This window comes from Ovis aries, chromosome 2 (genome assembly GCF_016772045.2).
Source record: "Ovis aries strain OAR_USU_Benz2616 breed Rambouillet chromosome 2, ARS-UI_Ramb_v3.0, whole genome shotgun sequence".
Taxonomy (NCBI): domain Eukaryota; kingdom Metazoa; phylum Chordata; class Mammalia; order Artiodactyla; family Bovidae; genus Ovis; species Ovis aries.
In genome coordinates, this window is record NC_056055.1 from 12788389 (window position 1) to 13713901 (window position 925513).

The following is a 925513-nucleotide window of genomic DNA, read 5'->3' on the forward strand; positions in this document are numbered from 1 at the left end:
TAACCAAACGGATGAATAAATAAATGCATGCGTGCAGCGCCACAACAGTCATTCTAGGGGCTGCATAGGGGTAGATGCAACCCCTATATATTGTGATCGGAGAGGACCCTCAAGAGGACACACACACACCCCACCGATCGGAAAGCCCCACCACAAAAGTCGAATAAAACATCCTCTTGGAGAAGGCTTTGAGGTTTCTCCGGAGAGGGGGGAGAGACACAAAAGGTGAGCAAGCAATTTTCAAAAGATGCTTTCAACTCCCTGGCCAGTGCGTGTGTGTTTTCCTCTACAAAGTGTTTCCAATTACTGTGGCACTCTCGGTATCTGGATCCATCTCCAGTGAATTCCTCTGCGGCTCCTGCCAGACATATGGGATCAATCAGGGCTTCGGCGCTGGTGCGCTTGCTGCGGGAATGTTGACCGCCTGACAGACGCGGGGTTCTGGTGTCATGGAATCTCCGAGAGTCTTTGGCTTGAACCCGGGAGGAGAAGAAGGGGGAGGAGAGAGATAGAGGCAGAGATAGAGGAAGGCGAGGGGAGAGGGAGAGACAGAGGAGGGAGAGAAGGAGGAAGCGGGAGATTCTTCTTGACTGCCCCCTTGCCTTCAAACATTTTATAGGCTTCGGGGAGAGCGAGGAGGAGGAGGAGGAGTGAGGGGAGAGAAAAGACGGGAGCGAGAGAGGTAGCGAGCGCGCGCCTTCCCTCCCTAATTCTCGGGCTGCCGGAGGAGTCTGGACTGTGTCCCCAGTGTCAGAGGAGAGAGCGCTGAGGCTCGCGGCCGCCGCCCCACGCCCCGCGCCGCGCACGCCCCTCGGCGACCCCGGCGCCCGAGCATCTCTCCGCGCTGGGCAGACGCCTGCGCTCCGGGCGGCCGCTCCGTCTCTAGCGCAATGTGGGCGCGCCTGGCCTTTTGTTGCTGGGGTCTGGCGCTGGTTTCAGGCTGGGCGACCTTTCAGCAGCTGTCCCCGTCGCGCAATTTCAGCTTCCGCCTCTTCCCCGAGGCGGCGCCCGGAGCCCCCGGGCGGCTGCCGGAGCCGCCCGCGCCCAGCGAGGACGCGGCGGCCGCGGAGAGCAAAGTGGAGCGGCTGGGCCAGGCGTTCCGGCGGCGCGTGCGGCGGCTGCGGGAGCTCAGCGAGCGCCTGGAGCTCGTCTTCCTGGTGGACGAGTCGTCCAGCGTGGGCCAAGCCAACTTCCTCAGCGAGCTCAAGTTCGTCCGCAAGCTGCTGTCCGACTTCCCCGTGGTGCCCACGGCCACGCGTGTGGCCATCGTGACCTTCTCGTCCAAGAACAACGTGGTGCCGCGCGTCGACTACATCTCCTCCCGCCGCGCGCACCAACACAAGTGCGCGCTGCTCAGCCGCGAGATCCCGGCCATCACCTACCGAGGCGGTGGCACCTACACCAAGGGCGCCTTCCAGCAAGCCGCGGTAAGGTGCCCTTCCCACCCACCACCGCCTGCCCGGCTATAAGCCGGGCTCAGCCGCGGGCCAGCCATAGCACCCCAAGTCAAGCGTCCCCATCTGCAAAGTCAGAATCATACCTATCCTGTTGTGGAAGGGAGGGGGTTGCCTTGAAAGGATGGATTTAAAAGGCTTAAGGAGATGTCAGGCTCATTAAGTGGTCTTTGAGAACTCTATTAGGAAGGAGTCCTTGAGATGCTGTTCACATTCACTGTCGTGGGAATAAACTATGGGCAAACTGTAACACGTGAGTATGTTTTAGGAAGTGTCACTAAAGGTAAGAGGTGGAGTGACCTGAACATTTCCCCAATTCTCTGGGATGTGACTTTATACTTTCAATATGCACTTCATTGCTCTGAGTCCTTTACCAGACTTTTAAAAGAAGGAAGTCAGTTTCAGATGCTGGACTTTTACTTTGCCAAAATGTAACTTTTTCTGATTACAGTGTAATGCATATTCATTTGAAGAAAATTTAGAGCCTATAGAGATGTTGGGCACAGCATAGCAAGCCAGTGTGTGTGGAATGAATGAAACCAGCGGAGGAAAAGGGGGGAAAACCCTCTAATCTCATCACCCTTAAAAAGCCACTGTTTACATATTGTTGAATATTTGCCCAGTATGCACATCTGCTCATACTTTAAAACAAACTAGTGTCTTGCTGTTTTGTAGCCTACATTTTTCACTTGTTATATCATGAAATGATCTATATCATTATATATCTAATATAATGTAGTTATTATATACTGACCTTACTTGCTAGATTATTATAGTCTATAATCTATTTGACCTGTCATCTGTTGTTGAACAAAAGTTTTGGGAAACACAAATATTTATAGACCCCTTTGATTACTTCCTTAATACGAATTTCTGAAAGTTGCTTAATTAAGAGATGTGAACATCTGTAAACTACCTGATACATTTTGTCCAGTTCTGCCTTGGAGGGTTGTATAGATTTACATTCCCATCAGCAGAGTTCCCCCACCCCCCACCCCATAGCTCAGTTTGTAAAGAATCTGCCTGCAATGCAGGAGACCCCGGTTGGATTCCTGGGTCTGGAAGATCCCCTGGAGAAGGGATATGCTACCTACCCCAGTATTTTTGGGCTTCCCTTGTGGCTCAGCTGGTAAAGAATCCGCCCACAATGCGAGAGACCTGGGTTCGATCCCTGGGTTGGGAAGATTCCCCTGGAGATGGGAAAGGCTACCCACTCCAGTATTCTGGCCTGGAGAATTCCATGGGCTGTATAGTCCATAGGATTCCAAAGAGTTGGACACAACTGAATGACTTTCACTTCACTTCAGCAGAGTACCACAGCAGTAAGTTTGCCACAGGGTCACCAGTAACATGTGCCAATATTTTTAATATCTTTGCCTATTTGGTAGGTGAACAGAGGTATCATTTCAGCAAATTCAGTGGTTTTCGTTTTATTGTGGAATGCGTATTTTCTAATACATTTACTGGGCATTTGTATTTTTCCTTTGAGGATTACCTGGTCATTGGTTTTGACCATTTTGCAACTATGGTGTATGTTTGTTTGTTGGTTTGATCATTTGTAAAAGCTCTTCATATAGTAAGACTGGTAACTATTTGTATACATGCTGCAGTTGTTTTTTCCAGCTCGCTGCCTTTTGCTTTTGTTTATCACAGTGTGGTTAAATGGATGATTTAAATTTGTATATAGTCAAATCTATCAAACTTTGTCTTTAAGATCCTACATTTGCTTATATTCTTAGCATGGCTTTCTCATTTCCCATATCAGAGAAATATTTTCCCATCTCACAGTTTAATCTATCAGGAGCTTATTTTAGTGTATGGTATGACAAAGATGTCTAACTTTATTTTTTAATAGTTAACCAGTTTCCCCAGCATCATGTGTTTACCAGCCATTCATCCTTTTCCAATTTAATTGAATGCCTCTTTTGTCATACACTTAAAGTTTATGGGTATTTGAGCTTCTCCTGGCCTCCTATGAATTTTTTATTATCCTGGATAATAGGATAGTTCATCCTATTATCTATTACTTTTAAGCTTTGCAAAAATGATGTAATTATTATAACTTTACAATCTATTTAAATACCTGATCATGAGAAGTCTCCATTTTCTAATTTTTTCTCTTTAAGTCAGTTCTCATATATTTATTACTTAATATGAAGTTTTAATTCATTGATACATATTCCAAATGAAACCAGCCAAGATTTTGATTTCAATATAGAAAATATAGAATTAACTTGGGAATTATTTATGGTTTATAATTATAGTCCTTCCAAGTCAAGACTATAGTGTGTCCATTTTTAACCAGTTCTTTTCATATCCTTCAATAAAGTTATAGATTTCTACTAATTAAGTTCTGCATATATTTTTCAAATTTAGACTTAAATGTATTCCATTCAATATTGCTATCATGAATAGCGTCTTTACAAATTAAATGTTAAACAATTTTTTAAAATTAAAAACATTGTATTGTGGTATAGTTTATTTACAGTGTTGTGTTAATTTCTGCTATATAGCCAAGTGACTCAGTTATACATATATTTTCATATTCTTTTCCATTATGGTTCATCACAGGGTATTGAATATAGTTCCCTATGCTATGTGGTAGGACCTCATTATTAATCCATCCTATATGTGCTAGTTTACATTTGCTAATCCCAAACTCCCAGTCCATCCCTCCCTGACTTCCCTTCCCTGTGGCAAACAGTCTTTTCTTTATATCTGTGAGTCTGTTTCTGTTTCACAGACATGTTCATTTGTGTTGTATTTTAGAGTCCATGTGTAAGTGATATCATGTGGTAGCTGTCTTTCTCTTTCTGACTTGCTTCACTCGGTCTGATCATCTCCAGGTCCATCTGTGTTGCTGCAGATGGCATTATTGCATACATTTTGATGGCTGAGTAATATTCCATTGTATATATGGACCACATCTTCTTTATCCAGGCATCTGTTGTTGATAATTAGGTTGTTCCCATGTATTGGTTATTGTGCTGCTATTAACAGAGAGGTGCATGTAGTTTTTCAAATTACAGTTTTTCCTGGGTGTATGCCCAGGAGTGGGATTTCTGGCTCTTCTGGCAACTCTGTTTTCAGTTTAAGGAGCCTCCATTCTGTTCTCCATAGCACCTGCACTGATTTACATTCCCACCAGGGGTGTTGGAGGGCTCCCTTTTCTCTGCACCCTCTCCAGCATTTGTTGGGCTGTGCTAAGTCACTTCAGTCGTGTCTGACTCTTTGTGACCCTATGGACTGTAGCCCACCAGCCTCCTCTGTCCTTGGGATTCTCCAGGCAAGAATACTGGAGTGGGTTGCCATATCATCCTCGAGGGGATTGTTCCCAACCCAGGGATCCAACGCGCATCTCTCATGTCTCCTGCACTGGTAGGTAGGTTCTTTACCACTAGTGCCACCTACTTGTAGATTTTTTTGATAATGGCCATTCGGACTGGAGTGAGGTGTTACCTCACTGTAATTTTGATTTGCATTTCTCTAACAATTAGAGATGGTGAGTGTCTTATCGTGTGCCTATTGGCCATCTGTATGTCTTTGGAGAAATACCTATTTAGGTCTTTGGCACACTTTTCAACTGGATTGGATTTTGTTTTGTTACTGAGTTATATGAGCAGTTAAACAATTATTCTTAATGTAAAGAAACATTGTTGATTTTTTAAACATGACTTCTATATCCAGATTCTTGTTTTTCTCTTTGATTCATTTTTTAAAAACACATTTTATTTTACTTATAATAAGTGTTTATCTTAGAAGATAAAATAATCAGAAAAATTTTCTGAAAATACACTGTAATATTTTGGCACATATCCATCTTGATCTTTTTGCAGTTGTCTAGGTAATAGGTATATATTCATACATGTACATATATCATGTATAAATAATGTTTACCCAAAGAAGCATCATACTGTATATTATCTTTTTTAACTGAACTTTTCCATCATATTTTGCAGTCTTCTTTCCATAATAAGAAATACATTTCTGCTTTATCATTTTTCATGGCCACACAGTATTCCATTTCAGGATGTGTGTTAATTTGTATCATGTAATTACCTATTATCATGTATTTATGCTGTTACAGGCTTTCCTGCTGGCTCAGATGGTAAAGATTCCACCTATAATGCAGGAGATCCTAGTTTGATCCTTGGGTTAGGAAGATCCCCTGGAGAAGGAAATGGCTACCCACTCCAGTATTCTTGCTTGGAGAATTCCATGGACAGAGAAGCCTGGTGGGCTACAGTCCATGGATTCACTGAGTCAGACACAACTGGGCGACTAAGATACATACAGGCTGTTAAGAGCAACACGGTGAGACCAAATCTTTGCTCATATCTCTAATAATGTCCTTAATACAAATTTCTGAACTGGTGGGTATTATTCCTTCAGAGAAGATGCCTGTTTTTAAGGCCTTTGCTGCCTGTGCCAAGTGGCTCTGCAGAAAATGTATACCAAATTATACTCCTACATACAGTGTGTAGGTTCATATCTAGGATACAGCCAGCGCAGGTATCGTTTGAACGTGGCCCTCTGATTTATATGTGAAAAATAGAATCTTATTTTTATATTCCCCTTTCTTATTAGTGAGGTTGAACACTTTTTTCATATACTTTTTAAATACACTGGCCATATATAGCTTTTTTGAAAAATTCCTATTAAAAGACTTTGGGATCATTAACCATTTTTTTTTTTCTGAAAGTGGTTCTTTTTCTTAGTGATTTGCAAATACTCTTTAAATTTTAATGATATTAACCTTTCTGTCCCCAAGTCTGCGGCAGGTATTTTTCCTCTGTGTTTCACTTGCCTTTGAATTTTGTTTATGATGACAGCATCTACCATTTTATCAGTGTGTTGAATCTACTTTAGGCTTCAGTTTTATAGGCTGTTTTCTGCTGGCCTCCACTCCTGGTGGAGAAGAACCTCGCGGAACCAGGAAGAACTTGCCATAGACCAGCTCCTCTGTTTGGCTTGGCCAGGTCTGCCCAGGGCCTCTCAGTATTGTTGATCCAAAACAGTTAAATGCATAATGAGTCGAGTACGGACTGCTCTCCTCAAAACCTACTCTGTCTTCAGCTTTCTCCTTCCAAATACTACATCCTGGCTTGGAAAGTAGAATTGCCAAAGAGGTCCCAGTGCCTTTCTTCAGTCTGGATCCATTTGTAATCCAACAAGCAGGGATTTCTCAAACGTTTGTGTTAACTGAACTTTCCCTTGACTTTATTTTCCTTTTCTCATTTTGGTTGGGTTATGAGAAGGTGCAGGAGAGGGTCAGCTGGGCTCAGTTCCTGTCTAACCTGGCAACCTGCATGTCATTATTGTAGCTTTGCCAGGCCTCTGATGAGCATGCTTAGGTTTAATTAAATGAGATATTCATGAACAAATTTGATAAAAGATGATCAGTGTTTAGAAATGGCATTAGAAGAAGTTTCAATGGGAATTTTGGCAAAGGGATCAAAGTCTGTTTTATCACAAGATTAGTTTGAAAATGATAAGCTGTGTGGTTTGATTTGGGAATTGAGACATTTTTCATGGAGATGAGACAGTTTTTTAGGTTCCCCTGTGTGCATAGAATGGTGATATTGGGACTGATTGTGGTCTAGCCTTGATGTGAAATTGAAAATCACGGGTACATTTTTGAGGTTTGTCAAACCTCAAAACCCCAGGAAAATGAGTTTTTTAAAACTTTTCCGTTTGAAACTGAATGACCACACAGCTATCCACAGCCACAAACACAGGCAGACAGATATACAAACACATAAACATACATATATTGACACACTTGCAAGTACATGGTTACCCTCCCAGTTCAGACATCTCATTCCTCTTATGTAAAATCTCGAGATGGAGAATTTTCTTTACCAACTTGAAATTTGCTGTTACCTGTCAGTACATATGATTGACAAAACAAAAAGGATAACAGTGTTGTTCATTTTTTATAGAGTGTCAGAGTTGTACCACTTAATGAAAGAATATATGCTTGGACACACTTTATTTGAATGGATGAACTGCAATGTAGATATTTTTTCTTGGGGACCACCCCCAACACTTATCAAAGAGTACAGGACAAAAGCAGTGAAATTGGCAGTTAGTACAGATCTTTCCAGAGACACAATCAATAGAATAGGAGAAAGACTTAGCACCTTGAACTTAAAATTACATGAAAGTCTTTTAAAAAATAAACGAAATGCTCTTCAACTTTTCCTTTCCAAGGGATGACTATTTTAGAACAACCTTTCTTCTTGGTTTTTCTCTCCATCATGTGTTTATAAATTGCCTTTCCTCAAGTGTGTATTTTTGGGTTGAACCCTTTCTGCGTGCAAAACTCTTCAACATCTAAGCGTTTCACATTATAATAAAATTAGAGCCCCTCCTTCCACTTCCCTTTTGCTATCTGTTATACAAACATAGTATGCAGCTTCCTTTGAAAGAAAGTTCTTTTTTGCTCCAGAGTTCCAGAAATATGATCCTCTGGTGGGGAATATGCTGCCTTTCCAAAAATCTGTGCTTTAGAGGGACACAAGACTGGGAACAGATAGGCAGAAACTCCTCCTAGCTTCAAGGAAAGGAGATCATCGTTATATATCCACACTGGTGCGTGTTCATGCCTTTACCTGGGGAGTATTCTGCTCTCAGCCTCGTAGGAAAAAAGTATCTGCTTTTATGTTTCTGATAAAACCTGGAGTTGTGTGAGAGGCTAGTAGATTAGAGCTATTTTATTTTCGTACAATGAACCAAAACTGTGCAGCAGTCTTTCTGATGACGTGAATGCTGAAGGAATAAGGAAGGTGTAGGTTCTCCTTCCCTGTTGGAAAGGGTGGGAAGGAGTCATTCAGTCTGCACTGGATTCAGCTGCTCCAGACTCAGAGACCTTTGATTTAAATGTCAGGAATTGCTCAATGTTGAGGGAGCTAAGTTCTTTTCTGACGCTAGAAAGATGATCTTTCTAAATGGGCTTCTGCAAACGGTCTCTCTTTTGTGCTTCTTAAATTTTTAAACAGTTTTCATATTGCCTTGGTCTTCTATAGAAAGTTCTTTTGTAATCCCATCAGTATGTTAGACATGTGAATGAATGCATGAATGAAGCCTCAGTGCTTAGACTGAACCAGACCTCTTATATATTTCCCAGGTAAAGATGGTACTGAAAATCATTTGAGGGAGAGAGAGAGGAAGCAAGGGAGAGGGAGCACGTGCACAAATAATTATCAAATATTGAATTCCAGTTTCTCCTTAGTCTAGTATCTGCATATTTTATTAGTTTTGTTATTCCCAGCATACAGGGCACTGTGAAATGTATTCAGAAGGTGTATCTGTGTTACTGTTAAAGACACGTCACTATTGGCTACCAGTATTCTATGACGTTTGGTCGAAATGTATCATGAAGATACTTGGTAGATGACTTAATACTTAAACATAGAGGAAGGGTAGACTGCTTTTTCTAGTTCACTTCTGTGGTCAAAAGATAGGAAAGCCTCCCCCAGTGTCCTCGAGGTAAAAATGTGCTAGAGAGGATTTCTCTTAACAATGACCGTGAAGGAGAATTATTAAATGTATTCATTCTTGACCAGATATACCTTTAATTTGTAAAGTGACCTGCAATTTACAAAGCACGTTTATGTTATGATTTTACAGAATTAGTTTTACAGAAAAGACATGGATACGAGGAGAGGTTAGGTAACTAAATGCTACTTACAAGGCTAAGTAAAGGCCAAAGGCAGAGTCAGTCAAGATATCTGATTGGTCATCTGGTCTGTCTCCTCCCCTCGCACCACCCCACCCCCCACCCACATCTTACTATATTACCTTTGTGTGTTGAGTTGCATCAAAAGCCAGGGGGAAGCAGGGAATTCCATCTCCAGAACATTGAAAGTGTTACAGTCTAACCCAGAAGACAAAAACTGTGGCTTTAAAGCTATATTCATTCCATGGCTGCTTTTCAATTGGCCTTCAATATGTGTGATATATATGGCCTATGTGTGTATGTGTGTGTATGCATTTGTGTATTTTAAAATATATATGCATATTTAATATATGTTTTAACTTTGGCAGGCATTTTAAAATCAGGAGATAGCATTTTTTTAAAAAAATCTGAGTTTGGAGCTTTACTCTTGACAGACTAGCTGCTGCTGCTGCTAAGTCGCTTTAGTCATGTGCGACTTTGTGCAACCCCATAGACGGCAGCCCACCAGGCTCCCCCATCCCAGGGATTTTCCAGGCAAGAACACTGGAGTGGGTTGCCATTTCCTTCTCCAATGCAGGAAAGTGAAAAGTGAAAGTGAAGTTGCTCAGTCATATCCGACTCTTAGTGACCCCATGGACTGCAGCCCACCAGGCTCCTCCCTCCACAGGATTTTCCAGGCAGGAGTACTGGAGTGGGGTGCCGTTGCCTTCTCCTGACAGACTAGAATATGTAACAATTCTGGGTGTGATTTCTCACAACTAATCAGCACCTGGCACTTGGGCTTCCCTGGTGGTTCACTTGGTGAAGAATCTGCCTGCAAGGCAGGAAATCGCCTGCAATGCAAGAGACAGACCTGGGTTCGACCCCTCGGTTGGGAAGATCCCCTGGAGAAGGAATTGGCAACCCACTTCAGTATTCTTGCCTGGGCAATCGCCTGGACAGAGCCTGGCAGGCTATAGTCCATGGGGTCACAAGAGTTGGACATGACTTAGAAACTAACCACCACCATCTGATACTTAGAATTTCATTTTGTGATCCTTGATTATGTTCCACCCTCTAACACAGACAGATCATTGGCAGACCCTGAGATGGTTTAATCCCTTCTAGTTTGTCTTCTGAACTTGCTTTTTAACCCAATAAATTAGCTAAGATTAAATTTAGCTGGATGTAGTAGAAAAATCTAAAGTACCACTGGCTTAAACATGATAAACAGTTGGTTCTCTCTCAAACTAAGTTTGACTAGAAAAGTCAGAGCAAATATGGCAGCTCTCTGTCTTCGGGGATCCAGAGTTTTTACTTTCAGCCCTCTGCTCTATCTTCTCTTGCTTACCTCATGGTCCCAGATGGCTATTGGAGCTCCTACCATCAGGGGCTCATGCCAGACCCCAGAAGGAATAAAGGACAAAGATAGTCACATTGGTCTTTAAGAAGACTGTAGCAATTCACACAATACTTTCACGTAGATCTCATTGGGGGGAACCTGGTCTCAATCCCATCCTTAGCTTTATGGAGTTTTATTACTGAAGAGGAAGGAGAATGTGGATACTGAGGAAGTGATGAGGGGTCTTTACCAAACCAGTGTGTCAGGAAGAGTGTGTGTTTGTGTGTGTGTGTGTGTGTGTGACCAAAGAAATGTCTGGAAATCCACTTGTTTCTTGCTCAATGACCAAACCCAGCTCAAGATGGCAGAGCCAAACCTTGCCTAACTGCAAAATACCTTTGTTTGTCCTTGTGCTAAAGTCATATTTTTTTTCTTTAGAAAGAAGCTATCAAAGTTCCTGAGCAATTTGTTTAAATTTTGGCAACAGAAACTTCTTATCTTAGTTTCCCAGAAGCTTCTAAATAATATGGCATTCACCCCCAAATAAAAGATTATACTGAGCATCACGGGGAAACAAATGCATCCCACAAAATATAATCAATATTTTATTGTCGGTTTAGTAAACCCAAATGAATCTTTCTCAGGAAAATGTGGTTCTCCTTTGACTTTTCAGAGGAAGCTGTCAGGTTAAGAGACTTCTACATTAAAAGGAATTTCCTGTTATGTATTATCTCGGTCTTTCCCATAGATTTTTGAGACTGTTCTCTAAATCTCCCCCAGCCGTATGAAGAATGTATTTCTGGCATAGGATCTGCTTACATACAGTAACCTGCTTTAGCTTGGGGGCTAATTGTGGATAGGAAACATTCTCTGAGATGTTGTTGTAGCCCACGAATGTTGTTACAGCGCTTCACTTGAAATGAATGATAGTGGGAAGAAAATGAAATCTGCAGTCCATTAGTAAGTGCATTTTCTTAATCTATTTTGATGAAAAGGTTTTTAAAATATTCACCTTCCTTGCTATCTGTCTTTGTCATGAGGTCATTCCAGCAGTTGCCAATTTCTTTGTGTGAAAGGTCAAGCAATAACAATTTTTCGAATTCAGAGCATACTTTCTTCTTAGCTTCAGTGAATGTGAAAGCTATGACCTTGAGGAGAGGGTCTGATAACTAGATATGTTGAGATAGTGACAGCTACCTTGTTTTGTAGCTTGTTTTGCAAATAGATGTCTTTCAAAATTAAGGACAAAACTTCCCATGAAATTAATAGAGAAAAAAACATTTGAAAGAAAGTTCTTAGCAGGGCTTATTATAAGACTGAATCATTTATGGAGTAAAGTAAGTTTATAGAGTAAATGTACTTAGTCAGTGTGTGTGTGTGTGTGTGTGTGTGTGTGCACGCGCATGTGCCTGTTCTCAAATCACTCGGTCATGTCCAACTCTGTGACTCGGTGGACTGTAGCCCTCCAGGCTCCTCTGTCCATGGGATTTTCCAGGCAAGAATACTGGAGTGAGTTGCTATTTTCTCTTTCAGGGGATCTTCCCAACCCAGGAATCAAACCCATGTTTCCTGCATCTCCCGCATTGGCAGGTGGATTCTTTACCACTTAGCCACCTGGGAAGCCCACTTAGTCATTTACTAAGTAAAATTCAAGTTGGATATTTTCCCAGTTCAAGAGTGGTTATAGAAAATATATTTTGAGGTACATGAGTTTGATGCACTATTAATTTCCTCTGAGATGATCCTGGAAGTTTTCATTGTTTAATGTCCATTGTGCTCTACTGGTTATAGGATATCCTGGTTGCTAATGTAAAATACAATTTTATAAAATTTCCAGTGATATTTAAAATGTATGTAATGTGTATACAGTTAGTACATATACTTCTAATTTTCTCAGATATGAACTCTTTCAAATTTCTAGTAGTCCCATCTCTAAACTTAAGAGCCTCTGTGTTTAACCATACTTCCTTACCTTTATTAGAGTAAGGGTCTCTTCCCTCAGTCAAGGAAGACCTTCTGGAGAACATTTCTTTCCTCTGTCTTCAAGATCTTTCTCTTAATAGCTGTGTTTCTCTTCATGTAGAGCATTCACAATACATCTGTGTATTTAAACATTGGCAGTATGTTTCCAGAGTGATATGGTAAACTGTCCCTATGTTTGCAGTCTTAAAAGTATGAACAGTAAAACTAAGTTATCACCCATCAAAGAACTAGCTTCTCATAAGAAATCATTCAAGAAACATACAAAGGTTCCTGTAAAAGGCTGTTCATCCCAGCATTGTTTGGAATAGGAATTTAGAAACCATTTGGCTTTGATTTGGGAGGGTTTAATAAATGACCCACCTTTCTTGAATTCTAAGTCAGTTGAATTATAATGCAACAGTTCTAAATCAGTTGAATTATAATACAATCTGGCTGTGATTTGGAAGAGTTTAATAGATGACACCTTTTCCACCTCTGAGTTCTGAATCAGTTGAATTATAATACAGCAGAAGGCTGGTGGAGAATCAAGAATGCCTTCATCAGCTTAATACAGAATGTGGCTCAGGTGCACAACGCCCTAATACTGAACCTTTAAATTAGATTGACTTGCATCCCCAGAAGCAGGCGCTGCTGGACACATGGAACCTATCTTTATAAAACATAGACAGGCTGCCAAAGGCCAAAGAAAAGGGAAGAGGGAGAGGCTGAGGAAGCCCCCTTCCCAGGGGAAGGGTGAGAATGGGGGTATAGGGGTACCAGAGGGTAACTCTGATGGCTGATGCTACGTCCAGAAACTAGAGGCAGAGAAAACCAAGTTCCAAGTTTAACAAAATAAAAACATATTCACAGTGAAATATATTCAATAACATCCTATCTTTGAAGGCTATTTAATGGCCTTGTAAATTGGCCAAATATCATATTAAATGAGCCAAAACTTTCTGTGTATTTATATGTAAAAGTCCAGTTTCATAAAATAAATGTACTCAATAAAACTGGGAAGAAAAATGTCAAAATATTAACCATAGTTATCAATACATAATATATTTATTCATTTAAATCGTTTCTTCTGCCTTTGAAAAACTAGTTATAATGAACATGTGTTACTTACGGGGAAGTGACATACCATTGCTCATCTGGACACAGATGATTGAAGACATGCCTTTGGGGCATCTGGAGGTGTAGCCTGAAGCGACTGGTCTCAAGTATAAAAATCCTTTTAAATCTCAGCTTTTACCTAAATTGTCATAAGAACTTTATATTCTATCCCACATTACAGCTCAGATTTAAGAAATAAAAATGATACTTAGGCTGATTATCAGGAAATTGAAGTGAGACAATTCCAATCTTTTTTTTTTTTTTTTTTTGTTAAACACCAAATGCTGTTGCACCGAGCCCATCCGAACTGGAGGAGTGTCCTGGGTTGAAAGCACTGACCCTACACATTCTGTTATGCCCTCCAGCTGTCCCCTTTCTCCTTCGTAGTGTCACATTGCCTCTTGAGGATCAAAACTCACATAAAAATCTGCACACAGATGACAGTGGTTGTCTGGCCATTTGCTCAGAAGAATTCGGATGGCTGGCCACGATGTGACACAGAGCAGGGTGCAGAGGGTGCAGATGGTGGAAACTGACTCCATCACTTGCTGAGAGGTTAGGGGAACGTGGCCCTCCTTTTGGCTTGTCACACACGGAGAGGGATGCTGACCCACTACCCCGTCAGTCCCTCTTACTTTCACTCATCAAAGACATTCTTGACGGTAACTGAGGCGCTAGCCCACTGTGCTCTCTCTTTGCCTGGCAAAGAAATAAAGCCACTCTTTCCTTCTCCTTCATTGAAAAAAAAAAAAAGACATTCTCAGTGCAGAAAGATGTTCTCTAATCCGTTAATTTCCTCGGAGAAGGAAATGACAACCCACTCCAATATTCTTGCCTAGAGAATTCCATGGATGGAGGAGCCTGGTGGGCTACAGTCCTTGGGGTCGTGGAGAGTCGGACACGACCGAACGGCTAACACACAATCCATTAATATCACCACATGTAAATAAATGCCTCAAAGGACCCATTTTCCGTACTCCATTCTTCCCTAGCTATCAAAGTTCTTTTTTTTTTTTAATCGTGATTTTTGTCCTATGCAGAAACAGGCAGCCTGTTTGCTTGCTGTTGTTGGGTGTTCAGTCGCATTCAGCTGTGTTATTTGATAGACTGTTTTGCTAATGGCATCTCTTTCAACTTGGCCTACACCAATCGAGTCATGTCTGCAAATACAGCCTCATCTTAATTCTGTTTTGTAGGTTTTACCTTTCCAGATGAAACTGTCATTGACTTTTAAAGAAATCAGGCAATTTTTATTTGCTTATTTGTGTTTTTCTCAGTACTTTTTCTAGCCAAGATTTCTCTCTTTTTAGTCACAATTTCCTCTAAAATATGCATGCTTGGCTTTTAAATGTTGCTCCCAAAGTGGTGATTCCAGGCAGATATTGTTGGAAGTTTCTAGCAATAAAGATACCAAAGTTTAGGCTGTTTGTATCTAATGAGTAGTAAAAAGTGTATATTTTAAGTACTCATCAGCAACAGGATGTGATATAGGACTTTCTCTGTGGTCTCAGATTTGGCAATGGGACGCATGGTTTAAAGTAACAAGCACTGAACAGTCCACATTTTAAGGAGAGCCACCCACCAGCTGCGAGTGATACAGTCCTCAGAGTTCATGGATGCTCTGCAGGCCTACAGGCTTCGCAGGTGGTGCTAGTGGTAAGGAACCCACCTGCCAATGCTGGAGATGGAAGAGACGGAGGTTTGATCCTTGGGTTGGGAAGATCCTCAGGAGGAGGGCATGGCAACTCACTCCAGTATTCTTGCCTGGAGAATCCCCTGGACAGCGGAGCCAGGTGGGCTATGGTTCATAGGGTCACAAAGAGTAGGACACGACTGAAGCGAGTTAGGACACACGCATGTGCTGCTGCTGCTAAGTCACTTCAGTTGTGTCCGACTCTGTGTGATCCCATAGACGGCAGCTCACCAGGCTCCTCCGTCCCTGGGATTCTCCAGGCAAGAACACTGGAGTGGGTTGCCATTTCCTTCTCCAATGTATGAAAGTGAAAAGTGAAAGTGAAGTCACTGAGTCATGTCCAACTCTCAGCAACCCCATAGACTGCAGCCCACCAGGCTCCTCCATCCATGGGATTTTCCAGGCAAGAGTACTGGAGTGGGGTGCCATTGCCTTCTCCACATGTATGTGCAGCCCTACCCAATCTCCTTCAGCGCCTGCCTAGCACCCTCCTCTAGTTTATACCATCAGAGAGCTGAGAAGTGAAGAACTGACCCAGAACTGGGGCCGGCATTGGAACCTTTGCCTCTGGGGAAAGGACAGCTCCTGCTGAAAGGCTCATCACCGCTGGTCCATTTTTTAGTTCTAGATACTTCTACACCGTGTCTCAAAATGTCATACTGTGTAAACTTAAGTCTATAAATTTATTTGCCAAGCCTCAGTATAAAACGTGGTCTTCCAACTAAATTAATTTATCCTGATCTGGGATACTCAGTGTTCCTCTGAGTAATTACATTCCTTTTTTTTTCTTTTTAATATGCCGTTCCAGCTCACAAAAGAAAAACAATCACCCTTAAGACTATTTTAGTAGTTTCTTCAGATAAGAAAACCTCACTTTAGCAATCGGCTCCATGATCATCAGTGCTTAGACAAATCTTTCTTTAAGTACCTTAGGTAATGAACTGGATTCATTTATATTTTCAGTGCATAGTTAAGGAACATTGTCAGTGTTCTAAGCATGTATTTATAAGAATCGTTTAATTCACTAGAGACTATACTATAGTAATTTTAAAAGTCAACACCTTTGAATGATGATGGGTGTAAATATGACTACAGTCTTTGATTAATCACTTAAATATATACATATGATGAGTCTTCTATGCAGACTCAACTGTAAATCATTTGGGGTCTAATTACAGTTTTGTTAAAGATATGAAACACTTACATGATAACAAGTGGGAAGCTGCTGTATAGCACAGAGAGCTCAGCTCAGAGCTCTGTGATGACCTAGAGAGGTGGGCTGGGGGAACTGGGAGGGGGGCTGAAGAGGGAGGGGATAAATATATACATACAGGTAATTCACTTGGTTGCACAGCAGAAACTATACAACATTATAAAGCAGTTTTATTCCAATGATAAAAAAATAAAGAGATTTGCAAAAAAAAAAAAAAAGAAAGAAACACCGTAATGGCAATTAATGTAGTTCTTCATACAAATTGAAATACAGAGCAAAACAAAAATTTTTTTTTAAAAAAAGAAAAAATAAACTTCCAAATGTCATTTATTTAGAATGCTAATAAATGTTACAATTAAATTTGTTTTTTGGATAAATTTAGGCTAAATGGCACCCCACTCCAGAACTCTTGCCTGGAAAATCCCATGGATGGAGGAGCCTGGTAGGCTGTAGTCCATGGGGTCGCTAAGAGTCAGGCATGACTGAGTGGCTTCACTTTCACTTTTCACTTTCATGCATTGGAGAAGGAAATGGCAACCCACTCCAGTGTTCTTGCCTGGAGAGTCCCAGGGATGGGGGAGCCTGGTGGGCTGCCGTCTATGGGGTCGCACAGAGTCAGACATGACTGAAGCAACTTAACAGCAGCAGCATACCAAATACAAGACACAGTAAGTTCATGAACTGAGAATCTTCTCTTAACCTCAGCCGTCTTTGAATCTCCCATGCATCAGTGCAGTTGATGTAAAATATGTCTGGCTTTTTGAAAAGTTGGGTTGTTCCTGAAGCCCAGATATTTACAATAGAATGGTTAGATTCTCTGTGTCTTTAGTATATTCTAAACTCCTGCTAAGGGCTTCCCAGGTGGCTCCAGTGGTAAAGGACCTGCCTGCCGATGCAGGAGATGCAAGAGACACAGGTTCAATCCCTGGGTTAGGAAGATCCCCTGGAGGAGGGCATGGCAACCCACTCCAGTCTTCTTGCTTGGGGAATCCCATGGACAAAGGAGCCTGGCAAGCTACAGCCCATAGAGTTGCAAAGAGTCGGACGCAACTAAAGTGACTTAGTATGCACACATGTACAAGCTCCTGCTAAGCTTTCCTTCATAGTTATTATTGAAATACCTGGTAAAAAGACATCTTTCCTGACAGCTTTGAATCATAAATAGTGTGTTTCTACTTTCTCAGTTACATGTTTACACTTGAATTCTCTACACCATGTTTCCTAGCATTTGGTGCTTTTTTGGAAGGACAGTTTGACCTGATAAATTTCCAAAGCAGTTTTTCTGCTGGACAGGTCTAGGCACAGCATTGAATTCTTCCTTTCCCTTGTAGCTCATTTCTTCTGTAGTCCATGTCAACATCCATTTCCCCCTGAGACTCACATCTGTCTTCCTCCTCAATCCTTTGTCCCCCTGTGGAGGTTGTCCCATTCTGGATGGATTGTAGGTGGCAAGCCAGCATTTCAGATGGATCATTTGTAATCTTTCTCCTGGGAACTTGGACTCAGGCACAAAGAACTCTGAGAGAGTAGAACTTTCTTCCCAGTAGGTAGGAAACAGAGGTAAGACGATGCAGGGAGAACCAGAGGAATCCTGTCAGTGTGACAGAAGCTGAAATATGACACAGCAGGGCCCCAGGAGGAAAGAGATGGAAGGTTGGAGGGAGCGGCCATCTCAGTTCCTGTGGCTTGATCATTCCTGGTTCCAGTTCTTCTTAAAGCCCATTTCTTCTCCTTGCTCTTCGGTTTGGAGAGAGGTTTTTATATACTTCCAGTAACCCCCCTGCTTTTCTTAAGCTAACTCAGTGGATATCAAATCTTTATTGACTACCAGGCATGGTTAAAACACCGTTCATCAATTTTATCTTGAAATAGTCCACATGCCTTTAGTTCAAGGGTAACCATTCAGAGATTTTACCAACTTCCATTTGCAAGTGCTTCTCTACAAATAATTTTTGTATCTTTTCCTTATGTAAAAGATCAATTAATAGTTTTAGGTGAAACAGAAAAATATAGCTATTATAGTTTTTATCTTTTACTCTTTTTTCATATGTGTATGAGTACATATATAATTATGTAGTGAAAGAATGTTTTTTAAGTTTTATTTTTAAAGCTGCAAATTGAAAATTTTCCCATACACTAAAATTCTGCAAAAATTGCCTTCCTATTTTATCACAGCTGGATTTTTAAGTATTACCAGTCAGTGTCATTTCAGAACTTTGCAGTTAAAACAGTCATCCCATGCATGGCTCTTTCTCAACCTTTCTCAGTATTTTCTCACAATTGAATTCTCTTTCATCTGAAAAAAAATATAAAATTTTTAAATTACACATTTCCATTTCTTGCCTCATTTTATTAGACTTTCCACATAGAAGTAATGAAACAGTCTAGCCTTGTTATTAAATTTAATGAGAATGCTTCAAGCATGTTTTTGCCCACTGGTTTATTCTGTTATATGAAGTTAGTACCCTTGTATTCTTTGCCTCAGTCATTTGTAAAATCATTAACTGATACTCAGGTATCATTCAAGGTTGCTTTCTCCTTTGACCATTTGATGTGGGCAAAAGAATAGACTCCCTAATATCTGTGACTTTATGGGCTAACAGCTACTCAGTTATACTGTATGGACATTTACCATGTCAGCTGAAATCATTTTATAAGTTGATTGATAAAAATGTTAATCATAAATTTGAATTTTTATCTTATTATTTTGTAGTAAATTAGCAGTTTGCGTGACATGTCATTTAGCCCTCTGTCGCTGTCAGTTGGATTCTGATAACTGCGCATTTTGCTATCCACATTTTCTTTATTCCTGGCATGTTTTTAGAACGGATGGTGGAATTTGGCATTACTGAAAGATTGTTTGATCTTTTGCCTGTTTTTTCTGTTGATTTTTTTTTACAGTCTGGATTAAGTCTATTACTCATCAACTCCCGTGCACACCGTTTCTCAATTTGATGTACTATCCCAGTGGGTCCACTTTAGAATGTTTTGTGTCTGTGTTTAATAACTAAAGCATGTATGTGGGTGGAAAAACTGTGTCCATAAATCTGAGATTAAGTTCTTCTTTGACCCTCGAGGTCTTTTCTGATTTGGCTGCTGCTGCTAAGTCTCTTCAATCGTGTCCAACTCTGTGCGACCCCATAGACAGCAGCCTACCAGGCTCCAGTGTCCCTGGGACTCTCCAGGCAAGAACACTGGAGTGGGTTGCCATTTCCTTCTCCAATGCATGAAAGAGAAAAGTGAAAGTGAAGTCACTCAGTTGTGTCCGACTCTTCGCGACCCCATGGACTGCAGCCCACCAGGCTCCTCCGTCCATGGGATTTTCCAGGCAAGAATACTGGAGTGGGTGGCCATTGCCTTCTCCGCTGATTTGGCTAGACTTATAAAAAACAGCCTAAATCTTACTCAAGCCAACATTTTATTTTCAGTCTAGAAAGCCTGAGTAAATACAATTGATCTTATATTACAAATGAGTAGGAAAGCTCAGTCGCTGCAGAAGAGTCTTTCTACTTGTGCTCTTGTCTTTGCTTTATTTTTGGCTTGTTTGCTTTTAGTGAGTGGTTCTATTGTATCATCAAATAGAATGATTAAAAATCTGTAGCACAGTGCTTGGTTTATAGCAGAGGCTCAATATTGATTTGGTAGATTAAGTCTAAACTATAACATTCATAAGATTTTTTCATTTCACAATTGCATAGCAAAATTACTGTACCAAAAATTTTGACCTGTAATTTATTAGCTTATTTTGCATGTTGGACATATAGCTAGTGAAAATTAAGGCATCTGCTTGTTTATTGTTTCATCCACTTATTTCATAGTTATTGTTTGATCTTCAGTAGAGTAAAAATATGAGTCAGCCTTGCAGTAGAGTATCTTGCTAGCTTGGGATATGGCCAGATGTATGTGACTCATTAGAAAAGACCCTGATGCTGGAAAGGATTGAAGGCAGGAGAAGGAGGGGATGACAGTACAAGATGGTTGGACGGCATCACTGACTCAGTAGACATGAGTTTGAGCAAGCACCGGGAGATGGTGAAGGACAAGGAAGCCTGGCGTGCTGCAGTCCATGGGGTCACAAAGTGTCGGACGTGACTGAGCGACTGAACAACAAGTGTGTTAACTGTAATTATGTTGAGGTTGGTGTAATGGAAGGTAGTGGGGGACACTGAGGTGGGTTTAATGTTTGGGAAAGTTTCACTGAGGAGACGAACTTTGATCTGGCTTCTAAAGAGCTGGTACAAGTGGAGATATTCGTAGTGGGAGATAAGAAAGAGCTGTTTATTTCCAGACAGAACAAACAGAAGGAAAGCGTGATATGTCTTCAAACTTATTAACAGGATGATGTAGCATGTGTTTGGTGTAAGAGGTAGGTTGGGGAAATAGAAGATAGGGATGAGGTATGGAATGTGACTGGGAATGTTATTTAAGACTAGGTGATAAAAAGATTTGTAAAGAAATTTTGACTTTATTTTGTAGATGGAGGGAAAAATCATGGAATTTTTAAACATGATTAGTTCAGTATTTCAGACCAAGAAGTTGGATGGCAGGTCAGACAATGGATCCAAACAAAACGAATATCTGGTACCTACACCAAGCCAGGGACTCTAGGATCATGAGGCAGGTGGATGATACAGAGATAAATAGGTCTGGATGGGTTACAGTAAGCGATGGATCACAAAGAAGTCATCACAGATTACTCCAAGGTTGCAGATTTATAAAATGGGATAGATTACAGTGCCATATTTGAAAAACAGGAGGAGGGAACCATTATTTGTTCATGGAGAGGATATATTGAATTTGAGGGACATATGCCATCTTCAGGAAGAGGTGTCCACTGGGCCACTCGAGCTTCACATTAGGAGTATGAGTTTATTTGAATAGATTTAGGAGTCATTAGTCTGTAGGTGAGACTCAAAATTCTGAGTTCACATGACATTCCCTAGGGGAAGAATAGAGAAAAAAGAAAGAGAAAGTTTGGAAATGATACAAAAGTAAAAAATAGAGGTAAATGAAACCCCGTGAATATACTACCAAGAGAGAGTTAACATTTTGATGTACACGCTGTTAGTCATTCTCATACCTATGTGTACATACATGTAGTACCTTTACACACACATGCACACTAATGTAATAAAACCATTCTTTTTGGTTAGCTACTTTTTCATTTGATATTATTCAGCAATATTAAGGATATTTCATGATTGCCTGTAACTTATGACTGAAGTGACTTAGCAGCAGCAGCAGCAGCAGTATAAACCAGTAATCTTCTGTTGAAATTTCATGTTGTTTGTAGTTTCTGGTTTTCAAGTTATTCTCGGATATTCATCCTGTTGATCACTTTTTATGAGTTTCCATGGTTATTTCCTTAAGATGTTCTTAGTTGTATAATTGTGGTTCAAATCACATGACATTTTTGCAGCCCTGGTCACTTTGTCACGCAGTACTCCCAAAGATTACCAGTTCAGGTAGCATTCTCAATAGAAGTACTGTTTCCCACATATTTTACAACTTTTAACTTAAAAAAAAAAATCTTTGACCATTTGAGAAGAGAAAAAGTAGTGTTTCTATTATTGAACTTTATTTTGGTTGTTAGTAAAGTTAAATGATTTTCACATTTTCTGACAAATATAATTCATGTTTTGGGGTCTTTATTTTGTTTAAAAAAGCCCTTGTTTCTGTTATTTTTCAAAACCTTTTTGTTTAGAGATATAGAGAAGTTTTCTCTTTTATTTTAAAGGCCTTAATGCTCTATTTGATAAGCTTGATTTGTCTAGTTTGTCCCTTGCTTTCTAATTTTAATTTTTTTGATACAGAGTAGAAACTTTAAGAAATGCATTGCTAATGATGGCTTTGTCTTATTGCTTTGGCTAGAAATTTCAAACAGATTTTAAATAAGAGTGAAAACGCTTAGAATTACTGATTTGCTCCTTATCTAATTGGGAAACATGCTGGGTTTTCACAGCTGAGCATGACTTACAGTGTTTCTTTGAGATCAATACTCTACCGTATTACTGAGTTATCTTTTTATTTCTTTTTTAATATAAATTTATTTTAATTGCAGCTTAATTACTTTACAATATTGTATTGGTTTTGCCATGCATCAACATGAATCTGCTACAGGTATACACGTGTTCCCCATTCTGAACCCCCCGTCCTCCTCCCTCCCTGTACCATCCCTCTGGGTCGTCCCAGTGCACCAGCCCCAAGCATCCAATATCATGCATCAAACCTGGACTGGCGATTCGTTTCATATATGATATTATACATGTTTCAATGCCATTCTCCCAAATCATCCCACCCTCTCCCTCTCCCACAGAGTCCAAAAGACTGTTCTATACATCTGTGTCTCTTTTGCTGTCTCGCATACAGGGTTATTGTTACCATCTTTCTAAATTCCATATATAGGCGTTAGTATACTGTATTGGTGTTTTTCTTTCTGGCTTACTGGCTTTTATTCATAAAAAAGCAGAAAATTTTATTGAATGCCTTTTTAGTGCCTTAGATTATTATTTTCTTTTAATTGGCACAATTATTGTGTTGCATAATAGCAAAAGACTTAATTTTAGTCTACTTTTGCATTTGAGAAATGAGCCTTATTGAATAAAGGAAAGGACAAAGATCTTCTGAATCTTATTTTTTATATAGATTAACTTTATTTTTATTGAATTATGTTTGATTTACAGTGTTTCAGATATACAGCAAAGTGATTCAGTTATGTTGTTCTTGTTGCTGTTCAGTCACTAAGCCGTGTCCAACTCTTTGTGACCCCATGGACTGCAGCACTCCAAGCCTCCCTGTCCATCTCCGTCTCCCGGAGTTTGCTCAGATTCACCCATTGAATCGGTGACGCCATCCAACCATCTCATCCTCTGTCGTCCTCTTCTCCTCCTGCCTTCAATTTTTCCCAACATCAGGGTCTTTTCCAGTGAGTCAGTTCTTCGCATCATGTGGCCCAAGTATTGGAGTTTCAGCTTCAGCATCAGTCCTTCCAATGAATATTCAGGGTTGATTTCCTTAAGAATTGACTGGTTGGGTCTGCTTGCAGCCCAAGGGACTCTCAAGAGTCTTCTCCAGCGCCACGGTTCAAAAGCATCAATGCTTCAGTGCTCAGTCTTCTTTATGGTCCAACTCTCTCATCCATACATGACAACCAGAAAAACCATAGCTTTAACTATACAGACCTTTGTTGGTAAAGTGATGCCTTTACTTTTTAATATGCTGTCTAGGTTTGTTATAGCTTTTCTTCTAAGGAGCAAGTGTCTTTTAATTTCATGGCTGCAGTCACTGTCCGCAGTGATTTTGGAGCCTAAGAAAATAATTCTGTCACTGTTTCCACTTTTTTTCCCACCTATTTGCCATGAAGTGATGGGTAGGATGCCATGAATTTCATTTTTTGAATGTTGAGTTTTATGCCAATTTTTTTACTCTCCTGTTTCACCTTCATCAAGAGGCTCTTTAGTTCCTCTTCACTTTCTGACATTAAAGTGGTATCATGTGTATCTGAGCATCGCTGTGTATCTGTGTATCTCTCAGCAATCTTGATTCCAGCTTGTGATTCATCCAGCCTGGCATTTCACATGATGTACTCTCTATATAAGTTAAGTAAACAGGATGACAGTATACAGCCTTGTCATACTCCTTTACCAATTTTGAACCAGTCAGTCATTCTGTATAAGGTTCTAAGTGTTGCTTCTTGACCCACATACAGGTTTCTCAGGAGACAGGTAAGGTGGTCTGGTACTCCCATCTCTTTAAGAATTTTCCCCAAGTTGTGATCCACACAGTCAGATTCAGTTATACATATATATTTTTTTCTTTATTCTTTTTCAGATTCTTTTCCATTATAGGTGATTGCAAGATGTTAAATATATTCCCCTGGGCTATCCAGTAGGACCTTGTTGTTTATCTATTTTATATATAGTAGTTTGCATCTGCTAGCTCCAAACTCCTAATTTATTCCTCCCGCCCTTTCCCCTTTGGTAACCATAAGTTTGTTTTGTCTCACTGCCACCAAGGTGGATTTCTGTCTTTTGTTGCCTGTTTGGTTTCCTGGCTTTCTTTGCTTTTCAGATCCTTCTTCTCCTGTTTCCCTCTTAGCCTGCTCCCTTTCTATGACTTTCAGCTCCTGTTTTCAGGATGCTAAGGCTTTCTAAATCCTACAGATACAAGTGCTGTTCTATCATGTTACTTTCCTCTTTTCTTTTTCACTTTCTTCTTATTTCAGTATTAAATTTTGTATTCATCTGAATCTTCAAGTTGATTTTGCAGGTCTTGAGTTGACAGAATATTTTTATGGGCCTACTTAGACTTTCTGTGTTTTTCCCTTCAAGGATGAGTCTGTATCTAGGCTTGACCTACATGGTCCAGCACTGTGGACACTAGCTAGATGTGGCAATTTAAGTTTATACTAATTAAAATTAAAATTAAAATTCATATGATTCATAAAATTATGAATGTGGTTCCTTCGTTGCAGTGGCTTCCTTTCAAGTGTTCAGTAGCCACATGTGCCTGGAGACTACTTTATTCAACAGCAAAGGTAGCATATCAATTATCACAGGAAGTTCTATTGGACAGTGCTGATCTAGACCCTCTGTTTCTAGGCACAGTGTGTGGTTTATTTTTAACCCTCAATGGCAACCCACTCCAGTATTCTTGCCTGGGAAATCCCATGGACAGAGGAGCCTGGAAGGCTACAGTCCATGGTGTCACAAAGGGTCAGACACGGCTGAGCGAATGACACTTTCTTCTTTCTTTCTTTCTTCACTAATCACTTCAATTTGTTTCATCAATAATAATAACAATAAGAGCAAATGTTATAGCCATGTATTCCAACACTAATTTACCCACTTGATCGTTTGCTGCAAACACTTTGACTGGCTATACCTCTTCACTCATGGATGAGGAAAAGGACGAAAAACTCCTATCTGGTTTCTTTGAATTTTTTTGCTAAGTAAAATAAAGATAGAGTGTAAGATACAGATAAAGTTCAGGAATTCACTATGAAAAACAGAACTAAATCCTAGAAAGCATTTGTTATGTGTACTTACCATATGTAAATAAAACACTGAAATGGTGATGAGAAATGAGATAAACAAAGGGGAGAGAAGAAAGCAAAACTGCCTGAGAAGCTAAAAGGAATCAAGAGAAAACTTTATGAAACAAAGAAATATTGTAACAAGAAAAATAAATGCAATGCTAGGATTCTGTTTTAAAGTGCCAGTTTTTAGGTGATTTTTAAGGAGTTTCTTTAACTGAAGTATAATTAATTTACAATGTTGTATTAGTTTCTGGTGTACAGCAAAGTGATTCCAGTATATATATCTGATTTTTCAGATTACTTCCCACTATAGGTTACTACAAGTTATTGAATATAGTTCCCTGTGCTATATAGTAGGTCCTGTTTATTTTATATACAGTAGTGTGTATATTTCAATCCCAAACTCCTAATTTATCCACTCCCTCCCCTTTGGTAGCTGTAAGTTTATTTTCTATGTTTGTAAATCTATTTCTATTTTGTAAACAAGTTCATTCACATCATGTTTTTAGATTCCACATATAAGTGATATTATGATATCTGTCTTTATCTCCTTCCTTCACTTAGTATGATATCTGTTGATCCAGGATTAATTTTTAATTGGAAGTAGAAGAGAAGCAACACTGCATAAAACCAGTGATATGAAAGAAAAGCTTGAGACATTTCCACCAAATTCAGAAGGAAGTAGGATGAGATAAAAATCAAAGAATAGAATGTATCTGGAAAAATGATGAACCAACAGATGAATAACTTTTTTTCCCAGATATAGTGTTCATCAGTGTAAAGCAATAAACATTCCTTGGACTGAAGAATATTTGAGTATTCAAATTAAAAATGTTAACTAAACAGATGAACCTTGGTGAAATTTTGCAGTTTGAAGGATGAGGAAAGCAGTATGAATAGCTTATGGTATTTTTTAAAAATTGAAATATAGTTGATTTACAATGTTGTGTTAATTTCTTCTGTATAGCAAAGGGATTCAGTTTATACATAAATGTATGTATATGTGTGTGTATTCTTTTAAAAATTCTTTTTCGTTTTGGTTTATCGCAGGATATTGAATGTAATTCTCTATGCTCTATGGCAGGACTTTGTTGTTTATCCATTCTCTGTATATTTCTGGTTGGCGTCTGCTAACCCCAAACTCCCAATCCATCTCTCCCTCACCCCCAACCCCTTGGCATCCACAAACTTGTTATCTATGTCTGTGAGTCTGTATTTGTTTCATAGATAGGCTCACTTGTGTTGTATTCTAGATTCTACATATAAGTGCTATCATATGGTATTAGTCTTTATCTTTCTGACTTACCTCACTTTGAATGGTAGTCTCCAAATCCATTCATATTGCTGCAAATGACATTATTTTGTTCTTTTTATGGCTGAGTAGTATTACAGTGTGTGTGTGTGTGTGTGTGTGTGTGTGTGTGTGTGTGTGTGTGTGTGTGTGTACACACCACATCTTCCTTATCCATTCATCTGATGAACATATAGGGTGTTTCCATGTTTTGGCTATGGTGAATAGTGCTGCTATGAAAATAAGGGTGCACATATCTTTTTGAATTACAGTTTTGTCTGGGTAGGTGCCCAGTAGGATTCCTGAATCACATGGCAACTCAAATTTTTTTTTTTTGAGGAACCTTTTTGCTGTTTTCCATAGTGGCTGTACCAATTTACAATCCCCAGGGCATCTTGTTTGTACTTAATGTTTCCTAACATGGAAAAAAAAACCATACATGGAAAATAAGCTGAAACACTGGCATAATTTACTAATTTTCTGCTCCCTGGAGGAAAGTGGCTTTGATAGAATCATAATAGGTATCGATTCACAGAATCAAATTTTTATTAAAAGATGACTTATGAGTTCCTCCAGTTGCTGTCTTCAGTCAAGGCTGGCCACAGTGAATAACTGCAACTCAGGTTGTGCTGAAGTTGGTGTTATATCTACATGCAGTTTAATTAATGGAGCCCAAGGGCAAATATTGTACCCACATCAGTATTGTTATAACGTCTCTATTTCTTTCAAGATCATTTTTCAAAGCAGTTCTCTTGTGGTCTAACTTGGAGGGTGTGGGGAGAGGGGATTGCAATCTTGTGTAATGGTGATGGATCTCGGGTGTTAGAACAGCGTTACACAACCCTGCATTTTTATCATTCTAATGACTCTTACTGGACAAGGGAAGCTTACTTCCCTGCCAGATATTTATACAAACTAATCAGAGCTTGATACAATACAGATGGTGATAACCTTTCGCTATACAAAGTTCACATTGAGTTTTTTGTTGGCCACAAAGGGTTTGCCTCATTCAATATTCTGGACAAAAAATTCCATTTCTTAAATGCTTTTCAAAGGATTGCAGATGATGTAAACTATTTCAGGAACACTAGGAGGAGAATCAAGAGTTGGTCCTCTACCACATTCCACCAACATTACCACAGATCTATTTACTTCTTAAATCTGTGGGATGAAAAAATGTTTTTATTGAATTATGTTCTTATTCAAGTATGATGAAGCCCAGAGATTGGGGGAGGGGTAAATTATTTTCAGTAAATCATCCACTCCCCCACCTCGATCGTTAAAGTGCATTCCAAACCCAGATCTTGTGTAATTCTTTGCTTGGACTTCTAGTCCTGCTATTCTTCTTACTATTTTAAGCTTAATATATTGTCTTGCCAACAGATATAATGGTTCCCGTAACAGCAGTTCTGTGCAAGAAAAGAAAAATAAAATCACAGCTTAAGGAGTTTTATACGTAATAGGTAGTACAGCCAGAAATCTCTGCAAATCCTAACCTGGATATTAAGGAATGTTATTGACAGGAGTTAAGATTAACATTGCAAGATGGTATTTGTGTCAGAAGGATGATAACAGCACACAAAGTAAGCTTTATCTTTTTTTTGCAAAACTGTACAACATATAGCGCGCGCGCACACACACACACACACACACACACACACACACACACACACACACGCTGTATATTCCTACTGCTCAGTTAAGACCAGCCTACTCAGGTAACTCTCTCCAGCAAATCCTCGCGTTTATCTGCTTCACTTATTCATTCATTCATTCATTGAATAAATGTTTATGAGCATATACTCTGTGCCAGGCACTGTCAAGAATATCATACCAAAAAAAAAAAGTTTATGTTTTTTCCTCTTCTCCTCGCCATCACAATTGTCACTTTTTCAGTGTCTTGCTTGCCATTAATTGTCACAGCCTTATAGAAGGAAGAGAGAAGATGAGCAAAAGCTTTTAGGGGACGTCCATAGAGGTTAGGTTATGATTTCCAAGTGGAACAACTCAGAAAGACTTTATCACTTTAAGTAAAGGGTGAGGGTGGTGTAAGCACAACTTGCCCACATCTTGACGTATTAGAGCTAGGGGTTACCCTTTGAAACATATGTATAACTTTAAAGACACAAAATAATGTCTCACTTCATGCCATCCAAAACAGATAATTGGATTTTTCCCCAGAGGTGACACTGAACTAAAAAATGTGTGTGTGTGTGTTTCAGTTTATTTCAGTTATTATTTATATTGAGAGAACTTTTTGCTTGAGTTGTGTGCTAAGTGAAAATGTAAGCACACACACACACACACACACACATATATATATGTATCATACTCAATATATTTAAGTTCAACTCCAATTATTATTTTTACTGATATACTTCCTTGGCCAGAAGGATAGAAGGAACTTTTCTTCAGACTGGCTTCTGATTCACTTTGTTGTGTCTTTGTGGCATTTAAGTGCTTCTTTGCTTTCTCTCATGACAGAATATTCCAAGCTCATGTTGTATATTTCTTGACCTGAATTAATCATTTGTTCAAGAATTCTTGGTTCCTCTCAGTGGTAAATGGTCAGGGTTCTAAGGATGGTCATTTCTCGTGGGGCTGGTCCTTGATTCTGTCTTTTTGCTTTTTGGCCTCTGTGTCTTTGAAGAATTTGATAAACTGACTCTCAAGCTGTATTGGAGAAGAGAATTTTCAAGGTTAACTGCAAGCTTTTTAAAAGTGAAAATAAAAGGATGTTAGACTTTCCTCACCAGGTACAAAAAAAATACTATGAAGGTATGGTAACCAAAACTATGTGGTATTGACCAAGAGTAGGCAAACAAGTCAGTAAAACAGAATAAAAGAGGCTCTAGCCAGGAAAATAACAGGTCAGTCAGTCAATGATTTGAGGAAAATGGCTTATGAGGTTGGATAAAAATAAAGGGAGTATCTACTTCACATCAAAGAAAAGTGTATGGATTTAATAAATTTTTAAAGAAAAACAGAAGTATTAGAGAAAAGAATATGAGAATATTTTAGGGAGGGGAAGCTTTCTAAAGCAGTATATAAGAAGAGACAACAGGTATGGTGACACCAAGGATTTTGGACTGAGCGCTGGCTGTACTATGGGCTGCTGTTTATTGACTGCTATTCACTGAATGTGTACTATTTGCCAAGCACTGTGCTGCTGCTGCTGCTGCTAAGTCACTTTAGTCGTGTCCAACTCTGTGCGACCCCATAGATGGCAGCCCATCAGGCTCCCCCTTCCCTGGGATTCTGCAAGCAAGAACACTGGAGTGGGCTGCCATTTCCTTCTCCAATGTATGAAAGTGAAAAGTGAAAGTGAAGTTGCTCAGTCGTGTCCAACTCTTAGCGACCCCATGGACTGCAGCCTTCCAGGCTCCTCCATCCATGGGATTTTCCAGGCAAGAGTACTGGAGTGGGGTGCCATTGCCTTCTCCAAGCACCGTGCTAGACATTGGGAATTAAAGAATTGAAAAACACACAAAAATGCCTGCCTTCAAGGAAGTTACATTTGGGAACAAGACTAGGCTTTTGTCTGAAGTTGTCCTTGCCTTTGTCACCTCTGAATACATTTGAGCTGGGCTGCAAGGAGGTTGAACCAAGTGACCCCCTTCTCTCCCTCCCCCTGCCCTTCATCGCTAGTTTTTGTCTCTTTCTCTAAATAAGGTGTGGGTGGTAGAGTTCCAAGAGTTTTTCCTACCTATTTTCGAAGATATCACAAGGTTACATCAGGAAGAGAAACTGTTTATTAAAAAAGAAAATATTTTCCTATCCACCAATTAAGATCTTTTTTTTAAGTCTTTTTTTTTTTCTAATACCAACTGTCATTTCTATTTTGAGACTTCACCCAATGACAGAAAACTTCAAGCCAACTCAAAATCAGACATTTCTCAAGCACTTCATTGTTGGAAACTGAGCCACATTCAGGAAGGGTTTCCTCTTCCCTTTCACTCTCTAGTTGAATCTAAGCTTTGGCGCTTCTGCAGAGCGGCCGCATGAGAGGAGTTGTCCACCCCTCAGTCCTGACATACTCTGCACGTCCGTCCTCTGGAATTGTCTCAGTTCTCTCATCAGTGGTCACGATGACCATCGTTGGTCGTCTGCATATGGGTTTGTCATCTTTGTCACCCTTGGTGCAGTCATTTCCTAGGGCTTCCAGGATTTCTCCTCTCACGCAGTCTGAGAGAGGCATGGCTTCCAGGGTCCATTGCTGTCAGCCCCTCAGTTCAGTTCAATTCAGTCGCTCAGGCATGTCCGACTCTTTGCAAAGAGTCCACGAGGCCATGGACTGCAGCACGCCAGGCCTGTCCATCACCAATGCTGGGAGCCTACTCAAACTCATGTTCATGGAGTCGGTGATGCCATCCAACCATCTCATCCTCTGTCATCCCCTTCTCCTCCCGCCTTCAATCCTTCCCAGCATCAGGGTCTTTTCAAATGAGTCAGTTCTTCGTATCAGGTGGCCAAAGTATTGGAGTTTCAGCTTCAGCATCAGTTCTTCCGATGAATATTCCTGATTTCCTTCCGGGTGAACTGGTTGAATCTCCTTGCAGTCCAAGGGACTCTCAAGAGTCTTCTCCAACACATCCTAAATATTGTAGGACTTCTCCAGAAGTCTTCATATTGCACTGATTCTCCTAAGTCTCTCCAGGAATATACAAGACTCATTAGGTCCTCTTCCCTTGAACATCCCACATAGTTATGTTCTGTTGCCTCATATCACTGTGACCAGCGGCACTTCTGTGGGACTTAGCACTATCCTAAATAAGCACATGGAATGAGGACTCATACATCCCTATACCCATCCCCACAAAGGGATGTCAGTCATACTCCTTCTGTGACTGAGTTGGGAGATATTAAGAGATTAGTGTACAGCAGAGAACCTCACAGCAATATCTAAAATCTCTTGTTCTCCTCGAACTCTCTCTCCTTGGAGTTTTTTTTTTTCTTTATTATTTTTTACTCATTTTACAACTTTTAAAGGTTACATTCCAGTTACAGTTATTATAAAATATTGGTTTTGTCCCCCGTGTTGTACAATACATCCTTGTAGCCTATCTTACACCCAGTAGTCTGTACTTCCCACTCCCGTAGCCTTATGTTGTCCCTCCCTTTGTCTCGCCACTGGTAACCACTAGTTCGTCTTCCGTATCTGTACGTCTGCTTCTTTTTTGTTATATTCACTAGTTTGTTGTACATTTTAGGTTCCACATAATACCATATGTATTTGTCTTGTCTGACTTACTTCACTTAGCCTAGTACCCTCCAAATCTATCAATCTTGCAGCAGATGTCAAATTTTCTTTCTTTTTTATGGATATATAATATTGCAGCCATGAAATTAAAAGACACTTACTCCTTGGAAAGAAAGTTATGACCAACTTAGATAGAATATCCAAAAGCAGAGATATTACTTTGCTAACAAAGGTCCATCTAGTCAAGGCTATGGTTTTTCCTGTGGTCATGTATGGATGTGAGAGTTGGACTGTGAAGAAGGCTGAGCACCGAAGAATTGATGCTTTTGAACTGTGGTGTTGGAGAAGACTCTTGAGAGTCCCTTGGACTGCAAGGAGATCAGTCCTGGGTGCTCATTGGAAGGACTGATGCCAAAGCTGAAACTCCAGTACTTTGGCCACCTCATGCAAAGAGTTGACTCATTGGAAAAGACTCTGATGCTGGGAGGGATTGGGGGTGGGAGGAGGAGGGGACAACAGAGGATGAGATGGCTGGATGGCATCACCGACTCGATGGACATGAGTTTGAGTGAACTCCGGGAGTTGGTGATGGAACAGGAGGCCCGGCGTGCTGCGATTCATGGGGTCACAAAGAGTCAGACACGACCGAGCAGCTGAACTGAACTGAACTGAATATTGCGCTGTGTATATACACCACTCTTTTTTTCCATTCATCTGCTAACAGACACTTAGATTGCTTCCTAATCTTGGCATTTGTGAATAATGCCGCTATGAACTTTGAGGTGCATGTATCTTTTCAAATTTTATTTTATTTTATTTTATTTTGCTTTCTTCAGCTACAGACCCAGGAGTAGGGTTGCTGGGACATATGGCAGTTCTATTTTTAGATTTTTGCACAACCTCCATACTGTCTTCCACAGTGGTTGCACCAATTTACATTCCCACCAGCAGTGTACATGTGTTCTCTTTTCACCCCGTTCTCACCAACATTGGTTACTTCTGTTCATTTTGAGGAGAGTCATTCAGAGGTTCTTTTCTTGTCTGGAGTGAGGAATTAGCTCTCATGTACCAACTAGTCATTCCACGTCTTCTGTCACTCATCAAGAGGGTAGATTTTTAAGCTTTGAGAGCCAAGAATTTTGATGTAGACAGTAAACAGATCTTATTATGATTAGTTTATGCCAATAAAAATTTGAAGCTAAATGGGGAAAAAAGCACTAAGAATTTTGAGACTGTCGATTGAGCCCCTTGGTGTGTGTACTTGGTAAATGTCTCCATTAGTATCTCACGTTATCCTGCAACACACACCTGTCCTCAGTTCCTGTCTTCAGTATGGTCCCTTGGCACTATTTGTTTGTCTTTATTTCACTTTTTTTAAAAAATTGAAGTATAGTTGATTTACAGTGTTGTGCCAGTCTCTACTGGAGAAGGCGATGGCACCCCACTCCAGTACTCTTGCCTGGAAAAATCCCATGGATGGAGGAGCCTGGTAGGCTGCAGTCCATGGGGTCGCTAAGAGTCAGACACGACTGAGCAACTTCACTTTGACTTTCCACTTTCATGCATTGGAGAAGGAAATGGCAACCCACTCCAGTGTTCTTGCCTGGAGAATCCGAGGGACGGGGGAGCCTGGTGGGCTGCCGTCTATGGGGTCGCACAGAGTCGGACATGACTGAAGTGACTTAGCAGCAGCAGCAGCCGCCAATCTCTGCTATTCAGCAAAGTGACTCAGTTGTACACATGTATACAGTCTTTTTTTCATATTCTTTTCCATTGTGGTTTATCATAAGATATTGAGTATAGTTCCCTGTGCTGTACATTAGGACTTTGTTGTTTATACTTCGCTTGGTTTTTGCGAAGGAGTGAAGTGTTTGAATACATTTTCTCAAAATGCTGGCTTTCCAGATGTTTTCCAGGGTAATTTTTAGTTTGTTTATAAATTCAGATTTAACAGCGTTATCTTTTGCTCACAGACTCTAAAACAAGTTGGCAGCAATTACTGAATTAGAATAAATACTTCTTGATTATGTACCAATGAAATATGTTTTCTATAGGCATGAATCTTAAAATCTGAGAATCTAGACCTTATAGCTGAGTCTGTCCTCTAAAATGAATTGAGGCAAAGTTATTTTTAAGATCATAATATCTCCTTTTAACATTAACAGTACCCTAGGTTCCAATGTTGCTCTTCTTGAATCACTGCCTAAAAACATGGAATTCTTTCTAAGGACTTGCCAGAAAATGTCCCCTGGTGCTTCTTTACCTTTCTGACCCATTTCTAATGAACAGCAACATCAGCGAGTTTAATTATAAATCAGGCTAACCGTTGGATCTTCTGTGCCTCTACAGAATGATATTACAAAGCATCAATAGCAATAAAATATATACCTTTTTAAAAAGGTTTCTTTTTCTCTTTTATCTATGAGAAGGAATAGCATATAACACTATAAAGCATAACTCACTTATCCTAAAACATTAAAGCCCAACTAACAAATTGAGTGAAGCAGTAGTATTTTCTCATGAAGATAGGACACCACCGAAAAAACAGCTGATTTTTGTGCTAATACTGGGTGGTCCAAAAAAGACGAAGTGTTAAAGCAATTCTCCAGTTTTGGAAGAGCAGTGGAAAAACAAATAGAGGAAGCAAGTGAGCCATTGTTAACTCTGGAAAAGACGTATTCTGCTAAATTTTCTTCTGGTCCAGCTTTTACTGTTTGATCATGAAGTGGTTCAGCTAGGTAGGTAAGTGGGTAGCTAGCTAGATATATTTGGAGAAGGCAATGGCAACCCACTCCAGTACTCTTGCCTGGAAAATCCCATGGACGAAGGAGCCTGGTAGGCTACAGTCCATGGGGTCTCAAAGAGTCGGACACCACTGAGAGACTTCACTTTCACTTTTCACTTTCATGCATTGGAGGAAATGGCAACCCACTCCAGTGTTCTTGCCTGGAGAATTCCAGGGACAGAGGAGCCTGGTGGGCTGCCGTCTATGGGGTCGCACAGAGTTGGACACGACTGAAGTGACTTAGCAGCAGCAGCAACTAGATATGCTGGGAAGTAGATATATAGGACTCAGATTTGGTCCAAATTTTGAGCCTGAAAATCAATTTTAAAATAGCTTAACAATAATTGATAATAGTAATACAAATTCATTCCATAAACATTTGTTGCTCTTTATTAGCAAGCTCTATGCTAAGTAATTTTTATGGACTTCCACAGTGGCTCAAACAGTAAAGAATCTTCCCTCAATGAGGAAGACCTGGGTTCGATCCCTGGGTTGGGAAGATCCCTTGAAGGAGGGCATAATAATCCACTCCAGTATTCTTGTCAAGAGAATCCCCATGGGCCGAGGAGCCTGGCGGGCTACAGTCCATGGGGTCACACAGAGTCGGACATGACTGAAGCAACTTAGCACGCATGGCAATAATCATAGTGATGATGAGGATGCTGATGATGATACAGAATGCTTTTGAGTTTTATTATGGTTCTGTGAGAGGACCATTGTAGGCGCTTATCTGTGCCTGTTTGTTTTACCCTCATTGATCAGTGTTCCATTCCTCACGCTTGTAGAATGTTAATGGTCGACACAAGCACTCCATTGCCTAATAAGGGAGGCGCAGAGTAGGACACACAATACAAACTCATACTAACTTTCTCTGTTTTATTACAGCAAATTCTTCGTCATTCTAGAGAAAACTCAACAAAAGTTATATTTCTCATTACGGATGGATATTCCAATGGGGGAGATCCAAGACCCATTGCAGCATCTCTGCGAGATTTTGGAGTGGAAATCTTTACATTTGGCATATGGCAAGGAAACATTCGAGAGCTGAATGACATGGCTTCCATCCCAAAGGAGGAACATTGCTATCTGCTCCACAGTTTTGAAGAATTTGAGGCTTTAGCTCGCCGGGCATTGCATGAAGGTAATGGAAACTTAATGGCATACCACAGTGCCTTTATATGGGGTTTCCTTCTTGCTTACTGCTTGAAACCCACCCTGCAGGGAAGACAATAGCAAGCCCTATGGGGTCTTTGCTGAGCATAATAGCCATATGTCTCTTGTGTATTATGAGATGCGTTAAACTTCATACATAGAGATGACACTCTGACCTTGCAACAGGAATATTGTTTTGCTTTTTAACAGCTGTGATATATTTTCACTAAAATATCCATATGCTTCCACCCGAGACCATTTGAATCAGTGGAATGAATGGAGGTGTGTTTTAAGGCCACACACGGAGTCAGAAACCTTGACTTAGATTTCATCTACACTTATCTGGAAGGATGAAGTAAACATTGAGAGACAGGCTTCATGAATCTCACCAGAATGTTTCCAGAAATATTTGTGAAGATTAGAGGGATAATAAATACTTAACACGTATTTATTGACCTGACAGTTTAAAGACTGATATGATATGCTTATGGATAAACTGAAGAGCAGTGAGAGCAATGGAGGATAGCATCAGTAAATCCATTCATTAAGTTCTCTGTACACTGTTTATAGTGTTTAGTTGAATGACAGATGATGAACTTCCAGGTGTAGTATGGGCATGTATGTTGCCGTGATCCAGAAGAGAAAGTGTAGATTGGAAGTAGGGGATTGAGGATATAGCCTCAGACCAAAGCCATGAAACAAATTAGGCTTGATTTTTCAGATATCCATGTAAAAGATTGTCTGATGGGTAAATCATGGCCACACAAGATTTCCTCACAATTAGTGATAAGCTTCCCTGGTGGCTCAGATGGTAAAGACTCTGTTGCAATGTAGGACACCCAGTTCAATCCCTGGGTCAGGAAGATCCCTGGGAGAAAGGAATGGCTACCCACTCCAATATTCTTGCTTGGAGAATTCCATGGATAGAGGAGCCTGAGGGGCTGTATAGTCCATGGGATCACAAAGAGTTGGACACAACTGAGTGACTAATATACATACGAGATAAATGGGTTGGCCCTACTGTAGTTCCAACAGAAGAGTTTGAAGCAGCATCTCAGGCTACCTATGGATATAGCAAAAAAAGTCCCAGTCAGTCAACTAGTAACTGAGTGGCTTTGACCAAATTATTTAACTTTTGTACTCCTTAGATTTCTTATTGATGAAATAGGATACAAGAAGACTACCTACTTCATAGGTTTGTTCCAAGGAATATATGGATTAATATATAGAAAGTGACTAGAAAACTTACTGAGAGCTTATAATACTAAGCTGTCAATAACTGTCCATTATTGCTATTATTTTAAGCAATTCATCTAACATCAATGACCTTCAGTTTTCTCTGCTTTTAAAATGGAGCTATTATAACATGTGCCATATAGTTTTGTCAAGAGGATTAAATAAAATATTTAAATTTCACCAATGTAATATTTGGCACATGGCAGAAAGTCACTACCTGGGACTTTTTTTGTTTGTCCTTTTCTCTGGGAAAAGTGATATGTTGAGTGGGAAGACAGAATGGCTGTTGCGCTAGCTGGGATTATGAAATTATGAGTGTTATTAACTGTGTCGTAGAGGACTTGTTTCGAGTCCTACCAGCATTCTGTCTTGTAGGATGGGGGCCTTCTGCCCTAATGCGAGTCAGAAACTGGATGGGACAGAGTCTTCAAGGAAAGGATTTTGGTTACCATATTGCAACAGGGTTTTGAAAGGTGTAACTTTTATTACTGTAAATTAGTATCTAAAATGTGTACTACTCAGATGGAGTTTCCAGATTCCGTAATAAAAGATCTTGTTTTTTTTTTTTCTGAAAAACATGATCAAAGCAAAAGAAACTAACCTCATTTCCCCTGTCTTGATGTCCTCTGAAGTTGCATCCTTTTTTTTTTTTAATAGTTTTTTTTTTCATACAATTGTTAAAGGTTACTTTCCATTTACAGTTATTGCAAAATACTGGCTGTAGTTCCCATATTGTACAATACATCCTTGCAGCCTAATTCACATCCAGTAGTTTGTACCTCTCACTCCACCACCCCTCTATTGCCCGTCCCCCTACTGGTAACCACCAGTTCTCTGTATTTTTGGGTCTGCTGAAACTACTTTTAATTTGGATGGATCCACTTTTTAGATTCCCAGGGTAGCTCTAGTGGTAGAGAACCACCTGCCAACACAAGAGACTTAACAGACACAAGTTCAATCCCTGAGTCAGAAAGATCCCCTGGAGAAGGAAATGGCAACCCACTCCAATATTCTTGCCTGCAGAATCCCGTGGACAGAGGAGCCAGGAGGGCTACAGACCATGAGGTCGCAAATAGCTGGATATGACTGAGACAACGTAGCGCAATTTTGGCCTCAAGACTGTCCGTGTTTATGGCCATTCTCAGTGGACGTAGGTTCCAGAATAATAGCTTTCCCCATATACAAGTTGTTCACTTATCTCTCCCAGACCTAAATGCCAGTGCATCAATCTCACAGCTCCATTTTTCTTGCTCCCTAGACTGCCGGATCAGCCTGTGTCTCAGAGGTAATTCCTAGGTGCCCATGTCGCAGACCTTATACCCACACCACAGTCTATTGAGTGAGACTTTAATAGGGTACTTGGCTGTACTAGTCTCTTTCCCTTAGGGCTGGAATCTTCCCTTTACTTTGTCCCTGTCTATTATTGTTCAGGTCTTAATGCATTGAGAGAGATGTTCCATAACTGAGGCCATCACCTGTCTCTTTTCTGGGTATTCATTAGCAGTTCATGTATGTTGCTGAAACTCACCCCGAGTTCCTACTGTGAGCCCATCACTGTTTCTGGGCCTACCACCACAGACCTAGTACTGAAATTCAGGCTGAGACTTTTGAATGTCTTCCACAGGGTAAATAGAACTTACTGTGCCTGAATCTAGGCCATTGATTCTTGGTAAGTCGTAATCAACTTTACCCTGCCCTGTTAAGTCACTTTCAGAACAGGACAGCTCTGCCTGGGTTGTTGAATTCCCAGCATGGCTCACTTCGGAGCATGGCTCACTTCAGAGCATGGCTCGAGTAATCAGTAGTGGTCACCTTTTACATGTAAAACCTTATTTAGAATTGAGAGACAAACCAGATCCTAGTTCTATGATTCAACTTGTGTGGTGCCATTGTTTCAGTCTTTAATCAAATAATTATAGAAGTAAAGGTATGTGTTTTAAGTCAGTTGCCCACAATCAACACCCTTAGGCAGCAGTCAGGGCTGCAGCTTTATTTGTTTATTTGAGCAGGGACTCTAGAAATCTGGTTACTGCTGCCTGACCTCATGCTGGTTGGGAAGCCAGGAGACTGACCTGGAGAACCGACTGCATAACTTCCTGCTGCATCTGGAGATTCCTCGCTGAAACGACTCAATTTCTGCCTGACCCTGCCTGGCCTGGAGAACTGAGGATGAGGTCCCAGACTGAAAGAGCTTAACCGGCTGCACCAAATGCCCAGCCTGTGCTTGTGCAAATCACACACTTTGCTATTTGGATGGGAGTGGGGAGCGATTGGGAATGTGACAGAAATGAAAAGATATTTCCTTGTAACAAGAGAATGTAACATTCCACTGCTCATTCTTTTTTTTTTTTTTTTTTTTTTTATGACCTCCCTGTTGTATGTGCTTTGCAGATCTGCCTTCTGGGAGTTTTATTCAAGAGGATATGTCCCATTGCTCCTATCTGTGTGAAGCCGGCAAAGACTGCTGTGACCAGATGGCAAGCTGCAAATGTGGGACTCACACGGGTCAGTTTGAGTGCATCTGTGAGAAGGGCTATTACGGGAAAGGTCTCCAGTACGAATGCACAGGTGAGTGTCTGGTCTGTGTCAACTATATCAGTTGCCTTGCAGCTCTGTAGGAAAGAAGCCCCATGCTCAATGGCTTAACCACTAAGAATTTAGTATTGGTTTTAGACTTTTTTTTTTTAATGTGGACCATTTTTAAAGTCTTTCTTGAATTTTTTACAATATTGCTTCGTTTTATATTTTGGTTTTTTTTTTTTTGGCCATGAGGCACGTGGGATCTTAGTTCCCCGACAAGGGATGGAACGTGCACCCCCTGCATTGGAAAGCAAAGTCTTAAGCCCTGGACCACCTGGGAAGTCCCAAGAGTATTGATATTGCTCATGAATCAGTGAATCAATTGGGCAGCACTTTTGGTCCTCAATTTGTTGTTGACTGAGAGTAAGGTTGGTGGCCCTGCTGATCTTACCTGAGTTCTCTCACCTGTTTGGGCATCAACTAGCTGGAGGCTAGTCTAAAATGGCTTGCCCAGGACCTCTAGGGTGTTGTTCATGTGGCTTCTGAGACTCCATGAGGCCAGCCCAGTCTTCACGTGTTAGGCATAGAGTTCCAAGAGGAAGTAGAAGGCTTCAAGGACCTCTTGAAGTCTAGATCAAACTCTGGAAACGAGGAAGGTTTGGGGCTTTTTATTTGTAATCAGTCAATAGCCAAATCATCAAAATATGCTTCAGCCTCTGTGAGAGACTGAAACAATTGGGATTCTGGTCCTCAGGGTACCTGGAACTTGTGGGATTGTCACCAAAAAATGTAACATTCACTTTATGGTCTTTTAGCTCCTCCTAAGTCTCCACAAAGGAACATCAAAAAGCTCTAAAAAAAAAGTGACATCACTTCAAAATGGAATTCACTTCTTTGACATCTGTAATTTTACCTCTAGGTTTCCTTACCGCAATATCTTTGTAATTTTAATATTTTGTTAGAAAAACAACTTAGGATTCTGGTGTTTTAAATTATATTTTAGGATAGAGCAACTATTTAGAAGTAGTGTGTGGTTTTTCTGTGACAGCATTTTATTTGTTCTACTTTACTTAAAAAGCAGCATGGTTTTTAGAGGTTTTTTTTTGTTTCTTTTTAAACAACTCTTCCCTGGTTTGCTGCTTGGGAAAAATGTATTCCCATGGAAATTAACACCCACCAGGAGAATTTCCGGGCAGTAGGCTTACTTTATACTGTCCGGTGTGGTCTTTCACTGCTTGTTTGATGTGAACGCTGTTTCATTTTGACATTTGGAAGGTAGGTAGGTCTGCTCTGTAACACAGAAACGTGGCTCTTCCAGGGCTGAACTTCCCAGTTTTGACCTGCTCTGTTTTTCTCCCTTTTCTTCTCCTTGTGGGACATTTCTTTTTGCTTTTTCTACTTGCTGTTATTTCTTTTTTAAAATGGAAGTGTAGTTGATTTACAATGTTGTTAGTTTCTCCTGTACAGCAAAGTGATTCAGTTATACATGTATGTATCCTCTCTTTTAATCCTTTTTCACTGTGGTTTCTCACAGGACATTGAGTATAGCTTCCTGTGCTGTGCAGTAGAACCTTGTTGATCCTTTCTGTATATAAGTGGTGGCATCTGCTGGTCCCAGTCTCCGATACTGACTTTCATTCTCATTGCTCCTCATCGCCCTTCCCTCAGTTTCTTCTCCTCCTCCTCCATTACCCCCTCCCACTGGTCCTGATCCCATCTGGCAGACACCCTTCCTGGGTGCGAGCATCCACGCTTGCCCAGCAGAATCACTCCTTTCTTGGCCCCGTTCCCATTCCACCCAGCAGGATTTCTCATTTAAGCAGGGAAAAAAGGGGGGTTGTAGAGAGTCAGCCCAACTGCCTCTGAGTTGGCAAAACGCCTCCCCTTGAGTCTTCCCACATTTCCATGAACAGCGCAGCTTGGCAGCCTCCCTGACGCCCCCTCCTTCCCTCCACCCGTCCGAGCCCACCAAACAGTCAGAAGCTCTCATTTTCTTTGCTGCATGCTGTAGTCAGCACGTCTGTTTCCGTGTGGTCTGAGACTGAGCTGCTCCCTATCAATAAGCCACTGCTGAATGGCTGCCCAGCAGCCTCAGCCATGCTGTGCCCAGCCCCTACTGCTCCTGGGCACTGTAATCTTGCATCCCAGGGGACAGGCTGCATGAAGACAGGGAGGCAGTTCACAAACCCTCTGCCCCCAGTTACCCAAGTCGCTGTGGCTGCCACCAGTTGTGCATTCCAGGCTGAAAAGCACAGCTGCCTTTAAGATGTATGCAGTGGGTGGGCCCATCAGTGCAGCCTCAGCAGAGGGGACAGAAGCACTTTGGCTGCTGGTTCTAGCCAAGAACACCAAGCACAAAAGGATTCATTTATCCATCCCTTTGCTTCAGTTAGTAAGCCTTGCTTATGTGCAAGATTTCAGCTAGATCCAGTTCATTGATATAAAACATGATGTTATCATCTTTGATATTTGTTTCTTAGGGATGGGAGTAAGTGGTATAAGAACTCTGAGTTGTGCTTTGCACACTTGTGGTAGGCTCTGCTCATCACTGGCTTCTGTATGCTACGAGCTAAGAAAATAAATTATAACCTTCCTGTGACCTGAAGGACTCATTACTAGACTCTTACCGCTTGGAAAGGCAGAAAGAAATATTAGCTCTACATCATCCAGTACTGAAAACCTGGAAGCTGTGAGCCCCTTTTAAAATACAGTTCGCTGATAGATGTTCCTGAGCACTTTCTCTGTGCCAAGCCCTGTGCTAGGCACCAGGCAGGGGTTCAGTGGACCGATAGACATGGTACCTACCTTCTAGGAACTTACAATCTAGCTACACAAAGCAATTTGTATCGCAGACTGTGCTGTGTTGATACAGGATGAAGGAGGGAGCCCAGGGAAGGTTAGACTAATATCCTGCTCTCTAAACCAAGATCTGGGAGAAGGCAATGGCACCCCACTCCAGTACTCCTGCCTGGAAAATCCCATGGACGGAGGAGCCTGGTAGGCTGTAGTCCATGGGGTTGCTGAGGGTCGGACACGACTGAGCGACTTCACTTTGACTTTTCACTTTCATGCATTGGAGAAGGAAATGGCAACCCACTCCAGTGTTCTTGCCTGGAGACTCCCAGGGACGGGGGAGCCTGCTGGGCTACCGTCGATGAGGTCGCACAGAGTTGGACACGACTGAAGCGACTTAGCAGTAACAGTAGCAAACCAAGATCTGAAGGATGGCTAGATGATAGTTACCTTATTGCTTCAGGAGAGAATGTTACCTTTCGTTCAGAATAGTTGGAATTCTGAGCACTTATCCTCATCGTAGAAACAATGCCTTTCCAAAGCAAATCATTTATCTTTCAAGCCAAAAGAAACCTTGGAGATTATCTGCGCTAAACTCTTCATTCTACAAGAGGAAATTGAGGTCTCAGGGAAAGGTGAGTATTTTGCTCAAGAGGGCATATCCCACCCACAATCAGCAGGACCCAGGAAGGGACCCAAGACATTTTTCTCTAAATCCTATTTCCAAGATATCATACTGCTTATTTTGCATTTTTTTCCTGAAAAGCTTCTCGGATTCGTTGCTTTTCAGAAACCGTAAACTCTGAATTGTACTCAAAGTGTTTAAAAATGCAGAAAGACTGGCTCACTTTCAGCCTCTGACACAAACTATGTCACTTTGAATGATTAATTCCTTCTAATTCTCTGTTCCTTCTGTAAAATGGGCTTCGTAATGGTATAGTTTTATGTGTGTGTGTGTGTGTGTGTGTGTGTGTGTGTGTGTATTCTTTGTCATTTGAGCCACTGGGTATATATGTATATACATACACCCAGTGGCTCAGATGATAAAAAATCTCCCTGGGTCAGGAAGATCCCAGTGGAGAAGGGAATGGCACCCCACTCCAGTACTCTTGCCTGGAAAATCCCATGGATGGAGGAGCCTGGTGGGCTGCAGTCCATGGGGTCGCTAAGAGTCAGATACAACTGAGCGACTTCACTTTCACTTTTCACTTTCATGCATTGGAGAAGGAAATGGCAATCCACTCCAGTGTTCTTGCCTGGAGAATCCGAGGGACGGGGGAGCCTGGTGGGCTGCCGTCTATGGGGTCGCACAGACTCGGACATGACTGAAGCGACTTAGCATAGCATAGCATAGCGTATATGTATATGTACATAGTGGGTTGGCCAAAACATTCATTTAGACTGTTCTGTAACATTGTATAAAAAACCCAAACAAACTTTTTGGCCAACTCAATATATATGTATACTTAAGTGTATCTGTAGATATGGGTGTGTATATACATATGTATAGATAGATAGATAGTTGGGTAATTGAGAGAATACACTTGGAGTGCCTAGGACAGTATCTGGCATGTCATTTCTCAATCAGTGGTAGTTATTGTTATGAGATAATATTGTGAGAAAACTAATCAATGAACACTAACATGCTAATCTCAAGAACGAGGTACTGGAAGATAAAGGACAGCATCTCTTTTGCAAATCCTACTCTTCTGGGTGAGACTAGTGGCCTTCACTTGAGAAATCGTGCTGTCGGGAGGATAAGGAGAATCCCTGCATGCAAGTGAGTACCATCAAGAACCATTGCAGCTGCTACAGGTGGACAGAATATTGACCTAATGAGTATCCCGTGAAAAGCAAGAATCCTGCGTGAGAAAAGGCAGTAGGATACTGTGCCATTTTATACTGAAGTAGAGATTGTTGGCTTGACTGGGGAAAAGTTACATGCTGAGGCAAACTGTATTTGTTAGTTAACTTCATAGAAAAGCGGAATACTAGAGATAGCTATAAGGGTCTTTCTCAACATTTGCTTGGGAGATGAGGAAAGTGCATCCCATGAAGGAAGTTTTTATTTTTTGGCTGTAAGTCAGTGCTTTATGAAAGGCTGTTGATATTTTGTCTTTTTTAAAAAAACTGACATAACTCATCTTCATTTACTGCAGGTATTTTGTATAATTCAGAAATTCCGGTATGGGATTTTAATACTACATGAGCAGGTTTAAAAGGTTGAGGAAATATCCTTCTAGGATTAGTAATTGAACTTAAGCTAAGGGAAGAAGACTGAAAACCTATGGACTCTAACAGAAAGAAGGTGCTTCCAATTTCTAGCTCTAGGTTGATTTCCTCATTCTTCACAGTGAACAAAGGCATTTGAAAGTGATGAAGAGGCTGATGCTGATGATAGCAGTAATAACTGATGATGATGATAATAATAATAGCTAATATCAATATTTTAGTGGCACTTACTGTATGAATCTGCCTGCAATGCAGGAGACCTCGGTATGATCCCTGAGTTGGGAGGATCCCCTGGAGAAGGGAACGGGTAACCACTCCAGTATTCTGGCCTGGAGAATCCCACGGACTATACATCCATGGGGTTGCAAAGAGTCAGACATGACTGACTTTCACTTTCAGTTCAGTTCAGTCGCTCAGTCGTGTCCGACTCTTCGCGACCCCATGAATCGCAGCATGCCAGGCCTCCCTGTCCATCACCAACTCCCGGAGTTCACTCAGATTTACATCCATCAAGTCAGTGATGCCATCCAGCCATCTCATCCTCTGTTGTCCCCTTCTCCTCCTGCCCCCAATCCCTCCCAGCATCAAAGTCTTTTCCAATGAGTCAACTCTTCGCATGAGGTGGCCAAAGTATTGCAGTTTCAGCTTTAGCATCATTCTTTCCAAAGAAATCCCAGGGCTTATCTCCTTCAGAATGGACTGGTTGGATCTCCTTGCAGTCCAAGGGACTCTCAAGAGTCTTCTCCAACACCACAGTTCAAAAACATCACTTCTTCGGCGCTCAGCTTTCTTCACAGTCCAACTCTCACATCCATACATGACTGCTGGAAAAACCATAGCCTTGACTTGATGGACCTTAGTCAGCAAAGTAATGTCTCTGCTTTTGAGTATGCTATCTAGGTTGATCATAACTTTTCTTCCAAGGAGTAAGCGTCTTTTAATTTCATGGCTGCAGTCACCATCTGCAGTGATTTTGGAGCCCAAAAACATAAAGTCTGTCACTGTTTCCACTGTTTCCCATCTATTTCCCATGAAGTGATGGGACGGGATGCCATGATCTTCGTTTTCTGAATGTTGAGCTTTAAGCCAACTTTTTCACTCTCCTCTTTCACTTTCATCAAGAGGCTTTTTAGTTCCTCTTCACTTTCTGCCATAAGGGTGGTGTCATCTGCATATCTGAGGTTATTGATATTTCTCCTGGCAATCTTGATTCCAGCTTGTGCTTCTTCCAGTCCAGCGTTTCTCATGATGTACTCTGCATAGAAGTTAAATAAGCAGGCTGACAATATACAGCCTTGATGTACTCCTTTTCCTATTTGGAACCAGTCTGTTGCTCCATGTCCAGTTCTAACTGTTGCTTCCTGACCTGCATACAGATTTCTCAAGAGGCAGGTCAGGTGGTCTGGTATTCCCATCTCTTGTAGAATTTTCCACAGTTTATTGTGATCCACACAGTCAAAGGCTTTGGCATAGTCAATAAAGCAGAAATAGATGTTTTTCTGGAACTCTCTTGCTTTTTCCATGACTTTCACTTTACTATATCTCAAATACCATTTCAAGCATTGATATATATTGACTCCTTAATGTTCAAAATAATTCTCGGGAATAGTGTTCCACTTTAGAGACAAGGAAACTAGAAGTCTGAGAGGTTAAGTAACTTATCCAAAGTCACACAGCTAATAAGAGCTGATTTATGAACCAAAATTGTCCGGCTCTGGAGTCTACCATCTAGCCACAGAGATAGACATTTAACAGATAAACATAATTAAAAATATAATTGCAAAGTGCAGTTAAGTATTACTTTGACCCTTATGAGAGCATCAATATTTGTTTACTTTCAACCCACGAGGTCACAGTTTCATGCAGTTCAATCTAATACAAGGCAGGAAAAGAAGAGAGTGAATGACAGAAAGGACTAACCTGATCTGGCCACTGCATACAGTTTTTTAATTATTACTCATTTACGGAATAAGCTGGGCTTCCCTAGTGGCTCAGCTGGTAAAGAATCCGCCTGCATTGTGGGAGACCTCGGTTTGATCCCTGGGTTGGGAAGATACCCTGGAGAAGGGAATGGCTACCCACTCCAGTATTCCAGCCTGGAGAATTCCATGAACTGTATAGTCCATGGGGTTGCTAAGGGTCTGAGATGACTGAGCGACTTTCACTTCATGGAATAAGCTATAAGTTCCTTAACAGAGCACAAAGGTTGTATGATTTGACCTCTCTTTACCCTTTGAGCTAAAAGCTGGAACTAGTTATAGTTTCCCCAAAATACCATGATTTCATCCCTCAGACCTTTTTTCCTGCTTCTTCAAGTCCCCTTTCCCACCACAACTAACTGTTTGCCTTGTGCCTTCTTCATCAGACTAGTGATTTAATGGGCAGTGGTTTTCTAGTTCACTGTGCATCCCCATTGCCTGCTTTCAGTGCCCATCAAGAAAACAGATGTAAGTATGAGGCCAAGTTTAATACCAGAATGTTGAGCAAACAAAGAACTCATTATCTAAATCTGAGGCAATTGCTTGGTGTCCACATCCACCTTGGGCAGCATGGGATCCTTAGCACAAAGACACGTGGTAAGACTTTTTAAGAATGTATTCAGTTTACTTGAATGCAAAATATTGATATTTGGTTAACTTTTGTCAACAATTAATCAAATACAGTGCATGGTAATGGTTAATTCCCTAGATGAGTCATTTTAAAAGGCTAGTTGTGCATAGCCAATGAACTCCTGTTGTAAATCCAAGCAGTTGCAGCTGTTGTGAATTTCCCCTCAAGGGATTCGAGAGACAGAGTATACAATAGACATCTTGAGGACACTGCTTTGCAGGCAACAGCTCCATTTCAGTGAATTTGGAATGGTGAGCAGGTTGAAAATTATACCTGGATGGGGGCCAACACTGAGGACCAGATAATGAGCCAAAGCCCCAGTTATATTATTTTTCATAAAAGGCTACACAATAGAAATGGAAACAGTGAAATATTTACATAGAAATATCTTATTACACATGTAAATATATGCACACAAATCCCCACCCTCACCCTGCACACACACTCATTTTCCTGTCTAACTACTATATCATTTCTTTGGAAAGAGAAAGGACAGAGAGCTGTAGACATTCTTGAATAGAAACCAGAACATTTGGAAATCTTGTTCTCTGAGCAGAGCAGAGCTATTTTTTTCTCCCAGAAAACTTCCCTGGCTGTGCCTAATAATGGATTTGTAAGGTGTAAGGAATTTGTACAATGTATTCCTATTCACTTTTTTTATGAGGGAGTGTTGCTGGCATGTTGACAGTGGCTCTCATCAGCTTGAGGAGGATGGGTCACTGCTGCCTAGACTGGGCTAGTTAGTTTGGTTTGCCACTGAATAAGGTAGGGATTCAGTCCTGATGGTGTGATTTCCAGTCTATCATAATTGTTAAAACAGGACGAAATGTATCATTAGACTGTAGGTGTGAAACACCACCCAACTTCAAAGTCAGAATACTGTATTTCAGTTCAGTTATTGTCTTCTTCAGCTCTGTGACTTCTGTTTGGTACTTTACCATAGCTTCTGTTTCTTGTTGAAGTTCTCACTGTGTTCGCTCAGTTTTCTTAGAGTTTGGTGAGCATCTTTATGACCATGACTTTGAACTCTTTATCAGGCAAATTACTTATCTCTATTTAAGGTGGGTTTTTTTTTTCCCTGAAGTTTTGTCTTATTCCTTTGATTAGAACATATTTCTCTCTTTCTTCATTTTCCTTGTCTCTCTACATTGCTTTCTATGCATTAGATAAAATTGACAGCTCTCTCAGTCTTGAAGAAGTGGCCCCATATAGGAGAGGACCTGTATTTTTCAATCCTCCCCAGCTCTTGGTTGTCTCTTAAACCTTTGTGATTGTCCAAGCAGCTTATTTTATTGTACTTTATTATTTTTTTTTTTTAAAAATTTTACTGGAGTAGAATTGCTTTACAATATTGCGTTAGTTTCTGCTGTGCAGTAAAGTGAATCAGCTCTACCTATACATACATCCCCTCTTTTTTGGATTTCTTTCCCATTTAGATCACCATAGAGCATTATTGTGGAGTAGGAAATGGCAACCCACTCCAGTGTTCTTGCCTAGAGAATCCCATGGACAGAGGAGCCTAGTGGGCTGCTGTCCATGGGGTCGCACAGTCAGACACAGCTGAAGCGCCTTAGTATGCATGCATGCATTGGAGAAGGAAATGGCAACCCACTCCAGTATTCTTGCCTGGAGAATCCCAGGGACAGAGGAACTTGGTGGGCTGTCGTCTGTGGGATCACACAGAGTCAGACATGACTGAAGCGACTTAGCAGCAGCAGCAGCAAAGCGTTATTGAGTCAAGTTCCCTGAGCTATATAGGACAGCCTATTTTTATTTTTATGGTACCCCACCCCAGTACTCTTGCCTGGAAAATCCCATGAACGGAGGAGCCTGGAAAGCTGTGGTCCATGGGGTTGCTGAGGGTTGGACACGACTGAGTGACTTCACTTTCACTTTTCACTTGCATGCATTAGAGGAGGAAATGGGAACCCACTCCAGTGTTCTTGCCTGGACAGTCCCAGGGACGGGGGAGCCTGGTGGGCTGCCGTGTATGGGGTCGCACAGAGTCGGACACGACTGAAGCGACTTAGCAGCAGCAGCTGCATTTTTATTTTTAATGGCTCCCATTAGTTGAGGGTGTGCCAAAACCTGCAGGTGTTCCAATGGGGAGGATCTCAGTCAGCACCTAGATTCAGGCTGTTTGGAATGCATACCTTCAGGCAGCAGCTTTTAAAGTATGCAAATACATACAGTCTACTAGCGGAAGACTCACTCGCTGCCAGAGCCGGGCCATCTGGAGGTGTCCCCAGAGTGGTAGTCACAAAAATTGGGGCTCCAGAGGAGCATCTAAACTCCTGTCCAGGGCGTATCAGCAAGGTGTGGCGAGAGGGAGAGAGCAAGTAAAGATGGCATCCAACTGCCTGGGTTCCCTGAGAGCACCTCTCTAGGCCTCTGTGTACTTGGCAAACCTGAGGCTACCCCTCAGGCTCCAGAACAAGCAAATAGGCCTCTTTCATAGAAAGTCAGTGCAGTGCTTCAGGCTATATAGTCTGTGCAGTGCCCTGGGGGTGCTAGCCTGCCAGAGCAGTCTCTCCCACTGTTATAAGGCCCAGAGGACTCCAAAGCAGCTAACCCCCACCCCCCCCCACCCCCACCCCCCACCATCTCCAGAGCCAGGCAATCCCGGAGCATCTCCTGGGAGGCAGCCTCAAAACCCAGCCACCAGACGCGTGTGAAGCCTCCCTCTGGGAGATCCTGGAATTTTGGTTTGTTCAAGGAGAGCATGAAGTTAGCATCTCCCCTTGGAGAGCTCTGGAAAGGATTGTAAATAGCACTTACACGTGGATTTAATTAGAAACCTGCCCTTCGGGCTGCAGCTAGAATGAATAGTTAATTAACAAAGTCTGTGCTCCCAGGAGCTATTGCCTCTTCCTGTCTCTTGGGGGCGGAAGTGGTTTAAGAACTTTTTCTCCATTGGTTGCTCTTTGTCTCTTGGGACCCACGAGCATAAGTCCCACTCACTTCCAGAGCCGAGCAACCTATGGGTAGCGGCTACTCAGCAGCTCCCAAAACTGGGGCACCGGCCACGTTTGAAGCTCCCCTTTTGGAGGTGCTGTGGCTCTAGAGCATAGCAGAGGAAAAGAATAGAGATGGTGCCTTTTGGGAGAAAGAAGGAAATAAGAAAAAAGATGGTATCCACTGGCCAGCGTGAGGAAGAGAAAGAGGGTAAAAGATGGTGTCCGCCAGCCTGCAGGCCTCTGTGTGTGTCTAAACTCAGACACTTTAAGATGAGCAAATGAACTTTCAGTTCAGTTCAGTCGCTCAGTCGTGTCCGACTCTTTGCGACCCCATGAATCGCAGCACGCCAGGCCTCACTGTCCATCACCAACTCCCGGAGTTCACCCAGACTCGCGTCCATCGAGTCAGTGATGCCATCCAGCCATCTCATCCTCTGTCGTCCCCTTATTCTCCTGCCCCCAATCCCTCCCAGCATCAGTCTTTTCCAGTGAGTCAACTCTTCGCATGAGGTGGAAACGAACTTTAGTCCTATCAAATCTGGATGCCTCCAGACCCTCTGCCTCTGTGTTGAGCCCTGGGGCAGGTGAGTCATGAAAGACCCCATTAAGAGGCGTTTCTCAGTTCCTTACAGTCTGTGGGTTTCTTGGACTTGAGCCCTGTTGGATTTCAAAGCTAAATGTTTTGGGCTATTGTCTCTCAGAGGCAAGTGTTACAAGTTGGGAGCCTGCTGTGGGGTTCAACTCCTCCCTCCCCAGGGAGCAGCTCCAGGCTTTGAGTTCTCTCTGATTTGTGGGTGGCCATGCTGGGATGGGGTTTATGATGAGGTTTTGTCCCAGCTCCTCCTGCCTGCTTCTATGGGGGCTTTGTTGCCTTGGCCCAGTATGTGTGTGTGTGCACGTTCAGTCGTGTCCGACTCTTTGTGACCCCATGGACTGCAGCAGGCCAGGCTTCCCTGTCCATCACCAACTCCTGGAGTTTACCCAAACTCTTGTCCGTTGAGTCGGTAATGCCATCCAACCATCTCATCCTCTGTTGTCCCCTTCTCCTCCTGCCTTCAATCTTTCCCAGCATCACAGCTTTTTCAAATGAGTCAGCTCTTTGCATCAGGTGGCCAAAGTATTGGAGTTTCAGCTTCAACATCAGTCCTTCCAATTATCACTCAGGACTGATCTCCTCTAGGATGGACTGGTTGGATCTCCTTGCAGTCCAAGGGACTCTCAAGAGTCTTCTCCAACACCACAGTTCAAAAGCATCAATTCTTCTGCACTCAGCTTTCTTTATATTCAAACTCTCACATCCGTACATGGCTATTGGAAAAACCACACATAACGTTGACCAGGCGGACCTTCTTTCTCTGGGGAATCTTCACAAATCAGGGATGACACCCTCATTGGCAGGCAGAGTCTTTACCACTGTGCCACCTGGGAAGCCTTGCTCAATGTGTTGTAGTTGCTTAGACGACCTTTAGGGTTTTTCAGAGGAAGTTGTCCCATATGTATTATAGCTGCAAATTCGGTGTGTGTTGTGGGAGAAGGTGACCCAGGGATCATCCTCCATCACTGTCTTGAGTGGAGACCTCCCAAAGTCAGTATGTCGTTTTCTTTAGAAATATTCATAAAAATATACCCAATATTCTGAAATTGTCAGAAAAAAGATTATGAACAATTCCTGCTTCTCATTGTAGAATATTCCTTGTTTCCTTCTTCTTTCCCCTAGTCACACTATAAGTAACTCTTTCCTATAGCGGTGAAGGGGAGAAGGAGGGAAAACAATTAACACCTGCTAAATAAGTAATCTTCAAATATTTTTGCTCATATAAGCACTGAAGAAAGATTGAAAATGCATGTGCCTCTCATTGCTTTTTAAGAGGCCATCCAAACTTTTCAACAGGGTTTTTAAAGATGGCATTTCCATAGCACTGTATTGATGTTTAAAAACCGTTGTGCAACTATACTCCAATAAAAATGTAAAATAAAATAAATAAAACTATTGTATTACTGTTAAACATTCCCACCAAAGTCTAAATACTAGAGCAAATTTGATTCTTTCTAGTAGTATCCATCTATGAACACACACTTAAATTTTTTTATTGTAGTTGATTTACAAGTGTTGTTAGGTGTACAGCAAAGTGATTCAGTTATACATATATGTATTCTTTTTCATATTCTTTTCCCTTATGAAAGTCAAAGGTGCTCAGTCCTGTCCAACTCTTTGCAACCCTATGGACTATACAGTCCAGGGAATTCTGCAGGCCAGAATACTGGAGTGTAGCCTATCCCTCTCCAGGGGATCTTCCTGACCCTGGGATCGAACCAGGGTCTCCTGCACTGCAGGTGATTCTTTACCAGCTGAGCTTCATGGGAAACCTGCTTTTTCCCTTATAAGTTATTACTAAATAGTGAGTGTAGGGCCTTTCCTGGTAGTCCAGTGGTTAAGACTCTGTGCTTCCTCTGCAGGGCGCAAGGGTTTGAACCCTGGTCAGGGAACTAACACCCACATGCCTAACAATGCAGCTGAAGAAAGAGGAAAATATTGAGTATAGTTCCCTGTGCTATACAGTAGGTTGTTGTTGGTTTTATATATATTAATAGTAGTATGTATATGTTAATCAAAACCCCAGTTTATCCCTCTCTCACCCTTCCCTCTTTGGTAACCAAAAATTTGTTGGTCTGCAAGCACCTTTTTTTTCTAGTGCAGAAACTTTCCATGTTTTCTTAGATCTTCTTACTCCACTTCCACCACATAATTCTGTTCTAATGAAAGTATTTTTATGTCCTAAAGCCTTTTATTGATCACAGACTTCTACTTCTCTGCTACAAAAATTGTTGATATCAGTTGAAATTTTCACATGTTCTGTGACCAAAATTGCTAACAGATTGTTAGTTTTTCAATTGTTATTTGTATATAATGTGTCAAGCATTATTATACATTTTGATACTTATTACATATAAAAATAAGATACTGTTGGAGATTCATCTGTTAATCAGATGGCTTGTTCATTAATTCATGGAGGACAAATCCATGGATTTGTCATTCATGGTTAGAATAAGAGACCTTACAGCATTCATTTCAGTGTTTTTCATTCTTGCAGCTTTTAGTGCTGAAAACCTTCATGCAGAAATGTAGATGGGACTTGAAAGAGTTGGGCTAAATTGATGTCACGTAGTTCTAGGAATTCATCCTGGGTGGCATGCCAAAAATAAAATGAGTTATCTATTATCAAAAAGTGATTCTAAATGATCTCTCAGCTGACAGTTCCCTTAGGTGCTTTGTCAATTCTACTGAAACTAAGGAATTGGAAAACTTTTCACCAGCAAAAGGAGTTTTTAGCCCATCATTCCAATCATCCACTTCCTCAAATTTCTGGGAAGCCCCCAAAGACTGGAAGTTTACCAGGACTTGTTAAACGACTGTCTGTTACTATTTCATTTGGAACCATTTTGCTTAACCTAATCAATTTTGGGAAAAGGAAAATAGTACAAAGTTTAATAAACTTTTTGCCATTGAATAGTTTTTGATAAAGTGATTTTACCCAAAATGTGCATTAATACATTCTTATCAAAATCTTGGAGCCATAGATGTAGCTTGTTTAATTTCTGAACAAATACTACCATATCTATTTGTTAAAATATTTCTAACAGTCAAACCTATCCTCTAAATCAGATTTCTTTTCTGAGAAAAAAGGCTAAATAAGCTAATGAACATTCCAGTGTCAGTCATATTACTTTAGAATTCTGTGATTGGCAGAGACACTGCCCTGAATTTGTCAGCTGGATGAAATAAGCTGCTGCCACCTTCAGTATTTCTTAAGGTTATTTTCTCCTTTGTTTTGCCCTTGTGAGATTTTTCTTAACAAGTGCCATATGCTTTGACAGTAGTCGGGTTTGAAAAGGAATAATGACGAATGAACAGAGATTTTACTCCCACCTCCCCACCCTGCAACATACATGAATTCGAAAATCTCAGGAATGAACCAAATGCCCATTTCTGGTGTCAGGAAATCTTGTTGAAAGATACTTTTTTGAAATATGTGGAAGACTAGAAAAGTTTCTTTAGGACTTGTTTTGTGATCAATGGCTGTGACTCCACGCTCCCAGCGCAGAGGGTCCGGGTTTGATCACTGGTCAGGGAACTAGATCCCACATGCCTCAGCTACAGAGGTTACATGCTACAACTAAAGATTCCAGATGCTTCCAGGAAGATCGAAGATCCTCATGTGGCAACTAAAGCCCAGTGCAGCCAAATAAATAGATAATTTTTTTTAAAAAAAGGAAGAAGTAAAAAAAATGTTTCTTACGACCCTGTATGCAAGACAGGGAAAGAGACACAGATGTGTATAACGGACTTTTGGACTCAGAGGGAGAGGGAGAGGGTGGGATGATTTGGGAGAATGACATTCTAACATGTATACTATCATGTGAATTGAATCGCCAGTCTATGTCTGACGCAGGGGCTGGTGCATGGGGATGACCCAGAAAGATGTTATGGGGAGGGGAGGTGGGAGGGGGGTTCATGTTTGGGAATGCATGTAAGAATTAAAGATTTTAAAATTTAAAAATAAAAACTAAAAAAAAAAAAAAAAAGAGGACTTGCTTATTGTGCCTTAATCTGAAGGGTCTCCAGATACAAGATTTTGAGTTGTGCTGGGGATTTATTGCCTTGGGGCAATGCACCAAGATTTAGAAGAGGTGAAAAGTACATGTTGCTTTTGAAAAGTGAACGAAGGGCAGTTGTGTCAAGGTGCAGTAGATGCAAAAAAAAAAAAAAAGGTGCAATAGATGCTTTCTCTGGCACATCAGTTTAGGTAAGAGTACATAGGGACACTGAAGTCCTAGAAGTTGTCTCTGTAAGAGAATTCATGCCATACCCACATGCCTCTTGCAAAGTCTTCTCCCGCTTATGTTCCTCATTTGCAGAACAGGAGACAGGGTGAAGGAATGTTAAATTTTCCTAATGTCATTCATTTCTGAAGATGTTAGTGTGCAGACCCAACTCTCTGGGAGCCCAGAATCCAGCACTCTCTCTGCTCCATTTTATTGCCAGCAGTCATTCCACAGCACTCATTGCACCATCCTTATCTGTCAAAGAAATAATTCAGAAATATTTTGCTGCTCTTTCCAGGCTACATTTAAAATAAACAGTTGCTTCTCAGTTGTAGCTTAGCATCTCCCGTGTTTGGTTCCCTGGGCTCTGCATGGAGTTGGTGCTCACTGAATATGAGATGATGAGCCATACTTGGAGGGTAGCCAGAGTTAGCAATTTGAAAATGATAGCCCAATCTAGACAAAAGGACTGATGCTGAAGCTGAAACTCCAGTACTTTGGCCACCTGCTGCGAAGAACTGACTCATTGGAAAAGACCCTGATGCTGGGAAAGATTGAAGGTGGGAGGAGAAGGGGAAAACAGAGGATGAGATAGTTGGATGGCATCACCGACTCAATGGACACGCATTTAAGTAAACTCCGGGAGTTGGTGATGAGCAGGCAGGCCTGGCGTGCTGCAGTCCATGGGGTCGCAAAGAGTCAGACACGACTGCGTGACTTAACTGAAGCTAGACAAAAGTCAGGCTCAGAGAAATAATGGACCCAGTGAGCTTGCTATACACTGGCAATACTGAGATATGTGATTGAGTCCTTATGTGTGCATGTGTGCTAGGTCACTTCAGTCACGTCCGACTCTTTGAGACCCTCTGGACTGTAGCCTGCCAGTCTCCTTTGTCCATGAGATTCTCCAGGCAAGAATACTGGAGTGGGTTGTCATGCCCTCCTCCAGGGCATCTTCCTGATGCAGGGATTGAACCTGTGTCTCTTATGTCTCCTGCATTGGCATGCAGGTTCTTTACCGCTAGTGCCACTTGAGAAACCCTTATACAACCTTGTAAATCCATAAATCTATAAATTGTTACGATTGCAGTTAGTGGCATGAATGCTAGTGATGAATTCTAGTTCTGTCACTTCCTTGCTGAGTTTTTCTGGGCAAGTTTTTTGACCTCTGTGAACCTTAGTTTCTTAGTCTATGAATTGGGGTTAATAAAGTAGGATTGTTCAATGAGATAGTGTGTGTAAAAAGCATATTACACTGCTTGGCATATAGTAAGTCCTTGATTAATTTAAATCATGATGCTTTACCAGTGGTGGTTCTGAACAGAGAGAGGTTTTGCTGTTTGGGGACAGTTGGCTTTGTCTGAAGACATTGTTGATTGTCACAGTTGGAAGGAACTACTGTTGCCTAGTGACTAGCAGCCAGGGACGCTGCTAAATAGCCTATCGTACATCAAACAGCTGTGACAAGTTGCAAATGTCACCCTCTACTGAGGTTGCAACACCTGCTCTGTATTGACAAAGTGAATTAATGGTTTCATGAAAGACTGAGAAAACACTATTGTATCTCTTTTGAAAGTTTGATAAAAAGATGGAAGTCATGCGATTCTACCAGGCTTAAATAATCTCTTGGGTATGAACATTACGGTATCTTATGTTCCAGCTTTCCTAGGCTTAAAGCCCTTTCATGGCTCCAAAGTTATCCTCCTTTGCTTAGACTAGTCCATGTCTTGTCTATCTGTTCAGTTTTACCAGTCCATCAGGATTCATAACAAACTCACGTTTCTTATGGAACTTTCCCTTTCATTCCTTGTTGTCCTGGCACACTTTGATCTAGATTCTTTTGGTTCTCATAAATATCTTTTTTTTTTTTTTTTGGTTAACACTTACGACACAGCACAGTATCACCATTTTTGGTAAGGTTTTTTTTCCTTTGATATTCTCTGAATCCCTTTAGGGGAGGATTATGTCTATGTCTCTCTCTCTCTGTCCCCCACTTTATCACCTCTGCTACATGGCTATGAACTTGGAGTCAGCATTAATAAATTTTGAGTGAATGAATGAATGAGTAAATAAAGTAAATTGCATGTTTAGATACTAGAACACAGCATATGGAAACTCTGCTTGGTTCCCAACTTCCTGGGAATTTTCCATTCCTTTTTTAGAGAAATGAAGGTGAACAAGTCTACTGACCCTTAGAAGCACTGGCTAAGAATCAAAGTCAGCCATCTGGAAGCTCAAGTGCAACAGTAGGAAGTGGCTAATCACACATTTATGCCTTTCATGTTATCTAGTTACACTGCGATTATTTTACAAATATAGTTCTAAAACCATGGTATTATGTATGTATGTCTGTTTGTATGTGTTTTACCATTTAAGCAGTAGTTAACAAATACAAAGCAAACCATTATTGCTGTATGTAACATATGTTGTTGGTAGTTGAATCCCTAAGTTGTATGTGACTTTTTGTGACCCTGTGGACTGTAGCCCTCAAGGCTTCTGTGTCCGTGGGATTTCCCAGGCAAGGATACTGGAGTGGCTTGCCATTTCCTTCTCTAGGGGACCTTCCCAATCCAAGGATCAAACTCAGGTCTCCTGCATTGCAGGCAGGTTCTTTACCAGCTGAGCCACCAAGAAAGCATATGTTCACATTTGGGAAATTTTTCATAAAACCTTGACATTTATAGATTTTGTCAAAATATGGAAGCAGTTGTAGGCAAATAAATTATGAACTATAGAATAAGTTATGAGAAAAAGTAATCAAATACATATTAGATGTGAAACGTGAAATAGGTAAAGGCATAACCATAAAGGTTAATAAGGCATGTTACTCCTTTTCACCATCAATATTTAAAACAAAAATAGCTGTTTTACTATTTGCATATGATGTTATTGCTAACTTAGGAAATCGAAAAAAATCCATGGAAAACCACTAGAATTAATAGAATAAACTTGTAATGTGGCAAGATAAAGACCTCATATCAATGAAACATTAAATTTGAAAAATGTCATGAAATCCAATTTATAGTAATAAGAAAAAAAAAGTGTTTCCTAAGAATAATTTCAGAGAGAAATATGTGACCTTCATGGGCAACTGTAAAATTTTATAGAAACTGATAGATGCATAAGAGTTCAAATTGTAAATTTCTGTAGGAGGAATAGTCCTCTCCAGTCATTCCAATATGCATACATACTCTTTGTCATATTCTGTTCCATGTATAAAGCAATATCCCTGGCCTGCAACCAGTCATACCTCTTTAGTGACCCAGATACTGCAGGCTCTGAGGTAAAGTTTCTGTGTCTTGGGTATTTCTGGATGCACCCTGAAATTTTTGCTTCTCTGCCTTTCACTTTTTAAATTTTTATTACACGTTTTGAAATATTATTGCCACGTGCAGCTTTAAGAACTAATACAGAGAAATCCCCTATTACCATTTTCCTAATTTTTCCCAATGGTATCATCTTGCAAAGCTATAGTTTAATATCACAACCAGGATATTGACATTAATACAGTCAAGCTATAGAACAGCATCACCACCATGAGAATCCATAACATGTCCTTTTAGAACCACAAACACTTCACTCCTACCCCTAACTGCCCTACTTTAACCTCTTGAAACCACTAGTCTGTTCTCCAAGTCTTTGATTTTGTCATTTCGTGAGTGTTATATAAACTTTCCTCCAGTGGGGGAAGACGGAGGAACACCACCAGGTGAATACAGAAACCCAGGTTCCTCATTTGCCCTGTTGACTGACACTGACATGTACGTGTGTGAGGGGATCCTCATTACTGCTGGATCTGGATGGAAGTCCTGGGTCTAGATGCCTGCTGATTGCTCTCCATGTGGGCTCCATTGACACTGTGAGGAGGGAACCTCTTCACTGCTTGGGTGTAATGCAAGTTCTCATATACCACTGAGCTTACTCTGAGACCCACTCCAGTGGTGCAGGGAAGGACTCTTTGTTACTTCTGGATGAGTACGGAAGTGAGACACCCATCCTTACCTCTTTGGTCTCTATTAATATGAAAGACCCATCTCTCTGCTTGGCCTTCGCTCATACCAACCCTGGCAGACATGTGGGGGCGCCTTTCTAGATCTTTGCAGGAGTGGAAATTAGGCTGTCTACTTGGCTTCTGCCTGGTAAGGTTCGGCTTGGGCCACAGGTTTTTCTGCAGTGTTTGGCTAGAATAGCGTTGATTGATTATTGTCCAAAAGTGATCTATTTTGCTAGGCTGCCCCTTTCTTCATCCTTTGGCTGAGAGAGGTGTGTTTTGTTGTTTGGGAGCTTTTCTGTCCACGCCTGTTGGTGTTTTGAGGTTTCCAGGCTTCTTCAGCTCTTAAGTTGGGGATATGTGAGGGAAAAGAAAGCCCAGGGAACTTACCAGCATGTTGTTCTTTGAATCTTGAGGTCCTTGGCGGGTCTGCCTTATCAGTGTCATTTCATGTATATTTTATATATAACATCCACAGGTTTTAGCTGTACTTTAGCAGAAGGACTAAGGAAAAATACATCTACTCCATCCTCAGAAACAGATGCCTGTGCTTTTCCTGTGCATCATTTCTTTCTTCTCTGCTGACACTTTTTTCCATGATGGCTGTGTCAATCAATCCAGTGATATTGTTCTTTACATGTTATGTCTTTAGAATGGGTGATGTCAGTTTTCTCGTATTTTATGCCCAGTGATGACTTCTATTTCTGGAAAACCAAAAAGAGCCAAAAGGAAAATGGGAGTCATGGAGAAAAAGAGTAAAGCAGTTAAGCAAAAAAAACCCAAAAACTATAATTTAAGTTCTTAAATCATCCTTATGTATAGAGATACGTCGGGGTGAGTAAGTCTTTCCATGTTTGAGGATGAATGTTACTGTCTTTCAAAATCATTCTCCAAAAGGCATCCAAGGCGATCTTGTCACACGTCCTAACTTATTGTCATTTTTCTCATTGATTTAAGAAAAAATTCCTAGCTTTTGAAAGTGACCTGTTCAGCCCAGTGGTTCTTGCAGTCACCTTTCTAGCCTCACCCCCTCTTCCTTCCGGCTAGAGAGAACTCTGAATGTTCTCAAGCTGGTCCTCCCTTGCCTTTGTGTCTACGCGTGTTGACCCCTCTGTCTGAAATGGCATCACCCTGTTTCTATATCCCCTCACTTTCATGCATGGTTCTGGTCTCACCTGTGAAATCTCTTTGACCAACAAAGCTTACCTGACCACCCACTCCTGCCTCAAGTCTGGATAACATCTCCCTCATGTTTTACTACATAACATGGTACTTTGTCCCTTTATAATCATCTGTTGAAGACTTCAGGCAAAGCTCTATCTCACTCTTCTATCCTAGGAATCCCATTACTTGTCACATCCTTTTCACCCCTAGAAGGGCTCATGACATTTTCGTTTTACAATTACTTGGCTGTAAACTTGATCCCCCATGTATTGTGAGAGAAAAAAACAGTTCTCCAATTGGTTACATAACACAGAGAAGGTCAGACAGTGTCATAGCCAGTAGTAATTAGCAGAATTCTCATCCAGGGATTCTCCCTTGTGGCTTTTGCGCCACACCCTTCTTTAAGGGATGGAAAGGGGGAAAGGTGGTGACATGGTGAGATTCAACATGTTGAAAGCATTGTAGTTGCCAAAGTAAAATACTTGCAGTTTTCTTTACACACAGATTAAAATTCAGAAAATAATCCAAACATTTGAATATGGGAATCTGAAAGGGAAACAGTGACTAGATGAGCGGAGTATTTCAAGGTGCAGTAGATTAGACCACGCAGATCATCGGAAAGAATGCCAGGCAGAACGGGTCATTCTGAATCAGGTTTTGTGGAAACTACAGAAGGAAGTCTTGTCCATTGATTCATTTAACTATTTATTGAATATCTTTTAGGTATTTCAGAAGATTTGACTATTGCATAGTACTTCCCTTAAAGGAACTTCATATAAAGTAGGGCAATAATTATTACAAAGAAGTCAGAATGTGTGCCATGAACCAAGAGTTACATTTAATCCAGTTCTAAGCAGTTGAGATTGAATAAAAATAAAATATGATGTACAAAATATACATATGTGATATGTAAAATGCTATGGCTGTTCAAAAAATATTTACTTTTAGTTTTGAAGATAAACTGTGTTTGAAAAATAGGATTAGCACAGTTAGAAAGGGGATACTATTTTGGACAACGAAAAGTATAGACTTGTGATGGGGATTGAAGTTAGCTTGTATGGATGGTAAAGTAGGTTAAATCAATAGAACAAGTGAGATTTAGGTCAAGAACAGTAAGAAGGTACTAAAATGTACTGGGACTTGAATTCCAGGCTATAGAGATAGCCTTTGGTCAACTGGCAACTATAAGCTATTGAAGACTTTTGAGCAGGAATATGGCATTTTGAGAGGCGTGTTATAAGAATATTAATTTGGTATCAGTAGCAGAAATCACTGACTCTATATATCCTAGAAAAAGAAATGTGTTTATAGAGGTTGCAGCTAAATCAAGTCATAAAATAATAATCAAGTCAAAAAATACAATAATAAGGTCCAAAATTATCACAGCAACAGTGGGTATAGCAACTGATATTTATCTGTACTTCCAAACCCCCAAAGTCCTACTGAATTGAGGTAGAGAGGAGGAAAGGAAAACATGAAAGGCAACTATGGCCTGTGACCTTACTCATCCTCATCACTCTTTATTTGACCCAAAGGGAAACAAATCTGACAACACCAAACTATACTCAGAACATTTCTTCCTTTCTGACTACTAAGACAAGTGTTCAGTTCAGTCCAGTTCAGTCACTCAGTCGTGTCCGACTCTTTGCGACCCCATGAATCGCAGCACGCCAGGCCTCCCTGTCCATCACCATCTCCTGGAGTTCACTCAGACTCATGTCCATCGAGTCCATGATGCCATCCAGCCATCTCATCCTGTGTCGTCCCCTTCTCCTCCTGCCCCCAATCCCTCCCAGCATCAGTCTTTTCCAATGAGTCAACTCTTCGCATGAGGTGGCCAAAGTACTGGAGCTTCAGCTTTAGCATCATTCCTTCCAAAGAAATCCCAGGGCTGATCTCCTTCAGAATGGACTGTTTGGATCTCCTTGCAGTCCAAGGGACTCTCAAGAGTCTTCTCCAACACCACAGTTCAAAAGCATCAATTCTTCAGCGCTCAGCCATCTTCAGAGTCCGACTCTCACATCCATACATGACCACTGGAAAAATCATAGCCTTGACTAGATGGACCTTTTCTTCCAAGGAGTAAGCGTCTTTTAATTTCATTGCTGCAGTCACCATCCGCAGTGATTTTGGAGCCCCAAAAAATAAAGTCTGCCACTGTTTCTACGGTTTGCCCATCTATTTCCCACGAAGTAATGGGACCAGATGCCATGATCTTCGTTTTCTGAACGTTGAGCTTTAAGCCATCTTTTTCACTCTCCTCTTTCACTTTCATCAAGAGGCTTTTTAGCTCCTCTTCACTTTCTGCCATAAGGGTGGTGTCATCTGCATATCTGATGTTATTGATATTTCTCCCAGCAATCTTGATTCCCGCTTGTGCTTCTTCCAGTCCAGCGTTTCTCATGATGTACTCTGCATGTAAGTTAAATAAGCAGGGTGATAACATACAGCCGTGACGTATTCCTTTTCCTATTTGGAACCAGTCTGTTGTTCCATGTCCAGTTCTAACTGTTGCTTCCTGACCTGCATACAGATTTCTCAAGAGGCAGGTCAGGTGGTCTGGTATTCACATCTCTTTCAGAATTTTCCACAGTTTATTGTGATCCACACAGTCAAAAGCTTTGGCCTAGTCAATAAAGCAGAAATAGATGTTTTTCTGGAACTCTCTTGCTTTTTCCATGATCCAGCAGATGTTGGCAATTTGATCTCTTGTTCCTCTGCCTTTTCTAAAACCAGCTTGAACATCAGGGAGTTCATGGTTGACGTATTGCTGAAGCCTGGCTTGGAGAATTTTGAGCATTACTTTACTAGCATGTGAGATGAGTGCAATTGTGTGGTAGTTTGAACATTCTTTTGCATTGCCTTTCTTTGGGATTGGAATGAAAACTGACCTTTTCCAGTCTGGTGGCCACTGCTGAGTTTTCCAAATTTGCTGCCATGTTGAGTGCAGCACTTTCACAGCATCATCTTTCAGGATTTGAAAGAACTCAACTGGAATGCCATCACCTCCACTAGCTTTGTTCATAGTGATGCTTTTTAAGGCCCACTTGACTTCCCATTCCAAGATGTCTGGCTCTAGATTAGTGATCACATCATCATGATTATCTGGGTCATGAAGATCTTTTTTGTACAGTTCTTCCGTGTATTCTTGCCACCTCTTCTTAATATCTTCTGCTTCTGTTAGGTCCATACCATTTCTGTCCTTTATCGAGCCCATCTTTGCATGAAATGTTTCCTTGGTATCTCTTAATTTTCTTGAAGAGTTCTCTAGTTTTTCCCATTCTGTTGTTTTCCTCTATTTCTTTTCATTGATCGCTGAAGAAGTCTTTCTTATCTCTTCTTGCTATTCTTTGGATTTCAGATGCTTATATCTTTCCTTTTCTCCTTTGCTTTTGCCTCTCTTCTTTTCACAGCTATTTGTGAGGCCTCCCCAGATAGCCATTTTGCTTTTTTGCATTTCTTTTCCCTGGGGATGGTCTTGATCCCTGTCTCCTGTACAATGTCACGTACCTCATTCCATAGTTCATCAGGCACTCTATCTATCAGATCTAGGCCCTTAAATCTATTTCTCACTTTCACTGTGTAATCATAAGGGATTTGATTTAGGTCATACCTGAATGGTCTAGTGGTTTTCCCTACTTTCTTCAATTTGAGTCTGAATTTGGTAATAAGGAGTTCATGATCTGAGCCACAGTCAGCTCCTGGTCTTGTTTTTGTTGACTATATAGAGCTTCTCCATCTTTGGCTGCAAAGAATATAATCAATCTGATTTCGGTGTTGACCATCTGATGATGTCCATGTGTAGAGTCTTCTCTTGTGTTGTTGGAAGAGGGTGTTTGTTATGAGCAGTGCATTTTCTTGGCAAAACTCTATTAGTCTTTGCCCTGCTTCATTCCACATTCCAGGGCCAAATTGCCTGTTACTCCAGGTGTTTCTTGACTTCCTACTTTTGCATTCCAGTCCCCTATAATGAAAAGGACATCTTTTTTGGGTGTTAGTTCTAAAAGGTCTTGTAGGTCTTCATAAAACCACTCAACTTCAGCTTCTTCAGCGTTACTGGTTGGGGCATAGACTTGGATAACTGTGATATTGAATGGTTTGCCTTGGAGACGAACAGAGATCATTCTGTCGTTTTTGAGATTGCATCCAAGTACTGCATTTTGGACTCTTTTGTTGACCATGATGGCTACTCCATTTCTTCTGAGGGATTCCTGGCCACAGTAGTAGATGTAATGGTCATCTGAGTTAAATTCACCCATTCCAGTCCATTTTAGTTTGCTGATTCCTAGAGTGTCGATGTTCACCCTTGCCATCTCTTGTTTGACCACTTCCAATTTGCCTTGATTCATGGACCTGACATTCCAGGTTCCTATGAAATATTGCTCTTTACAGCATCAGATCTTGCTTCTATCACCAGTCACATCCACAGCTGGGTATTGTTTTTGCTTTGGCTCCATCCCTTCATTCTTTCTGGAGTTATTTCTCCACTGATCTCCAGTAGCATACTGGGCACCTAATGACCTGGGGAGTTCCTCTTTTGGTATCCTATCATTTCGCCTGTTCATACTGTTCATGGGGTTCTCAAGGCAAGAATACTGAAGTGGCTTGCCATTCCCTTCTCCAGTGGACAACATTCCAAATGTGTATCATTTATCTTGTTCTTTCAGTTCAGTCTCTCAGTCGTGTCTGACTCTTTGCGACCCCATGAATCGCAGCACACCAGGCCTCCCTGTCCATCACCATCTCCTGGAGTTCACTCAGACTCATGTCCATCGAGTCCATGATGCCATCCAGCCATCTCATCCTGTGTCGTCCCCTTCTCCTCCTGCCTCCAATCCCTCCCAGCATCAGTCTTTTCCAATGAGTCAACTCTTCGCATGAGGTGGCCAAAGTACTGGAGCTTCAGCTTTAGCATCATTCCTTCCAAAGAAATCCCAGGGCTGATCTCCTTCAGAATGGACTGTTTGGATCTCCTTGCAGTCCAAGGGACTCTCAAGAGTCTTCTCCAACACCACAGTTCAAAAGCATCAATTCTTTGGTGCTCAGGTTTCTTCATAGTGTTGTTCCTTAGGACAAGCTAATTCATAACATGTGCATCAGTACAGTTATAAAAGTTGTCAAAATGTTGAAGTACATATATACTCGTTGGTCAAAATAGTGTTGCCCCCAAGTCCCTAAATGCCCTTTTACTGATCTGACCTCTCTCTAGGCTCATTGATCTCTCCCATAATCCAGCACCCAGAGAGGTCTCATGTAGCAGATAAGTGTGTGTGTATGTGTGTGCATGCGTGCGTGCGTGCATGTGTGTGTGTGTGTGCGTGCGTGCGTGTGCTCTAAGTCACTTTAGTCATGTCCAACTCTTTGTGACCTTACGGACTGTAGCCCACCACGACTCCTCTGTCCATGGGATGCTCCAGGCAAGGATACTGGATTGGGTTGCCATGCCTTCCTCCAGGGGATCTTCCCAGGCTGGGGATCAAACACGCGTCTCTTATGTCTCCTGCATTGGCAGGCAGGTTCTTTCCCACTAGTGCCACCTGGGAAGCCCAGCAGATTAGTGGGCATGCCAGAACTCTGCTTAATGTTCTAGCTTATGTATGCTCTTGTTGATCAACGATCATGCCATCTTGGTAACATTTTAAATACTACCCTTACCACAGATAAAGTTTTCACCCAGAAGGTTCTCAACTTTTGTAAGCAAATAGACTTCTGTTGGGCCTACACATGTCTGAATCTCAGAGAGAAATTCACCCTAAATTTACGTTGAAAGTCTGTTGAATTAAAATTCTTGGGACTCTTTTTTTAACTTTAAAAATTGTATATATGTATTTATTTTTGCCTGTGCTGGGTCTTTGTTGCTGTTTGTGGGCTTTCTCTAGCTGTGGTGCACAGGCTTTTCAGTGCAGTGTCTTCTCTTGTTGCAGAGCACAGACTGTAGGGCACACGGGCTTCAGTAGTTGTGGTACATGGGTTTAGTTGCCCTGCGGCATGTTGCCCATGGCTGCCCTTCTTGGACCGAATCTTGGACCCTGCATTGGCAGTTGGATTCTTAATCGCTGGACCACCAGGGAAGTCTGGGACTTCACATTTAAATAATGATTAATTGGTAACTTAAAAAACTGTTAATACCCAGTGGTAATGAGACTACAATAAAATATGTGTTTTTATTCTTGATGATGGGAATATATAATAATTTGACAGTACTGCTCCTGGGCTTAATTGCTCAGTCATGTGCAATGCTTTGCGACCCCATGGACGGTAGGCTAATGTAATATTTAGTAGTATTGTATAAACTTACTGTCTGAAGATCAGTGTTTTTCTAGATAATCATGAAACTGTAGCTTAAAGAGAACTGTCCTTTCATTGTAGTCTCAGATATAAATGCTAAGGCTTTCAGATTTTTTGGTAGCATTATGTTGAACACTAAGCCAGTTGACTTATTTCTCAGGACTGATATCACAGGTGGCTCAATGGTCAAGAATCTGCCTGCAATGTAGGAGACTTGGGTTCAATCCCTGGATCAGGAGGATCCCCTGGAGAAGGAAACCTACTCCAGTATTCTTGCCTGGAAAATCCCATGGACAGAGGAGCCTAGCGGGCTGTGGTCCATGAGGTCACAAAGAGTTGGACATGACTTAGTGCCTAAACAGCAACAGGCTAATGGAAAAGTTAATATTATTTTGCTAAGAAAAAAATATAGTGGATGAAAAATATAAAAAAAAAACCAAAGTGATTGTAGGAAAGTTGTTTTTAATTGTAAACACTTGGAATCCAACTAAATACTAAACATGTAAAGCATGGTTAAACCAGAGTAGTATAGCTTATGGTAAATTTTACTTTCTTCTTTATACAAGTCTGAGTTATTAACTATTATAGGAGGAATAAATGAAATCAAAGATAATTCTAAAATCTCCAGAGGCCTTTCCTCAAAGTGATTACATACAGAGTTTTGTTATAAAACTCAAATTGATCTCATATTTCTCACCCAGAGAGTTCATACCTTAAAACAATTAAGAATACAGAGTTTTCAACTAAAAAGACTTTGCATAAGTGTTATGTACTCACCCAGGTTATATTTCTGTGTGATATACGTGTTTATGTGTGATATGTATATATTATGTCTATACGTGTATGTATGTGTTTACACATATATTCGTAGTGTGGCTCTTATTTCACTGTCTTCTTTTGCACACAGCCTTTGAACAAAGTTGTGCTTTTTTGTTTTTGTGTAGACTTGTCCTAATCCATCACTAATCTCCTTTCTAGTCAGAGCAGGTGTTTACATTTGCAGCATGGCATCCTGCAGCTAGGGTGCCATTTGCTGCTATGGCACCATGCAGTTGCCCATAATTTTGTCCAGATAACCTGTGTTGCAGCCAAATGAGTTAACCAATCACAGGGAGGTTGGCAGGATGCTAATTCATTTTACACAGATTCAGATGTGCAGAATCCAGGTCAGTCAGTCGTCTCCTCGTCTAATCCTTGATGAAAATGGAAAGGATCCTGACTATTTAATGAGAGAGTCCCTCGTATGTGTGCCTAGGTCCTTGTCTGGTGCTTGTGACAAGGACTGACTTAGCCTGGGGAAGCTGGTTCTTTTCTAGAGCAGCAGGTCCCTGTGTTCAAAACCCTAGCACACTATTTATAGGAATGATTGCTTATTCAGAATGAATCCATAACGCTGAGAAGAAGCATGATATTGTAATAATAAAGAACCTTCTCCCAGGGGCCCCCTACCTAGATATAGCCAAAATGAAAGCTTTTGATTTCCACAATTCCCGCGTATATTTTCATCTTCATGAATGGGCGCTCTTGGAGTTGTGTACTTCACAGCCTGAAGGCAGCTGATGGAACTGCCCTGAAACTATATTCTTAAAGAAATTCATTAAGCTTTAAAGGTGAATTGTGCAAAGAACAGAGGCTCTTAATATTTATGGAGAGTTTTAAAATTAATCATAGATTATTAATGAGAAAGAATTTTATAAAGTGTGAGTTACTGTATAATAAATATTATTAACTGAAATAGTCATCTAAAGAATTGATAATTAATGAATGGAGGCTTCTTTAGATTTTATGAATTGCAAACTGGGTGATATTTTCATTTACTTCAGTCAAAAAATTGTGATGTCAAAAAATTGTGATGGCAGAAGGAAAATCTAAGAAACACACTTCCAGTAATCATAGCTGATAACTGCTAATATGTTTCTGAAAGGAGAAATTTTATTTTGACAACAAAAAGAACAATTTAAAAAAATATTTGGTACATTTCCAGGAAGGGAATGATTTCATATGATAAAGAAAAAAACTGTACCCTAGCCTTTACCATAACTTGTGAAACGTTTTCAAACCACAGTTAATTTCATCTTTTCAACTTTTGCTTGGTTTTAGATGAGGAATTTTCTCCCTTGGGAATCAAAGAAGTTGATTACACCTCTCCCACTAGAATTGTGCAATGCCTTTAAATAGTTCTCCTTAAGTCTGTTTTCGATTATCATTATGAATTTCACAATACCCTTCCAAATGTACTTTTGGATATTTTTATCCAAAACACTGTTCTCCAGTGTTGTAAATTCTTTATTAGTTAAAAGGTTTTGGGGAGTAACCGTGTAAGATTAATTCCTTTTTGTGTAATACCATTTTCAAATAAATTATAAAATCTGTAGATAAAATCTGACTGCTCATGTGACAAGTTTCTTTAACTTGCTTTTTAGTATTAGTCTATTTATAGAATCATTCAGTAATAGCATCAGAAAGGTCACAGCCATCATTAAATGTAACTTCTGTATTTTGTAGGAAAAGAAAAAAGCAAAAAACTTTTGGCAGTGACCCCGTAGCTTGTTAGTGGAGCAGCCAAGATAGTAACTCAGTTGTCTTGACTCAGAGTCTAATGTCCTTTCACTTTGCCCTGGTTGTTAGTCCCTCTGACTTCCATCCTTCCTTCACACTAACCCATCCTCCACCTTCTGTCCTCCTTTGCTGAGTGCCTGCTGGCTCGGGCAATGGGATGAGCAAAGGCTGAGTCAGATGACCAGAAGACACCCTAAACTTACAACAGTGTGTTCCCCATGGAGGGACAGAGACAAGCATGTATGTTACATACAGTGTGATAGGTGCCAAGAGAGGTGTGAGTAACATTCTCTGGGGCACAGAAATGAAGGTGACAAAATCCACTCAAAAAGTTGGGGAAGCTTTGAAGAACGAGTCTTTGAGGGATGCAGGAGGTTCACTCAGAGAAAGGACAGCATATGGCAAGGCAGAAGCTAAGTGGAAGATAGGAAAGGGAAGAGAGGGAGATAATGTGTACCAAGCACTGGAGCATCTACTGGGCACATCAGGCCTATAAAAGAAGTATAATTAGCTCTTTCATGATTAAGAAGCTTAAAAGTTGGGGGCATTATTATCACATTAACTGAATGCCAACTACATGTCTGGCATGTTTCTTTACTTAGATTAGTTCAATTAACCCTAGCAGCAAATTTATAAGGGAATTGCACACGAAGAAACTAAATCTCAGAAAAATTAAGTAAATTGGTCCAGCTGCCAAGTCCAGTAAACTGACGTGGGGGAGATGTGGTGCAAACTAGTCCCTGCTTGAGACTTCCTTGGTGGTCTGGTGGTTAGGACTTTGCCTTCCAACACAGGGGGTGTGGGTTTGATCCCTGGTCTGGGAGCTAATATCTCACTTGCTTCATGGCCAAAAAAATGAAACATCAGACAAAAACAGTATTGTAACAAGTCCAATAAAGGCTTTAAAATAAATAAATTAAACAACTAGTCTCTGCTCAATTCTGAAGCAGCGTCTGATCCGGATATGGAATTCACGCATTCATTGTAGCAGACTGACAGGAACGTTACAGATAGATCAAAGATGTCTTTATAGATCTAAGTAAAGAGAGAAGACTTCAACCTGTTGGGGCAGTTTTTGGTAGAAAGTGATTTGCTCAAATTTATATTTTAGAAAAATGTTCAGGCAGAAACATCTAAGATGGGTTGAAGAGTAGAGGTGAAGACTGAGGGACCAGTGAAATGATTTTGTGAAAATCTGAAAGAGAGGTGATGAGTTCAGACCTAAAATAAGAGAAATGCAGATGGAGAGATAGGCAAAACTTGGAGGGTTTCTAAGGCGTAAAATCCAAACAACTTGGTTTTCATGTCAATATTGAAAGAGATGGAAGGAGAAGGAGAAATCAAAGTGATCTCTGAGGTCAGAGAAGTAGTAACTGTGAAATGAAACATATACGTTTGAGACAATGACTTTCTCTTATACATAATTTTCATTTACTTTGAGTGTTTTGGCACAATACCTATTCAGTGTAACAAAACAAGAAAATGTAGATCAGCAAAAATAAACAACCTTGGAAGCCTCATAATTCTGTCATTAATATATACCATGTGTGTTAGTTGCTCAGTCGTGTCCGACTCTTTGTGACCCCGTGGACTGCCAGGCTCCTCTGTCCATGGGATTCTCCAGGCAAGAGTACTAGAGTGGGTTGCATTTCCTACTCCAGGGGATCTTCCTGATCCAGGGATCAAACCTGGGGCTCCTGCATTGCAGGCAGATTCTTTACCATCTGAGCCACCAGAGAAACATACCGTGTGTACATAACCTTATAGATTTGTACACATTTATTAGGCAAAAGATCATACAACACATATGGTGTTTGCGACATGCTTTTATTTACACTTGATTACACAATTTTATTGACTTCCCTTGTCAACAGTTGTATTTTTATGGCTAATATGCCACTGGATGGATGTGTCGTGAGAATTTAACAGACCCTTCATGTCTTGACGTTTGTGTTATCTCCAAGCTGTGTAATGACAAACTATAACTATACATACTTATGTATATAATTAACAATTATACGTACTTATATGCGTAGGTAGAAAATGTTGACTTTCACTTGGACAAATTCTTAGAAATGAATTGCTATATCAAAAGAAGGGCTCCACTTGAGGGTTTTAGTGTGTACCCTCAGGTTTTCCTACAAAGTGGGAGAAAGCCTGTTTGCCCAAATGCCTGCCAACAATGGGAATGGGTATTAATATCCTTTCAATTTTTTTCAAATTAAAAAGTAGTCATCAGTTTGCATTTCTTCCTTATAAGTGAGGTTAGACTATGTATGCAACAATTATTGGTCATTGTCATTTCTTTAATCTCCAGCTATTTTGTTCTTTGTTAACTTTTCTGTTGAAGTTATCCTGTTTTCATATGTTAGAAAAAGCCCTTTGTTTTAAACTTTTTTTTCTCCTTAAGGTAGTAACTTGTTTGCTTCTTGCAGATTTTTCTTTGAAATATTTAACATGTCTTAGTATATCCAATTATTTTTAACCTATTTTTCTGGCTTGTTTTAAGTTTATATCTTATCAACAGGGTGAAATTAACCCATTACTGTTATTGATGGTAAATAATATGTTTGGTTTTACTTCCATTACCTTAGTTTATGATGTTTTGTTATTAATTCTCTCTGCTATTTTCTTGTCCTGTGCTTTTATATCTTTGTTATTTGTGGTTTTTTCCTCCCCCACTGATTCGATGGTTGTGCACTTTTTCTATTCATAGTTTTGTGTATTCTTTGTGTCCAAATTTAAACCTGTTTTTCTTTCACTTTTATCATGTTGGTGTATATGAAATGAGAACTTCACCTTTTCCTCTTCCCAGCTATCTCCCAGTTTCCCTCAGATTTTAAATCTTTTTTCTTTGTAATATGTGAAGATTATTTTTTCCCCTTGGATTATATATATTTTTTTAAGAAGAGGCTTTATTTGATACTTGTTTTCATTTTTGTAATTATTTTAACAATATACTACATGTTCCACAACTTTCTTAATCTCAAGCGATACCATTTTTCTCAAGTATGAATTCTTTATTTTGACTTCTTTTCAATCAGTGAAATACATATTGATTTCCAGAAGCCATGCACATTCTCACATGTCTTTCTCTTTCCTCATATTTGCCAGTAGTTTGTCCAAATACAGAATTGGGGGTTCAAAATATTTTTTCCACATAGCTATATTTCTTATTCTTTTTCCTTACATTTGTTTTTGCACAGGAGAAGTGAAATGCCAGTTTGATTTTTGTTTCTTTCTTAGTTGCTTGTAATACTTTTCCTTTATTCTGAAATACTCTTTATTAATTTTGCTTGGAACTTGATGAGTTTTTATGGCACTAAAACTTCAAGTAAAGAGTATTTTCTTACATTAATATTACAACTTATCCAAGGTCTACTCAATTCTGTTGGTTTGGAATTTTATGGCTACTTTTTGCTGCCTCCAATGACAACTTTAATTTTGCTGTTACAGTTTATGTTTTCTTTTCCATCTTTGTATTTCTCTTAATCATTTTCTTCTACAGCTGCTGACTTCTGTCTAAGGGAGACAGTGTTGTCTTGCATCTTTGTGAAGATCTGTGCAAATATTTACTGAACTTTTTATAGAAATGAATATTCAGAAATATGAATAATTCAATATTTAATGTTATGATGCTTTGAAGTCATGTTCCCCTTTTTCCTGCTGAAGTGCTTTTCATAAGTCACACATCATTATAACTATTTATAAAATAGTTATAAATTTATAAAAACATGTATAAAATGTTTCTTTCATTCTTAAATAGCTACAGATTTATCAAGTTCTGGGATTTTCTACTATATACATGGGAAAATGTTCTGTTTCATTTTTAAATATGATCAAGAATGTTAGAAACATGAGTACTTTTTCTAAAAATAACATTATGAATCTTCTGTCTCCACGCTGATTGTTTCCGGTTTTAGCATTATAGTTGAAACAAGGACTTTTGCATCCAGGAGACCTGGGTGTGAGACATAGAAAATGTAGTGATAAAGAACATGGCTTCTGGATCCAGATTCTCCTTGTTCAGATCTCAGCTTTGTCACTTACTGTATAATTTTGGCTAGTTATTTAATTTCTTAGTGCTTTAGTTTTCTCATCTGTAATATGAGATAAATGATACTTCATAGTGTCATTTCTATGATAATTCTTAAAGAGATTAAAAAGATAATTTACAAAATATGTGGAACAGTCCCTGGGACATAGTGAATGCTGTATAAATATTTGCTATAAAATTGTAGCACAGATTTTCATCTCAATTTTGTTGTAAACCTTAAAAAAAAAAATCTTAAAATAAAAAAATAAGCCAGAGCTTATCTACCTAGAAACAGGCCTTAAACAAATGATAACAGGAAGAGGAAAAGTTTAAGTGTATTTAATTTAAAAATATTTTGCTTGCTAATTACAACCAAGATTAATGTGACGTTGAATTTTCAATATAAAAATATAATAAGCCAGTGTTAAGTACTAAAAAAGAAAAAAACCTCATAGCTCTATAACCTGTTTTTTTTTTTTTTTTTGCTCTGTAACCTTTTAACTGAGTAACTTTAGCCCAATCATCAGGTTACTCTAAGCCTCCATTTTTTCTTTAAAATGGACACAGTACTAATAAAAATAGTGTACTTATTCATAAAAATATTAGTAATTGTTAATATTAATTAGTACTGTGAGTATTAAATGAGATAATTTATATCAAATGGCATCACACGTAAGTGCACATTCCTTGGTTATTACTTTTTAAAAATGGTCTAATGTTTATTTGACAATGCTACATTTATTTGGCTTCACTAGGCACTGCAAGTTCTATTTCCACAATTTCTTCTATTATTGAATTCTTAATTTTCAGTTATTTTACAGAAGTGTAACTCTAGAGAGAGTAAATACAGGTTCAAAGCCACGTTGTTGGTGCAAAGGGAAGATATGAAGCAAGGTCAGTTAGATCCTGCTTTCATCTTTTTTTTTCCCCCGAGCCTGGGAAAAGCAGAGTCTGTGATTCTCTTTCCTTCAAAGGGCCTATTTCTCATCAGTAGGATCATTTCCCTCAAGCCCTATACTTTCTCCTCATCCTTTGTCAAGTACTTTGAACCAAAACAAAGGACACAGTAATTCTATTCCATTGGGAGTGAGTGTTAGCAGCGCAGTTCTCGAGATGCAGCTGCAGAGGTTGGGGTGGGGGGTGTTAGGATATGGGTATACAGTCTTCAGAAGATTTTTTGAAGCACTGAGCATCATTGTACACTGTTTTGAGTTTTCCCGCAAATCAGCCCAGCCATGTCATGCTGCAGTGTGTTGTGATTGTAACTAATTGTGGGACATTAAGAGGCTACTTCACCCACTCCAGTGCTCTTGCCTGGAGAATCCCAGGGACAGAGGAGCCTGGTGGGCTGCCGTCTATGGGGTCACATAGAGTCAGACGTGACTGACGCAATTTAGCAGCAGCAGCAGCAGCAGCAAGAGGCTACTTCATTAAGCTGCCGGTTACAAACTACATCACTCTAAAAGAGAAAAAAAAATCTTGTTTTCTCTCTTGCTTGAATTGTACGATTATTTGGGATTCTTTGGGATTCTATTGTTTGGGATTCTTTTTCCCCCAGTCAGTTTCCAGAATGGAATAATAATAATAATCCCAACTGATGTTGGGATTATTTGGGACTATTTGGGATTCTACTGTTTGGGATTCTTTTTCCCCCAGTCAGTTTCCAGAATGTTGTTCGCTGTCTACTGACATATCACATAAAATGGACTTCTCTGGCTTACCCACAGCTTGCCCATCCGGGACATACAAACCAGAAGGTTCACCAGGAGGAATCAGCACTTGCCTTCCATGTCCTGATGAAAATCACACCTCTCCACCAGGAAGTACATCCCTTGAAGACTGTGTCTGCAAGGAGGGGTACCAGGCCTCTGGCCAGACCTGCAAAGGTAAGGATCCCACTGCTGGCAGATAGGAAGTATAAAAGCTGATCTCTTTTAGGGAAGTAAGGCCAGTGTTTTCATCCAGTTCACTGGGCCTGATCCTCTAATCTTATTTGGGGAAAATTCTTTGTTTTTATTATCTAGCATTTCTTACCACTGAACATAGCCATATCTTGTTCCAGAGAAAGGAGGTCTGAGACTCCAGAAGTATCAACTATGAAAACAGACTTAGAAAACATTTAAAATGAATGTTAAAAAAGGAGTCATAGGTTTGTTTTTTTTTTTCAGATAAACATTTTTGGTGGGGCTATGGGATGCGGCATGAGGGATCTTGACTCCCCGACCATTGATCAAACCTGTTCCCCCTGTGTTGGGAACAAGGAATTCTCAAATCACTGGACCACCAGGGAAGTCTTGAGAACTCTCAAATTTAACAGCAAATTTGAATAATAAATGAGCTATTTTGGACCCTGGTGATGGTTAAATCCATTTAAAGAAAATATTTTTATAAGTTCTGTGCCTTGAAATTATTCATACCAAAAATTAAAAATATTTACTTACCCTATAATTTGTACAAGAAGCTGTGGGTCCTGGGATTGTGACAGACATGTTTTGCTGGCCTCACTCGTTCTTTATTCTATGCTGCTTTAATTGAGAAGGAAAATAGCTAATGACACATGAAGGTCAAGAACTAGAAAATTTCATATTCACATGGATAAAACATTTTTTCAGGCTTAAATGTTTAGTCTGTCTTTAATTAGAAACAAACACCTACTGAGCATGAGATGTAAGTGTTCTTCCAAATATGCACTTACAAATTCATATGCAATAAATGGGAATACTGGAGGTAGTTTAGCTCTGCGTATAAAATGTCCTCTTAAACAGGAAATGTGGGAGGAGAATGCTTTATGGACAAAGGCTAGCTTTGCTTTTTAATTTTATTTCTGTAAATGTTAGTTGTCCACTGCCCTGCCCTGAAGCCTCCTGAAAACGGTTACTTTATCCGAAACACTTGCAACAACCACTTCAATGCAGCCTGTGGGGTCCGATGTCACCCTGGGTTTGACCTCGTGGGAAGCAGCATCTTCTTGTGTCTCCCCAATGGTTTGTGGTCCAGTTCCGAAAGCTCCTGCAGAGGTATGCAGACTGCCAATTCACATTGTTTATTGATTGTCTTGCTCGATGCCCTTGATTTAAACTCTAATGGACCAGTAAATTCTTTGTTGCTTTTGATTTCATGGACCACGGACCACAGAAAGAGAAAAAATTATAGGAAGTTTAGTCAGAACTACTAATAAGTTCAATTGACCACATCATCATAAACTGTGCCTTCTGTGTGTCTTTTATGAACAAGCAAAGGAAAGGCCTGCCTGGGAAGGAAATGGACAGGTTACCTTAAACCTCAGATTTCAGGCAGCCAAGACAGGGTCCAGGGAGAGTTAGAGGATGGTCAGCATGGGGCTTTGATGTCTATTTTGATGGCAGGATTTGGGGAACCATGCCAGTATCCTGTGCCAAGAGTAGTTAGCCAACATATACATCCCCAGCCTTGACTTTGAATAGACAGCATGCCATAAAAGTTTTGCTGAGGCTTTGACTACTCCAAGACCGCATATCACCTTGCTTACTGCAGTAGTGGGAAGTTCTGTCTTCTTGGCTTCTCTCAGCTCCCACCCCCATAAGGGAAGCCAGCCTACTCACAACTTCAGGGTCATTTGTGAACCCCAGGAGACATTCGTCTTTGTATTTATCAGCTACCAATACTGAACTCATCTACAAATTTGCTTAAATCCAGGTCCTAATTCAGACTCTTACCTGTATTTACAAAAAGAACAGATTGAACAAAGGGGACCTGAAAGTAAAGGTGGGGGGTATTGGAATCACTGAGATTCAAAGACAGTTACCATTGCATTGGTAAAGTAAAATTAGGATTCCAAGAAATGGTATAAGCCTGAGATCGTAGTTAAAAGCCAAATTAATAAGTTAGAAAATCAACCCCAGAAATCCTTCTGAAAGTAGAGCAACATTTGAAGGATTAGAAAAAAGGTGAAGGAATCAAATGACATGAGAACAGTCAGAAGAAATAGACTCTTTGCAGACTAGGAATCCAGAGAGAAAATGGAGCGGAGAAGAGGCACCCGTAGAAGATCAAAGAATGTATCTACACACTGAAATCTTGAAAATACATGTGACTGAAATCTTTGATACTGAACTTAAAACCACTTACTGAGTGCCAGAAAACAAATTATTGCAAACAGATCCATGTCTGGAAATAATCTTACTGAAACTTCTGAAAGCCTTGGAAAAATTAGAAAATTGTGCCTGCTTCACAGTTAGAAATGTTTAATAATATTGCCTATGAAGGAAGGGGAATCAGACTCACCTTGAGCCCATTTCTAGCCACTCTAAATTTTAGAAGATTGGCGAATATTTCCAAAATTCTGGAAGAAAAGAATTAGACCCTAGATCTCTAAACTCTGACAAGCGATTGTTTATGTGGGAAGGCCAAGACATTCTCAGTCACATAGTTTTAAGTGGTAAAAAGCCCATTCCTGAAAAAGTTAATTATAAGAACCTCTTAAATATATTCCTGTATAGTTATTAAGGTCTATGCATAATCTCTATCCCTTCTCCTAAATACCTCATGGCAAGAGGTGGAAAGCCTGACATTTTAACTTTCCCCTTACTGGCCTTCCAAAGGAGAGTGAGAAAATCAGGCAGACAATCCCTTTAGGATAAGATCTAGCCCCTGCCTCTTGAACCCTCTACAATCTCCATCCTGAACCTTGAATCCTATGCTAAAGCCTTAAGAAATGGCCACACCTGTCAGGAAGCCATCCCTTTGTAAGTTGTTTGAACAGCCTTGATCCTCTGGTCTATAGGGACCGATGGCCCCTATGGATAAGCCCTCCCTGTCACCCATCTCCTCTGGGATGGGATGACCTCTAACCTCCATATGTGCATACACAGACCTGTTGTGCCCTCATTCTATCCCTTATGCTCCATGTGTGAGGGTTAGTCAGGAAAACCCAGGAAATAATCCGTCTGTGTTATGGGGCAAGAAACTTATTTAAAGAATCAGACCTTACACAATTTTAGAAGGAACTAGAAAGTAGAAGTTTCAGAAAGAGAAACTGGAGCCTCAGAAGAGTTACTACCAACCCAAGAATCCAAGCCCAGGCAGCTGCTGTAGTGGAATCACAAGAGAGAAGTGTGTTGGGAAGCCTAGGAGAAGCTTCACCTCTGTGTAACCCCGCCCTGAGGTCCTATACCAAGAATCTAGCAGTGAGTTGGAGCCACCTTGGGTCAACAGGGTTAGCGGTTGAGATGTAGGGTGGAGACAAGCAAGAAAAACATGACCTGGACCCTACTGTACGTCTACATTTGTCCATCAGTGAGTCTGCCTGCACTGACTACTGCTTCTCTTCCATCTTCCACAATCAAGTGCAGGTTATTTGATCAACCCCAAACTGGCCCACTGTAAGGGGATTCTGACAGCATTTGCCAGCTTAACCAGCTTGTTACAACATACACCACTGTATTTTTATTAATTAACTCCTCTATCATCTCTGCTAGTCTGTGAACTCATTATGAGCATAGAATATATCTTCTCCTACCCCAGCCAATCCTTGGTTATACCTCTGCTGAATGACTGAAAATCTGAATTTAACAAATACACGTGTTGGTAAGTATTACACTGACAAATACATTGACAAATTACATTAGTGGTCTTCTATGTCACTTCCATCATGCAGTTTCATTTTTACAAAGCAGGGTTATTGCATTTTATGCAATTTGCATAATATAAATAAAATAAGTTTAGTCAAAGTAAAAGCAATGCTCAAGTCAAAGTAAAAGCAATTTTCCTAAAATTTTTTCCATTTCATCTCTAGTGCTGCTTCCTAACTTATCAGTGAACAAGGTTGTCCTGAAGGCAGGTACTAATTCAGGCTCTTCCTCTGGCTCCTCATTAATAGATTTTTATAGGCATACTTCATTTTACTGCACTTTGATTTATTTTGCTTTGCTGATGTTACATTTTTTACAAATTAAAAACCCCACATTGTCAGATTATGTTGAATGTTTTTAGCAATAAAGTTAATTGTATTCATAGTATGGAGAAACTAGCATTTTAAAGATCTAATTTAAATCTGACTATAAAGACAGGATAATTTTAGTTGTTTTTTTGTTTTCTTAAAAGTCTTTCTAAAAGTGAGACAGAAATGAAAGACCAGTATAAAATGTAAAACTTTTCACAATTTCATGTTACATCCTGAATGTTTTGTAGTGTTAGATAATAACTAACAGGCTTGATTCTTGTTTCTCTTATACATTCTTCATTAAGGCTGTCTCAGTTGGGAGATGGACAGAAAGTGTGAGTCTGAGAAAAAATATAGCAATTTGTTCAAATAAGAACCAGAACATGTTCTTAAATTGTCTGCTACCAAGTAAACCGTTCTCTTAAAATACTAAATTGCTGTTTTCAAAAGGCTTAATAAATGTTTAAGGATTGCTTTAATATGAATGTCAAACACTTATTGCAGAATTTTCCAGCTTATTGAAATAAAAATGTTTTTGAAGTTGAAACTCATATGTAGGCATGTTCCTACCCAAAATGATAAAAATGATCATTCTTGGTTGAAAAGGAACATACAATATTTAAGAACTAAATAGGATTTATCACATATGCTTTTGTTTTCCCAGAGGAGCAATGAAAGTTTATTAAAACCAACACTTTTGAGAAGCAATATAATTCGCATGTGTATGAAACACCAGTTCTCATTTACTATCAGTTCTCTTGAGACATGTTGCCAGTTCATTTTGTCCCAAGTTGGAAAGCTGGAATCATTTCAGCAGTTTATTGAATCGAAAAGCAGTTGTTTAATGTGGTTTTCTAGATTTTATATATCTTGATCATAATAATTTATCTTATTCACTTTTAATCCTACCTGGCATTTGGCATTGTGCTACCTGTGATGATTACCTCAAGAAAAATCAAAATATGAAAGGCAAAATATTTTCTATGCCCTTGATGGACACACTGAATAAAAATTCTGCTTAGATGATGGACACACTCAATAAAAATCAAAACACAGAAGGCAACATAATTATACTCATTTGTCATTAATAATTGACTTCCTTTCAAACTAGTTGAAAATCTAGGGCTTATGGTTTAACTTCTAATTCTTGAGTTTTCCCTAAGGGGTAATCAATCTTAAATATATCTTTCATGAAATCAGAATTTATATTCTGTCAACTCACATAATTTGAATTGGTTTCTTTTGAGTAGATTCTGTCAAACCATGATTTCAGTTGAATATGCACTGAATATTTTACCCCAACTTCCTTTCCTATTATTTTAAAATTAAATTTTCATCATAAGTAACTACTTGCTTGATAAGAAAAATTGACAAATTCATAAAAGAAGGAAAGACATCTTACCCAGAGTCCCAACAAAGTTCTTGATTACTGCATGGTCTTCTGGATCGGAGGCTGCAATCGGGTGTTGAGTTTGATGGAGTTGAAGCTCTTGCGGGAGTAATCTGGGAAGACAGGTTGTTGTCAGAGAGTGGGGTCCTTGGATTGGTCATGGTCAGGTCTGGAGGATTTAAGACTTGGAGGGGGTGCTGAAATAAGGGAAAGGACATGATTATTGAAGAAGAAGATGTGAGGAATATGACTCTCAGGTACTGGAATGATCGTCTGTATAGATAATGAAATCACCATCATGTGTGTGTACATATGTTGTGAAAGAGAGAGGGGAAGAAAGAAAGGGAAGAGAGAGAAAGAGAGAAATACGAAATCGTCAAAGAATGAGAAATGGCCTAGAAGTCTGCAGACAGTTGGGGGAAAAGGATGTTGAATGTATAATATGATACTTGAGGGGAGCTGGAGGCGTTCAGGAAGAAGGGAAAGAGAATGACCTGGGAAAGCAATAAGGAAAAAAGATGACCAGTCTCTCACCTTCAGCTCTGTCTGTAAGAAACGACAAGATTTTTTTTTTTTACTAGGATAAGAAAGGAATATATACGAGTATAAATACACATTTCATAAGAGGTCTGAAAACTGAGTTGAACCTGAACTCTCAGAATCACAGCAAAGGCCCGTTAAGAGCTGAAAGTCCCTCCCTTTGTCAGCCATCCCCAGGCTACAGCCATCATCCGCCGCCAGGGCCAGACTCCTTCAACAGCTTAACTCTCCCACCTGTAGGCAGAGGCAGACAACAGGAATATTATTTAGGCAATGCATTTGATAAAATACATACTTTTAATTATCCCACTCTAATTTTTAAAAATATTGCATTATTTACTGCTTGCAATCTGTAGGCATTATTAAGTTTATAATTTTTTCTGTCTTTATTGAGTGATCTAATTGCTTTCGTATAGTGAGAACATGCCCTCGTCTCCGCCAGCCCAAACATGGCCGCCTCAGCTGTTCAGCTGGAGAAATGTCCTACAGGACCGTGTGCTTGGTCACCTGTGATGAAGGGTACAGACTAGAAGGAAGTGCTAGGCTTACCTGTCAAGTAAACGCCCAGTGGGATGGTCCAGAACCCCGGTGTGTGGGTAAGTTCTTAGGGCTTGGTGCCTTGAATGGGTCATTTCTGTAGCGCTCTGGTTTCTCCTGTTTTCTGTGAAGACCTGGAACTAAAAACTGGCTCATGATGAGTATAAATACACATCCGTCCTGAACACCTCGAGCTCCCTCAAGTATCATGTATGTATATAGATACACATTTATACTCAAGATGCATATAAACACATGCATATGTACATAGAATGACGAGTATAAATACACATGCATATGTATACAGATACGAGTATAAACACACATCTATATATAGATATACAAGTATAAATACACATCCACATGTATATAGGCATATGAGTACAAAGACACATCCAGATGTATATAGATATATGACGGATACATACATGAACAAGTATGTGGTTTTACTCCTCCCCACTGGTAAAAAGACTTCTACACCAGAATCCAATTTTCTAAGTCCCTAAAGTTTACAGCTTCTAATAATAATGAATTTTGTTATACTTGGGGCACATTTGGAACAGATGTGTTTTAAAAGCAAATGCCATGTAATTCCCTCACTTTTGAGAACAGTTTACTTTACCTTGTTATGGAAATGATGATACAATTATGAACCAGTGAATCTTGGCTGTAGAATTCTGTTTCATCAGAAGATTTTTCTTTATTGTCCTTCACTAAGAGTTGTGACATCTCACTCCTGTAGTTGGGTCCAGAATGAATGCAGCGTTTCCAGTTTGCTGCTGCTTATACACTGTAGACACTTTAGTCATGGGAACAACAATGATCATGATCGTTATGATCAACATGAAATGATGGCAGCCACCATTTAGTGAACCCTTAAAAGGTGTCAGATACAGTAAACCTGGGAGCACTAAGAGCTATTTCATTAAATAACCAACTTCCAAAATAGAAAGGAGAACTGTATGTAGGGAATAAGTTGTAATATGCCAGGATCCTAGATGAGATGACTTTTTAAATTGGTTTCTAGGTTTATTCTAGTATGATCTAGTAGGATCCAAGGCTAAGTGAGGGTCTCCAGGAAGGATGTTGGGCCTTACTGAGGAATTCAAAAAAGTCTTTGACCCTCATTGTGCAGGCTCAGAAAGCTTGTAGGGGGGTATAAAATATTAAAAATCATAAGTAAAGTTTATTAGCAATGAGATAGCTGTTATGGCCTACTAAAAGACGTAGGCCTGACAGGCATTGTATTTCCTGGAGGCAGAAGCTACAAGGATTCCTAAACTGTAGACAGACTTAGTTGTAGTTCAGTTCAGTTGCTCAGTCGTGTCCGACTATTTGCAACCCTATGGACAGCAGCATGCCAGGCCTCCCTGTCCATCACCAACTCCCGCAGTTTACTCAAACTCATGTCCATTGAGTCAGTGATGCCATCCAACCATCTCATCCTCTGTCGTCCCCTTCTTCTCCTGTCCTCAATCTTTCCCAGCATCAGGGTCTTTTCCAGTGAGTCAGATCTTCCCATCATGTGCCCAAAGTATTAGAGTTTCAGCTTCAACATCAGTCTTTCCGCTGAATATTCAGGACTGATTGCCTTTAGTTTGGACTAGTTGGATCTCCTTGCTGTCCAAGGGACTCTCAAGAGTCTTCTCTAACACCACAGTTCAAAAGCATCAGTTCTTCGGCGCTCAGCTTTCTTTATCATCCAACTGTCACATCCATGTATGAATACTGGAAAAACCATAGCTTTGACTAGACGGACCCTTGTTGGCAAAGTAATGTCTCTGCTTTTTAGTATGCTGTCTAGGTTGGTCAAAACTTTTCACTCGTCTTTTAATTTCATGGCTGCAGTCACTATCTGCAGTGATTTTGAAGCCCAGAGAAATAAAGTCTCTCACTATTTCCACTGTTTCCCCTTCTATTTGTCATGAAGTGATGGGACCAGATGCCATGATCTTAGTTTTCTGAATGTTGAGTTTTAAGCCAACTTTTTCACTCTCCTCTTTCACTCTCACAACAGGCTCTTTAGTTCTTCGCTTTCTGCCATAAGGGTGGTGTCATCTGCATACCTGAGGTTATTGATAACCTTAGACTTAGTTGGCATAAAACTAAAACAAAGGGAGTTAGCTTCTTCAGATATTTCACAGAATTAAATGAAAATGATGGATCTGTCCACCATAAAAAGGATGGTTTAGCAATGGAACATTAAATCTTAATAAATCCCTTTTGTTGGAAAGTTTTCTCCCTGGATTAGAATTTGTATCTAAATATTAATGTTTACTCCCAGGAATCATCTATGGTTCCATAGCTGAGCAAGCAGCTTTTCTTGTGAGGGACCCAGTCTTGTATTAAAAGTGGTAATATATTTAATAAGGTTGCTCTGGAGTTTTTCTTTAAAACTTTAATTCTTTAGTTTAACTTAAATTTTTTAAATGCTTTAAGCTTTAAGAATTCTCTTTAAAATTTTTGTACCCATCCCTGTAATGATTTAAAGCGGAATTCGATTTGAAGTTAACCATCCTTATTTAATACAATTTATTGGGGAACAACTCCCTGTAGCCCCCAAATTCTGACAATAGCCATCATTACTATGAAATTTTCCACTTAAACATTGATGGACATGAATAGAAAGTGTATTAGGGATTTCCCTGGTCATCCAGGGGTTAAGAATCTGCCTTCCAATGCAGGGGACTCGGGTTCAACCCTTGTCTGGGAGGTAAGATCCCACATGCGTCAGGGCAACAGAGCATGCGGGCTTAATAGTTGTGACACACTCTGGGATCCACAAGCCACAACTAGGAAGAAGCCCATGCACTGCAACGAAAGATCCTCATGCCACGACTAAGACCTGATGCAACAAAGAAGAAATAAAATAATTAATTTTAAAAAGAGTATTGAGTAGACAGTTGCAAAATAAGAAAGTTCTGAACATGAAGTACAATGAGAGAAATCTTATTCTTACCATCGTAAGACAAATATGAACACACGATAATTAATATGGTAGATTTATGGTACAAGGATGCACAGAACAATGGAAGCAAACACGCCTCAGAAACAAACATTAGTTTGTAGAAAAATACAGTATTCAATAAGGAAAATTTTAGATATCGGTAGGGGAAAAGCTTATCTAAAAATTAGTTTGGACTCTTGCTTCATTTAAAAAGTTAAGTTCAATTAATTTTAGTAATTAAATGAGGCAGGTTAAGGAGTGAAATGTAGGAAAATGGGCAAACTACAGATTTTAACAGAACATAACTTCCTAAAAAGAAAAGAACAATAGATCTGAATATATAAAGCTTTACGTTTCAGTACTTCAGACATAAATTATCTATATTTAAAATGCAAACAAGAAAAAGGAAAAGTTATTTGAAACACATATAAAAAAGTCAAGGTCCTTATCATTTTCCAACATGAAACTAGACCAAAACAAAAATATTGAAGACTCCAAGGAGGGATAAAGGAAATGGATTAAATGGACAAAGGAGACATTTAAAAAATACAATTAAAAAATAACAAAATTGAGAAAATTCTGAAACCATATTTATGAGACCTAAGTTAAATTATACACTGATGTAATTTCACAGATATAAATATTTTTGTTAAACAGGAAGAATAAAAATAGCTAAACATTAAATACTAGGAAAAGAGTGACTGTAAGAGAAGTTGAAAGAAGCACGTAATGGTGTAAAGGAAGATGAATCATAAAAGGAGATGGAATGCGGTAGAGTGGATGAAAGGAAAATCTTTGAATAAAGTAATAAGATTGTAGAAAGAAGAAAGAAAAACGCAAAAAAAGGAATTTTTCTAAGAAGCTATACCAAAAGACTATATAGAGGTTTGAGGTTTTTAAAGTAATGAAACACCATTTACGATGCATGATTTTCTAAGAAAATGAAAACTGTTAAATGAACCAAGAAGAAAAGTAGAAAAGCAAATAAATACTTACCTATGAGTGCTTTACAAAGTAATGGGAATATCAGAGTGTACTTAGTTGTTGCTCACTGACATAAAAAAGTTCATCTTCTGTATCTACTTTAAAAATGTGGATAGCCTTACTAAATCTGGAAAACGAAAAGGATGCTAGAATCATCCATGTTGTTTAGTAAGATTGTCTAAGATTTAGCTCTTGTAATAAATCATAAGGTTAGAGCTTAGAGGATTCAGAATCATCGTTTCTAAACTGTGTGTCTGCCTCTAAAATAAAATGAAACTACTAAAAGACTGAGAGTTCATTAAAGTCTTAAGAATACCAAATAACTCCTCTGTATAAATGATAAACAGAATATGTGATGAAAAACCACAGTCAGAGATCTATATAAAATATGTAAGAATAACCTCAAACAAAAATATATGGAACCTGTATCACAAACTACAAAATATTGCTGAGATAAAAAGAACATTTTAATAAAATTTTGTCAAAAGGCAGAGTTCTTTCCAAATATATGTATAGGTAAAATGCAACCTATTCAGTAGCCCCAAAGAGATTTTCTTTTTTCCCCTTCTTGGAACTGGGGAGTGATTCCAGGATTCATCTGGAAGAATGTGCAGGCAAAACTCACTAAAATAAGATTGAAAGGGAAGTGTAATAAAGAATAGTAAAAGGAAGTAGTTCTTTTGGGTTTTAAAATACATACTAAATTGCAAAAATGAAGAGTATGTAAGAACTGCCATCAGATCAGTGGGACTTAATGGAGTCCAAAAGTTATGAGTTTCATATATTATTAAGGAAGCATCATAGCTCAGTTGAGAAGATAAGATTTATTCAACTGATAATATAGGAAAATTGGCTCGCTCCTTGGGAAAAAGCAAAATGAATCAAAATGGAGTATTCATATGTTTTTAATACACACCAGACACTAATGTAAATACTTTATAGTTTTAAAATATAAATTAAAAATAAAACCATTAAAAGCTAGAAGAGAGTATAGTTAATATATGTAAATATTAATCCATTTCAGAATTTATTAAACATATAAGCAATTGGAAAAGAGTTTCCATTACATTAGAATAGATTAAACTGCCAGTTCAGGAGACATGGTTCAATCCCTGGGTCAGGAAGATCGTCTGGAGAAGGAAATGACAACCCACTACAGTATTCTTGCCTGGGATATCCCTTGGACAGAGGAGCCTGGCGGGCTCCAGCCATGGGGTCACAAAGAGATAGACACGAGACAGCAATGAGGCAACAACAACAATATAAAAATTCAAAATGCCATAAACAATAAGAATATTAGCAGGGAATAAAATCTTGATATGGGAGCTAAAAGGATGATTTTCTTAATTTATAAACAACTGTCCTGAAATAAAGGATTTAAAGTCCCATATGTTGTTTATATTTGAACCACAAATTTGGCTCTGACAGTCCTCTTGATCAAAGCAGAACAGGAAATCTGGACGGTCATCTGGTACATTTGTTCTTTTTTGTTCAGTCACTAAGTCGTGTGAGACCCCATGGGCTACAGCACACTAGGCTTCTCTGTGCAAAAATAAAGAAACATAGCAATTCTCAGGAAAAAATTACTTCTGTTGACAGAGAGGTTTGAAAGCAGTCATTTCAGGGAGAAAGCATGATTGTAGAATATTTGGGGGCACACAGGTTCTGCCATTTACCTGTTGGTAACTTCAGGAAAGTTAACTACGAGAATTACTGTTATGCCCCAGCGCTCTTTGGAGAAGCAAATGGCAACCCACTCCAGTACTGTTGTCTGGAAAATCCCATGGACGGAGGAGCCTGGTAGGCTACAGTTCATGGGGTTGCGAAGAGTTGGACACGACTGAGCAACTTCACTTTCACTTTCATGCATTGGAGAAGAAAATGGCAACCTACTCCAGTATTCTTGCCTGGAGAATCCCAGGGACAGAGGAGCCTGGTGGGCTGCCATCTGTGGTGTCGCACAGAGTCGGACACAACTGAAGCAACTTAGCATGCATGCATGCATTGGAGAAGGAAATGGCAACACACCCCAGTATTCTTGTTTGGAGAATCCCAGGGACAGAGGAGCCTGGTGGGCTGCTATCTATGGGGTCGCACAGAGTCAGACACGACTGAAGCGACAGCAGCAGCAGCAACCAGTGCTCTTGTTTGTAAGTGAAAATTATAACACTAGTCATTCCTGCATAGAATTAAATGAGTCTATCCATGTAAAGCACTTGGAATAATGCCTGGCACATAGTAAGCACTAGATAAACTTAGTGATTATCATGTGGGAAATACAGACTGAAGATGCTGGTAGTGCTACCAGTAGGCTCACTACTACACTACACAATAAACAAATGTGTATGTGGGTTCACGTGCATATGCACACATGTCTTGTATTAAGTCCTCATCTAATTTTCCATTCTATCTCCATTCTACCTAATTCACCTGCTATTCTTCATCAGTGCTGAAAATAACATCATTAAGAGTCTGGGCCCTAATAGAACACAGTGATTCTAGGGAGAATATAAAAACTTTTCTCAAAATCTGCTTGCTTAAAGATGCCACCATAAGCTCATAAAAATGGAAACGGATTGTTGAATCGTCACTTACCCCATGAAAGATAGAATCTAATTCACTATTTTACACTTCAGAGCCATAATGTAATATTCTGCAAACTGAAGATTCTCTACGCAAATGATAAAAGTCACAGTCAGCATTGATTTAAATACTAGTTAGAAATCTTTTAAAGATTTGATACACTGGTAGAAAACATGAGGTTACTAAAGAGATGTGTGTGTGTGCTTAGTCGCTTCAGTCATGTCTGACTCTTTGGGCTCCACTGTGGCCAGGGTCCTCTGTCCATGGATTCTCCAGGCAAGAATACCAGTGTGGGTAATTTTCCCTTCTCCAGGGGATCTTCCCGATCCAGGGATCGAACGTGTCACGTCTATCTGCATTGGCAGGCAGGCTCTTCACGTTTAGCACCACCTGGTTGAGCATAATTAACAATACAATGTTTGTTTCATGTCGTATGCAGACATCTGCATGCAGACACCTGCATGCAGACAGATTGTATTTTTCTTGAATAAAGTGACTCTGCGGCATTTTGTAATTTGTGAGAATGCAAATAATATTTTCTTGCTCTCCTGCAATAGAACGCCACTGTGCCACCTTTCAGAAGCCCAAAGGTGTTACCGTGTCACCTCCCAACTGTGGCAGGCATCCAGCCAAACCTGGGACGATCTGTCAGCTAAGTTGCCGCCAAGGATTCATTTTATCGGGGGCCAGAGAAGAAGTGAGGTGTACCACATCTGGAAAATGGAGCACCAAAGTTCAGACAGCCGCTTGTAAAGGTAGGTCCCCATGTGGGTCAAGTTGAAAACCAAATTCTATATAATGACGTGTTAGTGCAGTGTCGGACTATCCTTCTTTGCAACTTTTGCTGCATACCTGTGGTAAAAGGGTAGATGTCACCCCGATACATGCTATGAACATTTTGGCTTTGGGATGGTGAATTTACAAAAATCCAGTACCACGTGCCAGGCAATGATAGAAAAAAATAGAAAACTAGGGATGATATTAGGGCCAGAAGTCAGGTAAGTTTTCCAATGGGAATTGAAAATCTTCGAAGCATTTCTAACTCCTATTAAGCAAGTGAGATTAATTTTTTTTTTGAAAAAAGCGAGTCATCAGCGCTTTAAAACCTGCATCTCAGTACATTCACAAGAGCACATTGCCAGCTTCCTTACAACAAGAGCAGACTGCTGTGAAAAAGGAGGTATGGAGAGCAAGAAAACGTTCTTAGAAGTAAAAATATAAATCTCTCTAAGAGAAGGACAAGACAGTGGAGTGGAGGTTGTTGAAAACTGATTTGAAGGAGCAAATTGAGAATTCGTTCAGAAGGGAGAACTGCTAAACAAGGAACTTGGGTATCCCAGTGGATCAAGTTCAAAAGATAAAAGTTAAGAGAGATACCCAGGAGAAATTGAGAAACACCAGTGCCCTTTAATAAGGAGCTCCAGAAGCATAGAGAGGAAAAGGGATGGAGGGGAAGAATTTTCCTACCAGTAGAAGAAAGTTTCCCTGAGCTACAGAAAGGCTTGAACTTTTAGATTGAAAATAACCTCTGACCTTGTTGGTTATCTATTTTATATAAAGTAGTTATATCTGTTAATCTCAAGCTTCTAATTTGTCCCTCCTCGACCCCCAACAGTACGGTCCTACTGTATAGCTCAGAGAACGACATCCAATATCTTATAATCCCCTGTAATGGAAAGGGATCTGAAAAAGAATGTATGTATGTATCACTGAATCACTTTGCGGTATACCCTAAACTAGAACAACATTGTAGATCAACTATACCTCAATAAAAAATGAGGACCATTTTTTAATGAGTACCATTATCAGAGGAAAAGAGTTTGTTGATCCATATGTACATAAACACGAATGATGTGAGTTGAAAAGCCTCTGAGTGTTGGGCAGGCATACTTTCACTACTTTGTGAAATTTTTAAGATCCAAAGTGAAAGCGAAGTCGCTCAGTCATGTCCGTCTCTTTGCGACCCCATGGACTGTATAGCCTACCAGGCTTCTCCATCCATGGAATTTTCCAGGCAAGAGTACTGGAGTGGGTTGCCATTGCCTTCTCCAGGGGATCTTCCCGACCCGGCGATCGAACCTGTGTCTCCTGCGTTGCAGGCAGACGCTTTACTGTCTGAGCCACTAGCAGGGCCAAAGGTAAGGAGAAAAATCTGAAGTTTCCAGAGAGAAAAGAGGAACTTCACAAAGGAAACAAGATTCAGACTCACACTGCGCTTTTCCTTTGCACCTCTAAATGCCAGAAGGAAATGTAGCAGTGTGCTAAGAATACGGAGGGAGAGTGCGTATAAACCTGAAATTCCAAGTTCATTCACGCTATTATTCAAGTCCAAAGGAAAAATTAAATGCTTCTTTAGATTTTAAGAGTCGATATGCTCACGCACCGTTGTGGGGGGAAGTTGTCTACATAGTAGCCCCTCTGAGAAAGGGAAAATGTAAATTGAATAAAGCTTTTGAGAAACAAGAAAGTGAGACACAGATTAATCCGGATATATTCAGCTGCAAGTTGCAGAAGATTTAATATAACTGAAGAGGATTTATTATATCATAAGAACTTAGCTCTGCAGTGACTGTTGTAGCTATGTGGAATATTACCACATCTAATGCAGTATCTGTACTGCAAAGTTTCACACGGCAAGAAATATCTTTGGCTTTAATTTGTTGTTTGCTTTGACAGCACATTTTAGCATACTAATTAATTCTACTTGACAGTCTGTTTTCAAGTGCAGTCCCTTCCTACCACACTCAGCATTCATTTTTTTCTGTTTATTTCATTTCGAAAGTATTTATCAAGTTCATATTATATCCAGGTACTATATAATACAATGAAATAAGAAATCATGACATTCAAAGAACTTCATTTATTTGGTGGGAAGAAATTCAGTTTAAAAATGGCAAGGTGCATTATGGCTAGGAAGGACAGAGGGCAATCAGAACTTGTGCAGTGAGCACCTAAAATGGACCAGTGGGTCAGAAAAGCTTCCTGAGGAGCTTGTGTCTAAGCTGAGAATTACAGGACAAGTAGAGGTTACCTGCCTCCAGAAAAAAGAGAGTATTGATTCAGACAAGTAAAAGAGCATGAACAAAGGCCCAGGTATAAAAAGGATCATGGTGCTCTTGCAGGACATCTGATGTGGAGACTGAGTTCTGATTGGGGATCTCTAAGTGATGAGGCTAACAGAGAAGCAGGTACCAGTTGAGGAAGAACTTCGGAAGCCATGCTGAAGTACATTAGAAATCCTCTATGATTAGATTAGAATTAAAAATATTTCTTACCTGTCTCTTGTGGCCTTCCTTGATGGCTCAGATGGCAAAGAACCTGCCTGTCAATGCAGGAAATGTGGGTCGATCCCTGGGTAAGAAAGATCTCCTGGAGAAGGAAATGTCAGTCCACTCCATTATTCATGCCTGGGAAATCCCATGGAAAGAAGCCTGCCAGCTACAGTCCATGGAGTCACAAAAGAGTCAAACGACTCGGCTGCTGAGCACACATGCCCCCATCTCTTAAATGACTTAGTAATTATATCATTGCATCAGTATGTTAACTGCTATGTGAATTTTCTGAATTAGATGTGGAAGCTCCTCAGATCATTTGTCCTGCAGACATAGAGGCTGAGACCCAAGAACAGCAAGACTCTGCTAATATCACTTGGCAAATCCCAACAGCTAAAGACAACTCTGGGGAAAAGGTAAGGTTTGAGCAAATATTTGTGTCCTTTTTCAAATGGACTCTAAATACACTATAAATATGTGTGCTATTGAAAACTTTCCAATACTCTAATGATTGTACTGTCTCTAGCTGTACTCTACTCATAAATGCAAATGTCCCATCTGATAACAGAATAATCAGCCTTGAATTTTTCATTAGAAATCTCAGATGAAAATCTCTAGAAACAGAAACTTTTCATTCCATGGATTTTTTTGTGTTATGTATCCTCTAAGATTACTTGGCTAAAAGTTCTTGGCCCTTTACTATGCTCTGAAGATCTTTTAAAAAAAAGAAAGATGGGGAATCAATCTTAGTTCCTATTTATAAACATATCTTTTAAAATATGATCCTGAAATGATAGTCTAAAGAAGATAACAGTGTTTCTTACTCTGCTTTCAAAAACCAGCATTATTCAAAACACAGTATTTTAGTATTTGCATACAAGAGCTTGAGATAATTATCCATCAGATATTAGAAAAGGAATTAGGAATTTAACACCCTCTTCAGTCTGTACTTTTAGTATTCACATACATGAACATGCTCTTAAACAGTATAGAGTTTTTCACACCTGTATGTAAACATGTATGTAAGTAGTGCCATTCAAGGGCACAACAAGAAACACAATATGTTCTGATAGTTGTGTTGAATATACTTAACAATAAAGATAACTTTTTTATAGTGTATCATTTAATATAACTATCACTCTGTATCTGTATTACATCTCTAGAACTTATTTTATAAGTGGAATTTGTACCTTTTGTCCACTTTCTCTCATTTTGACCACCCCCAGACCCATCTTCCGGGAACCACCATACTGTTCTCTGTATCTGTGGTTCTTTTTTTTTTTTTTTTTCCTCCACTTGTAAGAGAGATCATATGGTATTTATCTTTAGGTAACCAAACACAGCTTCTAAGCCTGATTTAAATGTGATTTCTAGACTTCTAGGACTTTCTGCTCTGCAGGTGACGTGTGCGTTGCATGCTGCCTCTTGTGTTTCCCACTTCCCATTAAAAGGCCTGTGAAAATATACATCATCGTCAACATGGCCATTGTCATCAAACACTAAGAAGAATGCAGGGACATACTTTAGGATCCATGAGAATTTAGACTAAATGAAGTACCTGTGTGTTGAACTATTTTTTAAAAATACAATTTTTTTTTCCTTTTAATATATATATTTTATTGAAGTATAGTTGACTTACAATGTTTCAAGTCTACAGTAAGGTGATTCAGTCATACATATACACATATATTACTTTTCAGATTATTTTCCATTATGGGTTATTACAAGATATTGACTATAGTTCCCTGTTCTTTTTTTTTTCTTTGTATATATATTTTTTTATTTTTATTTTTACTTTATTTTACTTTACAATACTGTATTGGTTTTGCCATACATTGACATGAATCTGCCACGGGTGTACATGAGTTCCCAAACATGAACCCCGCTCCCACCTCCCACCCCATATCATCTCTCTGGATCATCCCTGTGCTCCGGCCCCAAGCATCCTGTATCCTACATCGAAATTGTAATTTAAAAATATTTCTCAATAGATAAACAGCAAACTAGAGAAAAATGCTTTGAATTTCTCAAATGTTAGAATGTTTATTACATATTAATGTAAGTTTATCACATAATTTTCAAATGGACTAAGAGTGCAAGCATATGATTCAAAAAGAGGACACATCTGTCTCATGCAGCCGTGTGAGAACATAGTCTTACCATAAGACAGTAAGAAATTGGAAATTAAAGCGATGGCCTGATGCCATATTTTTCATTTATCAAAAAGTAATGATATTTAACATAGATCAGAGAACGCTGAATGGGAATTTTGATACTGGTCCTATCAAATACTAACAGTGGGGATGCAAATTTTTACCATAATCTGGGAAATAAATTTTGTATTACCTATGAGTAAAATTTTAATGCATTTGAGGTTAATCTATTCCTGGAAAGAACAGAAGGACATAATAAAAATATTTTTTTAATGTCTGTGCAAAAACCATTTTTCCTAGTGCTGCTTATAGCAGTCAAGTTTGGGACCAGTTTAAATGTCCTTGAATAGATTTTTCTATTAAAAAAAGCACCGTATACTTATTTCCTAAGTTATAAAGATATTTAATAGTCATAAGTTCTGAAAACTATGTAAGAGCATAAAAAATGTTCTAAGATATTATGTTTAATAAATAAGGAACAACATTTCATATCTATCCGAACTCTATAAACTGCCTAGGTAGACTAGCCTAGAAAGGAATACACCAAAGGCTATGCCTGGTTTTTTTTTCCTTTTTACTATATGTAAAACATTGTGTCATTTTTAACTTCACTTTGCTAATAATATATTATAAACCAAAAAGTAATAAAAGTGCTATTAATGTTAAGTTTAACTTTCCAAATATTTGGAAATTTCTTTCCAAAAGGTATCAATCCACGTTCATCCAGCTTTTAGCCCACCTTATCTTTTCCCAATTGGAGATGTTGCTGTCACATACACGGCAACTGACCCATCCAGCAACCAAGCCAGCTGCACCTTCCATATCAAGGTTATTGGTAAGTCTTCAGATTACTTGGGTAAGTTTGTGAAAATAATCCAGAACCCCCAAAAGCTTTGGCTCTTTTTTATCTTCAGCAACTTCCTTTTTTTCCACTGATTCTTCCTTCTGTCATTGAAGCAGCTTCCTCTTTGAAACCTATGTACCGTTTAACTATCACTATATCTCTGATTCCTTTCTATTGGAACCTTTTGAAAATTCCCCAGTGGTTGCCATATCTTTTGGCTTAACTGCCATTTATTCTTTTTTTTTTTTTTTTAATTTTGATGTATGTTTACTTTATTTTTTTTTTATTTTTTAAATTAAATTTTTATTTTTTTTTCTTTTTTTTAATAATTTAGTTTTTTTTATTTTTTAAATTTTAAAATCTTTAATTCTTACATGCATTCCCAAACATGAACCCCCTCCACCTCCTCCCATAACATCTTTCTGGGTCATCCCCATGCACCAGCCCCAAGCATGCTGCATCCTGCGTCAGACATAGACTGGCGATTCAATTCACATGATAGTATACATGTTAGAATGTCATTCTCCCAAATCATCCCACCCTCTCCCAAAAAGTCCGTTATACACATCTGTGTCTCTTTCCCTGTCTTGCATACAGGGTCGTCATTGCCATCTTCCTAAATTCCAGATATATGTGTTAGTATACTGTATTTGTGTTTTTCTTTCTGGCTTACTTCACTCTGTATAATCGGCTCCAGTTTCATCCATCTCATCAGAACTGATTCTTAAAGTCGCTCAATTCTGGCTTCTGTCTCCTCTACTCATAGAAATCAAGGTCACCAGGTAATCTCTAGAGTTAATCCTACTGCACACTTTTTGTCCTTATTTTATATAATGTTTCCATAGATTTTACATTATTGACAATGTTCTCTTTATCAAAACTGCCTCCTTTCCCATCTTCTCGGACACCAGTCTTTCTTGTTTCTTTCCCCCGTTATTCTAATTTTTTTTCCTCCTTGATTGCTTTTTTAGGTTTCTCTTCCTTAGACCAACTCTCAAATGTGGATCATCCCCAGGATTCCAGCCTTGACCCTCTTTCTTTCTCTCTAGTTTTCCTGGTAATTTTGCTAACTGATAACTCCTGGATTTCTGTCACCAGCTCAGATTTCTCTTCTGAATTTCAAATTTATATAAAACTGCCTACTGAACTTTCCCATGTGAATGCCCCACAAACATTTCAAATTCACTCAAACTTAAGATATTTCTTAGCTCAGAAAACATAGTGAGGACCTAGTTATCAGGCAAGAACTCTGGAAGTCATTCTTGACTCCTCCCTCTGTATCCAACTTCCAATAAGTTATCAGGTTCTACTGGTTTCATCTCCTTAATACCTCTGAAATCTGTCCCCATCTCTCCATCCTCACACCCCACTGCTATAGATCAGTCCTTCTTTTTAATTTCATTTTCTTGACCTGGTTTACTTCATCATCTCCTAACGTGTTTGTGCTTTCACTCAATTCAGTAGATATTCAGTAGATACCAGATGGTACTCGGAAATGGCAACCCACTCCAGTACTCTTGCCTGGAAAATCCCATGGATGGAGGAGCCTGGTAGGCTACAGTCCATGGGGTTGCAAAGAGTCGGGCACAACTGAGCGGCTTCACTTTCACTTGCACTCTCCAGGCAAGAATACTGAAGTGGGTAGCCATTCCATTCCCCAGAGGATCTTCCCGACCCAGGGATCGGACTCAAGTCTCTTGCATTGCAGGCAGATTCTTTACCATTTGAATCACCAGGGAAGCCCAGATAGATAGCCACCAATAAGACTTAATATGTGGGGAATATATGAATGAGGTGGTCTGCTGTAGTGCTCAAAAGTACAGACTGTGAACACAAACCACCTGAGTCCAGAGCCATCTCTCCTACTTAAGACAGAGTGACTGGCCACTTCTCTGTGCTTATTTCTTCATCCAGAAATAGAATTAATAAATGTATTACCTCATAGGGTTATTGTGAGGTTTCTAATTAGTTAAGATATACAGACTACTTGAAGTAGCGCCTGACACATTCAGTTCAGTTCAGTTCATTCACTCAAGTCGTGTCCGACTCTTTGCGACCCTGTGAACTGCAGCACGCCAGGCCTTCCTGTCCATCACCAACTCCCGGAGTTCACCCAAACTCATGTCCATTGAGTCAGTCATGCCATCCAGCCATCTCATCCTCTGTTGTCCCCTTCTCCTTCTGCCCTCAATCCCTCCCAGCATCAGAGTCTTTTCCAGTGAGTCAACTCTTTGCATCAAGTGGCCAAAGTATTGGAGTTTCGGCTTCAACATCAGTCCTTCCAATGAACACCCAGGACTGATCTCCTTTAGGGTGGACTAGTTGGACCTCCTTGCAGTCCAAGGGACTCTCAAGAGTCTTCTCCAACACCGCAGTTCAAAAGCATCAATTTCTTCGGCATTCAGCTTTATTTATAGTTCAACTCTCACATCCATACGTGACTAGTGGAAGAACCATAGCCTTGACTAGACGGACCTATGTTGACAAAGTGATGTCTCTGCTTTTTAATATGCTATCTAGGTTGGTCAGAACTTTCCTTCCAAGGAGTAAACATCTTTTAATTTCATGGCTGCAGTCACCATCTCCAGTGATTTGGGAGCCCCCCAAAATATAGTCAGCCACTGTTTCCACTGTTTCCCCATCTATTTCCCATGAAGTGATGGGACCAGATGCCATGATCTTCGTTTTCTGAATGTTGAGCTTTAAGCCAACTTTTTTACTCTCCTCTTTCACTTTCATCAAGAGGCTCTTTAGTTCTTCACTTTCTGCCATAAGGGTGGTATCATCTGCATATCTGAGGTTATTGATATTTCTCCCGGCAATCTTGATTCTAGCTTGTGCTTCTTCCAGCCCAGCATTTCTCATGATGTACTCTGCATGTAAGTTAAATAAGCAGGGTGACAATATACAGCCTTGATGTACTTCCTTTTCCTATTTGGAACCAGTCTGTTGTTCCATGTCCAGTTCTAACTGTTGCCTCCTGACCTGCGTTAAATTCTATGTAAATATACTAACATTTTGCTCTTTTGGTTTCATATATATTTTTAGTGTTTATTTTAAAATTCAGTACATTGAATTCATTTTAAGAATTTTACATAACCTCTTGAAATAACTAATAACTGGCTTCTTACCCTAAAATGATAAGTTTTGGTGAGAGTAAATAAACCGACTTATATAAAAATCAATGTTTATGTCCTAGTGATTGGTTGTTTTTAATTGCTTTTTGAATGTTTTAAACATAAACATCACCAGTCACATGAAAAATATGTTGGATTTATTTTTATGGTGCTGTGATTTTAAACATGGACATGTGAGTCAAGAGTTTGCCACGTTTTCATTTTTCGCAATGAAGAGTCAGCATGGTGAAATGTAAAAAGTGTACTCGAGTGTCTAGCTAGATACTAGCTGAATTTTCCAATTCTGAAAGAGAGCAAGGAAATGGCAGGGAGGAGGGAACGGAAGAAGGGGAGGTAAAGAGACCGGGAAGGCAGGGGGAGAGGGAGACCAAAAATATTCCAAAGCCTACATTTTCTTGTTTTCCTCAGATGACAGAGTGTTGGTGTCTTAATGATAAATGAGAGGGAGTAGGAATGCTTTTGCTTAACATTCCACAGAATGCTGTCTCATGTGCTTTGAATGGACTTTCTTTTTCTGGAGATGCTGCGTCTGCTGGGACCTCCAGCTATTTGACAGTCAGTGGCCTCTGCGAACTGCTCTCTCTCATCCCCAAACTTCAATTTTTAAGTGTTTGGCTAAAATCAGATAACTTTAGAAAATCTTGGAACTATTTCATTTGTACTTTCTTTGGGGAGCATAGTAAATACTGCTAGATTTATAAATTTAACTATGTGTTGGCTTGATTCCGAATTCTCAAAATGCCCTGGCCTCCTACAAGCATTCCTTCATTCTTTTCTTTATGCAACAACTTTTTCTGAGCAACTGTTATGGGCCAGGTGCTGTGCTAGGCCATGGAGACTTGTGAGCCAAAGAGGCTCCATCGCTGGTTGACAGAGTTCACAGCCTAAGAAAGCAGTAAATCAAAGGTCCTACACTAAGGAAATGCAAATACCAGGAAAAGAGAAAAACTGAATATTTATTCACAAGACTTAGCTTCAAACAGAAATCTGTATAGTCTTATAGGTGCACCTCGTTTCATTTCAGGATATGTGTTTTCATATACATGGATAGTATATCATCTTTGTCTTGATGCCTGTGACTGTAATTTACCAGCTTACTGACCTCAGGCAAGTCTCGTAAATTTGCCTGGTTTGAGATTCTTTACCTATATAATAAGAAAAATACTGTTCATCCAGTCTCCCTCAAAGACGCTTTATTACAGATAGAATGGCATTTCATATGTGTAAAAATCAATAGTTATGTGAAAATGTCCTCCTTTACTACTTCTTGATTGTACTTTACTGACCTCCTCAAATTCTACCGCATTCTATCAGAGTGTGAAACCTGGCTCACCCGCACCCCCTCAAACCCTTCCTTCAGTGTAGATTACAGTGCCCAGCAACTGTTCTTTCATTTCTGCCATGGCTTTCACCCCTCTCCATTGCAGCCCCGTATTCCCGTGTCCACACTCTGTTCTTTGTCTTTACCTGGAATTTATCAACCTAGGCATCTTAGACCCCAGAGTCCCACCTCTGGACGTAACCTCCTGGCCTTCCAGCAATATCACATCCTCACTTTTTTCTGACAAAGGTTCGTATAATCAAAACTATGGTTTTTCCAGTAGTCATATACAGATTTAAGAGTTGGACCATAAAAAGACTGAGCGCAGAAGAATTGATGCTTTCGAACTGTGGTCCTGGAGAAGACTCGTGAGAGTCCCTGGACACCCAGGAGATCAAACCAGTCCATCCTAAAGGAAATCAGCCCTGAATATTCATTGGAAGGATTGATGCTGAAGCTGAAACTCTAATTACTTTGGCTACCTGATGCAAAGAGTTGACTCATGGGAAAAGAGCCTGATGCTGGGAAAGATTGAGAGCAGCAGTGTAACAGAGGATGAGATGGTTGGATGGCACCACTGACTCAGTGGACATGAGTTTGAGCAAACTTTGGGAGATAGTGAACAGCAGGGAAGCCTGATATGCTATAGCCCGTGGAGTTGCAAAGAGTCCGACATGACGAGAAGCTTAACAATAACAACGACACTTGAATGTCTTACATATTCTGCAGCATGACTCGGATCTCTGCCCGTTGGTCTTCCATGTACCATCTGTCAGCCCTTCAGTTAAGAGGAGGATCATTCAGGAGATCCCTGTGAAAGCACTGCTTTGGTCATTTCACGCCTTCTCATTATCTGGGAATGTTTACTTCACTTCTGGGTGGATCAGCTCAACTGCCACTGGCAAAACTCACAAATTAAATGCTCACCACATCCCGAATTTACCATTTATACTGCTGTGTTCATGGTGGTTTGAGCAATCTGGTATTTCTTCAACAAGTAGAGTGAAGCATAGCAAGAATCAGCTTTTTCTTGTGATGTTGAGATCAGGGATGAAACATGCATATGTGCCCAGTCATGTGGAACTGTTTGTGACCCCAAGGACTATAGCCCACCAGGCTCCTCTGTCCATGGGATTATCCTGGCAAGAATATTGGCGTTGGTTGCCATTTCCTCCTCCAGGGGTCTTCCTAACCTAGGGATTGCACCCACATCTCTTACAGTTCCTGCATTGGCAGGTGGATTCTTTAACACGTCATCATCAAAGGGATCCCAGGGCCAGCCTTGTGTCAAGGTTCTCTGCCTGCACAAGTAGACTTCGGTTCTCTTTTGCAACACTCCTCATCAGTTTTGAATATCAGTTGTGAACTTCATCCTCTGATTTCATGTTTTTTAGATGTAGAACCACCTAGCATAGACTGGTGCAGATCCCCGCCTCCAGTCCAGGTCTCTGAGAAAGAGCATGCTGTGACCTGGGATGAGCCTCAGTTTTCAGACAACTCAGGTGAGAATGCAGGTATCTTGTTGTCAACATGCTACCACCAAATAAAAAGCTTTTAAAAAGATAAAAGAGAAATAAAAAGCAAATTACTCTAAATATAGTAGCATGGATAATTACAGAAGATGTTTTAATGCTAGGATAATTCTGTATATTTTAACATTGTTAGTCTTAACCTATCCATGGCTTTTCATTCATTATTCAGTGGGGATTTATTAAACTTGTGCAGTGTATTTTATTTGAAAGTGTTCTAGTAAATTCATTCAGCCTCTAAGCTTCCTTTATCCTAGAGACATAAACTATGCATCCTATTGGCAAGTCTAAAGCAGTTCTATGTATTCATACTCAGTTCTTAAACATCTGCCAAAAATGCTATAAAAGCTCATAGGAAAACAGAAAAAAGTGAGCAAATATAGCTGAAGTTCACTTTAAAGTTTTTGCAAACACCCTGAAAACAAGGATGCAAGTGAAATGGATTTCTTAAGTAAATTTCCAGTATTCACAGAGACTGATCTAGTAAAGGAAAATAATCTATTTAGCAAGAATGCCTTCATTTAATGAGGCTTTTGAGTCAACTATTTCTGTAGTTTAGTGTAAGATTTTATAGTTTATTTTCTGTTAGCCCAGTTTGTACCAATAGAATGTTCAGCTGGTTTGTATAAAGAGTAAATGAAAATTCTAATCACGTAAAGTGACTGCACACAATAACCCCCAGATTGGAGTCCTCCTTTCCCCTTCTCTCCTTTTTAGGGGCCGTGGTGACCGTCACCAGAAGCCATACACCAGGAGACCTTTTCCCTCAAGGGGAGACGGTAGTGCGGTATACAGCCACTGACCCCTCAGGCAATAATAGAACCTGCGACATCCACATTGTCGTAAAAGGTATACTCTGCATAAGCCTCCAAAATCTAGCTGACACTTGAGATGTGTAATCACTATTGCACTCTCCTTTGTGAAAGAAAATAGGCTATGAACATAGCTGTTTAAAGTTAGAATACTGACAGATTGTATTGAGGTTTCTAATGATCACTTCATGGTAAATACACAGGCTTTCTTTGGAGCTAGTCTGTAACCACTTATTAACATTTTCTCTAAAGTTACAAAGTATTGTTCTTATGATCCTATTTTGAATGCTTGGGGAGACAGATTCCGAAAATTTGTTGCTATGTAACGTTATTTGGTTTTCCTTTTTATTAAAAGAATGCCAAAAATAACAGTTGCACATCAGAAGTACTTTTAGCTTTTCATAAAATATGCACAATTATGCATAGGTAATTAATTGCACATTGGTACAGCTTTTTAGCTGTACCAACCTAGGAATCAAAAAGCAGAAACTGCAGCAGCCTCACACTATGGAGGCTATTTCACTATTGTGAAAGTTTTTTTAGGAGTAATGGTGGACAGGAGGAATTCTTTTCAAAATTCAGCTTAGACACTTAGATTTTAATTTATATTTTAATACCACTGTATATAAATAATTTAATTTTTTTACATAGGTTCCCCCTGTGAAGTTCCATTTACACCTGTAAATGGGGATTTTGTATGTACTCAAGATAGTACTGGTGTTAACTGCACATTAAGTTGCTTAGAGGGCTATGATTTCACAGAAGGATCTACTGACAAGTATTATTGTGCTTATGAAGATGGTATCTGGAAGCCACCATATTCCACTGAATGGCCAGACTGTGCTAGTAAGTTCTAAATTTTTCTGGGCTTCTTTAGTATGTGTGAATATGTGTTTGACTACCCATATGAGTAAATTTCTTAACATTAAAGAGAAAAATTGCCTTAATACAGGGTTTAGATTTGGTAAGTAGGAAACAGTGCCATGAATTTGAAGTGTTTATAGATAGGAGAAATGTCCATCCCTCAATTTAAAATATTAGCCCAGGATCTTATTGCTGATTGGATTGCTATAGGATAAGACTCAGTTTATAGGAAAACCATCTTGGCCCCTTCATTATTATTTACCAGAATTGTCAGAAGAGTCAGCATGTCATTCTTGAGCTGTAAACTTGAACTAAAGTATAGTCTGATGTCTGGAGAAGAACTTATATTTAAAGTAAGAGCCTATATGCTTTTCAGATCAGTCATACTCTTTTTTGGAAGTGATTTAGATCTATTCTGTAACCTTGTGTATTATCCTAAAGATAATCCAATGTCTTCATCTTGTGTAAATAATAATCTCTGGAGTGAATCTTTGATCCACTACTGTAGATGGAGTTTAAATGCCAGTGTCTTACAAAGTAAAACCCACTTACTTGAGCTGTATCGTTCCTAAATTTGGTAAATATAAGTGATATTACTCACCTCTATCAAAGATTTAGACCGTAGGATTTTAATATTGATATTGTTAGGAGACTGTGAATATTTTGAGACTTCTTGCTGAGTCTTAACTTCTAAACTTCTGATCCAAGGAAAAGTTTATCTCTGTGAAATTACACTTTTAAGAAATATAATTTCACATACCATTTAGAAATTTTTTAGTGTCTATTGATTGAAAATATAATATAAAAATATACATTATAAACTTATATAATATCTTTGCAACCAGAATTTTTCAAAGATTCCCAGGAATATAATGAAAAAAATGTTTGTATCTCTTTCTCCCTTAAATGTTCACTTTGACATATGATTGGAAGGTTAAGAATAATATATAAAAGCAAATATATCACCAGGTAACTGGGTACATGGCTGCTTGGCTGGTGGTTTATTATGATCAATTGATTAATGCCTGGAAACATTCCTTAACTATCAACTTTTGTTTTTATAACAATCCCATAAACCATGTCGGGATGAAAATACCAATTTAATTCCACAGAAATTAAATTTGTGTTTTGAAAACACTAACCAACTGAAACTGGTTTTTTCCAGTAAAACGTTTTGCAAATCATGGGTACAAGTCCTTTGAGATGCTGTACAAAGCAACTCGCTGTGATGACACAGATCTGTTGAAGAAATTTTCTGAAGCATTTGAGACCACCCTGGGGAAAATGGTATGTCAGTAGCGTTCCTTGGTTGTTTGCCATATTTTAAAGGATGCTGTGGAGTTTTCCATAGTTGCTCTGTGTCACCTGCAACAGAAATTCTTTGTCTTGATGAGTTCCTTTTTCTTTGTGACCCAAACTTGCTCCTCATATTTAGAATTATTCATAGGTTTTGGTCTCCTGGAGTGAATTATAAGTAAGTCTGTGTTAAAGCACTTCAAATTTTTTAAAACATTCAGAAAAACTTAGAGTCCCTTTGGTTTGAGAATGTCTGCTTTGTTGTTTAAAGTATGACAGAAATGCCCTTGTTGTCTGTTTTTCTTTTATGATCACTGAACATTTAAAGGGTTTTCTTTTTCATGCAAGTTTAGGACTCTTTCGGGATTCCAGGAGAGCAAAGCAATGTATTTAAGTGTATCGAGCATCTTGAAAGCAGGAAATGTTCTATATATATATATATATATATATATATATATATGAGTATATAAATGTTTTATATATGTTTTTTATATATTTATAGTTTATATATATGTGTATGTATATATAACTTCTGTGAAATCATAGTCCTCTAAGCAACTTATATCCCTAACAGAGTTGAGTGGCTTAGATTTAGGATAGATTCTGAAAGTAGATGCAATAGGAGTAGATTTGATGCAGAGTGTGAGAAAGAGAGGTGTCAGGAAGGGGTAGAGGACATGAGCACAGGTACAGGGGTGAGTCCACATGTGATGTGTGTGAAAGAAGGATCGTTTGTGACTGTCTGATCTGTGAAAAAAGATACAGAATGATCAGACTGGAGTAAGGCTGGGGAGGAGTTGTTGGAGGTTTGAGAAAAGAGAATGTGGTACGAAATGATCTTCTAGGAGAGCATAAATGAATATACTAGAGAAATGTAGGACTGGCCGTAAGCAGGGATGTGTTTTCTCCCAAACTATAGTTGAGCATATGGGCACAACTGTGGAGAAAGCAGAGCAATCAATTTAACTGGGGTTAAAGTTCTCCAGACAAATTGAGAAGGGTGCATGCAAAGGAGTAATTCATGGTGACAGACCAAGGAGGGTGCGTGCAAGGGAGTAAGTAATTTATGGTGATGGATCAAGATGGGATCCAAGATGGGTAAATAAGGAAGTGAAGACATCAGGGGCTGAGGGACAGTGAAGAGGTGACAGTGTCAGTGGATTACAGAAGAGGTGTTGGATTCCTGGGTCTAAGAGAGGGTGCAGTTACTTGTAAGGACAAGACCTGAGGGTATGACTGAGTAACTGACAAAGTAAGGCTGGAAGATAGAAGAGGAAGTGAGAATTCAAGGTGATGGAAGGATCAGCTGGCTGAATATAGAAATCACCCAGGGCTATACCAGGGACACTTACTAAGGTTCTTGGCATGAGGAAGTGACTCGGAATAGGGGAGGGCTATAGGTGACGGGCACAAGGAGATCAGTGTGTGGTATGGCTTACTGCAGGAGCTTCAAAACTCAGGCTTCAAGGAGGTTCATGGGAGTATGAGCTAGAAACAGCACTAAAGAGTGAGGAGGACACTTCCTCACCTCCATGACCACCACCTAAAAAAACAAGGAAGTCAGGTTTAATTGAGAGCAAAAGTGAAAAGAACAGAGAGAGAGAGGAGGTGAATACTAATAAGGGTTTGACTGGTTCTTGACTGTGAACTTCAGAGGGTACCAAGGAAAGTTTTGAGGACTTTACTTGGAAGAGGGTGGGAGATGGGGCCAGAGAAAAGGGATCTAAAGAGTCATTAATAGAAAATTGTAAATCAGCTATACTTCAATTGAAAAAAACAAAACTCAATTGGGGTGAAAGTTCAGAGACAGATATCCCAGGAGTCCTGAGTTTCTTGCGGTAAGTAATGTAAACAGAGAGAAAAGGCATGAGACTGATCTTGGTGGTCCACGGCACTGAGAGGAGGTAGGGGAGGGCAAGGAGGAGGGTCAGGAACCTTGTTAAGGACAGGGAGCGCTCTGGGGTCCTTTCTTCCTTCCTGCTGATAGAGACGTGAAGAACAGGAGCGTAGAGCTTAATCAAGGCACACCCAGATGTGAAGCACAGTTTGTCCTGTTTCATTTTTTTTTTTTACAGGTCCCGTCATTTTGTAGTGATGCTGATGACATTGACTGCCGACTGGAGGACTTGACCAAAAAATACTGCCTTGAATATAATTATGACTATGAAAATGGCTTTGCAATCGGTAATGAAATTATTTAGTGTGGGTAGTTGGGAAAACTGTTGTGCAGGCTAAGAAAATCATTCCAGAAGAGTGGGGCGAATTAGAAAAATAACCTTTCACTTATTTATTCATCAAGAGTTCTAGGATGACTGGATAACCTGATCCTGTGTGTAATGATATTTATAGATATGTAATTCTTTCAAAATATTAGCCAGAATGCTTCAGGATGATAAATACTAAGAAAACTAAGTCACATTGTGATTGTAAAATTCAAATATTTGTATGGTGTCTTAGAGTAGTAATAGTTATAAGGTACTAATGGCAATTTTTATATGGCATTTAACTTAAATTGGAAGTCATTTATTCAAAATAGTAATACACGTAAAATATTCACATTCCTCACTTATAATATGTTAAGACTCAATCTATTCCAGTCTGATATACCTTCGAGTAGAATTTGGATGTTTTCTTCGTGTAGACTCTGAATGTTTTTTCTTCTGTTTTTTAAAGAAATAATTGACATACAACTTTTATTAAGTGTACTCCAAAGTGTGTTATGGGATTTCTTTGTCCTTTCCAGTAATTATACTTATTTTTATTTCATTCTTATAAAACTGTCTCTACAGAACTTGCAGAGTAATGTTTTAGAACACAGTGGTGATACCGTCCTGGTTAAATACATGAATTCTACAACCAACTAGTAAATGTCTGAATCCTGGCTTACCCACCTACTATGAGGCAGGGGAGGAGAAGGCAATGGCACCCCACTCCAGTACTCCTGCCTGGGAAATCCCATGGGCGGAGGAGCCTGCTAGGCTGCTAGGAGTCCATGGGGTCGCGAAGAGTCGGACACGACTGAGCGACTTCACTTTCACTTTTCACTTTCATGCATTGGAGAAGGAAATGGCAACCCACTCCAGTGTTCTTGCCTGGAGAATCCGAGGGACGGGGGAGCCTGGTGGGATACCATCTATGGGGTCACACGGAGTCGGACACGACGGAAGTGACTTAGCAGCAGCAGCAGCAGGAGGCAGGGGAAGAGCTTAAGTTCTCAAACCACTCTGTGCCTCAATTTTCTCATCTGTAAACTGGGTGTGTAAGAGTGCTGAGCTCATAGGGCTGTTGTAAGGATTAAATGAGGAAATACAAGAGAAAGTAAAGTGCTTAGATTATTTGAAGCAGTATTAATTCACATGAGAGTGGACATTCTTTTTGTTTTTGACACTAATCATATTTCTCTTAGTGATTTAGCATTGAGTGATATTGACTATTGCTTTAGAGCTTTTAAATTGAAAAATATTATTTCTGCATATATGTTTTTTGCAAAAATTTGAAAAATACTAAAAGAATAAAATTGAGATAACCTGCAGTTCCAGAAATAATTGTTACTATATTAATGTGTATATTACTTACTGCATTTGAGTGTAGACCCATACTATTTTGTAAACATGATTTTCTAGTTAATATTTTATCGAGGATACTTTTATGTCATAAATATTTCAGTGCAATTTTTTGAACTTTTTATTTTGTATTGGGGTATAGCTGATTAACAATGTTGTGATAGATGAACAGTGAAGGGATTCAGCCATAAATAGACATTATCCATTCTCCTCCAAACCCCCACTGCCATCAAGGCTGCCACATAACATTGAATAGAGTTCCATGTGCTGTACATGGATCTTTGTTGGTTATCCATTTTAAATATACCAGTGTGTTCAATGCAGTTTTAATGACTACATATTTTATGAATTTGCTATAATTTATATAAACAGTTTCCTATTGGTAGACTTTGAGTTTGTTTCCCAGTTTTAACGATTATAAACAACTTCTCAGTGAACATAATGGAAGTTAAAGTTTTAGACAGAAGAACACAAAGTGGCCTTGGTGGGGGCGTTGGCAGTGGCACCTCTAGAATACCAGTGCCTCTTCTGTCACACGTGACCCAGGTTCCCGCTGCCCCCGGATTGCCGAGGTAGGTTGCAAGGGTGCAGGACTGCACACAGAGGGAGTCAGCTATCATCATGAGACTTTGTGATGGGTGACGTGTGTCATCCTGTAAGGATCTGAATACTGTATGGTGCAAGTGATGCAAGGGATCCTGAGAGGCAAACCTTCTTCCTTGAGTGTCTTTACACCACTCACAAAATTGTTAATATTTATAACACCTTGGCATGTCATAATGTGTGGAAAAGAAAGGGCCAGTAAATATACTAAAATGATTAGATCTTATACTACTCATGTAGTTCAGATTAAAACTAAAGTGAGATGCCATTTTTTATCCTGTCTGATGAACAAATTTGAGTAAAAATCTCAATACCCAGAGTTGGCAAAGGTGTCATGAGATAAAAATTATACTCACATATTGTGTGTAGAGAAGAAATTGAAGAGCATTTGGCAATATGTAACTAAAGGGTTAAAAATGCTCAGACCCATCTGAGGATATTTCTCAAGATAAAAGTCATACTAATGTACCAACATGTACCATATTTTGTAAATTCCAAGATGTACATATTTCATTTGGGTATTTATGGAATTGGGTGGTGTCTTCTCACTGACGGTGAGAAGATTTTATGACATAGTGTAGTACAAGGATGTTCTAAAATTTTGAAATAACCTCAAAGTCTGAAAATATAAACTTAGTTTGTAGTGAAAGTGAAAGGAAAGTGAAGTCGCTCAGTCATGTCCGACTCTTTGTGACCCCATGGACTGTAGCCTACCAGGCTCCTCTGTCCGTGGAATTCTCCAGGCAATAGTACTGGAGTGGATTGCCATTTCCTTGTCCAGCGGATCTTCCCGATCCAGGGATGGAACCCAGGTCTCCCACGTTGTAGACAGATGCTTTACTATCTGAGCCACCAGGGAAGTATAGCTATAGAAAAAGATATTAAACCATTTGATACAGAAATATTATATTGTTGAGAAAATTTGAAAAGTGATTAGCAAATAATATTCATATAGCATGATCTTATTTTGTTAAAAGTACAGTATGTTTATATTTATTCTAGCTGTATACATATATATATATATATATATATATATATATAAAGAAAGCAAGTGAAGTCACTCAGTCACTTCTGACTCTTTGTGACCCCATGGACTGTTGCCTGTCATGTTCCTCCATCCATGGGATTGTCCAGGCAAGAGTACTGGAGTGGGTTGCCATTTCCTTCTCCAGAGGATCTTCCCCACCCGGGGCTCAAACCTGGGTCTCCCGCATAGCAAGTAGACTCTACTACCTGAGCTACCACACACTATGTGTGTGTGTGTGCATAAATGTGTATGTGTGTGTTTATATATTCATATATGTGTGCATATATATATAATATGTGTGCATAAATGTGTATGTGTGTGTTTATATATTCATATATGTGTGCATATATATATAATATGTGTGCATAAATGTGTATGTGTGTGTTTATATATTCATATATAATATGTGTGCATATATATATAATATGTGTGCATAAATGTGTATGTGTGTGTTTATATATTCATAGAAAATATTCTTGGCTAAAATGTTATGGTCATTATTTCTGTGTGGTGGAATTATAGACAATCTTTTACATGTTTCTCTTTGTTCCTCTGGGATTTTGTGATGTTGTGTTTTTTACAATGGCTGCATGACACTTGTAGGGAAAAATGTTTAAGTGAAAAATAAAACTATTGGTCTAGTTCTTTTTAAGTGGCTAAAAGCATGAATTAAGCTAAAAAAGAAACTCAAAAACCAACTTACTTAAGTGGACAAACCTGTATAAATAGATTTGATGTTTAAAGCACATAACTAAGCAACAACAGTGTGCCTACATCAATATTATTTACTCTCACTGAGCTTTTAGAATGAGTCTAAAAGCTAGTCTAAAAACTAGTCTATGAGCTAGTTTGCATGAATTAGCTGTTATTCTGCAGACCTATAAGATAGGAATAATAATCTCAATGTAGACATAAAGAAGCTGAGATTCAGAGTAATGAAAGTAGCTTGATTAAGATAGTACAGGCATACATCATTTAGCAAGAAGTTACCATCTGAACCATGCAGTTGGTCACAGTGATATGGAAGGCATCTAAAGAGACACATAAAACCATGCTTCTCACTCCAGTATTCATGGCCTCCCTGGTGGCTCAGATGGTCAAGAATCTGCCTGCATTGTGGGAGACCTGGGTTTGATCCCTGGGATGGGAAGATCCCCTGCAAGAGGGTATGGCAACCCACTCCAGGATCCTTGGGCTTCCCCGGTGGCTCAGACAGTAAAGAAGTCCTGGATTTGATCCTTGGTTTGGGGAGATTCCCTGGAGGAGGGCATGGCAACCCACTTTAGTATTTTTGCCGGGAGAATTCCATGGACAGAGGAGCTTGGCAGGCTGCAATTCCTGGAGAGTCTGACGTGACTGAGTGACTAAGCACAGCATACTGCCTCCAGCAGTTTCTTAAGTGCGTAAACATTTAACTCATAATGCTGCCCAAAGAAACTAGCATAGCTATAGAAAAAGACATTAAACTATTTGACACAGAAATATTATAATATATTGTTGAGAACATTTGAAAAGTGATTATCAAATATATACACATAGTATTATCTTTGTTATTATCTTTGTTAAAAGTACAGTATGTTTATATTTAAAATATGCAGATATGCAAATATCTTGAATAATCTTCACAAAGGGAAATCTGTTTATGCACATTCAGTTTGTGACACTGATATTAAAAAAAGACAAGAATGGAACAAACCCTGAAAGGAAATAGACATTGATTAAAATCTATACCCACCTCCCGTTTCCTCTAAACCTACTATAATTATTAGGCTGAAGATAGAATGGTTTAAATGCCTACATAGCTTGTTCATTGCTAATCTAAATTTAATATGAAGTGCCCAAGACTACAGTATAAAATTACAGGCAAAACTTTATATGTAGAACATTATGGGCAATTTAAATAGTAATCAAAGACAATGTAATTTGTGGCTGAACATTAGACCCTAAAAGCTGATAAAGATGCAGCTCTACAGTCTTTTATTTCTCTACCCCAACTTTTCAGGACCTGGTGGCTGGGGTGCAGCCAACAGGCTGGATTACTCTTATGGTGACTTCCAGGACACAGTGCGAGAAACACCCACGGGTGCTGGCAAAGCCAGATCTTCACGGATTGAAAGAAGTGCCCCAATATCCGACCACAAAATTAGGTTAATTTTTAACATCACAGGTAAGAATAGACTGTCTGTTTGAAAAGGTTAATATAATGGGAAATTCTTGGTTGGAGATCTATTTTCAAACTTTCTATGTGTTGTCAATATTAGGAAATTACCCTGGAACGGTATATTAGGGCAAGCACAATCACCTTGTTACTTTTCATAATATCACAGATATATTTTATGATTCTCAGAGCAACAAGCCCCTGGCTTCAAACTCCTCTTGACATGTTGAACTAAGGCATGTAAATAAGACATGTTGTTCTTAATATTCTCCATGTACTAGCTACTCAGTAAATAATAATTTAAATTTGTGTGTATCTTTCCTGGAATGTTCTTTTAATTGTGATTAAAAAGTCACATAATATAAAACATACTATTTTAACCATATTTAACTGTACAATTCAGTGGCATTAAATACATTCATCATCTCCCACCATCATCTATCTCCTGGATTTTTCACTTTCCTAAACTGAAACTCTGTCCCCATTCAACACTAAGTCCCCATTCCCGCTCCCCACCCCCGACCTGACCCCAGGATTTACTCCTAGTGTTCTTTCTGACTTTGAATTTGACTATTCTAGGTCCCTCATATCGGAGAAGGCAATGGCACCCCACTCCAGTACTCTTGCCTGGAAAATCCCATGGGTGGAGGAGCCTGGTAGGCTGCAGTCCATAGGGTCGCTAAAGTCAGGCACAACTGAGCAACTTCACTTTCACTTTTCATTTTCATGCATTGGAGAAGGAAATGGCAACCCACTCCAGTGTTCTTGCCTGGAGAATCCCAGGGACGGGGGAGCCTGGTGGGCTGCTGTCTATGGGATCGCACAGAGTTGGACACAACTGAAGCAACTTAGCAGCAGCAGCAGCAGCAGGTCCCCCGTATAAGTGGAATCAAACAGTATCTGTCTGCACCTAGTGTATATTGGAATGCGTTTTTAAAGTTAATATATGTCATTTTTTAGGGTAAAAACTCACTCCAAATGGCTTGCTGCAACACGGTGTGTGTGTGTGTTTTCTTTTGTTTTGTTTTTATCTCAGCTAGTGTGCCATTACCCGATGAAAGAAACGATACCCTTGAATTGGAAAATCAGCAGCGACTCATTAAGACATTGGAAACGATCACAAATCAACTGAAAAGGACCCTTGCTAAGGAGCCCATGTATTCCTTTCAGCTTGCCTCTGAAATGCTTGTAGTTGACAGCAATTCCTTAGAAACAGAAAAGGCTTTTCTCTTCTGCAGACCGGGCTCTGTGCTGAGAGGCCGAATGTGTGGTAAGATTTCTCGCTGTCACCAAAAATATTTGGTGCCTGTTGGGTCAGAGGACACAGGTCGAGTCACCCTACAACTGTAAAGGGGTATTGTCCTGAAATCTACATTTGTTATTGTTACGTGCTTTTTGTCTCAAAAGTCTAGATAACTACTATTGGTCAGGATAAGATTACTTTAGGTAAGGGACTCAAATCTTAGTTTTATTTCTAGATCTTTAGACCTCACAGCTTTCAGCAGCAACTCCAGTGACAAAAACTAAAACTTTGCTGACCACCTCTGTGTGCTGACTGAGACCCTGTCTTGTTTAATCCTGTTTAGCTACTGTATGAGGTACCATTATTATTAAGTACATTTTATGCATGAGAAAACCGAAGCCAAGAGGCTAAGAACTGAAGTCTTTTAAGACAATAAGTGATTCAGCTGATATACTCACCTAGGCAGCCAACACAAAATTCACATAGCATAAAATGAACCATTTTGAAGTATGCAGTTTAGTGGTGTTTAGTATAGTCACAGTGACATTCAACCATTACCTCTATCACAGTTCCAAAACATTTCCATCACCCCCAAAGAGACCCCAGACCCATTAAAGTGCCAGGCCCCTTTTCCCCTCCCCCCACAATCCCTTAGCTTTTACTGACTTTAGACTGTCACAATCTGAGTCAATTCCAGTCTCTTTCCTAAGCCAGTCATCATTTATAGATAGCAGAGTCTCCTCCAAGCAAAATCTACATGCTCAAACAGAACCAAATGACATGAGGCTTCTGTTAATCTCTCTACAGTGTGGGATATTATGTCCTGGTTAGAAAACCTTCATCAACAGTTCTCATTGCTATTCCCAGAGCTCAGCTAGGTTTTTCACGCTGGAATAAACCCAGCTCATCAAAAGCACATTAATATTGTCATTCTGAGCCCCCTCTTGTTTCTTTCTCAACTTGTAAGTAAAAATCTGGAATTGCCTTGGCCAGAGTTTTGCATTTCTCAGTGTGGTTTTCAGCCTACCTGTGTCAGCATCCCCTGAAGTGCTTGCCAGATTGCAGCTTGATTCAGGTCCCAATCCACAGGGGATGCCTCCTGACCCTTTGGGTTCAGGTCCTTGGAATCTGAAATTTTAGTAAGTTGCCTGATAATCACCCAAGTGATTCTTTCAGGTGTTCTCTCTGTAAGAATGCTAACTTTGATAGCAACCTCTCAGGGAATTTAATATCCCACTTTGATTTCAGAAATTCTGCACTCCGAGCCTGCCAAAATAGTAGACCAAATCTCCAGGGAAGGAAGGTTTTGAAACTGGCCAGTTTCTACAGGGTCTTTGGGTCTGAGGATGCCTCAGACTTGCACAAGGCTTCAGTGCAGTCTAAGCAGGGAGAGGGGTCAACTTAACTCATTTGTTCTAAGCTCCCCACCTTTGTCTGTTTTTATTTCCAGAAGTGATGCTATAATGTACAGTTTCATAAGGGAAACCATTCAGAAGAACAGCGGAGAAACCATTTTTAATATGTCAAAGCCCCAAATTAACTGCTTTATTTTTCTTCCATTCACTGTGTGTTTCCAGAATGATCTGGTTTATGCTTTAACCCACACTTCAAAGCCCGCATCCTATAAGATATAAGCTTGGTCAGTTAAGAATTTGCACTTTCTCAAAAAAAAATCTGTTTGTTGGTTTAGAGGACTACATTTATGGAAAACTTATCTTATGAGTAAACCTCTGACAGTGAAATTTAACTTACAAACAGTAGTAGCTGGAAGCATGCTTTATTAGTCTCATACCTAAGGGACAAAAGTATGTTCCATACAATATTCAGCATTTCCTGCTTGTTTTCAGTCAACTGCCCTTTGGGAACCTACTATTCCCTGGAACATTCTGTCTGTGAGAGTTGCTTGATGGGCTCCTATCAAGATGAAGAAGGGCAGCTTGAGTGCAAACCCTGTCCGACTGGGACTTACACTGAATATCTCCATTCAAGGAGCAGCTCGGAATGCAAAGGTAGTTAGACCAGAAGCCTGAATTTTATTTCCACTTAGGAAACCTCGCTAGCAAATAGGCTGAAATACAAGCATTACCAAAAGCAATTTCATTAACTGATTTTTTTTCTTTCTTTCAGTTATAAGCGATTACTTGAATGTTTCCCTCACTCAGAGAAGTCCATTTACCTTCCTTTTGGTACAGCCCATTGCTGTCTAAATCAAACTCCACCGTCAAGAACTTTAATCTGTTTTCATCAGTTAATTCCATGTGTTTTAGTGAATCTCACATTAACTGGTAGAAGGGACTTTCATGACTGTTAGCAAGCATTGGGCTGCTTTTTGTTTGAATAATATTTGATATGATGAGATTAACTCCATTTACTTGGAAATGAATACAGACCCATATGCACATCTTCTTGCTACTAAATTATCCAATCTTTCCAAAACATTGTTATAGTTACTGTCAGTGACCATTCCTAATGGAAACATCTCTTTCACGTTGTGGCTAAGATGTGTCTGAAAGAAGGAGTTGCAGGCTTGTTCCTCCTTGCCTGTTGTTGCCAGTGCAGGCGTGGGTGCTTCATGACATGTGTAAACTTGGGAGCAGTGCTGGGCGACCGCACATGCCCTGAAAATGCTGGCATCGCTGAAAGTGAGATTAATCTGGAGGAAAAGGGCAGAAGGAGAGGACAGTGCACTGGGGAAATCTGGCCTGAGGCCCACTCTACTACAGAATCATTGCTGTGCATTTTGGAAAGTTGCTCAATTCACCTCTCTGGGCCTCATGCTAAGACTACTCTTATTCCTCCTCTGCCAACCCTCAAATGAAATGGTGTCTGTAACCACGAGGAGGTAAGAGGGCCAGTTCTTATTTAGGGTGAAAATGGTGCCAGCATAGTGACGAGAGGAAAGCCCAATTGTGGGTTTTGTTTCTGTCACTCAAGAGAACAGCGTACAAGCTGGGAACTTGTACAAGAGCAAGTTTCCCTGTAACAGCTGGACCTGGTCAGACGCAGATTCCTAACTTCACTGCAAAACTATTTATCGACATTTTCAATGTGTCCAACACCATGCTGGGTCATAATAGAAGGAACTGGAAATGAGCCTATAGCTTATTAGCATACAGAAGTATGGAAAATCTAAAAGATAATGTGTCTGCTTGGAGTTCTTTGTGACCCTCATTTTATCCTAAAAAAATGAAAATATGGAAAACCCTATTGTACACAGTGCTACTTTCGTACAGTTGATGTCATTATTATTAACCATATTACATTTTTCATTTTAGCTCAGTGTAAACAAGGCACCTACTCATCAAATGGGCTTGAAACATGCGAATCGTGTCCGCTGGGCAGCTATCAGCCAGCGTTTGGTTCCCGGGGGTGCCTCTTATGTCCAGAAAACACTTCAACTGTGAAGAGAGGAGCTGCGGACATTTCTGCTTGTGGAGGTTAAGTCTTACACACATTGCTTTTTTTTTTTTTTTCCCCCAAGCCTGTGCTAGGTTCTCTGCATGGAAGAGTGGAATCTTGTTAGCAGAGCCATATGTCTGCTATATGCAAAGAATGTAAATAACTGTCTCTTCATAGAGTGTTTCCTTCTATTCAGCCAGTCGGTACTTAAGTGTAAACACCCATAATATAAACACCATCCTGGTACTGTTAGGGACACTCAAGAAGCACATGACTTGGTCCCAGGCCTCAACACTAGTAACCATGTGACCACATGGTATGAGAGAAATACTTGTCAACCAGGAACTTAGATTTTCGTGTACAAAATGAGGTCTTGTCTTATGTTCCTTGAAACTCGAAAAATACATCCTTCGGATTGTGACCTTTGTTCCCTGCAGTTTGAAGATTTTCACGAGTGGTTATCCACTCTGACTGCCTACTAGAATCGTTGCACATTCATATCAGTATTGTAGCCACTTATTGACTAGAGACATCTTAGTACATCTTTTGTTACCTGAACATTATTGACCAGAATGTTTCAATATTTACTTATATACCAGATCATTAGGCCACAGGAGTTAATTTCTGCAAAAAATGCCCCAGTCAGTAACATGTTAAAAATACGGAAACCCAGTCTCCACCCCCAGAGAATTCTGGTGTAAGTTTACTGGTTTTCTTCTGGAGACCCCCCCTCTCCCAATGTTGTTGTTTATGTCTGACTCTTCTGTGACCCCATGGACTGGAGCCCACCAGCCTCTTCTGTCCTTGGGATTCTCCAGGCAAGAATACTGGAGGAGGTAGCCATTTCCTTCTCCAGGGGATCTTCCCTACTGAGGGATCGAACCCATGTCTCCCTCATTGCAGGTGAGTTCTTTACCACTGAGCCACGAGGGAAACCCAGAGTTGCCCCAGATTCTAAAATGCGACTAAGTTTTGTTTCTCAAGTGTCACCATGGAGGGTTTGTTGAAACATGGATTCCTGGGGCCACCCCAGAGATTTTAATGCAACAGGTCTGGTAAAGGCCTTGAGAATTTGCATTTCTAACTGGTTTTCAGGCTTGCCTGATAGCACAGTTGGTAAAGAATCCGTCTGCAATGCAGGAGACCCTGGTTCAATTCCTGGGTTGGGAAGACCCATTAGAGAAAGGATAGGCTACCCACCCCAGTATTCTTGGGCTTCCCTTGTGGCTCAGCTGGTAAAGAATCTGCCTGCAATGTGGGAGACCTGGGTTCAGTCCCTGGGTTGGGAAGATCCCCGGAGAAGGGAAAGGCTCCCCACTCCAGTATTCTGGCCTGGAGAATTCCATGGACAATATAGTCCATGGGGTCACAAATAGTTGGACATTCTCAGGTGATGCTGATTCTGCTTGGTCCAGGGACCCCACATTGGGAACCACTGGTTAAATAGAAATATGAAGATTACAGTTTCAATTTCAAATAGTTCTAACATCCTTACCAGGTACAGCTTTCCAGCAGTGTAAAAACTGGAAGACAGAAACAAAAGTAAAAAATGAAAACTTAGAATGACAGTGGGACTCCATCTGACAAATCAAAGTCAGCCTATTGCCAGAAACTTAAAAAAACAACCTGCAGTGGCGTTGCGATTCAGTGGAACTTTGCAAAAAAATAGAAAGTTGTTTACCTCTGTCTGTTACACCACTGGGAACAGAACAAGCATGCCTGGCAAAAAATGACTTTTTAAAAAATTGTGTGTTCTACCTATTCTATATCCTTTATTGAAAAGCCAAAGGCCTATGGCAATCTGGACTTCCCAGGTGGCACTAGTGGTAAAGAACCCCCCCCGCCAATGCAGGTAGACTTAAGAGACACAAGTTTGATCCCGGGGTGGGGAAGATCCCCTGGAGAAAAGAATGGCAACCCACCCCAGTATTCTTGCATGGAGGATCCCATGGACAGAGAAGCCTGGCAGTCTGCAGTCCATGGGGTCACACAGAGTCAGACACGACTGAAATGACTTAGCGCGTATGCATGACAATCTGAAAGTTTAAAAACATCTCTTATTGAATGAGTGATGTTTTAATAAGCCAGTCTGGTGGTTCCTGATTTCCCCAAGGTACACACACATATATACATCTGTATCCAGTTAGAGACTGAGATTCCTGGAAAATGAATACTTAGAATGTTTTGAGTGTAGATGTGGGGAGGGGGCAGGGGGCAGCATTGCATTCTGGGAGTTACAGTCCCTGTAAGTTGAATGCTACCGTAAATATATGTTTTATATGCTGCATCTGTTTGAATCTCAGAACCAGAATCACAGCAGATGAAAGCCTCTTAGACATGAGGAACTGGGCAAGTAGTGTTCATCAACCTAATGCTTCACTGAAGAAATGAGAAGAAAGGTTAGCTAGGAACTACTTGAAACTCATAAACCATGCGTGTTGTGTAATACCAGCTGTGGATTTTTTTTTTTTAATTAAAAGTCAAACAAAACCTCACATTATGGTTGAAAGAGATCTACCAAAGACTCTGTTATTTTGTCAGTATACAGTCTAACTTTGGAAGAAAGTCTGCAGGAAAAATAAGTCTTCTCCCTTTCCCTTCCTCCCTCCCTCCAACTGCAAAAGCCAACTAGGATTTTTACAGTGAAATAAGTTCATATTTGACAATTTTTTTTCCTTGAAGTTTCCAAATAATCCTTGAGGTTTTCTAATACCAAATTGCCACAATTAAGAAATTGTAATTCCCAGAAATTCTTTAAACTTCTGGTAACTGCTCTATTTCTAATATTCCTAGCATATGTTTAACCACATTCTACTTGTCGTGAGTGGAAAATCAATAGTAATTGGCAATGACGCTTTCCCCTGCAGTGCTGGATAAGCACCATTTTGTTTTTACTTTAAGTGTGTGTGAGTTCTAGAATAGTCCCTCATATACATTTCTGTAGTTTTTAATCAACCCCCTTTCTCCCCGCCCCTTCTTTCTCTCCTTTTCCTCTTTTTCTTTCTGTACTGCTTTATTTTTATGGGCATGTTGTACAGTTTACCTTATTTTTTGCTGATGTATCACTTTTTGCATTATATAGCCTTTGAACTTATAGTATGCTAATGGAGATCATTGGAGAAATAACTCCAGAAAGAATGAAGGGATGGAGCCAAAGCAAAAACAACACCAAGTTGTGGATGAGACTGGTGATAGAAGCAAGGTCCGATGCTGAAAAGAGCAGTATTGCATAGGAACCTGGAATGTCAGGTCCATGAATCAAGGCAAATTGGAAGTGGTCAAACAGGAGAGGGCAAGAACGAACATCAACATTTTAGGAATCAGCATACTAAAATGGACTGGAATGGCTGAATTTAACTCAGATGGCTGTTATATCTACTACTGTGGGGAGAATCCCTTAGAAGAAATGGAGTAACCATCATAGTCAACAAAAGAGTCCAAAATGCAGTACTTGGATGCAATCTCAAAAACGACAGAATGATCTCGTCTGTTTCCAAGGCAAACCATTCAGTATCACAGTAATCCAAGTCTATGCCCTGACTAGTAACGCTGAAGAAGCTGAAGTTGAATGGTTCTACGAAGACCTACAAGACCTTCTAGAACTAACACCCCAAAAAGATGTCCTTTTCATTATAGGGGACTGGAATGCAAAAGTAGGAAGTCAAGAAACACCTGGAGTAATAGGCAAATTTGGCCTTGGAGTACAGAATTAAGCAGGGCAAAGGCTAATAGAGTTTTGCCAAGAGAACACACTGGTCATAGCAAACACCCTCTTCCAACAACACAAGAGAAGACTCTATATATGGACATCACCAAATGGCCAACACCAAAATCAGATTGATTATATTCTTTGCAGCCAAAGATGGAGAAGCTCTATACAGTCAGCAAAAACAAGACCAGGAGCTGACTGTGGCTCAGATCATGAACTCCTTATTGCCAAATTCAGACTCAAATTGAAGAAAGTGGGGAAAACCACTAGACCATTCATATATGACCTAAATCAAATCCTTATGACTATACAGTGGAAGTGAGAAATAGATTTAAGGGACTAGATTTGATAGACAGGGTGCCTGATGAACTCTGGACGGAGGTTCGTTACATTGTACAGGAGACAGCAATCAAGATCATCCCCAAGAAAAAGAAATGCAAAAAAGCAAAATGGCTGTCTGGGGAGGCCTTACAAATAGCTATGAAAAGAAGGGATGCAAAAAGCAAAGGAGAAAAGGAAAGATATACCCATTTGAATGCAGAGTTCCAAAGAATAGCAAGGAAAGATAAGAAAGCCTTCCTTAGAGATCAGTGCAAAGAAATAGAGGAAAACTATAGAATGGAAAAGCCTAGAGATCCCATCAAGAAAATTAGAGATACCAAGGGAACATTTCATGCAAAGATGGGCTCAATAAAGGACAGAAATGGTGTGGACCTAACAGAAGCAGAAGATATTAAGAAGAGGTGGCAAGAATACACAGAAGAACTGCACAAAAAAGATTTTCATGACCCAGATAATCACGATGGTGTGATCACTCACACTCACCTAGAGCCAGACATCCTGGAATATGAATTCAAGTGGGCCTTAGGAAGCATCACTACAAACAAAGCTAGTGGAGGTGATGGAATTCCAGTGGAGATATTTCAAATCCTGAAAGATGATGCTGTGAAAGTGCCACACTCATATGCCAGCAAATTTGGAAAACTCAGCAGTGGCCACAGGACTGGAAAAGGTCAGTTTTCATTCCAATCCCAAAGAAAGGCAATGCCAAAGAATGCTCAAACTACTGCACAATTGCACTCATCTCACATGCTAGTAAAGTAATGCTCAAAATTCTCCAAGCCAGGCTTCAGCAATACATGAACCGTGAACTTCCAGATGTTCAAGCTGGTTTTAGTAAAGGCAGAGGAACCAGAGGTCAAATTGCCAACATCTGCTGGATCATGGAAAAAGCAAGAGAGTTCCAGAAAAACATCTGTTTTTGCTTTATTGACTATGCCAAAGCCTTTGACTGTGTGGATCACAATAAACTGTGGAAAATCTTTCAAGAGATGGGAATACCAGACCACCTGACCTGTCTCTTGAGAAACCTATATGCAGGTCAGGAAGCAACAGTTAGAACTGGACATGGAACAACAGACTGGCTCCAAATAGGAAAAGGAGTACATCAAGGCTGTATATTGTCACCCTGCTTATTTAACTTCTATGCAGAGTACATCATGAGAAACGCTGGGCTGGAAGAAGCACAGGCTTGGAATTAAGATTGCCAGGAGAAATATCAGTAACCTCAGATATGCAGATGACACCACCCTTATGGTAGAAAGTGAAGATGATCTAAAAGGCCTCTTGATGAAAGTGAAAGAGGAGAGTGAAGGTGTTGGCTTAAAGCTCAACATTCAGAAAATTAAGATCATGGCATCCGGTCCCATCACTTCATAGCAAATAGATGGGGAAACAGTGGAAACAGTGGCTGACTTTATTTTGGGAGGGCTCCAAAATCACTGCAGATGGTGATTGCAGCCATGAAATTAAAAAACGCTTGCTCCATGGATGGAAAGTTATGACCAACCTAGACAGCATATTCAAAAGCAGAGACATTACTTTGTCAGCAAAGGTCCGTCCAGTCAAGGCTATGATTTTTCCAGCAGTCATGTACAGATGGAAGAGTTGGACCATAAAGAAGGCTGAGTGCTAAAGAATTAATGCTTTCAAACTCTGGGGCTGGAGAAGACTATTGAGAATCCCTTGGACTACAAGGAAATCCAATCCGTCCATCCTAAAGGAGATCAGTCCTGGGTGTTCATTGGAAGGACTGTTGTTGAAGCTGAAACTCCAATACTTTGACCATCTGATGCGAAGAGCTTACTCATTTGAAAAGACCCCGATGCTAGAAAGATTGAGGGCAGGAAGAGAAGGGGACGACAGAGGATGAGATGGTTGGATGGCATCACCAACTCAATGGAGATGGGTTTGGGTGGACTCCGGGAGTTGCTGATGGACAGGGAGGCCTTGCGTGCTGCAGTTTATGAGGTCGCAAACAGATGGACACGACTGAGCAACTGAACTGAACTTGAAATATCATTAATAAATATAGCAGTTATATTTAAGTATATTACTGTGTCAGGCTTCCTAAGTACCTCAGTGGTCAAGAATCTGCCTGCAATGCGGGAGACCTGGCTTCAATCCCTGGGTCAGGAAGATCCCCTGGAGGATGAAATGGCAACCCACTCCAGTATTCTTGCCTGGGAGAATCCCATAGCCAGAGAAGCCTAGGAGGCTATGGCCCATGTGGTTACAAAGAGTCAGACACGACTTAGCTACTAAAAAAGAATTAATATAACTATGTTAGTATAATGTAATATTCTTTATATATTTCATCTATTATCATGTATTAGGATATTAAACAGTCTTGAGTCCTTGGTTAACAGTCTTGAGTCTTGGTTACAAGAGTCTGAATTTTTTCAATTTTTTAAAAATGATTTTTGCCAAAATAGTAAGTCCCACAAATGGCTTTTGGTTGATGGTGGTGTTTACATATGGTGCCAATAGAAGGAAAGATTATTTGTGGAACAAGATAACAACACTTGACCATCTAGGATGAAGTTAAAAGGCTCAGAATGAGAGCCCTTGACTTCTGGCTTTGTCATCAGAAACCAGTGTCTCCAAGACTGTATTTTTTCCCTTTATACCATTAGGAAACAGGCCTGTGGGGTTACATTTTTCCCTGTTCATTTTAATGCTCTATTTTTAATTCTATTTTTATGTCACTTTTGGCATATTTAAATATTTTTTCTCCTTCTCTACAATAAAAGAGGTGAGAAAGATTTTGTTTCATTTTTCTTGACTTAGAAACCATAGTTTCTTTGTCCAAGATTCAAATCAAAAACTTTCTCCACTCTTTCCTTGTGGTGTTAATCCGTTGGGAACTGCCATGTATGTGTCATGTCTGTGTGTTTAATACTGTAGTAGACAGTGCTATTTTTATGTGTATATGTATGTTACACATTCATATGTTGTATGAGTGCGTGTTAAGTCACTTTAGTCGTGTCTGACTCTTTGCAACCCTTTGCACCACAGCCTGCCTGGTTCCTCTGTCCATGGGATTCTCCAGGCAAGAGAAGGCGTGGGCAGCCACATCCTCCTCCAGGCGATCTCCCCTACCCAGGGATCGAACCCACACCTCTTACATCTCCTGCACTGGCAGGCGGGTTCTTTCCCACTAGCACCACATGTGTGCATGTGTATGTACTAATTACATATGTAAATCATATATTAAATGCTGATTATCCACTCTTAGAAAGTAAATTTGTGATGACAACTGTTTGCCCTTGGAATGTAATTTAAACTAATTTCCACCTGAAAGTTTATTTTGCACTTTCTGGATCAAAAAGCAAAGAATAGGCATCACAGTACTATGTTTGCTGTTTTGAGATGACAACTGGCTTATTGATTTTTTTATCTTAAGATTTTATTATTATTATGTCTGAGTATAATTGTTGACTATTATAGTATAATTATGTCCTACAGCTGGAGAAGGCAATGGCACCCCTCTCTAGTACTCTTGCCTGGAAAATCCCATGGACGGAGGAGCCTGGTGGGCTGCAGTCCATGGGGTCGCTAAGAGTCAGACACGACTGACTGGCTTCACTTTCGCTTTTCAGTTTCATGCATTGGAGAAGGAAATGGCAACCCACTCCAGCGTTCTTGCCTGGAGAATCCCAGGGACGGGGGAGCCTGGTGGGCTGCCGTCTGGGGTCACACAGAGTCGGACACGACTGAAGCGACTTAGCAGCAGCAGCATGTACTACAGCTGACAGTATAATTCTGTCAGGTTTTAGGGCACAGTCTTTTTTTAAGAGTGAGGTCGTACTGAAAAAATTATATGAAAAAAGTAGTTTAATTCACTATCGTATCTTGAGCTTTACAGGTAGCATTTATATTTCTAGCATATGATACACATTCATAGATGTCTTTTCAAACAGAAAATTTATACTTTTATCAGTGGAACATTTATGCTTTCAGTTAACTATTAATAATTAGCTTTCTGGAAAGTATTAATACCTCTTCTAAATAGGCAATCATTTTTGGAAATTTGAGAATCAGGAAACCTATTATAAACTCCTGTAAGTTTAGTTACCTCTCCCACTCCAGTACTCTTGCCTGGAAAATCCCATGGATGGAGGAACCTGGTGAGCTGCCATCCAGGGGCTCGCTAAGAGTCGGACACGACCGAGCGACTTCACTTTCACTTTTCACTTTCATGCATTGGAGAAGGAAATGGCAACCCACTCCAATGTTCTTGCCTGAAGAATCCCAGGGACGGGAGCCTGGTGGGCTGCCATCTATGGGGTCGCACAGAGTCAAACACGACTGAAGCGCCTTAACAGCAGCAGCAGCAGCAGCAGCAGCAGTAACAGAATAGATTATTTTATTATTGGTGAAACCAAGATACTTAGAGCTTAAAACTTTTCTTGAATGTGGCAAATGTAGCCACCAGATTTTTTTTCCTAAATATGCATTAATATCTATGTTATCTTCTGCCATCTATTGATTCAACTCCTGAGTTTTTTCAGTTGGGCACATAAAAGAGATCTTTTACAAAAGACTTGGCTGGCTGGCTGTGCTTAAAAAAATTGATCTAAGCATCTTGAGATTATGACAGGCGTGTTGTCCTTTATTTAATGTCTGTTGCCCTACTGATGAAGGGATGCCACCACTTGGAGTATCCTGCTTCCTTGAGCCTCAAGTGTATCTCTAAATCTTTCAACCTCTTTGGTAATTGTTTCTGCTAAACTAATTTTTATTATCAAGAATCCAAGACCTAAAGGAAAAGTATGCTGATACACTGAGTAGCTGTTTCCCTGTGTTCTATCTTCCATGCCTAATTTTATACAGTGAGGTCTTAATTGTTATAGTAGTTTTCTCAGCTTGTAATGACTTTCGGGCCCACCCAAATGACTCCAGTTCACACACTCCACCTGAATTTGCCTTTGGATCATTGTCTAAAACCCCAACCCACAGCTTTAGTCATGGATAATCTACCTCACTGCCCCTCTGCCAAATGTAACCAAAAGTTATTGAAGGAAATCCATGTTATGTTTGGAGCTCTTTTCTTTTTAACTTTATTTATTTATCTAATTATTTTTTGGCTATGCTAGGTCTTTGTTGCTTCTCTGGGCTTTTCTCTAGTTGCGGCAAGCGGGGACTGTTCTCTAGTGTGATGCTTGGGCTTCCCATTGCGGTGTTTTGTCTCGTTGCAGAGCGCAGGCTCTGGGGCGCGTGCGCTTCAGTAGTCGTGGCTCCTGGGCTCTAGAGCACGGTCTTAACAGATGTGGCGCATGGGCTTAGTTGCTCTGCGGCTTGTGGGATAGTCCCAAACCAGGGATCGAACTCCTGTCTTCTACATTGCTGGGCAGATTCTTTACCACTGAGCCACCAGGGAAGCCTGGAGCTCTTTTCTCATATTCCACCAAATATTGGCAAGAAAATTTTAAACTTGGTTAAATGACAGTATTCAACTACATGTAATATATGAAAAGCATTTTAAACACAAAATAACATTAACAGGTTTTAAAATAAAAGACCCCCCAATACATAATAGCAACTATACAGGAGCAATAACCATTTCAGATAAACATAAAAATAGAACTTCATGTATCATGAAAATGCAAATCAACAGAGCAGTTCCATTTTTACTTTCAGATAGAAAAAAGGTATGCTGATGAGCATGTGATGAGAAGGGTGATTTCATACACTGCTGATGGGCTGTAAATTACATTTTTAAAATGATTTAGGCATGATATATTTATGGCTTTAGATTTTCATATCTTTAGCTTTAACTAAAGGCAAGTGTAATCCCAAGGAAATAATCAGAGTTAAAAAAAAATTTAGAAGATTTCATGTCAACATTGTTTATAATTTTAGAAACTATTAGAAACAAACAGAACTAGTAGAAATAACTGTAATTGTTCAGTAGTAGAGGAAATACGAGAACAATTATGGCCTGCCAGTGAGATGTAATATATTTCATTTATTAAACGTGTTCTTTAATGATTTGGGGAATGGTTTACTTGTGATATAAAGTGAAAAAATCACAATACAATATTATATGACCAATTCTGATTTTTATTAAATTAATGTGTGTTGTTAAAGATGGGAAGGAAGCAACAAAGTATTTACTTAAGTGGTCTGAGTATTACTTAATGATCTGGGTATTAAATACATGCAAGAGAAAATATCAGCAATGTGATAGCTTTCTTACAACCAAAGGTTAATGCACTTCTTTCAGAAGTAGGGTATATTGCTTTATAAGCACAAATGGTATTTTCTTTCTCTTGCAGTGCCTTGTCCAGTGGGAGAATTCTCTCGTTCTGGGTTAATGCCCTGTTATCCATGTCCTCAAGACTACTACCAACCCAATCCAGGGAAGTCCTTCTGTTTATCGTGTCCCTTTTATGGAACTACAGCCATCACGGGTGCCAGATCCATCACAGATTGTTCCAGTAAGATGACACTACTTCATTTCTCACGTTATCCTGTATGGGAGAGTTTTATCTCCACAGTAACTTTAATTGCGACTCTTACTATGTTCAGTGCCTTTGGGTGTCTGGATGTAAGCTGTCCTTTGAAGGGGTTTTTGATGACAATGACTCAGATTCTTCACTCTGGGAATGGCGAACTTCACAACCTCCAAATTTCAAAGAGTCTAGAATTTAATGACATGTCCCATCTGTCTCTTATGTTCTGTCTTTTTATGTAACTAAAGGAAAATATATGTGGCTTTACTGACTCTGAGAAGCAAAATCTTGACTGTGGCATTTGAATAGAGTCTGTTCGTAGAGAACAAACTGTGGTTGCCCAGGGGGAGAGGAGGAAGTAGAGGGGGGAATGGAGTGGGAAGTTGGGAGTAGAAGAGATCAGCTAATATATATAGAATGAATAAACAGCAAGGTCCTATTGTATGGCACATGGGACTGTATATTCAGAATCCTATGATAAACCATAATGGAAAAGAATAAAAAACAAATCTATAAAAAATATGTGAAGTTACATATATATTCACTTATATATATATATATTTAAAACTGAACCACTTTGCTTCCCAGCAAAAATTAGCCCAACATTGTAAGACAGCTATACTTCAGTTAAAAAAGAAAAAGGAAAAAATAGAATGCCCTTAATTGGCAATATCTACTACACCAAATACGTTTCTCAGATATTTTCCCTTTAACTTTGTTAGGCTTTAGTTCAACTTTCTCAGCAGCAGAGGAAAGTACAGTGCTTCATTCTCCTCCTGGACATGTCAAAAAGAAGTATGAAGTCAGCAGTCAGGCAAGTCTACTTTGTATTTGTAAAATTTTCTCTATTCACCTTGCTTATATTTTCCTTTGTTGTGCAGAAGCTTTTAATTTTAATTAGATCCCATTTGTTTATTTTTGCTTTTATTTCCAGCATTCTGGGAGGTGGATCATAGAGGATCCTGCTGTGATTTATGTCTGAGAGTGTTTTGCCTATGTTCTCCTCTAGGAGTTTTATAGTTTCTGATCTTACATTTAGATCTTTAATCCATTTTGAGTTTATTTTTGTGTGCGGTGTTAGAAAGTGATCTAGTTTCATTCTTTTACAAGTGGTTGACCAGTTTTCCCAGCACCACTTGTTAAAGAGATTGTCTTTACTCCATTGTATATTCTTGCCTCCTTTGTCAAAGATAAGGTGTCCATATGTGTGTGGATTTATCTCTGGGCTTTCTATTTTGTTCCGTTGATCTATATGTCTGTCTTTGTGCCAGTACCATACTGTCTTGATGACTGTGGCTTTGTAGTAGAGCCTGAAGTCAGGCAAGTTGATTCCTCCAGTTCCATTCTTCTTTCTCAAGATTGCTTTGGCTATTCGAGGTTTTTTGTATTTCCATACAAATCTTGAAATTATTTGTTCTAGTTCTGTGAAAAATGTGGCTGGTAGCTTGATAGGGATTGCATTGAATTTGTAAATTGCTTTGGGTAGTATACTCATTTTCACTATATTGATTCTTCCAATCCATGAACATGGTATATTTCTCCATCTATTAGTGTCCTCTTTGATTTCTTTCATCAGTGTTTTATAGTTTTCTATATATAGGTCTTTAGTTTCTTTAGGTAGATATATTCCTAATGGGAGAAAATAATAGCAAATGAAGCAACTGACAAACAACTAATCTCAAAAATATACAAGCAACTTCTGCAGCTCAACTCCAGAAAATAAACGACCCAATCAAAAAATGGGCCAAAGAACTAAATAAACATTTCTCCAAAGAAGACATACGGATGGCTAACAAACACATGAAAAGATGCTCAACATCACTCATTATTAGAGAAATGCAAATCAAAACCACAATGAGGTACCACTTCACACCAGTCAGAATGGCTGCGATCCAAAAATCTGCAAGCAATAAATGCTGGAGAGGGTGTGGAGAAAAGGGAACCCTCCTACACTGTTGGTGGGAATGCAAACTAGTACAGCCACTATGGAGAACAGTGTGGAGATTCCTTAAAAAATTGCAAATAGAACTACCTTATGACCCAGCAATCCCACTGCTGGGCATACACACCGAGGAAACCAGAATTGAAAGAGACACATGTACCCCAATGTTCATCGCAGCACTGTTTATAATAGCCAGGACATGGAAACAACCTAGATGTCCATCAGCAGATGAATGGATAAGAAAGTGGTGGTACATATACACAATGGAGTATTACTCAGCCGTTAAAAAGAATTCATTTGAATCAGTTCTGATGAGATGGATGAAACTGGAGCCGATTATACAGAGTGAAGTAAGCCAGAAAGAAAAACACCAATACAGTATCCTAACACATATATATGGAATTTAGGAAGATGGCAATGACGACCCTGTATGCAAGACAGGGAAAGAGACACAGATGTGTATAACGGACTTTTGGACTCAGAGGGAGAGGGAGAGGGTGGGATGATTTGGGAGAATGACATTCTAACATGTATACTATCATGTGAATTGAATCGCCAGTCTATGTCTGACGCAGGATGCAGCATGCTTGGGGCTGGTGCATGGGGATGACCCAGAAAGATGTTATGGGGAGGGAGGTGGGAGGGGGGTTCATGTTTGGGAATGCATGTAAGAATTAAAGATTTTAAAATTAAAAAAAAATATAAATAAAATAAAATAAAATTTTCTCTAATGGAGTGCTTGGAAAACAATTTCTCATTATACATGTCACACAGAGGAAAACTACCAGACTTGAAATTTCAACTAATCAAGGCTCATGAATATTATCAATGAATAATTGCATTTGCTTATGACTTATAATAGGGACTTTCCAAGAATGCACCATTAGAAGTCCTAAGTACCAGAAACTGGAATTTTTCCCTGCGATGTCTGGTGTAGAGAATTGTGGATGTAGAGAGTCTTTTGATTTGCTAATAATTAACATGTACCATGAGCATAACCCATCATTTGAGTAAGCACGTTGGGATTAGCCAAGGGCCTTTTCTGATTAGCAGGACAAGTTACTCAACTTCCATGAAAGATATTTAAATTTTTTGCCAGCTGGAACGGCAGGGGGGAATCATTTATTGGAGAAAAGTTGTGACTTTTTTAAAAATTAAGAAACATAACTCATAAACATAATGATTCTCCATTTATTTTTTAAAGACTAGTTAAGACCAATTATTTTGAGTGATTCAGCCATTAATCTGAATGCACCTTGCCCAATGTCATAATAAATTCCTAGGCTTTAAGTATTTTTAAGGAGGATATTGAAGTTATATTTCTTATTTTAACTTCCTGCTTCCAAACAGTCTCACTTGTAAGGGCTTCGTAAGTGAAGCTTTGAAACTGAGCCTAATGGTCATAGAACCTCTAAAGACATGACTGTCACCTCTGGAGACATATTAGAATCCACTGGCTAACTTATAATGATGTGCAGATATAACTTCCAGAGGTTCCTGATTTAGCTGGTCTGGTTGGGACCTGTCCTTAGTAAACTTTTTAAATGCCTTAAATGAAGTCTAACGTGCAACCAGCACTGAGTGACACTGCCTGGGTTTAGCAGAGCATCACTCAAGAGTAATATATAGCATTTGTGCCCATATATGGCAGGTACCAGTGTTATGCAGGTAACAGTCCTGCTGGACTCACTTGGAAATAGGAACCAGCTAATGCTGTACATCCTCTAACTCCCTACTCAGAATTGCTTTGAAATGAACTTGTCTCTGATAAATTTTCTTTTCACAGGTTTTCCATGAATGTTTCTTAAACCCCTGCCACAATAGTGGAACCTGCCAACAACTGGGCCATGGCTATGTGTGTCTCTGTCTGCCTGGATATACAGGTAACACAGAGGAATGCAAATTTTCATGTATCTTTCATACTGCATCATTGTAACTTGACGAAGCCTCTGTACCCTCCTAAGTCACATACTTTTGGCTGATGTTGGTTTAAGGGAGCTTCTGCTTCCTAAAACCAAAAGAAACCTTGATTTCCAGTCTCAAGAGTCTACATTTGTATAGAATAAATGCTCATTACAGCTTTAAAAAAATAAAAAATAAAAAATAAAAATAAATGCCACAAGATACATTAGACTGGGGACTTCTCTGGCAATCTAGTGATTAAGATTTCACCTTCAAAAATGCAGGGGGTATGGGTTTGATCCCTGCTCAGGGAGCTAAAGATCTCACATAACTTGTAGCCAAAAAAAAACAAAACACAGAACAGAAGCACTGTTACAACAAATTTAATAAAGACTTTAAAAATGGTCTACATAAACAAAAAAAAAAAACTTAAGATAATGATGCGCAAAAATTTGGTTGAACAAGACAGACCAATATGTAAAAAAAGTATACAGATCTTACAAATGACAATTTTCTTTGCATATTTTGGAGGAAAAATAAAGAATCATCTTCTCTGTGAAAAAATCACATCATAACTTACAATTTAAATTTGAATACAGTTCCAGAGGTCATGTCCAAGGTTGCATTCTAACACAAATTAAATGCATGACAGTCAACCTAGAACAGATTGTCTAGCATAAACATTTTTAAACAGACTCTGGTTTTTCTCATTTGTTTCACACGAATGGAAGTGCTTATGGCCATGATGTGTTGTTTATTTCTATCTTTCTGCAAGCTGTGCTTAGGAAAACAGTATGGCTTTGAACTTGATTATGGAGGAATTATGTAAGAATTGTGTTTTCTTGCAGCTTGGTTCAAATTCCAGTTCAGTACAGAAAGATAATGTTTTTTTGAGGAGAAATGAACTATATATTAAATGTTGCAGTTCATTTAAAATGATTTCCTGTTTTCTTCTAGAAATGCAGTTTTTCCTTTTTGAGTTTTGTGTCACCAACATGAAGTATTTTCATGAGAAAAGTGGTATTTAGATAAAAGAATTCACCACGATAGAGAAGTTGGAAGACAAAATACAGAATATTGTCATTCCACTTATTTCAGCATGCGCACGCATGTATGTGTGTGTATGTTTCAATTTTTATAAGAATTTTTGTCCCAACATTTCATAAGAAATAATGATCTTGTCCTAAAATTTTATAAATGATAGGTGGTTGAGAAAAGCATAGTATCGGACAATGATTCTCAAATTTTGATGCTCATTAGAATCATCTGGAGGATTTCCTAAAACACAGACTGTGGCATTTCTGTCACATTCCCAGAGGATTGCAGATGCTATAGGTCCAGAGACCATTCTTTGAGACCTCCTTGTGTAGAAGAACATGGATTTCAGCAGAATTTAGTCCATAGAAAAAGACTGTGTGTACCCTATGAGAAGATAAACCCTATTCTAGGACACCTGGCATATGAGTTGAGCTCTGGCAGGATTTAGCACCGCCCCCATTCCTCAGCCAGGTGGCCTTGGTAACAAGTACATGTGACTTTTTACTTTTCACTTTGGAATCAAACTAATTCCTGGCTCCATTTTATCCTTCCAGATTTCTCTCTTTCCCCTCTACTTCTGACTTGGGATCTTTTGCTGTCTTTTATGTATCCTTGTAAGGATAGCTTAAATCTGTTTAGAAAGAGGTAATACCTTCATGAAATGACTTAATTAGATGGTAATTCCTAACATACTGCCTTTTTCTTCATCACTGCCACTCCCTGTAAATTCAGGTTATTGGGATAATTACCTATAAAGGACGGTTCTGTTTCTGTTCATCCTCTCTTTGATTGACCTTCAGTGTTCGCATTTTAGGCTTAAAATGTGAGATAGACATTGATGAATGCAGCTCATTGCCCTGCCACAACAATGGAATTTGTAAAGACCGAGTTGGAGAATTCATTTGTGAATGCCCATCTGGTTACACAGGTAAGGAGAGTGTCTTATTCTTATAGTATTAACCTTTAAAACCTTAAAATAATGAGTTACCATCTCACACCTGTTAGAATGGCTATCATCAAAAGGTAAGAGATAACAGTGCTAGTGAGGATATGGAGAAAAGAGGACTATTGTGCATTCTTGGTGGGAATGTAAATTGCTTCAGCCATGGTGGAAAACAGCATGGAGGTTCCTCAAAAAATTGGAAATAGAATTACCACACAACCCAACAATCCCTCTTCTGGGTATCCATTCAAAGAAATGAAATCACTATCTCAAAGAGATATCTGTACTTCCGTATTCATTGCAGCATAATTCAAAATAGCCAATCACCAAGATATGGAAACAAGTATATATCAAGAGATGAATGGATAAAGAAAATGTGAGGTAGGTAGGTAGGTAGATATCCTTCAGTGCTATGTCGCTTCAGTTGTGTCTGACTCTTTGTGACCCTGTAGACTGTAGCCCACCCAGCTTCTCTGTCCATGGGATTCTGCAGACAAGAATATTGGACTGGCTTGCCATGCCCTTCTCCAGGGGATCTTCCTAGAGGGAAGGGATCGAACCCACACCTCATTATGTCTTCTGCATTGGCAGACAGCTTCTTTACCACTAGCGCCACCTGGGAAGCCCTATGTAAAACATGTACCGGGATATTATTCAGCAAATAATTGTATTTGGCAAAGAGCATATTTTTTTCCACAAATATATTAGCCTTGATTTCCAATTTCTCTGCTCTTAACATCTGAACAACTTGCTTGAAACTGTTAGTCTTAAATTCCTTTCAGTTTTCTCAAGCGCAGATATTCTGTGACTCTTTACAGGTCAGCTGTGTGAAGAAAACGTCAATGAGTGCAGCTCCAGTCCTTGTTTAAATAAAGGAACCTGCGTTGATGGCCTGGCTGGTTATCACTGCACGTGTGTGAAAGGATACATGGGTAAGATGTTTCTGTTCTTCCTAGCTGTCTTAAAGAGTTCTATAAAGCCTCACAAATCATGATATTTACTGTTATATAAGTGACATTATATAAGTTAATGTTAATTTTATGATTTTATGACTACACCATGTTTTTATAAGGGAAAGTCCTTATTTTTGAGGAAATTCACACTGAAGTATTTAGAGGTAAGACAGCATCAGGTCGAAAATTGACTAAAGCAATTCAGAAAAAGTAATACGTTCTTGTACATGTCTGTGTATATATGTATATGTAGAGACAGAAAGAGAAGACGAGTTTATATGCTAAGACAAACACTCAAGAAGTAACTGGAGATGATAAAATATTATTATAAGTAAATGCTAAATAATAGAATATATATTCTATACATATATATACACACACACACACATACATAACTGGTAAAGAATAAGTCCAACACAGAAAATGATCAGTGACAGAAAGAGGCAAGATCAAAGATACAGATGAACTTTTGAACTATGTAAGCTAGTTTCATTTTTGTTTAAACATTATCTCAGGCGTCCATTGCTAATGTTAGTTCCAGAAAAAGGTAAGATTAAAAGAGCAGATTATAAAAAATACAGTCCTAAAATGATTTAGAAAAGCCAGAGCTTATTTAAGGATAGGTCCCTAAGCTGTTTGGTCACCTAATGGCTCTACAGCCTCCATTTCATCCTTTCGAAGCAGCATCCTCCAAGGAGTCCTCACCTTGATTCCAGTTTTCCAAAGGGGTTAACCTTTGAGCTGTCTCTCATCCTCATCCATCCCCAGGCCTACACTGTGAAACAGAAGTCAATGAATGCCAGTCAAGCCCATGTTTAAATAACGCAGTCTGTGAAGATCAGCTTGGGGGATTCTTGTGCAAATGCCCACCTGGATTTTTGGGCACCCGGTGTGACATAAACATGGATGAGTGTCTCAGCCAACCATGCAAAAATGGAGCTACCTGCAAGGATGGTGCCAATAGCTTCAGGTAATAGACTAAGCCTGGCTCTTCTTGCTGTTTTTATTATCTTAACTGTTCAGTCATTCTACCATCTTTACAGAATATTACTTTGAATTCCAGGCCAGCCCTTCCCAAATCCTAGCCCAAGGATAAGCTATGGTAGAATCTGACTACCACCTGATGTTCTGATTTCCTACCTCTTGGGTAAAGTCTATAATTTTGTAATAGACAATCTGTATGTTTTAAGTTCCCCTGTGTTTCTGAAGCAGAGCCGGACTTTGAAACCACTGTTCTATACTTGGAAAGTCATAAAAGATAAAAGGAAGGACATTTATTCAAAAGCAAATGCAGAATCACTATTCAAAACCTAGTTTTAAATGTTTTATATTTTAGCTGGCGTTTTCCCACCAACTAAAATCAGAAGGAATAGTGCAATTCTACCATCACAGAGCCATTCTATGACCATGATTTTCAAACTCTTTTTAGTTTAGTGTCCCTTGTTTCCAGGGAAATCAGAGTGTAAACAAATAAAAAAATTTAAGCTTTTGTGTTTGAAAATAGTGGTGTTTTGGGGGAGAAAGACTGGCTTCCTAAGGCAGGTCTTAGGGTACTGGTAGAAAGCAGTTTGAAAACCAACACTTTTTTTTTAATCACTATCAAGTCGTCTCTGTTCCATTCAGTTCCCCTTGCAGGATCTGTGGCTTCTGCAGTACAAAAAGACAGACTGGCCTTGCTTGCAGAATTTTAGGGAACTTTACTGTCCTCAGTGAGCAACTGGTTCTGCAAGTTTTCAAAAATTAAAAGCTTAAAAAAAAAAATTCTACCTCAGTTGCAACATTTCCCAGCCCCCTTCCATTACCATCCCCCAAGAGAGCTAGAACAATATCTGGAAGAAATAGGGAGCCAGTTTTGCCATTGAGACTTTCATTCTCAATGTGAAAATAAAGATCTCAGTGTAGCATCAACTTTTCATAGGTTTTTTAATATCTTCAGGCATATAGCACCTAACCACAGGCAATGAGACATTTCCAGATGAACAGCAAGAGTTCCAAACTCTCCCCAGGGTCCAAAACAATTGATCAATACCAAATTTGTCTAAATCCTAACTAGAGGAAAGGTGAAGAAGGCAAACTCTCCACTTCAAAAGGAATGCTAATTGCCACCGAAGTGAATCTGTTTTGCAAAGATACTGAACTACTATAATGATATCAAACATGGACAGATATACAGCAGAAATTAAAACAACATTGTAAATCAACTACAATGAAATTTTAAAAAACAAGTATTTTTAAAGTATTTCCAAAAAAAAGCATGGACAGATAAACATGAGTGAAATTCAGCCAAAGTAGATTTACCATCAAATACACAGAACTCCATAAAGATGCCCACCAATTCCAACTGAGATTTTCTTTTAAACCTCCAAATACCATTTATTTATATTATTACCAATATCAAAGAGATCCCCATATAAACATGCTAGTAGTAATATTAACTACATTTATTGGGCAGCTCCTTTTTAATTAAAGATATTTCAGATATACTGAAAATTACAGTTCAGTTCAGTTCAGTCGCTCAGCCGTATCCGACTCTTTGCGACCCCATGAATCGCAGCACACCATGCCTCCCTGTCCATCACCAACTCCCGGAGTTCACACAGACTCGCATCCATCGAGTCAGTGATGCCATTAAATTACAAAGAATAATAAAAGTCATACACTCACCACAGTAGTGATCAATCCTTAGCCTTTTGCTATATTTGGTCCATATCATTAAAAAAAAATAAACTCTGAAGATAGATCTGGAGTCCCTCCAGTAAGCGTACACACACACACATCCCTCTTCTTCCCTAATAGTAACCACTGTCTTGAAGTCGGTTTATAACTTTCTCATTCAGACTTTGCGTTACTACATATATGACTTCATAAACAATAAATATTATAGTTTTACATGTTACATAAGTAGTATCATACTATACATATAACCCTTTTGTATTTTGTTTTTCCTTTTGATACTGTATTATCAAGCTTGGTAATTTGCCTCTAGTTTGCTCATTTCAACTGCCAATTAGTATTCTATTGGATAATTATACCACAGTTTATTTTCCTAGTCACTTCTTCATGAACATGCAGAATGATGCTGTTGTGGAAATTCGTTATATTTGTCCTTGAACACCTGGCAGTCATCTCCCAGAATTCATACTAGAAGTGGACATACAGGGCTCTGAAAATGCAAACCCTCCACTTTGTTTGACATTGCCACATGGTTCGTGACACTCTTGTCAGTATTTGACATCATCGGATGTATTTTCCATTTGGAGGAGTTTAAGTGGCTTCTTGCATTCCCCAGAGACTGTATGGCGTGCTGATTGAGATCGAAGTCCTTCACCACCACTTAGTATCAAGAGGACTTGGGCAAATTAACCTCTCTGAGCCACGATTTACTCATTGTAACTGGGAATAATAATATTCTTCATCATTATAAGGATTGAATTAATGTATGTGGGGATTCCCAGGTGGTGTTAGTGGTAAAGACCCCACCTGCCAATGCAGGAAGACCGTAAGAGACACGAGTTCAGTCCCTGGGTCAGGAAGATCCCTTGGAGGAGGGCATGGCAACCCATTCCGGTATTCTTGCCTGGAGAATCCCATGGGCAGAGGAGTCTGGCAGGCTACAGTCCATGGGGTCGCAAAGAGTCAAACAAGCTAAAGCACCTTGGCATGGCATGTGTTAGTGTTTAGAAGAGCATGTGAACTTTTTATATTTTTCCTAGCACTTCGTGGTGAGAGAAAATGGCAGTGTGTGAATAATACTTCACCTTGACCAGAACTAATTTCTACTCTATTTTTACCACTGCAACATTTCAAGTATATGTTGTCTTCAGTTCAGTCGCTCAGTTGTGTCCAACTCTTTGCAACCCCATGAATCGCAGCACGCCAGGCCTCCCTGTCCATCACCATCTCCCGGAGTTCACTCAGACTCAGGTCTATCAAGTCGGTGATGCCATCCAGCCATCTCATCCTTTGTCGTCCCCTTCTCCTCCTGCCCCCAATCCCTCCCAGCATCAGAGGGATTGAATGAGTCAACTCTTCTCATGAGGTGGCCAAAGTACTGGAGTTTCAGCTTTAGCATCATTCCTTCCAAAGAAATCCCAGGGCTGATCTCCTTCAGAATGGACTGGTTGGATCTCCTTGCAGTCCAAGGGACTCTCAAGAGTCTTCTCCAACACCACAGTTCAAAAGCATTTAAATAGGTTTATTTGAATGAACTTTAAAAAGTAAGAGTTAAAGCACCATTTTAATGTGGAAAATGTGTTTCAGCATTTCAGGATTTTTTAAAAATTCAGTTAAACTGAAAAAAAGGAAAAACAAAAGCAATTCACCCATTTTTCCCACCCCATGCCTCTGGCAACTGCCAGTCTGTTTTGTAGGCTGTGGGTGGGCATGGGTGGGTGTGTATATACATATGTATATTTAGATCCCACATACAAGAGAGCTCATATTAGCACCAAACTTTACGGAGTCTTTCTAGACAGTGCTGCCGTTAATGGGAGACTGCTTCTGACGCCTTTCTGCAACTCTTCTAATTGTTACAATATTTTGTATTCTTTCAGGTGCCAGTGTGCAGCAGGCTTCACAGGGACACACTGTGAGCTGAACGTCAACGAATGTCAGTCTAACCCCTGTAAAAATCAGGCCACCTGTGTGGATGAATTAAACTCCTACAGCTGTAAATGTCAGCCAGGATTTTCAGGCAGCAGGTGTGAAACAGGTATATGTGAGCTTCATGTTGTTAAGAACGATACCAGGTACAGGGATAACAACATCAATTTTTACCTGCACTAAGCACAATCTATATACCAAAGACTATGTGAAGCATTTTGTACTTATTTAATCTTCACAGCCATCCTGTAAACTGGGTCGTGTTATCTCCAGTAGCACAGAGGAGGGGAGGTTGAACATAGAGATGTAAGGGTGAAATGGAGAAAATCGAATTTAGCAGAACTCTTCACATTCTGCGTGTTTAGAAAGGACACTCGGATAAGTCACTTGATTGAGAAGGTCAGAGTCCGTGGATATGTTTGAGAATGCTAATCTGCTTTCTCAGAGCATAGGAGTCTTCTAGCTCTAGGACTTTTGTTCCGTTGACTGGGATATGCAGGACTGGGGCTCCTGAAATGGGGGAGAACCAGGGCCCTGAGCAGGAATGGAGTGTTGCCGTCTCAGTGGACCCCCACTCCCCTCTCTCCTGCAGTGTCGGTTACTCCACTCTCTCGAGTTATTCCCATCAGCCCACAGGTGCTTAGTCTCTCATCTTGGATGACTCCCCAGCCCCACCTCTCCTTCCAGCTATTCTGTTTCAAAGCTTCCTTTCACTGCTCAGTGCTTTTCCTGTCTTGGATATTCACTGTTGGTTTTATTTAAAACAGTTTGTTGAACAAAAAGGAAACAGACTCACAGATAAAGAGAACAAACTAGTGGGTACTAGTGGAAGGGGGAAGATGGGAGGGCAAGATGGCCATAGGGATAGAAGAGGGACAAATTACTATGAATAAAATGAATAGGCTACAGGGATAAGCATAGGAAAGACAGCCAGTGTTTTATAATAGCTATAAATGGAATATAACCTTTAAAATTGTGAGTCACTGTGTTGTACACCTGAAACTTATTTAATATTGTAAATCAGGTATATCTCAATTAAAAAAATAATAAAAGACATACAAAACACTAAAGAAGTAATATGTTATTTATTTCATAAGCAATATGTATTTAATTTTGAAATTGCTTCTCAGATTATCATATTTACTGAAATGAGCTTCTTTGATGATAGTATTGCATACTTGCTACTACCTTAGACAATTGAAAAATGCTTCACAAGTGCCATGATATTTTCTTTTTATTAAAGTGTAGTTGATTTACAATGTTTTGTTAGTTTCTGGTATACACAGAGTGGTTCAGTTATATATGTTTATATACACATGTATATATATCCTTTTTCATATTCTTTCTCCTATACTATATTGCAAGATATTGAATACAGCACCCTGTGCTAAACTTGTTCATTTTATGTACAGTAGTCTGTATCTCCTAATCCCAAACTCCTAATTTATCCCTTTACCCTCTTTGGTAACTATAAGCTTGTTTTCTACATCTGTTAGTCTCTTTCTGTTTTGTAAATAAGTTCATCTGTATCATTTTTTTTTAAGATTCTACAGATAAGTGATATCATGATATTTGTCTTTTTCCATATGACTGACTTCATCTAGTGTGATAATCTTTAGGTCCATCCATGTCGCTGCAAATGGCATTACTTCAATCATTACCAGGCTTCCCCGGTAGCTCAGAGGGTAAAGCGTCTGCCTGCAATGCAGGAGACCCGGCTTTGATCCCTGGGTCGGGAAGACCCCTGGAGAAGGAAATGGCAACCCACTCCAGTATTCTTGCCTGGAGAATCCCATGGATGGAGGAGCCTGGTAGGCTACAGTCCACAGGGTCGCAAAGAGTTGGACACGACTGAGTGACTTCACTTCACTTCATTCTTTTTATGGCTGAGTAAAAGTGAAAGACGAGAGTGAAAAAGTTGGCTTAAAGCTCAACATTCAGAAAATGAAGATCATGGCATCTGGTCCCATCACTTCATGGGAAATAGATGGGGAAGCAGTGGAAACAATGTCAGACTTTATTTTGGGAGGCTCCAAAATCACTGCAGATGGTGACTGCAGCCATGAAATTAAAAGACACTTACTCCTTGGAAGAAAAGTTATGAGCAACCTAGATAGCATATTGAAAAGCAGAGACATTTCTTTACCAACCAAGGTCTGTCTAGTCAAGGCCATGGTTTTTCCAATGGTCATGTATGGATGTGAGAGTTGGACTGTGAAGAAAGGTGTGCACCGAAGAATTGATGCTTTTGAACTGTGGTGTTGGAGAAGACTCCTGAGAGTCCCTTGGACTGCAAGGAAATCCAACCAGTCCATTCTAAAGGAGATCAGTCCTAGGTGTTCTTTGGAAGGAATGATGCCAAAGCTAAAACTCCAGTACTTTGGCCACCTCATGTGAAGGGTTGACTCTTTGGAAAAGACTCCGATGCTGGGAGGGATTAGGGGCAGGAGGAGAAGGGGACGACAGGGGATGAGATGGCTGGATGGCATCACCGACTCAATGGACCTGAGTCTGAGTGAACTCCAGGAGTTGGTGATGGACAGGGAGGCCTGGTGTGCTGCGATTCATGGGGTTGCAAAGAGTCAGACACGACTGAGCGACTGAACTGACCTGAGTATTCCATTTGTGTGTATATGTGTGTGTGCCACTGTGAACATTGAAGTACATGTATCTTTTAGAATTAGAGTTTTCTTCAGACATATGCCCAGGAATGCGATTGCTGGGCTGGTTCTGTTTTCTGGTTTTTGAGGAAACCTCCATACTGTCTTCCATAGTAGCTGTACCAGTTTGCCTTCCCAACAGTAGAGGAGGATTCCCTTTTCTCTACACCCTCTCCAGCATTTATTATCTGTAGAAATTTTAGTGATGACTCTCCTGACCATGTGAGGTGATACCTCATGGTAGTTTTGATTTACATTTCTCTAATAATTGGTGGTGTTGAGCGTCTTTTCATGTGTCTCTTGGCCATCTGTGTGTCTTCTCATACTTTTCTTGTTTGTTGCAGAACAGTCTGCAGGCTTTAACCTGGATTTTGAAGTTTCTGGGATTTATGGTTACGTCATGCTGGATGGCGTGCTTCCGTCCCTCCATGCTGTGACCTGTGCGTTCTGGATGAAATCGTCTGACGACATTAATTACGGGACGCCGATCTCCTATGCCCTGGAGAATGGCAGTGACAATACCTTCCTCCTAACCGATTATAACGGGTAAGCAGAGACATCAGGAAGGCCACGTTAGGACTTATCCTGGCACTGGGTTAGAACTGACATGGGTGGGGATGGAGCAGTAGGAGGGTCAAGTGTTCCAACAGGACAGCAAGGTGACGGTAGTCAAACAGAGCATCTGGACAGGTCCTATACGAAGGCAGCATTTCAGTGGTAGTACCTTTCACATGGATTGTGTTTTGCTGTTTGCTAAATATTACCATCTGAGCCACCAGGGAAGCCCAGATATTTTCTTATGTATTATTTCATTTGAGCTTCACAAGGACTTGAGGAACTGATGCCCCTTAACAGGTAAAATGAATGAGAAGCTAAATGCTTTCCCTCCCAAATCTCACACCATGGGAGTGGCAGAACTGTCAAACTGACTGTTCAGACCAGTGCGCCTTTATTTGCATATCAGAGTGGCCAAAGGTCAGAGGATTTCCGTGGCACTGTTTGTCCTTGGAAGACCCTTGTATTGAATAAGAATCCATCTGAAATCTCCAGGGTGTAAGATGACATTTTTTTAATGTCTTTTTGGATCAATTAGTTCCAGTTTGGGGCCCCATCCCTCTGGGCTGATAGGAAAGTCCGCTTCAGCTGTTTCTCTGATTTCTTTCACTGCTAGTGACTTCTTTCTAGTGACTGCTTCTCCTGTCTTAGATACTCATGAATCATCTAAAACCCACAGAGTTTTGCTAAAGAGCCACAGGCTCAGGCAGGACTTTGATCACTGGTTATCTGTCCACCCTGCCAATCACTGAGCTGCCTCTGTGGTCCTTTGAGAACCTCTGCTGTTTGCCACGTGTGGAGTCCTTGGCAAGGCTGAGAGTTTATGCCTTTTGATTAAGAAAGAGTCTGTGGCACACCAGCCTTTTCCTCCCAGGTTCACTCAAACATGTGGCCTTTTGCTCTGAACAGGTTGCAGGCCTCAAGGACAACACATTGAGCTCTCTTTCCTTGCCTCAGTCCATGAGATTCTCACTGTTCTGGTGAAAATCTTTCCATCCTCAAACCCTGTCCTTCTTAGTGGACTGAACATTCAGAAACAAAATGTAAGAAATTTCAAAATCCTCCCCCGAGACAGATTGTATAGAAAGAGAAAATCTGTTGCCTGCTTAAGTTTGGGAAGGAAAAACAGTGGGGAAACAATTCGTGTTTTAGAAATATCTTTTCATAAACATCTTTGAATAGGGGTTTAGAAGATGCTGATACAGTTACTCAATGATTTCTTCTTTATCAGTTTCCCCTAATCTTTTCTTTTTCTCCATTTGCTTTTGAAGATACTCCACTTTCCACTGCTTCTTAACTTGGACATTTCTCTAAGCAACATGGTTGTAGGAACCCTTTTGTAGCTAGTTACCTCTGTTTAGTTCCAATTATTCTTTCCCTTGCATCAACATACTTCATCTGCCAAGTGGCTGTTCTGGCAACAGAGAGGTAGGATTGACTTCCTAGGACATCTCTGAAGTCTGTTCCAAGTTGTAGGAACATACGTCCTAGAGAAAAGAAACCAGACTGACATTTGTGCAACCCTCATTCCTTCCATTCTTGACTCATTCTCTCTAGAAGAGACAGTTGGTGAATTATCTCAAATTGGGCCAGTTTGTTTCAGCTTGTCCTAAGGCATTTTCCCTACCCCTCAGTGTTTAAGAAACACAAACCAGTTTTCAGTGAGCTACAGTACAGTAAAAGGTAATTAGTAATCAAATCTGCTTCTATGAAACAAAGGTTCAAATGGAGAAAAAGAGGTAATGGTTGTACCCAAAGTGCTTTACCCACAAAAAAGGAAGAAAGATAGCAACATGCCCCACATAAGGGATTACAACATATGACTGATGATTGTTTCCCTTGAATCTTTGTGCAGCTGGGTTCTTTATGTAAATGGCAAGGAAAAAATAACAGACTGTCCTTCTGTGAATGACGGTAATTGGCATCACATTGCCATCACTTGGACGAGTACTGGTGGAGCCTGGAAAGTCTACATTGATGGGAAGTTATCCGACGGTGGCATGGGCCTCTCTATAGGATCACCCATCCCTGGTACGTCTTCGCAAACAGAATATACTTCCATTCGATGCTAGAGGCTGTGGTGCTTTGACGAACAGCAAGTTTGCTAAGTTCTCTCTCCCATTTACCACCTCCTGATTATCCAGACTGTGAATTATTAGAAGCTTTTCCTAGGTGAGCCGTGTGACTCTGTATAAGAAATGCCTTTGGGATCTAAAATAAGACTACCAAGATGCATGCTGAACTGACTGTACGTGATTACTAAATTGTCTTCCAAGAAGGAGATGAATTGCTGGTGTGTTGTTTGTTGGTTTTGTCTGTTGTTGTTTTTTTTTCTTTTTTTTTTTAGGTTTGGTTTGTGATCAGTATACACACTAAACAAGTAGATTCAGAATACAAGCTGGAGCACTGCTAATAGTTATCTATCTTTTATGCCCTTTTTCTCATAGAACTCAAACTCTCTTCTAAAAATACTTTTAAACAAATATTTAGAGAGTTGAGTTTTGAAGGAATGCAAAAGTATTAAGTGTTCCAGGGTTCTCAGCATTGTACCTGGCAGTAAGCCTGCTCTATCTAGGTTCTTCTGTGACGTATGTCATGTGAGGAGGAACAGCTGGAGGCTCCCTGTAGTAAATAAGGAAACATTAAAAGTGTTTCTGCAGGAAGTGGTGTTATCCTGTGAAGTGAAACGCTGGGTTCCTTTTGTGTTTAAAGTGTTTTTAACTCTCCCTTCTCTGGGTGGTGAGATTGCAGGTGGGTTTTATATTTCTTGATCCTTTTCTGATATTTTTATAATGAGCATTTATTTCATTTATGGTAAAAAAAAAGTTTCTATCTTAAAAGGATTGGAACAATAATAGTAGCTACCCACGGGGATGATTCTCTGACCACAGCAATAAGAATGAATTATAGTCCATAACTATTGCAGAACTCCATTTGACAGACCCTAGTGAGTGAATGACTGTGGTTTGAGTGACCAGATTTATTGAAGACTGTGTTAGGTGAGATAGAAATTCTTGGGAAAGGACCATTATTAGAGCAAGAATTAGGGGTAGAGGAAGATTCTGTATTTGGTTTTAGACATATTGAGTATGAATTTTAATCCCATGAATGTATGCAGCTAAAAACATAATTTATATCAAAATGACAGAATTGTCTTTTAGTGATAGGTTATGTTTGTCAAGAATTCAGCGTGGTGAATGCTCTTACAGAGTCCTAGGGGGTGTGAAAATTGATCCAGACTTTCTGGGAAGCTATTTAGAAACACTCATCAACAGCTTTAGAGAAACTCTTTGCATGGAACCAACAATTCTCTACCAGGAATTAATCAAAAAGAAAGAATCAGTGATCTGAACAAATCTCTGCGTATCTATATATTTAGTTCAGCATTACCTTGGTACCAAGCCTGGAAACAACCCCAGTATCCATTAAGAAATAGTTGTTAACTTAGTTAATTAAGAAAATTATGGATTGTTGCACATTCGCATGATAACTCATGAAATGAAAATATGTTCAAGAAAAGCAAGCTTCCAACATCATGTGTAGTAGGATCCTATGCTGTGTGTTTTAAAATCTCTCTCATACACACATACTAAAAAATAATTTAAAAAACATATAATCTAGAAAGAAATATACAGAACTGTTAAATGATTTTTCCTGAGTAGGAGGAATTCTTTATACTTAATTTTTAAAAACGTTCTTCCATGTGTATGTATTTATTTTTAGTTATTAATTTTATAAGAGAAAGATATAGATTGGGAAATCATGAATGAGGGCTCTACAGACATGGATTGGCAAGAGATCACATGGGAGAATAAGTGAAGGAAGAAGAGAGGAAGCCAGGGTAGAATGCTGGGTGCGTCGGAATCTAAGAGGCAGGTGGAGAAGGGAGACTGAGGATGAGTAGAAAGGCTCAAGGAGGACCAGGGCAGGATGCTGTCATGGAAACCAGCTGCAAGCAGGAGGGCTCCTGGCAGGAAACAAGCGACACACACAAGAAGGATAACTGAAGAATTTCATGAAAGGACTGTTTTCAAAGATGTGGGCTTCCCAGGTAGTGGTAAAGAACCCGCCTGCCAAGGCAGATAGACGTTAAGAGGCGCGGTTTCGATCCCTGGGTTGGGAAGATCCCTTGGAGTAGGAAACGGCAACCCACGCCAGTATTCTTGCCTGGCCAATCCTATGGATGGAGGAGCCTGGCAGGCTGTGGTCCATAGGGTCACAAAGAGAACACAATTGAAATGACTTAGCATGCTGTCCTGGGCAAGGTTAAGAACCAAAATGTGGTAGTAAAATACCCCATGACTAGAAGCGATGGAAAATCACAAGAGATGTACATGAAGTGACAGAGAGTGGGAGCTGTCACCAGAATGTAGGTGAACCTGCAGTGATGGGGAGAAATCACCCAGCGGGAGCAATGATACAGGAGAGAGGAAAGCAGCCCCTTCCCTCTGTTGCCTGGGGGGAAGGTATCCAAGAAGTTAAACTTGTCTCTCATCCCACTTTCTTACCTCGGGCTGGTCTCTCCATTGGCCAGACAAAGAGGCCAGAGGACTGAAGAAACCAGGTGGTGTAGTCCATGGGTGTCAACCTTGTGGCCACAAAGCAGAGTGGAGAAAGGGGAAGGGTAGCTCTCGAGGGGTACAGACCTTCTAGAGTGCCAGGAAGGGCAGTTTAGTGGAATGAAATGCTTGCAAGAAACAAGTGATACAGAGAAGTCACCAGAGGTGAATATTGAAGAGTTTCCCTTGGATTGGGTCATTAAGCAGCCACTGGAATGAGAATGTTCCTTGAAATTGGTAATAGAACTTTAAGCATTATAGGCTAAAGAATAAGATGATGAAGAGCCGCTACTGGTAATCTGTCATGGAGGGTAATTTCCGAGAGCAAAAGAGGCAAAGTAGGACTTAGCTACTTTGTTGACATAAAATATTATATGCATATATATGTATATATGTAGTTTGATAGTTAAATATTTATAAATCCAATCTTGTGTTCCAAATCCTCTTTGATTTTTCAGTTGCTGTATAGAATGTCGAACTCATCTTACTGATAAATAATACAGTGAATGTAGATAATTTAGTTTCTCAATAATTTCCCCTGAAACATCTGTATAGGCTGTGCCTTCATTAAGTTAGCATTTTAGGAATAACAGCCGGGCCTCTCTTCTTCCTTTTTTCTCTCCTTTTCTAGGTGGTGGTGCATTGGTTATTGGGCAAGAACAAGATGAAAAAGGAGAGGGATTCAACCCAGCTGAGTCTTTTGTGGGCTCCATAAGCCAGCTCAACCTCTGGGACTATGTCCTGTCTCCACAGCAGGTCAATTCCATTTTCAGTGTATGACAGTAATGACATGCAAAGGTACAAACCTAGTACAAATGTGCACAGCCTAATGCTACCATATCTATGCCACCGCTGAGTTTTCAGAATATACCAGCAGTATCATTTGATGCTATGATAGTAGACTAAGCTAGGCAGAGGTTATTTACAGCGTCTTGGTGATGTTTTATATTTTTATTAGACATGACTGTGTAATAAAATCTTGTGATTTCAGAACTAGAAAGAATCATAGAGAAGAATATTTCCAATCCCTCTGACTCAAGAAGCAGAAATTTAGGGCTGGCACAAGATCACACATACAGAGTAACAGATGGGCTAGTGGTTAAAGCCAGCCTACAGTCCAGTGGCATGGGTTCAAGTTCCAATTTCACCATGAACTCACTCTGATGATTTTGAACATGTTACCCCATCTCTCTATGCTTCAGTTTTCAAATCTATTAAAGATAAACAAATAGAATTGCATAGTGGAGTTTTGGCAGAATGGAACAAAATCCTGCATATAAGATTGAGGTATTGTTTGGCACACAGTAAGGGCTTGTCAGGCTTCCCCGGTAGCTCAGTGGTAAAGAACCCACCTGCCAATGCAGGAGCCGTGGGTTCGATCCCTGAGTCAGAAAGATCCCCAAGAGAAGGAAATGGCAACCCACTCCAGTATTCCTGCCTGGCAGACTGCAGTCCATGGGGTTGCAAAGAGTTGGATACAACTTCGTAACTAAACAACAGCAAAAGTGCTTGATAGATGTTTACTCTTACTATTATTGTGGCAGAACTTGTCTGAACCTCAGCTTTCTCACCTCCAGATCGGAGATAGGAGGCCAGAGAGGAAGTGCCCCTCAACACCTTAACAAACTGCAAAGTTTAAGACAAGAAATTCTATATGTAGAATTTCAGAATTTCCAGTGACTATGAAATATTTGGTAAAAGGAATGGTGGGGGTAGAGGGGAGAGAGAGAAAAGGAAGAGAACTTTCCTTTGCCCCTGAAATCACACCCTACATCCAAAACTCTGCTTCCCGCCCCCCACCTCTCACTAGTCTGTGAATGTTTTCAGCAGGACCAGATTAAGATATAATAACTCTGTCTTCCAGAAACAAGTGAGGTTTGTCTAAAAGATGGATTTGTAAACTTTCAGGTGAATTCGCTGGCCACCTCATGCCCAGAGGAACTCAGTAAAGGAAACGTGCTAGCCTGGCCTGATTTCCTGTCGGGAATTGTGGGGAGAGTGAAGATCAATCCGAAGAGCATATTCTGTTCAGGTTATAGCTTGCTTCTTCTTTGGACTCTGCTGTCTCTTGATTACTCCGTTATTTTCTAGCAAAAGGAGACATTTGATTCTCCACTGGTCAAATAGTGTGTGCTAAATTGTGTGCACTTATCAGTCTGCTGTTTACCTAATAATTCATGTTTAGCCTACCTTATCTAAAGGGTCTGTTATTTTTTTTATATATATACTTAAATACCTTTGTATAACATGGTACAAAATAATTGTGCACAAAACTTGAACAAAGGTAAAATAAGAAAAGTAGGATGAGCAGAGGGATATGGTTAATTTTTTTAAATGCCCAGCAAAGTCCTGTCCCCCAGTTTGAGATGGGGTATTCTCTTGGCTCTGTAATTCCTAGCTATCATCCACGTGCAGGTAGCACAGAGGGAAAAGAAATAGATGTAATAATATACATACTGAGTGGTCAAACTCTGAATGGTCCCAGCTGCCTCCTAAAATTCAATATATAATATTTAAAGAAGTTTCTGAAGATATGCTAGAATTCATGGCTTTTGTTAACTCATAAGAACATTTTATTAATTCTGAAATGCTATTTGTATTTCAAAAATACCATTTTCATTAAAAATATTCAGCAGACTTCTGCTGAAAGAGGAAAAGTTGTTTGTTGACTCCAATAGTTTTTTTTTCTAGAAATTTTGCATGCCAGAGATCTGGTTACACATTATCTTGTTTTAGTATCAATAGAGTGGCTCTTCAATGCTAGTACAATATATGATTTGAAACCCTTAACCTGGTGATGTTGCCTGTGTGTTTCTGACAAGCTCTGAACCAGTGTTTTTTGCCCTCAGATTGCCCATCTTTAGAAGGATCAGTACCTCATCTGCGAACTGCATCAAGAGACGTAAAGCCAGGCTCCAAAATCAGTCTGTTCTGTGATCCAGGCTTCCAGATGGTCGGGAACTCTGTGCAGTATTGCCTGAATCAAGGACAGTGGACACAACCATTGCCTCGCTGTGAACGTGAGCAGAGCCTTTATTGAAGGCATTTCAGTAGCTCTTGAAAATTACTGGAACCCTAAGAGCACTTTTTGAGGAATGCTAGATAAAAGTGAAGTATGGTGGATTCATGTCAATGTATGGCAAAACCAATACAGTATTGTAAAGTAATATAAAGTAAAAATAAAAATTAAAAACTAAAAAAAAAAAAGTGAAGTACTTCTTAACAGCCAATATAGCAGATACTCATTACTTTCTTTGTGTAATGAAGTGTGCTGGGCACCGTGAGGGAGGTGGGAGATGAGGATACAGAGAGCCTACCACCCGTGAAGGCACCCAAGTGGCCCAAGGAAATGAATAGAGGAAAAGACAGGTGTGAAGCCTGGAGCCCAGATGGGTCGTTGCTGGGTGGGAAAACAGGACTATATCTCTTTAAGTTGGATGCACCCATTCATTCATTTATTCAACTTTGAAAGCACCTAGTATGTGCTAGACACTGAACTAAGTTCTGGAGATACAGCAGTTGGGGAAAGTCTCTCTTCTTGTGGAGTTTACGTTGTAGTAGGAAAGGCAAGAAGTAACAAGTAACATTATTATTTACAGTAAGTAAGAAGAGCAAATGCCAGAATTAAAGGCTTTGAAGAAAACTAAAGTGGGGTGGTGCTGGTGGTGGTGTAGTTGCTCAGTTCTGTCTAACTCTTGGGACCCATGGACTGTAGCCCTCCCGGCTCCTCTGTCCATGGGGTTTCCCAGGCAAGAATACTGGAGTGGGTTGCCATTTCCTTCTCCAGGGGATCTTCCCAACCCAGGGATCAAACCTGTGTCTCCTGCATTGGAGAAAGGCTCTTTAGCGACTGAGCCACCAGGGGAAAAGCAGGATAGGGAGATATAAAGTGAGAGGGTTGGGTGGGAGCAGGACTGCTGTTGTAGACAGGGTGATTGGGGAAGTTGCTCCTTAACGTCTCTTTCCACCTGCCGCGTGTTTATCTGTCTATGTATCTCTCTCTGACTAGACGCCACACTTTGTAAGGCAGGGATTTTGTCTGTTTGCTTCAACCTAAGCACCCAGACAATGTCTAGCAGGGAGTGGGGTCACCATTATTATTTTTTTTTTTTTAGTTTTATTTATTTGGCTGTGTTGGGTCTCAGTTGCGACACTTCAGATCTTTACTTGCGGCACGTGGGATTTGGTTCCCTGACCAGCAATGGAACCCAGGCCCGCTGCTTTGGGACGGGAAGTCTTAGCTACTGGACGACCAAGGAAGTCCCTCCATAAGTATTTTGTTAATGAATGAGTTGCATGCCCATTGTGAGCCAGACACTGTGCTTGATGCTCTGGGCTCAAGCGTGGCTGCAGCCTGCCACCACCCATGTAGTATTTTCAGTGTACTGTGTGTGTGCATTGAAGAGTTCATGCTTAACTCAACTACAGGTTTAATATAAATAAGATGTTCATTGAGTACTTTGCTCCTAAAGTAGTTGTCACATTCCAGGCATTAGCTGTGGGGTGCCACCCCCTTTGGAGCACGGCTTCTATTCAGCCGAGGACTTCCATGCTGGCAGCACAGTGACCTACCAGTGCAACAACGGTTACTATTTGTTGGGCGATTCAAGGATGTTCTGTACGGATAATGGGAGCTGGAATGGCATTTCGCCGTCATGTCTTGGTGAGATGAATCTCGGCAATTACTGCATGCCTTTATTCTGACTCTGTGGGAGATAATTGTCCCAAATTCCTGAGGCTCCTGTGGCATGCCTTTGTTAATTTCATCTCATCCTAGTCAGCTCTGGGCAAGCCACAGTGACAAAGCAGCTGTCCATGGACATGCCAAACATGTTTTAAATTTTTACCAGGCCCAATATAAGAATATCTTTTTCTTTCTTTCTTCTACTTATCCACCTATAAACTGTGGAAATAGCTTTTATTGTAGATCTGCAATGTGATTATGACTATTACATCTAAACTTCATGAAAAATATACATAGTGTGATGTATTAAGTGATGCATAATGATTTAAAAATTAAAAAAAAAATGTTTGCTCCATAAGACAAATCCATCAGCCTTATGGCCTGTAAACCGTCTCTATTTTAGATGTTGATGAATGTGCAGTTGGGTCAGACTGTAGTGAACATGCCTCCTGCCTGAATACAAATGGATCCTACGTCTGCTCGTGTATCCCGCCCTACACAGGGGATGGTAAAAACTGCGCAGGTAACTAGGCTATGTGTAATTGGGAAGTCTATTTCAATTGTTCAATTCAAGTGTATAGTTTCAATGTATTTCATATAAAAATAAGACAGTATTTTCAACTTCAAAGGGGGTATGGAGAAGAAAAATCATCTTTGAAAAGATACTTTAAACAGAGAAAGACAAATACATGATATTGCTTTACATGTGAAATCTAAAAAAAAAAATGATAGACATTAACTTCTGTACAAAACAGAAGCAGACTCACAGACAGAGAAAACAAACTTATGGTTATCAAAGGGGAAAGTGGAAGGAGGGATTAATTAGGAATTTGGGATCAGCATATATATACTATAAATGCTATATGTAAAATAGATAATCAAAGGACCTACTGTATAACACAGGGAGCTATATTCAATATCCTATAATTATGTGTAATGGAAAAGAATCTGAAAAAGAATAGATACATATGTATAAGTGAATCATTTTGCTGTACATCTGAAGCTAACACAACATTGTAAATCAACTTATACTTCAGTAAAAAGTATTTAAAGATACACAAGCAACAGTTGGAGGTGCTTTAAACTAGCACTGTGCTTTTCCTAACTTCACAAATTCTCACATCCAAGTACTAACCAGGCCTGACCCTGCTTAGCTTCTGAGATCAGACGAGATCGGGCGTGGTCAGGGTGGTATGGCCATAGATCCCAATTTCTGAAAAACAAAACTGAGAGCCAACATTATCACCTGACTGTTGAAGAAATGTCTTCATAATAGAAGAATAATAGAGTGGGTCTAGAAATATAAGCGGTGGCCTCTGCTGCCTTCATTCAGAGCAAAGAGGTTACTTCATCACCTCTTCACTTTCAGAATCTTTCCTCTGCCTCAGCCACACAAAATTATATCATTGGGGGAAAAAAATAGACATCCTGCCTTACCACTTGCTTTACCTGTATTTTGTGATAAGGTCGATAATACTCAACCCATCAATGTCTTTCTATACTAATTGTGAGAAAGCAACCACTAGAAAAATTAGAACTTAATGAGGAATTCTCAGAATCAGTCTTATAATTGCATCTACTTTTTGTGAGGGTTCCATGTAAAGTCCAAAAGACCTTCAGAAAGATTGAATCAGTATATCTCCCTTTTTTGAGAATTTCAGTATTCGTATGCTTCCATTGTTCAGCTCTGCCCTAAATCTCCCTTTCTATAATTCCCCTTCCTAGAAGGGGTGACTGACCCTGGGTTTGCACATAGCAGACTTATGATCTGGGAGCTGTTTGAAAGGGGAGGCAAGGAACTTCCCTTCAGTGTGCTTTGCGGCTGCCTTTATATCATCTTGAGAGAAGTCAGTTGCACTTAAAAAGTGGTCGTTTCGTTGGAAAAGACCCTGATGCTGGGAAAGATTGAAGGCAGGAGGAGAAGGGGACAGCAGAGGACGAGATGGTTGGATGGCATCACCGACTCAGTGGACATGAGTTTGAGCAAGCTCCAGGAGATGGTGAAGGACAGGGAGGCCTGGCGTGCTGCAGTCCATGGGATCGCAAAGAGTTGGACACGACTGAGCGGCTGAACAACAACAAGTGAGGTTAGGAGGAGGAGGGGCTGAAGCCCTTCTGAGCCATGCCCTGGCACCACCACTAATTCCTCCCTAAACAGTTTCCTTTGGGGACAGAGACATTTTGTTTCTTTTTCTTATTCATTGCTGTTTCAAAATACTGTTTTACAAAAGCTTATTAAATCATCTGGTGTGTCCTTGGAATTCATGCCTTTCCCTTCAGGAGTTTTTTCTCCCTCCTTCAAGATTTAATTGGTACCTTAACTACAGTGGAATTCTTTTGCTATGAGACCTCATGTGGTTATGTGAAAGACCCTGTTGACCCACAAAAACTGTTTTCTCTCTTTCAAGAACCTATAAAATGCAAGACTCCAGGAAATCCAGAAAATGGCCACTCTTCTGGGGAGACTTACACCGTGGGTGCCGAGGTCACATTTTCATGTGAAGAAGGATACCAGCTGGTGGGGGTGGCCAGGATCACATGTTTGGAGTCTGGAGAATGGAGTCATCTGATACCATATTGTGAGGGTATGTTGAGTAAATTCCCCCGTGTTTATGGTATACAACAGTGCTAGAAAGTCAGGTGGAGAAATGCCAAGTGTGGTCCCAATATTTTTTATATTTTAAAGCCCCATATTGGACTGATATTTATTTTTGTAACAATTTTTTTGATGTGGTCCATTTTTAAAGTCTTTATTGAATTGGTTCCAGTTTTGTTTCTGTTGTTCATGTTCTGGTTTTTTGGCCACAAGGCATGTACATCTTAGCTCCCTGACCAGGGATCAAACCCATACCCCCTGCACTGGAAGGCAGAATCTGAACCACCAGACCAACAGGGAAGTCCCTAGGCTCATATTTAAACGTGACCAAAATCCTGGAGCTGCCCTTAAAGAGATTTAGCCTGGCTAAGAAAAGTAATGCCTGTTGGTTTTCCTCCTTTAAGCTGTTTCCTGTGGTGCACCAGCTCTCCCAGAAAACGGTGGCGTTGATGGATCTGCATTTACCTATGGCAATAAAGTAATATATAGGTGAGTGTCTAAGATTAACACTGCATCGTAGATGTTGTCAATAACATGTTGGCAGTGAAAGAATACTGGTAAAAAAAAAAAAAAAGAGTAATCCCTGAGGATGTTTTCAGATTAACATGGAATTAATTGAATTCTACATTTGGGCTTGGATCCAAAGCTCCAGTTTATAAGCAAAAATATTCAGCAGCTTGTAGGGCCTTCTTTCATAGCATCTTAAGGACTTATTTTAGATAGGACCATCATCAAACCAGGAATTTGCTGTTTGCCACGAACAGACTCACAGACATGGAGAACAGGGGTGTGGTTATTCAAGGTGGGGGGCGGAGGAGAAGAGGGAAGGATTGAGAATTTGGGATGAGCTAGATGCAAACTATTATATATAGAATGGATAAATGAGTTCTTCCTGTATAGCATAGGGAACTATATTCAATATCCTATGATCAAATATAATGGAAAAGAATGTATAAAAGTCAAAAGTGAAAGTGAAGTCGCTTCAGTTGTGTCTGACTCTTTGTGACCCCGTAGACTGTAGCCTGCCAGGGTCCTCTGTCCATGGGATTTTCTGGGCAAGGATAATGGAATGGGTTGCCATTTCCTTCTCCAGGGGATCTTCCCGACCCAGGGATTGAACGTGGGTCTCCTGCACTGCAGGCAGACTCTTTACCATCTGAGCCACATATATATGAATATATGTATGTATGTATATGTATAACAGAATGTGTACATACATATAACTGAATTAGTGTGCTGTGCAGCAGAAATTGACAAAACATTGTAAATCAACTATACTTCAATTAAATTTTAAAGAGTAAACTTTCTGTTGGCAGATGCTAACCCATGACGCAAACTGGAGGCAAGTCAAATGCTTAAAATCCATCCTTCTATTTATTACCCAGCAGGGTCCCTGTGGGCAAGATGCATAGTATTCAATATTGAAAAATTTTTTTCAAAGAATTATTTCAGTAGGAAAAAAAATATTGTAGCAATATGTATAAATTCTTAGTCTTTTCGGAGGTTTTGGCACAGATGAAGTTATGCAAAATGAATTCTATTCTGTTATTTTCTTTTATCTTCTTTAGGTGTAATAAAGGATATACTCTGGAGGGTGAGAAAGAATCATCATGTCTTGCTAGTGGTTCTTGGAGTCATTCTCCTCCTGTGTGTGAACTGGTCAGGTGTTCTAGCCCCGAAGATGTAAATCATGGGAACTATATTTTGAGTGGGCTTACCTATCTTTCCACTGCATCATATTCATGCGATAATGGATACAGGTACAGTCCTAGACAGCAGCCCAGCTTCCTATAGTACCCCGTTACTCATTATTTACTCAATGGGTTTCACTTCCATGTGATTGGCTGGCTTTAAATACAAGTTTCTAAGTGTAAAAGATATTCTTAAACATGTTTGCTTCTTAAAGCTCAGCCTATAGTAAATGCTTAGGGAAATGTTCCATCTAACTTTGAGAGCTCCAGTTCAATACTATAAACATTTAGACACTAAACACGAAAGCCAAATATGTTTATGAAGCATAACATAACACCTAATAAAGTGCTTTGATGATTTTTTTTTGGTAAACAAAACATTGCATAGAATATTGTTAAAAAAATCATGTCAAGATAAAGGCCTGGGTCTTTAATACTGTTAAGAGGTTAATTTGATTAATGGTGTGTGTGTGTGTGTGTGTGTGTGTGTGTGTGTGTGTGTGTTCAAAAAGAAGTGAAAGAGTCAGGCTGTGATCAAAAACTTGGCTAACAGATCGAGTGAACGGAAAATGGAGTGAGTTGTACAATCAAAATCTGGTTGGCAAGTGAGAGTGGCGAAGAGCTCCTAGATTTTTAAATTCAAAGGCAGACCAGAGGTCAGAGTGATGAACAGCACTGTTCAGATTCCCAGGCTCATGGCAAAGACGGTGCCCTTTGATTTGAATTACTCTGACTTCCTGGGTGTCTGTCTCCCTTATCACTGGACCCTAACCAGGCTAATACTGCTTCTTATCCAAGTAATCTGCTAATCCAAGGTTTGGAGTGCTTGACGTCACCAAGGAGCACATTAAACCATTTTATTTTATACCCCAGTTGTTATGTTGTTTTAGCCTTCTCATAGTTTTAAATGAATCTACAGCCAAACTCAGATTTTTGTTTTTATATAAAGCAATAAAATAGAAAATTCATGTGTTAAAATTTCCAAGTGGCTCCTGTTCTCTCCTAAGCCCTTCCTAGTTCGTCTCTAGAGCAGTAAGTCAATCGCCAGGGAAAGAAGTGGCTCCTTTCTTTCCTGTAGTTTGCAGGGCCCTTCCGTCATTGAATGCTCGGCCTCAGGCAGCTGGGATAGAGCGCCACCTACCTGCCATCTCGTCTCCTGTGGAGAGCCGCCAGCCATCAAAGATGCTGTCACCACCGGGAGTAACTTCACCTTCGGGAACACTGTCACTTACGCTTGCAGAGAAGGGTGAGTAAACCCGAGGAAGGAAAGGATTATTGGGAGACGGTGGTCCCAACTGCAGATGGACTCCATTGAACACTAAATTAAATTTCCTGGCAGCCAAAGCCAAAGAGAGCTTGATATTCTTTTCTTGTAAGAAAGGGAACATATTCTCCTGTAAAAATAGTGTTTTCCTGGAATTAAAGTAATTTATCAAATTGGGCCTTGAAGAATGGACATTGGGCAGTGCAGTGGAAAATATCTTGATACTTTAGTTATAGAGGCAAAAAGCACATTTAAATAAGCATTTGTGTCTTGTCCTCTGCAAAACCAAAGGTAAGACTTTAGGTCACAGCACAGAGATGGCCACGTCTGCATGAATTAAAGTTCAGGTTTTTACATTTTTACTACTCTCATTTCATTTAGAGATGTAAAAGCAAATAGGAAGCAGTTTACAAAGTGCTTTCCTACTCCTTGCCTCATTTTATCCCCGCAAAAACCATGTAGGACACAGAGAAAGGAAAGGTTCCCTCTGGGACAGTGATCTGCCTAAGGTCTCAGGCAGGGAGTAAAGAATTGAAGGATGATTAAATCCCAGATCATCTGGCATTTAATTGCTCATTTTTTCCTGTGCTTCCTCAATAAATGTTTTAGCAGTGATAGTTGATAGTGTTCACACTCCAGATTTACAGTTGCTTTTCATACAGTTGTAACGAGTGACAGCAGAGGGCTTGCCATTTTCTGCACGTGTGTCTCAGTTCTGTCATTTGCTTACTGTGTAGCCTTGGGAAAATGGTATAACCTCTCTGCGCTGCTTGTACAAGTTCATTAAAGGTTCGTACTCCTTATGGCCATTGTGAGGAATAAAATTATATGAGGCATGAACTAGCCAGAAGACAATATCTCAACAGACCCTGCCATTATTATGATGTCAGAAGAGAGGACAGAGTTTCTAGAACATGAATGTTGAAGTTCATTTCACTTAGATAAAAAGACCATCCCACTAATACAGGCCGCCAGAAGGTGGCGACAACATTTTCTTGCAAAAAGCTCTTGAGTGTCAAATACTCAAATAGTTGACAGAAACCCCAGATCTTAACATTTTAACCTAAGTGATCTTAACACTTGACAAATGAAAAAAGAAATCTTGAATATTAAAATGTCAGTGTAGGAATTAGCTTTTCAAAACTTATTTTATTAAAGCATAGTTGATTTACAATGTTGCAATGTAAACAAATGTTACAATGATTTAACTTGTAGAAGTTAACTTTCCATGGCCTCATCTCTCCCCTGTGGACTGACTCATTTAAAAACTGCTTCCTAATGAACTGCATAGTACTATATAAGGTTAGTCATTTAAATGTTTGTGAAATCTTTTCAAATATGAATGTTTCAAATAATAACTAGATATTGACTACTTCTGTTTTTTTTTTCTGATTACAAAAGTAACCTATTACCACTATATAAAATTAGAAAATAAAAATATATTTTTTAAATTGCCCAAAGATAAATGCTGGTAATATTTTACTATATCTCCTGCTAGAACTTTGCCTTCACATATAGTTTTAAAGTTCATCTCTTATAAAAAGTCCCATATTTTCTTTTTTTCTGTATAAATCATTCATTTGTATTATAAGCAGAGTTTTGTATCCGCCTAATGTTAAATCTATATATTATGAAAAAAAAAGGATTTATTAAAAGACAAACTAGAGATAACATTGAAAATGATGATAAATCCCAGCCTTTGTAAAGGGTTTTGCGTTCTTCAGAGGACTTTCCTGGGAATTATCTCAGGTGTTCCCTTCCACAAAGAGGGGGTTTTGGCTGAAGAAATATTATTCCCATTTTATAGTTAAAACAGAAGGTGTTGGGGCCATATTGGCATACAGACTCCTTCAGCTCTAAGCAAATAGACACTCTGTGGGAGATTTCTTCTCATTGGAAAGATGGAAACCAAGTCTGTCCATCTAAATGATATAGTTGTTAAAGGGCATGAGGCCATTTTTATTAAAGTGCTTTATATATGCGAGAAGCTCTATGGCTTTATCAGTATTTTCTGTATCGTTGTTGGGCATCCCTGGTGGCTCAGTGGTAAAGAATCTGCCTTGCAGTGCAGGAGATGTAGGTTTACACCCTGAATCGGGAAGACCCCTGGAGAAGGAAATGGCAACCCCCTCCAGTGTTCTTGCCTGGAAAATCCCATGGCCAGAGGAGCCTGGTGAGTCACAGTCCATGGGGTTGCAAGAGTCGGACACAGCTGAGCACGCATGCACCTATCATCATTATCATTATGTAAAGAGATGACATTTTAATAATATAAGGGAAACTATCTCAACCAAATTAGTAGAAAGTACACGCAGTCACAAATCACTACCACCCATGTTTTTTTTCTTAAAAAAAGATATTAATAGCTATTAAGAGATAGCTTTATGTTTTTGAAAGTAAAACTCAATGCGAGGAAGAACAGTTTTGCCACTTTACACATATTTACTCATCTTTAGAGTGTCATGAGGGTGGCTAGCCTGGAGAGCTTTTGTTTTATTCCTTTTTTCTGGGCAAATGTCTAATGAAACATTTAAATATATAAAGGAGCACAGAGCCAAATTAAATAATCTCTATTAAAATTACCTGTGTATCCATTGCTGACATAAAAGAGCATGTTAAATTTTTGCCATAGTTATTGCAGATTTCTTTCTATAAAAAGACATATAATATTACAAAGATAACTGGAAGCCATTCTCACCACCTACTCTTTCCAAAGTAAATGTGCATCTTTTCTGTATTATATAAATAGGTCCTCATTAATATTCTGTTGATTTATGTGTTTTAATTTTTGTGTATGTTGCTTCATATTCTGAGTATCATTTTGAGGCTTGATTTTCATTTAATATCAAATTTTTTATATTTATCTCTTGATACATTGGAAAAATCCCTGATGCTGGGGAAGAGTGACAGCTATTAGAGAAGGGGGCGGTAGAGAATGAGATGGTTAGATAGTATCACCTACTCAATGGACATGAATTTGGGCACAGTCTGGGAGATAGTGAGGGATGGGCAAGCCTGGCATGCTGCATAGTCCATGGGGTTGAAAAGAGACATGACTTAGAGGCTGAGCCTAATGTGTAACTTTTGACACATATAAATCAACAGAATTCATTTTAATTGCAGAATTCACTTTAATTTCCTTGTAAGAATGAGCAATCTCTAAATTACCCATTTCCCTACTGGTAGAGGGTTAATTGATTTCCACTTTATTTGCTCACACGACGGTGCTGATGTAAACTTCCTTGTACAGGTCTCCTGGTCCATAAAAGGAAGTATACCTCTGGCCTATAAGAGTTGGAATTATTGGGTCAGGGAAATTGCTTTTTCCATCCCCCTCCTTCCTTTTGGGTTTAATGCTTCTGATTCCTGAAGTACGTCCTTTATATTCTTCTTTTGGCATATACTTCAGACAATCTTTGTCTGAAAATAATAGTATTTTACCCTTGCTCTTGAATTATAATTTAGCTGGGTATGCATGTGTGCACTCCAAATTTCTTCAATCATGTCCAGCCGTTTGCAACTTACGGACTGTATCTCACCAGGCTCCTCTGTCCTTGGGAGTCTCCAGGCAAGAACACTGGAATGGGTGGCCATTTCCTTCTCCAGGGGATCTTCCCTACCCAGGGATCGAACCTGCATCTCTCTTACATCTCCTGCATCAGCAGGCATGTTCTTTACCACTCCTGCCACCTGGGAAGCCTCCAGCTGTATATGCAAGTCTACATTAATAGTTTTCTTACATAAACATTTTTGAAGATGTTATTCCATTGTCCCATGACTTTGAGTATTTCTGTTGAAGATTCCATCAGTCTAATTTAGTGATCCTTAATCAGGAGCAGTATTGCCCTTCAGGAGCATTAGATAAAGTCTGAAGATGTTTTGATGTCCCACTTGAGGGAAAGATGCTATTTAGCAGTGAGCAGATATACTCTGCCGCTGCTGCTGCTAAGTCACTTCAGTCGTGTCCGACTCTGACCCCATAGACGGCAGCCCACCAGGCTCCCCCGTCCCTGGGATTCTCCAGGCAAGAACACTGGAGTGGGTTGCCATTTCCTTCTCCAATGCATGAAAGTGAAAAGTGAAAGTGAAGTCAGTCAGTTGTGTCCGACTCTTTGCGACCCCATGGACTGCAGCCTACCAGGCTCCTCCATCCATGGGATTTTCCAGGCAAAAGTACTGGAGCGGGGTGCCATCGCCTTCTCTGAGATATACTCTGGGGATGCTGCTAAAACATACTACAGTGCGCAAGACAGACCCCCACAAAAAAGATTTGTCTGGTCCAAAATGTCGATAGTGCTGAGGTTGAGAAAATGGTTGAATTGTTCCTTTGAACACAGTGTGTTTTCCCTTTGATTTGATTTTTTTTTTTTTTTTTTTTTGTCTTTTTGTTTTGGTGGTTCTCTGTGTTATGACTAAAGCTGCGTTGATTGTTGTTCATCTTGTTCAGGGATCACTGTACTTCTTACATCTGAGTATTTGTATCTTTGGCCAGTTTTAAAATAAACTCTTTTTCGCTTCAGATATTCTCTCTTCTTCACGTTCACTTTACTCTGTTTCTAGATATATATTAGTTTTATTAGATACATACTAGGGCTTTTATTTCTGTCTTACATGTTCATTTATCTCTCACATTTTCCATACCTTTAAACACTTGGGTTGCATTTGGGTAATTTCCTAATTTATATCTTCCAGTCCACTAGTTTTTCTTTCTGCTGTCTATAATCTGCTTTTGAACTGTATCCATTTTTTTTAAGTTTTATTTTCTGTATTTTTATTTTTAAACTTGCTCTTTGTTTATTTTTCAAGTGTCTTTTTACATAGTCTCTGCTTTTTAAATAGAATTTTGAGGCTTTTGTCTTTAATTATTTGAACATATTTATTTCATATTATTTTTTAAATTCTAGACCACTTTTTCTATTATCTCAATTTATTGGTGCCCTCATCTTGCTGTTTGTCTACTGACCATTCATGATGAAAAATATGCATGTGTTTTATAATTTTATATTGTATCCTTATAGTATTGGCGCTTGTTTTAATCTATGACAGTTCTTTAATGATCTGAGTATATGGACTGTTTTTCCTACTGCATAACCCCAGGAATATCACCAACCAAAACCCAGTTTTACATTTATTTATCAGTTTGAAGGCTTTCCATACAAAATGATTGGTATAAAGCCTCTCAGTCGTGTCCAATTCTTTGTGACCCCAGGAACTATATAGTCCATGGAATTCTCTAGGCCAGAATGCTGGAGTGGTAGCCTTTCCCTTCTCCAGGGGATCTTCCCAACCCAGGGATCAAACCCAGGTCTCCCGCATTGCAGGCGGATTATTTACCAACTGAGCCACAAGGGAAGCCCAGGAATATTGGGGTGGGTAGACTAACCCTTCTCCAGCGGATCTTCCCAACCCAGGAATCGAACTGGGGTCTCCTGCTTGGCAGGCCCATTCTTTACCAACTGAACTATCAAGGAAGCCCGATTGGTATAAATCCTATCCTCAAATCCACATGCGATGCAGCCCTGGGTTCTGCTACCTTAGCTGGAACTTTTTCTAACCAGATTCCTAGCAAGTGCAGGGATCTCACTTGTCACATCACTGGGCCTCAAGGTGCAAATTTTCTAGTGAATATCCTTTCACTGAATGTCCTTCCAGGACATAGAATCATGCCAGAGACTCAGCTATTACTCTCTACTTCAACCCCAAGGTTATATTTACTGCCCTTACGTCCCTTTCCTGTCCAACCCAAGGGCAACCATAGCATTTATTCACAGACTTTTCTGTTTTTAATTTCCTCTTCATTTCTGGCACATTTGTTGTCAGCTTAGCTATGCATTTAAAATAATTTTTGTTGTATTTCATTAAGTATTGCATAGAGGCAGTTTTCAGACTATATTATAGCCAGAACAAGAAGTCAGTGCTTGTCCTTACCACTTCACTTCTTTTCCATCTCTTCCCCGACAAGAGAAACACGCGCTGTGTCTGCCGTATTCCAGGAGAGAATCACTGTGCTCATGTCACGGCTTTTGTGTACTGTCATCTCCTCCCGTCTCCTAAAGTGCTGTTGGCCGGACAAGAACCTGTTTCCCTCTCTAACCCTCTCAGTTCCTCTTCTCCCTCGGGCTGCCTCCCACAGGCCGCTGCCCTGCACAGTGTGTGAGCTACCCACTCCTGCTCACTGGGGGCACAGTCACACCTTCTTGCTTTGGTCTCAGTGTTTTTGTCGTCTTATACCAGTGCTGTGCTGTGCATGAGCCTTTCCTTGGATTAAGAAGGGACAATACCTTCTCAAGATAAGGCTGGAAGAGCTGAGACTTTAGGAGCCTAGAGTAGTAAGATGAATGGGAGATAAGGAATGTCTCATTTCTGTCTCCTGCCTTGAAATTGGTCTTCCAAATCCATCTTTTATTAAAATGTTACACTGGAGGTTTTTAGCTTTCTGCTTCAACTTACAGAATGATCACTTATTTCCCATTTTCCTTTTCATCCTTATATATTTTCTCTTGGTAAGAAATTCAATCGGAAGGAAGGATTATTGACAGCCTAACATCCTGATAGAATGTTTCCTTTTTGAGTCTTCTCAAATAGAGACTTTAAAAATGCAATTACTGTATATACTACAATAACATTTTTATAATCTTTTTCAATTGAAAATAGAATTACTTACTGATACAGATTTATACTTTCTGCTGATCTTATTATATTGCAGCTCTTTGAAGACTAGTATGCTGCTCTTTTAAGACTTCTTAAGAGAAGAGCTAATAACCCACTCATAAACCCACTCATAAAGTCTTCTCATAAAGCTGCCCAGGCCCATTAGTAAGTATTCATGCCATGAATCAAACCACTGAAAATTGCATCTGGAGATTACTCTGCCCATTTTCAAAGGATTTTTTGATCATTCCAGAAGTATGATAATGCATTACAGCCAGTTAATCCTAAAATGTTCCTTCTACGGCATCACTATAATATCAGTGGGACAGTCTTCTTAGGAATTACAGAAATTTTTCATTGTTTTAAAATATATATGGCCCGGTTTTAAATAACAGACTTCAAGGGTGTCCCCATTGTTTTTTGAATGAGACTACAAAATGTCACACAGAATAAAATTAAATATTTCAACGTTTTAGATTTTTACCAATTCCAATTTTTCCTGTTTTGGTAGCCAACATTTATAGGCCATATCTTATCATCAGTATAAAACTTCATCATTTTTAAATGATCCTTTTACATAAGTAAGTTAACTATGTCCTCCAGAAAGGTGAGCACTCATTTAGATTTCTAACATAATGGAATGATGTGGCAGTTTGATCAAAGACTGGTTATAGTTCTATCTAAGCAGGAACTACAAATTAATCCCTCTTTTTGTCATTCAGAGAACATATGTTTCTTTAGCATCTTAAAAGACTAACTGACGTATCTTAGAAGACAGTTATTTCTTCATTGAATATTTTATCTAGTCTAAAGCACTGGCTTTATTTCCACCTTTTGAAGTTATTCAGTATAAATTTCTCTGCTTCTGTGAAATGCCAGCCATTCAAGTTTTGATGGCTTGTTCCCAAGGTTCTCCTACAAATGGATCACTGGAGCTAATTGAGAGGTTTCAGAAAGGGATCCCAGCCCTTCATACGTTCCCATGACTTAAAAAAAAAAATGATCCTACACTCTGGTTAAGATGTCAGGCTTGCAGCATTGGAAGTGAAGGTATCGGGAGACAGACATTTCAGCCAGCTCACCCTCAAATCTGCCTTTCTCTTTCTCATGAATGGAAGTGATTCCAAGTCTGTTCACTCTCAGAGTCACTGTCCTCTGAGGCTATTCCAATAGGCCTATAGCCATTTTTGAACTGTGATACCCAGAGCCGAATGCATATTGGAACATAACTACAAAAAAAAAAAACAAACACTAAATTTAGGGATTGGCACGTGGTACTTAAAACATAACTGTTATTTCATCTTTCTTCTTCTCTTTCTGAATAAATGAGTTTCTAGAGATACAGTAACCCTTTTAAGGATGTCACCATTGACCCGTTTGATGAAATTAAAGTCTTTTATGCGGGCTGCCACTAAGCCAGGTTTCCCTCCGTGCAATTTTTCTTCGTTGTCTATATACAGGACCTCCATTTTATCTTTGTTAAATACTACCTTGTACGATTAGAAACATTGAACTGGGCTATTAAAGCCCTTATCCTTCACCCTACAGTTACGTGTTGTTTACAAACCAGTGGGCTAAGGACAGAGTTTTGTGGCATTCACAAGATAGGACATGCCCAGCTAGCTTACTTCTGTTAACCAGTCCTCTTTGGGTCATCCAGTTAACAAACCACTTAAATATCTTCCTGTTCTAGCAGCATTTTGCCAGCTAAAATCTTACAAGACACCTTGCAGAGCAGCTGTCAAAACCGGTTTCCAGTTCATTTATGCCTGCCACGCTTTCACTCATTAGCCATCAGAAGTTGTCAAAAAACACATGAGATCCTAGTGGCCGCTGCTTCCTTTTCCAGATGTTCATAAGCCATTCCTGTTTGTAAATCTGCAGAAGGCCTCGGCTATACCACACTCCCATTTATTTGCTCCTGTTACTTTTCATCCTTTCCTGCTTTCTTCATGACTCCTCTCAAAAGCTGTTTCATCTGGGACACAGATGTGTTAACAAGGACAGGCACTGGTATTACCTTGTGCACTAGGGGAAGAGATTCTAGCCCGTAGCATCACCTCATTGTCCAATGAAGGACTAAATGATGATTGAGAGTGATAAAGAAAAGTCAAGACAAAAGGATGGTGTCCATTCTAGGAAAGTATGGATAGTATCAAAAATACGTTCTTTAAATTCATTTGTTCAAAATACAAGTATTTAGTGGTAATCTCCCCCTACATTACAGAAGTGCTTTTTTGCTGTGATTTTCCCATTAGCAAAGAGTAGTTAGTGGAGATTGTCCAGCAGATCAGAGGTCAGAGGCCTAACGAAATGCTGCCAGATTACAAAGCACTGGTTTTGTGTCCTTAAAAGGCTTTGAGGAATAAGGAAGGTTCTGGAGGTAGAGGCTTCTGCCTCAAAGCAGCTAGTCTCATGACATAAAGAAGCAGTTTATAGATGGCACAATGGATCCTCATAAATCATGGATGTCTCAGATGATGTCTGTAAACTTCAGCCAATGAAATATAGTAGCAGCATTAAAGGACCTTGTGAAAATGATGATACATGGTTCAGAGTGTTCCAAGCGTGTAAATTTGTGCCATAAAAATAGAAAACATTGAGGATGTCTACAAATGGAGCATGTTCTACACAGTAATAGCCGAAGCTAGGAACTCAGACCTTGGACAATGGATTTTTAATAATAAAGTTTTAATATACTGTCTTTGTATATCTTCCCAGACCCTTTAAGATGGAAGCCATCTAACAGTTTATTAAGTTCAGATTCTTATACAAAGGACTGAGCTAATCCACAACATCAAGCTTCAGCAGACCCCAACTGGAGACTTCTTAGCTATTGAGTACAGCTATGAGTGTTTGCTTTGAGACCATTTCTACCCACAGCATAATATATGATTATTATAGGTAGGGAGGTTACAAACATCTCTGATGTTGCTCGATCATTGTTTACCTGATCTCTGTTTTCTATAGATTTCATAAATCTTACCAACAAAGATAAAGAAATTCCACCCTCTCTATCATAAGTGAAATTGGAGATGTTAACTAACTGATGATTTAAGAATCTGCTGAAGAGTCGGTCAAATAATTTGTACTAATAACACTGACATACAGTTTCCACAGTATACCCACCACCTGTGATGTAACTGATCTCATTTTAAGGAGAGAAGAAGAGAGAAGACAAAAGTGTTAGAATTCAGTAAACCAAAATCAGATCCTAACACTGCTGCTTGCATCTGTGTGATTCTCAGCAGATTATATAGCCTTCTGAACCATCACTGTAAAATGAAGAAATTAGTATTTCTTAGCAGAGTTCAATTGCTACCAAATTATTTCAGTCCCCTTACCCTTCATTAGTATCAGAATGACGGACCAATCAGATGTTAGGCATTCCTTTCAATCTCCCCATCCTCTTTCTCTTCAGTAAGAAAGTGAAAATGAAAGTCAAGGTGTAATTATTCTAATACTGCATATCCTAATATTGTGTTCTACTTCATTGAGAGAGTACTTGAGAATAAGATTTTTGTAAATCATCAATCTACCATCATATATGGTGAAAAGCCTTGTGCGTAAAAAAGACTGAGAGTTATTAAGCAAAATGTATTTGTGCTGGTCAAATAGCCATATTCAGACACAGCTTTTAATGCTAACAGTGTGGTTAAGGCCTTAGGAATCATTGGAGACTGAAATTATAATCTCTCCTTTAAAGTTCATTGATTATAAGTAAGAGAATAACTAAGAGTTACATAGAGGCTACCTATGGTTTATCAGAGCTTTTAGGACAAATGATCAAGTCAGCAACTGAAACTATCTGTAGACAGATGAAGTTCCAACTAAGTTGAGTCAAACAGAACCATAACTTATTCCTCATTTTTATTTGTAAGAAAATGTATAACAATTTTTAGAGTTTCTTAAATAGCAAAAACCCACTTCCCTTTCTGAACAAGCCCTAGTATTATTACCAAGATGTGTATCTCAGATGAAGATGATTTGGTCAATAAGCTCAGATTCAAACAGTAAATAGTGTTTTAAAGGATAAAGAATAAAAGTAAAGTCATTGTTGGAAAGATCAAAAACAAAAACAGAATAAGATACAAACACCTTTTCTCAAATATACTTTAGTTACTGTTTCTTTCTCCCCAATCCAATAGCTACACCCTTGCCGGTCCTGACACTATTGAGTGCCTGGCCAGTGGCAAGTGGAGCAGAAGTGACCAGCAATGTCTGGCCGTCTCCTGTGACGAGCCGCCCAGCGTGGAACACGCCTCCCCAGAGACTGCCCATCGGCTGTTTGGAGACATTGCATTCTACTATTGCTCAGACGGCTACAGCCTGGCAGACAACTCCCAGCTCCTCTGCAATGCCCAGGGCAAGTGGGTTCCTCCGGAAGGTCAGGCCATGCCCCGTTGTATAGCTCATTTCTGTGAAAAACCCCCTGCTGTTTCCTACAGCATCTTGGAATCTGTGAGCAAAGCAAAATTTGCAGCAGGCTCAGTTGTGAGCTTCAAATGCATGGAGGGTTTTGTACTGAATACCTCAGCAAAGATTGAGTGTCTGCGAGGTGGGCAGTGGAGCCCTTCCCCCATGTCCATCCAGTGCATCCCTGTGCGCTGTGGGGAGCCGCCCAGAATCATGAATGGCTATGCAATTGGATCAAACTACAGTTTTGGAGCCATGGTGGCTTATAGCTGCAACAGGGGCTTCTACATCAAAGGCGAGAAGAAGAGCGCCTGCGAAGCCACAGGACAGTGGAGCAGCCCCACACCCACGTGCCACCCTGTATCTTGCAGTGAACCACCGAAGGTTGAGAATGGCTTTCTGGAGGTAAGAGACTGATTCACAAGTGTCCCTGGCTTTCATCGCTGACAGGGCCAGCCCACTGTGTGGCTTACTCAGAAGCAGGGGTGTGGAAGGAAATCCAAGGAAGAAGGGGTACACTTATACATGTGACTGACTGACTTTACTGTACAGCAGAAACTAGCATAACATCGTAAAGCAACTTACTCCAATTTTTTAAAAATACTATTGAAAAATAAAGAACCAGGGGCTTATGATTGAATAAGAGACTAAATCTATAGGCAGTAAATATTGGAGAGAATTTGATAGAGGTTATAAATCCTTTTAATCTATAGCTTTCTACCTTCTGCTAGCATACAGACACTTGAAATACTTTTCAGCAGTATCTTGGCCCTAACCATGAAGTTACAATAAAACAGTTTTAAGAAAATATTATTTTGCTTTATAAAAGTTGTTGCACGATGGATGTATTATTTATTTTTATAGAAATCAAGGTCGAAAAGGAACCTAGAGAAATCTGTTAACATCTCTAATTTTTAGACACAAAGTAGGGCGGTAAACCATCCATTCACTGTGGGACAGCTTTTGCGATTTTCTTTTAGGGCACCTAAAGGTAATTTTATCAGGACAAAGCATTATGTCATATCCACAGATGTCCTCCTTTCTCATTAATATGTGTCTGCTCATTAAATCTATCAAGAAATCAGGAATAAGAATCTATTCCCCCAAATCAAGGGCCATTTTAAGCAGATTATATTCTAATTAAATGCTTTTTAAAAATTCACACATGCATATAGCACCGTTTCTCCTTTATATTTTAAAACAGTGAAAGCCTTTGTCTAAGACCTTTGTTCAGAGGTATTAACTTTCCATTGAAATGAGAGTGTCTAGTATATGTAAGAAGGCTTTCTTCATTTATTCATTTAACAAATATTTCTGGAGCTCCTACTAGGTATCAGGTAAGCAATCGAGATCTGGTATTTAATAATTCTGAATAGGTCTGTGATTAGATCCATCATGGTGTTTACGTGTATGTGGGATACCCAAGAAATAAATAGGTAAACAAAGTAAATAATTATGTCCAAATACTGGGAGGTTTACTGCAGCACAGAAGCTAGACTTTACCGTGATCACTAACAAAAGAACCATTGTAATGTTTTTAAAGTTTTCATAACTCATTCATCTTAGTATTGCCTAAAATGATCTATTATTATATACTTATGTATCTGAATGTTGAGCTCATGAATATTATATTTTTTGTTTAAAAGATAAAAATACTACTTTTTATCTTCCACCCTTATGTTACGGCAGCAGTTTTTTTTAAAGTGCATTAAAAAGGAATACAAACTCTGACAATAGGTCCATACATATTAAAAAAAAATTTTTTTAACAGCACAAACAGATGTATTTTTGTGTTGTGTATGTTTTCTGCAAGTAAAACAACAAACTATAGCATTGTAAGATTTGTTTGAATTTACCAAGCAGTTTATAATTTTTGGTATTGCTCCATCTACTCATCAATTTAGAGACTTGAATTTTTCCCTTTTATGGTCTTACCACTGTGGCTAGTATTTCTGCTATAGGTACTGATTACTTAATTTGACCTTCTATCATCCTTTTCACTTATTTAAATTGAAAAAATAGAGTGGACCTATTGGAAAAATATAAGTCCTCATTTGCTAATGTTTTAATTGATCTATTTTAACACAGGCATTTTAGTTTAGCTCTTTACTATGATTCATTGTATTTTGTCAGTTATATTATCTGTTATACAAACTGTGTTTAATTGTCTCTCCCTGTTATCCAGCATACAACTGGCAGGACCTTTGAGAGTGAAGTGAGGTACCAGTGTAACCCAGGCTATAAGTCAGTTGGAAGTCCTGTGTTTGTCTGCCAAGCCAATCGCCACTGGCACAGTGAATCCCCTTTGTCATGCATCCCTCTCAACTGTGGGAAACCTCCCCCGATCCAGAATGGCTACATAAAAGGAGAAAATTTTGAAGTAGGGGCCAAGGTTCACTTTTTCTGTAATGAGGGTTATGAGCTTATCGGTGATCATTCTTGGACATGCCTAAAATCTGGCAAATGGAGTAAGAAGCCAAACCAAAAGTGTGTGCCTGCCAAGTGCCCAGAGCCACCCCTCTTGGAGAACCAGCTCGTACTGAAGGAGCTGACCACAGAGGTGGGAGTGGTGACATTTTCCTGTAAGGAAGGGCACGTCCTCCAGGGCCGCTCTGTCCTGAGATGCCTGCCATCCCAGCAGTGGAATGACTCTTTTCCTGTCTGTAAGATGGTTCTGTGCCGCCCACCTCCCCTCATTTCCTTCGGTGTCCCTGCTCCTTCTTCTGCTCTTCATTTTGGAAGTACTGTCAAGTATTCTTGTGTGGATGGGTTTTTCTTAAAAGGAGATCCTACCACCTCCTGCCAAGCTGATGGTACCTGGAGCTCTCCACTGCCAGAATGCGTGCCAGTGGAATGCCCGCAGCCTGAGGAAATCCTCAACGGCATCATCGACGTGCAAGGTCTCGCCTACCTGAGCACAGCTCTGTATACCTGCAAGCCAGGCTTTGAGTTGGTGGGCAATACCACCACTCTTTGTGGAGAAAATGGTCACTGGCTCGGGAAAAAACCAACCTGTAAACCCATTGAGTGCTCAAAGCCCAAGGAGATTTTGAATGGCAAATTCTCTTACACAAAGCTACACTATGGGCAAACCATTACATATTCTTGTGACCAAGGCTTCAGGCTCGAAGGTCCCAAAGCCTTGACTTGTTTAGAGACAGGAGATTGGGATGTGGACGTCCCATCTTGCAATGCCATCCACTGTGATCCCCCACAACCCATTGAAAATGGGTTCGTAGAAGGTGCAGACTACAGCTACGGTGCCATGATCATCTACAGCTGCTTCCCTGGGTTCCAGGTAGCTGGTCACACCATGCAGACCTGTGAAGAGTCTGGATGGTCAAGCTCCATCCCGACATGTGTACCCATCGACTGTGGTCTCCCCCCTCACATTGATTTTGGAGACTCTACTGTGGTCAGAGATGGTCAGGGATATTTTAACCAAGAAGACGACATGATGGAAGTTCCACATGTGACTCCTCACCCCCCTCATCATCTGGGAACAGTGGCTAAAATCTGGGGAAACACGAAGGGGTCTCCTGCTATGCATTCGGCAAAATTTCGATACAACACCCTGGTTTCGTATAGCTGTAATCCGGGATATGAACTCCTGGGGAACGCTGTGCTGATCTGCCAGGAAGATGGGACTTGGAATGGCAGTGCTCCGTCATGCATTTCAATTGAATGTGACCTGCCCGTTGCTCCTGAAAATGGCTTTCTGCATGTTACAGAGACGACCACGGGCAGTGCCGTACAGTATAGCTGCAAACCTGGGCACACTCTGGTGGGCTCCGACATCAGACTTTGTCTGAGGAACAGAGAATGGAGTGGTGCTTCCCCACGCTGTGAGGTCATCTCATGCCCCAAACCAAATCCAGTTACGGATGGCTCCATCCAAGGAAGCACCTACTCGTACCTGAGCGTGTTGTACTATGAGTGTAATTCTGGGTATGTGCTGAATGGCACCAGCAGGAGAACATGCCAAGAAGATAAAACGTGGGATGGAGATGAGCCAGTCTGTATTCCCGTGGACTGTGGTTCACCCCCGAGCTCAGCCAACGGCCAGATAAAGGGGGAGGAATATACATTCCAGAAAGAGGTTCAGTACACTTGCAACACAGGCTTCTTGCTGGAGGGGGCCAGCAGTCGTGTGTGTCTTGCTGATGGAAGTTGGAGTGGAAACACTCCCACCTGTGTGCCCGTCCAGTGTGCTCCCCCATCACAGGTGGAAAATGGGGTGATGGATGGCCTGGACTATGGCTTCGGGAAGGAAGTGGTGTTCCACTGTCAGGATGGGTATGCATTACATGGGGCCCCCAAACTCACCTGTCAGTCAGATGGTAACTGGGATGCCCAGGTTCCTGTCTGTAAACCAGTCAACTGCAACCCTCCTGAAGATCTTGACCGTGGCTTTCCTAATGGCTTTTCCTTTTATCGTGGGGGGCAGATAGAGTACCAGTGCTTTCCCGGTTATAAGCTCCATGGAAGTCCTTCAAGAAAGTGTCTCTCTAATAGCTCCTGGAGCGGCAGCCCCCCTTCCTGCTTGCCTTGCAAGTGCTCCCCACCAACCATTCAGAGTGGAGCTGTTAATGGCACAGATGTCAGTTGTGGAAAGGCAGCTCAGATTCGGTGCTTCAAAGGCTTCCAACTCCTGGGACTCTCTGAGATCACCTGTGAAGCCGATGGCCAGTGGAGCTCTGACTTCCCACGCTGTGAGCACCTTTCTTGTGGTTCTCCTCCAACGATACCAAATGCGTTCATCATTGAAAGGGGTTCATTGGAGGAAAATGTGATAACTTACGCCTGCAAGCCTGGGTATGTCACCCAAGGCAGTTCAGATCTGATTTGTACAGAGAAAGGGACGTGGAGCCAGCCTTACCCAGTCTGTGAGCCCCTGTCCTGTGGACCGCCACCATCTGTCTCCAATGCAGTGGCAACTGGAGAATCATACATCTATGAAAGTCAAGTGAAGCTCAGGTAAGACCATGCGTAGCTCTAGAGTCTCCAAGGGGCGCAGACAGGAGGGTTGTAAAATGAAAAGTGATAAAGCAGAAACAAGCTAGTTGGGAAGAAAACATCTTCTCTGGGCTGGTCTCTGAAAACTGAAGCCTTTAACACTTGGCCTTATTCTGCCCATAATTATCCATAGATTGGCTTGTAAAAGTAAATTTCCACATTTTCAGATTATAGTTTCTAAAACGGTTATCATAATTAACGTATTCTGTTGAGCTTCTTGGACCAGCAAGATCCTCTAACTAGCTTCAATACCTATTAACTCATAGGCTCTTTTTTGAATGATACACTGATACATTTCTTTGGTATCACCTAAGAATTATATTCATATATGTAAATGTTGGGGAAATAGGGCAAAAACTGAAGAATTCAGGTCAAAAGTAACATACTTTCAACGGGCAACGTAAATAAGGAGATAGTCTTAAGAGGACATCTAACCTATGCTGTCTGAGCAAACTAAGCATTTAATGCACAAATGGTAACTTTTTGCTGAAAAATTCTCTATTTAAAATGCAGTATTAAAAAAAGATGAGAAAATATGGAATGAATGTATAATTTAGATTTTTATTGGAATAAATGCCTATAATGTGCAAATATATCTCAGCCCTCTAAATCAATTTAGATTTTGTTGGTATCTCTGAAGGAATTAGGGATTGTTCTTCACATATTGGCTTCTTAAGTTCTATGAACAATAACTCTTAAGCCTGTCGTAGACATTTTAGCCCTTCATTTTCTCTTACTTGCTGTAAGAAACATACCCAAGGGAATATTGTCAGTGAAATGAAAGCTAAGGAATAGTGGGTTATGCACCAAGAAGAAAAACAAAAATTATTCCTTACTTTTTTTTTTCTTAATTTTAAAATCTTTAATTCTTACATGCGTTCCCAAACATGAACCCCCTCCCACCTCCCTCCCCACAACATCTCTCTGGGTCATCCCCATGCACCAGCCCCAAGCATGCTGCACCCTGCATCAGACTGAAGTGCATATGTGGTTTTCTATTTGGATGTTCGGGTGTCAGATAGCTTGAGAAATGACAATACCACCTGCTTCCTAGGACTGTCCTGTTTGTTATTCCTTGTGTGTTGACTGTCTTCAGATCTTCACTTGTTAGTAAACTGATCATTCCAAGTTTGCAAACCTGTGACTGTTACCTAGCCTGGCAGTTTGTGAAATTTTGAAAATATACCCACCCAATAAATATTAATTAAATGGTTTCAGTATAGTGGTAAAAACAGGGCCTCTAGAGCCAGATTCCCTGGGCAGGAATCTCAGCTCTGCTGCTTCCTGGAGAAGTTATTTAATCTCTCTGGCGTCAGTTTCTTCACCTACAAAATGGAAATAAAAATAATCACATCTATTCATAGAGTTGACATGAAAATGATTTAATATCTGTAGAGCAATTAGAACAGTGAGTGGAATCTAATAAATATTCTGTAAACATTTGTTGAATGAAAAAAAATGCAAAATTTTCAGAATCCCTGAGAGTTTAGAGTCAGATTGACTTGAGTTTGAACACCAATACTACTGTTACATGATAGCTGCTAAACAAGATTAAAAGACACACACCACGTAGAGGACTTGGAACAGTGCTTGGAACAAAATAGATTCCCCGTAGATACTAATTGTGCTATATTCTTGCTCGTATCTGAGTTTATTTTGAACCTTGTCTAGAATTTCTTGAACTGTTAGGTATTTTCAGAATAAAAATGAATTCAATAATGGTATTATCCGGAGCAAAGGTAAATCATGTCAACAAAATTTAAGGCAAGTTTAGACGTGGCTCCTCTTTAATGTGCATGACTGAGGATTGATTTGATTATCATCGTTATCCTGGTGCTTTTGCATGGCAACACCATCTCCCTGACGTTTGAGTCCATTTTAATATATCATATAAAATGTGTGCTGAGCTTTGTAGCAGCTTCTTGAATCCAAGAACAAGTCACCAACTACGTTGCACTCCATTTAAGGCACTCTCTTTTCTTTCCCATTGCAGGTGTCTAGAAGGTTACATGATGGATACAGATATAGACACGTTCACCTGTCAGAAAGACGGTCGTTGGGTCCCTGAGCTAATTTCTTGCAGTCCTAAAAAATGTCCTCTGCCAACAAATGTAACACACATACTTGTTCATGGAGATGATTTCAGTGTGAATAAGCAAGTGTCTGTGTCTTGTGCAGAAGGGTACACCTACGAGGGAGTTAATATATCAACATGTCAGGTAAGATTTTCTTAATTAGAACATGTAGGGTGTAACTCATCTATATATATATATTTTACTATATGTGAGTGTGTGTATGTGGATATATATGTAAGTGTGTCTTATGCTGTGTGTGTGTACATATGGATATATGTGTAAGTGTATAAGTAAGTGTGTGTATAAGTATGTGGATATAGATATAGATATATCCACACACGCAATATCTTGCCATCCTGAAAAGAGAAAATGCCTCAAGTTTCCCCTGTCAAAGAATTTGCGGAGTTTTTTCATAGAAATATAAAAACCTACATTTCTTTCCAATATTCTCATTTTTAAAAATAAGAAAGTGCCAAGGGTACGTGAAAAGTACCAAAGATAGATAAAATGTTCAGATATCTATAACAAAAGATTCATGACAGATTAACCATGTGAATGCTTTACACATGGACAGTCTGTGCGTAGAAATGAGCCGTGATCATTACCACATATGTTTCTGGTTTTAGGAGAAGAGCAGAGGCAGAAGAAACAACCTGGAGTCAAATTCTGCCTCTGCTTATCCACTTTATGGTTACTTAGAATTGCTTAGCTTCTATGAGCATTCCTGATCCAGTCTAATTAGGGATTATCAGATAACTGCAGCCATGAAATCAAAAGACACTTGCTCCGTGAAAGAAAAGCTATGACAAACCTAGGCAGCATATTCAAAAGCAGAAACATTTTGCTGACAAAGGTCCATATAGTCAGAGCTACCGTTTTTCCAGTGGTCATGTATGGATGTGAGAGTTGGACCATAAAGAAGGTTGAGCACCAAAGAACTGATGCTTTTGAATTGTGGTGCTGGAGAAGACTCTTGAGAGTCCCTTGGACTGCAACAAGATCAAACCAGTCAATCGTTAAGGAAATCAACCCTGAATATTCATTGGAAGGACTCATGCTGAAGCTGAAGCTCCAATAATTTGGCTACCTGATGCGAAGAGCCGACTCATTGGAAAAGACCCTGATGCTAAGAAAGATTGAGTACAGGAGGAAAAGGGAACGACGGAAGGTGAGATGATTGGATGGCATCACTGACTCAATGGACATGAGTTTGAGCAAACTCCAGGAGATAGTGAAGGACAGGGACAAGTGGTGTGCTGTAGTCCATGGGGTTACAGAGTCAGGCATGACTTAGGGACTGAACAACAACATATCAGCATGACATTAGTGTGACATTTTTTAGAAGGAGAAATGAAAGAAATGGAAGAAATTGTCAAAAGCAAGTCCTAATAAAGGAATCATGACAATTTTTCCTACTAGGGAAAAGTTAATATATGCTAAGATAAACTCCAGATACATCAAAAGAAAATAATGCTGTGTAGCTTTTAAAAGTTAATAGTAATACCTAGAATAATCTATGCAAGACATATATTTATTGAAGCATTATTTACAGCATTGAAAAGTTAGATATAATATATATTTCCAACATTAGGGGAATGGTTAATTATGTGACAGGTGTATATTAATATACATAAAATTACTTTGGGCTCATCTGTAGAATAAAGTGTTTAGTCTTAAGTCCTGTTTCGAATGCTATTCAACTGATATGCTATTTCCTCAAAGAAAACAATATAACATTAGCAAGAAAATGATTGTCTTCAAGGGAAACATCTGTGTGCACCTCTTTGTACACCCCAAAAGAAGACTGGAAAATGTTAATACTAATTGTGGGGGGGCGGGAATTAAGTAAATGTGTATGTGTGTTTGGTGTTCAATCGCTTAGTCATGTCCAACTCTTTACAACTCCATGGACTGCAGCACACCAGGCTTCCCTGTCCTTCACTATCTCCCAGAGTTTGCTCAAACTCATGTCCATCTCATCCTCTATCACCCCCTTCTTCTCCTGCCCTCAGTTTTTCCCAGCATCAGGATCTTTTCCAATGAGTTGGCTTTTTGCATCAGGTGGCCAAAGTATTGGAGCTTCAGCATCAATCCTTCCAGTGAATATTCAGGGTTGATATCCTTTAGGATTGACTGGTTTGAACTCCTTCCAGTCCAAGAGACTCTCCAACACCACAGTTTGAAAGCATCAGTTCTTCGGTGCTCAGCCTTCTTTACGGTCCAGCTCTCACATCCATACATGACTACTAGCAAAACCATAGCTTTGACTCCACAGACCTTTGTTGGCAAAGTAATGTCTCTGTGTGTGGTGGTGGTTTTTTTTTTGTTTTTAACTTTGTGACTTGTTCACAATATGTCATAGAATGTTTTCAAGTATTTGTGTTGACATGGAGAAAAAGAAGCCATCTTTTTAAACTTTGGGTGGTATGCCTAAATGTGTCTATTTCTTATCAGCTTTAGATTAAAATGTAGAATTATGTAAAATATAAGGGTGTATTAAGTCATGGAATATTTGTATCCACCATACAGTTCTCATCATAATGAAGACATACTTCTTGGTGTTCTTGATTTTTTTTAAAGGATTTTATTAGGAGGAAAATGCTTGTTTTATGAGTTTTAGAAATGTCTAAAATTGTTTACTGATGACCATCTGATGTGTGTTTCTTAATGTCAAAGATAATAAGTAGCAGTAGTAGCAAGTTCTAGGTCCTTTGACTATCATTTGAGGATTATCCTGTTATATAAGCAGTATTTGGAGACGTCTTCATTCATGCGCACTAATCCCTAAGTGTAACTAATAATTTGTTATTTAGCTTGACGGCACCTGGGAGCCCCCATTTTCTGATGAATCCTGCAGTCCAATTTCTTGTGGGAAACCTGAAAGTCCAGAACATGGATTTGTGTTTGGCAGTGAATACAACTTTGAAAGCACGATTACTTATCACTGTGAAACTGGCTATGAATTAGAGGTAAGCAAACAAATTGTTTAACTACAATTAATTTGTTTTTCCAATATACTTAGGAATATTTTTAGTATTACACCATTTTATCTCACTGATTTGGCTCCTAAAAGACTTTTTTACACTTTATTATACATTGTTGCCTTATAGCTTAACCTTTTCTTGGAAGTATTTAAAATGACTTATAATTTTAAAAAGCAGAATAAGTTTCAAATTAAAAAATCAAAGCCATGAAAAAAATGGAGTTTACATACCCACCCCAAGACTGACATTGTTACTTTAGTTGGTCACTTCAACCTATGTTTTGGCCTCTTGTTAACCATATTTTGCATAATCTGTCACCATGGGGCAGTGTCCACAGGGATTTAAGTATGCACAGCTAGAATTTCCTCAAGCCATGGGCTCAGATACCTTGGAGGGCTTTTTTATTGAGATGCCAGCTTCCCTCAAGGTAGGTATAGTCTGAAAAAAAGTGCTAGGAGCAGTTTTAACCAAATGATGGGTCTCAAGATCATGCCTGCCTGGTTTGTAATATTAAAATCCTGATAGCAGCACCAATTTACTCTGGTGGGAATGCTGCCATCAAAACATGGTCACATCATCAAACTTGAAATATGAGGCCTTTTTTATATTGTATAATGTTGCCCTTTGATTTTTCAGGAAGCTTTATTCCCTGTTTTTGTTGTTATAATGGTATTAAATGGAGGTTTTGAGAAGTGTTCATTGCCAAAGATTTGTTAAATGTGTATGGTGTGTTCCATTATTTTGCTGCTCACCATAGAATCAGAGAATTTTCATAAGCAAGGTCCATGAAAGATGAAACTAGGCTTATGTGGATCTTGTTTTATTTCCTCAAAAGATTCTTTTTAAGGGAGAAAAGGATGATAATGTAATGGTTTATGGCAGTTGGAGAGCTTTTCTGTTTTTGAAACTCAGTTGTTCTTCATGTGAGAGTACTACCCTTGCATTTTGTTAAGAAAAATGGTGTAAAATCTAAAGCAAACTGATGGGTCATTAACTTTGAGGAAGTGGATAATTTACCTTAAAATGTTTGGAAAAATCCCAGTGGTAACCACAAAATTGAAAGAGATGTTATAGCAATTGTTATTACTCCAAGCTACGTGTTTGGAGCACCTGAGAGACTGTCTCTAAATATTTATGTCCAGTTATTTACAGAAATAATCAAATCCAGGTCTGGAACATGGTATGTAGAAGATTAGCCTAGAAAATCTTTATCATATGAGATAGGAGGGAATCTATCAAAGGCAGTATATTTAAAAAGAAGAAAACTCAGGAGACGGACTTCCCTGGCGGCTCAGAGGTAAAGAATGCACCTGCCAACGCAGGAGACATGGGTTCAATCCCAGGGACAGGATGATCCCACATGCCGGGATAGCAACTAAGCCTGTGTGCCACACCTGTTGAGCCTTTGCTCTAGAGACCAGCAGCTGCACCTGGTGAAACTCTCTCACTCCAGAGCCCATGCTCTGCAACAAGAGAAGCCACTGCAATGAGAAGCCTGTGCACCGCACTGGAGAGTAACCCCCGCTCACCGCAACTAGAGGAAAGTCTGTGCAGCAGCAAAGACCCAGCACAGCCAGAAATACTGAAGTTGTAAAAAAAGACCTCAGGAGCCAATTGGATAAGGCTCCCGAGATGGCCAAGATGAAACCTTTTTAGCCTCAGTAAGGGTAATAACTTTAATGGCCACATCAAATATGTCATGAATGACAGACTCATAATGATACTGAAAGATTATTTGGTAACTTCTAGGGGATTCCCATGGGCAAATTCATTATTTTGAAAGTACAACAAAAGGAGGAAAATATCTTTTCAAGGCTAACTGGATGACTCTTTGAGACCCCATGAACTATACAGTCCCTGGAATTCTCCAGGCCAGAATACTGGAGTGAGTAGCCTTTCCCTTCTCCAGGGGATCTTCCCAACCCACGGATAGAACCCAGGTCTCCTGCATTGCAGGCAGATTCTTTACCAGCTGAGCTACCAGAGGACCCCAACTGAAAGACTCGATAACCAAATAGTAGATGAACTCCAGTCAATAACGATAGAATTCAAACCTCAGAATTTGCAACTCTTATGAATTAATGGATTTAGGTTTTCATCAGCATGGCTACTGATGTCAAAAATAGTAATAATAATAATGGAGCCAGACATTATGCCTCTCAATGGAAAAACATACCATTAGGGGAAAAGTCTTACCATAAAAAGAACTTTTGAATTTTTGCCTTTCTTAACAAGTTCCCCCAGTACCAAAGGTGAGTGGCTGGGAAAGAATAGGGACTTAGTCCCAGCAGACCTCTGTTGCAGGCTCTCTGCTTTTGCTGGATGTAAAGATGCTAGGGAACCTCTCTGAGCCTCTGTTTCATCCTGTCTGCAGTACATGATAACCACCTTTGCAAAGTTACTGCAAGGATTAGCGATAAAAGGAAGTGGCAAGCACTACACTTTATACAATGTCTGAGCTCAATAGAGGGTAGTAATTGTCATTACCCCTAGTATTCATATGATTACCAAAGTCAGACAAAGCAATTAAGACAACTAATGTAAATCATGGTCAGTTTTTCTACTCTGTAAATGTTATCATTTTTATATAAGGATTACCAACCTTTTTGAGACATCTAAATCCCCCAAATATCGCTACACATGCGATCGTCTCGAAATATAAATCCCTACAGGCAACTGAGGAATAAATCAAAGAACAAAAAAATGAGATAATCATGTTCTAAAATTGCTATTAATCAGCAGTAAAGTGGTTTCTATGATGCTAAAAATTAATATAGTTAAGTTAATTGTTGATTAAGCAGATACATTATGTCAAAAATAGTAACTTGATGCTGATCTGGATCTAAAACTCCAGCTTAATTATCAAAGCAAGATATGTAAAGGAATAGAGAGAGAAAGAGAGAGGGGGAAGTAAGTAATAAGTCATAAAATAATAAATAGTAAAATTTGCAACTTACTAAGAAGGGAGACAACAGATAGTGTGTGATTTTCTTTTTACAGCAATAGCTACAGAAAATAGAATTTTATTGGAACAAAAATTGACATGATTGAAACAGAGTATTTATTATGGAAAATATTAACAAAGGAAAAAAATTAGTGAGAAAAATACTGTTGGCTTAAATTAACTACTTGAGTGTAGTCCACTCTGGAATACCCAAATAGGGAGCTGACTTCAATAGTTTGTCATATACTTCCTCAAAATTAATAAATAGTTCACAAAATACAATGTATATTTTCCTTTGCATATGTAAGTATATAAGCACAGGAAAAGTACAGCAGATATTAACAGGGTTTATCTCTGGATGAAGAATTCTAGAAAACTTTTTACTTCTCTTTCATATTTTTTAAGCCTTCTATAATCAACACATATTACTTTTTCAATAAGAAGAAAATAATATATATTTTTAAAAACATTTATTTTTTTTTGGTTCAGTTATTTTTTGGAAGGTCAAGTGAGTATCCTTCCATAGATGTCAGTGGAGTTTTTGTAGGGGAAGCTTTGTCAGTAAACTCGGAAGAAAATACCTTTGAGTAGTAGAGGATTAAGGATGAAAGACAACAGTTAAGCAGATAAAAATCAAAGTAGAGGTGATAGCTCCTTTTCAGACATATTGCTAATTTAGAACCACCTCCAAGAATGTGTATCCAAAGAGCTCTGAGGATTGAAAAACCATCACACAGAATCCATGGGTGCAGTTCATATACTTAAAGCCAAGCCCCTTAACACACTACTTAAAACCCAGAATGTTACAGAATTTTATTTATCTTATTAATTGTTCCATAGCAAATTAGGAATTTAAAACATAGGAAAAGGTTATCATTAGAAACATTAGAAACAAGATCATTAGAGACAATATCATTAGAAACAAGCAAAGATAAACCACAGAAAAAGAGGACTGAAAATTGTATCCAGAAATAAAAACCCAGTAATCTTAGCCTAGCTCAGCATATAGTAACTCTGAGGGGTAAATAGCTGATATCCTCCCCCTTCCCCCTACCCTACCCTCCCATCCCACGCCAAAGGTCTGTGAGATATAGGAAAATATATCAAAAGTCCATCGAGGATAACAACTATAAATGATGTTTCAACAAGTTTATATTATTTTTACCCTTATTTCAGAAGGCAGGGATGTAAATTTTTAGAAAGATTTTTGCTCAAAATATTTAAAATTTTACTTGCTTGGGCCCTTAATAGGGTAAGTTTAGATACAATGGATAAGTTACATTGTCAAAAAATTCAATCCTGATCTCAATAAGATATCTTGACCTAGTTCAAGTCCAAGGGTATATATAAATAAATTCACTTCTTTGCTGTACCTCTCAGATACTGAAAAATAAACTCAATTCAAAATAATTTTAAAAATCCTCAGCAAATAGACCTCTCAGACATTTCGGACACATTCTACATCGGTCTTTGCTGCTGGTTATAATTAGTTGTCATTTAAGCAGAAAGTGAAACAGTGTCTGTACCTGAATTACACTGGTCAGCCAGAATATGAATTTTGAGGTAATTTGATGAAAACATTTTTGAAAGTCTAAATCCACTTCTTAAGCTATATTTATTTAATGAACTCATTTAGCATCCCAATGCCAAGGATTTCCGGTTCCAGCGGAGTTGACTTTGCACTCGTATTTTTTCATTATCATCTTTTATCGTCATTTATCATCATTTATCATCATTTATCGTCTTGTCAGTGACAGTTTTTATTGATCCACAGGGGAACAGAGAACGGGTGTGTCAGGAGAATGGACAGTGGACTGGAGAGGTGGCGACATGCAAAAGTAAGTCAAATGACTCTTGGTCCCCAAACGATACTAAGGACACAGAATAATAATGTGGCCACATTTTCTTTGCAAGTTGTTTCCATAATTAAAAACAAAATTTGACTCCATGAACTGTAAAAGAACCTTTTATGGGCTTTTGCTCACAGGCACTGAAATAATATAACACTGAAAAACTGTGGTAGAGATTAATGATTAGATTGGAACAGAACACAAGATTGCTGACTCTAGAATGGCAAACATTTTGTTTCAAAACTAATTACTGAGTTTACTTGCCTTCTTTCTGTGGGTTTCCCCCGAAATAATGATAATCTAGAAAACTTAGAGCTGTTTCCTTGGTAACAGTAGTGGGTAAAACTGACATCTTCATAACATTGACACATCTGTCCAACAAATGAATATTCACATTTTTGCTGGAATTTTGCATTAATTCATTGTATGAGGACAGCCAAGTTTATTTAGCAGGATGTGGGTGAATTCAAGTGACTCAGTTCCTAGGATATGGCTCATATGATTCCTCTGCCAAAAAGCAATGTACTTAAATGCAATAGTTACTAACCAGTCAAATGGCAAGTTTAAAATTTTTTTTCTCTTAATAATTCTGGAGTAGTTATCAGATTTTCAAACCAGAAGAGACTTCTTGGATAACCTAGTCTACCCGCTTCTATTAACCAATGAGAAAGAATGAACTGGGGGAAGGGATGTGACCTGCCCAGTATCAGAAATGAAGTTAGTGGCAAGCCTATACTAGGACTTGGGGTACCTGAGTTTTGTTCACTTTGTTTTGAATGTAGATTAATGAGCTGATTTTGTATGCAATAGGAATCTTAAGTCTTTTAAACAATATTTTATGGCTAATGTTCAGTGGAGAGTATGACTTTGTAGCTCTAAAAGGGAGCTCTGTGTGTGTGTATATAGAAAGACATACATAAACATTGAGTAACATCTCAATGTTCACATCAATGAGCATTCCAAATAATAGCATTTTTTTTGTTTCAGTTGTTCGTGATCAAACAGTGCATGATCAAAAGTGAATGTATGTACAGAGGAGGGAAGAGGGGAACGAAAAGGAAACATGTCTGAAATAGGAAACTGCTGTGGTGGGGGCTTCCCTGGTGGCTCAGAGGGTAAAGCGTCTGCCTGCAATGTGGGAGACCTGGGTTTGATCCCTGGGTTGGGAAGATTCCCTGGAGAAGGAAATGGCAACCTACTCCAGTACTCTTGCCTGGAAAATCAAAGAGTCGCAAAGAGTCTGACATGACTGAGCTATTTCAGTTTCTTTCTTTCTTTCTGGGGTTGGTGAGGGGATTGTTTCCTTTTTGCAGCAGGTTTAATTCAAGCTACAATGATAATGGTTTGTATAGCTTCTATTCTGGAATGCAAGATAGTAATAGAACACTCTATGTGAATCCTGTTATTCTCTGTGGTTTTTTATTTCTAAATTATCAAATAAGTGATATAAATTCCCTGTATAAAGAAGAGGGTTGGGAGATTTAAGATGAGGCTTTGCTTTTTCTTCTTAGAGATCATGTGTGAAGCTCCACTTGAGTTTCTGAATGGGAAAGCTGAAGTTGAAAACAGTACCACTGGGCCCAGCGTGATATATTCCTGCAACAGAGGCTACAGCCTTGAAGGGGCGCCCGAGGCTTCCTGCACAGAAAATGGGACTTGGAGCCACCCTGTTCCTCTCTGCAAACGTGTGTGTTGACCATAGGAGGGGTTTAAATCAGAATCAGTTCCCTGGCTGTCTAAAACATAGTAGAAACTCCATTGATAAGTGAGATTGGCCCAGAGAAAGAAATCTGTGCATATCCAAGCCGAATACTATGGGATGTTTTAAGAATCAACTGAATTATATAAAATAGCCTGTCTGAGAATCAGCTTTCATAAGATTCCTTGGATGAGTACAAGTCTAAAAACATTCACAGAAAATGCAACTTAATTTTAAAAATTTGACATAAATGTATAATGAATTACATGTGATAGGAGTGATGAAAGAAAATATATTTAATGTTCAATATTAATATAATAAAGTAAACATAAATATAGTGTATGAAGATAATTAGCTATAGCCACTGAAATGAAAACAATATTCCCAAGCAAGGTATAAATTGAGAAAACTCTAGCTATTGTTTAAAGTATTACAACACATTAATCAAAGCTTTGAAATTCAGCTGACACCCTTCTTACACACAAAAGACTTTTTTTGTGCCCATTGAAAATTAGAAAACCTGAAATTGTGTGAAATCGGTGTTGTATGCGCATCACACTCTTACACTAAAAGCGACACTTCCTGTTTTTCCTTCAGACCCGTAGAAAAATGAGTCCATTTTTACCAAAAAGCCTGGGAAACTCTATAATTTAAGTTCTGATGCTCTGATTGAGTAGTGTGGTCTAAAGTTATATTCAGCTCTCTGAGAAATGTCTGACTTTTCTCTGGCTCATCTTCTGAAGGATGTTCAGTAAAAGAAAGTGCAGGGGCAGTAGGAAGCGTTCATCCCACGTTCTTAATAGTCTTCAAACATGAAGGGGATGTTTGATATACTCCTTGGTTTCCAGCACAGCTTTGGTTTCACTGGTGAAGGGCTGCAGTTGTGAACGAGCATTTAATTTGCCATCATAGAATTTTAGGACCATGCATTAGTGGTTGAATAGCTTGATGTTTTCAGATCTTACCTATTTTATCCTGACAAATAATTTCATGGGGATGCAAAATAAGTCTATTTAATGTTTGAAGTTCTATATTTTGAAGCCTCATAGTATCATCACTGGGAACTCAACTCAGGCAGAGTTCATACTCTGCCTTCAAAGAAATGAACTAGGAGAGACAATATCAGTAAACATTTTCTTTTCTTTTTAACAGCAAATCCATGCCCTGTCCCATTTGTGATCCCTGAGAATGCTGTGCTTTCTGAAAAGGAGTTCTATGTCGATCAAAACGTGTCTATCAAGTGTAGGGAAGGCTTCCTGCTCCGGGGCCAGAGTACTATCACGTGCAACCCTGACGAGACGTGGACGCAGACAAGTGCCAAATGTGAAAGTAAGTGAACACGTGGGAGCCAGTGAATTTACTTAGTGGGAAATGAAATTTTCTCATCTTCCTGAGATTATTTTCAATCAAGTAACTTATATGTAAATATTTAGGTCTCTGTCTTATGGTCATCAACTTCTGTGTTGCTATTTAAAAAAACTTTTTTTAATTTAATTTGAAATCCAAACATAAAGAGACACTTATCAGGACTAGGCTAAAACCTGCCTGGCCAGGATTCACTTGAATAGATTTTCAAATCACACTTTTCTAGGAATGGGCAGGATGTTAAATCTAAAATACGTATTTTTCTCCACATTGTTGAGTCTCTAGACTACCCATTAATAGGCTTCGGAATAGAAAATTTATTTCACAGTAGTTCTCCAACTTGAGCAGATATCAGAACCACCTAGCAGGCATGGTACAAACAGGGCCCACCTTAGAGTATCTGACTCAGTAGGTCTGGAGTGAGGCCTGAGAATTTGCATTTTTAACAATTTCCCAGGTGTTGCTGATGGCAATACTGCTGGTCCTAAAAACACAACTGGAGAACCTGTGGGCTAGCACCGTGCTGATACATAACAGTCTGGCAGCATCTCTTGCAGCCTTGTGACAACTCTTGACATGTCTTTGTGCTTTTTAAAAATATTTTAATATACATAAGCATTTGCTGTTTTATTTTTTCTTTTACTGATGTATACTAGATTTACAGTGTTGCTAGTTTCAGGTGGACAGCAAAGTGATTCAGCTACATGTATCTGTATATAATCTTTTTCAAATTATTTTCTATTATAAGTTATTACAAAATATTGATTACAGCTCACTATGCTATTTTATATATATATATATTTCTGTGTATCTGTCAATCCCAAACTCCTAATTTATCCCTCCCCCTCCTTTCCCTTAATGACTTGGATAACCTTGATTAACCCTGTCTTGACCTGGATAACCACAGTGGTGTGGTCATTCACCTAGAGCCAGACATCCTGGAGTGTGAAGTCAAGTGGGCCTTAGGAAGCATTACTATGAAAAAGCTAGTGGAGATAATGAAATTCCAGCTGAGCTGTTTAAAATCCTAAAAGACAATGCTGTTAAAGTGCTGCACTCAATATGTCAGCCAATTTGGAAAACCCATCAGTGGCCACAGGACTGGAAAAGGTCAGTTTTCATTCCAATCCCAAAGAAAGGCAATGCCCAAGAATATTCAAACTACTATACAGTTGCACTCATCTCACATGCTAGCAAGGTAATTTTCAAAATCCTTTAAGCTAGGCTTCAACAGTATGTAAACTGAAAACTTCCAGATGTACAAGCTGGATTTAGAAAAGGCAGAGGAACCAGAGATCAAATTGCCAGCTTTCGCTGGATCATACAAAAAGCAAGAGAATTCCAGAAAAACATCTGCTTCATTGACTACACTAAAGCCTTTGACTGTGTGGATCACAACAAACTGTGGAAGATTATTAAAAAGATGAGAATTATTGAACACCACCTTACTTACCTCCTGAGAAACCTTGTGTGCAGGTCAAGAAGCAACAGTTAGAACTGGACATGGAACACGAACTAGTTCAAAGTAGGAAAAGGAGTACGTCAGTGCTGTATACTGTCACCCTGCTTATTCATATGCAGAGTACGTCATGTGAAACGTTGGGATGGATGAATCATAAGCTGGAATCAGGATTGCCAGGAGAACTATCAACAACCTCAGATATGCAGATGATACCACTCTAATAGCAGAAAGTGAGCAATTAAAGGGCTTCTTGGTGATTGTGAAAGAGGAGATTGAAAAAGCTGACTTAGAACTCAACATTCAAAAAACTAAGATCATGGCATCTGCTCCCATCACTTCATTGCAAATGGAGAAAAAATGGAAATGGGAGCAGATTTTATCTTCTTGGGCTCCAAAATCACTGAGGACAGTAACTGCAGCCATGAAATAAAAAGACACTTGCGCCTTGGAGGAAAAGCTATGACAGACCTCGATAGCATATGAGAAAGCAGAGATGCCCTTTTATCAACAAAGGTCCATATAGTCAAAGCTACAGCTTTTCCAATAGTCATGTATGGATGTGAGAGCTGGACTATAAAGAAAGCTGAGTGCCAAAGAAATAATGCTTTCCAAGTGTGGTGCTGAATAAGACTCTTGAGATTCCCTTGGACAGCAAGGAGATCAAACCAATCAATCCAAAGGAAAGCAGTCCTGAATATTCATTGAAAGGACTGATGCTGAAGCTCAATACTTTGACCAGCTGATGCAAAGAGCCAACTCATTGGAAAAGACACTGATGCTGGGAAAGATTTAAGGCAGGAGGAGAAGGGGGTGACAGAGGGTAAGATGGTTGGATGGCATCACCAATCAATGGACATGAGTTTGAGCAAATGCCAGGAGATAGTAAAGAACAGGGAAACCTGGTGTGCTACAGTCCATGGGATTGCAAAGAGTCAGACACAATTAGCAATTGAACAACTCCTTTCCCTTTAATGACTGTAAAATTGTTTTCTGTGTCTGTGAGTCTTTCTGTTTTGTTCATTTACACCCTTTTTTAGATTCCATATATAAGCAATATCATATGATATTTGTCTTTGTCTGACTTACTTCACTTAGTATGATAATCGCAAGTTGCTGCGAATGGCATTCTTTCATTCATGGCATTATTTCATTATTTATTAATAATAATGGCATTATTTCGTTCATTTTTTTAGAACTCTTGATACATCTTAACACATGTGATGCATCTTCCCTGCCCAATATCCTACACTCCTGGGTTTGTATTCTATCCTCAAAATGTCCTAGTCCTCGACTTATGCTGATGCCCTAACTTCTTTAATTTTGGAGTTCTCATCTGTAAATAGCACCAGAAATTCCTATCTTATAGGTTTGTTTTTAAAAAATTAATGAATTGATATGTATTTATGATAATGCTATCTCCTGATAGCGTAAAATAACCCCAAACCCCTGAATTTTCCACCAGCAGCCTACTGCAATGTTAGAGTTTTTATTTTCTTCCAAGAAAGTGTTTATCATACTTTTAGCTGGGGATTTGGTTCCCAAATCCTGATGAAATCTACCCCCAGTTAAGTGAGAAGAACTAAATATGTATAAGCCAGACTGTCTAGGCTACTTTAAAGCCATCAGCCTGAACTAAAGTGAGCCAAGTGGCCTGATTCTACCCGCATATCCTCACATTGGTCTTGGCTCCCAGAGACTTACTACTCAGAGCACCGGAAGCAACAGCAAGGAGGGACATGCCTTTATTACAAATGTCCTTTCAGTGCATGCTTAATTACTCCTCAATATTCTTGGGAAGATCAGGGGTTGCCTAGGAGAGGAGACAGTTTCCACAGTTGTTTGTTATCCGAAGTCCTTCTTTTGCATTTTCTATTAGACAGGAGGTCTGTGGCTTAGAACAAATATCCTTCCTGAGACTGAATTAGCCACCTTCCTCATCTTTTTCACCTCATCCTGCTATTTATCAGTACAAATCAGCGATTAAAATTCAGTGGACATGAGAATCTCCTGGAGAGAGTATGTAAGATACAGATTCATAAGCCAGAAAGCCCAGAAGTTTGCATTTTTAATAAGAATCCAAGCTGATTCCCACATAGGTGGCCTGAAATCTCTGCTTTGATAACCACTTCTGTAAACCAACCAGCAGCTCACTGTTGTCTCTCTACCTACTGTTCCTCTAACCTGGGAGCCATAGTCCTCTGATTCACTCAAGTTTAACAGCCTAGTCCAAAGACCACTGTCACTGACAATCCCCTAAGCATAATAAGTTACACTGACCTCAATTTTCTGTAGTATGGTAACCAGGCCTCTAAGACAGCTGTTTTTAAATTATATGACTGTATTTCTTTGTCTGTCTTTACCCATTTGTTTGAGCAAAGGTACAGCATTTTCTTCATTTATTTCTTTCCAGTTTCTTATACACAGTAAGGCATGAATACATGTGTATTTGATATGTGACTGATTGAATTAATGTTTTTAACTACCTTAGAAGGAAAAGAAAATTTAGAAGAATCCAAAAATTTGATCATGGCCTCTGGCAAGTTTTTAAGTGGTATTATGGCCAGAAAGTGGCCTTTTAAAAGCCAGTTCATGAAAACTCATCTAAAAGTTAGCCTTGTACAAAATGGAAACTGATGAGCGTCCTGGCTCCAATCCAGCCCTTGTTGTATGATGCACTGCAGAACATCTCTAGTTATCTAATTTATCCCCATAAAATTCCCAAAGCAAAATTAGTTATAAACATTTTTATTTAAATATTCAAAGCATGCACGTTTAAAAGAGAGAATTATCCTTCAGTCTTACATATTCCAAAAGAAGAGGGTCACTGCTTATAGTCTTGAAAAGAGGGAAACTAATGTGAAAGCTTGAATTTCATAAACCCCGTCAAGCTGTGTAAGTGGAGTTATCTTTAGGTTAGAGACAATATTTATTCCTTTACTCATTTTTCAAATATTTATTGAGAGCCCATTGCCCCAGGCACTGTTCTAGGCACTGATAAAACAGCCATGATGGAATCTGTATTCCTGCAGATCGTGATCTTTAAAGTGATAGGCTGTAAATAATCCGCATCCACTTCTCTTCTTATCTGATAAGCTAAGCATCCTGCATTGAAATTCTTATATCTCTTTGGCGAGGTATAAGAAGACAAGACTTCGTGCCTTGAGTATAAAATACCTCAGCTTCAACATATTAATCAGAAGGCAAAACCTTTGATCTTGTACATCTAATTTTTCTACAGAGCAGCAGGAGATGCTTTTAGTTTCTGGTGTCTTTTAGATTTAATGTAGTTAAAAAGGTTACCTTTGTGTATTTTATCTTTCTTCTTTAAGTCCTAGAAGTGAGACTATGCTCTCTCCTCTCCACTGGCTGAGTTAGTATTGAAAGCTTATTTTTTGTTTGTTTATTTTCCTATAGAAATCTCATGTGGTCCACCAACTCACGTAGAGAATGCAATTGCCCGAGGCGTACATTATCAGTATGGGGATATGATCACCTACTCCTGTTACAGTGGATATATGTTGGAGGGTTCCCTGAGGAGTGTTTGCCTAGAGAATGGAACCTGGACATCACCTCCTGTCTGCAGAGGTAAGGAGATATTTGAATGGTTAGTTACTAGTGAAGCTGTAGGAAAATGTATATGGAAGCCTGATATGGCCAACAGCTAGTAGGCATGCTATTTTATCTTTCCTTGGCTTTCAGTTTTCTCTTATCATGTGTGTTACTTTCCTTAACTTTACAAGTTGGAGTTTTGAAAGCTTGCACATAGACCTTTGGTCCAGTACCTGGCCCCTTCCTGAGTACATGGCTCCTTAAGCAAGTCTTCTCTCCAGATCTTAGGAGTGTTCTCCAGTCGCTAGGCAGGGCTGTGTCATGACTGGGTCATGAGGTCAACCTCCTGAACACTCAGGTGTTTCAGTACAGATACCAGTTCTAACCAGCCATCCTTAGCAGACCCCTGTGCCCCATAAGGAATGAGGCCCCATATGGGATCATATCGTGACTAATATAGTAAATTTTTAAATCTTTTAAGGAGCTTCCACATTGTTCTCTATTGTGGCTGTGTCTGTTTACATTCCTACCACCAAGATAGGAGGGTTTCCTTTTCTCCACACCCTCTCTAGCATTTATTATTTTAGACTTTTTGATGATGGTCATTCTGACCAATATGATACCTCATTAGAGTTTTGATTTGCATTTTTCTAATACCTGGTGATAATGAGCATCTTTTCATGTGCCTGTTAGCTCATAGGTTGTAAGAAAATATGCAGACTCCTCTCGAGAGGGGTGCTAAGGAGCTACCTCCTCAAGAAGTAGCTCAAGTGTCACTTAAAGTCAGAAGTCAAGTGAGAGTTGTGTGTCTGTTTACTTGTTTGCGTCTTCACTTCTTTAAGAGAATGGGGAACACTGGCATCACCAGAGAGCTATTAGCCATCAAAGGCTTCCTTTAAGGGAATTTTCAAATCTCCTAGAAAGGCATTTCCCCTGGTCCAGATCAACGAAGACAATCTTTTATATAAACCACTTTGTTCTCTTTTGCCCTGAATCCCCAAACTACTAAAACGTTTGATAGTTATAATCTCAGAACTACCCAAACTTGTTTATGTCCCTCCTGAGCCCCTCACATTCATCCCGAGCCAAATCTTGAAACTGGGTTTCGTTTCTCTTCCTTAAGACTTGATTCAAGGAAATACTCTGAAATGTAAATGATCAATCCTATTTTCTGACAACCAGCCTTGCCTTCCTGAATTCCCTAGACTTATGATCCATCTTGCTTGTTTTCCAGCTGTCTGTCGATTCCCATGTCAGAATGGAGGGATCTGCCAGCGCCCAAATGCTTGTTCCTGTCCAGATGGCTGGATGGGTCGCCTCTGTGAAGAGCGTGAGTCTGTCCTTATATCTTACAAATTGTGTCCTGAGATTTTACTTTGAGTTCCGATGGTTTGCCTGGAAGCTGCCAACTTAGGGGTGTTACTAGGAACTGGCTTTACTGGTGGCAGGAATTTTCTTGCTTAAATCCCGTAACAGACCAGACAAAGGGCTGAGAGCTGATCTATGTATGTCATTTAGTTGCAGAAGATCTAGAATATTACAGACCTTGAAAATATAGTTATCAAGATCCATCTAAGGCCGTCTCTACCTGCCTACTGGCACAGATTTCCAGGAACCTTCTTGGGAAGGAGCTTATAATAAAGAGTTTCCCAGCCTTGGTCTCCCTTTATCTCAAGTCCATTTATCTTCTATGCTGCTTCTTGCTACAGTTAGTATAAATTCATGGCATTGCATAAAATTGTACTTTACAGGTAAGATAGGGAGCCCATCATTCATTAAGGGTAGCTCTTTCCAATTAAAAAAAGTAATTGGTACTCCAGTAGCTATATAATGCTTGATACTTTAATATAGAATTTCAGTCCTCAGGAAAAAATATATTTAAATTTGAGTTTCCAGGAGAATGTGAAAAAGTGGCTTTAATTTTTTTAATGTCTAAACCATACTTTGTTTCAAAATCTTTAAAAATATTTTTACACGTGGATAAAATTATTGGGCATCTATTAATCTCATTGAGTCATTGATATCATGGCCATTGGTCTATAACAGTTTTTCCTAAGGCCAGACATTTTATTAGAAATTCGGAAACTTTTTAAAGTGTAAGTATTTCAACTAATCTAGAAAGGAAAATATACAGTGGAAATCAGTTTAGGCTGCTAATAGCTCACCAAAGCCAGTGTCATTCAGAAAGAAGAGAATTTTTCCTTCTTCTCCCCAGTCCTGCCTTCCTACTTAGGGCTTCCACGTGTGACCTGCTAGAACGCCAAGGATTGTGACAGGCCTGGCTTAGTTCGCTGAACATGTGCCTGCAGTGCATTAGATGAGGGCCTCCTGGGCTTTCCTGTGCTTGCAGACAACCTGGGAGAGGGTCAGTGCAGGTTCTGATTCGGTAGATCCAAGACAGGACCTGAGATTCTGCGTTTCCAACTAAGTCCTGTGTCAATGTTTCGGTCTTGAGAACAATGCTTTGAATACCAAGTCAGTAAACAGTCTCACTTCTTTTAAACAGATAACACCTCTTTACAGAGCTCAGTGATTTCTAGTAGGAGAAATGATCGCCATGGAGAATATCAGGGAGGCCAGATTCAGTCACCGTTAGACCTCAGCTCCAAGGAAATAAAGGATAGCAGCTACTAAAGTGTTGCCCACATCAGCCCATGGAAGAGCTTATCTGACTGCCATTTTCATATTTAATTACAGCCAAGAAGAGAACCTCAAGGCAGCCAAACCCTCTGAGAGCATTTTATGTAATTTGTAATGGAAATTTGAAACGATAATGAATGAAAAACATTCTGCTTATTTTGTGAAGAGAAAGCAAAGCACTTAGCAGGCATCGATTTCGGTGTCTCCTCTTGGAAACAGTGCATTTGGCATTGGAGTCACGAGGCTACACGAAGCTAAGGGTCCAGATTGACTTTCTGGATTGTGTTTTCCCAATAATACTGATTAATAAACACAGCATATACGGGAAGGTTATCTAGTGGGTCATCTAAGGTTTTACTCCTCCCGGAAAATATCTTTTGAACACTCGATCATGTCTGAGTGTGTGGGTTTTGATCCAGTCCTTTTTGATCTCCTTTCTAGCGATCTGCATTCTTCCGTGTCTGAACGGCGGTCGTTGTGTGGCCCCTTATCAATGTGACTGCTCACCTGGCTGGACAGGGTCCCGCTGTCATACAGGTAGGCGTCCTGTCATAGTTGGTTTTCTTGGTGCCTGGACTCCATGAAACCGTAGAGAACACCGATAAGTGTGACTCAGATTCAGAGGTGGCAGTAAAACAAAAGGGTATCAGGGTTTCTCACGAATTCCTCAAGATGGTCCCTTGAATGGTGGTCTCAATGCTCAACCTATGTCTACCTCAGAGACACCTCTCAGGGTTGTATGACAAATAAGAGCATCTGAGTTAACTCATTGGTCAGCCTTCTTCATGTCATTTGCTCTGTGTTGCAGAATATAGACAAAACATAATGTAGAAGTTCAGAAGAATATTTATTTAAATCTCTATGAAGCTAAATCACTAAATTCACAGTAACTATTTAGAAAGAACAGGCTCTAAATAAATGCAATTGAAGTTAAAGTGAAATAACAAGAGATGGTTCCTTATCGTGGAAGACAGTAACAAACTGTTATTGATTTAATTGGTGATAGACATGTCCTCAGAGCTACCCATGCTCAAATACCTGCCTATCCGCTATACTTTGCTATCTAACTGCTTGATTTTGATCTTTCCCTGCCCTCACTAGATTATATGCCACTGGTGGGCAGGGATAGTTGTGATCTTTATATTCTCAGTAGCTAGCATAGTGCCCGCATATGACAGGTTTTTCAGTAATTGTCTAAATAATCCCACAGTCTAAAATGATAGATTTTTTTTTACCTTTTTAATGTCCTAATTGTCAGGCAACTGTTAAAAGCATAGAACTCACTGTATTTATTTTGCGTTAACTCTAACCCTTACTATTCCTCTTGTAAATAATAATTATACCACTTCCTAGTGAGGTTAATTGTAAAACAGAGCAGGCCAACTGACACCAGAGCTTGTCACGAACTCTAAGGCTCAAGTGACTATATAATTTAGCCTCCAAACTGGGAGGTTTGGGGGGATGAGAGGGGCTATTAAGAAGCAAATCAGGGAAATGGGAGTCAAAGTTGCAAAAACCCAAAATCAGATGGGCAGCCACCCCACATAAAGCCGAAAGTAAGCCATCCATGAGTGTAGGAAAGGAAAAATGTAATACTAGAGGCTAAATTTGAAGCTTTTATTTGAAACTTTTTTTTTTTGCATTTCTCCATTTTTATTTTTATCAGAGAAAAGGCAGACTTCAAATGAAATGGTACAGTGGTTGACTCCTGATTGTATTATCACTAGTGCTCTGTTGTAAACCTTGTTATTTTAGAGTACCATAGATGAGCTTTGGGTGCTATAGGAACCCATGACATTTCACTCTTATATTAAAAGTTTGATAAGTATGTTTCTTGCTGTATAAGTGGGCTCATAACTTTCACTAAAGTCTCAAAGAAGCCTGTTCAGTTCAGTTGCTCAGTCGTGTCTGACTCTTTGCAACCCCATGAATTGCGGCCTGTAACACCCCTTAAAATCTGATATCGCCATCCCATGTTCTCACTCATTGTTTAAACTTTTTATGGAAAACACAGACAACTTTTAGATTCCTTTAATGCCTTACATTGGTTATGACTCTGTTGGTTATAGAGGAGAGGAACCAATTTGAAATACCTCAAGAAAAATTGGGAAAAACAAAATGAAATAAAAATAATAGAAAAAGTAGGGCTAGAGCAAGAGGTATTTGAAAGTCTTAAAGTAACGTTTGGTATTTCTTTATCACAAATCAACTTTGATTTTTTTTTTTTTGTATGTGTGTGTGTTTATTATTTTGCTATGCTGGGTCTTTGTCACTGTGCGGGCCTTCCTCTAGTTGCCGCAAGCGGGGGCTACTCTAGTTGTGCTGCTCCAGCTTCTCAGTGAAGTGGCTTCTCTTGTTGCAGACCACAGGCTCTAGTGGTCCACTTGGGCTTCAGTAGTTGCAGCTCCCAGGCTCTGAAGCATGGCTCAGTAGTTGTGGCACACGGACTTAGCTGCCCCTAGGCACGTGGGATCTTCCCGCATCAGGGGTGGAACCCATGTCTCCTGCATTGGCAGGTGGATTCTTTATCACTGAGCCAGCAGGGGAGCCCCAACCTTGATATTTATCTATATTTCTCATGCATACCAAATTGAACCTACCTGCAAACCAGCTTTGCCCTTTCCCAGGCATCTTATCTCTGTAGGTGTTGGCAGCACGCTTCCAGATGGAGACACTCTCAAGTCGCCCTCCCCCTTCATCTGCCAGTATCAGCACTCTTTTCTGTTCCTTCCCACTCCATATCTCTTGCATCCTACTCTATCTCCACTGTCACCAACTAGTAGAAGACCTTTCCTTTGGATCACTGCCAGAGTCTACTACTTAACCTTCACATTTCTATTTCCAAAATAACACCATTACACACAGCTCTGGGGATATCTTTGCCCTGTTTAAGAACCTGAGATGGTTGCTTGTTGTCTCCACATCCAGCCCAGATTCTGCCTCCTGAGGCGCTGCGTGGACTGGAACCAGCACACCTGATGCACTCACTTCCCTTCCTGCCGATCACATCTTGTCCCCTGCAGACATGGCTACTGCCTAGTCAAACTCACCTCCAAAGCCCTGCCCAAGTTCCCTCTTATCCCTAAACTTGCTGTCTACCACGAAAATCTGTTTCCTAACATTCCGTCTCTAGATATTACACAGTTAGCTAGAACCATGCCATTTAAGGATCTTCCTTGGTCACTCAACAGTAAAGAATCTATCTATGATCAGGAGACACAGGTTCAATCCCTGAATCAGGAAGATCCACTGGAGGAGGAAATGGCAACCTACTCCAATATTCTTGCCTGGAAAATCCCATGGGGAGAGCCCAGCAGGCTAAAGTCTATAGGGTCACACAGAGTCAGACACGACTGAGGGACTAAACACACACACACATGCCATTTAAAGCTCAGTTGATCTGACTTATTTGTATTTCTTTTAGTTCCTTAGCTCCCTGACATTAAGCACGTTACTGACATGTGCCATATAGTCTTTATGTTATTCAGTTTTGCTGCAGCTACCTCAGCAAAGATCCCACTTGTATCCATTAGGTATTAAACATACAAAAGGGTATAAAACAGGAGCTCTTGCTCTCCAGAATCCAGCCTAGAAAAGAAGAAGGGATGTAGAATGGCCTATAAATATGTGACTGGAGGCTAATTGAACTCTCTACATGATCAATGGTAAAATGAGTAAACCACCCAAATGTAAAGTGAGGTCACTCAGTCGTCCGCCCAGGGATTGAACCTGGGTCATCCCGCATTGCAGACAGGCACTTTTATGGTCTGAGCCACCAGGAAAGTCCAGTAGATGTTCAGAAAAGGCTTCATAAGCGTAGAATCAAAGAAAGAGCAAAAGGAGTCCCCAGGTGGAGCTCATTCCAGACAAAGGCATAGATGTGTAACACAAACTTGATCAGCTAACTAGAGCCAGAGCAGAAGCCATAGAGGCGGTGGAGGGGTATGACCGGAAGTGAAGTATAAGGCTGGGCAGAGCCAGATTAGGAAGTGCCATGCATACTTAATTATGCCTTCTAAGCCACAGAAGCTGTTAAAGGGACTTAAGCAGGAAAATCATGTGATTAGATTTTCTTTTAGAAAAATTATTTTGGGAACAGTACAGAAAAGGGCAGAAAACAAGACTTAAAAATAGACTTGTTAGAGACTTATCCCAGCCTGAATTGGCAAGAGGTAAAGAATCTACCTGCAGTGCAGGAAACCTGGGTCCGATTCCTGGGTCGGGAAGATCCTCTGAACAAGGGATGGGCAGCCCACTCCAGTCTTCTTGCCTGGAGAATCCCATAGACAGGAGCCTGGCAGGCTACAATCCACAGGGCCCTAAAGAGTAGGACATGACTGAGCGACTAACACTTTCACATTCAATGACGTCTAGAGAAATGGTGACCAAAAAGGATATATTTGAGAGAAGATAGATGAATCAGCACTGCCTGGCTATAGATTTATTGTGGAAATAAAGGTCTAAGGAGAGTCAAGGTTGGTATTTCCAGTTTAGGCTTCTGAGTGGAAGATGGTGCCATTTACTGAAACAGAGAACCCAAAAGGAAGAGCCCTGAAGGTACAGATAAGGAGTTAATTAAGTACGGGCTGAGTTTGAAGATACAGATAAAAAGTTAATGGCAACCCACTCCAGTATCCTTGCCTGGAAAATCTCATGGACAGAGGAGCCTGGAGGGCTGCGGTTCATGGTGTTGCAAAGAGTCAGGCATGACTGAGCGACTAACACACTTAACACTAAGGACAGTTGAGGTTGAAGGTACAGATAAGGAGTTAAGAAAATAAATTCTGTGAAAGAGGAACCGGCAACCCATTCCATTATTCTTACCTTAAAAGTTCCAGGGACAGAGAGGAGCCTGGCAGACTACAGTCCATGAGGTCACAAAGAGTTGAACATGACTGAGCATGCTTGCACGCATGCACAAAAACACACTGAGTTTGGAACATACAAGGGAGAGGGCTGACAGGCAACTGGATGATGTCTCTTCCCAGAAGATACACTACATTGAAGATAGATATTAGTCATCACTGGAAAACTTTTGTGGAGGAAAAGAAAAGAAGTCTGTGCAGAAGGTGGCATGAGAAGGTGCCCAGAACGGAACATTGGTATCACCCATGTTACAAGGAAGGAGGAAGGTGTTAGGCTGTTACATGGAGAAGTGAAAAATAATAATTAAAAAAAATTATTGGTACAGTCAGTTACTGCTAAATCATTATGCTCTTGAAAAGGAGTGATTTTTTAATATTAGCAAGCAGTTGTGGAGACTCAGTTGTAGATTATTGAGTTTTATTTTTGCCCTTCTTGACCCTGCTTCATTTCATAATTTCCTTTTTGTTATATTGCAAATATGTGCATTTTGTTGGCTTGCTTGTCAAGAAAGCTCGCCAACAGCAAAGACTGGTGTTTTCATTCTTGTCCTTTCTCAGTGCTTATCAAGTGCCTGCATTGCCGATGTTTTCCCAGTATTTTATGAATGAGTGATAAAGAAGTGACGTTTCTTTATCGCTCACCAAAGATGAGTTTTTCATCTAAGGAAGCCTGCATTTCCAAGCTATAATGAGACTGAAATGTTTCTCGTTTCCAACTTTCTCTGAACAGGCATCTTATTTATTTCTTTGATTTGTTAAACTGGCTGGTCTTCATCTATTTTTAGTGTCCTTAGGTTTTTTTAACAAGTAGATTCATGGAGAAGAAGCGTTTGACCCTGAGACTGTGGACCTGTGAGAAAGATGACTGTATAGTAAATCTCTCAGTTCTCACTCAGCGTTACATCAGTAGCTCATTTTTAACTCAACCCCAGGCTCTGTAATTCCAATTAAAGTTGGTAAAAGCCATGAAATACATTTCCTAGCAAGCACAAAGGGCTTTAGAATCATTTGTTATGTTAGCCAGTCTATGTGCCTGATCTAGCATCCTAAGAATTAACATCTGATATAACGACTTCATCAGTCGTAGAGTTCATTGCTGGCTCTCTCAAGAGCTTGACAGTCTCATTGAGCATATGAATAATTTTCAGTTCAAAACAGTATCAAATTAGTTACTTAAATAAGGATTAAAGAAGAGAAAAATTAGTGGACTCGGAGTTATCAGCAAAGGTTTCAGTATGCAGGTAGAACTTAAGCTGGGATTTAAATATAAAGATCAATTCTTACTTGGAAGTACAGAGAGAGGTGATACCACATTATGATGTGAGATTGAGCCAACTGGCAGGATACAGTCCATGAGGAATGGTGGCAGCTGGAGCAGAAAGCAGAGTCAAATCTTATTCTGCGTGTCTTCATGAGCATCTTCATGATTGCTTAGTATTCATTAAGTAAATGCATGAATTTTTCATCCCAGCTGTCTGCCAGTCTCCCTGCTTAAATGGTGGAAAATGTGTACGACCAAACCGATGCCATTGTCTCTCAGCATGGACAGGACATGACTGTTCCAGGTAAGACAACCAAACACTACTGTTTATCTACAGCATGAGAAGACTGAAATTCAAGTTAAGTTGCCCCAAGAGCCAGAAGATATCTCTGGTTTGAAGGTAAGCATTTTGTATCCAGAAATATCCATTTTGAGATTTGAACTAAAGCCAAATGAAGAAGTATTACTTAATATTTGACAGATAAAACAATGATTCCTCAAAAACACACATTTATTACAGCACAAATACTAAAATTGAAACAACACAATTTTAGAGGATTAGCATAGCCTCTGTATGAGGACATGCAAATTTATGAAGTTTTTTGACAAAGAAAAAGGGGTTAATTAAACAAGTTAATGCCTTCTTGAATGGTAGATTGCACCCTTCATAAGAAAGGATTCAAATAAATGATAAACTCAATATGTTTTACTGATGTTCATTTGCATCCCTATTTATAATAAAAATAATATTGAAATTGATGATAAGGAACATTTATTTTTAAAGTCAAAATTTTGGTCCATATTTTTTACAGTATATATAGTCAGTATTTAATGGACTAGAAGAAAATTTATGTAAAAATGTGTTATAGCAATTGATTTCTCATTTGTAAGCAGATAAATATCATAGTTGAGAAAAGATTATCCCAAAATAAAGGGGAAATAGTTTGAAAGTTTAAATATCATAAACTTTTTATTGAAGTGTAATGGCCACACAACATTATACTAGTTTAGTATATTAGTATAACATAGTGATTCAATATTTCTGTGTGTACATATTGTGCAGTGATCACCCAGTATAGTTAACTATGTAAGTCCATGTATGTAGTTATAAAAAATTTTTTTTCTTGAAATGAGACCTTTTAAGATCTACTGCTCTTAGCAACTTTCAAATGTGCAGTATGGTATTATTAATTATAATTGCCATGTTATATATACTATTCCCATGACTTATTTATTTTATAACTGGAAATTTGTGCCTTTTGACTCCTTTTACCCATTTTGCCCAACCCCGCCCCCCACCCACCTCTACCTCTGGCTGACCACCAATCTGTTCTCTGTAAGTTTGGTTCTGGTTTTTGTTTTAGATTCTACATATAAGCAAAATCATACGGTACCTGTCTTTCTCTTTCTGACTCATTTCACTTAGCCTAATGACCTCAAGGTCCATCCATTTGTCACAGTTGACAAGATTTCATTCTTTTTATGGCTTAATAATGTTCCATTGTGAGGTGTATGTGTGTGTGGTTTATAAAGAAAATTTTCTTTATCTTCTCATTCATCGATGGGCACAGATTGTTTCCATGTCTTGGCTATTGTAAATAATGCCGAAATGAACATGGGAGTGCAGACATCTTTTCCAATTAATGTTTTCATTTTCTTTGGATAAATACCCAGAGAGTTGCTGGATCACATGGTAGTTTTATTTTAAATCTTTTGAGGAAACTCCATAATACTTTCTACAGTGGCTGCACCAATTTATACTCCCACTAATAGTGCACAAAATTTCCTTTTCTGTACATCTTCAACAATGCTTGTTATTTCTTGCCTTTCAGATAATAACAATTCTAACAGGTTTCAGATGACATCTCATTGAGTTTTAATTTGTATTTCCTGATGGTTAGTGATGCTGAGCATCTTATCATATAAGCTGTAAGTTCTTTATGTAGTTTGAACATGAACTCATAGGATATATGGTTTGCAAATACTTTCTTCTATTCAGTAGGTTGTCTTTTTATTTTGCTGATGCTTTTCTTTGTGGTGCAGAAACTTTGGGTTTGATGTGGTCCCACTTGTTTATTTTTGCTTTTGTTGCCTTTGCTTTGATGGGAATTTAAAAAAAAAAAAAAAACCAAGGCTGATGTCAAGGAGCCTATGGCCTATGTTTTTCTCCTAGGAGAAAGAAGAACTTATGGTAACTTATTTTACCATAAGTTAGTGAAAGTGAAAGTGAAGTCGCTCAGTCGTGTCTGACTCTTAGCAATCCCATGGACTGCAGCCTACCAGGCTCCTCCACCCATGGGATTTTCCAGGCAAGAGGACTGGAATGGGTCACCGTTGCCTTCTCCAACACAAAACAATGTTACATCTTTAGAATGATCAATAAATCATCTTTCCAACTTAACATGCAGCTGAAATGAAAAAAGAATGACAGGCTAGGGACAGAATACTGTGAATTTTGTACTGCTGGACTTGTCACTCATGAAATGATCATTAGCTAATGGCACTAAATTTATATATTCAGGAAATGATATATAGAATACTGCAAAAACACAGTGGAAGACTGAAGTTTGCCCGTTTCAGCTCAGGAAATCCCTTCCTTCACTCCCAAGCATGTTGTCCTTTCAACTCCAAAGTTTACTGCTGTTACTGGTTCTCCTCCTTTTGTGACCATATATATGTGGATTTATTTCTGGGTTCTCTATTCTGTTTCATTGATCTATGGTCTGTTTTTTATGCCAGTACCATATCATTTTGATTACATACTGCATCGTACCATTGATAAAATATTTTCAATATTATAACATTGTCCTCATAAATATTGCAATGTTGGAATATTACAACTCTATTTAAAATTTTTAATATACATCATTATAATTACATCACTTAGATTTGTGTTATGTACATTTACTTCTATAGTATAGGAATCATTGAAAAAATGGGTATTTCCATATTCATTTTTTAAAGTGAAAAATTCAGTTAACTGAAAAGAGTTATTCTTTTTTCATGTCCTTTTACTTAATTTTGATTGGACTATTAAAGTCAACTTGCCAAGATAAAAATCTATTTAAATACAAACTTAATTATTGAAAATATCTGTTTCATGCTAATGAATTTCTTCATATCAACTCAAGTATATGCATCTCTGCAGAGAGAAAAAAAAAAATGAACCCTGAAGGACAAATTTGGATTGTACAAGTATATTTAGAAGTTTCTAACATAAAAATGATAGTTTTACCTGAGAGCAGTGTTGAAAGAACTTAAGAAAATGAGAATCAAACTGGAGAGGATTTCTGGGGAAATAACGAGAGCAAAGAAAAGAAAAAGCAAAGATAGAAACAATAAGAATGATAGTGACTCAAAAAGGAACAGGAAGTGTTTGTAACATTCTTATTTTAAGCTTTGTTTCAACTACTTCATCTTACAGATAAGTGAAGGAAGCTCAGAGTTTGTGTGGTTCCCTAATTTCAAAATACAATTGACCCTTGAACAAAATGAGTTTGAACAGCATGAGTCCACCTATATATAGATTTTTTTTTCCAATAGATCCATAATACAGATCTACACAATCTTCGGTTGGCTGAATCTGTGGATGTGGAGCCACAGATACAGATGACCAACTGATTGTAAAATCATCCACCAATTTTTGACTGCTCAGAGGGTCAGCGCCCCTCACCCCTGTTCAAGAGTCAACTACCCCATAGGAACTTTTTCTTGACCAGAGGATGTCCAGAAATAACTTACTTTATAAACAATAAAATGCTATTAATAAAGGTAATAAAATCTAGATTTTTTTAATTCAAAAGCTTGATAAAGGAATTTTAAAAAATGATGGCAAATTCAAGAAAAAGTCAACCCAGAAGACCCAGCAGCCCTCATCAAATGCCTTTCCTTATACTGTGATGGGTTTTTCTGGGAGACCTGTATTATCTAGGACTCTCTTATTGCAACTCCAAGTGGCTTAAGCAAAGAAAGGAATCTATTATCACAATAATGGGACCTCATATGGAACCCCATACATGCGTTGGCTGAGCATGAGGGCAAACAGACAGAGGACTTGAAGACATCTAAAGTCTCTCCCCTCCCATCTCATCTCCTGTCTCCAACATCTTCTCCATTGTCCTGCTGCAGAGCACTTTCCTTTGCATCTCAGTTCACGTGGAAGGACCCACTGCCCATGGAAATAGTATGCTGACCCATCTTAAAACTGCAGGAGAAGAACTCATTAGTCCAGATTAATTCAAGGGCCCACCATGGATCAGTCAATGGTGATCCTAGGTTGGATTATTCTAATGTGGAATTCATTTTGCTAAAAATGAATTTTACCATGCCTTTAGGTAAAGGGTGGAAGAGACTGACAATTCATTGATGAAAGAAAGGTGGAATATAATTTCCTGAAATGGGATGGAGAGAAAGCTTTTCTGAGAAATCAAAGCAGTAAATGTTTACAATTACTTCTTTCTTTTCCACAAGATTGAGTGCCTTAAAGTTTGTCTCCCTCATGCTTAATAAAGACATAAAAACTGATGCTCACGGTAAAGAATCCACTGCCAGTGCAGGGGACCTAAGAGATATGGGTTTGATCCCTGGGTTGGAAGGATCCCCTGGAGGAGGGGATGGCAAACCACTCCGACATTCTTGCTGGGGAAATCCCATGGGCAGAGGAGGCTGGCAGACTGCAGTCCATAGGGTCTCACAGAGTCAGACATGACTGAAGCGACTTAGCTGGTTGACAGAGCAATATTCAGGCGTCGTGACAGCTGGTGGAGAAATGCCCTGTGGCATTCATTAAGTCCCTCAGTCTGTACCCTCCTCTACTGATGAATTATTCCCAAATTGTTCAGTCCTCAAGGAAGATACTGTGTTTCCTCTGACTGTGCACAGAAAATGGATCCTAAACAAATGCCATCAATAAAAACCATAGACAGTTCATTCTGTAAGTGACCTTTAGGTTCACAAAGTCCAAAGCCCTCGTTCTACAGATGAGCAGATTTTCAGACAGGAAACTAGGGACAGAGCCAGGACTAAAACTCCAGTGTGCTGTGTACGTTAGTACTTTTTCTCTGTGTCCCTTCGTTTTCTCAAGGAATGACCCCCATCCATCCAGATCACATCACAGATGATGCCAGGTATCTGAGACTTTCAGTTGTGTTTTAATCAGCCCCCAAACAGCTGTTCCCCTTTCTTTACTGTTGAATCTTTGTTTTTTGTTCTAGGAAAAGGAGGACTGGGTTTTAACCACCGCACAACCAACCAGCTCTCCTGAAATGCAGGATCATCTCTTCCTGGCAGTCCTGGACATCACACAATTTACATGAAGACTTTCCAACACGGTGCTGGGTCTCGTCTCATTTCAGTCAACTTGTTACTTTGGGTTGACCTTTTTATTTTGTGTTATAGTCTGTTATTTCTTGTGACATACCTTCTTACATGTTTCCATTTTTAAATATGCCTGTATTTTCTATATAAAAATATATTAAATAGATGCTGCTCCACTCTCATAAAATGTACATACTCTGCTGTCTATTGGAAGGTTCCTGGTATACATTTTTATTCAGTTACTTAAAATGATTTTTCAATTAAAATATATTTTGCTACTAAATAATGTTTTTCCAGTAGTGCCATTTTGTGAGGGGAAAAAAGATTCGTGGTTGGTGCTACCAGCATGTTATGAGATTACATGCAGTGTACCGAGAAATGACAGCAAAGGAGACCCCTTCATGCTGGATCCATCATGTCTACAATATATGTAACAGTAAAAGTTTCCTTTTATTTAATTAGAAAGTAACTATTGCACCTACTATCCTCCATGCAGAACACTGTTCTGGTGCTCAGGGCAGCCTGACTAATTCCTTCTCCAGCATTTAGAAAGCTGTGGGCATCAACTTAGTGGATGGGGGGGAGGGGGAAACATGACCATGGTTCACAAGCTAAAGTGATTCACTTCCTTCTCTCAGCTGGAGTAAGAAATGCAAGAACTGGAAGATGAACAGAGAGCCCATTTCTGGGTCATAATCCCACTGCTCAGTGCTTTGGGAGAAAGGAGATTGGAATAACACAACATAAAAGGGGAAAGGAAAAGGCAAATGGGGGAAATTGCCACAATTGTGCTCCTGGCTCCACTTGCCAAAAAAAAAAAAGAACTGAATTTGCCTAAGGCAGAGCTGAGCTGCCCCTCAATTCCCACTGCTTCCCCCTAGCTCCATCACGATCCTTCTACCAGGATAAAGATTTTGTCAGACTTTGGGGGCTGGCGGGGAGGAAAGCCGCAACACTGCATTTTGTCTAAAATAGGAAAATCGCGGTCAATTCATCTCATCCTTCGCGAGAACTGCCTCCACACAAGGCCCGGAGCTCACTGTATCACTGTGAAGAGACATATGATAGAGATCTTGACTGTCCGAGTGGTTCTCACTGTCTCCTCTTCTGTCAGCCACTGACTCCTCTTCCTTCTTTCTTCTGACAGTCACCCTCTTGACCAGTTTCCCACGCTTATGAGTATTCCTTTTATTTAATTGATGCCCCCATCGACTCCCAAACTATGTTGATTTTTGTTATTTCTGATCATAAAACTATCAAATCCTAAATCTAAAAAAAAGCAAGGTGGTACCAGAAATTTTAAGCTAAGGAAAGCTACTACATTTGAAAGCAAAACTCAGTTCTGAAAATGTAAAATTTGTATTGGGTTAGTTTGAATAGATTAAAAGATCTATGCCTAACAGTAAGTTATATTAGTTGAGTTATGCAGACAGGACAAGGAAGTAAAGCGTCATACGAGTGAGGTTTGCAAATGATATGAGGATCTACATAACTAAAGATGTGGTTCATAGAGAAATAATATTAAAAGCAGTTGAAAAAAATTTTTTATTTATTGCAATACAGTTGATTTATACTGTGTTCATTTCTGCTGCAAAGCAAAGCAATTCAGTTACGTGTGTGTGTGTGCATGTGCGCCGACATATGCAGGCACGTGAGTATGCATGCTCAGTCTGTCCAACTCTTTGTGACCCCATGGATTGTACCCACCTGGCTCCTTTGTCCATGGACTTCTCCAGGCAAGAATACTGAAGTGAGTCGCCATTTCCTACTCCAGGGGATCCTCCTGACCCAGGGATTGAACCTGTGTCTCTTGCATCTCCTGCACTGGCAGACGGATTCTTTACCACTGCACCACCTGGGAAGCCAATATATATTTATGTAGTATATGTTTATATGTTGCATCTATGTCCATATACTGTGTATGTATAGTATATATATATCCTTCGTATTCTTCTCCATCCTGGTTTATTACAGGATGTTGAATATAGTTGCCTTTGCTATACAGTAAGACCTTGTTGTTCATCCATTCTATATACGATAGTTTGCACCTGCTAGTCCCAAACTCCCAGTCCATCCCTGCCCCACTCTGCCTCACCTTGGCAACCACAAGTCTGTTCTCTCGTCTGTCTGTGAGTCTGTCCATTTTGGTCATGTTTTGGATTTTGCATATGTGGGATAGCATATGTTTTTCTTTTTCTGACGTCAGTTAGTGTAATAATTGCTGGGTCCATCCGTGTTGCTGCGGTGGCATCCTGCATTCTTTTTGATGGCTGTGCAGTGTTCTGTTGTATACATGCCGCATTTCCTCATCCATTCATCTGTCGGTGGACATTTAGCTTGTTTCCCCGTCTTGGATTTTGTAAACAGGCTGCTGTGAACATAGGCTGCATGTATCTTTCTGAATTATAGTTTTTCCTGGGTGTATGCCCAGGAATGGGATTGCTGGGTCATATGACAACTTTAATTTTAGTTTTTTGAGGAACCTCCATAGTATTTTCCAAAGTGGCCATACCAATTTACAGAACAATATTATTTTTTAAACCTTTAGTACTAAATAATATTCACTATGAATTCTTCAATTTCTAAAAAAAAAATGAAGTAAGGGTGTTTGTCCAGTATTAAAATCTGTAGGAATTGAAATGGTGCATTCTGGGTTGAGAAACAGGAAAACATCAGTGTGAAAGTATATACCGACAAGTTTAAATGTTCTACTTAAAAACTCAGAAGTCATCAAGAAAGCATCAGCAACCAGTGACATTTTTGTTGTAAAATATTAGAAAGTTAGGTCACTGGCATTAGACAGTAGGTAAAATTTTGAAAATCCTTTAATTTGTATTCTCACCACATAAAAATAAATTCAAGGTGGATTGGGGAGTTAAATATTGATTATCTAAAAAATTTAAAGACTTAAAATAATCTTCTAGTTTAGAAGTTACAGGAAAATTATGGTAGGAACCAGTCTATCCTGAAGGAGATCAGCCCTGGGATTTCTTTGGAAGGAATGATGCTAAAGCTGAAACTCCAGTACTTTGGCCACCTCATGCGAAGAGTTGACTCATTGGAAAAGACTCTGATCCTGGGAGGTATTGGGGGCAGGAGGAGAAGGGGACGATAGAGGATGAGATGGCTGGATGGCATCAGCGACTCGATGGGCATGAGTTTGAGTGAACTCTGGGAGTTGGTGATGGACAGGGAGGCCTGGCGTGCTGCGATTCCTGGGGTCACAAAGAGTCGGACACGACTGAGTGACTGAACGGAACTGATACTAGGTCTTCAGTGCTATGCCTGGTCTTTCTCGAGTTGCGGTAAGCAGGGTCTTCTCTGCAGTTGCTGTGCACAGGCTTCCCGTTACAGAAGCCTGTGCTCCTCTTGTTGCGGAGCATGGGCTCTAAGGCCCTCAGGCTTCGGTAGTTGTGGCTTGCAGTTTCCAGAGCACAGGCTCAGCCAGTTTGTGGTGCAAGGGCTTAGTTGCCCCGTGGCAGGTGGAATCTTCCCAGACCAGGGATTGAACCTGTGCCCCCTGCATTGTCAGACAGGTTCTTTACCCCTGGACTACCTGGGAAGTCCAGCATTTTTAATATTAAAAATCAGCAACAATTTATATGACTAAAATTCCTGGAATTGGTTATGGAATTCATGGTATTGGTTATGGAATTCATAAGATTAAATATTATTAAGCCATTAAGTATTACATTTACAAAGAGTTTTAATAACAGGGAAAATCATGGCATAGTGTTCAGTGGAAAACAGTATGTAAAATGTGTTTATAGTGTGCTTTCAATTGTATAGAATATCCATATGCAAGATTCATAGACATTTACAAACTTTGTTAATAATGATTTTCCCTAAGATAGAAAACAATGGTGATTTTTATCTCATCCAATTTTCCCTTTATTTCTATCTTCAATGAACATGTATTACTTTTACATTCTTAAATATACTTTAATATTCATATAAAATAAACTTAAATTCATGAAAATGAAGTAAAAGCCCCACACGAATGAGTATAATATCATCTTTCTGTTTTCCCTAATTAATCTGGCATTAGCATTGGCATGTTTGTATATGTTTAAAAATCATGCCTCCATATAATTTAAACTCTCCTTAGAATGAAACTTGAGAGAAAAGTTCAGAGCAAGATGGTTAGTAGGTTAACATAAAAATGGAAACTGTTACCAAGAGGAAATATCAATCGTGAGCTGTTTATATATACACCAAAGGGGAATATTTGCTGATGATCAAATTAAGGAACTTAAATCAGTTATTAAAACTCTCATTGTATTTATAGAATATATGCTTGTGCTTTATGCTCCAGGGAACATAAGAGACAGACACTTAACAATACTTGAAATTTACCAGCCAAGTTACATCAGAATTGTAGTTCCTTAACAACCAACATAGCAACAGCATTGCTTTTTTGTTAGGAGGAATTATACTTAATTACTCATGATTCTCTCCTAACTCTGACCTTAAAACAGTGACAGTAACTTCAGACTTTCCCTCCCCCCCACCCTGCCCATCTCCCGGCTAATTATCTTAGCAATCAGCTCTTCAGGATCACCTGGGTCAAAGTGTAGCTTTGGATAGAGCCTGAAAGAAATGCACTGTTTTGAAAATAATAAAAAAGCTGCAAACATATTGTAAGGGCCACATGTCTTCAGCTGGTACTACAGCTACCTCTTCGAGCCACAGTAATCAGCTGGCAAAGTCACTTAAAATATATGATCCTCGGTGGAATATTTCTGGGCTGTTAAATTCTGTGCACACAGCCAAACTGCTTAAAAGAGACCACACAGACTGAGGCTCTTGGGGTGTCTGTAAACATTACAGTACAGATCGCTGTTTCTTTCTCTTCCGAGAAAATGCTGATCACACCCACTCCTCATAGAAACCACTCTGTAGAGTGTTTGCTCCACCCACATGAGTCCTGACCTGTCTAATTACACACCTGATCCTCGCCCTTCTGAATCATTAAAGGTCTTGCTTTCATTACATCCACTGTATCTTTTACTTTCCCAGCAGTGTTCAAGGTCATTTATGCTTCCCTACGTTAAAGTGTATTCAGTCAGCAAGGATAATAAACACACAAAACGACAAACGAGAAAAACCTGAACGAATGGAGTAAGATGAGGATCACAAAGAAGTGGCAAAAACCACTTGTGTGCATTTCTCAGTTCTGCCACTTTCTTCAAAGAAAGCGGAATCCTTTACTGAGAGTCTATGAAATGTATAGTCAAAAGGGAAATGTTTCCAAACATTTTTTTGCACACCTTAGAGTTTGTATTCTGCTTTGCAATTTAAACAGTATTTTCTTCATCGTCTCATAAAGTTGTGAGAACGGAAAGTCACATGGGTGCCTGGCATTTAGCAGTGGCTGAATAAATACCTGCATCCCTCATGCTTTCCAGGCCCTCTGCACCCCATTTCAGCTAATTCTGCAAAGCTCCCTCTTTACATTTAAGAAAACCGAGGCAGTGAAGCAATGCCTACAAGATCTAGAAATTATTGCCTGACACCTGAAGACCAAGGCTAAGGTTGAGAGGAACCAGCCACAGCACATTCTCAACCTTCAGGAACCTTTATAACTATGGTACTTTATTATTACAGCCTGTGTTTCTGAGGTTTGCAAAAGAAAATGTTTCTAATCACAGAGCAACCTTGGTTTTCGTAAGAGTCCCACCAAATAACTCCAGGCCATGTTTAAAGGACAGCTCAAAGTGTTCCATAAGTCATGGCTGCATCATTGAAAAGGTATCATGACGAATGGCTTTCAGGCCTCTGGATATCCATGGTCTCATCTTGAAGCCTTTGCACAGGCATTTCCTTTACCTGGGTCACTTTCCTCTGCTCCCAGTTCTCCCCCAACCCCAGCAGCAGCAACAGCACTTGTTTTTGAGCCTTCGGATGCTGTTGTCCTTGTTCTAAATTCTGCTGCCTCCATCCCGTTCTCACTTCTCGTCAACATTGCCAGTTAGCAGAACAGACAAACCAACACTGTTATTCAAGTGTAGAATGAATACTCTGGGTGTCTGTGGGTATGGGCGTGAAAGATGTAAGGTTCGGGGGAAGAACAACAGGTTAGGTATTACACACAAGTGCATGCACACCACAAGCCATTTTATTCCTATCAGAATAGTTCACAGTCTTGGTCCTAAGATTCCGCCCAGCTTGCTACACTTGAACCTTGAGTATACCCCCAAAACACAGAGATGGCCCCCAGAAGCCTACAAGCATGGTGTGAAAGAAATATGCATACACTTTAACAGAGTAGACTCTTGGGTGCTAAGGTGTCTCCTGTCAAAGTAAAAGCACAGGCACTGAGCTCCAGTTGATCCCTGATCGCCCAGGTTGTCAAGATGATCAAACTCTGATAACTCCAAGTGGATCAAAGGCATTGACAGAAAGATCCACCCACTCGTGTGTATTCTTGGCCTCGTGTACATTATCATATGAGTATTTGACTGATCCTGCAGTAGGCTGAAGGAAAAGAAATCTACCCAAGTCACAGTAACCATCATCCTACTCCCTAAGGAGCAGAATCAGCCACTGTGTTTTCTCCTCGTTTCACCTTCTGATATATAAAACACTTTAATGTATCAATTCAACTCTCTTTCTGTCTACTTCTAAACTTGATACGTTTTCTTTCTCTCATAGAGTAGATTACCCTTCTTATTTTTCTCCTGATCAGTAGTTACCCACCCCTCCAAATCTGTGGTTCTGAGGCTAGGCCATGGTACATAGTATCATTTGCCGGCCTGCCTCCCTCCATGAAGGCAGAAATTATGTCTTATTTATCAATTTATCCTTGGTGATATTTGCCATAGAATAGATACTAAGGAAAGAATGAAATAGTAAAGACCTGTGGGGAAGAAAAGCTTTCATACAAGATAACAAAAAAGCATTAAGGGGGAGCCTGGAATACAGTATCATAAAAATAAAACATGATATTTTAGATTGTGTGTGTGTGTGTGTGTATGTGTATAATTTTTCCTTAGAGGCAAACAACCCAGTTTCTCAATCCTTTTTCATAATTTGCCTTTCCAAAGTCAAAGAAGAAATCTGAAAGGTGAAAATGGTGATGGCTGGATTGATTCAGAGGATTCTAAGTGTCCAGCATCCTTAACAGTTGGTGTCCTGAAGAGGTTTGGAAAGACATTTGATAGTGATGAAAGTCCTTCTGGTAAAAGCACCTTTATTAATCAGGAAAAATTAGACATAAACTAGGTATTAGATGAACATTTGGAATTATTGTTAATTTCACTGGTTGGTATAATGGCATTTGATTATTTTTTAAGCCTTGGTAGTTTAGACAATCATACCAAAGTATTTACTAATAAATTATAGGCATGCTTAGATTTACTTTTAAATGCTCCAGAAAAAAAGGTGGTGGGGGTGGGGTGCGGGGCTTGGTGGGAGAGGAGAGATAGGTATAGCTAAAGCAAGAAGAGCAGCGTGTTGATAATAGTTGAAGTTGAGATAGGGATAATTGAAGTTCATTATCCTCTCTTCTCTACTTTTGTGAGTATTTGAAATTTTCCACGATCAAGAAAAACATGTTTATGTCGCGTGTATTGGCTAGTATCCAGTAAATCTCAGGATTAATATTCAGGAGTCTGGGAGTAAAAGCATTGTGATTGGAGCCACAGACAAGCAGACACATGGTACTTTGGGAACCCATAAGCTGAAATTATGGAACAATAAGATGGTTCCTTCTTTTATTTTTTAAAAATGTTTATTTCTTTGTGGATGTCTTTGTTGCTGTGTGCGGACTTTCTCTAGTTGTGGCGAGGGGGGGTGCTACTCTCTAGTTGCACTGCGAGGGCTTCTCATTGCTGTGGCTCCTCTTGTTGCAAAGCACGGGCTCTAAGGTGCTCAGACTTCAGCAGTTGCAGCTCGCAGGCTCACTAGTTGTGTGTTCCTTCTTTAATATGTTCATCACAGCACTGTTTATAATAGCCAGGATGTGGAAGCAACCTAGATGTCCATCAGCAGACAAATGGATAAGAAAGCTGGGGTACATGTACACAATGGACTATTACTCAGCCATTAAAAAGAATACATTTGAATCAGTTCTAATGAGGTGGATGAAACTGGGGCCTATTATACAGAGTGAAGTAAGCCAGAAAGAAGAACACCAAAACAGTATACTAAGACATATATATGGAATTTAGAAAGATGGTAATGATAACCCTGTACACGAGACAGCAAAAGAGACACAGATGTATTGAACAGTCTTTTGGACTATGTGGGAGAGGGCGAGGGTGGGATGATTTGGGAGAATGGCATTGAAACATGTATATTATCATATGTGAAATGAATTGCCAGTCCTCGTTCGATGCATGAGACAGGGTGCTCGGGGCTGGTGTACTGGGATGACCCAGAAGGATGGGATGGGGAGGGGGATGGGAGGGGGTTTCAGGATGGGGAACACATGTACACCCGTGGCAGATTCATGTCAATGTATGGCAAGAGCAATACAATATTGTAAAGTAATTAGCCTCCAATTAAAATAAATAAATTTATATTAAAAATAAAAGAAGAAATACACACGAGAAAGAACACTGAATGTGAGATTAGAAAACCTCAGTATTATGTAACAACCTAAATGGAAAAAGAATTTGAAAAAGAATAAATATATGTATATGTGTTTAAAAAAAAAAGATAGCTGACTCTTTCTCATGCTTAGTTTTCTTATTAATATGTAAGATACATAAACTTAGTTGCCTCATTCCCTGGGCTCCACAGCATTCCATACATATGTCGATTAAAGCACTTTTGTCATTCTATCGTAACTGATTTATGTCTGAATCTCCTTAATGGCAAGATCGAGTTCTTATTTATGGATGAAGTGAAGTGAAAGTTGCTCAGTTGTGTCCAACTCTTTGCAACCCCACGGACTAAATAGATAGTCCATGGAATTCTCCAGGCCAGAATACGGGAGTGGGTAGCCATTCCCTTCTCCAGGGGATCTTCCCAACCCAGGGATTGAACCCAGGTCTCCGGCTTTGCAGGCGGATTCTTTACCAGCTGAGCCACCAGGGAAGCCCAAGAATACTGGAGTGGGTAGCCTATCCCTTCTCCAGGCTATCTTCCCAACCCAGGAATCGAACCTGGGTCTCCTGCATTGCAGGCAGATTCTTTACCAGCTGACTGCACCAGTCACTTTACCAGTGACTGCTGTGTTCTTGCCTGGAGAATCCCAGGGACGGGGGAGCCTGGTGGGCTGCCGTCTATGGGGTCGCACAGAGTCAGACACGACTGAAGTGATTTAGCAGCAGCAGCACCACCACCACCACCATCACCACCAAATACCAGGTGCAGTTGATTAAAAGCACAAGCTCTGGAATTTAATCAGTCACATTCAAGTGCTAGCCTCTTGCATTATAAGCTGTGTGAATTGAATATGCCTCTCTGTCCTCACCTGCATAGTGAAAGACCTGCTCCAATTGTTGTGAAGCTCAAGTCTCACAAATAAGGAGATACTCACAGAATTTACTGAGTCAGTCCATCTTTGTCAGTCAAGTACATTTCCTTGTGAGTTTCACTACTACACTAACAGTCAGTGGGTCGGTAATCCAGGTTCTTTTATCTCCTAACCTCATATTCAGTCTGGACAACTGGGCTAGACTATAGGAAACCTGGCCACATACTGCAAGCCAAGCCCTTCAGTGGCAATTGCAGGCAAATAAATCCCAATGCAACACTGCGGATGCTCTAGATGGGTAAATAAGGCATTTTGTGGATCTTACCGATTTGATGCCTGGATGACCCCAAACCTTTTCCACTAAAGAAGGGACAGTATTAGTGTGTGTGTGTGTGTGTGTGTGTGTGTGTGACTCAATCATTTGGCTGTACAGCAGAAATTAACATTGTAAACCAACTATACTTTAATGAAATACTTTTTTTAAAAAAAAAAGAAAGGACAATATTGAGATAAGGGCACTATCAGCATTGGGAAGCAGAGTTGAAAAGCACTCTTATCCTTGGTCTGTTGTGCCATGCTATCAATTTGCCAAGACAATCATTTTTCCAGTTACTATCCAGCGCCCCTGCTACCAACACACTACCATGACCCTCCCCACTTAGTTCTCCTGGCTTGGTGTGTAGGATTCTGACCCAGGTATCACAATAAGGCCCTGAGAACTAATAAACTCTTGGCCAGAATTGCCTCACCACATCCCTAGCTAGTATAACAGTGCTACGGTAGCAGTTAAAGTTAAATAGAAATCACAGTATTCAACAGGATATTAAATATGCCTCATTCATCCTAAATGCATGTGTTTTAACATCTTTGAACTAGGAATACCTTTTAAAATGGCATTGTGTGGCATAATTGGCATGTTAAGAGTGTACCTTGCCATCATTGTAGCTTAGATTCTATAAGAAGTGATGGAATGACATCATCAGTTCCTGGCATTGTATCAGTGTAACATTTGACATATGGAAACTTATAAGCTTAGGTGAATTACTGCCCAGAGCTCTAGAGATATTTCCTGGGTCTCTGAAAAGCCATACTGAGCTTCTGCGTTCTCTAAACCCTGCTGCTGCTAAGTCGCTTCAGTCGTGTCCAACTCTGTGCGACCCCATAGACGGCCTCCTACCAGGCTTCTCTCTCCCTGGGATTCTCCAGGCAAGAACACTGGAGTGGGTTCCCATTTCCTTCTCCAATGCATGAAAGTGAAAAGTGAAAGTGAAGTCGCTCAGTTGTGTTCGACTCTTAGCAACCTCACGGACTGCAGCCCACCAGACTCCTCCATTCGTGGGATTTTCCAGGCAAGAGTACTGGAGTGGGGTGCCATTGCCTTCTAAACCCTGCTATTTCTAATTTTTAAAAAAAGTTAGCATCAAGATAGAAGAAAAACATGTAAGTTCTTTGAAACTCTGAACTTTGATTTGAGAAAGGCTCTTTCCTAAGTGTCATTGTTTGTATGAGTCGTTGTGGAAGATCTCTCTTCCCTGACCCGTGTCTATCCTGTCCGTCAATTCTGTCAGTTTTTCTTACAGCTAAGTGAAAGCTATGGGAGAAAGGAGTTGGCTAAATTCACCTTCTTTCCGCCTAAGATGCCACTTACAATAGTCATTCCCTTTCACGTACTTGAAGTACCTTCTCCGCCCAGTGTCTTCCTTGTCATCAAGGTCCTGGGTGATTCACATTAGCATGAACCGGAGGGCTTGTCTGTTGGCAGCGTTATCTGGACTACACCCGTGCACCCTGAAAAGGAACATGTAGTCTTCCTTTTTTTTTTTTTTTTTTTGGTTGCACTGGGTCTTCCTTGCTTCCTTGCATGGGATTTCTCTGGTTGCAGTGAGCAGGGGCTGCTCTCTGTTGAGGTGCATGGGCTTCTCATTGCGATGGCTCCTCTGGTTGCAGAGCACAGGCTTTAGGTGTGCAGGCCTCAGTGGTCATAGCTCACAGGCTTAGCTGCTCCGTGACACGGAGCAGGGATCTAACCCATGTCGCCTGCATCTGTAGGGACTTCCCTGGTGGCTCAGATGGTAATGCGTCTGCCCACGGTGCGGGAGACCTGGGTTCGATCCCTGGGTCAGGAAGATCCTCTGGAGAAGGAAATGGCAACCCAGTCCAGTACTCTTGCCTGGAAAATCCCATGGACGGAGAAACGTAGTAGGCTACAGTCCATGGGGTCGCAAAGAGTTGGACACGACTGAGTGACTTCACTTCACTTCCTATCCACTGTGCCACCAGCAAAGTCCTGGTCTTCCTATTGCTGATATGGCCATTTTCCCCTTTTCTCTTGGTGTGCTGACCTTGAGTTTTATATTCTTCTTTCCTGCTTCTGCAGTAACAATCACAACCAATCAGTCCTGCTAACAGCACAGGTCTCTGTAATAGTATTGTTACTGGAAGGGATACAGACTTTAATGAAGTTCTTAAGGTCCTTGAGAGTCATGGACTCTCTTTACTTTTAGATTTTTCTTGTTGTTGTTTTACAATATTGTAGTGGTTTTGCCATACATTGACATGAATCTGCCACGGGTGTACATGTATTCCCCATCCTGAACCCCCCTCCCGCCTCCCTTCCTATCCCATCCCTCTGGGTCATCCCAGTGCACCAGCCCCGAGCACCCTGTCTCATGCTTCGAACCAGGACTGGCAATTCATTTCACATATGATAATATACATGTTTCAATGCCATTCTCCCAAATCATCCCACCCTCGCCCTCTCCCACAGAGTCCAAAAGACTGTTCTGTACATCTGTGTATACTGCGTATACACAGTATGCTGTGTATACTTTTAGATTTTTAAACATGAAGCTCAGGGCTGAGGAACTTACACAGAGTGACATCATCATTGTCAACAGAGTAAATAATAGAACCTTGGCGACCACCACTAGGGAGTAGATACCTCTTCCCTGTGTTTAGATGCTCTCCAACTGCAGTTTAAGAAGACCAGATAGACTGCAGTATTGAAGAGCTGTCATCCTCTTCGTAGTCGTTCTGGACCATAAAAGGGTTTTTTTCCTCATAAAAGGGTATGAGAATACGCTGGACATCTGTGTTATCACCCAGAATGTGGTGACTTTATACGTGCAGCAGTGTGGATGGGAAACGGAGCTTGATTTGCCTAGGGTTCCACTGAAGATCAAGATAGAATCAATTGTCCACATCAAAGAGTAGGTTTGTGGAAGGGGTTAAAGCACATCCCACACTGCAGTCTTGGTGCCCTCACCTCAGTCAGGCAGTAGGTCCCTAATCTTTGACCCGTTAAATGCCTTCACCACTTGAGGATCTTCCCTGGTTGGATCCATTCGTGATCATTCTTTCATTACAGTAAAATTATTTAACATGGACTTGGGGATGTATTCTTCTCCCCATACTATTAAAGATCTTGAAAGCCTACATTCCTTCTTGAACAAAAATACACAGGAATACACACAAAATTCAAAGAAGATTCATTTCTTTTGTCTCAAATAAAGCTGTGACCAACCTAAAAAGTGAAGTCGCTCAGTTGTGTCCAACTCTTTGCGACCCCATGGACTGTAGCCTACCAGGCTCTGAGGAGCCTCTCAGTCCATGGAATTTTCCAGGCAAGAGTACTGGAGTGGGTTGCCATTTCCTTCTCTAGGGGATCTTCCCAACCCAGGGATTGAACCCGGGTCTCCCACACTGCAGGCAGACGCTTTACCATCTGAGCCACCAGGGAAGACTTGGTGACCAACCTAGACAGCATATTAAAAAGCAGAGACATTACTTAACCGACAAAGGTCCACATAGTCAGAGCTATGGTTTTCCCTGTAGTCATGTATAGATGTGAGAGTTGAACCATAAAGAAATCTGAGCACCGAGGAATTGATGCTTTTGAACTGTGGTGTTGGAGAAGACTCTTGAGAGTCCCTTGGATTGCAAGGAGATCCAACCAGTCCATCCTAAAGGAAATCAGTCCTGAATATTCATTGGAAGGACTGATGCTGAAACTGAAGCTCCAATACTTTGGCCACCTATTAAGAATAACTGACTCATTAGAAAAGACCCTGATGCTGGGAAAGATTGAAGGCAGGAGGGGAGAAGGGGATGACAGGGAATGAGATGGTAGGATGGCATCACCTACTCAATGGACATGAGTTTGAGCAAGCTCCGGGAGTTGGTGAAGGACAGAGAAGCCTGGATTGTTGCAGTTCATGGGGTCACAAAGAGTCAGGCATGACTGAGTGACTGAATTGAAAGGAGATAAAATCCCTTCCCTGGTGGCTCAGATGATAAAGAATCTTCCCACAATGCAGGCAGTGCCATTGTTGCAGTAATCTAGCATAATGATTGCCAAAGGTCACTGCCCGTGTTTCCAACATATTATGAAATTTATGTAAGAGATCCAGCTCTTTTGTGACAAAATTCCCCAGGGTCAGGCAGAAAGCCATTCTCTGAGACTCTGCTCCCCAGATCCTCCTGAATGTTTGGACCATGAACAGGGCTGGAGCCTCTGGGTTCCTGCTAGTTTTGTGATGGTCAAACAGAGAAGCAAAATTAGCCCAAAATTCAAGACTGAATACTGAAGTAAGGTCAGTAGTCATCACCTTATACTCTGATGAGATGGGCTAGATCACCCTGGAGGGCTTGTCTCCAAGACCTAGAAGAAGGATGAGGGCAGTTTGATCCTTTTCCTCCTCCTACATAAACTGATGATTAGGGACCTCCCAGGTGGAAAACCCCCATTAGAGTTTGTCCTGCATGGGACTTGGGGAGAGTGGAGGGAAGTGAAGATCACCTGTAAGTCAGAGCACACGACCAGTAATCACAACTGGATTCTCCATCCACAGATTGATGGACAAAAAAAAAAAAAAAAAAAAAAACAGAAATGTTTGGGTTCTCCTTGGAAATTATTGTAGAGAAAAATGATGACAGAGTCTTTTGGGGTTTAGTTATGGTGAGTCGAGTGGAAAAGGGGTATTCCTGTAGCCCACACAGTAGGAGAAAATGTTCCCATTTTGATCAGTGGTATTACTAGCATAAGGCTTATAACAGTGGCATTCTCTCTTTCTTGTCCCTTATAGACCTAGAGTATATAGAAACAGTATCTGTTGAGCCAGTGCCATCATTTCTATTTTACATATGGAGGACACGTTGCCTTCTGCTCCGTTGCACTCATAAAATTTCTAATTCTACTATAGATGATGCTCCTCTGAATCAGTGTCTCTGCCTCTAGCCTGTATAGGACACATACTCAGTTGCTTCCAACTCTTTGTGACCCCATGGACTGTGGCCTGCCATGGGGGCCATGGGAATTTTCAGGCAAAAATACTGGAGTTGGTTGCCATTTCCTCCTCCAAGGGATTTTCCTGACCCAGGGATTGAACCCCTGTCTGCTGCCCTGACAAGTGATTCTTTACCACTGAGCCACATAACATTAGTATAAAAATCCTTCCTAAAGTATGCTTTTCCACCATCGCTGTTTCTTCTCAAGAACCTGTAATGTTTCTTCTTAGCTGCTTATTAACATCAGACTCTTCTCTGTGAAGTCCCTTTGTAATCTGACCACAGTCTACCTATCCAGTCAGTTTCCTTACAACTCATCTCCAAATTGCTCTACATAGAGGGATACAATGTTCAAACATCTTTCATACAACTTTTATACAACTCACGTTTCCACTTCATGTATTAATGCTCTATTGTCCTTCACGTGCAAAAGCTATTTTTTTGCTTTCTTTTTATTTAATGTAAGTATAGTTGATTACAATGTTGTATTAGTTTCAGGTACCAGCAAAGTAATTCAGTTATACATATTTTTTGAAGGTTCTTTTCTATTATATGTTATTACAAGACATTGAATATAGTTCATTGTGTTCTACAGTAGGTCCTTGTTGGTTATCTCTTTTATATGTAGTAGCATGTTTATGTTAATCTCAAGCTCCTGATTTATCCCTCCCCCACCTCTTTCCCGTTTGATAAACGTAAGTTTGTTTTGTTTGTGGGTCTGCTTCTGTTTTGTATATAAGTTCATTGGTGTCATTTTTCTTTAGATTGCACATATAAGCGATAATATATGATATTTGTCTTTGACTTATTTCACTTAGTATGATAATGTCTAGGTCCGTTGGTATTGCTGCAGATAACATTATTTCATTCTTTTTTATGGCTGAATCATAGTCCTTGTATAAATATACCATGTCTTTCTTATTCTTCTTTATCCATTTTCTGTTGATGGCCATTTAAGTTACTTCCATGTTTTAGCTATTGTAGCTAGTGCTGCAGAGAACATTGATGTGGATGTATCATTTCATTATAGTTTCCTTTTTATGTATCCCCAGGAGTAGGATTGCTGGGTCATATGGTAGCTCTATTTTTAGTTTTTTAAGGAGCTATTTTTTTATATAACTTAACAGCACAGATTTTTTTCCAGACCTCTTTTTCTTTTCTTTTTCTTCCTCTTATTGATTTACAGTAGTTGATTACAATGTTGTGTTAGCTTCAAATGAACAGCAGAGTGATTTATTGATATATATATATATACATACATACATACATATATATTCTTTTTCAGATTCTTTGTCATTGTAGGTTATTATAAGATATTCAATATGGTTCCCTGTTCTATACACTGGGTCCTTATTGTGTATCTATTTCATATGTAGCAGTATGTATCTCTTAATCACAAATTCTGGATCTATCCCTACCCCCCCCTTTTATTCATATCTAAGAAAAGTTTACAGTGGAAAAGTAATATGAGTTTTTATATTTTAATTAAATGTGTGATAAATATATGTGGGTCTGGTACAAGAATAAATACATAAAGCAGTGGTAGAAAAATAGAAATGCTTAAACATGCCCTGTCAGATATTATCTCAATAGGTTATATAGGAAACATCATATATAGCAAGGGAGAAAGATTGACAATCCATAAATCAGATCAAGGAAAATGTAAATATATCCTCATCTGTTCCTCAACAACAAAAGAAATAGTGAAAGTATTAAAAAGTGAAGTGTACATGGACACAATGGGGGAGGAATATATGTGATATTTTATTTGTTGAAGGATGGGTACATCCTTTGTCCTTTATGTATTATGATTGTCCTAGGTTTTTATAATTAGTGTTTTAATCATTACCAAAAAAGGTTTAAAAACTAAGATTACTTTTTGTTATCAGGAAAATTATGAGTATTCACTAATAACCACAAAAAGATGGGTATCTTCCCTAGTATACAATCAGTGGAGCAACAGCAAAATACATGACCGACAGATTTGACTAAAAATTTAATTTCTGTGCCTAAAAAAAGTATTAATTACCAAAAAACCTCAAACATAAAGAGACTCTCACAAATTAAAAATCAGGCATCCTAATAAAAAATTAAATACTGAATAATTTTATATAAAAAATAGAAATATATATGTTCAACCACATATGTAATCAAGGAAATACAACTTTAAACCATAATGATATAACATCTTATCTATCAATTTACCAACAAGTAAAGTCCTAAAAATCAGTGAGTGAAGTCACTCAGTCATGTCCAGCTCTTTGCGACCCCATGGACTGTAGCCCACCAGGCTCCTCCGTCCATGGGATTCTCCAGGCAAGAATACTGGAGTGGGTTTCCATTTCCTTCTCCAGGGGATCTTCCCGATCCAGGGATCGAACCCAGGTCTCCCACATTGCAGGCAGATGCTTTAACCTCTGAGCCACCAGGGAACCTAAAAATCAGTACTAATAATTAAAAAATGGTGAGATGAGCAAATTCATGGACATGGTGATAAAAGTTATTTACTGGCACAAGCACTCAAGAAGGAAGTTTTGCATAACACATCAAGATTCCTTAAAATAGTACATGCCTAGGAAATTACTCTCAGAAAATAAAGAGTTTCCACAATTACTTATTGGAAAGACACTCATCACAGTTTTATGTGATGCTTTGTGACTGTGAATTTGTGAAGAACATAAGAAAAAGGCAATTAAGAAACTAGTACATCATTGTAAAGCAAGTATACTCCAAAGTAAATTTAAAAAACAAAAAACAAAAAACACACAATGCACCCAAATGATAAAATAGTATGCAACAATTGCAAATTATGCAGTCTGAGTTCATTAGATAATCAGGAAACGTCCCTAGCATAACATTAAGGGAGAGAGCAGAATGCAAAACCACACAGTAATAAAATGGTGATTTGATTAAACTAAATTGCCTGTGCGTGTAACATCAAAATATAAACAATGGTGGTAATACAATCTTGGAAATAAAACCTCCATTAATTATTTTTCTAGTTTCCTGTTCTCAGTATTTTGAAATGTTTGGTTTTTTTAATAAAAAAGCTTGAAACTATCACAACATTGTTAATTGTCTGTATCCCAATAAAAATGCTTTTGGTGTTAAAAAAAAAAAAAAAGCTATCAGAAATAAACAAGTAACTATAGATTTTACAAGAATCTTTGGGGACTTTGGGAGGACTGTAAGCCACCTGTGGACGTGAGAGAAGTAAATAAAGACGCCAGTGTTTTCTGAAATAAGGAAAACAAAGGGATCTTTCAGTAGGAAAGAAGCTATGTCAAGGTTTTAGTCAGTTCTTTTCCTTGGTGATCCCCTCTGCCTCAGTTTATCCAAGGGCACACTGATTCTTCTTTCCTTCTTACAGAAGGTTTGCTGATTCAAGCAGATGGTTTTCTAAACTGACTCCCATGTAACTTCTCCCTCACTCCAAGTAACAGGCATTTCCTTGACCTCAGCTTGTGTTCCAGCCCCTTCCATGCCTGAAGGAAAATCCAAGGACTTTCAGGATCCAAATAAAAGAAGTTTGGGGTAATGACATACATGTTTTTCCTTCCTTTTACCGCAGTGTCGCATATCTCACAGCCATGTACTGCAGCCACAGCCCACAAAAGTCAGAGGCAAGAGTTTGCCCCAAGCTGGCAGAAATTGCCCTGTGATGGTTATATTAATAATTACCCTAATGCTAAACAACTCACCTTTGTGAACACTTTGCCTTTGGCGGAGTTTTTCATACCTACAATTTCATTCACTTCCCTGAAGGCTTGTTGTCGGGGGTTAAGAGATGCTTGAAAATGTTCTGTCTTGGTCTTTCTGTGGGTCCTTGGCCTCTTGCCTTTCTTTTTCTCCCCACTATCTGAGCTCTGTACTATTCACACTACCCGCCATTGTGACTCTGGCCCCATAACCTTGAACTAGTACCAAGGGCCTCTCAAGTAGCATGGCTCCTTCCTGCTCTGTCCTATAGACTAGCCATCAGCCTAGGGACCTAGCAGAGTTTTGCTTCCTTTTAGTAAAGGGATCAGGCTTCCCTGGTGACTCAGATGGTAAAGAGTCTGCCTGCAATGCGGGAGACCTGAGTCAGATTCCTGGGTTGGGAAGATCCCCTGGAGGAGGGCATGGCAACCCACTCAAGTATTCTTGCCTGGAGAATCTCCATGGACAGTGGAGCCAGGCGGGCTACAGTCCACTGGGTCACAAAGAGTTGGACACAACTGAGCCACTAAGCACAGCACAGTTAAGGGATCACTGAAGGTTTTATTCCTATCTCAAGGTGAAAGCTCCAAGCAAATATTTTTCTTGGTAAATAACAACTTCTGAATGTTACAATTGCCCTGGATTTCTGGAAAGAGCAGTTGTTGCATTTTTCATCAATATCACGAGGCTGATCCTTAGTTGATAGGTGCGGGATGGCTGGCTGAACCAGTTGTTAAACTACTGGAATGTGTAGGCTAATAAGCAGCCTCTGCCCTCATGTCCCACTTCATTGAGGCTGCCCCAGTCCCTCCTCTAGGACACCCTGGATCTCCCTACAATCCAGCAGCCGAAGGGGTTAATACCTGGCTAGGTACCAGCTAAGCTGATACAGATTTGGATTGATCAGTGGCCAAGGCACTCAGGGTGTAAGTTTCGTTTGTTTGTTTCCGTTCTTTTCGTTTGTTTTTCTGCCTCTCACAGCTTATGGGATTTTAGTTACCCTGATGGATAGATAGATACCCTGATAGATACCCTAACCACTGGATAGGCAGGGAATTCTCAGGGTGTGATTTTGATTGCTGCTTCTTTATCATTGGGCTTCCCTGGTGGCTCAAACCGCGATACATCAGAGGCATGGTTGGTCACTTGGGTATGTCCGACTCTTTGTGACCCCAGGATATGTAGCCCTCCAGGTTCCTCTGTCCATAGGATTCTCCAGTCAAGAATACTGCAGTGGGTTGCCATTCCCATCTCCAGAGGATCCTGGATCCTGACCCGGGGACTGAATCTGCATCTCCTGCATTGCAGGCAGATTCTTTACCAGCTGAGCCACCAGGAAAGCCCAATACACCAGATCAATATATAAATCAGTCCCTTTGTTACAAAAAACTTCTAGCCAGCTTGAGCACCCAGCAGAATCACCTGGAGGGCTAGTTAAACCACACATCTGGGCCCTACCCTCAGAGATTCTGATTCATTAGGTCCAGGGTGGGGCCTGAGAATTGGCATTTCTCACAATTCCCAGGCAACCCTGAGGCTGATGCTCGCAGTCCTCTGTTCCACAGACAGCTCCCTGATCGACAAGGATCTCTAGAGCAGCTTGTCAAACACCAATGTGCATAAGAACCACCTGGGGACTCTTTCAATCCAGATTCTTATTCAGAACATCAGGGATGGAGCCTGAAAAGTTCTGCTTTTCCTTTAAGCATCCCAGGTGATGATGCCACTGTCTATATGACCTTGAATAGCAAGGTCTTCTGAAGAGAATTCATACTTCTCCTCTACATAATCAAAGTCCTCCCTTACAAATCCTTTATCCTTTCTGTACACAATTCACTTCCCATCCTTCTTTCATTTATTACTCTTTGTAGTTCCTGTAGCTTCTTTCATTCTTTATTTTCTTTAATGACAAATTCACAGGTGATACTAATAGTCTGAGAGCATCCTGGAGAGTAAGACCCTAAAATGGCTTTAACTCTAGGCCTTGGTTGCAGAGCGCTTCAGAACAACCCCTTCTTCCTCTCACATTGTGGTTTAGTTGCTAAGCTATGTCTGACTTTTCTGTGACCTCATGTACTGTAAGCCCACCATGCTCCTCTCTTCATGGGATTTCCCAGGCAAGAATACTGGAGCAGGTTGCTGTTTCCTCCTCCAGGGGATCTTCCCAACCTAGGGATTGAACCCAGGCAAAAAAAAGAAGTCACTGTTTCTCACAAACATATCCTTGAACTTCTCCTTCTCACCACTCAACTAAAGCTGAAGTCAACTCAAAGAAAGTATCACCCACTGGAGTGTTTGGTAAGACAGAATCTAATCTTTTTTTCCTTAGGATAAAACTAATCATGATCTGAATCTTATATTAATACTGAACAGTCTTTCACATGTTGGTATGTCTCTGTAAGTTCTGAGGTGGATTGCAAGTCATGTATATCAATGATTTATCTCTTTATTCTTATTTTTTAGTTATCCTTTTAAAAATTATTTTCTCTTGGCCCTTTTTTGCTCTTCCTCACTCCCTTTTCCTCTCACTGACTTTCTTTTCTTTCTTTCTCTCTTTACTTTTCTTCCCACTCTGTTTTTTTTTTCTAGTTAATATTTTTAAGATTTTAAATTCTCAACCAATGCTTAGGATTCTATCCCTGGATAATTTTTTTTTAATTTTAATGCAACCCTGAGTACTCAAAGACTCCACCCAGACTGTTATGGAGCTTCATGATTCCAACAATGAGGTCAGAACTGAGTCTAGGAAAATACATGTGCGTGCATGTTGGGGAAACAAAGAAGACAGTCAAGTACAAAAGGCAAAGCTAGAGTGCCCTTTTCTAGAAAATACTTGACTGAGAACTTTAATCCAGGACTAGAAACTTGTACTTCTTACCAACTAGCACTTTTTCTGCAAAACATAAAAAAGATGTGTTTTTATGAACTTGGTCATTCATTTCCTGGACCTTATAATAGTGCTTAATTCCAGCTGGATATAAACAGACTGCTGAGATCCGTCAGCTCCTGCCCTCTCTGCCCTTGGGCTGGGCAAGCTGCTTTGCTGCAAATTCTGTGGAAAAATCTGCAAGCCCTAGTACCAAAAGGCAGAAGTCCTGGCCCAATCTTGCTCCACTTCTAGGAACCCAGGGACACGGCAGGAGTTTGTTGGTTTAGTAGCTGGGCCTAAGAGTTAAATCTGTACCATCTCCTTTCCAAGTGCGGTGGAAGGAAGTTCAAGAAAAGCTAGTTCCATAAGGAAAAGGATAGTGGAGATGATAGATACTTTATTGTTGTGGGGGAAAAAAAGGAATTCACTGCATTCGGTTCATCCAGTACTAACTAGCTCACTAAGAGACCTGCAGATTCGTCAGCTGACCGTATGTTCCTCCCTGTCTGACAGGTGACCCAGACTTGAATTCAAAATTAATTCTGGCTAGAATAAGTTATCTAAGCTTACTGCACCTTGATCATCTCATCTGTAGAGTGGACACAATCACCTTAACTAGGAGAGTATTTGTAAAATAACAAAGTGATGCCAAGAACAGAGTCCATACTTTGAAACAGCGTTTCTCAACAGGGGGCTTGGAAGATGTTCAATATGTACCAACATCTATCTTTCCTTCTTGAATGAAAAAGGAAATAAAGAAGAAGGAGAGGAAATGGCAGGATCTTCAGTGGATAACCATGAATAAAATTCCAGGCCATGATGGTAAAAGCATCAAAATCAGCTCAAACTCAAATGCTAATAGAAACCAGGCAAGTAATATTAATAAGCAAACCACCCCCATGAACAAAAAAAAAAGGATACAGTAGATACTCGACAGAGACATTAGAAATGCTTCAAGTACCTATTATCATGGTAGAAGACAAATAGCTGTACACCCTCAACAAAAATGGCATCTTCCTACCCCACCTTGGGTTCTTGGAGCAATGGAGGATGGTGAGGATAGGACCCAGCTGGAAAGAGCACGCTCCTTCTAGCAGGGCAACCACTGCTCTTCGTTTGACAGTCATCATGCAACGCAGAAGGAGAGGCCCAGGGTTGCCAGATCTTAGGACTCCTTGCGAGAGGAGTAAGAGGCTTTGTTTATCCCTAAAATATTCCAGTTTGTAAATGTTGGTCAACCCTCTGATATGACCAACAGTTGGCCATCAGGGTCTTGTGGACATTAGTTTACAACCTAGGTTGCTTCTCCTTTTCAGAGCTCTGCCGGCTCAGAAGGTAGCATATTGACTTGCAGTTTGCCTTTTGTCCACTAAGAGGTAAGAAAACCCTTTCTGAAGTAGAAACTTGGAAAGCCAGAGTGATACATGCCTTTGCTGACTTGAGCTAGAAGCTCTTTTTCATATCTGTTTATATCTGTTAATTATCTTGTATAATTATAAAAGCATATATATTTATAAAAGATATAAAGAAATAATCATTTTAAATATACTTCTTTATATCTGTTAATTATCATCATATCCCTAGGAGGTGCACACTAACTCCATTTTATAGATAAAGAAATAGAAGCTTAGATAAGCAATCATTTGCTCAAGAGCTCACAGTAGCAGCATTCAGGTTTGAAACCAAATTGTTTCATCCAAGTCTGGTGCCTCTTGTGTATTGCAAAGTGGAAAAATAACAGTTGTCTGAGTCTAAAGCTTGTTTTCCTTCCACCTTCTCCCTTGATAAATATTAAGCAGTTAGGGAAGCTCAGAAAGAAACTTAGATGACTGGAATGCCAGTTGGTAAATAATTATTTCAGAGTAGTAATGAATATTTTGAGTCTGGACATATTGCAGGACAGAAATTAGATTCCTCAGTCCTAAAGTTAGATTTTGCGCTACTGTTGTGTGTCTTGAATGAGAGATTTTTTAAACAGCAGTGGCAATGTTGAGTCATAGTTCTGGCAGTTTGACCCAAGTGGAGAAATTTCTATAATACTGTATCTGAGTGGTTACCAGGTAATTATTAGAAATTCCAACTTAATTTGGTTTAAACTATAAAGGGATTTGCTGTCTATGGAAACAAAAATTCCAGGCTTTGATTGAACTTCTGGCAATATTTCATCCTGCGGACCAAGAAACTAAAAGCCAGGTTTCCTCTCTGCTTTCTGAAACAGTAGTAGTAGTGTCAGTTCCTCAGTCGTGTCCAACTCTTTGTGACCCCATGGGCTGTAGGCCGCCAGGCTCCTCTGTCCATGGGACTCTCCAGGCCAGAATACTGGAGTGGGTAGCCATTCCCTTCTCAAGAGGATCTTCCCAACCCAGGGATCAAACCCAGGCCTCATGCATTGCAAGCGGATTCTTTACCATCTGAGCTACAGGGAAGATCTGAAACATTGGTATTACACAAAGACTGGGTTCCTGCATGTTTTGTAGTAGCTGCCAATCAGCATCTTGTTTATATCCAGTTAAAGAGGAAATTTCAGTAACTGTCACAAGCGCTAGGAATTGCTTTCTCTTGTTTTCTTATCTTCTTTTGGGTAGTTCAGTTCAGTCTCTCAGTCTTGTCCAACTCTTTGCAACCCCATGAATCGCAGCACACCAGGCCTCCCTGTCTATCACCAACTCCCGGAGTTCACTCAGACTCACATCCATCAAGTCAGTGATGCCATCCAGCCATCTCATCCTGTCATCCCCTTCTCCTCCTGCCCCCAATCCCTCCCAGCATCAGAGTCTTTGCCAATGAGTCAGCTCTTCGCATGAGGTGGCCAAAGTACTGGAGCTTCAGCTTTAGCATTATTCCTTCCAAAGAAATCCCAGGGCTGATCTCCTTTAGGATGAACTGGTTGGATCTCCTTGCAGTCCAAGGGACTCTCAAGAGTCTTCTCCAACACCACAGTTCAAAAGCATCAATTCTTCGGTGCTCAGCTTTCTTCACAGTCCAACTCTCACATCCATACATGACCACAGGAAAAAACATAGCCTTGACTAGACAGACCTTTGTTGGCAAAGTAATGTCTCTTCTTTTCAATATGCTATCTAGGTTGGTCATAACTTTTCTTCCAAGGAATAAGCATCATTTAATTTCATGGCTGCAATCACCATCTGCAGTGATTTTGGAGCCCCAAAAAATAAAGTCTGACACCGTTTCCACTGTTTCCCCATCTATTCCCATGAAGTGATGGGACCGGATGCCATGATCTTCGTTTTCTGAATGTTGAGCTTTAAGCCAACTTTTTCACTCTCCTCTTTCACTTTCATCAAGAGGCTTTTTAGTTCCTCTTCACTTTCTGCCATGAGGGTGGTGTTATCTGCATATCTGAGGTTATTGATATTTCTCCCAGCAATCTTGATTCCAGCTTGTGCCTATTCCAGTCCAGCGTTTCTCATGATGTACTCTGCATAGAAGTTAAATAAGCAGGGTGACAATATACAGCCTTGACGTACTTCTTTTCCTATTTGGAACCAGTCTGTTGTTCCATGTCCAGTTCTAACTGTTGCCTCCTGACCTGCATATAGGTTTCTCAAGAGGCAGGTCAGGTGGTCTGGTATTCCCATCTCTTGAGGAATTTTCCACAGTTTATTGTGATCCACACAGTCAAAGGCTTTGGCATAGTCAATAAAGTAGAATTTTTTCTGGAACTCTCCTGCTTTTTCCATGATCCAGCGGGTGTTGGCAATTTGATCTCTGGTTCCTCTGCCTTTTTCTAAAACCAGCTTGAACATCTGGAAGTTCACAGTTCACGTATTGCTGAAACCTGGCTTGGAGAATCCTGAGCATTACTTTACTAGCGTCTGAGATGAGTGCAATTGTGCAGTAGTTTGAGCATTTTTGGCATTGCCTTTCTTTGGGATTGGAATGAAAACTGACCTTTTCCAGACCTGTGGCTACTGCTGAGTTTTCCACATTTGCTGGCATATTGAGTGCAGCACTTTCACAGCATCATCTTTCAGGATTTGAAATAGCTCAACTAGAATTCTATCACCTCCACTAGCTTTGTTCGTAGTGATGCTTTCTAAGGCCCACTTGACTTCACACTCTAGGATGTCTGGCTCTAGGTGAGTGATCACACCATCGTGATGATCTGGGTCATGAAGATCTTTTTGTACAGTTCTTCCATGTATTCTTGCCACCTCCTCTTAATATCTTATGCTTCTGTTAGGTCCATACCATTTCTGTCCTTTATCGAGCCCATCTTTGCATGAAATGTTCCCTTGGTATCTCTAATTTTCTTAAAGAGATCTCTAGTCTTTCCCATTCTGCTGTTTTCCTCTATTTCTTTGCATTGATCATTGAGGAAGGCTTTCTTATCTCTCCTTGCTATTCTTTGGAACTCTGCATTCAGATGCTTATATCTTTCCTTTCCTCCTTTGCTTTTTGCTTCTCTTCTTTTCACAGCTATTTGTAAGGTCTCCTCAGACAGCCATTTTGCTTTTTGGCCTTCCTTTCCCATGGGGATGGTCTTGATCCCTGTCTCCTGTACAATGTCACGAACCTCCGTCCATAATTCATCAGGCACTCTGTCTATCAGATCTAACCCTTGGTCTAAATATAGGATTGTTGGTTGGATTAAGATCATTAGGTCAAGGGAGTTCCCTGGTCTCCCAGTTGTTAGAGATCTATGCTTCCATTGCAGGGGCATGAGTTTGATCCATGGCCAGGGAGCTAAGATCTCCCAGCCACGTGGTTTGGCCAAAAAAATAAAAAATCATCAGGGTTGAACCCTGGATTTAGGGTTAGAGTAATCCCATACAAACTGCATAGCTGCAATAAAATGGGGGAGGGATAAATTTGCCCACAGAAAATCAGGGTATTTTAGTAGAAAGAGGAAGAAATGGGTACTAGAAAACAAGTGACAAATATCTGCTACAAAAAACAATTTGGCTGAAGCTATACAAGAAATATTCATAGTTTTTCATCTAGCACACACACACACAAAAGAAAGGCAGATAATTCATTCCTGAGAAGGCTGAATGGAGGAATGAAAAAGCTAGAAAGAATAATTTTGCTGGGATTTCAGCTAGTAGTGGTGGTTGCTGTTACTCTGAAGAAGGTTTGAGGAGTTGCTGCTGTTTTTATAAAGCCCAGCAGTTAAAAATATTTACATTTTAAAAGATTGTAAAAACGAAGAATATGAACCAACAACTGCATGTTGTTCATAAAGCCCCCAATATTATCTGGTTCTTGACAGGAAAAGTCTGCCAACCCCTGGTCCAGTCAGTCCATAAGAGTGAAATTTCACTACCTCCTAAATAATTAAGGCAGAATAACAAAGTTTAGGGGATCTGGGACTCAAAAAAACAAATTTACAAGAAGCATTATTTTAGAATTAAGGCTTTAGTATCTTTCTCAACTGTAAAATAATTCCTTCAAAATCCTAAATGAAAATAACTTTCATCTATTTAATAGATGAATACCTTGGTTATTTCTTATTTGGTGGTTGCCAGGACTGGGAGAGGGAAGGAGATGCATGGAAATAGGTAGTAGGAGATTAAAAAGAGACAGACACGTTATTGATTCTGCACACAAGGCCAGCAGTTGTCCAATTCTTACTGACCACATACTGACCAAGTAGTTATGGCATAAAAATGAAATTAGCTCCATGTCTTCCAAAGTTCTAGGTTCTAAGATGTCATGTTCAGTGATGTCATAGAGAAGGTACCCTTATACTCCGGCCAGGATCCTATAATTGGTAAGAGACAGCTACAGTCTGCCAACTGAACCAACAGAAGAGTTTTGTCAGCAATTCCCAGGTGTAAATCATGGTGCAGAATATTAAAGACATGGCAAGTATTTATTTGGCTTCAAGAAGTATTTCAAAAGAGACCGTCTTGAGAGCAGATTTGATTAGCTTTAAGTAATATTTCCTCCATGCAGTACTCCTTTGTTGCTCCGAGGCAAGAAGAGTTTGTTTTTTTAATGCTTTTTCTTCATGCTTTCTCTTGAGGGATGGCATTCTCTGGAGAATAGCCAAGAGCAAAGTTGATCAGAAAGAGCTTTATCCCTTCCTGCTTCTCATTTCTTGCTTTTTCTCTAGCTAGATCCAGACCAGCTTGTAACATCCCATTCTGTATCTGATCCCACCGATTTTACCTTGGTTGTACCTGGAAATTTTTCTGGAAGTACAATAGTCCACATTTTCCTCTTATTCTAGGAAAGAGAACCCCTAGACATGCCTGTAGAATGGAATGGGGGCATTAATAATTGTTGAGGTGGTATTTCATAGAGCCACTTTCCATCCACTGTCCAGTGGTACTGCTGCAGCAGATCTCAATACATGTAAAGGCCAGGGATAATTATTTATAAAGAAGAAAATTGCCTTTAAAAGAGTAGAGAGGTGAAGCATGCATTAGCATCCAGACATTCTGACACCCACTCATTTCAGAGGGACCAGGAGCCGGAGGGAAGGGGGATGTGTAGGGCCTGGGTCTTCCCTCCACTAGCACCTTCAGACTTAGACTTTTGACACTTTCCCAAACACGCTTGTGTTTAAGATCACAAATATGAGACCAACCAGATTGAAAGAAGGTATGGCCATCTTTTAAAATAGCATACACTTGCTAATGATTTTACTAATTGTTTTCTTTTCTTTTTTTTTTTTTTTTGGTTTCCTGGGAATCTCACAGAGAAGCCCTCTCCATCTTCTTAGGTACCTATTCTGAGGACCTATTGTGTCCTTTATGCCTTCATTCAAATATTACATCCAGGTGGTCCTTGGCCACCCAGACTGCAAATGTAATCCAGCTCTCATCCTTCCTTCTTCTTTTATTCTTCTCCTTTCTTTCTTTGGGCTTCTCTGGTGGCTCAACTGGTAAAGAATCCACCTGCAATGTGGGAGACCTGGGTTTGATCCTTGGGTTGGGAAAGATCCCCTGGAGAAGGGAACGGCTGCCGACTCCAGTATTCTGGCCTGGAGAATTCTGTGGACTGTATAGTCCATGGGGTCGCAAAGAGTTGGACACAACTGAGCGACTTTCACTTTTTTTCTTTATTTGCAGTGATCACAAATTTACTATATATTTCACTTATCTTACTGTTGACTTTCCCCTAAATGCAGACTTCATGAAGGGAGGGGGTGGAATGTAAAAGTCCATGCTGTATCCTAGCAGTGTGTCCAGTACCCAGCACAGAGTAGGCCTTACCTGGTACATGTGGGATCACTCTGTACCATGGGAGTATTACCTACAGAGAACTTAGCCAAGTCAAGTTCGTGGGACCAACTAGGTCAGTTTATACCCTAACAACTACTGGGAAGTGAAGAGCTGGGGGTTTCTGAGGATGACATCTAACTTAAAACTTCAGAAGCAAGTGAGAAGTGGAGGTGGTGTGGCTCTCTGAAAAGTTAATCACTTCTCTCTTGGAGGCATATTATTAAAGGAAGAACGTGTCTTCTTTGAGTCATCAGTTTCACCTCCTGAAAGTAAATCAAATGACAGTGTAATTGTCAGGACTCCCCTATTATAGAGTGTATTCCATCTGTATGGAATGAATCCCATCCCTATTTCCAGTGATAGGCCCCCATTGATTTAACTCAATTACTGATCCCACCCCTCCATCTTAATTAGTGGTCCAGGGATGAGTGAAGGATGGCATTTGGGCTAGAGAGAGAGAGAGAGAGAAAGTGAGCTCCATTACCATAAAGAACTCAGGAGGCAATTTTCTATAGTGGTTAAGGAAATGGACCTTGGAGTCAAACTAGTAAGGTTAGTAATCCCAACTATGACACTCACCAGCTGGTTGACCTTGAGAAAGTTTTAAAATGTTATTTTATTCATCTGTGAAATGGGGATAATAATAATAATAATAATACTGCATAAGGTATGCAGTATTATTGCATTCTCTTCCCTGTAAAGATTAAGGAAGAGAATACCAGCCACAGAGTAAATTAGGTACTATTATTGCAATTCCAGTGAGAAAAGGAAAAATAAATCCTGAGCAGAACATGGTGTATTAGCAGATTATTCATTTAGTCAACTAAATGCTCCCTGAGTACTTACCATGTGCCACTTAGGGGCCATGAAGGCACCGAAGTGAATCAGGATTGAGCTCTGTAGGGGACTTGTTGGAAAGCCAAGTCATGAATGAAATAAGTAGTGTAGGACATTGTTCACAAAGCAATCAAGCATAGATACCATGACATGAGGTCCCAGAAGGAAAACCTTACTTTATTTAGATGATACAGAGAGCTGATAGAAAATTCACTTAAGACATTCAGCAAGAAGCATGTCTTATCCTTAAATGTATGGTTTTAACTATAGCTTTAATAATGATCAGCCTCTCCTCCCCCCAAAAAAAACAAAAACAAGAAATGATTAAAGGTGCTAAATTAGCTCTCTGTTTAGAATTCTCTGTTAATGCGTGTTTAGGTCCTTGCTTTACAAAATCAGGTGTAGATATCCACCTTGAACACCCATTCATCCTCACCCTCTACCCCTCATCTCTCATTGACTGATCTCAGTCTCTTACCAGAGGTATCCAGCCATTATCAACCATCATTACCAATCCATCTGGTAAATAGAATCCTGAAGTTTTTGTGGGGTCGCAAAGAGTTGGACGTGACTGACTGAACTGAACTGAAAGGTTTTGTGTGGATTTATCATCATTTATGCATACTTAGGAAGATAAATATATATATGCTCGCAGGGACATTTAGGAAAGATGGGGTCCCCTGTAGAACAATGGTGTAGGGCACCATAACTATGCTGTCATTTTGTGCCTTGCATGACTATATGAGATTCAGTGACTGTACACATTTCTTCATTTATGTTCTGGTCTCAGGATGAATTTAAAGCGTTTTTGAAAGCTGCTGGAAACAAACTTGTGGTAGTTGAATTCTCAGCAAGATGGTGTGGTCCTTGCAAAAGGATTTATCCTGTTTTTCATGTAAGTATCATGTCTATTTCACAGTTTTTTAGAAGGGATTTAAAGCCCTCGAATAGTTTTCCCAATAAATCTTAAAAGTTTGGCAGTTATGAGCCATTATGGGGTGATAGTTTTTCTCCCACTTAGTGCCCACTTCTTTATTACTATTTTTATTTTAATTTTTAAAATTTTATTGATGGATAGCTGATTTACAGTGTTGTGTTAGTTTCAAGCATACAGCACAGTGATTCAGTTAGATAGATAGATAGGGATATAGAGATAGAGATATGTTTTTCATATTCTTTTTGCTTATAAGTTATTATAAAATATTGAATATAGTGCCTCTAGTCCTTGTTGGTTATTTGTTTTATGTATATCAGTATGTATGTGTTAATCCCAATAAATAATCCCAACACAAACTTCCTAATTTATCCCTCCCCCTCCTTTCTCCGTTAGTAAGCATAAGTTTGTTTTAAAATAATTGTACTACCCAAGGCAATCTACAGATTCAATGCAGTCCTCATCAAATTGCCAATGGCTTTCTTCACAGAGCTAGAACAAAATTTTTATAAATTTGCATGGAAACAAAAAAAGCAAATAGCAATCTTCAGAAAGAAAATTGGAGTTGGAGGAATAAAGCTCCCTGACTTCAGACTATACTACAAAGCTATTGTAATCAAAACAGCATGGTACTGGCACAAAAGCAAACATGTAGATCAATGGGACAGGATAGAAAGCCCAGAAATAAACCCACATACCTATGATCAATTTATCAAGATCAGTTTATCAAGAGGCAAGACTATACAATGGAGAAGAGACTATACAGTCTCTTCAGTCAGTGGTGCTCAGAAAACTGGACAGCTAGATGTAAAAGAATGAAATTATAGCATTCACTCAGTTCAGTTCAGGTTAGTCACTCAGTCATGTCTGACTGTTTGTGACCCCATGAATCGCAGCACGCCAGGCCTCCCTGTCCATCACCATCTCCCAGAGTTCACTCAGACTCACGTTCATCGAGTCCATGATGCCATCCAGCCATCTCATCCTCTGTCGTCCCCTTCTCCTCCTGCCCCCAGTCCCTCCCAGCATCAGAGTCTTTTCCAATGAGTGAACTCTTTGCATGAGGTGGCCAAAGTACTGGAGTTTCAGCTTTAGCATCACTCCTTCCAAAGAACACCCAAGGCTGATCTCCTTCAGAATGGACTGGTTGGATCTCCTTGCAGTCCAAGGGACTCTCAAGAGTCTTCTCCAACACCACAGTTCAAAAGCATCAATTCTTTGGCACTCAGCTTTCTTCACAGTCCAACTCTCACATCCATGCATGACCATTGGAAAAACCATAGCCTTGACTAGACGGACCTTTGTTGGCAAAGTAATGCCTCTGCTTTCCAATATGCTATCTAGGTTGGTCATAACTTTGCTTCCAAGGAGTAAGTGTCTTTTAATTTCATGGCTGCAGTCACCATCTGCAGTGATTTTGGAGCCTCAAAAAATAAAGTCTGACACTGTTTCCACTGTTTCCCATCTATTTCCCATGAAGTGATGGGACCAGATGCCATGATCTTAGTTTTCTGAATGTTGAGCTTTAAGCCAACTTTTTCACTCCCCTCTGTCACTTTCATCAAGAAGCTTTTTAGTTCCTCTTCCACACTAGCACCATATAAAAATGGTATTAAAATAATAATCAAAATGGATTAAAGATCTAAATGTAAATCCAAATACCATAAAGGAAAATATAGGCAGAACACTCTTTGACATAAATTACAACAATATCATTTTAGATCCATCTTCTAAAGTAATGGAAATAAAAACAAAAATAAACAAATGGGACCTAATTACATTTAAAATCTTCTCCATGGAATCATAGTTTTTTTTTGGAAGCATCCTGCTTAACCTGAAGATAATTCAGTGAGATCTAATTAGATCATTAGTATACACACCAGATTAATGCTGTTTGTTTGTGGATAATTCTACAAGGATCATCAAAATGTGCAAAAGAGTACAATTGCATAAAGCAATGGATTATTCATAATAATGACATTTTACCAAAGTTCTAGTGTTCAGAACTTCCAAATATTGGAATAGATTACAGATGAACATGGTATTTTTTAAACTATAATAAAAAAGAATAAACTACCCCCAATCCTTCAACCCTATTGAAAAGCAGAGACATTATTTTGCCAACTAAGGTCCATCTAGTCAAGGGTATGGTTTTTCCTGTGGTCACTTATGGATGTGAGAGTTGGACTGTGAAGAAGGCTGAGCACCGAGGAATTGATGCTTTTGAACTGTGGTGTTGGAGAAGACTCTTGAGAGTCCCTTGGACTGCAAGGAGATCCAACCAGTCCATTCTGAAGGAGATCAACCCTGGGATTTCTTTGGAAGGAATAATGCTAAAGCTGAAGCTCCAGTACTTTGGCCACCTCATGCGAAGAGTTGACTCATTGGAAAAGACCCTGATGCTGGGAAGGATTGGGGGCAGGAGGAGAAGGGGACGACAGAGGATGAGATGGCTGGATGGCATCACTGACTCGATGGACGCGAGTCTGAGTGAACTCCGGGAGATGGTGATGGACAGGGAGGCCTGGCGTGCTGCAATTCATGGGGTCGCAAAGAGTCAGACACGACTGAGTGACTGAACGGAACTGAATCCTTCAACCCTATTATCAGAAGAAATCCTATGTCTTACTTATTCCTTTCATATCTGAGCTCCTTTATAAAATTTCTTTGTAAAATATTCTACTTAATTGTAATCGTATATTTATAGTCAGGTCTTTTTCTGTATACACATTGCTTATGTTTTTATCAACTCTCCAGATTATAATTTTCATGTCTATACAGTGTTTCATCTAGTTAATTTTTCTGTTACCCCATTTAAGTGTTTACACCATTTGGTGGGGGGAGTGTACAACATGCTGCAGAAAGAAACTCAGGACATTTCCTCTTCATTTCTCCTTACTGCATAGGAGTTTCACATTTACGGTCCATTCTATGCAATCTCCTACCTTAATTATAAAGTTCCGTTTTCTCTACACAACTGAAAATCTATTATTTTTCAGCAGGGTTTCTAACATTTCAATTTTTTTACTTAAACTCTTAAGTCTACTTGAATTCATTCTAACCAGTCATAAACTTTGATATTTAAAAGACACGTATTCAGATAAAGATATTCGCTATATGACATCAGTTCAGTTCAGTCACTCAGTCGTGTCTGACTCTTTGTGACCCCGTGGACTGCAGCACGCCAGGGTTCCCTGTCCATCATCCTGGAGCTCACTCAAACTTATGTCCATCGAGTCAGTGATTCCATCCTACTATCTTATCCTCTGTCATCCCCTTCTCCCTCCACCTTCAATCTTTCCCAGCATCAGAGTCTTTTCCAGTGAATCAGTTCTTCACATCAGGTGGCCAAAGTATTGGAGTTTCAGCTTCAACATCAGTCCTTCCAATGAATATTCAGAATTTATTTCCTTTAGGACTGGCTGATTGGATCTTCTTGTAGTCCAAAGGACTCTCAAGAGTCTTCTCCAGCACCACAGTTCAAAAGCTGAATCAGTTCTTTAGCACTCAGCTTTCTTTATAGTCCAACTCTCACATCGATACATGACTACTGAAAAAACCATAGCCTTGACTAGACGGACCTTTGTTGACAAAGTAGTCTCTGCTTTTTAATATGCTGTCTAGGTTGGTCATAACTTTTCTTCCAGGTAGCAAGTGTCTTTTAATTTCATGGCTGCAGTCACCATCTGCAGTGATTTTTGGAGCCCAAGAAAATAAAGTCAGCCACTGTTTCCATTGTTTCCCCTTCTGTTTGCCGTGAAGTGATGGGGCCAGCTGCCATGATCTTAGTTTTCTGAATGTTGAGTTTTAAGCCAACTTTTTCACTCTCCTCTTTCACTTTCATCAAGAGGCTCTTTAGATCTTCGCTTTCTGCTATAAGAGTGGTATCATCTGTATATCTGAGGTTATTGATACTTTTCCCGGCAATCTTAATTCCAGCTTGTGCTTCATCCAGCCTTGCATTTTGCATGATGTACTCTGCATATAAGTTAAATAAGCAGAGTGACAATATACAGCCTTGATGTACTCCTTTTCCTATTTGGAACCAGTCTGTTGTTCGTGTCCAGTTCTAACTGTTGCTTCTTGACCTGCATACAGATTTCTTGGGAAGCAGGTCAGGTGGTCTGGTATTCCCATCTCTAAGAATTTTCCAGAGTTTGTTGCGATCCACACAGTCAAAGGCTTTGGCATAGTCAATAAAGCAGAAATATATGTTTTTCTGGAACTCTCTTGCTTTTTTGATGATGTTGGCAGTTTGATCTCTGGTTCCTCTGCCTTTTCTAAATCCAGCTTGAACATCTGAAAGTTCATGGTTCACATATCAACATCTATTCTGTGCCTAAGATTATTAGAATATCTACAGAGAATATTTTAATATCTGGCAGGCCTCTCTATTCAGACACTTAAAACTTAAGGCTCTCCATTGTTTAGCTTTAGGAGTATAAATATCCTCACCTGCTTGAAAGTCAAAGCTGATCAGATTTCATTGGCCAACAAGGCATTTTAGGCTCAGGCTTAGTGACCCCTTCTTCCCTTCATACCTTTAGGCCCTGAGGATGGTAAAGTCTCTGCCACCATTGTGTCCAGGCTCTCACAGCTCCTCCACACCCATTCTTAACTTTATAGTTATTTATATTTAGCCCTTTGGTGATAAACTTCCCTAAATTATCCTAACTTGAACGTGCTGTTTTCTGTTGGAATCCAGACTGATGCACACACAGTTTTGTTTTGTCTTGTTTTTAACTTGGGTGTATCCACACTCTGAAATACTATTCAGATGATAAAGAGAGTCAAGTAGACCCATACATAATGATGGAATTCTCTCCAAGACAACATAGAATTAACTAAAAAGAGGACAATATAGGAAAATTTATGGACTATAGTACCATTTATGTAAAGCAGAGATAAATATATATATATATATACACATAGAGATAAATATACAGAGACAAATATAAATATGTACTTATATATAAATAAAGAATATAAAAATATAAAAGTACCATTTATGTAAAGGAGAGATAAATATACATACATGTATATATATATATATATACACATATACCAGGACTCCCTGGTGGCTCAGACAGTAAAGAATTTGCCTGCAATATGGAAGACCTGGGTTCGATCCCTGGGTTGGGAAGACCCCTGGAGGAGAGCACAGCAAACCACTCTAGTATTCTTGCCTGGAGAATCCCCATGGACAGAGGAGCCTGGCGGGCTACAGTCCATGGGGTCACGAATGAGCAACTAAGCACGCAGCATGTATCTGTGTGTGTATATATGAGTATATATGTAGACAAAGAGGAGCAGAAAATGCATAGCAAATGATTTTTTTTTCATGAAAGGGAGTGAAAATTGGAGTAGGATTGAGAATAGGGAAATTTCATATTTTGCTTTATTTTTCTTGTGATGTTTGAACTTTTACAAGAGAATGTGTTTATGTATTCTGTGTCATTTTCTAAAAACCCAGAGTACATAATGGGTTTGGAGAAAAGGCTTTTATTACTCTAGGGCACTGTATCAGTCAGAGCTCAAAAACTGGAAACAGGAACCAAATTAGACAGGAAAAAAAAACTTTAATATGAGGAATCAAATGCTCATAAAATCATTAGCACCACAGACCCATTTGAGAGGATCCTAACTTTGCCATAATGAGATATGAGAGGAGACAAGAGGCCACTACTGGGAGAAATAAACAACAACAATAGCAGCTGGGGAGTTAGAACCAGAATCTGGAAGCTGATGCTGGGCCACTGGACCCTTTAGTACAGCTGCTGCTACCTCCAGCACAAAAACACTCATGATCTTGCTCTCCAGCAGGAACATCCAAAGACAAAAAGAAAATAGCTCCATCTCACTTCTGCCTTCCCAGTCTTACCTGCATGCGTCTCATTGGTGAAACCAGTTTGCATCCAGAACTCTAGCTGCAAGGGAATCCGAGGAATCTTTCCCTTTTCCCTTTTCCAGGCTCTGCAGAAAGGTGGAATGGAAGTAAGCTGACTACACCGTTACTCTAGGTGGGGAAGAATCCAAGATATTTTCAAATACACAAAAACTGAAAGTTGACTGCCCAGAGTCTCTACTAAAGGATGCCTGGTAACAAGAAAAAAGTAAATCATAACCAAAAGTAGTTTTTAAGAAGTGATTTCAAGCTTTTAAGTCTTTTAAGTGAATTCCATGGTCCCATTTGATCTGCGCCTTGAGGACTGAAAGCAAGGGCCAGCAACCTTGTCTGCAGAGGTTAAAGATAGTCAATATTTTCAGGTTTATGGGCTGTATGGTCTATATTATATATACTCAGCTTTGGTGTTGTAGCACAAAAGCTAGCGATGGCAATAAATGGGCAAACGTGTTCCACTGAAATTTTATTTATGAGACCATGTGGAGTCCTGGATTTGGTGTATAGGGTGAAGATTGCTGACTCTGGGCTAAGAGAATCACCAAGCATAGATCCCCAAAAAGAGCATTTTTGAGAAAAGGGAAATTATAAATTTGTTGAGAAATTGCATGGTGTGATCATGAGAAGGCAAGTACTCTGTGAGGCTAGCTTTCAGTTTATACAGTGGAAGTGGCAACCATGAGCCTTGAGAAGGAAGCTGAGCCCAGAGGGATAAGACCCTTGTATTATAGCTTAGTGAGTTGCTGTAGAGTCATAACGGAGAAGGCAATGGCACCCCCACTCCAGCATTCTTGCCTGGAAAATCCCATGGACGGAGGAGCCTGGTGGGCTACAGTCCATGGGGTTGCAAAGAGTCAGACACAACTGAGCGACTTCACTTTAACTTTTCACTTTCATGCATTGGAGAAGGAAATGGCAACCCACTCCAGTGTTCTTGCCTGGAGAATCTCAGGGACGGTGGAACCTGGTGGGCTGCCATCTATGGGGTTGCGCAGAGTCAGACACAACTGAAGCAACTTAGCAGCAGCAGCAGAGTCATAAAGAAGAGTGTTAAGGGTTTTGGAATGATCAGCTGTGAATTTGGGGGAAATACTTTTGGCAGTTTGTGTAAGAATGGGTTGGAAAGGCTGAGGCAGGTAATCCAAGTTTAACAACAATGTCAGTGATGGGTTTACCAGAACTAAGGTGGTGGTTTGGGGAGGAGAAAGGAAAGATCAAATTCAGGAGACAATTTAGAGTTAAGATCAACAGAATAGGTGACGAGATGGTAACAGATTGTATGGGAGGAAGAATAGAGCAGAAGGAGGAGTTTTTGTTGAGGACAGAGGATGGTCCATTGTGGATGGTATGGAATAGAGAGGGAAGGCAGTCTAGCAGGAAACCCACATCTGTACCAGGTCTTCTGGCTACTACTCAATAGGAAAATGACGACCCTATCCATTTCCTGCCAGACTTGGGAGACTCTGAAAAGTTCATCAATAGAACCTGACTCTGGAATCAGATGTCCATATCTGTCAAATCCATTTCCCTGCCTGACTGCTACCAGGGAGCATCCATATATCTTAAACTTGAAAAATACAAGTCAGTTTCCCCAGAGTTCCTGGGCAGCACCATCTTCCTGCCAGGCATGGAGATGCTGCTGATCAAAATCAGCCTCTATTTTTTAATCTGAAAAGTACTCTAAAATATCAAAGGCCTCCATATTTATTATCCAAGAGTTTTCCCCCCATTTCCCCATCCTGATGAACCACTGAAGAAAGAGCTCCCACTTAGGGCACAGTCCATGGATATACAATTGGAGAGAATCCCTTCAGCAGAGCTCTGCACCTACTGTCCACCTAATCAGTTCATATCATGCTGCTTCCTGCCTGTCCTGGGAGCAGCCCCCAGTGACAGCTCTGTCTGTTGTTGCCTCCACTTGGCCATGCTCCAGACACCTCACACCACCATGGAAGAGAGGTTTCATTTGAAACAGGTCGGTGGGAATGCTTGAGATATGATGTTAATGCAAACAAATCAATATGCCACTAGGTACCTTTAAAGAATAAGCACAGCTGTCTGGAAAAAAAGACTATCCCAGGAGCTGACATTTACAGGCTGCTTCTGCATCCATTACCGTACACCCATTATACCACTACCATTATCTCCACCACTGTCAAAGATGCTTCCAGAATGTCTGGAACAGAAGCAGAGAAGAGTTGTTTTTCCCTATTCCCATTTTCCATTTTCTTGCAAATGCTTCCCATTGGCAGAACCTAACAGGAAGACAACTGGCAGAGTATTCTGGGAAATCTAGTTTTGATACATAACACAGACTTTAGACTCTGGTTCTGCCATTGATCTTTGCTTGACTTTGGCAACACCCAGCCCTTGACTTCTGTCCTTAAGATTCTAGGCAGTAGTGTCAGGATGATGCTTAGCTCTCTTTCTCAGCTCTTCTGTTTGGTTCTTGCTTTTGCTAAAAGACACTGCTAGTGTGTGATTTAATCTTAACATAAAGCTAATGGCAAATTTTTATTCTTTTGAAGGCAATGTCTGTGCAATACCGAAGCGTCATGTTTGCTAATGTGGATGTGGACAATGCTCGGGTAAGAATCTTAAATCCCTCCTTGTAGATTCATAAAATCCAGTGTGATGTTGAAATGCTGTCTCAGTGATTATACAAGCAATTTGAAGTGTAATGAAGTAGTAAACGCCCTCATAAGGTTTTTGTATGTTTTGTATTCTTTAAAAGACAACAAATATGTGGCTCTCCCGCTATGTACCCTTCTCCCATACTATGGTAGAATTCACTGATCAGTCCAGTGTTTTTCATCAATTGCTCTTGACTCTGCCCCATAGTCCTACCCAACAGAGTTGCTCTAGACAGACAATACCAGTTAGTTAGAGTTGGGCTCAAAGTGAAAAATGGTTTTCACCCCTGTTGTTGTTCTTCAGTTGCTAAGCTGTGTCTGACTCTTTGTGACCCCATGGACTGCAGCACACCAGGCTCCTCTATCCTTCACTATCTCCTGGAGTTTTCTCCAGCTCATGTCCATTGAGTTGGTGATGTTGTCTAACCATCTCATGATCTGCTGCCCTCGTCTCCTTTTGCCTTCAATCTTTCTGAGCATCAGGGTATTTTCCAGTGAATCCGCTCTTTGCATTAGGTGGCCAAAGTATTAGAGCTTCAGCATCAGCCTTTCCGATGAATATTGAAAGGGTTGACTTCTTTTAGGATTGACTGGTTTGATCTCCCTGCTATACAAGAGACTCTCAAGAGTCTTCTCCAGCACCACAATTTGAAAGCGTCCATTCTTCATTGTTCAGCCTTCTTCATGGTCCAGCTCTCACATCTGTATATGACAACTGAAATAACCATGTGTGGTTAGTTGCTCAGTCATGTCTGACTCTTTGTGACTCCGCAGACTGTAGCCTACCAGGCTCCTCTGTCCATGGAGATTCTCTAGGCAAGAATGCTGGAGTGGGTTGCCATGCCCTCCTCCAGGCAATCTTTCCAAGCCAGGGATTGAACCCAGGTCTCCCGCACTACAGGCAGATTCTCTACCATCTGATCCACCAGGGAAGCCCAAGAATACTGGAGTGGGTAGCCTATCACTTCTCTAGGGGAAACTTCCTGACCCAAGAATAGAACCAGCGTCTCCTGCATTGCAGGAGGATTCTTTACAAGCGGAGCTACCCAGGAAGCCCAGGCCTTTGTCAGTAAAGTGATGCTTCTCTTTTTAATATGCTGTCTAGGTTTGTTGTAGCTTTCATTCCAAGGAGGAAGCATCTTTTAATTTCACCCCTGTGATAGATTATTAATAAATTTCTAAAATCCAATTCTGTGCATTACAGACATTTTTACGTACCTTGCTTTCCCCTTTCTATAGCTTATGCTTTTTGTGGAGTTCTGTTTGTGTGTGTGTGGAGTATTTTAAGCATCACAGGGAATTCCAGGAAAGCTTTCCCTTTCTTCTCTAGAGTCTTTCTTCCTTACCCCAGCCCCGCTGCCCCCACCCCTGCCAAATAATCAGCCTCAAGTTTTCAATCAACATGTGCTTATTAATACATACAATGTGTCTAAAAACTTATTCTTCCTAGTATTTGTTATTTTAAAATGAGGAAAAATAGCAGTAATAAGTGGCCTGTGCATACATTGGATTGAATTTGAGCTTTTTAATTAAACAATCTATTATTTGACCATTCTGCCCTTTAACAGTTTTGTGACCACTTATCTGTTAACCTCTATAAATGTCAGTTTCTCTATATGTAAAACAAAGTAATAATATTTAACAGAATATGAAAAAATAAAAGACACAAAATATATGGCATCATACCCAGAATGTAATAAAAGTTCCATTTTTCTATTTCCCTCAAAGTGTGACAGTGTTTAATTGTCCTTTACGCTGAATCATGTACCATGCATTGAGAATAAACAGCTAGGATTATTATCTGTCAGATATTCAAAGACTTGTGCAGCTATCAGTACAATCAATTTTAGAAGGTATTTACAACTCCAAAAAGAAATATGCCCCCTTTAGTAGTCATGCCCCCTAGTCGCCTCTATCCACCACCTCAAGCCTAGATAACTGCTAGTCTACCTTCTCTGTAGACTTGCTTACTCTGGCCATTTCATATAAATGGAATAATAGAAAATGTGGTCTTTTGTGACTGGCTTCTCTCACTTAACATAAGTTTGCAAGATTTATCCATGATGTAGCATGTATCAGTATTCCATTCCCTTTTATTCTGAATAATTTACTACCTCTTTTTTATCCATTTACTCTTTTATGGACATTTGGTTTGTTTGCGACTTTGGGGTATTATGACTAATATTGACATAAACATTTAAGCATATATTTTCATTTCTCTTGGCTATATATCTAGGAGTGGGATTATTGGGTCATATGACAACTCTATATTTAACTTATTGAGGAATTTATAAATTATCATACAAAGTACTACACCATCTTACATTTCCACCAGCAATGTAAGAGGTTTCTTATTTCTTCATATCCTCAGAAGCATTACTTACTGTTTTACTTTTTGATTTTTATAGCTCTTTGTCTCTTAAGGTGAGACAAAATGCAGTTTTCTAATAATGTATTCATTGTTGTCATTACTGTGGTCATGAAAATTATCATTTAGTGTGTGTTGGGAGTAGGGGTGGGCAGTAGGGGAAAGATTTGTTTTGATCCTGTGAACAGCCATGAAATTAAAAGACGCTTGTTCCTTGGAAGGAAAGTTATGACCAACCCAGACAGCATATTAAAAAGCAGAGACATTACTTTGCTAACAAAGTTCCATCTAGTCAAAGCTATGGTTTTTCCAGTAGTCATATATAGATGTGAGTTCGACTATAAAGAAAGCTGAGTGCCAAAGAATTGATGCTTTTGAACTGTGGTATTGGAGAAGACGCTTGAGAGTCCCTTGGACTGCAAGGAGATCCAACCAGTCCATCCTAAAGGAGATCAGTCCTGAATATTCATTGGAAGGACTGATGCTGAAGCTGAAACTCCAATACTTTGGCTACCCGATGCGAAGAACTGACTCATTTGAAAAGACCCTGAAGCTGGGAAAGACTGAAGGCAGGAGGAAAGGGGGACGACAGAGGATGCAGTGGCTGGATGGTACCACCAACTGAATGGACATGGATTTGAATAAACTCTGGGAGTTGGCAGTGGACAGGGAGACCTAGTGTGCTGTAGTCCATGGGGTTGCAAAGAGTCAGACACAACTGAGCGACTGAACTGAACTGTGGGTGGCTAACTTTTGCTTGACTCTTAAACAAGATAAACAAAAAAGTGATACTTGAAATCAGATTGTAATGGATTAGAACAGTTGGGATTCTTATATATTTTCTTTTCTCATGACTGCAAAATCTTTTACAGAAATGGGCAGGGAAAAGAAGGTGTAAGGCATATAAGAAAGAAACACATAAGCCTTACTTAAAATGCACAATATACCACTCCATGTCTAAGTGTGAGTTGTAAAGAGACCTTTGAGTTCAGTTCAGTTCAGTTCAGTCGCTCTGTCGTGTCCAACTGTTTGCGACCCCATGAATCGCAGCACGCCAGGTCTCCCTGTCCATCACCATTTCCCGGAGTTCACTCAGACTCGTGTCCATTGAGTCTGTGATGCCATCCAGCCATCTCATCCTGGGTTGTCCCCTTCTCCTCCTGCCCCCAATCCCTCCCAGCATCAGAGTCTTTTCCAATGAGTCAACTCTTCGCATCAGGTGGCCAAAGTACTGGAGCTTCAGCTTTAGCATCATTCCTTCCAAAGAAATCCCAGGGCTGATCTCCTTCAGAATGAACTGGTTGGATCTCCTTGCAGTCCAAGGGACTCTCAAGAGTCTTCTCCAACACCACAGTTCAAAGGCATCAATTCTTCGGTGCTCAGCCTTCTTCATAGTCCAACTCTCACATCCATACATGACCACAGGAAAAACCATACCCTTGACTAGACGGACCTTAGTCGGCAAAGTAATGTCTCTGCTTTTGAATATACTATCTAGGTTGGTCATAACTTTGCTTCCAAGGAGTAAGCGTCTTTTAATTTCATGGCTGCAGTCACCATCTCCAGTGATTTTGGAGCCCCCAAAAATAAAGTCTGACAATGCTTCTACTGTTTCCCCATCTATTTCCCATGAAGTGATGGGACCAGATGCCATGATCTTCGTTTTCTGAATGTTGATCTTTAAGCCAACTTTTTCACTCTCCTCTTTCACTTTCATCAAGAGGCTTTTTAGTTCCTCTTCACTTTCTGCCATAAGGGTGGTGTCATCTGCATATCTCAGGTTATTGATATTTCTCCCGGCAATCTTGATTCCAGCTTGTGTTTCTTCCAGTCCAGCGTTTCTCATGATGTACTCTGCATATAAGTTAAATAAGCAGGGTGACAATATACAGCCTTGACATACTCCTTTTCCTATTTGGAACCAGTCTGTTGTTCCATGTCCAGTTCTAACTGTTGCTTCCTGACCTGCATACAGATTTCTCAAGAGGCAGGTCAGGTGGTCTGGTATTCCCATCTCTTTCAGAATTTTGCACAGTTTATTGTGATCCATACAGTCAAAGGCTTTGGCATAGTCAATAAAGCAGAAATAGATGTGTTTCTGGAACTCTCCTGCTTTTTCCATGATCCAGCGGATGTTGGCAATGATCAGTGGAGAAATAACTCCAGAAAGAATGAAGGGATAGGGCCAAAGCAAAAACAATACCCAGCTGTGGATGTGACTGGTGATAGAAGCAAGATCCAATGCTGTAAAGAGCAAAATTGCATAGGAACATGGAATGTCAGGTCCATGAATCAAGGCAAATTGGAAGTGGTCAAACAAGAGATGGCAAGGGTGAACGTCGACATTCTAGGAATCAGCGAAATAAAATGGACTGGAATGGGTGAATTTAACTGAGACGACCATTACATCTACTACTGCAGGCAGGAATCCCTCAGAAGAAATGGAGTAGCCATCATGGTCAACGAAAGAGTCCAAAATGCAGTACTTGGATGCAATCTCAAAATGACAGAATGATCTCTGTTCGTCTCAAGGCAAACCATTCAATATCACAGTTATACAAGTCTATGCGCCAACCAGTAACGCTGAAGAAACTGAAGCTGAATGGTTTTATAAAGACCTACAAGATCTTTTAGAACTAACACCCCAAAAAGATGTCCTTTTCATTATAGGGGACTGGAATGCAAAAGTAGGAAGTCAAGAAACACCTGGAGTAACAGGCAAATTTGGCCTTGGAATGCGGAATGAAGCAGGGCAAAGACTAATAGAGTTTTGCCAAGAAAATGCACTGGTCATTGCAAACACTCTCTTCCAACAACACAAGAGAAGACTCTACACATGGACATCACCAGATTTTACTCATTCTTATTTCTTTGCAATATGCTCTTTCCATATTGGGTTCTGCTGGGGCCTTCTTCAGTCTTTCACAAGCTCTTTTAAGTAGAGCTTGTTTTGTTCTTCAGTCCATGCTGCTTTGGCTCCTAGAGTCCATCAGTGAGAAAGCTCAGGAATGTTGGAAACAGTCACTTTATGTTTTAAGATTCCTGGAGGCTTTGAGGATATGTTAGGAAAGTTCTTGGCAAAAGAATCTGTAAAGTATCAGCTATCCCTGGGCTCTCAGGCATGCCTCCTGAGACATCACCAAGTACCATTCTTGGTCCAAAAAGAGGATACAAAAATGATGACTTCATTCCATTTCTTTTCTTTTCTAGGAGTTGGCCCAAACTTACCAGATCAAAGCAGTACCCACATTTCAGTTGTTCAAGCAAACCAAGAAGGTATGTTTCTATTGTAACTGGCAGGTTGAAATAGATTATAAAGCCATCAGAGTCTAAAAAAGGCCTGAGGTATCCTGGATGGATGAAACAACTGTACTTATTTTTATAGCAATGCAATTCTTAGTTTCTGAACTACATATTGGCAAGGAGTTAAAGGGGGGGTGAAGTGTGAGAAATCTCCCATTCAGACCATTTGAAGTGTCCAAATCTATACGAAATACCCCACTCTTGCCTCTCTCTGGGGGCATGACCATTAAAAAATAACCTTACAACAAAAGACATGATGAAACTCTTGCACAAATGTATATGCAATTTTAACAACACTCGAGTGAATGTCAGTCAAAAGCAATCACAAGGTAATATGGCCTACTGGTTGAACAGGCAGGGTCTGGATTCAGATTTCTGTGGTTCAAAAACCAGTTCTTCCATTTCCTAGCAGTTAACTTACTAAGCTCTTGGTATCTTAGTTTCTCTATCTGTAAAAACATGAATCATAGCAAGTTTCCCCTTCCCTTGTAGGATTGTTTGGAAAATGAAATGAATTAACACAACTAAACTTTTTAGACCCTTCCTGACCCACAAATATGTTATGTTAGTTATTTTGAAGATATTAATGGAATGAAATATCTCAAATACTTCGTGTGATGAAACTAGTAATAATGTATATGACTTGGGAGCATGGACACCTGTGTATACCTTATGAAAGGTGATTTTGCAATAAACTTAAGAGGAATAAACTGTTCATTCCCTTTCATACACTATCCCATTTTGGGGAACTTTTGCTAATGAAAATACCTCATGGAAAAATAAACATCTAAGTGCATGGTAATTGTAGCATTATTTCTAACAAAATATGGAAGCCGTGTAAATTACTTTTTTTAGTAAAGTGGCTTAAGTGATTTATGATACATCTTGTCTATGTGTGTGCTGAGTTGCTTCAGTCATGTGTTATTCTTTGTGGCCCTGTGGACTGTAGTCTGCCAGGCTCCTCTGTCCATGGGATTCTCCAGGCAAGAAACTGGAGTGGGGTGCCATGCCCTTCTCCAGGGGATCTTCCTGACCCAGGGATCAAACACGCATCTCTAATGTCTCCTGCATTGGCAAACGGGTTCTTCACCACTAGTACCACCTGGAAAGCCCATCTAGTCTATGAAAGAGTATACAACTAAGAACTATGAATAGAAAAGAAGCAGACTCACAGATATAGAAAACAAATTAGTGGTTACAGGTAGGAGTGCAATATAGGGGTAGAGGAGTGGGAGGCACAAACTATTGGATGTGACAGGCTCAAGGAGGTATTGTACAACATGGGAATATGGCCAATGTTTTGTAATAACTATAAATGGAAAGTAACCTTTCAAAATTATAAAAATGTTTTAGAATTTTTTAATGAGTTAAAAATATTCAATAAAATAAAAAGGGTTATGAGGAATATATATAAAGTTAAAAAACTCATACTTCACTCTTAAAGATTATGTTTGCAGTATAAAGAATGAGATCATTTGATATGCTAGCTATAGAATTTTATTTTCAATTTCTGCTTGTTCATATGTGCTTGCTGTAACATAATTGAGGCATTAGATTTAAATAATTCTTCCCCCAAAAGATAACACTACCTGTTTCCTCTCTTGAGTTTTTACTTGAAAATTGAGACAGTTTAACACATGCCTTCTCAACTCCACTTACCTACATTATCAAATTGTTTGTGTGTCATCTTTTATTGTCTTCTCTTCTATTCCATCTCAGAAATGAAGATGCTTCCTCCTTTGAAGTCAGTTCCATCTGTCTCTTGACTGCATCCCTCCCATCTGTGCCATGCCTTTATCCATAGTTATCCTCTTTCAAACCTGGTCATTGGACTCTTACTGGTTTCTGCTACCCAGCTACCACTCTCCATTCCCTTTTTAGCAGTTCTCTGATTTTCCTCCAGGAAACCAAGCCCCTTCTAGTGCTTAGTCCATGTACTTCCTTAGGGTCCATCTCCAGGTGTAGACCAATCAATGAACTCTATCACCGTCAGGAATGGGCCCTTCACTCCAGTCAAGCCAATCCAAACCCAACCAGAGCTAATTCCAGGATTTTGCTTAAGCAGTTCAGTAAGTCTCTCACTTTGATTGCACTGAATTTGAACTTGGAAAGATAAAGTGCTAAAGCTCTTATAGCTGGCTTGCCACCAAAGGGAACCTAAAAATGAAGCTACCATACAGAGGAAAGCAGAATCAGGCCAAGAAGTGCCCATGGCATTGATGGAACCCTGAATCTATGTATGTCTGAAGCCTGAACTACCCCCATAAATTCTTCAGTTATATAAACTTTGGGTTGCTTTTTCTGTCATTTGGAACTAAAACATTTCTAATGAATATATCTGTTCTCTCAGACTATTCTCGTTTATTCACAATCTAACTCTTAAAAGAATTAGATGTATTCACTGCTTCCAATTCTCATTTTCCACTCATTCCCTCATCGACAGTCTTGAAAGTTATCAAGGATCTTCTTGCACCTAGTTTAAATTCCCGTTTCTCAATCCTAGTATCCCTTGCTTACGCCAAAGTGCATTAACTGATCAGCTTCTATACCCTGGGAACTTCCTCCTCTTTTGGCTTTGATCCTTGATTCCTACCCAGGTTTTCCTCTGGCTTCTTTATCTCCAGCTGTTCTCACATGTAAGTGTTTCCCAAGGCTCTATCTTTTTCCCATTCTACCTCTCTCCATTAATTTCATCCCCCAATTCAAATTCTAGCTATAAATATCTTTAACTTAAACAATAGCCTCAAGTTCACACCAAAGCTCTTGTTTTCTTTTCCAAATAATTCCTTGCTCCATGTATGTCATCCTCTTATTTAAATTTTTATACCCCTCCTCTGCCGTTACCTATAGGATCAAGACTGGACCCTTGTATTCCAGTCTGACTCGAATTTCTCCATGATTTTAACCCAGTCTATGTTCCCAAGCACATTTTTTGTGTGACTCAGAACTTAACTTCATATATTATTCTCATTCTCTTCCAAGTACTTGGAGTTGTTCATGTCTGATTTGAAACCCCAGTGTCTAGGAGAATCCCTCCTCTATAGAAAACACCCACTTTGTGTTTGATGGTGACTCAGTTGATAAAGAATCCACCTGCAATGCAGGAGATCCAGGTTTGATCCCTGGGTTGGGAAGATCCCCTGGAGAAGGAAATGGTAACCCACTCCAGTATTCTTGCCTGGGAAATCCCATAGAGAGAAGAGCCTAGCGGGCTACAGTCCATAGGGTGTCAACAGTCGGACACTACTTAGTAACTAAACCATCACCAGTGAGTGAACAAATGAATGACTGTGTGCACAAATGCATCTTGCTGTCTTTCCCCTGCATCCCCCACCAGCTCTGTCTCCCTTCCTGATTTTATCCTTGTATTAATCAGACTCAGAGAAAGTTTCTTGCCAGCTCAGAACAGCTTTCTGGTTTCCTTCTCTTTACAGATGATATTGCCTGATGGCTGCTGCTACTCAACAGTTTTTTCCCTGTGTTGCAAAAATAAAACTTTGGATTCTCAGTTGATTCTGTATCTAGGCTCTGGAGCAAATCCATAGCCATGCTTTTGAGGAAAGACTTGGTCCTGTTTGGTCTCAGTTCTGTCTGGAGGTAAAAGAGCCCTGCCCTAGGGGTGGAGCAACCTCTTATCAGTCAAGTATTTCTTGACTGGTGTCTGTAGGGTATGGATCCCTTTTGAATTAATGGAACAGGATACCTGTATTGTAGGGATCACCAAGGAGCTTAAATTTGAATTTTATGAATTTTATGCCGATTAGCTAATGGAAAATAAAGTCAAGTGACCCTGTCCATTAAGCTGATCTGCCTCCCTATATTCTAACTGCAGAGTCATCCAGCAAGCCTTTGATTATCACATGGATATTTATCTCCCAAGAAATGTTCCTGAGACTAGAATTTCTTGTTGAATAGAACTACATTAGCATGCTGTTTATGCTTATGCTATTGATGTTTATGGGGTTATTTTTTAAAACTTGGTATGTTTATATCATGATATCAAATGTTCAGATGCTAAGTCATATCCAACTCTTTGCAACCTCATAAATTGCAGTATGTCAGGCTTCCCTGTCCTTCTCTGTCACCCGCAATTTGCTCAAACTCTTGTCCATTGAGTTGATGATACCATCCAACCATATCATCCTCTTTTGGCCCCCTTCTTCTCCTGCCCTTGATCTTTTCCATCATCAGGATCTTTTCCAAGAGTCAGCTCTTCATCTCAGGTGGCCAAAGTATTGGAGCTTCAGCTACAGCATCAGTCCTTCCAATGAATATTCAGGATTGATTTCCTTTAGGATTGGCTGGTTTGATCTCCTTGCTGTCTAAGGGACTCTCAAGAGTCTTCTCCAGCACCACAATTCAAAAGCATCAATTCTTCGGTGCTCAGCCTTCTTCATGGTCCACCTCTCACATCGTACCTGACTACTGGAAAAGCCACAGCTTTGACTATATAGACTTTTATTGGTAAAGTGATGTCTCTGCTTTTTAATATGCTATCTACATTTGTTACAGCTTTTTTTCCAAGGAGCAAGTGTCTTTTAGTTTCATGGCTGCAGTCACTATCCACAGTGATTTTGGAGCCCAAGGAAATAAAATCTGCCATTGTTTCCATTTTATTCCCCATCTATTTGCCATGAAATGATGGGACCAGATGCCAAGATCTTAGTTTTTTGAATGTTGAGTTTTCAGCCGGCTTTTTCACTCTCCTCTTTCACCTTTATCAAGAGTCTCTTTAGTTCCTCTTCACCTTCTGCCATAAGGGTAGTGTCATCTGCATATCTGAGATTGTTAATATTTCTCCCAGCAGACTTGGTTCCAGCTTATGAGTCATCCAGCATTTCACATGCTGTACTCTGCATATAAGTTAATAAGCAGGGTGACAGTATACAGCCTTGATGTACTCCTTTCCTGATTTTGAACCAGTCTATTGTTCCACGTCCAGTTCTAACTGTTACTTCTTGGCCCGCATACAGATTTCTCAGGAGACAGGTAGGGTACTCTGGCATTCCCATCTCTTTAAGAATTTTCCACAGTTTGTTGTGATCCATACAGTCAAAGGCTTTAGCATAGTCAATGAAGCAGAAGTAGATGTTTTTCTGAAATTCTCTTACTTTTTCTGTGATCCAGTGGCTGTTGGCAACTTGATCCCTGGTTCTTCTGCCTTTTCTAAATCCAGCTTGTACATCTGGAAGTTCTCAGGTCATGAACTACTGAAGCCTGGCTTGGAGAATTTTGAGCATTACCTTGCTAGCGTGTGAAATGAATGCAATTGTGCAGTAGTTTGAACATTCTTTGGCATTGCCTTTCTTTGAGATTGGAATGAAAACTGACCTTTTCCAGTCCTGTGGCCACTGCTGAGTTTTCCAAATATTTTGTTTGTGTGTATGCGAAGAGTTGACTCATTGGAAAAGACTCTGATGCTGGGAGGGATTTGGGGCAGGAGGAAAAGGGGACAACAGAGGATGAGATGGCTGGATGGCATCACTGACTCGATGGACATGAGTCTGAGTGAACTCCAGGAGACAGTGATGGACAGGGAGGCCTGGCGTGCTGTGATTCATGGGGTCACAAAGAGTTGGACACAACTGAGCAACTGAACTGAACTGATATGTAATCATATCTCCAGAAGGACTCATATCTGTAGCAATTTAGATATCATTTGAAAACCTGTGGAAAAGATTTGTAATGCTGGTTCTGACTGACAAAAAATATCAACCTTCTGTGCAAAAAAAAAAAAAAGGCATCCAAAAAATGGGGTGGGAGAAATATATAGATGCAGTATTATAAATCTTTTGGGCTTCCCCAGTGATCCAGCTGGTAAAGAACCCACTTGCCAATGCAGGAGAGGCAAGAGACTCAGGTTTGATTCCTGGGTCCGGAAGATGCCCTGGAGAAGGAAATGGCAACCTACTCCAGTATTCATGCCTGGAAAATTTGATGGACAGAGGAGCCTGGTGAGCTACAGTCCATGGAGTCACAAGAGTTGGACACAACTTAGCGACTAAACCACTACAACCACCACCGCTACCAGTGAATTTACCCCCACCTGTCAATAGGAAGACTACCTGTAACAGTCACCATTTTCCTGGGGTGGCAAAAAATTAAGTTCAGTTCTCTGAGACCACTTCCATAAATATTCTCTTTCTTCTGGCATGGCACTACTGAAAATTGACTTACTGAAGCAGTTAACTGCTACTTATCTAGTATTTTTAAAACCCCTAGAATTGAGCTCCTATGAAGAAATGTTGGTGGCAAGAATACACAGAAGAACTGTACAAAAAGATCTTCACAACCCAGATAATCATAATGATGTGATCACTAACCTAGAGCCAGACATCCTGGAATGTGAAGTCAAGTGGGCCTTAGAAAGCATCACTACGAACAAAGCTAGTGGAGGTGATGGAATTCCAGTTGAGCTGTTTCAAATCCTGAAAGGTGATGCTGTGAAAGTGCTGCACTCAATATGCCACCAAGTTTGGAAAACTCAGCAGTGGCCACAGGACTGGAAAAGGTCAGTTTTCATTCCAATTCCAAAGAAAGGCAATGCAAAAGAATGCTCAAACTACTGCACAATTGCACTCATCTCACATGCTAGTAAAGTAATGCTCAAAATTCTCCAAGCCAGACTTCAGCAATACTTGAACCGTGAACTCTCTGATGTTCAAGGTGGTTTTAGAAAAGGCAAAGGAACCAGAGATCAAATTGCCAGCATCTGCTGGATCATGGAAAAAGCAAGAGAGTTCCAGAAAAACATCTATTTCTGCCTTATTGACTATGCCAAAGCCTTTGACTGTGTGGATCACAATAAACTATGGAAAATTCCTCAAGAGATGGGAATACCAGACCACCTGACCTGCCTCGTGAGAAATCTGTATGCAGATCAGGAAGCAACAGTTAGAACTGGACATGGAACAACAGACTGGTTCCAAATAGGAAAAGGAGTACATCAAGGCTGTATATTGTCACCCTGCTTATTTAACTTATATACAGAGAACATCATGAGAAACGCTGGACTGGAAGAAACACAAGCTGGAATCAAGATTGCCAGGAGAAATATCAATAACCTCAGATATGCAGATGACACCACCCTTATGGCAGAAAGTGAAGAGGAGCTAAAAGCCTCTTGATGAAAGTGAAAGAGGACAGCGAAAAAGTTGGCCTAAAGCTCAGAAACGACATTCAGAAAGGGAAGATCATGGCATCTGGTCCCATCACTTCATGGGAAATAGATGGGGAAACAGTAGAAACAGTGTCAGACTTTATTTTTGGGGGCTCCAAAATCACTACAGATGGTGATTGCAGCCATGAAATTAAAAGACGCATACTCCTTGGAAGAGAAGTTATGACCAACCTAGATAGTATATTCAAAAGCAGACATTACTTTGCCGACTAAGATCCGTCTAGTCAAGGCTATGGTTTTTCCTGTGGTCATGTATGGATGTGAGAGTTGGACTGTGAAGAAGGCTGAGTGCCAAAGAATTGATGCCTTTGAACTGTGGTGTTGGAGAAGACTCTTGAGAGTCCCTTGGACTGCAAGGAGATCCAACCAGTCCATTCTGAAGGAGATCAGCCCTGAGATTTCTTTGGAAGGAATGATGCTAAAGCTGAAACTGCAATACTTTGGCCACCTGATGCGAAGAGTTGACTCATTGGAAGATACTCTGATGCTGGGAGGGATTGGGGGCAGGAGGAGAAGGGGACAACCCAGGATGAGATGGCTGGATGGCATCACGGACTTGATGGATGTGAGTCTGAGTGAACTCTGGGAGATGGTGATGGACAGGGAGGCCTGGTGTGCTGCGATTCATGGGGTTGCAAAGAGTCGGACACAACTGAGCGACTGAACTGAACTGAACTGAACTGAAGAAATGTTATGAGAAATGTCTTTACATTTCTGGTAAAACATCTGGCAAAGAGCCACTGTCTATTAATGTCTTTTAAAATGTACACTGTATAAAAAACCTTATGATAATTCCTCATAGGACTGAGAGTCAGGGGAATGTTCGCCTCCCTTGAAAATATGATCAGCTTCCTCTCATTAGACCAGAAGACTTAGGGAATCCCTTAGGTTTCTCTCTTTTCATTGCTGCCAAAAATCTCAGGATTACCTCTTCTACTCAAATACAATAGTCTCCCTTACCTTCTGTTTCCTGGCATTTCCTAACTGCCAACTCCACCCTGGATCATCCTTTAATGGCTTTGTTATATATTTTTTAATACTTTTATTTATTTTTGGCCGTGCTGGGTCTTTGCTGCTGTGCAGGTTTCTTTCTCTAGTTGCGGCAAGCGGGGGCCGCTCTCTAATTGCTGTGTGCGGGCTTCTTGTTGGGGTGGCTTCTCTTGTTGTGGAGCATAGACTCTAGGGCAGGCAGCCTTCAGTAGCTGAGGCATGTGGGCTCAGTAGTTGCAGCTCCCAGGCTCTAGAGCACAGGCTCGATAGTTTTGGAACACGGGCTTAGTCGCTCTGCTGCATGTAGGATCTTTCCAGATCAGAGATCGAACCTGTGTCTCCTGCGTTGGCAGAGGGATTATTTACGACTGAGCCACCAGGAAAGCCTCTGGTTTTATTATTTTAGCCCCTTGAGTCTTGCTCATTTGAAATATTCACAAAGCGCATTGACTATACACAAAATAAAACTTTAAAAATCTAAATCAAATGAAGCTACATAACTATGACCTAGGGTTATGGTAGATAATGAGCCTTCCCTGCTGCTGAAAGTTTTCATGCAGAGGTTGGGTGGACATCTGGCTGGGATGCACTGTAAACAACAGCTATAATTATTTCACAGTTTTAGGCCAAAGGCCAGCCATAGCAAATTCCAGGTAATAAATACGGTGGGATGGTTCTTTCCTGCTCTGCCCCTGAGTGTTTCCATCTAGGCCATCATAGCGTGTTCCAGTAAGATTCACTGTGGTTAAAAGAAGAAAGAAAGATATCATGGAAACATATACACTACAGTGTAAAATAGATAGCCAGAGGGAATTTGCTGTATGACTCAGGGAACTCAAAGTGGGGCTCTGTAACAGCCTAGAGGGATGGGGTAGGAGGTGGGAGGGAGGTTCAAAAAGAAGGGGACTAGGTGTACCTATGGCTGATTCATGGTGATGTGTGGCAGAAACCAACACAATATTGGAAAACAATTATCCTTCAATTAAAAATAAATAATTTTTTTAAACTAAAAAGAAAAAGAAAACAAAAAGTAAAAAGGCCCCTTGAGTCTTGCTCTGATGTCTTTCAGATGGGACACCCAAAACCTTGGCTGATTTTTGTGACCAGAATATTACACTATATTCTGTTAAGAGTAGTTCATAAACTTGGTTTATAGACCCTCTTAAAATCCAATGGAGACTATAAACTCTTTCCAGAAGAATATACGTATGCACCTAAATCGAAATGTGCATATATTGCTAGGCTATTCAGTGAACCTCTGAAGCTGATTGAACCTCTGAAGCTGATCACTAGATCCCCCATGTTCATAACATTGGTTCCAGACTAACTGGTAGAAGTCTGTGGAATAGAGAGAAGGAAGAGCAACAGATTTGCCAGGTCTTAGTCAACTGCTTAAATATGGGCCAACACTCAAAAATTGGTTCCATCTTTTCATCTTTTGGGCTTCCCTGATAACTCAGTTGGTAAAGAATCTGCCTATATTGTGGGAGACCCTGGTTTGATTCCTGGGTTGGGAAGATCCCCTGGAGAAGAGATAAGGCTACCTACTGCAGTATTCTTGGGCTTCCCTTCTGGCTCAGCTGGTAAAGAATCCACCTGCAATGCAGGAGACCCGGGTTCGATCCCTGGGTTGGGAATATCCCCTGGAGAAGGGAAAGGCTACCCACTCCAGTATTCTGGCCTGGAGAATTCACTGGACTATACAGTCCATGGGGTCACAAAGAGTCGGACACGACTGAGCGACTTCCACTTTTACTTTTTCATCTTTTGATATGAGAGTAAGATGGTTCCCCAAAGCACTTAGGAAAGATGAGAGCGAAGGGATGTAAGTACATAGATGCTAATAAACGAGTTATTCACAAATGAATAATTCAGAAGAACAGAGCTCTCATTTTAAGTGAAAGGAAACTCTTGCCCTTATGGGTGTGAATTGTGGGCTCCAGCTGAGGACATGGACATCATTTCCAGCAAGCACCCTCCTTGAAGGAGGCACAGAGATGAAAAGAATTCCAAATGAGCAGCACCTTTAGGTGCTGGAAAGAGGATAGGATTGGAAGCAGCGGTCACATACTCAGCATCTTCAAGGGCCAGGCAGGAAGTGAGGAGAATGGTGGTCCCTGGAGAATCACCCTCCCAAATGGTCTTTGTTCATATTCATAAAAAACAGCATTTGACCTACCACTCGAAAAAAGTATCTGTGGCTGACTTGCCATCTCTGGAGTCAAATGATTGTAAGTTAAATTCCAGGTCTGCTTCTTATTAGTGAGGATCTTGGGAATGTACCTTAACCACCTTCGGGCTCAGTTTCATTCTTCATAGTGACAACATCATGTGTCTTTGAACGTTGATCATGAAAATTTGTGACAATGTAAATAAAGTGCCTCACACTAGACTTGGTGTATACTATGAAATGTAGCTATTATTCGAGCCCCAGGCCCTAGCTGTGTACCTATCTCCCTGAAAATTTATAGGTAAATAGAAATATAGGAATAAAGGTTATCAGAGACCTCTAAAGCTCTTTGAGTAACTACAGTATGCATTTAAGCTAAGTCATCTTAGCATTCTGGAGTTACCTACCCAGTGGTTTCAGTCTTAATAGATTGTGGCTTCCCAGGTGGGCAGAGTGGTGAAGAACCCACCTGCCAATGTAAGAGACATGAAAGATGCAAGTTAGATCCCTGCATCAGGAAGATCCCCTGGAGGAGGGCATGGCAATCCACTCCAGTATTCTTGCTTGGAAAGTCCCATGGACAGAGGAATCTGGTGGGCTCCTGTTCATAGGGTTGCAAAGAATTGGACACGACTGAAGCAACTTAGCCCACACAGTTACAGAGGCATTCTGCGTGAGGGGAAAAAGAAAAGCGCTTTTACTTGGTCTTCGGGGCTCTGAGAGGTATCAATCCCTCGAAGGGGTTACATAAAAGCCCCATGGGCATCTAATGTGTTGGCAGAGATTAATTGACTGGAGGAGGCAAGAACTAAGTGAACATGAGGGGAAAGTCAGAGAAGTACAGCAACTATGTACCACCATTTAGCAACCTTGCTGAAGATTGCTAAAGATACAGCTCTCAGCGTTAGCAACTTAAAGGCAGTAATTACTTGTGTATGTCTTTTCTCCAGGGCACGGTTTTGGGTGAGGCAAGATACTGCCCTTGTTGGGTGGAAACATGTCTTCATTTGAATTTTTGATGTTTTGTTTATCATGGGTTTTTTTTTTTTTTTGCATTAAATTTTAATACTTTTTTAAGTATTTTTTTTAAGTACTAAGGTATTATTTATCTTCATTACTAAATTTTTTTGGCACCCCTTAAATTTTCCACCCTAGTCCCAGCCCTGTTCTTCTCTGAATATTAAATTGTTGAAATCATAGGAGTGTTTCATTCAGTGATTCACAAAAGGATTAACAAGACTCAATAGCATGTTATATTCATAGCTAAGATTTATTACAGCCATAAACATAGAGTTGAAACAACAGGGGGAAGAAAGATAGGCATTGTTGGAGTCTAGAAAGGTCCAGCACAAATTTCTGATGTTCTTCCTTGTCCAGAGCTACTTAGCAGTACCTAAGTTTCGAAGTACCCCTGGACAAGCACTCCCTAGCTCAAGGATATATGCGGAATGTCTCTGCCTAGGAATGCCTTTTTGAGTCTCTGGGTCTAAGTTCTTTTATATGGGGACTGGTCACATACACAAACCTTGCTAAGCAACCATCGCTTCACAACCAGCCATAACAATGGAAACTCAACAGTAAAACTAGGTGCACATTATCATTATTGATGTTTATGCAAAGCAGCTTAATAAGCCAGCAATGGCATAGTCCATTGCTCCAGAAATATATACAACAAAATCATCCATCGCTAACACAAGGAACACTTGGAGGACCACAGTCCCCAGGACTTAGTGAAGTCATGGTTCTCTTGGAGACACACCAGGAATAAGCAACCAGACCTGTTATGTTAACCTTTTCTCTCACATGGATTCATGTGGAAAATTGAAGTGTCACCTTTATTAAAAGTAGCGGTACTGCTAAATTGTGGTAATTGAAGAGCATGGCTTAGATCCATGTCAAAAGACTTTCCACTAGATTCTTGGAACCTAGACTTTGAGATGACCCATCTATGGGAGAATCTAGGACTGCAGAGGACACACTTACCCACCCAGATGGAAGAGATACTACTGTTTTTGTAATGGTGGAAAAAAAAGTGTTAGTCATTCAGTTGTGACCGACTCTTTGAGACCCAGTGGACTGTAGCCTGCCAGGCTTCTCTGTCCATGGAATTCTGCAGCCAAGAATACTGGCATGGGTAGCCATTCCATCCTCCAAAGGAATCTTCCCGACCCTGATTGAACCTGGGTATCCTGCCTTGCAGGCAGATTCTTTCCCATCTGAGCCAAAGGGAAGCTGCTTTTTGTAACTATTTAGCCCCCAAAGGGAGGGTGATAGCTTTCCAGAGCTATCTTTAAAAGGCAGATATTAGGCTTACTTCCAATATGCTTTCCAGAAGGAGACAGACCTGTCCCTTGAGCAGACACTCCTAAAAGGAAGAGAACAGGCATGAGCTCATTCCTTTGTCTAGGCTCAGCTGATAAGCTTATCTTTGAACGTAGGGAGAAGAAAGTGAAGGGATATAGCAAACAGGTATATTTTCCCAATACTGGACAGTTGAGCAGATTGCTTAAAGGAAACGTAAAAACAATAGTACATGCCATTGAAAGGAATGGCTCCAAAACTGTTTTTATCCCTGAGAACAAAATTCCCTCCCACTCTTCCAGTAATGGGCAGGATAACATTTTCTCTGGTCAGAGTCCAGAATCACTCTCAATGAAGCTTGATATAAATTCCTACAACACCAGATTCATGCCTCTTTTTTCCCCTCCAGCAGAAAGCCACCTTGTCCTGAGTGACTGACTTTCAGGCAGCTTTAGTTGATGGCATAGTTATTCATAGTTGGCAAACTATGACCCCAGGGAGAAATCTGACCCCACAGTTTTACTGGGACACAGCCATGCCCATTTGTTTAAATATTATCTACAATAGCTGTTTTTGTTGCAGGAAGGGGGACCCCTTCCAGGGCCTGAGAGTGGCCTCTTGTCTAACACTCGGAAATGAATTGTCTGAGGAGATGCATGTGTTGAAAAACAAAAGATTTGATTGGGAAGGGGCGCCTGAGCAGAGAGCAGGAAGGTAAGGGAACCCAGGAGAACTGCTCTTTCACATGGCTCGCAGTCTCAGGCTTTATGGTAATAGAGTTAGTTTCCGGGTTGTCCCTGGCCAATCATTGTGACTCAGACTTCTTCCTGGTGGCACGCGTATCTCTCAGCCAAGATGGAGTCCAGTGAGAAGGATTCTGGGAGGTTGGTAGGAGACATGAACTGGCATCTCCTCTCTCCTTTAGACTTTTCCCAAATTCTTCTGGTTGATGTAGCTTGTTAGTTCCACATTCCTTACCAGGACCTCCTGTCATAAGATAACTCACCCAGGTGGTTACTATCATGCCTAGCCAGCTTGAGTAGTTTTAGTCAGTGATTCTCCTAATAACTTGAGTAGATTTTTCTTTAGAAAAAGGAAGTTTATTGCTGCATTATCATTATAAAAAGTATACTGTATTTTTAATATTATATAACTTTATAGATTTATAGAGAAAACATTTAGATTTATGTAAAAGTTGCAGATAGTGCAGAGAGTTGATTTGAGTAGTTTCGACAAAGACCATATGGCCTATAAAACCTAAGATGGGTATTACCAGGTCCCTTACCAAAAAAGTATTTATGCCACCAGTGCACTGAGAAACAGGTGCATAGGCAGTTTCTAACTCTACTACAGGAAAATGAAAGTGAATTAGCATGTTATCGAAATCTCACTACTGGAACAAGTTGAGAAAGGGGCCAGTACAGACTAAGGAAAGATTAGCTAACAGATTGCTTTATATGCTTTTTTCTTAAATTCAGGTGCAAGTAAATTCAAGTTGTTTGAAACAGACTATTTCAAAGAGGCCATGTCTTCTTGGTTAGATTTTGCTAAGCTCCAAAAACCGTAATTTACCTGCTTGCATTTGCAGAGTCTGTTCTGGGTGTTGTGATAGTGAAAGAGGAAGTGTGCAAATACTTGCAATATGATGCAGATGGTTCTGAGGAAAGAATGAGTGTGGCTGGAGTCAGAGAGTCAGAGAAAAAAGCCAAGATAGGAACCAACTCTAACTAACCCTATCCACCTCTCAATAGAAGGTTGAGGTACTTTTAAACGTTCCCTTGTTGGGATATACCCTTTTCATCTTATTAATCACATATAATGTCTTAGAAGAAAAAGAGTATCATACTATTTCAGTTATAAACTTGTATTGTTCATACAAGTATTTCCACAGCTCATCCTCCAAGAAGTATCTTGTGTGGGTTAGTTTGGTTGGGCTTTTTGGTTTATGTTGGTTGTTGCTGTTGCTTTGAGAATTTTATTGCTGCTGTTATTTCTAACTGCAGATGTCTGAAAATTGTCGAACTTTCACACAAGTGGTCCAAATGTAACTTCAGTATTCACTCAGTTGTGTATCAACTGACCAAAGTATTTTATACTTATTCTATAAGGACATCACTAGCCAGATTCCTTGATGTATATTCTTAGAAGTCACTGTCTCACCAGCACCCTTGCATTTTCCCAGTAGCAGGAATAAACTCTTCATAGGAGATTGCATGTCTTTGGCATAAAAAACTGCCTCTGGTTGCACCTGGGTGGTGGGTAAATGGGGGGATGGTGTTCATGTTATTATTCTCTATTTTTGTGTATGTTTGAAAATGTCCATAATGGAAGTTTGGGTTTTCTATTTATTTATTTGGCTCTGCTGGGTCTTAGTTGTGGCATGCAGGATCTTTCTTAGGCAAGCAAACTTTTAGTTGTGACATATAGAATCTACTTCCCTGACCAGGGATGGAACCTTGCCCCTCTGCATTGGGAGCATAGAGTCTTAGCTACAGGACCACCAGGAAACCCTGGCATTTTTCTTTGCACTGATTGTTGGATGTAGTTGGTGGTTCTCTAATGCATGAACAACCACCATATATTCCACTGGTCTTTGCAAACTGGAGCTTGAAATTTTCATTAGCAATCATTACTAGGGTGGCAGCTGTACAGGAAAAATGAAGTCGTTGAGCATAGCAAGGTTAACACTACTTCTTAATGCTTCAGAGTGGAGCATGCTTTGAGAGGTACAACTAAACATTCAGGTTAAAATGAAAAAATATTTTGGGCAGAAATTAGATATTAATGGCCTTGCAAATATATCCTTTCGAAAGAAAGCTACTTATGAAATGAGCCCTTATCAGTAAACTTCTCCTCATTTGTTACCTACATTTATTAAACTCCTGTAGGCAAAGACCTGTGCTAGACAGGGAGACACAAAGATAATGTTTGTCTTTGTCAAACTGGACAAAGAAAGAATAAGACAGATAACACCTAATCCCCAAAACTTAGCACTTGGCCCTCAATGACCAGAAATCAACTTAGCTCAATTCACTTCAGAGTTAATGCCATTCTAATAGAGCACCTACTCTGGGTAAGGTTCTGAGCTAGCTACTAAAACTGTGGAGGAAAAATATAGTCCCCATCCTTGGTCTAGTGGGGAAGATGTGTAATAAAATCAACTCTTGGATTCTGGAATTGCACTGGCTACTATGAGATGACAGAAAAAGACTTCAGGGAAGTCTTCATGAGTTAAATCTTAAAGGATTATTAAGGTTAGCAAGTGATTAAAAATGAGCAGAAGCAGAGAGTTATAAAGTATCTCTGGTATGAGGTCAGGAATTATTTGGTAATCAAATACCAAGAGTATTTAATTATCACTAGAATGTGCGCTGTGTGGTGGGATTTTGTCTTGTTTTGTTCATTGTATGTCTGGATCTTGTAGGCACTCATTAAGTATTCATTAAATGAACAAACAAATCCAGCTATAAATTGTTGCTTGAGTCCAGAGTTTATGGTAGAGAGCGACAGTGGAGGTGGAAAAGATAAAATCAAGGGATCCCTGTAAGAAGCTTGAATTTTATGATGATGGAGAAACACTCAAGAATTTCACAGAGTAAAATAGCATGGCAGGATTTGTGCTTTTGAGCTTTGCGGGGGAGAAGTCTCAGGGGCATAAGACTGGAGAAGGAAACAAAGTGTAAGCTGTTGCTAAAATCCAGGGGAAAGTTGATTGGGTAAAAACCATGGAATTCAGACACAAATTCAATGTCACCTAAAGCCACCAAATGGTTAGCATGAAGAAGACTGGCAGTACCAAGCACTGTCAAACATGTGGGACAAGCAGAACACTTATCCCCTGCTGGTGGAGTTTACACCAATGCAATCTCTTTGAAAAGCTGTTGGGTAACTCCTACAAAAGCTGAATGCAGTAATCCCCCTTTCAGGTAAACTACAGAAGCCAACAAGAATGGGTGCTCATATGCCCCCAAAGATGTCTGTGCAAAGGATGTTCCTAGCAGCACTCTTCGTCATAGCCCAAATGGATAAACTGTGTTACAGTCATGCAATAGAATACTAAAAAAAAAAAAAAAAAAAAAAAAAGCTGAAAATGAATGTATGGCCATTACACAGATAAATCTCAGAAACATCATGTTGAGTAAGAAGCCAGGCGCAGAAGAATACACACAACATACTATAGAATTCCATTTATAAACGTTCAAAGACAGACTCAGCCCATTTGTGGTGAAAAATCTGGAGTAGACTTTGGCTTTGGGCACAGGGTAATTAATGACTGGGAGCGAGGAGCTAAGCTATATCTACATCTTGATCTGGACGTGGTTATACGAGTGGGCTCTCTTTTGTAATAAGTCGCCAAGCTGTATGCTGCCATTTGTGCAATGTTCTGAATATATATGAATATTTTAAGTGGCCTCAGTTTCCTGGCTCAGGTACCTGGGTGCGTGATGGTGGCCCTGTATTAGATTCAATGTGTCTAGAAGAAAGAGGAGTCAAATTCCACGGTTACCAAGGCTCTTAGTGCGTTTGTGGCTTCTGGCTGCCCAAGTCACAGCGTAGGCATACCACAATCCCTATGGTCATGGAAATCACCCCTCCCTGGAAATCGCCCTTCGAGGTGAGCCCTCCTGTTTCTAATACCCCTACAGATTGTGCCACCCCTCTGTTCAGGGAACTCTCATCCAAGAAGAGAAGCCCATTTTTAGGGGCCCCCAAACTCTTTGGCTCCATGCTGCTTTTTGGCAGTGGGGGAGATCCTAAGATAAGGAGTCAGAATCAGATCCACTAGAATCATTGCCATAAGAATGATAAAACCGCATCTTCTAGACCACTGGGGGTGGGGGGGACTGTCTAGAATTACGAGGCAGTGGTCATGGGGAACAGACACACCTTGGGAACTTCTCATCCCTTCTTTGCCAGTGCTTTCTTCTGCTCAGCTATTACGTGTGCCTTCACTGGAGTCAAGCCACTCCTGAAGCAGAGGAGTAGAGGATAGAGACTCAGGAGGAACCTTGGACAGAAGCCACAAGGAAGGATAAGTGGGAGCCACTGCAAACATAGTTTAAAACAGGGGGAAAAACAGACTGAGACTGGAGTGAACCCCAAGCCTCTCCCACCTTGCTTTCCACCCCAGCATCGGTTAGAGACCAGGGACAAAGTTCCTTTCTGGCCAGGTTGAGCTGTCTCGGAAGTCCTAATATCCTCAAGTGAAAAGAGTGAAAAAAGCATGCCCAAGCTCCCAGCTCCCAGCCCCCAGCTTCATGGAGCATGCCAAGCAGGCAAAGGCTTGCTTCCTTTGCCTCATCTTGATCAGGAGTTTCCTGGCAATGGGTTCAGTACTTTGGTCAGTTGGCTAAGCTTACCATCCTTTTTCTACCCCTGGCCAAGCCTGGTCATTCAGATGACCAAGTCCGACCTCTGTTCCTGCCAAGACTTCTTGGCTTGGTACCTCCCCTAGCCTGAGAGGGGCATGAGACTCTCACCATGCCCTAGAGGCTCCATCCAGCTGCCACTGACTCTTAAGAAAGAGCCTTTTGCAGATCCTTCCTGACACCTTCCTCCCCTGGTGGCCAAGGCCAAGAGAACTAGTTATAGAGGAGATGGCTACAAACCAGACAACCCAGATAAAACATGAAATTCTGCACCCACACTTAGGTAACCCTATTCTCGAGAATCAAAAGAGCAATTTGCTGTTATAGAAGTGGATCCCTGAGCGAGCCGGTAAGTGAAATGGGATCAAGACAGAGGCACAAGAGTGGGGTTGACTTTCAAAAAATAGAATGAACCATGATGCCCTCAGGCGCCATGCTGCTACCTGGGGAAGCAGAATCATTAGATGTGGGCCTAGTTTCTTCCCTGTTGCACACTGAGCACTGAAAGTAGTTTTAGACTTTTCTAACCCCTACCCCCGAAGTCCTAACACCATTTCTGGCTGCTGAAACCTTTCTCACTAGAATCTCAAGTCTTCACCAGATCTCAGCTTCAGTTTACCCACACTCTTCCTTTTCTCCAACCCACCTCAAACAATTGGTACAAAACTGATCATGAAGAGTAAGGGTCTTTAACTTCCATATTTCATCAGATATAAGATGTTCAATGATAGATGCACCATCCTAATTCAGAGATGTGAAAAGTTGAAAAGAAAATGTGCTTCTTAGAATCATTATTATTACCTGAACTAAAGTCAGGGCATGGGAAATCACAAGCCATTTGATTTTAGGGGATCATGTATATGCATTAGCAAGCCCTCAAGATCAGTGTGTATAAATGCCCTGAGAAGTTTTGATGATTGGGTTTCCTCATTTTGAACAACATGATATATTTTAGATCTTAGTTTAGAGGAATATCATGGAAAATTACATAAATCTGTTAGAATATTAGCATAAGCAATTTTGAAAAGGTGCCAAATAAAACATCAGCAATTTAGTGCGTTAATGTGTATTTCTCTCTAAAGTATCTTGCAGACGATGGAAATGAGTAGTGGATAAATTTATAAACAGGAACAAAATTCCACAAAGCTTCATCTTTGCCATATTTGAACCAATAAATATTTCACCTTGTGTATTTGTGAACAGATTTTTGAACTTTGTGGAGCTGATGCTAAAAAACTGGAAGAAAAGATTCGAGAATTCATGTAAGCTGATCTCCAAGACAAAATACACTTGCAATGTTCTAAAAGGCCACAGTGAATGCGTTGTGTTTTTATTTCCAGCAAACATTGTGGTGTTCTATTGATCTCTCTCCTGATGCTTTACAGGTTGAATTCCATATCGCAATCTCACTGCAAAAACTGTCAAAACTCTTGTGCTGTCAGAGATAGTGTCATTTGCATTCTTTTAGCCTTGCACAGCTGAGTAATACCAGCTCAGTAACAAGGTTTTCCAGAGATGGCAGAAGATGGGATCTATCATAGCAATCAAGAAACATATAGAAGTCTTATTGACTTGGTGCACTCCAAATATATAGCAGACTCTTCCCAACTGAGCCATTGTTTGTGGTACAAAATTCTTCTCCAGTGCATCACCTTGTATTGGAACCATTGGAGAAAAGAAAGCACGGTGTATACAGCTATGGTTACATGGATAAATACTATGTGCTAGGCAATATGCCAAGCCTGTAGCTGAGATTTGGCCTCTGTACACCAATACCAAATGGAACCTTAGAGACAGTTTTGGGTGAAGTAGGAAAAAAAAAAAAAAAAAAAAAAAACGGCTTTATTGCTTTACCAGGCAAAGGAGGCCATGCCCTCAAAACTACGTGTCCTGACCTGGAGAGGGTAGTGAGGAATTTTATAGTAATTGTTCAAAGAGGAGGGTGTGATAGCTCATGGACATTCTTCTAATCAGTTGGTGGTGAGGTAATTGGGAGTCAGCATCATCAGCCTTCTAGTTGCAACTGGCCTGGGGTCTTTGTGCTTGTAGGCAGCATACAGTTAACTTTTCCCACCTGGTGGGGTTTCAGTATATGTAAAGCAGCTCAAAGATATTGCTGTGTATATCACTTGACGGGGAGCCAGGACCCTGCCCCAAGCCTGTGCTGTTGTTTCTCGGCTGCTCCTCCCTTGTCTCTTTCCATTATTAGCAACTATTTGAACCTGCTATTTGGAACTCAGGAGAGGGCATGGAGGGTGAACGAAGCCTATTTCCTACAAACAAGAAACAGGGGACACAGAAATGTTTCTGTGCCCAGGAGCCCCATGGGATCCTGCTCAGTTTCAAGTCCTTTGCATCCATTGCCTCATTTAATATTTGCAACAATCCTGTAAGTAGACATGTATGAGGAAATGTTTAATGAGCTCTCTGCATGGAAAAAGTCTGTAGTGATTGCCAATTTCTATGGTGTAAATACTTGGTAAATTTCAAGCTACCAACATGATGTTGAAACTGTTTATGTTTGGGGCTTGAACCCACAGTCCTTTAACTGGAATACGGACTTAATGAAGCTCAGGTTCTTGGTGTCTCATCACAGAAAGAGTTCAGTAAGAGACAATGTGATAGGTAAGAAGTGGTTTTATTTAGAGAGAAACACTTCACAGACAGAGTGTGAGCCATCTCTGAAGGTGAGAGCAGCGTGAAGGCATAAGGTTGTCAGTTTTTATAGGGGTGGGTAACTTCATAGGCTAATGAGTGGTAGGAGTATTCCAGCTACTTTGGAAAAGCGGTGGAGATTTCCAGGAATTGTGTCACCACCCACTTTTTGATGTTTATAGTTGGCCTTGGATCTGTCATGGTGCCTGTGGGTGTGTCATTTAGCTTGCTGATGTGTTACAATGAGCATATACTGAGGCTTAAGGTCTGATGGAAGCTGTTTGCCATGTTTTACCTATTTGGTTCTAATCAGTTTATGTTATGTCCTTGGGCTATGTCATTCTTAAGCCCTGCTCCCTTCCCTCCTGTTTCACCTTCATGGGTCCCAAATATACATCCTCCTGCTGTGTGTTTAGGTCATTCTGCATCTATAATAACTTCGTGCTTCAATGCTGACAGTGTATTCTTTTAAAAGCCATTTTAAACTGCAATTTAAAACTTCTAGGGCATCAACAATGCTTCTAAATCGATTCAGGTGATCACACATGAACAGCTCCTGCCAAGTCTGTGCACACAATAGTGACAACCAAGTCAGACATGCCACCTGGTCCACTTAGATTATGAGATGCCACTTCTTGTCAGAGTCATCTCCATTTCAAAGATGTTGAAATGTGCGATAACGTAAACCTAGAGTACTCGACCTCCTTGATCTCCCAATTAAAAGTTAGCTCAAGAGCAAAAGGTTAAAAGTAGTCATAAAAAGGTTGTTGTACTTCTTCTGAATGATAAGTTGATCTCAGTCCCTTGAAATGCAAGTACTAACCTGTTTGCTTCACTAAGGAAAGGACAAACAGGAGGACAGCAGCAGGGAGCGGTGAGGGGTACCAGCTCTCTTGATCTCTGTTGAACCTTGAGTTGCTTATCTTGACCCTTACAGTGTTTAGGTTAAAACACTCCCATAGGATGGGAGCATGTTATCTTTCTCACCTCTAATTCTCTGACATCCAGCCCAGTGCACAGACCAGAGGAGACCCACAAGACACAAAGCTAAATGCAACATGGTACCCTGAATGGGAGCCTAGAGCAGAAAAGGGGTAAAGTGGGAAAAATGATGAAGTGTAATTAAAATCTGGTGCTTAGTCCACAGTAACATACCTGTGTTGGTTTCTCAGTTTTAACATCAGTTCAGTTACTCAGTTGTGTCCAACTCTCTGCAACCGCATGGACTGCAGCATGCCAGGCTTCCCTGTCCATCACCAACTCCCGGAGCTTGCTCAAACTCATACCCATCATGTTGGTGATGCCATCCAACCATCTTATCCTCTTTCATCTCCTTTTCCTCCCGCCTTCAATCTTTCCCAGCATCAGTGTCTTTTCAAATGAGTCAGTTCTTTGCATCAGGTGGCCAAAGTATTGGAGTTTCAGCTTCAGCATCAGTCCTTCCAATGAATATTCAGGATTGATTTCCTTTCAGATTTAATGATTGGATCTCCTTGCAGTCCAAGGGACTCTCTCAAGAGTCTTCTCCAACACTGGACAGCTTCCATACTAGAACATGGAAGCAACCTAGATGTCCATCGACAGATGCATGGATAAGGAAGTTGTGATACATATACACAATAGAATATTACTCAGCCATAAAAAGGAACACATTTGAGTCAGTCCTAATGAACTGGATGAACCTAGAACCTATTGTGCAGAGTGAAGTCAGAAAGAGAAAGATAAATATTGTATTCTAACGCATATATATGGAATCTAGAAAAACGGTACTGAAGAATTTATTTACAGGGAAGCAACTGGAGAAACACACATAAAGAAAAGACTTATGGACATGGGAAGAGGGAAGGAGAGGGTGAGATGTATGGAAAGAGTAACATGGAAACTTACATTACCATATGTAAAATACATGGCCAATGGGAATTTGCTCTATGGCTCAGGAAACTCAACCAGGCTCTGTATCAACCTAGAGGGGTGGGATGGGGAGGGAGATGGGAGGGAGGTTCAAAAGGGAGGGGATATATGTATACCTATGGCTGATTCATGTTGAGGCCTGACAGAAAAGAACAAAATTCTGTAAAGCAATTATCCTTCAATAAAAAATAAATTTTAAAAAAACCTGTTTTTTAAAACTACTATTATTTTTTGACTGCACTGAGACTTCGTTGCTGTGTGGGCTTTCTATCATTATGGCAAGCAGGGGCTACTTTTTGCTGGGGTACAGGGGCTTCTCTTGTTTTGGGGCACAGGCTCTAGGCATGCAGGCTTCAATAGTTGTAGCCCTCGGGCTCAGTTATTGTGGCTCATGGGCTTAGTTGCTCCACGGCATGTGGAATCATCCTGGACCAGGAATTGAACCCATGTCCCCTGCATTGGCAGGCAGATTCCTATCCATTGTGCCACAAAAGGAAGTACTGCCTATTAGTTTTATGTACACATAAAAATAAAATTAAGGGGTTTAAATTGAACAGCAAAAAAAAAAAAAATAGTATTCTCCCTGTGTCAAAGCTGTTTAATACCACATTCCCCATACCACCCCAAATCATCCGAAATTACTGCTTGAAATTCTCTCTCATGGTCACATGGGTCTGTGGCTTCCATTGTGTGAAAATGTAACCAAACTCTGATTATATGAAAGAACAACAACAAAAAAAAAACAAGTAGAAGTGGAATGGTTTCCTGCTGACGGCAGAATGAAATTGTGAATCATTCATCTTTCTGCCAAAGCCCTTCATGATCTGGCCCTTACGTTCATGTTTGCCCTCCTCCCATTGTCCAAGGACTCCAGGCATTATCATTATGTCAAGCTCTGTAGTCTTCCCTGCATTTGAAATTGCCTCCTCGCATCTCTCCCTGCCAAACATTCTTCAGCATCACTAGCAAACACACCGTTCCTTCACATGAGTCCACATCATCATGCGAAGCCTCCCTCCGCGATCCCAGACAGGGAAGAGAATTCCTTCTCTTGAGTGTCTGTGGAGCTTTGTATGTACAATCATTAGAGCCGCTATCTTTTGTGGGGTGTGGTGGATTTTTTTTTGTCTGCCTAGGGTGCCAGATAATATACATGGTGCCTAGTAAATTTTGAATTTCAGATTTTTTAATGTAAGTATATCCCATGTAATAGTTAACTGAGTGCCCTGTATTTTTTATTTGCTAAACCTGGCCACCCCATGTCTGTCTCCCGTGAGCCTTAGCTTCCTAAGACAAAGGTAGTGGCCCTCCATCCCTGTGTGTACAGTGCAACCAAGACCAGGAATACATCTTTATTCCTGCCTAGAAATGCAGGTTTGGAAGAGGGAAAGAGAACATGCTCAAATCTAATACATTCATAATCTACAGACTAGACCCACTGTTGACACTATTCTCTAGCTTGTCTTTAACACACATAATAACAAGTTACAGACTGCATGGCTTCTACTGACGTTTCTAGTCTATAGGTGTCTCCCACACAGATCACATTGTGAGGGTGAGAACTTGGCCTACTGAATCCAAAGACAGGCATGACAAATAGCAGCTGCAGCCAAGGACACATCTACTCCATGTTGGGGCCAGTTCTGTCCCTGTTAATCAGGTAGGCAATGAATCACGGTGTTTTGCTTTCAGGCGTTCCTGTGAGGGCAGTGTGCAATGATGGAAGAAATCACAGGCTCTAAAGTCAAATAAACTTGCATTTGCAGGTCTGACTCAGCCACTGCCAGACCAGAGGTATCTCTGGAGCTGTTTTCTCATCTGTAAACCGGGCCATCGTGGATACCTCCAACAGGTCAACGTGAGTATTAAATATACTGATATACATGAAGCATCTCTGTGGCACCTCTCCACAGCATGTGTTCAAGTGATGATGGGGATAAGGATGATGCTGTTTTATGTCTCCTATTCCAGCCAGAATATAATCTCTTTGAACATATGAGCTGACTTTTTTATAAACTTCTTTTGTATTTTCCAACAGCCTCTAGTGCCATAGGCAGTGTTTTTTCCTCCTATAGACATCCAGAGAGATCAGAGTGTTTTCAGATGTTCGGTGCTAGTGCCTTTCAGAAAACTGACAGTATTTAACCACAGCAGGGTAGAGTAGGGTCAAAAATTAACCCAGGTGACTCGTGGACTGCACACCATCTTTTATAAATCCTTGATAGACCAAGTTTGGGCAAATTAGTACTAGAGACATTGAAAAAGTAGGCATTGCTTTCTTAAAATAGTAAAGAACAGTTTTGGCATAAAAACTGCCATTCCCATATTTCCTGCCAGAATATTCTACTGGACATGTTCCATAATCCCAGACACTCACCATCAGGAACACACTTCCATGAGGTCACCACCTCACCATCTGCCCTTCTCACTGGCTGCTCAAGAAAATAAGTTCAGAATGATTCATAATATACTCTCAGCAAACGTATATTCACCATTTAGAAGGCCTTCTCCCATCTTAATTCTTATGTGTTCCTAGTGTCATTTAACTATAGCTATCATTAAACTTGTATTTCCATATTAAGACACCTTGAGTTAAACCTAGCAAAGTCCTTATTGGCACCTGGCTTTATAACCATGTCTGTCTGTTTCTCTCTTACACATACATATATATATACATATGTACCATCATCTTCTTGGAACTCTGTGGCTTTGAACAGTTTGCTGCTAAGTCACTTCAGTCGTGTCCGACTCTGTGCAACCCCATAGACGGCAGCCCACCAGGCTCCACCAACCCTGGGATTCTCCAGGCAAGAACACTGGAGTGGGTTGCCATTTCCTTCTCCAATGCATGAAAGTGAAAAGTGAAAATGAAGTCGCTCAGTTGTATCCGACTCTTCACAACCCCATGGACTGCAGCCTACCAGGCTCCTCCGTCCATAGGATTTTCCAGGCAGGAGTACTGGAGTGGGGTGCCATTAGCCTTCTCCCTTGAACAGTTTACCTGGGATAGAATTTTTCTCACCTGTACACTGAGAAAGTTGGAATTGTGTGGTCTCTAAGCTCCCTTTCGGCTCTGTATCCTTAGGATTTGATTCTGTTTTGTCCCTGCTTCTCCTTTAGTTGATCCAGAGTCCAGCCCCCCTCCTCACCTTTTGGGGTGAGGATTTCAATATATGGAGGCAACTGCCCAGAATTCTCTGCTGGTGTCCCAGAGGGTAAGGAAAGCCCAGAAGCAGCTGCTGTTTGGGAGCTTGAGAAAGAAACTGACTATAGAGGTGATAGAATATTGCTCAGTCATAGAGAAGAATGGAATAAGGCCATTTGCAGCAACATGGATGGACCTGGAGATTATCATATTCAGTGACTTAAATCAGAAAAAGACAAATATCATATGGTATCACTTACATGTGGGATCTAAAACAATAATACAAATATTTACAAAACAGAAACAGACTCATACACATAAAAAACAAACTTACGGTTACCAAAGGGGAAACACTGGGGTTGGGGATGGATAAACTAGATGTTTGGAATTAGCATGTACACACGATTACATATAAAACAGATACTCAACAAGCACCTACTGTATAGTATAGGGAGCTCTACTCAATATTCTGTAATAACCTATATGGGAAAAGAACCTGAAAAAGAATGGCTATATGTATAATGGAATCATTTAGCTGTGCACCTGAAACTAACATAACAGCGTAAATCAACTATACTCCAATATAAAATAAAAACTTAAAAAAATACCACAGACGAGGTAGCTGTAAGCAACACAGATTTCTTTTTTTCTTTTGTTTAATTTTTATTTTTACTTTATTTTGCTTTACAATACTGTATTGGTTTTGCCATACATTGACATGAATCAGCCATGGGTGTACACGGGTGTACATGAGTTCCCAATCCTGAATCCCCCTCCCACCTCCCACCCCATATCATCTCTCTGGATCATCCCCGTGCACCAGCCCCAAGCATCCTGTATCCTGTATCGAACATAGACTGGCGATTCGTTTCTTACATGATAGTATACATGTTTCAGTGCCATTCTCGCAAATCATCCCACCCTCTCCCTCTCCCACAGAGTCCAAAAGTCCGTTCTATACATCACAACACAGATTTCTTTCTCACAGTTCTGGAGGCTGGAAGTCCAAGATGAGGGTGCAGATATGGTCAGGTGAGAAACTTCCTTGTGGTTGCAGACTTCTTGTATCCTCACCTGGGCAGGGAGTTCTGTGAGATCTTTTTTATTAGAGCACTAAGCCCTTTCATGTTGTGGCTTCCCTGGTGGCTCAGAGGTTAACGCGTCTTCCTGCAATGCAGGAGACCTGGGTTCGATCCCTGGGTCAGGAAGATCCCCTGGAGAAGGAAATGGCAACCCACTCCTCCAGTATTCTTGCCTGGAGAATCCCATGGACAGAGGAGCCTGGTGGGCTACAGTCCACGGGATAGCAAAGAGTTGGACACAACTGAGTGACTTCACTTTCACTTTCAAGCCCTTTCGTGAGGGCCCCACCATCAGGACATAATCACCCCCTAAAGGCCCCACCCGTTGGAGGTTCAGAACTGTTTCACCAGGACTATGCACTTAACAATGAAGAGTTCTTTACAGCTCAAGGAAAATTGCCACAGTCCTTTCCTGGTTGTCTGCTTCCCAGTCTCCCCCAAGTTCCTGTTTTACCAGTAGGATCCATGTAAGTTTTTTCAAACTTGATCCATTTTCCTTCTGAAATTAACTCCTCTGAAATAACCAACTTGTATTTTGGGAAGAATCTGTTTGTTCTTGGTTTTCCATTTTCAAATGAGTTGATCTTCATAGTCTTTAGACAGGAAGTTCACATCTAAGATGTGGAATGGAGGGGTTCACCTGTGGGAAGAGGGCGAAACGTAGAGAAGATGAACCCAAGGCAGCAGTTTCAGGAGATGCAATGCTACTGCTTTTAGAGCTTAGGTGGTTGTGAGAATTACACTTGAGAATACAGAGTGAGTGGTTCATTCATCTGAAATCCTGGACAGACAATAATGGATCATCATCATCTCCCAGAAGATATGATCACCTCTCCCAGGCAGCCTTTAGCCTCAGTGTCTTTCCTTGGCCACCTCTGGAAGCACCAGACCAACTGATAATTGCAAAGACTCACACAGCAATCAGATGAACTCATCTTTCATTCATTATAGTAATAGAAACAGGAGCTGGGAGAAACTCAGGCCTTTTCAACTGTACAGCTGGGGAATCTGCTTGCTCACTGCCATTATCCCAGTGCCCAGACGGTGCTGAGCACCTTGCAGGCACTCAACACTTAGTTGAATGAGTGTGTGAATAATTTCATAGATATTTACAAGAGTTAATAATAGTGAGATAAGAGAACTCACCTCATGGAGAAGATGACTCACAGCTAAGCCCCATGTGAAAAAGGCTTTAGTCTTTTCTCTAAAGCCTTTTCTTTAGAGTTTTTTCTCTAGAGTCTCTGCTTTTCTCTAACAACCTTTAAAATACCCCAGTTTTATGGGGCATTTTACTGGAGGTAAACTTAATAAGTTAAAGTTACATAATTAGTTATATCAGCTTCCATTATATTATTGATCCAAGGCTGCTCATGGAGCACCTGGCAACAGTGAAAGAAAAACAGTAGCAGGTGTTTGGACTTAGTTCGTGCTTGCTAACTAATTAGATGAGGATTTTTTCCCCCCCGGAAACCCTAAGCAGTCTTCATTTGACTCCAAAATTGAGAGTCCAAACCCAGAGGCTTCAGCCAACTCTGTTTCTCTTTCTTGCTTCTGGACTGGAAGACATTCTAGCATTAAGATGCTTTCGCATAAAACTAATGTTGTTCATCAGAAGTTGATTTTATAGTTTAAGTTTCAGCATTCTGATGATGCCAGATTTTACACAATGGATGGACTGGAGTCAGAGTGTAAGGGTTTGAATCACAGCTCTCCCATTTACTAACTGTGTGTCCTTGGCCATACTTACCTTTTTGTTGCTCCAGCTTCAAAACCTATAAAATGGGGATAACGATGATATTTATATCACTAGATTATAATGACAAATAAACAATGCCTTGAACACAATAAATGCTATACATGTGTTCCTTCAATCATAAAACTGTTTAAATTTTAATGCTTTAGTTCCCAGTAAATTTTTTGTTAATGATTGATTATCTGATCATTTAGGAACATGATCAAAGTTGTTAATAAACAGGTTTATAGCTGACTTATATTCACATATGCCTAGTAAAAATTAAAAATGTAACACCTCAGTGAAGGGCTGGTTGTATTCAAGGATTGTTTAGGCAGAGAATGTCAGGGTTTTTGACAACCTACAAGAGAAACTCAGGCTGACTGCTTTAAGTAAAGCCACTGGGGAAGGCCCCCCAGTATTAAGCCTCAGGAAGGACAGGAATCAGGCATTTCCAGGCATCTCAGGAACATAAATTCATGGAGAAGCCCTTTAGGAGTGACTCCTGTGATTTTTCCCTCTTGCACTACTCCTTGAGTAATCATTAGCCTTGAGAGCTAAGCTCTTCTGAGAGAGTTTGATTGGCCTGAACTCAGCTGCCCATGCTTGGGCCTAGTGGTAGGGGCAGGTGTGGTACCTGACTGGTTGCAACAGAATTACAGGGAATGGAGGGGAGAGTTATCCAAAGGAAGAGATGGGTGTCATTACCCAAAGAAATGGGGAGGCTTGTTAGACAGGCCAAAGCAGCAGCTGTCCCCTGGGTGAAGAAAGAAGAGGAAGGGAGGGCAGTGTTTTCTAAAATACTAGTTACATTTGTTTTGGAGGCCTTTCCAGGAATTTAAATGCATCTCTCTCCCTCGGAGGCTGGCTCATCCTCTTGGGGCATTCATGCAAAAAAAGCAAGAATCTGGCAGTAATCATAAACTGCTCCTTTCCCTGGCCTAATGAAGCAGATCTCTGGTTGTTTGTGTTGCCTTCATTTAAATACCAGTCTTTGCCTCACAGTTTCATAACAGCAACAGTTCCTAGTTCAATCAAAACACACGATGCTGAACTTTCAGAATTCAACAGATGATAAGTTTATGAAAATGGCTTACATATTCATGAATCCTTTTCTCAGTCAGGTTTTTTGGGCTGTAAGTGCCAGAACATCCAACTTGAAGTTGCTGAAGCCAGACAGAAATGTATTATTAACACAGCACTGAATGTCCAGGTGCAGGGGAGGCATCAGGTGGCAGTGGGGTGGATGGTTTTATTCAGTGGCTCCAGCCCTTCTCCTCTGCAATTGCCATGATGCTTTCTGCCTTGTTTTCTCTCCATGTTCTTCATCTCAGGATGGAAGTAAGATGGCTCAGAATTTCCCAGCCTTGCAACTACAGAACACAGTAGCTGGAGGGAAAATGAGATCATTTCTCAATGCAGATTTCAGGAATAAGGGAACTTTCCCCAGAATCTTCTAGCAAACTTTCCTTTCATCTCCATGGTCTGGATTGGGTCATATACCCCATCAACTACCCTGGTGGTCAAGGAGAGACCTGGGTTCTTGAACAAGTCAAACTGGCAAAGAAAATGACAGCATCATGCCTGGTTCCCAACTCACCAGACAAGAAAAGGAAAGATTGTATGTTAAAGAGAAAATAGAGTAGGCATTTCTCTTTTTTTCTCCCCAAATATCTGAACCTCACTGCTGCCCCACCTGTATGTCTGAGAAATTTAAGATTTAGTGGAAGACAGAGGCCACTTTGAGTTATCAGAGCATCATATATTTAAAATTCAGCTTTAGGCATCCTACATTTATCCTAGACCTAATCCAACGGAATCCAGTTTCCAGGGGCAACCAAGTGTTCAATGGCAATGGCAGAAGGGGCCTCACCAGACTGGGTTTTTTACTTGTTTGGGGTTGCAGTCCAGCCTGCTGTCTCCCTCCCTGACTCCTGCTCAGTTTCCAAACCTAGTTCTATGTGACCAGAAATTCTGTGCAAATAAATCATACTAGGTACGCTTTGGTTGTTTGCAACTCTGAATTCTGATCATCCAAACCTCAACATCAACTACTAAAATGTGAACCAGTCATTTAGCATTGATGTCAGTATGAAACACAAAAGGGGAAAGGACATTTTTAAAGCAGAAGTAGCATGATACTGCCTTCTGAAGTCTGGGTCTTAGAATAGCAAACTTCGGCTTAGTTAGTGCCTTAAGGAATTTCCCAACAACATCTCCTGTGTCAACTAACCTAAGGGTAAAATGGAAACAACCCTGGACTGGTCAGTGACTTAAAAGTTAAGGCTAACAAAATTCTGGCATAAACAGGCTGAAGTCCCTTACTAGGACTTTTCCTTTCCTTTTGAAAGTGAAAGTCACTCAGTTGTGTCTAACTCTTTGCGACCCCATGGACTATACAGTCGATGAAATTCTCCAGGCCAGAATACTGGAATGGGTAGCTGTTCCCTTCTCCAGGGGATCTTCCCAACCCAGAGATCGAACCCAGGTCTCCTGCATTGCAGGTGGATTCTTTACCAGCTGAGCCACAATGGAAGACCAAGCATACTTGGGCTTGGGAGTCAATAGCCTATCCCCTATCCAGTGGATTGTCCCAACCCAGGAATTGAAGTAGGGTGTCCTGCATTGCAGGCAGATTCTTTGCCAGCTATCAGGGAAGCCCTCCTTTAGCCTATCCTGACTAATAAAATGAAATTATTTTCATATATTATAATCTAACTCCTACTACATTTAGCAATTTGAGGATAACAAAAACCTGTAGCATGAAAAACATAACACTTTTTGGCTCCTAAATTAAACTATATTCCTATCAGCTTTGGAGAAGGCAGTAGCACCCCACTCCAGTACTCTTGCCTGGAAAATCCCATGGATGAAGGAGCCTGGTAGGCTGCAGTCCATGGGGTCGCTAAAGGTCAGACTCGACTGAGCGACTTCACTTTCACTTTTCACTTTCATGCATTGGAGAAGGAAATGGCAACCCACTCCAGTGTTCTTGCCTGGAGAATCTCAGGAATGGAGGAGCCTTGTGGGCTGCCATCTATGGGGTCACACAGAGTCGGACAGGACTGAAGCAACTTAGCAGCAGCAATAGCAGCCTATAAACTTTGTTACATTCTCAGAATAAGACATATTTATGATCTGAATTCTGTTTGGATTGGGGGCTGATGCTAATTTATCAGTTGTCATTGGGTAGTATAATAGAGCAGTTTAATGACACTATTAGTTATAGACTGGAAACACTGCTCTCCTTTCTTCTCTAGACCATGAAAGAAGCATCTTGGTTCTAGGTGGTGATATTTGCTACCCTGCACACATGCCAGGGGACAATGGGATGCTTGGGCTACTGACTTTTTAAATGATGATAAAGGTTGGTTGTTGAGGTTGAACATGGTGCTAATAAGCTGGGCACAGGCTCTCCAGCCTTTTTCAGCTTCAGTCCCTCACAGCTGGCATAGTTCTGGAAGCCAAATATGAAGCAGAGGTTCTCTTAACAATTGACAGTTCCAAACATGAAGAAGCTCCTAAAACACAGGGGTGGTGTGTTTGTTTTTTTTTTTTTAACCCCTATTCAGCAACCATTCCTTTTTTCTGACATCCCCTGATTGCTCCATAGAAAAGTATTGCTCCCATACAATGTGAAATCTAAGAGACACAGTGAAACCAAAGGCTGCCATTTTACTGAAGAAGCTAAGGGGGGGGGGGGGGTGTCCCTGAAGGCTCCTTCTACAAGATTCTACCTCTTATAGTCCTAGCCTAGTCAGAGGGGTAGAGAATGTGACCTTGGCCTGGCCCAATATGTGGCCACGTTGACTTGTCCACTCAATCTGAACCAATAGGACATAAAAAACCTGAATATTGACTCCTGAGGGGGGGATTTTTTTTTCTGTCTTTTTCACTGGATTTGAAGGCCTAGGAGGTTAGGTTTGAAACTATAGCAGCCAAACTGCTACCACAGGCTTGTCTAGAAACAGGGCTAATCAGAGGCTAAAGAATCAAAAGAAAGTAGGTCCTGGTGACATCACTTGACCTCCTTCAGCAAGTCATAACTGAAGCCAGAACTACCCCTGGAATTGCCAAGTTCCCTTTTTCAAGGCCCATGTGGTTCCTGTCCCAGGGACAGAGGTGAAGTGATCCAGTTGCTTTTCCCTCCACATGCAGTTGTAAGACTGTCCAGAGTGAAGAATAGTCACAGCCAGGCCTCGGACCAAGGCCTTGGACCTCTAGGCAGTCTCATCCAGCATCTCCTGCTGTTAACTCCAGGCAGGCCACCTCGCCTGTCTCTGTCTCTTCCCTATCAAAGGAATGTTCCTGCTTGTTCTAGACATTCATGTGGCCATGGTAGGGAAAGCAATGTGGAAGCAACCGATATGGAAAGTCTACAGTATTATTTTGCTATAATATTATAGTATTTGCTTTCCAAGAAATCTGAGAAGCTTTACCAAAAGAAGCAACTCTGGAGCCACACTTCTTTGTGTTTTTATTTTTCCTGTAGGGCTTAATTTCTTCCAAAATCGGAGAGTTTACAAGATCAGCTGCCTTTTATTTTTTCATTTGTATTTTTTGGGGCTGTGCCATACAGTGTGCAGATCTGAATTCCCCAACCAGGGACTGAACCTGTGCCCCTGGAGTGGAAGCTCGGAGGCCTAACTGCTGGACCACCAGGGATGCCCCTCAACTGCCTTTTAATTCAGTTAATTCAGTCACTTTGCAGTTCATTTTTTGCTTCATATTTAAGTGTTGTGGTGGTCAGACCACATTTCCGCTAAGAGTTCATGGCTTGTTTTCAGGAGAGAATGGCTAAAAGTTCAATATAACTGTATGCATTTGAGGTTTATGAGTAATTGAGATAAAATGTTCAGAAAGTGAAAACGCTGCCCTCCACTCAAAATTAAATGGAGTTGACACAGCTGGTTTGTTTGATTTCGGTTCAGTTCAGTCGCTCAGTCGTGTCCAACTCTTTGCGACCCCATGAATTGCAGCACGCCAGGCCTCCCTGTACATCATCAACTCCTGGAGTTCACTCAGACTCACGTCCATCGAGTCAGTGATGCCATCCAGCCATCTCATCCACTGTCGTCCCCTTCTCCTCCTGCCCCCAGTCCCTCCCAGCATCAGAGTCTTTTCCAATGAGTCAATTCTTCGCATGAGGTGGCCAAAGTACTGGAGTTTCATTTGGGGATGGGCAAATGGGGCTGTGCTAGATTTTATATTTCAGTTATCAGATTTCTCTAGAAAAACAAATGGATTTCTAAATGAATTTCCTGAGAAAATGACTAAGTGTGAGTAACACTAAAATAAGTTTCTTGTATATAGCAAAACGGATATTGAAGGGGAGAAAAGGCTCAGTGTGTCATAGTTCTTTGGAAATTGTTTTAGCATGGAAATGGGTACCATATAACATGCCATTTTGTCATTTGACAAAGTAGTTACTGGTTTCTGCCATCAAGAAAAAAGACAAAAAGGGATCTAAAGTAAGTAGAGCTAAAATCCCTATTCCCCAGTCCTTGTATTTTTATGAGGAAATCTTGGCTCCTGACAATGTCTGATCAGAGCTGCACAACTAAATCTGTTTTCCCATTTCGTAACTGTGGGCGATATAAAGGGTTTCAAGCAGAGGAATGACTTGCTCAGATGAACATACTGTTGTGTAAGGAATGGGTCATAGGGGAGCAAGCATGGTCAGAGTGGGCTGAGTCCTGAGTGTACGGCTGTGGTCCGGGTAAGAGAAGTGGTCTGGAGGGCAGTAGCAGTGAAGTAGAAATGAAGAAAGTGCTTTATTGGAGTAAAGATATCCTTTATGAGCAAAACAAAGATGACCTCGAACCAGTAAATGTTACTTACAATGATTTATTTTTAAGTATTGTGATCTCTTTAGTTACCTTTGCTGATAAACGTTCTAATTAAAAACTAACCCTGTTTTTTTAGGAGGAGGATCATGAGAGAACGTGGGCCTCACAAATGTGTGCCAAGAGACGATGATAAACAAAAGGTAAAGGCCAATGTAACGGAAAAATCCAACTGATAATGTGTTTACATCTTTGCTTGTGATACCTTGATTTGTACCCTCAAAGTTATCAATATCAGGAAGAATTCTAAATGCATTTGTTGAACCATTAAATTACTTATTTTTAGTCAAGTGATTACTGAAGAGCTCTAGAATTAGACAGCCTAGACAATCATGTGTTTCAAATGAAATCTTATTTCTTTTATGTCTTGAGTCTCCAACCAAGTAAAATTCCTTTATGCCTTCAGTTTTCTTCCCTTAAAGGTTATCTGCTGGTAAGGATTCTTCTGCATGTTGTTGTTGTTCAGTTGCTAAGTTGTGTCTGCTTCTTTCTGACCCCATGGACATGCATGCCAGGCTTCCTTGTCCATCACCAACTCCCAGAGTTTACTCAAACTCATGTCCATTGAGTCTGTGATGCCATCCAACCATCTCATCCTCTGTTGTCCCCTTCTCCTCCTCCCTTCAATCTTTCCCAGCATCAGTGTCTTTTCAAATGAGTCAGCTCTTTGCATCAGGTGGCCAAAGTATGGAGTTTCAGCTTCAGCATCAGTCCTTCCAATGAATATTCAGGACTGATTTCCTATAGGGTTGACTGATTGGATCTCCTTGCAGTCCAAGGGACTCTCAAGAGCCTTCTGCAACACCACAATTCAAAAGCATCAGTTCTTTGGTGCTCAGCCTTCCTTATGGTCCAACTCACACATCCATACATGATGACTAGAAAAGCCATAGCTTTGATTATACGGACATTTGTTGGCAAAGTGACATCTGCTTTTTAATCTGCTTTCTAGGTTTGTCATAGTTTCCTTGCAGTGAGCAAGTGTCTTTTAATTTTGTGGCTTCAGTCACCATCTGCAGTGATTTTGGAGCCCCCCAAAAATACAATCTGTCACTGCTTCTACTTTTTCCTGATCTGTTTGCCATGAGATGCTAGGACCAGATGTCATGATCTTCGTTTTTTGAATGTTGGGTTTTAAGCCGACTTTTTTACTGCATCTTTCACCCTTGTCAAGAGGCTCTTTAGTTCCTCTTCACTTTCTGCCATTAGAGTGGTATCGTCGGCATGTCTGAGGTTCCTTGTAACATAGTTGGATTGTTAACAGAGTGCCAATGAGCAGTGTGGCACACCAGCATCCGTGTAGATAAGGAACAAATAATAAAAAATATGTACTTCTGGCTGTTTGGTGGTTATAGATAAGCAAGTTGTCCTCCCCACAAGAGTCAGGATCACTTTTAGCTCTGGATCAGTTGTTAATGGCACTGGGAAAAGATAATATACCTATATTTTATCTCTCTGCCTTTTGAAGATATGACATTTCCAAAGGAAGGAAATAGATTCAGCTGGCTTCTGTAGGAAGGGTTGTCATTTCTTTTTCTTCTTTTATAATCCACAGAGCATATTTATTTTTATTAAGTGATTTGGTGAAGGCACAATGAATATCTTTATCCCATTTTTGTTTTATTTGTCGTTTAGTCAAATAGTCGTGTCTAACTCTTTGCAACCCCATGGACTGCAGCATGCCAGGCTTCCCTGTCCTGCACCAGTATATTTACACCAGCATTGAAAATGTGGAATGTATTTATATGTTCATTAGTTTTAAAAATTTAAACAGTTAATACTTGAAGTACCTAATCAGGAGTCCACTCCTGGGGGTGTTTAAATCAGCATCTGAAAATCTCTAAGTATAATGTTCTAGAGGGAGTTTCTGCAAACTATTCAAATATCCTTAGAGTTCGTAAATTAGAATAAGAAATGTTAGATATTTTTTCACTGGTGACATGAAAGATATTCAAGATACATAGATGGGCTGTGCTGGCACTTCCTTTCTTTCATGAACAAAGTATAAGAATTGGTACACATTTCTTGTGATCAGATTGATTCAAAGGTGTGTAATTATCAAGATTTCAAAAAGGAACTTCACACCCATTAGTAATCACTCCCCATCCCCTACTTCCTCCCACCCTTGGGAACCACTAGTGGACTCTGGATTTGCCTGCTCTGGTCATTTCAGATATACTAATGGCCTTTTCTATCTGACTATTTTTACTTTGCTTATTGTCAGAGTTCATCTATATTGTGGCACATATCAGAAAATCATTCCATTTTGGGTTTATTTCGAGGCTGTTTTGAATAAAGTTGCTATAAATATTCATATTCAAGTCTTCGTGTGGACTTGTGTTTTAATTTCTTTGGGGTAAATATCTAGAAGTGGAATTACTAGATCATATGTTAAATGTATGTTTAACTTTTGAAAAAAAAAAGGGGGGGGGAGCAAAACAAACTTACCCAACTGTTTTCTAAAGTACTTGTATAGTTTTACACGCCTATCAGCAAAGTATCAAAATTATTTCCAGTTAATCTACAATCTCACCTCCATTTGGTGTTACCAGTCTAGTGGGTACAAGATTGTCTCATTGTGGTTGTGAATTTCCCCAATGACTAATGATGTTGAGCATTTTTCTGTTTGTGTACTTTCGATTACTTAGATATCTTCTTTGGAGAAGTGTGTGTTCCAGTTAGTGCCATGTTTTTTACCAGTTGTTTAACACTGCTTTTCAAAGAGCAGAGGTTTCACATTTTAATGAAGTCAAATTTATTAGGTTTTTCTTTTTTAGTTAGGAATTTCTGTGTCCTGTCTAAGAAATATTTGCCCCAAGGTTGCAAAATTTATTTCCAACATCTTCTTCTAGAAGTTGTATAGTAAATTTTGAGTTATTTTGTTGTATGGTGTAAGGTAAAGGTCAAGTTTCTTACTTCTTTTTTTTTTTAATAGAGATATCCACTGGCTTCTAGAAAAACAGAGAGTCTGAAAGGAGCAAGGAGAAGTGTTTGCTTGACCTCCTGGGCGCCTATGTACATGGAGCCCACACTTGAAAAGAGCAGTAGTCTCAGGTAAGACAAAAGAAACATCTGAGAAGAGGTTCACAGTATATTGGTGCTGCTGAATCCAGCTAGTTTCAGCAAGGTACACAGTGAGAAGGGACACAGGGAGGGGGACGACTGCACCAGATTAAGGAATGTAAAGAGGGTAGGCTACTCACAGGGGCTATTATACTATTTGAAACTTACATGAAAATACTTAGCATTGAAAATGTGGAATGTATTTATATGTCTGTTAGTTTTAAAAATATAAACAGTTAATACTTGAAGTGCCTAATCAGGAGTCTACTCCTGGGGTGTTTAAATCAGCATCTGAAAATCCCTAAGTAGGAACTGATGCTCTAGAGGGGATTCCTGCAAACTATTCAAATATCCTTATAGAGTGTGTAAATTAGCATAACAAATGTAAGATACTTTTCACTGGTGACATAAAGGATATTTCAAGATCTGTAGATGGGCTGGCTTGAAAACTGTATTGGCACTTGCTCTCCTTCATGAACAGAGTATAAGAGTTGGTGCACATGTGTTGTAACCAGATGACCTCCTTGGATCTTGATTTTCTTCTCGGTAAAATGGGAAGAATTAAACCTATCTCCTAAGGGATGCAATATACCCAGCTCCAGGTCTGGTACTGAATGACTGTTCCACACTTGTATTTGTTTCTTTTCCTGTAACCATCTTCTTTACCATTATATTTTGATCTCTCAATTTTAGATCGCTTACATGTTCCCTTTTGTGTCCTCATCTCAACTCTCTTGCTAGACTCAGTCTTTACACATCACTAGTTTCTGGCCTCCCTTTGGAAATCCCAGGGCAAGTTTATCAAATCTTAGTGTACCTAATCACCTGGAATCCTGCTTTAAAATGCAGAGTCCAGGGATCTCCCTCAGAAGATTGTGGTTCTATAAAATCTGTCTGGGTGTGGTCCGGAAATCTGCTGAATCATCAAGTACCTTGAGCTGTACTGAATGATGCAGTCAAAGGCCACACTTAGAGAAACCTATGATCTGAAAAAAGCTTGCTCAGAAGCCCCAGATCTGCATTTCCTTCAAATTCAAACCTAGACAAAGACAGCAAACCTAGTTTTTCAGTCCCCCAGGAAAACTCAGACAAAGCTGACCCAGAAACCTGAAGCAAGCTCATCACTCAAGCTACTCATTTCTGCTCTTCTTGACAATGAAGAAATACCATTTTAGCCTATCCAAAGCGCATTTCTCCTTTCTCTGGCAACCCCTCGAATTTTCCTCACTCCTAGCTGAAACAAATGGTCCAAGCAAGGCTGATGCCCTTCTCCACTGTCCAACTAAAGTCAAATAAGGTCAGCCTTCAGGGCACTTTCTAGAACAAGGCAGAGGAATGCCCTTTCTTCCAGGACACTAAATCAATAGGGACCTAAGCCTGGAGGGGCAAGTCTTATATTAGGTGGAGAACCCACTGAAAATGAAACAGCTGTGGTGCTCTTATGACACCTTTAGGCCCCTGGAGTTGAATGAGATACTAATTCTTTTTACTTTGAACTGGAATTTCTCCTTACACCTGAGAGTTCTGACTAATACACAGAACCAACCCCCTGTCCCCCAAGTAAAGGCCTTCATGACACCCTGTCTTCTCACCCCTACCTTTCTGCACAAACAGATCCTCCGTTTCTGGGCTGTCCCAATAATTCCCCTGCACCTCCCTCTCCCCACAGAATGTTACCACCTTGTCCCAACTGAAATACTAAAGACTTGAGTGTCCCATGAGCTTGTAAGCAGGAGATCTTCCTCTTTGTGTAGGGACAAGTCTAACCTATACTCTTTCACCCTCTGAGGGGAGAGAATCCTTTTCTTTTTGATTCATATTATAGAGCTTAGTCTTCATTACAAATTTCCTGATAACTTAATTCACTTAAGACTTTGACACCTGTTTTACAGTCTTGCCTTCCACCTCTGCCATCATTCCACAAGGATGTCACCATTCCATTAATAGCCTGTAATCATAGTATATATAGCACTTACTCTGTACCAGTGGAGAAGGAAATGGCAACCTACTCCAGTATTCTTGCTTGGAAAATCCCATGGACAGAGGAGCCTGGCGGGCCACAGTCCATGGAGTTGCAAGGAGTTGGACACAACTTAGCAACTACACCCCCACCACGACTGTGTACCAGGCATGGTTCTAAGCACTTTACATGTATTTTAGCTCACCTGACTCTTCTAATAGCATGGGGCTATTATTGTATCCATTTTATAGATAAGGAAACTGAGGCAGAGAGATTGTTTAAACTTGTCTAGAGTTACCCAGCCACTAAATGGTAGAGTGGGAATGAGGACAGGGAATCTAATTGCAAAGTCCAGGCTGTTAATGCAGGTGCTAGACTCCCAGTTACCTGCTCCCTATAATTGTAGCATTCCCTGTATGCCCCTCTATATTGGTCCTGGACATTGGAAAGGTCCTTAAAGAGGTGTCAGCTGGGAGAGGTTTGGATAGTCAATGGATATCTGTACCTCTGTTTCCTACAGCTCAATTATTTATTGTCATCTAAGTAAATGTATCAACTAATAGGCCCAAAAGCAGAGCTATATGCTGGGCTGAAGACAGAGCAGCAGCAAGGCAGATTATGTAATGTGCTCTTGCTACTCTTTAAGGCCTCTTCTCTGCCCCACTGGTCCTTATTTTCTATGGGAAGTTCGCTGCATTCAGGCCAGCCTAGCCTCCCGCTGTGAGGGCTGTGCTTAGAATTTGTCCCTTGTCTATATGCTTACCTGTGGCCCTGTGTTCCTCAACCTTCTAGAAACTGCACAAGAGGATCAAAACCTCTGGTTTCCTTCCCTTCTCACTGAAAGAGCAGAAAGAAGGAAGCCAAGGGGCTGTTTCACCATCCCAGCTGATCACACCTAAACTTAGCTGCGTCCAGAGTGCTCCGTCTGAAAAAACCATGCTCTGCTTTCCTGCCCCAACATCATCCCACTCCTGTCCCGTCTCCCCACTTCCGCTCCCCTCTCCAGCTCAACAGATTGCCCATTTCCACTTCCAGCTGCCCTCCTGGCTTCACATGCTCACCTTCCACAATGCCCAGTCCTGCCAAACCCAGCCTGCCACAGGCAACCAGGTGTCAGCAGGAACAGCCTACTTCTCTGTACACACACACACACACACACACACACACACGCTGATGCCATTATAAACTCTTCAAGCGTGCCCACCCCCATGACACCAAGCACGACTAATGACTGCTCCCATCTTTAATTAATTATAACTATTTTTTGCGGAGAAGGCAATGGCACCCCACTGCAGTACTCTTGCCTGGAAAATCACATGGACGGAGGAGCCTGGTAGGCTGCAGTCCATGGGGTCGCTGAGTCGGACACGACTGAGCGACTTCACTTTCACTTTTCACTTTCGAGCATTGGCGAAGGAAATGGCAACCCACTCCAGTGTTCTTGCCTGGAGAATCCCAGGGACGCGGGAGCCTGGTAGCCTGCCGTCTATGGGGTCGCGCGGAGTCGGACACGACTGAAGCGACTTAGCAGCAGCAGCAACTATTTTTTGAGTGCCTACCATGTGTCAAGCACTCTCCTAATCACTTTAAAGGAATTTTATTTAATCCTCAAAACACCACCGCCAGGAATCAGGGACCATCCTGATTCTCATCTTACAGTAAGGAAATCGGAGGAACCGGGAGGTCACCTGCTCAGGGTCACAACTGTGTCACTTCCCCAGGACTTAACAACCAGCATCAACGCTACCGGGCAGAAGCCCGGTCGGTTCACAGTGGCACTAAACTGCTGTGTCATGATGCAACAGCAGGTTCCTGGGTGAAAGTGAAAGGACAGGAAGAAGGAACCAGGAGAACCGTCGCGGTACATTCCGGATAAGGAGGCGGCGAGGGCGAGTGGGGGCTCACACCGAGACACTTCCTGGTTATCGTTACTCAGCATTTTGTGGGGGTTCGCGAGACTGTGGGGCGGTGGTACAGCGGGTCTTTCCGAGAAACCATAAATGGCCTCTTCTCTGGGCGCGTCCGATTAAGGTCTGGCTGGCTCCTTCCCAGGTGACCCTCTAGATCAGGGAGTGGCCGCCGGCATGCGCCCTTTAAATCACCTGATGGCCCTCCCGCCTTCCCACTCGCAGGTGGGGTACAGGTGGACGATGCCGAAGGTTTCAAGCCCAGACGACTCCCAGGAGCTCCGCCCCTCGCCCGCGCTCGCGTCCGCCCGGCCCCTCCGGCCCCGCCCCTGCCAGCGGTCCCGGCCCCGCCCCCGCCAGCCGTCCCGCCCCCGCCAGCCGTCCCGCCCCGACCCGGCGGCTTCGGGAGGCGGGGCCTACCCCTGGCGCCGGCGCGGGCGCGGGAGGCCTGAGCGGGCGCGTCCCCGCCGCACGCACGCCGCGCGCGCCCGCCCGCCCCGCCCACCGTTACTATAAAGGGAAAGCGGGCTGCGAGCTGGCTAAGCTCCGTCCGGCGCCTCGCATCCGTTTCCATCGCTTGCACTGTCAGGTCGCTCTTCAGACCCCCAGCTGCCAAGATGGTGAAGCAGATTGAGAGCAAGGTACGCGTTCCGGGGCATGCCAGGGCGCAGCACGAAGCTCCGGGCAGCTGGGGTAGGCGGTGGGCCGAAGGTGGGCAGTCCACCCCTCTGCATCCCTCGGGGAAGAGGACGCGGCGGCTCGGCCTTGCACTGCGGGAAGCCCGGGCCTGGGCGCGCCCGGGACGGTGGAGCGTTCCCTGGAGGAAGGGAGGAGACGGACAGGCTTCCCTGTCCAGGTGACTTAGTGTGTCTGGAGGATGCACGCGCGCGGAGAGCGCCCGGGAGTCCTCCACTGCGCCCCCGCCACCCCTCTTCCCGGGAAGCCGCGATTGGGTAGAGGATGGAGGGAGGCTGCCTTAGGCCCCCCATCTTTATCCGGACACGGGCCTGGGCAAGGAGGTGGAGGGCTTCTTGAAGAAAGCCCGGGCTTGCTGGCCGCCACTCCTTCCTCGTGGAGCCGCGTGATCCACCCGCGCTTTTGGATGCAGTGAGCTCCCTGGGGAGCGGGTCTAGGCCGGAGACCCCCCCCCTCCCCCCGGCTGCCGGGGCGTAGAGGTGACGCGTGCTGCGGCCGCGTGAAAGGGGCGGTTCCGGGCTGGAGACACCCCCACCCCAACCCCTACGAGTCCGGCTTTAGTGGCCCAGGTGGCGGCAAGGAAGTGAAGTCCGGGCCGCGCCCTCGGGACTCCTCCTCCTGCGACGCAGGGGCGTGTTTCCGGCAGCGCTGGCTTCGGAATGACTCAGTCCCCAAGGCTGGGCCCGGGGGCCTCCACTGCCCTACCCATCTGGGATTCTTTCTCGGTCTGTGGGGTTCGCTGGAGCCCGGAGTCCCCTGGGTGCGGCCGCGCCCGGCCGTGTGCTCGACGGCGGTTGTGTCCTTTTAGGAATGCCCAAGGCAAAAAGTGTTGCATATATCGAGAGTTATTGCAAACTTAATACTCTCCTGCTCGGAGAATTCAGAGCCTGAGTGTCTGGTGTACTGTGCGCGCCCCCCGCCCCAAGAAATGGATGCTAATCCAGAGTCAGAAAAGTCAGTGGGAGAAAACTTCCCACCCCAGTAAAGCAGGGAATGGCGAGTGGAGTGCCCGAACTTGGTTCAGATCTGAGGTTGGCTTCGAGGAATGGAGGTTTCAGTGTTAATGGTTCCTTTTCTTCCTTTTACGATCAAGAAACATAAAGATCATTGTAGGAAATCTGGGAAGAGAGAGATCTGTTTTCCTAGAAGCAGCCACAGATAATTGACGTTTTTATTTGGGAGGTGTGTGTTTGTGGTCACATTTAGTCTGAACTCTTTCTGTGTAATTAGAAGATTTTGGAATCATTTCAATAACTGAAGACATTGCTGGACATTGTAGGCAGTTTTCCATGCTTCGATGAATGTTTCTGTTACGCTTTATACAGCGTTGAGGCTGCTTCCTCAGGTTAGGGTCAACATCGGTTGTGTATTTAGTTGTGAAGTCATGTCGACTCTTGTGACCCCATGGACTGTAGCTCGCTAGGCTTTTCTGTCCATGGGATTTCCTGGGCAAGAATACTGGAGTCGGTTGCCATTTGCTTCTCCAGGGGATCTTTCCAACCCAGGGATCAAACCCACATTTCCTCGTCTGGTTTCTTAACCATGAGCCACAGGAAAGCCTGGCGTCAGTATCTACTGAATGACTGGTAACAGTCTTGGGCGAGAGGGGGCGGAGGGGGGTGGGGTACGAGGGAGGGGAGTAAGGGGTGTTCCTCTGTAGAGGCTGGCGACTTCTTCAGTAGAATCTCTGAAACCCATGAAAGGAGTGAAAAATCTTTGGTCTAGCTGATGTGTCTCAGAATCCATACAACTACAAACCAAAAATGGATTGATTCCTGGAGCAGAGTCTTTTCAAAATTCAGTCTTTTCCTATTTTAGTTGCCATATTTAGTTTCCTATTTAGTTGTGGCACTTTCCTCCCCTCATTAATGGCAAGATGTACAAGGGTGACAGGAAGTTCATTACTCAGAAAAAGCACTGATCTGGGTTTGTAATCAATGGGTCTTCAAAACTATGATCTAGAGTCAATCAAAAGGTAAGCTGATTTGAATGTTTTCTTGTAACTCTTGAGTACACTTTCGATTTTCATTCTGATGGACTAAAATTGGTGCCATTGGTCATCCAAGACAGCTGAGGTTTTGGTAGTTCAGAACCACTGGGGTCTGTTTCAGATCCAAGTGGGATACCTAGACTATAAAAGTGAGGAAGAAGAAATCAACAGTTTGTTCCAAGAATGGCCACTGCCGTTTCTTGAACTCCTAATTTGAACACACGGGCACTTTCACTGAATGCTTTACAAACCACTCTGAGGCTTGTTGATTGCCTTTGGAATGGGTGTATTTAGGGAAAGAGATGCCAGAAGCTGCTCTTATTTATTTGCCCCAAATATGAGTGCATTGTTTTGTTTTCAGAACCTTTGTGTCAGTGATGGGGACCTTTATCAATGCTCACTGGTAGTTTCTGGAAGCTAGAAATTATGGTTTGCTTCTTAGTAAGATGCAAACTCAAGTGGCCAGAGAATAGAATTTGTCATGAAGTCTTACCTATACCTGGCTGTGTGACTCATGTTCAGTGAAGCCAAAATTTACTGCTGAAAGATATTCTAGATTGAAAGTAACCTCCCCAGTATTGACTGAAAGCCAACCATGTTCACAAAATCATGCATTCATCTGAGCGGACACTGTAATTCCTTATTTTCCTGTCTTACCTGGATCTTGCAGTAAAGAATGGCTGGTTTGACCTTAAAAAAATCACATTAGGGAAGGCTTTGAAGGAAATTCATCTGGAAAATATAGGTGATGGTTTGGAAACATAATCTCTCTACTTTTTACCCTGTGTGCCCCTACCTTGTCATACCCAAAGGTGGGGTGTGTTTCTTTGCGTGCAGGTTTGTACCTGCATAACTGCAAACAGAAACCATACCTACCGTCCCAGGGAAACACCATTTGTGAATTGTTTCCCTAAAACATGAGGTAGAAATTATAAATCTAGAGAACTAACTTCTGAGGAATTCACTTAAAAAAAAATTTTTAATGGTGCTTTATTTACTTTCCTTCTTTACTGGACCAGATCTGACCTGATTCTTAGCTTTCAAAGCAAGGGGGTGGTTGTGTTGGTTTTTGATTAAACCAATGTGACTGGCATCTTTTCCCTTGAAGAAAACTGAGACTTCAGATATAGATGTTTGTGTTTTGATTTCTCTTCATGGCCGTGGCTTTGGTCAGCAGCAGCTGACTAATTGTGGTTAAAAATGAGTCCCTTGTTAACTAGAATGTTACGTTGCTAGGGTTACAGTATCAACACCATTGGTAAATTATTCAGGGAGGTTGGTGGTGAGGAATTTCTTGATCATTCCTGCTGGTGGAATTCAACAAGCATTGCTTATGAAAAATAACAAAATTCCCTTCATGAACTAAAACTTTTTTAGTTGGTCAACGATGAAAGCAGAAATTAATGATAAGTCGAGAGTATGATCTGAATTCTGGAAACTGCATTAAAAAGAATATAAGGATATATGCTTAAAAGTCAACAGTAATTGGGTGTAAGGGTGTGGAGAAGTTATTTTCTTTTTTTTTTTTCTTTTTTGAGCTTTTGAATGTTCTAACATAGGTAAAATTAGCTTAATCAAGAAGTTTTGATTTTGAAAGCAACTTGTGTTGTAGTTGCAAAATTCTGTGCATTTGTGGCATTCAGTTGAAGAGTGACTCCTTGCATCAATCAATAAGCATTTAATGAATGTCTACTATATACCTAGATTTGATGTGGAAGCAGTTTTAATACAAATGTCTTTATTTTCATTTACTTAGTTTGGATGTGGATTAACCAAATAATATTTTGTATTTGTGAAGACATGAATATTGATACACTGTATACATCATACTTGTTTCATTCTTAGCAAGTAACACTACACACCACAGTAGGATTTCTTCAGTTTATTTGCTTGGTTTTCATTTTTTAAATTAAAAAACAGGCCCTGAAAATAGGATGTCCAGATTGTGCTTTGTGTCACGTTTTATCAAGGCTTTTGGAAATAAATGTAATTTAACATCAGCTTTCCTCTTTCCCTCCTCAGTATGCTTTTCAGGAAGCCTTGAACAGTGCAGGAGAGAAACTGGTAGTAGTCGACTTCTCAGCCACGTGGTGTGGGCCTTGCAAAATGATCAAGCCTTTCTTTCATGTAAGTATGAGCCAGCTTCTGCTTTTGTAAGCTGTTTGGGGTTGGTGGTCACAACACGAGGAAAGAGGTTTTAATTTTGGATCTTTCATCTAAAGTCATAGCATAACAACTTAATTTAGAACTTAAGTTTGATACATACAGCCCATGGAAGACAACTTTCAAAACTTAATTTGGTTGTCTAAGTGATTTTGTTTTTCTTCAAGTTGAAACATGGGCCCTACTTGAAGTTCAGGAATCAAAATCAGTGTTCTAAAATTATTTTATACTAAGAAGAATTTGATTCAGAGAAAATGTCCTTTATGCTTAGCTGTCCCTAGTCTAAATATCTGCATCTTTAGTCCCTACTTTTAAGTTTCCCTTTAAGAAGCTTAAGTGTGTTGACTGCCACTACCCAGTGGTAAATCTTTGTGGATTTTTTTTTTTTAATTCTCCAGTCTCTCTCTGAAAAGTATTCCAACGTGGTGTTCCTCGAAGTAGATGTGGATGACTGTCAGGTATGTGGCTAGAAATCTGGAATAATGCTGAACTTTTTGCCTTGCCCTTGTTCTCTGAATTGCACAGTGCTTGTTCTCATAAATAAGAAAAACACTACAACTACCACCCTAGCTAAAAAGTTTATTTCAGAAGAACAGGTACTTGCGCCAATTTTAAGCTTAATTTTAGCTGTCAGGAGCTATGTATATCACATCCTAAAACAAAATCATTGAGGCATCTATTTCCTGACTTTACTAGTCCTCTTTCTAAAAGCCTACATAGTCTACCTAACAATCCAAGATGCTCAGCAAATAGAATTGAAAAGACCAAACAAACACCAGGGTACATTGATAGAGAGCTGAGGAAAGAAATATGCTTAGCACTTTAGGTCAGGCAGACTGTTCTGTGCACATTGTTGCTCAGTCGTGTCTGACTCATTGCGACCCCGTGGACTGCAGCACTCCAGACCTCCCTGTCCTTCACTGCCTCTCAGAGCATAGCAAGTATGAATTCATTTAATCCTTGGTCCTGCCATATCGCCCATTTTACAGATGGGAAAACAAACAGGTTGGCCATAGAGTTACAGTAAGTAGCAGAGCTGGGATTTAAATGTGTGTGGGCAGGTTCACCTAACCTCAGAGGGAGGAGAGTGGGTTACGTACAAAGTGGCAACAAGGGTGCTAGACCTGGGTTCCAGTCCTGGCCCAGTGACTTCTGCTTTAGGCTCATCCTTGTCGCCTCTGAGCTTTGATTCCATTGTCTGTGACCAGATCTTAATACCTGCCCTACCAGCTTTGTAAGGTTGCTTATTCACTGAGCAAACATGGAAATTCTAAAGATCCAGAAGGGTCTATAAAAAGGGGGATGTGGCAGTACTTCCTAAGCCTGTGGGCTCCACCCTGCAGTGCATTGCTTATTCCCAGCACATTTCTCATCTCTTGCCAGACAAACTCCTGGACGTAAACTTCACATCCTTTCCAGGAATTCTCTAGTTACTGCCTTCTATGCCCAGATTGGGTTAGTTCCCTTCCTCTGTGTTCCCCTGATGTGTTCTGCCCTTTTTCTTGGATTGAATGTTGTGGGATAGGAGGATCATGGCCCGTGTTAGCTGTGTGTGCTTGGTAAAGCTCTGTTCTGTGCCTCAGGCTGAGCCTCTGTAAAATCACATTGATGCAGCGTCATAAGGCAGTTGTCAGTATCTTATAAGACCTGTGCGTGTTCAGAATGGTCCCTGGTACATGATAAGCTCTCAGTGAGCTTAGCTGTGACTATTCTGATCTTTGTTTCTGTCCTTCATTATGGTCTGTCAGTTTTTTTGAATCCGAGACCTTGTCTTACCTCTGTTTCCCCTTTATGTAGCACACCTGTCAGGCTATAGCAGGTATAGAATGAATGAATTTATATGGTTGTCAAGTACAGTTATTCTGTGTGTCCTGGGTTTTTTAAGTAAGAGCAGACAGTACGTGTGAAAAAAATCTTGCTCCTTGTTTTAACCTTTTTTTTTTTTTTCCTCTTAATCTGGTCACTTTAGCCAGGTACAAATGGCACCTGGAAGGGACTAGAGAAACTGGTTCTAATCCTATCAGACATCAAGTGAATACATTTTTATTTGGAAGTACTAACACATACTAGATGCTGCACTAAGCCCTCTACCTGTATTAGGTCATTTCATCCAGCTAGTAACCAGGAGGAGTGTTTTTATCAGCACCCCCACTGCACAGGTGATGAGACTGCAGCACAGAAGGAAGAATGGTCAGAGGCAGAGCCTGGGGATTTGGCCCCTGTAGTATTGTGCCAGGCCCTGGGCAGATGCTCTTTGCCTCAGTCCAGAGCCTCTGGGAAGTAGGTGTGTGGAGCAGGCCAAGATGTCCGTATGACAGTCCCTCCTTTAGGCCTGGTTGGCATCCTCATCGTCACCCTGAAAGTGTCTAGACCTTAAAATGACCCTCTCATAAGCTGACCTTGCGCTTTGAGTAACATGTAGTTTTTTGTTCATACTCTTTAGTGACTACTATTCTACCATCTAAATAGCCTTATCAATCTTCTGCAGCATTAAAAACTGAATCCCAGAACTCTTAGGTTGTCCGATACACATAGTAACAGTCTGTCTGTTCCTACACACCTGGTCAGTCAGCAGAATTAGCAAGGGAAGTAATGCAAACAAAAAGCAATTCATTGTCATGCCACGAATTATTCCCCGTGGAATTTACAGATTCCAGGAGTGGATCCTCTGGTTGCTTTGGAACACTGTAGATAAAACCGTCTTCTCATTTTGGCTTGTAAAGAATGCAGATGAAGGATAACAGGGATATCATCATTTTGAACATTAGATCATATCATAGATGGAATGTTTTAGGAATGAATATTTTTTTACATTTTTTTATGCAGATAATTGCTGCCCATAAACTCCAAACCCAGGGCACTTAATGTTCATAGGATTTGGGGAAATAGCACCTAGTTTTAATAGAATAATCTCTAAACACTTGAGCTGGAGGAGATTATCTTTCAGGTGTAATAAATCAAATGGACAGTCAGAGGCATGGACGTAGAATGTGGTATACATACAGAACAACTCTGTATGCATAGCAAAGTGTGAAAACTACTTTTGCAAATCATAGACTGATCTTATTTCCTTAAGAGTAGACTCTACTCCCAGCTCTACAGAGTATGATACTTGTAAGTTAAAAGAAACAAAGTAACTTAGGATGTGTCTCCATTTGGATTAGAATAGCCAGGAGTGAGTTGATAAAAGGTGACAAGAGCAGGTTTAAAGGTACTTTGGTCCTCCGTGCTCAGTTGCTTAGTAGTGTCCAACTCTTTGTGGCCCCATGGACTGTAGACCAGCAGGTTCCACCGTCTTGGGATTTTCCAGGCAGGAATACTCGAGTAGGTAACCCACCTCTCTGGTCTCCTGCATTGGCAGACAGATTGTTTACCACTACACCATGTGGGACAAAATGCTAAGCTAGAAAGCACCAAAAAGAAATTTAAGGTAAAATGTAGCCTTGTTACATTTAGTACATGTGTGCTTAGTCATGCCCAACTCTTTGGTAACCCTATGGACTGCATCTTGCCAGGCTCCTCTGTCCATGGGATTCTCTAGGCAAGAATACTGGAGTGGGTTGCCATTTTTCCTCCAGGGGATCTTCCCAACCCCGGGACTGAACCTGCAGCTCTTGCATTGACAGGCAGATTCTTTACTATTGAGCCACCTGGGAAGCCCTGTTATACTTGACTAGTAAAAAGTAATAAAAAGCTCAGATTGGCTAAACCTATGGTGATGCAGAACAGATCAGGGGTGGGGTGGGGTGGGATACGGTTTGACCATAAAGGAGCCACTGAGGAGGTTTTAGGGGAATGAGGGAAGGGTTGTGTATCCTGATTATGCTGTGAATACACAAATTCCAGATTGTTTTTTTTTTTCTTTTAATGGCAGGAAGTTGGGGTGCCATTAGGGATTGGCTCGCTTTCTGTTTTTAAATGAGGGAAGTGATCAACTCAGGATTGAGGATATTTTTAAAACCTCAACAGTAACTCCTTAATTTTAAAGTGTCTGTGTCTTTTCAAATCCCCACAGGAATGGGCAAATTAGTGCATAGAACAAGTAATAGAAAACAAAAAAAGTAAAACATTCACAGAGGTAATAGAGATTAAATATTAGCTACAGACTACTAACCTTTTGGGGCTTCTCTGGTGGCTCAGTGGTAAAGAATCTGCCTGCCAGTGCAGGAGATGCAACTTGGTCCCTGGGTTAGGAAGATCCCCTGGAAAAGAAATGGCAACCCATTCCAATAGTCTTGCCTGGAGGAACCCATGGACAGAGGAGCCTGGTGTGATACAGTCCATGGGGTTGCAAAGAGTCAGACACAACTTAGCAAGTAAACAACAATCTTAACTGAGGTCATTAAAAATCCAGTAAACCCCATGCTGTCAATGATTGGAGTAGGGAAGGGCTGATGGATCTAACTACATGAAAAGTCAAACTGGATGTCAAAAATCATGATACATACTGATAAATTGATACATTCGAATTGCAAAGTAGTTTAACCATGTGTATCTAGGGGCTTTAAAATGAATATTCTCATTCCCTTAGCAGCTCTTTGAGGGATGGGGATTGAAGAACAACGTAATATCACTTTCATACCCAGTGAGAGAATTCTTTATGCTTTAACTAAAAAATTTATCATGTAGAGACTTAGACTGCAATTTTAAGACATAAAACGTAGGAACATGATTAAAACACTTGGAAGCTTTCTCAAAAGCATTAGTGTTTTCATGACTTAGCTTATTTTAAGTTAGGCAGTTGTACCAGTGCAGGAGTGCCAGGCTCTGACTGGGTGAGGTATCCAGAATCTGAGAACAGGAATGAGACTATCATTTCCATTGATTGGGACCCTGTGTTTTCTGCTCATAAAGCTTTGGGAGTAGCTTTCTCACCTGAAAGTTGTGATCAGTGTCCAAGCCCTACTGTCTTTGGATGTAGAATATCTTTTTTGGTAGCTTCCAGTCTTTCTTGATGGTTATGTTCAGCAGCTAGTTGTGACTCTGATGTGCTCAGGAGAGGAGGCGAGCTCGAGATCCTTCTGCTCCATCTTCCTTATCTCCACATCCTGTTGTCTTGCATGCTGTCGTGGGTGATGAAGGTCAGCTGTACCACCTGTATGTTTCTCTGATTAGAAGTCGGGGAGAGGCTGGCTCACCATTTCGACCCCATTGCCCTTCTAACACCCACCTCTTCTGAGGCTTCTGCCAACTGCTTGCATGAAAGATGATACCCACCTGGCGACTTAAGAGTGAGGGAACTCCAGTAAGCAGCTGCTTTTCCAGTGCTGGGAGGAGCCAGCCAGTGTTCCCAAATATTCAAGCAGTTCAGAGATTTTGTTTTAAAGCACTTACATGAACCAAGCAACCTCTCTGGACCAGATTCATCCCATAGACAACCATTTTTTAATCTTTTAGCTAAACCAGTCCCCCTGCCCTTCTAATCTTCAGGTCTCCTGGTTCATGCCTGCTGAGTTGCGCAGTCATGTCTAATTCTATGTGACCCTATGGGCTGTAGCCTGCCAGGCTCCTCTGTCCGTGGGATTCTCCAGGCAAGAATACTGGAGTGGGTTGCCATGTCCTCCTCCAGGGGACCTTCCGAATCCAGGGCACAAACCCACGTCGCTTGTGTCTCCCGCATTGACAGGTGCATTCTTTACCACTAGCACCATCTGGGAAGCCTGGTCTCCTGATTACTCCCCCTCAAGGTCCTGAACCCTGACATGTGCAGCTCACTATCTTCCTGGTCAACTCTCCACCCCAGTTTTTCATCCTGAATTACTGGAATTGGTACAATTAAAATGTTACGATCGTCATTATGGTTTTAAACAAATGTTCTTGCTAGTGTCCATGTAACTCTTGCTTTCAGTGAGTGTTTGGTGCCTGGAATGTACCGGCATTCCGTACATTACTAGCCATTTTATTGCAGCCTTACTGCCCTGTGCTGCTTGGTGTGCAGTGTTTAAAGAAAAAGTAAAGGTTATCAGGAAAAGAACCGCAGTTGTCTGCCACCCTTCCTGCCCAAACTAGCAACAGTACACATGCAATTTCATGAAGATTTAAACCACACTTTTCTTTCAGTCTCAGGGGAAGAGGTGAAGTGAGGCTGCTTCCGTTGACTGGTGGCTCAATCTCGGGCCTGCTCTGTTTTTAACTCCTGTGTTCCTCATTGCCAGACCCCTGACTAGAAGACACCACGGTGTTTGTACCAACCTTGCTTTCCTGTGAAAGTTCTTTGGTTTCTGCGATCTGCTTCTCAGGGTTCTTTCTGCCTCGTTGGTTGCTGTTCTTCACAGCTTTTGCTGACCACGCAGTTAGTTAAGAGTGCATGGTTCTTTCTGCATTTCTCTCCCTGCCCTCTCTGAGTGCTGAGCTGATGTTTTGAATCCCTAATGGACCTGTTCACTTGAAACTCTTGTCCAAAACATTTTCATGCAATCTTCCCCCAAAACCTGGTGTGAAGAAGGTGTGGAAAGTGAGGGGTGGTAAAAGCAGAAAAGTCTGTGTGAAGCTGTCCTGTAGGTTACCGTGACTTTCCTCTTGAACACGTCCTTTGTAAACAAGTTGTCCCTCTCGCTAACTCTGAACTTTAGCCTATGATCATCATCTACATACTTCACTTCAAGAAAACAGAATAATTCTGTTAAACTAAGTCACTGTATAGTATCTGAGGCTAGTATCTCTCAAAGATGAGAGTACATATTTTAAAATTTTAATTGAGAATAGAACCAACTTGGCTTTTGTGCCACTGTATCATTGTATAGGCATGTAAACATTGACACAAAGCCCTAATGTTGAGTTCTGGGTATGTAACAGGAAAAAGAATCTGGTTTTAGATCACGGTGTCAGCGCTCAATACTCAGTCTTGTTTTTATCTTCTTGCTATACCTCTCTTCCCCTCAGGATGTTGCTGCAGAGTGTGAGGTCAAATGCATGCCAACCTTCCAGTTTTTTAAAAAAGGACAGAAGGTAGGTACACCTGACCTTGAAAACCAGCTGGGTAACAGGCTAGCCTGGCATATAAACAAACAAGCGACTTACCTTTCACATGGGAAGCACATCCCCATTTTTTCCTTTTAAGAATATTTAAATGTGTCATTCTTCATTAAGTACATAATGAGACACCTCATTATTGATTAATCTCTGTTAAGTCACAGGGATTTGCTGATTAATCCCTGTGATTGGTACTTCATATTTATATCACAATGCATTTATCTTTGTTCAGAGGTATTTGTGTAGAAAAATTGAGCCTTGACTTTTTGTTGTTGTTGAACTTGAGTGTTATCCATGGATGTACATTTTAAATAAGTATATACTTCCTGTCTACCCATTCTGTAGTCGTATCTGATACACAAAAGAGGGATGCAGTGCTACATCTAATAGCCATTCAATATTCTCTCAACAGGTGAGTGAATTTTCTGGAGCTAATAAGGAAAAACTTGAAGCCACCATTAATGAATTAATCTAATCATGTTTTCTGAAGACATGACCAGCCATTGGCTGTTTAAACTTGTAATTTTCTTTTTATTTACACAAAGGAAAGATCAAGTATGAAGATTATATACCTTACTGCCATCTGATAAGTGACAATAAAATATTAACTCTACACTTTTTAAACCTGTCTCATGTCTACCTAGTTTTCAAAATAAATGAACACCGGCCATTGGATGGTATTTAACATCCTAGTTACTTCCATATGTTCTTGATTCTTTTTTGGTAAACTTGTAGGCCACTGGTTTGAGGGGTTTTTTGTGTATATTTCTAGAAAAATCTTACTGGGGGCAATGCACAGATAACAATAGTATGTTAAAATTCTGTTTTTTGGGGTTTTTTAAATTTATGCACAAAGTATTTTATATCTCCTGTGTTCTCTGAATGATCCTTATGACCAAAATTGATGTCTGCCCATGAAGGAATTGTTTATCTCTGATTTGAGATTTCCTGTCTCAGGTTACAATGAGCTGCCAACTTTGGTAACAGAGTCCTATTACCAGTTAGGAATTTTTCATAGGTGGTTCACAATGGAGCTCCTTGTGAGCAAACATTACAGTGGGAATTTTGATTCTAAGTAAGAAACTGGTTTTATAGGCCAGATAGAAGTTCCAACCTAAGTGGCAAAGAGTGTGGAAGTTACTGTTTATTTCATTCAAAGAATACTTGTTTCTTTGTTCTAGACACAGCAAAAGGCTGAGGAATGCTTGCAGAAACAGTTTTTAAATGTGTATAGTAAAAAAAATCATAGAATTAAATCATGTGCTTCTTACCATCCTTATAATTTAATCTTTCAACAATCCTATGAACTAGGCACTATACTCCCTCCCCATTTCCCAGTGAGGAAACGAGCAAAGAGGCTGAACAGGAGCACCACCCTAGTCAGTGGCTGATCAGAGGTCGAAACCAAATAAGTCTAGAGGACAAATGCTCAACTATTACCCTGCCACCCTGTACATTCTAGAAGGCAGACGAATGACTGATAGACTGGTATGTACTATGCGTGCATGCTAAGTCATTTCAGTTGTGTCTCTGCGATGCTATGGACTGCAACCTGCCAGGCTCCTCTCACCATGGAATACTCCAGACAAGAATACTGGAGTGGGTTGCCATGTCCTCCAGGGGATCTTCCTGACCCTAGGATCAAACCTGCGTCTCCTGCATTGGCAGGTGGGTTCTTTATCACTAGCACCACCTGGGAAACCTCATATACTATGAGGCCAAAACAAATGGGCATAGACAGTGGAGAGGTGAGAGAGAAAGTGACTCAATATTTAGGAAAAGACAATCCAAGGACTCCTACAAGCAGGATTCCAAGGTAAAGAACCAGATTTTTGGGTTGAACAAATGGGTGGTTGGGGTGCCAGGTAATGAGTAAGGTGGGGATTGGAGGAGGCAGGTCAGGTTCTCTTGGGACATGTTACAACATGCTTTTGTGGTGTACCATTTAAGATGAATGATCTCATGCAGACTGCTAGGTACTAGTCTGGACTAGAATAGGAATTTGAAAGACATAATGTAGATGGCTAAGAACAGATGTATGGGAACATCCAGGATAGAGCATCCAGAGTAGAAAAGGCTTAAAACATCTTGATGAGCTCTCAACATTTAGAGCAAGTAGAGTGGGAACCAACAAAAGACATAAAGGAAGCCAGAGGGAAAGGAGGAAACAAGAGGGTTGTGGTTTTTTTTTAACCCCCAAAGCAAAAAAAAAAAAAATTTCAAAAAGGAAGGTGTGTTAACTATCAAGTGCTGCTGTGAGCCTAAATGCAGAGTGTGACAATTCTTATGGAGGAACAGGGATGGGAGCCAGGGTGGTGAGACCTGGAGAGTGAGTGAGCAGAAGTGACTCTTAATAGCCATCCTAGCCAAGTAAGGAAAATGCCCAAGGATGATTGTTGCAGCAGTGTCGTTTACAGCAGCATGAAATTGGATCCCTGTCAGTACAGAAATTGTTAACTCCAATATGATAAATCCTTTCTAGGTAATAGAGGATGTGAAATAAAGTCCATGTTTATGGCAAGGCAAGTAGAATTTAAACATAACAATTCTCAGACCTTTGGCCTGCCCTCCCCTCTCTGCATCATGCATTGGCCAAATCTCCCCCATCCATAGGGATACCTGCTCAACTGTAAAGAGCAACATTCTAGCATCAATTAGACAACTCCTTAAAAGATAACATTCCTTCTTAGCTTGTAAAGAGTCACATGACCCAACACTTATGGGTTGTATGGTACTTAAATCTGAATTATGTAAACTATCAATAATCGTTTAATATAACCTCTTCAATAAGTGAAGCTAGGAAAACAACGGCTACCTGTAAAAGCATATTAGAACACTTGCTAACACCACATAAAAAATAAACTCAAAGTGGATTAAAGACCTAAGTGTAAAGCCAGAAACTAAAAACTCTTAAAGGAAAACATAGGCAAACACTGACATAAATCACGGCAATATTCTCTTTGATCTACCTCCTAGAGTAGTGGAAGTAAAAACAAGCAGGACCTAACTAAAAAAACTTTTGCACAGCAAAGGAGACTGTAAGCAAGATGAAAAGAATGGGAGAAAATGGGAGAAAACAATTGCAAATAAAACAACTGACAAAGGATAATCTCCAAAATACACAAGCAGCTCACGCAGCTCAATACCAGAAAAACAACCCAGTCAAAAAAGGGGCAGAAGACCTAACAGACGGTTCTCCAAAGAAGACATACCAGTGGCCAACCGACACAAAGAGATGCTCAATACCACTATATTAGAGAAATGCAAATCAAAACTACAATGACATATCTCCTCACACTGGTCAGAATAGCCATGATTTAAAAATCTACAAACAATAATGGTGGAGAGGGTGTGGAGAAAAGGAAACACTCCTGCACTGTTGGTGGGAATGAGTGATTGATACAGTATGGAGATTCCTTTAAAAACTAGGAATAAAACTACCTTATGACCCAGCAATCCCACTACTGGGTACATACACTGAGAAAGACACATGCACTTCAGTGTTCATACAGCACAAGTTACAATAGCTCAGACATAGAAGCAACCTAGATGTCCATTGATAGGTGAATGGATAAAGAAGTTATATAAAATGGAATGGTACTCAGCCATAAAAAAGTCAGTGAGGTGGATAAACTTAGAGCCTGTTACACAGAGTGAAGCAAGTCAGAGAGAGGAAAAAAACATTTTCTATATTAACGCAGCTTCCCTGGTGGCTCTGACGGTAAAGAGGCTGCCTCCAATGCAGGAGACCTGGGTTGGGAAGAACCACTGGAGAAGGCCATGGCAACCCACTCCAGGATTCTTGATTGCAGAGTTCCATGGACACAGGAGCCCAGTGGGTTACAGTCCGTGGCGTTGCAAAGAGTGCACACAGCTGAGTGCACTCACTTCACTTCATGGACTCTAGAAAAAATGGTATTAATAAACCCATCTGCAGGGTGAGAATAGAGACACAGACAGAGAACAGACTGGATACAGTGAGAGAAGGAGAGGATGGGACAAATTGAGAGCATAGCACTGACATGTAGACACTGCCACATGTGAGAGAGAGAGCTAATGGGAAGCTGCTGAATAACACAGGGAGCGCAACTCGGTGCTCTGACAACCGAGAGGGGTGGGATGGGGTGGGGGAGGGGGTCGTGTGTGCTTGTGGCTGGCTCCAGTTGTATGGCAGAAGCCAATGCAATATTATGAGGCAATAATCCTCCAATTAAAAATAAAATTTAAAAAATATGATATGGAGGTTGAACAACACACTTCTGAATAACCAACAAATCACAGAAGAAATCAAAAAAGAAATCAAAATATGCATAGAAACTAAATGAAAATGAAAACACAACAACCCAAAACCTGTGGGACACTATAAAGAAAGTGCTAAGAGGAAAGTTCATAGCAATACAGGCATACCTCAAGAAACAAGAAAAAAGTCAAAAAATAACCTAACTCTACACCTAAAGCAACTAGAAAAGGAAGAATTGGAGAACCCCAGAGTTAGTAGAAGGAAAGAAATTTTTAAAATTAGGGCAGAAATAAATGCAAAAGAAACAAAAGAGACCATAGCAAAAATCAACAAAGCCAAAAGCTGGTTCTTTGAAAGGATAAATAAAATTGACAAACCATTAGCCAGACTCATCAAGAAGCAAAGAGAGAAAAATCAAATCAATAAAATTAGAAATGAAAATGGAGAGATCACAACAGACAACACAGAAATTCAAAGGATCATAAGAGACTACTATCAGCAATTATATGCCAATAAAATAGACAACGTGGAAGAAATGGACAAATTCTTAGAAAAGTACAATTTTCCAAAACTGAACCAGGAAGAAATAGAAAATCTTAACAGACCCATCACAAGCACGGAAATTGACACTGTAATCAAAAACCTTCCAGCAAACAAAAGCCCAGGTCCAGACAGCTTCACAGCTGAATTCTACCAAAAATTTTGAGAAGAGCTAACACCTATCCTACTCAAACTCTTCCAGAAATTGCAGAGGAAGGTAAACTTCCAAACTCATTCTGTGAGACCACCATCACCCTAATACCAAAACCTGACAAAGATACTACAAAAAAAGAAAACTACAGGCCAATATCACTGATGAACATAGATGCAAAAATCCTCAACAAAATTCTAGCAGTCAGAATCCAACAACACATTAAAAAGATCATACACCATGACCAAGTGGACTTTATCCCAGGGATGCAAGTATTCTTCAATATCTGCAAATCAATCAATGTAATTCACCACATTAACAAATTGAAAAATAAAAGCCATATGATTATCTCAATAGATGAAGAGAAGGCCTTTGACAAAATTCAACATCCATTTATGATAAAAATGCTCCAGAAAGCAGGAATAGAAGGAACATACCTCAACATAATAAAAGCTATCTATGACAAACCCACAGCAAACATTATCCTCAATGGTGAAAAATTGAAAGCATTTCCCCTTAAGTCAGGAACAAGACAAGGGTGCCCACTTTCACTGCTACTATTCAACATAGTTCTGGAAGTTTTGGCCACAGCAATCAGGGCAGAAAAAGAAATAAAAGGAATCCAGATTGGAAAAGAAGAAGTAAAACTCTCACTGTTTGCAGATGACATGATCCTCTACATAGAAAACCCTAAAGACTCCACCAGAAAATTACTAGAGCTAATCAATGAATATAGTAAAGTTGCAGGATATAAAATCAACACACAGAAATCCCTTGCATTCCTATACACTAATAATGAGAAAGTAGAAAAAGAAATTAAGGAAACAATTCCATTCACCATTGCAACGAAAAGAATAAAAGACTTAGGAATATATCTACCTAAAGAAACTAAAGACCTATATATAGAAAACTATAAAACACTGATGAAAGAAATCAAAGAGGACACTAATAGATGGAGAAATATACCATGTTCATGGATTGGAAGAATCAATATAGTGAAAATGTGTATACTACCCAAAGCAATTTACAAATTCAATGCAATCTACCAGCGATATTGTTCACAGAACTAGAACAAATAATTTCAAGATTTGTATGGAAATACAAAAAACCTCAAATAGTCAAAGCAATCTTGAGAAAGAAGAATGGAACTGGAGGAACCAACTTGCCTGACTTCAGGCTCTTCTACAAAGCCACAGTCATCAAGACAGTATGGTACTGGCACAAAGACAGACATATAGATCAATGGAACAAAATAGAAAGCCCAGAGATAAATCCACACACATATGGACACCTTATCTTTAACAAAGGAGGCACGAATATACAATGGAGTAAAGACAATCTCTTTAACAAGTGGTGCTGGGAAAACTGGTCAACCACTTGTAAAAGAATGAAACTAGATCACTTTCTAACACCACACACAAAAATAAACTCAAAATGGATTAAAGATCTAAATGTAAGACCAGAAACTATAAGACTCCTAGAGGAGAACATAGGCAAAACACTCTCCGACATAAATCACAGCAGGATCCTCTATGATCTACCTCCCAGAATTCTGGAAATAAAAGCAAAAATAAACAAATGGGATCTAATTAAAATTAAAAGCTTCTGCACAACAAAGGAAAATATAAGCAAGGTGAAAAGACAGCCTTCTGAATGGGAGAAAATAATAGCAAATGAAACAACTGACAAACAACTAATCTCGAAAATATACAAGCAACTTATACAGCTCAATTCCAGAAAATAAACGACCCAATCAAAAAATGGGCCAAAGAACTAAATAGATATTTCTCCAAAGAAGACATACGGATGGCTAACAAACACATGAAAAGATGCTCAACATCACTCATTATTAGAGAAATGCAAATCAAAACCACAATGAGGTACCACTTCACACCAGTCAGAATGTCTGCGATCCAAAAATCTGCAAGCAATAAATGCTGGAGAGGGTGTGGAGAAAAGGGAACCCTCCTACACTGTTGGTGGGAATGCAAACTAGTACAGCCACTTTGGAGAACAATGTGGAGATTCCTTAAAAAATTGCAAATAGAACTGCCTTATGACCCAGCAATCCCACTGCTGGGCATACACACCGAGGAAACCAGAATTGAAAGAGACACATGTACCCCAGTGTTCATCGCAGCACTATTTATAATAGCCAGGACATGGAAACATGTCCATCAGCAGATGAATGGATAAGAAAGCTGGGTACATATACACAATGGAGTATTACTCAGCCATTAAAAAGAATACATTTGAATCAGTTCTGATGAGATGGATGAAACTGGAGCCGATTATACAGAGTGAAGTAAGCCAGAAAGAAAAACACCAATACAGTATACTAACACATATATATGGAATTTAGAAAGATGGCAATGATGACCCTGTATGCAAGACAGCAAAAAAGACACAGATGTGTATAGCGGACTTTTGGACTCAGAGGGAGAGGGCGAGGGTGGGATGATTTGGGAGAATGGCATTGAAACATGTATACTATCATGTAAGAATCGAATCGCTAGTCTATGTCCGATGCAGGATACAGCATGCTTGGGGCTGGTGCACTGGGATGACCCAGAGGGATGTTATGGGGAGGGAGGTGGGAGGGGGGTTCATGGTTGAGAACGCAGGTACACCCGTGGTGGATTCATGTCAATGTATGGCAAAACCAGTACAGTATTGTAAAGTAAAATAAAGTAAAAATAAAAATTTTTTAAAATGTCATTTAATGTTCAGCCCTCTGTCTCAAAAAAACTTACAAACTAAGTCGACTTCTAACTGGTAAAACAGTTTTTGGCACTTTCTCAGATGCTCTTTCTGGGTTGTAAGTCTCAAATTTGGCTCAAAAAATTTCCAATTGATTAATCAGTTCATTAATTAATTTTTCACTAGCAAGAATGAAATATTTATGTTAAATAGGAAAATTTAAAAGTGGGTGGAAAAAAGTTACAGAATATGAACAATACAGAACAGTACAATTTTATTTGTGTAAATAATAAGACATGCTAGATATCTCTAGGTCATACGTGTAAATTAACATGAGAAGATCTTGAAGGAAACATTTCTCACTAATCACAGCAGTCACTTCTGGAGAGAATAGGTAGAGATTGATGGGTTTTAGTTTTATATGTAAATGTATTTTTCATAGTAAGAATGTACTCATAGTTTACTTAAAAGTTAAAACAAAAAATTTTAGTAAATAGATTAAAAAGATGAGGAAGCAGGGTCTGTAGATCTCATGCAAAAATTTCTCTAAAGGCAAGCTGAGAGACCCAGCTAATGCGTTATTGACCAGAGACATTTCAATATTCATGTACACAACAAATTGCTGGACACAGGTGTTAGTTTCTGCAAAAATCCTCCAGTCAATAATGTGTTAATAGACATTTTGTGTATAAGACAGTTGGTTGCTAGTATGCAAATGGAAATGATGCCAAAGTAGAGATCAATTTTATGGGAAAAAGGATAACTGAGAAAGGGAATTCCTTGTGTAGTCAAGAAAGAACTGGGGAAGGTGTGGAGCTTTCAGAAGACAAGATGGGAGAGTTGGACAACCCTGAGTTCACTTCCTCTCATGGGTACACCAAAATCACAACTAACTGCTGAACAACTATTGATGAAAAAGATTGAAATTTACCTTAAAAAGATATTCTACATGCAAAGACATAAAGAAGAAACCATGAGACAGTAGTAGAAAGTTGCAATATAACCAGATCCCACACTGTCCAGGTGGGTGATCCATGATCTGGGGGATTACCATAAAATAGACCTTCTCCCACAGAAGTGAGAGCTGCACTTCTCTGGTGGTGCAGTGGGTAAGAGTCCTCCTGCCAGTGCAGGGGACACAGGTTTGATCCCTGGTCTGGGAAGATTCCACATGCTGCAGAGCAACTGAGCCTGTGCACCTTAGAGGCTGCAAGCTCCAACTAATGAAACCCATGCACCTAGAGTTTGTGCCCCACAATAAAAGAAGCCACTGCAAGGAGAAGCCCACTGACAGCAACTAGAGAAAGCTCTCATGCAGCAAGAAGGCCAAGTACAGCCATAAACAAACAATGTTTTTTAAAAAAATCAGTGAGAGCTCTGAGTCCCACACCAGGCTGCCCAGCCTAGAAGTCTGGCATCAGGAGAAGGAGCCCCCAGAACCTTTGGCATTGAAGGCCAGCAGGACTTGCAGGAGATGCACAGGACTGGAAGAAACAGACTCCTCTCTTGGAGGACACACACAGTCTCACATACACCAGGTTCCGGGACAAAAGCAGCAGCTCCATAGGAGCCTGGACCAAACCTACCTGCTTCTCTTGGAGAATCTCCTGGGGAGGTAGGGGGGCCTCTGTGGCTCTCCCTGGGGTCAGAAAGTCTGGCGGAGGGGCCTACATCAACTCTAGCTGGCGGCAGACATTTTAGACTTCCTTGGCACAGAGACCTGGCTCCACCTAACAGCCTGTACAACTCTCCACATGGACATCACCAGATAGTCAACACCAAAATCAGATTGATTGTATTCTTTCCAGCCAAAGATGGAGAAGCTCTATACAGCCAGCAAAAATGACCGGGAGCTGACCATGGCTCAGCTCATGAGCTCCTTATTGCAAAATTCAGACTCAAATTGAAGTAAGTAGGGAAAACTACAAGGCATTCAGGTGTGACCTAAATCAAATCCCTTATGATTGTACGCTGGAAGTGACAAATAGATTCAAGGGATTAGATCTGATAGAACTACTAATGGAGGTTCATAACATTGTACAGGGGACAGTGACCAAAACCATCCCCAAGAAAAAGAAATGCAACAAGGCAAAATGGCTATCTGAGGAGGTCTTACAAATAGCCGAGAAAAGAAGAGAAGTGAAAGGAAAAGGAGAAAAAGATATATCCATCTGAACGCAGAGTTCCAAAGAATAGCAAGGAGAGATGAAAAAGCCTTCTTAAGTGAACAATGCAAAGAAATAGAGCAAAACAATAGAATGGGAAAGACCAGAGATCTCTTCAATAAAATTAGAGCTATAGATGGGACACTTCATGCAAAGATAGGCACAGTAAAGGACAGAAACAGTATGGACCTAAAGAAGCAGAAGATATTAAGAAGAGGTGGCAAGAATACACAGAAGAACTATACAGAAAAAAGGTCTCAATGACCCAGATAATCATGATGGTGTGGTCATTCACTTAGAGCCAGACATCATGGAGTGTGAAGTCAAATGGGCCCTAGGAAGCATTACTATGAACAAAGCTAGTGAAGGTGATGGGATTCCAGCTGCGCTATTTCAAACCCTAAAAGATGCTGCTGGTCAAGTGATGCACTCAATATGCCAGCAAATTTGGAAAACTCAGCAGTGCCCACAGGACTGGAAAAGGTCAGTTTTCATTCCAATCCCCAAAAAAAGGCAATGCCAAATAATGTTCAAACTACCACACAATTGTTCTCATTTCACGTTAGAGCAAGGTAATGCTCAAAACCTTTCAATTTATGCTTCAACAATATGTGAACTGAGAACTTTCAGATGTATAAGCTAAATCTAGAAAAGGCAGAGGAACCAGAGATCAAATTGCCAACACCCATTGGATCATAGAAAAAGAGAATTCCAGAAAAACATCTGCTTCATTGACAACACTAAAAACTTTGACTATGGATCACAGCAAATTGTGAAAAATTCTTAAAGAGATGGTAATATCAGACTACCCTACCTGCCTCCTGATATACCTATATGCAGGTTAAGAAGGAACAGTTAGAACTAGACATGGAACAACAGACTGGTTCCAAATTGGGAAAAGAGTACATGAAGGCTGTATGTTGTCACCCTGCTTACTTAACTTCTATGCAGAGTACATCATGTGAAATGCTGGGCTGGATGAAGCAAAGCTGGCATCAAGATTGCGGGGAAAAATATCAATAATCTCAAATATGCAGATGACACCACCTTTATGGCAGAAAGTGAAGAGGAACTAAAGAGACTCTTGCTGAAGGTGAAAGAGGAGAGTGAAAAAGCTGGCTTGAAACTCAACTTTCAAAAAACTAAGATCATGGCATCTGGTCCCATCACTTCATGGCAAATAGAAGGGAAAACATGGAAGCAGTGACGTTTTATTTTCTTGGGCTCGAAAATCACTGCAGATGGTGACTTCAGCCATGAAATTAAGGGATGTCTGCTCCTTGGAAAAAAGCTATGACAAATCTAGATAACATATTAAAAGCAGAGGCATCACTTTGCCAACAAAGTTCTGTCTATTCAAAGCTTTAGTTTTTCCAGCAGTCATGTACAGATATAAGAGTTGGACCATAAAGAAGGCTAAGTGCCAAAGAATTGATGCTTTTGAATTGTGGTTCTGGAGAATACTCTTGAGAGTCCCTTGGACAGCAAGGAGATCAAACCAGTCAATCCTAAAGGAAATCAACCCTGAATATTCACTGGAAGGACTGATGCAGAAGCTGAAGCTCCAATACTTTGGCCACCTGATGCAAAAAGCTAACTCACTGGAAAAGACACTGATGCTGGGAAAGACTGAGGGCAGGAGGATGAGATGGTTGGATGCATCATCAACTCAATGGGCCTGAGTTTGAGCATACTCCAGGAGATAGTGAAGGACAATGGAAGCCTGGTATGCTGCAGTCCATGGGGTTGCAAAGAGTCAGACATGACTGAGCAACTCTGCAATAACAACAGCAGCCTGTAAGCTCTGCTGCTGGGAAGCCTCAAACAAAACAGCCAACAGAGCAGGAACATAGCCCCACTCACCAGCAGACAGGCTACTGAAAGACTTATTGAGCCGACAGCCACCTCTAGATATGCCTCTGCCCATCAGGGCCAAAACCCAGATCTACCTACCACTTGCTGCTGCTGCTAAGTCACTTCAGTCGTGTCTGACTCTGTGCGACCCCATAGACAGCAGCCCACCAGGCTCTACCATCCCTGGGATTCTCCAGGCAAGAACACTGACTGGAGTGGTTTGCCATTTCCTTCTCCAATGCATGAAAGTGAAAAGTGAAAGTGAAGTCACTCAGTCATGTCCAACTCTTGGTGACCCCATGGACTGCAGCCCACCGGGCTCCTCCATCCTTGGGATTTTCCAGGCAAGAGTACTGGAGTGGGGTGCCATTGCCTTCTCTGACTTACCACTTGGCAGACACCAAAAGCAAAGAAACTATGATCCACAAGCCTGCAGAACTGAGTCTGCAAACCCGGATCAGTATCTACCCTGGGACCAGCTGGCCCTTGCATGACAGAATGGGAGTGTACTGCTGGTAAACAGGACATTCCCTATGGAGGGCCACTTCTCCACGGTTGAGAAATGTAACTAAGCTACTACATACATAAAAATACAAACAGAAATTTAAACAAGATGAGATGACAAAGGAATACATTCTAGATGAAAGAACAAGATAAAACCCCAAAAAGAACAACTTAGTAAAATGGAGAGAGCCTATCTTCCTGAGAAAGAGTTCAGAGTAATGATCACAAAAATGATCCCAAAACTTGGGCAAAGAAAGGATGCACAGAGTGAGAAGTAACAAGTTTTTAGTAAAGAGTTAGAAAATGTAGAGAACCACCAAAAAGAGTTGCAAATACAATAACTGAAATAAAAAATACACTAGAAGGAGTTAATAGCAGAAATAAATGAGGCAGAAGAACAAATCAGCGAGCTAGTGTGATGGAAATCACTGCCACACAACAGAATAAAGAAAAAAGAATGGAAAGAAATGAGAACAGTTTAAGAGACCTCTAGCACAATGTCAAAAGCACCAATATTTGCATTATAGGGGTCCCAAAGGAGAAGAAGGAGAGAAAGGGCCTGAGCAAATGCCGAAGAGATAATAGCTGAAAGCTGCCCTAACACAGGAAAGAAAACAGTCACCCAAGTCCAGGAAGTGCAGAGAGTCCCACACAAGATAAACCCAAGAAGGAACATTCCAAGATGCATATTAATCAAATGGACACAAATTAAAGACAAAGGAAATATTAAAAGCAACAAAGGAAAAGTAACAAATAACAGACAAGGGAACTCCCATAAGGTTAGCAGTTGATTTCTCAGCAGAAACTCTGCAGACCAGAAGGGAGTGCCACAGTATATTTAAAGTGATGAAAGAGAAATACCTACAACCACAAATACTCTACCCAGAAAGGCTCTTATTCAGATCTGATGAATCCCAAAGCTATGAGATTCAGAAATCAACTAGAAGAAAAAACTGCAAAAACCAAAACATATGGAGGCTAAACAATATGTTATGAAACAACCACTGGATCACTGAAGAAATCAAAAGAGGAAACGATTTTGATAGAGACAAATGAAAATGAAAACCTAATAATCCAAAATATATGAAACACAGCAAAAGCAGTTCTAAGAGGGAAGTTTCTAGTGTATAAGTTTACCTCAGGAAAGAAGAAAAATCTCAAATAAACAACCTAACCTTACAACTAAAGCAACTAGAGAAAGAAGAACAAACAAAATGTAAAGTTAGTACAAGGAGAGAAATCACAACTGTCAGAGCAGAAAGAGAGACACAGGAAACAACAGAACACCAATTAAACTAAAAGTTGGTCCTCTGAAAAGATAAGCAAAATTGATAAACCTTTAGCCAGATTCATCAAGAAAACAAGGGAGAGGGCTCAAATCAATAAAACTAGAAATGAAACAGGTGAAGTTACGACGGACAACACAGAAATACAATAAGAGAAAATCACTGCAGATGGTGACTGCAGCCATGCAATTAAAAGACGCTTACTCCTTGGAAGAAAAGTTATGACCAACCTAGATAGTATATTCAAAAGCAGAGACATTACTTTGCTGACTAAGGTCCGTCTAGTCAAGGCTATGGTTTTTCCTGCGGTCATGAATGGATGTGAGAGTTGGACTGTGAAGAAGGCTGAGCGCTGAAGAATTAATGCCTTTGAACTGTGGTGTTGGAGAAGACTCTTGAGAGTCCCTTGGACTGCAAGGAGATCCAACCAGTCCATTCTGAAGGAGATCAGCCCTGGGATTTCTTTGGAAGGAATGATGCTAAAGCTGAAGCTCCAGTACTTTGGCCACCTCATGCAAAGAGTTGACTCATTGGAAAAGACTCTGATGCTGGGAGGGATTGGGGGCAGGAGGAGAAGGGGACAACCCAGGATGAGATGGCTGGATGGCATCACAACTCGATGGACATGAGTCTGAGTGAACTCCGGGAGATGGTGATGGACAGGGAGGCCTGGTGTGCTGCGATTCATGGGGTTGCAAAGAGTTGGACACGACTGAGCGACTGAACTGAACTGAAGGGACTATAAGCAGCTATATGCCAGCAAAATGGACAATCTAGAAGAAACGGACAAATTCTTAGAAAAGATCAATCTTCAAAGACTGAGCCAGGAAGAAATAGAAAATATGAACAGACCAATGAAAACTTCTGAAATTAACACTGTGATTCAAAAACTCCCAAGAAACCAAAGTCCAAGGTCAGAGGACTTTACAGGCAAATTTTATTGAACACTTAGAGGTGCATAAACACCTATCCTTATGAAACTATTATGAAAAAATTGCAGAGAAAGGGATATTTATGAACTCATTCTATGAGGCCATCATCACCCTTATTCCCAAACCAAACAAAGATACCACACAAAAAAAATTATAGGCCTATATCACTGATGAACAAAGACACATCTGTAGTCAATTAATATACAATAAAGAAGGCAAGAATATAAGATGGAGAAAAGACAGTCTCTTCAATAAGTAGTGATGGGGAAACTACATGTCGACATGTAAAAAAAATGAAATCAAAGCATTCTCTAACAACATGCACAAAATAAACTCAAAATTAAGCCAAGACCTAAATGTAGGGCAGGACACTATAAAACTCAGAGGAAAATACAGGCAGAACATTCTTTGACATAAATCACAGCGATATTTCTTATGATCCACATCCTAGAGTAATGAAAATAAAAGCAAAAATAAACAAATGAGGCCTAATTAAATTTAAAACCTTCTGGACAATGAAACCATAAACAGAATGAAAGGACGATCCACAGAATGGGAGAAAATATTTGCAAACAAAGCAACTGACAATGGATTAATCTCCAAAATATACAAACAGCTCGTGCAGTTGTAGTTCAAAAAATATCAAACAACTCAATCAAAAAAAAAAAAAAGGCAGAAGATTTAAACAGATATTTCTTCCTCTAAAAGACATACAGACGGCCAAAAGGCACATGAAAAGATGCTCGACATCCCTATCAGAGAAATGCAAATCAAAACTACAATGAGGTATCACCTCATGCTGGTTAGAATGACCATCAAAAAATCTACAAACAATAAGAGAAGGTGTGGAGGAAACGGAACCTTCCTATAATGTTGGATCCAGCAATCCCACTCCTGGGCATATATCTAGAGAAAACCATATTTCCCCCAAATACATGCACCCCAATGTTCATTGTAGCACTATTAACAATAGCCAAGACATGGAAGAAACCTAAATATCCATTGACGGAAGAACAGTTAAAGATATGTATATATGCACAATGGAATATCACTCAGCCATAGAAAAGAATGACATGCCATTTGCCACAACATGGATGGACCTAGAGATTATCACACTACTTGAAGTAAGTCAGAAAGAGAAAGACAACCATATGATATCACTTATATGGGGAATCTAATTTTAAAAAATCATGTAAGTGAACTTATTTTAAAAACAGAAACAGACTCACATTTTTAAAACAAAGTGATGGTTACCAAAGGGGAAATGTTGGGGGAGGGATAAATTAAGAGCTTGGGATTAACATACACACAATACTATATATAAAGTAGACGACTGACAAGGACCTACTGAATGGCACAGGGAACTCAATTCAATGTTCTGTAATAACTTTATATAGCAAAAAATCTGAAAAAGAATGAAAATCGGAATCATTTTTCTGTATATCTGAAACTAATATAATATTATAAATCAACTCCAATAAGTCTTTTTTTAATTGGATCATCAAAAAAGCAAGAGAGTTCCAGAAACACATCTATTTCTGCTTGATTGACTATGCCAAAGCCTTTGACTGTGTGGATCACAATCAACTGTGGACAATTCTGAAAGAGATGGGTATACCAGACCACCTGATTTGCCTCTTGAGAAATCTGTATGCAGGTCAGGAAGCAACAGTTAGAACTGGACATGGAACAACAGACTGGTTCCAAATAGGAAAAGGAGTACATCAAGGCTGTATATTGTCACCCTGCTTATTTAACTTCCATGCAGAGTACATCATGAGAAACGCTGGACTGGAGGAAACACAAGCTGGAATCAAGATTGCCGGGAGAAATATCAATAATCTCAGATATGCAGATGACACCACCCTTATGGCAGAAAGTGAAGAGGAACTAAACAGCCTCTTGATGAAAGTGAAAGAGGAGAGTGAAAAAGTTGGCTTAAAGCTCAACATTCATAAAACAAAGATCATGGCATCTGGTCCCATCACTTCATGAGAAATAGATGGGTAAACAGTGGGAACAGTGTCAGACTTTATTTTTGGGGGCTCCAAAATCACTGCAGATGGTGACTGCAGCCATGAAATTAAAAGACGCTTACTCCTTGGAAGAAAAGTTATGACCAACCTAGATAGTATATTCAAAAGCAGAGACGTTACTTTTCCGACTAAGGTCCGTCTAGTCAAGGCTATGGTTTTTCCTGTGGTCATGTATGGATGTGAGAGTTGGACTGTGAAGAAGGCTGAGTGCCGAAGAATTGATGCTTTTGAACTGTGGTGTTGGAGAAGACTCTTGAGAGTCCCTTGGACTGCAAGGAGATCCAACCAGTCCATTCTGAAGGAGATCAGCCCTGGGATTTCTTTGGAAGGAATGATGCTAAAGCTGGAACTCCAGTACTTTGGCTACCTCATGTGAAGAGTTGACTTGTTGGAAAAGACTCTGATGCTGGGAGGGATTGAGGGCAGGAGGAGAAGAGGATGACAGGGGATGACAGAGGATGAGATGGCTGGATGGCATCACTGACTCGATGGACATGAGTCTGAGTGAATTCCAGGAGTTGGTGATGGACAGGGAGGCCTGGCGTGCTGCAATTCATGGGGTCGCAAAGAGTTGGACACAACTGAGCAATTGAACTGAACTGAAATATATAAAGCAAATATTTATTTTGGAGAAATAGACAGCAATGCAGCAACAATAGGGAACTTTAACACTCTGAGTATGTCAGTGAGTAGAATAGACAAAAAAAATAAGGAAACATTGGCCTTTAATGGCATATTCGACCAGACAGACCTGACATATAGTAACATTACATCCATAACAAAATACATGTTCATAAAGGGAACTTAAGCAGTCCTCAGGATAGATAACATGCGAGGCCACAAACCAAAGCTTTTTAAATTTAAGGAGACTGAAATTTATCAGGTATCTTTTCTGACTATAATGGTATGAATTTAGAAATCAATGACAAGAAGAAAACCAGAACATTCACAAATACACAGAGATTGAACAATATGCTCCTGAACAACAATGAAACAAATAAAAAACCACCCTGTGACAAATGAAAATGGAAATACAACATACCCAAACTTACACGATGCAGCAAAAGCAGTTTTAAGACAAAAGTCCCTAGTCATAACACCCACTTCAAGAAACAAGAAAATTCTCAAATAACTGTACACCTCACAGAAAGAATAAGCAAAGCCCAGTGTTAGTAGAGAGAAGGAAATAAAGAGCAGAAATAAATGAAATACACACTAAAAAGACAATAGAAAAAAGAAAAGGAAACCAGTAGTTATTTGAAAAGATAAATTGATAAAACTTTAGCTAGACACAACAAGAAAAAGAAAACTCAAAATCAATAATGAAAGAAGAGACATAACAATTGATGCCATGGGTTGTAAACTGATATAGCCACCATGGAAGACAGTATGGAGATCTCCTTAAAAAACTAGAAATAAAGCCACCATGCGACCCAGCAATACCACTTCCTAGGTATATACCCTGAGGAAACTAAAACTGAAAAAGACACATGTACCGCAATATTCCTTGCAGCACTGTTTACAGTAGCTTGGACATGGAAGCAACCTAGATGTCCATCAAAAGATGAATGGATAAAGACGTTGTGGTACATATATACAAAGGAATACTACTCGGCCATAGAAAAGGAATGCATTTGAGTCAGTTCTAATGAGGCAGATGAACCTAGAGCCTATTATACAGAGTGAAGTAAGTCAGAAAGAGAAGCAAATATCACATATTATGGAATATATGGAACATATATATGGAATCTAGAAAGATGGTACTGATGAACCTATTCACAGGGCAACAATGGAGAAGACGACATAGAGAACAGATTTATGGACAAGGGTTGGGGAGAAGGAGAGGAAGAGATGAAAGGAGAGAGAAGCATGGGAGCATATGCAAAACAGCCCCTTCAAAGATCACAGCCTCGTCATGGCAAAGGGGTTTGGGTAACTAACTCAGTGAAGCCATGAGCCGTGCTGTGCACCCTAGATGGACGAGTCAGAGCACAGAATTCTGACAAAACATGGAGGGCATGGCAAACCACCCCAGTATACTTGCCATGAAAACCTCATGTACTGTATAAAAGACCAAAAAGATATGACATCAAAAGATGAGTCCCCCAGGTCTGAAAGTGACCAACATGCCAGTGGGGAAGAGTGGAGGAGAATTACCAGTCACTCCAGAATGAATAAAGCGGCTGAGCCAAAGTGGATACGATGCTCAGTTGTGGATGTGTCTGGTGATGAAAGTAAAATCCAGTGCTGCAAAGAACAGTATTGCATAGGAACCTGGAATGTTAGGCCCATGAATCAAGGAAAACTGGACGTGGTCAAGCAGGAGATGGTAAGAATAAACATCAACATCCTAGGAATCAGCGAAGTAAAATGGATAGGAATGGCCAAATTTAATTCAGAAGACCATTATATCTACTACTGTGGGCAAGAATCCCATAGCAGAAATGTAGTAGCCCTTATAATCAATGAAAGAGTCTGAAAAGTCTTGGGTGCAACCTCAAAAATGACAGAATGATATTTGTTTGTTTCCAAGGCAAGCCATTCAACATCACAGTAATCCAAGTCTATGCCCCTACCACCAATGCCGTTGAAGTTGATCAGTTCTATGAAGACCTAGAAGACCTCCTAGAACTAACATCTTAAAAAAATGTTCAATTCATCATTGAGGATTAGAATGCAAAAATAGGAAGTCATGATATACCTGGAATAACAGGCAAATTTGGCCTTGGAGAACAAAATGAAGCAGGAAAAAGACTAACTGAATTCTGCCAAGAGGATGCACTAGTCATAGAAAATACCCTTCTTCAACAACACAAGAGATGACTTTACACATGGACATCACCAAATGGTCAATACTGAAATCAAATTGATTACATTCTTTGCAGCTGAAGATGGAGAAGCTGTATACAGTCAGCAAAAACAAGACCTGGAGCTGACTGTGGCTTGGATCATCAGCTTCTCATATCAAAATTCAGGCTTAAACTAAAGAAAATCAGGAAAAACAGTAGGCCAGCCAGGTATGACTTAATCCCATATGAATTTGAAATAGAGGTAATGAATAGATATAAAGGACTAGATCTAGTTAACAGTGTGTCTGAAGAACTATGGACAGAGGTCTGTACAGGAGGCAGTGAACAAAACCACCCCAAAGAAAAAGAAAAGCAAGAAGGCAAAGTGGTTATCTGAGGAGGCTTTACAAATAGCGAAAGTGAGAGAGTCAATTCCTAGGCAGGTTGATAAGAAGTCCAGGGTCAGAAGAATGGAGAGAAATGCAAAACAAGGGAGAGAGGGAAAGGTACATTCAATTAAAGGCAGAGTTCCAAAGAATAGCTAGAAGAGACAAGAAATCCTTCTTCAATGAACAGAGCTTAATAATAGGAAAAAAAAAAAAAAGGAGGGGGAAGAAAGACTAGAGATCTCTTCAGGAAAACTGGATATATTGAGGGAGCATTCCACCCAAAGATGGGTACAGTAAAGGATAAAAATGGTAGAGACCTAGTAGATGCAGAAGAGATCAAGATGAGATGGAAAGAATACAGGGAGGAACTGTATCAAAAAGATCTTAATGAACCAGATTACTACGATGGTGTGGTTAGACACCCTGAGCCAGACACTCTGGAGTGCAAAGTCAAGTGGGCTTTAAGAAGCATTGCTGTTAATAAAGCTAGCAGATGTGATGACATTCTGGCAGAACTATTCAGATCCCTAATGAAGCCATCAAGGTTTTGCTTTCACTATGTCAGCAAATCTAGAAGATCCAGAAGTGGCCACAGGAATGGAAAAGGTCAATCTCATCCTAGTTTCCAAGAAGGGCAGTACCAAAGAACGTGCTAACCATCAGACAATCACATTCATCTTCCATGATAGTAAAGTGAAAGTGAAAGTCGCTCAGTCATGTCCAACTCTTTGTGACCTCATGTGACCTCACCTATACAGTCCATGGAATTCTCCAGGCCAGAATACTGGAGTGGGTAGCCTTTCCCTTCTCCACGGGATCTTCCCAACCCAAGGATCAAACCCAGGTCTCCCACGTTGCAGGTGGATTCTTTACCAGCTGATCCACAGGGAAGCCCAAGAATACTGGAGTGGGTAGCCTATCCCTTCTCCAGTGGATCTTCCCAATCCAGGAATAGAACCGGGGTCTCCTGCATTGCAGGTGGATTCTTTAACAGCTGAGCTATGAAGAAAGTAAGGTCACGCTTAAAATCTTGCATTCTAGGCTTCAGCATTATGCAAACTAAGAACTTCCAAATAGCCAAGCTGGGTTTAGAAAAGACAGAGGAACTAGAGATCAAATTGCCAACATTTGCTGGATTATAGAGAAAGCAAAAGAACGTCAGGAAAACATCTAACTCTGTTTCATTGACTATGCTAAAGCTTCTGACTGTGTGGACCATGACAAACTGTGGAAAACTCTTAAAGAGATGGGAACATCAGACCATCTTACCTGCCTCCTGAGAAATCTGTACGTGGGTCAAGAAGCAGCAGTTAGAACCCTATATGGAACAACTAATTGGTTCAAGATCAAGAAAGGAGTATGACAGGGCTGTCTGCTGTCACCCTGTTTGTTTAATCCATACACTGAGCACATCATGAGAAATGCCAGGGTGGATGAGTTACAAGCTGGAATCAAGATAGGCGGGAGAAACATCAACAACCTCAGATATGTGGATGATACCACTCTAATGACAGAAATCGAAGAGGAACTAAAAAGCCTCTTGATGAGGGTGGAAGAGGAGAGTCAAAGAGCCAGATTAAGACTATATATTAAAAAAAACTAAGATCATGGCATCTCCCCCATTGCTACATAGCAAACAGAAGGGGGAGAGGTGGTAGTAGTGACAGATTTATTCTTCTTGGGCTTCAAAATAACTGCAGATGGTGACTGCAGCCATGAAATCAGAAGACAAGTTTTTGGGGGCAGGAAAGTTATGATAAACCCAGACAGTGTGTTGAAAAGCAGAGACACTCCTCTGCTGACAAAGGTCAGTACAGTCAAGGCTATGGTCTTCCCAGTGGTCATGTACAGTTGCAAGAGCTAGACTGTAAAGAAGGCAGAACACCAAAGAATTGATGCCTTTGAACTGTGGTGCTGGAGAAGACTCCTGAAAGTCCCTTGGACAGCAAGGAGATCAAACCAGTCAATCTTAAGGGAGATCAACCCTGAATATTCTCTGGAAGGACTGATGCTGAAGCTCTAGTATTTTGGTCATCTGATGCAAACGTGACTCATTGGAAAAGTCCCTAATGCTGGGAAGGATTGAGAGCAGAGGGAGAAAATGGTGTCAGAGGATGAGATGGCTGGACAGCATCACCGATGCAATGAACACGAACTTGGGCAAACTCTGGGATATGGTGAGGGACAGGGAAGCCTGGCGTGCCGCAGTACATGAGGCTGCAAAGTCGGACACAACTGGGTGACTGAATGACAACAACAACATGCAAAATAGATAGCCAATGGAAATTTGCTGTATGACTCAGGGAGTTCAAACTGGGGCTTTATAACAACCTAGAGGGGTGACACGACTGAAGTGACTTAGAGGGGTGGGAAGTGGTGGGAGGGAAGTTCAAGAGGGAGGGGATATGTGTACACCTATTGCTAATTTATGCTGATGTATGATAGAAATCAAACCAATATTGTAAAACAATAATCAATCAATTAAAAATAAATTTTAAAAGGTAGAAATATTTATTTTTTTGGCCACAGAAATATGGAAGATCATAAGAGACTACTATGAACAATTATACATAAATGGGACAACCTAAAAGAAATGAATAAATTCTCAGACAGGAAACAAGAAACTGAATCATGGAGAAAATCAAAATATGAACAGACTGATTACTAATAAGGAGATTGAATTTATAATCAAAAGCCTCCTAATAAGAGTCCACAACCAGATAGCTTCCCTGGTGCAATCTATGAAACATTCAAAGAAGAATTAGCAGCAGTCCTTCTCAAACTCTCCAAAAAAAGTAGAAGCAAACTAATTTTACAAGGCCAGCATCACCCTGGTACCAAATCCAGAAGGAGACACTGCAAGAAAATTACAGGCCAGCACTCCTGATGAACACAGATGCAAATGTTCTTAACAAAACATTGGCAAACCAAATTCAACAGTGCACAAAAGGATTATAAACCATGATCAAGTGGTATTTATTCCAGGGACACAAGACTAGTTCAGTTCAGTTCAGTTGTTCAGTCATGTCCGACTCTTTGCGACCCCATGAACTGCAGCATGCCAGGCCTCCCTGTCCATCACCAACTCCTGGAGTCCACCCAAACCCCATGTCCATCAAGTCTGTGATGCTAGTTCAACATCTGTAAAAATCAGTGTCAGTTCAGTTCAGTCGCTCAGTCATGTCCGACCCTTTGCGACCCCATGAATTGCAGCACACCAGGCCTCCTTGTCCATCACCAACTCCTGGAGTTTACCCAAACTCATGTCCATCGAGTTGGTGATGCCATCCAGCCATCTCATCCTCTGTTGTCCCCTTCTCCTCCTGCCCCCAATCCCTCCCAGCATCAGAGTCTTTTCCAATGAGTCAACTCAATGTGATACAAAAATCAATGTGATACACCATAATAACAAAGTGAAGGATACGATCACCAATAGAAACAGAAAAGGCATTTGACAATATTCAAGATCCATTTATGATAAAAAAAAAAACAATCTTCCAAAAGGTGCACAGGGAATGTACCTCAATACAATCAAGGCCATAAATGACAAACCCACAGCAAACATTATATTCAACGGTGCAAAGCTGATCAGGAAATAGACAAGGATGCCCACTGTCAACAGTGGAGTATTAGTAGAGTAGAATATTAGAAGACCTAGCCTGAGCAACTAGAGGTGGGGGGGAAAGAAACCAAGGGCATACAAAAAGGAAGAAGACAAACTGCCACTATTTGCAGATGACATTTTTTTTATATAGAAAGCCCTAAAGACTCCACCAAAAAAAATCTGTTGGAATGAATTTAGAAAATTTATAGGATACCAAAACATAGAAGTCTGTTGCATTCCTGTACACTAATAAACTATAAGAGAAATTAGCAATCTCATTTACAATTATATCAAATAGAATGGAATACCTAGAAACAAATTTAACCAAGGAAGTAAAAGACCTGTACACTGAGAACCATAAGACACTGATGTAAAAACTGAAGGCACAAATAAATGGAAAGACATTCTGTGCCCATGGATTGGAAGAATACTATTAAAATGTCCATTTTAACACTACCCAAAGCAATCTATAGATTCAATGCAATCCCTACTAAATTTAAATAGTATTCTTCACAGAAATAGAACAGACAATTTTAAAATTTATATGGAAGTACAAAAGACCCCAAAGAGCCAAAATAATCTTAAGATAGAAGAACAAAGCTGGAGGCATCACACTCCCTGATTTCAAACTATATTAGAAAATTATATTAATGGAAACAGCATGATATTGGTATAAAAACAGACATAGTTCAACAGACCATAATAGAAAACCTAGAAATAAAGCCATGCATAAAGATGCATGCAAATTTAAACAGGATTGTGGGTTTGGAAATGGGAAGATGGAATTTTCATCTGATGGCTTCTATTTTTTAAGATGGAAATTGGAGGAGAGTAAGAAGGCAATTGTAAGGAAAAAGTATGAAATAGTTTTCAAAATGGGGAAGCAGAGCACCGTTTCTGGGCAGGGCTGAGTGCAGGATAGGAAGTTTGTTCGCAAATTCAAAGCCCTGTTCTGTGCCTCTCCAGTCACATTCAGCCGCTTCCGTGCAGGAAATCGAAGGTGGAGAGTCAGAGTGCAAACAGGAATGTGTCCTAGGTGATTCCAATAGAAGGAGAATGCAAAGGAGTTGGTAGTGTTTTCAAAAGATTGGCTATACTGACACAGGATAGAATCGAACTTAGATGAGTAGAGAGGAGAAACCAGGAGGCTGGTGGAGATGGAAAAAAAGTGATGGTCTGGGCAATCAGAGATGTCAACAAGTCAAAGAAATGTGGCAGTGGCAGTGATTGAGCAAGCAAACTAAAAAGACAGAAGGTGGTGGGCAGAGGGGGATTTAAAAAACAGATTTTAGAGGTAATGCATTTTCTAACGAAGACAAGGATTAAGGGGACCATCAGAGGGTGGTGAGGTAAGGGTAGGGAAAGGTGGTCAGAACTCAGCCAGTCAAGGATCTGAGACCGGGAGACTGGATGGGTTGCTGAGAAGAATATGGGAAGAGACAGAAAGCATCTTTGAGGTCAGTGAATGAGGGGCGTGATACTCAGCAGATGGCACCAATAAGGATGGTACGAATGGCATAAATGAGTCTCAAAGGAGTAAGAAATTTTACAAATAAAAGTGCTTTGTGTGGGGTACTGGGGGCAAGCAAAACCCCAGTCACCTCCTGATCTGAAGTATGTGGGGTGTAAAAGGCTGGGAAGGGAGAATCTTTGGGTGATTCCTGTTAAGGAGGAGGTGAGGGATTCCAAGAACACCCTGAAGGTACGGAGAGAGGTCCTGATCTGGATTCCAGGAGATACCATCAAAGGGACTGGGCAGGAAGGAGAAAGCATGGGGCAGGCTTTGGTAGACAGGGCTGTGGCTCTCAATCTTGGCAGCACATTGAAATCAACTAGAGAGCTTTAAAGAAAATACATAGGGTTCAACCCCCAGAGATTTTAGTTTGGGTCTTGGGTGTTACCTGGGCACCAGATGATCAGATATGCAGCCAAGGCTGAGAATCAACATTTGAGGAGATGTACAATACAGCCAGGGGACTGCCTGAAGCTCAGACTTCTGACCATGACTGTGGTCAGTGGGTTTCATTCCAATAGTCTCTTAGAGTGAGATGGGGAAACAGCCAAAATGTCACAGAAGATCATTAACAGATAACCCTTTAACTTCAAGAAGTATTTCAGGAGATGAGCACATCAGGGTCTTTTTTCCCCTTCTTCATAGAGTTTTATAGATCTTTTCTGCCAGCCTCCAAACAAAATTTCATAGTTGCTAAGCTTGGTTGCTTTACCACTGACCAAGTGGTTATACGCTTCGTAACTGGAAGTATACATCGTTAGCTATTTAAAATATTAAAGATATTAGAGTTCACTAAAGACTATAAAAATCTCAGTAACTGGACAGCATAATTGTCACATAAGATGTTTTCCCTGATGTGGATAACTAATAAATCTAGAGATAATAGCAAGCATTTTGCACTTGTTACCAAACTCATGTAGTAATGAAGGTGAATATATGATTTACAGTTCCAAGAATAACTAATGTCATGCTGCTGCTGCTAAGTCACTTCAGTCGTGTCTGACTCTGTGCGACCCCATAGATGGCAGCCCACCAGGCTCCCGTCCCTGGGATTCTCCAGGCAAGAACACTGGAGTGGGTTGCCATTTCCTTCTCCAATGCATGAAAGTGAAAAGTGAAAGTGAAGTCGCTCAGTCGTGTCCAACTCTTTGCGACCCCATGGACTGCAGCCCACCAGGCTCCTCCACCCATGGGATTTTCCAGGCAAGAGTACTGGAGTGGGGTGCCATCACCTTCTCCTATGTCATGAGAAGAAGGCAAATGCAGTATTCAATTAAATGGATATACTGTACTTTAAGTATAGCACACTGCTCTAGAGTTGTTCGTGGTCTGGCAGAGGAAAAAGGTGAGAACAACTCACCATCTGATTTATTTGGTCATCGCAGGGGTCTGGATGGAGTAGGAGATGACAACCCACTCCAGTATTCTTGCCTGGAAATCTCCATGGACAGAGGAGCCTGGTGGCCTACAGTCCACTGGGTTGCAAGGAGTCGGACACAACCGAGCACACACATGTGCGCATGCACACTCATATACACATACACACACACACACACACACACACACGAAGGGTCTGGAAAAGAATGAGTTACACTGTCTTGGAATAGAGAAAACCCTTTACAAAAGAGGTTGTGTTTGACTAAAGCCTAAAGAAAGAAGGGCATCCCTCGGGATGGCTTAACGGCATGGTGGTGGCTTTGGAGACGGGCAAGGAGTCCAACTGGAATGTGGAGCAGCGCAACAAATGAAGCCATGAGGAAAGGCTGGGACCTGGAAGGCCTTTGAAATAATTTGGCTTTGAGGTCTCTGCATTGAAATGTGTTTTAAGTCACAGCGCACACATAAACAATAATGGAATAGCCCACTGGGTTAAGGTACATAAGGTTTGGGGACATCTCCATGTGTGATTGCTCAGTGGGTAGAGATGGCTCAGTGGGTAAAGAATCCTCCCGCAATGCAGGAGACATAGGAAACACAGGTTCCATCCCTGGGTCAGGAAGAGGCCCTGCAGGAGGAAATGGCAACCCACTCCAATATTCTTGCCTGGAAATCTCCATGGACAGAGGAGCCTGGTGGGCTACATTACTGGGCTGCAAAGAGTTGGATTTGACGGAACACATATTCCATGTGTCTTAGTGAAATACTAATATTTTACTTTGGTTTAATACAAAACTCAAATACAAACTATTAGGAAGGATATTAAACATTGAATTCATATAAAAATTCCACAAATCATCTTAGTTTAATGTGAAACTTCAAGCTTATTTTCTTTAAGATACACTTGTAAAATAAGACACGTGTGCAAATATAAATGAACTTATTCTAAATGTATTATTCTGAGATCTGCTCCTTGCACTCAGTCTAATGCTTCTGAGTGTTACCCATGTTAATATGCCACATTGTTGATCTTTGGGTTTCCTGACTGTATAGTATTCCATTATATGGCTATACCATAATTTGTCTGTTTCATTCTGCCATGATAGAAGTTCTTTAAGGCAGAGTTCCCCAACCTCTGGGATCTAATGCCTGAGGATCTGGAGTAGAGCTGATGTAATAATAAAAGAAATAAAGGACAAAATAAATGTAATGTGCTTGAATCATCCTAAAACCATCCTCCACACCAGTATGTGAAAAAATTGTCTTCCACAAAAGCTGTCTGGTGCCAAAAGGCTTGGGAATCGCTGCTTTAAGGTATACGTGTGAAGTGGGATCAGTAGGTCATGGAGCAGTGCTTCTCAAACGTGAGCATGCACATGAAATCAGCTGGAGATCTTAAGATGCTGAGCAGGTCTGAGACAGGGTCTGCAGATTCTGCAGTTCTAACAAGCTCTCAGGTGATGCCAGTGCTGCTGACCACACACCATGAGCATGACTTTGCTCCATTTTATTAGGTAATGCCAGTTTTACCAGGTACTTATAGAAATAAGAGCTCTTGTTACTTCACATACTCACCAACACAGTATCCTCAGATTTTAAAATTTAAATGAGAGTAAATCCAATTTAGTGGCTGTGTAATTATATTTTCTGGTTTTCTTTTGTATTTCTGTGATTTCTAATAATGTTGGGTATTTTTAATATGCTTAATGACTACACAAAAGATTTTCTCTTTTGTGAAGCACTTGTTCAAGTCTTTTCTCCTCTTTTCCTACTGTTCATTCTTTTTATTGATTTTTCATTGTCCCTTTTCCATTCTAGACACCAGCTCTTCATTGATTTTATGTTGCAAATATGTTCCCAGCTTGTGAATTTTCACCTTATGTTGCAAATGTGTTCCCAGCTTGTGAATTTTCACCAACTTCATAGAGTTTTTTGAGTAAACTGTAATATTTTTGTAACACTAAACTGTAATATTTTTTACAGTTTTGAGTAAAACTAATATTGTTGAAAACTTGAGGTCTGGTAGATAATTGCCTTTAATATTTGGGAACATTTTTTTTGCGAGGTTGTGCTACACATAACAATTCTTAATCACACTTCTCTAAGTTATCTCTATTTACAGCTAGTAACCATCAACCAAACACAGAAAACATTTTAATCGCATAAGCAGGTTAAACAACGGAACAACCAACATCTGAAATACTGTTTAAAAGAAACACTTCTTCCTCTTTCATTGCACAACAGTGTTCAAATTGACTGAGATAAGGCCAAGAAATTTGAAACCCATTTTCAAGCTCTCAAACCAAATCTTTCAAAATAGCAGTGCAACTTATTTCTAAAACACACATGCACAGTTGGAGTAGTCACCCTGTAACCATGCAGAGAGCCGTCAACAACCATCGGGCCAAAGAACAGAATACATGTGAAGACATATATCTGGGGGCTACCGCGGCAGCTGAGCCTTCCACCCACCCCACGCCCTTCCCTAACCAGCCATACCTTGGGGTTGAGCTTCCTCGGCACCCAGGCCATGTTCCCCTTTCACATCTTGACGGGTACCTCTCTGCCACAGGCAGTGGTGAATACAGAGTGGAGGAGAGGAAGATAACGTGACTCAGCTCGCGCTCCTATCCAAGGAGCCGCAGGAAACACTCCTCGCACTGCAGCCCACGGGACCTTGAGCAGCCTGATTACTGGCCCATCAGAGTCCTAAAGTGCCACACCTGTAGCCCGTTTGCCTTCTCTTCAATACAGGCTGCGAAGCTCTGCTAGAGGAAAGAAGAACTCTCAGAACACTTGTTTGTTGTGTAGTGGCCAAGTCATGTCTGACTCTTTTGTGACCCCATGAACTGTAGCCCACCAGGCTCCTCTATCCATGGGTTTTCCCAGGTAAGAATACTGGGGTGGGAAAGTTCTCCAGGTGATTTCAATGTGTAGCTGGTAATGAGGATCACAATATTAGCATGGCTCAGGGTAGGAATATTAGTGGGGAACCTATGCAGGGAGAAGCCGGAGGACCTGAAACATTCCTGTGAATGGAATTGAAGAGGTGCTGGTGTAGACCAGTAGTTTCTTAGAGTGTGGTCCCAGGGATGTCTCACAAATGCAGATTCCTGGGCTTCATCTACAGAATTAGAATTCCTGGAGGTGGGACCCAGTGATTTTGCATTTTAAATAAGCTCTTTCTAGGCAACTCTCAGAATGCTAAAGTTTGAAAAAAGATGGTTATTCTGGAGGTAGAACCTATAGGACTCTATCATTACCGATAGGTATGAATATAAAAAAGGTAAAAGAACTGACTTTAAGGATTCAGTTCAGTCGCTCAGTCGTGTCCAACTCTTTGCCACCCCATGAATCGCAGCACGCCAGACCTCCCTGTCCATCACCAACTCCCAGAGTGCACTCAAACTCATCTCCATTGAGTTGGTGATGCCATCCAACCATCTCATCCTCTGTCATCCCCTTCTCCTCCTGCCCTCAATCTTTCCCAGCATCAGAGTCTTTTCAGATGAGTCAGCTCTTCGCATCAGGTGGCCAAAGTACTGGAGTTTCAGCTTCAACATCAATACTTCCAATGGACACCCAGGACTGATCACCTTTAGGATGGACTGGTTGGATTTCCTTGCAACCCAAGGGACTCTCAAAAGTCTTCTCCAACACCACAGTTCAGAAGCATCAATTCTTCGGCACTCAGCTTTCTTTATAGTCCAACTCTCACATCCATATATGACAACTGGAAAAACCATAGCCTTGACTAGACAGACCTTTGTTGGCAAAGTAATGTCTCTATTTTTTAATATACTGTCTAGGCTGGTCATAACTTTCCTTCCAAGGAGTAAGCATTTTTTAATTTCATGGCTGCAGTCACCATCTGCAGTGATTTTGGAGCCCAGAAAAATAAAGTCTGACACTGTTTCCACTATTTTCCCAGCTATTTGCCATGAGGTGATGGGACCAGATGCCATGATCTTAGTTTTCTGAATGCCAAACTTTTCACTCTCCTCTTTCACTTTCATCAAGAGACTCTTTAGTTCTTCTTCACTTTCTTCTATAAGGGTGGTGTCATCTGCATATCTGAGGTTATTGATATTTCTCCCGGCGATCTTGATTCCAGCTTGGGCCTCTTCCAGCCCAGCGTTTCTCATGATGTACTCTGCATAGAAGTTAAATAAGCAGGGTGACAATATATAGCCTTGATGTATTCCTTTTCCTATTTGGAACCAGTCTGTTGTTCCATGTCCAGTTCTAACTGTTGCTTCCTGACCTGCATATAGGTTTCTCAAGTGGCAGGTTAGGTGGTCTGGTATTCCCATCTCTTTCAGAATTGTCCACAGTTTATTGTGATCCACATAGTCAAAGGTTTTGGTATAGTCAATCAAGCAGAAATAGATGTTTTTCTGGAACTCTCTTGCTTTTTTGATGATCCAGCGGATGTTTGCAATTTGATCTCTGGTTCCTCTGCCTTTTCTAAATCCAGCTTGAACATCTGGAATTTCATGGTTCACGTACTGTTGAAGCCTGGCTTAGAGAATTTTGAGCATTACTTTACTAGCGTGTGAGATGAGTGCAATTGTGCGGTAGTTTGAACATTCTTTGTTCAAATTTAAGAATCCACCAGTGCTAAACTCCCCCAAATACGTGCATGCGTCACCAAAATGCACGCACTGGAATGAACCTCAGTGAAACCAGTTAAGAATATATCTGGCCAGCTTCTGAGAATTAATATACCACTGTTCTTATAAGCCTCTGCTTGTTTTTAGGCATAGTCATGTGGGATCTTAGTTCCTCAACCAGGGATCAAACCTGTGCCTGCTGCATAGAAAGCTCAGAGTCTTAACCACTGGACTACCAGAGAAGTCCCCAAGCCTCAATTCTGAGTTTGTTTGCATTGTCACAATCTGAGTAGAGCTGTGACATATTTGGGTTGCTGCTCATGCAGGAGATGGTTCACTTTAGAGTACAGGGAGGAATTGGGTGGAAGAAGCAAAAGGAAAGAGAAAAGAATGATGTATATTGACTCTTATTTTAATTGAAGTATAGTTGATTTACAATGATGTGTTCGTTTCACTTATATTATTTTTCAGATTCTTTTCCCTTATAGGCTATTACAAGCTATTGAGGATAGTTCCCTGTACTATAAGGTAGGCCCTGCTGTTTATATATAGTAGCATGTATCTGTTATTAACTCAACTCTTCTCAGTCTTGAGGTGGTTGGTTCTTCCACTGTAATGTATCATTTACCCATAAAGCTAGAGATTTCTTCTTCTTGCTCCCCTTTAAGTTTTAATTCTCAGTTCCTCAGGTACTCACAAAAGAATGTAGTGTTTGCACCAGTTGCAAATGGCACCCCAGGAACATTCTGCAATATTACAGAATTCGTATTGCTCTTGGATTCATATAAACATAGAGGCCTACATGTAACATATGAGTGCATATTCAGTCGCTCAGTCATCTCTGACTCTTTGCAACCCCAGGGACTGTAGCCCACCAGGCTCCTCTGTCCATAGAATTCTCCAGGCAAGAATACTGGAGTGGGTTGCCATTTTCTATTCCAGGAGGTCTTCCTCACCCAGGGATGGAACCCTTGTGTCCTGTATTGGCAGGCAGATTCTTTACCACTGAGCTGCCTGGGTAACATATGAACTGTGACATTAAGGATAATTCTTTACAAGTAGACAGATTGACTAATCAGTCAATTGATAACTGACTAATCCTCAACTGACTAAGAGGATTGAGCAGTGTTGTTTTTTTATAAAAGTATTTGACAAGGGCTTCCCTGATGGCTCAGTGGTAAAGAATCCGCCTGTCAGTGCAGGGGCTGCTGCTGCTGCTGCTAAGTCGCTCCAGTCGTGTCCAACTCTGTGCGACCCCATAGACGGCAGCCCACCAGGCTCCCCCGTCCCTGGGATTCTCCAGGCAAGAACACTGGAGTGGGTTGCCATTGCCCCCTCCGAGTGCAGGGGACATGAGTTCGATCCCTGATCTGGGAAGATGCCACATGCTGTGCAGCACCAACTAAGCCCAGGCGCCACAGCTACTGAGCCCGTGCCCTAGAGCCTGTGCTTGGCAACAAGACAAGCCACCGCGATCAGAAGCCTGCTCACTGCAACTAGAGAGGAGCCCCACTCACTGAAGCTAGGGAAAAGCCTCAAGCGATGAAGACCCAGCACAGCCAGAACCAAATAAATAAAATTACATCAACTATACTCCAACTTAAAAAAAGTGTATTTGACAAGATTTAATTTCATAAATAAGTAAAAATTTTGCCTTTATTAATCCCTTTATTTTTGTCCCTCACTTTTTGAGGCAATTGTGACTATTTAAAGAGAAAAATAACTTTTGAAAATATGAGGCTATTCTAATTTTTTAATTTTCTTACTCTTAATTTACACTTTTAGATAAACATATATTCAAATTTTGAATATTTTTAACACATCATTTTTAAAATCCTTTAGATCACTGAAATCAATACAAGTCAAGATCATACTAGAAATAGATAATACAAAAGGAAAATATTGAAAAAGCAAAGTCGCTCAGTTGTGTCCAACTCTTTGCGACCCTGTGGACTGTAGCCTGCCAGGCTCCTCCGTCCATGGGATTTTCCAGGTAAGAGCACTGAAGTGGGTTGCCATTGCCTTCTCCAGGGGATCTTCCTGACCCAGGGACTGAACCCGGGTCTACCCACATTATAGGCAGATGCTTTACTGTCTGAGCCACCAGGGAAGATCCCCCCAAAAATACTGAAAGGGACAAATAGAAAATTTCTAAATAAGAATGCTGCTTACATTTTAAAAATTGGCAACAATAAAGATTAGCAAATTTTATTGAGCATAATCATGTAAAATCCAGAAATATGGCATTATAAATTATTTATTAACAAACAATTACCCATGGAAATAATGAAAATGAATAACATAGTTATTCTTATCAAATCCACACCTTGAACTTCAAGTCAGATTAAATCCTTGCAATTTCATATTATTTGCTAAATGATTCTTTGGCTACAAATTAAAACATTGAGATGGAAAACAGAATTATTCAGGTCAAATGCATAATTCAGAAATAACAAATGTAACCCTGGGTTGCTCCTTGCAAGATAAAGAAAACATATCCATGAAACCAGCAAAATCAGTGAGCAGAAAACTTCTGGAATGTTACTATGTTTGCTGGATGATGATACTGGAAAGTAACTCCAACCCTCTTGATAGCATGAAATTATTTCTAGCAAAACACAAATATGCCTCAGATTAATGGTAATAATTTCCCATTGTAGAAAATATAGTATTTCATTAACACAAAGTCTTTCAAACAAAGTGTATTAAGCATGTCTTTTTATTCTAACGTTTTTACATCTGGGGGCTTCCTGACCCTGAAGGGACTGCCCCTTCCAAGGCTAGACAATTTCTAGAGCTAGGACACGACTCATCTCCAGCCTGCAGGACTCACCAGAGGCCACACGACCCACAGCCTCCTCTACCAGGCTCTCACACTCAGAGCCACTATCCACCTGCCCTAACTACCCCAGAGCCAAAAAGAAAAACAAATGCTGTATTAAAAATCCAGGGACTTTCCTGGTGGTCCAGTGGCTGGGAGTCAGTATGGCAATGCAGGGGGCTCGGGCTCCATCCCGGGGTCCGGGAAGGTCCCACATGTTGCAGGGCAATTAAACCCGGGCACCGGAGCTACTAAGCCTCCGGGCCTAGAGCCCACGCTCCACAGCAAGAGGAGCCGCCACAGTGAGAAGCCCCCGCTCGCTTCAGTTAGAGAAAGCCTGCATGCAGTAATGAAGACCCCCAATTCAACCAATCAATCAATCAATAATTTTTAAAAAATCCATAGTGTGTCTTCTCACCATGTGTCACAAGCACAAAGGACTAAGGTTTCCCCACAACTTCCCCAGCTGTGTCTCCCACCAGGATGATATTTGTTCCCCCAGCTGAGAACTGAATTCATGGGACCCCACTACCCAGCCGAGCTGAGCCCAGAGCAAGGATTCTGAAAATCCAGATCCAAGGCCTGCCATCACCAGGCTGTGATGCCAGGTACCAGGCAACCAGGGACAGTCCCTTTGCCTCTGAACCCACTGAAATCACTCAAACTAGCCTCCCCAAAGCCTGTTTACCCTGCCTCTCCTCTTCTTCCTGTGGAAACCACACTAACAGTTCTGGTTCGCATTTCTTCCCTCTTTCTGCCTCCTGACCCTGGTGCTTCCCTGTGTGGTCCGCGCAGGACATGGTGCGCCCCTCTCCATGAGAACTGTGAGTAATAAGCTACCTTGTCAATGACAGATATCTGATCTGCTGGCCTCACCACATCTTACTGTAAAAATCATAAAACTTACATTTAAAAACACTGTAGGAACTGTAGAAACTGGCTGTTATGATCAAAGTTCAAGGGAAAATATTTTATTACTCCTGTTAATGTGTTTTACAACCAGTCTTCAGAAGTATGTCTGGCCAATGTTGGTATTTATGACTGTAAACTGGATTGTACATTAAAGGGATATGAAACATCATTTGTGCACAAAAAGAACTGAAGAAAAAGGTGAGTAAACAATTGATGATACTGAACAAAGACAAGTCCATGCTGACATGGAATATTGGCTCGAAGTTCTTAAAAAACAAACAAACCAATGTTAACCAAAGATTCTGTATGCTATTTAAGAAATCTTTGCTTAACTGACTGCACAATATCTATAGGAAATAATGGAAAGTAGTATGAATCAATTTAAAATTTGTTGGTAGAACGACCAAGTAAAACACAGTAGGACAAATGATTATTATCCCAGATAGAGAATTCAAAATGGAATTTGTATCCATAGATAGAAGAGGCGATCATAGTTTCAAACAAAAAAATGTATATTCAGTTCAATTAAATTATGGCAGGGACAGATTTCATTTCAGCTAACAGTTATTACATGTATTGTTGAACTACCAGATGAAAACAATTAAGTTGAGGTGACTATTTCATTCATCTTATACCTATTGTAAAAAAGCACAGCTACTGGACTTCTCTAGAGGCACAGTGGATAGAAACCCACCTGCCGATGCAGGGCACATAGGTTCTGTCCCTGGTCTGGGAAGATCCCAGATATCACTCGGCAACTTAGCCTATGCAGCACAGCTACCGAGCCTGTGCTCCAGAACGCGGGGCCACAGCCACTGAGTCTGCAACTGCTGGAGCCACACGCCCTAGACCCACCGCAAAGAGAAGCCCCCACGCCCTGCAGTGGAGAGTAGCCCTGCTTGCCGCAACTAGAGAAGGCTCGTGCGAAGCAAAGAAGACCCAGCACAACCAAAAATAAAATAGCATAGCTGAACAAAACTAGAAAACCACAAGCACAGCTACTGACTCTAGTGATGTTCAGTGACCGAACATTTCCTGTAAGCTTATTGGCCTCTTTTTTTTTTAAGTATCTGTTTAAGTCTTTTGACTATTTCTGTATTGGATCTCTTTTTATTTTTTTTTTAATTTTTTAATTTATAGTTCTTTATATTTTCTAGGTACGTATTTACTGACTGATGTTTGTATATCCACTGTGTGACTTGCATTTTTACTTTTAATGGTATCTCCAATAAGAAATCAAGAATTCCTTAATTTTAATGCAGTCCATTTTACCAATAATATCCTTTATTAGTAGTCATTTTTTTTCTGTCCTGTTGAAACATTCTTTGCCTTCCCCAAGTAAATAAATATTACTCTATGATTTCTTTCAGAAGATTTGTTTTTTATATTTGGACCTACAATTCATCTAGTATTGAGTCTGGGGTATAATTTAAGACAGAGGTCAAGATTATTTTTTTCCCATGGGATATTCATTGACTAAACACCGTTCATTAAAACAATCATCTCTTCCACCCCCACCACTCTGCAGTGCTACCTTTGTTACGAACATTTTCAGCTGTTTTATTTCAGGGGAGTTTTGTTTTGATATAGTTAAAAGTGACTTGATGTCTCTTTAACTTAGGTTTGCCTTCTGCTTGGACCCCCCCCAAGTGAATTCAACACAGGGACTTTCAGGGGGGATATGACTGTTGTCAGTAAACAGAGGGTGTCTTCAGGTAGTATGTCAATTAGCCTTCAAGCAAAGTACAAATTCCAGTTTCTGGATGGACCAAAACTTTTCTCCAACCTCTCACCCCATGCCTCCTTGCTTCTACCGATGGCAGTAGGGAGAAGTCAGAACTATAAACACCTGGTTCTCTTTCCCTCCATATTCACAAGCTTTCTAAAGGCCCAAGTGATCTACATTTTAAGTCAGAGACCGTTCACTGCTTTTCTCCTTCTCCTTTGACCAATGAGTGGAATGCCCCCTCTCCCAAGAGAGCAGGGCTAAATTTAGGGGCACAGAAGCTAAGTTAGAAACTCAAAAAAGGCTTATTCCTTCATGATTCACCAGTGAAGAAGTAGGAAGGCTGCTGGGTCTATCTCCACCCAGAGCTTCTGGGGAGAAAGAACTAAGCAGCCTGGGACAAATGGAAAAATAACTTCCAAGAGGTTAAAGGTTCAGCCAGTGTTTAACCTGACTCCAGTCCTCAAATGCTCTTAGGTTCTTGGGTTCATCCCATCTCCAAATCTACATAATACACAAAAATAGCCCATCAGTATATCCAAAAGTCAAGTTAAATATAAAAAAAATCAATAGGAAAAAAAATCAATAGGAAAATTATGCCAAATTGAGCAACTCTCAAGTTGGGTAATTTCTATGAGCCCATGGGGGCAGTTAACAATACCTCCTGGGATTCAAAGGACAGAGATGCAGTTGAAATCTTTGTTAAAAACAGACTCAGAGAATGACAGGACTTTCCATGCACTCCCCTGGTGTTTAGTGCATACATCTGGATCTGTGCACAAATGAACATGCTGTTCATCCGTCTACCATGCTGGCCAACAACAGAGCAGAGCCTGCGACTTGGATAACACGCCTGAGCAGAAACCCATTGCCAGGGTAACAAGACAAGGCAACATTTACGGATCGAACAGCTGTGGGTAAAGTCCAGACTATCAGTCTGTGAAAGGAGATTTGCTATTTTCCCCTGAATGTGTAAGAGGTCAAGAGACCGGCAGCAGTGCAGAGGGCCCAGGCCACACCTGTGTTAAGATGAAGCCGACAGCTCAGGCCTACAGCACATCCCTTCTTTCATGCCACCCTCCCTGCACCATCCCTTCACAAAAAATGCATCTTGGCAAACAGATTATGGGGCAACAGATCAAACTGTTCTTAGATGTTTGAAGCATATTTTTAAAGCTTGTACAAAAATATTATCTGATGACCTGATTGAAGCTGTTTAACCTAGTTATTTTTATTTAATTTTTAAAAACTTTTTACTTTATTATTTTTTAATTAATTAATTAATTTTACTTTACAATATTGTATTGGTTTTGCCATAGATTAACTTGAATCCACCATGGGTATACCTGTGTTCCCCATCATGAAACCCCTTCCTCCTCCCTCCCCATACCATCCCTCTGGGTCGTCCCAGTGCACCCTGTATCATGCATGAAACCTGGACTGGCGATTCATTTCACATATGATATTTTACATGTTTCAATGCCATTCTCCCAAATCATCCCACCCTCGCCCTCTCCCACAGAGTCCAAAAGACTGTTCAATACATCTGTGTCTCTTTTGCTGTCCCACATACAGGGTTATCATTTACCTTCTTTCTAAATTCCATATATATGCATTAGTATACTGTATTGGCGTTTTTCTTTCTGGCTTACTTCACTCTGTATAATAGGCTCCAGTTTCATTCACCTCATTAGAACTGATTCAAATGGATTCTTTTTAATGGCTGAGTAATATTCCATTGTGTATATGTATACCACAGCTTTCTTATCCATTCATCTGCTGATGGACATCTAGGTTGCTTCCATGTCCTGGCTATTATAAACAGTGCTGTGATGAACCTAGTTATTTTTAAAAGAGAGCTTTGCTAAAATCAAATGTGGGAGAACATGTGATCTCATGTTTCCATTTAAGTCCGGTTTCAACATGGTGGAATATGGGTTATAGAGTAGTGGAATGAACATGAACTTTGCGAGCAAGGTGTGAGTTCTGTGCTGCTAGCTCTTAGCTGTGAGACCTTGGGTAAGTAACTCAACCTCTCTGAGCTCCTAAGACAGCGATGATAATATCTGCTTCTCAGGAGGTTGCAATGAAGAAATGGGTTGAATATTCAAAGCATCTCCGTTGGGGTCTTTAACACTGGAACTACCTGGGTTAACTCAGTGACAGTAAAATTGTTCTGAGAAGGTAGGAAAAAGGCAACAGTCATAACTCTACCTGGACTTGCCTGGCAGGGGGCGGGCGGTGGGGGGGGCATGGTAACTGTATTACCTTTGACGTGGGAGGCAGCCCTGGCTGGTCAATAGGAGGCATTCTTTGCTCTGAAACTTTGCCATCCTCATGGTTCAAATACTTTCCAGCTCTTTTCTCTGACTGGATTAATTGGCTCTGTCTTTATATGTTTTGAAGGCTGATTAGCCGGGCCTATCACCCTCCTGTAAGGAAACCCTTATTCAGTAGAGCTTTTATCCCAGGCCACTTCATAGGCCACTGACCAGCTGGAGATGGTGCCCATGGAGGATGGTGAGGTCACACGGCACCAAGCATGCATGAGGAGGCCCTTTGGAGGAAGTAATGTGCATGTGGGTCCCTGTGGCTGGCAAGAGTCTTGCATGGTTTATCCAGTACCGCACTGGGCATCTCAACCAGCAGAAGCTCATTAAACAGCTGCTGAAACATCAAAAGCACTCAACTGGTAGCTCAGACAGTAAAGCATCTGTCTGCAATGCAGGAGACCTGGGTTTGATCCCTGGGTCAGGAAGATTCCCTGGAGAAGGAAATGGCAACCTACTCCAGTACTCTTGCCTGGAAAATTCCATGGATGGAGGAGCCTGGTAGGCTATAGTCCATGGGATCGCAAAGAGTCAGACACGAGTGAGCTACTTCCCTGGTGGTGGACTGAGGTCCTCAGCTGCTTGTGTGGCTATGACTCAAAGTCCCCACTAGAGGGCAGGAAACTTTAAGATGATGGATTTTTTTTAACAGGTGAATACACTGGATAAATAATAATAATTATTGGAATAATGAATAATCATAGATAACTTATATGTATGTATTCAAAGGATCAGAAACTCCCCTAAACACTATACATGCATTATTCATTTCTAATATTCTCTTCACCTAGTTCTTCTGAGAAACTGTAATTACACAATTGTTAACTTGTTTTTCATTTCTAACTCTACCACTGGATTAGAAATTCCATAAGGATAATGCCTCCTTAGTTTACTATTCTATACTTATCAGTGAGTCTTGAATGTGGTAGTGGCTAAGTACTTTTTTTTTTTTTAAGTACTTTGAATAAACAAACGGTGAATGAATTGGATCTTGACATCAAAACCAAAAGTGCGGGTTGTTATTATTATAGCATATGGAGTCTTGTCATTAGTAAACACTGTTTTTAAACTTTGTAATATCTCTTTAGGTACTTTAAATCAGGTATTAAGTGACTGTTCCATAATGTTTCTTCAATAGCATTTGTGTGTTATATTTTCGGGGAATACTGTTCTTTTATAGGGAATGGTGAAAGTGAAAGTGTTAGTTGCTCAGTCCTGTCTGATTCTTTGCGACTCCATGGACTGTAGCCCGCCGGTCTCCTCTGTCCATGGAATTCTCTAGGTAAGAGTACTAGAGTGGGTTGCCATTCCCTTCTCCAGGGGGATCTTCCCGACCCAGGGACCGAACCTGGATCTCCTGTATTGTGGGCGGATTCTTAACCATCTGGCACTGGCACTCAACTGGTAGCTCAGACAGTAAAGCATCTGCCTGCAATGCAGGAGACCTGGGTTTGATCCCTGGGTCTGGAAGATTCCCTGGAGAAGGAAATGGCAACCTACTCCAGTACTCTTGCCTGGAAAATTCCATGGATGGAGGAGCCTGGTAGGCTATAGTCCATGGGATCGCAAAGAGTCAGACACGAGTGAGCGACTTCCCTGGTGGTAGACTGAGGTCCTCAGCTGCTTGTGTGACTATGACTCACAATTAAAATTAAAATTAAAATCCATAAGATCATCTAGAAAACCCAGAAATAAACCCATACACCTATGATCAATTAATCTATGACAAAGGAGGCAAGACTACACAATGTCGGAAAGAGAGTCTCTTCAACAAATGGTGCTGGACAGCTACATGTGAAATATCGTTTTAGATCATTCCTTAACACCATACACAAAAATAAGTTCAAAATGGATTAAAGACCTAAATGTGAGACTGGACACTATAAAACTTCTACAGAAAAACATAGGCAGAACACTCTGACAAAAATTGCGGCAATATTTTTTTATGATCTGTCGCCCAGAATAATGGAAATAAAAACAAAAATAAACAAATGGGACCTACTTAAAATGCTTTTGCATAGCAAAAGAAACAATAAACAAAATGAAAAGACAGCCCACAGACTGGGAAAAAATATTTGCAAATGACATGACTGACAAGGGATTAGTCTCCAAAATTTACATCACAGCTCATGACACTTAACAGCATCAAAACAAACAACTCAGTCAACAAATGGGCAAAAGACCTAAATAGACACTTCTCCAAAGAAGATGCACAGATGGCCAAGAAGCATGTGAAAAAACATTCACCATCACTAATTATTAGGGAAATGCAAATCAAAACTACAATGAAGTATTACTTCACACCAGCCAGAATGGCTATCATCAAAAAATCCACAAACAACAAATGCTGGAGAGGGTGTAGAGAGAAGGGAATCTTCCTACACTGGTGGTGGGAATGTAAACTGGTACAGCCACTATGAAGAACATTATGGAGGTTCTGTAAAAAACTAAAAATAGAGCTACCATATGACCCTACAATCCCATTCCTGGGTATATATCCAGAGAGAAACAGGGCCCAAAAAGATACATACACCCTAATGTTCATTGCAGCACTGTTTACAAGAGCCAAGATACGGAAACAACCTAAATACCTGAATGTCCTTAGACACATACACATACACACACAATGGAATACTACTCAGCCATTAAAAAGAATGAAATAAGGCCATCTGCGGCAACACGGATGGATGTAGGGCATGTCATACTGAGTGAAGTAAGTCAGGCAGAGGAGAAATATCATATGACATTCCTTGCATGTGGAATCTCAAAAGAAATGATACAAATGAACTTACTTACAAAGCAGACTCAAGAGACTTGGAGAATGAACTCATGGTTGCCAGTGGGGAAAGGGATAGTTAAGGACTTCGGGAAGGTCAGGTAAACATTGCTATATTTAAAATGGATAACCAACAAAAACCTATTGTGTAGCACTTGGAACTCTGCTCACTGTTACGTGCCTGCCCGGAGGGCGTGAGGATTTGGAGGAGAATGGATACAAGTATATGTACGGCCGAGTCCTTTTACCATTCACCTGAAACCATCACGATATTGTTAACTGGCTATATCCCAGTACAAGATTTCAAAATTTAAATTAGAAAATCCATAATATCCTCCTTTAAAAGAACCTGCACTATTATCTTATTATATAAAGGTACTATAATTATCTGGACCAATTTGTAAATGTGCATTCAACAAGCTTTTTCAGGGCAGACCTCATGCCGGGTACTGCTCTAAGGACTTCACATCCTTACATAGGTACTATTATTAACCCCATTTTACAGATGGGAAAACTGGAGCACAGAGAGATTAAGAAACAAGATTTAAAACTATTAAGTGGTAGAGTTAGGATTCAAACCCAGGTATTCTGACTGTAGACTTCAGGCACATAATCACTACACTGCTGTACAATCCACTTAATGATTTTACACAATCATTACATAAAACAATAATTGCATAGGTAATGTTGGGGCCCGGGGTGGGCCACCTCAGAATATGCCGCAGTGGCATATCGATTATTTTGGATAGGGTTTCCCTGGTAGCTCAGCTGTTGAAGAATCTGCCTGCAATGCAGGAGACCCTGGTTCAATTCCTGGTCGGGAAGATCCCCGGGAGAAGGGATAGGCTACCCACTCCAGTATTCTGGCCTAGAGAATTCCATGGACAGAGGAGCCTGGCAGGCTACTGTCCCTGGGGTCGCAGAGAGTCGGACATGACTGAGCTACTTCACTTCAGAGTTAGTTAAGAAATAGCCAGCACTCTGTGACTCTGCTCTCTGTCTCCCTGAAAGCAGGAAATAGACCTTTCATGTGAAGGGTGTACTCTCTGTATCTGGAGGTAGAAAGACTCCTTCACCACAGAGATAGGAATTCAGGCTGAGAAGCTTGTATAAACAAGCCTTGTTACTTCTTTAAATTATTACTCCAAGCCCAAGCTCCATTTAGATTCTTCACTAATGAGCACCCAAGACCCAAGTTCCTTTGTCCTGTCAATTCCTCATAAATTTATTGTTTGTCTAAAGAGTATAAAGGTGGCCTGCTTTGCTACTTCTTGGATACCATTTCTATGAGACCTCTGTCTACACGAATTTCTTTTTCTCCTGCTAATCTATTTTATGTCAATTTTATGATGAGTTCAGATACAAGGACTCAAGAGGTGTAGAGGGAGAAATGCAATCTTGCTCCCCACAGTAATAATTCTGACAGGCCACGCAAAATAAATTTGGGAAAACTTCTGTGCATTTTTCGCAATGAAATTTTAATCCACTTGACATAACATTGTTGGGAAAAGAAGGGCAAAGAGGTCAGAAAATGTCCTTGCCTCTCAAAATCTTGTTTCTAGACAGGGAGTTATTTTATCACTGAACGCTGAAAAATTAGTCTCTTTTAGGAGAAAAAAAAAAAAAAAGCCAAACGCACAAACCAACTAACAGGCAAAGCTCAGCCTGCTACAGTGCAGAGCTGTTGACATATCAACAGGAAAGCCAAAGCCTACAATGCAAAAAAGACCTTTTAGTCTCATCAAAAGGCAAGACATTTTTAGCCAAGGAAGTTTTGCAATGAAAACAATATGCTACAGCCATGTGACTCAGCAATTCTACTCCTAGGTGGAGGACCCAAAGGAACTGAAAAGAGGTATTCAAACAAAAACCTCCACGCTGATATTCATAGTAGTACTATTCAAAATAGTGCCATTCACCACAGCCAAAATGCCCATCAACAGATGAATGGATAAACAAAAGGTGATGTGTTCATACAATGGAATATTGTTCAATCATAAAAGGAATGAAGTGCTGATAACAGGCTATAACAAAGATGAACCTTGAAAATATTACGCAGAGTGAATATTATGCAGATGCTCCTCTTCTGGATATTTCCATTTTCATGAAATATCCAGAAGAGGAGAATCCTTAGAGACAGAAAGCAGTTAGTGATTGGGAGGAACTAGGGATACAGAGGAAGGTAGAGTAACTCCCTGGGTATGGAGGTTCTGTTTGGGGTGATGAAATGGTCTGTAACTAGATGCAGGGGGAAACAGCAACCCACTCCAGTATTCTTGCTTGGGAAATCCCATGAACAGAGGAGCTTGGTAGACTACGGTCCATGAAGTTGCAAGAGAAAGACACAACCGAGCAACAACACAATAACAAATTACAACACTGTGAATGTACTACATCCGCTTCAATTGTTCACTTTTAAAAAGTTAAAAATGTGAGCTTTATGTTATATGAGTTTTACCTCAATAAAAAGTACAAATTGAAAATAAATTTTAATTTGCCCTAAATGGGAGGGAAATCCAAGGAAGAAGGGCTATATGCATATGTGTGGCTAATTCACTTTGCTGTACAGCAGAAACTAACCAACATTGTAAAGCAACAATACTCCATTAAATACATACATTTTCTCTGTTGTTTCAAGACTGTAAAACATTCAATTCTATCTGTACCATGCACCCCACCAAGACATCTACATTCTTTTGGTTAAAATACAGCCAAGCATCAAAGCACTGTCATTTGTTTCAACTGCTTTTTGTATTTGCTAAAAAGATAGCAAAGATCATAAAACTCCCAGAAGAATATAAATACTCAGATACTGATAAGATTTCTTTGAACACTCTTATAATGAACTGACTGTGCCCTGATGGGCTATGGGTTAATGAACGCAAAAGATGTTTTGGTTGAAAAGACAGCTTGAATTATGCAGCATACATTTAGAAAGCATTCTTTTTAATTTCTTGAGTCTTGAAAAAGCCATTGAGAAATTAGGATGGGTGGTTCATACTGTGGATTGCTTTTCTCAACATCCAATTCAGTCCTCTGATATCTTAATAAAGCCTGGGAAGCTTTAAAACAACTACATTTCCCAGGCTTCCTTGCAGCTAGGAAGCTCTTCACCTAGTACAGATGCTTTGGGTTCTGCCAATCAGATGCACTTTCAAGAATTTTTATCGGCACAGAGGCAAAATGCATGTGTCCATTTGTAAGTGTGGTTCATGGAAGAGATGGTGTGACCTGAAGTCTAGAAGTTGTCCTGGCAGCTTCCTCATTTTGCAGGTGGTTTCCCAATTCAGTAGTTCGAGCATCAATAATAACATATTCAGGGTCAGGATTGTCCCAGTTATCTGTTACTGTGTAATGAACCATCTCCAGACTTACTGAATTAGAACAACTGCATATTAATATTTCTCATGCATTTACGGGACTCAGGTAAGCAATTCTCCCTTGAGGTCTCTATGGAATTACATTTAGATATTGGCTGGGATGCAGGTATCTGAAGGCTCAACTGGGCCGGATATCCAGGGGGCTCACTCACATGGCTGACAGTTGACACCGGCTATGGGCTGGTAGTTCACCCGGCAATGTTGATTGAAGCACCTACATGATACTTTTGCAGGTTCTCCATGCTGCTCAGGCTGCTCACAGCATAGCCTTTGGGCTCAGAGAAGGAGCAGCCCAAGAGCAACACTTCAAAAGAGCAGGAAGTCAAAGTCACCAGAAACTAAGGGCTGTGACAAGAACAGGCACAGCATCACTTCCACTACTCTCTGTTGGTCAAACGATGTCACACAACCAACCCATGTTCACAAAGATGAAGATGCAGTCTCCATCTCTTGGTGAGGGAGTGGCAAACTCAGCTGCAAAAGAGCATGTAGGATGGAAGTTATTCTTTATGCCTTCCTTGTAAAATATAATCTGTTACAAGGATAGAGTGATTTGGAGGGCCAAAATTGTTCTTTCTGCTTTTCTAAGCACCTACATCCCTATGTGAAATCTCCTTCTGCTTAACTCAGCCAGAGTGGGGTCTGTTTACTACAATAGGATCCTGACCAATACTGGAGGGTGAGGCTTCACTGTCCCCAGGCAAATAACATTCCAGTAAATTACTCTGTATATAGCTGAAATAGAGCAATGATGCTCTGGGCTTTGAAGTATCTGCAATTGGAAAGTCTTGGTCTTGGCTAAGCCATGTATCAGGAAGTTGCTTACCCTCACCAAGCCTCAAGTTTCCCATCTGCAATACGGAAATGCAGATGATAATAATATGGCACCTAACCTATTTACTTTGCAGATTAAATGAACCCAGGTGGAATATCACCACCAAAGTCTAGCCCATGGGAGGTACTGCTAGGCGAAGTTTGTTTTGGTTATTTACTCAGCTCATACTGCCTCCCTCTCTTTGGGAATTGCTCTATCTGCAAACACAGTGAAGAAGCTGGCCCAAAGGCATCCTGCTAAGAGTAGGGAAGACAGACTACAAATCCACATAGTCTGGCTCCATAGTCCATGCTCCTAACTCTGAAGCTGAAAACTGAAGCTGATTGCAAGTCACCTGGGAAAGAAGTGGGCAGTGCAAAGGGTGGGGATGCCATGGAGATGGGGCTGGAGATGAGGGTAAGTAGATGAGTATTTTAGAAGACAAAGAGAATGGTGCACAGCAAAGCTCCAAGGAGGAAAAGACGTCAAGGGCGTTCAAGAACGTGAAAGAGGGCTAGCATGGCAGAACTTTCTCCCCTTGTTCACACTGTGGCCCACCTAGAAAATGTTCCTCTTTGTATGGGCCATGGGATTAGATGGATGAGCTGTTGGTGGCTGGAGGCACCTGCCCTGGGGTCTGTGGGTCCCCATTTCAGGCACATTGTATAATATATTTGCAGGAAATATGGTCTAGAATGTGGAAAGCAAGAGGAAAGTCAACCAAGAGATGTGTGGTAAGACAGACCCAGGATATGCATGACCTCATAGGCCATGAGAGAGACTTGAATGCTAGTCTGAGGCCCCTGGGAAGCTACAGATCAATTTTAACTAGGGGGAAGACATAAGCCAATTTGCCTTGTGACTTCAAGAGAACAGGTTGATTGCTGAGAAGAGAATGGATATGAGAGCATGGTATAGCAGCAGGGAACCAGTTAGAAGGCTGTTGAGTGTACGGGTTTGGGATCTATTTCAGGGAAGAACTACCTGGACTGGAGATGAATTCAATGTAAAAGGTGCAGGAGAAAGGATGGTGATGTTGTATCTCACAGGGTTCTCAAGGGGGATTAAGTCTGATTCCGTACACATTCCTCAAAGATTTACCATGTGATCTAGCAATTCCACTCCAAGATACAGATCCAAAAGAAGTGGAAGAAAGGATTCAAATACTTGTGTACCCATTTTCACGAAAGTATTATTCACAATAGAAAAAATATGCAAATAAGCCAAATGTCTATCAATGGACAAATGGTAAACAAAATGTACTACATTCATAAAATAGAATATCATTCAGCCATAAACAGGAATGAAGTACTGATACAGACTCCAACATGGAAGAACCTTTAAAAACATCATGCTAAATGAAACAATCCAGACTCAAAGGGAAAAATAATATATGATTCCACTTATATGAAGTCCCTAAAGTAGGCACATTCATAGAGACAAAGCAGGATAGAGGTTGCCAGGGACTGGGGGTGAGGGTGGGTGGAAAGGAATGGAGGGTTATTGCTTAATGGGTACAGAGTTTCTGTTTGATGAAGGGTTCTGAAAATGGATAGTCGTGATGGCTGTACGACTTTATGAATCTCCTTGATGCTACTGAACTGTACTCTTAAAATAGTTCAAATGGTGAATTTCAAGTTATGTATATTTTACCATAATAAAAAAACTGATTATGTACATGGAGTGATTAGCACATATCTGGCCCACAGTTGTCTGGACTCAATGAACTAAACCACTCTTTTCATAGGTCTGATACACACTCTTCTTTTTCAGAGAGGAATCACTCTCATTCCATAAAGCTGGGAACCTCGAACTTTTAAGAGTGTGTCTGCCCTAGAGAGGGCTTCCCTGGTGCCTCAGTCAATAAAGAAACCACCTGCAATGCAGGAAAGCCAGGTTCTATCCTGACTCAGGAAAATCCCCTAGAGGAGGGCATGGCAACCCACTCCAGTAATCTTGCCTGGAGAATCCCATGGACAGAGAAGCATGGCAGGCTACAGTCCCTGCAGTTGCAAGAGCAGACATGGCTTAGGAACTAAACCACCACCACCTGCCCTGGAGCACCCTTTGACATCCTGAGTCCTTTCCCATCTCACCCGGTTTCCTGCCTGTCGACATGGAACCCCAAGTCACAGTCCGCTAGATAGGCCTGAGAGAGTCAATTTCTAGGTAGGTTGATGAGAAGTCCAGGGTCCCCAAGGAGGAGAGAGGGGTCTGGAGTTCTCAAAGAGGAGAAAAGGACAAACGTTTTTCTTTTTTTACATTCCTTAGTCCTAGTCACATAAAACATTTTTTTCTTTAAGCCCAGAGCTGATGATTACACAACAAAACAACTCAGCTTAAACTCTGTACTAAAGATTATATAACAACAATGTATCCTGCCTGAGGACTTGTTTCTTTCTTGAGAACCTTCTGACTAATCTTGTTACCTTAAAGTGTATACTGTGGGAGTGCACTTCCCTTGTGGCTCAGCTGGTAAAGATTCTGCCTGCAATGCAGGAGACCTGGGTTCTAATCCCTGGGTTGGGAAGATCCCCTGGAGGAGGGAAAGGCTACCCATTCCAATATTCTGGCCTGGAAAATTCCATGCACAGTCCATGGGGTCTGAAAGGAGTCAGACAGGGAGTGGGTCTGGTAAGATCTTTCCTTAGTTCTAATCCTGTCATCTTAAATGTAAATTGTGGGGTCTAGTAAGACCTTTACAACCTTCAGACATTCTTCTGATTTACTGTAATAACCAATTTTATATAGCTCCCTTGCTAAGACTAGTGAGGTGGCACTCTCTGTCCCCCTTCTGATGTCTATGTCAGAAGCGTTCTCTCTCCTTTTTATACTAATAAAACTCTGCTACACAAAAGCTCTTGCGTGATCAAGTCTGGTCCTGGTCCCGAAGCGAAAGCTTCTTCTTTGGAGATCACGAATCTGACATCGTTCACCAAAAGCGATCAGGCTGAGCCCCCTTCTCACTGGAACCAGTAAGAAGACACCCAGGGAGGATCCTATCCATCACCATCTTGTCCTTTTGGTCTAAGGCTACATCACCAAGCTGTGGAGTGGGATAATTTTAGAGAGAAATTAGTATAGAGAAGAGGAAAAACTAAAGATCAGGGTATCTTAAGCTTTTCCTAGAGTCTCTAGGGGAAAGGACTTAAGTCCTGCACCAAGATGGAATCCACTCCTGTTGACCACCCACCCCTACACATACCTGGCTCTCCTGGCCTTTGGCTCACAAACCACCTCCCCTGTGGGCGTCTTCTTCAAGTCTCTGAATCTCCATTCACCCCTGGCTGGCCTTTATAGTGCCTCCGGTCTGAGTGATTCTCTCTGGGATAGTATTCTAGTGATAAGTGACGCCTTTGTCACCCATGTCTTATAGAAGAGCTGGGCCCTTTGAACTGGAGTGGACTTGGATCCTCTAGGTCTCATTTCCTTTACTATAAGCTTTCCTGAGAGCTCCAGGGAAAGCGGTTCCTTTCATCAGTGACCCTGTTAGATTACACACATGCTTATCTCTCAACATGGACTTTCATTTTCAGCTTCACTACAGTTTAAACCATATGGAAAAGAGAAAATATTTTTTCCAAATAACAGGGCATCTCATCCCTCTCTGGTGTCTTGAACCCTAAGTAAGCTTTGTTCTTGCTCCGCTGGTGAGTCCACCCACATAATAAACATGTCCTTCTAGTGGGAGCTGTCATCATTTTTCAAGAAGGGCTACAGCTCAATCATACTTTTTATTTATTTCAGAGGACTCTCTGGGATGGGATACCAATTTTTTTTCTTACACTATTATTACTGTTATTGCAAATCATAGGGGAAGGGAAGTTTATTCAATAAGTGGTACTCTGCAACAGGGCAATTATCTGGAGGAAACAATAGCTAGATTCATGCTTTATTTAAAACTCTAATACTAAAATCAATTCTAAATAGATGAAAGATTTAGGTATTAAGAGAGAGAGGAACCACATGAATTAAGGGAAGAATTTAAGCTTCTAACAGGCAAGCAGCGAGCAGCTGGTAGCCTCTCCTAATTCCCATTGGAATACCTACAAAGACTCAACCAGAGAAAAGGATAACAGTTACTATTAAACAATGAAGACTGACAGGTGTCAAATGCAGTAGAAATTGAGTCCAATTTTATGGCAGATGCCCCTGGACTAGAATGGAGGGGCCCGTATTATCTTCAGCTCCAAGTAGAGAAAGGAAAAGTATTGGTCACGCAGTCATGTCTTACTCTTTGCAACCCTATGGACTGTAACACACCAGGCTCCTCTGTCCATGGAATTCTTCAGGCAAGAATCCTGAGTGCCATTTCCTTCTCTAGGGGATCTTCCTGACCCAGGGATCAAAACTGAGTCTCTTGTGTCTCCTCCATTGTGGGCAGATTTGTTACCATCTGAGCAACCAGGGAAGCTGCTGCTAGAGAGGCTCCCTGATTTTAAAAAAAAAAGGAATGAAGAAGCTTTGGCTATTTCCCACCACTGTCTCTCAACCAGTAACCCAGAGATTCAAGAGTCTGGGCAGTTAACTCTCCAGAGCAGTGGAGAATTTTAGACACACACCAGTATCCAGACACCACCCCAGACTAGGTGAATCAGAATATTTAGGGGAGGCACTCCAGCATGGGTGTTTGTTTTTAAACTCCCAGGGTGGGGGCCTTCCCTGGTGGTCCAGTGGTTAAGAATCGTCTTTGCAATGCTGAGGATTCAGGTTCGATCCTTGGTCAGGGAACTAAGCTCTCACATTCCATAGAGAAACTAAGCCTGCACGCTGTAACTACTGAGCCCGTGCACTCTGGAGGCTGCATGCCTCAACTAGACAGTCTGTGTGCCACAAGGAAAGACCCAATGCTGCCAAATAAATAAATGAATGTTAAAAAAACAAAAACAAAAAAACTCCCAAGGTGGTTTTGGGACTTCCCTAGTGGTCCAGTGGCTAAGACTCCAACCTCCCAAGGCAGGGGGCCGGGTTCGATCCCTGATCAGGGAACTAGATCCCACATGCCACAAGAAAGATCAAGGATTCTGCATGTCGCAACTAAGACCCAGCACAGCTAAACAAATAAATATTAAAAGAAACCTCCCAAGGTGATTGTAATGTGTAACCAGGCTGAGAACCAGTCTTCTGCATAGATTTCTCAGGTGCTATTCTACAGGGCCGGAAGGGAGATCAGGAGATTCTGTCTCCCCACTTTTGGCCACCCTGGCTCTTTGGTGACATTTCCGTCCCTCCTGGCAGTCTGGGATGCCCCTCTTCACTGTTTTTTTTTTTTTCTCCTGTCGTTTTGATTTCACCTTTTATGTTTTTCAACATTACCTTCTTACTTCTGCTGCTAAGTCGCTTCAGTCGTGTCCGACTCTGTGCGACCCCATAGACAGCAGCCCACCAGGCTCCACCGTCCCTGGGATTCTCCAGGCAAGAACACTGGAGTGGATTGCCATTTCCTTCTCCAATGCATGAAAGTAAAAAGTGAAAGTGAAGTCACTCAGTTGTGTCTGACTCTTAGCGACCTCATGGACTGCAGCCTACCAGGCTCCTCCGTCCATGGGATTTTCCAGGCACTTCTTACTTCTACCTGCCCCTTAAATATTGTTCTTCCCAGAGCTTGGTATCTTGAAATAGCCTTCTAAGTTGGAAATTTCATTCAGTTCTAAGACTTCAGCTGCTACATATGGGCTGAAGACTTCCATTCTTAGAAGGTAGGGTGAACATTTTACCTTCATAACCCTCTTCCTGGAGTATATACTCTCCCACTGATGGAGCCCTCCCCAACCCAAGCCAGGATAATTGTGGAGGTCTTGAGGAGGTGAGGGAAAGACAGTGAGACCATTTAAACAAAATAGTAGCACAGAAATTATGTTAAGACGTAATCTTGTAGAAGCTGCACTAGCCTAGACTGTTCATCCCCTCTCTCAATAGCTAGAACGTAATGACAGACCAGAAGCCAAGACAAAGAAGTTAGACACTGGGAAAAGAGAGAAGACAGAAGGCAGAAGTGCACAGGAGAGACCCCACTTCTACCCATCAAACTTGAACTTGAACAAGCTAGCGGGGACTTAAAAGGGAAAAGAAAGCAACTTTAGACCATCTCTCAATTCCCTGTATGCATGACTGTCTAATGATAAAACTTTTCCAATAATGAACTGTATCTTTTTCACAAATGACGACATCTGCATCTCCTACCAAGCTTCCAGCTCCCTCCTGATGACTCAATGACCAGAGGCACTTCAAACATCACATCTGAAACAAATCCCTCTTCCTCTCCATAGCCCCAATCTGCTCCTCTCCTGTGCCATCTCTATGACGGGTCTACCACTTCTCTACCTGGTAGCAGTTAAACTATGTCCCCCCAGATCCAGATGTTGAAGTCCTAACTAGTACCTCAGACTGTGACCTTATTTGGCAACTGGATCATGGCAGATAGAAACGTTGACTTAAGATGAGGTCATTAGCACGGGTCCCAATCCAATAGGACTCGTGTCCTTATACAGAGGGTAAGTTGGACTCAGAGACACATATACAAGGAGAACATCATGTGACTACAAAGCAAAGATCAGGTGATGCTTTTACAAGCCAGGAAATGCCCAAGGTTGCCAGCAAACCACCAGAAGCAACATGAGAGGCATGGAACAGATTCCCTCCCACGTCCGAGGAGGAACCAACCTTGCTGACACCTTGATCTTGGACCTGTGGTCTTCAGACCTGTGGGACAATGAATTCTTGTGGCTGAACCCAACCCGTTTGTGGTACCTTGTTACAGCAGCACACACCACCCAACAAAGCATACAGCCTACGTGTATATGGCACATATGTGCTGTGTACCCTCAACCATGTCTGACTCTTTGCGACCCCATGGACTGTAGCCCGCCAGGCTCCTCTGTCCATGGCATTCTCCAGGCGAGAGTACTGGAGTGGGCTGCCATTCCCTTCTCAAGGGGATCTTCCCAACCCAGGGCTTGAACCTGCATCTCTTATGTCTCCTGCACTGGCAGGCGGGTTCTTCACCACTAGCACCATCTGGAAAGCCCATATGGCAAATATTACCTAACAAAGATTTACACTCCATCTCTTGTCCAATGTCTTATGGCTAAATACCATCCCACTGCTTTCCAAAATGTCTCTAAATTCAGCTGCTACTGTTTCCACTGCCTCTGCAGATATTTTGGGTAACTGTGTTAGGAGAAGATAGAAAGCTTAATCGGTCAAATGGAGCCCAGGATAGATCAAAGCTGATGTGTGTGAGAGAGAGACAGAGTTTAGGATTCAAACCGGATGTAGGCATGGCAGGGCTGCCAAGCAGAGCGGGAGGGTGCACCCAGCTGTGGGTAAGACAAACACCAACCTGACTGGTTGGGAAATGCTGAGACCACAGAGGCTACACTGAATGTCAAAGGGGGTGGGGCTGGCTGGAGGCCACGCCTCCTGGGGCTGGGCTTTCTCACAGGTTGCACACCGTGGGGGTGAGTGGAGGTCTCAGGGGTACCTTTGCTGCTGGGTCGGTCTCCCTCTGCCCAATGCTGGTGCATATCCCCTGGGCACCAGCTCCTTCGTCAACTGCCAACCAAATGAGCAGGTTTGCTGACAAGCATCCACGGTCCAGTCCGAGAAGCGTGAGCCAAGTTGGGCACTTGGCCTGTCTCAGCACTAGCTCCAGCTCTGCCAGGAAACAGGAGGCGTCACAGGAGCTCCTGGATTCTGCACTTTAGGATCAAGCAGTGAAGGACCTGGAGCAGGACATCCCTTGGGCCCTAGAAGGATCTGAGCAGCTGGGCTTGCCAGCTCCTCAGTTTCTCACTTCTATTCACTCCCTGCCCTCTTCTTCCTCCTGCTGCCCTCCAGTCCTCACGCTTCTCCCCCATCCATCTCTGCTATCACCTTCTTCCTCCATTCTGTATCCCCTCTTTGGACCCCCTCCTTCACTCTCCCTCAATTTCCCTCTTGCAGGTGCCCCACACCCCCAGACTTTTTCCTTCTCCTTACGGTCCCTTTCCACCCCATTTCCCCTCCTCCATTTCTCAGTCTCCCCACCTTGCTCTCCACAGGATCTGGCTACCTTCCTCCTCACTTCCCTGAGCCCCACCACCCCCTCGGCCCCGCCCATCCGTGTTTGCTTTCCTCCCGGATCCGGATGAAGGGGTTGCCCTGCCCGTGCCCCGCCCTGCCCCACTTCTGGCAGCTGGGGTCTTACTACATGGCCGAGGGCTCCGGGCCTCAGGCCCCCCGGAAAGGGCCCCTGCTTAACATCCAGCTCCTGCGAGCCCAGTATGAAGGCCTGAGACGGAAGCAGAAGGCCCAGGCCCACGTCGTGGTGCTCCCGAAAGGTAGGGCTGGGCAGGTGCTGGGGGCAGAGGACCTGGCTGTGGGCAGAACGGGTGGCAGAGCCATGGGCACTGCAGGGCCAGGCCTCTGCGGGTCCCCCCAGTGGACAAAAGCAGGGAGACAGGGTCAGAACAGAGGGGCTGGTGTGGGTGCCAGCTGAGGCAGGGGGCTCCAGCAGGGGGGCTGGCAGGCAGCATGCCGCAGTTCCTGGCCTCTGCTCTTAGATTCTGATCTTGCTGAACTGGTCTGCCTAGTGAGCTGGGCTTGGCCCCCCGCACCACCACCCCCGCCCCCCCGCTGGTAGGCCACGTGGGGAGATGCGAGCTGTGCTTCCTGGCTGGGTCTCACTCGGGCACCTCCTGCAAAACAGGGAAATGGGCTCTGGAGAGAGAACATGTGATATTTCCAACAGCCTGGGCATCGGCCAGAGGAAACAAAGGGCTCAGGGACCCAGGAGGCACCCAGGCTCACCCATCAGCTGGAGAAGCATTGAGATATAGAAGCCCCTCCTTCAGGGGAGAAGCCTCCCTTCCATTAGGAACTCAGATTTATTCGAGGAGGAAGTTAGGAGCACAAGACTCAAACCTCAGCCCCTTACCCTCTAAACCCAGAGGAACAAGACAAGACAAGCAGGAAGGCCCCCGAGAGGTGTAGTCTGTGCCTAGGGGTTTCTGTGGTGGTTTGCATCATTCACACTCCCTGGGAGCCCACCCTGCTCTAGGCTGGGCTGGGAGGGAGTCAGGGGCCAGAGGGACTTCACTGCCGGGAAGTGACAGGAAGTGTGCTGCCATGGGCTAAAAGCACCAACCAGTGGGATCTGTTTGCACTGACCTGGCACAGCCAAACAGCACCCCCATCTGTGCAGGGCAGAGCTGACAGTTTCCTAAAGCTTTCCCATCCTCAGCGGTGTTTATTCACTCCGTCACTCAACATTCATTAAACCTGTATCAAGTGAAAGCTGATTTAACACACCTATGATTCAGACTCACAAAACTATGTCATGTGTATGTCCCAAAGACATCACAAACTCAGCACACCGCATAGCATTTACCACCCCTGCCCCAGCCTTCCCTGCTGGCCCCTTCTCCTGCATCCTGTAATTCAGAGCTCCTGCCTCCATCACCACCACGTGATAAGCAACCATGTCATGAGTTACGACAGGTTAAGGCTCAGTCACTGCTTCTCCAGGGAAGACTTCCGACCCGCAGGCTCGGTCAGGATCTTTCTGGGTACTTCTTTCACAGCAGTCTGCAAGTTCACATTCCCACTCTAGCTGGGAGAAACAGTGTGCTGTCTGATGGGATGTCCCTGTACTTGGTCTCTGGAGGACAGCCTGAGCCCCAGCTTTGCCACTGACTTACTCTGTGAGGCTTTGAACAAATCCTATAAATTCCTCTGTGATTCAGTTCCCTCATCTGTCAATCGGGTATAACTATAGTCCCCAAGGTGTAAGATTGTGGTGGGAACGAAATAAATGAATATGGATAAACCTCCTTGAGACTTTCTGCGCTGATCGGCTAAGGACCAGGTCACCAGGTCATAGACACTGAGTTGGAAGGACACTTGAAGCACTTGGACTGGGCGTGAGGATTAAGGTGGTTCTCCAGGGAGATATCAGAGTCCGATTACAAACTGGGAAAGTGATAGCTGCTCAGTCGTGTCCAATACTTTGCGATTCCATGGACTGTAGCCTGCCAGGCTCCTCTGCCCATGGAATTCTCCAGTCCACAAGACTGCACTGGGTTGCCATTTCCTTCTCCAGGGATCTTCTGACCCAGGGATTGAAACCGAGTCCCCTGCATCGCAGGCAGATTCCCTGGTGGCTCAGACAGTAGAGAATCTGAGCAACTAACACATTCACTTTCAGATTATAAAAATGGGGTGAAAAAATGGTGGTAGAGGCAAAAAAGCAATTCTGCCTGCACATTAGCAATAGGGTGGATGGTGATACCACCCAGTGAGATAGGGAATATAGGAGAAAAATATTTCTGATAGAGAGAGATGAATTTGTGAATATTCTGCATTCGAGGACTTCCCTCGCGGTCCAGTGGCTATGACTCTCAACACCAGAAGCCTGGGTTCAATCCCTGATCAGGGAAATACATCCCACGTGCCATAACTAAAAATCCTACATGCCACAACTAAAGATTCCATGTGCCACAACTAGGACCCAGCACAACCCAAATGAAAATTTTTAAACATGCTGCATTAGAGGGAATTACCCATAAAGCTTCCAACCAGCCTGGATCTCAGGAGAGTAATTTGGGTTGGAGATATGGACAAATTGTTGAAGTCACAGGCATGGATAAAATTGTGGGGGACCAATGCATAAACTGATAGGAGGCTGGGAGGACAATTAGAGGTATAGAACGCTAAATTATTGAAGGCACAAGCAGAGGGAGAGAAGTCAGAGAAGACAGCAGTTGAAATGGTAGCAGATGAACACCAGCCTGAAAAAGGAAGGAAATTCAGACATGCTGACTCTTGGATGAACCCAGGTGAATCTTGAGGACATTACACTTAGCGAAATAAGCCAGTCACAAAAAGACAAATGCTGTAGTGATTTACTCATATGAGGTACATGGAGTTGCCAAACCAGAGACAGTAAGTAGAATGGTGGTTGCCAGGGTGGGGGTGGAGGAGATGAAGAATTGTCGTTTAATGGGTTAAGTGTCAGTCTGGGAAAATGAAAAAGTTCTTGAGATCAGTTGTACAACCAAGTGACTGGACTTAACGCTATTGAACAATACACTTCAAAATGGCTAAAGGTGGTAAGTTTTATGTTGTATAGGTCTTGCCACAATTTATTTTTCTTAAATGGAGGAGAAAGCCAGGAAATATTAATGCCATGAAGCCAAGCAAGTAGAGGGAATTTAGAAGACAGGAGTCCTCTGTGTCCAGCACATCTGAGACCCAGGAAGACAGACTGGTTATCGAGACCGGCTCCCACTAAAACTAGATTTCAGCATCGGAAGACACGGAGTTGTATCTGGAGGGTCAGGTATTCTGGGAGCTGATTAATGGCAGGCAGGCTCTGGAATTAGCTTTCCTCTTAACATCATGGGATGTATTCAGGTTCTAGAAGTGGCAGGCCTTTTGGATTCCTAGTACTGGAGTCCAAGGGCTCCTCCTGGCTTTCCTCCTTCAATAGCATCTCTCTGCTCCCACTGTGGACGTTGTTACCTACAGGGCCTTCTGCAGCGACAAATATCAGAATGCTCAAGGGAGCTTTGCTGACATTTCAGAGGCAATTCCAGGCTTGGTACAGGCCTCCTTTCTGTAGGAAAATGACATTCAGTCATTCCTCCAACCCTCGCCGCCACCAAGAGTTGACAAGAAACTGCCACGTTCCACAAGGTGGTAAAAAGATGTCCCTGAGAAGGAACAGAGGCATCAGCCCAGCTGCTCATCCCTGAAGCCAGGGCAGGAGAGCAGACGGTGCTGCAAACATGTTTCCAGGACAGCGGCCACGAGACAAAAGATAAAGACCAGTCCTCCAACGGAGAAGGCAATGGCACCCCACTCCAATACTCTTGCCTGGAAAACCCCTGGATGGAGAAGCCTGGAAGGCTGCAGTCCATGGGGTCGCTGAGGGTCAGACACGACTGAGCAACTTCACTTTCACTTTTCACTGTCATGCATTGGAGAAGGAAATGGCAACCCACTCCAGTACTCTTGCCTGGAGAATCCTGGGGACGGGGGAGCCTGGTGGGCTGCCGTCTATGGGGTCGCACAGAGTCGGACACGACTGAAGTGACTTAGCAGCAGTCCTCCTAAAGGAGCTGCTTGAAACACAGCCCCTCCTCCTCTGCCTTGGATGCTAAACCCACCATCAGAACCCCATAACACCAAAGAATAACCCCTTTCCACTGGCCAGTGTATATGAATCACACCTGTGGGTGGACATGTGCGTGCCCTTGCTCCTGGTTGTTCTTTCAGCCTCAAATGTGCGTTTCCCAGCTCTCCCTAGGGTTCACTCCCTCACCGCAAAGACTGGAATCTATTATTAAACTCTCATTCTTGAATGTTTTTCCACAGCACTGATTACCATTGGAACTTTTATTACTTATTCATTTTCTACTCCATTGTTTATCCCAGGACGTGGGAATACAGTAATGAACACCGAGACAAAAAGTACCCCTTTATGATGTGGTCTAGTGGAGTAGAAAGTGAAAGGGTTGGATCCCTGGGTTGGGAAGATCCCCTGGAGAAGGGAATGGCAACCCACTCCAGTATTTTTGCCTGGGAAATCCCACGCACAGAGGAGCCTAGTGGGCTACGGTCCATGGGGTCACAAAGAGTCAGACACGACTCTGCAACTAACACTTTGACTTTCTACTTCACTAGACCATATCATGAAGGGGTAGATTTTGTCTCAAGACCTCAAATATATAATGCCTGGCACATTATAAATACTTAATAATGGACTGAATGAATAGTCATGCGTGACTGGGTGTGTGTTAGAGACAGTGTGTGCACTGGGGATCTGGCCTCCTTGATGTCCTGGGCATGGACTTTCTCAGCTTTAAAGCTCTGAGAACCCCCCAAACGAGGGCTGCCCCTGTACCTTCCAGCAGTGACCCTGTTGGTGTCTTGCTTTCTCAGGAGGGAACCTGCCCGCCCCAGCCGAGTCCCTGGTCAGTGCGGTTTGGATTAACAAGGAGAAAAGGCATTCCCTGACCCCGGAAGAGGCGGCTCCTGAGGCAGAGGAGACGCTGGAGGAGGATGACAGGGGCTGTCTCCAGACCCCTGAGTCTCCGTGGCACACGCACCTAGAGATGCACCGCCTGGTCCAAACCTTCCACCAGGGAACAGGTCTTCACGTAAAACACAAGGACAAGTTCACGGGCTCTGAGCAAAGGCTCCCAGGCTTGTTTGAAGACACTCAGATGACTCAGCAAGAAACCACCATCCCAGAAACAGCCCAGCCTGAGTGCCAAGCGGACAAGTCACAGACAAAGGCAGTGGGATCTGGCTTCCACGTGGGCACGCAGGGCCCTCCTGCCATAAAGAGGCCACACCGGGCTGGAAAACCAGCTCACTATCCATTTCCCCAGAGGAAAACTCCCAGGATCTCCCAGGCTGCCCGGAACCTGGGCTTATATGGTCCAGCCTGAAGCTCTCTACTCAGAGGCCTCAACTTTGAGGCCATGTACGGCCTCATTAAGGAAGCTGGGAGGCAAAGGCGCAACAAAGGCCTGGAGCTGTGGGCAGAGCTGAATGGCATCAGTTGTGGGTCAGACTGTGGGGAAATGAACTTCACCGTGGGCACAGGGTCTTGTGCCTCAAAGAAAAAAAGAAAAAGAGACTGCCCAGACCAGACTGCTCACAGCTCAGGATGAAAGAGTGCTGTCCCATCAGCACAGCCCCATTCTGCTCACAGAAGATGACAGAGCTGTGGACATCGGCTCGGTCCCTGGATCTAGAGAATTCTGAAACATAAAACAGAGACCCTAGTCAATGGAAGCCTCGGCAGTGCCCTGGAGTCAACAGGCGTGGGCAACCATGTTTTCAGTAACTTCTGAGGATTCCTCCCATGTTCTGGAGAAGAGGAGCTCCTAGAACTGTCTCCTTCTGGTTGCTATGCCTGGAGGCCAGCACACTTAGAAGTCATCCCCTTCATTCATAGTGACCACAGCATTTCAGCCCCGGCCTCCCAGAATATAGTCACCCTGGGTAAAAAGGGTCAATACAAGGTTACCTACTGTTCTGTGTGTTTAAGGGACTTTAGGAAGAGTTGGTGATCTCTCCCCTCTCATTGAGACTGCGCATTCCAGCCTCATTATAGATTTATTTCCTTTTCCCCTTCTCCCTCCATCCTTTGTTCTTTCCTATTTGTCTCCTCTCTCCTTTCCTTTCTCATTCTCTCTCTCTCCAAATTAAACATTGCCCATCCCTGCAGATATATAGTAACAGAAGCCTCGGAGAAGGAAACAAAGCAATGTTCCTGCTTGGAAAGTATATGTTCCTCAAAAACTGCTCCCTTTTCAGCCACATTTGAATCATTCAGATCCTTCCTGGTATATTTTAAACCAAAGTGAAGCAACTGTTACTTGGTTAGTGGGGAAGAAAGTATCTCACCTGGTCAACCTTAATCAACACACTTAAACACACCTAAGGTGACATTTCCTCACGCTAGCTTCTCTCTCTGTAAAGTTTTACCCGCGTCTTCCTTCTTCCCCATGGTGCTTCAGTCTTGCCCACTCACATGGAGAGTTGTTAGCTAGGAGTGTCATTTTCTCTTAAAAACACATATGTGCCTTCTTGAGCCACCCTGAAACTCCCTCCAACCTGGGGATTCATTTTGATTCCTTTTGTGGATAATTAATGAGTCAGTTGTTAATTTTTTACAGTCTAATAAAAAACAAGACATTTTGCTGAAAACAAAACAACTTTATCCTTCGCTTTTATTTTAAAGAGGCTTCCCACAAGTCAGTCCTCTTTCTAACACGGTAATCAGGATAGGATATGTTTTGCTGAGTAACAAACAAGCTCCAAATCTCACCACAGGAGCTTACTTTTTGTTCACTCATAGACATCTCACTGTGGATATGGGCAAACTTCCAGCCCAGCTCTCTTATAAGTACTACCACTAATTCAAGCTTCTTCAATCTTGTGGCACCACCTTATCAACACTGGTTTCCCTAATTACTGCAGCAGCAGAAGAAAGTGTATTAAAGGGTCACAAACCAGCTCTCAAACCACTTTGCTTATGTTTCATTGTCCGAAACAAGTAACACAGACACATTTCCACTTCATGGGTATAAAGGAAATGCACTGAGAGCCCAGCTCCTTCCATCCTTGGGAGCTAGAGTCAAATACTCCCTCTGATTGTCACCCTCCACCACGTGTCCCACCGGCTGTGTGAGAAACAGTGCCCCAGAGAGGCATCGCATGACCACCACCTAATACTTCATGCCTGGCCTCTGTTTTTGACCTTATATATTATTTTGAAAAAGAAAACAAGGGTTTTAAACTTGATTTTCTTGGGTTTTGAGAGAGGCATTCGAACATTCTTGGCTTTCTGGCAATATTAGAAATGTTCTGTGGTGCTACCTCTAGGATCAGGTCCTTCCTGGGGGAATCTTTCTTCTTTGGTAGTGACTATCCTGTTTAAGATCTCTGCATCCCACAAAAACCATATATTAAAGGCATATATGTGGAATCTAGAGAAATGTACAGATGAACCCATTTCGAGTGCGGGAACAGAGATGCAGATGTACAGAAGGAACAGTGGACATGGGGTGGGAAGGGCAGGGTGGGATGAACTGGGAGAGTGGAAGTGACATCTATGCCCGGCCATGGGTAAAACAGAAAGCTAGTGCGGAGCAGCTCCCAGCACAGGAAGCTCAGCTCGGCACCCTGTGATGATCTAGAGGGGTGGGATGCGGGTGGTAGTGGGAGGTCTAAGAGGGAGGGCATATGTATACATATAGCTGAATCACTTTGTTGTACAGCAGAAACTAATGTAACACTGCAAAGCAATGAAACCCCAATAAAAGAAAAACTAAAGACCTCTGCATCCCAATTTGTTAGTGGGGTTCAGTTCAGTTGTGCCTGACTCTTTGAGACCCCATGAATCGCAGCAAGCCAGGCCTCCTTGTCCATCACCAACTCCTGGAGTTCACCCAAACTCATGTCCATCGAGTCGATGATGCCATCCAGCCATCTCATCCTCTGTCGTCCCCTTCTCCTCCTGCCCCCAATCCCTCCCAGCATCAGGGTCTTTTCCAATGAGTCAACTCTTCCCATGGGGTGGCCAAAGTATTGGAGTTTCAGCTTTAGCATCAGTCCTTCCAATGAACACCCAGGACTGATCTCTTTTAGGATGGTCTGATTTGATCTCCTTGCAGTCCAAGGGACTCTCAAGAGTCTTGTCCAACGCCACAGTTTAAAAGCATCAATTCTTCAGTGCTCAGCTTTCTTCACAGTCCAACTCTCACATCCATACACAACCACTGGAAAAAGACCTTTGTTGTCAAAGTAACATCTCTGCTTTTTAATATGCTGTCTAGGTTGGTCATAACTTTCCTTCCAAGGAGTAAGCATCTTTTAATTTCATGGCTGCAATCACCATCTGCAGTGATTTTGGAGCCCCCCCAAAATAAAGTCTGACACTGTTTCCACTGTTTCCCCATCTATTTCCCATGAAGTGATGAACCAGATGCCATGATCTTAGTTTTCTGAATGTTGAGCTTTAAGCCAACTTTCTCACTCTCCTCTTTCACTTTTGGCTTTTTAGTTCCTCTTCACTTTCTGCCATAAGGGTGGTGTCATCTGCATATCTGAGGTTATTGATATTTCTCCCGGAAATCTTGATTCCAGCTTGGGCTTCTTCCAGCCCAGCGTTTCTCATGATGTACTCTGCATAGAAGTTAAATCAGCAGGGTGACAATATATAGCCTTGACATATTCCTTTTCCTATTTGGAACCAGTCTGTTGTTCCATGTCCAGTTCTAACTGTTGCTTCCTGACCTGCATATAGGTTTCTGAAGTGGCAGGTTAGGTGGTCTGGTATTCCCATCTCTTTCAGAATTGTCCACAGTTTATTGTGATCCACACAGTCAAAGGCTTTGGCATAGTCAATCAAGCAGAAATAGATGTTTTTCTGGAACTCTCTTGCTTTTTCGATGATTCAGCGGATGTTGGCAATTTGATCTCTGGTTCCTCTGCCTTTTCTAAAACCTTGAACATCTGGAAGTTCACAGTTCACATATTGCTGAAGCCTGGCTTGGAGAATTTTGAGCATTGCTTTACTCGCATGTGAGATGAGTGCAGTTGTGCGGTAGTTTGAGCATCCCTTGGCAGTGAGTGGGGTACCCTAGATTTAAGCCAATAGTTCTAACACGGTTATATAACTTGCTCAAGGTGGCACACCTAGGAAACTGCAAAACGAGAAGTAACCTCAGGCAGCCACACTCCAGTGTGTTAGGTACATTGCTGTGCTCAGTCCTGTCTGACTCTTGCGACTCCATGGACTGTAGTCTGCCAGGCTCCTCTGTGCATGGGAATTCCCAAGCAAGAAAACTGGAGTGGGTTGCATGCCCTCCTCCAGGGGATCTTCCCGATTGAGGGACTGAACTCACATCTCTTATATCTCCTGTACTGGCAGGTGGGTTCTTTACCACTAGCACCATCTGGGAAGCCCTAAAACTATCATTCAGTTCAGTTCAGTCGCTCAGTCAAGTCTGACTCTCTGCGACGCCATGAACCGCAGCACGCCAGGCCTCCCTGTCCATCACCAACTCCTGGAGTTCACCCAAACCCATGTTCATCGAGTTGAAACTACCATACAATCTAGCAATCCCACTCCTGGGCATGTATCCAGATAAAACTATAATTTGAAAAGATACATGCACCCTCAATGTTCATAGAAGCACTATTTACAATAGCCAAGAAATGGAAACAATCTAAATGCCCATCAACAGATGAATGGATAAAGAAGATGTGATACCTATACACAATGGAATGGTTCAGTTCAGGTAGGTTTAGTCGCTCAGTTGTGTCTGACTCTTTGCAACTCCATGGACTGGGAACTTTCATGTTCAGTTCAGTTCAGTCACTCAGTCAAGTCAGATTCTTTGAGACCCCATGAACTACAGCATGCCAGGCCTCCCTGTCCATCACCAACTCCCAGAGTCCACCCAAACCCATGTCCATTGAGTCAGTGATGCCATCCAACCATCTCATCCTCTGTCGTCCTCTTCTCCTCCCACCCTCAATCTTTCCCAGCATCAGGGTCTTTCAAATGTATCAGTTCTTTGCATCAGGTGGCCAAAGTATTGGAGTTTCAGCTTTAATATCAGTCCTTCCAATGAACACCCAAGACTGATCCCCTTTAGGATGGATTGGCTGGATCTCCTTGCAGTCCAAGGGACTCTCAAGAGTTGCCAGGGGCCAGCGTGAAGAATCCCACCCATGACAAGGTCATGCAGAAGGAAGCCTGACAAAATGCAAGGACGTGATCAGGCTTCAGGGGTTCCCCCTGGAATTTCCTGAGCATCCACACCCCAAGACCAGAGTCTGCCTGCTTTTCCACTCTTCTAATATTCTCTGGAAAAAATGGGCCAAAGAACTAAATAGACATTTCTCCAAAGAAGACATACGGATGGCTAACAAACACATGAAAAGATGCTCAACATCACTCATTATTAGAGAAATGCAAATCAAAACCACAATGAGGTACCACTTCACACCAGTCAGAATGGCTGCGATCCAAAAATCTGCAAGCAATAAGTGCTGGCGAGGGTGTGGAGAAAAGGGAACCCTCCCACACTGTTGGTGGGAATGCAAACTAGTACAGCCACTATGGAGAACAGTGTGGAGATTCCTTAAAAATTGCAAATAGAACTACCTTATGACCCAGCAATCCCACTGCTGGGCATACACACCGAGGAAACCAGAATTGAAAGAGACACATGTACCCCAATGTTCATCGCAGCACTGTTTATAATAGCCAGGACATGGAAACAACCTAGATGTCCATCAGCAGATGAATGGATAAGAAAGCTGTGGTACATATACACAATGGAGTATTACTCAGCCGTAAAAAAGAATTCATTTGAATCAGTTCTGATGAGATGGATGAAACTGGAGCCGATTATACAGAATGAAGTAAGCCGGAAAGAAAAACACCAATACAGTATACTAACACATATATATGGAATTTAGGAAGATGGCAATGACGACCCTGTATGCAAGACAGGAAAAAAGACACAGATGTGTATAACGGACTTTTGGACTCAGAGGGAGAGGGAGAGGGTGGGATGATTTGGGAGAATGGCATTGAAACATGTATACTATCATGTAAGAATTGAATCGCCAGTCTATGTCTGACGCAGGGTGCAGCATGCTTGGGGCTGGTGCATGGGGATGACCCAGAGAGATGTTGTGGGGAGGGAGGTGGGGGTTCATGTATGGGAACGCATGTAAGAACTAAAGATTTTAAAATTTAAAAAATAAAAACCTAAAAAAAAAAAAAAAAAAACCTAAAAAAAAAAAAGTCAAATCAGGGCTTTAGTCTTCTGCATTTGAAAGGGATGTTTCAGTTAAACCCCTCTGATAGCTCTCTAGCTTGCCTAACAGGTTCCCCCAGACCTCTTACAGCTTGTGAATTGCTTACAGCCCCCCAACTGTGAGAGGCGCAAAGCTTAAAAGCATCTTAAAGATACAGAGCCTTTTCTAAAGAGCTAAAAATCATATTGGTGACGGGTTTTCACTGTTGACTCAATGATTGCTGCCAGGCCTCCACATTCTTTATCTTTTAGGCACCTGGGAGGATGTTAATCAATGTAAATGGGATATGGAAAAAGATACATAGTAGTTTTGATGTTAGCAACACTAGACTTTTGAGTTAATTACTTTTCTTTTGTTATGAATCACTGTACTCCTTTTACTTGTTATAAATTGCTGTATCTTTGCTATGTAAGAATGTAACTTCAGTGTTTTTCTGAGAGTGGCACCAGACTTTGGGAAGATCAACACAAATAAGCCTTCTGGTTGACAAACCTTATCAGAAAAGGACTGTAAAATGTTAATTGGCCCTTTTGGCCTGAAGATGATGTAAATTACCTAAGATTTGTGTATACAACTAGGTATGCAGAGAGAAAAGCCTGGTTTTGATAAGAATCTGGGCTGCTAACGCTGCATAATTTTGTGTTACCATTGATCTCCATGTATTATCAAAAGTATAAAAGGCCTTCTGAACAATAAAGGATGGGCCAGTTTCTCGGACTAGTCTCTCGGCCCAGTTTCTTGGGAATCTGGCTCCCCCGTGTCTCTCTCTCTTTTTCTCCCTCTCGCTCCCTCTCCTCTTTACTCTAATTTCAGGCTGAATCCCCATCTGGAGCGGGGCGGCTCACCAAGTCTACTTACTTGTCCTGGCTTCTAAGACCCACATGAAAGGGAGCCTAAGGCGGGGCACTCTTCAATATTCAAGTGGGTGCCGGTGGCCCAACGTAGATGGTGCAAATCTCTTGTCCTGAGATTTTATTGATCTTCCCCATAAGCAAAGTTATTCAGCCTCCTTTCTCCACTAAAATTTCCTACTATACTATTTCCTCTTAATCTCTTTATATTTCTAATTAAATAAGTTTTTCCCTTGCCTATCCATCTCCCCTCGAATCACCCTGGTTCCACTGGGGCCAGACCCCGGCAGAGAGTCTCCTCCAACACCACAGCTCAAAAGCATCAATTCTTCAGCACTCAGCTTTCTTTATCGTCCAACTCTCACATCCATACATGACTACTGGAAAAACCATAGCCTTGACTAGATGGACCTTTGTTAACAAAGTAATCTCTCTGCTTTTTAATATGCCATCTAGGTTAGTCATAGCTTTTCTTCCAAGGAGCAAGTGCCTTTTAATTTCAAGGCTGCAGTCACCATCTGCAGTGATTTTGGAGCCCAAGAAAAATAAAGTCTCTCACTGTTTCCATTGTTTGGAAACAATGGGGAAACATTCCACTGTTTCCCCATCTATTTCCTGTGAAGTGATGGGATCAAATGCCATGATCTTAGTTTTCTGAATGTTGAGTTTTAAGCCAACTTTCATCAAGAGGCTCTTTAGTTCTTCTTTGCTTTTGGCCATAAGGGTGGTGTCATCTGCATATCTAAGGTTATTGATGTTTCTCCTGGCAATCTTGATTCCAGGTTGTGCTCATCCAGCCTGGCAGTTTGCATGATATACTCCGCATATAAGTTAAATAAGTAGGGTGACAATATGTAGCCTTGACATACTCCTCTCCTGATTTGCAACCAGTCTGTTGTTTCATGTCCAGTTCTAACTATTGCTTCTTGACCTGCATAAAGATTTCTCAGGAGGCAGGTAAAGTGGTCTGGTATTCCCATCTCTTGAAGGATTTTCCACCGTTTGTTGTGATCCACACAGTCAAAGGCTTTGGTGTAGTTAATAAAGCAGATGTTTTTCTGTAACTCCTGTGTTTTTTTGATGATCCAATGGATGTTGGCAATTTGATCTCTGGTTCCTCTGCCTTTTCTAAAACCAGCTTGAACATCTGGAATTTCATGGTTCATGTACTGTTGAAGCCTGTCTTGGAGAATTTTGAGCATTACTTTACTAGCATGTGAGATGAGTACAGTTGTGCGGTAGGTTTGAACATTCTTTGGCATTGCCTTTCTTTGGGATTGGAATGAAAACTGGCCTTTTCCAGTCCTGTGGCCTCTGCTGAATTTTCCAAATTTGCTGGCATATTGAGTGCAGCACTTTCACAGTGTCAACTTCCAGGATTTGAAATAGCTCAGCTGGAATTCCATCACCTCCACTAGCTTTGTTTGTAGTGATGCTTCCTAAGGCTCACTTGACTTCTCATTCCATGATGTCTGGCTCTACGTGAGTGATCACACCATCATGATTATCTTGGTTGTGAAGATCTTTTTCGTATAGTTCTTCTGTGTATTGTTTTTACCTCTACCTTTATGGAATACTACTCATCATAAAACAGAATGGACTTATGCCATCTGCAATAACATGGATGCAAATAGAGATTAATATGCTAAGTGAAGTAAGTCAGAAAGATAAAGATGAATATTATATCCCTTATATATGTGACATCTAAAATATGATACAGAACTTCTCTTGTGGTACAGTGGATAAGAATCTGCCTGACAGTTCAGGTAACAAGGGGTTGATCCCTGGTCCAGGAAGATTCCACATGCCGTGGGGCAACTAAGCCCATGTGCCCCAACTACTGATCCTGAGCCCTACTGAGCTGAGCCCTGATCCTGAGTTGTGTCGCAACTACTGAAGGCCATGAGCTTACAGCACATGCTCTGCAACAAGAGAAACCACCACAGTGAGAGGCCTGGGCACCCTCACAAAGAGCAGCCCCCACTCTGCACAACAAGAGAAAGCCCATGCAGAGCAACAAACACTCAACACAACCAAAAATTAAATAAATTAAAAAATAATGACACAGATGAGCTTATCTATGAAACAGAAATAGACTCACAGAGAGCAGACTCGTGGTTGCCCAGGGGAGAGGGGGAGGGAAGGATTGAGAGTAGGGGATTGCAACTATTATACATGGGATGGATAAACTATTATATATAGGATGGATAAACAACAAGGTCCTACTGTATCACACAGGGAACTATATTCAATATCCTGTGATAAATCATAATGGAAAAGAATATTAGAAAGTATCAGTCAGTTCAGGTTAGTTGCTCAGTCATGTCCTACTCTTTGTGACCTCATGAACTGTAGCATGCCTGATAGAGAGGCCTTCTCTATCACCAACTCCTGGAGTTCACCCAAACTCATGTCCATTGAGTCAGTGATGCCATCCAACCATCTCATCCTCTGTCTTCCCCTTCTCCTCCTGCTTTCAATCTTTCCCAACATCAGGGTCTTTTCCAATGAGTCAGCTCTTCACATGAGGTGGCCAAAATATTGGAGTTTCAGCTTCAACCAATGAACACCCAGGACTGATCTCCTTTAGGATGGACTGGTTGGATCTCCTTGCAGTCCAAGGGACTCTCAAGAGTCTTCTCCAACAACACAGTTCAAAAGCATCAATTCTTCTGTGCTCAGCTTTCTTTATAGTCCACTCTCACATCCATACATGACCACTAGAAAAATCATAGTCTTGACTAGACGGATCTTTGTTGGCAAAGTAAAGTCTCTGCTTTTTAACATAGCAGACACTAAAACACTGTAAATGAACTCTATGTCAACTAATTACCAGTTGTCTGGTAAGAATTGTGATCAACTGTGTCAAAAGTCAGAAAATATTTGTCCTTAAGGAATCACAAGTTGCTTTTTGGTAGGGGTCCTATAAATAGACCAACAGGAGTTATTTTAGAGTAACAATCTGATACGTACCCTGAGTTTCTGGCAGGTATTTGTATGATCAGGTCAAAAGGTCAGATTCCATACAGCTGAGCCCTGTACCAATCACACTCCCTTCACGGCCTCCCAGGTGCACTTCAGAGAGCTCTTGTAGCAATATGAACTGCATTTTGCTTTTCTTTTTGCATGAGAGAGTCTGACCTCACTCCTGCCCCAGCCGTGGGTTCCTGTCCCTGCCTCAGGCTCCGCCTATCAGATTCTCCAGGAGCCTTGCAGTCCTCTTATGATGCTGCCCTCAATATGTGAGGCTAAACTCACAACCTGAGGCAAACTGCCCCCTCAGTACCAGGCTTGTCTCTGGTGACTGCCCACCACAGGCTGGCAAGATCCACGCAAGGTCCCTGGACCAGTGAACCATCACCACCAGTCCCCAAAGTGTGTGGGTGCCAAGGAAACTCAAGTGCCAAACCCCAGTGGGTTGGACCTTCCATTAACTGTGCAGTCCCTGTGACTCCTCTTCCCTCTAGCCTGAGGTTCACACCAAGGTTGGTCCTGTCCTCCAAGACAGTGCTTCTCAACCCTGACTGCACAAGAGAATCATCAGGAAACTTGGAGAACATTCCATTAAATTACCATCTCTGGAGTAGGGCCTGAGCATTGGTCATCAATATTTTACATTTTGATCAGGCATAAAATATGAAAAGCATGGAAAGTGAATTAATCTTGTATTTAAAGGTTCCCTTTCATGTATATATACACTTATTTTCACAGATACAAATATGTGATGCACTTATGTGATTTAGATCAAAATATACCATTTCCAGCATTCTAGAAAGTTCCCTTTAGCCTCTTCCCAGTAATTAGTCACAATTTACTTTTTCGTTGCCCTGTTTCTTTCCTTTTTTTTTTTTTTTTTTTTTGTCATTGTGAATAAAGCCAGTATTACTTTTACAGGTCCTTGGGTGGACATTTGTTTTCATTGGCTCATTTCCTGCCCCCCTCTTCTTTTCACATTTGCCTGTCTAGGTGGGCTGGTCCTCAGGATGACCTTGAAAGGGTCCCCTGGACCGGTGCGGGCAGCAGTCAGACCCACTGCCTTAGACCACACAGACTGCAGACTAAGCTGCTCAAGGGGCAGAGGTTTCTGGGGGTTGAGTGCCAGCTGCGCTCATCAGAATTTTCATGGTTGATATTCATAAGGAAGCCTGTCGCTCTTCTAAACCTTCAGAGAAACGGAAAGCGCTCCTCCTCCAAAGTCACAAAACATGGAATACATCCTGTCCGGTGTAATTTACAAAACAAACAAACATGTCTGGCTTTCTTCAAAGGTAACACGTCTTCCTCCGCAGGCCCCGGGATGGATGTCCACAGTGGGAAAAGGTAGGAAGCTCTGGGAACTGCTCTCCTACTGGGGCTCTAGCCCCGGTCCCAAAATCCCTAACAGAGTGTCTGTCCTCTCCGGGGTTGGGAGTGGGTAGAGGCTGGGCACCTGACAACCCACTCCAGTACTCTTGCCTGGACAATCCCATGGATGGAGGAGCCTGGTGGGCTGCAGTGCGTGGGGTCGCTAAGAGTTGGACACAACTGAGCAACTTCACTTTTACTTTCCACTTTCATGCATTGGAGAAGCAAATGGCAACCCACTTCAGTGTTCTTGCCTGGAGAATCCCAGGGATGGGGGAGCCTGGTGGGCTTCCGTCTATGGGGTCGCACAAAGTCGGACACGACTGAAGTGACTTAGCAGCAGTAGCAGCAGCAGAGGCTGGGAATGGCACCCCACTCCAGTACTCTTGCCTGGAAAATCCCATGGATGGAGGAGCCTGGTGGGCTGCAGTCCATGGGGTCGCTAAGAGTCGGGCACAACTGAGTGACTTCACTTTCACTCTTCACTTTCATGAATTGGAGAAGGAAATGGCAACCCACTCCAGTATTCTTGCCTGGAGAATCCCAGGGTCGGGGGAGCCTAGTGGGCTGCCGTCTATGGGGCCGCACGGAGTCCGACATGACTGAAGCGACTTAGCAGCAGTAGAGGCCGGGAGGGAGGGAGGCAGGAAGGTGAAGTATGAGCTTACTTGATTAATATTGTCGTGAGATGAGCAGGAAGGAATTCAATGTGGACACTTTCTCTTTCTGGAGACTCACCTTCTCAGCGTGGGGATCTTCGCTGACCTGGAAGGCGCATCTCTGCTCCAATGTTTGCTTACCACCCATCTGCAGCTCATCACTCACGCACGGCACGCACACATGCAGGGGTACGTTTCCACCTTCTTTCTGCTGCTTTCCCCTGCCCGCTGCAGGCAGCCCTCGGGTATGTGATCCAAGCAGATCTCACTGGCCATCCCTCTTGCACAGGAAGCCCAGCTCTGCTCCTGGGGAAAGGGGCACCGTATCTTGTACCCACAGTTCCGGAACGGGGACAAACTCACAGCAACCCCTCTTTGCTGTGATGTTAGAGAAGCTGCCTGCTCCAACATGGAGCCCTTTGGAGTTCTCAGGTGTGCAGCGTGCTACTCACATTTCCCTTGCTCCCCAGGAAATATTTAACAAGCTGTTTGAGGGTTCTTTTAAATCCCCTTTCCCTCACCTGGAGGAGAAGCAGGCCCCACCTACCCTCCTTTCTGATCGGGGGTGGGACTCAGCTCTTTTAATCACTGACTCAGGGAATTAAAAGTTAGATATAAATACAATGGAATATTACTCAGCCATAAAAAAGAATGAAATAATCTCATTTGCAGCAACATGGATGGGTCTAGAGATTATTACATTACGTGAAGTAAGACAGTAAAAGGCAAAGATTATATGATATTGTTTATATGTGGAATCTTAAAAAATGATAAAAATGAACTTTTTTACCAAACAGAAATAGACCCACAGACATAGAAAACAAATTTATGGTTACCAAAGGATAAAGAGATGGGGAGGAATAAATTAGGAGTTGGGGGTTAACATATACACACTACATTGTATAAAACAGATGACCAAAAATGAAGTGAAAGTCATTCAGTTGTGTCTGACTCTTTGCGACCCCATGGACTATACAGTCCTTGGAATTCTTCAGGCCAGAATACTGGAGTGGGTAGCCTTTCCCTTCTCCAGAGGATCTTCCCAATTTAGGGATCGAACCCAGGTCTCCTGCCTTGCAGGAGGATTCTTTACAAAGCTGAGCCACAAGGGAAGCCCAGATGACCAAAAAGGACCTACTGTATAGCACAGGGAACTATACTCAGTACTTTGTAATAACCTATAAGGGGAAAAAAAATCTGAAAAAATTATATATATATACACTGCTGCTGCTAAGTCGCTTCAGTCGTATCCAACTCTGTGAGACCCCATAGACGGCAGCCCACCAGGCTCCCCCGTCCCTGGGATTCTCCAGGCAACAACACTGGAGTGGGTTGCCATTTCCTTCTCCAGTGCATGAAAGTGAAAAGTGAAAGTGAAGTTGTGTCTGACTCTTAGCTACCCCATGGACTGCAGCCTGCCAGGCTCCTCCGTCCATGGGATTTTCCAGGCAAGAGTACTGGAGTGGGGTGCCATTGCCTTCTCCATATATATATACACACAATATGTCTAAATCACTTTGCCATACACCTGGAAAAAACAACTATATTATAAATCAACTAGGTTTCAATTTTTTTAAAGGGAAAAAAAGTATGAAAGTAAACACAGAATTACCATGTGACCCTGCAATTCCAGTCCTAAGTGTGTGCCCAAAGTAATTGGAAACAAACTCAAACAAGTGCCTGTACACGCATGTTCAGACCAGCACAAGTCACAAAAATCAGATGCTGAAACAGTTCAGACAGTGAATGGATGGATAAACTAAATATGATCAACCCATACAATGCACTATTATTCAGCCTCAAAAAGGAAAGAAGTGCTGATTTATTCTGCTCAGTGAGAGAAGCCAGTCATGAAGGTCACCTATTGTGTGATTCCATTTATATGAAATGTCCAACAAGCAAATCCATAGATCAGTGGTTGCCAGAGGCTTGGGGAGAGGAGAGAGAGAGAGTTTGATTCTGGGCATGATGATTCTGTTTGGGATGAGGAAAATGTTTCGGAACTAGCTAGAGGCTGTGAGTCTACAGCACTGTGAATGTCCCAAGCGTGCTGACTTGTTCAATTTAAAGTGGTTAATTTTATATTATGTGACTTTCACCTCAATACGTTATAACGTTTTTACTTATGTATTGCTAGTCCAGCCAACCATCTGGTTCCCCTTTGACCTCTCATACTGACCCTCTCTCATCCACATGGCTCTGCCCGGGGCAGTCGGCCCTTTTCAGAGCTGCCTTCCTCCTCAGAGAGCTGGCCCAGCCCACACATCCATTCTCACTTCTGCACAGGTGCTTCAGTCCCTGTGGGTGATCTAGCCCTACACGCCTGAAGCCCAGGATTCATTCTAAATGTGCTCCTGGAATGGGGTATTTTAGTCTGAAACTTTATAGTTTAGTCTGAGAGCAGAATCCTCTCTGTGCTCTTGCTCCTCAAACTTATTTTTTCCTCCACTTTCAAAATAGGCTCAGGGGACCTGGGCAAAGTCTCTGAGGGATGGGACTTGAAAAGAGAAGTTCTGACATCAGATAACTTGTACTTGCCTCCAGCTGCCCAGTCCTCAGTTTCCTCTGTCTGCCTGGAGGGGGCTTTGAGCCTTTACCTCTCACTTGCAAGTAAAGATCACCTGAATTGTTTGGTAACATTTACGAAGCCTGGAGAGTTACTGTTGAGAACCCGCCTCATTCCCCTTACAGGGAGCCTTTACCTTTCCTGGACTGATTGCTAAGGACCAAGGGCACCCGGCAAGCATGGTCTAAGTGACAGTAAGATTAGGAGCATGGGACCTCCCTGGTGGCTCAGTGGTGGGGAGCTTGCCTGCCGATGCAAGAGACGTGAGTTCAATCCCTGATCCAGGAGGATCCCACATGCTGCAGAGCAACTAAGCCTCTGTGGCCACAACTGCCGAGCCTGTGGTCCAGAGCCCGGGAGCCACAGCCACTGAAGCCCATGGGCCCTAAAGCCAGAGCTCAGCAACTGGAGAGGTCACTGTAATGAGAACCCCATGCACGGCAACTCGAGAGTAGCCCCTGCTCACAAGTAGAGAAAGGCCCACGCAGCAGCAAAGGCCCAGCCCAGCCAAAACTAAATAGATAACCCTATAATGAAAAAGATCAGGAGCGTGAAGCTGTATCAAGAAGATATGTGTAAATTACACATCAATTACCTTAAATGTTCTACTGCTGAAAGGACTCAGTTCAGTTTATACTCAGACCACCTGTTACAGGTCAAGGGAGCAATACAGCCACAGGAGAGAGGTGCAGCGGAGGGGGCTGGCGCTTCCAGGCACAGGCTTCTTTGTCCTCTCAGCACAGAGTGGAACAGGTCTCACATCACCACCATCAGCATACCTGCAAAGCACCTGAGAACCAGAAGCCCCGGTCTACCTGTGGCAGGGGTTTCTTAACGTGAGCTACCTGGTCCTCTAAGCACATTCCAGTTACATGACCAGCCTTAAATGTCCAAAGCCCCAGATTCCATCAATACCAGATGCATATCATAAACCCAGGTGTTATTATTACTGAGCACTGCTGGCCAGCTGGTCCATCCTTCCCTGAAACAACCTCATGAACCCATGGGAAAAGAACGGCGTTTATCTCGAGTTAGTGCAGCTAATGGTCACCGCCATACTCCAGCAGCTCTGGAGATAAGCATGAGGTCATTCCAGATCAGCTGAGATTAACCCAGACTAAACAACATGGCAGCCACCAGAAACTTCTTCAGGTCAATCAGTATGGCTTGCAACCAAAGCCAGAGAAACCAGCACAAGTGTAAGCAGCTGTGTGACCCTGAGAGGCTCGGAAAAGCCCTCCTCAGCTGCCCTTGAGTGAGATGCTGGTCACGTGACTGACAGCCATCTGAATGCTGTTAACTTATTTGTATCTGTGTGTGTCCTTGTGGCTTCACAGCCTAGGCTAAACACCCCTTTAGTCCCCTAAGCATGCCAATTCTGTTCCCATCATATGCAGGGCTTGTGGAATGTGGGTATGCAATGTGATATTTGGGGAGCACAAGGAGACGTGCGTTAGCATTTGTGCTAAGATAGAGGGGCTATCTCAAGCCACCCAGAGGATTTTTCAGAACTAAAGGGTAGTTCTCTGTTAACCTGACCTGCTAACTATTCTTCCTGTGGTTTGTACAATTATAAATATAGGAAGAGATAAACTAGATGTGGACTGTGTCATGGAGGAAGATGTGCAAACTTAAGCAAGTTTTAGCAATGTATTTAGTCCTTATTCCTTTAGGCTTCATTTAAGCTGTGGTTGTGGTGGAAATCCTAGAATTATATTAATCAATCCTTAGAAGCTGGTGTCCTGTCTTAATAGATGCAGGGAAGCCGTGCCTACAGAGGATCCAGGGAGTAGGCACACCTGCAGTAAATGGCTTTACTGCATCTTACCAGTTCCGAAGGCTGGACCACACCGTCTGTGACAATAGGTCCTGAGGATACGAAGAAATGTTTGACTCTAAAAGACAGCTTAAAACAAATTGCCCTTGGACTTCAAACGCTCCCCTTGGACTGTACTGTGAGAGAGAAATAACCTTCTATCTTCTTTCAGCCACTGAATTAATTATTGGGTCACTTCGTTGACAGTCTACCTGTACCCTACCCGATAGGGAAATAGACGCTCAGAACTGGGCTGATTCCATAAAATGCGTGACCACTAGTAGGAGCCAAGAAAACAGATGCTTCAGGCTGGAGAGCTGGAGATTATTACTATGACACTCCGAAATATTTACATAACTCAGTAGGTATTTGTGATAACTCGGAGGGCAGACCTCTCACCTAGTGCTCAGGAAAGCAACTGGGAAGGGCCAAATTTTTGTTGTGTGTTGGCTTTTAGTGACAGCGGCTGCCTTTAACAGAGACTATCCATGTCCTACTCATATCCCCACACTTCTGCCACTTCAAAGCCCAATTTTCAGCTGTCAGAGTTCCATCTCCCCCTTGATGCTGAAGACAGGCTCTCCTAGAAAGCAGAGCCAGCTCAGGACCCAGACCAGAGGTCTGTTTGCTACTGAATCAAGTCGGTGAGAAGGAAAATTGGGGAGGTCAGTCAGACTCAGACTTTGGTGCAGACTGCTTGGGTTTGAATTCTCCTCTCACCTTGATCATATCCTCCAGAGCAAGTTATTCGACCACTCATTTGTAAAATGGAGCTAATAGTAATAGGTGCCTCAAGGAAGTGTTTTTAAAAACTTCAGGAAATAATCCATGTAAAGTGCTCAGTACAGTGCCCTGTGCAGAGCTCGCCCTTAAGAACTACCGGCCCTACACCCACGGCTGATTCATGTTAATGTATGGCAAAACCCACTACAGTATTGTAAAGTAATTAGCCTCCAGTGTAAAACAAACAAGAACTACCGGCCCTGAGCGGAGGAAGCATGCGGGAGTCTGCTGCCATCTGGTGGCAAGCATCAGTTTTCCACTGAGGTGTAAATGTAAATGAAAGGCCACATCTGACCTCCGTGTATTGTGCAAGTGGCGTTTTGATTGCAGTGCTTTTGGAGTAGCTGTATGTAGATCTCCACAGATTTCTGTCTTGTGTGACGAGTAGGAAAGCTCCTCCTGACCCCCTAGGAAGGTTCTTGGCTATGGAATCTGCTTTTAGAGACCACTGCCACCTAGTGGCCACCTTGCATACTTGCAGCCAAAAGTGAGCGTCTTGAATTGAATGGAAAACATTGAGAATACGGAGAGGAATTCCACCAACACCACGATCTGATTCTGCAACTTTCAAGTTCATCTTGCGAAATTCCTTCCTAAATCTTTCCTTGTAAGTTCCGAGAACCCTCTGAGTCTCCACTGATGACTCACATCTTAATCACTTGGATAGTTCTCTCTTGCCCAGAATAGAAGAATATGGGTTCCCCCCAACGTGAGAAGGAAAATTAAAAGCATCGGAGGCACTATAGGTGACCAAAGGGCGGCCCTATTTAGTAGGCAGGTGTGGAAACATTGCTTTACCTTGGAAAGAACCGTAGCATCAGACAACGACGCTCAAAGCTTGCTCTGTGTTACAGTCCCCTGGGATGCTTTTAATTTCTACTGATGCCTGGACTCCAGCCCACACCATTTGTGCAAGCATACTAAGTTGCTTCATTCGTGTCTGACTCTGTGGAACCCTATGGACTGTAGCCTACCTGGCTCCTCAGTCCATGGGATTCTCCAGGCAGGAATACTGGAGTGGGTTGCCATTTCCTTCTCCAGGGGAGCTTCCCGACCCAGGGATCGAAACTGTGTCTCATGTCTCCTGCAGTTATTTTTCAGTTTTAATTTGGACTTCCCTGTAGCTCGAACTGCAAAGAATCTGCCAGCAATTCAGGAGTCCCAGGTTTGATCCTTGGGTTGGGAAGATCCTCTGGAGAAGCGAATGGCAATCCAGTCCACTATTCTTGCCTGGAGAATCCCATGGACAGAGGAGCCTGGAGGGCTACAGTTAGTTCATGGGGTCACAAAGACCTCCCTCTCCCTCCCTCCCTCCCTCCCTCTCTCTCCCTCTCTCCCTCCCTCCCTCCCTCTCTCTCCCCCTCTCCCCCTCTCCCCCCTCCCCCCCTCTCCCCCCTCCCCTCTCCCCTCCTCCCCTCCCTCCCCTCCCCTCCCTCCTCTCCCCTCTCTCCCCTCCTCCTCCCCTCCCCTCCCTCTCTCTCCCTCTCTCTCTCTCTCTCTCCCTCCTCCCCCTCCCCTCTCTCCCCCTCTCTCCCCCTCTCTCTCTCTCTCTCCTCTCTCCCCCTCTCCCCCCCTCATAGATGTACTCATTTCCAAGTGTATGATTCAGAGATTTTTCATAAATGTGGTGCAACTATCACAATTCAATTTTAGCACCTTTTGATCACCCATTTGCAGTCACTTCTGGTTCCTTTTTGGCAATGGGAAGCCTGGGTCATCCTTTCCCACTATCTCCTCGGAAAGCTGATACCAAAGGAAAGAGCTTAGAGGGAGTTCATTCAAATAAACAAACTTTATCTGAATGAAGTGGCTGCCACCAAAACTCTGCTCTCCCCCAGGACTCCAGCCCCTATCATGGCTTTGGCCTTGGTTCACAAGAGCCCACAGCAGGAGGAGGTGTGGTAAGGCCACCCAGACCCACACAGCATCAGATCTACTGGATTTTGCAATGGGAAGTTGCCAATGTGCATTTTTATGGGAAGAGTGGGTTAGAGCAACACTTGAATCAGAGTGCCCAGGTTAAAATTCAAGCGCTACTATTTATGAGCTCTGTGGCATCTGTTTTCTAACATGTCAAATGGATATCAAAATAGTTCAACCCCAAGGAATTTCCCAGGCATCTAATAGTTAGGATTTCCCACTCTCAATGCCAGAGGCCTGGATTTGATACCCTATTCATCTACCAAGTGTGAAATGGATAGCTAGAGGGAAGCTGCTGTGTAACACAGGGATCTCAGCCCCGTGCTTTGTAAGGACCTGGGAGTGGGGGATGAGGGGTGGAAAGGCGGTTCAAAAGGGAGGGGGTACATGTATACTTATAGCTGATTCATGTCATTGCAAGGCAGAAACCAACATATTGTAAAGCAATTAACCTCCAATTAAAAATACATTTTGAAAATGTTAATACATTACTGTTTATAGAGTTTGATCAAATTTTCGAAGGGGCCTGATCCCACTCCCTTCCCCTCAAAACTGAGAACTCCCATCACACAGAGACTGGACATGACGTTGTAATGAAGAACAGGAGAGTATGACTGGAATCCTAGGTGGTGTGGGGTGGGGGTGGGGGAAAACTGGAAGAAGTTACATAAATGGGGAGAGATGAAGAAAGCAGCTGAAAGGAGACCCCAGGAAGAGAGAGAGACAAGAAGGTGCTAAGGAAGAACAGGCAACTGAAGGTCTGGGTGCAAGTTACTTCCAGGAGTTAAGACGTAAAACCACCTAGCGTGGCTAGAGACTCCGGATGGGGGTGAGGACGTGGAGGGAGGGCAGGAGGAGATCAGGGGAGGAAGCTTTCTGGTTCACCTGTGGTCTCAGATGCCTGGTAAAGTCTGAAATTCTCTATGCCTCAGAGAAGAGCCCATAGCATCAGAGTTGAACATGACTGAAGCGACTTATGGCACCCCGCTCCAGTACTCTTGCCTGGAAAATCCCATGGACGGAGGAGTCTGGAAGGCTGCAGTCCATGGGGTCGCTGAGGGTCGGACACGACTGAGCGACTTCACTTTCATGCACTGGAGAAGGAAATGGCAACCCACTCCAGTGTTCTTATCTGGAGAATCCCAGGGACGGGGGAGCCTGGTGGGCTGCCGTCTATGGGGTTGCACAGAGTTGGACACGACTGAAGCGACTTAGCAGCAGCAGAAGCGACTTAGCCCCCACGCAGAGCCAAATGTGGGTGCTGGGAATGGAATGGATAATAAAATTAGAGCCTAAGGGCAGAGTGTGAGCGTCGCTGTTCATCCTGCCCTTCGGCCCATCATCTCCGACCTTGGAATCTACCTACCTCCTCAGGAGGCATCGTGTCACTTCTATCGGTCCCATCAGTTTCCAGTCTAGCCAGGGCAGCTGGACCCAACACGGCAAAAGGGGCACTGCCAACAGCCTGTCAAAGGTCTGCCCCACCAGCGTGTGCTGCTTTCTTGGTTCCAAATATGCAAGAAGCAGATGTTCCCCCATGGAATTAGAGGTGAGGGCACTGGCATGCCACCCCCGGGCAGTGCGGTCCTCCAACTCCCCACCCCGGTCAAACAAGTGGCCATCATTTATAAAAACACAACAGACACAGGGTTTTAATGAGAAAATAACTGTATACTTGCATTGAATGCCTCACAATCACTATAAAACCAAAGCAGGATAATAACATTGAAGTGGTTAACATACACAGGAGAGCCAGAGTATCATTTTCAAACACAGTATTGCTGCTTTTTGCCCCCTCCTCCAAAAATGGGGAAAAAAAAACAAACATCATTTGGGTAAAGAGCAACACAAAATCAAAATTGGCAGCTTACTCACTGAATGCTTAAAATTCAGGAAATTGGTTCTGTCACTAAAACTGGATATAGTCACCATCTCTAAACACGTAGGTTATTTTTTTTTTTTTCAATACATAGTTTAATGACATCCATTCTTTAGTTGGAAAATATGTTAAATTGTCTTCAGAAACAAGAGTCAACACTGTTTCAGTGTTCCTTGTTATGCTGTGTGTGTGTGTTGTGTATATATGTGGACACTGAGCTATATATGGTTTATACATCACTGTCTACGGTGGGCAGCATGCACAGGTGTAAAAAGGCAAGGAAGCTGCATGTGTCCTTCACGTTGGACACAGCCCAGCCTCCTGCCACTGACAGACCCTGTTTCCATAATTTCTGGATGAGAAAGCCAAGGAATGTCAGTAGGTAATCAGTTCCGGAGGAAAGTGGCCATCTATAAACACTGTGGAATGGAATACTTTCAGGAAAGCTTTTAACATCTACGGAATCTAAACATTTGTTCTAGCTGAGATTAACAAGCTTGCGTGCTATTTGGGGGCAGGGATGAGCATCAGAGGCCAATGTGTGGACAAGCCTCTTCCTCTCAATGGCTGAGGCAGGAGTGATTTTCCTCCAGATCTGCTGCTTCTTCACACAGTTTAAGGGGTTCATTTGGGATCCCAGAGCCTAGCATAGTAGTATATACAAAGCCATGGCCCAGTGTTTCTTACATGAGTAAAAAAACTCCAGAGCGCAGAGAAAACCTGGCTCTTCCAAGGGAACTGTAATGGACATTTTAACAGGGTTGTAACTGAGTGGAACAGCAGTCATCGGAAGGCAGCAGAAGGGAACAAGCAAAGGCTGGAGATGTGGGGGCCACAGTTAAACGGCTTTGTGACTGTGAGGGGGTCTCGGAAACGCTGCATTTGTTACCTACTCAAAGCATGGACCAAAGGATCCCAACTCTGTACCTCTACACAGTAAGTGTGTCTGGTTCAATCAACTGTAGTCAAAGACTGATTCATCTGCCTCCACAGCAACTGCAGGAATTGCGTGGCCTTCTAAACTTTCTTCTCAGCTGCCCGTTCTCTTCTCAAATGGAGGTTTAAGGTGGGTACACAGCTTCCTTCAAAATAGAACCAAACACTTCAGGCAAGTCCTGAGGATTGTTTCCTCTTTCGAAAGATGGGGAGACCATCTGTATCTAGTCTACGGCCACGACCAGATCCAGAGTTAGCCCAGAAATCTTGAAGCATAGAACACTGCTCTCCAGGCATCCGAGCAGCCCGTGTCCCTGGGCCACACGATGCTACTGTTGCATCAGTGGTCATCCCCGCGCCTGTCTTGGGAACAATGCTGGAAATCCTCAGGGTACTCTCGTGTCACCGGTCAGGACTCCTCATCTCATTTTCCTGGGAACGTCTGTCTCTGCACCAGCCTCTCCCACTTGAAAAAAGAATTCCTAACAGCAGGCATCTTATTGTCATGTATCTCCAGTGGCTAGCACATTTTGCTGACTCTTCATCTGGAATGCTCAGGGGCATGAACCATTTGAAGATGGCGCTAATTAGCCATCTGTAGAATTTGGCTTCAAATTGCAGGTTCCCTTGGCAGTTTCAAAGTTGTAAGTTATCCGACAGTTCCATTTCTACTTTGTGTCCATGACTTGTTTATGAATAAACTTTCCCCTAAAGTCGACATTAGTCTAATAAAGAAGCAAAGATAGTGTGCATCACATCTACATACAAATTTTGTGGAACTGCTACTTGTCAGAATAACCTATTAGCGCTTATGACAGAGCAATATAAAACAAAAAGGAATTTTAGTGAGGTCCAACTTACTTATTGCTTTTTTTTTTAAAAAAAGAAAAAACCACAGTTTTAAAACAAAGGGTACAATATTGTAAAGTGATTATCCTCTAATTTAAAAAAAAAACACAAAAGGGACCAAAAAAAAAAAAAAAAACAAAAAAAAGAATGCTGGTCAGTATTTTTCTCATGGCCAGAGTTAAAAAATTTCTCATCCAGAAATTGAGGGCATTCCATGATTGAATACCCTTATCATATTGCTTTAAAAGACAGAAAGAGTAAAGCTGGCATCCTTTAGCCTATACTAAGCATGAATACAAAGCATGAGAATAAATATGAAACTTTCCTAAATGTCAGATTACAAAACTGCTCAAAACTTTGCCATCGTGACTCATGCAAATACCATGTTAGGTCAACTTAATATTACAAATACTGTATCAGCTCGGAGCCTCTATATCCTTTTCATAAAAAAGAAATTCTCGCTCACTCCTGACGCTGGCAAACAGCTTTGGAGGAAGTGAACACCTCTGTCCCATGACCATTCTGGAATTTTAATCCTCACACACGCACACACACATACACCCTTACTCGTGAGCACTCATGCGCTTTGCAAAAATACACAAAGGCATGTGTGGACACACAGGCACGCGCGTGCGTGCGCACGCACACACACACCCATCTTTAGGATTTGTAGCTGATCCTAAGCCTGCACTTAAAGTTCTATTCTATATTTTTCTCTGTTATCATCCTGAAAATACTGGTTGCTCAGCAAAAATAATCTTACTTCCTCATTTTCCCACTCTTTCTCCCTCTCTTATTCTCTACCTTTCATGAGCTTTGTTTCCTTTCCTTCCTGACTGATCCAAAATAATCTATCATCTTCCTACTCCCTTGAAGGTTCACTTTATATATAAAATATAGTTATAAACACCTTTTATTTCTCATCTACCTCTCCAAGGCAGAGTTCGCCCTTTTTTTCAATTATTGCCATTCTAAAAATACCCCTCCCCTCTCGAACCATGATGTTCAACGTGTACAGGTTTTATACATGGATAGATTCCCCCACCCCATCATAAAAATAGTTGTTGCCCCCTAAATATAGTCTTCATATAAAGAAACAGAATTGTGAAAATGTGTTCTCATAAACACTGTAGCTCAGTCAGTATCATAAGCAGACAAGATCCTAAAGCTAAAATAACCTATTTGGTTTGGCTTTCTGCCCCCACTTTCTCAACCCCCTAATGTAGAACAGATTGTGTTTGCAACAGGAAGAAATCTTGTCTTCAAAATACGGATTGTGATCATTCATGGCTCCTAATTAAAAACAATTAAATGAAAGAGATATGGGACGATAGTTGCCTCTTCTGGGCAAATGGAGAGAAACCTTATTTTATGGCTGCTGGAGTAAATGGAGTTGGTCCGACACCTGTGATGCGGTCATGGGTGGGAAACCAGTGCAGGCGCAGGGAAATACCCTCTTGCCAGGTGGACGGCACCAGCTTCTCAGATTCTCCAAATGGCCACATCTCCGTTGTTTTCCTCATCACCCAGGCAGCCTGGTCTCTTCTGCCTGGAGGAACCATGTTGGTTTGCTCATAATTTCTTTGTCCTTTTGGATCAACTGTGGTCCAAACCCAGGCGATCCTTTGAGTCACACACACACACACAATCCTTTTTCTTTTGACTCCCAGGAGTTAAGAGTTTGATGGGTGGACTGCTTTTTCACTTTATTTTTTCATCACTGTAAATTATAACTTCTGGCCTGCATAAGGATTGCTGAGTTTGTTTGCACTTTAATAAATATTTTATTAAAATGCTTTGACGTGTTGATTTCTTGGTTTCTTGGGAGCCCAAGCACCAAAGAAGCTTCCTGGGTGGAAGGAAATTGATTATTCATTGTCTTCTTCCTCTTGGTTGGCATAGATCCCCGCCTCCCAGCGCAAAGCCAATGCGCTCTTTCTTCGATTAACCCGTGTGGCCTCAAGGACCTAAGAGAGAAGGAAAAAAATTACACAGAGTTCATGGATATCAATCATGTACACAAACTGACTTCTCTGTTTCTTTACTCCTTTCCCTCCCTCAACAGTATCTAATGAATGAGGAAAGTGGGAAAGTGTCTGAACCAGCTGGGAGACTAGAGAGAATGAAAGTAAAGGTGGGTGGTGGGAGGTCCTGGGGGTGCCTTCATCTCACAGCCAAAGTTCACTTGCCATCTGACCCATCATTCTCAATATAGAGAGATTTAATTTCCCTGAAATGTTCTGCAAGTTTCGTTGAACTAGACTTGACCCTGCATCGAGCTTTTTGATAACAAAGCGATCGCTACACAGATGAGCGCAGTCTGTTGGCAATGTTCTGCATCTGAACTAGCCAGTATGGCAGCTACTAGCCACATGCAGCTCCTGAGTGCTCAGAACATCGCTTGTGTGGCTGAGAAGCTAAATACAATTTCAGGAGCCTCTTGGATCTAGTGACTACCACATTAGCACAGCTATGCCTGGTCTTAGTCTCCAGAAAAGAATTCCAAACAACTGAACCGGTATGGAATCATTCCATCAAACTTTATGGACCTATGCAAGCTGTGATCTTATTTATATCACAAAAATCTACTTTGGTATAATTCAGCTTGCAAGAGGAATTAAGTGGGGGGAAAAAAAAGAGCTTCTGGGGCCAATAATAAACATACTGACGTGGCATCAGGGCCGTACATACTCATCAAGGAAATGGAAGGTGACAACACTGAGAACAAATTGGCTCACCACCATCGGGGTGAGGCCACCCTCCCTCTGGTTCCCTAGAAGAGCCTGTGGACTCCGGGGGAAACCTTCGGCCAGTCTGCTCCTGCTCGAGTTTGATCCAGATGACATCCGCGTGAAGGACATTTAGGTTGCCAACGCAGGAGAAACGGTTCAATTTCACAATACTACGCCAAAAGCAAGCCCATGCACACCAGTCAGTTCAACTACTGTGGCGCTGGCTTAGGATGCGCAGTTTCTGAATTTAAAGAAAAGTCCAGTAGGGCCAACACTGGTTGGTTATCCAACCAATATGGAATGAAGCTTTTGTTTATGTGAAGAACAATCATTCTGGCAAGTGACAGAGATGCTGGCAACTTCAGAGAAGCAAGGAGATAAAGGTTTACAAGCAGTGGTGGGAGCCCAGACATAAGCAGACTCTGGACAGATAAAGGTCTGGGAGGGGCAAGGGGAGCAGGGGGTGAATCTCAGTTTGCTTCTCTGCACCTCTGATAGATTAAGGGACTTCTCAGAGCTGCAGAGCACTTTTCTCTGGGAAGGCTCCTCTAGTCCTCCTAGCAGGGACGATGGGACACAACTCGGTCAGGTCTCCTGAAGGGATGTTCATCACGAAGAATAGAAGCCATGTCCTGAAGTGTTGGTGTATCAGCATATCATAGTCACTTAGTCAATATCTAAGAAGAAGACATCAGTAGAAGGATGCCTCCAAGTCTGGTGGAGTTAAATAGCAGTCTTCAGGTCCATGCATGGTAACATGGTACCGGGAGGCAGTGCGGGACTGGAATGGCAAGTGCTGAGCTTCACTTCTAGCTCTCTACCTGGAACGTGGTGCTGCTGTTCATGGCATCTTGTGTCTCTGAAACTTTATGTATAAAGAAAGTTTATCTATAAACACAACACCTGCCCTATTTCACAGGCTCTTTCAGGAAGAGGGGTGGACTCTGAAGTCCAGGCAGGTCTAAGGTTAAATCCTAGTAACTACATGACCTTGGGAAGGTTTATTATTTCTGTGCCTCAGTTTCCTTATATGTAAAATGGGTATAATAAAAACTATAGTACCAAGTTGGTATGAGGAATAAAGGAGGCAATGCATTTAGCACAGTTTCCAGGGCATAGTAAGTTCTCAAACAGTAGTTATGCATTTCTCGCGTCATGTGAAAGGGCTTTATAAGCAATCAAGTGGTATTCTAACATAAGGCATTTTGACAAGGAGCTCTTGTTGTGTAAAACAGTCATATGTTTGCCTTGCAGACTGCATATACAAACCAAATGGTTTACATAAGAGCTAAAAATCAGTCTAAGGTTCTGAAAAAAAGTGTTCCCATCCATTTCAGATGGACTTAGGCCCTGTTTTAATTCTCAATCATGTTGAATAAATTTACTTTACTCTGTTCTTTGGGAACCCGTATCAATCCAACTACCCAACCATCTTATAGATAGATATTTCCTGGGTTTCTACCAAGTGTTGGGTATAGTACTTCAAGTTTAGGACAGAAGAGTCTCTTCCCTTCTGGAGCTTAGTCACCAAAAAGTGCAATGGGCAGAGAAATGATATTTATAATTATGGAAACATTCAGCACAGCTTGGGTTTGAACATCTACTTGTGGCAACCCAAACAATTCATCTGTACCAATAATGAGCCCTCTTTTCTTCTTTCATTCCCCTAATGTATATGCTACTTATCATGAGCCTGGATTTCTGAGGAAATCTAAAGTCGTCAGTAAAGGCACAGATCAGATAAACAGCAGAACAAAATAAAAGAGCCAGTGACCTTGCTATAAAATCATCTTCAGGCCCACGAGGCTGATGATCTAGGGCTGGCTCAGGAGTGAAGCCATCCTACAGCTGGTCTTTTGAAGCCCTTGGTATGTAGATGAGTCTCTGCTGCACAATTAATACAGAGTACTGTATGTGTGTGAATAAAGCTCTAGCAAATCTAGAACTCTTGTTCTAGATTTCTGCATGTTAACTTTGTTTCCTAAAATGTGTTCCTTTCCTTTCTGGTTTAAGAAGAGCACTTGCCTCCAGGGCTCTGATAATAATTAACACATACATCACAGGTACCATGAACCAGGTGGGGTTTTAATCCTTGCTACTGTTCTATGGGACTCATACTATTACTACTTGCATTTCATATATGAAAAAACTGAACCAAAAGGAGGTTTAAATAATCAGACTAGTAGAAGGAAAAGTTAACATTTGACTCCAGAACTCTGGGTATGGAGTCAACGGTCTGGAATACCATGTTCCACTGCTGCTCAGTGGCTGGGAGGAATCTGAAGGAAGAAGAATCCGAAAGGACAATATACATTCTCCATAGAAATAGAGAGAAAAAAAACATAGAAAGACCTGATTTAAGGTTTTATCTTCCACAAATTAATTCAGATTTAGGTCTGGTGGGAGAAAGAAAAAAAATCAATTCTCTCTGAACAATCCTCTAATATTAATTTTTCTCTCCAATGCTTAGGGAATTCAAGTGAATCACTTCACTTTGAGTAGCAATCAGCCTAGACAATTTTATTTTGGGGATGTGAAACAAAAGACAGATGTGTTAAGCAATGTTTATATTAATATTTTATCCCCCATCTCTTCCACAGAAGGTAGATAGGGCCCAGTTTTATCTTCCTTGGATGGATGAGACCAGATTTGCATCAATCTTATGTTGACTCCAAGGGAATGTGGGCTTAGGGTCTAATTCTTAAACTACCTTCCCCTCACTAAGAACCACAGTTAGACACTGAAAAAGGTATCTGCAGTGTTCTTTTTATACTTTCTGAAAAAAAAAAAAAAACCACTGATAATCATCAATTCATATCTACAGTTAACTACATTTGTTTTGCTAAACGTGGTTATGTAAAATATATTGTGTTGGCCAAAAAGATTATTCAGGTTTTCTGTAAGATGGTATAGAAAACCCAAACAAACATTTTGGGTCAACCCAATATATGGTGCTATAGGTTAGCACAGCCAGTTTGAAGAACAGTTTGCTATAGGTAGTGAATGTGAGTCTGTATAAGCCCCGGAACAAGTACTTTTACTTCTAGATATATCTGTAGACCTTCTTCCATGGGTCACACAAAGAGCTACATACAGTAACATTCACTGATTCATTGTTTGTAATGGCAAAGAAAAGATACAACCTACAGTCCCATCACTAGAAGGATGAATCAATACATATGTACTCATTCAATGGGACACTATAGACAGCAGCTATGATGTGTGAAACAGAGCTCTAAATATCAACATGGCCACATTAAAAAATAATGCAGACAGAATAAAGATTACTGGATGCTAAAATATGATATATTTATGGAAAGTTCTAAAACATGCAAAACCATTAGATATAATTTATGTATACAGACATATATAGTACATAGTATAAGGATAAAAACATGCATGGAAACAATCAATGCCAAACTCCAGAGAAGTTCTCTCTCCAGAGAGAAAGAAACGAGAGCTGGGAGAAGTAGCAAGAGGGCTTGAATGGTATCGGTAACATTAATTTCTTTATAAAATATTAAGCAAATATTACAAAATGACAAGAATGGACAAAGCTGGCTTCATTATTTTACTCGGTTATATACTTGGCACACTGGCACCTTCTTGTTCCATGGGATCACGGACATTGTTCAGGTGACTACTATCTTCTCAGAACCTAGAAAGTGCCTGATGTGTAATAGGTCCTGGATAAATTGTTCATCAGGTGAACGAATAAATGATTCTCTACAATTCTGTACATCTGCAATAATGCTTTTAAAATAAAAATAATGCTACAGGAATAAAAAATATAAAAACCAATATGCTTTCTCATAGCACATAAATAAGTCAATACATATTTCCAAAAATGGAAAACATTTTAAAATGTGCTTTTTCATAGTACAGGTTTGAGAAATTTGTGTAGAAGGAAGTCGTAGGGACAAGGAGGAGGCTTTGGGGGAAATTTAAGGCTTGCAGGAGCGTCCAAAACAAAAACACAGGTTTAAAGATGGCAGGGAGGGGGAACTGGATTGGTTCACAGTTGGAATAAGTTATCCTAAAGTGATGGCGTGGAGCTCTCTGGGTTTGTGTTAAGCCAAACCAAGGACTGATCCAACCCAACAGCCCCTGTCCTCTTGAGCTACATGATTTTCTAACCAGACCAGAGCAGATTTGTTATCAGCTTCTAAAAAGACAAACAAAAAAAAAATCCAAATAGCCCATTGGTTGTGCCCTCTAGTCCAAACATCTTCCAGATCCACGAGCATGGCAAGGTCTTGTCCAGCCCAGCACACAGCACAGCAAAGCAGAGTCTCGTATACCACTGTTGCATAGACGCCAACATTTCAAGGCAATCATCCCATTCAGAAAAGGGAGGGAAAAACAACCATCAGGAAATGGCAAACCACGACAGCATGCACTTGGGTCAGGCATGCAGGAAGACCAAGACAAACAAGTGGAAAAGTACCTCGGAAGTCACCTTGCAAGACAGTAACTTAGAGGTGTACTGGCAGAGAGGGAAAAACCAGGGTTAGTAAATGGCAGAGACACAGGGAACACCCCTCAGCTGGGGACCACGTGGGGGGCGGGATTTGGGGAGGGACAGGAGGGGGAGTGACGTCAGGAGACCAGGACACACCCACACCAAGGCTTGCTTCATCTGATATCAGTTTATTTAAAAGTGTATCTTTTGTAGCAAGCAGATACCCTATTATTCCTTCACAAAATATCAGATAAGCCAGACTTTGTTAATTCAAGATTTGTCATTTCCATTTGCTATGATCTGAATTAACAAGATTCTTTCCCCTGTTGTTTATGCAACCAGCTGCCCCCCAGCAAGATCTTTAAGGGTCATGTTGGACTTGTTAGAATCTGTAGTCATCTGTAGACAAACAGCCCTTTCCTCTTCCTGTAGGCTTCTCTGAGCCCAAAGTAGTCTTGTCATCTGTTGTCCCATGAAAAGAAGACCCTAATCACAGACAAAGAGTGGTTTGAATGCGGGTTTGTGGAGGCAGGTTCTCTGAACTGAATCTAAGGATGGCAATGCCATGAGACAGCAAGCAGCCTGCTTCATCTCTACCTCGGGAGGCCTGGATAGGTTCCTGAGAATGGGGTGATCATGTCGGAACTAGAATAATCCTTTAGTTCCTCTAGGAAACTAACAGTCACTGTAAAGAAAGCTCAGCTTAAAAAGGTCCTGGCTGTGGGTGATGAGTTAAAAGGACCGACTTCTGACAGCTCCTTCCAGACTTGTGGTCCTGACCTTGCATTTACACCACACAGGACCCTGAAGGCATTGACTGGTTTCTGGCAGGGTGACCACAGGCTGGATGGAGGATCATATGACTGTGATCACCGACAGCTTCTTAGGTGTTGCATTTGGAAAACCATGTTGCATCACGATCAGACTGATGACCGGGGACTGATGAATGGGGAGTGTTCCCCTCCTCTGCATGTTCCCAGGGTGTGTGTGAGAACCTGAGCGAGCTGGGGGCCTGAAGCATCACTGAAGGTGACGGAGCTTTCAGCCTGTGGTGTAGGGACACTGGAGGCAGACAAGCTTCCTCCGCCCACCCAGTGAGAGTTCAGCTAGAATTCGCCAAAGATGTCTTGGTCTGGAAGGAAGTGTGTGTCAGGAATTCTTGGAAAAGTAGTGACTTCTAGCCCAGGAATTAACCCAGGAATCAAAGAGACCTTGGTTTAACCCAGGAATCAAAGAGGCCTTCTCTTATTCCAAGACAGGCAGGAAAGGCTGAAAGCCCTCTCAGTAACTACCTTGGGGGCAAAGGAGAAAGAAAGAGAACACAGGAAAACCCACCAAGGGTAGATTCTGTGAGAGGCCTGAGGATGGGGCTAAAAGCCCAGGAGGCTATACTTTGGACTCAGTATAGCATCCCTTTCACTGAGAAAGGGAAAGCAAGTCTACCCAACAAGTTCAAGAGCACTCCTGACTCAAGAACTCATAGCCTTCCAAGACTCAGGTCAGGCTGGAGGAAAAACTGGCCAGAAAAACAGTGTTGCCTCAATATCCTTCCTTTGCAAGGTACCAAGAAACCCTATGGGAAATGATGATTCATTAGGACCTTATGAGTTGCATGACTGACCAGACACAGCATCAGGCCCAGATAAGGGGACATCTCCATGTAAGATGACATTTCCAGATAAGAGAAACCTATACTTCGAGCAGGACGGCTGCTCTGCACAGAAATACCAGGTGGGGGATGGATGAGGCTGAGCTCAGTGCCCCGGTCTCCTCCCCAGCTGCGCAGCCGACTAGGACTGCCTCCTCACAGTTTCGGAAAAGCGTGCCTTTTCCTAATTCTCACAAGAGTCCTTACAGGCTGGTAAACAGCCCAAGGTAAGTGGGTAGGGTTGGGGTTAGCAATCCTCCTACCCCTAAATTAGCCAAGGGGGCCACTAAGAGGTACAGCCTGGCTGAACCTGAAGCATGGTGACACTCATCAGTGACCACACCAAGCAGAAGGCCCCAGCCCAGGCGGATGAAGACCGTTGCGACTGAAGCGTTAACGTGCCCCAGGTTTGAGCTGGGGAACAAGGATGGCCATCTGAGGGTCATTTTTTCAGAAGAGGGTTTGTGCTGGTTCCTTGTCACTGATTTCATCCCCAACTGCAAAATGAAGCAAAACCTCCACAGATGACTTTCACATCACCAAAACAGTGACTCCTGGGCAGATGTGCCCAGAGAGAGATTCGTGATCTCATATTTCACCTTCTGTCATTCTCTGAGCCCTCACTGTGGTTCCAGCAGGAGGGAGGCTAGCTGAAGAGTATGAAAAAGAGCACTATGTACTGTGCAGCTGCCTCAGTGCCACCACCTGCCAGGGACTCCTTGAGCCAGAGGCTTCCCTCCTATCCCGCATATGATATCTTATCAAGTGGGGAAATGGAAGGTCCTGAACTACAGACAGGTCTCCAGATGCCAGCGCTACTCTGGGGTGGAGGGTTGCTATACCTGTTTTGATGGTAAGGATCAGTTTTTTTTCCCCAGATAGGTTAGCAGAAACTACTCATGCAAACTCCAGGGACAGCTACACTTGTCTTCTCTTTCTTCTCTCCTCCCACCCTCATTAACATCATTGTACCTAGCGCATCACCACGCACACATTCCAATTTTGTTTTTAAGCCTGCCTTCTCCTTGGGAAGTACAGTATGTAAGAATTCTCTTCATTCAGTTCAGAAAGAGCTTGCTACTTCCTAAGGGTGAACACGTGGTTGGGTCCTGATCACATGTGAGCGACTCATAGCTGCCGAGTGGCTTTGGGGAAGAAATGGTGGCAGGCCCAAGTGCTGAGTCACAATGGCCCCAGATCAGTTAGGATGATAGAAGCTGGAGGAGCTAAGAAGCCACATCTTACCCCAAGGATCATGTATGTGGATGGAGCAAGGAGAAAATAATTACCAGCTTCTGGGGCAGGGAAGCCAGTGACAAAATTCGGGCTTCAAGCCATCCATCTGCTCCCTATGGTTAATATTTTGGTATGAGAGACAATTAAAGAAGGGCCACAGATCAGCTAGGAAAAGAGATGAAGGCTTGTTCATTCCTACAGGTAAACTTCAACATATTCTGCAGTGATTGATGGTAACACAATAGAAAGATTCCCTGAATCAAAAGGACGAAGACAGGTTAACAGGTGGCTCTGAGATGAAATCTCGCTGATGATCATTCATTTGCTTTAGAAGCAATTGTAGTATACTGTTCTTTTGTTCCTTCCAGATTTGGGTCTCTTAAAAGAGATCCAGTAGGTTGGATAGATTTTTTTTCTAACCCTAAGAACTTTCACCAGCGAAAAACTTGGTTCTCTTGCAGTATCAAAGACAGTGCAGAGCACTTGGCCTTGACTTTGAGATCTGGGAATATGAACAGTTTGCTTAGTAGGTTTCTTCCTTTTCTAAAATGCTGATATACTTGAAAAAACAAACAAACAAACAAACAAACAAACCAGAGACAGGAGTGTGTAAGTAAAGGGCAACCAGTGTTAAAAGGCTGATTCCAAGCAGCTTCCTTCATGCAAAGGGGGAAATCCAACCTGAGTGGTATACGTCAGGTGGCTGCCTAAGTGTCTGTTCGTCTCTGCCTATGACATGAGCGCGAGCAGGCTCTTTACTTCCAGTTATGGTGTTTTCCCCTGACACCTGCCCTTCAACACAAAAGGCATGCACAAGAGATACAGAGAGGGTGCTTCAAAATCACTTGTCTGGGTCACATGCAAAGTGATCCCTTAGTTCCTCCGTATCCCCACATCCCAGCCAACTTCCACCAAGGCTGCCGATATACAGTGTGAAATCGTACATACAGCCCTAAGCTTCAAGACGGTCACAGGCTCCAGAAAATACCTAAAGGTTAACTCCGTAATTTTAAGGAGGGCTCAAAGAAGGGCAGAAAGGGTCTTACAGGCTCAGAGAAGGAGCCCTAGTGGTGGAAACCTCAGCAGCAGCCAACAAGGGCCAGGCCCATTCCACTGTACAATACAGGGAACAGCCCAGAAATATTCCAGCCCCACAGAGGAGCTGGGTTAGCTTTCCAAGCAACTGAGGTACAAGCCCAGGTAAGAGGAGGCTGAGAGACACCAAGTGGGTCATTCGGCTGCCACAGGCACGTTCACTTTCTTTCTTTACCACTAAAATGTTCAGTATCTGGCTTCAACCCCAGAAATCCTTTCACTCAGCCACCTAGAATATGAAAGGCAGTTAATCAGCATGGAACTCCTACTGTGAGCCCCATCGTGTTCAAGTTTAAGGTGAGCAAAGAATTTATCATCCAAACTGGGGCACTTTTAAGAGGGAAAGGGGATGCTATTAATAATTACACGAGGATAAGAGGCAGAAACCAGGACTGTCCTGGGTCAACTGGGGCATATCCTCAACCAACCTGAGCTATTTCAGGGGAGGAGGTGGTTACCTCAATAAATGCTAAGAGACAGAAGCCAGCAGACTCCGAGGAAGTTGACATGGACCCCTGAGGCTGATCCCCAGGCTCCTGGCTGTGCAGGCTGTGGGGAACAAGGGCTCTTAAGTCCCTTACTAGAGAAAGAACCCACAGAGCTGACGACTTCCTTCGCGGTTGATGGGAACATCACATGCAAAGTTTTCAGAGTTAAGGGTAGCAGGGTAGCTGTGTGGTTTTTAACTGTCATTTTAAAAAGCTCTTTCCTGACAAACTGTACACACGGGCTTGGTAACAGCCCAAAACATATTGAGTCTTCTGAGCACTATGTACCATTTATAGGGATTGCCCGGAGCAGACACTGAAGGATCAGCCTTGTCATAGTTCCCTGCACCATGCCTGACCTTTTTGGCACCAGGGACCAGCTTCACAGAAGACACTTTTTCCATGGACCAGGGTCGGGCTGGGGGGATGGTTTCAGGATGATTCAAGTGTATTACATTTATTGTGTACTTTATTTCGATTATTATTACATTAACTCCATCTCAGATCATCACTCATTAGATCCCAGAGGTTGGGGACTCCTGCCTAGAGAAATAAGATCTATACAGAGCAGGCGAGCAATGGCTGTGGTCAGCTCCCTGGTGTCTGTGGGTGATTTCGAGGGCTTATGTCCTTCTTTCTGTGTTCCCCCTGCGTGGTATCTTTCTACACATCCCATAGCTCATGTACAAGCTGTGCCAGTAGATTCAGACCAGAACTTGGCAGTAAAAAGACCCACTCTTGGCATGATCAATGTTTCTGAGGAATAAGACAAACCCCAACCCAACTCCAGGCATGTTAAAACCACACATCTGAAAATTGGTGCTGGCACCATGATGCTGGCCAGACAGCCACACACACATCAGAGCCTGATCCACGGTACCATACACCACGCCGACGTTCACCCCTGGATGCAGGAAAGAGGAAAGGAGGAGAAACTTACACTACTATCATCCATTCTCTCGCGCCTTTTAGATTTGTGTGTCTCATAGTCTTCCATGAGGGTCTGCATCAGATTCTTGGGCCGCTGTGATCCGGCAGCCTCTTCGGGGGCTAAGTCAGGCTGCAAGCTGGGACCTTCAGGTGTGGGGGATGGAGGAGGTTTGACTTTCTCTATTTTCCCTGAAACAAACAACACGAAGAGAACACCCTTTCTAATAAGCTTGTCTGCTCATGACGGCTTTCGGAAAGAAGAGAACGCTGGCAAAAAAGCAACCTGTGACATAGAGCGTGGTACCAGAACGATGGTTAAGTGCAGATCATTTTATTACAAGGATCCAAGTGCTTAAGGATTAATGTCACAAATGCATCCAACAAAGACCTCAAGGAAACTGGTTCTAAAGTCAGTTAGGCCAAAGAGACCTAGACCTGTCAAGCATTTCACAAATATATGTCAGGCAGACAGACAGACAGACAGATAGACAGACACTGGCTCTGGTTGTTTTGGGGGACATGTATTCTATTCGAATCTTAAAGACCCATTTCTTACAGATAAGGAAAACTGAGGCTCTGCAAAGAGAAGGCTCTGCTGAGTCACCAGGAGGCTGGCGATGGTAACCAGGTCTCCTGGTTTCCTTCCCAGGCTCTTTCTCTTCTATCAGAGGTCACCGATGGTCAGACGAGCAGCCCGAGATTTTTGTATGGACAGCAGGGGTTGTAAAATCCCTGAGTGAGAACTAAGCCTGTTCTTCCTGGTCTTACATCAATCTGCCGGCTTCACTTTTTACCTTACCTGTCATGGTCTTGAAAGCATTTAGGTTTGAGTTCCCAGATCTTAGGAATGAATGCCAACAACCGCAGGTTCAGTGTTGTAGGAAAGGGGTGTGACAGACTTGGGAAAGGTGAGGTTTCAGCTTTTGAGATGCCAAACAGGAATTCGCAGGATGAGATCAGGGCCACAGTCACAGTGGTGTGGTGACGTCAGGCACTGCCACTAAGACTGCCCGCATCCCACCCTCTCGGGAAAAGCCTTGCCCGGACTTCTGGCCCAGGTAGGAGTGGGTTTTATTGCCAGAGCCCAAACACACCTCTGAGAAGTAGCTTCAGGTTCAACAGTCATGATGTTCCCAACTATGCCCCCTGTGGGAGACACAGGGGCTGTAAACAAGGAACACAGAGAAAACACACAAAATACATGGGCCTGTTTTAAGCACCAAAGTTTGGAAACGACCAGGGGAGGTTCAAGACCCACTTGACCCACCTCCTACTCCCCAGAATGCCTGATGTAGCCAGCCAGAATCACAAGTGAAGCCTGGGGTCTGTGTCTCTATGTGGGTGGCTATAAGACTTTACCAGGCAGAGCTCCTTTGATGGGAGGTGGGAAGGCCCTCAGAGTTCAAGAAGCTTGGGTTTTAATTTCTGCTCTCCCATGAGCCAGCCATGAGGTTGGCTGTGGACAACCATGTTATATTCCCACTTTAATTTTGGACTGATCACTTAGGTTCTCCAAGTTTCAACTTCCCTAGCAAGGAAATGAGAATACAGGGAGACGCTGTCTTGGAAGTCCTTCTTGGAAGTCCACTCTAACTCAAACGTTTTGCTATTCTATCAAATATATTTGGCAAGAAGATCAATCTTTACCGGTTTAAAAAATAGTATATGACCAGCCCATTTGGCAATTATGTAGGAAATGATTTTTACTACATGGGCACCATTACATTAGTAACTTAATGAAACTCACTGCTTTGATCTCAATTACCCAGATCATTGGTAGAAAGTCTTTTGATATTAACAGTAAGGGTACAAATATTTGAAGGTCTTGAAATCCTCTGGAAACGGTTTCTATTTTTCATTATGAAAATCAGGGAATACTATCATGATGCCAATGGACTTATCAACTATATTAACATTTATCAAGATTTTACCACTCCCGTTTCATCTATGCTACCTTCCTGCCTTCCTCGCACCCCTCTGTACGAAAATATTTGAAGCAATCTCAGACCTCAGGCAATATAATTCTGGACTACTTAGTATGTATTTCTAAAAATTTTGATTAACTTTTATAATGAAGCTTTGAGAAATAATACAGCCCAGTGGCCAGCACGCAGTTCTAGAGCCAGTGTGCTTGGGTTTGAGTTCATTACTTAGCAGCAAAATACCCTTGGGCAAGTTACTTGTTTGGTTTTTTTTAAGTTTTTCTATCTCAGTTTCCTAATCTATAAAACTGGCATGTTGGTAGAAGTACCTACCTCATACAGTTGGTAAAAGAAGCAAATTAATATTTATAAAGTTAATCTTCGGAACAGTAAGCATCCAATGAGTCTGGTTGTTATTTATTTGGAATCTTAAATAATAATTATGTCTATGGAGTAAGAATGAGCAATTTCCTAGGAAATTCTGCATAAAAATTTTGCAACTCTTTTAAAACTAGAAACAGATACCAAAAGATCAGGTTGGTTACTTTCCAACTGACCTCTCAAGAGGTCCCAATCATCTACTAGCCATTCCTCCAGTACTAAACTCCTAGAAAGACAGTCTGTATTCACTGCCTCAAACTTCACCCCTCCACACATACACGATAGGACCCCTGACTCAGAACACTTTGTTTATACTTCTGTGAAAGCCTTTTTCACACACTGAGTAGCGTCACATCTGGTTGTTTAAGCTTTCCTTCTCAGTTAAGCTATAAAGTCACCTGAAGACAGGAACCATTTCAGTCAGAGGCTAAGAATCCCCCTGACTCATCTGAACATACACTCAACTAGAACAGGACCTTGTCTGCCCTGGTCTCCGCCAGATCCCAGCACCAACTGCGGCATCTGGCACAGGCAGGAGTTCATGGCTCTTGAATGAACCAGTAAGTCCACTGTGAAACACACATAGTGGCCACTAATTAAATAACCTGTGGACTGGGACAGAATTCCCAATACAGAATCTGAGCAAAGAGCTTAAACGTCTTCACCAAAGCACATGAAATAAAACAATTGTGGTCTACAGAACCACAGACACCAACAGCTTTGGAGTAACAACAAACACATTTATACAGCATTTCAATGACAGGTTTCTTCATGTCATTTGATCCTTAAAACAACCCCAGGATGTAGTAATCAGGGCGGCTGTCATGACATCTCTGAACAGTTTAGACCCTGGAGGCTCAGATGCTTAACATCAGTCCAAATTATATTAGCTAGCAACAGTCAAGGTTAGGTCTGGAACCCAAATTGTGTCGATTGTTGCTAAATTATATAATTGGGTGTGTGCTGAAAGAGAATAACAGAGGTGAAAAGTTACTACAGAGAAGTGGTCGGCTATTAAACATTAAAGCCATTTCCTGCTCCTCTGTCCGTGGGACTTTCCAGGCAAGAGTACTGGAGTGGGGTGCCAATTCCTTCTCCAGTTTATTTCCTAGTATTCCAGCAAATCCATCCCTGAAGCCAGTTTTACCGGTTACAGCCACTAGAGGTCACATGGCTAACAGGAACCAAAGACTGCCTTAGCAGGCCTGCAGTGGCGGCTTCCAGAGAAGGTGGCTGGGACATCTGGGAGACAACAGGTTTCAGATAACCAAGCTCACATCTGAGCCTCAGGAGAAGCAGTCACAGGTCAGGAGACACGGCACCCCACCCCCAGACCTCTGGTCTGGTTGATATCAGGGGAAGTCAGCTTGGTGGGGTCCAACCACCCTGCCTCTAGAATGGTTCCAACTAAGCCTGGAATTCTCACACCATCTTAGGAAACCCACAGGTCATCAAAAACCTAGTCTGCAGCTCAACCAAGTTTTCCCCTTGATTTGTTGTTGTTCAGTTGCTAAGTCATGTCTGAAGCTTTGGGACCCCATGGACTGTAGTAAACCAGGCTCCTCTGTTCACAGGGTTCTCCAGGCAACAATACTACAATGGGTTGCCATTTCCTTCCGGGGATCTTCCCAGACCAGGGATCGAACCCATGTCTCCCGCACTGGCAGGAGATTCTTAACCACTGAGCTACCAGGGAAGGCCCTTTTTCCCTTTGATCAGGATCGTGAAAAATGTCTCATGCTCATCCCCCAGTAGGAGACACTGCAGACACCACCGTCTGGGCCTCATGACACAAACAAGTAACAAGTGATGCCAGTAATCTGTGGTACAGGCCTGAGAAGTCTCTCATCCTGGTCTACAGCCCTGGAAGGCCTCTTGAAATTCCTTGGCCCTTAGGACACAATTCATCAGGATCTTCAAACAGTGATGGTTATCTCTGGTGTGTGCTGGCATGTACCCAGATGCCACTACCCTCAGGCTCCATCTCCACTTGTCTCACCAAAACCTGTTCGCAGTCTGTTCAACTGAAGAAGGACTGAATAGCTGACAGGAGCTGCAAGTGTCCTCTATTTCAATGATAAACATTCTGCTATCTAGTTTCTTACCTGGGCAGAATACTCTACAAAACATTTCTCTTAAAGGAGCCCAGTGAGCATCCCTGGGGTGTCATGTAGACCTCAGGGCAGACCTGTGTTGGTCTTAGCCAAGAGCTGGTACCTGACATTTACAGAGCAGGGGTAATGTGAGTTTTACGACTGACATAGGAACCAAAAGAACAAAGCTAGATTGCAATTCGGAGTGGAGGGTAGAAAATGTTCTCAAGTTTACGTCATACACATGATTTTGTCCAAACTATTCCATCTAGAGTGATTTTAGATTTAAGCATTTAAAGGTGTTTGAGGATAAGCAGCTTCACTTGGCAGGATGATGCCAAAGCTGTGTTTCTAAAATCATGTCCCATTACCTTAGCTTTGTAAGATAGTACTCAATGCTGCAAACAGTCAAAAAGTCATTGGTCAAATAAATTTGAAACATACTAAAGAAAGTTTTAAAGATAAAACAAGATAGATTTTCTTTACCAGAGGACTTCTCTAAAGTTTTAGTGCTAATATGATTGTGAATCTCTAGTTTAAGGATGGGTGTACAGCACTTCTCAAATTTATTTAATTAGAGAATCTCATTTCACAGAATCCCTATTAACATCTCAAGGAAAACAGTTTGGGAAATTACCATTCTATACTAGTTAACCATTAACCACCAATTGTAGGCACAAGTTCAGCTAATAATTAAGTATGGGCACAAAGCTTATGTATAAGAACTTTTATTACTGTTTGTTTGTTTATAATTACATATGTGGAACAACAAAAGCATCTGACTGTGGGACAAGGGTTAACTTAGTTATGGCTTATCCAGATGTTGGTGTATTATTTAGCCATAATAAATCATGTTTTAGTCTCTCAAATTTAAAGGAATAGTTACAGTCATGGAAAGATGCTCAAAATACATTAAGACAAAAAGCGGATTACAGAAGCAGAAATACTGCAGGGGTTTAAGTGTACAGGCTCTAGAGCTGGAGTGCCTGGTTTAAATCCTAGCTCATTACTTATTAGCCATGTAAAAGTTTAAAAAAAAAAAGTGCACACATGACACATAGTAAAAACTAAACCAGGGTAAGATGAACAGTCTATGGTGGGCAGAATAAAGGCTGCCACAAGCATATCCAAGCCCTGATTTCCCAAACTTGTGAATATATTACTTTACATGGCAAAAGGACTTTGAAGGTGTGATTAAGTTAAGGACTTTGAGATGGGAAGACTATTACAGATTATCCAGTTTGGTGAAAGGTAATCTCAAGGGTCCTCATAAAAGAGATGGAGGAGGATCAGAGAGCGAGATCTGGAGATGCTATGCGGTTGGCTTTGAAGATGGAGGAAGAGATCACAAGCCAAGGAATGCAAGCAGCCTGCAGAACGGGAAAAGGGAGGGAAATGATCCTCCCTAAGAGCCTCTAGAAGAAACACAGCCCCACCAACATCTTGACTGTACCCCAGAATGACTATATTTTAATCTGCTTGAAATGCTAAAACCTAGTACCACAGATTTTGTGGCTTTAACAGCAGAAATGATTTTCTCATCCTTCTGGAGGCTGGAAGTGTGAGATCAGCATGGGCACCAGCATGCTCAGGTTCTAGTGACAGTATCCCTCCTATCGTGCAGGTGGCTAACCTTCCTGCCGTGACCACCCATCCCAGGCTCTCTGGTCTTTCTGTATAAGGGCATTAATACATCCTAAGTGGCCTCACCCTCATGACCTCATCTAACTCTAATTATTCACAAGGGTCCTGTCTCCAAGTACCATCACATCAGGGTTTAGGCCCTCCACAACTTGAGGGGGGCAAAATCCAGTCCACAGCTGACACATTTCAGATTTCTGACCTCGAGAGCTATAAGATAATAAATGTGTGTTGAGTCACTATGCTCTGTGCTGTGCTCAGTCATGCCTGACTCTCTGTGGACCCACGGACAGTAGCCTGCCAAGATCCTCTGTCCATGGAATTTTCCAGGCAAGAATATTGGAGCAAGTTGCTATTTCCTACTCCAGGGCATCTTCCAGACCCAGGGATTGAAAACTATCTCTTGCATCCCCAGCATTGGCAGGGGGGATTCTTTACCACTAGTCCTACCTGAGAAGCCTGTTAAGTCACTGTATTTGTGATCTGCTACAGCAACAGGAGACTAACACACATACAGACCTAATGTTATCTTCCACGCACGTGAAGTGCATGCGAATAATTAGACAGGTAGTGGCTAGGATTACAAATCACTTTTACCTTTATCCTTTGTTCTCCAGATTTTTTCTGCAATAAGCATGAATTAATTTTAAATTATACAACAAGCCAGAATTTTTTTCCTCTAGGTATTACTACCCATGCTAAGAAGAGTAGATAAAGTTGAGGCTTTAACCTTCATGGACTAGGCAGATCCAGGAGCTCTTGTGTCTCACCAGGCAGCACAGGCCCAGGGGAACCCCTGGCTAACCCCTCCTGGAGGCCTCAGAGAAGCCCTGGTCTTGTCTGCGTGACATGGGAGGCAGACTGAGGAGCAGAGGGGGCAGCAGAATGTCACTCCCAATTTGTAAATGCTGTCTCCCATGATGCGTGGAAGAAAAAACCAGGAACCATGAATTTGTGTTTCTGTTTACTATAAATAGTTAAGACACTTTCTGGTCCAGAGAGAGTGAGCCACGCCTTGACTTGCTTCTGGCTTTTCCAAAGAAGATGGATTTCCCTGTGCTGATGGGAGAAGAGAGAAAACCCCACAGTTCCTCCCCCTCAAGGGAACCAGAGTGGAGGCTGCATGTCCTGGGTACACAGGTGCTGCCTTTCCTGATGGCCCACACTCTCCCTCTTCAGGAACTAACTTCAGGACTAACTTCTATGAAGCCAAGACGGTGGAGTCCTAATGTTTAGAAAACTATTTCGGTCAAATATTAGCATTCTGGTGAGTATCATATTCTATATACATGGCATCTGACGTCTTAAAAATCAAAGATCCTTTGTTTCTACATTTCTCGAAAGAAAAGAGAAAGCCATCACCCACTCTTATTTAAAAATCAAACCGAACAAAGACGCCCACCAAATAACATGCCTTGGCCCAAGCCTCCTTCAATGATCTCCTTTCTTCACAGAGCCTTGGGGTGCGCTTGCAAACATCTAAACGACTCGCAGATCACCAGAAAGAAAGAAGTCCAGACTTACATTTTGCAATTCCATTTCCTCCCAGTACAGGGGAATATCCTGCCTGTTGGATCCCACTGGCTTGTATGGTTTCAGCTGTGACCCGCACACCCTTGCTCCTTTCATCTCCTCCTTTGAAGGCCCCACGAGTGAGAGAATGTGATGATATGAATCTTCATACTAGAAGTCTAGCTCAGAAATGAGAAATATCTCTATCTGCTGACACAAGTCTCAGAAACTTCCAAATATTACTACTTCAAGGTAAGGAGGGATGAGTTGCGATGAGCTGTCATTTCTCTGAATGGAGCTGGAAAAGGAAAACTGGAGAAGGAAATATAGTTTAAGGGCAAATATAGTTTAAGACCAAAAAAAAAAAAAAATTTTAACTAAACCAGTAAGAATGAAAATCATGGTAAGTAGAAATTCCTGGACCAAGATCTTTCGGTTAAACACATTTCTACCAACATGGTGAGCCTGGCTCTATGAAGAAGATGACAACCACCCCCTGAAAGAAAATATTTTCATGGTGATTTGTAATTTCATTCTCACCCAACATGCTTAATAATGGCCTTTGTTTTTTGAAATCACAGGTGACTACTGAAAGCTAATTGTGAACTCAGATGTTATGAGAGAAACTAAATCTAAGGAAATAATGATGAATACTTCTCAGGACTAGAAAGCAATTTTATAAAGCATGCTGTGCCATTTATGTCAGGCTCCCAATAGCTACTGAATAACTCTTAAGTAACTCTGTTAAAAGTTTTCTAAGTCTTTTCCTAAAACATAAAAACTGCAATAACAACAAAAATAATAATAACCCTAATGGGAAGCCTTTTGTGCACTGACTGTATGAACTTATTGATGAGGCTGATGCTATTTTATTCCCATTTTACTGCTGAAGAAACTGAGATTTAGAGAGATGAAGTAAGTAAGTTACACAGCTAACAAGAAGTGGAATCAGGATTTAACCTTTAGAGATGAATCCAGAGAAATGACTGTTACACTTAAGCACATAATTCGCCTTGCCCATCTTTAGTATGAATTTATATTTGAGTAATGAGAAATAAAAGATGGACTGAGGACACTGTGATGTCAGATGCATACAACTTTTGGGGAAACCTTTGATGTTTACCAAGTCATGAGAAATAAAACACCATTACAGGTGATATGGATGTATTCCCCAGGGCTCTAACGGCCTGTCCGGCACACACTTTCCATGACCACCCCTGGTCCTCCATCCTGTAAGTAGTAAGTAGTTTATTCACAAAGATGAACTGGATCCGAAATGCCAGTCTCCCTAGGGAAGCCCATGGCAAGTCGCCACAGTTAGTATGAAACTGTCATATCCTGCCCTAAAAGCCAACCGTCATGACGGCTATCTTGCTCCCAGGCCTGGCTGAGATGAAATCTAGTTCACATTTCTTATGAGGCATTAGAGCAGGAGTTTTACAAGAATTAGGTCCTTTGATTCATCTCTTCATTCTCAGCTCATGACTCATTGATTTGCATGTGACTGAGTTTGAATCTTTGGAAGCAGCTCTCCTAACTTGGAGCACAGAGTAGCCAGACTCAGGAAAAGGACCACCACGTGGTGTCCCCAGCAAGGCAGGGGACAACCCAGACAACCCTGGGTATACCAGAAGCCCTGGCACAATCAGTGGTGACAGCAGAACCTGCTGCAGAAGGGAGTGGCGGGAAGTGTTGTTCTTTTCCAAAGTTCTACGATCCAGAAGCCATGACCATAGGCTTGTCACAGAAGAAAGACCAGAGTCTGTATCTTCTCAGAAGTGAGGCTGATGGGTTTAACCATGGCAGTGGCCTTTTTAAACCACTGAAGGCAATGTCCAAAAAGAACTCTGAATTCTGTAACTTGAGAAGTCCTGATTTCACCGCATACCTTCATCCCTTGCCAAACACTATTTTGATCTAAACTTTCTTACCAATTCCTTCCCGAATGGCATGCATTTTTTTTTTTTTTTAATGAACCTATCTGCTGGGTTCAGATACAAAAAAATACGAGGAGTTTCTGGTTCAAGGCAGAAGGAACAATCTTTTTTTTTTTTTTTTAACTTTACAATACTGTATTGGTTTTGCCATACGTTGACATGAATGAGTAAAAGAGAACAAAAGCAGAGAGCAGACACGGTGTTCAACGAACACTAGTAAATGAATTTGGTCAGCTCCGGCCCCACTTTGCCAGAAGTGGTCAAGCAATGGCTGCTGCTGCTAAGTCACTTCAGTCGTATCCGACTGTGCGACCCCACAGACGGCAGCCCACCAGGCTCCCCCGTCCCTGGGATTCTCCAGGCAAGAACACTGGAGTGGGCTGCCATTTCCTTCTCCAGTGCATCAAAGTGAAAAGTGAAAGTGAAGTCGCTCAGTTGTGTCCGACTCTTAGTGACTCCATGGACTGCAGCCTACCAGGCTCCTCCATCCATGGGATTTTCCAGGCAAGAGTACCGGAGTGGGGTGCCGTTGCCTTCTCCGGTTCAAGCAATGGAGTGAACTCTTATTCCCACTCATCCTCAGATTAAGAAATAGATTCCTTGCTTGAGTTCCCGTTCCTTTCAGGCAATGAGCCTCTCTCTGGAGTGAATGACTGAGTTTTCTCCTGGGCATAAACGTTCAGGAAGAACTCACAGGAGCAGCCAGGTTAGACAGCTGACGTGGATGATGTCAGTCCCTAAGCCATGTGCTTAGATCTTGGGACAGAAGCAGCAGTTTTCCCTACTGTAATTTGAAGCACTGGAATTAAGTTCTGAAAGCACAAAGGAACCATCCTAGGTCACTAGGGTAGCACTGTCTCATGGCCTCTGCAAGAAAATTCATCCACCTAGACCACTGGGAGCAGAGGGCTCCAGAGCAATCGTGGCTCCAAAAGGAGAGGCCGGAGAACCCAAGAGAAAGCAGGGGTTAAGCCCTGAGCCTGGGAGAGGGTAGAGGAGACTTGAGTGGAGAGAGGGACTGTTACCATGCACCTAACAGACCCCAGAGGCAGATGAGCAGGTCCAGCAGAGGGCAAGAGGTATACAAAGACTAAGGCCTCTAAGTCAAACAAGCCTGAGCTTGAACCTGGCTTTTCTACTTGCTAGCTGGGTGACCTCAGGCAAGTGGCCTAATCTCTCTGGGCTTTGTTACTGCAAAGGGAATACTACTACAGGTTAATGACCTCTTAAGGGACAATTCCAACCCCCTCCCCGGCCCCACCCCCCAAAAAAAAATTTTATCATAACTTCTTTGGCAACAAAACCTGATGTGAACCAGCATGAGCTTCTTCTTGGTCTTTACTGATTCCACTTAATAGAACTAACTCAGTTCCTAAGTTTCACAACAGAAATTGAATTTGATGACAGGTGCTGCCTTGGACCTTACTGGGTATGTTAAATATTATTACATGCATTGAACTGCTTTTCTAAGTAATAGTATGTACACTTTGTGGCCTTTCTAAAATAAGAAAAATGTGGATTATATCTGGACAAATATGGAATATACTCTCAAGAGTTTGGATAATTTGGATTCTATCTTAGAGGGCTGTTGGGAGGATTAAATGTGAAAATGAAAAGGAGTAAACTGTGTATGAAGGAGTAAGAATAGTACTCAACGTTAAGGTCTTGGCGAGTTGGAGCTACCATGACTAGGCTTGTATCACCAACGAGTGTTCAGGGAACATGTTGGTAGATATAACTGTCTGTAGGACACTACGTTCAGCTTTAGAACCTTTATACAAGGACTTCCCTGGAAGTCCAGTGGTTAAGGCACTTCCACTGCCGGGGACATGGGTTTGATCCCTGGTTGGGGAGTAAAGATCCCATATACCTTGTGGCAAGGTCAAATAGACAAATAAAATTGTAAAACAAAACAAAAAAAGAACCTTTACACAGTCAGCTGGGCCCCTGCAAGTGGCACAATTTGTACTTGCCAGCAGGACAGGGAAATACTAGGCACTCCTGAAGGACAGCCCTCTCTTAGCTGGACCTGGTAGGGAATACTTCCATCAGTCACCCACACAAGATCTTCTACTCTGTGGAGGACTGGGGGCATCTCAAGTGAGGCTCATACAAGGAGATCAAATGAGTCAATCCTAAAGGAAATCCACCCTGAATATTCAGCGGAAGGACTGATGCTGAAGCTCCAATACTCTGGCCACCTGATGTGTAGAGTCAACTCATTGGAAAAGACTCATGCTGGGAAAGATTGAGAGCAGGAGGAGAAGAGAGGGCGGCAGAGGATGAGACGGTTAGATAGCATCACCAACCCAATGGACATGAATTTGAGCAACTCCAGGAGATAATGATGGACAGGGAAGCCTGGAGCACTGTAGTCTATAGGGTTGCAAAGAGACATGACTTCGCAACTGAACAACAAGTGAGACTCAACCTAATCCAGCTCTGTTTATCGTGGAACAAGGCCACCAAGCTCTGCTACATGAATACTGTGCTGATATAAATACTTTTTTCCACCTAGGACATTTTCTTTGTGACAGTGGAAGATAATGAAGGAAAAAGAAAAATACCCAATCCAAAAACTTTATAATAATAAAATGATAATCACACATGCAATCTTAATTCAAACTGACCACAGAAGTAAAAACCCTTGGAAATCTTATTTTTATAAGATGTATAACTATTACATCTTTCCACATATTAAAAGACCTCAACAGACAAGTTGTGGGACTCCATATTCATATCTTTGCCATGACCGCTATCCAGAATGTCCTACCGGGCAAACTGTCTGACTTGGTAAATCAATTCAATACCTGGCATGAAAATGCAAACTAGTTCAAAAAACTATGCTAATCATCACCTAACTAACTGGGTTTCTCTGGCCTGCCAAGAACTGGGAAGTGAAATCAGGATATCTAATAATAGACATGGCCCTAAAGAGAGAACTGTCTGTTAACACCCTTCCTATGAAAAGACATTTTGAAAAGGTCCTGACTGTAACGTGAGTAAAATGTTTGGGTTTCCCTCCCAAACTCATTGCTCAGGGGTGTTTTACGGCAGTGTGGGGATTACACCTTCAAATCAGGCTTGAGCACCTGCTGAAGAGCTTCCTTTATTATCTAAGTACCATCCCTCATCTTGGGAGCATAGCTTCTCTCATAACCCAGGGCACTCGTCAAAACGGTGGCAGGCCTTTAGACCTACGTAGAAAAGAAGCCCGTGGGACAGGCTCAGGAGAGCGGAATGACTTTTAAAATCCATCAATTCCCGGATGAAGGCAGGACAGCTTTAGTGGTGTAGAGATAATCACCCCTTTGAAAAATCCTCCCTGGCTTCCCACTGACCACAGGATAAAGTGTATCTTCACTGTCTGGCTCCAAATCAACTTTCTTTTGTTTTGTTTTATATCTCTTCCTTTAACCCCCCTAGCTTCATTTAAGCACCTCAAATGTGCTCTTCCTTTGGGGCCTCCCTAAGGGCCCTTCCTTGTGACTGGAACATCCTCTCCCATTCCCTGAACAAAACTTCCAGGCCTTCAGTTCAAAGCTTAGATGGTAGTTTCGAGAGAAAGGAAGACTTTCGTTACCTTCCCTATAAGGTGGTCTTCCTTGCCCCATGCTAACACAGGTCTCCACGCTTCTCTGTGATGAAACAGCTATCTTTGCTGGATGCTTCTATTACTGAACTAAGATCCCTGACAGTGGGGACTTTATCCGCCTTTTTCATTTCTGTATGAACAAATGGCACACAAACCCTATTTAAACTCTTCTTCCTTTAAAAATCACATAAGAGGGACCTTCCTAGCAGTCCAGTGGTTAAGACTTCGACTTCCAATGCAGGGGGTGGGAGCTCCATCTCTGGTTGAGGAGCTAGATTCTATAGGCCTCATGGTCAACAACCCCCAACACAGAAATGATATTGTAGCAAATTCAAAAGACTTGAAAAATGGTCCACATTAAAAAAAAAAAAAAAGCTTTAAATAAAAAAACCACATAAGAACCAATGAGATTAAATTTCCGTAAAATTTCTCCTAATAATTCATCTTTGAAAGTGATTATATACTTTTGAAAACACAATCCCATCATATTCCAGTCTCAAAAGGGAAGAGAACCAAATGCAATAACAAGTATCTTTTCAACATCCGGGAAATATTTGGAAAGCACTTCTCTTTCCTTATCACATTTTGGCTCTCAGTGAATTTTACTTGCCTTAAGATTTTAGGATTCCAACATGTCACCAGCCTAATTTCTACTATAGGAGATGTTAAAAAGTGTATTTTTCATCACTTAATATCAAATTGTCACTATGAGTCATGCAATGAACTGGCTGAATCACCTCTAATGGCATGAAACATAGAGTAATAGAGCAGGGACTCAGCAACATCTCCATTCACAAAACCAAAACTGGAGTTCTGATCCTGACCATGAATGGTCCAGTTTGGCCGCTCAGAGTGATGTGTCAGCCTCCTTCATGATCACGAATTAAAAAGCTGGCTGGCCAAACAATCTAAACATTTCCAGGCATGGATAGAAAAAAAAAATTGCCTTTTGCCTTCAGTTTCTTTCAATCCATGTTGTAATTCTGGGAAGTCCTGCCATCTACTTTCAGTGTTCTAGAGATAAACGTGAAGAAATGAGCTGCGAATCAGGTCATTATCATGACTGTGCTCAGTGTGACAAACAGACCCAAGCAGGCTTGCAGGGATGAATTACCATCTTACTAAAGGAGCAGGAATCAACCCTGCGGGGATGGAGTATGGGGGGAGGAGATTAACATTAGCATAGGGGGAAGTACAAGGAAATCAATATGGCGCTGCAGGGGGCATACCTTAGGATTCTGTCTTGTTTAACGTCTGGTGGGAAGCCTGACAAACCACAGCAGGTCAGGAAAGTGTTGAAATGTCTTAATTTTTGTTTGTGTGCTAGAAAAATATGGAAGGAATACGGTAAGGGGTTCAGTTAAGAGGTGGAGAGGAGACAATTGAAAATACCACTGAGCATATGCAATGTACAGAAGGTTCTAGGTAAGTGCAACAGCTGTAACTGATCAGAGAGCCATGGAATCTGCCTGCCTGCCTGCCGTGTGAGCAGAAGTTGCTGAGGTGCCTGCAAAGACGTCCTCCATTAGTGAGACTGCAGGCTCTTATGGAGGTCCTTTACAATCACACTCTTGTGATGGTAGGCTCCCTAGATTGGGCTGAATTCAAGTGGTACCGAAGCTTTTTCCAAGATACCATATAGAATGCCCAACTGCCATCTCTGTGCCAACCCAGCCCACAAGAATTTGAAGTGAACTTGACAAGCAAGGACCTTTAGGGAAAACCAGCAAGTCACCATTAAGCAGAGACCAAAAAAACCTCCCCTGAAAGTTTTCTTTGCCTCACTCACTCACTCAGTTGCCTATTACCCTGTAACTTGAAGGAATTAAAAAACATATCAGGAGAGTCACCATGCTATTCCTCTTCCTGCTCCCTCCCCTTTCCTTCCTGAACAATTTAGTCCAAAAGCCATTAGGTGGAGCTGATTGAGAGAGGTTTCTGCAAGGAGTCGGGGAGGAGCCACAGTGGCCCAGAGTGTTGTGTGGGAGCCAGAGCAAGGTGGGCAGGGAGACGGGTGACCCAATATAGGGTGCCGGGGTCCAAGATGGGTGAGGAACATGCAGGGGACAGCAGTGGCTACCTAAAAAGTGGTGTTGGAGTCGATGTTTGGTGAGGAAAACAATAGATTGGTTCCAAAAGGGGGAACTGATCAAATAATAAATATATGAAGAATAATAGGAACCAGGTATCTTGTTGTCAAGGAGAAGGTTACAAATCTGCAAAGAAAGAAAATGAACCATGTGGTATTAGATTAAAATTAAAGGTATCAGGGTGAGGTCATGGTTTTCAGTAGGTAGGTAGATAGGTAGGTAGGCAGATAGATCAATTAATTGATATATCAATAGATAGAATTCTGACCATTCAGAGTGCCTGGGAGCAGTGCCTATCTAATAGCAGTGAGCACACCAAGCACCCAGATTGTGGTTTCTAAATACCAGTAAAAATACCACCATTTTCCACTAACAAGAACTAGTGCTCTTTATCAAAAGGGTTGATTTCAGGGTCAGGAAAGTATAAAATGAGACTGGAACATTTTGCAGCACCAGAAAGTAAAGATATGCCCAAAGAATCATGGAGACATGTCAAAAGGACACTGAAGTTAGCTTGAAAGGGCTCCTGTGAACTATATTTGAGTAATTAAGGATAACAATAATAACAGAAATGGATTATAACCTACTAAATATAACAGGAATCCACGAGACCATCTGTTATGGAGAGGAATGAAGATTACATACATAGAACCAAAGTATTTCCCCACAGAATACTTGTTAATCACAAAAAGAAAAAGTAACTTTACTGTGTAGAAGCCTGGGAAACACTCCCTCAATCAAGCCATCAAAATCAGTATTAAGTGAAAAAAATTAACATCTGCCCCTGTAATGGGACAAACTGACACGATGTCCTACCTGATTGAATACTGTAAGAATAAGCAGCAGCTCTGTGTTATTCCTACCCAAGACGCATAACCTGAACATAATCATGTGAAAATATCTGACAAACTCAAACCGAGGGACATTCTACAAAACTGGGGGTGATCGAGCATCATGTTGGCAGCTTAAACATTTCTGAATAAAAACGATATTGGTACTTCACCAGGGGACTTCCTTTAGCTTCGAGATTGTTTCAAAATTTAAAGGTTAATATGGAAAGAGTTAACTTGTGTCATTATAGATTCGATCTTGATTAAGGAATCAAGATGGGATTAACATCTGGAAAAAGAAGAAAAGGAGAAAGATAGTGCTAAGTCGTATCCGACTCTTGCGACCTTATGGACTGTAGCCTGCCAGCCTCCTCTGTCCTTGGGATTTTCCAAGCAAGAATACTGCAGTGGGTTGCCATTTCCTTCTCCAGGGTATCTTCCCGACCCAGGAATCGAACCCAGGTCTCAAGCATTGCAGGCAGATTCTTTACCAACTGAGCTACGCGGGAAGCCCAAGGTCTGAAGAGACCAAGCTAAATACAATACTTATACGGCAAGGCAACACTTCTGAAATTCTCTCCAGTGAAGGAATAGTTTTTCTGCCCAATCCATTATGGACCAATACTTTAAAAAAAAAACACAAAATCCTACACTTGGATTTGAAGAAAGTACCAAATTGCTCCAAGAGTTTTCAAACTCTTTAACAATGTCTGGACTGATCTTAGCAGGGATCAAGAATAGTCATAAATGAGCTCAGACCACACTTTGAGCAGCCCTTCTCTATGGCAGGATGTGTGGTGCCCCACGTAACATCATATCCAAATGGGAAATAAAAATTACTGTAAAATAAAATAAAAATCACAGTTATCCATAATGGTAGCAACAATAGTTATCACTGAAATTAACATCAACCATCTATACAAAATATTCAAGATAGGGAACTGTCCAAGCAATGGAAGGAGATTAGAGGCTTGTCTTTTACACAGAGAACTCAACTTCTCCAAAAGGGTCACAGAACACAAATAGATGTGATGACCTTGATTCCAAAGTAACTGCTTTATGGTGATTTAAGGAAAGACAAATCCCATTATACAGAAGATGGACAGAAACATCTTCTATGGGTCAATCTGCAATACCAACCCTTAACTGTCATTGCTGGGAAGAGACTCAGCATCCAGAAGGAGTTAGGAGAAGACATTCCCAAACTAGATAGGCTTGATTTAACTGCAGATACAGAGGGTCAAGTTACTAACGTCAACACAGTCCACACAACGGCCAACTCTAGGTCGGCACCACACATAGTCTAGCTCAACCAACAGAGAACAATAAACAGAGAACAATTCTCCATATTACAGGAAGACCAGAGCGGAAGGACAAGAAAGGAACCATTACACCCTCTGGGAAACGGCGAACACCATCCAGGCTCAAGGGTCTTCCAGAAAACACCCTGACATCCCCATTGTGTGTCTCTGAACACTGGGATCCCCAGACCAGTGTCCCCCTGACACTGAGATAGCCACGCACAGAGGTGGCTCCACACAGAACACCGTAAGCTGGAATCAACACCACCAATTTCTGCAGCAACTGTCTCTGGTCTGCGACACTTCACTTACCTGGAGCAGTTTTGTAGCACGACGTTCGGGAGGGCAGTGATGGGGCGTTCTTTGCCTTGGGGCTCTGGGTACTCTGCAAGACTTGTCTCTGCCGCTTCAGCTCCTCTTCCCTTTCCTGGGCTGCTCGGATCTCTTCTTCAATCATGGACAAAGTCCGCTGCTTTCTGGACCTTAGCTTGAAGGGCCCAACCATTACATCGGACTCCTGAGTGGCCAGGAGCGAGGCTGTGCTTCTTAACTCAGCTGCTTCCGAGTACTTGCTGAAGTAGCTCCCTTCTGGTCTGGTCTCCTCCATGTTTATTGGGCCACTGGGCTGTACGACCGGCAGTGGCTGGGAGGGCCCCCTTTCCCTGAGCGCCCTGTCTTCAGTAGACAGAATCTTTGGCAATACATCCCTTTTCTCTTGAACAGGGGAGGACACCTGAGGTGGTTCAAACATGCTCTGAGGCTTCTCTGAGCTGGGAGCCTTGGGGCTAGCTTTCTCTTGACTTGTTTGAGGTCCCTGTTGTTCTGGTCCACCTTTGGTGGTTTCAGACCCAGCTCTGTCCACTTGCTCAGCGATGGCTTGTTGAATGGCATTCTGCACCAGGAGACCAGCCTGATATTCCAAGGGGTCATCAACCGACGCAGAGTCTCCCAGCGTGGACAAAGGGGAATAGAAACCATGATCACTGAATGACTTGGAGACCCCTTCTCCTCGGCCCTCTGAGGGGTTGTCAGTCTGGGGTGTCTGGGGCAGAGAAAAATCGGCCAGTGAATTCTCCTGCAGGGCATTGGTTGTCTCATTGGAGGCCCCACTGTCACTGATATTGTCCATGCTGAAGTCATTGGACAGGGTCTCCAGGACTGTGGTGTCCTGGGATCTCACCGAAAGCTCATCCAAACCAGAGTCCAGCTCCTCTTGAGTCAAAGAGACATTGACTGACCTTGAAAACTGATCCAAGATCCCAGGATCGTCATCCTTGACCACGGTGAGGACAGCCCGAACACTCGTGAACTCACTATCATCTGCCCACAGTTTGGATAAGGGCCCGCGTTTAGAGGGCTCACTGTACGGCCCTTCCTTTCCCTGGGGAGCTGTGCTGCCCTGGGCCCCTCCTCCAGAAGACTGACTCTCTGGGGCACAGTGGGCTTTCTGCCCCTTGGCTGCTGAGGAGTCTTCAGGAGGTGCCCCAATAGAAGCTGGTCTGGAGATGGTCAGTGTCTTGTCTGAGTTGATGGACCCCAGAGGTTTGTAGAAGGGCTTGATGGAGAAGAGCCTGGGTGTACTCTGGCCCCTGGCCACTGTCTGCCTGGAATTCTCCATCTGCTGGAACTGTTTGCGCGCGGCGGAGAAGTCTATCTGCTCCGTGACGATGTCCTCCTTTGGGTGGTCAGTCACAGAGGGACGCTCCCGTGAGGATGCGGGGGCCGTGCAGAGCTGCGGTGGGGGCTGCTGCTGTTGCTGCTGCTGCTGCTGCTGTTGCATCAGCAGTTGCTCCTGCTGTGCCCTCCTCTCCTTGCGCTCCTTGTACTTTTTGTGTGACTCCAGATGTTCCTCATCCAGTTGCTCCTCGATGGTCTTCTCCTGCGGAGGGTTCCACCATTTTGCGGCGATGCCGGGGTTCTTCTTCACGGCCTGACTCCGGATGAGTTCCCGCCTCTCCTTTTCCAGCTCTAGCATCTCTTCCGAAGGCCTCACTTTCCGGACACGGTACTGTTCCTTCTCACTCTCGTCGTCCTCGAAGAGCTTGGAGGGCTTCTTGTCCTCATGGAAGGCACGCAGCTCGAACTTGGCTTCCTTCTTGAGCGTGGTGAGCGTCACCTCCCCGTCCCGGGAGGAGCACCGCGAGCTGGTGGAGGAGCTGGGGCTCACAGGCACCTGCAGGCTGTCCCCCAGTACGTCTCGGGGCTGCTCAGGGGGATGGCCGTTGGCTCTTCTGCCCTCGGCCATGGTGTCAGAGTCGCTCTGATGGAGCTCCAGGTGCGGAGGAGCCTGTCTGCCAGCGGCCCTCTCGGTGGCTTCCGGCTGGACAGCCGCGGGGGCGGGCGGGTTTGGACTTCCGGCCAAGATGGCTGCTGCAGGCTCCGGGGAGGATGTGCCGTTGTAGGTTCCGTCCACAGTGGAATCACAGCAGTTGGCCTCCAGCACCTCGTCTAGATATCGGATCTCTCTGGCCACGTCATTATCCAGAGATTCGTGGTGATCAGCAAGGAGGCCATTGTGGGGGGTGGAGTAGAAAGGGGAGGGGTGGTCCATGGAATGTGGAGTCGAGGTGATTCCGGGAACACTCTTACATTCTGCCACAGAGACCTCAATTTCCATGTTCTTGTGATCTGGGGGAAGAGAGCTGGTGATAGACTCCAGGGCTTTGGCACTACAGTTGTCTCTCTCGTGTTTTAGCCGGGTATCATCCTCAGAAAGCTCGGGAGGCTTCTGGAATAAAGAGAAAACAGAAATCAGAGTTAGCGACCTCATTGCTTATGGATGTGAACCTGAGACATGAGCTGGTAATTAACTGGAAGGAAAACGGAACAACAATGGCAGAATCTTTTGAATAGAGGTTTCTCTTTTCTAAAAAGGCCTTCTTCATATATTCATTTTGTTAGAGTAACAAGTACCTAAACTTTCTTAATTTTGTAGGTTCCATTTTGCTTACCTGGTGTCCAGAAAATTTTCATTAAATGCTAGTTCCATTTTTACATTTAAAAGTAAACTGGTATTTGGATCATCTGATGACATTGCTCAAATAATTTCTGAAGTGGAAAAGATTAAGTATCAATTGTACCAGAACTTTTCAACATATTTCATGGCAGATTTCTGCAGAAATGTTAATAAAACTATTTGTAACGTCCCCAACTATAAAAAAGAAGGCCCTTTTGCAGGAACCAATCTTGAAAACATGATTCTCTGCCAGATGTAATGCAATTATTCTGTAGACAGGAAACTTTTAGGAAAATTTTTCCAAAATAAAATACTGGAAAACAGTAAATCTGTTCAGTGGCCCCTTGAGAGCTACAGTATCCCACTGCATGGCAGTAATTGACCGTGTGCATTATAAACACGGACCCAAAGCCACTGACTCACACAGTTCTGTTCCCTGGAACAACATCAAAACAATGCTCCTTAGTTAAGGAGTGAATGTTGCTTTGAAAGGCTAGACAACACCACCTCCCATCTAGTTCCTAAAATGCTTTATATGTGACAGCTCCAATTTTGTGGTTAAATAAGAAAACTGTATCTTTTTAAATGTTTTTAAATGCATCATATTTTTCATTAGTTATCTATTACATGTCAGTTTATTTGGCATTAGTTAAGATTAATTTTCAAACTGTAGGATCATATTTTTTCATACCAAAGTTCTCTGGTTTATCTCAGAAAATTCAGCGGTAAGTTGTGAGCTTAATTTGAGTTCCCCTCAAGTACTTCACTAATACTTTTGTCAGCTCTGTTTCATGTCTTAGGTCTAGAGGGTACCTGCTATTATTGATATAATATAGTGCAAATTGCAATATTATATAGTTTTCCTTTATTTAAACATTATTAAAGACTTAGAACACACTATTAAAACACCACCTAGGATAATCCTCAGTGGATTCATCTCAGAATTCTTTCAAGAAACGTGATGATTATGGATTTGTTCATAAAATCTAGAAAAACATGGAAGTTCATGCTATGTGCTCTGCATTGCTGTCAGAATGTTGAGAAACTCTCACCGGTCAACCATGAACCAAGGTTATCCACAAACTGAGGAGGGCTTCCTTCACTGTTTCCCACCTTCTTCTTTACACTTAATCAGTCAAATAATATGTATTCCTTCTTCAATAACAGACAATAATAATAAATATTCCTTCTTTGTCAAAACTTTCTGGTTTCAAAGGACCTTCCACTCTTGATCTGGTCTTTGTCAAAGTCTGATACTTAAGATTTATAATCTCTACTATCTTTATTTGGGACCACCGTTAACTAGTGGCTCTTATCTTAGCTCACTCACTCAGTCCTATCTGATTCTTTGTGACCCCATGGACTATAGCCCATCAGGTTCCTCTGTGCATGAGATTCTTCAAGGCAAGAATACTGTAGTGGGTTGCCATAACAGGAGACCTTCCCAACCCAGTATCTCCTTCCCAAACCTGTATCTCCTGCATTAGCAGGCAGATGCTTTACCCCTGAGCCACCCTTTGGAATGAACTAAAAAGACATGACAAAGACAACTGCTACTGTCCCTTAAAGAACATTAATTAAACATTCTTCTGTTAAAGTGATTGTCAGTAACTTCTACGTCATTTAAGAATTACAGGAAATTTGAATGCGTGAAACTAATTGGCTGCCATTCAAACATCAGGAAAACCTAGGTCAAAATTAGCCTGCTCCATGGAAAGCTGAGCAACAAAAAGAGGCACAGTACTGCTATGGTGAAAATCAGACTGCCCATGACGCTCCCACCTGCGGCTTCACTTGGCCAACGATTCACTGCTAATGTTTTCATGGGAGTAAGTAGAGCTTTCCTTCTATCCCTTTGGCTTTGGGGAGGGAAAATAGGTAGGAAAATAGTAGGAAGCTGCTGGGACTGAAATATGGTAAAAAATACTCCTCTACTGAAACACACTTTACAATAGTTGACATGATAAGAAAAAGGGCACTGTGACACTGAAAGAAGCAGAAAGGCATATAATTAATTCTATAGTTCAGTTAGTCATAGATTCATTCATTTAAAATGCAGGAGGCTTATTCTTTAGGGTCATGATGAAATTAGCAGCAACAATAAGTTCCAGGAGACAACACCCTTTTCTTAACAAAAACTGGATTTCCCATACTTCCTAGGAAGTCATAAATCTATTTTGGGGTTTACTTAGTCTGGTCAGGTGAAGTGAAACACTTGCCTATATTAACCTCTTGTTGCTGATCACAGAGATTGGAGTAACTGAGCCTGTTTCCACAGCATCCCCAGGAACACTTTGTCAGCATCATCCCCTTCTCCTGGATGCTTCATGGTTCTCATGTCGGATAATGAAGGAGCAGATGCCCTACAGCTTTTTTTTTTTTTTTAAAGAACTTTTAAAACTCTATCATTTTTTCCAAGGATATATTCTGAACTAGCAACAACTGTCCCAATTCAAAAGTTTAAATATCTTGAGAACATCATTTGACAGTACATTTTTGCAATATCAAAAACAAAACAGTTTTAGCCTTGAGTTGGAAATAGAGTCTCACCAGTTATGTCTGAGATGTGTCAAACATTTTTAAAATGCTAATTACAGGCAAATTTGGAGTCTCAGTGTAATCTGAGGTGATTGCTTTCCAATACTGTCCACAAAAATCTAGACACTGTGGAGTGTAAACAGGAAAGAGGCTCTCCTTCCTGTTAGTTACACGAGGCTTCAGCTCCTTTCCACAAATTCAGAAAATTCTTCCTGAGACTTGATTCTATCTACCTCAGGGAGCAGAGTTCTAAACTCTAATCAGGGCAGAAGTCCTTAAAGAGATAAACAACTCTGCAGTGCTGGCTTACAATTCTGCCTCAGAGTTCCTGAGTTTTTGTAAAGTTAGGGAACAATTATAACCAAAGAGCAAATTCCTGAGTTCTGTCTCAGCAGGCAGAATTTACCTTTGTGCTAGATGGCCTGATGTGATCAAAGCCACCACGTCATTATACCAGGTGAGTGGAAGTGGCCTAGGAACCCCTCTGTGCAAGGATCTGGCAGGAGTCTGGGTTTGACATCATTAAATGATGTCATATTTAAACCAATAAATACTCACTGCTCCCTTTGAAGATAAGACCAGAATTTTCTCCATGCTTCATTCAGATAAGGTGAGCCTGACTCCAAATTCCGATAAAATGAACGTTCATTAAATGGACTGTAGCTTTTCTGAAATAGACTATGCATGTGTACCTGTGTGCTCAGTCATTCAGTTCTGACTCTTTTCGAGCCCCATGGACTGTAGCTTGCCAGGCTCCTCTGTCCATGGGATTCCTCAGGCAAGAATACTGGAGTGGGGTGCCATTTCTCCTCAGGGGATCTTCCCAACCCAAGGATCGAATTTCCCCAGGTGGAGGGGGACCGCCATCTCTAGGTGGAGACCTAACAATCTGGCATGTAATATCTGCCTGCCCTGCTGGCCTCCTGGTTTCCCAGAATAGCTAACAGCTGGTCAGGATGTCTACAATTTACTTTAAAATACTCAGGCAGACACAATATAATATGTGTGTGTGTGTCTGAAGTTAGCTTAAATTACATTCCAGGAGCAGACACCCTAATCTGGAACACATACGCCAAGAATGGTCAGCCAGGATCTAATCAGAAATACCTCGTTCCATAGGCACCTGCTCTCCTCCAGGAGTTCAGCTCTCTTTAACTCCCAGGGGCCCCTGCTGCCAAGTCACTTCAGTCGTGTTCAACTCTGTGCGACCCCATAGACAGCAGCCCATCAGGCTTCCCCGTCCCTGGGATTCTCCAGGCAAGAACACTGGAGTGGGTTGCCATTTCCTTCTCCAATGCATGAAAGTGAAAAGTGAAAGTGAAGCCGCTCAGTCGTGTCCGACTCTTAGCAACCCCATGGACTGCAGCCCACCAGGCTCCTCCATCCATGGGATTTTCCAGGTAAGAGCACTGGAGTGGGGTGCCACTGCCTTCTCTGAAGGGCCCCTGAGGCTTGTGCTAAGTGGCGTAATTAAGGGGAGAATAAAAGGTTTAGACCAAGTGTACTATGTATCCTTCTATTTCTCTGTATATTCATCCTATTAATTTTTGAGAGTTTGATATTGAAACTCCCAACTAATTTCCAGGTGGTGCTAGTGGTAAAAAACCCATCTGCCAATGCAGGAGACATAAGAGATGTAGGTTCTAAGATCCCCTGGAGGAGGGCGTTGCGACCCACTCCAGTATCTTGCCTGGAGAATCCCACGGACAGAGGAGCCTGGCAGGCTACAGTCCAGAGGGTCGCACACGACTGAAGTGGCAATGCACGCATGCACATAGTGGAACTATATGTAACCTTGTTCTGTATTTTCTAAGTCTCATATAAATGTGTTATCATATTTTCATAATTTTAAAAAGTAAAAAAAAAAAAAAAGAGGTTTAGAGAGATTGTCCCAGGATCTCCTGGCTAATAAATAGCACATCCAGGACCTGAAGGAAGATCAGTTCTTCTGAATTCTATCCCAGTACCTCAAAAGGTATTCTCCATGACTGGAAGCTTCCAAAATGACAAGGGAAGTCTTATGAAGGTGTATGGATCTGAAGATCATTTGTGTGATTTTCAGGCTGATGGTTTGCACACCTGAATCTCTAGAAGTCACAGTATACAACTTGGCTTCACAAGTCGAGGACCCCTTTCAAAACCAACCGGATGCCCTGGAGACCTAGTTTCAGTTCTCATCTTCTGCTCTACCTGCAGGACCCTCTGGATAGAGTTTGGGATGCGGACCTCCTGCTCAGTCTGGGGATCTGGCCTCTGAGGCGGGTCCTGTGCTTCCTCTGATGACATCCAGAGGCAAAATTTGAAATCCCACATCCCAGTCACGGCAGTGGACAAGGCTACGACTCCTCCCCAGCACCAGTTGGCAGCACAGGTAAGGTGGCCATTTGACTTGCACAGAGGACACATCAGGGCCCTGCGGCCTGCTCTGCTTAGGCCACGGATGACTGTCTGCTCTCTCTTCCCAGGACACCTGGGCCTCTGGCTGGGGGCACTTGTGAAGGCAATGCATTGTCCTTAGCAGGTCTGGCTGGGCCCAGGGGGACGCCAGAAAGGTGTCCTTTGCTACAAGGTCAAGTGAGAAGCAGATGCTTCTACTCACTCTGTTGTGTTTGTCTATTCTCTACCTCCCTACCCTACTCTTGAGCTTCCCTAGTGGCTCAGATGGTGAAGAACCCCCCTGCAATGCAGAAGACCTGGGTTCGGTCCCTGGGTTGGGAAGATCCCCTGGAGAAGGGAGTGGCAACCCACTCCAGTATTCTTACCTAGAGGATCCCATGGACAGAGAATGCTATGGACAGAGGAGCCTGGCAGGCTACAGTCCATGGGGTCGCAAAGAGTTGGACACGACCGAGCAACTAACACAACATCCTACTCTTGAGCGCCTAACACAACACCCTACTGTTAACGATGTCTGTCACCAGCTTCCCAGGCTCCTAGCCTAAATGCACTGTGACCCAAATTCATTCAAACACCAGGCGCCTGCTGCACAGGCAGGTTTCTCTGCTCTGAATAACCCAGATTACTTCCTACTAAAGCCACGATATTTAAATTAGAAACACGTTTCCCCAGGTAATAAGTGACCTGATCCTTTAATCTAGTTATTTTAAAGTTACACCAAAAGTATGAACTCGTTCTTGGCCCAGGAAGAGGGGCACGGTACAAAGAAAAACTTCCTCATGGCTGTGAAACCAGAGGGCATCTGTTTGCTTTTCTTGTCCTGCCTCTCTTTCCTAAGTTGAGTTTTTAAGACACAGGGCACAACTGCTGTGTTCCATAGGCCATGAGTGGCTGTCTTTAATGGTTTATTCAGGGCTCTTTATTTTCTGGCCAAAGTTTCCATCAGGACGGCAAATGGGAGGAGAGGGTGCGACCTGGCAGGGGGAGGATGCCCAGACACTGGTAAGATGTCCGCCTGGGGCTGCTGAGGTTCATCAGCCTTGGAAGCATGGGGTGGAGCCCCAGTCGGGAGGTCTGGGGGAGACAGACTGAAGCCCGAGGGAACCCAAGGAGCATGGAAGGGGAGCACAGAGGCTGAAGAGGTAACGGTGGATCTCTACGGCACGTCCTGAGAACCTGTAGAGTGACAAGCCCTGTGCCGGGGCCCTGGGAGGACCGTAGGGCGCTGGAGTGCGCCTCGCGCTGCAGCAGGGAGCTTACAGCCTTGGAGAGAGAGAGAGGGCAGATTCACATAAAGAGATGTGTTAGCAGAGATAACAAGAGGAGAGACTGCTACAACAGTAACTAGAAGGCAACTGCCTGGTCTGTTCAAGGTGGCAGATGGGGCAGGCTGAGAAGAACGGATGAAGGAAGCTGGAAGCACCAGGGTTCCTCAGTAGCTGGCCTGCACCTCCTCTCCCACCCCCACCCCCACCCCCACTAGAGAAGCCGCTGGGACTCTGAGTGGCCCCTTCCACCCACCCCTGTGAAGGTACGGAGAGTGGGAATGTCCGAGGATGGCTTGCTTCCTGGGTTGGGCTCCAGGCTTCTGGGCCAGGAAGTGGAGGGGAACGACCCTGGAGTTAACCTGGACCGCATTCCAGTCCCAGGCAGAACTTCCTCTCCCCCCACCCCACCCCAGCAGAGCGTCTTCCGGCCTGTAACAGCAAAGGCTGGTGTTGGCCGTGGGAAGCCAGGAGGCGGGCCACTCCCCAAGGAGGCCAGAGACCCAGCTCCTGGCTGACAAGAGGCAGATCTCAGACCCCCGGCATTCCAGGGTACTTACAGCTAAATTTAGACTGGATGGGCTCGGGGATAAGGACATGACCTCTAATAGAGGGGGCTAACACTAACTCTGCCTCTGGGGTTTCCTCCCCTAACCCCCATCCCCCCACTGACCTCCTGCCATGAAGCCATTATGGCTAAATGTGACTCTGACAGTCCGAAAAAGAGCTTTCTGTTCCTACAGGCTCAGCTTTTCTTTCTGAGAGCTTCTCTGGTCTTGGTCAACCTAGCAGTCACCCTCCTGCTATTCTCTCTGGCTCAGGTCTCAGGTCCAGGCTTGCAGACGACGGCATGAAAACACTTCTGGAAGCCCCTTCCATTGGAAACAAGGCCGGGCTGTGTCTTGACTCGAGGACAATCCTGATAAAGAAGCGGTCCCTTTGTAATGTAAAGGGAGTCTCCCACCACTGCAGCCTGCCCTATTAATAGCATCCCCTTCACCCTGCTGAAAAGTCAGTGGCTCAGATGTCAGGCTGCACATCTGGAAGATGTCAAGGTGTGGTTTGATGAACACATTTACAGCTTGGGCTCTCTCTGAAAGAAACGAAAGAGTGTGTGTGTGAAGGGGGTGTGATGGGAGGAGGCGAGGAAAGAAGCTGTTGCCTCTTCTGCAGCCGCTGGTGAAAGGCTTATTTTCTTTGGAGACCCATTCCCTACCAAAGGGATTGCGAAGCACTGGGAGATTTCCCCTGAATGAGGCAAATGCCTTATTTCAGCTCCAAGAAAGGCAAGTTTCGCTTCTTCCTTGATGGGATACACTCCAAGCTCTTTATCAAGGAGTCCTCAGATGTTCTTCCTGCAGAAGACCCTTTTCACTATGAAACTATCTCATAGAACAGTCCCCCACCTCCAGAATAAACCAAGGTCAAGGCCACAGAGGGAACTTTGGCTCCTGCAGCCTGAAATTTCTAGGGTAACTGATTCTGCTGAAAGCAAGTCCCTGGCTTCAGTCCTGTATAACTTAGCTGTGTCCTTCTTAGTTTTAAAATAGTTCGGGATCTTGGATTCAGGCCTGGCCAACCAGTAATGGCAGAGAGCAAAAGCTGGGCTCCACCGTGGACCCAGCAGAAAATCCACTGTGTGAACACAGAGCCAGGAGAAAACGGTGCCAGAGGCTTTCGAGATTAACTCTTTGTCCACAGATGAGTCCTGTACTTAGGAAGACAGCTGATGCAGTTTTCTCCCCATAGCCCTGGGTCCCACAGCAGATGGGCATACATGTTCCCCTGCGAAGGCTCAAGTCACTCTATGAATGTGGCACATTCTGCAACGTGGGCTTGTAGATTAAATAAGAGAAACAGTCACCAGGACTGGTGGGCCACTTGGTTCTGATGTGGAAAGGGGGACACACACACACACTCAGGCACACACATGCACACACTCATGTACCATCTTCAAAGCACTATCTGGCAAAGAGGGGGTGGGTGCCTTTGCCCGCGCTGTATGTGTGGCTCGGAGCTCCTGCTCAGAAAGCCGGGAGTCTGACAAGATTAGTAAGAAAAGAAGCAAGTCTCCTGTCCAAGCCCAGCTGCCCACTCTCCCTCCAGCAGGAAAGGCGTCCACAGCACAGCGCCACAGTCCCCGCCCTGAGTTCCTCCTCCATAGAGACTCTGGCCTCACGAGGGAACCCTCTCCTTGCAGATCAGAAAGCAAAGGACAGTAAGTTAGGTCAGCAGACTCGGCTTACCCTGCCCAGAGTGCCCGCTTCACACGTCCCCGCTCAGAACTGCCTCTTTTTCCAGGCGGTTTCCTGCGCCCTGGCTCAAGCTGGACAAATTCCTTCTGAGTCTCCTGACAGAAGACTGTGAGGTCACGGCTGGCCCTCCCTCTGCTCCTTCAAAGGCCATTCACACAACGAAGAACTTTAACCCCCTTCAAAGAGGCCTGGCCCCTCCCTACAGGCCCCGAGCCTAGAGGGCAGCAGCCAGTCAGCCAGAGGCCTCGCTCGTCCACTCCCTACGTCCAGGGCTGAGTGGGAAGGTGGGAGGCTAGTGATGCTCAAAGGAGCCAGTTGGGGCTGTCTTCTTGGCAAGTTAGAGATGGGCCTTGGGCAGCCAGGGAATGAATATCTCAGTGATGTTCAAGGCGGCAAAGCGAAAAAAAAAAAAACAAAAACCTCACAGATTCTGAAGATCCAGGTTAAACAGACTGCATCCAGTTAAAGGAACCTCTTAGGACAGCTTATATATGTGTGTTTGAGAAGGAAATGGCAACCCACTCTGATATTCTTGCCTGGGAAATTCCATGGATGGAGGAACCTCGTAGGCTACAGTCCACGGGGTCACAAAGAGTCGGAAGACTGAGCAGCTTCGCTTTAGGGTCTACATATGTGTGTATAAAAAAATAAATGCTCACTGCAGAAAATTTGGAAAACAAAAGTCATTCATCTTCCCTCCACTGAGAGAAAGGGAGCTAAGCATGCAGTCTCCTTTTTAGAAATAGGTATTTCATAGAGTTGAGACCACACTATAGGCAGTCTTGTAGCCAAATTTTTTTTTCACTTCACATTATCTCACAAGCACTTTCTGTGTCGTTTAAGGGTCAGGGTCTGATATATTTTCAGTGGTTACATTATATCCCATGTTGAAATGGGACAGAATTTGAAGACAGGGATGAGTGCTAAGTTCATGGGATGTCTGGGGGGAGTGGTTTCCCCTTTCTCAGGGCTAACTAGTATCTTCTGCCACGAAGGAAAAGAGAAAAGATCCACGTGTGCCTTGGGGAGACACAACTGCCTCACATACATCCCTCGCTCTTTCACCAGAGAAGCAGACCCTTAGCACCACACACTAAGGCTCATGCTTCGTTAATGACTGGTTCTCAGCACTGCCTCAGGGTGGACACGTTTCCACTCACCTGGTCACCCAGAACCCTGGGTTACCCTGGGAAGTTTGCGGCATAATTTAGGGTTTTGGCTGGCTGGAAAGTCAGTCAGAATTCCAGGGCTATCAGGGCCATGCAGAATTCATTTTCTTCAGTTAAGGTTTTAGAAGAGACAAAGAGCACAGAGATGCACAGTGAACTAAGTAGAAAGAGGAGGACAGATACCAAGTATAGTCCTGTGGGGCCATCTATTTGGGGTCAGTTTGGGAACAGTCATCCTGGCAAAGCAGCGAACGGTCCAAAGACAGTGGCAGGTCAGCATCGCAGATCCCTGAGACTCTCCCGCGAACACAAGTCTGGGAAGGAATCACCAGCGTGGATGAAGCCCAGGCAGTCTCTTTTGACAAGGAAGCTAAATATGAAGTGAAGTTGCTCAGTCGTGTCCGACTTTTTACAACCCCGTGGACTGTAGCCCACCAGGCTTCTCCGTCCATGGGATTTTCCAGGCAAGAATACTGGAGTGGGTTGCCATTTCCTTCTCTAGGGGATCTTCCCGACCCAAGGATCAAACCCGGGTCTCCTGCATTGCAGGCAGACACGTTACCCTCTGAGCCACCAGGGAAGCTAAACGTATAGTGTACTTTACAACTGTTTACAACATCCAAATGACATTTTTAATGAGCTGAACTGTATTTAGAAATATCCAGGAGTTTCTCGGTGACTGACTGGGTGATACCCAAGTCTCCAGGGAGCGCTATGCTATGGAAACTCTGATGTTAGGCTGCTCTGCCCTTTGGAATAACTGGAATGTTCTACTGTAGGGCCAAATGCATTTCAAGATGCTACTTAGGGTCTAAAGTAAAGTGTGGAGAGGACATCCCATACCCAGAGTGCCACTGCTCTGCTCAGAAATGAGAGAGCAAGGCACGACCCTCCACAAAGAGGTGATTTCGAGCCAAGAGGCAGGAGTGGTACCCAGGACCCACTACATAATCACACCTGCCCCAGTGTACCCATGAGGAGGTGTGTAAAAAATTGTTTTAAATCTGCCCTGTTGGCAAAAGAGGAAATCATATGTGCTCTTGCAGCCTCAAGAGCAAGTGGGCTTCGGCGGTTGTGATGTGCGGGCTTGGATGTTCCAGGGCACGTGGAATCTCCCTGGACCGGGGATTAAACCCATAGTCCCTGCACTGGCAGGCATATTCTCAACCACTGTACCTCCAGGGAGTACTGCACATGCTCTTAAAGTGCTAGTACCTAAGTAACAGATACATTCTTGACTGGAGTCTGAGATGTCATGGTGTATTACACAAACACACAGATATACATGCACTTTGTTATGAGTTGAATTGCATTCCCTCAAACCCAACTTCGTAAGTTGAAGTCTTAACATGCAGGACCTCAAAATATGACCTTATTTGGAGATGAAGGTCTTTACAGAGATCATCAACTCAAGTGATGTCATTCAGGTGGGCCCTAACCCAGTGTGACTAGTGCCTTATAAAAGGAGGAGCTTTAGACACAGAGGCATGCCTAGAAAGAATGTGAAGAGGCCGGGAGAGAAGACAGGGGTCCGTCAACCAAGAAGAGGGGTTTGAACAAGCCTTCCCTGTAGCCCTCGAAGAAGCCACCTCCACCAACACCTTGGTTTGACACGTCTTGTCTCCAAACTGTGCAACAATACATTTCTGTTGCTTCAGCTGCCCACCTTGTGGTATGCTGTCACAACAGGCCCAGCAAAGCAACACCCATGCTCACACATATGCACACGTATCACTCATATTTGTACACACCACATACCCCTCCCTCTGGCTGCAAAAGTATGGTGAAATTAGGAAAAATGTTCTGTGGCAAGATGCTCCAGAAAAAATGGATTGTTCTCAGAGGCAGAGGGAGAAATGAAGTCAGCAAGCTAGATGGAGACCACAAAAGTACAGTCGCAGTCACCTGAGTTGTTGGCAGGGAATGATTTGAGAGGCAGCGAGGTGGGGGGGGGGGTCTCCCGATGGGAAGGGACAGAGCAGAATCCAGCAGTATCCACACTTCGAGGCTACATGTCTATCCTTTTCTGAGTTTATGAAAACTGTGTACTGCCAGTTTGGTTCTCCAGCTGCTGTAGCCTGATCTGTTTTAGTCTCTGAGGTGCCTTGCACTGGGAGCAAGGAATTGCTTTGGAAACTTGATCCTGGTTGTCTGGGAAGCAATGTGCAATTTGTGAGGACCAAGCAGCTGGGGTGGGAAGGTCATCAATGCTACTGCGATCGTCACTCAGCAAAGGTCTACTGCCTGCCTCCTGGGGGCCGCCCTGGGACACCCACGCTCACATAATTTCTCTCTACCCTCCTTTGACCAGCTGCAAGGTGGGGATCCTCATCCATTCCACCAAGGGGCGGGCCTCAGCCTCGGGAGCCATGCCCTCCCCAGGGTCACACAGCTGGTTGGGAACAGATATCTGGCTGGAACCCACAAATCCCACCCATGAGGCAGGGCTTGGTCCCCTGGAAGGCACCCATGGCAGTTCAGGATGGAGCAGACCCAGCAAGTACGCTAAGAATCAAAGGGGAAGAATTAAACAGCGAATTGCAGGCAGTAACAGACTGCCTTTGAAACCACGTGCCTGCTTCTCCGTGACCCTAGGAAGACCAGGCTTATCTTCTGGGTCTGTTTTCTGCTCTGTAAAATAAAGGAGCCAAGCTAGATGAACCCCTCCACCCACATCTCCTTTCTGCCCCTAAACTTGTTGTTCTGTGATACTGGCATGGCCCCTGGACAGAGGTGAAGCCCAGGATCGTTCTGAGTCCGGTGAGCATGCAGGCAGAGTCAAGAGAAAGCCAGATAGCAGATGGGGGCAGCTGCTTCCTTTGAAACTGCTCAAAACCTTTGCCAAGAGATTTCAAGGATTCCGGGAAGGAACTCCGCTCTGTCTCTGACATTCCCCTGGTCAGAACTTTATCTCTTTAGTTGATGGAGTTTATTCTGGTAAATAGAGCCATCCCATTTATGTACCTTCAGTGTGACAGAATGTTCCAAATGGACTTGCTGAGATGCAGCAGACAGTGGAGGGAGAGGCTGGCTTCGAATGGTGCTACCCAGCCTGCTGCCTGAATTGTAAAATAGGGAGGGGTGAGGTCAGCATGGGGTAGGCACCCTCTCCATGGTGCAGAGAAGATAGAAGTTTGCAGCTTTTCAAATTGCTCCAAGACCTAATTCAAGCAACACGCTGAAGGAAGCTTGGGCCTCAGCTTCCTCAGATGTCAGCTGGGGCATCGCCACATGTCCATTCTAAATGGCCAGGGCCACCTCCTCCTTTCTGGGCTGCTGCCCTCCCCCCTTCAGGGGGGTGCCTCCTTCCAGTCCCACCTCCAAAAGGTGCCACATCTCAGCATGGAGCCAAGGGATTTAAAGGAACTTGCACTTGGACGTAAATTTGATGGGAATACTTACAATTTAAAATAGGAGCTTGTTTACCCAGAAGAATCTCTAATTGGCTTGAAGTATAGGGAACTAAGGGGCTTCCCAGGAGGCTCAGTGCTAAAAGAATCCACCTGCCAATGCAGGAGATGCGGGTTCTAGCCCTGGCCCTGGGTTGGGAAGATTCCCCTGGAGGAGGAAACGGCAATCCACTCCAGTATTCTTGTCTGGGAAATCCCATGGACAGAAGAGCTGCTGGACTACAGTTGATGGGGGTCGCAGAGTCGGAGACGAACTTAGCGATTAAAAAACAACAACAAATGCAGGTTCATTCCTGGGTTGGGAAGATTCCCCTGGAGGAGGAAATGGCAATCCACTCCAGTATTCTTGCCAGGATAATCCCACGGACAGAAGGGCCTGGCTGGTTACAGTCCACAGGGTCGCAGAGTTGGACACAACTGAGCACAGGCACACAGGAAGCTAACATAACCAGACCTTAATTTATCGAGAGAAAAGGGATGATACGGGAACCGAACAGTAACTTCCCTCCAAAGGCTGCAGGAAATCTAGACTCAGTGGCACATCCTCAGTTCAGGACCCTGAAAGCCACAGAGCAGGGGGTGTGGAAGAACACACGAGATGTACAGACCACCCAGCTATGTTATGTTCCATGATCGCATTTATTCCTGGAAGAAATATTATTCTACAGAAAAAGGAATCGCTCACCAACTTCCATGCCCTTCGCCTTTCCACTGCACCCTCTAACCCGCCTCCAATACAGATCAGAAAGAAGGCTTTAGAATGGAGGAGAATCTGGAATTGTAATATATGGTATGCTTCATTCCACAACCAGAGGAAGCTACTTACTGGTAACCATGTATGGGAAAGGGGCTGAAAAGTCTAGAAGGCCAGTACAGTACCCCTAAGCTGGGAACCTCATTTCTGCCCTGAGTCTGTTTTGGGTCCCTCCATCAAGGATCACAGATTCAAAAGTTCCCTCTGTTAGCTCCTTCAGACACTGTATCTCCTGCAGGAATATTGGTGCCGTTATGGTGCATCTTGGAGAGCAAAGCTTTAGGAGAAATGCATCGATTGCAACTTTGTCTAGACAAGTAAAAACCTGCTGGCAGTGAAACTGTGTGGTCATTAAAATCAGCACCTGAAAACTGCAGTTTGCTGAACTGATGGAATGCTGGTCAAACTTTAGAAAGGATAGTTCCAAAAGTGCCTGGCAACCTGGAATGATGCTATATTAATATATTGTGTATAGAGGGGTACAGAGTTCTGGTAAAGAATGGGCTTTGGTATCCAACAGACCTGGGCCTCCCTATCTCTGTAAAAAAAGGACACAAAACTACTGCTACCTTAGGGAGCTGACATGAAGTACAATGACCACTAAGGGGGTTTGTCCTACAATAAAAGGACTCAGTGAATGGCGGCTAAAATTGAAATAAACTGAGAAAATAGTTACAACATATCACAAAAGTTTAATATTCATGATTTACAAAGAATTTGTACAAACCATAGGAAAAAGACTAACAACCCAAACACAAAAAAATGGACAAAAGACATGGAAAACAGCTGACACACAAAAAATATATACATTATTCTTAGAAAAAGATTCCTAATCCCACTCACATAAGAGAAAAGCTAAATTATGAGATAAATTTTTCACCAAGAAAATTAGTTATCAGTATGGGAGGAAAAAGGTACCCTCATCCAATCCCATGAAGTTGCCTGGCAATTTGGCATATGTATCCAGCTTTAAAATATGCCATGTTCTTGACCCAGTAATTCTACTTTCAAAAATTTATACTCAGGTACAGTGGCATGTGTATAAAATGATCTTCAATATAAGAGATCTTCAATGCCACATTTCTTGCAGTAATAAAAGACTACAAATAATCTAAGTTAGAGGCCTGGACTATTCATAAAATGGAATATTATATGCAACCTTTAAAAGTTAGCACAGCTTCCAGCTCTCTGAGAATTGGTATTGACAATCTCAAAGATCTTCTGTTAAGTGGCAAGTGGTACAGGACAGTGTTTATGCCATGCTACTTTACACAAAAAATGAAGGTGAACATATAGTCTTATATATATTTGCATTAGTTTCTAGGTGTATATAATGTATATGTAATAGATGTATATATGTGTGTTGGTCACTCAGTGGTGTCCAACTCTTTGCAATCCCATGGACTGTAACCCACCAGGCTCCTCTATCCATGGAATTCTCTAGGCAAGAATACTGGAGTGGGTTGCTATTCCCTTCTCCAGGGCATCTTCCCAGAAAGCATAACTGTGAAAGAGACAACAATGGTTTTCTCTGGAATGGAGTGGACTGGACATATGAGGTAGCTGTTAACAACAAAAAAATAAGGGTGAATAGAATCGGACATGGCTTAAGTGACTTAGCACGCACACATGCACGTATTTGTATTAGTTTCCAGGTTATGTATAATGTATAAGTACTTTTTTTTTTTCACTGTGTTCCCTTCTACAGCTTTTGAATTTTGAACCATGTGCATATATTAATTTGTAAAAAAATTAAGTACATTAAACATAAATAGTGATATGGGCAAGAACTAAGAGGAAATATGGGACCATGATGGCAGATTATACACCTGAAGATTAAGCACTTTCTCAAAGCCAAGGATACCATTTATACACATATTATTTGAAAGAATCACATCAATATATTAACTGGTTAACTCTGGAGAATGGGGAAACTCAAATGCTGAGGGCAGAGTGATAAGCTGAAGTGAAACCTATAACTTTTATAAAGGTTTGTATTATTGAGCATGTATTAATTTTATAATTAGAAAAGTAATCACTGAAAGTAATCAGACATCAATAAATGTTACAAATTTGACCTTTAAATACACGCAGACTTGAAAAAGACCATCTTGTCTACTTGTTAGGTATTGCAACACCTCTCAATCTTCAATTTCCATCTCCATGGTGAGAAGGGAAGCCTTTACTCAGCCATGATGGACAAGTGTGCTTTGAACGTGACCTTCCCTGGAGGAAGTTATGCTTTTTGTGCTATAATATATCATATGCTCACACTACACAATCGTGTGACACTGTACTCTGTTATAGATGGACATTTTCCTTCCATGAGCTTTCTATTCCCAGAAAAGTTGTGAAACACTCTATGAGTAACCAAATTCCTCTCTGGGAGTCAAATGTCATAGAGTTTCATGAACTGTGTCACAGACAGGATATGTCATAGGAAAACCCCATTAAAAAGTTTTCCAAGCTCTGATTAGCAAGCAGAGAACAAGAATTGGAGGCTGACCTGATTTGTTATTCTAAACAAGTCTTTTTTTTTTTTTTTTTTTTTTGCGTTGCACTCAATTTAATTGTGCAGTGGAGTCAATCAAGTAGCTTCCCATCCACCTATTAGACAGACAGCTGGACAGATACACAAACTCAGTGAATTTGAATCAATTTTTTCTGTTCTTGAAAAGTAGCTCAAAGCTTTGAGTCAAGTTTTAAAAATAAGATTTTGGGTTTGCTAAGTCTAGTCTTCTGTAAGCAGAAACACCACATCTCACTAATGTTTAAAGTACATGCTGCTGGGACTTCCCTGGTGATACAGTGGTTTAAGACTCTGCTTCTAATGCAGGGGGTAAGGGTTCAATCCCTGGTCAGGGAATCAAAATCCCACATGCAATGGAGTGTGGCCCAAAACCAAAAAATTTTTTTAATAAATAAATAAATAAATACAGGGAGTGTTGGAAAGATGGGATGCAGGATAATTCTGCAAAGCAATCCTGAACCCTGGACCCAAGTGCCATTTCTGCCTTGGGATCCCCTCCCTCTGTCACCCAGTTCCAGCCCTCAGGCCAGGCCTGAGCATCTGAGGTCAGCAAGAGGACTCAGCATGCAGCCAGGTCCTCTTTACAGGCTCACCCACCAAGTTCTTCTCCGCTCAAAGGTAAGAGATGTCCCACAGGAAGGCTTTACTTCCCCAAGACAACACTCACAACTCTAGAGAAGAACAATCAAAACAAGCCCAACAATCAAAGGTACCCCTTCCATGAAATACCTGATGAGCTCGAAGAAAACTCAGCAAAAGGATCTACCACTTACCAACAGAAAAGAGGTCTGATCCTACTGAGTCAGGACCTGTGGATTGCAAGGGAACCAGTGGAAGGCTCTAGAAGGTTTAGACTCTCATCCACACAACAGGCCTCACCATCATGCTTATCAGTGTCACTATGAACTGCCAGTCTGAAAACTCACAAACGGTACTTTCTTAGGCTTCTTCAAAAGCACAAAGTCAGGCTGTGCAGCAAACAGACCTCCGATCCAGTTTACTCTGACTTGCTTGAGCAGGAAGAGAGGACCCCAGGACAGTCCAGATGATCAATTTTGAGTTTATTGCTCTGGACTGGCGTATGCACTGGGGATACTGGCCTGATGAAAAGCAGGGTGTAAGTGGGTAGCCAAGAAGCACTTTGAAAAGCTCAAGCCAGGCCCACAAAATCTTCTGACTCCACCTTCTGCAGTGAACCAATGCCACTGATTCCATGGGATACTGAGCCCAAACCAAGAGAAACTTCCCCTTGACTCTGAGGACCTACCCTGGTTCTGACTCTGCTCGAGTCCCGTGTTTAGCCAGAAACAGGGAGAGCCTGTGATATGACCCCCCACCACCACTACCTTGCCCACAGCTCTGTGCTTCTCCAGTCTTGCCTGGGGCTGGCTATGCTGGACCACATACTGGGAAAGGTTTGGGCAGCCTGAGCCTGGCTCTGCCGGCAGCTGAGGGCCAGTCACCTGCTTCTGTCCACTGCTTCTGTGGCTCTGAGTACCAAGAAGAAACCTCTCCAACAGAAGGAAAGCATGGAATTTCTCCATCCAAGGGGATGCATGATAAACACTGACTAGCAGTTAGTCAGGGCAAGGTGGAGTCACAGAAGGTATTTGACTTTGCACAAAGAAATGTGCTCCTTGCCTCGGCTTACTGTCACCACTTCAGGTCCCGTTTCTGAGGATTCTCTCTGCAGGGCTTCGGAATCCCAGGAGCAAGCACTGCGCTTGAAAGCCAACAAGTTATACCGACTATGGAAACAGGATAAAGCCTGAGAACCAGAAACAAAAAAGGGGGGAGGGGTCTCCATTCACTCGCACAGCCTCCGTTCATCCTGTTTACCCTCCAGAGCCCGCCTTTGATCCAGTGGCCAACTGCTGCTCACCAGTTTGCTGCCTTCATTTTTTTTTTTAAATCTCCTTATTTTATTTTCTACTTTCTTGTGAGTGGCAAGATGATCCAATGGGGAGAACTCAAGCCTAGTGAAAAGGTCACAGTTTGAATCCTCTGGTATCACACAAACTGTGTGATGCTATGTAAGGGATTTTCTGAAACTTGGGTTACTCCTTTATTAACAGTGTATAATGGGCTTCCCAGGTGGCTGGGTGGTAAAAAACCCACCTGCCAATACAAGAGACACAGGAGATGTGGGTTAGATCCCTGGGTTGGGAAGACCCCCTGGAGGAGGAAATGGCCCCGCACTTCAGTATTCTTGCAAGAATAATCCCACGAACAGAGGAGCCTGGGAGGCTACAGCCCATGGGTTGCAAAGAGTCAGACATGACTGAGCAACCAGACGAGAAACAGGTATACTAATTACTGTGGTGGCTTAAAGGGTCTCTCCCCTAAAATTCACATTCACTGGGAACCTCAAAATATGACCTTATCTGGAAATCAAGTCTTTGCGGATGTAACTGATTACGATGACGTCATATCGGATTAGGGTGAGCCCTCAGTCCAGTGACAGGTGCGGTGTTCTGATAAGAGGAAAGAACATACAAAGACATATACAAAGGAAAACTCCATGTGAAGACAGAGACGGAAATTGGAGCGATTCATCTACAAGCCAAAATGCGCCAAGGATTGTTGGCAACACTCAGAGCTAGGAGGAGACATGAAACAGACTGTCCTTATGTGCCACCAGAAGGAATCAGCCCTGATTAAATTTATCGTAATTTACGATGGCAGCAAAGGGAAACAAACATATCTCCCTTCTAAGGCTGTAACACAGATTCCCTAAGAGACAGCACGTGAATGCAGCTTGTCACCTGCCCAGGGCAGGGGAGGCCCTGGACACAAGGCAGGCAGGTCACTCTTGCTCTGTCCTCTGGCAGCAGGCCAATAATAGGGTTTTCACGTTTTGCCAGAGGGGGGAGGCCACAGGGTATTTGCACTTTTGAAAATTGATGGACAAACTGGGGAGAGCAAAGAGATACTTGTGGAATCAGGGCATCCTCAGGTAGCACGGCTGCAGGAAGAAGCACTCGGGAATGCTGGTGATCAGCAAAGACCGAAGCTGCAGAGTCCTGGAGCTGGCAGTGCTTATGCACCTGTCAAAATGGGAGGCCAGGAGACCTCAGAGATCGGCTGAGGTCGATGATCAGAGCATCAAAACCTTACACTGAGCATTTATCATATACCAGGCATCGGACTAAGCAATCTGAGAGCAGAATCACGTTCATTCCTCAAAACCCACCCTGGAGGCCAGGCCTCTTCCTAGTACTATTGTACAGTTTAGGAAACTGAGACTCAGGGACTTTTCAGTGACTTGTCCCCCAGACATACAGCAGTAAGTGGTGAAGCTGCTCGTCTCAGGAATTTTAACTACCATCTTGCCTCTTGAAGAAGCTGGAACAGTTGGACTTATCACATTGAGAAAGATGAGCCCCAAAATTCTTTGTCTACCTCACCACATACCTTAAATGAATCCTAGAACACTTTCATGAGCTCGCTGCCTCAGCTGTGTGCCAGTTTCCTTTACAGGAAATAGAACTGATACGGATGACAATGGTCACAACTATTAACTGAACATTACGATGTCTAGGCATTTCACTATGCCCTTTACATACATTATCTCAAGAGATCCACACAGCAATCCTGAAGTAGGGTATAATCTGTTTTGCAGAGAAAGACATTGAGGCTCAGAGCTTCAACAACTTGCCCAAGGACACAAAGCAACTAAGTGACAGGGCTGAGCTCTAAGCCCTGGTTCGTCCACCTCTTTTAAGTTCACTATAAAGAAGCAAATATTGACATCCTTTTTGCGTCCCAAGACACAGGATGTTCCACGGCTCACTGAAGCTAAGAATTCCCTCTGAGTTCTTAGGTATGTCTCAGCTGTAGTCTTAACTGTGTCTGCCCTCTGCCCCCACTTCAGATGCCTGGACTTCTCTTCTAAAGGCGCAAGGTGAATGACTTTCTCTTCCGTGGAGTGGTTGGAATTCTCTAGATAATGTCTGGCCACTCCCAAGAATGTCTCTTTGTCTGGTACACAGTTTGGACCATAATAGCAAGGATCTGAGAACAGCCAGTCCATTCCGGATGTGGACCCCCCCCAAAGCGAGCAGGGCAGAAGCTGGGGCTCCAAGTCAGGAAATAACAGGGACTAGGCTTGGGGTGGGAGGAGCGTTCAATGCCTTGGGAACACAACCAACAAACATCTCAAGCTGTGAGATGCTACAAGGCTGATGGAACAGAGAGGTTGCCTTGAGCCAAGATGTTGCTTTGCTGTATTCTAAAACATTCAATCTCCCATATTTTACCCCTAAGTTTTTCTGAGCACATATTATACAAACTGAGCAAATATAACATCAAGCCATGTTCCTTGTGTTTGTGATTTCAGACTGAACCTCAGAATTGGTGCAGACAGTGAAAACTCCTGTATCTCCAAACGACTTATTTACAAAACAGAAACAGACTCACAGACATAGAAAACAAACTTATGGTTGCCAAAGAGGGAAGGGCGGGGGGATAAACTAGGCATTTGGGAGTAACATATGTACACGACTATATATAAAACAGATAAACAACAAGGACTTACTATATAGCATACGGAACTCTACTCGGTATTTTGTAATGAGCTGTACAGAAAAAGAATCTGAAAAAGAATTCACTTATTTATTTCTAAAACTGAATCACTTTGCTGTACACAAAACTAACATAACACCGTAAATCAATATTTCAATTAAAAAAATTTTTTTAAAGAGTTAATAGAGGGCCTGCAAAAAAAAAAAAAAAAAAAATCCTGTATCTCATCTTGGCAGGGCATGGTGGCCATTAAGAGGATGGGGAAGGGAGAGAGAGCAAGGCTTTACCTGCAAAAAACTGCAGTGGCACCAAGAGGTTTGTGACCCCCTCACCAAGTCAGCCCCCCTCCATGTCAGCATGCAGTGCTGAAATGTTTCCTTTCAGTAATGTGGCTGAGCCTGCTATAAGAAGTATTCTTTAAAATCACTGCTTGATTTCACTCTCTAATTCATGTTTAACAAATCAGGTACTAGGCCAGTTAATCTCAGAGACTGGGATAAGAACACAAAGGAAGCACTTAAGAGAGCATGAGCCGTTTAAAACATGGAGCCCAGTTAGGTTCGCACAACTAGCTTGCCTTCCTCTTTGTAAGCCTGGATCCTTCTATGCAGTACTTAAGAATTCAGGAACATAAATGTACCGTAACAACCACTTCTGGGACTGGAGGTTCCCAGGGGCAAAGGAAGTCAGGTGTGTGGTCCAGAAAGGCACCCCTGGTCAGTGATCTGAGCCCCACCCAGTGGGTGCTGGAGGTCAGGAGTGCCACTGGGGTTTGCTCCTGGCTCCTCCTGCCCCCACCACAGCTTGGCCAAACTAGGGCCAAGTGATCAGTGTCACTTGGACTATTTCCTAATAGAAACCTTTGAGTCTGGAATTAAGGGCCCGCCACCCTTCACAAACCTGATCTGCTTTCCTTATTTATTTTTGGGGGCAACGTTGCTTAGTACGTGGGATCTCAGTTCCCTGACCAAGCACTGAAGCTGCACCCCCTACGTTGGAAGCGCAGTCTTAACCATTGGGCCACCAGGGAAGTCCCCTACTTTCCTAAGTCTATCCCTGGCTGGCCCCTCAGACCTGGCCCTTCCCTCCCTCACGTCCAACCTGCTCTCCGATCCATCCCAAGTCTCTGGGTGTTAGAAACAGCCTTGCGAAATAAATGGCTCTATGAATCTCCGCTTCCTTCTAGAGGACTTGCTGGGTCACTGTTGGGGCTCCCTGAGGGCAGGGTTCTCCTCACCTGAGCCTGTGAACCTCGCCATCAGTCACTGTCAATCAAAGACTGTCGGCACTGCCCTCAGAGGCTTCTGTGTCCCTGGGAGGGTTTTAATGACCTCGACCTGAAACAACACCTCGCAGCCTCCAAGGTTTCTGATGTTATAATAACATGCCACCCCACTGCTGAAACTTTCCCTCCAAATGACAGGTTTACTGCAAACCCTAAGCAGTACCGAAAAGTTGAAGTTTTTGACTTCTGTGAAAAATAAACTTCACACTAAAATTTCCTTCCAGCCCATAGCAAACTCTGAAATCTGTCAATGCCTTAGTTCTCAAAACAGAAAAAAAAAGACAAAGAAAAATCAATCTGGAGGCATATCTTCAAATCTTTCATATACCTTTTTTGTGTGTGGTAAAATATTTATAAGTTGCCATTTTTACTATTTTAAGGGTACAAAGCATTGGCATTCACAATATCGTACAACCATGACCACAGATTTTTTTCATCACCTCGAAGAGAAACTCTGTACCCACTAAGCAGTTAGGGAGTATAATTTTTAAAACATTCTGTGAAGCTAACCACGTTGGAAGCAGAATCTAGGTAGACAGATTATATCTTTGTAGCAAACATAGGGGCAAAAAGATTAGAAGAAAATAAAATAACTATTAAATGCATTAATATCAGGATAGTGGAGTGACCACCCTATTTTGCTTTCTAAATATTTGCAATTAAATTTATAGCCCCTTGCTGGTCTCATAAGCATGCTAGAAAATTAAAGGCAGAATGAAAAAATAACAGTGAAATAGCTTAACTTATTTAAATGATATTTTCCTGAAAAGTTATAAATCAATGCCAGTTTGTCAGCGTTCAAAAGTATTTGGGGGAAGGAGAAAAAAAAGCCTTGTTCTGACTTGCAAATCCCAAGCACACAATTACAGGTTTGCTGCATCTGCACGATGCTTAAATTCACAATATTGCTAATAGAATTCTAAAAATAGATGGTTCTGTTATATTTTGTTTTTGTTTTTTTTTGTTTTTTTAAAAACAACACCCTAATAACTTAATTGTATTAGGACCGATTCTTGAAGGCATTAAAATGCTAACTTCTTTGGGAAAGACTATGGCCTCCTCTACCCCAGCCTCAAGTGATCTAAGATCCAATTTCTACAGTGACTTTAAAAACAAACCAAATAACTAGAGTACTTTTGCACCTTTGTTATATAGGTGGAGATTAAGCCTTGGCATAAGAACATATCCCAGACAGATAACGTCAATCAGCGGTTAACAACTCAGAGATAATCCCTTCTTTGAAAAGTCTGTTTTCAGGTGGACCTTCCAGTTGGGTTAATTGATGACTTATCTTCCACTAGGGGCACCAGGCACATCAAAGCATTGTTTAGGGACAGAGCAAGGCAGACAGGAAAGAGAGGGGGCTCTTTAACCCTCAGGGCTAATGGCTGGAATTGAATATTTCCTAGTGGAGATAGCAGTTTGCGGTTTAATAAACTCACCATTTGTTTGAGAGCTGAATGGCAACCAATTTCTGGGCTGTTGATGAATGTCTGGGAGCACACGTGCTTGTGCTCACACACAAAGCAACACGAGCCTCAGGGCACCTGCGCTGGGACTGAAAAAGCACTGAGCTCCCATCCCATCGCCTGTCTTCCCGGTAGCTTTCCTTTAGCACAAGCCCAAAGGGAGGCTTCCCTTCTCTCTAAAAGAGGTTGCAGGCTTACATGTCCACCAGAGGTGATGCTGGGAGGAGCCTTGAGGTGGTCAGACATGCGGTCCCTCCCCTTTAAACCTCACTTCACACTCCTAGAAGCTGCCTTTCTGGATTAGAATCTTCTTCCTGCCAGCCACCTCTGGATCTGGCTCTCAGGACTTCTGGTTTCCTTTGTAATCAACTCTCTCAGACCTTAATCACAAGGTCTCATCATCTGGGGGTCAGAGTTGTGAGCCTGCTGTGACCCAGAGGATTCCACCAGCACCTCGACCACAGAGAAAACCAGCCTGATGGACCCGAGGTGCACCTCTTCAAAAAAATCTAAACCATGCTTGCCAAAGAAACACAGTCGTCAATGCAAAAATATGCAATGTAGCCACTTGATAATTTCTCAAATCACTAAGGCTCTTGGTGACTTGTAATAATTTGTGTGTTTATATTGTACATAAGAGGGGTAAGGGAGTTTGAAAGAATCTGGAGAGGTAAAAAAAGAACATTAGACTAGAGAGGGAAATATAGAAATAAAAAACAACTGGACCACACCGCTTCATCAAGCAGAGCCTTCTTACAGCATTAGGCAAGAAGCTTTGGAATAAAAACCAAATAGATGATTGTGCAAAATTAATTAACTAGCTGAGGGAATTTGCAAGTCTAAAAGGATCCCTGTAATAAAGTTAGTTCCTCATGGATTTGCCTGCTGATAAATTTTATGTCTACCTACATTAAAAAAAAAAAAAAAAAACACCAACTCCCTAGAGTAATGAGCTGTGAAACATAGCAGTACTTAGGCATTTCATTAGCCTTGCTGTTCACCACCAATCAAGAGCAGGAAATGAATAGGGGTCAAATAACAGGGGGTTTAAAACATATTAATTTGTAGCCACCAAATGGACATTATTAAAAATTAACTCCTAATTATTTTTTTTAACGACCGAGTCCTTTAAAACAACTACCATCTGTTAATGACAAAGAAAGATAGTGCTAAGTCATGTCTGATTCTTGCAAACCTATGGACTGTAGCCTGCCAAGCTTCTCTGTCCATGGGATATTCCAAGCAATAATACTGGAGTAGGTTGCCATTAATGACAAAACCTCTCCAAAACTATAGAAAAAGCAGAAACTTTGGTCAAGTGCACTGAAGTTGATTCAACTCCCATGTAGGAGTTACAAAGCAACCAAATTTTAAGTTGCAATAACATCAACACTTAGATGCTGTAAGGGAACCACGAGCATAGATTATTGCTATTGCTTGGGAACTACAATGCAAGCATTTACATCACACATTCATGCCGTGTGCCCTTTCCTGGTGGAAGTAACCCAAGGGGTTTACTGCAAGCCAGTCTCAAAAGAGCCACAGGATACATGTGTATTCAAGCTTCTGACTTACTATCTTTCGAGGTGAAACTCCAGAAAACTAACCATTAAGAGGTATATAGACCCTTGCCTGAATTTACGGTGTAGAAGGAAGGGATTCTAGCCTTGCTCCTTTCGCCATCTTTATTTCTCCTCCTGTAAAATGGGGATGCTGGGTAGTATGACGAAGTACATCACTTAAGAGACAGTATCACTAACTTGAGCTAGTTGATCCATCTGTCAACGAAGATCTCAATAGAGAGAAAGGGCCCAGATAGTCTCAGGATATCATTTCATACTTCTGAAGCACCAGAAGATACAATCAACATTTTGAAGATCTCAACAGCAGCCTTATGAGATAGCTTGGAACTATGTTATGTTCCATAGGTAAATCCACAAAGAAGCATTATTCCAAGGTTCAAAATATTCCAACCAGGTGCAAAAATCTCAAGGGAGTCCAAGTGTTAAATATTACGACTAAGCAGAAGAATCAGGTTTAGAAACTGGTTTCATTTCACACCTGGGAGCCTTGGCTGCTCTCTATCTTGATTCTGCCTTCTTGGAATTCCTAAGCTGAGCACACTCTGCTCATCCCAAATATTCAGGTCTAAGGCATTTCCAGACCATTGGAGCTGATAAACCAAGGCCTTGTATCAGCTATGAAAACCAACCTTCAGACCTTGATAAAAAGAGGCTTCAGAAGTGTTGATGCTTAGTTTTCAAGTCACTAGAACACAAGCAGATTAATTGTTAACTTTCTACCATGAGTGTTTACTGGGAACACAGAGATGGAAGATTTAAGAACTGCACTTAGGGGAGCTTCAAGTGAGGGACCATTTGTGCTCTGGGAGGAATCTCAAACATTAGCAGATCTGGACCTGTTTCAATATAGTTCTCCTTTTGTTTGGGGCTAAACTTCTGAAACCCAAACAAGAAATCTGGACAGAATCCAGTTTGAGACTGAACTGAACTCAAGATATGACACCTTACTGTTTAAAAAAAAACAAAAAACAAAAAAACAGTTGAACTCTTGTAAATTTCCTAGGCCGCATTTAGATTACAAGCAAGGAGGAAAAAGGAGAATTGTGTCTAAGTGACAAACAGAGAGAAACATGGGAGCTTCCAGGGGGCAATTCAAGAGGTTCTACTGATTCAGGATGAGACCCTTGAGAAATCCTACAAGATGACACTCCTTTATTTTTTTTTTTTTATTATGTTTTTTTTTTTTTAATTTTTAAAATTTTAAAATCTTTAATTCTTACATGCATTCCCAAACATGAACCCCCTCCACCTCCCTCCCCATAACATCTTTCTGGGTCATCCCCATGCACCAGCCCCAAGCATGCTGCATCCTGCGTCAGACATAGACTGGCGATTCAATTCACATGATAGTATACATGTTAGAATGTCATTCTCCCAAATCATCCCACCCTCTCCCTCTCCCTCTGAGTCCAAAAGTCCGTTATACACATCTGTGTCTCTTTCCCTGTCTTGCATACAGGGTCATCATTGCCATCTTCCTAAATTCCATATATATGTGTTAGTATACTGTATTGGTGTTTTCTTTCTGGCTTACTTCACTCTGTATAATCGGCTCCAGTTTCATCCATCTCATCAGAACTGATTCAAATGAATTCTTTTTAACGGCTGAGTAATACTCCATTGTGTATATGTACCACAGCTTTCTTATCCATTCATCTGCTGATGGACATCTAGGTTGTTTCCATGTCCTGGCTATTATAAACAGTGCTGCAATGAACATTGGGGTACATGTGTCTCTTTCAATTCTGGTTTCCTCGGTGTGTATGCCCAGAAGTGGGATTGCTGGGTCATAAGGTAGATCTATTTGCAATTTTTTAAGGAATCTCCACACTGTTTTCCATAGTGGCTGTACTAGTTTGCATTCCCACCAACAGTGTAGGAGGGTTCCCTTTTCTCCACACCCTCGCCAGCATTTATTGCTTGCAGATTTTTGGATCGCAGCCACTCTGACTGGTGTGAAGTGGTACCTCATTGTGGTTTTGATTTGCATTTCTCTAATAATGAGTGATGTTGAGCATCTTTTCATGTGTTTGTTAGAAGATGGCACTCCTTTAGATGTTCAAGGGATCACGGCACAGCCATAAAGGAGATGGGAACAATGGATCCAAGTTCATAAGGCCAAGAGAGAAAGCTGAGCAAGAAAGAAATCCAAATTAAAAATGGATCTTTTGCCAAAAAAGGGAATAATTTCTCTCCATTCAAAGGGGTTCAGTTCTAACCACAGAGGTCTTGGTTCCAGTGCCTCTATAGACAGCAGAACAAATTTCAAACAAAAATATAAACCTGTTAGGGCAACTTACATACACAACATGGATTCATAAGAGACATTTGCCATCTAGATAAAAATTCAAGACAAAGTAGAAAAAACAGCCAGAGGGAAAACTGCAAAGAAGAATCTCTACAACAACCATACTCTAGGTTCTAATTCCTTTCTAAGCAGAATTTGCATGAGGTGACAGATCAAGGCTTTATCAAAAGCTGCATCTTTGGAATTCCCTTCTCCCCTGAGGAGCTATTTAAGCTGAGGTCTAGAAGTCTGGAAATTTGAAGTGAGACATGGCTAGCTCTTTTATATTCTTTTCCATTATGGCTTATTACAGGATATTAAATATAGTTTCTTGTGCTATATACTGAGACCTTGTGTATTTTATACATAATAGCTGTATCTGCTAATCCCCAACTCCTAGTTTGTCCCTCCCCTACTGCCTCTCCCCTTTGGAAACCATAAATTTGTTTTCTGTCTGTGTGTCTGTTCTGTTTTGTAAATAAATTCATTTGTATCATTTTTTTTTTTTTAGATCCCACATGTAAGTGATATGATTCTTACTATGATAATCTCTTTCTTACTATAATAATCTCTAGGTCTATCCATGTTGCTGCAAATGGCATGATTACATTATTTTTTTTATGGTTGAAGCTCTGTTTCTAAATTTAGCACCACTATTAAGACATGTAGGGCTTCCCTTGTAGCTCAGTCGGTAAGGAATCTGCCTGCAGTGCAAGAGACCCGGGTTTGATCCCTGGGTTGGGAAGATCCCCTGAAGGAGGAAATGGCAACCCACTCCAGTATCCTTGCCTGGAAAATCTCATGGACAGAAGAGCCTGGTGGGCTGCAGTCCATGGGGTTGCAAAGAGTCAGGCATGACTGAGCAACTAACACTTGCTATTAAGACATGTGAGCTGTTCATTTACTTACTGCCTCCCTGGCTGCAGCTTCATTATAGGCTCCATAGTCTCCATGAGCAGGAGAGCTGGGTACTGTGGGGAGGGGAGGGCCTGCTGTGTGTTGGGGGTGCTTAGCTGCACCCATTCACTTGCTGCGTCTCAGGTGCTGGGCTGGGCACTGGGACACATGGGGAGAACCAGGCATGGAGCTGCCCTCTGGAAATTAATGGGACTGGTAAAGCAAGATGTTTTTCCTCCACAAATGCACGTGAAGTCACATCTGTTATAAATGCTTGGGGAAAAAGGCACTGGGTTCTTTGACACTCTCTAACAGGGTAACTGAGCTAGTCAGGGGGGCTAGGGGAGGCCTTGGTGAGGAAGTGACAATTGAGCTGCCATCTGAAAGATGACAAGTTGAGTAAGCCATGGCGAGAACTGAAGCTTGTTCCAGGAAGATGTGAAAGGCCCTGGGGTGGGGGCAAGAGAAGCAAAGACAGGAAATGGTAGCAAACATCAGCAGCTGATAACTGGTATTAGGATTGCCACCCCAAAGTATGGTCCTTTGGCATGGGCTTATTTTGAACTGAATGCAACTGTGAAGAAGCAGATGTGGAAAAAAAAAAAAAAACAAACCTCTGCTTTTCCCTTATTTGTCCAAAAGCAGAACATCAAGGTCTTCCCAACTGGTGCTAATGGTAAAGAATCCTCCTGCTAACCAGGAGATGCAAGAGACTCAGGTTCTATCCCTGGGTTAGGAGGATACCCGAGAAGAGGAAAAGTCAGACATGACTGAACACCTATCAACAGCAGCAGGACATCATTTGCAAAGGCGTCTGCCTTCTCTCTACCAGGAAGCACAGAAGTTAATTACCAGAGGCAACCCTAGACCCTCATCAGCTCAGAGATGGCCCTTAATTCTTAGCCCTGATCTACCAGTGTGTACGGTCAGTCACTTCAGTCATGTCCAGCTCTATGCGACCCTATGGACCGTAACCCACCAGGCTCCTCTGTCCATGGGATTCGCCAGGCAAGAATACTGGAGTAGGTTGCCATGCCTTCCTCCAGGGGATCTTCCTGACGCCCCTGACCCAGGGATTGAACCCATGTCTCTTATATCTCCTGTATTGGCAGGTGGGTTCTTTACCACTAGCACCACCTGGGAAGCCCAATCTGTCATAATCAGAGGTTAAAGCATCTGCCCGTGATGCGGGAGACCCGGGTTCAATCCCTTGGTCAGGAAGATCCCCTGGAGAAGGAAATGGCACCCCACTCCAGTACTCTTGCCTGGAGAATCCCATGGACGGAGGAGCCTGGTAGGCTACAGTCCACGGGGTCGCAGAGTTGGACACGACTGAGCAACTTCACTTTCAGTTTCCTAGTTGCCATCTCACAATCTGCTAACCCTCAAAGCTCAAAGTCCTTTTCTTTTGTCTTGTCACTTCTCTGCAAAGAACTGTTCTTTGCTGAGATAATACAGAAATTCAAGGTCTAACCACCCCTTTGAATTACTCATCACTGAGTACTCCCATGTGTATTGCCTGGAATGCATGCACTAAAAAATATGGTTCCTTTTCTCTTGTTACCCTGTCTTTTTTCAGTCTACTTTGCAAGACTCCAGCCAAGGAACCTAAGCTGCATAGAGGAAAAGTCCCCCCCTTTACCCCTTTCCTGCCTTGGGATGCAGTAGGGGTTTTATGTTGGAAAAGAGGTCTAGAGAGTGGATTGGCCATACCATACAGGATTTGGGTTTTAAGTTCAGGTGCCATTGAAAAGACAAATGCATGGAGCATAGGAGTGGTTTATGATGTACCACTTGCTTAGCCAGCCTTGATTTTCTGTCCTGATAGAGGCCTGCTTTCTGACTAACCCCCAACCAACCAAGCCAGGAGTCTGGGGAGGGAATGGAATCCCAGCGGTGGCCATGCTATCCTGAGCCTCCGAGAGGCAGTGGTCCAAGGACTTCAGGATTTCAATCCCGTGGTCCCATAAAACCAATACATTTGAAGCCAGACGTGAACTAACACGTTTACTGTTAAATGTTTGATCTTGTTTTCTTAACTTAATCTTTGTGATCCAGCCCTGAAGATAATACAAACAAAAACTATGTGATGGCCAGTAACACTGGATGGCAAATTTACTCTCATTTGATAAAATTTATACTCTAATACAGAATAATAAATCTCTGTATTATTTCCAAACACACTGAATTTTTCTATCAGTTCAGTAAACATTATCTTGAAGTAAGCCTTTAGGCACTACTCTGTTAATAAAAATATTCCTGCCTTCAGATGGTGCTAGATGAGCAGCTGAGGCTGAAAGTGCTGATACAAAGCAAATTAACTTCAGAGGCAGAAAGAGTGTGAAAGTGTTAGTTGCTGAGTCATATCTGACTCTGTGACCCCATGGACTGCAGATCGCCAGGCTCCTCTATCTATGGGACTCTCCAGGCAAGAATACTGGAGTGGCGTAGCCAGTCCCTTCTCCAGGGGATCTTCTCAACCTAGGGATTGAACCTGGGTCTCCCGCATCACAGGCAGAGTCTTTACAGTCTCAGCCACCAAGGAAGCCCTAGAAAGAGCATGGGGTTCAGCAATAAACAGAAAAGTTTTCGATCCTGGTTCTGTACCTGCTTGCTGAAGGAGAAGCCATTGGGCCTCTCTGAGCCTTGGCTTCCTTATCTGAAAATGGGCTATGGTCCTTAGAGAGATGTTGTATCCAAGGAGATCCCATACATAACATGCACGGGGCGGGGGTTTGGCTCGCAAGACTGTCATGGTGGCAAGAAGGCTGGTGCTGGTAGAATAATCTGGAGAGGACAGCCACAGCTCCCTGTGGGCCAGCAACCCACCCAGCTGCCTAGTAAGTAGCTTATATACTATATCCCAAGGGAACCGGAACCATGAAAAGGAAAATATTTCATACAGAGGGTTTCCCAGCTTAACCTCTGCTGAAACGCCTTTATTCTCATCTTGAAAGCATGCAAACAGCTGCAGATGATTTCAGGCAGGCCTGCAGAAGTCGGCCGTGTTCTCTCTCTGGGGAGGCCAGTGGGAACGATAAGAGCAGCTGCCAGGGGTTTCACGTGGAGAGCCGCTCACATCCAAAAGTGGCCAAGGGCAAGTGTGGCTGCCTCCGTTGGCCCCGCTCTGACCCGTGACCTTGAAAGGCACTGAGAGATTTTCCTACTCTCAATTTCTTTTTCAAACAGACCCAGAAAGTGGCCACGAGAGATGATTCCCACGGGCCAATGTTCAGGATACAGGAAGGGGGGCCATTTCCAGACCTACAGCCTTGGCCCCGGGGGCACTCTGGGACTGGGGCGTGCAGGACTGTGACTCCCAGGGGCAACCCTATATCCTGCCGGCCTGGTTTTTGTTTTGGTTTACCTGTTTGTTTCCTTATTTTATTTGGCTGTGTGGGATCACAGTCGCATCATGTGGGATCTCTTGTTGGGCCTCGCCAGCTCTCTAGTTGTGTTCCCCTGCTCAGCAGCTCCGAGGATGTGGAATCTTAGTTCCCCAACCAATGATTGAACCCACATCCTCAGCACTGAAAGGCCAATTCTTAACCACTGGGCCACCAGGGAAGCCCTGCCCGGTTTTAAGATCTCTGCTTTGGCAAGGTTTGATCCCTAATTTGACAGAAAAGCCTGAAAAGTCACCTAGTCACATTAGGGACCTTCAGTTGCTTGATGAAAGTTTGTTGGCTCTCAAAAGCTTCAACTCCTGTAAGATATTCATCATAACCTCTATTCCCATTTCTTCCATTCTAGATTTCCAGACAAGGTCTGTTGGAACATCATTTGACGTCAGGAGGCAGCATGACTTGGTTTCTGGGCACAGCCACCCTTGACTCACTCAGCAGAGCGCTTCTGCCTCATGGAAAATCCTCAGACTAGCGCCTTCAAGTCACCCGTGAAAATACACTCCTTTTCTAGGCTGAGAGGGGCCTGCACCAGCCTCACGTGTTTTTATCATGTGTCCAAGATAAGGACATCATAGGAATCTTTGGAATTATTCAGGCTCTCTAAAAAGGTTCCTTGAGATAAATTCTAAAAACCATCCCTCCTTCTGTAAGAGTGCCTGGGTGGCCTTCAAGGGGCCAGGGAGCAATTTAGGGTGTCCACGTATCAGGGGCTAGGTGACATGGGCTGACATAGGGCTGCCCGTTTGGGGCATATGTAGCTTCTGTGTGGGACACAGTAAAAGAATGAAAACTAAGCCATCTATTTCCAGGCCTTTCTCAGGCTACCCACTCCTGCCCATGCACTCTAGAAGGGAATCACCCTGTTCTCTGAACAAAAACCTCAGCCCATTTCTTATAAAATGATTCTGCAGAGTCCTATGATAAACTGCCTCAGTTTCCTCCATGTGACTGAGAAGAGACTAGATCCAGAGACAAACAGAGAAGCAAGTAGACAATTATCAGCTTCTTCTACATGGGTGGCGGTCTGCTGCATGACCTTGTTCATCACTGTCTCATCTTTCTAAAACAGCAGCAAGGCAACCTCTGCCTCCTTCTGGGCCCAAAGATATCAGGCCTGCTCTTTCAAACCTCAGCTTAAGTCAAGGCCAAATGTCTAACCCTTGGAAAAGAAAGGAAGTGTTAGTCTTTGCGACCTTATGGACTGTAGCCTGCCAGGCTCCTCTGTCCACGGGATTCTCTAGGCAAGAATACTGGAGTGGGTAGCCATTCCCTTCTCCAGGGGATCTTCTCGACCCAGAGATCGAACCCAGGTCTCTTGTATTGCAGGCAAATTCTTTACTGTTTGAGTTGCCAGGGAAGCCCAACCCTTGGAAAATCAGATTTATAAAAGGCCTGAGATTGCTGGCTGAAGGGAAACCCAGTTCTCTGTACCTTTCTTGATAAAATAGCTTAAGTTAGAAAAAAAGGGTGCTGTGTGTTGTTGTTTGGATGATTCTCCGCTATCATCCTCATTCCCACCCCCTTCACTCTTTTCCTCCAGCTCTCAGCTTTCAGGGCTAATCATATGCCTCAGAGGCTACAGTCCTAGAGAAAAAAAAAAAAAAAAAACAGAAAAGGGAGATGGGGAAGGTGAAAGGTATTTATAATTGGTTTTGCTCCTCCCCATAAGAAATGGAATTCAGTTAAAAGGCCTCTCCATCACAAAAATGCAAAATTACTCTGCCCATCACCTGCCAAGTCAGAGCAACCTCAGAGCAAACCTGATTAGCTGGGTAGCCCCAAATGACAGGCCTATTTTACCATTTTTCGTCTTTCAGATTTTGTTTTCTCAGAACTCCTGAATTGATTCATGCAAAGCAAATGAGATTTCATAATAGACTCTGGGACAATGCCACCCCCTGGGAGCAAACCTATTCACGAACCGTGGGGTGAGGTAATGCCGCCCATCTGCTCTCGGGAAAGCCGGGTGCCCTCCGAGCCACTAAAGGAAGAAGGGCTTGAAGCCCATCCTGGGGAAGTGGGGGCGCTGAAGGCTTGCACCTTCTCAGGTTTCCTTCCTCAAGATAGTTTCTCAGGACACTCAGAAAAACATCTCATTCATAACTGCCTGGAAACTTGAGCCATTTTTTTTTTTTTACTGACGGTCATTTCACTAGTTCGGAGGAAGTGGCTTTCCCTTATCCAGCAAACCAGATGTCAGGAGAAGGAAGAGATCTCAGAACAAAGCAGATGGCAGAAAAAGCAGGAGGCTGATGTGAGCCGAGGGCTGCGGGGCGGCTCCGGATCTACGGTAGTTTCTATTTACTTTATAAATGGATTCTGCAGGAAAAAACAAAACTATCTTTTTTCTTTTCTTTTTTTATATTTATTTTTTAATTGGAGGAAAATAGCTTTACAATGTTGTGATGGTTTCTGCCCTATAACAAGTTAAAATCAGCCATAATTATACATGTATCACCTCCCTAAGCCTCCCTCCTCTCCCCCAATCCAGGTCATCACAGAGAACCTAGCTGGGTTCCCTGTGTTATACAGCAACTTTTCACCAGCTATCTGTCTTACACATGGCAGTGTCTATATGTCTATGAAAACTATGTTATTTCTAAAACACCCCTCTCTTCTTAAACTTCTTAAACTGTCTGGATCTTTAGACTTAGCTCGGAAATCTCAAGAATGAGTAAAGCTTTCTTCACCATGGGGATAAATTTGTTGTTAGTTTTTGTTAGTGGTGGTAAGTGGGGGTAATTTTTAAATGCTGTCCTTATCCTGCAATGAGACAAGCAAGGCAGGGACAGCATTCCTTCCTGCCTGCCTTCCTTCCTTTCCGTCTTTCCTCTTTTTCTTTTCTCTTTCTTTCTCTCCTCCTCTTATCCTTTCTTCCTTTCCTTCTTTCTTTTTTTTTTTTTTAAGAGGAAGATCTAATTGTTAAATGTCAAAAAGTGGTTATGAAAGCAATAGCTCATTGAAAAACCTAACTGAACAGTCTCTGTTCTATATATCCACAGCTGGGGTGGGGAGAATGTTGGCATCTTTTCCATAGTGTATATAGGTATTTAAACCTGGCTGAAATCTTGGGAAGCACAGAGGTGTGTGCAGCAGGGAAGGGGAATTGCTGCAAAGATCTGGTGACTGTACATGGTCTAAGGTCATACTACTTTCTTTTTTCTTTTAAACTGAAGTATAGTTGATTTACAATGTTATCTTAATTTCTGCTATACAGCGGTGATTTATTTATTTATATATTTTTTAACAATGTTATTTTCTTGGTCTGGTTTTGCAAAAGGACAGAAATTCAGCTTCTAATCTGAATTGTGATCTTCATGTCATTCCTGACAGTAGTTTGAAAAAAGCTTGGCTTGTGTGCCAGGAACCTGAGCTCTAGAACTGTCTCTGTCACTCACCTTCAGCAGGTCACTGACCTGCTCAGTTTTAAAAGGCAATGCAGGAAACGTGGGTTCGATTCCTGGGTTGGGAAGATCCCCTGGAGAAGGAAATGGCAACCCACTCCAGTATTCTTGCCTGGGAAATTCCATGGACAGAGGAACCTGGCAGGCTACAGTCCATGGGTCACAAAGGGTCAGGCACCACTTAGCATGAGGCTGCATATAGTAGGTACTCAATTTATTTTATTTTTATAACACCTTCATTGAGATGCAATTCACATCCATAAAATTCACTCTTTTAAAGCCTACAGTTCAGGGAGTTTCAGTATATTCACAGACTTGGGCAACCATCACCACGACTCATTTTTTGATGAACGCGTGAATCAGAGATTTAAAGGTAACTTGGCTTGTGCCAGGCTGTATCCTGAGCACATGTTGTAAAATAATCATGTGATCTCCCCAACAAATCTATGACTCTGGTCCTATGACGACCCCCACTGTATAGTAAAGTCAGCTGAGGCTTGTGCCCAGGCAGTCCAGCTGGAGAGCCAGCATTCTGAACCAGTTCGAAAATCCTACGATCCTATTATGAGTCTGACATAGTGAAGTTCCTTATTTATTACATTACTGTGTGGGTGCTGAGTCACTTCAGTCGTGTCTGACTCTTTGCAACCCCATGGACTGTAGCCTGCCAGGCTCCTCTATCCATGGGATTCTCCAGGGATACTGGAGTGGGTTGCCACACCCTCCTCAGTGGATCTTCCTGACCCAGGGATCAAACCCGAGCATCTTATGTCCCTTGCATTGGCAAGTGGGTTCTTTACCACTAACGCCACCTGGAAAGCTCTTTACGTCATGAACACTATGAATAAAAATAACAGCCTTCCTTTTTCATGTTTATGACAAATTTGCTGTCCTGAACCCCAAAAATATCTCTTTCCCAGGAAACGGCAGGAGGGTGGCTACACCCCTGGATACAGGGGCGCATCTGGCTGATTCTGGGGTCTCTACATTTGGCACTTAGTGAAATCTCAATAAATGACTGGCAGATAGGGTAAGAACTGTGCCTGCCATGCATTATACATGGACCACCTAGAAGTTTCCATTTAAGCTAGTCAGAAGGAAGAGTCAGGTGCCTATGGCAGGCTTAATAACCAAACCCAAATCACATTAGCCATCACCAACTGGTGCCCAGAGACCCTGGGACCTCAAATTGGCATTAATGCTGCAGAGTTTTTGGATTTTTTTTTTTTTTGGAGCAGTAAGAATGAATCAGTCTGGATAAACCAAGGAGAATCATATCACCCTCCATACACAGAAAGAGTACCATGAGACTGCCTGGCTCTCTCCACTCTAACTGAAAATCAGATTTGAATGTTTGATTTCAGACATCACACGTTCACTGATTTGACGGGCTTGTTTGAATAATGTTCTATCAGTACATTTAAGCTGGCTGGGAGGAGGGGAAGACTCAGAGATGGGCTAGTTCGATGCCATGCCCAGCCCTACTCCAGGATCTCAATTCTCCTTCCTTCTAAGACTATAACAGCCATCACTTTGCCATTGCTATGGCTAACTGCTGTGATTCAGCCCTAAGAAAAAAGCAAATATCCTGATGTCAGTAAATAGCACAAAATGGGGATGGGGTGACGGGAGGGAAGAATTACAGTAATGCATTTTCATGCTTAAAAAAAGGTTTTCTTCCCCCTCTCCCACTTGCTTTGTGAAACTTCTCACAAACAAAGGGCTATTCTTGTGCGTGACGGCTGGCCATATGTGATCTGCTTTCAGAGCTCAGGGTCCATGTGAAATCCCAGGGTGAAAAGGAAACTCAGCCGGAAAGCCTGGGGTGGCTGAAGGGAGAGCTGGCTCCTTTCTGTTTCTAAGGCATGCCACCAACCCAAACACAAGCAGCTGGAGTTCAAAGCAGGCCTCCTCGTGGGATTCTCCCCCGACGGAACTCAGAGCTAGCAAGTCTGTGCAAAGGAAGACTGCCAGGGTCCTCTAAGTCTGCAGGATTTAATAACTAGGTTTCCATCCTACATCATCTATTCGGGATGACCCACTTAGACAATGTCCTCCATTTACAATGGCTTTCAGAGAGGTCTCTGGGAAGACGTTATGAGGCTTCCCGACATCTCTTTGCCCCTCAGTACAAGTTCCAGGGAAAAGCGGAGCTGCTACCTGACAATGATGTTTATAGAGAGCCAGCAGTCAGAACACTAAAGATTCACTATTTCTGTTCTCAGGACTGTTACTTTCTGATTTCTCTGCTTTCCTATTGAAGTTCATCAGTTCAGATCCCCACACATATGGTAGGGAAAACTGTAACTGTCAGAAGTAAACATCAGCAGAAATCTTGGCCAGAAGTAGCTAAAGGATGTGATTAGGCAAGATATAAAACTGGAGAGTAATCCAGGTTACCTAAAAGAATTGAATGGGAACCCAAACTGATATTTGTACATTAATATTCATAGCTATTATGAACTATTCACAATAGCCAAAAGGTGGAAACATCCCAAGTGTCCATCAAAAGGTGACTGGATAAACAAAACGTGGTATATACACACACGAGTATTATTCAATCACAAAAAGTTATGAATCTCCAACACATGCGTGCATGCTCAGTCGTGTCTGACTCTTTTCGACCCCATAGCCCGCCAGGCTCCTCTGTCCAGGGGATTTAATTCCAAAACATGCTACAATATGGCAAATTTGAAAACATTTTGCTATATAGAAGGAGCCAGGCAGAAAAGGACAATTACTCTTTGATTTTGTTTGGGATGATTAAAAGGTTTGGAAAGATGGTGGTGATAGTTGTATAACATTGTAAATGTACTTAACACTACTGAGTTTTGCACTAACAGGTGGTTTAAATGATGAAATTTTATGTTATGTATATTTTACCACAATTTTTTTTTAATTAGATGGTAAGATTCTCAGAAGCTGAGGTTCCGTCTTAGCCATCTTTGCACCTCTAGCATCTAGTATATTCCAAGCTCAGAGGGGCAACTTCACAGACGTCTGCCAAACAGACCACATACACAGTAGAATGGTTTTAAAGTTAATGCTATAGTAGTTTATGAGGCACGCCGACCCAGGTCTCTGACATCTCAGGGTCCAAACCGTATCAGAGCTATCATTCCAAGAATTCACAAAATGATGTCATTTGCAGAAATAAAAATTCATCCAGCTATATTTCTCCAAAAGCTTTATGTCCATAGAGATTCTATACAAATTCACAGAGATTTTATTTCTCATCCCACAGAGGTGAACATTGGCATTATATTCCAGGTCATTAACAGTAACACTGAAATGGCCCCAGACCCACATCTACTTGGCGTAAGACAGAGGCAGCTCTTGATAAGATTTGAAAGTCACCTGTGCAAAAATGCACAGATTTGGAAGAGGTCTATTGAGTACTTTTCCCCACAAGCCTAAACTAAAGCACAAGGACTGCATTTATTCAACACATATTTACTCAACACCCAATCTATGCTATGCATGTGCTCAGTCGCTCAGTCCCGTCCGACTCTTGCGACCCCATAGACTGTAGCCTGGCAGGCTCCTCTGTCCACGGGATTCTCCAGGCAAGAACCCTGGAGTGGGTTGCCATTTCCTTCTCCAGGGGATCCTCCCGACCCAGGAAACGAACCCAGGTCTCCTGCATTGCAGGCAGACTCTTTACCAACTGAGATGCTAGGTGCCCACCATTCAGGGATGTGGTGTTTAGTGGATTTTCTCAGATTCTCAAACTGTGACAATCAATCTAAACAGTTAGTTCATTTCTAAATCACTCCTGGCCAGAGGACATATTACTTAAAAAAAAAATGTTCTGCTCACCAGTTCCAATGTGTGTGTGTTTGAGCGGGGAGCAGAGGGCCCTCCCACCACCACCCTCCCCCCACAACAAGCAACTCTAGGACCCCAGCTAGACGTCCTGCAATTCCGTTCTGCCATTATCTACCTGGAGAGAGCATCAGATCCCACATGTTAAAGGGCTCAGTCCTACAAGATAGTCCCTGCTCCATTTCAAATGCCAACTGCAAGCCCGGACTATTATCTGTGCTTTTGACCAACCAGCTATGGATCTGAGATTCCACGACCCCCCACCCTTGTGCTCAATTAGCTTGCTAAGGCAGCTTAAAGAACCCAGGAAATCTATGCCCTAGATTACTGACTTGTTATAAAAGGATCTAACATGGGAACAGGCGGATGGCAGAGATGCACAGGAAAGGGCAAGGCGCTTCCACGCCGTCTCCAAGTGACTACTCCTTTGAATCTCCATGCGTTCACCAACCCAGAAACTCTCAGAACCCTGTCTTAGTGGTTTTTATGGAAGTTATATTACATACATGTGTTGTCTTGATTTGTCTGCCCCTTGTGTGTGTGTGTGTGTGTGTGAGCGCACACTCAGTTGCTCAGTCATATCTGACTCTTGGTGACCCCATGGACTGTAGCCTGCCAGGCTCCTCTGTCCATGGGACTGGCCCAACAAGAATACCGGGGTGGGCTGCCACTTCCTCCTCCAGGGGATCTTCCAGACCCAGGGACTGAACTGGCGTCTCCAGCATCTCCTGCATTGGCAGGAGCCGCCCTTGTCTGCCCCATGGTTCCCCTTAACGAAACACACCTTCTGCCACTGCCTCCTTCTGCCCTGTGGTCCAGAGGCGCTGACATCCCTTTGGCTCCAAGAGAGTGTGTGACCCAAGCCTGGCCAACAGAACACTCTGTCTTCCCCCGACATCCTCCCTCTGGAGCCATGACGGGTTAAGAGAACCAATCAGAGCCAAAGAGACTCCATCCTGAGACTGGTTGGGACTGAAAGGAATTGAGAAAATGGGATAAAAGGCTGGAGCTGCTGTCATCGTGATACCACAAGGAAAAGAGCCTGCCAAGAACAGAGCGAACACAGAGGAAAACACAGCTGAATGGGGATGGCAGGACACTGATGATGTCATCTGAAACCCTGGATTCTGCCCTGCCTGAAACCCATCCTTGAACTTTTCAGTGATCTGAGCTTTCGAGCCCCTTCATAAGCCAGTTTGAGTTATGAAGTCCTTGGCTTCTAGTGGTAGCATTTCACTTCCCTTAAACACACACACACACACACACACACACACACAGAGAACTCAATTTACATTTTTTAAAAAACCCTAAACTGCAAAAAAACATGAACTTTTTTCATTTTTACTATATTACTTTGACTAATTACAGTGCTTATTATAATTTTCAGTTATTTTTAATATATTGTACAATTCATTATGACATTCTAATCCATTCATTATAACAGGAAGAAGCAACTAATTAGATAGTGCAATTTTCCTATTTATAAGTCTTTGAGGAAAGCATCAGGAAATGAGACCTTGCTTCTAATATCTCACTCAACCTTAAGCCTGGAAAGTGTCAGATACAGCTGTGTTATTTGTTACAAAATGGTTTGGCTCCATCTTTAGAAGTAAGAGTAAACTCAATACCAAAACATGCCAATAGAAATTCAAAACGAAATACAGGGATAACTGAACTATTCTGTACCTTGTCTGCAACTGTTTGCATTTGTCCAAACTCAACGATACAGCAAAAACAGAGAGTTTTCACTGTGTGTAAATAAAAAGTGAATGAATCTTAAACAATATATATATTTTTATATATCAACAACACAAACTGTCCAGGATCTGAAAAACCACAAGAATCACACCCATTACTTTATAAATCAACACACATGAATCTGAAAGAATTCTGAAAATGAAGTCATCTGTCTAGAATTAAGAATTAAGAGGATATTTTAGAGGAAGTCTGTATTAATCACGGACAATACCCGATCTTTGTGAACTTGTGTGTAACTCATGCTTCCTCTTTTTACTTCACTCTCACTAGAGGCAAAATACAGATATTTCCCTCCACTTTTTGACTTGGACTAGGAGCAGCACACAAATACGGAAACTGTACCCCTAAGCCCTGCAGGGGACAAGATGCCTCGCCAGAAGTGGTCCTGAAAAGAAGCTCCTCTAATAGTTTTCAAACCCTAAGTTTTCAAACCGTAAAGTATATTCTTCCACTTTACCCCTATGTTGACCTACCTTGCCAACAGGTTCAAGGTCAGTGGCAAATAATTTGATCAGATTTGAAAGCCGGGCCTGTATAGCTTTCCTGTATCCAAAGCTCATGAGCTGTATACTTAGCTTTCTGGCAATGCATCCGCAGTCATTACTAACTAGTTTAGAACTAATTATAGCATTAAATCATCAGGTTAAAAGCCCAGAGAATGTTCCCACTTAAGCTTGCCTCCCTGAGAAGAAAAGTGCTATATAAATGGAAAGTCCTAAGGTATTACAGTAATTACGAGAGAAAGAGAAATAATTCACAGCAAAATTGGAAGTTGACACCAAATAGCATTTTTGCAGCTGTTTTGATTTGGTTTTCTTAAAGTCGCCCAGAGAAACACACCTTCAGCTATTTAGAAATTTCCAGTGTCTGAAACGTCAGAGATGTGCCTTTTTCTTTCCGGATGACTCCAGTGCCTGGAGTTCAGAAAGGTAATTTTCCTAAAGAATAACAGGAAATGTGCCTTAGTGAGTCTGAAGCCCTAAAGGTGTAAGTTCCCTGGGCGGGCACCCAGCAGAATTCCACAGTCAAAGCAGGCAACCCAGGAGACCTACCGTAAAGAGAGAAAAGAACATCCAGGTGGCAATCATGACCTTGACTCTCCCTCAGTTACGACCTGATCTTGGGAACCAGCTGCTTCTAAAGCTTCACCCCGGGTTTCCCTGTCCTCAGTCAAACGTCCGACGTAAGGACACAGCCCTCTGCAAGGTCACAGCATTTCAGGTTAAGCGGCACAGAGCTGGCAACCTGTGTATACACGTACCTGGCAGACACCGCCCCAGAAGCAGCGTACACACTGCAACGTGAACCGGCCCGACTTCTCCGGTTCAAAGGTACCGTTTGGAACCATGTTAGAGCCTTCAAGGGCAAATGAAACAGGAGTGTATTTATTTGTACACAGCTACTAATTATCGGATTACACTTTATCAGATCAATTATGATTCAAAAAATTCGAGGTGTGAGTTGCATTCAAAGGTAATGGGGTAACAGAGCCCTGGAGAGGCAGGGGTTAGGACAACTGTTTTGTTTTGGTTTTTTAAGTTCTGATGGCTTATTTTATAATACAGACACCAGAAAGTGACCTTTAAGACGGTTTCCCTCTTGCAAAGCCACTGGCTCTGCACAGTAAGAAGAGTCACTGGATACTTGTTTACAGTAAAGACAAGTAACTCTATTAATTCAAACAAAGGAACCTTTACAAAGAGAGGAAGAAAACTTGTTTAGCAAAGTGGCAGGCACAAAAAGAGACAAGCCCTTCATGAAAAGTGAGACAAAATGAAGTCAAGACACAGATGCTCCTGTTAATGGGACAGGAATAGAATTCTTGCCAACTAAGACATGAGAGTCAAAAATCCTACGTTTTAATCGGCTATATCCCAATACAAAATGCTTTCGGTATTAAAAAAAAGTGAAATAAAAATTTCAAAATCCTACTTTTACTGAGGACTACTATTAAGGAGGATTAAAAATAAACAACAAACCAAAAAATACCGTCATCCTGTTTTTAAGAGATTTGGGAGAGCAGCATGGGAATTTATAGTCTCAGCCTCAGTCAGAATGGCTAACGCCCTGCTTCTAAGGCCAGCGGCAGCCCCTCAACCCACTGGCCACCAGAGTCAATCAGTACTTCTCACCGAGTCAGGACTTGCTATATTCTTGCCCTATTTTTTTTAATTGGAGGATAATTTCCTTACAGTGTTGTGTTGGTTTCCGCCATACAACAATATGAATCAGCCAGAAGTAGACATATGTCCCTTCCCTCTTGAACCTCCTCCCCACCCCTTCTAGGTTGTCACAGAGCCCCGGCTTAAGCCCCTGTGTTAAACACCAGTCTTCCACTAGCTATCTAGTTTACATATGGCAAAATATCTGTTTCAGTGCTACTCTCTCAATTTATCCCATCCTCTCCTTCCTGATCTGTGTTCACAAGTCTGTGCTCTATGTCTGAATCTCTGTACCTGCCCTGCAAATAGGTTCATCATTATCGTCTTTCCAGATTCCATATACATGTGTTAATATACAACATCTGTTTTTCTCTTTCTGACTTACTTCACTTTGCATAAGAGGCTCTAGTTTCATCTACCTCAACAAACTGACTCAAATTTGTTCCTTTTTATGCCTGAGTAATATTCCATTGTATACAGGTACCACAACTTCTATACCCATTCACCTCTCAATACCTTGCCCTATTCTTCAACAGGTCTTTTCTCAAGCAGTTTTACCTGCTTTATAACATCTCTAAGATCATTTTCATTCTCCTTTAAAAATCCTATCAGACAAATCCCATCTTGACTTCAGCTCCAATTTCAACAAGTGAAATTAAAAGAGGCAGTTCTTTGAAACAGGTACACATGCTCTTCTGCCAGTAGTCTCTTTTCTCTTTCTCCTTAGACATCACAGGTTCACTGATTTGAGGGGCTTGTTTGAATAATGTTCTATCAACACATTTAAGCTGGCTGGGGGGAGGAGAAGACTCAGAGATAGGTTAGTTCAATGCCATACCCAACCCATGGTGGTCCTACTCCAGGATCTCAATTCTTCTGATCTCAATCCTTCTTCCTTCTAAGACTAACAGCCCCTTTCCCCTGAATGTTCTTGCTCTAGCTCAGCTCTGCCCAGTGTTTCTGCAATGATGGAAAAGTTCTATATCCGCTCTGTCCAATATGGTAGCCACTAGCCATATTCTGGCTATTCACTACTGAAATGTGGCCAGTGTGACTGAGGAACTGACCTTTTAATGGCATGTAACTAATTTAAATGCAAATTTGAATAGCTACATGTGGTCAGTGGCAATCAGATAAGACTGCGCAGCTATAGCTCTTCACTTGAGCAACCTCAGCCCAAAGGCTGGGGTGGCCTCCCCTGATCACCCCACACTCCCTTTTCTTTTCTTCTCAGCACTTATTAACACCTGAAATGATTCTGCCTGTTTGCTTTGTATTGTTTGCGTCCCTCCTTAAAATGCAAGGTCCCTGATGGCAGAAACCTTGCCTCTCTGATTCTCTGCTGCCTCTCCAGACTACCCAGAACAGTGCCTGGCATAGAGCGCACACTCTGTAAATATGTGCCGAGTCAATGAATGAATGAATCAATGCACTGGCCCAGGTGCTTCCTTCCTTGAGGGAATGGAAAAAGAAGGAAGCCCACCCTCCTTGGTGAGTGAATTGTGAATTGTTTTATCAGAACTTTGACCTATGGAACCACGTTACACAGATCATCCAGAGCAGCCAGCTGTGCATTCAAACGACAAGGAGGTAAAGGAGCCTCCAACCAGGATCACAAGTTTGGAGACTTGGGGGCCACAGTCTTGGGATCCTTCAAGAACAGACAGGAAGCTCCTCCCACGGAGGAGAAGAGCCGCCTCTGACGAAATGTCTGCAACCCTGAAGACCCACATCATTAGCGCCAGTTCTTGTGGGAATGAGCTGTGTCAGCTACTGAGCATAGGGTGCTGATCAAGACAGACAGGATCCCCCATCCTGTCTGGACGAGAAGGACACATCAGCAATACTAAGATGATGCATTACCTCTGAGACTCCGTGAGGGGGCTTGGATGAAAGCAGAGAAGGAAAGGAGATACTTCACTCAGTCTGGGGTAGTCAGAGAAGGCTTCCTGGAAGAAGATTTGATTAATCTAAATCTTGAGGGGGATAGAGTTAGGGGTGCCATAGTGGTATGGGTTAGTTAGATGTAACAGGTTACTGGGGAATGGCTCTTCCAGGCAGGAAGAATAGCAAGAGCCAAGATACTTAGGTGTGCAATGGCAAACTATTGTTACAGAGCTGTAAACACTCTAGTTTTACTGGTGTGTAAAGGGTAACAAGAAATAAGACTAGAGAAATGGGTGGAGGATGACATCACAGATCACACAGGCCTTGAATGCCCAGGATTGGGTTTTATTCTTAGGGCAATGGGCAAGGGACTTTAAGGAGAAGGATGAAATGACTATCTGCTCTTTAATGATCTTCATGATCCTAGAGATGTATTGGTAGTGAAAGAACTGGAAAGGAGTGCGACACTTGACACATATATACTATGTAGCACAGGGTATGGAAAATACTGCCGGTGTGTCCAGAAGCCTGATACTGTCTAGTGGGCCAAAAGACAGGCGGCCAAGGCAGGCTGATGCAGTCACAGCCTTTGGACTGACTTTACAGCCTAACGCATGTGCATGCAAACACACACATCTATGGGGGTCACGGGCCTGACCATGGTACGACAGGGATAATCCGCCCAGCAAGAGGCACCACCTTGGAAGGTCAAGAAATGGCCAAGTTATTCTCTAGAGCTTTGCAAGGGACTGTCTCTAAGTGGGACTGGTTGCTTCAGATGCAAATTCGTCTACTTAGATAAATAGATCTACTTATTGAGAGCTGACTGTGTGCTAGGTACTCTTCCAAACACAATCTCCTTCACAATAATAAACACACCTCTTAACGAGACTAAAGATCCTTTACACTGCCCGCACAGCTGCATAGTGATTGCTTTCCTTTTTGCTATTTTTAAATATTTTTTATCTTCATTAGATAAAAAGGCACATGGTTTTTAAAGTTCAAAAAGTTGATTCACTGCCTCCCATCCCTTAGTCTTGTATGACAGTCAACTCTTTAGAGTTATTTCTTACGTTATTTGCCAAACTTTTCTATATGTTTATCTTATGTTGCTGTTTTATATTTAAATTTATTTTCAGTTGGAGGATAATTGCTTGACAATATTGTGTTGGCCTCTGCTTTACCTTACTATGCATCAGCCATAGGTATACATATGCCCCCTCCCTCTTGAATTTCCCTCCCATATCCCACCCCTTAGTTTGCTTATTTATCAGTTTTAAACATCCATTGACTTCCCTCGTACTTGGTCTCCCGATATTTTTATTTACTTCACAAATTTTGTTTAATCCTTCCTCAGTCTTCACATTACTAGAGTCATGTGAAATGTGGAACTCTTCCCACAATTCCAGAAGTTCTGTAAAGCCTCCCAATAGCATCTGCTAAACAGCTGAGTGGATCAGAAAATGTATCCACTTCACTGTGTTCCACAGCTTTCAGCCTCCTGCTCCTCTCTTGCCTGGTTGATGGCTAGGCTTCACCTTGCAGGATCCCTGGTTTTTTGTACGCTGCCCACTTTTTAAATTTGCTCCCTTGTTTTACTGGAGCATATCCTCCCGTACCTCTCTCCATACTCACTATAATTTTAGTCACTATTTTATTACAGTTATATAAGCACATGATTTAAAGTGCCTAATAGTTCTATGGATTTTATTCAATGCCTTAACTCCATCCCTCCACTCCCTTCTAATTCTTTCTCCCAGGAAGTAAACGTTTTAACTTCTTTTAGATAATTTTCGATAACAGTTTTAGATAGCTTCTTTGCAGTTTCTCAGTTGCTGGCACTATTTATTGACTTCCCGACACAGAAAATAAGGATCTATGTCCCCACCAGATAAGCGTACCTTTCCCATGTCCCTACTATGCTTTCCTACTATGTGCTCAGTTGATCAGTCGGCGTCTGACTCTTTGTGACCTCATGGACTGCAGCCTGCCAGGCTCCTCTGTCTATGGGATTTTACAGGTGAGAATACAGGAGTGGGTTGCCCTTACCTTCTCCAGGGGATCTTCCCGAGACCCAGGGGTCAAACCCATGTCTCCTGTCTCTCCTGTGTTGGCAGGTGGATTCTTTACCATCTAAGCCATCAGGGAAGCCCATCCTTCCAGTATAATTATACTGAAAATTTTAAAGGTCAATATTATCATGATTACATAACACTACTTTTAGGTGAGCCATGTGGTAAAGTATGATGACTTTTCTGAATATCTTACTGTTTTCTCCAAAATTGATAATAATCCTTTGCCCCCTTTACTTAGTATTTTATATATTTCTCAGTAGTTCAAGCCCCAAATTTTAACCATATCTTTATCAGATATTCTATTAATTCCACCTTGGGAAAGAAATCACTTCCTGAGTCTGCTGACACATTTTGGGAGCAGAGCTGCGAGTTCCCACAGGCAGCTTCTAGAAACTTCCTTTGCCTCGTTCATGCCGGATCTCCTATTTCCTGTTTCACTTGTAGTTCTCTCTCCTGGTTTACTCTTTTACTGCAGTGAACCACCTCCCTCCAGCTGGTTCCTGAAACACGTGTGTGTCTGACAATGGCATTATTCTACTCTCACACTTGATTCAGAGTTTGGCTGGATAGACAGTTCTAGCTTTTATTTTCCTCCAGACTATTGAAGGCAGTGCTCCATAGCCTTCTAACTGCCAGTGTTGCTATTGAGATGTGAAGACCCATCCCTGATCTTTGCGTGTGATCAACTTTTTTTTTAACCCCTGGAAGACGATAGGATCTTCTCTTTGCCACCAACGAATTCTTAAATAAAACTTTGGAGGACCGAAAGCAGACACATAATTAATAAAAAAACACGAAATTCTGCAGACCTGATAGGATCCTAAGCTGCCTTTGGGGAAGGCTGAGAGCCAAATATTTCATATGAAGACTGCAAAACAGACCAGGCCTCCTATTTTAACTATACGTCTCCTTCACCTTGGTGCCCAAAACTGTATTCCTATCTTCTCATTCCCTGTTGTCCTCATGCTTGTGGATTTATGCCTTCACAAAAATTGCCTTAAGTGAAAGAAGCCAGGACAAAGGACAAATACCAGTGATTCTAGCTACACGCGGGACTTGGAGGAGTCAAACTCATAGGGCACAGAAAGGAGCTGATGGTTGCCAGGGGCTGGAGGGAGAGAGGGATGGGGAATCTGAATATAATGGATACAGAGCTTCAGTTTGAAAAGATGAGAAAGTTCTAGAAAAGGATGGTAGTGATGCTTGTATAACAATGAGAATGTATTTACTACTAAACTGTACACTTCAAAATGGTTAACATGGGAAATTTGATGTTACACGTTTTACCACAATAAAGTACAATAATATCTCCCTTTGAAAGGTTTTGTTTGGTTGGGAGCAAAGGCGATGCAGGAGTTCAATCCCCTCTTGTTATGCAGAAGTCTTTTGCAGATAAGATTTTTTTTTTTAACAATTCCATTCTTTAGAGCAGATCAGCAGTTTCAAACCTTAGGATAATAAGAATTATTTTAAGGGCTACAGACACAAAGCCTTGTGTTTCTTCTATAGATTGTACTTCATGAGTGATTCCAAGGGTTCCTTATTTACCACACAATGCTCCTCCCTTTAGAGTCTGACCCTCCCATATTACGATATTACCTTTGGCCGTACTAACAAAAGCGTAAAACCAAGAGCCAGAGAAGTGATATTCGAGAGTAGGACACAGGTTCCTTTCTTGATTCCATATGTTAAGAAGGTTAAGGTTGGTGGCAGAGGGCTTTAGCTACCAAATGAAATACAGATGGAAGAAGGGGGCCATGATGGAGAAGGCTGGGTGGGTTGGAGCATGAAAACGTTCCCTCAGATCTCTAATATCCGAACTGCACAGACTCAGTGAAACTCCCCACACTGATGAAGCACAAGAAGAGAAGCCAATGCGAGGTTTCAGTTCATACAGGGGAGGATATTCTGTCACCAGGGCATTGTCCAAACAAAGCCTGGATGACCACTGGAAAATCAGGCTCCGGTTGTTGGCAGAGAGACTGCTTGGGAAGGGGATGCTGGGACTGGACTAGCTGACCTTCAAGAGCCCTTTCAGTCCTGGGATTGTCTGTGAAAAGGTTCATGTCCACAGACCATAAGCCCAAACTGTAAACAAATGCTGTGCCCCGCCAAGCCAGGTAGTAAATGTGGTATGCTCTATTTTAAGAACATAATCCACTAAGAAAAACAGGTTCCTAAGAAAAGGAATATATGATTACAGGCAACATACAAGCCGCAGTTCTAGTCCACCCTTGCCTTTCCAAAACTTCTCTTTTTAACAATGTGAACCTCCAAATGCAAATGACAGTAATTCTCGATGAAATGCTCTCATGCAAATAATCAATGTTTCCCCTGAGAAAAGTATCACTGGCTTCATTACTTTCCATCAAGAGGAAAACCTTCAACCTAAGCTAGTATGGTTGATTTTCCAAAACAGATATCTTCTAGAAGGCTTTGGAAAAGTAACTAAATAGAGTGTCTCAAGAATCACCTTTTCTTATTTATTAAAAGGTACACAGTCTTTCTGCAACACTCCCAAAGCACTTTCTGCATGTCACCGGGTTGAAGCAGTATTTCTTTCTACTTACTGCATTCACTTTATTTTTCAGTTATTTTTTAAATGTTAGTCCCTTTTAAAAACTGAAGTATAATTGAGTTACAGTGTTGTATACGAAGAACTCCCTGGCAGTTCAGTGATTAGGTCTCTGCACTTCTACTGCAGTCCTGTTAGTTTCAGGTGTACAGCAGTGATTCAGATACATAAATAAATATAAAAGCTTTCAGATTCTTTTCCCTTATAAGTTATAAAATATTGAGTATAATTCTTTGTGCTATATAGCAGGTTGCATTCACTTCTTTTTTCAATGTACCTTCCATTTCATCTCTGGAAAGATACAAAATAACACAACCACAGACTGTTAAACTTTCTGTTTACTGGTTTCCTGAGCTCAAAATACTTTCAATATTCAGCCTATGCGATTTGTTCTAAGTTACCAGCGAGCACAGCTTTTGCAGACAGAGGGATCAGAAAAATGACTGGGGAAGACAGTGCTCTAAATACACGCTTCCCACGTGCAATCATAACCCCTATGTGTGCTAAGCAGATAGGCTACACTGTGCTCCCATCTCTTACTCTAGCTGACATCACATCTCTATGATTTTGATTATCTAAAACTGTCAATCTTCTTGGCAACTTCTACAGAACCTTTTCTTACTGGTATAAAATGTAAAAATGAAAACTGATGGATTATATGACTTCCCCACCCCACCCCACCCCCACTTGTCTTTTTCTTTTCTAAAAACAGAAGCCACTGAAGACCTTGCCTGCCAGGATGTCAGTGACTACCACTGGTCTCCCTTCTGGGACACAGCAGGTTAACACTAGTGATGACTTACGTGCTTCTGTCCCCAGGGCTGCCTAGCACAGTGCCTTGCATATGGTAGCTGTCAGAATGTTAGGTTCATGAAACTGAATGACGAAGAGAGGGAGACGAAAGGGACTTTAGAGATAGGAAACCTCAACCTCCCAATCCAAGTCGCCATCTATCTCTCTCCGTAGGCAACAAGAACAGAGACACGCACAGATCAGTGCTGTGCGTCCCCTTAAAACGGAGCAGGACAAGCTGTCCATCCAACAGCCAGACCACAGTGATTCTGTCCAAGTCTTTTCCATACGATTCCTCGCGGGAAAACCAAAAGAAACTGATAATTAACCTAACATCTCAGTGTGAAGATTAAAATAAGCTACACAGAGGAATTTCCTGGCAGTCTAGTGGCTTAAAGTCTAGGACTTTAAGCTTCCACTGCAGGGGGCACAGGTTTAAGCCCCAGTCAGGGAACTAAGATCCCACAAGTCGCATGGCCAAAAATAAAATTTTAAAAAGCTACATGTTTTCACTCCCTGCTGTACAACAGGAAGGTATTATTCGCTGCCTTTCAGATGAAATGCTGACCGTAGCCAGGAGATTCTGTGAGACTTCCATCAAATTCTACAAACGGGAAATAATAAATCTTGGCAGGCTGATACAGAACAATCATTGAAGGCAACAAAGCACTGATTTTAAAAGCAAACCTCTTTATTCAGCCATGGTTGGACTGCCCAGGGAAATATTTCAAATTAAGTATGCAAATTTCCTAAAACAAGTTGTCATAAGGGGTTGCTCTCATGGATCAAATACAAATAAGTGCACTGGCCTGAGGGTCAAGAGGCCGCCACTACCATTTTCCACACCACAAGAAATATTCTCGGAGCAAACCCCATGTGTATCCACAAGCTGGTTCTTATCTCTGTCACAGAGTAGTTGTTTACTTTTGAAAGAACAAATGTGTCTTCAGCCCTTACTTTTTAAATTATTTGAGTCAACAATAGTATAAGAGTGCAAATGAGATAGTCTTCTAATTAAAACAAAAGCAGTCTAAATCCCCAAGGAAAGTTTTTATTAAAAATCACCGTCACTGCAAGAGAATGAAAATCAAACAGCCAACTGATACCTAGTACTATGAATATCTAAAAAAAATTTTTGCATAAATTTGCAGATAAGAATTCTTTTCCCAATCTGCTTTTTATGTCATTTCAGAATGACATGCTGCAAAAACAAAATTAAAAATTCACAGATGCTAAATATACCATGATCTTTTTAAAAATATAGGCATATACAACTTTAAAAAAATTCTCCATAGGAAAATATGAGCTGATAGAAGAAATTCTCATTGTATTTGCCAAGCAGCGGTGGCCCTAGTGGTAAAGATCTCACCTGCAAATGAAGGAGACATAAGACTCAGGTGCCATCCCTGGCCCCTGGAGGAGGGCATGCCAACCCACTCCAGTATTCTTCCTTGGAGAATCCCATGGACAGAGGAGCCTGGTGGGCTGTAGTCCACGGGGTCTCAAAGAGTCAGACAAAACTGAAGCAACTTAGCACGTTTGCACGCATGCACTCAATGTACCTACTAAGTGCCAGGCCTAAGCCACTGGTGCCTTTCTCAAGATATCCAAGGATTCAAAAACGATTCTTATGTGGCCAACATAATGAAATCCCCTTCCCCTACCACCATCTCCGGAAGTGTACTGACTGTCTAAATCAGGGGTTGATTAAGAAAAAACTGCCCATGCAGGAACTAAATCTGGCTGCCATGGGTTCTTGTAAATGCCATTTTATTGGAACAAAGCCACGCCCTTTTATTTACATATTGTCTGTGGCAGTTTTCAAGTTCTAAAGGCAGAGCAGAGGTCTGTAATGGCAACATGGACCACATGGCCAGCAAAGCCTAAAATATTTACTGCCTGCTCTTTACAGAAACGTTTGCTGGTGCCTGGGCTATATCAAGACATATCCTGGGGTTGATTCAACATTTGCCCAAACACGTTTGGACTTCCGGGTAGAGTTATGAAACAGGAAGCAGATCTCAGGAACAAGGGCCCTGACCTGTGAGTGAGAGAACAGAGATGTCCTCCCAGCCTCACACACACAGCTTTGGCAGCTCACAGCTCAGTTTCTAAGCCTGGGATTGCCCATCTATCTAAGGGAAGAACTAATACCTGCCTTACCTACTTCACAAGATGTGAAAGTGATTTTGCCACTGCATAGCACAGCCGCAAGGTGAACGTAAAGTCACAATAAGCATAAAAGTGAACACTGAATTCGGGCTTAGAATGAGCCCCGCTAGGAGCTCTCTATGTGTTACTTCATCTAGTCCACACAACTACCCTATTAGATGGGTACCACTATGATCCCCCTTACAGACAAAGAAATCAAGGCTCAGAGAGGTTAAGGGATTGCCCATTGTCACACAGTAAGTGGTAAGGTAAGAGTCAAACCCAAGCATCAGACTCCAGAGTTTATGTTGTTAATTACCAAGAACACTGTTTCTCAAAACTGACGGAGGGCTCGCCACCAAATCTATCCACTTCACAGAACAAAGGCCCAGCAGCCTTATTTCGGAGACAAGTGCCATCATACTGTCTGTAGGACTGCCTTGAAAGTGCAAGTGAAGCTCAGTCGTGTCCGACTCGCTGCGACCCCATGCACCAGTTCATGGAATTCTCCAGGCCAGAATACTGGAGTGGGTAGCCCTTCCTTTCTCTAAGAGATCTTCCCAACCCAGGGATCAGACCCAGATCTCCCACATTGCAGGCGGAGTCTTCACCTTACTCATGTGCTAAATGTTAAGAACTGCCCATACAATAAACATTCAAGCTTTATCTATACAGGCAGTGGAAGGGAGGCCCAACAAAGATACAGGCATCTTACCTCAATAGAAGCCACGATCAGTTTCAAATGAACAAGCAACCCAGAACAACTGGCTTGCCTACACACTCAGAAGCAGCTTTGGTGACGCTGTCTTCTCTATACTTCTAAACATGTGCACGTAATTTAGTACCTGGCATTCTTATGTAACACAGCCCATCTAACAGAAATGTAAGAGAAAACTTACAAAACATTAACAACATAAAATATATTCCATAGGTACCTATGTGGTTTTTTATTGTCCTTTTCATTCTTCTGGAAAGCAATTTGGAAACACGTTCATACCCAAGCCAATTTACCCAGCATTTTCTTTTCTTTTATTAAAAAAAGAAACCAAGCAGTTTTATTTTTTTTTCTTATTAGAGGGTAATTTACCCAGCATTTTCATTTCCAGGATTTCATTAGACAAAAATAATGAGGAATGCTTACAAAAGCTTTAAGTATAAGGCTGTTCACTGCAATATTATTTATAAAGGCAAACATCTGGAAGCCACCAAACCACCCAACATAAACCATTATCTAAATAAATTTCAACAGAATGTTTTGTACTGTGACCATGTGTAGGGGACACTGCCTGTACTCTTCACAAATGTCAATGTCAAGAAAAGGGCTGAAAAACTTTTCTTGATGAAAAGAGGCTAAGGCGACACGACATCTAAATGACCCTGAATTGGATCCTGGTTTTGAGGTAAAAAAAAAAAAAATATTGCTATTAAGGGCATTTTGGAGAAAAATTAAGAATATATGAAAATGGAGTTTATATATTAGTTTGTATCAATATCAAATTTCCTGAATTTTCAAACTTTGATTATATAAAATAGCATAAAAGAGCATGAGGTCTGCAACTTATTTTTAAATGGTTCAGAAAAAGGAATATTAAAACTAATATCTAAATCTGTACTAAAAAAAACAGTCACTCAGTTGTGTCTCTTTGCGACCCCATGGACTATAGCCACCAGGCTGATCTGTCCATGGAATTCTTTAGGCAAGACTACTGGAGTGGATTGCCATTTCCTTCTCCAAGGGATCTTCCTGACCCAGGAATCGAACCTGGATCTCCCCCATAGACCAGCAGATTCTTTACCATCTGAGCCACAAACTCCCAAATATGTATAATAATACATTATATATGTAAATTCACATATACATGAACATGAAGACAAAGTAACTATGAAAAAGCTGGCTTAAAGCTCAACATTCAGAAAACTAAGATCATGGCATCTGGTCCCATCACTTCATGGCAAATAGATGGGGAAACAGTGTCAGACTTTTTTGGGGGGGCTCCAAAATCACTGCAGATGGTGACTGCAGCCATGAAATTAAAAGATGCTTACTCCTTGGAAGGAAAGTTATGACCAACCTAGACAGCATATTCAAAAGCAGAGACATTATTTTGCCAACAAAGGTCCATCTAGTTAAAGCTATGGTTCTTCCAGTGGTCATGTATGGTTGTGAGAGTTGGACTGTGAAGAAAGCTGAGCACTGAAGAATTGATGTTTTTGATCTGTGGTGTTGGAAAAGACTCTTGAGAGTCCCTTGGACTGCAAGGAGATCCAACCAGTCCATTCTAAAGGAGATTAGTCCTGGGTGTTCATTGGAAGGACGGATGGTGAAGCTGAAACTCCAATACTTTGGCCATCTCATGTGAAGAGCTGACTCATTGGAAAAGACCCTGATGCTGGGAGGGATTGGGGGAAGGAGGAGAAGGGAACAACAGAGGAAGAGATGGCTGGAGGGCATCACCAACTTGATGGACATGAGTTTGAGTAAACTCTGGGAGTTGGTGATGGACAGGGAGGCCTGGCGTGCTGTGATTCATGGGGTCACAAAGAGTTGGACATGACTGAGCGACTGAACTGAACTGAACTATGAGAAATGTTCACAACTGGTGAGTGCAACATGAAAACTCTTTATATTAGTCTTGCAACTATTTTCTAAGCTGAAAATTATTTTAAAATGAAAAACTTAAAAATGTCTGACAAACCTCTGAGTTTTGACAGAAAACAACAAAATTCTGTAAAGCAATTATCCTTCAATTAAAAAATAAATAAAATTTTTAAATGTCTGAAATTTTGTTAATGAGAAATTGCTTATGCTAAAATGAATAAAAACACTAGGATATAAAACTAGTATTTTTTGGTATTTAATATTTTTGAATTTGTAGTAAAAACTATATATTCAGGAAGACATCTCAAGAATGGGTACAGTTTAAAAATACATATATTAGAAATCAATAAGCCTAAATATTACCAGCGGCCTGTGGTTTCTGAGTGGTGATATTCTATTGAACTTTATTTTCTTCTTATTGTTTTATACTTCTTGTGTATCTACAGTTTTTATAGTATTTTGATAATCAGGAGAACAAGTATTATAGGTAAATTATAAGCTTATATGAATTACATACACATCTAATTTAGTCTTCAAAGACTTCTACGTACAGGCTTAATACTTCATGTCAGAGGAATTTGAAGATAAGACCTAAACAGATTAAATACTGTTTACAGCAGCAATTTCACACTAGTAAATTTCACAACATATTTGAAATTACTTTCCACTAAAATCTCAGAAAAGCGGGGGCAGACTACAGGATCGGTGCATGCAAACACTGGCACTCCCAGCCTCAGCTAGAACTTTCTCAAGCTTGTGAGGCTGACAGCAGAAATCACTGTCCCCTTCTAGTTCATCTCCTGCAATAATGTCTGTTACCTTAAGACATTACTAGAATGCATGTGTATGTAATTTTTTTTTCTAAACCACTGGAGCCAATTGTAAACCTAAGGCTCATTATTCCTAATACTTCAGTGTACATTTCCTAAAAATAAGGGCTTTGTCTTTTTTTAACCTACCTAGCCACAGTACAGCTTCCAAATCATGGAATTAACACTGACAGAATCCCACCATCTAAACTTTAACAGTTATCTCAGTGATGTTGTTATCAACAAAATGGTTCAATCTAGGGTCCCATGTGGCATTAATTCTCATGCTTCTTTAGTCTCCTTCAATTTGGGGCACTTTCTTGGTTTTTCATAATCTTGATGCGTAAAAAAAAATTACAAGCCAGTTATCTTGTTGAATGCTCTTCAGTTTGGCACTATCTGATATTTTCTCATGGTTAGATCCAAATCACTGGTTTTTGTAGGAAGAGCACAGAAGTGATGCTGTTTTTCTCTTGCTCATTTCATTGGATGGTGACCAATGTCAGCTTGTCTAATTACTGATGGTGTTAAATTTTAATTTGTGACTATGGTGGTGTCTGCCAGGTTCCTCCACTTTGTATTTACTCTGTTCCCTCTGTAATTAATATGTATTTTGTGGAGAAATACATGAAGCTATATAAATATCTTGATGGAACAATAGGACAGTTAAAAGTTTAAGCTAAGTAGCAGTCAATTTTTCCTTCAGAAAAAAGTCAATACATCTATATAATATATTTGCTAGTTACATTTAAGAAATATAGTACCTGCCCCCCAAATTGTTTTCAGGATCTACACAGAGAAAAGACTTTTAAGGAAAATTTTTTATATAGAAGCGATGATGTCTGGTTGTGAAACCGAGTCCCTGGAGAAACTGTGAAAACTTAATATTATTTGCCCTTTAGTTTTATCCTTGGAGCTGGCATCTAAAATACATTCTTTTTGAAAAATTTTTTTTTATTGAAATATAGTTGATTTACAATGCTGTGTTAATTTCTGATGCTGCTGCACAGCAAAGTGACTCAGTTAGACACATTCTTTTTCATATTCTTTTCCATTATAGTTTATCACAGAATACTGAATATAATTCCCTGAGCTATACATTAGGACCTTGTTTATCCTTCCTATATATAATAGTTTGCATCCGCTAATCCCAGACAGAGGATGAGATGGTTGGATGGCATCACTGACTCAATGGACATGAGTTGGTGATGGACAGGGAGTCCTGGCGTGCTGCGGTTCATAGGGTCGCAAAGAGTTGGACACGACTGAGCGACTGAACAGAACTGAGCTGAATCCCAACTCCCAATCATTCCCTCCTCCATTTCCATCCCCAGTGGCAAGCACAAATCTGTTCTCTACATCGGGGAGTCTATTTTTGTTTCATAGATAGGTTCAATTTGTGTTGTATTTTAGATTCCACATATAAGTGATATCATATGGTATTTGTTTTTCTCCTCTGACTTATTTCATTTAGTATGATAATCTCTAGGTCCATCCATGCAGCATGCAAATAGCATTACCTCATTCTTTTTAATGTGTTAGTAGCTCAGTCGTGTCCAGCTTTTTGTGACCCCATGGACTACAGCCTGCCAGGCTCCTCTGTCCATGGAATTCTCCATGCAGAAATATTGGAGTGGTTAGCCATTCCCTTCTCCAGGAGATCTTCCCAACCCAGGGATCAAACCTGGGTCTCCTGCATTGCAGATAGATTCTTTACCATCTGAGCCACCAGGAAAGCCCTCTTTTTAATAACTGAGAAATATTCCACTCCAGTTACAGCCAGACATGGAACAACAGACTGGTTCCATGTTGGGAAAGGAGCACACCAGGGCTGTATATTGTCACCTTGCTTATTTAACTTATATGCAGAGTACATCATGCAAAACGTCCGAGTGAATGAAGCACAAGCTGGAATCAAGACTGCCGGGAGAAATATCAATAACCTTAGATATGCAGATGATATCACTCTTATAGCTGAAAGTGAAGAGGAACTAAAGAGTCTCTTGATGAAAGTGAAAGAGGAGAGTGAAAAAGTTGGCTTAAAGCTCAACATTCAAAAAATGAAGAGCGTGCAACACATATACTAAATTGGAATACAGAGAAGATTAGTACGGCCCCTGCACAAAGATGACATGCAAGTTCGTGAAGCTTTCCACATTTCTAGGTTTGACAGAAAACACAAAATTCTGTACAGTCATTATCTTTCAATTAAAAAATAAATTAATTTTAAAGAAAAGATCGTGGCATCCGGCCCCATCACTTCATGGCAAATAGATGGGGAAACAATGGAAACAGTGACACACTTAATTTTTGGGGGGGCTCCAAAATGACTGCAGATGGTGACTGCAGCCATGAAATTAACAGACGCTTGCTCCTTGGAAGAAAAGCTATGACCAAACAACACAGCATATTAAAAAACAGAGACATTACTTTACTGACAAAGGTCCATATTGTCAAAGCAATGGTTTTTCCAGTTGTCATGTATGGATGTGAGAGTTGGACCATAAAGAAAGCTGAGCGCTGAAGAACTGATGCTTTTGAACTGTGATGTTGGAGAAGACTCTTGAGAGTCCCTTGGACTGCAAGGAGATCCAACCAGTCCATCCTAAAGGAAATCAGTCCTGAGTATTCATTGGAAAGACTGATGCTGAAGCTCCAATACTTTGGCCACCTGATGTGAAGAACTGAGTCACTGGAAAAGACCCTGATGCTGGCAAAGATTGAAGGTGGGAGGGAAAGGGTACGACAGAGGATGAGATGGTTGGATGACATCACTCACTCGGTGGACTGGACATGAATTTGAGCAAGCCCTGGGAGTTGGTGATGGACAGGGAGGCCTGGCAGTCCATGGGGTTGCAAAGAGTCAGACAGGACTGAGCGACTGATCACGACTGAGTGAGTGAACGCAACTGAACTGAGTATTCCATTATATACATGTACCACATCCTCTTTATTAAAATACCTTCTAGACTCATGTGAACTTCCTTGTTTGTTCTTTCAACAAAAGTCTTTTAACTGAGATAAAGCAGGCTAGGCTAACCGTGACCCAAGTCTGTGGATCACAAATAGGTCTTTGTAGAACACGCTAAATGTTGTCAGCCACGGCAATGCTTAGGCCAGGTCACGAGACTTGTTTCAAACGTTTCAGTTGAGAAGGGCTTCAGGAACTCCCATGGGAGATCAACCCTTAGTCTTTTTACTTAAGCATTTCCCCCCCAAAGCTTTGTGTTTATCTGAAAACATAAGACCGGCCATGACGATGATGCATTCTTGCTCAGAACAGAGAATCTGTCATTAAGATGGACTTGCAGAGAGAGATAGAAGTTTTGGAGTTTTACACAAAGGCTCATTCTGTGCTTGAAAATTTACAATGAGGATATTCTGAGAGCAATGCAGAATCAACTGTCATTTTCCTTTCTTGTACCTGGCAAGCACAGTGGTAGAATCTTTCCTAAGGCAATACTTAACAGTTTGCGTTGGTTGCCATGTGAATTCTTGGACCTAAGGATAAACAGGGATGTATTTCTACTCTTCCTGATTGTCTCAGATTTCCATTTTCTAATGAAATCCTCCTAGAGTCTCACATTGAAGTCGACATGCTAAGTTAAGCAAGGAATGAAAGAGGGAAGCCAGCTGGGTGAGCCCAGGAAAGAGGGTCATTTGTGGTATCGACCAAGGTGGAGTTGGGGCCAAACTCTAGAGGGGAAATGAATTAAGTAGCCCATGAGGTGAGAGCAAGATTTAAGGAAGAGTCATTGAATCAAAGTGTAGGTCTAAGAGCTGGCTGCTCTCTGAGGTGGGCTATCTGGGCAGGCATCAACATGGAGGACTATGCCTCCTGGTGGTCTGTATACCTCTAGAGCACTTATGCTATATAAACACTGCTTCCCCAAACAAGGCATGGCTCCTGCACATAAGGACGACTGTTTCCTAATTCTGTCAACCAATGTCCTCCCCATCCTCATCCCCCTCCCTTCCTTCAAACCCTTAGTGCCATTCTCAGACCACGGAGGACCCAGGACAGCTCACGTCTCTCAGGTCCACCTTCATTTTTTTTTTTCCTTTTTCACAAATGATACCATAGGCAAATTCTGTCACCGGCATGATTCTAGAACAGTCCAAAATTAGCAGAAGACAGTTTTGGGAGACAGCTGATCAATCAGGGACTGTCCCGTTCTGCTTGGTGACCTGCCGGGCAAGATGTGGAGCTGGTCCAGAGTGAGTTCATCACTCCAAACCATCCCAGCATGGCTGCAGGGTGTATGGAGAGGCTCCTTTTGCCCTCGTGGTCTAAGCTCAGCTCTCCTCCGTCCTTCACACACAGGCAGACAGTGCGGGGCTACAATGAGCCCTGATTCAGTGCTAGCAGCCTGGTCCTGGACATCCCAGCCTGTTTCTTTTATGTGCCACCCTGGCTGATGGGCATGAGTTACTATTTACGAGAAGCAAGAATTCACTGGGTTAATTCCCAGAGCATAAGCTAAGGGCATATCTTGAAAGGCTGCCATAGAATCCTGCCCTAACTCACAGCGGAGAAAAAGACAAAAGGAGGAAGGGTGGGAAGGGAGCCAAGGAGGGGTCGCGTGAAAGGTCAGGGGAGAACATATGTCTCTTCTTTGTTGCCCCCTCCACCACTGCCCTCAGAAGTCCTCACCGGCCTTGGACCACCGGCAAGCACCCCCAAACCCATTCTCTAGTGGCCACCTGGGAAATGTAACTAAATGATGAAACTTTTAGAAAAAAGTTTGAATGTTACTACCTTAGATGTGGTTTCTTAATAGGGCATCTAAATGCATGCACATAAGGATGACAATTTCCTAATTCTCTCTCAACCCATGTTGCTCTCAATCAGCTTGATCCTTTCATATTTCAGTATTACTGACAGCTACTGCTGCACTGGAGGTGGTGGAATTTATTCTTCCAATTTTCCCACTTCTTCTATTTCTTGTTTTTACCTAGATTATAAGACTACTAAGTTGCCTAATAATAAGGAACATGTGTATACCCATGGCGGATTTATGTTGACGTATGGCAAAACCAATACAATATTGTAAAGTAATTGGCCTCCAATTAAAATAAATGAATTTAAATTTAAAAAAAAACTATGTAGACAAGTAAAACAGATGACATGTCTACAGTTTTAATGAAACAAGATAAATCTTGAAAATGTGTGCAGAGTGACATGTATCACCCAGGCATCTGAAGTTGTTGACTGAGTTAAATTTTACACAAATGTCAGCTTCCTTTTTCTTAATCATCCAAAAGACAATAAACAAAAAGGCATAGCCTGTCACTTTAGGGAGTAGAAAATTGGGTTGAAGTCTATGGAAAATGATGAAGATTAAGATTTTCTCATTTTTCTTTTCTATTTCTCCACACACCCCCGCCCCACACCCATGTCAATGGTTTTATAATGAAACATGGTTAAAAGTTCTTTTATCAACTGGATTAAGCAATACACTTCCCTGAATGTAGTGTTATATTGGTTCAGAGAAAATTTATGATAATAAAAAACTGGAATACAATACAATGAAATAATAATATGAACTAATAATAACTCAGCCCTCAGTGTTTCCCTACCACCCACTCTCTGCACTATGTATACTGAAAAGAAAAAATCATAAGAAAGCATTTTCTTACTTACAATGATCTTATAGATCTTGTATATTACTAAATGAATCATATGGAGTCCAAGGCAAAACAGTCAATATCACAGCGATATCCAGAACACAGGTATCTATCCCAAAAGTCATCCACAGGTTCTTAGAACTCCATAATACTACTGCATCTGAGTGAATTTTATAGAATTTTAGCCAAAATTTACCCAATAAGAAACAATAACAGGACCAAAAACCCTGAGAGTATACTCATTTTCCATGCATCAGTGAGGCAGGGCAGTTGCTGTGCAGAAAAGTTTCTAACCTAAAAATAATTGATCATCAATGAAAGAAAACCAGAAGGAGGAATTATATAGGACCTGACCCCAGGAGCAACAGAAGAAAGTCAACTGAGCCATGAACTGCCAAAGACATCAAAAGATGAAACACGTCCTGGGAGGGGGAGCGGGGGTGCGGGCGGTGCTCAAGTAAGAAGGCTTTCCAAAGGCACTTGTAAAATTTAAGAAAATGCAGAGTCATTTTCATCTTTACAGTTTCCTTAAGAAAAGAAAATATTTGGGACCACTCCATAATGTCCATAAAAATTCTATTTCATCCTGTATTACAAGCTGAACAGTCACTATTTACCAAGTATCTATTAGACTCTTCATATTTTCTTGTTGTATTTCAGTCTCTAAGTCATGTCCAACTCTTTTGTGACCCCATGGATTGTAGTCTGCCAGGCTCCTCTGTTCGTTGGATTTCCCAGGCAAGCATACTGCAGTGAGTTGCCATTTCCTTCTCCAGGGGATCTTCCCGATCCAGGGATTGAACCCGAGTCTCCTGCATTGGCAGGCAGGTTATTCACCACTGAGCCATCAGCGAAGCCCCCTTTATGTTTTAGATTAAACTATATGAAATTTCTAATACCTGACCATCTTAATCTATAAAAATGGTAATTTCCAGTGGATTCTACTAATTCACTGCATCTAATATCTAATTCAAACCTTGCAAGATGGGAATTATAATTCCCATTTGCAGATGAAGAAATAGATATAAGGAAGAAGGGTCATGTGCCCCAAGGTCATGAGGGTACCAAGAAACACCAAGTTCCCACCCGGGTCTCATAGATCCCAAAGCCAAAGGTCAGGAGCCTTTCTGTCAACAGTACAGCCAGAGTTATCGGGGCTAGTCCAGGCAGTTAAACATGCATTTAGTAGAACACAGAGCTTAAATAATCACACTTAGTCTACCAAGTTTTTGAAATATACTTTGTACCACGTCAGTTTATGTATCACCCTGAGCAAATTACTTAACAACACAAGTCTTCTGATCTGTAAAAATGAGAGGACTGAACTAATAAAGGCACATAAAGGGTAGAAAAGGTATGGACCTAATAGAAGCAGAAGATATCAAGAAGAGACGGCAACAATACACAGAAGAACTATACAAAAAAGATCCTCATGACCCAGATAACCACGATGGTGTGATCACTCACCTAGAGGCAGACATCCTGGAATGCAAAGTCAAGTGGGCCTTAGGAAGCATCCCTAAGAATAAAGCTAGTGACAGTGATACAATTCCAGTGGAGCTATTTCAAATCCTAAATGATGATGCTGTGAAAGTGCTGCACTCAGTATGTCAGCAAATTTGGAAAACTCAGCAGTGGCCACAGGACTGGAAAAGGTCAGTTTTCATTGCAATCCCAAAGAAAGGCAATGCCAAAGAATGCTCAAACTACCACACAATTGCACTCATCTCACACACTTGCAAAGTAATGCTCAAAATTCTCCAAGCCAGGCTTCAACAGAACGTTAACCATGAACTTCCAGATGTTCAAGCTGGATTTAGAAAAGGCAGAGGAACCAGAGATCAAATTCCCAACATCCATTAGATCATTGAAAAAGCAAGAGAATTCCAGAAAAACATTTATTTCTACTTTATTGAATACGCCAAAGCCTTTGACTGTGGACATTGTTAAAGAGATGGGAATACCAGACCACTTTACCTGTCTCCTGAGAAATCTGTATGCAGGTCACAAAGCAACAGTTAGAACCAGACATGGAAGAGACTGGTTTCAAACTAGGAAAGGAGTACGTCAAGGCTGTATATTGTCACCCTGCTTATTTAACCTATATGCAGAGTACATCATGAGAAATGCCAGGCTGGATAAAGCAAAAGCTGGAACCAAGACTGCCGGGAGAAATATCAATAACCTCAGATATGCACATGATACCACCTATGTGGCAGAAAGCAAAGAGGAACTAAAGAGCTTCATGGTAAAAGTGAAAGAAGAGAGTGAAAAAGTTGGCTTAAAGTTCAACATTCAGAAAACGAAGATCGTGGCATTCGGTCCCATCACTTCATGGCAAATAGATGGGGAAACAATGGAAACAGTGACAGACTTTTTCTTTTAGGGCTCCAAAATCACTGCAGATGGTGACTGCAGCCATGAAATTAAAAGACACTTGCTCCTTGGAAGAAAAGCTATGACCAACCTAGACAGCATACTAAAAAGCAGAGACATTACTGACAAAGGTCCATCTAGTCAAAGCTATGGTTTTTCCAATAGTCATGTATGGATGTGAGAGTTGGACTGCAAAGAAAGCTGAGCGCCAAAGAATTGATGCTTTTGAACTGTGGCGTTGGAGACGACTCTGGAGAGTCCCTTGGACTACAAGGAGATCTAGCCAGTCAATCCTAAAGAAAATCAGCCCTGAATATTCATTGGAAGGACTGATGCTGAAGCTGAAACTCCAAAACTTTGGCCACCTGATGTGAAGAACTGACTCATTTGAAAAGACCCTGATGCTGGGAAAGATTGAGGGCAGGAGGAGAAGGGGACGACTGAAGATGAAATGGTTGGATGGCATCACCGACTCGATGGACACGAGTTTGAGTAAGCTCTGGGAGTTCATGATGGACAGGGAAGCCTGGCATGCGGCAGTCCATGGGGTTGCAAAGAGTTGGGCATGACTGAGCGACTGAACTGAACTAAAGGATTGATTAGGTCCTTTTTCATTTCCTTAAAGTTGACTAATAAACATAACACATTTTTAGTTTTTAAAACAATTATTGTAACTCTTTGGAAGCTATCCAGCCAACAGAGAAAAGTTTAAAGTAGAAAGAGAACCTCTTTCTAAATTTCCCATTCTCCTCTAACTTCGGTGCTCTGTATCCATCTGAAATATCATTAGATCTAAGTGTGGGATGCTAAGCCATTCCCTTAGCATCTCTGAGACTCAGTTTCTTATTGTGCAAAATGGGACGGGGTGATGTCAGCTCGGCCTCCTCTCAGGGGAAGAGGAGTGTATTAACGCAGGTGTATTAACGCAGGTGAAAGTGTTTCCACAATGGGTCTTCTGCAAGGTTTTATTAAGACTTCGCTGGAAGTCGTGTCACATGCTCCCCTCCCTGGAATTTGCCAGGATACCCATCAGGTGGGAATGCCTGCCAATCCTCTTCCTCCCCAGGGTCTCCCCATTCATGAGCAAGCAGCTTCCCTCAATGAGTCAGGACAATAAAGTTTGGCTTCCCTGAGCTAATCAGATAACATTAGAAAAATGGAAAAAGCCACCAGATATGATTCAACCACACACAAAAAATTATCATAAAACCATTTCTGAATCATGTTCACATCATCCCTGATAAATCAGACTAGGTGGAAAGCAGTGAGTGTGAGGGGACCACGGGGAGTCACTCCATTATGATTCTAGGTCTGCCTCACTTGTCTTCCCAGAGCCACAGGTTCTGTGAGGCCGATAGGCTGTTTGGAAGCTGTCATTTCATCAGTGCCTCCCAGTCATCCTACAGCTTTAGAGTTAAGCCAGAAAGAAGACGCACACATCATTTAACTTGGAGCCGACAGAGACCCACTCACATGATTACCTCGTAAAGATAATCTAAGAACCTACTTGATTAAAAGAGCTGAAGGTTCTGTGCCATTGAGAATATGGAAGGGTTGAAACCACCCACATTAATAAGCCACAAGAAAGATAGGCAGTGGATTTAACATACTAAAAATGCACCTGTCTCATGATCAAAGGGCATTTTTCTCTATTCCTGGGACAAACAAATGTTTAAGTCAACTAAGAGTCAAGTAATAATTAATATCCACAGTTTCCAAAACACTTCTACATGGCAACTTACTTGATCCTGAATGGTTGAAGGGGAGAAATTTACATTTATTAAAAACATAGTATTGACAATATGCCAGCTACTCTGGATTGGTTCCTACACAGAAACCACTAATCATACGTATCACTAGCCCCATTTTGCAGTTTGCAAAACCAAGGCTTCGGGAGGTAGAGTAACTTGATTAAGTTGTTCTGAACGCCTCAGTTCTACAGGATTCTTTCCCTACAACCTAGCCCTTTGACTAGGATTACTAGTGGATTACTAGTCTGTGGATTACTCTATGGCTTTAGAGAACATAACAGTTTGCAAATTAGGTCGAGCTGTCCCTGAAAACTGTCAACTTCCTTCCTACACTCTATTCTCGTTTGTGTACTCTTAGGCCTTCCACGGTGGGCCGTCCTACACTCTGTTAACCAAGGGCTGATATTTCTGGTGCCCAGAAGTGAGACAACCAAGAGAGGAGTACTCTCCACCACTGGAGAACACCCCAGACCCACGGCTGGGGCAGCTCAAGTAGGGGTTCCTATATCACTTTATTATTACCATCAGATAATATCAAGCCCAAAATACCTCTCAGTAACTGCACCATCACTCCAAATCTTTACTTTCACCCTATTCAGTTGCCCACTTCAAGGGGTGTTGGACAGAAGTCTGATCAGGAAAGCAAGAAAAGAACAAAATTAGCCAAGTGAAACCTGCTGGAGACTTCATCCTATTTGGACAACCCATCATGAAAGTTTATTTGAGTAAAATATACAACCCCAAAGGATTACACATTCCATGAAATACGATCTGCCCCCAGTTCTGCTGATACTCAAAATTATGGTATTACAGGGGGGAAAAGTTTGGAACATAAACAAATATGATTCTAAACCCAACCTGGGAAATGCACTTGCTAAATCCTCCCTCGGTAAAAGCCACAAAAGTATTTCAACCACCATGGCCTTACCCTTCTCCAGAGATTTTGGCAAAAAGAAAAGCCTCCAAATTTAAATAAACAAAAGCAATCTCCAAGTTTGATTTTCACTTGTAATGGCAAAGAGATGAGTACATTTAAAGGTAGCACAATATTCCTTTACCCACCCCAGCAGACTGAATAAATCAGTAAGTAAATAAATAAGCAGACCGAGTAAATAAATAAATTCTCGATCAGAAAAGCTGATCGAAAGACACCACGGAGTAAACAGAACTCCAGGAGGGGTGGAGAGGCCTGGGCACCTTTAGCTAATTGAAGCAAAGCTCCCTAGTCGGCAACCTAAGGACAAACCGGTCAGCTTTAAGCAGCATATGATGGAGGGAAAGCTTCATTAACACTAGTAAACAGAACTACAAAATGGCATGGCAGGGAAAGCTGAGACCTTGACTGTTTTTCTCTCTCACAATATTAGCTTACAGCTTAGCAACAGCGAGGGTGGAGGAGGAAATTCCTCTGTTCGCACCCACTCCTCTCAAATGCCTTTTTTTTTTTTTTTTTTAAAGAGAAATCTATTGTTGGGGCAAGGCAGACTCAGATTTTTTTTTTCTCATGGGTAATAATGGATTCAATTGCCTTGAAGTCCATGGACCTCTGGGTAGGAAATACCAAGCAGACAAACAGGAACAGAGGAATGCAGCAGTCAGGTGTGTCCTAGACCTACATTCTAGAATACCTTAGGGCACCCCCATGTAGAAAAACATTTAACTTAGCAAAGCTATCAATTTGATTTTTTTAAGTTTTCTTGTGCTCAGTTGTGTCCAACTCTTTGCTACCCCATGGACTGCAGCCCGACAGGCTCCTCTGTCCACAGAGATTTCCTAGGCAAGAATACTGGAGTGAGTTGCCGTTTCCTTCTCCAGAGGATCTTCTCAACCCAGGGATCTTGAACCTGCATCTCTTCCATCTCCTGCATTGGCAGGAGGTTTCTTTACCTCTAGTGCCACGTGGGAAGCCCCCAAATTTTAAGCATTACTAGAAAAAATGAGATTATTTCAATATTCAAGATGAAAATAATCTAAACATGAATTTTTTAATTGTGAAAATAGCCACAATAGCATTATCTACATGGGCAATGTTATCTATCAGACCTACGTTACCAAGAGATGGAACCTAGCCTTCCCTTCTAACAGGTCCAGAGCTAGAGAAAGCCAACTTCCTCCCCAGTTAGATGAAGGTTATCTACTAACGGTCTTTCCTTTCCTCATTCTATATCCTCCTGTGGATACGAAAGCCAGGCCACATCCACTTTTATTATCAGTTATCTGATAAAAACAGTTTATTCTTACTCAATAATCTGAGAATCTCTAGAATCAATTACCATGCAAACGATCATAATCTTAAAGGGAAGTGAAGAGGAAAGACAGGATAGGAACCACAAATACTTGCAAAATTGTGGCAAATGCAGATACCAGTATTTAGGCATATTAAAAGAACAAGAACAATATATTAAAAATAACTGACTGGCGTTAGTGGGTAACACGTATGTTAGTCTTGAATGCTAACTGCATGTCATGCTCTCTGTTAAACTCTCTTTCAATGTTTTCCCATTTAATCCTCCCAACAATTCTATGGGGAAAGTACTATTATCCCTGTTTTATAGGAAACAGAAGCTTAGAGATTCAACAATTCACCCGAAGTGACATGGTTGCTATGGACAAAGCTAGGATCGGGGCTCAGGCTATCTACCTCTGGAATCCATACTATAGCTTATACTCCCTCTAAGCCATCTGTTGTACAAATCCACATCCACTTACGACACATCCTAGTTGGATGTCTCATGTTATATGACTTTTGCTCTCTGATTTCCTTTTTCCTGTAGTTGTACTTCAGCATTTGCTAGAGAAGTGAACTCCTTCAAAGTAGGGACTAGGGAATTATTTTGCTCTCTAGAGGACTTCAAAGATAGGTAATGCTTCTCAACAACAAGAGTGAGAGAAAAGGGGAAAGCAGGACCCCAGGTGTCCATCAATGGATGATGGATCAACAAAATGCAGTATAGACATATTCTGGAATATAATTCACCGATATTATAAAGGATGGAAATCCTAGTACCTGCCACAACATGGGGGAACCTTGAGGACATTGTTGTTGTTCAGTTGCTGAGTCACACCCAACTCTTCACAACCCCATGGCCTGCCACACACTGAGATTCCCGGTCCTTCACTGTCTCCCGGAGTTTGCTCAAACTCATGTCCATTAAGGACATTATGCTAAGTGAAACTGCCAGTCACAAAGGAGAAATACTGTGTTATTTCACTTAGATGGGTTACCTAGAGCAGTCAATCTAAGAGGGACAGAAAGCAGACAGTGGTTGTCAGAGGCTGGAAGGTAGAGGGGAAAGAAAAGCTGGTGTTTAACAGGTAAAGGCTTTTAGTTTTACAAGATGAAAAAGTTCTGTGGATGGATGGATAAGAATAGTATCACAACAATGTGAACGTACTTCTTGTCACTGAAAATGGTTAAGGCGGTCAATTTTTTAAAAATCTTTTTACTTTAGTATTTTTATTTTTTTTAAAGGTTTAAAGAAATTTATTTACTTGGTCGTGCTGGGTCTTAGCTGCAGCATGTGAGGTCTTTAGTTGTAGCAAGCCAACTCCTAGGTGTGGCCTTTGGGACCTAGTTCCCTGACCAGGGTTCAGACCGGCCCCCCTGCGCTGGGAGCATGGAGTCTTAGCCCCTGGACCACCAGGGAAATCCCAAGATGGTCAATTTTATGTTCTGTGTATTTTACTACCATGAAAATGAGAAACAAGCAAACAAGAGGAAGAGCTAGGAGTGTCCATCACAGAAACGCCCACAGCATATACTTCTGGGCCCGGCAGGCAGAAGGGACATGCTGTGATGAGCGTCAGGGAGCTGGCCCTCCACCTGGAAGTCACCCTGCTGGGGTGACACTGAAGCCCACTGACAGGGAAGAGCCGTCCAGGGCTGCCCCCAGAGTGTTTCCACAGCCTCACAACCCCCGGCTCACTCTTGGAACATGCCCCTCCGACAGCCAGAGAAGCGTGAGGAAACAGCAACTCTAAGAACACGTGTCTCTGAGACCTCAGCAGGCACCTCTTCCTGTTTCAGAGACGGGGCCGGTGTAGGCGCAGGCATGCGGTGCCCTGGGTATGCCGGAAGACAAGTCCAGGCATCCATCGTTTCCCTCCACGTGGAGCCAGGGTGGGAAAAATAAGGGGGGGGGGGCATAGTTTTCACCTTGGCAATGTGACAAGCCAGGGTTAAACTGCAAAGAAAACAATACTGAAAAATGTGACGGCTCGGGATTCCTTGGATGACAGAGGGGTGGTAATTATGGAGGTGTCCTCATCCCAGGGCCAAAGAGCAGCCTAGCTCAAGTCCTCCTCTTCAAATCAGTCCTGTGGCCTCTGATGAGGGCGCCATGAACCACAGGTCCATCCCAGAGTGTTCACCAAGGAAATGCTTAGACCCTCAAACCACGTGGACCTTCCAACCCTCCCTGAGTCAACTCACTGAGTGTTTAGGTCCCACTGTCTTCAAGACCAAGGTTCTCCTTTGGCTTTCAAAAGACAGATTTTCACAATCTTTTTGTTGGTGGTGGTGGTGACATTTATCTTCTATATCTGCCATTTGGATTTATTTTTTGACTTTTTTTTTTTAAGGTAAAGTTAATACAAATGAAACAAAATTTCTCTGTGGATGCCTGATTTACTGTGGTAAAATATACAAACATAAAATTTACCATTTAAACCATTTTTAACTGTACAGTCAGGGGCACTAAGTATACTCACATTTTTAGCTACCAAACCACCATCCCTCCAGAGAACACTTTTCATTTTTCAAAAATGAAATTGTACCCATTTAATACTAACTCTCCATTCCTCCTTCCTTCTAGCTCCCAGCTCCTGGCAACTACCACTCTAGTCATATTTCTAAGATCTTAACAAATAGCTTCTCCTTTTACTTTCTCTCTACCTTCCTTCCCCTTAGGCAGGCAGGCTGCCAGGAGGATGCTTTGCTTTGGGGATCTGGTGTCAAGGAGTCAAGGTTCTTCCTGGCTTTTGTAAAAAAGCTGTAACAAACTCAGCATATTAAAAACAGAGACATTACATGGCCGACGAAGGTCTATCTAGTCAAAGCTATGGTTTTTCCAATAGTCATGTATGGATGTGAGAGTTAGACCATAAGGAAGGCTGAGTGTCGAAGAACTGATGCTTTCGAACTGTGGTGTTGGAGGAGACTCTTGGGAGTCCCTTCGACTGCAAGGAGAGCAAACCAGTCAATCCTAAAGGAAATCAACCCTGAATATTCACTGGAAGAACTGATGCAGCAGCTGAAGCTCCAATATTTTGGCCACTTGGTGCAAAGAGCCAACTCACTGGAAAAGACCCTGATGCTGAGAAAGATTGAGGGCAGGAGGAGAAGGGAGTGACAGAGGTTGAGGTAATTGGATGGCATCACTGACTAAATGGACATGAGTTTGAGCAGACTCTGGGGGACAGTGAAGGACAGGGAAGCCTGACATGCTGCAGTTCATGAGGTTACAAAGAGTCAGATGGGAATTAGTGAGTGAACAACAACAATAAGCTACTGACAAGATTAAATATTCATGATCATGATCTCAGAGTAGCTGCTCATATGGAAGATTCAACTCACTAAAAAAATATGAAAATTCGAGCTTTTTAAAGTTATACTCTTTGGAAAGAAGGTTCGTTCCAATTTGTGGATGAAAATGGGTCCATGTTAAAGGTTGAAGGTTTTATTCAATTGTACATGAATTATGTCTTCCTCTGTTCTTACCAACTCTGCCCTTGGTTTGGAGCTATTCTTCATAAAGTGCCAGTAATTGTTACTTTGAAAGGGTCCAAGGATTTGCAGTAGTCAATTCTGTGATGATTCTTACTAGCAGTTTCCAGATCAATTTGTGAAAGGCATAAATTGTAGCCCAAAGAGTTTCTTACAAAAGATGGCATACATTATCAAACCCAAGAGGGCCCTGGAGGCGTTCATGAGATGTGACCGCACACTAAGAGGGTGTGTGCTGGAGTCAGGAGGGGCAGCTCAGGGGACAAAGGACTATACGGTTTTCTTCCTCTCAATTATATACCTTTAAGACTGGTCTTAAAGACAAGTTTGTTTCTAATGCTGATTTCCCAATTATTTCCTCAAAACAATTGCTAGGAATCAGTTACCAGGTGTCAAATCTCCCCTTTTTGTGACATAACTGATAATCCTCCACAGTAAACTGATCTCCTGTTCTCTGATTTCCAGTATTCCCTGTAATTCCACATTTCCCAATTTAAAGCCCGCTGGAGCAGATCAGGTGGTCTACTGGAAAAAACACAGGCATCCCAATACTGGGAAGATGCATTCCACTCTGGCTGGAGGCCCAGCTTCATCTGCCCTGGCATCTGGGTCCAAATGCTGGAGCTGGACATTCTGTGTAGCCCACTGGTCACTCCCCAAGGCCCTCCGCCTTTTCATTTGCAAAGGATCATAAGAGTCACAAAAAGAAGGCACACAGAAGTTGCAAAGATGTTGTCTTCTCCTTGGAATGCCTTGGTGATAACTCTAGTTTGGTTCCAAAACTTGTAGAGAACAACCTACCTCACGGATTATGTTTATTAAAAAGAACAGGAAAATGAGTGTTATAATACAAACAGTGAAAGAAAATTGGAAAACACACCAAAGCCCATAAAGAACTCTGTTTTCCAATTCTAGAGCTAAAAAAAAAAAAAAAAAAGCAAGTTTAATGAGCATAAAACAAGAGAGTAGGTAGAGGTGTTCATAGCTATTCTGAAGGAGACGAATGACAGGGATTCGTTACTGGATAGAACTCCAATTCATAACTTATTTCCCCCTTATTACACATTGGACATGCTAGTTTCACTTCCCCAGTCATGGTTCAGGCTGATTTTCAGCTGATAAATGGAGAACAGAGAGAAAAGAAGGAAGGGAGGCAGAGGGGATGGAGGGGAAAGAGTTCCAGATGTTCTGGGCCAAGAATCTAGAGAGGGAGAGAGAGAGAGAAAGGGGAGAAGAGAGGACAGTTTGTCAGTGGAGGTGCTGGAATTACAGGAGCTGAGTGAGAATATGAGAAATGAGTTGCTTCAGTCGTGTCTAACTCTTTTCAACCCTATGGACTGTAGCCCGCCAGGCTCCTTTGCCCAAGGGATTCTCCAGGCAAGAATACTGAAGTGGGTTGCTACTGCCATCCTTCAGGGGATCTCCCCAACCCAGGGACAGAACCCAGGAATGGGGGAGGTGAGTAAATCTCAGGAGGCTGGGAGGCAAGGTGATGGGCAAGAGGCTTTGCCTCCCTTCACCAATCTTGCTGTTTATTCCCTTTCCTCCCCTAGCCTCCAGGTGGCACAGCAGAACAAACACAGCATGCCTGGGGGTTGTGAGCTAGAACAGAGGCCTGAGCAGGTTTAGGGAGTAAAACAAAGAAGCAAAACGCAGTTGCCAGGCAGGACTGGGGAGTGGGAGTGTGACCCCCAGTACGGCATACTCAACACCTGTTCAGAAACATTTCCACTGCATCCTGGGTACCACTGTCAAAACCCTAATGGAAATCTATCATGCTGCAATTGCAGCATGAAATTCACTCTTTGCAAATGCCAGTGAAGAGAATCACATCTGCAAAGCAAAATGCAATCAGTATCATCTCATTTAAGTTAGGCTTGCTAGAAAGCTCCCCTGTGCCTCTGAGGCTATGAAAACATATCTATAGGACATGAATTCCAGATCTGGACAACTAGATCAGAGTTTCTCAGCATCAGCACTATGGACGGGTGGGGCAAGCTGCATCCTGCTAGATTCTAGTTGCACCCATTCCCGCTCCAGAGAGACAAGCCCTCAAGTCAGCCTCCTGATTGCTGTCCTGAGGCTTGGTTAGTTTTCACAGTGGTATCCACCAGACCTTCCTCCCCCAGGTCCAGGGTAGCAGAGCTTCATACACGGTAATGTGCACACAAATCCCTGGGGGTTTTTGTTACAAATGCAGATTCCGACTGGCAGGTCTGGGATGGAGCTAAGGATACTCTAGTTTCAACATAGCCCCTGCGTGATGCTGATGCTTCAGGTCCTCAAACCACACTCAGAGCACCCAGGCCCCTTAGCACTGGTTTAGTCACAGGAGGAGGGAGCAGCATAGGAAAACTGGCTGACAGCCCATAACTTGGCTGGTTACCGGGTAACCTCTCAGTGCCTCAGCACCCTCACTTGAAAAGCCAGGGTGACTGCAAGCATTAAGTAACAGAGTGCAGACAAAGCAACTGGTTTGGCATCTGGCACTCGGAAAATGTTAATTCCCTCCCTCTTTCTCTGAGCTCCTCCCAGCACCGTGCCTAGAAACCTCAAGGTCAAGGCATCCCTGGGGATTACAGGGAATCCCCTAGAAGAAAAAACTCAATTCCATTCTGAGTGGTGGTTGGCGAGGGAGGGATTTCTTCCCTTTTCTTTCTTCCAGCTTACACTCTCTCTGTTGGTTACACCATAACATCTGTCACCCTTTGGAGGCTGTGAATTGTTGAACTGTTTTCGTAATGAAGCATACGATGAAAAGAATATTTAAAAACAATGTACACATTGTGATTTCATGCAAAAGCAATCTCTCCCACTCTCTGGGCCCATCTCCGAGCTGCATTTAACACTGATTTAAACTCTTCTCAAAAGGAAAAATTGATCTCAAACAGGGATGTGCTTCGGATCGGATCAAAATTTCCAAAACCATTTGTGCATATTCCTCCCCAAATGAATGAAGTCTACTCATCTGTAATTGTGTCCAGGGAGAATCCTTGCTATCCTTAGTAAGGATAAAATGTTCTGATGCAAAAATACTGCTCTACCAGGCTAAATATAGCCTTTTGGGTTCACAGAGCACATGGCACATGGACCTTGATTTTAACACACATACAGAGAGAGCTTTTGAATTCAGAGTTGTGTAGATTTTTCTAGAATATTAACTAAGATGAATTCCTTTGGGAAAATCATTCCCTCAACCACCCTCCTGCCCCCCACACATATGAAAAAGTCTCAACAATAGCGTCTTTCTCTATTTGTAGGCTGTATCAAAAAAAAAAAAAAAAGTATGTGAGGCATCACTCCAAACAAAGTAAGTTTCTGCATTATTCCACTGTGCAAATGACATCATGTGAATAGAAGCTGAGAAAGGCAGCTGCCCCGGTAGTTAACTGCCTACAGGAAAGTGTGGTTTGGCCTTCCTCATACTTACACCCAGGTGCAGGGCTTAGTCAGCCCTGGCATAGCTCTGCATTCGAGCCTGGTCAGGCTGGCGGGGAAGAAAGGCAAGCGGGCGTCCTTCCCTCTCTTCTATCTGGGGGTTAGGGCTTCCCCCAGAGTCTGCAGGGCTGGTCTCTGCTAAAGGAAACCCCAGCTTCAGCCCTGGACCCCCAGGATCAGCACGCACACCTTGGAGAAATCACAGGGATGGACAGACAGCCACCTAAAGAACTCCTCTCTCTTCACAGAACTTGGAATGGTACGGGCAACCCGGTCCACACACATGCGCTCCTTCTAACCAAGAAAAAACGAAAACCCTGGAAGGCCTGGCAAAATTCTCTAAATCTCGCTAACCCAGGGCATTCTAAGACCCATGGGGTAACGTTCAACCCAGTCTCCTTTGACAACCCAGGAAAAACTAGCATCACCGTTTATCCTTGCTCAGCACAGTAATCATCCTTTCCAAGGCTTCCTCACTAAATCATATATAGAGCTTATGAAAAAAACATCTGAGAAGAGAGCTTAAGAGTTCCGGGCTGGCACTGGTATACACTGATCTGATTGCTCACCAAGCCTATCTAGCAGATACGGAGTTTGCGGCACTCAACAGAATAGAATGCTCACGTAGAATTCTGTTGATGGAGCCCCAGGATTGCCATCATCATCTGCTCTTGGCATCACCAGCGGAACCGGTTTAAAAGGCAGCATCCAGGCTCCTCCCACAGGGATGATGCTGACAGTTTGTATCACATAGACACTGTCTGCCCCTCCATGGACACCTGGCTAAGGAATCACACGTCCAGATAGACTGCTCAAGTGTAACAGGCAAATTCCTAGGAAACGGCCTTTATGCAGGGCTGAGGCCCCTAGGCAAAGGACAGACACTGGACAGTCACTGGCCCTGAGGTGGACAGTCCCCAACTCCAGAGATGTTTTGAGGAGGGACTTCCCTCCAGTAGACAGTGACTAAAAACTAAACTTCACAGGGCACTGTAAACTGGGTTAGATGCTACAATGTTCTGCTTTTTTAATCATGTTTTTTGTGAATCCCCAACTGCTTTTCTCTAACTGATTCACTTCCTTAAATACATACAGGCTTATTCCAGTCCAGGCCCCCAACGCTGGCTGGCACCCTGAATTTGGTAGAAAAGTCTGGACCAAGGATGAAGGTTACCTTTTATTTATTTTACAATTCTTATTGGAGTCTAGCTGACTTACAATGTTGTGTTAGTTTGGCGTGTAGAGCAAAGTGAATTAGCTATACATCCACATATATCCACTCTTTTTTAGATTCTTTTCCCATATAGGTCGTTATAGAGTGCTGAGTAGAATTCCCTGTACTATGTAGTAGGTCCTTATTAGTTATCTATTTTAGATAGTAGTGTGTATATGTCAATCCCAATTTTCCAAATTATCCCTCCCTACCCTTTCCCTCCTGGTAACCACAAGATTGTTTTCTACATCTGTGACTCTATTCTGTTTTGTAAATAAGTTCATTTGTACCATTTTTTTTTTCTAAGAACCCACATATTAGCAGCATATTTGTCCTTCTCTGCCTGCCTTACTTCACTCAGCATGACAGTCTCTAAGCTCATCTATGTTGTAGTAGATGGCGTTGTTTCTTTCTTTTTTATGATTGAGTAGTGTTCCATCTGAATGCAGAGTTCCAAAGGATAGCAAGGAGAGATAAGAAAGCCTTCCTCAGTGATCAATGCAAAGAAATAGAGGAAAACAACAGGATGGGAAAGACTAGAGATCTCTTCAAGAAGATTAGAGATACCAAGGGAACATTTCATGCAAAGATGGGCTCGATAAAGGTATGGACCTAACAGAAGCAGAAGATATTAAGAAGAGGTGGCAAGAATACACAGAAGAACTGTATAAAAAAGAGCTTCACGACCCAGATAATCACGATGGTGTGATCACTCATCTAGAGCCAGACATCTTGGAATGTGAAGTCAAGTGGACCTTAGGAAGCATCACTATGAACAAAGCTAGTGGAGGTGATGGAATTCCAGTTGAGCTATTTCAGATCCTAAAAGATGATGGTGTGAAAGTGCTGCACTCAGTATGTCAGCAAATTTGGAAAACTCAGCTGTGGCCACAGGACTAGAAAAGGTCAGTTTTCATTGCAATCCCAAAGAAAGGCAATGCCAAAGAATGCTCAAACTACTGCACAATTGTACTCATCTCACACGCTAGTAAAGTAATGCTCAAAATTCTCCAAGCCAGGCTTTAGCAATACATGAACCGTGAACTTCCAGATGTTCAAACTGGCCTTAAAAAAGACAAGGGAACCAGAGATCAAATTGCCAACATTTGCTGGATCATTGAAAAAGCAAGAGAGTTCCAGAAAAACATCTATTTCTGCTTTATTGACTGTGCCAAAGCCTTTGACTCTGTAGATCACAATAAACTGTGGAAAATTCTGAAAGAGATGGGAATTCCAGACCACCTGACCTGCCTCTTTAGAAACCTATATGCAGGTCAGGAAGCAACAGTTAGAACTGGACATGGAACAACAGACTGGTTCCAAATAGGAAAAGGAGTACATCAAGGCTGTATATTGTCACCCTGCTTATTTAACTTCTATGCAGAGTACATCATGAGAAACGCTGGGCTGGAAGAAGCCCAAGCTGGAATCAAGATTGCCGGGAGAAATATCAATAACCTCAGATATGGAGATGACACCACCCTTATGGCAGAAAGTGAAGAAGAACTAAAGAGCCTCTTGATGAAAGTGAGAGGAGAGTGAAAAAGTTGGCTTAAAGCTCAACATTCAGAAAATTAAGATCATGCATCCAGTCCCATCACTTGATGGCAAATAAATGGGGAAACAGTGGAAACAGTGGCTGACTTTATCTTCTGGGGCTCCAAAATCACTGCAGATGGTGATTGCAGCCATGAAATTAAAAGACGCTTACTCCTTGGAAGGAAAGTCATGACTAACCTAGACAGCATATTAAAAAGCAGAGACATTACTTTGCCAACAAAAGGTCCGTCTAGTCAAGGCTATGGTTTTTCCAGTCGTCATGTATGGATGTGAGAGCTGGACTATAAAGAAAGCTGAGTGCTGAAGAATTGATGCTTTTGAACTGTGGTATTGGAGAAGACTCTTGAGAGTCCCTTGGACTGCAAGGAGATCCAACCAGTCCATCCTAAAGGAGATCAGTCCTGGGTGTTCATTGGAAGGACTGATGTTGAAGTTGAAACTCCAACACTTTGGCCACCTGATGCGAAGAGCTGACTCATTTGAAAAGACCCTGATGCTGGAAAGATTGAGGGCAGGAGAAAGGGACAACAGAGGATGAGATGGTTGGATGGCCTCACTGACTCAATGGACATCAGTTTGGGTAGGCTCTGGGACTTGGTGATGGACAGGGAGGCCTGGAGTGCTGCAGTTCATGGGGTCGCAAAGAGTTGGACACGACTGAGCGACTGAACTGAACTGAGTATTCCATTCTGCATACATAACACATCTTCTTTATCCATTCGTCTGTCAATGGATATTTAGGTTGCTTCCATGTCCTGGATAGTCAACAGTGCTGCTATGAATACTGCGGTGCATGGATGTTTTGGAATGATGATTTTCTCCAGAAATATACCTAGAAGTGGGATTGCTAGATCATATGACAGCTCTATTTTTAGTTTTTTAAGGAATCTCCATGCTGTTCTCCATAGTGGCTGTACCAATTTACATTCCCACCAACAACATAGGAGGGGTCCCTTTTTTCCACACCCTCTCTAGCATTTACTGTTTGTAGATCTTTTGATGATGGCCATTTTGACTTGTGTGAAGTGATATCTCATTGTAGTTTTGATCTATATTTCTCTAATAATTAGTGATGTTGAGCATCTTTTCATGTGCTTTTTTAACCATCTGCATTTTTTTTTTTTTTTAAGAAATATCTATGTAGAGCTGCCAGTTTTTTGATTGGGACTTCCAAGGTGGCCCTAGTGATAAAGAACCTGGCTGACAATGCATGAGGTGTAAGCAACGTGGGTTTGATCCCTGACTTGGGAAGATTTCCTGGAGGAGGAAATGGCAACCCATTCCAGTATTCTTGCCTAGAGAACCGCATGGACAGATGAACCTGGTGGGCTACAGTCCAGCGGGCTGCAAAGAGTAAGGCACAACTGAGCAACTTAGCACACAGCACATATACACATTTTTTTTAAATTGGGTTTTTTGTTGTTGTTGTTGTTATTGAGCTGCATGAGGTGTTTGTATATTTTGGAGACGAATTATTTGTCAGTTCCTTCATCTGCAAATACTTTCTCCCATTCCGTGGGTTGTCTTCTCATTTTGTTTATGGTTTCCTTTGCCCTGGGAAAGGAACCCACCTTTTATGTGGGTTTGTTTCAAAGAAAGATTTGTAGCACTTAAGAATTAACTCAAAATGATGTCTCTGGTGTGTCCGCCTCTTCCAGGTACTAGATAATCATCTATCCAAACAGCCAACTCTACTGCAAACCATGAGAAGTTCAATGGTAAGACAAAAAGGACTGAATTTACTAGGCTTCCCAGGCTCTTCTGAAAACCTTTTTTATTTTAACCCTCATGGCAAATCTTTACTTAATACATTCATCCACATTCCTCCTTATGACAGAGTAAGCTCATTAGAGCTGACAAAAAATCTTCCAGGAGTTGGTGAAGGGGGATCTCAGTGACCCGCATCCCACTGCCGGTCACCGGGTAAGCTGAAAGCCTAGGATTCTGGTCCTAAAAATTTGGGTCCATTTTCCAATTGAGAAACAACTTCTGATCTACTCAAAACATCACAAGGGAGCAAGCCAAGACGACTGGAAGAAGTCTCAATACAATAGTACAAGTGCTTTGTGGGGAAGGGAAGGAGAGGGATGTCAGTGAGATTCTCCAAGTCAAAAGGAGGGGCTGTGGGTGGCATGGAGGTCGGGCCTGGAGAACCTCCAGGCCCAAACATTCTTTATCTGATCAGTGTAAGGGATGAACAATTGATCTGCTACACAATTGCTGGAAGTTTTAAAGTTAACTTTAAAAACTGTTTACTTATTTGTATCTGCCACAAAAATGAAAGAAGACTCTGGTTAATTTAAGAAAACAACCAACTTGGGGAAGAATACACGTGCAAGGTACTGCCATTTCTATCTCATTTAACACAAGTTTTGAAGTAGGTAGGTTTGGGTACCCTCATATTTTATAGATGAAGAACTAAGACCCAGTTTATGTGATATGTTCTAGATCTCACAGAGAATTTGGCCAACACACTAATGAATCCCTGGTGACTCAGTGGTAAAGAATCCTCCGGCAATGCAGGAAATGAAGGTTTAATCCCTGTGGGGAAGATCCGCTGGAGAAGGAAGTGGCATCCCACACCAGTATTCTTGCCTGAAAAATCCCATGGACAGAGAGGAGCCTGGGAGGCTACAGTGCACGAGGCTGCAAGAGTTGGATGCAACTTAGCCATTACACCACCACCACCCAATGAATGTGAGCCCTGCCATGACTCTGGATAACTGGGGTGGTGTAATATGTGAATATTTGGTTCTGCTCACCCCACCTGCTCTAGTCAAACATCAAACCAACCATGAAATCCCTGAAAGGAGGAGCTCAAAGGACAGTGAAATCCCTACCAAGTTCTACGGCTTTGTCCCCTTCCCTGGCATTCACGCCACGACTCCCTCAACTCAGACACGGATCCTCCAAGGCAAAGAAACCACCTATGGGAAGCTCCATCATTTCATCCCCACCCCATCCTCTGCCTGAATAAGGAAACCCTCAGCATGCTACCTCCCAAGGGTATCTTTTCCAATCGCATGGCCCACGGGGTCTTTCTGAGATTCCAACCAAGAAGGGAACAAACGCCACTTACATGTCCTTTGATCCTACTCCAACGTGTCCCCCCACATCCTGGTAACACTCCTTGTTCTTAGATTTGGAAGATAAGTTCCAAAGAAAAAGAAGTCAATGGGCCCAAGGATGCTCTCAGTCCCTCTGCCTATGCTGTCTGTCCTCTTCTGCACCTCCTCAATCTCAGAATTCACTTCAAAAGGCAAAAAGAACCTCTGGCTGAACCCTGGAAAAAGCGCATCCTGCTTTACCGTAGGAAGAAGGCAAGGTCTTGATTAACTCATTGTTCTGGTGCTCAGCTTTCACAGACTGGGGCAAAGAACAGGAATTATATTTGTATTGGGATTTCTTTTTTTTTTTTTTTCTCTCCAAAAGCCAGCCTCTAGAGCCTGTCATGGACTAGGTTTGGCAATTACACTTCTGCCCTCCTATAAATTATAATTTATATCTATGCTAACATCACACCAAGACTACAAAATCCTGAACGGTCAAAAGGAAGACAACAGTATATGCACCAAGGTAAACTCATTAAGGCAGAAAGTGGTCAAAGTGGGGTAGTCATTTAATACATCCTACAAACATCTTCATCAACAACAGTTGGAAAAAATTTTTAAGACTTGGTTTTAAACTTTAGTTACGTATTAGTTAATATTAATAAGTATTCTTATTAATCAAGTCCTATTTAAATCACATAAACATACTCTATAACTTTCTTTTTGAGCAAAATATAGGTTTGCCCCAATATCTGAAAGTAGATTATTCCTATGAAACTTCTGGTAAGCTGAAATGGCATAAAGTAAAGAGAATCCCTGACTTCACATTACAGCAGGCATTTCACTTCTATGAAAGACTCATGTTATAATTTGACAATAGCTTTTTTCATAAAAAATGAAAATCTTTCAGTGAGTGAGATGTAGATCCTGGGTAAAAGCTAAGTGGTAATAATTCCAACTTTCAGAAAGTGGGAGAAACCTGCAGTTGTTTTTCCTGTTAGAAAAGAGATGCTTTCCACTTGCTATGATACATTTCTGGAAAATGTGTTTGAAGGACATATGTCCAAAACTCAACAACAGTCATAAATTCTTAGGAGGTGATTCTCTAACAAAGATATTTCTGTCTCTCCCTCTCCTTCTCCATCTTTTTCCCATGATGGTTCAAGGAGACACTGCCTTTGTCAGGCCCAAGCCACCCAAAGTGCTCCTGGATGAGGCTGGTGCTAGTGCAGGGCCCTGAAGCTTAAGCTTTTTTAGCATCACAAAAAATCTGCCTCTAGGTGTCAAGTTTACACAGTACCAAAAAAAACAAAATCAACCTTTTAGCAAAACTTGTTAAACTTGTTGAAACTGATAAGTGTATTAATCAATTCCTTGAAATTTTCAATAGCTTGCACAGAATGTCAGACCAATAATCTAAGCAAATGGTGCCTCCCACGTGTCTCAAGATCCAAAGGACAGTCATTCCAGAGGCTAATTCATGTGAGATCATACCAGAGTTGATAAATGGATAAAATTAAAAACTAGAACTGGTGTTCAGAAGTCAATTTTCAACATGCTCCTGTTTTCATCATTAAAATCCCTCAACACAACTCCCATCCAAGTTCAATTTCATCTTTATGTGAAACATTTCTCATTGTCCTGATAAGTAGAGACTTGTGATGACAACCTTGATAGAAATCTAGGACATGGGTGCTTTAAGAGTCCACCAAATCTATAAAGACAGTAGAATCTAGACAATAATTGTAATAATTAATTAGAAAGTCTGGGGTATTAACATTTTTTAAAAAATAACATTTAATAGTGTAATTTCTACATTAAAATACTGAAAGGTTTAGAAATAAAACCACCAGTGGATCACTTCCCCCTCACTTGATAACTAAATTAAGACAATCTGTTCTGATTTTATTAGCCAGAGATCCTGAGGCTAGTGAGTCAGAAGGAGCCACTTATGAAAGTGAAATAAATTCTGACAACACTACCCTAAATTCTGCAGGCAGGAAGCCGTTTCAACTGTCATGCCAGAACTATGAGATAATGGGTATTTCAAAATGTTTGTCCCATCTCAAAGCCCAATCTCACACTAGCATCTTGGCATCCCAGAAAGAAGTTGAAAATGAATTCCACTGCCAGAGAAACATCTCAACACTTAATTGCCCAGACTGTTAGTAAGGAATCTAGAGACTCAAGTCCTATTACTTTCCTTTCTCCTGGCTCATGACTAATTTTATTGGTGCAGCTCAGAGTAACTGCTGGGCCCTCAAGACCCATGGTGTGCCCACTCAAAGGAGAAGATGCCCTTTAAGCAAAGAATCTATGTCAAAACTCGGGAGGGGGCTGGCAGCGAACAGTCATTAAGAAGGGGCTTTAAGGCAGTTTCAATTCTTATAAGACTCTATGTTTAAAGAAGCAGTGGACTCCTTACTAAATATGCCTCATTTCTAGACCTGTTACTCTGAAATTTTATTGATCAAATTTGAGGAGGCTGCCAGAAGTAGGAGAGTGTTTAATTAAATTGGGAACATTTCCAGGAAGAAAAATGTGATGCTTAAATGAACTCTTTTCAACTAGAGCAAACCAAATAAACAAATCCCCTGAGATTACACCAGTGAGTGGCGGGTTTGTACTAATTCAGCCACCAGGTGCCAGTGACCAGGGGTTAAGATGGAAGGGTGCTCCCTAGGAGTTGTTTGCTGACTGGTATATACCATACAGATGCGTGTATCTGTGAGTGCGCGCAGTCTTTTCAAAGGTACATACTTTGCCGGGGAAGCGCGGGTGGGGGGGGGGGGTTCTGCAAGTTTGCCCAAATTAACGGTGCTGCACTTAAAACTGCTCCAGGGAAGGGTACAGATTTGCCAATGTCTCACCACAAAGCCTATCAGAACCAAACTATTATTGCCCCACGCGGAAACTGGCTTTACTGGGTCTGGAGAAATAATCCACCATCGCTCCAAACTAGTCACTTCACTCCCAGATGCTCCATTTTCGCAGATTGGGGAGAGATTCCCCAAGGCTGCTCATCTGGCACCCGAGCAGGGGAAGCTCAGAAACCACCTTGCGAGGTCCGCTCCCGCTGGTCCACCCGGCGCCTGGTTCCCCACCACCCGCAGCCACCGCTTCGTCTCCCGCGCTCACCCACCACCAGAGCTGACGCTCCCCGCCCGCCCCGCCTCCCACCACGGGCTCCCAGACCGCCCGCTCTCCCAGACTACCATTCAGTCCCATGTTCTCCACTACGTTTCTCTAGAATTTCTCAGGGCTGCCAGTATCTCCTAGCTCCTATCCCGGGAGGCACGCCTTCTCTTCACTGCGATAACAGAACACTTCGTCCAGCGCTCGCCACCACGACCCGCCCCCACGACTCCCCCACAGTGTCCCCACGAAGGGGGCAAAGACATAGTCTCCAGCTTTATCCGGCATAAAACACCAGATCCTAATAGCTGGGGTCCTGGTCTCAGACCAAACTTCCAGGCTCAGCTCGGACTCGGATTCCCCTCCTTCCGCGCGCCGACAGCTGCTCCCTCCTCCGGCAGCGTCTTCCCAGAACGCGTGCCCCAAAGACTCCGGCTGGTTGGAGACCCGGCCGTTTTCGGCCTCGGTCTCGCTACAAAGCTCCTGACTTCCGAAAACGCACCCACCGCTGCCATCTAAGGAGTCAGGACCCGCGCCTTCCTCTCGAGCTGGAACCAGCGGCTCCATCCACCGCTGCTCCCAGGTTTGGAGAGGCGGCTACGGCCCTTTGATTTTTCTCTGCCTTTCCTGTACAGCGCGGCTCTGCTAGTGTTTGGCGGAGGGAGTGGGAGGAGGGATTCCTAACCTTATTATTTTTTTAAAACATATATAAGTGAATAAGTATTGAATAAAGCAGCCAAACGCTGGCCCTCCCCCAAACCTAGGAATTCAAAGCCACATGGTCACAGCCCTTTCCAAGAAAGGCAGGCCCCCTCTCCGCACACGCTCCACTAGGCAAGGACCATAAAAGCCCTTTAAAGTCCTCGGTGCATCCAAGGGCTTTCCAGATCACCAGTCCCTCCCGAGCCACCCTATCCCCGCGCCAGAGGCCCCAACACCAGGAGGGCGTCCTGGGACTAGGTGTCTGAGGCCGCCGCGCCCCAGCTTGGACACCCACCTTTGGGCGCCGGATCCCGGGGGCGCTGTCCTCTGGCTGCGCTCTGGCGCGGCCCCTGCCTCCTCCTCGGGACGTCCGGGAGATTCCGCGGAAAGGCGTTCTGCTGCCCCTGGCTGGGGCGAGCGCATCTGCCGAGAGCCGCGGCCGCCGGGCGCGCTGGAGTGCTGGGAGCGCCGCCCGCCGCCTCCCGGAGCCCGCCCCGTCCCCGCCCCCTTCTCGGCGCCCCTGGACCTCGGTCCGCCCCTCCGCTTCCACACCCCCTCCCCAACCACCCACACCTTCTGTCTGTGGTTTTGGCGGAATCGTTACACAAACTGAGAAACCAAGAAAGGAGTGGATGGATAAATTGGAGGGACAGAGGGACGGGGGCATGGGGCAAGTGAGGCCGAGTATATCCTAACCCTGGAGAGGGCTCTGTGTCTGGGTACGTGGACTTGTGTTCACGCAGGGGTGGGCGTGTCGGCGTGTGTGCATGTGGACGTGTGTGTTGGTGTATACATACATGCATATGTGTGTATATAGGGGTGTGTGTGTCCTTACAACGCCGAAACTGCTGAGTTCCTATACGAGGGGTCGAGTTCCTCAGGACAGACTATGTCTGGTAAGGAAGCCAGCTGGGAGCGGTTGGGAGGTGCATCTTTGTGATGCAGCTGGCGGCTCCGCGTGTTTTAGGCTTCTCCCTGAAGTGGTCCAGAAACTGAGATGCGGACCAGGATGCTTCCGGTCACTCGCCTGCCAGAGCCTTCACGCTGCCCTCCGCGTCGTGCCAGCTGGTGGCCTGTTGTCAGAGCGCGTGTGTTAACAAAGCCAGCGGTGGGGAAGGAGGCAGATGATACACCGCGTGGGGCTCGATCCGATCCGGAAAGTGGCCAGCCATCCCCCACTCCGGAGCTGTCTGAAATTTCAGCATGTCATACCCTCCCCCACTATGAATATTTAAATAATGTTAATGACCCTTTGTAAATGGACCGTCTAGAAATCCCGAGAGGACTCAGAAACACCTGACACACACAAAACAGTATTTTTAAAAGCAAGGCGTTCTCCTCAGAGGAAATGTAATATGAACATAATATATAGCCCAATTTCTTGAATTCAGCTTTCCACTAGGCATGGTCAAATTTTCCATTTTCCCAGTGATTCTCTCTCTCCAGCTCTGCAGGTCAGAGCCCCTTACTCTCCCAGCTTTCATCCACTGTTGGCCTGCTTTTTTCTGAACCGCTGGTCAAAATACTGGGGTCCTCTTTTGAGAGTCAATTCTGCATGCCAGGGTCCTTGATTTCCTATGGGGTTTCCCTGTGGCGCACATGCTGCCTGCAATGCAGAAGACCCAGGTTCGATCCTTGTGTCAAGAAGATTCCCTGGAGAAGGGAATGGAACCCACTCCAGTATGCTTGCCTGGGAAATCCCATGCACAGAGGAGCTGGTGGTCCACAGTCCATGGGGCTGCAAAGAGTCAGACACAACCGAGCAACTAACACTTTCTTTGATTTCCTATACAAGAAATGATAACATGGGGACCTGTCCAGAAAGTCTGTCCAGCATTAAAAAATAGCATCCAACCAGAAAGATTTACCGTTTGGAGGTTTATTCACACCTTGGGCTTCCCTGGTGGCTCAGAGGGTAAAGCGTCTGCCCGGAATGCGGGAGACCCGGGTTCGATTCCTGGGTGGGGAAAATCCCCTGGAGAAGGAAAAGGCAACCCACTCCAGTATTCTTGCCTGGAAAATCCCATGGACTGAGGTGCCTGGTAGGCTACAGACCATTGGGTCGCAAAGAGTCAGAGAGGACTAAGCCACTTCACTTCACTTCCCTGAAGGGGAGGTGGGGGGGTGAGGGTAAAGAGTACAATGCAGACCTCCGCTGTTCTCCTCAGGGTTCCTGAAAGTCTATAGGCTTCTTTTTGTTGGCATTTAAGAATTGTTTCACCAGCCTTTTTGCATGTTTGTCTCTTTGACTGTTGAATTTCAATAGAATTTACTGACCAGTGGCTGAGATTACAAAGCTTCAGCCTCAATAAATCCCTTTCCTTCCTTCCTTTCTTCTTTTCTTTTTTCCTTTTTTTCTCTCTTTCTTTACTTCTTTCTTTCAGTTCTTCATGTTACTGACCTGAGTTAAATATTTGGTGCCCTATATCATGATCTATTTTTCATTTTTTAAATCTATTTTTAACATTTTTATTTTTTATATGTATTTTTAAAGTCTTTATTGAATGTGTTACAATAGTCCTTGTGTTTTATGTTTTGGCTTGAATTCGTAACTCCTGCATGGAAGGCAAAGTCTTAATCACTGGACAACCAGGGAAGTCTCTTAACATTTTAATATCATGTGAAAACTCACATTGAAATGAACATGTTTGGGAGTTATTTATTTATATGGACCATAGATTCTTCAAGGAAACAGTCTAACAATACAGAGTTGAGATTTTTATAAACAGTATTAGGGGCAAGTGCATCGTCACTCTTTCTTCCTATATTCTTAAATTAGAATGTATCATTTACAAATCAAATTTGTTTCATAATTAGAAACAGTACAGCAATTTATGGGCGTCCCTGATAGCTCAGTTGGTAAAGAGTCCACCTTGCAACGCAGGAGGCCCCTGTTCGATTCCTGGGTTGGGAAGATCCACTAGAGAATGGAAAGGCTACCCAACTCCAGTATTCTGGCCTAGAGAATTCCATGGACTGTATAGTTCATGGGGTCACAAAGAGTCAGACACAGCAATTTACACCAGCTTTATTCTGAATTCTTTCCTAAAGCAATGTCAGTGTTAATATTACTATAATATTATGTGTAAATATGAATTAATGCTAATTTTCTGTTAATATTAAAGTTCTGGCATATCCTACAGAAAACTATGGGGAATATTAATTTAGGAGAAATACATATTCAATAGAAATACATATTCAACAAGAACATTTCCTTTTCTTTCATCTTATAAGATATTAAAGAGAAAGCCATGATTAAATTATCCTCTTTTAAAATATAAAAGCATAGTACATACCAGGACTCAGAAATATTTGTTTAATTTGTTCTATGAAATCAATGCAAAGGTATGAACATCTGCATATGAAAGTAAAAACTGTTTTAAATTAACATTTTTTCCCCCTAGGTCAGTGGTTCTCAATCAAGGGTAATTTGACACCCCAATCCCCACATCCACCCCTGGACAGTTTTGGTAATGTCTGAAGACATTTTTTGATTGTCATAATGGGTGTGGGGTGCTACTGATAGGGGCCCAGAGATGTTGCTAAATATCCTGAAAGGTACCGCACTGTCACCTAACAACAAAAGGGTTATTGCATCCAAAATATCAGAGGTATCCTGCCCTGGACTCAAAGCCAGGACTAAAGGGACTTATCTGGTGGTGCAGCAGGTAGGAATCCGCCTGCCAATGCAGGGGACACAGATTCGATCCCTGGGCAGGGAAGATTCCACATTCCACAGAGCAGCTAAGCCTGTGCACCACAACTAGCAGCTCATCCGCCTAGCCTGTTCTCCGCAAGAGAAGCCACCACAATGAGAAGCCCATGCACCACCCCTAGAGAGTAGCCCCCACTCACTGCAGCTAGAGAAAGTCCACTTGCAGCAATGAAGACCCAGTGTAACCAGAAACACATACATAAATAAGATTTCTTTTTAAAGCCAGGACTAAGGACCACAAATTTCAGGACCATGTCTGTGTTTATTAAAAATGCAAATTCCTGGGCTCCACTTTTACCTACTAAGTCAGAATCTCTGGGGGCAGGACCAAGGAAACTGTGTTAACAGCTCCTAGGGATGCTTAAGAACAGGAAAGTGAGAAACACTGGAGAGAAGAAAGGCAGGCTTCATTACCCAATGCATGCTTATGGGCTCATCACATCATATGTGTCTTAACATGATAAGTTATTAGAGCTGAGAATGTTTTATGAAATATATAGGCTCTTCGATCCATGTAAGGAGCACTTAGGAAGCAAATAAAGGGCTATTGATTCTGTGAAAAAAGACAAACAAACATAGCTGGGATATGGAAATATGAAATGCTCCCTACATCATTAGGGCACAAAACCATCTATGGAACTGTTGTTTGGCAAGAGAGGAGGTTAGGACTGTTTTCCCTATGGTCTAAGTGTACGTTTTTGCTTATGTACCATGCCATATCACCTGCCCATTTTAAATGGTGCTCCTGAGCAAGAGTGGCCTCCAGGGGACCCCAGAAATAGAATGTACTTAGTAGAGAAACACCAAAAGTAAAGGTTGGGTGTCTGGTAAAGGAGTCAGCCTAGACACAGATTGACAGAGCCTCTTCTTTCTCCCCAAGCTTATGGAAGAGTAGAAGCTGGGGAAAAAAAAAGACCCATGAGTGGGTCAGAGAGCTGAGCTAAAAACCCAAAGAAGGGGCCAAGACTGGTCAATCATAAAAAAGAATTTGCCATTTCCTACTTCCATCACTTCATGGGAAATAGATGGGAAACAGTGGAAACAGTGTCAGACTTTATTTTGGGGGGCTCCAAAATCACTGCAGATGGTGACTGCAGCCATGAAATTAAAAGACACTTACTCCTTGGTAGAAAAGTTATGACCAACCTAGATAGCATATTCAAAAGCAGAGACATTACTTTGCCAACTAAGGTCCGTCTAGTCAAGGCTATGGTTTTTCCTGTGGTCATTTATGGATGTAAGAGTTGGACTGTGAAGAAGACTGAGCGCCGAAGAATTGATGCTTTTGAACTGTAGTGTTGGAGAAGACTCTTGAGAGTCCCTTGGACTGCAAGGAGATCCAACCAGTCCATTCTAAAGGAGATCAGCCCTGGGATTTCTTTGGAAGGAATGATGATAAAGCTGAAGCACCAGTACTTTGGACACCTCATGCGAAGAGTTGACTCATTGGAAAAGACTCTGATGCTGGGAGGGATTGGGGGCAGGAGGAGAAGGGGACGACAGAGGATGAGATGGCTGGATGGCATCACTGACTCGATGGACATGAGTCTGAGTGAACTCCGGGAGTTGGTGATGGAGAGGGAGGCCTGGCGCACTGCGATTCATGGGGTCGCAAAGAGTCGGACACGACTGAGCGACTGAACTCTACTGAACTTCCAGCAAGAAGAAAGACATCAATAAGCATCAGTTGGGTATAATCAGCTGGGTATAATCCTCAAGGACAAAATGTGTCTCACAGAAAACAAAGGTTTTCTAGAAAGCAAAAGAATAAGAATAAGATGGAAAAGCAAACAAAACTGACACCAAAAAGGTTGGCCCCTATCAAACCAAAAGCCCCAGATCTGTGGGACTTTCCCACCAACTACCAGATAAGGTCAATGGAATGTAAGGAACAATCCCAATCCCAAGGGCATCCCCATGGGACCAGATGCACCACTGTAAATCTAAGACAAGAAACAAATGGGGAAATATTTGCAACATACATAACAATGTTAATATGCAATCTAATATGCAAAGAGTTCTTACAAATCAATGTGAAAATTGAAGAAAATTACCAACTCTCTAATAGAAAAAAATTATCCAGTCATTTATAGACAAATAAGTATAACTGGCCACTGAACTTAAGAAAAGATGCCAAACTCTTCCTCATCTAAAAAAAAATGCAAGTGAAAATAGTGAAATAATATATTTTGCCTCTGATATCAGAAAATACATTAAATACAAATATTATTATTATTATTATTGGTGAGAAAAATGAAAATTAACTATACATTGTTGAAAGGAATATAAACTAATATTAATAGATTGCTAAGTTTGTTAGACAATTTGGTAATAGCTCTTGAAATTTAAAAAAATGTTTATAACATTGAACTTTCAATTCAGTCTTGGAATTCAGAAGCTTATAAAATCTGTGAGTCAGAAGACTAAAGTGGTGAGGAGGAGTCAGCAAATGAGAAAGTTCTGATCGTAGAAAAGGGCCAAAATAAAGAAATTACTTAATATAAACTTTTAAAGTTGCTTGCTGTGTAATGTTGTGATGTAAGTACTTCGGATATCTCAACTTCTGATAGCAGCATTTATTTGGAGAGCCAAAGGCAAGGGGCTTATATATGGCTTGGTGCAGTTGGATATCAGGCTAAAAGGATGTGAGATTAAGAATTCAGACAAAAGAGGGCTTCCTTGGTGGCTCAGTGGTAAAGAATCCACCTGCCAATGCAGGAGACATGGGTCTGATCCCTGATCCGGGAAGATCCCACATGCCTTGGGGCAACTAAGCCCGCACAATGCAGCTACTGATGCTCGCACGCCCTACAGCCCGTGCTCCACAGCACTTGAAGCCACGGCAGTGAGAAGCTGGCACACCACAATTAGAGAGTAGCCCCCTCTTGCCACAACTAGAGAAAACCTGGCACAGCAATGAAGACCCAGCACAGCCAAAAATAAATAAATAAGGTTATTTTTAAAAGGAAGAAGAATTCAGACAAAAGAGGAAATCAGAACAAGAAGTGACCAGTAAAACCAACTCCATCCCACTTGAGTTAACCGCCTGAGTAAAAAATCCATAAAAATAGTGAGGGTAGGCACTGGACCACCTCTAACATTTTGTGGGTAAGGTCCAAGTAATTTTAATTTAAATATAAAAGGAATAATTTTCCCTTGCAGGCTGTGGGACCTGGGATAGCCAGCCAACAAACTCCTAGGAGGCACTCCTTTGGCTTATTTTCTAATTCTGATAGTGGTAAAACCAGATGCTAGGAGTTTCGTCCCATTAAGCGAATTTCCCACTTAAGATATTTCTCCACTGATTTCTGACTCTTATAAAAGGGCAAAAATGTCTTCCCTAGGTAATGTAAGCAATGATGCCATCCTTGGCTTTTCCATAGAAGAGATATTCCACCCATATAATGTTTGAACCATCAGCTTTATGAATGAATGCACAACATATAAGACAGGCTATGGACTGTTTGTTTTGACTTGTAGTTATTTTACCAAATGGAAAACACTCTCCTCAAAACCATCTCTTCTCTAGGGTCACGTCTGGTTGCTGAGTGATGGTCAGCTCTTAAGACTGCGTCATCTGAGGACTTTCCTGGTGGTCCAGTGGCTAACAGTCTGTCCTCCCAGTGCAGGGCAGCTGGGTTCAGTCCCTGGTTGGGGGAACAAGATCCCACATGCTGCAACTAGGACGTGGTGCAGCCAAATAAATAAAGAAAAAAGAAAGAAGGGGAAAAAGGAAAGACTTTGCATATCAGTGATTCCCAAGCTAGCCCATGTTGAGGTTAGCTGGAAAACTGGGGGGAAAAAAAATCAAAAAACCAAAAACCTGAATTAATTTCCCCTAGAAGATCTGGAGTTCAGGAATCTCTGTTTAAGTTTCTCCCGTGATTCTATGACACAGCCTGGTTTGGGACCCACTTGGGGTGGACACATTTATCCTTGGGCAGAGGAAGGAGAGAGCAAGTGAACACAGGGACGAGGATGGCTGCCGCATAAGAACACTTGGCTCCTAGACCACGTTGACTCCCGTTCTTGGCCCCGTTTGTGGCGGCCTGGCTTTCCTTCATTTCCTCTCCAGGGTCTCTGGCTTCCTGTGCCCGAGGAAGTTCCGTTCCAGCCTGTTCCACATTTATTTCCTTCCCCTGCATCCTCACACTTGGCCTCTCCTCTGCCAAACCCCCTAACACAAGGAAATGGTGACCTGATGACATTCACCCCAATGCTTGAGACTCTTTTTTTTCCCAAAGACTTTTACAAACCTTCCAGAGAAACATTCCAAAAGCCAAGCAACTTCTGCCCATTTGACTCCTTTCATTTTGTCCCACATGGTAGAGCTGGCCTTGTGCCTTCTCTGCGTTGACAAAGTGACAACCATACACCCAGACTGCCCCTGATAACAAGCATTTATTTAAATGGTATCATTATAAAGTGCAGGTCTCTAGTATTCCAAGCTAAAAGCATCAGTGAAATGCAGCAACATGGGAGGTGCCTGGCTGGAAAGGATGGAGGGAAAATGCTATTTGTGGAGAGGAAAGGCAGAGAGAATGCTGGGGAAAGAGTCCCCCTCTGAGGGAGGTAGGAAGGCACAGATGGGATACAGGGGCCCACATCTTCAGAGCCCGCAAAGCTTTGAGTTAATGAGAAGAATGCACTCATGTACTGCTTTGGTAATTGACAACAAAGCCCAGAGGCTTAAGTTCTTTGTTTCTTGACTGAGAACTTTATCTCATTTAACTGAAGCATTTAAAAAATCTAGTAAACACTTGGGAGTTCATGCCCTAATGGACACACAGCATAAAACAAGGCACTTTTAAAGCATGGCACTACAAACACAAAATCTGCCAAATATACTTGGAATGTCCAGGAAGGTACAGAGTGTGTTCACAGACAGGACGATGGGAGCAGCGCGCCCAGTGCAGAGGCCAGTTTCTGCTGAGTAAACCCGGTGAATTTGCTTCTCATTAGCGATCTGTTTTATTTTATTTATTCCCTTTTTTGGACTGCGCTCCATGGTTTGTTGCATCTTAGTTCCCCAACCACGATGAACCCGGGCCAGCAGTGAAAGCGCAGAGTTCTAACCACTGGACACCCAGGGATTTCCCAGATATCTGGGTTTTAAATACAAAACTACCTTTCTTTCTGGCAGCTCTTAATTCCTTTCACTTGAGGTGAGAAGGATTTTTTAGTTTTTTTAAAAAATGAGACTAACATTTTCCCAGTCATGCTCAAGTGTTTTCCTCAGAACTTTTAAGTACAGGCTGTTAATTTATAGAAAAGAACCATAAGGTTTTTCAGTCTTATTAGGGGGAAAAAAGACTAAACTTGACATTTTAAATTTTAATAATTCTGATTATCACAGAGGGGTGGTCTGTGCAGTAAGTAGTCTCTCACTTACCTGTCAAGTGCCTTAATACCGAGAACAACCCAATGAGAAAACAGACTTTTCCTTCTACACTTTTGAACATATTAAATTACTCATCCTGGTGTGAAGGTATGTTCACTGAAGATGATGGGGGAATACTATGAAGGCAGTTTAAGTTCATCTACACAGAGTGAGTTAATTACTTAACTAAACAACCACAAAGATTATGAAATATTAAGACCATTTAGATATGGAGAATAATAGCTTCTTCTACGGTATATTAAAAGCCTTCATTGGAAGGGGGCCACAATCCATGTAAAATCACTTTAGAAACCATAATAGCTTCTGATAAAGTCAACTAAAGCATAAAATCCCAAGTAATCTACGAAGCACCTCCGACTCCTCCTCTGCCTTCTGCTTCCTATTCTCCCTCTTGTGCTTTCTCTCTCCTTGAAAAAATTTTTTTCATTGGGGTATAGTTGGTTTGCAATGTTGTGTTAGCTACTGCTGTAATACCAAAGTGAATCAGTCAGACATATACATATATCCAAGCTCTTCTAGACTCCAGTCCAATACAGATCATTACAGAGCCCTGGATAGAGTTCTCTGTGCTATACAGTAGGTTCTTATTAGTTATCTTTTATATACGAAAGTGAAAGTGTTAGTCACTGAGTGGTGTCCAACTGTTTGCAACCCCATGGCCTGTAGCCCACGAGGCTCCTCTGTCCATGAGATTTCCCAGGCAAGAATACTGGAGTGGGTTGTCCTTCCCTCTCCAGGGTACCTTCCTGACCCAGGTATTGAACCCATGTCTCCCACATTGCAGGCAGATTCTTTACCCATTGAGCCACCAGGGAAACCCATCTTTTATATATAGTAGCGGAGCCTGGTGGGCTGCCATCTATGGGATTGCAGAGTCAGACACGACTGAAGCGACGTAGCAGCAGCAGCAACAGCAGTGTATATATGTCAATTCCAATTTCTCTCCTTTCTCTATCTTCTTTTCTCCTCCCTCGCTTCCTTCCCTCCCTCCCTCCTTCTTTTTCTTCCCTCCTTCTCTCTCTACCTCCCCTCCTTGTTCCTTTTCTTTTTAGACCACAGCCTAGTTGATTTTAGGAGCAGGCCCTGCAAACTCAAATACCTTTCAAAGCCAGACAGATAACATAAATGAGTAAAGCTGCCAGGTATCAGAAACAGTTTGTGACTCCTGTGAAGGACTGCTAAGTAATTTATAGACTGGCTGAGATAAGATAGGCCAGCAGGGAGAGAGAACAGTGTGTTTAGATAGATGGCTGCCACTGCTTCTGTTTTATATCAGGCATTTTCTTAACTTGCTTGAAATGGATGAGGGCATAACAAAATGTCAGAGACAGAAGAATTAGAGCTAGGAGGAACATTACGTCACCCCAGCTGCGTACCTCATTTTACAATGTAGCAAAGTGTCAGTGAATCCAGGGTGTCTGGAGCCCAAGACCAAGGCTTGAACCCTAGTCAGTCATTTATTAGTTGTGTGACCTTGGGGAAGTTGCTCAGCCTCTCCATCCGTCTGAATCCTTACCTTTAAAAGGCAGATCATGAGAACCTCTACCTACAAAGGTCACATCTACAACATGACTTTTGTGAGTGTAAAATGAGAACATCCATGTAAAGCTGTAAGCCCAGGGCCAGCTACAACGTTAATTGTTATCAGTGAAGGCAACTGAATCCTGGGAGAGGCTGAGACTTACACAGAGCCACTGGGCAAAACTGGGTCAAGGTCAGGACTCAAGGTTAGGACTCAAGCTCAGGCCTGCTCTCTCCTAGGTCAGGGCTAATTTCTCTGCTGTAAGCTTGCTTTCTAGCACACAACAACAATTACCTGGCATGGTATGAGGAAGTTCTGGTTAACTGTTTTTAAGGCCAGTCATATCTATGGCCTATCTCTGGCGGCTTCGGCCATGAGGCCAGACTAGTGCAAACACAGTGGTTACCATCAGTCTAGGCAGTCCAGGAACCCAGGACGGCTGTGCTGTCAGCGTGGTTACCCATCCACCATCTCGATCACAATATCCTAAAAAATATTTCCCTCTCGGCCTTTGGTCCCAGAGTTTTGTTTTCAGTTCTGTTAAAGCCTGCAGCCTGTTCTCAATATTCTGGAACATTCTGCAGATACAGGATACTGCCATGTTCCTGAACATCAGAGAGGGGAAGTGAAGGCTTCGGACTGATACTCTTGTATGCTGTGGTTTGTGACCACTCTCTGGACGGGGTCCCCACTGGGCACTGTATCCAGAGGGCTTGGTTCCCAAAAGATGGGGGCACCATCTCATCCCAGGGCAGGGCCCTGCTGGGGAGAAATGAGCTCCCACTGCCCGGCCCCTGCTCCCTTCTCCTTCCAACCTTGGCTCTACCCTTTGCTCTCATTTTCTCTGGGTCGGGATCACTCAGTCAGCCCTGGACCCACCAGTGCTTTCACCCCTCTACTCACACTCTGCTCTTTACCTAGAAAGTCCTTCTCACCAGTCAAGATCTATCCAACTCCTTCCCTCAAGCCTGCCCCCAAGACTGCTGTTTCCAGGGCTCCATCCCCAATCTCCTCCCCCCACCCTTATTATCCTGACCCTCCCTTTGTCAGAGACACTCTATCTGGGGTAGCCTAGAGTCTAACCCGAGAAGGCAATGGCACCCCACTCCAGTACTCTTGCCTGGAAAATCCCATGGATGGAGGAGCCTGGTAGGCTGCAGTCCATGGGGTTGCTAAGAGTCGGACACAACTGAGCGACTTCACTTTTCACTTTTCACTTTCATGCATTGGAGAAGGAAATGGCAACCCACTCCAGTATTCTTGCCTGGAGAATCCCAGGGACAGCGGAGCCTGGTGGGCTGCCGTCTATGGGGTCGCATAGAGTTGGACACGACTGAAGCGACTTAGCAGCAGCAGTAGCAGCAGAGTCTTACCTGGGTCTCAGCATCTTCCCTGGAATACCCGTCAGACACATAGGCTACAGCCCAACTCCTTCCTAGCAACCCCCCTCCACTCATTGCCCTGTATTTCCTGACTCTGGGGTCCCACAGTCCCCAGGTCACTGGCTGTCTTCCTCACTGTGGTCCCCTCTTACTCTCCCCACTGCCTCTTCACAGGACCTTCCTTCCTCCTTTCCCACCTGGCCCATTCAGTGGCCTCTCAGCAGATCTCTCTGTACTTCACCTCTCCCCATTCCTGCTCGCCTTTCACAGTGTACCTGAATTAGCTTCCTAAACAACCTCTTGCCAAAATAGAAACTGCTTATCACTCAGTCACTCAGCAGATATTTATTAAGACCTTCCCATTTGTGAGGCCCCTTTGTAGGTGTGGGGGATGCAGCAGTGAACAAACTCAAGTGCTTTCTCTCTCATCCTCACCCCACTGGGCTGGAGGCGGAATGGGTGCTCTCCCTGTTGTTCACTGCTTCTTCCAGACTCCTGTCCTCCTTTCTCAATAAAACCCCCTTTCCCCATTGCCTGAAGACTTTAGCACCTCTCTCCGATAGTACTCTAGCCAGGGATTCCCCTGGTGGTCCAGTGTTAAGAATCCACCTTGCAATGCCAGGGACTTGGGTTCAATCCCTCGTGGGGGAACTGAGATCCCACATGCTGTGGAACAACTGATAAGCCCATATGCCACAACTAGAGAGTCAACGCACCACAGCAAAAGATCCCTTGTGCTGCAACTAAGATCCACATAGCCAAATAAATTAAAAAAGAAAAAAAAGAACAAACATCCAGCAACATTCTAAGTCTTAATGATTATAACACCCATGTGGATAAGTCTTAAATACCCCAGTCGCTTAGATTTTAACTTTATAAAAAACACCCCTGTCTTCCTACTTCAGCCTTCCAGTCTCACAGTCCTAGTCTATACCTTGTTATTACCAACAACTGTCCAGCCTTCCTAATCTTAGTTCCAAACATCCTATTCTCTAACCATCACTCTTTCTACTACTGTGCCAACTCCAATAATTCTCCAACCCATGACCAAGGCTAATCCAACGATTCTACTATGCATCATTGTTCCTCATCCCTCCTGGTCTCCCTCTTTCTGCAGCTTAGATTCCATGGTCTATCCTTTGTGTACACTCTCCACTCCTTTATCTCGCCCTCCCTTTGCCATATTAAGCCTGTAATCAGTAATCCCGGATCAGTCCAACTCTTTGTCCATTCCATATCTCCATTCACAGGCTGACATGCTTAAGAGAAAAACATAACAACCGTCTGGCTAGTCTCACTTAAAATGGATCACTCACTTTAAGTGGTGCCTGGAGATGCTATTTACATTTCCCCAGTTCATTCATTACCCCATTCTTGGAATGACTAGGTACACCTTCCTCCTTTCCCCTTATATGCTTCTTGCTCCACGTCACTCTCACCTGATGACCTGACTTCCCATCTTACTGAGTAAGTAGAAGCAATGAAAAGATGGCCTTCCCTCTTCTTACCTCTTCCAGGACATTGCTCCCTCAATTGTATCCTCTTCTGCCACATAAACTTTCTCTTGCCTCATCAGAACTGCTGTGATCTCTTCTACTTAAAAAAAAAAAAAAAAAAAAACCTCTTGACCCTACAGCCTTCTGCAGCTACCACCTCAATTCTTTGCTCTCCCTTAGATCAGACATACTTAAAAGAGCTATTTCTACTTACTGTCTCCATTTCCTACCCCTACCATCCCCATTCTTTCTTTTGTCCCCATCACCCCAGCAACAGAGCATTGGTCACAGTCATCATGATCTCTCTTTGGACCGCCAAACCCAGTGATCATTTCTCAGAACTCATCTTACTCGACCTTTCAGCGGGATTTGACACAGATGGCCCATCACTTCCTTTTGAACTGCTTCCTTTGTTTGGTTTCCCAAATACTCCTCTCTTGGTTCCACTCAGACCTCACGAGCCATTGTTCTTGGTCTCCTTTTCTTCCTCATCTTCTGAACATTTAATATAGACTGATCCAGGTTTAGTACCTCGAATCTTTCTTTCCCTCTGTGATCTCAGCCCATCTTGTGGCATGTACGAACGAATCCCAGAGTTTATCTCTGCCTGCCCTCTCCCTCGAAATCCAGACTCACACCTGACCTCTCCACTTGGATCACTAGAACACATCTTAAACTTAACAAGCACTCAGCAAATTCCAAATTTCCTCCCCAGATCTGCTCCTCTCATAATCCTGTCCGTTTTATTAAAGACAGACCTCATCCTTCTAAGCCATAACCTTGTCACTCTCATCCAACAACATTCTGATTTTTCTCCAAACCACTGTCTTTAATATAATATACTTGCTTGGTTCTTTGGTTCTTTGTTTCTTATCTATCTCCCCTTACTAAAAAAGTAATCTACATGCATACAGGTATATAGTCTGTTTCATTCTAGATGCCCATAGCTTGGTATAGAGTAGGCACTAATTAAAATTTGTTGAATAGGACTTCACTGGTGGTCCAGTGGTTAAGAAACTGCTTGCCAATTTAGGGGACACAGATTCGTTACCTGGTTCAGGAAGATTCCACATGCCATGGGGCAACTAAGCCTGAGGACCACAACTACTGAGGCCAAGTGCCTAGAACCCATGCTCGGCAACAAGAGAAGCCACTGCAATGAGAAACCCATACACCACAACTAGAGAGAGCCCATATGTAGCAACGAATACGCAGGCCAGACAAAAATAAATACATACTTTTAAAAATTTGTTGAATAAATGAAAAAATGTGTTCATGGAGCTTACATTCTAATACAATGTGAAGAATGGAGAAAGATTAAAAAAAAACAGGGAGAAGAATGTCAAATAATATAAAATAAAATAACAGAAAAGAAAATTAAAGGTCAGCTGAATTAACTCATGTAGCTATTAGAACTATAATAGTGTCAGGAGGTGGTAATTGTTAGAAAGAAAATTGAGGCAGGGGAAAGGGACAGAAATTGATGGGAGAAGTGAAGTGAAAGTCACTCAGTCATATCTGACTCTTTGTGACCCCATGGACTATACAGTCCATGGGATTCTCTAGACCAGAATACTGGAGTGGGTAGCCTTTCCCTTCTTCAGGGGATCTTCCCAACCCAGGGATCAAACCCAGGTCTCCCATATTACAGGCAAATTCTTTACCAGCTGAGCCACAAGGGAAGCCCAAGAATACTGGAGTGGGTAGCCTATCCCTTCTCCAGTGGATCTTCCCCACCCAGGAATCACACCCAGGTCTCCTGAATTGCAGGTGGATTCTTTACCCACTGAGCTATCAGGGAGGCCCAGTGGCAGAGTGGAATAGGTGTTACTGTACATAGTATGGTCTGGAAGAGACTCTTTTATGAGGTGATATTCGAGCAGAGAACTGGAAAAAGAGGAGTGAGCCATGTAATATTGAAGGAAAAAACATTCCAGCATAGAGAACAACCCCTGTGGAGACTCAGACCGACCGTGCGTGGAACAGCCAAGAGGGCTTCACAGTCAGGAGGAGGAGATGTGAAGGAGGTGGCAGTGAGTGAACTCAGAAAGGAAGATGGCCAGCCAGATCATGAGCACCCACAAGCCTTGATAAGTACTTTGGGTTGTTTTTTTTCTGAATAGGATGCAAAGCCATTCATTTATTTCAAATAGATCAATAACATTCAGAGAACGAAGATCATGGCATCTGGTCCCATCACTTCATGGCAAATAGATGGGGAAACAGTGGAAACAGTGGCTGACTTTATTTTTCTGGGCTCCAAAATCACTGCAGATGGCGATTGTAGTAATGAAATCAAAAGATGCTTACTCCTTGGAAGGAAAGTTATGACCAACCTAGATAGCATATTAAAAAGCAGAGGCATTACTTTGCCAACAAAGGTCCGTCTAGTCAAGGCTATGGTTTTCCAGTGGTCGTGTATGGATGTGAGAGTTGGACTGTTAAGAAAGCTGAGTGCCGAAGAATTGATGCTTTTGAACTGTGGTGTTGGAGAAGACTTTTGATTGCAAGGAGATCCAACCAGTCCATCCTAAAGGAGATCAGTCCTGGGTGTTCACTGGAAGGACTGATGTTGAGGCTGAGACTCCAATACTTTCGCCACCTGATGCGAAGAGCTGACTCATTTGAAAAGACCCTGATGCTGGGAAAGATTGAGGGCAGGAGGAGAAGTGGACGACAGAGGATGAGATGGTTGGATGGCATCATCAACTCAATGGACATGGGTTTGGGTGGACTCCAGGAGTTGGTGATGGACAGGGAGGCCTGGTGTGCTGCAGTTCATGGGGTCGCAAAGAGTCGGACACGATTGAGCAACTGAACTGAACTGAACTGAACTGAATGACTTAAGGCTTTTAAATATCACCGTGGTTCCTTGTGTATGAGGTCTGTGCTACAGGGGAGAAAAGGAGTGGCCAGGAGACCACTCAGAAGCTACTATAGTAATCTGGGCAAGAGGTGACAATGGCTTAAACTAGGATGGTTGTGGGTAGTGATGATAGTAATGGTGGAATCTGATGAGATTTCAGACATAACTGAAAGAAGTGGATGCACTAGGCACATGGCACAAAGCATCACACTTAGAAGACACTTAATGCCTATTATACTTCTTATGCCTGTGTACTTCTTATTCTCATGACAATAAAATATTTTTATTATTAAAAAAGTCCCCATTTGGTTATTTTTCTAAGAAATTTCCTTTAAAAAAAAATTTTTTTTTAAATTTTTTGGCCGCACTGCAAAGCATGTGGGATCTTCGCTCTGACCACAGACTGAACCCAGCCCCTCTGTATTGGAAGCACGAAGTCATAACCACTGGACTACCAGGGAAATCCCTCTAAATTTCTTTTCAACAAAATACCAACTCACCAAAACAGGCTTTTAAAGTACATTGGGTAAAGTAGTTCTTGGACTTTAGGTAAAAAATAATTGTACTTTTGAAACACTACAATAAATTAGATTTTTTCATAAGATGATTTCCAAGAAGAATTTAGTGTCTCATGGGAAAGGATCACATTGACCCTTAAATTTCTAACATTTATTATGGGTGAGTTCAACTGACCTTTCTTCTTTTTTCTCTTACTATCTGTGGCATTCTCCCCTGAACTCCTTCATTACAGAAACAGCTCTTTTCAGACATGTCAGTTGCACAAAGAATGGCTAGCTTGACAGTTATTGATTCCTCCCCTGGGGAAAGCAGATTCCCTTGCCTTTTCTTTGCTCTGGATCTGAACTGCAAGTGAATGGTTGGTTGGGAAGTTAACTGGCTCAGCATCTCCTGAGAAGAGGAGGAGCGCATACAGATCTCAGGCAAGAGGTGGTCTGATGTCACAGGTAGGAGGGTTTGCTCTGGGTGCCAAACCTTCATTCCTTCACTGATTCTGGGTGGGACCTTCCACAGGTGTCTTTCCCTCCCTGTTCCTCAGTTTCCTAGTCTTTAAAATGGAGACAATTATATAGTATCTATATCATGGGCTTCTGGTGAGCACTGGTTGACTTAATGCTTATAGAGGTCAAAGAACCCACCGTGCAGATTCTCAATTGATAGTAACTATTTGTTATTATTCATCTGTGCTAGTCTGCTGTTCTGTAAGCTCCCTGTGGGCCAGTCCAAAGAACCAGAGCAGTCTTAGATGAGAAAAGCTGTTGACTAATGCCTTCTCTTGGGGGATAACAGCTATTTTCCTATCATTAACTTTTTAAATTGAATTATAGTTGATATACAGTGATTCAAGTATACAGCAAAGTGATTCAGTTATATATACATATTTTTCAGATTCTTTCTCAAGTAGATGATTATAAGATATTAAATATAGTTCCCTGTGCTATACAGTAGGTCCCTATTATCTATTTTATATACAGTAGTGTGTATCTGTTAATCCCAAATTCCCAGTTTACCCCTCCCCCTTCCCTCTTTGGTAACCATGAAGTTTGTTCTCTATGTCTGTGAGTTTATTTCTGTTTTGTAAGAAAGTTCATTTGTATTATTTTTTTCCTGGTTTCGCATATAAGCAACATCATGTAATATTTGTCAGTTGTGTCAGTAAATTTTAATTAAAATAACTTCCTATTTATTAAAGAGATACTCATTGACTGGAAAGCAATAAACTTCGGGCTCTGGAATATTATCCGACCTAGGACTGAATCCTGGCTCCATTCTTACAAATTCTGTGACCTTGGGAAAGTCACTTTTTCAGAGCATGGAACTCTTGAAATAAACAAAATAAGGGTCCCTGTTTCATGGTGTACTTATGAGTCTTATGTGAAATAACATAGCATCTGACCCTTAGTAAATGCTGGGGACAAGAAAGGGAGTGAGTAAGGAGGGAAGGAATGAGGAAGGAAACATGGAAGGAAGGAAAGGAGGAAGAAAAAAAAAGAACAAGACAAGGAAGACCAGAGGAACAAGGGTGAGAGACGAGAAAAAATAGGAAGGGTGGGTCAAAGACTATTATAGGATAAGAAAGTTTGACAAAATCCATATGGAGGAAAAAGATTTATTTTAGTTAACTGTCAAATACTAGGAAAAATGCTTAGAAACAGGATGCATATTTTTATTTGAAAAAGAAAGATTATTTTCCTCTTTTGCAATGCCTTTTCTCTTAAGAGGGATTTTCCTATGTCACTCATGGAATAAATTTAATATAAACTTGGAAACTTTTTTCATATTTGGGTTCTGTTCATATTTTCTTTGTAGGGACCAACATATTTAAAATAATAATTCTTACTGGATGAATGTTTGTCTATTTCTCAACTTAAATAAGGTTTATCTTTTCAAAATTTCCAAAGGATTTATTGCCATTAGTTTGAAAAATCACCCTCAGAATTTGAATATGTTTAAATATAGTATACCACATATGAGCATGCACCATAACATTCAGTAAGTTTTTTTTTTAACCTAAAAGTTAAGAAATTCTGTATAACACAGAAATACAGACATCTTAGGAAAAACTGAAAGAAGACAATACTCTAAGCTGAGGCATGGTGGGTATAGTGGTCTCCTAATAAATACTGCAGGACATCTGTAGGCTGAATTTCTCCAGATTCAAAGCAAAGTCTATTTATTCACTGTCAGCCCCACTTCCCTTATTTATTGAAGAGCCAGTTCTGTTTTTATCATATTCATGAATCACTGCAGTTGAATGATAATGAAAATGTAATCAGAATGTTGATAGGATGAAAACCCAAGGGCAAGTCTGAAAAACAACCAAAGCTCTGGGATGAAAATCAAATCTAATTCCAGCAGGTAAACTCCAGTTTTGCATTTAAAGAACAAATGCAAACAGAACTACATAAAAGCTTCTTTATTGATCAGGGGCTGTGAGACCTACTTTATCTGTTTGCATAACAGCATCACCATTTTGCTCTACCGGGGAAGTTAGTAGTTGTTAAGGACACAGGCTGCCTGGTTAGATCTGGGCTCTGAGACTGGGCTGTGCATCCTTGGACAAGTTACTCAGTGTCTCTGAACCTTTCTTCATTTGTAAATTGTAGATACTCATGGTACCTGTCTCACACAGTTGCAGTAAGTACTGACCATAATACCCTAAGCAATTGGTGGATGCTCGATACATGGAAAACTCTCAGTAAATGTCAGCTATTATTCTCATTCATTTCTGTAAACTGAAATTCACCAGAAAATTTATCATATTAGAGGTCTACATGCACTATCTCTGAGCATATAGAGAATATGATGACTGATCCATCACTTTACCTTCTACAGAGCCCTTTAGGAGAGGGAATGGGGATTGTGGCTACTGACACTTTTTTCCTTTTCAGAAATATACATGATAATGTTGAGCTGAAATAAATGTCACATCTCCACCGGCTCATTTCTGAAGAAGGAACAACTGCTACAACAATGGTAAGCTCAAGTGACATCAAAACAGCCCAACTTCTGGTGTATAAATCACCCTGCATCCTATTCTAGCCAATGCAGCCATCACCTTGTCTGAGCACATTTTCTGTTTTTTTACACAGCTTACACCTGTGTCAGATTTTCTTCATGTTAACTACCAGTTTTCACTGCAACAGAAAGAAGCAAGGAGGAAGGTCATTAGGGTGGGTTGAAAGACACAGAAAAGGAAGGCATTGATAATCTACCAAGAGGGACGCTAGATGCTCGCTTAAACTATCTGAAGCGCTTATATAATGAAGCAAGATCTTTCTACCAATGAATCCAACAGATACTTCCTGAGAATTATAATTACCCTAAAGATTTATGAGACCTCTGTGAGACTAGACAGAAGGACAAAGCCTATTGGAAATGGCCACATGAATAATTTGGTTTTCAGGAATAACTTGTGACCATTCCAACCTTTTCAGACACTAATGGTAATTTATTCATAAATTAACTGGATAGGCAAATTCTCGCCTAATGGGAACCAGTTGGCAACCTTCCTAGAGCACCAAAGACCGATGGTTCCTGACAGTGGTTCTGCGTTTTGGTAACTGCAAATGAGCCCTGCTTCAAAGCTAAATAGACTGGGGCAGATCATTCACAGGAAGACAGGTCTATCGGCAAAGGGGCTCTGACGTACAGGACAGAGACTATTCTAGAGCTTTGTCATCATTAGTCGCTCCCACCCATGGAATGCTAGAAATGTGCACTGGAGGAAATGCACTGATGTACTCAGGAAATATTTGTGACTATGTTAGTACTTTTGCTCGGCCTATGTAGGCCAGTGTCATCTATTTCAGGAGGTGACCACCCAGAGAGAAGGGAATTTTACCAAGCAATAAAGTTGCTAAAAGCACAAGAATATTTCATCATTTTAAAACTTGGGATGAAGCTCTGTATAGAAAAGGAAATCACTGATAGCCCAGCTAAAGTGAAAATCCTAGAACAGACTTCAGAAAAATCATAACATGCCCAGATTGAGGAAAAGTAGTTTTGTTTTGTTTTTTAAGTCAAGAGAAACAAACCAGGGGTAGCATTTCCTGGGGTTTCAGTTCATAGAGAAACCAATGAGGTACTGATCTCGGCATGGGTCGGGTTTGGAAGCCTTTATTCCTAAGGGGAAAAAGTGAATCAGGAGAGAGCTGTTGATCAGTTATCAGTTTACTGTACAGACTGAACCTGCATATCTGTTTGATTTAAAGTTTAATATAATGAACTTAATACATTATCATCCTGAAATGAATAAAGTCACACTAATAGAAGAAATATAAAACTGCAAATAATCTCAAACCACAGTAATCAAATGGATTAGCCTTTTTCTTTACCTCTTTTGCAATACCCCTCCTGACCAGGGCTGCCAGACTAAGCAAATCAAAACATAAGACAGCCAGTTACATTTAAATTTTGGTAACTAATAATCAATTTCTTGGTATGTCCCATGTAATATTTGGGACATCAAATACTAAAATATTACTTGTTGCTTATCTAAAATTTGAATCTAACTGGTTGTCCAGTGTATTATCTGGCATAACTACTCTTGCCTCATGGTTGGAACTACTCTGCTTTAACTGATGGTAAAACTAATTTGCATTCATCAACACTCAAATAAAGAGGTTGTAAGGTGCCTTTTCTGAGAAGGCAATGGCACCCCACTCCAGTACTCTTGCCTAGAAAATCCCATGGATGGAGGAGCCTGGTAGGCTGCAGTCCATGGGGTCCGCAAAGAGTCAGACACGACTGAGCAACGTCACTTTCACTTTTCACTTTCACGCATTGGAGAAGGAAATGGCAACCCACTCCAGTGTTCTTGCTTGGAGAATCCCAGGGATGGCGGAGCCTGGTGGGCTCTTGTCTATGGGGTCGCACAGAGTCAGACATGACTGAAGCGACTTAGCAGCAGCAGCAGCAAGATGCCTTTTCACCGGAGTTCCAATGCTCATTTTGAAATCTTGGATGCTTCATTTAACTTTACTGTGCTCTAGTCACCACATCTGATGGTGTGAATGAAAATGGGCTGAATAAGAGCTCCTCCTTTGCAGGGCTATTTCAAGGACTATATGAGATGGTACACGTAAGGGCCTAGCACAGTACTCAGTTCATAGCAAATGCTCAATCAATATTAGTTATTATTTTCAGCAGGAGAACACGATGAATAAATAAAATGACAGAGAAGAAGGTGCCTGAGATCTTTCATTTGTGGTAATATTCCTTATCTATACATATAAGGTGGAGAAGGCAATGGCACCCCACTCCAGTGGTGGGCTGCCGTCTATGGGGTCGCACAGAGTCAGACACGACTGAAGCGACTTAGCAGCAGCAGCATACATATAAGGAGAGCTATGAATTGTGACTTCACTTATTTGGCCTTCACTTTATTTGACACATAGGGAGCAACACACAGGACTGATAGTAACCAATATTGTTACACCACAGTGCGCACCAGGGCCTTTTTTGCACTATTCTTTGAAATAATGCAAAATGTATACATATAAAAAAATAAGACAGTGATTCTCATAGAAGGGGTATGGTAAACGTTGAGCCAATAGTCCTGGAATGCCTCTCATCCCCCACCCTCACTGCCAACCCTTTTTGAGTTGCAGCGCTTTGAATAGTTTCAAGGACAACAAAAATCTTTCATAAAAAGGATTTCTTTGGCAAGGGAGCAAATTTAGAACCATCTTTGTGTATGTACCCAATGTAGAAAGGACTGCTGGTCCCAAATGTATTTTTTTGTACAGAGCCTCTGCACAAACCATCCTTTATGTCGTCATCAGCGAATACAAAGGACAACCAGTTAGCACGGCTGGCAACAGAAGGTCCTCAGTAGAATGGCTTTTTAAAAGCAACTTCCAAAGAAAGCTGTAACCTGTGGCCTCTATTCACCACCGGAAGAGCCTAAATGTTTTCCCCCTTTTGTAACAGAGAACATCTGTCAGTCCAGGAGAACAGTCACCCTCCCAGCAGTAAGTTTTACATACAGAGGCAACATCCTCTTTTTATGTGGTTCTGCCATGTCCTTGGTTAGGAAATGCACCCCTTTCAAACAGTTTGTCAGCCCCAACTTGCCTAACTGATAGCCATCCTGTTTCTTGCCTAAGCACAACTGAAAAGTATTGTCTATGTGGTTAAATGAATTAAACAAGGAATCCAAGAGACAGAGGTGGCTCTACTGCCATGGAGAATTCCAGCAGCAAACCAAAATTTAAGCCTGTAAATGCCTAATGATTATGAAATCAAAACCCCAAACAATGCAAATGGCCAGTGACGCTTTAAGTTACAGCCAGTTGATTAATTTCCTTTCATTGCTCCCATCTTTTCTCTATAAAAGTCTCTCCTCAGTTCCTGTGGGCAGGGTACCACTAACCACTTCCAGTTTGATGCTGCCCAACTCACATGGGATTTTGCTCAAACAAAGTCTTAAAATTCTTACTATGGCTCAGTTTATCTTTTAGCAATGTGAATAAGTACAAGACATCTTTCTGAGAAAAAATCTGAGTTGTGTACCAGAATGTTCTGTGCTCCTTTTTGCAAATAGTTTTTAGTCTCTGTATATAAAAGAAGATCATCAAACCAGTCAAGCCTGAAGGAAATCGACCCTGAATATTCAGTGGAAGGAAGCTGAAGCTGAAGCTCCAATACTTTGGCCACCTGATGCGAAGAACTGACTCATTTGAAAAGACCCTGATGCAGGGAAAGATTGAAGACAAAAGAAGAGGACAACAGAGGATGAGATAGTTAGATAGCATCACTGATTCAATGGATCTGAATTTGAGCAAACTCTGGGAGATAGTGATGGACAGGGAAGCCTGGCGTATTGCAATCCATAGGGTCACAAAGAGTCAGACACAACTTAAGAGACTGAAAAACAACAACAAATATAAGAGTAAAATGAAGACGGCATTTGGGACTTAGCTGGTATATTTCAAATGGCGATCAAATCATTTTATATCAGCCCAAGACATGGATTGATGTCGTTTTGTACAATCATCATATAAACACAATTTGAGAAAACAGTGCAGATCCAGACAGGTGCCATCGGTGGCTCTAGCAGTGAGCCAGCTGAACAAACGCAAGACACTTCCAGGATGCCAGCGCTGGGCAGGTTACTCCTCAGAAGAACAGAAGCTCTGCAAAAAGCAAAGTCCTTTAAAAGCTGGCATGCAGCCGCTTCCCAGTAACTTTATTTTGGAACACTGTTCTTGTATGCATATAAAATGACTGCCTTTCTAGCTTGCCTTGTCCAGAGGATATTAAAATGTGAAGTTGAGGTTTAGCCATCTTTTTTGCTTTTTATTCTTAGCAGGATATATTTAAAATCCCTTTGAGGAGACAGCTAGGTATTATTACATATAAATTATAACACTGAAGTGGTTGCTGGGAGCTGAAGGGAGGAGGGAATGGAGAATTAGTATTTAATGGGTGGAGAGTTTCAGTTTGGGATAATGAAAAAGTCCTGGAGATAGATGGTGGTAATGGCTGCAGAACAGTACAAATGACATAACGCTACATAAAAATGGTTAAAAGTATAAAATTTTGTTATGTGCATTTCACCACAATAAAAAAATAACACTGATAGGCTAAAAATGATGACATTAAAAAAGCTGAGATGTAAGAGGAAAATAACCAGACAGAAGAGAGAGAGAGAGAAAGAAAAGAAAGGGAAAGAAATGGAAAGAAAAAAGATGAGACACTCCCACTCCTTCCCAGGGCACTGGTGGGAGAGGTGTCAGTGATCCTAAAGGGGAAATGAGAACTGAACCCCCTTCCCCATCGTTAAGAAGAGGGTCCCTTACTCGGAAAACACTGACTACACACCTGTAATAAAAGAATAACAGAACTACCCTCTCATACACAAAGGAAACCAAGCCATTGAAAAATTAACTGTATATAAATGGCGAATTCAGCCCTGGGATTTCTTTGGAAGGAACGATGCTAAAGCTGAAGCTCCAGTACTTTGGCCACCTCATGCCAAGAGTTGACTCATTGGAAAAGACTTTGATGCTGGGAGGGATTGGGGGCAGGAGGAGAAGGGGATGACAGAGGATGAGATGGCTGGATGGCATCACTGACTCAATGGACGTGAATCTGAGTGAACTCCGGGAGTTGGTGATGGACAGGGAGGCCTGGCGTGCTGTGATTCATGGGGTCGCAAAGAGTCAGACACGACTGAGCGACTGAACTGAACTGAACTGGCGAATAAGCAGATGAAAATATATTCTGCATCACTAGTCTACAGGGAAATGTACATCAAAAGCACAATAAGATGCTGCTTGACACCTAGTAGGATGGTTACAACCAAAACACAGGCACTAGCAACGCTAGTAAGACGAAAAATCAGAGCCCTCATCCACTGCTGGTGGGAGGGGACATGGGGCAGCCGCTCTGGAGGACAATCAGACAGTTCTTCCAAAAGTTAGACGTGGATTTACCACGTGACCCAGCAATTCCACACCTAGGTTCATATCCACAACAAATGAACATATGTGTCCACATAAGACCTGTTTGAGAATATTCATAACAGAATTATTCGTAATAGCCAAAAAGTGGAAACTGCCTCAAAGTCCACTGACTTGTGAATGGACTAGTGAACAAACCGAAACTCTGGTGCGTCCCCGAGATGAAATACTACTCAGCGTTAAAGGAAATACCAATAGAGACTACGACACAGATGGACCTCAAAAATGCCAGGCGGAGCAAAAGAAGCCAGACACAAAAGAATTCTGTTTTCCTGAAATGTTCAGAACAGGCAAAGCTACAGAGACAGAAATCAGGTTAGTGTTTGTTTGGGATGGGAGCTGAAATGGAGACAAACCGATAGCATAGACGAAGGATCTTACTGGAGTGATGAAAATATTACTAAACTGGATTATGGTAATCATTAGTAAATTTACTACAAATTATTGTATACGTAAACATGTGAAATTTATGGTATGTAAATTATGGCTCAATTATGTTTTTAAAAAAGGAACTCTGAAAAAAAAACTGTGATTTAGAGGCTCTAAGAAGTGAAAAGCGAAATATGAAGGAAAGCAGCATGCGAATAGATAACCGACCAGGACCTACTGCACAGCACAAGGAGCTATACTCAACATTTTGCAATAACCAAGAGGGAAAAGAATCGGAAAAAGAACATACACACACACACACATACACACATATATATGTATCTGAATCACTTTGCTGTACACCTGAAACTAACACATTATTGTAAATCAACTACATTAAAAAAAAAAAATTCTAGCATAAGAGAGAGAAGCAAGGAGGCAGAAGAGCCAGACTGTCAGGTGAGAACAGGGGAGTAAGTAGGCTTGAGGAAGGCCAGTGGTCCCCCTTCACTGCAGTCTAGAGAGATGAGTCTTCATTTGTTCATTCATATATTTGCTTGTACAACAACTATTGATGACTGCCCATGACAGGCTACACTCTCAGTTAGGTGCTGGGATGCAGGTCCTCACAGAGATGACATTCCGGCAGGGAAGTCCAAATCTTGTTCAAGGACACTGATGGTTATTTATTTTATACAGTGGTGTGAATTTATTAATCCCAAACACCTTATTCCTTCCCTTTGGTAATGGTAAGTTTGTTTTCTGTATCTATAAGTCTGCTTCTGTTTCACTGATAAGCTCATTTGTTCCATATTTTACATTCCACATATAACTGATATCATATAGCATTTGTTTTTCCCTCTGATTTACTTTACTTAGAATAATCTCTAGTTGCATCCATGTTGCTGCAAATGGCATTATTTCATTCCTTTAAATGGCTAAGTAGTATTCCACTGTGTATGTGTGTTTGTGTGTATCACATTTTCTTTATCCATTCATCTGCTACAGACATTTCGGTTGCTTCCATGTCTAGGCTATTGTAAATAGTGCTCCTGTGAACATGGGGGTGCATGTATCTTTTCAAATTAGAGTTTCCCCCAGATATACACCCAGGAGTAGGACTGCTGATCATATGGATTGGCAGAATAATTTAAAAGATCGTTCTGGCTACAAATAGGCTGGGTGCAGAGGGCAAGGGTGGATCCAGAGACAGACATAGTGGAAGATGGGACTAGAAATGAAACTGCAGTTTTGAGCCTTAGTCAGTTGTAGCCAATCATCTTAGCCAGCTGGACAACTAGAAAGCCAAGGGCAATGGAGGGATCATATGACCACACCCCGTACTGCTTAAGTGAAATGCAAAACACCGTTTTCCCAAACTGACCCCCCAAATCACCAAGCGCTTGTTAAAAATGCTAATTCTCACACTCTGTTCTTCTGGGTCTGAATTTTGAGAGGAGAAGCCTGGGAAGTTATTTATGTGTATATTTAATACTGCTGCAGACAATTCTCATGGTTAGGCAAGTTTCAGAAAGTATTGATCCATACTTTCTTTTTAAAAGCAAAGTCTAGACAAGCAGCAAGACAGATGAAAACATAATATAGAAGTCATCCCAAAATATGACGACCCTTTTCTTCTAGTGACTCGTGATTCAGGCTGAAAAAGGTTAATGGCTCTTTCAAACAAGAACAAAACAACTTGTAAAGGGTGGTGGTGTTGTTTTAGTCACTAAGTCATGTCTGACTCTTTTATGTCCCCATGGACTGCAGCGCTCCAGGCTTCTCTATCCATGGGATTTCCCAAGCAAGAATACTGGAGTGATGACTACTTCCTTCTCCAGGGGATTTTCCTGACTCAGGGATGGAATCTGCATCTCCAGCATTGCAGGTGGATTCTTTACTACTTAGCCACTTGGGAAGCCCTGTAAAGAGTGAGCAGAGTATAATAAGAAAATGGTGATGGACGTGTATAATACTGGCTTTTGGCCTCTATGGTTTGACACTCTAGAATAGTAGGTATAATTCTGGGGTAGATCTGAACATAGTGGTTTTCTAGGGCTGCTGTAACAACTTGCCACAAACTCAGTGGCCTACATCAACAGAAACTTAATCTCTCACAATTCAAGAGGCCAGAATTCCAAAATCAAGGAATCGGTAGGGCCCTGCTCCCGCTGAAGGTTTTAGGGGAGGATCCTTCCTTGTCTCTTCCAGTTTCCAGCGGCTCTAGGTGTTCTTCGCCTTGGGCTGCGTGGAACTCCAGCCTCTGCCTCTGTTTCTTGTTATGGCCTCTGTCTCTGTGTTTCCTCTTCGGTCATAAGAACGTGTGTCATTGGACTTAGGTCTCCCTGGTTAATCCACGATGATCTCACCTCAAAATTCTTTTCTTATTTACATCTGCAAAGACTCCTTTTCCGAATAAGGTCACAGTCACAGGTGCCAGGATTTAGGACTTGGACATATGGCTTCGAGGGGAAGGAAGGGATTCACCATTCAACCTACTAATAGTGATTTAAAACTGTTGAGCAAGCCTACATGATGCTCCTACCTGTGTCAGTGAGTCTACAGGGTGTTTTAAATATAAATGTTCTTAGTTCAACTTTGGGCTTCCCCAGGACTGGGGGATCCACTCTATCCATATACTCCCTCTGCTGCTGCTAAGTCGCTTCAGTCGTGTCCGACTCTGTGCGACCCCATAGACGGCAGCCCACCAGGCTCCCCCGTCCCTGGGATTCTCCAGGCAAGAATACTGGAGTGGGTTGCCATTTCCTTCTCCAATGCATGAAAGTGAAAAGTGAAAGTGAAGTCGCTCAGTCGTGTCCGACTCTTAGCGACCTCATGGACTGTAGCCCACCAGGCTCCTCTGTCCATGGGATTTTCTGGGCAAGAGTACTGGAGTGGGGTGCCATTGCCTTCTCCGATGCTCCCTCTAAGCCATCCATTTTGCAAATCCGCACCCCCGAAGGCTCAGTGGTAAAGAATCCACCAGCAATGCAGGAAACACAGGAGACGCGGGTTTGATCCCTGGGTTGGGAAGATCCCCTGGGGAAGGAAACGGCAACCCACTCCAGTATTCTTGCCTGGGAAATCCCATGGACAAAGGAGCCTGGTGGGCTAAAGTCCATAGTGTCACAAAGAATCGGACACAACTGGGCATGCCCACACAGTTTAACATTGCTCAGAATGACAGGTTTGTTTATAAATGAATTCACTCATCTGAGCCATGCATATTTTCAGAAGCATGACTTTGTCATTTCAGAATAAGACATGGTATTAAAAGGCTACCTATAGTAGACAAAACCACATTCAGACCACTGACATCACAGAAAATGCTGTGCTTTTTTTCAGAAAGAAAACTCCTACACATGAAGAAAGGTACGTCTATTGCAAGAAGAGTAATAGGGAGGAAACCAAAGAATTTTAGTGGTTTCTGCTGATATTCCCTTTGGGAAATGTCAATGGATCAACTTTTACTGTAATAAATATTTTAACAGAATATTTTGTTTTCCCAGGGCAAAAAGCAGGGATAGGTGATATTACAAGGATATATGAAATAGCTATTAGAAGCAGGAATAGCTGTAGACATATGAATGCATGCTAAGTTGTTTCAGTTGTGTCTGACTCTTTGTGACCCTATGGACTGTAGCCCACCAGGCTCCTCTTCCCACGGAATTTTCCAGGCAAGAATACTGGAATGGGTTGCTATGCCCTTATCTAGGGGAGCTTCCCGACCCAGGGATCGAACCTGCGTCTCTTACATCTCCTGCGTTGGCAAGTGGGTTCCTTACCACTAGTGCCACCTGGGAAGCCTGTAGTGACATGAATATATGCTAACAAATCTGCAGTTAACAAAGATCAGGTACTTATAGACACAGAAAAAAATAATACTTTAAGACAGATACAAGAAGGGGACTTCCCTTACAGTCCAGTAGTTAAAACTCTGCTTTCAATGCAGAGGGTGTGGGTTCAATCCCTGATTGGAAAACTAAGATCCCAGATACTACACAGCACAGCCAAAAAGTAAAAATTAAAAGAAAAAAAGACACAAGAGCAGGATGGATACAAAAAGCAGTGTGGGGTAGGAAAAAGCATAGTACTGAAGGAAAAAAATTGATAATTTTTTGTAATTGGGAAATCTAATGGAGAAGAATCTAAAAAGAAGTATTTCCCTAAATTGCATTCATCTGGAAGTTTCAAGAATCCTTTATTGAGAAGAGATTAGCATTAATAAAGGAACTTAATATTTATAGGGATTTATTGGAGTATTAAATATATTTGTATCTTGCTTAGCTTTTTAAAAGTATATAGTGTTCTTTCTTCTAAGTAGATTCAGTTCTTGTGAACTAAAAATCCCCTATTCTTATAAAATATTCCCAGGTATTCAATAAAAGAGAATTCCTAAGTGGCTCAGTGGTAAAGAGTCCACCTAGCAAGAGACTTGGGAGATTCGAGTTCAGTCCCTGGGTCGGGAAGATCCCCTGGAGAAGGAAATGGCAACCTACTCCAATATTCTTGCCAGGGAATTCCCATGGACAGAGGAGCCTGGCAGGCTACAGCCCATGGGGTCACAATGAGTCAGACATGACTGAGCATGCACACACGCATGCACATTCAATAAGAACAGACAGAAAGAGAGGTTGAGGATGACATCAAAGTTGAACTGACCCAAATACAACTTTAGTCAAGATCTTCATACCAGGAGCATGCTGACTATGCAGTAGCCTTATAAAATGGGACTTGGGCAAAACCTGTTTATATCCAAATACTCAATTTGCTTTTATAAAACAAACTCTGCAGGTAGACTAGCAACACATCTCAGAAACGAATTCTTAAAATCATGACAAATTTCAACATAGCACATCTAAATCCATTAGATTCTACTATCAGCATCCACCTCTCTCAATTCAACATGGCCAGAGATTTCTCAAACTTCTCAGACTTTGCACTAATAGCTAGGAAAATACCAATACACCATTGCAATATATATTTTTATCTTGTAAGTTCAACTAAACATAATGACAAGCAAACACATTTTTAGCACTGGATAATTATTATCTAGATTAGTTGACTCATTTAACCAACAGGCTATTTTTCCATCTTATAATACGTTTCATGATTGTATTTTTCTTTGCTTTCTCTAACATTTTTAACAGATAACACAAATTCGGACATCACATTACAAAGAAAAGCTTGAATAAATTCATCCTGTATATTCTTTCGAACAACTTCTACTAAAAAATCCAGAGTGAAATCTCTAGTGATATCTCAATATTAGAAAGGGACATTACATTTTCATTTTCCAAGAAAACTGTCCAAGTGGCATTTATTTAAATTGTATTCATTCAAGCAAAAATGTTAGAAAGCCCTCCCACTCCCAGTCTTTGTTCAGTTCAGTCGCTCAGTCATGTCCGACTCTTTGCGACCCCACAGACTGCAGCACACCAGGCTTCCCTGTATAAACAGAATTCCAAGAGAGGAAAACTGTTCCTTTGTGTCTATTCCAGTAACAGAAGGGAAGTAATTGTGTCTGATATATTTTGCTACAGACTCCTTAATCTAGGCAATGATCACAAATTCATGCATTTAATTTGAACAGTGATAATTAGGTTGATTTCCAGATGACTCATTTTTTAAACCTATGGCCATTAGCGCGTTCCATCTGGAGTGGGCCATGTGCTGCCTTCCCGCTGACATCAGTGGAAATCTTGAGTCAAGATCAAAGCTACTTTATGCCTCTCTGACCTTTCTTCACAATGCACAGTGGGGCCTGAGTTTCTCAGCTCAGAATTTTCAGATTTGCTTTGCTGTCCCCATGGGGTCACACTTGCAAACAGTCAACATGTAGACGTTTACTGAAGACCCTAAAACCAGTCCATTGGAAATAACAAGTCTTGGATTCTAGTTTTAAGGTGATTTCCTAATGCAGGCCCCAAATTTCAGCAAATTTTATTCTATTCCGAGGTCAGCAAATAGAGAACCCCAGTGGGGTTAGGGGCAGTATTCATTTTACCCCCAGAAATCTGCCATAGGCTCACTTTCCTCTAGAGCAGCCGTCCCCCACCTTTTTGGCACCAGGCACCAATTTTTTGGAAGACAATTTTTCCATGGACAAGGAGTCGGGGGGTGGATGGTTTCAGGATGATTCAAGTGTGTTACATTTACTTTATTTCTATCTAATGCCAATGCTGATCTGACAGGAGGTTACTGGTAGCCCAGGGGTTGGGGACCCCTGCTATAGAGATGCATGTAGAGAATCACACTAGAGAAAGGATGCCTTACCTTGACAGTCATGTCTGCGCTGGATGATGCTATAGCCTCTGAGGTTATATCATCTCGTGTTAGCAGCACACTCTCCCACCCAACTCCTGAAAAAGAAAAATGAGTGTCATTTGAGCCAAGTGCATTCAGTTGGCATGGATGGAAACTATTTTGCAGCTTTCAAGTCCATGTGACGTGTAAAGGAAATCAGTGGTTCACCTGCCTGGCAGTTAACAGGAAAACTTCCTTTCAGAAATGTGGTCAGTCAGCACCTCTTGTTTTCACCTAATCTCCAAGTTTGGAGTTGTCATCTAAATTTTGTATGTTATGGTTTAATCAGTGTCATGTCCGACTCTTGCCAACCGCTGGACTATAGCCCTCCAGGCTCCTCTGTCCATAGGATTCTCCAGGCAAGAATACTGGAGTGGATTGCCATTTCATTCTCCAGGGGATCTTTCCAACCCAGGGATCGAACTTGGGTCTCCTGCATTGCAGGCAGATTCTTTACCGACTGAGCTACCGGGGAAGCCCCATCCCCAGGGATATTTATATAAATCTTATATGTTATAGACAGTGCTATTCCTAGCACAGAGTGGAGAAGAAGTTAAAATGAACTCCTCTAGAATCCAGGCCTCATATTGAGGTCTTATGTGGGGCTTAAAGCGAATCCCTTTACACAGAAATCTGTCCATCTGAATCTAAGTCAATACCCAATAGAAATGACTCCAGATTATCTACTGTCCTAGATTCTGCACACCTGCTGAAAAGAACTGAGTTTATACTCATGTTTAAAATCTATATATGTTTCTCTCCAAGTCTTAATACATGTTAGCTCCTTTTCTCTTGAGCTGTCAGACAGGCTCTGAGAGTGGACATCTGGCAAGACACTAGGTTTTGTGCTCTCCAGCCTCAAAAAAGATATCAGGGGCTACTGTTTGAAAATACCCACATCACAATAGAGTAAAACTACACTAATTTAAATGCAGTTATGTGTGTGCATGGAGGTGGAATTGTCTATAACAGTGAAAAGCTTGAAGTAATGACAGGTATATTTTTAAAAACAATATTGCAAGTCAAGTCATCTTCCTAAAACCTAAGAAGGTAACACTTATTGGTAGAGTTTCTCGGGGTCTACTTCAATAAGCAGATACAAATTTTATAACTGGTATAACAACTGCCTACTGGGATATGAGTGTTCATAGCTTACAGTATTAAAAAGATTATTTTTAAAAACAGACAAAAAATAAATAAATAAAAAATAAAAAATAAAAACAGACAAAAACTATGTAATATTAATTTACAATATTGATTTTCTTATATAATTTTCCCTAAGGAAAACTCAAGGGCAATATTCATGCTAGACCTGTGTGAATCACCGAAATTCCACATTTCAACTGTTAAGCATTATGTTAAATGAGAACTGGAATGTTTTTCTGTTTACTACATAGTAAATATTTTAGGTTCTGTGGTCAGACCACTTCTGTTGCAGCTTCTCAAGCTGCCATTATTGAGAGAAAGAAGCCAGAGATAACATTATTGAGAGAAAGCAGCCAGTGATAACATATAAGCAAATGGACATGACTGGGCTCCAATAAAACTTTATTTAAAAAAAAAACAGGCACTGGCCAGATTTGGCTCATGAGATGTGCATTTCCAGCCTCTGTGCTAAGTCAAGAAACCAGAGATGTATCTAGAAAAGATTGTTATACTTTGGCATTTTTCTAAGGATCAATTGGACAAATCGGGGGTGAAACTATAGCAGTAGTTTGCAATTACATGACACTTTAAATAAACTAATATGAGATTAATTCAATTTTAATATGTTAGCACTGATTGCATTGCCTTATTTTATATTCTGAATCCTTGAGAGTCTCATTTCACAGGAAATGTGCACCATGGATTACTCAAGATCCATGGGCTATAATTTATTGCAGAGTGTAAACAGTTGTCTCTCACTGGGTTGTAGAAATTGGGTCAGAGAAGTTTGATGATTTGCCCTACAATTTCCTCTCAGGAAAGTTGTGGGCTTTGTCTTAAATGCACATTTCTGGGAAAGAAATCTTGTTTCCACACAAACAGATTATTTCCCAGACATATTTGCATTTAACTAAAACCATTTCTGGTTTAAGCCACTATTGGTACCTACTGGAATGGCCAGCAGAGAGACACAGATATTGGGCATGGACAAATATATGATTTTTAATTATAGAATAATTTGAATTTTTTTTTTCTGGCTGCGCTGTGCGGCATATGGGATCCTAGTTCCCCACCTAGTAATCGAACCTGTGCCCCCTGCTCTGGAAGCGCAAAGTCCCGACCACTGGATCTCCAGGGAAGTCCCTAATGTGAATTATTGTTCAGCAAATATTTGGCGCCCTTCTCTCCCACTGTGGGAGAAATTTTCTTCCCTGTCCTACTGATGTTTGCCTTGGCAAATAGGATGTTAGTGGATATCATGCAAGCAAAGGTTTGAAATGGGCTTGTGTGGTGACATTTGCCCTCTTGCTCTTCTGCTCTAGCATGAGAAGGACATGCCCCAGTTGATCTGCAAGGAAATGAGAGTCATGGGGAATTGACTTGGACCCAGTCTGCACCTGGAGCTAAGCCAAATCTAGATCAGCCAATCCCCAGCTCAACTGCATATGCATCATGGTAACAGTGATTCTGTTTTGGGATGATTTGTCAAGCAACATTATTCTAACAGTAGCTGAAAGATAGAATCTATCACCAAAATTATACACGAAAATCATTTAAATAAAGCACTTTTATCTTTAACTATGCAAATATAATTCCCTTTGTTGCATATAATTCATTTACAAGTATTAATTTCCATCTCTATATATTATATCCCACTTTGGGAACAATCTTTCCTCTGCTACAATCATTCCTTTCATAAGCAATACTATGTTTATTACAGGATATATGGCCATAAGAAAGAGACATGAGACATCAATACATATGTAATCTCAATATATAATCTGATAGATAATACAGAATATATGTAATTCACATAGTATAGTTTTACCTCCTGTACTTTCAAATAACCACTTTTATAGCTTCCCTTTTCCCTTTGCTCAATCTTACTTACAATTTTTTTTTTAAAAAACCGTATTTTATATTATTCATACAATCCCTAGCAATACTATATTATTTTTATTCCATTTTTAAAAGGCTGGATCAAACCTTCAGGAAAAAAATAACCTTTCTCTCCCAGAAGAGAATAAATTTTCATTTCTCTGTAGTGGAAAAACTGAGACCCATCTACTTGTAGCTAAGGGATTCTTATAAATACTCCATCAGGGAGGGTTTTATAAAGATCTTGCAGCAATAAATCAAATCTGCCATGAATTTGTTGTTGTTGCTTTTTATATACCTCCTTATTTAGCTTCACAGTCAGATAAATACATCCCTTTGCCCAAGCTTCCAGTTCCCTGGTGCCCACATCCCTGGGTCTCTGTTCCCAGGGTGCACTCTGCTGATTGTCTTGGCCCTTCTCTGTTGATTTCTATCAGGAATAATACATGTATTGTTGACAGGATAGTGCAAGCAAAAGGAAGGAGGCTTGGTGAGGAAGCAACTGATGGCATCCAGAGAACATGGGCTGACTTCCTTAATTCTGATCCTGGCTAGTACTAAAAATAAATTAAAATGAAGGGTTCAAGGCCCAGAGGGAAAGGGGAGCACTGCATGGGAGGGTGCTGGTTGTGCCCAGACCCTCTGGAATCACCATGTGTCACGAGGTAAAAGCAGATTAAGAAAGAAAGACAAGTCAGCATAGACTCTTATATGCAAGAGAGGGGACCCTTGTTCTAGCCCATCTATCCACACAGATTTTAGATAGATCACTGGACAAAGCAGGTGGCTGAGGGGGTCACTAGTGCTCTTCACCAAATGCTCCCCCTTATTCCTTCCTCTCGTGGACACATAACAGGATTTCACTTCCTAGCCTCCTTAGAGCTGGTGAGGTCATGTGACTAGTTCTGCCTGATGGGTGCAGGCATCGATCACTTCCAGGCTGGAACATTTAATTGCTGATGACAGACCCTCCAGCACACCCTTGCCCTTCAAAATGGTGAAAGGCAGTGTTCCAGATGGTGACAATTTTGTTAGCATAAGGCCCAACTAAGAGAGTAACACAAAGCACAGATATGGCCAACCCATAAGGGCCATCATGTTAGATGCATGAGAACTAAACCTTTATTATTATACGCCATAGGACTGGGGCTGTTTATTACACTAGTATAACATAGCCTGGCCTTAGGAAAGGACGGACAGAGCCCTTTCAGACCTGCCATCCCCACCCACCCCCAGTTCCCATTATAGCAAGGTCTTTAGATAAATCTGTGTTCTATGCTCTAAACAAATTCTACCCTTTAAATTTGTCTCCTAAGCAGGTTTTAATGGCCCATACTTTCCTTGGGGGCCACTCTCTGATTCCACTGTGTTCAGCACTTACTGCACAGGTCAGCTGCATTTCATGAAAGATTTCGGTTCTAAAGACAAAAGGGACAAAGCTGCATGATCAAAACTGCCCTTGAAAATCCCTTAAATCTCCCATACAGTCCAGTTAGCACCATACTTCAGAAAACCCAACAGAACCACTTCTGTTCCAGCTTTAGAACAGACCATTTCTCCTTTTAAGTATGAGATGTTGCTGTTGGCTTGTACTAAGGATCACGTTATACAAAAAATACAGATCTTGAAACTCTAGGATTTCTCCATGTTTGGAGATGCCCAAACTGAGAGAGATAGAAGGAGCTAAGACCACTAGCAGAAACAACAGATTAACACTTACCTTGTCATCCTCCCACTGGGGTGTATGATATAGAATGCTTTGGGGCTACCCTGGTAGCTCAGACAGTATAAAGAATCTGCCTGCAATGCGGGAGACCCAGGTTCCATCCCTGGGGTGGGAAGATCCCCTGGAGAAGGGAATGGCTACCCACTTCAGTATTCTTGCCTGAGAATTTGTGGACAAAGGAGCCTGAAGGGCTATAGTCCATGGGGTTGCAGAGTTGGACCCGACTGAGCAATTTTCCCATTCTATTGTTTTCCTCTATTTCTTTGCAGTGATTGCTGAGGAAGGCTTTCTTATCTCTCTTTGCTGTTCTTTGGAACTCTTCATTCAAATGGGTATATTGTTCCTTTTCTCCTTGGCCTTTAGCTTCTCGCTATAAAAGTGCTGCATTCAATATGCCAGCAAATTTGGAAAACTCAGCCCTGGCCACAGGACTGGAAAAGGTCAGTTTTCATTATAATACCAAAGAAAGGCAATGCCAAAGAATGCTCAAACTACCGCACAATTGCACTCATCTCACATGCTAGCAAAGTAATGCTCAAAATTCTCCAAGCCAGGCTTCAACAGTACATGAATCGTGAACTTCCAGATGTTCAAGCTGGATTTAGAAAAGGCAGAGGAACCAGAGATCAAATTGCCAACATCCGTTGGATCATCAAAAAAGCAAGAGAGTTCCAGAAAAACATCTACTTTTGCTTTATTGACTAAGCCTTTGACTGTGTGGATCCACAACAAATTGTGAAAAATTCTTAAAGAGATGGGAATACCAGATGACCTGACCTGCCTCCTGAGAAATCTGTATTCAGGTCAAGAGGCAACAATTAGAACTGGACGTGGAATGACAGACTGGTTCCAAATGGGGAAAGGAATATGTCAAGGCTGTATATTATCATCCTGCTTATTTAACTTACATGCAGAGTACATCATGCGAAATGCCAGGCTGGATGAAGCACAAACAGGAATCAAGACTACCGGGAGAAATATCAATAACCTCAGTTATACAGCTGATACCACCCTAATGGCAGAAAGGGAAGAACTAAAGAGCCTCTAGAGTGACATTTCTACCTCCTCCCTCTGCTGTGAACTCACATCCCTAATCATTAGCCCTGCTTTTGGGGCTTGAGCAGGAAAAGCCCTTAAGCCTGTCTGTCTGATAGAATCAGCTCCTTCATGCCACCTTAGAAGGCCCTTAGCAACTAACCCATAAGGACCTGCGGACAGGGAGTGGACCTGATGCCCAGTTAGTCTCTGCCAGTGTCTGTTAAATGAGCAATGCTGGTTTGGGGGCAACCAGGTTAGAGGGGGAGCTTCAGAGTGGGGCCGAGTTAAAAGCAGAGTTTGCTCAAAGGAGAAAAGAGAAACACAAAGGAAAGGGTGTGAAGGGGGCTGGCAATGACAGGGGCTGGGACCCGGGACCCATGACGGGAGTGCTTGCACCTGGACAAATCTTCAAGCAACAGAAACAAAGAAACAATAAGGAACTAAAAATAACTGCACTCTTGCACATTTGGGGGCAATTATGAACAATAAGATACAAAAAGGCCACACACTGTCATTTCTGAGATGCCAGGAGGAAAGGCAGGGTGCTGAGCATGATCCCCTCCACACAGCACCACCAAGGGGATGGGCACGCCACCTTAGCTATGCCCTCTGTCCAACCCATGGACCCACCCCATTTAAGGACCCAAGCAGCTCCTCTCAGGGAGCCAGCAACGGCACCTGTTCCTTGTTATCACCCTGTTGAGCAGCAGGAGTCCCAGTAAAGCCTTTCCTACAATTCTCATCTGGCCTCTAATCAATTTCTATTGAAGGAAGTGTCCAAGGATCCAGGTTGGTAACAGTTAACAGTCCCACTTTTCAGCTGATTCACTCTAGATGCTGAAGAAACAGGCTGTGATTGGTCCTTTCTCCCAGAGGCAGGCAAGTCCTAGTGGCTTGAGATACTTACCATCAAACCCTTTGGAAGTACAGTCACCAGATATAAAACATCTGGGTGGTGAGACCTTGTGTGCCTCGAAGACAGGGCTGACCCTTCACCAGCCCCACCTCCATGCCCACCTCACCCTTTGGAGTTGCAAAGAGTTGGACATGACTTAGCGACTGAACAGCAATAACCATCTTATATACAAAACATGGACCCATTGTGAAAACGTCATTAAGTAAAGAGTAAGTTGCTCAGTCGTGTCCGACTCTTTGCGACCCCATGGACTGCAGCCCACCAGGCTCCTCAGTCCATGGAATTTTCCAGGCAAGATTATTGGAGTGGGTTGCCATTTCCTTCTCCAGTGGATCTTCCCAACCCAGGGATTGAAGCCGGGTCTCCCGCACTGCAGGCAGGTGCTTTACCATCTGAGCCACCAGGGAGATCACAGTGAAAGGATGGGGTTAGGGCCTGGGTCCCTCTGTGTCTAAAGTCTCTTCCTTGTCAAGTCTTGAATTGAGACTCGGCTAGATATTTCTCCTTTTAATCCTCGTTGGCTCCCTTTGGGTTTGGAAAAAAAAAAAACATCTCACTTTGTTCTTTGAGAAGTTCTCAGCACGGTGGTCATTAAAACTTAGTGGAACTTCAGAACAATGATTTGCCTCTAAACACTTGGCTTTCGGAAACCCCACCCAAGGATTAGCTGATGGGACTTGCTTCCTCTGGATGGGAAGCCCCACCCAGGTGCTTGGAGGAGCAGAGCAGGATGTGACCCCACCCCAGCTCACCCAACTCCAGATGGTGGCTCATCCTTGCCCCAGAGCCCCAGCTTTCTCTTTCTTGGGGCAGATAAAAGGGCCAGGCCCTAGGGTCTCTAGAAGCAATGGTAGTAGGGGCATTCCCCTCCTCTCTTGGCTGCTCTCATTGAGAGGTTATTGTTGTTCAACTGCTAAATCGTGTCTGACTCTTTGCAACCCCATGGACTGCAGCACGCCAGGCTTCCCTGTCCTTCACCATCTCCCAGAGTTTGCTCAAACCCATGTCCACTGAGTTGATGATGCCATCCAACCATCTCATCCTCTGTTGCCCGCTTTTCCTCCTGCCTTCAATCTTTCCCAGCATCAGGGTTTTTTCCAATGAGTCGGCTCTTCACATCGTGTGGCCAAAGGACAGAAGCTTCAGTTTCAGCATCAGTCCCTGCAGTGAATATTCAGGGTTGATTCCCTTGAGGATTGACTGGTTTGATCTCCTCTTTGAGGAGAGTTCACTGGAAAAGAGAAAGTTTACCATTTGAACTATGAGTTATTTTCCTCAAACTCACTGAGGCCACTGGTCTTGCCTTCCCCTGTCCGACTCCTATACCTTCCCGAGTAAGGAAAGTTTGTCTGGGTACAGCGGTAGATGTTCAGGGAGCTCAAAAATAAGACCTCAATGTCTTGTTGAGTGTTCCTCATGCCCTCTCCACTCCACTGCTCTCCCCACCAGCATGGCCACGATAATATCAATCCTGACAGCTAAACTGATGAGTCAAGCACTAGGTCTTCACAGGTATCACCTCATTCAATCCTCATACAATACAGGGACACGAGGCAAATATAATATTATCCCCACTTTACAGAGGAAAAAACGGAGACTTAGAAAACATAGACGTAATCTAGCAAGTGATGCAATAAACACTCTGACCTCAGAGGTTATCTGCCTAACCAGTTACCTTACCACCACCCCCAAAGACCTCTTATTTTCAGGGATTGGTAAACAGGAAACTTGAGAACATATTGGAAAAAAACAAGATTTGCAGAGGGGAAATATTTTTTCCTGGAGGTTCCCATTCAAGATGGTTTCTGAGCTCACACTGAGCAGATCAAATAAAGGCTTTGTGGTGGAGTTCCTGGGGACACGTAAAGCTGAGGCTGACACTGAATCCAGCCCAGGGCAGTTCAGCAAACATTCATGAGGGGTTTATAGGGCCTCTCTGGGTCAGCTAGGATGGGGCGGTTCTCCTTTCAGACAGGAAAAGCTCCGGGCACAGTCCTGTGGGGTCCCGTGACAACCAAGTTCTGCAGAGGGTGCCCTGCACGGCAGAACCTCTGAAAGATGGACAAGGATTAAGACTGAAAGAACTGAGTGCCTCTGAGCTCCACCTTGGGTTCAGACACTCCATAAGTAAACCCTAGGACAAAAACTCTGGGTGATCTCAGAGGCAAGCATGTGGTAGAGAAGAAGTGGAAACTCACAGCACCTTGGGCTGGAAAAAAAAAATACAGAGCTTGCTCTCTCCCTGTAAGCATGTGGTAGGAAGGGGTAACAATAATAGCAGGTTATCATTTCCTGAGAGCTAATTATGTGCTCTTGGTTGTGCTTTATTTAACATATATTACCTAACAATCAGAAACCCTACATAACGTAGACACTTTTTAAAAATTTATTTGTTTTTCATTGGAGGACAACTGCTTTACAATATTCTGTTTGTTTCTGCCCTACATCAACATGAATCAGCCATCGGTATACATATGTCCCCTCTTATTTTTAATCTTTATTTTTTGGATGGCAAAAATGAAGCTTAGAGAAGTAAATAATTTATCTGAGAACACATAACAGTAAGGAGCACATTTGGGATGTGACTAAAGCTCACACTATACGAGGCTGTTACTAATCACTTCTGCTCACTAAGGTGTCCACAGTGAGAAGGGCAAGGATCCTCTTGAGACTGGGACCACACATGGACACACATACCTGCCTGTCACATGCACACACTTTTATGTACACACACACATGCACACATAGACACCTGTGCTTGTGTGCACAACCGCAGACCCACGTATATATGCATAACCCACGAAGTGCGAAGCTGCAACAACTTTTCAGCTCTGATCTGCTATATGCTCTGGAGTCTTAGACCTCCTTTTAAGAAGAAGAAAGCCTTTCTCAGTGATAGTATCTGAGGGTAAATGGGAAACTAGGTGTTTCATCTCTTGCTCGATTCTCAAAGGTGAATTTTATATGAAGTGGGAGGCAGATTCCAAATGCACAAAACTGAGAGCAGAAAGGATCACACTTGTGTTCACAATGAGTTTTACAAGACACTGGAGGCCTGAGGCAATTTTGAAAATGGTTTGTTTGGGCTCACCAGAACCAGTCCTCAGAAATTAAAGCCTTTTTAGGCAACCCTGCTCCTTGTAGCAAACTCAACAAACTGTTCACAAACAGGGTCCCCGCTGAGAGGTTGGGCGTCCCAGGTGGCGCTAGTGGTAAGAACCTGCCTGCCAACGCAGGAGACTTAAGAGACGTGGGTTTAATCCCTGGGTCAGGAAGATCCCCTGGAGAAGGAAATGGCAACCCACTCCAGTATTCTTGCCTGGAGAATCCCCTGGACAGAGGGTAGCCCATGGGGTTGCAAAGAGTTGAACGCAATTGAGCAACTTAGCACACTCTCAGAGGTTAGAGAATTAACAGCTTAAAGCCTGGTTTACCCTCAAGTTAATTTGCAGATAATATCACTCAAGGGGGCTCCCCCTGTAAGTCCAATAAGGATTCTGTTATCTCCACAATATCCTATTAGTTTTGCCAGCCTGATTTTTAAAATATTTATTAATATTTTGTTTGGCTGCCCCAGTCTGAGTTGTGGCATATGGGATCTAGCTCCTTGATAGCGATAGAACCCTGGCCCCTTGCATTGGGAGCACAGAGTCCCAGCCACAGGACCACCAGGAAATTCCCTGCCAGCCTGGTTTATAGGTTGGAAAGATATTTGATATTTAGCCCCCAAACATGTCATATAAAATTAAATAAACATACTGTAAATCAACTATACTTCAATAAAATATAAAAAAATAAAACTGGCAAAGAGTGAAAAAAATTATGTACAAACCCAAACCACCATCTTGGATCCAGTTCTTGTGCAAAGGAGATGCACTGAAGACAGGGCAGAGTGACATGGACTTACTTAGAGTCCCTGGGCTCTTTGGCTGGCTTCCCTGATAGCTCAGTTGGTACAGAATCTGCCTGCAATGCAGGAGACCTCATTCGATCCCTGGGTTGCGAAGATCCACTGGAGAAGGGATAGGCTACCCACTCTAGTATTCTTGGGCTTCCCTTGTGGCTCACCTGGTAAAAGATCTGCCTGCGATGTGGGAGACCTCGGTTTGATCCCTGGGTTGAGAAGATCCCCTAGAGAAGGGAAAGGCTACCCACTCCAGTATTCTGGCCTGGAGAATTCTATGGACAGTCCATGGGGTCACAAACAGTCAGACACGACTGAGTGACTTTCACTCATTTGGACTCTTTGGAGGGTCAGTCAACCAGTTGGTACCCTTTCCCTCTCTTGGTTGTGAAAAGAGTGCCATGGATGGAAGGCACAGGGGAGAGCATGGATGGCCCTTGGAGACATGAAGAAGCTGGCTCCACCGTGCCTTTTCCCACCTGCTGCCTCCTCTCCAGCCCACTGCACCAGTTCAGGCTTCCAGAGGTCTCCCAAATCAGATCAGTCTTCCATATCATCACCACCATTACTTTTCAGGAATGTAACTGTGTTCACATCCCTCCCGACCTCATTGCATTTCTTCTCTGCGTCTAGCATAGTGCTTGGGCTGGGGAGAATCAGGTGGGAAGACCTGGTTCCAGGCCCTCAGGAAGGTGGTGGTCTGGAAGGAGGTTTTCTCTGGGCCATCTGCTTTCCAGCATTGCTCCACTCCCTCTCTGTATGGGGCATCCCTTGTGTGGGCAGCCAGGATGTTACATTTCCACCCTGAGTTCTGGGCATCCTGCCAATGCCTCTTCTGCTTCCGTGGGGTGGTGGGGCACTGTGGTGGTATCAGGTAACCCCTGGGAGCTCACTTGGTCATTCAGAAAACCCATCTGAATCAAGTAAAAGTATATGGTGGTGGGGGGGTGGTGGATATTTTTAGAAGAAACTTCTGGAAAATTCAGAAAGGTTCTTAGGATTATCATCGGTCCAGAAGCTGCAAATGGTGACCCTTCTAGCTTGTAGGTGTGCTTTGTCGAGTCTGCAAGGCTCTGTTGTTGCTTTAAGTGATTTAGTTGCCAAGATTCAAAATTCTTTAGAATGGACACAAACATCTAGTATCTCCTGAGAAAAATGAGAAGATTTGTCAAAACTAGGCCCAGCAGCCACTGCTCTACCTGGCAGCAACTGCCAAGAGCTGTGTAACTACCTTTATCCATGAGATCTGCCTGCTCTGAGGCCTCAGTTTCCACCACCCTCTCGTTTTATTTGTGGGTTGACGTCATTCACTGATGTTAACTGTCTGGCCCTTAATGGCATCTGAATTTGCCAGCCCAATCTGGTTTAATTGCCACAATATCCCTCATGAGGAGACTGAGAAAAGTTGTGAATTAATCCCATTTCAAACTTTTTTCCAAAAAATTGATGTCTAGTTGATTTATAAAGTTGTGTTAGTTTCAGGTATATAGCAAGTGATACACACACACACAGGAACAAAAGACGCCCTAGAGAAGGGAATGGGTACCCATTCTAGTGTTCTTGCCTGGAGAACTGCATGGACAGAAGAGCCTGGAGGGCTGCAGTCCATGGGGTCGCAGAATCGGACATGACTGAGCGACTAACACTTTCACTTTCATATATATATATATTTGTTTTCAGATTTTTTTCCATTATAGGTTATTACAAGATATTGAATATAGCTCCCTGTGATATACAGTAGTTCCTTCCACTTTTTTAAAGATTTTTTGAAGTAGTTTGAATTTAAACCATCAATTGAAAAAATGGATTTGACCAAAGCTGGTTAGTAACTTATTACTGAACTGGCAGGAGAACCACCCGACCACGGCAAGTTATGTCACCACTCTAAGCCTTAGTTCCCTTTACCTGTAAGATGAAGATGGCAAGAGAAACCTCTCAGGGTTTTGCTGTGGACACATAACTCCTCAGTTCAGTGCCAGCAACAGAGCAAACACTCAATATATATTAGTTATTATTATTTTTTATTCTGTGATGCCATACTGACTTCCCTGTTAAATAAATGGCTTCTAGGAATATACAGCAAGGCAGATTGTAGCTAAGAAAAATGCTGCCAGGAGAAAAAGCAGATCCCTGGATCTAAATCAAAGTTTTCAATGTCTTTACATGACTGGGGTCATAATTAGTGCCTCTGCTAACTTGCTCAGTTAACTATTTTTTCTACAAATGCCAGTGATGATTTGGTCCCTTCCTTGCCCCTCCCCGCGCCCCCCCCCACCCCCCGCAGATTACTGTAGTTCTTAAATAGAAATTACTTTAGCTCCATGGGAATTTCTGTAGAAATTTCTGCAGAAATTACTTAAGCTACATGGGAAATCAGCTAAAATGAGATTTTAGATTTGTGGGCCTATAGGTAGCGAGGCAGCTAGTCTGGCGCTATGGGCTGAACTGTGCACCCCCAAACTATGAGTCAACTAGGTTGAGGCCCGAACTTCTTGCTCCTTAGAATGTGAATATGTTTGAAGGTGGAACCTTTAGGGAGGAGATTAGGTGAAAATGAGTCTGTCCAAGTGGGACCTAATCCAATCCGACTGGTGTTCTTTTAAGGAGAGGGTGTTTGGACACAGAGAGTGACACTGGGGTGCACACAGTGAGGACCATGTGAAGACGCATGGAGAAGAGGGTCACTGCAAGCCGAGCAGAGAGGTCTCAGAAGAAACCTGACCTGCTGACACCTTGATCTTGGACTTCGAGCTTCCACAACTGCGAGCAAATAATAGACATTTCTGCGATTTAGGCAGCCCTGGCAAATGAATCCACTTGGGAAAGAGAGTCAGGGCACAAACCAGAAGAGCCTCTGACTTGTAGCTGACAGACGCAGAGCCGTGGACAACCTCCAGAACGGGGTCCACAGCGGGGCTTTGGCATCAGAGCCTCCTCTCGGGGTCAGAGAGTGAGGAGATGCGAGACTCATGACGAAGGATGGGGAAGCGGGAGGCGGTCCGGATGGATTCCAGAGCCAGGGCCAAAGCTCTTGGCTGGGATGTTAAATGCTCTTAGCAGGCTGTTTGTGCATGTGGAGCAGGGGTAAGGGAGGTGGCCAGGGGCTGGTTATTTACAGAGTTTGAGTCTGAACCGCCATGGGGCTGAATGTGTTGAAGGCAGAAGGCACAGATATTAATTAATTTTTATATTGTTTTATGAGCCTGTGTTGTTTTCAATTCAAGAGTGCTTATGCAGTTGGAAACAAACAAGTCTGATGTTTCTCAAGTTTTAAAACCCATTTGGGAGTTTGGCTTGATCCACTAAAGAAGTCTGGAAGCTGAAACACAGATATTGTTTTGACTTTTGGGAGGCATCCATAACGCTGCATCAGAATATTTATACCCTGAAGTCTCCCTTCACCATCATGGGCAAATTTATCTATTGCTTTTCTGGACACAGATGCAAATTTTTAAAGCACCCATAACTCAAAATGACACAAGCTCATTCTGGTGATTTGATATATGATGGGGACACAATTATTAGTGTGACTTTCTCCCTTCTTCCCTCCCCTCAGCTGTTACAAGGAACTGAGTCTTGGTTGGCTCCATTTCTCTTCCTTTCTTGTCCTTTAAGGAAAGATCAGCATCTGCCAGCTCAGTAGCCAGGCATTTATAATCCAGAATTGGGGAAATAGTAGGAAGAGACAAGCTGGAGAGACAGGAGGAATAGGGGAGGGCAAACCAAAAGAGAGATTTGTTAAGCTGCCTAGATTTTAGATAGATAGAGGGATGGATAGATAGCTAAATGGATGGATGATGGATGGATGGCTGGCTGGCTAGAGCGATGGATAGACAGATGAATGGCTAGATGATGAACGGATGGATAGACAGATGGACAGATGGGTAGACAGGTAAAACCCAGGCAGCTTAGCATGTCTTTTGGTTTTCCCTTCCCTTTTTTTCCTGTCTCTCCAGCTTGTCTTTTCCTATTTGTTTTCCTGGTGTCTATCTATCTGTCTGTCTATCTATTTACAGAAAGAAACCAGTGGCTTGAGGGAAGGAGTAAAGGAATCATAGCGGACACTGTTGCTGTCCTCCCCAACACTGATTCTCTCTTATTATGTCAATAGCACCCCAATATCCCCTTGGGGATGCTATCACTCTCGATTCCTAGTCTGTGTGATTCACATGGGGTTATCTCCGTTCCTCAATTACCTTCTTCAGGAAGTGAACAGAGTCTCGACGATGAGTTTAGGATGAGCATGCAGCCCTGGGACTCTGCTTAGAATGCTGGAAAGGGAGACCTTTCCCAATAGGTTTGCTAAACTGCTAAGATTCAGCCTGAGGGTACTGGTGGTCATTTATGGGAAAAGCTTTCCAGAAAATGAAGCCAGTACAGAAGAAAGAGGAGCTGAGAAACAGAGTCTAAGTCAAAAGAACAGCTCCTGGACTTCATGATTTTTGAGAAAAGAGAATATTTTATTTGGAAACTACTTTGAATTAGGATTCTGTCATGTATGACTCAAAGAGTGCTGACTGAAACAGAGATTCCAAGAGAAGCAGCTGCAGGGAAAGGAAGAAAGGCCCGCCACCGATGCACTTCAAGAATGAAAAATAAAGATCCGAATGCCTTTGAATGATATTTGGAAGCTGGACTGTAACACTGTGCATGTGACATCTCACCAAGACCAGACTAAGGGCGGTCCCTGGACTTAGCAGAGCTCTTTAGAACAGGACTGGGAGGATTAGGAAATGCCATGCTTGAATGAAGATGCCAGAAGTCATCCAGTCCTGTTTTCTATTCAATGCTTAGATCTCTTTAAGCATCTTGAAAAGGAACTCACTCTGATTCTATTTACACACCTCCAGGGATAAAGAACTTATTCTCATAAAGGCAGCTCGTCATGGGCTGAATTGTGTTCCCCCCAAAATATGTTGAAATCTTATCCACCAGCATGTCCCCATATGACCTTATATATAAAATAGGGTCTTTGAAGATATAACCAAGATAGGATGAGGTCGTTAGGCTGGGTCCTAATCCAGTGTGACTGATGTCCTTACAAGAAAAGAGACATATACACAGAGAAGAAGGCCACATGGAGATAGAGACAGAGGCTAGAGTGATGCAGCTACAAACCAACACAGACCTGGGGTACCAGAGGCCGGCAGAGGCCAGGAAGGATCTACCCTCAAAGACATCAGAGAGAGAGCCGAGCATCGACAGCACCTTGATTCTGGACTTCTAGTCTCTAACACCATGAGAGAATTCATTTCAATCCAGGAGAAAAAAAAAGACTGTTTTAAGCCACCCAGTTTCTGGCGTTTTGTTATATTAACCTTAGGAAACAAATAAACAGTTCCTTCCATTTTCAGCAAGTTTCATATCATAATGCACTTCTTGATATTGAGCTAAAATGTAACTCTATGCAGCTACTGGCCTCAGCTCAGTCTTCTGGAGTCAGATTTATTTTTCCCTCTACAAAACAATCTTCAAGTATTCCAGGATGTGATTATGTCCTAACTGACACATCTCTTCCTTTATGCTTCTAGGCCATTCACATCTTCCTGCCTCTCAAAGCCTGGTATGGTAAACCATCCTTCAGTGGCCACCACAAACATGATTCAAGGACTCCTTGGTGTCTCCTTCAAGTTATGAGCTAACAAGGCTTGGGTTGGACTATAACCCACTAGTAGGGTAGCAGGTGCTACTTCTGAGAATCCTGCAAAGTGATACCTTTTCATTCACAATTTTAGAGAAATATGGTGATGGCTAACACTATGATGAAAAGCTGTTAGAGGAAAAAGCAAAACCATGAGACATAGAGAGAAGCTTGTCAAAGACAGCATTTTAAAAATACCTTGACTTATTAAAAAAAAGAATTAAATAATGCCATTTGCAGCAACATAGATGGACCTTGAGATTATCATATGAAGTGAAGTACATCAGACAGAGACAAATACCATATATCACTTAGGTGTGGAATCTTAAAAAAGAAATGATACCAATAAACTTATTTTAAAAATAGAAGTAGACTCACAAACATAGAAAACAAACTTGTGATTACCAAAAGGGGAAGATGGGGAGAAAGATGAACTAGAAGTTTGGGATTAATATACACATACTACTATATATAAAATGCGGCTTCCCAGATGGTGCCGTGGTAAAGAATTCGCCTACCAATCCAGGAGACACAGGAGATGTGGGTTTGATCCCTGGGTCGGGAAGATCCCCTGGAAGAGGAAATGGAAACCCTCTCCAGTATTCTTGCCTGGAAAATCCCATGGACAGGGGAGCCTGGAGGGCTGCAGCTCACGGGGTTGCAAAGAGTCAGACACAACTTCGCAACTGAGCACACCCACATGCACACACACTTATAATATAAGTAAACAGCAAGGATCTGCTGTGCAGCACAGGGAACTATACTCAGCATCTTGTAATAACCTATCAACAGAAAGGAAAGTGAAAGTGAAGTCGCTCAGTCGTGTCTGACTCTTTGCCACCCCATGGACTGTAGCCTGCCGGGCTCTTCCATCCATAGGATTTTCCAGTAAGAATACTGGAGTGGGTTGCCATTTTCTTCTCCAGGGGAATCTTCCTGACCCAGGGATTGAACTCAGGTCTCCAGCATTGCAGGCATACTCTTTACCCTCTGAGCCGCTGAGCCACCAGGGAACCCCTAACAGAAAGGAAAAGAATCTGAAAAGGAATATATATATACACAGATACACACAAACACATATAACTGAATCACTTTGCTGCACACTTTAATAGGATATTGTAAATTAATATATTTCAATAAATAATATTTTTAACCTTGGCTCTTTTCCCAACCAGGGACTCAGGGATCTTTCTCGTGGAGCCAGATCTCTCCTCTCCCTCACTCCAGTGAGAACCTTGGAGAAAGAGGAGTTACCCTCAGAGAACCCATACCCCTTTAATTTAGAGGTAGTCCCCACTAATCAAGATAAAGTCCTACATTCATGGAACAAAGTTCCTTGACTCTGAGAGGAAATTTAGAAAATAGGAAGCCTCTTACCATCATCTTATTTTTTCTCCAAAAGTCAAAATGACAAGTGTGCCAGTTTCTGGTGATGCCACTGACTTGGGTTTGCACTCCCACACTCAGATGACCTGTAACTTGCTGATGCCTCTTGGGGTAAAGGGAAGCTGCCTTTGTCCTAATTTGCCAGCTTTACTGTTGCTTTGATGGAGGGTTCAACTGGAGGGCCATTTAAAAGGTAGCTCTTGCAGCTTGGATGGCTAAGGATCTGAAAATCTGGTTCTGGACTTTCTCAGGGGCCCATCTTTAGACTGGGGTCATCTTGAGGTCACTTATGGAAAGTGCTTTGATATCACGACATGGAAATGAATTTATGCACCATGCCAGCCACTGGTGTGGACACAAGGAGGGGTAAGCCTGCTGCAACTTTGAGCAGACTTCTTTCAACCAAACCATAAGGAAGTGAATTAAGCAGGGATGAGCATCGGGAGTTTGTTTTTCCTTAAATTCTTTCCATCCTGGTATAAGAAGAATTTAGGAAGTAATCACATTTTCCGTCCTTGGTAGATGTTTAGGAAACAATGGAAGTGGCAGTTTAGCATTTAGATTAGGGTGAGGTCATTGGAGACAAATTAAAGTATGATCTATGCACCCACATGGCCCATGGTGAAGGAGGAAACCACCTCCAGCGACTCACAACTTAGACGGAAATTAAGGGATGGACTGGGGACTCCCCTGCTGGCCCAGGGGTTAAGAATCCACAGCTACTGAGCCCACACGCCACACCTGGAGAGTTTGTGCGCCGCAGTGAGATCCCTCAGGATGAAATGAGGATCCTGAGGGCTGCAACTAAGACCGGACCAAATAAATATTTTTAAAGCACTCTTAAAAAAGAGAGAAAGGATGGACCTAGTCTGGTGCTGGGAGAAGCTTGCAAGGTTCCTCTAGGCCGACACCGAATCAGCAGCTGAGACTGGGGCAGGACAGAGCTCTCCTCTGTCGCTTCGCCTGTGTCATCCCCAACAGAAGAGAGCTCCTCTGTGCAAGGTCTCTTACTTGAAGAGTATATTGAAAATAACCTATTTGGAATGGTAAACATTAGAGAAAAAGCTACAGCTGCAAAGAGGGTAATAACAACACAAGACTTACCTTCCTACCAGCCTGCCCACAAGGGAGACGCACTTCTGAGTAGAACGGAGCGCAACCAGAGAGGAGGAGTGAGAACCTGACTGCAGCGTCGCTCTGGGGTTGCAGAAGATCTATGACAATTGGCAGCAGATGGTCCCCACTGCCCGCCCTTCCATCACTGTGGGGCAGGATGACAGGATGGCACAATTTCATGTTTACGTAAAGGGAGGAGAAAGCCACTTGGCACTTTGCCAAAGGGGTGGGTCTCCTTTTTGCTCTAGACTCATCTGTCCTTCAGTCCCAAAGTATCCAGAATTCTTTGGCAGTGAAGACCTCTCAACACACTTTTTCATTCTTTCGTTTTTCCCATTTTTCTCTTTTTCCTGTTTTTAAACTTTAGTACCTTCTAAGGAAGATTTCCAGCAATATAGGGTTACTTAGTAGATATGGCCTCTGACTCAAAAATCATCTAGGGATCGTGAGTGCTAGCAAATGCCCTTGTGCAATCACTATATAAAATTGCTTGGGTTTGGGTTTTCAGATTCAAGAAGCATGAAACAATGAAAACAGACTCACTCATCCTAAAGAGACTACATACCCCTTATTATTCAAGAAGCATACCTTAAAACTGTACTTATTATACAATTACCTTTCAGGTGTATAATAATAAGTAAAAGTGATAGAAACTTAGCTTCGTCCAAGAATGAGCACACTCTTAGACTTGCAGGTTGCCGCTGGAAAGTGGTATTCTAATCTAGAGTACATGTAAGGAACTGTAAGCAGAAACACTGCTTCCGCTGTAGAACAGAGCACATCCGGTCCAGGTAAGCTGCTGTCCTCCGCATGGGCCTGTATTTCACTAACTCAGCCGTAGAAACTCTATGCTCCTTGCCAGTGACTGGCGTAGGAAAGGTACTTGCCAATAAAACACTGAATGAACAATGAAACAGAAGCCTGATACGGATCTTTGGGAAATATTTCCTTGCTCTTTAAAAGAGACACAGTTGAAAGAAACTTCCCTCTCATCTTCCACTGAACACTGTCAGATGTATCGGGAGAAGGCAATGGCACCCCACTGCATTACTCTTGCCTGGAAAATCCCATGGATGGAGGAGCCTGGTGGGCTGCAGTCCATGGGGTCACTAAGAGTCGGGCACGACTGAGCGACTTCACTTTCACTTTTCACTTTCACGCATTGGAGAAGGAAATGACAACCCACTCCAGTGTTCTTGCCTGGAGAATCCCAGGCATGGGGAAGCCTGGTGGACTGCCGTCTGTGGGGTCGCACAGAGTCGGACACGACTGAAGCGACTTAGCAGCAACAGATGTATGAGGACTGGTGATGCCTAGACTGTGGCAGTCATTTTGTGATCATGAGAACAGAAGAAACATGACAGAGATGACCCCCTGAGGATGGAGGAATGAAACACGGAAGTAAGCTGAGCCCTCGAGGATGTCACCGTGTTGCGAAATTAGACCACTCCAGGCAGCCCTACTACAGGAGTCCTTCTTATGGGCAATTATATTATTTCCTTATTATTTAAGCCAATTAAGATAAAAATCTTCTGTCACTTGTAGCAAAAGCACTCCAGGAAGCTATTAGATTGTATTCTTTGATATAATAATTCATCTTGGAGAAGATATGTATTTTGGAGATGTTCTGACCACAAGATTAAACATTGTTTATCAAAAACTAGAAAATACAGACATATGTACATGAAAAATCACATAATGAAGAAGAAAAGCAGAATATAAAAGGATAGGGACACAATCCTAACAACGTCAATATGCACATAGCTTCTACCGAAGATCAGAAGAAAATCCAACTCTGCAGTGACAGCTGATCGATAAATTTTCACTAGATTCTGTTTCTATCAACTATTACTCCAACTGAAACCTTAAATTTTAAAGTCTATGAAAAAGTAGACAACATCAGATCTCAAATAGGAACTTCTGCACAAAATGAATGGCAGAGAAAGGTCTGTGAAGGAGGAGTGACACGTGTTTTAGGAAATGCTTTTAGAACAAGTCATTCCATGTCAGTGATCTGGAGCTTTCTCCCTTGATGTAATTACCTATTACAATAGCCCAAATGTATGAAATATCTTTTCAAAAATTGTCAAATACACAGACTTCAAAGAAGAGAAAGGGCAGGATTGTAAAACAGTGAGGAAAGAAGACAAAGGAAAAACAGTATGGGAGACAGTCACCATCTCTTACACAATGAATTTCTGAAAATATGTCATAAGCACAGCCTGAGTTGTGCTTTAACTGGCATAAATACAAGCGGAAGAGCAAATCTAAGTCAGAGAAGCTATTGCGGCAAGAAAACTGTCTGCATCTGCCTGAACAGCAGAAAAGACAAGGAGCAGGGAAAAACCAGACAAAAAGAAAATCCGTCAAATTCATATCAGATGGAAAGGCTATAGGAATATTTTTGTTGTAGGCAGTTATAGAGCTGTATTTTCGGAATTCCACTCTCAAGAGTCACCACTGAAACTGAGTTCTGTTATTCATAGTATTGACAGCTAAAATTAAGACAGATCGGAAAAATCAAGGCCAAGCAAATTACTGTCATATTGGGAAGCTTGCCTTGAACAGAAGCAAAAACATCAAGAAAACACATTTAATTACATTTCATCGAATGCACTCCCACCTCCCTAAACTTTCAGCCAATTCTCTGTCATTCAATCTCTCACACGTTGACGCAAGGAGCACATTATATCAAGGCCTTATTAAATGTTAGCTTTCTTTTTATTTTGAACTGCTGCTTAAGATTGTTTTCAGAACTGGATTTTGGTGTTGGAATCAGATTTCTTTTGAATTTGATGAAGTATTGCCAGCTGAAGCCAATTTAATGACGCAAAAGAAATGTCAGGTTGTGCAGTTAGAATAATAATTTTCTTAAAAAGTCAGAGAATTTAACAAGCAATTAAGCACATTTCATAAGGAGGAGAAAAAGCCCCTATATTTTACCTCGTTATAGATAGAAATGTTTAGTGTAAGAACAGTCAACAGCAGTGCCTTGTTTTCTAAAAAGTTAAATGTACTAAATATCCAAAGTTGCAAGGCATGCATATTTTTTAAATTCCAAAAGGAGCCATCTTATGTTGTCTTTAAAAGGTCAGTTTTCTGCAGATTTGCCATTAATACACATAAAAGGAGATTTCTAGGAATATATTCATTAAAGACCCAATTAAGATACTGACATATTTCACATTTATTTTAGCCACCCCAAATAGTATGATTAAAAATAGAGAGGATTAAGGATTTCAGAGTGAATAGAGAATTTAGCTTCAAAAAAATGGTCAAGACTGATAAGAAGGATGAAGTCATGTATATATTAGATGAATTTTTAGTATTCCCATCAGAACTATTTCTTCTTAAATGATTCTTCTCAAAATTGAAACAAGACATAAATTAGGGTGATTTATGCAATAAATTCATATCTCAATACTCATTTTCTGAATAAACAGTTTCCTAGATGCCACTAGCCACTCTGACTCACAGTTTAAAACTGAAATACCTTGTGGGCGTTCCATCTGGAGAGCCTGGCCTCAGGCAAACCATGAGTTTCCTAGTAATAAGGATTTACCCTGGTCTCAAGTCACTGACCGTCAAACCACAGGGTTCTGAATAGCCTCCTGAAAGGCACAGGCAAGCTCCATAAGAAGATGAGAGCCCACAGCACGCTCTCAGGAAAATGGACAGAGCCAGAGCTTAGAATACGGGCATCCATACAATGGAATGTTATGCAGTTGTGTGTGTGTAAGTTCGCATGCACTGACATGAAAAACTCTCCAGAATATGTTAAGTGAAAGAAAAAAGGTACAAAATATCATATTAGTATCACACTTTAGGTGTAAAAATGGGAAAAGCATGGAATGTGGTTTTGAGTGTTATTATATTTGCATACAGGAACACATTGATAAAAACATCTACTGAAAGTGATTCCCTTTGGAGGGTGACAGAGGAAAGAATAGGAAACATGCAGTCAGAATAAGACATACCTCTGCATAATATTTAGATTTTGAATCATGTGAACATATCAGGTAGTAAAAGACAATAGGAATTGTTTTTGTCAATAAGAGACAAAGTCAGCAATGCAGTCTGGGGTGATAAATCATTAAAATACCCTAAACCTGATTTTCCTAGTTTGTAAGCTATTTCAAATGCTGTTTTGTACATGGGCTACTTTGAGGGCCACTGACTTAGGTTCAAGAATGTTCTCAGAATCAAAATGGCTATTCCCTACTCAGGCTGGCCTTGGAGATTTTAACAGCCACTTCCTTACCTGCCTGTTCTAACAGAATTGACTCTTAATAGGGGGGAGCCTCGTGGGCTGCCGTCTATGAGGTCACACAGAGTCGGACACCACTGAAGCGACTTAGCAGCAGCAGCAGCAGCAGGCAATCAATTAAGGCAAAAGGACCTCACTGAAGCACAGCAAGACAGCTGTGAATATCTGCCACTGAGTGTAAAAACTCCAGGCATCTAAACTGCATCTACATCATTGGGATCTTACTTTTTGCGATCTTACTTATATTCTTCAATGCTGGTTTCCATTTCTGCAGGTCACCCAAAACTATTTATTGAACATGAGCATTAGGAAAATAAGAACTGAAAGATGGAGCCAAGGGGAAGGGAGAGAAGGAAGGAGGGAGAAAAAGAAGACATGAAGAGTGATAACAGTGAAAGATGGGGAGAGATGTCACAGAAAAGTAGAAGAGAAACTGAGAGGGAACCAGCTTCTCTTTTGTATTATGTATTGACAAAAGCCAGCTCATTCACCAGGTGTTCGGAACCATGGACACGCTTTCTCAAAGGAACAAATTTAGGTGTCCAGGCTAGCCCACAAAAGCCTGCAGAAATTGAACATGGCTAGCCTAAGAGCAGGGGTTTGATAGAAGGGTGTCCACTCTCACCCATAGAGGAAGACCCTTTTCTTATGCATTCCTTCAGGCTTGACGAGATTTAGGGAAACTTTTGAAATAGACAAGGCCATTTCTAGTTCTGAGCCTTTCTTCCGTATCTTGTCTTCCCCTCCTTAGGATGAATGGGGCCTGGTTTCATGAGGCTTGAAGACCCTCAGGGAGCTGACAGCTCTTCCCCCTTTAAAACCAAATCAAACCAGAAGGAAATAAAATAAAAATCCTCCCCTCCACTCACCTTCTTTGTCTCAGTTTGACATTATGGAGAAGTTTGCTAAGTTACATTCATGTATTGATTAATTAATCTGTTCAGCAGCATTTCTCTGACCAGAACATCTTTATGAAAGTTTTATGGCTGGTGGGGCCAGGTGGGCAGCCCAGCCAGGTCTTGGTGCGTCCCATCTCCCAAGACTAGCTCTTGCCATTCAAGTCTTCTCTTCATCCACCACCCCCGTCCTCTCCACTCTTTTAGCTCATCCCCACAGCTTAGAGGCAGGTTCAGTTGTAGTTAATAACACCCACTGGCATCCTCCCAGGACATCCTGTACACACCAGTAAACATTCGATAAATACTTGCTGGTTGACTGGGTTCCAGGCACTTTTACTGCTTTATATTCAAAGTGGCTTTGAAAAGTAAGCAAAGATTAAGTTTCTGAAAGTCTGGAAGTGAAGCCAGAAAACCTGAGTTAGGGCTATATCCTGGCCATTTACTGTGAGATCCTGTACAAGTCTACCTCTGGTTTCATTGTTTGCAAATAAATAAAAATTTAATAAGCACCTACTCCACATCAGGCACTCTTCTGTGCACTTTATGTATATCGAAGTCTTTACTCTTGGTAACAACACTGCAGGGTGGGATATGATGTTTATGTTCCTTCTAGCTCCAGAACTAGGTTTTTAATGACTATCAGCTTCTACCTGTCAAGTAAATAAGGCCGAGAAAGTGCCTTATATATTATAGAAATGGGTACAGATGCTACTGAAATGGCAGAGATGATAAATAACAGAGATAGGAGTCAGGAGAAGGTGCAGTGGGGACATGAGCATGCGTGGTGCAGCCTTAGGAGCATCCCAAGGACACATATTTCTCGCCTCTGTCTTTCAAACAACAGTCTACTCCTTCTGTTATCCAGACCTGTCCGAGACTGGGTAGGAGAGCTGAATTCAGATAAGGGATGTGTTCAGCCCATAGATCTAAACTATATTCCCTCATCAGCTTCACACACTCACTGTGTCTTATTTTTCAACCAATTCTGAATTTAAAGCAAATGTAAGAGGTGTTTCTTGATGGTCATTCCTCAAACACAGCAATATCACAGGAAAGTGGCAAAACAAATGTTCCTGCTGCACCTCTTTCCTCTATGTGAGGAGGTGAGCTGGTTTGCCCATTAGTTCCATTTGAGGGGTGGTTCATTTACTGCGCCCCTGCTGCGTGCAAGCACATGCTGGGAATCAAGAAAACACAGATAATGAAAGCAGTGACCAAAAGGAAGCTCCTGGGAAGACGGACACAGAGAGTGGTACTGCCAGTGTGGAAAGCACAAAGATGGCTCTAGACAACTTGAAACCTGGTTGACTCTATTTTTACAAAAGTTGGCGGGGCTGGACTGGGGCTGGTGCTTTGGCATTCCCACCGGAAGAAGAGAGGTGGGTGATGTGGATCCCATCCACACTGCACACCAAGTTCCCGAGGCACAGTGCCTCTCGGATTCTGCCTCTACCTCCAGGGCCAGTCTCTCAGGATAGGAGACCTGGAGCAGAGAGGCACAGGGAAAAGACACAAAGGGAAACCAGAGCCCGATGACACCTGTCTCCTGTGCTCAGTGTCACCAGCCAACCAGCTCAGCCCTCTGAGAAACGGGGTCAAGTGTGTTCATGACAACACAGTCAAATGACTCGGGAAGATGTGCAATAACTGAGTTTTTCTTTAGAAAACTCTGGAAGCCACAGTTTAGGATAGCAAGGAGACCCAGGGAGAATGCCAAGGAAGTCAAAAGAAAGTACGTGAAAGGATGGGGGGAAAATCTCCACTCCAGGATCCAGAGTGAGTTTGCACACTCTGAAGGCCACAGGGTAGACTAACAGTCCTCTGTGACTTGGACCACGAAAGCCTGAGTTGTTAGAGAAAGAAGATGTGACACCATAAGGAGGATGGGGACAGTCACTAGCCAAGATGTCGATGCTCCTCAGGGAGCTTTACAAACAGCTTTGCAAGTGGATGGCTGATGGAGGACAAGGGTGACACCCCTTAAAACATTCCGGTAAGTTCATTTAATACAACCATGTTATACTGAATATAACTCATGGTGGATGCTCAACAGTTGGCTGGTGGGTGAAGACCTAAGTTTGGCCAGGAGAACCTAGGTTTTCTCAACCCATCTGTGACAGCTAAGCCTCCTGCTGTAACCCACAGAAATTCCCACCCAGCTTCACCAACATCCACCGCATGTCTTAGCTTGCTTTCTAGACTCTGAGCTCCAGCAAGGCTGGGGCTTTCCTGGCTTACCTCTCTCCACCTGATACAGCTGCTGACTCAGTGTCTGAAGCCGAGAAGGCATATATCCTTCCATTCACCTGCTCACTGACCTGTGGGATTTTATTTTTTTCACCCAGTATCTCCACCTCTGACTTCTGGGAAATGCTCCTTCACTCATTACAATATTATGGTTTGCTGTTGTTGTTCAGCTGTTAAGTTGTGTCTCTTTGCGATATGCGGCACACCAACTTTCCTGTCCTTCACTTTCTTCTGGAGTTTGCACAAACTCATGTCCACTGAGCCAGTGATGCCATCCAACTATCTCATCCTCTATCGTCCCCCCGTTTCCCCTGCCCTCAAATTTCCCAGCATCAGGGTCTTAATCTAATGAGTTGGCTCTTCGCATCAGGTAGTCAAAGTATTAAAACTTCAGCATCAGTCCTTCCAATGACTATTCAGCATTGATTTCCTTTAGGATTGGCTGGTTTGATCTCTTTGCTGTCCAAGAGACTCTCAAGAGTCTTCTTAGGGATTTGAGGGGCAGTCTAACATCCTCTAAAATGCCTATCCCACCTCAAAGCATATTTGGCATGGGTGCACATCCGAAATGATTCAGGGATGAAACACTGGGCCACTCAGAGCCCTACCCAGAAGCCAGGAACCATGTCTCCATGTTCTCATTTGCAGATGGGACTGAAAACAGAGGGCTGGAGAGTGCATGGCACCCAGCTGAGCAGAGAGAGCCTGCCTGCAAGGCTGCTGCTGACACTCAGAAGGGAGCAGAATCAGGGGACGAAGAGCCAGTGGCATGTGGAGTCCTGGGTGGGCATGCCTGTGGTCTCGCTGCACCCTCGCCCTTCCTGTGACCAGGCTCTGTGAGTCAGTAAGTGCCCAATTTTCCCAGACCATCCTTTCAAATTGGGTTTTTTGCCACTTGTAGCCCAAAGACTCCTCACTAACACATGGAAGGAATTACTGTTTGGTATAATTAGCCCCTGTAGAGCCTTGAAAACCACCGGGAAACATGTGATCATCGAGCTCCTCCCCTCACACTGATGGCCAGAATCTGCGTCAATACAGGAAACATAGCCGACTTGGAACAGAGGTGGTGGGACGCAGGCTGCCTAATTGCACGGAAGCACCAGCAAGTGGGCAGAGCATGAAAGTTCACAGGAACAGAGAGCAATACTAAGAGCCTGGATAATTAAGAAGCTCAATGTAAGCATCACGGAAAAGAAGTGAAAGTCGCTCAGTCGTGTCCAACTCTTTGTGACCCCATGGACTATACAGTCCATGGACTTCTCCAGGCCAGAATACTGGAGTGGGTAGCCTTTCCCTTCTTCAGGGGATCTTCCAAACCCAGGGATTGAACTCAGGTCTCCCGCATTACGGGTGGATTCTTCACCAGCTGAGCCACTCGGAAACCCAAGAATACTGGAGTGGGCAGCTTCTCTCTTCTCCGGAGGATCTTCCTAACCCAGGAATCAAACCGGGGTCTCCTGCATTGCAGGTGGAGTCTTTACCAAATGAGCTATCAGGGAAGCCCAGAGAAAAGAAAGGCAACTGGGAAGAAGAGAGGTTGAAAGCGCATCAGTGGGTTGTTTCTGATCTATGTATCAAGAAGGAAGAAACATTCCTCCAATTTCCTACGTATGTGTGTTTCCCAGTTTATCCGAGGATAGCAGTGCAATTTTACTGTTGCTAAAAGTCAGTGCAGTACAGAGGTTCTCACTGTTTGGTTCCAGGACCAGAAAAGAAGCAGCATCACCAGAACTTGTTAGAAATGCAAGTGGCCAGGTTTACCTCAGACCTGGCAAATTCCACTCTCTGGGGGTGGAGCCCAGCCATTTGTTTTAACAAGCCCTCCAAGGTAACTAGCTTCCCCATGGCTCAGATGGCAAAGCATCTGCCTGCAATGTGGGAGACCCAGGTTCAATCCCTGGGTCGGGAAGATCCCCTGGAGAAGGAAATGGCAACCCACTCCAGTATTCTTGCCTGGAAAATTCCATGGATGGAGGCGCCTGGTAGGTCCATGGGGTTGCAAAGAGTTGGACACGACTGAGCAAGTTCACTTGCCAAGGTGACTGCGATGCATGATGAAGCTGGAAGAACATGGGCATAGTGTTTTGGCAGCTCTGGTGCCAGGTTCTTGGGTTTTGCACACACCACCATCTGAACAGGGCCCTGGAGGTGTGCACAGTGGTGTCCCCTCAGTTTACATTCTGGCTTAGCCACTTACAATCTGAGCAGCCTCGAGCAAATTACTTAACCTCTTTAAGTCCCAGATGCTACATCTGTAAAACAGAAATGAGAGTAGTAGCCATTAAAGAGTTTTGAGGATTTCATAATTTTCATAAAGTATTTAGTTCAATACCTAGCACCTAGAAGAAGCACTCCATAAATGTTGGTTATTAGTATTATTTTGGTGCTATTCTGATTGCAGAGCAGGGTCTGGGCCCAGGAAAACCAAAGAGGACCTGTCCAGAGGGTCTGTTCTTCTAAAACACCCACTATCAGAGCATGTAAGTATTTTTTCTATCTAGCTAATTCCTAGTTATCCTTCAACACCCTGTTCAAGGTCACCTCCTCTGTGATGGCTTCCCAGAGTTCATAATTCCTTCCTCAGGCCATCCTTCCTCAAAGCTCTCAGACTGCTTGGAGATGACCCCTGTTTCTGTCCTTTCCTAGTGGACTGATCTTGGCAAAGCTTCTTCGCCTTTCTATGCCTCAGTTTCCTCATCTGAGAAATGGGACGAATAACTGTATTTACCTATAGGATTGTTGGGAGGGATTAAATGAGGCAATACATGTAAAGGTATGACAGTACCGGGCATACAGTAAATGTTCAGTAACTGTTAGCTGTGTCTCCTGGTGCCTGTCCCTCTGTAGGTGTAGGATGGGTGAGGGAATGATGAGTGAGTGGATATGGGGCAGGTCCAGGTCTAGGGTGAGGTGAGGGAGGGCTTGCCTCATGTATAAAACTTCATGGGACATAATAAACTCGGTCCCAATAAGAGTTGGAATCATTCCAATGGAAAAAAAAAGGGTTTCAATAAAACTTTATTTACAAACACAGGCAGATGGTCCATGGCCATAGTTTGCTAATTTTATTTTTTTTTCAAACATTGTATTAAAATATGATTTGTCTCGAGTACTGAGGCATAGGGCATGGGATGCCAGGATTGGCTCTGCTTTTTCTCCCCTGGTGGACCCTGAAAACACAAGCCCTGCTAGAGAATCACAGCCAGCACCCAGCACCGGGAAGTTCTTCCTGCTTAATGGTCAGTCTCAAGGTCAGATCTTCACGACACAGTTAATCACGACGGTGTGATGACTCACCTAGAGCCAGACATCCTGGAATGTGAAGTCAAGTGGGCCTTAGGAAGCATCACTCTGAATAAAGCTAGTGGAGGTGATGGAATTCCAGTTGAGCTATTTCAAATCCTAAGAGATGATGCTGTGAAAGTGCTACACTCAATATGCCAGCAAATTTGGAAAACTCTGCAGTGGCCACAGGACTGGAAAAGGTCAGTTTTCATTCCAATCTCAAAGAAAGGCAATGCCAAAGAATAGCAATGCCAGAGAATGCTCAGACTACTGTACAACTGCACTCATCTCACACGCTAATTAAGTAATGCTCAAAATTCTCCAAGCTAGGCTTCAACAATATGTGAACCATGAAATTCCAGTTGTTTAAGCTGATTTTAGAAAAGGCAGAGGAACCAGAGATCAAACTGCCAACATCCGCTGGATCATCAAAAAAAGCAACAGAGTTCCAGAAAAACGTCTCTTTCTGCTTTATTGACTATACCAAAGCCGTTGACTGTGTGGATCACAACAAACTGGAAAATTCTGAAAGAGATGGAAATACCAGACCACCTGACCTTCCTCTTGAGAAACCTGTATGCAGGTCAGGAAGCAACAGTTAGAACTGGACATGGAACAACAGACTGGTTCTGAATAGGAAAAGGAGTACATCAAGTCTGTATATTGTTTATTTAACTTATATGCAGAGTACATCATGCAAAATGCCAGCTGGATGAAGCAAAAGCTGGAATCAAGATTGGCAGGAGAAATATAAAAAACCTCAGATATGCAGATGACACCATCCTTATGGCAGAAAGTGAAGAAGGACTAAAGAGCCTCTTGATGAAAGTGAAAGAGGAAAGTGAAAAAGTTGGCTTAAAGTTCAACACTCAGAAAACTAAGATCATGGCATCCAGTCCTATTACTTCATGGCAAATAGATGGGGACACAGTGGCTGACTTTATTCTTCTGGGCTCCAAAATCACTGCAGATGGTGACTGCAGCCATGAAACTGAAAGACACTTACTCCTTAGAAGAACAGTTATGACCAACCTAGATAGCATATTAAAAAGCAGAGACATCACTTTGCTGACAAAGGTACATCTAGTCAAGGCTTTGATTTTTTCAGTAGTCATGTATGGATGTGAGAGTTGGACTATAAAGAAAGCTGAGTGCTGAAGAATTGATGCTTTTGAACTGTGGTGTTGGAGAAGACTCTTGAGAGTCCCTTGGACTGCAAGGAGATCCAACCAGTCCATCCTAAAGGAAATCAGTCCTGAGTATTCATTGGAAGGACTGATGTTGAAGCTGAATCTCCAATACTTTGGCTACCTGATGTGAAGAACTGACTCATTGGAAAAGACCCTGATGCTGTGAAAGATTGAAGGCAGGAGGAGAAGGGGACAACAGAGGATGAGATTTCTGTATGTCATCACCGACTCAATGGACATGCTTTTGAGTAAACTCTGGGAGTTGGTGATGGACAGGGAGGCCTGATGAACTGCAGTCCATTGGGTCACAAAGAGTTGGGACACGACTGAGTGACTGAACTGAACTGCCCTTTCTACTCCATACCTGTGTCCTGGGCGTGAGTCAGTCTGCTTAGAATGGGCTCCTATCTAAACCCCAAGACAGTTTCTAAAGGGAATATAAACTCAAAGCACACCGGTTTCCATCTGCAGCTTCCAGATCAGATCAGAAGAGTATTTATACATATTCACATATATGTGCTTAGTCACTCAGTCATGTCCAGCTCTTTGCAACTCCGTGGACTGTACCCCTCCAGGCTCCTCTGTCCATGAGGATTCTCCAGGCAAGAATACTGAAGTGGATTGCCATGCCCTCCTCCAGGGGATCTTCCCAACCCAAGGATTGAACTCAGGTCTCCTGCATTGCAGGCAGGTTTTTTACCATCTGAGCTACCAGGGAAGCCCGTCACATACATAACCATCCATACGTCTATTTAGATTTGGTTTTGGAATGGTATAAAATTTTGAAGGATGTACATATCCATAGCAAACTGATAACAGTCACCTCTTTCTAAAGCATAAGTTCTCCCATTTCTGATGCCTTTCTCATCCCAAGAGGGACAGGCTGAGGCTGTGGCAGCTTTTTAGTGTGGGCTTAGTCCCTTTAAGGAACAACCTGTCTCAGAGCATACACACCGTCTTTGTTGGAGGGGCAACTGGTTACCACTTGATTGCTTGGGTTGACACAGGCAGGCCTCATTCTGGGGCCTGTGTTTCCACAAAGAGGAAGTTGTGAGAAGAAAGGGGTTTTTCTTACAATGATTGGGTACACTTTGCAAATCATGGCAGGGGATTTCTTTCTTTCTCCTTTTTTTTTATCTCGCCTGGAAAATGAAAGCCATTTAGGGAAGCGAATGCTGTGTGCTTTGCTTGCTTGGGCCACGTAAACAACATGTTTCATAGTGCTGATTCAAAATCAGACCAAATCTGCGTTTCCCTTTCTCTCTCAGATCGACTTTGAAGTCTCTAGGTCTTTGTTCTTTGTGGCAAGCATGGCTCAGCCCCCACGGGAGGCCAGTAGGGTTTGGATCAGACATGATCGCAGCATCCTGCCATACAGCCACTGCCTTGGCAAGGTCCATTAGCGACACGCTGGGCACGTGCTCATCAGCATTGAGCTCCTGGGCATGCCCTTTAGAGTTCTGAACCCAAAACTGGCCGTGGCACTCCCCTTGCCAGGCAGGGCCTTGATGAGAGTCATGTCCCACAGTCCTCCAGCTCTCAGCTTCTGAGCGGTTATCAGAGATGTGACCCCACCCTGGGCTCTCACCCTGCCCTGATCTCTCCTCTGGATGCATGCTAATGCCTTACATCCTTCTTGTTCGCCTCTTTCCGCCACTGGACTCTAGACACGAGGGGTAGAAATAGCCTCTGCCATGCAAGTCACTGTTTCCAGCATCTGGTACAGTGCCAGGCACATAGCAGGTACTTAATAAATATTTATTGAATGACAGCATCTATATGAAAATGAGTCATCAAATAGCTTGCCCAGGTCAAGGTTGGTTCCACACCATCACAGCCAGCTTCAAATCAGGCACCATGTACACTGCTGGCTTCTGGGCTACTTAGTTAGCCATGTGAGTGTGCATGCTAAGTCACTTTAGTGTCTTAGCGTGGCCAACTCTTTTCAACCCTATGGACTATAGCCCATCAGGCTCCTCTGTCCATGGGATTCTCCAGGCAAGAATACTGGAGTGGGTTGCCATGCCCTCCTCCAGGGGATCTTCCCGATCCAGGGATTGAAACTGCATCTCCAGCAACTCCTGTATTGCAGGTGAATTCTTTACCACTGAGCCACTGGGGAAGCCCCTTAGATAGCCATACCAAGACTTAATTTTCCACTCTGTAAAATGGGGATAATAACTACCTCATAGGATTACTGTGAGATAAAAATCAGATATACAGACCATATCTTATTTTGGCACTCTATTATTATTCCCAGTTATTTTCTGCCTTCCTGGTAAGAGGATTATATGTCTTCACACATGACCAACAGGGCAAACAGACTGAAAACCACAATCACAGAAAACTAACCAATCTGATCACATGGACCACGACCTTGTATAGCTCAGTGAAACTATGAGCCATGCCATGTAGGGCCACCCAAGACGGGCGGGTCATGGTGGAGAGTTCAGACAAAATGTGGCCCACTGAGGAAGTGAAAGGCAAACCACTTCAGTATCCTTGCCTTGAGAACCCCATGAACAGTATGAAAAGGCAAAAAGTTAGGACACTGAAAGATGAACTCCCCAGGCCAGTAGGTGCCCAATATGCTTCTGGAGATCAGTGGAGAAATAACTCCAGAAAGAATGAAGAGATGGAGCCAAAGCAAAAACAACACCCAGTTGTGGATGTGACTGGTGATAGAAGCAAGGTCTGATGCTGTAAAGAGCAGTATTGCACAGGCACCTGGAATGTCAGGTTCATGAATCAAGGCAAGTTGGAAGTGATCAAACAGGAGAGGGCAAGAACAAACGTCAACATTTTAGGAATCAGCGTACTAAAATAGACTGGAATGGGTGAATTTAACTCAGATGACCATTATATCTACTACTGTGGACAGGAATCCCTTAGAAGAAATGGAGTAGTCATCATGGTCAGCAAAAAAGTCCAAAATGCAGTACTTGGATGCAATCTCAAAAACGACAGAATGATCTCTGCTCGTTTTCAAGACAACCATTCAATATCATGGTAATCCAAGTCTATGCCCCAACCTACAAGACCTTCTAGAACTAACACCCCAAAAAGGTGTCCTTTTCATTATAGGGGACTGGAATGCAAAAGTAGAAGTCAGGAAACACCTGGAGTAACAGGCAATTTGGCCTCAGAGAACAGAATGAAGCAGGGCAAACGCTAATGGAATTTTGCCAAGATAACACACTGGTCATAGCAAACACCCTCTTCCAACAACACAAGAGAAGACTCTACACATGGACATCACCAGACAGTCAACACCGAAATCAGATTGATTATATTCTTTGCAGCCAAAGATGGAGAAGCTCTATACAGTCAGCAAAAACGAAACTGGGAGCTGACTGTGGCTCAGATCATGAACTCCTTATTGTCAAATTCAGACTTAAATTGAAGAAAGTAGGGAAAACCACTAGACCATTCAGGTATGACCTAAATCAAATCCCTTATGATTATACAGTGGAAGTGAGAAATAGATTTAAGGGACTAATCTGATAGACAGAGTGCCTGATGGACTATGGACGGAGGTTCATGACATTGTACAGGAGACAGGGATCAAGACCATCCCCATGGAAAAGAAATGCAAAAAAGCAAAATGGCTGTCTGGGGAGACCTTACAAATAGCTGTGAAAAGAAGAGAAGCAAAAAGCAAAGGAGAAAAGGAAAGATATAAGCATCTGAATGCAGAGTTCCAAAGAATAGCAAGAAGAGATAAGAAAGCCTTCCTCAGTGATCAATGCAAAGAAATAGAGGAAAACAACAGAATGGGAAAGGCTAGAGATCTCTTCAAGAAAATTAGAGATACCAAGGGAACATTTCATGCAAAGATGGGCTCGATAAAGGACAGAAATAGTATGGACCTAACAGAAGCAGAAGATATTAAGAAGAGGTGGCAAGAATACACAGAAGAACTGTACAAAAAAGATCTTCACGACCAAGATCATCACGATGGTGTGATCACTCACCTAGAGCCAGACATCCTGGAATGTGAAGTCAAGTTGGCCTTAGGAAGCATCACTCTGAACAAAGCTAGTGGAGGTGATAGAATTCCAGTTGAGCTATTTCAAATCCTGAAAGATGATGGTGTGAAAGTGCTGCACTCAATATGCCAGCAAATTTGGAAAACTCAGCAGTGGCCACAGGATTGGAAAAGTCAGTTTTCATTCCGATCTCAAAGAAAGGCAATGCCAAAGAATGCTCAAACTACTGGACAATTGCACTCATCTCACATGCTAGTTGGAGAAGGAAATACTCCAGTATTCTTGCCTAGAGAATCCTGTGGACAGAGGAGCCTGGTCGGCTGCTGTCCATAGGGTTGCATAGAGTCAGACACAAATGCAGCGACTTAGCAGCAACAGCACACTCTAGTAAAGTAATGCTCAAAATTCTCCAGGCCAGGCTTCAGCAATATGTGAACCATGAACTTCCAGATGTTCAAGCTGGTTTTAGAAAAGGCAGAGGAACCAGAGATCAAATTGCCAACATTTGCTGGATCATCAAAAAAGCAAGAGAGCTCCAGAAAAACATCTATATCTGCTTTATTGACTATGCCAGAGGTTTTGACTGTGTGGATCACAACAAACTGTGGAAAATTCTACAAGAGATGGGAATACCAGACCACCTGACCTGCCTCTTGAGAAATCTGTATGCAGGTCAGGAAGCAACAGTTAGAACTGGACATGGAACAACAGACTGGTTCCAAATAGGAAAAGGAGTATGTGTCAAGGCTATATGTTGTTAACCTGCTTATTTAACTTACATGTAGAGTACATCATGCAAAATGCCAGGCTGGATGAAGCACAAGCTGGAATCAAGATTTCTGGGAGAAATATCAATAACCTCAGATATGCAGATGACACCACCCTTATGGCAGAAAGCGAAGAACTAAAGAGCCTCTTGATGAAAGTGAAAGAGGAGAGTGAAAAAGTTGGCTTAAAGCTCAACATTCAGAAAATTAAGATCATGGCATCTGGTCCCATCACTTCATGGCAAATAGATGGGCGAACAGTGGAAACAGTGGCAGACTTTATTTAGGGGGGCTCCAAAATCACTGCTGGTGGTGATTGCAGCCATGAAATTAAAAGACGCTTGCTCCTTGGAAGAAAAGCTATGACCAACCAACACAGTATATTAAAAAACAGAGACATTACTTTACTGACAAAGGTCCAGGTAGTCAAAGCAATGGTTTTTCCAGTTGTCATGTATGGATGTGAGAGTTGGACTATAAAGAAAGCTGAGCACTGAAGAATTGATGCTTTTGAACTGTGGTGTTGGAGAAGACTCTTGAGAGTCCCTTGGACTGCAAGGAGATCCAACCAGTCCATCCTACAGGAAATCAGTCCTGAATATTCATTGGAAGGACTGATCTTGAACCAGAAACTCCAATACTTTGGCTACCTGATGTGAAGAACTGACTCACTGGAAAACACCCTGATGCTGGGAAAGATTGAAGGTGGGAGGAGAAAGGATGAGAGAGGATGAGATGGTTGGATGGCATCATCGACCAAATGGACTTGAGTCTGAGTAAACTCTGGGAGTTGGTGATGGGCAGGGAGGCCTGGCGTGCTACAGTCCATGTGGTTGCTAAGAGTTGGACCCGACTGAGCGACTGAGCTGAACTGATGACCAAGAGAATTGACCGTGCAGCCTTACAGGAGGAAAATCCTTCCCTACCCTACTAATGCAAAGCTGGGTCACGTGATTTGCCTTGGCCAATGGAATACAAGCTATACATGCCACATCAAAGCATGCACTTTAAGAGCCATTGATGGTTTTGTTATTCCTTTTTCCCACAGTCATGAAAATATCTTGTGCTTTATAGAGGCTGCTCCTTCTCCCTGCGTCCTAGAATGATGACTCTTGGAGCAGAGCTGCAGCCACCCCACAGCTGATATAATGCATAAGTGAGAAAGAAACCTTTGGTGGGGCTGCTTGTTACCGCAGCATGATACAAAGAGAAAGCTGACTGATACACAAGGCCTGGCACAAAGCATGAGTTTAGTAAAATTCTGTGGGATGAACAAACACATACCAGATCAACTGCTCCAGCACTTCGGGTTTGTTTGGGTGTGACATTTAATCACTAGAATAAATTCAAGTGGCATTTTCTGGCATAGAAAGAAAGTAGATTTATTTATTATTTTTTTTTAATGGGATGCAAAGCTGACCCTTTCTATTAGGGCACAACAATGCCTGCAGCCTAGAAACCTTATCCAGGGTCTCCTTCACACTATTCATTCCAACTAATAGTAGTTTCTATTTACTGAGTCTTTTAGCTGATGTTTATCAAGTCATTCTTGGACAGCAATGTTCCAAGTCTGGTTTTACACCCTGTATACATGTTACCTTGTTTAATCCTCACCGTTCTGTTGTGAGATATGGAGATGCAGGAAGAGCACATGGTGCCTGGGTGAGGTAATGTCTGCGAGCCTCCTCTCCCCACAACACAAGCCAGAATTTGCAATGATTAGCATCTTTGTGGCACTCCTAGACCAGCAGTTGGTCATATGTACCCCTCTTGGCTTCCTCTTCACGCCCCTAGCAGGGGAGGTACTAACATTACCCACATTATACAGATGAGGAAACTGAGGCTTTGAAAAGTGAAAAACATGCCAAAGGTCATTCAACCATGCAGCCACAGAGCTGGGAAATCAGCTGCACTGACTTCAGAGCACGAAGCCCTGTGCCAGGCTGTCCGCTCTGTTCACCCACATACCATGGTCCCTCTACCTCCATTCCCAGACAGAGGAAGCTCCACCCTAGGCTGGCACAGTCCTTCAGATGGGAGCCGCTGTTGCCCCTAAACCACCAGATTGCTCGGAAAATACCCATCACTGAGAAGGAAAGAGAGATGTGGTGCTGGGACACTTGGCGCTGGGTTTTCATTTCCTCTTCTGATCTGCACCTACACTGGGCTGAAGGGAAGCCTGCTGACCTTACATTTGCAGGTGGGGACCCACCAATGACTTCAACCCTGTGAACATTTATTTATATGTTGGGCCCTGCATAAAGCGTTGATGTTATTCAGAGGTGTTCCAGATGTGGCCCCTCGTCCTTAAAAAAGGAACAGACATACAAATAGTATGCCAGCTCACAAGGCCTTCTGAAGTACAGAAGAGACAATGATTAGATGCAGAGGAGAGAGATGAACTCTGGCTGAGTATCAGGTACATGGAAGCTGGCTTGGTAGAATGAGTGATCTTTAAACAGGCAGGCTGAGAAGGGCCCCTGGGAGGACTGCCAGGCTCAGGGCGGGGCAGTAAGGCTGGGCAGGAGAGCACATGGTGGATCCTTTACTGAGAAACCCAGGTTGGAACCTGAGTGGGGTCTAGATCTCAGCCCAAGAAGATCTGGTCTTACATTTGTAAAGATTTATCTTGAGTTCCAGTCCTCAACACCTTGGCCAGCAAGGCCTCATACCTGAGAGGCAACTCAAGTGTTTCTTGCATGTGTTGGGCTTTAGGACAAAAGCCTCGAAAGGCCTGAGGCCCGAAAAACACTAAGCCCACAGATCAGCACAGAAGACCAACAGATGCCCCCCCTCCCACCTACCTTCTGTAATGAAAAGTTAAGAATGGATTCACGTGGCTGTCAGAAGCTCAGCATGGAGCAGAAGATTCATTAATTCACTGAATAGATATTTAGTGAGCACCTACTATGTGCCAGGCTAGGTTCTAAGCATTTGGGAAATGTCAGGGAATAAAAATCCCTGCCCTTCTGAAGCTTTAATTTGAGAGGAGCCCTTAAAAATTTATTTATTGAAGTTTAGTTGATTTACAATGATTTAAAATGTGTTAATTCCAAGTATACAGCACAGTGAGTCAGTTATATAAGTATCAGTTCAGTTCAGTTGCTCAGTCATGTCTGACTCTTTGTGACCCCATGAATCGCAGCACACCAGGCCTCCCTGTCCATCACCAGCTCCCGGGAGTCCACTCAAACTCACGTCCATCGAGTCGGTGATGCCATCCAGCCATCTCATCCTCTGTCATCCCCTTCTCCTCCTGCCCCCAATTCCTCCCAGCATGTATATGTATACATGAGATGAGATGGTTGGATGGCATCACTGACTCAATGGACATGAACCTGGGCAAACTCCGGGAGATAGTGAGGGAGGCCTGGCCTGCTGCAGTCCATGGGGTCACAAAGAGTCGGACACAACTTGGCGACTCAACAACACCACACACACTTTTTCAGATTCTTTTTCACTATAGGTTATTATAAGGTATTAAACATACTTCCCTGTGATATACAGTAGGTCCTTATCGTTCATGGAGGAAACTTCTTAAAAACAGTACGCAGGCATTACTATTTTCCAGGCATAAGTCTATATGATCACCCACTTCCTAACTCATCCAGTATTCACAACCACCCTATGAGATTGTACTGTTATCCAAATTGTACAGACGGGCAGCTGAGGCTCAGAGCTGTGACCTGACCCCAGGTCAAGGCCGTCAGCATGCTCCGGAGATGGCTCCAGACCCCTAACCTGCCTGCATGTCCGCAGTAGAAGCAGCTGTAAAGGACGCTGAATTTTAGTTTCTTGGCTCACTGGTAAATGGCTGGGCCTACTTCTAGCTTCTACTTGCATCCCTTACAGAGTCTATACTTGACAAAGCTCCACATTTTGGAGGGTGAGGAGACCCCACCCCTGCTTTTAATCCCTCTAAGGCAATGATCCTCAAAGTGTGAGACCCACTAATTTTTGTTCCTCCATGGATGGTTATTCCTCTGTGATGAGGTCAGTCTAGAAATGCAGAGAAATGTTTAGAAACTTTCATAGCAATTTGTTGAAGATAATTAGAAAAAGTTGGTATCTATATTCTCCTGACCTTTTTATTCCATTTCATTTTTTTAAATAAAAAATATTATGAAAGTATTGTTCTGAGATGAATTGGAAATTTAAAGAGAAGAAAATAAAATCTGATCCACTGCCACAGCTGGTTAGAGAAGCATTGTTCTCAGGGAGTTCAAGTTCCCCGGGGCTGGGTGGATTGCCTCTCTGAGAACAGAGAGACCCCATGGGCAAGGTCCAGGAAACATCTGGGTGGGTACTTCCTATGTGTCACTCTCCTTTCCAGTTGTAGCAGGTGGGTGAGTTTTGTGTTCTAGTGCTGAGGGCAGAGGAGAGATTGTAGGAGAAGCTGCTTTTGGTCAGTGGTCCTTCGGGTCCTTTGCAAAAGCCGAAATTCATGAAGGAGATGACGCTAGGCCTGGTCAGTGGTGGTGGGGTGTACTTTCCTCCCGGAGCTGGAGCTGGAGGAGAGGTCAGTTTAGCCACACTGGGGAGGGAGGAGAGAGATCACAGATCACAGAGGAGAGAGATCACAGGCTGCTGCTGCTGTGTGTACACAGGGAAACTGGATGCTGAGTCCCAGGGTTCCCAGCCTCTGCCTCGTTCTTGGCCCCAGGCCTGGCTCAGGAGCCATGTAGACTTAAGCCCCAAAGGGACTGTAAGGGCCAGAACACCAGACAGAAGTGAGGACCAGGGATGGTGGGCCTCTACCCCAGTGAGCATGGCACCTCAGCAGGAGTCTGAAAATGGACTCCCAAGAATGCCTGGGATGGGATGTCTGCCAGGCCAGTAGCACTGGGACTCAGAGTCCCCCATCATTTGATTAAATTAAGTGTTATTTCTTGCACAGGAGTTTGTGGACCAATATTGCTACCTGCTACCCTTTGGGGAATGAATTCAGGAGTGACAGTGGATGGGAAAGATGCTAGCAGGTTAGAATAGGGGTGGGGGAGGGGATAGTAAATGAGATCAGGCTCAGAGGCCCAGATGCGGGGAAGCAGAGGGTATGGAGGGAGCCACAAGCTGTCCTCTCTGACCCAGACCTCAGCAGTGGAGCTGCCTGGCCTTTGTGACCAGCATCCCTTCTGCCTGGAATATTCTCCACGTGGTTGCTCTTCTAGTTTTTCAAGTGTCAGCTGAAAGGTCTCATTTTTCTGGGAGGGGTGTGTGTGTGGGTGGGTGGGTGTGTATGATGAGGGGTGTGGCGTACAGGGAAGAAGCATCAGATCCCAGGGCCTTGTAATTTGCAATCCTACCACTGTTCAATTGCTTTTCTGTCACCGTTTTCTCTTGGCCCCGAATTTCCCGAGTGTCCTTCTAGCTGTGTCAAGCTCCAGAGTTTTGTAGCCAGGATAGGAACTGGGTCTAGGCCATTCTCTGAAAACCTGGGGATCTTGTTCTGTCATTGGAGGAAATCCTGAGATTCCTCTTGTGAGGACAGATGGCCGGCCACAGACAGTCTTTCCTCCCAGGCGTTTGAAAGTGAAACGCAGCTGCCCACGCAGCCCAGCTGGAGATCCACACCTGCAGCCCCCGCGGCTGCCCCCCCCTCCAGTGCCCTTGTACCAACTAACTTCACATGCAGTCCCCAGGATTCAGGGGGTGGGGATCTGGGTAAGAGGGGTGGATGCTGAGGGCCAGACGCAGAGCTGGAGGCTCCTCTTTCACAAACCCGCATTGCCCACCCCAGCGAGGGCACCATCACACCTGCCAGGTTGGCTGAACGACAAACATCTGTCTTGGCAGAGTCCTGACGGTTTCCTGCTGCTGATCTGCCTAGAAATCCCCAGAGGAAACCTTCGCCTCAGAGGTTTGGTCCCTTTGACTCTTCTGAGGCTATAAACAGGAAGTGGAGAGAGCAGTTTAGGAGTGAGATAGCCTGAGAATCAAAATAGCGCTGTTGATCTTCATTGTCTCCTGCGATTCCAGTTTCAGTTTCTATTTAGTGGAAGAGTGAGGTTTCCCAGCAAATCTAGGTCTCCCATGGCCCCCTGCCCCCTGACCGACAGCACAGACCACACCCCAGGGCCGCAGGGGTCTCTGAGCAGACACAGGAGTCTCTCTCTCCTTGGGAGCACTGCCCTAAGGCCAAGCCTGGGAAAAGCTGCCAGAATTCCAGACCCCACAGTCTAGGTCCTAACCCTCTTCCCATTCATTCATTCATTCATCCAATAAATATGTACCAGGTCCTCTCTGTGTGTCAAGTGCTGTGCTGGACCACTGCACTGGGACTATCACAGAGAAAAGAGCCAAGTTTGTGATTTCAGGAAGCTAACAGTCTAGTAATGGAGACCGATACACACATGTCCCTGCCTACTGCAGGAAAAGCCCCGTTTGGCCCACCCGGCACTTCAAACTCATTTAATTTAAACACAACCATGTCAGCTTTCCCTAGGACACTCATCCTCAGCTCTCTGTTCCTGCCAGAACTTCCTTAAGCAGGGAAGTAAAACCCCTGAAGGGTTTTAAGACAGAGCTCCAAATCCTTTGGTATTTCTCCCTTCAAGACATGGAGCCCTCCCCTGTGTATGGGCTAGCTTTCATCACTCACTTTTTTTTTTAACCCTTGAATATATCATATTTTAATGTCTAGGCATCCAGTCATTTGGCCTCATCACTCAGGACCATTATTAGTCACCTGCACTCTTGTGTTTGGATCAGTGATGACTCCTCTGCCTGATGTGAAATATGCCCACCACTTCTCTGGATTTCTTATTCAACAACAAATTACCAACAATCATTTGAGTCACAGGCACTTTGCTGGGCTCACTCACATTCCTTTCAGATCTCTAAAGAAGAAAAACCTTTTACAAGATGTAGAAATGGATGCCAAAGTACAACGCTATGCATGGGAGTTCCCTGCCCAGTGAAGGGTAGAGTTGGGATTTCAGCCCTGGCATTTTAAATTTAAGACCAGTGCAACCCTCATGGACACAGCTTCTTTTCATTTCAAAATACATATTGGGTCACTTTTTCTTTCATTTCTATTTTGTGAGATCATTTAAGAGCTAGTCTCTTAGCAACTTTCAGGTATATAACTCTTTGTGGATTACATACTCTCTCTACATATATAATGGCCTCCCAGGCGGCTCAGCGGTAAAGAATACACTTGCCAATGCAGGAGACTCAGAAGAAGCAAGTTCGATCCCTGGGTTGGGAAGATCCCCTAGAGGAGGGCATGACAACTCACTCCAATATTCTTGCTAGGAAAATCCCATGGACAGAGGAGCCTGGCAGGCTACAATGAATGGGGTCACAAAGAGCTGGACACGACTGAGCACACACACACTCGCATATGTATATAATAATCATTTCCTATAATCACCATGCTGTGTGCCAGAGCCCGACTTGCTTCTAAAGACTAGTACGTGGCAGAAGTGACACTGAGTGACTTTAGGCTAGGTTAGAAAAGGTGACACAGCTTCAGCCTGGCTCTCTCTCTAGGGACACCTGTTTTTGGAACCCAGCTGCTGGACCATGAAGAGCCTCGTGCCACTTCGAGAGTCACAGGTAAAGTTCTGGCTGATAGCCCCAGTTGAGGTCCCAGGGCACGGCAAAGCATGAGGGAGCTTCGAGATGAGTAAGCCCCAGCTACTGTGAGATCCTGAGCAAGAACTGCACAGCTGAATTGAACGAGACAATAGTAACAATAACAAAGACAATAATGACGGTAATATTGTTTTAAGCTACTAGCTTTGGGTGATTTGTACTGCTGCAGTGGATAACCAAAATAGTCCTCTGTCCTGGAAACATCGATGGATCTCGATTCCTTTACAGCCTCGCCGGTGGGCCAGCAACATTGGACCACCTGGGGACCTGTTAGAAATGCAGAATCTTGGACTTTGCCCTGGGCTTCCCAGGTGGCGCTAGTGGTAAAGAACCCACCTGAAATGTGGGAAACCCAGGTTCAATCCCTGGGTTGGGAAGATGCCCTGGAGGAGGGCATGGCAATCCACTCCAGTATTCTTGCCTGGAGAATCCCATGGACAGAGGAGCCTGGCGGGCTACAGTCCATAGGGTTGCAAAGAGTAGGACACAACTGAAGCCAACTTAGCATGCAGGCAAGGACCCTGTCTGCTACCTCCTGAACCCAAAACTGCCTTTCCACAAGATTATCAAATGTTTCATAGGCAGGTGGGAGTTTAAGAAGTCTGGCTCTGCAATCTCTCTTTTTGAAGAACATTATTTTAAAGCAATACTGAAAAAACGAAAATACAAAATATAACATAACCCACTCTAGCATACCTACCACCTAGAGCTGACAGATCATAGTAAGCATATATTCTGTATTGAACACAATGTTAATTACAAATATTAACTCATCCACCCTTCATGACAGCCTTGTGAGACAGATGCTGCTAGATCACTCATCCCTATGTTATAGAGGAAGAAACCAAGGACAGAATGATTAGCGGAGGTACTCAAAGGTCATACAAATTGTAAGCAACAGAGCTGCTGTCTGAATGCCCTGGCTTCAGGGCTAAGCTTTTTTAGACATTGAACACTCTGCTGCCTCCTCCCTGTCCCCCTGTATGTTAAGTCTATCAGGTTTCCCTTGATGAGAGCCTCTAATTCATCTCTTCCTTTTTTGCATGACAGTCACCCCACTTTATCTAGCAGTAGCCCCTAACTGGCCTTCCTGTCTCATTCTCTGTCTCTAGCTGTTCATTTGGCAAACTGTGGCTCTGACCAGAAATCTTCAACTTTTCCCTCTAGGATTGTTCAGAGCAAGGGCCACAAACTCCTATTGTTAGGACCAAACTGAAGCCAGGACAGGCTCTAAGGGGCAGGCTAGGCCTGAGGAAAGCTGAGGCTCTGGGAACTCCCGCAGTAGACCAATCAGAAAAATCCCCGTAGCCCCCCGCCCGCGCCAGACCCGAGCCAATCCAGATAGGGATGGGAGGTTTAAAAGTCCCGCGCTGCGCATACGGTTTAACCAATCAGCTATGCTGTTACAGAAACAAAGAACCGTCTGTATAAAAGTATATGTGATTCAGAGCTCGGGGCCCTTGCTGGATTCCACTGTGCTGGATGAAACCTGGGCCCTGGCTCGAGCTAGTAATAAACCCCTTTATGCTTTTGCATTGCTGTGGACGTCTTATTCTCTCAGTTTTGGGGACTCGGACTCTGGGCATAACACTATAAAAACCAGATAGGTCAGGTCAATGAGGGACACAGCTGTAGTGTAAGACATTGGGGAGGGACACAGCTGTAGTGTAAGATGTTGGGGATTACAGCCAGGCTCACCCCGGGATGTTTTCGAGCCTGGGAGCAAGCACACAAACAGAGGCCCACATTCAAACTGTCTCAGTACTTAAAAGTTGGAAATCAAGCTCAAAATCAGTAAAGAAACTGCATTCTCTCCTCCTAAGTTGGCAAATACACTTCATACTGACTCTGAAGGTCAAGTTCATGTGTTCTCGGATTCCTAGGAGTCCCCGGTTGAGACTTAGAGGTGCCCAGCGATACCCTCTGGCCTCTTACCCATGTCCTTTTTCTCCTTACTGCCCCTTTACTCCTTACTCATGTCCCGCCTTTGTCCTGCAACTCCAAGGGCATTGCAGCCAGGGCTGGACAGCCCAGCCTGAACATCAAAGTTCTATCCACACACACTGTACCCCCAACACAATCTGCTTTCCCTTGGTATACCCCTCAGCCATAGGGAAGGGGCCCATGGAAGTGAGCTTGGCCCTTTTGGGAGAGAATTCTGAGTCCCGGCATCTAAAGCACACCCTAGAGATGAGGAGTGGTACAGGCCGGTCCTCTTGGCCCCAGAATGTCTCACCTCATGAGAAAAGATTTAACCAGAGCAAGGCCTTATTAAAACCCAGGGCTCAGGACCAGGACTCCCCTCGACTGGGTCTAAGGTGGTACCAATCACGCCTCACCGAAAGGAGGTAGTTGGCCTCATCTCCAGCTGACTCTTGCCTCCTGGGAACGTCCAGTGTGGCTAGATTTTCTGCTTTTTCAAGAGGAGAAGAAGAAATTGTGGAATTTCTTGGTTGTAAATTCAAATTAAAACCAAACCAAACCAAATATCTTTGTATGCATCAAGAGAATAAAGGCCAAACACAATACAGCCACAGGCCTGCCCGCGAACTCTCAGTTGCAACTTCCTTGAGGAACACCCCATACCGCCCCCCTCCCCACACTGGCCTCAAGCCACTTCTTCCGCTGCACATCTCCCTCCCACTCGTTGGGTGCCTTTGTTCTACCAAAACAGAGGAGCAGATAGCCTCCACTTCCCACCGTGGGCTCTTTGATCAACAAATTCCTTCTGCCTTGAATGCCCTCCCAGAGTCTCATCCTAGCGTACTGACAACCATGCTTTAAGGGCAAATGCAAACCCAACTCCTTCAAGTTGTCTGCCTTGATGACTCCTGGAATTCTGGATCAGGACACCAGAGAATGAACTCTGGCTCTGAGTTTTAGACAAGTCACCAGGGCTCTGAACCTCCTATGTAAAATAGGGGCACATTTCTACTGATCTCGAAGAGCTACTTCTTATAAAAGTTAATAAGTTATATTAAAAAGTGTACTATAGTTCAGGGTATTTCCTCAGTGTTCAGCAAATGCTAGGAGAATAGGAAAGCAAATTTGAGTAACTGCAAACGTTTTTTCGTAAAGTATTTGGCAATTTTGGGGGCTTCTCCGTGGTAAAGAATCCGTCTGCCAATGCAGGAGACACAAGAGGTGTGGGTTTGATCCCTGGGTCAGGAAAATCCCCAGGAGTGGGAGTGGCCCATGGAGTATTCTTGCCTGGAAAATTCCTTAGACAGAGGAGCCTGTTGGGCTACAGACCATGGGGTCACAACGGAGCGCAAGCACAGGGTATGAGACGATTTTTCACGTTTCAGTGGGCCATAGGGCTTCCTTCCCTAGACAATATATACACACATGGGCAGAGATGAACTCTAATAAAACCTTATTTACAAAAATGGACAAAGGGCCGGATTTGCCCCCAGGAATAATGGTTCCTGATCCCTGCTTCTTACCATTCCTAGGGTTTGCTATCTAATTCTCAAGGCTGTGGTTACTACTCCTACCAACAGCTAATAGTTTAGCCCTGCCTGTGATTTCCAGGCAGTGTCCAAAAATACTTTACAAGAGATTTAAGGCTCATCACCACTTTATGTGTAAAGGAACAGCGGCACAAAGAAGTGGCAGCTGGACTCAACAATCAGAACTCTGAGCCCCTGTGCACCATGGGTTCAGGCCCCGGGCAGCATCTCCACTGTCTTTCGTGTGAGTTTTTTGATGGTTGTTGGATGAACGTACATCTGCACAGGCTTTTAAGTCACTCTTCTCCCTCTCATGTGCTGTCCATGGTAATTATAAGTACTGAACACACCCAACGATGGATCTTCTCTGGCAACAACTGTGAGCAGCAGGCAAATAGCACAAGCCAAGAGCCAATGTCCTCTGTTGAGTCTCTAGCTGGCTAAGAAGTACCGGGCCGGAGAATGTTCTGCTTTCTGTCTTTAATTCTTCCTCTTTCCTGAGTGCCTGTAGTAATATGGAGCTAATTATAAATTATATGGCAAAGAAAAAAGGAAATGATCTGATGTGCTGGTGGACTGTTCCACAGCACTGACTCGTATCAGTCTGTCTGGAGAAAGGGCTCTCGCTGTGCCTGAAGCCTTGTGTCTACAACACTGTGTCCATATCCCAGGAACTGGCAAAGGATCGATGGAAGGAAAGGCCAGTCTTGGGTGCAGGGATGCTGACCAAGCAGAGATGCCCATTTGCATGTTGGAGGTACTATGACCATACACTTTACCATCCCAGCTGTAACACTACTGAGAATCGGGCTGGGAAAACACATCCAAAGTGGGACATATGGTCACTCTGCTCACAGAAAGATTTCCAATTGGTCACTGGTGAATGTTTGTGCCTGGGCAATGCCTATCCCCTAGAACAAAGAGCAACTGGCCCTACTTCTCATTCTGGTCCGTTTTCTCAGTGATGACACCATGACCCATTCATTCATACCCTGTGTTTATTACTGTGCTAAACTGGAGGAAAATCAAGGAAAAACAGGCCTGGTTCCTAGCAGTATGTCTTGGTTATTGGTTCTAAAGAGTTAGTCTATAGTCCTTAGAGTTAAAATTGGCTCTTGCAACCTGACACACTACAGCAAGCTTACTATGGGTTTAATGCTTTGTTTGTAAGTTTCTGGGTGATTTTCACCTATGTGTTTTAAAGAACTTACATACTACTTAAGCATGTCTATGCCTAAGCATGCACAGTGGGCACATCGTGCAATGAACAACTCAAAGAGCACCATTCACACCATCTTTTATGTGAATGGAGCCCTCTAGGATTATGAAGTGAGCAACCTGAACGACCATACACTGTAGCCCTGCTGGGAAACTCTAGTCCCATTTCCCATCAGCTGAACTGGTGTACTTCAGCAGCTTAATCCTTACAGAGCTGGACATCCTCAGGATGACGTGACTGCTTGCCCAGCCACTGCTAAAGTACTAAGCCCTCACTCACCTACATACCCTTGTCCTGCGAAGTACAAGAAAACTATTTTGTCTGTGCTCTGCTTTAAACTCCTCTGGAAACTGCTGATTTAAGTTCAGTCTCTCCTCTTGCCTGATAAGAGAAGACCCATGGCTGTCGGCACAATACCAAACCTCTTTCTTACTGACCAGGAGAGGAAAACTAAAACAAAAATTCTCCCTCCCCCACTGGCCTTTTTTTTTTAACAAAGACTCCTGCCCCGTGCTTCCCACTGAGATATGGGAGCCAAGAATTAGTTGGCATTAAATCTTCATTTGTGTTTTCAACCCACAGAGTAAGTCTGTGTCTCAAGATGAAATCAACAAATTTCAAGAGAAGAAATGCTAATCCTGATCCATTTCTGGAGCTAGAAAATGAGTCTTTGGCTATGTGAATACAGAAGGCCCAAATAAAGGCTCAGCCGCATAGATGGACACAAGAGTTCAGAGGAAGGCTGGTAATGAGGGGGCAGAATGAGACGAAGGCATTCCAGCTGGGTTGAGTTGGATGGCTAAGACTTCCCAAAATGTGGGGAGGAAAGGGCCTATGCTAGGTGTGTCTGAAATAGCATGAGTAAAGCTGGGTGAGAATGTAGCCAGTGGAGGGTGGTGGAGGACTCCTTTGGTAAAAATGCAAATTTATGTTAGTAAGCAAGGGGACCTGAAGTTTGGTGGAGAAAAGAGATGGAGGAGAAGATGTCACATTTTACAAATTTTGAATTTGAGAGAGAAGGATTCTAGAAGGAAAGGATATAGGAGGAATTCTCTGTTTTATTCAGCTGGGAGCTGGGTGCCTCGGTGATGATGAATGTTTCTACATATGCAGTGAAGGGTTTCATTACCTAGCCATGGCTTCAGAACATAATCTGAGAATTCTCACTTCTCCTTTTGGCATCCAGAAAGGGGAATTCTCTCCTGAGACATGAAAAGACTTCAAACTGTCCTCAGCCAAGCTTCAGCCAACGAACCTTGTTGATCTGGAACTTCCTTGACTGGCTTTTAATCTACTGCTTCTGAAGCTCTTTGCATCAACACCATCTGCCTGTGCTTAGTAAACAGTCTTCGGCACACTGCAGAACACAAAGGCTAAGAGCCTGTGCCCGAAGGGACAGAGCTATCAAGGAGCAGAACTCGCTTATTGATTTCAAATCCTATTACCCTGGACACTCAGCTTTGGAGCACAAGAGGAGGAGCTCCTATTTTACCCAGAGCGAAGCACTGTCATTCTGTTGCTCCAATCCTTAAGGTTCCTATGAAGAAACCATCTAGAAGAGATAGGCGGTGGTATGTACCTGCTGCACTCAACTCCCTGGAGATTCTAGGTGTGTCTTCACCAATCCTCCAGAGTTTTCTGGATCAGGAGAGAGAGGGGCACATAGATGTCAGGACCCTGATAAGGCCAGTCTGTTTATATTTTTTAAATGGAATCCAAATTCTTGTTTTCAACCATGATGAACCATAAATCTTGGTAAATCAGGTGTCTGCCCCACTGAATTTCGCACACAGGAAAATGGCTACTGGTTTCCCACTGGGCTTGGAAAGGCCCTGGAGCAAGGCGGTGATGGGGGATTTGCCCAGAGACTCCTAGGGCCAAGCCAGGGCTGCAGAGGATTGTCTATGTGTTGGCTTTTAAAGGCCGGGGATTTTAGCATCTTTTAGAAAAAACGCTCCTCAGTTTGATGTTTTTTCCCTTTTCTTTAACTATAGAGAAATACCTATGATGTTGACATCCACCTAGAATGTCACTCACAATCTTCTTAACAGTCATCCAGTAAAATTACTCATGTTTTAGATGAAAAAGTTGGGGCCAAAAGAGGAAAAAGGACTTCTTCTAAGTCACATAGTAAATGGTGTATCTAGGAGAGAGCCCAGACCCGGGTCCCCTCAAACTCCAAATGCCAATTCTATCATCTCACGTTTTTATTGTTTTAAAAACAGACCCAAGAACTTAGAATTCAGGGGTATGGTTGATAATTGCTAGTAGTATTGTGTTGTACATTTTACAAGCTGAATTGCTCAAACAAATGGGAGAAAGAGAAATAAACATTCAGAAATCTATGCTAGATTGAGACCTCTAGTTTCACTTCATTTTTCTCTTGACTTAATTTCTCTATTTTTCTCAGCTGCCTTTTCCCCCTACAACCTTCCTCACTTTTCTTTTGTAATGGGAGAGAAAGGAGAAAGGAAAAGCAGAAAGAAAAGACTTGAAAACATTCCCAGGAGTCCTACAGTATAGGTCCTATTCTCCTTTCATAAAAGGAGGAAACCAAGGCTTGTTGAATTGAAGTAACTTGCCCCCAAATCACCAAGCTGACCAGTGACAGACTTGGGACTTGATTTTGATTCAGATGCCAAAGCGTACATTTTTTTTTCTTTTGCTTGGTTTGCAGAGTTGAGCGGAGAAGGCAATGGCACCCCACTCCAGCGCTCTTCCCTGGAAAATCCCATGGATGGAGGAGCCTGGTGGGCCGCAGTCCACGGGGTCGCTAAGAGTCAGACACGACTGAGAGACTTCACTTTCACTTTTCACTTTCATGCATTGGAGAAGGAAATGGCAACTCACTCCAGTGTTCTTGCCTGGAGAATCCCAGGGACGGGGGAGACTCGTGGGCTGCCATCTATGGGGTCGCACAGAGTCGGACACGACTGAAGCGACTTAGCAGCAGCAGCAGCAGCAGCAGAGTTGAGACAAGGATTCCAGCCTGGACCACTCCTGCCTGCTCTGGGATCTTTTGTGCTGCAGTTTCCAACCCTAACTGCCCATGAGAATCACTTGGAGCCCTTTAATAAATGCCCCAGGCCTCATCCATACCAATTAGATCAGATCTCTGAAGTGGGGCCCTAGTAATAATTACATTCTTAAGAAAATGTTCTAATTCTAATGTGCAGCAAGCAAGAAATGAGGACCAGAGAACATGGTGCTTTCTGAGAGGATTAATGAACTTTTTGAGGTCAATTCATCCTACAGTTGGGAGAGTACCTTGTGTCAAAAGCAGACTCATTCAATAGAGAAGAAAAGAGAAGAAAGAAGGGAAGAGGGAAAAGGGCACAGCAGGGGAGGGATGGGAAAGGAAGGGAAAAGAAGAAAGTTAAGATGTCCTTGAATGATTCTTTCTCCATTAAGTTCTGCTCATTCTCCAATGCTCATTCAGTTTTGCAGCCTCCATTGACTATATCCCTGACTCAACCAGAGTTAATCAAGAGGTCTGCTGAGCAGGAGTGGGCTTACTAGAGCTCAGGAGAGGTACTAAAGCTGAAGGCCAGAGTGCCTTACGGTGGAGGCAGCCCCTGGGCCCATGTGCTTGTCTATTGCATCACTTTCCTGCTCTGTCTGGAAATTCACATCTGATTGTGCAACTTCACTCAAGTAAGGCAGAAGGAGCCCAATTAGATCTGATCCCTATCAGTGCAAAACTGCTTATGCCAGAGACAGCTCTAACTGGAACAGATGTTACTTTTGTTTAAACGATGGAGAGCTTTCCTGGAGAGTTTTAAGTTTGCTGCTGATGTATTCAATTCTTTCCTTATAAAAGGAATGGCATGATGGGCACCTGGTAAAACAGGAAGAATCTGAGGTCATCCCAACTTGGGCTTGAATTCCAGCTCTGTGCCTCTGCTCTTATTTCCTGTTGCTTTGAGCAAGTCACTTTGTATTTCTCATCCTAAACTTCAAAATGAGGAACTGGGATTTTTTTAAGGGAATGCAATGAGGTAAGGCAGTGCTTCCAAAATTTTAGGGGACATATGTGCTGTATCACTTCAGCCATGTTGGACTCTTTGCAACCCTATGGACTATAGCCAACCAGGCTCCTCTGTCCCTGGGATTGTCCAGGCAAGAATACCAGAGTGGGGTGCCATGCCCTTCAAAGGGGTATATAAGACGGCCTTAAACAACATTGAACCACACAGTGAGACAATGATTATGGTTTTCATTATCTTTCACGCCATCTGATTATATCAAACAGATGGGGGTATAGTCTCTAATCTGGCTATTCCTCTCTCTAATGATGAAAGAGTTGGTCTCAGGTAACTGTATATGTTATTAGGCAGCTGCGTGCAGCTGAAACTTAATAATGCTGATTAACATTTGTTTCAACAGTTGCTTTTGTGGCATGTGCTACCTACTTGGAAGTGAAAGCATTGGTTGCTCAGATGTGTCTAGCTCTTTGCAGCCCCGTGGACTGTAGCCTGCGAGGCTCCTCTGTCCATGGGATTCTCCAGGCAAGAATACTGGAGTGGGTTGCCATGCCGTTCTTCGGGGGATCTTCCTGACCCAGGGATCAAACCTAGGTCTCCTGTATTGTAGGCAGATTCTTTACTGTCTGAACCCCAGCTACTTACTTATTGTAGGGTGACAAAGTTACCATTTAAGTAAAAAAAAGTGGTTAAAAGAGTAAATGATGGTCCACAGGTAGTACACACAGAGGACAAAAATAATTAAGGTGATACCAAAAGTCCAAGTTTAGGAAAAACTGAGCTAAACTATGAGACAGCATCTCATATCATGCCTCTGAATAGAGTGAAGATTTAGTCAGTCTTCCAGAGAGAGAGGACATGACTGAATTGCTCCTTGCACTCTGGTCTGAAATAAGCTCTTTCAGAGAAAGAATATGAGTCTGCATATACTGATGGATGAACACTTCACATTGACTTCAGGATTCATGTCACCTCTGGGTTGTTCTTGGGTTGACCTAAGAATCCTGGCCTTAAAAGGGTAAGTCTCCTGCTCATATTGTCTATACTTGGTGACTCAGAAGTGGGGAAAAAAAAAAAAAGTTGGAAAATGTAATTTATCATCTTATATTACAAAGAAAATACTAGATCACATTGATTTTTGATGACAAGCTATGAGAGAAAAGATTCATATTTTATCAGGTCTTTGAAATGTTAAGTTTTCTACTGATTATTACACTTAGTAAGATAAGAAAGTAAAAGTTAAAGACTATTACTATTCTGTGACCACATGATCTCAGGAGCACAATAAGAGACTAAGGATTAGGAGGGAAAAGAAAATCACATTTAAATTTAAACACATACGGCCTTTGCATCTTGTTACTTTTTCCTAGGAAGGGATACAAAACCCCAGAGATAGTCAATGGTTGTTGACTACAACCATTTTTGTTTTTCATGAATGCAACTTTCAACCATAAGACATGATGCCACAAAGTTCTTAAAACGTGACATGATTCATTTAACCTAAGAAACAGAGAGTAGAACAATCTATATAGTAGAAGTTGTCATAGGAAATGAAATTTTTTTCCTGTTGAGTGGTAAATGAGTTTGCCACCCTTGGGATAATCTATTATTATAAAGTCACATGGGTCCTTCTGGTAAAAAGCACAAACATCAAATTCTGATATTGGCTTTCTGCTTATGGGCTGTTCAAAATTTTTAAATGCTTCCATCAAATTCAAATCCAAACCTAGTGCAAAACCTTATATTTCCAGAGGAGTTCAGAAGTTCATCTCTGATTCTGGCTCTGCCATCTCCCTTTAGGTAAGTCTTATCTGGGATCCAGCCATAAAATGAGTAGGTTATGGTAGATTCCCTAATCTACCATACATCAACAGGTGCCAGGCAGGTAATATACACAAAGGAAACTGGCCAAGAGTAAGGTAATAGGAAGTAGGGGTGGGGATGGTGAGCAAGAGAGTGTGACTCCTCTGAAGGAGGCAGCCACCATCAGATCCAGGTACTTGTCAGCCAGGAAAAGAGGCCCATGGTTGACAGAACCTCTGAAATGTCAAAAGAAGCTGGAAATCCATCTCTGAAATGACACTCCTCTTAATTTATTATTATTATTATTATTGGCAGTGAATTAAAAATCATTTTAAAACATGATGCAGGCAAAACCAACATAACCACAGGTTATAACCAACATAACCACAGATTCAGCCGGTGGCTAACCATTTAGTGACTTCTGCATTCAATGATCAATCTGAGCTCTCATAGCCTTAAGTTCTAAATAGCAAAGTTAGGCTTTTGTGTGATGTCCATATAGTGGAGGATTTGACACTGTTTGAGAAAAACGGGAGAGGATCTGGGTTGTTGGGGAGACAGTGTGTTCTACTGATGGTTGCAGAAGGCTGATACAGCAAGAGGTATTTGCACAGTGCTACAGAACACTGTTGCTCTAAGCTCTTACAACAGGGGCAAAACAATAACAATATTAACAACAGCAGCAAAACCTCCTTTGCTTATTTGAAAATGGACATGCCACTCCTAGATTTAAAATTTTGTTCATCCTTTTTATGAATGGGGAAGGAAAAATATCAAGCAGAACAAGAGGACTCCAAACAACCAGGGAGACAAACAGATAAGCATGACTGCTTTTCTTCGGGGAAGAAAGTGCTGCATAGACACCTCCCATCCTCCAGAGGGCAGTGTTATTATTGAGCCTTTGCTTGAGTAGATAAAGGTACAAAATAAGGACTGGTGCCATTTTTTTCTTTTGGCATAGATGGCTCTGTTATCCAAATCCTTCTGTATCTAGTTTCAGCTATATCCCCACACCACTCTCATAACAAGAGCTTTCTATGTGGAAGAAAGGTGAGCCTGAAACTTGCTTCCCAACCTCCATTCTAATTTTTAGCTCTGCTATATTGAGCAACGTCCTTACTGTCTCCTTGACTGAGTTTCCTCATGTATTAAGGAGAATATTAGCAATGTCTACCTCAAAAGGTCGATGTTAGATTAAAGGAAATCCTACCTATCCAGGGGAAATGCCTAGTTTTAAGTACAGAACAATGTTCCTTTCCACAGTTCTTTCCTCATCTAAATTCCTCCTGCTATAATTAGTTTATCGGCTAATCTTTTGACCTCCATAATGGGAAATGATCTCTGATCTAAAAGAATTATTAGATTGAATTATATGGAACTGTCACTATTCCATATTATTGATTTATTAAATGGCGACTTCATATGGTTCAATATAATATGTGACAAACCCAATGGAGGAAAAGCAGCTTCCTTTTCATACTAGTTCTGAAACACATCTGAAGAGCTTATTATGTTTACATTTGAGAAAAGATCTTTAGTAGAGGAACAGATACTTTCTCATCACAAGTAAACTTCATTCATTATCCACTTCCAGCTTACAGAGTGCTTTGTGTAAATATAACTTCCCTTAATTCACAGCAACACTGGGGAATGGATATCAGCACACAGCTTTTCACACACTACTCAGCATGTCACTGTGGATATGCCCTAGAGTTGGGGGTGTATAATGGTCTACCGTGGTTCCAGCCTTTTGTTTAACAAGATTTTCAATTAACAAAAAGAATAATGTCAAGAACCCTTGCCATTCACTGTGGAGGATAGACTAGATAAGATGTGGTTCCACAAACACTAGGATCAAATGCATAGATGCCCAGGGACCACCCAGATCTCATATGCCCGGTGCGCTTTCGACAAGGACAAGAGGTTCTTGCACTTCATTAACGTCTATTGGCTGAAACTCTTGTTAATTTCAGTTTGGTAGTCTGAGGCACCACTCCAGTTTCAATCTTGAGTTACTTTCCAGGCATAAAGACACGCAAAAAAAAAAAAAAGCCAGAAAAATCTACGACAAAACCCAACAGATGAGAATGCCCCAACGAATTTCGTTTATTTCATGGCCTCAAAGAAAACAACTGTGACCGTTCTGCAGGTGTCATCATTCCTGTCCTTTGTTCATTCTTTCATGCAATAACTTTTTAACTTTTCAGTGAGTTCCTACTATGTGCCAGGCTCTGTCTGAGGCCAGGGTCAGCAAACTACCTGCCTGAGGGCCAAACCTGGCCCCCAGTCTGTTTTGGTAAATAAAGTTCATGCAACATAGCTCCACTCGTTCACTTACACATTGTGTATGGCTGCTTCCTGGTAGAGCTGAGCAGTTGTGACGAAAATCATGTGACCCACAAAGCCAAAAGTATTTACTCTCTTGCCATTGACATGAAAAGTTTGCTGACTCTATTCTAGAGAAAGAGGATATAGCATTAAAGAAGAGAAACAAAGCCCCCAGGTGTCTTAAGAGGCTCCTGTTTAGAAGACTGCACTGGATGAACACTTACTAAGGGGCAGACCGAGTTTGACCCATGGGATCAAAGTCAGTGCCATCGCTGAGGGCTTATAAGGAACAAGAACAGGGGTGACAGGTGTGGAGACAGGTGTGCAAGAAGGGGTTAAAGAGAGGATTAGTTAATGTGGAAACCAGCTGGAACAGGCAGGCCACAGGATTCCCATTGAGAGGTCCCCAAACACATGGCTGGGTTAGATGGAGTATGTATCAGAATCACCTGGAGACATCACTAAACAGGCAGGCTACTGGGCCCCACCCCAGAATCTGAATTTGAGTCCCTGGAGGTGTGGCTGAGCTTCTACATTCTTAGCAGATGCCACCGGGTGATGCTGAAGCAGGTTTAGGTTTGAAAAGCACTGGATTAGCGTGGAGTTTTAGTGAACGGTCGGAGGTGCTCCCCACGAGGTCTGGCCTGAAGTCCGCTCGTGACAGGTGAGAAGGGGGAAAGAATGTGGGCACAGACACACAGAGGTAGATGCAGTGAAAAGGCAGTTTATTGTCTATTAACACTGTACAGAGGAACAGAGAGAAGCTACAAGTACAGCATCGGCTGTCGCTGGCAGTGTTATTTCTGAAGTCAGCTTTTGTTTTGTTTTTCATCTGAAGGAGACAGAACAGTCAAGGTACACTTCAGGTTGCAAAGTACAGCAGCTAGTCCAGCAAGTCTAGTTCCGAGTAAGCACGACAGTCTCCCGCCCCACCCATCCCACCCCCAACCAACCACAAAATGGATATATTTACAGAGATGTCACTCACCACGAGTGAGCTGCTAAAGCTGAACATTCCAATCAACAACCTACATTCACTGAAAAGCTGCAGCAGACACAACATTTTCTCGAACCCCTGTATGATGGGATTAAGTCAGGAGCTTGAGAGGAGGAATGAATGTTCCAGGACTCCACCAAGGAGAGAATGCTTTCCAATTACCAGAAGGGGATGTCACAGAATTGGAGTTGGAGCCGCACATAGAATAGTTATCAGGCATTGCCCGGTGGCCTCTTTGTACATAAAGACACGCTGCACAACTACGTGACTGGATGTCTCCCTGACCACCTCATCTTGAAACTGAGAGGTTCCCATAGTAACAAGAGGCTAAGGGCACACTGGCTCTCCCTACCCCCCTCAGGCAGTTACACAGCTCTTTCATTTTTGGAGTTGTCATAATAGTACTGTTCACAGCTGGACTTGAGTTGGGCCTGCTGGAGGGATTCTGATGATGGAAAAACTAAAGTGATTTGTCTGGGAACCAGAGGGGTTATTTTGCTTGAAAAGGAGAGTGTTTAGGACCCTGCCTTATTGGAAAAAAGGATCTTGGTCTTTTAGGGTAGCAGAAAATGACCCCATCCTAGGAAAGGATGCTTCCTGGGAGAAGAGTCTAAGAGGAGAAGGGAGCAGATGCTGAGGCTTGACCTCTGACCTCTGGTGTGAGTCAGACAGAGGAACAGGTGTGGGTGAAGATATTCATGAGCCTGAGTAGGACTGTGATGGGAACTCAAGAACTTGGTAGAAAATTAAGGAAAAAATCTAAGAACTCTAAAAATTCAGTATCTCCTTTGTGGATGGATAAGGATAATCCTTTCCAGTCTCTACTTAACTCTGGAAATAAGATGCAGCCTCGTTGATATTTACAAGGCCAATAACATTTGGTAAGTTTCATACTGTTGGTTTATACATTCATGTCTATTGTGTACATTATGCAGATGGCCAGATGCCTCTGACTCACCATTTCACATAAATCACTCAAATGTACCATGGTATTATAAGCGGTCCCTTAACCTCACAAGTCGCAATTACTCCTTAAATACGTGAAAGAGTTAGACTTTGATAATTGCTAGGCTTGGCTTTCATTTAAAACAGCTATCTCCTTCCAAAAGATCATTCTGCATTATTAAAGGTGTGGCCTAGAGAGCTATCAAGCTGTATAACAGGTTATCTAATGACAGGTATAGAAAGTTTGATCGTACAACCTAGATCTGCTGGTGTAGGAGCAGGTCACAGGACCTCTGCTCATGCCTCCCAAGGTCTGGGCTAGTGTTACAGAACTCACCAGAAAGTTACCTTAATGGAACAGAGAAATAACTCAGTCAATCAAGGGTATTTTCAAAGTCAAGCTTTATAACTCGTCTAGATTTCATTATAAAAATATTTTTCCTTAAAAAAATAAATAAACATAAACTATTCTATTTCTATAACCACTCCCTATTCCCCTCTATACCACACCATTCGTCCTAGATGACAATGAATGGCACACCCCTCAGGGAAGGCTCAATCACAGCATGTGAGCCCATCTCATTTGCTTCGCTTTTTGAAGCTATCCCAATTGTGCTTAGAAACAGGCACCCAGATCTAAGTAGGGGGTCCACAAGTTCACCTCCCTTAAGGCGGGAAGGACTGCAGGAGGCCACACCTTGCAAGGGGCCCACCCCAGGAAAGTCAGAGTGGGACAGTGCAGGCTCAGGTGGGAACACGAGGAAGTGTTTGATTAGCAGACAGGCAGAAGCAACGCCCAAGCTCCGCCTACTTTATTCCCCCTGGGTCAGAACTGCAAGGTTCTGCCTCAGGCTCCTGGGAGGAAATTCGTAGCTCTAAAGAAGGGCTGGGTAGGGGTGGGGAAGAGAATGTTGTGCTCATACAGCTTTGGAATACAACCTGTGATTTTGAAAGGACAGAAAAGAACATAAACAGCGATGCTAAGGCAAACTTTCAAATGGCACATCAGAACTCATTTTTTTTTTTGTCATTCATTTTGTTAACATCACAAGGCAGATACATTCTGTAAACATATATACCATACAGTACATTAGCCATAGGAACACAAAAGCCACCCTGTCATTCATTTCTTTCTGTGTTTCTATTCTTTTTCTCCAGAAGGACTGCCTAAAGTCTAGAGGGAATTTTGCGGTTCATGAGATGTACTTTTCTTTTGATAAAAATGCAATGACTTGCAAAAAATAGCCCCAGGTGACTAGTAAGAGGCAATATGGGGAAAAGATGAACCTGTAGAAACTTAGAAAATAGTCACAAAATATAAAAAAGTCATTAATTTCAGGAAACATTTTGTTTCCCTGCTTAGTAAAAGACAGCATTGAAAATTCTTTTATAAAAGTTAAGGCTGCCCAGATCTTTGATGCAGAAAGTCTGTGGTCCCCTCAAAATACATATGGTATTTTCACACTGACAGCAAGTTTTTTGTGCTACAGTTCAGACTTTTTAGACTGGAGTGGAGAGGGGACACAGAGGCCTATTTAAGTCATATAAAAATTAAGGGGTGGTAGGATGAGGCTGATCCAAGGATTCCCCAGGAAAATTACCCCTGGAAACTTTTAGGATGTAATTTTTATTCTAGCCTCTCTACATTCAAATAATAAGTATTTTGGTTTCTATTAAAATGGGGATTATATTATGGAGTTTGCTGAAGCTATGAAAATACAGATATATAACAGCATCATGCTCCTCATAAAAGATGGACTTTTCTTTTTTCCAAGAAAATGCAGGGAAGTTTTCCTGGTAAGACCAGAAGAGGTCTTCACAATGAAGATGAACTGGTCCCAGGAATCCAAGATCTCATCCTGCTCATTACTTAGAATTGTTTTGTGATATATACCATCATTCCATGTATGCGCTGGGTCATAGTAATACTATCCAATAGCACAAGAGGTGCCTTCTGGCTCGGTCCTCATCAGCGGAGCTACATATACCTTGATTCATAAATTGAGGAGCTTCTAAAAGATTACGTATCTACAGAGTTTCTGAAACTTATCTTTTAACCATGCTGAGAATTCTTGGTTTCAATGATGAACGTGTACACTGCAAAAGTACAACATAAAACTGTCTTGCCTTGGAATGGTTTTTGTTGTAAACAAAGTAAAATCGCAGGAGATGAGAATATTCCCACAAGGTATGGGCCCTTTGGTGGGTTGAACTCCACAAGTGGGTCTGGTAACAAACAGAGATGGCTGAGCTTCTAGATTTTAAGTGAAAGCAAAAGTGAAGTCCTCCATGTGTATTTTGCCTGTATTTGTCTGTGTTTTACACTGAGAGAGTTAATTTTTTTTTAAAAAGGAAGAACTGATTTAGTGATTCAGTTTTTGCCTCTATCACTGTATTCCCGCCCCCTTTCGCTACCCACTGGTTCACTGGCATTAAATAAATGGTCATCGTCAAGGGTGTTCTAAGATCCCTTGAAATGAAATTCTGAATGAAGTGAAAAGAAATAAACTGTTTTCAGACGTGGCCTCAACAGTTTGCTCCAGAGATGCTACTGTATCTCTAGGAAATTATATAGAGATGTTCTCCCCCTTTAAAAAAAACTTACCGCTAACCAAATAAAAGTTTCCTTGCATTTAGGAAAAACACATTTATCTCCAGAAAAAGTAAAATGGACTAGGCAGGGATCAGAAGCCGATACGCATCATTAACACTTCAGAGTCAAATCAAATCAACTCTAGAATTTGTGTGTATTTTCTGAAAGCCTTTGGATAGTTTTAGGAAACCATGATTGGGGTTTGGCCAGAAAGGAATTCCTAGTGTCTTGTCCTCTTTACTCCCAATATTAAGTGACATCACTGGACACTGTCAAATCACTTTTAGAGGCAACTAATTTTGCTTATATAAGGAAAATAATATAATTGTAAGTAAATAAAGCACAGAGTGAAAAAAGAAAATCCCTTTCTTTTGTCCTATTGCACATCAAAGAGAAAAAATAAGTCAAGGGTATACAAGTCACCACAATTTTTCAGGATATGCAAGATTTATGTTTACCATTTTAACTCTAAAAGAATCTTTTAATTTCATGCCATTAAGAATCTATTTATAAGTAAATGAAATGTCCCTCCTTTCCCTTTTCCCATTTAAAAGGGTTCTGAGTCTATTATTTGGAAAGAAAGTCCAACTATGACCTCAAAAATGACCGTGGTTTTGTACTGATAGCTTTCTTACTGATTCTCTAATTAGTCTGGTGATGTAGGTCAACACCCTGAATTTTTGAAGGGCGTGATGCCATACATCATGAAGTTTTTACAGAGACAATGCCAGCACCAACAGGAAAGGTAGAATGTTGACAGTCACAATTCTGTTTATATCTTCACTATGAAAGATAGTTCCTTTTCGCTGTAGATGCGATGATAGGTCTCATCCCATTAAAGGACTGGCTGAGTCTGAATCCCGCACTGTGACAGGAAAACGAGGCGAGCTATACAAATATATATGCCATATTCAAACACATCTTCATTTTTTGTGGCCACACATCATTTTTCATAAAGGTAACACGTCTTACTTGAAAAACCATTTAAATCATAAGTTTCCCTAGTAAAAGCAGAGAATAAGCTTTAATTCATATAATCTGCTAATCCCTCTACTAATTATTAATAAATGAGAGCACAGAATATCACTGGTCTGTTAGATCTCATGTGTGGTGTTGTAGTGAGAGGTACAGAAAATTTTCTTCATGAAAAACTAACTCACTGATGGAAGCTTAGGTCAGATCAGGGAATCATCTGTCCCGAGAAACTCTGGTTCTGTTTATCAAACAACACGCCCAAGGCTAAATTCTATCATTCCACTCACTAACTGTGCTTTTAAAAACTCATACTGAATAGTTTTCATCCTCAAGTGATGGGGATTAAAAAAAGATATGGGAAACTTTTAGATTATTTCTTTCTAAATAAATTATTAAAATTAGAGATTGTCCAAAACATTGAAGCTGCTTTCTTTTTCTATACAAATAGGTTTCTCTGGCTTGTCTTCTTCTAACTTTTTAAATGATGCTTAAACAAGCATTTACTGAGGAGCATGAAGCTGAAAGTGGTGAGGTTTATAGGCAGCAAAACCAGATATTATTTCTAGATAATAGAGCAGCTTTATTCAAAAACAGCTGCTTTGCTGAACCTGAGATTTAGAGAGAATTCCCTCAGCTGTTCAAAATCAAGCCATGGATGGACTCACCTTAGAAAGTAAAACCTAGCTCATTATTTTTTCCCTTTTTAAACTTTTTTTGGTTTACATATTGGTGATAAAATGATTTATTTTGTGCTCATTAAATGTAATTGTTTGAAAACTAAAAAATATTGTTTTTCCCCCTTCTAACTGGAATAAGAACAATTTCAAGCCAATATATTAAAAATAATCAATTTAGCACTAAGAAAGCTATTTAGGACAAATTGAGTTGATTCTGTAATAAAATTCTCTCCAGGTCACTTTGCTTTTGCCTCCTCTCAATACTCTTCACAGAAGTTGAACTTGATCTAGTACATCTTATCACATATTTTTAAAAATTAGGTTCTATGGAACATGGATAAATTTGTGAATTATCTGCAACAATACTAAGAATATTTGGCAAAAAACTTAAAAGATATACTGTTTTAAAATCAAGTCAAATGCTACAGCTTTATTTCATTGCTCTTTGCTCTATTATTATTTTATTATATTGCTTCCCTTTGGTTCTTTTATACCTGTGACTATTTGCTTTGGGAGAAATGCCAAGAATTTAAAGAACTGTTTATTGTGTTCTAGATAAAAACCACCCTTGATGTTCTGGAATCTTTATAAGTTGAGGAAACCATGCTTGAAGAAGCTCAGTTATGTGCCACTCACTCCATCAGTATTTGTGGAATGAATTAAAAGTACTTAGGGTGATAAGAGAGATCTTTCTTCATCTTTGAAACTTTTCTTTGTCTCTCTACATTTTAAAGTTTAATTTTGCGTGGTGGATAAACCTACATGGTGAAGGTACAGGTAACATTCTCTTTTTCGTGGGGCATAAAGAAAAGAGTCCAGATGGAAAGCTCTGGAATCAACAGGGCAGGTGAATGAAGAATTAATTCAGGAACAGCACCGTCCACAATGGATGGACCGGAAGCATCCTAGCAACCACTGTAGGTCAGAAGGACTGTTTTAGAAATATGGTCACTACAGAGAAATTTCTCAAAATGACCACTTCATTGAAAATAGATTAACGGAATATATCCATGAAAAAGAAAACAATATAAAAATTTACACTATTTTTTTTTAGAGAATAAAAGCAAGGTTCATGGATTCGCCTAAGTTTGGAGATCACTACTGATGCTCAAAACAATGCTTGTTTCATGTCCTTAAAAAGTTAAAAATGGTGCTTCTTATATAAAGGGTCCATCAGTTAAGTCATAAGAAAGAGAGACAGCTGTTGATGGGCAGGTTATGGAATTAGTCCCTACAATTCAGCTGTAACAAGCACTGGGTTCTTTTTCTTTTACATCAACTTCATTTCAGTTTTAACAGAAGGGAAGCCAGAGATGCACAATACTGTAACCTGGAAGCTTATGTAAGGCAGCAAAAAGCATCACCCTAGATCGAACAAACTAAGTAAGGTCCACTTTTGGCTACACCAGCGTCTGGCTAGACCCCACAGCACTTTGCCACATAAAATATAAAAGCAAAGATCCACAGTAAGGGAGGCAAGTGAGAAATCAGCAACCTGGCGATGTGTGACTACATGATAGGAACACGACAAAATGATTCCCCTGGTGCCCATGGGTTCAATTCCAGTCAAATGAATTAAGGCTACGAGATCACTGGCTGATATGAAGAGTCCATTCCAATCGAGCAGTAAGGAACCGATTCCCTCTTGAAGACACAAGGAAAAGTTTAGAGGAAAAGCAGGTTCTTGGAAAGAGTGAAGCACACACATGCATGTTGTCTCTGAGCTGAGGAAACTGGAGGAAAAAACGAAAGGGGAAAAAAAAATAAGAGGGATCAAAGCAATCCAACTGCAAGGCAAGGCAGGTGTTTGCTTCCAGTTCACAGTATCGCAGTTAGTGGTACAGTGAGGTCTACGTAAGTGGTGGAGAGCACAGAGGCTGCCCGGAAGAAAGGGGAAGAAAGAAGTGGTCACATGACAACACAGCATTGACAGCGCTTTTTCTTTTGGGTACCTGGGGCTGGCTCCGTGGCCAAGCTCTCTTCCTTCCCTTCAGGGGATGAGGGCTCAGTGGTGTCTGAGATGGGTCTCCCGGACACCAGCTCGGCTGCATTCCCATCAATGGTGGATACGTCTGTCACCGTCTTCTCCCTCAATGACTTCTCATCATCTTCATCAATGAGGACCAACTCGGCCTTGATGGTTTCATCATAGCCTAGCACCTTCTTCGTCTCCTCTTCATCCTCGATATTTTGGTAGCCCATGAAAATCATGGTGACTGGCTGATCCAAGTTTGCCTCCGGCCCTTCAGTGCTGGGGGCTGGAGCCTGCTGCCCTGGGTTCCCAGAAGAATGATCTTTCCTAGACTTATGGACCATTTCTAACTTGGCTTCTTTGCAGAGCATGTGTTCCTTAGGGTGGCTGAGGCTCCCATCTGCAATCCCAGTCCTTTCTGACACGTGCCCTCCTCTTAAGCTTGATTGTCCAGCTTTCTGAATAAGCTCTTCTACATCCTTTGAGCTTAATGTGTGCACTCCATTTTCTACTACGGTGCCTCCTGAGTGCACCTCATACACTACTTTGGTACCATCATCAAAGACTTTGACTCCTCTCTGATGGACCCCCTCTGGGCCAATGGTGGATGTAGAGAGAGTCTTGGTCTCTCCTGTTTGTTTGTCTTTCTCCACATTAATTTCCATGGCGTACACAGCTTGAACGAAAACAAGAGAAAGGAAGTGCATGTTACAACAAAAAAAGCCAGTGAATGGTTAATTGCCAAACAGACAAAAAAAACGGTGTTGTGCCCTTTCTAGTCTAACCGCCAAGCATCGTGAGTGTTAGAGTGAGTGCACCGTGGACAGAGGTGGTTACATATGTGTTTTAATACAGCAGCTAAAGGCACTGGGAAGACATGTGTACAGAGTTACCATTTCTCAATGGCATTCAAACTTCCAAGGAAGAGGAGCTAAATAAGGCCACGAGCGACTGTTGAGATCCAGTGTGCCACATTTCAGGGAAGCTGATGACATGCAAGTTCCCCTTGATTGGGAGCGCACCCTAGACCTAGACAATTTTAAAGTCTTTGGTTAGGATGTAACCTAGTTCCAAAATCTTAAGTCTTTTTAAAGAACTCTTTTACCAAGTGTTTTTTCTTTTTTTTTTGACATTTCCCTTTTCTGTGAATGGAGATTATGCGAAGGGTTTTGCAAGATGGCACATGGCCATCCTTTACTCTAAAAGAGGACATTTGCAAAAATGGAAACTATGAAAGGAGTCAGATTATATGCTCTGTGAGCTTTATTCACTTAGCTAGGTTTCTAAGACAAGAACTAGAAGAAGAAAGACTACAGGGGGCGTTGTCCCACGACATGGGAATTCGAGGACGGTGCTCACAGAAGGCCTCTTTCTTCCCCCAGGCACATACTGCCAAGTCCTCAAGGATCTGCCCCATGCTGTCATCCCCAGCGACTGCTTTCTCTCTGTTCCACTGCCATCTCTCAATCTGAGATACCACTCCCTCTTTCCTAGATGATGATCACAAGAGCTTCCTATCTGGTCTTCCCAGGTACCACTCTCAGCCGCTCCAACATCCCAAATCCTGGGGCCAGTCTGAGCTTCCTCAGGACCAGCTCTTTCCAGTCCTGTAGGCTCTCATGACATTCCATACTTTCTGACCTATTGCCTCAGAGGCTTCCCATGAGGCATATGTTCTGGACGGGAGGAAACTTGGCCTCAGACCCATGGAGCCAACTGTCCCCAGACACCCTTTCCCTGAATGACCCACAGATACATCAACCTCTGCAGCTTCAAAACTGAGTCCATCCTCTCTCAAAGCTCCCCAGAGTTTTGGTGAGAGCAAAGTCTTAGTGGGACAAGCACAGTCTTGGTGAGAAGTAATACCTAGTCTCTCAAGCAAGAAGCCTCAGAATCACACTTGATTTTCCCTTTTCTGCCTAATTCCCCATCATCAAACAACTGCTGAATCTAACCCTACTTCAGATCCATCCCCACGCATTTCCTCACCATTATCTCTATCACCACTGCCTTAGACCAGACCTTCTGCACAACAGCCTGTGTCTGATTTCTATCTGCTACTTCTGTCATTTCACTTCCAGAGGGCCAACGGAGAGGAGAATGGTTTTTACAATTTAAAAAAGAAAGAATTCATGTTGATGTACAGCAGACATAAACCCATATTATAAAGCAATTATCCTTCAATTAAAAATAATTCAAAAAAATTGTTATGAAAAAGAAGAAAGGACAGAAAGAACCTACAAGTAAAGGCAAGAAAGAATTTAAGAAAGAGAAAAGGAAAGAAACAATACCCAGCAGAGATCATACATGGTTCAGAAAGTCTAAAATATGTATGATCTGGCCCTGTATAGTAAAAGCCAGCCGACTGCTATTAGCCTAGGCTCCACCCTGCCCACAGAGTTATCTTGCTTACAAATTCACCATCAGCTCCTGTGTCTGCAGAGGGTAAACATCAAACTCCTTAGCTTGGCATATAATTCCCTTGGCATTTGTCTGCAACCTTCCTTTCCTGCCTTGTCTTGCCTTGCAGCCTCTCTCATTTCACATGCACTGAGGCCATAACAGAGGTCTCACTGTTCCCAGGACCTCTTTACGTGACCATTCAAACCGATGGGGTCCCTCTGCCTAGACTGTTTTGTCCCTTCTCCACTGACAGACTCTAGAGTCTGGGGTCACATCTCTGCTTGTCATCGCTGTTGAGTCCCTATCTCTTTCTGAACTATAAGTTCCCCCACTATGTTAAAAAGATCCAAACTATCTTTCCAAACGACATTTTATTGTTTCCTTACCCTGTACAGCAGCTAAAAACACCATCTCACACCTAACATTTCCTGCTTTTAAGATTCCTTCCTCTTGAAATGTCCTACTTTTGAGTTTCTTTATATCCAAGTGTGACTCATCCACTGATGCCCAGGTCAACTGCATCCTCTTCCATGAACTTTCTTTGATCACCCCATTTCTAAGTTATCCCTCTCTTCTCAAGATTCTCTGAACATTTCTTCTTAACTGAGGGCACTTAACACTTTCCAGTCAGTAATATAATTATTTGTGGGAAAGTTTTATTAGCGCCACAGATTTTTAGGGTCCTGGAAGGCTAGCTTTTTGCCTGGCATCTTTCAGTGATTCCCCCCTGCCACCCCAAACACCTACCTTAGAGCCTTTTGGATACAAGGTACCTGTTAAACATACCTGTGAAACAAATGCCACTAATTGAAAAGTCTAATTGGTTGTTTTAATCTAGTGCCAAATAGTTTATATCACACCAATGAAAAGGTATACACAGTGATTAATGTTTGTACTGGGTGAAAAATAACAATGGTATTTCTTCTGCTTATAAGATACAATCTGACATGGTTAACACTTAACTAAGAAGATTTTGAAACAAATTCCAATGCTTTATTTTCATTGTGTCCGTTTTGAATGTTTCACTTGCTCAGCACAAAGATCTTGAGTTTCTTTAAGTGACACAATGGGAAGTCAACAAATATTTGTCAACAAGGTACATCGGCTCATACAATGACGGTGATATCAAGAGAACTATGTCTGTTATTTCCTGATTTTCCACAAAATGTGTTATCAAACAGAATAGGCATTTACAATCTTTTTTCCCAGTGGTTATGTATGGATGTGAGAGTTGGACTTGAAGAAAGCTAAGTGCCGAAGAATTGATGCTTTTGAATTGTGGTGTTGGAGAAGACTCTTGAGAGTCCCTTGGACTGCAAGGAGATCCAACCAATCCATCCTAAAGGAGATCAGCTCTGGGTGTTCATTAGAAGGACTGATGCTGAAGCTGAAATTCCAATACTTTGGCCACCTCATGCGAAGAGCTGACTCATTGGAAAAGACCCTGATGCTGGGAGGGATTGGGGGCAGGAGGAGAAGGGGACGACAGAGGATGAGATGGCTGGATGGCATCACTGACTTGATGAGTTTGGGTAAACTCCAGGAGTTGGTGATGGACAGGAAGGCCTGGCATGCTGCGATTCATGGGGTCGCAAAGAGTGGAATACGACTGAGCGACTGAACTGAACTGAATGGGCTCCAAGAACCTGTTCCTTAAATATTACATTTATATTAAAAGGCACAGTTTGGGGATGAAATATTGCATCCTATCACTATAAACACACTCATGTTTATAAATAAGGAATGTAGTAATGATGGACAAAGGAGCCTGGCAGACTACAGGTCCATGGGAGTGCAAAGAGTCAGACGTGACTTTGCAACTGAATTGCAACAGCAGCAATAATGATTGTCAGTTAATAGATATGAACTACAAAACCACCCAGTAATGTGTGAGCCAAATGGTACACTGAGCTGCAATCAATACAGAGTATGGAATAAAACATTGCTATTTTTATAGCCATATCTGATAGGATATACATTATTAACATAGGAATCTTTAGGGATATCCCTCCCTCTCTCTGCCCACCAGTGAGAATGCTATCATTTGTGGTCCAATTTTCCCTTCTCTACCATCCTAATTCCCAACCTCAGCTGGTCCTTGCCTATTCCTAGAATCAGAGACTGGACTGAAAGGAGGGATAATAGGGAGAATGTCTTTGCTAGAATGGTTAATCAGATCCATACAATAAAAAGCTGAGAAAGGAGGAGTTTAATGGAAGAGACAGTAAAAGTTCTGTGAAAGATGGCTAGGGAGGGAATATTCTGTGGCAGTGGATGATGCTTTGTGGAGGGAAGAAAAGGGAATATTGAGAAGTCCTTCTGGGTGGAGATATGAATTGGATCCCTTTCACCATCCTTCAGGAGAAACAGGTAAAAAAGAACAGAGTTTCTTTTCAGCGGGTTTTCTTTTTTGCCTGCAATTTTACGCTAGATTTTGTGAAGCGTGAGATCACTCTGGGTGTGAACCGCAAGTGACATGGATTCATTAGGGTTACAGATTAATATTTATATGATACATACTGTTCTTTCAATATTTCTAGAATTTGAGAGTAAACTACTTTAAGATATTTTTATAGTAAAAGAAGCTTAGATAGATTATGCCATAAAAGACAACATTCATATGTATTTTTTTTTTCCCCAGATAAGACCTAGGGCTTTAAAAACACCACAGATTTTTAGTAGATTTCTTCAGCTTTGGTCTCACATTCCTTGTCTGCCTTCACTCTCTTCTTTTTAGCAAGGCGACTCAGGCAAACACTTCGAGACGCTCTAGCTTAAATAAAGGCAATATTTTTGTTTGAGATTTATTGAGATATTATTGACATATAACATATGTTAGCTTAAGATGTATGATATGATGATTTGATATACATATATACTGCAAAATGATTACCAAAATAAGGTTAGCTGGCCCTTTCACCCTCTTACATAATCGCCAGTTTTAGGGGTGATAACTTTAAAGATCTACTCTCTTAAGACAATATTTAGACTTCATGGATACACATATGAGAATGTTACTAGACATTCAGAAAACCAAAAAGGAAGTGTGAACATTTTTCTTAAATGTGTTGTTTGTGAATAAGTATTTCTATTTTGCTTCAGCTCTCAGCCAATAATATCCCAAATATGAACGAGGGTGGATATGAACCAGCAGGAAGATAAGGTTTACATTTAGGAGGCATGCACACAATTTTTAAAACTCTTCTGCTTTTTACTGCTGCCAAAGACCTCTCCCTTACATCATGCCCTCATCTCTAACCACAATGAACACTCTCTAATCTGCCCTTTTCTTCCCACAAGTTTCCCCATGCCACAGGTACACGACGATGAGGATCGTAAGGGCTTGGTATCTGTGTTCATCTTATTGGAAAAAAAAAAAAAATGAGGAGAAGGGTACTGCTCAGGGAAGGAAACTTTATGGAGAGCCCTTGAAAGAGATTTGGAAAGAGCTGCATGGACATAAAGAAAAGTATCTGAGGAAGGACCAGGTAACAGAGAAAAAAAGGAAAGAGTTTAGTAGATGTTCCAATGATGGGTTGATTGGAGTCTGGAAGTATGTTTTTTATAAAATGATAAAAGTATTGATTTTCAAGTATTACACATTGATGACAGTGAGACTGGAGGTTACAAGCATGTTTGTTCTGCCTTCCAACATCCCAGTGAGAGAGCAAGTATCTCCATTTTGCTGATGAAGAATAAGAACCAAAGGGGCCAGTTTCTGCAAAGGGATACAAATGGATTACATCACTGGTACTGCAAGTTTGAGATCTGTGTTTGGTTTCCTTGGTTTCCCCCCCACCCCCAACAGCTCTTTCATCTATAGAACGGCCACCTTGGAGAAGCAGAGATACCCTAATGGGGTTGATGAGCCTAGTTTCTAGGTTCTGAAAAGACCCAAGTATGAGCAGGAGTGGAAGGCCTCCAGGAAAGATACCTGGACACCACAGGGCCCAGAAAGAGGGTGTGAAGAACGCAGAATGCTTGACTGCAGGTCAGACCTGCTGCCCTGGCTCCTTGCACCCGCTTGTCCCCTGTCACCTTCAGCCTGGACAAGCACAGCAGCTGCAAGGCTCTAAGGGACCCAGGGAAAAGGAAACAAGAGTGCCTGACACAGGTAAATGGAAAGTGACACAAACTGGTGAGATTCCATTTCAGAATCAAGCCAAGAACACACAAGACAGAACTCTGCCCACGAAGACAGAACTTTTGATCACTGTTAAATTCCTTGACCCAGGCTGCTCCCAGCTCACTTCCCTTGACTCACTGTGATCAGTGGGTGGAGGAATAAAGTTGAGGGTTCATGTGTAAAGTATAAAAATCGTGTCCCATCATCATCAGTCATCATATGGGAGGTGACATAGGAAGGGAGAAAGTGAGCCTGAATTCCTATCCAGGTCACATCTCAATTTAGGGCCTCATTTTCCCAACTGGTACAATGAAGGGTATGTAGCTCTTTTTTTTTTTTTTTTAAGTATAGCTGATTTACAATGTTGTGTTAGTTTCAGGTGTACAGTGAAGTGATTCAATTATAGAAATATTAATGCATACGTGTGTGTGTGTGTGTATGTGTATGTGTGTGTGCATACATGGTATCTAGCTTTGATATTCCATGGTGCCATGAAGAGCCCATGTGGCCTGTGAGTTAGTGATGTATCAAATCCAAGAGGAGGGAGGGCGATGGACAATCAGACCAAGATCACCACCCAGCAGTGAGATCTTCCCTGCGTAATACTCATCAAGTGGCTAGCAATGTACCATGTGGAAGAAAAACAATACATACGCTTGGCTTATTGAATGAATATATATACATGCATCTCTTTGAGCATAAGACTATATATATGCATTTATGTTCACTCATCCTGAGGTGGGAAATATAAAATTAGCATTGGGATATCAAAAGTGATGAAAATGAGGATATTCATTTAGAGTGAATCCTTCCTCTCATCTCAGAGAGCAATCTCTAACTTCAAAACCCAATAATCAAACATTTCTTCAAATCAAATGTTTTCCCAAGACTCTGTGGTTTTAACAAAAATAAGTCAGCAAGGGCATAATGTTGAAGGACAGCAAAGTTCAGTTGCTCAGTCGTGTCTGACTCTTTGCGACCCCATGGACTGCAGCACGCCAGGCTTCCCTGTCCATCACCAACTTCCAGAGCTTACTCAAACTCATGTCCATTGAGTTGGTGACGCCATCTAGCAAAAGCCAAAGCCAATTTCTCATATTGACTTTGCTTCAGTCTTTTTGGTCAAGAAGGGCAGTTTATAGCTTGAGAAGTGTCGGAAAGAATACTGCTAAGAGGTAACTGAAACCCAGGACTGCTAAGAGGTAACTGAAACCCAGGTGCGTAGAGAAGATTGGAAGATAATAAAACTCCCAGGGATACAAATGCTCATAGTGCTTTAGGTGCTGTGCCCCAGTTCCCACATCAATGAATTTGTCCCAAGGATTTCATATACCAGGAAAGGCACTGGAGGCAGAAATGCCAAGTTCTAATTTTCAAAACTGAGAAGGAAGGAATTCCATAAACTATATATAAATAGCTGGACATCATGGCTGGCTAAATTCTAGAGCCAGTTTTGAAAGAGCAGAAGCTGAGCACATTAATCTCAATTTTTTCTCCTTCAAGGTCTCTAGATAGATTAGACAAATGACAGAGATAAAGCATATCGGATCATCACAAAGTCCCTGTTGTCCTTATGTGGACAAGACAGAAACATGTGCCATGAGTGTTAGGACAACAGGCAGAACTTGTCACTGCTTGAAGGGCTGTACCCCGTAGGTGCTGGGTAAGGATTCCCCAGGACCAGGAGCATCCCTAATGGTGGGCCGCAGGCTTCTGGCTTTTTATCAAACTGTGCAACAATTTCATCAGTGAAATGATGATAAATAATGCCAGTTTGCTTTTCAGATCTGAGATGATACTAAACTTCGAGGAAAAGTGAGGGTGTGTAGAGCCACAGCCATGAGCTGTAAAAATCCCGACAACAAAGAGAGTTTTCTCCTTTCCAAATGGTTAAACCCTTTATTCAAATGAAACCTGACGCAGAAATACGATATGGAAGCCCAAGGCTGGGGAAGCCGCTGTGTTTGAAATGGGACAGAACACCAAGTCCCTCACCTCAACTCCTTCCTTACCTTCCAGAGGCTCCTCGGTGACCCCAGGGGCCCCTGACACTCCTGAGGGACACTTTAACAGGAAGAAACTTAACAGTCATGTAAAATCTACCAAGGGCCGAGAGGCGCATAGCTCATCCTTATTTTTGCCTCTTAAGATTAGAAAGAGGAACTTGTAGGCTCTTCTGCGTGTGAGAAGGCAAAGTAGTGTGTGCACAGTTGTGGGGGAACAGACTTCTTGCTGCCCCGAGATGACTGTGGAGCGACGACTCCACTGGACAGAGGGAAGGAGGCCTGGTAGAGGCGCAGGCCTCTCACTTCGGAGGCTGTACCTGAGAGCCTGAAGCGGAAAGGCCGGGAGGGCCGCCAGGAAGTCACACGGCTGTGGCCTCTGTGGGGTGACCGCTCAGCCCGGAATGTGCTGGGCAGCTCTGAGTCTTGCCCTTCAGAGACCAAGCGGGGCGTGTTCATAGGGGAGGGACAGACACGGCTAAGGGGGTCCAAGAAACCTACCATCTCAGGACCAGATGAACCGACCAGGGCTGCAGGCATTAAGGGGATGGAAAGTGAAGGCCTCAGAAAGACAGGATGTGATAGCCATTTTCAAATATTTAAATGGAAATCAGAACTTAGGTTTGTTCTGAAGGGCTCCTAAGATACAAACTTAGGTTTGTATCTTGCTGCTGCTGCTGCTGCTAAGTCGCTTCAGTTGTGTCCGACTCTGTGCGACCCATAGATGGTAGCCCACCAGGCTCCCCCGTCCCTGGGCTTCTCCAGGCAAGAACACTGGAGTGGGGTGCCATTTCCTTCTCCAGTGCACGTAAGAAAGGTAAAAGATGAAAGCAGCAGGCTAATGAGAGCCTCATCTGAGGATGAACTTCCCAGCTGTCAGAGTCAATTACAGACAGAATGGGCCATCTGTAGGGAGACCCAGGTCATGGTGTGTGCCTGTGGTTTGAAGGCCTCTTGGCAAGGCTCTGTGCCCAAGGTTCCATGTTTGAATAAGGAATTGGAACAGATGCCTCCTGATTCTGCAAAGCAAAGATTCTAAATAAATTCCCACTCATACAGAACTGAACACCTCCCAAACTCCAGACAACCAGAATATTTGTCATAATACTGAGTAATGACCAGTGACATTTATTAAAATGGCCCTAAGACTGTGCAAATTTTCCAAAGGATGCCCCTAAAGCAAGATGGATGATATCTATGAGAAAGAATTCCAGGGGTGACTGCCATTCATTTGTATGCTATCCATGCTCTGTGTAGTCACTGCTAGCCATAACTGATCATTAATCTGGATGCTCTATTTCAAAAAACAGCCTGGATAAAGCAGTTAACCACATCAAATGCAATTCCTTTCAAGCCTCTGCATCTGTATATTTCCACAGTAGATACATTTATGCATATTGGTTCTTAACTGATAAACAAAAGTACATGTAAACTTCTTTTTTAGAAGACTTCGAGCACATAATACTTTTTCAAAATGGCATTTGCTATTGGGTTCATTATGTTTTCACAGTGTCTTCCGAGAGGAAGGATCCTAGCTTGTGATAGTGTGTATATTCCTACGCACACAGAACTGCCATCCCAGTAACACATCATTCTTGAAGCTCGCATTCCTTGACTGCCAATGCTGCTCAAATCCTTTTCATATCTCTCGGTCCCCACACACTGGCCCTACCGCCTTCATGAACTGATCCATTAGTTAGGTCATATTGCATGTCCTGTGAGTCGCAGAAATGTGAAGAGGAGCTAGAGAGCTGTTTACCCACAACTACTGGGAACTACCAACACTCTAATAACAAGCAGGGAGGTATGTGCCTTTTGAAGAGTTGTTATCCCGAGTTGATCTCAGAAGTGCATCTGGGAGCATTTAAAAGAATCTGCAGCTTAAGTCACTGCCAATGGTCCCTTCGTAGGACGACTGTAGGTACAAGTTTTTTTAACTATCCTGAGATCCTAGCTTGAGTTTGACCAGATACCATTTACAGTACCCCCCCAACTCTAGAACCCTGTGAATCTGTTTGTAAAATAATATGCTAAGATATTTATAGAGTCCCCAGGAGATACTTATATTTTGCCAATGTGCATGACAATTATGTCAATACCTGCAGAATTATTTTACTTTTATGTTAAAAGAAAGGCTTATTTGCTTCATAAAATACTGTATAAATAATTTCCTCTGACTTATTAGTCCATGATTGTCTTATAAAGGTATCCTTCCATGACTTCTTTTAAACATAAATTTACCTGGATTACATAAAGCATAAATCTGATGCTCAAATTCCAGTTCACCTACATTATCACAAACTCTACAGCACTGGTGGCTCATTTTTCCATCCAACCCCTGCCCTCAGTGCCTCTGTGCACAGAGCAAAAAGGATTGGTATAGTGATTTATTAAGCACGGCATCCAGTTCTGATTTCTGGGGCACATTCACACTGAACAGAGAGCAAAGCAGAGCTCTCGATATGTTTCACACTCACAAATGTATTACTCGCTACAGTCCACAAGTGTGAAGAATATTAGCAAGAAGCATACACTCATTAAATTGCTCCTTTTATTTTCCAAATATACCACAGTAGGTAAGAAATAACTCCAGCAATGAGGAGACTTGAGAATCTATATGTTCACAGTGTACAAACAGCTCAGTTCCCCAAGGATTACAGCAACATTCTCACACACTTTGAAAATAGTTTCCCCCCAGCTTCCCGGCATAGCTCAATTTGATCTTGTAGAATGGGGACTGACATAAAGACCACAAACACAGATTCCTCTGAAGTAGGAGGAAAAGAGCTCTATGATTTTCTCAATACTCCCTCCCCTTGGCCCTCAGAAACCCCTCAGGGACCAGTGCCTGCCCTGTGCGGCCACTGTAAATTCTACATGTGAAGCTGTGATGAGGAGGGAGTCCCCCTACCATGTAAGAATATCTGGGCATCCCTCATTAATAAAGCTCAGAGGAATGCAAGCCTCACGGTCAGTCTTGGCATCAAAAGCAAACAGTTCCCCAGGACTTACCAGCCGGTCTGCTGGTTCTGTCCTGCTCAGGTGATGGTTCTGCTGTTCGTGAACAGAGGATTGGCAGGTCAGGGAGCTGGGAGGAAATGTGATTTACTGCATCTGGTAGCAGAGAACAGGGAATACAATTAGGCACAGTGTTGAGAGGCCCGATGGGTTCACTGCCGAGACAGCAGCTTGTCTACCCTACATAATGGACCACAGAGGCGGCCACTGCAAGAGAGGATCAGGGTAAACAAAGACCAGCATTTGCCCAGTGAGTGGTATTCAGTAGAGTAGCTGAGGTAGGAGAGATCCCGGCCAGAAAGCTCAAGCCCTAGAACAGCTCTATGTATTAAAAGATTCAACAGAAAGCTCTAGATTCTAAGAGTACAATGTGTTCAGAGGACAAAAAAAAAAAAAAATAGAGGGAGAGAGATGAACTAGTGAGAGCCATTAGCAATTTGATGCGGGTGCGTCCTCAGTCCCTCTGTCGTGTACAACTCTTTGCAACCTCATGGACTGCAGCCTGCCAGGCTCCTCTGTCCATGGGATCTCCCAGGGAAGAATACTGGAGTGGGTTGCCATTTCCCTCCCCACAGGATCTACCCAACCCAGGGATCAAAGCCAGGACTCTCACACTGGTCTTAGCCACCAAAGAATGGGACTGGGCCAAGTATGGGACTTCAAACTAGAAACATGGAAAGTGAAAGGGAAGTCGCTCAGTCATGTCTGACTCTGCGATCCCGTGGACTGTAGCCCACCAAGCAGGCTCCTCTGTCCATGGGATTCTCCAGGCAACAATACTGGAGTGGGTTACCATTTCCTTCTGCAGGGGATCTTCCTGACCCAGGGACTGAACCCAGGTCTCCCACATTGCAGGCAGACTCTTTAACCTCTGAGCCACCAGGAAAGCAGTAGAAACAGGGAGGACATGTCTTAAACAGAATTGGAAAACAGATTTGGGAGTCTTTCCTTAAACTGGAAATATCACTTTATGTGCCTGATTCATTCCAAAGACTAATAGGTATAAAAAACTTTTTTTCAGAATTTATCCCACAATTTCAGTCCTTCTGTCTGGTGTTTCAGCTAGAAAATCCTAAGATTCCAAAGAACAGCACCAGTGAAACACCATGAGCTCAGCTGCAAGAAATGTGGAATAGAGAATGCAGAATAGAGAGACCGGCTCTGCTTGGGGAAATATCTTGAAAGTTCATTTAGGGAGATGGAGGCCGTGGAAGTCAATAGGTGTGTCGAAGTATTAGAGGAGAGGGGGAAACCACTGGGGTGAAACAGGGGGAGAATCTGTGCATGCTCCAGAGAGCAGGGGAAAAGTGAAGGAACATTCTAGAAAGCTGGACTCTAGGTGATGTGATTCCTTCCATGTGCCACAGGCACACCCCATTATCCTGGAATGTCGATCACTGGTCAATGATCACGTCTAACTGCTTATCGCATATTTCAGTCAATAGCCCACAAATCATCTCAAGCTCAACGTGTCCAAAACAGAACTCTCATCTCCACTCATCTGCTGCTTCTCCCGTACAGCGTGTCTCGGCTCACTGGCACCACAATTCACCCAGGATCCTGGCGGTGCCCCTACCTCCTCTCCTGGTATCCAGTCAGTCCCCCAGCCTTCCCACATCCATCCCGTCCTCTGTATCCCCACTGATGCTGACTTCATTCCAGCAGGTTTCTGTTTCCCTTTTTAAATTTCATGTAGGAGAGGGCTGTGAACAGACACCAAATCAGGACTGGTTGAGTTCTGTACCGACGAGGCCACTGCCGACTCTCACGCAGCCGAACAACCAGTGTATTGACACTGGACCACCATGTACTTAGGGCAAAGGGAATGGATGGGGTGGAGCTTCTCTAAGAGAATGGGTTTGTCTGTATCAACCCTTTGGGAGACGGAACCGGAAGTCAGGAGTTGGCAGGCAGGCCCTGGGTTGGAGCGAGGCTCAGGTTACTGTTTCTCCCTGGGGCCTCATGTGTGCTGGAGTTGGGCACTGGGTCAGACAGACCTAGCTGAAGGCTCTTCATTGCAGGGGAGGAAGGTGGGCCTTTGGGATGATGCTGGGCTGGAAGATAGCCAGGAAGCAGCCTATAGAGCCCCTCTGAAATGGCCTGAATTTGAGCCAGGGCCTCCGAGTATGGTCACATGTCTGAAGTCGCCCTTTATTCTCCATGTTGAACTGCTCTGCCAGTGTTCCTTAAGTTAGCTGGCAGACTCTGCTCTCACTCTGGAGAGCTGTGGGAAGGGTCAGGTCCCTAAGCCACACAAGGCAGGACCAAAGAGAGCCACAGTTGGGGTAAGGCGGGGCCTGGGCAGGAAGGGGAGACAGTGGTCCAGGGGAAGGAAGAGCAGCACAGTTTAGGAGAAGACCAGAGCAGATGTGCGCAACTTCTGAGTTTCCCTGAGGATTTCCAGAAGTTTGTGGAAGGGCAACCTCGGTAAGTCCGACTGCCTGCTTTCAAACAAGATGCATTTGAACCTCTCAAGCCATTAAGACCAGGTAAGACTTTGCAGACTGGTCAACACGTGTCTGGTGCCTTCTATGCTATGCATAGAATTTCCAGGACATTTCTGCATACTGAAAGATTTAGCAGCTAGAAGTAAAAGCCACCCTCAGGCAGGGGATACTGCTCATGACTCCTTTTGCTTACATTTCAGCCACCCCCAGGAGGCAGCTCTCCAACAGAAGGGAGCAGGTGATGGAGCTACCGTTGCCCAGTGGTCACTGGCTACAGGCTCACGGACTACAGCTCTTCTGGGGCTGGGGCTCCATGGTTTCTGCTCCTGATAAGAGGTGGCAGGGCTTGGGGCTCAAGGAAGAGGCTAGGGCAGCTCCTCAATATATCATTAAGTAGTAATTCCTGAGGTTCTGCAGCCCCAAGGGGTCTGATAGACCAACACCAGGAATAAAAAACAGGGCCCCCAAAGCTTCCTCGGGGAGAATTCCTTCACGTGGCCTCAGTCAGTAAACTGCCCTCTTCCTGACAAAGTCTGGGTGATCTATCATGCTTCTTCCTCCCTCTGTCCGAGGAGGTAACAGTCAGTTACAGAATAAAGAGGAAAGGTGAGTCCTTCCCATTACCCAGCACTGCTAAAATCATCACTGTATGAAGAACATAAATAGCCAATGTTAGAGAGAAACAAAACTGATGAAAACTCTCCTAAAATCATGACTTCTGGGCAAGTGAAGACACACTAGGTCCCAACAATTGGTATGAAGATTTTGATACAGGAAAGGTTCCAGGCTGCCCCAGACTGGGATGGGATGGAAATCTACAAAGTCTCAAACAGCAAGGACAAGACAGGCCCAGGACAGAGGTTTTCTTTCGCCAGTTCTGGCCAAGGGTTTCATACTAGCTCCCCAGTGGGTAGAGAACAGAGGTAGTTCTAGGTACATACTATATGAAATTTGTACTTACACAAGACACTGTGCCTATTTAGGGCAGTAAAAACAACCCACCCAATCAATTTTGACTACACCATATAACAAGGATGTATGTGGGGTAGGGAGGAAGTGAGGGGGGATCATGAAGTATGTGGCCAAGAAATTCTACTCACAATTAAAATACATTGCTCTTGATTGCCAAGGCTATCGTGTAATCAAAAAACATTGGTGATCCAGCAGTCTAATATCTTTATTTCCTCTGAAAAGCACAGGGGGATATGCACAGGGTACCTGAAGAGGGGTCATTACACAAACACACACTAGCAGCCAACTCCTTGGCAACTCATCACACTGGCCATGCTTTTGCTGACCTCTGCTGTGTCTTGTACAGTTAGTTATATAACTTCAACTGGACCTGGATTCTGTAATCATTGTTTCAGAAGTTGGGTATTTGTCCTGAGGCATTATTATTCTACAATCCTTTTGTTAGGTCTTAGTACCAACTGGTTGATTCTAAGAGGGTCTTGGTAACTTTGAAATCAAAGGAAGAGGAAATAATCAGACAGCCCAAAGGTCCCAAACTGGATGTACTTCACAGAGTGCCCTATAAACACTGACCATGTTCTTGGAAGGATGTATTCCCTCCTTCAAACTGCTTTCTTTGCTAACAGATGTGGTGTAATGGAAAGGTCTCCCTAGGCTTAGTTATAATCAGACATGGAAGTATCACCATCCAGGACAATAAGGAAGATCATGGAAACTTTTCCCGGGCCATTTCTTGAGACCCCTGAGACTTTTGCATCCTCCTAAGCCTGAGTTCACTCATCCTGTAAAAAGCAATGGAGGATAAAATCACGAGGAGTATTTTTCTCTGCAGACTCCTTTCTAAGTCATGATTGGATTTCTTACCACCTCTATGAACTACTTAGGTAAACAGATGAAAATAGTGGGAAGTACATGGAGCAGGAGGAAAACAAAAGAGAGAGAGTGCTGAGAGTTTATGACATGGCTTCATGGATGCTTTTAACAAGTCACATGCTACATGGGTCTCCAAGGCCCACACAGCCTTCCTCGGGACATAATATGCAGGTTCCATCCCTTCCTTAATCAGAGAGAGAAGCCTAGGAAAGGTCCTGGTTTGAGAAGGGAAGAGAAAAAAATGAAGTGAAAGCAGAAGAGGTTGATGTGCACGCCTCCGGTATGTGGGTGTCTGTGGGTCCATGTCCGATACTTAATGTGTAACTGCTAATCACATACATGACCTCAGGGTAGCCCTGCTGCTAAGTCACTTGAGTCGTGTCTGACTCTGTGCGACCCCATAGACGGCAGCCCACCAGGCTACCCCGTCCCTGGGATTCTCCAGGCAAGAACACTGGAGTAGGTTGCCATTTCCTTCTCTAATACATCAAAGTGAAAAGTGAAAGTGAAGTCGCTCAGTCATGTCCGACCCTCAGCGACCCCATGGACTGCAGCCTTCCAGGCTCCTCCATCCATGGGATTTTCCAGGCAAGAATACTGGAGTAGGGTGCCATTGCCTTCTCCGCAGGGTAGCCCTAGCATGAGGGAATTCCACTATTTTGCCCATGCTGCCACCCCCAACTCCCCAAAACAGGCAAGGCCACCTCCTCAGTCTATACGCCAACCCCAAAGCACAGAACAAGTGTCCTGACTTGGCCATACCCTAGAGAAGGTTGTAGAACTATCATAGGTCCTCTTCCTGGAGTTGCTGCAGGCTCAACCTGGACCTGTCTCTGAACATATGCCCTGGGATCATGAATTTAATACCTTCCCAAAGATCACCCAGGGAGCCAAAATTCAGATCCCCTGCCTTTCATTTGGTGGGAAGGGGGAACCCAAAGAAACCACCATTTTTTCTTGTTTGTTTTCTGAAGTTAGAATTATCCTTATTGCAAGGATCTTTGCTAGACATTATGAGAAAAATGCCTATCCATCTCTGCACTTTAAAATCTTTAGCCATACATTTCCAAAAGACATTGGGAAAATACTGATGCCAATGCTTATTCTACTTCCTGCATCATCTTCCTGGTTTAGAGGCTGAAAGAGAGAAGACAATGTCTGTTCCTTCTGACAAGATCTGGCATTTTTGGACAGGTTGAGTTAAGGGTCAGAGTGAAAAGAGGAAATCAAGTGGTTTTCAGAGTTTGTAGCTAAAGTTAGAGGAGCAAGGTGAAAGCTGAGAGGCACAAAACCTCAAATTCATCCCATGGCTGCAGTGAAGGAGAGCAGGGAAGCAGGGGGCAAAGAAGGGGAGAGAGAGCAGGGGAAGGCCCACTCTTGCCAGGATGGGGTCAGGTAGCCAGGGCCCTGTTCCTAACCCTCATGTGCCCCCAGCCAACCAGGCCCCACAGGGAGGGAAGTTCTGTGAAGCCCTGGTTCCCAGGGAGGCTGGAGAAACCGCGGTTTTCTGATTCAAAGTAAAACCAGAGGCCTTAGGAAGGTTTCCTAAACATCAGCTGATGGGCTTCTGAGACCTAACCACCAGTTCCAGTGGGCTCAACCCTGCCAGGGAACTGGTCCTGAGGGTGGTGCTCTGGGCTAAGTGTATTTCAAGAGTGATCCAAGCAGTGAACCTTGGAGACCAAATGGGAAGAAGACGAGCTGGGCCAGCTGTGTAAGAATAGGAAGAGCTGGTTGAGAAGTAGTCCTTGAAGAGGAGAGGCAGAGGAGATGGGGGCATGGCCCTCCCAGGCATTCACAAACTGCTCCCCTTCTTTCTGATGCCCTTCCAAACCAACGCAGCATATCTCCCAGGGAGCCTGTGTTAATGAGACCCACTAAGCTGACAGATGAGAACACTCAGGTACAGATAGGGAGAGAGCGCTTACACTTACCTCCATCTGCACTGGAGAAGCTCTGTGGAGACAAAAGCAGGGCAGGGAGTCACTATAGACGTGGGGAGATGACCCTTCACTCATTCAGCCCGTCTTTCTCCCCCAGAATTTGACCGTGGTGGGCAAACCCCATGCTCTCTTTCCTTCCGGGAAATTTGTTTGGGATTCCGAAATTTAAGGAAAAGGTTTACCCTTTGCACCTTATTTACCCCAAATTTCTCCCAGTAGACATTTATGTCAATTATCCAGCAAATACCCTTGGTTGTGCTGGAGAAGTGATAACAGAAAATCCCACCCTGTAATGAATGCGTTTAGACTGCTTTCTTATCACCTCTGGGTACCTGAGGAAACAGGAGTTATAAACTAGAGGGGAGGGGGATCCTGAGTTATTCAGAACCTGCTGGCATCATGGATTCTCTCTTTGCTACACAGCACCGTGTGTTTTCATAGACAGGCACACCTCATTTTATTGTGCCTCAATATTGACTTTTTTTTTTTTTTTAACAAATGGAAGGTGCCTGACAACCCCCAGTTAAGCCAATCTGTCAGCACCATTGTTCCAATAGTACTATTTTTAATTAAGGTATGTACATTGTTTTTTAGACATAAGGCTATTACATACTTCACAGACTAACAATATAGTGTAAACACAACTTTTATATGCAGTGGGAAACCAAAAAATCCATGTGACTCACTCTATTACAATATTCACTTAATTTCAGTGGTTTGGAACCAAACCCACCATATCTCTGAGGCATGCCTGTGCGGTAAAAATTTCATGTTTCACTGACACTTTCTTTTTTGGAATTCATGCCCATTTGATACGGTTTTGCCCCTGGCCTTTTTATAAAAGAAAGACTTAAAGCCACAGGGAGTCTGTTTAACCGGCTTCATAAGAATTGGTTTTTAGACCAATTCGCCACTCTCAGCTTCAGAGACGGCTCTGGTCCTCACACATCTACTCCTCATTGCAGGGTGTGTGGCCCAGGCTTCTTATCCATACCAACTGGCCTTTTCTCCAACTGGCACTGTCGTGGTGTGCCTGCTTGCCCAGGGGTATAAGTGAGAGAAATGACGTTAGTTTTCTTCACCTTCTGAAAGTCCTTGAAGGATTTTTCTGTTTCCTTTAGCTTCTCTAGGATGATTTGCTCTTTGGCAGATATTTGGGACTCTTCACTTTCCAGGGCTTGTATTTCCTGCTCCAGCCTGGAAAACACACAAAGAAGACAGGTTACTTTATCTTCTGGCCAGAGAGCACCTTCCTCCCATTGGGTGATTCCCTGGTGGTCTCCGTTTTACATGACCGTGTGGTACCTGCCCAGGCTTTACCTTACAGCCTGTTGCCACCTCTGCCACTGAGCAGACATCGGTCAAAGGGAAACAACCCAGAGTTGCTGCCACCCAATCATTGCCACCACTTTCCAATATGCTTTGGTGCCTTCCTTTCAACTCTTCTCTCCTGTGCATTCTTAATTTGGAGGTAGATATTTTTCACAGTGTGGCTTCCCAGGTGGCTCAGTTGTAAAGAATCCGCCTGCCCATACAGGAGACTTGGATTCATTCCCTGGTTGGGGAAGATCCCCTGCAGAAGGAAATGGCAACCCACTCCAGTATTCGTGACTGGAAAATCCCATGGACAGAGAAGCCTGGGGGGCTACAGTCCATGGGGTTGCAAAAAAGTTGGATACGACTCAGTGACTAAACCACAACAATCATTTTTCATAGGTTAAGACATACTATCTGAAGGAAAATAGCTTCATATTCTGCTATCTCGTACTAACTGCTCTTCTGTCAGGCAGGCCAAAGGGTGAAGAGCCGGTCTTGCTCAAAGGAAATACGTTGCCGCGACATGGCTGGTGGCTAGTGAACCTGCTGTCACCTTCCTCAGTGGCCTGACTTCTGCCAAGAAGAGAGGAGATGGAAGGGACTGATACAACTGCCCCTACTCTTCTGGAACTTTGCTCAGCTTTTACAAAACCTATATATTTTCTGAAAAGGAAACTTCAGCACAGCCAGAGACTCTGGGAATATTCCAGAAGAGCAGCTACACTGAAGTTGTGAGGGAGGTCTTGCCAGCTCTATTCTTTCAATGAAATGATTGTAATAACCACTTAACTTTTCTCGAACACTAAATCTGTGCCAAGAGCTAAGCTAAGAATTCACATGGATTGTTGTTGTTAACCTTCCTTATGACCCTACAAGCAGGGAATTCCCATTTTACAGACAAACTCATTAAGGCAAGGCAGGGCTAAGGAATTAGTTTACTGATACAGAGCGTTGAAGCTAGGGTTTAAGCCTGAAAGTATAACTCTAGACCCTGGTCCTCATCATCGTGCCAAACTCTGGTCACATGGTACTTCACTACGGTATTTCACATATGCCCTGCCTTTTTACACATAGAGTATGTTGACTTAAATAGGGTGGTACTGTAATGTATCAATGTTTTGGGGTTATGAAGGGAAGGGTGTTCCCCTACCTACAGGACCCCATACTATGACGCTTCCAAATCATTTGGTCTGAATTCATTCATTCATTCATTCACCTCTGCTTTTGCTCTCCTCCCCCTCTGTCATGTTGGAAGCTTTGCTGCAGAGCATGCCTGCCTATGTTTGTCCTTTAGCTCCCCCTCTCCTCGTCTATATTCTAATCTGCTGCAGGGAACTGGCTAACCAGGTCTGTTCAACTGAGACCCAACCGAAAGCGTTCAGAGTGAGATCTGAAGAGTAAGGCTCAGACGGTAAAGAATCTGCCTGCAATGCAGGAGACCCGGGTTCAATCCCTGGGTCAGGGAGATCCCCTGGAAGGGAATGGCAACCCACTCCAGTATCCTTGCCTGGAGAATTCCATGGACAGAGGAGCCTGGTGGGTTACAGTCCATGGGTTCGCAAAGAGTTGGACACGACTGAGTGACTAACACACAGAATACCAAGATACGGGCGTGGAATTATTCTGGGATGCACTGTGCCTCTTAGAGGGCTTTTCTGTTTCCTTCTTAGGCATTAGAAAAATAACTTCTGGATGGATGATAGCAATTACTTTGGGTTATGAAGAAACCCAAACAGGGCTTCCCAGGTGGCTCAGCGGTAAAGAATCCGCCTGCAATGCAGGAGAGACAGTTCGATCTCTGGGTTGGGAAGGTCCCCTGGAGAAGGAAATGGCAACCCACTCCGTTATTCTTGCTGGGAAATCCCATGGACAGAGGAGCCTGGTGGGCTACAGTCCATGGGGTGGCAGAAGAGTCAGACACGACTTAGTGACTGAACACAAAGACAAATGCTATAACTATACTCCCTCCAGATGAACACAGCTTCAGACATACTGACTGCTTCCCTCACAGTAAAAGTGGCAGTTCTTTTCATGACTCAGACGGCCCTACAGCATCTAGCCTCCTAGTACCTATAAGAGCCTCTACTCTTAACAATGTGCCCATTTCACTTTATGCTTTGGTTAAACAGAGCTACTCCTTATTTGCCCATCTGCGACCACTGATTTGCCCTTCTCCAGAAAATCCATCTCCAAACCCTAGCCACTACTGAAACCTTAGCTCAGATACCACCTACCTCATGAGGCTTTCATAGATTCACCATCAGAAAATAACAATATCAGTGGTCTTATCAAGTCCACTATATGTTAGAGCATTGGTTTTCAACCAAGGTGCTTTTGTCCCTTAGGGCATAGTTGGAGATGTCTGGAGATATTACGGTTATCCATTACTCAAGCAGAGTGGAGTTGGTGCCACTGACATTTAGCGGGTAGCAGTTTATAAACATACTACAAAGTGCAGAACACCCCCCACAATAAAGAATGATTTGCCTCCCTAAAACCAATAGGGCCAAGGTTTAGTAACTCTAAACCCTGCATCAGAGTATACATAAATTATTAATTTCCATTAATAGAGTAAAAATTCATCATGAGAAAGGCACAGTCAATACAAGTGTGTTGAATGAATGATAAAAGATGAATCAGGTTGCAAAAAGTCATATAGCTCAGCCAAGAGGAGATCTTCAGGTTTCTGAGACAAGGTGAATTCTTCAGCAAGCTTTGACTTGAGAGGCTGTGTGTGGGCTGAGAGGCACACAACCTAGAGAAGAGGGCCAAGCAGCATCGATAGATAAACAGAGACATAAAGCTTTGCTCTTCCGAATGTTTATTACGTCTTTTATTGATACATACATCTGTGTCAATTACTTTGGGAGGAATCAAGGAAAGGAACAGGAGCATGGAATAGGGACAACTCAAGTGACCTAAAACAGAACCAATTCAATGGGTAGGGGAGCTCTAGGCTAGAGGTTTCCTGGAGAGTTTTGAGCAGATTTCATTTGAATCTTAAAAAAACCGAGTACCTCAGCAGATATCTAGAATGTGGGTTGACTCTATTATTCTCAAATTCCCTCCCTTCCTCCTGCATCTTCATGGGAAAAACATATATGTCCCCAACCACTGATATTGGTCTTGGCCACATGATTTGCTTTGTCCCCATGGGAGGTGGGATATACTTCTCTGCTCTTGACTTTGGGTGCAACCATGTGACTGCATTGGCCAATGAGATGTTAGCAGACATGACACAAGCAGAGGCTTGGAGTGTATCTGGCCAATCCGGCTCATCCTCTTGAGCCTCTTCCAGCACCAAAAGAACAGCTTCTCTGGGGAGCTGCTGTTCCTTTAGCCCGAGCCCTGGAAGGAACACGTCGGGAGTAGACAGGAGCTCAACCCAGAGTCAGAGGCCATGGCCAGTCATATCTGCACCTTCCATTAGAGCCACTCGGCTAAGCCCAGCCCAGATTAGCAAACACCCAGTCTTCTCACAGAAGAGTGAGCAAGAACATATGATTTTTATTTTGAGGCACTGAGTTTGAGAGTCATTTGTCACAGAGCGCTATCTTGGCCAATAGCTAACTGCTGCTGCTGCTAAGTTGCTTCAGTCATGTCTGACTCTGTGCGACCCCATAGATGGCAGCCCACCAGGCTCCCCTGTCCCTGGGATTCTCCAGGCAAGAACACTGGAGTGGGTTGCCATTTCCTTCTCCAATGCATGAGTGAAAAGTGAAAGTGAAGTCGCTCAGTCGTGTCTGACCCTCAGTGACCCCATGGACTACAGCCTTCCAGGCTCCTCCATCCATGGGATTTTCCAGGCAAGAGTACTGACACAGCTCAAATATGTATATGTTTTATATATACATATTATATATGTATTATATATATTATACCTCCTAATGATATATATCCCAATAATATATATTCCATCTATATAAATATGTGTGGGCTTCCCAGGTGGTGCTAGTGATAAAGAACCTGCTTGCCAATGCAGGCAGATGTACGAGACAAGGAATCAATCCTTGGATGGGGAAGATCCCCTAGAGGAGAGCATGGAAAGCTCACGCCAGTATTTTTGCCTGAAGCATCCCAATGACAGAGGAGCCTGGTGGGCTACAGTCCACAGTGTCACAAAGAGTCAGACACAACTGAAGTGACATAGCATGCACTGCTACTGCTGCTAAGTCGCTTCAGTCGTGTCCAACTCTGTGCGACCCCATAGACAGCAGCACACCAGGCTCCGCCGTCCCTGGGATTCTCCAGGCAAGAACACTGGCGTGGGTTGCCATTTCCTTCTCCAATGCAGGAAAGTGAAAAGTGAAAGGGAAGTCGCTCAGTCGTGTCCAACCCTCAGCGACCCCATGGACTGCAGCCTTCCAGGCTCCTCCGCCCATGGGATTTTCCAGGCAAGAGTACTGGAGTGGAGTGCCATTGCCTTCTCCGAGCATGCACATATGCACGCAAATATATGTGTATGTGTGTGTGCATATATCCTAATAGTACCTGAAGCTGAAAGGTCAGAGGAACTATAAACTACCCTCTCCCCACCCCCCTCAATCCTCAGAGAAATAAAGAAGAGTACAGGGTACCCCTTCACAAATTTTAAAATTGAGAAACTAGGAAAATATCAGTGGTGGTTATTTTTGGGTAATGAGATACTGAGTGTTTTTAATTTTCTTCTTTATAATTTTCAATATTTTTAATATAATTTTAAAAATCAGAATTCTGTATCTAGGTAAAATAAAACCAATAAATCACATTTTAAAAATGCCACCTCTGGCCTAGCACTGAGAAGGCTGCTCTTCATGGGCTGTGGCACCAAAAAGGAGCTGAGGTCCAGTGGAGTGTTAAAATAAATACAACATCAACTGGCACTCAGTTCCACCAACACTGACGGGGCTTGTCCAGCTGAACTGAGTCAGGCACTACAAGGAATTCTGTAATAAAATTAGGTTAAAAATTTCTGTAAAACAAAAAGGTCGACTCTAAGTAACTCACTACTCTCAATGAAGCAGCCTCAAGTGATTAGGAATTCTCTGTGATGTGATGCCCACTGGCTGGCCTGATGATCTCCACTGCCCGGGCCCTATTGGTTTCAAGGCTCTTGGCTATATAGCTCAAGTGCTAAAGATTTGGGTCGTGATACTGCGTAACTGAGAAGGAACGCGGGGCGGGAGGAGGGGGGATGGAAAAAAGCAACAAAACTAGGCTTTTAAGATAACAACAATTGAGTTTCATCCAGAGGGAATGAACTCAGGAAATCTACAGTTTGTATATGTCCAAATGAGTCAGACCCAAATAGCAGGTTTCTCTACAAATGCACGTGTGGGCACTGGAAAGCTCAGACTGCCATCTTTCCATGGAAAGCCTGAATCACAAGCCTGAGGAGCTTCGCAAGAAACCAAGTGTTGTGGGGTTAATAAGAGTCATTCCAGTTGGCTTAGAAATGCCAGTGTTTTCTAGCTTTATGACCAAAATCTAATGCAGACTTCCCAGGAGGAACCAAGGAGATACTGCCCAGCTAAAAATAAAGAATAGGCAGGAAGTGTAATTTACACTCAAGGTTAACTGAGGCTCTTTAGGCTGAGACAGGTGTACATTACAGCCTTTGACCAGCTTGCTTAGTTTCTCTGGAGGAAGAAGCAGAGTGTAATAGACAGTAAAGAAAGGTGACACACCGCAGCGGTGCAGCTTCAATTTACTGGAGATGAGGTTGTGATCCTGGCCAAATGGTCTTATAAAATCTAACCTAACCCCAATAGACCTTTGTCACGAGAAAATACAAAGGACCTACGAAGTGCATTGATCATTCTCTCATTCAAAGTCTATTTATACACGCATCTGTCTAACTTAATGCAAGCACCTACCTTCTAGCAGGCACTGCACTGAACATCAGGGACAGAAAGCTTAATCAGCCATGGTGTCTGGTTGGGGGACCTCTTAGTGAAGTAATGAGAACAGTCAAGTAAACACATAAATTGCAAAAGAGCCCAAAAAGAGCTGGAGGAAAGAAGATCGATTTGGAAAATTGTCAGTTCCGCTGGGGAATGTGGAGGGACTCCAAGTTGCCTGTCCCAGATTTATTCTCCCCTTCTCCCATGCTAACAGAATCCTTATTTTATGGGGGATGGGTGGCAATGTACCCAGCTGAAAATTTACACATCCCAGCTTTCTTTGCATAGAAAGGCGGCTGTAGGACAGCTTTGGCCAGTGAGATGCATGTGAACATTTTGGGTAAGACTTCTGGGAAAGCTCCTTCAAAGGGAGAGAGTTGATTTAAGTGGCACTTGGCCTTTCCCTTCTTTCTGCCTAATACAGGGACCTGGTGCTAGAGGGATGTACTAGCTTCCAACAGCTGCGGTAACAAATGACACAGACTTAGTAGCTTACAAAAAATCAACTTACTATATTACATTTCTGTGGGTCAGAAGTTCGACAAGGGTGTCACCAGGTTACAATCACAGGGTGGCAGAGTCATGCTCCTTTCTGGATCTTTGGGAAGGAAGTGCTTCGTTGCTTTTGCCAGCTCCCTGAGGCCACCCACAGTCCTTACCGCATGGCCCCTTCCTCCTCTGTCAAAGTCAACAATGCTGTTGTTGTTCAGGCATCCAGTCATGTGTAACTCTTTTGCGACCCCAGGGACTGTAGCCCTCCAGGCTCCTCTATCCACGAGATTCTTCAGGCAAGAATACTGGAGCAGTTTCCATTTCCTTCTCCAGGGAATCTTCCTGACCCAGGGATTGAACCCGCGGCTCCTGCACTGGCAGGCAGATTCTTTACCACTGAGCCACCAGGGAAGCTCTCAGCAGTGCTGCAAGCTCTCTGACTATTCTTCCCCTGTCACATCTCCCTCTGGCTCTCTTCTTCTGCCTCCTCTTCCACTTCTAGGAATCCTTATGATTAGACTGAGCCAACTCAGATAATCCAGGGTAATCTCTCTATGTTAAAGTCCGATGTTTGGAGACCTTAATTCCATCTGTAACCTTAACTCCCCTTTGTCATGTAATCTAACATAATTCCAGGTTCTAGGGGTTAGGATGTAGACATCTTTGGGGGTCCACCACTCTGCCTACCATAAGGAATATGATGCTATAGGTGGAGTTTCACCTTATATCCACATGGACAAGAGTCTGCTAAGGGTGCCTGAGTGTGCAGAAAGAGAGAAATTACTTGGGTTCTAGTTAGCATCCTGGAGTGACAACACCAGCTCTGGACAGTTCATTCCAGATTTTCTGTTGTAAGTTTAAGCCACAGCTAAATGCAATTTCCTCCAGATACAAAGTGGTGAGGAAAACTTGACTGAATAAGTGTTATGTTAGCTGGGCCTTGAAGGATGCCTTCATCGGGTGGAAAAGAGAAGAAAACAGGCCAGGCAGAGCAGATAACACAGGCTGAGGCCCAGAATATCATATGTCCCTCCCTCACCCAGGAGCATGTGGCCTTGCATGGCCTTTTCAGGGACTGCACACTCTACTCTCCAGAGGCCATGGTTCACCAAGATGCCTCAGAGAGGTTCTCAGCTTCCAGGTCCCTCATCCCCACTGCTCACTTTCTGCTCTCATTCTGCTGGGCCTTGGATGGCTCAGAAATACTTGGCCTTCCAGGCGCTGTGGGGACCCTTCCTTCCTTCCTTCATCTTTAGTGGGAGAAAACAAGGCCCAAACAAAGAGAGATGGGAACAAGAGCGGGGCCCTGGGCCACTGATTCTCTAACTCCTGCTTGCCATGATTCTTTGCCGTATCTCTGCCTATTTAACGTACAAGAGCCAATCAGTGCTTCCTTTGTGTGAGCATCTCTCGGTTGAATGGAAAAGGTGCAAACTCATTTGAAAAGACCCTGATGCTGGGAAAGATTGAGGGCAGGAAGAGAAGGGGACGACAGAGGATGAGATGGTTGGATGGCATCACCGACTCAATGGACATGGGTTTGGGTGGACTCCGGGAGTTGGTGACGGACAGGGAGGCCTGGCGTGCTGTGGTTCATGGGGTCACAGAGAGTCAGACACGACTGAGCGACTGAACTGAACTGAACTGAATACAGACTGGGTTTCCAATAGCCTAACCGTTTGGGGAAGGGTTTGCCAATAAATTCAGGTGTATTCCATCTTTTCTTTCTCCATCAGTGATGGTGAGAATAATTGTTACGAAACTAAGCATTCTAGCATTGTCTTTGTTATGTATATATTGTTTGTATGTACCAACAATAATAATGAGGAGGACTGCTGAGCGCTTACTATGTGCTAAGCACTGTTCTACCTGTTTCACATGCATTACAATACTTAATCTTCATAGCCTATGAAACAAGAATTCTTTCTCTTCCTTTACTCAGATGAAGGGCTGAGATACAGAATACTACTGACTTGTTCAGGGTCACAGTCATAATGAGGCCAGGATTTGGACCCTGGTACTGGAGAACTAGTCCTAGAGAGTTAGGACTCTTTGCCATTGCTTTCAGCTAACTCTCTAGGATCACTTTCTTCTTTTTCCTTACTCCCTCAAGAACTCATAGTGCAATACAATGGAGTTTTCATGCTCAAAGAACCACAGAAAGTCACGCTGGAGGTAGAAGCCATTTAACCTAATTGATTTCCAGAAACACAAAGCCCCTAAATTGTTCTCCACCCAGGATTTCTGCTTGAAATCCTCTGCACAGAGGATTTCAGACACAGAGAACTCACCATCTCTCAAGGCAGTCCTGCCCTCTTTGGACAGTGCTGACCATCAGCAGTGGTCAGTGAAAGTTGATCAGCTTCCACTCATGGTCTGAGTTCCAACCCTTGGAAGTGCAGAGGTCAAGTTTAGCAAACACCATGACTTGTAGGGGCTCCACTTGGGAAATGGGAACACCAAAGGCAAATGGAACTTACTATTCAGTGGGGAGCATGGATGATATGAATTGGGGCCCAGCTTCCCAGGTGGCTCAGATGGTAAAGGATCTGCCTGCAGTGCAGGAGACCTGGGTTCAACCCCTGCATTGGGAAGATCCCCTGGAGAAGAGAATGGCAATCCACTCCAGTATTCTTGCCTGGAGAATTCCAGGGACAAAGGAGCATGGTGGGCTACAGTCCATGGGGCTGCAAAGAGTCAGACACGACTGAGCAACCAGCAGTTTCACTTTTTAGTGGGGTGGGGGTGGTGGGAAGAGCAGAAGGGGAAAGGGTGGAGTGACCAAGAGGAAGGGGGACTTCTGGGCTTCCTCATAGAACCAACTCAGCACCAGCTAAAAGCTGAAGTGAGAGGAGCAGTAAACAAACATTTCAGGGACTTCCCCAGTGGTCCAGTGGCTAAGACTCCACTCTCCCAATGCAGGGAGCCCAGGTTCAATCCCTGATCAGGGGACTAAATCCCACATGCCAGAATTTAGAATTTGCGTGCTGCAACTAAGACCCAGGGCAGGCAAATGAACAATTAAAAAAATAAAAAGAAACATTTTCACAAAACCCTGGGGACTCTAAGTACATTTCTGAACAAGGTCTGAGCAAGACCCAGCGTCTCCCTGACAATGGACCCTTTATAATTTTCCTGTTAAGGGACCTGGGCCGAGGTCACAGACATAGACTGTGTAGAGGTCAACCACTGCTGCTCAGTTGACATGTTTTAGAGATTCGGTAAATTCTCCCAGAATAAAAAGGAGATGCTGACAGACGGGTCCAAGGTGCTGAATTTAGACCTGTTCTTTCCCCTAGAACTGCAATTTCATAGTTGAGCAGTCAAGTGGGGGTGCCTGTCTGACCAACCTGCCAAAATAAGAACCTCAGGGAGAAAGTTTGCTCCTCAGAGGAGAGGAGAGCTGCCTGTTTATGCATCCAGCATGAAGCAAAATGTAAAAGAGGCTGCGAATTGTTCACCAAGACCCACCCTCCCCTTCTCTCTCTACAACATAATCCCTAAAGTTAAGCTGGGCACAAGGCACGCAGAATAATGCCCGTACTCCTTAGCATCTTTTTTAACCACGGGCAGCATGTTCTAGCCAAAGGGATGTAAGTCAAAGTGTGGAGGCAGCTTCTAGAACCTTCTGTAGTCCTTTCCTCTTTCATCCCTTCCTTCATCCTTCTGCCTGAAATGCAGAGATATGTGGGTAAAGCTCTCACTGCCATCCTGGACTCTGAGAACAAAGACAGGAGTGGGAAAAGCTAGAAGAAGGCTTGGTCCTAAGGGCTTCCCAGCTCACAGCCACCAGAGACTGCCTAACTATGGATTTTTCCTGGAGGGAGAAATAAATATCTTGTGTAAGCCACTATGACTGTGGGTCTTTGTTACCTGCATCCACATTTAATCCTAAGCGATGCAGTTTACCACATAAGCATTTGGATGAATGCTTATAGAAGTATGCTGAGGATGTGGGGCCATAGCTAATCACAGCCCAGAGCCTCATTAACATCCCAGCAGCAAAGGAGGGAGAAAAAATGAACAATCGCGAGGCTTGCAATCCATTCCTGCTAATCAACTTTTATAAGACGGGGCTTGCTTAGGGCTGTGCTTCACTCCACCCAACATCCTGCTCCATCCAAAGCCTCAGCGGGGAAGTTCCCACTCTTTGCGCAATGACCATCATCCAAGTCTTAGCATCTCTGGTATGCTGGGGCTGCGATGTTTGTGTCCATCTGATGCTCACAGCTTCTGCCAGCTGGATTGTACCAGAAATAGCCAGGACTGGGCTGTCCACACATTTGAAAGACTGACCCAGAAGAAAGCCTTGCAGCATAGTGAGCTAATTACCCCTACACAGGAGACTCGACAACACAGAGCTTACCTACGACCCTGGAGTTCTGGTTACAGAGTGGGATCAGAAGACATATTCTATAGGTGGTCCAGAAGTGAGTGGTGACATGCTAAGGTGGCGGGCATCAGTAATTTCAGCTGCCCAGGATCCCTGCCCCTTTCCTTTGGGGAAGGGCATGCAGCTCCTCCACTGGGAAACAGTCTCTGTGGAGTACCTTGTGCATTTGGTGAAATTATTAATCAAAGGGTCCCACATCCCTGGCCAAGGAGTAGGTCAATTGGACTCCTGTTAGAAATTTGTACCTTGGGAGGAGTAACCCAAGAATGGATAATAATGGTAGGGGTGCGGATAATCATTCCTACAGCAGGATTCTGAAGACTTCCCTGTTAGTTTTTGCTGCCTGGATCCTCAGTTCTACCTGGGACCTGATTATGTAACCCCTCCATTCTAAGAATATTTAGCTCTATCTATCTAACCATCCATCCATCCATCTATTCATCTATCTATCATCCATCGATCTGTCTGTCCATCCATCCTTCCACTTATCTATCTATATCTTAAGAGCTGTTTCCATATTCCAGGTAGGACACTGGGCAGAATACTGTCTCCTTTCACACAGCTAGATGATACAAAATTCATTTTCCATATTCCAGGAAAACAGTGTACTTGTTTCTATGGCACTCCCCAAATATTTTTCATTTGTGACTCAATTTGCAAGGAGACAGTTTCCTTTTATTTAGATGAGTATATCTGGAATCACCACAGATCATTTGGCATTTTACTGTGAAAAAGGTTAATGGCCTTTAAATAAACAGAGGATTTCCACTTCTCCTTGTGAAAGAACAGGACCTTCTTTGACTGCAAGGTGTCAGTGGAAACTCAAGCTCGTTTCATTTTTTCCCCCTTCGTCATCATGGAGACAGAAATATGGCCAAGAAGAGAACGGTGCTTTAAGAATTCCTGAGGTGTAGCTCATATCCTTTCCCTTGTTGAAAGGTTGATGGTTCCCCATCACCTCCTTCCCGCATCTGATCGACCTTCTTAGCCTGGAGGGTCACACCCTCAATGCTCTGCTCTCACCCCTTCCCAGCCTTACAGATTCCCGCGTCCCAGCCAGAACAGAGAGCATGCTGCTCTGTGAAAAAGCCTGGACCGCCCTCTTGCAACTCTATCTACTGGAAATACATCTGATAATCAAAGCCCAGTCTGTTGCCTTAGTAATGTTTTTCTTCAACCCACTCATCCTAATATGTTCACTCCTTCCCAGTCCCCATCATGGCATCCTTAGAGAGCTAAGAACATCCTTAGCCCTCTTCAGTTCAGTTCAGTCACCCAGTCGTGTCCCATGAATCACAGCACGCCAGGCCTCCCTGTCCATCACCAACTCCCTCTTAGATACCTGGTATACCTCACCTGGTATTGGAGCACTAAAAACGTGTCCACCCTCCCCAGCTGTACTATCCTCTCCTGAGTACAAGCTTACTGAGAAATAGGACAATATTTTATGAATTTATTACTGTACCATACATTCTTTTTTCCCCTTATATTCTTTTCTGTATACATCAGTTCAGTTCAGTTCAGTTGCTCAGTCGTGTCCGACTCTTTGCGACCCCATGAATCGCAGCACACCAGGCCTCCCTGTCCATCACCAACTCCCGGAGTTCACTCAGACTCACGTCCATTGAGTCAGTGATGTCATCCAGCCATCTCATCCTCGGTCGTCCCCTTCTCCTCCTGTCCCCAACCCCTCCCAGCATCAGAGTCTTTTCCAATGAGTCAACTCTTTGCATGAGGTGGCCAAAGTACTGGAGTTTCAGCTTCAGCATCAGTCCTTCCAAAGAAATCCCAGGGCTGATCTCCTTCAGAATGGACTGGTTGGATCTCCTTGCAGTCCAAGGGACTCTCAAGAGTCTTCTCCAACACCACAGTTCAAAAGCATCAATTCTTCGGCGCTCAATCTTCTTCACAGTCCAACTCTCACATCCATACGTGACCATAGGAAAAACCATAGCCTTGACTAGACAGACGGAAAGGCCCAATAAATGTTTGTGGAGTGAAAGAAAAGCAAAGCAAAGCAAGAACACATTTTAAAGGATTCTACAGTGAAACTATCTTGGAGATGGTACTATTCAATATATTTTGTAAACTCTCAGCTTGGTTTTGCTACTTTCACCATTCCCTCAAACGTATTAAAATTTGTATATTCATTGAAAAAAATCAATACTGGATTGCTTTCTATATTTATCTGAGTGAACTGCTGGGACATATTAGCACTTTTCATTATTGATGTTGGTACAATCAAATTTAATCAAGGAAATATGAATGAAAATTTCTCTGTCAGTTTTTCTTAGCCTCTGGAAACCAGCCTATTCTTCTCTTGTATATTTAGCTCATCTGAAATCACATGGCTCATACTGTCAGAATCTATGCAAGTTGATTTCTGCTGTGGAAAATCATTTCCAAGCAGCCGCTGAGCCTTGATGTCTTGGGTGTGATTCTCGTGTGAGTCTGTTTCATCAGAATACAGAGTTTTGATTACATGAAAATGAGATGATCTCCTTCCAAAGCAATACATTTCTCAGTAACTTAAATCCTATCTTCCAAAGAAATATCTTTCTCTGTAGGAAGAGAAAAAAAAAAAAAATCTCATCCAGCCTTTCACCTCCAGCCTCTGAATCAGGGACTCTCCCGGTGAAGGTCAATGACTCCGTCTGTGGACCTGACCTTGTGCAAATGTCTCTGGGATGGGACTTTATCAAAGACCCCTTCTCCGCTATAGCTTCAACTTATCTCCAGGATGCCTCCTTCCCGTTAGTCCCTTTAGAATAAATTCTCTCACACCAAAAATAGGTGAACTTCTCTTGACCCTGAGTCCTGTTTCTATTACTGCTGAATCTCTCTTCCAGATTTCCCCAAGAGCACTTGCCTGCCTCTTGCTGTCTCAACTTCTCACACCCTAGTCACCCCTCAACCCACTCCACTCCACCTGGGCACCTGCCATGCTGTTAAATCTGGTCTTGTTAAAGCCCATGACATCCCAACTGCCACATCTAATGGACATCTTCAGTGTGAACCTACCGATGTCTTCCTTTTATAACACTCTGAGGACCACCCCTCCTCCCCTTCAGAAGCTGGATGCCGCATCCTCAACACAGGCGCCTCTTCTACTTCTTCACTAAATGTTCACTTGGCTGGATACTCTATCCTTGGCTAATCACGTCCACCCTCGAGTTTTAATTTCCACCTAAACACTGACTTATATCTCCCCAACCGATACCTTCAGCCTCTCTCCTCACTCCAGCCTCTACATAACAATTGCATTTTCAGTGTCTCCACCTGGATGGCCCATAAGCATCTCAAATCCAACATATGTGAGACCAAACTTATCCTTTTCATAGAGCTGTTCCTCCATCTGGCCTTTAGTTCTGCTGCTGGTACCACTATGAATCCATCCTACTTAAGATGGAAACCTGGATGTGATCTTGTGTTTTTGTTTAATTTTTCAAAAAATGTTTACTGGCGTGCAGTTGATTTACAATGTTGTGCTAATCTCTGCTGCACAGCAGACGGACTCAGTTATATATACACATACTCTTTTTCAAATTCTTTACATTAGGGTTCATCACAGGATACTGAATATAGCTCCTTGTGTCACTGTGCTAGTGACACTGTGTTGCTTATCTATCTCAAATACAGTAGTTTGCATCTGCTAACCCCAAACTCCCAACCCATCCCTCCTCTACCTTCCCTCCCCCTTGGCAACACAAGTCTGTTCTCTATGTCTGAGTCTCTGGATGTTACCATGACCTCTGACTTGCCCCACTTTGGTAAAAACCACACACATATACGAGCCACTAAGTTCTGTCAGTTTGTTCCCTGGGTTATCACTACTTATTAATCTGCTTAGGTATTGCCTCTTTCTGAAAGTCTTCCCTGACACCGTTCCCATGCTTGCTTGCTGCCATATCTTATAGACATATTTCCATCACCTGTCATATGCCATTGTATTTGAATCACTTTCTTATGGATCTGGAGTTCTGTCCCCAACTCCCATTTGCAAAACTCTTGAGGATAACAACCATCTCTCCTTTATCTTTCCTTGAACATGGCTTCTAGCATCAGGCTAGCTTGTGTCTAATAAGAAACCTGGTTTAGTGAAAGTTCTCAAGAAATATTGGCTCTATAAATGAATGCATGAATTGTTTCTCAGTTGGAAGTAGCTTCAAGACAGATCCTTTTGCTCAACTCCTTTGGTCAAAAATGATTCTTAAAAAAATTAAAAATAATGGCAACTATGGATTTGGTACAAAGAACGGATTTTTTAAAAACTTGTCTTATTCACTTTCTCTGATATGACACAGAAGGTAGCTGCTGTGATTTCTAGGCTTTTCATTCTTTCCCAAATATCTCAAATAAACAATTCCACCTGACTCCATGTATATGTGTGTGTGTGTCTGTGTGTAACATACTGTTCTTATTTACTCTGGGGCTCACCTAAATAAAACCTCCTGTGGAGGAGAAACAGATGTGCAGAAATCGGGCCAGAAAGAGGGGCCATCTCTGTACTTACTTCATTTCCCCCTGTGATTCTCTTTGAATTCATTCCTTCGAGCAGGAAGCATATGGGCTTTCATCTCTGCCTGTGAAAATTGTTTATGTGGCACATTCCTCTCTTCCAAATCCCCATTTATTCATTGTTTGTGCCTAAATCCAGCACTCTGTGATAGTTTTCCTGCTGAGTGAGAGTTTCTCATCAGCCTCTGTATGTGTGTGTGCATCCACATGGCTTCAGCCACAGCTTTTATAAATGCCCACTCTGGGGGTAATCAACACATTTCTGCCTGTTGTCCTATACAGGAGGTTGCTCTGGGGAGGCTGAGAGCACCTTCAGGATACTTGAGTTAGTATATTCATGAGTCAGCCATGGAAAAACATTACTTAATGTCCAAGAGGAGTAGTCGTTAAATAGCTAACATTAGGTGAGCATTTACCGTGGGCCAGACAACGAGCTACATGGTTTGTAAGCATTGTTCAATTCCCTGCAAATCTGCATAGTAACTACTACTATAATCCACACTTGACAGGTGACAGACCAGAGGTTGAGAAAGGACCAGTAACTTGTGATCTGCTAAGTCTGCTAAGTCGCTTCAGTCATGTCCAACCCTGTGCGACCCCACAGACGGCAGCCCACCAGGCTCCCCGTCCCTGGGATTCTCTAGGCAAGAACACTGGAGTGGGTTGCCATTTCCTTCTCCAATGCATGAAAGTGAAAAGTGAAAGGGAAGTCCCTCAGTCGTGTCTGACTCTAGCGACCCCATGGACTGCAGCCTACCAGGCTCCTCCATCCATGGGATTTTCCAGGCAAGAGCACTGGAGTGGGTGCCATAGAAGGTAGAGCTAGAGTTCAAACCCAGGTCTGCCCCCTGCTGGAGCCTAGGGTTTTTTGTTTGTTTGTTTGTTTTAATTGAAGCATAATTGACTTATTATACTGTGTTACTTTCAAGTTAATTAGCAAAGCAATTCAGATACATGTGTCTGTGTGTATGTGCATGCTCAGTCAGTCTTGTCTGACTCTCTGCGGCTCCATGGACTGGAGCCGGCCAGGATCCTTTGTCCATGGGATTTTCCAGGCAAGAATACTGGAGCAGGTTGCCACTCCCTACTCCAGGGGATCCTCCCAACCCAGGGATCGAACCTGTGTCTGTTGTGTCTCCTGCACTGGCAGACAGATTCTTTACCACTAGCGCCACCTGGGAAGCCCTATATATTAATATATGTATATACGCTCTTTTTTAAAAAATTCTTTTCCATTATGGTTATTATATTGTGGAGCCTAGGATACTAACTGTTGCCCTGTGCTTCCTCCTTCCAAAAGCAAACAAAACCACCCCTACCCCCAAAGATTTCTGGTTTCCTCTTTCTGCTAGAATTTTCTTTTCCAACACTTTGATCAGGGAGAGCTGTCCTGATTGAGGCATGAGCTGACGGGGGAGCCCTTCCACCTCCTCTCAGCCCATCCTTGCCTGGGGTGGCCTTTCCACAGAATGCAGTTTGGCAATCACTGTGCTGTGAGAGTGGAAACAGCAGCTGGTGTCTTGCTACACCCTCTTGCAGCGCCTGCAATGCCATGCACAGCTGGTGCTCAATCACTGTCTCCCGCAGGAATGTGGTTCTGAGAGGGGGCATTACTGCCTGCAGCCACTGACAACGTGAGGCTTCCATGAGCCACCGACAGGGTACCCAAGAACATTAGCGCCTCTGGCCTTTGAACTCTAGAGGGAGGACTGTTTCCATCCGAAGGCACAGGTGTCCGCGAACTGCGCCCAGAGAGGAGACTCCAGAGGAGACTGCCCTGGGATGTCATGGCAGGAGCTGGGAGGTGGGGGGTGGCCTGCTAAACCCAAACGGATCTTCCTAAAGGGATCTTTCTCTTAGGTTTTGTTTTTTTTCCAATCATGTTTTCCATGCTTGACATTACCAGGTGACAGCTCCTCCTCAGTGGAGAAATTTGTCATCCCACTGGGATAATTCCAAAGTTATTCTAAGAGTTCCTGCTCAGAACAAATCAAGCCAATCAGGAAGCTCCTCCACTTGGGCTGTGCCTGGCTGATTGTTTCCCACTTGGACACTTCCTGCCATTGTTGGCTGGCCTGTTCTCAGAGGCGCAACCATGGGGCCCTGCCCCTTCCTCTCCGGAGCCCAGGGCCACACTGGTGGCTTTGGGTTGAGGTATATATGAGGCTCAGAGATCAGGTACTTGGCTGGGAGGAAGATGCCTACAAAGAAAAGAGGGGCAGTTTCTGGCCCAGGTGGTATTGGGTCTCCCTGGCTTACCGAGAGATGCTGAACTAGACTGGTCTTTGATTGACTGCTTCAAGCATGTGTTGAACTAGTACAGTGGTAGCTTCCCAGTCTCTACCTTTGAGAAGTTCATCAACTGATGGAGAAGGCAGGTGTATAAACATTTACCAGTTAGCTCTCTGTGGAGCTCTAAGGGGGCCTGGCCAGGGCTTGTTGGGGATGCAAAGAAGAGAGCTTGACTAACCCTGCCTAAGGAGCAGGCGGGGCAGGATTCCAGGAGTTTGGGACATTTCAGTGGGATCTAGAAGGATGAGGAAAAAATGATCAAGGCAGACAGGTCTTTAGAGGGAATGATGGGCCAGGTGACACTTTACCATGTCACTTTACCATGGACCATCAAAGAGGGTACAGATGGCTGCTGCCGTGTTGCCTCCCTTATCCCAAGAAGCTCTGGCAGGAAGCGTCCAAGTGGGAAACAATCAGCCAGGCACAGCCCAAGTGGAGGAGCTTCCTGATTGGCTTGATTTGTTCTAAGCAGGAACAGATGCTCTGAGGCAGAAATGGGCAAGGAGGTGTAAGCATCTCTGTAGGACCAGACTCTTCTGAGTGTGTTCATGAGTGTGTTCTGAGTGTGTTCCTGTGAACACAGTGGGAGCCAGTGATGGGAAGAGGAGGGTTCAGTGATGGGGAGAGGAGGGTTCAGATGCGACGGCTCTCGAATGCCAGACTCAGGAGTTTAGATTCGGTCCTAAAGGCAACAGGAAACCATTTTCTTATTGGTCTGTTTCAAGGGAGTGACCCTATCAGCCATATTCCAGAAAGACCACACTGGCAGCTGTGTGAAGGACAGAAGTGGATGGAGGGCAGAGGGACAGAATGAAAACAGAAAGATCAACAAGGATTAATCCAGGCAAGAGATGAGAAGGCTGTGCTTGGCGTGGACTGTTCTGAGAAGCGAAAAAGGGTTCCACTGATTGATACTGATGCTATAATGACACTGAGGATGTCTTAAGTCAACCTTTCTGCATGAGTGTGGCCCCACAGGCTGGGCTGAAAAAAAAAAAAAAAAAGGAGCAACATTCAACTCTGAGACTATGAGCCAAAGCGGCTTGAGGAAGCCTAGGGCCTAGAGACTACGAGGGGTTAGCAAGAGCATGGGCTTTCCCTTCTTGCCCACCTCCCTCTCTGGTACCTTCCAGCAACTGCCTGACTGTTAGCAGTACTAGTGAAAGCTGCTCAGTCATGTCCGACTCTTTGTGACCCCATGGACTGTAATTCTCCAGGCCAGAATACTGGACTGGGTACCTTTCCCTTCTCCAGGGGATCTTCCCAATCCAGGCATCAAACGCAGGTCTCCCACATTGCAGGCAGATTCTTTACCAGCTGAACTACAAGGGAAGCAAGGGAGGGACATCTTCTTGGGATAAGGGAGGCAACACAGCAGCAGCCATCTGTACCCCCTTTGACGGTCCATGGTAAAGTGACAGTCAAGGCGTGAGTCTGAACCCCCTGTCTTCAGGCCCTAATTAAAAGTGTTCCAAGGACTGAGATGGTCTCAAATCAATGAGTTCTACAAGGAAAACCAGTCCTGGGCCTGATGAGCTGTGTACTGCCCTCCCACCCAATGCTCAGCAGCCGGAAAGGGCCTGGAGTTACAGACTAATAATCATCACAGCAAATTCTGAGGCTCCCCTCTCCCCTACAGCAGAGAGGCTGAGTCAACACCAAGCACCAGGTCCTCCTGGAGTGTCCTGTAGGGGATGTCAGCACATCGTGGCCCTGCACTATCGGTGTTTCCTTGGCACGTTCACAGAGTCCTTCTAGCATATCCCTGTTATTTTTCCATCCTACACGTACAACAGAGACATTCTGTCTTTATGTATGTATACCTATGGGCTTCTCGGGTAGCTCAGCTGGTAAACAATCCGTCTGTGATATGGGAGACTTGAGTTCAATCCCTGGGTTGGGAAGATCCCCTGGAGAAGGGCATGGCAACCCACTCCAGTATCCTTGCCTGGAGAATCCCCATGGACAGAGGAGCCTGGTGGGCTACCCTCCATGGGATCACAGAGTTGGACATGACCGAGTGACTAAGCACAGCATGTATACCTATGGCTGATTCATGTTGATGTATGGCAGAAATCATCACAATATTGTAAAGTAATTATCCTCCAGTTAAAAATAAAATTTAAAAAAAAAATTCCAGGGAGAAGGCCGGGTGGGGCCCCTTTCCAGTGGTATATCTGGTTTTGAGAAGCAGCTACATCCCCTGTGGTCCTGACTCAAGGTGCCTCCTGGTGGCCTGGAGGCTGGGCAGATAGAGAATGGCCTTGGTGGATGAACTCAGCTGGCCTGAGCTCTAGGAAACCCTACTTAAGGCAGCTGAGTGGACCCATGTCCCACACAGGCACTGCAGAAGGTAAGGAAAGCCACATACACCACATTTATTATAGGATTCTGGGACAAAAACGTTCAGAACCAAAATAAACTTGTAAATATTTTCTCTGATGAACTTTATTCCAATAGACCTATCAGCCCTGATTCTGTTTTACAACAGCTAGTATCTTGAGACATCAAAGGAGAAGGATATACATTTCTGAGCTTTCAAATCCCCAAGGCGAACAGGATCTTTCTTATACCAAGAGTCTGCCCATGAGAACTTCCAGATACAAAATGAATCACATGCAGGGATCAGAGTCAGGGTCATAAAGCATTATGTAAGCCAAAATAGCGAAGCTCTTAGAAGCAAGACTTGCATCAGGTCCAAAGAAGAATGCCCTTTAAAGCTGATGTGGAGACCTGGGTTTTAATTGAAGCCTCTGTCAAAGGGACAATCTGATTTGCCACTTGAAATGGAAACTCAGAAACAGTACTTTGTGCTCCAAAATGATAATTAAAAAAAAAACCCTGCCTCATCTTGGTGGTTTGGCTTATATAGAACTGGCATGGGCCATCTCTCTGTTCAGGCTGTGGTCCTACCCCTGGAGTTGGCCTGCCACAGTCTATTATTTCTGGATCCTGAGGCTAAGCCAGAATCACCTGCTGAAAGCACAGGAAATCTCACTCAACATTCAGCTGAAAAGAGAGCTCAGGGTAGACCAGACTCAGTGATGAAACAGTACAGGCATCTCAGTGTGGGAGCTCTCACACAGCGGCAAGGAAATGTTTTTTGTGTGAATGAGGGAAGGACCACAGGCTTCACATATGAGAGTTCTCATATGCCCACAAAACCCCAAATTGTCCCCCCAGATGATATGTGTGTAAGGTCTTACAGGTTACAAAGTCCTCTCACAGCAGTTAGGGACTGTTCTGTCAGAATTCAGATACCTCTCATGCCACCACCTGGCTTCTGTGAAGCCTCTCCTGATTGTCTGGACCAGGGGGAAGCAGGAGAATGCACCATGGAGTCACTCAGTTGTGTCCAACTCTTTGTGGCCCCAGGACTGTAGCCTGCCAGGCTCCTCTGTCCATGGAATTCTCTAGGCAAGAATACTGGAGTGCGTTGCCATGCCCTTCTCCAGGATTTTCCCAACCCAGGGACTGAACCCAGGTCTTCCACACTGCAGCCAGATTCTTTACCATCTGAGTCTCCAAGGAAGCCCAGAAAGTACCGTAAAGGAGCCCAGATCAGGAGGAATCAGATTAGTCTGACATTTACTGGCTAAAACAATGGGGAATCTCCTACTTATCTTAGTCTCCATTTCCTCGTCTATCAGACGGTTATAATGATGTATAGCGGAAAGTGTGAAAGTCGCTCAATCATGTCCGATTCTTTGCGACCCATGAAATTCTCGAGGCCAGAATACTGGAGTGCGCAGCCAGCTGTTCCCTTCTCCAGGGGATCTTTCCAACCCAGGGACTGAACTCAGGTCAACTACACTGCAGGTGGATTCTTTACCAGCTGAGCCACAAGGGAAGCCCATAGTGATGTATACGGAAGAGCTATTTCTAAGCTCTGAAAATTAAATGAGTTAATATTTAAAACATCTTAGAACATTGCCTGCCATCGAGTAAGTATTATTTAATTTGTGTTCTCACTTTCTCCTCTGGTGTCTTAAAAAAATTGAATTTAAATACTATTATGTTAAACACCACATGCACTACTTTACAAGACAGACCAAAACTACTATTTAATGGAATAAATTCAATGCATCCTCTGAATCATGATTTGTGGTCCATAGCATTCAAGAATACCCATAGATTCTTTACATTAAACCAAATTTCCAGAGAATGTGAATAAACCCATCATTTGAATGCTAAAAGGAAAATTAAATAATTGATAATTGTGTTAAAATTCGTGTGTGTGTGTGTGTACATGTTTTTAAAACTCTGGAAAATATAACTCAAGTTCTCAACGTAGGAGAGGCTTATAAGCACATGGGGCGCCGTCTAGTGGCGGGTGAAGTCATATTCCACCAACTGAGGTAGTGTGTTTGGGAATTAATGTCATGTCCAGCTCTCTGAGACCCGCTGGACTGCTGCACACCAGCCTTCCCTGTCCTTCACTGTCTCCCGGAGTTTGCTCAGATTCATGTCCATTGAGCCAGTGATGCTATCTAACCATCTCATCCACTGCCGCCCTCATCTCCGTTTGTCTTCAAACCTTCCCAGCATCAGGGTCTGTTCCAATGAGTCGGCTCTTTGCATCACAACTAACTCAAGGTCTTAATGTAGGAGAGGCTTATACGCACATGGGGCGCCATCTAGTGGCGGGTAAAGTCATATTCCATCAACTGAGTAGTGTGAGAATATCTATCTGGGAGGAAATTGCTGCTGTGTACTTGAGAACAGAAAGCTCAGCATATTAACATTAAAATGTCCATTACTCTCAATGCTTTGTTCCTTTGCTCTCCAAGGAACAGTGTGCTTGCCCTTAGTGGTATATGCAGAAGTCTCCATCCAAAGCCTGTGAACCTACCTTGTTAGCTGCTCTATAACAGGGAGAAATTCTGGCTAAGAAGATCCTGAGGTTCCAGCCTTCAGGAGGCAGTGGCTGGGAGTCTTTGAATCATCTCATTTTTATAGGAGTCACGTCACATAAGCCCACTGACATCATCAGTGGGCTATGGTAGGTATCCCCAAAGTCGAGTGATGAACAACCTAAACAGTGACCCTATGGTCCAATACAGCCAGCCCTTCCCAAAACCCATGTCCTCCCTACCCTGAAGGCCCGTCACTGCGTTGACATGGACCCTGAGGCCCCTGGCTCTTCCCACTTTTGGAAAGCAGCAGTAAGGCCCTGCAGGGTATTCTCCCAGAGTCCCCACCCTGAGGCTGAGGCTGGCTCAGCATACTCTCCAGCACATGGGGGTCCTTAGCCCTTTGCTTAAGGAGCAGCTCTCATCTGTACATCTGATCACTCAACAACCAGAGCCAGGAGCGATACCTGGCTCACGAGGTCAAGCACGACTATGAAATTCCAAGTGCAAACGCCAGTCCACTGTTATCTTAGGAACCCCAGCACTCATCCTAAGGACTTGCACAAAGGAGCTCCTGGGTACCCGTGGCATTGAGTGCAGGCTTGCACCCCCATGCACCCTTCTCCCCCACGTTCTCTCCTCTGGACCAGGGTAAGAGTTTGGCTGGGATCCCCCTGGACAGGGAGTTCCTCCCAGAGTGAATTGGTCACGTGCATCCTTGGATCTCCAAGTCAGCCAGTGGCACTGTACATGTATGGGGAGAGACCAGCAGGATCTATGATGAGGCAGTAAGGTTAAAATGAGGAGATGGCCCAATTGACTTTATAATGAAAGAGCCCTACTGTTCCAATCACATCCCTCCCATTAAGGTTCTGCTACTGGCTAGAGAGAAACAAAATCCACAGAAGGACAAGCTCTGAACTGTAAGAGGAGAAAGACAAAAGGACACTAACAGGAGCTGGGACCCGTGATGTGCTAGGCATAGACTAGACACTTCATGTGCACTAACTAAGTGAAACCTCACAAAAGCCAAAGGAGATGCCTATTATTGATCCCTGCTTTACAGATGAGTTAAGCAGCTTGCCCAAAGTCCCATGCCATAAACCAAGTGCAGAGCTGAGGCTCAGACCAAGGTCAGTCAATGCTCAAGAACATACTCTTTTCACTGCATCTTGTAATAATCCCTGCCCAGTCATTCATATGGGAAGAGGAACCCCTAATATATGGGAGAACTCTGGGCTCAAGATATTGCTGAGATCAACAGCAATAATAATAATAAAGAAGAGAAGGAGGGGGTTCAGAAGAGAGAGGGACGTAGGGATAGGGAGAATGAAGGGGAAGACAATGGCGCTGACTGTGAAGATACTACTGAGCAGGTCTAGAATTGGTTCCAAGGTTGCGAGCAGTCCTTCATGGTGCACCAGTGCCTCTCCAGAGCCTTGGGCCACCTCGGTTGATGCTCAAGCATGAGGCTCTTGAGATTAGTGAGTACTGGGAGCCAGCGTGAGGAACTCCGCCCATGGCAAAGGTCATGAGGAAGGAGGCTCAACATTACGCAAAGGCAGGATCAAGCCTCAGGAGACACCCCGTTCCTGAGCATCTACTCCCAAAACCAGAGTCTGCCTACTTTACTGTTTTATGCTCTCACCTACACCTCTGACTTTACGAGGGGCTGACCCCCACCACCTCTTTCGGAGAAGGAGTTAACTTACAGTTCCAAGTTAATAAAAAATTCCTGGGCGTGACAAGAGTGTTTCAACTTACAAACTCCTCTGAAGGTTCTCTAGCCTGCCTGAGCAGGTTCATCCAGCCACATGTGATTGTTTACAGTCTCCCAGCCATGAGAGGCATGAGATGCTGTAAACTTTCTAAATTCAGATTCTTTTGAGAAGTTAGAAAATTATTAGTATAGTATAGTGGGTTCATTAGAAATTATATTGGTGAAGGGTTTTTCATTTGTTGAGCCAATGTTTGCTGCTAAATCTCCATATTCCCAGCCCTTATAATGAATATAACTAGCATATGGGAGAAATAAGTATTAACCTTTGATATCAACCATGTTAAACCTTAGGCTAAGTAAATTCCTTTTCTTGATTATAACCCCCTGCACCCTCACCCTATAGGAATGCAACTTTATCTGGTGCCTTTGGAGGGTGGCGCCTAGTTTAAGAAAAAATCACCCCTGGAAAAAATAAGTTTTCTGGTTGACTGACCGTTATCAGAAAGGGCCATAAAATGTCAGCAGGCCTCATGGCCAGAAGATGATGTAAAACCCCTAAGACCTTTGTATACTTTTATATGAAGCACCTGATTTTGACAAGGGTCAGGTCTGCTGACCCTGTGTGACTCTGTATTCATCCCTATGTATAACAAAAAATATATAAGCAAACCTGAAAATAAAGAAAATGGATCAGTTTCTGGAAAGACTGATTCCCCCAGGTCATTCTTTCTTTCCCCTTCTGGCTGAATTCCCATCTGGAGCGTGGATGCTCTACTTACTTGCCCTGGCTTCCTAAGACCCACGCAAGAGGGAGCCCAAGGTGGGGCACCCTCCACTATTCAAGTGGGCACCAGTGGCCTACATAGATGGTGCAAATTCCTTGCCTTGGAGTTTTATTGGTATTCCACCTAAACCAAGTTATTCAGCATCTTTTTCTCCACTAATTTTCCTACTACACTATTCTCTTCTAATCTCTCTTTATATTTCTAATTAAATAGCTTTTTCCTAGGATGCCGATTCCATCTCCCCTTCGAATTACCCTGGATCCACCGGGGCTGGACCCTGGCAAGTGAGTGACCTGTTTTATCCACCTTCTGGTGCCCTAGTCCATCTTCTGTTGGTAGGTCTTCTTCCTCAGTCTTACCAGTTCAACATAAACTAGTCGCCTGCCCAGCTGGTTCCCAGTCTATCCTTGACTTCTCTGTCTCCCTCTTTCCCTAACTGCAGCAGTGAACCAGTGTCCCAGTTTCACTCCAGGTTTATTACAACTCCCCTGCTCTGAAACAGTTCATCATGCTCCATGGGCTCAAGGATAAATTCCAAAGGGTCAGTATTCAAAGCCCTCTAGGACCTGGTTCCAACCTGTTATTCTAGTCTTTTCTCCAGAGCTGCTTCTAGTAAGGCCTGTGGTTCTCTTGCCTTCAAAGAGATGGCAGATCCTGTGCAGAAGGAAGACCTCATGCTAGCCAAGCCTGGACCACCACTCCTGATAAAGAGGGTGACTCCATGAGAACAGCAGTGGGCTGGTTCCTGTCCTCATTGTGTCCACGCTCCCCTCCCCACTCCAGGCAGAGACAACACGCTAGAGATAGTAACAACCTCCGAGTGGAGCCAGGCTGCCCCAGCTGTTTACAACAGGTGGCTGGGCTGTGACAAGCCAAGTGAGCTTGGTCAGCATGGAGCGTCCATGGCAACCAGCTGACATTGCCAGTGAAGCTCCGTTCCAACACCCACATGGCCGGTGTCCTCATGGTTGCATCATCCAGTAAACCAAGTCCAGCTCCAGATCTGGGATCCAACATGGGGCTACAAGGGGCCAAGGCCTTACTGAGGTCAAGGAAGGGCCCCCACTTCCCTGTCTGGCTACACGGGATGCTATCCATGTGTACTTGCCCCCTCTGAGTGACATTCATTCAGCTCATGTCCCAACACAGCCTTCGTAATTCATTTCCTACAAGGCTGGAATTTCCTTCCAATGACTTGAGGCACATTAAACGTGGTTATTTTTTACTTTTTAGAAGTGGAAACAGCACTTATTTAAAAGATTCAGGTATTGAAAATTCTGAGTTGGGACCATGCTGTGCTGTCTGAAGCCAAGGTTAACTCTCTTCGTGGTAAGAAGTACTTCTCGGAAGGGGACCTCCTAACATCAAATGATGGGAATCATGAGCAACAGAAACAAAAGTGCAGAAGGTTCAGGAGATCTCTGAAAACTCACAGTTAACCTTGAAGAGTGGTCTTCCATTATAACTGAGTGGACTATAGGTCTCTTGAGGGCAGCAACTGTACCATTTTGCTATCTCTAACCTAGTTGCTTGGCCTCTATCATAAGCATTTTGATAAATCTTTATTGAATTAATGAACCCATGTTAGAAAGATTGATCTCATCCATATTCCACCAGGGTAAAAGCCCCAGTTATAAGGCCCTCAATGATGATTCCTTTCTCTGAACTTCTACTCGCTAGATAACAAGTACGACATCTCCCAGCAGCTGTCATATGTATATTCCACCCATGGGATGCCTAGACTGTTAGATCCTAAGAGCAGGGGAGAAGAGTATGGCCTGTTTTGTATAATTCCAACATCTTGCCCACTGCTATGTATGACTCTCAGTGAGTATCTATTTGATAATATAGTTCCAAATGAATATTATGCCAACCCTTCAGAGCAATGAGTAATAAGCATGGCCATTTGCTCAGGACAGTACTTGTCCACACTTCTAGATAAATAAAAGCCGGGCCAAGAAAACAATCTCCTTCCTTTACTTCATGTCATAATGAACTGTCAACCAAAGTAATGGAGACAAGAGCACCAAACTCAATAGAAGATGCTCATCAGAGAGAAATTTCACAAACATTTAAACTTAGGGCGATCATTGGTGTGCCACCTGTTTTGTTTCATTCTGTTATTCCTCCTTCCAGTAAATGTATATGAAAGCCCTTTGTGCCGAGCAGTATGCTAGGATCTGGCAATACAAAAGTGAACACTCTCTTAGCTTGCAGGAAGCTGAGGCTGGAGGAAGGGAGAGAGAGAAAATGGCTTCAAATGTCCTATAATACAGTAAGTTGTAGGCTAGCAATGCTTCTGGTGGACATCAAACCAGTGTTCAGGACTTAGTGAAAGTATTTTAACTCAGGCCTGAAGAATCAGTAGGAATTAGCCAAGTGAAGAGTAGCTGAAGTGTTCCTGGAAGAAGAAGAACTTGGCGTGGAAAGAGAACCTGACCCAGAGAGAGCATGGTCTCTGCAGGAAATTGCAGAGAGTGACTGGGGGCGGGGGTGGGGGGCTGGCCAGTGATTGGAGAAGAAGGAAGCAATGATGATGCAAGGCTGGGAAGTAAGCAGAGGTCATATAACAAATATGAAGTAGCTTGGACTTTGTCTTCCAGTCCAAAGGGAATGGGGGAAGGTTTTTAAGCTGGAGAGTGACATCACCAGAAACTCTGAAAGCTACTTTTGGTGGCTGGATAGTTTGGGTTAGAAGGCTGCAATACTAGTGAGAGGGAGATTGGGTAAGAGGCTGTGGAAGCAATCCTCAGGAAAGGTAACGATGGTCTGGACTAGTGTCATGGCAATGGAGATGGAAAAGAGTGGAAGGACTCTAGAAATGACTGCAATATAAAATTAATGACTAGATATGGGGTTGAGAAGAGAGAGAAATCGAGGATGATTCCTTGGGCTTAGACTTAGGCATCTGGGTACACAGTGCTACTGTGCAATAAAATTAAGAACAAAAGACAGGAAGCAAATTAGAGAAAGTAATCAGCTCAATTTCTGACATGTTGAGGTTTAGGTGTCTAGGTGATATCCAAATGGAGATGTCTAGGAGAAGGATGGCCAAATGCACAACTCTGGAGAAAAAACTGAGATTAAAGAATATTTGTATATCAGAAGTCATGCAAACAGATGATACTGCTTGTACAGAATAAGAGAAGATGAGCACCAAAGAACCAACATCTGAAGGATGGGACACAGGAAGAGAGGACAGGAAATCAAAGGTATTGTCATACCTAATAAGCCAAAGAGGGAAGATGGTTCAAGATATAGGGAGCATTCAGGAGTCTCATCTGATGTTTAACAGTCAACTAAGGTGAAGATTAAACACTCCCCCTTGCACTTAGCCACTGCAGATGCGGCAAGTGCAGGGTTAGAGGACACACAGGAGAGCAAATGGGAGATGAGGAGGTGGAGATGCTGGGCATGGTCGATGCTCCAAGAAGCACGGGGCTGAAGGGGAGGAGAGAGAGGACAATTAGTGAAGGTGGGGTATGGAGTCAGTGGGGTCTGCCTGAGGATGGGGAGAATGTTTTACAGTGAATGGCTATTCCAAAGTCAGCTATGCATTCCTAGAATCTTCATGAGTAGTATCTTGTTTTTAATTAAGATTCCTTATTTTCACTTTCTAGATTGACTTTTTAAAGGTGCAACCATTCAACAAGCAATGTTGCACCTATTCTATTAAAGGAAGCGCCTGTCAGCGCTTATGAATGTGAACATAAACTCATCCAGGCAACAGACATTTCTAACATATATAAAAGCAGAACCATGAACTCAGCGCTTCCGCACAATTGCTTCAGATGCCTGAGAAAGACATTGAGGTCTGTTTCCTCACCCACAAAACATCATGGTGAGAAAATTTTGGAGAACGGGAGAGTGTGTGTACGTGTATGCGCAGGGGTGAAGTACATTTATACTTGATGTTGCTGGGAGCTTGACCTTGGTGTTGCTATGACCTGGGGCAAGTGTGAACAGTGTAACTGTTGCAGTGAAGTAGGGTACCACTGCTCTTGTGCCCTTTTGTTCTAATTATTTTTTTAAAAAAGGCATATCCAGTATTAGTTCTTTTCAGAGAATAGAGACAACCACTAATAGATTTCAAAGGGCACTTCAGTAAATTATTTTTTTCCCTACTAAATAATAAATCTTTCTGGTTGGCTAATGTGATTAACTAACAATTTATTTTGGAGAAGGCAATGGCACCCCACTCCAGTACTCTTGCCTGGAAAATCCCATGGATGGAGGAGCTTGGTAGGCTGCAGTCCATGGGGTCGCTAAGAGTCAGACACAACTGAGCGACTTCCCTTTCACTTTTCACTTTCATGCATTGGAGAAGGAAATGGCAACCACTCCAGTGTTCTTGCCTGGAGAATCCCAGGGACAGTGGAGCCTGGTGGGCTGCCGTCTATGGGGTCACACAGAGTCGGACATGACTGAAGCGACTCAGCAGCAGCAGCAACAATTTATTTTAATGCAAATTCCCATACCCTAATGATTAAAGAAGATCTCATCTAAACAGTAAGTGGGCGTACTGTCTTACTGAATGAGCTGATAGCAAACACCATGGAATTTCAGAGAGAGGAGGTGAGCAGCACAAGGAACACAGGGCATTTCCAAAACAGTGATGTGGAGTCATTCCCAGTGCCTTTCCCTCCCAAAACCCAACAACTTTGTATCTATACTTACTAATACTGAACAGAGTGAATATGATTTGGAACATAATTCAGGACTAAATTAGACTCCCTTCTAATAAATGGACAGTGAAAAAACTTGGTCTGAGAATCATTCCATTCACTTGAAGCAAACCTTAGACTGTGGGTCACGGTAAAAAGAATAGCAGCTATCATCCTTGTCAGACACTATTTTGAGCACTTAACTGCATGTGTTAACTCATATCATACTCTGAACAATGCTCAGAGTCTATATACTCTGAGTATTTCCATTTTGCAGATGAGAAAACTGACAGCAACACAAGATAAGCAGTCCAAGGCCATGAGAAGTGGTGAAGTGAGGTCAAGCTGAGTGGGAATGCTTACTCTTAACTTTAAACCTTCCATAGAGGATGGCGGGTTGGCCCTAGAAATCTCTGCTAAAAAGTCAAGGGGTGAATATTTAAAATTGTGGAAAATCCACATTTCCAGTTACTGGAATTCTCTGTGTAGCCTGGGATTCACATCCAAGGATGCAAAATGAATTTGGGATTAATTGCTAAATGAAGCCAAAAGATGGCTGGAGAAAATTCCAGGAAGGACATGTGACAGCCAGTGAGATTCCATTGTCTAAAGAGAAACCCAAGGAACATCTTAATAATGTTCTTTATCATGGACTCCACTAGACACAGGACACACTTGGAACCTAAGTGCCACCGTCCTCGAGACAGGAGGATGCCCCCTTCTGACTCTCCCCCAAGAGGACCATGGCCCGAGGATGGCTTCCTCCCTGCCTGGCTCCATTAGCACTGTCAAGGCCGTGACAGTGCTGGTGAAGGGATAGTCACTCAACTGTAGAATCCCCCTTCCTTCTTTAAAGATAGGAGACATGGGCATGACTCTGAAATGGTGTGAGTGTAGTCCTACCTGAAGGCAGGGGCTGAACACACCAGCTGCCAAGAGTCTCTTCCAGATGATTCTTTTAGCCAGGCAGACAGTCTTACTGATGATTTCCCAGGCCAGTGATGATCTCTCTGGCTTCCTCTTGAAGCCCAACCAAAATTCTTGAGATGTCTCCAGGGAAAGCAAATTTTATTTTTATTCCTATTTACAGGTTCACCCAGGACATTAACTGCTTTTCTTAAGATGACAAACACCAAGACATCTGTGTGGCTAACGTTCAAATGTCAGTGTCTTACAGTCCATCCTCTGCTTCATAGAGCAGACCCCAGCAGCAGCACATTACCCTATATGGAAGGCCTGAGATGACCCCAAGTCCTATTTATAAAACAGCTCCTCCCGAGAAAACCACATCATCACTCTGGGGCATTAATCTGGAATTTGGGATTCCTCATCAGGGGCTGCTATTGTCTTTAGCATTCGATACGGGCAAAGATGGTAGCTCTGAAAGAGCACTGGGAGCCTGGGTTTAGTTGCAGGAGGATCATTGGCTGGCTGGGGCATTCTGAGAGTCCCCAGGTCTGTCTTGGCTTCAGGCATGGAGAGGTGCTCAGTCTAAAGACTCTGTAAGGTTTTTTCTAGATCTAAAGATAAATTGGTGTATCCTATGGGGAAGGGATAGTTAGGGAGTTTGGAATGGACAGGTGCACACTGCTACATTTAAAATGGATAATCAACAAGGACGTACTGCATAGCACATGGAATGCTGCTCAATGTTATACAGCAGCCTGGATGGGAGGGGAGAGTGGGGGAGAAGAGACATATGTATATGTAAGGCTGAGTCCCTTTGCTGTCCACCTGAAACTATCACAGCATTGTTAACCGGCTGCACCCCAATATAAATTAAAAGTTTAAAAAAAAGACAAATTGGTGCAAAGAGATGGCAATGACAATATTTAAATATTTAGTCAAAAACTGTGATCTTGGGGCATATATATATATATACCTTTTATTCTGAAAAATGCTTCATTGAATTGAAAACTGTTTGCAACAAACATGGCAAAACAAAACTTATGAAAGTTCTTAAAAATTGCTTGGAAAAATATCAAAACTCCAGAAGAAGAACAAAGTATACAAACAGGTGGGCTTCCCTGGTGGCTCAGTGGTAAAGAATCTGCCTACCAATGCAGGAAACTCAGGTTCGATTCCTGGTTCAGGAAGATCCCCTGAAGGAGGAAATGGCAACCCACTCCAGTATTTTTGCTTGGGAAATCCCACGGACAGAAAGGCATGGAGGGCTACAGTCCATGAGGTTGCAAGAGAGTCGGACAAGACCTAGCAACCAAATAATAGCAAGGTAAGTACTAACAGGTAGTTCATAAAAGAATAAATACAAACACCTGTTAAACATATCAAAAGGACCTTGACCTCTTTATACTCAATGAAACGCAGATTAAAGTCATGACATACTTTTCACAAGTTCAACTGGGGATATATGTTCTTCTCTCTGATGTCTGCTTTGTAGCAGTGTGATCAAGGACTAGGGCTTTATCCCAATCCATCACAGACCAATATGACACTAAGCTTATGACACAAGCAACTCACCAAGGAATGCAACAGCCCACAAACCGGTCCATTCAGTAAAACGAGCCACTGAACACGAACTTGGTTGTCAGGACAATGCCAGATTGTCCTAAGGCTTCCAAACATCTTTCTGACAATTTCTGTCCTTATTTTGTCATAGACAAGTAACTGTTTATTACTAGTAATAGTAATACTAGACATAATAGACATGTGTCTAATAAGTCATAATAATATACATAAACATAGTAACTGTTTATTACTAGTAATAAACAGTTGCCTGACTGGAAGTGATCCCTGGACATACTTTATATAGCATTAGGCTTAGCCATTTTTCTCTAACAAAGCAAAGTCTCCTAAGGACCTGAGCAGGATATCACTCTAACAATCGAGATGATTTTTTTTTTTTAAATAAGTAACTGGAAAGCACAAGTTTACATCAAAAAAAAAAAAAAAAACAAACCTGCTGAGATAACTCTAACTTCTCACCTTATTCAACGGGGTCTGCCCCACAATTAGTCTGAGTTCTTCTCAAATCTCTCTCTCGTATTGTCCTACTTCTTTTGCCCTTGGAGTTGCTCTTTTTCATCCTCCACTTTAGCTGACAGGTTCTGGAAAGCCCTGGAATTCCTGCTGAGGGCCTCAGGGTGACAGACATGAGCTGATCACAGAGAGAGAGAGGGAACCAGAGAGGTGAGCCGCTATCCTGGGGACAGAGGCTGCTTCTTGTCCTCAAGGCAGCAGCTATCAGGCCTGTGCTCTCGGCCTCCTTTCCTCCTCTGACTGGGACCTCCCAGAGGTGCGGGCCAGCGCTTCCAAGTCACCAGTGGGTTTGTATGTCCAGCTGCAGCTGACCTCTAAACAGCATGCTAAACCTAGGGCAGGGGCGTCCTTCCCACCTGTTTGAGAATGGAGAGGGAGTCTGGGAAAATAAAATAATTTGGGGTTGTTTATATACTGTGTATTGCCACATCACTGTTTTATTTTTACAATAAAAGCTAAAACCTATTGGGCACCAAGTCCTAGGCTGTTCTAAGTAATAAGCTTTCCGTATATATTACCTTGTCACCACTACCCAATAAAGTCTGTCTCATTATTATTTTATTATCTTTTCTTTGTAGAAGAGGCAAGAGAAGTAGAGACAATCTAAAGGGACTTGCCTAAGATCACACAGACAGCAAGTGGAGACCCTGGACTTGAACCAGCAAGTGTGATGCTGAAGCTCTCAGCCATAACTACAACCCTACACTGTCTCTAGACATCAGGGTTGGTTCTGAACCTCATCACAATCCTTTAGATGCCCTAAATCTGATACAGATCAATTACTTTAAAAGGTATTTACTGTATCACTAGACCATGAAATTTTTGTGTCTTGTTTTATGTCCCTGGATATGTTTCAGTGTCTCCTAGTTCATAGTTTAAGGGAGCTTGAATAGATTTTGTATCCTACTGTTGTGAAAATTATATAAATCTTAATTATGTCGATAAAAAACATTTAATGAGAGCAGCCTAGTAGACACCAGACAGTATTCTAGGTACTCGGGACATATATATAGACACATAGTGGGTGTAGTGAGCTGAACGCATGCGTGCATGCTCAGTTACTTCAGTCATATCCAACTCTCTGCGACCCTATGGACTGGAGTCCGCCAGGCTCCTCTGTCCACAGGATTCTCCAGGCAAGAATACTGGAGTGGGTTGCCATGCCCTCCTCCTGGGGATCTTCCTGATTCAGGGATCGAACCTGCATCACCTGTGTCTCCTGCATTACAGGCAGTTTCTCTACCCACTGAGCCACCTAGGGAGCCCAGCAGGTTGAATGGTGGTCCCCAAAAGATATGACCACATTCTAACCCTGGAACTTGTAAGTATGGCCTTATTTTGGGAGAAAAGGGGTCTTCGTAGATGTAATTAAAGGATTTTGAGATGTGGTCATCTGGGGTTGTCTGGATGGGCTCTAACTCCAACGGCAAGTGTGCTTACACGAGACAGACGACGAGAGGACACCGGGAGAGGAGAAGGCATATGCAGGCAGAGATAACAGTGACGTAGCCGCAAGCCAAGGGATGCCGGGAGGCACCGGAGGCTGGAAGAGGCAAGGAAGGGTCCTCCCCTAGAGCCTCTGGAGCAAGCACAGCCCTGCTGACACCCTGATCTCAGACTTCTGGCCTCTAGAAGGATGACAGAATACATTTCTGTGGTGTGAAGCCACCAAGTTTGTTGTAATTTGTTACAGTACCCTTAGGAAACTTATCAAGTGAGTAACCTGTGAAGTCCTTGTGCTCCTGGAATTTACATCCTAATCAAGAACGAACATCATATAACACAATGTAGTGTAATATAAGGTAATACGGTGTAATGTAGTGTAAGAAGATAAAACCACTTGCTGAAAATCAGCAGCAGATAAAATCAAGAGCTAAACACATTCTCCTCATACTTCACACTAGGATGTCTTACCCGCACTCCCCGATCTGAGTGCTAATGACACCTCCCCTCTGCAGGCTCCCACAGGCCCTTTATGAACCTTCATGGCAGGAGATATCCCACCAGCTTGTAACTGATGGCTTAGTTGTTTGTGTTCCCCAGTGGCCTGTAAAAAGTTTCCTCTCCCTCCCCTCTGACCTTTACCTGAGACTAAGAATGGGAGGAAATTGAGACTACCTTCAGTTCAATTCAGTTCAGTTGCTCAGTCGTGTCCGACTCTTTGCGACCCCATGAATCGCAGCACGCCAGGCCTCCCCGTCCATCACCAACTCCCGGAGTTCACTAATGAGCAATAAGAAGGAAGCCAGCAGAGACCGAGAAGTGAGCAGGACCATTGCACATGCTTGTACAGCTTATCTCTCTCTGAGGACATGAGCCAAGAGAGCAGAGGAGGCTGGAGTCCAGCCCAGTGCTCTGTCTAAGTAGGGGCCTCATGTGGAGCTGCATTTGCTAATTTGCACTGATAAGTCATGTGATCCACCGATGCCCATGAATGCCACTGGTGATTAGAGACGTCCAGTCCTTCCAGCCAGACCTGGTTATGGTGGCAACCCTCATGCCGCATACCATGGCAGTGCGTAAAACCCTTCCTCCGGGCACCCTGACTGGGGTGCCAGTCTGTGCTGGCAGCGGTGTCCCTAACCTCACAGATATCCTCTGTGTACTGGCAATGTTCAAACATTATTCACTTCTTTCCTTTGCCTTTTCACATGGGAGGAAAAAACATGAGACTCCGAGATCCCTGGAGTTTGTATTATTCCAACAGAGATTCTGTTCCAAAAGAGATCAAAAGCCTTAGGAGTGAGGAGAGGAGGGTGTTTTAAGTTAGCAGAGAGCACAGCGGTCTTGTCACTTTGCGTGAGGTTTTAGGTAAGTCACTCGGGGGCCTCTATTCCTTTATTTTTAACTGCTTTAAAGAAGATTTTGATATTCATAAAAATAAAGAAGAATACAGAATAATAATAAACGGAACACTCAAACAAAAAATATGTAATAATAAAGACTAGGCTTCAAACACACACCCAAACAATATAGGCTCTGAGGCAGACCATATTTCCTGAGCAGTCCATAAAAATCTCTTCCATCTCACATGCTCTTCAGCAATGTGACCTTGCCACTCCCACCAAGAGGTGGATTCTCACTTCCCTTGCCTTGAATCTGAGTTGGCTTTGGTGGTCATGTCTGACTCTTGAGACCCCATGGACTACAGCCTGCCAGGCTCTTTTGTTCATGGGATTTCCCAGGCAAGAATACTGGAGTAAGTTGCTATTTCCTTCTCCAGGGCATCGTCCCAACATGGAGAACAAACCTGTTTCCTTCATTGCAGGTGGATTCTTTACCGACTGAGCCACTGGGGAAAAAGCTTTAGTGTTTAAAGTTTTAGAGTTGGCTTTAGTGGTTCAGTTGAAACCAGTAAGATGCAGTAGAAATGATGAGACCAGAGTTCTCAGGGGCCAGGATGGAAGAAGTCTTACAACTTCCTCCCGGCTCCCTTGGAAGAATTATCTGCTCTCTAGACTAACCCCTTGGGGTGCTGCTTCTCAGAACCCAGCTGCCACGCAGGGAGAAGGCTAGCCCTGTGGAAGGGCCACATGGAAGTACCATGGATGTTAGTACCACCCAGGCTTTGAGGCATCCTAGTTCAGGCCCTCGGAGAAGGCAATGGCACCCCACTCTAGTACTCTTGCCTGGAAAATCCCACGGACAGAGGAGCCTGGTAGGCTGCAGTCCGTGGGGTTGCTAACAGTCGGGCATGACTGAGTGACCTCACTTTCACTTTTCACTTTCATGCATTGGAGAAGGAAATGGCAACCCACTCCAGTGTTCTTGCCTGGAGAATCCCAGGGACGGGGGAGCCTGGTGGGCTGCTGTCTATGGGGTCTCACAGAGTCGGACACGACTGAAGTGACTTAGCAGCAGCAGCAGTTCAGGCCCTAGACATGCAATGAAGGTGATTCCAGCACACAGCCCCTTGAGTCATCCCCAGCCATGTGTGGCTGGGGTCCCAGTTGAGGTTCCACACTGTGAAGCACAGACAAGCCATTACTGCTGTCCTCTGCCCAAACTCCTGACTCAGAATCTGTGAGTACAATAAATCTTAATTCATCACGTTGCAAGTATAATGGCACATGTGCTCCAAATGTTCTCAAAAATAACGATAGTTTCTCCAAGAAGGGATGGGAACAAGGATGTTGGCAAATCCCTCCTAATAAACACGGCCTAAAACCTAACTCATCTACTGTTGCATACTCTTTTTCTCTTACCTGGCCTGAAATTACCATTCTCAAGGTTCACACCTTGGGTGAGAAATCTAAAGAACCCTTGGTGGCTGAAGTTGCTTTGGTTGAGGGTGAGGGGAGTAAGAAGAAAGGCATTTATTCTAGTGTTCTCTCATGTCTGCTGGGGAACTGGAACCCTAGACCAGGAGAGGGTTTGTGCAGCTTATCTCCCCTTTGTTGCCTTGGAGGGTTCAAGGCTTGGACCTGATCGGGGGAGAATAGAAAGGCCAGGCGAGGCAGCCTTGCAGTGTTAAGTCTCAAGCAGCCTGGAGTCCCTCTGCATTCTTCTCTGGGCTTCAGCAGTGAAAAGAGAGCATATCAAGTGGGGTTGTGCCCAAGAGATGGATGAAGCTGCAAACTGTGGTGATGGAGGTGTCAGATCAGCCTCCCTGCAGGTCTGCTCCCCATCAAAGCCTGCCTGGGTCCCCAGGACCACATGACTGCTGAACCTCAGCCATCAGACTTGACTGTAAGGCCCCCATGTTATAAGATCATAGACTGTCCTTGCTGGGGAGGACCTGGGAAGAGACCATCCATTGCCTTCAGAATGCACAACTGGTAAACAGCTGGTAAAGATCCTGGAAGAGACTATCAACAGGACCACAGATGCTTTTGTTCCATTAAGAATTTAGAGGAGTTAGAAGTGCCCATATTATAAGCCACTGGGGCAGAAAAATACCACTTTCAAAGCATTTGTAGAGAGGGAACTTAAGGCGTGGCAATCATAGGGCAAAAAACCTGGGACCAGCTGCCAAGAAAGTTGACTTTGCATAATTCCTTCGACTAAAGCAATTGTCCTAAGGGCAGGAAAATGCAAGCGATCCCCAAATGTGACTTTTACATGGTCTCAGTGTATGGATAGAATTCTCCCACTATTTTCATCATTCTGGGCACTTTAAACTCAATCTACCTAATCAGTGAGGCAACTATAATTGAGCCTTTAAAACCTGAGTAAGGCAAGATGCTTGGGAACAACTGGCAGTAGGCTTTTCCACTACTGGCCACTAGGAAACTCACATGCAATGCAGATGTGCATGAATGCAATTTCAGAATGCTCCTTCCTTCGCCTGCTCAGCTTCCTAAGCTGACCACAACTCAGAAGCTTCCAGATTTCAGAATCTATAAAAAGGGACTTTCCTGGGGGCAGGGTAGGAACCTTAGAGGCGGGGGGAAATTGCAAAGAATGTAACTTTCATATGGAGGGAGGATTCTTTGCGATAATGAGCAGTTGTTCCAGTGTGGACTTCAGTGTTACTTTGTGAGGAAATGAGTTCCCTGTCACTTTCAGCCTCTGGGGAGAAACTGTCTATTGACTCCCACTCCCTGGGTTCATTGCAAATTGTGAAGTATCAGATGAAAGCTGATCCAGGTAGCAACACATCAGTTATGCATACTCCAAGATGCTCCAATTTCATGAGCTGTCATAAAATCACTGCCTTTGCAAAATCAGCACAGCACTGGATGCCAAAAACCAAACCAAACCAAAACAAAAACCAACTATTTCTTTTTAACACAGAGCTGACTTTCATGGCTCAGCATTTGACAAGATTTCTGTTTTCAATCAACTAAAAGCCTTTATGTCCTTTTGCACCAAGAATCATTGTTATCTTCATAAATCTTTTTAGGATTCTGTATTCTGAAGATATTTGACAGGGTGATTTTTATTTCAGTATCAACTCCAGGTTTTAGAACAGTGGTTCTCAATTAGGGGCTATTTTGCAGACATTTAGCCATGCCTGAAGACACTTCTGATTGTCGTGACTGGGGGTGTGGGGGCAGTAGATGCTACTGGCATCTACTGGGTAGACGTCAGGGATGCTGCTAAATATTCTGCAAGTCACAGGACAGTCCCCCACAAAACAGAGAATTGTCTGGCCCCAAATGTCAATAGTGTTACTGTTGGAAACCCTCTCTAAAAGGATAGAGAAAATAAAAACCATAGCACTATGCTTACTTCGGGCTTCCCTTGTGGCTCAGCTGGTAAAGAATCCACCTGCAGTGTGGGAGACCTGAGTTTGATCTCTGGGTTGGGAAGATCCCCTGGAAAAGGGAAAGGCTACCCGCTCCAGTATTCTGGCCTAGAGAATTCCATGGACTGCATAGTTCATGGGGTCATAAAGAGTCGGACGCGACTGAGCCACTTTCAGATTATGCTTCCTTCCTGACAGGCTGCCGCACTGTCACCACACGCGCACGTGATCTCTACACACGACAACTCTTCATGGTGGGCCTCGTTATCCCCAGTGTATGGGTGGGAAAATTCAAGTCCAGAGAAGTTACAGGGCTTGTCCAAGATCAAACAACTTGTAAATGCAGAACTAGGCCTCAAACCAACTCCAAGGTCCAGATTCCTAGTCACTACACTCTGCTGGGGGACCTTTGCATCACCACACACGGTTTCCAGCAGAGATGAGGTTGTATACAACCAAGAAAGTGTCCTCGGGAGCCAAGGGCTTTGGAAGGCTACAGTGGAACCTGTGCTTCTTGGAAGAATCTGAATGGGCCAGCCTCCCCAGTCATGATGCTCACTCACAATGGATCCAAGCCCAGACTCTTCCAGGCCCTTGGGAAGGGAGAAGGAGCCTGTCTATCTGTCCATCCACCTATACCATGAGGTAAACTTTGGTGTGATCTCACTCAATATCACAGGTCTCAAAGACTTTTAGCTTAAAATAACCACCTCTGTTGAAAATTTTGGAGTTAGGCAGAGCTGAATTCAAACACTGGCTCTTTCACTTCTTAATGGGGTCATTCTGGGCAGCAAGTTACTTTATCTCTCTTCTAAGACTCATTTCTCCCAACTGTATAATGGGTATCATTATCATCACAACTATTTCATGAGAGTGTTCTGGGGATGAAATGAGACTGTTAATGAATTCATGGAGGCCCCAAAGTTAGGTCAGTACCCAGGACAGAGGACAAGACCAATGCATATTAGACAATACACTCCATTATATCATCATAGGTTTTACAGTCTATACGGATATATTTTGAAAAGGACGGGAATCAGACCAGGGCTAGACGGCTGAATGCTGCCAGGAGTGCATAGATGTGGAATGCCAATGTGGCATGCTCCATGCCATGCTGAGAAAGAACAGTACATCATGAACTTAAAAATAGCAAGCACAAAGAACACACAATCTTGAGCAAGCGTCCTTTGTGATTCTAACGAACATTTCTGCGGTTGCCTTTTCTAGTACAGCTATTTGTGGGTGACTGTCGTCTCTTTGGTTGCCAAAATCCCATAATATAACACACACATGCTTATGCCTGATGTCGCCAGCCTTCTGCTTTGAGTGCCTCAAGAATGTGGAAAATTAAGTGAATTCTGGTATCCATCAGAGACCAATGGAGGCACTCGAAGAATCTCGAGTCAGAAGTAGAAATGAACCAGGCCACTTGCGTCTTGAATTTTCTTTCTGAAAAGTTGTATGGCCTCTACAGGTTAGCAATTGAGACTTGAATCTTTTATTCAGTGAATATTTTGATGTCACATATTTTAGAACTGATGGCTGTTGAAATGAAATTAGTCACCTCTGGGATGAGTCAGTTACACGTGGAGCTTTTGTTTCCTGAGAATTTAGCCTCTTTCCCCAATTCTGGCCTGTCTCCAAAACTACTTCCTTCTACAATAATGATATTAATATTTCACTGCACAGGTATATTTGTATTGGAGGGATTTTTGGCCAGTCTCCCAAATTAGAGGATCTCAGAATACCATAGCGAAAAGATCCTGAGACCTCCCACTGAAAACACGAGGGAACCGAGACCAGAGACGATGAGAGATTTACCGAAAGCAACAACAAATTAGCAGCAGAGATAGAATCAGCACCTTGGCTTTGGCACAGTCTATTACTTTTTCATTTACCACTGCAGGAGGTTTCTCATCTTCTTCAGGGCAATTCTAGGGTGAGCGGACAAATTTTCCCTATGCATCTCACTAATGAAAGAAAGTTAACACTATATTTCAAACACTTAAATAAAACTTGGTTAAACAAGAAAGAATCTTAGGTGGAAAACCACAAGGCAAGTGACAAGACTTGTTGATTGGAGCAGATGTGAGATAGAGCTGGTGTGGCTCTACCTGCCTAAAATGTCCAAAAGCATCAATGGGAAACCCACCTGTGGCCCCCAGGGACCCATCACATCCAGTGACGGCATGGACAATGGTGGGTGATGGGCCCAAGCCAGAAACAATCCTTTGGGCTTTCTCAATATAGTACTTCAATGGAAAAACAGACAGAAGATGCGATATTCAAATTTTTAAAAAAGAGTACAGCTTTTTCTTTCAACAATTCCAACTTTTTTTTTTTTTTTAACTTGTTTTGCTCCTGGTTTCTAGTGAGCTGAGAATACAACCAATAAACTGACTGGGCCATCCCAACACAACCTCGTGAAAAGTTGTGCAAGAGAATTTGACCATCAATATATCCATTATACTGACCAGTTCTCATCTTCTTTCCCTGTCACCTTGATGTCATCACTTCAAGGCTATTGTGCTCTTAACTTTAGCCACAAACCTTTGAAAATTGGTAGAATTTTCTGGCCTATGTGAAAGTAGCCATCTTTCCTGATCTGTATCAATTTGTGTTTGGTAAACCAAGGCTTCCCTCGTGGCTCAGGTGGAAAAGAATCTGCCTGCCATGCAGGAGACCTGGGTTCAATCCCTGAGTTGGGAAGATCCCCTGGAGAAGGGAATGGAAACTCCAGTATTCTACCTGGAGAATTCCATGAACAGAGGAGCCTGGAGGGCCACAGTCCATGGTGTCACAAAGAGTCAGGCACAACTGATGACAAACACTTTCACTTTCAAACCAAGGCTGTTTCTAATCAAGTTCAAATGAAAGCATGGCTCCACCATGGGGCCTATGGGGGAGAGACCTCAGCCCAATGCCAGAGAGATGGCTTTATTCCCACCTATTCCCAGGTGGTGCTAGTGGTAAAAACCTGCCTGTCAATGCAGGTAGATGTAAGAGATAGGGCTTCGATCCCTGGGTGGTGAAGATCCCCTTGAGGAGGGCACGGTAACCCACTCCAGTATTCTTGCCTGGAGACTCTCATGGACAGAGGGGCCTGGCAGGCTATAGTCCATAGGGTCTCACAGAATAGGACACAACTAAAGCAACTTAGCATGCACGCACATATAGAAGTCCCAAAGCAGGTTCAAATTTCCTTGAGTCAAAGCCTTCAAATCAGTCTGAAATCAAGGATCAGGGCTGTCCTTTACGTGTCTGGATGAAATCAATTTTCTTACAAACGCTGTTTACTTCTCACTTCCCTTAGGGGTTTATAGGAATTAAAATGGGATTTCACTTATGATCTGTGCTTTTTACCATTTTAGCAATTGTTCTTGAACCTGAGACCATGCAAAAGAGTTACCTGGAGCAGTGTTTGAAAAACATAAATTACAGGACTCTTCACCTTGGTTCCCTTGTGGCTCAGCTAGTAAAGAATCTGCCTGCAATGCGAGAGACCTGGTTTGATCCCTAGGTTGGGAAGATTCCCTGGAGAAGGGAAAGGTACTGAGTCCAGTATTCTGGCCTGGAGAAGTCCACGGACTATGATCCATGGGGTCACAAAGAGTCGGACACCACTGAGCAGCGCTCACTTTCACCTTGGTCACTGAATCCAAATTTCCTGGAATGAGACCTGGGCATTTATATTTTTTAAAAGCTTCCCAGGTGATTCTAATGCCTAGATTTAATAATTTAGTTACATCTTCCCCTCCCTCCCTCTCTCCTTCCCTCTGTTTTTCCTGTCTTCTTTGCGGGCTGCCCTCAAGACCTAAGCACCACATATTATAGTTTTAAAAGACAGACAACATTCTCAATTCCAAGCCACCACCAATTTACAAATAACATTTTGGAAGAAAACATGTCTGTTAACCTGCCTGTATGGTTACTGGCACTGCAAAGGGTTTTCAAATCAGAATTAGAAGGTGGTTATGTTCTTTCCTCTTGAAGATATATCTAGTGAAACAGACATATGTCTAAGTGCAAATTCTCATGCTTTATTTTAAGTCTTTATTATATTCAGAATGGCCCAGACATAAGAATTCAGATGTGACCTAAATTCTAAATACACATCAAGTTCTGAGTTAGGTTGCTACCATTCTCTTCTCTTGTTCTTTTTTTTTCTAATTTAAATTTATTTATTTTAATTGGAGGCTAATTACTTTACAATATTATATTGGTTTTGCCATACAGCAACATGAATCTGCTACGGGTGTACACGTGTTCCCCATCCTGAACCCCCCTCCCACCTCCCTCCCTGTACCATCCCTCTGGGTCATCCCAGTTCACCAACCCCAAGCATCCGGTATCCTGCATCAAACCTGGACTGGAGATTTGTTTCTTATATAATATTATACATGTTTCAATGCCATTCTCCCAAATCATCCCACCCTCTCCCTCTCCCACAGAGTCCAAAAGACTGTTCTATACATCTCTGTCTCTTTTGCTGTCTCACATACAGGGTTATTGTTACCATCTTTCTAAATTCCATATATATGCATTAGTGTACTGTATTGGTGTTTTTCTTTCTGGCTTACTTCACTCTGTATAATAGGCTCCAGTTTTAAACTAACCGAGCCTGATTTCCCTTCATCTTTCCTTGTAGGCATCCTCTAGTGCGCCATCAGGTTGTTCAAGCTACTCTGAATTCACCAAGAGGAGCTAACACACCTTCAGAGCACAGATGTACTAATATACTTTATTATATTCATATTATATATTAATACAATTTGAAAAGAATTCATAGATCTCTTTAGGAAAATCTAATTTGTTGCTAGGGGTGAACTTAGATGAGTGGACCCAAATGTTAAGATCTACAAATTAATGTTCTGTTTCAAACAATGAAACTTTCCTTTCGAATTCCCTTATTTAGTGATTCTGCAGAGAGTTTCCAGGATTCCTGTTATGTAAAGACCAGATCTGACTTCAAAGCTACTCATACTTTCCTTTAGTCTCTTCTTCCTTTTCCTCTGAATTCCTGAGTTATTTTAGTTCATCCCCTTTCACATTCATTTGCTTTTCTGTACTTTTCCTCCTGCTGACCAGTTTTCCCTCACGTTTGCAGTTTTCAGTGAAATAATCACGCTTCTGGAAGATTGAAGGATGAGTTCCCATTTTCACCCTTTCCTGTATCTGTACTCTTTGCCCCATAATTTTGAGTTCCTTCTACTTAAGGCTGACTGTCCATCTCCTCCCCTGAGTTTGGGGATGAGCCATCCACCCATCTTAGCTAATGGCTTGCAGGCAGTTCTGAGCCTATGCCTTATGCCTGCTCGGCCCCTTTGCACCTCTGCCATTGCCATAAAAGGGAATTGTCATGATTAGTTCATTCGTGCAGGGAAAGGATGAGCAGACTCATCCAACCTATAGCTTAGAGTCACTTAGCCAAACTCAGCTAAAATGAGCAAAGCCAGGCTAGCCAATCCACATAGACTCTGTAAAACTGGAGAATGCTTCAGTTTACAGTGAGCCTTTAAAGCAGTTCAAGGGATTAAGAATGTGAGAGAACCAGTGTTTGACTTCAGGGAAGTGTCAGGTGACTGAATATCCTTTAAGGGAGGAGTGGGGGGAAAGTGCTTTTTCCCTTGGGACTGGAGCTTAGAGATGCTAAACACCACAGAAGACAGAAGATGTAAGGAAGATAAAGGGAAGCAGAAACTGACATCTAGGGTAGGGAGAAGCTCCTCCCACAAGAGGCCTCTAGCAGCCCAGCTCCTACAGAAAAGCAGCTCATCCCCCAGCGAAGGGCCAATGCCCATCCAACCGATGTCCAGCAAAGCCGCGATTATAGCAGAAAGAAATAGCCCCTGAAATAGCTCATCTGACAGGTGAGAGTTACTACCTACCGGGCCAGAACATTAATAAATTTGTATTCAAGTCAAAGCGAAACTGCCAATGTGGCTGAAGACCACCTTTTCTGATGCCAATTAAGAAAACTAGAAAAGGTTATAGAACTAGTTTTATTCTACTTTCCAAATCCTGTCTGCCTTCCATCTGTAATAACACCTACTACACGAAATGAATGTACATGACAGGCTCAGTGAGAAAAGACATCCAGGTTTTAAAAAACGATTTTTAAATCAGATTTTCTGCCCATCTGTGTGTACCCTGTCTCCCTCCACTTCAGAGGGGGCCTGCAATTTTCATCTCTGTTTCTTCATCCTGCCTGGAACTCCTCAGGAGTATAATGCTGTCCCATGTGAGCCCGAACCACAGTTCTTGCTGTGACTAGACTAAAACCAAGTCACTGGTTCCTAGGGTTTTGCCAGCTTGGACTGGAGAGTAACTTCCCAGGCTCCCTCTTCCAGGCAGGTCCCCTAATGCATGGTTGCACCCAGCCCCAATCCTTTCATTTGGCAAACAGCTATGGGGCATCAACTTGGTGCCAGACCCATCTGTCCTGATTATGTGAAACCAGCAAGAAAGAGACAGGAAATGGACTAGAGCTTTTAACAAGAGTAAAGACAAAGAGATGCTATATGGTTTCAACTGTCATTACAGCTGAAAGCACATTGGACTTGCCACTTTGAGACTTAAAAACAAACCTTCGATAAAACCATTTCTCAAAAGAAAAAAAAAATTCTCAGAGCTGTCTTTTCCTCTCCGACTTACTGTCGCTGTTCCCCACCATCCTTGGCGCTCTCATCTTGTCTAAGATGCAGCAAGCTGAGCCACTTCAGAGGAGAGGCAATCCCCAAAGCTCAGGACTGTGGGCCACTCATTCTGCCCCCTCCTCTTTCTATCTCTTGGGCTTCTAACATGAAGAAATCCCTTTTTTCCCCCTGGGATCCTGCAGGTACTTGTCCTTAAAAGCTTGAGGTCAGCATTCACATAATTAAAATTTCTTCTTATGACATATATATATAAATAATTGGGTTGGTCAAAAAGTTCATTCAGGTTTTTCTGTAACATCTTATGGCAAAACCCAAATGAATTTTTCAGCCAATCCTACACATATACACAGAGACACACACACACACACACACACACATATATATATATATACATATATATATGTTAATATATAATTTAGCCTTTCCAATACTTAGCTTCTATCCTTTATATTTTAAGAAAAATGTGTTTGTGTATGTATATGTATGTACACACACACACACATACATCTCATATAAACTTTTTCTTAGCAGGTTTCTCCTACAAGCAAAGCTTGGCCAAGCTGCTCCAAGAATTCTTTAAGGGGCATTAGGGATCAAGTTAAGCAGGGACAAGGCCTTGTGACCTTATAGTCAGTCGGCTTTTCCCTTTGGTGATGCTATTGGGGCCCCCAACGTATTCTCACCAGCTTCATTCACTCTTGGGTACAAATGACTGGAAGCAAGTTAGCTATTACTCTTTGTATTTTAAAAAGAGTTCAAAACCCCAGGAGAAAGAGAAGACACTCTCCAGGGTGAGATTTCTGGCAGAATTTGGGGGATGAGGTGGAGACGGAGATTTTGCTCTAAGGCACCTCCACTCACCATCTTCCTCACCATCTCATCTCTGGCTGGGTGTCCTGGGACCTGCTGTGGCTACAAATCCCAAATGGAAACCTGTATTTGCTTTGCTTCTGTATGAGTCTGGCTAGACACTGGACATATAGGAAGGTCACTTATCTCCTAGACTGAAATGTTCAGAACCTGCTTGAGGACCAGGGAGCACCCTCTGAGCACTGAAACCAGAGAATACTTTGTGAATCTTTTGGAGCACAGGCACACAGTCTGCAGAGGGCCCGTCAGTTTCCATTCCAAGACCCTCAGCTATAGATTTCCCACTTCAAGTTGCTCAAAGGTAGTAGACTTGGCAACAGACTAAGCGCTAACAGCCTGAGTTCAAGAAGGAAAAAGGCGAGAGCTGACAGAACTCAAAAGGGGGACATTGAGTGAAGGGGCAAGCTGCTCATCACATCTAGATGGTCCATGAAAATGGTCCATGAAGACATCACTGTGTGACAGCCCAATACAATACTTAGTCCTCAGAGTAAAAACTCTGGATCATCTGGGAAAGTTTCAGTGGAAACAGTGTACATACTCTGTTTAGGAAGATAATTCTAAAGAGCTGGGGAAAGGTGATGGCGTTCAGAAACACCTCCTAGAGAATGGCAGTTACTGCGCCGTAAAGCCACAGCATGTGGCCCTGGACCGGAAACCACCTACCTCTGAATGTTATCTTCAAGCTGTTTGACTCTGAACTCATCCTCCTCAGACTGCCGCCTCCTGGCTTCCTCTTCTTCCGCGGTTCCAGCAGGTATGCCCTGCAGCAGCCATTTTTCTCGAAGTACTTTAGACTGTGGGAATGAGCAAAGAGAACAGACTGACGATACCTCTCAGTTCACACCGTCCTCTCCCTCCAAGGTCCCTCTGTCTTAGCTTTGCCCCTCATCAGTGGTCCCATACTTGCTTCTACCCTATGTCCAGAGAGCCACCAGAAGGATTGATTCCCATATTTTCTATGATTAAAAAATTTGAAAACATACAGAAGACCAGAAGAAACTAGATGATGTGTTCCTGTGTAATTTCATGTGCATTTCATAATCATAAACATTTTGTCATATTTCCCCATATATTCTTCCCACAGAAGCACTTTAAAGTAAATAACCAATATCAGGACATGGGATTCCATGGCTCCTCTGTCCAGGAAATTCTCCAGGCAAGAATACTGGAGTAGGTTACCATTTCCTCCTCCAGGGGATCTTCCCAACTCAGGGATTGAGCCCGGGTCTACTGCATTGCAGCTGGATTCTTCACTGTCTGAGCCACCAGGGAAGCCCTTCACACTGAAGCCTCTTAAAGTAAATAACCAACATCAGGACATTTCACCCATAAATATTTCAGTATGAGTCTCTAAAAAATAAGGACGTTTTCTATGCAACTGCAGACTGATTATAAAATTTCCCAGGATCACTTAATATCCAGTCCATCTTAATGTGTTCTTTTTAAAAGATTAAAAAGTACTCTGTTAAAAAGTACTTAAAATTTATGGGGCATTGTTTAATAATATAAAATCAGGTGGGAAAGCTTGTGGTGCAATTTGTATATGTTGGTGGCTCTCTTGCTGGCTGAGTTGTGTTCCCCTGGGGGACAGGAAGAGGGGATCTAACAGAACAAGACAGTGGGCCGGTCTCAGGGAACTCGGTTTCCCAGAGGTGTTCTGACATTACAGGTTCCTTTACACCATGTACCCTGCCTGCCTGGTCAATATTTTCAAATTTGAGCTTGACTTTTCACACAGACTAAAAATCAAGAAAAGTCTAAAATTAGTTTGAATGGTTCACAATTGTGAGAGACACAATCGTAATGTCTTTGCAAGCAAGGCTCCTGATACCTTCAGGCTTCTCAGCAAATGACCTTGGAGTGTTGATAATAAATATCTCACAGGGTCACAAGTCAGGCTTTGATTTGTTTTTTTAATTCAGTCTTCTGGAGAGAAAAGGCTGTGGTTTTTAAAATATAAAAAAACATGTTTTTTCATAGCTTGGATTTAGAAGAAAACTCTAGTCAGTATCCCTGCTCATGAATAAAAAATTCAAAGGCAGCTTATGTATTGAAGATGTGGTTGTGAGCAATTGGATTCTGACCCTGCTGATGTGTCATAGAAACCTTTATAAATGTGACAGTCCCCAAAGGATTCACATGGCAATCCGTACTGAGGGCTTGCTATTGCTGGGACCTTGACTTGACCAATGAAATAGATAAATCTCAGGCAATTCAACCAAGGGGCAAAGGGAATATTAAATTCAGTCTGTCTGGTACAATCCAATAGTTGATTTACCGTTTTAAACTTACATGATCACGAGTTACATAATAAAAACAATAAAAATAAGTAATTGTGTCCATAGAGTTAAAAGCCAAGACAATTTTTCAAAAACAGAATAGTGATAGCTCTTGCTGCATGAAATATTATGAAATATATCAAATGGCTAGAGGGATTAAAGAGAAATGAAATTAGCACAGGAATGGCAGATTAATGGAATAAAAAGAATCCACAAATGGCGGACTTGAGTGTAAGTGAGAAATATGTATATGACAAAGAAGACATTTAAATCTGCGGGGAAAGGGATGAATTAATTGATAAATCATGTTGAGGCAACTGCCTCACCATCAGGGAAAAGTAAAGTTATTCCTACCTTATTCCTTATAGGAAAATATATGCTAGATTTTAATCGACAAACTACTGAAGTAGAAGAAACATCATAGATTAAGTGTTCAAGAGGAGATGTTCTTTCCAAGGATGACATCAAGGTCAGAAATTGTAAAGTGAATGTTAGATGTGAGTTCATACAAATTATAAAGTTTTGTAGAAGAACTTCAAATAACCCATATATAAAAATCAAAACAGAGATCAAAGCTAATGAATTTTGGATACTAATGTTAATGTAATTTCATTTTACTCACAGGCGGATGAGGCCTATAGTAAGGGCTCCATTATCTTATTCTATAATAATATATTAGATCATATCTGGGTGGTGAACAGACAATTGATAAGTTTTTGCTTTATATTTTCCTGTACTTTTAAATTTCACTCTTGAAATGATTACACACTTCTTTTACAATCAGGAAAAAGAATATATCTATTAAAATTGCTTGCTGGTCCCATACATGAGCATTTCTTAGAAATTCTTAACCACAAATATTAGATATTCAATATATCTAAGGATCTTATAAAAAGAAATCTGAGTTTAATTTGACCAGGACCTCAAGATATCCAGAGGTTTCCTAATCACTGGGTTGTAGCAGCTAATATTTCAACACCTCCTTTATCACCTTATAGAATTTGCTTGTCATTCATATAAAAAGTAATGATATTTCATTTTGTGGAGTTACTATATAGCCCTAACTATTGCAACTAACAAGTATATTAATCAAATATACAAGTTATCAACATGATTGCCTTGCATTCTATTTATCTGCTTTGACAAGAGACCAGTGAATGTCTAAATAATTCATATTTCATGGCATGAGAATAAGCATCCAAAGACTTTGATAATGAGAATATCTTAATAAAAATGAAATCAAATTCTAATGTTTTTCCATTTAAATTTGCACTGAGATTATTATTTTTTTTCCCTAAGAGCACATCTGGGATTTTGAAAAATGGTAAAATAAATAGTAATTACTGACCTATTTTCTACTTCAAGAAACTACCAATCATCACTGCAGCATATCTCCACATGGTCCAAACTTTCCAGAGCCCATGAAAATATATTTAGAGTAAAAGAGACACTGAGGAGCACAACTGACGTCTCTCTAGACAATTATTTCATTTGAAGAAAACAGTCTCCTGGAGAAAGTATGATTATGGAGACAGTCCTGGGGTTCAACTGGGCTCCCCTACTTAGAGTTTCTATGTTCTTGGCCAAACTACTTGATCTCACCAGTTTGTTTTCTCACATAACCCAGGGGGAGTAGTATCTACTTTGGTGTCATTATTGAGGGGATGCATTTAAAGTATCACACACACATTAGGCACTCAAAAAAAATTATGACTATTATTTTTTTTAAAATCTTTATTGAATTTGTTACAATATTGCTTCTGTTTCATGTTTTGTTTTGTTTTGGCCTTGAGGCATGTGGGATCCTAGCTCCCTGACCAGGAATCAAACCTGCACCCCTGCCTTAGAAGGTAAAGTCTTAATGACTGGACTACCAGGGAAGTCCCAGTGATGACTACTCTTGAGTAGTCATCATTGATGATGGACAAAGGGATGACATGGCTGCCGCTTTGCCAGCAGCATGCTGGCTGGGTCTCCACCAAGAGCCCAGGGGGAACGATATCCTCAATGAATGTACTACCATCCAGGGGTGAGGCTGCCAAGCTCCAAAGGGAATGATCACAGGGAAGATGACTCATGCTATTTAAGGTCAGTCCACAGTTAACTGATTTAAAGTAGAAGCTGTTCCTTTCTGGTGCCTGCAGTGATCATATCTCTCAGTCAGGCACCACCTTCCTTATAGTAAAATAACTATTATTTTGGGGAGGATGGACTGGGAGCAAAGAGAGGCGGTCATGAAGGAGGCTCCACCTTTGTTGCAGCGAGGCTAGTGACTGTCCTCACCCAATCTCACCAGGGCAGAGAAACTCAGGACCTCCCAGAGCTGGCATCTCTCTCCAGTGTAACACCTGATAAACCACACTGGAGATCTCTGAGCTTTCTTTTTTGGTTGTTCAAGGCTCACTAGTAAGCCTTTCCTAGTAAGAGAAAATTATAGTGCATTGGTCTCCATTTATTAAATTTCCATCATTTCGAATCCTTTTCCCCCAGATATGGGAAGGTAACCTTGGTGAAAGTGCCATGGGTTTCCTCAAATAGTCAATCTCATCAACTGTGTGTGAGAATTTTACCATGATAACCATAGAGAACTATCTTATTCCCCGTCTCCAAGTCTTTGAAGGAATCTCACTGCTTTCCTATGCAATACTAATTTTGTACTGTTAATTTTATTGATTGGATGAATGGGGGGTTGGATAACGGACAGATGAAATATGAAATAAACTCTGTAACACTGAACTGGATCAGCAATGAATGAATCCTTGGTATCTTATTTGACACCCAGAAAGATGAGAAGTGAGATAAAAGAAACTCGATCTTCTGACATATGTTTATTGCCTGACTTTTGGTTCAATGAATGCAGATGCAAAGAACCTCACTGAGCTGAAAGAGGAGAGAGTCTGTCTAGTCAAAAACATCCTCTCATTCTTTCAGGATTCTTATTCAAAAGTTCACCTTTTAAGCAAGAATTCACTGAGGTTTAGTACATTTCGGTCTCTTATCAGGAGTGAGTTGACTGTACTTTGAGCCAGAGACCCAGCTCTGTCCAGATTGACCTTGAACAATTCACTTGGTTCTGTGAAGTAAGCTTAAGCCACACCTCTCTGTAAAAAGAAGATGCTAACTTCGGCCCCCAGTCCTCCCTGAGGAACATGGTCAGGAAAGAACAGTGGCATACAGCACAGATGCAAAGCTTCCTACAAGGAAAGGTCCATAAATGGATTTACATGATAAGCAGTAAGAGAGAAAAAGGCAATTTTCACTATCGTGTTGCTTTCTTTCCTTTTAAACACTTTCCTCTAGTTCAAGTTAACGATGAACTAATAAATATGGGAAGCAGATTTAGGTCATGTTGCTATTTAAAATCATGTTGCTGATGATTTCATTCTGAGGATTCATTTAGCACAAACTTGTCGTCTAGAAAAGAATGGGAAATGCAACTGAAAAGGTTCCTCTTGCTAAAAAAAAAAAAAATCCAAATAATCCACATCTAGCATCACCCTGAGAGTCAGCCCCACCTTTCCAACTAGCCCTCTAAGTGATCCAATTTCTACGTGCAATGTTACGGCAATTCGGGGTAAGCAGAAGAAGCCTTTTCTCAAAAAGCTAGGGGCAGTGAAAAGCCAGCAGCACCGCCCCGCTGGCCACTGGTCACACTATTCTCTGAGCCTGCAAGAAAGCACATTCTGCAGCTGGTGGGGTCCCTGTGACGGTGATAGAGCTTTCTCCTAGGCTGCCATCAATTATAATGCTTAAGTGCATTATGTTTTAAAGAAGAACACATATAAATAAGTATCTCTCTCTTCCCCATGGTGCAATGAAAACCAACCAAGTCAAACCATTTCAATACTATCTTTTGACAGTGCTCTAACAGGACACTTTGAAAACTATTAAAGTAGAAATAAAACACATACATAATCTGGCACGCAGAGAAGTGCTCTTTTATCAGACCACACTGCTCTGATCTCCCTCTCCTCCATATCAAGAAAGAAAAGATCGATATTTTGAATTTAATAAAGAGCGCTATGTTAAATGTATCTTTGAGAACCTCTGCATGCATGCACACACACACACAGCACCTATGGATTACAGATATAGCCCCGGAACTCTGCCTCACCCACCATGTGGAAATTCTCCTCCAGTTTCTATATATAACCACCACAGTTCAGAGGCACACCCCACCCCCTAAACCCATCCACAGGCACCCTATCATCTCATCAGGCTTGCAGAAACTGGAACGCTGTATAACAATGCCCTGAATTTGAGAAATTCACAAGAAAAGCGCAGGGATGGTTTCCTGACTGAATGAAAAAGGGCTGGTGCAGCCCTCAGCAGCGCCTTCACCCAGGGCAGGCTCTGCCCGGCTCCCTGGCGTGTGATCTGCATGTCTAATAATGGACAGGTTCGAGGGATCAGCTGCTTACCTTGGAATGCTGCAGCAGGAGTATCTGCTCGTCCAGCTCTTGGCGCTTGCCTTCTATCTCCGTCTGCCTCTTTCTTTTTTCCTTGAAAATAAAAGAGAGAGAGAGGCTGTAAGAGTGGGTGGGTGTTGGCTCCGGGAATCTGACGGCAGGAAGCAGCAGCGGCCGTACACATCTGCAGAGACCCTTCCAGAGATGCTGGGCACACACTGTTGTCACCTGCCCCTCCGGGTCTGGGTGTGTTGTAAGCAGCAGCCTTCTCCTAACATGTCTGCTGTGGGCTCGGTGAGTGGGAGAATTCTCCTCACTCAGCCAAGCTGCAACAATTTAATCCAGAAGAAAGCAGCTTTTACACACACACACACACACGAGTCATGTTCTGTGCTGTGTTAATTTAGAGACAAAGAATAAAAATGTCTCAACTGTGAAGACAGAGGTTGTTCTCAACTGCAAAGATGATAGAATAAAACCGTGGGAAATTCTGGGCTTAGATTCCTGTTATTGAAACCCTACATATGAATAATGCCATGCAATTTCAAATTTTGTAGGACAAATCACCCAGTTGGACCGACCAAACAATGCAAATTAGATGGGTGGTTTTTGTTTAAGCTCCTCTTGGAGGGAGCATTTCATGGGGGCAAAGGCTCACTCAGGTTTTGGTCAATGTGAAGTCTGGACTTGGGCTACCTGGGTCCAATTCCCAGTTTTTCTATTTGTTACCCATGTGACCTCGGACAAGTTCTTCTACCTCCCTGGGTCTAAGTCTTCTCTGGAATAAAGAGAAGATAAGAACTGTACCTAAACCATATAGCTGGGGCACTGATAATGAGATGATACATGTGAAGGACACAGAACGATGGCCGGGCATAGTAAATGCTCAATAAATATTCTTTGCCATTACACTTACTGTCACATATTTACTCCTAGACAATGCTTAGAGATGGCTTTTAAAAGAACGTATTTCCCTTGTATTCTGAGCATAACTGTTTCACTGGAGTGGACACTTTGTGAGACAATAAACATCACATAAAGGTGATTAATTTCTATTCTTATAGAAAGGCCTGCCCTTATGATGGCTTACATGGTCAAGGTTTTGTTTCCAAAGTGCATCAGGGTGTGATGTACTGACACATTTCCTGCACTAGATAATTTCCTTGTATTCACATAAGCAGGGGGAAACTTGTTAGACAAGATATCATGGTGTTTTACACAACAGCCAAAATCCTGGAGACGACAATAATGTAAAAGCCTGGTTGTCCTGCTCTGTGTGAAGGGAAGCTTTTATTTCATGCAATTGCTATGTTCCAAGTCAGGGACATAATCTCCTATGAGACCCGAGAACATTCTAGAAACTTATTATTTACCAAAGAACTCCAATCCATGGTGCATCATCGATGCTGCTTAATCCCAGAGGACGTCCAAGAATACACAATCCATGGAGGTGGGTGGGAAAAGAAAGGACCAGGGGTAACAAACCACCTGTCCAGCATCTCAAAGGTACTACACGATCAAGCAAAGACCTCTAGAACCACTATCTCTATATTCTAGGATTTCTCAAGATTAAGTTTACTGGACTTTATCTTTCATTCCCATGGGCTATCAAGGTATACTTGCATACATGCACGCTTAGTCACTCAGTTGTGGCCAACTCTTGGCAACCCCATGGACTGTAGCCTGCCAGGCTCCTCTGTCCATGGGATTATCATGGGAAGAATCTTGGAGTGGGCTGCCATCAGAAGTTGCAATCAGTGACCCACGATCATGAGTCCTAGAGCCCATGCTCCACAACAAGAGAAGCCACTGCAATGAGAAGCCCACACACCACAACTAGAGAGTAGCCCCCACGGCTGTAACTGCAGAGAAGCCTGTACAGCAATGAAGACCCAGCATGTCCACAAATATAACAATAATAACAAAGCATCAATAATTCCACACATGCTCACTGAGTGCTGTGTATGCTACAAAATTCATATGTTGAAACTTAACCCCCAAGGTGATGATGGTATTAGGAGGTGGGACCTTTAGTAGCTGATTCGGTCATAAAGGTAGAGCTTGTGAATGGGATCAGTGCTCTTATAAAAAGAACCCAGAGAGCTCTTTCATTCCTTCCACTATGCAAGGATACACCGAGAAGACGGCTTCCTGTGAATCAGGGAACAGACCCCTACTAGAGACCAAACCAGTGGATGCCTTGATCTTAGACTTCTAAGACTTCTTAGGGCTGTGAGTAAAAAAATTCTGTTGTTTATAAGCCACCCATTCTATGGTATTTCATTAGAGGAAACTGAATGCACAAAGGGCTTCCCTGGTGGCTTAGATGGTAAATATGCCTGCAATGCAGAAGACCCAATCCCGGGGTTGGAAAGAGCCCCTGGAGCGGGAAATAGTTACCCACTCCAGTATTCTTGCCTGGAGAATTCCATGGACAGAGGAGCCTGTGGTGTTCTAATTACAGACCTGGTCATTTGCAAATCTTCCCGAGGCTTTTCCCCCTCTGAGTCTTTGTTCATGTAAAGTTCTCACTGCAAGTTGCCATCCATCATATTGATGAACTATGTTTTGAACAGAAGAAATATCACCAGATGGTACAGGCAGTGAACCTTAATATAAGTAGACTCACTAGTGGTCACTGCGAACAGATATGATCATGAAAGATGCATGACTTTAAGTTAGTTCTTTAATGAATAAACCAAGGTAGGAATTAGGTAGGTGCAGTGAATCAGCAGTACACGCCAGGGAATGTGTGAGCAGGGGTGAAACAGTGCATATTCCAGGGACTATGGAAATAGAAGGGAAATAAAACTGAGATGCAGGGCTTGCCTTTAGTAGAGACCTCTGAGACCTTGGACGCCAGGCCAAGACGTTTGGATTTTATTATATGAACAATGTAACATCGTTGTGGGTTCTAATCCAGAGAGTAACACGGTGAATTGGCATTTTAGGAACACCATCTTGCACTAGTGCCAAGGATGGATTAATAGGGGTTAGAACACATTTCCTGTAAATGGCCACATAGTAAACATTTTAGATTTTGTGGAATATACAGTCTCTGTTGTAGCTACTTAATACAGCCACTGCAGTGCAAAAAATAGCTGTAGACAACCTATAAATAAATGCACGTGTCTGTTCTAATGAGCCTTCATTGACAAACACAGGTGGTGGACCAGACTTAGCCCATGGTCGCAGTTTCCTGACCTCTGGATGAGAAGATCATTAAATGTCTTAGGAAGATATCTTACATTGTTAGTGGGAATGACACTGGTGCAGCCACTATGGAAAAGACTCTGGAAGTTCCTCAAAAAACTAAAAATAGTTACCTAATGACCCAGTAATCCCACCCCTGGGCATATATCCAGAAAAAACTATAATTTAAAAAGATACATGCATGCCAGTGTTCATAGCAGCACTGTTTACAATAGTTAAGGTATGGAAACAATCTAAATGTCTACTGACAGATGAATGGATAAAGAAGATGTGTGTGTGTGTGTGTGTGTGTGTGTGTGTGTGTGTGTGTATGACTGATGTGACTTAGCAGCAGCAGCATATATATACATATATATATATATACATACATACACAACAACGGAATACCTATTTAGTTGCTAAATTGTGTCCAACTCTTTGCAACCCACGGACTGTAGCCCACCAGGCTCCTCTGTCCATGGCATTTCCCTTCTCCAGGGAATCTTCCCAACCCAAGGACTGAACCTGCATCTTCTGCTGGCAGGTGGATTCTTTACCACTGAGCTACCTGGGAAGCCCCACAGTGGAATACTACTCAGCCATAAAAAGGAATAAAACATGGGTAAGCCTAGAGATTATCATACTAAGTGATATAAGTCAGAAAGAGAAAGAAAAATACCATATGATGTCACTTACATGTGAGATGTTAAATATGACAAATGAATTCATTCACAAAACAGAAAACAGAGTCCAGACGTTGAAAACAGACTCGTGGTCGCCTAGGGGAGTGGGGAGGGGAAGGGATGGATTGCCAAGGTAGGGGAGTTTGGGATCAGCAGATGCAGGCTATTACATACAGAATGGATAAACAAGGTTCTACTGTTTAGCACAGGGACTATATTCAACATCCTGAGATAAATCATAATAGACAAGAATATTAAAAAGTATATATATAACCAAATAATTTTTCTATACACAAGAAATTAATACAACATTGAAAATAAACTATATTTCAGCTAAAAAATGCAATTAGAAAACATTTTAGGAGGATGCTGCATTCACCCTGGGGTACAGTGGAGATGGATAAACCAACAAGCCCATCCTAGTTCAGAGCTGTTTCAATCAGGTTGAAAAGTAAAGGACCAACACAGAGAATTGCTGAGGCTCAGGACTAATAGGATCTCGAGGGTGAGGCAATGTGGTGTCTTGGCTTTGAGCCACACAGACAGTATTGAAGTAGGAACGGGTAACAGAGGGAAAGTGCTGCTCTCCCATTTATTCCATATTCATATCTCCCCTTTGGAAATTCCATATTGGGCTGAAGCTAGAAACCAAAGAGTTGTTAACATATAAACTGGGCATCAGCCTCTTCTCATCTGTGTTCTATCTGATGAAGACTCTGGGCTTAGTCCCATCACAAGAACACTGTTGCAACCATGACTATTGTGGGGAGTCTTTGATGACCCCTTCCCAGAGTGATGGAGTTAGGTCTTGAAGTCACTCCCAACTGTACAAGAGGTAAGATGTACAGTCAGCATGTGTACACAATCAGATATGAGTCATAGCAGAGCAAGCTCAAGGGGGTCACTGCTGACTTCCTATTGCACGTTTGCTTGAGCCAGGCCATATACCGCACCTGGCTAGCCCACTGCTTCCCAGACTTCTCCTTCCCTTAATCAAGACAAAACCACTAACTCTTGGGCCCTCTTCTCACTTCTTCTCAAATGTCTAAATGTAGACATTTGGTCTACATGATTTCCTTCACTCTCAACATCTACACAACCTATATAATATCGGTATAGATAACTATCAGATCTATCTTTTCAGCCTAGATTTCTCCTCTGAGCTCCAAGTTTCCATATCCAACTGCCAACTGTTCATATCCAGCCCCTCAAACCAAACCCCTGAGTCATCCTGTTGGCCATCTCTCCTCCCCTGCTCTCACATCTGTTCCTTCTGTATTCTTCATCTCAGAAAATGACATCATTCCAATTGGAAATCTGATTTATTCTAGACACTCACCAAGCCCTGATGCTTCTGCTTGTCACTTTCCACACCTTCTACTTCCCCACTATAACATTTATTACAACATTAATTCTTCCTTGTTTACCTCCCAACCCCCACACACAGACTACTCTAACGTCAGTATCTTCAGCACTCTACAGTGCTGAATTGTTTATACCCTCTGGCAATCTGGATTACCACAGTGATTTCCTCACTTGTCTTCTTGTCCCTGAGTCTTGGCTCTGAGCAAGGCACCCTTTGCTTTGCTGCTCGGTAATATTTTAAAATGGAAATCTGACTGCTTCCATCCCTGGCCGAAAATCCCAGGATGTCTCCCACTGCCTACAGTGCAAATAGTTAAATTGCTTCCCGTGGCCAAGAGGCCCCTCCTCATCTCAGTTTCATGCCTGTCCCCTACCCAATCATATGCTCCAACCTCAACACATGATCTTAAGTTTCCTGATTCGCCAGGTGGGTTCAAACCTTCCTGAATTTTGCTCTTACTGCTTCCTCTAACAATAATGGATTTCACTCACTCCTTCATCTGACAAAAATCTTTTCTCCATGACAACCAGGTTAGATATCCATGAAGCGAGAGTGACCAGCTGACCAGTCTTCCTTTATTTGGAGAACCCACCTACCCTCACTGTAAATGGCATTGATGGAAACGCCAGACACGGTCAGGCACATAAAGCCCGACTCATCCCTGCCACGAGGACTTGTGTGTGACACAGGTTAGGACAATCGAACTACCTTATCCTGCTCCAGTAGGGACTGGTCCAAGGAGAAGCTAAATGACTGAAGCAGAACCTAGAAGAGACATTTCTAGGGATAGACACATGAATTTCCCTTTACACTAAGGTCAAGCCAGGATGATGTCTGAGCGGCAGTTTTCCCAAGCCACATCCATCCCAAGAAATATATCCATGCTGGAGAAGGATTAATCTGTAGAGAGAGAGGCAGAGCTAGAAGACAGAGAAAGGAGGATCCGAGTGAGACTGAATCCCAGGTCTAGTTGCACATGAAGCCGGAACCATCCGTGGGCTTCCTAAATTACATACACTCATAAATCTCCCTTCTGATTACACTAGTCTGAGTGGTGTTTCTGTCACTTGCAACTCAGTAAGTTCTGAAAAGTACAGAAGCCTCTTCTGCTTCATCTAAATAGAATTCATCACCTCTTCCTTTTTTCTTCCTTTCATGGGTTATAGATCTTTCTACTTTAGTATCCTGAGCATTTTAGGACTTTCTGTACTTAACGGTTTATACATCTCTTCCTACCAAACTAGGCTCCTAGAGGACAAGGATCTTGGCCCACGCATCTCCAAAGTTGAGAGTGAGACATATAACAGACACTCAGTAAGGATCTGTGAATGAGACACTGTTCTCCCATCATGTTTCTCTTTGTCCAGATCCCTTGGTAAAAAACATCATACACCTGCACTCATGATTTCAATAACAGTAAAAGTGACACACTGAAAACACATGAGCCAGAAGTCCATAAAACCGGAAGTGTCTTTCTGTTAGCCCACATGGAATAGACCCTTATTGCTCTGCATAGAAGAAAAGTTTTAAAAAGCTCATTCTGAGGAAAAATGATGGAAAGCTCATTCTGGGGAGAAAGGCTGAGGGAAATAGAAATTCCAGGGGAAGCATAATGAGCTGACAGTAGCGAACTATTCAGGGGGAATGTGCCTCAAGAGACATTTGGAATGAAGTGATCTCAATCCGTTAGGAGGATTTCCAGATCTTTCCACGATCTGGGAGGCCTAGCAAACCACTTTCATCATCTTTCTGTAAATTATGTATTTTCCTGCCAAGTGTTTTCTGGAAGTATTGCAACATGATGAAACCACAAACTCTTGGTGTAGTAAGGCACCCCTGTAGAGAACACAGGACAGTCTGTTGAAAGGTGGTTAATAAGTATGATGGCAAGACCAGCATTACAAGGAGTTAGAAAGCCTGTGTCCACCCTGGTGCAGCTTCAGGAAGACTCCCTTTTCTCTCCTACTGCTTGCGCTGCAACCCAGGCTTTAAGGAATGCAAGAGGGTGGCTGGGGGAGGGGTCCCCACTGAGTCTCTGAGAAACAGTGAGAGAGGGAAGAAGCTGAGCAGGAAGGGAGATAGCGCTTCCTTTCCTCTGCTGGGGGCCATTCTGGCTTGGGCTGATACCTCAGGCCCCGGGGCAGAGCAGGGGGCAGGAACCGGAAGTCCTTCTCAAGGTACTATTGCCACTAAGATATCCCAGAACTTTGAAGAGAGGGAAAACAGAAAATACGTTATGGATGGACTGAGAGTTTATCACACTAAAGCGAAGTCAGTCAGAAAGAGAAAGACAAATACCATATGATATCACTGATCTGTGGAATCTAAAATGTGACGAAATGAACTTATTTATGAAACAGGAACAGAATCAGGGACAGAGGGAACAGACCTGTGGTTGCCAGGCGGGAAGAGGAATGAGGAAGGGATAGATTGGGAACTTGGGGTTGGCAGAGGCAAACTAGAATATATGGAATGGATAAATAACCAGTCCTACTGTATTGCACAGGGAACTATATTCAATATTCTAATACACTGTAATGGAAAGAATATGAAAAAATATATATGTATAATTGAGTCACTTTGCTATACAGCAGAAACTAACATTGTAAACCAACTGTACTTCAATAAAATTTTAAAAAAGAAAATTAGTTAAAATTGAAATGTTGCAACCTCTTCTCCTTATACTGCTAGAGAAAGCAAATTTTGTGTTGACCCCTCCCACTGTGAGCTTAAGGCAACTATGTTCCCCCCTCCATCACACAGGCCTGTAAGTGACTGTGGGGTAGCTGGTTCCTAGGCTTTGGTGATGCAACATCCAAGGAGAAAGTAGAGTGCCAAAAAAATGCACGAGCCAGACTGTATTAAGTAGTTTGCACTTGAATAGGGGAGAGGGAATATACTAGATTGGAGGGGTGGGGGGGGGTGGGAATTGAAGATGGAAAAAAGGAGAGAAGGGATGACAGAAAAAGAACTGAAAGGAGTGGGGACAGTTTTAAAATTCAAGAAATTAAAAATAAGGAAGCTGAGATATTAAGGCCAAAACACCAGGGAGAGAGAATCTTCAGATATATTGTTGTGGCTTACGAAATGAATCACCTTTAACATTCTCCAAAAGATGCCCGTAAGGATACAGGACTTTCGTCTACTAGACTGTGGTTCTTTGAACATGCTCCATGCTGAAACTAAATTACCAGAGTGTCAGGCTTTACACAGGTTATGCTAAGAAGCAAGGTGACATTTTTAAAAAATTGAAGTACAGGTGATTTAAAATGTCATGCTATAATATTTTCAAAGTATACAGCACACTGATTCAGTTATATAATACATGAGAGACAGTGAAGTCACTCAGTCGTGTCCGACTCTTTGTGACCCCAAGGACTGTAGCCTACCACGCTCCTCCGTCCGTGGGATATTCCAGGCAAGAGTACTGGATTGGGTTGCCATTTCCTTCTCCAGGGCATCTTCCTGACCCAGGGATAGAACCCAGGTCTCCTGCACTGCAGGCAGACACTTTACCATCTGAGCTACCAGGGAAGCCCCATATATATAAAATATTCATTTTCAGATTTTTTTCTTTTATACGTTATTATAAAATATTGTGCTATATAGTAGGTCCTTGTTGGTTAGCTATTTTATATATAGGAACACATTTATGTTCATCTCAAACTCCTATTTATCCCCTTCCTCCTTTGGTAACCATAAGTTTGTTTTCTGTTAGTCTACTTCTATTTTACAAATAAACTCATTTGTATCCTTTCTTTTTTTTAGATTCCACACATGTGTGGGTGTATATGTTAGTTGCTCAGTTGTGATCAACTCTTTGCAACCCCATGTGATACAGAGGAGCCTGCCAAGCTCCTCTGTCCATGAGATTCTCCAACCAAGGATGCTGGAGTGGGTAGCCATTCCCTTCTCCAGGGGATCTTCCCAAACCAGGGATCAAACCCGAGTCTCCCACATTGCAGGCAGATTCTTTACCATCTGAACCACCATATAGGTGGCATTATATGATATTTGTCTTTCTCTCTGTGGCTTATTTCGCTTAGTATGATAATCTCTAGGTCAATCCGTGTTGCTGCAAATGATATTATTCATCATTTCATTTTTCTTTATGGCTGATATGTATATATGCACACATATATAAAATATATATTAGACTATTACTATGCTATAAAAAAGAGTATAAGGTGACATTCTGAGAATTAAACTACAGAATGTCATCTCACTCATGGATGGGTTATAATTCCTTGTTTAATTCTGCTGCAGAATCATTCTACTGCATAACATATGTCTCAGGAAGAAAGGAAGGTGGTTAGTCTGAAAACTGAGAACCTGAGGCATGAAACAATCAAAGAGGTGCCCCCTCAGCCTAGTACAGCTGCCTGTCCAGCTAACTTGAATGATGAATTTGCTCAGCAAGACACATTTCCACTAGAAATCAGTAATCTGATCTCAATGCCAATAGATATTAAGACCCTCTCTCCTGGCTCTGACTTTAAGGTCGTCCATTAGGATTTTGATTACATTCAGGCTTTGAAAGTAGTTACCTACATGGAGAGATAACACTTGTTAAGCTCCCTGTAATGTCCATCCACTATAAAGTAAATAAACTGGCACTTGGGTTCATAGTTGAGTATACTGAAAACTAACATGGTATGTAAGATCAGAAAACTAAGTAACAGAATCTAGAGTCAGTTTAAAAGACTTGGTCAAAAGGCCAAGTAATTCTGATTTTCTGTAACACACTGTCCTGCTTCGTCACACGCCCATCCAACCTTCAACATCACCATATGGAGCAGTGAATACAGCTCTATTCACTCCTCATTGCTTAGTTTTGATTAGCATTTCCACTTATATAACTTCTTTATTCACCTGATTACTTGGCCTTGAGCTTACCATCTACTGGTAAGAAAGGGAAGTGCTTGTTTAGTATTGTTTTTAACAGATATTATAAAGTCAATAGAAAGAAAGAATTTTAAATAGGAGAAAACATTGATTAATTCAAATTTCATGACTTAAAAAAAATTATTTATTTATTTATTTTTGGCTGCAGTGGGTCTTCGTTGCTTCATTGCCAACCCATTGCTTCAGTAGCTCGCCGCACGCAGGCTCAGCAGTTGTGTTACATGCCCTCAGTTGCCCCGAGGCATGTGGAATCTCCCTGGACTAGGGATCGCATTGCAAGGTGGATTCTTAACCACTGGACCACCAGAGAAGTCCTCACCACTGGTTTTTGAAAGAATAAAATAACATTTAAAATTGTAAGAAACATCTTACAGAATTTGGATGCAAAATTGTTACTACTTATACCACGTAATTGATATTACTAGACTGTTAGTGGAGAAGGCAATGGCACCCCACTCCAGTACTCTTGCTTGGAAAACCCCATGGACGGAGGAGCCTGGTAGGCTGCAGTCCATGGAGTCGCTAAGAGTCAGGCACGACTGAGCGACTTCACTTTCACTTTTCACTTTCATGCATTGGAGAAGGAAATGGCAACCCACTCCAGTGTTCTTGCCTGGAGAATCCCAGGGATGGGGGAGCCTGGTGGGCTGCCATCTATGGGGTTGCACAGAGTCAGACACGACTGAAGCGACTTAGCAGCAGCAGCAGCAGCCTGTTAGTGCCAAGTCAAATGCATAACACAGGAGAGTTTCAGTTTGAAGTCTTTAGTAGATACTCTACTAGCCATATGAACTATATCTTAAGCCTATTTTTAGGGTCTTCCCACAGCATGACTCTTTAAATAACTGTTTAAACATATAGCTACATTTTTGCTTTAATGGTCATAATATGATAATCTAGAAAAAATGATATTAAGTGATATAAGCTAGAGAAATATCATATGATATCACTCATATGTGGAATCTAAAACAAATTATACAACTGAACTTATTTACAAAACATAAATAGACTTGCAGACATAGAAAACAAACTTATAGTTACCAAAGAGGATGTGGGGGGGGGGGTGATAAATTAGGAGTTTGGGATTGACATACACACACTGCTAAATACACACGAAGTAAACAACAAAGACTTGCTGTATAGAACAAGGAACTATACTCAATATGTTATAATCACTTACAATCGAAAAGAAAAGAATTTGAAGTATATATGTGTATATATATACATGTATGTGTATAATTGAACCACTTTGCTGTACGCTTGAAACTAACACAACACTGTAATTTAACTATACACACAAAAAACAGTTCTTTGTGCTATGAGTGCTTCCCTTTAGCATCCTTCTCTAGCGACCAAGAAGCAAAGGAGTCTGACATAGCTCTCATCAGAAACAAACCTGCATCTTGATAAGGTCATGATAAGCCCACTGTGGTGAAAACACTGAGCACTTTCTGTACAAAGAGACTAGAAGACAGCTCTGAGCAAGTCCGAAATGCCAGAAATAATTAGATTCACACGCAGAAGACAGTCTTCCTATCACCACTCTCAACCAACTGTGTTATTCCCACCATGAAGCCACATGAGTACTGAACTTGGAGTCAGGATGGCTGGCTTCAGGTAGAAAACCTGCCACTCACCCCCTGGGTGACAAGCCCCTTACTGTTTCTGGATCTTAGATTCCATGTGTCACATGAGCAAGTTGGACCAGCTTTGCTCTATGGTTCCTCCCATCCTAGGATTCTGCGATGCTAAGGAGACCAACTTCATGTGCTCGACAACCTATGAAATGCAAGAGGACGTTTGCAAATGATGTGCCTGACAAGGGGCTAATACCCAAAATATATGAACAATTCATACAAATGAATATCAAAAAGACAAACAATCCAATCAAAAAATGGGCAGAAGACCTAAACAGACACTTCTCTAAAGAAGCTATACAGGTGGCCAACAGGCACTACTTACTATGAGCCAGGCAACCTTCTGAGGAAGGTTTCCCTTCAGTTTTTCATTTGACCCTCAGAGCACTTTGAGGTAGGTACCTTTAATATCCCTGATTTTGTGCAAAAGAATAGTCAAGGCTTGGCAAGGGTAAGTAAACTTACTCAAGATCATGAGCCAAGAAGTAGCCACACAGGGGTTGAAACTGAGACAATCTGACTCAGGGCACTTTATCCTGAACACAGATGTGTGTTGGTGGCTAAGATTTGTTTAGCTCCACACAGGACACATGAAACACATTCTCTCACCATCTTCATGCTTGTGTGCCAAAACCTTCCGGAATAAATGAGATGTTGAAAATGCAAAACACTCTGCTGTCAAATCCTTCCTCTCTTAAGACAGGAAGCCTCTTACAAAATCTGGAGGCATCTCCCAATTCTAAACAAATAGGTCCAGGCTAGACTGGAACCTTCAGAAACGTCTGGTGAACCAATATAGTCTTCTACTTCAATCCCTGTGGGAGACATTTCTGGGGGACTAAATGATAAGGCGAGAAAATGCAGAATATTTCTCTCCCATTTTTATTGCAGAGGGACTATTTGCAATGAGGCGGCAGCTGGGAAAGTGCTCAATTCACCACATTGGGATCATGAAAACTCTCTAAATCTGGGCTTCTCGCTATCAGAATATATCTCCCTAAAAGTAGACGACAGGAAGAGAAAGGAGCAGAGATGTCTATTAAGTTAAGTTGACGGCCCAATTCTAGGAAGGTACCGCAAGGCCTGGAGGAAAGATCCCTCCACAGGAAGCAGGCGGGGCTACTGTCTGGACCTCGCTATAAGCAACTTTCCCATTGGCTCCTTGCAGGTCTCTGAGCAGCCGCCCACAGAGACAGCAGAGGGGCTGGGGCAAAACTGAATACAGCTATGGCGATTGCGAATGGAAAACGTAGGATGCACAAAAACGGACAACATGATGTGCAGCATTCTGGTAACAACAAAGGACTGCAAACTCCAAAAGATTCGCATAATTTTAGAGAGGTACACACCTTTTATGACTTTGCCCAATTGTGTTTTTGTTTTCTTTAGATACCGACCTCAGGAGAATATCTGTATCTCCCAGATAAATATAGCAATTAAAAATATAATATAAATCAAACTAATGTGTTTGTAGGAAAATTTAGACAATACACAAAGAAATAAAATGAACAGCTGAATTTCCCTTCACTCCATCTCCATCAATTTCTTTCCTTTAGACTTTCTATGTACCCTACTTGGGGAAAAAATAACGAATCTACCAACCTATTACCCATATGGAGCTTGTATTCTTTACATAAAAGCAACCATACCATAGGTGTCCTATTTTCAGCTTACTTTTTCTATGCCATTTTCCCCATTGGGTCCCCCCCAACACCTTTGTAACTGCCACATGGGAGTTCACAAATGTCCCTTAACTTACTTTACCAGTCTTTTGTTGACAGATTTAGGTGGTTCCTGGTGTTTCATTTGCTGTTATAAACTGGGCTGCAATGAATCTTCTTCTACAAATATGTACGTTTTGACAATATCCATAGGGTACATTTCCATCAGCACAACTGCTGTGTCAAAGGATTTGAGCATTTAAAACTTTAATAGGTCCAAACTACCCTCTTCAAAATACTTTCTCTGTGTTTTAAATTATATAAATCTGATTTGAAAACAGGACTCAAACAACTAGTAAGAGTTTTGATGATTTTTCCCTGCTTATGAGTCATATCTTTAGTGACTCAGGGGCATTTTAAATGAAAGAAAATATCTATCACCTTATTAATAACTGTAAGCTGTTCTTAAAACACACTTGGGTATTTTGTCCTTATCATAGACTACTGCTCTCTGTTTTCAGGTTTAAAAAACGATTTGTTAACCTCATAAACAAGTCTATTATGACTCCATCAGTTTTCTAGAAGGAACCAAATTTGTCTTCTTTTCCTTGCACTGTTAATATTAGAGTAATCACATAGCCAAGTTGTGCCCACTTATCAATAATGAAAGAGGGACTGTTCCTTCTGCTGTTGTTGCTATTCTCCATGATTTAAAATATAAATTTTTCCATCTACCAAAATAATCTCTAGATGGACTAAAGCAATGTGAAAACTGGAAACATGAGAAAATAGAATGACTATCTGATTTTAGGGTAGAAAGGCCTTTAAGAACAAAGCACAGGGATAAATCTGGTGGTCCAGTGGTTAAGACATTGCCTTCCGATGTGGGGGGGCACAGGTTTGATCCCTGGTCAAGGAACTAAGATCCCACATGCCACGCAGTGCTGAACAACAAATGGCATTAGAAAACTTGAATATCTCTATGCAAAAAAAAAAAAAAAAAACAGCAACAACAACAACTGATAATATTGCACCATATACAAAGACTAACTCAGAATGGATCACAGACCTAAAATATAAAAACATAAAATATAAAAACATTCTTTAATAAAGAATAAAAAAGAAACCACAAAGAACAAAACTGATACACTTCATTACATAAAACTTAAAGCTTTGCTTTTTATGGTACCAACCACAGGTAGCAACTCAAGGGCAGGTGCCACTCTGGAAAAAAATATCTGCAACATGTATATGTCAAAAGACTAATACCTGTAGCAAATATAGTGTTCTTATAAATCAATATGATTTATAAAGAAAGATATAAACAGTTCAATATAGGAAAAAGGACAAAATATAGGGGAAATCTTCAACATTATTAATAAAGAAATACAAATTAAGGATTGAGGTGTCACTTTCCACCTATGAAATGCATTCTCTCCACCCCACCAAAGTATATTTTAAAGTATCATGTGTTCTGTGTTGGGGAGGGTATGAAACAAAAGACCCTCTCTGTAATCTGTCAGAATTATAATGAATAGTTATAAAAGTATAACTCTGTTGGAATTACAAACTGTTTTCCCAGAAGGCTATTTCAAAAGTTTTGATCCACTTTATCAGAAAAAGTTTACTAGAGAAAATGCTCTTCAATATGTTTGAAGATTTTTGTAAAGAACATTCAATACAGAGCTATATGCAACAGCAAAAAAAAAAAAAATCAAAACAGCAAATAATTGGTTAAATAAGATGACATCTTACAAACCACCCAATGACTCCCCTTTGAAATAAAATCAAAGCAAGCCCATCCATGGTCCATTGCCTGCCTTTCTCATGCCCCTCACCTTGTCCCTCTCTCCTCCTCACTTCCCACTCTAGCCACACTGGCCTTACCCGGAGATCTGCCATGAAAGAAGCATGCAGGGCAGGCAGGCAGGCAGGGTGGGATCCCCCTAAGTCTGGCTCAGAATCAAGGGGAACTTTGCCCTCCCTTTGCCATTTCCCCCATGCGCCTATCTCCCTGGGGAATGCTCCAGCGTTCTGGCTGCAATCTAGGGCAAGATGCAAAATCTCTGGCTATTAATACCACCTAAGTGGTGCCCTGACCCCATTATTCACATCTGACTTCCAGTCTCATCCAGTTCTTAACACGCATGAGCAGCTGGGTGCCACCACACTTTTCCTTAATTCTTCCCCCCGTGCAAAACCCTAGATGACCATTAAGATCACCCGAGAGGAACATTAAAAAGTACCATGCCCAGGCCCCACATCCAGAGACTTTGATTTTTATCATTCTGGGCATTGGAGGAAGCTGTAAATGCTCCCAGGAAGTTTTAACATCAGCAGAGGTGGAAAATCATTGCTGGGCATGTGGTAATCTCATGGTCCAGGCTGATAAGCAGTTCCTATGGCTTAAGCTGGTTTGAGCTCTTTCTTCATCAGTTTGAAATAAGCTATTTGGTTAAATTTTAGAAGACAGCACTGGGTCAGTAATTTTTCTATTTTAGCAATTATGTCCTTGCTTCCTTTGCTCTTCAGAGTCTGGGTTTCAACAACAGGTTAATGAGGTTTTGACATAGGCCTTGGAGATCTTGTTCTGATCATGTGGCTTTCAAGAGTCAACACTGCTTTATTATTGTAGGATTTATCATCCTTATCAGCTGGTATCTCCTGTCTCTCCCCCTCCCCTGATGCCTCTTCTCGGGATTAGTTTAGCTGACAATTTCTACCCTACATCATGATTAGGTTAGAAGGGACGAGGTGGAAGGCTGGATACCAAGTCACAGAAAATGCCTCAGATGAAGATCAAATGGAATCTGGCTTTGATTTCAGGTAAACACATTGTGTGCTTTAAAATGCTACACTAAATTTCAAAATTCAGAAAGACAACAGTTAAGAAAAAGATTATCCCTGAGGACAGGTTTGTTCTATGCAGGCTCCACTTATAACAACTGCAAGGGCTAAGAAAGAACGATAAATATGGCCTGAGTAGGTCTTCAACTAACTTTGAATTATCGGTGATAGATCCCACATGTGCCTCCAAAGGCTCACAGGGCCCCTCTTTGGTCCTTTGGTGACTGATGGCAGCTGGAGGCAGGCAGAGGGATCAGCTTTAGTGAGGGCCTGGGAGGCCCATGGGTCTCTCTGAACTGATTCAGCCTCCCTGGGGTACCCAACACATAGTGAACAAGTGGACTGTCCTAGCCTTCTCCGCTGTTCCCACACTTTCCAGGGTCTTAACAGCATTTGTTTCAGGCAAGTTCCTGATCAGGGTAAAGACTAAAGAACGCAGGCTGATAATGGTCTAATTTAATGGGGGGTGGGGGTGGGGGGTGGGGTGGGGAACAGTGCAAGAATGGGACATCACAAACCTGGCAAATGGCACCCCTATTATTACATAGTCCTACTTCTCATTTGCTTTTTTGACATGTGAAAGCCAACCGACTTGGAAAAGAAAAATGCTATCCAAGAAACAAGATTATATTAAGTGATGCCAAATAGTCACTTCTTGATCTGTTTTAATGGGGAAGGTGTCTATGTGCAATCCCCAGCTGGTGCCTTATGTGTGGGCTCACGCTGAGATGCCTGCCGCCCTAAAGAGTTATTAACAAGTGCCAGCTGGGAGTCCTGAGGCTCTGGCCCCTGCCTTTGACCCCTGGAAGATTCCCATCTTCAAGCAGAGGACTAAAGGTACCAATATGGCATTAGTACCAAGAGGGCGAAAGTTCAATAGGGCACTGCATTTGTTAGGGAAGAAAGGGCTTTGTGAAAACTCTGAGGTCTCTCTCCCACCCTCCCCTTCCCCATCTCCCTTCCACTCCTTCTCTCTTTTATAAGGAGTCCCTGTTCTAGCCTACATCCCTCTATCCTCTAGTTTGGGAGTTGGCTAACTTGCTCTGTAAAGAGCCACAGACTAAATACTTTGGCTTCACCATCTCTGTCACTGCCTGAGAAACCTGCAGGACCCTGCAGAGGGCCTTCCCGAGAATACACCCCACCGTGTCCCCCACCTCCCATTGGTAGAAAAGCTTTAGGTTTCTAGTCCATCCTTGAGTTCAAAGAAGAAAAATTTAATCAGAGAAGTAAAAAAAAAAAAAAATACAGAAACCAAAGAAAACAGTCAAGGAAGACAAAATAATAATGGTTTAGCCATAAACGAAGTCAAGGACCTTTAATTCCTTCTCAAGGGCTATAGATAATACCCTGAGCCATGTCCGTGGGTTGTTTTGCAGATACTAAAACCCCACCAGGTGGAAGAAGTTAAGGGCATGCTGACACCAGCACGTGGACCCAAACTGGTTGGAACCAGAAGGTTAATGATTGAAGAGTCCTGAAATTCTTCATCCTGTTCCCTCCGCACCAACTAGTCAGAAGGAGGCGTTCCCTGAAAGTCATCAGGGAGTTTAGGGTTTTGGAGCATGAGCTGCCCATTCTTGCATGGCCCTGAGATAAATGCTACACTTTTCTTCACCACAACCCAGTACCAGTAGATTAGCTTTAATATTCATCGGATGAGTAGACCCCATGTATGGCTTGGTAACACTCAGCTCTGTCCTTGTAGCAGAAAGCAGCTATACACAATACAGGAACAAATGGGAATGGCTGTTCTCCATCTAGCCAACAGCTGTAGTTTGCAGACCCCTGGGCTCCAAGTATCAGCACTCAATCTTGCCAGGCTTCTCTGGTAGCTCAGTGGTAAAATATATGCCTGCCAATGCAGGAGACACAGGGTCGCTACCTGGGTGTGGAAGATCTCACATATTACAGAGCAACTAAGTCCATGTGCCATACCTATTAGGCCAGTGCTCTAGAGCCTGCACACCACAAGCAGAGAGTAGCCCCTACTTGCTGCAGCTAGCAAAAAGCCCACACAGCAATGAAGACCCAGCACAGCCTAAATAGATACATAAATAAAGATTTATATACATAAGAACAGTCATTCCTGAGTTCTGCCATTGAGCTCTAGGAGGCTGAAGTCTGATCAACAAGCTGTGTGTGCATTTGAGGAGATGGTGGTGCTAGGTAGACTTAGCTTACGTAGGTAAGCCACCGGGAAAGGAAACATGAGACATACAAGGCCTCACGAGTCTTGAATTGGTGCATGCCTTATACCTAGGGGAAAGGAGGTCAGGAAGGACTTAGGGGGAGGATTCCCACTGAGTAATACGTGCACCTGGAACTGTCAGGTGTTTATCAAGTCTTGCAACACGGAAGAAGGTTGCATGGTCCCTACCTTGCAGAGGAAGAAGCTGAGGCTCAGATGAGTGAAAGCCTGGAGCACAGAGGGAGGAAGTGATGGTGCAGGTATTTGCACCCAGCTCTGTGTCTGAGCCTTGGCTGTGTTTTCCCCAAACCCAAGACTTTGGTGATAAGGGTAGTTGGGTGTGGAGCCTTCTCCATTCCAACACTGGCATCCTCCCTGACAAAGGTTGGTGCAGGCCAGCCAACAGAGATAGACTCAGGCAAGAAAGAACCACCGTGGTCAGAGACTTCTCATATGATGCTGGATGCTCACCAAGGAGGCAGCCCCACCTAGGAACCTTTTTTCTTTGATCTCTGCAGCAGCCAGGAGGGACACCAACCTGCTGCTCACTTCCCTTCCTCTAGAGGCAGGTCCCTATTATCGTAGGTACTCGCCTGGATGCCATGAGCTTTTCTCCCAGCCTAGACCTCTCCTTTCTTTCACTGATGTCCTTTCTTCACTCCAGAATCCAATCCAGGATCCACACCGCACCTGGTGCCTTTCTATTTGATGATTGAGGATGGCATTCCCCTTCAGTCCTTACATGATGGGCTTTGAAAAAGGAGGAAATGGCTCTCGGGCCAATGAGATGCTGGGTTTCTCACTTTCCTTTTCTGTTTCCTTTCCTTGAGTAAAATTACTGCTCTGGGTCTCAGTTTGCTGGTGTGTAAAACAGAGCTAGTGAAAGAACTGATTTCACGGGGTTGTCATGAAAATTAAGTAATTCTGGAAAGCTGCTTAGCTGAAGGCTGGGCATACTATGCACCCAGTATGTTAGCTACTGAGATCCGCCCTTAACAGTGAGTGACAGGAGTGACTGAATCCCGTGTTCAGATTCACCCACACATGAATGGTCAGGAGTCAGTTGGAGGAGAAGATCCCACACCTGAAAAATGTAGTTTCTGTGTACAACCCACAAAAGCACAGGGTGTGGTTGTTGGGATCCAGAACTACAGCTTTGAATCTTTGTGGCTTCTTGACTGTGTCTGGTGGGTGGAAGCCAGGGCTATGACAGCTGTGCAGTGGTGACAGAAGAAAGCCACTCACAGGCAGCCAGCTGGTCTCATCCTGGCTCCTACAAATGTTTGGAGCTCCATGTGAATAGCTGGAGTCGGGACAGAGCCTAGGGTAGCATAAGCTTTAGATGCACCTCGTTCCAAAAACCAAACCAACAGCTCCTCTTTCATCAGCAAGGTTCACTTAAGTACTATGAACTCCATTCCAGGGAGGAAGAGGATGAAAATCAACATTGATGGCCCTCATGTGATATGTGCCAGAAGTGAAAGTTGCTCAGTCGCGTCCGACTCTTGGCGACCCCATGGACTATACAGTCCATAGCATTCTCCAGGCCAGAATACCAGAGTGAGTAGCCTTTCCCTTCTCCAGGGGATCTTCCCAACCTGCTCTGTACATATATTATACATCAGAGTGGTCTTCAAATTTTTTTTACACACCTTTTTCTACAAAATATTTTGAGTATGTACCACCTGAATACGTACAAATAATAGATTAACACAATCTACATGCAAACCAGTCAATCCTAAAGAAAATTAACCCTGAATATACATTGGAAGCACTGATGCTGAAACTCCAATACTTTGGCCACCTGATGCAAAGAACTGACTCATCAGAAAAGACCCTGATGCTGGGAAAGATTGAGGACAGGAGGAAAAGGGGGTCGACAGAGGGTATGGTTGGAAGGCATCACCGACTCAATGAACATGAGTTTGAGCAAACTCCATGGGATTGCAAAGAGTCAGACATGACTTAGTGACTGAATACAATGAAAAACTATATATACCACTGAACTAACATGTATAGTCAGGCATAAATGAGTGTTTAAGATGGATAATTTGTAGATGAAATAAGAAACATGTTAAATCAGTTCATGGGACTGCCCATATGAGTACAGGTAAGTGTTGAGTTCCATTCTGTTTGGAAGTGAAGACTTCCAAAAGTCTTCCATTCTGCTGGGGATCCTCAGCCGGACTGGGAGGTCTGTATCAGCACCTGCCATGCTGAATTCATCTTTGTAAACTCCAGGCCCATCATGGCGTCTACCACACAGCAGGTGCTCAAAAAGCTTATTTTAAAAGGTGAGTCAGTTTGCCTTTAGTAGAGCATGCTGGCTGGGCAACAAGCCTGCATGAAGACCAGAGGGCACCTGCCCCGAGGACAGCAGGTTTTGAGGGCTGGAAGGAACCCAAAGGCCTAGAGGAGAATATCCCCAAAAGTCATCTACTCATGTCCAAGATCACAATGCATATCTCCAGGCCACACATGCCTCTCTAGGGAGGGGGCTCAGGAATAGCAATTTTGAACAAGCTCTTATCATGTGAGAAACACATCAGAACTGTGTCAGGTAACCTGTGACTGAGGAGTGGTTTCGCTGGGATCAAGGACGTGTGGGGCTTGTGAAAGCTTTGTCACTAGTGCTGTGGGAGTTTCTGGATCAGAAATCTGTATTTGTGACAGTCTTCTTCTGTCTGGGTCCTTCCATGAAGGCATGGAAATTAAATGAGAAATTCAATTTCTAGGCATAATTTTCTTAACTTTAACATGCCTTTCAAACATGGAAATTGGCTTTGGATTATTATTAGGCAGGAAAGAGGGACTCGTGTAAGCCCTGAGACTAAGTAAGAAAGTTCCAGAGAGCTACTAACCTTCAGTTGAGCACCTTGTGTGAGTCCAACCATGTGCCATGTGCCGACATGGATTTAATCCTCATAACACAACATCCTTAGGAAGTGAGCATGGTTACCATTATCCCTATTTCACAGGTAGTGAAACTGAGGCTTATAAACACTACATAACTTGGCCACCTTTACACTCCAGTAGGTGAATGAACCAGGATTCAAACTTAGGCAGTGAGACTTGCAAATCTCAAGCCTGGACCATCTCCAGCACCTTCCATGCAGCCCAAACAGCCCAAATGCCAGATCCCATGAGAAGATCAGAGTCTTGCTTCTTCATGCACCAAATCTTTACACTTGTCCAGCGCTGCCAATTAGGGAGACTTCCCTGTGTCTCATGCCAGGGAATGGAGGTGGGGCACTGCAGTTAGAATGACGTAGAAAGAATCTGTCAGATTTTCCCCCAAAGCAAATATTTACACCCTGGATGGTTGCTTGGCTTCCAGTCTGTGGCTTTCAAATTTGTAAGGCTCTACTGCTTAAAAATAATTAGCTCTTTAAATTTAACTGACGGCTCCAGTCACCCTAAACGAGGTTGTTTTAGATTATTTTCCCTACCAAGACAAAAGATAACTAATTTGGCAATTTAAAAGTTAGTGTTCTGTACTGCCTAAGACAGTTGGCTCATCAGAGAAATGGACTGACGACACTGAGCACTAAAAAGCTCAGTGTTTTCCAGTAATTACCTAGAAATGCTGGGCATATCAATTATAAACAACTAAAAGGGCTTGCATAATTTTAGGCATCTTTATTCTGTTCCTCTAACTGCATCTGTCACTAATTTTGTGCTAAGTCCGGAAAGCAGCCCATTATCTCAAGGCCTGCAGAAAACTCCCAGATCGAAAGCATGTCAGCCTCCTTCAGGGAACTGGCTTTTCTGGGAACGTTTTTCTTGTGATTTTTTTAAAAGTTGCCCCGCTTCATTCGATAGGTATCCACATAGCTGGACAGACAGTAGCATAAGGGTGTCAAGTGAGGATTTACTTAACTTGTCAAAAGTTACCCCAAATCATCAGGCCAGGAGCCACCGGGGAGGGGAGGCTTAAAGATGAAGGAGGTGTACTCTCTGGACCCTGGGGGAAGAGTTCTTACCTGTGAACACCCTAATACAGGGCAAGGTTCAGTCTCAGAGAGGCACCCATGGCTGTGGGCTGGAGATGGGGCAAGGAAGGAAATTTTACATGGGCAAAAATACACGCCCTGTATGTGAGTGTGTATGTTGACATATATGTGAATACTCCTGTACATGACTTGTGTGTGAACACTCCTGTACATGTCCGTGTTGTTGGGGGAGAGTAAAGTCACCCATGGGAAAGAAATGACTTCATTGGAACCCCTACTCTGATCACCTCCTAATTCCATCAGCAGGTTTTCTCTCCAAGGTTCTGGGAACCCAAAGACTCACAATCCACTCCTTTTCCTGACATATAACCCCGAAACCTGATGTTCTACCCAAATCTGGGGTGGTGCCCAGGAGTCTCCATCAGCCTTCATTTTGTGCCAGTTTTAAGAGCTGCAACGAGAGGAAGTAAAGACTTTGGGTTGAGACAGACCTGGGTTCCAGTCCAGACTTTGTCAATACTGACTCTGTGACCCTCAGGGGTTCCTGAACTTCTGTCACAACTTTGGCCCGATGGAGCGAGCTGTCCCTTCCACTAAGGACTGTCATGTAATTAATTAAACACAGCACACAATGTCCTGCTGCTGCTGCTGCTGCTGCTAAGTCACTTCAGTCGTGTCCGACTCTGTGCGACCCCATAGATGGAAACCCACCAGGCTCCCCTGTCCCTGGGATTCTCCAGGCAAGAACACTGGAGTGGGTTGCCATTTCCTTCTCCAACGCATGAAAGTGAAAAGGGAAAGGGAAGTCGCTCAGTTGTGTCCGACTCTTAGCAACCCCACGGACTGCAGCCTACCAGGCTCCTCCGTCCATGGGATTTTCCAAGCAAGAGTACTGGAGTGGGGTGCCATTGCCTTCTCCAGCAGGCACTAAAAACCAAGCATCCTATCCTCTCTCCTTTTCCCTCAAGGCCATTCTGTTATTCCAGCCCAGGTTGTAACTATTGGCCAAGACTTTTCCATCCAAATTAAATTTTTAAAAAAATCCATTCCTTTATTAAATGGAACTGCTGCTTAGCTGAAACCATTGCGTATTCTTTCCTTTTCCTTAACAGTTTTCTCTGACTAGTACAGGAAAGGAAGGCATGAAAAGGCTTTGCTCAACCTCAGCCAGCAGCTGGACCAAGATCAGAATCCTAGGCCTAGAGATGTTTTGGTGACCAAACATTAGCACCAGCCCTTTATCTGGTAAACAGACCTGACCTGCCTTCAGTCCTACACACACACACACACACACACACACACACACACACACACACACACACACATAACCAGCATGTTCGAAAAACCTGCCAACCTTAAAGTCTATCTGGACAACAAATTTTGTGTCTCCAAGAATGTCATTGTCTGTTTCTAGTCTGTGTATAATGTGAAATTCATTAAAATTATCCTTCAGAATCCATTAAAATATCCACAAGGCATCTTAGCAGCAGTGTCTCACATGGAGTTCAATGCAATTGCCTCTTCCTCCTACTAGGAGCTAAGTTACCGCCTTTTTGTTTGACCATCAGATAAAGAAGCTGGCTTGTTGTTTAGGAGCTGAGAAGAATGAAAAACATACTTGCATCTTTAAACACTAAAATCATAAACAGAGACCAGAAGAGATTTCAGCAAATGTATCCATCTTCTACCTGATACTGACCAGGCAGGGCACAAGCTCACAAAGAATCATTCACACTATTCAAATAGATCATTATTTTTCCTTCTCTCAATCTTACCTTTCTTTCAGTTTTTTATCTGTTTGCCTAACTGAACTCACTTAATGTTAAATGTTTGCATGATCGAATTCTAAATCAAGGTTTATTTTGTATTGACTCTTTTCATAAAAATTAATGTTTGATCGAAGGATGGATTTTTATAAGTGAACAGGATTACCAAGCAAAACTGGTTATCTCAGTCCTGAGACCTTAATCAAGGACACTGAAAAATTGCTTGAGCACACTCTAAATGATGCTCTGGCTGGGATACAAGATGTATAGCTTGGATTTAAAAAAAAAAAACAAAACAGAGAGAGAAAGAGAAAGGAGCAGGACAGATTTAATTTAATTTTATTTATTTATTTATTTTAGGACAGATTTTAAAACTGTGAAATGAATGACTTCTGTCAGTGCAGCAAAAAAAAACTTCATACATTTTCATCCCAGAATGTTGGGGCAAATGGAAAACTTTTAACCTCAGCTTTTATTCTCTCTCCACAGTGAGCAGGGCAGTCCCAAGGTTCCTTGAATTAAATTTGGCATAAACACCTACAATGTGGCATGCTCTTTGCTCCAGGGTGCTGGGGAAATTAAGACAAACGGGTCACTCTCCTAGTCCTTAAGGTGAAATGTTATGGATATAACAGGACACATTTGGATGGAATACAAAATATGGAATTGTGAAAGGGGATGGCCCTAGGGCCTTATAGGGGAGGTGATACAACAGGGTCTGTGCTCTCCAGGACAATGGAGAAATGAGGTGGACATCTCAGGGAGAGCAGAGCCTATACAAGTAACTAAGTTTAACCATGAGGAATTTTTTTTTTTTAGTTTTTTATTTTTTAAATTTTAAAATCTTTAATTCTTACATGCGTTCCCAAACATGAACCCCCCTCCCACCTCCCTCCCCACAACATCTCTCTGGGTCATCCCCATGCACCAGCCCCAAGCATGCTGCACCCTGCGTCAGACATAGACTGGCGATTCAATTCTTATATGATAGTATACATGTTAGAATTCCCATTCTCCCAGGAATTTTTGTATCTTAAAAAATTCTTTAAATAAGTAAGCAGTATTTCTTCTCTGTGTTAGTGGCTATGAACAAGAGCTGAAGCAGAAAATAAACTCCTATGAAATCTATAACTAAAGCATTACAAAATGAATCATATTTCTTGCACCTAACCCGATAATTTGCGGGAAAAAGATTACATTCACAGAAAAAGCTCTACATTCCATCACTATATCATCACCTTTTAGAAAGACTCTTTCAAGATCCATTTTCTAATCACTATCAATTGAGCTTATTTTAGGTCTGTTTCTGCAGAGTTACTGTGTTCCCTTTAAATTATTGGTTCACATACAGATGTTATTCTTTCCATAAGATCAGACAATGTGAACCCATTAGATCAATGTCACAAGCACCACCATCTCTTAAGAAAACCCAAAGTGCAATTTCTCTCTATGAACTCATCTTCTATATGAAATGAATTCCCATTTTGTGAAATCAGGGTGAAAGTCAAACAAAAAACTCTGGTTAACAGTATAGCTGTCCCAGTAGATAGAGTTATTGTACATCTATCATTCTTACATTACAGAGCAGGCTTGAAATGATTGAGAAATGGTGCAGAGAAACTCACATGAACAGATTACTTGTCTGGCCTGTCAATAAATCACTGACTGACATTTGATGAGCAGAACTAGACTTTACAATATTGTTCTGATTGAAGGAGCTTCATGCACGGATTCATCTTGAGGAAATAAACATGGAATATGGCCACTCCATATCTGTCCTATAAATGCAAAGTACAGGTATAGAAGGCATTTTGGTCATGTCACATGGAAAGCTGGAATGAGGGTAAGATATCTCCTTATTAACTAGCAGATAACCTGGTAGACTGCCATGACAAAACAAAATTAACCAATCAACCAATCTAGATTCCAAAAACAACACAGATTTTAGTTTACCACATTCTAGGTAAGGACTACAACTCAAATGCCCTGAAATTTTTGAATTTACAGTTTTTCAATCTGTAAAATGTCATGGACACTACTGATCTCATAAGACTGAAGTGAGGATTAAAAGAGAGAACAATATGAAGTACTCCACATGTGGTTAGGTAGGTACTTAACAAAGGTTGGTTCCACCCCTGTTGCCCTGTATGAATTAGTTATCCTGTTGTTTCCTACAATGTTTGGCCTTTTTAAGCGAATAGTATAAGATCTTTGAAGCCAGAGGCCTTTTTCTTTCTTCTTGTTATTTTTAAAGTGATTTTTTTATACTCCATGGTACAGTGCACAATGCTGAAACCATAGTGCATGTCCTAGGTCAGCAAGGCTCCACCTCCAAGGGATGAATCTTACAAACTTGTCTCCTTTGTCAGCAGCTCCTCTGGGGTAGACACGTGGATACATTCTAGCCAATGAGATGAAGGCAAAGCCTGGTGGGGAGAGGGTAATCCCTGCTGAGTACACCATCATGGAGTCCAGCAACTCATAATTTTTAAATGCACTACAGACAATTCCACAGCCTTGTGGAAAGGACCACAGCCTTGTCTAACTCAATGAAACTATGAGCCATGCCATGTAGGGCCACCCAAGACGGGCGGGGTATGGTGGACAGGTCTGACAAAATGTGGTCCACTGGAGAAGGGAATGGCAAACCACTTCAGTATTCTTGCCTTGAGAACCCCATGACCAGTATGAAAAGGCAAAAAGATAGGACACTGAAAGATGAACTCCCCAGATCCGCAGGTGCCCAATATGCTACTGGAGATCAGTGGAGAAATAACTCCAGAAAGAATGAAGAGACGGAGCCAAAGCAAAAACACCACCCAGTTGTGGATGTGACTGGTGATAGAAGTGAAGTCCAATGCTGAAAAGAGCAATATTGCATAGGAATCTGGAATGTTAGGTCCATGAATCAAGGCAAATTGGAAGTGGTCAAACAGGAGATGATAAGAGTGAATGTTGACATTCTAGGAATCAGCAAACTAAAATGGACTGGAATGGGTGAATTTATCTCAGATGACCATTATATCTGCTACTGTGGGCAAGAATCCCTTAGAAGAAGGGATCACAGTCAACAAGAGAGTCCGAAATGCAGTACTTGGATACAATCTCAAAAACAACAGAATGATCACAGTTCGTTTCCAAGGCAAACCATTCAATATCACAGTAATCCAAGTCTATGCGCTAACCAGTAATGCTGAAGAAGCTGAAGTTAAATGGTTCTATGAAGACCTACAAGACCTTCTAGAACTAACACCCAAAAAAGACATCCTTTTCATTATAGAGGACTGGAATGCAAAAGTAGGAGGTCAAGAAACACCCGGAGTTAACAGGCAAATTTGGCCTTGGAGTACAGAATGAAGAAGAGCAAAGTCTAATAGAGTTCCGCCAAGAGAACGCACTGGTCACAGCAAGCACCCTCTTCCAACAACACAAGAGAAGAGTCTACACATGGACATCACCAGATGGTCAATACCAAAATCAGATCGATTACATTCTTTGCCAAAGATAGAGAAGCTCTATACAGTCTTCAAAAACAAAACCAGGAGCTGAGTGTGGCTCAGATCATGAACTCCTTATTGCCAAATTCAGACTGAAATTGAAGAAAGTAGGGAAAACCACTAGACCATTCAGGTATGACCTAAATCAAATCCCTTAAGATTATGCAGTGGAAGTGACAAATAGATTCAAGGGATTAATTAAATCTGATAGACAGAATGCCTGAAGAACTGTAGACAGAGGTTTGTGACATTGTACAGGAGGCAGTGATCAAGACCATCCCCAAGAAAAAGGAAAGCAAAAAGGCAAACTGGTTGTCTGAGGAGGCCTTACAAATAGCTATGAAAAGAAGAGAAGTGAAAGGCAAAGAAGAAAAGGAAAGATACACCCATTTGAATGCAGAGTTCCAAAGAATAGCAAGGAGAGATAAGAAAGCCTTCCTCAGCGATCAATACAAAGAAATAGAGGAAAACAACAGAATGGGAAAGACTAGAGATCTCTTCAAGAAAATCAGAGATACCAAGGGAACATTTCATGCAAAGATGGGCACAATAAAGGACAGAAATGGTAAGGACCTAAGAGAAGCAGAAGATATTAAGAAGAGGTGGCAAGAATACACAGAAGAACTATACAAAAAAGATCTTCATGACCCAGATAATCACAATGGTATGATCACTCACCTAGAGGCAGACATCCTGGAATGCAAAGTCAGTGGGCCTTAGGAAGCATCACTATGAACAAAGCTAGTGGAGGTGATGGAATTCCAGTTGAGCTATTTCAGATCCTAAAAGATGATGGTGTGAAAGTGCTGCACTCAATATGTCAGCAAATTGGAAAACTCAGCAGTGGCCACAGGACTGGAAAAGGTCAGTTTTCATTCTAATCCCAAAGAAAGGCAATGCCAAAGAATGCTCAAACTACTGCACAATTACACTCATCTCACACGCTAGTAAAGTGATGCTCAAAATTCTCCAAGCCAGGCTTTAGCAATACATGAACCATGAACTTCCAGATGTTCAAGCTGGTTTCAGAAAAGGCAGAGGAACCAGAGATCAAATTGCAAACATCATTGGATCATCAAAAAATAAAGAGAGCTCCAGAAAAACATCTATATCTGCTTTATTGACTATACCAAAGTGTTTAACTGTGTGGATCACAACAAACTGTGGAAAATTCTGAAAGAGATGGGAATATCAGACCGCCTTACCTGAGAAATCTGTGTATATGTACCACAGAAGCAACGGTTAGAACTGGACATGGAACAATAGACTGGTTCCAAATCGGGAAAGAAGTACATCAAGGCTGTATACTGTCACCCTGCTTATTTAACTTATATGCAGAGTACATAATGAGAAACACTGGGATGGATGAAGCACAAGCTGGAATCAAGATTGCTGGGAAAAATATTAATAACCTCAGATATGCAGATGATACCACCCTTATGGCAGAAAGCAAAGAAGAACTAAACAGCCTCTTGATAAAAGTGAAAGAGGAGAGGGAAAAAGTTGGCTTAAAATTAAACATTCAGAAAACTAAGATCATGGCATCTGGTCCCATCACTTCACAGCAAATAGATGGGGAAACAGTGAAAACAGTGACAGACTTATTTGAGGGGCCTCCAAAATCATTGCAGATGGTGACTGCAACCATGAAATTAAAAAATGCTTGGTCTTTGGAAGAAAAGTTATCACCAACCTAGACAGCATATTAAAAAGCAGAGACATTACTTTGCTGACAAAGGTCTATCTAATCAAAGCTATGGTTTTTCCAGTAGTCAAGTATGGATATGAGAGCTGGACTATAAAGAAAGCTGAGACCAAAGAATTTATGCTTTTGAACTGTGACTGAAGTACAGACAATTCTGATGTCCAGCCAGGACTGAGAATAACTTGTCTTCTTCTTTAAATTTACACTTATTTATTTACTGATTCATTTATTTGCAATTCTGAGAATTTATTTTTCTAATCCAAACCATTTTTAAGGAAAATGTATTTTGAATTTTTTTAAAAAACTGAAGTATCAGTTCAGTTCAGTCACTCAATTGTGTCCAACTCTTTGTGACCCACGGATGGTAGCACCCCAGGCTTCCCTGTCCATCACCAACTCTCAGAGCTTGGTCAAACTCAGGTCCATCAAGTCGGTAATGCCATTCAACCATCTCATCCTCTGTCGTCCCCTTCTCCTTCCACCTTCAATCTTTCCCAGCAACAGGGTCTTTTCAAATGAGTCAGTTCTTCGCATCTCATGCCCAGAGTATTGGAGTTTCAGCTTCAACATCAGTCCTTCCAATGAATATTCAGGATTGATTTCCTTTAGGATGGACTGGTTGGATCTCCTTGTAGTCCAAGGGACTCTCAAGAGTCTTCTCCAACACCACAGTTTAAAAGCATCAATTATTTGGCACTCAGCTTTCTTTATAATCCAACTCTCATATCCATACACAACTACTGGAAAACCATAACTTTGACTAGATTGACCTTTGTCAGCAAAGTAATGTCTCTGCTTTTTAATATGCTGTCTAGGTTGGTCATAGCTTTTTTTCCAAGGAGCAACTGACTTTTAATTTCATGGCTGCAGTCACTATCTGCAATGATTTTGGAGCTCCCCCCTCCAAAAATAAAGTCTGTCACAGTTTTCATTTTTTCCCCATCTATTTCCCATGAAGTGATGGGACCAGATGTCATAATCTTAGCTTTCTGAATGTTGAGTTTTAAGCCAACTTTTTCACTCTCACTTTTATCAAGAGGCTCTTTAGTTCTTTGCTTTCTGCCATAAGGGTGGTGTCATCTGCGTATCTGAGGTTAATTGATATTTCTCCCAGCAATCTCAATTCCAGCTTGTGCTTCATCCAGCCCAGTGTTTCTCATGATGTAGCCTGCATATACGTTAAATAAGCAGGGTGACAACATACAGCCTTGACGTACTCCTTTCCTTATTTGGAATCAGTCTGTTGTTCCATGTCCAGTTCTAACTGTTTCTTCTTGACCTGCATACAGATTTCTCAGGTAAGGCAGTCTGATATTCCCATCTCTTAAAGAATTTTCCACAGTTTGTTGTGATCCACACAGTCAAAGGCTTTGGTGTAGTAAATAAAGCAGAAGTAGATGTTTTTCTGGAACTCTCTTGCTTTTTCAATGATCCAGTGGATATTGGCAATTTGATCTCTGGTTCCTTTGCCTTTTCTAAATTCAGCTTGAATATCTGGAATTTCTCGGTTCATGTACTGTTGAAGTTTGGCTTGGAGAATTTTGATTATTACTTTGTTAGCGTGTGAGATGAGTGCCATTGTGCAATAGTTCAAACATTCTTTGGTACTGCCTTTCTTTCAGATTGGAATTGAAGTATAGTTGACTTACTAAATTGAAGCATAGTTGACTTACAATGTTTCAAGTGTAGAGCAAAGTGATTCTACTCATATGTATATATGTATACATATATTCTTTTTCAGATTTTTTCTATTATAGGATACTATAGGATATTGAATATAGTTCCCTGTGATATACAGTAGAACCTTGTGTTTATCTATTTTATAGACAATAGTATTTATCTGTTAATTCCACATTTCAAGTTTATCCCCCTCTCCTTTTCCCTTGGGTGATCATAAGTTTGTTTCCTATATTTGTGAGTCTATTTCTTTTTTGTAAATAAGTTCATTTGTGTCATTATTTTAGATTCTACACAAAAGTGATATCATAATATATTTTTCTTTCTCTGAGTTATTTTACTTAGCATAATAATCTATACGTCCATTCATGTTGCTGCCCATGGCATTATTTCATTCTTTTTATGGCTGAGTAATACAGAATAACTTTTCTAAACCAATGACTCTCAAACTTCTTTGATCACTGCCCACTTTGGTCAGTCTGTGCCCTGCCTACACATTTCTCTTTTGGCAATTCCAGCTATCTACACAAATGCTGCATTATAGGAGCTTTGTTACTGAATAGCAGCTAGAGTTTTTAGTAGAACTTGAGAACTAAAGAGTCCTTGACTATTTAGAGTCTATGTTAATATGACAATTTCAGTTTAGAAACACCTTTGAAAACTTACTTAGTAGTTTATTCTAGAAAGCCATAGTCATATGTAAAAACTGGCATTTGATGGGATTGTTCATTATTCATCAAAGCAAGAACTTGTCTTTTTAGTTTATAATCAGTCAGGAGGATATTTTGAGAATCTCAGTCCTAAAACATAATTATGTGTTGAATCAACTGTGCCCACTAATGAAAGATGTGAAAAACTATATGATCTCAATTTCAATCACCCCAATAGCAAGTCCTACCAGACACATCCATCCTGTACTCCCCTCCCTATTCACACTCTCAGGCAGCCTTCTCACAAATACTGACATTTTCTTTAGTTTTCTCCTCATTCTCCCTTTTCTTCCAATTCTTACCAATTAATTCAGAGAAATTTTCCCCCCTATCTTCTTTTTGCAAGGCAAAAAATCCAAATAATGTGAACACACGTAATTATTACTGTGTCAAAAGTATGATTCCTAGTCAATTACACATGTCAATATACCGGTGTCTCTATCTTCTAAACTCTGGAGAGGTCCAAGAATCTCTTTCAGAATCTTCATGAAAGATTTCATCTGCTTTCTTTAGTGACTCGAATTAAACACATTTCCCCCAATCACCAACATTCATGATTAAAAAAGTAAACTGTTTCTTAAAATTCAAGTTTAGAATTCTACTTTATTTCACTGCTAGAGTTCTAAAACTTTCTTCTTTCCCAAGTTTTTTGGAAATGTGTACTAATTTTGCTACATTATGTGTTAAAACTGATGACTGTGGACTAGTCTGGGAAGGTAACTATTTTTACATTTAAATACTAAATCACATGTCACATCTCTATAGGTTGGCAACTCCTATAGTGAAATCAATGCCTTACTTAAAAGACATTATTAACAGCAATAATACAAAAAACATAAAACAATATGCTCAAGAGATCTGATCCTATATTTTATCCTTTAATTATATAGCAGATATAGCTGTTAAATTTTTTAATATTTAAAAAATTTATTGAAAAACAGCTGATTTGTAATATTGAGTTAATTTCTGCTATACAGCAAAGTGATTCAGTTATACTTTTTCATATTCTTTTCCACTACAGTTTATCACAGGATATTGAATATAGTTCCCTGGTCTATACATTAAATCTATTTATAGATGATAACTATGTAAATATTTCTAGATTTGTACTATGGCCCAAATGGGCCTCCCTGGTGGCTCAGATGGTAAAGAATCCACCTGCAATGCAGGAGACCTGGGTTCAGTCCTTAGGTGGGGAAGATCCCTTGGAGGAGGGCATGGGAACTCACTGCAGTATTCATGCCTGGAGAATCCCCATGCACAGAGGATCCTGGCAGGCTACAGCCCATGGGGTTGCAAAGAGTCGGACAGGACTGAGCGACTAAGCACAGCACATGGCTGAAATATGCACCTGCGCCTGCTTCTGAGGCCCAAGCAGCTCCCCTGAGCAGCAGTGAAAACCGACCAGAGGCTAGGAAAAACCCAAAGCCAAGTAAATATCAAAACAATCTGAGGAGATTTAACAAAAAGGTCCATCTGAAGCGAGTATTTGAGCCCAAAGACAGAAAGAGCCAAATACGCCACTAGTGCCTCACAAAGGGAATTCAGGGAATACACCCTGTCCAAAGCAGAACAGCCCCAGTGTCTCAGCTCTTTAAACTCCAGCCAAGACTTTGGAAAGAGAAAGTGACAGTATCAGAGGTTATGGTCACAGAGACAAGGATAACCAGACATCAGCAACACACAGCTGAGAACCAGAAGGGGCATCCTATCAATAGACCTTCACATAGGACACAAAGGGAGATTTTAAAAATCTGCTGTCTCTCCTATTCACACCCCTATTACCCTGAGAGTCCAGCAGGGAGCAGAAAAGACAAAGGAGTGAAGGAAAGGAGAACAAATTCCAAAAATGAAAGTGATGGAGCTAAGAGGAGCAGCCAGCATTGTGTTCATTAAGAGAAGCGCATGTCATTTACACCCCCACCTATCCCTTCCTTCAGGCTTGGAAACTCTTGTGACACAGCACTAAAAACTATGCTTCAAAGATTTAAACAAATGTACGAAGTGAAACTATACTTTTTCTCCCTCGTTAAGACCATAATACAAAAGGCACACAGCACTCAAACCCCCCCTACACACAGATGCACAAAAATAATTCTTTTAAGAAACAGATTGGGAGATTATCATACTAAATGAAATATATCAGAGCAGGACAAAATTATATGATATCGCTTATATGTGGAATATTAAAAAATGATACAAATGAACTTATTTGCAAAACAGAATCAGACTCACCAATATAGAGAACAAACTTGGTTATGAAGGTGGAAGGCTGGAAGAAGGGATAGATTGGGAGTTGGGAATGACGTGTGCACACTGCTATATTTAAAACAGACAACCAAGGAGGACCTATTGTGTAGCACAGGGAACTCTGCTCGGTATTCTGTAATAACTTCAGTGGGAAAAGAATTTGAAAAAGAATAGACGCATGTATATGTGAAACTGAATCACTTTGCTGTACATGTGAAATCAGTACAACATGGTTAACCCATTTGCTCCTACGTGAAATAAAATTGTTTAAAAAAATGGGTTGATATCTCCGTTTTGTAGATCATTTTTGAGCTTTAGTGACAGGAAATGCCAGCTTCATTAAAGCAGCCAGTTCTAGGGTTTGTGCAGCCTGATAGTAAGAAAGCTCTTTGGATTCTTCAGCCACTGTGACCATTCTTAGTTTACCATCCTTTTCGCTCTAGTACTAGAGAGAGGACATGCCTGTTCCTTCTCCATTACTATGGCCCTTCACACTGTTGAAAGCTGTCTCTGTGACTCTCAACGTAAACAGAAAATGAAGGTTCGGCTGGCGTAAGAACTTGTCCAAGATCCCTGAGTTACTTTTTGGTGGATCCATGACCGGATCCCAGGTATCCCTGGCTCAGGTTCAGAACTGTTCCCAGAACCTCCACAAGAGCCCTGTGAATCCTGCAGCTCAAGTCTGAACCATATCCTCTCACACAGGCTCAGGGCAGAACCCATTGGATCACCTCTAGGTAAACGTGTGGCCATCGTGGAAGAGACTTCGGTGTCTGGGCTACAAGTGTGTCTGTGTATGTAGACCCAGGCACATTAGATACCTTTGGGCACGTCTATCCCGATCAAAGTGTGTCCCCCTTCTCGAGAAGTTAACGCACATCCAGAAGCATGACCCGCAGGAACCATTTTGGAACAATATGACCCTGGTCCCCAACCACATCTGGTTTGAAGGGAGTCCCTCTGCTGAGGCTGGACTTGTGACGTGTCAACTGAGAAACTGTAGGGTAGAAAAATTTGACTGGCCACATGTAACAGAAAGGCAGGGGCAGTGAGGCAGAAAAAGAAATGTTGAGCAGAGGAAGAGAGAGGAAGAAGGGAAGGGGAAAAGATGGATGGGTGAAAAAGATGAACAGACGGAAGACAGTGAAATGGTTCCAATGACTGCCTGCTTACCAGCTTTGGTGCTCTGCTTCAGCCCTGACACATTTCTGTTTCTGATTCTGAAAGACACCCCTGCATCTCTTATAACAACGGACCTCTTTCTCCCTGAGCTAGCTCGATCTGGTCTCTATTTCGTAGAACCCCAGGCTTCTAACTAATACATTTCTCATGTAACATGCTGAGTCTGGTATTAGTTTACCCTTCAAATCTCTTAGCTGCTCAGGCAGAGGATGAATAAGAGAAGGGCACCCAGGTCTAGAAGGAAAAACATTAGCTTAGGAAAAACTATTTTTTCTTTAAAAAAAAAAAAAAAAAGGAATGCCTTTGTTCCCAAACTTTCATCCTAAGCAGTGGAATCTGAGGCATTTTACTTCTTTACACAAGCAGATGAGTTTATTAGGTGCCTAAGAGAATGGGCTCCCCATTCAACAAAGTAATGTCAGGGAGGAGATGAAGACAGTAGAGGTGTTAAACAGGTGCCAACAGTCCTTTACTGATCGGTGAACACAGGGAAAGCAACACCATTAATCCGTGGGGACATACAACACCCCACACTTATCCCACTGTCTCTTTTCTGTTAGATTGTGAAGTCCTTGATGGTGGGGACCATGCCATTTCCACCACCATATCCCCATGTACTTAATCTGTACAGTATCTGGTACTTAATCAACACCTTTTGTTGTATGAATGGATGGATGCACAATGGCCTCAGAGAGATTCCTAAATGAGGTACATCCCAGGAGCTCAGTTACTAAGGCTCTATTGTAGGGGAGGAGACTCATTCATGTTTCCAGATTATACAAATGTTTGTTCATTGAGCCATTTGAGGAATAATATTCGGCACCTACTCTGCATATGGAGACATCAGGTGGCTCCAGCTCTGGGTACTCCCTGGTCCCACCTGGCAGCTCACAAGGCAGCCACCTCCACTGGCCGTTGCTGCAGCTGGAAATGGTATCCGTGCCTTGTGCAGCAATGGGGCAGCACTTTGAAACTGATCTGAAACTGAGGAGGCTGAAATAGACTGACTTATTAGATTGAAATCAGGATGCTATGCTACAGCTAAGAGTTCCTGGGGGTAGTTGAGAGCTCAGCTGGGACAAGCTTGGAGCGGCACACTAAAGTAAATGAATACAGCGTAATGCACTAATTGAAAAGTCCAGGCAGCACCCATAGCTGCCCCCAGATATAATGTGTCAGTAATGAACACCAAGTCTATGAGCCATTAGTATACATTGTGCAAACTGCTGTTCAAAGAAAGAGTCTGGACCCATTTTCTCTAGTCACTCCAAGGATTCCTCTAAAGATGACAGCTGAAAAAGACGAGCGGTTTCCTCTGATTGGGCATAAGATCTGCTTAGTAGCCAGAACGCAGATGTCAAAGGAGCAGCTAGCATTGCCAACATTTTGAATGAGTCCCTTCCATTGACTGTCTGGGGCTGGTGGTATCTTGAATAAGAAATTTTGGAATAAGACAGCATCTGCTTTTGAGCTCCCACGAAGTTCCAAGATTGGCTGGCATCTAATGATTTCATCTTCTTGCCCCACAGGGCCTTGAGCTAACAGTGGTCACAGAGGGATTGATATTGAGCCCTAAACCACTGCAATCAACCAACACATTGGACTGAGATGATAGCATGCCACCTGGAGAGCACCCCACACAGACACACAGGATACTGATTTCCTCCTTAAACCCTCGTTTGAAAAAGTCTTTAGATTAAAATGTCCAACAAGACCAAGAATTCAGGTTACCGTCAAAGCTTCAACCACACAGGTAAGTTTACCCCTACAGAAAATAAAATAACTCTGAGAAAGTAGATTCCAAAAAAGGTTTAAATTTGGCTAATTTGATTTTTTAAAGTTATACGAGTAATATATGAACACAATTTTGATATTTAAAAAACCTTAATGATATAGACTCTGATGCTGGGAAAGATTGAGGGCAAGAGGAGAAGGGGGCGGCAGAGGATGAGATGGTTAGATAACATCACTGACTCAATGGAGTCTGAGCACACTCTGGGGGATAGTGAAGGACAGGGAAGCCTGGCATGCTGCGGTCGCAAAGAGGCGGAAAGGATTGAGCAACTGAACAACAAACAATACAGAAAAGATCAAGCCCCGGTTTCCCGCCCTCTCTGAAATCCCCAGCCCCTTATTTACATATTTACATAAGGTATGTACATACATTTTTTCATGTCTGTAAATACGTATCTACTTTATTATTTAAACATAGATTATGAACATACCATGTTTAGCCATTTTCCTTTTTTCCTATAGAACTGTCCCCAATTTTTTTAATTGCCAACAATGCTAAACAATAACAACAACAACAACACACCCTTCCTGATTTATGTTTCTCTGGGCACACACTCTCACTTCAATTTTAATGTTTCTTTGAAAACTTAGTTTTGGGTTCACAACACCCAAAACTGACTCACAACACCAAACAAATCAGGACAGCTTATTCCAACTCAAAGTGGTTGATCTCCAAATACACAGTGCTAGAGGGTGGAAAAAAGGAGTACACACATAAACCCCCAGCTTAATATATATAACATGCGTGCTCAGTCACTTCTGATGCTGCTGCTGCTGCTGCTAAGTCGCCTCAGTCGTGTCCAATGCTGTGCGACCCCATAGACGGCAGCCCACCAGGCTCCCCCATCCCTGGGATTCTCCAGGCAAGAACACTGGAGTGGGTTGCCATGCCCTTCTCCAAGGGATCTTCCTGACCCAGGTATTAAACCCATGGCATCTCCTGCATTTTCTGCCTCATAGGCAAATTCTTTACTGCTGAGCCAGCTGGAAAGCCCAATATATACAATACACACACACACACATAATTTAGTCTTCTCTTCAGAGTGTATGTGTGTGTGTATTCCAACCACTATGAGGTTGGCGGAGTTCCGCGATGAGTGCAAAAGAGTTGCCCCTGAAATGTGTGCTGACACCACATCCTGTTCATTCAAGAGGCCAGATCTGTCTGGGATAAGGTAGAAAACATGAGGAGAGATACAAGACGAGTTCAACCAAATCAAAATCGCATTTCCTAATCTGAGAACCTGGAAAAGAGTCCTTGCTCTTCCCAAGCCTCCCTCCCCCACAAACAGCTGATGAGACATTATGGAAACTTGGCAAGCACTTCTGGAATCAATTTGGGTCTTTCAACTTCCTTGCTCTTTTCTCATTTCTCATCTAGATTATACAAATGTGAAATCCTTTGTGAGATTTCCTTTAAGGGGAAATTTAAAATGCATTGTGTCTTGAAGAAATTTTGTTACAACTGAATAACTTAAACTATGTTGGATTTACTATTACAATCCAATGTTGGTTTGCTCTCACTTATATCACTCCTAAATAATTTCTCCTGTAAAATGGAGTTTTCACCTTTGGAAGAAGCAGCCAAATATGTCACCATTACTAATGCCTCTGTTCACCACACTTTTGAAAGAAATGTAATTTTTAAAAAGCTGGGACTCTGCAAAGGATTTTTCTAATGGATGGATGCCTTCCTAAGTAATTCTTCATTTCTCTGACTGACTGATCACAAAAATGAACTTGTAGCCTAAATGGTCATTTCCATGGCAACTGGCTGTTTCAGGGGCATTACTGATTTGGGGCTTCTCTGAAGAGCTTGGACTGCAAGGAGATCCAACCAGTCCATTCTGAAGGAGATCACCCCTGGGATTTCTTTGGAGGGAATGATGCTGAAGCTGAAACTCCAGTACTTTGGACACCTCATGCAAAGAGCTGACTCATTGGAAAAGACTCTGATGCTGGGAGGGATTGGGGGCAGGAGGAGAAGGGGACGACCGAGGATGACATGGCTGGATGGCATCACGGACTCGATGGACATGAGTCTGGGTGAACTCCGGGAGATGGTGATGAACAGGGAGGCCCTGGCGTGCTGCAATTCATGGGGTCGCAAAGAGTTGGACACGACTGAGCGACTGAACTGAACTGAAGAGCTTGGAATGGGGAATTCTGTGCCACAGAGAACATGAAAGTTCATATTCAAATACACAATAGGACAAAATACCCAGTCCACTATAAAAGCATGATACGTCTATTGAGGTAAAGAACTTAACGCTTGAATGATGCCACAGGCATGTCAATGCAGATATTATTGGTACTTAAAACTTACTTGGAAAGTATGATGAAATAAAGTGTCAAAACCATACAAGCCTTAGCATTTATGGAATTTCTCTTGAAAGGGCTATAAATTTAGGAGGTGGTGTGTTTGGTCAAAAGTTTCCATAGTTTGACCTTCCCATTAAATAACAGATACAGAAAACACTATAAAATCAATGTTTAGTTAATGAGCTCTCTTGAGGCCACTACCCTTGTAATCATCACCCATTCAAAATAAACAGAATCCGCCAGTCACTTCCAGAAGCCTCTCCATGTGTCCCATCCCATCTGCAACCCCTCTCCCGTCACTCAAAAGTAACCACAATTCTAGTTCTCATATTATTAATCCTCATAGCCTCTGTAAGCTATAAGGTGCTGTGGTTCAAAGTAATTGTTTCACCATTAAAATTTACTGTGTAGTAAATTAAATTTGTGAAAGGCTTATTTACACCTTTCAGTTTACTGCTACCCACATTTAATAGATACATTCATTCCTGTATTTGTTACAGAATAAGGCTGAATGCATGCCAAGAAACTGGAGAAGGACATGGCAACCCACTCCAGCATCCTTGCCTGGAAAATCCCATGGACGGAGGAGCCTGGCAGGCTACAGCCCATGGGGTCGCAAAGAGCCGCACACGACTGAGTGACTTCACTTCACTTCATGCCAAGAAACTGCCTCCACTAGGCGGCGCTACATCCCTTTATGTTCCCAGATAGCTGGGAAGGCCATCCTTGGCACATAGCAGCTCAGGAATCGGCGCGTTTCTATGAATGAAGTCAAATGCACGGGTAGGAAATGACTTCTTTACCCTGCCACATATCACAAACAAGATTCGCTGTCTTAAATTCAATACTCGAGGGTTCCCAGAAGTCCTGGTGAGGGGCAGTCTCAGCAAGACTGAACCTCTATTTCAACAACTACTTTCCCACTAACAACCCAAGTCTATGAAATTAAGGGAGGGGGGGAAAGAGTGTCTGGAACAGACAAAAGAACTCTGTTTCCAAGTATCGATGAATTACAGCTGGTTTACAGCTGTGCTACCTTCCTCACTGTAAGTCAAGTCACAAAACAGAATGAAACTTTCAGCGGTCACCACCATGATGTTAAGGAATTCTGAGGATCCCTAGGAGAATTTCATGGACAGAAAAGCCTGGTGGGCTACAGTCCATGGGGTTGCAAAGACTGAGCAATTCACACTAACACAGGAACTCTGAGGCAACCAACTATTTGCTCTCTGGATTCCATTTTTCAACCCATATACAAGGCACAGCTCGTCGCACAGGCAGATTTCCACTGCAAATGTACACAGCTGATATCGTCTACTTTCACCTAGATGTTTGCCTTGTGCTTTTGTTTTTCAGATTAAAAAATCTGAGTAACAGAGCTATGGAATCTTGAATCATAGAAGTTTGAGAGGTTCGTAAAGATTACATTTGCTGCCTTTGTGACACACAGCAATTCTCTGGTCTGATAGTTCTCAGCATAAGAGATAGATTCAGATGCCAAGCATGTGTTACAAATAGCAGGGCATCATGCATACACAAGGGGCATTCCTAGTTCAGTGCCGACCTCGAGTCAGGCCATAAGGCCAGCAACTGCGCCCAAGCCATAAAAGTGCCAACTGGAATGTTTTCACACGTTAAGTGTCCACCGCAGTCTAAATTTTAAACAGAGATTTATAAGATTAGCTTGATTGATAATTTAAGGAGTTTTGTGGTACAGGTCATTCTATTTCCATCATGATTTGTAAGATTTAGTCTTAAAAATATGGATTTGCTGATTTGGAAAATTCAGTAGAAGTGAACAAAGTTGGTTGAATAAAGCTGAGAATAGACTATTTCCTATAGCTTTTTTTTATTCCTTAGAAAGATATAGGTAAACTGAAAGTTATCCTTTAGACTGAGTGAACAATACAGAATAGTTTAAAGAATATGGTCTTTTAAAGCAGATAGTATCAGGATCAGCAGCAGGTCCAAAGATTTTTTTTTTTTTTTTACTCCTTAATGTTGCTTCCAGACCACAGCTGTCCTCCTGGAAAGTCTGGCTTGTTCCCTTGTTCTAATCATCCTCATCTCTGTCACCAAGTGACCTTTCCGGTCACTTCCTCACACCCACCGATGACGTCACCCCTGGGCTCACAGTATACCTATCAAATCCCACCCTCATTGTAGTGACCTCAGTGTTTGTGTGCATGACTCATCCAACCGTTATTCCCACAGTTCTTGACAATCTCATCTCAGATAACCTTGATCTCCCCTCGTCAACCACCCCTCCTGGGGGCTGACATCTGGCCTCGCCACTAAGTATGAAATGTTAGCTGTGAAGGCCCAGGTTCCAGCCATAGCCGCCCATCCTCCCCTCTCTCCCCCTGCTTGTCCTCGCCACGGGTGCTTTAGGATCTCTCCAAGCCCCCTCATCTGTGGCTTTATTTTCTCCCCATTCATCATAGCTCTGCTGTCTTCTTCCCTTTCATCTCTTTTTGGCTAGAATCAAGTAAACAATCATTTCCAACCACTGTCTTCCTGTATTCTCAACCAGCTCACCTCCCCATCCTTTGGCTATACCCATCTAGCAGAATTCCAATCAGGGTTCAATGCCCATCCTGATTCCCCAAGATTAAACGTCCATGCAGGGTACCACATCCATGTAGGGTACTATAACCCAGCAGGAGATAGCCACTACGAATCTGTGGTCTTCAACCTCAGGTGGGCTCTTGACACTGTCCAGGAATCCTTGTGCCTGCCCTTTGTCAGTCTGTAGCTTCTCTAGAAGATACTTCCTTCCCAGCACAAGCCTGTATTTAAATAAGCCTATTTTTAAAATAAGTATTTTTTTTTCTGTTTGTATATAAAAGGCTCATTCAGTGCCCTGAATTCCATCATCTCTCAGAGACCCAATGCCATCATTAATCCTTCCACTCATCTGTAGTTTTCACCTCTTTATTTTCAACTAGCTCTTTCACCTAAGAATTTAGACTTCTTAATGAGAACCTACTATATAGCACCGGGAACTCTATTCAGCACTCTGTGGTGACTTAAATGGGAAGGAAATTCACAGAAGAGGGGATATATGTATACATATAGCTGATTCATTTTGCTATACAGCAGAAACGAACACAACTCTGTAGAGCAACTATACTCCAGTACAAATTTCTTTCCCGTACAAATTTAAAAAAAAAATAGACTTCTTTAAAAATAATCCATATTAATCATATATATATATATATATATATATATATATATATAGAGAGAGAGAGAGAGAGAGAGAGAGAGAGAGAGATGGGGAGAGAGAGAGAGAGAATGCTCAGTCATATCCGACTCTTTGTGACCCCACGGACCCTACAGCCCAGCAGGCCCCTCCGTGCATGGAATTCTCCAGGCAAGAATACTGGAGTGGGTTGTCATTGCCTTCTGCAGGGGATTTTCCCAAGCCAGGGATGGAACCCAGGTCTCCCACATTGCAGGCAGGCTCCTTACCATCTGAGTCACCAGGGAAGCCATATAAATCCTATGCCCTCTCTAACTAAAGCTCATTTCTTTTCTTTTTCCACAACCACACCACGTGGGGAGCCAGTCTTCATTCAGTGTCCCACCTGCATTCAGCTCAACTCCACACCTCACCACTCAATTTGACCAGCACTCCCGTTCTGTCTGGGCCACCAGTGACTTCCCAGTTGGCATGTTCAGTGGACACTTTCCAGAAGCCCTGTTATTGTCGGTCAGCATCGTTCAATATCATGCATCACTCCCTCCTTCGTGAAGAGTTCTTTCATCTTCACCTACCACCCCTAACCGTCCTCCCACTCCTCTGGCCACCCTCATCCCTAAATGAGTGAGTCATCAGGTTGGCTTTACATGCTACATGCTCTCCCTGGAGAGCTTGAATCACTCCCATGGTTGACGTTACTATTAAACGCAGATTTTTAAGTCCCCACACGGGATCACCATCCTGCGATCTAAACCTGTATGTTCATAGCCTACCAGGCATCTCACGTGTGTGTCCCAAAGGCATCATGAGCTCATCATGTCCAAACTAAAGTCACCAACTTCCCCTCAAATATATTCCTTTTCTTATGCTCCCCTGGAAAAGGAAAAGGCAACCCACTCCAGTATTCTCGCCTGGAGACTGAGCAGCCTGGAGTCCATGGGGTTGCAAAGTCAGACACGACTGAGTGACTAACACGTCTTATGTTCCCTATCCTGAGGAATAACACCATCAACCCATCCACTTAGCTGTGCTAGACACCTGGCTCTCTCCTTGATTTCTCCATACCTTTCATATCATATTTCAATCAATTTCAAGATCTGTCAATTAAAATCACCTTGAAAAGCGTAACTCAAAACCATCGCACCCATGCCTTCTTTAGCATCTCCACAGCTACTCTGCCTTTTTGCTTTATTTGGATTTAAGTTTTTATTGGAGTATAGTTGCTCTGCAATGTTGTGTTAGTGTCTGCTGCACGGCTAAATGAATCAGCCGCACATGCACATATATCCCCTCCCTTTTGGATTTTCCTTCCTATTCAAGTCACCACAGTGCATTAAATAGAGTTCTCTGACATTACTCTGCCAACTAAGGTCCGTCTAGTCAAGGCTATGGTTTTTCCAGTAGTCATGTATGGATGTGAGAGTGGGACTGTGAAGAAAGCTGAGCACCGAAGAATTGATGCTTTTGAACTGTGGTGTTGGAGAAGACTCTTGAGAGTCCCTTGGACTGCAAGGAGATCCACCCAGTCCATTCTGAAGGAGATCAGCCCTGGGATTTCTTTGGAGGGAATGATGCTGAAGCTGAAACTCCAGTACTTTGGCCACCTCATGCAAAGAGCTGACTCATTAGAAAAGACTTTGATGCTGGGAGGGATTGGGGGCAGGAGAAGAAGGGGACGCCCGAGGATGAGATGGCTGGATGGCATCACTGACTCGATGGATGCGAGTCTGAGTGAACTCCAGGAGTTGGTGATGGACAGGGAGGCCCGGCGTGCTGCGATTCACGGGGTCGCAAAGAGTTGGACATGACTGAGCGACTGAACTGAACTGTGCTATACAGTAGGTTCTCATTATATTATCTGTTTCATACATAGTATCAATTGCATATGTGCGTCAATCCAAACCTCCCAGTTCCTCCCGCCCACCTCCTTACTCTCCTACTTTGGACTATTGCTACTTCTTTATGGGATCAATGAAACCACCTCGAGTGGTCCCTCTCTCTCCCAACTGAAACGACTTTCTACCCTATAGTAGGACACTCTCTCAAAAATGCATATGTAATTAGATCACTCCCTCAGAGCCTCCCATCACCTACAGGACAAAATCCAAACCCCTTACTTAGCAAAAGCTTGGTCCACTTTCCCACCTTCGTTTCTCACTGATTCTGTCTCTACCCCGCCATGCAGCTACAGGGAAATGCTTGTGAAGTACTACAGGTTAGTGACTGATAGGTGGGTTTGGGTGTCAGACAGACATGTATTCGAAGTGTAGCCCTGTCACTTACTAGTCTGTGACCATGGACAAGGTACCTATCCCGAGAACACCACAGGCTTCTCGCTTTCAGAATACTCACTGCCAGCATCATCTAGTAAATCCTCGAAACTAGTCCATCTATCCTGCCGGGCTGTCCTAGAATCCCTAGCACACAGTGAAAGTGAAGTTGCTCAGTTGCGCCCGACTCTTTCTGACCCTATGGACTGCAGCCCACCAGGCTGCTCCTCTGTCCATGGGATTTTCCAGGCAAGATTACTGGAGCGGGTTGCCATTTTCTTCTCCAGGGGATCTTCCCAACCCAGGGATCAAACTCAGGTCTCCTGCACTATAGGTAGACTCTTTACCCTTTGAGCCACAGGGAATCCCAACACACAGTAGGCCATCAGTATTCATTCTGCATATGAATAAATGAAAAGAATGAATCAACTGTTTCAGTGACGGATGCTCACTTCTCAATATCGCTCTTGGCATGTGATTGTTACAAAGTTCTACAAAGAGGGCAGCCAGGGCCTTACAATTCTACCACAATCATGTTCAGACCCACACAGGGTTTCTAGGCCTGTACTTGGACGCTTCTTAGATTTTTCTTCCCTTGAAAACTCCATCACTGACACCTGTACATTTAGGTATGTACACATTTACACTTCCACATGCACATGGGTGAAAAAGGCCAGCAGTGCAATGGAGCCAAGGTGATGGTATCTCTAGCTTCATGTGAACTATGCTCACCCACCACGTTCTAACGTGCAACTGGGTGCCTTCCGATGTCACCAAAGCCACTCCAAACCCCTCTGACATCGCACATAAGAGTCAGGGAGTGTTGATCGGCCCCGTCATCGTAGTGACACAAACCCAAAGGGCAAAGGTGGAGTCAAAGCCAGCTTCAGGGCCAGGGGTTCAGACTGTGGGAGAGAGGAAGGCTGACACAACAGCAGTGAGGAGGATCCTGGGGACTATCAGACACCATCCTGTGGTGACCGTGCCTGACTTTGATCAGCTGGGGTGCAAGGCGTGGTATATTACACGCTTTGCAGGCCTGACATAGGGCTTCCCTGGTGGCGCAGATGGTGAAGAATCTGCCTGCAATGCAGGAGACCTGGGTTCGATCCCTGAATTGGGAAGATCCCCTGGAGGAGGACATGGCAACCCACTCCAGTATTCTTGCCTGGAGAATCCCCATGGACAGAGGAGCCTGGTGGGCTACAGTCCAAAGGGTCACAAAGAGTCAGGCACGACTGAGCGACTAAGCACAACACAGCACAGATCTGACATAAGATGAGAAGAGTTTGGCTCTTGGGTCTTCCCAGGATGCTCTGGAATAGCTTCCACATCCCTAGGTCCCTCAGATTGGCCCCATACTCTCTGGTGGAGAGAGAGAACAGCCAGCCAGTTCTTGGGTTCAGGACTAGCTCTCTGGGTCTCTCAGGTCAGGGCCCACAACAAGCTTCCTCTTTATGCCATTTCTCATCCCTACTTCCTTAAAGGGAGGCAGAAAATGGGGAAAATATTGACATTACAGTGAGAGGCATTAAAAAGCAGCAATTTCAGCAACAAGCTGAACATTTAGTAGCTAAGGGAAGGATGATGCAACCAGAGGCTGTTATAGCTCGCTGGCAACTGGGGCTGAAATCTGGCCATTTTATTCTATAGATTTGATTTAAACATCTCACTGGCTTTGAATTCAATGAGCCCCAACCCATTAGGGCAAGCTGAGAGATGGGCAATCTTTTAATGCCATGTAGACCTCGTGTAGCTCCTGACAAATCAAGCCCTGGCAGCCACTGGGTGGTTTTTCTTTCACTTCCTGCGGGAAAACTTCTGGGAAAAATCTAGGTCAGTGATAGCCTACCGCTTGATTTACAGCAACAACCAATTTCTAACTTGGCTTTATCTGATCTGTCCTGGACAATGTTTTCAGCTGCTCTGGGCAGTCCTGTTAAATTGTGCCAACCTGCAATCATTTTTAGAAATCACTCAACCATCAAAGATTTGATTTGGTCTGCTTAATCTGTGCTGACCTCACTTCATTCTGCAAGGTTAGGGCTTCTGTATCCCCACCTACTGCAGAAGCCTTCCAGCTGCGTCTACATCATGCTTTTCAAAGCACTTCCGTACCTCTTATCTGCTGCTACTGAGAGACCAGGTAAGGCTAACTCCTTATCAAGGATGAGAAGACTCAAACATGGAAGGATCTCATGACAAGACCATGACACAGCTGCGTTAGAATCAAGACTCATGCCAGGAAGAGTCGCCCCATTTCATGACCTTAACACATATATACCGGCCCTAGGCAAGAATAAGCTCAGTGAGGCCAAGAAAATGACCTGTGGTTTCCCTTTACCCTGTCTTATCATGCATGCTAAGTCGCTTTAGTCATGTCCGACTCTTTGAGGTCCTAGCAGTAGGACCACCAGGCTCCTCTGTCCATGGGATTCTCCAGGCAAGAACACTGGAGTGAATTGCCATGCCCTCCTCCAGGGTGTCTTCCCAACCCAGAGATCAAACCCTCATCTCCTGCATTGGCACACGGGTTCTTTATCACTAGCAACACCTGGGAAGCCCCTTACCCTGCCCTGACTTCTGTTAAATATGGACAGTGGGGCCACAGATGAAATAAACGCACATTTTGCCATGGATGATTATAAATGGTGTGCTGGTACAGAAACCTCCCATCTGCTCTGAGGGAAGAGAACAGCTGTTCCTCGTCAACCCCTCCTCGCTTCCTCCACCCCTGCTTTTCCCAGGTTCTACAGCTAGACCGTCAGTGCCCCCATCCTCAGGCTCAATCCTACCCAGTGTCTCGGCCAGTGAAGACCACAGTGGGAAGGATGTTCAAAGGTAAGAAACACCCCCCCCATGCCCCCAGGTTCCTTCCTTCCTTCTGAGGGACCTCTGCAGTCTCGGTGATTCCACCAACAAGCCTCACCTCCAAATCCAGGCTTGGTAACTCAGGAGGAATGGCTGGAATTCCATGCTGCCCCTCCTTTGCGGTTCTATTATACTGCCTACCACCCTGCTCCCTTTCCAGATGGGCATTCCCATTGCCTGCTGTCCTCAGCTCTCAGCAGTTCCTCAGATCCTGGCTCCAAATAGTCAGCTGCCTTGCCTTCTCCCTGTGAGCAGTCTCTGCACCCCTGACCAGACGCATCGCTGATCCCTACTTCTGTTATGTGACCAAGACAGCCACTCCTTGGCTGCATGTTCCCATCTGGGCCTGGGGGCTGGGCCAGTGACCTATGTCACACACGGCTTCTGCTCAGAGCCCTCCCAGTTGGCCAACTGCCTTATATTCAGAATGCCTTATATCTAGCTTCTTCCAGATATACTGTGACTTGCTTTAAGAAAACACAATATACTCCACAGTGGCTGTGTCAGTTCCCACTAACAGTGCAGGAGGGTTCCCTTTTCTCCATACCCTCTCCAGCATTTATTGTTTGTAGATTTTTTGATGATGGTCATTCTGACTGGTGTGAGGTGATATCTCATTGTAGTTCTGATCTGCATTTCTCTAGTAACTAGTGATGCTGAGCATCTTTGTAAAGCAACTATACCCTGATTAAAAAAATAATAATAACACGCACACACACAAGAAAACACAATGTAAACAGAAATACCAGCAAATAATTATTCCTAATCATATAGGATGTTTCACATATGCAAACTCACTACCTAGTTTTTAAATGTGGCTAACTTTCCATCATGCATTGGAAATATGATTTAATTTATAAAAGACAACCCAATTCATAAAATACAATATTCCTTTTATGTTGTTTTGATCCGATCACCCTTTCACTGCCCTTACCCCACCTCATGCCCTCACTTCCCTCTTTGGGAAGCTTTTAGATTCCACCATCAATAACTATGACCATAGTCTTTCAAAAACCCAACTCAGATGAAATCCAACACTTTTGTCTGTATCTGCACATATTCAGCTGAAAATGCTGGAGGAAAACATTGGACCATGTTGTCTGGTTTTGTTTTTTGATTCATGAATTTAAATTGTAGGGAGGCCTCAGAGGTATCCAGAAATCTGTGTTTCCCTAGTTTAATTACTCTTGAACTGTCTCAGAGGATATTACACCTTCTGTCTCCTCAAACTTCCAATGCCTCTTCCCCCTTCCTCACTGCCGGTGGCTGACCTTGCTTCCCATTTAGCAGTCAGAAAGCCTCCTCCACACCCTCCACCACAGGCTCCAGCCTCCTCGCTGGTCCCACAGGCTCTGCCGTCACTCTCAGAAGACTCTCCTCCATTTGTGCCCTTGATGACATCCTCACTCCCCAACTCACGATGTCCTTCCAGCAATTGTCTCTCTCTTTTCCTGCCTCAGCAACTTTCCCCAGTCTCCAGATCATTCTCAACAGCCCTCAATCATGTTCTAACATGTCTAAAAGCAGTCTCCTTTGAGCCCAAATTCCTCTTCGTCTACCTCTCCGTTCCTCTCTTGCCCTTTAAGGCAAAACTTCTTGAAAGTACCCGTCGATCACCCACTTACTCATTTTGTCCACCTCCCAACTCTCTTCCCCTTTGGTAATGAATCTGATCTCTATATCTAGTCTCAGCACCATAGATAAAGTGATCCTTAAAAAAATAAAAAAAAATAGGTCAGATGATGCTCAAATAAATCCTCCAATGGATCCTCATTTCACCTAAAGTGAAAGCCATCCTGGACTTCCCTGGTGATCCGGTGGTTAAGAATCTACCTGCCAATGCAGGGGACATGGGTTCGATCCCTGGTCTGGGAAGATCCCACATGCCCGGGAGCAACTAAGCCTGTGCACCGCAACCGCTGAAGCCCACGGACCTGGAGCCCATGCTCTGCAACATGAGAAGCCACTGCAACGAGAAGCCCATGCACCACAACAAAGAGTATCCCCGCTCGCTCCACCTAGAGAAAGCCCACGTGCAGCAACCAAGGCCCGGTGCAGCCAAAAGTAAAATAAAGTGAAGGGTTCTGTTATATGAAAGAAAACCCATGCTGCCTGAGTTACATAAGCTTAGACTCACTAGTTTATCGATCACACTTAGTTTATAGCTTTCAGTTCACAGAAAATGAGTTTAATGAATGAAACTTTCCATTTTAGCAAGTCCATTTTGCAAATAAATCGAAGGGTCAATGGTTTTCACATTTCTCCTTGTTTTACAACTGAGTTATGTCAGCGTCCACACCATCCTTCCCATGAGGAACATGCATATTTTGTTAGCACAAAAGGGGAAATCCACGGCCTCTGGAAAAATAATAGTGTCGTGTTAACAGGCAGGGAGGAAAAAGACATGTGTAACTTTGGATGAGGCTGCTTTATAAGCCAGGCAATGGCTTGGAAGCCCAAGACAGGGCTTTCCTACGGCACTGGAGCCTGGAGCCTGGAAGGTGAATCCCCTGTGTCTGGTAATCACTCTACCAGCTACATTTCAGGTAACTAATGAGCAACGTGGGAACAAGGCTCTACCACACAGCCAATACCCTAAGTGCTTGGGGAAGTACTTTAGCAAATATACCCTAATTTTTAAAACATGGAGATGTATATTGGAGAAAGAAATGGCAACCCACTCCAGTATTCTTGCCTGGAGATATATATCGATGGGAGAGGTCACCTGGTCCACTTCACCTGATCCGTGCCTCTTCTACCTACATGCCAAGTTATCTGTTCAGTCTCTGCATCCTGGGGCAGGTTGCTCATTATCCCATGAAGGAGTTAATTTCAAACAGGGCCAGCTCTAAACGCCGAGGAATTTTTCTTTATCTTGTGTTGACAGCTGCCTCCCTGAAACTGATATCCACTCGTCTTGATGCAACTTTCACAATTGCCTGGTTGTACATCTGTTTCCATCACCAAATCAGGAGGTCACAAATGGAGCACAGCCCTTGAAATCCTGCCACTTGCCAGGCAGCAATCAAACTGGAATTCGGAAAAAAGAAATCCACGGCCCTTTGACATGTAATTGGAATTCTGACCACTTCATCCTAAGACACCTGCATATCTTCACCAGTGAGGCTGGAAAGGTATCAACTTGCCTTCCCAGACTTTTTTGAGTGAGGGTGATCATGTGACTCAGTCTCCCCAGGCCATAACTTCCTTCTCTCTCTGGGAAGGCTCACGCCTGGTACATGGCAGCCTTCCCTAAGGATAGCAGAGCATCAGATCTCCTCCTGGGCTGCAGTGGATGGTAGGCCGCCGGAGTCAGTGAAGGATCTCAAGATGCCTGGATGGAAACTTGCTCTAAAAGCCATTGACCGGGTAGCTTCTGGGGAGACCATCCCCTGAAACCAGAAGGCCTTTGCTAACTCCCTGAAATCCTGGAACGAGTCCCTCAGCTCTAGGTTGGTTACTCTGCCTGGGAAGTCACCTGCCATCAACAGGGTTTCCCACATGGCCAACGTGGCAAAGTCTGGCTTGGTGGGTGACTCTGAGAAGAAGTTTAATGCCTTGAAAGTTCCTGTGCTAGAGAATAAATTATACTGCCAAGGTGGATCCTGAGGAAAAAGAAGATATGAAAAGTTGTGCTGAGTTTTTGTCTCTCTCAAAGACCAGGATTCAGGAATATGAGAAAGAGCTGGAGAAGATGAGGAACATAATTCCACCTGATCAGATGAGCACTGAGGACTTCAATGAAGTCTTCCCAGAAACCAAATTAGACAGGAGGAAGTACCTGTACTGGCCTCATAAGCCATTTGAGAATTTATAAACTTGAGTATGGGAGAAAGTTCTGGTCCTCAGATTATAAACTCTGGACATTAAAAATAATTACATAGTGCAAAAAAAGAAAAGCTCCAAAAAGAAAAGAAAAGCTCCTTCTGCCTTCAATGAGCAGTCTCCCTACCTCAAGAGCATCCTCAGTTGTTCCAATTTTTTCTTGGAAGCTAAAAAACTTAAGCTACTGTTTCTCAGGTTTTCTGATACAACCACATGTACTCCTTACTAATGATTATGTAACCAACTAAAATTCTATTTATGAAAATCTCATAACAGCATGAGAAAACATTCATGTAAACATTAAGTGAGAAAAACTCAAAGTAAAATGCATATGGAATCTAATTACACCTACATAAAATTGATGCCAAGAAAATCCCCCAAATTTCTTTGGTGTTGAAATCAAGGGCATTGTTTTTCCTTTTACAATGTTAAAATATTTATTTAGTGTCAGGCCCCAGGCCAGGCACTTTTAAATGATTTCATTCTTTTCACTTTTTTGCACATTTCACATTTTGTTTAGAATGAAAAGATGTTACTAAATATAAGAATTCCTTTGTCCTGGAAAACTCAAAGGAAAAAAGATGAACCAGTTATGATTTGGGAAAAGATCCACAGAAGTAAACTTTGCCAGTCCTCTCGGGACTACCATCATTAGATTTGTCAACTAACCAGGAAAATGTGTGCTGGAGGTATTGGAAGCCTGGCAGGAAATTGACAAATTAACCTCAACTACAAAAAAGTCATACTATCTGCTTGATTTCATCAGTATTGCATAAATAATAATGGTTGTTGAAAATGAGGAGAAAACAACCAAGTTTTATGATTTTAGCCCTAGAATGACAGGCTGCTATGGGGCTTCTTAATATTATTTTGGAGGAATAAGCTATTGAAATGCAGATCCATTCAAATCCGACTGAGATTACAGCTTGGAGTTAATTAACTGAGTTCCTATTGTGTGTAAACTGAATTTTAAAATATAATCAAAGTATGTAGATGATACTATTTCTGACCTGCTGTGATGTCATGCTGACTATCTTATTTCCTTGATGCCATGCTCCATTCCATGAAAGAAACTGCAGGAGGTTGTAATGCATTTTCTCCAATGATGAGGTGATGTGGACTTAACGCCACCTGGCCAGGTGAAGATTTCTGCTTAACTCAGGGTAAACCAGGAAACTTGACCACATCCTTAAGCCCCCTGGGGGAACCATCCAAGCAGTTTTGGCAGCAGCAATGCCACAACTCAGCCATCTAATTCAGCTGTCGGAACTGGGCTGGGAGTTATCCTTTTCTGAAGCCACCTAGAAAAAAAGTGGGGCTTCGAGGGTGGCCAGACAGTTATATTACATGACACTCTTTGGTTTTCTTTGGACTCTATCTGTCTGGTCTGGGACACAGCCATAGGGCTCCCAAGCTCTAAGGAGTGTGTGTATGGCCAGTGTCTTCATTTAGACATGCATTAATCTCATCTACTTTTTAATTCTCAAGGTGCACATACCAATCAAATGCAGACACTATTTCCAAGCCGCTGTCTCCATCTCCTCTCTGCACTGTGTCTGCTATGGGAGGGAGCAGCATGGTGAGGGGTAGGGGATTAAAGCCTGCACGCCTCCTCCTCCTGTTGATACTAAATTGCTTTTGTCCCTTCTGCATCCTTCCCATGCAGCTGATACACACACCTGCATCAGGCTGTTGAGCTGATGAGGACTGAATGGGCTGTGTCTACTCATAAAGCTTGGTGAAAGCTTCCAGGTCTCTGATCTCTGCTTGGCAACTCACCAGCATTTCAGGAGATGAAATAATAAATTCGTCTCCAAGGTAACCCTCTTTCTGGCTTGCCAAATAATCTGAAGGATCCCCTAAGTTTGCATAATATACACACCCAGAAAATAAGGCTCAACAGGATGAAATCAGCAGGGAGAGAGCACTGTCTGCCAGGACCAATGAGTCTGGGCAGCAGCATTTTGAGCCCACCTCTGCCCGACCTCTCACCTCAGTTTTGACAACCAGATTTCAGATGTATCTCATCACACCCTTAGCTATTCCATTCCTGGGGCCTGGAGTCCCGGCCCTAAAGTCCAGGCCTGTGCCTCAAATCCTGCACACTGACTGATGACAGGCTCTCAGTTCAGTTCAGGTCAGTTGCTCAGTCATGTCCAACTCTTTGCAACCCCATGAATCGCAGCACGCCAGGCCTCCCTGTCCATCTCCAACTCCCGGGGTTTACTCAAACTCACGTCCATCGAGTCAGTGACGCCATCCAGCCATGTCATCCTCTGTCGTCCCCTTCTCCTCCTGCCCCCAATCCCTCCCAGCATCAGAGTCTTTTCCAATGAGTCAACTCTTCGCATGAGGTGGCCAAAGTACTGGAATTTCAGCTTTAGCATCATTCCTTCCAAAGAACACCCAGGACTGATCTCCTTCAGAATGGACTGGTTGGATCTCCTTGCAGTCCATGAGACTCTCAAGAGTCTTCTCCAACACCACAGTTCAAACGCATCAATTCTTCGGTGCTCAGCTTTCTTCACAGTCCAACTCTCACATCCATACATGACTACTGGAAAAACCATAGCCTTGACTAGATGGACCTTTGTTGGCAAAGTAATGTCTCTGCTTTTCAATATGCTATCTAGGTTGGTCATAACTTTCCTTCCAAGGAGTAAGCATCTTTTAATTTCATGGCTGCGGTCACCATCTGCCATGATTTTGGAGCCCCCTCACCAAAAAAATTCTGACACTGTTTCCCCATCTATTTCCCATGAAGTGATGGGACCAGATGCCATGATCTTCATTTTCTGAGTGTTGAGCTTTAAGCCAACTTTTTCACTCTCCTCTTTCACTTTCATCAAGAGGCTTTTTAGTTCCTCTTCACTTTCTGCCATAAGGGTGGTGTCATCTGCATATCTGAGGTTATTGATATTTCTCCCGGCAATCTTGATTCCAGCTTGTGCTTCTTCCAGCCCAGCATTTCTCATGATGTTCTTTGCATATAAGTTAAATAAGCAGGGTAACAATATACAGCCTTGACGTACTCCTTTTCCTATTTGGAACCAGTCTGTTGTTCCATGTCCAGTTCTGTTGCTTCCTGACCTGCATATAGGTTTCTGAAGAGGCAGATCAGGTGGTCTGGTATTCCCATCTCTTTCAGAATTTTCCACAGTTTATTGTGATCCACACAGTCAAAGGCTTTGGCATAGTCAATAAAGCAGAAATAGATGTTTTTCTGGAACTCTCTTGCTTTTTCCATGATCCAGTGGATGTTGGCAATTTGATCTCTGGTTCCTCTGCCTTTTCTAAAACCAGCTTGAACATCTGGAAGTTCATGGTTCACGTATTGCTGAAGCCTGGCTTGGAGAATTTTGAGCATTACTTTACTAGCATGTGAGATGAGTACAATTGTGCAGCTCTAGAGGCTGCTAACCTAAGCTGCATTTGTCTTTTCTTTTTTGAAAAAGTAAAGCAAAAAGGTTCTAATTTTATTGAAGGTACCCTGTGTTGATGATCCCTATGTGCTACCTTTCATCCATTTTAACTGTTCAACTCCACTGCAGTTCAATTATCTGGAATCTTGAAGAAATCATGGCAGCCTCTGTGTTTCTGAGCAATGCATCTCTATTCCTCTTTCTCTATATTCCAGTTTTTTGATCTTGACCAAGAACTTTGTTCTGAGCTGCTGCGTAACACAGGGAGCTCAACTCGGTGTTCAGTGATGACCTAGAGGAGTTGGGGGGGGCTGGAGTGGGATTGGGGCTCAAGAGGGAGGCTCAAGAGGGAGGGACATATGTAGGCTTACAGCTGATTCATGTTGTTGCAAGCAGAAACTAACACAACATTGCAAGGGAATTATACTCCAATCTTCAAAAAAAAAAAAAAGAAATTCCTTCTGGATGGATTGCTATCTCATTCTATGGCTGGGTACTAGGTTCTCCCTATGCCACCATTCTGGGAATCCTCTTCCCCTTTCTCTCATCTGAGCTTGCTTTTAAGGACTTCCTCTGGAGAAGGGAATGGCAATGCACTCCAGGATTCTTGCCTGGAGAATTCCATGGACAGAGGAGCCTGGCAGGCTCCACAGTCCATGGGGTCGCAAAGAGTCAGACATGACTGACAACTTCCACTTTCCTTTCAGTTTTTCTCTCCATCGGGACCTCAAGCTCCCACGAGTGCTAAACTCTGAGGACAACAGGTTTGCCAGCTGAGGTGACATTTCTCAGAACAACTAAAGAGCAGCAAGTTCCCCCAGAGTTGGTCCCATCATCTTGCTGTCTTAGGCTGCCTACCACATCCGGCCATCCCACCTCACCACCCTGCTATAATTAATCACACTGGGCTATTTAAAAGGTTTACTTCTATAAATGGCCTAAGTTCTTAAGGCTCATTCTCCATCTCCCAGTCACCACTGTAGACACCCACACATAAGCCAATTGTCTAATCAAGGCTTGGGGTCCTCAAATGTCATTCTTCCCTCCAAGGCAGTCAGAAACCCCTATTAAAGAATACAGAGTCTCCACTGACTGTAAAAGGAAACTGTAGTGAATGCTCTACTGCTTCCAAGTGTTTAGAAAATAAAAGGCTATAAATAGAGCTGTAGAAATCAACAATAACTGATTCTCCAGACTTAAAGTCTCCATTTTGAACTAAAGCAAAGATAAAATTAAGATGACAGATGGGCTTTATCTCAAGTACTAAGCTGCTAGGTTGGCCACAGTAACTCTACTGAGAGCACTGTGTTGAGAAGGATTCTGAGGCCAAATCTGAGCTGAACTGGCAATAATCCCATGATCAATTAATTAGTGATACACAGGACCAAGTTACTCAGTCACTCAGTCGTGTCCGTGCAGCCCCATGGATTGAAGCCCACCATGCTCCTCTGTCCAGGCAAGAATACTGGAGTGGGTAGCCATTCCTTTCTCCAGGAGATCTTCCTGACCCTGGGATCAAACCCACAAGACCAAAGAGAGGCAGTTATTTGCCAGACCTGGAGTGATACTTTGCATGGGCTTTGGAGCCAGATCTAGGGTCAAATTCAAACTCAGCCACCTTTGCCTAGAATAATATTTAACCTCGAGTTAACATTTCCATGCCTACTAAAATAATGATAACAGCACTATACCTTTAACAGAGTATCAAAGTTCCCATTAAATGTTTGCAAAGCAAAATATGTTGTATTAATACATATTAAATGCCCAAGAAACAGAAGCACTTATGATATTAATTCTTTAGCTCCAAAGTCAGTTCTCAAAAGTAAATGCCCTAAAATAGGCTCCTCTGACTCAAAGGTTTGTTTACGTTGATTCCCATCTTGTTTTCAAATCAATAAACCACATGCTGGTGTGTAGGAGGCACTGGGAAATAGTCGATGATAAATACAGCATTTCTGCTCAGCATCCTCTCCACCAATAGCACCTCTGCAGTGGCAGGCACGGAGGACTATGAGTGGCTCTAGACTGAATTCTCAGCTTTTCCTAAAAATAAGCTCACAGACTGAGTCACCCCTTTATTCCCAGGATCCTCTGAAAGTTGAACAGGATGTCACAGTGTCCAGAAATAGCCTCCACATTCCAACTTTAAATTGGCCTCCATCGACAATCAGGCTTTCAGCTGAAGTTAGTTCATATGCTTCTTCTGGGTTTCCGTCTACAGAGAATGACTCGAGTGATAATAAGAACTAAAGGTGACCCCTGCACAAAACAGAGAGGCCACCTCAGCACCTTCAGCAATTTACCGGCTCCAACAGCAATGGAGCACCAGGCAAGCAGGCAAGCACCCTTGCCTCCACTCTGCCACCAGAGCAATCTCTGATAAACTCTGGGTCTTCTGGCTCCACCAACCACAGGACCAAGTCCTGACCCCTGAACCTGGCATGCATGGCCTTCTGTGACCCAGCACCCACTGCCCTTATGGCCTCACTTCCTGGCACGCTCCAGCCACATCCACCTCCTCGTCATTTCCTGCTGCTGCTCTGCTCCATCACGAGCCTTGAGCCTTTGTCCATGCTGCCCGTTTGGCCTAGAACTTGGAACAAAGATCGTTCTCATCTTGGCCACCCTCACCAGGCCTAGGCTACTTTTTGGCTTTTTAGGGAGGACAGGAGGGTCCGGATGGAGCCCTGGGGCAGAGCAAGGGAATGAACGAACCTATGAGACACAGGCCACATAGACCACACTGTGGGGACCCAGAGGAGAGGTGGAGGGTCACGGGGCAGGTGTGCTGGAGGCAGAGAGATGTGCAGGACACAGCCCTGCATGAGCTTGGACAAGTTACATAGCCATGTTGATGTCTTCTCTGAAGTGAAAGGCAGAAAATGACACCTGCCCTGTTCTTTGATGCACAAGAAGAGCATTAAAGTGAGAGAATTCTGCAAAAGCTAAAAGAGCTATGAATCCACCAAGAATGTTTTCGTCATTCTTGGTGATGAGGAAGAGGACAATCCAGGGCCTTGAACAAAACAGCCCTGATGGTTACTGAGCTGATATTCTGAGTTCTGGGATGTGGTCTAAAGCTCTACCCTCTGTTTTTAACTGGCTTTTGCAGAGGGGATATTTACCCTTTCTTCATCGCATCTTCCCTGGTGGCTCAGATGGTAAAGCGTCTGCCTGCAATGCAGGAGACTCAGGTTTGATCCCTGAGTTGGGAAGATCCCCTGAAGAAGGAAATGGGACCCCACTCTAGTACTCTTGCCTGGAAAATCCCATGGACGGAGGAGGCTGGTAGGCTACAGTCCATGGGGTGGCAAAGAGTCAGTCATGACTGAGAGACTTCACTTTCATCACATCTTAGTGTGAAATGCTGTTCTTGGCCTTGACTAGAAGCTTCGAAGATAAACGGCTTCTACTGGAGACAGAGGGTTAGGGGACCCTGAGGGTCCTGGGTGCTAAGAGGAAGTCAGGAGTGTGACAAAACGCAGAGGCTTGAGTCATTCATGCTGAATGGCATCCCACTACTCTTGAGTCCCTGGGCCACTTCCCTTGCAACACAGTTTCTACTGCCACAGCCACAAGCAGACTAGGATATGAATGGCCGTCACTGTGAGATGCAAGTGCCACCTGACAACAAGCAGAGACCCTGGTATGGGTTGAATTATGTCCCTCCACTCATGCAAAGAGGTGACTCATTGGAAAAGACTCTGATGCTGGGAGGGATTGGGGGCAGGAAGGGAAGGGGACGACAGAGGATGAGATGGCTGGATGGCATCACTGACTCGATGGACATGAGTCTGAGTGAACTCCAGGAGTTGGTGATGGACAGGGAGGCCTGGTGTGCTGCGATTCATGGGGTTGCAAAGAGTCGGACACAACTGAGCGACTGAACTGGACTGAACTGAACCATGGATACAGTGAAGACCTCAGCCCTCAGTTCAGTTCAGTCACGCAGTCATGTCCAAGTCTTTGCGACCCCGTGAACTGCAGCACTCCAGGCCTCCCTGTCCATCGGCAACTCCTGGAGTTTACTCAAACCCATGTCCATTGTGTCAGTGATGCCATCCAGCCATCTCATCCTCCGTCGTCCCCTTCTCCTCCTGCCTTCAATCTTTCCCAGCATCAGTTCTTTTCAAATGAGTCAGTTCTTTGCATCAGGTGGCCAAAGTTTTGGAGTTTCAGCTTCAGCATCAGTCCTTCCAATGAACACCCAGGACTGATTTCCTTTAGGATGCACTGGTTGGATCTCCTTGCAGTCCAAGGGACTCTCAAGAGTCTTCTCCAAAACCACAGTTCAAAAGCATCAATTGTTCTGTGCTCAGCTTTCTTTATAGTCCAACTCTCACATCCATACATGACTACTGGAAAAACCATAGCCTTGACTAGATGGATCTATGTTGGCAAAGTAATGTCTCTGCTTTTTAATATGCTGTCTAGATTAGTCATAACTTTTCTTTCAAGGAGCAAGTGTCTTTTAATTTCATGGCTGCAGTCACCATCTGCAGTGATTTTGGAGCCCCCCAAAATAAGTCTGTCACTGTTTCTACTGTTTCTCCATCTATTTCCCATGAAGTGATGGGGCCAGATGCCATGATCTTAGTTTTCTGAATGTTGAGCTTTAAGCCAACTTTTTCGCTCTCCTCTTTCACTTTCATCAAGAGGCTCTTTAGTTCTTTGCTTTCTGCCATAAGGGTGGTATTATCTGCATATCTGAGGTTATTGATATTTCTCCCAGCAATCTTGATTCCAGCTTGTGCTTCATCCAGCCCAGCATTTTTCATGATGTACTCTGCATAGAAGTTAAATAAGCAGGGTGACAACATACAGCCTTGACATACTCCTTTTCCTATTTGGAACCAGTCTGTTCCATGTCCAGTTCTTACTGCTGCTTCCTGACCTGCATACAGATTTCTCAAGAGGCAGGTCAGGTGGTCTGGTATTCCCATCTCATTAAGAATTTTCCAGAGTTTGTTGTGGTCCACACAGTCAAAGGCATAGTCAGAATATGACCTTATAAATAGGGTCTTTACAGAGGTGTTGGGCTTCTCAGGTGGCGCTAGTGGTAAGAACCCACCTGCCAAGGCAGGAGACATAAGAGACATGGGTTTGATCCCTGGGTTGGGACCATCCCAGCCCAGGAGGAGTTGGGCATGGTAACCCACTCCAGGATTCTTGAATAGAGAATTTCATGGACAGTGGAGCCTGGCGGGCTATAATCCTTAGGGTCGCAAAGAGTCAGACATGACAAAAGTGACTTAGAACACACATACATGCCCAGAGGTCATGAAAATTATGTCATTATGGCGGGGCTTAATCCAGCATGATTGGTATCCTTATGAAAAGGGGAAATCCGGACATGGACACATGTAGAAGAGCTTGTGAAGGGATAAGACAGAGACAGGGACAAGACAAGGAGAAAAGCCTGGAGCTGACCCCACCCTCACAGCCCTCAGATGAAACCTAGCTTACTGATTCTGGATCTCACATTCCAGCCTCTGGAACTGGGAGACCATACACGTCTGTCATTTAAGCCAAGCCAGTCTGTGGCACTTGGTTATGACAGCCCTAAGGAACTAACAGGGACTCTTTATAACAATCCAGGGGAAAAAAGAACTTCAGAAGCCGCAGTAGTCCAAATTGTTAGAATGTCCATGGGTTCACTGGGTGAAAAGCACAGGCACTAACCCCACCCAGGACATTCTGGAACCTGCTGACCTTACTGTCAGAGGAAACCAACTAGCAGTGGCTCATTTTTACCCATGTATTTTGAAACTCCCTTGTGGCCATCCTGAATACCCAGGCTCCTGGTTCATAGGCACGACTCCTGCCTTGATGGTCCACAGCAAAGTGTGCCATGGGGGTGGTGATGCCCTGTGCCCAGCTGCTTGGGGTACATGCATGCAGTGGGGTCACTGTTGGTCAAGGATGCTGCTCACTATTGCTTTCAAGGTCACAGTGGGTGTCCAGCCCTCTCTTTTCTCAAGGGGAGATCGGTAGCTCTCCAGGAATGAGATGAACCAGACTGAAAGTTGCTCTCGATGTGGAAGGAAGGCATCAAGAGGGGACTGAACTCAAATACTGTGGATCAAAAAACTGTCACCTACCACTCCAGTAAACAAGGCTGCTGCCCACCATCAAGCCATCAGCAACTGCAGACGCCCCAGAGGTGTACCCTGAGGGGAATTCAAGAAGGAGAATAAAAAGGATACTGGCCCCAGATAGTTAGGATGCATATCAAAAGAAATTTCAATGAGCCAAACTCTTGCATCTTCTCATACATAGAAAAGCACTAAAATCTGGAGGGTTGTGTGTATGTGTGAATAGCCATCTTTTGAGGTTGAACTACATGCTTGTTTCATCAGCAAAAGCTCCTGTGTATCCTGCCTCTTCCCTCACCTCTTTGTTTGTTTGTTTGTTTTTTAATTTTCCTGGTAAAGTTTTATTTTTTTTTAATTTTTACTTTATTGTACTTTACAATACTGTATTGGTTTTGCCATACATTGACATGAATCCACCACAGGTATACACAAGCTCCCAATCCTGAATCCCCATCCCACCTCCCACCCCATATCATCTCTCTGGATCATCCCCATGCACCAGCTCCAAGCATCCTGTATCCTGTATCGAACACAGACTGGCACTTCGTTTCTTACATGATAGTATACATGTTTCAATGCCATTCTCCCAAATCATCCCACCCTCTCCCTCTCCCTCAGAGTCCAAAAGTCCGTTCTATACATCTGTGTCTCTTTTGCTGTCTCGCATACAGGGTTACATTACCATCTTTCTAAATTCCATATATAGGTGTCAGTATACTGTATTGGTGTTTTTCTTTCTGGCTTACTTCACTCTGTATAATCGGCTCCAGTTTCATCCACCTCATTAGAACTGATTCAAATGTATTCTTTTTAATGGCTGAGTAATACTCCACTGTGTATATGTACCCCAGCTTTCTTATCCATTCATCTGCTAGATGTCCCTCACCTCTTTGGAACATTCCCTCAGGGCTGTCTGACAGGCAGCACTGTACCTGGCTACAGTGCTCAATAAGGTCACTGAACAAAACATAATTCTCAGCTTTTAAGTTGTGCGATTTTGGTGAGGGCAACACAGCCCACGCGTCCTGTCACGGCCCCAGATAAAAGGGGAAAGCCGGTAAAGCAACCATTTCATCCGAGTGAGCACTTACTGGGTGTCTAGGATGTGACGGCTTCTCTCTCTTAAACCTGGGAACCCCAAGTCGGGGCCGGATGCTTCCCTGCCTTTTGAACTCAGACAGGAGACAAGAGACACAAGGCACCTGGGAGAGTTTCGACAGAAAGTGGTACAGAAGAAGGAACCTGGGGAAACTCGCTAGGGAAGAGCCTCAAGCAGGTGGCTGGGGCAGCATTAGGTGAGGGAACAGTGCATATCTCAGCTCAGTTGTGTCCAACTCTTGGTGACCCATGGACGGCAGCACTCTGTCCAGGAAATTTTCCAGGTAAGAATACTGGGGTGGGTTGCCTTTTTTCTACTCCAGGGCAGAGAGGGAACTTTAAAGCAGACACCTGGCTAAGAAAAAATTCAGGGGGAATTCTCTGACTGTCCAGCAGTTACGACTCCACACTTCCACTGCAGGGGCCAAGGGTTCAATCTCTGATTTAGGATCACGCATGCCATGTGGCACCACCAAAAAAAAAAGCTAAAAATAAATAGTCATACCTTATTTAAAAAAAAAATTCAAGGAGTCCAGGGATGAGCCAGAACTCACGACAGCCATTTAAAGGCTATTATCACTAAACTGTAGCTGAAATATTGCATCACCTTCAGTTACAAACAGAAGGACAAGCCTCAGAAATATCTTCAGTACCTATGACTTTGTCATAAGTAGCAATCACAGGTATTGTCCTATTACATTATAGTTGTGGGAGATGAGTATCACTTATGTTCATCAATAATTAGAAATCAGGGTATGTATTGGAATTGTCACTTCAGTTTGGTCGCTCAATCATATCCGACTCTTTGCGACTCCATGGACTGCAGCACACCAGGCCTCTCTGTCCATCACCAACTCCTGAAGTTTACTCAAACTCATGTCCATTGAGTCGGTGATGCCATCCAGCCATCTCATCCTCTGTCGTCCCCTTCTCCTCTTGCCCTCAATCTTTCCCAGCATCAGGGTCTTTTCCAATGAGTTAGTTCTTTGCATCAGGTGGCCAAAGTACAGGAGTTTCAGCTTCAGCATCAGTCCTTCCAATGAATATTCAGGACTGATCTCCTTCAGGAAGGACTAGTTGGATCTCCTTGCTGTTCAAGGGACTCTCAAGAGTCTTCTCCAACACCACAGTTCAAAAGCATCGGTGCTCAGCTTTCTTTATAGTCCAACTCTCACATCCATACATGACCACTGGAATTGCCACAGCTTTTATTTAATACAATAACACAGAAGCATGTGCTGTGTGGTCAGTCATATCTGACTCTGTGACTCCAAGGACTGTAAACCACTAGGCTCCTCTGTCCATGGAATTTTCCAAGGAAGCATACTAGAGTGGGTTGCCATTCCCTTCTCCAAATATAGAAGCATATATGTTACCTATCACAACTTTCTAATAATGACCTGCCTGTATTTCAATGTAATTGGTCATCTTTTTAATCCTATGTATTTTATCTTGTGCATTGAAGCATTATTCTGAGTCCACAAGCCTGGGAAGGAGTCTGAGACATAAAACAGTTTAAGAATCCTGATTTAAGGTTAATAAAATATCAATAACCTCATATATGCAGATGACACCACTGTTATGGCAGAAAGTGAAGAGGAACTAAAGAGCCTATTGATGAAAGAGAAAGAGGAGAGTGAAAAAGTTGGCTTAAAGCTCAACATTCAGAAAACTAAGATCATGGCATCTGGTCCCATCACTTCATGGCAAATAGATGTGGAAACAGTGGAAACAGTGTCAGACTTTATTTTTGGGGGCTCCAAAATCACTGCAGATGGTGACTGCAGCCATGAAATTAAAAAAGACACTTGCTCCCTGGAAGAAAAGTTATGACCAACCTAGACAGCACATTAAAAAAACAGAGACATTACTTTGCCAACAAAGGTCCCTCTAGTCAAAGCTCTGGTTTTTCCAGTAGTCACGTATGGATGTGAGAGTTGGACCATAAAGAAAGCTGAGGGTTGAAGAACTGATGCTTTATTTATTTTTTTTTTTTAAATTTTAGTTTTTTATTTTTTAAATTTTAAAATCTTTAATTCTTACATGCATTCCCAAACATGAACCCCCCTCCCACCTCCCTCCCCATAACAACTTTCTGGGTCATCCCCATGCACCAGCCCCAAACATGCTGCATCCTGCGTCAGACATAGACTGGCGATTCAATTCACATGATAGTATACATGTTAGAATGTCATTCTCCCAAATCATCCCACCCTCTCCCTCTCCCTCTGAGTCCAAAAAGTCCGTTATACACATCTGTGTCTCTTTCCCTGTCTTGCATACAGGGTCGTCATTGCCATCTTCCTAAATTCCATATATATGTGTTAGTATACTGTATTGGTGTTTTTCTTTCTGGCTTACTTCACTCTGTATAATCGGCTCCAGTTTCATCCATCTCATCAGAACTGATTCAAATGAATTCTTTTTAACGGCTGAGTAATACTCCATTGTGTATATGTACCACAGCTTTCTTATCCATTCATCTGCTGATGGAAGAACTGATGCTTTTGAACTGTGGTGTTGGAGAAGACTCTTGAGAGTCCCTTGGACAGCAAGGAGGTCCAATCAGTTCTGAATATTCATTGGAAGGACTGATGTTGAAGCTGAAACTCCAATACTTTGGCCACCTGATTCGAAAAACTGTCTCATTTGAAAAGACCTTGATGCTGGGAAAGACTGAAGGCAAGAGGAAGGGGACGACAGAGGATGAGATGGTTGGATGGCATCACCGACCCAATGGACATGAGTTTGAGTACACTCCAGGAGCTAATGACAGACAGGGAGGCCTGGTGTGTTGCAGTCCATGGGGTCTCAGAGAGTCGGACATGACTGAGCAACTGAACTGAAAGTGGCTTGGGCGCTATGTGAAATGTACTGTGACGGCAGCAATGTACTGTGACGGCAGCAATGTACTGTGACAACACTGATACTGTCCTTGTCCTCCAGGAGCTTATAATCAAATGGAAGGAAAGAGATGGGAATTACTCTCTTTTCCCTCCTCCTTGTGCTTCCTACTGCTTATTCCCATCAAGCCAATTATAGCACCTCTGCCAGTCCATACGGCAGCTCTGCGGGATTTAGAAAAGATACCTCTTCCTCAAGATATCTTTCTGGCACCTGCTAGAAAACTGCCCTAACCAATACGAAGCCACAGTGAGCATGTGTGAATGGTGCCCCCGGGAGCATTTACCACCCCAGACGAGGGTCTGACTGATACATCTCTGCAGAGACACCAAGTAAGAAGGCTCCTTATGAACAGAGGGTAGGCAAGGATGTCCTTATCCCCTAGACAGAAGTACATCAAAGATAAGCCATCTTCCCAAGACAGTCAGAGTTGACATGGAATGAAAACCACTTGTCCTCTCAGGCTCAGGGCTTTACCCTTTGTGAGAAACTTGTATTTTCATGGGTGATTCTGGAAATTAAAAAAGCCTCCACGGCTTCAAGGAATGAATCCCGTGGGGTGAAAGGGAAGACTTAAAGCAATGAATCTCTAATGCTGAAAGTATGGGAACTACATTTGGTCAGATAACCCTTATATTATACTACACTGGTGGTTCTCAAAGGGCTTATTTTGTCCTCCAGGGAACATTTAGCGATGCCTGGGGACACTTTTGATTGTCATGCTGGGGCATGGGCGGTGCTACCGGAATTTACTGGCTAGAGAGCAGGGATACCGCTAAGCATCATACAATGCACAGGACAGCCCCCGTTCCCACAGTAAAGAATTATCTGGACCACGCTGTCACTAGCGCCGCAGTCAAGGAAGCCTTACCCTAACCCCATGCTCAGCTTCCTGTTCTCCCAGCAGCTGCTCAGAAGTTATCCAGAAAGAGAATTTCAGGGTCTGGCATACTTCTGACCAGAAAGGCAAAAGCCATCTGCTGATCAAGGGAAGACCCATAAGTGTCCACACCACGGCCTGCTCCAGCCCTCATCCCCTCTGTGCTCACACGGCCGGTCCAAGTATGGCAGTAATCCCTTTCTAAATCTGATTTCACAATTGTGGCTCTGCTATCTCTCCAAACCTTGGGCAATTTGAAAATATTTACTAAGTCACCAAAGTCCCTTTGGAAATTTCCAGGCAAACAAGACTCAAAATTGCAGCTGGCCCTTTTGGACAAGAAAGGGAAGAGGGGCAGAAAGGAAACAGTTGATGGTTCAGGGAGGTCAAAGTGGACTCTGCTGCCATAGGCCATTGGCAGCTTTGACCCCCACTGGTCACTTCATTTGCAAATGAAGCCACTCGCCCGCCCTATGGCTTCCATAAGGTAACTGACTCTCAGTCAAGGGCTAATGAACGACAGGGCAGTGGGTCAGAAGCCACTATCCACTGGCTTCCTGCTCTGGCTCAGAGAACGTGGTGGGCGTGTTCTCTGACTCCCATTCTGACACTGCACCCTTAAAATCCCCCAGGGTGCACAGCATGAAGCTCCTGGCAATTTCTGGGGGGAAATAAAAATGACATGAAGAATCACCAGTGCTTTTCCTCTCCCCTCTTAACCCCTGTCAATGGAAAAAAAAAAAAAGGCTTTAAATGTAATCATTTATTTTTAGACAGGCCAAACTGATACCTCTAAGAGATCAGATTTTCTGGTTTTCAAAAGAAAACACATAGTTGGCTAGAGAGCAAGGATATAACAAGGAAACTCTAGAGAAGCAAAACTCAACATGTGACCATTTCAGTAACTATAAGCCTTTCATCATAGTAGCCCAGAAAAGAGTGAAAAGGGTATCTATGCTTTACTGTTCTTCTTTCTCTTTTACTCTGCCTTCTTTATTTTAAAAAAATTTTATTGAAATATAGTTGATTTACAATGCTGTTAATTTCAAGTTTGGTGCATAGCGATTCAGTTTTATATATATATATACACATATATACACATATATATACATATATATACATATATACACATATATATACATATATATACATATACAATGTTTAACTTCAGTATATATTCTTTTTCCTTATAGGTTGTCATAAGATATTGTGTATAGTTCCTCATACTATACAGTAGGCCTTCATTGTTTACCTATTTTATATGTTATAGTGTTTATATGTTAATCTCAACCTGATTTATCCTTCCCTTCACCCCCGCTCTCTCCTTTGGTAACCGTGTTTGTTTTCTATGTCTGTGAGTCTATTTTGCTTTTGTAAATAAGTTCATTTGCGTCATATTTTTTAGATTCCATATATAAGTGATATTTGTCTTGCCGATTTACTTCAATTTAAAAAAAAATAATCTCTAGTTCCATCCATATTATTACAAATGGCATTATTTTATTCTTTTTTGTGCTATACTGGGCTAAGTTGCTTCAGTAGTGTCCATCTCTTTGAGACGTATGGACTGTAGCCCGCCAGGCTCCTCTTTCCTTGGAATTCTCCAGGCAAGAATACTGGAGTGGGTTGCCATGCCCTCCTCCAGGGGATCTTCCCAACCCGGGGATCGAATCTGCATCTCTTATGCCTCCTGCACTGGCATGTGGGTCCTTTACCACTAGCGCCACCTGGGGAGCCCATGTCTTGGCCACTGTAGATAGCGCTGCTGTGAACACTGAGGTGCGGGTATCTTTTCAAATTAGAGTTTTCTCCAGATATACGTCTAGGAGCTTTACTGTTCTCAACTGTCAGCAACCAGGCAACAGTCACATCTTTAGCCATAAGATTCCTAGAACCTTCATAGGCAAAACTCTCTGACATAAATCACAGCAACATCTTTTTTAATCCATCTCCCAGAATAATGGAAATAAAAACAGAAATAAACAAATGGGACCTACTTTAACTTAAAAGCTTTTGCACAGCAAAGGAAACAATAAATAAAACAAAAATTGACAATCCACAGGTTGGGAGAAAATATTTCCAACTGATATGACAGATAAGGGATTAATCTCCAAAATTTACAAACATCTCACAACACTTATCAGCATCGAAACAAACAACCCAACCAACAAATGGGCAGAAGACCTAAATAGACATTTCTCCAAAGAGGACACGTAGATGGCTAAGAGGCACATGAATAGATGTTCAACATCGCTAGTTATTAGAGAAACGCAGACCAAAACTACAATGATATATCACCTCACACCAGTCAGAATGGCTATCATCAAAAAATCCACAAACAACAAATGCTGGAGAGGGTGTGGAAAGAACGGAATCCTCCTACCCTGTTGATAGCACTGTAGATTGGTACAGCCACTATGAAGAAAAGCATGGAGTTTCCTTAAAAAGCTAAAAATAGAGCCACCATATGACCCTGCAATCCCAAGAATACATGCACCCCTGTGTTCACTGCAGCACTGTTTACAACAGCCAGGACATGGAAGCAGCCTATGTGTCCATTAACAGAGAAATGGCTAAAGAAGATGTGGTATGTAAATACAAAGGAATATTACTCAGCCATCAAAAGGAATAAAATGATGCCATCACAACAACATGGATGGACCTAGAGAGCGTTGTGTTGAGTGAAGTAAGTCAGGCAGAGAAGGAGAAATATTGGATGACATCCCTTATATGTTAAATCTAAAAGGAATGATACAAATGAACTCACAAAACAGAAAGAGACTCACAGACTTAGAAAATGAACTTATGGCTCCCAGGGGGAAGGGACAGTTAGCGACTTTGGGAAGGTCATGTACATACTGCTGCTGCTGCTAAGTCGCTTCAGTCCTGTCCGACTCTGTGCTAACCCAGAGACGGCAGCCCACCAGGCTCCCCTGGCCCTGGGATTCTCCAAGCAAGAACACTGGAGTGGGTTGCCATTTCCTTCTCCAATGCACGAAAGTGAAAAGTGAAAGTGAAGTTGATCAGTTGTGTCCGACTCTTAGCGACCCCATGGACTGCAGCCCACCAGGCTCCTCCGCCCATGGAATTTTCTGGGCAAGAGTACTGGAGTGAGGGTGCCATTGCCTTCTCCCATGTACACACTGCTATATTCAAAATGGATAACCAACAAGGACCCACTGTATAGCACATAGAACTCTACTCAATGTTATGTGGCATCCTGGATGCGAGTGGAGTCTGGGGGAGAATGGATACATGTCTATGTATGGCTGAGTCCCTTTGCTGTTCACCTGAAACTACAACATTGTTAATCAGCTATACTCTAATACAAAATAAAAACGTCTAAAGTTTGGGAAAAAGTGAAAAAAGATTCCTAGAACCTTAAAGGCAAACACAATCATAGAAGACATGGAGTCTAGGGCAGGAGTCAGCCCAAGTTTTCCCATGAAGGGTCAGAAAGTATTTTAGGCTTTGCAGGCCATATGGTCTCTGTTGGAACTACTCACTTCTGCTGCTGTAGTATGAAATCAGCCATAGACCATGTGCAAATGAATAGTAATGAGTATGTTCTGATAAAAAGTTATATGTGGATACGGAAATCTAAACTTCATATGATTTTCACATCATGAAACTTTTTTTAAAAAAAAAATTTCCATTGACACATGTAATAACCACATATTACTCACAGGCCTTATGAAGAGAGACTGTGGGCCAGATCTGACCCACAGATTGCTGTTTACTGATGCCTTGGTCTAGACAGATAATTGGAATTTACATTCATTCTTCATTCTGAAGGTACTCTATAAAATTGATTTCCCTTCTCGTCTCACTGTGATTCTGAAATCACACAAGTAAAATTGATAAATGAAAAAACAAACAAACAAGGGAAATCAATCAACCATCACAGCATTCTCAACCAAAACATCCAGGCTGGGAATGAGCTGAGTATGAGCACTGCATGACTCATAGACGACACACCACAAGGCCACATCTTGCTCAACACAGTACAAGATATACCGGCTGCTGAAGGCTAGCATTCCAGTGATTATTTTCAAAATCACCCTGTGTGAACAATCTCTTTGTTTAGTCTTCACAGTTTTATGTTATTCAAAGTTTGGGCTAGGGGAGGGGGTTGGAAGAGGGCTGGGAAATATCCTAATTTCTGAAATCCAGTTGTTCTCTGTCCTCTGACACACACTAGTCCCTTTCTTATTCTCCAGAAACGACATGTATAGTGTCTAGTGGGTTCAAAACATGTCTAGTGGGTTCAAAACACATGAATGTATTGATGAGATCCTCTTAATGTTCCAATACATGCCCTCTCTTCTCACAAATGTATTACTATATAAAATCAATGAGTATCGATAGATTGGGAGTTTGGGATTGACATATACACATTGCTAGATTTAGATCATCAATAAGCATCTACTGTATAGCACAGGAAACTCTCCTCAATATTCTGTAATAACCTAAGTGGGAAAAGAATTTGAAAATCAGATACATGTACATATATAATTGAATCATTTTGCTGTACACCTGAAGCTAACACATTTGTTAGTCAACTATACGCCAATAAAAAAATTTTTTTAATGAAATAAGGAAGAGAAAAAAATAAAACCACTGAGTATTTTCATATTCACATGGAAGAGTGAAACACAGACCCAGAAAAAGTGGGTTCTGAACTCAGTTGTGAATGCAGCATCTATGTGAAGGGGATGAGCTTGCCAGATAAAATATAGGATGCCCAGTTAAATCTGAATTCAAACAAACAATAGATCATTTTTTTAGTATAAAAGTGTGTCCCATGCAATAATTGGGCATCCTATAATTTTAGTTGCTAAATGTGATAACTCTAGTAGAGGCTAGAGCAGAAAAAACAAACTAGGCTGAAGCAGAAGGTATCTAGTGGGGAAAAGCAAGAACTTGTTCTGGTTAACCCTCTAACCTCTAAGTGATTTTCAGAAGCCTTAAAGTCAGGGTACAAGGAACGCTAGTAAAGTAATGCTCAAAATTCTCCAAGCCAGGCTTCAGCAATACGTGAACCATGAAGTCTCTGATGTTCCAGGTGGTTTTAGAAAAGGCAGAGGAACCAGAGATCAAATTGCCAACATCTGCTGGATCACGGAAAAAGCAAAAGAGTTCAAGAAAAACAACTATTTCTGCTTTATTGACTATGCCAAAGCCTTTGACTGTGTGGGTCACAATAAACTGTGGAAAATTCTGAAAGAGATGGGAATACCAGACCGCCTGACCTGCCTCTTGAGAAATCTGTATGTAGGTCAGGAAGCAACAGTTAGAACAGGACATGGAACAACAGACTGGTTCCAAATAGGAAAAGGAGTCCGTCAAGGCTGTATATTGTCACCCTGCTTATTTAACTTCTATGCAGAGTACATCATGAGAAACACTGGACTGGAAGAAACACAAGCTGGAATCAAGATTGCCGGGAGAAATATCAATAACCTCAGATATGCAGATGACACCACCCTTATGGCAGAAAGTGAAGAGGAGCTAAAGAGCCTCTTGAGGAAAGTGAAAGAGGAGAGCAAAAACATTGGCTTAAAGCTCAACATTCAGAAAACAAAGATCATGGCATCTGGTCCCATCACTTCATGGGAAATAGACGGGGAAACAGTGGAAACAGTGTCAGACTTTATTTTTTGGAGCTCCAAAATCACTGCAGATGGTGATTGCAGCCACGAAATTAAAAGATGCTTACTCCTTGGAAGAAAAGTTATGACCAACCTAGATAGTATATTCAAAAGCAGAGACATTACTTTGCCGACTAAGGTCCGTCTAGTCAAGGCTATAGTTTTTCCTGTGGTCATGTATGGATGTGAGAGTTGGACTGTGAAGAAGGCTGAGCGCCGAAGAATTGATGCTTTTGAACTGTGGTGTTGGGAGAAGACTCTTGAGAGTCCCTTGGACTGCAAGGAGATCCACCCAGTCCATTCTGAAGGAGATCAGCCCTGGGATTTCTTTTGGAAGGAATGATGCTAAAGCTGAAACTCCAGTACTTTGGCCACCTCATGCGAAGAGTTGACTCACTGGAAAAGACTCTGATGCTGGGAGGGATTGGGGGCAGGAGGAGAAGGGGACGACAGAGGATGAGATGGCTGGATGGCATCACCGACTCGATGGACATGAGTCTGAGTGAACTCTGGGAGATGGTGATGGACAGGGAGGCCTGGCGTGCTGCAATTCATGGGGTCGCAAAGAGTCAGACATGACTGAGCAACTGAACTGAACTGAACAAGGTGGAGACAAGGAGAACTACTTACATTCCAAGATTCTAATGTGTACAGAGTTTAAAAAACAGTGCTTACTGCGGGAGTCCTGAAAGCCGATGGGCTGTTCTGCACCCTGAGTGTGCTGGCAGTTACATAAATCTACATCTTACAAAATTCGGAGAAGTGTACATCAAAAAGGTGACTTTTGCTCTATGTTAATTTCATTTTTCAGGAGTGTTTTCAATTGTTATTTCTTACAGAGAACTGGGGAGTTGACGCAGCATGCTGGACAAGGAACAGATCTAAGTAGAATACTGACTCTACCTGAGACTACATCCTCCTAAGATGGTCCTCGATGGGTTTCTGGCAGGCTGCCCATTTATTTGTCCAACAGGACTAAACACACCTATATTTAGAATCTCCACATACTACCAGCTTTACAATTAAATATAATATTGTTGTGAAAAGCGAAGTGGGAAACTGGGGTCCTGGGGTGGGGATTGGGAAGGGGTCAGGGGTGAGGAACGAATCCAGCCCACACTGGATTAAAATCTGTGTTTGGTTTGCCCACATAGTGCTTCAATGGTTATGATATAAATATCAACAGACTTCCTTCAAAAATTGGATTTCCAGATGCCCTTGAAGAATACAAGATCCTTGAGTTGTATTCCCATAAAGTGCCCATCAGCTGGAGCTGAGTACTGCCTAGGGAGCCCACTCTCTCCAGTCACCAGAGTCCCACAAGCTCAGCCACCACGTCAGCCTGCCACCTGGGCTCAATTGAGGTTTTAACGCCCAATATAAGGCATTCTGCCAGCTGTCTGGCCCAAGGGAAACTCTCAGGAACTGGGAGACTCTTCCTCCCACTGAAAGAAAGCTATAGAATCAAGTTGCCATCTTTGACTTGCTCTCTGAGCCCTGAGGTGCCTTGTCTCCCTACGGGGGAGATGTTCCCCTCCTTTTCCCCCCACTGCTAAGCCATTCTGTTTCAAGATTTGCTCTGTGGACCTGAGCTCAGGGCAGATGAGAACTGGACTCCTCTAGAGGCCAGGATACATCAGGACAGAAAGCAATGATGGCAGGAAGGAAAGAGAGCAGGCAGGGACTGAGCAACTGAAATTACTTTCACCTTAGCCTCCTCTGTGTTGTCAAGCCCAGCACTTCTTCATCATGGCCATCAGATCCAATGCTGATCAGACATTTATCATCCTCACTCCTGGGTGAATAAGGACGGGGAGTGATCAGGCTGCCAGAGTCTTATTTCTAGTAGCTGGTAGAGTTAGAGAGTATATTCTTTTTAAAATCAATTTTTATTGGAGTATAGTTGCTCACAATGCTGTGTTAGTTTCTACTGTACAGTCAAATGAAACAGCTTTATATATACATATATCCCCTTTTTTGGATTTCCTTCCCATTTAAGTCACCACAGAGTATTGAGTAGCATTCCCTGAGCTATAGAGTAGGTTCTTACTATCTATTTTATGCATGCATGCTAAGTCACTTCAGCTGTGTCTGCTCTTTGTGACCCTATGGGTCATAGCCCACCAGGTTCCTCTGTCCATGGGATTCTCCAGACAAGAATACTGGAGCGGGTAGCCGTGACCTTCTCCAGAGGAATCTTCCTGACTCAGGGATCAAACCCGTGTCTCTTGATCTCCTGCACCAGCAGGCAGTTTTTTACCACTAGCACCATTTGTGAAGCCCTCAACAGACTGTTAATAGTGAATATATGTTAATCCCAATCTTCCATTTTATCCCATTCCCCCCGCCCCCTTCAGGGCCCATAAGTTTGTTCTATACATCTGTATTTCTGCTTTGCCATTTTTCTAGATTCCATACATATGCATTAATACACAATATTTGTTTTTTCCTTTTTTTACTTACTTCACTTTGTCTGACAACCTAGAGAGTATATCAACAGCTAGCCTCCCAGGACCTGCCCTGCTTTCTGACCCATCCCCACAGACCTATCTCAGTCCAGTTCAGTTGCTCAGTTGTGTCCGACTCTTTGTGACCCCATGAATCGCAGCACGCCAGGCCTCCCTGTCCATCACCAACTCCCGGAGTTCACTCAGACTCACGTCCATTGAGTCTGTGATGCCATCCAGCCATCTCATCCTCTGTCGTCCCCTTCTCCTCCTGCCCCCAATCCCTCCCAGCATCAGAGTCTTTTCCAGTGAGCCAACTCTTCGCATGAGGTGGCCAGAGTACTGGAGTTTCAGCTTCAGCATCATTCCCTCCAAAGAAAGACCTATCTCAGTTACTGTTAAATATCTTTTGGGTTTTGCTGCAACTTGTATTTGATGACCAGCACCAAATTCTAAACACATATGCTCAGATTTCACTGTTCATGAACACGGCTGCCTACATACCAGCTGGAAAAAAAAAAATGAGCAGTCAGATGATGGGCTTATCACTACCTATAGTGTGTGTGTGTTTCCTGGATAAGCAGTGTTTCCTTTCAAGGCCACTCATACTAACTTCAAGCTTTCCAGATCATTTTTTTAACAGATCATTTTACCCTAGCTTTAAGGTATGATTGAAAAAAAAATTGTCTATATTTACAGTGTACAATATATTTTTGCTATATATTGGGAAATAAAGATCATAATTAAGCTAATTCATATATCCCTCACCTTACACAGCTACCATTTAAGTGTGTTTAATGATAACACATGAGATCTAACTCTCTTGGCAGATTTCAAGTATATAGTAACATGGTTTTTAACCACAGTCACCATGCTATATATCGGGACTCTAGAACTTATTCAATTTATAATTGAAAGTTATACTTTTGATTAACATCTCCCCTTTCCCCCACTTCCCACCCTCTAGTATATACCATTCTCCTCTCTTACTATAAGTTCAATATTCTTTTAGATGTCACATATAAGTGAGATTATAGGCATTTATCTTTCTGTATCTGGCTTTTTTCACTTAGCAGAATGCCCTCCAGGGTCCATCCATGTTAGTCACAGATGGCAGGATGTCTTTCTTTATAAAGGCTGAATAATACTCCACTCTAGATATACCACATTTTCTTTATTCAATCATCTGTCAATGAACACTTCGGTTGTTTTAATCTCTTGGCTACTGGGAACAAGGCTGCAATGAACATGGGAGTGTAGATGTCCTTTCAAGACAGTAATTTTGTTTCCTTGTAATATATACATAGAAGTGAAATTGCTGGATCACATGGCAGTTCTATTTTTAACTTCTTGATGAACCTCTACACGCTTTTCCACTTTTCAAATCTTTATGTCTCTCAGTCCCACTGTGGCAAGAAAATTTTTGAACCATTTCCTGACCCATTAGAAGCAGCAAGTATCATCACCCCAAGCTGAGAAGTCAAATCCCTTATCAGGAAACTAAGATCCCATATGCTACACAGAGTGGCCAAAAAAAAAGGTAAAATAATATATCACTAACAATAAAGATGATCCTCAACCATACGGTTTTTGCGTGTGTTTAAAAAAAAAAAAAAAAAGATGAATCAGGAGACAGAGGGGAGCCGCTGAATTGACTGCTTGCCTCTTGGCCAAAAGGTACCTCTCCCAGATCTGGCTTCTCTCTCCATCACATAAGGACATACATGTATCACAGGTCCAAAGCCTGAAGCCCCATGTGATATATACTGGTCTCAAAAATTGTTGGCATCATTGCTCAAACTCAGAGAAAGAGGACCCCCTAGCTACCACCAAGGGGTTAAGTTTTCAAGCCTATGTTTTTCTGTTAAGAATAACATTTTTTATAACCCTCAAAGTTTTAAGTTTCAGCCCTGACTTTAAAAATAAAGTGAATCCTCTGATGACTGGTTATAATTTAGAAGAAGCCTGGGGGGGCGGGGGGGCAGAAATCCCACCCACCTAGAATAGTAAGTAAATCGGTATCCTGCAGCGAAAAACTAAGGGCAGGTTTCACAAATGCCTTGAAGACATCTTGCTAGTGCACAGACTGTCAAGAGCCTGGAAGCCCGCAGGGTAATGAAATAGGCTGCCAGAGGGGAAACGAAGAGCTGGAAGATGTGTTTTGAGGTCTGGCTTATAGCCTTTGCTAGGGCTTTTATCTTGGAGGCGCATGTGGCTTTTCTTTCCCCCTCCCGTTTTATGCAAGGGAAAGGGACCAGGTTCCCTATTTCCTTCTTCTAGCTAAGCTCAGAGGATGCTATAGAAACATGGATACTAGACTCAAAGACTGGCCCCAAAGTATTTTTAATATACGTTCAAGCATTATGTAAATAGACTAAAGGCTTGTCTCTGTCTGTCTGTGTCTTTAATAATCTCCTTTTGTGGATTCTAATTCAACATGAGACTAATGGAAAAGACTGCCATACCCATTAACCAAGGGCATATGCAGCTCCAACATGTACCCCCACCCCCACAAACCTCTGCTTCTGCCGGCATTTCCTGCCAGAAATAGGTCTCAGCTGTGCGGTATTCGCCCAAACCCACAGCGCTCATGTGCAAACTTTCCTCTACAAAGCTCCTCATGCTGGGCGGCCATCACCCAGCAGCCCATCCGTGTTCTCTTAGGTCTCATCCTGTGCCGTGTGGCCTCTGTGCTTTGTGTTTTAAGACAAATTAAGAGCCTGGGTGAGGCTGAAACTATCTGAATAAGAAGCATTGGTTCGCACAATGGATGCTACAATTAGGATGAGGGAAGATTGAAGGACATCTTGGCGAGAATAAACTCCTCTTTGACACGCCAATGACAAGCCAGGCTCGTGCACACAGAGTGACTTAGGAGAATCACTAACCATCATTTAGTAAGTGAATCTCAGCGGCCCTGGCCTCCTATTAGAGTTGCCCACGTGAGAAGCAGCTGCATTGAGAATCAGGCCTGCAGGCTGGAGAGGCTGCTACAAGACTTGACTGGCTGATCTGCTCTGGGACTTCTCCATCTAGAGCATCATACACGTTTCACGTGGGCTTCCCAGGTGGTTCAGTGGTAAAGAACCCTCCTGCCAATACAGAAGACGCCAGAGACACAAGTTTGATCCCTGGGTCGGGAAGATTCCCGGAATAGGAAATGGCAACCCGATCCAGTATTCTTGCTGGGAAATCCCATGGGCAGAGGAGCCTGGAGGACTATAGTTCATGGGGTTGCAAAGAGTCAGACGTGTGACTGAAGCAACTTAGCACGCACACAAGCAAATAGATTAAAACAAGTACCCAAGACAAACAAGATCTCCTCTTGAGCAGCCAATGGATGTAAGAAGGACACAACTACATCACTTTCCAACTGAGCTAGGTTTGTTGTCATTGTTTAGTCACTAAATCACGCCCAATTCTTTTGTGAACCCCATCGACTATAGCCCACTGGAATTTGGTCTCTTATTCCATCTCATCTCTTTAAGACATCCATACTTCACAAACTCCTGGGCATGTCGCAGTGGGTGTGTGATACTTATGAAGACCCAGGCCATCATCTCCCTTGGCCTTCTATCACTTCACCAGCGGTACTCCACGTGTGTTCCTTAGGACAGCAGCTGCAGCTAGGAACAGCAAACCCTGGGAACTTGTTAGCAATGCCAATTCCCAGGCCCTACCCCAGATCTACTGAATCAAACTCTCTAGGAGGAAGACCCAGCAATATGTGTTTCTAAGGAGCCCTCCAGGTGATCCTAATGTACTGCAGTTTGAGAATCACGGTTCTATACCACTGCTGGCCAAAAGTCTATGTCCAGTAGCAGCTGCTGCTATTATTAGAAGTCCTGAGCCCAGCTGAGTCACCCTACATTGTCTGTAATTCAAGGCTGATATATTAAAATCGTCTCAAACACCTGGTAACATGTGACAGCTCAAATTTGCCTACCCTTTTTTTAAAAAAACTTTTTATGTGGACCATGTTCAAAGTCTTTATCCAGTTTGTTAAAATACTGCTTCTGTTTTTTATGTTTTGGTTTTTCTGTCATGAGGCATATGGGATCTGAGCTCCCTGACCAGAGATCAAACCTGCACCCTCTGCATTGGAAGGCAAGGGCTTAACCACTAGATGGCCTGTCTATCTTGTTAAAGATGCTTCTATGACAGTGGCATTTCCCACATCAAGGTGATGTATGTTAAGCTTTTCTCTCAATTCTGAGAAAGCCATCATGAATTTTGGGTTATAATAATGTCAGTCGTTAAAAGGAGCTAATTTAATATCAACATATAGCAAATATGCACTTTTCCCAATGATCCAAACATTTGGACACCAAACTCAGAAAGCCCTGCTGAAAATGCACCCTGCTCTTGTAACATTATGAAAGATCTAAGGGGGACAGGTAGTACTACTTCATAGCATCCTTATGAAACCCAAAGAAGTCCATGCATAAAGAAAGCAGAGCATCAAGTTCAAAGCTCTACCTATATCTGGAGGTCATGAAAGGTCAACCCGTGGACCAAAAGAAATTTTGTTTCATTCACAAATTTTTAAAAACTGTTTAAGCCAGTTGATTTTGAAATGGGAGTTCTCACATTTTAAAAAGGAAGATTTCTGGCTTCTCTTGAGAATCAGGGGATGCGACAACATAGGACCCATGTTCACACCTGGTATAAATTAACTGTACCTTCACTGAGAAGTGCTATCTTCTCTTCAGGTCCTTACAATTTCCCATTCAATCTGTGTCACTCATTTATATTACATGCTGGCTCCCAGGTCCTTCCGAGCTTGCAAATCCTGTTCACTGTAAACAATCCTTTTCATTGTTATTATTAGTATCCTCCTGCACTGCAAAGGTGTCACTATATTCATGAAATTTCCCAGTGTGGCAATTCACCAGCTGAGGTGAAAAGAATTCATCTTTCACACTTTGCATCCATTTTCTCCTTAAAAATGTATGTGTTATGATTTGTTGATTCACTTACTATAAAAAGAAAACTTTTGTTGAGTGATATCTGTAAGCTTGCACTGAGTATTTCCCGTGAAACCTGTCAAATAACCTTCAAAACAATTCCATGAGACTAGTACTATCATTATCCCCACCGTATAGATGAGGAAACCGGGGAACAGCAAGGTCACACAGATACTAACAGAAAGGCTGCTGGATATGAGCCAAGGCTTTCAGAGGCCAGAATCCATGCTTGTTACTTGCCAGACTGCAAGGCATGGGCAGCCTTGGGGACCACTGTGTCTGTGCATCAATGCCACTTGTTGTCTCAGTTAATACCTCAACACGAGGACCAACTCTTACTGCCAAGGAAGTTGATCAGCATCCTCAAGAGGGATCAGTGCTGAAATGTGGGTACTTCAAAGGGTCAACAGTGGTGGTCCCCACAGCACTGGAAAACCCCAGAGAAATGAAAAGGGCTATTACTGAGCCCTGGATTTCTTCTAAATATTGACAAATCGTAACCCACAAGGCCCCCTGCTTGGCTTTTAAAATGATGACTGGTCTATTTCACAGGGCACTTGCCAGAGCAACTGCTCTTTGCCCCAAGAGGCTAAAGCTTGAAACACTCATAGGTACAAATAACTGGTCAGAGAGGTGTATGACCCTTGGGCATATTTGTGTAAGGCCTGCCTTGGCACTCTCAGACCTGGCAAGGACCCTGAATGTGCCCCAAGTGGCACCTATCCACTGCACGGTCCTGCAGAGTCATCTGGGTCAAATCCTTCCTCAGCACCACTGTCCTGGGCAAACCATTTTTTAAACTGTAGCTTGAACTTTTAGAAGCAGGGTACCATTTACGTGGAAGAAGATGAACAAACGAATGGCTGGCATCTTCAGTTCTCCCATCCTTTTACCAGCTGCCTGCCAATGACAGAGATTCATAGGGGACATGTACAGGGATGGTCTCCCCAAGAACCACAGTTTGTGTTACTATAAGTCTTGGATTTGAGTGTCTAGAGCCTCTGAGGGATCCCTGACCTGGGAAGCTAGGCTGGACTGGATTCCATGCAAACAGCAGCCAGGATTTCTGCCAGAGCCAGATAGGCCAACCCAAGTGGTCTGGATCAGAGCAGGCTGACTGGTTTTCTGAGCTTTTGGTCCACATTCCACCTCTGATACTCAAGGTCTTACTGCTCAGAGGCAAGAACAACATTGAGAGATGAAACCAAGGAAATGCCTTGTCTCTTTGCAAGTACAGAGCAGAGCCAGCCTAAGCCACCCACCTACATCCAGGTCTTCTCAGGACAGAAAATGGGAGCAGGTGGAGGCCACAGGCCACTAACTGCAACCCCTGGGGGAGTGTTTTAAGGGGGAGAAGGGCCCAAAGTGAAATCCCCACAGGGCAGATTCCACAGAGGCACATCCTGGCACACATACCCCAAAGCTCACCCCCTCTCCTCCGCCCCCAGACCCAGTTGAAGGATCCTAGAGGCAGCTCTCAGCCTTAGCAGAGCACCCCGCGCCCAAAGCTAGACACACCACCGATACTAGGAATCAGGAGTCAGGAAAGAGATACAACCCTTCCACTTCTCATTGTGTGAGCCCAGACACCTCTGCATACTCTTCTGTAAAGTGCAGACAATGAGCCCTGCCTGGCACAGATCAGAATTAAGGTAATACATGCAGGTTTTTGTAGATTGTAAAGTGCTACACAAATGCCAAAGATCGTTTTTATTATTCCAGAGTTCGAGTTCTTAATAAGCAACCAAACACCCTAAAAAGCCAGCGTAGGTTGGATTGGCAGCTTGTGAGTGTGCCAAGTCTCTTCAGTTGTGCCTGACTCTTTGTGACCCTATGGACTGTAGCTCGCCATGTTCCTCTGTCCATGAGATTCTCCAGGAAAGGATACTGGAGTGGGTTACCATGCCTTCCTCCAAGGGATCTTCCCGAACCAAGGGTTGAACCTGAGTCTCTTACATCTCCTGCACTGGCAGGTGGGTTCTTGACCACGAGCGCCACCTCAACACATATGGCCTGAGAACCTCTCTGATGGCTTTTGCTCAAGACAATCTCTGAAACATTCAGTTATCTTCACCTGAGCCCAAGGAAGACCCTCTTCTTGTGACATGCAGACATAACAACATCCTCCCCCAAAAACTGGTTTGCACTGAGACACTGCAGCTTCTTCCCCGAGAGAACCGGTTACTCACTTGGTTAGAGCTTCCAGCAGGTATTTCCATGCACTGGAAGACTCTCAAAAGGATGTGGCCTCGTGGGTTGTCTCAGCCTTTCCCGATGCTACTGAATCAGTCTTTTCCCTCATCCGCTCACACAGGGGCTGCCGGAACCACCCACACAGCGAGCTCATGGGAGGAGCTCAAGAAGCTGCCACCGTCCTGGGGGGTGCATTTCTGGGCAGTGGTCAATAAACAAGCTCCCAGGCCCTGCAATTTGGGTTCTGATCCTGGCTCTTTAAAACATGGATAATCTAGACGTTCTTCCCCCATCAGCTCATCAGGATTAAATGACATCTTCTGTGTTAAAAATGCACTTGAGTCTTATTACTGAGTTGGTGCCTTTGGCTACTGACTTAACTTCACGTGGTTGGCTTTCCCTTTCTTCTACTAACTGTTCCAAATAAATCATAAATTAACAACAAACAAGTAAATACATTCCTTCTGCTCATGGGGAAGTATTTGCATGATTTTATATTATACCAAATCTCCACGACCCGCTCAAATCTCTGAGAAAGTGTTCTACAGCTCCTTGGTTTACCTGCTCCACCTGTGTGCTTATTTATATAAGTACTCCTTCCACTGGCTAGAAATTGTTTATGTTAAACCATTAACTTGAGGTTAAGAAAAGAAGCATGACACACAGGGCCTTGCTGAATAGAAAATGGTCAATAAATGGCAATTGTATCATTATTCCCTGGAATAACAACCCACATTCATTCTGCCTCAGAATTATTTTGCTTTCTCCTAAAATTCCAGCTTCAGGAACATCCCTACTGCTGAGAGCCTGGGAGCAGAGACACCTGTCAAGATTTGCTCCGCTTTTGGCAGGAAATAGGACGAGATTCATCTTTTCTCATTGATTAGTCTCTGGACTCAACTGGAAGATTCAATTAAAGCACTATCGTTTCTGAGTATTTCATTCCCTGGAGGTGGCAGGGGGAATCCCATCAATGATCATGTGACATAGGTTTCAGAACTTAAGTGTGCAAAGGGTAAAGTCTTCCCTTTGATGACTGAAACAGGGACACTGACTTTTTGGCATTGTGACTTTTTTCCCAAGAGGCGACACTTTGTAAATACCTGCTGAATGGCTGAATCCTCCAGTCATATCTCTGCACCTGGGTCTGAGCAGCCGGTGGAATTGATGCTGGGCTGAGCCCTGGCCTTCAGTTGAGTAAAGAGGAGGATACAGGTCGTTCAGACTATGTTTCAGAGATGTTGCCTCTTGCCCTCACAGGACGAGGCAGCAGGGTAGACAGGAATGGATGCCTCTGGCTGAAGATCATCAGCTGGCCCCTGCATGCCAGGCCCTTCGCCTGCACCATATCTAAACCTTACAGCCAGTCCCTGGAGCAGAACCCATGAGCCTTCTTTATAGATGAAAGGACCAAGGTATAGACTGAAGAGTGTTCAAGAATCTACACACGAGACTCTCCTCTTGGAGAGGTGCCCAAGTTGGTGAAGAGATAGAGTCATTGCTCTTCCTCCTTCAAATCTCCAGAGAGACTTCAGGAGGACTAGGCTCTGGGAGCAGGCTCATGAGCTCCTGAGGGTCCCCTGAGAACCTAGGAAGGTGGCATGCAGACTCAGGGTTTGCAAACTTTGGAGAGTATGCATTAGGTCAAAGCAGGGTACAGAACAGCTGACATGGTCAGAAGTGCCTCCACCCCTTCTCTCAGTTCCCTCTCTCTCTCACACATACACAGAGTTAATTTGCTGTTAGAAAATCTGCACTAAGATATGTTCATTGAGGCAGAATCATTCATGAGAATTATTAACAGTTTCCCAAGTACAGGACAGACTCAACTCCACAACTGCACGGGTGTAAGAATCCCAGAAGGCTGGCTAGACCCTTCTCAAAAATCCATTTAGCCTCTGCTGGGAATGACCCAGCCTCACGTGGAAAAGGGTGGCCCAAGTGTGAGCTGCTACTGGCTCCCTGTTTGGAAAGCGAGCCCTTTCATGAGGCCCAGCTGTTCCTCAGGCATCCAGACAAGCTGGTCCTGCAAAGGCAGAAAATGTGACAACTGTTGGGAGCCTTCAGCGGCCACTGATGAGAGCAATGGAATGCTCTCTGGAGCAGCCACTACATGGACAGTTAAAGCAGCCTATTATTCAGTTTATATAAAACATCCACCAGCTACATGGCACCAAGAACTGAATATCTCCATTCTTACCCAGTTCATGACATACTGGCCACACTGCCTGGCCACGAACTCTAGAAAACAAACAACTTCACTAACCATCAAAATACACATACTCAGAGGGAAAGGGGAAAAAAGGTGGGGCGGGAGGGGGGGGGGGAGTCTTCCTGAGCTCTGAACACCAAGTTCAAAGATTGCCCAACAGACGAAAAAAGCTATAGCATTCAACAATGCCAACAAACGTCTTTCTCGCTTCAGCTGTGAAGTCTCCAAGACATTTAAGATTTGAAGACTTTGATAAAGAGGGTCTCAGAGCCACAGAGACCACATCAAATGCTTCTTTAAAAAGAAAAAGAAGAGCCTGTGTGCATTTCCCAGTGAAGAATCCGTCCAAAGGATTTTGAAAACATTTTCATATACTTTGCTTCCAAAACATTACACACTGTTTCTCCAACAAATTCATATGTGTTTCCAGGGAACTCCTGGACAAAAAAAAAATTTTTTTTTTACTTAGGTAGAAGAATGTCTGGAGATTCTTTTATGCCAATATGTTAACATAGCTTCTCTTTTAATTGCTATTATTTCATAGAGCAGTAGTAATCATTCCTTCATCTGCAAAAGAAATATATAATCCAGCTGTGGTGGCTCTAGTAAAAATACCACATCTGTGGATCATTGGCAGCACTGGGGCAGGACCACTCAAATGTAGGCAGCCTTGGAGAGCTCTCTTATACTCAAGATGTGCATGGGTACACTTTTCTGAGAGTGCACATAAACTCTGCCCAAACTGGCTGTTCCTTTGTATGCTGAAAATAGGTGAGGAACCACACATAAGAAGGAGGCTCTCTTGGAATATTATTCCCAGGACCCAGTTGTTCCAAGAAGTCCCCAGACCTTCCTCTCACCCAAGGTGGTGGCTCTGTGCCAGTGCCCTTGTCAATTTCAAACAGAACAGGGAAAATGAATACTCTCGGTTTCAGGGAGGAGGTTCTACCGCGCGGCTGGCAGCTGAGTGGACTGCTGGTTTTTCACTTAGCAGACCAACAGCTTCTGCAGAGAGCGTGGAAGTCACGGTTTTTGGTGACCGTTCCCGCCTTCTCCAGCATCTGAAGTCAGAGTATTAGTGAGCACAGGGTGGTAATATTCTAGGAATTGTCCCCCCCTCCCGCCCCATGATTCTCTTTCGTCTTTCCCCAAAGCCCAGTAGCAAGCATCTTATTTCTAAGCCAATCTTCCACATTCAAATCCCCAGCCCAAAGCGCGCCCTGGGGCTTTCCATCTACAGACTATAAAATAAAACGCAGCGTAGCTGAGCCTTGATAGAGTTTTATCCCCAAAACACATGTCCTGTGGCTACTGTGCTGGAATGTCGACGGCCCCGCAGTGCTCGGGGTCCTTTCCCATCCCAGACAATAGAGCACGAAAATAAAACGAAAGTGGACTTACTGCTATGGCTTGCAGCCTCTCCTTGTGCAGTTCCGCCTCTGCCATCCTGGAGAAGGGCACACAGCGAGGGAAGAAGGAAGAAAAACAAAACACACGCTGTAGTCACCCGAGGAGATTGACGGGCACCCCGGGGGGGAGCTTTGCTAGAACCCCAGGGAAAGCCTACGGGGATCTGCTCCGGGGGTGGCGGGCAGAGCTGTGCGCGCGGCTGGCTCGCCCGGCTCAGCGACTGGCCCCCGCCCGGCCCGCCGCCTGGCTGCGCCCCAGCGCTGCCGCTCCCTGCATCTCCCGGCTGCCGGCCGCGCCAGTCGGGGACGTGGGCCGCGGGCAGCCGCCGGGAGGGCGCGCTCGCCCCGCGCTCGTTCTCCGCCCTGACGTCTCCGCGCCTCGCTCCGCCCCTGGGGTGTGGGGGGACCCGCGGCCACGGGCCCCGGGCGGCTCTAGGCGGGCGGGAGCCACCCAGGCTGTAGCCACAGGGAGCGGGGACTCCCCCAGGAGCGGCCAGGCACCACGCGTGCGGGTGGGCACCCGGGGCGCACGGGAGCCGCTAGGGCGCAGGGTTCGTGCGCCCAGGTGGACACGTGCTCACTGGGGACCTGCAGAAGCCAGCCCAAGGGCCTCAGGTAGAAAGCCGGGCCCCAGCACGTCCTGCCTTCTGACTCGTGCCAAAAGCCTGAACTCGACATGGGGACATTTCTCACTGGGAAGGGCTGCCTTGCCCACATGCCTTAGATGGCAGGATCCACAGCGGTCAAGTTGGCCAAGGACAGCGTACAGCTGAACATAGGCCATCCCTCTTTGGGGTCAAATGTGGGTTAGAAAGACAACCAAGGGTTAGTAGGTGCAAATTTTGTAGTTACAGGTGCTTCCTTGGCCTGGTTTGACCACTTAATAGCTGTAAAGCCTTGGGCAAGTCACTTAACCACTCTGAACCTCTGTTTCCTCATCTGAAAAGGGAAGTGCTGAATGAGATAAAGTATATAAAGGTGCTTTGTAAAGGGCAATCTGTTCTTAACATTATCCTGCAATGTTCTGGGCTGAAACACGGAGAATTGTAACTGAAAGGAAGAGCAGGATCTGGTCACTAAAATATTTTACTTCTTCTTTACTAAAACGGGAGCCCTGGGTTCAACCCCTGGATTGGGAAGATCCCCTGGAGAAGGCAATGGCTACCCACTCCAGTATTCTGGTCTGGAGAATTCCATGGACGGTATAGTCCACCGGGTCCCAAAGAGTCGGACATAGCTGAGCAACTTTCATTTTCAGTTTACTGAAACAGGAGACAGTACTAAAGTGCATCCTTTATGCCAGGCCCTGGGCTGGATATGAGAGATGGAGAAGCTCCAGTCTAAAAGGAAATAAAAGGTAAAAACAAACAAAATACCTCTTACCATCCAGGAGGAGGCTGCTAGAATTTCCAACATTCAAAAGCAAACTTTTCTCCATAAAATGAAATAAATATGAAGAGGGTAGGGTGGGGGAGAAACCAATGTGACCTATTCAGGTGCTTGATCCGATAAATGCAAGACTTCAGGAATTTTTAAAAGTATGCACATCAAATTTCTCTAAATGACCTCTTTCCTGGGAAAATTCTTACAATTTCTACTAAATCACCTTTTCAACGTTCAGGGAGGTTTCACCTGTCACTTGAAGAGCAATTACTACTCTGCCCAAAGACTGAAGCAGTTTAACTAACTGATTGATTGTTTTCCCTTTCTTTTCATAACAGGCATCGGTGGAGCTGTTTGGGTCATAAATCCAAGCCAACACCAGATTTGACATCCCTCTCCAGTATATCCAGAATATATATATTCTTCTTTCTGGCTAAGACCCATCACTTTCTTCAAACGGTGCATTTTCTCTTTACTTCCAGCGCCAGCTCTAGAGTACAAGTCTTTTGAGGGTGTTTGCTCACAGATAAACAAAGCTGTTATTACTTCAGCAGAGTGACTGTGTACCCAGCTAGAGCAGAGAATAACAAGATGAGCAAAGTGAGACCAGAGAGGTTGAAGGACTCAGTCAGAGTCACGGAGCTGGGATTTTAGCTCAGCTCAGACCCTCCAGAGCCCACATTCATAACCACCAGGCTCAGCCAGTCATATGAAGGGGAGGCAAGCCTCAGTGGTGAATAAGTGGTCCTTTCCCCTCCAGTGATACAGATATTAAAGAATTCGAAGAACACAACGATGTGAATGGACCTAATGTCACTGAACCGTACTCTTAAATGATCAGCTTTATGTTATGTATATTTTGCTATGATAAATTTTTTTAAAGGCATGACGGAAGGTGAGATCCTAAGCCCCCAAAGGGTTTAGGCACCTTTGGGAAGTGACCAGTTTGAAAGCTTTGCATCTCAAGGTAGAAGAATCGGGATTGGGAGCATGCATCTGGCTGTCATCTGCGTTGTGGTTCTAGCTCAAGAGATGTGAATGGCCAGAGTGAGAAACAGAACAAACACAAGAAGAGAAAGCCCAGCAAAGGAGGCTGAGGAAGTGTCATCTGAGAATGAGAAGCAAAAATCAAGATGGATGTTTCCACGAAAAATCACAATGGGGAAAAAAGGTTTCTCGACAGGGTCAGACGGTTTGGGGAGGTTTAAAAAAAAAATGATGCAGACTAAGAAGAGCCTTGGGCAGCCAGGAAACCATGGGTGACATGGAAAGAGCTGTGTATGTGTACAGGGTGAGCCTGTAAGCAGCGACAGAGAGTTGAGAATGAATGAGAGGTGGGAAAGGAGCATCCTTGAGTACAAAATACTCCTTGAAGATCTTTGGATATGGAAGATGAGGGTGTTGAGGAGAACTGGAGGTGGTCTATGGGAAGCAAAGGCAAGTTAGAGGTTGTCAGATGAGGTGAGACTTGAATGTTTCAGAATCAAAGGGAATTAGGCATCAGGGAAGTGAGACCAAAGACATAGTCAAAAGGGGAGATAAGTGTTCGGTCTCAGATTAGATCAGAGGACATTCAAACAAGCCCTGGTGGCCAGGTTAGCCTTGGAAAGAAGGGAAAATGAAAGAGGACAAAAGATGGAGTGAATAAAGGTGAAGACATTTTAGTTGAAGGAGAGAGAAGCTGAGTGAGCATATATCGGAAGCCTAGTTTCCTCAGCTGATGGAAGTGTCTTTGGTTGAGATAGGTGGGAGAAATAGAAATGGTTTATAAAAGAAACTGTGAGATATGGGGGAAATTAAGACATGATTCTTGATCAGAAGTATGCATCAGAATCTCCTGGGTCACATTTCTCTGGATACATGTATAGAATTAAATATCTATGGGGTGAGGTAGGGGTTAGGGATGAATCATTGTACTAATTGGGTTTACTAGGAATAGATAGAAGACTCTTTGACCAATTGTGTTTACTTCCTCAGTGGCTTTCAACTGCCTGGGACCGAAGATATGCAGCGGTCATGTTCCCTAAGTGTTGAGGACTGTCAAAGTAGCTATGGCAAAAAGTCAAAGGGGAGAAGAAATTCAGAATGCTCGACCCTGGGGACATGTCCAGGTGGAAATGTAGCAGACTCTTCCTTATTTTTTGGCTGCCCAATTTGTGAAGCCCTTTCCATCTTTAGGGGAATTCCCATATCACAAGCCATAGAGAGAGTCAGAGCCAATTCCCAACATAGAAGCTGGGACATGCCTTGCTTCCCAGGTCCCTGGAAGTTATGACATGGCATGCAATCCAGGTTGTGAGGTATGTGCACTGGCCAAGGGCCTTGAAGACACAGCATTAGAGAATTCTCTCAGGCTTCTGCTCATCTTTGGTCCTGCCCATTGCTCAAGCCTCTTCTCATCTTCCCAGCTATTCTTCTAACTACGTGATAAATGCACTTTCTCTGCTCCTAGCAAGTCAAATCAGTTTCTGTTGCTTGTGACTAAGAACTCTAAGTGGAACAGGAAGACACGTGAAGAGTAGAGGGAAAACATTTTCTCCTCTTCCAGCACGTCTCCCCTCAAATCTCTAAATTTTAGCATTTTAAAATCATCAAACCCATTATCAACACAGACATTTATAACCCAAGTTGTACCACTTCTTTCATAAACTTCTATTGTGTAGTCATTCTATACTAGACATGAGGCAATGGCTTTGGTATTACAAAGAATTCCTAGTTTAGTGCTAATATGGGTGACTTTTTGCCCTCCACACATTTGAAATCTCAAAAGATCTACTACAATGGGTGCATAATGGGTGTAACAAATCACTAGTTCTTGCTGGGACATTAAGCCACATCGCATAAGCACTACCCCTATTGTTTAATGGTTTTTCTGATAGATGCTGTATTGCAAAGCATTGTATGGAGAGAACACAGAATGCTCAATTTGCAAAATAGATGCTTTGGTAATAAAAACTGCAGAATCTATTTTAGGGCATGAGTCCTTTGGGAACCACAGACGATCACAGCCTATTCTCTGTGGGGAAAACAGGAGTTCTGAAAACTGAGAGGGAAATGACTCGCCAAGACCCACTGAATGAGTTAAAGTTTTGCTGAACAGAAGCTAAGAGTGTGAAACTTCGGAGTAACCTGAAGCTTTCCTTTGACAAAAGTAATTTTCAAAGGAATGCCAGGTGGTCCAAACTGCTTGTATTTGTATCAGCTATCTTTTGCCTAAGATCTGTGAGAATACATGGTCATTCAAAACATATGGCTGCACAGAATCAAAAGGCGGGGAATGGTGCTGAGAGCCCTTTTGGCTCCTGTGGTTGTGAACAATTTGGGGAAGTTGATGGGATTTCAAGTATGTGATGTTTTTCTCAATGGGATTCAAATGACAGATCCATAGAGAGAGTCCCCATCGTGCAAGAAAGAGAAAGAAGTTAGAAAACAGAGCTCCAGTGTGGGAAATAAACTAGGCTGGATGTCACTTAAAGCATAGACTGTCGAAGCTCTCTACATAGAAGAATCACAATGAGCACCTGGAAATCCATCCAGAAATGAACAGTAGAACTTCCGTTTGATGGCTTCCTTTTCTCCGGGCTAGCCTTGGCAACTGTTGTTCAGTCACTAAGTCATGTCCAGCTCTTTGCGACCCCATGAACAGCAGCATGAGCCTTGGCAACGTCAGCTGATCAACACTGTGAATTTCTGGAAGAAACCAGGGGCTATAAGGAGAGCATAGAGGAACAAGATCTGGACGGTTAGGGGTCATCCCACCTTCACCTTGCTGGGACATTCAGATGTTGATAAACATTTTGAAAAGTGGGATTAGGAGGTGGGTATGACACAGAGAAAAGGGATGAGCTATAAAGACAAGTTAGAATCCCAGTACTTGGACTGACCAGTGGCACAAATTGAATTCCCTTAGCTCAATATCCTCATCTGTAATGGAAGATAACAACTCTAACCTCATAGGGATATTGCAGGGAATCAAGATAGATTGAAAATTCACAAGACTGACCACAGTTGGTGCTCCAGTGATGGCAGGTCCTAATTATTCAACCCAATTGCCACTTCATTAACGCCGTCACAGACCACATCAAGTAAGTGACTTGATTGTATCTACCCTTTTATGTTAGCTTGGTTTGTTTTTGTTTTTACAAAGAAAAGGGGTGAACTATCAATAGTCTTTAAGTCCCCCACATAAATAGGTACTTCTCTTTCACCTTTTAAGAGGAAGGATTCTGCTCTGTGTCATTTATTGCCTAGAAATTTCATTACCAGGCTCTCCGTTAACAATTCATAGACACCTACAGCCTGATCTTTTGGAGTGAATCAATTTAATAATTATAAATAAGAAGGAATGACAAGGGAATACTTAAGAGGACACGGATTAAGTCCAAGGAAAAGATGGAAAGAAAAGCTTAGGGAGCGGAGTGTTTAGGAAGAAAGCTACATGCCCACATAATAAAGGTGCTCCTTGGTGGAAATGATTCAAGGTTTAGGAGTGAATTAGCTACAAAGGGGAAAACTCTTTGGGAAGGCCCATCTGGCTGTCTGATGCCAGTGGACACAATCAGATCACGGGCTTCTCAGAGAGCTTAGGGGCCAGTCTAGTTTGCCCTAGAACAATGAGCATGAAGTGCCCCGTCAGCTTCGAATCCTGTTTTGCACTGTTGGCCATCGACACTTTCATTGTTAACCGTGATGTGATCACACCGTACTCATCCGGCAAGTCAGCACTGCTGACAAGAGAGAGATTTTCTGGGGGGTTGTCTGTGCAGGGACAGCGACCTATCAGTTAAATCCTGTGTGCCCTCCTGTTTGGGGAATGAATAATGAAATTGGGAAAGCCGAGCTTCAGCTCCTACCACTTATGTATGCTGAGCCCCTCTGATGCCCTTTGGAATGTCCAGCGATTCAATCCTGCATGCCGCCTGCCCCCTGCCGTTGCCCACCTTCCATACACTGGCAAAATGGGTTCAGCTTGCGTTTGGCCCCCTTAGAGCTGTTCTCACCAAGAGGTAATAGCCAGAAAGTCTCAAAAACTGCTCCTTCCTGAGGGCATGGAGAAGAGGGAACCCTCCTACCCTGCATGTGGCAATGTCAATTTGCGTAGCCACTATGGAAAACAGTATGGAGGTTCCTTAAAAAATAAAAACTAAAATTAAAGTTACTATATGATCCGGCAATCCCACTCCTGGGCATATATCTGGCGAAAACTCTAATTTGAAGAGATACACGCCTTCCTCAATGTTCATAGTAGCATTATTCACAATAGCCAAGATATCGAAACAACCTAAGATATACTTTGACAGATGAATGGATAAAGACGTGGCACATATATATATATACACACACACAGATACACACATCTACATACAGCAGAATGTTGTTGTTGTATGGACGGAGGAGCCTGGTGGGCTGCAGTCCATGGGGTTGCTAAGAGTCGGACATGATTGAGCCATTTCACTTTCACTTTTCACTTTCATGCATTGGAAAAGGAAATGGCAACCCACTCCAGTGTTCTTGCCTGGAGAATCCCAGGGACGGTGGAGCCTGATGGGCTGCCATCTATGGGGTCGCACAGAGTTGGACACAACTGAAGCGACTTAGCAGCAGCAGCAGCAGTTGCTAAGTCATGTCTGACTCTTTTGTGACCCCATGGACTGTAGCCTGCCAGGTTCCTCTGTCCATGGGATTTCCCAGGCAAGATTACTGGAGTGGGTTGCCATTTCCTTCTCCAGGGGATCTTCCCAATCCAGAGACTGAACTCACATCTCCTGCATTAGAAGGCATATGCTTTACCCCTGAACCACCTGGGAAGCCCACAATGGAAAATTACTCAGCCATAAAAAAGAATGAAATAATGTCATTTGTAGCAACATGGATGGACCTAGAGATTATCATACTAAGTGAAGGAAGTCAGAGGAAGAAAAATATCAAATATCATATATCACTAATATGTGGAATCAAAAAAATGATAGAAATGAATATATTTATGAAACAGAAACAGACTCACGAAGAAAAAATTTATAATTACCAAAGGGGAAAAGAGGGGGGATACATTAGGAGTTTGGGATTAGCAGATACAAACTACTATATATAAAGTAGATTAACAACAAGGTCCTACTGTATAGGACCTTGTACAGGAAACTTTAAGATATTCAATATCATTCAATAACCTATAATGTAAAATAATCTGAAAAAGTACATTTATATGCATGCATGTACATGTGCATACATATAACTGAATCACTCCAGAAATTTACACAGCATTGTAAATCAACTATACTTCAACAACAACAAAAAACTGCTCCTTACCCAGTATAATCCTTCCAGCTGGGGCATCATGGACAGACAGCCTTTCCTCAGAACAGCTCAAGGTAGAACTGGAAGAGCACCCAGACAAAATCTCAACACTAGGTCCTAATCCTAACTCCGCCACTTACTGTGTGACCTCAGAAGAGTCACTTAACTGCTCTGAGCTGAAGTTTTCTATTTGTACACTGGGTAAGAGATAGCTAACTACCACACAAGGTTCTTATAGGGATGAAAGGAACTTATGAATGAGAACATGCCTTAAGAACTAGAAATGCTCTCAGAGGGGCAAGGACAACAGTCAAAGCGATGCCTTGGAAGCCAGGAACTCAGAGAGGTAAGGACTGGTCAGTGGGGTGGCGGCAGGTGGGGCGAGGCGATGTCTTTAAGACTGGAACATTCTCTAGCAGCCACAGGCTCGGCCACCAGGAGAGAAGACTCGGCTAATAGATAAGACAAAAGAAGCTTCCAAGTGTCTGATGAGTTTCTACGACCATCAAATCAGTAAATGAAAATGTCCAATGCAACCCAAGGCTCTCTTTGACTCCTTAATGTTCCTCAATCACTCAAGTGAGTTCTGCTTTATCCAGTCAAATGGTTCACATCCTGATCTACATATTTAATTAGCTTTTCGGAATGCAGAGAATACGACACAGGGTCTGAGCATGTGGTAGAAGCAGCAGAAAGAAGGAACCAGGAATACTTGAATCTTTTCTGCCATCTGTGTGTGTGTCAAACTTAGATTGGAAAGCTACCTGGTCCGTGTTTACATGACTGTGCCCTCCTCTCTCATTCATTCAGAGCTAAATTTATCCCACAAGAGGGAATGGCATACTTGGGGAGGTGGGGGTGGAAAAAGAGTTGATGCAGAGGCGTCTGCTTGACTGGGAGCCAGGAGCTCTGGGGGTGGGGAGAGCCCCTCAGGGAGGCTCCGAGGATGGAGCCTGTGCTGACTTGACAAAGGAACGTGTGTTATGTTCTGCTGAGGAGGGAGTGAGCACGAACAAGACTGCAGATCCTGCGTCAGAGAAAGCAGTTCCCTGAGCTGCCCTGGGCTCAGGCCTTTGGGAAATGGACACTCAGCCACTTTCCAGGCTTCTCCCCAGTGAGAGCCGTGTCTGTCCCCTGGGGAAAAGCAGCTGGCAGAGCCACGTCCAAGGCACAGCTGAGCCTGCATTCTCTGCTGATGTTACTCCCATCGTTTTGTCTCCGGGGACAGCCTTCTTAGGCTGGGCGTGGAGGATGGAGAGGCTGCTGCCTTCTAGGGTCTGAGCTGGATTCAGTGCTGTGCACCCACATTTGGGTGTCAGACTGTTGATGCTAGTGCTAGGATCCAGGCGTCTCCTGTCTGTCCTTTACGATTCCCCCTCTTCCCACTCAGTTCCTCTCTTTCCATCTCTAGCTCCTCACTTTCCACCTCTAGCTCCTAAGTCAAGCCCTAGGGAAGCCATCTGTTGCCAGTGGACAAGCCATGGAGATTGAGATGGCGTTTCCTGTGGCTGGAGAGCTCTCTGCTGGGATGGACGACCTCCCTCTGTAGACGGGCAGTCTGTTTCCAGCGGGAGCTCGGTCCCCTTTTGGCGTGGAACTCCTCTTTGCTGGAATGGGGGAGGAGAGGCTCCTAGGGTTCGGGATGGTTCTCCTTTGTTTCAGGCTCAGAAGTCGCCGTACATCTTTGTCAGAGCTTTACCCTGTTTCTAGCCTCCAGTCCCCCTACTCCTCCCCGGAGAACTTGACACCTTCTTCATCTGTTTGTCCCATTCCAAATTTGGCACTTTCTCATACCATGAGCTATGCCTGGAATGCAGACTCCCCCTCCCTCTTCTAACTTCCCAAGTCCCCTCTTGTTAACTCCACAGCGGTCCAGAAATCCCACCCTCTCAGGGCAAGCATGGTGGTCCCTTTGGGAAGGAAAAGTGGTTATCCCTCCCAATTCCTAACAGAGTGTGTGACTAGCAAATTATTTACTTGACTTGTCCCTCTCTCGGTTAACTCTAAAAATGATAAATCAGAGTCCTGAAGGAAAGCTCGGATTCATCAGCATCCTACAAGCTACTACGAAGGTTGTTTGCATGTAACAAAGCTACTAGGTTGGCAGGAAGCATGGATTGGACCAACTGGACCTTACATCTCAATTCTACCACTTAATGACCTTGAGAAATGTACTTGACTTCTCTGAGCTTAAGTTACTCTTACTCTGTCTGTAAAATGGGAAAGACATTCCTATCCATCTTACAAGATTATCATAAAATCAAGTGATTATAATCCAGTGATGCCATGTGCATGCATGCTAAGTTGCTTCAGTCCTGTCCGACTCTTTGCGACCCCATGGACTGTAGCCCGCCAGGCTCCTCTGTCCATGTGATTCTCCAGGCAAGAATACTGGAGTGGGTAGCCATGCCCTCCTCCTGGGGATCTTCCTGACCCAGGGATCGAACCTGCAGCTCCTGCATTGAAAGTGGATATCTTACCGCTGAGCCACCTGGAAAGCCCACATGATGTTATGTATTCATCATGTAATGTACCTCCTGACATATTGAAGGTGGTCATGAGTACTGTTTCAAAATCATGAACCTAATCTTATTTATTCATCCATCTGTGTCACTCTGGATGTGTTTTTACCTAGATATGCTTGTATCCAAGCAAAGATTCTAAGTCACTTGTTCAGCCCATCACAGGGTGCTATATTCATGCCCTAGCTCCCAAATTCAAATGTTGAAACCCAAATCTCCAATGTGATGGAGATGCAGCCTTTGGAAGATAATTAGGTCATGGGAATGGAGCCCTCGTGATGGGATTAAAGAAGAGACAGTAGAGAGCTTGCTTTTCTCTCTCATCCCACCATATGAGGACACAGGAAGCAGATGGCCATCTCAAACCAGGAAGAGGGCCCTCAAGAGGAACCCAATATCTCAGTACCCTGATCTTGGACCTTTCTTCCTCCAGAACTGGAAGAAATAACATTTGTTGTTTAAGCCACAAATTTGTATAATTTTTCACAGCAGCCGAAGCTAAGACCCCAGGTATGGCCGATTCGGCCCTCAGTCTAGACCAGCACTGACTCATGAAAGCTCCGGAGTCATGCTTCTTGCCTCTAGAGTTGGCTCTCCAAGGTCTTTTGATGCTGTGCAAACCTTTTTGGAACGTTTTGGCTTTGCCAAATTCTGCACCTATCATGAGGGACTGAAGGAGACAAAAGTGCAATGTGTCCTAGGGGGTGATTTATGCTGCCATCTAGAAAGTGATTCTAAGCTTCTCAGGAGGGCAGATCAGAGTCCTTTTGAGGATCTGGTAAGAACTGTGGATTTAAAGGCAATGAACACACCTACAACATTTTGTATATAATCTCTGAGCTTTCAGGAACCCCTTAAATTCTTCCATGGACACTCTTAGAAGATCCATGGACCTCTGGTTAAAAAACAAAACCGAAAAAAGAGTCTCTGGAACCGAGAATATCGGGGAGAGGCAAGAAAGAGATGAGAGAGAGTGGCTTTATGAGGCAGGAAGTTCAACATGGTTATTAATGCAAGAGACTGGAAGTCTGGGTCCCTCCTGCTCGGCCCTGTCACCACCACCTCTCCCCTCCCCTGCCCTCACCAATGGCTGTTCAGACCACCTGTTCCCCACACTGAGAGCTGCCCTGCCTTAATTCCCTTCCACAGTTTCTGCAGAGAAAAGGCACAGGCACCAGTGAGGCCCCACGTGGGCATGAGCTACCTCCACAATGTTTCTCCCAGCTCAAGGCTTCCTCTGACCAATGTGTATACAGCCTTTAGTCCTTCTAGAGTGGCCACATGATGTGAAGAGCCAGCTCACTCACTGGAAAAGACCCTGATGCTGGAAAAGATCGACGGTAGGAGGAGAAGGGGGCAACAGAGGACGAGATGGTGGGATGGCATCATCAACCCAATGGACATGAGTTCGAACAAACTCTGGGAGATAGTGAAGGACAGGAAGGCCTGGCGTGCTGCAGTCCCTGGGGTTGCAAAGAGTCAGACACAACTGAGCCACTGAACAACTAGAGTGACCTTCACAGGTCTCCCCCAGAAGGGGCTTGTCTTGCATCTGTGTATGGGTAAGCATCTTATCAATCCCTTCTTGCCTCCGACAATCATGTTGAAACTGTTTTCTAGTCTAGGTGGAAACCATAAAAAAAAGAAAACAGGTATCAGTTTGAACAAACTAATAAAATGGTTTGTCCGTATCATCTTCAAACGGTTAGGCTCTATCCTGTCAGGCATCTTATGAAAAACCTCCAGTATTCAAAATTCACTTTCCAAAGGCCTGCCCCACTTTCCCGCTTCCACCACTGCTGGCTGAAGTCATCTGACTTCCATTTTGGAACTTCCCACAAGAATTCAAGCTTGGTCCAAAACCTCTCCAGCCTCCAAGGAAAACAGACCATTGCTGAATTAAAGACACTGTTAGGTCAGTTGGAGCCAAAATAAATGGAGCCAGCTTTTCCTTAATGAGGGGGAAGCAGCCTTTCCAGGGTGGTGACCTAATCAGGCAAGGGACAAATGGGTGTCAGGTTTCAAACTCCAGCCCCTTGGAAAGCCAGGCAAATGATATTTTCTTTCAAGAGGAACTTCAACAGGCTTGGAGGCAGCCTGGAGATTTCACACTTACCCTCTGAGCAAGTGAAGCCCTAAATTTGATAATCCTATTATTTAAAAAACATTGTAACAGCCCTTGTCTATAGAGGAAACATTTATTTGGTAAGAATATGACCACTGATGAGAAAAAAATGGGCAAAGATACTCTTTTGCTGTTTTACCACTATCTATTAAGGGAGGGGTACAAACTAGTATTTTCCCAAGTAATAATAAAGCAGGAACAGATTGAGTTAAGCAAAAAGCTGAAAGTTTCCAAGTTTATTTCTAAATTAAATGAAGGTCTAAGGAGTATTGGAGAGAACAGTTTGAATTTGAATGTAAAAGATTTTTTGTTTTTGTTTTTTGTTTGTTTTTGTTTTTTTTATCTTTTATAAGCACTAATGTGATACTTTGTCCCTGAATCCCTTCTATTAGTAAGTGCTTCGGAAACATTAACAAGTGTAATCCTCACAATGACTCAAACAGTAAAGATTCTGCCTGCCAATGCAGGAGACCCAAGAGATAGGTGTTCAATCCCTGGGTCGGGAAGATCCCCTGGAGAAGGAAATAGCTATCCACTAGAAGATCCTGGTGAGCTACAGTCCATGGGGTCACAAAGAATCAGATACGACTGAGCAACTAAACACACAGTCCTCACCACAGCCCTGTGAAGGCAGCACTATTATTATACCCATCTTACAGATGTACACACTGAGTCACAGAGAGCTTCTGGTCACACAGCTCCAAGTAGCAGATGCAATAATATCTGGTAATAAGCTCATGCTGCTGGAAGAGTGTATCTGTGTGGGACTATTTAAATGTTGGGAGAATTTATCTGCATAAATAATATGCATTTAAAAGAGGTGAAATGATTCCTTTTGAGGTACTTAGAATATTATTTTCTCTGAGGGTTAAGACCTCAGATAACAACCACAAAAAGGGGGAGAGTGCTAAGTCAACTTCTTCCATCTTTCTCCTTCCTTCCTTTATAGAAAGGGCACACGTATTAGGCACATACTGTATACCCAGGCATCATCCCAAGTGCTGGGGTTCAGCAGAGAATGGGACAAAGAAGCTGCCTTTCTGCACTTCCATTCCAGGGAAGGGAGAGAGACATTAAAAGTAGAAAAATCTACAATCTAAGTCCATCCTAAAGGAGATCAGTCCTGGGTGTTCATTGGAGGGACTGATGTTGATGCTGAAGCTCTAATGCTTTGGCCTCATCACGTGAAGAGCTGACTCATTGGAAAAGACCCTGATTCTGGGAAAGATTGAGGGCAGGAGGAGAAGGGGACGACAGAGGATGAGATGGTTGGATGGCATCACCGACTCAATGGACATGAGTTTGGGTAAACTCCAGGAGTTGGTGATGGACAGGGAGGCCTGGTGTGCTGCAGTTCATAGGGTCGCAAAGAGTCGGACACGACTGAGCAACTGAACTGAACTTCAGAAATATTCCAAAGAGAAGCACGCTGAGGAGAGAGAGCGGTATGCAGATAAAGGAGTGACACTCCATCAGAGACCTGAATGGAGTGAGTGACAGAGCCCCGAGAACATTGAGGCAAGAGCATTCGGAGCGAGGGAACAGCACACGGAAGGCTCTGTTCATGAGTGTGCTCAGATCCACTGGAGGACCACTGAGGGGACCAGTGTGACGGGGCAGGAGAGGCGAGGAGTTGAGGCGTGACAGAGGAGGCAGAGAGTGATCCAGTCAGATCATGGCCTTGGGAGGGTTTAGACAAGCTGTGAAGGGATGCATTTACACCTTAAAAAAATCACTCTGACTGCCAGTGACGAAGGAGAGAAGATGTGAGTAGGAGATCGGATGGAGGACAATGCAGGATTCCTGCGACAGAACAATGGAATGGCAGGATAGAGGCAGACAGAATAATGGCCTCAAAGATGTCCATGCCTTGGTCCCTGCAGCCTGTGACTGTGTCATCTTATGTGGAAAAAGGGACTTTGGATGAGCGAACATAGGTGGGCACTGATGGAACTAGCACCGAGACAGATCCAGGAAGCCTTCACTCCAGGGCTAGAGGAGAGGCGTGGCAGAGCACAAGGATCCAACGTCAGCTCAGGAGAGGGCAACAGACCCCTTGGGGTCAACCCCCAGTTTACAAAATATCGTAGAAACTTGGGGACGCTGCCTAACTTCTCTAAGATCAGGCTCCTTTGACCAGGAAAGGAAATTAATAGTGACTAACCTGTAAGGGTATTCTGAGGACAAAGGACACGATCTCTGTCAAGCCCTGGGCCTGGCAGGTACTAAGTGCTCTCATAAACATGGAATGGCAGCGTTCCTGTTAAGAGCACTGGTGCCAGGATGTTCTGGGTTCAAAATCAGCTCTGTATTTACTAAATGGGGGACCCTGGGTGAGGCACTTAAGTGAAGTCGCTCAGTCGTGTCCGACTCTTTGCGACCCCACGGACTGTAACCTATCAGGCTCCTCTGTCCTTGGGATTTTCCAGGCAAGAGTGCTGGAGTGGATTGCCATTTCCTTCTCCAGGGGATCTTCCCGATGTTTCCTCAATTTCATCCTAGGTAAACTCAGGTTAACATTATGTACCCTATGGGGTGCATGGGGAGGCCTGTGTTGGCTTTTATTACTCTGGTGATGAAGATGATAAATAATGCATGCCTTCTAAAATCATAATTAATGTTGATTCCAGATCTTTGGAACCATAAAATATGAAATGAAAATCTAAAGGATAGGTTTGTCATGTGAAAAATAAGTCTCTGTAAAAGGATATTTGGGATCCCCGGGTGGCTCAGAGGTAAAGCATCTGCCTGCCATTGCAGGAGATGTGGGTTCAATTCCTGGGTTGGGAAGATCCCCTGGAGAAGGAAACGGCACCCCACTGCAGTATTCTTGCTTGGGAAATCCCATGGACGGAGGAGCCTGGTGGGCTACAGTCCATGGGGTCGCAAAGAGTTGGACACGGCTGAGCAACTACACAACAGATATGTAAGTGACTCACAATTTTGCCTCATCAACACGCAGTGAAAGGACAGTGTAACAGGAACTACATGCATGGTGAGTGAAGATGCTCTCAGCTCTGCCTTCATCCGCGTGGCTTCACGGTGCTGTAAGCCACCTTGTACACCCAGGCAGCGAGGGCCTCTGCTTACAACTTAAACCTTGCCGTGGGCTGCTGCTGCCGCTGCTGCTAAATCGCTTCAGTCGTGTCCGACTCTTTGTGACCCATAGACAGCAACCCACCAGGCTCCCCCATCCCTGGGATACTTGGAGAAAATCTCGGTGAGCTTTCAAAAAGATGCAGATGCTATCTTGGAGAGTTAAGAACTAACTCCTACACCTGTTGGCCGGCTCAGATTTTAAACTCCCACCCCCTCCCCAACCTGGTCTGACTGTAGGTCTCCAAGCCATTACACCTGGGCTGTATCAAGAGCCAGGGACTTCGGCACTTACCAATGACTGGAAAACCCTCAAGTCGTTTGTGCCAAAAACAGAGGCAACAAAACGATGATCCCTGCTCGGCAGTGTAATTGACTCAGCAGTTGAGACACAAACAAATGGCCCTTTTGTGGGCAAGATGATGACCTAGAACTCTGAAATCTGAAGAGCTAAGTGCTAATGTGCAGTATTCCCTTAAATGCCTCTGAAAGGACTCCTGGGACTGTAATGAATGTTCATTTGACATATCTTACCAAGAAAGTCAGGGAAAGCCTGCCTGCCTCTCCTCCTAGGGTCTGGCTGGGTTTGTGAGGGATGGGGGAGCTTCCGGGCACTGGGATGTGATGGACCTGGGTGTAACCAGCAACCACATGGCCTCCGTCACAATCAGTCCTGGTGTTGACATCAAACCCCCGACCAAGCTGCAGGTCTCATCTGCTTGGGCTCAGGGGTTTACTCCAAAGTCTCACTACTCCTTGTGTGGTCTGTGGACAGCAACAACCGTGTCAGTGTTGACATGCAGCTTCTCACTGGCCTGAAAAGTACTGAATCAAAATCTGCATGTTTATAAGATTCCCTGGTGATCTTTCGGCAGATCCAAATTTGTGAAGCTCCAATCTAGGGGCAACACAAAGGTCCATATAGTCAAAGCTATGGTTTTTCCAGTAGTTATGTCTCACAGATGTGAGAGCTGGACCAAAAAGAAGGCTGAATGCTGAAGAATTGATGCTTTTGAACTGTGGTATTGGAGAAAAGTCTTGAGAGTTCCCTGGACAGCAAGGAAATCAAACTAGTCAATCCTAAAGGAAATCAACCCTGAATATTTATTGGAAGGACTGGTGCTGAAACTGAAGTTCCAATACCTTGGCCACCGGAGGTGAAGAGCTGACTCATTAGAATAGACCTGGATTCTAGGAAAGATTGAGGGCAGGAGAAGGGAGCGACAGAGGATGAGATGGCTGGATGGCATCACCGACTCAATGGACATGAGTTTGAGCAAACTCTGGGAGATGGTGAAGGACAGGGAAGCCTGGCATGCTGCAGCTCGTGGGGTCGCAGAATCAGACAAGACTGAGCAACTGAACAAGAACAATATTGGGCCAACTGGGTCTTAACTGTGACAGCATAGCAGACCTGGGCTGCTTTAAAGTAACACCCATCCCTGGGGCCCCACTCCAGACCAACTATAGTAGCATGTATTTTCAAATTTTATTATGCAGCTTGGATTAAGAGCCATTGATCTAGAATTTCACTGATAATGATAATGATAGAAAAGCTTGCAGGTAACCTTATCAAGAACTTACACATGTCAAACTCTTGTTATCACTGTATTAACTCATCCCAGTCCTACAAAGAGGTACTATTATTTTCTCCACCTCAGAGATGAAGAATTAAGAAACCATCTAAGGTTATAGCGGTGGATGTGGCAGAGTGAAATCTGTGCTTTTAACTTTTCCACAAATCATTGAGCCTGTCACAGATTGACTTGATCAGAATCTCTAGGGGTGAGACCTAGGGAGCCACAGTCTAAACTTATGCAACAGCTGAATCTTTTTCATACGAGAATGTAATATACGAGAACCACACTTTATCTACTCCCTAAGAGGCTTCTTTAATTTAGGACTTTGGAAATTGAGAAGAATCAGAATACTCTAGGGAGCTGAGATGACTTTTCTCAGTAGTTACTTTAGATCTTATGTACTGGAATGTTTTAACGCCTACCTGTTGGTACTTTATACTACTCAGATATGAGCCTTGAGTAGTCACATTCTGTCCTCTAAAGACTGGTCAGATCTTTTAACCACAAATAGTCCCAGATTTAATCCAGGTTTCACTTTGCGGTTCCACATGATTCCCGACTCAAGAGTTTCCCTTTATCCATTCACCCATCCATCCACATCTATCCATCCATCCCCCCAACGTCATCCACCTATCCATCCATCCATTCATTCATCTACGTAGACATCCAACCATTTACCCATTCATCCATCTAATTATATATCTACCTGCCCATCCATCCTTCCATCCAACCAACCAACCAGTATTCAACACTTTACTGCCTGGCATTGAGGTATAGAGTTGAGCAAGGCACAATCCTCAAGGAGCAATGGAAACATTAAACATACCTTTACAAAACGACAAATGAAGTTTGATGACAGGGATAAGTTCAAGAGGGACTAGGGGTAAAGAGGAGGAAGCCAATTCCTCGTAGCTGGGGATGCTGCCAGAGTAGGGTCCAGGATGGCTTTCCAGAGCAGGGAAAATTTGAGAACAGAATATCAAAGGATGCGTAGGCCCCCAGTAGGGAGGAGATAGTTTTCCATAGGGAGGGGACAGGCTGTGCAAGGGCCAGGAAGCATGAGAGACAGCCACATGTTTGGGACGCTAGAAGCTATCCTGTTTTGAAAAGGGATGTGCAAGATGGAAGAAGGTGGCAGATGGCACTGCTGAGATGAGGCAGGACCAGGTCACAGCCCCACTCAGCACATCACATAACCTCTGCGGGTGATGGGGGGCCACCAAAGGGGGTAAACAGGGGAGTCACTTTCGAAAGGTCACTGGGGCTACTTACTAGGAACAGATGTTTGGGTAAAGCCAAGAGGCAGGGAGACTATTTTCAGAGTCTAGAAAAGAAATGAGAAGTTCCTGAATTGAAAATAATAGCTATGTATTGGATTGAATAATCCCTGAAAGATACGTCCAAGTTCTAGTCCTCAGTACTTGTTAACACGACCTTATTGGGAAACGTTACAGATGTAGTTAAGGATCTTGCTATGAGGGCATCCTGTGTTGAGGGTGGGTCCTAACCCCAAAGACTGGTGTCTTTATAAGAGAAAGGAGAAGGAGATTTGAGACACACAGACCCAGAGGGGAAGGTCGAATGTAGACAGAGCCAGAGACTGGAGTTAGGCAGCCAAACGGCCAAGGGTCGTCGAGGATTCTGGTGATAGCCACCAGAACCGAGGAGAGGGACATGGGACAAACTCTCCCTCAGAACTTCCAGAAGGAATCAAGCCTGTTGACTCCTTGACTTCAGACTTTGGACTTCAGAACTCTAAGAGAATATACTTCTGTTGTTTTAAGCCCACTCCTCCTCCTGTCTGTGGTAGTGTTGCATTTGCCCTAGGAAACTAACAGCAACTAAAATCTACTACTGATTCTAGCCAGGCGCCTGGTCAGTGCTGCAGAGGTTGCTGGTCCATGTAGCACCCCCAACATCCCATAAGGTAAGTACTAGTGGCAGCATTCCCATCTATCAGATGACAACACCGAGGCAGAGGGAGGCTTGGTCATTTACTCAGGGTTATAAACCAGTAGTGAAGTCACTCAGCCATGTCCGACTCTTTGCGACCCCATGGACTGTAGCCTACCAGGCTCCTCCATCCATGGGATTGTCCAGGCAAGACTACTGGAGTGGGTTGCCATTTCCTTCTCCAGGGGATCTGCCCAACCCAGGGATCAAACTCGGGTCTCCCGCATTGCAGGCAGACGATTTACCCTCTGAGCTACCGGGGAAGCATATGCCAAAGCCTTTGACTGTGTGGATCACAATAAACTGTGGAAAATTCTGAAAGAGACGGGAATACCAGACCACCTGATCTGCCTCTTCAGAAATCTGTATGCAGATCAGGAAGCAACAGTTAGAACTGGACATGGAACAACAGACTGGTTCCAAATAGGAAAAGGAATCCGTCAAGGCTGTATATTGTCACCCTGCTTATTTAACTTATATGCAGAGTACATCATGAGAAACACTGGACTGGAAGAAACACAAGCTGGAATCAAGATTGCCGGGAGAAATATCAATAACTTCAGATATGCAGATGACACCACCCTTATGGCAGAAAGTGAAAAGGAACTAAAAAGCCTCTTGATGAAAGTGAAAGTGGAGAGGGAAAAAGTTGGCTTAAAGCTCAACATTCAGAAAACTAAGATCATGGCAACCAGTCCCATCACTTCATGGGAAATAGATGGGGAAACAGTGGAAACAGTGTCAGACTTTATTTTGGGGGGCTCCAATATCACTGCAGATTGTGACTGCAGCCATGAAATTAAAAGACACTTACTCCTTGGAAGAAAAGTTATGACCAACCTAGATGGCATATTCAAAAGCAGAGACATTACTTTGCCGACTAAGGTCCATCTAGTCAAGGCTATGGTTTTCCAGTAGTCATGTATGGATGTGAGAGTTGGACTGTGAAGAAGGCTGAGCACCGAAGAATTGATGCGTTTGAACTATGGTGTTGGAGAAGACTCTTGAGAGTCCCTTGGACTGCAAGGAGATCCAACCAGTCCATTCTGAAGGAAATCAGCCCTGGGATTTATTTGGAAGGAATGATGCTTAAGCTGAAACTCCAGTACTTTGGACACCTCATGTGAAGAGTTGACTCATTGGAAAAGACTCTGATGCTGGGAGGGATTGGGGGCAGGAGGAGAAGGGGACGACCGAGGATGAGATGGCTGGATGGCGTCACTGACTTGATGGACGTGAGTCTGAGTGAACTCTGGGAGTTGGTGATGGACAGGGAGGCCTGGCGTGCTGCGATTCATGGGGTCACAAAGAGTCAGATACTACTGAGCGACTGAACTGAACTGAATAAACCAGTAGGTGGCTGAGCAGTTTTCTCACGCAAGCAGTCTGGGAGCAGAGCCTGTGCTTTCAGCTCCCTGGTCTCATGTCAGGCAGATGGAGAGGAAGGAGACTTGAGGAGGTGGGAAGAGTGACTAGGACCTGGCAATTCGCCGGGCATCTGGAGGGCAGGAGAAATCGAGCCCCCCAGTGTTCAGGTGCTGGTGCCTCCACCTCTAGTTTCCATCAGCCTCTGTTTTCCCTGGCACACCGCCCCCTAAGATGTCCTCACCTGCCAGCTCTCGCCCTGCTCTTCGCACTCGCTTCTCAAGAAGTCCTCCTTGGCTCTCCCCAGATACGTCCTCAAAATGGTCCTCCTCTTGTTGATTCCCTGGAAAGCGGTCTCACTGCCCACTCTCCTCCGTGTCAGCACTGGCTTTTCTTACAGCTTTCAGCTCTCGCCCAGCACAGAAACTTCTTCTGATCCCAGGTTCTCGTGTTTATTCTGGTCTCTGCTCTCAGCATCCCTGCCTCTCTCCTCCCACCATCTCCATCTCCCTGTAAAAATGAGGAGGCGAGGCATCCAGGTCAAGGGCTGGGAAGAAAACCATGTCTTCCAAGGGAAAAGGTGACAGCTTCCTCAGGGCTGTTTATTTTCTCTTTCCCTTTAAAACATTTCCCATTCTCTCAGCTCAAGGCTGGGACCAAAAAAAAATAGCATGCAAAAATACTTTTTGCTCCTTTATAATAACTTAGGTTTTTTTCTTTTTTCCTGGCCCGCAGTGAGTGTTTTATGAGTCTGGGCTACAACAATAAAGCACATAATCTACTGTGTTATTGCCATATAGAGGTGCACATTGCTATTTCAGGGGCTTCTCCAGTGGTTCAGCAGTAAAGAATCTGCCTACAGTGCATGAAACGCAAGAGACACAGGTTTGATCCCTGTAAGGAAGACCCCCTAGAGAAGGGCATGGCAGCCCATTCCAGCATCCTTACCCAGAGAATCCCATGGACAGAGGAGTCTGGCGGGCTATAGTTGAGGGGGTCGCAAAGAGCTGGACACGACTGAAGTGACTGAGCACGGCACACACTGCTATTTCAAGAAATAGCCAGCTCCTACAATTTCCTCTGTGGGTCTGCGATGGCAAATGTGCCAGTCAGAATAACTGATCAATTCATTTAAAGGTGGATATTAGCATGATTCCACACATCTAGTATTAATATGGATTTTTATTAAATACTCTGAGATGAAATTTCATTGGAAGGTCCCAGGATATTAAAAAGATAAATATTTTAAATTAAAAAAGTGGACACAGACCTACAACCCAGGTGCCACCACACTTCCACTGAACCAAGTTCATTGCCAAAAATGGAACCATTTCAGAGACACAATTATGTAAAAGAATAATGAGAAATTCAAAGGCTTAAAAACTTCCCAGAGTTCCCTGAAATACTGTAAAACTCCCTTCAGGAAGCACACAGGTTTATATGATATAATACAATGTTTTACATTGTTTATCTTTGTTCTCAGACATCATTTCACAACATTTTACCAAGTGGAATTTTCAACATTCCTGACATTTTCATCTGTTTTCAAACATTCAGATTGTTTTTAGAAAAGCAGTCATCTTTTTTGGGAAGAAATTTGCCATGTACCCAATGGGTTTGCCAGCAACTTAAGATACCGTAAGATTAGATTTTCCTTTCATTTCAATACTATTTTACATATAGCCTATTTTGTATTCAAATATACCTAAGACACAAAATGTTTACTAAAATCGTTTCTAGGTATTCATATTAAGTCCATTTTACTTAAGGATGACTTTTACTCCTCATGATCTAGCTATAGAACAGAGTAAGCAATGATTAATTGACTCATGCTTCTGGAGTGGTCTTTAATGAACCCAAACCTTCACTCAAATGATAGACAATCCGAAAGAGAATAGTTGGAACTCGCTTACACTCACTCAATCCGTGTGCTAGGATGACACCAAACCACAGGACTGAGAGATAATTTGCATTTTCCTTTGAGTAAAAAAAAGGATACATTAAAATAAAAATGTCACCATTGGAAAACTCCCAGTGAGCTGGTGGGGGGAAATAGTGTATTTGCATTCGGCAGATCAGAAAGATAAATTCCTCTTTTACTGGTTCATTTAACAATATTTAATGATCACCTGCTATATGGTGGTCTCAGGGCTAGCTTTTGGGTTTCTAGCAAATGGGTTTCTCTCTGCATAGAGAGAAGCTCTTCCCTGGGGAGCGGATGGGTCTTCCTGTCAACTCTTTCCCCACTAGACACTGTGGGGAAAGGAGCCTGGAGAAAGCCACAAAAGAAAGTCTTTCAAATCAAAGCTCAGTTCATTGTCGGTATTCCACTTACTAGGTAGGGTTATGCTTACAGAACCTGAACCTCAGTGTTCTCATCTGCAAAATGGGACTGATAACAAGACAGAAGACTGTCATGCAGAATGCACAAAACAATGGGCAAGCTGGAAGTGCTCCTTGCAAAGTAACATGTTCAAAGCAGTAAAGACTATTAAAAGAAACATTAAACTTCCTTGAGTTTCTGTCTCCCTGTTTCCTTTTCACTCCTGCCTTGTGGCCATTGCCTAGCCACTGGTATGATTTTGGTGAATTTTCGTATGATTTTGCTTTGTGGAATTTACTTAGCCTAAATCCCACAAAGCAATGAGGAAATTGTTTTCTCTGTGTTTAATTTCAAAGTACTGTGGCTGAGAGTAAAAACAGACATACACAAAAAATTACAGAATGAATGATTCCTGTTATTCTGACATTCTGGATAAGGCAAAACTATAGGGGTCAAAAATCAGATCAGTGATTGACAGAAGCTGAGAAGAGTGGAGAGAGGGAACTGATGACAAAGGGGTCAAGGGAACAAACAATTTGTGAGAAGGGAAATATTCTGTATCTTGATTTTTCAGGTGCTAACACACCTGTATGTATTTGTCAGCATTCACTGAACTGTATACTTGAAAAGGGTGACTTTTACTGTATGGAATTTATATCTCAATAAACCTGACTTCAGAGTAAAAGAAGACTGTGGCTTGGGACCATCAAGATTTCCTTTAAGAAAAAAATCTATGATCAGCACAGGAAATGAGCAATGCTCCTGGGAATACTCTTCTAAGAAACTGACTATAATAAAGACAGACATTGATACTCCTCCTAAACAAGTTCTCCAGGAATTCAGAGGTCAGAGAAACATCCATCCAGGATACCAAGACATATATCATGGAAGAGATTGCATTTAAACTGAAGAGTGCAATTAATCACTGAGGTTTTTTTTTCTTCTCTACCAACTACGATCAATATCTTAGACTCCAGTCTCTGTTTATAAATTGCTCATAAATTTTACTGTAACTTTGATTATTCTTCTAGTCTAAAAGTTTGCACATTGTAATGCATTTACCAGAGATTAAATGATTCACATTATCTTACCCCTTAAAAAACAATCACAGTTTTGAGGCAATGTTTCCTGAGTTTGCGGTCCATAGGAAATTGTTTTTACATGTCCACTTATAAATGTTCTTCCATTCAATGAAATGAAGAAAAGTAGAATGTCACTAGAGGAGACAACATGTCCCCTAGTAAGAGTTTGGAAAGGGGTCTGAAAACAGATTCTGTGACTCACAAGTGACTTTGTAAATCAACAAGAAAAGATCAATAATCCAAAAGAAAAAGGCGGCGTGGGGCGGGGTGGGGTCGTGTGTGTGAAGGAAACTATGTAAATAGACAGTTCAGGAGAGAAAATACAGTGGCTCTTAATCATATAAAAAGATGTTCAACCTCAGTGTAATTAGTCAAATGGTTACTTCTCTTAATATGCACTCCTATGAATCAGCGATACATGATCAACAGTCCCGGAGGGGCGGTGGGGGAATGGGCAAAATAAATGAATAGACAGTTCGTAGAAGAAAAAGAACAGATGGCCTTGAAACATATGAAAAGATGCTTAAACTCACTCAGGCTAAGAGAAAGGCAGATTAAAGCTGCACTATTTTGTACTCACTGAACAGGTTAAAAAAAAAGTTTACCAAGTTTATTAACACAGTACAGGAAACACCCTCACTAGAGAGTTTAGGAAAAATCAGCTACTCCTGGGACAACCTTTATGCAGAAGCATTCAGGGGATGTCTATTAACATTACAAATCACTATGATTTTGACCCAGCAATTCCTCTTCCACGAATATTATCCTACAGCTTATCCATGTGCAAAATGATCTGTACCACGTTATTCACTGCAGTTCCATCTGTAATAGTAAATGCATGCCCCTCCTTGGGTTAAATGAGCTCTTATACATCATCCCAGAAAACACTATCCCACTGTCACAATGAGAAAGCTCTTCATAGGCTGATGAGAGGCAATCATCCAAATATATTAGAAATCCAGACTCTGAGGCTCCCCTCCAGACCTCTGGAATCAGAATCCTCAGGATAACAAAACCCCCAGATGATTCCTATGCGCAGAAACGTGTATGAAGCCCTGATCCTCCGGTTCCTACTCATGGTCACTCCAGGCTTGACCTCCTTCCGGAAGTCTTCTCTTACTCTGCCTTCCTTCTTCCCTAATCTACACTGAATGCCTTTCCTGGTTGACCATCATCCTATGTGTTTCTCTCCATGTCATTTGCCACATTTTAATTTTCTGGCCTCTTCTCTCACCCCCACCAGGAGATATTCACTGCTCATAGTATCTAGCATAAAGCCTGGTAATATGTAATAGATGCTAAATAAATATCTTTTTGAATAGGCAAATGGATGAACCAGGCCAAATAAAAGTGGGAGTGGAAAAGTCTGCTGAGTGATCTTTCTGCCATTTACTTTTTCTTAGATTCTTCTTCATTTTGGAGAAGCTGCCAACCAACCAAGAAAGAATAGGGAACCCTTGAGAATAGCTCCTCTCTCTTTACACCCCCAGGCCAATAGCTGCAGGCATTTGAACAAATAAGTCTTGCTTGGCTATAGATTTAGCTCAGATAAATAAAATAAAAGCTTTGGGTTCAGATGACATTTTTGAAGGGCCAAAAATTCCCTAGAAATCCTAGCTTCGCCTTGTTAGGAGATGGGTTTCCTGAGCTGACTCAACTTTATTCGGGAGCATTGGCTAATGGTTGCTCAAACTGCTGCAAAATTCCAACCACACAGAGAGAAAGGGCCCTAGGAAAAGCCCAAGCACGTGGCGCATCAGAAAGGATTTACACGTGCACATGACTTTCAGGAGTGAAACGAAAGGGTTGCTGGCCAAGTCACAGCACGGCCAGCCGGAGTTCCCTCCAGAGGCTGGTGCACTGATGGGGAAGGAAAGCAAACAAAAGAAACATTCTTTTTACTTGTGAGTGAAACAAAGATCCCACTGAGAAAACCGAAGTGAGCAGGAGAGCTGTTAAATCAACAGAAATGGGGGGCTGTCTGTGGAGGAGGCATCTGGTTTCAATGCAAACATCCTTAAAATGTTTCAAGAATGAATGTCCATTTGAATAATTTATTATGAAACTATTTTTTTCCTTATCGTGGTTATTTAGGGCAGATTTAGCTTTGAAGATATCCTTCCATATGCCCAACTCAACTGGAGTCCCCACCCAGTTTAGACATTTTCTGAGTGGAATATTGAGAGGGGAACTAAATCGAGTTGCCTGGACAAATCTAGGATTGCCTGGCTGAATGAAGGTATATTTCGAAAGAGTCACGTGAACATAGCACACTAAGTAGATTGTATACTTTGTACAGGAAACCTGAAGTGGGGTGGCAGTGGGCAGAGGCAGAAGAGTCTGCCTGCTCTGGTTTCTGGCTGGAGTTTCTTCACTGGGAAAGAAATTTGTCTTCACTTGGCACTTACTCCTTCCCATCATGACTATAAAAAGTTCTGAAAGATGCTCTAGAAAAGAGGTTGCAAATTAGTGACCAAGACTTGCTTTGTTGGGGCCAGATTATGTCTTTTTAAAAAATGTCTTAAATTGGTTGCCAACATTTCACAAATTTCTGCATGGCAACAATTGGCTGGAGTCAAGTAAAATCCATCTGCTAAAGACCTTTAGAAAAGATACCCAACCCAGCTTGTCCCAAGCCAACCTTTCCCTTTCTCTAGCCCAAGTTCACACATCCAGGCTAGCTGCCTGGTATATACACACACATGTACACACACACACACACACACAGCCCTCAGGATGAGAGGGAAATGAGATTTATCTCTACTGGTTGGCCACCTTTGGGCATTCTAATTTAGGTACCTTTCTGGGTTACTTGGTACTACATGATTTTTTTCATATGACACAGAACATTTTATTTTCTCTGTTTCTTTCTCTTTTTTGCTGTTTTCTTAACATTATACTCACATCACGTCATCTAGCTGCTTAGTCATGTCCAACTCTTTGTGACCCCATGGTCTGCCATGGAATTCTCCAGGCAAGAATACTGGACTGGATTGCCAGTTCCTTCTCCAGGGGATCTTCCCAATCCAGGAATCAAACCTGGGTCTCCCACGTTGCATGCAGATTTGTTTCCACCTGAGCCACCAGGGAAGCCCCTACGTTATACTACTTCTGCATAACTATACGAATGTTAAATTTTTATATTTTTTTTCTTTATTTTCCTTTCTTAATCAGGAACCAACATGCTAATGTCAGGGGCATCTTTATAAGTCGTCTTTATCTAAAAGGTAAGGGAAATAATAGACCTTTCTGTGGCATTCTCTTATTTCATGTGGCTCCTTTGGTTTCTTGTCTTTCTGTGCTTAAATATAATCGTGTAGGGGTTTATTTACATTCTAGACTTCTGGGTTTTTCTTGGTAACTCAGAAGATCTGGTAATATTGGCCCCACAAATCACTGCTCTGCACTCAGGCATATTGAAGGAGCAATCTTCTCTCATGGGAGCAATAAAGCTGTGTCAGTGATGTCTACCAGCCTGGAGCTGTTTAGGCTCTAAATGCCAAAGGGCAGCCAGGAATTAAAGCCATGTGCTCCAACAGAGGAACCTTTGACATTAGCCAAGGTGTCTGAATACACAGAGACAGAAACAGGTTGACTATGGTTCTTAGGAACAGAAGACCAAGCCTTATTTGCCTCTGAATGACTGTACCCTAATTGCAGTGCTCAGCCCTGGCACCCTGTATAGAATTAGTGCTCAGAAAATATGTGTCAGATTTACAAGCTGGAAATCACAGGTTGAATTCTAGACAACAGCAAAATGGTCCTGAATCATTCTATGAGATTACCTAATACTTTAACTTTTATCATGAAAATATGCTGTAAAACTGCAATTTCTTAAGCACTAGATTCCTAGGAAATAATTTTTTTCCCCAACTATGAAAGCATATTTGCACTTTCTAGAGCAATTCACATATAGCTGGTCTTAGAAATCATAAAGCTCATGATATCCTAGATAAGGAAATCAGCTCCAGGTAAGGAAAAGACTTGCCCAAGAGCAGACCAGTGGCACTCTGGACAAGAACAATCTCTTAATTCCAAAGATTGTTTCCCAGCCCTAGGGCTTTGCACAAGCCCAAGAAAGTGGTTCTAAGAAGGCAGGGTATGTGACCAATTTAAATAGTCTGCTGAAGAAACATGGAGGTGGCCCAGTACATATTGTGAAAGGCCTGGGTTCTTCTAAAGGGCACGCTGACATGTTAGGCCAACTCCTGCAAAGGCTAATGGGCAGCCCCGGGGGTTGCCATAGAGATGGCAATACGAAAGCTGTGCTATGGCCTCACTCTTAAAGCAGCTGGCCCCACTGTCCTGGGGGCCCTAAGAGGAAACACATACCATCCCAACATCAAACCGCAGTTCCCCAACCCAGAGCATAAACCTGTCACTGCCAGTCATAATAAGACACACATTTAACTTATAAAACATCAGGCCTGTTTCAAATTTTTTTTTTTAAGTCTCTCAGTCGTGTTTGACTCTTTGCAACCTCATGGACTATATAGTCCATGAAATTCTCCAGGCCAGAATACTGGAGTGGGTAGCCTTTCCCTTCTCCAGGGGATATTCCCAACTCAGGGATCGAACCCAGATCTCCCGCATTGCAGGCGGGTTCTTTACCAGCTGAGCCACAAGATATTGGTACAAGGAACACAGAGTCTTTTATCGACATAGAAAAAAAGCAAAGGTTTGCCAAAGGGATTGCCATCTTGCAGACCTCTCCCACCCCTGGTCCATTTTTCTTGTTCCTCTTATAGTACCTGATTGCTTGCAGACTCCAGTGCCCTATTGGGAACAAGGACCTGTGCAGTCTATGTGCCCCCAGTGCAGAAGAGCAGCTCAACTCACCAAGTGCAAAAGGAAAATTGCACGGGCTGGGCGTGTCTGCCCGGGCTCACAGCCCCTCTTCCCCCACATCTACCTGGTAAATATTTTGATAAAACTGGTCAAAATAATACCTTTGGTGGAGCCATTTTGTGGTCTTTAAAATTACGTTGTTATAGTCTTTTAGAAATGGGAGGAATCTTACTTCCTGACCCAATATTTACTGGACCTTCCCCACACACAGGGGCAACATTTAGGGACATCACGTATGATTTTGTCTTTTACTTGGAAATGTTTCTCTGTGACTGGCAAGAAAAACCGCTTCATTCTTCAGCTCTTCTTATGATTTTGCATGATTGTGGATGGTTGTATATCAAAGTCTGCTTAAACCCAAAACACTGTTACCCAGGTAGATTTGTAAGGGATTACTCAGAAATGGAATCAAGTAGAATTTGAATACCATTTCTGGAGTAAAGCATCTATGTAGGAAGGCATTGTTAATGACAGACCCAATACCAGAGATTTTTTTTTTAAGCTGAAAATCAGTGTAGTAGCTTGATATCAACCACTTGTATGTCAAGGGTAAAGAAATGAGGCTGGTGAATTTGACCATTTTAGGTACCTGCAAAATAGAGCTAGACTATTACATATTTCATTCAGATGCCATAAACAATTTTTAAAAACTAGAAGAGAATGGTTTGTAGTAGTGGTGGCAGTCATAATAATTACGGAGCACTCACCTCAGCATTCAAGGCCCTCCACGATATACTGGTACCTTACATTTCTGGCGTGATTTCCCACCACCCTCTGACACATGCTTTATTCCAGCCAGACACATGCCTGTTCCCTTCTCTGTGCTTTTGCTCTTGTTTCCTCTGCCATCTCTTCCACGCCCACTGAGCCTCACCCCTATGTCTGTTAAAACCCTCATGGAGCTAGATGGCCTGGGTTTAAACTCTAGGCACCTGTGAACCAGCTGTGTGGCTTTAGGCGAGTTTCTTAACCTCTCTGTACCTTGGTGTCTTCAGCTGCAAAATGAGGAAAGAACACTACTATGTCATCGAGTTGCCGAGGTGATTAAACAAGATACCAGCCCTAAGACACTTACAACAGTGCCCGAACCAGATTTGTGCCATTCTTCCTTCAACCTCCGGGGAATACGGTTAGTGCTTTTTTCTACTGGGCTAGAACCCTAGACTCTGCCTGTGAGGACACTTCGATATGGTTCTTTGGTTGCTGTTCAGTCACTCAGGTGTGTCCGACTCCTTGTGACCCCATGGACTGAAGCACAGGTGTGCCTTTCCTTCACCATCTCCCAGAGTTTGCTCAGACTCATGGTCCATTGAGTTGGTGATGCCATCCAATCATCTCATCCTCTGTTGCCCCCTTCTCCTCCTGCCCTCAATCCTTCCCAGCATTAGGGTCTATCAATATGGTTTTAATAATAAGTAATTAACAAGAGTTAATAATTAATAAGCAAACTTATATCTGTTAACTCTGACCTAGAGATTGAATTAAATTAAATGATTAGATATTCACATATAAATTTAGCATATTAAACAACAAGGTCCTACTCTATAGCACAGAGAACTATATTCAATATCCTGTAATCAACCATAATGGAAAAGAATATGAAAAAGAATATGTTTATGTACAACTGAATCACATTGCTGTACAGCAGAAATTAACCTCATTGTAAATCAACTATACTCCAATCAGATAAACTTTTTAAAACATTAGCATATGTGGTCAAGCACCTACACTGTACCTTGCATTTACTCTATTTCTTCCACATATTTGGGGCTCCTTGTGCCCTGTGCTTATTAACTAACTCACCAGGGTGAGGGGAAGACATTCTTCTGTGCTCTCAAAAAGAGAATTATCAGGCGAGTGTTTCTAAGTGACTCGTATTTCCCTCCAAACCTACTGACTGGCATTCCCAAGTTTGTTATCAGAGAGCGGGCTCAGAGACCAATAGTTCGAGGTAGATAGGACATCCTGGGACTGAGAGCAGAGTGGATTTTTTGCTGTCAACTGTTCCTCCCTGGCTGACACTCTAAGTGGTTGTCATTCCCTTGTGCAGAAGAAAAGTACCATAAAAGGCAAAGCCTTTGGGCAGGCTGCTAAGCAGTTTGAAGTGTTCCTCAGGGCTGTGAACTCTCTTGGGAAAGAGCTGCAGACCCCTGGCAAAGATTACAGCACACTTCGCAGCAAACTTGTGGAGTAACAAAGCACGCACTGTTACCTCCGAACGCCAAGCTCCGCGGGCTAGTAAAAATACGTAGTATACCTTTTTAATGGGGTGAGGGAAGTTGGCTTCCCTGGAACGTTTTGGATGGAGTCATAACACAAATAAACTGTATTCTGGAGTCTGAATTGATGAAGCCCAGCGCCAAGCTGCGTGGTCACAAACGGGGCAACCAGACGATTGTGTAAATCAAGTGCATAGGCCGGGGCAGTTTGGCAGGTCCACCTCTGCACACTCTCTGGGGGAAAAGATGCCTTTGAAACACTTCCCAGCGGCCTCTACTCTCAGCCACTTTTTCCCCTAAATGTATTTATTGTTTATAGCACAGATGATGTCTGCCCATTACTTTGTTGCTAAAAATCTGGCAATGGAGTGACTTTTTAGACAACTTGGAGTGGGATCTAGCAAGACAGGAGAGAGTGTGCCTATTCTGACTGGTGCAGTTCATGTCTATTCCTTCTTGGAGCTAAGTCTCTACATGTCTGCAAACACACACACACACACACACACACATACATACGGCCACTAGAATTGACTCCAGAGATCAGGGAAAAGGAGAAAGAAGGGAGACAGCATTCACTTTAGGCAACAAAAGTTATAAGGGAAGTGAAAACTTTGAACAATGAGCTCCTTTTCAAACAGAGCCCATAGCTATCTCTGGTAAATGGTGGTGGTGATGGTGGTTTTGTCGCTCAGTCATGTCCAACTCTTTGCAACCCTATGGACTGTAGCCTGCAAGATTCCTCTGTCCCTGGAATTTTCCAGGGTTGTGAGTGAAAAGCGAAAGTCGCTCAGTTGTGCCTGGCTTTTTGCAACCCCATGGACTATACAGCCTATGGAATTCTCCAGGCCAGAATAATGGAGTGGGTAGCCTTTCCCTTCTCCAGGGGATCTTCCCAACGGAGGTATCAAACCCAGGCCTCCCGTATTGCAGGTGGATTCTTTACCAGCTGAGCCATAAGGGAAGCCCAAGAATACTGGAGTGGGTAGCCTATCCCTTCTCGAGCAGATCTTCCCAACCCAGGAATTGAATTGGGGTCTCCTGCATTGCAGGCAGATTCTTTACCAACTGAGCTACTAGGGAAGCCTGATAGCAATCAGGGTTGGCGGGGGTGGGTGGTGGGCAGTGCTAAATTATTTGGATCTGCCATCCAGCCATTTTATGTAAAGTACTTCCTCAAAGGTAACTCTTTACATTTTAAATGTAAAACTAACTCTTAACATTTAAACTACATTAAGTACTTTACATTTTCAGTTCAGTTCAGTTCAGCTCAGTCGCTCAGTCATGTCCGACTCTTTGTGACCCATGGACTGCAGCATGGACTCCAGGCCTCCCTGTCCATCACCAACTTCTGGAATTTACCCAAACTCATGTCCATTGGGTCAGCGATGCCATCTAACCATCTCACCCTCTGTCATCCCCTTCTCCTCCCGCCTTCAATCTTTCCCAGCATCAGGGTCTTTTCAAATGAGTCAGCTCTCTGCATCAGGTGGCCAAAGTATTGGAGTTTCAGCTTCAGCATCAGTCCTTCCAGTGAATATTCAGGACTGATTTCCTTTAGGATGGACTGGTTGGATCTCCTTGCAGTCCAAGGGATTCTGAAGAGTCTTCTCTAACACCACAGTAGGGCTCTGGAAATGGGCATTGTTGAAACCTGTGTTCACTGATGAGATTTTACTGAAGCCTTGAGTAAGCTCTCAGAAAAGTTGCTTGATGCCTAAGCTGAAAGGAGGGGCTGAGGGAGCCAAAAATTATTGCGGGGCTTAAAGGGACTTTAAAAGGGACACACAGACTTAATAGGAGTTCAAGGAGAAGAGGTCTTGTGCCCTAACTCTTCTGTAAGAGAGGAACAGAGCAAGAAGTGAACGCTGCCGGAGCTGTGAGGTCCTGCTGTTATAAGGAGAACATCTGGGGAGCTTAAAACATTCCTGGAATCCCAGTTAACACCCTGGAGCAAATGATGTTAAAGGGGAAATACAGCCTTGGTTGGAGGGACTTAAACCGAACTCAACTGCTTCCTCTTTCTCAAGTGTGACATTAAAATAATCATCATTTTAGGCACTCAAGTCCTCAAAACACTTATGAAATTGCAAGATAATCAAGTCTAAGCAGGGACCTGGTAACTTCCTACTAACCGTTTCAGCATGAAGACACCGAGGCTCAGAAAATGGTTCCAGGCCATGAAACTAGACAACGTCCACAGAGATTTGCAAGATCATCTGCTTTATCCGTGTGATCCAGAAATATGGTCATTCATTTTGCCTGCAGTGTGACAACCATATTCTTAATTTCAGTACAGAAAATTGTTTCTTCAGAGTCTTTACAAGGATTTCTGCTCTGGTTATTATAACCAACTCAAAAGTACATACACTTTTTAGACTGGAAATCCGTTCCTTGCCTGCAGTATCTAACAATATCTCCCCTGTCATTTGCATATCTTTTCCCTATTCTCTGCATTTTGAGAGATTTCTAATTTATCTTCTCCAATAATGGTTCACTTCTGCATTGGTTCAGTTCAGTTATTTACTACTTCTAATAAGGGTTTTAATACTGCTTTTGAGATTTTCGCTTTCAGGCATATTTTATCCATTTCTCATTTCCATTTTCATCTCATTCCTCCACATTCCAATGACCTTGTGGTTTTTCTATTTTTAAAGGCCACAGGGAACATAGACAAATGAGTACATTCACATACTAAACAAGAAAAAAGAGCCCATTTGTCATTTGCTGGAATTCATTCATTCATTCAGAATCTATGACACCACACTAGGTTCTAAAGCAAGATATGCCCCCTGTTATTAAAATATATCAGGAAATAAGTGTTATAAACAACTATACTGCAAGATAGAAAGTGTTAGCTGCCTTAAGAAAGGGTTACATCTCAAAAGATATTATAAATACTATACATTTTGGAGGGAAATTTCTGGTTCCTGCATTAGACAATTTTTAGAGGTCTTATTTTCCTCTAACTTTTAAGATCAATGCTCCCTTTCTTGAGATCGGTGGCAATTTTTTCCACTGGCTCCAAGTCATCTTTTACACTATTTGTTTTTTCAGGATGCTCACTTAAATAATATGAGCCCTTTCTTGACTTAGAGACAGCAGCCATACATGGTATGGACTTAGCCTTATCCACAACCCCCCTTCACTTGTATGATGATCTCACGGCTACAGCTGGACCACAGGTGGGCATGCAGTGTCTACCCAAACTCCAGACTCTAACACAGCTCTGCTCTCCTGGGGGAGCATCTCCCCTCCTGCCTCCATCGTCTGTTTCTTTGAGATTCTGACTCAGTGTATATGAAAAACTCCAACTCTAGCTTATAGAGTACCTCTGGGATAAATCTTTACTTCTTGAGCTCCTGTAAGTCTGAATTTTTGGAACTATACTTTCTAAGATGCAATTAAACATGCTTCAAGAGAGGGAAAAAATGTCCCTCCCTTTTTTCCATCCTGTTGGGTTTGGGGGAATTGTTGAGGTTGGGTGGATAGAGAAAGAAGGAAGGGTGAATGGGGAAACAGCTTTGTGGCCACTGAAAAAAAGAAGCAGCCCCTCAGAAGTAGGAGAGGGGTACTCAGCTTTCTGGCTGAAATAAACCAAGGGTTTCTGTAAGAGGAAGACTCTATGATAGGTGTCAAAAGCCCTCCCTCTACCTCTGCTGTCCCCTTGAGGAGACTAATCCCAGATCTTGGTGATAGACTATCTGACAATCATTCTTTTCAGGGCTGTGGTGAGCATTCTTTCTTATTTCTGAGTTTTTCTGGGCACTTTGGGAGAGTTGGGAGAGCTGCAACCAGGCTGCAGTCCAGATGCCAGGTCTTCGTTCCACATATGCTTTTTAATCTTCTTTACCCAAATAGGACAAGTAGAGAAGGGAACAAAAATAGAAGCTAAGTTAACCATGCAAGGGGCCAGTATATGTTTATGTGGCATGGGTCAAAGAAATACATATAATCCTGCACACACATTAGAAATGCCCTGTAAATCTGGGACTAACAAAGCTAGAGGAAATGATCATAGTCTGGGTGGGAGCCATATGGAACACAGACAAATGAGTATACCCACATGCTACACAGTGCAGGGGCCGGGATTGGGGACGGGGAGGCTAATTTGTCATTTGTTGGACTCCATCCATTCATTCACCAGTTACTATGACATGCCAAGCACTGGGCTAGGTGTGAGGCTGAGGGTAAAAACCCAAGCAAGATACAGTCCCAGTTTTCAAAGTTTGTGTGGATGTGTTTTAAGGCATGCACATATAAGCAACTAGTATATAAGGTGAAAAGTATTGATTGCCTTCAGGGAGTACTTCAAACCCTCCAGCAGCTTTCTTCTCAATTAGGGTGAAAACAAACTTCTTCTGCCGAGACTATTCAATGGGAAAATCCATGTTTAACCAACAGTGCTGAAACTATCTGCAGCTTATCCCCCCTTACTGTATTCACAAAAATTAATTCAAGGTGGATCTCAGAACTAAATCCCAAAGCTAAAACCATAGTCTTTCTAAACACTTCCTTGACCTTGGAGTAGACCAAAATTTCTTACACAGGACACAAAAAGTATAATCATAAAAGAAAAATGATAAAAAAATTTCGTGCCCATTACAAATCCTACCAAGCCAAAGATGCCATTAAGGAAGGAAATATGCAACCTGCAGGTTTTAATTAAAAAGAGAGAGACAGATACATACATAGATAGGTGAGAGAGAGAGATGTGTTAAAGGGCTCTTACCAAAATCTATCTTTAAAACTGCTTCAAATAACAATGAAATACAAACAACCTGATTTTAAAAGACTGAGCAAGAGATACGAACAGACACTGCATCTAAAAAGGATATGCATGTGTGCTAAGTTGCTTCAGTCATTTCTGACTCTTTGCAGCCCCACAGACTGTAGCCCACCAGGCTTCTCTGTCCATGGTATTCTCCAGGCAAGAATACTGGAATGGGTTGCCATCCTCACCCCCAGGAGATCTTCTCAAGCCAGGGATCGAACCCATGTCTCTTATGTCTCCTGGAGTGGCAGGGGGGTTATTTACCACTAGCGCCATCTGGGAAGCCCAAAAAGGATATGCAGATGCCCAAAAGCTCATGAAAATGTGCTCAATATCAGTAGTCAGGAGATAAATGCAAATTAAAACCACAGTGAAGTGTATTTCCAATTGTGTAGAACAATTGGAACAAAAACAAACAAACCCACCTGACAATACCAAATGTAAGTGAGTATATGGCACAACTGAAGTTCTTAAACACTGCTGGTGGGAGTGCAAAGTGGCACCATCACTTGGGAAAACGCTTTGGCTGTTTTATATAAATTGATGTAAACATTCAAGTTTTGCATGTCTAAACTACATTTTCCACTGCATCACTCATTTTATTTACACATTCATTGTTATAATGTCTTCCCTGGTGGCTCAGAGGGTAAAGCGTCTACCTACAATGCGGGAGACCCGGGTTTGATCCCTGGGTCAGGAAGATCCCCTGGAGAAGGAAATGGCAACCCACTCCAGTATTCTTGCCTGGAAAATCCCATGGATGGAGAAGCCTGGTAGTCTACAGTCTATGGGGTCACAAAGAGTCGGACACGACTAAGTGACTTCACTAAACATATTATCATGGGCTTCCCTGGTGGCTCAGACGGTAAAGAATCTGCCTGCAATGCGGGAGACCTGGGTCTGATCCCTGGGTTTGGAAGATCCCTTGGAGGAGGGCATGGTGACCCACTCCAGTATTTTTGCCTGGAGAATCCCCATTATCAGCCTGTGACCCAGCAGTTCCACTCCTATGTATGGACCCAAGAAAAATGAAAACACATAACCACAAAAAGACCAGTTCAAATATATTCATGGCTGAATTCACAGAAACAGAGAATGGATTGGTGGTTGCTAAAGGCAGGGGGTGGGGGATGGGGAAATGAGTGAAGGTGGTCAAAAGGCACCAGAAAAAAACATATTCCTGGCAATTTTATTCAAAAATATTTACTAAATACTCATCCAAACTATGGATACGCTAACTGTGATATATTTATTCAATGGTATATCACTCAGCAATGCATGCACGCTAAGTCACTTCAGTTGAGTCTGACTCTTTGCAATGCTATGGACTGTAGCCTACCAGGCTCCTTGGTTCATGAGATCTTCCAGGCAAGAATACTGGGGTGGATTGCCATTTCCTATTCCAGGAGATCTTCCCAAACGAGGGCTCAAACCTGCGTCTTTTACATCCCCCACATTGGCAGGGGGGTTCTTACCACTAGCACCACCTGGGAAGCAATGAACTACTGATAAAGACAACTACATGGATGAGTCTCCAGAACAACACACTGAATAAAAGAAACAAGACTCGAAAGCATACATACTACATAATTCCATTTTTTTGAAGTTCAAGAACAGTGATAAAAATCAGAACCCTGTTTACCTCTGGGCTGAAGGAAGAATTGACTAGAACACGTCATGAGATCTTTCTGAGGTGATGAAACGTTCTACATTTGGCTTTGTGGTGGTTACAGAACATATATAATTACCAAAGCCCTTCAAAACAAATAACTGAGATATCACATTTTATTATTATATGTAAATTATATCTCAAGTTTTAAAATGTCACTTTAAAAAGGGGAAAGTCCCATAGTTTTAAACCTTTTTTTAAAACTGGAAGATAATTGCTTTACATACTGTGCCAATTTCTGCCATACGTCAACAGGAAGCAGCCAGGCAGACACATGTCTCCTCCCTCTTGAGCCTCCCTCCCACCTCCCACCCCATCCCACCCCTCTAGGTGGTCACAGAGCACCAGGCTGAGTTCCCTGTGTCACCCAGAAAACTCCCACTGGCTGTCTATTTTACATACGGTAATGTATATGTTTCCATGCTGCTCTCTCTATTTGTCCCACCCTCTCTCTCCCCTACTGTGTTCACAAGTCTGTTCTCTGTGTCTACATCTCCACTGCTACCCTGCAGATAGGATCATCAGTACCTTCTTTCTAGATTCCATACACGTGCATTAATATACAATATTCATCTTTCTCTTTCTGACTTACTTAGCTCCGTATAATAGGCTCTAGATTCATCCACCACCTCATCCACTAACTCAAATGCGTTCTTTTTTAAAGCTGAGTAACATTCTAAGCCCTACATGACCTGGTCTTCCTACCTCCCTGATCTCAGCTCCTCTGACTCTTCACCTCACTCCCTCCACTCCAGCCATGCAGGACTTCTTGCCATTTCCTGAACATACAATGCTGGGAAAGATCAAAGGCAGGAAGAGAAGGGGACGACAGAGGATGAGATGGTTGGATGGCATCACCAACTTGATGGACATGAGTTTGAGTCAGCTCCAGGAGTTGGTGATAGACAGGGAGGCTTGGCGTTCTGCAGTCCATGGGGTCGCAAAGAGTCAGACACGACTGAGTGACTGCACTGAACTGAACATACCAAGCAATCTCCTAACTCAGGGACCATCTTACTGTTACCTCTGTCTGGAAAGTGCTTCACCCAGATAGTGACTTGGCTTGTTTCTCTACTTCCATCAGGTCTCTGCACAAATGCCACCTTAGCAGAAGAGCCTTACATAAGGATCCGACATAAATAACATCACAATCACCACCACCACCACCCACACCACACTCCCTACCCTCCCTTTCCATGCTTCTTTGCCATAGCACTCATCAACATCTGATATAAATTAATTAGCAAAAAATGAATTACATCTTTGTTTATTGTCTCTTTCCCCTGGAATGAAAGCCTCTCGATAGCAAGGACTTTGTTTTGTTCACTTCTACTTCCCAAGTAGCTACTATAGTTTCTAGCATGCAGTAAACACCTATTAAGTAGTTGACAAATGAATGAATGAATGAAGAGGAGGTTACGGTAGTGTGGTAGTGTAGTGAAGTCGCTCAGTTGTGTCCAGCTCTTTGCGTCTCCATGGACTGCAGCCTACCAGGCTCCTCCGTCCATGGGATTTTCCAGGCAAGAGTACTGGAGTGGGTTGTCATTTCCTTCTCCAGGAGGTTAGGTAGATCTGATGGAAAAAATCACATTGGATTGATATACTTAATTTTGATTAGACTTCTCTTTCAAATTGATGGCTAAAAAACTTGCATTTCAAAACACAAATAAGATGAATAGCAGATGTTTCAGGAAAAATAAACAACCTACTTCAAAGAACTCTGCAATATTTTTAAGGACCTATGTGGCCAGCTTTGACAAGTGCTTTAAGATGAGAAGTCATAGAGCAAGATGACCTATGAGATGTCCTCTGTGCTCACAGTGGGAAGCTCCAGGGGATGACACAGCCCTGGGAGTGACCCACATTCTGCAGTACCCTCTCGTGGCCCCGCAGTGGGTCTGGTATGGAGTTTCTAAGCTGCTGTCATTTGTATTCCAAAATCATAACTATTTAGAAACCAGAGACCTGAAAGATAGTATTAAAACAAATACAAACTAGAAACTATTGTATATAGGATGGATGAACAACAAGGTCCTATTGTATAGTACAGGGAAAATATATTCAATACCCTGTAATAAACCATAATGGAAAACAATATTAAAAAAAAAAAAGAATACATATGTATAGCTGAATCATTCTGTTGTACACCAGAAGCTCCCCCGTCCATGGGATTTTCCAGGCAAGAGTACTGGAGTGGGTTGCCATTGCCTTCTCTGTATAAATCAACTATACTACAGTAAAAACATTTTTAGTACAAACTAAAAACAGGGAAATATTCCCAAGCGTGGGGTATAAGACCACAGAAGTAGACTGGCGTCTGGCTGTGGACTCTTAAGACCAATTCCTTCACCAATTGGTGGTGTAACCATTAGGAATCAGCTACAATCTTAGAGCTTCTGCTCCCTTCTCTAGGAAAGAGGAGGTTCACCCAGAAGGACTCTATAATCACTTTCCAACTCTGAAATGTTTTCAGTTCGTGATCTCTATACTTATAACCGAGGAGTTCAACTTCTTAGGAGTGAAGCTTTCAGTCATAATATCTACAATTTAAAAAACGATAGGTTTATTACAGATGAGCTCACATTTCTTTCTACAACAGATGGCATTCTTTCAAACATGAGGCCTACCTTCCTGTCTCCATCCTCATCAGAACGCTGATCCAGGTAAATGGATGTAACAGCCTGCCTTTCTTTAAATACACTCCAGGGCTCAGATGTTGTCTAAGTCAACAACTTGACTGCTTGAATGAATAAAATCAGTCTGTTGGCCAACCCTGGTGCTCTTTGTGAACTGATGTTTTTGAAGCAAGTTTTTGTTCCACTTCTAATCCTGCTATGTATAAGCAGCATGACATTGGTCAAGGCAAAACTATTAGGTATAAAATAAATAAGTTACAAGAATATAATATACAGCACAGGGAATACAGTCAATATTTTAGGATAACTGTATGGAGTATGCTGCTAAGTCACTTCAGTCGTGTCTGACTCTGTGCAACCCCATAGACCATAGCCCACCAGGCTCCCCCGTCCCTGAGATTCTCCAGGCAAGAACACTGGAGTGGGTTGCCATTTCCTTCTCCAATGCATGAAAGTAAAAAGTGAAAGTGAAGTATCTCAGTCGTGTCTGACTCTTAGTGACCCCATGGACTGCAGCCTACCAGGCTCCTCCGTCCATGGGATTTTCCAGGCAAGAGTACTGGAGTAGGGTGCCATTGCCTTCTCCTATAGTCAATAAAAATATCTATTACTACACTGTACACCTGAAACTAATATAATGTTGTAAGTCAACTCTTCTGATGTGAAGAACTGACTCATTGGAAAAGACCCTGATGCTGGGAAAGACTGAAGGCAGGAGGAGAAGGGGACGACAGAGGATGAGACGGTTGGATGGCATCACTGATTCAATGGACATACGTCTGAGCAAGCTCTGGGAGATGGTGAAGGACAGGGAAGCCTGGCGTGCTGCAGTCCATGGGACACAAAGAGTCGGACACAACTGAGCAAGTGAACAGCAACAGTCAATTGCACTTCAATTAAGAAAAAATCACTTGAGCCAATCTACATATCAATCTACAAAACAAGATCATTTGAGCCTTTCCTTAGCCACAAGCCATTGTGAGGATCCAGTGAGGTAATATACGGTAAAGCTTAGTAAAACTATTATGTGAATATGAGATAGTGTCATCATAATATTGGACTTTGAAAGCCAACTGAAAACCAAATGGAACTGCTGAGAGATCAGGAAGAATCTTTGAACCTCCAAGTATTTGAATAGCGTGTATATCAGATCTCTCTCCATTCACAGTACACATGCAGAGAACAGGGATGTTGTGGGGGAAAGAAAAGAATAGTTTTGAGTCGGAGGCCAGAATTTCACATCCCAGCTTATGAGTTTATGAGCTGTGAGGTTTCGGGAAAATTCATCACTTTGGGCCTGTGTAAAGGTTTGTTTGAGGAGTCTCAACTCTTCGGAGGTAAAATGAAAAACACCTTTATTTTCTTAGCACCTGTTCTGTGTGGACTCCTCTTGTCTACTGGATTGCAGATTCCCTCAAGGATAAATCCTCCAGATTTTACCGCTTTCCAGGAATTCTATTTGTATAAGAGCAACATTTTAAAATCTCATTTCCAACTATTCAATGCCAGTACACAGAAATATAGTGGTTGTTTGTATAACAGTCTTTCATGTTTCAGTTCAGTTCAGTCGCTCAGTCATGTCCGACTCTTTGCGATCCCAGGAACCACAGCACGCCAGGCTTCCCTGTCCATCACCAACTCCCAGAGTCCACCCAAACCCATGTCCATCGAGTCAGTGATGCCATCCAGCCATCTCATCCTCGGTCCTCCCCTTCTCCTCCTGCCCTCAATCTTTCCCAGCATCAGGGTCTTTTCAAATGTGTCAGCTCTTCGCATCAGGTGGCCAAAGTATTGGAGTTTCAGCTTCAACATTAGTCCTTCCAATGAACACCCAGGACTGATTTCCTTTAGGAGGGACTGGTTGGATCTCCTTGCAGTCCAAGGGACTCTCAAGAGTCTTCTCCAACACCACAATTCAAAAGCATCAATTCTTCGGTGCTCAGCTTTCTTTATAGTCCAACTCTCACACCCATATATGACCACTGGAAAAACCATAGCCTTGACTAGAAGGACCTTTGACCTTGCTAAACTCATGTTTGAGCAACTTTTTGAAGATTTCTTAATTTTCTCTAGAAATAATCATTATTCTATGAGAAAAGACGTTCCCCCCCCCAACTTTTTTCTTCTATTCTTCTTCTATTAATGTTTTCCTAATATGCCTTTTTAAAAAATTAAATAATTTTTATTTTGGCCATGCCTAGGATGCCTTTTATTTCGTTCTTCAAAAGTGATGCACCCATCAGAAAGCCCTTAGAGGCAGCTGTTGTTTCTCTAAACTAGACATTCTCAGCAGCAGGCTCTAGGGGCAGCTGTGAGAAAGTGGGGAGGAAGATTCCACTTGGCACCTTACACACAGTATCCTTATCTATTTTACATTAACTTGTATCGAAGGGTAGTTTAATATTCACAACTTCACCATGTTGCGTTAGTTTCTACTTTACAGGAGAGTAAATCAGCTATACATATACACATATCTTCTCCCTTTTGGACTTCTTTCCCATCCAGGTCACCACAGTGCATTAAGTAGGCTATATAGAATGCTCTCATCAGTTACCTATTTAACACATAGCATCAGTGATGTATAGTGGCAATCCTAATCTCCCAATTCAGCTCACTCCCCCTCTCCCCCTTGGTTTCCTTATGTTTGTTCTCTATGTCTGTGTCTCTATTTCTGCTTTGCGAGTAAGATCCTATTTTCCTAGACCATTTTTTCTAGATTCTACACAGATGTATTAATATACAATATCCTCTTCTTTAGATTGGGAATAGTAATTTACCCTTCCAGGTATGCTATGAGAGAAACACAAGGTCACGTAAAAAAAGAAGTGTGGTAAATGCAGTACACGGCACACAGCTGGTATTCAGGAAACGAGTTCTAATTTTTGGTAATACTGGTGTCAGGAACATTCTCAGTTTAGCAGCCAGCTATATAATGATTGCCTGTGCCTCTTGCCACCTGGAAGACGCAACTGAGATTTTCCATGCTTAGACACCAAGACCACGTTAGGCAAGTTGGTGGTCCTCTATCTGGTCTCAGACTAATACCTAAATGTTGTAATGATTTTGAAAAACCATAATAAGAACAAAACCTTAAAACTAGAAAGAGACTGTCCTTTTTATAAGTAGTAATAGTTTGGAACAGACTTCTTTAATTTGGTTCTTTGAAAGCACAAGCTTTGGAACCCAATGAGTGAACTGTTTATAGATTTGCTAAACAATGTAGGGTCAAAATTCACTAGTTACAGTGCGTGTTAACTAGTTATTTTCTTGTTGGATTGTCAGTTGCTCTTACTATGAGAGCAGTGAATGCATCTAGCTAAAATTAGCAACGTTCCAGTTTTATTCTTGGTCTTGTTTTCCTTTGACTTTTCATGCTTGTGTGCCTGGCTTATTTCTTTTTGTCTGTGGTGAGGCCTCTGGCATGCTTCAGTTCAGTACACAGTGGCTGCTGCTGTTGCCTCTAACATTTCATTTGCTTCTGCCTCTTTTCAGATACACCCTTGGCAGAGTAAGTGACACTTCCCCACATTATCATGCCAGATGCCACCCTTGGCCACATACGCACTTCCCCAGGTTCTAAAGGACACATTCCAAATCTGCTGTCACAGGACGCATGGATCCACTGGTCACTTCCTTCCAGCTTTGACTGACCATTCAGGCTACTGGGGATGTTGGTCTGTGTGTTGATTAGACTGACCACTGGTCCTTAAGTCTTTTCCACCACATCTCAGTAAGCTACTCTGATCATGTGATTTCCAGGGTCCCTCTGGTGTCTTTTGATCCAGAACAGTGATCCCCTAACAGTTTTTTTGTTTCTCTTAGGATTTAGGATGAGAAGGAATGCTTCCAGACAAAATCCGTCCCAAGTGGTATCTCCCTAGAGATTAAAGAATCTTTTGCTATGTTGTCTTATCCTAATCAATTTTCAAATGCTTTCTGGTTCTCCCACAATGATGTCAAAGATCAGACTGACTAAGCTTAATGTGCAAAAGATATGGCTTAACTGGGAAACCATTCATGCTCATAACTATTCAAGTCGTTAAAGCTATTTAACTCTTTTCTGTCAGTTGTACTTGGGTTGCACATTCATACCAATATTTTAGCCGTGGTCAAGGGAAAAGAGGCTTTCTCTAGCCTTCATAAAGTGCAAGTGAAAGTGAAGTCGCTTAGTCGTGTCCGACTCTTTGTGACCTTCATAAAGGGGCCATTAAATCTGTTCAGTTATGCAGTAAAGGTTAGCATGTGTCACTGCCTTCCACTAAAACGGAAGGAAGGATCACCCATCTTGCTTGGACTACTGTTTGGCCATGGCAACTGTCACTTAAGAGTCTTATGACACCTAGACCACTTTTTGAATATGTCTTGTTATATATAAGCTCATTCAACTTAAATTTAAATGATCAATTGCTCTCATGTTCATAGTCACAGTAGAATAAGAGATTGATTCCACAGTGTGTGGTTATCCATACACTCACAAGTATATGTGGGTTTGTGACCATTCTCTCTCTCTCTCTCTCTCTTTTTTTTTTTTTTGCTCAGCACTAGACCTGTGAGACCTGTTTTCCATATAGATAACTAAGGGCAAGACAAGACACAGGGCATTTTAACCCTGCTTATGCCTTGAAGAAGTCTGATCCCATATGTTGGGATGGTTAGTGATTTTCCAGACTCCAGAAATCAGTGTGAATTTGGCCCATAGCCCATGAGCAGACAACTTTCTCGCACTAGGAAATGACCTCAGCATAGACTAAAGATAACCACCGTGGGAGAAACGCCCACTTGGCTTTTTTCTTTACATCTGGCCCCATTCCTTAACATCTGAGAGCCAGAGAGATGGCCTGTCTTCCAAAGCCTGTTGCACATGAACAGAAGGCAAACCCAAGTCACGGACTAAAAGGCTGGGAAAAAAAATGAATCCTTGTCCTGCTTCTCTTCTTCCCATCATCAGCATGATGATGAGATGCATAAGGTCCAACTTGCCATTGATGCTTTGAACAAAACTCACCAACATTCCAAGGAAAATCTATTAAGTGATAATTAGCATCTAACCATCTGTCCCTTCCCACTAGGCTCACACAGCATCTTTGGAGAGTACAGCAGAGTGAAGAGAACAAAGTTCTTAATCATGTAACTGGAATTTCAGTTTTTTTAAAAAGTGATTTCTTGACTCCATGATTAGCTTGCTGCGTGACTACAGGCATTCATCTGGCCTTTCTATGCTTAATTCCACAGCTTTAAAAATGGAACTCACTGGACTAAGGCCTTGGCTCCCTGTAGTACATAATTCAAGCAGGGATTTTGCTCTAGGAAGTTGCCTTTTATTGAGGCTCACCAGATGCAGGAAGTCTTAGAACCACAGCTTCCAACAGTTCTCAGAGAGCAGGCAAATGTGCGTATGCACACTGAGTTCTTCCCCGCATCAGTAGGAGGCCTTAAAGAATGGTGGATCCAAGCTCTACCTGAGGCTGAGTTGCTGGAGAACACGATCAGCATCAGCCACAAAGGAGCTTCAGGAAAAGGCCTGTGGATTTAGTGTCCAGGGCAATAGCCAGGCCCTGACAACAACTTTTGTCTGAGTGGCAAGAGTAGCACAGAGAGCTGGAGAACCCTCCAACTACGCTTAGACAATAAGGTTAAGTTCTCATCAGTCTCTTGACCAAGGCAGTATTTGAGAAGAGAGTTGCTAGTATTTCTATATGCTCTTTGACAAATAGCTTGGCCCCCAAGAGAACGGCATCCTTGGGAAGGTGTTTTGTTCCCCACATTGACTGAGGAATGTAAATGTGTTTGTCAAGATGGAAGTGAAGAGGCTTCGATTTATTTCTCCAGGGATGGGAATGGCTGAGTTTATTGCTGTAGGGCCTTGTGATTACTCAGTAGATGGGCCCTCTTTCCATCTGCTGCCTTGCTTTTGACCACTTTAAAAAATATCCTAAGATCTTGGGAATACAAACATTTTGGAAACTGTAGAAAAGTTAGCTTCACTTTTCTTCTTCTGGGGTAATTAGTTGTTTCCAACATACAGATCCATTGCTGAAGATGTCAGTGGCTAAAGGGTGTGAAGTTAAAATGTTACGGAAACCATTTGACAAGAACTTCTTGCCTCTTTATACATTCTAAGGAGCTCTTCTTTTGATTTCAAGATTTAAAACTCCTAAAGCAGGCTGTTTAATAATCACCTGAAATGAGGGAAATAGTCTACATCTATGCTTTCAGTATATCGATAGCCTCGATATGCAGATGACACCACCCTTATGGCAGAAAGTGAAGAGGAACTGAAAAGCCTCTTGATGAAAGTGAAAGAGGAGAGTGAAAAAGTTGGCTTAAAGCTCAACATTCAGAAAACGAAGATCATGGCATCTGGTCCCATCACTTCATGGGAAATAGATGGGGAAACAGTGTCAGACTTTATTTTGGGGGGCTCCAAAATCACTGCAGATGGTGACTGCAGCCATGAAATTAAAAGACGCTTACTCCTTGGAAGAAAAGTTATGACCAACTTAGATAGCATATTCAAAAGCAGAGACATTACTTTGCCGACTAAGGTCCATCTAGTCAAGGCTATGGTTTTTCCAGTAGTCATGTATGGATGTGAGAGTTGGACTGTGAAGAAAGCTGAGCGCCGAAGAATTGATGCTTTTGAACTGTGGTGTTGGAGAAGACTCTTGAGAGTCCCTTGGACTGCAAGGAGATCCAACCAGTCCATTCTGAAGGAGATCAGCCCTAGATGTTCTTTGGAAGGAATGATGCTAAAGCTGAAACTCCAGTACTTTGGCCACCTCATGCAATGAGTTGACTCATTGGAAAAGACTCTGATGCTGGGAGAGATTGGGGGCAGGAGGAGAAGAGGACGACAGAGGATGAGATGGTTGGATGGCATCACCGACTCGATGGATGTGAGTCTGAGTGAACTCTGGGAGTTGGTGATGGACAGGGAGGCCTGGCATGCTGCGATTCATGGATTCGCAAACAGTCGGACACGACTGAGCTGCTGAACTGATGCTCTCAATATCGCAGACACTAGTCACGTGTGGCTACTGAGCACTTGAAATGTGTCTAGTGTGATTGAAGAACTGATTCTTAATATTATTTCATTGTAATTAACTGAAATTTAACCAGACATATATGCCTAACAGCTATATATTAGCTTTATTAAATAAGGTTAAGCATTCAATTTATAATTTATTCTCTTGGTACCAGCTACAAGATGCTAGTCATGATGCATTATTTGTGGTCATCTAGATTGATTCAAGGCTAAAAGGAAAAATGACTGTAAGTTTCTTAAAACACTTAACACTGAAATGAGGGAAATAGTCTTTCAGTATATCAATAGCCTCAGATATGCAGATGACACCACCTATCTATTTAACACTATCTATAAAGGAAGCAATTGAGCCTATCAACAGATGAATGGATAAAGAGGAAGTGGTAAGTATATGCAATGGAATGCTACTCAGCCATAACAAAGGACAAAATAATGCCACTTGCAGCAACGTGGATGCAACTAGAGATTTAAGTGAAGTAACTCAGAAAGAGACAAATACCATACGTCGAATCTAATATATGGCACAAAGGAACTTCTCTACAAAACAGAAAGCCTCATAGACACAAAGGACAGACTTGTGGTTGCCAAGGAGGAACTGAGGTGGGTATGGAAGGACTGGGAATTTGGGGTTAGTGGATGCAAACTATTACATATTGAAGGGACAACCAAAAAGGCCCTACTGTATAACACATGGAACTATACTCAACATCCCGGGATAAACCGCAATGGAAAAGAATATAAAAAATGTATAACTTAGTCACTTTGCTGTACAGCAGAAATTAACACAACATTGTAAATCAACTATACTTCAATTTTTAAAAGTCAATTAAAATATAAAAATAAAAAAGAGATCACTGAGTAGAGGAAATACAATAAGTGAAATGAAAACGAAGTGAACTCTAGACTCTGCCAAGAAAAAGAGAAGTCAGTTGTAATTATGGTCTCTCCCTTGTGCTTACAATAAGTCAAGGTTAAATCATCTAGAATCTGTTTGAGTTGTTCTTTAATCAAACTACTCAAACATGGCTGCATCTCTTCTATGCAATGATGTATTAACCACTGAATTTCAGCTACCCAGACCATCTTCTAGTCTCTTACAAACCTTCTTTTGTGGCGCAAAAGCAATTATAATTCTAAGCGGCTGACGGCAACAACTTTCCATTTCCTGCAACATCAAAAGCAAAAATCTTTCCTGCACTGGGCTGCACAACTGCTATATGTGGTAGCAGCAGAAAGAAAAAAATTCCTTGATGATTTCCAGATTGATCCTCAAATGATTATGCCAAATGCCATGATTAAAACTGAGGGCAAAAAAAAAAAAAAAAAAAAAACTGAGGGCAAATTTACATAGGGTAGGTTGCCTTCTCTGGGAGATGAAAAGCCACTGGCTTATAAACAGTCAACCTTGGAAGGGATTCAGCCTGGTTCAGTGTCATTCAACAAATGAGGAATTGGCCTTAGATACTAGTTGAAAGCAAAGCCAGGATGAGATATGAGGGGTAGGAAAAAAGGCACACTTAATGGGTTGATGTTCTGGGCCCCACTAGGGTATTTATCCATGTATCACAGCTTCTATTCTCACCCTGCTTAGCCATTAAATCAAACAGAGTACTTCTTCACATTCACCATTTGGGATGCACTCCCCTAAAGTATTGTTGACCAGTGCAGAACTTTCTGAAGCTTCTCTAGCAAGGGAGAGGTGTGTGCTTCCATCACACACCACACTCTAAACAGCCAAACAAATATTGCTTGTCTGTTTCTCTCCTATCCAGGCTCCCCCTTTAGTGAAGCCAATGGGAAGACAGAGTAGAAGGCGTGTTTCTCCACAACTCTTTCCCAAGAAGCATCCTGTCTCTTGCCTTTAAGCTCCCTCATCCTCTCTTCCAAGCTTCTAAATGCCTCTCGCCTTTCTTAAACACAGCATCAACCAGCATATTCTCTTAAAAACCCTTCAGTGGCTTCCCAACCCACTTAGGATAAAATTCAAACTCCTTGCCCAAGCCTCTCTACATAATCTTCCCTGCCCACCTCTCAACCCTATCACCTACCATGCATCCCTCACTCGACTCAGCCCGGTCAGTTGATCTCCTTGGGGAATTCCATCAAACCCTGCAGGCTCGTTCCAGCTGCAGGGTCCTTGTACTTCAGAGACTTCTACCTAGAACTCCCTTCCACCCTGGGTTGTGTATGTCTTTCTCCATTGGCTCAGAGAGAAGCCGTCTCTGAGTATCCTTTCTACTCCAGGCATTCTCAAATTCCTGCCCTGGCTTTATTTTTCCTCCCTTGCACTCATCATGAGGCACATATTATTCATCATCTGGGCTATTTCCTTATTATCTGCCTCCCTTCACTAGAAGGTAAATTTCAGATTATCAGGGTCTTTGTCTGCCTTGTTTGTCCATATCCCAAATGCCCATTTATTGAATAAATGCATTCAAGCAATTTAGCTCTGTTTGATCACTTCCAAGCTTATATACTCATCAACCATCCATCTGATAAGCAAACAAAAAATCCTCCAACTACTATCACCTTTATGGCAGAAAGTGAAGAGAAGCTAAAAAGCCTCTTGATGAAAGTGAAGGAGGAGAGTGAAAAAGTTGGCTTAAAGTTCAACATTCAGAAAACGAAGATCATGGCATCCGGTCCCATCACTTCATGGGAAATAGATGGAGAAACAGTGGAAACAGTGTCAGACTTTATTATTTTGGGCTCCAATATCACTGCAGATGGTGATTGCAGCCATGAAATTAAAAGACGCTTACTCCTTGGAAGAAAAGTTATGACCAACCTAGATAGTATATTCAAAAGCAGAGACATTACTTTGCCAACTAAGGTCGGCCTAGTCAAGGCTATGGTTTTTCCTGTAGTCATGTATGGATGTGAGAGTTGGACTGTGAAGAAGGCTGAGCGCCGAAGAATTGATGCGTTTGAACTGTGGTGTTGGAGAAGACTCTTGAAGGTCCTTTGGACTGCAAGGAGATCCAACCAGTCCATTCTGAAGGAGATCAACCCTGGGATTTCTTTGGAAGGAATGATGCTAAAGCTGAAGCTCCAGTACTTTGGACACCTCATGAGAAGAGTTGATTCATTGGAAAAGACTCTGATGCTGGGAGGGATTGGGGGCAGGAGGAGAAGGGGACGACTGAGGATGAGAGGGCTGGATGGCATCACTGACTCGATGGACGTGAGTCTGAGTGAACTCTGGGAGATGGTGATGGACAGGGAGGCCTGGCGTGCTGCGATTCATGGGGTCGCAAAGAGTCGGACACGACTGAGCGACTGAACTGAACTGAACTGAACTATCATCTACCTACCTTAGATGACAGCAATAAATTATAAATAAAATAAAAATTCTCCCCAAGGGGTATTTCATTAATCATCATAGAAACTTGTCAGGGAGATGTTATTACATGTATTGACTATATGAAGACATGATGAGGATATGGTGGGGCTGAGCTGCTCACAGTCATACAGCTGAACTTCCTTCCTTTTTGCCTCCAATGCTGGTACTGTTTTCATCACACCGTACCCTCCCAGTCTTCTGAAGCAATCTACCTGAGATCTTTGGGGAAAACACAAAAGCAGGGAACACATGGAAGGGTCATTATTCTTATGTGTAATGTCTTTCACCAGCGTTGGTCTTGTACATCGGTCCTTGCATACTTTCCAAGCCTACAACGAAGCAGGTATCTTGAACTTGTTTTGAGGAAGACTGGTCTCATAGGGATTTTCCTGTTTCGTTGTCCTCTGTGCCAAAGTGGCTCCTGCTAAAGGCACTAAGATGCGGGGCTTCCCAAATCACTGGCCTGGCTATATACCCACCCAGAATGTAATTTATGGCACTATCTACCATCCCCATTCAGCCCTGTAGCTGGAACAAGCATTAAAGCCAAGGTGCTCTCACTTGGCACCCGATCTTCCCTTCCTCCTCCCTGCTGACACACATGTCACATATGTGAGTATTATCCTGCATCAGGATAGTGCCAACTTCCAACCAGAAAGCTGCCAACTCCAACGTTACTGTCCTCAGAATATAGGAGTACAATAAGATCAAACCCTAGATCATAAAACATAACTCACACTTAAGGTCCATCAAGATAAAGGATAATCAGGCAGTCAGACAACGCAAAGATGAAAATCCCCTAATTTACAACTTCAGTTTTGTGTACAATTCAGTTCACCGTTCTTTCTACTGAATACAAAAAGGTGATTGTATTGGGGACACAAGTAAGTTTTTTCATTATTTTCAGAAAGGATAGAAGATGGGACAAAGAGGTTAAGGTTAGATTTGCTAAAAACTAACCTATTTCAAGATATTTGAGTACTACTCCCATCATTTGACACAGAAAAGAAAGGAAACATGGCCAATATAAGTCAGTTCATTCACAGCCTTCGTGATTCCTTGATTCATTGGCAGGAGGACAGATACAGGACCATTAGGAAAAACTCAGGAATTAAGACAATTTTCTCTGTAATTATTTAAGAATAGTTCAGTGTGTTTCAGAAGATATATGCATATATGAGTTAACTTCAATACACACTCTTGGTGTGGTTAATAACATCTGCAGTGTATAATAAGAAATTCATATTCCAGGATGATTGTTTAGCTTTTGATAGGACCTTACTGGAAGTTGGGCTTCCCTTATAGCTCAGTTGGTAAAGAATCTGCCTGCAGTGCAGGAGACCCGGGTTCAGTCCCTGGGTTGGGAAGATCCCCTGGGGAAGGAAATGGCAACCCACTCCAGTATCCTTGCCTGGAAAATCTCATGGACAGAGGAGCCTGGTGGGCTACAGTCCATGGGGTCGCAAAGAGTTGGGCACGACTGAGCGACTAACACTTACTTACTTACACTGCTGGAAGTCATAGGCAAGCACTTCACAAATAGCTAGCTAAATCTATGCCAGATGGTTTGTTAATTAGCACAAGGAAAGCTACACTTTTTTTCCCACTGGTAAATGAGTACTACTCAAGATACGCAGTTGGTTAGAAAGACTGCGGACACCGCTGTCTTTGCATAAGTAGGGTGTATGATATAATGAACCCAGCAGACTGACCTTTGGAAATGACCATGTCTCCATTCTCTCTTTTTTAACTTTTTTATTTTGTACTGGCATATAGCCAATTAACAATACGTTCATAGTTTCAGGTGGACAGCAAAGGGACTCAGCCATACATGTAATGCATTGTTCCCTATTCTGTTTTGTGAAGCATCCCGGGGTAAAGGGTGATTATTATTCCTTAAGGACTCTTTGTATGCATATACCAACTCTCTGAAAAGGCAATAGCTGTTTCTTAAGAAACGGTGATTTCTAAAATTGTCTTAGATTTCTTAAGCCAAATTCAAAGTCTCAGAAGTATCCTATTGGCAAAAACATGGCAGTTAGCCAAAGATCTACTGTAGAAGAATTTACTCCTGGTAGTGCAGTCCCAGGCAACATTCTAGAATAAGTCAACATTATGCAACAGCCTTATTAAAAACTGGCAGGGAAGAACCTGCCAACTTCTAGAAATGGTTCATCACCTCACAAAGATAATTGGCCTAATATAATGCTTACGTTGTGGCTAAAGTCCAACTTCTGGCCAATGTCCACAGCAGGACATTTATGACTTGGGGTTTTATTTGCACTTTGATTGTGAAGGTTTGTCATTTATTACCTTATGCAAGATTTTATTCACGGGTTCCTGCTACAAATTATTAGACGGCTGAAATTCATGTCTCCATTGCTTTGCTCATGCTGCTGTCCTCTTTGACTATAATCCCTTTTCCTCCATTCTCTCCTCCCTTCTTTGACCGAGACCTCCTACTCAGTCTTTGATACCCATTTCCAGAACTCTCCTCTGGAGACTGTCTGGTGTCTGTTTCCTCAAGGCGTTTGCTTCCCACTATAGTGCATTTATTCATCCAAGAGATAATTATTGAATGCCTGCTGTATGCAATCACTGTGCTAAACCCTAGGAGCTCAGCAGTGAGCAAGACAGAGTCCTTGCTCTTTATTAATTTGGAAGAAAATAAACCTTAATATAATTTAAGACCAAATCATAGCATTCTCACTCACAAACTTTCACAATATAAGTTCCTCTCTTTTAGGAAACACATGGTCCTCTGGAGGCAGAAGTACATTTCCTGGTAGCCTAATTGCACAGAAAGGATAACACGTCCTCCAAGAGTGCCAGACTCTAGCCGAGGGACTACCTTGCATTCTGGGAAAATTTGCTTTCTTGTGTTTTTGGCAGAATAGCCTCAATGCAGGTGATTCTAATTAATCCCCAGCTTAAGCTGAGGTCTGTCATAGTACACTGACAGCAGAATTACATTCAGTCTCCTCTGCTAAAGGGCTGACATGGCAGGTTTGATCATAATTATCCCCCCAGTCAAAAACTGCCTGTGGAAGAGATCCAGTCTTCAAAATATCTTTGGCTGTACTGGTCTGTTTGTGTTTGTAATGACCAGTTCTGATGTTTTCAAAGAATTAAGCAGCAGGTTGAAATGTTGGGTAAGTGTGTTCCCATTCTAAGTAGCCAGAACCCCATTTAGGACACATAAGTTGGAGGGGTTTGGTGGAGGTCCAGGTGGCTGCCATGGGTCAGTAGGAACACACCTAGAGTATTAAGGCAGCCACTCTTTGGAAGGTTTATTACCTGGCTGCCTGTCACCTTTGATGAAGGGACAATAAAATAGCATGAAATATGGTGCAGTAGAAAAACCTTGTGTCCTCATAGAGACTAAAAAAATCCCAATAGGATTTGAAAAAGAGTAGCTGCCAACAGAGACCAAAACAAACCCCTTCAGGGATATCTCAGGTCAACATGTTGTTAAAATATCCCGAGACCTTTCTCAGCACATATATTATGTAAAGGTCAAAAAATTCCTTGTGCAAATACCTAAAATATCTACGGGATGTTTCAGCGAAATGCCACATTAAATTATTTCTCCAGCACAGTTCAAGGCTTTGGTTGCAGAACGGGGGGAGGGGGAAGCGGGGTGAGTCTGACATCCAGCCAGCTCTTGGGGGGTAAGGTGGTTTTCACTGGCCTTACCCAGGGGAAAAAAGTATTTTCCTACATATTCCTGTATTAAAAATTTTGCACAAGGTTATGTATCTTTGTGTTGGTAACATTCATTAAAACAAGTGTAGGCGTGGCAAAGATGACAGAAAAGAAAGACTTCAAGTTCATCTCCTCCCACAGGTGGGCTTTCCTGTTGACTCAGATGGTAAAGAATCCACCTGCAAGGCAGGAGACCCAGGTTTGATCCCCAGGTCGGGGAGATCCCCTGGAGAAGGAAATGGCAACCCACTCCAGCATTCTTACCTGCTGAATCCTATGGACGGAGGAGTCTGGCAGACTGCAATCCATGAGGTCACAAAGAGTTGGACATGAGTGAGCAACTAACACTTTCCCTTTCGCTTCTCCCACAGGCACAGCAAAATTATAAATATTTACAAAACAACTATCCACAAGAATAATCTAGAGACTAGCAGAAAATATTTTCCACAATTGAAAATATAAAGAAAGAACTGCAACGAGACAGGTAGGAGGGGTGGAAATGCAGTATAGTCAAGACCCTCATCCCTGGCTGCGTACGTGTGCGCTAAGTCACTTCAGTTGTGTTCAGCTCTTTGTCAGGATAGCCCTCCTTTGTCCATGGGATTCTCCAGGCAAGGATACTGGAGTGGGTTGCCATTTCCTCCTCCAGGGGATCTTCTCAACTCAGGGATCGGACCTGTGTCTCCTGCATCGCCTGCATTGGCAGGCAGGTTCTTTACCACTTGAGCCACCTAGGAAGTCCCTCATCCCTGGGTAGGCAACCTATAAGTAGGAGGATATTACAATTGCAGGGGTTTTCCCCAAAGAATGAAGGGTCCAAGCCCCAAATATGGACTCCCCAGCCTGGGGTCCTGTATCATGAGTGCCAAGAACATCTGGTTTTGAAAACCAGAAGGGCTTATTCACAGGGCTTCCCCAGTGGCTTGGTGGTGAAAAAATCTACCTGCCAATGTGGGAGACACAGGTTCGATCCTTGGGTCAGGAAGATCCCCTGGAGGAGGAAATGGTAACCCACTCCAGTATTCTTGATTGGGAAATCCCATGAACATAGGAGCCTGGCAGACTACTAGACTATGGGGATCACAAGAGTCAGACATGATTTAACAGCTAAACCACCTCCACCACAGGGTTTATTTACAGCACACCCAGAAAGCAGTAGGAATTGGAGAGTCCACTCTTAAAGGACTCATGCAAAACTGACATACTGTGAGACCCAATGCAGAGGCAGTAAATTTAAAGAAGTGTGGGTTAGACCCACAGGCAGATGTTGGAGAGCCTTCTGGAAGGACAACTAGGACTCCTCCGGGGGAGACAGATGGAGGCAGCAGCCATATTCCGGGGCTCATTCTACCACGGGGTCACTAGCGTGGGTAAGTGCCATGTTGAAGTGTTTCCTCTAGCCTTTTAGTGTTGGGGGTTTACCCACCCACCAGCTGATGGACACCAGATCTGGGACCACCCCCTCCCTCTACTGGCCGTGCAGCCAGCTGCAGGCAGACCCTGCCCCAACCACCAATAGGATGGTACCTACTTCAAGCCACCTGGGCTCCATAGTGTTACTCACTCAGTTGTGTCCGACTCTTTGGGACCCCATGGACTGTAGCCCACAAGGCTCCTCTGTCCATGAGATTTTCCAGGCAAGAATACTGGAGTGTGTTGCCATTTCCTTCTCCAGGGGATCCTTTCCAACCCAGGGAACAAGCCTGCGTCTCCTGCATTACAGGCAGATTCTTTACCATCTGAGCCACTAAAGAATGAAATCTTGCCAATTGCAACAACATGGGTGGACCTACAAGGTATGATGCTAAGTGAAATAAATCAGACAAAGACAAATATCATATGATTTCACTTATATGTGGAACTTAAGAAAAGAAATGAACAAGCATAACAAAACAAAAACATTCTCATAGATAAAGAGAATAAATCAGTGGCTGCCAGAGGAAAATACGTTTGGGGATGATTGAAATAGCTGAGGGAGATGAAGAGATACAAACTTTTGCTTACAAAATAAATGAGTCTTGGGATGAAATGTACAGCATGGGGAACACAATCAATAACACTGCAATAACTTTATATAGTGATAGGTGGCTACTAGACTTATGGTGATAATCATTTTATAATGTACAGAAGTATCAAATGTTTCTATGTTGTGTACCTGGAACTCACAGAGCTGTAGCTCAACTGTACTTCAAAAAATAATAGTAGTAATAAAATTTTCAAATATTTTAATTATAAAACCAAATCTATATCAAATAGGTCTCTTGAGGATGCAAGTGAAAGAAAAACTGACCCCTAAAAGCTTTGACTGAACACTCAAAACTTCAAAGTACAGGCTAGAACTGACTTGGGCTCAATCAATATTCGAGCTCAATTGCTGTCAGCAGGACAAGATTTTTCTCAGCTTCCTTTACCTCTTCCTTCTGTGTGCTGCAATCATTTTCCATCTGCATGTGGTAGCAAGATGGCTGTGCCAACTCTAAGTTTCAAATCCTCTCAACTTTATGCCCTTGATTAACCAGAGCTATAAGGCAAGGCAAGTTGCTAAGACTCTTTGTGCCTCTGTTTCCACATCTGTAAAATGGAAATGTCGATAAAGTGTTAAACACATAGAAAATGCTGAAGGAATGTTAATAACAGTTAAGTCAGCTTCCCAGGTGGCTCAGCAGTAAAGAATCCTCCTGCCACTACCGGAGATGTGGGTTCAGTCCTTGGGTCAGGAAGATCCCCTGGAGGAGGAAATGGCAAATCACTCCTGTACTCTTGTCTGGAGAATCCCATGGACAGAGGAGCCTGGTGGGGCTACAATCCATGGGGTCTCAAAAGAGTCGGACACGACTGAGCACTCACACATGCCAATGACAATTAATACTGTTGCTATGGTAACACAATTGAGGAACATTCATTTTCCTACCAGAAAGTTCTAGAAATGAATTAAGCTACTAAATCTGCAAGGTTTAATACTCTCTCACCAAGAATGCCCTTGCTTCTCAAAAAGCTTTGGCCTAACATTTGGTGACCGAAGCTGTGGGAACAGTAGGTTCAACAGAGATAGGCTGACACTGTGTGTGTTTGAATTCCTAACTAGCAAGCCATTTGCTCAACATTACTTCACTGAGATGTACCACGTGGCTAACCTCAAGAGGCAGCATTGAAATATGTGTTTGAATTTTTTTAAAGAACACAGTAATTTGGAATAACATTTTAATCACTTTCGGATAGACTGTGTTCCCATAGCAAGGAATGAACTGCCAAGCATGAAGCTGGGCCAATCAAAGAGAAAGTGTAGATTTAAAACTTCATTTATTTACAGGTTGCTTCTGAACATTTAAACATTAACTACAGTGCAAGAAAAATATGACCATCAGGTAATTTGATAAAGAGATTGTAGCTTCTCAATTTGCTTTTCACATCCTGTGCTGTGCCACCAGTACTGGAGTGGATTGCCATTTCCTTCTCCAGGGGATCTTCCTGACCCAGGGATCGAACCCGGGTCTCCCACATTGTAGACAGACGCTTTACCATCTGAGCCACCAGGGAAGTCCAGTAAAATGGGCTACTGCACATCAAATCTTGAATAAAGACTCATTGTAGATTATTCTTATCTCACCTCCCAGACCATTTCCCACCAGCATCAGAACTCTAGTCTCAGCTCCCTTGAAGAGATAATAAATAAAGCCTTTGGGATTCCATTCAGAATAATAGAAGTTTTGAATGTTGATAATGAACAAGAATTTGGCAGTGCTCTCATTCTACTTCTTCAATTGACTGGTGAGGAAACTGGAATCTATAAAGATGGGGTAATTTCTCAAAGTCAACTGGCTAGCATCATAAAATCATCTCATCTCAGGGTTCATTACAGACCATCGGCATGAACCCTCCACCACCTTCACATGATATGATTATGCTCACAGCAACCCTGTGGAGTTGGCAGGCCAAATACTATTTCCAAAGACTTAGAGCATATGCCCAAGTAACTTGAATGAATTCACCAACACACGTGAGGCAAAGAAAGGGAGAGGGAGGAAAGAGAGGTCAGAAAGCAGAGAGCAAGCAAGAAAGAACAATTTAAATGGTGCGAATATAATACACCCGAGTCTAGGTATCAAGATTACCTACCTGTTAACATAAAATATCGGTGATATGGTCAGGTGTTGCACTGAATCTATTCCAGAGTGCTCTGATTCTCGCTGATGGTTCAGTGAGGAGGGCTGGTGAGATCTAAAGATTTCTCTAGATTGTGCAGTGCAATAGACCTTGTTGGTGATCATGGAAATGTTCTAGATCTCACTGCCCAATATAATACCCACTAGCCATATTTGGCAACTGAACACTTAACATGTAGTTAGTGATACCAAGAAACTAAGTTTTAATTTTATTTACTTTTAATTGATTCAAATTTAAACAGCCACATGAGCCTGGTAGCTACTAGATCAGACTATGAACATTTAGATGAATTAAAGCTGCCCCCAAATGTTACAACTTGACTTGACCTATCAGCTTGTTTTTCTCTGATGGACCTAAGTAAAATAATGAATGTTGACATCAGATCTCTCCATAAAATCTATACATGGCAGCTGCTGCTGCTGCTGCTGCTAAGTCGCTTCAGTCGTGTCCTACTCTGTGAGACCCCATAGACGGCAGCCCACCAAGCTCCCCGGTCCCTGGGATTCTCCAGGCAAGAACCCTGGAGTGGGTTGCCATTTCCTTCTCCAATGCACGAAAGTGAAAAGTGAAAGTGAAAAGTAAAATGAAGCCGCTCAGTCATGTCCGTCTCTTAGCGACCCCAGGGACTGCAGCCTACCAGGCTTCTCAGACCATGGGATTTTCCAGGCAAGAGCACTGGAGTGGGGTGCCATTGCCTTCTCCTTACATGGCAGCACCTGAAGTAAATGCACATGAAGCAGGATTCTTCATTGCAAACAATGGAAATAAACTTAGCTAATTTAAGAAGAATACGGGATTTATGATAGCACCTTAGGTCAATCACAGAGTTTCTGGGAAGCCAGAAAACCAGGATTGGAGGGGGTAAAGCGGCCTGCCCTGTTAACCCCAGGCTGCTGGATACTGAGTCCCAGCACAAGGATCCCTGCCAGAGCTGCGTCCAGACCCTGGATAGATCTGCTGCTGCCACTGCTAGACTGGACTCCACATGGCACCTGAAGCTTTGAGTTGCTGCTTTCAGATTCCCAGTCTGGGGCTGGGGCAGTTGATTGAGCCAAGGTCACATGCCTGTGCTCTAGCTGCAAGGGAGGCTAGAACAGCAAGAATCTGGCCTTTGTAGAGGGGGAGAGACTCATGAGCTTAGGAGTTCCCTTAACCAAAGGGAAGTAGACCTGCCTCCTAGGCAAGATGGCTAATGTGTTAGAGGTTCTAGGCATCCTGGGAGATAAGTGGAGCTACAGAATTAAAGGTGTGGGGGTTGGTGGGGTGGGGGGAGGGGTGGGTTGGCATATGAGGCACTGTCCACTGTCACTTGGAAAACAGAATATGTGAGAGAACTAGGAGGGAGGGGTGATTTGGCAAAACAGAGAGTTTTAAGAGAGGCAGTCAAGAGTTTTAGAGTAACTGCCATAATGAGTGAGATTTTGTGAAATGTAATATTTCCTTTGGCTAGTTTTTCAAGTCACTTCAGAAAAATTTTACTTTACCCTTTGAGACTTTTTTGGAGTTGTGTGTAGGTATTGCCTAATTGAGATTATTGTACACACATAGTTCTAGACATTCATGCTTTTAAATGTACTCTTTAATACAATATATACCTTTAAATATACATACCTCTATGTCATCCTTTTTTAGTCCCTGTACAGTATCCCAAGTAAGATGGTAGGCACTGAGAGAGGGCATCAGAGGGCAGACAGACCGAAACCACAATCACAGACAATAGGCCAATCTGACCACATGGACCACAGCCTTGTCTAACTCAATGAAACTAAGCCATGCTGTGTGGGGCCACCCAGGATGGACGGGTCATGGTGGAGAGGTCTGACAAAATGTGGTCCACTGGAGAAGGGAATGGAGAACCATTTGAGTATTCTTCCATTGAGAGCCCCATGAACAGTATGAAAAGGCAAAAGATAGGACACTGAAAGATGAACTCCCCAGATTGGTAGGTGCCCAATTCGCTACTGGAGATCAGTGGAAAAATAACTCCAGAAAGAATGAAGGGATGGAGCCAAAGCAAAAACAACACCCAGTTGTCAATGTGACTGGTGATAGAAGCAAGGTTCAATGCTATAAAGAGTAATATTGCTTAGGAACCTGGAATGTTAGGTCCATGAACCAAGGCAAATTGGAAGTAGTCAAACAGGAGATGATAAGAGTAAACATCGACATTCTACGAATCAGCGAACTAAGATGGACTGGAATGGGTGAATTTAACTCAGATGACCATTGTATCTACTACTGTGGGCAGGAATCCCTTAGAAGAAATGGAGTAGCCATCATGGTCAACAGAAGAGTCTGAAATGCAGTACTTGGATGCAGTCTCAAAAACGACAGAAGGATCTCTGTTCATTTCCAAGGCAAACCATCAATATCATGGTGATCCAAGCCTATGCTCCGACCATTAATGCTGAAGAAGCTGAAGTTGAACGGTTCTATGAAGACCTACAAGACCTTCTAGCACTAACACCCAAAAAAGATGTCCTTTTCATTATAGGGGACTGGAATGCAAAAGTAGGAAGTCAAGAAACACCTGGAGTAACAGGCAAATTTGGCTTTGGAATACGGAATGAAGCAGCGCAAAGGCTAATAGAGTTCTGCCAAGAGACTGCACTGGTCATAGCAGACACCCTCTTCTGAAAACACAAGACAAGACTCTACACATGGATATCACCAGATGGTCAACACTGAAAACAGACTGATTATATTCTTTGCAGCCAAAGATGGAGAAGCTCTATACAGTCAGCAAAAATAACACCAGGAGCTGACTGTGGCTCAGATCATGAATTCCTTATTGCCAAATTCAGACTGAACTTGAAGAAAATGGAGAAAACCACTAGACCATTCAGGTATGACCTAAATTAAATCCCTTATGACTATACAGTGGAAGTGAGAAATAGATTTAAGCTAGATCTGATAGACAGAGTGCCTGATGAACTATGGACAGAGGCTCATGACATGGTACAGGAGACAGGAATCAAGACCATCACCAAGAAAAAGAAATTCAAAAAAGCAAAATGGGTGTCTGCGGAGACCTTACAAATATCTGTGAGAAGAAGAGAAGTGAAAAGCAAAGGAGAAAAGGAAAGATATACCCATTTGAATGCAGAGTTCCAAAGAATAGCAAGGAGAGATAAGAAAGCCTTCCTCAGTGATCAACGCAAAAAATAGAGGAAAACAACAGAGTGGGAAAGACTAGAGGTCTCTTCAAGAAAATTAGAGATACCAAGGAACATTTCATACAAAGATGGGCTCAAAAATGGACAGAAATGGTCTGGACCTAAGAGAAGAAGAAGATATTAAGAAGAGGTGGCAAAAATATACAGAAGAACTGGACAAAAAGATCTTCACGACCCAGATAATTATGATGGTGTGATCACTCACCTAGAACCAGACATCCTGGAATGTGAAGTCAAGTGGGCCTTAGGAAGCATCACTATGAACAAAGCTAGTGGAGGTGATGGAATTCCAGCTGAGGTATTTCAAATCCTGAAAGATGATGCTGTGAAAGTGCTGCACTCAATATGCCAGAAAATTTGGAAGAGCCCTGTGGCAGTGGCCACAGGACTGGAAAAGGTCAATTTTCATTCCAATCCCAAAAAAAGGCAATGCCAAAGAATGCTCAAACTACTGCACAATTGCACTCATCTCACACACTAGTAAAATGATGCTTAAAATTCTCCAAGCCAGGCTTCAGCAATACATAAACTGTGATGTTCAAATTTTCCAGATGTTCAAGCTGGTTTTAGAAAAGGCAGAGGAATCAGAGATCAAATTGCCAACATCCGCTGGATCATCAAAAAAGCAAGAGAGTTCCAGAAAAACATCTATTTCTGCTTTATTGACTATGCCGAAGCCTTTGACTATGTGGATCACAATAAACTGTGGACAATTCTGAAAGAGATGGGAATACCAGACCACCTGATCTGCCTCTTCAGAAACCTGTATGCAGGTCAGGAAGCAACACTTAGAACTGGACGTGGAACAACAGACTGGTTCCAAACAGGAAAAGGAGTACGTCACCCTGCTTATTTAACTTATATGCAGAGTACATCATGAGAAATGCTGGGCTGGAAGAAGCAGAAGCTGGAATCAAGATTGCCGGGAGAAGTATCAGTAACCTCAGATAGGCAAATGATACCACCCTTATGGCAGACAGTGAAGAAGAACTAAAGAGCCTCTTGATAAAAGTGAAAGAGGAGAGTGAAAAAGATGACTTAAAACTCAGTATTGAGAAAACAAAGATCATGGCATCTGGTCCCATCACTTCATGGCAAATAGATAGGGAAACAGTGGCTGATTTTATTTTTCTGGGCTCCAAAATCACTGTAGATGGTGACTGCAGCCGTGAAATTAAAAGACACTTACTCCTTGGAAGGAAAGTTATGACCAGCCTTCAGTTCAGTTCAGTTCAGTTCAGTCGCTCAGTCATGTCTGACTCTTTGCGACCCCATGAATCGCAGTACGCCAAGCCTCCCTGTCCATCACCAACTCCCGGAGTTCACTCAGACTCACATCCATAGAGTCAGTGATGCCATCCATCCATTTCATCCTCTGTCGTCCCCTTCTCCTCCTGCCCCAATCCCTCCCAGCATCAGAGTCTTTCCCAGTGAGTCAACTCTTCACATGAGGTGGCCCAAGTACTGGAGTTTCAGCTTTAGCATCATTCCTTCCAAAGAACACCCAGGACTGATCTCCTTTAGAATGGACTGGTTGGAATGACCAACCTAGACAGCATATTAAAAAGCAGAGACATTACTTTGTCCACAAAGGTCTGTCTAGTCAAGGCTATAGTTTTCCAGTGGTCATGTATGGATGTGAGAGTTGGACTATAAAGAAAGCTGAGCACTGAAGAATTGATGCTTTTGAACTGTGGATTTGGAGAAGACTCTTGAGAGTCCCTTGGACTGTAAGGCGATCCAACCAGTCCATCCTAAAGGTGATCAGTCCTGGGTGTTCACTGGAAGGACTGATGTTGAAGCTAAAACTCCAATACTTTGGCCACCTGATGTGAAGAGCTGACTCATTTGAAAAGACCCTGATGCTGGGAAAGATTGAGAGCAGGAGAAGTGGATGACAGAGGATGAGATGGTTGGATGGCATCACTGACTCAATGGACATGGGTTTGGGTGGACTCTGGGAGTAGGTGATGGACAGGGAGGCCTGGCATGCTGCCGTTCATGGGGTCGCAAAGAGTCCGACACAACTGAGCAACTGAACTGAACTGATTATATTCCACTGCACAAATGTAACATACTTTAATCAATCTCCAACTGATGGTCAGTTCAATTTTTCAATTTTCTTCTTCTATATTATGTGCTACAATGAGCACCCCATAAATATATCACTGGGTACTTGTTCAGTCATACTTTTAAGTAAAATTCCAAGAAACAGATTTCCTAATTGGTGGTTAAGCAGGCCTAACATGTTGATTTTGCAAATCACTCTCAAGGGTAGTATTAACTTCTTTTTCCATCCAGGGCTTAGACTAGGATGAGATACATAAGACACTTTTCATTGGACAAAAACTTTAAAGAGGCATTTAAAAAGCTCAGTAATCAAATAATATTTAAATGTGATATTTTAAAAATCAAAATTAATGCAAATATTGATAAATCCATGATGAACAAAAATCAAAATTTTAAATAAAGGCAGAATCAATATTACTGATAATGTGGAAAATTCTGAAAGAGATGGCAATACCAGACCACCTGACCTGCCTCTTGAGAAACCTATATGCAGGTCAGGAAGCAACATGGAACCACAGACTGGTTCCAAATAGGAAAAGGAGTACGTCAAGGCTGTATATTGTCACCCTGCTTATTTAACTTCTATGCAGAGTACATCATGAGAAACACGGGGCTGGAAGGAGCACAAGCTGGAATCAAGATTGCCAGGAGAAATATCAATAACCTCAGATATGCAGATGACACCACCCTTATGGCAGAAAGTGAAGAGGAACTAAAAAGCCTCTTGATGAAAGTGAAAGAGGAGAGTGAAAAAGTTGGCTCAAAGTTCAACATTGAGAAAACTAAGATCATGGCATCTGGTTGCATCACTTCATGGGAAATAGATGAAGAAACAGTGGAAACAGTGTCAGACTTTATTTTGGGGGGCTCCAAAATCACTGCAGATGGTGTCTGCAGCCATGAAATTAAAAGATGCTTACTCCTTGGAAGGTGGGTTATGACCAACCTAGATAGCATATTGAAAAGCAGAGCATTACTTTGCCAACAAAGGTCCGTCTAGTTAAGGCTATGGTTTTTCCTGTGGTCATGTATGGATGTGAGAGTTGGACTACAAAGAAAGCTGAGAGCCAAAGAATCGATGGTTTTGAACTGTGGTGTTGGAGAAGACTCTTGAGAGTCCCTTGGACTGCAAGGAGATCCAACCAGTCCATTCTGAAGGAGATCAACCCTGGGATTTCTTTGGAAGGAATGATACTAAAGCTGAAACTCCAGTACTTTGGCCACCTCATGCAAAGAGTTGACTCATTGGAAAAGACTCTGATGCTGGGAGGGATTGGGGGCAGGAGGAGAAGGGGACGACAGAGGATGAGATGGCTGGATGGCATCGCTGACTCGATGGGCATGAGTCTGAGTGAACTCCGGGAGTTGGTGATGGACAGGGAGGCCTGGCGTGCTGCGATTCGTGGGGTCGCAAAGAGTTGGACACGACTGAGCGACTGAACTGAACTGAAGAATAAATATGATCAAGGAGGTGAAAGACTTACATGCTCAGAACTATAATACATTTATACAGGAAATTGAAGATGATTCACTGAAGATGATTCATAGAAATGGAAAGATATTCTACGCTCTTGGAAGAATTAATATCATTAATATGGCTCTATTGCCTAAAGCAATCTATAGATTTAATGCAACCCTTATCAAATTTCTCATGACATTTTTCAAATAACTAGAACTAATAATCCTAAAACTTTATGGAACCACAAAAGGCCCAGAATTGCCAAAGTGATCCTGAGGAAAAAGAATAAAACTGGAGGCACAATTCTCCCAGACTTCAGATAATATTATAAAGCTACAGTAATCAACACAGCATGGTACTTGTATAAAAACAAGACATGGATTAATAGGATGTAACAGGGAGCCCAGAAGTAAACACACACAGCTACAGTCAATCAGTATTCAACAAAAGAGGCAAAAATATACAATGGTGAAAAGATAGTCTCTTCAACATGTGGTGCTCAGAATACTAGACAGCAACATATAAAAAAGTGAAATCAGTACCTTCTCTGACACCATATGCAAAAATAAATTCAAAATGGATTAAAGACCTAAATGTAAGATCAGATACTATTAAATTCCTAGAGGAAAATATAGACAGAACATATAGAACAGAAAATATAGACAGAAGAAAATATAGATAGGTTTATAGGACATAAACTACAGCAATATTTTTTGCATTCATCTCCTAGAATAGTGGAAATAAAAGCAAATATAAACAAATGGGGGCCTAATAAAATTTTAAAACTTTAGCTGTGCAAAAGAAATCATAAGCAAAGTGAAAAGAAACCTACAGATTGGGAGAAAATATTTGCAAATGATACAACTGACAAGGGCTTAATTTCCAAAATACACAAATAACTCATACAACTCAGTATTTTAAAAAAAGCAATCCAAATCACAAAATGGACAGACATTTTTCTAAAGGAGACATACAGATGGCCAACTGGCACATGAAAAGATGCTCAGTATACCTAGTTATTAGAGAAATGGAAATCAAAACCACAAAGAAGTATCATCTCCCACTGGTCAGAAGGGTCATCATTAAAAAGTACAAATAGTAAATACTGGAAAAGGTGTGGAGAAAAGGGAACCCTCTTGCATTATTGCTGGAATTGTAAATTGATGCATCCACTATGGAGAACAGTATGGAGGTTCTTTAAAAAACTAAAAATAGAGTCTCTATGTGATCCAGCAATCCCCCTCCTGGGCATATTTTCAGAGAAAACTGTAATTTGAGAAGACACATGTGTCCCAATGTTCATAACAGCACTATTCACAATAGCCAAGACATGGAAACAACCTAAGCATCCATGGACAAATGAATGGATAAATAATGAATGTCATATTACTCAGTCATAAAAAATGAAATAATGCCATTTGCAGCAACACAGATGCACCTAGAGATTATCACACCAAGTGAAGTAAATCAGACATAGAAAAACAAACATCATATGACATCACTTATACATGGAGTCTAAAGATAGTGATACAGATAAACTTATTTATAAAACAGATACAGACTCAGACACAGAATACAAACTTATAATTACCAAAGAGGAAGTGGGCAGGGGGAGGGATAAATTAGGAGTTTGGGATTAACAGGCATACACTGCTTTATATAAAACAGATAAACAACAAGGACCTACTCTATAGCACAGGGAACTGGACTCAATAGCTTATTAACATAATAACTTATAATGGAAAAGAATCTGGAAAAGTATATAACTGAATTACTTTGCTGTGTACCAGAAACTAACACAATATCGTAAATCAACTGTATTTCAGTAAAACAAAACCCGCTGTGAGATATCCCTACACATACACCATAAGAGTTAAACAAACAAAAAAAAACACCCGACAATACAAAGTGTCGGTGAGGATGTGGAGCAACTGGAATTCTCATACACAGCTGTTTGAGCATAAACTGTTCATTCAACTTTGAAAACTCCTTGGCAGTATCTCCAAAGGATGGACATACACATACTCTATGCCCCAACAATTCCACTCTTAGTATTATACCCAACACAGATATGTACGTGTATTTGGACAAGAATATTCAGAGCAGTGTTCTTTAGAAAATCAAGTTGGAAACAACCCAATGTTTACCAGTAGGGGAATACAAAAATAAAATGGGTTATATTTTTCTAATGGAATACTATACAGAAATAAATTCAATGATAGCCATACAAAATAAAATAAAATGAAGGCTTTGAGTCATAAAGCCTGATACCACTCACTGGCTGGCATGTAGTATCACCTACATGTGCTTTAGCATATGTAAAATGGGAATACCAATAGGACCCACTTACACAGAGTTTTGAGAATCAAATGAGTAATACAAAATGCATAGAATAGCGCTAAGCACGTAGTAAGCATTCAATAAATATTGGCTATCATCATATGCTAAGTATATACACACACATGATTTTGTTTCTGGATATCCTATTCTGTTCCATTATTCTGTGTGTTCTTGCTCCAGTACCATCCTGTTTTAATTATCATAGATTTATATAGTGACTTTTGATCTGGTTAAGCAAGCTCCCTTCTCATTTTTTTGGTTTTTTCAAGTTTTTCTTGGCTGTCCTCACTCATTTATACATACAAATGAATTTTAAAAGCTATTTGTCAAGTACCACAAAAACCTACTGGGATTTGAACTGAAACTGTGTTAAATTTATATATTATTTTAGGGAAGCATGACATCTTTACAATATTGAGTCGTCCTGTCCAGAACATGGTGTTTCTCTTTATTTAGTCAAGCCATTTTTACCCTTCTATCAAGCTTTATCATTTTCTTAATGTACATCTTGCACATTCTTGTTTTATTCAGTATTTTACATTTTTACTGTTATTTATTTTATTACTGGCAAGTACATGTATATATAAATGGGCAACGTTTGCATGTTTATTTTGTATCCAGCCTTCATTTTGAGCTATTTTATTCATTTTTCAGTAACTTTCCATGTGTTTATCCAAAATGAATTTCTAATCACAATACTTACCAGCCTAAAATTCTTAAATAACCCTTCAGGACAAAGTCCAAATTTCTGGACCTGAAATACATTTATTCCTTCTTCATATACAAAAAAAAACATTCTGTGAGCCTCCTTTGTGCCAGCACTAAGGCACACCAGGGATATATCAATAAATATACAAAACTCCCTGCCATTAAGAAGCTTACATTCAAGAGAAATTGGTACTGTGTTTTAGCTCTTGCCTATGGATCCATCCTCATCTCCTTTGTTTCTTTTTAAGTGCTGTGTACCTTAGCTAAACTGAATTAGTTGTAATTCTTGTGAAACATTTTCCTGTTTGGATATATCTTTCCCTTGTTCTTATTCCACTTGTCATAATGAAAAACTCCTTTCATATCCTCATGAGTTGTATCAAGTTCAGTCTCCTCTTAGCAGCTTCTCCTGATGCCCCATGGAGAGTTAGGTGGTCTCTCTTTCATGTCTCATTCAACTCAGTGAGGGCATCCTCATTTAAATATAATTGTTACTTTATTGGCCCTTGAGTTCCAAGAGGGCAGGAATAGAGTCTTGATCATGGTTTGCCACCTGGTGACATGGTATCAAGATGGTGTTCAATAAATACTTATTGAAAGCAACAGACACATTGAGTTGATGGAGGGGCATAGCACCATCATATATGTCAAGGCAAGTGGCCACACAAGCACTGCTGTGGGCAGTCACAATAGGACTACAAGAATTCAAGGGCGGACATCACCAAGGATGAGTGTGTAGACATGGTTGCCTGGGGGGAAGTAGAACTTTGGGTGAATATTGAAGGAGCTTGAGACTCTTTCCGTCCACCCCACCCCATCTCCTCCTCTCCATTTAAGGGTCTATGATCAAGGATAATACCCACCACCCACACTTCCAAAAGGGAGTACAATGGATAAGTCCAGTCTGAGGTTACTGACTAGGTCATGCGATGAAGCCCTAGCACAAGGGGCATCTTCAAACCTACATGAAAGAACCACAGTCCTGCTCTTACTGGGATGAACACTAGGGTTTAGGTCAAGGTCCTACTGGTAATAAAGGATCCACCACCCCCGCCTCACTTCAGAGAGGCACTCTAGCACAATGATCAAATGCCTGGCCTTCGGATCCAGACTGTCTGGCTGCAAATCCTGGTTTTGCCACTTATAAGCTGTGTGAGACCTTGGACATTAAGTCAAATTGAAAGTCAGTGGTTTAAAAAAGGGGACTCTTTTATGGAGATCAAAAAGTCATTGCAAGAAGATCACTACTGTATTAGTAATGGCTTGCAAGGCACTTGATAAAGTTCGCGTAGTGTTTAAGGGCTTGGGAGACAGACTGTGGTGGGTGGTAAGTTGCTGCAGTCATGTCTGACTCTGTGCAACCCTATGGGCTGTAGCCCACCTCTGTCCATGGGATTCTCTAGGCAAGAATACTGGAGTGGGTTGCCAGGGGATCTTCCTGACCCACGCATTGAACCAATGCCTCTTACGTGTCCTGCACTGACAGGCGGGTTCTTTACCACTAGCACCACCTGGGAAGCCTACCTGGGTTCAAACTCCAGCTTTTCCACTTTATAGCTATGTGTCTTTGGGCAAGTGATTGACCTCTGGGGGTCTCGGGTCCAGTTGTGTATCTGTACAATAGGGACTAATAACACCTACTACATTGAGTTACTGTGAGGATTAAATGAATTAGTGCGTGTGGAGTGCTTGGACCAGTGCCTGGCACAGAGTGAACACCTAAATGTTTGCTAGCTATCATTTCATTATTATTATTCCAATATCATATTGTACCTACTACTGTTCTGGTGAACCAAGAGAGTATGCAAATATTGTGCCACTGAAGGGGCAAAGTCCCACTTTGTTGTTGTTAAGTTGATCTGCTGCTGCTAAGTCGCTTCAGTCGTGTCCGACTCTGCGACCCCATAGACAGCAGCCCACCAGGCTCCACCGTCCCTGGGATTCCCCAGGCAAGAACACTGGAGTGGGTTGCCATTTCCTTCTCCAATGCACGAAAGTAGAAAGTGAAAAATGAAAGTGAAGTCGCCCAGTCATGCCCGACTCTTAGTGACCCCATGGACTGCAGCCTTCCAGGCTCCTCCATCCAAGGGATTTTCCAGGCAACAGTACTGGAGTTGGGGTGCCATTGCCTTCTCCAGTTAAGTTGCTCAGTCATGTCCAACTCTTTGCAACCCCATAGACTGCAGCACGCCAGGCTTCCCTGTCCTTTACCATCTTCCGGAGCATGTTTAAAACCCATGTCCATTGAGTCAGTGATGCCATCCAACCATCTCATCCTTTGTCACCCCCTACTCCTCCTGCCTTCAATCTGTCCCAGCATCAGGGTCTTTTCTAATGAGTCGGTTCTTTGCATCAGGTGGCCAAAGGATTGGAGTTTCAGCATCAACATCAGTCCTTCCAATGAATATTCAGGATTGATTTCCTTTAGGATTAACTGGTTTGATCTTCTTACTGCCCAAGGGACTCTCAAGAGTCTTCTCCAACACTGCAGTTCAAAAGCATCAATTCTTTGGCACTCAGCTTTCTTTATGTCCAACTCTCACATCCACACATTACTACTGGAAAAACCATAGCTTTGACTAGATGGACCTTTGCTGGCAAAGTAATGTCTCTGCTTTTTAATACACTGTCTAGGTTTGTCATAGCTTTTCTTCCAAGGAGCAAGTGTCTTTTAATTTCATGGCTGCAGTTGCCATCTGCAGTGATTTGGGGGCCCAAGAAAATAAAGTCTGTCACTGTTTCCATTGTTTCCCCATCTATTTGCCATAAAGTGATGTGACCGCATGCCATGATCTTAGTTTGAATGTTGAGTTTTAAGCCAGCTTTCTCACCCTCCTCTCTCACCTTCATCAAGAGGTTCTTTAGTTCCTCTTTGCTTTCTGCCGTAATTATGGTATCATCTGCATATCTGAGGTTATTGATATTTTTCTGTATTAAAAAGCAGAGACATTACCTTGCTGACAAAGGCCCATCTAGTCAAAGCTATGGTTTTTCCAGCAGTGATGTATGGATGTGAGAGTTGGGCCATAAAGAAAACTGAGCACCAAAGAATTGATGCTTTCAAACTGTGGTGTTGGGAAAGACTCTTGAGAGTCCCTTGAACTGCATGGAGATCCAACCAGTCAATCCTAAAGGAAAGCAGTCCTGAATATTCAATGGAAGGACTGATGCTAAAGATGAAGCTCCAATAGTTTGACCACCTGATGCAAAGAACTGACTCATTTGAAAAGTCCCCAATGCTGGGAAAGATTGAAGGCAAGAGGAAAGGGAACAAGAAAGCATGAGATTGTTGGATGGCATCACTGACTTAGTGGACATGAGTTTGAGCAAGCTCTGGGAGTTGGTGATGAACAGGGAACCTGGTGTGCTGGGGTCCATGGGATTGCAAAGAGTCAGACATGACTGAATGACTGAACTGACTGACTACATACATACATGAATACATACCCATTTGTACAAATGTTAACTTTTTCCATCTGACAGTAGAGTTTAGAGATCATTGCCATCAGTAAATAAAGAATCTCCCGTTTCATACCTGCACAGTAATCTACTGTATGAATGAATAATAATTTATTAGTCCTGAATTAATGGGCGTAGTTATTTCCTGTCTTTTGCTATTATATATAATGCTATGATAATTTTTGCAAAGAGGTGTTTTTACATGACTATGACTATATTTGCAAGATAAGTTCCTAAAAGTATTCATCACTGGATCAAACAGTTGACTAATGTATTGGATTCTAATTTGTAATAGGGATTTGTTGAAAGTTACTGGATGAAGGATGCATGTGCAAACAGTTTTTAAAGAAGCTGATTTCATATATACCTAATTAGATATGACAGATGATTGAAGAGGAAAGAGTCAAGGGTTGCAAGTTCATTAATAAAAAGGACAGGACAGCCAGCACTTTGGTCAGCTTGAAGTATTGACTATAAGACTATTTCCTTCCCATCTCTAATACCATTCAGGCTTTCAGCTAGGTCTCTACCAGACAATGGAGAAAAGGCAGAGAGGAAAAAATGTTTCCTGGATGGGATATTAAAGAACCAGAGAGATTAGAGACACCAGTAGATAGCGTCATTAATAGAAATAGCACATTTGGGGAATGGAGTTGGCTTATTAGTAAAGGGGCCCCAAAACATACTAGCCTAGAAGTGGAAAAGATCTTGCATTCCACTGCAACGCATGCTTAGTCGTGTCTGATTTTTGTGACCGCCCCCCCCCCCCCATAGACTGTAGCCTGCCTGGCTCCTCTGTCCGTGTAATTTTCCAGACAAGAATAATAAAATGGGTTGCCATTTCCTACTCCAGGGGATCTTCCCAACTCAGGGATCAAACCTGTGTCTTCTCTGTCTCCTGAATTGGCAGGCAGATTCTTTACCACTGTGCCATCTGGGAAGCCTGATCTAATTATCTGAGAAAATTTTAACCAAAAGAAAAAAATCTGGAGGCAATGATAAGGTGGAAAGAGAAAAGGTAGATTTGCTTTGTCTGGAGTTGGAAGACCTGGAGTTGGAATATTCTGACATTGAATTAAAATGAAAGAGTTTCCAACAGACAATGATCCCTGCGGGCTTTGTCCTCAGAACCTGCCAGCTCAGATTTGAACCATGACCTCCATTGCTCCCCTGTCATCCAGCAATGATGATGTGAAGGCTGATCAAGGTCTTGCTGATGCCTCTGCAGTATGAGCTCAGACTGCAGATGCCCAGCTCCTTACTAATGTAAGACAGATGCCAAACCAGCTCAGCTTACTGATGAGCTGGGAACTCCTTTTTGGGAAGCATACTTTGGCTAGAATCCTGTAATTCAACTATCCAGTTAACCTTTTAAGTGAATAAAAGACAAATATAACAATGGGGCCAAAGCAATATGTTGGTGGGGATGACAGGCAATCCTTTGAGGATAAAGAATCCTGGCCCAGTAAAAAATACAGACTGGACGACATTCTGCTCTACCTTGTGGGGAGCAGGCTTTATTTAGTGGGGTGTGTATGTATGTGTGCGTGTGTGTGTGATGCACACATAACTCCACTCAGGAAGAGACTTGACTGGTTTTGTTCCTTGTTGTATCCTCAATGGTTAGAATAATTCCAAGCACATACTAGGTGCTCAGTAAACATTCACTGAAAGGATGAATGGATGAATGCATTTACTGTGAATGAATGAATGAACAAATTCACCGTATGTGTGTGCCCTTGCTCTTATCTATATATATCATTACAAAACACAAATCATATCTACACTTGGATATCAATTTGTCTTATGTTTTCCACTTATGAAAAGACATTAAATCACATTGTAAAAAGCCCCAAATGAGCCCAATATATTTTGTTCACTCCTTCTCTTTGTCAACCCCTGAGTTACTGTTGCCCTGAGTCCATGCTTGGCTTACTCTTTCAGAGAAATCTTGTCCATTGCTTCAAAGCTCATCTGTACAAGCTAATGACCTCCAACACTCTAACCTCAACCTCCTTCCAGACCTGGGTATCCACGGAGCATCTCCGTGTGTGTGTGCAGTCACATTGGCAGGTGCTTTCATAACCACTGGGCCACCTGGGAAGCCTCTCAATGTCTCAACTCAAATGTCTCAAAGGCCTCAGAACTGGTGTGTCACCAACTGAACTGATTGTCTCATCCCCTTCAATTATGCTCCTCCTCCTTCATTCTGGATTTTTTTTAATAAGAAGAAAAAAAATTTAAAGGAATATTCTTTTTAGCAGCTATCGTGTTTATCGTGTAAACCATCACTCTCCATTTTACAGTACGTTCTGCTTTCTAGTCCAGAACATCCTGAATGACTGCGTTAGAGGTTGATGTCCACGTGATGAATCTTCTTGGCTCTCACCGCATCTGGGAAGAACCCTGGGCAGCTGAGCACTAAGGCCAGGTGATGCAGGCTTGAGCATCCTCCTCTGTTTACCTCTGTGTTTTGGTGTGTGCACTTCCTCACAGAGGATTCAGATGCACTGACCTTGCCTTCAGTCCTCAAAATCTCCACTCATTCTCACCTGTGTATCTCCTCAGCACCACAGCTAACATTCGTATTGGTGCCCTTATCTACAGCAAGAACCTAAATGCCAACTGAATCATCGGATGTGCTGTGTGTGCCGTGTCCAACTCTGCGATCCCATGGTCTGTAGCTCGCCAGGCTCCTCTGTCCATGGATTTCCCAGGCAAAAATACTGGAGTGAGTTGCCATTTCCTCCTCCAGGGGATCCTCTTGACCCAGGGATCAAACCTGTGCTTCTTACGCCTCCTGCATCGGCAGGCAGGTTTTTTACCACTAGCACTACCTGGGAAGCCCGAATCATCAGATACTACTACTTAAATGCCTTAGTGTTTAGGGAATTTGATGTGTGTGTGTGTGTGTGTGTGTGTGTGTGTGTGTGTGTGTGTAAAAAAGAGAATTAGGGGAAAACCTTCATGCTCTCTCTTAATCCATTTAGGATGCTATAACAAAAATGCCGTAGACTGGGTAGCTTTATAAACAGCAGAATTTCATCTCACAGTTCTAGAATCTGGGAAGTCCTAGATCAAAGCTTTGGCAGATTCAGTGTCTGGTAAAATCCTTCTTCCTCACAGACAGCTGCCTTCTCACTATAACCTCACATGGCAGAGGAGCAAGGGAGCTTTCTCTGGGGACTTCTATAATCCCATTCAACTGGCTCTGCCTTCATGACCTAATCACCTTCCAAAGTCCTACCACCTCCTGTTACCATCACTATGGGATTAGTTTTAAATCTATGAATTTTGTGGGGGACACAAGCATTCAGGCCATAGCGCTGACTCTATCTCTCATTTACAGGTGAAGACATCAGACCTGAGGGTAAGTGACTTGTCTTAGATGACCCAAATCAGCCTTAAAAGCTGGAAGTAGATGCCCAGTCCTGTGTTCTCATGCTCTCGGGACTACACCTTGCTGACCCTCCAGAGCCTTCTTTGAAACTGAAGTTTTCTGCAAACCCCCAAGGATGGTCTATTTAACCTAAATACTTAAACTAAACATGCTCTGCCCTTTTCATGCCAACTAACAGAGCTTTATTGTCTTTGTTCCTTGATATCTAATTTCCAGACTGAATCAGTGATGAATTGAGTCATTTTCAAATGGCTTATTTTTATGAGATGATGAAATTCCAGACTTCAGCCTTGAATTTGGAAAATGAATGTTTTTATTTTATCCTCAGTAGTATATTTTTCCTTGCCAAAACAATGCATGTCTGCCTCAGTTTCAATGTTAGCTGTGTGAAAAATCATTGAGAGAGTTTATTTTACATGGAAGAATGTAAACAGAGATGTGGTCAATACAAAACGCAAGTGAGAGGAAAACACCATTTAAACAGGGACCACACATTGATACCAAGGACTAGGGTGCTAAAGTTCAGGTTTAAAGGGCAAGAGAAACGAGGATCTGAGGGGAGCATCTCTCTATTGCCTAAGACCTGGGTACTTAGAAGTACATCTATAAGTTACTCTAAGAAGCATTTAGGGACATTTTCCTGAGATAATATAAATCAATTTAGTAGAAAGCAACACAAGTAAGGAATATCTTATAGAAGTTGGTAATCACATTGCAAGGGGCTTTCCAGGTGGCTCAGTGGTAAAGAATCCACCTGCCAATGCAGAAAATACAGGTTTGATCCCTGGGTCAGGAAGATCCCCTGCAGGAGGAAATGGCAACCCACTCCAGTATTCTTACCTGGGAAATCCCATGGACAGTGTAGCCTGGTGGGCTATCGTCCATGGGGTTACAAAGAGTTGGACACAACTGAGTGACTGATCACACAATCACATTGCAAACATTTTGAGGGCAAAATATAACTTAAATACAAAAACATAAGCTAAGAGCGTCTAGCAAAGACTCATCTTCGGAATGTTCAATCACAGTGTACAAATCAGTGCAACAAAAGGTGAAAACTGTTGCTGTGTTTGTGTGGTCTCTTTCTCTCTTTCCCTATCTCTCCTTTTATCTCCTTTCCTTTCTCTCTGTTAATCTCTCGTTCATTTCCCCAAAACTCTCTTCTCTGTTAGCTCTGAGGCACCAAATGTACTTAGATATGTTCCTATGGCTTTGTACAAGGCATTAAATGCAATTAATCAACTGAGACCTTGGACCAAAAGGAAACGTGGACCTTTCTGCAAAGAACTTAGGCTGCTCCACCTGCGAGCTCTCCTCAGTGAAAGCCTTTTTAGGACAGGTTCCCGCTGACCCCAGCCAGAGATCACACACGGCCTACAAAGCCTGTTCCCACCTTTTGAGAATTGTTTCTGTGTTTCAAAGGAAAAGACCTTTATGGCTTCTAGCACTATCTTTACACGATGACTCATCTGCCTTCCTGGCCTGTACTTTCCTGTTTCAGCCAGCCTTGCCCCTCCAACTGTTTTTGCTGCTTTCTTTAAATGCTATCTGGTACATAGCCTGTTCTCTGTCCTGGACCCCTCCCTGTCACAAGCAAAAGGCAATTCTGTGGCTCTTCCCTGAGGATCCCCTGAGCTATTCAGATCGTGGCTCTTGCTTCGCTTTCCTGGACTGGGCACCTCCTGGACCCTGGCCAGCAGGACCACAGACAGGACATGAGCTGCCTCAGGTCACTCCTGAGATAGACCCAGGATCACACAGGCTGTTCACATCAGCCAACTGATTTTCTAGATGTATGCATGTGGGGCCATCAGTCTCATTCTCCACCTTCCACAGACCATTGTTCACGCCCACCTCCCCAAATTGTTTCTGTTTTTCAAATGGAGAACACATTTTGATGGGATATTACTTTGACCTTCTTCACTGCCACTGAAAACGTGCTCTTGACTAAGGAGAGGGAGAAATGGAATGGGAATATTGCATTAGCACATGCAAACTAATACACATAGAATGGAGAAACAACAAGGCCCGACTATGTAGCAAAGGGAACTATAGTCACTATCCTATGAAAATCTACAATGAAAAAGAATATGAATAAGGACAAATATATATATATACATATACATATATATATATATATATATATATATATGTATGTATGTATAACTGAATCACTTTGCTAAACAGCAGAAATTAACACAACTTGGGCTTCCCTGATGGCTCAGTGGTAAAGAATTCCCCTGCCAATGCAGGAGACAAGGGTTCGATCCTTGGTCTGGGAATATCCCACATGCTGTGGAGCAGCTAAGCCCGTGGGCCACAACTACTGAGCTTGTGCTCTCGAGCCTGAGAACTGTAACTACCGTACCCATGCGCCTCCACTACTGAAGCCCGCTCCTCTACAGCCCACGCTCCACAGCAAGAGAAGACACCACAATGAGAAGTCCACGCACCACAACTAGAGAAAAGCCCTCACGGTAGTGAAGACCCAGCACAGCCAAAAAGAAACAAATAATCACAAGTCAAATTAAAAAATAAGAGAGAGAAATGAACACAACATTGCAAATCAACTAGACTTCCCTAAAAATAAAGAAATAAAAAGGGGATAATGGAGTAGAGGAGGCATCTTAAATGAAATGAACTCTACTTTAATAAAATAAATATTTTAAAAATCCTCTTTCTTCCCTGCTCTGACTAAAACGTTCCTCCATGATCCGGTTTTCTCCTTGGAGGGAGGAAGGGTCTTCCCAGGTTTTGGCCAGCCAACAGTTGCCAAATTTAGCAAATAAAAATGCAGACTGCCCATGAATATTTGAATTTCAGATAAACAACAAATAACTTTTTAGTATAAGCACGTGACATACTTTTAGTTTAAAAAAAATTGCTGTTTATCTGATATTCAAATGTAAGTGGGCATCCTGATTTTACCTGGCAACATTTGTGCCATCTTAAGTGGTATTCAGACAATAAATCTTGATGTGGAATTCATGAGTCCAGTGGGGATTAAATGGGAATCATGCGCAGTCGAGCTCTGCTTCATGTGTTTTTAATCCTCAGTAATATTATAAACATAGGAGGATATATTAAGACTTTCTGGGCAATGATGTGACATACAAGGGAGAGAATTCTGACAGTTATCACAATAAAAAACCTTTACTTTTTCGCATTTTTACACAATTCTCACTCCTAGAATTACATCATGGAACAGTTTGAGCTTATTTAAAATCTTAGTTCTGCCTTGGCTGACATAAGAATCACTCACATAGAAAAATATTCAGACAGTTCAGTGATTCCCCAGCTGCAGATGATAAAATGTTCTAACCATTCCAGTCAACCTGGCAGAAAAGTCCAGAGCCAGCAGCATCCGAAAAATATGTAGAAATCACATGGGCACCATAGATGTGGTAATAGACAGGGAGGAGAACATCTGCTCCACAAAGCTGGTCAAAATCAGCATTCTGGGGTCTGATATTCCAAGGAGCACTGATGCTGCATAAAAGCAACGCGCAATGATGTCACGTTTGAGGTACTGCTGATCTTCTGAGCAAAAGCAGAGGAGAAGTGGAGGAAGAGGTAAGCTGCTCTCCAGAAGCTTACATTCCAGTTGACTCAGTAGAACCCACTTCTGCTCACGAGATGGATGGGAGGGTACCATTCATCACATGTTCATAGAAGAGAGAGGCCAGCCCCTATCTCCCCAGGACATAGTATTAAAGGAACATTTCAGATTCCCCTCTACCCACATTGCCCTGGCTTCCCTGCCTGCTTGGTGAGATTAAATTGGTCTGGTCTCTTCCTCTCTTTCAGACCTGGCCAGAACTCACAGAACTCACACAGAGCCTGGGCTCTTGTTCCCTTCCTACCCTCTGTCTAAACCTGCATCAGGCACCAGAGTCAGATTTGGGGAAATGTGTAGGAAAACAGAGCTCTTTCTTCTAAGTCAGTATCCCCAAATCTGAATTTTAGCATAATAGATTCAGTACTGTACTTAGCTTCCTGTGTCTTTTCATGATTAATTCAGGATACAAGTGAGATTAGAGCCTGACCTCAACCAAATTTTTAACTCATTGAAAAGAGCTTTCCAAACTCTAAAGGCAGCCTCCTATAAGATATGATTTGATGACAGATTGATAGCCACGCTGAGGGTTTAAGTACTTAAGAGGGGTGAATCCTTTTTCTTGGGGTGGCATTAGAAGGAGGTATATTCTGGGACTTCCCTGGTAGTCCAGTGGCTAAGATTCTGAGCTCTCAATGCAGGGGGCCCAGGTCCAATCCCTGATCAGGGAACTAGACCCACATGCTGTAACTCAGAGTTCGCATGCCACAACTAAAGATCCCACGTGCCACAACTAAGACCCGGCACAGCCAAATGAAGAAACTTAAAATAATTTTTTTAAAAGAAAAGAGACATATTTTTAAACTAACTGAAATGGATATAATGGCATGGGCTGATGAATGGGCATTTCTGAAGAAGAAATAAGACACAGACAAAAGGCAGGTACAGACAAAAGCAAGTGCTGAGCTGAGTTACACTGAGTGAAAGGGATGGAAAGCAGAGAAGCTGGGTTGGGATGGAGGGCTCCTCTGTGGAAGGAGAGTGAGTGATGTTGGGGCCTTGGGAGTAGAGGCAGTCATGAGCCCATTGTGAGGGATGACGACCCAGGCCTCCTGGCCCCCCTCCATCCCCTCGTACTGCACGTGTCTCTGGGCAGGAAGGGGTAAGTGAGAACTCAGTAATGAGCCATACACGTCCTAAGCTATCGTTTTGCCTTCCTGCTGCCACTTACTGGACTTCCCCAAGTCCAAACACCTTTGTGACTGGACCACTTCTACACTTTCCCAACTTTGTCATAATTCTTAGTATTCTTATCTAGAAAGCAGCCCTATGTCACAGGGTGGATGTAAAGTAGAACTTATATAAACAAAATAACTTAATACAGCTCCTGGAAGCTAGAAGGTGCTCAAGAAATATCCATTGTTCTCCCCTACGCCCACCTATTTTGGAAAGATAGTGTGTGTCAGGGGAACAGCACAGACTTAAGAGTCCAATTGACCTGGGATGCTGTCATTGACATGGTTCCCCATGAAGCAGATGCCAAGATGGAGATTTGTGTGCAGGAAGTTTATGGGATGGTTCTTGGGGAAGCAAGAGCTGTGGGGAAGTGGAGGGGGACTCACAGGCAGCCAGTGCCATGGGGGAATTGGCTCTGGGGCCTGGATGGCTCTTCTGAAATGTCCTGCTTCAAGGCTAAGAGGAAGGGCCCACATACCTCCCTTGACACCAGTCACTAGGCGTGGTCCAGCCCTGAGAGGTGGCTGTCTTCAGCTGATAGCAGTTCTTAGAGAGGGACGCATCTGAGAGCTGCCAGCCACCAACACTCCCAGCAGTGGGCAGAGGGGGATGAGGGACAGCCTGGGCACAGGCACACACCTTTGTGTCCTTGAGAACTGGACTATAAGGAAAGCTGAGCACCAAAGTATGGATGCTTTTGAACTGTGGTGTTGGAGAAGACTCTTGAGAGTCCCTTGGACTGCAAGGAGATCCAACCAGTCCATCCTAAAGGAGATCAGTCCTGGGTGTTCATTGGAAAGTCTGATGTTGAAGCTGAAACTCCAATATTTTGGCCACCTGATGTGAAGAGCTGACTCATTTGAAAAGACCCTGATGTTGAGAAAGATTGAAGGCATGAGGAGAAGGGGACGACAGAGGATGAGATGGTTGGATGGTATCACTGACTCAATGGACATGAGTTTGGGTAAACTCCGGGAGCTGGTGAGGGACAGGGAGGCCTGGCGTGCTGCGGTTCATGGGGTCACAAAGAGTCAGACACGACTGAGCGACTGAACTGAACTAATAATGATGTTTTTTGGATCAGCCAGTGGCTGATGTGTGTTGAGGTCCCTGTCCTGACCTGGTGAGCACATGAAATATCCTCGTCTTTAATCACAACATCCGTTTGGATGGCTGGGGACAGAGATTTGTAAATTCTCAAGAAGAGGAATAATGGAATGAAATTAACATTAGCACATTATTTTAACAGATGTTGGTGGATAATCTTAGAATGAAGGAAAAGTTATAGATAAGAAGACCACCCAAGAGACTGTCAGAGCAGCACAGGCTTGGGGTGATGAGAGCTCCTAGTCCATGGCAACAGTTGTGAAAATTCAACAGGCCTGAGAGAGGAAAAGGGGAAGGTGGAGAGGGGTGAGGAGGAACAAGAGGCGTTAATAATAAACTGAATGTAGTAAATTGAGGAGCATGGTGATGGATAGGGAGGCCTGGCGTGCTGCGATTCATGGGGTTGCAGAGTCGGACATGACTGAGCGACTGAACTGAACTGAAGAACTCAAAATCCTCTAAGCTGAGTCTGAGGACCTCAGAGGTTGGCAGTTGGTGGTAATTGGGTTTTGGTTTTTGTTTTGTTTAGTTGCTAAGTTGTGTCTGACTCTTTTGTGACCCCATGGACTCTGTCCATGAGATTTCCTAGGCAAAAATACTGGAGTGGGCTGCCATTTCCTTCTCCTGGAGATCTTCTCCACCCAGGGATCAAACTTGTGTCTCCTGCATTGGCAGGCACCTTCTTTACCACTGAGCCACAGGGAATTATGGGGGGGATGGTGGAATATGATTAATTTGGCTTTGACATGAAATATCCTCCCAAACAAATGGAGATATGGTAATAAATAAACAGATTGATGATCTACCTAGATAATGAGATTTTTCTTTTAATTAAAAGACTTTTTGGAGCAGTTTTAGGCTCACAGAAAAATCGAGCATAAAGCACAGCTTCCCCTTCACTTACCCACCCCCCTTTTCCCTTATGATTAGCATCTTGCATTAATGTGGAACACTTGTTATAAGACATGAGCTGATATTAATACATTATTATTAACTAATGTCCATGGCCTACATGAGGGTTCACTCTTTGTACTGTACCTTCTATGGGCTTTGACAACTGTATAATGACGGAGCTACCATTATCGAGTTACCCAGAATAGTTTCACTGCCCTAAAAATCCCCTGTGCTCCATCTATTCATCCCTCTCTCCTCCTGAATCCCTGGCAACCACTGATCTTTTTACTGTCTCGACAGTTTTACCTTTTCCAGAATATCATATAGTTGGAATCACAGATGATCTAGTCTTCCGACTGACCTGCTAATGAGATTTTGAGTCAGATTTTGATTTCTTTTAAAATTCATTTGATTCTACACAAGGCAATAATAAGAGCTTTGGGGAGAGGGTATTTGAATCACCTTTACTCTGAAAGTTATTTTTAAAGCAAACTTTATATCACTATCAGACCAGGAAAAATAGTATCACCTGCCGTAATTAAAGACCACTATGAGATATATCATTTAAATAGATATATTTAAATTTAAATGGTAAAATGATCATCCAAGTGCTATCTAAAAATAATCCTTCTCAATGCCAACACCTTACTAAACACTGATTTAGCTATTTCCCAGCCCCCTTTCCCTCTCCAGTCCCTACTTTCAACTCTATCCCTTTGATCTGGAGTTTAGCAGCTGGAAAAAGAGGAGACCAAAGGGAAACAGACATGCTGCCTTGAAGTGTCAGAAGAGCTGCCAAGGAGGAGGCAGACCAGGAACTTTCGCTAAAGGCTCATGATATGCCAGGCACCAGGAGAGGTGTTTAAAATACATTATGTGGTCCAAAACCTACAAACAGCCCAGGTGATTGGAATTCTAATCTTTATCTAAGAAATCAGGAAGCCAAGCTTCTAAGAAATACAAAATTGGCCAGTTAGTCAAGTGATGGAGCAGGGTCAAACCCAGTATCTCTACCCATCTGTCTAGCCCACACGGTCCATCCTGGGGCATGAGATTTATTATTTGTTGCTTCAGGAAGCAGAACTAGGGCCAAATGTCACATAGGCACTTTCCTTGTGCATAGGAGAACTTTCCTCACAGTAGAAACAGACTGCCTTGAAAATTGGTGAGCATCCATTTCCTGTGTACAGAGACTATCCAGAGGGAAAGTCATAGAAGACATGGCTCAGCACTAGAAGGTGGATGTAGAAGCTCTAAGCCCCTCTGGGGCAAGCACTCCATCACCCCAAGCTCCTGTGGCTCCTAGCGTTAATGCATAAACTTCCAAAGAGGAAGGTGCTGACTTGTCTGAATGTCAACAGGGCATTAAATGCTACCTTGGGACGCCTCAATCTTTCTGCAAACCATATTCATTCTGTAGGGGTCACGTGAAAGATATAAAGTATCAAAACAACCGTTTCCAGATGGACCTGACTAGCTGAATTATTTGCAAAAACATGTCAGTGGAGGGCTGACAAGCTTCTGGAGAGCAAGAAAACATATTCCATAAGTCTATCAATACCACCTTGGAGAGAGATAAAACAGCCTCCCCGCAAACAAGTACATTAAGATGTGACTGGGCTTTAGCCTGCAGTTTAGTGAAAGGCTCAGAGATTAATCTCTTTTGTCGGTAGGTATCAGCACTAACTTTGGCATAACATGTGGTTAATATTTAATTAATCTTTTAGCATCTTTATTTAACTACCTGAAAGCAATGAACTGCCTGAGAGTTCCTCAGAATGCTGAAATGGGGCATAAAAACATAGAGATTCTTACATTACCCTGGCTTTACTGGGTGAACAAGTTCAAAGTTCTAACATATATGCATCTGTCAGATCAGAAGGCAAAACTAATCCTTTAAGCTGACTTGTTACATATATATGTACACACACTCAAGCATAAACATGCATAGGGACAGGCACATCCATAGTGATAGCTCATTTGGAATAAGCCTTCATTGATAAGTATGTACATAAATACAAGAAAAGCCAGGATTTTGTTATCCTCTGCTCTGAAAGAACCACAAGACCCTAGCCATTGAACAGTCTAATGCCATCTCATTAAAAGCCGTGGTGAAGTCAGTAGAAATATGTTCAGATTTCTCTAGACATTGATGTGGGAGGTGGGGCAGGGGGCAGGGGATGAGCAGGGAGTGTAGGGACGTACAATGTACAATTAGCCCTCTCCTCTGCCCACCCCACTTTGCTCTACCACCAGTGGACACAAGCTTTAATAACATAGACTGCAAAGGGACACTAGGTACAGCCATCTCTTTCTCCTACTTGTCATCCCTGAACTCAGAGGACTGCAATGTTGGGCACCTGAGCACCTCTGTAACCAGGGCACTCAGGACCAACCTTGGGACTCTCACAAATTCCCCAACTTAAACTCACAAACCACCTTCCAATGTCACACTGCAATTATTATCTCCCTCTAAAATTAAAGCCTTCAATTCCCTTTATCTATCAAATCGTTATAACACAACACCGAAAACATAATCAAATGAAAAATATACAAATGAAATATACAAAAAATATATCAAATGAAAAACATATATCTCATTACTTGATCTATGGAGACTCTTCACTATCTCTCTCTCAAACATGATTCACAAGTTTTATAAATCATCAAAATCCTCTCAATAGTGCATCTTAATATTATATTTCAACAAAATCTTCTGTTCAGATTCAGAAGATTCAGAATATTCCTATGCTTCAGAATAACCAGACAGACTCTGCTTGGTGGAAAAGCAAATTAATTCTCCTCTAAATCATGGCTAACTCGACCATCTTTCCTTTTTAAAATGAAAACAAAGGCATTCCCCCTGACTGGCAAAGGCAACAACATCCAAATAAGGGCATACTGGAATTGAAAAGAAAAAAAAAACTTTTCCACTTGAATTCCTATTGAGAACCAAATGTGGTTAAAATGCTTGTGCTCATCATGGAGAATGTCTTAAATCAATTGTGCATGTACAGAGTATTACATCTGAAATAAATATGCAGAGTAGATTTCAAATTATGCCCATGTTGGGGAAACAGAATTTATAAACTGCACTTCTTGCTTTATTCATTCTCTCCCCTCTCTAGAAAGCACTTTTACCTCTTTCTCCCTGCGAGGTCCAAGAAGCCAAGGCCAGATACTACTGACTGCCATTTAAGAGGCCCCAAACTTTCCTGAGCTGAAGCAACGCTGTGGCATAGATCCAAACAGCCTTCCTGCTCCTGCAATATGGATGCTGTGCTTAGCTGCTCAGTTGTGTCCAACACTTTGTGATGCATGGAGCCTGTAGCCCACCAGATTCCTCTGTCCATGGGGATTCTCCAGGCAAGAATACTGGAGTCGGCTGCCATGCCCTTCTCCAGGGGATCTTCCCAACCCAGGGATTGAACCCAGGTCTCCCACATTGCAGGCAGATTCTTTACCATCTGAGCCACCAGGGAAGCCCATACCTGTTACCTAAGATGGGAAGAGGAAGTGTAATAAGTATCTCTTGAGGAAGGATGGGGCTTCCCCAGTGGTTCAGTTGCAAAGAATCTACCTACAATGCAAGAGCCACAGGAGATACAGTTTTGATCCCTGGGTCGGGAAGATCCCCTGGAGGAGGGCATAGCAACTCACTCAAGTATTCTTGCCTGGGGAATCCCACAGACAGAGGAGCCTGGCAGGGCACAGTCCATAGGGTTGCAAACAGTCAGACATGACTGAAGTGACTTAGTACAAGGAAGGATGGGGCTCCATGCCCTGTAGATTTTTACCCAAAGCTGACAGCTATCCAGTGAAGTCAGAGGAATAAAAATTCCTAGAAAGTGATCAATAAATGTCCTCTCCCTTCTCATCCCCAACTTGTGGATAAGAAATGATACTCAAAGTCCTATTAACTTGTGACAGTGTCAGAATCCCAGGCTTCTGTCTGCCTCCAGAATTCACTCTTTGCCTACTGCCATACACTGAAACTCTTTTTAATTTTTCTGTAGATCTGGGCTCTAGTTCCTCAGTCTCCATCACAGCCTTGGTGAGAGGTTGTGCAGTGTATACCTGCGTCATGCTCCAAGAAACTAGGTTGGACAAACCCACAGTCAATATGATACTCAAAGGTGAAAAGCTAAAAGCCTTCCTGCTAAAATCTGAATAAGACAAGGATGCCCACTCTCACCACTTCTCTTCAACATGGTCTTGGAAGTCCTAGCCACAGAAATCAGACAAGTAAAAGAAATAAAAGTTATCCAAACTGGGATAGTTATCCAAAGGGAAGAGGTAAAATTGTCACTATATGCAAAGAACATGATACTATATAGAAAAACTCCTATAGCTGATAAATGATTTCAGCAAAGTAGCAGGATACAAGATTAACATTCAGAAATCAGCTGCATTCCTTTATACTACAATGAATATGTATATGAAATACATATACTACAATGAAATATGTGTAATTTTTCCAGTAGTCATGTATGGATGTGAGAGTTGGACAATAAAGAAAGCTTAGCACTATAGAATTGATGCTTTAAACTATGGTATTAAAGAAGACTCTGGAGAGTTCCTTGGACTGCAAGGAGATCAAACCAGTCAACCCTAAAGGAATTAGCCCTGAATATTCATTGGAAGGACAATGCTGAAGCTGAAACTCCAATACTTTGGCCACCTGATGTGAAGAACTGACTCACTGGAAAAGACCCTAATGCTGGGAAATACTGAAGACAGGAGGAGAAGGGGATGACAGAGGATGAGATGGTTGGATGGTATCACCAATTTGATGGACATGAGTTTGAGTAAGCTCCAGGAGTTGGTGATGGACAGGGAAGCCAGGCATGCTGTAGTCCGTGGGGTCGCAAAGAGTCAGACATGACTGAGTGACTGAACTGAACAATGAAATATCAGAAAGGGAATGCCAAAAAAAAAAAAAATGCCTTTAAAGGAACCGCTGAGGGGCAGGAAGGGGTTTAAAGCAGCCTGCATTCTGCCCAGGAATAGGAAGAACCCATTCCTGGAGTATATCTTAGGACTGCTGCAACAAATCACTGTAAACTGGGTGACTTAAAACACTGGAGATTTGTTCTCTCATTGCTCTGGAAGCTAAAAGTCTGAAATAGAGATGTCAGCAAGGCTGGCTCCTGCTGGAAGTTCCGAGGGTGAATCCCTCCATGCCAGTCTCCTAGCTTCTGGTGGCTTCCTCACTTGTAACTGTGTAATTCCAATCTCCTCCTCCATCACCATATACCATTCTCTCTGTGTCACCTCCATGATTCTCTTCTTCTTAAGATACTTGTCATTGGACTTGGGGCCCACCTTGTTAATTCAGGATGATTTCATTTCAAGATTCTTAATTATATTACAAAGACCCTTGTTCAGGAAAAGGTCACATCTACATGTATCAGGGGTTAGGACTTGGATGTATCTTTTTGAGGACCACCATTAACCCACTTCAAAAGTGAAAATGGCTTCCCTTGTGGCTCAGATGGTAAAGAATCTGCCTGCAATGCAGCAGACCCAGGTTCTATCCCTGGGTCAGGAAGATCCCCTGGAGAAGGGAATGGCAACCCACTCCAGCACTCCTTCCTGGGAAGTCTCATGGACAGAGGAACCTGGTGGGCTACGGTCCATGGGGTTGCAAAGAGCCAGATGCAACTGAGTGACTGACACTTTTACTTTTCACTTTTATCAACCCACTTCAGGTTCTATTCATCTGGAGAAAGTGTAGCTTTTTTTAACTGTTCCATTCAGAAGCGATGTGGTTTTCCATTTCACACAAAGACACCTATGGGCTAATGGATGCCCTGGTCTCCTCGGTGTATTCTCTGATTCCTACTGTCCATTCAGCTAGGATTCTAACCCATTCTCTCTAGTCATGCTGAACAGTCTTTAACCCATGACAGCATCCACAGCTCCTACTAGCTCTCTGAGTAGAGCCTGGTGGAGTCAGCACGTGGTCAGGGTCTGAAGTTAGGTCTGCCTGCAGGATCTTACCAAAGACAGGCCATTAACAGAACAGGCTCCACCTGGCAGGAGGTTGTGAAGGACAGTACTGATGAAAAGCCACGGCCTTGACAACAGACCCTGGCCCAGTGGAGCAAGCAGCAGCCAGGGGAACCGATCACTGGTCTGAAGGCTTACAGTAGCAAGAATGGAGTGATGGCCATCTTGGGAAATCACACGGAAGGGAGCATAAGGAGAGAAGGGGCAGGTGTCAATCACTCACATGGGCCTAACGTGAGAATTTGACCAGACACTCTCACTGTATCACATTCAGGGCCCAAAGTTAGGGCCAGACCCAGCAATAGAAAGGCCACGTTGCAGTGCCTCAGAATGTGGGCTGTAGACCCTTCAATCCCTCCTGCTAAAGCTCAGGATCTGTTTGGACCCCCAGTGGCCTCACTGGAGGAAGAGGAGTCATACAAGGCTCATTTGACCGGCTCAAGCCCCCTCCCCCTTCCCCTGGCTTTCCAGTCTATTTTTCACATGTGTAGTCCAGTTCTCAGCATTCTCCTGCTCAGAATTCTGGACTGGTTTTGGTTCATACTATTGTGATATTGTGATTTATAATAAAACCATTTATATTTGGTCTTTGTCGAGTTTCTGGCACAGAGATCCGAAAACTGAAATTTCTAAGAATTTCCTGTGATAAAGGAGGAAAGGTGTCTTTCATTATGTTAATGACTTTTGGAAAGCCCTCAGGTCACCTAAGGAGGGGGTTGATTGCCAGGAAAGTCAACTGTGAGATCAGAGGGTTAGAACTTTCAGTTCCTGACCTGTACATCCAGAAAAGGGGATGGGGGCTGGAGACTGAATTCAATCGCCAGGGGCCAATGATTTACTCAATCATGCCTGTGTAATGAAGCCTTTATAAAAACCCAAAAGGATGGGATTCAGAAAGTTCTGGGTTGGAGATTTGGGGAGAGTTGTGTGTTAAGAGGGAATAAAGCTCCAGACCATTTCCCCATACACTGCCCTGTGCATCTCTTCTAGCTGCCTGTTCCTGAGTTATATCCTACTGTAATAAACTGGTAATCTAGAAGTAAAATGTTCCTCTGAGTTCTGTGAGCTTCTCTACCAAGTTAATCGAACCCAGGGAGAGGGTTATAGGAACCTCAGATTATAGCCAGTTGGACAGAATTATGGTCTTTCCAGTAGTCATATATGGATGTGAGAAATGGACAATAAAGAAAACAGAGCATCTGAAGAACTGATGCTTTTTAACTGTGGTGCTGGAGCAGACTCTTGAGAGTCCCCTGGAAAGCTAGGAAATCAAAGCAGTCAATCTTGAAGGGAGTCAACACTGAACACTCTTTGGAGGGGCTGATGCTGAAGCTGAAGCTCCAATACTTTGGCCACCTGATGCAAACAGATGACTCACTGGAAAAGACCCTGATGACGCTGGGACAGATTGCAGGCAGAAGGAGAAGAGGGTGTCAGAGGATGAGATAGTTGGATGGTATCACTGATTCAATGGACATGAACTTGGGCAAACTCTGGGAGGTGGCAAGGGACAGGGAAGTCTGGCGTGCTGCAGTCCATGGGGTTGTGAAGAGTTGGATGTGACTTGGCAACTGAACAACAATAGGTAACAACCTGGACTTGTGACATGTGAAGTACAAAGAGTGGTTCATAAAACCTCCCATCTATAGACTGTGGGTCGAAGCACAGGTGGTAACTTGGGCTGTCAACTAGCACCTGAAGGGGGTGGGGCAGAGGTACAGTCTTATAGGGCTTAACCTGTAGAATCTGATGCTGTTACAGATAGATAATGTCAGAATTGAGTTGAATCCTCAGACATCCTGTTGGTGAACAAGAGCCGCTTGCTGGTGTGGAGGAAGCAATTGTGCCCACATTGGAATCAGGGGCAGAACCACAAATACCATCCGAGACCTAGCTTTCAACTACTTAATGGCAATGGGAATTCACAAAGTCCCTGAGTTTCCTGGGAAGATTTCCAGTACATCTACAGCAGGAAGCAGGCAGAACCTCATGATGATTTTATTTGGGGACATTTTGCCACCAATATAAGTAAGAATAGACATTCAAAGACTTTCTAAGAATGCTCGTATGTAGCAAGGCTTGCTTGGATTGATTTCAGAAAGCCAACCTAAATTCCATTCCAAGAATTGTATAGCCTTGCAAGTTCTGCAGCTTCTAAATAAAAATCACTGGGAATCTAATAATAAAGTCTTGGTGGTACACATGTCTTTGCAGTGTTTATATTTAGCAAACATTTTCCACTCTGAAGTGATTTCCTGCCAAGAATATCACATTCCAATAGACTTTGTCATATGACGCTTGATGCTTATTTTATTGTTCCCCACATCAACACTGCCACAGAATCTGGAGTTTACAATGGAGGAGTGAATTCAATATTTTGTCTTTAGTCTGTCTTCAGACTAAAGAGATTTATTGAGGGCCAACTGTCTGCAGTAAATTGAGCCAGACTAAATGAAAACAGGGTTTGACCTTTTGGCATGAGATGGGCTTGTTGAGAGTTAGTGAGAGATGTGGAGAGAGAATAAGGAAGCATGGAATGTGAGCATAAATGCCTTTCTGAGGCCTGAGCATCTAGAGAGTAGAGAGTAGGTATAGAATCCTTTTTTTTTTTTTTTTTTGGTTTATTTCCTCATTTTTAAAAATTTAGGTATAATTGACAAAAATATTATGTTTCAGATGTACAAAATAATCATCCTATAATTGATTCCATTTATACGAATGGAACTATACACTATGTAGGCTTTTGTGACTGGCTTCTTTCACAATGTTTTTGGGGTTCATCCCTATGGTAGCATGTACCAGTATGTCATTCTCTTCATGGCTGAATAATATTCCATTATAGGGATATCACATTTTGTTTATACATTTATCAGTTGATGGACACTGAGATTGTTTTTACTTTTTGGCTATTAGGAATAATGTTGCTGTGAATATTTGTGGACAAGTTTTGTGTGGACAGATGTTTTCATTTCTTTTGGGTAGATATCCAGGAATAGAGCTGCTTGGTCATGTGATAACTCTATGTTTAGCTTTTTTGAGAAACTGCCAAACTGTTCTCCAAAGTGGCTGCACCATTTCACATTCCCACCAGTAATGTACAGTAATGTACAAGTATTACAGATTCTTCATATCCTCATCCATACTTGTCTGTGTTTCTAAATATAGCCATCCCGGTGAGCATAAAGTAATAACCAAATTTTCAAGCTTAATTGTTTGCTATGGATATCCAAGCAAACCTATCCTGATGCAGTTAGCCATCAAAATCATCATGACTGAGAAATCAAGCTGATAAAGTTTTTTAAAAAGTGATCTTTTTTCTCCAAAATTACAATAAGCCTTTTAAAAATATTCCTAATTTCATCTTGGACAGGTTTCATAGCTTTCCCGATATTTTCTGAGAAGTTATTAAAAGCCCAAGTCTCTTAATCATTTCTATCTCAAATGTGATTTAAATTTCATCTCCTCCCTACCCTATTCTCCTGGACACCTCTGACTCTTAGCTGGGGAGATCTGAAGTGAGCAGAGAAATATGGTTTATTCCCTCACTGTCGCTCCCCACTATTCCCCTCCTGGGACTGGGGGCAAGGCAGAAAGATTGGTGAATTACAAAGATACTGCTGTTGTTCTTGATAATGGATTCACTTAATCCACTTGCCCCATAGAGTAGGTACTATTACTATCCATACATTACATATGAGAAACCAGGGGCATGGAGAGGTTGAATTACTAGGTTAAGTAACTCAACTAGAGGCATACAGTTTGTCAGTGGCAGAGCCAGGATTTAAACCCAGGTGGTCTGGATCCAAAAATCTGTGCTTTTAACCATTTTCTTGGATTTGGAAAAGGACTAATATCACTTAGTTATAAACTAAGCAGTTTTGTCTCATCATGGTGAGTCATGGGGAGGTATCCAGCTCCAACTTAGGTTGGCTATTCTCTGTGGAACATTTAACAATGGTTTGTCCCACTCAATATCCTGTGAAAGCTCCCGGAGTGAACTAGTACAAACACAAAGGCCGAAGTGTTAAGACATGACCAGGAAGTGGAAAAGACAGTGACACACAGTTGTGGATGGTGCAAGATAATTCGAGGGAGGGCAGTGTTTCAAGAAGTGTTTCCGAGAGCATCAACGCTTGCCTGAAGGCCAAGGGAGGTGGCAGAGAAGGTAACTGTGGGAACAAGGAAACTGAGCCACTAACAATGGCATCCAAGAATACAGGGTTGCAGGTACATTTTAGAAAAGGTGACTAAACAGACATAAAGAGTGATGTGTGGAGATTATAATCAAGTAGCTGAAGGGGAATATGTAGAGGGTGCTTCATTTTCCAAGTGAAAGAAGAATGAAATTGTTCACTCGTTTGGAGGGAGGTTATCCACAATCACAGATGACAGTAACAGCTTCTGGCCCTCATGCATTAAGAGCATTCCAGATATTCTCTTTGTAGATTCACAAATGCTCAGAGACTAAATTCTATTTATTATAATCTTTGTTTTCCAGGTGCAGTTTAGAAACTTGGCAAAGGTCCAGAGAAACCTATAACTCGAAAAAAATACATGCACCCCGACATTCATTGCAGCACTATTCGCATTCGCCAAAACATGGAAGCATCCTAAATGCCCACTGACAGATGAGTGGATAAAGAAGACGTGGCACGTATATATAACGAAATATTACTCAGCCATTAAAAAGAATTAAATAATGCCATTTGAAGCAACATGGATGGACCTAGAGATTATCATACTAAGTGAATCGAGTCAGAGAAAGGCAAATATAAATGTACCACTTACATGGGGAATCTAAAAAAATGGTACAAATGAACTTATTTACAAAACAGACGCAGACTCACAGACATAGAAAGCAAACGTGGTTATCAAAGGAGAAAGGTTGTGAGGAGGGATAAATTAGAAATTTGGGAGTAACATATATATACTACTATATATAAAAGAGATAAAAGGACAAGGACCCACTGTACAGTGCAGAGAGCTCTACTCAATATTTTTTAATAACTTATATGGGAAAAGAATCTGAAAAAGAATATATATATATATATATATATATATATATGAATCATTTTACTATTATCCTGAAACTAACACAACATTGTAAATTATACTTCAATTTTAAACAACAGAAACTTGATGAAGGGTCTATGACTGGTAGGACAAGCTATTGATGTCCCCATCCACATTCTCACACATTTTACTATCTTAACTCTCAGCAGGAAGGTCTGTGGGGGCTAAAAGAGAGGAACAGTTTAAAATAGCCATTTTGAAGACCTGCCAAGGAGAAATGGAGAGAAGGCTTGTTAAGCACTGGTGGGAGCAAAGTTGAAGTGGACAGCAGCTCATGGGGGCTGGGTCTTTATGGTTATGTGAGTCTTAGATCCTTTGGGGCAGATGGGGTCAGGAATGGGGAAAGCAGAGGGCAGCAGAGGTGGGTTTGGATATTGTTAGAGGTGTGAAAGGAGACCAGTGGATGAGATGCCCAAGATGACAGAAAAGGCAGCCCTGAAACAGTGACCAAAGGCCACCTACTGGATCCCCACTAAGCTCCCTATGGTCTTGGTGGCCTCTATAAAGATGACTTACTGAGTGTCCATGCATTAATATCCTGTGAAGGCATATACGTTTCCCATCAGAATCCCCACTCTATACTATCAAGTCTGAAAATTTCTCTCCCTGCAATGAGTTACCAAGGACTACACTTTGCTACTTTCCCCCATTTGCTGGAATCATGTCAATAATTGATACATTTGTATCAGTGAATTCAAAGTCATGGCTCTGGTTTCAGTCACTTACACACTGTGCATAGGGTGGAGTACATCATGAGAAACGCTGGGCTGGAAGAAGCACAAGCTGGAATCAAGATTGTCAGGAGAAATATCAATAACCTTATGGCAGAAAGTGAAGAAGAACTAAAAAGCCTCTTGATGAAAGTGAAAGAGGAGAGTGAAAAAGTTGGCTTAAAGCTCAACATTCAAAAAACGAAGATCATGGCATCTGGTCCCATCACTTCAAGGGAAGTAGATGGGGAACAGTGGAAACAGTGTCAGAATTTGGGGCGGGGGGTGGTGCTCCAAAATCACTGCAGATGGTGATCACAGCCATGAAATTAAAAGATGCTACTCCTTGGAAGAAAAGTTATGACCAACCTAGATAGCATATTCAAAAGCAGAGATATTACTTTGCCAACAAAGGTCCGTCTAGTCAAGGCTCTGGTTTTTCCAGTGGTCATGTATGGATGTGAGAGCTGGACTATAAAGAAAGCTGAGTGCTGAAAAATTGATGCTTTTGAACTGTGGTGTTAGAGAAGACTCTTGAGAGTACCTTGGACTGCAAGGAGATCCAACCAGTCCATCCTAAAGGAAATCAGTCCCGGGTGTTCATCGGAAGGACTGATACTAAAGCTGAAACTCCAATACTTGGCCACCGCATGCAAAGTGTTGACTCATTGGAAAAGACTCTGATGCTGGGAGGGATTGGGAGCAGGAGGAGAAGGGGATGACAGAGGATGACATGGCTGGATGGCATCACCAACTTGATGGACATGAGTTTGAGTAAACTCTGGGAGTTGGTGATAGACAGGGAGGCCTGGCGTACTGTGATTCATGGGGTTGCAAAGAGTCGGACAAAACTGAGCAACTGGACTGAACTGAACTAAACTGATAGGGTGGTCATTTAGAGCCAGTGGCTGGTTTAGCTTTGACTTTATGGGCTAAAAGGCTGAGAAACTTGGAAATGAATCTGAGGGCTTCTCAGTCATGGTCTAGAACCTGCCACATCTGAGCACCAGCCCTCCTATCTAACTGGTGATTCCCTCTCTAAGGCTCCTCTCCTAAAAAGGACATCTTCCATCCTTCCTTTCAGCCCCTGGGCCCTTGTTTTTTTCCTGCCCTACGCTCCATCTCAGGCTCCAAGAGCCAGGAAACCATCTGTTTGTTCTTTCAGAGATGTCTCCTCAGTACTGTCCCAAGGCTAGAAGTCTCCCAGAATGAAGGTTCAGACAAAAGGAGAGACAAAAGAAGATTTTAAGAAGTGGTCAATGTGGACTAGAATGAGCACATCCTTTCCCGATGGTCTGGACCACTGAAGACTCCTGTACTTTTTTTTTTTTTTAACCCTAGTCAGAAGGAGTGGAGAGGGCCCACAAAACACATTGAAATAGAATTTCCTCAGACATGGGTATAGAGGCTCAGAGAAGATGAATAAAATTCTAGGAAATAAAAATATGAGTTTTCTGGTGTCTAAGAGTTATATAGTCAAATTAATGTCCTTCATAGATTAACTCAAATATATTCAAGTTATCTTCCAGGTTAAGAATACTTTTTTTTAACTTCTTCAACTGCTATGAAAGATCTTCATTGTCTATCACTCTGAACACTTATGAATATTCAGTTTATAAATCTAAGGTTTCTTTTCCATGAAATACAACCACACTGCATAGCCTTTCTCACTAGCACACACTATCTTCCTTTATTTCACATGATGTTTTCTTATTTGAATAAGTATGAAAATTATTTCCAGGAATTAGCCATAAATTTCAAAAGAGGTTTTGTCTAATTCCCATTTTTCTGATATAAAACAAAGAGGTTATTTTGAAAAAAGTACAAATCTATGAACTTTCCCTCAAATTTTGCCATTACAAAATCCCAGTTGAAGACATTTTCAGGACATAATGGAATTATTAGAACATATTGGCTGAAATATACGGAGTATGCAATAAGCGTTTTGAATGAGTGAGACTATTCTGAATGAGTGAGCCTATTCTATGATCTCATATAGTGAAAACTTACGTAATAAGAAAATTCCTTTTTAGTCACAACACAAACACACACCTGTTCCTAAAACTGTTTCTGCCAGATGAAGCCTGAAAAATACTTTTGTGATGAGTTACATAATGCTCAATAATTTTCACCAGGAATAATGATCTGAATACCCACAACATTGCAAAATGTATGTACATATAAAGGTATGTATATTTGAATTCCTAAATTCAGCCAAATGAGAAGTGTTCTTAAGATGATTTTTTTAAGTTCCATTATCCTGTTCAAGGATTTATTTTGTAGCCATAAAATGTTGTAGATTGTTCACTTGTCTCCAACTATAATGTTTATATCCCAATCTTATATTATCTCATAAAATTTAATACTGAATGAAAAAAATCTTCCTTTAAGAATTCCCTTTTTCTCAGCTATAAAACTTGCATTTCAGCCTCAATGTCCATGTCTACCATATGTGATTTTCCAGACTCTGTCCTTGTTACAATTCCAGTCATATTATTGCCTTAGTGTATTTTTGCCAACCATGTTCATGTTTTGACTTCCCAATGAAAGGATAATTTTATCTGCTGTTCAACTGCACAGATTGAAAACATAAGGCGGCAGAGGTGGGCAAAAAGGAAATAGGAAATAATGCCTCTGAACTAAAATAATGCATCTTTCCTGGACCTTCTCACCCCTCCACCTTTAATGAGCCCCAGGTGTCAATGGGGCATCCAGCAACTTAAAATATATACATGAGGAGGATAAGAACTTTTCAGTTCAGTTTTCATTCCAATCCCAAAGAAGAGCAATGCCAAAGAATGTTCAAACTACCACACAATTGCACTCATTTCACATGCTAGCAAGGTAATGCTTAAAATCTTTCAAGCTACACTTCAACAGTATGTGAACCGAGAACTTCCAGATGTTCAAGCTGGATTTAGAAAAGGCAGAGGAACCAGAGATCGAATTGTCAATATCTGCTGGATCATAGCAAAAGCAAGAGAATTCCAGAAAAATATCTACTTCTGCTTCATTGACTACACTAAAGCCTTTGAGTGTGTGGATCACAACAAACTATGGAAAATTCTTAAAGAGATAGGAATACCAGACCATCTTACCTGCCTCCTGATGCATGTAGGTCAAGAAGAAACATTAGAACCGGACATGGAACAATGGACTGGCTCCAAATTGGGAAAAGAGTATGTCAATGCTGTGTACTGTCCCCCTGCTTATTTAACTTATATGCAGAGTATATCATGTGAAATGCTGCACTGGATGAAGTGCAAGCTGGAATCCAGACTGTCATGAGAAATATCAATAACTTCAGATATGCAGATGAAAGTGAAAGAGGAAGTTGCTCAGTTGTATCCGACTCTTTGCAACTCCATGGATTATACAGTCCATGGAACTCTCCAGGCCAGAATATTGTAGTGGGCAGCCTTTCCCTTCTCCAGGGGATTTTTCCAACCCAGGGATCAAACCCAGGTCTCCTCCTAATGTGAGAAAGTGAAGAGAAACTAAAGAGCCTCTTGATGAAGGTGAAAGAGGAGAGTGAAAAAGCTGGCTTAAAACTCAACGTTCAAAAAACAAAGATCATGGCATCCAGTCCCATTGCTTCATTGCAAATAGATAGGAAAACAATGGAAACAGTGACAGACTTTATTTTCTTGGGCTCCAAAGTCACTGCAGATGGTGACTGCGGCCATGAAATTCAAAGATTCTTGTTCCTTGGAAGAAAAGCTATGACAAACCTAGATAGTATATTAAAAAGCAGAGACATCACTTTGCTGACAACAGTCCATATAGTCAAAGCTATGGTTTTTCCAGTAGTCATCTACAGATGAGAGAGTTAGACTATAAGGAAGACTGAGATTCTTTATAAAGACTGAGCTTCGAAAAACTGATGCTTTCAAACTGTGGGGCTAGAGAAGACTCTTAGAGTCCCTTGGATTCCAAGGAGATCGAACCAGTCAGTCCTAAAGGAAAACAACCCTGAATGTTCATTGGGAGAACTGATGCTGAAGCTTAAGCTCCAATACTTTGGCCACCTGATGGGAAAAGCCAATTTATTGGAAAAGACCCTGATGCTAGGAAAGACTGAGGGCAGAAGGAAAAGGGGGTGACAGAGGATGAGATGGTTGGATGACATCACTGACTCAATGGACATGAGTTTGAGTCAGCTCTGGGAGATAGTGAAGGACAGGGAAGGCTGATGTGCTGCCTTCGATGGGGTCACAAAGAGTTGGACACAAGTGAGTGACTGAACAACAAACAGCAAAGAATTTTTCCAGTAACTGTTTAGAAATAGCCCAAATTTTCCAAGGAGACACTGGAGGTGTAATTGTGAGCAACAAGTTATAACCTAGAGGAAACTTGAGAGGTTGTGAGACAGTTGTATTCAAGAAACTTTAAAGAGTTTGAACAAATAATAATTTTAAAAACATTCATCTGTAAATATCTAGATTGGGTGCAGAATGAATTGGGGGGTATTTACTACATCTCTTCCTTACCATTTGATGTAATCTTTGAATGTACTGGGTTGGCCAAAAAGTACATAATATTGTATGGAAATAGCTGAACAAACTTTTTGGTCAACCCAGTGTTATAAAAGTAATTCTTATTCACTGTTGAGATGGGAAAATATAGGTAAAAAAAAAAACAAATGGAAATAAAAATCACTCCTTATTCTATCACCTAGCAGTAATCACTCACTGTTTTGACTTTTTCCTTTCTTTTTTAAAAATTATTTATTTTAATTGGAGGCTGATTACTTTACAATATTGTAGTGGTTTGTGCCATACATTGACATGACTTACTCTTTTCTATGTGCACGTCACTCACTTTTGTTCCTACCTGCTTTCCTCATTTAATAATATACCTTCAGTATTTTCTCACATGCTTATCCTTTGAAGATATGATTTTGAATGGTAGAATAATATTCCACCCTATAACTTCTATAGTAGATTTAAATGTCTAAATTTGAAATAGGATGTTTGCTATTTTTCATGATTATAAATAGTGTTACAATAAACATCTTTGTGCAAGGATCTTTATTTACATCTGATTGCTTCCTCAAAATAGAATTCTGAAGAGTCAAGTGGCATAAACTGATTTCAGACTTTTGATTTATATAGCCTAATTGTCCATCAGACAATTTATACTGGCTACTGGCTGTATGTGTGGGCCTTTCCCACCTCATTCTTGCATCATGAGGTCGTACAGTTAAAACATTTTACTAGTTTAATGGATGCAAACGGTATCTCATCATTTGCTCATTCTTTTAAGAACTGTTTGTTTTCTGCCCATTTTTCTTTTGAGCTGTTTCTTCCTGTTATTAATTTTTAAGAGCGATCTTTTTCTAAAAATTTTTAAGAGCAAACCTTTTCGTGTCACGCCTGCTACAATCAACCTGTCATCTTTAGCCTGTCCATTTTTCTTACACTATTTCTAGTGCACAGTTTTGAAACTTCATGTAGTCCAATAGTCTAAACATAGGTATATAGAATGGCTTCCCTGGTGGCTCAGGTGGTAAAGAATCTGCCTGCAGTGCAGGAGACCCAGGTTCAATCCCTGGGTCAGGAAGGAGAAGGGAATGGCAGCCATTCCAGTATTCTTGCCTGGAGAATTCCATGGACAGAGGAGCCTGGTAGGCTACAGTCTATGAAGTCACGAAGAGTCAGACACAACTGAGCAATTCGCACCTGCACAGGCATATATAATAAATACATATAATTACACTTTACACACACGTGCCCACATCTACCTTGTTTCTCCCTTTCCTTTTTTGTACCTAAAAAGTACCTTTGCTTACTGTCTCTCATTTGCTTACTGTCTTGCTTAAGATGAAGTCTAAATTCCACGAGGCTAGGTATTATACCCACCACTATGCACCCTGATGTTTAGCCCTATGCCTAGCATGTAATAAGGATTCATTAATGTTGACTGGATGAATGGAAGAATACAGTCCACCTGGCCAAGACGCATTCAAACCAGTCTTTCCGCCCTGTGTTTTGCGAATGGATATCGCTAGTGTGGCAGGAATGAGAGGTGGGGAGGGGACCTGAAGAGCGAAGCACTGTGAGAGAGCACTTCACCTGCCTCCAAAAGCAGTATCCGTGTAGTTGAAGGGTAAAAGCCAATTTTCTGGCCTCTGGGCTGAACAGAGAGAGGCATGCATATATCCTGTTATGTTTTAGCTGCAAAAAGTTTTTTTTTTTTTTTTTGCATAGTGATGACCTCTTTTATAAGATGATATGTGATCTTAAGTCTCCGGACTATGCATTGTCATCACTTATGTTTGATCTTTAATATACTGTACAATTCACAACAAATATATGTGTATAATTTGTAACCAAAAGCCAAATATAACTATGGTATCTATTTGGTCATAGGCATGAAGGAGGCAGGATATCCATCATAATTAATGCAATAAAATCAATAGTCATTAAGCTCAATTTCAGAAAAAGCACATTCATTTGTATGAAGATTCTTGGCAATTTGATAATTTGAAACAGGCCAGTTGGAAGTTACCATGGCAATACCTGTAAGAAGTGTTTACTAAATCAATTAACAAATTGCAGAGAGAATCCTTAAGATACAGATTATTAGATAATTTTTAAGCTTTCTCCAAAGACTTAGAAAACATTTAGGAAGATGGCAATGACGACCCTGTATGCAAGACAGGGAAAGAGACACAAATGTGTATAACAGACTTTTGGACTCAGAGGGAGAGGGAGAGGGTGGGATGATTTGGGAGAATGACATTCTAACATGTATACTATCATGTAAGAATTGAATCACCAGTCTATGTCTGACGCAGGATGCAGCATGCTTGGGGCTGGTGCATGGGGATGACCCAGAGAGATGTTATGGGGAGGGAGGTGGGAGGGGGGTTCATGTTTGGGAACGCATGTAAGAATTAAAGATTTTAAAATTAAAAAAAAAAACACTTATCCTTGCACAGATTTTAATACTGATATCAATGATGGAGCATAATTGTTAATATTTTTATTTTACAATTCTTTTAATGCTCTCATTTGATAATAGTGTATCTTTGCTTTGGTAACCCTCGATATGGAAGTTGTACCTCAATTTATTCTGTAAATCTGTGCATATAAGGAATGCATAAGCTCTGAATGTAGCAAAAATCTGTGTAGGCTACAGCCTTAAGTATCTATTATGGTTAAAATTAAAAGGAACTGCAAATAAATACTTAGCAGAAGAGACCACTATCATCCCTCAAACCTAGATGGCCTTAAATGAAAAATAAAGAGCAATTAAAACATAGTTAAAGAAAAAAAAAAACATTTAGGGTACTGACATGCTAATTTTTTAAAATGTAATCTATCCCTGAGGGCAAAAGAATTTTGAAAAGTAACATTCTCCTAAACCTAAGTGACTCGGTAGCCCAAATGCTCTTTGCTTTAATATTGTTGATATAAAATAATAGGTAATTCATTTCCATGGAAGCATATTTAAAAGATGGAAAATAGTATATAATATACAGTGAACTCTCTTCTTCCTTCCCATCCCACAGACCCCAATTGGGCTCCCCTTGGCATCAAGCAAAGACTATCATTTGGCTGTACTTACAGAGATATTCTGTGCATATTCAAACATATTTGTCAATTGCATATATTAACATAAATTGTAGTGTATTACACATAGTTATTTGCAACTTGCTTTTTGCACTCTGTTTTGGAGATCATCCCATTCAGAGAGATTTTGCTTCTCTTCTTCACGTCTAGGAAGTATACCATTATGCAGAATACTATAATTTAGCTGGTCTCTGTGAATGAATATCTTAGCCTGAATTCTCCAGACGCAGAGCCCAAGATGGGGGTTCATGTGCAAGTGATTCCTTGAAAAGTATTTTCAAAAGAAACCTATACAGAAGCCAGGGAGAGATATGGCTGGGGAAGAAGCTAAGGTATGATGTTAGTCATATCTAACCTCAGCCTGATCTCCCGGGGAGCTGTGTGTGCACAGCACCAGCAAAAAGCATTGAGCTTTTGTCCCACCATATATATATATATCTCAAACACTGACTTTGGGCTCCATCCAGGGGTAGCCTTCCAGCCATTTCCAGGTAAAAAGGGTCCTAGTCAGTTGAGAGTAATTCTCTGGAAAGGCGTGTGGCTATACACCATTAATGGCCAATACTTAGAGTAGCTGAAGATGGATATTCTAGCTCAGAAAAGGTGATCTAGCTGGGGCACCACACAGACATCACGTCCCTTCCAATTTTACAAGTACAAGCAGTGCCGATTTCCTCATAGACACAGCCTTTGTATATGTGTTGTTACCACTGAAGTGATCAATGCCTAGAAGTGGAATAACTGAGTTAAAAGCAATAAACACTTACAAATTGTGGCAGATAGTCCCACATTGCTCTCCAATTTACCCTCCGACCGAAAACATGTGAGTGTTTCCGTCTTCTCCCACTCTTGCTGAAAATATATTACTAAATATTCCATCTTTGTCAATCTGACAGAAAATGGCATCTTGTTGCAATTTCTCTTACTAAGTGAAGCTTTGAACGTATTTTAGTATGTCTCAAAACTATTTTTATTTATTTTTTGTGAACTGCCTGCTTATGTCCTTTGCCCATGTTTCCATTTAGCTATTGGTCTTTTTTTTTTTTTTAACTGATTCCTGAGTGCTCTTTACATTAATGTCATTAGCCCTTTCTTGTGGAAAAAAAATATATACATACTTGACTTTTTAGTTTGCTCAGGGTATTTTGTAAGAAAATGTAAAATATTTTAATAATTTATGTATTATTCTTTTTAACACCATCTCAGTTTTATGTCAAACTTCCAAAGGCTTCACAATTATAAAAAAGCCTTCAGTGTTTTTTTTTAATTGACATTTATGGTTTTATTTTTTACACTTAAACCTTTGATCCAGCTGGGATTTATGATGATGTAAGGAGTAAAGGAAGGTTCCAACCTGAAAAATATTTTTTTCCAGATGGCATCACATTTGTCCTAACACCATGCAGTAATTAATTAATCATTTCCTCACTAAAATGAAATGGTACCTTTATGGAGTAAGTCTCTCTGTTTGTTGGAGTGTATTACCAGACTCTTCTTTTTCAATGATGATGCCTCAACAATATACAGTTTAAATTAAGATTGTTTTATAATATATTTTAAATATGTGGCAAGTGAGTCACAGATTATTGGTCTTCTTTTTTTAGAATGTTCACTACACTGGCAGATTTACCTTTTCTTTTATGCTTGAGGAACCTTTAGTGTTTCTTTGGCATTATTTTAATTTTATAGATTAATATTGAAAGAATGGGTACCTGCTAATATTGAGTACCCTTTTCCAAGAGGCATTTATTCAATTTAACTTTTGCATCCTTTAATCATGTTTTGAAAATTTCCTCATATAGATCTTAAATATTTTTGTTAAGTTTATTACTAGATATTTTATTTTTCATGTTGCTGTTACAAATGAGATTTTTCCCATAATATCCTCTACCTTGTTGTTGTCTGCGTATCTCCTTTCCAGTTCTATAAAAAAGATGTCTATAAGTGAGGTGGATTGGCATTTTCCAGAATTCTGAATTAAGGAGCAACAGTGTCTGACACATAAGAAAATCATCTGGACTTAATTTAAGAAGCAACTGTGTGTGATGCATAAAAATTATTTTTCTTAGACACTGTTTTTTTTCTTTAGAGACATATTTAGAGAAATAAACACATGAGAAATTTTCACATTTTTTTATTCTAACAAAAGAGAAGATTTAACGTATTCATCTGAGCACCATGGTGTAACCTGTACATAACTTCTAGCATACAAGTTCTCTTAGTGTTTTGAGGAAAGTTACATAAATTCATTTATGTGTTTATTTAATCATTCATACAGGCAATACTTGAATACCTACTAGCTGTTAGGATCTGGGAATACTTGGAACAAGACAGCCAAACTCTTGCTGTCATAGAACATACATTTTCGTTGTGGAGTAAGGATCGGGGGGTGGGAAGAAGAAAGAATAAAAAATAAGCAAGGTAAACAAATTCATTCACAATAAAATACCATATAGTGGTAGGTGATATGCAACAAATAAAACAAGTTGTTGTGATAAGGAATGGAGGAAAAATGGACAGGAAGGGAGATATTTTAGATGACAAGGTGAAGGAAGACTCTTTGAAGAAGGGATATTTGAACTGAAGCCTGAGTATTATGAAGGCGTCAAATGCAAAAGGCCTAGGCCATGAGAAAGACTGGGTGTCTGAGGACAGAAAGGCCACTGCAGCTGGAGTTGGTGAAGGAGAGAAGGGTGGAGTGACACGTACTGGGGTCAGAGACACAGCGGGGGCCAGATCACCAAGGCCCTTATATGCCGTGCATAGCGCACACTGTTAGTTTCTTACCCAACATCCGCCCCTCCTCCCTCCATTCTGAAAGAACTCCAGGTGTCTACACCAGCTCCTGTTCCACACGGCATGCCCTTGGTGCCATCTGTTAGTCCCAGATGCTCACATGTCTTATGATACAGTGGCAGGTTTTCTCTCTCCTCCTTACTGAGGACAGAAGCATGTAGCCCAGTGAGTGGTTGACAGCCATCTCCTGATAAGGAAATAAATCGACTTTAAAATAAGACCAACACTTCCTCAGGGTTTCTGGGCTCTGAGATAGAAAGAAGCTGGATCTTAGAAGACACCCTTGGACTGTCACAGACCTCCAGATTTATAACACAATACATTTTCTTATCACTTAGAGCTACATTAGTCAACTTTTTATTTACTTGCAGTCAAAAGCATCCAAACATGTATACAACGGTAAGGAACTGGGATTTTTACCTATCTACAATGGAAAAATCACGAAATCATTTTAAGGATAAAGTCGTGCTCTTACCTATATCTTCTAAAAAAATCACTCTAGCTGCTGTGTAGAAGTGGATTTCAGCCGGAAAAGAGTGGAAGAAGGTGCTAGTTATACAGATGGGTTCACCCAAACAGGTGAACAAGTGTGGTAGCTGGAGAGACTAGGAGAAGTAAACAGAATCAGGATTATGTATTTTTGCTATGTTTCATCAAAGGACAACACTAGTGTTTATTAAAGCAGTGTATGATATCAAGCAAGGGATTCAGGTCAAGTCATGTAAGCCTCAATTTCCTCATTCACGAAAGAGAGATGATGCCCTATATACCACACTGTTAAAAAAATCATACACGCTAAAGGAATAATAAGCCTATACCAAACACTACCTAAACTATCCAAGAGGGTTGAAGATTAGTGACCTTCAGTACAGAATTATACAGTCCTTTGTCACACTTTGACATAGGAGAAGGCAATGGCAAGCCACTCCAGTACTCTTGCCTAGAAAATCTCATGGATGGAGGAGCCTGGTAGGCTGCAGTTCATGGGGTCGCTACTAGTCGGACACGACTGAGCGACTTTACTTTCACTTTCACTCATTGGAGAAAGAAATAGCAACCCAGTCCAGTGTTCTTGCCTGGAGAATCCCAGGGACGGCGGAGCCTGGTGGGCTGCCGTCTATGGGGTTGCACAGAGTTGGACATGACTGAAGCGACTTAGCAGCAGTAACAGTGGGTCCATCTGGCATTTAATGTACATCTGTTTCTTTGTTCAACAACTTAAAATTTTTTTAGACTCACTTGGACCTAATATAATGTACTATTTAAAAGAATGCAATATACCTTACTTTTATTAGTATAACAAAAACCAGCCAATACTATTTTTCCCTGGGCATTTTTTTTCCTATTTTTACTTTTAAAGCATTTGTCTTACAAATGGAGAATATTTCAGTGATACATGTCTCTAGAAATATTGGCTCAGTCTCCCAATTTGAAAAAAAAAAAAAAGTGAGCATATGGTTTATACCATTCACTGCAAGTAAAAACTTTTCCTTATGCTATTTCACATATTATTTTATCCTTGCCTGAGGATTAAAGTTCATAGAAAACTGGTTTACAAGGACGTGATCTATCTTTACAAGCTGAGTAACAAGGTGGAAAGATGGCACAAATATACCCAAGCTGCTAATGCTAAGTTGCTTCAGTCGTGTCTGACTCTGTGCAACCCCATAGATGGCAGCCCACTAGGCTCCTCTGTCTCTGGGATTCTTCAGGCAAGAACACTGGAGTGGGTTGCCATTTCCTTCTCCGATGCATGAAAGTGAAAAGTGAAAGTGAAGTCGCTTAGTTGTGCCGGCTCTTAGCGACCCCACGGACTGCAGCCTACCAGGCTCCTCCGTCCATGGGATTTTCCAGGCAACAGTACTGGAGCGGGGTGCCATTGCCTTCTCCGATATACCCAAAAGTTGGATCCAATTCTACTGTGACTGCAATAAAACTATGAGGATCAAAGACTTAGAGGGAGTAAGGAAATGATAATGAAGCAAAATAAATTAATTTGGGTTGAAATGACTAGTCACTCCCCACAGTTACCATGATACTTCAGTTTTCAAAATTTGCAAATTACTGCAAAACAGATCTTTGTATTTGGTTGTAATCAAAAGAACTTTATGGGTTTAATTTCAGGAGTATTATATCAGAAGTCCAATCTACTTGCTCCTGGGTAAAGACAGAAATGGTACTGAGAAAAAGAATATTCAGGGAAAAAAAGTTTAATCATAGTTGAGAAGTTATATTATAGATATGTTTCTTGAGAATTAAAAATTACTTGAGACAAGTATGGGTGACTAAAATTGAACTTGTAAATTTTTAGATTAATGAAACAGGGGTGGAGGTTACTCAAAAAACAGCACGTTTTCATAGGATGAAGGGGACAGCAGCTAAGCTGAATTGGGATAAAGAAGAGGAAGGAAGTTTGATGTGATGACAAAATTATTAAAGTTTAAAGACTGAAGAATGATTTTGCTTTCGTTAAAGGTGGAGCAACAGAGACCAGATTTGCCCTTCTTTCCTAACCAACCAGAAAATCAAATTTTCATACATTGGATAATAGGCAGCATGGAACTGTATTCTCTTGGAGAAGGATAACAGTGAAGGGAAGTCCTACTATTGCAACAGCTAACTGACGGTAGGCAGAATCCAAACAGAGCCTGAAGGTCTCACTGAGTAGAGGGAGCTAGGAGATCCAGAAAATATATAGAAACTGCTGAATAGAGTGCCACAGAGAAGGGAGCTGCAAATACATTGAGCACCAAAGATCTGCAGAGGGGTCACCTTCACTCTGGCTGAGTGCAGACCTGGCATTCCCAACAGAAAATGCTAAGCCAAGAAAAGAGCCACCAGAAAGAAATAGGAAGAGTAATTCTTGGGGATCACACAGAGCTACTGAATAGTTTTCTCCCACCAGGCAGAGTAGAAAGGCCTTGTGATATGTGGGCCTCAGGTAGAATACTCAGAAAGGTATTGCCTTAGCTCTGGGGCCAAATTAGCTCTAGACAAGATGTTATTCTAGATATACCCTTAAAACTCTTAAAATTAAGCCTCCAAATGAGGTTAGGAATAGAATTCCAACTGATTCCACATAATTTAAGTGGCAATACTATTTAAAGGCATATAACAAAATCCAGGAAGCAACAATAAAAATTTTTCATGTCTGGCATCCAGTCAAAAATTACTAGGTATACAGTGCAGGAATATATAGCCCATCAGTTCAGTTCAGTTCAGTCACTCAGTCGTGTCCAACTCTTTGCGACCGCATGAATTGCAGCACGCCAGGCCTCCCTGTCCATCACCATCTCCCGGAGTTCACTCAGACTCACGTCCATCGAGTCAGTGATGCCATCCAGCCATCTCATCCTCTGTCGTCCCCTTCTTCTCCTGCCCCCAATCCCTCCCAGCATCAGAGTCTTTTCCAATGAGTCAACTCATTGGAGGTGGCCAAAGTACTGGAGTTTCAGCTTTAGCATCATTTCCTTCCAAAGAAAACCCAGGGTTGATCTCCTTCAGAATGGACTGGTTGGATCTCCTTGCAGTCCAAGGGACTCTCAAGAGTCTTCTCCAACACCACAGTTCAAAAGCATCAATTCTTTGGTGCTCAGCCTTCTTCACAGTCCAACTCTCACATCCATACATGACTACTGGAAAAACCATAGCCTTGACTAGACGGACCTTAGTTGGCAAAGTAATGTCTCTGCTTTTGAATATGCTGTCTAGGTTGGTCATAACTTTTCTTCCAAGGAGTAAGCGTCTTTTAATTTCATGGCTGCAATCACCATCTGCAGTGATTTTGGAGCCCCAAAAAATAAAGTCTGATACTGTTTCCACTGTTTCCCCATCTATTTCCCATGAAGTGATGGGACCAGATGCCATGATCTTCGTTTATAGTCAAGAGAAAAATTAACCAAAGACTCAGTCTGGAAATGTCAGAGATTATGCATTTAGCAGTCAGGAAAGTTAAAACAGCTGTCATAAATGTTTCCTTATTTCTCAAGAAAGCAGAGAAAAACTTAATTATGAGGAAGAGAAAAAAATTGGATAATATAAAAAAAGGCCCAAATGGAATTTCTAGAGATTAAAAAAAATGTTTAAAATGAACAAATTTCACTGTATGGGTTGAACATTAGACTAGACTCTAGAAAAAAATGCACAGTGAGTTGCAACCTATAACAATAAAAACTATCCAAAATAATGCATAAAATGAAAAAGACTGGGAAAAAAATTAACCTGCCCTCAGCAATATGTAAAATAACGTACCTGTTAACAGAAAATCCTAAAAAAGAAGGAGAATAAATGAAAAAAAAAAGGCCAAATTTTTATCAAATTTGATGAAAACTCTAACCCTAGATTCACAAAGCTCAATGAACAAGAAGTAGAATAAACATTTAACAAAATGAAAACAGAACAGGGCATCATAATCAAGTTGCTAAAAACAGGTAAGAATTTTAAGAGAAAATCTTAAAAGCAGCCATAGAAGAAAGACATATTGCATACAGAGGAGCAAAGATATGAAAAGAGAAAATCTTAAAAGCACTCACAGAAAGAAGACATATTACATACAGAGAATCAAAGATATAGCTGACATTTCATTAGGAGTTATGAGGAAAGAAGACAATCAAACTCAATCTTTAAAGTACGGAGTGAGAAAAAGGTCAATCTGGAATTCTTTATTGTTGGACATAGCTTTCAAAAATTAAGTTGAAGTACTTTTTAGACAAATGAAAGAAGATTGAATTCATTCTCAGATCTGCTCTACAAGAAATATTTAGGGTGGAAAGGAAATACATTAGATGGATATCTGAATCTACAGACAACAGTAAAAAAAATCAATAGAAACGGGAAATGTGGATATATATAAAAATCTCTTCATTTTAATACTCTCTTAAAATAATTGACTATTTAGAGAAAAATAAAAACAACGTGTTATGGAATTCACATATTTAGGAGAAAATTATAGACAATAAATAGTGTAAAGATTGACAGTATAGTTTTCCAAAATATTATATTTGTGAACTGACATAATATTCTTTGAAAGTAGAATATGTCTATATGTTATAAACAGTAGATAACCTCACACACAAAAAAATTAAAGCAAAATATATAGCCAACACAGAAGATGAAATAGATTAATGAAAGTATCAGTTAATCCAAAAGATAGCAGGAAAAAAGGAAAAATAAAAACATATGGGTCCAACAGAAAATAAGTATCAAGATAGTAGATTTATACCAAACCATACTAATACTTGAGTCTGGTGGGCTACAGTCCATGGGGTTGCAAAGAGTCAGATACAACTGAGCAACTGAGCACGTAACACCGATAATTAACACTAGCAATCCAAATACCTCAACTAAGAAGCAGAGATTGTCTCATTACTTTAAAAAAAGAGTAGGAACCAATTTTGCACAGTTAAAAAAAAAAACTAGGTTAAATATAAAAAAAGAGGTTAAAAGTAAAATAATGGAGAAGATATAATCCAAAAACACAAGCCTAAAGAAAACTGGAATGACTATATTAACAGCAGACAAAATAAACTTTACAATGAGGACTATTTACCAGGGAGGAAAAAAGGGATATTTTACAAGGATAAAGGGGTGAATTCAACATAAAAACATAATATGAAATGTGTATATGGTAAATAATAAACCTTCAAAATACAGGAGTTCAAAACTTAAAGAAATAAAAGAACAGACAAACCTACAGCTAGATTGATGATTTCAATGCTTTCCTCTCAAAAATTGATAGAATAGCTAAATAAGGGCAGTAATGATATAGAATACCTGAACATACTACTCATCACCTTGACTTAAATGACTTTTGTAGAACATACAACCCACTGGTAGCTGCTGCAGATTGGATGTCTGTATTTTCCACAAAGTGAAAGTAAAGTCGCTCAGTCATGTCTGACTCTTTGCGACCCCATGGACAGTAGCCTGCACTAGGCTCCTACATCCATGGGATTTTCTAGGCAAGAGTACTGGAGTGTATTGCCATTTTTTCCACAAAGTCATATGTTAAAATTCTAACCACCCAAGTGATGGTATTAGGAGGTGGGTCCTTCGGAGGTGATTAGGTCATGAGAGCAGAGACCTCAGGAATGTAATCAGTGACCTTATAAAAGAAGCGTGAGAAAGCTCGCTTGTCCCTTCCATCATGAGACGACACAGCAAGAAGTAGGATGCATGCAACCTGGAAGAGAGACTTTACCAGCACCCACCATGTCAGCACCCTGACCTTGGACTCCCAGTCCCCTAAACTGTGGGAAATAAATTTCTCTTGTTTATAAGCCACTCCGTCTGTGATGCTGTTACAAATTAAACTGAACTAATTTCAAATACACATTCTTTGCAAATACACATGAATCATTTACCAAAGATGTTATATGAGTGTGAGATAACTTGCTTCAGCCACGGCCAACTCTTCACGACCCCATGGACTGTAGCCTGCCAGGCTCCTCTGTCCATGGGATTCTCCAAACAAGAATACTGGAGTGGGTTGCCATGTCCTCCTCCAGGGGCTCTTCCCAACCCAGGGACTAAACCCTAGTCTCTTATGTCTCCTGCATTGGCAGGTGGGTTCTTTACCACTAATGCCATCTGGGAAGCCCTAGATATGCTATACTTTGATCCACAAATTATATCTTAATATATTTTAATAAATTTATTTGACCATAATGAAATTAAATTAGAAATCATTATTAGAATATATTTAAAAGTCCCCAAATACTTGGAAATTAAGCAACACATTTCTAAATAACCCATGATTCAAAAGAGTAATCACAAAGAAAATTAGAAAATATTTATTTTTGTGTGTGTGTGTGTTTTTTCTTTTTTTATTTTTTTTTTTAGTTTTTTATTTTCTAAATTTTAAAATCTTTAATTCTTACATGCATTCCCAAACATGAACCCCCTCCCACCTCCCTCCCCATAACATCTTTCTGGGTCATCCCCATGCACCAGCCCCAAGCATGCTGCATCCTGCGTCAGACATAGAATGAAAATAAAAACACAATGCACCAAAATTAGTGAGAGGCAGCTAAAACAGAGGGCGGACAGAATTACTAGCACAAAATTAGAGAAGATGAGTTTAAAATCAACATTCTAAACTTAAGGGAATAGAAAAAAATTAATTGAACCTAAAGTAAGCAAAGAGAGGAAATAATAAACATCAGATCCAAAATCAGTGAAATAAAAAACAGGAAAACAATGAAGAAAATCAATGATATCAACAGTTCTTTGAAAAGGTCAGTAAAATTGATAAAACACTTGCCAGACTAATAAGAAAGAAAGAGCAGACACAAATTATCAGTATTAGTAATGAAAAGTGGGAAATTTCTCAGAGATTTAATAGACATTAAAATAATACAGTAATATTTAAGAAAGTTTATGGCAATAAATTTGACAATTTAATATTAAATGTACAAATTATTTTAAAAACACAAAGTATCAAAGCTCACTCAAGGAAAAAATAACTAACCTGTATACCCAATAGCATTAAATAATTTGAATTCATAATTGAAAACATTCCCACAAAGAAAATACCAGGTCCAGATGGCTTCTCTGGGTAAATTCTAGTAAACAATTAGGGAATATAAAGCCAATTCAACATAAATCTTCCAGAAAATAAAAAAAAAAGAGAGAGCAAATACTTTCAAGCTCATTTTATGAGACCAGCATTATTCTGTTAACAGAACAATCCTAAGACTGTTTTAAAAAGGAAATCACAGACCAATATCCATTGTGCACAGAGATACAAAACTCTTTTTAAAATGTTTAGCAAATTAACTAATATAGGAAAAGGAGGTTGACCAAGTGGGATTCATTTCATTGGATTCAAATGGGGAGAAAGGCAAGGTTTAACATTTTTGAAATAGCTTGACTACACTATGATAGTTAAAATTACTTGACTAAATTCAATACTCATTCACTAAACTAATTATCAATAAACTGAAAGTTGAAGGACATTCTGCAGTTTAATAAAGGGTATCTACCTGGAGCTATATCATACCTAATAGTTCCTAAGCTCAAGAACAAGTCAAGAATATCTGCTCTCATCACTGTTATTCACCAGTTTACTGGAAGTTTAGTAATGATGCAAAATAAAGAGATAAAAAAATAGAGATAAAGAAAGAATTAAAACTGTTTTTAAAAAATGCCATGAGTGTTTATGTAGAAAAAACTATGAAATCTGGGGAAAAAAAAACCACCAAATCCACGAAATAAGTACAAATTTAGCAATATATGTAAAATCTGTCCACTGAAAAAATTTTAAGTATTGTTGAGAGAAATTAAAGAATACAGAGATAGAGCAATATATATTAATATCATCTTTACAAATTGGAAAACTCAATATTGTTAAGATGAGATCTCTCCTCAAGATGCCATTTGTTGAACTGTGCAAGACTTGGATATAAGTTGGACAAAAAAGACTTGTTGCAACGTGAGAAGTTTCTTCCAACATTTTAAAAAGTTTTTACTAGAGTGGGGCAGGGAAACATTTATTTCCTTTAGTTCTAAAAGACTGAATAAAAGCCAAGGGTAAATATTACAGGGAGAGGAAAGTCAACCACTTGTGTCTAGATACAAGTTTCCCCAATGTTAGCACGGTCTGCAAAGAGCACAGGCATCCTATGATTTCAGAACTCTGCATCCTTAGGCCCTTTCAAATAGAAGTAGGAAGACCAGAATTTGGAATGGTAGGAAGAAAACTCCTAAATTTGGTGGGAGATTATACCAGTTCCTTTCCAAATGTTTTTCCCTCTCCCAGGATCCATGAGGCTATAGTGGCTCAGATGGTAAAGAATCTGTCTAAAATGTAGGAGACACAGATTCGATCCCTGGGTTGGGAAAATTCCCCTGGAGAAGGAAATGGCAACCTACTCGAATATGATTGCCTGGGAAATCCCATGGATGGAGGAGACTGACAAGCTACAATTCATGGGGTCACAAAGAGTCAGATATGACTAAGTGAATAACACTTTCACTTTCATGTTAGAAATAAATGAGTTAAATTATTAAAGGAAGAAAGAAAATCAAAGGCGAGGAAGAGAAATGTTTCTACTCTGCTCTTCAATCAGATACTGCATTCAATCTCATTTTCTCTCACTAACACAGCTTTTGCCCTGACAGTTTATGGCTACCTACAGAATATATGACGCGCTCTGTGTGTGTGTGTGTGTGTGTGTGTGTGTGTGTATGGCTACCTACAGAATATATGAAGCGCTCTGTGTGTGTGTGTGTGTGTGTGTGTGTGTGTGTGTATGGCTACCTACAGAATATATAAAGCTCTGTGTGTGTGTGTGTGTGTGTGTGTGTGTATGGCTACCTACAGAATATATGAAGCAGTGTGTGTGTGTGTGTGTGTGTGTATGTGTGTGTGTGTGTATGGCTACCTACAGAATATATGAAGCTGTGTGTGTGTGTACGGCTACCTACAGAATATATGAAGCAGTGTGTGTGTGTATGTGTGTGTGTGTGTGTGTGTGTGTAAACTTCGATTCAAATAATACAACATTCATGCATCTCAGAGATCTAAGTGCTCTGGAGAAGAATATTAATATATTGTATATTATGGGTATATTTAAAACTCCTCTGATGGTATGCCAACAGTCAATTCTTCCAACTACCCCTTTAACTTTCCCCCTTTCAAGATTTTTACAGGCCCCTCCCAAGGGCACTTAAAAGCCATTTTTATAGCTTTTGTTCTGAAACATACCCATTCATTCTTCATTCTGAGAAGTGGCCAGTGTTCTCCTGCTGAAATCAGGAGAAATCTCAGACAGGCAGATGGCTGTTGCAGAAAGTATAACACATAAAACTAAAATCTTGTTACTGTACAACACAGAGGACTATACTCAGTAGTTTAAGGGAAAAGGATCTGAAAAAGCATATATATATATACATGGTGTGCATACATGCTCAGTTGCTTATGACTCTGCAACCCCATAGACCATAGCCTGCCAGGCTCCTCTGTCCATGAGATTTCCCAGGCAAGAATATTGGAATAGGTTGCCACTTCCTACTCCAGGGGACCTTCCCTACCCAGAAGTTGAACCCATGTCTCTTGTATCCCCTGCACTGGCAGGTGGATTCTTTACCACTGGCGCAACCTGGAAAGTGATTCAAAGATGTATCTTTGATCACTTTGCTGTGCACATGAAATTAACACAGCATTTTAAATCAGCTATACTTCATTACTGATATTTCTCCCAGCAAACTTGATCCCAGCTTGTGCTTCATCCAGCGCAAGCCTTATATAAGTCTGCATATAAGTTAGATAAGCAGAGTGACAATATTCAGCCTTGACATACTCCTTTCCCAATTTGGAACCAGTCCATTGCTCCATGTCTGGTGTTAACTGTTGCTTCTTGACCTGCATAAAGGTTTCTCAGGAGGCAGGTAAGGTGCTCTGGTATTCCCAACTCTTGAAGAATTTTCCAGTTTGTTGTGATCCACACATTCAAAGGCTTTGGTGTAGTCAGTGAAGCAGAAGTAGATGTTTTTCTGCAATTCTCTGGCTTTATTGTGACTGAACAGATGCTGGCAATTTGATCTCTGGTTCCTCTATTTTTTCTAAATCCAGCTTGAGCATCTGGAAGTTCTTGGTTTACATACTGTTGAAGCCTGGTTTGGAGAACTTTGAGCATTTCCTTGCTAGCAGGTGAAATGAGTGTAATTGTGCAGTAGTTTGAATATTCTTTGGCATTGCCTTTCTTTGGAATTGGAATGAAAACTGACATTTTCCAGTCCTGTGGCCACTGCTGGTCTTTCACTATTTGCTGCACCGAGTGCAGCACTTTCACAGCATCAGCTTTCAGGATTTGAAATAGCCCAGCTGGAATTCCATCACCTCCACTAGCTTTGTTCATAGTGATGCTTCCTAAGGCCCACTTGACTTCACACTACAGGATGTTTGACTCTATGTGAGTGATCACACCATCGTGATTATCTGGGTCATGAAGATCTTTTTTGTATAGTTCTTCTGTGTATCCTTGCCACCTCTTCTTAACATCTTCTGCTTCTGTTAGTTCCATACCATTTCTGTCCTTTATCGTGCCCATCTTTGCATGAAATGTTCCCTTGGTATCTCTAATTTTCCTGAAGTGATCTCTAGTCTTTCGCATTCTATTGTTTTCCTCTATTTCTTTGCATTGATCACTGAGGAAGGCTTTCTTATCTCTCCTTGCTATTCTTTGGAATGCTGCATTCAGATGGGTATATCTTTCCTTTTCTCCTTTGCCTTTCACTTCTCCTTTCCTCGGCCATTTGTAAGGCCTCCTCAGTCATTTTGCCTTTTTGCATTTCTTTTTCTTGGGGATGGTCTTGATCACTGACTCCTATACAGTGTCACGAACCTCCACTCATAGTTCATCAGGTACTCTGTCCATCAGATCTAATCCCTTGAATCTATTTGTCACTTCCATTGTATAATCATAAAGGGTTTGATTTAGGTCATACCTTAATGTCCTAGTGGTTTTCCCTACTTTCTTCAATTTAAGATTGAATCATTGCAGAGATGATGACTGCAGTCAAAAAATTAAAAGATGCTTGCACCTTGGAAGAAAAGCTATGACAAACCTAGACAGTGTATTAAAAAGCAGAGACATTTCTTTGCCAACAAAGGTCCATGTAGTCAAAGCTATGGTTTTTCCAGTAGTCATGTATAGATGTGAGAGTTGGAACATAAAGAAGGCCAAACACCAAAGAACTGATGTGTTTGAACTGTGGTGTTAGAGAGGACTCTTGAGAGTCCCTTGCACTGCAAGGAGATCAAACCAGTCAATCCTAAAGGAAACCAACCCTGAATATTCATTAGAAGGACTGATGTTGAAGCTGAAGCTCCAATACTTTGGCCACCTGATGCGAAGAACTGACTCATTAGAAAAGATCCTGATGCTGCGAAAGACTGAAGGTGGGAGGAGAAGGGGAAGACGACAGAGGACGAGACGGTTGGATGCATCACTGACTCAATGGACATGAGTTTGAGCAAGCTCTGGGAGATGGTGAAGGATAGGGAGGCCTGGTGTGCTGTAGTCCATGGGGTCGCAAAGAGTAAGACACGACTGAATGAACAACAACAAAAAATATTTCAATAAAACAATTTTTTAATAAAAATTTTTTTAAACTAAAATCTTTTTATCTCACAATCGTGTAAAACAAGGTCCTAACTTTGTAACCAGATCCAATGTGTGTTTATAAAAGAAAAGGGTCTTTGTAATTTACACATTTGTAAGTTATATTTGTTAAGTACAAATGTGTACTAGCTTTTAGAACATTTAAACCCGGGTCTCCATGTACCCTACTTAATTTTATCTTTGAATTCAGTTTGGCAGAGAAAAACCCTAAATTTATATATGAGAACAATGGCAACGACATATCTATTACAAGCTGTGAACACAATGCGTTCTCCCCAATTATACAGTATTTAACTGCAATGATGAAAGGAAAATTGAAGACCATTTCAAAATTATGAGGAGTTTTAAAGCCAACTGGATTCTTTGAGCTTGAGAGACATAAATTTAGAGCAGAGATTAGATGGGGCTTTGGAGGAGTATGTGTGACAGAGAAAAGGAGAGATTCAATCTCCTTTTTAAGCCAGCATCCAGAAGAAGAAAAGATTTATTCTTCTAACTTCATAATTACCAAGATATAATTTACCTATAGTTGATTTATTTCAAGATCTTTTGCCAAATACTATAGATTTTTAAAGAACATGTTTCTTGTTTGTGAACTAAAGATATTTTTGCGACACAAGCAAGATAGGATGAAGTGTTGGCTAGCAGTGGGCTGGTATGGATAACAGTCTTGTCACGATAAAAACAGGACTGACCTGATGACCCAGGATTCCCTTCCCACAGGAGGAAGGCTATTCCATGGCTGAGCACAGGCTCAGCGCTAGTGAATTACCAAAACAGAAATATACTCCAAATGTTTCTATTCATGTGAAAGAAGCTCTATTTCCATGACACTCACAACCTCGGTCCACCTCTCGCTCACTCTTCCCCAAGGAGTCCCTCGGTTGAGTAGTGAATTTGGAGGCACGATTTTGACATGCATTATCCTGTCTCTTTATCTCAGAAGTGGGCCAGGCCATTGGAAACCTGTGGCTTGCTGAGCTCCTCCAGAGACCCTCCCAAAGGCAGGGTCCAGTGTGACCTGAGGCAGGAAGGTTAAGTCTGCGCCATGCAGGGAAGTAGCTGCCTCATGGATGTCTTCTATGAAACTATGGACTCCATCTTGGCCTTTACCAGTATCACAGAGGTGATATTTCTGTCTTCTGTCTATTGATTTTTTGGTCTTATTTCTCAGTTTGTTCAGAACTCTAGCAAGTCATAGAGGTACTTGCATTATATCACAGCGATCTCATGTTGAGACCTCGAAAAGACTTTGAGAAAGGTATAATTTTTATTCATCTTACATTTGAAAATTGGAGGATCCCAAGGATTAAGGGACCTCGAGTCAACCACTGCTCACTTGCTCAGAGAATTTTAAACTGTGGAAACTTCTGAAAGAGATGGGAATGCCAGACCACCTGACCTGCCTCTTGAGAAACCTGTATGCAGGGCAGGAAGCAACAGTTAGAACTGGACATGGAACAACAGGCTGGTTCCAAATAAGAAAAGGAGTACATCAAGGCTGTATATTGTCACCCTGCTTATTTAACTTATATGCAGAGTACATCATGAGAAATGCTGGGCTGGAAGAAGCACAAGCTGGAATCAAGATTGCCAGGAGAAATATCAATAACCTCAGATATGCAGATGACACCACCCTTATAGAAGAAAGTGAAGAAGAACTAAAGAGCTTTTTGATGAAGGTAAAAGAGAGTGAAAAAGTTGGCTTAAAGCTCAACATTCAGAAAACGAAGATCATGGCATCTGGTCCCATCACTTCATGGGAAATAGATGGGGAAACAATGAAAACAGTGTCAGACTTTATTTTGGGGGGCTCCAAAATCATTGCAGATGGTGATTGCAGCCATGAAATTAAAATACACTTACTCCTTGGAAGGAAAGTTATGACCGACATAAACAGCATGTTAAAAAGCAGAGAACATTATTTTGCCAACAAAAGTCCGTCTAGTCAAGGCTATGGTTTTTCCAGTGGTCATGTATATATGTGAGAGTTGGACTATAAAGAAAGCTGAGCACCAAAGAATTGATGCTTCTGAACTGTGGTGTTGGAGAAGACCTCTTGGGAGTCCCTTGGACTGCAAGGAGATCCAACCAGTCCATCCTAAAGGAGATCAGTCCTGGGTGTTCATCGGAAGGACTGATGCTGAAACTCCAGTACTTTGGCTACCTCATGCGAAGAGCTAACTCATCTGAAAAGACCCTGATGCTGGGAAAGATTGAGGGCAGGAGGAGAAGGGGACAACAAAGGATGAGATGGTTGGATGGCATCACCAACTCGATGGACATGGGTTTGGGTGGCTTCCGGGAGTTGGTGATGGACAGGAAAGCTTTGCATGCTGCAATTCATGGGGTTGCAAAGAGTCAGACACGACTGAGTGACTGAACTGAACTGAACTGAGTCCTCTGATTGGAATGTGATTCTGCAATGCGGTGGACGTCAACCTACATCCACCGCACTGAAGAGACAGAACTGAGGTCTTTCAGAGTGATGGTAGCGACTAGTCTCAGAACCCATAATTACAGAAGGATACGTTAGGCTTCGCAAAGGTTATCATGGTATCTGCCTCTCCTTAAGCATTTCAGTCTTCTCTGGATTTATCTTCTCTGCAGTGCCTAACTTCTTGGCAGCCTGATGACATTGGACCACTCTGCACTTTTTAGAAGCAAACATTTATCGGTCTTTCATTCAGTCCGTAAGTATGGATTAGCATCTGCTTTGGTTCCTTTTGGAGGTTCAGATGGAGAATCTGTTCCATGCCTCTCTCCTGGTTTCTGGTGGCTGCCAGCAATCTTTGGCATTTTCCCTTGGTCCTTGCAGCTTCATAATTCCAAGCTCTGCCTCCTTCTTAACATGACCTTCTCCCCTGTGTCTCTGTGTATCAAGTCTCCCTCTGCCCGTCTCCTCTAAGGACATCCAACATTGAATCTGGGAGCTGACCTAAGTTCAGGATGATCTCATCTTGAGATCCTTACCTTAATAACATCTGCAAAGACCCCTTTTCAAAATAAGGTAATGTTCACAGGATCTAGGGGTTAGGATATGGCTGTCTCTTTTGGGAGGGCTACCATTTAGCCTATCATAAGAAGGAAGTTCAGAAGTAAAGGCAAGAAATCAGAGGAGCAGGAAGGATATTTCATCTAGGCCGGAACGTCTCCATTTAGGGCAAAATACACAAGGCTACTTGGTCAGAATTCCCCAGGAACCTGGCAGAGAAACATGTTCTCATGCAGCATAAGGTACTCCAAACAAATAAAAGATCAAGTGCTAATTGTCACTGACAGCAGCGGAAACTGAAAATCCACAGAAGTTTTATTTAAACAATCTTGAAGGTTCTCTTGATTTAATAATGTAACAGTTCTTTTGCTCTGCTGTGACATTTTTTGACATCGATAATAGGAACATCAAAAAGAAATGTGGTATGTGAGAAGTGTTTTAGACCAACTTCAGAAAGTGTGAATAAATACATATTCATTCCAAAAACAAAGATCAAGCAAGCTAAAAACCCACACATGGGGTCAACCTTGAGTGGGGCAAAGACATTGGCCTGGGTCTTATCCAAGGTCTACGCTTATGGAATTAAATGACCTTGGGCAAATCTGTTTTTTCTCTCTGGATCTCAGAGTCTCCTTTTATAAAGTGAGGCAATTGCCCTACAACAATTTCAAGTCCCATCTACACAAATATTTCATTATTCTATACATTCAAAAGCCACAGATGTACTTCAACAATTATATGAAAAGCATATTTTTGGTAAAAGATGTAACTGTTTCATTATCTAGTGAACCATGTACAAAACAATATTTTTCTAAGAGCAAGCAAAGCAACCTGATCCAGAAACATCAGAACAGCACATATTCTGAGAAATGGTTCCATTTATACCATTCGGGTCACAAGCACATTGGTCATTAGAGTTTACAAATTACATTTTGAGCTACATTAAACTGCCAGACTTCACTATAAATCAAGGCGCTTCTCATTAAAACACACAGAGGCCTGGCATGGATGAAGGCTCCCTAATGGTCTTGACTAGTTTAAGAGAATACAGTTGTATCAAATCACTGTGTGTTATCAATCCTGTTAAATTTTTCATTTGGGAAAATTACCCTGAACCACTACGATGATGCTTTACCAGAGTGAGAGCAAAGCATGCTTCAGATTAGCATTGTTAGCTTGGTCACACATGGCCCTCAGATGCCTCTGTTCCCATCAGAAATTCGGAGTCCCCCGAATTCTTTGAACAAGACTTCCACTGGGGATGAGGAAAGCAGTGGTCATTAAACTTAATCTTAAAAACTCAAGAGTCATTACGGTGTTCGGTGAAAGTGAAATTCACTCAGTCGTGTCCGACTTTTTGCGACCCCATGGACTATATAGTCCCTGGAATTCTCCAGGCCAGAATACTGGAGTGGGTAGCCTTTCCCTTCTCCAGAGGACCTTCCCAACCCACGGATTGAACCCAGGTCTCTCACATTGCAGGCAGACTCTTTACCAACTGAGCCACAAGGTATTCAGAGTGGCCCCAAAATCACAATCCATCTGCTATATAGTGACTAGAAGGAAGCATACCATTGAGGACATACTGTTTTGAGGACAGCAATGGTGTTTTTGAACTATGCATGGAAGAAGTCTAAAATACTTGGCTTTGAAATTCAAATCTCAACCTTTTCAACCTTTTTTTCTTCCCTCTTCCTTCTCAAGCTTTTGTTCCTTTCAAAAATCCACCATTTCCAGGAAAAAAACCTCCATCTGCCCCAGTGCTCTTTGTCATGCTGACCTTTAGTCTGTCTTGTCCAACCTGTCTCACGATTAGGTGTATATGTGTCTTCCCCCTACTGGAGCATAAGCTATCTGCAGGCAGGAATCATTATCTGTTTCATCTCTGTATTCCCCATTGTGCCGCTGCTCTAAGTGCAATGCCCGCCATGGCTTATTACACATAAACGCTAATGATATTTGAATTGCATTGCTGAGTGTGGGTAATGCATACTCGCAAGCTTATTGTATTAAATGACAATTATATCCTTGACAGGCAATAAATAACAAGTGGCATCTGTTAGATAGAATTCTGCTAGACATTAGTGAGGACTCTCTTTCTTATCTGATAGGATATTACAAAGCTAAGCAGATGATATTTTGAAGACATTCTGACTTATTCCAGACATTATAGCATATGGATATTTAAATTTGAATTTACTGGGCTCCTGTATCATGGGGAAGTCTGTGTGTCCTCAAAGAGTCCATGGGAGGAAGAAAAGACAGTAAATGCATGAAAGCAAAGCAATGCTTTTGTTAGTTTCTTCAAACCAACAGATATTTACTGGAGACAACATATGAAAGAACCTGTGCTAACCACCAAACTAAATCACATGTTGTTAATTGTTTGAAATGTACTTAATATTCATGTAACTGTACATTGAAAAGGTAAGCTTTCTATTTTTCCCATACTTATCTTTTATTTTGCTTTCATTATTGACCAAATCTAGGGTCCCTCACCTGGGACAGAATTCAGGGAACTCATGAACTTGTATAGGGAGAAAAATGACATACTTATTTTCACTAATTTCTAACTGAAATTTCATATTTCTTCCAGTTATGAATGTAAGTCACAAACCACAGTAGGATAAGGATGAGACTGGCTTTGTCACTAACAGAAATCACAGATATTTTCACTGTTGCAGATATACAGAAATAACTGATATACTCATCACTTAACTGTAGTTATTTCATCTGCTGTTAGGCTTGGCATTTAATGCATGAATAGAAAGTACATGACTTACTATACCATATCTAAAAAAATATTTTAATGGTTATATTTCAGTGTAAATGTTTCTAAATTTTGTAATCCTACACATTCTATGGGATTTTTTAAAGAATCCATAAGCTTCATCAAACTGCTAGAAAAATCTGTGGTACCAGAAAAAAAAAAAAACAGGTTTAAGGACCTTGATCCATGCCCTGATAGTACTTATTCTTAGCACACAACTGAGATCTTTCTCTGGGGTAACTTCCAAAGGCAGGTCTGAGATTTGGGCATAGTTGCGCATGAACTGTTCTGCTGTGGACCAGTGATGGCAGCAGATGTGAGAGCATGGTCTGTGCCTGCCCTCCTCCCCACTCTGCCCATGTGTGACTGTCCTGCTCTGCTCACCCGGGAGAGAAGGTGGGCCTGGGAGTGTGCAAGTGTCCCTCTGCAAGGGAGTCCAGGCCTGTGTGTGACTTGGCTTCAATAACAGAGAATGGAGTTTAAACATAAGCTGCACCATTTGAATCAAAACCAGATCACACACATCGCAGGAAGAAGTGGCTCAGCAGACCCAGGTGTAGCCAGAACCACCTGGGAATCTCGGGGGACTGCAAGGTAAATGTGAGTCATCAATGAAAATTGGTTAGTTCCCAGAAATAAATGTCAGTAAAATATAAAATAACATCAGCACATAAGAGCTTAAAACATTCTTTCTTCTTGCCTGAATCTAAAGAGAGAATCACTACTCCATTTCACAGATGAACAACTCAGAATGAACAGGGGGACTTTACCAAGTCACACAGATAGTAAAGGAAGCAGCCTGCCCGACATAATTAGAGGAGGGACCTCCACCTCCAGCAACAACATTTCTCATTGCCAAGAGCATCTTCTTGCCTAAAAGTAATGAAACATTCTTATCATCCACCAGAGGAGTTTCTTAACTTCGGGAGGGGGTGCATTTTTAAAACATGGGTCCATACAGGGTTATCATTAACCCTGTATGTGAGAAAGCAAAAGAGACACAGATGTATAGAACAGTCTTTTGGACTCTGTGGGAGAGGGAGAGGGTGGGATGATTTGGGTGAATGGCATTGAAACATGAATAATATCATATATGAAATGAATCACCAGTCCAGGTTCGATGCACGATACAGGATGCTTGGGGCTGGTGCACTGGGATGACCCAGAGGGATGGTACGGGGAGGGAGGTGGGAGGGGCATTCAGGATGGGAAACACATGTACATCCGTGGCGGATTCATGTTGATGTATGGCAAAACCAATACAATATTATAAAGTAATTAACCTCTAATTAAAATAAATAAATTTATATTTTAAAAAAAGTGGGTCCAATTGTAATGGAGACCACTTGCCTCTGAGTTCACACATCCATAAGCCAGATGATTGTTGAGCTTCAGAATTCTACACTTTGGGGTTGCTCTGGCTCTTCCAGCAGAGCATGAAAAAGTCAAGTATAATTAGTCTAAACCCTATTAAAGTGGCTTCTGAAGCCTGGGAGTTCAGTTCCTTTCCAAACATCACAGAGTATAAGTCAATAGTTGCCAAAGACAAAACTCAGTGGCAGGTATACATGGGTTCCTTTCCAAGAGTGAGGTGGTAGTTTACTTCTACTGATGAAGGGCAAGGTCAGCAACCATGAAACAGCAGAGAACAAGGGCATCTGGCTAGTGAAGGAACCAGCTCTTCACATGGCTTCTTGTTCCACACACTGACTGTTCCCATTCTCATACCACTGGTCTCTTAGTGTGTCTTTGCTCTTGTCACTTCTGAAACAGCTTCCCTCCAACCTGCTACATCTACAGGATGAGAGCATTTTCATTTAAAATAGTGCTGTCAACAGGACGCCCTCCACAGCCACAGCTTGGCAATGTGCAACCTGGAACACTCCCAGGAAGAAGCCTCCACGGAAAGCTGACGGAGTTCCAAACACCAGGAGGCCTTGCCTCTAACACAGACACAGTACCAGGAGGGTTTGGGGGTGTCTGGAGATTTCTAAAATGATGCTTCAGAGGTGAGGAGGGACTTTTGTGATCAGAACGACCAGGGTCGATCGAATTGCCTTTGCCATATTGCCTTTATCAGACTTCTCACCTCAAAAAACTTTACACATTGAATCTTATACTTAGATAGAAGATTTCAAAGCAAACATGGTATTACTTGCTGAAAAAAAATATATTGATTCCCGGCCACCTCTGAATTAGCATCCGTTAAATTCATCAAGCCCAACCATCAGCTCTATAATTAAATTTAGGTTTACTTCTAGCTGGTGGGGAGTGGGGAGGCTACTATAACATTTGGGCCAACAGTGATTTCCTCTTCCCAGAACTTTAATTTCCTCTGTCTTTACCTTGTCAATGCTGGACACTAGGAAGGCCCCAAGATTATCTCTGCTAGGCAAGTATGTGCCCTGAGAAATGGCATCTATTTGAAAATCGTAATGATTGTAAATGAAACCCACCATTATCAGCTGCCAGTACCAAGTGCTTTGCTTCTGTTAGACTGAGTGTAAAGCACAGTCAACAATGAGAAAGGGAACTGAAACAGAGATCCTTTCTTCATCCATTCTAAAATGAAACGCAGATCATGTTTATTTCAGGGGTTTTAAAAGATGCGTAAATTAAGGGTGAAACCCTGGACAAAGACTGTGTAAAGAACTTTTGCAGGGTAAGTAATAGGACCTAGGAAAGCAGTTGGAACCTTTCAAGTATTTAGTTCCCATTAATTCCCCCCACTGATTCTTCATTCTATAAAAGGCAATGCATACAGGGGTTTTGTCATCCACTTTCAGCAAGGGGCACTGCAAGGAAATTCTTGCGAATTTATTGTAGGAACATCATGAGAGAAATTGCTCACAAGTCTTAGGCCTAAGAAAAACCGTTTCCCCCTTAATAACTAGTTTATTTCTTTCCTTTAGGCATTTTGAACCTTGCAGACAGTTGCTTCTCCTCTTTGTTCTAGCCACTGGCAAGACTAGAGTCAAACGTGCAGCCCACCTCTGCAAAAATGAACGGAACAATGACATATATTTGCTATATATTATTTGTCCTAATCTTGCTCAGCCTTAATCTATATTCTCCAATCTAATTTTCCTTTTGTCTTGATTCTATCACCCATTTCCTTTTATTCAATTCTATTATTAAAATAAATATCTATTAAATCACCTCAAAGCCTGTTTAGAATGAAACTGCTTTTACTAGGTTGGTCTGTTAATGTTATTAATGTTAATGGTTGTCTGTGGCAGTTAGGGGGTTTGAGGTAAAAGAGGCCTCTCTCTTAATAAGATTGCAGCACTATTTCAATAGCCAAGACATGGGAGCAACCTAAATGTCCATCAACAGAGGAATGGATAAAGAAAATGTGGTACATCTATACAATGGGATATCACTCAGCCATGAAAAGGAATGAAACTGGGTCATGTGCAGAAACACGGAGGAGCCTAGAGACTTTCATGCAGAGTAAGCTAGAAAGAGAAAAACAAGTATCATATATAATGCATGTATGTGGCATCTAGAAAAATGGTATAGATGGACTTATTCACAAAGCAGAAATAGAGACACAGAGGTGGAGCACAAATGTATGGACACTAAAGGGAGAAGGGAGGGTGGGATAGACAGGGATATTGGGATTGACATATACATGCTGCTGCTGCTGCTAAGTCACTTCAGTCATGTCTGACTCTGTGCGACCCCATAGACAGCAGCCCACCAGGCTCCCCCATCCCTGGGATTCTCCAGGCAAGAACACCAGAGTGGGTTGCCATTTCCTTCTCCAATGCATGAAAGTAAAAAGTGAAAGGAAAGTCGCTCAGTCGTGTCCAGCTCTTCGCAACCCCATGGACTGCAGCCTACCAGGCTCCCCCGTCCATGGGATTTTCCAGGCAAGAGTACTGGAGTGGGGTGCCACTGCCTTCTCCATATACATGCTACTCTGTGTAAAATAGATAACTAATGAGAACAGAACTGCAGAAACTGACGCAACTTTGTAAAGCAACTGGCGTCCAATAAAAATTAAATGAAGGACAAAGCCACCATTATCCTTAGTCTAGCAAGAATTCTCTGGCCAAGTCAGACCTTACATTAAAGTCATCTATGATCCCCACAGTAGCATAATTTCGCTTAAGAACTAGAGATCAAAAAAAAATCTCTTAATTGACATCCTGTGAACCACAGAGTAAGTGATTTGCCAATAAATTTACCTGTTCCTATCTAGGTCCATCCCTAGAAATCATTCTCTCTTCAATATTGATCTCACTTGCTTCTTTCTCTTGAGAATATAAATGTATTCAAGTCTTCCTCATGAACAAAAGAATTCTCCTATGATCCTACATAATCTTCTAGCTGAGGCTTCCCTAGTGGCTCAGATAGTAAAGAGTCCACCTGCAATGCAGAAGACCCAGATTTGTTCCCTGGGTTGGAAAGATCCCCTGCAGAAGGGAATGGCTATCCACTCCAGTATTCTGGCCTGGAGAGTTCCATGGACAGAGGAGCCTGGCAGGCTACAGTCCATGGCATCGCACAGAGTCGGACACGACTGAGCTACTAACACACACATACACACACAACCTTCTAGCTACTGTCTGTTAGCTTTACTTTCAAAGTCAAATTCTAGAAAGACTTCTGTGACCCTTACTTTGCCCCTCTCATTCATTCAACCCATGGGAATCTCATTTCTACCCCCATCATTCCTCTGAAATTTTTTTGCCAAAAATAATCAGTGTATAACAAGTACTCAATTCCAGCAATCAAGTCTCAGCACTCATCTTACTTAATCTTCCTTAATACATACGTTCAGTTTACATACTTGGACTTGTATAATATGAAACACTAGACATTGTGAACTATTTCCTCTTTCTTGAAGCACTTTACTTCCTTGGGCTCTGAAATACCACTTTTTGCATGACACTTTCCCTTCACTCCTCTGTCTCCTGGGCGTGTTCCTTTCGCTTTGCCTGAACTTAAAATGTTGGTGCCCCGTGGGGGTTCATCCAGGGCCCTTTGCTCTTCTTTCATCCATATCCTTGAATGCAACTCAGGTGTTCCAGGCCCATATCACTTCTGACTTAAAGTCCAATCACATGGCCAAGTTTATTCCATTTACCCCCTTGGATCTATTTGAAAAATCTTAATGATTATAATTAAATCTAAAAGTGCCTCACATCTTAATGATCTTAATAAAACACCCCAGGAGCCTCAAACTCAGCAAGTACAAAACTGAACTCATCATCTGTCACCTAAGTCTACTCTTGTCTCCTATGCTGCTGCTGCTGCTGCTGCTGCTGCTAAGTCACTTCAGTCCTGTCCGACTCTGTGCAACTCCATAGATGGCAGCCCACCAGGCTTCCCCGTCCCTGGGATTCTCCAAGCAAGAACACTGCAGTGGGTTGCCATTTCCTTCTCCAGTGCATGCAAGTGAAACGTGAAAGTGAAGTCGCTCAGTCGTGTCCGACTTTGCGACCCCATGGACTGCAGCCCACCAGGCTCCTCCGCCCATGGGAGTTTCCAGGCAAGAGTACTGGAGTGGCGTGCCATCGCCTTCTCCTTTGTCTCCCATAGTCCCTATTTTAATGAAGCTACCAACATTCAGCCAACTATCGCTTCTATGTCTTGCAGTACTTTTCTCATTAGCTACACTCCAAGATTACAGTAGACAAGCAATAATTCTGTTTTCTTCCCTATTTTCTGGGCACAGCAGTCATTTAATATATGCCTTAAAATGAAAAAAAGTTGCCTGATTTTCTGGATGTACAGTCAATTGAGCAGAGAGTGAGGGAAGGGGAGAACTCTCTCGACCTTGTTCTTGGGATGTGAGGCTACTCCTTTTTCCAGAAGCAAAGCATGGGTAGGACACTGAATTCTGTCCTCTTCCCAATTCTTTTGGCTTCATAATTAGTGGAAATTCCTTCCAGAGGGTGACAAAAGGTCATTTGTCTCAATCTGGGATGTTGAAATTTTCTTTTTATCTTTTTAGTATCTTCTGGATACTTTAGTACGATATTTTGCAGAACAGATTGCTTTAAGAGGTGCTAGGAAAAGGCAACGGCACCCCACTCCAGTACTCTCGCCTGGAAAATCCCATGGATGGAGGAGCCTGGTAGGCTGTAGTCCATGGGGTCACTAAGAGTCAGACACGACTGAACGACTTCACTTTCACTTTTCACTTGCATGCATTGGAGAAGGAAATAGCAACCCACTCCAGTATTCTTGCCTGGAGAATCCCAAGGACGGGGTAGCCTGGTGGGCTTCCATCTACGGGGTCACACAGAGTCGGACACGACTGAAGTGACTTAGCAGCAGCAGCAGGCAGATACCACTTAACATGGGAGTCCCCCATCATCATTTCAAAAACGTCTACAGGCATGGTGAAAGTGAAGACTGTGTGACGCTGTCACAAAGGAAAAAACAGTCAACTGAAACAGGCCCACAGAAGACCCAGATACTGGAATTAGAAGAAAAGGAGTTTAAAATAACTATGTAAATAAGTCAGAGGATCTACAGGAAAATATGGATATAACTGGTGAAAAGATAAGAAAATTCACAGAAATATGGAGATTAACAAAGCACCAAAAAGAAATCCTGGAACTGAAAAACAAAATACTTAAATTTAAAAATTCATTGGATGTGATTAAAAGCAAAACAGAAAACAGAAAAACAGACATTTTGGAATGTGAAGTCAAGTGGGCCTTAGAAAGCATCACTGGGAACAAAGCTAGTGGAGGTGATGGAATTCCAGTTGAGCTATTTCAAATCCTAAAAGATGATGCTGTGAAAGTGCTGCACTGAATATGCCAGCAAATTTGGAAAACTCAGCAGTGGCCACAGGACTGGAAAAAGTCAGTTTTCATTCCAATCCCAAAGAAAGGCAATGCCAAAGAATGCTCAAACTACTGCACAATTGCACTCATCTCACATGCTAGTAAAGTAATGCTCAAAATTCTCCAAGCCAGGCTTCAGCAATACATGAACTGTGAAATTCCAGATGTTCAAGCTGGTTTTAGAAAAGGCAGAGGAACCAGAGATCAATTGCCAACATCCACTGGATCATTGAAAAAGCAAAAGAGTTCCAGAAAAACATTTATTTCTGGTTTATTGACTATGCCAAAGCCTCTGACTGTGTATATCACAATGAATTGTGGAAAATTCTGAAAGATATGGGAATACCAGACCACCTGACCTGCCTCTTGAGAAACCTATATGCAGGGCAGGAAGCAACAGTTAGAACTGGACATGGAACAACAGACTGGTTCCAAATAGGAAAAGGAGTAGACTGTATATTGTCACCCTGCTTATTTAACTTATATGCAGAGTACATCATGAGAAACGCTGGGCTGGAAGAAGCACAAGCTGGAATCAAGATTGCCAGAAGAAATATCAATAACCTCAGATATGCAGATGACACCACCCTTATGGCAGAAAGTGAAGAGGAACTAAAAAGCCTCTTGATAAAAGTGAAAGAGGAGAGTGAAAAAGTTGGCTTAAAGCTCAACATTCAGAAAACAAAGATCACGGCATCTGGTCCCATCACTTCATGGGAAATAGATAGGGAAACAGTGGAAACAGTGTCAGACTTTATTTTTGGGGGCTCCAAAATCACTGCAGATGGTGACTGCAGCCATGAAATTAAAAGACCCTTACTCCTTGGAAAGAAAGTTATGACCAACCTAGATAGCATATTCAAAAGCAGAGCATTACTTTGCCAACAAAAGTCCATCTAATCAAGGCTATGGTTTTTCCAGTGGTCACATATGGATGTGAGAGTTGGACTGTGAAGAAAGCTGAGCACCGAAGAATTGATGCTTTTGAACTGTGGTGTTGGAGAAGACTCTTGAGAGTCCCTTGGACTGAAAGGAGATCCAACTAGTCCATTCTGAAGGAGATCAATCCTGGGTTTTCTTTGCAAGGAATGATGCTAAAGCTGAAACTCCAGTACTTTGGCCACCTCATGCAAAGAGTTGACTCAGTGGAAAAGACTTTGATGCTGGGAGGGATTGGGGGCAGGAGGAGAAGGGGACGACAGAGGATGAGATGGCTGGATGGCATCACCAACTCGATGGACATGAGTTTGAGTGAACTCCGTGAGTTGGTGATGGACAGGGAGGCCTGGTGTGCTGTGATTCATGGGGTAGCAAAGAGTCAGACATGACTGAGCAACTGAACTGAACTGAACAGCAAATTGGACAATGCAGGGAAAAAAAACTGAATGTGAAAATGGATCAAGAGAAATTATCAAAATAGAAGCATGACACAAGGAAAAAGATTTAGAAAACCATTGCCTCGATGACTTGTGGGACAATACCAAGCACTCTAAAATATGAATAATTGGGGTCCTAAAAGAAAAGGATAAAGAATGAGTAGTTAAAATATATATGCTAAAAGTCCAAAACCCTATAGGAGAAACATCAAGTAAACTACATTTAGGTACCTCACAGTCAACCTAAAAAAGATCCCTATGACAAAAACAGAAAAATTTGAACAAAATAATCATGTAGCATTGGATAATAATAACCTAAAATATAAAATAAATATCCATGAGCCTGTGCTGATATATATAAATGACTGAATAAGCAAATAAATGGTGTGAAAACAATAAATCTCCCTACAGAAGAATTCCAAGTAAATTATCCAGTTACCCTCTCTCAAGGAGGTGGGGCACACCCTGGAAAAGGTGGGAAAGTAACTGTACTGAGAAGAAACTTGGCAAACCCTACCTCAGCCACATGACCAAGGGTAACATCATCAATGGGATGAGTCACATTGATTGTTCATACCCCTAAGATGATGCGATGAGACTGGCACTTCCCCCCTGTGGTCCTCCTCCCAAAAGCCATACCCCCACTCTAACCATGACAAAAACATGGGCCAAACCCAAATGGAGGACAATGCTATAAAATACCTGACCAGTACTCCTTGAAACTGTCATAGTAATAAAAAGCAGAAAAAGTCTGAGAAAATGTCACAGACTGGAGGAGGGTAGAGAAAGAAAATAACATCCTGAATTTGATAAAGGGAACCTATGAAATACCATCTATGAATTATTTAATGGTAGAAGAGACTCTAAATGTAAATCTATTCATAAGCTTAATACCTAAGTGTAGGTGAGTTTTCTCATCAACTGCAAGCCCAAACTTCTACTCCAATATAGGCAAACTTCAGGCAATGACCCTACCTCTTATCTCTGGTTTATGCTAATCCACCCTACAGATCTTTTATTCTGTGAATCAAAAGCAGTGACAACCTGAGCTTTCAGAGTATCAAGATAGGTCCCTAGCTATCTTGATAGCTACATGGTACCTGCATCTTAGTACCACTTAGAACGTTAGGGTCTAGGGATACAGCTGTAGACATGATAGGAGACTGTTTTATGCTTTGGAAATGGATCAGAGCTCCATTAGCTTCCCGGGTGACATCACCAAGACGATGACATGGGAGACCTAAGCCTCTGTCTGAAGATCAGCAATTAGACAACTATCCGTGAACAAAAATAGCTCTGGGTGAGCTCAAGGGTCTACTTAAGAAACTTCAATAACACAGTGAAAGAAAAATAACCAAACAAAAGGGAAGACAGTTCACTCTGTCTGCACTGACTTATTCCCCAGGCTGGCATAGCTCAGTGTCAAGGGAACTTCCCAGCTACACAGAGTCCCCCACACTGGGAAAGAGAGATCAGGATGAACCAACAGCTTCCCCATCGTTCCAGGGCACTACATGAAGGACCCATTTGGTTTTCATCCCATCCAGAGACCAGCAAAGCTGAGATGCACAGAGACAGAGAGAAACAAGAAAGAAAATCAGGTTATCAATATCAGCCAGGCAGTAGGAGTGGCCAGTTTCCAGGGGCCTCCTCTGCAGACCACCCAAGCAGCTTTCCTTGCTGAAAAAACCAACAGGCACCAAGGATCCCCTGTAGATTTCACCCTGTGTTTCTGCATCACAAAGTCCCTCCCCACTTCCTTTCCCACCCTTTCTCCTTAACCTCCCTACCCTTGCCAGAACCCAGGATGTACACAGGCAGGCAGTCCTACTCTCGTGGCTGAGGCATGCCAGATGCCAACCTATACCCCCAAGGATGACCAGTCCCCTGAAGCAGGCAAATTTGGACAGTGGGAGACAAGGGCCAAAGCTTTTCCATCAGCCTCAGGATTTTGGCCTTAGGAATCCTTTTATCATTTCCAAGGTAATGCATGGGGGAAATGGGAAAGTATCAACATAAAACACAGATACACATTTTAGAAGGAGGCCTTAGAAAAAGAGTTTTACACACACACACACACTCCCTCCAAATTTTTGTTTCTGCAGGGCATGACACCCCTACTTTCTTGCACTGGTGCCATATGCACATCACCATAATATAATATAATGCTTCTAATTTCAAGACCTGGAGTGACGCTAACAGGAAGACACATGGTATAGCTGACACAGGCTGGTGGAAGACAAATCAAGAGCCGTTAAGAAATGTGTTTAATTCACGCAAATGTAATTAGGTTTGGAGAACCATCATTTTATTAAGCAATCAAGAATCCATAACTAAACTTTATTCTGTATAGTTTAATTCTTGAACATGTATTGTTCTTAGAGTATTTAACTCCCATAACAAGGAAGGAATTTTGGGGATAATGCTCATCTCACATAAAAAGCCAACATAATAACATGTTTAAATTATTCTTTATGAAATCAGTCACTCTTCTCTGACTTTCAACAGTAAGGATCCCTAAGTTTGTCGATCTTGTTCAAAAAATATAATACTACAAGCTTCTTGCCCTGAACATTTTGTATTCATATTAACATGACTTATATTTATAGAATCATAACTTGACATTTACACCAAGATTTTACCGATTTGCAAATACTTAGAGGTAATTAGATTCACTAGTTATTTTTTAAACATTAAGGAACTGGCCAAAGAAATTTTTTTAGATTTTAAATTATTTATGACCCCCCACACTTTTTAAATTCATATTTTTAAAAATAGATAAAATTCATGTTTACCCCTTAAACACTTTTTTTCACAACCCCCATCCTGCCCTAACTTTCTAGAAAATAAAGGCTTTATCCACAAGAAACTGCCAAGTTATACCCACTAAAATGAGGAGCCTAATTTCTGCTCTGTAGACTGTTGAACTCCAGTTCATGGCAGCAATCCTCTACCAGGAGGGTTGTTGGTGGGGAAGATGTGTAAAAGGACAAGATGCTCACCTCTTGCATTATATAGACCCCTACGCTGTGTCTTTGTGTTGTAGGCATTGCCACTCAAAGTATTGTCTCCAGAGCAGCAGCATCATTATCCTCTCCTAGGAAGCTTGTTGGGAATGTAGACTCTCCAATCCCACCTGAGGTCCACAGAATCAGGAAATGCCCTTTAACACTATTCCCAGGAGATTCATTAAAACCTTACAGTGTGAGTCTCTGAGGAAATAAACCTTTATTGTTGGTGTCATCAGCTTTAAATGCTGGACACCTCTGTCTTGGAAAATAAGGTAAAGAAAGCACTGGAAAGTTGGAGAACTTTTGTTTCTAAACCAACTTCATTAATTCTTCCCTGGAAGACTCATAGCTATAGCATAGCAAATCTTAATGCTCTTCAAAAGTGAAAGGCTTTGGAGATGATTTCAACAAAGACAGCTAAAACAAGTAAAGTATCCAAAAAGGTTTAGCAGCACCCAGCAAATACATCTTCATGTGTTTCTGTCTGTCTGTTCTGTTTTGTTTCCTTTCTGTTCTTTGTTTTGCTTTACTTCCTTAGTGAACCCTCTTCGCACTATTATCTGAAGAAATGGAGTTTCTGATTCCTCCAGGGGGCAGACGTTTACCACTATACTGTGGAGGGGGCCTCAGCCACAGGCTTGTTAGTGAGAACAAATGCTTTATATTTGAAGACTATCAATTATTCAATCTAGCTTTAATACTGCAATTAGCTTGGCTAATTTATTTTGGAAAATGACTTAAGCAGTTGTAAGATGACTAGTTCAGATATTAAAAAAGCTTTTTTTAAAATATCTTAATTTGAGGGGCTAAGAATCAGGCTTGGATTTTGGCCCCATGTAGTATCTCTGACAGAGAAGGCACTGGCACCCCACTCCAGTACTTTTGCCTGGAAAATCCCATGGATGGAGGAGCCTGGTGGGCTGCAGTCCATGGGGTCGCTGAGAGTTGGACATGACTGAGCGACTTCACTTTCACTTTTCACTTGCATGCATTGGAGAAGGAAATGGCAACCCACTCCAGTGTTCTTGCCTGGAGAATCCCAGGGACGGGGGAGCCTGGTGGGCTGCTGTCTATGGGGTCGCACAGAGTTGGACATGAATGAAGCAACTTAGCAGTAGCAGCAGCAGCAGGATCTCTGAATACTTAAGATTCATTTAGATTCCTGTCCCCTTGTTATGTGCTTCAGACAATATTTCTTCAAACTTTCCCCTAGTACAACACTTAGCACGCTTTATTAAAATTACATAGCCAGTTATACTTGTTCCTCATAGATTGTGGCCTCCATGAAGGCAGGAACTATGTCATATTCATATTTGTATCACAGGGACCTAGAACAATACTTAGCACCAAGTAGATATTTAATAATTATGAGTTGAATGAATGAATAAATGACATAACTGACAGAGAGATAGTGGTACTCAAAGCAAAATGATAAGCAGTCTAAAAAACTTACTTCCTAAGTATGAAATACTTATAAAACTAGATGGAGTATAATATCTTTAATTTAGAGTCCATTCATTCAGAACTTGTAAAATATATCAAATGCAGATAATACCACTCTAATGGCAGAAAGTGAAGAGGAACTAAAGGGTGTCTTGACGAGGATGAAAGAGGAAAGTGAGAAACTGGCTTAAAACAACATTAAAAAACTAAGATCATGGCATCCGGTCCCATCACTTCAGGGCAAACAGATGGGGAAAAAGTGAAAACAGTGACAGATTTTATTTTCTTGGGCTCCTAAATCACTGTAGACAGTGACTGAAGCCATGAAATTAAAAGACACTTGCTCCTTGGAAGGAAAGCTATGACAAACCTAGGCAGCATGTTAAAAAAAAAAGACATTACTCTGTCAACAAAGGCCTGTATAGTCAAGGCTATGGTTTTTCCAGTAGTCATGTATGGATGTGAGAGCTGGGCAATAAAGAAAGCTGAACCCGGAAGAATTGATGCTTTCAAACTGCGGTGCTGGAGAAGACTCTTGGGAGTCCCTTGGACAGCAAGGAGATCAAATCAGTCAATCCTAAAGGAAATCAACCCTGAAAATTCATTGAAAGGACTGATGCTAAAGCTGAAGCTCCAATACTTTGGCCACTGATGCAAAGAGCTGACTCATTGGGAAAGATGCTGATGCTGGGAAAGATTGAGGGCAGGAGGCGATAGTGAAGGACAGGGAAGCCTGGCATGCTGCCGTTCATGGGGTCGCAAAGAATCTGAAACAACTGAGCAACCGAACAACAACAACATCCAGAACTTGTAAGATATACCTTCTGATTATATATATTTTATGCTCGAGATAGCTATCTATGAAGAATAAGAGCAAACAAGATGGGACAGATTTTATTGATTTAGCAGCAGTTTAGGAAGCATTCACTTACATACTATTGATTAGTTAAATTATCACTTATGTTTAAACAGTAGGTGAAATACAATGAAGTTCTGTGCACAAAAACAGAATTTGGACTAGTAAGGTTCCCTCCTCTAATGAGAAGAAAATTTCACTTCTTTAAATAGAATAAAATTCTAATTCAACCTCTCCATAACTGAGATTAGTCTTCCTCTGAGGAGTCAACTTAGGGGAATTTTTACTATAGGTAATAAGAAAAATGACATTTTTCAATGTGAAGCAAACACACACTTTGGGACCTTGTGGAACTGAAGCTTCTCTTTAGTAAGTTCATGGTAAACTCACAGCAACTGTCAACACTTGTGTCATATTTTGGAGCCTTGTGCACCAACGACCAGAATGTGTGTACAAACAAAAACTCTCAAGGTCTGTCCCAGAAATGTGAAGTATGTTTTCGTAAGACTTTAAATACTTTTACCCTTTGAGAGTTAGAATCCCAGCTGAAAATAGATGCCACACTCAAACTGGATAACTGAAGTAAGCTTAATAAAGGGACTGCTTTACAGAGACATGGTCAGAGTGAAAAAACACCAACAGGGATGGTGAAGCACCAAAGGCTAAAAGAAGTAGGGAAACCGGGGAGGGGGAAGCGGGGGGCGGGGGGTGTCAGAACCGGAAAAGAACTAGAGCTACAGATGTGGGATAGGCTGCAGGCAGCGGCCGTGGCCTTCAGAAAAGAAAAGCAGCTACTGCCAACCCACCTCCTTACAAGACAGGAGATGACGCAATAAATGCTCTGACCTCACTCTCCTTCTACCCTGCTCATATCTCGCCTTGATCCAATCCAACAGGAAACCAAAGGGCAGGAGAGTCTAATTGATGCAGACCACAGAGGCCAGCCTCCTAGGGCACAAATCAGTGTGGGAAGAGGAGACAGCAGATTTGATGGGCGAGATGAAGAATATCCACCAAGTATACCCTTTCCAAAGCTCTTCCACTGCAAAGTATCTATAATATCATTCACGAACTTACTATGACATAGACATTCCTAAGAATTCATTGGAAACAGATATGTATGGTTTTCTAATAACAATGACATTTGGTAGTTCCCTATATTATTTTCATAGGAACACAAGATTCATTGATTCATTCAAAGATATGGTAAAGGCAAGTTTTCTATCTGCAGGAAACCTGCTGAAAGAAACTAAAAGAATGAAAAATCATAAATAAAAACTGAGCTACTATTCCCTGGTGGCTCAGAGGTTAAAGCATCTGCCTCCAATGCGGGAGACCTGGGTTTGATCCCTGGGTCGGGAAGATCCCCTGGAAAAGGAAATGGCAATCCACTCCAGTATTCTTGCCTGGAGAATCCCATGGACAGAGAAGCCTAGTAGATTACAGTCCACGGGGTCGCAAAGAGTCGGACACGACTGAGCAACCTCACCTTGCCTATGAAGCTAGCAAAGAGCTAGGATTCTCAAGTCGCAGATTATAAGAATTATCTGCCAAAAAGAGACAACTTTTTAAAGTTTTTTTTATTTTGTATTGGCATATAGCAGATTAACAATGTTGTAATAGCTTCAGGTGAACAACGAAGGGACTCAGCCAAACATATACATGTATCCGTTCTCTCCTAAATCTCCCTTCCATGCAAGCCACCACATAAGTGGTGGAATTGAGTGGAGTTCCATATGCTATACAATAGGTTTTTGTTGGTTATCTATTTTAAATATAGCAATGTGTCCCTAACTATCCCTTCCCCCTGGCAACTATAAGTTCATTTTCTAAGTCTATGAGTCTCAAAAAGAGGATAATTTTTATTAAATCAACAGACAACCCTAAAAGGTGATCTCTACCTCTGTACATCTCAGAAGATTTTCAAATTTCTCTTGTAACTAAGGAGACAGTCCAGAGAGGTTCAGTGTTGGAATGGTGGGGTGTGATGTGGAGGTCACGGGGGCATGGGGAACATCTGTGTGGAGGGGCTGGTTCCACACCACACCGGGGTAGTGCAGGAAGTGACACTGAGTGCTCTATCTTCATTATCTATGAGAGCCTGAAAACTTGAAAACTAAACACAGAGAACTAGTCTGGAGGCAAGAGATGTAAGAAAGAAAACAACAATTACCTTTGAAGATGACTTGCCCCCTCCCCTTTGTTTGGGATGCTAAACAGAGTCAATTACGCAATGATAAATAAGCACCAAGTAGCTGTCTGTCTCCCCCCCCCAACCCCCCCCCCCACACACACACACACAAAGTAAGCTGAGATGTGTGACCTGTGTGAGTGATCTCACGGCAACGTATTTTTAGAGCTAATACATTGTAGAGTTGTAAGAAATGTTTATGAGACAAAACATCTCATCTAAAGTCATTGCATTCCCCCAAACACTGCCCTTATCCTTGTCACTTATTCTTGGACAAACAGCAGTTTTGGCTAGAATTACCTGCATTTGGAAATGAGTAATAAATAAAAATAACCAGGGGGTAGAAGGGGAGGGTGTCAGAACTGGAAGAGAACTAGAGCTACAGATGTGGGACAGGCTGCAGGCAGGGGCTGTGGCCTTCAGAAAAGAAAAGCAGCTACTGCCAACCCACTTTTGCCAACGTGCACAGATTCTATATACTTAACTATTATTTTTAAAAAGGAAAGGAAAGATTTACAAGCAAAAGGCAGGTACATATATTTCAGAAAATGACACAAGAAATGGATGAAATTTTCAGATAAACTCTTCTCCACATATTCAAAGAAATTAAGCAAAATATAAATGCTTAAAAAAAAAAAGTACAAAATGGACTGGCAGAGCCAGAAAATGAAGAGAACCACAAAACCATTAAAGAAGTAAAAGCTACATTAGAATGAGTAAGGACTAAATACTGCTAAAAAACAGTTACCTAGGGGATAGATTTTAAAATGTCACAAGAACTTATGGGAAAGTCAGGGGGAAAAAATGAAAGTGATTCAAAACAGTTATGATGGCAAGGAATGAGTAATAGATGCATCTGCAGCAGATAACAGAATAAATTATTTAATTGAAGGCTAGGAAGAAAATCCCTTTACAAAAAATAAAGGAAAATATGGATCTTCAGCAGAGAAGGCAACGGCACCCCACTCTAGTACTCTTGCCTGGGAAATCCCATGGACGGAGAAGCCTGGTTGGCTACAGTCTACGGGGTCGCTAAGAGTCAGACACGACTGAGTGACTTCACTTTCACTTTTCACTTATATGCATTGGAGAAGGAAATGGCAACCCACTCCAGTGTTCTTGCCTGGAGAATCCCAAGGACAGAGGAGCCTGATGGGCTGCTCTCTATGGGGTTGCACAGAGTCGGACACGACTGAAGCGATGCAGCAGCAGCATGGATCTTCAGATCAAAGGAACATACCATTTTCCAAGAAAAAACTGACACAGTGACTTATAGTGAGAAATATCATAAAAAAAAGTTGCTAAATGTTGATGTTTAAAAATATTTCTATCAGCATCAAGGCAAAAAATATGAAAGTGCCAGAGGAATTAACCAGGCTAGCCTCTGACTTCACCAGAGCAACAGTCAAGGCCAGAACACAATGGAAAAATCTTATAGAATTATTTGGGGGGGGGGGGAGAATGTGATTGTATAATTTTATGCATTCAATTTGTTTGTTCATAAAAACCACAGAAACTCACCAACTATTCAAACTCAACAACTCAGAAATCTGTTTCCTGACTACTCTGTCAAAAGTAACCCTCCCTTGGGAGCGGGAAGGAATGGACTGGGAGTTTGGGATTAGCAGATGCAAGCTATTATACATAGAATGGATAAACAACAAGGTCCTACTATACAGCACAGGGAACAATATTCAATATCCTGAGATAAATCATAATGGGAAAGAATATAAAAAAGAAGGTGTAGTTATATATACGTATAACTGAGTCATTCTGCTATACAGCAGAAATTAATTCAACAGTGTAAATCAACTATACTTCAGCTGAAAAAAAAGTAACCTGCTCTAATCAGCCTCCAATCTCCTACTGGGTTTTACTTTTATTCTTAACATTTATCACTTCCTGACATTAACATTTATATCACATGTTCTCCACGATTAAATAGAAGCTCCGTGAGGAGATGATCTGGTTCAGCTTTGTTCACTGTCGTAACCTCAGAGCTTAGAACAGAGACTCGTACATAAAGAAAACTCAGTTAAGTGAACTGTGAGAATTATATTTACAGTTCAAAACTACAAATGTTCAAAATTTTGAAAAGGTAAAACTCACAATATAACTGCAACACATGGCAAATAAACGGTGATGGTCTCTCATTTCCTCAGCTGTCAGAGTAAAGAACCTACCAAGTCTAAACTCTAGCAATTTTAAGAGTTCCCATGCTCTGTTCTCTTTGCCTTTTGGCTTCCAGACTGTTCTAGAGAAGTGTCTGGCACAACCTTTAGGTGTGGAATCAAATTAGTAACTGCATGTACTACCGTTCATGCCCACAAACACTCTGATCTTCCAACTGACCGAACAAGGAGGGCAACCAATTACAATCACCAGGAGGAAAAGGGGACGACAGAGGATGAGATGGCTGGATGGTATCACTGACTCGATGGACGTGAATCTGAGTGAACTCCGGGAGTTGGTGATGGACAGGGAGGCCTGGCATGCTGCGATTCATGGGGTCGCAAAGAGTCAGACACAACTGAACTGAACTGAACTGAGGACCCTCTCAGCTTGTGATAGAGATTTTTTTCCCCTCGTTTTAACTAAGATGCTCTTGTTGTATTAAAACCAATCATTCTCATGAATAAATGATTTTGCTTTTATTTTAACTCAGTGTCATTTTAAATAGTGACCTTAGCTTACTCAAAACGATCAGCTATGGGCACATAACAGTCTGGCTTTTAAAACTGATAATCTCTTCTGCAGTTGCAGACATTTAAAGCATTCTCATACTTGACTATGACACATTCATTTGTAAACTTTTTATTTTATATTGGAGTAGAACTGATTAACAATGTTGTGATAGTTTCAGGTGGACAGCAAAAGGAACTCAGCCATACATACACATGTATCCATTCTCCCCCAGACTCCCCTCTCATCCAGGATGCCACATAACACAGAGTAGAGCCCCCTGTGCCATACAGTAGCTCCTTGCTGGTCACCTTCAGAAGGAAAGGTGCCGGAAGTTCTTTGGTGGTTCCACACACTTAGCCATCTCTGAACCATCATTCCCTCACTGCAGAATTCCAGCCACAGGACCCTTCCTCCAGTTCTTCCAACTTGCTGAGGTCTCTCCTGTCTCAGGGCCTTAGCACATGCTGTTTTCTCAGCCCAGAGTGCGTCTTCCATCTACTCTTTACCCAGCCAATTCCTACATTCGATTCTCCTTTAGATATCACATTACATTTCAGTTCCTCAGTGGGGCTTTGCTAACCCCCTAGTCTAACATATATCCCCGTCCTGTCATTTTCTCTGTTTTTTCCTCCATGGCACTTTACCAGTCAATTCTAAAGGAAATCAACCCTGAATATTCATTGGAAGGACTGATGCTAAAGCTCCAATACTTTGGCCACCTGATGCGAAGAGGTGACTCATTAGAAAAGACCCTGATGCTTGGAAAGATTGAAGGCAGGAGGACAGCAGATTGAAAGATTGAAGGGGACAGCGGATGATGAGATGGTTGGATGGCATCACCGACTCAATGGACATGAGTTTAAGCAAGCTCTGGGAGCTGGTGATGGACAGGGAAGCCTGGTGTGCTACAGTCCATGGGGTCGCAAATAATCAGACTCCAGTGACTGAACAACAGCAACATAGATTCATTTGTGTTTACTGGTTTAACATCTATCCCTTCATTAGACAATGAACTCCAGGCAATAAGAATCATGACTGTTTCACTGACCAGTGCTAACCTCCACAAATACTTGTTGGTTAAATGAAAAAATAAAAGAAGGACATGAATTTCCTTCCCTCTTTTATTATTTTTTTCCCATAAACCTGAGTTGGATACAGTAAGGAGAATTGAGTCCTTATCTCACTCACATTTAAGGCAAGCTGTCCTATCTAGGATGAGATTTGGAGCCGGTTTAGATTGAGGGAAAGGACAGGAAGTGGCAGGTGGGAAATTTCAAGGTAGGACAAAAATAAGTGGTATTCTGAAAGGGGAAGCAAAGAGTTAAAAAGCAAATCATACTAATGACTCAAAGGGAGTGAGGCAAAGAACAGATAAACAGTTGGAAATGCGGGAGGTTAACTGAGAGGTAAGGAGGGCTTTGGAACGTCACAGGGGAAGGGGAAAGCCAGGGCCAGGCCCATGGGGATAAGGAGGCTGGATGAGGCCCCAACTGGGATCCCACGGAGGGAGCAGAAGGGTATAATGAGAAAACTCTGTTTTCAAGGAGTTCCAGGTGGGAGACAGGCACACCTGGAACTAAGCTTAGCAGGGGATGGAGAGGAAACAGAGGGAAGGTCTGAGGAGGTAAATGGACAAATCCTATACACAGTTACTAAACTCTCAGGCTCTAAGCCTGGCAGATATGTTATATATATTAGAGTGTTCATATTAATGTGAAATCATAAAGATGAAAATTACTCCCCTAGCAAGTAACTAGACCTACATTCAATCTCTTAAAACAGACAATCTCTGGGTCGGAAAACGGCCATGATGACGGCAAGGTGGCCAGTTTCCTCTCTGCATCCCCAAGCCCTCTGTGTCTTCTGGCTGTCTGCAGCTACAGTGGTGTCTTAAAACTGTGCTACTCTCGGTTGCCCTTGGGACACTGTGTTTCTTTAGCAATTGTCTGAGAAAAAAAAAGCTAGGTGCCAACCTGAGACTCCATCAGATGTCAGTGGAAAATGCTGGAGACCATAGCAGTAATAATAATATTGGTAATTGACGCTATTTATTGAGTTTAGTCTGTGCTAGGTTCTGTTCTAAAAAACTTGGTATGCATCAACTGGCTTAATCTTCACAAAAATCACATAAAAGTGTTGTTATTATTACCATTTGTTTCCAGAAATGAGGCCCAGAGAGACTAATGTCATGGCAGCAAAGTGTAAAAGGACTCAAGCCCCGCAAACTGACTCCAGAGCCTTGATCATTAGCTGCTTAAATCTGCATATACCTTACAATTGACAGAGCTCTTAGCAGAGAAAGAAACATTATCTGATCCTCTCAATACTTCAAAATGAGTAAGGAATATCTTTACCTCCGTTGTATAAACAGGGAAACTGAGGCTCAGAGACATCAAATTACTGGTGTAGGAAATCACTAGCACAAGGACCAGCCAATGCAGAGGCTGAAATCTACAACTCCTCATTGCTAAAATGCCACACCATCCCTCACTTCTGCTTTAGCAGCCTTGTTGGTGAGGATTAAATTGCATCTGCACAATCAGATATGAAAGGGGGGAGGGAACATACAAGCTGCATCTAGGGTTTATTGGGTTTGGCATGAAAGTCCTAGTACCTGAAAACAGGACATTATCTCCGGGCTGAAATATGATTTCATACAGCGTCAGTGTCAGGGAGTATCCGTGGGAAGAAAACGGGAGGAGAAGCTGACCAAGTGAGCCGGTATCTAATACCTGGCTCCCCAAATGACTCTTTCTTGGCGCCTGGCGCCTGTCAGAGTGGCTCTGCTGCGGCAGCAGCCTTGAAGACTGACCAAGAAGCAACGCAGGGAGGCCAAGAGACAGGAATCCCAGAGACAGGAATCCCAAGAGAGAGGAATCCCAGTCCGCACCTCCACCCAAGACCTTCATTGTGTCTTTGCTGGTTAACGCCCCTCTTGCCTTCATGCCCTCTTCCCCATGCCTCCCATGCAGTGCCCACGGTGCCAAACGCTGTAATTCAACCCTCGGCTGCTGGTCCTACTGTTCTCTCTCCTTTCTCAATTACTCCAGGAACAAATCAATTATTTGGGGGTCCTCTTGGTTTCCAGTAGCCGGGGCACTGCAGCCCTGTCTCATATTCCCCACTAACTCATCATGCTTCCATTACACGCTTTATATCAAGCTACATTTGCTTCTGATCCGCAGTGACCCCCCCTCCCAAGACACACACACTCCTTTTTTTTTTTTTGACTGCAGTCCAATAATGCTGACAAGGTTAGGAATCGGAAGTAATGGCTATTGCGGCCAACTCCCTGAGCGGCGGAAGCTTGGGGCAGGGACGGGAAAGCCTAGAACGTGCCTCCCTCTTCAGCAACATCGTCCCCTCCCGAGGCCCTGCTGGCCAAGGGGCAGCGGCCAAAACCGCGCATCCCAGGTCTCGTACCCCTTGGCTCCTGCCTTCCCGGCTGCTGCTATAGAAACGCCAGGCGTACACACGGGGCTGAAATTAAACACCCATCCTGGACCGGGACCCAAGCCGGGATCAGCCGGCTGCCTCGGTCGCCATAGCAACATGCGGAGGGGAAGGCAGCTAAAGGCGCGCGCGGCGCGGGGACACTCACTCCATCGCGGGGCTCCGGGCTGCTGCGGGGTTCTCTGGCGCTGCTCGCCTCTGCCGGAGCCGGACGCTCTGGTCGCGCCGCGCGCGCGAGGTGGAGCCGGGAGCGGCCCCCCTCCCCACCCGCAATCCCTCCTCCCCTTGAGGGTTGAAAGTGAACGCTCAGGCTCTCTCAGCTCCCAGCCTGCGAATAAAACGGGAAGCAATTGGATAATGTTGTTCGCTGGGCGCTAGACAAGCCACTCCACTTAAGTGTTTGGGGAGGGAGCGCGTCGGCAGCTGCGCCTGGCGGTGTGGCCACCAGCGCGCAGGGCCCGGGCGCCCGAGGTGCCAGGTGCGCCAGCAGCTCCCCCTGGGACGGGCGGCGCTGCCCCGAGACGCCGAGAACCGGTGGGAGGCGGGAGATGTGCGGCTGCGGCGGGTGGCACAGCCCAGAGGGTGCAGGGAAACGATTGAGTCATTGGCAAGGTTGCAGCTCTTGCGGCTTGGAAGTTGCAAGAGAACGAAGCGCCTGGCCTCTGCAACTAGCAAGTACTGCCCCCAACAGACTGGGCACAGGTTCGAAAACGCCATTGTGCCAGCTCAGCGGCCATCCAGTCTGGGTTTCCCAAGGAAAACTCCAGTTGCGCTGCGGCGCGTTAATGCGGTGTTCCATCACACTGGCGACCCCACGCCCTTCTTAGCACTCCACGTTCTGCGTATTCCCGCCTGCCAGGAAGATACTGCCCAGAGTTACCTTCCCTAGTTAGTCCTTTGAAAACAATAGACTGAACATTCCCAAATTACCACGGCCCCACCCCAGAGTCATAAGCCTGCCGGGCATATATTCCCTTCCTACAATCCCTCTGAGAATTCTCTACTCCTAATGGTTTTCCAAGTGGGAACCTGGCCCCCATCCAGGGGCCTTACACCTGCTGCAGTGAAGAGTGGATGAGACAAGCTTCAAGCTTTCATTGCATCTTACTTCCTGGTCCCTCTGAGAGCAGGTGTCTGCTAGGTGCTGGGGATGCAGCCCTAAGCTTAGCCATCTCAGTCCTTGTCTTGGTGAAGCTCAGACTAATGTAGAAGGACAGAGAAAGAAAAATAAACAAACAAACAAACAAATAGATCATCATAGGCTGAAGATATTGCTATAAAAATTAAGCAGTAAAATGCTGTGATTAATGTCTTAAAATTAATTTATGGGGCTTCTCCGGTGGCTCAGTGGTAAAGAATCTACCTGCCAGTGCAGAAGACATGGGTTTGATCCCTGGTCTGGGAAGATTCCACATACTGCGGAGCAACAAAGCCCCAGAGCCACAGCTATTGAGCTTGTGCTCTGGAGCCACGGAACCGGAACCCTGGAATCCAAACCGCAATTCCTGAGGCCCCCCTGCAACTAGTGAAGCCTGCTGTGCCCTGGAACCTGTGCTCTGCAATGAAAGGCCACTGCAATGAGAAGGCCACATACAGCCCCCACTTGCCACAACTAGAGAGCAGCCCACACAGCAATGAAGACACAGCACAGCCAAAAACTAAAAAATTATTATAAAAAATAATAAAATTAATTTATGATGATACAGAGCCCTTGAATTTACTAAAAAGCATTGAACTGTAAATTCTAGATGAATTTTATGGTATATAAACTATATCTTATTATAGCAGTTTTCAATAAATCTTCTGATGGAGACTCAAAGGGAAGTACACCCCCAACCCACCCTTTAAAGGACTGGCCTGAGAAGGGGAAGGTTGGGAAATGCAAACCACAGCGGGAAGGGCATTCTAAGCAGTCACCAACTTGTTCGGTGGCTCTAGACTAGACAGGGAAGAGCTCTACACACTCAAGAGACCGAAAAGAAACCAGCACAAAGTGTTCTGCGTAGATTCACTCCCTTCCTTTCCCTCTGGAAAGCGAGCCCCACAGTCAAACCCAGTGAAGTCTCACAGAGACATTTTGTGGAAAGAGATCCTAGCTCTTCTCCAGGTTCCCATTCAGAGGATCCAGGGTGAATCTGGAGATCAGAAAACCCTTCCTCAGCCCATGTCCCTCTGCAGCTACCCTCCTACGTTTTACTCCTCTGCTTCATAGTCAAGCCTCTTGAAAGGGTTGCCCATACTTACCATCTTTACAACCTTTCCTCGTATTTACTCCCTGTAGCATATAGAATCAGAGAAGGCAATGGCAACCCACTCCAGTACTCTTGCCTGGAAAATCCCATGCACGGAGGAGCCTGGTAGGCTGCAGTCCATGGGGTCACTAAGAGTCAGACACGACTGAGCAACTTCACTTTCACTTTTCACTTTCATGCATTGGAGAAGGAAATGGCAACCCACTCCAGTGTTCTTGCCTGGAGAATCCCAGGGACGGGGGAGCCTGGTGGGCTGCCGTCATTGGGATCGTACAGAGTCAGACACGACTGAAGCAACTTAGCAGCAGCAGCCTACAGAATTAAGTTTATCTGTGAGGAATCAAGAGGCTTAATCAGGAAACAGATTGTTCTTCTACCTCTTATAAGTTCAGAGACTTGGATCAGTTTAGCAGCTCTCGAAGAGCTGAGACCCAGCCTCCCCCAAAATGTTGCTCTTTTATTTGTGGTGTCCCTTCCTAAAGTCATTTCATGAGCCAAGTTACTTTGCTGCTTAGACTCCAGCCATCGCATCTGCATTCCATTTTCAAGCACAAACAGAAACAGCAAAGGAAGCTCATCAACTTCCTTTTAAGGAAGGCTCCCAGAAACTGCCTCAGGACAGTTTCATTTACATCTCTTTGGCCAGAATTCATTCACACGATATTATTCAGTTTCCAGGGAGCCTGGGTGGAGCAGTCTTCAGTCTGTATAGTCATGAATATTTCTGAAAGTCAGAGACTCCATTCCCAGGAAAGAAGAAGGAAATGGGTATTGGGGGGGACAACCAACCATCTTTGCCAAACTCAGTCCTCAGTCCTTAGCTTCTGCCTCATCACGACACTGCTCCCCCTAGAGTCACCAAGGCTGACTGCAATGCACACCTCTCCATCCTCTTCCTATGTGACTCAGGACCAGGGTTTGACATTTTGACCACTCCTTTTTGTTGTGTGTGTTGTTTTTTCTTAAGTTGCGCTTATCGAGGCATAAGTTACACTCATCTTTTTCACGTGTACAGGTTTGTGAGTTCAGATACATTACACAGTCATGAAGTCACCACCATAGTCACAATAAGGAACATTACCATCACCCCAAGCAGTTCCTCTCACTGCCTTGATAGCAAGCCCCTCCTCCCACCTCCCTGGCAACACTGAGTTGATTTTTGTCCCCATGGTTTTGCTTTTTCCAGAATGTCATGGAAGTGGAATCAATCAATATGTAGCCTTTTGTGTTTGGCTTCTCTCACTTAGCAAACGCTTTTGAGAGTCCTCCGAGTTGTTGTGAGTATAATTCCTTTTCATGGCTAAATTGTATTACATTCTACAGATGCACCACAATTTATCTTCACCAGCTGATGGATATTTAGACTGTGTTAAATACTAATAAAACTGCTATACCCATTTGTGTACAGCTCTCTAAAGAAATGGCAACCCTCTCCAGTACTCTTGCCTGGAAAATCCCATGGATGGAGGAGCCTGGTGGGCTACAGTTCATGGGGTCACAAAGAGACAGAACTGAGCGACTTCACTTTCTTTCTCTATGTGAACATGTTTTCATTTCTTGGGGTCAATGCTAGGGTCCCTGCTTCTGCTTTGAAACACTCTCTTCTGTGAAGCCACACTGCTTCAACTCTACCTATGCCTTACCTGCTATTTGTCTCTTAAATGTTGGGGCTCTGCTGGGTCTATCTTCAATTTTCTTTATTTGTTACTATGCTTGCCCTCCCTGTGCCATTTCATTTACTTCTGTGGCTTTATTTACCCACAGACATGGTGCTCACGTTCCAAATGAAATCTTCAACCCATATCACTTTACTAAATTTTAAAACTGATACTCAAAGGCCATTGTAACATCTTCACAGACACCTGACACCTAATATGTCCAAAATTCACTCATCATTTTCACCTGTAAATCTCCTCCTAATATAAGAAGAGATGGCAAGAATACACAGAAGAACTGTACAAAAAAGATCTTCACCCAGATAATCACGATAGTGTGATCACTCACCCAGAGCCAGACATCCTGGAATGTGAAGTCAAGTGGGCTTTAGGAAGCATCACTACAAACAAAGCTAGAGGAGGTGATGGAATTCTAGTTGAGCTATTTCAAATCCTAAAATATAATGCTATGAAAGTGCTGCACTCAATATGTCAGCAAATTTGGAAAACTCAGCAGTGGCCACAGGATTGGAAAAGGTCAGTTTTCATTCCAATCCCAAAGACAGGCAATGCCAAAGAATGCTCAAACTACTGCAAAATTGCACTTGTTTCACACGCTAGTAAACCTCAAAATTCTCCAAGCTAGGCTTCAGCAATATGTGAACCAAGAACTTCCAGGTGTTCAAGCTGGTTTTAGAAAAGGCAGAGGAACCAGAGATCAAATTGCCAACATCCACTGGATCACTGAAAAAGCAAGAGAGTTCCAGAAAAAAACCTATTTCTGCTTTATTGACTATGTCAAAACCTTTGACTCTGTGGATCACAATAAAACTGTGGAAAATTCTGAAAGAGATGAAAATACCAGACCGCCTGACCTGCCTCTTGAGAAACCTGTATGAATATCAGGAAGTAACAGTTAGAACTGGACATGGAACAACAGACTGGTTCCAAATAAGAAAAGGAGTACGTCAAGGCTGTATATTGTCACCCTGCTTATTTAACATATGCAGAGCACATAATCATGAGAAATGCTGGGCTGGAGGAAGCACAAGCTGGAATAAAGATTGCCAGGAGAAATATTAATAACCTCAGATAGGCAAATGATACCACCCTTATGGAAGAAAGTGAAGAAATAAAGAGCTTCTTGATGAAAGGGAAAGAAGAGAGTGAAAAAGTTGGCTCAAAGCTCAACATTCAGAAAACTAAGATCATGGCAGCTAGTCCCATCACTTCATGGGAAATAGAAGGGGAAACACTGGAAACAGTGTCAGACTTTATTTTGGGGGGCTCTAAAATCACTGCAGATGGTGACTGCAGCCATGAAGTTAAAAGACCCTTACTCCTTGGAAAGAAAGTTATGCAACCTAGATAGCATATTAAAAAGCAGAGATATTACTTTGCCAACAAAGGTCCATCTAGTCAAGGCTATGGTTTTTCCAGTGGTCATGTGTGGATATAAGAGCTGGACTGTGAAGAAAGCTGAACACCGAAGAATTGATGCTTTTGAACTGTGGTGTTGGAGAAGACTCTTGAGAGTCCCTTGGACTGCAAGGAGATCCAACCCGTCCATCCTAAAGGAGATCAGTCCTGGGATTTCTTTGGAAGGACTGATGCTGAAGCTGAAACTCCAGGACTTTGGCCACCTCATGCAAAGAGTTGACTCATTGGGAAAGACCCTGATGCTGGGAGGGATTGGGGGCAGGAGGAGAAGGGGACGACAGAGGATGAGATGGTTGGATGGCATCACCAACTCAATGGACATGAGTTTGGGTGAACTCTGGGAGTTGGTGATGGACAGGGAGGCCTGTTGTGCTGTGATTCATGGGGTTGCAAAGAGTTGGACACGACTGAGCAACTGAACTGAACTGAATACCCTGCCTGTGTGTATGTGGTTAGTGTTCAGTTAGTCGTATCTGACTCTTTGTGACTCCATGGACCCGCCAGGCTCCTCTGGCCATGGAATTTTCCTATGCTGACAACATAGATGGAAGGGTGCTTGCAGAAACCTAGGCTGTATCTTTGATCCCTAACGTCCTGACTTGCTGTATGCAGTCAGTCAGCGAGATCAATTTGGGCTACCTCCTGAAAAGTCACAAAGCCATTCTCTTGTCCTTATGCTTATGCTGTTGATAAAATAAGCTCCCTCTTGGCCTCCTCGCCTCCAGTCACATCTAGTTCCAACCCATTCAATTGAACAGCCAGAGCAACCTTTCAAAAGCACAAATCTAATCATATAATCATCTTGCCTAAAATCTTTCAATGTGCTTAATCACTCAGTTGTGTTAGACTCTTTGTGACTCCATGGACTATAGCCTACCAGGCTCCTCTGTCTAAGGGGATACTCCAGGCAAGAATACTGGAGTGGGTTGCCATGCCCTCCTCCAGGGGATCCTCCCAACCCAGGGATCAAACCCAGGTCTCCAGCATTGCAGGCAAATTCTTCACTGTCTGAGCCACAAGGGAAGCCCAAAATCTTTCAATGGGCATCTCTTAACTTTAAGATAAAGGTTAAATTGAATTGTAGGTGCATCCTACATTCTTGGAAGTTCAATTCAGTTCAGTTCAGTCTCTCAGTCATATGTGACTCCACGACTCCATGGACTGCAGCACACCAGGCTTCCCTGTCCATCACCAACTCCTGGAGTTTACTCAAACTCATGCCTATTGAGTTAGTGATGCCATCCTACCATCTCATCCTCCACCATCCCCTTCTCCTCCCTCCCTCAATCTTTCTCAGCATCAGAGTCTTTTCAAATGAGTCAGTTCTTCACATCAGGTGGCCAAAATATTGGAGTTTCAGCTTCAGCATTAGTCCTTCCTATGAATATTCAGGACTGATTTCCTTTAGAATGGACTGGTTGGATCTCCTTGCAGTCCAAGGGACTCTCAACAGTCTTCTCCAACATCACAGTTCAAAAGCATCAATTCTTTGGCGCTCAGCTTTCTTTATAGTCCAACTCTCACATCCATACATGACTACTGGAAAAACCGTAACTTTGACTAGACAGACCTTTGTTGGCAAAGTAATGTCTGCTTTTTAATATGCTGTCTAGGTGGGTCACAGCTTTTCTTCCATGGAGCAAGCGTCTTTTAATTTCATGGCTGCAGTCACCATCTGCAGTGATTTAGGAGCCCAGAAAAATAAAGTCTCTCACTGTTTCCATTGTTTCCCCATCTATTTGCCATGAAGTTATGAGATCAGATGCCATGATCTTAGTTTTCTGAATGTTGAGTTTTAAGCCAACTTTTTCACTCTCCTCTTTCACTTTCATCAAGAGGCTCTTTAGTTCTTCGCTTTCTGCCATAAGGAAGCTAGTGAATTGGAAGCTTTCTTGGAAGTTAGTGGATTGATTATTACAATTTTAAAAAGCAATGGAAAAATGAGAACTTATTTTACAGGACTGGCTTAGACTTTGTTAAGAGCTATAAATACGTTGTTTGCTGTATTTGGCTTTAGGGAGAAAAAATAACAAGACTTTAGAGTCAAACAGACTTTGGTTAAAACTCCAGCTTGGTCATTGACTAGCTTTGTGATTTTGGACCTATTATGTCTCGGGTTTCTTTCCCTATAAAATGAAAACAATAAAACTTATCTTTAAAGGTTAGTTTGGAAATTAGATACAATATGCATAAATTGCCTAGCACTGTGCCTGGTACTTAGTAGACAATGAACAATAGCTATGCAGTAATAAGCTATCATGATCATTATCATTATTGCACTGTAACTTGCCTTCAAAATCTCAATTTAACAGCCATCAATATGTATCTTCATAGTATTGAAGAGAAGAAATCAATACAGATAAAGGTAATAGATGATCAATTTGTTTATTCTCACTGATGAAGTGAGGATGTTACACACACACACACACACACAGCAGAGCTACAAGGTAGCAGGTTATGGCTGTGTGGAGCCATTAATACACATTCTGTAATAGTTTATTCATTTAAGCTAAACTCACCAAGCACTGTTAATACATCAAATACATATTTATGACTTTAAAAGTCAATAACATAACTATCTGAAATCTAGTCTAGAACTAGAAAACAGATAAAACAATAATATCATAAAGTCCAGCCCATAAATAATTATTCTTAACCTTCTTAGGGTCATAACCTTCTTAAGTATCTGATGAAAACTGTGGCCTCTTAGTCCATGAAAAACACACAGACCCACATTTTGCTTTTAACATCAGGTAGTCTGTGGACCCATGAAGTCCATCCATTGTCTATGAACCTCAGGCCACATTCTAGTTGTCTGGAGTTTCCAATTTGCTTGTGTATACATTGTTTTATATTCGTCCCTCGATCTTGCTTTGAGAGATTATTATGACCATTTTACAGACTAAGAAACTGAAACTTAGAGTAGTTAAACATCTGAGGTTTTATAGTCAGCAAGAGTCAAATTCATCAACAGAACCAAAATCTTCAGCCTCTTGGTCTAAAAACAAAATGACCAGCTCTGAGAGAATACCTAACAGGATTTTTATATACGTATAATGAATAAGCTTTAGAAACAGGAATGTTTTCAACTGGGGACCATGATGGGCTTCAGCAACCTCCCTGAGATTATAGGCAGAATTACGGGTTTAGGGGCTGGTGTAAGGGATAGAGAATGAAGGGTTCATACCTTAGGGTTTCATAATCCAAACCAAACAAAACTCCTAACACAACTATTTCAGATATAATTCTGAGCCTGTTTGGTGAAATGTTTTTCTGGTTTACTAGAAATAGAAGCACACAATTAGAAGAGGTTGGAGAAAAACAGGAAAGGCATTACTTCAGGTAGCTGTAGTCAAAATTTAGGAAGAAAGGTGTGAAAATGGGCACAGGACAACAAAACAAAAGATCGTTTTGGAGTCCTTCAGTCTAGGAACACACGACCCTACACGTTGCAGTAACTCCTGAGACCGTCATAGGATAATCATGGCTGGCGCTTTGTGTTAAAGACTTCCCCACCGGTCCAGTGGTAAAGGTTTGGCTCTCCAATGGAGGGGGTGTGGGTTTGATCCCTGGCCAGGGAACTAGGATCCCACGTGCTTTGCAGCCAAAAATCCAAAACATGAAACAGAAACAATATTGTAGTGAATTCAATGAAGATGTTAAAAATGGTCCACATCAACAACAACAAAAAATCTTTTTAAAAAAAGTAAAAACAAAACAAAATGACTAAATGGGCTTTCAAATTTTTCCATATATATTAGGTCGTTAATGTTTATACCTTGCCTAGACTGAAATTTAGTTTCTTGGAAAGTATATTCAGAGTTCATCTTTGCTTTCCTTCCTTGTCAGTGATGGATAAAGATATTACTATCATTTTAAGTCTACCTGGGAAGGAACAAAATAAGAACAATCGCTTTGTCAAGCTCCAGGCTCCATCCAAATACAACCACAAACCAAAAGCAAACCTTTAGGTTAATAATTAAAATAAAAAAACAGCAGTCTTCTAATTTGCTTGGCATTACTGGATTTCAACAATACTCCTAGAAGTTTTATGTCCTGTGGAGCTTTATGTACTTTTCATATTTTATAACAAGGATCATTCTACCCTTTCACTTTCATGTCAATTATGTTACTATTAGAGACATGGGTATGTAGGAAAGGAATCTACCTCTAATAGAAATTGGGTATTTGTTCATCTAGAGCTGCTCATGTGTGTGTATGTGAGGTGGGGGTGTAATTGCATAATTTACCGAGTTGTATTCATCTGCAGACCAGCCCCCCATCGACTTGGTTTACAGAGCCGGAATTAATATCATGGAGTCACCATCATCCTTCATGTCTCACTCTTCTTTCACCACTAATTAGTTCTCTCTGAAAATATGTCACCACAAATAGCTTCCTGTGAATCTACTGATGCTAGCATTGTGACAGGAGGGATGTCAGCAAAATGCAAAGAGCTCTTTCCTTTGGTTAAACATGGGCAAAAGTTATCCCTCTTTTTCACAGTCTTCTACTGACTTACCTCTATATATGAGTCTGTCTATTCAGACAAGACACTGATAGCACTGACTTCTGATTCATGGATGATTCTTGCAGTCACAGTCTGTTGATGACTAGAGGGATTCTGGGGGTTACCTAGTCCAACAGCCAACACAAACTTCTATGTCTGACCTGGGACCATCCTCTGTGTTGAAATACACTTATTGTTTTCTTTTAGCTCAAAAAGCTGAAAAGGCCTATTTGTTTTTTGTTTTTAGAATCCTCTCACCCACCCAGAAGATGACGTATGTGTTCAGAACAGCCCATGATTATGCGTGTACAGATGTAGCAAGAACACTCATCTCACCACTGCCAAGTGTGACCTACGACGGAAGATGAACAATGACCTCTCAGAGATAACCCAGTGACACCACGGACTCATCAAGGGGACTTTGCCAAGGAAAAGCTGCCCCTTAACCACACATGGGAGAGAAACCAGTCCAATGTCACCCAAGCACACTGCTCATTGGTTAAGCCAGGAGCCAGAAGAGCTAGATGATGTTCCATTGCTATAAGGCTATGGATGCTTAATCTAGCATAATCTTTTCAGCTCTTATATGCTGAATAAAGCCGGAGAAGCTATTTGGTTACTTGGTGGTATCTCTAAAGGTAGGCTTATGTATCTCTTCATTAAATACTTTCATCTCCTGATATAAATGTTAAATGTCAACATCAAAAGTAACACTACCTAAAAACGCCCACAAGATTTTTTTTTTAATATGCTTTGAGGAGGATCATTGGCAAGTTGGAAAACATTTGTCTCTTTTGGAAGTGGAAACTTTGATTTATCCTTGAAGGGAGAATGTTCTTTTGCTCTCAGGAAAATGTGAGGAGAATATTTACTTATGTGAATGCAATTAAGTACTCATTAGAATGTAAGCCCTATGGGGTGAGGATTTATTTTTCTATTTTGTTCACTTATATGTCCCCTAGAACAATTCCCAGCACATAGTAGGCTCTTAATAAATATTTGTTGAATAAAATAATGTAAAAATTCCCCTTGAGCAAGATCTCAAGAAATTGTACTTTCTTGGACGTATCTTTTGTCAGATCCAAGTCTTTACAGTTGATGGTCTCCATGCTGCTGCTGCTGCTGCTGCTAAGTCACGTCAGTCGTGTCTGACTCTGTGCGACCCCATAGACGGCAGCCCACCAGGCCCCTGTCCCTGGGATTCTCCAGGCAAGAACACTGGAGTGGGTTGCCATTTCCTTCTCCAATGCATGAAAATGAAAAGTGAAAGTGAAGTTGCTCAGTCGTGTCCAACTCAGCAACCCCATGGACTGAAGCCTACCAGGCTCCTCCATCCCTGGGATTTTCCAGGCAGGAGTACTGGAGTGGGGTGCCAGTGCCTTCTCCAGATGGTCTCCACAGATATGTATTATGGCTTCCTCAGAAACTTAGTGGTAAAGAATCCTCCTGCAATCCAGGAGATGCACAGGAGATGTGGGTTTGATCCCTGGGTCAGAAAGATCCCCTGGAGGAGGAAATGGCAACCCACTCCAGTACTCTTGCCTGAAAAATTCCATGGACAGAGGAGTCAGGCAGGCTACAGTCTATGGAGATCACAAAGAGTCAGAAGCAACTGACTCTTTGTATTCCAAAACTGAAATACAATGTTATAAGGTGGTTACAAAGGTAAGGCTGAATAGAGAAACGGGAAAATCTTGCTGGAGAAGTTGATGCTCAGGCTATGTCTTTAAGGATGAATAACATTTAACCAGAAGTGTGCATGTGTGCACACGTCTGTGTGTATCTCTGTGTGTCTGTGTGTCCAAGGAGGTGAGGAAAATAGTGAGAAGATGTTCTAGAAAGAAGGACCAACAAAATCAAAGACAAAGAAACAGTAATCAGCAGGGTGATGTCTACTTATTTCTGGCATTTGCTGGAATGAGAGGCAAATAAAAGGACCATAGTATCATTCCACACCAGAACCCCTTTTTCACATACAATACAGTATAATGCTGCCCTGTGGAGCTGTGCAATGCCATGGTCCTGAAGAAGGTGCCTAAGGATGAGGCTGGAGAAGGTCAGTAAAGGACCTTGCCTGCACAGGCTTCACTAAGGGACAGGATGATGTTGGCAAACACAACACCCCTTCTTACCTCCAAATCACAAGGAGAGAACTGTAACTGGAGACACTCAGGGTCTCTCCTAGTATAGGATGGACAGCTATTTAGAAGCCTGCTGCCACAGTTTAGACAAGAAATGATAAATAGGGCAGCCATATTTAGCATGGGAAAGAAAGAGAATTAAGAAATATGCCAGGACACAGAAAGTGTGGGTAAGAGAAAGGCACCAAGCCCGATTCTCACGGCTCGAATGACCAACTGAAAGATGATAAGACCAACTGAGACACAGCATTCAAGAGCAGCCTTGAGGTGCCACCAGGGGATTCAGACCTCAACAAACGAGAAGCTGATCCTCATTTCCCTCTGGACTGGGACCACCTCGTATTTTGTTGTGTGACCAGTGAAACACATGCTCCCTGGAGAGCTACACAGAGAGGTCAAGAGAAAAGTAATATCTGAGGAACCAATGGAACTTAATTTTCTACCAATCTGGATTACTGTGAAAGTATAGTGTCAGAGGACTTAGAGGAAAGTGAGTGATTCAACAGATTACTCAAACATCGTGTTTTTGATTATATGTTAAATAAGGTAAAATACTCCTGTTAGGGGAAACACACTGACTGAAACCGCCCACCCTGGCCAGGCACCATAGTAACCATTTGCATGAGTTGTTTTATGACAGGAGATCCTGATAAGCAATACAGAACTAATAAGCCACCACCAACCGGAAGAGTTCAGGAAAGGTCCAAAGGAGACACTGCGTGTCCGTGCACTTCCCAGAATCCCTCTCGCTAGCATCCATCTTGGCTGAGTGATGCATGCGCCACCAGGAAAGACTATGATTTAAAATGATTGGCCAAAGACCACCTGGAAACTAATCCTATCACCATAATATCTGAGACTGCGAGCCACGCGGCAGAGCTGTTCTCCTGGGTTCCCTCACCCTACTGCTCTCCACCCAGGTGCCCTTCCCAATAAAATCTCTTGCTTTGTCAGCACGTGTCTCCTTGGACAATTCTTTTCCAAGTGTTAGACAAGAGCCCAGTTTTGGGCCCTGGAAGGGGTCCCCTTTCCTGCAACACTCCCAATAAGAAATCATTTGATTTTCAGGTAGCAAAAGTGCCATCATTGGAAGGATCCATAAGTTACACACCCTCCTCCCAGCTGCCATTTCTGCCCCATTAAGTTTCCATTCTGGATACAATTTTTAAATAACCTCCTTTGAATCAAGTGAAGCATACCAACATTTCCATCCCATCACCTTTGTCAGTTACACTCAATGACACTCCTTGACCCCCTCTCTTGGCTGATGTCATCTTCATATCACATGAATGCCTTATGTAAACACTTTCATCATCATTTCCTGACCTCCTCAAAATCCAACAAATTTACTTCCATTCCACTCAAGGCAGCTACACTCGTCAGATTTCACACTGTAATGGCAAACATGAACACAGCCCTATTTTTAAAGAAAAGGTAAGTAATAGTCTTGTTTTACTTTCTCAGATTTCCAGAATCCATATTCATCTATAACCACTCCCCCACCCAGCCCCTGGCACCCCTGCAAACTTACTGCACAACAAAAACAGCATGGGTATTCCTGGGTTGAGGTCGAAACCTCAGGAAAGAGATGGTGCTGTGGCATCTCCACCCTCTTCTGGCTGTCTCTCTCCCAGCCATGCTGGATGTGTGAGCCATTCCTGGGGGCACAGATTTGGGGAACAGAAGCTAAGGAAAAGTATGGGATGAGATCAATTTATCTTCTTGCTCCCCAGACCTACTATTCTTGGTCCTGGAACTCTCAGACCATTTAGGAAAAACAGAAGTACACCCTGGCCTCTTTACAAATGAGTGAAAGAGAATATTTCCATGTATATCTCCAATGTTGGCCCAGTGAGTACGATACAAATGCCTACCTGGGCAGTGAACTTGAGTCACTGAGAAGGTCCAAGTCTGGGTCAGGCTAAGATTTGCGGCCTGCACAGTGTGCGTCAGTTAAACATTTTGAAATGGGGTAATTTTGCTTTTACAGTCTTCCCTACTCCTTTTCTAACTTCTGTGCCATTCTCTCAAAGATGCAGGCCCAGGATGGTTTTAGGTGAGTTTTGTACCTTAGCACACAAACACCAGGCATGTATTTTATTTATTTATATTTTTATTATATATTTTTTAATGTTAAAACTGTTTCCTCTTTATTTATTTTAATTAATTTATTTTAATTGGAGGCTAATTACTTTACGATATTGTAGTGGTTTTTGCTATGCTGCTGCTAAGTCGCTTCAGTAGTGTCTGACTCTGTGTGACACCATAGACGGCAGCCCACCAGGCTCCCCCATCCCTGGGATTCTCCAGGAAAGAACACTGGAGTGGGTTGCCATTTCCTTCTCCAATGCATGAAAGTGAAAAGTGAAAGTGAAGTCACTCAGTCTTGTCCGACTCTTCACAACCCCATGGACTGCAGCCTATCAGGCTCCTCTGTCCATGGGATTTTCCAGGCAAAAGTACTGGAGTGGGGTGCCATTGTCTGAATCAGCCATGGGTGTAAATGTATTCTCCATCCTGAACTTGCCTCCCACCTCCCTCCCCATCCCATCCCTCTGGATCATCCCAGTGCACCAGCCGTGAGCACCCTGTCTCATGCATCGAACCTGGACTGGCAATCTGTTTCACATATGATAATATACATGCTTCAATGCTATTCTCTCAAATCATCCCACCCTTGCCTTCTTCCACAGAGTCCAAAAGACTGTTCTTTACATCTGTATCTCTTTTGCTGTCTTGCATATAGGGTCATCATTACCATCTTTCTAAATTCCATATATATGCGTTAGTATACTGTGTTGGTGTTTTTCTTTCTAGCTTACTTCTCTCTGTATAATAGGCTCCAGTTTCATCCACCTCATTAGAACTGATTCAAATGCATTCTTTTCAATGGCTGAGTAATATTCCATTGTGTATATGTACCACAGCTTTCTTATCCATTTGTCTGCTGTTATTTCCATCTAGGTTGTTTCCATGTCCTGGCTATTATAAACAATGCTGCAATGAACACTGGGGTACACGTGTCTCTTTCAATTCTGGTTTCCTCAGTGTGTATGTCCAGCCGTGGGATTGCTGGGTCATATGGCAGTTCTATTTCCAGTTTTTTAAGGAATTTCCACACTGTTCTCCATAATGGCTGTACTAGTTTGCATTCCCACCAACAGTGTAAGAGGGTTCCCTTTTCTCCACATTCTCTCCAGCATTTACTGTTTGTAGACTTTTTGATAGCAGCCATTCTGATGAGACATGAGATGACACCTCATTGTGGTTTTGATTTGCATTTCTCTGATAATGAGTGATGTTGAGCATCTTTTTATGTGTTTGTTAGCCATCTGTATGTCTTCTTTGGAGAAATGTCTGTTTAGTTCTTTGGCCCATTTTTTGATTGGGTCGTTTATTTTTCTGGAATTGAGCTGCAGGAGCTGCTTGTATATTTTTGAGATTAATTCTTTGTCAGTTGCTTCATTTGCTATTATTTTCTCCCATTCTGAAGGCGTCTTTTCACCTTGCTTATAGTGTCCTTTGTTGTGCAAAAGCTTTTAAATTTAATTAGGTCTCGTTTGCTTATTTTTGCTTTTATTTCCATTAGTCTGGGAGGTGGGTCATAGAGGATCCTGCTGTGATTTATGTCAGAGAGTGTTTTGCCTATATTTTGCTTTAGGAGTTTTATATTCTCTGTTCTTAAATTTAGATCTTTAATCCATTTTGAGTTTATTTTTGTGTGTGGTGTTAAAATGTGCTCAAGTTTCATTCTTTACAAGTGGTTGACTAGTTTTCCTAGCATCAGTTGTTAAAGAGATTGTCTTTTCTCTTCTTGCCTCTTTTGTCAAAGATAAGGTGTCCATAGGTGCATGGGTTTATCTCTGACCTTTTTATTTTGTTCCATTGATCTATATTTCTTCATTATGCCAGTACAATACTGTCTTGATGACTGCAGCCTTGTAATATAGTCTGAAGTCAGGTAGGTTGATTCCTCCAGTTCCACTCTGCTTTCTCAAGATTCCTTTGGCTATTTGAGGCTTTTTGTATCTCCATACAAACTGTGAAATTATTTGTTCTAGTCCTCTGAAAAATACCATTGGTAGCTTGATAAGGATTGCATTGAATCTATAGATTGCTTTGGGGAGTATATTCATTTTCACTATATTGATTCTTCCAATCCATGAACACGGTATATTTCTCCATCTATTTGTGTCATCTTTGATTTCTTTCATCAGTGTTTTATAGTTTTCTATATGTAGGTCTTTTGTTTCTTTAGGTAGATTTATTCCTAAATACTTTATTCTTTTCATTACAATGGTGAATGGAATTGTTTAATTTCTCTCTCTCTTTTCTCATTGTTGGTGTACAGGAATGCAAAGGGTTTCTATGTGTTACTTTTATATCCTGCAATTTTACTATATTAATTGATTAGCTCTAGTAATTTTCTGGTGGAGTCTTTAGGGTTTTCTATGTAGAGAATCATGTCATCTGCAAACAGTGAGTTTTACTTCTTTTCCAATCTGGATTCCTTTTATTTTTTTTTCTTCTCTGATTGCTGTGGCTAATACTTCCAAAACTACGTTGAATAGTAGTGATGAGAGTGGGCACCCTTGTCTTGTTCCTGACTTTAGAAGAAATGCTTTCAATTTTTCACCATTGAGGATAATGTTTGCTGTGGGTTTATCATCTATGGCTTTTATTATGTTGAGGTATGTTCCTTCTATTCCTGATTTCTGAAGGGTTTTTATCATAAATGGATGTTCAATTTTGTCAAAGGCTTTCTCTGCATCTATTGAGATAATCGTATGGTTTTTATCTTTAAGTTTGTTAATGTGGTGTATCACATTGATTGATTTGTGAATGTTGAAGAATCCTTGCATCCCTAGGATAAAGCCCACTTAGTCATGATGTATGATCTCTTTAATATGTTGTTGGATTCTGTTTGCTAGAAGTTTGTTAAGATTTCTGCATCTATGTTCATCAGTGATATTGCCAGGCATGTATTTTAAATGAGCAGAGAGGGCCCAGTAGAGGGACAATAGAAAATCATAGGGACTATGACCAACCATGGGGACCATACACCATCTGGAAGTGGTACTCTCGACTCAACCCCAGCCAACTACCACCATGGAGGAATATAGGTCTAGTGTGTCTAGATCTTCTGAGTTTTCTCAAGGGAAACAAGAAAATACCTTTACTTTTACATAAAATATCCCCAAAGCAAATGGTTAGTGACTACTAAAAATTTTTAAATAATCCCATGGATCAGAGGGCATATTTTCCCTTTATAATCTCTGTTTCAAGGGATCAGCTGTGATGGGTTTGAATGTTCACAAACCACAAATGTGGATGTTTCATAGCTTTCCTACAGAGTCACATAATTGGCTACAGGCTACCTAGGAATGAATAGGCAGTGAGGGGAAGCCTCTGGGCTTCTTTAAAAGATGCTGGTTGTTATAAAGGAGGAGAAGTCAGGGCATACACAAGTTTTCTTGAAGGAGTTATGGGTTTCAGGACAAGTCAGAACAAGCCACTTAATGCACCTCTAACCAGATGAGTGACAGGAAGGGAGTAGGACACTTCTTATGAAACTCAGAGGTGGCAGCAGTTCTTAAAGCTTCCACCCACCCTCTTCCACCCAGATGACTGTTTGAAGCCCATTCTCTTGACTGTATGTAGGTGTGACATACAAGATGGTAGCCAGAAGCCCATATGTCCCAACTGTGAGACCCTCTGCCTAGGGTGGCATTTCTGCCTCCTAAGCTGTCCTTGCGGAGAAGGCAATGGCAACCCACTCCAGTACTATTGCCTAGGAAGTCCCATGGATGGAGGAGCCTGGTAGGCTGCAGTCCATGAGGTCGCTAGGAGTCAGACACGACTGAGCGACTTCACTTTCACTTTTCACTTTCATGCATTGGAGAAGGAAATGGCAACCCACTCCAGTGTTCTTGCCTGGAGAATCCCAGGGACAGGGGAGCCTGGTGGGCTGCCATCTATGGGGTCACACAGAGTCAGACACGACTGAAGCGACTTAGCAGCAGCAGCAGCAGCAGCAAGCTGTCCTTGAGGCCTCTTCAAACTACATCCACATTCTCCAGCCCTCTAGGCTTAACTCACGGTTCTAGTTAACATTACAGATGACTTTTCCCCTGGGCATTCTCTTTAACTTGAGCTACAGCCCTCTATGCCAGCATCTTAAGCAACTTACAAAGATGAACTTGACTAAGTGTGTTTGTCTCCAACAATACATCACCTCCTCCCTTTTCATTTTCCATATTCATAAGCATCATTTCCACAGCATTCTAATACCAAAACATTAGAAAGTATGTAAGTCCAAATAAAACTAGTGAGCAGGAGAGAAGCTGGATCTGAAAAGTGAAATCGATCTCAAGGACCTCTGAACCACTCCCAGCCTCACAATCCTCCCATGGAGATTCCTATTTCCACAGAGGGCACTTAAGGACCCAAAATATTTTAGAAGTTCCTTTCTTCATCAAATGAATCTCTGATGCTCAGATTTCAGACACTGTGACTGGTCTTGGGGAAAATATTTGGATACAGGGTAGTCTTTCAAATAATATCAACTTTTGAATGAATATTAAAGTTCAACATAAAGGAACAGATGGATCAGATCAAATATGGCACTGTGCAAATCATAGAATTCTCCCATCCAAATTGCTAACAATCAATGCTTTTCAGAATACTTCTGGGCTTTAACTTGCTGTGCTATAAAGCAAATATGTTCTAGAATATATCTTGCTTCTGTGCCATGTACCTTTCAATTTCCTTATGAAAACAAAAGGGGCCCATGCCCCCATCTGCTCTACAGGGGCCAGGTCAAGCACCAAAGCAAGTACAGACTGCTGAGTTTAAGAGGAGTGAGGGGAGGACACAGACCTGGGGACAACCTGGGGTCAGAACCAGCAAACTTGAGGAGGGGCAAGGTGAGGACACCAAGAAACCCAAGAAAAATGTTTGATCTCATGAGTGGATGAATCTGAGTACCAGGAATTAGAGAGGGTTATATGGGGAAACAAGCAAGTCTCAGGGGTCTTCCTGTAAGCATTCCACAGGGTGGGAGCACAGGAGAAATTTTCAGGTGTGGTTTGTATTGCTAATATCAGAGTTAGTGTGAAGAGTAAGCACTTTGAAAATTTGGACAGTTTTGATTTTAGCACACCCATAGCCCATTTGGCCTTGCCAGAATCCTGGAACCCATACAGACAATGGTTACTTGTTGGCAGATCAGATATTGGGAGTATTTTCTTTAGTTTTGGCTTTAATTTTAATAACATTTTTCAGCTATTGAAGTACCTCTAATAAGTCATTTTTTCTTTTATTTTTACACCATATCAAAATCTCAACCAATAAAGAAGATGTGGTATGTACATACAATGAAATATTACTCAGCCATAAAAAAGAATGAAACCTTTCCATTTGCAGCAACATGGATGGACCTAGGGAATATCATTCTAAGGGAAGCAAATCAGAGAAAGACAAATGTCACATGAAAGTACTTATATTTGGAATCTAAAAAATAATATCAGTGAATCTATTTGCAAGATAGAAAGAGACTCACAGACATAGAGTCTGTTACCAAAGGGGAAAGAGGCAGAGATAAATTAGGAGTATGGGATTAACATATACACACCACTGTGTATAAACTAGAGAAGCAACATGGATTTACTATATAACATAGGGACCAATATTCAACTTCTTATAATAACCTATAATGGAAACTAATCTAAAAAATTACATGTGTGTATATACATACATAAAGTTGAATTACTTTTCTGTATACTTGAAACTAACAAAATAATTACCTCAAGTATATTTCAAGAAAATCTTAATCTGAAGACATATCCATTATTGGCAAAAATGCTAATGCTTGAGTCTCTAGTAGATGGCTATCTGAATAGAAGGAGGTATAGGTAACTACATATATAGTAAAATATTTTAAAGTTACAGTATATCAGAACTAGATACACCTTAGTTGTTTTTAATATATGAGACATTATCAAATAATACCATATTAGATTGAGCTTCCCTGGTGGCTCAGGTGGTAAAGAGTCTGCCTGCAATCCAGGATACCAGGGTTCGATCCTTGGGACAGAAAGATCCCCTGGAGAAGGAAATGGCTACCCACTCCAGTATTTTTGCCTGGAAAATTCCATGGACAGAGGAGCCTGGCAGGCTACAGTCCATGGGTTTGCAAAGAGTCAGATACGGCTGAGCAACTAACACACACACACACACACACACATACACCATCAGGACTGAATACTAGGCATATCAAAAGTGAAGATGATGGCATAGATTTGGAAATGGTCATTTATGGAAGATTGAAAAATAAAGAGATACATGTGGATAACATGAGTCTGGTTTCTCAATGTCAGAAAATGAAGTAATAAATGTCAAAAGAAAAACAATAAAATCTATGGTGTTGGACTGAAATAAGAGGTTTGGTGTTAACTCACAGTTCTCAATTTATATATAGATACAGAGAGAGATAAATAAAGATACATAGAGAGATAAATATATAACATTTATGTAGAGACATATAGAGAGATCAATAAAGATATATAGAGAGATAAATAAAGATGTTTGCATGCGTAGGGATTCCCTGGTGGTTCAGTCAGTAAAGAATCCACCTGCAATGCAGGAGACCTGGGTTCAATCCTTGGGTTTGGAAGATCCCCTGGAGAAGGAAATGGCAACCCACTCTAGTATTCTTGCCTAGAAAATTTCATGTACAGAGGAGCCAGTATATGTATATGTAATACATACACACAAACATATATTCCCTATTCCCACCCACAAAAAGAGGGCCTGGAAACAGTGATACCTCAATAAAAATCAGGACATCTAGTCCCCAGGTCTGGGTTTCTAGACATCATTCTCCACTAAAAGGGACCAGTGTTTCTTGGAGAAATGTCTTTTTCTAGAACTGGGACTGGAAAAGTACAAGATAAGCCTGAAACAATTTATGAAGTACTCAAAGAATGATGGAATGTATTGAAAGGACAGGCACCAATCTGAACTGATTTGGTTTCAGGAGCCAAGTTGAGGGCCACAGAAATAATGATAGAAACAGATTATAAGCCATTGAATAAAATAGAAATCTATGAGTTAACAATGGTGGAAAGGAAAGAATGGGAAAAGAGAGAGAAAGAAGCTTAGCTGAATGACAAATGGGCTATTGAGAAGAGAACTTTATAGAGGAATCACCTGAAAGACACGACCGTAAGCAAGTGATCAAAGTAAACATCACCAGTAATGGGACCAATCGACACCCTTCTCCACCTGATGGGACACTGTGAGAAAAACAAGTATCACTTCTGTGTTATTCTGGCCGAAGATGCATAACCTGTGTTCAGTTCAGTTCAGTTCAATCACTCAGTCTTGTCCGACTCTTTGAGACCCCATGAATCGCAGCACGCCAGGCTTCCCTGTCCATCACCAACTCCCGGAGTTTACTCAAACTCATATCCATCGAGTCGGTGATGCCACCGACCTGTGCTAGTCATGAGGAAACACCAGGCCAAACAGATTGAGGGACACTCTACAAAATAACTGACCGATAACCTTCAAAGGTGTCAAGGTCATGAAAATCAAGGCAAGTGTGAGGAACTGTTCCAGGAGAAAGAGACATGACAACCAAGTGCAACTCATGATTCTGAACTGGCTTTTTTCCTGAGTGTGAAAGTGCTAGTCGCTCAGTTTTGTCCAACTCTTGGTGACCCCATGGATTGTAGCCCACCAGGCTCCTCTGCCCATGGAGTTCTCCAGGCAAGAATACAGGAGTGGGTTGCCATTCCCTTCTCCAGGGGATCTTTCCAACTCATCGATGGATCCCAGGCCTCTTGTATTGCAGGCAGATTCTTTACCATCTGAGCCACCAGGAAAGCTCTTTCCTATACAGGATATTATTAGAAAGCTTGAATGTGGTCTGAGGATTGTATAGTAATACAACAACATATAGTAATAGTAATAATGCATCTAAGTTAATTCCCCAATTTCAATAGTTGTATTGTGGTTTTATGGAAGAATGGCCTTGTAGGAAATATTGTACACAGGAGACAGTGACAGGACATAAGGTTGGCAAATTACTCTCAAACAGTTCAGGAAATGAGAGGCCTTGGCAGTATTTCCAACTATTTTGTGAGCTTATGATTGTTTCATCTGTTAAACATATGACTGAGAGACTAACACACGTGCATAAAATGGGTTTTCCTGGTGGTTCAGATGATAAAGAATTTGCCTGCAATTCAGGAGACCCAGGTTCAATCCCTGGGTCAGGAAGATCCCCTGGAGAAGGGAATGGCAACCCACTCCTGTATTCTTGCCTGGAGAAATCCATGGGCAGAGGAGCCTGGTGGGCCACAATCCATGGGGTTACTAAGAGTTGGACAAAACTGAGCGACTAACACTTTCACACTTTCTCATAGGAAAAAACCCAGTTCAGAATCATGAGTTGCACTTGGTTGTCATATCTCTTTTGCCTGGAATAGGTACTAATATTTATTAAGTATATTGATCAGTTGAAGAATAAAAACATGTAATTAATCACCATTTGTTCCTCTTGGGAAACACAGTGTTGAAAAATATGTGTGAATTTCTGATTTTTCTCTCTGAATTTACCAAAAGTCTTTCTCTTTTTTCTAGTGTCCATACTTTTTTTCTTTTTCTTTTTAAAAGAAGCAATAGCAATAATCTCCTCTCTTCAGCCTTATTTTATAAATCCTGAACAAAGTAATTTGGGCATTATTCAACTGTTAAGAATAACCTAAATAGATGGTTGAATCCTAGGTCTTTAGCTTCCTTTTAATGTTTGGTGCAAGAATTTTAACTTAGCAGATATTGGCCTGATTAGGATCATAATAAATGTACATGAAAAATTATCAGAATTTTGAAAGAAGGAAAAAGGCTTTGAGCATGAGCATCAGAGGAAGCCAAATTGACACAAATCAGAACACATAAACAAAGAGAACATTACTAGTAGGAAGAAAAACACCAAAAGCTTTTCAACTTTGCACTCAAGTGCCAGGAACAATCAGAATCCTCAGGCATACAACCAAAGAAGGGTCATGGACATTAGATTACTGATTCTTATCAACTGCCACTGACAGAAATCACTTATGTTAGGTCGGAGAATTGAAATTCAGATGCCACCATTGTTGCCACCAGGGTAAATTCAACTCACTCTGTTCAACTAGAGCCAAGAACCAGAAGCAGAAATGGATGAGACCAGGAATCATTTTAGCGTGTGAAAGCCAGAAAGCCCAGTCTCCACACTCCACACTAGCCTTATCACAGGAGCCAAGAGAAGATGAGCCATGGACCCAAGGGGCCCTGGTCCAGACAAGATCCAGGTGCACGTTAATCTACACATTTCTGTGGTGGGCGTTATCACAGTGGAGCCTTCAGAAGAAGAGTCAAAGAATAACTCGCAGGACACACAGTAAAGTTATTAGCATACCATTTAATTATGCATGAGGGAAAACAATAATAAATTAATTTCCTCTAACAACAAAATAAATGACTTAAATATGAGACAGAATGACAGGAGACAAAAGTAAATGAAAAACAAACAAACAACAAACTAAATCTGAGCTACTTTTGATTTCATGCTTTGGGTAAAATGCTGATCAGCTGGCAGCCAGCCAGAAGGCTGTCCTTGGGCAGAGAAATGGGTCATCAAAGGAAGCAATTCAGTTATCTGTTTATTCTCTGGAAGACCTGGGGGGCTAACTTGGACACAGACAAAACAGGCAGTCTCTGCATTACGTCCTGCGTGTATCCTTTGCCAGCACCTTCAACTCTAGGACTGCACCATTTCCTTATTTGAATTGCCCACTGATAATCACACAGGTAAATTAATAAGAAGTCAAGAAAATTCAGATTTCAAATGAAATTAAAAAATAGAATGCATCTTCACCATTGGAGGTGCAAGAAGTCTTGACTGGACTTGCCTCCCCACATTGAGACTCTGCCTCACTACTCACTGTCCTTCCTTGTTCTCCATGGCTAACAATCTTGCCATCCTGTGTTTGTTCTCCAAGGTGTGCCTTTGCTGGCTATTCTTTAAATGACCATTTTCCTCTGGGTTTACTGGAACTTCCCAAACCCATGTCCATTGTGTCGGTGATGCCATCCAACCATCTCATCCTCTGTCATCCCCTTCTTCTCCTGCCCTCAATCTTTCCCAGCATCAGGGTCTTTTCAAATGAGTCAGCTCTCTGCATCAGGTGGCCAGAGTATTGGAGTTTCAGCTTCAACATCAGTCCCTCCAATGAACACCCAGGACTGATCTCCCTTAGGATGGACTTGTTGGATCTCCTTGCAGTCCAAGGGACTCTCAAGAGTCTTCTCCGACACCACAGTTCAAAAGCATCAATTCTTCGGCACTCAGCTTTCTTTATCGTCCAGCTCTCACATCCATACATGACTACTGGAAAAACCATAGCCTTGACTAGAAGGACCTTTGTTGGCAAAATAATGTCTCTGCTTTTTAACATGCTGCCTAGGTTGGTCATAACTTTCCTTCCAAGGAGCAAGCATCTATCAGAGACATTATTTTGGATCCAACCAGTCCATCCTAAAGGAGATCAGTCCTGAATATTCATTGGAAGGACTGATGTTGAAGGTGAAACTCCAATACTTTGGCCACCTGATGCAAAGAGCTGACTCATTTGAAAAGACTCTGATGCTGGGAAAGATTGAAGGTGGGAGGAGAAGGGGACGACAAAGGATGTGATGGTTGGATGGCATCACCGACTCAATGTGCATGAGCTGGAGTAAACTCCAGGAACTGGTGATGGACAGGGAGGCCTGGTATGCTGCAGTCCATGGGGTTGCAAAGAATCGGACACAACTGAGCAACTGAACCTAACTAAACTCTTTTTGAAATTGTGGTAACACATACCTAAAATTTACTATATTAACCATTCTCAAGCATACAATTCTGTGGCCATTAGGTACATTCACACTGTTGTGCAACCATCCATCTCCAGAACTTTTTTATCCTCCCCAACTGAAACTCTGTACTCATTAAACATGAACTTCCCCATCTCCTTCCCCAGTACTTGGCAGCCAGCATCCTATTTTCTGTCTATGAATTTGACTCCTCTAGGTACCCTGTAAAACTGGAATCACGTAATATTTGCCTTTTGGCACTCTTGGTGATTTCTTAAATTATAAACTGAATTTTACTGATTTTCAATTATAATAGCTAAAATACAATGTTGACCAAGAGCTACTAGCAGATGGAATCAATATGCAACATTTTTGGGGGGTTTGGTTTTTGGTGGGTTTTTTTTTTGCCCTCTAACTCACCTTTAAAATTTTATTTAGTGGATGAATGAATGGTTTCCCTACCTCTGGCTCAAAACCTGGGCAAGCTCCAGGACTTTGCTGGTCACTCTTAAGGAATAAGCAGTTGGTTACTTTCAGTAACAAACAAAAATCTTAATTTCAAAATCAGGACACATTTGATGTCTTATTAGAAATCCTGCCATCTTCCTACTAACCTGGGGGGTGCTCTGTGTGTTTGGTGATTCCCCACTTGGCCTCTTAGTCATAGTGAAACCCCATGTAGCATACATATAATGAGAAAAGAAGAAAGTAGATGGTCTGTCAACCCAAATCAAGAGCAAGTCTAATCTGAAAGATATTGACAAAGACATTTGATGGGAGACCAATTGGAGTCCATCTACCTCCATATCTAGGTTCTTCCTTTAACTTTAAAATACCCAAGGCTTGAGATCTGAGAGCTGGAATTTCCTTGCACTTATTACATACTACAATACTCTTTAAGTTTTATACCAAAAAAAAATGGTATGGTTCACTGTTATAGTATTCTACTTGTAGTATTCTATAATTACTTGATGTAATATTCTACTACAAAGGTATAAAAAATTAAGTTAATAATTTCCCACACTAATCTCATCTCCAGTTCCCCAAAGGGAGTAAACATACCCAAAAGGTAAAGAGTCTATCCTTACCTTTTTCTCTCATAAAAATCTTACATCACAGTATTCAATAAAAATCACTAAAATTTTGCATCATAAAAATATCACATATATATGCACATTAGATGGACATCATATTCATATCTTATATCTTGCTCTTTTTCCCTTGGTAGATCATAGACTTCCCACTCTAGTCTTTGTAATTCTGAACTTCAGTTTGTTTTCCCCAAGAGAGAAAAGCGGTGGCTACTCACAGTGTGATCTAGAGGCATAAATATAGAGGAGACATTGTCTGGTTGTCCCAAGCTGGCTTTATTTGTCTAGCTGTGAAAGGCTGCTGACTTTCATTCATAAAGCCTAGGTGACTATGTTCCTGAATCACAGAAGAGAAAGGAAATGAATGAATGCTCTTTCGATGGAGTAGATGAATGAACGAATTAAGTAGCCAGTTGGTTTAATTACAGCTTTTAGTTTTCCCTCACCTAATAAGCACTGCAACCGTTCCACCTCTGGACGAAAACAAGTAGCTGCTACTGCATGATTATATATCTGAAATCAATGAAGGGAAAAACAAATAGTAAATTCATTCCCTGGATTTTTCCTCTTATGGTTTACATGTGGTCTACCTATTTCTCTAAAGTCTCACCATTTTTAAACAGTGCTTTTTAGACCATCAGCATCTAAAATGTGAGGAATGCTAAGTGCAAATGTAGATTCCTGGGCTGTGTTTTGCCCTCCTTGGAGTAAAATATATGAAAATAGAATTCATATTAAAAATTTTTCCACAGGTGATTCTGACATACACTAAGTTGTTTGAAAATGACCCCTAGGCCTCACCACAGGTTCAGAGACTTGCTAATCTCATCTTCTGAAAGACTGTAATCATCTTCTCTAGACTTCAGAATCCTGACATTCTCCCATCTCCTCCCCTTTTCTGTCGATCATCCTCAGGCAGGTAAAAGGAAGCTTGCATCCTCTTAAGTCTGACTCAAAGCAAAGTAGGCTCTGGATAGCACCCGGGTCTGCAGAAGAACATGAAAAAAGGAGCTGCTGATTTGGGCCTAAGAACTGCCCTTGACTCTCTGGGTTCAGACCTAGGAAATAGTAGTTCTGAGTCTTCTGGGACCCAAACAAGCATTAGAGATAAAACACTTTCTACAAAGTGAAGAGGAACTAAAAAGCCTTTTGATGAAAGTGAAAGAGGAGAGCGAAAAAGTTGGCTTAAAGCTCAACATTCAGAAAACGAAGATCATGGCATCTGGTCCCATCACTTCATGGGAAATAGATGGGGAAACAGTGGAAACAGTGTCAGACTTTATCTTTTGAGGCTCCAAAATCACTGTTGATGGTGACTGCAGCCATGAAATTAAAAGACGCTTACTCCTTGGAAGGAAAGTTATGACCAACCTACATAGCATATTAAAAAGCAGAGATATTACTTTGCCTACAAAGGTCCATCTAGTCAAGGCTTTGGTTTTTCCAGTAGTCATGTATGGATGTGAGAGTTAGACTGTGAAGAAAGCTGACCACTGAAGAATTGATGTTTTTGAACTGTGGTACTGGAGAAGACTCTTGAGAGTCCCTTGGACTGCAAGGAGATCCAGCCAGTCCATCCTAAAGGAGACCAGTCCTGGGTGTTCATTGGAAGGGCTGATGTTGAGGCTGAAATTCCGATACTTTGGCCACCTCGTGCGAAGAGTTGACTCATTGGAAAAGATCCTCTTGCTGGGAAGGATTGGGGGCAGGAGGAGAAGGGGACGACGGAGGATGATATGGCTGGACGGCACCACCGACTTGATGCACATGAGTTTGAGTGAACTCCGGGAGTTGGTGATGGACAGGGAGGCCTGGCATGCTGCAATTCATGGGGTCACAAACAGTTGGACATGACTGAGCTACTGAACTGAACTGACTGACTTCTAGGAGAGGCTAAAGCAGCATGCAAACACATTTGTGGATGCAAAGAGAAGGGAATGGCAACCCACTCCAGTGTTCTTGCCTGGGAAATCCCATGGACAGAGAAGCCTGGTAGGCTAACAGTCCATGGGGTCACAAAGAGTCAGACACAACTGAGCAACTGAGCACATACTTTCTACCTCTACGAGAGGCTAAAGCAGCAGGCAAACACATTTGTGGATGCTAAGAAGAAAGCCAGGAAGGAGAAGAAGAGCAACGATTAATAAAGGCAGTGAGTTTGCTGTCACTGTCAATCACAACTGCCAATGACTGTTCTTGAATAAGTAAAGGTCAACATGTGAATGAATGATTAGATAAATGTTTCATACTTTCCGGTGACCGAAAACAACAGCAGCAACAACAAACACTTTCCTAATCCCTAGATTGTTGTCCATGGTGGGGGGCACAGTGGACAGTATATCAGTCTTAATCAGAACGTCATCTGTAAATTTTAGTAAGTAACACTGGGCTTCCCTGGTTGCTCAGGGGTAGAGAATCTGCCTGCGAAGGCAGAAAATACAGGTTCAATCCCTGGGTCGGGAAGATCCCCTGGAGAAGGAAATGACAACCCACTCCAGTCTTCTTGCCTGGGACATCCCATGGATAAAGGAACCTGATGGGTTTCAGGTCATGGGGTCTCAGAAGAGTCAGAAAGGACTTAGTGACTAAACAACAAGAAAGAACACTGATAGAAACTAACTTAGTAGGTTTTAAAACTCTGGAGGGTAAAGCGTGGAATTCCGTAGAAATGCTCTGTCATGAAGACACTGCTTGGAAACAACTCTGGAGCTGTGCGGTGTTTGATTCAGGGCCTCACAAACATAAAAGAGAAACAGTAAAACTGAGAAAAGCCAAAAGTCAGAAAGCTGCCCCGAGCAAACACATTACTGCCCTCCCTGTTAAGTTCTAGGCTACTCACCCCAACCTCAAGGACTCTGAGCTCTTCCCAGCTTATAACTTGACCAGACTTTTTATTTGGGGGGGGGGGTGGTTATAATAAAAGGAGGAAGAAAATAGATTATTTGGAGAAGATGGAAAATAACATGAGAAAAATGAGAAAATCAGCTGGACTAAAGACATATTTGCTACCAAAGCATCATCGTTTCTTCAAGGATATAATCTGAGCCTATCCACAAATATTTTTGAAACTCAGAAACATACAGCACATTCTTTATAAAAGGATATTACTGTGACTTCTTCAACCAAGGACCCTGTCCTAGTGGTGGGCTGACTCTAAGATAGCACCTAATGTCCTCCGTCTCCTAGTATTCATACCCTGTGTAATCCCCTCCCCTTGAGAGTGGGAAGGCCATCAGAATACAGCGTAAGTGATGGGATTCACCCACATGATTACGTTAAAAATCTCTGTCTTGCTAGATTTTCCATATTGCTTTCTCCACTTGTATACTTTGATTTAAAAAGTGGTCACGCTGGAGAGGTCCACAGAACTAGAGCAATCTCCAGCTAAGAGCTGGGAAGGATCTGTAACCTTTAGTCAAAAAGTCCTCTGGGAACTGAATTCTGCCAATAACCTGAAGGAGCTTAGAAATGGATCTTTCACCACTGAGCTCTCAAATGAGACCACAGCCTAAGCTAGCATTTATTTTCAGTCTTGAAAACACAATGCTGAAAAGTGAGGACCAGGATGCTCAGCTACAGCAGGATATGCACCTCAACTCCTCAGATGAATATGCCACAGAAATCCATCTGAGCCTAGAACTAACATGTGCAAATGTGCATCATTTTAAGCCATTAAATTTGGGGTAACTTGTTACACAGCAATAGATAACCAATGCAATACTGATCTAAGCTGAGATAGCAAGGAAAGAATGTCTGTTTTTCACAGTTTTGAACAATTAATCTTGCTGACCAGGCTAGAGTCTGTAAAATAAGA

At 42.3% G+C, this 925513-nt stretch overlaps 5 protein-coding genes, 3 long non-coding RNA genes and 2 pseudogenes across 22 annotated transcripts; 7 read left to right on the forward strand and 3 right to left on the reverse strand.

Annotated features, from left to right (window-relative positions):
- The first annotated feature begins 404 nt into the window (after window positions 1-404).
- SVEP1 (sushi, von Willebrand factor type A, EGF and pentraxin domain containing 1) lies at window positions 405-203508 on the forward strand. 3 transcript variants are annotated; one of them, XM_012113658.4, is made up of 48 exons: window positions 405-1427; window positions 35639-35894; window positions 39533-39709; window positions 74843-75001; window positions 75953-76132; window positions 81382-81561; window positions 88574-88771; window positions 91586-91704; window positions 94147-94276; window positions 100138-100245; window positions 100990-101121; window positions 101736-101930; window positions 103114-103235; window positions 105320-105428; window positions 110440-110604; window positions 111632-111865; window positions 113686-113847; window positions 115114-115275; window positions 125567-125728; window positions 126466-126557; window positions 129472-129568; window positions 131440-131553; window positions 132387-132500; window positions 133290-133491; window positions 137075-137232; window positions 140128-140329; window positions 142194-142369; window positions 145529-145653; window positions 146806-146929; window positions 147747-147917; window positions 149387-149560; window positions 149985-150104; window positions 151990-152166; window positions 152582-152666; window positions 153746-153937; window positions 154947-155114; window positions 165932-166604; window positions 168385-171176; window positions 173209-173434; window positions 176104-176259; window positions 180993-181056; window positions 182580-182753; window positions 183920-184096; window positions 189009-189179; window positions 190378-190473; window positions 192225-192320; window positions 198120-198213; window positions 203123-203508. In XM_012113658.4, exons 1-48 carry the CDS (start codon window positions 891-893, stop codon window positions 203142-203144), a joined length of 10719 nt encoding a protein of 3572 aa, XP_011969048.3. In that variant the 5' UTR covers window positions 405-890; the 3' UTR covers window positions 203145-203508. The 3 variants fall into 3 exon arrangements, 2 of the variants coding, with proteins under 2 accessions (XP_011969048.3, XP_060264911.1); XR_006058565.2 differs by lacking the exons at window positions 183920-184096; window positions 189009-189179; window positions 190378-190473; ... (1 more) ...; window positions 198120-198213; window positions 203123-203508 and adding an exon at window positions 182056-182183 and having other exon boundaries at window positions 182580-182683; XM_060408928.1 differs by lacking the exons at window positions 182580-182753; window positions 183920-184096; window positions 189009-189179; ... (2 more) ...; window positions 198120-198213; window positions 203123-203508 and adding an exon at window positions 182056-182471.
- On the reverse strand, window positions 75733-91495 carry LOC121818590 (uncharacterized). 4 transcript variants are annotated; one of them, XR_009599120.1, is made up of 6 exons: window positions 91292-91495; window positions 82125-88868; window positions 81515-81649; window positions 81073-81199; window positions 80438-80622; window positions 75733-76221 (listed from the first exon to the last, which is right to left on the reverse strand). It is a non-coding gene; the product is annotated as an uncharacterized LOC121818590 (long non-coding RNA). The 4 variants fall into 4 exon arrangements; XR_006058566.2 differs by having other exon boundaries at window positions 80438-81199; window positions 81515-81642; XR_009599119.1 differs by having other exon boundaries at window positions 81515-85560; window positions 91292-91473.
- A 26799-nt stretch (window positions 203509-230307) lies between the features above and the next one.
- TXNDC8 (thioredoxin domain containing 8) lies at window positions 230308-266992 on the forward strand. The gene is made up of 6 exons (XM_012113672.4): window positions 230308-230331; window positions 233324-233428; window positions 241898-241957; window positions 247581-247646; window positions 265967-266032; window positions 266887-266992. The coding sequence occupies exons 1-6, from the start codon at window positions 230308-230310 to the stop codon at window positions 266947-266949; spliced, it is 384 nt and encodes a 127-aa protein (XP_011969062.1). The 3' UTR covers window positions 266950-266992.
- Window positions 266993-281857: 14865 nt separating this feature from the next.
- Window positions 281858-285155, forward strand: LOC121818529 (uncharacterized). Its single transcript, XR_006058498.2, has 3 exons — window positions 281858-281927; window positions 282134-282197; window positions 284990-285155. It is a non-coding gene; the product is annotated as an uncharacterized LOC121818529 (long non-coding RNA).
- Window positions 285156-289525: 4370 nt separating this feature from the next.
- Window positions 289526-301429, forward strand: TXN (thioredoxin). 2 transcript variants are annotated; one of them, NM_001009421.1, is given in 5 exon segments: window positions 289541-289625; window positions 293693-293797; window positions 294232-294291; window positions 300716-300781; window positions 301218-301426. In NM_001009421.1, coding segments are annotated over 5 exon segments (318 nt in total). In that variant the 5' UTR covers window positions 289541-289601; the 3' UTR covers window positions 301281-301426.
- On the reverse strand, window positions 294229-354320 carry LOC121818591 (uncharacterized). 2 transcript variants are annotated; one of them, XR_006058567.2, is made up of 6 exons: window positions 354286-354320; window positions 353741-353913; window positions 329385-329653; window positions 298709-298928; window positions 297948-298035; window positions 294229-297182 (listed from the first exon to the last, which is right to left on the reverse strand). It is a non-coding gene; the product is annotated as an uncharacterized LOC121818591 (long non-coding RNA). The 2 variants fall into 2 exon arrangements; XR_006058568.2 differs by having other exon boundaries at window positions 329385-329650; window positions 353741-354308.
- On the forward strand, window positions 353700-362095 carry C2H9orf152 (chromosome 2 C9orf152 homolog). Its single transcript, XM_004004022.6, has 2 exons — window positions 353700-354578; window positions 359182-362095. The coding sequence occupies exons 1-2, from the start codon at window positions 354386-354388 to the stop codon at window positions 359691-359693; spliced, it is 705 nt and encodes a 234-aa protein (XP_004004071.3). The 5' UTR covers window positions 353700-354385; the 3' UTR covers window positions 359694-362095.
- Window positions 362096-380181: 18086 nt separating this feature from the next.
- On the reverse strand, window positions 380182-895931 carry PALM2AKAP2 (PALM2 and AKAP2 fusion). 8 transcript variants are annotated; one of them, XM_027964119.2, is made up of 12 exons: window positions 895862-895931; window positions 752296-752341; window positions 667532-667612; window positions 661495-661625; window positions 614279-614393; window positions 613188-613209; window positions 606956-607057; window positions 595392-596087; window positions 531444-531529; window positions 412401-414816; window positions 394797-394975; window positions 380182-384162 (listed from the first exon to the last, which is right to left on the reverse strand). In XM_027964119.2, the coding sequence occupies exons 1-12, from the start codon at window positions 895864-895866 to the stop codon at window positions 384064-384066; spliced, it is 3978 nt and encodes a 1325-aa protein (XP_027819920.1). In that variant the 5' UTR covers window positions 895867-895931; the 3' UTR covers window positions 380182-384063. The 8 variants fall into 8 exon arrangements, with proteins under 8 accessions (XP_027819920.1, XP_027819921.1, XP_027819923.1 ...); XM_027964120.2 differs by lacking the exon at window positions 606956-607057; XM_027964122.2 differs by lacking the exon at window positions 595392-596087.
- On the forward strand, window positions 472919-473013 carry LOC114113336 (U6 spliceosomal RNA; annotated as a pseudogene).
- On the forward strand, window positions 718516-719017 carry LOC121818592 (ATP synthase subunit d, mitochondrial-like; annotated as a pseudogene).
- Window positions 895932-925513: the final 29582 nt, after the last annotated feature.

Coding starts and splice junctions, on each gene's coding strand:
- SVEP1 (XM_012113658.4), top strand. CDS start 891: ATGTGGGCGCGCCTGGCCTTTTGTTGCTGGGGTCTGGCGCTGGTTTCA. Junction 101,931..103,113: donor TGAATGGCCAGACTGTGCTA/GTAAGTTCTAAA, acceptor GGTTTTTTCCAG/TAAAACGTTTTGCAAATCAT. Junction 103,236..105,319: donor AGACCACCCTGGGGAAAATG/GTATGTCAGTAG, acceptor TTTTTTTTACAG/GTCCCGTCATTTTGTAGTGA.
- TXNDC8 (XM_012113672.4), top strand. CDS start 230,308: ATGGTGCAGAATATTAAAGACATG. Junction 247,647..265,966: donor TGTTCAAGCAAACCAAGAAG/GTATGTTTCTAT, acceptor ACCCACACTTAG/GTAACCCTATTCTCGAGAAT. Junction 266,033..266,886: donor GTGGATCCCTGAGCGAGCCG/GTAAGTGAAATG, acceptor ATTTGTGAACAG/ATTTTTGAACTTTGTGGAGC.
- TXN (XM_060408799.1), top strand. CDS start 289,602: ATGGTGAAGCAGATTGAGAGCAAG. Junction 293,798..294,231: donor TGATCAAGCCTTTCTTTCAT/GTAAGTATGAGC, acceptor TTAATTCTCCAG/TCTCTCTCTGAAAAGTATTC. Junction 294,292..300,715: donor TAGATGTGGATGACTGTCAG/GTATGTGGCTAG, acceptor TCTTCCCCTCAG/GATGTTGCTGCAGAGTGTGA.
- C2H9orf152 (XM_004004022.6), top strand. CDS start 354,386: ATGAAGGGGTTGCCCTGCCCGTGCCCCGCCCTGCCCCACTTCTGGCAG. Junction 354,579..359,181: donor CGTCGTGGTGCTCCCGAAAG/GTAGGGCTGGGC, acceptor TTGCTTTCTCAG/GAGGGAACCTGCCCGCCCCA.
- PALM2AKAP2 (XM_027964119.2), bottom strand. Junction 667,613..752,295: donor AGAGGCTGCAAGCCATAGCA/GTAAGTCCACTT, acceptor TTTATTTTCAAG/GAAAAAAGAAAGAGGCAGAC. Junction 384,163..394,796: donor AGAGAATGGATGATAGTAGT/GTAAGTTTCTCC, acceptor CTTCTCTCTTAG/GTCCTTGAGGCCACACGGGT.